Source organism: Ursus americanus, chromosome 2 (assembly GCF_024610735.1).
Source record: "Ursus americanus isolate L20-20 chromosome 2, mUrsAme1.1.p, whole genome shotgun sequence".
NCBI lineage: Eukaryota > Metazoa > Chordata > Mammalia > Carnivora > Ursidae > Ursus > Ursus americanus.
The window spans coordinates 91,174,490-92,273,984 of NC_142128.1; the positions used below are offsets into that span (position 1 = coordinate 91,174,490).

The following is a 1,099,495-nucleotide window of genomic DNA, read 5'->3' on the forward strand; positions in this document are numbered from 1 at the left end:
TCCAATCAGCCAAAGTCATTACTTTGTTGTATGCAACAGAGAAGCCTATAGGATAGAGGTGCCCAGTGTGACCCAGGCTCTAGGACCAGCCCTGAGTTTTCCAGGGTTTGCCACAAAAAAACAAGCAAATACTGTAGTCACAGTGGCTCCAGGTGAGTCAAAGAGGCAGCCAACACAGCCCTGCCCTCCGCTATTAGTATCTCTGAGGAGGAAGTGTCACCCCAGGACACTGTCTGGAGATCAGGTGACAAGCTCCACGTGTGTGGTATAAACCAAGTGATGTAGGTGGTCCTGCAAGCAGAGATCCCTTCTAGCTAAGAAGAGAACTATTAATAATGGTTCTACATTATAAAAAGGGAGATAAGACACACAGCAGGACCGAGGTTGCTCCAAAGCCACCAGCAAGCTAAGGGAATGTGAAACAGTCCCCTTCTTCGAGTTCCCGAACCCTCACCCAGGAGTCTCTGTTCTCGCCTACATCACCTCTCACGTATTTCAACAGGAGTTCGTTTTGTTCAGATCTCAAAAGAAATATGATCCAAACACACCCCCTCATGTACTGTTTTCTTATCCCCCTTCCACTCCTCCTTTTGGGAGGGGCCACTCAAAAGCCCTTTGAGGCCATGGGAATAGCTACCTTTGGGACACAGGCGAGAAGCCTGGGTTTGTTTAGCAAGAGCAGAAAACAATTCATTTGCAGATATCTTGAAATTTTCAAAGTTGTTTCATATCCATTATTGCACTTCAGTTGTAGGCAAACACTGTTATGCCCATTTTATAGATAAGAAAACTGAGGGTCAGAGAAGTTGAGACTTGCCCAAGGTCACCCAGACTTCTTGCCTCTTAGCCCAGTGTCCTTTCCTCTGCCCACATCTCTCCTGTGAGCAGATCATAACTAAAGGGGAGGCTGTCTTTGAAAGGGAAGTACATTCATGCAGATCATCTAAAAACCAAGATACCCACACCCCAAATTCTGTAGAGCAGGTGTCAGCTAAGAGAGGAGAGGCTCAAAAAAGAAAACAGATTGCCAGATCCTCTGGTCCCCGAATAGGTTTCGAGATCTGAGCCCCCAGCACAGGACAGAATTCATTTGGCTGGTGACCAGCACACAGAGTCCTTCCCATTCCTGCCTGGGAGTTATGCTCATAACAACAGCAACAGCAGGAAAAGGGCTTCACGAACATAAAAATAAACAAACTTTCTATTTTTAGCAGGGCTGCAGCTGTGAGAGCTTCATTATTTGCATTTTAGCTGCCGCATTCTGAGGGAGGAGAGGCAAGGGGAGAGGGGTGGGGAACGAGGACAACTGGGGGCAGTCACTCTGGGAGCCAGATTTTCCGTTGCTGAGCCCAATGACACACAGGCCACAGAAACCAATGTCCAGCCTGGAAGTCTCTGGAGTCTGCAGGTCTGGAAAAACTGGAGAGGGTCAACCAGGAAGCCGGTCCATCATTGGGCTCTTTTCCGGCCATATATAGAAATAAACAATCTTTTACCCACATGGTTTTTAGAGCCACAGAAAACTGTTGCCTAGTGACTCCTTCGGAGAAGTAGAAACTCACTTGCAAGTAGAGACCTTTTTCGTCTTAACTCAGGCTCTCGGAACGTGTGGGAATCTCACAGGAACTCAGCTCCAGCATGTTCCGGGTTTAAACACTGTGTCCAGAATTCTCAATGAGCCCGCAGCGTTTTCTCCTGCCCAGCCCTCACTGACAACTGGCAGCGTCAGGAACTTGACAAAGGACAAGCCCGCCGCTGGAGGTGGGGAAGAATAGAAGCTATCGTTCTCTTTTCTGTTTCCCTGGAACAGGACCAGGTGTTGTGAGAAGGAAGTGTTCCAAGGCCGCCACAGAGGAGGGGTAGAAAGGTCCTTTCCTTACGATAAATGTCACAGCAGCTTTAGGAAAAGTGTCTACCTGATCTGATTTCAGAAGAAAGTCTCTCTGCCCATGCTAATCCCTTTAGCCATGCCATACCTTGACCCCATGTCATCTTTAATTATGTTCTTTTCCTTTCCTGTGTCCCTTTTCGTGCATAGTCCCAGCTATATTTTCAGCCCTTTGTGAGGAGATAGCATTGCAGGCCCCAAAACCGTCCTGAGGAAGGAAAGAACCCAGTGCTTCCTCAGGTGCTTACAAGGAGGTGAATTCATAAGGAAGGGCGCCATGCTCTTCCATGCTTGGGGAATGCCTGCACAACCTCCCAGATGTGGCCTTCCAGCCAAGGGACTTCCTTCACTGGCAAATGTATTTCCTGAGAACTGTACCACCCCTGCTCATTCAGAGCTTGCAGCCCAGCATGCGGGACAAATAAACAGGTGATTTCCTTACTGTGGGCAGCTCTGCGGCGGGTCAGCACAGAGTCCCTTGGGAATACAAAGGCCTGGCTTTTTCCTCAGCCTTGGAAGGTCAAGATGTTTTCAGAGAGGATGGTGGCTTCAGGCAAGGTAAGATTGGGTAGGGGTAAGAATATCTCTTCAAAGGCTCCTCATCTAAGAGTAGCTCTCAAATAATATGGCGAGAGATATGACAAGGCTAAAATAGACAAGAATAAATCCAGCACTGCAAAGACAGTTGGTTTCTACTTCCCAGTAACATTTATCTTGTTCCCCATAACATTACTGAGCAAACCAATTGTGGTCCAGTCATAAGAAAGAGTATCATTCTCTATTTGAACATGGATTTCCACAGCTAACAATGTAAGCCCTAGAACTTGAGGCTGAAAGTGATCATATGGACTAAATCTCCAAGGATAGCAATCCCTTCCACAGCGTCTTTGACAGGTGGTCACCCAGCCTCTGCTTGAATTGTTCCAGGGATAGAGCGCTCTGCACTGATCAAGGCAACTAGTTAGTTAGTTAGTTAGTTAGTTAGTTAGTTAGTTTTAAAGGCAGGAGCTAGAGTAGATAGTGGTCTCCTACCAGGCTGGAGTTTCTGACTCCAGTCTCTCAGTCTCTCTACACTGCATTAAATCCTACAAAAGGCCACCAGCTTGACTTTTTTTGAGAGTGGTCTGTCCATTGTTCAAAATCTGCAGTGACCCCCAGCTACCACCATACAAATTCTAACCTCCTGCTAAAAGAGTAGAACAGCCCATATCAAAATGTAACAATGGTTATCATTGGTCACCAGGTTCATAGACGATATTTTTTCTCCTTCATACTTTTGAGTCTTTCCCTCGTTTTCTGCATTAGAGAGAAAAAGAGAGATTGAGAAGGGATCGTTGAATAATTAATGTTATTTACAGAAAAGTCCTACCATTTATCCCTTCTCTACACCTTTGTGTATGGTGAGTTCAACCTAGAAACCTTTCACTCTCTTTCCTTGTCTTCAGATTCTTCCTCAGCTCCTAAATTCTGGCCAACCCAGCTCTATCAGGATGGTTTTCATGAACGTTCCAGCCCTTACTTCCCTTAAATTTAACTTTTAAAACTTAGCACTTTGTTATAAGCAGTTTTCTGATATCTGCTAATCATTTCATGGGTCAGTTTCACAGTAGATTGTAAATTCCTTAAAGACCATATCATAGTGCCTACCTGGCACAGTGCAGAGATTACTGCAGATTCTCTAGAGACAGTTGCTCATGGCTGGCTGGATGGCTGAAATCCCGCTCTGCTGCATTTATTAGTTCAGTTGGTTAGAGCACAGCTAATAAGTGTCATATGTTATCCCTTCCTATGCTTCTCAAACTGGGAGGGCGGTAACATCCCTGGAGGTATAGGAAAAGTGTGTGAAGTGCATATGAAGCCACAAGATATTAAATAATGTCTTCCTAAGGCAACAATTTCCTACCCCTTAGGGCGACTTTGGTGGAAAAATTTGAGAAGCAATTTGTAGCCCATGCTTTTCCAAGGACAGGAATTTTCCAAGGCAGATATCCAGATTCTGCTTGAGTTTATCAGTTTAGCCCTTGCGTCTAGATACTTTCAGATGACCAGTAGGTCTACACTCCACCAAGAAATGTTCCAGGAATGCATCATTCATCCTGCATACAACAGCATAGACACCACTGGCCTGGGAGACAGAACACCTTGGTTCTTGTCCAATTATGCAACTATGGTGGGCAACCAGCCTCTTCAAGCCCCAGCTTCTCATCCACCCTGCCCTCCTAATAAAGATTGGGTTAAATTAAACAATACATGTGACATGTCTTTGTAAACTGAAACTTACATATAAGCTCCAAGTATTATTATTATTATTATTATTATTATTATTATTATTACCATCCCGGGATCAGTTCATTGTTTGTGTTCCACAGACATAGAGGCTGCTTCCCCAACCTGTCCAGTTGATTAAAGTGGGTAGCAGTAGAGTTCTGAATCCAGAAAGTTCTGGGTTGAAGTCTGACTCTAGGGTAAGCTGGTCCATCTTTGTATATCTTATGTTTCTCATAGTACCGGGAACATACATGTGCTGAATAAATGTATTTCTATTTCTCAGAATCTCTACTTACCATTTATCTGATCTTTGGGAAAAAATTTTCTTTAATTTTCCAAATCCTCGTCTCCTCATTTATTAGACCGGTATTATAGTACCTCATAGTGTTACGAGAGATTTAAAGGCAATGTGCATACACTGCTTAGCACATAAAACCAGTAAGTGAGTGGTAGTAAAAATAGAGAGGTTGAGTGTATCTCTGCAGCTTAGCAAATGAAAGCTATCCCATTATTTCGTGTGTTTGTCCGTCCTTCCACTTACCTATTATGAAAGAGCCAGCCCAGGGAGAGGAAGTTTGTTGATGGCAACGTTGAGGTTCTGAGTCACTGAACTAGTTAAGGAAACAAACTTCAAAGGCACAGTTACTTTATGGGCCCTAGAGGCAAGAGGAATAAACAATTTCAGCCTTGACAAAAACTTCTGCCAGAATGAATGTGCTGGGCAGGGCAGGCTGGGGTTTCCCAGACGTCTCGCTGACAAAGTGACAAGAAATGTTTTATCTCGTCCGCGTAGATGCACAGTGGGCTCACTCAATAAATCGATACGTAAATCCGTCCCCAAGAGAAGATCAGAAGACAAGGGGGAACCACAAAGAGAGGCAAAATGAGAACTCCGTGGGGCTCTCCTCCAGCCCGAGACCCCTGCCAGAAAACTGGAATCCAGAGGCCTGATGCTTACATTTGAACAAAGCCGATGCCGAACCGCTGCAGAGCACCGAACAGTAGTGCCGGCCAGTTCCCAGCAGCCAGCCATGGTGCCCTGAGCATAGCTTCCAAGACACAGCCCTGGGGGGCTATGCGCCAGAAGCAGAAAAGGAACACTGAGCCTCTTCACGCCCCAGAGGTAGAAACAAAGCCAGCACCTCCCCCCCACCCCATCAGAAGGGCTGGGGCAAGGCACTCTGGCTCTGGGACCTACAGGAGCGCCCCAGCAAGCGCACAGCGCAGGCAGCCGTAGGACATGCATGCATGGGCAGACACGTGCGTTATCAAAGGAGACATCCAAGAATTTCCGAAACTTTCCCCACTGCCAAGATTCAGAGCTACAGGCATGGAAGTAATATTTGTCCTGGCAGCCCAGAAGCAGCATCGAAAGCATTCTGGATGCTGCATTGAAAAGAATTCCCAAGAAAAGTATATTGTCGCTGCTCTTTTCAGAGGAGCTTTCATAATTAGAGTAATTTCTGTCAGAATTCGACAGTTTAGATGGAACGTTCTGAACAGAAATCTAATCACAAGAAGTAAATAGAATAACTGGTATGAAAACGGGCTCTCCAAATCTGTTTAGAAGTCCAAAGCCAAAATGAAAAAGCAATGCCTTTTAAAAAGGGCTGTAAGGGAAGCTGGTGGAGAGCAGAGGAAATGCTTTCTTAGAATGGCTATAATTAAGCTGAAAAACTTGCTGGGTTTTGGATAACCTGCTAAAACTGAAACACGCACGAGACTAAAAATAAAAGATGGTATCTGCAGAAAATACTTGGCCAAGGTAAAAAGCACAAGGTTTTGCCGCCTTCGTGAGGCAAAGGCCACTGAGACTGGAGACTGGACAGGTAGCACGGGCACTGCCAACTGGCTCAAAGCCCAGTTCTAGCGAGGCCAAGACTGTTGTCCACGAAGAGCCCATATACGTACAGTGAAAGGGCCTGCTGGGCCACCCAGAACTCCCCACCGCATGGAGTAGATCTTAGCTTCCTGAAGCTCTCCTTTATGGTTCTGCCATTCACACGTCTGTCCAAACCCTTCTGGAATCCATTTACGTTGCCGGCTTGTACCACCTCTGGGAGATAATCCATTCCTTAAATTCATTACCTGCTACGCGGTGTAGTATTTCCGCTGACTTGTCTTGAACTTGCCTCTCTGGTGCTTCCAAGCTGCTGCTGTATTTCAGGATCTGGTGAACAAGTCTGTGCTCATCTTATCCACACCATTTATAGGAAGATCATTCCTTCCTAACAGCCCGCTCCTAGTCGGAAGCCCTTCTGACTTCAAAGGGTCCAGGCTGCTGTTCGCTGACTTTCTGGAGCCCCGTTTATGCTTCTAGACCTTCACCCAAGTGTCACAGGTAAGAATACGCCACAGTTTTAGAGGAGAGTAAGATAAGATTCTCAATGTAATATTTTCCATACCTGAGGAACATGCCCATTTGGGGGCAGCACTGTCCTGGGCGCAAACACATTATCTTTGATGTGGCTTCTAGACTCAGGGCATGTGCAAACTGATGGGAGAGTGTCTGCAGGGAGCGCAGGGTGGATCGATGCTGCCCAGTGAAAGTCAACCTGCCTAAAACAGGCATTGTCAAGAAAGAAAAGCCAGTGTAGTCAGTCCTCACCTTCATAGCGGGCTATGGTTGTATACTAAATACCTCACTTATTTTCACAACCCTGAGAGGGAAGACGTTCATCCCCAACATAACTTTGTGAAACCAGGTGCTAAAATTAGTAGGGGGTGGTCACTCAAATTTCCAGTCTCAGTTCGCATATCTGCTTATTTTGGCTTCTTTTTTTTTTTTTTTAATTCGATACTAGTGCTCTGTTTCACTCCATTTGGAGCCCGCTAACCCCTTGACCACCTTCAAATACCTTTACTGAAAACTTGAGAAATAATGAGGATTAAGCAAAATGTAACAGCATTGTGGTTGCCCAGGGCCATTTATGAGTTCATCAAAGTTAGGATTTAACTGCCAAGAGAGTAAAATAGTAGGTGGGTGCTCTAACCTGCTTTTTAGTAAAGGATGCATCATCCACCCAGAATGAGAACATCTGGCCAGATGCCCACTCCTTTTCTTCTACCATAATTGCATCTGCCTAGTAGTGTCAGCCCCTCAGCAGACCCTGCAGCCTTAGCAACCGAGTATGAGTCAATCCGCCATCTTGCTCACCCATGAGTCACTGATTTCTCTCCCCAGAAGCTGTCGGCTTTCCTTGCTTAACCGGGACATCATAGAGATGCCACCTTATGGATAGGACTCTGATTTTCTTTCTAGCATTTAAAACAATGTCCATGAAGCCCTCAGCTCAAGCCAATTGTCTCCATTTCTCTGGTTTGGTTTCTTCCTGTTTCCTCTCAAAAGCAACGCTAAATAATCGCCACTTAGGCCATAGCCAATCTGTAATGTTGCTCTAGATTTCCAGAAAAGTATTTTCTGCAGCCTTCCCTCAGTAGGATTCATTGCAGACCCAACCATTACCCTTGTTCAAGTGTGGAATTCCTTCCCAGAAGGCGATTTCCTCCTCCACTTGATGGTATAGTAGTAAAAGGACGGATTGGGGGTTCAGAAACACTGGAACTCAAATCTGGACTCCACAATCTATTAGTTCTATAACTCTGAGGAAGTTGCTTCACTTCTCTGAACCTGTTTCCTCATAAAACGAGGAGAATACTACATCTCATAAATGTGTTGTGAAAGATTCAATGATATGTGTAAAGCACCTGGCACAGTATCTCGTGTCCTTTCTTAAGATGGAAGGAAATATCCATTCCCCAATCCTTTGGCCAGCACCCCGCCACCCCCGCCTGGCTTCCTCAGTGCCCTCAGACTCTGTACCCTGCCTTTAAATTCCAGGAGTGTTAGAGGAACCAACTCTAACAATTGCAGGCTCAAAGCTTGGTAAACCCATCAACTGCGGAAAGCCCCTCAATCTGGACACTTCCAAGCAACCTCGCAAGCCCAATCTTCCCACTTCTGCCAGGAGTACTCGTTAGCCCACTTGCTTTTGGAACCTGCTTTCCCCCTTCTTGTTCAGATCTAGACTGAGTTCACTCCATCAGGATTTCTGGGAAAAGAGTCTCATCTAATCTCCTTCTGTTGGAAGAACACATTTTTTTTTCTTTCCTTAATCATTCTTGGCATTTCTGACTGAAGGGCTGGTTTTCTCTTTGGCCTTTCAACTCAGAGCCGTTTGGTTTCTCCAGAACTAACAGAAAGGGGTCTCTTGTTCCTCAGTCAAAACGGTTGACTGCAAGAGTCATTTTAATGCCCACATGCAGAGGAGGGCAAGACCCAGCTCAGCACCTGGCAGCTGGCACCTGGTCCGTGGGCACCTGGCAAATACGGTCAAGAGGGCAGCACCCCAGGTCTGTGTCATGGAAGGACTTGCCCAGATGACTCTGAGGAGGCCCCTCCAGGGCCAGGTCCTGGTATCACCCCCCACACCGGCCTGCCCCCAGTAACCTTGGAGACAATGAACTCTCCCTGCCATGGGTGAACAGAAAAGCTTCCTGTCCCGGGTCCTACACCCCACACTGACACAGGCCCTTTCATTTTCTACAGTTCCAGGTGCTCCAAACTGGACCCCGGAAATCAGAGTAAAAAGTGAATGGAGGGTAACTGAGGATGACAGGGAAGAACCTCTGAGAAGTTTCTGCAGCCAGTTTCCCCCTCATTTCTGCTCTGACAGCTCAAGATGGGGCAGGGTTTTCCTTAAGCCCTCAGGGAGTGGCACCAAGACTCCGTGTACACACCCCCCCACACCCCCCCACCCCCAGTCATCCTGAGGTTGACTAAGGCAGCTGGTTGTTTTGTTCGTCCAGATAAGGCTCGGGAGCCTTCACCCAGTCTGTCCCATGGCCTCCCTTCCCAGATGCCTTCCACTTCCCCTGCCAGGAAGGCTGCTCCCTTAGGCAACCCCGGGCTGCTTTCACCTAAGTTTCCCCGGAATCATCTCAGGTCCCCGGGAACTTGGTGCGTCTGTGAAATTGACCGGGCCGGGCGGGGCGGGCGGGGAGAGCGCAGGTCCCGCGGGAGAGGAGGCGTGTTCCGGCGCTGCTGGGGCACCGGCCCGCCACGGCGGGGCGGGGGCGGGGGCGGAGGGCGGCGGGAGACCCGGAGCAGGGCGCGTCGGGGCGGGGGCGCCGAGTCCAAGGGCACCGGCGGTCTGTGGGCCCAGGAGGGGAGCTGGGGCCGAGCCCAGGCGGCGGGAGAGAGGGCGAGTCTGATTCAGGAAGTCGTGTCTCTGACATCAGGGGCAGGACGGAGTTGGAGTGAAACCTCAAAAATGCGAGGCGTCGGCCCGCGGGAAGGCAGAGAGCGCAGACGGTGCCTTCCTCCGGGCGAGCGGCAGGTACGCGCGGCGCCCGGCCCCCGCTGACCCCTCCTCTCGGCACCCGGCTCCGCGCGGGGGGCGGGCTTCCGCACCGGGACCTGGACCTCTCCCCGGACCCGCCGCTGTCAGACGGGCCTCGAGCGCGCGGGGTCCCCTGCGCCACCGCGCCTGCAGGAAGCCCTCCGGTGCACCCAAAGGTGAGTCTCAAGACCGTGTGTGTGTGTGTGTGTGTGTGTGTGTGTGTGTGTGTGTGTGTGCGCGAATACTTTTTAAGCTGCGTGTGTATGTTTTACTACACTTGAAGCCGTGTGTGTTAATATATCTTAAGCTGTGTGTGTGTGTTTTAATACATTTTAAGGTGGGGGGGGGGGTTAAGTTGCCCTCTGTTTGGAAGGGAACTTCGAGCTCACTTTCATTCTTTGTAAGGATTGACCAGTCCCAGAGATAAGTGAGATTTAAGAATGGTTTCTAAATAGCGTCTTGGCCCTTCAGGATTCTGTTTCTAGTTTGTTTCCCTTCTTTGCGAGGATTCTCAGCAGGCTGACATCTGCTTCTGGGCTGAGTCCACATGGGTTGGGGGTGGGAGGGTGGGGGTGGAGTTCTCTTAGTCCAGTTGACAGTGCTGCCCGGTAGGAGCTTTGGGACAGCGGGACATTCTGTTTGCTACTGAAAAAGTCAAGGCCCGAGACCCACTAAAAAGCATCTCAGTCGTAGATGTTTCTACATTTTTCTAAGTGAAGCTTAATTTTCAACAGGGGTAAGAAACCAGCCGAAACGAAAATATGGCCCGGAGCCAGGGGTGGAATGGGAACCTGTCTGCTAGCCTCTGAGCCTCCAGGGGATTTACTGTGACACAGATTGCTTCCTAATTTTTTGGGGTCTCTAAATGGGCTCACTCCCAGCCCCACCCCCAGCTCACCCATGAAGGTAGAGGACACAAAAAGACCTGTTTCTCTAGTATTTCTAAGAGCTTCCCAGAATACATTGTGTAATAATTGAGTTAAACTATACCCGTTAGCTAGTTTGAACACATGTCCTGCCTAACCGAAAGGGAAACCAACCCAGAGGCGCACTGCCCTAATTTTACCGAGGCTGCTGGCAGCCAGCGTGCTAGCTACCTTGCAGGACTGTTTCAGGGATTCTGTTCAATGAGGAAGGGGAGGGATAGTGTGCTTGAGAAGATCACTCCTTCCTCAGAAGCACCTTCCTTCAAAGCGGGTGCATTTCATTCACTCAACTAAAGTTTGTAAGAATCTGAAGCTAATTTTAAGGAACCCTCGTTTTGAAGTCCGGATGAATAATGGGAGAGCCTTGAGTTATAAGGAACAGGTCTGAAAAGTACCATCGATGTGTCATTTGTCAAGTTCCAAAGAACTTAGCAAGGGTCTTACCATCAACTTCCTACTCTGATGTACCTTCCCTTTGCCCAGTGCCGGGTTAGCAAGGCAGCTGTGCAGGGAAATCTGATTGAGTCCTTCATTTCCTCTGAAATTCTGCCTCCCCATTCCCACCCAAGATACAATCTAGGAAAGAAATACAGGACAAAACAAATGTTTCTCCCGCCTCCATACTTTGTCAATATTTAGCCTGTAGAATAAAGAGAGAATGACTTCTGCCCTTTTCTCTGAATACTAAACTCGAGAGAATAATAAACACTCACCAAGCTAAGTTACTGACTTCATCCATTCATACAATAGTTACTATACCTACTGTGTGCTGGGCAGCATGCCAGGTCCTTGGAATCCAAAGATAATGAGATCGTTTCTGCTTTTGAGGCCCCACAATCTGATAAATGACACAAGATACAGAAACAAACTATAGTTCAGAATAATACACATTATACTTGAGGCGCCTGGGTGGTTCAGTTGGGTAAAATGGCCGGCTCCTGATTTTGGCTCAGGTCGTGATCTCAGGGTCCTGGGACTGAGTCCTGCAATGGGCTCCGTGCTCAGCAGGGAGTCTACTTCAGGATTCTCTCTCTCCCTCTGCCCGTCCCCCCATGTGCGCACTCTCTCTCTCTCAAATAAAGAAATAAATCTTTAAAAAAAAGAAGAAGAAGAATACACATTATAGTTGCAGTAGCAATGGGGCACTGAAATGACCCAAAGGAGGGAGTGATAAACTCCCCCGGAATTATCTGGAAGTCAACACTGCAGGAATGATGGATGAGAAAGGTGTTGGAAATGACTAGGAAATAATTAGGGAAAGGGCATTTCAGGCAGAGGAAAGAGTATATGCAAAGTCAAAGGCACGATGGGAGAACCGCAAGTAATGGGGTAACAGTACTCTACTAAGGAAGTCATTTTTGGTGGTTAAGCAGGAAAAGGGTGTGGTCAGATTTGTCTTTGGAGTGAGAACTAGTGGCCAGATGGAAACTGGCTTGGAGAGATGGGAAGCAGAGATAAGGAGGACCTCCACTAAGATCATGACAGTGGAAACGAAGGAAAGGGAATGGATGTTAGTGGTATTTAGGAAGTAGAGTCAAAGTCCGTCTCCTGGCCAAGTGAATGCTCTAAGGGAGGAGTGAACGGAACAGAGGATGATTATAAGGTGTGGCGCTGGGGATGGGGGATGATGCACTGCGATGTCCAGAATGGAAATCATATGAACTAAGGGAGCAGTGGGCTTGGGAAGTGGATTGCGGGCAGTGGCGTCGATTAACACGTTACACACATTTAGGTTAGATGTGCCCAGGAGATGCCCAGGCAGAGACACATGGTAGGTGGTGGGTATTCAGGTCTGGAGTTCAGGGACAGATGGAGGGGGCTCCAATTTAACTCTCCGAAACGATGTGCATAAAAGCAATGTTGACGGTGGATAAAGGAGCCTGTTAATAACACTATCAGTGAGACCATGTTAACACTGAAGAGTCTTGGATTTGGTCAATACTGACTTGCCTAGAGATATTATTTTCATGCCACATGGTGACTCCCCGGTGACTCTCTCTAGACTTCCAAGGCCTTCCCAGGGTGCCTTGCGGGTGAGACCTAAAATGTTGGAGGGTATCCTGCATTAATGGCACACAGGCAGTACAGATGCATTTAACCAAACGAGTGAATCCCCAGGAATCACTTCACCGTATGAGAAATGCATAATTTAGTTCAACTGTAAGATCTGCCAAGACCTCTCCAGAACTCATACCCCAAGTCTAGTAATTGTATCTGTATGGGTGAGTCCTACCAACATTAGAACAAGAAGGATGACTTTCTCAGACAAATTCAAAACCCTGATAGAACAGTACTTTAAGTCTGGCTACTATGGCCCAGATCAGGAAATTATGTGACCCAGTATGGAAGGAAAAAAAACCTTGAACTTGGAACTAGACATACATGGCTTCAATTTTTGCCTTGACCACTTATTAGCTGACTTTGGACAAGTCTTTGAATCTCTCAGCTTCATCTCCCTTACATGAAAATGGGGACATTTGGGGGCGCCTGCATGACTCAGTTGGCTAAGCATCTGCCTTCGGCTCAGGTCATGATCCCAGGAGTCCTAAGATCGAGCCCTGCGTTGGGCTCCCTGCTCAGCGGGGAGCCTGCTTCTCCCTCTGCCCCTCCCCCTGCTCGTGCTCTCTTTCAATCTCTTTTTCTCAAATAAATAAATAAAAATCTTTATAAAGGGGGTATAGTTGTTACTCTCTAGGGCAATAGTTAGAACCAAATTGAAAAAGAAAGATACTTTGAATGTGCCATGTAAACTGCAACTTTCTATAAAAATGTAAGTTGTTTTATTATTCTTACTAATCTTTCCTCTTGAAGCTACCAGCTCAGATGCACTGTGTACGTGTAGGATCTGGGGAGTATCTTAGGCCCGGTCTTGCAGCTTTTTAGCTGTATTATAAAAGTCTCCTTCCGTCATATCAATGGCATGCATCTATTCTGGCCACTTCTTTTACTCCTTACCTCCAGTAGTCAGAGCCCAAGAAGTGAATGCTCTGCTAATATTTTCGCAGCTCTTGTACAGCACGAGGACTCCTGGGAGCTCGTGGCTGAAAGCAGCCAGTATTCCACTTGTCAGGACGTGGACCCAACTCCAGTTGCACCGAGTCCACTCAGAGGGGATGCTTTTTTCCTAATGGTCACCAAGGTGCTGGTTAAGCCAGCACTGGCCCTGAATCTGAGCCTCAGTTGATGGCTTGAGTGGATCTGTGGTCTTCTTCTGTCCCAACCAAGGAAGCCTGACATAGTCCAACCCCCGTGAAGCTCAAATTTGAAGCCGACACCCAAGCTTTCGACTAAACAGACTTCTGATAAGGGCTGGCTACTGATGAGCAAAAGGAAATAACCACAGGCTCACAGACTTCAAGTGGAAAAACACCTAGAAATGAGCCAGCCCCGCCCGTCACTTCACAGATGAGCGAACTCGTGTTCAGAGAGGTGAAGTGTGTCCCGGCTCAGCGGCTGAGGAAGGGAGAGACCAGAACCCAAGCTCTGTCGCTCTCCGCTCAGAAATGGCAGACACTTCTAGGGTTTCTATCACCTGCACCGTCTGTACCTCAGACACGAGGACACACACAGGCACTCAGACACTGGCAGAGATGTGAAATGAAAAGACGGCACTTGAAGGCTGAGCCTTCCCCGAGTGGCCTCCAGGGAAAACCAGGAGCAGATCTTCCAGAGAAGGGGGCAGGTCTCCTCTTTAAGGCAATCTCCATACCACACCCATCCCTTCTGTTTCCTCAACTTCTGTCCTGAAACTTCTCAAAAATTCCCAAATACCAGGGCACCTGGGTGGCTTAGTCAGTTAAGCATCCGACTCTTGGTTTCAGCTCAGGTCAGGATCTCAGGGTCCTGAGATCAAGCCCAGCGTCAGGCTCTGTGCTCATCATGGAGTCTGCTTGAGATTCTCTCCCTTTCCCTGTCCCCCTCCCTCCTCTGCCCCTCTTCTCTCTCTCTCTCTCTAATAAATAAAAAAAAATCTTTAAAAAATTAAAATTCCCAAATACCCCTCAAAAAAGGAGATAGCACTGGGTGCCTTAATTAACCAAAACCCTTTCAGTGTCCATGAGAAAGGCTCCAGGTGAGTAACAGGAGCTCAGGAGACTCATCACAGGCACTGTAAGAGGGAGAAAACAGTGGCAGCTAGACTTTTTCCCTTTCCATGCAACAAGAGGAAAATCAACAGCCAATTCTTTGAAGGGCGATCCCCAGGGCCACAGACCAGCTTCAGTTTCTGACTTTTCCACCCGCACTGCCCGAGCCATCTGAGCAGAGCACCACCTGGGGACGTGAGCGGGCCTCCCCACAGCTGAGTTCCAAAACGAACCTCCCACAAACACGACATTTCTTTCTCAGGGCAACTCCCAAGGGGCCATGGCAGTATCCAAACCAAATCCCGGCCCCTGGCAAGAGACTTGCTCTCACGATTGCAAGCGAGCTGCTCCTTGGAGCTTGTTGCTAAGAAATGAAAGAAAACCTAATCATTGCTGTATTTCTTGGTCAAAATTGCAGATGGTTGTTTGTAAGCCATCACAGACTTGCCTTTGCTCTTAACTGTCTACAATTTCGTCCCCCCAGGATGTTTTTCAGTTGACTTTTGTTCTCCTCAGATACACTCCTGATTTCAAGCTGGATAGGCTTAAGGAAAGCCCATCAGCAACTTCTTTAGTTTTCCAAGCAAGTCGTAAAAGAAAACTGGCAGAACAGAGGGAAAAAAAATATAACAGCAATAAGGATAGTTGCAGGTTATAGTACTTTCAGTCTTCAAGTTGTCCTGAGAACCCAGGACACAGGTGTGGAGGTGGGTGCAGAGGCTGGGCGTTAAGGTCAGTGAAAGAAGCAGTGGAAACTGCAGAATTCCATTAGCTGTAGTGTTCTGCGCACAGAATGACACACAGGGGGCAGGCTGTGTCTTAGCCTGCATGACCTGTGACCGTGGCCGCCGTACACAGAGAAGAGAAAGCTTCAGTGCAAGTTGGAAGCTTGCTTTTCTCTCCCCGACCCGAGTGAGATCCTGAGTCTCTGTCCTTCTGGCCTTAGTTTCTAATTCTAGCACCTTCTGCAGTATGGGGGCACCAAGTATGGGCTTTCAGAAGCCCTTCTGCTGTAAAGCCCCCTGCCATAGCCTGGAGGCTCCATCGGGCCCCGCTGTGCACAGTGGCCTAAAATTCCCCAGGCACTAACAGAGGGCAGAATCACTTTCCCAATGATTTGGGACTGGGCGAGAACACACGTTCAGCCAACCTTTGTTGGCTCCCTCACATTTGTAGTGTGCATGCTAGGCTCTCGATAGCCATTTGTTGAACAGTGGTGCTAAGAATTTGAGGCATGCGATCTGACAGCCATGCTGCCCCCCCCCCCGCCAGGTTGCTTTATGAACACAATTATTTATTCAACGTTATGGGACAGAGAAGTGGCAACGCTGAAAGGCAACACACCACTTTTAAGGCCAGCCCTGCAGACTTACCCATCTGTCAAGCCCGTTTCTTGTAAACGACTGAGGTTTACAGCCTCCGCCCTCTCTCTACCTTCCACTCCCGACCTGAAACTTTCCCTCCCACCCCCCAGGGTCCAGCATCTGCGGAGTAGCGGTGGCCAGCACAGCACGGCAGTGGTCTAGAGTAAAACCCCCAGGCTCACTGCCTGGGTGACCCACTCTGTGCCATAATGAGACGGCCTCTGGGAGAGGGCAGCCCATTTGCACACCACACCATCCAGACATGCCCTGCTCAGAGCTCTCCTGCTTTCCAAATGAGAAACTCAGTTCCTGGCCTGCAGGAGATTTGGCCCAATGGCCTTCTCTGATTCAGAAGGAAGGCAATGATGTGCCGAGTGCCTTGGGATACTTGGTGATTTCCAACTACCATGCTGTTGGTAGCTCTGCGCGAGGATATTATTGACCCCTCTGAGGAAACGCTGCTTTTTACTGTGTTTGCAATGGATGAATGGCACGGATTTTTACAGCCTGCCATGGAAAGAATATTTCACTTCCAGACAGAGAAACTACATCTCCCCCGCCCTGTCTGGGGTAAGGGAACGGGACACACAGTCACAGAGCATGTGCCACATGGGGAAGGAGGTCTGACGTCCTGACTGACATTTTCCAAGAATAAGTTTTCAGTGGTTTAAAAAATATTAATCCTGGGGCACCTGGGTGGCACAGCGGTTAAGCGTCTGCCTTCGGCTCAGGGTGGGATCCCGGCGTTATGGGATCGAGCCCCACATCGGGCTCCTCCACTGGGAGCCTGCTTCTTCCTCTCCCACTCCCCCTGCTTGTGTTCTCTCTCTCACTGGCTGTCTCTCTCTCTGTCAAATAAATAAATAAAATCTTTAAAAAAAAATTAATCCTTCAATAACGAATACTTAAACCATTAAAATATGTGGTCATTCAACATTCGGTATTGCAGTGAATGAATAAATATGCACTAAGAGGAACAACCAATGCCATTTTACACTTCTTAATTACCAATAGAAACTATACCTTTTTTTTCCATTTACCATCTTTTAGCTTTCGAGAAATTTTACATTATCTCTTCCCACTTTTTTTTGGAAGGTGAAGTTCAGATCACATAAATTTAACTTTTTTTGAGAGAGAAAGAGAGAGTGCATGCAAATGGGGGGAGGGGCAGTGGGAGAGGGACAGGGAGAATCTTAAGCAGACTCCACACTGAGCACGGAGCCCAACGCCCGGCTCCATCTCAAGACCCCGAGATCATGACCTGAGGAGAAATCAAGAGTCAGACGCTTAAGCTGCTGAGCCACGCAGATGCCCCAATCCTAACCATTTTAAAGTGAACAATTCAGCAGCACTTAGGACATTCGTGATGTTGTGTGACCACCACCTCTGTCTAGTTCCAGAATATTTCCATTATTCTGAAATCAACCCCAGTTCCCACTAAGCAGTTACTCCCTAATGCTCCGTCTTCCCAGCCCCTGGCAACCACAAATCTGTATCCTATCTCTATAGATAGAGCGATTCTAGATATTGCATATAAATGAAATCCTACAGGATGCGGCCTTCTGTGTCTGGCTTCTTTCAATAACATGTTTTCCACATTCATCCACGTTGTAGCCTGTGTTGGTGCTCCGTGCTTTTTCGTGGCTGAGTACTATTCCATTGTGTGTCGACATCTGTTTGTTTATTCATTTGTGGAGAGACATTCGGGTTGTTTCTGTCTTTTGGCTGTTGTGAACAAGCAAGATCAAGGATGGGTTTGAGCACCTGTTTTCTGTTGTTTGGGGTCCATACCCAGGAGTGGAATTGCTGGGCATATGGTTATTTTATGTTCGACATTTTGAGGAACTGCCAAACTGTGTTTCCTTTTTCCCACATTTTTATCAACATCCTTTCTTGATGGGAATATGCATATTAAGTAAGCATACTTACCCATCCCTAGTCTCTTGACTTGTGGCCTTTGATCTTATGCTTCAATGAGGGATAGCAAATCCTGCTCCTTGTTGTCCTGGAGATGAGGGTATTTGGATGCTTGAGAAAGAAAATATTTGGATAAACTATGAACTCTTCTTGGCGTAACTGAGGAGGAAGGAACAGTTAACAACAGTACCGTCTCTGGAGAACAGTCTACATCACTCCGGGCACGGCATGGAGCACTTCACCTCCTTCCTCGCACTCAGTGGTCAGGACAGCTCAACTGTTAGGCCTGCTTTACAGATGAGAAAACTGAGCCCTCTCCCAAGAGCTAAGTGCTCTTCCCCTGGCTCCAGAGTGTTACCCATTAGCCTCTCCCACACAGAAACTCTGCAGTTTCCCTGCCAATAGTGAATCAGGAGCTCACAGTCAATTTTGGTAGGTGGATAAAGAGACAATTATAACACAGTGTAATTGATGCTAGGAGAGGGGTCACAACAGGGACCCCGGGACCAGAGGAAGACCACTTAGCCCAGCTCCGGGGGACAGGCTTCCCAGAGGAGATCAAATCAAAGTGTACGACTTTATGTATAAACTTCTCTGACCATTGGTAAGATATGGCTGTCCCCCGTCACCCGTTGGCAGCACGACTTCATGATTATATTCCCTGAGCGCAGAGCCTGGCACCTGGTAGCTGCTCATTAAAACAGGTGAATAGACATGTGTGCTTTGACAGGAAGAACTTCCAGCCCCTGCCACACTGTTACATGACTCCAATGCCTCGGGCTACGTTCCAACTCGTAGGCTTTCTCAATTCAAAGATGGCCCAGGGATCAGGGGAAGAAGATGAGGAAGGGCCTAGAATGGCCTTTGTGGTTCTCTCTGCATCTGCACAGGCTCCATGTCCATGAGAAGACAAGAGAAGAGGGGCAAGAAGGCGGGGGAGAGGAGCGGGAGGTCGTGCAAAGGACTTCAGGCGGAGATCTGGGCGTGCCCCGGTCAGGAGGCCCTAGGGTCACATGGGAGTGTAAGGAAGAAATGACGTGACCTGGTAAACCACTTTCTAAAGCCGTAACCTCTGCGTCCATCTCGAGATCGCCCTGCTGCTTCAGTGCCTCCTCGCTCAGGGCTGCGCTGTGTCTGAGGCCGTTCACGCAGCCGGCAGGCACGGACGGGACACAGTAGCTTCGTGGGAAGGTCTGTCTCCCCAGCTGGTAATTCCTGCTCCGTGGCACCAGGGACCATCCGTGCAATCTGGCTGCCGTGGCTTGCCTTCGGTCAGCCACCTCCGGCTCCTGTTTGCAAAAGGAGAATTGTAAAAATTCTTAGGAGGCCTGGAGGCCTCGCCCTAGAAGGCAGAAGCTGCCGCAACGTGACTCCAGGCTGCATTTTCATACGCATTTCTTAAAAACTTCTTGTGTGTTTGACGCGGTGCTTGAAGCTACGGGGAATTTAAAAAACCAAACCAAACAGCAGGCAGGCACAGATTTCACCTTCCACCTGGAGGCTGTAAGCACCTGGGAGCAAATCCCGACCCTCTCACGCATGGCTATGAGCCGCGTCTTCCCTGGGATGGGATTCTGTCCCGGGATCTCTGCTCGCATGGGCCACCGCCCAGGCTGCGGACTGTGCCACTCCCCACATCCCCGATACCCACTTCATCCCTGGTCAGCTGGCTCTCCAGGCTCTGACCGACTTGCCTAAGCCAGAAACTGCTGCTTCACTCCCCAAGTGTGAAAACACGACCCATTGCAAGACCTCCTTGTTCTGCACAGGCCCAGCCCTAGACCCTCCCCCTGCTGCGGCCCGACCCGTTATACCGCCCGTGACCTGGCCCAGCAGAGGCCTCTGCAAAGTGCATGTAAGAGGCGGGCTCGGGGTTGAGCATCTTCTGTGTGCCAGCACGAAGCAAGGGGGATTCCTGGAGGAGAAGCTCTCCAGTAGCTTGCAGTCAAGTGGAACTGTAGGCGCAGGTAACCTCTCTCTCATCAAGGAGGGGAGGCAGGAGAGTGCGGACGAAATTTCCAACCATGGTGATCTCTCTATAAACCACAATTCCAGAGAAAGCCCCCAGGCCACCAAATCCTCCTTCTCTCACCCCAGCCACTAGGGGCTGCACACAGGCCCGTCTTCGCTAGGGTTCCACAGGCCAGAGCATTCCTCACTGGCTCTGCCGGAAGTAACAAGAGGCGCCTTTCCATGTTAAGCATGTCGCCTCTGCATCCCTTCGCACCCTTGAGCTCCTCGCCGTCTAATTGTTGCAGGGCTCGCAAGCCCGGATGCCGGGGGCCGGTGGACAAAGCTAACATTTATTGAACATCTACTCTGTGCCAGGCACGGTTTTGCCACATTATACAGATTATTCAGCTCATCTGATTTCCACAGCAGCCCTGTGATGCCAAGTCTCTTCTTACCCTCATTTTACGGGCGGAACTCTCTGCTGTCAGGGAGCCAGTGAATGGAGGAGAGGGCAGGCTTCGACCCCCACCCCTAAAAGAGTAACACAGGTGGAAGGGGGGTATGGAGAGGATGTGCTGTGGAATTAGAAAGCCACAGATCAAACACAGTCTGGCCGCTGGTCACTGGTCACACCTACCTCACGGGCTTCCCGCTCGCAGCCTCTGACGTAGGTTTTGCCCCTCTTGGGCAAATATCTCATTTGGTTTCCACAGACCTTGTGCTAAACATTAGCGGTATTGCTGCATGGGTGGGCTAACTACTGAGTGAGTGTGTGTGTGTGTATGTGTGTGTGTGTGTGTGTGTGGAGAGAGAGAGAGATCCCTTTGAACTTGTGCCAACTGCAACTGGCTTTGTTTACCCTTGTGACCCCAGATTTGAAATTGGGATTAGTACCACATTTAAGAATATAGAGAGGAATAAAGTGTGGCTGGAGTGGGGAGAGAAGGAGGCCCGACTTTATTCGTCTTACACAATCATCTGCCTTCAAGGGCGAACATGGAGAACACCCTCTGAAGGGCCTTGGGCCCCCGCGCATCACCAGCCACTCCCAGCCCTGCCCACGGGCCTTCCAGTCGTAATAGGTCAGGAGGCCTGGGACAGGAGAGAAAGTTTCCCTGTCGCAGGCCTGCCCCTCAGGCCACAACACCGAGGAACCCTCGCCCTGGGGCCCTGGGCCAGGCAGCTCCCTGGAATGGCGGGGTTAGAGCCCTAGAGCCCGGAGTGGGGAGACACGCTAAGGGGGGGCAGGGCCGGAGTGTGGTGTTTGCGTGTTGCCATGGTAACAGTGGAAGGTTGCAAGGCTCCAGATCTGGGCCACCTTGATTGGAGTCTCTCTCTGAGCCCGCTGTGCTTTCTCGAGCAGCTGGAATGCCTTTATTCCCATCCCCACTGCATGTAATCACCCTGCTCTCCCTGCAGACGCCAACCCCAATCACACCTTCCTTGAAGCCTTGCCTGCCTCTCTCATGGAATTAACCGCTTCCTCCTCGCTGCTGCGTCCATAACCACTTGTTTGCCTTTCCCTTAGGACACGTAACTAGCCCTGCTTCGTGGTTCTTCTTCTACGCTCCCCCACTTCCCCAACAAAAAATAAATTCCTGGAGTTCAGGGTCCATATCTTTAGTTCAGCTTGGAATTCCTTATCCAGGTCGTTAGCGGGTTTCTGCTTCTTAGAGGCAGCATGATCTGGAAAAGCCTAGAAAGGAGAGAAGGTCCTCATGCACAGGGTGGCCACTGAACATACGCGCATTGAATTGAATTGTGTGGGGCCGTGCTGCAGAGAGTGGAGATGGAAGTTCAGCCCCGGCGGCCCCAATTGTGTCAACATCTCAGGCTTGGGGAAGGCGGAGAAGAGCGAGCGAGGGGAAGCACTCCCTCTAGGAAGAAACAGAGAGAGCCTTTGCAGTAGTAACCGTGATGTACACAGGGAGTGCTCCTCACACGCATACTCTCTACTCTGTCAGCCTGGCAACCAGAAATTACCAAATGAAATGATACCAATTCATGAACACCAAAATGTGTCAGAAAGACACCTAACCAGGGCTTTTGAAGACCACAGTGGTAGGTCATAACATTCAATATGGCACCCTGTGCAGTCAAGTGCAATCTCCACTTTGGCCCAACGATCTTTGGAAGCAAGCTCTCATGGCCGTCATCTCAGTTTCTTGGTGCTGATGGCCCACCTGGAGATTCAGAAATAGCCAGTCACCCAAAGAGGCCTGCAGCGTGTGCCGATACTCTGGAATGCCCAGGAGTGTCCAGCCTGTAAGCACACTCTGAGCTCAGGTTGAAAGCCTTCTCCAGACCCAGACTATTGAAAATCCAATTGGTGGATTTTCTTCAGGGTATCTTCTTCCATCTGACCACAGTGCTGTGTGTGAACCCAGAAACCAGTAAAGCAGAGAGGAACACACCGGATATTTGGGGGAAGAAGAATTACCACATCATCCTTCATCATCTATGAGACCTTGGGTGTTTAACTTCCATGAGTCTGTTTTCTCACCTATAAAAATGTCCATTCATTAATTCGGCAAATATTTTCCAAGAGCAAACATGTCCCAGATGCTGCGATAGAAATAGATTCTGTCTAGAAAGAGGAAAGATGATTAAATCAATAAGTAGCCGAAAGCAGGTATGGGCTATGGTTAGAAGCATGCGAATAGTGAGGGGTGATGGGTGGGAGCTCTCGCCTTCATGAGGTCATGGAATGCTTTCCAAGGGGAACCATATGTCTCTGAGACTTCAGTGAATAGAAACCAGGAGATTTGGTGGTCATGGTTGGAGTAGGACTGGGAGAGGGCTGGGGGTTCCAGAGAGAGAAGCTTGTTGAGGCCCCACAGCAAGAGAGGGACCACAAATCTCAGGGAGTGTGAGAAAGCAAACTGCAAAAGGTTGCCATCGTCTGCCCCTCTCTTGTGGCTTTGTAGGAATGAGCGCAGCAAAGACATCACACTGGGAAACCAGAAGACTGCACCCCTGTCTGCCCTTGGCTGCTAACCAGCTTTGCAATTTTCAACAAATTTTGAACACGTTTCTGCTCCTTAGTTCATTCATCTGTGAAATAGGGCAAGAAATTCCTCCTCTCCTCGCATTACTGTAGATTGAGTAAAGAAATGTTTGCAGAAGCCCTTAAGAAATTAAAATGAGTTCTAAGTGCAAGGTCTTTGATAGGACTTCCCCATCATAAATAAACGCGAGCCCATTTGGGCATCAGTTCTCGGACTGGAGAAGTGATCGCATTAGGGTTTTATCCCCCGCCCGCATTCCCAAGGGATCGCGAGATAAATAGTAGTTTCTTTCCGGTGGGTTTGGTGATATTTCATTTCAGTTCATAATCAGATTTTGTGCAAGAAGTAAAGTAGGCTATTAATAAACCTTTTTTTTAAATTGTAATGTTTGTGATTGCTGAGCCTGGCTGGTGAGGGCAGACTGTCCACAAGCCCAGGGTGGGGCTGACTCCAGCATCAAGCCTCGGCTCTGGGGCTCTGACCGCTGCACACTTCGAATGAAGAGAGGGAGCGGGTTAGGAGCCTGTGTCTTCTGAAACTCCGACGCCACTGTGTCTCCTCTGTTCCCCCACTTTCAGGGCCTCCCTGGCACCCATTACAGCGAACCTATGTTCAGCTTCAAAGCCCTCTGCAGTCCCCCCAACCCTGCCTGTACCACCTGGTTCCCTGCTTTTCCATGGGGGGGTTCTGTATGTGCTGGCCTCTCACCTGCACTCTTGCTCCCCCTTCTAGCCAGTTCACCCCAACTTCCCCTCCGCACCCAGCCATCAGACCCTCCCTGTGACGAGGCCATCTCACCCGAGCAAGAGCCTCCCACTCTGGGGTGTAGGGGGCCCCCCCTTCAGACCCAAGCCAGCATTGATCCCACTCTCTCCTAGTGGTGTGTGCACGTTGGCATTTCCTGATATTTACTTTAGCCTCTAACTGCCTTTATTATTTTTGAAAATTACACTTGGAAGAGCATTTTCAGTTTATAAAGAACTCCTATGCATATTGCTGTTTGACTTTCACAGCGAGGCTGCGGGGTGATGAAGTCAGTGTGATCATTACCTTCCCAGCTGCGAAGGGAGGGGCCTGCGGTTGTGGGCGGCAGGGCCTTGCATGGACTCTGTTCCCTGACCTCTCCAGGGTAGGAACCTCCGTACACCTCTGTGCTCCCCCAGCACCAAGTCGATCCCATAGTAGTTACTTAACTAACATTTCTGGAAATGAAATCCATATGTAACTTCAGGAAAAGTAATTCAAATAGCAAATTTTATTGATGGAAAGAGTTGCTGTAAATTCTGTCGGCTTCTCCAGGTACAAAGAACAATATGCCCACAGCATTGCTTTCAGTACGGTGACCCCATACACAACCCAAGGGAGACTCACGCAAATTCCATATCAACCTCCCCACCCCCAACCCAGGGTCACTTGAAGGGCAGTCACAGATGCAGGTACCACTCCCTCAGCTCCCACCAGGCCGCCTGGGCCCCAAGGCCTCCTGGAAAGGATGGAATGTGCTTGTCGGAACTTGCTTAGCAGGGCGGACATGCTCGGCTAGCCCTTGAACACCAGGGGTCATCTGGGCGAGAAGGGGACCTGGGTTGCCCACACTGCACAGCCCGGTGAAAGAGCTGCCTGGGTGGGGTGGAGGCAGGAAGACCTCCCAGCATGAGAGCCCATCCCCCAAGAATTCCAGGCCACTTTGACTACCAGGCAGAACTAAGGCGTGGCGTCTTTTGCTAAGTCCCCACATCTGCCTGGAATGATACCGATTATGACTCTAAATATCTGTACAGTTCCTAACAGCCTAGGAGCGTGCTCACATGCATTGTCTGTTTTGACCTAAGGGCCCTGTGAGGCAGGTAGTCACTACTAGTAGTTTCCTTCGGAAGGTCTGTTCATGTGATCCAGCCTTCAGAGCAGTACTGAAGGAATGAGAGAAAAGGCGCTCTCCTAGCCCTGTCCCCAGTGTCCTTCCCACGAGGCAACACGTATTATCACTTTTTGAGCATTTGTCCGGATTTTCCCCCGTTTTAGAGATGGAGAAACTGAGGCCCAAAGCGACTGAATGCTCTTGCCACGGGTGCACACTAAGTCACAAGTGAGAATTTGAGCTGACTTCTCCTCCCAGTCTATGAGCTTCCCCTCCACTCACAGCTCAGTCTGTCTTTCGGCCAGGAATTCAGCTCCCGTGAAAACCTGCAGGAGCGTGAACAAATAAAACCAGACAACAGGCAAAGCCAGAACTGGAGCCCCCAGGCTCTCCCTTGAAGAGCAGAACTGCCTCCCCCGTGAGGACCCTACAAGGCCATCTGCCTCCCTCTGGCTGCTCTAAGCCCCCTCCCATCCCTGGGCCCCCCTCTTCTTACCAGCAGAGGCAAGGCCACACCTTCAGACGCTTTGCTCTATCAAAGTGCTTCCACACAATGTCCTACTTCTTCAAGACCCTGATACTGAGTTGGTCTGAGTTGAAAAAAAAAATGTATTCTGGGCTGCTTATGGGAGATAAAGCCTAAAAGCTGGTGCAGAACCTGTAAGCAGCCCAGCCCTGGGGCCACCGGTGGAGAGCTCAGAGACAAGGTCTGAACTCCATGGCCTCGCCCAGCACCCCTCCACTCCCAGATGCCCCATGTGCTTTCTAGAGCCCCATAAAGCTCTGAGGTCTCCAGGCGAGGCTGGAGCAGAGGTGGTGGGTGGGGAGGAGTGAAGAGGGGAGTTGAGGGAAAGGTGTATATGTGGGCGTGTATGTATAGTAGTTTCTACGCAGCCCCCTGCCCCCCAGACAGCCCCCAGCCTAAGCCTAAGCAGTTTCTTGCACCCTTACTCCCAAATCACTGGCAGTACCTGGAGCCTCCTTTGGGAAGGGCATTCCAGGGGCCACGAGGAAGACATTTGGGGATGAGGGCGGGCAAACAGAAAGAATTAGGGGTGGGGTGAAGCCACTGTCGGTTCCAGAATTTCTCTATAACAGGAGTTTAGGAATAACAATCTATCTGCCCAAAGGCACCTAAGCCACGTTTGATGAGACTGAGACATGTCATCTGTATCAGGGTAAGAGGGTGCTGTTCGCAGACTCATATGTCCTCCACATTCACCGACTATTATTTATCAAAACCGGTCAAAACAAAACAAAACAAAAAAAACCCCACAAAACTCTCCATATGACATTAGGGATGCAGATGAAAACCCATGCAGACAGAAAGTGAGGGTCCATGGTCCAAGAGCATGAACTGCTCTGCACACCCCACCCTCTGGGCCAGAACCTGTGGCCCAAAGCCTGGAGAGTCTGAAATATTCCACACCATGCATTCCGCGGGGGTGAGTTATGATTGGAATGAGAGTATTTCTGCTTACTCCCTCTATGGTTCGGCCTTTATGTTTTCGGCCTTCATATTACGGTAAGGTAGCTTTTCGCTCGTAATTGCCCTGAACTTTTGTGAACATCAAATGAAAGGAGGAAATGGGAAAGAAAAGAAAATCGTATCTGTATTGCTTTTGAGTTGCGTAATTGTATATTTTTGCCACCCCATTAGTTTTCAACTATTGCAGCCTATAAACTTCTCTTCCACCACCACTGAGAAAAATAAATCAGTCAGTCATTCAGGTATGGCTGCGAAGAGTGAGAACTCGAAGTTCTCTAATATTAAGGAGAATTACACAACTTTTTTAATGACCACCTGTGTGGGAGACCCCGAGTCACACAAGTGCTTGACTGTCTTCTTGCTTTTCCAAAAAACACTCTTTCCCTCCGAGAGGAGATGACGTGTGAGGACTTAAGTGTCTGTCGCCGGGGTCAGCCACAGAGTGCTCCCTTTATTTGGGGAACAGAGAAGGCACCGCCCCTCCCCAGCGGCTCCTAATTTAAAGATGACCTCAGACCCAAAGCTCACACTTCCCAAAAGTAAAACAGTTCCTAGGCGCTTCACCACACCCACAAAAATTGGCTCCAGAATGTTTTACCAAATAGTTTTGAAAAGTGAAAATGAGAGCTGTTGTAAGCCAGGTAATTCACGGTAACCATGGCTACGAGTTTTATTAGCACTAATACCAGGATGTGGTCAGATCAGATATATACCGGCAGCAAACACGAATGTGAGTGGTGTCAGCGTGTGTGCCCAGAAATTCTCCAAACTGGAAACATAGCTCGTAATGACTGTGATTCATAGAGGACGGGGTGGGGGGCAGGGCTTCGGAGAGTGGAGGGCCGCATCCGTAGGAGAAGCTCGGGGTTCTGATTTAGCTTTAATTCAGCTTTCCAGCATAATCCTCTAACAGCTGTACCTTGCATTTCGATCGCAATTCTCCCTTCGCATCTTGCTGTTCTTCACAACAATCTTGAGAGCTATCTGGGACAGCGAATGGCCTCGTTTCTCAGACGAGGAGAGGGCTCAGAAAGCTTGCCTGGTTTGCCCAAGGTCAAAAGGTTGGAGGACAACCGAACCGGGACTGGAACTGGATCCTCTGACTCCGAGCTTTTTGTTCGCTCCGCTGCACCCCTCTGCCAGCCTTCTGTATTGTGCTCGGGACATTTTGATCCGCATTCGTTCCTCCTGCAGACATCACTCATCCTTATTTGTCTGAAGAGCCAAAGACCAAGATCGGTCCATCAAACTGGCGGTTACGGCTGGAGAGTACTGGCTTGCCTTTTGCTTTTTGTCCTCATTTCTCCTTTTCAAGCCCCTGCCTTGCTCTCCCCGACATACATTACAGCCCGAAGAATAGGCAATATAGTCCCTTACTCCCCATGGTGTTTGTAATCCAGGGGCTGCAGGCTTTCAGTGCCTCCAGGTACAAGGTAGGGGACAAGACTGGCAGGGTGGGATGAGACAGGGCTGGCAGGGTGGGAACAGGGTGTGGGGGGAGGGTTAAGGAGGGAACACAGGCCCTTCTAAAGCCCCAGCAGACCGTGGCTAGGTAGGAGGTTATGTTGGTGGCCAATTCGGGGGGCTAGCTAAAAATTGATAATTTTACATGAAGTTAGAGGAGGGAAAAAATAAAGTAGTAAAATAAAATAAAATAAAATAAAATAAAATAAAATAAAATAAAATAAAATAAAAGTACCTATGGGTTGGATACAGCTCTTGGACTGCCAGTGGGCACTCACAGGGATTTTATGCCTTTGGGTCCCCGATACCTGCTGTCATATGCGATATTGTATTTCTCTTCTTACATTTTTGGTCCTATTAAAATGTGAGCTCCTTGAGGTCACAGAACACACCTTCATCAGTCAAGAGTGTATCCCTAGGGTGTGGCACACGTGGCAGGCTTTCAGGTGTTTGATGCGTGACAGACGTGGCCAACACCCCGCGTTGTCTGAGAAGAGAAGGCCCAGAGATGGAGTCGTCCGCTTCCTGGGAATGGCGGCCATGCAGCGAGCAGAGTGGTCACCGCAGGATCCTCGAACTCAGATGGGACCAGAGTCAAACCTCTTCTGACTTCAGTAGCTCTGCAGCCTTGGGCAATTTACTTAATCTCCAGTAGACTCAGTTTCCTCCTCTGTGTCATGGGGATAAAAAGACCCACCTGCCGAGCTGTTGAATGAGGCCACGTCTGTGAAGCCTTGACTACACACGCAGAGTTGTGGGCACTTAGAATGCAACAAATGGTGACTTTCGGATTGGCAGATCATTCCCTGTGTCTGTGAAAGGTGATGAGACATTTTGCCAACCCTCTGTCTTGAGGCTTTGGCCTCCTGAAGTATCTATGTCAAAAGAGGCCAGTCAAAGAAAACAAGGGAGCATTCTAGCTGAACGGAGAGGAGAAAGTTGATCGTAGCGGACAAAACAAGGCACCCCCGAGAAACTAGATCCTGGAGGTCAGAAGGGCTGAAAGAGGGAGATGCAGCTGGAAAAGAACAGAAGTTAGCAAGAAAGCAGGAGGAAGGCAAACGTGTCTGCCCTGATTCCTTAGGAATTGGCTCGCTTCTTAAATCAGTTCAGGGAAAAATTGATCAAACTCTGATTAGAACAGGGGTGCCTGAGTGGCTCAGTCGATTAAGCATTGGCCTTCGGCTCAGGTCATGATCTCAAGGTCCTGGGATCGAGTCCTGCATCGGGCTCCCTGCTCATCGGAAAGTCTGCTTCTCCCTCTCCCTCTGCCTTTCCCCTGCCTCATGCTCTCTCTCTCTCTCTCTCACATAAAATCTTTAAGGTACCCGCTTGTGAAATGCACTTAGGCTACATGCTTGGGCTCATTATTACTCCCAGCAATGCATTCATTCATTCATTCACTCATTCATCCACCCCACAAGTACTTCTTGCCGACCCACTTTCGACCAGGCACCAGGCTACTGTTGAGGAGAAAATGATGAGGCACGGTGGATAAAAAGGCCTACCCCTGTGAGAAATGTGCTAATATCTTTGTTGATGGAAGAAAAATTCTAAACCCAAAATGCTTAAGTGAATGCTGCCCAGACTCTCCAGCAGTGTGAGCAGAAGGGGCAAATTCTTCAGTGGACGTTTTCCAGTTTAGGGGTAGGAAAATCAGAAAATGTCCTTATGATCTCAAGGATGTAAATACAAGGAATTTGTTCACCTGCCAACAGGCTGCAGATATGATATTCAATCACATTCAGCACTGTTGGAATTTTCAGAGAATCAGAAAGACAGGATGTCTAATCCTAAGGCGTGACTGAAAAAGACTAATTATGAGTGTACAGCTTGTACCCTTTGGAGACAGTGTAATTAAGGATGAGAAGAAAGAAGAAGAAGGAAAGAAGGAAGAGAAAGCAAAGGGGAATAAAGGGGCTACCAATTCCAGGTGTTCCATCACAGAAAGCCAGAGAAAGCCCAAGCGAAAACCTTTTTAAACTCTTTTCATTGTTCTTAAATTATTTTCTAATTATTTCCCTGGGATCATCTTTGAGTAGAGCAAGGATGTCTTCTACCTCCCCTGTATTTCCTGGCATAGCTTAATTAATACTTGATTGATTGAAAGATTGACTCACTTGAACCTGGAGTGAAATGGAGCTTTTTAATTTTCTTTTCTGCTGAACCTGAAATAGAGCATATAGTAATTAGGGAAAGATCCCTTGTTATCAGAGAGTCCCAGCTACAATGAGCTCTTTGTAACTGAGCAAAAGGAAGGTGGGTGATAACGTAGGAGCTGATAAAGCACACCCCCACTCCCTACTGCTTTCAATGATATAGAATTTTCTTGATCGTTATTTCCTCCTGAAATGAGTGAGTTGGCTGGAGGATGTGGCTGGACCGCGGGCTAAATGGTGGGTCATTGTCATCAAAGTGTGGCCACAGATGTGACTGTTGGTCATATTTCCGTGCTCTTCGTTGCCCCAGCTCTCTCTCCTTAATGACCTGGGCTGACTGATCAACATTTTTTCGAGATCTCTTTTCCTTCGGGACCCTTGGGTTAGCTGGCATGACTTCATTCATCCAGCTGCATGCCGGACTCCTGGCATCCAAACGGAATGAGACAGACCAGGGCTGTGTTCTCATTGAGCTCAGCTCCAGTGCAGGAAAGCAGTCAATACATGCATACATGAAAGTGACCAGAACATTATATTCAAATGGGAAATTCAAGGGTGCAAAACACAAACGTGGTAAGACAGGATGATGTGAGAGAAGTTGACTGGGGGTTGGGCTTCTTAGTTAAAAATGCCCCTTGGTGAGGTTCCATTTGAGTGGAAATGCATTTGAGCTGAGCCCTGACTGTTATGAAGTGGTCAGTGACACAAGATCTGAGAATAAATGTACCAAAGGGACAAACAAGGTCCCGAGGGGGTGGACAGTCCTAAAGTCAGGTGTGTCTAGGACACGGTGAGTTAGAAGGGGGTACAAGATGAGACTAGAAGAGGCAGGGCCAGACGAAGGAGGCACTTGTGGGACCTGTTAAGGGTTTAGACTTCACTCTACAGGCCTTGCGAAGCCATGGGGGGCGTGGTGGTGAGTGGAGGTGTGGGGGTAGGAGGCGACATGGCCTGGCTTGTGTGGGGAGAATGGCCTATACAGAGGGAAGCAGGGAAGCAGATACTGGATGGGAAGCTTTCTCGGTAATCCGGGTGAGAGATGATGGTGACCTAACTTGGGATGGAAAGGTGTGAATGGATTGGGGATCTATTTTGGAGACAGACCTGATAGGACCCACCAGTGAGGTGGAAGTAGGGGTGAAGCAAAAGGGACCTCTTAATTTCCTGGGGCTGCCATAGCCAAGCACAAGCTGGGTGGCCTAAAAAACAGAAATGTATTTGTCTCACATCATTCTGGAGGCTAGGAATCTGAAATCAAGAGGTTAGCAAGGTCAGTTGCTTCTGAAAGCCATGAAGGAAGGATCTGTTCCAGTCCTCTCTCCTTGGCTTATAAATGGTCATCTTCTCCCTCTGTCTCTTCCCATGGTCTTCCCTTTGCGCACATCTGGCTCAATGTCCAAACTTCCCCTTTTTATGAAGGACATCAGTCATATTAGATTATGGGCCCACTTTGCTCCAGCATGACCTTATCTTAACTAATCACATCTGCAACAATGCTGCATCCAAGTAAGGTCACATTACGAAGTACTGGGGGTTAGGACTTCAACATAAAAATGTGGGCAAGGTGACACCATCCCACCCTTAACTGGGGGAACCAAGGTTACAGTTAGTCTTCTGCTTTGTTGGAGCTTGAAAGAAATCATCCATTCACCAACTATGTATTAGCAGCTATTGTGTGAGAAGCATCAAACGAGGGTGTCAGGTTAAACACATGAGTGAGAATCACTGCCATGTAGGAGTCTGTGTCTGAGTGTGAGAGAAACAAGTCAGCAAGTCCTGTGGATATTAACATATGTGTATAAAATGGTAATACATATGACTTTTTGTACTTTTCTGTATTCTTATAATTTTTCAGAGAAAACAAATCATTATAAGATAAGGACTGTGGGAGGTTATTGGCTCTATGAGAGCTCAGAAGAGAAAGAAATCAATGTGGGGTAGCTAGGGCATGGGGGGCTGAGAGTCCCAGAAGACCTCCCGGAGGACGATGAGGGACAGAGTTCTCCCGTGAATGGGCCGAGGGATGAGAAGACAGTCCAGGCAGATGGAACAGCGTGTGCCACAGCATGACAAGGGGAGAGAGCAGGAACATTCCGGAGAATTCTGGAAGATGTGGTCATAAGGGCGGTGGTGAGAGATGAGGCTGGGATGATAGAAGGGACCAGCTCCTGAGTGATATGTCCTCCTTACTAAGGAGCGTGATTATCAGGTAAGTGAGGAAGAGCTGAAGAGAGGCTGAGCAGGGGGCGTGGCCACTTGCAGCCTGTAGAAGGATGAGTTGGAGGAAGGAGGAACTAGGAACCAGTTTGAGGGTTCAGACAAATGTGATCACAATGGGGACAAAGAGAAATGTCTCTATACTTCCCACGCCCCTTTCTGGCCTCTCCCTCCAGCCTCTGCCCTCCGTACTCACGGCCAGAGCTTCCCAGCTTAAACTACGCTTCACCTTGGGTGCTCACAGGCTCCCGGCCCTGGCCGCCTCCTCTCTTAGGGTCAGCCCAACTCTCCCCCCTTCAGAGTCCTCACCCTGTCATCCTTCCCCCCTCCGGAAGGCCCTTCCCTAAGCTCTGCACACAGCTGGGTTCTCACCATTCCTCAGACCTCTGTTCAAAGTCATCGCCACACAGGCCAGGCCAGGCAACTCCTTAGAGCACCAACAGCATACCTCGGTTTATTCGTTTGTACCCTTGTTTGTTACCTTCTCCCTAGAAGTAGTTTGACCACATCTGTGTTGTGCGTGACTGTGTTCGCAGTGCCTAGCACAGGAACAACGCGTGTTAGGAGCTCGTTAATACACTGGCAGAAGGAAAGAAAGAGGGAGGGAGGAGAGGAAGGACAGTGTGCTGTGGGGGTGAGGAAGGAGGGTCGTGTCCTGCTCTGCCCAGTGAGGTGGGATCCGTGGAGAGAGGGTGAATAGACTGTATCCAAATCCTCATAATGCTGCTTCCCACTGACCCCTGTCCATATTTTAATTCTGAAATGGTTGCTTTGAAAAAGAATGATAAGTGGAATAACTTAGGAAGAACCTCCTTACTACAGGAAAGCTAGAGAAAGGGGGGGATGCCTTTTAAAGAAGACCTATATAGTCAAAGTCGTGACTTCAGAACCATTCCGATTCTAAAAAGGCAAACAAAATGGTTATTAGCTCAGGAGCTGAGGGATGTTTCTTCAGGCCAGCCTGTTTGTTGGGGCTCAGATAATAAAGGCCCACATGTACGGCCAGGCTCGGGCCTGAGAGGCTGTACATCTACTGACTCACTTGGTTTTCACAACCGCCTACTATTATCACGTCCATTTAACAGATGAGAAAACTGAGCCCCAGGGAGAGAGGTGAAGTAACCTGCCCAGCGTGAGGCAGTCCGTGAGTAGCAGAGCCGGGATTCCAACAAAGGGTATTTGGTCCCAGAACCAGCACTCTGGAGCACTTGGCTAAACCCCTTTCAGGTCAGAGCTGCAAACCCTCTAGGAGAGTTGACCTCACTCCATATGAGTTATAATCATTACCAACGCTTGTATCAGTCAGGATGGGCTAACTGCTTTAGCAAATAATCCTTAAAATCAGTGGTTTTACCCACCGAGGCTTATTTCTCACTCACTCCTGTTCACTGTGGGCTGTAGGGGTACCCGGCTAGCAGTCATTCAGGAACACCTTCTTCTCTGCCAGCCCCGGGGGCCTTGGGGTCCTCCTCTGGGTCCTCACCGTCTGGCCAGCCAGTGAGCAAGTACAGTGAACATGGAGGATCTTGGGACAGATTTCAGGAGCCAAGGCCACGTTCCCGTGGCCAGAGCTCAGTCACAGGGCCCCACAAAGATTTAAGGGGACTGAGAAGGGTTGTCTAGCCTATGCCCAGGATGAGGATTACCGTGGGCATCTTGCCAAGACCTGGCTCAATGCTTTATTTTTAAGGACTTTTATAAGGGAGACCTTGGCAGGAGAGGGTGCTGGGCTTCAGAAGACATTGGTTCTGGCGCTGACCCCACCAATGGTCCAGCAAATCACAACCTCTTCTGGTCCCAGATTCCTTATCAATAAAGTGAGGGTACCCACCAAATGACCCATATCTGGATTCTTCCAATTCAGAATGTCTATATGATAAAACATCGTTTTCTTATTTTTAATAATCACGGTGCCTTAATCATTTTTATATTGATGACCTCTGTGTGCCTTTGTTCAAAATTGCAACCATAATTATAACATTGATTCAGAGGGAAAATACTATCTATTTTCTTCTAATACTCAATATCTAGTTACACACCATAAATGTATACGCTGGGGGAGGAAAAGAGCCTCCAACTTTGCATCAGAGCTAGTTACTTGAAGCAATTAATTACACTGGGGAAAATACAGATCTCTATTTCATCATGCCTGGAACCACATTTACGTTATAAACACAGTACTCCACACGCAGATTATTGCTGTGATCTGACCATTTTTGTACAAAGCAGTACTTACATCTATTAGAGGGCATCTGAGCATGCCAGGTTAGCAAGGTGAGAACTGTCAAGAAAATATATGTCCAGAACGGCAGAGTTAATGACTTCTGACTGAGATTCCTCTCTGTGCCCCCCCTGCCAGAGCACCTTGGTTTCTGATGTGTGTGACATTATTGTCACCATAGGGATTTTGCAAGGACTGCTGGGGCAGGGTTTGGGCAGGCAGGGTTGGAGAGGCCTGGGGCTGAATGAGATGTTCTGAACCTCCAGGAGAAATGGCACGGAGTCGGGTAGAGACTGATGAGATTCCTATACTAGAAAAAATAAAATACGCCAGACTTGGAGACCTGACGGGGAACCAGGGCTGGAAGAGGAAGAGCAGAGCACAGTCCCGGGACACGTCCTTATGTCCCTCTGCCCGAGAGCTCTCCCACCACATCCGTTGGAGAACACCCAAGTCCCAAGTCAAGCCACTTGTCTCACCCTCCGCCCCCACCTCCACCCTCATCCCTGCTGCCATTTTCCCTGAACCACTGTAATCATGCTTCCCACACTTGCCCCCACCAACCTGTCCTCTCTCACCTCCGTGATGCTGTTCTTTACAGAACACAGATGGATTATGTCCCCTTGTTGCTGAACCCCTATGGCTCCTGCAGCACACCAGCCATTAACACAGTTTACAAGCCCCGTGGGGGTGGGGCTGCTTGCCTCCAGGGCCTCACAACACCCCCTCCCCCACTCAGTGGCCCTGTGTTCAACCACACTGTCCTTCACATCCTTTTCGGAAGAAGCAGTGGGTACAACCATTCTTCTGAGGTAAGGCACAGAACACATATTTCCCTGTGTTTCTAGACTTTGGGGGGATACTTTATAACGTATTAACAACTGAACTCACTGCTTCCAATTTAGAGGCAATTCAGCTGGAAAGGTATCTGAGCATTGACAAAAAACCTATCAAGCATATTACTTGAAAATGCTTTAAATGAGTTCATTCTGTTTCGGGACTTTTCAGACACCCTGCCCATGTCTTTGTTTTTGTAATTGACCACGTTTTTGTCATTCAGATCTCAGTTAAGTCATCCCCACTCAGAGCCGGCCCCTATCTCCGCGGTGGGCATTACTCACTCAGTAGCAGCACGGGCTTCTCCTCTGTCACGCTTTCCGTATCTTCACACCTGTCTGTGGGATTCTCTGATGAGTCTGCTTCCCATGCTGGACTTGCAGCACCAAAGGGACTGGGACCTGGTCTGCTTGTTCCTGGATACCTGAGACCCGACACCGTTCCTAGCCTCTGAGACGTGCTCCATAAGGAGTCATTGAAGGAAGGACTGAACCGACACCTGTCCTGATTATAATTTCCTTTTCATTTCTTTCCTGTGACCCTCTCCAGGCCAAACTACTTACTCTTTCCCTGGGGCTCTTATGTCCCTTTACACAGAACTTGACCACAGGACTTATCACACTATACTTCTGCTTTTTTTTTTTTTCCTCTCCTCTTTGCTCAACTGGAAAGTGCTCAGGGCTGGTGACATTGTGGGTGTTCAATGTATGTTTACTGCATTGAATTGTGACCTCCAGGACAGTGGTCTTGGCCCAGATGCCCGGACTACACAAGAGCAAGAAGTAATGCCACCATGCTGCTTGCACGAGGACAGACCTCTTCCCCACCTCCCCTCACCCACGAGCCGTTCCCTCATTCACCACAAGGCTCCTATGCTTATTCAACAACTTGCTTATACCACAGTTTTTATACCTGACAATTGTCCGGAAACACTTGGGCTGTTTGTTACAAACTTAAATTCCAGGGCCCACCCTAGACCTACTGCGTCAGGGTCTCCAGGAGCGGAGCTCAGGAATCTGAATTTAACTAGCTCCCTGGGTGACTCTTAAGCAGCCAGCCTGGCCAGAAATCCATCCTTGGGTGAAGAGATAAAGCAGAAGAGTGATAACTACAGCATAGAAAACTCAATGAAATCATTTGAGGAAAGGCCAAGGGAGGTCTTTGCTGCCAACTCTCAGTTGTAAGCTGCCCCCCACCCCAACACACAGCCTGGAGTCTGCCGCTCTGACAGAGGAGTCCTTGAAGGTTCCAAGGGAGACCTGAACCTCCCACCTCAGCCCACCTCCTATAAGAAGGCAAAAGATTTGGACATGTGGAGGTCACTGTGGAGTTGCTCTTAGGGATTGTAATTGGGTACCTTCATGATCTTCATCATTAACCTTTCTAGAAAGCACTTACTATCCCACAGACACTACTCTACAGCTTTACATGTATTATTTCATCTAATAAACAGGAGCAAAGAGAGACAATGCAAAGCCGCATGCCCTGCCCCCTGCCTGGGAGCTCCAGAAGGAAAACCAGTCCAAGAGCCAGCATGGCCAACTCCTGCCAACTCTGGAGCAGCTCGTGGCTCTCAGGATGGATCAGATCTTTCTGGGGAAGGACTCATCCCTGTACACTTTCAGGGATTCCAAAGGCTGGGAGGGAGGCTGGGCCCACAGGGGGCTAGGTGTTCTCCCCAGGCCTTACTTTATGAGCTCAACAATCCTCCAGACACCAACAGATGTCCCCAGGCGACTCTTCATCCCTGTTGCTGGATGCCAGAGTCTAGAATTACAGCCACAGACCCTCAGACCAGCCATAAGCAGCAAGGTTACCTGTGAAGTTCTTTTCATTTGATGGGGTGGGGGCCCACGGTTCTTTGGTGGTGAGGATTGGGCTTGGAGGTAAGGGAGGGGGAAAGAAAGCTCAAGGCCAGAATTAGTCCATTGTTATCTGGAGATAACCCACTATTTCATACATTGTTTTATAGCATTTTACACTTTACAAAATGCATTAAATATATTGAGCTCTTTTAATCCTCACGACATCATTAAGAGGGAAGCTCATTAGCTTCATTTTGTAGCTGAGGTTCAGTAACCACCAAGGTTACACAGATTGGCGCAGGGCTCAAACCCAGGCCTCTGTCTCTGGGATCATTATTACCAATCAACACCTTACATACAGACAGAATGAAGCCTCTTGGAGGAAGGAAGGAAGGAAGGAAGGAAGGAAGGAAGGAAGGGGAAAGAAAGAAAGAAAGAAAGAAAGAAAGAAAGAAAGAAAGAAAGAAAGAAAGAAAGAAAGAAAGAAAGAAGAAAGAAGGAAAAAAGAAGGAAAAAAGAAAGAAAGAAAGAAAGAAAGAAAGAAAGAAAGAAAGAAAGAAAGAAAGAAAGAAAGAAAGAAAGAAAAAGAAAGACTCTCTCCCCAGCGAGATACCACAGAGGATATAGAGATGAGTCATTTCTGGTTTTAAGGAGACTGAAATAACGTTTCCCTTCCTCCCTCTCCTCACACCTACCCCCACAACAACAATCAAACAATTAAGTTTGGTTGGCACCTATTGTCGGTTTTAGAGGAATAGACTAATTATCTTTCAAACAGTGCCAGCAGTACTTGAGATCCAGCAAAATGATGGGGTCTCCCAGAGAGCATTCTTAAGGCCCAAAGTGTGGCTCCTTTTACAAAACATTCTATGGGAGCTCTAACTTTTAATTCATACCACCAAGGAGATATGTGATTGTTTCCTGGAAATGCTAACAATGCGAGGCTCATAAATACTAATGAAACAGTATAGATTAGCCGAGCTCAACAAGGAACCTGGGGGGCCTGGGAGAGAATTCTTAGATTAAAAAAGTATAAAGAATACCTTTTTAATTGAATTTTACCCGGACTGGGCTCCCAAATGTTAATGAATACTCTCCTTGACTATATGGAGAGTAGATTCAAATAAGTACCTTCAGGAATCCAAACGTGAATTATTGACTTAGCTTTAGCTTGAAAAGAAATCTATTTATTCAAAGGCTATTTTAGGTGTCATGGGATAGACGAGTTTGAGACAAAGGTAGGGAGGGGTAGGAGGGCCTGGGACACTGTGATAAACACGTCATTCCAATGCACGCTTCTGTTTCACCCAACTAAGCCACCTAAGTTGAAATTTGCTTATTATGTTTGTCTTTTACAACCTGATCCCTCAATAATCATAACTCTCCTGGAATATACAAGGCCCCATGTCTTTGTCCTTCATCCTGAATCCTAACACCTAACACAGTGTATGGCATGTATTAGGTGCTCAATAAATGTTTGTTAAATAGATAAAGAGCTCTCTTAAAACATTTTCCAGAGCTGTTCTCACCCTGTTATCTTTTCTTGAAGGGCACCCTCCTATTACAAAGCCCCCAAATAAACACACACCCTATGGAGGCCCTGTCTCCCCTGGCCACAACCTACAGTCCTCCTCTCTCCCACCCAGAGCCCCAGGCTCACCCTGTTCTCCTGCCACGTTCTAGAATTTTCTCTGCCTAGAATCTTTGCACATCCTTTTACCCATGTTTCTCTGTCAAGATCGTGCTCCTTTTTCCAGGTCCTCCTCAGATGGCTTTACCTTCATGAGAACTGCCTTGATATCCCCCAAGTGCGCAAAGCCCTCCCTCTCTCTCCCCGCCTGAACCCAAAAATGGGCCTCTGATGCATGTATGCTCCCTGCAGGGACCGGCGTGACATCTGGCAAGAAGAATTGGTCAACAAATGTGGTAGTGGTGTCTAATCTGAGTCATAGAAATGCAGTACAAGGGGCATTTGGCCCCAGGAAAGTATATGTGTGGATCAAATTAGTGAAAAGTACCCAAAGTCTTCTCTCAACAGAGCAGGACAATCCCTCCAGATGGGCCAAGAACTCTGGGGCCAAACAAGGACTAAATTAAAGCTAAGGTGATGGCAAAGCAAGAAGGAAAAGTCAGAGAGACAAGTGGGTGAGAAGGAGCAAAGGCAGCGGAGTGGCCTTGATGGGGGGCGGGGGGTTAGAGGATGCCCAAGGGTGTGTTTTCTCAACAAAGAGGCTGTGGGCTTGATGGCGTGTGGGCAGAACCATGGCCTGTGATGTTCCCAGGGCCTCAGAGGGGCTCAGGCAGAGCCTTTGGTGAGGGGATGTGACTTCTCAGAACGTTTTTCTTTGTTGCATGTTGAGTTTAAGTTCAGGCAGTCATATGGTTTCTATAAACCTCCTCCACGTGAGCAGGACTGGATTTTTATTGTATGTCTCTTCATGCATTTGTGAAGTATCTAATAATGGGAAATAAATCACTCTGCAGTCTTTTTCCACAACAGATTGGGATAAACATTGAAGTCAATCCAGGGAATGGCCCCATATTGTAAGAGTCTACAAATCCTGGGCTACTTGCCAAAACGGGTTAATTCCACACAAAGGAGTAGGAGGCCCAGGGCAACACCTGGGAGGGGCTCACCTCTTGGGGATCTGGAGCCAAACTTTCCAGAATCAGTAAGGCCAGCTCTGCCAGTCACTCGCTGTGTGACCTGTTTCTCTGTCTGTTCACCTATAAGAGGAGGGAAATAACTGTACCGACTTCATTAGGTTATGATGAAATGAAATAAGTCAGTTGGTGGGAAGTGCCTAGAATGGTAACTGTCATCTCAGTGCCACCGCATAGTGTTATTTCATTTTCATGGACCAGATGGCACAGAAGTAGGTACCAATTTATACAATTCAATAATCTGTATAGATAATGTCCTAAGCATGTGAGTCCTCATGCCAGCAGACTAGGACTGAGTTCAGGTGGACTTTGGATGAACACACGGGTGCACGGGGCACTTACAGAGTGCTATCTAAGGAATTGGACTTCTGAGGACAACCGCCGAGTATAACACACTACCCACACATTTGTGTCCCAGTGCAGGACAACAAAATGAAGCCTGGACTTCACGATGATTGTGAACCCAGGTCCCCCAGCAGTTTTCTCCATAGACAAAGCACCATCCTGTTGCTCTCTTTAAAAATATAATTCAATATGAAAGTGATTAGAAAAGTATCAAGTAAAATATAAATATATAGTAATGTCATTGTCCCGAACTCTGGGTGTTCGTTGCATCTCTGTGTGACCTTAGACATGTCACCTCTCCCACTCTGGGCCTCGGATTTTTAATCTTTAAGTGAGAGCATTGCTTGGGATGATCTCTAAGGTCTCCAGCCTGAAAATCGATGAGTCTTTGATCTTTGGGTCCCAGGCCATGTCTATACCAGAAGGTCTCTTGAATTTCCTCGAAACATGCTGCCTTCCAAGTCTTTAGACATAGGAACCTGTGGATTCCAGAACCAAAGGAGCCTGTAAGACCTCATACTTGAGAGCTGAGGCCTGAGATGTATGTGGAGAGGTGAAGGGGGTACCAGTGGAAGAAGGGCCATTCTGCACAAGTGACCAGAACAGCCCTGGCTATAAGCTGAGCTCAGGATGGCAGTAGGGACCCCATCCCAGTTTCCAAACACCATTGCTGAGAAGCCCGCAAGACTCCTTTTCCACTGCAAAGAACAGCAACAGGCAGGGAAGGAGACTTGGGAATATTTGGTTGAGGCACAGAAAGCAGAGATGAGGGTAATGAGAGAGAGGAAGGTAGAAACAATAGGAACCAGCAAATGGTCTCCCAACTGCAAAGCTCGGTGAGTCTTCTTTGGGCACAGGAGTGGGATGTAAGGAGGGGGGGGATGGAGCAGAGAAGAGCGCATGAAGACGGGGTGAGACAGGACGAGGACCACTGACCTCTTAGCCTTGGGGAGGTCCAAGCCCCCTATGACAGGCAGCAAGATTTAGACATTTCGCCTTGTGCTTAAGCTTTAGTAAGTACTGAAAATGGCAAGTTGTATTCATAGAAAGTCACGTACAGCTGTCCCCTGGGGAGTATGTGTTCAGCACCTATCAGGTGAACTACAGGGAGAAAAGATTGAGAAGTGCTCTTGCAGAGGCACCAACTCCTACCCGGAACACTGAATTTACACTTGATTCATTTATCCAGCAAATGCTGAGCACCCGCTACGTGCCAGGGCTGATACACTATTAATTCTTGTACCCTAAGCCCTGTATGGTGTGTATAAGAATTAGTACCTACTTAAATGCATGCATTTATTTTCTTTATTGGGTTTCAATACCATTCCAGTGAACTCTGGAAATCTCCAATTCCCTCCCTTCTCCTACGCCTAAAAAATATGATGGTGTTAAAAATCATTGACCATTCCCGCTGCATTTCTCTTGAATTGTCTGTTTTCTGTCTTCAGCTGCTAACATTGGCATGCCCAAACCCAAAGTTGGAAGAGGAATAAGTTCCAAGTGGACAAGGCTGCATCCCCTGGAGCCCAGGACTTGCTAGGGAGCGGAGAGTTTCCCTTGGCCCCAGGCTAGCCAAGCACCATGGAGAAAATCAGCTCCTTCTTCAGCATCATTTGGGACACCATCTTGACCAAACACCAAGAAGGCCTCTTCAACACCATCTGCCTGGGCATCCTCCTGGGGCTGCCACTGCTAGTGGTCATCACGTTCCTCTTCATCTGCTGTCATTGCTGCTGGAGCCGGCCAGGCAAGAATGGCCAACAGCAGGAGCGGAACAAGGGGAAGAAGAGGAAGAAGAAGAAGAAGAAGGCTGAAGAAGACCTCTGGATATCTGCTCAGCCCAAGCTTCTCCAGATGGAAAAGAGACCATCACTGCCTGTCTAGTTAAGCAAGAAGCAGAGGTGTCCACCCTTGGGGGCTAAGCCACTGCTAACCACACACGGGCTAGAGAGCAGGAATCCCTAAAGTGATGCGCTCATGTCCCCAGAGGAGCTAAGCAAGGGACAAGCCTCAGGCTGACTGCCCCCACAGAGGACAGCCCAGGAAGAACACAGACAATTCTTGGGGACTGTCTTGGCAGCTATGTGTCCAATAGTAATGCTCTTTGCCGGAGACTCAGGCATGCCTTCCACTTATCTCTAGCAAGCTCCATATGCAAAAGCACAAAGAATGTTTGTCCATATATCTTGACATGTCTCCCGAATGCACACACGTGCACACACATACACACACGCACGCACATCCAGGCAACAGGTACCTGGGTAAATATGTCCTGTTCATCAAATGGCCATTGAATATCTACTTTGTGCAAGTACAGTGTCCGCTCTCCCAGAAATGTCTCCTAGGAAGGCCCGGCCAGACGCTAGCACACATGCACAATTATACAACCAGGCAAGGTACCTCCACACTGTCCACCCATCCCCCACTCAGGTTAGAGATATGTGCTTTCCTCTTCCTACCCCTCCTTAACCTGTTACTGGAAATCCTCATACTTGGACATTCCAGCAACCTGGTACAGCTCCCATCCCTGTATATTGACACAGACACACCAAGTTCCCGTGTTTCTTATCTGGGAGGCAAAATTTAAAGTGAGAAGGATCAAAATTCATTGAAAGCTCTATCTTGCAGCTCATGACAAGGTCCCCATTTCCACTGATAGGTATCTAATGTTGTCTAAGACCTCTCTTTGAGACGCTACCCCAGAACCACTCAGCAAGGTGCCTTTCTCCAAGCACAAACCAACAGCTCTTGGTAGTGACTTCTAGAATGGTCTGGAAACCAGGCAGACTCCATCCACTTCAGTGAACTGCAGTTGTGGACCTGGGCAATGTCCGTTTTACAGATGGGAAAAGGGTGCCCCACCTGAGCTGGGGATCTCCTGTGTAACCAAAGGTTTTCAGCGGGGAAGGAATTAAGACAATTTCTGCTACAGCCTCACTGAAGACACACCGGAAACACTTCCCTAAGGTTGGAATGGATGCATGGTATGCTGCAGGTGGGATACGGAAGTTACAGAGTGTAAGTGAAAGTAGAAGGAACCTATGTAGAGGTTTATTCATATTTATCTCGAAGCTCAGGCAAGTGCCTTGCACACAGTAGGTACTTAGAACTGTCTTGGTTGCTGTCGGATATGCAATGATGTTAAGGGTAAGCGTGTAATACCTCGCCAATCCCCCCAAGTGACCTTCTTTTCTGAGCCCGCTAATTACTGCAAAGGCTGGAAGGTGGGTATTGAATGCTCCCCAGAGGCTTCATGCAGAACCGACAGTGAGGTTGACATGGGTGCCCTGAGACCCATGATGACAGGTAGACTAGGTCCGCAGGGAGTCGAGGAGAGTGTCTCCCCAGCAGGCTGAGGTTGGGAGGCCGAGTTAATCCACTTATATGACGAACCGGTTGGTATTTTGATTGTATTGTGACCATAATACAAAGATGGAGACTTCCCAAATTGGGAGCAGGTTGTGCTCTGAAAGGTCACTTGCAAATCTGCCGGGTGGCTCTCTTGAAATATTTCCCCACAAATGCTGTTCTAGATGGCAGGAAAATTTCAGCTTAATTAACAGCGCGGCTAAACTTTGATAACTGTTCTGCAAGACTGTGTTCATGGACGAATGCATGCTGTTCACTCCCTTGGGCAGCCCGGTGCTCACATGCTCTCCAGGGAGACTCCAGGCCTGAGGAGGGCAGGTGTCTGGTGGTGACCGCCGCACCAAGGTCTTCTAACGGGTGACCCTGGGAGTCATAATTCAGGCCTTCACATATTTTAGAACCAGTCCCACCCACCTTCTCACACCAAGTGGCCCCAAATGCTCTGGGCATTCAGACTCCTAAACCTCTCTGAGCAGAGAAAGAAGCACTCGCTGCTTCTCTGTCCCCTTGGACATGGACAGCCTGTCCGGGAGCATCTAGCTGTCCCCTTCCCATCACAGGATGACCGCTCGTCACCACACACCAAATGCACATACCCCCCCCCCCAACTGGCCACTGCCTACTGGGACCAGCTGCCCCTCCTGCCTCCAACTCCCAAGCCCCCAAGATGGATGACTTGAGGGAGACGCAGAGCTGGTGGCGGAGGCTGGGTGTCAGATGCGATCTAGGAGAAAGGATCACTCGGATCGGGGACCACACAAGTTAACATGGTTGCCATGGCAACTGGCTGCTAGTTTGAATTAAGACGGCAGTCGGTTGTCATTGCCATGACAAGGCCTCTGTCTCCAGGTGCAGTGCCCTGCTGTCTCCTAATGAAATGGATTTGAACTACCTCCGGGCGCGAAACACCCAGAAACTCACTTCTCTGTTGCTTCGTAGCCTAGGACTCAGGAGACTCAGATGCTGAACGAGGCTCATGTTTTCTCTCCCCAGCCTCCCCTGACAACCTCCACCAGGGTCCCTCCAACACTGCCCCGGGTGACCTAGGCCCCCAAACTCCTGTAGAATACGTGGGTCCATGCAAGGAGCCCAAGGCAGTCATCAGAGCCATTCTCTGGTCTTCCCACTCATCCTCGTCTTTCTCTCCCGTGTTTTCTTCTTCTCTTATTCCTGCTTCTCCCAGCACCCCCACCCCAGGTCCAGCCCTTTCTTTATTGCTCTTTACTTTTACTCCTTCTCCCCACCTTCTGCCCCAGAACTGCTGCTGGCAGCCAGGGGTGCCTCGGGACTGGAGCCTGCTTGGCCCATCTTGGAGCGTTTAAGTAATGGAGGCAAAAAGAATGATGAAGAAGAGGCCTCCTAAACCAGCCCAGGCTTGGAGAGGAGCCCCCAGGCCAAGACGGGAACAGCCCCAGCCAAACTCAGCCACGACCGTCAGAGAAGGTCTTCTCCCCACCTCTCAATGCATTTGCTTTTTTATTTCCTGGGGGAAGGGAAGGGAGGAGGGGAAAATGTAGAAAAAGGGCAGTCACCTTTTCAAGAAGAGTATAAATTGTCCAAGATGTATAGTATTTGTCAGTATTTTTTTTTCTGGAAAATTCAAACACGTGCAAGAGAAAAATTTATTTAAATAAAAGACTTTGAAAATAAAAAGCCATGCCTGGAGTCCTTACCTGCTGGCACCAGTTACTCTCTTGACATCAAATATTGCCCTGTCCCAGACATCACTCAGAAATGTATGACAAGAGGCAGCCACTCCCACTGGGACACAAAAGACCCAGCTGTCCCAGGCACTGCCTTCCCCCTGACCGAGTTATAGGCCGAAGGACCGGGACCGGGCTCTCGCCCCACTGCCCGCAGAGCAGACCCCCCAGAGTCCAGGCACCCTCGGTGGCAGCTGCTCCCTGACAACTCTTAGCATCCCTTCAATGAGCTCAATCAATGTCTTCTTAAAGGAGAAAAGGGAAAATAGCAAAAACTGAGTACCTGGGTACTTAGAAACACACATGCTTAGATACATAGATAGCCAGCCAGCCAGGAAGACATACACATATGCATGTGTAAATGCCCCCCTTTTTTTCAAGCGGACCACAGCTTTGCACTGGTTGTGAAATGGAATGATGTAGATGTTCCAGAGTCCTCCCTTGATGATGCTAAGCCGGTCGTCAAGCAGAAGCCCTGTAGAGCAACGCTGTCCAATAGAAGTAGAGAAGATGGGAATGTTCTCTATCTACGCTGTCCAATAGGGTACCATTCACCACATGTAGCTATTTAAATTAATTAAAATTAAATAAAATTGAAGGTCCAGTAGCTGAGTTACACAGCCATAGTTCAAGTGCTCAACAGCTATGTGCAGCCAGCAGCTACTAGGTGCTCGGTGGGGACAAGGGTGGCAGAGTGGTCAAATGGGCTGATAAAGCCCTGTTTACTACACTGCAGCTAGGGCTTCGGGAGACAGACCTATGGCACCGCCTCCCCTTTGCCTCCTTTCCCCCAAGGCAGGCTGACATTTCTGTAGTTTTAGTTAATTCCTGGGCTCCCTGCCCCATTGCCACACACTCCACGACAGCCCAAGGAGACAGTCTTCATTCAGCTCTCTGTTCTTTGCTCCAGGACTTCCAACACTTCCCAGTGTAGAGCAGGGACTATTGTCCAGAAACCATAGGCAGGGGGCAGCTGCTGAGTCCTGAGGGGACTCCAGGGCTAAATGCCTCCAGCCCCGCCTCCCCAGGCTCAGCCCTGCCCGCAGCGGTGCTCCTGTGGATCTGGACAATGCTTTGAGGGTTCTCAAATCACCAGAACACTATGTGCTGGCCCCTTGCCCTTTGATTTTAGTGTTTTTCCCAAATTCAAAGTCACAGGATTACAGGACTAGGGGGAAAAAAAGAGTTCCTTCAAACAGATGTCTGTCCTCATCATGGGTTTAAAGGGATGTTTTCAAATACCTGGGATCCTTCATTCAGGAATGACCATGCATGCATGTATCTAACTCCCTCTTTGAGATTACTTATCCCATTAACATTTTTGGCTCTTTACTAGATGCCAGCAACACAGAGTGGTCCTGGAGGGGCTCACAGCCTGGCTGGGGGGACAGACAAGCTAATAGATCATTACAGCCCAATGTGATCACTGCTTCCATAGAGGGAAACTGCAGAGCTGGGATTAGGACAGCCTTTGGGGATCACCCAGGAGCTGTCTAGTGTTGCAGGGGAAGAAATTGGGAAAGGAGGGCACCATTTGCATTGTCTGCACCCTGAAAGTGCAATAGTGATGCAGGGGACAGCCGGACAAGGGCCACCATGAGGGTAATGAGCTAGGACTCAGGACTAAGAGTGTCCCAATTCTGATGCTAACTCCAGGGCCCACTGGTTATGGAATTTAGGCGATGACTTAATCTCTGTAAAGACTCACGTGTATAGGAGAGTTAGTGGTAATCCTTCTCTCACAAGCACAGAGCAGTAAATAAGATAAAGCGTATAAAGCATTCAGCATAGAGCCTGGCTTATAGGACATGCTCTGCAAATGTTAGTTGTTTTAATTAAGGGTAGAAGGAAGATAATGAGAGAGTTGTATCCTTGAAGTCAAAGGAGAAGAAACTTTCAAGAAGAAAGGAGTCCATAGAGTCAAATGATGTAGACAGATCACATGAGATAGGGGTTGAAAATAATGTGCATTTTCTGTTCCTCTCGGCGTGGTATGTTCCATCATTTCACCACACACTGCACAGTCTACAATATTAAAGATACTCCCAATTCGCAATATGTGATGGTAGGGTGTCTACTCACCCTTGCCTCAGCCCCTTCTGCACACAACGAAGCCACCCCGTGTGACAGTGCCCCCTGGTGGCCAGATTAAGAAAGACTTTGCGCCAACATCTTTCCACTTTCTATGGTGCTTCCCTTAAAACATCAATCCAGCTAGACGGCTGGGCTTCAAACTAGACGCGCTAAAGAGTTGCTGGGTTTTATGTGATGTTCACGAATCCGTCAGGGTCGAGATTGCCACGCTTACCTGACAAATGAGGGATTTTCATAACCCGAAGTCTTAATTGTCATTATACATATTTGGTGAAGTATTTCATAGTTTACATCACTGTCTCCAAGAAAGCTTCCCTAACCACACAAGTCTTCCAGATTGCAGCAAGATCAGACTAGGCTGCCCTGTGTGTGTTCCTGTCTTCCCGCACTCCCCTCCCCTCCCATCCTCATTAGAAGTAGCCTATGTGAGGCCTGAAGAGTAACTATCTTACTCACCACCTTATTTCCAATAACTAGAATGGAGCTTAGTGCATACCATATGCTAAATAATATATTGATTAGGAGGAAAAAAAGAAAGGAAAAGGATCCCTGGGGTGTTTCTTACACATGCAGATTCCCCATCCCTCTGGCCTCGTGATAGATTTTCGAGGTCTAGGGTGGGTCCGGACCACCGGCTCTTCTAAGGAGCACTCTAGGTGATTGCCAGTGGTCCCTGAACCACATCTTAAGAAACATCATCTACTCAGAAAACAACAACAAAAATGCTATGGTCAAAGAAGTTTGCAAAATACTACATAACATGACTTCCTCTCTCTACCCCATGAGATCTGCAGTCGTGCTTCACATTAAAGGTTCTAACAGGTACTATAGTAAAGAAACTAGTGTAACTCCCCATAACTCAGAGTTTTCCCAAGCTTATTTGGTCATGAAACCTCTTTTTGTAGCAGATCTGGAGGGGCAAGGGTCCCGAGGAACACCATTTGGGAAACGCTGCCATGGAGGGTTCATGCACAGCTCAATTCATATCATCCCCAATGAACCCCTGTCTGATTCTTTCTCACTCTGCCTTTCCTCTTTCTTCATTTGTGAGCCTTAACCATCCCACTGGTGGCTATCCATAGCACATGCGCTTTAGAGCTGGCTACAGATACACCACTATCAAGGGAAAAAAAAGAAGAGGAAAGAGAAGAAAGAAAATCCAAACATTTTGATGGAAGTTATAAGGACTAAGGATCCAAGCCCTCTTACCATTCCGGAGTGCTACATATTACATACGAGTGTTTTCAGGATCTCATTTGATTCTTGAAGTGAGTACATCAGGGACTGAGGTCATTCCCATTTTATAAATGAAGAATCTGAGAGAAGGTGAGCAACTCACCCAGACCTGGAAAGGAAACCCAAGTCTTCAGGATCCTCTCCTAGTGCCCCTACCACACACCAGGCATCGTGATCCAGGCTACTCTGCGGACTTGGGCTCCTCAAAGACCGTTAGCTTGCAGTGTCTCCTCTGAGTCGGAAACCTTTTGAATACACTAACGGGCTCTACCCATAAGACTTCAGAGTACTCAGATGTCTCCTTCAGATGTCCTACAGCAAGCCTCACCAGCCTCCTTACCCTTGTCTAATTAAACCTAATTTTCTTCACTTACCCAAATAAAGAACCATTTCCACCCCATTTTGTTTCCTTCCCTTATTTAGATTACAGTATTGCAATACCATCATTTTCTATTTCTGTCATTATACATGCACTGCATTGTAGAATACACAGGCGTGTATGGGCTAACCTGGGAACCTAACTTCTTTGTATAACATTGGAAGTGGCATTCTATCCATTCCCCATTTCCCCCATAGAAACAACCAACTAACAGAAGGACTTTGGGATGTGAGTTCATTTACACATTAGGAGCTGCCTAAAATCTCTTCTGGGGGTGCCCCCCTCACCTTTCATCATGCCAGGGGACCCATCTCCTGTCTCAGCACCAGCCCAGGAGACCACATGGGGGGATTAGAGTCCAGGTTTCACTAGGCAATCTCTTCAAGGTATTTCCCAGTTTCCTGTTTTGTGCATTAGTCCAGCAGCAACACTACCTGCACCACTACCAAGCATGGGCCGGATGCTGAGCCATCCCCCCTAAGCAGATTCTCCAGGAAGGAAGAAAAGTGAGGACCCCCAGAACTCCCCTTTATAGAGGATTGGAAAGTGGCCTTGAAGAGAGGCTCCCGATGGGACAACACTGCCATCTCCTGGCCCGTCTGGGTACAACATGTCTACTGCCTGGGTCTGGGGCACTGACTGTATTGATCTGAGCTCTTTATTGACAGAAACTCCTTCCTGATCCTCTTCACCGTCCTGGTGGACGGCTTAAGGGAATGATTTGGAAATTGTGTTAGCAGAGGACTTCCTCCAGCAAACGACTATGTTTTGCCCCGAGTTTTTCATTACTTCCACTTGTTTTTCCTCCTGCCCTGCTGTTCGTCTGTTCGCGAATTCTCTTTTCCCATGCCACACCTGGTGCGTGTCCTTCCTGCCATCCCCTTGCTCTCAATCCCTGGAGTCGTTCTTAGTCTTTCTCCCTGGCTCATTCAGCAGGTTCTGGCTCTAATGATCCTTGAATCCCTGAGACTTCTATGTTGAAAAGCAGAGCTTGTGATGTCATGTGACACACATAAACTCTAGGACCCGATTTCCAGAGGAAGGGGCGTCAGGCACAACCCACTCGACACTGTGCCATGAAGGGACCCTTCCCTTTACCACCCAGGCCCTCGCCTCCTGCTGATCCTTCCTCCTAAAAATCTCTCTAATCTGTGCCCTCTCTGCTTTCCCGCCGTGCCTGCCCCAGACCCAGGAGCTGTGGTCTCCTGCAATAGCCCTTAACCTGTCTGCGAATCTCCATCGTCTCCCCTCTGCAGCTCCCCACCCTCCTCTAACCTGCCAGCAGACGGAGATTTCCAAGATGCACGCCTGACTACCAGAGCGACTGCAGGATTCAACACCTGGGAGCCTCCTCCTCGGCCCAGCTCGCTGTCCTGGCAGGGTCCTCAGGGCTGACTGCATGGCAGCTTGGAAAAGCTCCAAGGCACAGGCCACAGAGGAGACAGAGTCCCTGGAGGTGATGCAGGTTCCGTATACCCACAGCTGAGCTGATTCGGACGCACCGTGCGAGCCGAGAATGGTCCCTGCCCATGTCCCTGGCGCGGCTCCCCACCAAGCACTCCTCACCCCACCAAGAAACCGCGTTCCTCCCTCACCCATCCCTCACTCTGCCCTTTCCCACCTTTGCCGCCACGTTCCCTTTCCTCAAGGTGCCCTGCCTCCCTGACCCACTCAGACTCTTCTTCCGGGCCTAATGGTGACCGTCACGTCCATGACGCTTGCTCGAGTATCTGTCCACACCCCTGCCGACTCTCTGTCCCCGACGTGCTACCTGCTGTCACGGTGTGTCCCCACAGCCGTCCGCCCGCACCGTGTCCCAGGCTGCTGGAGGCAGGGCCTGTGCTCTGTGCATGACTGCTTGGCTGGCATCTTGCATGGGACAGAAAATGGCTCAGAAACTCCAGCAGTTGCTTGGGATACTTCTGTCCTTGCCTCTGACCTCCTGCCTGGCTTGCAGCCCGTCCCTTCGGTGACAGCCATTGTTCTCTTTGGTCTGTCCTCACGGGGAAGGATTGCCCCTGCGGCTTCAAAACCCTGATGGCTCATATCTGACTCTAAGGAAGCTGCCCTCTGAAAAGCAGGTTTGTGCAGACAGCCCCCCGCCCCGAGGCCTACACTCAGCTGCCTGTCCCCTCGGGCAGCACGGCTCCCACTGGTGAGAGAAAGCAAGCCGAGTTTCCCGCAAGTTCCTAGGTTGGCCGGTGGCGAAATGCCGCGGTGGGCGAACACAGGGGCCTGGGGCTGGCCTCGCAGGCAGCTCCAGAGCAGAGAGACCCGCTGCTCCAGGAGCGGCCCCCAACAGGGCAGCAGCCCCAGCCCAGACCTACTGAGTCCCGAGGCCTGAGGATGGGGCCCCTCGAACTGTGCTTGACCCAGCACGGTTACCAGGCATGTCAGAAGTTGGAAAGCGTTGCCCACCGCGCACCCTGGCCCTGCAACACTCCGGGCCTCGATCCACCTTGCAAAGCGGGCCCTTGTTTTCTACAAAGGCTGCGTTCGCTGGGTTGAGCGTCAGGCTCCTGAATCATCACGGCGAGGTCCCCCTGTGCCCACGGAAGACAAGAGGACTCGGAACTGGGAAGCTGGGCTGAGGGACCCTCAAGACGGCGAGGAAATCAGCTCCAGCTCCAGCCCCGACAAAGCAGGTCTCTGCGAACGTCTCCTCCTTGGAGAGACCCGGCCGTCCCGACCCCTCCCCGCCCCCCCTCCCCACCCCAACCTCCACCTCCACCTCCCAATCTGATTCTGCCAGGGCCTAACCCTTCTGGACTGGGACATTTATTTGCTGTTTATTGTCCGTCTCCACCAGCAGAATGAAGCGGGAGGGCAGGAATGGTGTGCTGTCTTCCTTCCTCAGCATCAGGACTCAGAGCCCGCCTGGCCCCAACAGCGCTTCATCAGCATTTCTTAGAAGGAATGAGGGAGAGAAGGAAGGAACACAGCTGTCCGGCTTGCTCACCTCTGCGATGGCACCTCTGTCCCCCCCAGGGCAGGGCACGCTGCCTGGGAGGAAGCAGGCAGACACGAACTCTCACTGAGCTCTTGTTTGGATCCCCTCACGAGATCCAGCAGGTACTATGGTAATGGGGGGGGGGGCGCGGAGGCTGAAAACTTACAGGGGTGAGGTGAGCCCTTTCAAGAGTACAGCTTGGCCTTCAGCTGAAGGTGAAAGCCTGGAGAAGCCCCGGCAGTGAAGGCCTCTGGTCCTGGAGCAGCGCTGCAGCCTTTAGGGCACGTGCCTCCCTTCCCACTCCCTCACCTCTCCTGGCTCCAAACCCCATTGTTCGCAGTCTCCCAAGCGTGAGACCCCAGGCTGACCAAATGCCACTACAATGCACAAATTGTACCTTTGCGTGCACTTAGGTTAAATTTAGAATTCAAGTGCACTCGTGTGAGTTCAAGAACACAAGGCACATTTTTTTTTAAATCAGGTGGTTTATTATTTTTTCTTTCTTGAATAGGAATTTAAGTTACTTTAATAATGATCACGGACTTCGCTACAGAAAAACCTTCCAGAGTCACAGGAAAATAAGCCCAAAGGATCCGACTGGCCAAGTGCCCATTCAAACAGTATGCCTCCATCGTGGAGTGCCTTCAGAAAACCTAAGGGTCTGACCATGTGGGGGGCCAGGGAAAGGAAAGGGTGCTGACGGCCGGAAGGCATGAGAGGGAGTCACAGAAGAGTCTTTGGGAGGAATCAATCATCAGAAGAGTCAAGTTATTTAAAGTTGAAATGAGTGAGAATTTATTCACAACATATGCAGATCTATGCAAGTGATTATGCAAATAGGTGGGAAGGGGGCCCTCGAGAAGAGCTGTAACACAGAAGCTGGGTTTCCAGCATGCTGGACACTGGTCACAACTTTGCTAGACGGGAGTCCATCTTGGTCCGTCCTAGTTCCCTTTGTTCTTCCTCTTAACACTAGCATTATTTTTTTTAAACAGGGAAAGTTTTACAGCTTTTTCCTCAAAACCCAGTGGTAATGCGAGGTAACAAACATCAGACCACTTTAGCCCCTTGGCCACCAAAGAGAACCCCTCCTTGGTGCTTCTTTCTAAGGGAAGATTTCTAGTAGCAGAGCTTTACATAAAATATATATATAGATATATCTATGTCTATATATCTATATATACCAATTTCCAGAGATTTCCAATTGGTGAAGTGCTAGATGATTCTTTTTTTCCTTTTTTCCCCCCAATCCCATGTATTTGTTACTGAAGATAGACTGAAAAACCTCGCAGCCTGGTGTCGTCTTTCTCGTATGCTACCATTGGTTGATTTTCAGGCCCCCAATACAGATGAGCAAAAATGCAGGTGACAGGGAAGTAACCTGTATGGTCTGAAGCTTGGTCATGTGCTTTGTCCTGCAGGTTATCCAGCCATCTCAGAAACCAGAGGCCAGGAGCCTCCCCCAAACTCCCAAGAACCAGTCACTACCACCCACCCTGCCCCAAGCCTACACAGCCCCAACCCTGGGCCGGTCTTGTCTCATGTGACGGCTTCTCCCATAGGCCATCAGAACGTTCTCGACTTTTCTCCCAGTGTCCGCTTCTTTCTGTCCAGGACATGCTCCCCGCTGTAGCCATGAGGGCGGATTTTCAACTCCACATAAGGAATGGAAAATTCATGTCCTTTCCACGGCTCCCAGTTCACCCCCTACATAAAAAAAGCCAGCATCAAGAAGAGGCAACTTGGGAGGAAGAAGGGGTACAAAGGAATGCTTCTTTGACAGGAAAACCACTCCCTCTCTGCTTAGGGGAGAGAAAAAGATCGATCAGCGGTGACTGGGGTCCTTATAGAAGTCGGGCTGGAGGTAGAAACAGGCGCCCTCTTCTGGGCATCTGAGGTTTGACAGGCTGATAACTTGGAAGACCTCCCCACCCCCACCCCAGGGGCTGGAAGGATGGGGTGTGGTCCCAGGGGTACGGAGGAGACCACAGCAGCAGCAAAGCTAACACAGGGTCGACCTGGCCAGCAACACGCACATTATCTTTGCCTCGCTCTTTTCCTTTCCAAAAAAATTAAAGGCAAAAATAAACATATTAATTGGTCAATCGTGTAAAATCATTTTCAATTTAGACTGTTTAGATACTAGCTCTGGGGTAACGAATAGCCTGCTGAAAACTAAATTTCATTTTATGTCTTTTGACTGGTGAGGGCAATAATATTTAATTCACTTAATAACCTTGCAACCTGGCCAATAAAGAGCCCAAGTGACCAATTTTATGTATTTTAATTTGTGAGGTAAATAATAAACAAGAAGCTAAATGCCTTGCAGACTGTGAAAAGCACATTAACCAGATGAATGTCTTTTATTAGCAAATATGGGGATGGTTTAGGGCATGCTGGCTGCTCATTTCAAATATCTGATCTCTGATCACAGGCTTCCGTGCGTCAGCCCACATGGCGCCACCATGATTCATGGACTCGCCCTCCTTGGCCTCCCCGGGGGGAAATTTCTTCTTCCCTTTGAAAAATCGCACAAGGATTGGGAGTTCCTGCGGCCTGGTCAGGGCCAAAATAATCAAACTGTACCTGGATTTGAGGTGTGCTAATATTTACAGTAATATCGGTAACAAGGTGAGTTCTGGGAGAGGCGGCTTCCTGAAGGCTGCAATAGACCCAGGATGGGAAACTGGAAACCCAAGATGGGGAGGAGTTCGTGGAGGGGATGGATTCATGATGAGCAGGACAAAGTTGCCATTTTCAAGGAGCTGTGAGGGAGCAGCCAGGAGACGCCCCACAGCTGGCACGGAGTCCAGATGATGCCCACAGGTCACAGAGCTTTGAGAAATCATCGGTAGCAAAGCTTCAGAGCAAAGAAGGGGAGAGGAGCCCTCGCGAACTCAGCCCTGTGCGTACCTCCTGAAATGGTGTTTAGCGTAACACTCTGGGTAGACCCTGAGTGGCTTTGGAGGAAGTGGATCCAAAGGTGGGTCTGATCAAAGGCCGAAAAGACTTTGTTTTCCTGGTGATCAAAGGATTTGAGAAAAATAGCTCTGGTTTCATTGGGAGAACAACTAGAAAGAATTATGAAGTGTCTGTTACAGAATGGAATGTTTGTGCCCTGCCCCCAATGCATATGTTGAAGCCCTAACCCCCCCCCCCCCCCCGCCGTGTGATAGTATATGCACGTGGGACCTTGGGAAGGTAATTAGGGTTAGATGAGATCATGAGGGTGGGTCCCCCAAGATGGGATTAGTGCCCTTTTTTTAAAAGATTTTATTTATTTATTTATTTATTGAAAGAGAGAGAGAGAGAGAATGAGTAGGAGGAGGAGCAGAGGGAGAGGGAGACAGAATCTCAAGCAGGCTCCGTGCTGAGTGCACAGAGCCCGACACGGGGTTCGATCTCACGACCCTGAGATTATGACCTGAGCTGAAATCAAGAGTCAGATGCCCAACCAACTGAGCCACCCAGGGGCCCCAGGATCAGTACTGTTATAAGAAATGGAAAAGAGACCAGCGCCCTCTCTCTCTCTCCACTGTATGAGGACACAGTGAAAAGGCCACCATCACAAGACAGAAGGAGAGCTTTTATCAGGAACTGAATCGGCTGATAACTTGATCTTAGACCTCTTAGCCTCCAGAACTATGAAAAATAAATGTGTGCTATTCAAGTCACCCAGTCTGCAGGATTTTGTTCCTAAGACAGTGTCCATGTGTGAACCAGTAAACTGAGATGGTGCATAATCCATGTTATGTATCTAGCAGTGGACAGCCTGAGCTCCCACCCACCTACACTAAGTAAGTGTGCAGCACTGGTAGGAATCCAGAGCAGGGGAGAGCTGCAGCAGATGGGCAGGGAAGGCCTTGACCTCAAGGCCATGGAGCGTGGAGAAGCCCTTCTGCTCTGACTGGAGGCATCAGAAGGAGAGGGGTAGCCAAACCAGCCTGGAGAGTGTCACTGGGAACTGAAAGCTTTGAGCAGAGCATGGGACAGAAAAGTTCACCTGTCACCTACCTCACTGTGTTTGGTCTCCCCGTATCTGCCATTGGGGTTGGCCAAGTGACAGTTCTTGTACCACCAGCCACCATGATGGGTCAGGGCACAGTTGCTGAGGGCAATATCATTGTCTCTGTCAAAAGTTGTAAACTTCCATCCATTGTGGTAAGTAAGAGCGTCCCCTGCGGGAGAGGAGAGATGAGAGGTGAACGTCTACGTTTTGCCACTGAGATGGTGATTGGGCTCTGGACTCAGCAGGACAATCTTTGGACATGAAAATAGCAAGGATCCGGCCAGTTACATCACAGGGAATCACTCGTCTCTCAAAACGGCCAAGATGAGAACATGATACAGACGAACAGATTCTCCTTCCTGGCCTGTCACCCAAACTTTGGGCCTGTCTCTCCAATAGCCTGAAAAGCCTTGACAGCATTCTCACTTTGAGGCCCTGCAGTCATGGCAAGTAACCAAATATCCAAAACCAAACCTGTGGGCTCTCCTCACAGTACCTGAGCACCCCTTCCACAAGGTAACCCCTCACCCATCTTCCCCGTCTTTGCTCAACCATCCTCCCTGCCACCCCACCTCGAACTCCGAGCCACATTTGACAAACCCATTGCACCCTTTTATGGAGCCCTTCCTCCTGCAGGTCACTCCCAGATGCCCTCCCTCCAGCCTGTGCTCCTCTTTTTGCACCGGTCTCAACACAACAGCCCTCCCAGCCTCCCTGACGCACACGCATCCTCTTTCACGCTCTCAGACTTAAGGGCCTCCTTCCCACCACCTTCCTGGCTTTGCAGGCCTGGAGCTTGGCGGTAGCCTTCGTACCGTCTCAGGGCCCACTGTCCCTGCAGGCATGTGCCGCTTGTGCGGTGGACGGCTCTGCCCCTGTGCTTCTGCTCCCGCGCCCTCCTCGGTCCAAATCCTAACCATTCCTCAAAGGCCAGCTGGGCGCACGCCTGAGGAAGCGCCAGTCTCCTTAATAATCCTCTCACACGCGCTCCTTGCACACACACCTGAGTTTCTCGAGCCTTCCTGGCACACAGGTACAGTTTAGGGCTTCATGACAACCTGTCCGGAAAGCCACTCGCATCATTTGACTGGTATCTCTACTATTTCCCCAACATCTTCATCATCTTTTTATCAGTTTATTTCTTAATTCAGCTCATAAGAGGCGATAAAGGCCCGTATCAATCCCAAGCTAAATCAAGTCGTGTTCCTGCAATAACAACACTTAGTTTTCATCGGATCTCTGAGTACCGACCCTCTTCACGTAGGTGCCCTCCTCTGGCCCCCACTCCAGCCTATGAGGTGGGGCGGGTGGCTCTCAGTCCCAGGAGGAAATGGACTCACAGAGGTTAGACTCTGGGGACTTGTCAAGGCCCCACTGTCGACAAAGAGCAGGGCCGGGGGACTCAAAGCTGGGTCCTCAGATTCCAAGCCCAGGGTTCTTCCCGCCTGTGGCTTCCTCCTTTCTGCAGGGGTCTCGAGTTATGCTAACAAGAGCAAGCTGGCTCTGGTTCTCCAAGTGCGGGCCCTGGAGCAGCGGCATCAGCAGCACCTGGGACCTTGCACATTCTCGGGCCCCCAAGGTACTGCCCACCTGCAGTCTGTGTTTTCACGAGCCCTTCGGGTGACAGGCCCCTGGGGTGCAAGCTGACGTCAGAGACCTGGAGTCTGCAACTTCATTTATTCAGGAAACTCAGACCCCCGGCCCGGCCAGCGCCACGCTCGGCCCTGGGAATACAGACTGAGGGGGCCCTGCTCCCAAGGACTTCGCTGCAGGTGGGAAGGGGCAGATCCAGGGAAAGAGTTAACACCAGGTAGTGAAGGGGGAAGGTCCCAGGTTGTCCCTGTGATTAGCAGCTCGAACAGTGAGTCCTGCCAGCTTTACCCAGCATGGGGCGGGGGGAGCGGGGGGGCTGCAGAGGCCACTCCTGCTAAGACAGCTGAAGGGCTCTGCCCCCATTCCTTTCCTCCAGTTGAGGAAAGACATACTGTGTCGCGCTCGCTCTCACACGCATCTCCTCTCCCTTCGGCTTTCTGGCAGATAGTCAACGACAGCTTAAAATAACACGCGATGGCTCCCTTGGTGACACCGTTAACGAGCACAGCTTACCTCACTTGCACCTAAAGTTCCCAGAGCTGTTTTCTAAGAGTCTGTGCAAAGGCTATTTCTTGACGATTTGCTTGTGGTTCTCTAACCTTGGGCATTGGGATCAGGAAAAGCGAAGCAGGGTTCGGGCTTAGCGGGGCTGCTTATTCCACAGACGGATTTCCTCGCTTCCGGAACCGGAGGCGTGCTGACGTTCAGAGCGCAGACAGTGAGTGTACCCATGAATCAAAAAAATCACTTTTCTCTGGTTGTCAGGCCCCCAGCCAACACAGTATTTTGATTTATTGAGCTTATCTCAGACCCTCTTTCTTCTCTCAGGGTTTTAGGAGAAAACACTGGGTGAGAAATAAGCACCCCTAACTTCTGGTATAATGTTTTCGGGGGGGGGGGCGCTGGCTCTCCTCAGGTCGTGGGTTGGAGGGGTTGGTGGCAGGCCCAGAAAAGCCCAGAGAGGGGCCCCTGAGCTGGTCATCTCCCATCTCATCTAACATTAGTCCACCATCACCTCCTGAGACGGGAAGGAAGGCCCGGACAGCTGAGCCAACTCAGACCCGAGGAAGCCATCCACATCCTATCGCCCATAAGTCACACAGGACCATGTGTCTGGACCTTGAACTCCAGACCAGGAATGGGCCCATGAAAGAGTGATGTGTGCCATTTTTGGCTTTCCCTCTTGTCCACGGACCCAACAATTTTTTCCCCCGTCCTCTGAAGCACCAGTATGTAAAAATCCATTTCAAAGCGAGGCAGGCAATTTGCGTAGAGCAGTTCTTCACTGTGGACATTGCCATCCCTGGCCCCGCCCACCGAATGCTGGCGGAGTTCTTCGGTTGTGCTTCCAAGTGCCCCAGGGTGTGGACCCATCGCTGGTTGGGCATCACTGAGTCTCCTGGAGGTGGGACTTGAACCCAGCTGTAAACAATGGGTCAGCCCATAGAAGTCACTCTGCACCATTCCAAACGTCTATTTATGTTTTCAGGATGACCTCTCAAGGGATGAATAGCATCTTGAAGGTAGAGCTCACTGGGTGGCCTTCCTGCCCCACTCCAAGATTCAGAATCAGAAACCAAATTTACCCAGCACCGCCTTGCTAGGGCTTCTTCGTGGCAGAATCAGGGGCTCTCTGATAGGACATCCGTGGAAGCCGAAGTCGAGGGCCCAGGTGGACAATGTGAGTAGTGGTGACGTTTCCTGGCATGTCTCCCCCAGGGCCACACAGCTCCGATTCTAATCAGAACTCTCGTGGCGGCAGCGGGCACATGCACAGAGACATCAAACCGTTCACCTTCTCTTTGAACGCCCCCTCCTCTACACAGTACCTCACCATTTAGGACATGGGGAGCCAGAAGCTTCCTAAATTTCAAGACCCTCATGGGGACCAATCAGCATATATAAGGAAAGCTAAAACACCACGAAGCCCACCATGCAATTTCAGAGTTTCCAAGTAGGAACGGTGGCACGTACGGGGAGACCAGATTGCTGGCTGAATGCGGTGTGATCTGAAAGTCTTCCCAGGCTCCCTATGAAGAAAACACACCCTCCACTGACCGGCATTGCGGGCCTGAGCAACCTCAGAATGGGAACTAGCCTGTAATCACGGTTAAAATGCAAACAGAGTCCCTGGGAAGAGAATCACATTAATTTGTGAATAAATTGACTCCTTTTCACTCATTTTCCCGTTAGCATCAGTTCATTTCCTGGTTATTCTAAGACAGGCCTTGGAACAGGTACACGTGCATAAGAGAAGAGAGGAGAATGGGCGACCCTAGCTGGTCCCCCGCCAGCAGTCCAGGAAGTCACTGGGCTTCAGGGAGAGACGTGAGACACCATCCCTTGTCCCATGTCACCAAGCTCATGCCTTCACTGACCCCGACCCAAGCTACCTGGGTCTCAGGGACTATCCTTTACGACATAAAACATCTGTAAGATTGCACGGAAAGCTCTTGCTAGCAACGTCATGCTTGAAACTCACCTACCCTGCCCCAGACCAGACTCCATGCTAAGCACTGGGAAACAAGAGCAAATGCAAAATTCATGTGATTTTTTAAAAACAATTAAATTATAAGACCTACGAGAAACTTTGCCTTAGCAGTTGGCCACTTCGGATCCTGCCACTAAAAGAGGCATCTGTCCACAGTCCTCTGCTGTTAGGGGGTTCTAGAGTGGCCTCAGGCTTCCCAAGCGCACCCCATTTTCCTTGAGGCAGCTCAGTCCTTGCTCACCGTGGACTCCCCCAGGCGTGGGGACCCCTTCTTTGTTTCCCATCTAAATCCTACCCTTGCAGACCCGGCTCCAGCCCACTGTCCTGTGGGGAGCTTCCTTCAGCAGCCTCAGGCCTCAATGTCCCCATCTTCTCACACCCTATAGCTCTTCATTCTCCTCGCCAAGATGTGGCTCTTTGTAAAAGTTCTTTTCTATTATGACTTCTCCGCTTACACGGCAGTCTAAGGGGAGAGACCATGGCCCGTACAGTCAGCGGATCCAGCTGGTAACACATTCCTACGTAGTTACCCCCAAGTCAAAAACACGTGGACTTACTTGTTAGGGTTTAAAAACTATAAATCCAGGCGTAAGGTATGATATCAAACCAGTAACCACCCTGTCCCTCTGAAACAGAATATTCAATGGTATAATCCCAGTGTTTCAGTCACGTGGCTTGATTTTGTTCCCTTCCTTTACACAACTGGACACACCATCAACGGGCTTGTGTCCACTGAGCTGCTAATCGAGGTTAGACGTTCCCGGCTTTCAGCTAAACTGCTCACCTCTGTGTCCCACAGTTGTACGGAGTTAATGAGACCCATACTGCTTGTTGTCTGAATCAGCACTTCCATTTTTCCCTTTACTTATGGCAAAGCACTGTGAAATATTTAAATAATCTCACACACACACACACACACACACACACTCCTGGGCAAGGACAGCAGCCAGCTTGCTGGAGCCCAGTGACAGGTGGGCAGGCATCGTGAATCACTCCGGAGGCGGCCTCCTTGGCGGCCGCACAACAGCCAGAACCAGGGGAGTGTAAGAGGAGGGTTTTCACCGGTGGAGGGGTGCGGGGATCAATGCATCACAAAGAAAAGTTCCAACTTTGAGGTCATCAAGGATTGCTTTCATACTTCTGTTTACCCCCCACCTCCTGCAGGGAGCAGGGCCTCAGCCATCCGTGAGGACAGTTCACCTCCACGGAGCAACATTCCATCCCCCCCGATCCGTAGACACACAGAGAGCCAGAGACCCGAGCCGGGAGCAAATGTGTTTTCCTACCTGCGGTGCCTCTGTATTTCCCAACCGAGAGCCTGTACCGCTCCTTGCTGGAGGCCACCTGGAAGGAATCATACACGGCGTAGGCGGATTCGTTGGCAGTCTGCAGGTCCACTCTCACCTCATAGCGGGTTGGGGTGCCAGTGGTGAGATTGTGTAGCTTGTCAAGTCCTGAAAATAAGGAAGGGAATTCCAACAACCGACCCACCGGGGTGTGCAGGCACGTGGCCGCTAGCATCTGCGGTCCTCAGCACCAAAAGTCACCGTGGCCTTTCCCTCCTTTGTTACTGGGGGCTCTCCTCACACTGTCTCTGCTGGGGGGGATGCCCATTCTCATCCTATTATTTCTTTGGCACAGCTGTGTTTATGAGTGTGCAAACTGTGTCCTCTGGGAAGGAGCCGTGGAGGGCAATGCGCGGCGGACCTGCCCCCAACTCCCTTTCTCTAAAGCTGAAGCACTTCCCCCTGTCGTCCCCATATCTCACCAAGTGCAAGAGGACATCAACCACCACTCTGAGGTCTCTGAAGGAATTCTGCGCCGAGCAGACCACAGCCATCATCTACTCCATCAGACACTGAGTCTCTATATTATGATTTTGTAATTCTTCGTTTCCCTGTGGATGTTTTTGGCTATTTCACTCCCCATGAATATCTGCTCCAGATTAGAGCAGAAGGAAATGGGAAAACACCATCCCCATAATGAGTGGCGTTACTAGAAGAGCTTCAGGGCCTACAGGCATGACCTCCTAGGAACAGCCCAGAATCCCAATGGGTCAGCTATTTTCTAAGATGTGTAGGCTCCAGGCAGATCCCATGGGGCTTACAGGCAGTGGGAAGACCCCCTGTGACAGGCCCATCCTGTCACAAGCCCGGCACATGAGAACCTTCCCCGCAACATGGCCCCACTGACACCCTGGTGGTCAGGATCCTTAGAGTGTCCTGTCCCTGTCACTGGGGACAGAGTATCCTGTCTTCCTGGATGTGAGGAGCCTTCTTGAGCTGCCGACCAGCCTTTGAGGGTGAAATAGCCCCTCCCCCACAGCCCTCCTGGAACCTCAGAGATCATACCAAGCCAGAACTCCTTCATGGGGTCCCCAAAGCCTTCCACGTAGGTCCGCCAGCGCTTGAAGAAATCCAGCTGCCCAGTGTTGCGCCTCTGGAAGACCTGCGAAGGGAGACGGACCTCTCAGTCTGACACACTTGAACAGACATGACAAGTGAAAGAGGACAGTAGCTTGGCCTGGGGGCTGCCCTGAGGTTAGACAGAAGCAGAGAGAAGGTCAGACTGACAGATATGGTGACAGACTGAAAGCAGGACTGAAAGAGAGGGCAAGGTCGGGAGCGATTCGCGTGCCTAGGGCTTGCAGCGCTGGATGGCCGTTGACTGGCTCTTCACTGAGACAGGGGCTCTGAGAGAAGACAGGTGCCGCCAGGGTGAGCTCACCTGGGACAAGGGAAGTGCGAGTCACTCCCGCGGTCCCCTGGTGAATAAAGATGCCATAGCAGCGCCTGAGCGTAAGCGCTGGGGTGCTGAAGAGAGATCGGGGCCAGACTTGCAAAGGTAAGCATGTGTCTGAGGTTGTGCTCAGTGTTCACCGGGTCCCGTTTCAATTTCCTGTCCCCAGGAACACAGGCAGGAACGCTTCTTTCTCAGGCTCCCTGGCGGTTAAGTTGGAGTCGCATGACTCATTCCAGCCAAAGAGCTGTGAGTGAAAGCGCAGAAGGGCTGGGGGGCTCTCTCTCCATGCTCTGTCTTCCACTGCCCTGTGCCTCGGGGCCTTGTGGCCCACGTGTCCACCGGGCAGAGCCGCGAGTTGGAATCAGCCCGAATCCCTGAGTCACCACTGAGAAGTGACTGCCAAACCCACAGAAGGCTTTGCACACGTGAGAAGAAACACCTCATGTCCTCGATCATTGGAATTTGATGTCAGCGTGTTACTACCGTGTGGCCCACTCTATCCTAACGAACACAGAAAGCCACTGGGACACAGAGAGTCAAGTGAAGCCTCTGGAGAAGATGAGACCACCTGGGAAGAAGGTAGGAACGGAAGAGAGAAAGTGGCCTAGAATCAAGACTCGGGGACCTGCACTACACAACAGGCAGGCACAGAAGAATGTGCTCGTGAAGGAGAAAGAGGAGGACCCGGGCGTGTGGAAGGACAACCAGGAAAACATGGAACCACAGAGACCACGAAGAGAAAGGTGTGACTGATAGTGTCAAAGGCAGGTAAGCTTCAAGGATTACGGACACGAGGACTGAGGAATGTGTCCATAGAATTTAGTGACACGGAAGTCACGAGTGACTCTAGCGAAGGCTGCCCTGGAGAGAGACGAGGGCAGAAGCCAATGGGACTGGCCTGAAGAGTGAGTGACAAGTGAGAAAGCAGACACAGACTTGGGTACCCCTATTTCATGAAAGTATGTGCTGCTTTCTTTTCAAAAGCTCCTCTCTTTGGGGAAGGATGGCAGTGCCAGTCAGAGTGAATTGGATTCTTTTATATGAAGTAAACCTGAGGAGTACCTCCGAGCTAAACGCACCTGTGTAGACTATTGGAATAGATAGTAATGGGTCATCCCTCGTGACCTCGAAAGCCACGCTCAACACCATCCTCGCTAATTACAGAAATGACTCTGGGATTCTGGAAGGCTGGAATGGCGCCTTTGTCTCCACCTGCTTTCCTCTGCATTCGTTCAGATGAGGAAGCCCCAACACAGAGCCCCATCTCCCTTCTTTCCGCCACGCTTCCCAGCAGGTGCCTCAAAGTGAAACGTGTTATCTCGAATTTGGTAAGGTAAACCTCCCAATATTTGTGCGTTCTTTCTATTTTTTCTGGGAAGAGACAGAGAGGGAGGAGAGAACAGGTAGCCTGCATCAGTGCTGAAAGCTCCACGTGGGAGCTCACATTTCACTCCTTGTGAAGCACCAACCCACCTTTGCTGGCCCAGGAAGCACTGGACTAGGGCATCTATCTACGGCGGGCGGGGAGAGCCCGGGGCTCTAAGGCAGACCATGGCCACTGCCTGGCCAGCGGCTGGTAAGCCAGGCATCTCTGCTACTGAGCCGCAGTCAGCCGTGTGACACACAGGGTTAGAAGCGGGAAGGAAGCGTCCATCGCAGAGGTGCTAGGAGAATGGTAAGTGTAATGGTAAGCAGAACCGAGGGAATGATCAAGCAAATCACTCCATACTGCATTAACACTGTGGTTTCTTTCCCCTTTGCCCTTATTTCAGACACTCCCACTCCTCTCTGGGCTTCCTTCATGTCTTCGTTCGCTTACCCACTCATGAAACTGCCGTTACTGAGTAGCGTGTTCAGGGCTGGCTGCAGGACAAGGACCTGTGATGCCATTGTACAGACATGAAAGTTCAGGAAAGTGATTAGCCAGATTAAACCATAATCAGCTGATTATTTGGTGGCGGATGCAAGGATAAAACACGATCTCCTCATCTTTTCATCAGAAAGTGTGAAAATGCCAGCTTCACTGAGTCCATTTTCCAAAACTCATTTCCTAAGATTCTGGGGCGCACTGTTCATTTCCCAGAAGGGTGCCCATTCCCGACCCTTCCCCAGGACTCTTCCTGTGCCTCGGACGGTGAGATCCCAGGGCAGATGCCGGACCAGTGTTCCTCATATGTCAAATCCAATTACATTCCCACTAACATAATTAGTTATGGTGCAAGGTCAGGCTCAAATCGGATCCTGCCCTCCTAGGCTGGGCGCATTACGAAGGCATTCTCCAGTCAATGAACAGAGTACCCAGCGTGATAGGGGTTTGTCCACCTGATTTTTTTTTAAAAAGATTTATTTATTTATTTTAGAGGGAGAGCACAAGCAGGGCGAGGAGCAGAGGGAGAGGGAGAGAGAGGCAGAGAAGTAGATTCCCCACTGAGCACAGAGCCTGACTCGGGGCTCAATCCCAGGGTCCCAAGATCATGACCTGAGCCGAGACCAAGAGTCAGAAGCTTAACTGACTGAGTCACCCAGGTGTCCCTCCCTGTTTGTTTTTTTTTAATAATGCTTCAGCTCAGCTAGGAAAACTCTGAACAATGATTCTGATGCTCTCTGCATCACTACTGAGACCCAGCTCCGCACTTACTAGCTATGTCCTTGGGCAAGTTACTTGACCTTGACAAGCCTCGCTTTTCTAAACTATGAGATCAAGATGTTAATAGCCCATTTGTCATGCTCTTAAATCAAGGCTTTAGCAAGATCACTAATTACGATAAATCATAAAATTATGAAGGCCAGAGACTGGCACATACACATATAATAAGTTATTATTATATCTCAATAAATGTTAATTTGCATTTTATTAAGTCAGATTCCAAATGAACTGACCCATCGTGATCTTCTGTACCTCTCGATCAGGCAGCCTGATTTGACTCCCTCAGAATCTAGCCCATTCCCATTCTATGGGGTGAAAACACCTTATCATGAACTGTTTGGGGTAACAGAAGCCCCTTAGTAGGTATGTCTCAAGGCGGGCAGAGTTCTAGACTCCAGAACTGCCCTTGCACTCTAGAACTTAGTGTCCTGACTGATTCCCTGGGGAGAAAAAATGAAAATGCCATTTAAATGCCCGTGGAAAGAACTTCTAATATAGTCCTTAAGACTTGCAAGACGGAAAACAAAGATGGAAATGCTTGAGGCACTTAAGTGTTCCCGTCTGGTCCTCAATCCAGCCTGCCTCCTGTGACACCAATTACCTCGGGGTAGGGTTTTTCTGGCCTCTTAATCACATTGGGTTCCTGCCACCCCATGAAGAAAATTTTCCTTAAAAGGATTTTGGAAGCTCCCTTTAAAAGAGCAATGTACTGGGGCGCCTGAGTGACTCAGTCAGTTAAGAGTCTGACTCTTGGTTTCAGCTCAGGGCATGATCTCAGGGTTGTGAGATTGAGCCCTGCGTGGGGGGGGGGGGGTCCGTGCTCAGCGGGGAGGCTGCTTAAGATTCTCTCCCTCTGCCCGTCCCCTTCTTGTGCTCACTCTCTCTTTCTCTCTCTTTAAATAAATAAATAAAATCTTTTTAGAAAATAAAAGAGCAATGTACGAAGGTCATCTCTAAGTGACAAAAGATTCTCGAGCCCAAAACCATGGAAACTGTCAGTAAAAGATCTGGTGTAGAAGTTTTCAGGACTCCCTGTGTTTTGGGGACTGTGGTGGCTTTGGGGAGAACCCTACAGAATCTCAGTCCATGTACTGCCTTCAGGAGTCTGAGTCAGAAAACAAGACTTGGGAGGGGGTGAGGGACTGGTGTTGGTTAGAACGCAGAGCGATGTGATGCTTTCTGGAACGGACCTCAGCGTCCTGGTAAGGGTTGCTTGCATGAGCAGGTTGCAGAAGGCAAGCTCCTTGAGGGCAGGGGTTTTGGTCTGTTTGGTTCCCGGCTGGTTCTTGAGTGTATAAAACAGTGCTTGACACATAGTAGGCACTCAATAAACACTTGTGGAAAAAATCCGGGGTATTCCCAGGCAGGCAGACCGGCAGGTATCATTCTAGAGGTTGCCCTGGACCAATGTCTCCTTCCCTAGGGAAGGCTGGCTTTCAAAAAGGCCACACGCGACAACACAAACATTCTGCCAATGGTCAATTCTGGGCACAAGGCAGGAAACTGGCCTCGAGCCTGAAGAGACTGAATGCTTACAATGGTGCTGATGAAAAGCAGCAGGTCCAGCCCTATGGGTCTGCTCAGGTGCAAGACCTTCCATGTTACTTTCTGTTCGGTTATTTTTATAAATCCATCAGGAATCTTCCCCCATCCAATCGGGTTACTGCCTTTCAGTCGCCAGATGCAGCTGTGTGGATAATAAGTTTTCTTCACTGCTGCTTCTCGGACGGGATCATTTTACCCGCGGCTGCTCGAGTGTCTTTGCTTTCCCAGCCCCCTAAGCGAACGAGTAGATGAATGTAGTTTGAGCACTGGGAGCTCACGCTTTCTCCTCGCGACAGCGAGCTGCGGATGCACAGCGGGTAAGGCCGCACGCTGGGGTGGGGGGGGAGAGCCTCTATCTGCTCAGGCGTGGGGAGAAGGGGGCGGGGGGGGGATCGGATGGCAACCCTCACAGGCAGCTCATCCTATAACTGGATCAGGCCGCCGCAATCAAAGTAGGTGTCATGGGGTGTGAGCAGACAATGGCCCAAGGGAATCCAACCTGCACACAGAAGAGGGACCGTGGGCACACTGCCAACTTTCCCTCTTTCTGGCTTCAGCCCTTCACACCAACGTTTTGCTTCTGAACCGCAGAGCAGGAGCAGAACCTGGACAAAGGGCTTTCGTTCAGAGGTCCGAGGCCCAAAGAGGTCATGCGTTTCCATCTTGGATGGCCTGAGAGGACCCACAGGGAAGACCAATGATCTGGGAGGCTGGGGCCCGGAACTCTGGTCTTAATTCTTGTGAAGTGCCAAGGCACTTCTCCCCGTGGGCCTCAATTTACCTATCTATAAAAGAGAAATAATAACCTCCGTCTCTTACTTGAAAGCTTCTGTGGGAGAGTCATGTTTGTGACGGGGCTTGGAAGAGAAGAAAATGGAGGTGATGCACACAGAGGGCATTATTAGATGCCAATAAACGCACAGCCTCCGCAAATCGTTAACCTTCGTTCAATGAAGCCTGCTCTATCCCAGGTGTGAAGTCCTTCCGGCGGGGGTGGGGTGAGGGTGGGGGTGGGGCTGGGATCTCTCTGGAAACAAGCGCGAGCCACCAACGCTCCTCTATCCCAAGGAGAGAGACTCACAATCCAGCCGCCTCCGTCGGTGTCCATGTCGCAGTACACCTGCAGGGGCCGGCTGGTGTCACCGTGCACGTAGATGGTGTACAGACCACTGGCGACATTGCTGTTCTGCTGAACTTGACTGCAGTCCGAAGGATGTGGAAAACGTGCACCAACTGGGAGTCAAGCAGGGAGATGGTGTCGTTAGGAGAAGGGCAAGGAAGAAGGAGGACGGCTGTGCCCCTATTTTAAGATAATTTATTTTGTTTAGAAACTTTCATAACCTCCTACTACGTTGCTTCTTCCAACTCTTCATGAAGATCTTATTTTTCTCATGCACCTCGCTCTCATCGATTCCTTCAAATGTACTAGAAATAAGGTCAGGTTCACATCATTTCCTGCCCTAAGTCCCACAAAATAACATTCTGTTCTGCTCCCCTCTTTGGTCTTTGTGCCACGAGATAGATTTCATCTGAACCCATAACCCTATTCTATTGCCCCATTTCCAGAGAAATCCATCACTCTGTCTACTCGCTCCTCTTTGGACACCTCTTCTGGGCTTTCCAACACTTGTCCTCTACTGTGTTCTCATCCAGAGGGCAGGAGTCCACATTACCTGTGGAAAGGGTGGTAGATACGCTCTTGCTCCGGCGATCGCCCTTAAAGGCGACCAAGGAGACAGGGTAGGTGATTCCCCGCTCAAGGCCTTGCAACTCAAGCCTCTCGTCCCCTCTTCCAAGCTGTAACTCCTGCCAAACAAAGGAGAGAGGAGACAGTAGACAGTCAGTGTGTCATCTCCAGTGCCCGAGGTATCAACGGCATTCCCCGGGGCTAATGACGGAGTTCTCCGAGAAGATGGTATGTGGTTTCTTTGAGGGCTTAGTGGTACCCAGAGTCCCGGTGGGTCCCAGCAGCTTCCCTAGAGGGTGGTGCCATGGAGACTCAGCCCTGCTGGGAGCACTGGCAGAGAGCCAGAAACAGGTCCTGCCCCTGGGGCAGCACCCTCCAGGTCTCCTAGGAACCTCGGCCTCCAGATGCATGCTGGGACACCAACTACAGCCACCAAGGCTGGCAACGCAGGGCTGACAATCTAAAAAGGGGCAAAAAAGTGATTGGTGATATCTGTGAGGCAGGGTCACAGTTGGCCTTCTGATACTTCCTTCTGAACCGATCTTATTTCCTCTATGAACATAGGACTAACTTTCCTTGAAAGACTGTCATAAGCAATCATTGAGATCATGAATAAATCAAAGTGCCCTTCCTTTTTCCCTTCCTCCCTTCTTTCTTGCCAAGAAGAAAGAAGAATTTTCCATCTGAACAAGTTACCAAAATTTGCTGGTCCTCAGATTCCAGGTGGGAGGTATAACTCTTGAAATCAGGGTTAAGCAATTCATTCAATAAATATTTATTGAGCACCTCTTGTGTGCCAGGTTCTGAGCACTTTAGATACAGTGATAGATAACACAGACAAAAAGTCCCTGTCCTCATGGAGCTAACGCGAATTGGGAAAGACAAACAACAAACATAATACCATGGGACAGATGTGTGGCCAGCGAATATGCAATGGTCAGCTAGGAGCAGGCACACAAGTGAGTCCTATGAAATGAGGCCACATGTACGATGTCGACAAATAACCGTGCGTAGCACCTTCCCTTACCACAGCAGATGATCACTAAGGATCAACTTATTTCTCAGCAGGTCACCATGACACCAGCAATCAAGCTGCTTGGCCCAAGTCAGGTGCTTCATACGGAGGCAGGGCATGGGCACCAAGAGGAAACAAGAGAAGTTTCCAGTACCTTAATGGTGCCATCTGGGAACTGGTAGGTGAGAATGTAGCCATCGATCGGAGCAGAGGGCGCTGTCCAGGTCAGCACCCCTCCAGACTGTGTGACGGCAGATGGATGAAGGTTTCTGGGAGGGTCGATGTCTGCATATAAAGTCAAGTAATTACAATTACTAAGTATTATTGCAACTGGGGCAAGATAAATTTTGATGTGTTAACACATTTATCCCTACTTCTCCTCCCATTTCTTTTCCTCCCTTCCAGCCAGTAGCAGTCTCTGCTCTTCCTTGCCAGCAGCCCCTTCTGGCCTTTGTTTCCAAAAGCACACATCCACTGAGGGCAAGGGGATTAAGGAAGTGGGGGTTGGGTGGGTGGCAGACAGAGTGAATCTGTGCTCCCACATGCCCCCCCCCCCACAGATTCTCCAAGAGTGGTGGGTATGAGCAATCTAGATTAGCAGACAGGTTCTAAGTGAAAGCCCTGCGTGCAGAAACCAGGGGTCTCAGCAAACACCTACCTGGAAAAATGACTGAACTGCTGGATGCCCGCCTCCCCTGCCTGGCACTGGGAAACTACCCAAGACTTTACACACAGCCCTGGGGAGGGAGCATGTTCCTAAATTTACTGAGATTCTGACCAACAAGCAGAATGTGATAAACATTAAGTTGGCACAGAAATATAAAGTTCTAACTCTTACATAACTAAATATGTGGTCTTAGATGCCTACCCTGCACAGAAAGCCCGGGGAAGCAGGGGGGTGCTTGTGTGACGGAGAGAAAGAAAGAAAGGGAAGAAGAGGTAGAGGGAAAGCAGAGCTTTTCCTCGGACTCTGAATATGGGGATGTGTGCGTGTGCACTGTAGACCAGGGAAACTCAAGCTCAGCAAAAATTCCAGTCGACACCATATTAATTGGTCAGATGGCTCGTTTTTTTAAACCAAATAAGATATTGAATGAAAATTTCCATTTTGAAAAATCATCACAGAAGATGATTTTAATTTAGAGGTTCCCAAAAAAGATGTCTCCAGGCTATTTTCTCCCCAGTAGCATTTCAGCTGAGAACGGAATTGCGATATTTTAATAGAAATCAGGCAGCTGTTGTTTTGAATTAGGATGTTTTGACAAATTTTGAGTTTCGGTAATATCAGCTTGGTCTGACTTTCTAAAGTGTAACATCTGGTATGGATTTTTTTTTCTTTCCATCCACTGCAAAACTGAATTTCCTGCTTTCAAAAATTAAAGCAAAAACCTTAACTATTTAAATATCTTAAGCTGGCCTCTGTTACTTCTCTGACTGCCTACCAATCCCCTGGTTACAGGCTTGAGAGGTCCGTCTTGGTTATTTCCACATTTCTGTGAAGCAGAAAGATGGTAATACTGTCATCTTTAAAGACGGCAAGAGCAAAGCAAAGAGAAGATAATGATGGAACAGAGGACGAGAGGAACAAGGGAGACAAACAGAGAGAGGGAGGGAGGGAGAGACTGCTTGTCTCTGGAGAACCGCCCTGAGGATTAGGGAGTCTGGGATACAGAAGGGTTTTTCTTTCTATATACCTTTGTTTGGTTTGAAAATTTTTACTAAAAGTATACTAGACGTTTTTTATTTTAAAACCCCCTGCTAATGGTAACTGATAAAGAAATTCAAGGCACCTCTAACTCCAGTGCGTACCCACACACGGTGTAGCCGGCCACAGAGGGGATGGCCAGGCCTTGCCCAGACTGTCCACAGAGGCCCGCGGACGTCAGGATGGGCACAGTGAGCTTCCCAGGTCCCAGGGAGGGAGATGGAGATGGAGATGCGAGAGCTTCCTGGCCTCCCTCTTCTCCGAACTGGAGCTGAGGCCAAGCAGGTTCGACTACCCAGGCGGACAGTCTGGGAGCTGGCGGGGTGGAGGGGACAGTGAGGGAGGCTACATTCGCACAAGCACCTGGAAGAGCCGCACAGGTTCACTTTCACACTGTCTCCTCTACACTGTTCTTAATCAGAGCGGCCATGCCTGCCTGCATAGTACCTCAGAAAGGGAAGAAGGAACCACGCTGAGGAATGGCCTTGGGTGAGACAGCTGCCCTCCCTGCTCCCCTCCGCACCCCCGGGTATGAAGGAAGACTGTGCTGATGGACGTGTGGGTCCTTGTCCCAGACCCTCACAGTACCTGTCAGGGCCTTGGTGTCGGCCTTCTTGCTCTCCCGGGCCCCCTTCTGGGCCCACACCTGGACCGTGTACTCCACACCTGGCCTCAGGCCCGTCAGGACGGTGCTGCTCTGCTCCTTCCCCACGGACACCTCCCTGGTGTCTCCGTCCGCAGACGTGTAGCGCACCATGTACTTGTCGATGACCGCCCGCACCGGGTCCCAGGAGACGGTGGCCGTGTCCTCTGTCACACGGTTGGTCACCAGGTTTTGGGGGCTGTCAATTTCTTTTTAAAAAGGAAAGGCTGAATTTTAGAGCTAAGGGAGGCCATGCCACCACCCCATTTGCCAGGAGCCCTCCGTTCAAGTTACCTTTAATAATGATACAATTCCATTGAACACAGGAGTGAAAAGCCCCCGGTTTCCATTTTCCAGGGAAACAAACCACTGGATATTACAACTGGGAGGAATTAGATCTTCTGCAAGTTCATCAATATGGAAATTTTCTGTCTCTCTAGTTTCCACAGAGGTAACAACAACAACAAAAAAAGTCTCCCGAGCAACAAGACGCCCGAACTGCTGTCGAAACCCCCTCTTCTTGTTATCTCTGTGGTATCTCATTATTCTGTTTCACAGAATCTCCGAGCTGAGAAGTCAGACCTTCCAACCTTCTTGTCTTTTATCAGAGGGGAGCATGGAGGCCCAGAGAAGTGAAAAGTCTCGCCCACGATTCTGCTGTTTTCTTGTGTTAAAACCCAGGCGAGCCCCTCTTTGTTCTGAGTTGTGAAGCCTCCCACCTTTTAAAAGACCTTGCTCCTTTTCGTCTGTGCTCTCTCCAGCACCCCTGGTCTCTCCTCCTCTACTGTCATTCCCAGACTGCAAGCTCTAGGACCTCCTTCTCCTCTGCACCCCTTAACTGACAGACTCCTCAAGAGAACGGTCTGCATACCTTCAGTTCACTCCTCCCTTCCCGTTCACTCCTCAATTCAATGAAGTTTGGCGCTTTTCCACAGCACGTCACTAAAACCGCTAGGACACGTCACCCCCAGCTTTGCTTTGCCAAATCCAATGGACCATCTCCATCATCACCTTACTGGACTTTTGGGCAGCATTTGGCAGAGCGGATCCATACCCTCTGTCTTAAAACACTCTCAGCTCTTGACTTCGATGACCACACGCTCCCCTGGTTTTCTCCTAATGGCCTGACTCCTCCTCAGTCTCCTTTGTCAGCAACCTGGCTGACAGCCTCTCTACACTTCTCCCTAAGTGACCTCAACCATGTCCATGGCTTCGAATACCAACCAGTGCTCTCTGCTCCCTGATCCATGAGCCCCCGGCTTGCACCTACAACCTCATCTCCACCACAGCGCCTCGCATGTACCGGGCACTAGACCAGTATTTGTGGAATCAATTAGTGAGTCACTCAATCAACCAAGGAATCTCACAAGCTTGTCCAGTTTAAATGTCTAAAAGTCTTCACATTCCTCCCCGAGCCTATTTATCTCTCAGTCTCCCCTCAGAAAATGCTGCCCCAACCTTCCATGTTGCTCAAGCCAGGAACACGGGTCACATCGGATTCACTTTCTTCCCACCCCACGTCTCATCCGTCAACAAATACTGGCATTTATACCTCCAAAATCTGTACCCAGATATCCCCCTCTCCTCTTTCCCAATGGCCATCGCCCCTTCTTACCCAGATTTTACACTAGACTCTCCACGAACCTTCCTAATGCTACTCCTGTCATGTCCTCCATGGATTCTCCTCACTGTGGCCTGAATAACCTTTTTTAAACAAACATATCATGTTGCTCTTCTAATAAATATAACATACTCCCTCTTGCAGGCACTGTGTGGTCCTGTGTGAGTGACCCCGCCTCCCTCCCACCTCACCCCATACCACTTCCCCTCTCACCCTCTGTGTTCTAGCCACACCAGCCCCTCACAGTATGGCAACCATCTTAGCTGTTCCAGCTTAGGGCCGTCACACACACTCTTCCTTCTGCCAGAAATGGCGAGTTTTCCTCACCATCCATTCTGCCTTTCTTCCATGAGCACACTGTCCAATGGATCTCTCTGCAATGACATAAATATTCTGCACTGCCCAATACAATAGCCAATAACTAATGTGGCTACAGACCACTTGAAATGCGACTAGTACAACTTTGCAAATCATTTAACTTCTTTTAATTAATTAACATTTAAGAAGCCCCATGCGGCCAGTGGCTACTGTCTTGGATGGGGCAGTAGAACAGAAGTGCAGGCTGGGCAGGTGTCCACGCAGCTGAAGACTTCATTCCCCAGCCTTTCTGGTAGTGAGGTCCGGCACTGAGTCCTGGATCTGGCCAGTGGAACGGGAGAAGAACTGAAGAACGTGGGCAATGTTCCAGGCCTGCCCTCCCCTTTCCACTGCTGGAATGAGGGTGGAGGATAACCACAGAAATAGAGGCAACTCCCTAGGGATGACTGAACAGCAATATGGAGGGAGCCTGGCTCTCCTGTGCCATGGAGCTACCATACCAGCCCGGCCCACTTACCCTCTGACCATTCCACGAGACAAGAATAAACTTCTTTCTTGGTTAAGCAAACGCTGTTTGGATGTTCCTGTCAATGTGGCTCTTAACTATTACTATCCCATCCCTTCTAAGAAACATCCCTACCCTGTTATCCTTTATACCTGCACCATGTTCATCTCCTCCATAGTACCGACCATAGTTCACAGTTATAATTTGTTTGCTTGTTGATTGCCTATCTTTCCCACTGGACTTTAAGAGGGTAGGAATCATATCGGTTTTGTTTGCCACTGTATCCCAGGCCTTGCCCTTAGAAGACGCTCATCAAAACTTACCTGTGTGTTGAAACGAGCACAGAGCTCCAACCTGCCAAGATAACACTTGCTGCTCTAAACTACACGCCGTTTATTAAGTCAAACCTACATAAAACAGCTTATCACAAAACAATTCTCTAATCCACAGATTTTTGGAATTTTATATTCGTTTTACCATATTCCCTGTAATTTGCTGTCACTGAGAGGCAGAGCGGTTAAAACACAGGTTTGGGGAGAGAGTTTTAAGACCTTCACAGGACTGCTCAGCACTAAATCCATGACTATACTTTGATTTTTCTTTAGGTGAATGAAGTTTTTTACAACAAACTTTCCTAAAACAGTCCCTGAGTCACAGACCCCAAAAGCAGCAGTGGCATGATTTAGCAGCAACAGATCAATCAGCCCACAGTGATGACCTGAGTTTCTTTTCTCCTCCCTCCTGTTACCTGTCGGGGCCTTGGTGTCGGCCTTCTTGCTCTCCCGGGCCCCCTTCTGGGCCCACACCTGGACCGTGTACTCCACACCTGGCCTCAGGCCCGTCAGGACGGTGCTGCTCTGCTCCTTTCCCACCGGAATGTCCCTGGTGTCTCCGTCCAAAGAGGTGTAGCGCACCATGTACCTGTCGATGACGGCCTGCACCGGGTCCCAGGAGATGGTGGCCGTGTTCTCTGTCACCTGGTTTGTCACCAGGTTTTTGGGGCTGTCAATGTCTAAAAGGAAAAGTACTGATCAACATGCACTATTAATAGGCCTCAGGGTACAGACCCTCACGGTCATTTTGCTTGGGGTGAGATCCTTTCACGTTTCGTGCTTTCTCCATCACCTATGCCCTAACTGCTTCATTGAGATACATCTCCTCTCCCCAGACAGACTTTGGATCCCCAAGAAGAAAGCACAGTAAACCAAAATCTACAAATCTACACTATTACCTCCACTAACAGTTAAATAAAATAAACCTCATTATTTATTTAGTAAGCGAATGTCCAACTCCCACTAGGTACAAGGCATGGTGTTAGGTAACCTGCAGGGCCTGGTTGAAGAAGACACAGCCCATGCTCACAAGCAGTAATAATTTTGTTTCTAGCATCATGTCAATGAAGACCTCTGATTACATACAAGATGATTCTAATAGCCAGATGCAAACGTCAGCTCCTAGAGGCATAGGGCCACCTCCTATTCCCCTCAGGGTTCCCACAGCCTCGTAGAGAACAGAGCACATGGTAAATGCTCAACATGCCTTGTTAAATGAATCCGCCAATCAAAAACCACTTTCAATACGCTTTACGTATTGTAGATGCACTTGTAATGCTGGTTAGCTGGTTAAATCACTAGAGAACTATGGCCATACAGCTTTTTCACAATCGAATTAGAATAGAACATAGAAGTTATCCTTATCCTTAAAACCAGAATTACCATGATTCATTCATGCTAAAGCACACCACATATATTTACTTGCTCTGGTAGATGTAAAGTCTATTTTTCAAAGTTGAATTTTCAGCATGTTATTATTAATATTAACAATGTTTTTCATTTTCTGTTCTCACTCAAAACACAATGTGAGGCCCTGAATACTGTCCACAATTAAATATTCCTGCACTCCCTCAGAGAAAGAGTCTCTGGGCTTGACCATCCAATCATGGCAAAACTGTAGCTTGAAACTGCCACTTGGACCTGACTTGTAAGGAAATGAGTTAAAGAGAGGTGAGGGATGGTGTGTGCAATCTCTTACGAAGGGACACTATCCTGTTCCTCCATAAATCATCTAGTCTGCCAGTGTCAAAGCAAGAAAACAAATTGGACCAGCCATAGACTTAGGTTTACGTTCTCAAAGAACAATGCTCCCTCACCTGTTGGGGCCTTGGTGTCGGCCTTCTTGCTCTCCCGGGCCCCCTTCTGGGCCCACACCTGGACCGTGTACTCCACACCTGGCCTCAGGCCCATCAGGACGGTGCTGCTCTGCTCCTTCCCCACGGACACCTCCCTGGTGTCTCCGTCCGCAGACGTGTAACGCACCATGTACTTGTCGATGACGGCCTGCACCGGGTCCCAGGAGATGGTGGCCGTGTCCTCTGTCACCCGGTCGGTCACCAGGTTTTTGGGGCTGTCAATTTCTTTTTTAAAAAATGGAGGGCACATATTGCATGGAGCACTGGATGTTATACGCAAACAATGAATCATGGAACACTACATCAAAAACTAAGAATGTACTGTATGGTGACTAACATAACATAATAACAAATTAAAAACAAAATTTGGAAAAGCCTAAGCTTTGAAGCCATGGAAGAGATACCCACCACCCCGTCACTGTCATTTTCATCTTCTAGGGCTCTCTCCGCACAAGGCAACGGTATTCCCATCCAGGGTCTCCTGGGAGTCAAGGGAGAAAGTAACCCCTGGCTCCCAATTTCAAAAGACTACTCATTGCAAACTTAACATATGTTCTTGGCTTTCAGCTCCCTAAAATGTGGGAGGATGACGTCTTCTTAGCAACATCATGGCACATCAAAACCATCGTTAATCTGCCACGACATTCAGGGTACCCGATTGATCGTTTTCTCAAGGGCTACTTCACGAGAATCATTCGAAAAGCATGATCGCAAGCATTGCAATGGTCAGAGCCTATAACATCTTTGCTGAGTGTGAAAACGTGGCCACTGCACAGCTTTACTTCTCCCTCCTAGCGGGTTGAGTGGTTTCGTGAGCAGCTCATCACTATCAGGCGGGGCGACGGCTACCAGCTCTCAGCCCACTGAGACCACTACTGGAACGCACTGTCTTTTTTGATCTTTAGAACTTTCTATGCACAGTCTCTCATGTCAGGCCACACCTTTGGTTCCATGCACACTCAAATCCACACACTCACAACTCAATTCTGATGGCCCATCTTTCTCTTGTTACCTGTTGGGGCCTTGGTGTCGGCCTTCTTGCTCTCCCGGGCCCCCTTCTGGGCCCACACCTGGACTGTGTACTCCACACCTGGCCTCAGGCCCGTCAGGACGGTGCTGCTCTGCTCCTTCCCCACGGACACCTCCCTGGTGTCTCCGTCCGCAGACGTGTAGCGCACCGTGTACTTGTCGATATCAGCCTGCACTGGGTTCCAGGAGACGGTGGCTGTGTCCTCTGTCACCCGGTCAGTGGCCAGGTTTGTTGGGCTGTCAATGTCTGAAAGGAAAATTAAAGTGCACTATTAACAAGCACCAAAGAATTAGACCATGTTGTTTGGAGGGAGGCAGTTTCCTGTTCTTATGTTTTTCCCATCTCCTATATCAGTTTTCAGCCTGTTCATGCACGTAGACCTTCTCTCCATGACTGGACTCTTGGATCCTCAAGAAGGCAACACAGGACAGTAAAATAAGCACTAGATCCAGAGTCAGAAGAGCGAGGTTCTTTTCCAGCCTAGAGATGCAGAGCAGAGTGGCAGGTAAGCCCAGAGCAAAGCCAACAGACCAGAGGTCTAGGGCTAACTCTGTCATCAGCCAGCTGTGGCCCTGGACAGCTAGCTCTGCTGCCTCCAGCTGAGCCTCAGTTCCTTCTTTGTAGACTGCGGGCCTTACTATCTAGATATTAAGGTACCATAATATTCTATAAATACTCCACAAATCTGACTCCTTGAATCATCAGCTAATTACATGACTTATAAAAATTATTCACGTCTTTGTATTTGAGGTTTCTGAACTGTAAAATGTGGATATTGATCCCTGTGCTACCCATCTCACCAAATGCCTCTGAGGACCAAGTAAATGAGGAACAACCCTCATTCATTCCTAGTGCCACCACTCTGGAAACAATTTAGCCATTCCTCAAAAAGTTAAACATAGAGTTACCATGTGACCCAGCAATTCCACTCTGATGTATAAACTCCAAAGAACTGAAAACATGTCTACACAAAAATCTGTACACAAATGCTCATAGTATCCCTATTCGCAATAGCCAAAAAGTGGAAACAACCCAAATGCTCTCAGGGACAAATGGATAAACACGATGTATTACATCCATACAATGGAATATTATTTGGCAAGAAAATAAAGTACTGACACATGCTACAACGTGCATTAACCTTGAAAATATTACACATAGTGAATAAAGCCAGTCATGAAACACCACAGGTTGTATGGATCCACTTATATGAAATGTCCAGAATAAGGAACTCTGTCTATAGAGACAGAAAGTAGTAGTTTCCTAGGGCTAGGGGAGTTGAGATGGGGAGGGACTGCTAATGGGCAAGGAGTTTCTTTTCAGGGTAATGAAAATCTTCTGATTTAGATACTAGTGATAGCTGCATAATTGTAAATATACAAAAACCACCGAATTACATGCTTTAAAAGACTACATTTTATGGAAAACAAATTATATCTCAATAAATCTGTTCTTCAAAAAAATGAGAAGGGATGCCGGGGTAGCTCAGTCGGTTAAGTGTCCAACTCTTGATTTAGGCTCAAGTCCTGATCTCAGGCTCATGAGATGGAGCCCCATGTCAGGCTCTGTGCTGAGAGTGAGGTCTACTTGAGATTCTCTCCCTGTCCCTCTGCTCCTACCCCTGCCTCTCTCTCTAAAATATGTAAGTAACATCATTTTAAAAATGAGGAAAGTGAGATGAAAGAGCTTTAAAAATTATAAACCAATACAGTATGTAAGTGCAACCTTAGGGTCCTCAGAACAGAGCACACAGTGCTCCAGAGAGGATTTATCCACTAAGAAGACAATAACCCTTCCTTGTCCCAAAGAGATCAGAGCAAAAACCATTTCCCTAAAGTACAGGGCTCACAGATCCTAACATATATAGTTTCTTCCTATCTTTTCCCTTTCAAGAAGAAACATTTCAATGATTGAACACAAATCAGAGGAATGGTGAGTAGATGGGACCAATCATCATTTCTCTTTCTAAGACCAAAGTATGAGGCCAAGGGTGAGCTCCTTAGTTTGAGATCATGTGTAAAAGGGAGGTGAAAGATGGTGTGTGCAGTCTCTTATGAAGGGACACCATCTTACCCTTCCATAAATCATCTAGTCTGCCAGTGTCAAAGCAAGAAAACAAACTGGACCAGCCATAAGCTTAGGCTTTACATTCTCAAAGAACAATGCTCTATTACCTGTCGGGGCCTTGGTGTCGGCCTTCTTGCTCTCCTGGGCCCCCTTCTGGGCCCACACCTGGACCGTGTACTCCACACCTGGCCTCAGGCCCGTCAGGACGGTGCTGCTCTGCTCCTTCCCCACGGACACCTCCCTGGTGTCTCCATCCACATACGTGTAGCGCACCATGTACCTGTCAATGACAGCCTGCACCGGGTCCCAGGAGATGGTGGCCGTGTTCTCTGTCACCCGGTCGGTCACCAGGTTTGTTGGGCTGTCAATGTCTGAAAGGAAAATTAAAGTGCACTATTAACAAGCACCAAAGAGTTAGACCATGTTGCTTGGAGGGAGGCAGTTTCCTGTTCTTATGTTTTTCCCATCTTCTATATCAGTTTTCAGCTGGTTCATGGATATAGATCTTCTCTCCATGGCTGGACTCTTGGATCCTCAAACAGCCAGCACAGGACAGTAGAATGAGCACTAGATCCAGAGTCAGAAAAGCTATGGCCCTGCACATCTCACCTGCCTCTGGCTGAGCCTCAGCCTCATCATCTGTAAATCTGGGGTTCAGGTTGGATAGACTTTAAAGTTCCTTTGAGCAGTAATGTTCCATACATACATCTAATTTCATAAATTACTAATTTGCTTGATGACCTTGGATAAGTCATCTCACATCTCTACATTTATAAAATAGGATTAATAGTTACTGTACATATCTCGCTGGGTGCCTCTGAAAACCCAGACAAAAAATATCATGTAAAAAGGGACCTTGAAAATATTGAATATTAGTGTCTATAGAAAAAAAAAGGCAGAGCAAGATAATATTAGTTATATACTGGAAACTTGCTGTATTAAATGAGTTAATAATAATACGCCCTTTATGACAATTCTTGGCACAGACTAGATGACCAATGACCATAAGCTATTATTAATTATATCACCTTGCTGATATTTTATGAATGAAGATTATGAGCCTCCATACTATGCACAAGGAAGGCATTAAAAAATGTAGTCACCAAGAAAATAATAGCATGTTTTTGTGTCAAATAATTCATTGCAAAAGTCATTTCCCTAAAGTCCTTGTTTCTAGGTCCTATCACAGATGTGCAATGGTATGATCAAGGAGGACTCTCTTATACTGGTTTGGGCTGTGACCCCAAGAAAACTGGTATCTACATTCCAACCTGAGAGCCCACAGCCAAGGCAGGACCAACAGTCTTGTGGCCCTTGGCTGACCAGCCATCTCCAGACTATGAAAGAGGTTGGAGGGACACCTGGGTGGCTCAGTCAGTTAAGCATCTGCCTTTAGCTCAGGTCATGATCCCAGGGTCCTGGGATCAAGTCCCACATCAGGCCCCTTGCTTAGTGGGGAGCCTTCTTCTCCCTCTGCCTACCACTTCCCCTGCTTGTACTCACTCTCTTTCTCTTTCTCCAGCAAATAAATAAAATCTTAAAAAAAAAAAAAAGAGGTTCGAGAGGCCAAAGAGATGGGACTTCAAGAGTGGATTACTTTGAGCCCATCACACTGTGAGCTTCATGGGTGAGACCCAAACCTCAAATAAGCACTTGCAATGGGATCCCTTACAGAGCGGGTTACGCATACCCTGGAGCAAGTGTTCTCAACCAGGAATGATTGGCAAGGTCGAGAGACCAACTTGGTTGTCACAATTCAGAGTGGGATAGGGAGGCTCCTGGTGTCTAATGGGTAGAGGCCAAGATGCCTTAAACTGCCTATGGCACACAAGATGGACCCCGGCAGCAAAGAATTAATCAGGCCAAAAATTTCAATAGTGCCAAGATTGAGAAACTCTGCCCACGGCTTGGGGAGCACCGCGGGCTGGTGTCTGACATGGGCCTAAAATATCTAAGAGGTGAGAAAACGGCTGTTTGCTCTGATGCAGAGCGATCGGAGGCTGCAGCATTGCAAAAGGGCCATACATTCAGTTGAATGGACAGAGGGTACATGCATGTTCCCCGTGGACCCGAGGAAAGGAAGAAAGGGCCCACCTGGGATGGTTTTAGAACATGTCCAAGAGGCTCACCAGAGGGATGAAGTGACCCCAACCAGAAAGGCACCAGAGTGCACCCACATGTGCAGGCAGAGGAAAGGGAACAGGTGACCAGCAGGAGAGATGCGTCTGCCAACAGGATTACTATGATGAAAGACCGGCGTGTAGGGGGGCTGCTGAAGAGCATGCAGAGTGCTCCATGAGGGAAAACATTAGCTTTAACACCCGTCAGGCTCCACAACAGGCCCGGGGCAGCTGTGACCGTTACGGCCAAGTAAGACCCCTTACCTCTCCTCTTTCTCCTCCCTGACCTCTCTCCAAGCTGTGCCAAACATACATGGGTCAGAAATCGCAGTTAGCATGCTGGAAGGAGGGGGCCTAAAGTACCAGAAGGGAAATACCAGAGAAGTCGAGCACGTTCCCTTCCCAGGGCAGGCAGTTAGCCTGCAGTTAGCCTGCCAACGGCCCAAGCTGATGGCAGGGAGAAGCTTTAACTTTAAATGAAGTATGGATAATTACTAAAATGATACATGTTGGGGACTAAAAGTGATCAGATATTTGCTTATTTTTCGCTAATAAAACATTGTTATTATTTCTGCCTAAAACATTCATCCAAAGGACAGAAACAAAAAGCAAGCTCCACAGAAAGGGTTTAAACGAGTAAGGATGGAAAACAAAGTAGGTCTGGGATCGCAGTCAGGCTCCCCCCACAGGGCGGGCACTTGGGCTTTCAATCACGTTTATTCCTTATCAGGGGGGGCATTCGGTATGTTAACCACAGCAAACGCACACGCAGAGAACAAAGGACAATGAGTAATAATATCCATCTTAAAAGACCAAAGTTTGAAGACAAGACGAGCTATGCACTCTAAGAGAAGCCATGAAATCGAAGTAAGGGATACACAGTGGGCTCTGCAAGGACACCAACCTGGAAAACCTCCCTTTCTGCCAAGGTCACAGAAGGAAAACCAACAGACCATGAGCTCAGCAGTGACACAGTGATGATGCATGCTTCCTCACCTGTCGGGGCCTTGGTGTCGGCCTTCTTGCTCTCCTGGTCCCCCTTCTGGGCCCACACCTGGACTGTGTACTCCACACCTGGCCTCAGGCCCGTCAGGACAGTGCTGCTCTCCTCCTTCCCCACGGACACCTCCCTGGTGTCTCCATCCACAGACGTGTAGCGCACCATGTATTTGTCGATGACGGCCTGCACCGGGTCCCAGGAGATGGTGGCCGTGTCCTCTGTTACCCGGTCGGTCACCAGGTTTTTGGGGCTGTCAATTTCTTTAAAAAAAAAAAAAATTGGAAAAGCCTAAGCTTTGAAGCCATGGAAGAGATACCCACCACCCCGTCACTGTCATTTTCATCTTCTAGGGCTCTCTCCGCACAAGGCAACGGTATTCCCATCCAGGGTCTCCTGGGAGTCAAGGGAGAAAGTAACCCCTGGCTCCCAATTTCAAAAGACTACTCATTGCAAACTTAACATATGTTCTTGGCTTTCAGCTCCCTAAAATGTGGGAGGATGACGTCTTCTTAGCAACATCATGGCACATCAAAACCATCGTTAAACATCTGCCACGACATTCAGGGTACCCGATTGATCGTTTTCTCAAGGGCTACTTCACGAGAATCATTCGAAAAGCATGATCGCAAGCATTGCAATGGTCAGAGCCTATAACATCTTTGCTGAGTGTGAAAACGTGGCCACTGCACAGCTTTACTTCTCCCTCCTAGCGGGTTGAGTGGTTTCGTGAGCAGCTCATCACTATCAGGCGGGGCGACGGCTACCAGCTCTCAGCCCACTGAGACCACTACTGGAACGCACTGTCTTTTTTGATCTTTAGAACTTTCTATGCACAGTCTCTCATGTCAGGCCACATCTTTGGTTCCATGCACACTCAAATCCACACACTCACAACTCAATTCTGATGGCCCATCTTTCTCTTGTTACCTGTTGGGGCCTTGGTGTCGGCCTTCTTGCTCTCCCGGGCCCCCTTCTGGGCCCACACCTGGACTGTGTACTCCACACCTGGCCTCAGGCCCGTCAGGACGGTGCTGCTCTGCTCCTTCCCCACGGACACCTCCCTGGTGTCTCCGTCCGCAGACGTGTAGCGCACCATGTACTTGTCGATATCAGCCTGCACTGGGTTCCAGGAGAGGGTGGCCGTGTCCTCTGTCACCCGGTCGGTGGCCAGGTTTGATGGGCTGTCGATTTCTTTAAGAGAGATGAAAGAATGTAGCATTTACCAACTCTCTATTTCCTGAAAGGCCAGCACATACACAGACAACATGATGATCTCAACAAATTTCAGAGTCTGTTCTATGCAAGTGATTGGGATAACTTAAGGGTTTAATTAAGCAAGTGGTCTGAAATTCCAAGAATGAGCTAATAGCATTTAATGAGATGTAGGGTTTTCAGACAAAGCCAAAATAGTCTCAGCTCTATAAACTTTACCCAAAAGTAGCCTTTGGATTAAAAAAAGAAAAAGAAAAGATGGTCTTCATATACAAATTTCTCCTTTACCCTGAATTTATATAATACACTCTTTCAGTTCCTGACTCCTTGTACCTGAAAGCAATTATACTTCAATAAATCTCTGCATTGGCTCTAATATTTTCTTTGGGAAGAAAAATATCCTGGAAGTAGGAGCTGTCAGTTCTTTCCACATAAAACATTATGTCTGTGGCCAGAGAACCAGAAGACTTATACTGATGGTATTTGAGGTCTGGGTGGATAAAAATAATCTTACTTGCAGAATCTGTCTGGGTTTCTATGCAGTTAAATTGGGTTGGAATCTGGGCTCCACTGTTTCCTAGTTGCTAACTTGGACAGACTGTAAACCTTACCTCTCGGTCCCCTCACCTCCACGAAGGAGGAAAGAGCAGTACCTACCTCACAGGTTATGGCAAATCACACGTGAGATAGTCACATGGTAAATGCTTAAATATAAGCTCTTTGTTATTACAAGTGCCATTTTTGAGGCATGAAATACCCCTTTCTCCTTAAAATGTGAACCCCTGGAGTCCGAAAGCCAAGTAGCCATGGTGCACGAGTAGCATGCCTTTATATTCCTGTTTCAAAAACCACCTCCTCAAATGGCAGAGCTTTCTGTGAAAGCAACTGCATGACCAACGTCTGCACCATCGCTGGACATGCAGAGCCAGGCCGGGTGGCCGGGACACAGCCATGGGAGACAGCTCACCTTGGGGAGCACCGAGTTCAGAAAGCGCTGGAACAGGGGACATGGAAGGAGGAGTTTCACTCTGGGATGCTCACCCTTCACTACGCCACTCTCTAGACCTGGCCACCATCCACACCACTTACGATGATTACAATATTTGCATATTAAGATACGACAGAAAAATAACTGTCCTGTTCTTATACCTTAAGCCTTTGCATATGCTGCTCCCACTGCTGATGCCCACCCCTCCGTCTAGACTCTGCCCAGGTGTCGCCTCCTCCTACAGCCTGCATGAGCCCCTCTCCCATCCCAGCCTGTGCTAAGTACACTTTCCTCTGGCTCCCACAGTTCCAGGGACATTTGTTGGCTCTAGAAATAACATAACTCACTGTGCTTTACCTTTTTTACTTGTCTTCTCTACCTAGATGGTTGTGAATGCCATGAGCGTGAACTATGTCTTTCATCTTCGTACCCCCAGAGCCTGGCTCTGGGCCTGACAGCGCCAACCACACCACATCCCAGTGGCTTCCCGTAATCTGGGGTGCTGACTCACACCACCCCCACCTAAGAGAGAGGAAGATTCTTCTCTATTCCAACTTCTACCATCTTTTTTTTTTTTTTTTTTTTTTTTTTTTTTTTTTTTTTTTTTTAAATTATTTATTTATTTATTCCACAGAGATAGAGACAGCCAGCGAGAGAGGGAACACAAGCAGGGGGAATGGGAGAGGAAGCAGCAGGCTCATAGCAGAGGAGCCTGATGTGGGGCTCGATCCCATAACGCTGGGATCATGCCCTGAGCCGAAGGCAGACGCTTAACCGCTGTGCCACCCAGGCGCCCCCAACTTCTACCATCTTAAAAAGACTGACCCACATGCTTCCTTTTCACAACACTCAAAATCCTACTAAATGGAGAGCCTTGTGTAATACAAACCAGGAGGTGGCGATCAACAGCCCATAGGCCAAATCTGACACACTGCCTTCTTTTATAAAGTTTTATTGAACACAGTCTTACTGGTTCATCTACACATACTCTGTGGCTGTTTTTGCATCTCAATGGCAGAGCTGAATTGTTGCAACGCAGACTCTATGGCCTAAAATCTGAACATACGCACTCTCTGGCCCCTCACAGAAAGTGCTGACCCTGCCTTTAAACCACTAGAGCTCACCATCCTTACTGGCAGCTTCTCCTCCTGGAGGAGATAAGGCCCACCCCTGACCCAGGGGGCTCCACACCGTGAAATCCATCAAGGGCTGAATGCTGATTAACATTTGCTATGGACTGAATGTCTGTGTCCCCCCTCAAACTCCTATGCTGAAGCCCTAACTCCCAATTTGATGGTATTTGGAGGCGAGACCTTGGGGAGATAATGAGGTTTGCTGAGGTCATGAGGGTAGGTCTCCCATGATGGCATCAGTGCCTGATAAGAGGAGACCTGAGCTTCCTCTGTCCACCACGTAAGGGTGTAGGAAGAAGGTGACCACCTAAAAGCTAAGAAGACGGCTCTCACCAGAAACCGAATCAGCCAGCGCCCAGTCATGGGACTTTCCAGCCTCCAGAATTGTGAGAACTAAATTTCTTTTGTTGAAGGCCCCAGTCTATGGTATCTATTAGAGCAGCCCAAGCTGACTGAGACACATTGTAAGAAATAATTACTACGGTCACTCACAGAGCGCTTGGCTATGTGTTGGGTATTTCCATGATTAAACTCATGTAACCCTCACAATTACCCCGTGAGGTAAAGACTCATAGGCCCTCTTTTACAGACAAGACTCTGAGGAACAGAGGTCAAGTGACTTGCCCAAAGCCACTCAGCTAGTAAACGGCAGAGTTAGGATTAAAACGTGGACAGTCAAGCTTCTGAAACCACATTCCTAACGAATTATCGGCTTCTCTGACTGTCTCTACACTAAGTGTCCAGAACAGAGCCCAATCGATAAGCGAATCCTTTTCTATGATTTCCTGTCAAGTGTCTGGAACCTCAAGTGGGCTCCAGGATGTGATTGCTCAGAATTCAGGGACAGGAGCAGGGGAGGCTTTACGCAGAAACAATGTCTGGGATGTGCCCCCCCCACACCCCCTGCCATCTCAGGGCATCTACAAGCCCAAGCTGAGCAGAACAGCTAGGTGAAGTCTGGGGACGGACCCTTCTGGTTTCTGGAAGCTTCGAGGCAGAATCGATACATTTGGTGACTGTTGACTCAGGAGACAAACCATTTCCACGGTCTGAAAGAGAGCTCCAGATGATAAGCAAAGTGCCTGTACAGCCTCTGCAAATGGAGATAAGCATTCAAATTCACTGTCAGCCAAATGTTTTGAGTTTTAACATCCAAAACCTGAAAATTAGGAAGTGTTACTCTGCTCTGAGAGAGTCGCACATGGAATTCTAAACCAAATAAGTGTGAACTTCTGTGTAAAAAAAATAAATAAATAAAATAAAAAGGCTGGTTTCTTTTGTTTGAGGTTAAAATGGGAAAAATCATAATTGTGAAATTTTACATTGCTTTTGCAACCCCTTTCCCCACCCCTGCAAGCAGAAGAGTTGATGTCTGGTGGGCATCGGCCTCCTGATTCATGCATCAGTCTTCTCCCGGCCATGAAGAAACCTGTTCAGGCTCCCATCCCTGCATTACCCGTGAGGGCGTTGGTGTCGGCCTTCTTGCTCTCCTGGTTGCCCTTCTCGGCCCACACGTAGACTCTGTACGCCTCTCCTGGCTTCAGGCCCGTCAGGACGGTGCTGCTCTGCTCCCTGGGGACCGCCATGTCCTTCGTGTCCCCATTGGTGGAGGTGAAACGCACCACATACTTATCTATGACAGCCTGGACGGGGACCCAGGAGACCACCGCTGTGTCCTCTGTCACTCGATCAGTGACCACATTGGTTGGGCTATCAATTTCTTCATGAAAATATGAGAAAGAAAAATTAGAGAAAGACCTTTGGTTGGTCAAGATCACAGCTGCTTCAAGCTCTAGTTCATCCAGGTGACCTCATTCCACGGTCCACACAATGCAAGAGGGTCTCACCGTCCTCCGTGACAGGTGGACAACTGGCCTCTGCTTGAACCCTCGGCTAACAAAGGGCTCCCTGAGGGACCAAACAATCCCTTCCATTTTGAGACCGCTGAGCACGTTAGACATTAGTTCCTGCAAATGTAGGCACTTGAAGCGGAACCCCCTTCCAGAGGCATATGGAATACACCTCATGCTCTTCTGGGAGACCCTCCAGCAGGTGTTCAGGAACAGTTACCAGTCTCCTTCCTAATTCTCCTCGCATCAGAACACCTTCACCTCTCCAGTGTATGCACTTGTAAGTTACTAGCTTTCACATTGTTATATCATATCATGCCGTACCGTACCATACCATATGATACTTCCTAAGTATAGTTTCTAGACCTGGCACATCTAGACTGGCCCCTTTCTTTCCCTGATTAGGGAAAAGTCCCCAAAACTCAGTCCATTCATTCAACAATTCACTGAGAATCCATTCCATGCCAGGGAATATAATGGCACTCAGGAGTCACCGATGAACAAAACCACCAGAAATCCCTGCCTGTGCAAGGCTGATGTTCTAGAAGGATCAACCCAGAACAACATGTCCTCTGTGTCCTGGACACCGTGCTCTGCAATAACATATCCTCAGCCCACGCTTGTTCACACGTGTCCCCGCAACCCAGGGGTTCTCAACCCCTATCAACACTGGGCACCTACTAAGTACCTCCCCCCGAGAGTTCGTTTCAGAAGGTCTCAGATACACGCTGGCATCTCAGCTAAAAAAAAAAAAAAACAAATATGCAAAACTCCACAGGTGATTCTGATGTACATCAAAGGTTGAAAAACCACCAGGTTAAGCCACATCGTCCCCACTTCTCCATATAAAATTCATTTCCTGAAACCAATGTTTATTCTTGTTATATTTTATCTTATGGATTATATTTTATCTTACGGACTTCACTCATAATTTAGTCTTTCACTTAACATGCTGATTTTCCTTTCTAGCTTATCATTTACAAACCTAATAAGTAAGCCATCTGAGCCCGGCAGCCATCAAGGTCACTGACAAAGGTGCCTCACAGAACACAGCGGAGGCATGCCCCGAGAACCCTCCCTCCATGCAGATCTATATCCTTTTGGGTAAAGACACGCAAAACAGCTTCTCGCTCTCAGAAATTCAAGCAGTTTTGCTTCCTCCCCATCCTGCTCCAGTTCTCCTGGCCCAGGATTCTCCAACAGAGAAGCTACAATTTTACGTAGCTGAGTTTTTCCACATCGACTAGAATCACCTTCCTCGAGCACAATGGCAGTGTCTTATTTGTGTGCAAGGAAATGAAATATGCTCCATCACCAGGCACAGTGCACATTTTATTTAATAAACTAAATGCCGTTGATTGAGCATATACTAAATGCAAGGTGCTGTGCACACATTACGTTATCAAACCTCATAATAATAACTCCAGGCATTTAGCAGATTCCCCATGTACTAGTCTGGAAAATTAATAATAGTGATCCTTTTTAGAGCACTAATTGTATACGGGGCTCCGAGAGGTTAGATGACTTAGCCAAGCTGGCTCGGCTAGTAAACGATAGTCGCTCACACACTCTACCCACATTCCCTGAGTGCCTAGTTGGAGCTGGGAATTCAGTTTAACTCGGTTCTAAATTAAAGTGTGCTTCCCCCCACCAAAAGAAAGATATGTCAAAATGCTAACCCTTGGTATCTCAGAATGTGACCTGATTTGGAAAATCAGAAATAGGGCCTTTCTAGAGATGAGCAGGTTGACCTGAGGTCACTAGAGTGGGCCTAATCCAATACGCCTGGTGTCCTGAAGGAAGGGGGACTTTGGACACAGAGCCAGACATGCACACAGGGAAGACGATATGAAGACACACGGGGAGAAGTCAGCCGTGTGCCTGGAATGTTGCAGCTACAGGGCAAAGAATGCCAAGGATTGCCAACAAACGGCAGAAGCTAGAAGAGGTGAGGAACGATTTCCCTAAAACTGTCAGAGAGAACACGGCCCTGCAGACACCTTGATTTCAGGCCTCCAGCCTCCACAATGGGGAGATAATACATTTCTTTTGTTTTAAACCACCCAGTTTTTGGTACTTCGATACAGCGGTCCTAGGACACTAATACACTTGACCCCTGAGCAGTGCAGGAATTAGCTCCTCAATTCTTCTGCTCAGTCAAAAAGCCACCGACCCCTGAGCAGTGCAGGAATTAGCTCCTCAATTCTTCTGCTCAGTCAAAAAGCCACCTGTAACTTTTGACTCGCTAAAAACTTGACTCATAACCTACCGTTGACCAGAAGCTTCATCGATAATAAACATTCAAGTGACACATATCTTGTATGTTATATGTGTCATAGACTGTATTCTTACAACAATACCTCCTTTTTCTTAGTTTTCTCAGGATTTCTAGTCTACATGGTTTGTCCATGAGTTTTTCCCTCATAGGAAAATTCCAATATATTTATTGAAAATAATCTGCATATAAGTGGACCCATGCAGTTCCAATCCATGTTGTTTAAGGGTCAACCATATAAGCAACGAACGGAATAAAAACTCTCTGCTACAGAATTTACATTTTCCTGAAGGAGAAACAAGTGGTGACGGTATTAGGAAGCCCAAAAAGGCAAGATACAAGATTAGAAAATGCCGAACAAAAGACATCTGCGAGCTTAGCCAGGGAGGTCAGGAAAGAGCTGGCTTGCTAGGAAGGGAACATCTGAACAGAGACTGAAATGAAATGAGGCAGCGGGCCACATACAGTCTGGGAACTTTATTCCAGGCAGAAGGAGCAGCACGTGCAAAGGCCATGCTCCACATATTCAGGGAACAGCAAGAGGCTGGAGCATCTAGACAGAGTCAGTGAGGGGGCTGAGTGTTTGGAGGCGAGGCCCAGGAGGTGAGGGGTGAGTGAACTGTGGGTGGCCTCCAACAACTGCGGCTTTTTGCACTGAAAGAGGTAAGCTTCAAGCTTCTGGGGGGTTGGCACAGAAGAATGGCATGATCTGACCTGCATTATCAAAGGATCCCTCTGGCTGCCAGAGAGAGTGGGCATGTAGTGGGTCGAGAGAAGAGGTCACCTGGGAGCCGCCCCAACAGTGGGAGAAGACAGGAATGTGGACCAGTGTGGCAGGGTTGAAAGTAATGAGAAAGGTCGGATTGGGGAGATTTCAAATGTACACTTGTCAGAATCTGCTGACGGAGTTGATGTGGGACACAAATCCATCCTTCCATCCATCCATGTTGGTTTGAGGCCTGAGCGACTTGCAGAACGTGGTGACCATTTACAGAGATGGAGAGAGCCGAGGGAGGGCAGTTTGCAGCAGAAGGTGGGGAAAATGGGACCAAGAATTTGCACCTGGACACTTCAAGTGCTCGAGCCAAGATGTGAACCATTCCTATCGGTCAAAGACTCTGCATCTCCACTTTCTACGTCCCCGAGCAGCACTATCACCAGCCTCTTCTTATGGAAATACCACAATAAATAAATAAGATCAAGTGTGGTCTGGAGGCCCCTGCAATCTGAATCCAGCAGTAGCAGGGGATTGAAGGTTGTAGAGGCGACAGGAACAGGGAAACAGTCTTACACTGTTGCTTCTGGGAGACCGGTGGGGCAGAGTGGGCAGTGCAATCAGGAGCCGACAGCGACAGGGCCACGTCCCAGGCCTCTGGAGGCTGGAGCAGGCTCTCAGAGGATGCTCAGGGGACAGTGTGCACAAGGGAAAGCACTCCCTCTCCACCCTATTCCCCTTTCTGAGCAGAGCGTGATTCTGCGGAGGACGGAGAGGGAATGAGGAGAGCCTCCAAAGGGGACATGTCCATCTGGGAAACCAGCGCTGACTTGGGAATGGGGACATTTAGACTGGGAAGCGAGGATGGGGAAAAAGAAGGCAAGAACACCCTCCAGTCCTGCCTCTTAAAGTCCCTGGTCACACAGTACGGTGACCCACATCTGTACAACCTATGGTCCCAGCAGTGCCCCCCCCACCCCTCCCTGGCCCAGATCAGTGCTTGGCACTGCAGCTGCAGGACCCGCAGCATAGGCCTCTGCTTTGCAGGGTCAGGGACCTCCGTGTGTGCAGCCCTCTCAGGACCCACCATGCCCACATGAGTGTGACCAGCCCTGACACATCTTGTTCCCTCAACAGTCCCAGAGCACTTGAGGCATGGAGAGCCAGGAAAGGCATCTTGGCAATAAAGAGTAAGAAGGTAGAAAGGAAAAATAGAATCCTCTCACGCCAGGGTTATAGAGACCTAGCCCAGAGAGGAGATGTGACTTCTCCAAGGTCAGAAAGCCTGTTAGAGGCCTGGCCAGCCTGGAACTCAGGACTCTGCCCTTCCTCTCAATTCCCTAAAACAACACCCTGAAGGAGAGTCTTCGTGGAGCTGCTCCTGTCCGTGATAAATCTAAGGATGGGAACCAGACGCCGAGACACAGAAGCAGGAGGACAGCCTCAGTGATGGGACCCTGACGATGGGCCACATAGCTGAAAGAAGCCAGCTGAGCAAGACCAAAGCCTCGCTGTCTGCCAAGAAGGAATGTGGGGATCAGAAACAGTTTTTCCATGGAACAGAGCCTTCCAGTAGCTGCAGACGGCTGGCTGAATCACAGATGAGTCACAGCGGGACCTCAATGAGGAGACAGGCTCTCCTTCCCAGGCCTCAACTTCCTTCCCACCTGCTAGACAGCAGCAGCCCTGATGGGACCTTTCTCAAGGCCATTCACTTGAGGTCAGAGAGATTTAAGACAAGACTTGGTAAGTAGACCTTTTGAGTTGCATGTGTTGGAATAAAGGGCATCCCCACTTCAGAAGATCGAACTTACAAAACAGAGTGTACAGAAGAGGCTAATTAAGGGCTCTAGGTACATCGGGAAAGTTTATCCCACTCTATAATGAGGTTCGCCACCGGGCTGGTAGGGCACGGCCGTCCTCGGTCTGAGCTGGCACACCAGCCTTACGCGTCTTTGTTCCAGCCCATGGCCACAGGCATTCGGAATAGCTTTCTCCATTCCCAGTGGCTGCTTCTGAATCACCCAGCTGGCATACTGGAAAATGGCATAGCCAGGATCTAAAATCTACAGGGATATGGGCTTGGGGGCAAAGATGGGGGATAGGGCCTTATGCCCCTAGTTGGAAAGTGAGTTTCTGGAAGGTGAGGCCTTCCTTCAGACTACAGTAGCCATGCGTCCCATCACCTTGCTTCCTCAGGCCTCCCCTACTGTTTTCACTGTAGCAATAAAATTATTCCAAAGGCCTTACTTGTAGAGAATGTGCTCAGAGGTCAACCTCTCTTCCTGCTCTCCTCGAGCTTTGCTTCTGGAAAGGTTGTGATCTGACCTCAAGCAAACGTATGTTCAAATGCCACTCACTTGTTCACCCTAACTCTCCTAAACTTTGTGGGCTTCCATTTTCTCACCTGTAAAATGGGAATAATAGTGCTTGTAATGCTATTATCAGGACCAAAGATAATGTAGATGGAGCCCTGGGTACCTGGAATACAGCTGGTACTCAAATGATGAAGATCATTACTTTTCAGCCACTGGGTGTGCGTGGGCGGCTGTGCGTGAGGCAGGAGCTCTGAATGTTGACAGGAGTTCATCTTGAAACATGAAGGAGTTTAAGAAGGAAAGTTTTAGGGGCTGAGCCATTTCAAATGCAGCAGTGTGTTTGGAAGGCAGTAAAAAGTGAAAAAGATCCAAAGAGAGGCAAAACTGCTATTTCATGGCACTGTCAGAGGGAAAAGTTCTAAGAAAATCATTAACACGTGAATATGGAGGCTGTATGTTCTGCCGCACGTGGGGGCTGGCGGGATTACAACAAAGCGAGCAGCCCTGCGTTCTGGACCCGCCACAGAAAAGCATGAATCGTGGAAGTTATGAAAACACTTATAATAATGTAAAAAAGAGAGGGACTTCGAGCTCTATTTAGTCCAACCTTTCCTTTTACAGATGGAGAAACTGAGGACAAAGGGGTAGCATCATCTCTTAGTTAGTGGTCTGCCCTTCCTGTCGTTGGATGTGGGGTGGCTGTGAGGGTCCGAAGGCGAAGTTCAGGGCCCTTCCCCCTGAAAACACCGGCCTGGCTGATGCTTGCTGCTCTGAAGTTGACCTGCTTCTGGAAGACGCTTCAATGCACTTCGAGGGTCTTAACAGGGTGAGGATTTTCAATTGACCCCTTCCCTTTCATGGATTAGTTCCACTGAATGACTTGTCAAATGGAAAATACCTGAACTGTGGCATTTTTTTCCCTGCAAGTGGTTATGCTGTTCTTAGATTCCAGTGTCTTTTTCCATCACAGGCAATGCAGAATATTTGGAAAAAAGAGAGATTCTTTTTTTTTTCCCCCTTAAATGAATGAACAGTCTGACCAGGTTTGAGAGTGTTTCCTGACCTCAGAAATGATTGTGTCTTTTTTTTTATGTTCGTTGGACACATGACACAAATTTATTTGTTATCCAATAAAATATCCCATCCCGCTTTTAGAATATAATTGACAATAAAAAAAACTTCTTGAGTGCTCACATTCTAGTTGGGATGACATACTTGAAACGTTAGCAAGCAATTCAAGGCCACGTGTGATTAAATGCTCCAAAAACTCAGAGGAAGAGTGGTTGCTATTTAATGTGGTCCCAGAAGGCCTCGGTGGAGAGGCTGAGGTTGGAGCTGAGCCTGGAAGGATGAGTGATCTTATTGCTATGAGCCCCTGAAGGGCAAGGACCAGGACTTTTCATCTTTGGAAGAATCTAAAGGGACCACATCTCTAGTGCTCAGCAGTACTCTGCAATTAATTTTTGTTGAATTAATTGATAGCTTGAATTAATTGAATCCCCGATTGAATTAATGGATAGCTAGAGATTACTGTGCAGGGTTTCCTAGGCTGGGGTAACATGAACAAACCTGTAATGTGGAGATAAGCCTTCTTTGTTCAGAAATCCAAAGAACAGGGGCACTTGGGTGGCTCAGTTGGTTAAGCACCCGACTCTTGATCTCAGCTCAGGTCTAGATCTCAGGGTCGTGAGTTCAAACCCTGTGCTGGGCTCCATGCTGGGTGTGGAGTCTACAGAAAGAAAGAAAGAAAGAAAGAAAGAAAGAAAGAAAGAAAGAAAGAAAGAAAAAGAAAACGAAAGAGAGAACCCCAAGAAGAGTCCAGCAATAGGAAGGCTTCCCATTGGGAAGTAGCAGTGAGGAGAACAACAGCCCAGGATGGTTGGGTCCACTGAGGCCACGATATAAGGGGTCCTGCATTGTCCTAAACCAATGAGGGGTCGCAGAAATTTTTCTAGTTAGGAGGTACACAGTAGGAGAATTAGCCAGAAACAATGGGTGAAAAGGTTAAGAGTGGGAGGCACTATAGTTGTGTGCCCACCGAAGCGAATATCCTAGGTTCAAAGCTCTGCTCCGTCATTTCTTGGCTGGGCGATCCTGAGTTTAACTTCCCAGTTTTGGGGGGTTTTTTATATGTGTCTTAGAAATCATAGTAGGACCTACCACACAGTTAAGGTGAGAACTAAATGAGATCACTTATGAGAAGTGCTTAGGTAGCAAATGCCTAAATTCACAGCTAAGGAGAAAGCCAAGGAAGGCCTTGCCATCTTCCACCCCACTAAAAGTTTTCACCGGTCCACCACTCAAGCAGGCTGCACAGTCTGTCCTGTCTCATTCTTTTTTTTTTTTTTTAAGATTTTATTTCTTCATTTGACAGAGAGACAGCCAGCGAGAGAGGGAACACAAGCAGGGGGAGTGGGAGAGGAAGAAGCAGGCTCCCAGCGGATCACGCCCTGAGCCGAAGGCAGACGCTTAATGACTGAGCCACCCAGGCGCCCCTGTACTGTCTCATTCTTAAACGAAGTTCTATCTTACCCTTCAGAACTGTCTGACTCTAGCTTTCAGACTACAGACACGCGATCTGTTAGGCAACCAAAATAGCGAATTCCATTCCTGCACCATCTCTCCACCCTGGCCACCTCCTGCTAGGACAGAATCGAAAAGAACTAAAACACGTTTCGAGGACGTCTCGAAATTCAAAGATCTCTTCTTGGCCAGCTTCAAGGATTAGCCTTTCCCCAGCGGCATTACAGTGTATCTCCCCGGTTCCCAACTTCGGCTGGCAGGAGCACAGCGATTGCAGAGACGCACCTTTCCACACGGACTCAAGCATTGGCTCAAAACTCAAAGCTACGTGGACTATCTTCCATGTATGACCACAGGGATTTCGAATTCTTTTCTGATTCATAAATTACCAATCTATCGTCCAATGTTACTGATTTATAACATCTGTCATTATATATCCTTTTGCAATCCACATTTATTAAATATACCACTACTCCCATGTAAGAGTCTTTAAAATCTTTTGACATTTTAAAACAGAGTGCTTGAAGTGATCATCAGGAAAAAACACAGGAATGATGAGAAAAAGATTACAGATCACCTGTGTTAGGTAGGTAATAAGAAGGAGTTGTGTGCCTAGGTCCAAAATAATGAAGAAAAATAATCCAGTGATAAAAGCTAATAAAATAAGCAGAAACATGTCAGAAATGGCCTTTCCCCTTGACTCCAAGATCCTGGGGGAGATTGTCAATGGTAAGACACATTTCCAACAGGAAAAGTTTCCTACCCTCCCCTGCCTCACAAAATAGATGTCAGTACACAAAGAGAATCTTTCTACATAAAAATCCCAGAGTTTTGATCCAGAGAGGAGTCAGCCAAGAAAAATATCAGAAAGCAAACTTGAGAAATGTTCATAGTGCCTCTAAATGGCTCCTACCTGTCCTGCCATTCAGGAGAATCGGCTTGCCCTCCAGTTCTCCTTTCATGGGAACAACGGTGATCTTATATTCCGTCCCGGGCTGTAGACCTGCCAACAAGCAGCCAGGGCTCGGTGAGGTTGCACTCCAGACTCTCGCCCCCAACCCTGCTCTCCCTCAGGATTTCCCTCATGCGGGGGGGGTGGGGGGGGGCTGTGCTTCTCACCCGAAGACCAATCTAAGGCAGAGAAAGCGTGGCAGGGCCAGAGGAATACGAGGCGTCATCAAGGGGCTTACGGGGGTGTAGGGGGCCAGAGTGGATGAGGTGAAGGTAACAGAGCTCCTTTGTTGGGCTGCCAGGCACTGATTTCCCAATTTTATTTATAGCTCAAGTGGTTTTCTGCCCCCCAACAATCTTTTTCCCTCAAAAGTTTCTTTTTGCCTCATTGTAATAATTAGCCTCATTGTATTCCATTATTTTCTTCTTTGCTTTGCCTTTTTTCGTTTGTTATTTCTCTGTAGCAGCAGTAAGAATGACTGTTCTTTGTGGCACAGATACCCAGACTGTGGCAAAGTACGGGCAGAAACAGCATATGGGAGGCACACTCGCTGCTCTCCGTTCTGCAAGATGTCCTTCCAAGATGGAGCTCACAGAGTGGACAGCAGAGGAATTAGTAAGCCTCAGTCCCCCTCCCCTGCGTGCGCCACCTCCAAGGGTATTCACTTGGGTATTCAGGATTGTGCATTATTTTCCTTAAAGAAAGCGCTAAAAATTCTCTAAGCTTCAGGAGTCACAAAATGTGATCCAGCCGTGCATGGCCCTGTCTCCTTAGCGGCCATCAGATTTCCAGCTCTCAGCAGATTAACTTGGTCAGTTGGGACAAGGACCTCCCCACCCAGGACTCCCAGCATCACTCCTTCCATGCAGCATTCCAAATAAACCAGTCTCTCTCCCTCTCTCTCTCTCTCTCTCTCTCTTTCACACACACACACACACACACACACACACACACACACACACATGCACACAGTTCTTCCAAAAGGAATGTCTGTTCCAAAATCCACCCTGAGACACAGACAGGGCTTTCAAGAAGACATTGAGCCTATAATCTGTGCAGGTGCACTGAGATTCCAGTTCTGGGATGCTAGAGCACTGTCTGCAGGCCTACAGACTGGGCTCTTGTCTGGGAGTTTCCAGGGTCAGAGTTCAAGCAACTCCTAGGGCTCCAGGACCCTCTATGCACACAGTCCCCACCTCAGCGTCCACAGCAAACTTCCCACATCCCCAGTGTTGGCTCTTACCGGTGATGTCATATCGGCTCTTGGGGTCATTGCTCTTGGGCACGGTGACCTCAGCCACCTCCTGCCCTGTCAGGGGGCCATACTGCAGCTTGTAGTAGTCCACCTCGGTCGGGGGGTTCTCCCACTCCACATCAAGCGAGTTCTCAGTCTCATCCGTCACCCACGCGGTGCCGAGCACAGCAAGATCTAGGGCAGGGGTCAGGGAAGCCAGGAGAAAGCAGTGAGGAGCAGAGCTCAGGTAGGTCGGGAGCAGGCCACTGGCTACCAGGTCAGTGCCCTTTCTTGACCCATTGAGATCATGCTTCGGCCCAGGACACAATCCTTAACAGGTGTCTTAAAACTACCAAAGTAGCAAATAAACTGTTGGCTCTCACATTATCCACGGAGGACAGACTATCTTCTGGGAAAGCCTCCTCTCTCCCATCCCATCCCATCAGATGCCATGCTGCTCTCCCAGTCCAAGCCACCATTGGGCCAAGCCCTGGACCACACCTCTTCAACTAGCCATCCAAACCGCCAGACCCAGGGGTCAGGCTGCCCTGAATGAAACACACCCTTTAGCTGCAGAACGCTGCCCTCAAAGACTCAATCCCAGAAGGAGAAGCTCAGCTTCTCCCATGTAAAGTGTGGGAAATGCATTTGAAATTTTCTGAAGTAAAATACTGATAATACAACCAGTCTCTTCCTCCATCCCCCAAATTACAGCTCCTTCCTTGCCGCTCAGATTCTCCTATGAAGACTAACCCTAGGCAAACTATAAAATAGGTGAATTTTAACTTGGTCCTTCTATGTATCTTTCCTGCAACTTCTACCACAGCTGAGACCCGGTGACCTCAGCTGCCCAACCCTCCAGCCTGCAAGGAGTGTTATTGTACCCATTTATTCATAGTCAAATATTAATGGCTAAATGTTTACCCTCCGCTTGGAAAAAAATGAAATTATAATGATTTATGCAAAAGAATGGATCGCTGATATGCCTCCAAGGGAAGAACTTTTGGGTGGTGGCTGGGGAGGAGACTGGATCTTTGAGAGCATGGTGCATTCCAATGGCCTTATCCAATGGCCATACCCAATGGATGTCATCTGACCTGAAGTTTGAAGACAAGCCCCTAGGCTCTCAGCCTTGCCCCTTCCTTGGTCATATGCCCACCTTCACCGCCTTGGTCGTGCTCCCTAGGGGTTCCCTAGGCTGACTGACCACTTGTCAAGGACATGGGAAAGAGAAATTGTGCATTAGGCAGGGGGTGAACTCGGTGCTCTTAAGGTCCCTCAGGTCTGAATGTTTCTGATTCACTCTGTTATGAACAAAAAAACTCAAAGAGCCTTTCTCTGAAGAATTTCCTCCCACCTACTGGCTTCCATCTGCCAGCCTTCAGGTTCTTCCTTCAAAGATGGGAATTCCTGGCGGGAACAGGTCAAGAGGTCAGTAATGAAAGTGACTCAAGGATCACAGAAGGGTCCTATATAGCTCACAAATGAAAAAGCAGAGACTTAATGAAAATATTCAAGATTATTATGAGGATAAGTATCTCTCGGACCAAGTCTCCCCTGAGGAACAAATAGAATGGGTTTAACATGAATCAGATTAGACAGAAAGACAAGCTTCACAGTTGCAAGATTTCACAAGTCCCTAGAGCAGAAACCAAAAGGGGTTACTAAGACTTTCAGAACAGATGTCTCTGCTCTTCGTTGGGAGGCTTTGGGCACTGGCCTGTCTAAAGGCAGAGGCAGCCACAGACAAAAAAGGGGAGAAAGAGAAAAGCAGCCCAACAGGGGGGAGCTGGTCTGGCTCTTACAGGTTAGCTTGGGTGCAGTCCCATTGAGCATAAACGATTTCACAGAACATCAACATCAGACAGGCCCCTGTGTGGCCATGATGGCTGAAGACAAAGCAAGGCCATTCTGTAATCATGTCTGAATACAGGCAAAAACAAGAACACTGTCCAAACCACAGAAACAGGGGCGCCTGGGTGGCGCAGTCGTTAGACGTCTGCCTCCGGCTCAGGGCGTGATCCCAGCGTTCTGGGATCGAGCCCTACATCAGGCTCCTCCACTAAGAGCCTGCTTCTTCCTCTCCCACTCCCCCTGCTTGTGTTAATAAATAAATAAAATCTTTAAAAACACACACACAAAAACAGTATGAGCGGCTACCCCTTCTTCACTGATGACGCCTTTAGCCTCCCTCTAGTCTGCTCTTTCTAGATGAGGTTCACTAAGTTACCCGTCATGGAGTTAACTCCCCTTGACGACAGCATGCAAGCCAAAGCAAACCCCTGCTGCCTTCGACTTCCCCCAAATCACCCAACACAAGCCCCAATGCCATCCCAGTCCTTTCTAATGCTCTTATTAGAGCACTGTGATGTGTTGTCCCGCACTCCAACAGCCAAAAAACCCAACCTGCTCGACTCCAGAGCCGTCCCGAGGGGTCTACAGCTGGAGGGGGTTGAGAAAGGCAATCACAGATTGGATTCCCAGGATGACAGGTCCCTCGTGGCCCTTTCCAACATGGAGCCATCCCTATCCCCACTACCGAACGGGACAGGCAGACTGATGTTTCTGCAGAGACAATGATGTGCCCAAAAGCCCATCCATCTGGGTCTCCCTGGATCTCTCCCCAGGAGTTTAGTGAAGGGTGGAGGCAGCTGATGTTTATCAGCATCTAGAACAGTGCCTGGTACACAGTAGATGGTCAGTAAAATAAGATGAGTGAATGAGTGGATCAGAATCGCTCAAATCACTAGGTTTCTCCAAGCTCTTGAAGATCTAAACTGCTTTAAGAACTTTCATGAGAAAACAAGAATTTCTAACCAGTAAGCAGTGAGGCTTGTCTTCCCAAACATTTTGGTAACATTTGGTGGTACACTGGAGACTTTGTCCCTCTGTCCCTCCACATCCATCCTCCATCCTGCTGTGTATTCCGGATTGTGACCTCTATGAATTGTGTGAGTCCAATCCCCTTGCCCTCTGGCTTCTTGTTACGTTCAGCCAGTGAGTTACCAGAAGACCAGAGAGGAGGATAGAGAGTTTAGGTAACCGATCTCCTTCCCTCCCTTCTGGTGAGGTCATGGTGGACCGCCTGCCTCTCTACACATCGCGCCTCCTCGGGCAGCCCTCTCCTACGGCTCTGTTTGGGTCCCACTACCAATTTCCATCCCTGCCCCTTCAGAACGGGCACATCCCTGCTGATGCTAGTCCTAGAGTGTTTCACCAGCCAAATCCTACCACCCATGCCTCTTCACTCAACTGTCTTCAGTTATGCTGTTCGCTCTCTCTATCTTTCCTGCTAAGATGAATCTGATACAGGGGGCTTCAGCAAATCTTCACCCATCCCAACTCCAACTTGCTGAGTGGCCTCAAAGGCTCAGGGAGGGCCTGCGTGTACAGGTGCACTCCTTGGCTGCTTGTGTGTGGCTGCCGGGCAATCAGACCTTCCCAATCTCAGGGGCGGACAAGACCCCTTGAGCCCCAATCCAGCAGACTCTATCACTGACTTTGGGGAGCTGAGAGAAGTCGAGGGATTTTTCTCCAGAAACCAGGCTTGCAGCCGCTATGTTCTTCAACCCCAAAGGAGAGCAATGTTCTGGGTACTGGAAGGGTATTTGTGGGGACAATGGAAGAGAACATTAAAATGGGGCCTCTCTTGGGAAACCTGAGGCATCCCACTGCTTCCTCACCTGTGGTGGCAAGTAGATGCTGTGGGCTGCTGGAAACCTCTTTCTTCACGTTGCGTAGCGTGACTATGTACTTGGTTGCAGGCTGCAAACCGACGATCTCGTAGGTGTGCTGCTCCTTGGGCACTTGGACCTGCTTCCCAGAGAGCTCCTGCCCCAGAGGGTAGTAGCTGAGGAGGTAGTGATCCACCTCGCTGGAGGGCTCCCAGCTCACCAGCAGGGACTCCTCGGTGCTCTTGAGCAGCTGCAGGCCCTGGGGAGCCACCACTGTGTGCAGAACAGGAAGAGGGGTGGAGAGGGTGAGGAAAAGGGTGAAAATGCATAACCAACCTGGGGTCACCGCGCACCTACCATATCCTGAGCACTGCTGCAGGTTAGAGCACGGGGCGCCTGCGTGGAGCACCACTCTGGACCAGCCACCACCCCGCTCCCGCCGGAAGTTACGTGGTGGGGAGTTAACACCGACTCGGACACCCCTAGACACACACACACACACACAGCGCCATCAGATCCCAGAAGACCGCCGGTTCTCAAACCAGCGGCACCAGGATCACCTGCAGCTGGTTATTAATGCCAGTCCTCGGGCCCCACCCCACACCCCCTGCCTCGGGCACTCAGGCTGACCCGGCCATCTGTGTTTCACAAGCCCCGCTGGGCTTCCGAGGTGCGCTAGAGGCCGAGTCCCTGCGCAGGCCGGGTGTCATGGTGGCTAAATGGTGCCGGCGCGGGCAGGGAAAGGAGGCCGTCGGCCCCTCGGCTCTCTCACCCTGGGCGCAGTCGAGGCCTCGGAAGCCCTCCTCGCAGTAGCACTCGCCCGTGTCGCAGAAGCCGTGGCCGCTGCAGTCGCCGGGGCAGCGGCGCTCGCTGCAGTCCTCGGACGTGAAGTCGTCGTGGCACTGGCACACGCCGCGCACGCACACGCCGTGCCCGCTGCAGTCGTCGGGGCAGGCGGGGTAGGCGCAGTCGGCGCCCACGTACGGCGGCTCGCACTCGCAGCGGCCGGCGGTGCAGCGCCCGTGGCCACTGCACGCTCCAGGACAGGCGGGCCGCTCGCACGCGGCGCCCTCCCAGCCCTGCTCGCAGCGACAGGTGCACGTCTCCGGCGAGAAGGTCCCGTGGCCGCTGCAGTGGTGGCTGCCGCCTGCGGGCAAGAGGAAAGCGGGCTGGGGGTGAGGGCAGGCGAGCGGGCCTCTCCTTCCCTGGAGACCAGCGCAAGCTGGCTGGCCGGTCCTGGGCCCGCATGGCACGTTCTTTGGAGGAGGGCAAGGCCCAGGACGAAGACAGGGGTCTGCCCTTTCCAACCTGGGTCAGACGCTGACCTGCGACAGCTATAGACGTGTGCGCCTTTTACGCTCCTAAAGCCACGTGAAGCCCCTTCCATTTCCCTTCTCATCCAAGAGCTCAGGTGAATTCTGGTTCCCTCCGCTCTAAATGGAGGAAACGCTGAAAGCGCGTGCACGGCTCCAGCCTGGGCGTCGGCATATGCTCAGGGGCAGGGCTCCAGCTGCCAGGCAGGTGAGATCCAGGCTGGCTGGGAGGTAGCTGGACCTTAGCAAGGCTGGGTTCTTGGGAAATGAGCCCAAAATGAATCCTGGAAAAGTGGGCCAGCAGAAACTACCAAATAGCCCAGGCACAGTCTGGGGTTAAAGGGTGGGAAAAGGGATTCCCCCAGGCTCCCCTCTGTAACCCCAGGCAGCAAGAGGCAGTTGGAGGCCCTGGCAGGTCAGCAGCCCAGCTCCTGCTTCCTGGAACACCCTCTTTCCTTCCTAGAAGTCTTTGCCCTGGAGGCTCCTCGGCGCAGTCCGGGCCATGCCATTCATGGCAGTGACCCTGGTGCCCAGCTGTCTGTCTGGTGCAGAGGAGATGCTCTCAACCATAGCACTTCCTCCAGCATGGAAAAGGATGCCAACACACCCTCGTTATGACTTGGATCAGCTTTGCTAAATATCTGCTAAGGGCCAGGAAACTTCTGTACAGCATTTATAGTCCTCATAGAATTATCCTAATTGGACGGTTTGGGAAAACCTTTTTAATTGAGAAAACTCCAGGAATTTACCCAGAGTCCTACCACTAAGTAGTGATGAAACTGGCATTTGTACCCAGTTCCATCTAGCTCCAAGGCCAACCCTCTTTCTTCTCTTCCCACTGCTTCCCCTTCCCGTGGAGATTCCCACAGGTCAAACCACCCAGAAGCGTAAACCCAGGAGTCCAGACTCCCTCTAAGAGTTGCCGGTCCCTCTCTACTGGGGCTTGCAGATACTGCCTGGAGCTAATGCCAAGGACGAGGCCCCCGCCCGCCCCGAGAGTGAGGCAGGAGCCCACCAGACTCACAGGAGCACCGGGCACGTAGCAGGTGCCCGTTCATGGTTTGTTGAATGACTACCAGGTGGCAAGCTCACCAGCAGCTCCTTGGCAGCAACGCTGGACATCACACTTCTCCTTCATCTCCGCCATCTCCTCCTCCAGCTTCTTCACCCGGGCCAGGAGGTCTTGGACGCTGCCAGCCAGCTCACAGTCCTTCTGCGGCGTCTGCAGGCGGATGTTGTGCCTGAAGATGATGTTCTGTTCCTCAGCCTCCCCCAGGGCCAGGAGCGAGGCCCCGTCATCACTCAGGGGCTGAGGGTCAGTCTCCACCTGGACCAGAGCGGACTTGGGCACGTCAATCTTGTAGGTATGGCTGACAGTGACCTGTTGCTCCTTGTCGCTGCAGCCGTGAGGTTCGAGAGTGGCTGGGGCTGACGCCACCAAGAGCACAGAGCCAAATAGGATCCCCAGGGGGAAGCAGAATGTCCCCTGGAGACCCATCCTTGCAGAGACAGGGGGCAGACTCTCTAGGAGACCTGTATCCAGAAAAGATACAAAAAACGAGCCATGGAGATTTGCTGATGGAAACTGGCCTTTTGAATGGATTCTAGAAGCCCACAGGAAGCCGAGAAACCAGCAGAAATATTTCATCCTGTAGGTCCTGAAGATCCAAACCAAAATTTTTGTCCCTTCTCACACATTGTCCATTCCTGCCTCCTGTCTTTGCTTACACTGTTCACTACCTAGGAGACCCCCTTCTTCACCTCTAATTCTATACTCACCTGACTTATAATAACAAGGATAACAACTGTCTCTTATGAAGGGCCTACTGTGACCGGGCTTCGATTCCCCCCGTCCCTCATCTATACCACACCCTTAATATTACCACCCCATCAGCACCACCTACAGAACAGCTGCCCATAGAGACCTCCCCGCTGTGAGAGGCAGTGACGGTGTGCTGGAAAGACAAGTCAGGTCCTAGCTGTCTAGCCTTGCGAGGGCTGCTTATCATGGCGTCAGCCTCCTCTCGTCAAGTGGGAATGGTCACACCTGCTTCGCCACGTTATACGTGGAGAGCACTTTGTACCACGCCAAGCACACAGTAAGTGCTCAATAAATGCTTGAGGTTTTTATTTTAATCAACTACTGAGCATGCCTTCCTTTTCTTTCTCATATTTTTTATTGTGAAGGGTGATATTTAAACTGAAAAGAGCATACGAGAAAAATGGTATCATTTTAACAAATTGTTATAAAGGCAACAGCCATGGAACCACCACCCAGCTTAAGAACTAGAACATTGCCAACATCCTGGAAGCCTCCATAGGCCCTCATCTGGTGCTGCCTCTCTTCCGACTCGGCAGTCAGTCAGCAGAACACCATCAAAGGAGTTGACCTGAGCAGATAACTCTGTTGGTCAGAAAAGGAAGAAAGCATCACTGAACCCAGTTCTAATACCTGCTAAAATCTTTAATTTCTAAGAGTCGTCGTTTATTTAGTATGAAGAAGTGGAGGATGAAGGTCCCTGGCAGAATTATTATTAAGGATAACGATAATAATGTAATAATACTACCTGTTATTTATCAAGTTGCTGCTTTGTGCGAGGCATTGGTCAGGTGCGTTAACGCTCGTAATCCATCTTCATCGCTGCTAAGTGAGATTAGTGCTGCTCTGCTTATCCTGGGTGAGCGACCAGAGGTGCAAGGCAAAGTCACTTACCAGGCATTGTCCAACTAGTTAAGTGGCATAGTCAGGTTTCAAAACTAGGTCCGTCTGATTGCAAGCCTGTGCTGGCTGTACACCGGTATGACCTTCTGCCACAAATAACACATGAGTTCAGTACATACCTTCCCTATGTCATTCCCTCCTTCGGGCAGACGCCCTGGGTGTTTTACCCAAGGGATGTGCTACCGCTCCGAACTAAACCGTGCAGCACCAAAGGAGAGTTCTTCCTAGGATTACCCCTTTGCCCCACTCACTTCTTCTTAGCTCTTCCTATAACCTGAAGCATGCATTATTGATGATAATAACTGGGGCGCCTGGAGGGCTCGGTCAGTTAAGTGTCTGACTCTTGATTTCAGCTCAGGTCATGATCTCAGGGTCATGAGAAGGAGTCCCGAGTCAGGCTCCACACTCAGTGCGGAGTCTGCTTGAGATTCTCTCCTTCTCCCTCCCCCTCTGCCCCTCCCCACCGCTCACGCACAATAGATAGATAGATATATAGATAGATCAATCTTTTTTTAAAAAATTATAATAGCTCAGGTTTTCTGAGCGCTTACTATGTCCCAGGAACTGAGCTCAACACCTTGCAGATGTAACGGAATGGTCAGTGAGCCATTTCTTGTCATGGGATTTGGACAGTGGGTAATAAGCACCCACACATTCTAAAGAGAGATGCTTTCCTGAAGCTTTTCTGGGAGTAGGTTGGTTTGAATAGAAGGTGGAGGGCAAAGAGACCAGTACCTGCCTCTTGCTCAGAGGAATTCAGAGGTGGGAGTTTGCCGGGCATAGCAGAGATTGGAGAGAGACTATGGTGGGAGACACCTGCGCCCCAGAGTTTGGGGAGACAAGAATATGGAAGTCCTGCCATAGGTCAAGTCTATGCCACATATATAAGGCAGCTGGGGGCCAGAGCTGAGGTGCGGCCCCATGGCTCAGCAGTAGTATGCTTCCCCAGTGGGCAACCCAGGGGGGTAGAATGCAGACTGTCTGAAAAACCCACAACAGATTCCCACAAGAGGGAGGGGCGGAGCCAACACTGGGATCAGCGACGGCAGCGAGGGCATCCGATAACTAGAAGGAACTATAATAGCTCTAACTAGATAAAAATACCTTTCCCCTTCCCTTCTGACTCCCCTCCCTGCCTCAGTCAGCAACCTGCGGAAGCCAGAAGCAGCCGGGCAAGGTGGGAGAGGCAGTGGGGGACGGAAGGCACCAGGCCCACCAGGGCCCCTGTCCCGCTGCTCCCCGGCAGATCCCGGTGTCAGGCCTGAGCTGGGTGGGAAGAAAACACGGGCCGGGATAGAAGACTGAGGCTGTCCTCTTGGGAGGGACCTGCCCTTCACAAAAGGGTTCTCTTCCAATACCAACAGTGACCAGGAAGCTCTGGAATCTGCTTGGGATTTTTGTCAGAGTAGTGGGGGAGGGGGGGCGGTAAAGCGAGGTGGAAGGCAGGTATAGGGTAAAAATAATGATATTTCACAATTGCTGTCCTCAAAAGTCCAACCCCATGATAACACAGTCACACGCATAGCTCTGTTCTTCCCCAAGGCGGGAACGGAGACTCAAGGGAAGAAAAGTGCCAGGCTGCAAACTCCAACCCATCTACACAGTGTCCACCAACTGAGCCCTTAACCACCCCCCAGCACTTCTGTCGCCCCAAATAGCCACACACACTGGTCTCAAAGGCGACCTCTTTGTATGGAGTTTCCACTGTCCCAAATCGCCTTCCCAGGCAACAGGCAACGGTGGAGCGAGGATAGCAGGCTCGGGCTTCTCTGCCCACTCCTGCCAACCAAACCCCGCCCCCACCCTATGGCTCCCTCTCTTCTGAGACGCAAATGGAGTACAGATGGCTTTTTGAAGAAGTTCTGCACGAATGCAAAACAGCCACAGACTGCTGCCATAAACCGCAGCAAGGCTGCGCGAAGCCCAGTCTCAGTGTTTGTTTTTGGAAGCCTGGAATATGAGAAACCCCAGAAGCCCTCATAGGAGCCCTCAGTGTCGCCCATCCTTCTGCTGCCTGTCGCTTGTAACAAGATGTCCTCGCTAATTGCAGCCTCTTGGATTCCCCGAGTTGAGCTCAGATTTCCCTGGGCAGGGTGATTGTTCGAAAGAAGACGGGGTGGGGGAGGCCTCCTCGACCTAGCGCTTCTGTCAAGTGTAATGAGCGAGCAGAGAAGCCTGCTGGCTTTCCTTCCAACACGTGGCAGGAGAGACTTGCCTGGAGTCAGAGCAAGGGAAGGGATGAGCTCACCAACGTGGTTCATTCGCGCAGCCGTCTGACCACACACAGAACTCCATCAGAGTGGGGAGGGGGCGGACAGGGCAGCAAATGTCACCCAGGAAAATGCAGGATAACTTTCCGAACGGGGATGATTTTTCTGTTGAGGAATCATTTAGTAAAGGCTGAGGAATGCGCGAGACAAAGGGCGGTTACAGGCACGGAATGTGCCTGCAGGAAACCACAGGAAACCAGGTGTCCCGGAGAATCAGTCTCATTGACTCTGACCTTGTCTTTAATTCTGACTGCAGGAGGGACAGTAGGGAACGTGGGGAGGTGGGGGGCAGAGGCATAGGAAGACTCAGGACAAAGGCTGCCTGGCATTGCTTTTTCGAGAAAGGCTTTTTGAAGTGTGTGCTGATGATCAGCTGGGCGGAGGGTGCCCCTGGTTCCGCCCCGAGAGACACATTGATGTCCCAGGGCTCTACATCCGTGCTCTATTCGTTCTCTCTTCATGACCATATCCACCCCTGTGGCTTCAATTTCCGGGCACACACTGATAGCTCCAAGATCTGTATGTGTGTTCCTCACCTAGACATCCCTGTCATCTCGGGCATGGCAGTGGCCGTGAATATGTCGATCCCCTCTGTGCCTCCGGTCTCAGAGCCCAATCCTGACCATGGTAATATTTTGGGTATTAAGTGATAAGAGCACCTAGGTTTCTCACGTATGTGTTTATTAGATGATGGGGACTGTGCCAGGCACTTTATAAATGTTATTCTCACTTAGTCTTCAAAATCCTGGGAGTCCATTGATATCATCCACTATTACAGGCGTTCAGAGAGGTTAAGTAGCTTGCCCGAGGGCATACAGCTAATAAGCAGCAGAGCTGAGACCAAACACCAGGTCTGTCCCCTGTCCTTTTCTGTGTTCTTCATCTCTCTGCTATACGTACTGTCCCAAATAAAAAAAGCCAGTGAGAAGACTACTAAGTGTGAAAAAGAAACCAACATCCTCCTGCCTATCATATTTAAGAGAGGGGTTCAGCTGAAAATAGGAAACTCAAGGCTTAGTGGGTGCACTATTCAGTATGAATTTCTCAATAACTAAATCCTATGCCTGCACTTCCTCTGAGCAGGGCTGAGGATGATCTCCTAGAAAGATAATTCGTTTTTCCCCCAACAAGGAGGTTAAATCCTGCTCGCTTCTCATGAGATGTGGAGAAGTGCCTTCCCAAGAAACACAAAGCAGACCAAGACTTCTGTCTGTAGGGCAGATGTCAACCAAGGCCGGGCCAGAGGAGAAGGATGGACCCTGAGTCCCAGATCGCCCTCTTCCATCTTGGGCAGATGGTCTCCACGTCACCGCATTTTCCCCAAAGAAGGACACGCACCCTGGTCAGAAATAAAAGATGCTACGTCCAACGAAGAGAGTGGCAGCCAACTTCTAGCCACCATTACAGATCTTTCTACTTAAATTCAGGGCTTTCTTTCGTTCCCCTATTACCTCATCCTGCCTTTACAATTAACCACAAGCAAGTGAGAGCACTGCTTTGGGTTTTAGAAAAATCGTATCATCCATTTCCAGTAGAGTTAAAAAGATATTTTTTAATATTCTGCCCCCAAATGACAGCGTGGACATCATCGAACTATGAAAGTGGGGCAGATGGTGGCTAGGGATGCACTGATGTCACAAATGTCACCAGGCAAATTTATCACTCCTTCCCCAAACTCTCTTGGGAATATTCAGCCAGTGATCAACAACCCGGGCCCTGGGTGACCCCAGGGTCTTCTGACCCAAGTACTTGGTCCAGGAGAGTAAGTTCTTGGGTGCCTGGCTGAACTCGTGCTGGGCGGGATCCCTCAGCCTACTGATTTCACCTCTGGATCTGTTTCTCTTGTACTAACGCAAGCGTGTGAGAGGCACAAGACAGTGCACAGCTAGGTCACACTCCAGACAAACTGAACACATACGGACACTCTCATATCTGGTCCCTGTGACACTGAACTCTCCACACAGGAGTACCATATAGGATATGAGACACCAAGTGTGGGTGAGAATGAAAAATTGGCTTCGTGTGATAAGGCTTAATATGGGGGCATTCCAGGCATCATTCGGTCTCCCCTCTTCTAGGTCTAGTGGACCACACCCAGTGAGAGCCCAAGAAGTCCTTGTAGATGACTCATACCGCCATGCAAGGCCCCTTTTCCTGAAGAGCTCTTTCCACCACATCTGCCCACACACCACAAGCTAGAAAAGCTGACACGTGGTGTTTCTGATCCAGCCTCAGCACTCAATCACCTTTCAGTGGCTGGTCAAGCTGGTGTGGTGGTTTTGTTCCATCAACCAAATATTAATCTACCTTATGGGGCCTCAAATGGGTGATAGTTCCCATTTTCTCAGCTCTTATGATGCGCCAGGCTCTGTGCTAAGCTCCTTTAAAGCTTTTCCTGAGCATCAGGCAAAGATGTCCATTTACACCATGGGAAGGAAGCCCCTTCTTACAAAAAGCCCTTCCTTTTGCTTTCATGGGAATACACGGGCTCATGCACAGTGAGAAGACAAGATGGGCACAAGGGTATACATTCAGGACCTGCCTCCCCCACATCCAACCACACACCCAAACTCTAGAATGACTTTAAAGCACCACTTTAGACACACAGGTGTGGGGGGCTTCTGATGACAAACTCTGTTTCAGCTGGATGACAATGAAGAGAGATGTATGATGTGGTTTAACGTGTGGTTTTCCACATATTGAAATAATTTTAAAATTCCAGCCTTCTTCCAGAGAGGCTGGGTCCCATCCTCACTCTCTGGGGCTCTCCTTGAGACCAACAGCACATACTCAGATGGTGGCTGGTTGACATTCGTGGTGTGTCTACTGTGGTGAAACCCTACAAAGCCCCTGCCCGTTCAGGGACCAGGCTTGAGATCTTAGCGTCATCAGTTCAGAGACTGGTGGCTCCAGATGCTGCTCCAGAACCTAAACCATGATCTCATGTCTGGATCCAGATCCTACAGGAGCCAAGGCTCTGGAATGAGCAGAGGATGGACAAGAGTTTCCACTGGCATGATTTCTACAGGCATCTTCTCGGTAGCAGACCCCAGTCTACCCTACATTTCAAACCACAGAATGGTGCTGGAATAGAAACCAGAAGCCACAGATGATCTGAAGTCATCCTGCCCAATTTTCCTTCCTTAAAAACTCAGCTATAGCCACAAACTTGGGGATATGGCAGAACTCAAAGTTGCATGAAAGAATGTCTGGTTTGGGGGAGTGGGGGTGTTCCCTCCTCCCCTGGGAAAAATGGTAACTGATGTTAATACTTTCTATTGCTCCAGAGTCTGTCTCCCAGCATCATCACCTTGACTCTGAGTCTCTAACAAACACCTAAATGCCAAAACCCACCAATTCTTCCCATGCAGATCCTGTGCTCAGCCAGCCACCAGTCTACAGTCCTGGTTAGGCAGGTGTCATCTGCTGCTTGGTGATACTCTGACTTCTTGAAGAACCCATGGACATTAGGCACTGTGGCTAATCTAGTTTGTTATTTTCACATTAGAATTTGTTCTTTTTTAAATGCTTATATCAGCAACTCCAGTTTCGTGCTTTTAGGTGACTATTCTCACTCATTCTTTCTCTCTCCATTTCCTCAACTGTCTCCCAACCACAAAAATAAATAGATAAGTGAATAAAGAGAACTAGTCCACCACATCATTTCTTGAAATGTTTCCAAATGGGTGTTCTTGAGGCATTACAAGGGTCATGGCATGGGAGTTTTGGGGAAAGAAGTTATTCTCTCACTAATAAAAAACAAAACCTATAAAATCAAATGTTTGAAAACATTTCAAAGCTTTTCAAGTGCATTTGTAAACATCATCTTACTTGGATATGCAAAATCCAGAAAAGGGGAAAGTTAGAACAATTTCCTGATCACATTTAAAATCAAAGTTTCATTTTAGGATTTTTTTAAAAAGTGAGATGTAAGAAAAATTAGCCAAAAAAAAGAGGACTTTGACATTGTAATAATAATTTTAAAAAGCCAACAAAGAAATAGTGCTGAGAAGGACATGCCAAACTTGAAGGAAACAGCGTATGTAAAAATCTGTTATTATGCCAGGCAGAAATTTCCTACAACACAGACTGAGTGTGGCCAGGTAAGATGATTGCACTCAGTCCCACCAGTGTATCGAGTATATTGCTGGCTAAGGACATGGTACTTGGGTCCTGGGGAATATTTCCTAATTAGGTTTTCCCTCCCGCTAGAGGTGATAGGACACTGGTTACACTGCCTGGATTTTCAGGCTCAGGAGCTCATTTCCACCTGGCTACCTTCCTCCCTGTCGCAGGTAAAGCCTTCAGAGACTGGGGCTCTTACCTCAGAGGCTGCTGGGCACCACTTCCAACACTGCTGCCACCCAGAAACTGGGCCCCTTGGGCTGCAGAACTCGGTGCTGCTCCCGTTCCGCCTTCTCTCCCCTCCTCAGCTTCCCTCCCTGGTTTAAATCCAGTCCAGGCCAGAGGAGGAGCCAATGGGGACTCTTGGGTGTTTCCTTCTTCCCGGCAGAGACTCAGTTAAGAGATAATGAGCAATTCCTTCTTAATTCTAACAAGGAAAGAAAAACCGTACACATTTCCCCTGTCTTTTTTACATCCATTACGCAGCAGCTAAAAATACTGGAGACTGTTTCCATTTAAGTGGATCCAGAATAAGGTTATTAAAAGAGTTTGCATGTCTCCTGGCCAGGAGCTGGTCTTTGGGTTTGAAAGAGATTTTATAAAGTCTCTTTCTCTTTTTTCCATCTCAGGCACCCTGGGGCTTAATTGCCTACCATTTTTTAAATAGGAGAAGACCTTTGGCACAGAAAGAAATGAGCAGAGACCCTCAGGGACGGAACCTCCTGCAACCTCCCATCTCCTCCTTCCATCAATTCACAGCTCTGAATGGCAGGGCTCTGAGGACTCCAGGAGCAAGAACAGTAGGTCCGGGGCATTCAACTTCGCTGCCTGCTCTGGCCCACCCCTTTCCAGAAGCCTCCCCCACACCAGCCCCAGAAGAGCTCCATCACCAGGAAGGCACAGTGGTGGTCCTTTCCTGCTGCCCTTTCCTCTTCTGCCATCAGATGGACAGACCTTAATTCTTTCTGTGAACCAGAGCTATTCCAATGGGTCATGGCTGACACTCACTGTCCTTTCTACCCTCTACCCCACTTCTGCCCTGCCTGAAGTAGGTTCTAGAATGCAGATCTACAACACAGCGGAAGGAGCTGATATGTTTCAGCTTACCTGTGTTGGCATTGAATGTTATTGGAAGGAAAGAAGGAGGACAGGAGAGATGGGATGGAGGAGTTGCCCCAGAAGTGTGAGGGTGTGTCCAGATGTCAGGTTGCCTGTATCTGAAGTTTGTGTCTGCTACTTGCAAGTGATCTTTGACTTAACCTTTTCCTGCCTCGGTTTACTCATCTCTAAAAGAAGAATAATATGGTTATGGTGAGGATTAAAGGAGCGAATATGTGTGAAGAATTTTGACTAAGTCCCAAGGACACAATGAGGACTCAATAAATGTTAGCTGTCATTACCGTTGTCATTATTATCATTTTAAAGATTCTCTTGCATACCTTACTAAGTAGTCTTTAATAATCCCCACCTCAGTCTAGATGGGTTCAGAGTTCCCTGCCCTTCTTTACGCAAAACCACAAGTAGCCCCACTCTCTGCCCTTGGAATCGAGACCAGCGATACACAGAGGTGGTACATTCATTGTGGTGTGAATTAGGGGTCACCAGAAAATCCCCTTGTCCCCAAACATTTCTCTTCTCCCCTGGATATTTTTTTTCTCTGCTTCTTAAATAGCAAACTGTCTCCTAGAGGCTCCTAGGACCCTGCTGTCTGCTCTCATTGCTCTCCTAGTCTTAATTTCCTTTTGTTAATTCTCCTCAAAGGAGTGATCTTCACCAACTCTCTCCATTACCCCATCTTCCATGCCTTAAACAGGAATAACTAAACCAATGCAACAGGCTCCTAAGAGACCACCTTCCTCCAGCCTTTCCATCCTCTAACCTGGATGAGTTAGATGCAGGGCACGTAGCTATAACAAAGAGCTCTCCCACCCAATGCAAGTAGCTCAACAAGTTGGAAGATAATTTCCCTCTCACATAACAGAGGCCGCCTGGGGCTGGTAGGGCAGCACCACCACCCACAGTGCAGGCCGCCTCTCTCCAGGGCTCTCTCCCAGCCAGAGGGAAGAGTGAAGAAATGAGGGCAGAGGAAGTGCATGCCCATTCCTTAAAAACAAAAACAAAACCTTTTGATTCTATAATTGTTTCAGACTTGCTGAAAAATTGCAAAAATATTACAAAGAATCTGGAATAAACCTTTATCCACATTTTCCAAATGTTAATATTTAACCATATTGGCTTTATCATTCATTCTTCCTATATATATATATATATATATATATATTCTAAAACATTTGAGAGTCAAAGACACGATTTACCTCTTTACCTTTTGTCTCCCCTAACTTCCATATTTCCCTGAAACTGGGATATATTCTTACATAACCTCAATACAATGATCAAAATAAGGAAATTAACATTGGTATAATACTACTGTCTAATTTATGAACTGTATTCAAAGTCCGTCCTTTGTCTCTCTTATGTCATTTATAGCAAAATAAAAATTGTTTTCTTGATCCAGGATCCAATCCAGTATAATCATTGTATCCAATTGTCCTGCCTTTTGAGTCTCTTTAAGCCTGGGACGCTTCTTCAGTCTTTGTCTTTCATGACCCTGACATTTTTGAAGAATGAAGGTCAGTTATTTTGTAGAACATCCTCAGTTTGGGTTTGTCGGATGCTTCTACACAACTAGATTTAGGTTATGCATTTTGGGCAGAAATACAGCAGAAGTGGTGTGTCCTCATCGTACCTTATCAGGAGGCACTTGATATCCAACTGTCCCAAAGTCAGTGATGTGTCCTTGGATCATTTGGTTAAGGTGGGGTCTGCCAGGTTCCTCCACTGAAATAGGTGTCCCCTTTGTAATTGATAGGTGTCTTATGGGAAGATGTTTTGAGACATGTAAATGTCCAGCTTGGTTTTCTACTTTCACCCGCTAGTTGAGCCCCCATTGTTGAGTCCTGCCTGGAACACTTACTACAGTGGTGGCTGTCACATGGTGATTTTTCTAATTCCATCACACCATGATGATAGATGGAATTCTACTATAAAGTAGAGATTTTCCTTCCCCTCCTCCCACTTTATTATTTTATTGTCTATATCCAAACTGATTCATGTATTCTTACTTTTTATTCTCTGCGTTATATTTTCTTTACTCTGATTACTTATTTCATTGCTCATATTATCCCAGATTTGGCCAGGGAGAGCCCTTTCAGCTGATTCCTGTGTCCTTTTAACATACCCCTGCCACTCTTAGAGCATTTCCTTACCTTCTGGTTAGCAAATGGTCAGGTTCATCTTGCACTTCTCCTACCCCAACCCTAAAATCAGTTATTTTTCAAAAAAACTCTGTTTCTTTCTACTGGAAAATGATGTACATTTTTCGATAAGGGCACAGACTGGAGGGGCACACATTTTTTCCATAGCATCCCTTTAGGCATACTTTGGTCACATGACCACACAGAGCTGCCAGAGAGCCTGGCATATCTTCAGGTAGGTGGTCACATGTCCGATGAAAGCTCAGAAACAGTGTTAATTTAAAAAGGGAGAATGGGCATTGATAGAAAGCTTGACTTCTGCCACAGAAGCAACCCAAGCACCATTGGTAAATGCTCTCTTCGAACCATAAGCTCTCATGTCATTCATCTGCCCAAATCTTCCAGAAGCTCTCATTACCTACAGACCCAAGCTTCTGAAGCTCTCTGTAATAGCCCCATCACATCTTCACATCCAAACTCATCTCCCACTGTCTGCAAATACAAATGGTCAGCTTCAACCGCTCTGGCTTCCCGGGTCCTGGTATTCATGATGCTCCTCCCACCTGTGCCCCCTCTTCTTGAGGCCAAGCTCATCTCAACTCCATGAGTCTTCTCTAATTTCCCTACTATAAATGCTTGAACCAAGGTGAAATCTTTACTTTTCTAACAGCTGGCCCCAGAGTTTCTCTTAGGGAGGTAACTCTCTTCACGTAGGAAAATACTCTGCATGGGATGAATAGGTACTGGTAAGGGGAAACAGAAAAGATTATGGAGGTGGTGAGGCATGAGGGCAGAGGCTGGGGCCTAGGGAGGACAGGGGCCAGTGAGATAATCCTTAGAAGATGAATTACTTTAAGAACATCTATTCAATATTAAAGTGTTTGTCTTGCCTTATATCAACCTCCCTTCATGGCCCCCCAAGACTCAATCTAAGGTTGAGTCTTCAACCTAAGGTTGAGTCTTCCACACACACAGATGTTTTGTTGTTGTTGTTGTTGTTGTTGTTTTGGCTAGTTTGAAAGGTGAGAATAAAAACCAAAGGAAAGGACTGGGTCACACATCTGGGTCAGTGCTGTACAAAAGGAAACAGCCAGAGGATTAAAACACCATGCAAGGGAGTTCAGAGGAAGCAAGAATCCAAGCCAGACATGTCCATAGGCCATAAGCCCCTGTACCCTGTCCAGGACAGAATTCACAGAAATTGGTGATGGTAACAGAGGTGCTTTGGATTTTCCACAAGTTGGAGGTTGGAGGTTGGACCTGATTGTGTTTAACTCCCTAAGAAAGGTGACTTCACTTGACACCTGAGTTACGGAATGTCTTCCCTGTACCCCTCATTCCAAGACCGATAGTGCTGGCTGGCTTTTCTATGTATCCACGCAGAGGTTCCATTTTTTTTTTTAAGATTTATTTATTTGAGAGAGAGAGCAAGCATAAGTGGGAGGGGCAGAGGGAGAGGAGAGAGAATCTCAAGCAGACTCCCCACTGAGTGCAGAGCCCAACACAGGGCTCGATCTCACAACCCTGAGATCACGACCCAAGCCGAAACCAAGAGTCAGTCACTCAGTCAACTGTGCCACCTGGGCATCACCACGCAGAGACTCCTTAAGTTCAGTATGAACTTCTGGAGAACGAGGACTTTGTTTTCTTTTTTCCCCTCACCACCTATGGTATAGCAAAGTACATAATACATTACCTGAAATTCCATCATGACAGATTTATTCCTGAAAATGCCCAAGAACAAAGCAAATTCCCCAAATATATCAAATCTACACTGTGCTGGCAGGTACTGTTCTACCTGCCTCCCAACAGCCTCATCCTTCCTCTTTCCCAAGAGAACCCCTAATTTTATTTAAATATGATCTTAGGCTTCAGGGAAGTTTGGGCCCAATCCCTGCTCCATGAGGTGGGTTCTGACTGACCTAAGCCAACCCAGGGTTTCCCACTGCCACTGACTGATCCAGACAAGACCATGCAATACATTCGGTGTCAGTAAGATGTAGGGAAAGCCTGCTGGCAGGGCTTCAAATAAGGTTTCCTTCACTCAAAAGATAAATAAATGACCAAAGAAGAGACAGACATTGTCACATCTTTATATGAGGGCTGAAACTGTGTTAGACACCTTGGAACCAAACATAAAGGATACTAGGCGAAGATGAAACCTATCAAGGATGGCAGAATGGAAACATGGAAGGAATCTGGAGTTTTTTATGATACTGCTAAGCTGCTGAATTTACTACTCCTTGAGTTTTACTACTTCAGAACTTTCTTGAGTCAGGGTTTTATTTCTTAGAGCTAAAAGAATCTAAGGAAGGCAACATTGCTCAGTTAATGTCTTAGTAGCCAAGTAATTTATTGATATTCTGTTGAGAACATAGGAAGAGATGTGTAGGCATCTCCTACCAGGAAATAGTCACAGCTAGCACAGGCCATGGCTTGGAGATTGGGAAATCAGTTCACAAAGCTTTCACACAGCTCCTCTGTGTTTGTGGCCTTTAGGGTGGGAGTTCATGGTAGAGTTAAAATAGCCACAGATTCTTTGCCGCTCTTCCCCACGAGAGGTTGAGTCTATTTCTCCACTACTTGAACCTGGCCTCCCTTTGTGATTTCCTTTGCCCAATAGAATGTGGCTAAGTGACATTATTATTCTGAGCTTGGGCCTCATGTGGCCTTACAGTTTCTGCTATAACCCTCTTGGAATACAAGTGGCTTCTAGAGGATAAAAGTGTACAAGGAGAAAGAGACCTGGCCATCCTAGCTGAGGCCCCAGACATAGGAATGAGTGCAGCCAGTATTATGTGAGACATCCCAGCACAGTCTAGTCCAAACTACCAACCCACAGAATTATGAGCAAATAACTAATTGTTTTAAGTCACCATATTTTGGAGAGGTTTGCTATGCAACAATGGAAAAATGATACAGAACCTATTCCCAAACTAGGGGAACAATTTAACTTGAAACTCATTTCAACTCATTATTTTGTCTGAAGACTGTAGCCCATTCCAGAACAACCTGGAAAAAAACACAGTTGCTGGTTCGAATGATGGTTCAACCAACATGTTATTATATCATCTTCTTTTATTTGAGAAAAATGCAGGCAAAAGCATTCCAACTCCCGTCATCTCCAATTTTATTTGTCCTAAGAAATCACCCAAAACTCAATGCACTGGCTCTGAGGGAGCCTGAATCAGTTGTGCCTGGTTTGGAGATCTGAAGCTGGCCTTAGCTGGTTTGGGTCTGCGTGAGCTGGTTGGAAGATATGTTTTAGTATTTTTAATTAGGATTCTGCTGAATGTAAAGGAGCTGACACCAAACCTGCGTAGACCTACACTGCCACCATCTTGTTTCAGCTCGCTCACTCACTCTGTTGTAAATTGTATCTATTTTGTACCCAGAGGGCCATCTTCCCCCTATGGTAGATTCTGTGGTAGATTCTCTATTACTGCTTACAAGGATGTGCCATATTTGACTTCAAATGTGCAAGTGCCTGCAAAAATAGACAACAGAACATGGCATTCAGCAAAAGGCTTTTAGCAAAGGAAAAAGTATTACTTCCTTTGAGACATCGAAAGACTTTGATTCTTCTTCCATCAATATTTTCTTTTTTGGGGTCAATATTTTTTTATATCCATCTCAGTAGAAGCCAATAACTTCTTATTACTCTCTTTGGATGGTAACAGTTGCTATGAGCCAGTGACCTGAAGTGTGTGTGGGATCAGAAGGCTGGATTTGCTGCGAGGGACCTAGAACCTGGTAGGAAGCGGCAGTTCAGTTTTTAGGCTCTTCATTCGTCATTTGCCCATAGGTCACTGTTTTGTAGATAATCATTAATATTTCCATTTTATTTTTTTAAAGATTTTATTTATTTATTCGACAGAGATAGAGACAGCCAGCGAGAGAGGGAACACAAGCAGGGGGAGTGGGAGAGGAAGAAGCAGGCTCATAGCAGAGGAGCCTGATGTGGGGCTCGATCCCATAATGCCAGGATCACGCCCTGAGCCGAAGGCAGACGCTTAACCGTTGTGCCACCCAGGCGCCCCAATATTTCCATTTTAAAAGCCATTTATTGTAGATGATATATATAACTGCAACATGCAGAAAAATATAAAGAAGAAAATTAACATTTCCTGGAACTCTCACAACCAGAGATAACCACTGTTTTTCTACAAATGTATACATATATGGAGAGATGTATGTATCTGTGCACATGTATTTTTAAAAAGATTAAACAATTAGGATCATATTAGTTGGAGATTTTTCTTCTGCTCTTTGCTCTTAACTTTACATAGAATTTTTTTCTCCATTTTCTTATAAATTCTTTCAAGGACATGCTTTTTAATGTTGTATAGTATTCTAATATGTGCATCTAATACATGGGGGAAGGGATTCGTTACAAACGGACCTGAAGGTTGTAATGGAAATGTTCTTTCTCTGGACTGTGATGGTTGTCATAGGACCTTATACGTTTGTTAAAATTCATCGAACTGTGTACTTTAATGGGGTAAATTTTAATGTATACAAATTATATCTCAATAAACCTGACTAGAGGGGGGAAATACTTAGCTAAAGAATCACCTCATAATATGACCCAGTGCTGCCCAGGTCTTGATCTACTATTTAATTTCTCAGGTTTGATAGCACATGGAAAATCACCTGGGCGTGTTTAATAAAATAAGATGCCAGGTTGAGGGGAGGGGACCCAGAGACTCTGATTTAATTGGCTATGGGATCAGGCCAAGGCATCATATTTCCTGAAAGCTCCCATGGTGATTCTAAAATGTTCAGCCAGGGTTGAGAACCACTGATTCGCACAGTAAGTCATTTGGACCAAGGAGATAAGAGGTGATAAAATGGGATGTGTACATTTCAGAATCATAAAAGAGTTTTATAAATTTTGCAAACTAAACATTTATTAGCCCACTGATTTTTTGTCCTATTTCCCCCCTTGAGATATTTATATGAGGTAGTCATATAAATATTTTTATTGCAACATAATTCATGTAACATAGAACTCATCCTTTTAAAGTCTACAGTTCAGTGGCTCTTAATGTGTTCACAAGCTTGTACAGCCGCCGCTATTGTTTACTTTGAGACCATGGTTTTTCAACCTAAGAACAAACCCCACACCTGTTTATAGTCACTTCTGATTTTCCCCTCCCCCAGCTTGTAAAAACCACTGATCTACTTGCTGTCTGTATGAATTTGCCTATTCTGGACATTTCATATAATTCATATTCACTGTATGGAATCATACAATATATGACCTTTTGTGACTGGCTTCTTTCACTTAACGTGGTGTTTTTAAGATTCCTCCATGTTGTAGCATGTGTCAGTACTTCATTCCTTTTCATGGCCAAATAATATTTTATCATATGGATATACCACATTTTGTTTATCCATGCATCCATTGTTGGAAACTTGGTTGCTTCCACCCTTTGTCTATTATAAATGTTGTTGCTATGAGCATTTGTGTACAAGTTTATCTGTGGATATATGTTTTTATTTCTCTTGGAATTCACCTGAGTGGAATTGATTGCTGTGCATTTGGCAACTTGATGTTTAACTATGTTCCCACCAGCAATGTATAAGTGATCCAATTTCTCCATGTCTTCTCCAACACTAGTTATTGTCTGACTTTTTTGTCATAGTCATCCTAGTGGGTGTGAGGTAGTAATCTAGAGATTTTGATTTGTATTCCATTAATGATCAGTGATGTTGAGGATCTTTTCATGTGCTTATTGGCCATCTGTATATCTTCTTTGGAGAAATGTATTCAAATCCTTTGATCTTTTTAATTGGATTATTTGTATTTTTATTGTTGAGTTAAAAGTGTCCTTTTATATTCTGGGTATTAAACTCTTTTTTTTTTTTTTAAGATTTTCTTTGTCAGAGAGAGAGAGCAAACAAGAAGGGAGAGCAGCAGGCAGAGGGAGAAGCACACTCCTACTGAGCTAGGAGCCCGACGCGGACCTTGATCCCAGGACCCTGGGGTCATGACCTGAGCCGAAGGCAGATGCTTAACCAAATGAGCCACCCAGACGTCCCTGGATATTAAACTCTTAATAAACATGTGATTTGCAAATATTTTTCCCATTCTTTAGATTTTCTTTTCACTTTCTTGAAAGCATCCTATGGAGCACAGAAATTTTTAATTTTGATGAAATCAAATTTATTTTTTTTTCTTTTGCTGCTTGTGCTTTAGGTATCATATATAAGAAACCATTGACTAATCCAAAGTCACAAGATTTATAAGTTTCTTTTTAAGTTTTTTTATAGTTTTAGCACTTACATTTAGGTCAATAATCCATTTTGAGTTTATCTTGGTAAATGGTGTGAGGTAAGGGTCCAACTCCATTCTTTTGCACATGGATATCCAGTTGTCCTAGCACCATTTATTAGAAAGACTCTTCTTTCCCTCATTGAACAGTCTTGACACCTTGTTGAAAATCATAGGTATTTTTAAAAAGTATTTATCTAGGCTCAGCTGAAGAAATTTTTACCCAGCCAATTAGGAGCTCTAACTCCAATTGACCATCTCTACACATCAGTAGGTCCAGTGCCTAATAGTTGTGACATTTAAGTGTGACTTCAATAGCTGTGACTTTTTTTTTTTAAACATTTTATTTATTTATTCGACAGAGATAGAGACAGCCAGCGAGAGAGGGAACACAAGCGGGGGGAGTGGGAGAGGAAGAAGCAGGCTCATAGCAGAAGAGCCTGATGTGGGGCTCGATCCCAGATCGCCGGGATCACGCCCTGAGCCGAAGGCAGACGCTCAACCGCTCTGCCACCCAGGTGCCCCAATAGCTGTGACTTTTAATAGTTGTGACTTTTAAGGACCTAGTACTAGGTCTTTAAAAGATACTTTTTGACAAGTTAATCTCGAGGTTAATCAATTTAGTAAACATAGCATAATTGGTTTCTGATCAAATTGATTGGTCTGATTCAAGTAGATCTCTCTAATCAGCCAAAAGGCCTAAACTAGTCTGTGCAAGTCAACAGTCAGAATAGTGGAAGAATCCTTGGGGTGACAGTTGCCTACTAATCAAGACCACAATTCTGTCTGGGTGTTTACCTCTCCCCTGTGTGACTCATAGTTAAATCCTGATTTATTCTAAACTAATCATGGTAATTCCAGTCTCTTCAATATGGTTTGATTTAGGAAAGGATATTTGACCTACTTTTGTCAAATGTGGCTTCTACAAAGTTTTCTTATACCAGAAGCGTTGGTCCTTCTCCTTCCAATGGCTATTGCCATGCCTGCCTGGAATCTGACAGCCGTATTTACAACCATGAGAGGAGCTAAACAGGACAAAAGATGACAGAGCAGAAATATGGGAGGATTCTGGGTCCTTAATAACATTCTTGAACCCCTGAATTAACTAACCTTGTTGCCTTCCTACCTTGGGACTTCTCGTTATCTGAGATAATATATTTCTTCATTATTTTATCCAATTAGGTTAGAGTGCTTTGTTACTTGTACTCATATTATCCTAAACAATAGGCCTCCTGATTTTTCTCAGAAAATGTCCTTCAGACTGAAAAACGTTAAGTGGACTGTAAGACTGAGAAAGAGTCTCTCCAGAGATTTGAAATTCTCCAAGGGGATTTTCCAAACTTAGCCCCAGATGAAGCTTCTCTGAGATCTAGAAAGAGACCTGCCCTCTAGGCTGATAATGATGGAGAAGGTATGGTACATAAGTTGACCTCCATCACCAACACTAAGTCCCTGGTTTCTTCAGAGAGGACAACTCATCTGTATTGCTTTTCTAAAAAAGGAATCAAGTGTTGGTATTGATGTGTTTCATATATTCTTATTCTCTAGAAATATTTGTCTTTAAAGTGCTTTTACATTCTAAGTGGAATGATGTAATCTCAACACCTTTGGATTGAGAGGGACCCAGAGAGGCCACAGATGTAGGAGTTTCCTCCCTGACTCTAGTCACACTCCCTATGGCTGAGACCTCCAGCCGGCACTGCTCACCACCCTGGTAGGAGGGAAATTTCACTTGTATGTTGAATCCAGCATGTATGGGTTTCAGAGAGCAAGTATGTGCATTTTTCCCTAACTTCCCAGCTCCACACTCCGTGACGTCACATGGATAGCTTACAAATCAGCCATTGTGAGAGTAGAAGTCGAGAAATCAGGAAAGAGCTTTTTCTTTCTGAAGAGCCAGCTATTAAATGTTACTGGAGATTCCTCTTTTGGTCATTCTTACACAACCAATGTATCATGCCATCTCCCAAACTTAATGGCTATAAATCAAAGAGAAGAAAGACCCCACTGTCCTTCTCTGAAGATGACTAACTGCTAAAAACTGATAGGAAAATACAATCCTTTTCTTTACAAACTGAGTCACAGCTTCCCATCTCAAATTTTCCTCTTAAAGCCAGGCTGTTCAGGCTTTTATTTTTTGTTTAAAAAAAAAAAACACAACTTTGATTCTCCCTAATAGCCTAACTGCCAACATTTTGGGTTTTAGTGGTTCTTGGTTTTTTTTTTTTTTTTTTTTTAATTGTTGTTTGCTCAGAGTGTAGGGTTACAGCAAGGCTGCTGTGTGGTAATGCTTCCATTGCATGCAAGGGCAAAGCCACGGTAATGACAAAGTCTTACTGTGGAACTGCTGAGGTCGCCCATTTGAGACCATCTGTGGTATCTGGGAGATGAGTCTATGGGTGGCTCTCTGAGTGACTGAGGGGCAGGGCTCCCAAGACGTACCTCTGCAGACTGCTGCTCCTCTGTCCTGCCATCTCCTTCCACCTCTATTATCCCATGTCCCATATCCCATAGCCAGCCAGGCTTTACTGGTTCTTTCTTTCACTCCCTCTTGCCAATTGCAGGTCTGGGAAAAATTATGGAATATTTCAGATATACCAAAAGGCATAGAGAAGAGTATTATAAACACCCTTGAATCTCTACCCAGCTTAGGAAATAAAACATTATTAACACTGTTAACATCCCTGCATATGCTTCTCTGATCCTATTCCCCTCTCTTCAAAGAAGAAACACTTCCCTGAAATTGGGACCATCATGCCAGTGCATGTCTTTACACTTTTACCACATAGGTTTTATATAAGCCTCTGCAGTATATAGAATTGGTTTATATAAATGGTATATATATATTGTATGTCTCTTGCTCCACCTTGCTTTATTTCTATCAATATTATGTTTTTATTAATGTTTGTACTCGTGTTCTGGCACCACTTAACCACCACCAATGCAGTGGTTCAAAACGACACACATTTGTTATCTCATAATTTCCTTGGATCAGGAGCCCAGGTGTGATTTAAATAGATCCTCTGGTCAGGGTCTCACGGGATGCAATGAAAGGGTTGGCCGGACTGCCTTCTCATCTGGAGGCCTGACTGGGGAAGAATCTGCTTTCAAGCTCATTCAGGCTGTTGGCGTAATTCATTTCCTTGAGTCTGTATGGCTGAGAGCCCTACGGGACACCCACTTCCCCGCCCTGTGGCCCTCTCCCTAAGCAGTGCACCTCATAGCAGCTTGCTTCTGTAAGGCCAGCAGAATCTCTCATTCTAATCTGCTAAAATGAGGTTATATGATACATAAGATTTATCTCATCAATTTTGAGTGTCTCTGCACCCAAAGGAGAGAATGTCACAAATGTACAGACACCAGTAAATGGGAATTATTTGGATCTGTTGGTCCGCCTTGGATCTATCTGCCACAATGTTGATACACATTACTCTAGTTGGTTTATTTCTGTTGTTATGTACTATTACGTTGCATAATATGTCACAAAGTCTACCCATTTTGCTGTTAATGATTATGTTAGTGTGATTCCAATTTCCCCTATTATAAACAATGTCACGCTTAAGAGTCTTTGCAGATCTTTTCTGCACATGCAAGGAAGTTTCCAGACCCTAAAGCACACCAAAAGTCTTCAGCTTTACTAGATACGGTTAGATTCCTCTCCAGAGCACTTATGGCCTACTTCCATTCCACCGGCAAGTGTGTGGCTTCCTCAAGATTCCACATAGTTTCCTGCTCTTGAAATTGACAGAATTACTTTAATATTTTTATATTATGGGCAATCGGAGAGCTGTGAAATGATACCTCCTGGTTCTAATTTTTATTTCTGGAATTACTAATGAGGTTGGTAAAATGTAATGAGTACCTTTTCATATGTTATTTTTGTTTCTCTTTCTGGGAACTGTCCTGGACTGTTTGTAGTTTTCTTTTTGTTTGTTCATTTGTCTGAATTTTTCTTATCTATTTATAGTTCTTTGTGTGTCCTGGTTCCTAATTCTTTGTATTGTTGCATGACAGATATTTTCCTCTTGTGTTTCTCTATTAACCTTCTTTCTGACATTTTTATATGTGGAACTTTTAAATTTTGATTTGGTCAAATTTATCAGGCTTTCCCTTTATGATTCATTTCTTTTATGACTTATTTAAGAAATATTTTTCTATCCTGGGGCCCGAAAGATAGCCACCTGTATTTTCCTATAGAGGTTTTAAAGTGTTGCTTTAATACACTTAGGTTTTTAATATACCTGGCACTTATTTTTGTCCACAGTATAAACAAAGCATCCAATTTCATTTTGTATTTCTATATGGATATCGAGGGTTTTAAGCACCATTTATTGAACAAGTCATGATTACCCCTCTAATATGCCATGTCATCTCTCATTTTTCAAGTTTTCATATATGTATGGTTTTGCTTCTAGAGTCTCTATTCTGTTCCCTTGATCTATTTGCTTATTTCTATACCAGTACACTTGGCCTTAATTATTACAACTTTACAATAAGTTTTAATATACAAACAGGCCTACCCTACCACCTCATTCTTTTCTCAAAAATGTTTAGTTTATGTTTGACCTTTGCTCTTTCACATAAACTTAGATTCAGTTTATTAAATTCCATGAACAGCCTTCCTGGGATTTGATGGGGTAGTCCTCAACTTATCGAGTAATTTACGGAACATTATAGGCTGAATAGTGTACACGCCAAACTTAGATGTTGAAATGCTTATACCCAGTACCTCAGAATCTCCAAGAGGATGTTTCTGTTTCAAAGACGTACATGTTTCTTAAGGGTTTTGCCACCTGGCTGTCTGTTTTAAGCCCTGTGTCTTGAAAATAAAGTGAATTGGGGCACCTTAGTGGCTCAGTTCATTAAGTGTCTGCCTTCGGCTCATGTTCCTGGGGTCCTGGGATTGAACCCTGCATCAGGCTCCCTGCTCAGAGGGGAGCCTACTTTTCCCTCTCCCTCTGCCCCTCCCCCTGCTTGTGTGCTCTCTCTCTCTCAAATAAATAAAATCTTAAAAAAGAGAGGAAGAAAAGAGGGAAGGAAGGAAGGAAGGAAAGAAGGAAGGAAGGGAGGGAGGGAGGGAGGGAGGAAGGAAGGAAGGAAGGAAGGAAGGAAGGAAGGAAGGAAGGAAGGAAGAAAAGAAAGAAAGAAAGAAAGAAAAAAAAAAGAAAGAAAGAAAACATAGTGAATTAATGTGGCAATTTACCCTAAGATGCTGAGGGCTGATCAGTGATCAGATGGCACATTCACGTTAGGACAAAAGTCTAGCCCAAAGGAATAAACGTGACTGTCGGGGCTCGAGCGTGACCATCTCTTCAGATCCCAACAGTAATGGAAAACATCCACAGGCCTCCTTTACAGCTCCTTCTTAAAAATAGCACTCCTGGCACTTGCTATCTGAGTGTTCAGATCAGACTAGCTCAGATGGAACCAGGAGAAATTCCAAAGGATGGAGACTTGTTATGTCCCCTTATTTGCATCAAACCACCTAGGTTCACACCCCAGTTGCACCACGTACTTATATGGCCCGGGGCGAGGTGCTTCTCCTTCCTCCTGCCTCAGTTGCCTGACCTGTCCAATAAAGACTATGGTAGCACCTACTCATGAGTGGGATTAAGTGAATAATTCTTCTAACTTATTAGAAACAGTGCCTGGCACACAATAAACACTCAATAAACATTAGTTAAGCCTATGGGATGGCCACCTTTGCACTGCCTGTCAGTTACTTAGTGGGTTTTTACATTTCTTTTATTTTTCCTTAAAGTCCCAGAATATGCTATTTAAATGTTACTCTATTCCCCATATGTTCCACCCAGTGGCCTGGCACAGAATGCCGCTCTAGTTCATTTGTACAAGTTTATCCAACCCTGCTTGTCGATAATCACATTACTACTCGCCTTGCTTTTTTCCTAGTATTTAAGGTTGGATGCCACGGGCTTCCAGGCCAGCTTTCCACATGAATGGAATGCTGAGCAAGAAGCGAGCAATCCTGAACCTGGCCATAGATATGCCAGCACGCCGGAGGAGTCCCTGTTTGCAGCCCCATCTCCCAAAAAGTCCAGTGCTCTCCTGGGGGCTCAGTAGGCCTGGTGAGTTTGAGGACATTCATGCCAGGGTTTTAGGGGGGAAGGTGGGAAGAGTGAATGACTGGCCTCATTTCTTCTCAGTAATGCCCATCAAGCAATGAGATTGCTAGGCTGTGATCTGTGGGAGGGCAGAGAGTTGCTCAGGGGAGGGAGGGCAGGAGCTCAACATGAAATCCCAGCACCCAGCATCATGACTGGCCCAGACTAGGCAGTCAACAAATAGACAAGAGTGTATCGGAATTTTCCCTGGTACCTGGCCCCAATAAGGCCTTATGAGAGCTCTGGACACACAATAGAGAGTTAATGAATATCCATTATGGTGATTGCAGTCATTGGGCTGCAACATTGGTATTGGCCTCGGTGAGCTGAGTCCCTGTCTTTACCTGTCTTGTAATACTCTTCCGTTATATTTGTGCATGTGCACACATCCGCAATCAACTGCTGCAGAGGAGAAATCACTAAACACACACAGCTCTGTCTGTTAAATAAGATGTTTTGCCTACGGGGACAAAGTATCGGGTGCTACTGTTGTTCTCGGCAGCAGCAAACATGTATTAAGGAAGTAAGCCAGGCAAGGTATTGTGCAGGTCAGAAGGTACAAAGAGCCACAGGCCACCAGCCTTGCCCATGAGGGAGTTCAGCGAGGCTTTGGTCAGCAAAACAGAACTGACACAGAAGGTGACAGGCCAGGACAGAAGAGCAAAGACTGGCTCTCGGGGTCGCCTCTACTTTGTAGAAAATCTGAAGCTTCCAGGGTTGCCATAAACCACTATTGATGATCCCCCCTGCCTCAAGGTAAGAAATTCTCAGAGGACGACCCAGCCACACATGTGCCTCCACAGCCAGAAAAGCAACAAAAACACTTTGCCTCCCTTTCTCATTCCATATTCAGGCAAATACCTTTCTTTGGTGGATTCTAGCTGGGAATGCTGCCAGCAAAGAATGCTGGGAAATGGTGTTCTCAGGTTCCCAGATCCTGCGTAAGGGTGGAGTATAGAAGGGATAGAATGATGTTCAGTTATCAACAGACAATTCAGCATGAAATGCTTTGAAGTATCAATTTAGAAAAACAACATTCAAAGGCACTTAACCTTTGCCAAGGATTGAGAAGCAACACAGTGCGTGCTTGAAAAGAAGCATCGCCATGAGAGTTGGAGCCTTTGAAGAAGGCTTTGGATAGAGTCATACCCTAAGACAAGACTCTGTCAAACGGATAAAGGAAAAGAGAAGAGCACATGGAGGTGAGTGCATACATTCATTCGCTCACTTATGCGTTTAGCCATCCATTCAACAAACATTTATGCTAAAAAGTAAGCTAGGCACTCGGGCTCCTAGACTGTGAGAACCCACCAGTTATTTTTCAGAAAGGAAATAATATGATGAGATTTTTAGTGAGGGGAGATCACTTCGGCAATGCACGTGTGCCTAGTCAATCTGAAAGGACCTCTGTGCGCCTTGGTGTAAACAGTGCTTGTCTCTGGCTGGTGAGGTTGTGAAGAAAGGTTATTTTCCTTTCTAAATCTTTCAGTATTTTCCAAATACCCTGCAATGAATGTGTATTAATTTTTATCAGAAAAAAAAGTTTTAAGTAAGAAGTAGAAAGATTAAACAGGTAACTGTGGAGGAAATTCATGACACATTTGTCATGTGATGTTTTTCTGAGTAGGAGACGCTTCCTTTCCCCTCACCTTCTTCCCCTTCACTTAGTTGCCTCCTGTTCATTCCTCAGTTTTCAGCTGAAACTTTCCTTCTCTGAAAAGACTTGCCTGAGCCCCAAGGTTAGGTTAGGTCTCCACGTTCTACACTCTGCTCCTGGGGTTCTCCCACAGCTGGTTATACCTACAAGTATGGGTTTGATGTCTGTCTTCCTCACCAGAATATAAGACTCATAGGGCAGGTATCATGTCTGCTTTGTTCACACCTGTCTCGCAAGCACATTGGCCATTCTGTAAATCCTGTTGGAATGAATCAACCATGGCTTTAAAGGATGTAAGACTGAAGACAGGCAGACTAATAAGGAAGGAATTATGATAGTCTGGACAAAGGAGAGAGAGTACCTAGGAAAAGGGCAGAGTGATGAAGGGAAGATGTTATGGTATCAAATCTACAGAACCTAGTGACTTCTTGGCTACATTCAACAAGAAGCAGAGATTGGGGTGAAATATTGGAGGTAGAACTAACAGGACTTGCTGATGGATGAAATATGGGAATGATGGAAAGGGAGCTGTCAAGGAGGTCTTGAGCATTTTTATCTTGAGCAGGATATATGATACAATTTCCTGAGATGGAGGCGGCATTTGTTGGGGATGGGATCAACAGTTCTAATTTGGGGTGAGAAGCAAGGATGAGGGAAAATGTAGGGTGACTCTCAAATTTTGTCTTGGGGATCATTCTCTTAGGCACGAAGTACAGAAGGTGAACCAAACTTGAGAAGAAATATGAATTCAGTTTTAGACATGTTAAGTTTGAAGTGTCCACTGACATAGCCAAGTTATCCAATGAGATTATATGGGTCTAGAATTCATGAGAAATTTCTGAACAGACACAGAGATGTGAACTTAGTGCGGATAGTTGAAGCCATCACGTGAATGAGAGCACGTATGAATGAGAAGGGCAGACAGACACCCACATCAAAACCCTTGGGAAAACTCTCCATATTTATGGAGGAAGAGGTGCCCTAAAAGGAGATCAAGAGGGAACTGTCAAAGAAGTAAGAATATCAGATTACATGAAATAAGAAATGTTGTGATCAAAGCAAGAGCTCAAAGAAGGGCATAGTACATTGAAGTGGTAAGAAGGAGCCAGATTTTGGAGGTCCTTGAATGCAAGGCAAAGAAATTGACATTTGATACTTGGCCTTCATCATTAGCAGTGATGACAAATATATATTTACCGAGTGTATCTGGCTGAGCTTCCCGGACCTGTAGGGGAATGGAAGAACACTGTGAGTCTAGAGTCCAAATCATGATACCCCGTGGTCAAGATTTGGAGATAGAAAGTAAAGAGTGGACTGTTAAGAATATATTTCTCATCAAAAACTATGTTTTCTAACCCAAGTCACTACTGACTTGAGGGAGCTGGAGAGTAAAACCCAGAATTTCAAAAGCCATCATTATTTGTGCTTGGTTCTTATAGCCAGCCCCTCGGCAATAACAAAGGACCAAAAAACATCCCCCAGGAATCCTCCTGGTTGAGCCAACTCCAAAACCAACTGCAGCTCATCCAATAGCCTCTCTGATGAGCCTGAGTGGAGAGCTTCGGCGCCACATGGACCATGTGTTAGTTTATGTTCCAGAAGGAGCCATCAGACAAATGCAGAAAAATGTCTGTCCTCCTTTCCATTACAGTGTTCAGAAGAAGAAGAAAATGGCCTGAGGCAAGGGGAAGACAGACTTGATGACTCTTTTAAACTCTGGCAGCCTTACCTTCCACCATACCACTGTGGTTTGAAGAGAGGTTTAAAGCTAAGCTTCAAAAACAATCACAAATGAAGAATCTGGCTAAACATGACCACAGAGGGAGATAGAGATGAGCGGGGTCTTTGCAGAAGGCATCAGAGTGCTCGGTGAGTATGTGAACCTGAATGTCCACTAAGGCGCCTCGGCAGATGCCTTGGTGGGTGGCATGTATTAGGGAGCGTGGGTGTCCCAGGAGGATGAGCTTCTCTGGGTGGACTGGAAAGATGAACAGCCATTCCGACTGTTGAAAAGAGTACTGGGAATGGGGCACTTGACTGGCTCCGTCAGTGGAGCATGCAACTCTTAATCCTGGGGTTCTAGGTTCAAGCCCCACGTTGGGTGTAGACATTACTTTAAAAAAATTAAAATCTTAAAAAAAAATAAAAGAATACCAGGGATGGTTGGTAACTGGCAGCGTGTTTATGGATGTCTGCATGAGACTGCACTTGGCATAAACACTTTGCAGATACACATTGTGCGGTTACTTTCAGAAAGCCCTGAGCTTCCAGCCACTGACACAAGCCAGAAGCTGCAGAGAGTCAACTGGGAGATGAGCTGGACGCGTCTACTGCCCTCAGGGGAATGGGCTCGCCCTGAGAGCTCTGTGCTCAGGAGTCTGGTTAGGGAGAATAGAGAAGGAAAGAGCAAGGTAAACCTAGTTGGATGTGAGGTTCTTTGATCTAAGCTTTGGCCAACCCCACACTCAGCCCCCAGTTTCACTCTATGCCAGGCTTCTCTTCTGGTGAAAGGTGAGTGAATAGGCAGAGGGGTACCGCCTCTGGGGAATTCAAAAGCCAGAGCTTAAGGAGCTGATGCCCTGAAGCACAAGAAACCTATGCTTGATCCCTCTAACTTTCCTCAAGATGCACCTTGTTGAAGACAGACCCTTCGTTCTCTTCGCTGAATAGTCAGATATTCCAATATGTCCGGTAGCATCAAAGAGGCAAAAAAGCCAGAGGTAAAGTCACAGGTGAAGAAGGACCAAGAATAGGTCAAGAATGACAACTGGGCATAAAATGAGTTCTAAGGCTAAGGTATGACATCAAAGCAAGGGGGTGGGGAGGAAGACACACACCAAAGAGGCAACCTCTGCTCATTCCATCCAGTCGTGTCCAGTCCAACAAGCACACTCAGCACCACGCACCGTGCTCAGTGCTACGAATGCCAGAAAAGACAAGGTTCCTGCACTCATGAAGCACAGAGTTTTCTAGACAAGCAGGCCATTAAAAGCCTGTTAACAAGATGAGTGCCAGAACTACGGGGTGCAGAGGAGCAGCCCTGGCCCTGCCCGGGGTCCCTTCAGGGAAACCCTCCTGATGAAGAGGGGTGTAGGTGCTCTGAGGGCAGAAACAATGGTGCGTGTGCATGTGCACACACGTGCATACATGCATTTACTATATGTCCCCCACAGTCCTATATGGTATTTGGAATACGGCAGATACATAATAAAGATTGTTGAGGGAATACAAGAACTAAACAGCTTTTCTATTTGTATCTCTCTAACTTCTGCTTTCTTCCTAAATATTATTCTTTTTCTTTTTCTTTGCTGGAAATGCCCAGAAGAGTTTCATTTTGGGGTAAGGTTAGTAAACTGGTTGCCAATCAGATATAGAAATTGCCATTTCGTGACATGAGCCAATATTGGAGGAAAGGGTATCTGTGGCCTATGGCTAGAAGGAAAATTGCCATCATCTTAATCATCAGAGAGCATTTATTAAACACACACTGTGTGTCAATTGCTGTTTTAAAGGTTTTAAATATGAAATGTGCTAAATCATTTTATCTTCACAATAACCCAACGAGGTGGGTATTATTACAAGTGAGAAGTTCAATTGATGCACAGAGATGTCATGTAACTTGCTGAAGTTCCCAGAGCTGGTACATGGTGGAGCCAATACCATCTGGTTCCAGAGCCTGCAACTCCTACTTCACCCCACCCTTGGGACTGAACCCTGAGGGCAAAAGCTTCCTGGGCTGACACCCCAGTGTACAGGCCAGAAACCACTAATTATTTAAAAATTTTTTAGTTACATAATATCCACCAGTTCATTTTCCCCTAATGCCGTTTCCCTGTAGGGATTGGCAGATCCTAAATTTAAAGGGCTTTATAGACGATCACTGTTGTCTCGGCTTTTATTCCAGTAGTAAGGAACATAAGCCATAAAAAACATGATAATGTTGGAAATCCTGGAGCACATGATTTTCTCCAACAGATAGTAGCAACGAGTCAAGGTCCTACTGTTTTCTGACAATCCAAGACCAGGGTAGAAGACAGCCATGGCAAGACCAGCATGCTTGGCCTCAGGCCAATGTCCATGCTTTGGTCTCACCATCTGAAAAATGGAGCAAATGATCTCTCGGCTTCGTGAGACCACTGCCGGATTAACAAACTCGTGTCAGTATCTGAGAAGTCCGGGTCTTCTCGGAGGAAACAATGATCACCAAGATTAATGATTCTAAATAATAGCATCACAAATGACCATTTTTTGCCAATCCTCTTGATACTTCCACAGTATTAATATCAACACTAGTTAGAACCCAATCTATTACCATAGAACGGTGAAGGATAACTACATGAAGCCAAAGGGAGAAAGAATCCTGTCAAAGACCTCTGTGGTCACTACGGACATCCCACACAGATGAATGTATTCTGCAGTGAAGTGCGTGCATGTGTGGGCCCGTTCTCTTGTCTTCATTACATCAGCTTTTCCAACCGGGTGGCCATTCCCCTTCCTTACCGCAAATACTCCTCGTCTTCCAGAAGCAGACCATCATGAGGCTAAGGGTTTTTACGGAATTCTGGATCCACTTAGAGTGGGAGACACTTGTCCCGACATTAAACCTCAAGGACAGGGGCGCCTGGATGGCTCAGTCGTTAAGCGTCTGCCTTCGGCTCAGGGCGTGATCCCAGTGTTCTGGGATCGAGCCCCGCATCAGGCTCCTCTGCTGAGAGCCTGCTTCTTCCTCTCCCACTCCCCCTGCTTGTGTTCCCTCTCTCGCTGGCTATCTCTCTCTCTGTCAAATAAATAAATAAAATCTTTAAAAATAAATAAATAAACCTCAAGGACAGACTTCAAATGTATGAAAGGACATGTCTAATCTCTACTTTGCAGATTACCATAATCTGTAAGGTTATACCAAATATAACCTGAACTCCATTCATTCAAAATATTTATTGAATGTCTGTGGGGTGCCCGACACTGCTCTGTAAGATGGGGATATAGAATTGAAAAAACAGACTAATGATCATTGGTATCATCATTGCTGCCCTCCTAGAGTTTACATTTCTAGAGGGAAAGACAGACTAGCATTCCCCGTAGTAGAAGAGAACGAATATTAATGAAGTATCACCCTGCAGTTCCATGAAAGAAGTAAATGAATGAATGGTAGTTTGTATTCTTCATGTATCTTTCAGGGGATACACATGCGATCTCCTCTTGCTGTACAGGATACTAATAACCTTATAGCTTGCGTTCCATGGCCAAGCAGTGACTTAGGTAGCACATTTTTCCTTTTTCTCTTTCTTGAGCAGAGAAGTCGAGAGTGCTTGTTTCCTGTGAGTTAGATCCAAGGAAGGAAAAAAACACAAAACCCCAAATGGATCCCTGAAAGCAGATGTCCAGCAAATCAAATTCAATCCAGTAACTTAATGACTTGATGAAAAGATTTTTACTGAGGACTGAATGCCCACTGTGTGCTGTACATTGTGAGCAATCCAAGAAAGTCTTGTGACCTGAGCCCTACCCTCAGATGCAGGACAGGAAACAATTAGTGAATAACACCAAAGAGTGTATTAGCTATTTATGACAGCAAAGAGCAGAGCATGAAAAAAAAATCTAGGAACACAATTTTAATTTCCTTTTCTACAATAAATCAGGACAAAATTCGAATTCACCTGGTTTGACTGACAACTAATATACTCAGCAGGAGAAAAGGCCCATCCAGAAACATTTTTCTTTGACATAAGTTAGGCTGGCAGCTGGCAGCTGGTGGTGGGGGGTTTGGTGGGGCGGGGTGGGTGGGGTGGGGGGCCCAATGGAGTAGAACTTAAGGATCCTTGTGTTTCTGGGAGAAAGCCATTGAGAAGAGTCTTGGACAGACATGGAATATAAAGTGAGTGTGCTTTCCTCTTGCTTCCTCCCCATCCCCAGCATGGACTATGGACAGAAGGACAGGGTACACATATCTGCTATTCCAGGACTGCTGGGCGGCCTGTGGGGTCACCTGACCATGGGCCTTCTCCAGAAAAGCCCACCTCTGCTTTGTGCTGGCACCGTGAGGACATGCCCTGTGGCTTTGCAGACGTTTTCTACCCTTGAATTCCATTAACTTCTGGCTCTTTGATATTTTCGTCCCCATAGCTACTAAAAGCCATGTACCTCCATGAATTGCTAACATTTTACCTTTTCGTCAGGGTTTGGAATTTAGAAACACTAGGAAGAGGAGAAAGAAGAAAGGAAAAGGAGAAATGATGTCCAAGAAAGAAGATGCTGCTTTCCTATCAACTGTTTATTCCCCCCAAGTGAAAATCTATTAAGGACATTGCAACAGAAAACGGGTATGATCTCATCCCTGAAACCACACATAACATTTTGTTTCAGCCTGGGCCACAGGCAGCTGGAGAAGAGCGCCTGGGACAGCACTGAGTTGGATTCAAACCCTCAGAGTAAGCGTTGACTTCCCTCTGGTAAGGGGAGAGGGAGGCACCCCCCACAGCTGCAGAGGCCGCAGCAAGCAGCAGAATCAGCTTGACCACCCAGGGGACCGTGGCCTTGGGCACAGAGGCCTCGTGCAGAGAGTGCTGTGCTCTCCTGGTACTCCGCTGAGGCCGGAGGTCTGGAACCCAGGAAGGCCGGGTAGCCCTGGGCACCCGTGTCTCCTCAGGGAGCAGGCAAGCCTCTCTTGCGCATTCGAGGGGAGAGCAGAGTGACCACGTCCGTTTGGATTTCAGCCAGATGAATAAGTATTGTCATCATCAACCAGGGTTTGTTGGGTCTGGCTCTGCGCAGGGCTGCATCCTCGATCCCAGGAATACAGAGGCCAAGCCTCATCTCTGTCCCCATGGATTTCACATTCTTTCCAGGAGTCCACAACACATGCTCTATGACTGTGTTTCAGAGACACCCATGCAGCCCTTCCCTCCCTCAGCTTCCTCGTGAGGCAGCTCTGGGACCCGCCCTCTGGAAAAGACAGAATTGCTTCGATTATTCCCACCAGCATTGTGAGTGTGCTGTCTGTCATGCCTGGGAAGCGAGAGACAGAAGTGCACTTTTCTTTCTAAAATACTAGGCCAGCAAGTTGTATCTACAGAGGCTGGACTTGAAGGAAAAGCTCATGAGCGATGAGGAAAGAATTTTGCGCCAGTCTAAGTCTTCTCCTGTTCGGATTGGCAGTGTCCGGTTAGGACACAGTCAAAGGTAAAAGTCTGAATTATTGCAATCCAATAAATATTTATGTTACTACATACACCAGACACTCTGCTAAGAACTTGGGTATGAAGTTGAAAACAACACATTGCCTTAAGGAACTTTCGAATGAATTGAGGAAATTAGTACAAATAATATATATGTGGTAGGGGCGCCTGGGTGGCTCAGTTAAGCATCTGCCTTCAGCTAGGGTTATGATCCCAGGGTCCTAGGATCGAGTCCCACATCGGGCTCCCTGCTCAGTGGGGAGCCTGCTTTTCCCTCTGCCTGCCGCTCCACCTGCTTGTGCTCTCTCTCTCTCTGCCAAAAGAAAGAAAGAAAGAAAGAAAGAAAGAAAGAAAGAAAGAAAGAAAGAAAGAAAGAAAGAAAGAAAGAAAGAAGAAAGAAAGAAAGAAAGAAAGAAAGAAAGAAAGAAAGAAAGAAAGAAAGAAAGAAAGAAAGGATGGATGAATCTTTGGGGGAAAAAAAGGTGTAGGTGAATATATCAGTCCCACTCCCTGACTTTGCCTTCCCCTATGAGAATTCTAACAAATATGTACTTGCCTTTGTACAGCTCTTTAGAAAGTGGATGGCTGAGGCCTGAGCCCACACATCATGAGTCACTCCTAATGGAGTCAAGTAGGAAAAGAGGAAGATGGAGGCAAGAAGAGGAAAAGGAGGTGAAGACGTAGAGGTGTTGGCGTTGCCGTCTGAATAAAGTGAAAGCAGATGAGCGCGGTGGGTTGACTAGAGTTTCCCCCACATTCATGGCCTCCCACAGCCTCAGAGTGTGACTGCATTTGAAAGTGGAGTGTTTGCAGATGCAGTTAAGGTAAGGATTGAGAGGAAATCATCCTGGCTTAGGATGGCCTAAATGCAAAGGAGAGTGTTCTTAGAGGAGTCCGAACACCAAGACAGGCAGGGAAGTAGTCCAGGGAAAGACAAGAGGCAGAGATTGGCGTGTGCTGCCTCGAGAAGCCAAGGAATGGCAGGCGCCAGCAGAAGCTGGAAGAGGCCAGGAAGGATCCTCCCCCAGAGCCTCTGGAGGGAGTGTGGCCGTGTAGACACCTTGACTTTGGACGGCTGGCCTCCAGCGCTGTAAGAGAACACATTTCTGTTGTAAGTCACCCAATTTGTGGCAGTTCATTGCAGCAGCCACAGGTAATGACTACAACACAGAAAAGCAAACAGCTTGGAGGAAGGGGGTGGGTAGCCCAGATGGAAAAGGAGGTGATCGCATGAGCTTCCGCGCAGGGATGCTATCACAAACCAACGTGGGTCTCTTCGCTTCATGAGTTACAGACAGACTACAACCAGATGGGGCTGCCTCACAAAACTCTCCAGAAGCAGCAAATAAGGAGAACACAGCGAATAACCTCCAAAGCTGCGACACCCCCGCCTCCCAACAGGGGTGGGCAGGCTCCTGCGAAAGATGCAGAGGAATATTCAGAAGAGGGGCTCTCGTCATCGCATGCGGCGTGCAGGCATGAAGTCGCACCTGCACTCGCAGAAGCACGCCGAAACTTTGTATGTTATGCAGATGAAGCTTACGCTCCCCTGCCCCACCTGGGCAGAGATTCTAACATTTTATTTTTTTTTTAAGATTTTATTTATTTATTTGACAGAGAGATACAGCGAGAGAGGGAACACAAGCAGGGGAAGTGGGAGAGGGAGAAGCAGGCTTCCCGCTGAGCGGGGAGCCTGATATGGGGCCTGATCTGGGATCAGGCCCTGAGCTGAAGGCAGACGCTTAATGACTGAACCACCCAGGCGCCCCAGATTCTAACATTTTAATGAGGCTTAGGGGGCTGTCAGGCACTTTACGATTCATCAGGCAGGCATCCTCCTAGGGGTCCTACTCAAAATGTTTCTTTTTCTGTCCCAGCAATTCATTAGTTTCTAAAAGATAAAATTGATAGTTAGGCAGAGGCTTCTAGGAGTTTCCTGAGCTCAGGGGGTCGGACCGATGACAACCCCAAGGCCATGTCTGAGATTATAAATCCTGGGAGCTGGATAGAAGGGTTGAGAATTATCTGCAGACCTGTGCCTCATTGATAAATAAGGATATCCTAAACCATTTGTATCTCAAACTCCAACGTACTTGACATTTCTGAATCATAGAACAGTAATGCAGCTGTGAGCCAGGGAGCCAGGCCTGGCAGAACGAGTGGGTCCACCCACCTCATCGCGCCTTCTCCTCGCCCCCTTGGATGGCGGAAATGACTGTGTGCCTGGTATTTGGTAACGCATTTGATGAACTAAACTGAACTGAATGGAGAGGTGGTCTGAAATCAAAGCTTCAGAATGAAGAACCACCCCGGGGAACCTTGAAAGGCAGGGAATCCAGCATGACCAGAGGTGTTTGGCAGGGATGGGAAATGGTGCTGCAGACGTCTGGTACAGTCATGGGCATCAAGATAAGGGGTTTGGACTTTATTCGGCAAGCGATGGGGAGCTACCAAGAATGAGGAGCTATAGTGTTTTAGAAAGTTCCCTCTGACAGGAAAGAGGGGATGTTTTTGTGAGGAAAGTGATAAGTAAAAAAAGGTGGAGTAGGAAAGGGTGCCTAGCTGGCTCAGCTGGAAGAGCGTGTGACTCTTGATCTCAGGGTTGTGAGTTCAAGACCCACGCTGGGTGTAGAGATTACTAAATAAATAAATAAATAAATAAATAAATACAAGAAGAGTAGGGGGAAAAGAGCAATTAGGAATCTAGCTGATACTAATTCAGGCAAGAGATAAAGAGGGTCTGACCTAGAGAAGCGGGAGTGGAAATGGAGAAGGTTAAAAAGAAGTAGAATCAACAAGATTTGGAAGACCTGTTTGGATGGGATATTATTGTCTTAGTCTGAATTTACCTGCCACTCTCCCATCACCCCCAAAAGCAGAATCCCTAAGACAGAGGTTTACGTGCAAGTAGTCGACGTGGGCAGCCAGCCTGGGGAGCAGGAGTGAGGGATCAGAGCAGCGGAATTAGCCGGGAGAGGAAGACAATGCCAGGATGTGTCCTTACATCCATGGCTGGGGCTTCACATCACAGAGCCTGTGGAGTCACAGGACAAGGAGTCGCAGGAGACGTTTCCTCCATAGGCTTCCAGCCCCCATTGGTTCAGGATGTCCCCACGGGTGTCCACGGCTCTGCACTTGGTAGCCATGTCTGCGTGAGTGCAAAGCAGGCCCCTGGTTCCTTAGGTGCTGCCTGCTGACCCCAAAGAAGCCACAGAGCAGTAAGCAAGAGCGGCCTGAGGTACGCTTGGGTACTGTCTCACTGAGCCTGGGCTCAGGCTTATATTTTACGACCTTTAACAGCACCTTTTGCCTGCTTTTTGAACAAAGATCCCTACGTTTTCATCTTGCACTGGGCCCTACCAATCATGTAGCCTGTCTTGCCTGTGATGCCTACAAAAGAGGCAAACTCAATCAAAAACACAGGTCCTGGGAGATGGCTGGGGGCATAGGGTAACTGAGTGATGGGCATTAAGGAGGGCACTTGATGTAATGAACACTGGGTATTATATGCACCTGATGAATCACTAAATCTACCCCTGAAATTAATAATACACTGTATGTTAATTGATTTTAAATAACATTTGAAAAAAGAAAACACAGGTCCTACCTGAACATATTATGTCATTTTATTTGGAGGACAGAGGTGTGTGTGTGTGAGTGTGTGCTCCTCGTTCCCAGTCTGCATCAGACTCCCTGTGTGGGGGGCGCCTGGGTGGCACAGCGGTTAAGCGTCTGCCTTCGGCTCAGGGCGTGATCCCGGCGTTACGGGATCGAGCCCCACATCAGGCTCCTCTGCTATGAGCCTGCTTCTTCCTCTCCCACTCCCTCTGCTTGTGTTCCCTCTCTCGCTGGCTGTCTCTATTCTGTCGAATAAATAAATAAAAAATCTTTAAAAAAAAAAAAAAAAAAAAGACTCCCTGTGTGGGAACAGGGTGAGGAGGGCCTGGCAGGCATGGGAGCTCAGGTGTGGTAATACTGCCACCTTGTGTTCAACCAATGCACAGCATGAAGCTCCCTCCCAGGCATGGGCCACTGCCGCTGCTTCCACAAGTCAGTGCTAGGGCCACCCACGCTCCACGGCGGAGCTGGTACGCCAGTGGGGTTACTAGTCAGCTGATGGTGCTTACTGAAAGCAGATTACCCACACACACCATTTCAGAGCCAGGGTTGAAAATGCTTGCATGTGAACATGCGTGTGCATCCCTGTGCCTTTCTCTTTCTACGTGATCTTCTCCTTCATGCCTATTTTCCTCTTCTTTTCCCGCTCTCATAGCTGTCCCCACACACTGACCACCAAAAGCCCAAGAAGTCTGGTTCTTTCGAGTTAAACCATAATCAACTTTCCATATGTGGGCTGCCTGGCCCTTGAGATCCCTCCTGGAGAACATCAGGGTCGTGAAGCACTACAGGGGTGAAGCAGGGAGGGTGGTCAGATCCTAGAAAGTTGTTGAGTCAGCTTCACGCGTCAGTCTGGACTCCTGGGCCAGACAGTGTCTCTAGGGATAGGCACACTCCAAGTAAATATTCTTCTTCTGTGATTCCCAGGGCTGCAGCCAAGGAGACCCGGTATTTACCAGTTACAAAACAACAAAAAGGAATAATTAATCTTCCCCCAAATCAGAAAGGTTAAGGAAATGATCAATCCTGTATTAGCTATAGACTAGACACTAAAGGAACTACTTCTTTGAGGGTAGCCATAGAGGAGCCAGAGAAAGGAAGCCCAAAGGGAGAGTGAATGACTTAGTACTAAACATGAATGAAGCAAGCATCCCTGATTTCTTCATTTCCTCCTTGCTGTGTCCAGGGTCCTGACTGCACGTGTCCCCAAGGATTAGCAGAGGAGATTGGGAACAGAGCATGACCCCTTCCTTCACGTCCTTGGAGAAACATACATTTCAGATATTTGGGGTGAAATAATAGAGGCATATAAAGAAAAGGACAGATTAATATTCTTAAATCAATGTCAATGTTTCTGTGAGTCTAAAAGTAAAACATAAATTATAGGGAAATTGAAAAAAATTCTAAAAACATAAATATCATCAGTAATCTAGCCATTCAGCTATTACTCAGTATTTGAGTTATTTCCTTCCTAATCTTTTTTTTAAAGATTTTGTTTATTTATTTGAGAGAGAGAGAGAGAACACAAGAAAGGAGTGGGGCAGAGGGAGAAGGATAAGCAGACTCTAACACTGAGGGGTAACATCCCAGGACCCCAGGATCATGACCTGAGCCAAAGGCAGACACTTAACCTACTGATCCATGCAGGCAACCCCTTCTTAATCCTTTCCTATCTATCTATCTATCTATCTATCTATCTATCTATCTATCTATCTATCTATCATCTATCTATGTATCTATCTATCTTTCCTATATCTATACCTGTATCTTTAAACATACATTTTTCAGAATTTGGAACCCATCAGATTTTGTAAACTAGAATTGCAACATGTTATTTTTCTTTTTTTTAAAAGATTTTATTTATTTATTTGACAGAGATAGAGACAGCCAGCGAGAGAGGGAACACAAGCAGGGCAAGTGGGAGAGGAAGAAGCAGGCTCATAATGGAGGAGCCTGATGTGGGGCTCGATCCCATAACGCCGGGATCATGCCCTGAGCCGAAGGCAGACGCTTAACCGCTGTGCCACCCAGGCGACCCCGCAACATGTTATTTTTCTTAATTCATTTAACTCTCCTTCTACTGTTAGACTGTTATTTGTTCTTATTCTAAGTAATCCCATGGCACATGTCCTTATAAATGAATTTTAGAGTTTCTCAGCATTCTCTTGAAATAGATTTCTATAAGTCGTATAACTGGGTCAATAGATAAAAATTTTGAAAACACTCTTGCCAAATTATTTTGTGGACAAGTTATGCCAATTTATATCGCTACTGCTAGGATAGGAAATTACCCGTTTCCCCACACCCACAACAACACTGAACTTTCTTTTAACCTTTGTTAATTTGCTGGATTAAATTGTCATTGTTTTAATTTGCATTCTCTTGGAAACTAGTGAGGCTGAATATTTGTCATGTTATTAGACATTCTGAGGATTGTCTACCAGGATTTAAGTTTATAAAGATATTCATCTATATTTTCTTCTGTTTCTTTTTTTAAGCTTTGTCAACATTTAACTCCTTAATCTACCTACGGTAAGAGGTAAAGATATAATTAAACACTGCTTTCCTGGGGTGCCTGGCTGGCTCAGTTGGTATAGTCTGTGACTCTTGATCTTGGGTTTGTGAGTTTAAGCCCCACATTGGGTGTAGAGATTACTTAAAAAAAATAAAATCTTTAAAGAAACAATTTTTTTTCCTGAATTTTTAACTAATTGTTCTACTACCATTTGTTCAATGACTGTTACACCTCCTTTAACATATAACCAGTTGTGATTACATTGGGATTTCTTTTTGGCCTACCTGCTTTAGTTCCTTTACCTGCTGATTTTGGCTCCAGCACCACACGAATTTCATCACTGCTGCTTTATAATACATGGCATTGTAGGGGCGCCTGGGTAGCACAGTCGTTAAGCATCTGCCTTAGGCTCAGGGCGTGATCCTGGCGTTCTAGGCTCGAGCCCCGCATCAGGCTCCTCTGCTGGGGGCCTGCTTCCTCCTCTCCCACTCCCCCTGCTTGTGTTCCCTCTCTCGCTGGTTGTCTCTCTCTCTGTCAAATGAATAAATAAAATCTTAAAAAAAAAAAAAAAAACATGGCATTGTAATATCTGGTAGAGCAAGGTTACTTGTTATTTTTCCTTTTCAAAAATTGCATTCCCATCCATGTTATTCTTTTACATATATTTTAGAATTATTTTGTTAAGAAAAATATTCATTGGAAGTTTTCCCCCCATCGGAAGTTTTGTTTGAAATGGCATGAAATCTGTACATTAGCCATTCGATATGTTTTATAAGTAAGGATTCTGTAACAGCAGTCAGGCCTTTGTCCTTGAGCCGCTGCTCCTCCAGAGGACAGCGTGGAATGAGGATTAAGAGCATGGGCCTTGGTCTGGGCCTAGCTCTGTGAGCTTGAAAAGTCACCTACCCTCTCTGTGCCTCAATTTCATCATTCATACAATGGTTTTTATTTCATTAGGCTCAAAATCAACATGGTGACTAGAATATCTTCTCACAATCAAATCTCAAAATATTTAACAATTAAATTTTTAATCTATCCGTCCCAAAAGTACCTTCTAGCCTCTAACGGAAAGACTATACAGAAAAAGCAAAGGCAATATACCTAACAATGGTGATTATCTCCACCTCTATCTAAATCTGTAATCTCCAATTGAATATAAGCATCAGGTCAGTGATTCTCTTGTTACCCCACCTCACACACACATACACATACATAATAGGGGTACATAATAGGCACTTCATATGTATTTATTGAATGAATAAATGAGTGAATGATGATGGTTCTTCTGATCCTAGAATTCCAGGACAGTAAGGCCAATAGCCTTCCCCACCTTCGGTCAAATGGCCACAGAGAATCACAGACTTCTTAGGAAAACTCAAGGTAAAGTGAGCTTTCTTTAGCCTTGCCAAGCTTCCACACACACACTAATGCAGGAGGGTGCATTGGAGAAAAAATCTTGGGTTGTTTTACAAAACCAACACTATTAATTAAAGAAGACCCTGGAGTCCGCTCTTATTATTTGAGAGTAGCCTAATTTACTAGCCATTAAATTGCTTTATCTCTTCTTAAAGTGAAAAACAGTCCAATAAGATACAAATGCTGTTTAAGGTATTTGTACATACATGCTCATAGTAGCATTATATACAATATCCAACATGTGGAAGCAAAGCAAATGTCCATCAACAGATGCATAGAGAAACCAAATGTGGTCTATCCATACAATGGAGTATTATTCAGCCATAAAAGGTAATTAAGTACAAACACATGCCACAACATGGATGAAACTTGAAGACATTATGTTAAGTGAAAGAAGCCAGGCACAAAAGGACAACTGTATGCTTCCACTTACATGAGGTACGTTGAGTAGTCAAATTCATAGAGACAGAAAGCAGAGAGCGGTTGGCAGGGGATGGGGGTGGGGGAAGATAGTTATTGTTTAATGGGTACAGAGTTTTGGTTTGGGAGGATTAAAAAGTTCTAGAGATGGATGGTGGTGGTGGGTCGTACAACAATGTGAATGTACTTAATACCACTGAGCTATACACTTTACAGTGATTAAGATGGGAAATTTTATATTGTGTATATTTTACCACAATTTTTTTTAAAAAGTCACTAATGTTGTTTAAAGATGCTTTCAGAACTATTTTTATAGAAAGGAAACAAAAGGCCACAGTACAGAAAGCTGGCTCACTCATTTTGTGAGCTGATTACAGATGACTCTCAATTATGGGGATAGAAGGGCATCACAAGGGCTAACACTGGCAATATTTGCTTACCTGACATGGTTGGGAATTTTCTGATTCTACGATGACGGGGGCTCGTGTTGTTCTTTGCTGCCAGCTGGCCTCAGTCAGTTCATCCTCTGTCCTTTGGGTAGGTTCCAGTAAACCTGGAACTTTAAAGAAAGGAGTCTGCATTCAGCTTCCTTCCCAGAAGATGTAAATAATACAGGGGCATTTCCTCACTTCATCAACACATCTAAGATACAAGTCTTTGCCAAGCTAATACATACTCCTTGATACTCTTCTACCAGAACCGTGGGTAGGTGGTACTAGCCTTACATCCAAAGGAAAGGGGCCTCTCAAAGTGTTCATTCCAGACCAAGGACATGTGCTATGAAGATGACCTGAAGGTTCTCTGTACTACAGACTGAAAACAGCAGTTTTTAAAAAATTCTATTTATGTAATCTCTACACCAAACGTGGGGCTCAAACTCACGACCAGGAGATCAAAAGTCGCACGCTCTTCCAACTGGGTCAGCCAGGTGCCCCTGAAAAAGCAGTTTTTAAATGGCAATGTTCCTCCCTCCCCACCCCCAAAACCCCGAGTATTTTAGTATACAGAAATCCTAGACATATAAACAGGAATCATCAATACGTTCGTTATCGCCATTATAGTGGACAGAAAAGATCTGCAAAATCTGTAGGGGGGATTACAGAGGAGGAGTTGGCAATAATTCTAGGCTTATGGCGAATAGCACCCTAAACTGGATGGAGGACATAGGACGACGAGCAGGTTGAGCAAGACCGGAAAGAGAAATTGGTGACGAAAAGCTGGCAGGTCTGGGGAGAGGAAGGAAAGGAGGTAGGTAGGGAAGAAGGTAGTTTAACAGTATTTAAAAGCTGAAGGAAGAGCAAGAAGCGAGGAGCGCCCAACTGCTCCACCAGTATCAAAGTCGCACTCCCGAGTTTGTAATTTGTCATGTTTCGTGAAATACCGCGAGAACACAGAGCCAATAAGGAAGCCCTCCTGCGGGAGGCTAAAGACCCACCCTCGTCCCTCCCCCTGCGCCCCGGGCCCCGCCCCTCGCGTCCCCGCCGTATTCGCAGTCAACGAAATTCCCGCGGCTCGGCGTTTGCGGCGGACAACATGGCGGCCTCCATGCTGGGCTCTCTGCTGCGGACCGTCCGGCAGGTCAGCCCTGCGCCCTTAGCCCCACGCGCCGTCCTCCCCACTGAATCCCCAAGCCCACGGGTCCTCTGCTACTGTGCCACCTGTGGCGCCCAGTGCGGACCCGTCCCAGGGGAGGTCCGAGCTGCAGCTGTAAATTTGGTGTTCGTAAGCCTATAACTGGTATTGAAAGCTGCATATCGCCGCCGATTTATAAGAAGTGAGTGCAGGTGGAGAAGAGAAGGGGTCCGTGGATTGAGGCCTTAGGGACTCCAGCGTTAAGCGACGAGAGCCGAGCAAAGGAGACTTGACGGGAGTTCAGCGAGGGACGGAAAGCCCAGAGAGTGTGGTGGCTCGGAAGCAGGCGACGACAGCAATTCAGGGAGCAGGGAGTTATGTGCTCAGAGTTGACAGGCCAGTTAAAAGCTCTGAGAATTGGGTGTTGGTCTTGCAGCGTGGAAGTTGTTGGAGTCTTCATCATAGCAGTTTCAGTGGCGTGACGGGGGCCAAAGTGTTCGAGAGAGAACGAGAGGAAAGAAATTGAGAGACTATGAGTATAGACAAACCTTTGCTTTGATGTTTTGCTGCAAGGGGAGCAGAAAAATGGGTCGGTAGCTGCTGGGTTAAGAGGGGGGTTTGGTGTCCTTGTTTTTGCACGTGACAGAAGTAACTATGTTTTTGTGTTAACGGGAAAGATCTTGTAGTGTGGAAAAAATTAAGAGAAGAATTGTGGAGCTGTACCTTTGTGTAGATAAGAGGTGATGGGTCTCATGTTCCATTGTTTAGTCTTAGAAACAGGGACAGTTCGTCATTTGTGGTAGTGTTGTCCAATAGAAATATAATGCCAACTACATACGTAATTTAAAATATTGTAGGGGCACCTGGATGGCTCAGTCATCTTCTGCCTTGGGCTGGGGTCATGATCCGAGGGTCCTGGGATCGACCTTCATGTTGGGCTCCCTGCTGAGAGGGCAGTCTGCTTGTCCCCCTCCCTCTGCCCCTGTTCATGCTCTCTTTCTCGCTCACTCTCAAATAAAATCTTTTTTAAAAAATAAAATATTCTAGTAGCTATGTTAAAAAAAAAGTAAAAAGAAACATGAAATTAATTTTAATTAAATATTTGAAGCCAACATATCCAAAATACTAACCTCAATATATAATCTATGAAGATGACTTATGAGAAATTTACATTCTTTTTTCGTACTAGATCTTCAAAATCCAGTTTGAATTTTACTTACAGCACATCTCAGTTTGGATGCCAAATTTTCCACCATTAAAATGGAAAATGTAGTCCTACCCAAACAGTAAAGTTGTTTAATATTTACAGCTGCTTCCGTTTAAATTTTTAATGAATTAAAATTAAATAACATTAGGAATTACATTCCCCAGTTGCACTAATTACATTTCAAGTGTTCAGTAGCAATATGGGGTTAGCGGCTACTGTATTAGAGTGGATATTCAATAACAGGAGAGAATGTACAGCATATGATTACAGATGCTAGTAAATGGGTAGATATAATAGTGGGTGTTATGGAAGTTCTCTCCTGATTGCTTCTAATTTTATAATTAAAGAGAAGTCATCAGTAGAGTGTGAGGGTATGGGAGCAGGTGTTAGGGATTTAAGGGAAGAGGAAATGGTGTGAAATAGGAGCAGACAGCAAAACTAGTGACAAGAATTGGAGCAAGTACAGTGATGTGAGAGAGGGGCCAGGGAGTTGAGATTGTATGAAATACAACATTGTATTTACGCACTGTGGAATTCAGGCTGGGTAAGGGAGAGACAGGAAATCAAAAGCTGAGAGTGAAAAGGTGGTAGGATCAATGAATTAAAAACCTCACAGAGGTTGTTGTTGGAGTGTTTGAAGGAGCAAGTGAGAAAGCAGTGATAGAGAATGAGACACGCAAAACTGAGATAACCGAAAGCTTGTGATTATTGGTAATAAACGACCTAGGGCATGGAAGGGAGTACAAAAATCACTGGAGGAGAGGGGTTCGAGGAACAGAAAGATAAAGACATAATTCCTTGTATATTGAGATCACCAGGAATTAGGACAAGAATATTGGAGAGTGACAGTGAGCCAGGATCTAGATTCTGTGAAAAATGAGAGGGAGGGGCTATGGTAGATGAGTGTGGGAGTGAGGGGCAGTGGGAGGTATAAGCCAAAAGCAGGAGAGTCAAAGTTCCTTTCAGGAAGGAAAGTTTGGGAGCTGTCCTTAAGGGCAAGGAATACACTTCCCCCACCTCCATGCCCAGTCATGGGAGAAAAAAAAAAACTACAGGAGAACCCATCAGGAGGGATTCAGGATTCAGCTAGAGCAAAAATAAGATGTTAAGAGAAGTTGAGATTTAGATTTTGATAACTGTAGAGCATGAGTTGAAGAGCATTTTGGAAGGTAAAGACAGGTGTGAGGGGGGATAGAAGGTGTATAGAACAGAATAGAATGCAATCTTAATGTATAAAGCACTGTTAGAAACCGATAAAATATTGATAGTATAAATGTAGGCCAAGGACAAAACATTCACAGAAGAAATAGTAGAGCACTAAATGTTTTAAGAGTGAATTTCTTTTCTAGCCGGAAAAAAAAGTTACACAAAAAAGGAATGAAAGATGTTAAGAATAAATAGAAGCCTGTGAGGAGATGGTAGAGAGAAAGTTGATTAGGAATAGCTTGGAAAAAGATTGGAGGAAAATGTTTAATTTTGTTTTCTAAGTCTCCTTAACGTTCAGTTTCATAGGTCAAAGTGCACCTTGGGTTGCCCTTCAACACAAATTGTTTCTTTCAGCCAGAGTGATCTCTCCTAGTCTTATGAATCTTACCTTGTTCATTTTCTTGTTTGTTTTGAACTAACTATCTTCTCTCCCCTCCCCTGCCCCCCAGCTGTATCAGAATCCTGACAGTTCCTTCAAAGCTTTGCTGAAGCCCCTTCTTCCATGACATTTGTTTCCAGCCCCAGGGAGCATGGTATTCATTTGACTCAGTCATGTGTCAAATCAATATTGAAATTCCATTTGTGCTTGTCTTATTTCCAAAGATGATTGTAGAATTGTTGTCTTTCCCCATGAGACTTTTAGCATTGAATACGTTCAGTTTATCTTTTATTAATAGATTTTTTTAAATGTTGGCATTCTAGTAATCTCATTTTCAGTTTTACATTCTGTATAATGCCATACATATATTCTATAAACAGCTTTTATTGGAAGTCACCATTACTTTCCATAGCTGAAAAATTTAAGGTTTATTTCTTTTAGAAAGTGAGTGAGTGTGGAGGGGGGCGGGAAGGAGGGGTAGAGGGAGAGAGAATCCCAAGCAGACTCCACACTGAGCAGATAGCCCGACTCTCAAGGTTTGATCTCAACAACCTGAGATCAAAACCTGAGCCCAAACCAAGGGTCGGACACCTAACCAACTGTGCCACCCAGGTGTCCCTCCATAGCTGAAATTTAATTAATTAACATGTAATGTTTGCTCTGGTTTGGGAGAGACTTGAGTTTTAGTGGTGTATACAGTCTATGCCTTCACTATATTAAGAAACAAAACTGAGCTGTGTGAATTTGAAGATCTAATTGGCTTTATTAAATGATTCTGGAATGAGGAATCATCCCATCTAGCAAGTAGAGGGCAGCTCACAGGACTCTACAAAATGAAGGTTTTTATAGGAAAGAGGGTAGGGAAAGAAAGTTATTAGCAAAAAGAAAAGGATTGTTCCAGGCATGGTCACTTTGCCTTACAGGGATGAGCAGTGGGTCTTATCATACAGATTACTTCCTCTTCCTTTGGGGGATGGAAGGCCCATGTGGCACTTATTGGTCCCGGCAGAGAATTCCTGACTAACCAGTGAAGACTACTTTTGTTGGGGAAGTTGAAACTGTGAGTAGATCAGGTATTAAGCTCTGGTTTGAGGACTTGGCCTGAGTAATGCCATCTTGGGCCTGTGGTTTTCTGTTTTACAACTAATTACTCCCTTATGGTCAGACTCTCAGCCTAACAGAAATGTGATCAGAATTGAAGGCCTTAGCGCCACTCAGTGACCAATCTCAAGTTCTGGCAATTTTTATTATTCATTTGTGTGGTATCTGTAAGTCATGACAGTTTGGCTTAACCTCTGGGATATTCACAGGTCATGGCTTCAGGTTCAGTTTTTTAAGTTGGTCATTTTCTTTGTTCCTTAGATGTTTCAAGTCTCTTTTCTTGATTTTTAAAATTTTTTAAGAAGTAATCTCTGTGCCTGATGTGGGGCTCAGACTCACAGTCAAGATTGAGTCGCACGCTCTCCCGACTGAGCCAGCCAGGCACCGTGAGATGTTTCAAGTCGTTGATCATTTGCTTGATGTTTAGCCGCTGTGAACAGGCATGTAAAACCTTTGAAAGGGGCACCTGGGGGGCTCAGTCGTTAAGCGTCTGCCTTCGGCTCAGGGCGTGATCCCAGGGTCCTGGGATCGAGCCCCACATCAGGCTCCTCCACTGGAAACCTGCTTCTTCCTCTCCCACTCCCCCTGCCTGAGTTCCCTCTTGCTGGCTGTCTCTCTCTCTGTCAAATAAATAAATAAAATCTTTAAAATAAATAAAAAATAAAACTTTTGAGAGAATACAGTGCACCAGGGAAGTTATTATGATTAATATAAGCAAGATAATTCCCAGTGTATGGAGTGTACTATAGAGCTGTAGTCCCCAAGACCCAAACTATTCAAAATTAAGTAAGTCAAAAAAAGGAGTCGTGGAAGGAGCTACCTTTTTAAGACAAGTGACTTGTTCTTTGATCTCACATAAGTGAGCATCAGCTTCCTCAGAAGTGTTAACCCCGGCACAGCAGGTGGTGGTGGCGGGAAGGACCGACACCTGGCTCAGATAAAAGATAATCAAGAGCTATTTCCTTATCAAGGACAACTTTGGCTAGAGAGTCTAAGGATCTTTAATGGGCTGCTTTTGCTTTAGCAACAGATTTTGCAATAATTTTAAGAATTAAGGAGCAGTTCTCGATCATAGTCTCATTTATGTTTATCCCCGAGAGAAATATGGACCTATCAAAAGGAATAAATCCTGAGTCATGAAAGCCTCCTGGTAGGTCCTTTTTAACTCAACAATGTGAACTCTGGGGAATCGACCAATAAGGTGTCTTATTTTGCTTGTGAAAAGTTAAGAGCACAGTTAGATTTTCTCCTAGCCTGAAGTAAAATAGGTTACCCCCTCTTAGCCAGGGCCTGAGGATGTTCATCTTTCCAGGGAGTGCCAGATTAAAGGACAGGAAAAGGAGAATGGGTTTTATGTTTGTATTGTGAAGACTTGATCTGTCATCTCGGGTGGAAGCAGTCTACCTCCGTGTCAGTTACTTCTCTTCCTTGTCGATTTGATTTAGAGGTCTGCAGCGTCTGTATGGACCAGGTGTCAGGTAGCGTGTTTTTTAGCTGAGTGTACCCAAGGCTTAATACCTTTTAGTTTTGTAGCCATGTCAGTGGTCAGGAACACTTGGTAAGGTCTTTTCCAGCGGGGCTCGAGAGCTGTTTTTCTCTGATGATGTTTCCAAAACGCCCAGTCCTCAGGTTCCAGGCTGTAACCAATAGGATCCTTTGAACTGGGATTCAAAGAAAGCTTTATTTACCTGTTGATGATAGGGTTTAGCTTAAGGTAGTAAAGATTTGCAGTAGCTAGTCATACTAGCATGAGACAACAAGAGGTCAGCAGAATTTCATATATTGATAGAATCCCAAAAGGTTTGCAGGGTTGTTGTTAATGTTTGTATGATTTACCCAATGAAGTGGGTGCTTTGGTCTTTGAAGATCATGGAAAGTATACCCCAGGTGGGAAATACAGTTCCTAACCATTTCTTTGCTCTTGTGGGGACATCAGCCTTGCAGCAGGGGGGAAAGCTTCAGCCCATTCAGAAAACACACATACAGTACATCATATTGATCACCCATACTAAGTGGCAGTTAAATGAAGTCCAGCTGCAGGTGTTCAAAGGGTCCACAAGGAGGTCTGAAGCCTCTGGGAGCACAAACAGTTTTTTTTAGGATTATGGCCTAAACAGATCAGACATTGCAGGTAGACTGTTTTTGAAGGCAGACGCTTAACCAACTGAGCCATAGGCACTCCTCTTTGGTCATTAGAGAGAGAGAGAGAGAGCATGCACATAAATGGGGGAGGAAAGAGGAGGAGAGAGACTCAAGCAGACTCCCCACTGAGCACAGAGCCCCACATGGGACTCAATCTCATGACCCTGAGATATAACTTGAGCTGTAATCGAGAGTCTGATGCTTAACCAGCTGAACCACCCAAGTGCCCTGGTACCAGCTTTTGATGTTAAAACTTTTTTTTTTTAAGTAGGCACCGCATGGTGTGGAGCCACTCAGGCACCTACTCCTCTTTTTCTTTCTTTCATTTTTTTTTTTTTTTAAGTAAGCTCTACACCCAAAAGCTTGAACTCATGAGCCTGAGATCAAGAGTCACATGCTCTATGAACTGAGCCATCCAGATACCCCTTTTGAGGTATCTTAAAACTCTTTTTTTTTTTTAAGATTTTATTTATTTAGGGGTGTCTGGGTGGCTCAGTCACTTGAGTGTCCTTTTTAAAAAAAGATTTTATGTATTTAGAGAAAGAGGATGTGGGAGCACAGAGGGGAGGGCCAGAGGGAGAGGGAGACAGTCTTAAGCTGACTCCATGCTGAGCCCAGCATTGGATTCGATCTCACGGCCCTGACGTCACGACCTGAGCCAAAATCAAGGGTTGGATGCTCAACTGACTGTTCCACCCAGGCACCCCAAAACTCATTTTTTAAAATAAACTTATTTTAATCTTAACCAGCTTGACCACATATTAAAATTCCTTTTCAAATATTCCTTTTCCACAAACATTCTATGACTCTTTTTTTCCCCTATATTCAGTTTTTGTTGTTTTTCTTTAAACAACCAGCCTCGTTTTAGTACAAAATTAATTTTTTTCCCCTGAACAAAAAATCCATCTCTGTTTCTCATACTTTTTTTTTTTTTTTTTTACTGAAAACATCCTCCTTTCTTGGCATACAGAGCTGTTTCCCTTGTTTTTAGTAGCTTTAATTACACATATTAATTCAAGTTTCTAACTTTAGAAACTTTAATTTGTAGTGAAAACTAAGAAATAAGCAATTGTGAATGGTCTGTTAACCAGCATTCCTTAAATTTGCAAATTTATGAATACATTTCGTATTATGTAGAAGCATATGTGTGCCTTTTTAAATTTTTTCCTGTACCATTAACATATCTAAATATCCTTTAGATTCTCTCTAATAAGAATCCAAAAGTAGATAAATCTGTGTTTAATAATTAATGTTTCAGTATTTTGTCTTATTTGGAAGTGATCTAGATATTTAATGAATTTAACTTACCTCATTATTTAACTTAGGAAAACTTTAAGGTTTCAAGTTACCCAAAAGATTTGGAGACACTATTTTAAAAATTTAGCTCAGACTTTTTATTTATTTAATCTATTTGTTAAATAATTAAGTTTAGATTATCTACCAAAACTTTATTAAACATTAGACAAAGTCATTATCCTAAGGTATTATTTTTTGGTGGGCAGATGTCTAAGAGATAACTTAGGTAGAATAAGGTTTTATATTTAATATTGATACCTTGAAAGACTTGTCTGTTTTAAACTAGTTTTCATTTCAAATATTTTTTCGTATCACATGAACTTGAAAAACATTTGGTTTAGTTTCTCTCTTTCTGAGAGTTTTAGAATGCCCGAATTTTACAAGCACTTGCCTTCAAACCAACTAAGTAGAGCTCTCTTACTAATTAATTTTAGCAGTACCTTGTGGAGGTAGAGAAAATATCTCATATTTACAACATATATGGACACAAATAGACAAGATGTAAGCAAAAATTTATAGCATTTGTTTTTACTAGTATTTGTGGAGAGGACATACAGGCCTTATTTCCAAATACCTCTCTGTATGGGGTGGGGGCGGGGGATGAGAAACTTCTCCCTAAAGTTTTGCATGTATATATTTTATAATATGCACATTTTGAGAGGAGGGTTTGGGAGGAGGTTTGGGCATTGGTAAAGATAGATGGCTTTTGACTTGTTTCTAGAGTTTCTTTCTGGTTTTGTAGAGATTCTTAAGACAAAGACAGTTTTTAATTCTCCAAAGAACTGAATTATAACCTGAATATCAAAGAACCGGCCCACCTTTTTAACTAGATTTATTTCTTCTTATTAGGCAGATTTTTAGCTAAAATGAGAACCAAAAGATTTCTGTCTTTGTAAAATCTGGGTAAAATAAAGCCATTCAAACGAGACTTACTTTCTGGTTATACAGTTCAACCTTGGTGTCTGTTAACCTTCTATTAGTATAAAGTATTAGCTTTATACCTTAAAAAGTGTGCTGCTTTTCAGGGGACATGAATTCTTTGTTGGGGGAGGAGGTATCAAGGATATATCTACAAAGATCATTGCGTGAAGGTGCATGCAGCTGGCAGGGATTGGTTATGGTAAAGCAAACCCTACAGTTTGTTCCCAGTGATTCTGCTAAATTCACTGTCTGGCTTTTGGCATTTACAGGAGTAGCCTGTATACTTTGAACCAAGAGATTAAGCTGAGTGCTCTCTGTAAATTTTGTAGGGAAGGGGAAGTTAAAACAGGCGGATGGGGCTGGATTTTAAGGAGGGGGATTTTCATTGGATGTGGACCTTATTTGTCTTAAGTCTAATTTTTGTTCTTTTAGCTTGTCAAAGGAGTCCCTGGGGCCAGCCATTATACTAATAAGGCATTTGAGAGCTCTTTCTAAAGAATTTTTTTTTCAAATATATCCAATTTAAAGGGTCCACTGTCTGTCCATTGACAAGTAGGGTCACATTCAATTTAATATCGACTCATACCAATAAGCCTTTTTATGGTTTACCCAAAGACAAGAGGCATCCAGAGGATGTAGATAATGCACCCCCTTGATCCAAAAGTTTACTCCAAAGAATAAGAAAGCAAAGACTTCATTGCATAGGTGATAAGAATGATGTGTGTACACGGTCTCCAGTCGCCCACAAACATGAATCACCTTTAGTCACAAACCCCCTAATCTGCGATCCCAGGCAGGTAGTCTGGAATTGGATTTTCTAGAGCTAACAAGCAACGTAGGTTGAGACGACAAAGGCCCATTATGGGCTGGGACCGCTTAGGACAAACTCTCCTGAGAGCCGGCACTGCCAGACAAAGAGAGCTCTGCTTGTAAGTGTGTGTCCCAGATCCCCAGTGTGTTCAACTGGCCATAGATGTGCACCCCAGTAAGTGCACCCTCCAGATGGTGGAGACCACAGAGAATATTCTTGCTGGTCACAAAGCCAAAACTCTTAGGACAGAGAACAAGAAGAAAGGAAAACCTTCACCCCGTGTTGGTCTGTTTTGGTGTTTGTGTGCACATTAACTGCTTCAGCTAAGCCTTGGGTCTCTCAGAACCAGTCTCCTGTGTAGGAGGGGTGTGCTTCCGGGTGGGGAACTGTGTTGTTTCACATTGTATCTCATTGCATGGGAGTTTCTTGAGGTTGGCTCGTGACCCGCTGTCTATCTAACCCTTTCCATGACCAACTTCCCCTAACACAGGAGTCTTCGAGTTAGATGGCAAGCACTCTAACCGCTCTCATTCGCTTGACCTGTGCCCACCAATTTTTTGCGGCTTTTTGGTCTTCAGGATCCCTGTTAGCTATAGCCTTTATGTACACAGAACAAGGTAAACATGCACCTCACCACACCAGCACGAATGAAAACATGTCACTGCAGACTGGCCAACAGAAGACCGGGTGCGCCATCGTGGACTAAGTCAGCAGTGGGAAAGGGACTAAACCAGCAAACCCCAGTAAGTGGGGAACGCAGGCTGGAACTGGGGAAGGGATTCCAAGGTGGAATTGCAGAATAAACCAAGTGAGAAGGACAGGCGCTCTATTAGGATCCCCGTCAGTCTAGATGGACCCATTAACCCCGGACTAGAAAGCCAATTAGATCAGTATATCCAGTGCAAGAGGAGCAAAGCTGAAACCTAGGGGGACTTAGCAGTGGCCCTCAGAAATGGCAAGAAGGACTGAACTCAAAAGGGTTCACAGGGTGCCATGCCTGTGTTTCTCATTGTCCCCGAATGCCATCAGAAGTTCAATTCATAGCCCCACGCTATGGCCAAATCTGTTAAAAAACAGGATTTAACCAAGTAAATTTGGCTTAATTAATTGATTCATGATCAGGCAGCAGCAAGTAGAAGGGAGCTCTAAGGATGTGTAAAAAAAATGGGAGTTTTTGTTTGTTTGTTTTTGTTTTTTTTTAATAGGAAGGAGGGTAGGGGAAGAAAATCATTAGCTAAAGAAAAGGGTTGTTTCCAGGCAAGATCACTTTCCCTGGGCGGGGAAGAGCAGGAGGTCTTATGCAGATGGCCTCACCTTTCTTTGGGGGGATGGGGCCCAGGTGGCATGAATTGGCACCCATCAGAAAATTCCTGACTAATCAGTTAAGACTTTTTCTGGGGGAGGTTGAAACTGCGAGTAGATTAGGTATCAAGCTCTTTTTTGAGGACCCAGCCCAAGTGATGCCATTTTGGGCCTGTGGTTTCTTTTTACCAAGTAAACATGTGACAGTGAGAAACGTACTATCTTATTACTAGACAACTTGTGCTAAGAAATATTAGGCCAGGGGCGCCTGGGTGGCACAGCGGTTAAGGTTAAGCGTCTGCCTTCGTCTCAGGGCGTGATCCCGGCGTTCTGGGATCGAGCCCCACATCAGGCTCCTCCGCTATGAGCCTGCTTCTTCCTCTCCCACTCCCCCTGCTTGTGTTCCCTCTCTCGCTGGCTGTCTCTATCTCTGTCAAATAAATAAATAAAATCTTAAAAAAAAAAAAAAAAAAAAAAGAAATATTAGGCCAGTGATAATTTCAAAGTACCCTTTGCTCCAGCAGTTCTGCTTGCAAGAACGTACCTTGCTGATCTGTAGGAATGCAGGTGAAGTAATTTATGTAGGTAGTTACTCAGTGCACCATTGTTTGTGACGATAAATAGTAGGTGTGATCTCACTGTTCACCAGGAGGTCTCAGATTAAACAAATGATGCATCCGTGAGCAGGAAAAAATCATTTCCTTCTGTTCTTCTAAGTTCTCAGCTGGGGCCCCTGTAACAAAAGACATGAACAGGAGAAACGCATACAAATGTGTAAGTTTTACATCATACATGAGCCTTTTTAAGGAAGTGATGACCAAAAGGTTAAACCTGAGTATTTATGCGAGGTCTGGTGAAGTGGGAAGTTGTGGGGAAGTGTGATAGGAGTATGAGCTAAGTGTGGTGAACTCCGCAAACAGCAAGGCCTGTTCTTTCGGATTCCTCTTGGTGTCCCTCCATCTTCAGTAATAAGGTTGCCCATTCCCCCCAACACCCCCCCCCCCCGCCAGGTATAGGGAGGACATCACTCACCTGAGGGTCTTACCACCTGCTTCAGGGAGAGGTCTGCAAGTCTTTCCTGCATCTGCTGTTTCTCAAATTCCTTGTGCTTGAAGTAGTCAGTAATGTCAAGGTGCCATATTTTGAGGTCGTGTGCCCTGAACCCTGTCAAGTCCACTGTATGGACAGTGGAATATGCAACCTAAAGAAAATGGAGAAACTTTTTAACATGGATATGAAAGCTCTCAAAGATATATTGTTAAATGAGAAAAAGGGGAGGGCATGAAATATAGGAGAGGGAGTATGTATATGTCTTTGTGTAGACAAAGATGTCTGGAAGGATACACAGGATCTAGTAATGGTGGACCTCTGGAGGTAGAGGGGTGGTCATTGGGTAGGTAAGGGATGAGGTGGGAGGGAATCTACACTGTGTTTCTTTTTATTCTTATTTGGTTTTTGAACCATGTAATTATTAGCCTAAGTGAAAGGCAAACAGAATTATATTAAAACTAAGAAAATTTTTCACTCTCCAACACACCTTATTGGCATTATTAATTATCACCATTTTGGATTAATGTACATTTGTAGAAGTTACTTATTTTAAGTTAAGTCTATTTAAGCTATTAAACTGATCCAAAATTATTAGAAAAAGAGCTATTAGGTCATAAATAGTCAATAGAAGGGATCACAGGTTGGGAGACACTGGCAGAGCCTAGGTCTGACAATCCTTCACCTTGTTCCTTGTCTTTTAGATGGTTCCTTCCTCAGCTTCAGGCCAAGTTCGAGGTTATTATGTAGACTGGAAAATGTTGCGTGATCTGAAGAGACGAAAAATGGCCTGTGAATATGCAGATGAGAGGCTGCGGATCAATTCACTCAGGAAGAATACCATTTTGCCAAAAGACCTTCAGGTGAGCTAATTCAGATGCCCCTGTCTACCACAAGATCATTCTCCAATCAGAGCACTATTGATACTGTTGTGACCTAGTAATAATTTAATTTCTGGAGAATATGATCAGAGTCTCCTAGTCAACATAAATTCATACCCTTGAAGTGATTTTAGTGAGTTTCAGAATAAAGAGAACTATTCATTCCTAACTAGCCTTTTAACTGCTTCATTGGATGGCCCTTAGAAAGTAATGGTGCCTGGTAACCACACAAATTTGGCAGTTATTTTGACCTAAGATCTCTGTCTCCCCCACTTCTTCCCCCTCTTTCAACTGTCAAGGCATTGGGAGGCTGTGCTGACCCTTGAGGCTGGCCACGTGTCTCCTAGGTGGCCTTCAGTATTCCTCCCCCAACAATTCCTAGCCTGCCTCTCTGACCTTTGCCCACCTCTGTCTGCTAAGGTGGCTTTCCATCTAGGTTTCCTTTCTTGTACTCCTTAACTTGAGTAAGAGGATGTCAGCCCTATCCGGCTTCCTGAATCATAAGGTCTTGCACCTATCTGGTGACATAGAATACTTGCATTCAGGAATTTTATCGGGGCGCCTGGGCGGCTCAGTCAGTTAAGCAGCGGACTCCTGATTTCAGCTCAGGTCATGATTTTGCCTGCACTCAGCGGGGAATCTGCTTCAGGATTCTCTCTCCCTCTTCCTGCTCCTCTCCTCTCTGTCTCTCAAATCAATAAACCTTTAAAGAAACAAAGCAAAAGAGCCTTATCAAGGAGTGTAACTCAAACTCAAGGGTAGTCAAACTATCAAAGGCTCAGAGTAAGATAAAAAACCACTTACAGAAGCTGGCTGAATAATATACAGGCCATTCAGTACTGTGAATTCTTTTGAATCTTGTCTAGATTAGCCAGATCAGCAGAAAACTGAGTGCTCTGAACTACTGGGTTAGGGCTTTTACCGTATGGCATTAAGCTACTTGCCTATATTTAGGGAGTAGTAAAGAGGTGGCCCCTGAGAAAACAGATGTTGTGGAGGAAGTATTGATGAAGACCCCCAGAAGAAATGGCTCTGGTATGAGAACCAGCAGGAGCCTTTCAGAGACTCTGTAAGTTGTAGGAACTGATCCTGACTCTGTCGCCTACCCAGTAGTGTACAAATCAAACTTATGTCACATTTCTAACAGGCTTTTCACAGCACGCGCTATGGTCTCCTGTTCCCTATGCCTCGGTTTCCTCATTTGTAAACTGACTTAAATCTTTTTGGGAACAAGGAGAGGTATATATGTATGTATACGTAAGTACGTACATACAGAAATAACTTAGAGCTGTTCTTCTGGGACAGCCTCCACGAAACTTTACTTGCCTGGTGATTTCTCCTGTCCAGTCCACTCTGTAGCACATACTATCCACCATTCATTGACTCAGTTGTGCTTATATAATTCTCTAAGTATTTCATAGTGGGAACACATGTATAAGCTTTTGGAAATTAGGAAATAATAATTCTTTTTTCAGATGTGCAACATATATATTTGATAATTCTATGTACTGTTCAGTGTGTACCATGATAAGTATAGTCATTGTCACCATATGACGTTATTACAATATTATTGACTATATTCCCTATCTCTGTGACTTACTTATTTTATAACTGGAAATGTATACCTCTTTCTTAAAAACTGAAATTAATTGACATACAGTGTTATTATTTTCAGGTGACTAACACATTGATTCAATAATTCCATACATTACTTTTTTTTTTTTTTAAGGTTTTATTTATTTATTTGAGAGAGAGACAGACAGAGATGGCGACAGAGAATGGGAGGAGAGCATGAGCTGGGAGTGGGAGAAACAGGCTCCCCAATGAGCAGAGAGCCCAATGTGGAGCTTGACCCCAGGACCCTGGAATCATGACCTGAGCCGAAGGCAGACACTTAACCGACTGAGCCACCCAGGCATCCCATCTTTTTTTGTTTTTTTGTTTTTGTTTTTGTTTTTTTGTCTTTTGGGTCTTTTAGATTTTTTTAATCTATTTATTAGAGAGCACAAGCAGGGGGAGTGGCAGGCAGAGGGAGAAGCAGGCTCCCGGCTAAGCAGGGAGCCTGATGTGGGGCTCGATCCCAGAACCGTGGGATCATGACTTGAGCTGAAGGCAGATGCTTAACCGACTGAGCCACCCAGGCACCCCCATCTTTTTTTTTTTTTTTTTTTTAAAGATTTTATTTATTTATTTGACAGAGAGAGAGAGAGAGCCAGTGAGAGAGGGAACACAAGCACGGAGAGGGAGAGGAAGAAGCAGGCTCCCAGCAGAGAAGCCCGATGTGGGGCTCGATCCCAGAACGCCAGGATCATGCCCTGGGCTGAAGGCAGACGCTTAACGACTGAGCCACCCAGGCGCCCCCACCCCCATCTTTTTTTGTTTTTTAATTGAAGTAGAGTTCACACACACCATTCTCTTAGTTTCAGGGATACAGCATAGTAATTCAACAACTCTCTACAAAATGCTGTGCTCACCACTAGCGTGGCTACCATCTGCCACCAAGTAACACGATCTACAATGCACTGATTTTATTCCTTATGCCGTGCCTTTCATCCCTGTGATTTATTCATTCCATGACTGGAAGCCCGTACTTTCCACTTCCCTTAACCCCTTTTGCCCATGTACCCACCTACCTGCCTTCTGGCAGTCACCAGTATTCTGTTCTATGGGTCAATTTCTACTATAGTTTATTTGTTGTATTGTTTTGTTTTTTAGATTTCACCTATACGTGAAGTCATATGGAATTTGTCTTTCTCTGTTTGACTTATTTCACTTAGTATAATGACCTCTGAGTCCATCCATGTTGTCACAAATGGCAGGATCTTGTTTTCTAAGGCTGAGTAATATTCCATTCTATATACACACCACGTCTTCTTTATCCATTCATCTATTGTTGGACACTTGGGTTGCTTATATCTTGACTATTGTAAATAAGGCTGTAATAAGCGTAGGAGTGCATGTATTCTTTCAAATTAGTGTTTTTGTTTTCTTCGTGCAAATACCCACTAGTGGAATTACTGGATTGTATAGTACTTCTATTATTCATTTTTTGAGGAAACTTCGTACTGTTTCCCACAGTGGCTGCACCAATATACATTCCCCCCAACAGTATAGGAGGAGTCCATTTTCTCTACATTCTTGGCAACATTGGATTTACCCATTCTGAAAGTCGTAAGGTGATACCTCATTGTGGTTTTGATGTTTATTTTCCTGATCGTTAGTGGTGTTGAGCATCTTTTCATGTGTCTGTTGGCCATCTATAGGTCTTCTTTGAAAAAAAAAATGTTTAAGTCCTCGCCCTATTTTTTATTTGGATTATTTGTTTTTTTGGAATTGAGTTGTAAAAGTTCTTTATAATACCTTAAATATTAACCCTTTATCGGATGTATTGTTTGTAGACGTTGTCTCCCATTCAGTAAGTTGCCTTTTTGTTTTGATGATGGTTTCCTTTACTGTGCAAAAGCTTTTTATTTTGGTGTAGTCCCAATAGTTTATCTGTGTTTTTGTTTCCCTGGCCTGAGGAGATATATCTAGAAAAATAATTGCTAAGGCTGATATCCAGGATACTTCTAGGAGTTACATGGCTGCAAGTCTCACATTTAGGTCTTTAATCCATATTAAGTTTATTCTTGTGTATGGTATAAGTAAGTGGTCCAGTTTCATTCTTTTGCAGGTAAGCTGTCCAGTTTTCCCAACACCATTTGTTGAAAAGACTGTCTTTTCCTCATTGTACATTCTTGCCTCTTTTGTCATAGATTAATTGACTATAAAAGCATAGATTTATTTCTGGGCTTCCTATTCCATTGACCTCCTGTGTCTGTTTTTGTGCCAGTACCATACTGTTTTGATTATTATAGCTTTGTGGTATATCTTGAAATCTGGGATTGGGCTACCTCTAGCTTTGTTGTTTCTCAGGATTGCTTTGGCTATTCAGGGCTAGAACAAATTTGTTCTAGTTCTATGAAAAATGCTGTTGGTATTTTGATAGGGATTGCACTTAATCTAGATTACTTTGGGTAATATGGACATTTTAATAATAATAATTCTTCCAATCCGTGACCATGCAGTATCTTTCCATTTTTTGTGTTGTCTTCAATTTCTTTCATCAATGTCTTACAGTTTTCAGAGTATAGATTTTTCACCTTGTTGGTTAAATTGGCAAACATACTGAAAGTAGTAGGTTATTCACTTATAAAGCCAATATGGAGGTTAAAACCTGAAAAGTTAAGTACTAAAATCAGTTTTGTCTATGAAAATTAGTCTAAGGATACACAAAATAAGATGTAAAATATGACATCATATACATAAAACATGGAAGGCGGGAATTTAGTGCGCTCAGTTCAGACTTAAACTACAGTCGAGATGTTATATAACCCAGTAGTAACCACAAATGAAGAAATTAAAGTAGATAGACAAAAAATAAATCCAAGCATAACACTAAAGAAAATATCAAACCCCAAGGGAAGAGAGCAAGAGAAGAAAAAAGCAGACAAACACAATAAGGACACAATTAACAAACCGGTAATGAGTGCATATCTATCAGTAATTACTTAAATGTGAAGGACTAACCACCCTAACCAAAAGACATAGAGTGACTGGAATGGATAAAAAAGTAAGACCCATCTACATGCTGCCTACAAGAGACTCACTTCAAGACCTGAAGATATATACAAACTGAAAGTGATGGGATGGAAAAACATATACCATGCAAATAGAAGTGAAAAACAAAAAAAGTCAGGCTAACAGTACCTTAGGCGTGTTTTCTGCACTCTGGGGATGGCAGAGGGAGAGGTAAACCAAAGTTTCTTTCTCAAGCTGGAAAGCCCATCCGACTCAGCTGTGATTTTACCTAGCACTCCGCAGGCCTGTGCCAATCCACCATCTCCCCGTACAAGCAGTTCAGGAAAACAAGCTATAAATGCAACACTTAGAGAATGATTAAGGAAAACTAGATCTTCATTTAATTCCTGTTGCAGTGTGGTAAAACCTCTTAAAGTAGTAATGAAGAAAACGATCAGATTTTTCCAGAGACACCAGCATCTTCAACAGAAGAAAACTGTTTGGTATTTCAGGAAAATTCAGACAGTGAATTTGAAGAAAGTACATATTTGAAAAATATCTTCAAGAATATCAGGGCAGGGGTGCCTGGCTAGCTCAGTTGATAGAGCATGCAGCTCTTGATCTCAGGGTTGTAAGTTCGAGCCCCAGGTCAGGTGTAGAGACTACTTAAAAATAAACCTTAAAAAAAAAAAAAGAATATCAGTGCATGTGAATCTGAATCACTTGGTACTGAGGCATGCAGCGATCTCCACAGTGGCTTTGTAAGTGAAGATCTTCCCAAACGAGGATTATGAAAAAGCAAAATTGGTGAAAAGATTGAGGAGAAAGAACACACTTTCTTCGGAGGCTAAAACTGGTCAAAATGTACAGATCGAAGACTGACCTGTCTCAGGCTGCTGTTGCTTTATGAGTTGCATTAGCCTTGTCTGAGGAGAAACCCAGCCTTACTCAGCTGACAGACCACTGTGTGTTAGATGATAAATTCCTAGACTATAACAGAAACGAAGAAGACTTTGTGGGTGTTTAATTCATAATATTTTTCTCCAGTATTTCTGGGAATGACAACTTAAAAGATAATACATTTTAAAAGGAAGGTAAAAACAATTAGGACTGAGAGAAAGGTATCTTGATGAACATCAGTTTAAGGCACTCTGTTGTATCACTAAGCTCTAAAATTTAAAATTTAGTATTTTGGATAAATTTGCCAAAGAAAACTTGACATTTAAAGAAATGTGAAAAGAAACTTAGATTATGTTTAAAAACATAATTTGGGGGGCACCTGGGTGGCTCAGTCATTAAGCGTCTGCCTTCGGCTCAAGGCTGATCCCAGGATCCTAGGATTGAGCCCTGCATCGGGCTCCCTGCTCTGCGGGAAGCCTGCTTCTCCCTCTCCCACTCCCCCTGCTGGTGTTCCCTCTCTCGCTGTGTGTCCAATAAATAAAATCTTTTAAAAATAATATAATAATAATAATAATAATAATAATAATAATAATAATAATTTGGGCATTTCTGGAAGTCAGCTTTTTATTTTAAAGTTTTTATTTAATAATCTTTACACCCAATGTGGGGCTCAAATTCACGACCCTGCAGTCAAAGTGTCACATACTCCACTGACTGAACCAGCCAGGTGCCCCTGGAAGTCAGTTTTAATACATTGTTTTGTTTATTGTGGTAAAAAAGTTTTATTTTAAGTATTAAAAAATAGTCTGGTAAATTTCTAAACCTAAAGTGATCTAAAAATGCCTGCCTGTTTCCTAAGTTCATGAACCTTGTTTCCATCTATTTCCCACATATTTCCATCAGGATGGTGTAGCAGGTAATTAAATGTGTTCGTATGTCCAAAACTTAAAAAAAAAAAAATAAGACTTTAGAACAGAGACTGTAGCAAGAGACAAGGGCATTACATAGTGATAAAGGAATCGATCCAACAAGAGGATATAGTAATTGTAAATATCTCTGCACCCAACATAGGAGCACCTAACTACATAAAGCAAATATTTAATAGATACAAAGGGAGAGATTGACAGTAAAACAAAATGGTAGGGAGCTTTAACACCTCATTTACCTCAGTGGTAGACCATCCAGAAAGAAAATCAATAAGGAAGCCGTGGCTTTGAAAGACACATTAGACCAGACAGACCTAACAGATACATATATAGAACATTCTATCCAAAAACAGCAGAATACACATTCTTTTCAAGTACACAGGGAACATTCTCTAGGATAGATCACATGTAAGGTCATAAAAAAAATGAACATAAGAGGATTGAAATCATATCAGACATCTTTTCTGACCATAACAGTATGAAACTAGAAATAAATTACAAGAAAAAACACAAACACTTGGAGGATAAGCAACATGATGCTAAGCAACAAATGAATGAGGAAAAAAACAGAGAAAATAAAATACGTGGAGACAAATGAAAAGGAAAACCGTGAAGTCCAAAATCTTTAGGACACAGCAAAGGCCTTTCTAAGAGGGAAGTTTAGAGTCCTACAGGCTCATTTAGAGTCACACAGGCTTGTTTCTACCCCAAGAAACAAGAAAAATCTCAAATAAACAACCTAACACTTAGAGGAGCCAGAAGAAGAACAAATCTCAAAGCTAGTAGATGGAAGGAAATAATGAAGATCAGAACAGAAATAAATGAAATAGACGTGAAAAAAAAAAACCAGTAGAAAAGATCAATGATAGAGCTGAGTTCTTTGGAAAGATAAACAAAATTGACAAACATTTAGCCCAACTTACCAAGAAAAAGTAAGGAATGAAATCAGAAATTAAAGAGAGGAAATAACAACTAACATTACAGAAATACAATTGATTACAATAGAATACTTGAAAAATTATATGCCGACAAATTGGACAACCTAGAAGAAATGGATGAATTCCTAGAAACCTGCAATTTCCAACAACCGAATCAGGAAGAGATAGAAAATTTGAACAGACCTATTACTAGTGTAATGAAGTTGAATTGGTAATCAAAAAACTCCCAACAAAATTCCAGGACCAGATGTCTTCACAGGTGAATTCTACCAAACATTTAAAGAAGAGTTAATATGTATTCTTCTCAAACTATTCCAGTAATTAAAAGAGGAAGGGAAACTTCCAGATTCATTCTACATAGCCCCCATTACCCAATACAAAAACTAGGCAGAGATACTACAAAAAAAGAAAACCACAGGCCTAAATCTGTGATGAACATAGGTTAAAAAAATAAAATTACGGGGCTGCTGGGTGGCTCAGTCATTAAGCATCTACCTTTGGCTCAGGTCATGATCCCAGGGTCCTGGGATCAAGCCCCGCATCAGGCTCCCTGCTCAGTGGGGAGCCTGCTTCTCCCTCTCCAGCTCCCCCTGCTTGTGTTCCCTCTCTTGCTGTCTGTCAAATAAATAAAATCTTTAAAAAAACAAATACTAAAAAAAAAAATTAGCAAAGCAATGTCAACAATAAAGGGTCATTCACCACGGTCAAAGGGATTTATTTCAGGGATGCGGGAGTGGTTCACTTTTGGCAAATCAGTCAACATGATACTCAAACTGACAAGAAAGATAAAAACCATATGATCATCTCAGTAGATGCATTTGACAAAATACAACAGCCATTCGTCATAAAAGTCAACAAAGTGTGGGGCGCCTGGGTGGCACAGCAGTTGGGCGTCTGCCTTCGGCTCAGGGCGTGATCCCGTCGTTCTGGGATCGAGCCCCACATCAGGCTCCTCTGCTGTGGGCCTGCTTCTTCCTCTCCCGCTCCCCCTGCTTGTGTTCCCTCTCTCGCTGGCTGTCTCTATCTTTGTCGAATAAATAAAATCTTAAAAAAAAAAAAAAAGTCAACAAAGTGGATTTAGAGGGAACATACCTCAACAGAATGAAAGTGATATATGAAAAATCTACAGGCAGCATCACACTCAGTGGTGAAAAATTGAAAGCTTTTCCACTAAGTTAGGAAACAAGACAAGGATGTCCACTTTCACTACTTCTTTTCGACATAGTACTGGAACTCTTAACTGCAGCAGTCACACAAGGAAAAGAAATAAAAGGCATCAAAATTGGTAAAGAAGTAAAACTGTCACTGTTTACAGATGACCTGATACTATATAGAGAAAATCCAGGAGTACCTGGGTGGCTCAGTTGGTTAAGCATCTGACTCTTGGTTTCAGCTCAGTTCATGATCTCAGGGTCATGAGATCTAGCCCTGTGTCAGGCTCCACGCTCAGCACAGTCCGCTTGAGAGATTCCCTCTCCCCCTCCCCCAACTTGTATGTGGCGTGCATGCGTGCTCTCTAAGATAAATAAAATCTTAAAAAAAGAAAAAGAAAACCCAAATGACTCCATCAGAGAACAATTAACAACTGATAAATGATTTTAATAAAGGTGCAAGATAAAAAATTAATATACAGAAACCTATTACATTTCTATACATTAATAATGAAGTAGCAACAAGAGTAATTAACGATCCCATTTACAATTACACCAAAAAGAATAAAGTGCCAAGAAAATATTCTTTAATGCTTATAGTTTAATTTAGTGGCTTTCATATATGCATTTTCTTATTTAACTTATGCACTTTTAATATGTTAATTACTGTGCTTTCTCACAGTCTAGCACAGGGTCAGTCATACTTGTCATATCGAAGTGAATATAATCACACACACTAATATGCACATATATGAGAATAAATCTCTACTGAGAGATCCTTAATGCAAGCTTCTGTAGCCAGATAAGAACACCATAAGAAATTACAGGGGTGCCTAGGTGGCTTATTTGGTTAAGCTTCTGACTTTTGATTTCAGCTTAGATCATGATCTCAGGTTTGTGAGATCGAACCCTGCATCGGGCTGTGTGCTGGGTGAGGAGTCTGCTTAAGATTCTCTTCTTCTTTCCTTCCTTCCCTCCCTCCCTCTCTCTCCCTCTCTCTCCCCCTTTCCCTCTCTCCCTCTCAAAAAAAAAAAAAGAAAGAAAGAAAAAGAAAAACTATAGGCCAATATCCCTGAAGAATATAGATGCAAAAATTTTCAACAAAATACTAGCAGATCATATTCAATAGCATATTAACAGTATCATCGTCCATGATCAAATGGGATGTATCCCTGGGATGCAGGGATGGTTCAACATATGCAAACCAACAAATACAGTATACCACATTAATAGAATGAAATATAAAAATCATATGGTCATCTTGGGGCGCCTGGGTACCATGTACAATAGCATCAAAATCAGTACAATACTTAGGAATAAAATTAAGAAGGGTAAAGATCTGTATGCTGAAAACTATAAGGCATTGATGAAAGAAATTGAAGAAGGCAGAAACAAAAAAATGTCCTGTGTTCATGGATCAGAAGAATTAATATTGTTAAAATGTCCATACTTGGGGCACCTGGGTGGCTTAGTCAGTTTAGTGTCTGACTCTTTCAACTCAGGTCATGATCTCAGAGTTGTGAGATCGAGCCCCGTGGCAGGCTCCTCGCTCTGCCCGTCCTCTCTCTCTCTAAAATAAATAAGTCTTGAAAAGAAAAGGAAATGCCCATACTACACAAAGCCATTTATAGACTTCTTGTAATCGCTATCAAAATTTCAATGGTATTTTTCACAGAAATAAAAAAAAATCCTAAAATTCATATGGATTCACAAAAGAGCCCTGAATAGCCAAAGCAATTCCGAGAAAGAACAAAACTGGGGGCAACACACTTCTTAATTTAAAACTTTATTATAGGGGCTCCTGGCTGACTCAGTCAGTGGAATGTGTGACTCTTGATCTCAGGGTTATGAGTTCACTCCCTACATTGGGTGTTGAGATTACTTAAAATCTTTAAAGAAAAAAACACTTTATTACAAAGTTGTAATATTCAAGATCATATGATACTGCATTAAAACAGACACTTAGAACAATGGAAGATTACCAAGAGTCCAGGAGTAAACCCACTCATATATGGTCAACAAATATTCAACAAGGGAACCCAGACTACTCAATGGGGAGAGAATAGTTGCTTTAATAAATGGTGTGGGGAAACTGGATGTTCATGTGCAAAAGAATGAAATCGGACCCCTATCTAACACCACTCACAATAATTAACTCGAAATGTGTGAAAAGTTAACTGTAAAACCTGAAACTGTAAATCTTCTACAAGAAAACATAAGGGAAAAGCTCCTTGACCTTAGTCTTGGCGGTGATTGTTTAGCTATGACACCAAAAGCACAAGCAACAAAAGCAAAAATAAGTGGGACTGAATAAAAGTAAATGCTTCTGCCCAGCAAAAGACCTGTGCTAATATCCAAAATATATAAGGAGCTGATATCCACAATATATAAGGAGCTGATATCCACAATATATAAGGAGCTGATATCCACAATATATAAGGAGCTGATATCCAAAATATATAAGGAGCTGATATCCACAATATATAAGGAGCTGATATCCACAATATATAAGGAGCTGATATCCACAATATATAAGGAGCTGATATCCACAATATATAAGGAGCTGATATCCACAATATATAAGGAGCTGATATCCACAATATATAAGGAGCTGATATCCACAATATATAAGGAGCTGATATCCACAATATATAAGGAGCTGATATCCACAATATATAAGGAGCTGATATCCAAAATATATAAGGAGCTGATATCCAAAATATATAAGGAGCTGATATCCACAATATATAAGGAGCTCCTATAATTCAATAGCCAAAAAAAAAAAAAAAAGCCAAAACCCCTTAAGTTGAAAAATGAACAGAGAACCTGAATAGACATTTTTCCAAAGAAGACCTACAGGTGTCCCAAACAGGTACATGAAAAGATGCTCAGTATCACTTATGATCAGGGAAATGCAAGTCAAAACCACAATGAGCTATCACCTCGTAACTGTTAGAATGAATGACTATTATCAAAAAGACAAAGGTTAAGTTTTGGTGAGGATGTGGAGAAAAGGGAACCCTTGTGCACTGTTGGTGGGAATGTAAATTGGTGCACTAATTACCGAAACCCGGGGGTTCCTCAAATAGTTAAAAGTAGAACTACCATATGGTCCAGTAGTTCTACTTCTGAGTATCTGAAGAAAATGAAAATAGTAATTCAAGCAGATATCTGCACCTCCATGTTCGCAGCAGCAGTATTCACAATAGCCAAGACCTGGAAGCAACCTAAGTGTTAGCAAATGAATGTGATACTTATTCAGAGAAAATGTGGGACACACACAGACACACACAATATGCAGTAGTATTTTGCCTTTTGCAATAACATGAATGTACCTTGGGAGCATTATGTTTAATAAGTCAGAGAAAGACAAATACTGTTTGATTTCACTTATATTTGGAAAGTGGAGTAAGTTGAGCTCATAGGAACAGATTAGATTGGTGGTTACCGATGGCTGGGAGGTAGGGGAAATGGGGCATCTAGGGCAAAGAGTACAAACTTCTCTCTATAAGATGAGTAAGTTCTGAGAATCTGACATATAAAATGGAAATTATAGTTAACAATACTGTATTACATGCTGGAACGTTGCTGAGAGAGTAAATGTTAAATGTTCTCATCACAAAAAGTAATTATTTGGGATGATGAAGGTGTTCAGTAGCCCTTACTGTGGTAATTATTTTGCAGTGTATACATGGATCAGATTACCACAGTGTGTTTATGATGTTACATGTCAGTTCTCTCTCAGTAAAGCTGGAGAAAAAAACATATGGGGAGACAACAGAAATATGTTTACATATTTTCCAAATGACTTAAACCAAAATGTATTAGTGGTGAAAAACCGAGGGCTTTTCCTGTAAGAACCGAAACAAGACAAGGATATCTACTCTTGCTGCTTTTATTCTACATAGTACGGGAAGTCCTGGCCACAGCATTCAGACAATGAATCAATGAATCAATGACATCCAAACTGGTAAGGAAGAAGTTAAACTGTCACTATTTGCAGATGACATGATACTACAGAAAACCCTAAAGTCTCCATCAAAAAACTATTAGAAATAATAAACAAATTCAGTAAAGTTGCAGGATACAAAATTAATAGACAGAAATTGGTTGCATTTCTATACACTAATGACAAAGTAGCAGAAAGAGAAATTAAGAGAACAGTGTCATTTACAATTGCACCAAAAACAACAAAATACTTAGGAATAAACTTAACCAGGTTGGTGAAAGACGTATACTCTGAAAACTATAAAACACTGATGAAAGAAATTGAAGACAATACAAATGGAGAGATATTCCATGCTCATGGGTTGGAAAGATTAATACTGTTAAAATGTCCATACTGTCCAAAGCATTCTACAGATTCAGTGTAATCCCTATCAAAATACCAACAGCAATTTTCACAGAACTAGAACAAATAATATTAAAATGTTTATGGAACCACTTAAGAGCCCAGATAGCCAAAGTAATCTTGAGAAAGAACAAAGCTGGAGGTATCCCAGTGCCAGATTTCAAGATATACAACAAAGCAATAATAAGCAAAACAGTGTAGTACTGGCACAGAAATAGACATACAGATAATTGGAATAGAATAGAGAGCACAGAAATAAATTCAGTTAATCTACGAGAAAAGAGGCAACAATGTACAACAGGGGCAAAGACAGTCTCTTCAATAAATGCAGTTGGGAAGCTGGACAGCTACATGCAAAAGAATACAACTAGACCACTTAGATCATACATAAAAATAAACTCAAAATGGATTAAAGACCTGAATTTGAGACCTGAAACCATAAAACTCCTAGAAGAAAATATAGGCAATAATTTCTTTGACATTGACTGTAGCAACATTTTTCTAGCTATGTCTCCTCAGGCAAGGGAAACAAAAGCACAAATAAACTATTGGGACTAACACCACAATAAAAGTGTTTGCACATCAAAGGAAACCATCAACAAAGTAAAAAGACATCTACTGAATAGAAGAAGATATTTGCAAATGATATATTGCAAATGGTAAGAAATTAGTAGCCAAGTTATATAAAGAACTTCTACAACTGAACACCCAAAAAGCAAATAATCCAATTTAAAAATAGGCAGAGGGGGAAAAAATTGGCAGAGGACCTGAATGGACATTTTTCCGAAGAAGACGTCCACATGGCCAACAGACACGTGAAAAGATGCTCCCCATCACTCATCATCAGGGCAGTGCCAGTCAAAACTACAAGATGTCACCCTCACACCTGTCAGAATGGTTAGAAGTAAAAAGACAAGAAATAACAAGTATGGGCAAGGATGTGGATTGAAGAGAAACTTAGTGTGTGTTGGGAATATAAGTTGGTATAGGCACTGTGGAAAACAGTATGGAGGCTGCTCAAGTAATTGAACATAGAACCACCATATGATTCAGTAATTACACTACTGGGTATTTACCTGTGGAAAACAAAAACACTCATTCAAAGACACATGCACCCCAGTGTTTCCTGCAGCTTTACAATAGCCAAGATACGGAAGCAATGCAAGTGTCCATCAATAGAAAAATGGATAAAGAAGATTTGGGGGGGGGGGTGCACACGCACAATGGAATATTATTCAGCCATAAAAATTGAGATCTTGCCATTTGCAGCAACATGGATTGACCTAGATGGCATTATGCTAAGTGAAATAAGAGAAAAACAAATGCCATAAGATTTCACTTACATGTGGAATCTAAAAAAAAAAAAAAAAATACAGAAACAGACCCATAAATACAGAGAAGAAACTGATGGTTGCCAGGATTGGAGTGGGAGGTACAGGCTTCCCGTTATAGAATGAATAAGTCATAGGGATGAAAGGCGCAGCACAGGGGATGTAGTCAGTGGTTCTGTGACAGTGTGGTGTGGAGACAGATGGTAGCTACCCTTGCGGTCAGCACAGCATAATGGATAGACGGGTCGAATCACTGTGCTGTACACCTGAAACCAATGTAGCCATGTTTCAGGTATATTTCAATAGAAATAAGATTCAAAAAAAATTATGTAGCTTCCCTATTCATAATAGCTCAAAACTGGAAACCACCCGGATGTCCATCAGCTGTAGAATGGATAAATGAAAAATGGTATATTCATACAGTGAAAATCACCACAATGAGAACGAACAGATTACAACACATGCAGCAGTATGGATGAATCTCTCCAGCATATTATTGAATGAAAGAAGCCAAAGAGAAATGAATAAAAAAGAATGCCTATTGTATGGTTAGATTTATATAAAATCTAAATAAGAGGCACTCATCTGTGGTGTTAGGAGGCACAGCTGGGGCCTGGGGTGCTGATCAGGTTTGTATTCCAGTTGCTTATTACAGAGCTGTTCTGTTGAAAGTGAATGAGCTTTACACGTAACAGTTTATGGATTCTTGCGTATCTGTGATACATTCCTATAAAATTTTTAAAAATTGTATTGGGAGGGGCGCCTGGGTGGCTCAGCCATTAAGTATCTTCCTTCTGCTCAGGTTGTGATCCCAGGGTCCTGGGATCGAGCCCCACCTTGGGCTCCCTGCTCTGCGGGAAGCCTGCTTCTCCCTCTCCCACTCCCCCTGCTTGTGTTCGCTTCTCTCGCTGTGTCTGTCAAATAAATAAATAAAATCTTTAAAAAAAAAATTGTACTGGGAGCATGCCAGACATTTCTGTCATTTTTCTGGTCTATTTGTTTCTACCCCGAGGTTAAGGTTCACTACTCTGTCTAAGGTTCTTTGGGCAAACTGGCTACATTAGTGAATCTAGCCCTTTGTTCCCTCACTCTATGCATGGACTTAAGCATATAGAAGAGCTGTTTGCCAAAAGATAAAATGAATTTATGGGACTTCATCAAGATTAAAAGTTTCTGCACTGCCAAGGAAACAGTCAGAAAAACTAAGAGGCAGCCCACGGAATGGGAGGATATATTTGCAAATGACACTACAGATGAAGGACTGGTATCCAAGATCTACAAAGAACTTCTCAAGCTCAATACACGAGAAACAAATAAATCAAAAAATGGGCAGAAGATATGAACAGACACTTTTCCAATGAAGACATACAAATGGCTAACAGACACATGAAAAAATGTTCAAAATCATTAGCCATCAAGGAAATTCAAATCAAAACCACACTGAGATACCACCTTACGCCAGTTAGAATGGCAAAAATAGACAAGGCAAGAAACAACAATTGTTGGAGAGGATGTGGAGAAAGGGGATCCCTCCTACATTGTTGGTGGGAATGCAAGTTGGTACAGCCACTCTGGAAAACAGTGTGGAGGTCCCTTAAAAAGTTAAAAATTGAGGGGCGCCTGGGTGGCACAGCGGTTAAGCGTCTGCCTTCGGCTCAGGGCGTGATCCCGGCGTTATGGGATCGAGCCCCGCATCGGGCTCCTCCGCTATGAGCCTGCTTCTTCCTCTCCCACTCCCCCTGCTTGTGTTCCCTCTCTCGCTGGCTGTCTCTGTCTCTGTCGAATAAATAAATAAAATCTTTAAAAAAAAAAAAAAAAAAAGTTAAAAATTGAGCTACCCTATGATCCAGCCATTGCACTACTGGGTGTTTACCCCAAAGATACAGACGTAGTGAAGAGAAGGGCCATATGCACCCCAATGTTCATAGCAGCAATGTCCACAATAGCTAAATCATGGAAGGAGCCGAGGTGCCCTTCAACAGATGACTGGATTAAGAAGTTGTGGTCCATATATACAATGGAATATTACTCAGCTATCAGAAAGAACGGGTTCTCAACATTTGCTACAACATGGACGGCACTGGAGGAGATAATGCTAAGTGAAATAAGTCAAGCAGAGAAAGACAACTATCATATGATTTCTCTCATCTATGGAACATAAGAACTAGGATGATCGGTAGGGGAAGAAAGGGATAAAGAAAGGGGAGGTAATCAGAAGGGGGAAGGAAACATGAGAGACTATGGACTATGAGAAACAAACTGAGGGCTTCAGAGGGGACGGGGGTGGGGGAATGGGATAGACCGGTGATGGGTAGTAAGGAGGGCACGTATTGCATGGTGCACTGGGTGTTATACACAACTAATGAATCATCAAGCCTTACATCGGAAACCGGGGATGTACTGTATGGTGACTAACATAATATAATAAAAAATCATTAAAAAAAAAAAAAAACTGTTTGCATGTGATCTGTGTAGTAATGTTGTGACTTCCCTTAGGAGGTGGCCGATGAAGAAATTGCTGCCCTTCCCCGGGATAGCTGCCCTGTTAGAATCCGAAATCGGTGTGTTATGACGTCCCGTCCCCGTGGTGTGAAGCGGCGCTGGAGGCTCAGTCGTATTGTCTTCCGTCACTTAGCGGACCATGGGCAGCTGTCGGGGGTCCAGCGAGCAATATGGTGACCCGCTCTGGAACCTGCTGAGCAGGGAGACCAGTTCTGGCAAGAAGTGCCCTCTCGAGTGTCTAGAAAACCTAGTGTTTTAGGGGTCCAGCGTGGGAGTCTAATCTGCCTGATGCTGCCTGTGGTTAAATTACTTTTTAATTTTAGATTAAGAAATTTGGGTGTTTCATTCTGTCAGTGAATGCTGGCTATCTGTGAATTCTCTCTTCTCTTGGACTTAAAAATTAACCATACTGTTTCCATACATAGTACGAGGAGTAGAGTAATAAAAAATATTCTGTGAAAATGTTCTCTATATGCCTGCCTTTTCCTTCACACTTAATCTTTTAGCAACATATGAGGGTTCCTGTATTTTTAAGGGAATTATGTCATAAAGCAATATTATCTAAAAGTTAATGCAACTCATGGACAAGTACCTCATCTGTGGCCATTTGTAATCGTGGGCTGGCTTCCCTGACCTGCACAGTGCACTGTACTGCTAGCTCTTGCTGGGGAAACGATGCGTTAGGAGGTACAACTGATGTTCTTGGTTATCTGACTCATGCTCCAATTCTCGGTGGAGCTGGACAAAAGGCAGAAGCACGAAATGTTTCTTGTTCCATCTTCAGCCTTTAGAACAAAACATCTCTTAAAGCCTCTGAAAATCTATCCAAACAGGAAAAGGTTTGTTGGAATATTATATATTTTCTTTATTCTGGTTGATCTGTAACAAAAATGAGTAAGGGTAGTAAAAGATTGTCTTGTTCAGTAACTCACCAGTGCTCAGCGCAGTGATAGAAATGTCCAGGGTGTAGTATGGAAGCACCCACTTAACGAGGAAAGTGTTCCCGTAGCTGACATCTGAACTTATATCAAGAGGCAAGGGATGAGATTTTTGCAGAGGGAACCAGGGAAGCGGAGGTGCAAAGACATCAAAGAGTGCAACTGCAGCCCCTCTGTGGTATGAGAAATACGAAACGCAACACAAAGGCCATATGATGGAAGACACCACATTCTGCAAAGGTAAGACTAAACTGAAATACCAGCTATTGGAGAGTTTTAAGCAGAGGAATGATCTTATCAGTTGCTCTCCAGATGACTGACAGCGGTGTGGTCGATCTAGGCCACAAGCGGAAAGGCTCCATGCAAGATAACCAGTTAGGAGGATGTTGTAATCATTCTGGAAAACCAGCTGAACCAAAGGAGTTAAGGCAGACAAGAGGATAGATTTTAAAAAGTCTTAGAAATTGGGCAAGACTTAGACACTGATTATATTTAAGAGGTGAAGGGACCTGTGGGTTTCTGGTAAGGGTGACTGGATGGATGGCAGAAGGCAACCCAAAGATAGAGAATATGGGCAGAAAACAATCAGTTGGGAGGAAACCAGGCATGAGTTCAGGTTTCAGTGGTGCTGTTTGAGATGCTTGTGTCTTCCCAGTGGAGAAGACTGGTGCGCAGCTGGATAGCAGAGTCTGGAATTTCAGTGGAGGTGAAGCTGTGAGGGAATTCTCACAAACATTGGATTCATGTTTCCCAAATTTATATTACGGCTTACCAACTGGAATGCTCTGGCTAATATCCCAGCTAGTAACTAGGGTTAATCAGATTATAACTAGAACATTTGTTGATTTCTGGCGTATCATTGATAGGACACCCTCTTTTCATTTGTTTTCATTTGACTTGGGCGTGCAAGCAGGATCCATCGATTTTGTTTGGTTGCTGTGCTTCTCGTTCCTGTTTTCATGTCACTGGTTTGTTGGAAGAGCCAGGTCATTTGTCGTATAGAATGGCCAGCATTTGGCTGTTTGCTTCTTCATGTGTCCTTTAATTTATTCCCGTCCCTAAAAACTCGTAGTTACATTCAGAGGCTTGACTAGATTTGGGTTTAGTATTTTAGGAATGAATTTTCACAAGTGTGTGTGTACTATTTCCCATCCCATCAGAAGGCACCTTTCTGGTTGTCCTCCCACTGTCGGGTCCTGTATCCTGTTGACTTGATGAAGGATTTTTGGTATTTCATCACTTTCTGGGATAAGATAATTCGGGCTTACCTTGTGTATTTTCTGCCTCAGACATTTTTTTAAGGGTCCCTGGTCCTTTTAGTACAAAATGTTTAGAGACCACATCTGAGCACTAAGGGTGTTGCTGTTTGCTACTGAATTCTGAATTGTCATTGCCTTTAAGCCCTTTTGGCGGATGTTGCTAAGAAATGTGCATTTAAAAAAAATGGTAAATTTGTATTGATTCTGTACTTGTTAAAGTATAAGTTCCTAATGACTTATTCATTACCTTTATCATATAATACATAAAAATTGCTTCAACGTATACTACTGATTTTACTCCTAACAATAAGTGATCATAGTGTTAAAACTTCTCTGGGTTTGTTCTTGGACTCCCATTGCACTAGCAATGGAGAGTCAAAATACCATGTTCTAAAGTCACTTGTAAGTATCGTGTTTGTCACAACTTGGTATGTTAGGTTTGTTTTCAAATGTTATGATTATTTTTTATTTAGCTTTTAAATTGTTAAAAAGTCAAAACTACAGGCAAAAGTACACCCAAGTATGGTTTCCATCCCACCTTGTTCTTTTCCCTACTGGTAATCATTTTTATTAGTTTTGGGTTACTCTTCTGGTTTCTTTATGAAATAAGTATGTGTTTGTCTGTGTATTCACATTTCTCACCCTTTTGGACACTAAGGTAAGTATACCATAAACAATTTTCTGCACTTTGCTTTTCGTATATCCTGGTCGATCATTCTGTATATGTAGAAATAATCTTCATTTTTGTGACTGTACAGACCCCCTGTGTAGACGTATCTTTTTATTCAGCTAGTCCTCGATTAATTGACATTTGGGTATTTCTATTTTTTTGCATTTATCATTCCAAATTTTTGCCAGTGTTAGCTGTGGGAAAGAGCCCAGAAGTAGAATTGTGAGTCAAAGCATAAACGTGTATATAATTCTGGTGGGTATTAACAACTGCCCTTCTGTAGGAGTTTTAACTTTACAACCTTTATTCCATTTCTATATTAGGTATTTCCCTGTACTCTCAACAGGTTAAACTTTGGAAGTTTTTCTCGTAAAAGATAAACAATGTTTTTGTCTTCTGAACAAGGGGAGCATCTTTTGCATATGTTAAAAGGTACTTACATTCTTTTTTCTGTGAACTTAATTTGGAAATCCTATCAGTATGTCATGTTTTGGGGGTTACTGTGGAGTTTTTTTTTGCCATGTGAACATTATGTAGTTAAAATTACTGATACTTATAGTTTTATTACTTCTAGATTTTAAGGCACACAGTATAGTTTTTCTCACTCTTAGGTTAAAGTGGAGTTCTATGTCCTCTAGTACTCTTAAGTCTTCATTTTTACATTTAGATCTTTGATCTGTTTGGCTATTACCTCAAATGCCCAGCTCTCCTACAGTTTTGAAATGCTGTTACTACATTCTAAAATTTTCCTATGCCTTGGATCTTTTTCTGTTCTGTTCCAGTGGTCTGTTTATTCATGTGCCAATATCAGAGCTTTTATTATAGAAGTTGTGTTAATTTTTTTTTTTTGAGGTTATGTTAAGCAGTTACCCTATATGTTAATTTTAAACCCTACCAACTTTTACCCTCCCACTTTTACCAAATTCTATTAATTGTAGTTTTGGTTAATCCTCTTGGATTTTTCCTCTGTGTGTTTAATCACTTTGTCTTATCTAATTGCATTGACAAAGACAATGTAGTAATGGAGATCACTGGCATCTTGCTCTTAACTCCGGATTTTTAGGGGGAGTAATTCTAAAAGAAATCCTCCCTTTAATAAAAAGCCCTTCCTGACATACTCCTGGATAGACAGAACTATTCCATTGAACAAAAATCTAATCAACTTCAATGAACAAAGAAATAGATGGATCTTTTATTTTTGCTTTATGGTTATTGCTTTTTAAAGTCATCTGATCCATGGCAACTAATTGGTACTATACAAAGATGTGTTCCTTTTCTTGTCAAGTTTAGATTTAGTGTTTATTATTTCTAAGCATTTAAATCTAGAGAAAAGTATTTGTGATTGGATTAGTAGGCCATGGTAACGTGTGGTATATCAGGCTGCTCACAGAAAAGAAAACTATGGCAACCTTGAAGCACACAGGTACGAATTTGCATTTTATGCAAAAAATTCAGGTTTTATTTTTACTTATTCTTACATTGGTGGGAGCTGATATCAGGAACTTATAGGCAAACAAGAACTTTTGTTTTCTACCTCTTAGCTGAACAAAAATACACACAATGTGGCATTATCATTAGGCAAGACTTGCTTTTTTACATTTCACACAAGAATACAATATTATCCCTTTTTAAACAGAATGCCCAGATTACTAAGGAAACCATCTTTGGAGGAAATGTTTAATAAGCATATTTTATTTAAATAATTCCTCCAGGAGGAAATGGGAGAATCACTGCCTTTACTTAGAAGATGACTGTGTAAGTAAGTTATATGTCGAATTTATCTGTGCAGCTCACCATTTCCTCATTGGAAACATCAATATTTCCACTTCACAGTTCCCAAAATGACTTTAAAGTCTTAAAATTCTGTGTCTCCTTTGGCTTGCTTCTCTCTTGATTCCACCCAAGCTTTATTAATGGTTCGCTTCATATCATCATCTCCATCTTCATAAATTTTCTTTAGAACATTCATCAGTCCCTCACTAGGATCTGTTTCAGTGTCATAGGAGGGCTTTCTGTGAAAAAGAAAACACAATCAGTAATGGAGATAGATCTATATCTAAATGATCCCATTTACTGATATGGTCCTCAATATAATTAATGCCTGTAGTTCAATCAACACCCAAGCAGGGCCAATTTATATTCTTCATTTATCTTATTCAGGGCCAGATTGTGTAACTGGGCACTGAGGATACAACAAGAGAAAAGACATGGTCCTGTACTCAGGTAATTTGTTCTAGATTTAAAATCAAATCAAATCAAATCACTCTAGCCAACCAAGTGCACCGGGCTACAGGGGAGGAGTGAGAAGGAGGAGGAAGGCTAAATGATTTGACGTAGGGCATCGCCACTGCAGGACATTTCAGGCAGAGGAACAGTCTGACCTAGAATGGAAGTATCTTTAAATAAACACTTTTTAGAAGAGCCATTAAGTAGGATAAAAATACTCTTTCACTCCACACCAGTGACAGTGAAACTAATTACATATGAGAAACTGCTGTGGAATTCAAAAAGTTGATCTAGGTATCTGGACCTCTCTTGGGATTAATGAAATGGAACCTCTGGGAATAGACACAGAATCTGTATAGAAACAGCATGGGTGGGGCACCCAGGAGGGGGTCGGTTAAGCGTCCAACTCTTGGTTTTGGTTTCAGCCCAGGTCACAATCTCAGTCAGGGTGGAGATGAAGCCCTATGTCAGGCTCGCGCTGGGCATGGAAACTGCCTGGGATTCTCTCTCTCCCTCTGCCACCTCCTGCCCCCTCCTCACACTTGCTCTCTTAAGAAGAAGGAAGAAAAAGTACCACTGGCCCAGGATTAAGAACTAATACAAAAAAGCCAACCAAAACTAAGCCCTCCATAAAAAGCAACCTGCTGTATCCATGCCCTCCTTAAATGTGGACAGTAGAAAGATACAAGATGATTGGGTTACTCAGTGGACATTAAGAGGTAAATGGTCAAATTACAGACTATACAACTCTTATCCGTAACAGCAAAGTGTTAAAAATCTACAATCCCAGCAAAGAATACATTTAAATTCTTAAAGAAATGACAGTAAACTCACTCTTTCTCTTTGCATTCTTTTTCAACCTGAGTCAGGTAGTCCCACCGTGTGTTTTCTGCTTTCTTTCTACATAAGATAAGAACTGTATCTGTCTTGACCTGGAAGAAAAACAGGAAAACAAGTACAACTTACAACACATGGAGATAAGCATGGTTATTTGGAAAATATTTACTCAAAGTTACTATTATGTGTAGGACCTGTTTTAGGTGGTAGTGATACTTTCAGGAATAGGACTCATGAAAAGAGAAGACCATAAACAAGTGAAACGAATACCTTCAAATATAAAGACAAAAATAAAGACAAAGAAGGTGTTAATGGGGTTTGGGGGAGGAACTTCATTAGGAATGGCCTCTGTGAGGTGAAATCTGAGCTGTGGCCCAAGATCCAGAAGAAAGGGCACAGCAAGGAGAAAGGCTATAAAAAGGAGTAGTGGGGTTCTGGTGATTGAAGGAGAGAGTAATACAGTAAGGGGGATCAAAGACAGGCGGAAATGGAAATAATATACAACTCTTTCAACAATGATCCATATAATTCCTAATTGAGTATTTGTTCAATGATGGGATTAATGGATAAAGAAGGAAGCAGTGAGACACAAGCTAATTAAGTTATATTCTAATACTGCCTTTAAACTGGTATAGAACTATAACTATGTAAGCACGGATGGCAGAATGGCACCTCTATTACTGAAGTAGAAAAGAGATTATCTGAGTTAGTGAGAAGTGTGAATAGCAGTTTAAAAGGCCATTTATTTTTTTTGGATTTTACTACTTCTAATTAGGCTGAGTGCTTAATTAAGTCCTTTTATTATCAAAAATTTAGATACATTGCTTCTGATAATAGCTACCATTAATTTAAGCACTTTATATATATTTCACATCAGTATATAATTTCAGCTTTGTAAAATAAACTATTCTCATTGTACAAACGAGGAAACTGAGGCACAGAATGACTAAGTGAGCTGCCAAAAAGTAACAACTAGTAAGTGGCAAAACTGGCATCAAAACTCAAGTCTCACTCTTAACCAATTTTAAAAGTTTATTCCCTTCTTGATTTTAGTGCAATATTCTTACAATCACCTATTCTTCTAGAGGCAGGAGTTGACAAAGGGCCAGGTAGTTATTATTTTAGGTTTCTGGCACAGCTACTTAATTCTGCCATTACAGTGCAATCACTGGCCCAGACAACACATAAACAAGTGAGCACGGGCACGTTCCAATAATACAGCCATCAGGCTGTAGTCTGCTGATCCCTGATACAGAGGATAAATTAATTCTAGTTCCTCTCAATTCTAAATCAACGAGGTTCAACTTAATGAGGTTTCATAATATAATGACAAAAAAGCACACTTACTTTTTTTGAACTGCCTTCCACAGAGATGGGTTTTAAGAGATTGTTCACAATCATGGAGTAACTCTTCCCATTTAAATTCTTTACCAAAAGATCAAATGACCTATAATACAATAGTAAATACATTATGTTTCTGGCTCTATGAGAGTTGCTTTATAGCTTTTATGGAAAAAAGCCACAAGTTTTATTTTAGGACGTGCATTTGGCCACCGCTGGTGATAAGATTAACCTCTTCAAAGCAGGTGTAAAGGAGAATTCTAAATTTAAGCAGTTTTAGAAACTGCAAAGAAAAGAACCAGTAATAAAGCAATCTCTGACTTAATGATCACTGTATTTCCCATCGTGAGAACTCACCTCTCTGTGAAATGCACCTGCACATTCTCAGTGGGGACTTGATGAACTCCAGTTAAGGTAATGTAGATTTTCACAAACTTATCTGACTGATCCCATCCTAGTAACAACAAAAAAGGGACATGAGTAAAATCTCATATTATCTCTAGAACAGCAAATGCATATGGCTCCTAAAACTGGAGAAAACTAAATTCTAATAATAGAAACATGGGAAAAATTAAAATGTAACAGACTTTCTAGATGGAGAAATTGAGCTTCATAACAGTTAAGTAATCTATCCAAAGTTAGGGATCTAGCTAGTGGTAGAACTCTGATTCAAATCCAGGTTTACACAAAGCCCGTGGGTTTTTTATTCCTTAGAATAAGGAATATGATCATTAAACACATTCCTTAAGAGTAGCTCATTTTTATAACATCACACACAAAAAGAAACTCAAAATGGATGAAAGGCCAAAATGTGAGACGTGAAACCATAAGCTCCTAGAACAGAACACAGACAGTAATGTCTGGCACTGGCCATAGCAACATTTTTCTAGATGTGGCTCCTGAAGCAAGGGAAACAAAAGCGAAAACAGTACGACTATAATAAAATAAAATGCTTCTGCACATAAAAGGATCATCAATCAAATGAAAAGGCAACCTACTGAATGGGAGAAGGTATTTGCAAACGGTCTATCTAGTAAGCGGTTAATATGCAAAATACAGAAAGAACTTGCATACAACTCAACACCAACCCCCCCCCCAAACAAAATGGGCAGAGCACCTGAACAGACATTTCCCCAAAGATGACATACAGGTAGCCAACAGACACATGAAAAGATGCTCAACATCCCTAATCAGGGAAATACCAATCAAAACTATAATGAGATGTTACCTTACATCTGTCAGAATGGCTAGAATTAAAAAAACAAAAAAACATGAAATAACAAATGTGGATATGGATGTGGAGAAAAAGGAACTCTTGCACACTGTTGGTGGGAATGTAAATTGGTACAGCCAGCGTGGAAAACAGAATGGAGGTTGCTCAGAAAATTCAAAATAGAAATACCATTATGATTCAGTAATTCCACTACTGGGTATTTACTCGTGGAAAACGAAAACACTAACTTTAAAAGATACATGTACCCTTATGTTTACTGCAGCATTATTTATAATAGCCAAGAGAGGGAAGCAACCTAAATGTCCATCAACAGATGAATGGATAAAAATGTAGTATATATGACAATGGAATTATTACTCAGCCATAAAAAAGGAGAACTTGCCATCCACAACAGCATGGATGGACAGAGAAAGTGTAAGTACATCAAATGGATAAAGTCAAATACCATATGATTTATCTGTTGAATCTATAAAACCAAACAAAAGCAGAAACAGACCCATATACTGAGAACAAACCAATGGTTGCCAGGATTAAGGGGTGTGGGAGGTACAGGCCTCTAGTTATGGAATGAATAAACTGGGGAGAATAAAAGGTACAGCGTAGGGAATATAGATGATATTGTAATAGAATTGTACAGTGACACTTCTGGTGAGCAAAGCCTAACACAGGTGCTGAATGTTGTACACCTGAAAAGAATGTCTCACTGTGGGTCAACTACACTCAAAAAAATTGAAAGAGCAGCTCATTTTCTTTTTGTGGAAATTTTGTCCTATACCTAAATAGCAATAATTCCTTTAAAAAAAAAAAAAAAGATTTTATTTATTTATTTGACAGAGAGAGACAGCCAGTGAGAGAGGGAACACAAGCAGGGGGAGTGGAGAGGAAGAAGCAGGCTCCCAGTGGAAAAGTCTGATGCGGGGCTCGATCCCAGAACGCTGGGATCACGCCCTGAGCCGAAGGCAGATGCTTAACGACTGAGCCACCCAGGCGCCCCTCAATAATTCCCTACTAAACCAGATGTCTAAACGTCAGTATTATCTAATTCCATAATCATTTCTACTTCTCTAAACAGTTCAAAGGCAATCATCACTTTCTCAGTTCCCTTCCCTGATGGTAAAATAGGGAGTCCAAATCATCCAAATCTAATCTGACTAACCTAAATGAATTCCGTCAACTAAACATACAAACTTCACATAAAAAGCAACTAAAAATGTTTATGTATTTATTATATAGGCGTGCTCTATATATCCCTGACTGTTCCTTGCTTAGTCCAATAGAAATGTAATGTTAATCAAAAAAGACCTCCTAGAGGGTTCTGCAGACCTTCATCTAGTTTCTTCCATTCATTCGATCCATCTTCCACATTCAGAACAGTTTCTCCCTTAACACAAATCAAGGTTACTGAGTATATGCCATAATCCTACAAGCTCAGACCAGCTTCCGATAGTCAAATAGTACACAGCATATCTCCTTTTTGTACTATACTACATCACTTTTTTTTTAAAAGATTTTATTTATTTGAGAGACAAAAAGAGAGAGCACAAGATGGGGGAGGGTCAGAGGGAGAAGCAGACTCCCGCTGATGGGTGAGCCCGATGTGGGACTGGACCCTGGGACTCTGGGATCATGATCTGAGCCAAAGGCAATCACTTAACCAACTGAGCCACCCAGGCACCCACTATACTACATCTCTTAAGCACAACACACACTGCTTTTCATTATAACAATACAGAAAATACATGCTGCCTTTCATGGCTCTATGCGTGTCATCTGCTCACGTGATCCCCCTCCTTTTCTTACACTTGCCAAACTCATCCTTCAAACTCAAAATATCTAAGTCTCCATTTCCACCCTTCAGTCTTCCATTACATCAGCTATATTCCCACAAAACTTCACAAATCCCTATTCACTTCATTCGAGCAAATATTAAGTAATTACTATGTGCTAGATACTGGGAGCACAAAGAAAAACGACTGTTCTCCCCTCAAGAGAGCTCAGCAGATTCAAGTTGCGCTGTTACAAATTATCTACTGAGAGAAAATGGTATCATTACATGTTATAGTGTTAGCTGTGTGTCTGTGTCCTAACCACACCATGAGCAAGGACTGGGTCTTGGTCACTACTGTGTATCCACAAGCGCAAGCACAACAGTGGCATAGATTAGGCACTCAGAAATGTTTCTCGAATTTGCCTAGATTCCTTTCCTTAGATAATACTGGTGGTCGTTTGGCAAAGTAAAATGCAAAACAGGATTAAAACAAAAAGCTGTGTTCCTTATATGCTGAACATATTTCAGGATGGGTTCATTCTTGTTTACTCATTATACAAAACCTTCTTGCTCTTGTTGATAGCTTTTAAATCTATTCTTTCCTTTTTCATCTCTTCTAAAGCATCTTAATAAATAACAACGGGTCTTCTCTTTCAAACTACCAAAAACAAACGGACTGTTTTAAAAACTGACTTTGTTAGTGGGTCAGTACTCAGGAGTAAGTTGCTGGGAGGCAGAAAGAGCTGGAGGTAGGGTACTGAGTCATACCGTAATTACTGATTTTCACTGTATATCCTGTTGTAATAGGAGCAACCACAGCAGCTGGCTTTTCACTGTCAAGAAGTTCTGCTTTTCTCTGTGATTTCTGTTGCATCTTGTTCTTGATTTCTGTCTCAATCTTGGCTTTTTCAGCTGTAAGGGCATCACGTACTCTTTTCCTAGTGGCCTTTTCCAGCAGCACCTTCACCTCTTCTAGATCTTTCTGTAGCTGTGTTAAAATAGAAGGTAGGTTAGCTATGATAAATAAAATGATAGCTGGATATTGTGCCTACTGGTCATTTTAGTTTACTGAAGAGCTAAGAATTAAGAGATTCATTTACATTTTCTAGGGTTGGGTTGCTACCTGAGATTCTTTTCTCCAGCCTACTGAACTGTGTAAATTAACTGAAGCTTCCTATTTTTTTTAAAAGAAAATTAATCTTAAAGTAACAGTAATTAATCAAGCCTAAATTTTCCAGTTTGCTAGCTGTTATCTGCCTCTGTTTTAGAACATTTTATTTACAAGGTACTGTTGTGATTCATAAAGTTCGATGAAGGAATCTCAAAAAAACTTATGGATTTCCTTATAACATCTGTTCCTAGTCATCAGGTATTAGGAATTTTAAAAATCTTAAAAAAGATGAGCGAATACACGATGAACATAGTGAAATGCTACAGCAACTTTACTGAGGTAGTCCTTTCTGTGACTGTTACTCACTGGTTCCTACCCCAAATACTTACTACACATGAAAAAGTTTGCATTTTTAAGAGATGAAAAAATAAAGACATATGTCAGCTTTTAGGAAAAAGTCTTGTTCTGAATCTTCAGGTTAATGTTGCAGTCAAAAGTCTGGGTCCTGGCTGCACCATAGAGGAGAAAAACCTAGGCAAACAATCCAAAATGCAACACAGTCCTGGGATCGCTGAAAAAACCACCTGTTCTTTTCTCCTTGTGCCAATACATCGCCTACCAGTGTCTATTTCTACTTTCTAGAGAGAGAGCCAACATTTTATGAAGTTCAAGAGTTAAAGACACTTTTAGATAATTTATCAGCTTAAAACCTTTCCCCATTATCCTCTAACATACTGCAAATGCATAAAATCCTTACAAAGGTTTCATTTTCCTTAAATAACTTTACATTCTGACTTGATAATAGCAACTTGACATTATACACTATAGCCTCAGAGCATATAAAAAACCTCAATATAGGGGGGCGCCTGGGTGGCACAGTTGTTAAGCGTCTGCCTTCAGCTCAGAGCGTGCTCCCGGAGTACTGGATTGAGCCCCACATCAAGCTCCTCTGCTGGGAGCCTGCTTCTTCCTCTCCCACTCCCCCTGCTTGTGTTCCCTCTCTCACTGGCTGTCTGTCTCTGTCAAATAAATAAATAAATCTTAAAAAAAAAAAAACCAATATAAAAATCTTTAAATGCTTGATAACTCAGTATAATGTCCAAGTAGTATTTATTTATTTATTTATTTACTTATTTATTTATTTATAGATTTTACTTATTTGTCAGAGAGAGAGAGCAAGCACAAGCAGGGGGAGCGGCAGGCAGAGGGAGAAGCAGGCTCCCTGCTGAACAAGGAGCCCCGATGTGGGACTTGATCCCAGCACCCTGGGATCATGACCTGAGCCGAAGGCAGACGCTCAACCCACTGAGCCACCCAGGTGTCCCGTCCAAGTAGAATTTTAAAGTCTTTGTTTTCTTAAGTCTTAAAAATGTAGTAAGAGAAAAACAAATGATTTTTACCCTGTCTTTCATTATCTCATTTAACTCTGATGCCCTCATTTCACCTATCAGTAACTACTAGGATGGTAAATAAAAAGTCCAACTGTGGCAGTCTCCTGTCTTATCTACTCCCCTCACCCCCCAAAACTCATATCACTAAGACAAAAAATCCTGCAATTTCATCTTTTGAGCACAGAACCAAGATGCTTTCGTACAAAGCATCATATCTTATTATAATCTAAAAAAATTCACATTGATTCTAATACCAATATGATAATAATCTTGAAATGTAAAATCAGTATATTTGTTCCTAAGGATTCACTTAACAACAACAAATATATCAAGTCTTAAACAACATGTTTTATTTGACTGGATAGGAATCCCTTTTCTAGCAGGCTTCTCTGACTCAGAGAATTAAGCAAGGGACTCTCAGGCCCTGTTGACAGCCCGTTTTGGCTCTCCCCTACTACGAAAGGAAGGGACCCACTGCTAAGTCTGCAGCAACCTTCCAACGGGCCTTTTTTTAATTCCACAGTGCTGTTATTTACAGACCTGAAACCAGTAAAATCGATCCCTTCGGTACTTTTCCTGCACACATACTTGAAGATGTCATAGATACAGCAGTTTCTCATCTAATTTACCTCAGCATTCATCTGTTTTCCTTATGCAGAATCACACATCCCTTTTATCCCCACGCATAAACACATTCAAGCTTTATCTTATTAATTTCTGAGTTCTTCACCAGGAAGCATTAAAACCAAAGTGCCTCAAAATGAGCAAAGGACTTGAACACAGCCATCAAGCAAATGAAAAGATGCTTAACATCCTTAGTCATTTAGGAAATGTGCATCGAAATCACAACAGGAGGCCACTTCACACCCACTAGGAGGGCTAACATCACCAACCCCCCCCCAATAACAAGTGTTAAGAGGGTGGGCGGATACTGGTACCTTCATACATAACCTGTGGGAATGTCAAGTGGTGCAGCCACTTTGAAAAGAGTTCACATGCTCCTACAATTCCACTCCTAGGTACATACCTCACAGAATTGAAAATACGTGTCTACATAAGAAGTTGTACACAGTATTCATAGCGGCACAGTTCGTAACAGCCAAAAATCAACCATCCAAATGTCCATCAACTGATAAAGCAGAAACAAAATGTGGTATATCCATAAAATGGAATATTACTCAGCCATAAAAAGGAACATGCCACGCCAGGGATGAACTAGAGATCATTTTAAGTGAAAAAAGCCAAAAGCAAAAGGCCACATTCTTTAAGATTCCATTTATATGAAATGTCCAGTACAGACAAATCCAGACAGACAATCAGTGGTTGCTGGAGGGAGGGGAAAGAGGAAGGGACTGCTCAAGAGACACTTAATAGGTTTCTTTTGGGGATAATGAAAATGTGGAATTACACAGTAGTGACAGCTGTGCAACACTGAATTTACTAAAAATAAACAGTACACTGTAAAATGGTTAAACAGTAAATTTTATATCAAACCAAAACAACCCCTGAAGTGTGTATTTTTAAGTACCTCAACTGAGAAAAGTCACTTATTTTGAAGAGGATTAATAACTGAGCTATCCATATGTGTGACTGTGAAGTCACTGTAGAGACCGTTTCCTCAGGGCACATGGAAACCCAAGGCCTATCGTTAACAGGTAACATAAACCTGGGGGAGGTATCCAGTGTAACACACACACACACACACTCCTCATTTAAAGATTTTTAGACTTCCAAGTCAAGTTTGAGATTTCTCAGACTTGTTCGTATTGAGGAAAAGACTTCCAGAAAACAAATCTAGTTAATACCCAACACTTTACTGTGAATAACAGTATCGTGTGTTTGCACCCTACTTAGGCCAGGAAAAGAGCAATGCAAATACTACTATTCCCATTTTCTAACTGTGCAAACTAAGTCTTCAAAAAGTTAAGCCACCCCTGTTCAGCGTCCATAGAGCTTAAAAGAGAAAAAGGCTATTTCCCACCGCTACTTACAAGTAACTTTCCAATTTATTTTTAAAACGCATACAGCAGATCGCTGTTTGCCAAGCACTGTTTTCGACACTGAGCACTATTAGCTGTTCTAACTCTGTGAAATGGACACGACTGTGGCACAGAGACGCGCAATAACATGCCCAAAGTAACCCAGCTACTCCTGAGTTGAGAAAACAGGTCTAGAAGTCAAACGCCGGGAGCAAAGCCTTCTCACCTTCCAACCGCCTTCCACGGTGGAACGACCCCGCGGTTTCTGCAACGAGCGTTAAAGCAGCCTCACGTTCTCCGGCTCGTCTAGCGGGAGCGGACGGAGTCTGAGGAAAACGTGAAGGTGCCCAGCTCGCCCAGCTCCACCGCGGGCACTACCTGCAAGCCAGGAACCGCCACACAGCCCCGAGCACCCAGCCGGCAGGGACCACCGGCAAGGCCGGGGCTGAGCGCCGGGTCTCCATCGGCAACTTTCCCGGGGCAACCGAGGCCCGAAGCCGGCAGAGGCCGCTGCAGGTGGGCGGCTGGGCGGCCGAGGCCAAGCTCGGGGACTGGACGACGCAGAAGGGAGCCAGGAAGGCGGCCGCCGGGCACCTCAGCTCGGGAAACAGGGCGGGGGGGGCGGGCGCGAGTGCCGGGCGACGGTGTTCAGAGCCCCGCACGGCCGAGTGAGGAAAATGAGGCCGGACCCTTACCTCTTCCAAAGCTGAAGCCATGGTCAGGCTGATCAGGCAAGGCCCGAGCTGCAGCCACACAGGGGAGAGAACAGGAAACACCGCACCGAACGCGCTAACCCGGACGCAGGCCCCACCCGCACGAGTCGCAGCGCCCCAAGCCTGCGCGCAAACCCGACCCGGCGCGAGACCAGGCCCGCCTCCCGCACGCGGCGCCTCTGGAACCTTCGCGAGTCCGACGCCGCCGCAAGCCCCCCCACCCCACCCCGCGCGCCTCTCTTAGCCCCGCCCCACCAAACCTGGTCCCGCCCCGCCCGCCGAGTCTCCTAGCAACGCTCAACTCTCGCGAGCAAACCAGCAACTCGAGAAGAGTAACGCCTCTTCCTCCCCGCCTGGGCAACTGCACGTGTTATACTTTGACCTCGCGTGTCCCGGCTGCGCAGTCGCAGCTGAGAACAGCTATCTTGACGTACCTTAACCCAACCCCGGAAATAACGTACTGGTCTTCGGGGTCCAAATCGGAAGTTGACTAGAGAGTCAGCTGTTTCCGTCCCCTTTAGGGCACCGGGTCGGCTAGGCAGCCATCTTATTTAAAGCGTATTTGTGGGCGTCTGTGAGAAAAGGACCAAAAACGGGGAGAAGGGACAGCCTTTTTATGTTAAAACGGGAAAGAATGAAGATGGTTAGCGTGGAGGATCCTGAAGGGAATAGTTCGGTGTTCAGTGGGTTCTGACGCTCTGGAGACTCACCACGATTTAGCGTCTGCGATATGGTGGCGTCATCACGGAGCGCCACGGGAGGTGCGGTTGCTCTGGCCACGTGATGGGACCCTGTAGAACAGCCAGGGTTTAAAGCGGCTAATGCCAGGTTCCCCCCTCCCCCCGTCTTTGGCCACTTGTGGCCCCGCAATTCTTCAATGACTGTTGAATTGCTCCTAGGGCACCTTCGCCCCCTTCACCGAACATTCTGCAACACTAATTCTAATCCAGGTTTGAATTGGATTTAACTGAGGCTGTTAACTGGAGAAAATGTAGGCTGAGTGTTCCTGGGATTACATTATGTTCCTCCTGTATTTCGTATCATTTTAGCCTTCGGCAGCAGGGTTGGGAACAAACAGTAACCTCTGGGAAGTCAAATAACCCTCACTCAGCTTTATACATCGCCCAAGGTAGCGATTAGAATCATCAAGTCTGAGAAGGAAAAAAGCTACTAGCAAAATGCAGGCTGGCCATTATCATAGTGAAGAAGATTCTGGAGTGCAGTACAAAAATAGACAAATTAGGGGCGCCTGGGTGGCTCAGTCATTAGGCGTCTGCCTTTGGCTCAGGGAGTGATCCCGGAGTCCTGGATTGAGCCCCACATCAAGCTCCTCTGCTGGGAGCCTGCTTCTTCCTCTCCCACTCCCCCTGCTGTGTTCCCTCTCTCGCTGGCTGTCTCTCTGTCAAATAAATAAAAATTAAAAAAAAAAATAGACAAATTACAGCTACTTACAATATGCATGAATCTCACAGACCTGACGTTAAGGGAAAGAAGCCAGATAGAAGAGTTTATGGATTTACTTAAATGAAGTCTAAAACCAGCAAAAGTCATTAGTTAGGGTGTTGAAAATCAGGATAGTCTTTCCTTGGATGGGGAGGACAATGACAGAGCCACGAGGAGGCTTTTGAGGTTCAGAAAATGTCCTGTGCCTTGATGTGGATGTTGGTGACAGGTATGTTCACTTTGTAGAAATTCATGGAGCTGTAAACTGGAGTGCAATTTTTTTGTATGTTATACTGAGCTAAAAGTTATATTTAAGTAGGCGGGAATTTTCCTGAGAAGATGCAATGTTACACTGATACATTACAGTTGTCAAAATTGATAGAATGTACTCCTAAGATCTGTGCATTTTGTTTTATGTTAATTATTCCTGTTTTTTAAAAAGTATCCAGCCAAAGCCTGTAATTATTTATACTTAATAGAACAAATAGCCCATTGCACTGCGTGAAAGCTTGATGTAATACAGTGTTTTTCTAATTTGCTTGATTATGCACCTGGGACAACTCCCCGCACCTCGCCAGATAGCCTAACTAGAAGATATATATATTTTTTATTACTGGTCTTTTTTTTTTTTTTAATTTAAATTCAAGTTGGTTAACATATAGTATTGGTTTCAGGAGGAAATTTTTGTATTCATCACTTCTATATAACACCAGGTGCTCATCCCAGCAAGTGCCCATCACCCATTTTATCCCATCCAGTAACCCTGTGTTCATTCTCTATAGTTAAGAGTCTTTTATGGTTTGCTTCCCTCTCTGTTTTTATCTCATTTTATTTTCTTTCCCTTCCCCTATGCTCATGTTTTGGTTCTTAAATTCCACATGAGTGAAATCATATGGTATTTGTCTTTCTCTGATTTATTTTGCTTAGCATAATTTACTCTAGTTCCATCCACATTGTTGCAAATGACAAGATTTCATTCTTTTTGATGGCTGCATAATATTCCATTGCATATATGAACCACATCTTTATCCAGTCATCAGCTGATGAACATCTGAGCTCTCATAGTTTGGCTATTGTGGACATTGCTGCTATAAACATTGGGGTGCATGTGCCCCTTCAAATCAGCATTTTTGTATCTTTTGGGTAAATAGTAGTGCAATTAGTTGCTGGGTGATAAGGCAGTTCTATTTTTAACTAAAGTTAGAAGATTATAAATACCTTCTATTATCCAGTGACTCCCATATCAGTGTCTTCAGCAATACCCCTCCTCTGAGCTCCAGACTGTCTCTGCTTGGATGTCTGAGAAGTATATCAAATTTAGCTTATCTGAAAAAAGAAAACAAACAAAAAAACCACACAACAAAGATCTCCTCCCAATCGTCTTCACACCCCAAATCAGTTTCTCCAATTACTCTTCAGCTCTGTGAATGGTTACCTCCTGCTCTAATTGCTCAGAAGAAAGAACTCTTTGGCCCAAAATGTCAGTTGTTTTCTCTGAGGTTGAGAAAAATTCTGTGCTAGTTTAAACTTCACAGAGGTAGGATCTTTTTGTTCACCCCATTTCTAGCGCTTAGAACAGAGACTAGCGCAGTAAGCCGTCAGTAAATTTGCTTGAATTAATTTAATAGACCTGGTAATCTGCGTCTCATTTTTATTTTTGTTATTTAAATACTATAATTTCTACTTGGTGAGCCCATACTAAAGCCTGAGCTTCCTTGCAAATCTTCCTTACAAGAAAACTTTTGAAATATGTTGTTCTGTCTCCCTTTGACAGTAATCAAAAGTTTCGTTACAGTAAAATCTCAAAAAGGTGAAATTAAGAATCCCATGCAAATACAAAAGGAACATGTGACAAACATTTTATTCAACTCAGTTAATGAGGGAACCAGTCAGGTATTAAAACTGTTATCCTAGTGTGTTTGCATAATGGATACTTAGAGGCAACTTATTTCTGTTTTTTAGATTTTATTTATTTGGGCAGTGGGGAGAGCAGAGGGAGAGAATCTCAAGCAAACTCCCCGCCAAGCCTGGAGCCTGGTGTGGAGCTCTGTCTCACAACCCTGAGGTCATGACCCGAGCCGAAACCGAGAGCTGGAGGCTTAACCCACAGAGCCACCCAGGCGCCCCAGGACAATTTAATAATGGAATGTTAGTGTAAGGTTGCACAGTTAGATACAAACTGGCTAATGTCCTACAGGGAAATAAGCCATATATAATCTCTGGAGTATCCATTCCACTGAAAAGAAAGTAGGGATTTGCATCCCTATGGGTCATAAATGTACAATTTAACATGTAACCTAAGTATAGAAACTTTAATCAGTAGTGAACCCTGAATTTCATTTACTGTTCATGTTAAGAACACTCATGACTTCTAACTACCAAATTCATTAGATATTTTCTGAATAATTTTGGTTTTACTTTTTACGTACAATTTCTCATTTTTTAAAATACCACATGGACCAAGGCCACCGGGCTGGCTCAGTTGGAAGAGCAGGCAACTCTTGAGCTCGGGGTAGTGAGTTTGAGCCCAATGTTGGGTGCAGAGATGACTAAAAAACAAACAAAAAGATCTTTAAAATAATAATAATAAAAAAATAGCCACGTGGGGCAAACAAAAGAGGTCTGCAGTCTGGGTTTGAACCTCAAACTGTAATTCTACAATCTCTGTTGAATATTCTTACTGCATGCTGAAGTCTAAGAGGAGCTGACTAATCTCTTGGATTTCACTTAGGTTCCATGGGCTTCCAGGACAAACTGCAAATTGGGGTTCTCTGCACCATGCCTCCACTTCCGAGAACCCCTCTGGAGTCCGGCTTGAATTGCGCCATCACCCACTGTGCTGTACTTTGAAGACTTGGCCGCAACTGCCTCATCCAGGATTAGCCAATGTGGTTTTTGCGAGACTTTGGAATTGGGACTCGGAAATGCTAGTCCATCTCTGCTGGTCACTTGAAGAGAAAACATGTGAACTTGGTAGCTGTGCACGAAGAAGCGGGGAAACTTGTTTTCAGAGGGAGACGCAGCAGCAGGTAAGCATTACCTGGCAAGATGAGCAGAAATGTGATTATGCTTAAGTTCCTGATGGCATTCCAGTCCTTGTCCCAGCGCCTCTTCAGGCCTGTTTGGCCTTTAGGAGATGAATTCACCCATTCCTTTTAATTAATTGCCTTATGATTATTTAGCCGTGAGAGTGTCTGGTACGTGCAACCAAGGAGTCTCTACAGAGAGAAGGGGGCCCTTGGCAGTGCTGCTGTGCACAGCATCCTTCCGCAGGGTTTGCCCGCAGCAAACTCCTGGCATACTGTCTCTTTCTAAATGGACTGGAGTCTAGGGTCCGTGAAGAAGCGTTACATAAACATTGGGTTCAGATGATTCAGAACAGTCAACTAGAAACAAATCAAAAAGACGTATATGGACTTCAGAACAAATGTTTATTACTGCTTAATGGGGCCAAAGGGGCAACACAAAGTATTGAAAACATCACGGACTCACAAAAACAGTCACCTTGTTACCTTCTTGGTTGAATTTGTTTATTTCACAAGGCTTCATTCACACATGAAAACAAGATACTAATCCAAGTTCGTAACTGTTATAAAAGTAAACATTTGTTGGGACAATGTACAATAAATTGCACTTTTCTTAACAAGCATTACATTTACACTGATAGCATGTACTATACATAATACATGGAATTATGGAAACATCTAATTGGTCAGTGTTTACAGAGGCTGCTCACTCATGTTTCTTTTATAGTCAGCACTGTTTGGGCCAATCAACTCCTTTATTCTAGAACCTGTTTTCTTTAGAGAAGTCATGGACGAAAATCATAGAATTCACAAAAATAAATGGTACAGAATTTCTACTACCTCCTCAGCAAGGGAAAGGTAGGAGTTGAAAGAAGGGAAGTGATGCTGATTGAGAAACTTCTTCCTTCACTTGAACTGAAGATCCATACATTATGCAAAATACCAAAAATGGAGAAATTGGTGCAAAAGGCTATTGGGTCATCTTGGATTCTGGGACCATCTCCAGCTTTATTCTTGTGCTTTCATGACACCAGAGTCTTGATGCATTTATATACTTATAATTAAGTTGTCTATATTTTATTCCATATATAATATATAGTTATTAAAATTACATTTTAACGGAAAAGATTTTACATAGTAACTTATTGCCAATGAAAAAGGAAAGTAACTTAAAATGTTTATTTTCTACTCAATGATTCTCTTTTCTTAAAGTTTTCAGAATACTACTAATGATAAACTAAGGATGGAGGTGGGGAGAATGGGACATGTTGATGAAGATGTTTTTATAACAGGTAACAAATTCATTCAGAGATACGCTTGACATGTAGTCTTTCAGACGGAAGCCGGGAAGGGGACACCTGACTGGAGTCACTCGGCCACTTGTAAACATCCGCTCTTCTCGTTACAACTCATGAGCCTCGTCTGTTGAGGTGCGGCCCACGTGGAAGCATTCATTTTGGTAACTTTTGCAGAGAGAAGGAAATTCCTAAAATGAAGGGCTTTGCCTGTGTTACATGGAAGTTGCTAGAAGAGAGGAAGGCTGTTCAAGTTCCATGTGGCATCAGCAGGGCAACCAGAGGGGAAGATAGTTTTGTATCTGGGAGTAGGAAACACAGGCCACTGAACTCTCGTTTGGCCGTGTGTGTATTCAGTGGCGTGGCGCCTGGCCGTACAGGAGGCAGGGATCCTCTATGAAGAATTCTACCAGTCACGCACATACACAAGTCGAACAGTGTTCAAATCAAACAACAGCGTTTGTCCGTTCTCTCATTTACTTGTAACTGAAGCAAGAAAATCAGCTATCTTAAGAGTTGGAATTTTTTTTAAAGAGTAAATTCTATAATAGAATCCTCTTGCTAAGTAAGTAAAAAGCATTCTTTCCCAGAGAGAGAAAACAAACAAGGTATCTAATTTTTTTAAAGCTCCCTTCTCCCTTCAAGGGATCCTGAAATCAGACAACTACGTCAGAATCGTCAGTGGGTTGATCTCAGCTGAAGAAAACTCAGTCCCGGACGTTAGTTCCTCGTGCGGGCCTCATCCTCAGGAACTGAACAGCTCCTTTCAGGATCTCTCATCTCATGCCCTGAACTGTGCCTGCACTTGTCTTTCTCACTTTCACTGGGAAATAAAGCCACTAGTCAGTAACTGAAAAATAGTTTAAGAAAATGGAGTAGGGGTTTGAGAAGAATAAATATTAACAAAAGGTACAGAAGAATGAAATTTTTGGGAAAAAAAGAAGCAAGATAAATATTATTATTAACTATTCTCAACATCAGTACAAAGACTGCTTTTGTACTTTACTTTGGAATTTAAGAAAGCCAACGAAGAAATTACGAACTGAATAGCTGGGAGAGGGAAAGAGAGGCCAGAGGCCTATATGATATTCCTATCAGCGTTTTGATAGGCACTCATACACAGAACATTAGGTAACTGAGAATTTCTTTGCATTAAATTATATGTAACTAAATATAACCAAATTGTGCCATGGCTCAGGGTGGGAAGCTAGCAAACATATGCACTGCAAAATTCAGCTGGGTTTTTTTCAGCTTCAAAGAATGTGTTTAACAAGAGTCTCAAGATATAAAAGCTAATGAACTGAACTATCAGATTGAAGTTCGTTCCTTTCATTTATCCTGTAGAATTTAATGAAAAGAGAAATCATCACTCTTCAGAATGCTGCAAGTGTTGGATTTCTGGAGGAATGTATTATACAACATATCCTAGGAAAAGATGAAAAACAATCTAGAATATTTGGAAATTTCCTAGATGTCTGGGCTGATTGATGTCTTTCTAAAAGAAATTCAAGAGCAGAGTAGCAATTTTCAAATATATTTCAAAATAAGTGAAATTAAAACTAATAGTTACTTAATACGGGGAGTGCTCTAGTTTTCAGACAATACACGGGGAAAGACATATGGCTTGGGGTGGTGCTATTATATTGAAGGAAAAATCCTATTATACATCAAATTTTGAATTTTCTTTCTATCTAGTATTGCTACTGACCCAAAGGCATTGCAGTGAGGAACAGTTTAGACTTATGGTACCAGTACACATAGGATATGGAACTGGAGAAGAAAAAAAAAAAAATCTACAGATTGCCATTAAAATATTTTGAAAGAGTTAAGAGAAAATGCGAAAGACAGATTACACATTTGGAATGTATGTACCTGGTGATTTTGTTTAAAGAAAAAAAAAAACGTAAGGGGCTCTGGAACTGAGGCAGGTGTACACGTGAGGACTGGACTTACAGCCATTCTATTTCTCCCTCAACTACCACGTAAGGAAAATGATGCAACTTAGGCATTCTGTGGAATGTGCTGACTTTTGGAAGTTAAAAAGAGCTCTGTACAGTAAAACTATGAGATTCACAAAACATAAAAGAACATCTTTAATTTAGCTGGCCATTTGATAAGGCAACTTGTACAAGGCTTCTTGGAATCAAAGCATAAAGTACCAGCAAAGCTAAAAAATTATCCTACAAGATTTACAGAAACAAGTACCAAGATGCAATTTTCTAGCCATTATATTTTACGACAACGAAAAAAGAGATTACCTTTTCTAAATCACCAAGTAGGGAATATCAGAGTCAACACAGACACTCAGAATGCTGGATTATTTTCCTTTTTGGTACCAGGAAATGAATATTATAATGAAAGACGACAGAACAAAACACAATTCTGTAAGAAAAGTATTATTTGATGAGTGTAACAAAGGATAACATCCATTCAGTTTTATGGGTTGTAGATGATATAATAAACACTTACCAATGAAGGCGACTTAACTTTTTAGAGTTTAATGATCATTTTGGAGGAAAGGATCTACTATGAGCAACTTATACTGCATGCTCCTGGAGTTGAGATGCCTCTTATTTAATTTTTACTTCCAAGAATGTGTAACTTTTAATTGCAACATATGGCACGGATGAGAATCACTCTGGCTACAGAGTTTAAGATCCTTTGCAAAGAATTATGTTCAACAATGAAGCGAAGGATGAGTATCAATAAATGTAGTATCAATGTACATAGCTGATGGTAGTTTGGTTGGCGTAAGGACCAGAGCCTCCAAACTAGCTTAGAAAATGGGAAAATTAGTTTTGCTGTTACCAAAGGATTTCCTGCAAGGACTATATATATATATATATATATATGTTAAATATAATTGAAAAAAACTATTTCCACCAACTTTTACACAATAGCTTTACCTTTCCATGAGATATGTATTTCTATAAAGATTTTATATTCAATCAAAAATGTTACCAATTCATTTGCATCTCTTCATCTGGGGTACCAAGGGCACATTTTTAGGGAGATGCAGAAATCAGTAAAAGTTGTCTAACAGTAAACTAAGATAATGTGAAGCTGACCTTTATTTCCCATTTCATAACTTTAAAAAGGTAGAGTATATTAGTGTTTACTTAGCAAATATATGTCAACATTAAATGAAATACTCTGTCCCTGGTTCTCTATTTCATTTGAAGCACAATGGCTGAACCTGGGCCTTTCTAGGCTTCTCCAGTAACGGTTCCCTAAAGCTACAACTCGCAATAGCCACTCTGACTTCACGTTTGCTGGAAGTCACAACTGTGTTCACACGTAGGAATCGGCAATTCCCGTGTAGAGTTTCCCAGAAGGACCTGTTAGAATACTAGGGCCGAATGATTCATCTTATCCTGCATTTATCAAAATCTCTGTTCCTTTCCTCTAGGGTGTTTTCTCAATAGTCTATCTTATTCCATGGTTCTTGGCACTTCATTTCCAGATATACCCAACAGAAAATGAAAATAAACTCATTCTTTTTGGGGGGACTGTTCAATCCCAGGTTTAGTCTTTGGACAGGATTATCGTTTTCCAGGGAGTCATTTTCAGGAAGAAACCTGACAGTCGTCATGAATGGTCCCACAGTGTGCTTTATCTGAATAAATCCTGAAAAGATAAGAGGTTTAGATTTCAATCTTTTTTTTTTTTTCTTTTTCTTTTCTTTTTTTTTTCTTTTTTTTTGCTGTGACGAATATCATCCTATCACTTCAACCTTGGAATAAAAGACATCTCCATTTTTATGTAAGTTAAAAGTAATTATGAATAATTAGTTCTAAATAAAAAGCATTTAGTTCTGAATTACTTATTTCCAACTAAACATCAGGCATATAAAATAATGGGTAATACTATGATGGAACTGAACACGGCCTTCCATGAAGAAGCTCAAAAGCAGGTATTCAACATAACTCAGGTCAGTTTAAATAACATCCCTTTGCAAAGTGTCAAACGAGAAAGAGTGAGAGCTACTGAGAATCCTGGCTTGCTTTCTGGCCTCTACTTTCCTGCAAAGGGACACCGGGAGACTCCTCCTGGGTTTCTGTCCCTTTGATCGTTGTGCTCTTCTGCTTGGGTGAGGCTGGAACTATGTGCTCTCCTTGGGTGGCTGGGTGGCCAGCGGTGGCTGCAGTGGCTGGGTGCCCGTGGCCGTTTTGATAGAGTTCAGGGTTTTGCTAAACCAAGAGTTTTTTGCAGCTTGGATTTCATTCATAAGGGCTCCTCTCTGATGTTCAAGTTCCTAATTAAGAAAAGAAAATCATCTGAGTTATAAAAGTGTTTTCTCTCTGCCCAAAAACCCAAAGTATAGCTTTTTGGAATCCCCAGGTCTGTATAGCCACAGCTGTCCTCCCACAAAACCCACGAGAGATTTAACTGGCTTCTTAATGCAAGAAAACTATTTAGACTAAAAGAGTTACCACTGAAAGTCAGAATCTGGCTTCCTCTGAACAGTGAAATGAAACCTCATTTTATCTTTTCTTCCCCCTGTGTTTTTGGTCCAAATTTAGGCTTAGGTTACAACACGTTTGAAACAACAGACATATGGATGGACTGAACTTCTACTGATGACGTAAGCATGAATGAGTTCTATTCCAAACACACGGCCTTCGCCCCTGAGAACACCCCAGGTCTAGCACAGAAGCCGTTAAGGGTCACTGACGTGGCCCAGGTTAGAAACATGGCAGGTTATGGCGGTGGGTAAGGACCCTGGGAAAAAGGAAATGTGGAACAGTCCACCAGAAGCCAGGACTGTTTTTCTAATTATGTTATCTTCTGATATGGACAGAGATTTTTGGGGAAAGGGATTTGGTAAAGTCAGGTAAAGAGGAAGGAGAAAAAACTCCAAAAGTGAAGAATGGGTGTCAGCCACTGTTCACCTGTCAGGGCAGGGACAACAGAGAAGGTCTGGCCTCTCATTCTCAGGATCAGCTACCACAGTGGCCGAAGCTCAGTGAGAAGGTACCTCGGCAAGAGAACTCTCAGGGTAACTACAAAAGCATATGCTTACGTTCTCACAGGGTGTCATTTTCATTATTACATTTGCATTTAAAACTATGTGTTTATGTCACTGTTTAGAAATCATGCTGTAAAATGTGACTGTGGACGACGTATCAGTGGGCAAAGAATGTATTCATCGTATGTGGGAACATCTTCGGCGCTGAGCTGTTTGGGCGGATTCCGAGGGACGAGAATGTGTCGAGAGCACGGGCTGTTTCTCTTCTCCTGTGAGCTCGTCGCCGGTCACCGACCTGGATTTTGCACTTGGCCTCCACCAGCTGCAGTTTGGTCTGCGCCAACTCCAGCTCCATCTCCCTCAGCTGCTTCTTCAGGGAGTCCTTCTCATCATCCAGGTCCACCCCCGGCTCCTCCCTGCTGACAGCCACGGGCTTCAGAGCACCCTCTTTGCTGAAAATGTCGCTGCAGTGTTTACAGGCCATCATTTTACCCTGAAAGAGCCAAAGAGAGAACCCCCATCAAACGACTTCACGGCAGAAATAACTTCCTGAAACAAGAGGACATGATTCACATGGAGACACTGCTTGTGGTCCTCAAAGGCAGGCCCACTTCTGAAGGTAATTACTTTTCTTGTGCTGCAACCAAAATGGTTTTAGCACAAAACCCGACTGTGCAAGTTAGCTGCTCCTTGTCTCTTAAGGTGTCTCTAGAGAGACCTGCAAATGGAAAATATTAGAGCATCTCTGTGAAACCTGTTCTAGAAATTCTGTGCTGCCATTCGTCTTTCTAGAGCCCCATGCCATAGGCTCTCCATGCAGTGTCTTCTGAATCCCAGAGTTACTGTAAGACATGTACTCTTCTCATCCCCACTCTAAGTGGAGAAACTCAGAGTTTAAGTAGCTCGCCCACAGTAGACTGAGAAAGGTCATCGTGACTAACCCAAATCTATGCTTGCAACAGAGTTTATGTCGTTCGGTTCAGCTTTAAGCAAAGAGGATCATTACTGTTCAAGGTGATGAACGTAAACTCTGCCTTATGCCTGGCCTGCCAATCAGGCGCACAGCACTGACAGCAGCAGCTCCTCAAGATGGCGGTGCTACTGTTTTCCTAAAATATCTCCAAAACTAGTTTAGAGCTAAAAGATATTACAGAGTATTTGTATTTTAATGTACTACTACATATTATAATATGTCCATAACCGAAACTATACTCCTTTCTTCTCTCCCTCTCTCTCACACACACACACACCCCAACTCTGGGGTCATCTTTTCTTTACCTTCTCCCTCATTCCGTATTCAGCTGGTCATTAACTTATTATTTCTCTGACATGTCCAAGCTCTCCTCATCCCAGGCCTGAATCCCTAGAAGTCACCTTCTCAGCCCCCCGATGGCTTTTTTTAAATGTTTTTTTAATTAACATATAATGTCTTATTGGTTTCAGGGGTACAGGTCTGTGATTCGTCAGTCTTAGAGAATACCCAGTGCTCATTACAACACAAACCCTGATTGCTTTCTTATCCCATCCTTCATGCACTCTTCAGATTCCTCCCTGATTAATATTCATTAGACACTTAAAAGATATCCTGTGACTCTCTCCAGAACCTATACGAACAATTAGCCCACCACTGGCACTAAATAGGCACACAGCATGTATCTGTTGTATATATTTATTGTTGACTAAATAAAATGTTAAAGTGGTGGCTTTTGATCTGGGTCTTAAGTGATTACAAGCTTACCAGGCTGGGTAAGCAGTTGTTAGGCTGAACCATCTGCAGGAACAGACTCCCTGAGGAAGGAGGACCTTTCAGCAGGGGGAACACTGTGTGCGAAGACACTGGCCCTTCAGAGAACTGCGGGGCATCTGAGGGGCTCCAGCAGAGCGGAAATGGCACAGCAGTGAGAGGCAGGAAGGGACAAGGGTTCTCCATGGCCTGTTATAAAGGTTCCCAAATGCAAGGCTATCGAATCCCGATTTCGTCCTATAGAAATGCATTCGCTACACCGTGTGCTCCCCGTTGGAGCGCGAGCAGTGAGCCTCACGAGGCTGCAGCCCGGCCGGCGTGCTGAAGAGCAGAGGTGTGTGGGGGCTGCGGCTTCCCAGCCCGCATCCCTCTCCCCGTCTTCCTTACCAACAGAACTCTGATTTTATTTGGGCTGGCGGTTTGCCCAGTTAGAAGGCGCCATTTCCCACATTCCCCTGAAGCTAAGCGAGGCCATGAAATTCAGTCCTGACAGGCCAGCAAGGTGTGGAATGGAGCTTTAAGGAAGGCCACTGAGAGCTCACCCAGTCGGAGGTGGGCCCTTGTACCCTCTATCGCCTTCTGGCCTAAAATTCTACCCTGGAAGGTGAGCGTGATGGAGGCCACTCCAGCGGACAGGTTTGACTTTCAGGTGACCTTGAGGATGGAAGCCTGTGCCAAGGGTTGGGGTCACCAATAACTGACGAGCATGGATTGCTGATAAAACCAAGGATCTTTCTAGCCCTAGACTTTTTTTTTTTACATGAGATAATCAACATCTTTTGTGTTTAAACCAGTGTTATTTTGGGTTTCCTCGTGGCCAATCTAATTCTAAACTGATACACAGAGTGAGAGGGAGCGCTCATTCTAATTCTAGCACGGAGGGTTACCTGCAGGGGGAATGGTGCTGGGGGGGTGGAAACATCAAGAGCTACAGCACCGTGCCGAACAAGAAAAGGCAGCAGCACTGGGGCAAGAGGCTGCAGGACAGTACAGTGACTGAGGGTATAGAGGGTGGAGTCTCACTCCCTGAGTTCAACTCCCGGCCTTACTGCTTACTGTGACCTTGAGATCATGAATGACCTGTTTTGGTGATCACCATCAGGAAAAACAAGATCTAATAAATCATTAAAAAGAAGAAATATAATAGGGGCGCCTGGGTGGCTCAGTCGGTTAAGCATCTGCCTTCAGCTCAGGTCATGATCCCAGGGTCCTGGGATTGAGACCCGCATCGGGCTCCCTGCTCAGCGGGGTGTCTGCTTCTCCCTCTGCCTCTGCTGCCCCCTCTGCTTGCACTCGCTCTCTCTCTCGTCAAATAAATAAATAAAATATTTTAAAAAAGAAGAAGAAGATACAATAGCGTCTACCTTCTCAGGAAGTTGGGAGGGTTAAATGGATAATCCTTGAAAAAGTACACAGTAATAAGTGTTTAGTCGGTGTTAGCTGTTCCTTATTCAGCTGAAACAAGTTCACGTTCCTCTGCCTGAATATCACGGCCTTTCAGAGACAACCCTACCTCCTCATCCAGTATTTCTCTCTACTCCTTAATACACACTCGAAGCACATCAGTCTCCTTAATGAGGTTCACTCTGATTTCTGGGTCTTCACTCCCAGCGTCTTCCAGAATGTCCTTTTTAAATCCTTCTAGCAGAATTCCACCCCTCCTGCTTCAGTCCAGCCTCCTCCACAAAGTCATCTTCGGTCTGTAGTTCTTACGATTTTGCTTTCTCTATGACCCTGCTTGTCAGTACCGTCCAACTCAGTGCTGACTTACGTGCTTCTGAACTATCCCCTAAACGTTTCACATGCACAACTTGCTCCTGCAGGAAAATTCTAAACTCTTTGTTAGTATAACTTCTGTAAAACAACAGAAGTCTAACAGCTGCGCACAGTTAGATGGTCTATAAAACCCTGAGTGATCCATATCCATTTCATTTTATTTCCGTGAAGATTTTAGTTCAGGATAGTTAACCCTTTTATGCCAAGGCGCCCCTTCAACTGAGTTTCAGTCAGTATAAAAAAAATTTTCAAAAGGATGATAAAGGCTAAGGGGGGAAAAGCTAAAGGCAGACCAGAGAGGGAAGACATAAACCCAACATTTCAGCAGGTTTGGGCAGGGAGATGGCCAACATCACAGTCACTAATAACCTCAGACTGTTTCAGAACGTGAAATAAGAAAAAGCCACTTGGAATACAAAGTCAGAACACAGTTCATATTTTCAGTTCCCATGTCTCAGATTCTCAGGTTATAAACTTATAAAAATGTGTTGATTGCATGCCAACTACAAAGCTAAGCACTTTATATATGTTGTCTTATTTAATCTTCAAAATAACCCGCCGAGGCAGGTAATGTTGTCTCTATCGCACAGGATACAAAAAACAGCTTGGAGAGGTAAGTAACTTGGGCAGGTCGTTCAGTTACATGCTAACGTGCCTAGAATGCATTTACCCACTAGCATCACACACCCAAGGGGCACTCCGGCGGGTTCCCCTCATGCGGGCCCCCCAGCCGGCCGGCCAACACGGCGGCTTCAAACACCAATGCCTTTGCTTTCCCGTTGCTGTTTTATGGAAGAACCGACCGCTTTTCTCGCAGAAGCAACAAACGGAGTTTTACCACCAGGGGGCAGCATATAAATAAAGGCTACAGTTTTCTTTAAAAACAACCCTCTAGAAAACTGGTGGAGAGCAATGGAATGATCCTCCTCGGTCGCACCCCGAAGCCACATCCACTCAGGCACAGTCGGGATGCTGAGGGCTCCCAGGCGTCCACCCGGGGGCCTCTTGTGACAAGGCTCAACTCCTACCACCTGCCTCTGACGACCCCCTGAGATTGACGGGAACACCACCTTTCCTCGGGCAGGGAAGAGGCTCACACCGGGGTCAGAGACAGATTCTGTTCACCACTGTTCCTAGGAGGGGCAGGATGGGTGTGACGTCATAACCTGTCCTGCCTTGGGGGCATCCTCACGCACTGGGATCTTCCTATCAGGTACTGACGGGAGACTGGGTGCATTCGGAAGAAACCATCCCACAGAGCTATTTCACGCCTCCTCACCTTTACCACTTCCAGCTCCTCCTTGCTGGCTGCTTGCTGTGTCTCCAGTCTGGTACTTAACTGGGAACAGATCTGAAGAAAAGAAAGGAGTGTCTTTACTAGAAAACAGAACAGTTCTTATGTGCACATCAGTGTATCAACTCATGCATTGCTCTGGCTTCTCTGACGCTAGAAGAGATTTTGCAAAAGAACAGCCCTGCAAATGCTATCAGTGCACAGCAACAGAGCCCGACAGTGTTCCCTGCAATAAAGCATATTTTGATCTTAATTAGTAGAAAAACACACGGGTAATCTGATTTCTTTCTGTCACTAGACTTTGTGACTATTTCCAGTGAATTCCTGTCCTATTTTGGAATCTATAGAATCTTTGCTGAGTATCCACTTTGTGCAAAGTACCATTCTGGAAACCCGATGAAAAGAATTCTGGACCAGAAACTTCTCCTGTGGACAGCCACTGAGAGAGTCTCTGTTTTCAATGACCTAAAGTTTCATTAAGAAGTGGCAGAGGGGGGGCGCCTGGGTGGCATAGGGGCGCCTGGGTGGCACAGCGGTTAAGCGTCTGCCTTCGGCTCAGGGCGTGATCCCGGCGTTCTGGGATCGAGCTCCACATCAGGCTCCTCCGCTGGGAGCCTGCTTCTTCCTCTCCCACTCCCCCTGCTTGTGTTCCCTCTCTCGCTGGCTGTCTCTCTGTCAAATGAATAAATAAAATCTTAAAAAAAAAAAAAAAGAAGTGGCAGAGGGGATAAAACAGAGTTAAAATGACCAGAAAATAATGAAGGCTAAAATTCTGATCAACTGGTTTGGAAACATAGCGTGAAATGATAAGCCTGGGGTCCAGCTCTAGTACTTTCCAGCAGTGTGTCCTTGGGCGAATTCACTAACATTTCTGAGCTTCAGTTCCCTCATAAATACATAGTGCTGTGCTGTGACAATCGATGGGGGAAAAATGTATGCAAAGGATTCAATATGGCACCTGGCCTATAATAAGTGCTTATTAAAGAAAATCTCATTATTGATTCTGAAATAAGGTGCTAACAAGTACTAACTAGGAGCAGGTAGAAATAAGTGCTTTCAAAGCCAAAACCAACCAACCAACCAAACAAACAAAACCATTTACTTAAAATACTAGATGTTCAAATTCTTTGAGTGACATACGGATCTTTTATTTTTGAAAAGTGGAATAAAAAAAGTTAGGGGATGTCAAATTTTAAAATGCAATTTGAACAAAAAACATAAAAGATCTACCTCTATTATCAAAACATACTTTATTTTATTTTTTTTAAAGATTTTATTTATTTATTTGACAGAGATAGAGACAGCCAGCGAGAGAGGGAACACAAGCAGGGGGAGTGGGAGAGGAAGAAGCAGGCTCATAGCGGAGGAGCCTGATGTGGGGCTCGATCCCGGAACGCCGGGATCACGCCCTGAGCCGAAGGCAGACGCTTTAACCGCTGTGCCACCCAGGCGCCCCTCAAAACATACTTTAAAAAAAGATTTTTATTTATTTGAGAGAGAGAGAGAAAGAGAGAGAGCATAAGTGAGGGCAAGGGCAGAGGGAGAGGAAGAAGCATTGACTCCCCACTGAGCTGGGGGGTGGGGGGGATGGATGGGACTACAACTCTGTATCCCAGGGCTCTGGGATCATGACCTGAGCTGAAGGCAGATGTCCGTCAAAACAGACATTTGAAAAAAACAAAAACAAAAACCCAGGAACACCTGGGTGGCTTGGTTGGCTCGGACTCTGCCTTCGGCTCAGGTCATGCTCTCTAGGTCCTGGAATGGAGCCCCACATCAGGCTCCCTGCTCACTGGGGAGTCTGCTTCTGCTTCTCCCTCTCCCTCTGCCCCTCCCCCTGCTTGTGCTCCCTCTCTATCAAATAAATAAATAAATAAATAAATAAATAAATAAATAAATAAATAAAATCTTTAAAAAGAAAAAATCCCAATCTATTAAAAAATGGCTCTAGAGACCAGGGCCTGCTTGTAGAGTTGTTTCCAATTTCTCCAGATTCAAGCCTGGAAATAATGAATAGGACTGTGTTGGCTGATGTGAAAAAGAAGCAATCTCCCTAGTAATTTTGGCAAACCATATACCCTTTCAAATAACCCCAAAGATTCCAAAATAAAGCCAATCACAGCCAATTCCAACTACAGAATGCATTTGGATTATGTTTTATATCCTAATTATCTTCAGACAGATGGGTCTGTTGCCTTTTACATTACTGGTAGTGCCTGCCAGATAATATTCAAGAACAGTCCCAAGGATTACTATTTTGAAGAGTGCTGCATATGGTGGCCACCCATGGCCTAATGTGGTGATTGAAAAAAACCCATTTGCAGAGATGGCAAGTTCCACAGCACAAGGTCTTTAATATTCCTTAGATGGGTTAATGTTAAGCCATCCCTTCTAGTTACCCAAATGGAAAATCTCGGGATCACCTTCAGTTTTTCCCCTTGTCCAGCAAAAAATGACTATATTGTGTGTCTTCCTCATCTCCATTTTCATTACTACTTATTTTAGTGCAGGGCCCTCCATTTTCTCACCTGGACTCTGCTGTTAGCCTCTTACTGGTCTGTATCTTTGCCTGTGGGTCTCTCTACTTGGTGCCACATTTCTCACTGGGATAGATCAGTGCCAACAATATGTCCCTGATTGTGCCACTTTCCTGCTCAAACATTCCTGCTGTAAACAGAATAAAATCCAAACTCCTCTGTCTAACCCGAAGGCCCTCCCTGAACTGGGACCCAACTCACTTTTGTTCTTTTCTGTACTCGAAACTCTTGACAAACAAAACTATTTCTGTTCACTAAGCTACCTCCATGCCTTTGCATGTGCTGTTCCTCTTTTCCCCATTTCTATCCTCCTTCTCTGCCTCCACATACCCAAATCACGCCTGGCCTTTGAAGCACAGTTCGAATCACCCCTCCTCCAGGAAGGGTTTCATTTCCCAGGGCCAGTAAGCTCCCTTTTCTCTTATTTGTGCACAGGTATATCTCCCCTTTACAAGATCAGCTTCTAAAGGAGAAAAACTGACTTAATCTTTTACTCCCCCAAAGAACCAAGCCTCTCGGATAGCAGGTATTAAATAAATACATACTGATTATCATCAAAGAGAGTAAGACAGCTCTGTAGCCTTATTTCTAAGCAATCTTCCATGAAGGAGGAAAATCCTTCTGAGAAGATGTTCACAATATATGAAGTGAACCAGTTGCAAAAATTAGCATAAACAATATAAATGACATTTTTATTTATACAGCAACAGCGCACATTCAGTATATTACAGTGACTATTTCTAGTTGGCAAGGTTAAGCGGGGGTGGGGGTGGTGTTTTCTTTGTGCTTTTCTACATTTTCTTAATTTTCCATGAGGAACATAAATTTTATTTATAAGCAGCACATTTTAAAAAAGAATAGGAATCAGACTTCAAACTCCTACATGAAGCAGACACCCCAGGGATGTTCTTAGGATAAGCAGGTGACACATGGTGCCTTGATTAATTCTGGAAAGCTGGAACTGCAGCAGTCTGTTCAAGGGTTTCTCAGCAATGCGAGTCCTTGCCACGTCCAGCATGAGCAGTAGAGACAAGACGATACTACTCAAGCTGGAATGAGGCCTTTCTGGGAGCATTCTGGTGATGGGGCCAGGAACATCCTCAAGGAGAGCAAACCTTCCACTAAGAGATCAAAGGTTCCCAACAGAAGGTTTCCTGGTGGCCTTGGCCATCGTTGGGTAAGGCCACATAGCCACCTGGGAAAAAGAGCTCCCACATTCTATACTGTGACAGCAAAAGACACACTGATTCCCCAGATACTGTGGTTTGATACCAGCACTAAACTTTAGTCTTTGGCAAAGAGGCAAATATTACTAGTGAGGTCTCCTGGAAATGTGCTTCTGAGGAGGGCAGACAGGATCCCAATGGTAACGATCAACTTTCCTGTTCCTCTGAATCTACCAAACATCGTAAACAGCCAACAGATCGTTTTGCTCCCGTTACACCTCCCACGTTATCAGCAAGCATGTCCAATGACTGTTTATTTCAGAGGAGAGAGGAAGCCACCAAATTTAATGAAGGTGTACAATCACTCTTTTGGAAACTCTAAAGACAAAAATGTTTCTTTTCCCCACCCCAAAGAAAAACAATACACATAATCACTTTTATAGCAACGCAAACCACAGTGGCACGATACCTGCTTATACTCAGCAATGATAGCTGTGGTCTTCTTTATCTCGTACTCTGCCTTCTCCAGCTGTTTCCGGAAGACTTCTTTTAGCTAGAGAGAGAATGAGAAACACTGAGCCTTAATCGAAAGCCCAATTTCCACAAACACCTATATTAAGATCGGCCTGATTTGGTTAAGACCAATGTAAACAACTACAACTACATAAAGAAAAACCCGATCATCTCCAGAGATGCAGACATCTTTCTTTCTCTCCTGTAACGTATAAGAGATATGAGCTTATACATTATACATTATACAACTGCTTATCCTTACCACTAACTTTATAAATATATTGTTAAATAAATAAATTCAGAAGCTATTTTATTTCTTCTTCTTTTTCTTTTTGTTTTAGATTTTTAAGGAATCTCTACATACAATGTAGGGCTCGAACTCACAACCCTGAGATCAACAGTCACATGCTCCCCCGTCTGAGCCAGCCAGGTGCCCGGAAGCTATCTTTATTCTTATGAGAGTCTAAAAAAACCCAAAACACCCAGGCCCTGTTGTGTGTACTCTGACTGCCATATAATCAGTGAGTGAAGAAGCATTCTCGGCCTTTCTGTTCACAGCCCCGTCCTGTCCCTGCTGGTGCCTTTCTGAAGGTGGGAGCAGGAAGCTCTCGAGACTGGAGTCAGAAAAAGTTGGAGGAAGATAAGAGCTTTGGAGGTCAGGAGATTCAGGGACTGAACAGTGACTTTAGAAGGAGCCAGCATGACACATAATGCAAGTACTTGTTACAGTCACAGAAATGCTAAACCAAGAACGCCGAGCTGAAAAACACACTTATTTTTGTAGCCCAGCAACTCTGGGATTCTAGGTATCAAGGAAGGTAGGGCAGTATCACTCAGGTGCCACCAGACGAGGAAAAAGAATTCAGTTCTTCCAAGTCGTTGACCGAACAAACACACACAAAACTACTCTGGTTAATCTTAAAGTACATAATCAGAATAAATTAAAGTCTGCTTGCAGCATCCCAAATTATACATGGGGTATTTGCTATATTTGCTAATTCACAAATGACCGTGGTTTATCATTGGACTCCTTATCCTTAGAAGCTTTCCGAATTTCTTCATATTTGCTATGTTCTTAAATTCTAAAAGCAACTTACAGGTTATATTGATTCAAAGTTAGTTGTTTATATTAGTCTCTATTCTCTATCTTACGTAATTTATGGATGCAGATCACACCTTTCTCCTCTCCTATGATAAGACACCACAGACTTCAGGACAAACTTAGAAAGCTGAGAGGCTTTGAGCAAGTGTCACTTAATTTCTCTAAACCATGGTTTCCTTATCTGGCAAATGAAGAGAATAATCCCTGTCTCACGAAGGTACCATAATGATTAAAGCAGGATATAGGCACATATGCAAATACATGCGCACACACACATACACATAAAGGGAGGGAAGAAGCATGGGTTAAATTAATTAATTTGCTAACAGCTTCATTCTTTACCTAAAGTACTGAATTGGGTCCCAAAACGGCAGGAGGTAAAGAAAAACACAAAACCCATCAAAAGGCCTAGCTCGAACTGGATTGTCAGTTACTAAAACAATTTAACTATGTTAAAAAAAAAACAAAACCCACAAAACTTGGCCTATGCTAAATGCCAAGAGTCATTTCATAATTTTCCAATTAAAAAAAAATCATGGAACGCTTTTTATTAACCCTGGAAGGTGCTAAATGATACATCCCTTCATTAGTAACTTCAGCGGACTTTTTTCTGCTTGGATACAAGTCTTTGCAATGCTTTGTGTTCTGTTTTATATTTAGTACTTTTGATGTCTTGGAAAGAAACTCATTAAAATAAATGAGTGAATCATGCCTGGCTGGGACTGGCAGGGACGGAGAGCATTGGTGAGGCGGCCCGCTCTTCCTCAGAAAGGCCGAAGTCCCAGCTCCTCGAGCAGAGAGGCCCCTCCTGTCCGTATGCGGGAGGCCTGGGCAGGCGGCGCGTCTCCCAGCGGATGAGCCTCAACTCATGGGGAGACTGGAGGATGCTAATGTCCAGGCCGGTTCCCAAAGGGCTGCTTTCTTCCCTCCTCCGGGGAAGAGGGGTTGAGAGCTCTGCCAGGAACGCTGGCGCCCCGTCTAAGGCATGAATCAGGAAAACCGAGCGGGACTGACTGAGCACCTTGCGGCAGAGATCCCCGCAGGCTTCCCGCTCCCCAGCCTCTCAAACGCCGCTGAAGTCAATTAGCGTGGAGACAGGACGCAAAGTGCGGATTCGTCAAAGCTCTTGGATCGGAATTCCAAGTTGCTAAACTTAGAGGAAACTTCACACTCCCGCTAGACATCTGAGTAAAGGCAGATTCCTGAAACCTGTTCCAGGGGAGAAATCAGTTTCTGCCTCTACTTCTACCGCCCTTCAAACGAAATGCCGAGACCCGGCGCTACTCACGTGTCCTGCCTCAACATCACCGCCAATTGAGAATAAGTTTAATTTTACTTCTTGCTATTAATCAACTCCTCATGCCGACACACCTGTGGAAAGGAAAGCCCACCGATGCCTCTTACCTGGGCTGTCTCTTCCTCTTGTTTCCTCTTCTCTTCTTCAGTCTCCACCAGCCTCTGTTTGGTCAAGAGGAGCTCCTTATTCAACACGTCTGCCTTGTCTTCGGCCTGCACGTGGGAGCACATCACAATTGTAAAGAAGGTGAAGAAAGAACGTGTGTGGATACTCTCTCCAAACCTAATCTCTAGTTATGATTGTTGCATCACTACCAAAAGCCACGTCCCCCCTCCCAGCTCACCTGGGGGGCCGCTGCTCTAATTGAACGCCAACTGCGTAGCAGGCACTCGGCATCTCTGATCCTCACAATTAGTATTTTACAGATAATGGCAGTAAAGTTTGGAGAGATCAAATAACCTGACTGGGGCACACATCTAAGATCAGAGCCATGATCTGAATTCAGACATGAATGGCATCATTGTGCATGCTCTTTCTAAATGCTTCTTACGCATTTTCAGGTGTCACAATAGCACTCGCTTGGAGACTGTGTAGACGGATAAGATGAAGCTGTGGAGCCTTACACGGAAGCTTCTAGCTGTTAGCGCATGGGGCGGGTGATGCAGATTCAGAGAGAGACAGGCTGATCCATGGACAACAGTTAGGTGAGAAAAGTCAAAGACCAGCAGAGGTAAAATGGCTCACGAGGGGACTCACACAGGACAATGTGTACAGCAAGGAGAAATTAAGACCAAAACCCATGACAGATATAGCCTTGGGGAAAACTAAGTATGGACCAGGCATCCAAACAGAAGAGACCATGTTTCTAGGATGGCTGAGAAAAACTCAGAGAGAATGCTCCGGTCTTAACTTGGATACAGAGTCCAATTAACCAGGAAAGCACTGTGCATATATTTAACCAGTCAACGCATGCCTACCGCACACCCAGGACCCTTACCTCGCCCTGTAGGTCTCAGCTTCCAGTTCACATCTGCAGTGCAGTGCGCCCTGAGCCCCGTCCTACTCACCCTTACCTAAATCAGTTCCTCACCCCCATTTAAATTAGTTCCTCTGCTTATATCTCTCCTGTTTCCCTTAATAGCACTTAGCACAATCTCTAATGACAAATTACACGTGTGATTTGTCTTGCCCATTAGACTTGCTCATCCCCATCTCTCCAGCACCAAGGCCAGCACCCAGTGGAGCGGGTACTCCCCAGATACTTGGTGGATGAATGGAGGTGACTCTCCCATCGCTGCCCAAGTGCACCGTGTGGAGTGGAGGTGGCAGAGGGCCACAGGATGAGCTCAGCAGACAAACCCACAGACACAGAGGAGAGGCAGCTATTTGAAGAAGCTCTCCTTGGCTGACAACAGTGAAACATTATCCAAGGAATCGTGAAAACTGGCCAGGTGGCCCTGTGTGTGTGTTTCGCCCTATCCCTCACATGTCCAGATGGCCAGGCCAGCACAGTCTGCTGGGGGCTAGCAGAGAAACCGCACTCCAGCTTCTCTGTTCTTATAGCTCCCGATGTCCCACAGTCCAATGGTTACAGCTCTGTTTTCAGAGAATTTGGAACTATGGTGTAGTTAAGGTGAAAAGTCCCTCTCAAAAGACTCTAAAATTTGTTCCGATATATTAGATTTTAAGGGGGAAATCTACACAGCAAAAGAACATCCTGAAATTAGAGGTGGGCAAAATATCTCTCGCAAGTTACGTTTTCATAAATTGTAAGATACCTGAGGCAGACTATAGACACTCAGAACAGCAAATTCTAGAGCCAGTCAGATGACTGCAGTCAAAGCAGGGAGCGCCTCCCCAAAGTCTCTGAGGGAGGGTCACAGAGCAGCGAATCAAGAATAGCTATACAGATCACTTCAGTGTTCTTAAAAATCTAACCAAATCTAGCACCCTATCACTTCAGCCCACTGGTTCAAGTTCTACCTCAGAATACTTGAGCAACGGCCTAATAAAGAAGAGTGCAATTCAACGTCCTCTTCAGGAACTACCGCATTTTCCATTTTGTGAAGAGAATAGACTTTCTCTTCATGACACTGTGAAGTGAATGTTTTCTAAGTTTGGTTTCTCAGAGATTCACCCCCAATTTTTAACCTTTTGTAAATTTCTGCTATCTGGACATTTAAGTTCTTGAGTTGTGCACTTAAGATAAAAGTAATAAAATCTAGACATTTTATTTTATAGTTTTGGAACACTAAAGGAATGCTTCCAACATCTACAGAAATTGCTGTGGGTCCCATGTGGGAGGAGCATCAGAATTTTCCAGAAGCTTCAACCAGAGTCTCTCCTCTATGTTAAAACAGTGAAGTCAGAATGATTCTACTGCTCATCAAGATAGGACCAGATCTGAAAAAACTTGGTTCTCCTAAAAACAGTCTTTTGGGTCTTTGGAGAGCCAATTTCTACACCTCAGTTAAGTAGAAATCATCTTTCACATTAATGAATCTCTAGGAACATAATACTAAACAGATAGATACTCATATTCTTTGAACTCAAACTATAGAATTTTCACCATAATTTGTTAAGATTACTGTCATTATTAATTCTAATCACTTACCAACATCTTTTTTTTAAGACTTATTTATTTACTTGAGACAGGGCAGGGGGGGCAGAGGGAGAGAATCTCAAGCAGACTCCCCACTGAGCATGAAGCCTGATGTGGGGCTCAATCTCAGGGCCCAGAGATCGTGACCTGAGCCAAAATCAAGAGTCAGCCGCCCAACTGACTGAGCCGCCCAGGTGCCCCATCACTTACCAACATCTTATAACGCCTTATTATTTTTTTAAAGATTTTATTTATTTGACACACAGAGAGAGAGAGAGTACACAAGCAGGCAGGGCAGCATGCAGAGGGAGAAGCACGCTCCCCGACGAGCAGACAGCCCAACGTGAGGCTTGATCCCAGGACCCCGGGATCACAACCCAAGCCCCCAAGCCGAAGGTAGACGCTTAACTAACTGAGCCACCCAGGCGTCCCCTTGTAACGCCTTATCGATGTGGAGACTCCTAATTGCTACCGCAGGTTCATATGACATACACAGGAGAGGAAAAAGCACTGCCATTTGTGATTTAATCAGGAATCAACCAATAACCTGATCAAAAGGTTCAGCTCTCACATCAGGGATGAGGATCTTTCGGAAATGATTTCTCAAAGAACTAGTCAAGCCAGTTGTTCAATTTAAAACGAAACAAAAGACTGCCACTCATGACACGGAGCCTCCGCTCTAACACAGAACTTCTACGGTTAGAAGGATGCGACGCCGTCTTCAGTGGGAAAGTACTGGTTGTGTCTCCTCTGTATGTTCCTTGCGAATAGGAAAGGACAGGAAGGGCTTGGAGGCAGCTCCCTACAGAAACTGAAATGGAGATGTCGTATCTTTTTACATTGTTAATCGTGAAGAAGTCCTTATTTTAAGAGTCTGAGGGAGGAGGGTTAGTTGTCAAAACAGAAGGCTCTGACACAGAAAAAAATTAAGAGCCTTTGGCGCCCAGGAAGCCCGAAGCCAGCACTAAAATGACAAGGGTGAGGAATAATTTATTTTTAAAGAGTACCTAATTACCTAATTAGTGCTTGTTTGCTTTACATATTGTCTTGAATACAATCTGTTTTCACGTTTGTTTAATGTTTGCCAAAGTTTGGCTATTTTAATGAAGAGATGTGATTTTGATCAAAGTGGAAATGGAAAAGCAGGGGGTGAACGGGATGAGGGCGGGCAGAGCGGTGCTCGCCCCGTGCGGCTGGTACCCTTCCAGGCTGTCTGGGGGGCAGGACACCTGAAGTGCACCGACAGCTTTTTGACAGGCAAACAAGCCCCGCTCAGGCAGAAACTGCAACATCAGATGTTCGGAGAGAAAGGCATGAAAGAGCCATCTTTATTCTTTCATCTAGATAATAAGCGTCAAAAGGCAGGGGCCAGGTCTTTTAATAGAAGAGGTATAAAGGGAGGAAATAAGAGAAAGAGGAAAACACAGAAGAATGAAGGAATCTTCTCCTCAGGGACTCGCATCTGGAGTCGACGTGAGCTATCTACCCAGATGCTCAATAATCAATTCCTTCGGGAGTACGCACGCTGCAGTCTTTCCAGGCTGATCCACAAGACAGACTTTCTTGGCGGTGCAACACTTTTTTTAATAATGTCTTTTTTCTAATTATTAAAAAGGTATAATGCATATTATTACTAAACCAAAGGTGGTTAAGAATTTAAGGTCTTCCTATAAAAGATAAAATCATTGACAAAAATAAATGCATAAAGATGAATCTAAAAGTTAGATGGACTCTCATCACCCAAAGTGTCTAGAACTAATATTTGGATGGATTTCCTCGCAAGCTTTTTTCCTTTTGAAGTGTAGTTCAGTTTCCTTTCCTAAGATGATGGCCCTGTGCCAGCCATATCCCTTGCAATTTAGATGCAAGCATTATATACGGATAAATTTGTAGGTCTTACAAAAATATTATTATAACGTCATCTTCCCACTGTTTTAAAAACGAGTCCAAAAAGACATTTTACAGATACAGTTTCTTCCTCCCCTTCTATTGGACATACACATTATTGCTACTTTTTATTCCTCTGAGTAACACAGCAGTAAACCCTCTTGTACACATAGTTCTGACCAGATCTCTATTTTCGTTAGAATAGCTTTCTGAGTCAGAGCATATGTGTCATTTTCCTCATTTATTAAATGTAAGATTAAAATAATACCTGCTTGATGGAGTCATTAGCGAGATTAAATGAGAGAACGCTTATAAAATTGCTTGAAAATAGTCCTCGGTGCGTAGTAGGTACTCAGTAGACATTTCATCTCATCACTTTTTAATCCTTTTGAAGGCCTAATCGATAACACCAAATACATTTCCTGCACAACGTTCAATGTACGATTCTCTCTAGCGAATTCTACCGCATCTCTGCAGAGTCCCACTGCTTAAAACTCTTTTTCGTTTGGTTATCCACCTTCAGAAAACTATTAATGGGTAAAAGAGTTAAAAAAACAGAATCCAGTGTGAGGCCGTTGGGAGAGCCAATATGAAAACCGGAATTTCCTTACAGTACTGACTCGCCAGCACAGTCTCATTAACACAAAAACGTACCAGCTGAGGTCAGACTGGTCTTGGTCCTGATGGACTAGACACCCCCGTCTGCTTTGGCTCCAACTCTCCGAGTCACACATTTCTCACACCACCTCTAATAACTTCCAAACAGGTGGGCTGAATGGTTTCGTGGGGAAAAGGGCCACACCCCCCTGTCCCTGGCCCCCCAACCAGCCTGCTTTTCGACCTTCTACATCCTGTGTCCCACGAAGCACAGTTCCTGTTTTATTTTCGAACTCTATTTACTGTGGATTCCTTCAGCTGCCCCTTCTCCCCCTTTAGCACTATTTTCCTTAATAATCGTCTAATCCCCATCTTACTGTGCTTGAAACTTTTGAGCTGCAAAATTAGCCATTTATATGGGAAAAAGGAGTTGTGCCAGGGACCATTTTTCAACATTTTAAAAATTCCTCCCGAGGTTTAATCATATTTATAGCACTGGATGTGTATTTTAAATATTGTCAGTGGGCAGGCAGTGCATAGGTAACGCCTCTTTTTTACAGATCCAGCAACGTAAGTCTCATTTTTTCTGACCCTGGCACGGTATGTGGGGAATATTCACTTTTTAAGTCAGAAAAGAGAGAGAATTTTAAATCTGCCCAAGACTCCTTCCACATTGCCAACTATCTTTTAAAACACCAGCGACAGAAAACAGGAAGTCCTAAAGCTGTCAGTACTGCTGGAAAGAACCAGGGAAGTCCAACACTTGAAGGTCTTCCTGGCAACAGTTACCATGCCTGAACCCATACTGTTGAAGTGCTTCACCTTATTTTACCTTCGGGCAGGTTAAGAACTGCGCAGGGTCACGTGGTGAGCAGACTGTGACCCAGGATTTACACCTAGGCAGTCCTGGCCCTTAGCCACCAGAATGCCTGTCTCTCCACCAGTGCATCTGTCTTACTGTACATACTTCATATGAAATCCTCCCATTCACTGTAGATGAGATTTCTTCTTGGAACACAAAGTAAAGTGCCTCCCAGCGTTAGCGTCGCTTGGTATAGTCCTGGTGACTGATATTCCCAGGTTATTATGCTGGCAGCCCTTGGCTTAGGAAAAGTACAGATGAAGAGAAGACACACCAGAGAAGTTGAGAGTTCTAAAAAAAACACGACGCACATTGCTGTTTGGAAATGACCCAAACCGTTCTCAAAGGCTTGCATCTTCCACCCTCTCCAGTCAGCACAAGCTGTCCCCTCCCACCTATTGGCCGCCCCTTCCTCCAACAAGCAGCCAACTCAGCCTCAAGAACAGAGTAAGCCCCAGCGGGACTGCGCTGAGAGCAACTCGGTCCTTGCCCTTGAGGAGGTCGTCACAGTCTGACTTCAGCCTAGTGAATGACACGTTTACCTGATCCAAGTCATTTCGCAGAGCGATCTTGCTGGTTACTAGTTCATGTGCAAGGTCATCGTTCTCCTGTTCCAGCCTCATGCTGGCCTCCTGTAGCCTCCGGTTCTCCCTCTGCAGGAAAAGAGCAACAGCCAGAGGTGGGCGTTAGTGCCGAGATGTAAGCAGAAACAAGCGGGGCTGGGGAGGAAAAACAAGCAATGACAACAAAGTGGACTTTTGAAGGTGTAGAAAGGAGAAGGCGCGAGCGGCACAGGAAGGCAGGACTGCTGTGGGGGAAACAACAGTGAGTTAAGCCAGCGGTGCAGGTGCGACTTTCTACCCGGTGAACCTTACTACGGTCCTTTACAGGCTGCATTGTGAAAGGCTGCATTATTAAAAAAGTGCCACAAAAGGCAAAATGTCCCACATCTCCCCGATCCTGTGACGCTTCATATAGACCTGTTTGAAACATGCACAGTAATCCCACCCTTAACCTCAAGGGGAACTGCGTGACACAGAAGGCGTGAAATGGGGGGAACCACTAGACATGTCTTCACATTGTTTTTTCAGTATCAGAGTTCAAATTAATTGAATATATTTAATTACGAGCACTAAATCAAGAACCAGGATACAAGGGTTCTGGACTTTTGCTATCAACTGACATGTTCATCCTTGGGGTAGAAATACTTTTCTGAACACCAATGTTTGTATTAGTAAGAATGACAGTCCTTATGACAATGGCTCTAAATGTTTGTTGGAGTGCTTTTAAAACCTCTCAACTTAAAAACTTCAAAAGATTCTGGGTAAAAGAAATTACTGAGCTGCTTTTTTCCTCTTGAACTCCCAGGAAAAATCCGAAACAAAGTCTTACGATGAAGAACCAAGTCACGTTCTTATGAGGAAAGGTCTCCCCCGAACTCGACCTTATGAACTGTGGACACGCACATCTATTTTCAGAACAGCAATCTACTGTCTTCCATTCCAAAGTGCACTTTTTTTTTTTTTTTTGCACGCTACTATTAACAGTTACAGGAGAGCCAAAGAGAACTGACAGGAAAGACTTCAATGTGATGAGACCTTCCTGTTTTTCAGATTTATACTCCTAACAGTGTTTTCTGCAAGGACGGCAGAAACTCAGACAAAGCAGTGCTGCACAGCCGGAAGACAAATCTATACCCGGGAAGCTAGTGTATCAGCATAATGTGTGCGGGGAAAGGACATTTATCTTCTATAGAACCACCTAGGGTTGGTTATATGGAAAGAAGAAAGCCTAAGTTCTTTTTGTTTCTTAAAGAAGCGCTAAGAAACCCATGGTAAGGGCAGAACCTAAGACTTCCATGGAGCGGGAGACCCCCCAACGGGGCCGGCAGAGAAGCTGAAGGGCGAACCTGTGCTTTCACCAGAACCGGCCACCAGGGTCTATTTCTGTCTTCTCTTTTGGAAAAGGAAGACTGGGACAGTTGGGGAACGCCAAAACATTTTTGAAAAAGAAACCTACTGAAGAGGATAAAAACAGTCCCAAATCTCTTAAATGCTTTTAAATAAATTCATGATAGAATTCCATGCGGTGTTAAAATATAAGTGAAATATATGTAATGATCAAAGAAATGCTTGAGCCACCTCAGAGGGAAAAAAGGTAACTAACTGGAAAGTTGCATTTTCATAACAACATAAACAACAGTAATTGCAGGTACTGGATTATTTTTATTGTTGTCTTTGTACTTTAAAAATATTTCTAAGTTTTCGACAGTGAATACAGAATACATGTGTTTGAAATGTTATTAAAAAAATAAAAGCTGTTCAGAATTTTAATTCCATTGAAAAGGATAAAATGCCAAAATGAGAATGTTTTTTCAAGTTCACTCCTATTAGAAGCTCATATTCTACCCAAAGCCAGACTGGATCTTCGGTTTCGACCAAGACGCTATGTAAGCCCTCCCAAGTGGGGCCTTGCCAGGAATCCTTTCCCAAGATATTCCTGAAAAGACTGTGTACGTATTTGTAGGGGCACACGGCACCCATCAAATTCTCTGTCCCCTCAATCTATGGAAATCCTAACCTCCTACACAAGTACCATAAAACTAGGCACGGATATATATGCAGGTTAACAGCCAGGGCCTCCACAGAGAACTCTTCCAGTCTTTGCTGAAGCAATCCAAAGTCTAGCAAGGGCACGAGGTAGTCTTTTACCCTGATGCAGCTCAATGGTACCCCTTTTCGTGGAACCAACTTGCCTACTTGTTGAAAACTTGGAATTATATTAAAAAAAAATTCCAGGACCTTTTCCATTTCCTCCTCGCCAGGAATGAGCAGCAACGCCCAGCACCATTTCATCACGACAGGGGCACAGAGCGGGCTGCTTAGTAGGGAAGGGGTTTTTCTCTCTCTCCATGAGTCCCTTCCCGAGAGCCTGGGGCGACAGGACTCCAGCCCCTACTCCTGAGTCAGTGTCCAATTCCTCCTGCAACTGTACTTGAGGACTGCAAGGTGCAGAGCCCCCTCGACTCTTAAGACGTTACAGTCATTTCGCCCAAGTGACAACGTTGCAGCTCCCGGGTTTTCAGGTGACAGTGACATATGCTTACAAGGGAGTTAGACTAGCCCGCAGGCAAAGTCACACATGGAAAAGCACTTCGTTGCAAGTATTGTAAGGATGCACCAGGTGAGCTGGAGGTCAGTGCGGGTGGGTGAGGTTATCACCACACCTGTTGCGACTGGAACCCTCCCTTACCGACACGCGGCCGAGGCCGGGAAGTCCCTCAAAAGCAAAATGGCCTAAGGGGCGCCCCTACCAGCCTGGCTTTAGCAAGAAGCTTCGGTTGGGTGTGTGCACAGCAAGCAGCACAGTGCGAGTGTGACCCCTGCTCTGCGCTCACAGACACGTGGGCAAGCAAGCTGTGGGGCCGAAAATGCAGTATCGTCCTCCAAAGTCTGAACCTGGGGCGGGAGGCGTCCTCAGCTGTCCTCCCGGCCCCTGAGCGGGGCAGCCCTGAGCGGGGCAGCGAGACACCGCTACCCACCGAGACGGGGCTTCCTGCCATCGAACCCGGCCAAGGGTTCGAGTGAGGTGTCTTTTCCAGCCTCTCCAGAGGAGCCCAAACTCTTCCCCTCTGCCCCCCCCCCCCGGAACTGACTGATGCAAGAAAAAGTTTGCCGTTACACTAGAACGGAGAAGAAAGTTCCATCTGGATGGGCTTCGTTCATTCTGAAAGGTCAGCAAGGGCTGCCCGCCCGAGCGTGCCCGGGAGTCAGCCCGTCAGCCTGTCAGCGCAGAGGCAGCCGCGTGCCCCGGTTTGCACAAGCAGATGTGCCCAGCGGCCCCGCGCCTGTCAACACAGCAGGCAGCCGCCTCCCGCCCTGCTCGGAAAAGACAGCAGGAGACACGGCTTCCATAACCCTGGAAACTCACACTGCCCCGGTGGGCACGTCCTCCATCCACGCCACGGACACCACTCCAACAAAAAGCAGACAACTTTTGTCGTTAGCTCCCCCCCCCCCCCCAATAGGAGCCGCACGGCCGGGCGAGTCTGGTTAGTAACTTTTGGGAGGAGGATACTGCATTTTTCAGACAGACAGACGCCGGTATCACAGACATACACAGATAAATAACTTACCTCCTCAAAAGTCATAGACCAACTACCGTTTTCAACCATAGGTACAAAGACAATTGAAAAAAAAACAAAACAAAACAGAATATCCAATGAAATTGCACACCCACTAATACAGATATGGAATGGCAGGAACAAGAGCAGACACTTGTTAACGATTGTGCTGCTATTTTGTTTTTCCTTAGAGCGTCATTGACTCTAAGTTCTCTGTCTGCAAACATTCGCTGGAAGAAAGTATACTTGAGGCAGCCAGTGGGCAAGTCTCAACTCAGGAAGACTAATGCACTCAAACTCCTCCCCCTCCACGCTGTCCTCCGCAGCTTGCGTGACTGATGGAAATGCTGTATGTGGAACTATTAGCAACCGCGGTGTGAGTTGTTTACAATGTGTGATTTCGGCCGGGTGGAAGGAACTTCCTCGTATGACAAGGTCGGAAACGTTGCAAAATAGTTCATTTTCGGGCCACAGAATGAAAGTGCTGGGCAGGGGATTGCTTCCAGCTCTCCTGTGAGTCTGAGGGCTGGCGCGTGGGTGAAGCAGCACATGGGACGGTGAACGTCATTTAGTCCGTGATGAGAAACCAGAGAAATGTGAACTGGCATTCAGAAGAAAATCAACTAAGCCTTACAGGAAAAAATGATGGGGAAGGAGGCAGCTTCGTAAACTCTGGCTCAGTATTTTGGGTGTGTTGTCTGTCTGCTGCTATAATGAATTCTTGGCACATGTTTTTAAAGACATTTAAGGGTCAGGAGGAAATGTTTTCCTGAAAGACCCAGTACAATTTTATTAGCAACAACACACTCAACTCTCGCATATTTTCGTTTGGGTAATTCTTTCAAGAGTTGATAATTATCATCATCAAATTTCAGCAAACAGTTTTTTGACATTCAAAGACAAATGCCTACAGATGAAATGTTTAAATGTCTACTTTGCCTGCAAATGAAGATTTGAGAGAGAAAATCTGGATATTTGAAATCATGCTCTTCCTTTACCCAACATATCCAATTTTATCTTTCTGGTAGAAATTTAAAAAAAAAATAAAATGTCAAACTAAAAACAAAATCTCGTCAATAATAACTAACTGGCAGTTGGCAAACCAGACTGCGGTTCTTCTAGCATTTAAAAAAGTCTTAGATTTTTCTCCAGCACAGAGGTCAACAAGCTTTAAATGTAAATGGCCAGAGAGAAGTATTTTAGGCTTTGCAGACCATACGATCTTTGCTGAGATTACTCAAACTCTACCACTGTTGTGCAAAAGCAGTCCTAGACACTGGTAAGTAAACAATGGGTGTGGCTGTGTTCCAATAAAACTTTAATTTACAAAAACAGGCGGTGGGCCAATTTGTCCCGCATGCCATAGTCTGCAGATCCCTGCTCTAGCACACAAATCAAATTTTAAAAAAGCAGATGGGTTACAGATGACGTCAAAACATGTTAGTGTGACATAATTTTCTCAGTAATGCTACTTGAATAGGAAGCGAAAGTTACTAAAAATTGCATAAAAGTTTTGGAGAATTTGAAGATCATCAATAAACATACTTAGAAATTCTTAATATGCATAACATTCAGACCTCTCTCAAGTGTTAAGTAAAACTCAATCAGCGAACAGGCATCATCAGTAACCACGTGCTCCTTCTCAGCTAATTTGCTCAAGAATCCTCAATAGCGGTTAGGCTTGCAATTTCCACCGTCTTACAGCAGTGAGCTCACTGGATTATCCAGGCTCAAAAAGAGTGGCAGCCTTCTGAGGTCCATCACAAAGTTATCACAGGCAGATAGAAAGCATGCTCTTGACTATTAATATTCATTAGAAGCACATTATTTCATAAACATAAATATTCCCAAAAACCAATGTCAGTCTCTGTGATGAGGAAAATGAATAAAACGTAAGTTTATTTTCATTGGTAGAAAAAGACTTTTCAAAGATGGATTCACTTCTCTTGACTTCCTGAGGAAGGAAAGGCACCACACAGTAAGAAAAAAGGGAAGCCTTTTTTTTTTTTTTCCAGGTAAGATTAGCAAAATTTAAACTTCTTTCACTTGACCAGTTAAAAACAAAATGTGATAACTGGTCTAAGTTATTTCATTAGCTATGGAAGGATGGCAAATAATGCAAGTCCAATTAAGCTTTACTTCAAATATTTTGTATTGTTTTTGCCAAGTATAATTAAATAGCTTAATTTTAAATTACATGCAGGGATAACTGCTCTACAAAAATTAGTACGTGTAAGACAAACTTTTTGTAAACTTAGAGGAATTATTTTCTTCCTGTTTGAATTACACTTTGATAAGAGAATTACTACTTCTAACCTCACGAAGGAAATTAAACATTCTAAATCTAATTACACTAAATGTAGATAGGGCACTTCACTTAGAAATGATGTATAATTCTATCTGTGTCCCAAACTCGAGAGAGTTGAAGCATTCCTGATTCTTTCTAGGATTTGCCCATCCAGAACAGGTAATAACATCATCTTCATTATGCTTTGGAAGACTCACTGAATTAATTAATTCGCTGTGCTTTCGAAGGCTTACCCCACATCTGTGCAAGTAGTTAATTAAATAAGAAAAGCATACCATCTTCCAGAGGCAGATGAAGGCTGCAGTTCTCTAAAAGGTGCTGTCAATAGATTACATTATTAGAAAACTACCTTTCCCTAAATGGAAACAACTCGACTCCTTAAAATAGAAAACAGTATTACAATTTCTGAGGTTGGTAACTACTCATTAGGGGCTTGGCTACTGATTTTTAAAATACACTAAAACAGCTGCACATATTCGTGCTTGTTTGTTTCCTGGGGGCATGTATGAAAATGGAAATATACATGATGGATTTCTAGAGACAAGTCTTTATTCTGCATTTCACTTCATCTGGAATAAATTAATAAATTAATTTGCAAACCAAAGTCTCAAGTAGATAAAAACTACTACGCCAATCCAGCCAGGTCAAGCTTAAGAAGGACAACAGAAGAGACTTAGAATACACGTTCTATATTCTTCTTCCGATCAAGTTTCCTTTCTGTGTCTTGGAACCTAGGCATGAAGATCAGCAGAGAGAGCATACCAAATACCATACGAAGTCTTCGCAGAGCTGACTTTCAAGCAAACTGAAGCCAAGACCAGGTAGCCCAGTGTGCACACACATTTATGCACGTTTTTGTGTGTGCATCTATATTTATATATGAAAATGGCCGTACCGCCCACTTAGGTTGGCCTGTCCCCTAGAAATATGTGTACGCATAGGATTTACAATCATTAATTGGCTCCGAATCTGACGGAAGGTCTCCCTCCAACAAGTACGGCTGCTGCACAGGCACATCTGGTGTGACTTGGGATTTATGAAAAGAAGATGGTGGGCTGGATGCCAATCCTCTTGAAACATTTTGCTTGGATTTTTTTTTTTTTGAGAGATAATTCACATACCATAAAATTCAGCTTTTTAAAATGTACAATTCAGTGGTTTTAGGACATTCACAAAGTTGTACGACCATCACCACTGTCTAGTTCCAGAACGTTTTTGTGTTTAGGGTTCTAAAATTTAAACTTATACCAATGTAATTCACCTCTTTCTTTGTGGTTGAGATTTAAGTGTTAGATATAGGTGAGTATAGTGCCATCACTTGAAAATGTAGATATTGGCATCTGTCATAAAAATAAAACACATATTTGGATCGATAACAGCAAGAATGCGACGGCTGAGAGCTGCCTCTGCATTGCTGGGTCTGTGATCCCACCTCTGGGTTCCTTGCGAGAGTCCTTTTTGTATGCCAAGGGAAACAGCATCAAACTGAAAAATCTCTTAGGATATTTTACTGTATGACATTTCTGGGCCTTTAAAAAAAATTGACACAACTTCCCTAAGTCCCTCGCCATCTAGTGACCTAGGGGGGAGACAGCATTTTAAGCAGTATGGACCTTCATGGTTGAGGAGGGCTTACTAGTGAACTGGTGTAAGTTCTGATTGGACGCCCACAAAGATCTTCCCTAGTTATTTTTAAGAATTTGCACAACTAGGTTCGCAGTCCAAGATCTACGAATTATAAAGTGCTCATTCCAGGGACACAGATCTTATTCTTTACAGGATTAAATTTAGAAGAGGCAAAGAGGTACTTCCTAGAATACTTTCCTACTTTAAGGTCATTAAAATTAGCTTCTTAGACGGGATACTGAATATCTGAAAGAACAAGTCGGGATGGTTGGAAACGATGTTGTCAACTGTCACTTTGAAAATATAATTTGAGGACTATAACTTTACCAAGTATATCACCAATATAAATATCTAGACATTATTAAAAGGGTATGGAAATATTAGTTAGATGTATTGACAAGCTATTATAATAATACAAAAGAAATAACTATAGAGCATATCCGATATGCATAAGTTAAAAGGAATATCTGTTTTCAAAACAAACCAAAACAAAGTTTAATTCTACGTCGGTCCCTCAGTAAAACGTACACACATTATAAGTCTAACATGTGGTAAGTACTCTTGAAAAAATAATATGCACTGTACTGTTTATCCATAACTATTTTGATACGAAAAGGATTTAAGAAATAGTACCAAGTTCAGTCCCAGACTGATTTTAAATATACAATTTTAGTCTCTTGTTGCCTTCTCTTCTATTTTAAAGCACTCTTCCCAGGTTTTATTTGTTATTATGGCAACTAAGAAAATTAGAACGATCGTATAAGCAGTACCAGGGCTTCATTTGGGATCCTTAAGAATATTTGAAAATTACTGCTTCAAGCCTTTCTAAAGCAGCATGCGACATGAGCTACATTAAAATTGGTTTTATTGGGGGGGAGGGTGGTAATTAGCTTCAAACCTTATTCTGTGAGCACCTTGTGGGTTAATAGGTATCTACCAGAGCAGTACGTGGGCTCTTCTGATCAGTTCTTTAGCCAGTTCTGTAAGCAAGGGGAGAAACACTGCTGCTGTCAGACCCCTGGGGAGCCATCCTTGGGAGAAATGCAAAGAAGCTAAGCGAGGGACTGGCGGAGCAGACCCGTGAGAGGGGTGCTATTCTAGTAGTAATACGTAGGTAGTGGCAGGCAGTCGGCCTAATGAGGCTAATAACAACCATTTACTGCACACCAGCTCCGGGCTAGGTACTGAACCCACAACATCCCTCACCTTCACAGAAGCCCTGCAAGGACACTGTAAGCTCCTGCATGTTTTACGGACGAGGAAGACGCTCGATAACTACGCCCAGGATGCCGAACAAAGGACAGCTATGAAAGCCCCCCAGTGTGGATAACAAATCCTGTGCTATTTTTCCTTTTTTTTTCCTGGAAAGCCAGCATTTGAACTCAGGTCTGACTACAAAATCCACACACTCCTGCCACGGCCCGCTCAGCTCAACAGCAGAGACGAGAGGCAGTGTGACTACAGCTGCCCCTGGTGACTTCTCTGACCCCGTGAGGGCAACTCCAGTTACAAAAGTGGCCGTCATCCGCTGGGGTGACTTCATTAACAATACCACCCCGGGACTTTTCCTGGAAGGATACTTTGGCATTGGTGGTGCTCAGTGTGAAAATACAATTACTCTCTAATCCCAGTGTTGCTGATGTGAAGAGGGAGGGAACCACTATGCCTCTGTAGGAATCGGAGGAATTAAAACGAACTTCAAGAGAGACGACAGTAGGTCAGCTGGAAAAAGTAAGTTGGAAAACAGTGTTTCCCCAGCATTGCATCACGGGAACAGTGTTGCTATCTACGAGGAAAGAGATCTATTGATGTGAACGGCCCAATTTTTAAAAAATACTACAATTAACTAAGATATTAAACTGAAATCAGCTTTGATTCTGAAACTGCACACTGTAGCGAAATGTCACTGTTACTCAGATTTGTGGAAATAAATGTTGCGACAAACACCGTTACTGTGCTCCATTAACCTTCGTGGGTTTTATTTTTCCTTCCAAATGAGTTTGTGTTTTTAACAGTTGCTACAGACAGAGAAAAGTCTGAAACATTCTTGTGCCAGGCTTGGAACAGTTCACCTTCTAAAAGTCTTTGTGGACGTGACCGTGCACAGCTAACACAGTCCTTTGCCACTTTCCTTGTTTTCTCATTTTTGAAAGTAGTCGATAGCCACTTTCTCTCTTTCTTTTTCCCTCTCTTTCTCTCAGCTTCTTATGAAGACTCCAAGTATAAATGCAACAGGTGGAGTTACCTACAAATATACAAACTGAAAGAAAAGAAATATTATGGTTGGCTATGGGAGTTTCCTGAAATGAAAACATACCTGGACATTTATCATGGTCAGAGAGCGTCTAAGCCAATCAAGAAGGAACAGAGGGAGCTGAACTTGCCACGACTGCTCCTTTAGGGCACAGAAGGCACTTTGCTCTCATGGGTGACCCACGCCTCCCCTACCTTGTATCTATCCATTGGGTCCTCCTGCTGCAGCTGACTCTCTCGCATTGTCTGATATTCTTTCTCATATTTCTTCAGTTTCTTGGTTGGTACCTACAGGGATTAGAAGAAAAGCATGTTAGACAAGGACATGATTTAGGAAAACACTTTCTGACATGGTTCTCAACTAAGTCTCTGGCATTCTAATGGGGCACACCCAACTCAAAGTAGGGGGGAAAGTCTAGATCCAAGAGCAGGGGTCTGCAAACTTTCTGTCAAGGCTTTGCTAGAATATCTGAGGCTTTGTGGGCCCCACAGTCTAGGTCACAGCCACTCCCCTCTGTTGTCACTGCAGAGAAACAGCTGTCATTAGTGATACACAAACGAGAGTGGCTGTGTTCCAACGAAACTTTGTTTACAAATGCCCATTTCTGTGCTGCAACATGGTTATGTCGTAACTGTTTTCTGTAAATGTATTGAACTGTGCTATTAATTCTAACTACTTTTCAGTAAAATTCATTCACAGCCTTCTACCATGTTGAAAAGGAAAATTATGTTATAAAGGTAAAAACTGAGCAACAAACAATATTTTGAGAGTCAATATACTGTACCCGAGAGAAAGAAGACTCTCAAGTCTGTCACTGACAACTCCCAACAAATAACAGAACCGTTGTGCGGTGTGAGGTAAGAGGACATCATCTAAACATCTATTTATTAAAATTGTGTCATCTTTAAAAGACAGTACTCTACTGTTTTCTGAAGAAAAGGACTAGGACTTACAGAATCTTGGAATTCTAAAAATAAACAAATAAGCGTAACACAGAACAAAAGTCACAGAATTTGGCCCTAGACAGACCAGGGTCCAAACGCCTACTATTTTTTTTTTCTTTTATTAACTATGAAACCTCTTGGCAAACTGGTATTTAACCTTTCTTGGTCTGAGTTTCTTCATCTGTAAAAGGGCAGGCAAACAAATTTCTGCTTCATAATGGCTGTCAGGAGAATTAAATGCTGTAACATAGCGAAGTCTCTAAACTATTGCCTGTTTCCTGGAAATTTTTTTAAAAGTATTCAATAAAATTAATGTATTATCATCGGTGTTTCATATAACAGATTAAGTCTACTTTTAGACTTTCCTTGGACAATCCCAATTATATAATTCCTTTCAACATCAAAATATTTAATGTTTAGGTGCTAAAGTAAGTGACTTGAAATGAGGGAAAAGTTTATCTAATTTTTTTAAAAGACAACAGATGTATTATTTTGCTGGATTCTCGGGGACTTGAAGGCAAGGATGATGTGTTGAGGCTCCTTAGTAACGGTCGTCAGGAGACCTGCCCAAGTTGCTGGCCCACAGGAGGCTCTCAGCAGACTGTTTCTTGTCAAGCTCAAATGACGGGATTTAGAAAACATGTAATATGTGTGTGAGAATCTGGCCAGAGAATTTGTTAAATGAAACGCAGAGATGCCATGTGTCATGCCCCATCGTATTCTAATGAGTCTGTTCTTCTGTCCAGAAGCATTCTCAAGGACTGGAATGACCTGCTTCTCACCACAACTTGGGTATTTCACAAACTCCATCCAAACTGGAGACAGTGGAAATCATTCCACAACCACATGATGACAATATTCATCTGGCTGATGCGGGAGTCTCCCCAGTGAAATAAGGAGGACAGTTTTTAGGGTGTAACTAAATTGCAAAACCACTGCTGAACAGGGTCATGAGAAGCTCATTTTTCACCACTCCGTCCCCAGAGGCCTTCAACAACACCCTGTGACGACCCAGAGTGCAAAAGACGGGGAGGTACCTGCCCGCCCTTGGCCTCAAGGTCATCAGACAGACCAGGAAAATACACGTGGTCAAGTGCCAACAAACAGCAGCAACAACATTATTTCTTCTTGACTTTAATAGGGGGCCTCGGGGCGCCTGGGTGGCTCAGTTGTTAAGCGTCTGCCTTCGGCTCAGGGCGTGATCCCCGCGTTCTGGGATCGAGCCCCGCATCAGGCTTCTCTGCTGGGAGCCTGCTTCTCCCTCTCCCTCTCCCCCTGCTGTGTTCCCTCTCTCGCTGGCTGTCTCTCTCTCTGTCAAATAAATAAATAAAATCTTAAAAAAAAAATAATAGGGGGCCTTGATTTCCTCTAGCTGTCTTTTCTCCATAGGTATTAATCATACACTCCAAAAACACTCTCAAGCTGAAGTGGCAGTGAGTCCCTGGCACTGAATGAAGTAGCCTGGAGCCGAGGACAAAGGGAACAAATGTCAGAGTTCTAAGCAGGGACAGGTGTTTCCAAGGCATCCCTAGGAGCAGGATCACGGGGAGGAGTGAGTCCTGTGCGGAAGGTGCCATCTCCTGCAGCCATTTACCCACAAGATCGAAAGTACGTCAGCGTCTCTGCAACTGAACACGGGTACCGAGGGGTACCCTGGGCTGAACGTCAATCCTGTGGGGAAGTATTGTCTACTGGTCCTAAAATGGACCCATTCACCAATGACTGAATTAAACACTGCAAGCTTAGCTCTAGAGAATTTCTTCTAAAGCCCTATTTTTAAAACTCAAGGTGTTACAGAATGTTTTTTTCATGTAAAAAAGTGTCCTTTTAAAAGTCAATCCTGCTACTTAAGTTAAGAGGTTCATTTCAATGTGAAATTTTTAAAAAATGCATTAAACACCCTCAATAAGCTAATCCTTTCCCATCTGGCTGAGATTCTAGGATGTTTGGCTTCATCTTGTTCAGGGAAACAGAGCAGGTTCCCAGAACAATATGTTGCTAGGAAACCTTCCAAGCTTATTTATCTTGTGCTGCGGGCTGGTACTGAGCAGCCACCTGTGATTGGCACAATGTGGGGGGGGGGGGCGGGGAGGAGGAAGGTGAGCTGATATGAAACTGTTATTTATGAGATAATCAAAGAACAGAGGCTGTCAGTTTCCAAAGCTGTATTTCAGGACAAAACTGATCTTATTTTAGGGAATGTAATATTGAGCTTGAAATTTTTCTTAGCAGAGAAAGGAATAAAATACCTCTTTAGTACATAGTTTTAATTAAAAGAACAGAAAGTCATTAAGAATTACTAGAATTGACCCAATTATCATCTCAAGAGTAGTACAAGTATCTCTCCCCTTAAGTTAAATAATTTTAACGTAAGTATGCAGTTGAAGAATCACTGATCCTTCCAATGTCCACTTAAATGGGGGGCTTCTCCCATCCACTGTCCATCCTCTACCTGCCCGGTACCCCCTACTGGACTAAATTCAGGAAATGTACTCAAAGAACCCACAACTGTTTGATAAGTACAACTGATAATGAGCATTCACCAGCTCAAAATGGTATTTATTTAAAAAACCCCAAAAGAGAAAAACTGGCATGACAATCCCCAGTAAGTACGAGAGCAATCATTTAAATAATCAGCCAAGACTTGACGTTTTGGACTTGACAACTACATTCAGGGAAGTAAGCATTTAAAATAGAAGCAGTGTTTTAATGTTTTGAATATTTCACGGTATTTAGATTATTTCACAATATGCTTAACCCTGACATTTAAATACATAACATAACCATTTATGTAGAATTAGTAAGTTGGAGCTGGAAGGACCTTTGGAGACCGTCTGTCTGGTTGATCCCCGTCTTCGGGATGAGGAAAGTGAACCCATGTGGCTGAGAACACTGGGCCGAGCCAGCCGGCTGTGGCATGGTCATGTGGAGTATCTGGAATACTGGTGGGCCACTGTCTCCCTGGCCTGTCCCCCCTTCTGGTACTGGGCTGTCAGGAGAAGTGTATTTCCCAGTATTTCTTTAGTCATATGAATGCCATTTTCATTACTTTTGCCACATCCAAGCACATTTTTCTATGATTTTTCCTTAAATCAACTGATTTTCTTACACAAATTTATTTTACAAGAAAAATATTTTGGAAGCAAGAGTCAATACAGACAACTATGGCAGACAAAAAAATAGCCCCCCCCCCAAAGCTGTCTGCATCCTAATGCCCAGAAGCTACGAATACGCTTCCTTCGGTGGCAAAATGGATTCTGTAGATGTGCTTGAGAGTAAGGACCTTGAGACGGGGAAATGATCTTGGACTTTCTGGGTGGGCCCAATGAAATCCTACATGTCATTAAAAGAGGAGAACTTTGGGGGCACCTGGGTGGCTCAGTCGGTTAAGTGTCTGCCTTCGGCTCAGGTCCTGATCTCAGGGTCCTGGGATTGAGCCCCACACACGTAGAGGCTCTGATCATCGAGGAGTCTGCTTCTCCCTTGTCCTCTGCCCTTCCCCCCAGCTTGTTCTCTCTCTCTCTCTCTAACAAATAAATAAAAAATCTTAAAAAAAAAAAAAAAAGAACTTTTCCAGACTTAATCAGAGATGTGACTATTGCAGAAAAGCCAGAGAAATTCGATGTCGCTGACTTTGAAGATGGAGAAAGACAATGTGGGCAGCCTCTAGAAGCTGGAAAGGGCAAGGAGAGCCTTCGGAAAGGAATGCAGCCCCGCTGACAACTTGATTTTAGCCCTAATGAAACTGGTCAGACTTCTAACCTACAGAACTGTAAAATAATAAATGTATAAAGCTCTTTAAAGCCTTTAAATTTGCAGTTATTTGTTGTTGTAACCACAGGAAACGAATCCAGTAACATATTATAAATCATAACTATCAATTAAACTACCAAATGTTTACAAACAAAACTCAGTTGAAAGTCTTAACAGTTTTGCTGAAAGCAAGATAAAAACTTCCTGCCCCGTTCGTTTTACAACCAATCGCAAATTACGTCGATCTAAAATAACCTGCCTCCTGTCAGCTCCTGTGTTACCAACAGCAGAACAGCAGTAAGCAGAAGGTCAAGACAACTCCATCCCAGCCCATGTGTGGATTCATTCAGGCCTTTCCTGCCTTCGCCCTCTTACCACTAATGACAACTAGTTGTGGCATTTCTTAAACTGTACTCGGTATTTGCTAAGGATCTGTACAATGTCCCCTAATATTTTCTACTACATTTCCTCATACTCCATTTCTGAAATGCCTGTTCAGACCTTCTAAGATGACTCCATGAGCAGTCTGAAGGACATGCACTAAATCAAGGGGGCTTTTCCACCCATTCCCCTGACGATCATCTCCCTGGGCTATAATACGAAACCACCAGGGAGGCTCTGTGAACTCCTGTCCTGGTCACCAATGCAGTCACCTGCCCCGTACTGATGAAAGTGGGGCCTGTCCAGCTGTTACCAGGAAATACACAGACCAGAGCTTTATGAACTACAGGGAAAGGGGGCAGGGAGGGGGTGTTCAGGGAGTGGTGGGAGTGCTCCACGGTGACCCCGGGTAACAGGGGAGGAGAAAGCACGGTAGTTGCTAATTTGCTCCATTCTTTCTCTCAAAGATCATCATGCCATCACGCTGGCCTCAGCTGGAGATGTGGGAGAGGAAGACCAAAGGAGAGTATGCTCAACTTTCTTTTCCCACGCTCTCCCTCTTTTCATCTAAAGCATATATTTATTTTTATATATGACTCTGATAAGATGAAAATATGTGTGTGTGTATATATACATAGTTTTCTGGTTGTATATCAATTACTTTTTGGTGAACATGCCTTAAGAATCTTTATCTCACTAATGATAGTTGGGTTATGGGCTCTTTTTTACTTTTATTACACTGAGTTCTCCTTATTCATCCTTGAATTTCATGTGTATTAGTTATTTTTAATAAAACATACTTCTTCTCTTACGTACATGATTTGGTTAGGTTTCCTGATTATCAAATGTGATCTTTATACATTAGGGAGTTTAGATGCCTTTTAAAACAGCACAGATCTTATACTCTGGATTGTAACTAATGGAATAATAAACTCTGAAGTAACCCATTATATGAGCCTAAGGGAAACTTACACACAGAAAAGAGGGAAATGACACAGCATAGCTGAATATACGTGTGGAGAATTTTCACCCCGGCCTATGCTCTGTGATGTATGATTTGGGGCATATGCTGGTCCTATGGAACAGTGCGTCAATTTTGTAAAAGGGGAATTCCGAATTTAACTAGAGAAAAGAATCTAGGAGCTACTAGCGTTTGTCAAGGTAGGAGTACTACTGGCATTTGGGGTGGAATGATTTGGGCTGCATTAGACTCCACTTCCCATTTCTGAGCCCCTAACATCCTTGGCCTATTAAATGCTGATAGTTGCTCTCCAGTCATTGGCACAATAAGGAGCCCACGCAACTTTCCCAAGAGGGAGGGGAGGGCCCCAGGGGATGGGAGACAGGAAGGGTGGACACTCGAGAAAAGCGGGGTGTGCAGAAAACCTCTGCCTTGTGCTGTCCATAAAGGCGAAGGGAGGCCCCGCCTGGCATTGCACTCACAGACCCTGACATCTGCATCCTTCTGTTCTGTTTTTGATCAGCAATAATTGGCACAAAGACAAACGCAAAGTGCCTGCATGTCAAAGAATTCCCTAACGGCGTTAGGGCTATAATTTAGAAAATTACATACTTAAGCCTCTCAACAACTTGGTGAGATATTATTTGGATTTTACAAATAAGAGAACCAAGAGAGGGAACTTTCTTGAGATCACGCAGCAGGTAAACAGAGAGGCAGAAATGGGATCTAGGCCGCCATCCACCTCCAGCCTCCATCCTCTTGGACCACTTTGCTCTACTGCCCGGGACCAATGAAGGGAAAGCTCCTCAAGACACCTAGATGTGGGGCCAAGTATGTGTCCGATGACTACAGTTTCGTAAGTGCAGGAAGAGGCATCTCGGTACCCACGTTTGTAAGAGGTACAAGAAGAAATTTGTTGGGGGGCTGGGAAGGGCACCTCACCGAGGAGGATTCTCATTATGACTGGTTTATGTAAGCTTTCTTGCCCAATCACAAAATTGCATTTCCCCTGTGCTAAATTCTAACAATGGGCTAGTCACGTGTCAGAGCTATTATTCAAAACTTGATGAATCTGCTTCGCGATTTCAAAAATAAAAGATACAAAAATATTTATCAATGGATGCAAATGCTGGCAAAGTAGCTCACTATTAAAAAAAAAAAAAGGCTGCCAAGATCTGTTTAATATTTTCCTGATGGTCAGGAGTCTGAGTGCCTAAAAAATTAATAAGCCAAAGGTACTAGAAATTATGTTTTGCTCTTGCTCACTTCAGATAATTTCTTAGGAAGAACAGAAATCATCCCATTTTAATATATTAATCATTAGAGGAAAACATAGATAACTATGGCACCACATTTCTTGGTGATTTGGAATCGCAGGGGGCTGAGTTTCCAAGTTAGAGTCAGTTCCACGAGGACTTGTCAAGATCTGGACAGAAATTAGGCCAGTGGTGACCAAAACTCTAACAGTCGGTTTGCAGTGGCCTCAACTGTTGGGAAGAAAGATGGGAAGGAGTCAAGAGAAGAGGGGCCATGTCCTCTTAGGCTTCACAATAATCCTCTTCACAGTGCTCAGCAAAAGAAGCTACTTTGACTCTTTTTGAGTTTTTAGCACTAGGAGGAGGGGGTACATAGTCAATGATACTTTCCCCCGTGAGATTGGGGGGGGAACCTTCAGAGACCACAAGAACCTATAAATGATTATTAATTGTATTCTTTTTTATTGAGGTATAGCTGACATAAAACATTAGTTTCACGTGTATGATATAATGATTCAGTATTTGTATATATTAAATAATATGATGATCTCCTCAATTAAGTCTGGTTAACATCTGTCTCCTATATGGTTACAAAAACTATTTTTATGTGATGAGAACTTGTGGGACCTGCTCTCTTAGCAAGTTTTAAATGTGCAATGCAGCATGAATAACTACAGTTACCAAACTGTACATTCTTTCCCTGAGGACTTATTTATTTTATAACTGGGAGTTTGTACCTTGTGACCTCCTTTACCCATTTCGCCCATTCCCCCCCCCCCAAGTTGTATTCTAGGAAGGAATATAATGGCTTAAGGGGGCAGGGACAAGGAAAGTACTCATCTCTTGTCACACTAACAGAACTCCTGAGGCTCACAGACATCAAATTACTAGGCACTCTCTCCCTGAATTCACGCGATAGCCCGCAGTGCTGCACTCGCTTCATCTCACCCGGCACGTTCAGCCTTCCAGTTACTCAAGCCTGATGGTGCACACACCTGTGACAGATTCCTGGGCTCATTAATGAATAATTGTGTGATGCGAGTCACTTTCCAACATTCGTGACTCACTCCTGAATGTATGCTCATCAAAGTATCTATGAAAGCTTCTGAAATAGCAGTTTCTACTTCCTTTACCACATTCTAATAGGAGCTGTGTCTGGTCCCGACGCTGTAGCAAATTTAAGAAACTGTGGCATTTTATAGAAACTGCTTAACTGCTCATTTCTAATTTCTCATCTTCATCCTATGAATCTAATCTCGTATACTTTTTTTTTTAATGGAACTCCTTGGTATTCTGTTTGAGCCTTCCTAGCAGTAAATGATATTTGGAGGTGGAGTAATTTCTTTACTACCCAAATGTTGCCAACTCCTTTTTATTGTTTCCAGCCCAGGAGGGCTACTGAGCTCAACTTACCTATCCACCTGCTAACATCTTTTAGGTATTTCACATAGGAGACATTTTAAACCTGGACACATCACCCACTTCTCACGCCAACCAGTCCTCCCACTGTTCATCTTCCACCCAGGTGCTCAAGCCAGAAACCCAGAAGTCACCTGTGACCCCCACCCCCACTGAGGATCATGAAATCAGTCACTAGATTCTACAGAACGTGCCTCCAAATGTCTCCTAACTTGTCTTCTTTTGGTCCTCGTCAACACCGCCCAAGTTGAAGCCACAATCCCCTCTCATCACTGCAGTGAGCTCCAAACTGGTCTCTCTGTATCTGTCCTTGACCTACTCCAAAACTTTCTTCCATAGGGGCAGGCTTTTTTTCAAAATGCAAATCTGTTATCTTTCCTCTTCCTAAATTTTTCAATTGCTTCCTGTTGCATTTAGGATAAAGACAGGAATACCTGACATAACTCTGCTGGTCCTATAGGATCTGGTCTCTATCTACTTTTCCCCCTTCACTCTCTATGTCCCTATTTTGCAAAAGTGCGGTTCACCCATCCCAGGAAGTACATGAAAGGATCCAAAGAGATGCAAAAGGCAATTATTAGAATTTTTAGTTCTATTTTTTTAAAAAAGATTTGAGAGAAAAAGAGTGCACTGTGCATGCAAGCATGGGGTGGGGGTGGGGGGGTAGAGGGAGAGACGCAGACACCCTGCTGAGCAAGGAGCCCAATGCAGTGCTCTATCCCAGGATGCCAAAATCATGACCTGAGCCAAAATCAACAGCCAGCAGCTTAACTGACTGAGCCACCCAGGAGCCCCTCTAGTTCTATTTTTTAACCTCATCTTTTTATTTATTTACTTACTTATATTTTTAACCTCGTCTTTTTTTTTTTTAAAGATTTTATTTATTTATTTGACAGAGATAGACAGCCAGCGAGAGAGGGAACACAAGCAGGGGGAGTGGGAGAGGAAGAAGCAGGCTCCCAGTGGAGGAGCCTGATGTGGGGCTCGATCCCATAACGCCGGGATCACGCCCTGAGCCAAAGGCAGACGCTTAACGACTGCGCCACCCAGGTGCCCCTAACCTCGTCTTTTAAAATGTTATTTTTGTGCCTATTTTCTTAAAGTATACACTAATTTATTTAAAAATGAATATACATATATTGGAAGTATGTACTTCAATTAATTTTACTGACAGGGATGCATAATCCAAAGAGTTGAGGGGTCACCGGTCTCTACTGTAGCCATGCTGGCTGCTTTCACTTGCTTTCACGTACCAGAGTCTGTCCTGTCTCAGGGTTTTGAGTACGCTACTGCTTCTGCTGGCGTGGACTCAGCATATTCATGTCAAGATTCTAACTGGAAGGTCTAAGGTCTGATCAGGCACCTCCAATTTTATAAAGCACAGGCAATTCTGCGATACTGTATTGTCCATTTGAAAACCAGGGAATTAAAAACACCAAGTGCTAAAGGAGTGGGGGACAAACCAGAGAGGCTTTTAATGAACTGGCCTGAGAACAGAATCACTTATTTCTCAGAGAATATCCATTCTGTGTTTCAAGCAACCAATTTATAAATAAACTTTAGGAGAGAATAAATTTGTAAGATCGGGAGGGACTATTTTTAATGTTCTAAGATATTTCAAGAATCTATTATATAAACAGTTTGGCTGTAAGGACACAATCAAATTTAAAAGAGAAAAACTGGGGTGCCTGGGTAGCTCAGCTGGTTAAGTCCGACCCTTGATCTCAGTTCCGGGTTTGATCTCAGGGTTGTGAGGCTGGGCATGGAACCCACTTTAAACAGACAGAAAGATAGAGAGATAGCACTTTAGATCGATAGATAGATAGATAAGGAAAAATCATATGCTTCAAGAATAATTATCTAAGCAATAGAGTTTCTCTTCAATATTATATGGAGGGTAGTTTAGGGTTAAATAGGCTTGCATTTGAAATCCTTCCCTGTCAAATACTAGCTATGTAATTTTAGGAAGAAATCACTTAAACCTGTTATTCAGAGCTTCACGTATTTTTTTAAAATGGGGGTAACACAAATCACAACTCCTGTGACCACCTCCTCTTACTGAGCACATAATGCGTGCCGTGGCACCGGGCTAAGCACTGAAGTACTCTGTACTACGTAAGCCTCACAGAATTGAGCTGGGTCTACCGTACTCACGCTACAGAATAAATACACTGAGGAAGACTAAGTAACATGAACAGGGACCATAATAACGACTGACCCGACAAGCCTTCTGACGCCAAGGTCAAGCCTTACTTGCAGTATGTTCCATGCCTACCCTCTACGCTGCAGCACACGCAGCTCTCAAACCCAGGGCTCTGCTCCTCAGTAGCTGGTCGCAGGGAACCGAGCTAATGGAGCGGACGGGCTGCGGGATGGGGGAGGGGCTGTTTTAACGCGCGACCAGGAGATAATGACCCTAAGGATCCGCCGCTTTACCCCGCGTCAAGGAGGAGCTCAGGAAAGTACCAACGCCTTCGCCCTGAATTTTCTGGGAAAGTCAGAAAAAAGAGAAGGTCCAACAGACCCTGGGGTGGTTGAAGCAGGAATTGAACTCTGGGAGAAGCCTGTATAGAATTTCATAAAGTTTCAAGCGGGGGCAGATTGAAATCCCGTATTTTCCTCTTCTCCCAGCCGTCTGAAGGAAAGTACTGAGGCATAAACCACTCCGGAGATCTACAACGCAAAGCAAATTACCTTAAGGTACTGGAATCAGGCAGCACTTGGAGGGAACATTTTTTGACGCCTATAGTTTCACTGACAAAGCCTTTCTTCTTTGTGTATGATTTCCTGGATTTCTTTCTTTCTTTCTGTCCCCACTGCTTTTTTTTTTTTTTTTAGATTTTATTTATCTATTTGACAGAGAGACAGACAGCCAGGGAGAGAGGGAACACAAGCAGGGGGAGTGGGAGAGGAAGAAGCAGGCTCCCCGCGGAGCAGGGAGACCAATGCGGGGCTCGATCCCAGGACCCTGGGATCATGACCCGAGCTGAAGGCAGATGCTTAACTAACTGAGCCACCCCGGCGCCCATTATACCCTCAACTTCAGATTGCATTTTGAAAATTCTGCTATTTTTCTTTGTAAAAATTAAGAAGCAATAATATCTTAAGTTGGTAAATCATAATGGACGGTTCTTATTTCTTTGATTTTGGGGGGAGAGGCTCAACCTCCACTGAAATATCTCAAGTAAAATTCCACTTCTGAGTAAGTTTTTGGTTAGAAATTTATCACTTAAAATTTTTATTAGAGTGCTTAGAAAATAGCAGGATGACTACCAAGTGCTAAAAACTGAGACTGTGAGATGGTATGTAATACCCTAAATCTGGTTACATGTTGAATGGTGTTGGTCTGATTCCAGGGAGTAGATTAACCAGATGTCGTCCCCAAACTGGGCCGCAGAGAGCTGACAGAGCTCTGCATTCAGAGCGAGCTGATGAAGCTTACTGAAAACTCAACAATGTTACGGGAGAGAAGGAATGGCAGGGGAGCCAAGTAGGACACTGTTCTTCATTATCGTGAAATGCTATGTCCGTTACAATAATGCTGACCTTTGCAGCGCGGGATGTGAAGAAATCTGAAACAGTACTTTTGTGTCACTTGTCGTTGGCAATTAGAACAGAAGGAAATACGTATCTCTTGCTAAGAGTTGCCATAGTAGACGGAAGGCTGTAGACATGTAGCTGTAAGACATTTAATTCGAGACGAATACTCTGAGACGATCTGAATAATTCTGTCTTTAGAAAGACTCAACTTGCACCAGAGCAGACTGAGGAGGACAAAACAGTGGGAAAGAGAGAGGAACGGGAGCTTTTCCTGTATTCATCTGCCCTTAAAGGCAGGAAGGACAACGGGTTCGTCTGCATAAGCAGATCATCCTGCATGATGGCTGCTTTGCCGTCTGTATACATCACTTTTTAACACGGGAAGGAAACTCATCCCTACTTTGCATTTTTAAGAATCATCCATTCACTCATTCAACACACACTTATTGCCTACCTCCTAGGTAGCAGGCATAGCCGTCCAGGAACACATGCACAGTCCGGCGGGGAGAGAGGCTTAGGAAGTGATCCCACGATTACTGCCCCTACACAGTAAGGTCAGCGCTGGAGGGAAACGGAGAGGCGGAGGGGTGACAGCCCACGGGGCTCTGATTCTGCCTGCACCTCGCAGGGGTGACAATTAACCTGCGGACTAAGTTAGTCAGTGAAGAGTGGGGAGAAGGAGTGCTCCCAACAGAGGGGGAACAAGGAGCACAGGATGGGAAAGAGCCAGACTGGCTCCGTGATTTGCCAGGACAGGCACAAAATGGAAATTGAGACCCCTTTAAAAAGTGGTACTTTCGAGACGGTTGAGTGTTCAAGCAAGTGTAAGGCTCTGTGCGACTGGAGCGCCGCAGGCAGACGAAGCTGGCGCTGGGAGAGAGGGCCAGCCTGAGGGACCCAGGCCAGCTGACGCACCGCCGGGAGAGGAAAGGCTAGCTGGGGCTGAGGACACACGGGAGGCGCACAGGCACAAACCCAAGGAACAGGGCCTCCAGGGCCCAACCTCAGGGCCCAACCCGCTCTCCTTTACAGTTCCCCAAACAGCTCCGAAAGAGCTCCTGTACAAGCCAGGCTGGTACGGAAGTACTCCCCTGGGTGCTAAGGGGAACACAAAGACGACAGTCTCTGCTTTTAAGGAGCTTACAAATAATTCTGTAATTCAGGGCAGAATGCGATAAGCTTCACATGAGAGTATAAGCACCAATTTGTGGGAGATTCAAGGCGTGAAGATTATTCACTTGAGGTAAACAGATTGCAATTAGCCTTCTTCTGCCTTTAGAGCCATGATTTGGCCCTATTGCTGTAGAAGCAGCAAACAGACCCTGCACTCCCTGTACGCCAGGCACCAAATGTCTGTGCTTTAGATGTACGACTTTATTTTAGCCTCACATAATGAGGTCGCTGCTATTATTATTTTTTAAAGATTTATTTATTTGAGAGAGAGCGGGCACGTGCACACAAAGGGGGGGCGGGAGGGAGGGGAAGCAGACTCCCCGCTGAGCGCTGGGCCTGAGGTGGGGCTGATCCTGTGACCCCGAGATCTTGACCTGAGCCAGTCAAAAGAGCCCGATGTTCAACCACCTGGGCCACCCAGGAGCCCCATGGTAGGTGCTATTATGATCCTCACTTTAAGGAGAAGAAAACAGAGACCCCGAGAGGTTAAATAACACTTGCCCAAGGTCACACAGCTAGCAAGGTGGGGATTCATTCCAATCCAGGCAGCCAAGGTCCAAAGCCCTTGCTGTGGACTACTATACTGTATTACCATTTGACTAGCTTTGTTTTTAAACATCTATATGCTATACTTACGCCCTTTTTTTTTCTCCCTGGTCGTCTGCTGTCACTTTAACCTTTTAATCTGCTCAGCCATCTATCATATCTGCCTCAAATTGGCTAAGAGCTACATAAGAAAAGTAATTTTCCTAAAGATTTTTCCATCTTTATATCTAGAGTCAGAATTGTCAGGTACGGAAATGAGAAGTGCATTTGGGTAGGACTTTCTGGAAGGAGCTCACACAGACAGCGCTACTTTCCCTTGCTGTTGATGACTGTCCCGTGCACCTTTGTACTGATGACCAGCTAGAGCTGGTGTGGTTACCGACAGCTCCTACCGACTCCCCGAGAACTGTGAACGCCTAAGGAATGGAACTCTGGAACCCACATATTGGCTCTCCGTGTTTCCATGACCCAATGCTGGATCTGTTCCTTAACAGAAGTGAGAAGTGCATGCATGTGCTCATCAATTCCACAAACGTCTACTTCGTGCAAGACACTGTGCCAAATGCTCTCCGGGATACAAACAGCTAGGAGACAAGCCTTTCATCAAGAAATTCACAATAAACTTTAAAATGTGATTAATGCCATCATGGAAACAGAGGCCTCATGCTATTATGGTTTAGAGGAGAATGTTTTCACAAACTCATCAGGAAATTTAGGACAGACTCTACGGAGGCGCTAGCCTGTAAGCATTGTCCCCGGGGGAGATTTTGCTATTGACCATTCAGGATCTTTCTTCCTTTTCCTTCCTCCCCTCCCTCCTACCTTTTTTTTTTTTTTTTTTTTTGGGTATCAGTGGCCTCCAAGAATTGGACATAAGGCAAGACCACAGGTTTCCTCCTCACTCTTCCCACCAGGCAGGAAGCAGCGTTTGTAGGTGGTGAGCAAGCCCAGAGTGCTCTGCGCGGGGTGCCATTCTGCAGGTGTTAGACGGCCTGGCTTGCCAGAATCTTCCATGCGATCCATGCAAGGCTAGAGGGGCCTATATAGTATTTCTAGCCAATCCAATTTAAAATGATTTGACATCCTTTATGCTAATTAGAAAACCCTCTGGTGTAGATTTAAATATAAGTAGGATAAATTTACAGTAGTTATCTCCTGATTAGGGGTTTTTCCAATGCCGACCAACTAACCCTAGACTGTATTCCCATATCAGGGTGCTTCAAATATTAATCAAGTCCAAAGTGCAGACTAAAACTAACACACATTTTATCACACCGTTGGAGTACTTTAATTTTTTTTTTTAAAGATTTTACTTATTCATGAGAGAGAAAGAGAGGCAGAGGCAGAGGGAGAAGCAGGCTCCCTGAGGAGCAGGCAGCCAGATGCAGGACTTGATCACAGGACCCCAGGATCACACCCTGAGCAGAAGTCAGACGCTTAACCCACTGAGCCACCCAGGCGCATCCTCCCCCCCCCCCTTTTGAGATTTTTTATTTGTTGTAGTATTTTTTTAACACATGTTTTATCACTCTGTGTAGACTGGAGTATTTTAATGTAAATTACAGAGAGTATATAACAAACAGTAGATAGGACTGTAATAGGTACAGAGAGGAGCAAGATACAGAGAAAAACAGCTCATTATTGTTTATTTCCTTCCTCATTCCACAAAGGAAAGCAGAAGGAAAGTGCTGTGGGCAAAGGCATGGAGCTACAGAGCGTGGGCCTGCTACTGTGCTAAGCAGCTGTGTCCGCCCAGGGGAGGAGCAGGAGACCCTGGTGTTCGGGTCTGCAGAACAGGCTGGAAGGAAGGTACGAGAGCCCGTTCATCAGATCTAGGTCACCACCAGCTGATGAAAGCAGGAACCTATTCTGGTAGTTGCTAGTTCAGTGACCATATTTTCTGAAATAAAAATGGTCCTCACAGATGTTCGGGTCCATTCTGGATGTGAGAAGCAATCTGGAAGACGAAAGAACCTAAAATGCTAAAAATGTTTTTGATTGTGTTGGTGGCTTATAGGGCTTAGGAAACAGAATATCTGACGTTAGAGCTATCTTGGAAAAGTCTTGTTCCAGTAATGGTAAGAAGTCACTGAGGTGGGGAAGGGGACAGAAGGATCGGAAACTGCTGGTAAGAACGTTCATCTGGAAATGGTGCATCTATGCTAAAGTGGAGGGAGGGTGAAGAAGAGGAGCAAGGTGACAACTGAAAGAATATTTAGGAAGTTTTAAAAAACAGTTCCGGAGAAAAGGCCTTTGTGAAGAAGGTGACAGGAGAAATGGACAGGGAGGCCCGTGAGAAGCAGCAGAGAAGTCTCTCCAACAAGTCTGCCCTGTCATTTCAGTTAGGCCCAATGATCCCTCCCCTCCTTAAACTTCTTTAGAATTTGTCCACCCCACTCATTTAATCATCACGTAGAGCTGTAAGGAGTTCTTCCTGCACTACGAATCTTCCTGATTAGGACACCTGAAGGCAAAAAAACCAGAACCAAAAGCAAAAGCCTTATTTAAACTTGGTACCTACCTGCTTCCACCTAACACAAAGCTGAAGACGTCGTCGATGCCTAAGGCCTAAAGCCATTCACTTAAGCACAGTCTTCACGGCTGGTGGTTTGAGTGGTTTATTAAATAGTTAAAATATTAGAATAAGAAAGGCAGATGAAGACTTAGGCCCATATATTTCTTTGAGTATGGGTATTACAGGAGGTATGTGGTGACATAGAGCTGATAAGTGGAAAGACATAGAAAGCCACTTAACATGGGATATTTTTGTTACCTAAATGAGAAGATTGTGATAACCAATTAAAAATGGCAGTTTTCCTTGATATGTTTGACAGAGCCAATAATTACCTCTGCTCTGTGGGGCAATTTCTGAACTGGTGCATAAGAATGAGGCTATCTGGGAGATATCTTATGCTCTGCTGTTGGAGGCGCTTCCCTAAATTGAAATTCATTTCTTTAATTCTGGGCAGGGGGGGGGGGGCGGGGGGGGGGGGAGACATAAGAAAAAAGTTAAAAACATCACTCACAGTGAATGTTTAACACGTGGAGAATAGATATGTATCCGGCAATCCTAAGAGAAGTCTCATTTTGGAAAAACGGTAATATCAAACCAACTTTCTAAAAAATAACTCAATCATTTTGAATGCTCAGAGCAGATCCAATGAGAACAATTTGAAATTAGGCTTGGCCACACACAGGTAAAGAAAAGACCCTAATATTAGCTTTTTTTGTATGCCTGTTTTGGGTCCCTCTACTGCTGTTTACACATGAATGACTGCTCTCCAAAGCCCGAAGCCAGGGGTGGAGGGACATTTATGTTCCCATTTCCATGGCAACTGTGAGGAGGCCAGAAAAATAAGGTATGGGGAAATGTGCATTTCAACCCTCACTTCCCTTCTGCGGGTCCAGCCCTCCTCATTTCCATGGGAACAGGAACTCAAAGACCTCCAGCAGCTGAAAGTGAAAGCTCGCAGGGACTGCAGCTGTATGAACGTCAGCTGAGAGCCGCAAATGACCGTATACTGCGGCTGTTGAAATTTTTAAATGATGTTTTCACTGATAAATTCCCCCACTGTAATAATTTACAAGCGGGAGGGGTGGCTGGGTGTCTGATGGACTCTTGATTTTTGGCTCAGATCATGATCTCAGGGTCCTGAGATCAAGCCCGGAGGAGGCTCTGTTCTAGGTGCCAGTCTGCTTGGGATTCTTTCCCTCTTCTTCTCCCTCCCCCTTGCGCTCCCCCTTCACATGCACTCTCTAAAATATAAATGAATAAATAAATAAATAAAATCTTTAAAAAAATAATTTACAGGGGGCAAACTGTATAACTAATGAGGAAGTACACTCCTTTGGATTTAGTATTTTGCTATCTTTCACAATTCCAATATCATATATCATTTTTTAAAAGTAATCTCTACACCCAACAGGGGGCTCAAACCCACGACGCCAACATCAAGAGTCACATGCTCTACAGACTGAGCCAGCCAGGTGCCCCGATACTACATCTCATTTTATTTTCAGAGAGAGAGAGAGAGAGAAAGAGAGAGAGTGTGTGTACGTGTAGGGTGGTGGGGAGGGAGAGGGAAAGAGAAACCTAAGCAGACTCCATGCCCACCGCGGAAGCCTCACGTGGGGCTCCATCTCACCACCCTGAGATCATGATTGGGCCGAAATCCAGAGTCAGACGTTTAATCAACAGATGCCCCTCGTATATCACTTTAAAACAAATGGCTATGATGCACTGTATGGTGACTACCGTAACATAATAAAAAATTTTTAAAAAATTAAAAAAAAATTAAAGTAAAACAAATGGCTATGGTAGGGAAATACAGTGAAATGAAGAGTGGGCCTCATCAAGTCACTGTGATGTCATGAACCTTCTCCAAACATTGGATGTGGAGGGAATAATTAAACTGAGGGAGGAAAGAGAAAAGAGAGGGTAAGGAGAGATCTAATTTAACTTTAAAAAATACTTAATTAGGGGCGCCTGGGTGGCTGAGTCGGTTAAGCATCCAACTCTTGATTTCGGCTCAGGTCATGATCTCAGAGTCTCGAGATCGAGCCCCAGGTAGGGCTCTGCACTGGGCATGGAGCCTGCTCAAAATTCTCTCTCTCCTTCCCTCTGCCCCTCCCTTCCCCCCACCCCGTGTTCACGCACGCTCTCTAAAAAAACAAAAACAAACCACTACTTAAATTATACTTTATTACAAGAAACTATATGAAGATTGTCAGCTATACCTAGAGAGTGAACACTGAGCCCAATGAACTTGCCAGAGACCTAGACTTTTGTAAAAAAAAAAAAAAAAAAAAAAAAAAAAAAAAAAAATTCTACCAATTTTACATTATAGCATTTGTTTAAAAAAAAAATGACAGCATTCGTAAAAAATTCCATAAACATAGAGTATTGCTATTCAAATCTCCTTGGTTCCTGAGTTCAAGTGGAGAGGTATATCCATGTTTCTTTAGCTACTGTCATTAAAAGGACAGGCCAGAACTTGCCTAAACTTGCTCATTTCCCCTCTCCACACAAGGGCTTTAGAACACATATGCAGATGTTTTATAGGTGGAAATCTCTGTTATAAGCTTTAAGCTCACAGGGAAATATCCTCACTAATAACTGAAATGAATGCCATCCTTTTAAATATATGGGAAGGCTAAAAAAGAAGAGAAATTCGTTTTGTTTTACATGTCCATAACGTGATTCTATTTCTGAGGTACTTTTTCACTCTTTTTGGAGAGGTGGTTATTCCAGATTGTTCACTATAACTTCGCTTCTACTTACACACGCCTCAGGCAAATACAAAACCCGAACATAATCTAATACAATCCAACAGAATGGTGTCAAGAGCATTAGCCAACGAGATAAGGAGGACTATCAGAACAGACCTGGGGGGCCTGTATGGGTTTCTTATTCTTACTACAGTCTCCAAGGTGATATTTCCAAAACTACAGAGGAGCTCCAAGTTAGGATATCCAGTTTTCAATGTGGAGTCAGGTAAACTCTGTTTGTATCAAGAAGCACGTACTCAGGACCTACTTACCGTCTTGTACCAGTACTGGTAATACCAACGTTCATGAAAAAGACAGTTTCTAACTGCCAGATAACTTTTTTTTAAATGAACTATTGCTATTTTATTATTAATCTTATAAAAAATATATGGTGACTCCCCTTCCCCACCCTTCACCACTACAGACCTTGATGTACGTGAGGGCTGTCCCGAGACTTCGTGTCACTTGTAATGTAACATGTAAATTAAGCTGTAAGATGCAGGTTAATAGTTGAAAAAAAGGAAAGTGACTTCTTGAGACCCAGGGTGAGTCTACAGATATGAAACCAAGAAATTGATAAGTTCTGGCACTTTCCAATACTCTGTAAATGTTTTTTCTTTCTCTTTTCATAAGCAAATTTTTCCCGGCTACCATAATAATTAAAATAGTTTTATGAAGCACTTTGTTGTCTCTATAAAGTATACAGTGATTTAGGCGCATAACATAGAAAGTATTATGAAATCTGACAAGTTAAAGCATGCTTTAACTTAATCCAAATTGCTCTTTTTTTGCTAAAAAAACATAATTTCTTTGGCCTTTGTGTCCTCGTCAATTCTATCATCAGCACTAGTGGTTGGCTTTCTTTTTGGACACATTTTCCACCCAGAAGCAAAGTGAAGTTGAAATCTAGATGCTGAAAAAAACCACTGATCTCATAAAACTTGCTCCTTACCCAGACTCCTGGGCATATACTGACAATTAGTACTTTTGCAAGACTACAAAATGTTAGTGTTATGGCCCTTAGGAGAATCTCATAAAAGTGCTGAAATCACAAATGATAACTTCATAAATTTAAAAACCTATTATCATAAATTTTGGAGTACTAAATTTCTCAAATTTCCTTTTTCAATGCTAACAATTTCCTGAGATATATTTTCAAGGGATTATTTACATACACAAATATATAAACCAGACAAAATTAAGCCAAAGTGCATATTAAGCGATTCTTTCATCTCCTAGACTTTGTAAATTTGAGCAGGTATGTATTTATATATCCAAAAAAAGTCAAAGGTATTACACCTAGATATTTTCAAAACTGTTATTCACATGCACTCAGAACAGAGAACCAGAAACATCTACAAAGATTTTGTGAAAAACAGTAACAAAGGCCTCCTTTGACAATAGAGAGTGAAAAACCAGAAATATCAATCACCTTTTAGGAAGGGAAATCAACTTTACTTCACGGGAACTTTTAATTTGAATTGAATATATTTTTAATTCAGGTACTGTGAAAATTATCCTTTTCTGCTGATAGAAAAGTTAAAGGATAAAGAATATATCTGGCCCAGGAATCTGAACAAAGAACAGACTTCTAGGCTAATCCAGTCGAGGTGAAGGCCACAATACTGAACTATGCTTTGTTCTCTAGTATAAATAACATTTATTTTTGTTTATATTTTCATGCCATTCAAGAAAAAAGAAGGTAAGATTTTCTTGTCTAATTGTTTTACTTCAGAACCTGTCTCACTCACTTAAATGTAAACCTCTATGTCTACAGAAGTCAAACTTGTGAGGTACCTATTTTTAACATTCTAGAAAATGTTAAGGACTTTATTTCTCTCCCACGTTTATTGAGATATAATTCATATATAACACTGTTTAAGTTTAAGCCATACAACATGTTGATTTGGTATATGTATATACTGTAATATGATTAACCACCACTGCATTAGCTAACAACTCCTTCATGTCCTATAATTACCACTTCTTTTTTGTAATGAGAACATTTAAGATCTACTCTTAGTAACTTCAACGTATATAATACAATCCTGTTAACCGTAGTCCCATGTTGTATATTAGATCTCCAGAACTTATTCATATTACAACTAGAAGTCTGAACCCTTTGACCAACATCTCTCCATTCCCCCCCCACCCCCCCCATATAGATTGGTAACCACCAATCTACTCTGTTTCTATGAATTTGGGTTTCTTAGATTTCAGATGTGAGATCATACAGTATTTGTTTTTCTCTGACTTATTTCACTTAGTATAATGTCCCCAAGGCCATCCATGTTTTTTTTGCAAATGGCAGGATTTCTTTCCTTCTCGTGGCTAAATAATATTCCATTATATGTAGCACATCTTTTTTATTCATCCATTGATGGACACTTAAATTGTTTTCATATCTTGGCTATTGTGAATAATGTTACAATAAACATGGGAGTGCAGATATTTCCTTGAGATCCTGTTTTCATTTCCTTTGAATGTATACCCACAGTGCGATTGCTAGATTACATGGTAGTTCCATTTTTAAGTTTTTGAGGAACCTCCATACTTTCTTCATAGGGGCTGTACCAATTTACAATCTCACCAATAGTGCACAAGGGTTGTGTAGCGTATTTTTGATAACTGCAAAAAACACACCCAATACAAGAGACTAATAGCTCATTCACTAATTTACAGTCTTATATCATATGTAAGTGAGCTTGAAATAAACAAAAACGGAACCACCTCTGTTGCTTTGATATTGCTGTTACCATTTCTGATCCCTACTCTATTTCTGTTAGGCCTTAATAAAAAGGTCTCTAAGCCAAAAAGACAAAACTGAATTCTTCTACAAGTTCACAAAAATTCCCTGGAGGATTGGGCTTTCCAAAGTTGTTAAATTGAACGAAATATTCCAATCTGACCCAGATGAAAGGTTGAAAATGCTGAGATGACTCCAAAACCCTAAAAATGGTCCCCAGGCACACCTGGCAATCAGGGAATCTTCGTTACGAGATAGCCTGGACGTAGAGTGGAATGCTAGGATGAGCCTCTCTCCCTAGGACGATGGGTCTCAAGGACTAGTGTGCATCAGAATCTGCTGGAGGGCTTTTAAAAGCACACGTTGTTGGGCCCTATTCCCAGAGCTTTTATGCTTTAGTAAGTCTGAGATGAGGCCTAAAATTTTACACTTCTAAGAAGTTCCCAAGTGATGCTGATACTCCTGCTCTAGGGAACATATTCGGAAAACCTTTGCTCTATTTTCCATTTATTAAGGCAAATTCTTGAGGACTTGTCCATCATCCAACTTCCTTTTGTGTAAACCCATGAAGACAGAGTGCAGGGTGGCCTAGAAAAGGTCCACCCAAGTAAAGTGGGCCCAAGTAAAGTAAGGAGGGTAACCAAGCAAGGGGGTGGCCCTGGTGGAACCTTAGAGCCCAAGAAAGGCAAGGAGAGCATTTACATGGAGAGGAAGCCTGGCACGGGTGTGCTGGAGCCCGTGGAGGATGCTCCTGAGTGCGGTCTAACAGAGGAGTCAGGGCCTGAGCAGGGTGAGGAGGGCATCCACGTGAGGGACAGCAGAAATGGCAGACTTTGTACATATAAGGGGGATAAGTGAGTTAAGGATCCAGAGTTCTCAATGTCAGAGAAGGGAGAGAATGGCGCAGAGTCAGAGTTTTCAGGTACATAGTTAGACACATAGTTGCAAATGTGTGTCTGTATGTACACGTGGCATATTCCCTAGCTCCGTCTGCCGAGGGGGCCTACAAGGAATCATACCTCCGCGGTGAGCACAGCTACTACACAGATCTTGGTTTCTCAACAGCATTTTCTACTAAAAGGTACCAGGGCGGCTTGGAGAAATAGCTGATTCCAAGGCTAGAAACAGTAAAGTACAGAAAGACCCTGGAATATCTTACTGTTTCAAAAGCAAGTTATGCCCAAGAATAATGGGAACATGTCCAAAGGACGTAGAAACCAACTTGAAGGAGCTCCCAAAGACCAAAAAGGGGATAACCTGAGCATTAAAATAAATAATGATTATAACAAAATAAAGTATTGAATGAAATAGGAAAGCATGAGTCAATATAGGTAAAAATGAAATAAACGGACACTGACTAGGAATGGGATGTTTACATAATTTCAAAGTATCTCCCCACAAAATTCTTACTAGTTGCAAAGAGGAATAGAGCAACTTTGCATGGAGAACCTGTCAGGAACCACCCTATTCCAAATATCAAAGTGGGTATCACCAGTAATGAAACAAATCAAAATCATGCTCCATTGACAGAATGGATACTATGGGAAAAATACAGCATCATCTCTATGATATATTCTGTCAAAAATGTATACCCTAAATCTACTTATGAGGAACCACCAAAACCATCAGACAAATTCAAATTGAGAGACATTCTAGTGACTGACTAACTTGCACTCTTCTAAAGTATCAAGAAAGACTGGGAAGTGGCTCCAGACTGGACGTGGTGGCTCAAGAGAGAGCTGAACACAGCACGGGGCTCAGGGCTCTTCTTTAAGAAAAAAAATTCTTTTATTTTTTTATTATTTTTTTTTATTAAAGATTTTATTTATTTATTCGACAGAGATAGAGACAGCCAGCGAGAGAGGGAACACAAGCAGGGGGAGTGGGAGAGGAAGAAGCAGGCTCGCAGCGGAGGAGCCTGATGTGGGGATCGATCCCATAACGTCAGGATCACGCCCTGAGCCGAAGGCAGACGCTTAACCGCTGGGCCACCCAGGCGCCCCAAAAAATTCTTTTAAATAAATGAACAAATAGTCCTCTTTGAAATTTTGCAGAAAAGGATTGACTTTTTGGAGTGGTTCTGATATAATCCTACATGGAAAAGAAATCATCCTACCAGATGATTTCTCTGGGTCCTTTCTAGTTCACCGATTCTACCCTGTTTACTGTCTACCTGCGTATCTATCATTCAGATGCACTTAATAGAATTTGAGCATGTACAGCTCAGAACTTCACTGGACAGGCAAAGAACCATATGCTTAAAAAAAAAAAGCCCAGGAAAGCTATTTTACTATTTTATTTATTTTGTATTATGTTCAGTTAGCCACTGTACAGGACATCATTAGTTTCTGATGTAGTGTTCAATGATTCATTAGTTATGTATCCCAGTGCTCATCACCACACGTGCCCTCCTTAATACCCATCACCCTGTTACCCCCTCCCCCACCCCCCCAGAAAGCTATTTTATACTATAAATCTTATTTTAATAGTAAAAAGGCAAGTCTTTAAAATCTATACCTGGACACAAAACGGGAGGCAGACAATGTTTTCCACAAAAGGAGCTCGCATGTATGGTCTACATGGTTTTTCTGCCACATGATTTCGCCTCAACCAGCAAGTAATAAGAAACAACAGATTTAAATGGGTTTTTAAAGCTAAATATTAACAAAGCCTTCTGGTGTAAAATAGGAGTTATCTTTTTTGTTTCTTATAATGCCTAGCACAGTGATGACAAGTAGTAAATGCACACCTAAGTACTGCAAAGACAGCAGAACAGAGATACACACGCTCTATAGACACCAACACTCCCTGCCCCCCTTCCCCCCCCATAAATACTCCAACTGGCTGAGACAACTAATGGTCCGGTATAGCTGCGTAAAACACAGGACAGTAGCGTCTTCCCCAATCTCTTTTTTAAAAAAACACTTAAGTCTTGCCAGGGCTGAAGCGAGCTTTGATTTGGCTCAAAGCACTGACTCCTACTAAGTTCGAAAAGCCTCACAAAGAAAATCCCTGAAAAAGGATCAGTGAAAACAGTATTATCTGTTAGAAGCCGTAAGAAATGACTTCCCTTATTCTAAGAAATCAAAGCTAAGCTTAGAATTAGAGTATTAGAGTATCAATCTTACCATTAGCACTAGGGATTCCGAATTTTATTCATGAAACATAATGCAAAAGATATCCTACCAGCTTTCCCTTTTAAAAGAAATGGGAAATGTTCATCCTATGTAAGAAAATACCGAGTTTCACTGGACATATATATTCATTCCAACCACTCAGAGCCTGGCCCAGAGGGGACACAAGTACATTGTGAAGTATCCCAAGAACACACAAAAGTGTGCATTAAAAGCAGCCTAAGATTACTTACTTTGCCATTGTTTTAAAAGAGAGTACAATGACTTTTAAATGTTTCTCATTAATAAAAACAACAAAAACCCCACTAAACTTGGGGGCTGAAAGAAAACCAAACTACTCCCCGCTTGGTAAACTGGAACCTGATAAACTCCTTTAGTTGGACTTAGGTTGTTACATACTCATTTGAATTTCAAAAGTGCACCATTAGATTATTGTTAATTTTAGTACGTATGATATCAATATTACAGTTATATTTTTAAAGTCCTTATCTGTTAAGACATATACTTAAGTATTTATCAGTGAAATGATAGGTCTTAAATTTTTACTTACTACTTTAGCCAAAAAAAAAAAAATTGGAGGAGAAATGAAATAAGAAAAGCAACAGACTGATTGGTTATTGAAGCTGGGTGATAAGTACATGGAAATTCACGGTACTGTTCTCTCTACTTTTCTGTGTGTTTGATGATTTCCATAATAATAAAGGGTTTTTAATGTGTCTTTTAGTAAAGCCTCTGGGTATAATTATGGCAGTTCCACAGTAAATTCCGGTTTGGATTTAAGTCCTTTCTATTCAATCCACTGGTCTAGAACCCTAACTCTATCCTTGATGCTCTAATCACCTAGTACTATAATCAAATATTTAACAGCCACCGTCAACCTCACATATAACACTCAATTTTCACCCACATTCAGATACACCATGGGGCAAATATTTCGTAAAAGTTAGACATAACACATATACTATAAACAATCCATTATAAATGCATTACAATTCAATTTCTAGATTATAGTTCTGAGACACATTTTTCCTTATCTCCTCCTCAACATGGAAAATGAAGAAAACAAGTACCAAGTAAATCATCACTCAACAATAACAAAATCAATCTCCTTGAATTTTGCTTTTAAATCAACAGGAATTAGCATATCCTAAATTTTTTTTTTTTTTAAAGATTTTATTTATTTATGTGACAGAGACAGCCAGCGAAAGAGGGAACACAAGCAGGGGGAGTGAGAGAGGAAGAAGCAGGCTCTCAGCGGAGGAGCCTGATGTGGGACTCGATCCCGGTACGCCGGGATCATGCCCTGAGCCGAAGGCAGGCTCTTAACGACTGCGCTACCCAAGCGCCCCAGTATATCCTAAATTTCTAATTTCTAATCCAACCAAAGCCCAAAAACCTAGTCATATTTTTTTTGCCAGTCCGAGGAAAGGAATCCTTCTTAACACGAACAGCTGGGAACCAGGAAGAGAAGGTAATAAATAAAATAGGAGACAATCTCTTCCCAGCGCCCCATCCTCAAACGCTCCCACTTACTCTCCTAGTCACCAAACACAACTGTCAAAAACCCCAATAAACAACAAACTCTCTTCACCAGGTGGGGGTTACAGCTTAAAAAAATGAGAAGAGCTGGGATGGCCATACAAACCACTGCTGTAGTTGTCTGTGAACAAGTCTGTGTTCCCCAACCAGCCAGAGACACTCTCCAGGATGGGGACAGGCTCTTATTACACTTGACCCTTGAATAACGCAGGGTTTGGGGGCACCAACCCCATGCAGTCAAAAATCCACATATAACTCTGGACTCCCCAAAATACTTCACTACTAATAGCCTACTGTTTACTGGAAGTCTTACCAATGACATAAACAGTCGATTGACATACTTTGTACGGTACATGTATTATATGTTGTATTCTTAAAGTAAACTAGAGAAAAGGTTATTACAAAAACCACGAGGAGGAGAAAACACACTTACGATACTGTCCTATAAAAAATGCACATATAAGTGGAACCACACAGTTCAAACCTGTGTTGTTCAAGGGTTCACTGCACTTCCAGCACCTGCCCCGAGCCTGTAGAAGCAGGCACTCAGCGTTTACTGACCAGATGCACGAATGATTTTAAAAGAAAATAACATCTCCAAAAAATGAGAAGTAAATGGAAAAAAGCTCTGTATAAAGACAGAAAGACAGAAAATGGCAACAAGTCATAAAACACCGCAGATAAAAAGAAGTCTGTTTAAATCAGTCAATCATTAAAAACATTTCTGGACTTCCTGGAGGCTACACTGAGGCGCAAGGGAGATAATGAAATTAACAGCTGTCACAGTTACATCTTTATAGGCTTTTCGCTTATATTGTTTTTTTTTTTTTTTTTCTGGAATAATCTTTACCCTTTATCTCAATTACTGTCTGTTTGCTTGTTCCTTTGTTCATCCATTCACCCTTTTCTATATATACTGAATACCTTTACTGTGCTGGGGATACAATGATGAATAAAGTAACTAGTCACCACCTTTAAGATACTAAGTCTAGTAGGAGAGATGAATATATAAGTGAATAAAGACCATAAAATGTCAAGATCAAAATCTGTATGGGACAGAACGGGGTACAAAGATTAAACTGGTCTGCTTTACCTGGGAGTCAGGACATGTAACGCAGAGGCAGGTTAGACTTGGGCCTAGAAAAATGAGAAGAGCTGGACAAAGGGAGGCACTAGAAAGCTCCCATGGAATGACTCATTCGCAGGGGAATCAGCGGGAAGTGGGGTGTAAGGAGCCTCGCTGCTGGAGAAGAGCCAGCTCCCGAAGGGCCTTCTTAGGGCATAGTAAGGGGCTCAGACTTCCAGATACCATGAATTAGGGAGCCATGAAGGATTTTAAACAAAGCAATCTCATCTCCAGCAGGAACGTGGAGAATGACTGAGCAACCAGGAAAGAATAGAGAGGTGAGAACAAATGTTAAGAAGCAGAAAATGGACAGGACTGGTCACTGAGTAGATGTGAGCAATGCCTAGACCAGCTCCTAAGTTTTTTGGCCGGATGATACCATTCTTTAAAAATCGGAAGTGAGGGGGCGCCTGGGTGGCACAGCGGTTAAGCATCTGCCTTCGGCTCAGGGCGTGATCCCGGCGTTATGGGATCGAGCCCCACATCAGGCTCCTCCGCGATGAGCCTGCTTCTTCCTCTCCCACTCCCCCTGCTGTGTTCCCTCTCTCGCTGGCTGTCTCTCTGTCACAGAAATAAATAAAATCTTAAAAAAAAAAAAAATCGGAAGTGAGGAAGAAGAGTAGATTTGGAGGATAAGGTCAGCTTTACAGTTTAGATTTTGAAACATGTCATTCTATTAAAAATATTATTAAATAAGAAAAAATATTCCTGAAATTCACATGTTAAAGGAGAAAAATCATAAAATGCACAATAGCAATTGATAAAAATTAAACACTCATTAATAATTTATTTTAAGAACTTAGCAAATTAGTAATAGAAAAGACTGTTTTAAACCCAACAAAAGCTATCAATCTAGAACCTAGAAAAAGCATGACATTTAATGGTGAAACCTTAACAACATTCCCTTTAAAACCAGGAACAAGATAAGGATGCTTGTTTTTATGGTTCTTTTAACAATTACTTTGAAGTTCTCACTGATGAAATAGATGAGAGAAAATAATAAATAGGTTAGAAATTAGAGAGGAAGGCAAAAAAAAAACAACAACCCTGTTATTTACAGATGATTAATAGTTTAATTAGAGATACCTAAAATAATCTATAGATAAAGGAATAAAACCATTTAGAGACTTTTACAGGTTTGTTAAATACAAGGTCAATTTATAAAATCAGTAGATGTCTAAACACTAGCGACAACCCATTAAAAAATGTAATAAAAACGAAGCCCATTCCTTCTTGCCACAAAAACTATAAGATCGTTGGAAATAAATCTAACAAAAAGCCTCTGTGAGAAAAAGATTTTAGTTTTGTTAAAGAACATAAAAGAAGACCTAAATAAAACAAGACTCCCAATAGCACTGATAACATCAATTCTTCCAAGACTCAATTATAAATTCAACACAATTCCATTCACTATCCCAAAGGGTTTGTTCATATAAGCCTCAATAAGTTGATTCAAAAAATTCATACTGAAGAGTAAAGGACCAAGAACAGTCAAGGGGCGCCTGGGTGGCACAGCGGTTAAGCGTCTGCCTTCAGCTCAGGGCGTGATCCCGACGCTGCGGGATCGAGCCCCACATCAGGCTTCTCTGCTATGAGCCTGCTTCTTCCTCTCCCACTCCCCCTGCTTGTGTTCCCTCTCGCTGGCTGTCTCTATCTCTGTCGAATAAATAAATAAAATCTTTAAAAAAAAAAAAAAAAGAACAAACAAATTTTAAACAAATATAAAAGAAGAGGCATTTGTCCTCCTAGATATCAAAGATTTGTAGTTAAGTTTTGCTAACTGAAACTGTCATATCAGCTCAGGGACAGACACAAGAGACCAACAGAACACAATTAATGAGCCCAGAGACAGGCGCATGCATATATGGGACTTGGTATAAAACTTAGGCGGTGTTATTACAAATTGATAAGGAAAGGATGGCTACTAGTGGAGAAGAGGCAACTGGCTATTAAAAAGAGGAAAAGAATTAGGTCCCCTCATACTATCAAAGAAATAATTTCCATAGATGAACTGAATACCTAAATGAGAAAAACAAGTATTTTGAAAATTTTACACATAAAACACTGTCATCTCTGTGAAATCTACAAAAATCAGTTTTTAAGAAGTGCCTGGCACTCAGTAAATTGTTAATTAATATTAACCACAATCTTCATCTTCATCGTTATCATCTATGCTCTCTGGGTAAAGAAGCAATCTAAAATAAGAGACCAGAAGCACGAATCATAAAATACAACTAGAAACCAAGTGCCATGGCCTACAAGGCCCTGCCTGCCTCATCTGGCTCTCTCTTCCCCAGGGGCTTCTTCTCAGGTCTCCCCTAGCTCACCAAACTTCAGTCTAGGCAAATCTCCAGTACACCAGTCATGCACCTGCCTCAGCCCTTCCAGAGGCTGTCTCCTCCGCCGGCAACTCTCCCTTACATACAGCCACTTGGATCACTCCCTTGTCCCAGTCAAGTCTTTGCTCAAATGGACCTTTTCAGAAATTGACCCTGACCACCCCACTTAACACGGTGCCCTTCCCAGTACGGTGATCCTGCTGACCTGCATTGTCCATATTACCCACCATCTTCTAATAAACTATGTAGTTTTACCTGGTGCATTTACTGCCTGTCTTCACGTAAATGGGAGTTCTTTGAGGGCAGGGACTTTTGCCTCTTTTATTTACTATCATATCCCCAGAGTATAAAAGTGCCCAGTGGAGTACTCAATAAATATTTATTGAATGAGTGAGTGAAGATTGATAAATCTAACTCATCAAAATTAGAAATTCTGGCAAACAGGAACACACCATGAACAAAATTCACAGATAAGAAAAAACTGAAAGTTATGTGTAACGAATAAAACCAGGAAAGGATTAATATATAAATACCGATATAAACCACTAGAAAAAAAGACAATCCATTATGAAAACGAGCTAGTCGGCTGAGGGCCTTAAGGGTAAAGACTTAGGTTTCCCCAAAGAGAAAGGTTTCTCAAGACAGCAAGGTAAGAAATCCTGCCCAAGTTTTTAGCTGGCTGCCCTTCAAGATTTGGAGTCAAGACTGCATTAACTCTGGCCTCGATTTTCAGCCTGCCAGCCTGCCCTACAGATTTCAGACTTGCCAGCCTCAACAATCACGTGAGTCAATTCCTTAAAATAAATAAATCTCCTGGGGGCGCCTGGCTGGCTCAGTGGGTAGAGTATGAGACTCTTGATCTTGGGGTTGTGAGTTTGAGCCCTACACTGGGCGCAGAGATTACTTAAAACTAAAACCTTAAAAAACAAAACAAAACAAAAAACCAAAATAAATCTCTCTCTCTTGCTTTCTCTATAAATCCAACTGGCTTTATTCCTCTAGAGAACCCTAATACAATATATGCCAAGTACTTAGAACAGTACCTGGTATATAGTAAGTGCCACAGACTGATAGCTCTTATTATAATGTATCAAAAGTATTAAAAAGTTAATGGTATGAATATGTACCAACTGGGGAGGGTAGAAAACTCTGGAGAACGGAGTATAAAGTGAGTGAGGGTAAATGAATTTTTAACTATATTTGTATTGTTTGATTTCTTAAAAAATGATTCAAATAAATATGGCAAAATATTAATATTTATTAATTTGGGCACAAACCCATGGGTATTTATCCCATAATTGCTTTTGAAATAGTTCATAAAGAAAAATAAGGATTTTTAAAAATTTGTAGAAGTTGAGACAAGCATAAACTCTTCATTTGTTGAGTTTGTCTTTAAGGGAAGAGGAGAAAGGGAGACGGTACCAGTATGAGGGGCCCAAGGACTTCCTGACCAGTTTTTCTTAATTTGAGAAAGACAATGTGAGTCACCAGAAGAGCAGTCGAAACTGTTGTGCCAACTGAGATTACCCGTTGGTGCACAGCCCTGGGGGAGGCGGGCAGGGCTTAGACTGGCAGCAAGGTTGAAAGGACTAATGTTGAACAACAGGGGAACAAGCCTTTTTCTGAGCCTGGAGAAAATAAGGTAGGTTCGGAGTAGAAAAATGTAGCCGATGGGGCGCCTGGGTGGCATGGGGTGCCTGGGTGCCACAGCGGTTAAGCGTCTGCATTCGGCTCAGGGCGTGATCCCAGTGTTGTGGGATCGAGCCCCACATTGGGCTCCTCCGCTGTGAGCCTGCTTCTTCCTCTCCCACTCCCCCTGCTTGTGTTCCCTCTCTCGCTGGCTGTCTCTATCTCTGTCAAATAAATAAATAAAATCTTTAAAAAAAAAAAAAAAAAGAAAAAGAAAAGAAAAATGTAGCCAAGCAGCATGTGATTACCCTAAATTTTCTGGGAAGCAGGAAGCAAAGTCATCCTTTAGAGTTCCCCTTAAATGCCATTCCCCCCCCACAAAAGCCCCACCTCCTGATTCTGCAATGAGAAATGCACTTTCCTCTTTTCCAGAATCCCAGAGTCTTTTGTACCTTTCTTATGAAACTAACTGGACTGTCCTGTAATTTCAAAGTGAACCTCTTACAAGCCTTAGGTACCTCTGACCCAGGTGAGAGAGCACAGTCACATCTGCAACTTCAGTGAAACCACTTGGCAATATAAGTTTGGCCAAATACTTTTTTCCTTTCTTCTTTTTAAAAAAGATTTTAGTAATTTTTTAAAGTAATCTCTACACCCAATGTGGGGCTCGAACCTACAACCCCAAGATCGAGAGTCACATGCTCCACCAACTGAGCCAGCCAGGAGCCCCTTGACTAAATACTTTTCTGATTAAACCTTAAAGGTGACAAAGTGCACAGCTACGCAGCAGACTTCTAAATCTTTGCTTATGTAGAATATATTCAAATGATTAACATATTATGTAATTTGACTACATATCATTTATCCAGACATGGCACTAAGGGTAAGGCTCTTGCTTACTGGGAAGGTTCTGGAACCTTGGAATCATGTAGAATTTAGCACTGTGAAAATTGTGGACTCTTTAAAACCTGCCACTGTCTTTGAGAAAATAGTCACTTTTTCAATAAAGGCTCCATATGTACTTCAGGTATTTTAACTATTACCTGATAAACATTGAGGGACGACCCACCGTGCTTTACTCAACCCCGTCAGGCTTAAAGGTAATTTCAGTTGTTCTAATATCCAAATCCCCAGGAGGCAAGCGTCTGCTGCCTCTTTCCTGGGTACCATGGGCTGCAGAAGCAAATAAAATGCTTTACCTTATTTTGTTCCCACAACTCTACGTTGTCTATTATTGCCCACATTTTACAGAACAGGAAACTGAAGTACCGCGAGGTTAAGCTGATTTGCCACACAGCTGGTAAGTGGCACAGAAAGGATCTGAATCCAGACAGACCTCATATTTCTATCCACTACAGTGGTTTCTTTACCAGAAAACGGAAAAAGTTTTGGTATACTGGAGACATGAATAAGATGCATATGTCCCAGTTTTAGGAATAACGCTGTCATTTGCTTTTTTAGCTGGAGGAGACCAAGAATATCTCACAATATGATCAACCTCCTGGTCCTTATTTAGAAATATTTCTCTCCCAACACATGAGTAGGTTATGTTCTAAGACTCCCTGGTGAAAAAGCAGTGCTGGGAGAGAATGCTGCTAGTGGAAGGGCAGGTCAGAAGAAATAGTTTTAAAAATCAAAGGGCAGAGTAAATACAACAAAACAACATGCAAGTATTGAAAATACAATTCTTTCCCGTATTGATTTCAATGGTGTTTCCACTGCGGGGCTTAGAGGGAAAATGGACTTGCGATATCTAAATCTGAAATGCAGTTTAATTTAGCTCATTTAGTGCGCACCTGCACCAAGTACTGCTTTACGTTTTACTAACTAGAGGATTTTCAAAAGGAAGCATCTTTGGGAAGCTCACTGTGGAGGCAAGATTTATATACATATAAAACAGGACAAAAAATGTAGACATGATGGGTTACGGATCACGGAATAAATGCTCTCTTGATGAAGTCTAATTTCTAACATACTTGAACAGTTCTTAGGAGCTGATAACTAGCTGTTAAGACCAGAGAGTCTCACGTCGATTCCTGGATTACTTTGAAATAATCTTAATTAAACCTTGACCTTTACAGAAAACAATGCCCTCAGGAGCTATTGATGCTTACATCTCAAAAAAGGGAAGGACTCTTTAATTTTATCTTCTAGGTAAGAGCATGCCTGAGAGACAGTATTTTTACCTTGAAGAATTCTACATCTTTATTATATTCCTCCGCAAGTGATAATGGTGAGAAAGAGCGTATAGATTCATATAAAAACAGATGAAACTAATATAACTAGGGAAGAAAAACATTACTATGGATTTTGTTGACAATACCTCTGTAAGGGACAGGACAATCTGAAAGGCAGCCTGAAAGCAGGCTGATAAAAACACATCACCACAAGAAAAAAACCTGTAACTACGGTGGTGATAGATGTTAACTGAACATTTCGTGGCGAGCATTCCACAGTACATACATAGATCAGATCGTTCCGTGGCACCACACATAAATGAACAGTGTTGTATACCCAAAATATCTCAGTTAAGAAAAGGACAGAGGGACGAATTAAAAACCACAAAGGACACATTAATATAGTCATCATTAGAGGTAATATTAGTCTGCAAAGGGCTGCCGTAACAAAACACCATGGACTGGGTGGCTTAAACACAGAAATTTCTTTCTCACAGTTCTGGAGGCTAGAAGTCTGAGATCAAGGTGTCAGTAGGGTTGTTTCTTTTGCGGCCTCACTCCTTGGCCTATAGATGGCCATCTCCTCCCTGTGTCTTCACATGCTCTGCACTCTGGGCCTGTCTGTCCTAATCTCCTCCTCTTCTAAGAACATCTATCATATCAGGGCGCCTGGGTCACACAGTCGGTTAAGCGCCCAACTTAGTTTTGGCTCAGGTTATGATCTCAGGGTCTTGAGATCGAGCCTCGAGTTGGCCCCATGCTCAGTGTGGAGTCTGCTTAAGCTTCTCTTTCCCTCTGCCCCTCCCCACACCCGCCATGCTAGCGGGAGTACACACGCACACTTTCCCTCTCTCTCTCTCAAATAAATTAGTAAATAAATCTTAAAAACAAAAACCACCACCACAAACATCTATCATATCAGATTAGGGCCTATTCCAATGACTGCATATAACCTTAATTACCTTTTTTAAAGACCCTGTCTCCAAATACAGCCATATTCTGAGGCACTAGAGTTTAGGACTTCGACATGTGAACTGGGGAGGGAGAACACAATTCAGCCTGTAACAGTGGTTAGAGCCACACATTTTGGAGTTAGATCTGTTTTGAGTCTCGGGCTCAGCCACTTGTCAGCATTATGACCTGGACAAGTTGCTTAACCTCACTAAGCCTTGGTTTCTGCTTAAAAACTGTTGTAAAGAGTGAACGAGATAATCCACAAAGGCACTGTGGACAACACCTACCATCCAGTAGACACTGAAGGAATTACAGCTTTAGTGTCCTGGGAGCCTCCAGTAAATTTCTATAACTCTCCTTACTTGATGCTTAACATTTTCCATGTACTTGGTTTTAAAACCAATTCTTAAACTTGTTATTCTACTACGATCTTCCAGTCATCTTATAAACTAAAACCCTGCTCCGGGACTACACTAGCTCCTGGTGCCCTGAGCTGCCACGCTAGACGCCCAGGTCACCCCACTGTGAGGAAGCCCAAATGATGTTGAGAGTCCCAAGCAAGTATTTATCCAACAGTCCCAGCTGAGCCCTAGCTTTGAGACATTCGGTTCCAGGCACCTGACACAGAGTGAGGAACCTTCATATTAATTCTGGCCCTCAGTCTTTCCAAGTCACCTGCGGCTGTTTGAGTCTTTCCAGATAAGGCCCCAGAATGTTATGGAGCAGAGACAAGCCATGCCCAGTCGGCCCCGTCTGCATTCTTCACACACAGCATCTGGTCCTTGTTTAAGATACTGTGTTTTAGACTGGCTGGCAATAAATACACTAGAACTACAGACTGCAGAAAATCAAAACTACAGAATCATAGAGACATAAAGACTACGGAGAATATACGACACACGGTATACTGCATACGTAATACATACATCATAGATAATAAGAGCAGGAGAACCACAGACTCAAAGAAGACTGTAGAGAACATATAATCTACCTCGTCGCTTTAAAAGTGAAGAAACTGCGGCCAGTCCAGTTACCTGATGAGTGACAAATCTGGGACACATGTTTAAGTCTCTTCACTTTCAGTCCTGGGCTCTTCCAAAAACACAATTACTTCATAATACAGTTCTGTGTTATAAAAGCCTCTTACCACCTCTTGCTATTATTCAGACTTCAACATTTCAGGATATTCTGCATGTTCTCTAAGGCCAAACATAATTATATTTCTGGATAGAGACAAATTACCCTACTATCCCTGCCACATGACACGTACTCAATAATTGCTTCATTTTTTAAGTAAAGAGTTACCAAAATAAGACAGCTAAAAAAATTGTAAAATGATGCAGCTTCGATCTTCAGTGGTTGTGTTTGAAAAACAGAAACGGCATCTTTAGTTTTGGAGCAAAAATGTCTAAGACCTAGAACATGAGTGCTTCCCCCAGCACCAGTAATTAACTTCTGGTGACCTCACTGAGGACAACCTTCACAATCCCCGAGCAGTGCCTCAGAGGTAGCTGCTCAGTGTTCATCTTCCGGGATGTACATAAATATATGTAATATAAACATAATTGGAGGCACCACGTGCTAATCGCCTCCAACTATGCATTTCCCCCTTGTTTTTCAGTAACACATTTTTAAGCCAGGTGCGTGGCCTTCAGCTGAAATTATGCTTCCCAGCCTTCTTTGCATCTAGGTATGGCCAGTGACAAGTTTTGGCAATTGGTATGTGAAACTCCCTTCAAAGAAAGAGGTATGCTTTCCCTTTCCAGTTTGCAACCTCCCCTCCAAGAAGAATATAGACCTAGAAAACGTGATGGTGAGTATATCTGACCATGAACATGAGGGCAACATCCCCAAAGATGGCAGAGCAACAGGGCAGGAATCCGGAATCTGTTTCCCTGACCTCGACAGAGCCATCACAGCCTTTCGGACCACACATATGCAAACCGACACTAAGAGGAAAATGAAGATCTTCCTTTGTTAACCTGTACTTTAATACAACAAATACTACATTTTTGTGACATAATTTTTTCCCCCAATTTTGGCCTTTTTGCCTTCTGGACTTACATCTGGTCTGTGGATATAAAAGTTTAGTTCCTGTATCACAATTTTCAGTGATGTTTAAGTGTTACAAGGTCATTTCAGGTCCCATCATTGACTGGATGGGATGACAAAGCAAGAGGGTAAGTTCAGATATATTACTGTGGAAGTCTTAAAAATCTAGCCAGGTGAGGATAGTTCTACAGATCAATGGTATAGAATTTAGAGTCCAGAAATAAACACAGACATTTATGGTCAATTATTTTTTGATAAGATACCAAGTATATTCAGTAGCATTTTCAACAAATGGTTGAAATTTGTTCAGATATTGCTATGCAAAATATGTATGTAGACTTCTATCTCACCATAGCAAAAAGAAAAAAAAAGAATGGATCACAGACTTAAATATAAGAGGTAAAACTTAAAAATGTTTAGAAGAAAACCTAGAAGAAAATCACTGTGACTTGGATTAAGCACAGATTTCTTAGCTAGGACATCAAAAGCATAATCTATGAAAGAAAAAAAATTGGTAAATTAAAAACTTTAGCTCTTCAGAAGACATCGTTAATTCTATGAATGGGTCTGCATTCAATTAAGGAAACAACCAGAAAAAAAAAAAAAAAAAAAAGGAAAGAAAAGACGGGGAGCCTGGGTGGCACAGCGGTTAAGCGTCTGCCTTCGGCTCAGGGCGTGATCCCAGCGTTGTGGGATCGAGCCCCACATCAGGCTCCTCCGCTATGAGCCTGCTTCTTCCTCTCCCACTCCCCCTGCTTGTGTTCCCTCTCTCGCTGGCTGCCTCTATCTCTGTCGAATAAATAAATAAATAAAATTTAAAAAAAAAAAGGCATCATTAAGAAAGTAAAAAAAAAAAAAAAGCCACAGATTGTGAGGAAGCATTTATGAATCATTTATCTGATAAAGGACTTCTACCCAGAACATAATAAAGAACTATCATGACTCAACAAGAAGACAAATAACCTAATGAAAAAATGGGCAAAAGCTCTGAACAGACATTTTACCAAAGAAGATATACAAACGGCTAATAAGTACCTGAAAAACTGTTCAACATCAATGAGGAGATTGTAAATAAAAACTTTAAATGAGATATTACTATATACCGACTAAAATGGTTACAATGAAAAAGACTAGTATCATCCAGGGTTGTTGAAGAGATGGACAAACTGGAATCCTCGTATACTGCTGGTGGGAAGGTAAAATGTTGGAGCCACTTTGGAAAAATTTGGCAGTTTCTTGAAAAATTAAACATAAGCTTACTATACAAGTCGGCAATTCTACTCCTAGGCATCCACCCAAGAAAAATGAAAACGTATGTTCACACAAAAACTTGCATGGAAATGTTCACAGAAATATTATTCATAGTAGCTGAACACTGGAAACAAGTAAAAAAGATCCACCAACTAGTGAACGGATACACAGAATGTGGGGTATCCACACAGCGGAATAGTACTATGCAACAAAAAGGGACAAAGAGCTGATATGTGTAACAGCAGAGATGGACCTCAAAATCCTCACGCGGAGTGAAAGACGCCAGCTACAAAAGACTATTCATTATATGACTTCATGTATATGAAACTTCCAGAGAATGCAAATGTATAAAAACAAAAAGTGGATTACAGGTGACCAGGTCTGGGGACAGGATGGGCACTGACTGTAAAGGGGGGTCAGGGAATTTCTTGGGGTAACAGAAATGCTCTGTAACGGATGCACATTCAACTCTATCAATACTTACTCTTCCTGAACTTCAGCTGGGTTCCTGGATACCCTCCTAAGGATCTCTCCCTCTCCCAGCCTTCCCTGCAGCTTGGTGGGGACATATGACAAAGTCTGGATACAAGCAGAGATGATGTATGCCACTTTCTACTAGTGCCCTTAAAAGGGAAGGGGTGCGTCCTCCCCTTTCTTTCTCCTGTTGCCCGGGAGATGGCAGGAGCTCAAACAACTGCCTGGACCCACAGGAAGAAGCAGCTTGTGAGCATGGCAGAGCTGTCCTCCTGGATCTTTCAACCATGGACTATATGTGAAAAAACCACTGGATAATACAATTACATTATAGAAAATGAAGAGTGGAGTTCACCGCTCAGCATTTGTTAACTGTGAAGTATCTTAAGCAGCAGCTATCTTTATGAACTGTTTGCAGACCAGCAGTAAGAATGTTCTTATCTAATTACAGAAAAAATTATGCAACAACTTCTGTTAGTTTTCAATATTTAAGATCTGTTGTAGACAATATACTGAGAAATCTATCCTGGACACTAGTATATATCTGAAGTGTTTATATTGAAAGAATGTTCCAGAAGTTACTGAAGCTTTGTAACTTGCTTCTTTAAGTGTTAAGACTTATTTTCTGAAACAATGAATTGTCAGTATTTCTCATTTCATGTAACCGCTGGCATTAAAATAGTGCTAAGTTAGATCTGTTCTTTTTCTTTTTCCTATAGTTCTCCAATGAAACTTTAAGATAGTTAAACAGTACAAAAAGCCTTTTGTGGACAGCTCATTTATATAAAAAAGGTAGGTATTTACTTATCTGCCACCTGACTTAAAATAGAACCCTGACAGTACAGAAAATCAGAAGGTAGTGCCCTTTCCTCCACTATGAAAGTTCCAGGGTTAAGCTTTGTAAAATTTCCACCAAGTAAGGGTCTGGCAAACATATCTACCTTATCAGGAAGATTGTATCACAAAAACAGGTATGCTGTTCTACAGGCAAGACAAGAGAAACTGCCTGTCCTGACAGTCCACGGGACAAACCTTCTACCTCTAGAAACACAAGGTTTAGTACTGTTAACTTACTCACATGGCAATGATGTGCAACTCAAAACCTCTGGGGGAAACAATCAAAATCCTTACAGTTATATGGTTTTATATTGTAAATAAGCTTGTAGAGTGGTCTATGAATGGGCACCAGTACTTAGAGACAACAGTGCAGTCTATGTCTTATAGAACAGAGATGTAAGCTGTCACACAATGCTAGGCAATAATTAAACTGAGTGATTGTTCTGTTTACTGGGTGTACCAGATGACAATGGAGATGACAGCAACAGAACGTTGAGGCCATTAAAAATGGCACATATTTCAATTATTTTCACTATTTTTAGATTAAAAAATCTGAAAGCATACAGACTATAAACACCTGAAATAAATGTGCTAAACAACTCTTTTTCTGAAAATCTAGTAGAGGCCAGAATTCACAGATAATTTCAACTAACTAGCAGGCCTCATCTCTCAGACTGACATGCATTTTCATAAGAAATAAACTTAGCTGATTCGACACAGTTGACGCTGTCCCAGACAGATTCAGTTTGCATCCTCTCATCTGTACTTGTTTTTAACTCGCTTTCAAGTCATAAGGCATTTCTAGGTGTGGGTATGTTCTTTTCTGAGACTACTGAAGCTTCTTGTGATCAAAGACCATGCATTGGCTCTTCCGATATCTCTTGTAGCAAGGCACGGTAGCCCTTGCCACTTATAAACACATAGTCTCAGCTTAAATAAGGATGAAACAAGTATCTTATCCTTTGGGCATATCTTTGAGTTACTTTTCCAGGAAAACGGATGGGAGCTGATCTGTCCATATTCTCTTGCCTGGTCCCTTTTGTGAGATAAATTTGAGAGGCCATTGGCAGAGAAAGGACTAAAATCTACTGAACAGAATACAATCATCTGTCTCATGTGGCTACAGGACATATGGCCAGTATTTCATTAACACCTGGACAGCCATGGACAATGCCACTGACCAATTTTTTATGCTTTTTATTTTATCAAACAATGAGTCTGTAAAGCATAAATGCTTACCCATCTCAATTTATACTTCAAATTTTCAAGGCTAAAAATCAAATCTTATTTACTCATTTGACCTACCAAGCAAAAACAAGGCTGCCAAGGGTAGGAGCTACTGTGAAGAGCGATGCCACACACAGCAGTAGGGGGAAGTTTTCAAACTAAGCAGGGCTTTTTGTATTACTCCAGGGCTAGTCAGCAAATCACAGAAGCTCTAAGGAGAAAACTGGGATATCTGGAATAAAACAGGCCTCGCTCCAGGAGTAGTTCAAAAACCACTGTCTCCAGGGCCATCTATATCTCCATTCTACACCAGCAAGGCCAGCACAGCCTGACATCTGGAAGCAGGAGGATCTCTTACTGCTCAGTCATGTGTCTCCATATATGATTACAAGAACCAGAGAGACAGCAAGGGAGCTTTGATTTTTATAACAATAAATAATGATTCAATTATATAACAGGAGTATGTGAATGGGCTATCGGCAACATCTTGGAATCTAATAAGACAGATGATGTCATTACTAAGCAGATAGTATGCTCACAGAATTTACTGCCAGTCTTATAAGCCTATTCTCAGATTTTTATACGCATTAATTTAAAAATCTCAAGAAATCCTTCATAGGTAAATAGGACCCTTCTTCACAGAAAGATAAAGCTTAGAGAGAAGATAACAAAACTATTTAACTCAAACTCGCCTTCAATTTGGCTATTGCGTTATTCTGCATGTATTCAGCTGAACAATTTGTGTTCACTATTAAATTACAGAAAGTTTTTTTGTTTGTTTGTTTGTTTGGGTTTTTTTCCTAAGTAGGCTCTACACCCAGCGTGGAGCCCAACACAGGGCCTGAGCTCAGGACCCCAAGATTGAGACGTGAGCTCAGATCAAGAGTTGGACGCTTAACCGAATGAACCACCCCGGTGCCCCAGGTTTGTTTTCTTAAATAGATGTTTTCATGAATCTTATGGTGCTTATCAAGTAAAAGTATCTTTGAGACAGGCAACAAAAAAATAAGCTGGGCTTCATCAAAATTAAAAACTTGTGTGCAAAAGACTTATCAAGAAAGTCAAAAGAGAATCTACAGAATGAGAGAAAATACTTGCATATCATGTATCGGAAAGGTGCTTGATATCCAGAATATGTAAAGAACTCTTACAACTCAATAACGAGACAAACAATCCAGTTTAAAAAAATGGGCAAAGGGCTTGAGTAGACGTTTCTCTCAAAAAGATAAACAAATGGCTAAGAAGCACATGAAAACTGTTCAACATCATGAGCCATTAAGGAAATGCAAATCAGAACCAGAATGATACACCACTTCGCACCTACTAGGATGGTCAGAATAAAAGACAAAAGAGAACACAGGAAATAAGTGTTAGTTAGGTGGTAGAGAAATCAGAACTTTTTATACGCTGCTGGTGGGAAATGTAATGTCAATGTAAAATGGTTCGGCTAGTGTGGAAAACAGCACAGCAGTCCTCAGTAAGTGAAATATCGAAGTAGTGAGTATGAGCAAGCAATTCCACTTCCAGGTAAACACCAAACGTTAACTGAAAACAAGGCTGCAGATACCCGCACACCCCTGTTCGCTGCAGCATTATCCACAATAGTCAAAAGGTGGCAACAAACCATGTGTCCGGCAACAGATGAATGGATACACAACTTGTGGTATATATACAAAATGCAATGTGTTCAGTCATACAAATGAAGGTCTGACACATGCTCCAACATGGATGAACCTTGAAAACTATACTAAGTGAAGTAAGCCAGACACAAAAGGAAAAATATTGTATGATTCTCCTTACATGAAATAACTGGAATAGGCAAATTCACAGAGACAAAAAATAGACTAGAGGTTATCTGGGGTTAGGAGAAATGAGGGAAATAGGAAAGATCTGCTTAATAAGTACAGAGTTTCTGTGGGGGCAGGAGGAAATGGGGGTAAAAAAGTTCTGGAAATAAAGTGGTGAATATAATTAATGCCATGGAATTGTACAGTTAAAAATGGTTAAAAAGGCAAATTTTATGTTCTATATGTTTTATCACAATAAAAAATACCTTAAAAAAACACCATGAGGTACCAATTCACACCCACGAGGATGGGTAGAATTTAAAAAACAAAAACAAAACGCTGAAAATAACAAGTGTTGGTAAGGATATGGAGAAAGTGGAACCCTCAGACGTTGCTGGTGGTGACGTAAAATGTTCAGCTGTTGTGGAAAACAGTTTGGCTGTTCCTCAAAAAGTTAAACATAGAATGATCCATGTTTATGATCACATGACCCTACGATCCCGTAATTCAACTCCTATGTATATACCAAAACAAAGGAAAACGGGCACTCGTAGGAGAACACGCACACGCAAGTTCACAGCAGCGCTGTTCACAGTGGCCGAAAGGTGGAAACAGCCAAAATGTCTAACAAGAGATGAAGAGAGACACACACTGTGGCATTTGCATACAGTGGAGTATTATTCAGCCGTAAAAGGGAATGAAGTACTGACGTGTGCTACGATGTGGACGAACCTTCGAAATGTTATAGTAAGTGAAAGAAGCAAAATACAAAAGGTCACACAATAATATGTGATTCTATTTATATAAATGATTCTATTTATATGAAATATCCAGAATAGATAAGTCCACAGAGACAGAAGGCAGATTTGGTGGTTGCCAGGGGTCAGGAAGAAAAAGGAGAATGGGGAGAAACTGCCTGATGGATAAGGGGTTTTACTTTGGAGGGATGAAAATGTTTTGGAACTAGACAGAGGTGATGGCTGCATGATGTTGTGAAGTTACTAAATATCACTGAATTGTTCACTTTAAAATGTTCAATTTTACAGACAGTGGGATGATTATCAGGGCCTGCAGGAAACGAAAAGATGGAAGTGGGCAAAGGGTACAAAATATCAGTTATATAATGACGAAGTTTAGAGACCTAATTAATACTCAGCACGGTGACTATAGTTATAATAACGTATACTTGAAATTTGCTAGGAGAGTAGATCTCAAAGTGTTCTTCCACCCCCACAAAATGACAGGTAACTAGGAGAGGTGATGGATACGTCAAGACACCAAACTGCTTAAATTGCTTTTCTCTTTTCAGACAGGTATTAACTTATCTTCCAGATCAATTATGTGTTCATCAAAACAAGCAGTGAATTAAGATTCCAAAACAAAACTCTTAATTATATGGAGTCAGAGTTCATATAATTTAACGTTCTGATGCTCAGACTTCTCCAGTAATATCCCTAAGTGACTACATATGGCTTAAACATATGTAGTAATTTACTGGAACACCTACAGGCATTCAGAAGAATTCACTAATTTTCTGGTGAACAGCTCTAATTGTTTAGTTTTCCCTAATACTGAGATGAAATGCCTATCTCTAGCTGCCTCTACTCATTCACCACGATTCTGCCCTTCTGTTCCAACTTCCACAAACAGTCCTTTTCAGGAGTCTGAAGACTATTCCTGTACCTCCGATATTCCCCTCCCCCAACAAGCACTATTTCCCTTGTGGTTTTATCAGCCTGAACCCTCCACTCAGCTGTAGTCCAAGGGTTCTAGTGTCATGGCGCTATGATTACGATCTCCTTGTTCATATTCTATGCTTGAAGTTTTGTCCACAGTATATGTACAGTGCCTTTATGATGACAAAATGACTTAAACTATATCGTAGGAGTCATTAGAGTACCTTCTCTAAAACACTGACTAAAATAGGCTTCATGACAAAAATCTATATTCTAATCTGAAAAGAAAAATAATAGAATCAGAGCAGAATAGATGAGAAATACTTCTTTCTAGGATTCTTAAACTCATATTAGTGATTTCTGATCTGAAAGGGCTGATTCAAGTCTCCTACTTTAAAGATCAAAAGATTTACAACTAGAAAGGTCAAAGGAATTGCCAACTTTAAGTCACGGCCTAGTGTTGCCCTTTGCGTCAAATCCAATTTCCTTGATGTGACTATTAAGACTCTTCATGGTCTGGTTCCTACTATCTTCCCCAGGCTAATGTCAGGCTCCTCCCTGCTCCCCTCACCGACATTCTATCCACCACTTATTTAAGCTCTTCTTTTGCTCACCTCCAAGACTTCAATATTCTTCCTCCTCTTAACACAACACTTTTCCCCCTTATCCTGATTCTCTTCAGCACCCCAATCCTATCTGTCTCTCCCTATATGTCCCTATAGGACTCAAGACTCCCTCTCTTCACAAAACTCATAACCTTTTTTTGGTGATTATTTAATATTTATCCTGCCTGCTAAACCCTGTGAAGGTAGGGACCACATTTATCTTGGTCTCTTCGGTAGCCTTAACACAAACACATTACTGGGTACAGACTATACAATAAATATTCAATTTTGCAAAGGCTTAAATTAGCTTGTAATTGCTAAAAATTTCTATTAAAATGCCATTAATTTGCTACACTATGTAGAATTCTTTTGGACTTGAATCTCATATATTACCCTCGGCCCTACTGTGTTTCATGGACACACTGTTCTAGCCAGATCTTTCTGGAACTTCATTCTGCCAACCAATATACTAGCTATTCATGTTAGTTACCATAAATTTGATTTAAAAAAAGGCTACAAAAATATATATTGCCTTTATATAATTAGGTTTCCTCCTTTAGGAAACTGTCCAAAGATAATTTTTAATATAAGATGCCTTTGTATCTGTGTCCAATCCTCTTCTAAAAACTACCACTTTCTGAACTATACAAAGTGTTTTTCCCCCCATTAAACCAGTAAGTACTTTAAGCTTTTCTCCCAGACTTATTTGAATTAAAGACTCCAAAGTGAGATTCAAGTCAGATGGTAACAATTGTACATTTGAACAATAACTCCCATCACCGTATGTCTTCTCCACAGTCAGGGAATTCAAAATAGATGGAACTGTTAACAGGGTTCCTTACTCAGTGTCCGTATGCTCGCCAGAGAAAAAGGCGCTCTTGCCACGTATAGAGCACAAAGTCAAACGTGGAACTTTTGGAATTTAGACAAGCATGCTTACCTTACTATTCAAATCCCTAAAAGAAAGTGAGTAGAATCAGATAACAGTGCTGGTCGTTGCTGGAGCAATCATTCACCTTCAGGACCCACACTTCAAAATTAAGAAAGCTCTAATTATAGTGTTAATGTCTAACTTATCACCTTCCTCAGAAACTGCTGAAGTGTAGAAAATTTCAGGATTCTGATAATCAAAGGGATATATAATCAAAGGAATATTGGGATAATAACTAATGAGTGAGTACGAAGCACAGTGCCTTGAGTTTTGAATGGTGGTAAGAGCACTGGCCTAGAGCCAGAGCCAGTGTTCGCATCCTGACCTTCCTACTTTGCCAGGGTGTCCTTGAGCTGGTTATTCAGTCTGTGCTTCCACTTGACCGTCCGTGGAATCAGCCTCAAATCTGCACTTACTTCCTAGAGCCGTCGTGAAGAGTAAATGAGTTCCAAAAAGAATAACGTGCTAAAGGAATTAAATTAAATTTACAAATGATGATGAGTCATTCTTTTTTCTTCTGTGTCTATTTTCACAGCACTGAGAGGAAACCTGGGCTCTAATCCCACAGGATTTGTGGACCCTGCCCTTTATGTTCCTTATTAGGTCAATTCTCTGTTGCCTCAATTTGTGAGTAGATTGATTTCCTATTCCTACTCCAAGTCTCCTAATTTGAAGTCTGTCCAGAATTAAGAAAGGAAATTCTTTCCCTTTGTAGGGGTACCAGACACACCAAAGGCAAGTACATTTTACTGTTATATGGGAAATTCTCTAGAAGCAGAGAAGACCGATGATCCACATGAGCAGATGGGCCACGCAGACACTGAGCAACGTGGGTCAGCACGACGCTAGCCATGCTGTCCCCACACGGTACGGTCATTGTCACGTGGTCCTGACACGGTGGGGCCCTGAAACCAGCTGAGTCCTGTGGGTTTGGTCTAAAGAGGTCACAGGGGGTGAAACGTTCAAGTTTGAATTCATTATGATTTTACATAATGTTCAAATATGTTCAATATTCAGACAACTGCTAACTACATAGGTTAAAAGATTGAGTAGGCCGGGGCGCCTGGGTGGCGCAGTCGTTAAGCGTCTGCCTTCGGCTCGGGGAGTGATCCCAGAGTCCTGGAGTCGAGCCCCACATTGGGCTCCTCTGCTGGGAGCCTGCTTCTTCCTCTCCCACTCCCCCTGCTTGTGTTCCCTCTCTCGCTGGCTGTCTCTCTCTGTCAAATAAATAAAATCTTTAAAAAAAAAAAAAAAAAGATTGAGTAGGCCGAATGGCTTCATTTCACCGGGGATGCAATGACTAATTTTGTTTCATGGCAATTTTATTTTTGTTTTTCCCTTAAAGATTATTTAAGGGAGGAGACAAGCAGCTCTTTATTGTGGAATACTAGTATCACTTCAAATTTATTTTTACAACCTTTAAGTATTTTCAATACTTTATTCTCAAATCTGCTGAGGTTACACAGAATAGCTTCTATTATTTCCAATTAACAGAAAGAACTTTCATTCAATTACTCTATTTATTTATCTAACCCATTTTGGTAAAATATCTATCATGTTTTGACCTGAGAAGGGTTGAGAAAAAGCCCTCATCTCTTGGCTAGTGTCTGTTCACAAATGACCTCTTTTCTCCCCTGAATCCAGTCTCACCACCCTCTTGCCCCAAATGCAGTGCGCTGAGCTCCACTTTCCCCCATGATTATAAAGAGTGCTCACTTTCCGACATAATAGGTCCAAGTCCTTCTTAGGAGTAAAAATGAACTTGTTAGTCCAGCCAACTCAGTCATACCCCTCTTAGTTACATGAGGTATATTCCCATCTATTCCAGCCCTCTCTCTTATCCTCCTCTCTGTAGCCTTCCGTCATTGGGAAGGCTGGTCACCGAAAACATCTAATTCTGGTGTGACGATCCTAAGTGTTAAGTTACACCTCGTTTTTCAAATTTTCCTCGAAGAGTTCAAGTCAATGAGAAATTAGACTACACATTTACAGACGACATTAATACTTTAAATGGAAGATATATTTCCTGTCTTTTTAATAAGAAGAAAGCTGAGCAGCCTACACCCAAGAGGGAAAGCAATTTGCACCTTTCAGGCAGGAGCAATAAAAATGATCGTTTTACATGAAGGAATCAAATTAATATAAGTGTGATTGTTAGGTTGGAGGGTACTGCAGAGCTTTTGGGCTTCTAACCAAGGGTCAGATTTTAACTATTGAGGGAAATAATGCTGATTCTGGGATTAAATACTGTATGGTTTTAACACTACCTTGGATATACTGAATCCCGAATCTTCAAAATTGTTACAATCTATCCGCTTGGACTACTCTAATGGATAAATCAGTAAATGCACCTGGGACCTTCCTCCCCTCCCCCTTCAAACTCTTAGGATGTAATTAGGGAAGAAAAAATATTTATTTGAAGATTCAAAAATTCAATTTCAAGATTGAAATTTATTTCAATGCACTTGTAAAGCAGGAGGATGAATGTGTTCAAACACAGCATTAGTGACTTGGAGATTATTTTTCAAATCCTACACCCAAGGAAGAATAGCCTGAAAAGGATCTGCCACAGACTGTTCCAACAGGCCCTACAAGGGGAACACTGGGCGACTGGGATTATTCCACAACAAGACTTCTGAGTATACACAATGGAGTCTAGCTTTCTGAAATGTACCATCCTTCTACACACTCCATGTGGCCGATAATTGAGATCCTGATCAGACAGCTACCTGCCAATGACATGTCACAAAGAGGAAAAGCAGCACATGTAATGGGTATCTATCCAAAAGGTTTGTCGTAAGGTCCTTAAAGAAAAAAATAAATAAAATGGTTATGTCTCTAAAAGACACCCATATGTTTAAGAGGAGGCCGCATTGTATAAGCCTACATTGACAATTATGCTGTGATTTATGCAGGAATATGTAGCTGTTTTTATTTTTTTCTTCCTGGAAGAAATTACAAGAATCTTTTAACAAGCGGCTGTCTTTGAAAACCATTGTCTGTATTTTCTAACCTAATATATATATTGATTTTCTTTGATTGTTTTAAGAACAACAGGAGTTATTTGGACAGGGAAAATCTCAGAGTGGTAAAATTATGAGTAATTATTGTTTTATTTGTGTTTTAGTTTTTATTTATATGCATTTTCCATATTTGGTATATCAGCATACTATTTTAGTCATTAATGAGGAATAAAACCTTTAAGTTGCAAAAAGATCTTTAGGGAATAGACCTATTTGGCAACCTTCATTTTATTTTTAAAAATTTTTTTCTTTAATATGTTTATTCACTCTCTTTCTATATAGACTCATATCGTAGATTTTTGGACATAGATATAATTATTAACATATAAGGATATATTACCTGGGCAACCTTCACTTTAAATAAATAGATATAAACATATATTCTTTCCATAACATGTATTAATCAACTTCATTACATCACGTCCCTACTCAAAACCTTCATCTACAGAACTAAAAATATCAGTTCCTTAGCGTTACACTCAGAACCAATCATGACCTACTCCCACTATCTTACTACCTTCTGGCCTTGCTCCCATATTCCAGCCAAATGGAGCAAGCTGAAATTCCCAGCTCTCTCGCTCCTGTGTGCCTCTGAAAATACTATTCCTCTGTATGGAGTATCTTTTTCTTCCCCCTGACCACCTGAAAAATTTCTATGTTTTTCCTTAGAATTATGCTCCGAAGTTTGCGCTTCTGAATGGCATATGTTATACATTGTTGGTGGAGAAAATGATATATCCTCTAAAGAGAGCAATTTGGCCCTATCTTTCAAAATTATAAACGCACTTACTCGTCAACCCAGCAATTCACTCCTAGGAATTTAACCTACAGATATCCTCAAACATTCACGAAATGATATACAAGATTATTTACTGCACCATGGTTGGTAGCAGCAAAATATTGGAAGCAACCTTATATATATGCATTTCCTGGGAGTTAGCTTAACACATGGAAATCCATATAGTGAGACACTTATCTATGCAGCTGTCAAATGAACGAGGAGTCCTTGATGTACTGACAAAGAAAATCTCCAACACATGCTGTTAAATGAGAAAAGCATGGAATGGGACACCAAATTTCTGTATAAAAAGAAGGGAAGAATACATACAAATCTGCTTGTATTTGCATTAAATATTTCTGGAAGGATATCTCTAAAAAACTAGTAACATCACAGGACAACAGGAATGTGCAGGAAACTTCATTAGATGCCATTTTATATTTGTTGAAATTTTGAAACCACGTGAATGTACTACTTAAAAGATAAAATTGTAAAAGCTTAAAAACCAAAATGCTAAAAAAAAAAAAGTGTCCACATGTTTATGAAAGCATCTCTATTTCCCACACTCTCCTGATCATCCCTTCATTGTCTCATTAGAACCTTTACTGACTACAGATAACTATGCGCCAGGTGCTGCGGTAGGTAGACACGGAAAATAAAAACGACATGCAGGGAAAATGAACCTCAGTGTACAACTCAAAAAGCAGGCAGAATATCTCATTTCAGTGAGTGCCCAGGGTACAGGGTGTGACAGGTACGCAAAGAAGAGGCAGGCATCTCACACATCTCTAATAGCGCTCTTACCCCTGGTTCATAGTACCTGTTCACAGGGCTGTCTCTAAAACCGGATTACCATCTCTTTAAAGCTATCTCAGAGGTTAACTTAGTGCTGTGCACATAGGAGATATGCATGTTAAATGAACCACTGAATAAGATATACCAGAAACAAGCATTGCACTTTTTAACAATTAAGAACTAATTTAAGTACTTAACTAGACTCTAACCTGATTCCACTATCCATTTTATAAGAATTTAGTATAAAGGATTAAAAAATGGGGGGGGGAAGGGCAGAGAGACAGGAAGAGAGAGAGTCTCAAGCAGGCCCCATGCCCAGCATGCAAGCCCAATGCAGCGCTTGATCTCAGAACCCTGAGATCATGACCCATGTCGAAATTAAGAGTTGGATGCTTAACCCACTGAACCACTCAGGCAACCCAGGATAAAAAAAAATTTAAATAACTACCCCTATATTATGTGTACAGATATTTATGAATATATTCAACTGTCACAAACATCACCTACTGTAGACCAATGATTTTACCTATACGGTGCTTCATTTTCTCCCAATACCATCAATTAAATACATACAGAGATAACAATGCACCAGCACAATGCTGGGCTGGTGATACAACGGTAAACAAAAACAGACACAGTCCTGCTCTCATGGATGTTATGAGTTAGTGAGACTAATCAAATAATTACACAAGTTTCACAAGTATTTTTCTGTATCTTAAGAAGGGGAAGTGGAAGAATACAAGGCATAGCCAAGATTTCTCCTAGCCAGCCATAAGGAAAGGAAAGTTACCTAAAACCCTTGGGTCTCAGATAATATAAGTTCAATATTATGTGATGGGATTGTGAAGAGAATTCAGTGTCCTTGAGCAGTGATGGAAAAAATACTTTTCCTGAACTTCTGAAATTATCAGTTGTGGATATTATAGATATTCTCATTCACATTACAGTTATTAGATATCTCAAAATATTATTTATATTTATCACTATTTTGGAATTACGGTAGTTATTCTACTTGCTACCATATCTTGTTATTTAATGTACTAATAAAGAAGCACATAGTATTCTATCATAAATCTGATTTGGGGGAGTTGGCGGTGGGAAAAATGGGTGATGGTGGTCAAAAGGTACAAATGTCCAGCTATAAAGTTAAGTCCAGGGGATGAAATGTATGGTATTGTGACTATAATTAATAATACTGCATTGCAGTGGTGGGGGTGTGTGGGTGAAATAGGCAAAGGGGACTAAAAGATACAACTTCTAGTTATAAAGTAAATAGGACACAGGGATGCAATCTACAGCAGAGGGAGTATAGTTAATAATACTGAAACAACTTTGTATGATGACAGATCGTAGCTAGATTTATCGTGGTAATCACTTTGTAATGTATATAACCTTAAATCACTATGTTGTACACTTGAAATTAATATAACATTGTATATCAACTACACATCAATAAAAAACAATATTCTATTGTATATTTGAAAGTTGCTGAGAGTAGATCTTAACAGTTCTTGTCACAGGACCAGGGATGCCTGAAGCACTGCAGTGGAGATGAAGCTGGAGGTGGACAAGGTATTTCCCAAGGGTGCTGGGCCCTACATGGACCTGAACAAGACAGAAGGCAGCACCTGGCTCCCGATGAACTTAACTTGGCAGTCAATGAAAAGGCAGTCCATGCAGACTTTTTAAAGGATTTTGTACATCTCTTTGATGATGATGATATCCAGTGAGATACTGTCCAGCGGTGCATGGGGGCAAGCCTTTGTTATGTAGTCGTCCGGTGGGTGTCCTCAAAGGACAATTTCAAACGGATCTAAGGAACTCGTGGAAGGATGCCTGGGTGGCTCAGCTGGTTAAGCATCTGCCTTTGGCTCAGGTCATGATCCCAGGGTCCTGGGATCGAGTCCCGCATCGGGCTTCCTGCTCAAGAGCCCTCTTCTCCCTCTCTCTGCCTGCTGCTCTGCCTACTTGTGCTCTGACAAATAAATAAAATAAAATCTTAAAAAAACAAAAACAAACAAAACTTGTGGACATTACTTGAAATTAGGAGATGGTTAACCAAGAAAGAGAAGGATGGTTTTAACCATCTGTATGAGGTCTGTTAATCTCCGAATGTGACCAACTTTCATCCTTCAATTAAAAAAAAGCAATGTCATCAAAAAAAATTATCACAAGGGAAAAAATTGTAATACATGTGGTACTGAATGTTAACTAGACTTATTGTGATCATTTTGCAATGTATACAAATGTCAAATCATGTTGCACATCTGAAACGAATGTATATATGTCATTTATATCCCACCATGTTGGAAGTGACTTTCTGATTTGCTTTGGCCAATGGAACACGAACAGAAATCAAAGCGTGCGAGCTCTGAGACCAGGCCTTTAAGGGGCATCTAATGTTTCCACTGCCCCTTCTGGGAATTTCTAAACTCTTGTCATGAGAAGGACATGTTCCCGATAGCTTACTGATTACAAAAGAATGGGAGGTGTCGAACAGATACAAGAATCTGGGTCCTGAAGCAAAGTAAACTCCGCGCTATCCAGCTGTGCCAGCCAAGATCAGCCAAAGCCGAGCCACCCAAAGACTCGGAAGAGGAAGACAGATGCTGACTGTGTTGAGCCACAAGATTTATGGCTGTTTGTTGTGCAGCAACAAAATACGCTAAGAGTACTCTTCAAAAACTTTGCCTGATTAACTAATGCCATTCTCTAGTCCCTCTATAATCGGATACCCAGAAATGCCTCACTATTGTGACTAGCCCACAACTGAGTTTACGCTTAAAAAAGTTAATTATATTTGTTCTCAAACATGTTTATGTTAATAAGATGAATGTGGAAAAAAAAAAACACTTGCTATTTCTATAAAAACTAATTTGAGCAATCTGGAAAGGCTTTGCAAAAGTCAAGTGGTGAAACAGTAAAGTTATGTCACATTAAATGATTGCAATGCTACTATCAAAGATGACAAAAGTTGTTAAAAACAACAATTCTGTAATGTAAACAAAGTTTACATTAGATGGCTTCGTAAGTTTATTAATTTGTAGTCCTCTGAAGGAAGCAACCTAGAAAGTATTACGTATTTCAGAATTCCTATTCTAAGAAAGGGCATTAAGATTCCTATAAGAAGGGGCGCCTGGGTGGCACAGCGGTTAAGCGTCTGCCTTCGGCTCAGGGCGTGATCCCGGCGTTATGGGATCGAGCCCCACATCAGGCTCCTCTGCTGTGAGCCTGCTTCTTCCTCTCCCGCTCCCACTCCCTCTGCTTGTGTTCCTTCTCTCGCTGGCTGTCTCTCTCTCTGTCAAATAAATAAATAAAATCTTTAAAAAAAAAAAAAAAGATTCCTATAAGAAAACTGATAAAGAATATATACTGATGTTTTAAGTTAAAATAAATGTTTAGGTTAATATGTAATTTTTCTTTCAATGCTTCATCCCCTGAGCCAACTTCTTCTATTAACCAACCACAGTCCTATGTCAGGTAAGAGGGCTTCTTCAATATTTCAGCCTCCCAGAAATCCTATTGTGGGCATTACAATGATCAGGGCGCCAGTGTTATTTTTGCTTTGTTTTGCTGCAAATCCTGTTTATAAGCCAGCTTGTAGTCCTGGCATTGAGTTTGAATGTTACAATTTCATTTCATATTGAATTTGAGCACTGTGGTGAGTTTCTGATATAATACTGGCTTCTCCAATAATTTCATCATCAGTTTAAATTTCTTTTAACCAAGCCTAAAATCTGATCCATCAGATTTTTAAAACACAAGGACATCAAATCAGGAATAAAACCTGAACTTCTGACTTATAAAGCCCTCCATCATAACCTGGTTCCCAACTTCTTCCCTGACCACGTTTCTTACCACTGTCTGCCCCTGGGGCTCACCCCACATTGTGATCCCACACAGACCCTCCTGTTTTGCTAATATATCAAACTTGTTACCACTTTGGGGCCTTTCTCTCAGAGCTGTTCTCTACCTGATTTTCCCATGGATGTCATTAAGATCTCAAATGACACCACTGAGGCCCCTACTGAGTACCCAAAATAAAGCCTCCAATTAATCTCTTTTGATGATATCACTCCATTTTAAGTCTCTGTATAATACTTCTCGCTAGGTGATAAGTAATATCATTAGCTAATATTTCTGTCTGACTTCTCCCCAAAATAGTATAAGATTCACAATTGATATGCCTTTCATGTTTACACCTCATTCCCAGGGCTTAAAAATACAGCATAGCACATAGTGGCAGATCAATGAATATTTTTGATTATTAAATTGAATATAAATATGGATGCTAAAACAAACAAAAAACCTAGAATAAGATTTTTTTCAACCACTGTGGATAAGTTAGGATTTAAAATGTTTCTATAACATCTCCCCCCCCCCAAATATTTTGAATTGACTTACAAATCAACACCAGCCCCGGTATTAATAATAAAAAGATTACTTCTCAAATCTAAAACAGGATTAAATGCAGAAAAGTTCTAATTATTATTATAGAAGCTGGTTCGATGATTTCATATTTATTAGCAAAACCACCTAAATAATTTTTGGGTAATGAATTTCTTTATAAAGTCTGCTAAAAGTTCATCTCCTTTTATTTCAAGATTTTTATAAAGAGAAATCAGTTCGGAATAATACCAAATAATGACATGTGCCTCTTATTGTATGTGAGGTAAGCTCAAGACTTTACTTGCATTAACTGATTTAATTCTCACAAAATCCTATAAGGTGCTTCTAATATGGTTCCAACTTCACAGATGAGAACAATGAAGCTCAGAGAGGTCAAGTCATCTGCCAGAAGTCAGCGAGCTAGTTGGAGATGAGGTGAGATCTGACCCAGACAGTTTGGCTCCCGAGCCTGTGCCCAAAGGCTCTACTCTATGTCACCTCACCTGACTGACTCCGTCAGATTCTCCCTGAGGATTCTGGAGTTGTGATTTAGGGGTAGCAGCTTACCTCTCTGCATATGACTGAACTGTAAATCTGGATGCGGTATGGCAGCCATATTCCTTGGGAATGAAGAAGCAGAAAACTTGGGTAAAGAGAGATAAATAAAGGGGAGGCCAAGAGAGAAGTTAATTAGATGGCAAGAGACAGGGAGAACGCTTGCCAGCATCAGTCCGGTACCAGCCCTGCTGCCTGGCTGAACTTCTGCCCTTGTGTTTAAAGGGACACACCCTGGTGTCTGTATGGTAAGTTCCCTTTCTTGTTTAAGATAGCCCAAGATTTTATTACTTGGAACTGTAAGAACCTTAACTCATTATTGAAACTGATCAACCAAATGAGGGAAGATTTGGCTCCTGATACTAAACTGAAATTGATGGAATATCGCCAGAATGTGTACATGCTACATAACAATTAAGAATAAAGAACGTTCAGCTAATAACAATTTTTAAAAATATGGATGAATCAATTGGTCTTATGTTTTATTCTAATCAATATTTGAAATGTATATTCAATGAAGATTTAGAAATAACTATTGATTTCATTGTTTTACCCATCTCTGGCATATGGAATTGCCCGGAATTTTTTTCCCCTAATTTGGCATGCTAGATTAAATCAGTGTGCCAACCCAATAAGGAGGAAGTAATTTCAGAATGCTTACCCTCATGTCCCATTGATAGAACAGATAAACTGTAGCTCCCTGAAAGAGCTTCCTTCCTTTGCCGGACACAGTGCTGCTATTTTGGTATCTGTGAAGAACAAATATCTAGTGGCAAAAGAGCCTAGACATGTGTTAGCCTGGGTAAATAGCTTTTGTTAATGGGCAGTGTTCTAGCCACCGAACACCAAGTTCCTTATAGTGATAGGCGACACAGAATTTCTAGATGTGGCAACTAGTAAAGCCAGGCCATCTTTTCTCCAACACATTCTTCTTCTTTTTTTTAAAGATGTATTTATTTTAATTTTGAGAAAGAGAGAGAGAAAACGCACATGCAGCAGGGAGGAGGGGAAGAGGGAGAGACTTTCATGCAGACTCCCCGCTGAGTGTGAACCCAACGCAGGGCTTGATCCCATGGCCCCGGGATCATGACCTAAGCTGAAATGGAGAGTCCAACACCCAACCGACTGAGCCACTCAAGCGCCCCTCCATTACATTTTTGATATCCAACTTTCCAATTCAAGTTGACACAACAATCATATGAATTATATAAAGTAGGAAGCTTATAGTAATTTCCAACTTATCTCAATAATTTTCTCATATAAATCAGCTGCTGCTTCTTCCTGAGTAGTATTATTGTATATATGCATTGCAAGAACTAACCAACATGCGGGGACTAATTTCTTTATCACACTGCCATCATCAAGTGTCTATGAGCAGACACTTGCCAATTTTTCACCTACATTGTTGTAATGCCCTTTAAAAATTTTTCCATGGCCAATGTGGCCCCTGTCAGTCCATTACTTCCAGATTATTGCTGCAATAATCAATACATCTACTTGGCAGACAGTTTGGCTCATATAAATCCCTTCCATTGATTCTGTATTACCTTCCCACCTTCCTGGGGCTCAAACCTAAGACCCTCTGTACCATCTTCAGGGCAGATGGCTTCAAGTTTCCTGCAGGACTGATAGCCTGAGAGTGATTCCCTAATCAAAGTTAATTCACCAGGGTAACCCAATGAGCCCATGTTCTTTCTCCCTCTGACAACCCCCCTCCTTCTTCCCCATCACTATGGTGCCTTATCTACTCAACGCACTCCTTCCTTTAAGCCTTCTCCAGTTTGAACAGCCCTTTCCCTGTTAGAAGGGAGATAATTAGTAAGGGCATTCACTGTGCTAAATACTGTACAAACTATCTCATTTAATCCTTACAGCAATCCAATGAGATAGTACTACTATGTTCCTCATTTTTCAGATGAGGAAACTGAAATGTAGAGAATTTAGGTAATTTACAAGAAAGCAGATCTAGAACTTAAACTGGACTCTGTACCTTAAAAGCCCCCAAAGCAGTTAACCTCTCGGCCTTGGCACAAGGTGTTCCCCCCAGCTCAGAAAGGTCCTACCCTCTTCTTCTAGTTGGCAAACACCTGGTCAGCATTCAAAGTCTGACAAGTACCCCCCCCCCCTTGGAAGGCTCCTTCCACACTGCTCAATCAGTGGTAATTATTCTTCACTTTGTTCTACCCTCTCGAAGCCAAGTATCACTGCCATAAATATTTATTCTACTTCTCTTTTACTTGTCTGTGAGGTCTTTGGAGGAAGGGATATTCTATTTATACCAGCAATTGCAGTAACCCGAAAATGTCTGTAATGTTACATACTGCCCTAAAAGACATCAGAACGCAAAGTTCCCTTCGTAACCACTCTATAGATTAAAAACCTGAAATAATTCAGAATATAAATTAACATTTAACCTGAAATATTCAAGCTTGACGGTAAGTATGCATTGCTTATTAGGCTTGTTAGCTGTTTAAATCATACATTTTAAATTTAAATACATATTCAAAGCTTCCTTTGGAATGCATAACAAATATAACAGGTGTGATCTTTTCCCCGTATTTACACTAGTCAGCCATAGAAATAACTGGGAATGGTGGAGGAGGTAGAGAGGAATGCTGGCTAGAAGGCCGTGACTGCGAACAACTTCAGAGAGGGCCTCCCTCAGTTGTTTATTACTCCTTGTGTGAGCACCTCAGGTCAGATTTAAAGATACATGTTTTGGAGTGAGAATGGGGGGAGGGTACAACTTTGTCTCAAAATGCAAGCCAGTTAATTTCAGCCAGTGAACAACCAAAGAAAAAGTAATCTGTTAAAGGAAAGCTGGAAAACTGCGTTCAATGAGGCACTTTTCTAAATGTTTCTGGAGCCATTTTGACTATACTAGATTTACACCTTACACACCAATCTATTTATGCTGTAATTAAAAAGTTCTTAAGTTTTACAAGTGGTGACTCTCAACTTTAGTTTATCTTAGTAAGTACAACACTGGCCTAGGTAATTTCTTTTAAGTAATCTCTTTACCAACATGGGATTTGAACTCATGACCTTGAGATCAAGAGTCAAATGCTCTACCGCTCTACTTAGTGAGCCATCCAGGAGCCCAGGCAATGTCTTGAGTGGGGGGGGGGGGGGGAGAGAGGAGTAGAGAGAGAGAGAGAATGACTGAGAGAGAAAGAGAGTTATGCTTGACTTTCTTATCTTTTTTTTTTTTTTTGCCATGATTGTCTAAAGGCACCGGTATAAAGGGATTTGTGATTTTCTTGCATTACTATTCAAAGGATCAACAGGATATAGCCATATTTTTTAAAGTGTAGCTTGAGACATTTCTGAATCAACTTAGTGGAACATAACTAGCCTGCAAACAAAACAAAAAACCTGAATACACCACAAGTAGCAAGAAAAGTATTGTTTAGTTAAATTTTCTTTTTTTTTTTTTTAAGATTTTATTTATGCATTTGAGACAGAGAGACAGAGAGCACGAGCAGGGGAGAGGCTGAGGGAGACGGAGAAGCAGACTCCCCGCTGAGCTGGGAGCCCAACATGGGCTCGATCCCAAGACCAGGAGACCACAACCTGAGCCAAAGGCAGACGCTTAACCATCTAAGCCACCCATGCACCCCTAGTTAAATTTTCTTTTAGTCTTGTGTGCATAATGGCTTGTAATTTTTTTACCATGAGTTTCCACCAAAAATGTCAGAAAGCCACAGGGCTACTTACAAACAAGAAAACATTCAGTGTCCACACCAAAACCACTGTTCTTAATGGGACTTTTACCATTTGAGGAATCAAGATACCTTCCATTATGAAACAAAGTCCAATTACAGAAAGGTATTTAATTAATCCGGTACTAAGAAACCTTCTAAATACCCTTTGTAATAATCGACCTAAATCCAAAGGATTTTATGTTAGCAAGAATGTAATTTGTTTCCCAGTGCAGTAATGAATCAGATTGAGAAGTAATTTATTTTATACTGTAGGAAATCTGAGTACTTCTTTCACACACTTTAAAAGGTTCATCGCAGACAAAGCAAAAAAATCTAATATGGAATTAAAAGTAAATGATAAATATTTCACCTTAGCACAATTTTAGTATAACTCTTCCACATGAACCAAAACCAAGAATCACCTTCAAAAGACTGTCCCAGTCAATTCTTTGAAAATTTCACATTTGATAAAGAAAACCGTCTACAGAAAGTTGTATAATCAAATTCAACACCCCAACATCTATATTATTTAAACATTTAGTATACAGACCAATATTTTGTGTCTTTATCATACCTCTGAGACTTTCCATATTAGTGACCAAGTTTCATAGCAAACATGCTCCAGGGTTAGGAGCAGAAGTGTGCTTTGGGGGAGCGGAAGTTGTATCAAGGCACAACACACATCAACATACTGAATATTCATATAATCTACAAATGGAAGTGTTTCCTGATAAGCACATTAATATTAATTCGTTGATCCATTTCCTCTCTGTGCTTCCTGTATATGTGCACACCACACAACGTCCCACACCTGCTGAGCGTGAGATGCTCCCTAGGACCTGGCCAGGTCACCGCCTCCCTCCTCAGTCTCCCATGTCCTCTATATTGTGCCACTTTATAAGTTTTTGTTTCTTCTCTCCTTTGGCATGGAAAATTCCTACAAGCGTTTGAAGACTCAGCTCAGGTCCCTTAAGAGGATTCTGACGGGACCATCAAAAAGAAATGAAATAAAGTTCTGAATTCTTTGGGTAAGTTTTCATGGTGGAATATTGTGAAACTCATGGCTAAAATGAAGTTTAAAAGATTATCCACAACTACTGATGAACTCTCTCTCCTGACTTGGTAAAATATTGTGGTTAACTAAGGACTGGCAATAATATCCACATAACATATATAATTATAAAAATACAAAAAAATGTAAGTTATATATATTAAATAGGACAAGAATGCAAAAGGCTAGATGTCTCTGTATTAACGAACACTTACAGAAGTATATTATGTTGTATTTATTTGGCTTTTGCTTTTTTTTGGTTCAGCTGACTCTTTTAAACTGCATCTATAAAACATCTACAGGGGCACCTGGCTGGCTTAGTCAATAGAGCATTCAACTCTTGATCTCAGGGTCATGAGTTCGAGACACATGTTGGGAATGGAGCCTACGTGTAAAAAAAAAAAAAAAAAGTAGAAGTAGAGTATAATGAATCTCTATATACTCATCTCCCAGTTTCAACAATTACCAACACACAGTCATCTAGCTTCATCCACATCACCAACCCTGCTACTGAATCGTAAATGTTTTTGAATCTTTGCAGACATTTCATCCATAATTATCTTAATATGTATCTCTAAATCATCATTTTAAAACATGATTATAATATCATTATTGCATAAAAATGAATAACCCTCTTAGTATCATTAAATATCTAATTAGTGGTCAATTATAGATTTTTTTTTATAGTTTGTTCAAATCAGCATCTAAACAATGGCAACAGACTGCATCTACTTAATATAACCCTAAGTCTTTTAAAATCAATTTATGGATCCCCTTTATATTGTTCATTGCAATTTACTGTTTGAAGAACTTGCCATAGTATGTTTTTAAGGTTCCTATGCATTAATGTAGAGAATAGGGTTTCATATTAGCAAGGTAACGGTTCCGATATAGTCTTTCATTCTATTGCTTGTGATGAGTAGTATCAAATATAACGAGTAAGAGATTACTATGGCACTGGTTGGGAAAGTTAGTTTAAAAAGTATGGCCCACTGCTATCTTAAACTCAATAGCCATTATAAGGATGACATCTACAGAGAAGAAACAAACATTTGCAAGAACTTCATTTTTCTATTATGCGAGGACATGCACACCAAGACCCTTGGAGAATGGTTTAAAAAATTACAAATATTAAATCCAAATGATAATTGTACTAGAAGTTAATTTCATAATAGTTCTTAGTAATAACATAAGCATTTTGAAAGTTATCTGACTTTTAGACAGTTCAGTACTCCGTGTTGATGTGATAGCCCACTGTTAAAAATGTTACACTTCATACGAATCATGTGCTTAAATGTAGGTAACCTTCACCTAATAATCATATACAGACACACAAGGCAAACACATGGGACAAAGTGATATTTGCCACTATAAAACTCCTCTGACCCTCACCACACATGAAAGTATTAACCTAAGTTTTACTCCTAAAGCACTTTAAAATGCACTACTAAACATATAATAGTGTTTCGTGAGGTAAACACGTCATTAAAAACCTGTAGGGCTTTTTGTCGCCTGAACACAAAGCCAAAAGCAAGATCTCCATTTTAATTCCCAGGAAGTTTTTCTCAGTTGCTATAGGAATACAGCTATCGTGTGAGGAAAAAAGAAAACAGCCCCGGAGTAGTGTGCGAGGCAGCACCTACCATAGACCTGGGCTTGCTGATGGCCACCAGACTAGAGAGGAAGTCTTCATCGTGCAGCTGGCTGAAAACATGGGCGTCATAGGCCACCATAATGGAGATTTCTTCCATCATCTTGCCAGCTGGCCTTTCCACAGCACCAGCTGCTACCCCAGCGCCAGACCAGACTATCCAAGGAAAAATCCTACTGCAGCTCAGTGCCAATGCCCACACCCACCTGAGTTTGAGGGGGCGGAGTATCAAAAATCCAGAAGGAAAAAGAGAAAAAGAAAAAAGAAAAAAAAGCAGCTGCTATCACAGGCTTGTCTGGCAATTCACCCCCAGCAGAAAACTAGGGGAGGTCTCTTATCTGTGGAGGAAGTATACACTATAAACACCTTCTGCATTCTTAACCCAGCAGCTGGAAAGTTCGGTTTGGGGAAATCTTCTTTCAGCTTCAAACAGAAATAAAGGAAAGTTTTCTAACTGGAAATATCCTATAGCAAAAACAAACAAAACAAAACAAAGGCCCCCAAACTGATGTATGTTATGTTCTTGGTAATTAGAAACTTTTAAAGTTTATCTTCTTACTTCAGTATTATTTATATCAAGATTCTTCTTCTTGGAGGAGAAGTGGCTTTTCTTATGGCTTATTTTTGCACATTCACAGAAAATAAATAGATGGCAACCTTTAGTTTTTCAGAATTTCTAGAATTCTCGGTGCAGTTAAAAATTATCTCCTGAAGTATGAAAAAAGGAGATTCTTTTTCACCTCTGATTATTTCTGTTAAAAAAAAGAAAGGACCAAAATATAAAAATGAAACAGGGACTGTAATATCAATTATCACTTCCCCTTCTCCCACCAAAAAACACACAAATATTTTAAATAAAATTCTTGATTTTGGGAACTTTGTTTTCTGTTGTTATTCAGAAAGCAACACAAAGGTCTCATTTCTAAACTTACGGTTTTTTCTCCCAAAGATAAAAGTTCTTTTTATTAAGCTTAGAGGTTTCTTTTAATTATCCATATTAGCAGATAGTCACGAACTGCTGGTGTCTTAGCCATCAGCAGTGTCTTACAGTTGGAGACCGCGAATGAATCTCAATATGCCCTAATGAAAAATTTGAAAGCTGCCCATAATTATCATCACAAGGTTGCCTAAATTACCAGGAAATATAACATATGCTAATTCCATGGGAAAAGTATTAAGCAAATAAAAAGGGAGGAAAAGAAATGAAACTCCTCCAAAAGTTGTTTTTCCAAAATTTCTAATTAAGCTATTATCTTCTCTGCTTTTTATAGATTATGACATTACAGCACCATGAGAAATACTATTTGTTAGAATTAGAAATCAATTTGGCAATGTTTGTGTATAATCAAATACAGATACTGGTTGGAATTTTTAGCCCTAATTACCACTAGCATTGTTATGTTGTTTACTTGTTTGCTTTTCAAAGGACAAAACTTAGAATGAGATTCATGGTGTCTATTTTTCCTTATTTTCCTTAAGTATCTTCACCCAGATTAACATGATTACTTAAATAGCACCTTGTTCCATTTAAATATGATTAGGAGCGTTTTGCAATTGCTATAGCATTCTAGATTACACACACACACACACACACACACACACGGAAGGAGAAAAACACCTTATTGCTAGGAAACAGAAGCAAGTCTAATAGGCTTATTTTAACAGAAAATGCAATACTTTCAACAAACCTTCAAGATTAAAACAGCTTCAAACTGTGCTTGACCCTTGTAGAGGCCAGTAAAGCATTTTTACTTCATTTTTTGCTCCAATACAGCTTTGTCTCTTAAGCTTTATTTTTGTTAAAAAGTTTCCCAGCATATTTATCCTCATGCTGACGAACCAGGTAAAAAAATTAAACGGTAATCAAGAGACAAGGTTTCATAAAGCGTCCAGGCAGTTCATACCTTTTAAATTCCTTTTTATCTTTTCAGAAGTACTGTAAAAGATACTGAGAACCTCTTCACGCATTCACTAGTACCAGAAGGTTTCAGGTTTCCCTTGCAGCACCATTTTCTAGATGGGAAAGCAATTCCTCTTGCTTTCATGTTTTTCTTTGCTGCAGTGACTCAGTACTTCTACCCTGATACCTGAATAAGGTGCACGGACAAAGACACCTGTTGTGGAAGGTAAAGAAACTACTTCCCATAATGCCTTACTCCCTGCTGGCAACCGCCCAGGGGCAAACAAGAATTGTAAACCGCATTCGAGCAGTTGCCTATGCACCCCCGGGAGAGCAATTCAGTGTAACAATGGGTAATCTTCTGGGTTAAGAAGAACACTCATAACCCGAGGAAAAAAAAAAAAGGACCAGAAAAACAATATCAAATAGTTTAGGTGCTGTGTATTAAACTCATAAAACATTTAGGGATCAGGGCTGTGAAGAGTACAAAACAATTTTAGAAACATAATCAAAGGCTGTGAAGATAACTTTTAAAATTACATAAACAGAAGCTAACGACTTTAAATAATGCAGTCCTTTTCGAATTCCACATAGGTTCTCAGGTAAACAATTAGGTATTTTTTAAAGCTTCTGATTTATTACCTACAAAAGATTGTTCTAAGTAGTCACAGCCACTAGAATTATTAATAACATTTCATTTCTAAATCTAAGAGGTCCTCTATCAAAGCCACAACGCATGCATTTTCTAAAGCAAGGGTTCCCTAAGTTAGACTTGCACCTTTTATTTTTGTCACCCTTATAAGGGTCCTCCATACATGACTTTCAGAGTCTGGGCAGGAAAAATTCCAATGTTTCTTTTCTCTTACAATTAAATGTATACTTGTGCTCCCAACAGAAAGCATACTTTTTGAAAACCAATGATCTATTTAAAAACCTGTCTTTGAACGGGCCTTTTCTTTTCTTAAGACCTTTTCTCCAGTCTCAGAAATAGCAGCTACAATACCCTCCACAAACTTCAGGAGCCCAGTTACAGTCATGTTTACGAACAGTCCTCTACTCCCTTGCAAGACATCTTCCTCTTTTGCCTTTTCCCCTGTGCGTTGATCCCACGGATCTCCTAAGATTGTTTCCACCTGAGTTTCTGCAGTCCTCTACTTCCCACCACGCAGCAACACTGAAGAAAGGCGGGGGGTGGGGGGCGGGGACTACCTGAGATCAAGGGGGTGTAGCGGCATTTGCTGCTAAAATTTACCAGGAGAGGATTGTATATCCAACCGGCAGCAGAAACCAGGCGTCAGTGGTAACCAATAGATGGTCGCCAGTTCAAGCAGGAACTAGCTAGCTGTCTGTCCCAGGGCAAGTCATTCAACCTCCCAGGGTTTCAATTTCCTCATGGTCATGTAAATTGAGAGGGATGGACTAGATCTGAGGTTTTCCCGTGCGCTCTGCAAAGAGTCCAAAGCTTAAGTATCCAATTTCCCTCCACTAAACAGGCTTACTGGGGGGTTTGAAGGTGGAAATACCTTTTTAATCTCTATCAGAATAAAAAATAAAGGGTAACATTAATCCCAGATGTTAAGAAAGTCGGGGTTGCTATAATGTGTCCCAACAAAGGCAGTTTACTTTGTACCCTACTTTGGATGTTCTAATGTCAACTCTTTCGCCTAGGAAGAGGATTCGATGACAGCGGTGATACCTTTTATTAGTTACTCTTTAGAGCCTTTTCAGTTGAGAGGCCAACCTGGCTACAAAAGAATGTGTAAAAGCCTGTCCAGATCTCATTAAAATAAGAAAATTTTAATGAATAAAAGATCTTTAATGATTTTTAAGTGCCATTTTAACGTTTTACGGAGAAAGATTTTACTCTGGTAGCTGATTTTGTTCCAACAATTACTCTTCTAGGATTATTACTTTTTAACAACAACATACCTGGGTCACACTGACTTTGAGTCTAATAAACCATTCCTGGCCTTCAGAGAACATCTGTTCTCACGTGCCAAACGTAGGTACGGCCAAAACAAAAAATCAAGAAAAACCCGAATAAGATGTGAACATTTTTTAATTTTGGTGTTCTCCCCAAATGCAGCAAAGCAAAGTAGCTTTATGATGGGAGCGGTATTCAAATCAGAGGAGCAAATATGTTAAAAACAGATGGCCAGTCTTTAAAAAGAGCCACCAGAGTGGCTGCAAAGACCCTTTCCCCCTGCCTCAGGTTCTGCTTGTTGAACTTATCACAACAGCCACGAAGTCAGGGTAAGATGGAAAGGAGGAGAAAGCACCAGAGCAGCAATGTGGTCTCAAGGGTAGAGGGTCTTCTGCGCCCCCCACATGCACAGGTGGAGCCCTCTAGATACTTTCCCTGCCTCCCGGTGATGCTTGTCTAGTCATTCCTGAATCAGCATCAACATTCACGAAGTGGACGTGACTCAGTTTCAGGAGATCTTCACAAAATATTCATGGTATTGACATAAACAACATAAGAAAGACAAAATTCTACAAGTTCTTTCTTAATCACAGAAAACCAATTGGCCAAGTAGGTTTCACACTTAGGAGCGCGCATTGTAAAACCCAGGTGCCCTGAGCGGGGGAACAAAAGATAAAAGGAGAATGAGAAATCACAGAAGTATCAATAGAAGAAAGCTTTTCAGAGTATTTTGGACTTCAGAACAGTCCAGTGACACATACTGAGTTTTTACAAAGGGAAAAGAACAAAAAGTAAAAGATAAATAAGCAAAATCTTAGTTTTCTTTAAACAATCATGCAAAGGTAAATAAAGAAAACCATTATTCTTGTGTCAAATTCCAGGCATTCAGCTCATTATCTTTCCTGTCTTTCCTAGCAATTGCGAGGCAAATTCAAAACTCCAGAAAGCATAGATTCTTAAGGGAAAAAAAAAATCCCCATAGTTAAAGAAAGGAAAAACCAGTGGGGCCTAAAATACTTGCCTAACAGCTACACTGGGTATCTTACTTCCTCATTCGGATCTCACTGCAAAGAATGTGGGTGAGGGAGAGTCCAGACTGTGAGTCTGCAACTCTCTAACAATCAGCTTTTTACCTCATTTGTAACTCTAAAATCCAAAGGCCACTGTTAAACACAAGACAACAGGCCCAAAATGGAGTCACTTTTGTGAAGCCCCATGTTACCGACCAGAGACTTCATGCCAGTTTGGGCCCTCCTAGAAACGGAATCTTACACCAGTCATTCAGAAATCGCGGGATCAGCACTAGCTGGGTAATGTGCCTGACAGACCCCTCTGAAATAATCAACCTGCTTTTTTGCCTACTGTAACTCCTTTGCTCCTGCTCCCTTCTGCCTACGAAAGTCTTTGGTACAACTCCTCAGAGCTCCTTTCTGTCTGCCAGATTGGACGCTGCTCGGGTCATAAATCACTGGAGAAAGCCAGGAAGATCTTTCAAATTTACTCAAATTTTGTTTTTTAACACGACACGTTCACTTAAACTTTACCTAACCAAAAATAAGTGCTTCCAGTGTTGTAAGCATTCACTGGTATTTGCTCAGGACGGTTTCAGACACATCTAAAAATATGTGCAATGCATCATCTTGTCTCATTTTGAGCAGAATACACAACTCATTTGTAATTACAAATAACTTTACCTTAATTTTTAAAATTCAAATTTTTTTAAATTTAAAAAAACGTTCTAAATTTTAATAAAGTTTTACTAACCACCAAATCAAACCATTCCACAAGGATAATATTTCAGATTTTTTTTTCTTTTTTTGTTTTTACCAAGATCAGAAGGTAGTTTTAGTTTTAGGGAACAGCAAAAAAATATGAACTAGTTTTATTTACGTGTTCATTTGTTTCAAGTTCTTCCTGCAGGGCTGGTGACTCCTGCCTGGATAAGTCCCTTTCCAATGGGCCCTCAGGTCCCTGCAGTAGGTCACATACAGACAGCTGGCATGGGGGACTTGATGGTCACCAGGGGGAGGCGGGTGGGGGCGGTGGGTTGAATAGGTGATGGGGATTAAGGAGGCACTTGTGATGAGCACCAGGTGATGGATGGAAGTGCTGAATCACTGTATCGTACACCTGAAACTAATATTACACTGTTAACAAGAATTTAAAAAGGAAAAACAACAACAAAAAACCAACTTGATGAATCTGCTGCTATGTGAATTATATCTCAATTTAAAAAACTCAACAGCATTTGCTAAATGCTTGTATTGTGCATGGGAGTGGGGGGGCTTACAAAATTTTTAATATAGTAACATATAATCTAGGTATAATAATGACTAATAGGGGCGCCTGGGTGGCTCAGTTGGTTAAGTGTCCAACTCTTGATCTCATGTCAGGTCTTGATCTCAGGGTTCTGAGTTCAAGCTCCACCCAGTGTAAAGCCCTGCTTAAAACACACACACACAAATAATAACTAATATATCCTTAAAAAGTCTTTTTAATAATAATAGGAACTAATATGTAGTAAGCATTTACTATGTCCTAGACATAGAATCTCATTTAATCTTCACAATAAGTCAATGAACTAGGAACTATAATTATCCCTTCTTCTCCACTAAAGTGTGAAGAAGTTTAGTGATTTGACTCAATTATCACAATTAGGAATGGTGCTGATAAGATTCAAAAACCAGGGTGTCTGGCTCCAAAAAGCATGCCCTTCATCACTAAAGGACAATAAGGAAAGCAAGCTAACATAAACTGAGAATCAGCCATGTGCCGACAATACTGCTTTCCAAACACTGATATCTGCCCCCCCTCCCCGAATACAATACTCTATGTTTGTCAAGTAATGCAATCGTAAGTGACTTTAGGATTATAATAGTATGAAGTCTGCACACAGGAAAACCTTCATGGAAAAGACGGATTGGATTTGGTTAGGAAAGTGAAATAATTTTTTACAGGGAAAATAAGCCTGGTCACAGTGCTGATCTGATACTGGTGGGGTACAGGAGGAGATAAGGTTTCAAAGACAGATTTGAATTGGCCTGTGGTAGGTTTCAAATACCAGGTCAACAAATTTGGAAAATACGGTGTATAGGCCAAGGGCAGTCATTGAAAACTATGAAGTTTTTGCCTTTCTGGCCTCCATTTTTGTCATTAGAGGAAGGACCTATAGTATAATGCTTAACACATGGGCTTCAGAGTTCAGAATAACCTGGGGTCACATCTGACTCTGCCACATACTAGCTGTGTGACAACAAGCAAATTATATAAGCTGTCTTACCCTTGGTTTTTGGCATCCATACAATGAGAAAATAATAACAATGCTGCTACTATGAGGGATAATAAGATAATGCACATAAAATCCCTTAGTAAGCTGCCTGGCTCTAGAAAGCATTTGGTAAATGTTGCTGTTATTATCAATATTAATAAAAATGATGTCTGCAGGGACACGATCATTTGCTAAACACCAAAGAGAAGATGGAACTGTAACTTTCAGAACTGAGGTGGGGGGTAGGGTGGTAAGCTCACTATCCGAGAACACAATGTCTCCATTTTCTATTTCCTTATCCAATTAATAAAAATCCAGGAGAAAGAAACAGATGATGTCACACAACTCTAATCCTCCACCAGTTTTCCCTAAGCAATTAAATGTTTTTAGATGTTGCTTTATTTGGGAGCAATTTGGTAATTTACATGTGTCCTTCTGTCAGAAATCACTGAGACAGGTTAAAGGACGTGAAAGATTGATAATGTATGCGTGTGTGTGTGTGTGTGTGTGTGTGTGTGTGTGTAGTCTCCTGTACTTCACCACCCTCTCCAGTTCCTGACAATGCAGACAGAGTTTAATCAATTACCTCTTATTAAATTAAGCAATTGTGACAAGAACAGGGAACAAAGAGAGCATTTGTTGTATACCGATATTCATCTGTTGTAACCTGATCAACAAAACACTGTTACTATGGGCTAACATGTGGAAATACATAATCCCTCTTTATAATTATATTATAATAAGATTTTCCATTGTTCGTTGGTATCTTAGAGTCAAAAGAAATATCCTATACAATGGTTTAGAGTACAGCTTATCTGGAAGCTTAGAACTGACCAATGAAACTGTTAAATCCATTTCATTTCAAAGAGATCAGCTGCGTTTGATGAGGAGTGAAGGGGGAGGGAAGAGAGAAGTAACACATTATTTAACATCTACCATGCTGGGATGGAGCGACACTCCCCTAATTTTTACAACCATACTATGAAGCTGGTTTTACTATCCCCATTTTACAGAAACTCTTCTGCCCTATGGGTTTAAGTAATTTAAGGTCACATTGCTAGTAAACGAGAGCCATGATTAAAACTGAAAGCGATTACAAAAGCTTTGTGTCTCCCCAACCCCCAACAGGTTTATCGTAAGAGGAATTCAAGAGAGAAGAAAGTAAACTCTAATTGAAGATTCTGAAATAGAAGCTTTACAATTTTCAAAGCTGGACTTTGTATCTCTCTTCTCTTAGTATTTTGCTTTTAAGTTTTTTTTAAGCAAGCTCTATGCCCAACATGGGGCTCAATCTCAGGACCCTGAGATCAAGGGTCACATGTTCCACTGACTGAGGCAGCCAGGAGTCCCCCTCTTAGTATTTTGCTTTTAATATTATATCACTGTATATTGAAAACATGAAGTAAAAATTCATTTTGCATCTAACAGTATTATATATAAGGCATTTGCAAATAGAAAACTGAGGACAACTACTGACAAGTGTAACGCACATATCAACAGTCTGCTGCAATACAAAATATTGTGTGGATGAAGCAGCATTCCTTGAATGACCTGTCAACAGCAGCTTCTCCGTTGTTAAAACTTCGCTTTTTGTTTGCTTTAAGAGCAAGAGTAAATTGCTTAATGGGTTAACAGAAAAGTAATAAAAAGGTCTTAATGTTTTTTTAACAGTGGTCTTAGTAGGAGTGGTAGCAATTTCATTCACTTCAACAAGAATTTATTTATTTTTATTTTTTTTAAGATTTTATTTTTAAGTAATCTCTACACCTAATGTGGGGCTTGAATTTACAATCCTGAGATGAAGAGTCAGTCATATGCTCTACCTACCGAGCCAGCCAGGTGACCCGAGAATTTATTTTTTTTACGTTCAATCTAAGATATTTTCCGGGGCGCCTGGGTGGCGCAGTCGTTAAAGCGTCTGCCTTCGGCTCAGGGCGTGATCCCGGCGTACCGGGATCGAGCCCCACATCGGGCTTCTCCGCTGGGAGCCTGCTTCTTCCTCTCCCACTCCCCCTGCTTGTGTTCCCTCTCTCGCTGGCTGTCTCTCTGTCACATAAATAAATAAATAAAATCTTAAAAATAAAATAAAATAAAATATTTTCCCAAAAGGTGGTCATTTCAGGGTTAAGAACTATCATAAAGTACCATCATAAAGAATATTTCTCCAATATCATGATTTTTATTTTTTATCTAAAAACAGCTAACATCCTTAGTGTTACTCATTCAAGAGAGTAGGAAGTTAGAGAGAATATTAGTGCCTACATAGCTGCCCAAGGGTTTACTTTCAGTTACGAATTCTAAGGACCACTTTAGGCCTAAGGACATACGTAGTTTCCCATGCACCCTTATTTAAAACTGGCCCATTGCCGGCTCAGTTCGTTGAGCATCCCACTCTGGGTTTCTGCTCGGGTCATGATCTCAGGGTCGTCAGACTGAGTCTCGCGTTAGGCTCCATGCTCAGTGTGGAGTCTGCTGGAGATTCTCTCCCCTCCTCTCCCTCTCTGTTACTCCCCCCATGCTGGCTTGCCTGCGAACTTGTATGCACGCACGTTCTCTCTCTCTCTCTGTCAAACACACAAGCAAACAAACTTAAAAAAAAGAAAGTCCCTTTGAGGGGCACCTGGCTGGCTCAGCAGGTGGAATGCGTGACTCCTGGTGTTGGGGTTGTAGGCTCCAGCCCTCCATTGGGTGTCAAGATTACTTGAAAATAAAATCTTTAAAAAATAAAAATGTCCATTTGGGACAACTTAGCATGCATTTGTGGAGAATTTGAAGTATGCAACATTATATGAGATTATGATTTATAATACTAAATGACCAAGCTGACACTAGAGCAGTGTAAATATGCTGGCAAATCTGCATAAATGATCAGACTGTAAAACTGAATACAAATGTATGTTAAATATTGGTTTGTGGGTAATTTTAATTTATGTAAATAATAACGCCTTTTGCTTTTGCTAATGGCCACCTAGTTGTCTGACACTTTACTACTTACTAGTATCTGTACTCCAAAGAGCACAAAAACAGGGAATGAAGGAAAAACTCAAGGGATTAATTGGTGGGTATTATTTCTAATCATCTCTGTCAAAGGACTCCGCTAGAAAAAAAGTTAAAATTAAGAGCTAAAATAAGTTTCATTATTTGAAAATTTCCATATTTGAAAATTAGATGTTTTATCCACACTTTCTATTTCCTATTCCCATGTATAAAGGAGAGCTGTCTAAAGGAATTGTTATAGGAAAATGCCCCATGAGGCTGACTAAATAAAAAAATTAACGTTAAGCAAGCAGTTCTGGTATTAAACTTTATAAAGAATAAAATGAATTTTTCCATTATCTGCACTTGGAACACAGAATGGAAGCATTAGTAACTGGCTGCCTTTATTAACTATTTTATTCACTATTAACAAAACTTGTGAATTGCCTCTTACTCTTAAGCCAGTCTTTAAATTTCAACAGTAACATTTTTTTTCCTTTCCCTTCTTTCCATTCTATCTCCCTCATACATATCTCTTTTAAAATATTATTTTTGTCCTAAACTATTTGATTCTTTAGCGCATAATAATGTATTTACATCAGATAACTTACTAAGTATACACCTTTATATACATTTTTAAACTTAACTCCAGTCATTCTACATTGTTCTCTCTATACAAGGGTTGACAATATAAATGAGATATGAACACAGTACATGATCTTACAGATCTTACAGATGAGCCCTATATCAGCCGATTGCAGATAATTGTATTATAGTTATGCATCTACTACTATAGTTGTTCTCTCTATACAAGGGTTGACAATATAAATGAGATATGAACACAGTACAAGATCTTACAGATCTTACAGATGAGCCCTATATCAGCCGATTGCAGATAATTGTTTTATTATAGTTATGCATCTACCGGTAATTCAGTATTGCTAGGGGAAAAAAAAGCACCTTTATTTTATGTTAGGGTAATATCTTAATGAAAATATTCCATTTAAAAAAATCCCACTGATATGTATAGGGTAATTAGCCATTGTGCAAGATGATATCCCAGGAGTTCTTTCCTGCGAAAGAAAATAGCTATAAATTTGTCCAAAGCCTCCATAAGAAAAAATTGTAAAGCAGGCATTTTGTAAAGGAGCTTCGTTCCAAGACAAAAGTCTCTTTGAAATCACACAGTTTCTCCTTAATGCAGACTGCCTTAGCACTATTAATATAAATTCCCCGTGTTCTTTTTATTATTAATGTATTTGTACAAGTGGTCTCTAGCTTCACAACACCGCAGAATACCAAGGAAGCAGTAAACGAATTTACTGGTGTTTTGTTTGTACCCCAGGGCAGTTGAACAGAAGCAAAGGGAAGGACATGGTCTGAGATTTGGATAATAATAAAACTCTGTATATGTCATATGGGGAAGACTTAAACCGCTGGCAAGTGAACACACGGAGGCTGAGTGACAGGAGTCCGATGGGACCTTGCAATGTGACAGCAACCACTTCCCACCCCAAAGCCCTTAGCTTACATGACTCTTCCAACATACTCTGGGTCAGATAAGCAAAAAATAAAACCATTATAGGTAATATCATTATCCTTACTTCCCTCTCCTAAAACCTTAAAGTATTTCCTCTAAAAAGAAAATAGCTTCCTCCACATTAAAAAACAGTATTGTAGAATTCTATATCCAATGACTAGAAACCGTTTCTTGGGGCGCCTGGGTGGCACAGCGGTTAAGCGTCTGCCTTCGGCTCAGGGCGTGATCCCGGCGTTATGGGATCGAGCCCCACATCAGGCTCCTCCGCTATGAGCCTGCTTCTTCCTCTCCCACTCCCCCTGCTTGTGTTCCCTCTCTCGCTGGCTGTCTCTATCTCTGTCGAATGAATAAATAAAATAAAATAAATCTTTAAAAAAAAAAAAAAAGAAACCGTTTCTTTTCCCAGCATATATCACTGACAAGGTACTACGTTGAAAAAAAGTAACTAAAGCAAACGATGAACATAAAACAATGTTACTAAGAGGCTGAAGGGAGGAAAGAGACGTTTTCGTTAATTTTATCGTATTTTTTGTTTTGTTTTTACTACAAAAAGCCCGTATATAAATTACAAAAAAGATGCAGAAATTAGAAGAAACTCAAAGTGAAACAACTTCCTCTTGGTTTTAATGGTCAATAAAGAAATACATAGATTTAAAATAAATAAGTCTTTTAATAAGCCTTTACTAGATATAGGTTAGTAGTTATTTTGGCAGTTGCTAAGCAACATTCTCTTCTGTAGGGCTAAAGCACATGCAATTAACAGGTTTTCAGAAAAAGATAAATTAAATGCAAAATTAGGGAATAGTATTTGAAAAGCAAAAAGGAAAAAGTATTAACTTTTTCAACAGACAGTAACAGAGATTTAGTGACTTCTGCAATAGTGGTTACACATTTTGTTTTCCACTGGCACCAAATGAGATGTTACTTCAGTACATTAGCATTTTAACTTTATTTAAATGGTGATCATTATACTCACCTCTACACTCAACAGCCTGTTTATTTTGAATATCTCAAATTCAATCAGACCAGTATGCTCCAATTACTGCTACTAACAGTGATCTCTATAGATCTCCTTCTCCGCCAGTATTTCCCTCAAATCCCCAGTTTCAGGGTAATCACAGCCCTGGTTTGTATTTTTAAAAATATTTATCTTACTGTGACATGAAATTAGTAAAGCTACAGCTTCATGATGCTGCTTAAGCTATTAGATCCCTGAAAAACTTGTTCTCTGATGTGAACATTTTGTTTTTAATTTTAAGTAGGCTCCAGGCCCAATGTGGGACTCAAACGCACAACCTTGAGATTAAGATCCCATGCTCGAGGTGCCTGCGTGCTGCATCTGACCCATGGTTTCAGCTCAGGTCATGATCTGGGGTTGTGACACAGAACCCTCTGTTGGGCCCTGTGTCAGCTTAGAGTCTGTTTCAGATTCTCTCTCCCTCTGCCCCTCCCGCTTGTGTGCGCATGCTCTCTCGCTAAAAAATAAATATTAAAAAAAAAAAAAAAGAGTCGCATACTCTACGCACTGAGCCAGCCAGGCACCCCTGATGCGCACATTTTGTAATAACTCTTTTTACAGATCTTACTATATCAACTCAGTGACTAAAGAGGAATACCTTTTAATCCATTGGGAATAATAACGGAAACTTTTTTAAAAAGGAAAAAGGCAAATAACTGAATGGAAAATTACTGTAGAATTTCAACTGTTGTGGGGCGAAGAAAAGATAGGAAATGGAATGCAATTCTATCGTTTCGAGGATTCAAGGGAAAATTTCCCTCCCTATTGCTGTACTTTTCCCCTTCCTCCTTTTTAATATTATGTCGCAAGTTATAAATGGTGGAGGGCCGTGACTGCCAATCCCCTTGTTCACAAAATCAATTCCTCCCTGGATTTTCTTAGTCTACCCTGAGCAAGCCTGACGCAGGGGCTAGGAGAGTCTGCTTTCATCAATGAGCTAAGGAAAAGAACCTACAAAGGTGAAGTGCCTTATGTCTGGGTGGCAGTCATGCCTTACTCACATTGGCTCTACAACCAAACACCTGTGATCTTAGACAGGCAGCTTCTTATTTTATTTTAAAAGGACAGCTTTGGACTAAACGGTTGGTAGAGTCTACCTCAGTTGAACATCCATAACTCCACCTTGAAGCGTACGATTATAAGGAATTATAATCTATTAAATAATTACTCCATCTTTAAACCTGCCTGGACGGGACACTTAATACCAGCTAGTAGGATCTTTTGAGTACTTTCTCCTTCTGTTTTTGATAGTTTGCCTCAAGACCAAACTCAAGAATCTACCGCGAAAATCTAATTGTCCAGATAAAAGTAAAAGGCCAAGAAAAATGCCAAAAGTCAGCAAGCAGTTTGTAATGATATGCACGTTACTAAGACATGAATTTTAGTGACCTCTATTTTGTTTTCAACAGCTACCAGAATTAAACATGAGCAGACACTCCAAATTGTAAAACTCTCTATTGAGTCATACATAGAAAAATTTCTTAAATACGGCACTGTTAACATTTGGGGACAAATAATTTTTTCTTGTAGAACGTTGTCCTATGAATTTTAAGATGTTTTGCACCCTCACTGGCCTCTACACAGGAGATATTAGTAGTACCCATCCCCCAAGGTTGCAGCAACTCCAAAGTTTTTAGACCTTGCCAAATGTCCCCGGGGGGTGGGGGTGGGACTACCCTAAATTGAGAACCATGAATACAGATCTATATCTATAAATTAAAATTATGGAAAGGGGTTATTTTTAAATCCCAAACTGACCTCCAACCATTAGACTTTTAAAAATAATTTCTATGATTTCAGGCCCTACTGATATTGTCTCAAACCCTATTGAAAATTGCCAATAAATGAGTCATTCATTAATATCTGTGAAGAGCTTTCTTTCACTTTGACTCTGTAAGGTTTTTGCCTCATGAGTTACAACCAGAACATTATTCTTTTTTTTTTTTAAAGATTTTATTTATTTGACCGAGATAGAGACAGCCAGCAAGAGAGGGAACACAAGCAGGGGGAGTGGGAGAGGAAGAAGCAGGCTCCCAGCCGCGGAGCCTGATGTGGGGCTCGATCCCAGAACGCCGAGATCACGCCCTGAGCCGAAGGCAGACGCTTAACCGCTGTGCCACCCAGGCGCCCCAGAACATTATTCTTCTTTTGTTAGTTTTATTGAAGTATAATCGACCAAAAAATTATATATATTTATGGTATACAACTCGATGTTTTGATTAAATATTCTTAGAATTGGAAAAATCACAGTCAGTTACTGACAAATTACTTGTGGTGTCTCATTGTTACAGGTGTTGTTTATCTATCAGTATTAATTACTTATATGTTGGAATATATATTATTCAACTTCATCAATCAGTTTTATAAAGTAGTATTCATGAATTTCAGACATAGCAGGGTTCTAAAAAGATGTCAGATTCTTAGGTTTCTGAAGGAGACCAGAATATGTTACCCCAAAATATGCCACAGTATATGCCTAAGGATTATTTTGAGCTGAAGGAAATTGAGAAGCCGCAGACAGAGGGAACTCCTGCCCTCCCCCATCAGCCTAAAAGCAGAGTATAAATTTCCCTACTGTAAAAGAAAATTTCCCTCTGTAAAAGGGCTCCCTTCCCAACCCTTTTCTACTATTAGTTTCCCTCCTACATTTCCTGGTTACCTTCTCACAATTTATCCCCCTCTAAGCCCAAACCCCCTTCTCCTTTGTTTAATCACTTCTCTACAATTTATCACCCTTTGTTAAAATGGTATATAAGTCCCCAGGTCTAGCTGCCTCTTTGGGTTTTCATTTCTTCTCTGTGAAGTCGCTATTCATATAAAAAATATTAATATCAATAAACATATGCCATTTTTCCTGTTAATCTGCCTTTTGTCAGTTTAATTCATAGGCCCCTGGACACAGAACTTGAGAGGGTAGAAGCAAAATTTCCCCCCATAATTTGTCGATGAAATTATCATTAAAAAGATGACAATTATATTTATTCATAAACATATACCACCCCATGGGTCCGTGGAGTACTGGCATTGGCTTTAGAGAGCACTGTCTAGTTCCTGATTTACAGAGGAGGAAACCAGAGTCTAGGGTTTAGGCCACTGAAAAAGTAAAAATAAATTTCATTTTTTAAAAAAATGAGGGGAAGATGAAAGGGAAAAAGCTTAAGAAGGAAGAAGAAACAAAACCCAGAGGGAGGGAAGTAATGCCTTTAGAGGGGTGTGGCTTAGTGTGACCGAAGCCTCACACACTGCAGATTTCAGCCCCTGGGATCCACACAGAACAAGAACTGGAGAAGTAATGAATGCAGTTGCACAATTTTGAGCACACTCAGTGCTTCCGGTCAAGGGCCAAGTGTTGCTGGAGGAGACATGCAACAGATTGCGGGTAGACACAACTTCCCGGGCAGTGGTGGGCAGAACCACCTGGCTTCTAGACAGACGTTTTATTTTACAGGACTCAATGAACTTGACTTCCTGTTAAATGGTGGGGACCAAGGGTGTGTTGAGTATGTTTTAAACTTTTATATTCGGAAATTTTTTCTTCTCTGTTTACCCTGGGACTTTTTAATCTAAAAGTCTAACTTTAAAAATGCAATCAACAAAACAGAAATAAAAAGGTAGAGCCAGTAAAACAGAGTGGTTGACCTTTGGCTGCTTCTATACAAGTTTTAAATTATATTTTAAATTTGTCCAGATGTTCCAATGTGTAATTGGTCAGTTTTATTTGAAAGCATCTGAACAGGAATAGGACTTCGTAATATTTTAAAATAAAGAGCACAAAGTATCTTCTCATTTAAACCAGCCATTGAATGAAAACGAGGCTCTGTCAGTATAAACAAATGAAAAGAGGCTGGTGCATGAGTATCCATCCATCATTAAAAATAGGCTTAGAAGTAGTTCAAATACAAAAAGGTGGTTGATACAACTTCGCTCTTTCAAGTGGTACTTCAGTGAAGTTGAAGACAACACACAGTTACGAAGTGTCTCCTATTCACAGAGCGGAGCGCTCAACACCTGGACTATCGACTGAAAAACTCAAGAAACCCAGATTTTTATCAGTAGGCTGGGTAAGAAAATGAAATAAATTTCTATACACAATGAAAGTAAATATAGTAATCCCTCATTCCCCATAAAACACAAATAATTTAAAATGTCTTTGATTTGAGCCTTTCTTTTCACTGCTTTTAACAGTCCCTCTTTCTCAAGAGCCTTTGCTTAACAGATGCAGAACACAAGGCCCATAGAAGGGGAATGAAATGCTTACTTCAGGATTCTATGAAACCACAGATGATGTAAGAGCTGTTCAGGCCATCAGGGGTTCTCAGACTCAACTGCTTGTACGAAAAGCCCCCAATAGAGCTGTTCAGTGGCAAAGTTAAGATGGGAATCAGCCCTCTTAAGTAAGGACCCTAATGGAAGCCAAAGCCTACCTTACCTTTGGTCTATGTATGGGACACAGCCATTGCCAGTCTTCCACAAAGCACGGCCAAGCCATGAGGGTTAAATAAGGTGGGAGCATGCTTCCCCCAGCACCATTTACAATGGATAAACTCTAGGCCTCAATGGGGCCCTCAGAGTGGTACATGGTGGCCACCCTGATTTCGACTTGCTACAGACTCCCAAAACAAGACCAGTCTCTACCACTAAAACATATGACCTGGACTCAATGGTAATTTTATACCCCATACTTAATATAAAATCAGGCTTTCCTCAAAATATGTTTTTGGATCATTTATTCCCTTTATTGAGAATATCAGACCCTCAAAAGGTTTGGGATGGGAGAGGAGGGAACACTTTAAAAAGCATTGAAAAAATGCATTTACATGGAGTATTACAGTCAGAATTTTTAATAGGCAAGAAGTTTTATTTCAAATTCACTGGTGGAATCTATAAATAATATCGCTCATTTCCTGGTTGCTTAGGCCATTAAGGGTCTAATCTATTTCCTGAGCTGAAACTAGCTAATGGAAAAATATTTAGAATAGTAATCATCTAGTGAGATGGGCAGTTGGCATCTATTCACCCAAAACATATCCTTGGTCATAATTCCCTTCAGTAATTTATATGGTTTCTAAAGAAATCATCTCACTTTTTACAATGAAAGATCTTTGCTCTACCCCTAATGTTTTATGAATAAGGGCTCCCACCCATGACATTCTTCAGCCTCAACACATATGTACCATTAGGTCAGGAAGTGTATTACTCGCTTTCCTATCAAGTAATTCATTCATGAAGTCAGTGAAAAAAAAAAGTAGGAAAAAGAAAACCTCATGAAGTCAATATTATTATCATAATAAAACTCAGATTTTGTATCTGTGGACGGACATCTGTTGTTAAACAAGCTTGTGACACCACCTATTTGCAATACTACCCCAACGCTGCAGAGATCCGAATTACTGAGAGCAAACTATGGTGGGCTGCTGCTGGATTTGCCACGGGCAGCCCACAACATGACATTCGCAACATTCTCGAAGTTTCTTTCTCTTTTGTGGCCCCCACATCAGTGTTGATTATCAGCACACCTCTGACACATCTGTTATGAGGTGGAGGTCCAGATGGCAAACTAACTTTTTATATGTAGCCTATGAGAAGCATTATTCCCAAGGTAAACACACCAGAGGGAAAGCCCAAATGTAGGACAAAGCCAAACCTGACTTTACCTCCCGCCCTTCAGCAAAGTTCATAGAGAGCTGTCTTTGAAAATAATCTACCACAGCCAGGTTTGGGCTCTGGAGCAAAGCCAGCCTTCGAGTTGAGAGCAGGGAGTGGGGCACTCATGAGGAACACACAATTCTGAAATCTGAGCCCACCAGAGATCTCTTCTAAATCAGTATCTATAAAGATACAGAAGTATCTGTACTTCTGTATGCAGAAGATAAAGCTCAGCGGATGTATTTGATTAGATAAAAATATTACTGGACTTTAAGAAAAATGCCTTTTTTCTTTCAAACAGCATTCTTACACACCTTATTACCTTCCCATAATTCAGATACCAGTAATAAAGCCATTTTACATATTTTGGCACAGAGTATTAACATAATTATTGCTGCTGTAAATGTCTCAATCCACAACAGAATTAGCAGTAATACAGTTCTAGTCCTTTTGGAAACCTCTCCTAAAAAAAATTTTAACTTCATTTCATAAAGAAAAAGAACACATTTCTGCTAAAGAGGACCAATATATTCTTTAAAGAAATTTGATTATCAAAGCAAAGTAGAAACTCTTTGTTCTGTTAGTCACACCCTGTACAATCATCAACATCAGTTGTTAAAATTTTTCCCTGTGGGTTTCACATCTATCTTAGATCAATCTTTTTATAACACCTTGTCCAGTGCTGTTTTGTATATGAGGCAAAAGCATTTCCTGACCTTAACAGGCTTACAAGCCCCTGGAATTGTCCTGGAAAAGAAAATTGGACAATGTAACTTACTGAAAAGAAAATGCATCAAAACTGAGTATGAGATTCATACGTGATACTGCACCATGCTATATAGTTGGGCTTCCAACACTGACTTGCTTGCAACTGTTCTTTGCTGTTCTATTTGGAATTTGAAGTGATAGCAACCACAGAAGCAATTCTCCACATTCTGGAATCTTCCTATGCCCTCTTAAGATCTAACAGATACACTTCTTTTCAGCAGTTCTCAGAGTTAACATTTCCAGCTAAAAGTTTACAAACGTACCATCGATTAAATAAAAATTAGATATTTGATCCTCATACCACTAAACTCAAATACTTAACTGAAAAAAAAGTTCTAGTCTCTGACAACTTTAAAGATCAACTATCCTTATTTGGTCTTGGGTAAAACTGGCACTGAAACAAAACTGGAACAACCCAAGTAAGTAAGACTCTAGAAAAACTAAAGTAGTTAAAGAATCACAGCATCATCTAGGTGTGCTATCACGACCAAAAATTTTTCAGATGACACACTTAACATAGGTCACAGAAACCCACAGAGTTAAGTTGCTAAGGCATCCAAAGGAAAAAAATAATTCAACTTTTTCATTCAAACCAGAAAAGACTGTTTAAAACAGAAATGCAAAAAAAAAAAAAAAAATCATTTCCAATACTATAATTTGAACAGGAAATAAAAAAGACAGGTATAAAAAAATTTATTCTCTTCATTAAGATAATAAAATTAGGCTTCTACACAACTGGTGAAAATAATGAAAATTGAGCAGAGAATATTTTACTTAATGAGAAGCATGCAGCTCCTGACCACTGCCACTGGCTCGGAGGCTGATTTGCACCATCCCAGCGCGCCCAGACTACAGAGGAGATGGCTCCCATCTCTGAGCCCCATACAGCCCCACATGTATGGAGGTTTTATTTATTCATCATTATTATTTTTTAACTAGGCTCCATGCCCAATGTGGGGCTTGAACTCACGACCTCGTGCTCAAGAGTTGCATGCTCTGCCAACTGAGCCAACCAGCGGCCCCTGTACAGAGGGTGTAAAACGTCATTTTCCTCTGTTAGCTTTTTTCTTTCTTTTTTTTTTTTAAAGATTTTATTTATTTGACAGAGACACAGCGAGACACGGAACACAAGCAGGGTTAGTGGGAGAGGGAGAAGCAGGCTTCCCGCTGAGCAGGGAGCCGGACGTGGGGCTCGATCCCAGGACCCTGGGATCATGACCTGAGCCAAAGGCAGACGCTTAACGACTGAGCCACCCAGGCGCCCCCTCTGTTATATCTCTGTTGCTGTGTAACAAACTACCATTAACTTCATGGCTGAAAGCAACACCCATGTGTTATCCCACAACTCTGCAGTCAGGAGTCCAGGTAGGCCCTGCTGGTCTTTGCTCAGGGTCTCACAAGCTGAAATCAAGATGCCTGGCAGGCTGGGTGGGCTCTCATCCCAAGGCTCGGAGGAAGAATCCCCTTCCAAGCTCTTTCTGGTGGTTGGCAGCAGGCAGTTCCCTGCAGTTGTAGGAATGAAGTCCTGGTTCCTTCCCAGCTCTCAGCTGGGGGCTGCCCTCAGCTCCTCAGAAGCAACTGCGTCCCTTCCCCTGTGACCCCCTCCATCTCCAAAGCCACAACTGCACGCGAATGCCTTCTCCTACTTCTATTTCCTCGACTACCCTTCTGCCAGCAGCGAAAAGAAGCTCTCTACTTTTAAGGCTCGTATGATTAGGTCAGGTTCACTTAGATAATCTAGGATAATTTCCCCACGTTAAGGTCAACTGTGATACAGAACGTAACGTATTCACAGAAGTCAGACCTCACCATATTCACAGGTTCCAAGGAAAGGGTGGGACATCGGTAAGGGGGCCATTTAAACAGTTTTGCCTACTCCCCCAAAAAAGAAAGTAAACAAAACAACAAAAGCCAAATGGTTTTTGAATTTGTCCAAAGATATTCTAAATTCCTTACACTTAGATAAGCAATATATGTGTACAGTATAAAATACAACGACCTGAAAGGTAGATAGTAAAAAGGAAGACTTGCTTCTAATACTGTCCCTTAGCCCCAGCTCCATTCCCTAGGAACAACAACTGTTTACTAGTGTGTGTCTCTTTTCAGAGACATACATATTTATTAAAGCACATATATTTGGGAAGAATTGATATTACCTGTTCCTGAAAAAGTGACGGAAGTCCCTTGTTCAATCACCTGGGCCTCACTCAGGCTTTTCTGGAGGGGTTGGGCGGGGAAGGGGGGTGATTCTGTGATGGTTTAGATTTTCTAATTATCTGAAGTTCGTATTGATCAGTTCTATTTTCCTTGAAAAATCATCCTTTCTTCCAAATTAATTTGCACAGGATTGAGAAAATATTTTATGATTTTTTTATTCTCTTCTGTTTCTATAATTTCCCCATGATTATTTCTCATCTATGCTCTCTTCTCTACCCATTTTTTATTAGGTTAGTTAAAAATTTATCTATTTTTTTTAAGAACTAGTTCTTTTATTTATTAGTCTGATCAGTTTTCCTTTTTCTAGTTCATTAATTTCTATCTTTATTCCTACCTTCTGCTGTTTAAGATTTGTTTTGTTGATCATTTTTCTAACTTTTTGAGTTAGATATTTAATTCAGTTATTTTCTTTCTTTCTTCAGTAAGAGAGGTACTTCTGCCTTCTGCTTTAGCTCTGTCCCATAGGTTCCACCACGAAGTGTTTTCATTGTGCTTTTCCCCCTAGATTTTCTATAACCTCTTTGGTTTCCTCTGTGATCCAAGAGTTGTTTAAGTAAAAAATTTTAAATGTTCAAATGATAAATCAAAAAATTCTTTTCTTAATTGTTAGTTTTATTGCAACAAAATTAGAGAATGCTATATGTATTCCTTTCATCTTCTGAAATTTAATGAATTTCCTTTAGGATCTACTTTTGTGAATGTTTTATTTGGCATTTAAAAAGGTCTCTGAGCTTTCAGAATGCAAAGTGACAAGTAGCAGATAGTTGCTTTCTTATTATTTTTTTTGAAGATTTTATTTTTGAGAGCGAGAACACGAGCACAAGCAGGGGAGAGGCAGAGGGAGAAGCAGCCTCCCCACTGAGCAGGGAGCCCGGCGTGGGACTCGGTCCCAGGACCCCAGGATCATGACGTGAGCTGAAGGCAGATGCTTAACCAACTGAGCCACCCAGGTGTCCCTTTATGTATGCTTTTTATTTGGGTTTTCTTACTTCTTGCCTACCTGATCTCTTGAACTAAGAGAAGTGAATTAATGTTTTCCTACCACTATCATGTAACTATTTCTCTTCATATTTCCTGCAGTTTTTGCTTTATAGATGGTAGTGGTATATTGCTATTATGAATCATCCTTCTCTGCCTTATTTAAAGCTTTTTCCTCCAAATTCAATCATGTCTGATATTAAAGATGCAATCCTACTTTATTGTGTTTTCCCGATAAGCGTTTGCCCATGTTTTCAATCTTGTCTGTGTGGTTCTCCATTCAGCCCATTACACTGCTTCCTCTTTCTGCCTAATCAGGGCCAAGGAAGCTCTTGCTGCCAGCCCACACACCTACTCCCATTAGTCTACACTGGGCGTTACTGGTTTGTCTGGGCATTACTGGTTGGACATCTTTCTCCAACTGCAGTTGTCTGTTCCTCATCGCATACTGTGGTTTGGGGTTGCATGTCTCCTAGTTTCTGTAAAGATGGGGCTCATGTTTCTTCTTTTTGTTCTCCTAGTGCAGTTGGATGATTTGTGAGAGAGAAGGGAGATAAGGCCATCAGATATGCTCTGCCATTTTAAAACTAGAATCTAGAATTTTCTTTTTGCCAGTTCTCCTTCACTACCCATTCCCTGCTCTCTGGCCAAAGGCTATGCTGTACTATGTGCTGTAGATGTTCCTGAAAACGGTATGTTCTAGTCCTTAGTACCCTGAGTGAGGAAGGCAGTTTCTTATCTAGCTTTCTGAAATTTGCTCATGTAGCTTCTTTTTTTTTTTTTTTTAAGATTTTATTTATTTATGTGACAGAGAGACAGCCAGCGAGAGAGGGAACACAGCAGGCGAGTGGGAGAGGAAGAAGCAGGCTCCCAGTGGAGGAGCCCGATGTGGGACTCGATCCCAGAACGCCGGGATCACGCCCTGAGCCGAAGGCAGACGCTTTAACGACTGCGCTACCCAGGCGCCCCTGCTCATGTAGCTTCTAAGCTATTTCTGCACTATATCTACCTCCCCCAGAAGCTTCTGGAAATCCTACTCTTGTCTCTGACTCATGTCTCTCTCTTCAGTTTACATTTCGTCTGCCTAAAAGTATATTTTTACCAACCAATTCAAAGCTGCTACTAAACAAGACAAACCAATGGCTGGGCCACATTGCATTATCCATTTAGCCTTCTACCTACCGTGTACAAAGCCCCCTCCTGGGCACTGGGGAGCATACCCGGATGAATGCCCCAGGAACTCATCATTTAGCAGAAAGAAAAGAAAAATTGTGTTCCTACACTTTTTTTTTTCTTTTTGCTAAATAAACATTTCCATGTAGTCTCAAATGCCATGTTATGTCATCTTTCTCTGGGTCCTCCCTGTATCACGTCAGCTTTCTCAAACAATTAGAGGTAAACTGCCTTTCCTGTTCAAAGTCTGTACCCTCTTGACATGGGCGTGAAACTGCTACTGTTTGTCAGTCCTTCCCTCGGCAGCACAGCCAACATAGTAAGAGTCGAACTCATAGGGTAGTTGTATAAATGACGGTCCTTTGGCTACAAAGAACAGAGACTCACTCAAGTTATCTCCCCGTAACTGTGTGTGGTTGTGTGGGTGTGAGAGGAGTATCCGAGGGGCATTACCATAGGCCTCACAGGGAAATAAGGAGCAAGGTATGCCCTGTGGCTAGGCCTCCCGGTAACGCACGGAAAGCAGCTTAACCAGGCCTCACGTGAAGTATAGGAACACAGGTTGAGAATTTCAAGTTGCGATTTTAAGTTGTCCAGGATTAGACAGATGTGTAAAAATCTGGCTACAGCTCCTCGTGCCTTTGGCAGCAGTAATTTGTTGGTCATCCTCTTCCCCTGCAGATATGAAGTAAAATCTCCGCAGCCCCCCACACACACCTTTTGAAAATCTCATGACTTGGCTCTTACTTATTTATCACTCTTGCTTACTCACGGCTTCTAGTGACTCATGCCGTCTTTGTCTGCCTTAGTATTGGATTTCGTGCCTATCAAACAATTCTCTCTACCTCAAATTTAAAATTTCCTAAAAGAGAGGATCTGAGCAGTCTACTACGTCACCATCACCGGTGGGATACGTAAAGTACTTGTGCCAGGCCATTTAAGGGGTCAGACTCCCAAAAGCCTGACTCCTTGGGCAAATGCAGATGGTAAGGTCAAGCAATAGAGAACCTGGCCACCCAGAGCTGTGCCTTGAGCTGATATCCTCAGGAAGGTGTTAGAGGTAGGATCCCTTAGGGGGAAAAAAGGCCTCTGGGTATGCAGATATTCCTAGATTTGGCCTGACTGGTACAGTGGTTAAGTTTTCCTCAGTTCTGATTACCAAACATCATGCATTCTGCCCCAGGTTCTCTGTGACTTCCAAGACAGATATGCTTGTTTTACTGTGTTACAAGTTTTTCCTGTATATGTAAATGTAATTACTACCAAGATAAAAGTCCATAAGCTATACCACCAAAGGCAAATTTAGTCCAGCCAGCTAGGGAAGAGTTATAGCAAATAGCACCCACTGCTAGTCTTCCAAGGGGTCAAAGTGATTGATAGACCCACTTCTATAAAGGAACTATCCATTCCCTACAGCTAGGCAACCGTGTGCCTAGAAGAAATTGGGGCTTACTTATAATTTTATTTCTGCCACCTGAGACCACATAGACAAAAACTTTTTTAATTTCACTGGTGACAATTTAGAACTGAATTTCACTTTGCTTATCACAATCCCTGTGAAAGTAAGTTTTACTATCATCTTATAGACTGGAAAAGAAAATAATTCCGGAAGCCAACAATGCCACAGTTTAGAGTAGAAGTACACTGGAGTCAGAGAATAAGCTGCTATGGCTTTAAAAGTTCAACCACAGCACAGCTGTGAACATCAGCCTGGCCTAGCACCTGAACTGAGACAATAAATGCCTGATTAGGTACAGACATCTGTTTGCTCAAGCCTAGCCATATGCCACTGGATTGAAGAGGAGACAATCACCCACGGGGCCAGACTGTATTCCTTTAAAGCTCCTGTGGTGGTGGTGGGTGGGGGTTGGGGGGTAGTCTGTCCAATCTGTCCCTGTGTGTGTCTACAATTTGCCTAATTCTTGCAGAATTATAAACTCTACCAATCATGAGAATAATCGAATTGTTTTGTTTCGGGTACACAACTGAAGATATATTCATCAAACAAAGGGGATATAAATTTAGATAAATTCCTTATACGACAAACATTATCATAATAAGTTTTTCATGAAAGTATTTTCAATTGCCAGATAATGATCTATATCTTAAAGGCACATTACTGATGTGAGTAAAAAGACATAATGCAGAAGATGCACACTAGAAGGAACATTCTTCGTATCAGTCAGACACATACCATACTACTTTCAGCAATCATTTGGTTTTCAACCAAGAAGTTCTAAGCACTTACAATACCAATGTACCAGGAATTATAATGGATATTCAGCATAGGCAAGTGCATTTACCTCTACTTGCCCTCAAGGGAAGGAATCATGAAGGTCCAGCAAGGCAAACAGACTGAGAAGTAATAAGAAAACAATGTAAGAGTATCGCTACTTGGCTAATCTATTGGCCAAAGATTCCAAGGAGCATGTTCTGATTTCAACATGTCCTATCAAGAGACAAGCACTTCCTCTGACACATTTTGCATCTCCCCCAAAAGTGTGTACCATAAGATATCCTCTGACATCTATTATCAGATCCATAAAAAAGAAGAGATATCCAGTTGTGTTCTATTCAGTTTTAATGTTACGGCTGGTTTGCATCCCAGGGTGTAAGTCTGATTATATGTGAACGTTAAACTAGGCAAGGAAGGGAATGGCGATCAAGGTCTTCACCGATTATGCTTTGCAATGGGGATGCCATTAGCAGGTGGAAAGAAGCAGCTTGCAGGAGTGTGACTCTTTGAAAGGAATGACTGGGCCAGACAGAGGGGGGGTGATGGTTATCTTATATGGAGAATGGGAAGCAATTATATCCTTCAAGTCCTCTCTCTTACCTCAAGCATCTTCAATCCCCTCACTCCTTTATAAACTTCCAAACATCCTAATCTATTAAAATTGCCTTGTCACTTATGGCAGCAAACATACACGGAAGGAAAATGAAAAAGGAAATGAATGGGAATGCAATTAGGTTCCTGGTATCACCTTGAAAGAAAATTAACATCTTCTTTTAATGTGATGTGACCTGCTGAAATAGTTAAATCATAGAATCCTGACGACTTAAAATAACATAAGTTTATTTTTTGATCATGCAAAGTTCAGGTAGCAGAAGGGAGGGGTTGGGGCTTTCTGAACTATGTAATCATTTGGGAACTCTGACTGATGGAGATTTTATTGTCTTCAACTGTTTTCGTGGTCCCTTTGGATGCCAATGTTCAGCTGGCGCAAGAGAGAGAGCAGAGAGGCTAAATGGGAGATTTTTCTTTAAATAGCTAGAGTAAAGGAAGAAACCTGCATCACTTTTACTCTGCTTCCTTTGCCCAGATGCAGTCACATAGCTACATCTAACTGCAGAGGAGGCTGGGAAATGTAGTCCAAGCTGTTTCAGCAGAAGAAAGGAAAACAGGTTTGGTGAACAATTTAGATAATCACTGCCACAATGCCTTTCCCAGATTATTATACTTCATCTGCAAATACACCCAGCTCTTGCATCCTAGGGATGTGAATTTAAATGGTGTATTTGTTACAATGAAATTCTACTACTTAACAAGTTTGCCTCCTGATGAAACTTACTGTAAAATGAATTGCCCGTAAAAGGAAAATTTTCATTATAATTCCATACTGGCTTATTCAAATATGAGTTCAACTACATAAAAATATTTTAAAGTCTCTTCATTTATATTAAATCAAATAGTGGTACCAAACATCATGCATTCTGCCCCTCTACTTGGGTTTCTTACTTGTCAAACTTAGTATTTCCAAAACTCTACATTTCTAAAACCAAATATGTGATCGTCCCCTCCATATCTCCTCCTGTCTTTGTCATCTTAGAAAAAGACCTCTGGACAGCCCATTATTCAAGCCAGATCATGGGAAATAACCCTTTATAGCTTTCTCCCCAAATCAGCAGGTTTTATTTTCAAAGTATATCTTGGATTCCTTAATTTCTTCCAATTTCCCCTAATCCAAATCGATCCACCTTTCACCTGGATTACTGCTGTATTTAATCTCTACCTCTACACCTTTGAGCAGCTCCCTACTTTTACATGTTCTTAATCTGTTCTTTCTCACATAAGGAAGATAGTCTTCTGAAAATCCTTCAAAAGATTTGCATTGTACTAAGAATAAAATCCAAAATCCCAGAGAAAGGCTCTGAGGTCCTGCAAGAATCTGGTCCCCGGCTTCCTCTCCACCCTCACTTGCCAGCACTTACTTTGCTCAATCTGTACCAGCCTTTCAGTTCCTTGAAAAGGGCAAATGCCTTTCTTCCTAAAGTCCTTACCACACAGTATTTCCCTTGTCCAGGAAAAAAAAATTTTTTTTAAACCATAATATATATTTTGTTTTTACCATGAAATATATTTTCATATAAAAGAATGTATTGATATATGACTCCCCATTTACTCAAACAGCAAGGCCAAGATAGGAAATGAACCCAACTGTTTCACTCTGGGAAGAAAAGGTATAGGGAAGGGATGGGTTTTCCCCCTAATCACCTATTGACAGAGAAACCTTTGTCTTTGTCTTCCGCGTGAGGCCAGTTAAAGCCCAAGATCCAGTCCACCAGGGACTGGCAAATGCCTAAAGAACAAAATACAGGTGTAGAATTTGCTAATATCTCAGGATTCAGGTTTTCACATTAATTTCTGGCTCCTAAAAATTTTTCTTATTTCCCCACTCACTCAGCCACACATTTAAAAATATATTTTAATTATTTTATCCAGAAGTTTTAGATGTTCTGTACCAGGAGGGTTTACACGGACATCTGGTCCACTACTTTGCCAGAAACAAAAGATCGATGGCATACTCTGCTCCTCTTCAGCTGGCTAGCTCCTGTTTAGCTTTTAGAATTTCAGCGTAAAATGTTACCTTCCTCTGAAAAGTTTTCCTCGATCCTCATTCCCCTGTCTAAATTAGCTTCTTACTATTTTCTCTTTTATAACAAACTTCTCTTTCCCTTTGTAACCTTTGTTACAATTTTTGATTATACATTATTTTTGTGTTATCTGTCCCTCCCATTATCCTGTAAGCTCCAAGAGGACTAGAATCTTGTCTGATGTGATTATTCCTGAACAGAATGCCTAGTGGGGTGCTAGGGCACAGTAGGTGTGCAAGAAACCCTAGATGCTTCTTAAGCAAAATAATGAACAGACACCATTTAATGTAATCATATCGAGTCAGAGTAGTCTTAAATCCTGTAAGGGACTGGAACTGGAACTACTTAACAACTTATAAATATTGGTTGCCTTCAAAAACTATCTGGTATAGTATAAGATTAATACAAAAAAACAGTGAGTATAAGAGAGGTAGTAAAGCACAGACTCTAGAACCAGGCTGCCTGGATTCAGATTTTGGCTCAGTCACTTATTAGCCAAGTGGCCCCTGTTACGGACTTACACATTTTGTGCCTGTTTTCTACTCTGTACAATCAGGTCAATAAGGGCATTTCATGATGTTAAAATAATGATTAAGTGATAAGCATGCCAGGCATTTATGGAAGCAAGATATAATTGTGGCTGTTATCATGACAAATTTAATATTAACCAGTGGTGCCTTCAAACAAAAGATAGCAAGTTGTACAGAATCAGGAGGCAGAAATGGGCAGGAACAGCAAGCTACGGAAAGGCCCTTGGGTTGCAGATGCACCGGCAAGAGGCAGGAGTGCACAGAGACACCCATGAGGGAAGCAGGGAGGAATGGGCTGCACGGGTGCCCACGGCCATTACTGACACAGTGGTTAGGAGGGCAGAGCCTGGGATGGGACTGCCGTCTCTTTTCTGCAACATGCTCAGAGCACTTAGTTCAATTGATCGATCACCAACTCTCTGTGGGGAGGATGTCTTTGGATCTGATTTTGGGCTCAATTCATCAAAAATACCTGTGAACATCCCCCAAATAGGACAAGATTAAGTTCTGCTCCTTTTGACAGCAGCAAGTATCTCTGGGCATTAAAGGCAAATTCTGTCTAATGCAGCAGTTTTCCTGACAAATGCAATACTCTACTCATGGATCCTACTTTTCAAAAAAACAAAATACTAGATCTTTCCCATTTTTTTGGGTCCTCCTTTTTTCCAATTGCATTCTTCTCTAAATACTGAGAACATATTATACGATATCTTCTTTTGCATCCATTCCCCACCCCTCCAGATCCTGGGTCCATCTAAAAATAAAGTCATTAGAGTTTGTATCTTGTGATATTCCACTGACTATAGGTCTGATTATTTTATAAGAAAGTTTTATTACTCTTTTCTCTAGATATAAAACTATTTCTTTTTAGTCATCCTGAGACCATCTATCCATGGCCCTCCATGAAAAATTTACATTAAGAGGAGTTTAACTACGTCACCCATATTTAAGAGTCTGAAGTTCTGTTGGGATAAAATGACTACAGCTGAACACCGAGATGAATTAAAACAAAAACAGAATTAACTAGGTCCAAGGAGCTTATTGTCTCTGTTTCCTTCTAGGCGTTTTAAGGTTTCAGGCCTTATGTTCAAGTCTTTAATCCATTCTGAGTTAATTTTTGTGTATGGTATAAGACAGTGGTGGAGTTTCATTCTTTTGCATATGGCTGTCCAGTCTTCTCATCACCATTTATTGAAGAGATTGTCTTTTCTTGTAGTTTTCAATTTACAGGTCTTTCACCTCCTTGGTTAAATTTATTCCATGGTATTTTATTCTTTTTGATACAATTATAGTGGGACTGTTTTCTTAATTTCTCTTTCTGATAGTTCATTATTAATATATAGAAACACAACAGATTTGTGTATTGATTTAGTATCCTGCAACCTCACTAAATTTATTAGTTTTATTTTGATGCAGTATTTAAGTTTTTCTATATATAATATCATGTCATCTAGAAATAGTGACAGTTTTACTTTGTCCTTTCCAATCTGAATGTGTTTTATCTCTTTTTCTTGCCTAACTGCTCCAGCTAAGACTTCTAATACTATGTTGAATAAAAGTGGCAAGAATGGGCATCCTTGTCTTGTTCCTGATTTTAGAGGAAATGCTTTTAGCCTTTCACCATGGAGTAGGCTACAATGTAGAACACTTACAAATCTTTAAGCTTCCTCTGAATTCTGGAATCCCAATGGTCTGCTGAATGATGAAATCCCAATGGTCTGCTGAAATGTATGACAGGCTGGATTTTCTTTGTAATCAGAGTATCTCTACTCAAGTTTTATTAACAATTCATAAGCAATATTGCTTCTGCTATCAGGGAACCTAAACTGATGCTGGCTTTACTCACTCACTTTTATTGTGGAAAAAAATTTAATTGAAAATGCAATATCAGCTCATAATAACAAAATGTATAAAAGGATATTATTAAATAAAATTATTTTTTTAATAAAAAGATTTATTTATTTATTTGAGAGAGAGATCACAAGTGGGGGTGGGGGTTGGCAGGCAGAGGGAGAGAGAGAAGCAGGCTCCCCGCTGAGGAGAGAGCCCAATGCAGGGCATGATCTCCAGACCCTGGAATCACGACCTGAGCTGAAGGCAGACCCCAACCAGGCGCCCCTTAAATAAAAATTATTAATAAGTTAGTAAATATTATTAAAATGGCAAGGAAATGTCCTTTCTACACCAAATTCTCAGAAATGAAGTTAATTTTATATATTTTATATATAATATTTCATATATTTTATATATATATTATATATATATATATATATATATTTAAGCATAAAGTTACCATGCATATGTGTGGTAGATTGTTAGAGGAATGCTCCCCACCAATCATGTCTCCTGGTATCCATTTCCCATGTGTAGTCTCCTCTAACACTGACTCTCCATGTGATTTGTTTTGGTCAACATGACCTGACAAGTATGGCAAAAGCAGAGGCTTGATTTGTGCTTGTGCACCTGGTCGGGACTTCTTGGGAACCTGGCAACATAATACTGTGAAGACACCTTGCTTAAAAGCAAAATTCTAGACCAATACACTCAGCTATTTCATTTTTCTGTGGGAAGAAACCTGGAATACTATCCAGTGTAATACGTGACAATTTTCCTGTTTATTTTCAGTATTTTCAAAGAGGATTTAAAGCCCAATATTCTTCATCTTAAATGAACAGGATTTGCTAACTAAATAAATATTTAATGGGTGACTTCTTTGATCCAGCTAGGCCTCCTTTGATCCTAGCATAGGCTAGGCATTGGATCAGACACAAGGCATCTAGAGAACAGCAAGGTAGAGTCCAAGCCTTGAGGAACTCACAGTCAGAGAAAATGACTCAAAATGAATACAGTGATAATGGCTGACATACTAACTATGCACCGCACTGTGCTAAATGTCTTACACAGCTGACCCTTGAGCAATGCAGGTGGTTAGAGGCACCGACCCCCAACAGAGTCAAAAATCCAAATGCAGCTTTGACTTCCCCCAAATTTAACTACTGATAGCCAACTGTTGACTTGGAAATCTTCCCAATAACATAGAGTTTATCAACACATATTTTGTTTACACGTATCATATACTGTATTCTTACAATAAAGTAAGCTAGAGCAAAAAAGAGTTATTAAGAAAATCATAAGGAAGAGAAAATACATTTACAGTACTGTATTTGTCAAAAAACATCCACGTACAAGTAAATCCACACAGTTCAAATCTGTGTTGTTCAAGGGTCAAGTGTATATATGATCCCACTTAATCTTCACAGTAATCCTATTACGTAGATAATATTATCCTTATTTTAGACAACAGAGAGCTGAGTTATAGGGAGTACAAGTAACTTGCCTGAGATCACAGAGGTAATGCACAGAGAAGCCAAGATTGGAACCCCAACAGCATGGCTTCAGAAATCCACGTTCTTAAGTACAACTGCGTGGCTCTAGTGCAGGAATTAGCACAGAGTAAACAACAGCCTAGGCTCCTAGAGGAGGTGATGTCTGATCTGGGTCTTAAAGGGTAAACGGGGGTTTGCTTGACCCTATAACTGCAAAAGGAATTGATAAATAATTTAGCAGTGAGTCACACATATGCTTAGCTTTAATAATTCTTACAAGATCCTTGTGCAATAGGTATTAGCCTCATTTCATGATGAGAAAACTACTCAAGGAGATTAAGTAAATTTCTCAGGATCACTCAGTCAGTAAGAACTGGAGTCAGAACTCAAAACTAGACTTGAGTGCCTCCAAAGCTCCTGTGTTTTCCAGGCACTCCACAGAGGGAAAGTATTCCAGGAGGAAGGGACGACATGTGACAAGGCCAGGAAGGGGCAGGGCACATTGGTATGAAAGAAGGGGCTCTCTGCTAAGCTGAGGGGTGGGGGGTTTATCCTGCAGGTAACAGGGACCCAGCAGTGTTCTCCGAAGTGAGGAGTGTCAAGAAGAGGTTTATTTTCCGGGCAGACACCTCTGGTGGTAGTGAGTACAGGAAACTGGAGAAGTCAGAAACTAAAGCCAGACAGACCAGTTAGTCTGAGGTGAAGGGTCTAAGAAGCTCTTGCTACGCCAGACAATTTTCTTCAGAATATTTCCCCTGCAAGGCAATGTCTACAATCTGTCTTCTTAAACAAAGGCCATCTTAAAATTTGGTGAAATGTTTTAGAATAAAAAATTTTATGTGAATGATTTCAGAAAATACATTAAGTTCCTACGTCTTATATACTGCTTAATGTGTCCATTTTATTAGACTAGAACATAGACTTTCTTCTATCACTGGACATCGTGCTAAGATGTAACTTATTTACTTGCCCAACTCACCGGCTCTCTTTTAGGAAAGGAAGAGAAATAGGGAGTGAGGTTGTGGTTTATATAAAATATGATACAATATAAAGGCAGGACTATAAGGAAGTTAATGCGGTGAGACCGCACCAGAACAAGGGTATGTAAGGTAAATGAGAACTTTTCACAAGCTAACATGCATGCCAGTGGACGTGCCTTGCCGACCACGTGGGCTGATGGAAGTGGAGGGTGGAGCTGTAAAATCTTTTTAATAATCTGAGATTTTAGGATAGAATGGGAGAACCTGGGTAAGCTGACAAACATGGGAAATGTCCTGTTATGTATTATCAGATGTTGGAGACCACTTCGGGGTTGCCAAGGAAGATCCATGTTGAGAAGAGAGTATTTTCAGAGAAACTGGGGAGAAACTGGCATTCTGTTGATTATGAGAAAAGACATTATTATAGACTGAACTGTGTGCCCCCAAATTCCCATGTTGAAGCGCTAACTCCCAGTACCGGTATCCTTACAAGAAGAGAAGATTAGGACGCAGACAACCCAGACAGAGGGACAACCATGCGAGGAACAGTGAGAGCATGGGTACCTGCAAGACAAGGAGAGGGGCCTCAGAAGAAACCAAACCTGCCGACCCCCGATCTTGGACTTCTAGCTTCTGAACTGTGAGGAAATAAACTGCTGTTTAAGCCCCACAGTCTGGTATTTTCTGATGGCACCCTAGCTGACGACTACAGACATGACGACCCAGGGCCAGACACGAGACCCAGAAAATAAGGACTGCCTCTTTGGCACCAACCTAGTAAGAAACTCCAACACGGGGCAAGAGCTGGTGGGAAGCCGGGCGACCCGGAGGGTGAGGGAGCACGGGGGACAGCGCGGTGCGTGGCGAAGAGAAGGAATGGAACGTGGCAGAGCACCTGTGCGGAGTGCGGACTGTGCCTCTCGCCTAGCCACTTAACTGCGCTTTACCACCTCTCCATGAGCTCTGCTCTCCAAGATTCCCTCACAGAATGATACCAACAACAGCAGCAGCAACAGAAGCAGTGAAACAAGAAGCAACGGGTGTCTGAAAGAGACCACGGGGACCGCACACTGTAGTCCTTTGGGTGCGAAACGGTGCAGGCGGGGAACAGGTTCGACGCTCTCTTTCCCAGGCCGGAGGAACTGACAATGGGAAAGCATTTCCCATTTAATCACAGCTATCAGCTCTAGCAAGGAATAGAATTTTCCCCTCAGCAGTTTGTTTGCCTTTAAGTGGAGCTTCGGAAAGCGTGACAACAGTTGGAGACATGTGAATAACACTTAAAAATTTTCACTCTCTTTTTTGGGATGCTATTCTCATTTACGTGTTACTTCCACCACCGTAAAAGAATTTTTTTTTTTTTTTTGCCCCGGGGAGAAGGAGAGAAAAAGGCATAATAGTAAAAGAAGTAAGAAAGACTCAGTTACTTGCCAGCTAAATGCTAAATGGGTCCATGGGTTGGTGGAACGAGCATATAATAACTAAGTAAATATAATGTAATTTTACCTTACACCCCTAGAGTGGAGGCAGTGGAATTTTTTTTTAAATTTAAATTTAATTAATTAACATATAATGTATTATTAGTTTCAGAGGGAGAGGTCAGTGACTCATCAGTCTTACAGATGCACTGGCTCGGGAAACAGCTGTGGCTGAGGGTTTGGAATACTAATAAGCCCCCAGGATCCAGTGACTCGGCGATCTTAACCCAACCTATTTTCAACACCTTCAACATTTAAATTTATTTTTATTGCTACCTACAAAAACAAAATTAAATTATTTCTAGTGAGCAGCAACAAGGGCACGGAAGAACACCATATATATTTTGTCTACATCAGATCCCCAAACACAAACTATGAAGCACACTTTATATATAATCTTACTATGAATTCAAATAGTTAAAAAAAGGGTGGGGGGGGGCGCCTGGCTGGCTCAGTCGATGAAGCGTCCAACTCTTGATTTCAGCTCAGGTCATGATCTCAGGGTCATGAGATCGAGCCCCGTGTGTCAGGCTCTGCCCAGGGAGTGGAGCCTGCTTATAATTTTCTCTCTCTCTCTCTCTCTCTCTCTCTCTCTCTGCTCCTTCCCCCCGGGGAACTTGTGTGCGTGTGAGCACTCTCGCTCTCTCAAAAAAACAAACACAAATAGTTTAAAAAAAAACAAAGAAAGGTGGATCTCAGTGTAAGTAGTTGCAGCAAAATTATTTATTACCAATGTTGCCAAAAAGTGAAGACGGGTTCTAACTTCATTCTCCAACACAGATAAACATAAATTTTAACAGAAAGTAATGTGCAAAACACTCCAGAAAGGTATATGAAGTATGAAAACTCCCATTTAAGAGCATAACCATTAGTCTTACTAAGTCTTTGGAAGACTGCTGAGAGTGAATTCATCGCAGGGGAGAAAAAGATACTTAAAGTCTGAAGGAAGAGAAACTGCTAGTTGGAATAGCAGTTTTGAAGTATTCTTTTTCGTGGTTAATTCTTTGTGGAAAGCTCTGCATGAGGACATTGCACCAAATGTGGAATGCATGTAAGGGTATAATTCTTTACTCCTATGATTTATTGTTTCCCTTACTAAAAAGAGAGACGCCCATATAAAAATCAATTTTTATATCCATTTATCTTATTTCTCTTTGGTGTAGGACAACCTAGTGATTTATATAGATTAGCTCATGATACAATACCCAGGTTCACCCAGCAAGTTATTTTTAAAATATCTATATAGCTTTCTCCTTAATAAACTGAAAGAAAATGATGGGCAAGAGTAGGGGTAATGGTAGAACACAACGGCAGAAGTAAAGAAAGGGGACAAATGCATTCTAGCTGAGTAGGAACAGCCAGAAAAGCTCAGTTTTCTAAATGCGGAGGGCGCCTGATGCCTGGGCGTCTGGCGCTATGGCCCATTTTCTCCACCTGTCATCAACTGTTCCAGAGCGCGTCCAACATTTACGTGTTCCCTGTTCATTCCCACGGTACACGACTGTGAGAAGCAAGATCAAATTGCATTAATTTTGGGGAAAAACAAAACAATGCCCCAAATCTGTGGCACACTGAGGATTGTGAATGTTAACAGAAGCCTCAAGGGAGGGGCGCCTGGGTGGCTCAATCAGTTAAGCATCTGACTCTTGATTTCAGCTTAGGTCATGATCTCAGGTGCCCCGAGTGAGCCCCGAGTTGGGCTCCATCTTCAGTGCTTGAGATTCTCTCTTCCTCTTCCTCTGCTCCTCCCCCGCACGTGCCCACAAGTACTCGCACACACATGTGCTTTCTCTAAATAAAATCTTTAAAAAAAAAAGAACCCTCAGAGGAAAAAAGAGGTAAATGTTTTGATATAGAAACTACCTCGTTATCAGTTTGTTATTTATCACAACTCCGTATCCTGTAACATAACACTTGTGCAGCAGAAGAGTAGGACCCTTTAAACCAAATATTCCCAACTGTGATTGTCAACATAGAGGTCCTCATAGGAAAGGAACACTGGATGTAGTCCCATTAAAAATGAACCCTTCTACAGTGCACATAAGTGGCCTCATTGCTAATTCAAAGAAAGCCTTCATTTGGGAGATTATATTCTTGTTTACATATTGCAACAACAGTCAGAATAAATAGCAAACAGCATGAAGAAATTAGAGGCAAATTGCTTTTAATACAAATGTTCTTTACAGTTTTCTTCTAGTATGAAAGTTATTTTTCAAACAGTTAAATTCAAATCCACGGTTACAAATATGGAGGTCTTAAAAGGGAAAAAACGTTAAATTTCTAGATAAACAAATTTACCATATCCCATTACAAACGTGATCTGTGGGAGGCAAGATCAAATTATATCAATCCCCTCTGAGAGCGCGGATAATTGTCCATCTCAGTAAAGAGATAACTGAGCTGAAGCAGAGCTTCTGAGGCAAGTAGTTACCACGGTAACCCCTTAGTCATCGGTGCCTACTTCTCCCGCATGAGGCAGGAAGACAATTTTGGTGTGTGAGGAAGATGCCAGGGCAGACCTTTGTTTTTAGCCATCATGGGCCCTCTCGTCTCCCTTGCTCCTGCTGCTTCTGCCATCTCTACAATCACAGGAAGATGGGAGAGATGGTAGCGCTGTTGCTAGGACCGAGAGAGGAACGTCAGAGGAGCCGGCCATAGATGTCAAAATAGCAACTGGCACGGTTCTGCTGCCACTGACTAAGCTACTGAGCTACAAGCAAAAATTTTAAGTACAAGTCAGTATTGTCTTCCAGTGTCACTAAACTGTCTTTCAAATGTAAGAGCTTTTGGAGGAAAGATGATTTTTCTTGGGTAACCACCACCAACTCATTTAATGCTCTCCTCCACCATTCTCCCTAGTTACGGAGTTCAACAATTCTTTGTAGCTCTCCCCCACCCTCTTTTCCTGCAGACTCTCAGTCCCCATTGGTCTTCACTTTCTCTTCTACTTGTTAGACTCCATTTTCCATCATGTCAAGCACAGTGGCTTCTAGCCTTATCGCTCTCAACCTGTGTGTGCTGGGGTCATCAACTACCAGTTCCTGAGAAGTGACTATTAACATTCAAAAATTGTGAGAACCAGTGTTTTCTTAAAGATTTTATTTATTTATTGGGGGGGAGGGGCAGAGGGCAAGGGAGAGAGAGAATCTCAGGCAGACTCCATGCTGAGCTCAGAGCCAGACATGGGGCTCTGTCTCATGACCCTGAGATCCTGACCTGAGTGGAAATCAGGAGTTGGATGCTTAACCGACTGAGCCACTCAGGCGTCCATGTCTGACCTTGTTCTTAAGTCACTGGCATCTTGAAATTGGCCATTATAGGAGCATTGACACCATGAAAATTGGCACAAGTGATGGATCAGGGATTCCCCTTCTCTTCATCCCTCTCATTCCCCCAAGATCTGGTTTATTAGAGCACCATCACCCTGGCCCCACTGTCCTTCCTTTGCCTCATGCTGGCAAACCTCAATTTGGGGTCAGAATAACTGTCTACTTTCTTCATGTATACATTTGGGCTGCTGAGTGTTTCTAGAGGGACTCACAAAATGCTACAGATTTTTGCCACTACGAATTCATGATCTCCAACAATGGTCCAACAACTCTTTTGTGTTTTCTCATTTAGTTCTTCCAGTCTCTACAACATCTGTTCTAAAAGCTTTTCCATGTTCTTTAAACCTCTTACTTTACTATATATTCCCTTCATTCTAAAATCTGCTTAACTGAAATAACAGAAACCTTCAACTTCTCCTCACCAAACTGCACATCCCTTCATCACCATTGATTCCTTGCTCATTCCCTTCTACTGTAATGGAAGAAAGGTCTATTCTTTGAAATCTAATCCCTTACCCTCCTTGGAAGCCTGTCTCTTGATATATTCCCCTTTCTTTACCAAATCTTCAACATTTCTCTTTCTATGGGCCTTTTCTTATTTGAAGACGGAGTGGTCTGGTCCCTACACATCAACCCTCATGATTCTCTGAGCTATAGTCCCCTTGGCCTTCTGCCAGTTTCTTAAACATATCTTACTCCTTCTTACTTCACAGTGTTTGTACATGCTGTTCCTTCAGTCTGGAATGCCTTATAATCTAAGTTCAAGAAAGCTTTCCCTAAATTGTTGATTGAGTCAGAGTCAGGTTCCCTTGCTCCTTCCCCTCATATATCCTTATTATTCCCTTTTGAGCTTTTGTCTCACTTTGTAATTACATATTTATTTAGGTGATTATCTAACTAACATTTTCCACACAATAGTATGGAAATCCCATGATTCCAGGGAGCATATCTACCTTGTATTCCCTGGGTCTAGCACAGTGCCAGGCATATAGTAGGTGCTCAGTGAAGACACCGATTCACTGAAGTTTTTTAGCATTTAAAGACTCATCTTTCCCATCCTCCAAAAATCCATCTCAATCTCATGTCTTCTTATCTCTCTTGTACTTATTCTCTGGCTTGTTGGCCATCTCTTCCATCCCCCAACTTCTTCCCATTCTAACCTTCTCAGAAGAGTTGTTTTATCTTCCTTTCTCCATTTCCTCCCCGCCCATTTATTCCTTGAATCGTTGGGGTTTATACTTCATCACTCCACTGAAACTGCTCTCACTAAGGCCATTAAGGACATCTTTATCATTAACGATTGCACAATGTCTGCTTTTCACTCCTCATTACCTCATATGACCTCTCAGCATTACTGACATTTATTCAGCTTCTTCCTTCTTGAAAACAAATACCTTTTCCCTTAGTGGTCACATTTCACTTCTCTTCTGGGTTTTTTCCTGCCTTCTCAGTCTCACCAGCTTCTACTTCTCAGTCCATTTTTTACATGTTAATGTACCTATCCTCAACATTCCTTTCTGCTTCCCTATGAGAATTCACCCACTCTCATGGTTTCAATAGTGGTAATATCCAAATACCTACTTCCAGCTCAGAACTCACTTCCATATCCACCCACTTACTTGGTATTTCTATATATTTGGATATGAGACTGTGGATAATAACTGCAAACTTAACATGTCCAACACTCCACTCATTATCTTCCACCCTTGTAATCTATTCTCCTTTGTTCCCTTTGCGGTGTGATTACTATCAAGTTGCCTAAGAATTACGAATGTCATCACTGGCTCTCTTTCCCTGCCCTAATGCTCACATTTAATCACTAAGATTTGTTCATTCTATCTCTTGAATATCTCTAGAATCTGTCGCCTATAATAGATATTCTGGTCCCTTCTCACCTGGATTATGGCAACCATCCCTGAATTGGTCTGGCACCAATATCTAATCTTACCCCTTTCAACCCATTCTCCACACAGCAGCCAGAAAGACCTTTCTAAAGCAAACAGCTGATTATTTCTGCCTCTTACTTAAGACCCCTCAGTGCTTCCCATTGCTCCCAGGATAAAATCCAAATTGCTTACCATGGCAGACATGGCTCTGCACCAGCAGTCTGGCTCCTGCTTGCTTTGTCTTCTCTGTATTTACTCCCCTCATTCCCTATTCTCTAGTCATCAAGTATGATTAGGGCTTGGACATCGCCACATTTTCTTACCCCTGGGCATATTCCTCTCAGAAGTTCTCTTGCATAGTTCCTGCACACAATACGCACTCAAGAAATGAACTTCCTTTCCTAACTACCTTGTTTTAGTTTAATGTCAAATTCTGAAGTTATAATTTTGGTCAAATTATTTCATTAATAAAATCAAATGAAATAGGCTGGTTTCTATTTTTAAATATTCTTTTATGAAGATCTACCAACAGAATATTTTGAGTGATGTGATGAACTTTGCTACTAATGAAATGCATCACAAATGTGGCATTTGGAACATTATTCCAAATAAAAATGAACCAGAAAGAAAGAATAAAGAGAGAGACAGAGAGAGGTGGGGGAGAAGGAAGGAAGGAAAGGAGGAAGGAAGGAAGGAAGGACGGACAAGGCTTGCTTCCCAGTCTTTGGACAGTAATTCTCAGAAGTTTGCATGTCCATAGAACTAAGGTATTCACAGTACTCTAACTTCTACTACAGGTGTTTTACTCTTCTAATTTATCCTTTTGTTCTTATCAGAGCAATGCCAGCTAAACAAATTCCATTATAATTAAAAGACTCAAATTTTTACTATTTCATCATCTATATACAGAGCATCGAATCATGAGGAGGGGCATGAAATACTAAATTAAATCATATACGATGTCTAATATCTTACATTTTTGATCTACAAGAATGGTAATTTCATCAATTCAACCTAGTAGAATATAAATGATGTTGAATAAAATTACATTAAAAAACAGGCAGATCAAGAATAATTATAAAGGTTCTATGTATAAGCACTTGAATATCCTTAGGTATCCCATTCATAAATTCTTATACTTTATAAAAATATCAATGTACTAGCAAGTTTAAGACTGTCCCACAGTATAGAGGCTAATTTTTTTTTGAGTTACTGAATTCCTTTTAAGAATCTATTGAAAGCTATAGATCATCTTACCAGGAAAAACAAAATTCTCATATGCCTGTATTAAGAAATTCAAATTTCAACTGATTTAGAGTTCATGAAGCTAAGAATCAAGTTTAAGAAGGTCTACACTAGCAGAATTTTTAACTCAAGTAACAACTGAATAATGATATTCAGCGAAACCTGAGGAAGAACAGGATATTCATATATTAAATAAGCAAATCACTTTTCAGATCAAGTCTGATAGGTCAACATATTTTCTGATTTTAACCTAGTTGAAACCATAGGCACAGGAAGATATCTGAAAAATCTAAAATCATGTTAGTTAAGTCAGAAAAAATAAACACAAAAACATTTTTGATATTTAATATTATACAGATTTTAGAAGAATAAAGTTATTTATCTCATCCAGTGTGGTTTGTTAATACATCTTGTTGGTACACACACAGAAATAAACCACATATGGAACTAATAAGTTACTTTTCACCTACAACTAACTGTTGCATCTATTTTAAAACCAGTCAGTTCACTGAAATCACTCATCACGTAGTTCCTTAAAGTTAGAGGAAAGTGATTCAGCTTGTTGGGTAATTAAATGAGAACACGTCCATTCAAAAAAGATATAATCATATACAAATACTAACTTTGAAAATAATTAAAATAATTTTTTTTTTTTACTTTTGACATTCTGACTTTAATCTCAAGGCTGTAGATAAGAAATTGTGAGGGCAACTTTTTTGCCTATTCCACGCAGCCACTTCTGTCTGTGAATGCTTTGCCTAACACATAGCCTTGGTCTGTAAATCCATCATTCCCTAAAATTTGCAGTTGCCAGCATATTCTGCTGTAAGGACGGCATGACGATTCACATCCTTACCACACCCCTACTTCCATTATTCATTGCCACACCTTAAGCTCCACAACTTCTCACAAGTTGCAGCATATCAGAATCGGGAAGAGGAGGTGGTGTGAACGGTATGATAGACCTCAGTATTTTTTCCAAACAGCAAGCTGTTGTGAAATCGATTTACTGGGTTATGACTGCCTTTTTGGTTTGAAGATTTTTCTTCAAGAAGTTGAAATGACACAGAATACAATATAGTAGTAGAAGACGAAACATCAGAGTATATCACACATTGTAAGGGTATTTCTTCAGGTGTGTGTGTGGTCAGGGTTTTGATGTAAAAGCTATTTTAAAATGTAGGTCTCAGTTAAAAAACAATTTTAAACCTTTAGGTTGGAAACCTATGTTCCGGTTCCAGCACAATCCTTGGATATTGTACTACTTCCATCTTCTTTCTCTGAGTTTCACCTCACATCTGCCTCACAATCACTTTATAAATTAAAATGATATCCTGTGATACAAAGTCAATATACAAAATTCTGTTTTATTTCAATACATGAATAAGAAACCACCAGGAAGAGAAATTAATAATCCATTTTATAATTGCATCAAAAAATACCTTGGAATGAATTTAACCAAGGAAAGATCTAGACACTGAAAACTATAAGACATTAATGAAAGAAACTAAAGAAGACACAAATAAATACAAAGATATTCCGTGTTCACAAGTTAAATTATTGTTAAAAGGTCCATACGCCCAACGCAATCTACAGATTCAATACAGTCCCTATCAAAATTCCAATGGCATCTTTCACAGAAATGGAACAATTTTAAAATTTGTATAGAACCACAAAAGATCCCAAATACCCAAAGCAATCTTAAAAAAGAAGAACAAAGCTGGAGGCATCATGCTGTCTGACTTCAACTATATTACAAAGCCAAAGTATTCAAAACAGTATGGTAGCAGTATATAAAAAAAAAAGACACATAGATCAATGGGACAGAATAGAGAAGCCAGAAATAAACCCATGCATATGGTCAATTAATTTACAACAAAGGAGCCAAGACATACTATGGGGAAAGGACAATTTCTTCAATAAATGGTGATGGAAAAACTGGACAGCCATATACAAAAGAATGAAACTGGACCACTATCTTACACCAAACACGAAAATTAACTTAAAAGGGATAAAAGACTTGAACATAAGACCTTAAATCATAAAACTCCTAGAAGAAAACATAGGTGGTGAGCTCCTTGACATGTCTCGGTGATGATCTATTTTGGATTTGACATCTAAAATAAACACAACAAGAGCAAAAATAAACCAAGTGGGACTACCATCATACTAAAAAACTTGCACAGGGGTGCCTGGGTGGCTCAGTCGGTTAAGTGTCTGACTCTTGATTTCAGCTCAGGTTTTGATCTCAGGATTATGAGTTCAAGCCCCAGAGTTTAAAAAACCAACCAACCAAACAACAACTTTTGCACAGCAAAAGAAAACCATCAACAAAATGAAAAGGCAACCTATTGAATGGTAGAAAATATTTGCAAATCATATGTCTGATTAAGAGTTAATATCCAAAATATATAAAGAACTCATATAACTCAACAGCAAAAAAACCCCAATCTGATTAAAAAATGGGCAGAGGACCTGAACATTTTCCAAAGAAGACATACAGATGACCAACGGGTACGTGAAAAGGTGCCCAACACTACTTATCATCAGGGAAATGCAAATCAAAACCACAATGAGATATCACTTCGTATCTGTTAGAACAGTTATTATCAAAAAGATAAGAAATAAGGGTTGGCCAAGATGTGGAGAAAAGGAAACCCTTGTGCAATTGTTGGTGGAAATGTAAACTGGTGCAGCCACTATGGAAAATGAAGGTTCTTCAAAAAATTAAAAACAGAACTCCCATACAATCTAGTAATTTCACTTGCAGGTATTTATCTGAAGAAAACAAAAACGCTCATTTGAAAAGATAATATGCACCCCTATGTTCATTACAGCATTATTTACAATAGCCAGCAATGGGAACCTAAATGGCCACTGATGGACGAATGGCTGAAGAAAATGTGGTATACATGCACAATGGAATATTATTCAGGCACAAACAAGAATGAAATCTTGCCATTAGGCACAATATGGATGGAACTTGATGGCATTATGCTAAGTGAAATAAGCTGGACAGAAAACTCACTTATATGTAGAATCTAAAAAAACAAAACAAAACAAAAATACTAAGTTCAGAAAGACAGAGAACAGACTGATTGCCCAAGGCAGGGGGGAAAGGGGTGGGTAAAATGAGTAAAGGGGGTCAAAAGGTACAAATTTCATTTTAAAATGATGACATTATTCATTATAAAATAAATAAGTCATGGGGATATACTACACAGCATGGTGACTATAGTTAATAATACCGTACTGCCTGTTTCAAAGTAGCTGGGAGAGTGGATCTAGAAAGTTCTTACCACAAGAAAAAAATATTTTGTAATCATGGATGGTGACAGGAGTTAACTGGACGTATTGTGGTGATCATTTTGCAATTTTGCAACTGAAACTAATATAATGTTATGTCAACTATACCTTAATAAACATGGCGTCCTGTGAGTACTGTTTTATAGATCTAAGAAAAAGTTACTCTCCTTAGATAATGCAAACAAAGAACAAAACCCAAAACAAGACGTAAAAACAAAAAACAAAATCAAATAATTACTTAAAATAAAAATTCACGTCTATCTGCTCGTGTTCACATAAATCATTCTGGTTGCACATGTTCATTCCAGAAACGGTCCACTCAGATCATATTTTGAACTTACTTTCTAACATTTTAAGTTTCTGCATCTTTCAGGTTTCTGGTCTGACCACTGTTAATTGCCTCCATCCTCTGAGGAGCTTCATAAATTATACTGGAAAAAATCTTTCCCTGTACATCTTACAATTTCGGATTGCTTTCCTGGGTTTTTCATTCTCAGTGATTGTCCGATGCTACCAAATTTCCCCTGAAGACATTTAACTTTCTACCTTACCTGTACCTTCTAACTCTCTCATCTCATTCTTAGAAATGAATGTTTTATTTTAACAGATTCCTATAGCACTGTTGTAGTTATAGTACTTTTCTCTGACGGCTCTGGAACAATCGGAGGCTGGAGCCTACCTTTCAAACTTACACCAGCAAAATTCAATCAAAACCACCATGACCACTGAAATGCATTTTCAAAGTCTACAGACAAATATGGCTCATGCTTAGTCATTTGGCCCAGCCAAATTAAAATAATCTGGAAAGCTTTACAAGTTTGCATTTCAGGATGAAGATTCAGAGGTCTGTTTTGCTTAATATCTTTGGAAAATGATTTTTTTGAATATAGAATTCATTTGAAAGACAACACATTTTTTCTGTTCAGTTATTTACTTTCAGCACTGAATTGTACTTTTTGACAATCAGAATTTACTTAAAAATAAGTTAAAGTAAAAAACAACAGTGTTACACCAAGAAAGTGTTAGAATGGGTATGGTGCTTAAATGAAGTCTGTGTCAAAGTACATTTTAAGTAATGAACTTAGTAACTCGATGGCAACTCTATCTTCTAATTGCCTAATCCAAAATCTATGGAGTCATCTTGACTCCTCGTTTTCTCTCATACTCATGTGTAATATTTCACGAAATCCTTTTGGTTCTCTTTCAAAATGTACTCAGGTTCCAACCACCTCCGTCTCCACTCCACCTCTATCTCATTGTTATCACCCTGGTAAACTCAATCATTATTTCTCAACAGGATTACTGCAAAAACCCCTGTCTGATCTCCCTACTTCCGCCCTTACTTTCCTGCAGTCTGTTCTCAATACAGTAAGCACTGTGATCTTCTAAAACCTCAGACAGATCATATCACTCTTCACCAAAACCTTGAAAGAGCTACCCGCTTCACTCAAAGTAAAGCCTGAATCCTTACAAAGACTTACATTTTCTGGCTCCTTGTGATCTCTCCAACTTCCTTGTCTATTGCTTCCATTTTCATTCACTTCACTCCAGCTACACTGGCCTTCTTGCTATTCTTCAAACCCACTAGGCATGAGCCAGCCTCAGGGCCTTTGAACTAGCTGTTGCCTCTGTTGGAATGCTCTTCCCCTAGACATCTCCATGACTAACCCATCTCCTTCACCTCCCTAATGAGGTCTACCCACTCTGACTACCTAGTAACAACTGCAACTTTCCCTCTTCTCACCAATCCGGTCTTGCTTATTATTTCACGCCACTTTTCCTTTTTTCCTAGCTATTTATCACCCTCTAGCACATTAAACATATTATTTATAATGTTAGTCATTTATTTTCTGTTCCCTTCTGCAAGAACGTAAGGTCCATAAGACAAGGGATCTTTGTCTCTTTGTTCAGAAGGGAAATTTATACTTATGTCATAGGTAGGTAAGAAGATTCCCAAGTATATTCCAGAGATACAAGAATTAACATCAAGAAATTGGTTCTAAATCTTTAAAAAATGCGCTCTCTCATCTTGATACCATAATTTTCTGAATAGAAATTTCCATATCAAATTATTTTATAAAACTTATTTAGTTTTATGTGGCATAGGATAAGGAACAATATATCCATGACCATTTTGCAGACTTGGGGTGGGAATGGGCACACCAAGGCTCAAACCTTTCCAAGTCCCTTAGAGAAGAGAAAGCACTGCCTAGCAGGCTTGTCTTGCTTTGTCGTAAATAACCCTAAAACAGATGGCCAAAAGCTAAATACTAAGTCTGCTGCCATGGAAACCACTATCACAGCAGTCCATTCTAGAGCCCTACCTATAAGATAAATGTTTGTCTTCCTATTGTTCCAATCTGAACCTACTAACTTTCACTCCACGTCTTACTAGAAGGTATTATACACACACCAGCCTCACAAAAATGTCTGGGAGAGACTAGTTCATACACAGCATCACCTTAAACATAGTCAAAATCCAGCAAGTATAGAGAAAAGGTTTTATATAATTGGCCACATTCTTTCTGCATTCAAATCCTGTCTTTATTATATATAAATCCATGTACCTTACCTTAATATTGCAAGCCTGCTCCATCAATCTTCTGGCATTTTCCTCTGCCCTGTATCTCTTTGGAAGCTGAACTCTGAAAAACTTTAAAGCACCTTCAAAATCAGCCTGCAGAAGATCTTCCTTTGAGGTCTGCAAAATAATTCCAAGAATCATCATTATATTTTAGCCTGACTTCAGGACAAATACATTGAAAAAAGAATTTCTATTTTCCCGAATGCATGGTTGTAGCTAAGATCTAGCTTAGTTCTACAAGTTTTTACGAATAGATTTCTAACGTCTTTACTATAAGCTGAAATAAGTCACCATAAATCCTAGGCACAGTATAGGAATTAATTAATAGGCTAACATATTCAATTTACATAACCTGAAGATTATAATGGTGGATCCCAGCAAAGCTAACTGAATTACAGCTCTGAGGAAAAAAAAAATGCCAGAAAAACAAAAAATTTTAACTCTGGGTCTAATCTATGACTTTAGCTTGCTGGTGGGTATTTTAAGGATAGTATTAGAAACTTGGCTGAAGATAGAGACAACGTAATCAAAGCTTATTAAAATTATATAATGAACATCTAATGGGAGAAGGTTTTTTCAACTAATGACAACAGTTCAAGAAAATATGAAATTGAGCTCCCACCTTAAAGAATGCTATGAAAAAGTCAATGAAGCAAATCACTTAACTAGCGAACTTCTTATGAAAACTACTGTTGGCAAAATTTACTTCTTCAAGAAATAACCACTTAAAAATAAATATAGGCATGCATAGAAAAAAGATGGAAAGGAAATAAAAGATTTCTTGGGATAGTGGGATCATGGAGGTTTTTTCCCTTATATTTTGCTGTATTTTCTGCCGTAAAGATTTTGTAATAAGAAAGACAATAAGGGGTGCCTGGCTGGCTAGTGGGTAGAGCCTGCAACTCTTGATCTTCTTGGGGTTGTGAGTTTAACTCCCACATTGGGTGTGGAGCCTACTTTAAAAAAAAGAAAAAGGAAGAAAGGCCCTAAGTATTTTAATAAACAACTATGAGCAACCTTTGGCAAACACCCTGATACAAATTATAGATTAAGCAGACTGGGTACACAGAAGTAAGCCAAAGAGAAATGAGATGTTTTAAGAGTCAGAAATTAATTGTCAAAAACTTCAGTAATAAAATGAAAAAACAAAACAAAACAAACCAGGATGGCTAGAAATCATAGAATTTTGCGCTAGTTCAAAATATTACTTTCTTTACATTCAAATGTCGAGCTGATTAACCTTAAAGGCTATACTGAAAGAGGATGAGAAAGTCAGAGAGTTTCCTGCTCTTCACGGGGCAGGGCTTGTCTTCAGCACTCTGGTCCCCAAACCATTACACGTCATCTCCTAGGGGAGCCACGGCAGTAACCCGCCAACTGGTCTCCCATTTCCGTTCTGTTCCCCACAGTCCACTCTCCTTATCACAGCCAGATGATACCCTTTTACGTCACAAGGGTCTTCTGTGTAAAGCCCTCCAGGGCTTCCTACTGTGCTCAGAATAACATCCCAATTGTTACCATGGTCCACAAGACCCTTCACAATCTGGAACCCCTGCCTTCCCCTCCAACCTCGTCTTGAACCACATCGCCCTCCTGTTCTCAAGCTCCAGGCACACTGGCCTTGTTTCTGGTTTTTGTACGTACCAAGTTCATTCCTAACTGAAGGCAACTGCCCTTGCTGTTCCTTCTGCTTGGACAGTCTTCTCCCAGATCTTCATAAGGATAGCAACTTTTTGTGATTTAGATTTTTAGCTCAAATGTAAAATCTGAGTGAGGCCTTTCCTGAGCACTTAAATTCTCCCCCACCCCCAACCCATCAAGTAATTTTCCACCAACGCATTTTCCCATTTTACATCTGTTTCCTCCTAAGGAAAGGGGCCTTGCCTGTCTTGCTCGTTGCTGTATCCACAGTGACAAGAATAATAACCGGAATATACAAGGTACTCAGTTAAAATGTACCGAATGAATGAATTCTACTTTCATCTCCCCTCCCTTTTAAACAGAAACATGTAAAATAAAATCATATATTAATTCATACAGCAGGCATTTCCACAGGAGTACCAGGTTGCCTCAGCTTTAGGTCCACAAACTAGTCATCAGAAAGCAGAGCTAGGCTAAGAGTAGCAGTGGAAAAACAAACCTTGGTCCATCTCAGATTGACTTCCTCCCTTGTGGATACTTAGACACAACGGTGGTAAGTGGCAGAGAGAATGTTTAGCACGATAGAGTGCTATCAACTCACCTTAACTTAGTCGGAAAAAAATGTTATCGCTAACCTCAGCCTAAAAGAGGGCTTCTCTGACCAAAATATCAACTGCTGAATTCCTGGGAAAGCATCCAGCGGCCAGACGGACCAGACACATACATCCCCGGTCTCCTCTTCTCACCTGGGATACTGGCTTTGATGATTGGCTCTCTGGTGACTGTCGGGGAAAACTCAAGACACCCTGCTTATGGAGTTTGTGGGGAAGCAGGATGAACAGCTATCCTCCCCACCCCAAAGCCTTTGAGGGCACCGCTTCTATTTTCTGTGCAGCCAAGCGCTCGTTACCTGGTAACAGACATCCCCACAATGGTGGTGCAGTTTCTTGCCTAAAGGCAGTAGTGTGATTACCTAATTTTCTAATACAGTCCAAGGCCTAATTTCAAGTCCAGCCTCTGAGTTCGTGCAAAAGCAGAAAGGTAAGGATTAAAGACAAGGACTCATACAGCCTGTGACATGGGACCTCTGGTCAGGCGGGGGTGGCCAGGTCAAAGAGATGCTCTTCAAAGGAGGCTATCCGCTCAGGGGAGGTGCAGCTAGAACCTTCCCACCTGGGTGGGGGTGAAGCCCAAGCTGGGCTAAGTCTCTGGAAACCAGAATTCAGAGTGCCAAGTGATTGTCCTTTCCAAGACACTGCTTGCGGTAATGACGCTCCTGTTCCCACGGTCAACTCGGCTAAGCTGGTCAGAGAGGAGTTCTAACGATCACAGAGCAGGACAACTCAGATAGACAGACATGTGGAAACCGCATGGTATTCGGTCCCCTGATCTCAGCTTCTAGAAAGCAGCTGGCAATTAAAGATACCCGAACAAGGCTGCAAAGGATGAAATAAATTCATTCTGATCCCAACTCTGGCTAAGTTGTGGTGCTGCCTACATCTCCACTGTTCTACTTCGAAAGAAAGCATCTTCAACCTTAAGTATTTGAGAAGGAAATAAGTTAAGTCCTATGAGTGCATTTAACAAATATAAGGGATGACAGTTTGAAAAGTCGTCTCTTTATTGTTCAAATATACTCAGGTACCGATATTTTAGTAGCTAAAAACAGTATCCTGCTCCCACTGACATTTTTAATTCCATAAAGCAGGCAAAGAACTTATATTCCTTCTTTTTTTTTTAATGATTTTTTATTATATTATGTTAGTTACCATATAGTACATCCCCGGTTTCCGATGTAAAGTTCGATGATTCATTAGTTGCATATAACACCCAGTGCACCATGCAATACGTGCCCTCCTTACTACCCATCACCAGTCTATCCCATTCCTCCACCCCCCTCCCCAGAACTTATATTCCTGTCATGGACTAAAATAAAGCTAATTTAATTGTGATTTTAAAAAAAATATGCCAGAACACCACCCCCGTTGGGAAAAAAACACGCCAATAAGCAAAAAGTATATTAACAAAAACCTTGCTTGTCATTGCTCCAGAAGATAATCTGCAGTCCTACTTTGATTCTGATGGGCTTTTTCCTCCAATTTTCTATTTTTAAGAGACTTCCATAATCATTAAATATCACCTCCAAATACCTTTTTATGCCATAAGCAGATTATAAATTTATAGGGGTAACTCTCCATTTTCAGATAGCTGCATCTGAGAGATTTTTCCCTTTATAATTGAGAAATAGATACCTCTTGGTCTGCAAAAATTTGGATGCCTCCCTAAGAATTTATCAGAAAGTTGTTTGGTTTTTTAAATACTTCGTAAAAATCATAACTTGTACACATATACGTGTATGTCTACATAGTGGGATCATACATTTTTTTATTGATTACATATTCACTTTCCCCAAAACGGAAACTATTTTTTAAAAGCCCAAGAGGTCTCACTACCCAGAGATAAACATAATTAACATTTTGTTACATGGCTTATAATCATTTCCTATCCCTACACAGACATATTTAAGAAATTTAAATCATATTGTACATATCCTCTTGTTAAATATATATGCTTCACAACTGTCAAGCATTAATGTAACAGTATTAGTACAAAATATAAGTAGCAGTGCTTTCTATGAAACTAAAACATGACTTCACACAGCTTATTAATAAATAAAAAATAAATAAAAAATAGAAAAAAATAAAAAAAACATCTCTGGCTACGGAGATGTAAACTTAATTAACGGTTATAATTAGGTTTGCAATTGTACGTACGAATGCTGTCTATCCTGACAATGAAGAGAAGTTTAACATACGATCTTGTGATAAGACCCAAGCTTTAAAAATGCACCCCTAAAAGGCAGACTAACATTTTGAGGACCAAACCAAGTACCCAAAAGAGGAAAGGCCAGCTTCTGGATATCTTTAGCCATCTGTGCTCACTATAACAGAACTTCGTCAGGCCAGAAGAACTGATTTAAGCTGGAAAGCCTGTTCTTCAACTGGGAAATTCTTAGTTTCTCTATATTGCCTGCAGAATGATCACGAGGGAAGAGCACCATAATGAAAATGCAATTACTTTCCTGACATTATTTGTTAAGTAGTATTAGCCAGAATGTAACACAGACAAGAGTTAAGGAAATTAGAATAAGCAAAGACACGTTTTCTTCCCTTGCAAAATAGAGCACTCCATCAGCTTTTAAATAAGAATAAATGATAACTTTTGAAAATTAGTGGTTCTATTAACACTCATCTTTTGCTCCCCAAACTTGCTGTCAAATCCTGTTAAGTGATGATATGGAACATGTTTATCAATTACACCTCCAAAGGGGATATTATTACTTCTTTCTTCATTTGAATAGAATTATATATAAAGATTACCTGAACAACTAAACACATTTCAACCAGTCCTACTTCTATTTCCTTTCAAGTAGGTAAAGAGAAATATCCAGAGGGAAAGGGTAAGTAGGTTTTTTTTTTTTTAAAGCAGGATGTTAATTTAGGTATCCTTCCCACTTCCTCCAGTAAAATGAATTAAGCAAATTGCCAGGCGCGTAATAGACACCAACATAAATTTGTTCTCTGAATTCATAAAAGCTCCATTTCAAACCCACCCAGTATTAAAAAGTCACAATTAATAAAATGAAAATTAGAAAGTAGATGTAGGACTTATTTTAATATAAAAATTGACTTTTATATTTTGAAGGGCATCAGAAGTATGCATGGCAATTTTTTTTTTAAGATTTTATTTACTTACTTGACACAGAGAGACAGCGAGAGAGGGAACACAAGCAAGGGGAGTGTGAGAGGGAGAAGCAGGCTTCCAACCGAGCAGGGAGCCTGATGCGGGGCTCGATCCCAGGATCCTGGGATCATGACCTGAGCAGAAGGCAGATGCTTAACGGCTGAGCCATCCAGGGCTCCATGTATGGCAATTTTTATATCTGGGTCTTTAAGTTTTAAGAGTCGTAATCTCTCTTCAATGAGCAATCCTTGCAGCATTTAAAACAGAAGTAAGAATGGGAGACATATTTGCTTCTCTGGTTTTTCATTTCAGTAATCAATCCTCCTTTGGATTCACTGCGCACAGTTGCCCACAGTATCAGTACTGAAACTATAGCCAGCATATCAGAATGATCTGGTAACAATTCCCTTGCCATATAACAGCTAATAAAATCTAAAGGGAGAAAAGGGAGATTTTGAACAGGAGTAGAATAAAAGTTTTTCCTTGTTCTTCAAATTACGGACTCTGGCTATGTGTCACCGCTGATACCATTTTGAGTGTGTTTTTCCCACTGAAAAATTCAGTGCAAGAGTATCATATTTTAAAGTGTGTTTTTTTTTTTTTTTTTTTTAAAGAGGCAGGGTGGGTGGAAAGGAACAGTTCTAACATTTGGGTGTTAGCTCTAGATGCTTCTATTCTGAACCTCTCACGACTCTTGATCAATCTTTCTTCAAGGGCCTCCGATAAGCAGCAAATTCTAGGTTTGCTTATTTTAGGGGATTATTATTATTTTTTTAAATCTAGGTATGGTTCTCTTTCTCACCTTCACTGTTTTTACCACAAATGGCTTTTTCTTCCTGTATAGTGTCTAAAAGAATTTCTAGTCAGTAGAGACATATTTTTGGAAGTCTGACAATCATTTGGAAGCACAGGCTTTAGAAGAGGGAAACACTACTTAGCTGGTATCTAGGATACCTGTATCTCTTGCTTTGGTATTTTAATTTTACCAAAGAAACATGTTTGGTGAGTCTGCACATAGAATTTATGCCTTAGGGTAATATCTAAAACTCAGTACTTGTACCTGATCCGTTAAAGGGAAATTATTATTTACTACGTGTACCTCTGAAGGACAAAAAGCAAAAATTTCAAATGTAATTTAAATAAAAACTTAAAAAAATTTTTTTCAACGGTGCTTGGTGTTCTAGTAGTTTGACGGTCCCTCTGTGAATCAGGGAACAATGAATAAGGCTCAACGTCCAAATCTACAACACTGTCTTGGTAAATCTTCATTTATTTGATGAGTCCATCAAGAACATTAACTTACATGAAGAAAAAAACCCTACTGGGATCTTTAAGGTAAAATAACATTTTTTTTTTTTTTTAAAGATTTTCTTTATTTATTCGACAGAGATAGAGACAGCCAGCGAGAGAGGGAACACAAGCAGGGGGAGTGGGAGAGGAAGAAGCAGGCTCATAGCGGAAGAGCCTGATGTGGGGCTCGATCCCACAACGCCGGGATCACGCCCTGAGCCGAAGGCAGACACTCAACCGCTGTGCCACCCAGGTGCCCCTAAAATAACATATTTTATATGTGTTTAACCTACATGCATTCATGTTTAAAATCTATCGAAAAACCGAAACTTCAGTGCCCGCCCTTTTGAGTGGTAATGGAAAGACCGCAATATTGCATGTGGCAGGATTCCTCTCAGGACCACCCTGTGCAGATCAGCCATCGATCCCACATCATTAGCCAGTCCGATAACACAAGGCTGAACAACTGTACTTCGTCCTGGTACACATGCTAAATAAACTTTAAGCAGTAACTCATTGGATAGCTGATCTCAATTCACAGCCATATTGCTAATTAAAGGGCATGTGATTTCCCAAACTGCAGAGTACCCTAGTTCTATCAGTAATCTGTTAAGTACAACACTGTATGGCAAAGTCAGAGACTGCCAAACGACCCTATCGACAACTCAGTATATTCTTTTCACGTGTAATGCGAATAGCACCGTTACCTCGACTCTCTGAATGTGGGAGCCCAAAACAACTGGAGGGAGGTACTACCTTTTAACACCTCATTGGGCAACCAAGCCACCTTCATATGGTTGCAACATACAGACCCCCATGACCGCCAGAAGACGGGAAGCTTATGAACCCACTTCCTTGTGGGTTTTATTGCTGATAATTTGCTTTAAACTAGAGGCAGTTTAAATTCAACCCTAATGCGGATTAAAGTAAGAGAGACCGTCTTAGCTATCAATTTATGTTGTCTTTCAAAGCACTGAAAGTATAAAGTGCCAAAGGAAGACAGCGCCAGATTACTGGAAAGTTAGCAGCGGGAGCCCTGGAGCTACAGAGTTAAGTAGTCTTTAAGATTATGAAAATATATGAGACCCAAAACGGACTCCTCAAAGAGATGAAGAGAATTTGTTGAAATATATCTTAGCACTTAATAGTGTCAGAGCTCCTGAATAAAATGCTTTTTTATTTCACTTAAAAAAAAAAAACCAGAACTCCTTTCTAATGGAACATAAACCTTCAGTTTCCTCTTTTAGTAAGAAAAATGAGATTCAGGGAAACAGAATTCAAGTGAGCACTGATGACCTCACCTGGGCATTAAAACATATGTATTGAACTCTTTTTATTTCTTTCTTAAATGACAAAGAAATGGCATTTCTCAAAAATATCCCCTCCCCCATAATTGAATGGTGGTCATTGCTTCTAACTTCATCTTGCAGTGATAAACAGACTTTCTTCAGGGTGAAAAACCCCTCATATATACAGCTACCTGAAATGTTGTTATGATTAAACAACGGGGATGATACCTGCATGCAAATACATACATGAAGACTGAACTGATAATTGCGAAGATAATATAAACAGAGATGAACTAGACTGAAGAGAGAGAAAAGTGTTAAATTCAGTCAACATCGTACTTTGAAGAGACTGTAACATGACAGAACCATAACGGAAGAACAGTCTGGAATGGTATTAAACTCCATTGTATAAAATAGACAAAGCTTGATTATTCTTGTTCAATTACCAAATAACGGTATAGGACTACTGTAGACCAATTACATTATAGAACAGTTGCTAGGTATAGTTCTCAAACCACTGAAAAGAAACCCTGCACCAGCGATTGTGGGTATTTAATTTTAACCCTTGGTAGGAAGGGAGGAAGGGTGATTTTCCTCTTGTTCAGGAAATCAAAAAACAAGCAAGCCAGACTTCCCAGATTCACGGCATAGACCCAACAGCTTTAAGCTGCTTCATGGATACACAGTTCAAGCATTCCAGGAGAGAAATTTTCAATTTCCTACCCAAGGATTTTTAGGGGGTAAAATTCCCTATCCAGGAAAAAAAAAAATCAAGTTGGCAATCAAACGGTGAGGTTAGAACGCAAACCACAGCAAACCACAGTAGTCGAGATAAGTCGCAATAAGGTCTGTTGTGAAATTTACCCCTTCGGAGATGTAAATAACAGAACGCCCACAGCAAGCACTTGGGTGTTCTGCTTTATTGCTGAGTCTCGGCAGCCAGAAAACATTTTTTTCCCCCTGCCACAGAGATAATGCCACTAATGCGGCCCTGGGCTCTTAGAAAAGAGCCCTATCTCCTCTAGCCAATTAAGGAGTGGCACGGACCAGGCTCCGCCGGAGCCCCAGGGCAGCGGCCACTCAGCACTTCCTGCTTGGTAGTGTGGAGAAGAGGAGAAGAAAACAGGAGACTGCAAGCCTCTTTCAGGGATACAGGAATTCTCACAGAGGGTGGCAGATTCCCTACAAATGAAGTTCAATGAAAAACAGTCTCACCGCCAGAAGCCGAGGCACAAACAGACGATGCCCCATTCCCAGAAGTTCCAGCACTCGACATGCATACTCATTCACCAGCTTGCTCCTCTCGTCGTGCATGTCCTGGGACTTTCTGACAGGAGGTGTGAGCTTAGCAGCTGGGGCTGGGCAGGGCACCCCTTCTTCCATGAGCAGTAAGTAGGTATCCAGAATGAGAAAGCTGGATCTCTTATCCACAATTTTGAGAACTGCAGTGGGAGGGCAGCCAGGCTTAGGTCTCCCCAGGAGCACGCACAAGCCAGTCTGTGATGGGAATTGTCAGCTAACGTCTCCACAGGAAGAACATTTTGGCTAAATTATCCACTGTGCAAGAGCCCCAAAGTAGACTGGAAAATGAAATGAAATCAAATTCTGATCTAAATAAAAAAACGGCAAAAGCAATCGAATGCAAGAAAATGGCCAAGAGTGATGCAGGAGAGTTCAGATACATGTGTTAAAATGTACCAGCAGCTCAGAAGGGTCTAGCATGTAAGAGTGCGTATGTCTGTGTTCCTGTGTGTGTGCGTGTGCGCGTGTGTGTGCGTGCGTGAGTGTGTGTGGGTGAGCAGACAGCAGCAGCAGTAGCCAGGAAGCCGGGGCAGTTGTGAAGCTGCAAGGAGAAAAGGATGAGCTCATTGCAATCCTTGATTCGTGACAAGCAGCGCCGCTACCGCCGCCGCTGCCGCCTCTCGCTGTGAATCAGTAATGAAGGGGTAGGGAAGGGAGGGGAGGGCAGGGGAGGAGGTAGGTGAATGAGCATGCAGAGTGTGTCTCAGGGGAGAATGCTGTAATAAGAAGCCAATGGCGAGCCGTTGGACAGATGTGCTTCCCCCTCCTGGTCCACCTTCAATCAGTGTTAGTCTGACAGCTTATGCTGTTGAATCCTAAAGCCAGAAGACAGATGAACTAGCTTCTCTTCACATGTAATGCTCGCAGAAAACCCAGACAGCCTGCCGGCTAAAAGGCTGACCTCTCTTCACTCTTGCTTTCTAATAAGGATAACAGATCAAAGTTGGATTTTATGCTGCGTATTTAAAGTGGGATGCTCCAATCCTGGTTAGATGACTGAAATCTCTACCGAGGAGAGAGGTTTAGGGAAAAGGATACAGGATGAACAGAGAGCAAAGACGGAGCTTCCAAGAAACGACACACCCTCAAGTTGCGGTGTTTATGCAATAATAATGACTTTTGCAATGCTAGAATGTGAAGTATTTCAGCATTCTGGGAAGCCATAATTAAAAGTAAGATTTTTATAAACATGCAGTATGATAAACCATAAAAACCTACCACATAATAATGAGTATACATCTAAAGAACCACTGAAGTTGAGATTCTCAAAGCAGTAGTAACTTTTGTAAGCCAGAGACCCTGAAAAACGCTCAGTTAATAGCTCAAAACATGACTTTGATACTCTCTGGTCAAATTAATCCTTCTCTACTAATAATATAACTGAGGATTATCCATGCTGTAAAATTTTACAGTCTTGGTATGTGTTATATTAACTTCCTTGTTGCGAATAGTCAGTGGCAGCCAAATGAAGGCAAAAAGACAAGATCCCTTTTGGGAGCAGGTTCTAAACTTTAGCTAACAATTAACTAATCATAGTCCGAATCTTGGTGCTTTGGTTCTATAGTGAATACCAGACCAGTTTCTCCATGCAAGTTGTCGTGTGATACAGAGTAAGAGGATGAGGAGAACTAGAGCTAGTTCTTTCTGGGTCTTAGTTTTCTGCTCTGACAAATGAGAATTACAGATCTCTGCAAGTAACAAAATAGAAACATCGGCTTATCTCTGTGATCTTGGTTAAAGAAAGAGGTTAATTACAGAATTAGGGTTAAATGGAAATATTGCCTGCTTTTACAGAATACTGTTTAGTTCCTTTTTCCAAAACTCAAAACATTTTTTGTTAAACATTTCAAGTACTAACAAAATCTTAACTAAGGAGGTATTTATATATTGTTGTCAAGCCTTTTATTTCTTCCAAAAATGACTTTTCTTTCTTTTTTTTTTTGTATTTATTTGAGAGAGAGAGAGAGAGAGAGAAAGCTGGGGGAGTAGCAGACAGAGAGAAAAGCAGACTCCCCGCTGAGCAAGGAGCCGGATGTGGGACTTGATCCCAGGACCCTGAGATCTTGACCTGAGCCGAAGGCAGACGCTTCACTGACTGAGCCACCCAGGCACCCCAAAAATGATTTATTTCTTTTTTTTTCTAAAAATGACTTTTCTTTCTTGCTTGCTTTCCTTTTTTCTTTTTTTCTTTTTTTTTTAAGAGAGAAAGAGTGTGCGTTTGCTGCGGGGGAGAGGGAGAGGGAGAGAATCTTAAGCAGGCTCCATGTCCAGCACTGGCCCGTTGCAGGGCTCTGTCTCACAACCCTGAAATTATGACTTGGGTCAAAATCAAGATTTGGACACTTAACCAACTGAGCCACCCAGGGGCCCCTCCAAGAATGATTTCTTTAAAAACTAGAGATTTTAATGTAAATGTAAAATCATCAAAACTATTAGAATATGGAATATACATATATATATTTCAGATCCCTAAGGTTCTGGAGGAAATGTCTGCTGGGCAGGTTCAGCTGGAAGGGGGAGACCGTAAGGTTGAGGGCACAGGTTCTGGGCCTTTCATAGCCTACCCCTATACACACACACACACACACCCCAGAGGGAAGAGCTCCATTTTTATCTTGTTTACATACTGGAGTTCTGCACGAGATTCTGTTTGAAAAGACAGCTACTGCTGTGTAAGTGTGAAAAGCACTGCCATGGAAGCTTCCTGTTTAAGAGCAAGGGGACATTTTTACTTGCAAAGGAAGGGAGAATTCAGTGACTCCTTTGCTTACACGACTTTTTTTGGATTGATTTTTTTTTTAAAGATAGGGGAAATGTTTCCATGCAACTGACTTAATTTCAAAGAACACTGGCAGAGGCATTTATTTTTTCTTATATAATCCAGAAACAAAGAATCTCTTGCCCAAATGGATTCTGGTAAGAAGTCAAAATTAATCAAAGGACTTCGCAACTATGGTTTGGCTCTGATGCTCACAAAAGAAGTTCTATTAAATGAAATAACCAAAGTATGCTAATGAGCAAACAAAGTTACACTTAAAACAAGTGGTCCTATATTTCAGTTTTCCTAATCTCTCCATCATCCTCCCCCTCAAAAATGCATTATCCTTGAGGAAGGGAAGGTGCAGGTTCAGGCCCGCTCTGAGTGGCCCCTGCTGGGAGCGCAGCAGTGTTTTTATGGGGAGGTGACCTGGGTCCGGAGCCTACCTTCCCCAACCAGTCTGAGGAACTGGGGCCACACCAGAGCCCCGCAGAAGGCATGGGGGTTAGAGCAGTGAGCAGCCTGAGGAAGAACAGGAGGAAGGAGGACGTGGGAGGAGGCCCAGCTGGCTACTCCTACCAGCCCCTGAATCAAGATGCTGAACCAGGGGCGGCAGAGCTGGCACCGTGGGGGATGGAGACGATGTCGCTGCTGAAGCCCTGGGTCCTGGGGCTTCGCAGGCCAGACGTGCAGTTAAGAGTGAGGAGGAAGATGGAAAGGGAGCAGCAGCTCAGAGCAACCCCAGCTCTCTCCCACGGACCCAGAACACGCCGAGCTGTGGGAAGAGCAAAGGCTGAAGGTACAGAACTTCCAGCCAGAAGACAGGGCGCGGAAGACCCTCCAGGCCCAGAAGGCGTCCCCTGCCTGGAAATGAGACCACTGAGAGCGGGCTCATCTCCCCGCACCCCAGGCCAGAACCCACACAGGAACGAACACATCCCAGGCTGTCATGTCCATCCCCATCTTCTCATCCTCCTCTCCACATCAAGGGGAACCAGGCTTCTCAGACACCTGCTTATTCAGTTATGTATATATGGGGACACCAGCCCAAGCCCAACCCATCTCGGGATGTATCATTCTGGTGAATAAAGCACCCTATATAAACAGCCCCCCGCCCCTAGCATCATCCTTGCTTTCAAAAGTTCCCTTATTTTTTGGGTTGTCCTTTGAGAATAAGCCATTGATCAATATCAGGTAAAATAACTCTTCTAGAATATCACTTGGTGAAATGGAAGAATGGATTTCAGGCATTTCTGAAGCCCTAGAAGAGTGACTCATCTCAGCGAGCACTTTCTCTTCTCCCTCCCCAACTCCCCCAGTAATTTATTTATTGCTGATGAGATGCAGTACAGTACACTTCTGAGAAATAAATTTTTGAGTTATAAAGTAGTCCAAAGATGAAACTAATGGTAGAAAAAAAAAAACTCTTCTAAATTAACCAGTTAAAAATACATGATTTCTCAAATTTCCTTACACTTGCATGAAGATTAAAAAAAAAATCTGGAAAGGAAGTTCAACAGCAAGTTGAAGATGATATGGGAAATTTGGATGAATCATGCAATGAGGCAGAGTGAGAGAAAGGTAAAGAGGACCAGGCAATGGTCCCTAAGCCATTCTCTAAAGAATAGAAGGCTCTCTGGAGCGCTGGATTCAGGTGGACGGTGATTCAGTCCTAACTCGAGCCTCATGCTTGAGTGGTCTCCCTGAGCCACTCCACTGTGTCATGACTGCTGGACATGTGCAGGACATAAATGACTCCCATTGTAAAATGAAAAGCATACTCGACTCAATTTATGGATTGTAATGAAGAACACTGAGTGCAAAGAAACATGCTAAGTAGTTACTTCAGGGGTTACAAAGGTGAAAAAGGAAACGTTTTCCAATCTGCAAGAACTTGAAATCAGAGAGGCGTTCAGACAAAGATAAAGCAGAATGTGGACACCGTAAAAGGAGGAACAGCCCTGTGCCATGATCTGGCCCCACCTTTCGTATTCACAATGGATGCAGACTAAAGTGGGCTCCTACTAGTGTGACTGGCTGGGACCCAAATCCAAGGGTAAGGAGAATTAAACATACCTTTAGGAGCAAAACAGAGCATTGCTTATTATACTCTCTTTTAGTCACATTTACTTGTATGACATGGGTAAATTACTTAATATTCTTTGAGTCTCTGTAAAATGTCAGTGTCACGTACCTAGCCAAGTTGCTCTGAACACTTAGTAAGTTAATGCATATCAAGGAATCTCTCACAGAGCCTAGAACAGGGTGGGTGCTAGTGTTTCCAGGAAGTCCTACAGAAGAGGAGAGCAAGTGTAAATGCATTGTATTCACCTGGCTTTGGGTTAGAAAGACAAAAAGGACCCTGAATGTATTAACATTAGAAAGAGAATTAGCCAAATAAAATGACAAAAGACATTCCTGTGAGATCAACTGCCTTTTCAGTTCTAACCTTGAAGATTTAAACACTTTGTAATAAGTAGGAAAGGACCTATACTCTTCTCAACTTGGAAAGGTAAAAGGGCAAAAACTGAATTCTCTAGTTACTTCTCTTTTGTAGGATAGACAACTTTTTATTTTTTTATTTTAATTTTTAAAAGATTTTATTCATTTATTTGAGAGAGCGAGAGAGAGTGAGCACGTGGGACAGGACATGAGCAGGGGAGGGGCAGAGGGAGAGGGAGAAGCAGGGTTCCCCGCTGAGCAGGGAGCCTGACTCTGGGCTCCATCCCAGGACCCCGGGATCATGACCTGAGCCCAAGGCAGATACTTAACCGACTGAGCCACCCAGGGTCCCCTTTTTAAAAGATGAACCCTCAATAATTCGGCAAGTTCCTAAGATCCAACAGATAGGTCAAATCAAGATGACACAGTAAGTAGTACTGGTATCTTGCACCCATGTAAAATCTTGCGCAACGCACACTCTGCCATTCAAGCTCGAGCTCTGCTACGGGCTTCTGGAGGCAGAACGATACCACCAGATGCTGCTTTTCACTTTATGTATTATTCACGCTACTTGAAGAAAAGGCCAAAATGAAACGTAATGAGACTAGGCATTTAAGTTATATCACAGGGAAATAAGTCTCATTATTTTGTAGCTGGAATTCATATCCTGAAGAATTGGGGTACAAAATAAAATACGTAAGTAACTGACATCGTGGTGGGTAGTTCAGGTAACAAGTTTATAGGAATTCAAAGGGGAAAAAAAAGATTCCTGTAAAATAGACTTACCTACTGTTTAAGAATGCTCTGACCTCTTGTAAGACTTAAGGCATAAGCATCTTAAGGAGTTTTTTTTTTTTTTTTTTTTTTTTTTTACTAGAAGAGAGAACTTTCTCCCACCAGCAATAATTTAATAACATGCTGAATAGTCATGGTAGCGATTCTTGTGGTCAGATTCTAGCTTAATGCCTTTATTAACACAAGAACTTCTACAGTCTCTTTAAGAGTTGGTCATTTTGCCTCTACTTCCTTATCTTTATTGACGGTTATCTCAAAAGGCTGCCTATTTTATTACTGGACATTTATTTGTTTAGAAAGTACTACTTGCTATAAGCCAGAAACGGGAAACTTCTAGTCACTGGGTTGGGAATATATTTTATAACAACATAGAATTAAGTCTACTTCTTTTATGTGGCATTAATTAAAATATTTGGAGGCAGCCTTAATTTCCTTTTCTCCAAGTTAACTATCCCTGCTGCTAACTGGGCCTCTTATAACCTGGTTTCTGGACCATTCTAAAGTGTTCACAATCCTACCTCCTGGGTAGAACATACTTTTTTGGACAATGTCCCTCAGTAAAGCACTACCCACACTAAGAAGGATACTCTAGATATGACGGCAGAATCATAAGACAATGTGGTGTTGTTAGACCCTAGAGAGCATCAGAGTCTATCGTGTTTATCCTACTGATGATAAGACGGAGGCAGCAGGTAAGTGACAGGTTTAGGATCACAAAACGTAACTTGAGGCAGAGCCAGGAAGCCAAGATCCCAGAGCCCAGCTGAATGGCAGGGAGCCTTGCATTTCCCACACTGTTGTTGTCTTTCAACTAATGTAGCCCATTAAACAAGCAAACAAACAAAGAAACAACTATCTTATTAGGAAAACTGTGCTTCACCCTTTTATTTCATATGGATTTGATCCAGAGCCTGTGCCTGCGCTCTGCTGTGAAAGAACCTAGGATTCAGAGATTTGAGTTGAGTGGGGCGTCCATAAGCCTCCCTGAAGAATCACTTCTGAACACACTTATGATAAGCAAGGACAACTGCCTTCTCAATTTTGAAGCGAGGAGCACTCTTCTTCAATCGCACAGTCAGAGAGGCCACCTCCCTGGCAGGTCAGCCACAGTGTCTGTGGAAGAGCAGCCTTCTTGAGCCTTGAAAATGGAGGCTGTCTCAGGTCACTCATCCCCTTCCCCGGCGGTTTATGTAAGGCTCACGTTTATTTTCAAGGTAAGCAGAAGCATAAATAAATGTTAGCAGGGGCCTGTTTTTTAGGTTAAATTGATCAGATTAAAATAATGATCTATAAAATCCAGACTGTTCCTTGATTTTCTCATGCTGGATCAGCATTTTACTTTTCGTTGTTGTATGTGTGTATGAGTGTACGTGTGTATTGTTTGTCATGGCTGTTAAAAATAACGAGGTGCTCTAGTCATCTTGATAAGTTGTGAACCGCCTCTACTTCTTCCCATGGTCCACCTCCAGTTCTCTACTCCATTTGCTCTCTCTGGCATCTGCATGTTACGTAGAATGTTAAGTGTGGTTTAATAGCTGTCACTGTGAAAAATAATATTTTCATTGGAGTAGTTATATGGGCCAGCCCATGTATTAGCAAGTGAATTTGTTTCTATAAAATGAATATGTCGAGATGGGGACAGTCAGGGATTTTTTGCATAGACAAGTCCATGTTCTGGAATAACGATGGTAAGAGGTAGTCCAGCTGTACTACTTCCCTGCCCCTGCCCCTTGCCTCAGAACTTCAGATGAATTCAGTAGAATTTCAGAGGTAGCGAAATGCTGAGAATGGAGGTGATTTTTCCTCTCCTTTTACTGGAGGTGCTCTGCTCCGTCTTCACCTCCCGTGGGAGGTCAGTTCCTGCATATACTCAGTATTGCCCCAGGCTGACTTACGTGATGGTAGCAGAACACGTACACAGGGGTCTTCCTGCATAGCGGGTTCCTTTACCTATCTCATACTCATATTTGTTCCAAGCAGGGCCTAACGACGTCACTTCTACATCACAAACTCTGATAGATATGTGAGTAACCAACAGTATGAATAATAACAGTTATTTATTCAGTATCTATAAAGGCTATGAACTTTGCAAGCCCTGAGTGTAAGCATTACTGCATTTAATCCTAACAACCAATTATGACCTTTTCATGTTGGAGGCACCTGAGCTTAGAACAGTGAAGTGACTTGTCCAAGATCAAGTTGTTAGTAAGTGGTAACTACAACTATAGTGTCTGGATAACTACCGAATGTTGAAAATCTATTTTTTAAAAGATTTTATTTATTTATTCACGAGAGACCCAGAGAGAGAGAGATTGGCAGAGGGAAAAGCAGGCTCCCCGTGGAGCAGGGAGCTCCCAAATGTTTAAAATCTAACTTGAGTTATTAAGCACTGAAGGAAGTAGACTTAAACAGGCTGGATCCAACAGGCTAATCAAATTAGTCCAGTGCAAACAACAGGATTTACACAGTCATGTCACTATGAATATACTGATGGACTAGGGTGTCTTGGGTTCTAAAAGAAATGGGAAACAAAAACGGAGCAAAAACTTGTGCTCAAAGAGCAGCACCTGTACCCTGCTGATCCTACCCGTACCCTTCTTGTTAATCACTACTGAACAACACATCACACGATCTGCCCTCTCTCCAGAGCTCCCAACCTGTCTATCTGTCTCCTTACAGGATATATGCAGCCTCACATGTAACTTGATCTCAGCATCCAAAGTCACCATTTCTTCCCCAGTGCAGATCCTCCTCTGACATTTCCTATCCTGGCTAATGGGTTCCCCATCTGCCCAATTATATAGTAGGCACCAAGGTGTCATCCCAGAGTACCTCTATCCCATCATTCAAGTCTAGTGGATTCAACCTCCTCACCATCTCTCAAAACTATTCCCTCTTCTCCACTCCCAGCTCTTCTGATTTCAGATCAACCCTTAGTATGAGATGCTGGGATCTCCACTGTCTACAATACCCAAGCTACTTGGAGTTCCCTGCATATGCCTGGTAACTCCATGTCTCCAGGTCTTTGTTCTTCCTTTCTCCTTTTCTTGAACAGTGCTTCCCCTCTAATTCACTTACCTTTTCTTAATCTGTCAAAATTCAACTCTGATATTACCTTCTGCAGGAACCACCCTTCAATCCCACGTTGGGACAGCTGGCCCACTGTTTGCTCCATGTTTCTACCTCACCCCGTGAGAGCGCCTGTGTGCTCTCTCTCACACAGCACTTGCAGACTTATACTTTAATGAGTTACATGGAAATCAATGGTTAGCGGCCCTCTCCCCTGCTAAGGCAATTAGAGATAGGTATCATGTCCCATCCTCCTTGTCCTAAAAACTGAGCAGGGGCAGTTACTTGACACGTAACGGCTACCCCATAATTGTCAAAATGGTTCAGTATTCAAAATGGATAAAATATGAGTAGGAGAACGGCAGATAAGCATTTCTCTGATTAAAGACATTGGTACTTTAATATTTCTGAGCCTTTTAAGATGCTCTTCCCTCTTTCTGGAATGTTTTTTTCTCCATCATTTTTTCTTTTAAAAATTTTAACTATCTTCAAAATGTTTTTGAAAGAACAAAAACTGAGATGTCAGACAGACCTGGATTTAAAACCAACATTTAATGTCCAGTAACTGTGTGACTTGAGGAAAGCTAACCTCTTTGAGTCTCATTTTTTATTAAGGAAATAAGGTTTAAAGCAGTAATCTCATGAAGTTGCTAACATTACGAATGACTGTGACATTTCTAGGTTGGTAAACTGGGATGATAGTATAAGTAATAACTGATAGGGAAAGCACGGGGGCCAGGAAAGGGTGCAGGGTGAATGGAGTTAGCAAGAAATATGTGGTAATCTGTTGGAGATGTTCCACAGACCATGGGAAAGATGAATCTGGAGCCAAGAGATGGGTTTAGAAAGCACTGGAGAAATATGGGAATGAATGCAGTAAAGGAGGGAGAATATGAACGCCATGAAGAGATGTTCTCCTATTATGTCATGATATTCTTCCCAATTATGCCAGGTGTGATTTAATAACTAGTTATATTTTATTAGGGAAATAACTGACCCTACCAGACAGAATGCTCCTTAAGGGAACATTTTGCATTTGCTTCACTCACCAACATGTTCCTAGCACCCAGCAGACTGACTACATACACAAAGAGCTCAGGAAATAATTACTGAGTTGATGAATGATTGAATCTCATATAATATTCACTGATGGAATTTCTAGTCATTTGCTTGAAATTTGGTGACCTAAATAATTAGTAATGTGAGAATACAAATTCCTAATAAAAACATGCTGAGGTAGAGGTAGGAATAAAAATCTCCCAAGTGCCTGTTGTGGGCCAGACACTGCACCATCCACGTCCACACACAGTCTTACTCCACTCCTATAATACGTGGTAATGAGATCACCGCTAAAAGACATGATTTGTTCATGTTTTGCAAGTCAGTATTTTTTAAGTTTTTATTGTAAGTAATTGCTACACCCAACGTGGGGCTCAAACTCACAACCCTGAGATCAAGAGTTGTGTGCTCTTTTGACTGAGCCAGCCACGTCTGCCCGATTTCTACAACATCCTTGATTTCCCACTTCCCCTCAGCCTTCCAAGCCCAATTTATCTACAAGTCCTGTCAGCTCTATATAATACAACATTATCTGAATCTGTCTTTTTCCATCCTCACTGTCACCACCTTAGTCCAAGCAACAATCACGTCCTGACTCGGCCTTCGGAAATAACATCTGACTCGTCTCCATTCTCGCTTCTTTTTCAATTCACATTCCACACGCCAGAATCCCTCAATTCAAATGTCTTAAAACCATAAATCAGATACAATTTCTCCCTGCTTAAAACTTATACTGCCTTCCCCTTAAACTCAAATGCCAACATTTTGCTACCGTTTATATGTCTCTACTGATCTGGCCCCTGTCTAGCTCCCTGACCACATCTCTTCTTCCTCTCTACATCTCACTTACTCACTGCCCTCCACTCGCGCTGGCCCCCTCTCTGTTTTGAACACACAAAACTTCTCCTGCCTTACGGCCTTTGTACTTGCTTTTACCTCTGGTTGTCATGTGGCTGGGTCCACCACACCATTCAACTCAAATGTTATTTTGCTCACAGAGGCCTTCTCTTACCATCTTATCTAATGGAGAGCAGTAACACGCTGGATTCTCTAGTATTCTTTCTTTCACAACATTCATCACTACTTGAAACTGTTTACTTCTTTCTCGTGTATGATCTTTTTCTCCAACTAGGAAATGTCAGGGCGAGGCTCACAGGGGAGAGGAGGGAAAGTTTTAAATAATCTTTACTGACAAGTTATTAGAGAAAAACATGAATATAAAATAAGATTCTGGTTTCAACTTCTTTTTTTCACTCATTCATCATTCATCTTTACTTTAAAGGATTATTATTTTACAGGTCCTTCTGAATCTCTCTTTCCTTTAGCCACTAAGAGTCAACTAAAGTGACCCCCTGACATTTATAGATTCAGTATTTATGGTTTCAGCTCTCCCGGAGAGACCCCACAACGCCACAACACAGCAACTTGTGGGTTTGCTGAAGAATGAATTTAGTTACTTCCGTGTAGCAGATGGTAAGTAAGCGTACCTTATAGTCTTTGTTCTTCACAGTTATTCTACGTTCTTATGACAAGGCAGTTATTTTATCTCAATTTTATAAAAAAAAAAGACACTGAATAAAAATATCATAGTGGTATTAAAAAATTTAAAAGCATTGTAGAATATATCTTTCATGAGTGTCAAGTTGTTTTTTTCCCCCTGAACCTATGTCTATACACGTCTTTGTACAAAAGGTCTGCCTGGTTAACTGCAATAATGCCATGATTGATACTAAATGTTATGCTTCCAAAATAGGCTACTATGAATCTATAACCATCATAAAGACTAGCCACGTAAAACTGCAGAAACCATTTTACACTTGCAAGCAGCTGAGTCATTGTGGTTTCTGGTAGAGAGAGGTTTCTATATTTAAAAACAAAGATATCATAATACTGGTTTTTAAAATACCCTGCAAACTTTGGATAATATATGCTATAAAACTGTCAACTACTTTAGGAAGGAGAAGGAAATTAACAACACAAAATAACCAGAAACACGCCTTAGACCAAGTGGGAATAGAGAGGACTAAATGAGGCCAGGGGCAAAAGGTGAAAGAGGAAATATTCAATTCTCTATGTACACACCGTGAGCCCAGAGCTGTGCTTGGTGCTAGTGGAGTATACAACTAGTGCCTAATATGGGCTCTATCCTCAAGGGCATTATAGACTTATAGCAGAAACAAGACCCATGACTAGGACATTAGGGGATCCTTATGACTGTGCAATAATGTGCCTAGTAGGCATCTCTGAGGCCAGATTATAATGAAAAGGGAATGCAGATGATGGGCTTATATCAGACAACAGACAGGTGAACCATATAATGGAGAAAAATCTTTGGAAAGATGAATCTGGTAGCAGAGGGCAAGGGAGTCTAAGAGAGGAAGAGACTGAAGGTAGACAAGTCATAAAGCTCTTGCAGTGAGCCAAATGTAAGAAGAAGAAAGCCTGGACCGGTGTGGTTGCCATGGACACAGAGCAATGCTTAAATCTGAGAAGCATCATAAAGGAAAAATAGCTCTTCATTATATTCGTGTAACTTTCCAAGTACATGTGGCTTATTATGTCCTCTTTTATATAACTTATTGATACAAAATTGCCAGAGACAATATTCTTTACCAAATCAGGGAAGGGCACACCACAGAGGAAGTGAAATGCCCCCTGACATATGAATCCTCCCTCAAAGTTGCTGATTTTGAGGCACTAAATTTGGCTAAAATGCCAATTGGTTTGGTCACTTTCTCTGAGAGTCTAATTGTTAACGGAGTTCAAACCCTAACACCTTCGACGGAACCTAGCAGAAGCTGATCGGACAGCACGACTCAGCGGTAAGGGACAGACTGGTTATCACTAAAGGAGCAGTCAGTGAGAATATTAAGGTCTAATAAGCGGCCTTCTCTACAAAAAACGTTTTATATGCAGCTCCTTCCCTTAAAATTAAAGAGAGGACGGGACTGGGAAGTTGTGAAGGGGACAAGAGAGAGAGAAAGGAGAGAATAGCAATGAGAAGAGCAATGACTTAGCATTTATCATCAAGCACATCAAATCACTCCCATGTCTCCCTGAAGGCACCTGGAAAATGATATGCTCAGTGTTCCCCATACCCAGCCCTTTCCGTCCCTGCTGTCACAGCCTTGGTTCAAAAAGCTCTCATTATTGGGGGCACCTGGGTGGCTCAGTCGTTATGCGTCTGCCTTTGGCCCAGGGTGTGATCCCAGGGTCCTGGGATCAAGTCCCACACTGGGCTCCCTGCTCCACTGGGAGCCTGCTTCTTCCTCTCCCGCTCCCCCTGCTTGGGTTCCCTCTCTCGCTGGCTGTCTCTCTCTCTCTGTCAAATAAAATCTTTAAAAAAAAAAAAAAAGCTCTATTATTTCTCCCCTGGACTACCCTAATAGTTTAACTACTCTCCATATTTATTGCCAGTCTCTCCACATTTCCCTTTATTTCTCGCTGTCTCCAAAATTTTCTTCCTAAAACACCACACTTAATTACATAACTATTTGAAGGTAGTCTCTGGCCCACAGGTTCAAAGGTTAGCACACAACCCTAACTGTAAGACACCCTTCAGACAATCTAGACCTCTCCTGCCTTTCCAATTACATCTGTCACCTTGACACCTAAGCCCAATGTTCTCATGAAGCTTCTTCCCCAACATGCTGTTATTTTATGATACTCCTGGTTCTCACATATGCTGTTCTCATTGCCCAAAATATCATTCCTTGTCTTCCCTTGTTAATCTTTTTAAGTTTTACTTATTTAAGTAATCTCTACACTCAATGTGGAGCTTGAACTCATGACCCCAAGATCAAGAGTCGGATGCTCTTCTGACTGAGCCAGTGAGGCGCCCCTCCTTGCTATCAAGACTCAAATGTCACTTTCTCTTTCAAGTCATCCCTATCATTACCTCCCTCCTCTGCCTTTGCATCCTGTCCTGTTTCTTCATGACACACAGTAACGAGCATTCTATGGCAATCATTTTTGTATTTGTCTATCTTCCCTACTTATCTGTGAAGCCCTTGACTTAACTACAACATGTGCATCTTGGCATGTCCACTACCCAACAGCTCCTGGTCACTGTGGTCACAGATTAATTAAATAAATACTGAGTAAATAAATGAATAACTGATGCCCAAATGAAGAAGTGAGTTAAAAACAATTAAAACAGGAGCTTAATTTTTAAAAAGACAAGAATTACACTAGGGGACGGTAAGTGTCTGTTTTATTTAATGTCTAAATTAGTAAGAAGAAAGGTGAAAATGAAAGCAAGTGCAATATTTATGGATTTCTAAAAGAAAAGAGGGAAAATGCTAACACATAGCAAAACAGTGTAAAAGCCGTAAGAAAATAAATAAAACTCAAGTTATTTAGCAATATGCTCAGTATCACTTGGTAGTTCCCTTCAGAAACAAATGCATTTGACTTGAGGAGTGTGGGGGCTCTCATCATGAGACAGGCTAGCTCTCTGGAGGTGGATCAATGGACAAATGGACAGACACTTTGCAGGATGGACACAAACGCAAGTCCAGAAGTCATCGTTTTAGCTCGGACTTCAGTGTGTCAAAAAATGGGGGAGGGGAGTGTTAAATTAAAAAATATTTTTCATTTCACACGGAAACAAAGTATAGTGTTGATGGAAATAGCAACTTACTTGGCTATAAGTAATCGGTACTGCAAAATCCAATCATTAAAGTTCTCAAACAAAGGTTTCTAAACAATGCCATCATGTGCCCAAACTCATATTAACATAAAACGCACCTTTCAGAAAAGATCTGATTGGTGAGTTTATTTGCCCAAGAGGGCAGATACAGAATTTACTAATAACAGGATTAAAAGTACATTCAAGAAAATGACATGGAAATCGCCTGTGGCAGATGGCAGACACTTCCACATGTCCCCCTATAAGCTATTACATTTAGATAAGAGAAAAACTACAAGTAAATGGATAAGATGTTTGAAAAGAAATTAGCTAGGCTACATAAATTAACCAAAGAATTACATTCCAGTTTTCATTTGTTTTACATTTACATATGGTTTTTATTTCTTTCTTTCCTCTGAATGAACGTTGATAAATCTAGCCAAACTTCAAGAACTAAAAGTCTAATACATAAGTATTTCACTTTATGCAAGACAGTGGGGCCCGAGAGCAGGTGTCGCCACTACAGCTTGTGGTCTGCACATAATAGTGGAGAAGTAATATAGTCTGTATGGTCAGCCCTTGAATAAACACGCTCAAAAGCTCCTGCAGGACCCAAATGGTCATGTGCTTAAAAGAGGCATTATTCCTTTAGCTCATTAAATACCAATGTCAGCTTTGTTGTCTTTGCTCTGAAATGAAAACACATTATTTTCCAATAGGAATGCACCAACTACAACCGTGCTCCACAGGAATTTCTTTGATTTCTTTTATTTACCCTATAATTGCCCAAACCTAGCATAAAACGCCAAGTCATGATAACTACAATTTATATATACATAACTATATTTATTACTTAGATTTATTCATATATATATATATATATTTTAAACTGAAATTGCTGATTTTATTAAAGTGGTAGCTGAATGAAGAACTAACCTTAATCTAAAGACTTAATTCTCTGTTTTAAAATCACTTCTCTATTAACAGTATATTTGGAAATACTGCAGTATGTTCTATACAAAAAGGAAGGAGGAGGAGGAGAGGAAGAGGAAAAACTTTCCAAGAGTCTATTTAAATATCACCAAGAACAAAATGGGTCCTATTTGAAACACACCACCTCCCATTATTTTATAATTAAGGAGGAGGCATTTATAATTTAATAATTAAGAACAGATTAAAAAAAAAAAAGAATAGATTGACTGGTGGCTTCCTTTCCAAGGCTGATCATTTAAAATGGTCTGGCCCAACCTCACAAGAGTTTGCGGAACAAGTAAAAGCGAGCTGCAGATAAGCACCTACTCTACTCCCCACTCCCTCACTGCCCGCAACTGCCCTTCCCCCCTTCCATCTCCAGGCTGCCCCTCTTTACACTTTTTTTCATTTGCTTCCTGACAGTTCTGTCTACTCTTGGCTTTGTACTCAGGTTCTTAAAAACTCATCTCAGGCCAGCCTTACTTGATGGCCCGTGACCTCCTTCAGTTCGTCTGCTCAACTCTCAACCTTGACGGTGTGTTACCGTCTTGTGCAGATGATCCACGACCAGTCCCACACCTGCTGGGGTCCGCCTCTCCCATTTCCTGTCACAACAGGGAGAGATCTCAGACTGGTGATGTCAAAGAAAGAAAAGAAACCTGGGATTAGGTACCTACAGTAAATTGCTGAAGAGAGCTAAAGAGAAAGGATAAGAGAGTAAAAGCAGTCAGTCTATAATTATTCAAATAAAAGAGAAAAGAATACCAAAGATGCAAAGATGTTCACTCACCTCTCAATTTATCGACAGAGAATGGTGGCACTAATTTCAAACTGAGGGCTAACAGATTTGAACGTGTATTGTAATTCTATGTGAATATCTCATGTATCAGGAATAAACTTAAATAAATTTAATGACTTCACTGAAGTCATTCAGTGAAGAACTGACTCAGAAGAGGGGGCAATGTGTTTAGACTCCTTAGCTGGTTTTCCCTCACACCCCACTCCAATATACTATACCCCCCAAAAGTCTAATCTCTCCTATGATGCGAAGTGCCGCCCATGCAGAGTTGTAAGCTGACCCAGGGGACAGTAACAAATGAACAAATTAGTTTCAAAGAGCTTCCCTTAAATTCTTTAATGGCATTTAAGTAAAATAAAGCAGATATTTAAAAGCACTTACTTTAGCATGTAAGCTATAATGCAACAGTATTTCCTGAGAATTCTCTCTATTTAGGACTGTAACACAGGAAGGTATAAGTGATGACCAGAGATTAGATGTGACTGGATTTGAAAAAATATGTCGATTTAGAAAGACTGAAAGGCTATTCCCAGACAGAAAGCAGACAAACCCCAGATGTGCATGGCTGATACTGAGTCCACTGCCAGTTTAGCTGGAGTAGAGATCCGTTATGCAGTCAGAGCCATCCATGTGAATATAGTATGGACAGTTTTCAGGAAAAGACTAGGGTATGGATTCCATTCCAGTCATTAGGGGTTAGTAAAGCTCTATTAAGTACAGGAGAAAAGGGACGGAAACAGTGTCTGAAGCTGTACTCAACATTGTTAGTTTTGAGGGAAATTTCTTTCTGTGTGTGACTATTTAAATTGAAAAAATTTTAAATTTGGGACATAGGACTTTTGTACTCAGAAGAAAGGAGTTTTTGGCATATATAATCGATGTGAAAAGATCTATGTTTACTATGTAAACAATTAACAAATCCAATCTAAAGAAGCAAGGATTAGTGTGGCTTCTTTCTCTCCGATATAAAACATGAAAACAAAGCATAGATCATCAGGGAAAAATCAAAACTACTGCAAATATTGCTTTAGATGAAGTGCAATCTACTTAAATACAACAACTAGAAAAAGGATGAGGTTAGTCCTTTGGCCTTTTGTGACTCTGCTTCAATCCTGGAATTAGGGACGCTTGCTGAACACGCAGAAATGCACCTGCCACCCTGGCAGCTAAAAAGAAAGCTTCAGACTTGTCTTTGAGAAATAGTCTAATGGGAGAATGCCGGACATCCATATATGAAACATCTAAATAAAATGAAACAGTATGTTAGTGACAGAGTGCATGATACATTTTGTAATTGCAGCAGATGTTCATTTCAGGTGGAAGGAGTCAGGAACCACCCTTTAAAGAGGGCAGGGTTTGAGCCAGAACATAGGGGCTGGGAAGACTGTATAAATAAAGAAAAGCAGGCATGATATACAAAATTTAAGATGCTTTCAGGATATGGTGCTATAGTTTAGCTCAAAGACTTTGATGGAAGAACGAAAAAAATGAACACAGTGTAATCATCAAGAACGTGATGTACAGATCCGTAAGTGGCACCCCGGTAACTTGTGCTGTATGTAAGCTGCCTCATGCACATAGCGATAATGACAGTAAAAAAGAAATATCAAAGGCTGCGGAGGATTTTGTATAAGGTGGCTAAAAAAATAAAACGGGAGCTTGAGCTATAGGACAAAATTTTGGAATTATTTTCTTTGGAAAGTGAATGTACACAATGCAATAATGTAGAAGGCCCAAAGACTTATCTCCTACTAAAACCTGAGGAGGAAGAGGAAACCACCAAAGGGATGGGTGGAGAAGCAAGGGACCTCAAGAGTCCCTAATGGTGGAAGAACAGAATGACACCACATCACAGAATACCTTTTTTTTTCCTGATCAGTCTAAACTACAGAATTATGACTAGGTGGAGGGTAAATTGTAAAAACATCTGTTCTTATATCAATCTTTTTTTTTTTTAAGATTTTATTTATTTATTTGACAGAGAGAGAGACAGCCAGTGAGAGAGGGAACACAAGCAGGGGGAGTGGGAGAGGAAGAAGCAGGCTCCCAGCAGAGGAGCGTGATGTGGGGCTCGATCCCGGGATCACCCCCTGAGCCGAAGGCAGACGTTTAATGACTGAGCCACCCAGCGCCCCCTTATATCAATCTTTTTTTTTTTTTAAAGATTTTATTTATTTATTCGACAGAGATAGAGACAGCCAGTGAGAGAGGGAACACAAGCAGGGGGAGTGGGAGAGGAAGAAGCAGGCTCATAGCAGAGGAGCCTGATGTGGGGCTCGATCCCATAACGTCAGGATCATGCCCTGAGCCGAAGGCAGACGCTTAACCGCTGTGCCACCCAGGCGCCCCCCCTTATATCAATCTTATGCTGTTTTTCCCAGCAGCTTCCATGTCTTAAGACACAAGACATACCACTTTGTCCAAATGTTGGAATTTAGTACCCATGTGACCATGTTTCAATTTCCTCTAGTTAATAAAAATTTCAAGTTGCAAATAAAATGTATTGTGAAAAGAGCACTCTTTAACAGATAAAGTGTTAACTGGATGATCTCCTTCTTCTTGAGTGAGATTTGGCAGTTTGTGGTTTTCAAGAGATTTGTCCATTTCATCAAAATTGCCAAATTTATTGCCATAATGTTGTTCAGAATGCTCTCTTATTATTCTTTGTAGTGTCTGTAGAACCTGTTGCTAGTAATTTGTGTCTTTTCTTTTGCTTTCCTGGTCAGTCTGTTTAGAAGTCTTATTAGGTACATAAATGTTTATCATCTTGAAGTGTTTTTTATTTGTTTGATCTACCTTTTCTCCTCTTTCTTTTTTTCTGCTTCTTTCAGGTTGAATATTTTTTATGGTTCTATTTTATCTCCTTTGTTGACTCATTAGCTGTAACTCTGTTTTGCTAATTCAGCGGTTGCATTACTGTTGCTTTAACTTATCACGGTCTGCCTTGAAATGGTATTACACACTTCACGCCTAGTTTAAGTGCTTTACAATGGTATACCACCATGTCTTCCCTCCTGGGTTATATTTTATTATTGTCACGCATTTCTATTTTACATATGTTATACGCTCCATAACACATTGTTATTATTTTTGTTTAAACAGTGAATTATATTTTAGAGAAATTTAAACAACAAGAAAAAAGTCTTATTCATTTACCCATACAGTTACCATTTGCAGAGTTCTATAGTCCTTTGTGTGGAACAGATTGCTGTTTCTATCAAGGATCATTTTCCTTCAGCCAGAAGCTTTCCTTTAACATTTTTAGTAATTCATATCTGCCAGTGATGAACTCTCTCAGGTTTTGTATGTCTGTAAGTATTTGGCCTTACTTTCGTGAAGACATTTTTGTGATTTTTTTTTCTGTTCTACTATCTTATTGCTTGCACTGTTTTTAAGGAGAAATCTGTAATACCTTGTTCTGCTATAAATATTGCGTCTTTTTTTCTTTGACTACTTTTAAGATTTTCTTTTTATCACTGTTTTTGAATAGCTTGATTATGACATGTCTGGGTATAGTTTTCTTCATATGTTTTTTGCTTGGAATTCACTGAATTTCTGGGGTCTGTGGCTTTACAGTTTTCATCAAATTTGGGAAAACATCAGCTACTATTTCTTCAAATGTTTTTTCTGCCCTCTTCCTCTTGCCTCTTCTTCAGGGACCCCAATTACATATGCAGGAGGCCATTTGAAGTATTATAAAACTTGTTACTCCTTTCTTTTTTAAAATTCTTTTTTCTCTTTGCATTTAATTTTGAATGGTTTCAATTGCTGTGTCTGCAAGTTCACTAATTTTTTCTTCTGCAATTCTCATCTGACATTAATCCCATTCAATATATTTTGTCTGTCATCACAATAAGCGTACTCTTTAATCTCCACCCCCTATTTCACCCATTCCCCCCACTCACCTCTCCTCTGGTAACCATCAGGTTGTTCTCTACAGTTAAGAGTCTGTTTCTTGGTTAGTCTTTCTTTCTTTTTTTCCCCCTTGCTCCTTTCTTTGTTTCTTAAATTCCACATATGAGTGAAATCACATCATATATATATCACATCTTCTTTATCCTTTATCAATTGATGGACACTTGGCCTGCTTCCATATCGTGGCTACTGTAGATAATGCCACGATAAATGCAGGGGTGCATGTGTTCTCTGAATTAGTGTTTCTGTATTCTTTGGATAAATACCCAGCAGTGTGATTACTGGTTCATAGGATAGTTATATTTTCTACTTTTCAGGGACCTCCATACTGTTTTCCACAGTGGCTATACCACTTTGCATTACCACCACAGTGCAAGAGAGTTCCTTTTTCTCCACATCCTTGCTGACATTTGTTTTTTGTTTTTTGATTTGAGCCATTTTGATAGGTGTGAGGTGATATCTCATTGTAGTTTTGACTTGCATTTCCCTGATGATAAGTGATGATGAGAATCTTCTCATATGTCTGTTGGCCATCTGTATGTCATCTTTTTTTTTTTAATAAAGATTTTATTTATTTTAGACACAGAGAGAGAGGGAGAGACGCGTGCTTAAGGAGGGAGGAGGGGCAGAGGGAGAGAATCTCAAGCAAGGTCTGTTGCTGAGCATGGAGCCTGATGCAAATGCGGGGCTTGATCTCACAACCCTAAGATCACAATCTAAGCCGAAATTAAAAGTCAGACACTCAACTGACTGAGCCACCCAGGTGCCCCCATCTATATGTGTTCTTTGGAGAAATGTCTGTTCATGTCTTCTGCCCATTCTTTAATTAGACTATTCATTTTTTGGGTGTTGAGTTTTATACGTTCTTTATTTATTTTGGATACTAACCCTTTATTGGACATGTCATTTGCAAATATCTTCTCCAATTCAGTAGGTTGCTTTTTTTCTTTTTTAAGATTTTATTTATTTATTTGGCAGAGAGAGAGAGTATAAGCATGGGGAGCAGTGGGCAGAGGGAGAGGGAGAAGCAGGCCCCCTGCAGGGAGCCTGATGTGGGGCTCAATCCCAGGACTCTGGGATCATGACCTGAGCTAAAGGCAGGTGCTTAACAACTGAGCCACCCAGGCACCCCTGAGATTGCTTTTTAGTTTTGTTGATTATTTCCTTTGCTGTGCAGAAACTTTTAATTTTGATGTAATCCCAATAGTTTAGGCGTTTTTTAAAATTTTCTTTTAATGATCCTATTCATTTATTTGAGAGAGAGAGAGAGAATGAGAGACAGCATGAGCAGGGGGAGGGACAGATGGAGAGAGAGAAGCAGACTCCCTACTGAGCAGAGAGCCTAACACAGGGCTTAATCCCAAGACCCTGAGATCATGACCTGAGCCGAAGGCAGATGCTTAACTGACTGAGTCACCCAGGTGTTCCCCAATAGTTAAGTTTTACTTTCATTTCCCTTGCCTCAGGAGACATATCTAGAAAAATGTGGCTACAGCCAATGTCAGAGAGAGAGAACCCAGGTTCTCTTTGAGGATTTCTGTGTTTCAGGTCTTACATTTAGGTCTTTAATCCATTTTATTTTTGTGTATGGTGGAAGAAAGTGGTCCAATTTCATTCTTTTGCATGTGGCTGTCCAGTTTTCCCAACACCATTTGTTGAAGAGAATATTCTTTTTTCCACTGGCTATTCTTTCCTACCTTGTCAAATATTAATTCACCATTTCATTGTTGGCCTATTTAGGGGTTTTCTATTCTGTTCCATTGATCTATGTGTCTATTTTTATTCCAATACCATACAGTTTTTTTTTTTTTTTTTTTTAAAGATTTTTTTTATTTATTTATTTGACAGAGAGAGAGACAGCCAGCGAGAGAGGGAACAGAAGCAGGGGGAGTGGGAGAGGAAGAAGCAGGCTCACAGTGGAGGAGCCTGATGTGGGGCTCGATCCCATAACGCCGGGATCACGCCCTGAGCCGAAGGCAGACGCTTAACCGCTGTGCCACCCAGGCGCCCCCCAATACCATACAGTTTTAATTACTACTGCTTTCTAATATAACTTGAAATCTGGAATTACAATACCACCAGTTTTGTTTTTCATTTTCAAGATTGCTTTGGCTATTGAGATTTTTGTGGTTCCATATAAACTTTAGGATTGTTTGTTCTAGTTCTGTGAAAAATGCTGCTGGCATTTTGATAGGGATTGAATTAAATCTGTAGATTGTTTTTTAGTAATACAGACATTTTAACAATATTTGTTCTTCCAACCCATGAGTATGGAATGTCTTTCCATTTCTTTGTGTCGTCTTTAATTTCTTTCCTCTGTGTTTTATAATTTTCAGAGTACAAGTCTTTCACCTCTTTGGTTATGTTTATTCCTAGATACTTTATTGTTTTTGGTGCAATTGTAAATGGGATTGTTCCTTTAATTTCACTCTCTGCTGCTTCATTATTAGTGTATAAGAATGCAACAGGTTTCTATATATTGATTTTGTATCCTGTGACTTTACTGTATTCATTTCTCAGTTCTAGTAGGTTTTTTTTGGTGGAGTCTTTAGAGTTCTATATAGAGTATCATGTTATCTGCAAATAGTGAGAGTTTTTCTTCTTCCTTACCAATGTGGATGCCTTTTATTTCTTTATGATGTCTAATTGCTGTGGTGAGGACTCCAGTACCATGTTGATAAAAGTGGTGAGAGTGGACATCCTAGTCTTGTTCCTGACCTTAGGGGAAAAGCTTTCAGTTTCATCACTGAGTATGTTGTTGGCTGTGGGTTTTTCATATAAGGCCTTCATTATGTTGAAGTATGTTCCCTCTAGACCTATTTTGCACAGGATTTTTATCATGAATGGATGTTGTACTTTGTCAAATGCTTTTTATGCATGTATTGAAATGATCATATGGTCTTTATCCTTTCTTTTATTGATGTGACGTATCATGTTGATTGTTTTTGTGAATATTGAACCACCCTTGCATCCCAGGAATAAATCCCACTTCATCATGGTGTATGTTTTTAATGTACTGCTAGATTGGGTTTGCTAATATTTTGCATAATATTCACGAGAGATAGTGGCCTATAGTTCTCTTTTTTTGTGGTGTCCTTTTTTTAAGGTTTTTTGTTTCTTTGTTTTTTAGTAATCTCCATACCCAGCGAGGAGCATGAACTCAGGAGCATGAACTCATGACCCTGACATCAAGAGTCGCATGCTCTTCTGACTGAGCCAGCCAGGTACTCCTGTGGTGTCTTTATCTGGTTTTGTTATCAGGGTGATACTGGCCTCACAGAATGAATTTGGGAGTTTTCCTTCCTCCTGTATTTTTTGGAATGGTTTAAGAAGAATAGGTATTAACTCTTTAAAATGTTTGGTAGAATTCACCTGTGAAACCATCTGGTCCTGGACTTTTGTTTTTTGGGAGTTTTTTCATTATTGATTCAATGTCATTGCTGGTGATTGGTCTGTTCAAATTTTCTATTTCTTCCTGCTCTAGTTTTGGTAGGTCACATGTTTCTAGGAATTGATCCATTTCTTCTAAATTTTCCAATTTGTTGGTATATAGGGTTTCATAGTATTCTGTTACAATTGTTGGTATTTCTGTGGCATTGGTTGTTATTTCTCCTCTTTCATTAGTGATTTTATTTGTGTCCTCTTTCTCTTTTTTTTTCCATGAGTCTGGCTAGAGGTTTATTAATTTTGTTGGCCTTTTCAAAGAACTAGCTCCTGGTTTCACTGATCTGTTCAACTGTTTTTTAGTTTCTATATCATTTATTTCTGCTCTCATCTGTATTGTTTCCTTCATCTTGCTAGGCTCAGGTTTTATTTGTTCTTCTTCTATTTTTAAAGATTTTATTTATTTTGAGAGAGAGAGAGAGAGAGCACACATGACCAGGGGAGGGGCAAAGGGAGAGAAAGAATCTCAAGCACCTTTCATGCTGAGGGAGGAGCCCCACGAAGGCTTGATCTCTTGACCCTGAGATCATGACCTGAGCCAAAATCAAGAGTTGGACACTTAACTGACTAAGCCACCCAGCACCCCTATTTGTTCTTCTTCTAGCTCCTTTAGGTATAAAATTAGGTTGGTTATTTGAGAATTTTTCTCGCTTCCTCAGTTAAGCCTGTCTTGCTATGAATTTCCCTTTTAGAACCGTTTCTGCTGCATCCCAAAGGTTTTGGACCACTGTGTTTTCATTTTCATTTGTTTCCATGTGCTTTTTGATTTCTTCTTTGATTTCTTGGTTGACCCATTCATTCTTTAGTAGCATGTTATTTAACCTCCATGTATTTGTGTTCTTTCCAGATTTTCCTTGTGGTTGATTCCTAGCATCAGAGCATTGTGGTCAGAGAAGATGCATGATATGACTTCCATTTTTTTTGAATTTGTTAAGACTTGTTTTGTGGCCTGATAGTGATTTCTTTGGAAAATGTTCCATGTGAACTTGAAAAGAATGTGTGTTTTGCTCTTTTAGTATGGAATGTTCTGAATATGTCTATTAACTCCATTGTCATTCAAAGCCACTGTTTCCTTGTTGATTTTCTCTCTGAATGATCTATCCATCAGTGTAAAGTGAGGTGTTAAAGTCCCCTACTATTATTGTATTACTATTGATCATTCCCTTTATGTTTGTTATTAATTGTTTTCTGTATTTGGGTGCTCCCATGTTGGGTGCATAAATACTTACAATTGTTGTATCTTCTTATTGGATTGTCACCTGTATTATTATACAACGTCCTTCTTTGTCTCTTTTTATAGTCTTTGTTTTAAAATCTAGTTTGTCTGACATAAGTATTGCTACCTCAGCTTTCTTTTGACATCTATTTGCATGATAAATGTTTCTCTATCCCTTGACTTTCAATCTGCAGGTATCTTTTGGTCTAAAATGAGTCTCTTGTATGTAGCATACAGATGGGTCTTACTTTTTTATTCGCTCTGTCATCCTATGTCTTTTGACTGGAGCGTTCAGTCCATTTACATTCAAAGTAATTACTGAAAGATATTCTACTTGCTTTGTGGTTGTTCCTATAGATGTTCTCTCTCTTCTCTTGCTCTCTTTCATGGTTTGTTGGCTTTCTTTAGTGATATACTCGGATTCCTTTCTCTTTTTTCTTTGCATATCTCTTATTGGTTTCTTTTGTTTTTGTTTTTTTTTTTTTTTAAGATTTTATTTATTTATTTGACAGAGAGATAGCCAGCGAGTGAGGGAACAAAAGCAGGGGGAGTGGGAGAGGAAGAAGCAGGCTCCCAGTGGAGCAGGGAGCCCAATGCGGGGCTCAATACCAGGACCCCGGGATCACGCCCCGAGCCAAAGGCAGACACTTAAATGACTGAGCCACCCAGGTGCCCCATATTATTGGTTTTTGATTTGTGGTTACCATTAGGTTTGTCAATAACATCTGCATATAGCAGTCTATATTAAGTTAATGGTTGCTTAAGTTTGAACCCAGTTTTTACTCCTTTTCCCCCTATGTTTTAGGTGTATGGTGTCATATTTTATATCCTTTTATTTTATGAATCCCTTGACTGATTTTTTATAGAAATATTAATTTTTACTGCTTTTGTGTTTTTACTTTCCATATTTTCACTTATGGTCTTTCCTTTCTACTCAAAGGATCTCCTTTAATATTTCTTGTAGGGCTGGTTTAGCGGTCATGAACTTCTTTAGTTTTTGTTTGTCCAGGAAACTCTTTATCTCTCTTTCTATTCTGAATGTTATAGCCTTGCTGGATAGAGTTCTCTTGGATGCAGGTTCTCCCCATTCAGCGCTTTGAACAAACCATGCCCTCCCTTCTGTCCTGCAAAGTTTCTCCTGAAAATCAGCTGAAAGTCTTATGGTGTTTCCCTTATATGTAACTGTCTTCTTTTCTCTTGCTGCCTTAAAAAAATTTTTATCACTAATTTTTGCCATTTAAATGATCATGTGTCTTGGAGTAGAACCTCCATGGGTTGAATTTTTGGGGAAATCTGTGCCTCCTGGATCTAGATATCTATTTCCTTATCCAGATTAGGGAAGTTTTCAGCTATTATTCCTCAAATAAATTTTCTGTCCCCTCTTCTCTCTCTTCTTCTTCTGAGATTCCTGTAATTCCAGTGTTATTTTGCTTGATGGAGTCACTGACTTCTGTGAGACTATTCTCAATATGCATAATTTTCTTCTCTTTACTTTGCTCAGGTTGGTTACTTTCCACTACTTTGTCTTCCAGATCATTAATTTGTTCCCCTACTGCATCTTGCTTGCTATTTATTCAATCAAGTGTATTTTAAATTTTATTTATTGTGTTCTTGATCTCTGATTGGTTCTTTTTTATCTGTGTGCTAAGAATCTCACTGACGTCTTCTACTCTTTCCTCAGATCCAGTGAGTATATTTATGATCATTATTTATTTATTTTTATTTTTTTAGTAATCTCTGCACCCCATGTGGGGCTCGAACTCAAAACCCCAAGATCAAAAGTCACATGTTCTTCTGACTGAGCCAACCAAGTACTCCTAGGATAGTTACTTCAAATTTTCTATCAGACATATTACTTACATCCTTTTCACCTAGGTCTCTTGCTGGGGTTTGGTCCTTCATTTGGGATATATTTCTCTGTCTCCTCATTTTGTCTAACTCTCTGTGTCTGTTTCCATGTGTTAGGAAAGTCAGCTACTTCTCTTGCTCTTAATGACAAAGCCTAATGAAGACAAGGTCCTGCAGTGCCCCACAGTGTAGTGTCCCCTGTTCCCCAGGGCCTGGCCCTTCAGGGAATGTCTCCTATGTGTGTTGCATGTGCTCTGCTGTTGAGTCTTGGCCTCTTGTTCTTTCAGTCCAGTTGTCTGCAGAGGCCCTCTTTGCCTATTATGGGCAGTGTTTGGTCCCCAGTAGGGATGGGGGTACATTTTAACAAGGTGCACGGTGGTTTGCTTGTGAAATGAGACCTGCCCCCTTCCATAGCTGGAACTGAGGTTCTGCAAAATGCACAGGTCAGGAGATATGGTGTTGGCAGGATTTGTGCCAGTCTGCAGGAGGAGGCCTGTAGTGCCAGAAGCATGACTTGGAAGGGCAGATTGCTGAAGCATGGGGGCTTGAATGGGGGCAACAAGTTCGGTAACAAGTGCTACTGGTTCCCACAGGTGGCCACTGTTTATGCTGGGGACAGCGGAGGGAGATGGTGCCTGCCAACCTTGTTCCTAGAGGGGTCTCTCCATGATCCCTGTCTCTCCAAGCCATGCTCTGAGATGAGCCAATCACTCTCCCTCCCGTCTGTTCTTTGTGTTTTTCAAACTGCTGGTGCTATGCTGCATCTGTATGGGCTATTTGTCTAGTTGTCTTTTTAAGGGCAGGAACTCCCTTCCTGATGCCCTTAGGGCTCTCCCAGAGCTGAGCCTGCGAGTTTTTAAAATTCCAGGCTTTAAGTCTCACTGGTTGTAAGAACTTATAAAATTCTGCCCCTCTTGCTTTCAAAGACAAATGTTATGGGGATTCATCCTCCTTATTCATGGGCTCCCTCTTGTGAAATTCTGTTTTTTTGCACCACCAGCTCCCTCCCTACCATGAATGTTTCACTCCCAAACTGTGTCTTCGCCCTTCCTACCTTCTTCATACGGCCTCTTCGCTATCTTTAGTTGTGGAGTTCGTTCTGCCAGTCTTTGGGTCATCTTCCACATTATTAATGCTGATGTGAGTGTAACCTAGTTGTATCTGTGGAATGAGGCAATCTTAGGGTCCTCCCATTCTGCTATCTTCCCAGCCAACCTCCCCATTTAATATATTTCTTAGTTCTACCAAACATTGTAATTTTATGTCTTGAACTGCAGTTTGGGTCTTTTTTATATCTTCCATATCTTAGCTTTTGAACATATGGAATAAAGTTATAATTACTATATTAATGTCATTGCTAACTATACCATCTGAGACTGTTTTGATTGGTTGGTTTTCCTCTTCAGTATGGATCAAAATCTGCTTTGACCACATAGATGACGATGATTCCAAGAGATTATAAGGCAATGTTTCACAACCAGGAATGATATTGCCTCCCAGGGGACATCTGGTAATGTCTGGAGACATTTTTGTTTGTCCTAACTAGTGAAGTGCCATTGGCATCCAGCAAGTAGAGGTCAGACACACTGCTAACCATCCTATATGTACTGCAACAGGGCAACCATCCACAACAAACCATTAGCTGCCCCGATATGTCAATAGTACTGAGTTTGAGGGGCACCTGGGTGGCTCAGTTGGTTGAGCGTCTGCCTTTGGCTCGGGTCATGGTCCCAGGGTCCTGGGACTGAGCCCTGTGTCAGGCTCCCTGCTCTGCAGGGAGTCTGCTTGTCCCTCTGCCCCTCCCCACTTGTGCTCACTCTCTTGCTCTTTTTCTCAAATAAAATCTTTTTCTAAAAAAAAAATATTACTGAGTTAGAGAAACCCTGATGTAGAACAACAGAATGAAAGGAACTTGGGTTCCTGGATGATCTCATGGTGCCGAGCTGCATACTGACCTGGACCACAGGCCTATCTTCACAGACTGTCACATTAAAAAGGAAAAAAACTCCTTTCTTATTTAAGGCACTATATTTTGGATTGGTATGGCAGTTTAGCCTATACTCTAATACAAAAATTGGTACCCAGAAGTAAGGTGCTAGCAAAATTGAAACTTAAAATAAGTTTCTTGGCTCTGTGGTTGAGTGAAAGATAAGGCAAGAAAACAGATATTGCAGAATGGAAAATTGGTGAACCTTTCTATGTCACAATAATGGTAAAAGTGTAAAAACTAAAAGGTAGACCGTGTGGGTCTATGATACCTGTCACTCTAGAGAAAGTGGTTGTTAAGTGGTCTATAGCTTAAACTGATCAAGTACCTTGGTTTGAGGCCTCAGGGTTAGAAAATCTAAATTGTCCCCCAAGTGGAAGGATAAATAAGCTCTTTATTTTTTCATAAGTATCTCTCATTAAGACTCCTCAGCCAAAATATAGATCCAGCCAAGAGTCAAAGACCAAATTAAGGGTGTTGCCTTCCTACCCAAGCTTGTGGTTTTAGCTGGCCTCAGAGTAACCCCTACTAAAATGGAGGAAGAAGAGAATGGCCCACTAAAAGCAAACAGACAAATAGAATAAGAAGACTTAAGAACTATGTCTAGAAAAAAAAATTGGCTCTGTTTATTATTTATCACAAACTACCTAGAAGCAAAAAGACCAAAAGCCCACAAAAATATTAATTAATTAATCAATTCCCTTAAGAGTGCAAAAGCTGGCTTAAAAAAAAGCTTATATTTGTTTGATCACTAAAACAACTCTCAGGCTTCCAAATCTCCACAAATAGAAAGCATGCTTTGAAAAATATACAGTTTCCAAGGAGGTCATATTCATACTTACTCTTCCTTTTTTTTTTTTTTTTCAAGATTTTATTGATATATTTGAGAGAGAAAGAGAGAGTGCAAGAGCAGGGTAAGGGGCAGAGAGTGACAGACTCCCCCCTAGCAGGGAGCCTGAAGCCTGCCCTGTGGTGCGGGCCTGGGGGTAGGTGGGGACAGTCGGTCCTGTGCAACTGAATGAGAATTACTAGAGGAAGCATGTTCCCCTTCACCCCTTTCTAAATATAACCTGGAGGTAGTTTTTCCTAATTGTTCCCTCATGACCAAAGATGTGCTGGGAGAGAGCAGGACAGGGAAGGCTCAGCCCGCGGAGCCCGGCTTTTCTGGGTGGCGCGGTGGGAGGCCTGCACACTGTGTCGTAGTGGATGTTAAACTATACGGGACAAGCCACAGGACGAGGTACAGAAGCCAGTCACTCACGTGGCCGGGATGAAACGGAGACGCTGGGCAGACGTGGGCGAGGTGGGCAGCAGAGGCTCCTGGATCATGACCTGAGCTGAAGGCAGATGCTTAACTGACTGAGCCACGGAGGCACCCCTCCTAAATAATTACTCTCTTAACACTAACTTTAGGTGTCACCACAGAGGACAATAGATAATGAAATAGCTCCTAGAGATAAGAACAAGGAGGCAGCCAAATGGGCTACCCAAGAGCATTCCTCTACTCCTAGAGCAGTAAAGTCCAACAGACCAGTGATGACGCTATGCTTCCCATTCTCCCCTTTCCACAGGAGAACTTCTGTTGCAGTTACACTTTTCCCTACGACTTCTGTGGCTGGATGTGAGACGAGCGGATACCTTGTCACGGGACTTCGAGGAACCATTCTGGACCGGGGACACAGAACTGTGCTTCATACCGGATCCCTTGACTTTGAGCAGACGAATTCACTGAATGAGCTTTCTGAATGTCTCCCTTGGGAAGGAGATAGTATTTATGTGTAAGAATAAAGGTGATCACAGATATGGTGAATGGCCAGAGGAGCAAACTGTGACATACTTCTAATTATTCTCTAAAAAATTTCCCCTTTCCTCCATAGACGTTAAGAATTTAACAGGTCACATGGCTGCTGAGCTAGACTGTATTTCCTAGTTCCGTGTGCTAAGTGTGGACATGGACGAAACATATGTCAATGGAATGTCAGCAAAAGTAACATATTCAACTTCTTTACAATCTGCTTAAAAGACAATTGCTTGCCTTCCACTTTTGCTTAAAATTTCCCTCTTTCTCTGAATTGGAATTTGGATGAGGCATTGATTTAATTTTAACCAGATACATGAAGACAACATCCTAGGAACTGGAGGTGCAAAAACATAGGGAGCCTGAGGCCCCGAGTGACCTCATGGAGCTAGCTGACCTGCCTACCTTTTTGGACCAGGACTCCTCTTTCTGGAATGGTATGTGTGAACGAAATAAACTATTTCAGTTAAGCCACTGTATTTCTTATGGTTCTTTCTCTTTTTTAACAGCAGCTTAGCTTATACTCTAGTTAATTAAGGTTACATATGCCACAAATAAAAGATTTTGCTCTACATTCGCTTGGCTTTGCCAAAACCAAATTTCCTTAGTCAAAAGAAAACAACAAAGGAGAAAAAAAAAAAAAAAGACCAAGCCTACGAGGGTTTTGGTTATTGTATTTTCAGTAAAAGCATATCTCAACCTTTTCTCAACCTGCATAAACCAACTATCACATTTTTATAGGCTTCAGTTGAATTTCCTCCAACTGGTTATATTATTGTGATAGTATCAATCGATTCCTACAGTGAGTCATCAACCCTGTCAGCACTTTAATGAACAAAATTAGTCTATTTCATGCTGAAAAGCAGTACTAGCAACTCTTGCAGATAAAAAGGGTCATAAAAACTTATTGGGCAGGGACATCCTCTGACAAAAGTCTCCTGATAATATCTCCCTATGATCAGCTCATACATAGTGATTGGTCAGAGTGAAAGAGAGTTTCAATAGGGCCTTAAGCAGGATTCAGGGATGACTTCATACATCTTACAGGCTAGGAAAGAAGAAGCTATGAAAGAAGAAATGGATAGGCAGAACTCAGAAATCAAATATTATTCTAGCCAGTCAGGAGGAGAGAATATTTTAATTCCACGATCACACTTGATAGTGAGTTTGTTCTCATTAGCCTAAATTCAGTTATTTGTTGATGTAACAATGGCTCCTAATTGCTCTGGCCCTGCTTCTGTCCTGTTAAACCAGTGACATTTTAAAACTGGGACAATTATCTTTGAGCATACAGTTGATGGGGTTTGGAACACACTCTCCCCAAATATGGCACCTCGGCATATTTTAAGCTGAGAGAGAAAATAGCAGAAGCAGGAAGGTTTCTCTGACCTTCCCCTGCCTTTCTCCCCTGAAGCAGGTCATAATACCCTCATGTGAGAACTGCCCTCCCTAAACCTGGAGAAAAGGAGCATCCAAGATAGAGGGATACTAAGAATCCAAGCAAGCAGGCCTTGTGAAATTTCCCCCGGTTTGTTACACTTAGCTCCTACTCCCTTCATCCTACACATTTCTCCACAACCGTTCACTCTTCTCAAACCCTGCATAAAAACACTCAAGTTTAATCAGTTCTTAAGGTCTTCGTTTCCTTATAAAGGCTCCCATGTCAAGTAAAACATATTAAATGAAATTGTATGCTTTTCTCCTGTTAATTTGTCTTTGTCAGTTTAATTTTCAGGTCTAGCCAGAGACCCTAAGAACGCTGATGAAATTTTTTCCTTCCCTATACAACCTTCAAACAACTTAGATAAAAAAAAACTTTTCTTTTCATTCATAGTATGATGTTAACATGGATTTTTTAAATGCAAGCTGATTTCGCTACAATTTGAGTGTCTCCAACTAGGTACAATATACAAAAGCATGATATTTCGACTAAGCGCTCTAGAATTGAGTATCGAGTAGGAATAATAATCTCTTCTTCACAGGGTAATTGGAGGCTTTAAAACATACACACCTGCCACAGTTTAGTGGTTAAGAACACGGATTCTATGGTAAGACAGGCCCAGTTGGGGGTCTGGTGTGTCATTCTCCTAACTGAATGACTTTAGTCAAAGCTTTTGTTTCCTTATCTGTAAATTGGAGATATTAACTAACACCCCCAGTTCATAAATTAGGGAGCTGTCTATAAACTGTCAGGTTATGGATGCTTGAGGATACAAATCACTGGGTCTTGGTTAATGCCTTGAGCAGAGTAGGTACAAAGTATTATGTTTACTGACTGATGTTTAAAGATTCAAGAGACCTTTCCCCTCTTGAAGAGACAATTGTTTTTTCAGATGTTTGGATAAAGTCACTAGTGACTCAACTGTATTAACTTGTGAAGCATGTAAACACACATTGTCCTTTTTTGTTAAGGCATTGGAATAAAAGGCTACTCCAAGTTAGGAGGATTTGATTTAAGAGCTTTTGAGGAAATTCAAGACTTTGTGTTATAGGGGCACCTGAGTGGCTCAGTGGGTTAAGCATCGGACTCTTGATTTTAGCTCAGGTCATGATCTCCGGGTTGGGATGTCAAGCTCCCTGTTGGGCTCCATGCGGAGCCTGCTTAGGATTCTCTCTCTGCCCCTCCCCTGCCCCACTAGCACACACTCTCTCTCTCTCTCTAAAAAAAAAAAGGACTTTGTGTTATAATCACCAAATCTTGCCTGTGTTATATAAAGATTTTGTTTGTCATGACATCTTTGTTTTGTTCAGTTTACTCCCCCCCACCACCAAGTATCCTAGTTTCTCTATATAATCTTTAAAGTTAAAGGTCATACATCATGCTAAGCGGAATAAGCCAGTTACAAAAGGGCAAATACTGTATGATTGTAGTTACATGAAGTATCTAAAGCAGTCAAATTCATAGAGACAGAAAGTGTAATGGTGGCTGCTAAGGGCTGGGGGTGAGGGGAGAAAGGGGATATAATTGTTTAGTGGGCTCAGAGTTACAAGGTGGGAAGCTGAAAAAGCCCTGGAGGTGGATGACAGTGAAGACTGCACAACAATATGGATGTACTTGGTGTCACTGAACTATATGCTTAGAAACAGCTAAAATGGTAACTTTTTTGTTATGTATATTTTACCGTAATTTTTAAAAAAAGAAGAACATTAAAGATCATGAAGATTAGTTTAAAAGTGCTTAGCACAGGGGCGCCTCGGTGGCTTAGTGGTTAAGCATCTGCCTTCGGCTCAGGGCATGATCCCGGCGTTCTGGGATCGAGCCCCATATCAGGCTCCTCCGTTAGGAGCCTGCTTCTTCCTCTCCCACTCCCCCTGCTTGTGTTCCCTCTCTCCCTGGCTGTCTCTATCTCTGTCAAATAAATAAATAAAATCTTAAAAAAAAAAAAAAAAGATAAATAAATAAATTTTAAAAAGTGCTTAGCACAGCACGAGGCATATTTTAAGTGCTCAACAAATGATAGGTGTATTGCTATTAATTTTATTAATTATTTTTGAAATGCATTTGAGAGTTTATCACAAATGATAAATGCTACACAATTATACAGTTATTGGTGATAGTTGTCAGATGATACACACATCCTCACACACACACGCACACGCTAATATTTCATTAATTTGGAACAAATGAGTTGTTGCGATTCAAGGATCTTGATAAAGGGGTTTTTAAGTGGGACTGAAGACAACTTGCTGGTATTCATTTAGAACTATAATAGACTGAATATTCTTTTCCTTCAAATTTTACTATATTGTTCTGCAAACTTTTTTGTAAGAGACACAAAAATAAACTTGACTCAAGCATTCAAATAATAATTGTGCTAATTATAAGATGATTACTATCTACTCATAAAGGACCGAGGTGGCTGTATGTAGCATATACAGTGTGTATACATACATACGTACATATACACACATAAATACACACATACACGGCATAGACTGACCGTCAACAAGACAAATTTAGAGCCTTAGAAACCATATTTTCCTGTCCCCTTATTTCATAAGTGAAGACATTAAGGGTTAAAAGGTTAGATGATTTGATGAAAATCCCATAGTAAATTGGTGGCAAAAATGTAATTAAAGCCCCTTAACAGAACCTCTCTCCATACACCAGCCTCAAATGGAGCATAGCAAAGGACTTGCCTCGGCCATTCCTCCTCATGCCTCTTCTGCACGCTATTCACTCGGCCTGTAATGCCCTCTTCTAGGGTAAGTTGCCACCTCGGGAATGATCTTTCCTGGTTCTCCCAGAATGGATTTGGCATCCAGCCTTTTAGCATCTGAAGACTCCTTTAAAAATTCGGGAGCAATCACACTGAATTGTAACTGTCTACTTGCTTGCTTCCTCCCTCAGACTCAAACAGCTGGAGGACCCAGACTATCACCTCTGCAAGCTGTCACACCTGACCCATGACCTGCTGATAACAGGCATTCAGCGAGTACCTGAATGTCTGTAGGCCAAGTGAACGAACCAACCATCACAGGCTTCTCCAAAGGGAGGCAAGAAAGCTGGGATCAAGGACCAAGGTGGGAAATAACCTTGAAATGAAGGCAGAGCCTACCTTCATTAAAGACAGGAGCCCAGCAGAGGAGGACACAAATGAAGAGAAACTTTTAAGTGAAAGAGAGAAAAGCTTGAATGTGCTTGTGCTAAAATTACTTAGTTTTCTCACAGAAATAGGACAAGGGGGACACTGGAGTCTTTTGTTTTTATCTCTGTGAAGTGACCTCATATTTCGTTCGTTAAGTCCAAATGAATTACCAACAATGCAGACATGGCATGATTAGTCAACTATCCTTCTTCCCTGGCATTTTGGATTGTCTCATGAGAAATAAATAATGAGAATTACTTTCACAAATTTAAGGTGTTATATAATACATGCACTGTACTGTGATGATATACTTTTTTTTTTTTTCTGATTTGGATCCCTAACCATAAAATGCATTATTTCTGGAACTTTAAAATTCCTTGAGTATCTTGGGGTGCCTGGGTGGCTCAGTCAGTTGGGCAGCTGCATTCGACTCAGGTCATGATCCCAGGGTCCTGCAATGGAGACCCACATCGGGCTCCTTGCTCAGTGGGGAACTTGCTTCTCCCTCTCCCTGTGCCTGCCGTTCCCCCTGCTTGTGTTCTCTCTCTCTGTCAAATAAATAAAATCTTTAAAAAAAATAGAATTTAAAAAAATAAAATTCCTCGATTATCTCGCACCCCCAATTGTGTTGGTTGTTTTAGCATTTATTAGATAGCACCCTAAAACCCCTATCATCAAGCTGAGGATACACTAGAGAAAAGTGAAAAAGAGACTAAACATTCTAACAACAAATTACGTTGGAAGGGGAAGAAACCAGGATAAAGGAATGCCAATGGGAAGGGAAGACTTGGAAGCCCTAGACGCTTAGCGTCTATTTCCCCAGCAGTAGTGTTTTACTGCCACCAACAGGACAACAGTCATTCCTTCATGGAAATTAAAAAACTGAATGTGCAAAAATCACTGCAAATCCAAAAGAAGGTTTACAGTTGCTCCATTTTTTTCCAGGTCCTTAGACTTCTGATTTTGTAACCTGAATAGCAGCCACAGAAACAATAGTCCCAAAGTCAGCCCATCCTTACGTCACCATCTTCAAGCACGGAAACAAGAACCTTTAATCCAAGTTGGTGAATCAAAGACTAGGGAGAACAGAAACCCATCTTCCATTTTCAAGGTGTTTTGCTCTTCACTCCTTGTTCTTTAACCCTGTAAGGTCCTTCAGGGAGAGCTGCTGGACCAAGAATTGACCCTTCTTCCCAATGCCAGCAGAAAGGGAAGGGAAATTGTTCTTGCAGTTAGGCAAGAAAAAGAAATAAAAGGCATCCAGATTGGAAAAGAAGTAAAACCAGCCCTACTTAACAGATGATATGATCTTATATACAGCAATACCTAAGAAATACGCACAGACATACACATGAGAGATGAAAATGACTTCAGCAAGGTCTGAGGATACAAGATCAGTATAGAAAAACCACCAGAATTTTAGATAATAGTAATGAAGAATCTAAAATAGAATTCAGAAAATAATTCCATTTACAATAGCATCAAACAGAATGCTTAGAAATATATTTAAAGAAGTGCAAGACTTCGTACGCTGACAACTACAAAACATTGTTTCAAGAAATGAAAGAAAACCTAAACAAATGGAAAAACACCCTGTGTTCATAGATTGGAAGACTTAATACTGCTAAGATCGCATTACTCGTCAACTGATCTAAAGACTCAAAGCAATTCCTATCAAACTCCCACGTTTGTTTTTGGTTTTTTTTTTCCAGAAATTGACAAACTGATTATAAAATTCATGTGGAAATGCAAGGACCCACAACAGCCAAACAATCTTGAAGAAGGAGAACAAAGCTGGAGGACTCACACTTCCTATCTCAAAACTTACTATAAAACTATGGTAATCAAGACAGCGTGGTATCGGCATAAGGATAGATAAAAACCAATAGAACAGAGAGTCTACAAATAAAACCATGTGTGAGAGTCAACTAATTTTTGACAATGATACCAAGATAATTCAATGGGGACAGAACAGTCTTCTCAACAAATGTTACAGCACAACTAGATGTCCACATGCTAAACAATGAAGCCGTACTTCTACCGTATTAGCTTGTTAGGGGCGCCATGACAAAGAACCATAGACACAGTGCCTTAAATAGCAGAAATCAATTTTTTCTCACAATTCTGGAGGCTCGAAGTCCAATGTCTCAGCACTGTTGGTTTCCTCGGAGGCCTCTTTCCTTGACCTGTAGGACACCAGTCCTACTGGATGAGGGCCCATACTAAAGATCTTGTTCTAACCTCATTACTTCTTTAAAAACCCTATTTCCAAATACAGGCAGTCTGAGGCACTAGGGGTTAAGATTTCGACACAAGAATTTTGGACGGGCAGGGGGAGGATGACCATCCCGTCCATAACACACCGTCTTACTTCAGATACAAAATAAATTCAAAGTGGACCACAGACCTGAATGTAATAGCTAAAACTATAATACCTTAGATGAAGAAATCTCAGGAAGTTGGGAAGAGGGAGGAGTAGGACGACCCTGAGCTCACCCCATCCCACATTTTCAACTAGATCTCACTCACATCCAAGTCAATAAACCGGAGTTGGCAGAACAAACTCCACAACTAAATATGGAGAAAAAACTGCATCTGAAAGGTTAGAAAGGTCAGAAAGGTGGAAGGAGGCTGCTTGCAAGAGGGAGGGAGCTGTGCCTGCCGAGAGAGCAGAGAAACAAACAGGCCCTCACACCAGGGAGCTCACCCCAGGAAGACCAATCCCCATAACGTTTGGCTTTAGAAACCAGGGGGGCTGAATTCTGTGAGTTTTTAAAACCAGTGGGACTTGGAGCTTTAAAAGTCAGCTGATTCGGCACTGGGTGAGCTGAGAGGGTGAGTGACAGCAGGGCTGCCACCCTTAAAGAAACAGCAGCCTGTACAGAAAGGCAACATAAAAGTGGCAGTTTATACGATGCTGGGGGCAAACAGGAGACAGATCTGTTCACACTGACCTCAGGGCATGTTGGAGGACTTCTCTGAAAACGAGGGAGCTGGCAGATGCCATTTTTCCCCTGCTCCCCAGCATAAACACAGAGCCACCTGTGGGAAGTAGAGCTGCACAGACGCTTGCTACCAACCCCCCCCCAGCAGTGTGCCATGCCCACAAGTTCTCCTGAGGACTCACCACTCCAAGCCTGCTAGCCTCAGCCCTAGGCTCAGAGCAAATTTTGTTAAAGCCACACATGTGTCCTGCCCAGTTGCTGGGTGCACATCCACTGTGGTGCCAGCCTTGTGTCCCCAGTCACTGTTGTGTGATGCACCTAGCTGAGTCCCCCCAGCTGCTGTCCTGCATCACACCCAGCAGTGCAACCCCAGCCACCTTCGTGCACTGAACCAGCTGTGCCCAGCCATCATTGCACACCACGCACAGCCTTGTGCCCCTGGCCACCCCTGCATGCAGCCCCCAGTGGCCACAACACTTCTGGGGATCCAGCATAGAACTAGTAGCCCAGTGTAAATTTTGCTAACACTGCTGGCCTGCTCCTAAGTTCCCCAGAGGGCACATCTCCTCAGAACTGGCCTGCCTGGGTCCCAGTAACACTACAGAGAAAGGCACAGCTTAGAACGGGAAGTTGTCTGCACTGAAAGCAAAAGTGACTCAGACACAACAGCAGGGTGTAAGCAACACACATAGGATACTCCAGATTCTGAAGTGCCAGGTTCTGGTGACAGAGGACACTGCACTGCAGGGCACTCCAGGACCTCATCTTCATAAAGTTACTACTTTCAAGAGCAGAAGACATAGCTGACTTCTTAACACAGAAACAGACACAGAGGCATGCAAAAGGAAGGAAGAGAAATTTATCTCGTAGGCCAAGGCCACAACCAGAGATCTAAGAGAAACAGATATAAGTAACATGCCTGATAGAGAATTCAAAACAACGATCATAAGGATATAGTCCCTGGGACTGAGAAAAGAGTGGAAGACATGAGAGACCCTTAACACAGAGATAAGGAATAACATAGCAGAGATAAAAGACACAATAAGCTAAATGAGAAACACGCTTGACGGAATGAACAACAGGCTGAAAGAAGCAGACAAATGAATCAATAACCTAAAAGAGTAATGGAAAGTAATCAAGCTGAACAAAAAAGAGAGACAAGAATTAGGCAAAACGAGAATAAACTTAGAGAACTCCGTGACAACATCAAACGTAATAAAATTCATATTATAGAAGTCCCAGAACAAGAAGAGAGAAAAGGGGGCAGAAAATTTATTTGAAGAAATAATAGCTGAAAACTTCCTTAATCTGGGAAGGAAACAGACATCCAGATCCAGGAGGCACAGAGAACCCCCAACAAAATCTACAAAAGCCGACCCACACCAAACATTCTGAAATTAAATTTGCAATATATAGTGATAAAGAAAAACTTTTAAAAGCAGCAAGACAAAAGAAGTCATTAACTTACAAGGGAAAACCCATAAGGCTAGCTGTAGGTTTTTCAACAGGAACTCTGCAAGCCAGAAGGGAATGGCATGACATATGCAAAGTGCTGAATGGGAAAAATGTGCAGCCAAGAATAGGCTATCCAGTAAGGCTAGGACTCAAAACAGAAGGAGAAATAAAGAGTTCCTAGGCAAACAAAAACTGAAGGAATCCATGACCACTAAATCAGCTCTACAAGCAATATTAAAAGGGACACTTTGAGTGGAAAGGAGAAATCTAAAGTGACAGTACAAAAGCAGGAAACACAAAAGCAGTAAAAATGAGTATTTCTGTAAAAAAGTCAGTCAACAAATTCACAAAAAAAGGATGTCAAAAGAAGGCCAGAGTAGCAACACTTACATCACCCAAACTAGATTTTATTTATTTTTTTTAAAAAGATTTTACTTATTTATTTGACACAGAGAGAGAGGGAACACAAGCAGGGGGAGTGGGAGAGGAAGAAGCAGGCTTCCAGTGGAGGAGCCTGATGTGAGGCTCGATCCCAGGACTCTGGGATCACGCCCTGAGCCGAAGGCAGACGCTTAACAACTGAGCCACCCAGGCGCCCCAACCAAACTAGATTTTAAAACAAAGACTGTAACAAGAGACAAAGAAGGTTACTATATAATGATAAAGGTAACAATTCAACAAAAAGATGTAACAATTGTAAATATTTATGTACCCAAAACGGCAGCACCCAAATATATAAAACAGTTAATAACAAATAAAAGGAACTAGTGGATAATAATACAATAATAGTAGGGGCCTTTAACATCCCAGTTACATCAATGGACAAATCATCTCAACAGAAAATAAACAAGGAAACAATGACTTGGAATGACACACTGGACCAGATGGATTTAACATATATTCAGAACATTCCATACTGAAAGAGCAGAATAGACATTCTTTTCAGGTGCACATGGCACATTCTCTAGAAGAGATCACATATTAGGTTACAAAACAGGCCTCAACAAATACAAAAAGACTGAAGTCATACCATGCACCTTTTCTGAACACAATGTTATGAATCTAAAAGCCAACCAGAAGAAAAAACCTGGAAAGACCACAAACATATGAAGGTTAAATAACATGCTACTACTAAACAATGAATGGGTCAACCAGGAAATCAAAGAATAAATTTAAAAATACATGGAAACAAAATGAAAACAGTCCAAAACCTCTGGGATGCAGCAAAATTGGTCATAAGAGGGTAGTATATAGCCATATAGGCCTATCTCAAGAAGCAGGAAAAATCTCAAATAAACAATCTAACCTTACACCTTAAAGGAGCTAGAGAAAGAACAAACGAAGCCTAAAACCAGAAGGTAGGAAATAATAACATCGCAGAAATAAATGATATAGATACTAAAAAAACCAACAGAAAATACCAAATGAAATCAGGAGCTGGTTCTCTGAAAAAAATTAATAAAATTGATAAACCTCTAGCCAGACTTATCAAACAGAAAAGAGGAAGGATCCAAATAAATAAAATCACAAATGAGAGAGGAGAAATAACAACCAATACCACAGAAATATAAACAACTATAAGAGAATATTCTGAAAAACGATATGCCAAAAATTGGAAAACCTAGAAGAAATGGATCAATTCCTAGAAACACATACCTACAAACACTGAAACAGGAAGAAACAAAATTTGAACACCCCGATAACCAGCAAAGAAATTGAGTCAGTAATCAGAAAACTTCCAACAAGCAAAAGTCTAGGACCAGGTGGCTTTACAGGCAAATTTTATCAAACATTTAATGAAGAATTAATACCTATTCTTCTTAAACTATTCCAAAAAATAGAAAAGGAAGGAAAACTTCCAAATTCATTCTACGAGGCTAGCACTAACCTGATATCAAAACCAGATAAACACACCAGAAAAGAGAACCACAGGCCAATATCCCTGATGAATATATACAAAAATTTTCAACAAAATACTAGCAAACTGAAATCAACAATACATTAAAAAAAATCATTCACCACGATCAAGTGGATTTATTCCTGGGTTGCCAGGGGGGTTCAATATTCACAAACCAATCAACATGATACATCACACCAATAAGAGAAAAGATAAGATCTATATGATTATTTCAATAGATGCAGAGAAAACATTTGACAAAGTACAACATCCATTCATGATAAAAACCCCCAAGAAAGTAGTCATGAGCAGCTGAAGGAAGAGTAGACATCCATTTCTCTCAGCTCCACTGCTAACACCCAAATCTAAGCCGCCATTTTCTCTTACTTACCACACTTCAGACACAGACTTTCTTTCACTTTCTTAAGCATATAAAAATCTTCTTTAATGCCTTCATACTTGCTTCTTCTGCCTAGAAGCCTCATTCCCCAGATTTTGGCATGCTAGCTACTTCCTTTCATTCCAATTTCAGTTCAAATACCATCCCTTACAGCACTTTCATTGACAACTGAAAGAAGGGAGCTCCCTTCACTCTGCATCAACATAATTCTCCTTCATAAATCTCAGCATGTGCTAACATAACTACGTTTGTTTAAGTACTATCTTTCCTTCATCGGAACACAAGCTCCAAGAATGCAGGGTCTTTCCTTAGCAATGCTTTTTCTCCAGTGCCTAGAAGAGTGCCTAGCACTTGGTAGGTGTTCAATACTTATTACTGAAAGAGGTCACTGCAACAGTCCAGGTTAAAGGGTATGGTAGCCTAACTACCAAAGTGGGAGGATTCTAAAAATTCTTAAGAAGTAGAATCAACAGGAGTTGATGACTCAGTAGATGTTGGGGATGAAGAAAAGAAAAGCATTAAGGATAACTTCCAGGTTTCTTCTGTGAGTAGCTGGGTAGTGCCTTCACTGAGGTGAAGGTTACTGGAGGAGGCAAAGGTCTGGGCAGGTGTATCAGTTCAGCTTTGGCTTTTGGATTTGATGTGCCTCTGAAATGTCCAAGCAGACATGTAAGTCCATAGCCAAATATTTGGATCTGGGCTAAATATAAAGATGAGAGTGAACAGTTATAGAGGAAAGCAGGGGAATGAACAAGATCAGCAAAGAAGAAGCATCGAGTGAGTTCCCAGAGGCTGGAGCTCTGTGGAACTCCAAGTTAATGACTAGGAGAAAAAAGAAGTAAGCAAAAAAAAATGAGAAGATGAGAAGGAGATAAAAAATAAGACAGAAACCAAGACAGAACGTTTCAGAACAAGGGAAGTGTTATGTCTTTATGCTGTTTGGATAACTGTTGAGAAATCAAGTAAGATAAAAATGGAACCCACGTCCACTGATGTTGTTAGCGACTTCATTAAAAAAGCTTCAGTATGGGGCTCCTGGGTGGCTCAGTCAGTTAGGTGTCTGCCTCTTGATTTTGGCCCAGGTCATGATCTCAGGGTCATGAGACTGAGCCTCATGTTGGCTCTGCGCTGGGCGTGGAGCCTACTTAACATTTTCTCTCTCTCCCTCTGCTCTTCCCTGCCCACCTCAAAAAAAAAAAAAAAGCTTCAACAGAACAGTAAGGAACAAGACTATAGTGGAGAGGTTGAAAAGCCAAGATCATCAAAGATATGCTTCAGAACCTTTACATAATATAAAAGCCCATCCAAGCTAGGGATCATTCTTCTAAAATTTAGCCATGATTAAATGGCTTCCCCCCAAAAAACAAGTAGATGTTCCCAAATGAAAGAACACGGGACTTTTCAAAACTGAAGAGTTTTGTTTACAATGACACAAACTAGTATAATAATTTATTTTTTAAGCTGCTTTCTTTTACAACTTGTTTCCACTGTCCATAAAAGCACATATTTAGAAATTCTGCTTTTTCAAGAGTATGGAGAAAATGTACTCTCATATTACTAAGAGAAAGCAATTTTGCAATATGCATAAAAAATTCAAACGTGATTATAGTCTGACCCAGCAATTACATTCCTCAAAGTTTATCCAAATGACATCATTAAATAAATATGCAAAGATGGAAATTTAAGGATGTTTGTTTAACTGGAAAAGTCTGGAAACAAATGTCCATAAAAATTAAATACAAAATTGGTTAAGTAAAATTATGGTACACACAGTAAGATACTAATCAGTGATTTAAAAAGCTGATTGTATTTATACATACAATTATATGTAATAATTGTACCTGGGTGCATTTTCATACTTACAAATTTCCAGGCACCAATCATATATTAACTCATTAAACCCTAATAATCCCATGAGATAGGTGTTACTAATATCCCCATTTTAAAGATAGGGACATCGTAATTTATCTAAGATTACAGGATAAACTCTGGGAGTTGGGATTTGAACTCAAGTAGTCTGGCTCCAGCATCCATGCTTTTAACCAGTACATTAACCACTTGTAATGTCTGTAGTGATACGGAAGATAGTCATAACATATTATTAAATGAAAAAGAGTCTTGTTCATGAACATTTTTTGAAAGAAAATAAATATATGTTCATCCTCGTAAACTGTTCCTCTGGATTTATCTCTTCTCTCCCATCTTAATTATAATCCTCAAACTCATATTAAAAATATATATGTACATATACAGACACTTAACCGACTAAGCCACCCAGGTGCCCCCACCCCTATCATTTACTTTTAACCATTGTTTGAATGTAAAGAACCTATTCTGATCAAAAATTCTCTGGAAACATGAAGTGGCTAAGATTAAATCTGACTGGTCATCTCTAATCTATTATAATGTACTATATGCAGTGACTATTGAATATTTCACGTAACAAATGAACTAGATTGGGGGGAAACGAATGGTACTGCAAACATCCTGGATGATTTGATGATGCCACCTACTATAATGAACCATTCCTTTAGCTCAATGGTTTTCTAGCTCCTTGGCAGACTATTTCTAACCCCAAAGAAAGTAGCTCCCACTCAGAAATAGGTGTCTATAAATTATACTGAGCAACAGAGACCTTCACCTATATTTGTGCTGCCTAAAAATACAGTAAATCCAGCTTTGCCATTACTAAGCCAGAAGGCTTTGGGCAACCTGGGGCCTTGGCTCCCTCAATTATCAACTGCGGGAGAGAATCAAATAGTTTTCTCTGGTTAACAAAATTCACAATTGTCTTACAAGTGACACCTGGACATTTAATGTATGCTAATGGATAACTTATGCTGGCTTCAGAAGCACTCTGAACTATCCCCAAGTTTGTTATTTTTATGTAAACAAATATACATTCCTTTATATGGCTTATTAGATGAGAAGCTAAATGCTAGTTACTGTCACGTTTGGGATATTCTTTTTCCGGGTGGGGGCAATCAGATCAATTTGGTACACTTCAATTCAGCCTATATAAACTACCTCTAGTGGGGTCAGCTCCAGGATTCATACAAGGAAGAGACAGAAATATCCCACTAGTAGTGAGAAAGCCTCCTTTCAACGTCTCTAACTAGGCAAATTCTGCAAGATACCACGTGAGGATCTATGTATTTCTAGAGAAGATTCAAAAGTCTTTCTGCCCAGTGGCCAGAGAATGTCCTCTGCACAGACCATATCTGGGTTAACATGAATGAAAATAAATAAAAATAATGCAATCAAACCAAAAAAATCTGTCATTCAGGAAGATAATTTACCAGACGGATACAGTATCAGGCTGACACAGCGTACAGTTCCAATATCCAGACAGGAAATCCTGGGTTACCCCAAAGACAGACTCAGTGTGCGAGAGCACCAGTAAAGAAAAGTCACCAAAACAATGAGGAAGGGCATTGTGGGAAGGATCATATCTGAGGCTAAAAAACCAATTAGACAGGATAGGAAAAAGCATAACTTCATCAGAACTTTGTTGGAATTCCTCCTTACACTTACTTTATGACTATTGTTTTTAGTCTGAATTATGTAATGCTGTCACTACTTAGGCATTCTAAAAGTCTTATCCCAGCCCTATACCAAAAAGCATCTTAGAAAGTTTTTGGTTTTGATTTGTCCTAACGAAAAAAAAAATTGGAGGTAGAGGCCCATGACTCCACTAAAAGATACATGCATATATGTTTTTATTATTTTAATGAAACTATTTTAAATATCTTCCTAACTTCCAAAATAACTTTGGTATAAGAATTGTTCATATCTAAACTCCAAATGACTTAATGAACAATTTAAAGTACAATTTATGAACGTCACAAAACACAAATGTTTAACAGAATTAGAAGTGCTGCGTACCCCCTACTTCCTGATGTACATAGGACCCAAGTATGTCATGTCTTGGTTTTGGATCAGGGTATGTACATACAGAAACCCTCCCAAAATACCAAGCGGCACTCCGAAGACATCAAGTCATTATCTTTTGGGAATTTTGGAAGAATGATGGGGAATCCAGAAAGTGAGTTACCTTGTGAATACAACAGTAGTCACAATGATGATAGCCAACATCTATTAGGCAGTAAAAGTTTCTACACAGTATGTTAAGTATTATGTATGTATCATACTGAATTCTTACAACAATCCCATAAATTAGTTTCTATTATTATTTCAAAACTCAGGGTCTGGGCCTTTAGAGTAATTTGTCCAAAGTCATACACCAGAGCTGAAATTAGTACCAAATCTGTCTAAGTCGAGTGTCTGCAATTTTAACAACTATGTTTTACTGGAAAAGGGAGGGCCTGCTTTTTTTTTTTTTTTTTAAATAAATAAGGCTATTATCGCCTTCAGTAACAGAATGTCATCTCTGACTGAAGGACAAAAGCTGACTGACTGGGTTACTTCCACCAACTTCGCAGGAAACATCTTGCTATCACCACGCTGTTAAAGCTCCATTGATACGTTGATATAAAACTCAACAAGGTAATTATAATTGAATTCTAAAGTGTCTTGTAAATTTCTAGCTCTCAAAGAAGTGCAAATGGAAATGCAGCAGTTTCTTTTTTAGTCAGTATATTACAAAAGCTTTCTAATAATTCAATTCTATGTTTAGGTACCTCCGGGGATGTTACTGTGGTAAGAAGTATTTTAAGAAAAAGGCTGGTATCATTTTGACAGAAAACAGGTTTTAACTTTTTCTCTTACATCATCCAACTCGTATGAATGAAAACAACTTTGTATTACTGGAAGGAGTGCTATGATAGCAAAATTGACTGTAAGAAAAGTAAAGAAACAAACTCTAAAGACACAACAACAACAAAGGATGGGAGAAGAATCAGAGTTGCTCACAGAAGTCTTTTTCTGTGTTCAAGAATCTAGAATGAGTCAAAAGCTAATTTGAATATTTCCCAATTTAAAGATAAAAACAGACTTACCTTTAGGAGAGCCAAGGCTACATGAAAGATTATATTCAGACCCTGAAATAGAAAAAGAGTCCAAATCAATACTGCCACATCTATCATTATTTTATTAAGTACTTTCCCATACATTTTTAATAAAATCCTTAGTTGCTTTCACCTTCACATACAGTAATAATTAAACCGTGAGACTTTTTTTTGAAAGGTATTTTCCTTCTCTGAGTGACTTACTACAAATTTTTGGTGCTACTTAATTAATGTTCACATAAAATTGTTTTTACAATAAACTATTTTCCCTCAATCGTTCAATAAATTATTCAATCAACTAGTATTCCTTCAATTTCTGGAATATCTTCATGGGTCTAAGGCTTGTGAAAGTCAAGTACTTTTTATCAAGATGGGAGTGATGCAGAAGTCTAAAATTATTAATTGAAATTTCCAAGTCCAAGTATGTACATCGTGGTTAAATGGCCGGCAATAGACAAAACAAAACAAAACAGTGGTGCTGATAACTGGGACTATTGTATGAGGGGAGTTATAAACATCACACTGGATTTCCACTACTGTTCTTAGTATTTTAGTGTTTGCTTTCAAGTAGTATCTGTACAACTAGAGGTGTAATTAGGGGCTATCTGCTAGGCTTTCTTTTCCTTTTTTTCCCTCTGAAAACCAAAGCAGTATCTCCTTGGGAATAAACAAATTAAACAGCTTTTCGAGAAGATACACTGGAACTGAATTTTGAGCTCTGAGTTCAGCCCCGTGACTCTGAAGAGCTGTTGAGATGTTAAATTCAAAATATAGCAAATCTTAAGTGCTCAAGACGACAGAATCAGAAACAAAGTTGCCATGAAATATGCTGTTTCGTTGCCATGCAAGTCATCATACATGAGAAGAAAGATCTTTCAAGTATAAGTTGACATCTCCCATATGTCCAAGGTCTATACATGTGCCCTCTTCATCTCAGGCACAAATACAATCTATCTGCCTTTTGGATACGGAGCTGTACCAGGTGTATCATACAAAGAACTTCTAATAAACCATCTTTTTCCTGTCTCCAAAATCAGAAGTGAGGAATAAGACTAGGTACTCAGAGTGAATTCCTGTTATAATTTGCGATCTTTCATAATCAACTACCTAAAATATGATTTAATGGTAGAAGGGATGAATGATAAACACAAAATATTTCGTTGGAGGCTCAGAGTTTATTCAGTTAATTTTTTAAGAAACCAAAAGCAGCAGGAAGTATAACAAGGCCAGAAGACAAAACCAAATCAACACAGTTCATTACCACACCACACAATGAGTCTATACTGGTTTTGACCACAATTTACCAATTAGAAAAAAGAAGACTATTGTAGATCAAAACACTTGGGTTATAGTTAAGCAAAATTTTCTTTCCTTTTTTTTTTTTAAGATTTTATTTTTAAGTAATCTCTATACCCAATGTGGGTCTCGAATTTACAACCCTGAGACCAACAGTGGCAAGTTCCACTGACTGAGTCAGCCAGGTGCCCCCAAAATTTGCTTTCCTAATCTAAATTTGGGTCCTCAGCCAACAATGGAGTGAATTACTAGGGAACAACTCCTCACTCTTTCAAGCTACCATGAACTAAATCCTCTATTTGTTACTTTATTGTCCATCCACTCTTACATGATCCAAACTTTGACTAACTAAATTGAAATATATTTGTTGAAACACATTTTTTAAAGATTATTTATTTGTAAGAGAGAGAGAGCGGGGGTAGGGGCAGAGTGGGAGAGAGTCCTAAGCAGACTCCGCCCTCTGTGGAGCCCAAGGCAGGGCTTAATCCCATGACCCTGAGATCATGACCTAAGCTGAAACCAAGAATCAGGCGCTTAACCAACTGTGCCACCCAGGTACCCCTGCTGAAATACATTTTAAAAAGAAAAAGCTGTCATACATTCTCAAGATGCCTCCCCTTTCCAGGAATATGTAATCTGTAGCAATTTGTTGGGTACTGGGGGATAAACAAGCATTCCTAATAATACTCAAAGAGTAAAACATTTGGAGAACTATTAAGAATAAAAATAACAAGTGAATGTATTGTTACGGCTACTTATTATTTATGGTACAAGGTCTAATTCCAAGAGCGAGATAATAAATAAGAGCCAACATCCACTGAATATCTTCTAAGAGCAGAATTAACCACAATGAAAACATGCCCTTATTTAATCCCACAACCCTAAATTCCATTTCAATTCATTCAAATTAAGACTTAGTCAAAGTAGGGGCACCTGGGTGGTGCAGTCGTTAAGTGCCTGCCTTCGGCTCAGGGCGTTATCCGGGCATTCTGGGATCAAGCCCCACATCAGGCTGCTCTGCTGGGAGCCTGCTTCTTCCTCTCCCACTCCCCCTGCTTGTGTTCCCTCTCTCGCTGGCTGTCTCTCTCTGTGTCAAATAAATAAATAAAATCTTAAAAAAAAAAAAAAGACTTAGTCAAAGTAAATTTCCCAAAGTCACACAGCTACTAAGTGGATTTTAAACTAAGCAGTGCAATTCCAGAAGTCATTCTCTTAACCTCCAAGTTAGAGAAGATAGCCCAATGAAGAAGTGAACGAATGAATAAATCCCTTAGTTGGGGTTTAATGAGCCCTCTAATTCCTAAAGGATTAAAGTGATTCCTTCCATTTAAAGTAAATTTTGAATGCAGAGCGTAGAAAGATAACAAATAGGTGACGTCTACCGGAACCAAATCTTACTCTTTGCCCCGTATCAAAAGCACTCACAAAATGCAGTGACTGCTTGCAGGGTGTGAGGCCATACAAACTCAGCATGCTGTGGCAGGAAAGGGTCACCACCTTCCTCCAGCGACAGCAGACTGAGATCAGTCTTGTGTGCATGAAGAAGTGGCTCCTTCACTGATCGGGAAGCTGTCATTTCAAAATTCAATCACAGCCTGGCAAAATCTTCACTTTGAAGAACACCTACAAGTAATTGCCCCAAATTAAGTAATTGCTCCAAAGTGCAGATCGTTGTGTTCCCGGGTAGGCCAACAATCGAGCACCCACAATCCCGCCTGAAGGAAGGCTGACAGCAGAGCACTGACTGAAACAAAGACACTGAACATTCGGCTCTGATGAGCAGGCAATTGTGGGATCAGAGGGGGCTGACAGATTGCGTGAGAAGCCGTCAGCAACCACGCTGACAGCACCGAGAGCGAACGCTGAAAAGGTAGCACCACACGGTGCCACGTGCACGTCAGCGCCTGGGTCCTTCGGGATCCAAACAAAAGGGAAGTAAAGAGTAGGTGGAAATGGAAATCCTAACAACAAGGCAGTGAGAAATGATCAAACCAGAAGTGGCCAAGGTAAATGCAGCAGGCCCACAGGCACAGCTAAAGCTAGAGGGGATGTGCGCTGCCCTTTCTGACCCGACCAACATGGCACCTACCATCCTAGGAAGGGGTAATGACTACATGAAATAGCATATAAAAAGCATATCAAAGGTATTGAGCACTTGCTAAGTATTTAATAAATGCTAGCATATATTATTAGGTTTGCATATTTATTGCTTATCATATCTGCTTATCATATTCTTTTTTTTGAGAGAGAGAGAGAGAGAGAGGAGGGGCAGAGTTTGGAAAGCAAGAGAGAGAATCTCAAGCAGGCTCAACGCCCAATGCAGAGCCTGAGGCAGGGTTCGATCTCACAACCCTGAGATCACAACCTGAGCCAAAATCAAAAGTCTGACCTTTGGGGCATCTGGGTGGCTCAGTCGGTTGAGTGGCTGGCTCTTGATTTCAGCTCGGGTCATGATCTCAGGGTCCTGGCATTGAGCCCCTTGTCGGGCTCTGCACTCAGCGTGGAATATGCTTGAGGATTCTCTCTCTTCCTCTCCCTCTGCCCATCCTCCCACTCATGCTCTCTTTTATCTCAAATAATTAAAAAAAAAAAAATAAAGTTAAAAAAATGGAAGAGAGTTGGATGCTTAACCAACTGAGTCACCAAGGCGCCCCTTTATATATATTTTTCACTTAATTCTCTCAATAATTTTAGAGATGAGGAAACTGAAGCCCAGAGACATCACTCTGTTAGTAAATGGTAAAGCTAAGTCTAGAACTTATGTCTATCAGACAAAAAACAACAACAACTCCATAGCTTTTTCGCTAATTCCATCTCTACTGCAGTGAACTTTTGGTTAGCTATCTGTGATGAATTAAGGATGGTCATAATTCTTTGATGTTTCTCCCATTAACAGGAAGGGTCTTTGTCCTCTCCTCTTGAATCTGGGCAGACTATGCTACTGCTTTGACCAATAGAATATGGTAGAAGTGAAGTTATGGCCACATTCTGGGACCAACCCTTAAGAGTACAAGCATCCATGGCCATCTCTTGGAGTGCTCCCTCTGGAAGGCCAGCCACCATCTAAGTACAGTTACACTTAGACCCCACGCTCTAAGAAGCCAAACAGAAAGGAATGACCTGCAGGACAAGATGCCATCCATAAGAAACTCAGGCCAGGATCACCCAGGTGCCAGATACGAGAATGAATAAGTCACCTTGAAAGTGAATCCTCCACTCTCAGGTGCCCCAGTTGTTACCATGTGGATCAGAGATAGACCACACAGCTGAATCCTTCTGAAATTCCCGACTTAGGAAATTGTGAATAAAATAAATGGCTGTTTTAATTTTTTAAAACCTTCCATTTTGAAATAATTTCAGATCTAGAAAAAATTTGCAAAAGCAGTGCCAAGAATTTCTGCATACCTTTTACTCGGCTTCATCAAACGTTATCTTACATAACCACAGCACAACTATCGAGACCAAAAAATAGTACTCGAATTTGGTCAAATGTCCCACTAATGTGCTTTTCTGGTCCAGGATCCAATCCTGGATCATATATTACATTACGCTGTCATGTCTCCTTAGTCTTCTTTCATTGACAACAGATGGCAGATGAAAGTCTTTGTCTTTGATGAATTTGATACTTTTGAAGAATATAAGACAGTTATTTGGTAGACTGTCCCTCAATGTGATTTGTCTCATGTTTCCTTAGGATTAACTTTAGATTATGTATTCTTGGCACAAATAACACAGAATCAATGGTGTGTCAGGGCATCCTATCAGGACGCTACATAATATGTCTCCAAAATCATTGTTTTAAAGCCACTCAGGTTTGGTACAGCTTCTGACGCTCATCAGGTAATCAGAACAGAATCCCTTTGGGCTCCTCTTTGGGCAAAGAAAGTTTCTTACTTCTGTGATCTGAAAAATAATGCGTTTTTCCATGGAAAGAAGATAGTGACAGATAATTACTATGCAAATATGAAGAAATACCGGTTTCTCTTAAACACTGAAGCCTAATTGCAAGAATACTGTAACACATTAGCCAAAAGGCATTTTACTTTATTCTATTCTCATATTGTAAGCTCTTTAAAAAGTCCATCTTTTAGGTTAACTGATTAACGGGGTTTGAGAGAGTATCCAGCAAAATGATGTGGTATTTTAGGTTTGGGTTTTTGTTTCTGGATGCCCACTAGAGGTCAGGATTGCAGCACTGAAAACCAAGCAGAAGCTTAGAAGATTTCAGGGACTTTTACAACAGCCCTGCATATAAATTCATTTAAGGCCTAATTTTTAAAACCCTTACAGCTAAGTCGTCCCTTATGTCTACTACCCTTTTACTAATATATATAAAATATAACAAAACTTGCATGATTCCAACCTTCCCTTTGCCCCAGCTTTATTAATGTTTCCCATTTTTATTATAGATACATTTGTTAGTTTTCTCGTGAGTAGGAGTTCAAGACGTGAAGGGATAGATGTAAACATGAATGCATCTGTCTAGTTGTACGTTTTTTTTTTTTTAAAGTCTTTGCTTGACTGACATTTGTTTTTATTAGTGAAGTACTAAATAAAGGTATATCTACAAAGTCTGGTTCCTTAATTATGAGTGACCCTGGGAAAAACACTTGATGGTTCGTGAAATCTGAATTAAATAAACCTTTTAGAAACAAAGGAGATAAAATAAGAGAACGAAGTCAAATTCCAGGTTTTGACAAATATTTATCAAATCTGTGTGCCAGGCATTCTGAAGGCTACCTAGTACATACGAACACTTGTATGTTCACGAAGATGGGTAGTCATTTCTCCACCAAGGGAATGCCACACTAGGATTGGAGATAAACATATAAATAGTAACACATTACCTCTGGCTAACAAAGGAGAGGTGTGACCTGGAAAGCACTTTATAGTTCCTATGAAGGTGCCTTATTGGTGATGAACACTGGCAATCACCCTTCTGTTCTCAATGCCTTATGTCATGATGAGCCTTGGATTATACTGTCTTCCAGCTACAGTCATCAGTCAACCACTGCGGGGATGTTTCTGATGCCCTTTCTTAAAGACAGAGACTTCCACCAATTCCCAACTACCAGCTGATCTTGATTCTCCCTTTCCTCCAATCTCCTGCTAGAGCTTCCATTTACCCAATTCACTCAGAAGCCAGAAGGTACGGAAGCCTTTTTATTAAAATTTTATACCCATACTCTTCTTTAATTTTTCTTTTATTTTAAAAAAAATATTTATTTGAGAGAGAGAAAGAAAGAGAGAGAATGAGCAGGGGGGAGAGGGACAGGCAGAAGCAAGCTCCCCACCAAGCTGGGAACCCAACATAGGGCTCAATCCCAGGACCCTGGAATCATGACCTGAGCAGACATTCAGTCGCCACCCAAGTGCCTCCTTATACTCTTCTAAAAAAAAAAAAAATGATCTTTAAAAATCCCTAAACCTTAATCTAAATTCAACAAATATTTACAGAACACCAACTATGTATTCAACATGGCACAGAGGTGTTCTGAAAATTTTAAAGAAATACATTTTAAAAAAATCAATACAATTGGGGAGGCAAGTCACATGCAAAGGTTAGAGAATAGACCAGTATTCGGTACAAGGTGTCCAGTTATTTTGCGGGGACTCCCCATGATTACACAACTGCAGAAAAATGCAACAGGCAATCAAAATGTTCAGGAATAACTTGAGTAAGAGCAGTGCGAAGTCTTCTTTGGAACTTGACCTAACTACAATTGATGAACTCAAAGAAGATGACAACAAGAAATAAGGTTTTCCCTTTGCAATGCTAAATCCAGGGATTTTGATGGCGGTACCCAATCCCCACAAACCCCACCCTTCTTAGTGATTTCAGAGCCGTGGGGAAATGAAAACTAGGTTCTTCTCAAGGAACTCCCCCATATTAGACCATGCCCTGAGTCTCTGGACCTTACTATGTAATATTTTCTCTACTTGAAACATTCTTCTCTCTTTACTTAGATATTCCTCTCTTTCGCTAGGTCTGAGTTTAGATGCTAATTCCTCTGAGGAGGTTTTCTTGGTGTTCCACGACTGTGTTAGGTACCCCTTATCTGGGCTCTTTAAAAGCACCCAGACTCTCCATATCACAGCACTCATGCACTGCTGTGTAACTACTCATTTACTGGTCTCTATTTCCCTGTAAGTTACAAGGCGGCAGAATCATGCCTGTGTCTTTACTGGTGTATTTCCATCACTCAGGACACTACCTGCAACACAGTAGGAGCTCAGTATCAGTTGAATGAACAGGTGAAATGAATAGGATTGTTGGAATCAAGGAAACAGAGTTTTAATGAGAATGAAAAATCATGAAATGATGGGGCGCCTGGGTGGCTCAGTTAGTTAAGTGTCTGACTCTTGATTTCGGCTCAGGTCATGATCTCAGGGTCCTGGGATTGAGCCCTGCATCAGGCTCTGTGCTCAGTAGGGAGTCAGTCTCTCTCTCTCCTCCCTCTTTCCATTCTCCCCATTCTGTCTCTCTCTCTCTTGAATAAATACATCTTAAAAAAAAAATCATGAAATGTTCCTCAAACTAGTTTTTTCTGTAATTTCTTGATATTAACTGCATACCTTTCTTGATATTAACTGCATACCTCATTTTCAGGTTATCTGGAGAGATAAACAAATTACGTCCAGTTCTTTCTTAAATATGAAAAATGAGCTCCTGAACAGTGACATTAAAATTCAGACATGATATCTTTCATCTTCTTCTATCCCAGAAGCTTCACCACCTCTTTCCAAACCTGAAAATGGGGGTATAATGCATCAGGTGATGTGCTCAGGAAGAGAAGACCAATCACACATTTATCACTGTCTTCAGAGATAAGCAGAAGCTGATATTTTAAGTACTCCCAAAGTTGAATCATGGGGGAGAAAATCCAAAAACAGCTCAAGAACTTGCAGTCAAATACACAGTGGAGAGGATTTAAAAGCCTCAACATATTGTATGTAATTTGCTTGGTGATGAGTCCAGTGAAAGGCAGCAGCCAGACTAACACACCAGGGAATGCTCTGGATGGTCAACTCTTACCCCATCTAAGGATTAAGTCCTGAGGTGACACAACGTGGGGGAACCATTAATGAGCGTATTTATCTCTGGTGGCCCTCTGTCTTTCTTCTGTCCTCATTCAGTACAGGGGTAAATGTTAGTGAAGCTTAAACACTAGGGACAACAGGGGCAGAAGTAATATAGGAGGAAAGCACTGTAAGACAGTTGGTTTTTTGTTTTGTTTGTTTTTTAGAGAGGGAGGGGGGTGTGGGGCAAAGGGAGAGGGAGAGAATCTCAAGCAGGTTCCATACTCAGCGCAGAGCCTGACGTGGGGCTTATCTCGCAGAGCCTGACGTGGGGCTTCATCTCACAACCCTGAGATCATGACCTGAACCGAAATCAAGAGTCAGACACTTAACCGACTGAGCCACCCAGGTGCCCCTGAAAGAGAATTTAAAGAGTTAAAACAGGTGACCAGCTCTAGAGTTGCCTGCCATGTCTCTTTGAAGGCATGACAAGGATGTTATAATTTTAGAAACTCACAATTTTTTGGTTAATCACCAGGTGGGATTTTTTCTTTTTCTCCACCTCTTGCTGCCTGCACTTAGAGTCACTAGCAGTGACTAAATAATAATTGCAGTGGAAACTTTGAGAATTAGGAGGATATATGCTGAAGATAGCCAAGGTGCCCAAGTTTCTTTCTGTCTCAGAGGCAGGTGTAGCCACTTTCTGCCAAGGGCTACATGGGACTTCGCACCAAACAAAATACACCATTTCGCAGTGGCCATACACAGTAAATCTTAACTGCAACCATCTTTATAGCACCTATGGCAAAGACCTTCTGAGTACGCTGTGTAATTCAACTGTAACAATATCTGTCAGCTATAGAAGTTGATATTAATACCTCCATTTTACAAAAAAAACCTCAAGTATGCTAGGTGATTTATCTGAATTCACAGCATTAGAACTGGAATGACAAGTTTCCTGATTCTAATCCAGTGCTTTTACCATTAGCTGAGTAGTTCGCAACTGTGGCTGTTTATTAGAATCACCTGGGGTGCTTTTCTGACACACTGATGCAGGAGTTCCACCTCAGATCAAATAAATAAAAATTTTTTCGGAGGTACAGCCTGGCCGCTTGTATTTTTAAGAACTTTCTGGGAGTCTCTAATACGGATCCAGACCGAGCACTGAGCATTACCTGAAGTTCGCAAGCCGAATGCGTTAGAATCACCTAGGAAGTTTGGATAACACCTCTAAGTCTAATTTTATTGGTCTGGGTGGAGCCAGGTGGTTATAATATGCAGCCAAGTGTGGGAATCACTGTACGTGCCTCTAACAAGCACATCTGAAAATTCTTCAAAGTCCTCTTATAGACATTTCGTAATATTGAAAATGTTTCTAAAGGTCACCTGTGCAAAGTTTTTAAAGTCAAACATCAAAACTAAATGTCACTAAAAATAATGTGAATTGTGTTGCAATTGTGTGTTCTATTAATTAAAAGTTATGGAATCTAGCTGAAAATGCTGATGATAATAGTAAAAGTGACTAATATATTTTTAAGAAATAAGACTGATGTTGTGGCTCAGTTTCATCTTTTTAGAACTTGTGGTCAGACAAATGAAGATGTTAAATAATCTCTCTGGAATCTATTAATGCTGATCATACGTTATTTTTAAAAAAAGGTAGACCCCATTTATTCTCTAATGAATACCCCTTTCAAGTGTATTCATATAGGTAATAATCCACCGAGAAAAGATAGTTGATGTTTCCCTACAGTAGTAAATCAATGTATCATATTTTATGTGAATTATGCATAAATTTTAGCAAGTATTTGAAATATCATATTATATTTATGAATTTAAAAATGAATACATAATGACGCAATCAGATAAAATGATGACTAAAATCATGAAAGTTGGGATACATTGCAGGTTAGTCTGTATACCCCCATCAGATCATTTGTCAGCAGAAAAAAAATAGAGCGGTCACTTGGAAAGTTGTTGAAAATATGTTACTTGTACCAAATTTCATGAATGTCTTCAGGGATTTATGTCTGTATGTATATGTGTATATATTTGTATATGGTTGGTATTATATTTTAAAAGTAAACTATAAAATTGGCTGTTTAAAAATACACAGGAAATACAAGGAAATGAGTTAAGCTGTATAAAAATGGAAAGAATTGAAAGTGATAAAATTTGGCAGATTAACGATGAGAAAAGAGCAGTATATAATGAAAGCTAAGCAACAGAATTTCAAGTTAGCAGATTAGTTTTATGAAACTGGTCATAAAAGAGATTTCAGAGAAAACAAGCTATCAATATTATTTCCTCAAATTATTCCACTGAAAACCAGTATTTGCTCATCAATTACAAATGCATCCTCAAATTTTAACATAAACACGTATTACTTGCTTGACCAGAAATCACATTCCTTACTAGAAGCAACAACAATATACATGCTTTCAAAAACAGTAATAATTCTTAACTGCAATCTGAAAATTTAATCCTTAAACAAAAAACGTTTATAAAACAGAAATGACAAATTTTTTAAGTGTAACAAAATATTCTGATGAGCAATTAATTTTTTTGTAAGTTGTAAAAAGTCCTACTTTCTATAGCTTTATGATGTGTCTACACAGGTATTTTTTGCACAGAAATCACAGTAATTTAGAATATGCTTTCCCTACTTTCACTTCCCTGTTCACATATCAGGGATATGTAAAAATCTACAACTCTGACCAGGCAGAAAGTAAATGAGTTTCCAGTCTATTTTTTTTTTCTTTTTTTAAGATTTTATTTATTTAGTTATTTTAGCGAGAGAAACTCAGAGAGACAGAAGCATGCACATGTGCACGTGCAAGTGGGGGGAGGGGCCGGGGGGAGAGAGAGGGAGAGGGAGAGGGAGAGAGAGAGAAAGACAGAGAATCCCAAGCAGATTCCCCTCTGAGTGAGGGCCCCATCTCATAACCCTGAGATCATGACCTGAGGGGAAATCAAGAGTCCGAGGCTCAACTGACTGAGCCACCCAGGTGCCCCTCCAGTCTATTTTCAATAAAGTACTATTATTTATGTAGTAAACCATCTTGTGTTAGCAATGAGCTATCATGGAACAAAATGCCCAGGACTTCAGGTACATGAAGTATATTTAGTCATCTGACTGCTTTAGAATATAATTCAGCTCACTCAAAATTATGTTAAGCTGTAAAACGGATGGAAGAGCTTGTTCCTTAATTAGGAGCTGACCAAGACAAAGGTATCCACCTAAGCAGGCAGATAATTAAATCACTCATTAATGAAAGCTCTTTTCCAAGAAATCCTGGCCTCACATCAAGAAATTATACTGGAAATTACAATTCTACCTCCCGTAGTGAGGAGGAGATGTCCTCACTTAAGAAAAGATGGAAGAATTCGTTTGGCTAATTTGGTCTGAGATCTACTAACTGACAAAACAAAAAACCCGAGTTAAAAGTGAGAGCTGTAACAAAGCAGAGACCTAATCAGCACAGGACGCTGGAGCAACAGGAATATAGTAGTTGCTGCAAACACTCTATAACTGTATGGAATAACTCTAGAAGCCCTGTGAAATTCATTCCTATTTAAACTTAGTAAATTAAGCCTACTATTAAACAACCTGGAAATTCACTGTAGAAATTCATAAATAATATAAACCAAAAAGTTTCAGAACAGGGTTAAAATATCCGTACCACAGTTCTCTTTCTGCTACTGACTGGCTTAGGTAAATGTCTCAACCTCCGGGAGTAAGATTTCTAAGTAATAAAACAGAGAGCACCGATTAAGAATAATGAAGAGGGGTTTGTTTAAAGCTCACTTCCTGGGTCCTACTCTGGAAGATTCTGATTCAGCAAGTCCAGGATGGGCATGAATATCTATTATATATTTTAGCAACCTCCACCCTACTCTACAAATTCTAATAATAAACTGGCTTTAGGAACCACCAGCTTTCATGTTTTGTTTTTAAGAGTTAAGAGAAGCCAAAAAAGAAAAAGTATAGATCAAGCTAAGAAGAGCCTTTTACAACAAATGTTTATATTCATTTCCTTATTCCAGAGTCACCAACCTACCTGTTGTCATTCTGCTTCTGCCCCTGCAACTCATCCCACTGCAGTAAAATGTCTTTGTGATTATTTCCTGAAGGTTTCCTGTCTCTCTAATTGGGACTTAATTTCCCATGCTCCTTGCATCAGGGACCCCATTTCCTTCCTTCAGATGGCCAAATGACCGGGAAAGAAGTTCAGCTTGAGGTAATCACCTCCTGAAATTCTCTGTGATTAAGGGTCTCCTGACTCCCATGCCCCTCAAAGGAGATTTACTAATGTCCATTTAATGTTCCGACCATTCTCTGTCTACATGTCTTCTATTAAGATTATTGCTACATTCACTTCATGGTACTTAGTCGTTTAGGCATATTCATTTTCCCCATGAGCTAGGAAACCCTCCAAGGCCAGGGACCATGACTTACTGCTCTTGGTAACTTCACAGACAACCTAGAGCTGGGCATATTATAAGCACTTACTATTTTTTTTATTAATTTAGTTGAGTTGATCTTATTGGAAATTGGGAAGGTTTCTATCCAAAGGAGGAAAATCTGTGGTTTATGTTTATAAATGAAATGAGAAGGTTAGAAAAGAACAAGGTACTACTTTTCCAAATTAAATGAACTTTTTCCCACTTTTTAGTCTTTTTAAAGACTAAAGAAACATATATGATCCAAAGCCATCTGAAGAATTAGTAGGAAAGGTTCAAGAATTTAGAAGTATACAAATTAAGCAAAGGTGCTCTGTACTACAAATAATTGTACCTAATTGAACAGCATAAACAGATGTCAACCATGATTGGCTTCTAGGCTCACCTATGGTGTACCTATGGTAGTTGGCACGTGTCCTCAGTTGCAAAGAAGGAGTTCTACAATCCAGTAGTCAGGAGGCTAAGCATAAAGATAGCTTTGATATTAGTTCATCTCATCTCATGCCTCATTTATAATAAATGACATTTGACTTTCTCCCAAGAACAAGTTTTTATCTTCTAATTGAGTTCTGGTTCTGAATTCTTACCTTTGTCTAAGTTGCTGTCCCGAGAGCCTGCTCGATTCTCTAGACTTTTTTAAGACAGGGACCTTATTTTACTGTTGCCAGTCCCCTGTTTAAGAAATGAGATCCTGCTTCCAAATTCTATCCCTTTGGCTGGGGCTTGAAAGCTTTACTGGACCTACCTTGCATTCTGAATCCTACCATCTCCTGAGATCCCGAGAGTCATGCTTGGTGTTCCAGCTAGGAGCTACTGCTTCTTTCAATATACAAACATTTAGGGGCACCTGGGTGGCTCAGTTGTTAAGTGTCTGCCTTCAGCTCAGGGCGTGATCCTGGGGTCCTGGGATCGAGCCCTGCATCGGGCTCCCGGATCTGCTGGGAGCCTGCATCTTCCTCTCCCACTCCCCCTCCTTGCGTTCCCTCTCTCACTGGCTGTCTCTCTCTCTGTCAAATTAATAAATAAAATCTTTAAAAACATATATACCAACATTTACTACTGAAGGCCAACACCTGTACTAGGAGATACAAAGAGAAATCACAGTCCTGCCCTTGAACATTACATGCTTTAAACACATGAAAAGATTCTCCTACTTGACTGGCCACTACTTTGAAGTCTTCCTTTGCAGGATTCTCCACATTTTGTCTGATGTTGGGTGCCAAAGCATTCAGTCTTTGATCCTCCTCTGTTGACTCTCGCTTTCTAGGTGACCCTGTCAAATCCTGTGGCTTTAAATACACCATGTTGATCACTTCCAAATCAACATCTTTAGCCTCACTATCTCGTTTGAACTTCAGACTCATATATCCCACTACTTCAAGATCAGTTGTCCATACAAGAATCTCAGCTATGCCTAAATCTGAACTCTTTATTTTCCCCACAAACCTGCTCTTCCTCTGATCTTTGCCACCTCAGTTAACATGGCAATTTCATTCTTCTAGTTGCTCAAGCAAAAATCCTTAGAGGCATCCTCTCTCTCTCACAATTCACAACCAATCTACCAGCAGGAATCTTGTAGGATATACTTGCAAACTATATCTGAAACCCAATAATTTCTCATCATCTCCCACTCTAGCCCAAGCCACCATCACCTGTTGACCTGGCTTAATACAAGAGTCTCCTGGTCTTCCTACTCCTACCTCTTGGACCGGTCTATTCTCCACACAGCATCCAGTGTGACCCCTTTAAAATAGACATTAGATCAAATCATTTCTTTGCTTATTCTTGTGGGTTTTTTTCCTTTTATTTATTTTCTTTAAAGATTTTATTAATTTATTTGAGACACAGTGAAAGCAAGAGAGATCACAGAGCTCCAGAGAGGGAGAAGCAGACTCGCCACTGGGCAGAGAGCTGAACGTGGGGCTCGATCCCAGGATCCTGGGATCATGACCCGAGCTGAAGGTAGTCGCCTAACTGACTGAGTCACCCAGGTGCCCCCTTTTTTTTCCTTTTAACTAAACAGCTTCATGAGGTCATAAACCTGGACTAATTTCCCCGTTGTCTAGAACAGTGTTTGGCACATAGTAGTGCTAAGTAGTTGTCGGATGAATGAAAACGCAACAAAAGATGTATGTACATGGCAGAGAGGGGACCCAAAAGTAGAAAGGTTAGTCCCTCCTGGGTAAACTGGGAAAGGCTTCACAAAACAGTGGATGCTTGAACAAGATTTTGAAGAATCAACACAAAATGGTCACACTGAAGTGTTGAGAGGAAAGCAGTGCAAACCAACAGCCTGGCATCTGTCAGGGCAGAAAGTAGCGAAGAACCGTGGTGCTCTCAGGAGCAGCGTGTGATCTGGGAGGGCTGAGAGCAAGGACGAGGACAGAAGCTCAAGGAGGCTGCCTTTGACCCCTGCACCTATCCGCATCTTGGTCCACACTCTTATCAGTTCTAGAGACACTTCAGCAGCAAAAATACACAGAAGGCAGTAGAGGGTGTGTGTGGTGGGGGGTGCGGGGTTGGGGGGGTTATGAGACAGATTTGAGACAGCTTTCCTAGGTCTGAATTGATCTTTCACCTCCTATTAACTTTATGACTCAGAGCAATTACTTAACTCTGCCTCAGTGTCTTTATAAACAGCACCTGCCTCACAAGGCTGTTGTGAGGACTGAGTTAGGATATGCAAAGCACTTACAAACCATGCCAGACGTATAGATAAGCACTGGATGTCTGAGCACATTATTATGGTAAAGTCCCGAACTTTCTAGAAGTTTTATAAGGAACTTCAGTTATTCAAGATCTCAACAAATTTGCTACATATTTTGATAGAAGTTGACCTATATATTTCTTCTATAACTTCTCGAAAAAATTCTCTTTCTCCTCATCAACCTGATCATATCAAAGACAAGGAAAAACTTAAGTCACTAAAAAATGGAAGTAGTTAGTACTTGAGGAGAAAAAGACCAAAGGATTAATAACCTTTAAAAGCTGATAGAGAAGAGGTGTTTATAGTTTCTGCTTCTAGGAAATGATGGAAGCTGACTAATTTAGTCTTTGGTATTTGTTCCTTCACCGTTAGTTGGAGTTTTAAAAAGTTACTTCAATAAAACAGAGCTTAGTTGTGCTGACCATGTAGGAAGTTTGCTATCGCCTGGCCACCTTGCCTCTCTACCAGTCACATCAGACAGATCTGTGCAGATCACTGAGCTGGACAGGATCTCTGGAGGTGCGTCCACTCAGGCCTGGAGATGTCAAATCCCAACCACGAGAAACAGACACTGATGATAACCAGAGAATCTGAAGAAGATAACCAGGAAGCCAAACATCCCTCCTGTTCCAATGTTTACTGGCTTCACCGTGTGGATCTGCCTTACATCTAACTGCTGTTCCCTTTGCTATAGTATAAATTTACTTCCTTTTGTTCTGTCCTCAAAGGAAATGGGGAACACCTGGTCACAATTTTTCCATGTCATCGAAGATACTTTTGAAGGTACCCTTTCCAAAGTTAAACAGTCTTAATTCCTTTAATCTATCCTCATTTTTACTAATTTTAAATTCTTTTGTTGTTCACCTATGAATTCTTTTCGAGGCCTTCATAAATCTCCTAATACAAAATAAAACTAGATAGTATGCTGAAAAATTACATTATCCTCAGAGTTCTAATTTAAGCCCTCATCCTAAACTGCCTACTTCTGCTTTGGGCTTTAGATAAGCCATGGGTCTAACAACCTTTCCTGCCTTACTTATACAAGTCCTCTTCCTTTATTTTTTTTTTTAACTTTTTATTTATTTAAGTAATCTCAACACCCAATGTGAGGCTCCAACTCACACCCCCAACATCAAGAGTGGCGTGCTCTTCGGACTGAGCCAGCCAGGTGCCCCAGTCCTCTTCTTTAAGTAAGGGCTATTGGTTTGAACTCCCTGTAGGGCACTTTCCAAGTGTAAAAATTCATGATCATTTACGATTTAATTATAATAGAAATACTTGATTTTCTGTTTTCAAATTAAGAACGGACTGGACAGATTCACAGAGATATGGCTACCTTTAAGTTCTAGTTCACCAGAAGGTTTAACAAGGAAGACAATGACATTACCATGGCAGAGTCTGGAAACCAAGGCTCATTTATAGAATATGCAAATAGAACCTAGCCTTTTTAAGACTGGAGGAGTTTCCAGGCATCTTACAAACTTAAATGAGGGTGAGCTTATGACTAAAAGTAAAGATGGATGGCCAGGGACAGTATGGAAAAGAACATTTTCAAGTTCAAGATCTAGGGTATAGAGGTCTTTGCTTGGTTTTGCTTTGTTTTCTGGATTGGAAAAAATATTTGTCAAAAAGCATTCTCATCTATTTTTCACAAATGTTGAGAAATTTGTAGAATTAAAAATCCTGAAAAGGTTACCAAAGTAGAAATTCCTTCTCTAGACATCTTAAACAACAGGATAACCATTCATGTTAGAGCGATATCTAAATGTCTGCAAACAGAATGACAGAGAACCTGCCTATATAATTCCTAGTGGCCCCCGTGACCTTGTATTTGTCTCACAGCAATACTTTTTTTTTTTTAAGATTTTATTTTATTTATTTGACAGAGAGAGAGGCAGCCAGTCAGAGAGGGAATGCAAGCAGGGGGAGTGGGAGAGGAAGAAGCAGGCTCCCAGCAGAGGAGCCTGATGTGGGGCTCGATCCCAGAATGCCAGGATCACGCCCTGAGCCGAAAGCAGACGCTTAACGACTGCGCCAGCTTAACGACTGCGCCACCGAGGCGCCCCTCACAGCAATACTTCTGAGGACAGTGAGCTACACTAGGTAACAGAAGGATGTTCTTAGGGCTACTTCAGGGAAGGAATGAAGGAAGGAAGGAAGGAAGGAAGGAAGGAAGGAAGGAAGGAAGGAAGGAAGGAAGGAAGGAAGGAAGGACAGTGTTGTTCTTTCACTTAAGATTGAATTTGAAAAAGGGGTTCTGTCCATTAAATTTTTCTCTAGGCCATAATTTTGACTTTTGTAATCAAATTCATAAGTCCCCAAGCCAAATTTATTTTATGCCTGTTTTAATTTCCTTTAGGACTCTGAAATTGTGTGACTGGACCAGGTGACCCCTCGGGTAAAATCAAAGGTATTCCTTCTCAGAGAATATGTGGACAGACGCTACATCCTGGTGAACTCACACCGCTACACTGGAAATACAATCAACCAGCACAGGGAAAAATCCCAGAGAAAAGCACTGTATAGGGAACGCACCAAAAAGGTCTTATTTGAGTCAAGTAATTGCTCTAAAATTTACATTGAGTTATTGGAACTAATTTGTTTAGCTTTTCCTTTTTTAATGTTGTAAAAATTTAAAGACAATATAAAGGGAAATCGATGGGTAACAAATTACAGATAGAAATGAAAGTTGTAGTTGAATTTGGAATTGGTTCTAGTTAAGTCTTTGAAGGTTACAGAGCTCGGGCAATAAATGACCGACTCTTGGATATAATTCTCTAAACAATGTTACTGCTGACAGTAAAGAATAAGCAATTAGTCTGCAATGTCTTCTGATGAGAGACTCTGGATTCCTTTTCTCCTATAGAACAGAATGCAGTTCTGATGCTTGGCATGAGAGATTAACTGTGTGAAAAGGAAAACCAGAGTCTTCACTAGCTGTGTGTTGTTGTTGTTGCTGTTTAATTGTTGTTCTCTAAGGCATCGCTATAGAACGAGTGCTCTGTGGAGGCCACATCAGCATCACGTAAGCGTGGGTGAGACGTGCAGACTCTCGGGTTCCCCATCCCAGAACCATGAACTGGAATCTGAAATGGCATTTAAGTAGCATCACCAAGTGATTCAAATGCATATTAAAATTTGAGACCCACTTGCTAAGGTTCCTTCCAGTTCAAAGAGTTTATGATTATATAATAACCAAAGGTGACTCCTGACAAAGGTGTCTTTGAAATAAGGTAGAAAGGAAACTCACCTGAACCTGTACATGGTATCATTTTAATGAAAGGAAAGGGCTGTACTAGGCATATGACAAATATGATCTCATTTCATTCTCACAACAACCCTAAGAGATGGATATTACTATCTTCTTTTACAGAGGAGGAAACAGAGGTGATAAGAGGAGAAATGATTTGCCGAGGCTGTGCGGCCCGTAAGCCACAGGGCCTGGCTGGAAAGTCAAGTCTTTCTCACTCCAAATCCCATGCTGCGTCTATACCAATGACCGGGAGAGGGATTTCAGAAAAGATGCCCAGTGTAGTCACAAAAAACCAAGTGAGACTCAAACGACCAGCAAACTTTTACTGATTACTTACTCTGGGCTGAGAACTGAGCTCCTCTAAGAAAAAAGGTTAAATATATGAAAAAAAAAAAGCCAAAATTAAGACAGAATAAAATGAGTAAAAATCTTGTGATTCATGAAAATACTAAAGACAACCCAGATTTTAAAAATGATTTTACATAAAAAAATAAGCAAATACACACAGACCACAAAGTCTCGAACAGGCCACACTTCTGCATTTTTCCATTTCATCTGTTTTTGCATGTTTCATGTTACAGATCTATTCCGCTTCGTGGATCAAAATATAATCTACTTCTCACAAACAGCAGATGGCGCCAAGCATCAGTGAAAGAACGACCCCCCCCCAAAAAAAATCAAAGTTCAAGCTGTCAAAACTGGTATCTTTTTGACAATTACTCAAATTTTCTAATTAGCTTTCTAATAGTGACAGATAATTTAAAAGACTTCATTTTGAAAATTCACTTTAGATGCAGAAACTACTTTTGATCCAGCTGTGCGGAAATAAAAGAAAGCTATCTTAATTTATAAGTCGGCTGCAAATAAATTTATAAACAAAGCTATTAATTGAGGCAGTAACCTCTATTAATCTTAACGTAAGTCCTAACATGAGAACTCCAACCCAGGAAAGATTTCTGGAAGAAGAAAATTCAAAGGGGAAATTCAAAGTGCCAAACTGTTAGATAAACAAGTAAGGGCATAAAATAACTACATCTTCAAAACTGATTTCAATCAATAACAATAATGTGTGGTACTCTCAACTGCAGCTCAAGCAGAAGTAAATGTTTTGCCACCAAACAACTGTTTTTTTGACTCCAAACGCTCCCAGGCACTGTCCCAGGATACAGCCAGATGGTGCAGGCAAGCTACTTGGAAACACCGTTAGCATAAGTGAGCCTTCCCCTTCTCCGACGAAGCAAGCCAGCAAGCAAGCAGACAGGACTTCGGAGGCTACTGCATTCCTGGAAACATTAAGCACCTGGACTAGCTTTCTTACAGAGAGAAGAGAGATTCCATAGGCACGATTTTCATAAAAGTTACAGAAGGAAAATGGAAGGTTGAAAGACAGATATAAAACGTGAAGTGATATAAAAGGTTATGGGCTATTGATGCTTCTGACGTAGAAGTCTAAATGCCACTAAATCTCTTTTTCCAAACAGAAAGCTCGTGGGGGAGAAAAGACGAGATCATGTTAGGAGAAGGAGAAGGAGAGGGGAGGGGAGAGAAGGAGGAGGAGATGGAAGAGGAGGAGGGAATGGAAGAGGAGGAGGAGGGGGGAGGAGGGGGAGAAAGAGGAAGAAGAAGAAAAAAGTCTTCAAAAAATTTCCTGCAATTTATTTCTCTTTCTCAACCTTTAAACTATGTATGTGGTACCTTCAGAAGATGGCAATGTTTCCACTGTCCCAAGTCAGGTATTTTTTCTGAGTAAAATACAGCAATAATACTTCTTAAGAGTTTAACTTAGAGTTAGCTTTGACCTTCAATTACGCAAGTTCATTTTAGGTCCAAACAAATAAAAGAATAAAGAAAATCCACTTAACAAAATGCTTTTTCGCCCTAGGTAGGCACTCTTTTCCAATTCAATCCTGTTCTACCCTCATCTTTCCTCACTGAGCTGTCAAAATCCTTCGAAGAGCTCCCGCCAGTGCTTAACAACCATGGCCCGTATTCGGAAGTATGAATTCATCTACCACTCTTCATCCTCTGCTGAAACTTTCAACTAGCCACCATCAGCTCTTCTGTGGGCAGGAGTTCCTAACTGGTCTCCCTGATTTCCGTACCCCCCTTTAATGCATTTACAACAGCCACAATCATCTCTCACACATTTAAATCAGACCACGCAATTCCATGCTTAAAGATCATCAGTAGCTTCTTGCATCACTTGGAATGAAATCCTATGTCCTCCTCAATATGGCTGCCAAGCCCTGGTATTATTTGGGTCCTCCTACCTCTTGGCCAACTGTTCTCTGTGTTCTAGAAGTTTTGGCTTTCTTTTAGTTCCTCCCACCCAAAAGTCTTACACATGCACTACTCCCCCCCCCCTTAAATGGGAATTCTCCCACTCAGATCTCAGCTCTCAGCTCTAAATGTCACTTACTCAGAGAGACCATTCTTGAAACCTTAATCTAAAATAGGATTACTTATTACAAAATCTTGAGGCAGCTTGAACTTTCCTTTCACAGCATTATACTGTAAAATCATGTTTTTGTATTTATTTATTATCTCTCTGCCCATCAGCCTATTAGCTCCATGGACACAAAGACAATGCCTATTCAATTAATCATGAGATCTATCAGGTCTGGCTCAGTGTCAGGTGTTTGATATTTACTAAATAAATGAGTGATTGGATGAATGAGTAAGACATTCCCTTCAGTGAGTATCAATGGTTTCCTAGACGTTGAAATGATGAACTATTAGTTATTATTTTTCTAGAGACAAAAGACAAAGCCTCACTTTGGAACAACTCGGAAGCATACTCTGCTCCATTTTTGGCTTTCCTGGAATCCTAACAGCTATATGTACTAGTCTGTCTCACATTCATATCTGGAATTAGGCAGTCATCCGTCATCCACTTTTCATTCCTTTTCAGTGACTTTGAAAATAAATGACTTAGGAGTCCTTTCAGATTGCCATATAAACATTTAATAACCTGACCTTTAAAAATCTAGTTATCCTGCCTAGAACACAACACATATAATGTGTTCTATAAATTCTTTTTTCCCCAAGTATAAGAAACCACTTCAGGGGCGCCTGGGTGGCGCAGTCGTTAAGTGTCTGCCTTGGGCTCAGGGCGTGATCCCAGTGTTCTGGGATCGAGCCCCACATCGGGCTCCTCTGCTGGGAGCCTGCTTCCTCCCCTCTCACTCCCCCTGCTTGTGTTCCCTCTCTCGCTGGCTGTCTCTGTCAAATAAATAAAATAAAATCTTAAAAAAAAAAAAACTACTTCAAAGAAAAGGCTATAAAAGAAAATCTAATCTAAAAATTTTATATACACTGTATAATGTGTTCCCTCCCCCATAATTCCACAAAAATGTAGAACTGTTAGACAATTTGGCATTATACCACATACTTTTCAACGTATACTTACTGCAAAAGATAAAAGCACACGTGCTAGAGGACAGAGGCGGAAGCCACAATTCAGAACATTAGCAGCTATTCTTAATGTTTCTCATTAAATATATATCAATTGATATTACACAACTAGTTTGGCTCTTCCAGAATTACCTTTCTAAAACATCTATTTTATCATGCCGTTACCCTGATTTAAACTTTCAGCAGCTTCCCATTTATGTAACTGTGCTTTCCAAACTATGGTATGCCAAAGCCAAGGTACAGAGAGCTATGTGTCAGAAGAGGAACAGCCAAAGCAAATATGCTACATTTCCTAGGACAAATTTTTTTTTAGATAAACAATTTTTACTTGAACATTTGAAAAAAAAATATTTATATTAAAACAGTTCTGGCTCTACCATGGAACAAGATGCAAAATTCAAAAATGAAATTTTATTTATTTTTTAAAAAGATTTGTTTATTTGACAGAGACAGAGACAGAGAGTGTGGGGGGGGAATGGGCAGGAGAGGGAGAGAGAATCTTAAGGAAACTCCACGCTGAGCGCGGAACCCCACAAGGGGCTTGATCCCACAACTCTGAGATCACAACCTGAGCCGAAACCAAGAGTGTTTAACCAACTGTGCCACCCCAGTGCCCCTAAAAATGAAATTTTAATATATGATATGCCACTTTACAGAAGCTTCGAGTGTGGGAGACTGCTGAACACATAAGAGACACCCAACAAATGTGTCAAAAAGACATCACAGAGAGGCACGCCTGGGTGGCTCAGTCGGTTAAACAGCCGACTTTTGATTTTGGCTCAGGTCATGATCTCAGGGTCCTGAGACTGAGCACCACATGGGTCTCCCTACTCAGTGGGGAGTCTGCTTGAGGATTCTCTCTCGCTCCCTTACTCTCTGCTCGTGCACGTGCACTCTCTAAAATAAATAAATCTTTAAAAAAAAGATATCACATAGGACTTCATTCATTTACCATATAGTGACTCCTACAGCCCAGTAATGCTGGGATTGGACAGTGGGGCTTCCCCCAGTTTGGATCAGGTGTTCCTTATTCTTATGAACCGATCTCTCCCATATATCACTACTCAGAGTATAACACTAGGTTGAATCATAGGAAATTGCCAATATTCAACATTTTTGATTTACACAAATGGCAAATTCCTATAGATCAACATGTAAGAGGCTTTCTATCAATTCGTATCTGATCACCCCAACCTGCGTCCTTTGAAAAAATTTGTGCTTTGTCTCTATCAAGTACTGTAACTAGCCTAAAATAAAACACAATAAACATTGACTTAGGGCTCAGCCTGCCTGGGTCAGTTTGTAACACGGTAAGCATAAGCGAGCATCCGAAGCTCCATATTTTGGAAGAAACACTGGTGAGGGAACCCCCTTCTCCTTCAGGTTGAAGTACTAAAGACTCCTGCTGGCCATCTGTTAAATGGCATGACATAAAGAGAAGTGGGAAAACCAATCACATTCATGTTCCTACACCCCAAATAAAGTATTTGTCCTACTGCAATACGATGGAGCTTACATGGAACAAAACCATTATTGTCAACCATTCATGTAAGCGTAGAATTTTTAAGCTTGATCATCTATTTTTATTGCCAAAGAAAGAAACAGGCTTAGTAAGAGTGCCTGACATCAACCGTAAAGAATTTGTGCCAAAGAAGCCACAATTCTCTTATTTTAAAAAAAGGGTATTTGTGAATCTGAGCTTTAAAAAGCTTTGATGCTTCGAGAAAAGAAGTTTTAGATTTTTTTTAAAAGATTTTATTTTTATGGAATCTCTACAACCAACGTGGGGCTCAAACTTAAAACCCTGAGATCAAGAGTCGCACACTCCACCACCTCAGCCAACCAGGTGCCCTTAAGTTTTAGATTTTTAAAAGAGATTTTTAGACACTAATTTAAAAAGATATATGCACTCCTATGTTTACTACAACATTACTTACAATAGTAAAGACATAGAAGCCACCTAAGTGTCTACTGATAGACAAATGGACAGTGAAATAGACATACACACACACACACAGAGGGATAGTATACAGTCATAAAAAGGATAAGATCATGCCTCTGTGAGAACAGGGATGGACCCACAGGGCACTTTGCTAAGTGAAATAAGTCAGACGGAGAAAAACAAATGTCACAGGATTTCAATCATATGTGGAATCTAAAAAACCAAACAAATGAACAAACAAAAAAGCAGAATCAGACCTAAAAATACAGAGAATGAATTGATGGTTGCCAGAGGGGAGAGGGGTGGGGGATGGGCAAAATGCGTGAAGGGGAGTGGGAGATACAGCCTTCCGGTTATAAAATGAGTAAGTCCTGGGAATACAAGGCACAGCATTGGCAAAGCGGGCAATGACACTGTAATAGCACAGTACATACAGATGGTAGTTACACCGGTGGTGAGCACAGCATAACATATAACGATGTCGAATCATTCTGTTGTACGCCTGAAATTAATGTAACATTGTGTGTCAACTATACTCCAATTTTTTTTAATCGAACAGGTGACACCCATTAACACCCCAACATAGATTCCTTTAGAAAAGGTAGCTCCAAGATCCAGTCAGTATTGATATGACTGGAAGTGCAGAGAGAGAGCTAGAATTGGGGTCCGGGAGGAACTGCAGGCAGCAAGCAGTGGAGGCCCTTAGGTAAGGGAGGAAGTAAAGGGGAGCAGAGGTCACTGGGGGCTGTGCAGACTCTGCCTGAGGTGACTACCTGTTTCCCAAACTCCTGTCTGGGAGGTTTCAGCAGCACAATTTTTTAATATTCTAGTACCGTCTGCACTACCGTTGATTCTGTCTTCCTAAAAATAACTACATTTTAAAAGGAGAAAAAGAGATTTTAAGCTTAATATATACATGGAATACTATTAATCATATATGATTTTCTGCCCTAGAAAAGTAAAACTCTGATAAGACCCCAAGTAGTCTGTATCGGGACAACGTAGATTCATCTTCGTTTCCCACCTACTTGGTAACCACTAACTCTAAAAAGGGTCCACGCTGCTCTCTGCCTCAATCTTCATGAAATAAAATATCTGCCCATTTTTAATCATAATTGGTCTGCTGCAGCACTGCTGTGAAACAAATCTGGTCCAGATACCAGTGCCAAGGGAGTTTAGCTGTTAAAACACTCATCTGTTCTTTGTCAACTTGGCTTTGTTGATGGGCCAACAGTAACATCTGCTCAAAATAGCCTTGAAGAAATCAACAGACCAAGGTTTTTACCCCAGAATCAAACACTAAAAATGCAGCAACCACAGAAACACTGCTAGATATTTCCCTTAAGATTTGTGTTTCTCTGAATTCATTACCTTGGACTATTATTTTACTTCCTAGAATTTGCCAAAGTCATGAATTCTAAGAAATGAAAAAGTGTACTATCTCATGCCTGTCCAGCTCACGCCTCGCAATCCTCCAGAGAAAGGACGGGGTCTGTACCGTTCACTAGCTCCCATATGGAATGAAAGTGCTTCCCCCAATAACTTGTGGCGACTGCTGCTGTTGAGGATAAAAACTGCCAAAAAGCATATAGCCTTTAGCCCAAACACATTTCAGTAAGTACATGAAACTGTGACATCAGCATTTCTTAAAATTTAAAAAATTTTAAAACTTGGGAACATTTGTTAAACATGCAGATTTCTAGGGTCATATCTTCAAAGAATCTGGAGACTAAGACGGGTCTACAGAATTTGCATGTTTAACAAGCACTTCTCAATCCTCCCAAGTTTTTTTTTTTTTTCCCCAAGTAGAAGGGCCAGCATTTGTTGTTGTTTTTTAAAGATTATTTATTTATTTATTTGTTTGTTTGTTTATTTATTTATTTATTTGACAGAGATAGCCAGCAAGAGAGGGAACACAAGCAGGGGGAGTGGGAGAGGAAGAAGCAGGCTCCCAGAGGAGGAGCCTGATGTGGGACTCGATCCTGGAATGCCAAGATCACACCCTGAGCCAAAGGCAGACGCCTAACAACTGTGCTACCCAGGCGCCCGTTTTTTTATTTTTTTTTTAAGTTTTTATTTTAATTACCCAGTGCTCATTATGACAAATGTACTCCTTAATCCCCATCACCTATTTCACCCCACCCCACACCAGCCTCCCCTCTGGTAACCATCAGTTTGTTCTCTAAAGTTGAGTCTGTTTCTTGGTTTTTCTCTCTCTTTTTTTCCCCTGTGCTCATTTGTTCTGTTTCTTCAATTCCACATATGACTGAAATCATATGGTGTTTGTCTTTCTCTGACTGACTTCTCTTAGCATTATACTTTCTAACTCTAACTCCATCCATGTTGTTGCAAATGACAAGATTTCATTCTTTTTAATGGCTGAGTAATATTCTACTATATATATACATCACATCAACTGACCTTTAAAACTCCAGTCTTTAAGCCCTGCTGGTTGTGAGAACTCATGAGATTTGGGCCCTCTTGCTTTCCCAGCCAACTACTATGGGGAACTGTCTTCCCTGTGTATTTCCCTATGTGTTAGTCTGTTTCTTGCCCTTCTTGGTGACTGCAGCTCTTTCCCCATCACAGCAGCCAAGATCCATTTCTCTCCCAAGCTGTGTCTCTGCACTTCCTGCTTTCTTTGATGTGGCCTCTTCTCTCCATTTAGTTGTGCAGTTTATTCTGCCAGTCTTCTGATCGATTTCTGGGGTATTTAGGATGATGTAATAGTTACCAAGTTGTATTCATGGAATGAAGTGAGCCTAGGGTCTTCCTACTCTGTTGCCATCTTTTTCTCTCTCTTCCACCAAGTTATTCTTAAAATTAAGATAGAACTCAAATACCATAAAATTCACACTTTGTACAATTCAGTGGTTTTTAGTTATATTCCTAAGATTTTACAACCATCCCCACTATCTAATTCCAGAACATTTAATCACCCTCAAAAGAATCCTTGTACTCATTAGCATATTCCCCAATCCCTCCTCCCCCCAGCTCCTGGCAACCACTCATCTACTTTCTGATTCTATGGATTTGCCTGTAAATTTCATATAAATTGAATAATATAATATGTGGCCTTTTTGTCTGGGTTCTTTCACTTAGCAAAATGTTTTTACAGTTCATCCATCTTGTATCATGTATTAGAACACCATTCCTTTTTATGGCTAAATAATATTCCATTATATGGGCATACCACATTTTGCTTATTCATTCATCAATTGTTAGACATTCTAATTGTTTCCACTTTTTAGTTATTATGAAAAATGTTTGTATGATCATTCATATACAAGGATTTTTTTTGTTCTGGTTTTGGTAAACCTGTGATTTTAGTTCTCTTGGGTATATACACAGGAACTGAATTGTTGGGTCATACAGCAACTCTATTTTTAACTTCTTGAGGAACTTCCAAACTATTTTTCAAAGTGACTATACCACTTTACACCATCATCAGCAATTTGAGGGTTCCAATTCTTTCACATTCTCAACAACGCTAGTTTTTGTCCATATTTTGCATTATATTTATCCTAGTAAGTGTGAAGTGCTATCCATGGTTTGAATTCGCATTTTCCTAATGGCTCATGATGTTAAACATCTTTTCTTGTGCTTATTGGCCATTTGTACATCTTCTTTGGAGAAATGTCTATTCAAGATCCTTTACTCACTTTTAAATTGGGTTATCTGTCTTTTTATTGCTAGGTTGTGAGAATTCCTCATATATTCTAGATACAAAATCTTTAACAGATATTTGATTTGCAAACACTTTCTCTCATTCTGTAGGTTTTTCTCACTTTCTTGATAGTGTCCTTTGAAATACAAGTTTCTTATTTTTATGAAATCCAACTCATCTATTTATGCTTTTGCTGCTTGTGCTTTGTTATATGTAAGAAACCACTGCCTAACCTAAGGTCCTAAAAATTTAGTCAGGTTTTCTACTAAGGGTTTTATAGTTTTAGCTCTTACAGTTAGGCCTATAATCCATTTTGAGTTCTTATATATAGTACAAAGTAGAATATAGCTTCATTCTTTTATATGTTAAAATCCAGTTATCCCAGCCACTTTGTTGGACAGAATATTCTTTCCTTATTGAATTGTCTTGGTGCCCTTGTCAAAAGTCAATTAATTGCTCACAAATGTATATTCCTGAACTTTCAATTCCAATCCATTAATCTATATATCCATACCCATGCCAGTGCCATACAGTTTTGATCACCACAGCTTTATACAGGCATACCTCTGCATACCTTATACTGTGCTTTGTTTTATTGCATTTTGCAGACACTGTGTTTTTTATAATTCGAAGGTCTGTGGTAAACCTGTGTAGAGCAAGTATATTGGTACCATTTTTCCAACAGCATTTGCTCACTTTGTCTCTATGTCACATCTTAGTAATTCTCACGGTATTTCAAGCTTTTCATACAGTATATTATTATATTTGTATGGTGATCTGTAATCAGTGATTACGACTTACTGGAAGTTTAGATAATGGTTAGCATTTTTACCAATAAAGCATTTTTAATTAAGGTATGAATTTTTTAAATGACATAATGCTACTGCACACTTAATAGACTATAGTATTATGTAAACATAACTTTTCTATGCACTCAGAGACCAAAAAATTCATTTAATTCACTTTGCTGCAATATTTGTTTATTGCAGTAGTCTGGAACTGAACCTATAATATCTCTGACGTATGCCTATAATAAGTTTTGAAATTGTACCCCTTCCCCCAAATTATTCTGGTAAAAGCTGTGTATGAACTAAATTTTGAGAAACACTGGCTTATGCCTGCAAGCACAACTACACTTCTTCTATCAAATGTCTTATTTCTATAATTACTATAAATCCATCTTTCACAATATGGGCTTCTAAAATAAAAATACACTAAATAAAAAAAAAATCCCAGCTTTGCTACATTAAAAAAAATAAAATAAAAATATACTAATTTATTTATCATTATTTAGAAACTCACCCACCACCTCAACATTCACGTACTCTCCAATTCACATCAGTCCCCATTATTCTGGATTATGTTATACCCAGCCAACTTCACTCATTTTTGTGCATTTGAGTTGGCCATTTCTGATCTAAACAAATCCTTAAAATAGTTGCACTAGGGAAAGTAGGAAAAGTTCTGGTTTCTTTTATTGTGTTATAACCAATGTCCAACTTTTTCAAGGATTTTATCCAAATGCTAGGTTAAATTCAATGATCTTTTCTTGAATTTAGGAAGATTTAACAGATGTTTACTGACTAGTAGTTCTATGATTTGAAAAATCATGCTTGAGGTCTCCATCATCCTCATACTCAGCCTAATACAGCTAGAGACTATTTTGCTGTCACTGGAATAGTATATGATGACAAAGACCCTAAAAATGGATGGGATTATTAAACGTTAAGAGTTGGACAGAATCCAATTGGGCAATCAGATGAGCCAGGACATTTTTCCTCCTCTCTCATCCTCTTCCTGGGGCAGAGTATATCCTTCCTTTTCTTTTCGGGGCTCAGCACATACTAACCCAGGATAATAGAAGATGGTCTTTTATAATACCAGCTTAAAAAGAAAAATGAGGTAGAGATTTTTAAGAACACAGTTATGCCAACAGGTAGCCATCCTGGCAGAGGGAAATGTCTGATTATCTTATAGATGGCAGATACCAAGGGCCAATACCAGCTGTTTTCTTCACAGTCTTTTTCGGCCTGGTTGGACTGGAAACATTCTCCAGCGTAAAACCGGGTAAAGCTCAGTAACTGACACCCAGGCCGAAAACCTAAAAAGAAGAGAAAAGCCACAGGGCAAAGGAGTAAAAGCAAAGGTGAAAGATGGAGAGTCCTAGGGAGATAACTAAAGAAAGAGGAAGCTTCACAGAGAGGTTCCCTGAAGCACCAGGAAATGGGTGGCTGGGAAAGAGTCAGGTGTCATCCTTGAGGATCAGGTGGGATAGACAGAAGCACAGAGAGAAGCCCCACCTCACCTGAATCCCTACCCAAGATGAATTCTGTAACAGGTAGCTCGAGCCTGGAGAAAAGAATTAGTCTGTACATCCTTGAACACTCACGGGTATAACTGATCAGCTAACAGTGAGACTTCTCTGTTCTTTCGGTTTGCACTATATCATCATGCTCTTCTGAAATTAAAAAGGAGATTCCCCCACAATAAGCAATATTTGTAAAATTTCTATGTGCTGTATGATCAGACATAAATGGAAAGCAACTATATTGATTTTTGAAAACAATAAGATCTGGGACTAGAACTGGATATGTCTAGATAGGTGAATATGCAAAGTAATATCTGTCTTCCAAAGGTGACCTGTTTTTCAGACTCTGATAATTTTGTGTATTTCAAGGTTGACACATAGTATCTGAATATGTTCAGCACATTAGCTTCAACCCATAGTCTTTAATTTTAAGCTGTTTACTTCTCCAGCTAAAAGCTTATTAATTTAGATAAAACGTGCTTTGATTCTATTAAATAAAAAAGAGCATTTAAATTAGAGATTTTATCAGTACTCTTGGATATCTTTCATCCTTTTACAAGAGTCCTATATTAACATTACTAAGTGATTTTTAAAATGGATTTATAGGGAAACAGAGATTCTGAATACTAAGAATGCACTAATATTTCTCTGTATTAAGGATTCTTGTGGACAAAATGGACTCTTTCCTGACAATCACATAAACAAGAGAACTGGTGAGAAGTAGATGTATCTGCTTCATTTGGGATGCTGGAGAGCAACCAGACCATGATCACTAAATGCCCTATGTAAGAAACAACTACCAGACTGTGACACAGCCTACACTGCAATCCAGTAGGTCAATGAGCCAGTGGAACATGCAGGAAACTGTTCAAGTATGGAAAATTTTCTGGCATTATTCCTCAGCAAAAAGAGCAAAATGGGCTATATTACTAGGACACTGACAAGAAGCAAATGTCAAGTGGACCTCTAAAAAATAAGAGCTTTTGAAAACCCTGGTAAGACAGTCCAAAAAGCAAAAGACCAGAAAGTCCTATTATGCTTCTTTTAAACCAATGCAGTCAGCAATTCTAATACTGATGGCTGGATACTGTTTGTCTAGATATAATTAAGAGACCATGGGTAAATAAGGTAAAGGTCAAACCACTGTTTAGTTAAAAATGCCAAACAAGGGATACTGATGGTAAAGTACTTGAAAAAGGAAGACAGAAAAATACCAGGATCATCAGAAGAAGCATTTCATGTTGAAATTCTGCTGGACTATAGAAGGAACACCTGGGATATGAGGCCAACAGAGTCATGGACTCAGAGACCCCCAGGGATGTTGAGATTCAATAAGACTCCAATTTTTAAATGAGAGTAGATAATGGGGGTTTCTCAAAAGAGGCAAAGACCATTGGTCTATTTGCTAGAAAGACAGGCAAGAATAATAAGACCATCTGCCCAGAGCGCCTGGGTGGCTAAGTCAGTTAAGTATCAGACTCTTGATTTCAGCTCAGGTCATGATCTCAGGGTGCTGGGATCGAGTCCTATGTTGGGCTCAGCAATGGAGTCTGCTTGTCCCTGTCCCTCTGCTCCTCCTCCACACCCCCTACCTCAAATAAATAAATACAATCTTTAAAAGAAGAAAGTGAAGGAGGGGGGAAAGATGGCAGAGGAGTAGGCGGACCCTATTTCACCTGGTCCCCTGAATCAAGCTGGATATCTACCAGACCACTCTGAACACCCATGAAATCAGCCTGAGATGTAAGAAGATATATCTGGATCTCTACAAAAGAACTTCTCCGGGGGTTGCTCTCGAGGTAGGAAGCAGGAGCCGAGAGTCTGCAGGCAGATATCGGAAGATAAACGGAAGGGGAAGGAAGCCTCTGTGAACTTGTGCCGGGAAGGCAGAAGCCTCCCTCGCTGGGGAGCGGGCTGGACTCACAGACCGGCAGCAGTGGGGAAAGGTCTTTAGGACACCTCCCCCAGACTGAAACCTGGAGCTCAGGAGCATGTGTGCGAACTGGGGGGTGGGGAGGGGGCAGCGGCTGGCGGTGTTAAAAGCACAAAGGACAGAGATGTGCCAGCCCTGGAAGCGAGGGCTGGGAGAGTGGCTGTGGGGCACAGAACCCGGGACACTGCGGGTTTTTAGTAGCACCGACAGAAACGGAGTCAGTGTGGCCTGGAGAGCTCAGTGAAGAGCAGACTGCTATTTCTCTGTTCTGAGACAGAGGTTTGGATATGGTCATTGCTGCTCTGACTCTCCGAAGAGACACAGAAAGCCACCAGGGAAAGCCACCAGAGAACAAAAGCCCCAAAAAACCGGTTCTCACTGGGCCCGTCCCCCCACCACAGGGGACAGGGCAACTCTGCCCAAACAGGGTTGCATGAGTATCAGTGCGGCAGGCCCCTCCCCCAGAAGGCAGGTTGGTAGAACAAGAGGCCCACATCCCTAAGGTCCCTATGAAACAGGTGCATCTTGATTGAGTCCGGGTCAATAATTTGGACTCTGTACATTCCTGCAACCACACCTCATCAGAATGACAAAGAGGAGGAACCCCCAACAAAGGAAAGAAATGGAGACTGTGGCCTCTGCCCCAGAACTAATGGATATGGATATAACCAAGATGTCAGAAATGGATTTCAGAGTAACAATTCTTCTCAAGCCTATACGTTGAGAAAAATATTAATGAAAATATAGAATCTCTAAGGGCTGAAATGAGAACTAATCTGGTGGAACTTAAAAACACTATGAATGAAATGCAGTCCAAACTGGATGCTCTGACTGCCAGGGTAAAGGAGACAGAAGAACGAATTAGTGAGTTAGAGGATAAGATGATAGAAAAGAAGGGAGAAGAGGTGGCATGGGAAGAATGAATCCAATTTCAAGAAACTAAGCTGAGGGAGATTACTGACTCAATGAAAGTTCAAATATCAGAATTATCGGGTTCCCTGAGGCGGTGGAGAAAGAGAGAGGTCTAGAAGATATATTTGAGCAAATCGTAGCTGAGAACTTCCCTAATCTGGGGAAGGAAACAAGCATTCGTGTCCAAGAGGCAGAGAGGACCCCTCCCAAGATCAATGAGAACAGACCGACACCACGACATATAATAGTATAATTTGCATATCTTAGATCCAAGGAAACAATCTTGAAAGTGGCGAGGGGGAAGAGATTCCTTACCTACAGAGGGAGGAACATCAGAATTACGTCAGACCTGTCTACAGAGACCTGGCAAGCAAAAAGGGCTGGCAAGACATATTCAGAGCACTAAATGAGAAGAACATGCAGCCAAGGATACTGTATCCAGCAAAGCTGTCATTCAGAATGGATGGAGAGACAAGAAGCTTCCAAGACCAGCAGAAACTGAAAGAATATGTGACCACCAAGGTGGCCCTGCAAGAAATATTAAAGGGGGTTCTTTAAAAGAAGAAAGACCCTAAGAGTGATACAGAACAGAAATTTACAAAGACGATCTATAGAAACAAGGACTTCACAGACACCATGATGACATTAAAATCATCTCTCTCAATAATCACTCTCAATGTGAATAGCCTAAATGCTCCCATAAAATGCCACAGGGTTGCAGATTGGATAAAAAGACATGACCCATCCACATGCTGTCTACAACAGACTCACTTTGAACCTAAAGATACATCCAGACTGAAAGTGAAGGGATAAAGAAGCATTTTTGATGCCAACGGACCTCAAAAGAAAGCTAGGGTAGCAATTCTCATATCAGACAGATTAGATTTTAAGCTAAAGACTGTAGTTAGGGATACAGAAGGACACTATATTATTCTTAAAGGGTCTATCCAACAAGAAGATCTAACAATTATAAATAGCTATGCACTCAACAGGGGAGCAGCCAACTACATACACCAAGTGTTTACCAAAGTAAAGAAACATATAGAAAATAATAAGTTAATAGTCGGGGACCTCAACACTCCACTCTCAGCAACAGACAGATCATCTAAGCAGAAAATCCACAAAGAAACAAGAGTTTTTAATGACAGACTGGACCAGATGGACCTCATAGATATATACAGACTACTCTACCCTAAAACAACAGAATACTCATTCTTTTCAAACACACATGGAACTTTCTCCAGAACAGACCATATACTGGGTCACAAAACAGGTCTCAACTGATACCAAAAGACTGAGATTATTCCCTGCATAGTCTTAGACCACTGTGCTTTGAAACTGGAACTCAATCACAGGAAAAAATTTGGAAGAAACTCTAACACTTGGAAGCTAAGGACCATCCTGCTTAAGAATGTTTGGGTAAACCAGGACATTAATGAAGAACTTGAGCAATTTATGGAAACCAATGAAAACACATCGGTCCAAAACCTATGGGATACTGCAAAGGTGGTCCTAAGGGGGAAATACATAGCCATCCAAACCTCACTCAAAAGAATAGAAAAATCTAAAATACAGACCCTATACTCACACCTTAAACAACTGGAGATGGAAGAGCAGGCCTAAGCCATGCACAAAAAGACAAGTGATTAAGATTAGAGCAGAGATCAATGAATGAGAAACCAGAAATACAGCAGAGCAAATCAACAAAACCAGAAGCTGGTTCTTTGAAGGAATTAATAAGATCGATAACCACTGGCCAGAGTTATCCAAAAGAAAAGAGAAATGACCCAAATTAACAAAATTATGAATGAAAGGGGAGAGATCACGACTAACACCAAGGAAATAGAAACAATCATTAGAAATTATTATCAACAACTATATGCCAATAAATTAAGCAATCTGGAAGAAATGGATGCCTTCCTGGAAACCTATAAACTACCAAGACTGAAACAGAAAGAGACTGACAACTTAAATAGGCCAATATCCAATAACAAGATTGAAGCAGTGATCAAAAGCCTCCCAAAAAACAAGAGTCCAGGGCCTGATGGATTCACTGGGGAATTCTATGAAACATTCAAAGAAGAAATAATAGCTATTCTCCTGAAGCTGTTTCAAAAAATAGAAACAGAAGGAAAACTTCCAAACTCATTCTATGAGGCCAGCATTACCTCGATCCCCAAACCAGGCAAACGCTCCATCAAAAAGGAGAATTACAGACCGATATCCCTGATGAATATGGATGCCAAAATTCTCAGCAGGATCCTAGCTAATAGGATCCAATAGTACATTAAAAGGATTATCCATCACGACCAGGTAGGGTTTCATCCCTGGGATGCAAGGGTGGTTCAACATTCACAAATCAATCAGTGTGATATAACACATTAATAAGAGAAGAGACAAGAATCATATGGTCCTCTCAATTGATGCAGAAAAAGCATTTGACAAAATACAGCATCCTTTCCTTATTAAAACCCTTTAGAATGTAGGAATAGAGGGTACATTTCTCAATTTCATAAAAACCATCTATGAAAAGCCCACAGCGAATATCATTCTCAATGGGAAAAAGCTGAGAGTCTTTCCCTTAAGATCAGGAACACAAAAAGGATGCCCACTCTCGCCATTATTGTTCAACATAGTAGTAGAAGTCCTAGCAACAGCAATCAGACAACAAAAAGAAATAAAAAGTATTCTAATTGGCAAAGAAGAAGTCAAACTCTCTCTCTTTGCAGATGACCTGATACTTTATATGGAAAACCCAAAAGACTCCACTCCCAAATTACTAGAACTCATACAGCAATTCAGTAATGTGGCAGGATATGAAATCAATGCACAGAAATCAGTTGCATTTCTACACACTAACAATGAGACTGACGAAAAAGAAATTAGGGAATCGATTCCATTTACAATAGCACCAAAAACCATAAGATATCTCGGAATAAACCTAACCAAAGAGGTAAAGGATCTGTACTCCAGAAACTACAGAACACTCATGAAAGACACTGAAGAAGACACAAAAAGATGGAAAAACATTCCATGCTCATGGATCGGAAGAATACACATAGTTAAATGTCTACGCTACCCAGAGCAATCTATACTTTCAACGTCATCCCTATCAAAATACCAATGGCATTTTTCAAAGTGCTGGGACAAACAATCCTAAATTCATGTGGAACCAGAAAAGATCCCAAATCGTCAAGGAAATGCTGAAAAAGAAAAACAAACCTGGGGGCATCACATTGCTTCATTTCAAGTTATACTACAAAGCTGTAATCACTAAGACAGCATGGTACTGGCACAAAAACAGATACAAACAGTTTCCAATGGAACAGAATAGAGAACCAGAAATGGACCCTCAACTTTATGGTCAACTAATCTTCGAAAAAGCAGGAAAAAAAATTCAATGGAAAAAGATCTCTTCAATAAACAGTGCTGGGAAAAATGACAGCTATATACAGAAGAATGAAACTTGACCATTCTCTCACACCATACACAAAGGTAAACTCTAAATGGATGAAAGACCTCAATGTGAGACAGGAATCCATCAAAATCATAAAGGATAACATAGGCAGTAACCTCTTTGACATCAGCCACAGCAACCTCTTTCATGACACGGCTCCAAAGGCAAGGGGAACAAAAGCAAAAATGAACTTTTGGGACTTCATCAAGATAAAAAGCTTCTGCACAGCAAAGGAAACAGTCAACAAAACAAAGAGGCAACCCATGGAATGGGAGAAGATATCTGCAAATGACACTTCAGATAAAGGGCTGGTATCCAAGACCTATAAAGAACTTCTCAAACTCAACACCTAAGAAACAAATAATCAAATCAAAAAATGGGCAGAAGATATGAACAGACACTTTTCCAGTGAAGACATATGAATGACTAAGAGACATGTGAAAAAATGTTCAACATCATTAGCCATCAGGGAAATTCAAATCAAAATCACATTGAGATATCACCTTACACCAGTTAGATTGGCAAAAATTGACAAGGCAAGAAACAACAAATGTTGGAGAGGATGTGGAGAAAGGGGAACCCTCTTACACTGTCGGAAGGAATGCAAGTTGGTATAGTCACTTTGGAAAACAGTGTGGAGGTTCCTGAAAAAGTTAAAAATAGAGCTACCCTATGACCCAGCAATCACACTACTGGGTATTTATCCTAAAGATACAGATGTAGTGAAAAGAAGAGCCATATGAATCCCAATGTTCATAGCATCAATGTCCACAATACCCAAACTGTGGAAGGGGCCGAGATGCCCTTCAACAGATGAATGGATAAAGAAGCTGTGGTTCATATATACAATGGAATATTACTCAGCCATCAGAAAGGATGATTACCCAACATTTGCATCAACATGGATGGAACTGGAGGAATTATGCTAAGTGGAATAAGTCAACCAGAGAAAGACAATTATCATATGGTTTCACTTATTTGTGGAACATAAGGAATAGCAGGGAGATCATTAGGAGAAGGGAGGGAAAAATGAAGGGGGGAGAACAGAGGGGAAGATGAACCATGAGAGACTATGAACTCCAGGAAACAAACTGAGGGTTTTAGAGGGGAGGGGCATGGGGGGATGGGCTAGCCCAGTTAAGGGTATTAAGGAGGGCACACTGCCTTTACTCAAAACCCTACCTGAAAAAACTATACCACAAAATGATTTGGAACACTGCTACCCTTCAATCCTGAAGACCATAATTTTTAACATTATACCCTATATTAAAACTGTGTGACTCCCCATCTAATTAAATAAATATCTGTAGCTGGATATTTTTGAGATTTTTTTGAGAATTTTATTTAATAAAATAAAAAATAAAAAATTTATATTTATCAAATGCCACATTTCAAAGCAGTCAATACTAATAATTTTAGTCCATGGGGTATATGCACACTAGAAATGTTTTGCTGTGCCAGATCCACCAATGACCGTTCTCAGAAAATCTGCCTCCATACAGCTCTTGCTGAGTGGGTTGTAGGTCATATGAGTCACTCAAGGCTACCCCTTTCCACAGCATATTAAATAAGACATGGACTAGCCTAAGGTGGCACATACCTAAGATCTAGGACTATGCAAGCCTTAATTTAAAATGTGAGCAGGACCAGTTGGGTTATCCCTCAAGAATTTTACCTAAAAAAATAAGGAGATTTGCTTAGAACTGTTGATACTAGAGTTGAACAATCATGGCAAAATTTTCTGAGATACCATAGACCCCACAAAGAAGTAGGTAGGGAAAGAAGGGAGAACATTCAATTCATAGAGAGCAATAAAGAGTAAGGGAGATAAGTGCTTGGAGTTTCTGTGGTACCTGTCCTTCCTGCGGTCTACTTGTTCATCTTCTCCTGGATTCGCTTTATATTTATAATAATCCCCCAGTGTTCTTGAGCTACTATGTCTGGGTTTCTGTTTCTTAAAATATCTTAACTAAAACAGAAGAATTGCCAAATATGTTATTTTTATTTTTTCTCCTTAAACTCAAGAGCAAAGCTATTTTTCAGCCTATAGGATTTCACATAACCATTCAAATAAAGATGATAAAAAAATAAAAAAATAAATTTGTCCGTTAATTCTGCATTCCTATTTTCCTTCAACAGATGTTCCTTGTATGTCTACAAGTTGATTATAAGGTATATATAGTAGGGCACAAGAGACATGGCTTCTCTTTTCAGAAATTTATAATCTAGTGGAGAATTAGGCATTTGAAAAGTAATACACAGTAAATATATAAATTACCACTAACTACAGGGTGCTATCACAGAAGACCAAAAGTTTAGACTACTTAAGAATGAATAATCAGGAAAAGCTTCTTAGAGGAAGTAACATTTAACCCTAGGCCTGAAGGAGTTAGCCAGGTAAGGGGTGAAGAGTACATTCAAGGCAGAAGGGAAAGAATATGTACAAATTTTTGACCTGAAAAGATCATAAATGTTCCAGAAACTAAAAGAAGGCCAGTGCTGAAGGATAGTAAGAGGAAGACTGACCCAAGGGTACCACTGGAGAGGAAGGAAGAGCAAGATTATAGGCCAAGTGAAACGACATCAGTTTTATTTAGTGGGAAACCACTCAAGGATTTTCAGCAGAGGAATGACTTGACCTGATATATGTTTTATGATAATCTCTCAGGATGCTATGGAGAATAATGGAATAAAAGGGGGTCAAGTGGAAAGAACAGTTAGGAGGTAAACTGAATAGTATGTGACACTGGTTTGGAGATAGAAGACAGCTTTTAAGAAGTGGACTTCATAAACCAGTGAGTACAATATTTTCCAAGTATGTTCAACTATAAATTGCTCAGAGATACATACATACGCAGTAAAAAATACAGACGTGCATGGGAATGATAAACATTGAATTCCATATAATGGCTCCTCTGAGGAAGGCAAAGGAGGGGGGTATTTCCTGGGAGAGGGAGGTAATACTACACAAACTAATCTTGTTCATATTATTTTGTTTCTTAACCAGGGAGATAGATATATGAGTTCATTGTATGTCTTAATGCTTTTAAAAATTGTTTTAAATATTAAATCATAAAAACAACAGAATATGTTTATTTTATTTAATCCATGCCATGCAGTTTAACCACAATGAGCTTTTTGCAACAAAAAATACTATAAAGTAACTTTAGTTATTCCAATTCATGATAAACTGAAAGATTTTTATTGGAAAAAAAACCTGTTACCCTATAACTTTAAGTCAGCAATATATGTTCTGATTATGAGAACTGTTCACACATAATTAGATGCTGTGGGTTATTAAACACGTTTGAGATATATAAAGTCTTTGTGAGTCCTCAAAGTAATGTGGGTTTGGTTCTACTAAAACAGACTACCACTCCTATTTTTAACAGTGAACATGTACCTTTATTTTAAAGGACTAGGTATGACATGCTTATTCCTCCACTGGTCATTTTTCGTAATTATTCCACCCTCTATATTTCTTAAAGATTGAAATTAAAAGTTCCCAAGGGTACCAGAACCTGTTTCTAGCAAGCACTGAAGAGAAATTGTAATCCCAGCATTTCCAGAATAAAGCGTGCAGCAATAACATGCCTCAGTCACTCCTCAACACCATCGGTCCCCAAGTTGCTCCCTGAAGTGCAGCCGCTGCACAGGCACCCTCCTCTCTCACCACTACATTAAAGGAAAGTATATGATCAATAAACCCCCAGATGATCCATGAGCACATCCTGTCCTCTCTACTTTTAAAATCTGTCTAAAATTCAACCACTTCTCACCGTGTCCACTACCACTAACTTGGTCAAAGCAACCCAAATTGTTGCCATTGCCTCACAACTGGTCCCACACTTTTCCCTTTGTACTCTCTCACAATCTTTAGGCAATAGTGCAACCTGAATGGTGATATAAAATATATATCAGAGTATGCCACTCCTGTACTTCAAACTGTCCAGCTGTTTCCTGTCTCAGTCCATAAAACCTACGTTCTCTACAATGGTCAAAAGTCCCTATTAAGACCTGTTACATTTCTCTTCCTTCATCTTTTCCCATAGTACTTAACACTTCTGATAGATTATATATTCTACTTAGTCATTTGTTTATTGTCTATATCTTCCACAAGGATAAAAAACTTAATGAAGAAAGAGTTTTGTCTGCTTTTCTTTACTGTTGTATCCCCAAACCTGAATGGTGCCCAGCATTTAGAAGGAGTTCAATAAATGTTTGTTGAACAAATGAATGAATGAGTGAATATTCCTTTAAAGACAAAGGAAGCACAGACCATGGTTCTGCCATTTAAACTTGAGGTTTCGACTTCTTTCTGTAATGTCAAAATTAATGCAAACACAAGAAAGAGCTGCAAGACAACTGATGTGAAAACCATAAAAACCCCTGTAGGAGAGAAAGAAGTTAAAATCCAGAAACAAGATTTTAGAGAGTTTTTTTTTTCCTAGTCCTGAAGATTTCTACTGATAAGTAAAACTTTAAAATAACCTTTACAGTATTTATTGGTTGGTCAAAGCTTTTTTTCCCTACTCTAGTAGCCAATTATTACTCCTAAAAGTTTTGACAAAATTTATGTTTATGGCCCCTGTGCTCATTCTAATGTATATTAAATTCAACATATTACTTGATAAAGATGTCAGCTAATGCTAGTATGGTAATCATATTGCAATATAGAAATGTATCGAATCAACACATTGCACATCTCAAACTTACACAATGCTATGTGTCAGTTATATTTCAATTAAAAAATCCAAGTATTACTGTTTGAGGGAGAAAATGGGGGCAAAGAATAAGAATATTATATAATGAATCTACTCTTCAGATAACAGCTTCAGAAAACCGTTTTGAAAGGGGATATATACTTGGTGGTATTTAATTAAACACTGTAGTACTGTACTGTTATTTTTTCACCACCCTAGGAAGAAAGGAGAGATAGGAAATATACTCTAATTTGAAGGGTCAACGATTTCCTTATATTCCACAAAATATCAAGTTACTATATAAAGCTGAAGATAATTTGATACTCTAAAAATTGAACTATCTGGGAAGAGCCAACTTTACACATCATCTGTCAGTTATTCTGTCAAAACTAAAAGAAATACTGTTTCTCTTATGTCTTTTGAAAGAAGGTAGAAGAAAAAAACACTTCAGGAGAACTACTTGAATCACTAGTCAAAATGAAATAGAATTAAACTTCCATTAAGGTTAATGGCTAAAATTTTGGATTTAGCAAAAAAGCATCTCAACTAGAGGAAAACGAAAGTGATTAGAAAGGTAAGAAAGAACCAACAGCTAGTTAACCTCCTCTCTTAAGAATCTGTGGTGTCATCTAGTTAACTGAAAAAACTGAGAAGCAATAAAAGAGCTATACAGGTGGACAGAGCAGAATGGAGGGTTGTATTATTAACTGGGTATTTACTATGTAGGAGGCACAAGGCTAAGCACTTCACATTCGTATTCTCATTCGACCCTTAAAATAAACCTGGGAAATAGGTTTTGTTAGTATCATTTTACAGAGAAACAGACATATACAGGTAAGGTAACATACACAAAGTGATGCAGGGAGGGTTAAATAAAAAACCAAACATCTTAACTTCAGTCTTGAAGTGTCTCTATGCTGCTCCTTCTGTAACTGAATACACTGCTGGATTCTCCCCACCAGGTTAACTTCTCTTGTATAAGCACAAAAGTGATTCAGCTCTTAGATCCAGCTCTTAGTTCTCATCTGTATGCAACTTCAGAAGTCAAGTGAATGAGTCTTCAACTAAATGAGTTTTATTTTGTTCCATATTCATAACCTCTAATTTGATCTAGGATCTGCCCTCTAAAAAACAAAACAAAACAAAATAAAAACCTGCCTTTGATCACAAGGAAGACTTCCACTGAATAAAAACAACTCAAAAGGTAATGCTCAAAATACTCTGAAAAGCTGCTTGGTGGTGTCTACTAAACTCTAGCACATACACGCCCTGACCCAGCAACTCCACTCCTAGATGTGTATCCGCAGAAGTACGTTCATTGTACTTGCCAAAAGACAAGTTCGAGAATGTTCACAGCAACACTATTTACAATAACCCTAATCTGGAAACAACTCAAATGCCCATCAACAATACAGTGGAAGAATGGATATATTGTAATATATTCATACAACGGAACAAACAAACCATGCCTAGATGCAACTATTATATGGATGAATCCCACAAACATAATGATAAATGAAAAACCTTGATGAGAAGAGTCCATATTGTATTATTCCATTTAAATAAAGTCCAAAAACAATCAAAACTCATAATCTATGGTGCCAGAAGTCAGGGCAGTGATTACTCTTCACAGAGGTCGTGACTGCAGGGGCAGGGGCAGTGAAGGGGAGGAGGGCTTCTGAAATGCAGGCGGTGTCTGGCTTTTTTTTGATCTGGGTGCTTGTTACATTAGTTATAGTCACTTTATGAAAAAACCATCATGTTTTACACTGATTTTTGCACACTTTCTTTTAATCTGTTACACTTCAACAAAAAGTTCTTTTAAAAAGACAATGTTTTATTCTTGGTGGGTTAACAGCACAATAGTTATACTATAATTGTTAATACTTCTAGCCTTTTTCTTATCTTTCCACATAGAGGCAGACAATAAAACATAGAAGGTTTTGTTCTTTTTAAAAAAATAATTTTAATTTCAATTATTGCCTACATGATAATTTATGGAAAGTTCCATTCATCTCAGTAGAATAAGATGTTTTTTCAAACTCTAGTTTAAAATCCTGTTGTCAGGCATTTCTCCAAAGAGGGAATCCAAATGGCCAACAGACACATGAAAAAATGCTCAACATCACTCAGCACCAGGGAAATACAAATCAAAACTACAGTGAGATACCACCTCACACGGGTCAGAATGGCTAAAATTAACAAGTCAGGAAATGACAGATGTTGGCGAGGATGTGGAGAAAGGGGAACCCTCTTACACTGTGGGAATGCAAGCTGGTACAGCCACTCTGGAAAACAGTATGGAAGTTCCTCAAGTAGTTGAAAATAGAGCTACCCTATGACCCAGCAATTGCACTACTGGGTATTTACCCCAAAGATACAAATGCAGTGATCCAAAGGGGCACCTGTACCCCAAAGTTTATAGCAGCAACATCCACAATAGCCAAACTATGGAAAGAGCCCAGATGTCCATTGACAGATGAGTGGATAAAGAAGATGTGGTGTATATACACACTGGAATACTACTCAGCCATCAAAAAAATGAAATCTTGCCATTTGCAATAACATGGATGGAACTAGAGGGTATTATGCTAAGCAAAATAAGTCAATCAGAGAAAGACAATTATCATATGATCTCATTCATATGTGGAATTTAAGAAACAAAACAGAATCATAGGGAAAGAGAGGAAAAAATAAAACAAGACAAAATCAGAGAGGGAGACAAACCATAAGACACTCTTAAGTATAGGAAACAAACTGAGGGTTGCTGGCGGGAAGGGAGTGGGGGAATAGTGTACTGTGTGCCAGACATTAAGGAGAGCACATGATGTAAGGAGCACTGGGTATTATATAAGAGTGATCAATCACTGACCTCAACCTCTGAAACTAATAATACATTATACGTTAATTAACTGAATTTAAATAAAAGTAAAATACTGTTGTCGGGGCATGTGGGTGGCTCAGTCAGTTAAGCATCTGACTCTTGATTTTGGCCCAGGTCACGATCTTGGGGTCGTGAGATGGAGCCCGTATCAAGCTGCCAGAGCCTGCTTAAGAGTCTCTCTCTCCCTCTTCCTCTGCCCCCTTCCCTCCAAACATGCACTCAGATGTGTGCACGCACTCTCTCTCTCTCCCTCAAAAAAAAAAAAAAAATCCATCATCCTCACTAAATAAGGGTATTAACCTGAGTCAGCATATATTCAGCTTCATACAAACATTTTAAATAAAACTATCAACAACCAGGAGTTTTTCATTCAGACTACATTGCCAAAGTGTACTAAAGTTTTTCCCAAATTTTCTGCTACTAAATTAACTTCATATTTTTGACCTCAGGATGAATGAAAAAAATCCTTAAAAGCATATAGCTTAGAGAAGCATGAGAGGCTGATATGCTTTCTCAAAGTCTCAAGCTCAACGTCTTTCTCACTTTGCAATAGGATCTTTGAGCAAAATAACTGCAGACTGACACTGTTTCTTTGTCAGAATGATCACCATTGAAAAATCAACTTTTCCATCTGAGAATTTCTTAGCATTCCACTTGTAGCTAAACATTAATTCATAACCGCGAAGATTTGAATCATTTTCCTAAAAAAGAGAGAATATGACAAAAACAAATACGTATAGATGATTCTATTTAAGACTATGTTATCATTTCTTCTTTTAGAATATTTTACCACATATGAAAGACGAGCTTTGATATAAATATTTTATTAACTACAAGAAGGAAAGGGGCAAAGAGAAAACACAGACAGGCAGGAAATTAAAGTTTATCTAAAAATTTCCTTTGCAAAATAATCCTCTGACAAAGATGAGTTAGTGGAAAGAATGAATATCCTGATACTGTTCCCAATAAAGTTTATTTTGAACTGTTAAGGGATGTTATTATTTATTTCCCTGGTTACCATGATCCTGTGATTACAACTTATTCCATGTCTTGGAAAGCTATGCAACTTCCTTAAACAGCTACAGAGTACAGATTTAAGCGAAGGGAAAGTAGTATCTACGATGCTCTTATTAATTTTAATAAGCATTAAGATCTTTCAAACATTGTAATTATAAGTCACAGTTGGCAAGTGATAATGCTTATAAATTTTCTTTTCCCTACCATAAATGTTGCTAATTTTCTTAGCAACTGACATTAGAAATTCAAATATCTTCAAAATAAAACTTCCTGAGAAATTGTGAGTGTGGATTCTAGAAGACCCATGGACGATGCTCCAATGTCAGCTACGGAATCATTCAGATAGAGACAATTTTAGAAAATCATCACTCCAGTGAACTAGAGGATAGTGTTACTATTCTGCCAAAGTGACCAAGAAATCCAATTTTACTGGTGTGATTAAGCATATTAATTTCATTCTCCTTTCTATAACGAACATTATAGAACTAATCTAGTATGAAATTAGATAATCTCTTTCAGCAAAAAATATGAAGCAATGATATTAACTTTTGCAAACTCCTACTGTTAAAATGTCATACCCTCACCTATTTTTTTTAATAAATACCATGATATACTAAACTCAGCTCAGTACAAAATGAATAGGACCTATAAATATTTATTTATCAAAAATAAAGTTCAGTATTACTTTAAGATCACAAAAGTCAAAGATATAAATTTGTTTTTTACTTTCAAAGAGTACTGCGCTAAATTTGAGGAGTCAGCACCGTTCACCATACTGATTTGGAAAATCCAGCAAAGGAGAATTTTTAGTACAAATGCTTAAATTTGTGTATACTGTAACCATACCATTCTGACTTTGAATAAAGTTTTAGCTCTTAATTCTGCATTCTTTCTTTAGGTTCAATTTAGATAGGCATTTTAGAAATTAATTTGTAAGTACAATAAATAGGAGAGTCAACGTGTTATCCAACAGGTTTGCCAGCTGTTATATATTCAGAATTGGGGAACTTATTCTGTGACCTTCAGCAAGTCACTCAACCTTTCTTTATCAAAATATGTCACAAATGGGGGCACCTGGGTGGCTCAGTCAGTGAAGCATCGGACTTGATTTCAGGTCATGATCTCAGGGTGGCTGAGATCGAGTCCTGCCTCAGGCTCTGTGCTCAGTGGGGAGACTGCTTGAGATTCTCTCCCTCCACCTCTGCCCCCACTCTCTCTCTCAAATAAAATAAACAAATCCTTAAAAAAAAATGTTACAAATGTTTAAAAACCTTACACCTCTACAAAATGCTCTGTAACTTTCAAGTATTGTGCGACTTCCAACGAGAACCTCTGAAGAGCAGAGCCCTGCAATGCTTGCATATGAAATACTCCCTGCTGTGGCAGGCTGAGAAATAACAGTATGCTTTGCACAGCTTACACATTTTATCTTTTTAAATCATTTTTTATAATTAATTTCATTAAATTTGATTAATACGATTGAAAGGGTTAGACTTTTAAGAAAGGAAACTTTGCGTATAACAAGTAATGTAGGAGCACAAAGCTGTTTAGATTATGTTAGGCATATACTTTTGATTACTCTAGTTTTCTAATTTAAGATGACAGCCATAATTTATATATATTTATAACCCAAATAAAAAAAATTCTTCTCTTCTAGCAATCACTGCTAAGACTGCCAAACATTTTGATTGGCGGTATATGATGTATGCATGTGTAATGCTGCTTATTTCTTTAAAAGAGTAAAGTGAATAAATGCAGCCCTCTAGGGAACTAAAAACAATATATGAAATAAATCAGATAACTAAGGAATTGGCAAACTAATTTTTTAAATATTCTGTGAAAATATATGGTATAGAAGCATTAATGTATCACTTCACTGTTATCTGGTAGGAGTCTCAAACATCATAGACAATAGAAATATCTTATGAATTGAGGATTAAATTACTATATAATTAGAAAACAAACGTGGTTACCAGAGGGGAGGTGGGTAAAGGTATGGGTAAAATGGGTGACGGGGATTAAGGAGTGCACTTGTTATGATGAGTACTAGGTGATGTACGGAGTTGCTGAATCGCTATATTGTACACCTGAAACTAACGTAACACTGTATGTTAACTAGACTGACATTTAAAATAAAATAAAATATAAATTACTATGCAATTTTCATTTATATTCACTCTTGCGAATATAATTGCATTGCTATTAAAAACACCTGATTCTGAATTCATTTATATAACTTTAAAGGTCCTTTATATTAGTAATAAATTATTACACAGATAAAAACTTATTATGAATTTTAATTACACAAATTTAATTACCTCATCTTACTTTGCAGGAATTTTATATGCCTTAACATTTTTATTTCTCACAAATAATGAAATTAATTAAAACAGTCTTTACTAAAAATAAAACAGAACTTTCTGGTCAATATTTATGGCTTAGTGTATAGGAAAAAAAAACGAAGAAAATTATAACCACTTTAAATAGAAATTATTTTCTATTTTGGCTTCGGTATGAGAGATGCAGTCACTGTACCTCACAAAGAAGTAAGTCGATGATGTGGAAGACCATGCAGAGTGGGAACTTGGCTGTAAATAGAGTGAGGAACCACTGGGAGGCATACATATGAACTTCCAGTTTCAGAACACAAAAATGGTGGTGCAGGTCCGGTAACTGCTCCTAAAACGTCCAAGTGGAAAATGAAACTTTATCTCCCACCACAACTGCAATTTATGACAAGCTTTCTATGAACACTCTATAGATTTTTTGCAGCATTGAATTTTATGTAACTACATGGAAGTGATAATAGGAGATGAGCACCGGGACTAGGATAATCGAGGAAAATAAAGGCAGACTTGTTATTGACAAATAACAAAGATCACTTCTTGCTCACTTGACTGTTGTTTCTTAGGAAATGCTCACTCTGACAGAATACCTATAGTCTAATGAATGTCATCCCTCCAGAGTCAAGTCCAGCACCCAATCAAATGGGTTGCCTAACTACTTAGGAAAGAAATGTATCTTCTCTTTGGAGACCACTTAATATCAACATCACCTGGGATCTATGATATCACTTCAGTACATTTTTGGGGTATTGAGAAAAGCCCAAAACACAACCAGACTTTAAAACAATCTATCTTTGACATTAAAAATTGACAAACTACAGAAATTGTGCAAGGGTATAATGCATGAAATTGGATGTCTCCTAAAAATGCCCTTATGCTACCCTTATCCTTTTTTTTTTTTTCCAATTTATACAAGTAAATGCTTTTCAAAAGCATGGAAGGTAAAGTGCAGAGTATTAGCATAACTATTCCTATAACTGAAAAGCAAAGACATGTAAAAGTCCACTCTACTTGCGTTTTCATAAATGGACCATAGAAACAAAAAAACCCTACTTCTTGCACAAAATGCTTTTAGAAAAGCACCCAAAGGTACCCATCAGATACTTTAAATGGGGTGTCCAAACATCATCCAGGCAAAGAATGCTAACAGAAAAATGTGTTTGGGTTTGTTCATAGTACCATGAACTTGCCATTCATTTTATCAGGTACATTTATTTGACTCTCAAAGCTCTTAAGAATACTGACCTTCTAAAAAATGTAAACTTCTGAAAATAAAAGATAAAAAAGTGAATAATCCCAAATATTTACTTAGAAGAATTAAATCTCTGAAAAAGAGCCTATTGTTTTCCATGTCCATAGTTGCCCAGAATCTTCTACACAGTCTTTTTTCTCCTTGATGCACATATGTCATTGTGCTTATAGTTCACTTAACATCTTTCCCCTATTTCATTTCTTCTTTAAGGTTTTCTACCCTCCAACATTCTCTTCTCCCAGTAAAGTTGTCCTTAACCTCATTGCTCATCCTTTGTCTTCCTTTTCTAGTCTGTTAGTCTCCTATTGACTTCATGTCCTCCTTAGACACTATGGGTCTCCTGATAGGTCAGGCCAATGAGCTCCTACCCGTATCTCTACTGCTGCATTCCCACTAACCTTCCTCCTTAATCACTTTACTTTGTCCAATATGGAATCAATCCATTCACATATTTACTTCACATTTCTCTTGGGTTCCCAATACCTCAGAGAAAGCCATATAAGCATGCTACATAGATTGATTTTAAATTTAAAATTTTCGACTTCAGGTGGAATTTCAAAGCTACTCAGTAATTCCTTTTATGAGCACTAGTTAATAATTCTGCCCTTGCTCCCAATCTTTTTTATTATGCAATATTTGACATATATAAAATAATATGCTCTTCATACAAATTTACACACATATTTGCAAAATAGTAACATCACTGAGATCAAAAAATTATGAGAAAAAATTTTAAGTATGTCCCTATATTAAAATATCTAAGTGTTTTTTTATTCTTTTTCAATTCTTTTTCTGTCCCTTTCAAGAATTCCCTACATGTGGGCCTAAATATGGTACTGGTGCTAATTAAGGTAGGGAAAGTTCTTAAGTGTTTCAATTTTTATTCTGTAAATATCTTCATTTCTTTACAAATATACTGAGGAATCTCTTGACTTCACTCACTATATTCACACTTCAAAATATATTAAAGTAGAATATTTACAATGGAAGACTTTTTAAAATGATCAAATGATTAAATAAATATTAACACCAATGTAGATATTAGTCAGAAGCCAAATATAGCTACATTTTTCTGTAGAATTCCATTAAACTTTCATGAATTATTATTGTTCATCAACTTTATTACTTTTTCTGTAACTCAATCCCTGAGTGATAAAAGCCTAATTTTTATTTACCTGTATTAGTCTCTCCAACTGATAGAACTTGCAATGAAGATCTTCAAAATTGTTTTTGTAGAGATCTCGTAAACCATAGTCATACATGATTTTCACCAAAACACAGAACGCTTGTTCCTCTGGCATCTACAAGAAAACAGATACATATAGAACATGACTGAGTGGCATTCGGCCAGAAAGTCAGAAAAGTTCCTTCATGTTATTAGTCCTCTGCATCAATGGCTAAAAGCCTCTAGTGAATGAACTTCTTCAGAGCCAGGCTTCTGCACAATATAGATAAAATTTGTGTTCAAACCTTCCAGTTTCCTCACTTGACATGAACTTCCCTCTTTTGTGAATTTTTTTTTAAGGATTTTATTTATTTATTCAACAGAGATAGAGACAGCCAGCGAGAGAGGGAACACAAGCAGGGGGAGTGGGAGAGGAAGAAGCAGGCTCATAGTGGAGGAGCCTGACGTGGGGCTCGATCCCATAACGCCGGGATCACGCCCTGAGCCGAAGGCAGGCGCTTAACCGCTGTGCCACCCAGGCGCCCCTTTTTTGTGAATTTTAATCATCCTGCTATTCACTCATTAAGCCATCTTAAAAACAGATAATACAGTCACATGATTCAAAAATCAATACAATGCAAAAGTATGCAAAGGTAAAAGTCTTACTCCTCTCTGTCTCTATATAATAATTCCTGTACCTGGCCCCCAACTCTTTGGCATAACCTCGTAACTACACTCAATAATTTCTCATGTATCCTGCTAGTGTTTCTTTATGCAAATAAAAGAATCACACATCTTATTTTATTTTTTCCCTTTCCTACATAAAAGGTAACATTCTATGTACATTACAATGCATCTTGCTTCTTTTTCCCTCAATAATATGCCCAAAAGAGGGATTTCTGGATCAAAGGATAAATGCATTTTTCATTTTGATAGTGAGATGCTGTCTTCCCACAGTCTTCTTGATGTTGTTATTTTCTTTTTACATGAAAAGTTTTTAGGAAAGAATTTTATGAACTTTTTTTTTTTTAAGATTTATTTATTTATTTATTTATTTATTTATTTATTTATTTATTTATTTGACAGAGATAGAGACAGCCAGCGAGAGAGGGAACACAAGCAGGGGGAGTGGGAGAGGAAGAAGCAGGCTCCCAGCAGAGGAGCCTGATGTGGGGCTCGATCCCATAATGCCGGGATCACGCCCTGAGCCGAAGGCAGACACTTAACTACTGCGCCACCCAGGCGCCCCACATGAACTTTTAACATTATGAGTTAAATGACAAAATCTAATATACCCCTTCCAGATGCATTTTCATCTGAACAGAGAATGAAATCTGAAATCCAAGGAACAAATCTCTAAATTGTGATATCAATAAACTGAAGGGATTTAGAAAGAGACCTATCTAATATTCTAGAAATTACACCAAGCAAACAGAAAAAGATTTTATCCTTAACTCAGTGTCCTAAGACATAACTATTATGTAAAAATTTATTTTTTTTAAATAAAACTTTATTTATTTGAGAGAGAGTGCACAAGCAGCAGGGAGGAGCAGAGGGAGAGGGAGAAGCAGGCTCCTCCCTCTCCCCCCAGTAGGAAGTCCAACGTGGGCTCCAGCAGGATCCCAGGACCTTGAGATCAGGACCTTGAGATCAGGACTTGCACCAAAGGCAGACGCTTAACCAACTGAGCCATCCAGGTGCCCCTGTAAACATTCACTTTCAATGTCACTTCTTTGAAAGTCTGACCTTGGCGGATTATGGTATTTGACACCTTTGTGAGACTAAATTCCTGTCTGAATACTTGAGTCAAATAGAGTTCTATTTACCCACTTAGAAATGTAACTGTTTATTTAAATTCCTACACAAATTGGCCACTTCTATTTTCTACTTACAAACCAGGAAATGCATGAATTAGTTAAATAAAACCTCCTAAAGTTAAGTACATACACTTAGCTGTTGTCATTTTGATTCTATAAACATTTGCTTATTCTTTTTTTATCTGTGAGGTGTTTGGGGCTTTGACCTCAGCTGTTCAAGTCAGCAAACATTTTTCAGCTTATACTCATTTATTTAGAATACAAGTACACTGTATTCTTTCCCCTTTAACAATTCCGTCATTGAAGCTTCAAGCAACACTAACTTGCACATGGCATGGTCTACTCCTCCTACCACCAAGGTCTAAGCCTCTCCTTCTTCCTCTCAGATCTCTACTAAAATGGCCATACAAAAGTGCTCATGCACGGTGACTGTAGCCAGCCCTACAGAAATTAATTCACTTACAGTCTCCCTCTTTCTAAGTTCTAGTTGGATATTTTATCATTTGGCATTCTACAAAGGGGATAAACCTTTATTGCCTTGCATGGGTAAAACCGTTAAAGCAAATAAAAGGTTTAAATGCCTTTTGGTATTCATACATGCAGTCATTGAATATGAGAGATGCATGCCCTGTGCTAGGCCCTGGGGATACAGAGTTAACGGTATAGCATCTTCCCAAAGGACAAGAAAATAGGCAACTCCCCTTGACTTTGAGATGGACATAGAAATTCTGGGATAGGGGAGGTAGGATGTGTAGATGAGGAGTTAGACATCACCCCAGCTAAAGAGGAATGGCTGGGTACGAGCATGACTGGGTAAATTAGTCAGGAAAATGACGAACATAAACTTCTGCTTTGCTTTTAGGTATGGAGCTTAAATTCTCCCTTCCTCCCTCCACCTCTCTATCTCCACCCTTCTCCGCTCCCTCCTCCCCACTCCCTATCCATCTGTCTGTCTCTTTCTCACACATAAACAATATATTTAATATGCGTTCTTCAAAAACAAAAGCACTTTTAAGTTTGAATTTGATCCCCCCAAATAAAATGGACAATCCCAGTCTATAACCTTTATTATTATTATTTTTTAAATCTGCATTTGGGGCAGTGAGGAGTCTTAGAGCTATTATCGTTCATGTCTAGCTTTAGGCAACATAACCTCTAATAATGACCACAACAGCTAAAAAACCCATCACCTCACATAGTTACAATTTTTGTGTGTAGTAAGAACTGTTAAGATCTCTCTCAGCAATTTCAAATATACAATACAGTATAGTCAACTATAGTCACCAAGCTGTTACATATCCAGATCTTATTAATTTTATACCTTAAAGCTTGTACCATTTCATCTCACTCACTCATTTCCCCCACCCCCTGTGACAACTACCAATCTACTCTCTTTTATGACTTCTGCTTGTTCGTATTTCACATACAACTGATACCAGATGGTATTTGTCTTTCTCTGACTTATTTCACTTAGCATAAGGCCCCTGAAGTTCATCCCTGTTGTCACAAATGACAGGATTTCCTTTTTTATGATGGAATAATATTCCATTAAATGTATATACCACATTATCTGTACCCATTCACTTGTTGATGGACATTTAGGTTGTTTCCATGTCTTATCTGTTGTAAATAATGCTGCTATGAACATGGCGGTGCTAATATTGTTTCAAGAGGGTAATTTCATTCTCTTTGGCTATATACTCAGAAGCAGAATTGAGGGATCACATGGTAGTTCTATTTTTAATTTTTTGAAGAACCTCCATACTGTTTTCCATAGTAACTGCACCAATTTACATTCCCACCAATAGTGCACAAAGGTTCCCTTTTCTCCACATCCTTGACAATACTTGTTACCTCTTGTCTTTTTCATAATAGTTACTCTAACAGGTGTGAGGCAATATCTCATTGTGTTTTTGATTTGCATGATGATTGGTGATGTTGAGCAACTTTTCATGTACCTGTTAGATTTTGAGTACCTTCTTTGGAAAAATATCTACTCAGGTCATTTGCCCATTTTCTTGTTGGATGATTTGTGTGGTTTTTTTTTTCTCTTGAGTTATAGGAATTCTTTATATGTTTTGGATATTAACCCTTACCAAATATGTGGTTTGCAAATATTTTTTTCTCATTGTGTAGGCTGCCCTTTAATTTTGTTTATGTTTCTTCTGCTGTGCAGAAGGATTTTAGTTGATGTAGTCCCACTTGTTTATCTTTGTTTTTGATGTCATAATGAAAAAAATCACTGCCAAGAATGTCAAAAAGCATTTTATCTATGTTTACTTCTAGAAGGTTTATGGTTTCAGGTCTTAGGTTTAAATATTTAATCCATTTTAATTTTTATAAGAGATATAAGATAGGGGTGCAGTTTTATTCTTTTGCATATGGCTGTCCAGTTTTCCTAAAACCATTTATTAAAGAAACTGTCATTTCTGCATTAAATATTCTTAGCTTCCTTGTCTAGTATTAGTTGACGATAGATGCATAAGTTTATTTCTGGGCTCTCAGTTCTATTGGTCTACATATCAATTTTTATTGCAGTACCATACTGTTTTGATTACTATAGTTTTGTAATAGAGTTTGCAATCAGCAAGTGTGATGCCTCCAGCTTTGCTCTTCTTTCTCAGAATTGGTTTGGCTATTCAGGGTCTTCTCCATTTTCACACAAATTTTAGATTGTTTTTTCTAATTCTGAAAAGCTGTCATTGGGATTGCACTGAATCTGTAGATGACTTTGGTTAGTATGAATAATGTCATTTTGACATTACCAATTCTTTTGATCCATGAGCATGAGATATCTTTCCATTTGTGTCTTCTTCAATTTCTTTCATCAATGTTTTATAGCTCTTAGTGTACAGTTACTTTACCTCCTTAATTAAATTTATTCCTAAATATTTAATTTTTTATACTATTGTAAATAGGATTGTTTTATTTCTTTTCCAGATAGTTCATTGTTAAGTATATAGAAACAAAAGTGAAGTTTGTATGTTGATTCCATATCCTGTGACCTTACTGAATTTGACGATTAGTTCTAACAATTTTTTGGTGGAGTCTTTAGGGTTTTCTATATATAAGACCATGTCATCTGTAAAAAGAGACACTTTCATTTTTTTCCTTTCTGATTTAGATATCTATGATTTCTTTTTCTGGCTGATTGCTCTGGCTAGGATTTCTAGTACTATGTTTAATGGGAGTGGTGAGAGTGGGTAACTTTGTATCATTTCTGGTCTTAGAGAAAAAGCTTTCTTTTTCTTTTTTTCAGTGGAGATGTAACTGACCCATAACATTATATTGGTTTCAGGTATACAACATAATAGTTCAATAGCTGTACATAATGTGAAATGATCACAAGTCTAGCTAACATCTATCACCATACATAGCTCAATTTTTTTTTGCAATGAGAACTTTTAAGATTTAGTCTATTAGCACTTTTCAAATATGCAATACAGTATTATTATTTATTTTTTTTTAAAGATTTTATTTATTTATTTAACAGAGACAGCCAGCGAGAGAGGGAACACAAGCAGGGGGAGTGGGAGAGGAAGAAGCAGGCCCCTAGCGGAGGAGCCTGATGTGGGGCTTGATCCCAGAATGCTCGGATCACGCCCTGAGCTGAAGGCAGACGCTTAACGACTGCGCCACCCAGGCATCCCGCAATACAGTATTATTAACTATGCTGTATGTTACATCCGTATGACTTATTTTATTATAGTTTGTAGTTTTTTACCCCCCCTTCACCCATTTCATCCATATCCCTAACCCCCAACCTTTGGCAACCATCAATTGGTCTTTGTCCATGAACTTTTTTTTTTTAATTCCACATATAAGTGAGATCATATAATATTTGTTTTTCTCTGTTTAACTTATTTTACTTAGCATAATGCCCTCAAGGCCCATTCATGTTGTTGCAAATGGCAAGATTTCATTCTTATATATACATGACACATTTTCCTTATCCATTCATCCATTAATGGCCACTTAGATTGCTTCCATATCCTGGCTACTGTAAATAATGCTACATTGACCATAGGGGTGCATATATTTTTTTGCTTTAGTGTTCTTATTTCCTTTCGATAAATACCCAGAAGTTGAATTGTTTGATCATACATAGTTCTACTTTTAATATTTTGAAGATCCGCCATACTGTCTTCCACAGTGACTGCACCTATTTACATTACCACCAATAGTGCACGAAGGTTCCCTTTTCTCTACATCTTTGCCAACACTTGTTATTTCTTGCCTTTTTGATAATAGTCATTGTACTATATATGAGGTGATATTTCATTGTGATTTTGATTTGCATTTCTCTGATAATTAGTGATGTTGAGCATCTTTTATTATACCTCTTGGTCATCTGTATGACTAGAGGGAAAACTTTCAACCTCTCACCACTGAGTGTGATATTAGCTGCTGGCTTGAAATATATGGCCTTAATTATGCTGAGGTACATTCTGTACCGAATTTGTTGAATTTTTATCACGAATGGATGTTGAATTTTGTCAAATGCTTTTTCTGTATCTACTGAGATGATTTTTATCTTTCATCCTACTAATGTGATGTATCACATTTATGATTTGTGTATGAACCATCTTTCATTCCAGGGATGAATTCCCACTTGCTTGTGGTGTATAATCCTTTTAATGTGATGTTCAATTCTGTTTGCTATTCTGTTCCAGTCTTTATTACCTTCTTCCTTCTACTAACTTTGGGCTTAGTTTGTTCTTCTTATTCCAGTTCCTTGAGGTATAATGTTAGGTTATTTGAGATAATGACTATTTTCTTGATGCGTGCATTTATCACAGTAAATGTCCTTCTAGAACTGCTTTTGCTGCATTTGGTGTGTTTCCATTTTCATTTTTCTCAAAATATTTTTTAACTTCCCTTATGATTTCTTCTTTAAACCACTGTATGTTCAGAAGTGTGTTATTTAATTTCTACATATTCATGAATTTTCCAACTCTTCCCCTATTACTGACTTCTAGTTTCGTGGTTACAAAGGCTATTTCATATAATTTCTATATTTGTGAATTTCTTGAGATTTTTCTATGGCCCAACATAGGATCTATCCTAGAAAATGTCCCATGTGAACTTAAGAAGATGAGTATTCTGCTGGGTTTGGATGGAATGTTTTGTACATGTCTGTTCAGTACGTTTGGTTTATAGTGCTGTTCAAATCTGCTTTCCTTATTGGTTTTCTGCCTAGATGATCCATTGTTGACAGTGAGATATTAAAGTCTCCAAATATTATTGTTGCTGTTCATTTCTCCTTTTAGTTTTGTTTGTATCTGCTTTATATATTTAGGTGCTCCAATGAGGGCAAATACATATTTATGAGTTATATCTTCTTGATGACATTTTTATCATTATATGATGACTTTGTCTCTTTTGACCCTTTTTAGCTTTAAATCTGTTTTGTCTAATATAAATATAGCCACTTCTACTTACTTGGGTTCCCATTTGTTTGAAATATCTTTTTTTATCCTTTCACTCTCAGTCTGTGTGTGTCCTTATGATTAAAGTGAGTCTCTTTATAGGCAGCATATAGTCGGGTCTTGTTTTTTTTCCCTTCCAATCAGCTATTCTATATCTTTTGATGGGAGAATTTATCCATTTATGTTTAATTATTAACAGGTAACAATTCATTATTGACATTTTGCTGTGTTCTGACTTTTTTGTGGGTACTTTGTTTCTTGCTTTCTCTCTTGCTGTCTTCCTTTGTGATTTAATGATTTTCTATGGCAGAATGCTCTCTCTTCTTTTCTCTTCATCTTTGGTGAATCTACTGTCAGTTTTTGCTTTGTGGTTACCATGAAATTTGCTTAAAATATCTTATAGTTACAACATCCTATTTTAGGTTTATGAAAACTTCACTTTGATAGTATACAGAAACTTGATACTTTTACTTCTCCCCTGCCTCACACTTTAGGTGTCTGATGTTACAGTACACATCTTTTTTATATTGTGTAGAAAAAATTATTGTAGTTATGGTTATTTTTATTCTATTTGTTTTTTAACTTTACACAAGAATTATAAGTGAATTATGTCCTACCATAACATATTACAGAATCGGATTTTGACTCCATAATTACCATTACCAGCGAATTTTACACATTCATATGTTTTTACAATGTTAATGAGCATCCTTTTAATTCAGCTTGATGAACGCCCTTTAGCATTTATTGTAAGGGAGGTCTAGTGATGATGAACACCCTCAGCTTTTGTTTGTTTGGGAAAGTCTTTCTCTCTCCTTCATTTCTCAAGGTTAGCTTTGCTAGGTACAGTCTTTCAACACATTCTTTGAATATATCATCCCACTCTTTTCTAGCCTACAATGTTTTTGTTGAGAAACAGAGTAGTCATATGGGGAGCTCCCTTGTATGTGATGAGTAGCCTTCTTCTTGCTGCTCTCAAAATTCTCTTTGATTTTTGACGATTTAATTATAATGTGTCTTGGTGTAACCCTGTTCAGATTCTAACCACCTAGAGTCTTCTGGGTCTCATAAATCTGGAAGTCCTTTTGTATCCCCAAGTTTGGGAGGCTTACTGCCATTATTGCTTTAAATAGACTTTCTGTCCCTTTTTCATTTCCTTCTGGGATTCCCATAATGTATATACTGTTTCATGTGATGGTGTCTCATAAGTCCCATAGGCTTTCTTCACTTTTTTTCATTTTCTTTTTGGGCTTCTGACTTGATAGCTTCCAGTGACCTATCTTCTGGTTCACTGATTCCTTTTTATGTTTGGTTGAGTCTATTGTAGTTTTCTGTTAAAGTCTTCAGTTCAGTCATTGTATTCTTCAGCTCTAGAATCTGCTTTTTGATGGTTTCTACTTCTTTGTTGACTTCATTTCATTTTCCTAATTTTATTTAGTGATCTGTGTGTTCTTGTAGTTCACTGAACTTCTTTAGAGGGATTATTCTGAATTCTGAATTCTTTGTCAGATAGTTCACAGATCTCTGTTTCTTTACAGTTAGCTATTTGAGCTTTATTAGTTTCCTTTGGTGGTATCATGTTTACCTGATTCTTCATGATCCTTGATTCCTTGCATTGTTATCTGCATACTTGAGTAAGTGGTCTCCTCTTCTACACATTACAGGTTTGCTTTGGCATGAAACGACCTTCACCAGTTAGTTCAGCTTAGGGTACTAGATGGACCAGTTGATAGCATTCATAGGCAAGCAGGGCTTGCTATCAGAGTCCAGTTGAGTGAGGCCACTGCTCATGCTCTAAGGCCAGGGGCATTGTATTAGCTGGGCTACACAGTTGGGTGAGCCTGCTGGCTGTGCTCAACATTCAAGCAGGACAAGTGGGTGGGCTCTCTGTCTAGGTGGGGCTGCTGGCCAACCTCCACTGTCAGGTGGGGCCACTAGCTGGGCTCTGCAATCACTTTCAGATGAACACGGTTAGAGGCTATCTTCCTTGGCAAAGTGGTGCCACCACTTAGACTCCACAATTAGGCAGGGTTATGGGTTGAGCTCTGAAATAGCTCCAGGTCAAGTGGGGTCTCAGGTTGTGCCAGACCAGATGGTGCTGTGGGCTGGACTTTGTGTTCAGGTGGGGCCCCAGGATGCATCCCAAAGTTAGGCAGGGCCACAGGCTTAGCTTCATAATCAGGTAAGCTACTGGCTGTGCTCTGCTGTTGGCGAAGGTCACTGGTTGGGCTCTCTGGTCGTGAGGGGTCTCTAGCTGTATCCCACAGTTGAGTGAGGCTAGACACTGTTCTGTGGTCAGGTGGAATTACTGTCCAGGCTTCCTGATTAGGTGAGGCTACAGGCTACGTTCAGGAATTGGGTAGCAGTGGAGCCTGGGCTCTGCAGCTGGGCAAGACAGCAGGCACTCTGGCTTGGTGGTACTGTAGGCTAGGCTTTGAGGCTGCCCAGGGTCACTGTTATTAAAGGCCAGAGGCTATGTTCAACAGTTGGGCAGGGCTACTGGCTTGGGTCTCTGCTTGAGTGGGCCTATAGGATGGTGTCTATAGCAGCTCAGATTCTCTGGCCAGGCTTCTTATAGGGTCAGGACTGAAGGCTAATAAGCTCAGCAACTAGGTGGGGCTATGAATTTGCTTCCCTGCCTGCGCAGGGTAGTAGAACAGGTTCCACAGCCAGTCTGGCCCATTGACTAGGGATCCAAATCAGGCAGAATTGCCAACCAATCTATTGTTTAAAAAAAATATTAAGATGTTGGGACACAGTGGATCTCTAATATTGAATATCCATCTTTGTTGTGTATAGGAGTTTTGTCATAGAATCAGTGTTGTTTTATTGGGGAAAGGAGGAGATAAATATTAAAATCTTATAATTAAGATATCAAAATATCATCCATGGTTCTATGAAATACAAAACTAAATACCTGCCTCACATGCATATTCTGAGAATCAATCATGATGTAATCATTGTTTGGTAACAAATGTTGATAAGGATCTGCCATCTGTACTAACACTGAATGGAGACAGTCTCCAAGCTTCACTGCTTCTTTCTGCAATGAACCATAAAACAAAGCAGGTCTAACTACTTCAAAAGTCTTTAAGGCTCACCTGACGTAACACATCAAGATGTATTTCAAAGTAAAATTACATGTTGATAACATAAAACAATCACCTTACTTGGATAAAACTAAACTTTCTGTTCCACATGACTGTGTTTCACATGTTTTTGTAATAAATCTATGTTTTTCCATGAAGGCAATGAAAATTCCACTAATTTTTCATTTTCTTCAACAAAGGTAAATGCTAGTGAGAACTTTGAAAATCATGAACTCTTTGAGTGTTCATTTTGTGAAGACAAAAGCAAATAAAATGAAAACTAGCTTGTTTTTTTCATTTTAAATCAAATATATACTAAAATACATTTAAATTGAATTTCTATTTATAAGCCATAAAACATACTGTATAACATTAGTTTGCTGTGTGTAATCAATTTAAGCTAGTGGGACAAGGGTCTAGAAGAAAAGCCTGGACAAATAATTAAGCCAATTCTAGAACAAATAGCAGAAAACGCCATTATTAGAAGCATTCATTCATAACCCCATTTGATCCTCGTAACAATTCTGTAAAGTAGGTATTATTTTTACATTTTAAATATTAACCAGTGAAGTTCGGAGACGTTCAGTGATTTTCCAATAACTACACATCTATTAAGTAAGGCCTGTATTTAATCCCATGATTGCATTCTTTTTTGTGCCAGATATAAAATAAGACCCTTTACATTCATAATATAAGTATTCAATATTCACAAAAATCCTAGAAGAATGATAATATTATCTCCATTTAATAAATGAAGAAACAAAGCTCAGAGAGCTTAGGAAACTTGTTGAAGTTCATAGAACTTGAAAGGTATTAAACCACAATTCATATTCATAGTTGTGCTTTTTATTAACTGTGAAGGAGTTCAGCTTTGAAAGGGCAGAGAAACCTAAGATAGTAGTTAATGGGAAGATCAAGAGAGTTTTTTTGTTTTTTGCTTTTTGTTTTTTTGTTTTTGTTTTTTTTTAAGATTTTGTTTATTTGAGAGAGAGAGAGACAGCCAGCGAGAGAGGGAACACAAGCAGGGGGAGTGGGAGAGGAAGAAGCAGGCTCCCAGCAGAGGAGCCTGATGTGGGGCTCGATCCCATAACGCGGGGATCACGCCCTGAGCCGAAGGCAGACACTTAACGACGGAGCCACCCAGGCGCCCCTGTTTTTTTGTTTTTTTTTTTAAGAGAGAGAGAGAGAGAGCTTGCATGCACACGGGAGGGAGGGAAGAGCAGAGGGAGAGAGAGAATCTTAAGCAGGCTCCATACCCAGTGTGGAGCCTGACGAGGGGCTCAACCTCACAACCCTAAGATCATGAAGTGCGCTGAAATCAAGAGTGGGACACTTAACCGACTGAGCCGTCCAGGCGTTCCACCCCCTCCAAGAGAATATTTTTTAAAGGTAAAATGTCTTGAGTGTATTCACCCACAGGGAGATGTCGAGAAATGGCTCAAAAGCACTGATACAAGAATTAACTTAGAACAGGAAAATTTCTTGCATTTTAAGGAAAATTGATTTGGGAGTATAGAAGGACTTATTTAAAATACACCAAAACTCTGGTAGTAAAGATAACCCTAATAGAAGATGTGATATATCTGTCTAGCATCCTATCTTCCTCTCATCTGGAATCAAATACCTTTTCCCTGTAGGGAGAAGCTTATCCAATTCACTATCAGCAACAAGATGGACTCAAGACCTGGGCCAGGCCAATCAGAATATCACACTGTCCTGGCCTGAGTAATTGATTCAGGGATGGCAGCAGGTTCCCAAGACAGGCCAATCAGAGTCCTCCATGGATTTTTTTTTTTTTTTAATGCAGGAGTTATAGCAAAAGATGGTCCCTTTTATATGAAGTTGTAAAACTAAAAACATGGAAGCTAGGCCAATCACAGCCATGTTGCCTATTTTGTGATCTGCCCATAGAATTAAAAAAAAAATTAAGCGGAACAGAGATACAGAGACATAGATTCCCGATGACAATATATGAACTCTGGAATCCAACCACGTCAAAATCATCTTTGCCCTGGACTTCCCCATTATATGAGCCTATAAATCTCCTTTTTAATTTCAGCTACTTTGAGTTAAAGTTATGTCAAATGTAGCAGAGTCTTGAATAATACAGTGGCACAAATATTTTTATGTATATAAACATATAAACACACTAGGAAGTCAAGATCTTGTACCTTGGATTCTGTGGAAATCTTTTAGGAAAACTAAGAAGTAGCTCTGCTTCTCACTTCTTAAGTCCATTGGTGAAATCTTACCTTAAACCTATCTTTTTGGGGGGATTGCAGTAAAAGATTTGTCATTTTTAAATTTTATTTCATTTTTAAATACAACCCACAAAAATGCATAAAAGTTAAATGTATACTTTAATAAATAACTTGATCATAAAGTAAAACCAAATAATTATAAAGACAAGTGTAACTACCACCCAAGTTAAGAAACAGAATACTTTCAATACTCCTGAAGATCCCACCCACTCTTGTATATTCCACCCCAATCACGACTCCCAATTTGTCAAGAAATCACTCTCTTGACTTTATCAATAATCATTTCATTGGTGTTATTCATATTTTCCATCTAGGTAGCATCCCAAAAATAGAATTTAGCTTCATCTGCTATTGAACTTTATACAAAATGGAATCATACCAAAATGATACCAAGTATACTTTGCTTTCTTACTAAACCTTATGTTTGTATGATTCATTCGCATTAACTTATGTAGTGTAAAACATTCATTTCATTGTTATATAGTGTTCTACTATTAAATATATCACAATTTTTCCATTTTAATGTCTAATTACAATTCTTGTATTAGACATTCTAATAGTGGACATTTGAGTTTTTGGTTATAAACACTGATCCTGGGACAATTCTAATACACAATTTTGGTATAAATGTGCGTAAATTTGACTAAGATGCGTATCTAGGAGTGGAATTGCTGGGTGTGCATATCTTTGTCAAATAAAGCCTTTGGTTTCCACAGGAATTGTGCCTGGTCATAGTGTTTTTGAAAAATTCAAAAATTTTAAACATTCTGGATTATTCAAAAATAATCCTTTCTGCAGTTGGAAAGCTTCCATATATGCCCATAGTAGTAAACATACAGTAATTTAACCTTAAAAAGGAACATGATTTTCTGAAGATCAAGAAAAATATATGGTAAATGAAAAAATTTAAAACTACTTGACAGTAAGCATGTTAGCAAAATATATTGGGTTAAAAATTCTTTAAAATATTTTCTATGATTTTTAGAATAAATGAAATATATAAAAGGACATTATTTATTATATTTCCAAATAAGCAATTATTAATACTACAATGATGATATTACTTATCTGTGCTATAACATTCTTGACCAACTGTAAAGGATAAATTTCTTATAATTCTATCAATAGCTATAACAGCATCTACTGCGATAAACAATTCTTCTACTGCTTAAAATACAAGTTACAAAGCTATTATTACAGCATTGGGAAATTTCCAAGCACAAAGAGAAGCTAATTATTTCTTAAAATTACTTAGACAATGGAAAACCTTATAAATTCTAAACTTTTGTTCTTGAATACTTTCCTTTTTGATCTTCCTTTCCTCTTAGGCAGTGAATGTGAAATATAAATGACTATGGGGAAGGAAAAGACAGCATCCCCAAAAGAATCAGGTTCTGACAATGATTAATATGGAGCTGCCAAAGGATGTCTCTCAGCAGAAAGAAGCAACTGCTTATATAACTGATAAAAAAATTAGTCAGTAACACCGCAATAATGTATCTCCCTAGCACTTGAGATGGTGTATTTGATGAATTATTTAAGCTAGACTGTATTCTTCTACCTGTTTAAACCATAGAGGCAAAAACATGAAAAAGAAAAAAAAATTACAGTTACTTTCTTTCATTCAAATTCGTTAATGGATGGGTTGGTCAGTTAATGGAATATACTAATTAAAAGAATTATCGCATATACTCTCGATTAAAAATTACAACAATATGTTTCTCATTACCACTATGCTGAATATCAGTGAAACTTTCCTCAAGGGTTCTGAAGGTATTTCTACATTTCCAGTTATTTTTATAAGCCATGATGACAACTGCATAATTCTATTATTGTAGAAAGTGTGAGAAACTGGACTAAATTTCTATCCATCTTGTAACACAGTTTGAAAACATGTTTAGAGTGCTGACTTGGCATGTGACCCTTATAATAAGAGGGTAGATAATGTAGAAAAAAAATTCTAGGTATCTGAGTTTTCTAGTTATTTGAATCACGAACTAATTTTTTGTGGGGAGGTATTTCCAAATAAATATGAACTCATATTTAACTAACCCCCTGTTAAGTCTGAGAACATATATCTCAAAGAGATGTTATTCTCACTGAAGTTTAATCAATATATTGTAATGTGTTCAACAGGGCTACAAGTCTAAAATGCTAAACTGATAATATGCAAAGATTACTTTGTAGAAGACAAAATTTCACCACCCATGGCTTCAACTTCAGTTTCTCATCAGAGTGATTAGAGGAAAGGTGATTATGAACCTTTTTAGAAGAAAGGTGACTCTGAAACTTGGTGAACACATTCATGTCACTGCGTGCAGTCTCCAGCCCCCTGTGTAAGAGAGCTGACTATGTTAGATACTAGGTGGGCTTAGTAGCAGAACTAGGGCCCTGGGAATTTGTGGCCATAAAGTGCTTGATTATCACAGGGAATACCAAGAAGATGGGCCATGGAGATGTCAAAGAAAGATCGAGAAGACCATAAACAGATGATAATGCAACAGAGGAAGAAATCAAAGTTAAATAAAATGATTTATCACAACAGAACCATTGTATATCATTGTTATCATCAGAATCAAGTTATCAGAATTAGGACATTGAATCTACTATAATCACTATTCATTTCCAGAATGCAAACTTAGAAGACATGCTTTTGCTTTAAACTTGCCAGACCTCTTTGCTGTGTTTGACAGCAGACACCACCTTCTCTTTACTGAAAATCAGAAATTTGCCAGGAATTCCTGTTCCTCATCAGCCCTTTAAATATCTGAAATTCCTGGCCTCTGGAATTCTATTTATTTTTCTTAGATGATCTGATGCAGTCTCGTGACTTCAGCTGTGATTTCTCCCTCAGCATCAGTCTCCAGCATCTACCTTGTTGGTGGACAGTTTCACTTAGATGTCCCCAAAATATCCTAAACTCAAAGAATTCAAAACAAAATTCATCATCAATCCTAATCACTTTTCTCCATTCGATCTTAATGGATGTATTTTCTATCTCAGCTAAAAATACCTTAAGTCAAAGAAAAAAAAAAAAAAACAACCACAAGTCATCCAGTCACCAAAGCTAGAAAATTCGACATGTTACTTTTGACTCTTCCTTTGTCAATCCTTCCATAAAACTTACCAATTTTGCCTCCTGCATGTTTCTTAATTAAGCTTCTTTTTCTCTGTGTCTCCATATCTCTCATTTAGATTGATATTTCCTAACTGGTCTCTCTGCTGCTGCTTGTCCCCTTTAATGTCACCCTCTACAAAGGTATAAAAAGGATTTATATGAAAGGAACATCTAACTGTCCTTCTCGTGCTTCAAACTGATCAATGGCTCCTCACTAGCTTTAGAATAAAGCCCACCTTTCTTGACACGATTACAGAGTCTTTATGATTTGGTCTTTGCCCATCTGACCATTTTTATCTCATACCTGTCTTTGTGTACAGTTCCTATAGTAACTGTTGAACAGAAACTGTAATTTCATATCATTCCCTTTATATGCTGTGACCTTTTGTGTCTCCATATATTTGCTCATGTTGTTCCTCTTCTCTAGCTGTCTCTACTCCCTCCCTTTCCCAACCTCGATTATTTCTGTCTGGGCAAGGATACCATCTCCTTCAGAAAGTCTTTCCTGAAAGTTCTGGCAAAGCTGGGTTGGGTAATTCTCCTCTCTGTACTCTTACTCTGTGCATTGCTTTTACTTAGCACACTGTAAGTTCTTCTTTCGTGAACATCAGAGAAAACAATAAAGACACGTAAAAAGAATAAAAATAATAAGTATGTGCCTATAGTATTTGTGTCCCATCCTGAACCAGGAGGCCTTTGAGAACACAAATGATAAATTATTCATATTTGTAATCCCACTTCCTAGTCTAGCACTGACAGACTGATGATCAATAAATGTTCCGTTAGGGGCGCCTGGGTGGCACAGCGGTTAAGCGTCTGCCTTCAGGTCAGGGTGTGATCCCGGCGTTCTGGGATCGAGCCCCACATCAGGCTCCTCCGCTATGAGCCTGCTTCTTCCTCTCCCACTCCCCCTGCTTGTGTTCCCTCTCTCGCTGGCTGTCTCTATCTCTGTCGAATAAATAAATAAAATCTTTAAAAAAAATAAAAATAAAAAAATAAAAAAATAAATGTTCTGTTAAATGAAGGTGACTGAGAGGAAAAAGAATATACAAAAATAAATCGCAGTGGGGCGCCTGGGTGGCACAGTGGTTAAGCGTCTGCCTTCGGCTCAGGGCGTGATCCTGGCATTATGGGATCGAGCCCCACATCAGGCTCCTCCGCTATGAGCCTGCTTCTTCCTCTCCCACTTGCCCTGCTTGTGTTCCCTCTCTCGCTGGCTGTCTCTATCTCTGTCAAATAAATAAATAAATAAATAAATAAATAAATAAATAAATAAATAAATAAATAAATAAATCGCAGAAAAGATAAGACTTCCTTGCTATATTCCTTTGTAATGGTTCTAGTCCTGCTTGTATCTGAGCAGTTACATTGACCTCTTCAATCTAGAGGGTTCTCATTAAAAATAACTCCAAATAAGCAATTTATCCCCTTGTCAGCATTATTAATTCAATTGAGAAACTGTCCAGTACCTGACACCAGATCTCTTACTTTATCACTAAAGGTACATTTAAAAAAGATGTGCCCTGTGTAATCTCCATCAGATAAATGGAAAATAGGAAGGATGAACAAAACCAAGTAGAAAATAAAATAAACTTGGCAGCACCATGCCATTTATCACATGGAAAATTACTCACATGCAGCAGCAATACAGCAGCCAGAAAAGACTGTCCTTGACAGTACCCGATGTCTTCGTCGTAGACAGAGTAGGCCTAGAGAAAAGGTGAAGAGAAAGAAGTACTATAAACAGTCACAGATTTTAACATAATTTGACATCAGGCTGCTGCTTGATCTTGACCCTGGGCTGTCCACCACAATTTCACTGATACTTCAACTTAAATGTGTGAGTTATTAGCACAGTGGGAACCCCAAAGATGTCGTACAGTTCCTAAAGCAATTCTAAATGTCCCATTATCCCCAGGTTCACCTTTGGAATCTGGAATAAAGAAATGCTCAGGGCACCTAATTTTAAAAGCTCCATTATGGGTTGTAGTCAGGCAAATGACACCATGGGAGGCTGAAGCAAAAGGTAGAAGAGGGCAGGAAGGTTCTAGAGTTGATGTGGGAGTTCTAATGCAAAGACAAACATCCCAATTGTGCTGTTTGAATCCTGGACGTGTATCCCATCCCACGGATCCCATCTATGTGTTTGTGCTTCATTTCAGCAAGGGGCTTTCCATTTAATGTGCTGAATAAAATGCATTATGATTTTGTGAGTCTAAAAACTGTCTCTGTCCAGGGCGGTGGTTATCAAAGATTACTAGGAAGATTTACCATAGGGAGGAGGGTTAGTGTGGTGGTAGTTTCCATATGCCAAGGTAGCCAGAGTATAGAGTAGCCATAGAGTTTCCATATGCCAAGGTAGCCAGAGTATAGTCTGGAACTATTTAAAAAAAAAAAAAAACCCTTTCTTGACACAGAGTTTGTATCCAGCGAAATGCACACATGAGTCCTTGAGTTGGGATGTGTAAGTACATAATTCCATTTACGTAACCCCATCCTTACAGAGTATCCCCATCATTCCACAGCATCCGTCATGCCTCTTTGCAGTCAACCACCTCCACTCCAGGCAACCACCAGTTTGATTTTTATCACAGTATATTATTAGCTTTGCATTTTTAAAAGAATCTTATACACATGCAATCATATAACATAAACTCTTTTGTGTCTGGCTTCTTTTACTCGGTATAACGTTTCGGAGACTCTCCCACGCTTATGCATGCCTCAGTAGGCCATTCCTTTTCACTGATGAGTAATATTCCACTGTGTAAACATACCGCATTTGTTTATCCTTTCTCCTGCTGAACATTTGGGTTTTTTCATGTTTGGTTAGTATGAATAAAGCTGCTATGTATACACAAGCGTTTTTTATGGATATAGGTTTTCATTCTCTTTAAGTAAACACCCAGGGGTTGAAGTTCAAGGTTTAAATGATAAGTGCATGTTTAACTTTATAACAAATTGCCAAAGTGTCTTCCAAAGTGGTTGTAACTCAAGCATTACACACACACCAGCAAACGACAAGTACTCATTGCTTCACATCCTTGTCAGTACCTGATACTGCTGGTCGTTTCCCTTTTATTAATCCCTGTGGTTTTGATCAGCATTTCCCTGAATGCTAATAATGTAGAGTGTATTATCATGTGCTTTTAGGCAATTGATACATATTCTTTGGTGACGGTCTCTTCAAGCTTTTGCTCATTTGTTTAATTAGATTGTTTGTCTTATTACTGTTGATTCATGGGAGTTCTTGATATATTCTGTTCACAAGTCCCCTGTCAGAATATGTGTTGTCAATATTTTCTCCCTGTCTGTGCCCTGCCTTTTCACCTTCTTAATGGTGTCTTTTGAAGTACTATTGTTCCCTTTTAACCCTCTTCTGCTAATGATGATATTATCACACTCTTTCCTAATGACAGAAAAATTAGATCATGGAAACATTACTTAATGAATCTGAAAGGAGCTTTTTCTTCATTATCACCAATTTCCAGAGCTCTGCCTAATTTTAAAAATTGAAAGATGCAATCCTTTTACTTATTTAATTTTCTTTGATTTATACAGTTATAGTTCTGATTGCTTAATTTCTACTTTTATCCAGACCTCATCATGGGTGTGTGCTTTAGGGGCTGGAAGAAGGGTTACAGAGAGAACAGAAAAGGAACAAAAAAGGAAGAAAGAGGCAAAAGGTTCTAATACTATCCCAATCTGAAGCATTCCTGATAGTGCTCTGTCACTACCTTTTTCATGAACAAGGAACTCTGGGATTTGTTGATGAGAGAGCATGCTACATGAATGATGAATATATTTTCAAGGCTTCCCCTCCCCCACGAAAGATGTCAGTTAAGGATTCCTTAAACTGTGGATCTCCAAAAGGCAGTCATGCTTCATCAATCCTGACATCATTTTAACAAATGTTTGATCTATATACAGAAGTGTATTTAACGTTTATTGAGAACTGTGCTGTTTATATGTTCAGCATATAAGTCCAAAAGAAAATGAAGGTCCATGACACATCAGACAGAGAAGGTATGAATTCAGTGACTCCAGAAACTGTTCTCTAATTAGAGAGCTAAGGATAAAGATACAAACCAGTAATGAAATGATCTTACTTTCTACTGGTTTTACGGTTTTAAGTTAGGTTACAAGCAAAAATGACTTTTCAGAGGCTACCTACTAAATTGATTTTATAACTCACAGTTTAAAAAACAGTGTTCTAGGGGTGCCTGGGTGGCTCAGTCAGTTAAGCATCCGATTCTGCTCAGGTCATGATCTCCAGGTCCTGGAATCCAGTCCTACACCAGGTTCCCTGCTGAGCGGGGAATCTGCATTTCCCTCTCCCTTTCCCTCTGCCCCTCTCCCTACTCGTGCTTGCTCTCTCTCTCTCTCAAATAAATAAAATCTTTAATGAAAAATAAGATAAATTAAAAACGGTGTTCTAGCAAGTTCTTTCCCTTAGAGTTCTTCCAAGCACCATTTGGCCTTCTCTAACTAAGGTGAACTGAATCCTTTCCCTCTATTCAAAATCTACCCCTCTTTGCACCAAACCTCTCCCCATTCCTTACTTTAATTGCATCTCTGGCCAGATGCTTGCTCAGTCTGACTTTTAAAAACCATCTGGGTACCACTTCTATAATGGAGGAGTAACTCCTACTGTACCAACGTTCTTTCTGGCAACAAATTTAAACTATATCCGCACAAATACATACGACAGTTACCTGAAGACACTGATGAGCTAAACAAAAGCAGTCAGAAACTGGAGGGGAGAATAACACTGGGTAAAATTCCCATTCTTTATGGTTTTTGCTGAAGATCAGGCACCAATGATACCACACTGGACGGCTAAAACCTGGACATAAAACTGTTGTCTTATTGGCTCGAAGAACCAGAGAACAGATTAGGGTAACAGCTAGAAAATAAGTGTAGAAATTCTGGAAAAAAAGAGACTAACAGAAGAGAAGCCTTTATTATACTTGCTGTAAAATTACAATATTCAAGACCGTATAAAACGGATATAAAGACAGACCAAAAAAAATCAATAAATAATTAAAAGTCTAGAACTATAAGCACACTTATAAAGTCATTTGATTTCAACAAAGTTACCAAGATAATACAATGAGGAAAATAAAATTGTTTATATATATAAACATGTAAGTATATGAAAATTGTTTCAATGAATGTACTCAAAAAGTTGGATATCCATATGGGGAAAATAAATGAACCTTGATCCCTATCTCACGTAATATACAAAAATTAATTTCAGACATATCACAGTTCTAAACATAAAACTAAAACTATGAGGCTACTCAATGAAGACAGAATATCTTTTTAACTTGGTGAAGGCAGTAAAGGTTTCTTAGTCAGGACACAGAAGCACTAACTATAAAAGAATAAACTGATACAGTATACATTATCAAATTTTAAAAACCTCCAATGATGGAAGGACACTGTTAAGAAAATAAATATGTAAACCACAGCCTGGCAAACATATCTAGAAAAAGTCTTGCATCATATACATAAAGGGCTCCTACAACTTAATGTCAAACAACTCAATTTTAAAAACAAAAGATTTGAAGAGACACTTCACAAAGGATTATCTATGAATGGGCAGTAAGAACATGGTCAAGTGTTCAACATCATCAGTCAATAAATTCAAATGAAATTAGGGCCACAATGAGATATTACTACATGGCCACCAGAAATTAAAATTAAAAAGACTGATACACCAAATGCTAGTATCCTTGGATTCTCAAACATTGTTGGTAGGAGTGCAAAACAGTAAAACTACTTTGTAAAATTATTTGACGGTTTTCTAGAAAACTAAACATACACCTACCCTATGACTCAGCAATTCCATATCTATGTATTCACCCAAGAGAAATGAATGCAAATATATACAAGAAAGACTGATATAGGGCTAAGATATATTTCTAGCAGCTTTATTTATAATAGCTCCAAACTGTAAGCAGCCTCAGATATCCCTTATTAGGAAAGTGTATAAACAAACAGTGGCATATTCATACAACGAAGCACTCCATACACCTGTAACACAGAAGAATCTCAGAACTATTATGCTGTGTGAACTACATCTTACATGGAAATGATTCTCCTCTATGGGTCCACTAACATAAAGTTCTACAAGTCAAAGTGATACAAGGTTAAAAAAAAAAAATCAAAACAAAGATTGCTTCTGGGGTGTTTTCTACAATAGCCAAATCATGGAAAGAGCCCAAGTGTCCATCGACTGATGAATGGATAAAGGAGAAGTGTCGCACGTGAGCGCGCGCACACACACACACACACACACACACACCCACTGGAATAGTATTCAACCATAAAAAAGAATGAAATCTTGGGATACCTGGGTGGCTCAGTCAGTTAAGTGGAACCCCTGATTTCAGCTCAGGTCATGATCTCAGGGTTCTAAGAATTGAGTCCCACACCCAGCTTAAGATTCTCTCTCCCTCTCCATCTGTCCCTCCCTCCCCTTAAAAAAAAAAATGAAATCTTGCCATTTACAATGACATGGATATAGCTACAGAGTGAGTGTATCATGCTAAGTAAAGTAAGTCAGCCAGAGAAAGACAAATACCATATGATTTCAGTCATATGTGGAATTTAAGAAACAAAACAAGCAAAGGAAAAAAGAGAGACTGAGAGACAAACCAAGAAACAGACTTTTAATTAGAGAGAACAAACTGATGGTTACCAGAGGGGAGGTGGGTGGGCATCTGTTAAATAGGTGATGGGGATTAAGGAGTGCAGTTGTTGTGACGAGCATCAGGTATTGTGTGAAGTGTTGAGTCACTAAATCGTACACCTGAAACTAATACTACGCTTTCTGTTTAACTGGAACTTAAATAAAAAATTTTTTTAAATAATAATTAAAAAAACTAGAAAAACCCACAAAAAACATTGCTTCTGGGGGAAGGGTCGGGATTAACCATGAAGACATGAGGGAACTTCTATGTCTTGGATTACACAAGTACTGCATTTGTCAAAATTAATGAAATGGCACTACTAATATTTGTGTACTTCATTGAAAGTAAATTCTACCTACAAAAGAAAACTGTTAGCAAATACTGGGCTCTAGCTAATAATATACATGTTGCACCATTAGGCATAAGGTATAAAGACATACAAAGGCAATTCTGAAATGCCTTAAAATATTAAAATGGATTGATTAATTGAATAAAAGGGTAGATGGATCAACAGATAAATGACAAAGAAAATGTAACAAAATATTAATTGTAAAACCTAGGTGGGGGGCTGATGGATGTTTCCTGTACAGTTCTTTGCACTTTCTAAATATTTGAAAATTTTCGTAACTGTTTGGGGGGAAAAAAAATCTGTGGCTGCACTCTGGCTCCGAACTATAGACTACTTTTCTGGCTGGGTTCCCAAGAGTACTTCATATTTTCATTCAGCAAGTCAATATTTACTGAGCATCTATTATGTACAAAGCTTATGAGATAAGAAAAGTGAGGTTTAGGGAAGGTAATTAACTTGGGCAAGGACACAAAGCTAGAGCTAGGATTTGAACTCAAATCTGTTTAAATACAAGTTTACCCTTTAAATAGAGAGGTACCCTTAATACCTGTATTATATTATTGCTATAGACTGTGTTCCTCCTAAAATCCATATGTTGAAACCTAATCCAAAATGTGATGGTATTGGGACATGTGGCCATCAGGGAGTGATTAGGTCAGGAGGATAGAGCTCTCATGAATGGGATTAGCGTCCTTATAAAAGAGATCCCAGATGAAAGACCTTAATGTGAGACAGGAAACCATCAAAATCCTAGAGGAGAACACAGGCAGAAACCTCTTTGACCTTGGCCACAGCAACTTCTTGCTAGACATGTCACCACAGGTAAGGGAAACAAAAGCAACAATGAACTATTTAGACTTCATCAAGATAAAAAGCTTCTGTACAGCAAAGGAAACAATCAACAAAACTAAAAGGCAGCCTATGGAATGAGAGAAGATATTTGCAAATGACACATCCGATAAAGGGTTAGTATCCAAAAATCTACAAACAACTTCTCAAACACAACACCCAAAAAACAAATAACTGAATACAGACTTTTCTGAAGAAGACTTCCAGACGGCTAACAGACACATGGAAAGATACTCAACATCACTAATCAGGGAAATGCAAATCAAAACTGTGATGAGATACCACCTCACACCTGTCAGAATGGCTAACATTAACAACACAAGAAACAACAGGTGTTGGCAAAGATGCAGAGAAAAGGGAACCCTCTTGCACCGTTGGTGGGAATGAAAATTGGTGCAGCCGATCTGGAGAACAGTATGGAGGTTCCTCAAAAGGTTAAAAATAGAACTACTCTACAATCAAGCAATTGCACTACTAGGTATTTACCTAAAGGATACAAACATACAGATTTGAAGGGATACATGCACCCCAATTTTTAAAGCAGCATTATCAACAATAGCCAAACTATGGAGAGAACCCTAATGGCCATTGACTGATGAATGGATAAAGAAGATGTGCTATATATACACACAATGGAATATTACTCAGCAATCAAAAAAAATGAAATCTTGTCATTTGCAATGACATGGATGGAGCTAGAGTATATTGTGCTAAGTGAAATTAAGTCAGTCAGAGAAAGACAAATACCACAAGGTTTCATTCATATGTGGAATTTATGAGAGAAAAGAGATAAACATATGGGAAGGGGGAAAAAATAAGGGGGAGAGAGAAGCAAGCCATAAAAGACTCTTAATGACAGAGAACAAATTGAGGGTTGATGCAGGGAGGAGGATGGGGAATGGGCTAGGTGGGTGAAGTATTAAGGAGGGCACTTGTTATGATGAGCACTGGTGTTGTATGTAAGTGATGAATCACTGAATTCTACTCCAGAAACCAATACTGCACTGTATGCTAACTACTTAAAATTTAAATTTAAAAAAAAAAGAGAGAGAGAGAGAGATCTCAGAGTGTTCCCTTGCCTCTTCTGCCACATGAGGACACAGCAAGAAGACGGCCATCTATGAACCAGGAAGCAAGCCCACACCACACACTGAATCTGCCAGCACCTTGACCCTGAACTTCTCAGCCTCAAGAACTATGAGAAAAAAATTGTTTAAGCTACCCAGTAAATGCTGTTTTTGTTATAGCAGCCTGAAGAGACCAAGACAATCACTTAGACTCACTCTGCGCAGAACTGGACACTCATGTATTTGTGTCCACAGAAGATGGGAGGGCCTATCTTCTGATTTGCCATGGGGCTCTATTGAGATAGGGAATAAGACTCCATAGCCACAAGACAATTGACAATTCTTAATAATAATGCTTAATCTTTTTCAATCCATGACTTCTGGGTTTAGGGAAGGGGAACTTTTAATTTCTTTATTTGATATATTTATTAACATGCTAACTACAGGCTAAAACTTAGACATAAAAAAAGACATCTGTAAGGCTTAATCTAGTTGCTGCTAACAGTTATATATAAATGTAAGTTCTTCTTTATCAAATAAATATGGGAAACACCTGATTTTCTTAAGCGAGTAACTATTATCCATTGATGAGATGTTAACTTTGAAAATAATTTTCCACGGGGTTGTAAGACTTTCTTTACCAACTCAAAACAGACACAATAGCCACTACTGCTCTTGAATTCCTTAAAGTCATTAGGAAACATTTTTAGTCTTACAGATATATTATGTCTAACGATTGATCTACAATCCTTTCTCCCAAAACACACAAACCTTTACTAGGTTGATGCAGGAAACACAGAATAATATTTCTATTTTGTCCCAGGAATGGACAATATACAGTACTATTTAATCAGACAAGCACACTTATAGGTAAAGAGGAAGGAAGCTCAGATTCACAGGAAAAACGAAAGGGAAATTAGAAGCTGTTCTCTAAGAAGACAGAGGCTGCTAGGTGGGCATGCAAGAAAGGATCAAACTTCTAAAACAGATCCCCATTAGGTCTTGCCACTGCTAAAGCAGCTGATATATTTGCTGACTTACTGGCTACTGACAGACAAGCTGTTTCATCTATTACCTACAATGAGCTTCTGCCAACATGAGATCAAAACAAACAAATCAGCCCTTGGATTGTTCTTGGCACCAACGCCCCTTAAATGAGTGTGTCCGGGAAATAATCAAGTATAAAATATGTGGAAATAAATTTATTTACAAACTAAAAAGAGATCTGTTCTCATGCAATCTAAGAGACAAAAAGAGATACCAAGGAAAGACTACTTTTAAGTAACGCCACAATAAGCTAAATAAAAAAAGAGCAGAGAGTGACAAGAAATCTAAGACACCTGGCTGTCGAAAAGAAATTAGGGTAACATTAAAAGCAAAGACTATTCAATATAGTACTTAAGAATACAAGTGACTTTTCAAAGAATCATTTAGCATTAATTTCTCTGTTAAAAAGCCACTGACATTTATTTATTAATAATTGATACCCACTGTTCCAGGTATTTATAAATATTAATTTATATATAAAATATATATATTACAACAACTTTCTGAGGTAAATATTATTAATATATCCATTTTATAGAAGAAAAAAACAAGGCACGAAGAAGTTAAATAATTTGTTCAAGGTCACCCAATTATTAAGCTGCAGGCCAGAATTCAAACTCAGGCAGTCTAGCTCTAGAGCTCAAGGTCTTAGCTACTATTACTATACAGACTCTGGATATTAATGACTGTTGACATATGTGGCAGAGTCCGGGTGAGCAATCATAAACTTAATGATAAAACATAATTTTTTCTTTTTGTGATGTATTGAATTCATACTCCTAAACTAATCGGAAAGATGGCTTTATGTAAAGAACGCAGAAGAATGATAAATGCAAAATTTAGGAGAGTGGCTGACTCTGGTGGAGGAAGACTGAATCTGAGAACGGCACCTGTAAATATTCAAAGATATTGGTAATATTATATTTCCTAAGTTGTTGGAACAAGGATGTTACTTCTATTATTGATTTTTAAAAATCATAAATACAAATTATGTTTTCTCATTTCAATGTATTTTTCATAATTTAAAAAATTTAACTGAAAATTTTAAAAAATTACTTATTAGTAATTTCCCACTCAATGGTTTGTGATAAGGTTTCAATTTGGGTCACTAGAATATAGATATTTGAAAGACACAGATCAAGGCTTCACTGGAGTTTAACACAGGTGATTAAAATAGGGAAGTAGATAACCAATGAAAACTGCTCTTTGAGAAAACTGTACATATGTACCGTGGATTCTCATTCCTTACAGTGGTTATGCTCTATAAGGTTGCTGTGAACACTGAATTAGCAGATACTGAATCGCTGCCCCAAGAGGATAGGGAGAAGTAGGCTTCTGGGAGCCCCTGGTCACAACATTTCGGGCAATCGTTCAACTATAACCTTGTTTTATGTGTGCTTCTATTTAAAGGCACCTTATTTAATATTTATTGTTCATTAATTAATATTGAAGTCATGGACAACATCACTACAACAAAATAAAGTTTATCTAACACATTTTTTCTGTAAGGCACATCACATGAGGCACATCACAGCCATCTTGTGCTTAGCAACACTAGATATTCAGCATTATGCTTGGTGGCCATTTTAAACAGCAAAATCACCAATACCAAAATCACAAAAAGTATAAAAATGTGGCACTAACTAACTGCAAAAAAGAACATTTGTTTATAGAATGAGAGTTGAGACAAGAAGGCAGAGCATTACCTGGTTTCATCTGAACTTGGAATGTATATATCAGGCGACTCAAATTTTTCCACACAGTGGACAGGCACATCAGCCAATGATCACAAAAACACCAAGAGTATTGATTTTGGGGCAAAAAAATCTTATCAAGTAGGCATATTTGCAAATACGGAATCATGAATAATGGAGATCTACTGTGTGTGTGTGTGTGTGTGTGTGTGTGTGTGTGTGTGTGTTTGTGTGTGTGTATGTGTACGCGCATATGTGTTCATACCCTCTTGGATAAACATCTATTATCTAACTATATGTACCTATTTTTTTTTATTTGAGTGAGAGGTAGGGGGAGGGGCAGAGGGAGAAGGAAAGAGAATCTCAAGTAGACTCCCCAGTGAGCACAGTGCCCAACATGGGCCTCAAACTTACAACCCTGAGATCATGACCTGAGCCAAAATCAAGATTCAGACACTTCACAGACTGAGCCACCCAGGCATCCCTATCTATATATTTTCTTAGAGATATATAAATATGTCTTTGAGATATATATATATGTCTATACATATCCAGAATTAAGTTGAAATCATTTATTTCTGAATTAGCCTACAGAAAGCAAATAAATACAAAGTGTTTTTAATTAATAAAATCAAAATTGTTTGATTAGAATAATGAATTATTAGTTTTAAGAAGGGCCACAAACATTAGATATATCGAGTAAATGAAAAAGTAATGTAGATGTAGTCCCCACCCCAATTCTAAACTGATACTCTAAAAAAGTTTCAGCACCAAATATTCTCTTCCTCCAAGCCTTTAGAATTATTATGAATGACACCTCTTCCTATTCCTTTAGAATTCAATAGTGATAGGCCACACTGATCAACAGTTCATTTACCAGTATTTTCTTTGACACTTGGCATATGTTGTCCCATAAAAGCAATATGGTTATGAAGCGCTCAGATCAGCCTCCGAACTATAAAATTGGCCCCTAGCCATAGGGCCGAGGACAGCAACTTGTTAATAGTAAAGTACTCTAAAATCATTGTTAAAAAATTTACTGAAAAGTTTTCTAATAGTGGATCTCAACGCCAAATATTTCAAATTCCACCTCCGCCTCTCTTACCACAATTAGTTAACATCCCTAAGTTTCAAACACTTTGAGGCAACAGATATTTATTGAGTCTTTGTGAAAGACTGGTCTAAGCCAGTGAACAAAATGGATAAAAAATCTACTCTCATAAAGCTTATCTTTTAGTGGAAAAAGACAGTAAGTAAGCAAGCAAGTTTGAAGACAATAAATGCAATGGCAAAAAGTAACACAGGGGAAAGGTCTAAGAAGTGCTGGACCCAGAGGAGATTGCAAATTTAAGAGGGTAGTTAGGGCAGGCAGTACTGAGAGAGTAACACTGGAGCAAAGACTCAAGAGAGGCAGAAGAGCAAGCCATGGAGATCTCTGCGAGAAGTGTCCCAAGCAGAGGGAATAGTGCAAGTGCTCTGATGAGGGAGGGGGCAAGATGGGCATGTGTATGACTGGGACAGAATTCACGATGGAGAGAATAGTAATACATGAAGTTTACTGCCTTATAACCTATTATAAGGACTTAGGCTTTTTCAGTGAATGAAACAGAAAGACTAGGTAGATAATTGTAGCTTAGACAAGGGTGGCTGCAGTGAAAGTAATGAGCAATGGTCAGATTCTGGATGTATTTTGAGAGTACAGTCAATAAGATTTCCTAACGGATTAGAAGTGTGGAACTGTGAAAGGTGGTCCTGCATAGCTTGTTGACCTTTGCATGGTTGCCAAAGAGTATGCTGCAGTCCTGGAACATTTTCTCACACGGAGGTGAGGAGCCCTTACAGTCTGTGCTGAGCTTACCACGTTGTTTGGGAATATCTTCCCTGGTTCCAGGCTCAATGTGTACTTCTTTGTAAGCACATATGTCATATGGCACCTGGCCAGCCCCACTGGTATCCATATTCCCTGAGACAAGAGAACAGAATCCTTCCTCTACAGTATAAGAGAGGTGCATGCAGACCATCTCCCTGCGACAGTCATCTTAGGGGACTGATGCTCACTGCTGAAGCTGATCTTGCTCTGTCTTTTTTTCTATCAGAGTAAAACACTGTTCCATCCAGTGCCAGTCTGAGCTGCGTCCTTCTTAGGAATCCCAACATTTGCACACTATGCAGTGGGCTGACATCCCAGGACCACTGCTCCTAGTGATAGCTAACACTTTCTCAACTTCTAGTGCAAGAGAAAGAAAGGAGAGTCAAAAATGACTCAAGGTTTCTAGCCTGCGCAACTGGAAGAACGGAGTTACTATTAACTGAGATGACGGTATTTGATGATTTGGAATATGTTTGTTTTTTGACAAGATCATTTTTAATGCAGTAATACAGGTGAGATCCTGACTGAAATGAGTTTAGGAAATAGTTGGAGGAGAGGAATTAGTTACAGCAAGTATAGACAAATCTTTTGAGGACCTCTGTGATCAAGGAGAGCAGGATTCTATCTGGAACACAAAGGTAGTAACAGAAACCACCACATAAACTTACTTGAGGATTAAACACAGTGCCTGTGCACACAGTGAGGTGCTAAACGATAGTATCAATCACAGGCCGATGTCAAGGAGACTACAATGTCCTTCTTCCAAATATCCCATTTGAGCCATCATCAGGATGAGTATGGAGCTGTCTGAATGAGGTCTCACTCACCGCTAAAATGCTTATGGATTCTTGAGTTCTTTGACTTCTTAAGAATGACTGGGTTTCCATACATGCCCCCCAAAAAACTCCCCCGCTAATTTGTTTAGAGATATAACTTAGACCTTTTTTTTCACTCTTTGAAGGCCAGATATTCCAATGTAAGTCTAACACATCTTTACAAACCCTGACAAGTATAACTCAAAAAGGACAGAAAGGATAATAAAATTCATCATTAAAAAGTAATTAAACTTCCCACTCCCTTCCTGAAGCCATCAGGCAGAGTAAGATAAACGTGACACAGAGGGGTGGTCTGGCATGGGGTATCATACCCTAACCAGGATGATGAGGCCATGCCTGTGGGGAAGCGGATGACCAAGAATGAGGTAGGTATCAGTGGAGTGACACACATGAGATGTTAGAGCCTGACCACTGTAAGTAGGCCATTTGTGCAAGAGAGTAGAGGCAACAGCAATAGGAAACTGGTTACTTACAGGGATATTGATCAAATGATTAAATACATCAAAAATAATGGGAGCTAAGTTTTTCATTGTCAGAGAAGTGAGTTAACAAATGCAGGGAAAAGAACAATAAAACTTGCTGATGTTTAATTAAAATTGAGAGGATTCCTATAAATCCATGCTTTTCAACATATATAAAAAGATATAAAAACAAATATGGGCAGTGACATCAGCAAGAAAAGCAGAGTACGGATCTCCAAAAATGTGCTCCTCCATAACAGCAGAAAAAATAAAAAAAATTGTTACAATCAGCTTTTTCAGTACTCTGGGAATTGACCTAAGGTTTGCAGCAGTCCGAGGAACATTTATTACAGGAAAACAACTGAATATCTGTAAAAACAGGGAACTTCGTGGCATTTTTAACTTCCCATAGTTCTATTCCTTTCTCTGCATCTCCATGATGACCCTGAAAACTAATACTGTGCATCTGCAGCGAAAACAAGCAGGCTAGCAACCATCAGAAGGAGCAAAACGGGCTACATCTCCTACAAAGAATCATCTGCAGAGAAGTACCATTATCTGACCTGTATGGTGGATCCCCAAAGACCACGTGCAAGGCTCACTCAGTATGAAAAGCTTTTTCCCCAGGGCATTTGTCAAAAACAATTCAAGCGATTAAACAATTAAACAATTTTATGACTGCCTTGAGATGGTAGATAAAAGTTGAAGCTGACAGCAGACTCACCAAAAGGTTTAAAAGGAAAAACTAAAGAATGAGATACCCATAAGGGCTTTGAAAAACTGAGACGTATTTCTGAGAATCTAGAGGGCCATGCCCCTGTGTAAGGTTGTACAGATGCCCAAAGCTTTGGGTAAGCTCAGAAAAGGCGTAAGTAGGCTCTAAGCTCTCATCTCTGGCTAACACTGAGGCTCTGCATAAGCAGGGAATGAAGGAACCATAGAGTTGTCAGCTGGTTGGGTGAGTAATGAAAGTGTGCCCAAACACATATACACAGCCCTTGACAAACTGTGGGAAAGTTACTAGTTCTAGGGAATTTAAGCAAATCTCTGTCCAGTCATCAGCTAACCACCAAGTGGAGACTTCAGTGACCACATATGACAATACAGACTTTATATAATTAGTTCACAAAAGTTACCAACCGAACTACTACAATAAAAACAACAAAACCTGGCAAATCCACAGAAACAGAAAGTGGATTAATGATTGCCACGGGATGAGAATAGGGATGCTGCAAAGTGACTTCTAATGGATATAGGGTTTCTTTTTTAGAGTGGTAGAATGTTCTAGAATTAAATAGTGATGATGGTTGCATAGCTTCATGAATATATTAAAAACCACTAAAAGTATACTTATTTAAAGGGATGCATTTTATGGTATGTGAATTATATCTCATTAAAAAATATGAAAGGGGCACCTGAGTGGCTCAGTTGGTTAAGCATCCAACTCTTTTTTTTTTTTTAAGATTTTATTTATTTATTTGACAGAGATAGAGACAGCCAGCAAGAGAGGGAACACAAGCAGGAGGAGTGGGAGAGGAAGAAGCAGGCTTATAGCAGAGGAGCCTGATGTGGGGCTCGATCCCATAATACCGGGATCACACCCAGAGCCGAAGGCAGACGCTTAATGACTGCGCCACCCAGGCACCCCAGCATCTAACTCTTGATTTTGGCTCAGGTTCTGATCTCAGGATTGTTAGTTAGAGGCCGACGTTGGGCTCCGCGGGGAGTCTACTGGAGATTCTCTCTCTCCCTCTGCCCCTCCCCTGCTCACATGCTCACTTTCTAAAATAAATAAATAAATATTTTAAAAACTTTAAAAATATGGAAGAAAATGTATGTTTGTATGCATACATGCATATATGTATCTGTACATTTGTTCATATGTTATATATATTCCTTAGCTCTCTCCACTGAGATTATTTGGAGTAATGACATCCTTTTAGCAATGAATACACCTAGCAAACAGATATTGATTTTCTATCATTTTTAACTAAAGAAAGCAAGGCTCCTTAGAGAAATAGCTAATTCTAGTTTGGGGGCAAAGAAATAAGCCTGGAACCTCTTTTTGAGCCAGAAAGAAAGGCAGTGCTCAGAAAATGACAGGGTATGCTGAATGAATGATCGAATATGACCCAATGAAGGGTCAGCTTGAAGGTCTCCCACTGTCCCAACTGAGAACAATCTGAGCACCAAAAGAAATAATTATAGTAAGAGAGAAATTACACTGAATAAAATGAGAATTCATGAGTCCCTTTGAATATGATAATACATACATATATATACATAAATGCAAAGTCTGATGACAAAGGCATATACATTTTTTAAAGATTTTATTTATTTATCTGAGAGAGAGAGAGAGAGCGCACGCATGAACAGGGGGAGAGACAGACAGAGAGGGAGAAGCAGAATCCCCACTGAGCAGTGAGCCTGACCCGGGGCTTGATCCCAGGGTCCTGGTATTATGACCTGAGATGAAGGCAGATGCTTAACCGACTGAGCCACCCAGGTGCCCCAAAGAAGGTATAGTTTTTAGTTACAAATTATCTCACACAAAATACTTCTTAATTACAAAGGGGAAGAGAGGGGCACCTGGGTGGCACAGCAGTTAAGCGTCTGCCTTCGGCTCAGGGCGTGATCCCGGCGTTATGGGATCGAGCCCCACATCAGGCTCCTCCGTTATGAGCCTGTTTCTTCCTCTCCCACTCCCCCTGCTTGTGTTCCCTCTCTCGCTGGCTGTCTCTATCTCTGTCAAATAAATAAATAAAATCTTTAAAAAAAAAAAGAAAGAAAAAACAAAGGGGAAGAGAAACTTCACAGTGGAGAAATCTGGTAAACAACACCTTATTTATGTGATCAAAGTGATCATTGTCAACAATGGGAAAAATTAAAGCTGTGCGCTACATGAGAGGAAGAGATAAGAAGATATCATTCCTTTTGTGCTACTCCGGCAAAAAATGTATAACCTGAATCCAAACATAAGGAAACATCAGACAAACCCCAATTGAGGGACATTCCAAAAAATGACTGGGCTGTCATCTTCGAAAGTACCAAGGTCAAGAAAGTGAAGGGAGGAGTGAGAAACTATTTCAGATAAAAGGAAATCAAGGAAACATGTCAACTAAATGAAATGTGTGATTTTTGAGCTAGGTCCTTTTTCTATAAAGGACATTATGTGGACAACCAGTGAAACCTGAATGAAAGCTAAGGCTTGGGCAGTAGCAATACATCAATGTTACTTTTTGATTTGGGTGTTTTATTACAGTTATGCAAGGGAATATTCTTTCTTGTTAGAAAACACCCTAAAGAATCTGGGGGTGATGCAGCATCATGTTGGCAAATCACTCTCAAACAGTATAGGAGAACAAAATTATGTACTTGCAACTTTCCTGTAAGTTTGATGTTCTCCTTTAAAAAATACATGGAAATATGGAAATATACATACATATATAAATAAACTTGACAGAATAATCTTGTCTGTTGATTCTTTTTTTTTTTTAAGATTTTATTTATTTATTTAACAGAGAGAGAGACAGCCAGAGAGAGAGGGAACACAGGCAGGGGGAGTGGGAGAGGAAAAAGCAGACTCCCAGCAGAGGAACCTGATGTGGGGCTCGATCAGAGGACTCTGGGATCACGCCCTGAGCCGAAGGCAGACGCTTAATGACTGAGCTACCCAGGCGCCCCTGTCTGTTGATTCTAATAATAAAAAATTGGGACTTAAAAAAAGGTTATTAAGTTTGTCCTATATGCTGGCAAAAAGTATTAACATAAGCTCTAAAAATAGATTCCCTGATATGAAATAATCTAAACTCTGTTGACTATAAACGTAGAAAGCTAGATGTACTCACAAATATTCACTCACAAAGCAATTTTCTTATCTAACATAGCTGGCAAAATTCCCGGATGTAAGTTTCCTTTTATATAACACTTGGGAAAAAAGGCCCTTGGCAACAATTTAAAAGTGAACTGATATACTCATTGTTTTAAAAAAAGGAAATATAAAATAACTAGACTATCATATCCTTAAAAAAATTAATGTCCCTATCATAAGTAAACTACTGTGTGATTATAGGAAATTACCCAGAGTGTTTAGCTTACATCCTTGGAGTTGTGATTTTTTTTTTTTAATGGTACATAAAGGACATCAAGAAGGAACTCTACAAAATGAAGAAAAGCAACATCCTTGTTCTTTAAACAGCTTAGGTCGAATAATTTTTATAAATACAATTATTTTCTAGAAGAAAAATTATAGAAATAGCTCCTTTAGAGTTTATATATATTACATTTTCACCTAAAATATCTGTAAACAATGCACCTCTCAGATCTCCAACCACAGAAAACATAATTGACCAAAGGTCCCAACTGCTAAGTTCTGAAATCCATCTCTACATTTTTTTTAAAGATTTTATTTATTTATTTGACAGAGAGAGAGACAGCCAGTGAGAAAGGGAACACAAGCAGGGGGAGTGGGAGAGGAAGAAGCAGGCTCCCAGCAGAGGAGCCCGATGCGGGGCTTGATCCCAGCGCCTTGGGATCACGCCCTGAGCTGAAGGCAGATGCTTAATGACTGAGCCACCCAGGCGCCCCATGAAATCCATCTCTACATTTGCACCAAGGTCACACTTCCAATGGGGATACTCTAAGCCAAGGACTGAGCACAACAAAATATTAAGGCAGGCCAGCTTCTGAGAGAAGTGGAACCTCACAGACAACTTTGGCCAATGACTCCCATCAGCCTTGCCAAACTTTCCTTAGAAGTGCACTACAGTCTAAGACACTTCTACCTAATCTTCCTTCCTCTCATTCTCTTGAGGTCAGACTAACATTGTAGTCCAATGGCTCCCCCAGCTTCTTCTCCATTTTCTCTTATAGGCATCTCCCCTAATAGATTGTTTACACATTTAAAGCTGTTTTGGTGATAGGCTTCTTAGAGGACCTGGAATAACACAGTTTCATCAAGTCAACACAGTACAGTTAATTATATTACATCATGTAGCCAGTACTGCACTCTGCTCTCTAAAACAAAGAGAAAGAAAACGTCAAAGAGCGCCTTTCCCTTCAAAGACTGAACAAACTAGAAGAAAAGACTTCAGTGAAATTAATCAGATAATGTTCAAACATAATCCATAATATAATCATCTAAACTTTATAGAGTATTTTTAATCTATAAATCACTGTGGGTAGAAGTGGGCAGAACAAGCTTCACAAGGGAAGTGGGCTAGTAAGATTTGGACAGATGGGAAGGAGGAGGAAAGCAATTCAGATTCACACCCTTCCTTGGTCTTTAAAAGATGCAGGAAAAGGTCTGGTTAAGGAGGAGGTTTCAAAGTTGTAAAGATACTGCCAACTGGATAACAATTAGTAAACAGGAAATAAGTACCCATAATCCTATAACTAATCCATTCAGGAATAGCTGCGTGTTTATTGTATGGGATATTTAAGGCATTTGAATCTACTACAGAAATAGATCTCTATTTTGAGAAAAATCATAAATTCAGGACACCATGAGTAGCATTTTATTTGAAGGCTCCTTGTGTTATGTCTTCACAGGTTAGTTTTGTTTTTCCTTTTCTATTTTAAAAAGTAATCTTACTTTTCTTCTTTTCTCAAAGGGTAGTGTTGTTTTTGAAAAAGAGTGGCTATAATCAAACCCTTAGGACACACATCAATCCATGTATTCTAATTTTATACATTTTTATCATCCTCATAATCCCACCCTTTCTCTTCTTTATTCTAGTAATGGTGTGATGGCTTCAATTAGCCTTTCAGTTGAAAGACTACAGGCTCCACAGAAACTACAAAGCTATTTCAAAAAGCTCTATGAGACAAGCACATAAAGATATTTTAAAAATCTCTTCAGACACTTTCAAGAGCATTACAAATCACTCGTTCTCCTTCCAGGACTCCAGCTTCACAAACCTGACCTTTTCATTGTTACAGTTTCAGAAGAAAATTCGTATTTAAAATAACATCATACCTTCTCAGTTGAGCTCTGACTCAAAGAAAGTCTATCCTATTAATATGTATATTAAAAAGGACAAAAAAATAAAAAAGAAAATCTCAAAATAGTCCCTCATGTATGATTTAGTGATACTAACAAATATAAAAAATATTTTTGAAATGTTATAAGCAAAAGCTTAGCATGAAGTTAATCTCTGAATACACACACACTCCGAAGTTTTTCAACTTTAAGTTGCTAAGATTTCTTTTATATGTGTATGTATATGTATGAGCATGCATTTGCTGTTCTGAATGGCTATAAACATAACTGTCCTTGGCAATGAAGCAGAATTAGACAATTTGCCTAAAGCAAAAAATGGAAAATGAGTGATTTAAGGGCAGGGAAACTAAATGAAACTCTTGCTCTGAGAGATTAAGATTTATCAGTATGCTAATCTAGTATTCTCTTTACCCCACTGCAAATAATAGGATCAGGGAAAATCTCCCCTCTCCTCCAGAAAATCTGAAACTATTAATCAACAACTTGTCTAACAAAAAGTTTGAAGGAAACATGAAAATTTGATCTCTCATATTTCCTCACAAGAGCAAAATAATATTTCATTGAAAGGGAATTTTAGAAAAAGTGAATATTATGCAAGAATAATTATTATGCAAGAATATTATGCAAGAATATTAAAAATAACTAAGCAGAGATTTTAGTGGTATACAGAAAGTAAGGTGTAGAGCCTACCAAAGAGGGAGATCTCTAATAAATAACTCAGGCTTTTAGCTGACATGTGGGAAGGGCCTCACCCATGAAGCAAAAAACAGTCAACACTGGGCCAAAGGGATTCACTATATATATATATATGTGTATATATATATATATATATATATATATATATATATATATGTGTATATATATATATATATATATGTGTGTATATATATATATATATATATATATGTGTATATATATATATATATATATATATTTTTTTTTTTTTCCTACTAGAAAAACACTAAATCTCCTCTGGAATAAAATCATTCCAAGTCCTTATAAAATTTTTCATACACAAGATCCAGATTTCCATTAAAAATGATCAATCATGAAAGAAAATATGAGAAAATAAAAGTCAAGAGACAACAGGAATATATGAACAGGTGAAGAGATATTAGACTTTATCAGACTTGGACTTTAAAATAAAATATCTATGATTAATCTATTCAAGAAAATAGGAAAAAATTTCACAAAGGAATTGGAATTTATTTTTAAGAAGGATCAAATAAAAATTCTGGAACTGAAAAATAAAACAACCAAAATTAAGATGGTAATAGATTGGTGAGAGGATTAGTAAAAAATATCCAGATGAAGACACAAAAGAAGGATGGGAACATATAGAATAGAATAATAGACAGAAGTGGGGCGCTTGGGTGGCACAGCAGTTAAGCATCTGCCTTCGGCTCAGGGCATGATCCCGGCGTTATGGGATCAAGTCCCACATCAGGCTCCTCCGCTATGAGCCTGCTTCTTCCTCTCCCACTCCCCCTGCTTGTGTTCCCTCTCTCGCTGGCTGTCTCTATCTCTGTCAAATAAATAAATAAAATCTTAAAAAAAAAAGAATAATAGACAGAAGTGACACAGTAAAATATGAATACTTGGAAGTCCAGAATAAAGGAGCAAGGCAAAATAGTATTTGGAGAGACATTGGCTGAGCATTTTCTAAAAGTGACAAACTATGTCAAGCTACAGATTCGATAACAAACTCCAAGCAGTACATATATAAAGAACTAGGGCACCTTATAGAAGAACTATTGAAACACTAAAAATAAATTTAAAAACTTTAAAAGCAGAGAAAAAAAGGCATTACATTTAAAGAAACCATAAGACTGACAGTCATCTTTCAACAGAAATGATGGAAGCCTGAAGACAATAGAATAAAATCTTTAAAATGCTAGCAAAACCCCCGCCAATCTAGAACTTCATAACAAATGAAAATCTTTCCAAAATAAAGACAAAATGACAAGACCCTCAGACAAATAAAAAAATGAAATAATTTTCACTAGCAGATTTTTACTAAAGAATATTAAAAATGTCTTCAAGAAGAAGGAAAACAAACCCAGATGGAAACAGGCAATGCAGGAGAAACCAGGTAAGTCTAAAAGAATATGGATGGTTAAAAGCACAAAAAATAATACCCTATGTGTGGAGGGGGTGCTATTGATATATGTACAGAATTAATAACTGACAATAGGACAATGAACAAAAAAGTAATATATGGAATTAAAGAAATATAAGGTTCTTGAATTATATAGAAATGGTCAAAGTACTCACCTAAGGTGGATTCTAATAAGCTAAGAACGTCTGTTGTGACTGCTAAAAGTATACAAACTATACAGTAGTTACAGAGTATAAAGTGGAAAACGAGGGAAAAACAAACAGATGAGACACACAGAAAAAAATAGTGAGACATTAAGTTTAAAATTAAATATGTTAAGAAGTTTATTAAAAATATACTCAATACCCCAATTAAAAAATTGTAGAGCTAGTTAAAATAACAAAGCTCAATTGTAAAATGGTTAAAGGAGAGACCCCTTAAATATAAGAGCTCAACTGAAAGTAAAAGGATATTAAAAATTATACAACACAAAATAAAGTTAATTTGGTCATACTTATATCAAAATACAAAGTACATATCAGCAATAAGAAAGACATTGTAGTAAGGTTACATTGTAATAAGGTTATTCAATCTGAAGCCATAACAACACTAAATTTGTAAGCACTTAATAACATAGCCTCAAAATACATAAAGCAAATACATAAAGCAAAATACATAAAGCAAAACTTGAGAGAACTAAAGGGAATAACAGACAAGGCCAAATTCATTGTTGGGAATGCTAGCACAATTTCATCAGTAACTGACAGAACAGGAGGAAAAAAGCTATAAAGAAGATTAGAAAAGTATGATTACTGAGTTATCTAACAATATCAAATTAAAACATACTTAGATCAGAAAGCAAGTCAAAAAATCTCAGAAGTGTTGAAATCATAGAGAGCATGTTCTTTGACCATACTAAAATTAAGACAGAAATCAATACCAAAAAATAACTAAAAATCATCAAATGTAATGGATTAAAGATACCACCATAGATATTAAAAAAAATTTTAAACTAACTAGTAATAAAATATGGCATCAAAATTGGTGGGGTTACAATGGAATAGTACCTAGGAATAAAAAAGAATGTACTACCAAAACACTCAACTACACGGATGTATCTCAGAAGCATTACGCTGCATGAGAGAAGCGGAAGCATACATTATATGATCTATTTATATTAAATTATAGAAAAATGGAAACTGTAATGGCAGAAAGAAGATAAATGGTTGCCTGAGGTCAGGCATAGATGGGATTTACTGTGAAGGGGCATTAGGGAACTTTTTGCGGTGATATAAGTATTTGATATCCTTTTTTTAACACACGGAACTTAACTGGAAAGAAAATCTATTTGATTTATGAAATGATAAAACAATAAAGAATAGCAGGGTTCCTTTGGTTCCCTTGTGCCCAATCAAAAGTACATGAAAAGCATTTTCTAATCTTTTTTACCTGTCACTAATTCAATTTTTTTGAAGTGCAAATATTTTGTTTGCTTATTTTTATTGAAGTATAATTGATATGTAACATATTACTATCAGGTACACGATATGATTATTTGATATTTGTATATATTACAAAATGATCACCATATTAAGCCTAGTTTACATTTGTCACCATACAGCTACAATTTTTCTTTCTTGTGAGGAGAGTTTTTGGATCTACTTTCTTAAGAACTTTCAAATATGCAATACAGTATTATTGATTATAGTCACCATACTGTATACTACACCCTCACGATTTACTTACAACTGGAAGTTTGCACCTTTTGACTTCCTTCACACACTTTGCCCACCTCCCACCTCTGACAACCATTAATTTGTTCTCTGTATCTATGAGCTTGTTTTACTTTTATTTGTTTTTAGAATCCACATATAAGTGGGATCATATGGTATTTGTCTTTCTCTAACTTATTTCACTTAGCATAATGCTCTCAAGGCCCATCCACATTGTTGCAAATGGCAAGATATCATTCTTTATGATGTTGATCATCATATGAATTTTAGGAAGGTTCTCCAAGCCTTCCTGTATGACCTAAAAGAATTAATTTTTCCTTAAGGAAACTAATTTGTATGAGAATACTCTGCCAGCCTCAAGCTCTTCTGAAACCACTTAATTCACTGTTCATTACAATGCACTGGCAAAGCACAGTGACCCTAGGGATTTGAAGGGTTCCTTAGCAGCACCCTATTTGGGTCTACTTTAGAAGGCTGCTGTGATTCAAAGAAGAATGCCAGAAACCCAAGGGAGAAAGGAGGTACACAGAGAATAGAAAAGGCCTGCTTGATTCTCCAAGGGCTGTCTGATTGCCCCAAAGTACAGACTTATAGGAAATCCTTTTGGGTGCATTTTGATCCAGGAACACCAATCATTCCATACCAATGAGCCCTTATTTTGGGGCCAATCAGATTTCAAGGATGTGAGCAGGAGGAGTCCTACTACTTGCTAATGCTCTTGAGCAAATTGGGCTTTGTAAAGAATAGTGGCCTATAATGTATTTGGTAAATGCTGTCATTCAAACAGGGAATCATTCAGGCATCCCAAGGAAGAGAGTTGTATTACAGGTAGTCAAATAGAAACTTACATTGAAAATATAATCAACTCAGTGAAAAATAATTCATCCCTATAACCACCAAGACCTCCTAACTCTAGAAAACAATATAAATAATATATAACTATATCTAACTTTATAAAAGTCAGTGATTATTTGCATTCTTCAAAATCATGCAGTGGGCCATTCATTATGAGTAACAAAATAATACCTGAAATATTTTAGTTCTTATATTAAAACCAGTCTTGTTTTGAGAATATTTGATAAAACAAGGATTAAGTTTATTTTTGTCTTTTCACAAACCATTATATGATCAAATTATTAACCCAGATGAACAAAGGTATTGATCTCTCAGTAATATATTCAATCCCTCCCATTCAATTCACAGCAGTAGACTCTTTTTCAGAAAACAGTTGCTCTAATCAGAAAATTAGAAAAGGCAATATGCCTCAAATTAAATTGCACACCAAGAATCTCTTCAATCTATACTGTTGTGAATAGTATTTTAACTGATCACTATGACTGACTGGTCTTAGGTCTTTAAAGAGATGTGTATCTCAAAGTAAATCACTAAATATATTCCATTTCATGTGTGCATGAAACACACACCAAAACGCAATAGAAAGCCAGGTGAAGTCTTCAGTGTTAAATCACACTCACTTATAGCTCTGGTGTTGAGAGACAAAGCTACACTTTATTTTATATATATTTCTTCCTGACATAGGAATTGTTAAATTCTGCACTCATCTGTTATATTTTAAGAAAAAAATTAAATACTTAGAATCACTGTGAATTGAAATTGGAAATCAGAATAATCATATCAGACCCCATAGCCTTAATGAGGAGGAAATCCAAAAAGTGATTTTCCCATAGTCTTAGGTCTGCTTAAGAAAAGAATCAAGAACCAGATTTCCTGATGTTCAGTCCTTTAAACTGTGCCAACCTGTCTCCCAACTCAAAATACATTTTATATCATATTTAAACTAGAAAAGTGCTAAAGATACTTGGGGAGCTAGTATTTTTTCCCCTCTTTTCAAGGACACTATTTTAAAATGTTATTGACTTGATTAATAGGAAAGACAAGAAGGAAGGATGGAGGAATGGAAGGATGGTGAGAGGTATGAGAACCCCAAACTTTTCATTTTCAGAATCCCATGGATTCTATTATACTTTCAGTTTAACTTCCACACATAAATTTATGACAACACAAGGATCTTTGAACCATTTCAATTTCCTCCTACTCTGAAAAAGATATTAAGAGGCAAAAACGGAAATTGACAGGGCCATTAAAACATGACAGCAAGTTTTTAACAGTCTTCCCTCTAATCTGACAGTTCAGATCATTTCTCATTTCACCAGAGCCACAGAAAACTTTTCAACTACAAAGTCAGACTTCTGTATCCTTGAAACCAAAATTGATTTCCACACTTACTATAACTGAAATTCTCTTAATAATTTCTGTCTCAATTTAAGAGCCCAGCATATTATATTTCTAGTATAGGCTCAACTGATAAGAAGTTGTCAGAAATAAATGAGGTAATATATGTGAAAGTACTTTGTAAATTTGAAATTATTATAACACATGGAAGGCACTGCATAAAAAAAGGTCTGTAAGTGTGCTGCTGATGTGAATAAGATATATCATTCTTAGTGGTAAATCATTAGATGCATTTCTTTTATAATCAGGAGCAAGACAAGGATGTCCACTATGATTGCTTTATTTTAACACTTACAATGGAGGTTCTGGCCACTGCAGTAAGACAAGAAAAAGATTAAGGAAAAAAAAAAAAAGAACTGATAAAGAAGAAGCCTTTTTAAATCAATGTATTATTAATGTTTCAGGACATTGCAAGGTATCCAGGCTACAAACTCAAAGGTATACTGCTGAGAGTGTGAGGTATGATGTTGGATATGATTCTAGAGATAAAAATGATAGAACAGGTAGACCACATTCAATGGCTTTTTTACATAGAGCAACTTTTGGGGATATGGGATGAAAGGCCTAAAAAGAAAGACTACAGCTCAAATTGGACAGAAAAAGCAAAGGAAAGTGCATACACAAACTTGAGAAGATCGTCGATTCTAAAGTACTCATCGGTTGAGTATTACTTGTGAGTTACCACCACCACCTGAGGTTTCCCTGCATGAGCAGTAAACCCCTAAATAACAGATCAAGAAGAGAAGGAATTAGGTCACTTAGGAACACAGCAAATTTTGGTTTCTCCAACATATTCTGATATATTCATTTCTGCTCTCCCCCATTATCAAAGGGTGTTGTAAAATCATGTTTAGGCAATATATATTTTAGAACAACATTACAAGCTTTAGCAACTTTTTTTTTTCTATCTTGAATTCTGAAACGCTTTTAATAGAATTCTTTTGTTTTCCACATTTTTACAAAATTTAGCGTAATTTAAAATATTCAGCAGTCATAAGGTATTTTAGAGCTACATTACTGCAATATTCTTTACTCAAAAAGAGCTTTAAAACCGTCTAATCATGTTGCAAATATACACTGATAATCTAACACGGCTACATGAGCTGTGTGAATGTACTAATGGATACTGTCTAATGAATTCAAGGTTGGATTATTCTCTACAATATCAAAGATACAACTACGTAAATGTACCAACTATTTAAATTTTATCTTTGTGTTTGGTAATGGTTCAGATATTTCTCCTGTAAATATTGTATAATGAGGGAAATACTGTTTTTACTATGAGAGCAAAATTGTAAGTCAGAGGCTGCAAGCACATAAAACCATCTGTTTTAGTTATGTGAAAAAACTATCTAGTATCAACCAGAGAAAAACTGAAGGAAAAGTTACTAATTGGCTGAAAATATGCTGAGTGCTAAGGGGAAATGTTCCCCCATGTATCGTTAAGTCAGACCTTTCCCCATAAACTTAGAAACTACATATATTTTGACATCGTTCCTACACAACACAGAAGCTAATTAGCTTACAGAACTTCAAAATTGGTAGAAAAAATTTTTAATAATTACTTTTGCCTTTTATACTCATATAATGAATATGTTATACATTTGTAGTGGTATTCAATGGTTTCTGGCATTTTTAAAAACTAGATGATGTATTACTTTCCAGCAGTCAGTACACTCTTACATTTTAAGTTATTTGCGCATTTCTAGCTCTGAATGATACACCCATATAAAAAGATTTCTGATCAGTGTTTAAAATCCTGCAAACAGCTACATCAAGATAGAAGGAAAAAAAGGAAAGGAAAGGAAAGGAAAGGAAAGGAAAGGAAAGGAAAGGAAAGGAAAGGAAAGGAAAGAAAAGAAAAGAAAAGAAAAGAAAAGAAAAGAAAAAAGAAAAGAAAAGAAAAGAAAGACAAGATAAAATAGGAGTGGGCAGAGGGCTAAACCACAAACATGCAAGAAGGATTTTAATGAAAGCTATGCCATTTGTAGAATGAAGCATCAGTCCTACTTGGTTAGCACAAGCAGGGAAGTACTTTTATAATATTAAAAAATCAGTGAATATAAAATGATACTGATATGTACTTCTGAATACCTACTGGCAAATTTTGCAACTCAATAAAAGGATAAATTTGGTGATTCAAGAACTGATTACATAACTTACAAATTAGCCATGGTATTTGCTTTTTTCCATATTATTACAAGATTTTTGTGTAGTTCATCTTCAGTAATAATCTCTACTGTAATGTGGGGTGAGGACGATGCTGAGTTACCTACCACATTTCATAAGGCATCTTAAATTTAAAGATAAACAGCAAAACTCTGTTTAAAGGACGTTGTAATTTTTAGCTTTTGGCCTCAATTAGCATTGACAATATGAGTTAACTATAGGTAATGACTTAAAAAGTCATTTTGCATTTCTGATATAGCCTTGAAAAATTAATAATCTGATGACTAGTCTCCATTAAGAAAAACAGAATCTTTTATATCCACATAGCACATATTTACTAAAAATCAGGAAAAAGTTTTCTTCCAGGCTTATTAATAATGAGGGAAAAGATTTTAAAATGGGACATAAAAACTGCATGAAGATGTCTCATGTGACTTAAGTTAGAGTATACCAATAATATCAGAGAACTTGCTAGTATTTAAAAACCACATTGTTTTCTTTAAAAAAAATTTTTTTTTAATTTTATTTCTGTGTCAGAGAGAGAGAGAAAGTGAGCACACAAGCAGGGGGAGCGGCAGGCAGAGGCAGAGGGAGAAGCAGGCTCCCCGCTGAGCAATGAGCCAGAAGTGGGGCTCGATCCCAGCACCCTGGGATCATGACCTGAGCTGAAGGCAGACACTTAACTTACTGAGCCACCCAGGCACCCCCACATTGTTTTCTTACCCTTATGTACTATCCAAAAATTGAGCCAACTGCCACATTATCTTCTCAGGACAGTCATCAGGACTCCTCTGAGCCTTTACTACAGTAACCTGAGAGAACTTTTTGTTCCTTTCTCCTTAGCAGTAGAGCCAAGGTGAGACCATACTGCGCCCCCTCCCTAAAACGAGGACCCCTGGAACATGCAGCCGAGAAGTTACCTTCAGGACTCAATACTGAGCAGAGATCACTAAGGCAGGAGGGAAGGGAGACTCAGGAGATAAGCTGACCTAAGTGTAGGTAGTTTCACAACCCTAATGGAAAAACTAAGCATCCAATGTAAATGATAGACCCAAAGTTAAAGAGTAAGCCCCTCCTTATACCATTAACTCATTTTAAAAACTTAAAACCGTTCATTAGAGGCAAAGAGGGTCCTCTTCCTCATCCAGGATGAGAGATCTCTACTTTGTGAAATACCTTTCTTACTTCTAGACTTAATAAATCTTTGTCCCTTTCTCTAAACACGTTGTTCTTGAATTCTTTCTCATGCAAAGCCAAGAACTCTCTTGGCAAGGAATTTTGGCTGTCCAGCATCAACAGGGCACAGTATAGATAAGAAATGAAGACAGAAAAAAATCTAAAAGTCTTTTACGATGGGTTCCTAAAATATGGCCCTGTAAAATAAATTAGAAAAAATGAGGTGGAGAGCCCTACCTTGCAGATCTTGTAGAGTGATTCCTGGCCATCTCCTCCAGTATCTTTAAAGTAATCATGTGCAGGAAATGTACGATGAATATCTCGAGTGATAACACTCTCCTGGGCTGAGTCCTAAAAAAGAAAAAAAAATACACCTGGTCATTAATTTAAAATTTCTTTTTAATTGAAAAATAATACATACACATGCTAAAAAAAAAAAATTCTCAAACAGCACAAAAAAGTATACTCCCCCCACCAAAAATACCTGCCTTTCATTCCAGACCCATAGTCCCATTCACCAGATATAAATGCTATCAACAGTTTCTTTTGTATCCTTAAAATCCATCTCTCTATAGATGTGTGAATGCATGCTTATGTGAGGGGGAGGTGAGGGAGAGAAGTTGTATAAACACATCGCTATCCTCTGCTTTTTGAAGCACAAATAGAAGAAAACTATCTGCTCCTTTCATGTAATAGGATAACTTATAGAACATTCCTAATCAATACATGCAAGTGTATTTCATTCTCTTTAACAGTAGCTATTAAAAAGAACGAGGTATCTGGATGTGGACATACCATGATTTGTTTAATATTCTCCTATTAATAACTTTTCTGTATTTCTCTATTTATATTACGAATAATATCACTAGGAACATTTTTATACATACGTGTTTAAGAACAGGTTCCTAGAGGTGGAATTGCTAGGTCAAAGAGTATATACATTTCCATTTTTGAAGAAGGTACTTTCCCTCCAGAGGTGTTGTTACAATACATACTCCAAACACTGGTAGAGTAGATGTTTTTCCATACCTGCCCAACACCACATATTATCTAACTTCTTAAATTTTTGATTATCTGATAAGCGAAAACTCAGACCACAGTAATTTAAAAAGTAAAGATATCAATCGTTTCCCCTGGTAGGTTAATTACCTAACTCATTCACTTCAGAAAATAAAAAGCCCCAAAACTACTATATTACGATGACACAGGCTTTAAAAATAAATCTAGAGGTTCTTTTTAAGACAAATTCAGGATCCAAAAGCTCAAAATTGAGTAGAATTCTAAGCTTTATAAACAGTGATTAAGCATTCATTTGATTTTATTTGATTCCCATAAATGTTGTTTGTTTTATCTGTTTAAATGTCAAGAAAATAGGATGGGACTACTTTTAGAAACCCTGATGATGAAAATATTTTGCACAGTTTAAGGAAGCATCGGTGACTACTAGTGCAAATTAAAAGTGTCGTTTAATGTCTTGCTTCCAAAAAGATTTAAACAAATCCCCCATTTCAGTTAAAATCAAGGAAGGCAAAAGATGTTTAATACATGAGTTACTTTAATGAGTGCTAGCTCCCTTTTTCTCTGCAGCTGAGAAGTATGTAAGAAGGAAGTCGTTGATTAGCTCTAAGTTAAGCCAGGGCCTTCTCTTGCTGCCTTTTTCATTTCAGCTGCTATTTCATGCTGAGTGGTAATTAGATCTTATACCATGTGGAGAAAGGACACAAACTGAAATGTTCCAAATTTGCTAGCAAACATCAAACACATTGCAAATCAGTCCAGAGGAAATTCTGATGGCTTAGAGGAATGCAATGCTATAGCTGAATAAAAAATGAAACTTACAAAAATTATTATACCTTAAGTACATAGAAATACATGTATACGTAGAAAGCTTATATTTATAAAGGCAAATGCAAGTTCTAAGGATAAAGACAATTTTGAGGGGAGGTGGGAGCACAGAACAAGGTGAATATAAAGGTAATGTATAAAGAGCTATGGTCTGGTATGGAGTCTAAGTAGGAGATCCTTAAATAGGGGAGCTGGTACCAGGTTGAAGAAAGTTTTCACTGTCCAGGTTTTCCCTAATAGAAAGATTCTCTTTCCACACAGTAATAGCTCCCACTTATAAGCTATTTGAAAAGATGACCAATGAAAATGTTACTACTGCCACTGCTGAACTATTTCAGGGGTAAACATGTGCTGAGTGGTTCACAGGATAACTCTTTTAACACTTTTCAAGATGCTAAGGGAGAGAATCATTGGACTATATTCCCTAGAAACTGCCTACTCATTTGGCATCACACTGTGTTTAAATGGTACCAACAGTCTGATTCAGAGAAAGGGAAATTGATCAAAAATTTCTAGAAAGTAACTTAGCATAACACTGAGTAATTTTTTTCTAAGCATACTTGAATCTTCTTTATTTGTTCCTAAGAATAAATGGTCAAAAGATCAAATGAAAATAAAAATCATCAACTTTTCCTGACATTAATGAACCTTCCCTTCCTAAGATTACTTTTAAATGCTTTCTACACATGTGTGTTTCTAGAGTTTTCTCCCAACACATTGCTCCCAGTTGACTAAGGAAACAATTTCTGGAACTTCACTTTATAAACTAAATAAAATGTTTTGTTATAGTGTGCACTGATCCCTTTCACATAACTGAAGGTCAGGAGGTATGCTAGAATCTCACAAATAGGCTAATATGAACAAAACTGTGTACTAGACTAGAGAAAATAATCATGTTTTCAAAGCTAAAGCTAACATCTCCCAGTTACCCACACTGCTGAGAGTAAGAACAGTATGTATTTCAGGAATCCAGACCTGAGATTTGGGAGATTAGTCCCAAATTCACTCACTCTTTCAACAAATACTTGAATCAAAGCTAATGCTCTATAAAAGGAAGATAAAATGATGATTTTTCTCTTCAATATTAATTTTCTGTTTAGACTTATTCCAATTATAGTTGTGAATTTTTATAAGAAATAAAATGAACAAAGAAGGACAAAAAAGAGGCCAAATATTTCACCATCTAAATATCTGTAGTTAAAAGGTTTCATGTGAAAACCCTTGGGGAAAAATAAAAAAAAACGAACATGGCTAGGAACATTTTATAGCATAACCAAAACAGGTGTGAGGTCATTTTCCTGGAAGGTTCCCATAAGCAGAGTCTCTTTAAATCCTAACAGTTATCATCAGAATGGGGAGAGGAAAGAAGTCACTCCTTCATGGGCAGCTACTTGACCAACATCCAGAGAGGTTCACAACTTGACCTGCAATTTACTCCCCAGTAGATGCATCTCCCATTCCGATCTTCACTCCAGTATGGCGGATTAGTGGAATTGGAGCCAAAGTCATTGGGTCTATCTCTGGCTACTCTTACTTAATATGTATAGGATCCCAAACCAATTATTTAATCTCACTAAACTTCAGTTTCCTCATCTGTAAAACGGGATGATAATATAAAACTTATATAATTTAGAATAAAATAATGCAGGCCAAGTGCTTACTTACTAGCACACTGCCTAGTATAAACTGAGTATTCATTAAGGAAACAAATAAAAATAGTAATTGTCAATTCTTATTCCTTTTCCTTAAGAATCACATTTAACTGTTTAAATGTTTTGGTGAAAATGTATTTTAGACATTTTTCTGTATGTGTAGACTTCATTTTTTTTTTAAAGATTTTATTTATTTATTTGACAGAGAGGGAGAGCGAGCCAGTGAGAGAGGGAACACAAGCGGGAGGGGGGGGTGGGAGAGGAAGAAGCAGGCTTCCAGCGGAGGAGCCTGATGCGGGGCTCAATCCCAGAACGCCGGGATCACGCCCTGAGCCGAAGGCAGACGCTTAACGACTGAGCTACCCAGGCACCCCCTGTATGTGTACACTTTAAATAATGAAACAAACCACCGTTTTTCTTTGGATATCATGAACATTATGAATAAAGCTTTCAGCATGATGACATTTTAACACATACATACCCCATTCTGAATTTCCTGTCATGTATCTTATGTGTCCTGTATTATCCTTATTTCTACTAATCTATGAATAAAAGCAAAAGTGAATAATTATTTGCATAAAGCAATGTTTTTATCAACTGATACATTCTGGCCCAGCTTTGCATATACCCATGAAATAAAGACAGACGAAACCCAGGAGGAGGATGGAAAGGACAGGGTATGGTAGAAGCTAAATTTGCCAGAGTAGCTACCATGTCCATCTCTACTTCAGAATTCAGCTTCTGAGAATCAGAGAAGGGTTGAAGTCATGGTTATGGAGAGGACAAACGCCACTGTCTCACATGCCTTCCTTCTGGACCATCAACACCAAGTATGTAACTGGTAGGCAACGTCCTTCATAACATTTATCCTGTCTAAGGAGCAGTAGGGTTGGGCCACAAGCAAAAGCTGACTCTGACCAGAAACAGAGAGTAACTGTGGGAGGTCTGGAAGAAAATCTTAAAAGTTGAGTTTTATCTGCCTCCTCCCCACCCCACACCCATGACACTACCACCACATAAAAACTAAATTTCTATTTAGTTTACCTTTGAAGGATTTTCTTTAATTTCCAAACTGCTAAGTTACAAGACTTTATTTTAAAAAAAGACATCATCTCTAGTGTGATAAAATCCATGCTCCAACAGAGGATATAATTTGGCTTGTTGAAAATCAATTTAAAACCAACTCTAAGAGGTATGATAAGTAGCTCGATTAACTTTTTATCATTTTAAGTGGATTCAATTTACAGCCTGCTATCAAGAGTATTATATGAGCTGTTCTTCTAAAATTAAATATATGCCCTGAAATGTCTGCAATCCTCTTAATTCCTATTCCAAGAGAATCATCACTTACTTGTTTGTTGTGAGAAAAAAATGAATACAGCATTCAAGTGTCAACAAGTATTAGGGAGACAGGTTTGGATGACCATAGCCTATTATTTTTTTTATAAAACAATTCCTGGGCTGTCAACAACTGGAAAGGCATTCTACTGCAGATGATTGTTTTCACATGTGACCTTAGCACCAGATGAAATGTAAAAGTGATGTCAATAAATGAACACCTTGACTATACCTTAATTTGCTACATTTTTACAACTATGACAGCATCTTTCCTTACTAATCCCTATCGTCAAATCCAAAGTATAACTGCATTTTCACTTTTCATCTACCACAGAATTATTTCAACTTTATAAATACCATGACAATTTCTTAGTGTTATTAAAAATGCCAACGCAGACCACACCTACTCACAGTCAGCAGATAAATGATTCAGAGCTTAAAAAACACTTGACCTTAGAACGTGCCTTCTATTCTTACTTCACAGGGATCCTCCTTTAGTTCTATGTTGGAGCTAGATCTACGGTAAAACATCACAAACTGATCGGCTTACATGTTCCTGAAAGCAGATGGGTTTGCAGTGGTGGGTCTGATTTATTTGCCTTGATGCTTGCCAAAAATCCAAAGAGGCAGAGATAAAAGGAGAAAATATGAAAGTGCATTCTAGTTTCAAACATGCTATTGAAATCGTGAGCTAGAAACAGTAACACAAAAAGAATGGAGCATTGCCAGTCTTCATTCCTTGAATATGCAGGTGGCGCGGGGGGGTGGGGAGCCTTAGCATAAGTGGGATAATACGGAAGCAAAGAAATAAACGTTAACTAAATCATATTGTAAGCAACCTGTTCCCCAGGCATTGAACACACATGCTGCCAAATGTCTCAGAATCAAAGCCTGACAAAGATCAAAAATATAAGCCACATTCTGGCTTCAACTAGAAAGAAATCTCTTCAGGGAGAGAAGCAACAATAAGAACTAAAGGGAGAGGAAGGAAGAGGATGGGAAGAAGTGTTATCTCTAAGACCAGTCAATATTTATGATAGATACCTTGATCTTGAAGGAAGTGCCAGGACTGGAATGGGAACTACGAACAGAATAAAGCATTCTTTTGGGACTGGAAGGCTAAGAAGCATTGCAGCCTATGGGCACAGCCTGGATTTCCCAGAGATCCTATGAAATTTAGGCCGGAGCAGAGATGACTCTCTATGACAAATACCTGGGGTTACTTTTAGATTCCAAATACACCCACCAAATGCATCTATGGCCATATATGGATATGTCCTCATTCCAGGGTTGCTAGGCATTCATTGTCCCAAAATAAAGGCTCAACTGAGGCACTTGACAGTCTTGGAAGCTCATTCAATGAGCAATGATAAACTCTGCAACTTCTGTTGGAATGAAGCACAAGAACTGAACTCCATGGTGATCCTTTCCAAAGTTAGATGCATTTCTAACTTTGTATTATTTTTAAAAATTATGATTTTTATCAAAATAATCCTTTAAACCCTTTGAAATAAAAAATTTAAGAGCTCCATATTTACTCCCATTGTATAAAAATAACATTCTTTTACTTTTCCACAAAACTAAAGAACACCTCTAATAACTAGCATTTGATAAAAATGCCTATTTTCACCTAATCTTTACATTTTATAACTATATTAAGTTTCACCATGTACATACCTAGCTATTGTTTTTACTGGCTGAGTAACTTTTAACAATTTTAGAAAACATCCTACCACTCCTTTAATTACTTTTTTTTATTTTAATGTTTTTTTACTATATTATGTTAGTCACCATACAGTACATCCCTGGTTTCTGATGTAAAGTTCGATGATTCATCAGTTGCGTATAACACCCAGTGCACCATGCAATACGTGCCCTCCTCCTTCTACCCATCACCAGCCTATCCCATTCGACCACTCCCCTCCCCTCTGAAGCCCTCAGTTTGTTTCTCAGAGGCCATAGTCTCTCATGCTTCATTCCCCCTTCTGATTACCCCCCCTTTCTTTATCCCTTTCTTCCCCTACCGATCTTCCTAGTTCTTATGTTCCATAGATGAGAGAAATCACATGATAATTGTCTTTCTCTGCTTGACTTATTTCACTTAGCATTATCTCCTCCAGTGCCATCCATGTTGCAGCAAATGTTGAGAACTCGTTCTTTCTGATAGCTGAGTAATATTCCATTGTATATATGGACCACAACTTCTTAATCCAGTCATCTGTTGAAGGGCATCTCGGTTCCTTCCACGATTTAGCTATTGTGGACAATGCTGCTATGAACATTGGGGTGCATATGGCCCTTCTCTTCACTACGTCTGTATCTTTGGGGTAAATACCCAGTAGTGCAATGGCTGGGTCATAGGGTAGCTCAATTTTTAACTTTTTAAGGGACCTCCACACTGTTTTCCAGAGTGGCTGTACCAACTTGCATTCCCACCAACAATGTAGGAGGGATCCCCTTTCTCCGCATCCTCTCAAGCAATTGTTGTTTCTTGCCTTGTCAATTTTTGCCATTCTAACTGGCGTAAGGTGGTATCTCAGTGTGGTTTTGATTTGAATTTCCCTGATGGCTTATGATGTTGAACATTTTTTCATGTGTCTGTTAGCCATTTGTATGTCATCATTGGGAAAGTGTCTGTTCATATCTTCTGCCCATTTTATGATTTATTTGTTTCTCGCGTATTGAGTTTGAGAAGTTCTTTGTAGATCTTGGATACCAGTCTTTTATCTGTAGCATCATTTGCAAATATATTCTCTCATTCCGTGGGCTGCCTATTAGTTTTTTTGACTGTTTCCTTGGCTGTGCAGAAGCTTTTTATCTTGATGAAGTTCCCTCCTTTAATTACTTTAAATGCTTCTCTTTGAAACTCTTTGAGCTCAATTACATCCTCTTTTTTTCCCTAAGATTTTATTTATTTATTTATTTATTTGAGAGAGACAGTGAGAGAACACTAGCGGGGGAGGGGAAAAAAGGGTCAAGCAGATTCCCCGCTGACCAGGGAGCCTGATGAGTGGCTGACCCCAGGACCCTGGGATCATGACCTGAGCCAAAGGCAGACGCTTAACCGACTGAGTGACCCAGGTGCCCCTCATTTACATCTTCTTCAATCAAATGACATAAAAATTGAACATACATAAAATATTAAGCTTTCTACCTGTTGCATAGTATAAATTCATTTATGAATACAACAAGTATTTAGTTCTCAGTACCTACTAAGAATCAGGCACTATTTTAGGTGCAGAAGATATAACTGTTATCAGCAACGAAAAAAAAATAAGGTTCATAGGCAGTGAGTGAGGAGAAGGCTGATATTTCACGTAGGGTGGTTTTGCCTTTCTGAGTGCTCAACTATTTAGAGAAAGGGCATTAGAGGCAAAGGGGAAAACATGTGCAAAAGCCCTGGGGTGGGAGTAGAATGGCAATACTTCTCCAGACACTTTCCAGTGTTTTACTGACCTTTGTTTGCAGATGTCTTCAATGAATTGCCAAAAATTATTCCAATATTTTTCTGGATTAACATGCTTACCTCAGAAATTTATAAGTATAATTTAGATTTATAAATTTTATATTTATAAATGTGTAAGTATAATTTAGATCATTTTATAAGATGTTTTAATCCATATATTTGAATAATACCCTCCTGGTTGCACATGTCTATATGAAAGTTTACCACTCAAATATCTATCTAACACTTGTCATGTGCAAGATATTGTACTAGGATTTACAGGATCAAAAAAAAAAAAAAGGATACAGGCCAAAATATCCCTAAATTGCAAGAGGTTCAGATCTTGTTAAGACAAGGTACAGGTACAAATATTACTGGAAGGAAACATAAGCTAATAGCCAAATAAATGATGTGGGCAAAGTTAGCTACAGGAATTCGGCAAAGAAAGTGACTGTAGAAGGGTTGATTGGTGAAAGGGGCTTTCTCAGAAGATGAGGACTGGGTTGGGTACCATAGACAGGATGGGTTCAACAAAATGGAAAGATCTCAAGAGAATATAGTTGATCCTTGAACATTCTCGGGATTAGGGGCACAAACTCCCCATGCAGAAATCCACATATAACTTTTGATTCCCCCCAAACTTAACTACTAATGGCCTACTATTGACTGGAAGTCTTACCAAAACATAAATAGTTGACCAACACATATTTTATATGTTATACATATGAGGAAAGAAAATGTTAAAAAATCATAAGGAAGAAAAAATATACTTACAGTACTGTACTGTATCAGATAAAATTGGTGCATAAATGGACCCACACAGTTCAAACCCATTTTGTTCAAAAGTCAAATGTATACTACAACAAGGTGGCATGAGCAGAGGTTCCAAAGCAGGAAACTACTCCTGGCATGCCCAGGAGATATGACTCTAATTGTCTATAGAAGGGAATTTATACAGGGGTAAGTTGAGTGGCATCTAGAATATGGAAAGGTAATCTTGAATGAAGATGTTTTAACAGTCGTATGGATCACAAAGAATCATTTCGTCTGGCCATTTCATTTCATGGTCTTTGTAGTCAGTTTTGTGATCTCATGTCATTTTGATCTCATCTGATTTTACTATCTGAAAGAATTAGTGTATAGTGAAGAATTAACCTTACACAAAAAGAGTGCTGGCCTTTATCATTAGTTACTAAGAGGTGATCTCTGTGTCTTTGGAATGCCATGCCTGATAGGAGGTTTTTGTTTGCATGTGGGCTTTGGTCACCCAACAATCTAACAATGTGATTTATCATGGGGCTTAAGGTCATGCAGCATTAGTGCTATTTATAAAGAGACTAAAAATTAGAGGTCAGTCATGTGGGCAGTACATGAATAAGCCCCTATAAAAATTCTACACAACAAAACCCAAGTGAGCTTCCCTAAATGAAGCTGACAATATTCCACGTATATCGTTACACACTGATGCCAGGAAAGCTATGTTGTCAATGTCTCTATGGGGAAAAGACAAAAAAAGTTCCATGTTTGTCATTTTTCCTGGACTCTGCCCTATGTGCAACTTCCCTTGGCTGGCTTTAATCCGTATCCTTTAGCTATAATACACTGGCATCATCAGTTTAACAGCCTCCATTCAATTCCTTGAGTGTCTCTAGTGAATTATTGAACCTCAGAGTGATTCTGGTAACACCCTGAACTTACAACTAGTGTCAGAAGTCATGGCAGTCTTTTGTGGACTATGATCCCTCTTTAACTTTTTAACTGGTTATATTTTAACAAGTTGAGCATCAATAATTTTGAAAATCTCACAGTGGTATTCTCATCAATAAATTTTATTTATTCAAAGATATTTATCATTGCCTATCATTTCCTCTATGACAAAATATTATTCATAATAAAATAGTCCCCCAATACTGTGTTAATTCAGATGACTTTTTAAAAAATCACCTTTAATGTAGGAGCACCTGGGTGGGTGGCTCAGTTTGTTAAGCATCCAACTCTTGATTTTGGTTTAGGCCATGATCTGAGGTTCATGAGACTGAGACCTGCATGGGGCTCCATACTGGGTGTGGAGCCTGCTTGAGATTCTCTCTCTGTCTCCCTCTCCCTCTGCCCTTGGCCATTTGACCACTTGTTCACTGAGCTTCGCAAAAATCCAAATGTGATTAGTGAAGACCACTAAATTAAAAGGGGAACAGACAACTACTGAAGTGATCCTATAATTCACTTACATAAAGGGTCACCTAACATAAAGGAATTCCTTACATAAAGGAAACCTAACAGGAGAGTGTAAGAGAACGATAACTACATCCCTAAGTAAATGTCAATAATGTATCTATTTAAAAAATCCTTTTAAGATCAATAAAGTTCCTCAGGCTGGGATACGGATTTTGAAAAAGGCAATTAATTTTTACATCAAGTCAGGTTATATAATTACCATTTTGTTCCTTTTTATAACAGCGCATTTCCATTAACCCAGGTTTTTACTCACCTAAGAGTAGAAGATGCACTGATCCCCAAAACAATAACAAAAGAAACAGGGCTAAGAACAGGAAGATTTGTTCCTGAGAGACTATAATAGTTCTAGTTCTCAATTATAAAGGTTATTTCAATGAATTAAATATTCTAATTCCATCTAGTAAGTGTACTATAAGGCATTTTTTTTTGTTTGACAAATTCTAATTAATATTGTAACTTTCTTTTCTGATAATCTACTTTGTTCAATATTCCCCATTCAAGAGGGTCAATTTCTGTTTCTCCAGATTTTTCTGAAAATAGGAAAAAATGTGTTTTTGTTTTTTTTTTGCAATAAGGCACATTTGAAGCTTGAATAATCCTTTCTGGAATAAGTCATAAGTAGAAACCTAGAGATTTTTACTCTACACTTTTTCCCCCTCTATATTGATTCAGAAATGAGCATTACTATTCTAAGATTTAGGGGATCTAGGTAACTATATATTCCAACTCAACACAGTATATTCCTTTTTAGTTTCTTTGTTGATTGCTTGTCTGTGCACTCCTTATCTGATGGTGTTACATCCTTAGCCTGTACTCGCTCACCCTCCATGCTCTTCCTAGGAAATCATATCCATTCCTGTGACTTCAACTACCATCCGTCTTCTCTCTCCCTGCACTTTACTAAAGTAGATGCCAAACCTTACCAATTATCAGAATCATCTGAGAAGCAATTTTGGAACCCACATCTCCAGATCTCACCTAGATTTAAGTTACCAAAATCCCTATAGTACTACTTCCAGGCAGGTTGTATTTTTAACAAATCCCTACACAGCCACAAGCAAAAGTCTACAAATTGTTATCTTGGAACTACTGGTCTAACAGTAGATAGTAGACCTATCATTTTACATCTAAAACTTGACAAGTCAAAAACTCAAATCAGAATTTCCCATATAATCAGGTGTCCTTTTACATTCTCAGTCTCAACGGAGAGAAAGTCTACGTCTAAGCTGATATCCAAAGAGTTTATTCTGAAAATTGTCTTTTCCCTTTTCCTCCCTTAAACAATTGGTCCTTTGGTTTTCCATTCAGTTGTATTAATTAACTGGTACCCATGCCTGAATATCCCCACTTGGCACCTCTAGGTAGACCACGATCAGTTGTTATTTATCTTTGTTTCCCTGGTACTGGAGACTTTAGTAGGTGCTTAGTAAATGGGTCCTAAATAAATCAGAATAAGGGAAGCAGGCATGGTAAGTGTATACTCTCCATGGTGGAGAGACTCAAGTTTTATAATTTCTATTTTGAGTTCTAAATTCTCTTGTAACCTCATCTAGTAAGATGCAGTAGCAAAAGGAAATAATCTGCCCCAAATCAAAGATGATAACAAGTACTCATGGACTTACAAGCCAAACCTTCAAAGCAAAATGTATACCAAAATGTCCATACTCCCAACGCCAAAGATGACAGGTGGAAATAATTACAGATCTTACTACAGAAAAAAACAAATGGACCTCCATCTTAAAAAAGAAATTAGTAATTCTACCACTATTGGAATTTCAAAAATCATCATAAAAAATCTGTTTGGGGTTTTCTCACTGAGCTTCACCTCATTTTATATGAAAAGCGATAAAAGATACAGATACATTCAAATGTTGCATTATTTCAAAATCAGTCCTTTTACTTAAAAAATGACAAGAGATGAATCACATAATTAATGTGTTCAAAACCTTACCAGAGGCAAAGTACATTAAATATGATGTTTTAGAAATCTACAGTAACCTTCAGAGTTTACACATTAACTCTAAGTAAAATAGCTTGGAGTAGTAGACTGAGATCATGGTTAGGCAAGAATCAGGAAATTCTTTCCTATTTGTTGCACCCCGGGATTATCGTATTTAACAGGTTCAGGTTCCTTACTAGGTTCTTAATACCATATTAAATCAAAGGAAGACACAGATCCTCCTCTTTTATTTGAGGACCTTTTATAAGTTATAAATTAAGAGAGTAATGTCTTCTACTTCATAAGATTATAAGATACACATGAAATGAGGACTTTTTTCTATCTTCTAGACTGCTAGCTATTTAGATTCTATAACAATGACATGAGAAGCATACAGACATACAAACCATTCATGGTTGTGGTCTTTCTCAAGGCTGAAGCACTACCCCCGCCCCTTTAATCAATATCCATATTTGCTTCTGATTTAAATGCTAACAGGGCTATGGATTTTTACATACTCTTCTTGCTAATAGACCCAAGTTACTAAAAGGATTTTTAAGGTCTAAATTTCTAAGAAAGAAAAAGAAAATGTAACTGCTTAAGCATTAAGAAATTATGGAAGTAACTCCACTTATCTCTCATTTATTAAGTTGCCATTTGTGCTTTGACTTGGTTCAATAGTCATGGGGCCTGAAAGGAGGGTTCTTCCCAGGTGTTTGTCTGGCACGGCTTCTTTATTTAGACCTGGTTCTTCAAAGAAAAGCTCTCTCATTTTTCCAAAGCTTTAAGTGGTTGATACCAAGTTATATACATGTACCAGTTCCTATGTTGCAAAGTAATGAGGCATGATTGACAACTAGTCACAATATGAAAATAAGTAATAGTATTCCTTAGACAAACCAAGCGTTGTTTAGGTCAGTTAGGTCATGTGTCCTTTTCTGGCACCACCACCACGACTCAGGATATTATCACCTTATGCTTAGACTATGACAGTGGTCTCTAAGTCATCACGGGAAGATTTTCTCTACTTTACCCTATACAGTACTTTTAGGTTAACCTACCTAAAGCACTGATTTGCTCCTGTGTAGCATTCAAATCCGTCTACAATGTGGTTCCACCCACTATCCTCAAAATAAAACAAAACAAAACAAAACAAAAAACCACCTTATTCCATTCCATCTGAATCACATCCCATTCCACAAAATTGCACTGTTCTTTCAAGCTTCAATGCCTTTGTGCAATTTCCTCTGCCTTGGATGGCCCTATTTCCCACATGTTCTCCTGCTGAAATCCTGTCCATTTACAAAGGCTCATATAGACTTCTTCCATGGTGCTTTCCTAATGATCCCAAGTGAAAATAATGCCGTCTTCCCTTATGGCCTAATAACACCAAGGTGTATAAACTTATACAAAACCTATTACGTACTGCTTTGGGGGTAAGATATACTGTACCTATTTTAAGCTCCAGGCCACTAGACATGGTGCCATATAGTAACACATTTAGGACCCCATACATAGTAGGGGCTGAACAGATAATCGTTGCATAAATGATTTTATGAAAGGAGAAAATGGTAAACCAAGGCAGAAAGACAAGAGAATAAAGAATGAGCTCATGTTGTTGCTATGTAAGTGGAAGGTGGGTCAAGTCCCACACTGAGCCACAAATGGAAACTAGGTTTCCTTTCTTGGGCACTCACATCTGCCCTGTGAAATGCTCTGAGCTGGCTCCTTGGGGAGAGAGGTTATAAAAACCATCCTAAGACAGAACGTTATCGACTGCCATAGCCAATGCACCGTTAACGTTTTAACCCACAAGAAACAGATGGTCTCATTGTTCAAAACCCTGCTCTTCCAGGAGTTACTTAAAGGTAACTTTGGAGCAAGTTAGCACATTTTAGTTCATAATGCTAACTTCCCAATTTTTTTTTTTGGTTTTATTTTTATTTTTTTATTTGAGAGAGAGAGAGCGGGGGAGGGGCAGATGGAGAGGGAGAGGCAGAGAATCCCAAGTGGACTCTGCATCAAACAGGGAGCCTGACGCAGAGCTCGATCCTACAACCCTAAGATCATGACCTGAGCCGAAACCAAGAGTTGGACACTTAATTGACTGAGCCACACCCTGGCGCCCCTAACTTCCCAATTTATAGGAAAGAAGAATCAAAGAAGCCTTCACACAGATTTATCATGATGAACAGAAGCACACATTTTGCTTAAATCTACCTTCCACCTAGCAAAGGCTAAAATGCTTTATGGAGTGCAGTGCTGCAATGATCTAAATAGCCACTGAAAATAGCACTCCTCCAAATTAGTATTACTTGCTGACTATGGTTGTGATTATGTTCCAGACTGCAGTGGTAAAATACACAGACCTGAAACATGAAGAGGACAGCATGACCCAGAGAACCTGCCACAAATGTAGCCAATTTGGAGTCACAGGGAGAGGAAGGGAGTAGTGGCTGATTTTGACTCTTTAAACAACAAAGATGCACCATTCTGAGAGAGAATTTCGGGAGAATCAACGAAATGTCTGCAAAGTTGGGGGGGGGGTAAAAAGAAGGAAGGGGGCGGGCTCAACAATATTTCATGAGTAAAAGAATTCTTAATTTCTTAGCTTTTTGTTTGCATCTTACCGAATGATTTAAGTAGGGCAGGTACTACAAGAATCAGCGTCCTATAAAGAAGATGTACTCAATTCAATGCTCTCAGCTATAGTGTGAGCTTTATTGTCTCATAATTTTATAATTCCACAAGAGTTAAAAGCTACCGTGTTTGCCCCAACTTTAGGGTTCCCAGATAAAATAAATGTAGGATGCCGAGGTAAACTGCATGGGATTTAATACTGTATGGGAAACACTTACTTATATTAAAGAATTAGTTTTTGTTTCTCTGAAATTCAGATTGAAGTGAGCATCCTGTATTACTGTCTGCTAAATCTGGTAGCCTTACCCAGTTTACTAATATCACAGTGCTGGGAAAACCAATTCCTGACTACTCTTTAGATACCATTTCTTTCTTCAGTTGCTTTTAAATACTTGGTCTGAAAGGTACCATATTTGATATAAACCAGTCACGTCTGACTTCTCAAGCAAGCTGTTAAATTTACTTAATAAAAATGAGCAAGTATTAGTTAAATGCCATAGATACCGCTATGAATAGATTCAGAAAGATCTATTCTAAACTATACAAGACTAAGAGGAAAATGAGGACATGTAGATAACAATGGACAGACACCATTATTAGAGAATACCAAGCCTGTGAGGCTCAGAAAAACTGAATCGATGACCTGGAAAATAAGATCAAATTAAGATACAGAAGACTGGTCTGAGTTCCCTGAAGACACGAAGGCAGAGAACAGATTAAAGATCCCTCTCAGCGAACAGACCACAAAGATGCTGAGAATATTTACTTAGTCAACAACTCTCCTCTGCTCAAATGTCAAATAAAGATCAATCAATTAACACTGGAAAAACTTCTCTGGTCAAAGAAAAAAATGGCTTCAAAATTAGCATAATGGCCTATACCTGGACTTTAGATTTTGGTGTTGTGCTAAGCTTTATCAAAGGAGGATTTATTGTTCTAGTATTGACACTGCAAATATTGATAGGAAACAGTATCTGGACACAACTTGAAAGACTTGGGTGTGGTGGCCTGGGGACAAGCAACCCTCACATATAACACAAATTCAGGAATAACAAAAATTTAATGGGTTGTGTATTTTAAACAAATTTTTCATTTAATATTTTAAGTAAACAAACATGAGATCCATTTAAATATTAATTATTTTTCTGAAGTTTTAAAAATTTTTATTGAAATTTTATAAACTAGCAGACACTACAGTATTTAATTATAATGGTGCACTTTTGAACAAATTGTTAGTCTTTCTTTGAATGTAAATTAATTGAAAAATGCAATTTTTCTTCTTTTCATATTGTGTTTTTTAAAATAGAGAATTTTCCATTGAGAACTATTTGAACTTTTTTTTTTAAACAGAAACTGTTTTACTACAGACACAGAAACACAAATGCACATGATAGTTCACTTCCTTTGAAACAATTTTCATCACTTTGGTCTTTTTGGCGCAACCAACCACCTGTAGCAGGACCTCAGCTCCCATGCTTCAGGGATTGACAACCTACCATCCCCACTCCTTAGGGAGGAACTCAGTAAGGCTTTGGGGGCCTCTAAGAGTAAACCAAACAGACTGTGACTAGGCAACATGAGCACGTAAAAATAAGCAGCACATTATCTTGGAAGAATTTGATATTTCAATCAAAAACGAAATCACTTCGGCTCAGGTCATGATCTCAGGGTCCTGAGATGGAGCCTTTGTTGGGATCTGCACTGAGCATGAACCCTGCTTGGGATTTTCTCTCTCCCTCTCCCCACTCCTTCCTCCACTTACATGTTCTCTCTCTCTCGCTCTCTCTCTCAAAAAAAAAATAAATCACTGAGGTAGTCAAAATGGGAAAAATCTGAACTTTGCTGTAATTTCTCAAACTTGCTTCACAGAATATTGACAGCAAATCCGTTGCCTTTGGGCTTGGTGTTCCTATCCCATCAAACAATATTATTTGGCCTCACCTCCAAATGGGCAAATTTGATTTTCTTTTATGTGCCCCACCTGTTCAGTAAGTCACCAAATACTTCCTGAACCAGGTGTAGGGAGAAAGGATCAGAAGAAAAAACTGAGCAAAATTTAGCTTTCTTTGAATGGGAGGGAAGGGATGGTGTTCTAAAGTTAGTTAATGGGCCATATTTCAAAGCTAGGTTGTGTGAGGTGGCTGAAGCATTGGTCTAGAATCAATGCTTTCCAAAAGAAAAGAAATATAATGCAAGCCACATATGTAATTTAAAATTTTCATGAAGGCACATTAAGAAAGTAAAAAAAAAAATAGAGGAAATTAATTTTAATAACCTTTTATGAAAACAAATGAATCTGAAACTTATCTCAACATGTAATCAGTGTTAAAAATTAACAACAAATGAACCACAAGAGACTATGGACTCTGGGAAACAAACTGAGGATTTTAGAGGGGAGGGGGGTGGGGGATGGGCTAGGCCGGTGATGGGTAGTAAGGAGGGCACGTAGTGCATGGAGCACTGGGTGTCATATGCAAACAATGAATCATGGAACACTACATCAAAAACTAAGGATGTACTGTAGCATTTCAATAAAGTCTCAAAGGACTTAAAGGAAAAAAAGCAGGAAAGAAGTGCCAATGAAGTACATTTGAAGGCTTTTCCTTTAAAAAAAATTTAACAACAAAATTACATACTCTAAGTCTTTGAAATCTGGTATGAAATTTTTTCAATTCTGATTTGCCACATTTCAAGTGTTTGATAATGTTGCTAGTATCTACCATACTAGACAATGCAGGTCTAGATTTTAACTCAGAAGCCAAACTCTATACTTTTGATCCCTTTGTCACAAACTTTTCTCCTGTAGGGGGATAGGAAAAATGTCTCTTGGGTGGAGGAGTAAAAACAGAGAAGACTAAACATTACAGAGAAGAACTGCTTATGCTTTTGCTTCTTCCATCAGTCTGCTGGGATGTCAAGGTTTCTTATGAAGCTGCTAAGCCCATTACCAATAATGATATTTGTTAGCCATGCTTCCATATGGGAAGTAACTAATCTTACCACCCTGGGCAAACAGAGAAACACCAGTAAAAACCAGAAACAGGGGCATGGTCTTAAACATTTCCTATAAACTTTGGCTTCAAAGAACTCCACGGCGAACTGTGCACATCACAGAGGTAACTTTTGCTCCTGGGACTGCCAAAAATTATGGAAGCAATCTTAATTCATTCTGTATCGACAGAGCACTGACCTGATTATATTGACATTGCCTGAGTTCTCTATTTAAGCAGCAAGAATGTGTACAGTCTAGACTATCGCAGTCCAATTTCGGGCTTTAGTTTTTTCCAGGTCTCTCAATTTTCCTTAGGTACAATGAAGAGGAGCATTAAAGAAGACCCTTCACAATGGAATGTCCTTTTCAGACAGTGTATGGTAGTGAAAAAGTCTGAGCTGTAGAGCCACCTACAGACTATATAATCTTGGACAAGTTACTCAACGTCTCTAAGCCTCGTCCTCCCTACTCTGCCACCAAAATGGTGATGTTGGTCTTAATTTTCAAACTTGTTTCAAGATTAGATATTATGTATGTCAATCATAGGGCCTGACACTCAATTCATGATGGATAGTACTAACCTGGAATTGTTTTGCTTTTTCTCTACAGCATAAGGGCAATAATTCTAGCACCCAGAAGTAGGGGAACTCCTGCAGGCTTCTAATGTTACCAGGCAGCCAGATCATATGTAACACTTCTTTTTTTTTTTTTTTTAAAGATTTTATTTATTTATGTGACAGAGAGACAGCCAGCGAGAGAGGGAACACAGCAGGGGAGTGGGAGAGGAAGAAGCAGGCTCCCAGCGGAGGAGCCTGATGTGGGACTCGATCCCGGAACGCCAGGATCACGCCCTGAGCCGAAGGCAGATGCTTAACGACTGCACTACCCAAGCGCCCCCATATGTAACACTTCTAAGACAAAGTCATGGTGAACAGATTAGGGTTTAGCAAGTCTACGGCCAGCCTTGAAGCTTATCCACAAGCCATGGAAACTTTAAATCTCTATAACTGAATCACAATCGTGATCTAATACTCAGTGTAGTGAGTCATAATCAGAATTAAAAGGAAAAAAGGGATAGTAAATACTACAGTGCATGTCACTGACTCTTTTCTGACCATTACTGCTTCTGACAGACAAACACACACGTTTGTATGGGGAGGGTCAAAAAGTTTGAACACCACTACATTAGAACACACTAGAATTTTAAGAAACTCTAAAACTTCTCACTTCCTAGGAGATGCAGATGAGTAGGAAAGAAGAGAGCATCTGACTTATTTGGAAAGGAATTTTTAGGGCCACAGTGAGATAGAGTTGTCAAAGATAGGCTCTAAAATATGCAGATGGGATGAGGGTATAATGATCCTCACTTCGATCAACATGGCTGTGTGAAGCCCAACTACCCTCAGATGACTATAGAAAAAAGTATAACCAACTCACCAGCTGATATGAAATCTTCATACAGTAAGTTGCAGGCTTTTCTTTTTTTTAATGGCTCTTTTTTTTTTTTTCTTAAAAGCACTTGAAAAATATAAGAATTAAGGCTCTGGTGAAAGGAATTTTCCGACTTTATAAATAGAATCTGATATAAATCCTTTTTGTGTGTGGAATTAGAGATTTACATAATTTGAATCCTAATGTGTATAACACAGATGCTATAGTTTGCATTGCTATTTTTGGTTATGAAAAGAAAAACCAGGAGGAGGTCCAAGATGGCGGTGTAGGAAGATCCTGAACTCACCTCCTCCCACAGACACACCAAATCCATAGCTACATATGGATCATTTCCCTCTGAAAAGGATCTGAAAACTAGACGAACTGATCTCCTCAACAAAGGATAAAAGGACCACATCGAGATGGGTAGGAGAGGCAGAGGCAGAGTCTCACAAAACACCCCACCCCCCTGGTATGGTGACCACAGGAGAGAGAGATCTCTTGGCACAGACACTTCTCCCAGAGGAGTAAGGGGTTGCTGCCCCACATCGATCCGCATGCCTGCCTCTGGGATCTGCACCAGAGATAAGCCTCCAGAATGTCTATCTGCAAAAGCCAACAGGGCGGATGTCTTAAGGAGGAGAGGGCTCCAAAGTGCTATAAAAAACTGAGATTCCTCTCTTGGAGGACTGGTGGTCTTACCTGCCCCAAGACCCAGCCAAAAAAAAAGAAAGGTTTTTTTTTGCCTAGACTATTTGTGAAGGAGACTCATTTCCTGATCTGGAGGCATTGGAACGAGGGTGGGGGACAGTTGAGATGCTCCCCAGTGACAGAGATTCTGGTAGCTACCATTATTGCAATCTACACACAGTGCTGGCACAGGTGGGTGAGCCTGGACACAACACCCCAACCCCCACAAAGGCTGAGGTATGTGGTCTCCATACCTCCTGAGGCCAGAGAGCATGGGCAGTTCCAGGGTAGGGTAGGAGAGTGTGATCAGTCACAGACTTCTCTCCCCTCCCTAGCTAAAGTCTGCTAAAATGGCAGTTCTATATTCCCCCATCCCCAGGCTGGGGCTGGCCAGTGCAAATGACCATGGCATTCTCCCAGCCAAAAGCCAGCACATGCACACAGACAAGGCACACTCTCGACCGCATTACTGAAGTCTATAGGTGTGAACAATCAAGACATTTTCCTGCTGCCTTTCTGAAGCAGGCGGGCATGCTCTGCCCACTACACTGTCCGGCTGCCTTCTAAAGCTAGCAGGTACACGAGGGACACCCCTTGATCACCAGGCCCTGGTAACCAAGAGGACCGGCATTCCAGAACTCATTGGGATTGTAACAATCAGAAAGACAATTATTGGCAGGCCACCACCCCTGGGGGCACTGCACAAAACAGCAGACAGAAACACAACTCCAGGCTTCCTGCAAAAAAAAAAGGCCTACTTACTTAGCCTGGAGCTGTAGCCTAAGGGACAGGCTTCAGGTTTCTCACACATCTAGATGCTAAAGACGTACTACAAAGAAACATAAGCAATGAGACAGACACCATCCTTGTGCACCCTCTGACCTCATTACAGCTTGATGAGTCTTCTCTAAAAGGAGCTTCTGTAATCATACAGAGCCCCTATTTTTGCAATTGTTACCCAGGGGACACTTGCAGACCTCAGTCTGGAAGCCAGCAGAATTATGACTGTGGCCCAAGAGAACTGTATATACTTGCATTTTTAAGAAAGATTTTATTTTTAAGTAATCTCTACACCCAACGGGGGCTGGAGAGACGCTCTAACTCACAACCCTGAGATCAAGAGTCACATGCTCTACCATTTGAGCCAGCCAGGCACCCTTATACTTGCATATTTTAAAAGCTGCAGCCTGAGGGACTGGCCTGAAAACATGTGCTAAATGAGACGCCCCCCTCCCAACCTTGGATCACTGACAGGTGTTGGCACACCCTAGCAATGGGGGCATATCAAGAATAAACCAGATGGTTCAGACAATCACAAAATTCGAGAGACAGCTAAGAGCTAGGGCACAGCTAAATGAAAAGGATCATCACCTACATGAGGCCACTCCTTCAAGACTGAGAGAGGTACCTGTTTTGTCTAATACACAGAAACCACAAATATGCAAGCAAAATGAAGAAACAGAGAAATATGTTTCAAGTGGAAGAACAAGACAAGACCACAGAAAAAGAGATAAGTAATATACATGACAAAGAATTCAAAGTAATGGTCATAAAGATACCCACCAAACTCAGAAGGAGAATAGATGAACACAGTGAGAACGTCAAGAAAGAAAAAACATAAGAAAGTACCAAACAGTCACAGAACTTAAAAATACAGTAACTGTACTGAAAAATATTCTATAGGGGCTCAGTAGGAGACTAGATGAAGCAGAAGAACAAATCTGCAAACTGAGAGAGAAAGCAATAGAACTCACCCAGACAGAGCAATAAACACAAAAAAGAATTTTAAAGAGTAAAGACAGCTTAAGGGACCACTGGGACAATATCAAATAACATTCACATTAAAGGGGTAGCAGAAAAAGAAGAGACAGAAAATTTATTTGAGAAAATAACAGCTAAAAATTCCCTAACGCAGGGAAGGAAACAGGCATCCAAGTCTAGGAAGCCCAGAGAGCTCCAGGAAGACGAACCCAAGAAGACCCACACGAAGACACATTATAATTAAAATGACAAACGTTAAAGATAAAGAGGGAAAGCATAAAAGCAGCAAAAGAAAAACTAATTGTTATATACAAGGGAACCCGCCATAACACTCTCAGCAGATTTTTCAGCAGAAACTTTGCAGGTCACAAGAAAGTATCACTGACATATTCAAAGTACTGAAAGGAAAAGACTTCTAACTAAGAATACTCTACCCAGCAAGATTATCATTCAGATGCAAAGGGCAGATAAAGAGTATACCAGACAAGCAAAAGAAAAAGGTGTTAATCATTACTGAACCAGCCTTACAAGAAATATTAGTGAAACTTCTTTAAGCTGACACTAATTGCACTAGTTAATACCAAGAAAACACAGAAGTGAAAATCTTACTGAAAAAGGTAAATATATAGTAAAGGTCGTGATTAATCACTTATGAAGCTACTAAGAATGTGAGAAGATAAAAGTAGTAAAATTAACTAAAACTACAACAGTTAAGGAATACACAAAAGATGCAAAGTGACATCAAAAATATTGAATGTGGAGGGGGAGTAAAAGTGTAGTTTTGGAATGTATTCAAATTTAAGTCACTATTAACTTAAAATAGACTGTTATATATGTAGGATGATATACATAAACCACACAGTAACCACAAAGCAAAAATTTATAGCAAATACATAAAATGAGAAAAGAATCTAAACATAACACTAAAGGAAGTCATCAAACCATGGGGAAGAGAGCAAGAGAAGAAAGGAACAGAGAGAAACTATAAAAACAGCCAGAAAACAATTTACAAGATGGCAATAAGTACTTATCTAACAATAATTACTTTAAATCAAAATGGGCTAAGTCCTCCAATCAAAAGGCACTAAATGGATAAGAAATAGGACACATCTATATGTTGCCTACAAGAGACTCACTTCAGAACTAAGGACACACAGAGACTGAAAGTCAAAGGATATAAAAAGATATTGCATGAAAATAGAAGTGAAAAGAAAGCTGGGGTAGCTATACTCATATCAAACAAAAGAGATTTCAAAACAAAGAATGTAATTAAAGACAAAGAGGGACATTACATAATGATAAAGGAGTCAATACAGCAAAAAGATATAACATTTATAAATACATAGGTACCCAAAACAGAAGCACCAAAACATATAAAGCAAGTATTAACAGACCTAAATGGAGAAACTGGCAGGAAGACAATAATAGTACGAGACTTTAACACCCTACTTATATCAGTGGATAGATCATCCAGACAGAAATCAATAAGGAAACACTGGCCTTAAACACCATAATGCTCCAGATAGGCTTAATAGATATATACCCAACATTCCATCTAAAAGCAGCAGAATACACATTCTTCTACTACACATTCTTCTCAGGCGCACATGAAATATCTCCAGAAGAGATCACACATTAGAACACAAGTGTCAAGAAATTCAAGATTTTGAAACTATATCAAGTATCTTTTCCATCCACAAGAGTATGAAATTAGAAATCAATTACAAGAGGAAAATAAATAAGTCAAAGGAGAAATGAAAAAAATACATAGAGACAAATATAAACAGGAAAACAACATACCAAAATCTGTAAGATGTAGCAAAAGCAGTTCTAGGAGGAAAGTTCCTATCAATATGGGCCTACCACTAGAAAGAAGAGAAATCTCCAATAAACAATTCAATTTTTCACTGCTAAATTCTACGAAACAAGCAAAGAAGATTTAATACTTATCCTTCTCATTCTTCCGAAAAACTAAAGAGGAGGGAAAGTTTCCAAATTCATTTTATCAGGCCATCATTACCCTGATACCAAAACCAGACAAAAAATTACAGGCCAATAATTCTGATAGATATAGATGCAAAAATCCTTAACAGAATAATAGCAAAACAACACATCGATAGGATCATATACCATGATCAAGTGAAATTTATTCCATGGATGCAAGGATGGTTCAACATCTGAAAATTAATCAAAGTGATATACCATATTAACAAAATAAAGATAAAAATCATATGATCATCTCAATAAATGCAGAAAAAGCACTTGAAAAAATTCAACATCGATTTAACAAAATATGTACAGAGAGAATGTACCTCAACATAATTAGGGCTGTATATGACACATCCACAGCTAATTTCATATTCAATAGTAAAAAGCTAAAAGCTTTACCTCTAAGTTCAGGAACAAGACAAGGATACCCTATTCCCATATTTATTCAACATAGTATTGGAAATCATAGCCACAGCAATTAGGTAAGAAAAGGAAATAAAACGCATCCAAATAGGGGCGGCCCGGGTGGCGCAGTCATTAAGCGTCTGCCTTCGGCTCCGGGCGTGATCCCGGTGTTCTGGGATCGAGCCCCACATCAGGCTCATCTGCTAGGAGCCTGTTTCTTCCTCTCCCACCCCCCTGCTTGTGTTCCCTCTCTCGCTGGCTGTCTCTCTGTCAAATAAATGAATGAAATCTTAAAAAAAAACAAACTAACCATTTCTTCTTTTTTCTTTCTTGTTATGAGAACTTTTATGACCTACTCTCTTAGCAACTTTCAAATACACAATACAGTATTGTTAACTACAGTAACCATGCTGTATGTTACATCCTGAGGACTATTTATTTTATAACCCATTCTTGTTTTCTCTAACCCCACGGGCTCCATTAATACCTCTTGCCTGATTCTCCTCTCACCTCTTTGCAGCTTCTCAGTCTCCTTTGCCAGCAACTCTTTTTCTGTAAAATTCTTACGTGTTCTCAGCCCTTTTTCCTTCTTAAACAACACTCTCCTTGTGTGGTTTTGTACATACAAGGCTTCAACTTTAAGGCTTGCACTAATAATTCTCCAATTATGTGTCCAATCTCCAGACTTACATTTTTAATTGCCTACTGAGCAACTCTACCCAGTTGTCCTATAGGCACTTCAAACTCTGTGTTCTAAAAAACAAACTCATCATCTTTTTCCTAAAGTGTTCTTTTCTTCTCATGTTCCTGTCCCATTGTGGCAAGTGGTACCACTCTCTCCTTAGACCTCCAAGCCAGAAATCTGGGAGTTCCCACATATGCAACCTCCTGCCTGTTGCTGTCGAAATCATTTACGAAGCCCTATCTGGGTTTTTTTTTTCATTATTGACCTTCAAATCCACCATCATTTCCCCATTTCTATTGCCCCTACCTCATTTCAGTACCTGAGCTTCCTCGCCCTAGAATATTATAAACTTTTATTTTACTTTATTTTTACTTTTTTTAGATTTTATTTTTAAGTAATCTCTACACCCAATGTGGGGCTCGAACTCACAATCCCAAGATCAAGAGTCCCACGCTCTACCTACTGAGCTGGCCATGTGCCCATAAACTTTTATTTTAAAAAACAGATTGAGACATAATTCACTTACCAAAAAAAATCACCATTTAAAATATGCAATTCAATGGTTTTTAGCATATTTGCAGAGTTGTGCAAGCATCACCACAGTTTAAGTTTAAAACATTTTCATAACCCCAAAATAAACCTCATATCTGATAGTCATGTCCTCCCATCCCCCCACCCCTTCCAGCCCAAGCAACCTTTACTTTATATCTCCATAAATTTGCCTATTCTTGCCTTTCATATGAACTTATATAATACGAGGTTTTTTGTGACTGGTTTCTTTCACTTGGCACAATGTTTTCAGGGTTTGTCCCTGTGGAAGCACGTATCGGTACTTCATTTCTTTTTATTCCTGAATAATATTCTATTATATGGATATGCCACATTTTATTTATCCATTCATCACTTTACAGACATCTAGGTTGTTTCTGCTTTTTGCCTATTATGCATATTGCCGCTATGAACATTTGTGTACAAGTTTTTGTATGAACGTATTTCCAGTTCTCTTGGGTATACACTTAGGAGTAGAATTTCTCAGTCATAAGGTAACTCTCTAACCTTTTGAGGAACTGCTGGACAGTTTTTCAAAGCAGTTACACCATATTTACATTCTGACCAGCAGTGTATGAGGGCTCCAATTTCTCCACATACTTACAAACACTTAACTTTTTATTTTAATTTTTGTGAGAGAGAGAGAAAGAGGGCAAGCATGCACGAGCAGGGAGGAGGGGCAGAGGGAGAAGCAGACTCCCCACTGAGCAGGGAGCCCGACACAAGATTTGATCCTAGGACCCTGGGATTATGACCCACGAGCTGAAAGCAGATGCCTAACCGACTGAGCCACCCAGGCGCCAGAATACTTGACTTTCTGATTACAGGCCTCCTGATGGGTATGAAATGGTTTTGATTTGCATTTCTCTGATAGCTAATGATGCTGGGTATCTTTCATGTGCTAGTTGGCCACTGGTATATCTTCTTTGGAGAAATAGCTATTCAAATCCTTTGCTCTTTTTTTAAATTGATTTTTTTTTCTTTCTATGATTGAGTTGTAAGAGTTCTTTTTTATATTCTGGATAAGAGACTCTTATTAGATAGATGATTCGCAAATATTTTCTCCCATTCTAGGTTGTGTTTTCACTTTCCCAGTGGGGTCTTTTGATGCATAGAAGTTTTGAATTTTGATGAAGTCAAATGTATGGGGTTTTTTGTTGTTGCTGCTTGTGCTTTTTTTTTTTTTTGAACACAGAACTGGCCCTACCAGGGTCTACAACGGTTCAAGCAACAGCAACAGGCCCATGACTTTTTTTTTTTTTAAGATTTTATTTACTTATTTGAGAAAGAGAGTGCAAGCACGAGTGGGGGGAGGGGCAACCAGAGAGGGAGATGGGGCAAGCAGACTCCCTGCTGAGCAAGGACCCCCCCAATGCAGAGCTCAATCCCAGGATCCTGAAATCATGACCTGAGCTGAAGTCAGACACTTAACCGTCTGAGCCACCCAGGTACCTCTGTTACTTGTGCCTTTAGTTTCATATCTAAGAAAACATTGTCAAATCCAGGATCATTAAGATTTACCCTTATGTTTTCTTCTAAGAGTTTTATAGTTTTAGCACTTACATTTAATTCATTGATGCATTTTGAGTTAATTTTTGCATATGGTGTGAGGTAGGGTCCTATTATAACCTTTTAACCCTCCTACCATCCCTTGGTCTTGCTGCCAAAATGATTTTTCTTAAAAGCAAATAAGCAATAATTCCTATCCCATTATCGTGTTTATGAGTCTCCAAATGGCTTTGTCATATCTACTGCAGGGATTCTTAACTTCATGAGATTACAGAATTTGATGAAAACTATAGACCTTTTCTCCAGCAAGAATGCATATGAATGTACATATGCATATATATGCTAACACACACACACACACACACACACTTTTGCATGTAATTTCAAAGATTCACAAATGCACTAAAACCCATCCAAAGACAACTAGCCCAAAGAATAAAGTCCAAAGGCTTTTGTACTTCCTTTGCCATTCAGTGCCCCCCAGGGAGAGCACTGCCCTGCCCTGCCCCATCATTTTAGCCTCTTGCCATCCACTCTCCCAACTCTTCCCACAGGTTAGTATTAAAAGCTCTCTGACCCTATCTAATGTGTCACGCTATATTAGAATCACAATTCTTTGCACATACATGCTATGCCTTCTAGCCAAAACACATTCCTCCAGCTCATCTTGGTGTGATACCTCTGCAGATGTGCTTGGTACACAGAAGGCATAATGCTTCTTAAATCTGAAAGAGGACTTAGCAAATGTTAGAAAACGAGGACTTGATACTTTATTTCTAGAAATTAGACTTAAATAAATGATTATGTTGTATTTGTATTTTTTTCATTCAGTAGCAAATTTTGGAAAACCCAGTAAGTGTATGTATGAAAATTATGTAGCAGAAGTAAGACAATTTCCAAGTAATCATAAGTCTGAGAGAATGTAAACTGTTTGATCACAGAACCATCTTAGTTTTGTAAGTTCCTCTTATAAGATTTTAAGAAGATCACATTGGTTGAAGTACCCCTTTTAAGAAAGTAATAACATAATGTAGAAGAATGTATCTCAGAAAATATAATGTTGTCTCTGGAAAAAGAGATTCAACTAAAAGGGTTACTAAATTTTCACCTATACATGTTCATTGCACCACATCAATTATCTTTTCTAGGTACCACTTTAAAGTGCATCAATTTATCTGTATTTTGTTAAAATTAACATTACCATTTCTGGGTATGAAACTGAAGGGAAAAAAATCACTATCTGAAGATATATCTGCAGCCCTATGTTTACTGCAGCATTATTTAGAATAGCCAAGACACAGAAACGGGGATGCCTGGGTGGTTCAGCTGGTTAGGTGTCCAACTCTTAATATCAGCTCAGGTCATGATCTCAGCATCCTGGGACTGAGCCCCACATCGGGCTCTGTGCTCAGCAGGGAGTCTGTTTGAGGATTTTCTCTCACTCCCTCCACCCCTCTCCTCACTCGTGTGTGCGCTCTCTTTCAAATGGATAAATAAATCTTAAAAAAAAAAAAAAAAAAAAAGAAGAAGAAGAAGAATAGCCAAGACACAGAAACAACCTGAGTATCCATCAGTAGATGACTGGATAAAGAAAATGTGGCATATATACACAACGGAACATTATTCAGCCATAAAAAAGAAGGAAATCCTGACATTTGAGACAACATGGATGAACCTTGAGGGCATTATGGTAGGTGAAATAAGTGAAACAGAGAAACACAAATATTGTATGCTGTCACTTCATGTGGAATCTAAAAAAAACAAAACAAAACAAAACAAAAAACAAAACACCTCATAGAAACAGAACAGATCAGTGGTTGCCAAAGGTGGAGGGTGGGAGTGGAGGTGGGGGAAATGGGTAAAGGTGATCAAAGATACGAACTTCTAGTTATAAGATTAGTAAGTTCTGGAGAGCTAATGTACAGCCTGGTGACTATAGTTAACAAAACCGTAGTGTATATTTGAGGGGTCTCTGGGTGGCTCAGTCGGTTAAGCATCCGACTCTTGATCCAGCTCAGGTTGTGATCTCAGGATGGTGGGATTAAGCCCCACACTGGGCTCTGTGTTCAGCGCAAAGTCTGCTTGTTCTCTCTCCCTCTACTTCCCACTCTCTCTCTCCCTCAAATAAATAAAATCTTTAAAAAAATACTGTATTGTGTATCTGAAAGTTGCTAAGAGAGTAGTTCTTAAAAGTTCTCATCATAAGAAAAAAACTTTGTGAGCATGTGAGGAGATGGATATTAACTTACTGTGGTGATCATTTCACACTATGTACATAAATCATTACGTTGTACACCTTAAACTAACACAATGTTAAATGTCAATTACATCTCAACAAAACTGGAAAAAAATGCAAAATTAACAGCAAAGGGGTAAGAAGTATTCTCTTAAAACTGCAAATGAAGTGTCCACAGTTATATGACCTGGGAATCAACCCTTAAGAATCAAGAAAGAATAAACAGTTCCAAAAGTTGGAAGTATTTGACAGGAAAAATTCATAAAGATTGATGTAAAATAATCAGAGTAACTGGATGAATCTCAAGGAGGAATAAATAGCTATCTAAGGGTAGTATGCAAGTACTGCCTTTATCCTGAGGAAATTTCACATGAAATTTGTGAAACTAAGGTAAGGGAAGCCCTATGGGAAACAAACTGAGGGTCTTAGAAGGGAGGGAGGTGGGGGGATGGGCTAGCCCAGTGAAGGAGATTAAGGAGGGCACGTAGTGCATGGAGCACTGGGTGTTATACGCAAACAATGAATCATGGAACACTGCATCAAAAACTAAGGATGTGCTGTATGGTGAATAACATATCACAATTTGAAAAAAAAAGGGGGTAAGGAAAGCCATAAGAATAAAGAAATATATTACCAGGAAGCCAAGAAGGCTTTTTTTTTTTTTCCTGAAAAATCTATAACTTCCTGTGCTCATGGTCTTTTGCTGACTCGAAATCCCTAATGAAAAATGTTATAAAACACAAATATTGGCATTTTTAACCCCTTATAAGGAAACATGAGAAACAAATTGACAGATTGTGATATTAAATTTCACTGAGTTTCCTATTTAGATATATTTTATCTTTTTGCTTGAAAGGTATTTTGATTGAGTGAATGAATTAAATACATAATCCTTGATGACTTTCAGAGTTTCATCACTTGGGGTGTGAGAATATGTATTAATTAGGGAGTGGTATAGAAAAAAAATGAAATGTTGGTAATTACATTGCCAGGGCATACATAAAGTCCAACTCTTCATCAAGGTTCAGACAAAATCACAAATAAAAAGACTTTGGTAAGTAAAATGCAAATTATTTCATAAACTTCATATTATTAAAGCACTCTGACAATAATGAGTATAATAAACTCATTGCTTATTCACTGCAAAGAGAAAATTAACTTCTTTACACAAATTAAGACCTTCTGCGTAGAAAAAATAAAGTACTTCAAAAATCGTAACTGCAAGTAAGGATACAGAGAGGAAAATCCTATGTTTTTTATACTTCTTTATGATTTTTTTCAAATCCCAGTTTTAAGTGCAATTTTTTAAAAAGTACAATGGACAAAAGAAAATATCCAAAAAGGAAAGTATAAGCTATTTTTATTTCTTTTATTTTTCATCTTACAATTAGATCTATTCCAACATATAAAAGAATGGTGTTCCCCTTATTTAAGCTGTTTCCAACTAGATAATGTTTTCTTCAACATTTAACCAAGTGTTGGCAATTGAAAGAAGAGAAGTTCAATGTGATTGGTTAATTAAGATTTCAAAGAACCTGCTTCTCCCTAGAGGGTCGGCTAATTTCTCATTTATAAGCCCATTTATAACTCCAGCTCTGAGAAATGGTCCTAATAAAATTCACAGTTAAGTAGGCCTTCAAATGCATACCAGCCATTAACATTTGGGCTGCCTGCTGCTAGCAAAATATTAATATTTGATGCTACAGCATTTTCATTTTATAAGACTATTTAGCATAAATCTGTCTCAGGGTCTTATGAAACAGCGTTCTTTATGTGTTAAACAGATTAAACTCAGGTTGTAATGGTTGGTTTTAAAATGACTTCAAAATACTTCAGTTTATAGCCACTAGGAAACTATGTATTTTCTGATTAGATTATTGGCTATATTCCCTCCAGTAACTGCAGGAGGATATACTATTTTTAGGACAAAAACAACTTATTGCAGGGTCCTCTGAAAAGAAAAGAGAAGAGGAAAAAAAGCCAAGAAGAGAGCTAGGGAGAAGGGAGCAAACCGAAGGAAACAAAACCACTTTACCTTGGTACAGAATTCCCCAGTTTATCCAGCACCTGATATGTATTACTACCGCATCTAATGCTCACGGCAATCTGATGCGCTACACAGACCATGACTCTACCACACTAAAGATGAGGAAACAAAAGCTCCAGAAGAGTGAAATTACAACTTGGCACGTGGCAAGAAAATGGGAAAACAAGATCAGAATCCCAGGCCTTGTGATAAAAGGAAGAATTTGTGCATTAATTCACCTAATATCTGAGATATGTCTTAAATATTCAAGAGCATAAGGTGTAAAAGGGCTTGTGTGTGTGTGTGTGTGTGTGTGTGTGTGTGTGTCTGTGTGTGGGGGGGAGAGAGGGTGTGAGGGAGAGGGAGGGGGGAGAGAGAGACAGAAAGAGAGAGAAGGAATAGTGTAGGTAGGAGGACTTGCATGAATAAATCATGACAGCATGAACACTGTTTACTGGCCTGTTTCCTTCCTTAGATTAGAATCTCTTTGAGGGCAGGGTATGAGTCTGTGTTCACCACTTAAATCCCCAGGACCCAGCAAAGAGCACCATAAATATTGGCTGTACGAACGACCGAGAGAAAGAAAGCAGAAGCTAAAAGAGAATGATGACAGGGACATCAAAGGAGGAGAAAGTGTCAAGAAAGAGTAGCTAGTATTCAATGCCACAGACACATCTAAATAAGAACCAAAATACCTCCCTTGGATAAAACAAGGAGACTGAGGATGACGTGGAAAGGTTGGGGTGGGTGGGGAATTTCTAGCGGAGTGATGGAGGGAAGACAAACAATGCTCTGCAATTTAAGTCTTTGTCTCTTCTCTAGTGTGTTAACTAGAGATGGTTAAATAGTTGGAAATTATTTTCTGGGCACAACAAGGATCAAAGTGGTATTTCTCTGATTTCTAGAGAAACACAGGGAGAGAAGAAAAAAAATAAGCCAAGAACCAAATATAACATCCAGGCAAAAAGTTATCCCGCCTGGATTATAACTAAAAAGAAAAAGGTAGAAGAGACAGAAGGGAGGGACCACCTCACCCTTCCTTCCATCTAATGAAAAAAAAAAGTTTAGTTTCTTATGTACAAACAGTCAAGTCCAGACCTTAGGCTATTTTCATTTCTCTTTGTGCTATTTTAATACTAGGAAAAATAAAACATGGCCAAAAATTAAACGGCACAACAACCAATCAGATGTTTGGTAATGATACCCAAGAAGATTCTTCTCAAGAGCTAACAAAAGATGCCACATCGATATCTAGAGTGATGATCACTACGTAATGTCTTCTTCCGGGTAACAGAAATAACACACCATTTTAATAAGTGATTGTTCTACACGTACAAAAGCAAAACGGACACAATTTAAAAGAGGAGCTATATTCTCTGAAAAATGAAACTGCAGATACCGCCTTTCTGTTTAAGGCTTCAATCTTCCCATCAATAGGAAAAATAAATTTTTTTATTCTTTGCTCCATCAAAGAATAAAAAGATTAGTCCTGAGATCTAAGAAGGTTGTTACTTCCATTAAGTTAAGAACAAGATCAATATGAACCTTCAGACATGGATCAATAAGAAAAAATGGAAAAGAGATTTTAAACTTTATTGTCAAAACAGTAATGTGGAAAACTAAAGAGAATGAGGTTTTCTTACAAACTGAGTCACCACCTTTATTTTTTACACATCAGTATCTATTTTGTACTGTATGTCAGGGAACATATAGTTATTGGCTTAACGTCCACTAATCAGGGCAATGCCATGAGAAAATGATTTAAATTTGTGCAATTCTTAATTGTAGAATAATTACAAAGAAAGCAAATTTATTACTTTCAAGTTCCACCAAGTAACAGAAAGGTCCTGGGGGACTTGCTGTAATGACCAGATAAGGCTGTCTGCAATTAGCATGCCTCTTATATGTATGCTAATCAGTATTCCAACCACTGAAGCCTGCTCAGAAACATTTTGCTCTTTTAACCATTTAAAGCATTCCCTTTCTAATCTTGCTCACATTATTAGTTTGCATAGGCAATGAAGAAAGAATTCCGGTAGCGAAAGTAAATTTCATTTCAGGTATTGTTCACATTCCTTATAGGAGTTTAAATTAATGAGGTCTTTACTAAGTTTGGTTTTACCTTTTTCTAAACTCTCAGCTTTTTATTTATTTAATTATTATTATTTTTTGCATTCAATAGCTTATTATGGTAAAAGAAGATAGGATAAGTTTGAGACCCACAGTGGCCATTTCTTATAACTTCTAACTACATTTCAGAAGAAAAGAAAATCATTGTGAGGCCAGAAGTCCATCATGACATAGCGAGATAACAGATCAAATCTCTTAAGGATACATGTTTTAAAAGAAAAGATCCTAATGCCTTAAAAAGTACTTAGCATAAATACTGATATTCAGTAAACACTTTGTTTTTTTTAATCTTAAGAGCAAGACCTCCTCTTATATAACCACATTACAAAGATTAAAAACAAAAAGCTATTAACCTCTTTTAATGGTAACATCTTTTGAAGCCAGATTTAATTTCAAATGTCCCTTGACACTGGAAAATGACCTTAAAAGTTTCGCAAATAGTAGAATCAATGATTTTTTAAAAAATAATGGCAAAATGAAATGAAATGGACACTGGCTTGGGATTCAAGAGGTTCTACTTTTTTTGTCATTACTTGTTATGCAGCTTTAAGAAAGTCACTTCATCTCTGGATCTCAGTCCACTTAACCACAAAATGAAGGAATTTGCTTAACCAACCACCAAAATCTCTGCCAGCTCCAACCTGCTTTCATTCTGTATAAAGATTACTAAAGGTGAAAAATGACTGCTATTCCACTCAAAAGTATGAAATCTTCAACTTGCTTTTCTGCCTTAAACTTCAAAGTGGTACAGCAAGTTTCAACCAACGGCATCCATTCTCTTGAGTTTCTAACGCTGGCTGAGAAATAAGGCCTTTTAAAATTATATGTTTTGACTTCAGTGCATTTAAAACATAGTAGTAGAGGCTTTAAAGAAAAAATTTGAAGATGTTACATAAAAACAGGCCAAGTGTAATAACATCTAACATTTGTACAGTTCCTTAAGATTTATAAGGAGCTCTCACATGTTATCTCATTTAATCTTCCCAACAAGATGTAGAGCTGTTATGTTTCCCATTCTGCAAAAGTCAAGTTCGGACATGGTATTAGGATTGGGAGATTTCTTCCTCTATAGTCCATGTTCTGTCCATTACACACCACAGGACCTCAAATGTACATATAAATACCCTAGGTCTCACTTTGATTTAACAGCAATGTTTCTTAAAATGCTTAATTGTAAGCTGTCACAGTCCCATTATAGATTACGAAAGCAGAGCAAAAACCCTGCCCGCAGTACATCAAAATTTCTTAATTTTTATTTGTTTAAGCTGTTCCTGAAGATTCAAGATAACTTTAAAAAATTAAATAATTAAGACTAATCATGAAAAGAAGACAAGTATTTTCGTTTGCAGCTAAAATTGAGCCATGTTGAAGCAATGTAAACATAGTTTATAATTCATTTCGTTCTCAACAATGAAATGGTATAATTATTAACTGGGATATTTCACATCTTTTCAAAATTTTATTGTCCTTTTGAGACTCCGAATAGTTCATTTTAGACTGTATGAGGAGCTCTTGTCTGACGAGCTCTGGTACAGCATATGACTTAGAAAGATGATAAGATCTTCAGAGCGTCTAGGAGCCAGCATCATATTGCCACTAATTATTTACAACATCTTTATCCACTAGTCTCTGAGATACAGATTATTCAATCTGCTCAGCGTGCAGGCAAAATAAAACCCAGTTTATCTGAAAACCAGACCACATCTACCCAACCTTCACCACTATGATGTCTCTATAAATAATGATGATGACTGAATTGTTTCCTGCAGAAAGTATTTCAGGTTGAGGATTTCTATGAACATGTAACAATGGTAACCTCTTGTAAATTCAGGCCAATACTTCAGGTCGTCAGCAACTGATCAACTGTTATAATTCCAACACCTTTTAGTTATTGCTCAAAACAGAATCATAGAATTATAGTTCTGCAGCATGTAAGAGCATATTTACCTTTTATCAATGGTTTCCCGGATTTTTTTTTTTTAAAGATTTTATTTATTTGAGAGAGAGAGAGAGAATGAGCGGGGGAAGGAGCAGAGACAGAGGGAGAAGCAGACTCCTCACTGAGCAAGGAACCCAATGAGGCACTCGATCCCAGAACTCCAGGATCATAACCTGAGCCAAAGGCAGATGCTTAACCGACTGAGCCACCCAGGTGTCCCAGAATTTGCTTTTCTCTTAGTAACAGCTACATAGGTCCTTAGCTTAAAGATGGGTGTCATTTTTCCAAAAGTCATTAATTAATCATTGCCCTTGATAATTAAAACAAACAAACCACACCTCAACTTCTTTCCTTTTGCTGCAGGATGAATTTCTCAGAATTAGGAACATTTATGCAAAAGACAAAGAAATACAAGAAATTGTGTCTAGGTGGAGGTAAAAGTAGCAAAGCTTTCTTCAAGTTTCTCTACTTGGCTGAGAGAAAACACCACTGGATTCCTGAATCCATTTCTGGACACAGGCCTACCCTCAATAAATTTGGCTTTCTGAGCTGTAACACCAGAGTTAGTTTTTAACAGTTCTTTACAGAAACCAGTGAACATCTGAGGGCTGCCAAGGGAAAGAGTACAGTGAGGCAGCACACACAGTGGTGACAGCAGGTTCCAGAGCCAGAGCGCCTGGGGCCAACTCCCAGTTCTTCCCTCGGTGATCTTTGTGACTGAGGATGCAGATTGGCTGAGAAAATAACAGGAAACCCCAGACAGATATTTATTTTCCTCTCTTATATAAATGTTCACGGGCTGGCAGTGCAGGGCTGGTGCACAGGCTCCGCTCCCCAGAGTTCACAGGGACCCAGCTCCTTCCAGCTTTCTGCTCCACCATTCCTACGGTGCAGCCCTGGTCTAAGATGAGCTTCACCCACGACAGGAGGAAGGAGGAAGAGAGAAGGAAAGAAGGGGCAGCGAGGATAAGCCAACTCTCTCTGGTTGTTCCCCGAAATTACCCCAAACACTATTTTTTTGTCACTGATCACCCTTAACTGCAAAGGAGGTTACGCAGTGTGGGCCACATGCCCAGATGGAACTGTCCTTACTCCGAGAAAGAGGTGAAAACAGATATTGGTGCACTCACAGTCTCTACACACCCCGTGTGATCTTAGCCACTGTATGCTGCTGACTTCTCATCTGGGAAATGGAAACAATGATAGTGTCTCCCATCATAAAGTTACTGGGAACATGAAATGATAGTAATCGAAACAGAGGGGCTGGCATAGTGTCTGACATGTAATGAATACCCAAAAAGGGAAATAATTATTTGTCTTCAAATATTTTCTTTTGCTTACTGATTTCTGTTCATTTGTTAAAAATTATATTAATGGTTTTGTTCCCTCTGGTTTATCTAATTTTCTCTCCAACCCCCAAGTTATGGCACAGTATAAACAGACTGATCTTCTCAAGTTACTGCTTTCAGCCAGACCCTCCCCCTTCGAATGCTCTTGCCAAAACACACACCACACACACACACACACACACACACACACACACACACACACTCATTCTCTCTTTCTCTCGGAGAAAACTTCAGTGACTTCCCAGTATCTAAATTCAAGTGCAAACTCCTCCGAAAGCTATTTCCTAACCTCTAGAACTCCTCTTTCTTTACCTGCTCAATACCTTTCCAACAGTATCTTCCACTATGATCCAGTTAGATCATACTAAGAACAATGACAAAAAATGATGGATATCAAAAGTACTAAATTAATAGAGGCTACCCCTCTTTAAAGTTTTTTTTCTTTGCCACGGAACATGCTCAGTGCTTTACATAAACTCTTTTAATCCTCATAATCCTGTGAGGTTATCCCCAGTATTACCCTATCATACATTATGACTAAAGCTTAGAAAGGTTATACCCAAAGTCACAGTAATGGTACCGCAGGGCTGTAATTTGAACAGAGGTCTGCTGGGCTCCAAAGCTGTTCATTTAACCACTGTGCGGCACCTGCCTTCTGCACAGACATGCCATCTGTGTTCTCTGCACACACCTGAGTCACCTCAGAATTCTTTTTCTAATCACATCCTGCAGAATTTCATTATGGTCTAGCACATTTCTAATCTCTTCTACGGGATGTACATCAACTATGATGGAATAATAATTACATTACAGCAATTACATTATATTAATAATAATAGAGATAAATAGCAAAATAGCACCTGTATTATACTGTTACAATACTACACGTTTCTAACAACCACACATATACTAACTCACTTAATCCTCACAACAACCCTGTGAGTTAGACAATAATTATTACCATTTTATAATGAGGTAAATGAGGCCTGAGAGACTAAGCAACTTGCCTGAGCTCACGTAGGTAGTAAATGTTGGAGCCAGGGTTCCAACCCAGGCACTCTTACTCTGCTTTCTGACAAAATATACTCTTCTTGTATCCCTTACTTAGATATTAAATTACATATACCTTATGTTATAATTTAACATATATTAAAGTACATTATATATTAAAGTATAAGGTATATCATATATTAAAGTATAAGGCACAAGACAAATGGATAAACAAAATATGATGTATTCATACAATGGGATAATATTTGGCCATAAAAAGTAACGACTTTTTGATAATATGCTACATGATGGACCTTGAAAACATTATGTTTAGTGAAATGAGCCAGACACAGAATGAAAAATATTGTACAGTTCCACTTATATGAGGCACCTAGAATAAACAAATTCATAGAGACAGAAAATAGAATAGAGGTTACTAGGGGTTAAGGAGTAGGGGAAAGGGAAAACTATGGTTTCACAAATACAGAGTTTCTATTGGGGATGAAGTAAAAGTTTTGGGTATAGATAGTGGTGAGGGATACCCAACACTGTGAATGCATTTAATGCCACCGCATTGTATACTTATGAACGGTTAAAATTATAAATATTATATTTTACCACAATAAAAAAAACGCACATTATATTAGCTATGCTTCATAGACTCTATTGAAGGTTGAGGAATTCTTTCTAGGATCAGGAGATAGTAGGAAATTTTCTACATGGTTGGCAGACAGCAAATGAAAACTACCCTTCCTATGAAACACCGAAGCAATCAATCTGTAACCATGTCTTGCTTTCCCAACATGATCAACAGTCCCTTTAAGAAAAAAGTTTCGCACACATGCACACACATAAGATGCTCAATAAAATTTATATTCAAAGCTTCGCAAGGACACAAATACATAAGTAATCTTTGCAATTATTTCAGCAGGGTTCAAGGACAATGCTATAATTTTCATTTGGTAAATGGAGAATATAAGGTACAAAGAGAAGTGATGTTGCTTGCATGACTCTGTATATCAGGCAGTAGGTGCTCTCCTTATTACATGATAATTTACTGGATCATGCAATCTTGAAAAACCCCACAAAACATCAACCTGATCCTCATTCGACAAGGAATTAAAGCAGAGTAAGGTGACTACTGATCACCACTTGCAGCTCTCCTCCTCCACATACCCTCCTCCCTCCCTACAGCATTCAACAGGTCCTCCAAATTGAACAGGGAATTTTTAAAGACCCCAACTCAGAAGAGGTAACCAATTATTACCCACCAGCAGTGACCATGATTGAGAAATGAACCAAAGTGGCGCCTGTCCTTTAAAAAAATGAGCCGAACCACTTCTGATGAAGAGGTTCCAGAATCTTTTTTAGCGGGAGTCAATCTGCTCACCAGCCAGACTCTTCCCATCTCTTACCACTCATGCTCAATCCCTCTCTCTAGTTACTGACAAGCAGCAAAATAGAATTTCTCTTCTTGCTCTCCGCTTGGCTTCTATTAGCGGTACAAACCATAAACAACAACGGAATTACTAAAAGCTTGACACCAGAGAGAAAAGATGCAATAAAAGCTAACGTGTTCACTAACTGAATATTTAATAACTGAAATATCACTAAGATATCTTTGTATTTTTTGGAATGAATTCTTAAGTGGCTTTAAGAGTCCTAATCAGGAATGAGGAATTGTTAACGCAATGCTATATGATAAGATAAATACTTACCTGTCCGAATAACAACTCATGATTTTACATCTGTATTTAACAACCAAAAATTCCATCTTGGATATATAAGGAAGAGAATCCCACTCAAAAGCAGCCAAGCCTTTACCTCATTTTTCATGAAGTGAATGGATCTGATCAGTTTCCTGAAACATCACCCCTTCTTTCCCCCAACTGTAGCACCTTTTTTGCCTCACCAGGCAATCTGTGCCCATGTTTCCAATATAAGGTGACTGGGACATGAGGAAATGAGGCTTAGGTAGAACTTCTTTGGCTTGTGACTGGTGCTTAGGCTGTACAGCTTTCTTTGTTTGGTATTAGAAATTAAACTTCAGAAGTCCTAGGAAAATTCCAAACGGCGTCAAGTCCAGACAATGAATACCTTATAAATCTTGTGACAATCAGCTTGATACTAACATACGCAAAGGAATTCAAAGGTAACAGAAGGAAAGTGGAAACCAAGAGACGCTACAGGGGTCAAAAGAGGAAGGAAAGAAAGTAACCAGTTAAAAAAATAAAGTGAAGGCAAATTAGCTGGAAACCAAGTAGACAGAGAATCCTGCAACCTGGTTAGTGATAATTAAAAACTAAGGAAGCAAAACCCCTTTCTTGGGCGTAGGTGATGCAGTATTCCACACAGCTGGATACAATCAGTAAGGAGAGTGAAAGTAGGAAGAGACTGGGGAAAGCCGTATTTCATTACCTGTGTCTCAAGAGTGGAAGATACCTGCTAGGTCAGAAAAAACTGATTCCAGCCACAGCTCTCTCATGTTCTGTTTGCCTGAATATGGCCACAGACACATCATGCTACCCACCAAATCCTTTTCCTTCTAATAAATCCCCCACTAATCTGTGAAATCACTGACCCACCCTCTCTCTTCAAAGCACACGCCCTATGCACCCTATAACACATGCTTTCTGTTCTTTCAAAGAGAATCATTGAACTAAAGTCATGGCAAATGTTTGCTATTCCATGGGAGGATGACCGCAGTGCTCAGGAGGATGAATAATGTGCCTCATAAAATAATTCTGGAAAAAGATGCATTGTTTTGTGGGAAGTAGAAGGCAGTAAATCCTGCATGTGTTCAGGCGGCTCTACCTATTTCAGGTTTGCCACTTTTAAAACAATTTTACCTCCTGTAAGAGCTAGAAAGTTCTAAAACATATTTAAAAAGAGGTATCCCCCACCCCCCATAATTTATATATTTTACTTCTTTGAAGTACCTCTAACCCAGCGAAAAGTTTCCAAGGTATCTGAGGTACCTAAAGTCCAACCAGAGTCTTTGGCTGGCAGAAGTTCCTGCTGGGAGAGAGGCCCACCCGCGCAAGCACAGGAAAACAGAACCATGAAAACAAAGAGTGTGAAGAAGAGGTAGGAGAAGGCTCCCTGGACCAGCATTTGTAAACGGCTTTTGGAACACTTCGTAGCAGAGGTAAGATTTGAAGCAACTATGACGAATCCCAGAATTGCGGTCTTGGTAGGGACCCATGAGCTCACTCTGGTCTGTCCACCCTCCTCCCCAGTGGGTGAAACCCAGAAAGATGGCCATGTTAATTCCTAAAGAATTCCAGAGACAGAGACCAACATTGCTACTACTGAAAAACTGTTATTATGTCAAAGCTCTTCGGCAGGACCAAGAAAGTACCAGACATTGTGGCAATCCTACAACCACTTTTCAGAAGTAAGGACCATTCCTCTGTAAGTCTTTCTTGGAAGTGCTACAGGAGTTCCACACAAAAATCCACTCACTGTTCAGATACCATCTCTCCAAAAAGCCTTCCTTGACTCCCTGAGATGGGAGTCGTACCCTCCTCTGTGCTCTCATAACACCCTCTACAGTGTTTTACCTGAGCACGGAACACACTAGAAAGCCACCAATGCTTCATCTGTCTCCCCTGTCAGACTGCGAAGGCCTCAAGAAAGCAATTCCCTGTGCACTGTCATCAGTAAGTACTCAAAAAAAATTTTTTTTTGTTGGATGAAAGACAGTCTTTCCCCTTTGAGGGTATTTTGAATTACGTCTGTCTTCCCTGCTCCAAGAAACTGAGGTGGTTCAGTCAAGCAGGAAGAGTTTAAGAGGGCAGACTCGGAGAGTGGCTAAGAAAGTTAAATTCTAACACAGCTGGCTTTCTATCTATATGCTACTTCCCCAAATGTGTGACTCTGAGCAGCTTACTTGTCTAGGCTTCAGCACGCTCACCTTCAAACTGATGACAATCACCGTGGTTATCTCACAGATTTTTGTGAGGATTAAACAAAACCATATATGCAAAGTACCCGGTAGAGTAGCTGACTCACGCTAAATAATGAATAAATGTTTACTGCTGCCGCTGCCAAGAAAAAAGCACACGACAGCAGCAGGAGCGACAGGGTTTAGGAGAGCTGGATCCTACATATCCTGGGACCCTCCTGCTGGACATGGGATCTCAGGTAATGAAGCACAACCTCTATAAGCCGCAGTGTCCTGCTTAACTTTGCCAACTGTGTGGATCAAACAAGATGACAGATGTGAAACCACTATAAAATACTACCAGTAAGTAGATTTTTAAACATGGAGCTCGGCATTTTTTTTACTTTATATATGTCTTTGTAGTGAAAAGCAAATCATTCTCATCTCTGTCTTCTTTATGGAGGTAATGTAAATATTGGTGCTTATTTGCACATTATATTAAGAATGAAAATCTGTTTTCAAAAAGGGGAACTGTGTGTGTGTGTGTGTGTGTGTGTGTGTGTGTGTGTGTGTGTGTGAGAGAGAGAGAGAGAGAGAGAGAGAGAGAGAGAGAGACAGGGAGGGAGACAGTGTGTTTTCAAAAAGGGAGTATTGGTAAGTGTTTTGCCTGGCAAATTATTTAGGTGGAAAAGAAAAAGAATTATTTTAGATTAAGACTTTTTAAAAAAACCACATGAATATATTCCCAGGCAGAAAAAAAAAAAAAAAAAACCTCTTGCACCAAATTATAAGGCCCAGAGGGAACATACTACCTAACGTTTAGGTCCCCAACTTTTAGTACAGTGCCTGATACTTAGAAGGCCATAATGCTTGTGGAACTCAGGACAAATACACCACAGTGAATGATGAACAGTTTCTTCGCTGAATATAAAATACTCATTGTCTATACAACTCAGTTGATAACTATTATGAAATAGTAGCTATCATCTCATGTGGCATCTCTTGGAATACTTCTAGAATACTGTGAGATTTTATGTTGCTATGTAAGCATCTATAAAAGAACTGTGGTAACCCTTTGAAGGCAAGATCCATGCCTTATATTTCCTCTCAAATTTTATATGTCTCAGCATCATGTTTCACATTTAGAGAAATCAATAATTTGTTGATAGCTGATTGATTATATGTGGCAGCCTAACATAATCAGTGAATCCAAGAAAAAAAATTGAGAATAAAAATTTCATCTTGGTACTTACTTTCTGGTTTTAGCTTTATATCTAAAAACTAATGAAACTGTAAATGTTCAATATTATACAAGAGGATTAAAAAGATAATCTGTAATCATCATTTTTGCTACAGGGAAAAAAGATACCCCATAAATAGAAAATTGTATTAAAATATGCATTTCTAAGAAGCTAGGGAGGTTTGTACCTGGGTTCCTAAAGTCTGATGGATACAAGACAGAGCTTTACCTGAGCTGGACTAACCATCTCAGGGAAGGCACTAAAAGTGATAAACATTTTGAAATCCATAATGTTTTTTTAAGAGACAATTTATTTTCTACTAGTGGCAAGATTTGCGGTGACTTTTTTTTTTTTTAACTTAAAACTAATCTCTGGCCATAATTGAACAGTTGTCTGGCTAGACACCAATTTTTTATACCTATCTATCCATTTCTGCACATTTGCACAGATCAGACCAAAACAGCTATATTCTGTGCCACCAAGGATGCCGGCAGTAGAGGAAGAAATAAATTAAGTGCAATTATATGCCCACATTTTGTTGTGAAAACAACTATTCCACATTCATATATTTTTTGGAATAAATATTTTATTAGTGTGGCCATCAATAAAGCAAAAGTAAAAGGATATATGTTATATTAATTCATTTGTTATAATATTGAGATTAAGGCTGGCAATTTCTGTTTGATGGCCTAGAGAATGAGCTATTATATCTAGTGTGGCATGTCTTTATCTTACATATCTTTAAACTGTACTGCTAGTAAAGAACTGTAAGGGCCAAATATAAATTGAGTTGATTTCTGGAACCCTCTGGTTATCACTAAGTATTATGCTTATTATTAGATGCGAAACACTGTACTACGTGCATGTTACTTCAGTCCTCATGGGTTTTAATATTATCCTCATTTCATGATGAGGAAACCAAGGCACAGAGAAGTTAAGTGACTTGTCCTAGATCCCACAAGAGCAGAGCCAGGATTTGAACCAGAATGGCATGGTTTAAAGTTTTGATCTTATACCACCTTACACCAGTTAGAATGGCAAAAACTGACAAGACAAGAAACAACAAATGTTGGAGAGGATGTGAAGAAAGGGGATCCCTCTTACACTGTTGGTGGGAATGCAAGTTGGTACAGCCACTTTGGAAAACAGTGTGAAGGTCCCTTAAAAAGTTAAAAATACAGCTACCCTACTATCCAGCAATTGCACTACTGGGTATTTACCCCAAGGATACAAACGTAGTGAAGAGAAGGGCCATATGCACCCCAATGTTCATAGCAGCATTACCCACAATAGCGAAACTGTGGATGGAGTCGAGATGCCCTTCAACAAATGACTGGATTAAGAAGATGTGGTCCATTTATACAATGGAATATTACTCAGCCATCAGAAAGAACAATTACCCAACATTTGCAGCAACATGGACAGGACTGGAGGAGATTATGCTAAGTGAAATAAGTCAAGCAGAGAAAGATAATTATCATATGGTTTTACTCATTTGTGGAACATAAGAAATAGCAGGAAGATAGATAGGAGAAGGAAGGGAAGAATGAAGGGGGAGTAAACAGAAGGGGGAATGAACCACGAGAGACTATGGACTCTCAGAAACAAACTGAGGGCTTCAGAGGGGAGGGGGGTGGGGGATTGGGATAGGCCAGTGATGGGTATTAAGGAGGGCACATATTGCATGGAGCACTGGGTGCAAATAATGAATCATGGAACACTACATCAAAAACTAAGGATGTACTGTATGCTAACACAACATAATAAAAAATTATTAAAAAATAAAAAATAAAATATTGTTACTGAAAAAAATATAAGGTTTTGATCTTTTTTTTTTTAAGATTTTATTTATTTATTTGACAGAGATAGAGACAGCCAGCGAGAGAGGGAACACAAGCAGGGGGAGTGGGAGAGGAAGAAGCAGGCTCATAGCGAAAGAGTCTGATGTGGGTCTCGATCCCACAACGCCGGGATCACGCCCTGAGCCGAAGGTAGGCGTTTAACCGCTGTGCCACCCAGGTGCCCCTAAGGTTTTGATCTTAATGTGCTATATTATATGTCCATAAAAAAGCAAGCACAAATATATCAATAATTATTAAATTTAATTTTATACTTATGCTATATACTTAAACAAACTGAAATATTTTTTTGCCAAAACCTTCACATAAAACCAAACAATTTTAACTCTCAGCATTCATGGTTCAATACATGACAAAATATTCTAAAATCATGGGTGGACAAACTTTTTTGGTGAAAAGCCAGAGAGTAAACATCTTAGGCTTGTGGTCCCGATATCTCTGTAAGAACTACTCATTCCTGCCTTTGTAGCAAAGACAATAAATAAATGATAAATTTCAAACTTTATTGCAAAACAAGTAACGGGCCAAATTTTGGCCTGAGGGCTTTAGTTTGCTCCCCCTGCTCTAAACAAAAACAATACACACATGAACAAGCGCTCTAATCTGGTGAAATTAGACTAACTGCATTGCTAGAAGTAAGTTGCTTTAAATAATTTATTTGGTTTAAAGCAGTTCTCAACCAGGGGCAATTCTGCCCTCTCGAGGGCAATGTCTGGAGACATTTTGGGTTGTTACAACTAGGGAAGTGGCTTTGAGCAGGTGGAGGTCTGGGACGCGGCTAAACAAATGTCCTGCAATGCATGGGATGACCCCTACAACAAAGACTGAGCCGGCCCATGTCAGGAGTGCTGAGGTTGAAGACCCTTGATTTTAAGGATGCCAATTTATGTAGAAATCTTTTTTACCTATCCTTAAAACAGCTTTCCTATTTGGTCCTGGAATATCCCTATAAAGAATGAAAGGTAGGGATATTTATCTCATTTTCTACAGAAGAAAACTAATATTCAGAGAAGTTAAATAATGCACATCTGTTCATCTATATCAGAGCTAAAACTCATACCCAGATCGTAATGTTTTAAAACCTGTGGTCACCCCCACCCCCATATTTGAAAGGCCTTCGAGATAAGTTTATAATAGTTAAATTTGAAAAGATACTTTTAGAATTGTATTGTCAGAATATGACACTAAAAAAACCACCAAATTCCATATTTTAGGTCTTATTAAGTTGCTTTAAGATTCAATCCTGGGAGGTAGAAAGGAAATTCAGAAATATTAAATTCGTTTTCAGAAATATCCTCGGAGAGGGGCGCCTGGGTGGCTCAGTGCGTTGAGCCTTCGCCTTTGGCTCAGGTCATAATCTCAGGGTCCTGGGATCGAGTCCTGCCTTGGGCTCCCTGCTCAGTGGAGAGTCTGCTTCTCCTGTTCCTCTGACCCTATCCCCACTGCTCATGCTCTCGCTCGCTCTCTCGCTCTCGCTCTCTCTGGAATGAATAAAAGAAATAAAGTACCCTAGGAGAGAATAATAATGAACACATAACTTAGAAAGTAGATTTTCCTGCCATGTTCTCTGCTTACTCATTTACAGTCACCTATCAGTCGCTATATCCTTTTCTTTTCTTTTTTTTTTTAATTTTATTTATTTATTTGACAGAGAGAGAGAGAGACAGCCAGAGACAGAGGGAACACAAGCAGAGGGAGTGGGAGAGGAAGAATCAGGCTACCAGCCGAGGAGCCTGATGCGGGGCTCGAGCCCAGAACACCGGGATCACGCCCTGAGCCAAAGGCAGACGCTTAACGACTGCGCCACCCAGGCGCCCCGCTATATCCTTTTCTACTCAGTTCTTCAATTCCTTTCTTAACTCGTTGGGCAGGGCAGCCCTCAGGTACCCTGCTCTGAAACGACTGAAACTGGAGGTGAACGCAAGGAACTACCGTGAACACTCCCAGGGCACATTTCTGATGGAGGTGGTCTGTACTTTAGTCTGCAGAATCGGGGAACACGGAAGACAGAAGTCCCCCAAAGCCCGGAGTGCTCCTTCTACTGAAATCCAAGCGGGGACGACGACTGCCGAGGCTCAAGTACAGCTTCCGTAAAAGGGAAAGCTTTCGGAGACCCGGGCGGCTCCGTTCTCACCGCGCAGGGCCACGTGCCACAATCAAGAGCCCACGTGAGTTCCCAGGTTGTGCCTTCGGCTCTAGCAACTCTAATTCTCATCAAACGATTTCCCCAGAACCAGAACCAGAACTGGCCAGTTAGGAAAGATACAACACAGAGTGACTCAAATGAAATCAAGACTTCTATCCAATTCTCTAATTTTACCTTCAATTTCACTCGAGTACAAAAAAACTGACTTCTAGCCATCTTTAAATCAGAGACATCTAAACTAATAATATTTCAATTCAGAAAATGTTTTAAGTATATTCTTGATGTGTTATGAGTCCAGGACAGTTTGGTCTCCAGCACAGAAGTTTATTTATAGATACTCCATCCTGAATCATCAAAGGTGTGGATAAGCCCCTTGACAATGCAGTGATTTCAAGTCTCCATCTCTTACACCCAGTATTAAATTATGTGAATTTGTAACTTCTGGCAACCTTTTCTTTCTTTCTTTCTTTCTTTCTTTCTTTCTTTCTTTCTTTCTTTCTTTCTTTCTTTCTTTCTTTCGATGAAGTATATGCTGTGTGTGTGTGTGTGTGTGTGTGTGTGTGTGTGTTTCTGGTTAGTATCTGTTTTTTTAAGGTCTAGTTGAAACATTTAAGTTGAATTTTATATTTCTTTGAAATAGATTAAACCTCTAAGACTCATGTGTTCACGATAATAATGCACAATAGAAAGTACAGTACTTCTTTCAAAAACACACTTAAATAATTTAAGAAACAAAAATAATAAATAATAACAATAAAACTTTTAGAGTATAAAACATAACACATGATTTTTAAATTTCAGTAAATACTTAAGAAATTAAGGAACAGAAGCATAGCTTGAAAGGGATGATGTGATCCATTTATGGATGAGTTTAGTCCTTTCTCTGTCAACGGAGAGCTAGGTTGCTGTCTTCAGACTCATGCTATCATATTCTCTGAGGGGAAAAAACACCTACATTTGTCTAGAGTTTGAGACTCATAAAGACTGAGAAATAAAACTGAAAGAAAACACTTGCCTGAGTTATAAGTCCATAGATTCACCTTCGCTTTATTGTTTTCTCACCCTGCTTCATTACAGCCTCATACAATATCTACAGGAGTTCACCTCTCAACATCATCGTGTCAGTACCTTTTCCATACCAGGAATGACAAATACAAGGTGACACTTAGGAAATTAAGGGCAAGCAGCCTCACACTGGTTTAAAAGACAGGATGGTTAAAAAAGAAAACAAAACTTAAGAGTAGCATCTCCAAATATAACCTGAGAACTTATTTGCAGTAGAGTCCAGATACTTCTAACTTTTACTAATAATTACTCTTCCTTTGTTTAGAAAGATCAGCCAAATCAATTGTGGAGGTCAATAGAATGAAAAATGTCATAGGCAGAATCTTTGTAACTCTAGGGAAACTTAGCAAACCTTGAAAGTGAGACAAAGTTAAATGAGGTAAAGAGGCAAATTTATTAAGCTATATATATATTTGATTCAATGGAAATGTTAACTTATCCTGGCAGTTAAGCTATATACCACCATAAAGAGTTCCTTTAGGCTGAGACAACTCTCTAAATCCCTACAGAAATATGGATCCATTCTTAAGGCCTAGGGTATCATATCCTTCAAGATACATATTGGAAAAGGAGGATTGCTCTGCCATGGGGACTGGCTGCTTTCTGACTGATTTAAGATCATGAGAGCATGGAAGGGCACCTGGGTGGCTCAGTCAGTTAAGTGTGCAACTCTTGGTTTCAGCTCAGGTCATGATCTCAGGGTTGTGATATCGAGCCCTGAGACCAGCTCTGGGCTCAGCATGGAGTCTGCTTGAGATTCTCTCCCTCTCTTTTTACCTCCCCCACCCCCCTCATTTGTGTATAAGCACTCTCACGCATACGCTCTCTCTAAAATAAATAAAAATTTTTAAAAAAGATGATGAGACCATGAATGCCAACAGACCACCACAACAACTTAGGATCAGAGATCAGGCAGTCCTAGGGCTACTACTTCAGCCCTCTTCTGTAGAACAAGAAAGCATTCTAGCTTGGTCCCTGCATTTTAACTCTTCCCAACTTAAAGAGTTCTATTGCAGTCTTTCACAGCTACTTCCTCATCATCTCCTAAAGGGAAAAGGGATAAGGAAAAATTCTCCTCTCCCCTCAGTTTTCACCAAAAATGAACAAAGAAATTTTAAGTAATACAAAGGCAAGGAGAGTTCATTTCTGCCACTCTCTGAGGCCCTGACATGTCTAAACATCTATTTAATCTTGCACAGTTAGTTGTGTCGTGACCTCCTTTTTCATATAAAAGGTCTACCATGGAGCCCCATATCAGCTACCTTGGTGCTTTCTGGAAAGGGTATGCTGTTTTGTCTCAGCCTAAGGAAACACACTCCTTCAGTATCTATCATATTCTTACCAATTCCTGTAATTTTGCTCTTGCTCCTCTACTATGACGCAGACTCTAAGCCCTTCCCTTACCAAAATCATCTTTACCCACATAAAGTCCATCACCTTTGATGCTATTTATCTACTGAAGACCAAAAGTAAAAATTTCCCCCTCCTTAAAACTTCCCCCCAACTGAGAGTCAACTGATAATTTATTGGCATGGATTAGATATTATTTTCCTATATAAATACTACTTCTATGTAATCACACCACTGATCACACCAAACGTTAAGGAAAAGGAACCTTATATTTTTCTTTTTGGCACATAATAGATGCTCAACAAATGTTTGTTATATGAATCCCGTAACATGATTACAATGTTTTACTTTACATATATTATAGGAGTTCAATAATTACTTGGTATTTAAATGAGTAAGGGAAATTACTGCAAGGGCTTTTGCTATAAAGCTATTGAAGGATATCCTGTCTATAGTATAAACACAGAGTGTTTTAAGGATTAAAGAATGTTGACATTACTCTAGGGTAGGTTAAGCAATGATGGGAAACAGTTAAAATTGAGTATGAAAGATAATTTGTTCATTGGCATACTTGTAATCCTTTTTAAAAGGCTCTAAATATGTATTTCATTTATTTAATATGTGTATTATTACTTTATAATGCTTAACTATAAACAAAACTCTCATTTATGGAAAAAGTATAATTATGAAAGAATGCTTGCTATTTTCTCTATTTTCTTTAGCCATGACCAAGGGAAGCCTATCAGGACATACTGCAGTGCCATAAGCCAAGCACCCTCTTGCTTATTCTAACTGCTGGAAACCTAATTAAGAAGCAATAAACAATTCCCTGCATGCTGGCCTTAGAAACTCCAAGTGTAAGCAAAAATACAACAACGTGAAAAAGGTTATATAACTATCACTATTTATTATTATCTCAAGCATTATTAAGCACCAAAAGGCAAAGAGTTGTCACCAACTAAATTTAAAGAGGACTTTTTTCTTCCTTTAAACAAGATAAGATGTGGTAAGATATGTGATTATGTGACACCCCCCCAACCATGAACATATTTTCAGAGAATCCTCACTTTAGAGGAAAATGATCATTTTTAACTTCTAGGAATGTACTTTGCCTAAAATTGAAAGAAATTATTTCAAACAAGATGTCTTTTTACAGAAAGTAATTACAGTGTATAAATCAAACCAAACACTTCATCCTATGATACATATTATACCATATTTTACTTTGGAAGTAAAAGTACTGCTTTTTGAAAATCTGCCATCACAAAATTTCAAGACGCTCACATGCAAATGCCAAGGGGACACAGTTGATTACCATTACTTTAATTGATTTCAGTTTTACAGTCACCAGGTCAGAAACAGGATAGTTTAACCTAATCATGAATATAGTGCAAGAAACACTTATAGGTACTTCCTTTAAAAGGGGGAGGAGAACTTGGGGAGCCTGGATGGCTCAGTCACTTAGGCATCTGATTCTTGGTTTCAGCTCAGCTCATGATCTTGGGGTCCTATTGGGATAAGCCTGCATCTGGCTCCACACTCAGTGAGAAGTCTCCTTGGGATTCTCTCTCCCCCTCCCTTCTGCCCTCCCCCCCCACGCTCTTTTTCTTTCTCAAATAAATAAATAAATAACCCTTAAAAACAGCAACAACAACAAAGGGAGGAGAACTTTAGATTAAGCAGGTTCATTATCCTGAAAAAAGAAAAACCCATAAAATTAAGGAAAAGGTACATAGGCTTTTTCAGAAAAGGAAAATGAGTGATGGCTCAATTTTTAAAAATAATAATACCAAAGATTTGGTCTAACTTGCAAAAGTAATTAGCTTATATTTGAAAAACAGTGGTGATCCAAATGAAGAGAACAAAATGAAATTACAAAAACCTGCTGAATTTGACTACCAATCAATTCATTTTTGAGGCTATACTAGAAGTAACTAAAAGAACACTAAATTAACATTATCAATTAAGTGACAAACTTTGATTATTAATCTCTAAGAGAAGGAATACTAATTGTAATTGTGGTTCTGTGATTCCTATTGAGGAATTCCACATCTAAGTGAGAAATAATGGTCTACAGTCTTCTTTTTCTGTACTGTCCTTGTTTTTCTTATCAGGGTAATACTAGGTTCATTAAATGTGTCAGGAAGCATTCCATCCAATCTTCTGGAAGAGACTGTATACAAAAAAATGGTGTTAATTCTTCTTTACATGTTTGGTAGAATTCTCCAGTGATATACTGGAACTAGAGATTTCTTTTAAAGAGTTTTTAAATTACAACTTCAATTTCTTCAGTGGTTAATGGGCTATTCAGATTATTTCATCTTGGTTGAGTTTTGGCAGTTTGTATTTTTTAAGAAATTGATTCATTTCTTCTAAATTATCCATAAATGGGTAGAAAGTTGCTTATAGTATTCCTTTGTTATCTTTTTAATGTCTGCAGGCTCTGTACTGATAACCCCTATTTCATTCCTAATATTGCTGATTTGTATCTTTTCAACTTTTTTTCAGTCTTATCAGAAGTTTACTAATATTATTGTTTTTTAAGAAATTCGCTTTTTGTTTCACTACTTCTATTTTTTTATTGCTGAAGTATATTTGGACAATTAAGAATTATATATATTTAAGGTATATAATTTGATTATTTGATCCACATATATATTGTGAGATAATCACCACAGTCAAGCAAGTTAACATACCCACCTCTTCAAAGATGACATTTTCTTTTTTGTGGTGAGAACACTTAAGATCTACCCTCTACCCTAGCAAGTTTCAAGTATACAATATTGTTAATTACAGTCACATTACAGCACATTAAACTGATAGTATTTATTCATCTTGCAAAACTGAAACTTTGTCCCTCAACCAACATTATCTCATCCATTTCTCCCTTCCCCCCAGATCCTGGTAACCACCTTCTACTCTCTGCTTCTATGATGTAGACTATTTTTGATTCCAAATCTAAAGGAGAAGCCATGTTTGTCTTCCTGCATCTGGCTTATTTCACTTAGCATGATATCCTCCAGGTTCATCCACGTTGTTACAAATGGCAGGATTTTGTTTTTTTTAAAAGGGTCTCTCTATATAAAATCACATTTTCCTTATCCATTCATCTGTTGATGGACACTCGGGTTGTTTCCATTATCTTCACTATTGTAAATAATCACGAAATAAACAGTAGTGCAGCAATCTCTCAAGATGCTAATTTTCATTTCCTTTGGTTATATACCCCAAAAAGAAATTGCCGGATCATATGGCAGTTTTATTTTTCCTTTACTAAGGAACCACCATACTGTTTTCTTTTCTTTTTTTCTTTTTTAAGATTTTATTTATTTGAGAGAGAGAGTGAGCACGAGCAGGGCCAGGGGTGCAGAGACAGACGGAGAAGCAGACTCCCCACTCAGCAGGGAGCCTGATGCAGGGCTCCATCCCAGGATCTTGGGATCATGACCTGAGCCGAAGGCAGACACTTAACCAACTGAGCCACCCCGGTGCCCCCATAGTGTTTTTCATATAACTGTAACAATTTACATTACCACCAAGACCATACAAGGTTCCCTTTGCCACAACAATAGCCATTCTAACAGGTATGAGTGATATGTCACTGTGATTTTTTAAAATTTTTTATTATGCTATGTTATTCACCATACAGTACATCATTAGTTTTTGATGTAGTGTTCCATGATTCATTGTTTGCATATAACACCCAGTGCTCCATGAAATACATGTCCTCCTTAATACTCATCACCGGCCTAGCCCAATCCCTCAACCTCCCCCCCCCCAACGCCCGAAACCCTCAGTTTGTTTCCCAGAGTCCATAGTCTCTCATGGTTCCTTCCCCCTTTTGTTTACCCCCCCCTTCATTCTTCCCTTCCTTCTCCTATCAATATCCCTGCTATTCCTTATGTTCCACAAATGAGTGAAACCATATGATAATTGTCTTTCTCTGCTTGACTCATTTCATTTAGCATAATCTCCTCCAGACCCGTCCATGTTGCTGCAAATGTTGGGTAATCGTTCTTTCTGATGGCTGAGTAATATTCCCTTGTATATATGGACCTGTGATTTTGATTTGCATTTCCCTGACAATAAGTGAAGGTGTACATATGTCACAAACCTGTTGGCCATTTGATGTCTTCTTTGGAAAAATGTCTACTGAGGTCCTTTGCTCATTTTTGATCAGCTCATTTGTTTTTTGTTTGATTGTTTGCGGTTCAGTTGTAGGAGTTCCTTATATATTTTGGATATTAACCCTTTATAAAATATATGGTTTGCAAATATTTTCTACCATTCCACTGATTGCCTTTTTGTTTCCTTTGCTAGATAGAAGCTTCTTAGTTTGATGCAATCTCGTTTGTCTATTTTGCTTTTGTGCCTGTGCTTTTGATGTCCTATTCAAAAAATCATTGCCCAGACCAATGGTAAAGAGCTTTCTCCCCACCGTGTTTTCTTCTAGGAGATATATGGTTTCAGGTCTTACATTTAAAAGTCTTTAATGCATTGTGAGTTGGTTTTTGTATATGGTGTTACATACGTATCCAATTTCATTCTTCTCCATGTGAATATCCAGTTTTCCCAACATCATTTACTGAAAAGACTATCCTTTTCCCATTCTGTGTTGTTGGCACCATTGTCAAAAACTGGTTGACCATGGAAGTGTAGATTTATTTCTGGATGTTCCATTGGCTTATCTGTCTGATTTTATGCTAGTACTATACTGTTTTGATTACTGTATATTTGTAATATATTTTGAAATGAGTAAGTGTTATGCCTCCAGCTTTGTTCTTTTTCGAGATGTTTTAACTATTCAGGGTCTTTTAAGAATCGTATGATTTTTAGGGTTTTTTCCCTATTACTACAAGGAATGCCATTTGAATTATGACAAGAATTGCAATGAATCTGTAGACAGCTTTAGGTAATACAGACATTTTAACAATATTAATTCCTCCAATCTATGAATTGGGATATCTTCCCATGTATCTGTTTCTGCTTTAATTTCCTTCATCAACATTTAATAATTTTCAATGTACAAGTCTTTTACCCTTTGGTTAAGTTCATTCCTACATATTTTTCCTTCTTTTTTGTTACTACTGTGAATGGGATTACTTAATTTCCTTTTCAGATAGTTTGTTGTTTGTGTATAGAAACATGACTGATTTTTATATATTGATTTTGTATTCTGCATAACAGTTTTTTGGTTGAGTCTTAATGTTTTCTCCATATAAGATCATGTCATTTGTAAACATAAGTAATTCTAATTCTTCCTTTCCAGCTTGGATGGCTTTTATTTCTTTTTCTTGTCTAATGGCTCAGTCTGGAACTTCCAGTACTGTGTTGAAAAGAAGTGGCAAGAGTGGGCATCCTTACCTTATACTAGATCTTAAATGTCAGCTTCTCATATATGGACTTTATTGTGTTGTGGTAAGATTCTCCTACACCTATTTCATTGAGAGTTAAGTACCAGGCATCTCTTGTAGAGCAGCTCTAGTGGTGACAAACCCTGTCAGTTTTTGTTTGTCAAGGAAAGACTTTTATATCCCCTCCCCTTCATTTTTAAAGAATAATTTTGCCAGGTATAATATTCTTCGTTGGCAGGTTTTCTTCTTTCAATACTTTGAATATATCATTCCACTCTCTCCTGGCCTGCAAGCTTCATGCTGAGAAATCCACTGATAGTTTTATAGAAATTTCCTTACATGTAATGAGTTGCTTTTCTCTTGCAGCCTTCAAAACTCTCCCTTTCTCCTTGACTTTTGACAATGTGATTATAATATATCTCAGTGAAATATCTGGGATGATACTACTTGGAGACTTTTGAGTTTCATGAGTCTGGACTTCCATTTCTCTCTGCAGATTTTGTTTTTAGGCATTATATCTTTCAGGACTTTTTTCTGCTGCTTTTATAATCTCTTCCCCTTCTGGGACTCCCATAATACATAGATTAGTTCTTTTTGATGGTCTCTCATAAATCCCATAGGCTTTTTTCACTCTTTTTCATTCTTTTTTCTTTTTCTCTTCTGCTTAGGTAATTTCAAATGATCTGATTACAACTTTGGGAGTCTACTGTTGAAGCTCTTTATTGCATTTTACTATTTGATTCACTGAATTCTTCAGTTCCAAAATTATTGTTTGGTTCTTTTTATGATTTTTCTTTGTTGCATCTCCTACTTTGGCCATGTATTGTTTTCCTGATTTCATTGAGTTGTTCTCTTGTAGCTCACTAGGCTTCCTTAAAACAATTATTTTGAATTAATAGGCAATTCACAGATCTCCATTTCATTGGCATTAGTTACTAGAAAATTACTGTGTTCCTTTGGTGGTATCATTTTCTTGGATTTTTCATGTTTCTTGTAGCCCTGCACTGACATCTGCACGTTTGAAGGCCAGTCATCTCCAGACTTTACAGATTGGCTTCAGTGGGGAAAGACCTTCATCCACAGATGAGTATGAGGACACTGGCTGGGTGGGGGTATGGTGGTGCTGGCTCCATGAGGATATAGCAGATCTGGGTTCTGGGAGACAGCAGCAGTGTATTCTCTATGAAGCTCTGCCAAATGAGGTCACCAACAGAAAAGACTGTAGGAGTCCTCAGCAATCAATGTTGTGGGTGTCCTCAGTGGTAAATGCTTGTGGAGTCTTCTTGTTCTCCTTTTCCCCCATAGGGGGAAATAATGGCCTAATGGCCTTGAGTCTGACATGGAGGTACACATATGGAAGCAGTAGGATCTGGGGCACTTGTGCCAGTGGGGACACACATGTACGGTGGAGGTGCACAGAGAGCAGCCATGAAGCTCAGGGGCAAGTAGAACCACTGCAGATCCTAGGACAAAGGTGTGGATGCATTTCCTGTGGCAGTGGCACCAGCATTCAAGGTATGGGCATGTATGGAGCCAAGGTCCAGGGCTGGGGGAACAGAATGACCACAGAGCCTGGACCAGAGTGCAGGTGCACTTACTGTAGTGGTGGCACTGATGTCCAAGGCATGGGCATGTGCTGAGTAGTTGTGGAGCCAGGGTCCAGGACATGGATATGGCTGTACAAAGTGAGTGCTGACTCTGGCTCCAGAGGGCATTCAGCATTCCTGGGAAGAGGGGGAGATGCAAAGGAGTTCAGCAGTATGAATTCTGGGTAGCTCTGCCAGCTGGGTTCAGGGTCAATGAAGACTGCAGGGGTCCTCTGTGGAGAAAGCTGCCAGTATCTACAGGGGTAATGAGAATTGCTGGGTTTCTCCTGTTCTCCTTTTTCCCCTAGGATAAGGTCACACCAAGGGGATGAGGTAACACAGGCAAAATGTTTCTTAAGTTTTTCTATGTAGGATTCCCAGTTTCTATGTTCAACAGGGGGCTTCTGCAGCTCCCCTACTGTACTCCAGAGCTCTCCCAGGGCTATTTTCATTGGCATATAGTTGGGACTTTTTAACTGAAGTATAGTTGATATACAATGTTATATTAGTTCCAAGTACACAACATAGTGATTTGACAATTCTATACGTTATACAATGTTCACAATGAGTGTAGTTATTATCTTTCATCATACAAAGTTATTACAATATTATTGACTATATTGCCTTTGCTACACTTTTCATCCCTGTGACTTACTTATTTTACGACTGGAAGTTTGTATGTCTTAATCCCCTTCACCTATTTTGTCCATCATTCCTCCTTCCTTCTGGAAACCACCATTTGTTCTCTGTATTTATGAGTCTGTTTCTGTTTTGTTCGTTCATTTGATTTGGCTTTTTGGATTCTACATGTAAGTGAAATCATATGGTATTTGTCTTTGTCTGACGTTTCACTTAGCATAGTACCCTCTAGGTCCATCAATATTGTTGTGAATAGCAAGAGTTCATTCTTTTTTTATGGCTGAGAAATACTCCACTGTATTTATATACACCACATCTTTATCTGGTCATCTACTGATGGGCACTTAGGTTGCTTCCATGTCTTGGCTATCGTAAATAATACTACAATAAACACAAGGGTGTATGTATCTTTTTGAATTAGTGCTTCATTTTCTTTGGGTAAATACCCAGCAGTGGAACTACTGGATTGTACGATATTTTTAGTTTTAGTTTTTTGAGGAAACTCCATATTATTTTCCATAGCAGCTGCACCAATTTACATTCCCACCAACAGTGCACAAGGGTTCCCTTTTCTCCACATCTTCACCAACACTTGTTATTTCCTGTTTTGTTTTTTAATAACAGCCATTCTGACAGGTATAAGGTTATATTTCATTATGGTTTTGATTTGCATTTCTCTGATGATTAATAATGGTGAACATCTTTCACATGTCTGTTGGCCATCTGTTATGTCTTCTTTAAAAAAATGTCTATTGCGATTCTCTGCCCATTTTTTTAGTTGGCTTATTATCTGTGTGTGTGTGTGTCTTGAGTTGTATAAGTTCTTTATATATTTTGGATATTTGCCCCTTATCAGATACGTCATTTGCAAATATCTTCTCTCAGTCAGTAGATTGCTTTTTTGTTTTGTTGATGGTTTCCTTCACTGTGCAAAATGTTTTTTAGTTTGATACAGTCCCAATTTTTTATTTTGTTTTTGTTTCTCTTGCCTGAGGAGACATATCCAGAGAAATGTTGCTAAGGCCAATGTCCAAGACATTAGCGCCTATGTTTTCTTTTAGCAGTTCTATGGTTTCAGGTCTCACACTAAAGTCTTTCATTCATTTTGAGTTTATTTTTGATATGGTGTAAGAAAGCATTCCAGTTTCGTTCTTTTGCATGTAGCTATCCAATTTTCCCAACACTGTTTATTGGGGAGACTACCTTCTCCCCACTGTATAATTCTGCCTCCTTTCTTATAGATTAGCTGATCATATAAGCATGGGTTTGCTTTTGAACTCTCTGCTCTATTCTATCAATCTATAGGTCTACTTTTGTGTGAGTACCATACAGTTTTAATTACCACAGCTTTGTAGTATATCTTGAAACCTGGGATTGTGATACCTACAGCTTTGTTCTTCTTTCTCAAGACTGTTTTGGCTATTCAAGGTCTTTTGTGGTTCCTTACAAATTTTAGGATGTTTGTTCTAGTTTTGTGAAAAACGTTATTGGAATTTTGAGAGGGACTGCACTGAATCTGTAGACTGTAGATTACTTTGGGTAGTATGAACATTTTAACAATATTAATTATATTAACAATATTAATTAATATTAACAATATTAATTAACATTAATGATATTAATTCTTCCAATGCATATCTTTCTATTTGTTGGTGCTACCTTCCATTTCTTTCATCAATGTCTTACAATTTTCAAAGTATAGATCTTTCACCTTGTTGGTTAAATTTATTCTTAGCTATTTTTATTCTTTTTGATGCCATTATAAATGGGATTGTTCTCCAAATTTCTCTTTCTACTCCTTCATTATAAGTGTACAGAAATAATAGATTTGGTATACTTCAACTTTACTGAACTCATTTATTAGTTCTTTTTTTGTAGGTGGAGTCTCTAAGATTAATAGTATCATGTCATCTGCAAATGGTGAAAGTTTTACTTCTTCCTTAACAATTTAGATGCTTTTTTCCTTTTTTAAAAAATTTTTTTTATTATATAATGTTAGTCACCATACAGTACATCCCTGGTTTCTGATGTAAAGTTCGATGATTCATCAGTTGCGTATAACACCCAGTGCACCATGCAATACGTGCCCTCCTTACTACCCATCACCAGTCTATCCCATTCCACCACCCCCTCCCCTCTGAAGCCCTCAGTTTGTTTCTCAGAGGCCATAGTCTCTCATGCTTCATTCCCCCTTCTGATTACCCCCCCTTTCTTTATCCCTTTCTTCTCCTACCGATCTTCCTAGTTCTTATGTTCCATAGATGAGAGAAATCATATGATAATTGTCTTTCTCTGCTTGACTTATTTCACTTAGCATTATCTCCTCCAGTGCCATCCATGTTGCAGCAAATGTTGAGAACTTGTTCTTTCTGATAGCTGAGTAATATTCCATTGTATATATGGACCACAACTTCTTAATCCAGTCATCTGTTGAAGGGCATCTCGGTTCCTTCCACGATTTAGCTATTGTGGGCAATGCTGCTATGAACATTGGGGTGCATATGGCCCTTCTCTTCACTACGTCTGTATCTTTGGGGTAAATACCCAGTAGTGCAATGGCTGGGTCATAGGGTAGCTCAATTTTTAACTTTTTAAGGGACCTCCACACTGTTTTCCAGAGTGGCTGTACCAACTTGCATTCCCACCAACAATGTAGGAGGGATCCCCTTTCTCCACATCCTCTCAAGCAATTGTTGTTTCTTGCCTTGTCAATTTTTGCCATTCCAACTGGTGTAAGGTGGTATCTTAGTGTGGTTTTGATTTGAATTTCCCTGATGGCTAATGATGTTGAACATTTTTTCATGTGTCTGTTAGCCATTTGTAGATGCTTTTTTCTTTTTGTTGTCTGATTGCCATGACTAGGCCTCCCAGTATTCTGTTGAAAAAAAGTGGTGACATCCTTGTCTTGTTTCTTGTTCCTGATCTTACAGAAAAACTTGGCAGCTTTTCACCATTAAGTATGCTGTTAGCTGTTGATTTCTCATATATAGCCTTTGGTATGTAGTTGTTTATTCATTGTTTTCGTTGTTTCTGTCAGGGGAGCGAGCATTGGGATCTGCCATTTGCTGGCCTCACTCTCCTCTATTGTTTTCTTATTTTTAATGCCCTGATTCTGTTTTTATCATTATTGTTTCCATCCTTCTACTTGCTTTGACTTTATCTCCTTTTAATTTCTTGGGTAGGAACTTAGGTTCCTTTTTTTTTCTTTTAAGATTTATTTATTTATTTGAGGGAGGAGGGGCAAAGGGAGAGGAGAAAGAAAATCCCAAGCAGAATTCACACTGAGAATGAAGCCCAACATGGGGCTCGATCCCACAACCCATGAGATCATGATCTGAGCGGAAATCAAGAGTCAGATGCTTAACCGACTGAGCTACCCAGGTGCCTCAGGAACTTAGGTTTTTTGAGGGAGTAAACTACATTACCAATTTGAGACCTTTAATAATTTCTAATTATAAAGCATTTAATGCTATACAGATTTTCCTGTCAGGAATGGTTTAGCTACCTCTGACATATTTTGATATTTTGATATGTTTTATTTTCATTATCATTCAACTACATGTTTTTTTTTTAAATTTCCTTTGCTACTTCCTCTTTGACCCATAAATCATTTTTCTTCCTGTTGCTTGTACTTTTGTTATTGAATCCATTATTGTCAGATAATATGCTCTGTATGATTTCAGTTCTTTTAAATTTGTTGATGCTTGTCTTATGGCCTAGAATATGGTCTATCTTGGTGAATGTTCCACTTGTATGCTGGCATTGTTGGGTTACATGTTTTATATGTATGTGCCAGTTAGATTCCATTGGCTGATTATATTGTTCAGATCTTTTATATTTCTACCAACTTTCTGTCCAGTAGTTCCATCAGTTGCTGATAAGGGAGTCCTGGGTCCATTTACATTTAACATAATTTCTACAGTAGCTACACCCACCTTACTTTATTCTTTTGTCCAGTGAATATACATTAATGAATATTGAGCAGGTATACTAAACACACAGCAGCAGTCACTGATTGGCTGAATTTCAGAAGCCTAAGGCTGTCATTGACTTGCTAACTTTCAGAAGTGTAGTCACTGGAGTGAGGCTGTATATTGACTGGCTGGTATTCAAAGGCATGGCCACTGGAGTGAGGCTGCCATTGATTGGCTGATTTTCACAGCATGTGTACTGATCCAGAGCTATTTCTAATTAATGATGGTTACTTCTTCATAACTTGGGACTTCAGGCAAAGAACAGCCGTTTTCTTTCTTGAACATAAAAATTAAGTACTTTTAATTCTCAGTTCCCTTCAGAATAATCTGTAGGAGAGACCATAAAGGACTACACAGATCTTTATTTCTGGAGGTCTGATTTTCAGCCAGTGTTCATTCAAATGCATTAAGGGCCAATTACTGTGGTGGAAAAAATAGCTCTAACTGCCACATCTGTATATTTGTTGAAAAATGTTTAATACATGATATTTAGTGCATCTGAATACAGGCAATATAGGACACACAACAACATCATTAAATACAGGAGGCCTGGCTACCCTAACTGTGAGGGAATGTGTGTGTCTTGATAAAGACTTTGGACTTCCGACAGTAAGAACCATGGACAGTTGAGAAACAGGAGAAAGATGTGAGTTGACTAATGTTAGACAGGTGGGTTTGGGGGAATGGCTCAGTAATGACCGTAGAAGTGAGATTAGTTTAAATATAACAGGAACCTATTAAAAAATTTAAAAATGAGATCCCTCAACTATTATAAGGGCACCTCCTTAAACTAAGAGTAGGGAGGATAGAGGAAGGTGTTATAAACTAAATCAGAGTTTGTCCTCTGGCTAATTTTAGTCTTCAAGGGTTTCAGACTGGTGTAGTGCTGAACTCCTATTTAATGGCTAAGCTAACTCCTCTACACTATTTATAGGAAAAAGCCTAAGCTTCTGGAATTAGTTTAAGGGATTCAGGAACAAGTTGCTTGGCTTTTCAAAAGTTTTATCTTTCCAGCTTTTTCCATTTCTTGAGCTCTCAAGAGCTATTACTAAAAGCCTAAGGCTTTCCATTCATCTCTACACAATTCTAAACTCTAGCCTAGAGTGGTGAACAAGTTTGTATAAATTCAAAGTGGCTTTTCTCTTCACCAGCATTCTAGGTATGAATACCTATGTAGGACTGCATTGCAATATTTAAAGTCTAGTCTCCTCTTTTAGTGCATTCTTACTCTTTCAAGTATCTAATGCAACCACCTTCCCTGTCCTCCAAAGCCAAGAAAATTCCGAATTTTATTTTCCATAATTTTCATTACAAAGAAAATAGTCAAAATAATGTACCACCCTGTGGAAAGAAGGCTGCCTCTTCTATCTTCTTTTGAGAACCGCTGGTATATGGGGGGAAACTATATGTTTAAGAAGAGTAAGGTGCAGAATAATAAGAGTTGTTAGCAAAAACTGCCAACAGAGTAGCCTTTCGCTTCACCAGCACTGTAGAGTAGGTGATAACCTAGCAGATGGATTTGAGGGCAATCTAGTTTTCCTCGCTTTGCTTCACTGTTCACAGGGGAGTCAAGGACAGGGGTTCAGGTATATTGACAAAATGACTTAACATATGCTATATAACATCTGCCCGTACTATTTGAGGAATCAGTCGTTGAATTTTTAAATATTCATGGTGTAAATTTTTATACTTGTGAGATTTTCTTTTTTCAATCTAGGTCAATGTTGTAGTTTTAAAATTATTTTTTAAACCTTTTTGGCACTTCTAACTAAGCTTGTAAAATACCAACTGGAGGTTCAGGTATACTTTTAGTGTTTCTTCAACATATGCAGCTAAAATAACAGCAAGTGGTTACTGAGTGTCAAACTTAAAAATCAAAAAAGTGATAAAGAGTCAGAATGTGAGGCTTCAGTAGTAGTTAAATTTTCTTACCAAGATGAATTAGTTAAGCGAAATGACGGGAATCCAGGTAAGTACTGAGATACTAGAAGATGGGTACCATACAGAAGCCCTCTGCAAATTTATGTGGGGATGAACACAGCACATCTCAGAAACAGTGAAGAGGAGAGGTTTTACTTTTCTGAAAAACTCAGAGAATAGTTCTATTTGTAAAATGGCATGGCAAATTCAGGTGATTATTATTATTATATTTCCCTCTAACAACACTAAGCACATAGTATGATACATCATAAATAAAGAAGTTCAGAGTTTCTTCAAGATTTCTACTCATCGTCTTAAAAATCCTGGTAAACAGGACTTTTAAGGATTATACGGCACTCTAACAAGAGAAACTATCATTTCACAAGCAAGTTAAGAAGACAAACATTTTTTTTTTTAAGATTTTATTTATTCATTTGACAGAGAGAGAGACAGCCAGCGAGAAAGGGAACACAAGCAAGGGGAGTGGGAGAGGAAGAGGCAGGCTCATAGCGGAGGAGTCTGATGTGGGGCTCGATCCCAGAATGCCGGGATCACGCCCTGAGCTAAAGGCAGACGCTTAACGACTGCGCTACCCAGGTGCCCCAGAAGACAAACAATTTAATTAACATTATACATATAGCAGAGTTTAGAAATCTTAGATTATTTGGCTTCACTCTGTAGATCATGCTTTCCATTAATTACCTTTGCCCTGAGAAATTATCCATACAGGCTCCAATGGGAGATGTGACATCAATCTGGGAAATGACCCATGAAGTTATTTCTTTTTTTTATTATTATGTTATGTTAGTCACCATACAGTACATCATTAATTTTTGATGTAGTGTTCCATGATTCATTGTTTGCGCATAACACCCAGTGTTGCATGCAAGGCGTGCCCTCCTTAATACCCACCACTGGGCTAGCCCATCCCCCCGCCCCTCTAAAACCCTCAGTTTGTTTCCCAGAGTCCATAGCCTCTCGTGGTTCATTTCCCCTTCTGTTTACCGCTCCCCCCCCCCATGAAGTTACTTCTACACTAACCTCCTATGCACATGGGGTGGCACTCATGTCAAGGGACCAGGCAGCACTGACGAATTTAACAGGCGTTTTACGACATACTTGTACAATTTAGGTTCATGAAAGGAACTAGAAAAAAAATGTGAGAAATTAAAACATCTCATCTAATGTCAAATTATGGCCGGTGACAGAAGGCCACAGAGAACTTCACAGAACCTAAACTGCATTTTAAGATCACCTTCCACGGGGTAAATATTGTCTGTCTCAATGTGAAACTAAATTTAATCTTGCAGAAAGACAAAATAAACATGACCTTTTTCAAATATAATATAGTAGGTAATAAACCAATGCATGCGAGTTCAGTTTAAGTACCACGACTATGACTGTACATCCAAACTTTGGAAGAGACATTCCCCAGCCCTGATAGAGCCTAGGTTGACTCTCGATTTGCATTATTTTAAAGTACATCAAGCTCTGAAGTATGAGAAATGCCTTCTCTTTTTATCACCTCTACCACCATAACAATAATAAATGCCAACATTCACCGACAGTTTGCTTGCTGTGTGCCGGACCCTGCACCAAGACTTACCACGACAAATCTAGGAAGAAGCAGCTGTCACTTTTTACAAAGCAACAGCACTGCTAGCATGATCTAGGAGAAGGATTTGAATCCAAATCTGTCTAATTTTAAATCACTAAATTAAAACTCAATTTTTAAAAAGTGAATTTAATGAAAGTCTACTGGCTATGTTTTACATGATTTATCTTAATTCAAATGATGCAATTTAAGAAAAACATCCAAACAACTTAACTCTATAACCCTCTTCCTCAATTTCTGTAAAACACTTCTAATGGTTCTATCTCCCCTACCTCACTACGACCAAAAGGCTTTAAAAGAGCCTCCCATGGAAAAAGACTCAGAGCAAAGTTTCTTCTTATTATATGTGGCACATTGCAGGAAAGATCTGATAAACTTAGAGATCTGAGAAATATCCAAATTACATCACAGCAAATATCTAAATTTTGTTTATACTACAATTTCTGCTTTACACAGCCCTTCTCTAGAGCAGTGGTATACACTATATACACACATATAGCTGGATTTGAGTCCCTATGTCAATATCTTTATGCTTAGTAGGTTATCTATATACACCACTGTCAACGCATATATTCAATATTTTCAGATGAAATAAATGTAAATAGATGGTCTAATACGTCCCTATCCTAGTGGGTTACAGTATACTCCTCACTTTGGAGACCATGGAACAGAAGATGCAGAATTTTTCCAGCTTCTTGTTTCTCTAAGATTGCCTCCAGACCCAACTGCAGAGCAGCTCAAGGACCTTTTCTAACGGGAAAGCTAGTGGCATACCCAATCTGATAGCTCAAAAGAGTTTTCAAGACAGGTCTGGAAAAGCCTTATTTTCCTTAAATTTATACTTTGATCTATTCTTGTGATATTTTTTTACCTTTAGAACAGAACTCCTTTCTACTTAAAAATTTCTACCTTTATGCTAAATACCACACAGAACTGAAGCAGCCTGTGTGAAGAAGACAAATGCCTATCATCATATGTATAGCCAGCTGCTAATATTAATTAACTATTACCATGCACCAAGCTAAACAGTTTACCTGTATTACATCATTCAATTTTCAAAAAACCTAACGGACCCCTGGAAACTATAGGTAACTCCTACAAAATTATATATGCAGCATAGATAGAGCAAGAATTAAAACCCAGGTTTATCTGACACTACGCTCTTAATCACTATGCTTCATCTTCAACAAATTCCTATTACATATGATTTCTCCATGAAAACATTGTAATAACTAACATGCGTTTACCGTGTCAGTACTAACGTTTCTTGAAAAGAATACTCTACGTAGGAATACTATTATTATTATTTATAAACGAGGAAATTCACACATTTAAGGTTAAATAACTTGTCCTAGATCATAGAAGTCTAAAAAATGATTTATACCCTGGCATTCTATTTCCGGAGCTCAGACTCTCAACCATTATACTAAAGCAATGTTTTGTTGCAAAAATTTCAGCCTCCTAAAAATTGAGCAGACAAATTTACCATGGTCTGGTATTGGTATCACATTACAAAGTGAACTTGTAAACACGAGAAGATTACACACACATACACATACACACATATGTGCTGTCATTAGTCCTGTAGTTCTAGATTATTTGATGTTTAAACAAAATTATCTCTAAATTGTGTTCAAACTTTTACATTGCAGAGGCAAACTCCTATTATTTTTTCTATAAATTTGACCATTTTCCTCCCAGGCAGTTCAAAGTAGTTCTTCGATAAATAACATAATTTTATAACGCAAAGTGAAATATCATTACACCCACTTCGTGGGTAAAAAAAAACCAAAGTCATAGAAAAATTAAATGTCAGGCTGCAATTCAAAGAGTAAATGGCAGCACTGGGAATAGAATGCACAAGTCCTTAGATTAGTGGTATGTCAAACTTTCGTTCAATTCAGTAGACATTTATGGAGTATATCCATATAGGATGCATGGTAGACAATGCTGAGCTCAGGAAAATGTTTTTAAAAAATCGCTCTTTAGTATCTTATAATCTGGCAGAAAAGGAAAAGGTGTATGAGGAATCATAAGGAGAGGATGAAGTAAATACTAACAAAAACTGAAAGAGATTTACAAAGTAACGGAAAGAGGAAAAATTACACTCAGGATGAAAAACAGGGGAAAACTTCAAAAGGAGGTGGCATTTAACCTGGAGCTTTGGAACAGTAAGAATGTGGAGAAATGTGCATTCCAGGTAGTGGTACCATCATCAGCAAAGAGATGGTTTTCCCAAAGAATAGTTCAAAGGCTGCCGCACCACAGCCTACACGAAGAGGCCTCAAAGAGCTAAGAGTGGAAAGGCAGGCTAGAGGCAGGTGGTAGAGGGTATGTTCAAGCAGGTAGTTTGGGGTTTTCTTCTCAACTAAGGACAACAAGGAAATTATAACAGAATTTGAACATCAAGGAGACTGCTGCGGCCACACCTTCAGATATTGAGTAGAAAAGAAGGTAACTGACTGGGCGCATACCTGTTGAACAATAGTGTGCTTCGGGTATGGGAAACCACTGACCTTACAAGCTCTTTACACATGCATCAGAATCACACTTCCCACACTGACCACAAATAGTATTAAATAATATGTAAAACTCACATGCCGGCAGATCACTAGGGTTGTGCTCTAAGGTGGCACTACCCTCCTCCTCTCCACCCAATAACTAACTTTCTTCCACTGGCTGTTGGGAGTCCTAAGATGAAAATGTCTGAGAAACACTGTATAAGATTTTATGGGGCGCCTGGGTGGCACAGCGGTTAGGCGTCTGCCTTCGGCTCAGGGCGTGATCCCAGCGTTGTGGGATCGAGCCCCACATCAGGCTCCTCCGCTATGAGCCTTCTTCTTCCTCTCCCACTCCCCCTGTTCCCTCTCTCGCTGGCTGTCTTTATCTGTGTTAAATAAATAAATAGAATCTTTAAAAAAAAAAAGAGTTTAATACTGTAAGTAGGAAAGTCTAAACTGTGGCAGTTAGAGGTACAACGGAAAAGGGGGTTGGGTGGGATAGGTGTTAGGGTAAGGTACTGGTGGTCATCCCTTCCTTCTCCTTCTGCCCACACTCAGTTATGCGCCCACCCCAATAAACTTCCCCAGAACACTGCACACTCCTGGCTCAGCACTTATCATACTGTATCCTAATTGCCTGTTTTCCTATTTGTGTCCTCCTCACTTCAACTCACACCATCTCAGGGACTGTCTTGGGTCATAGCTGTAATCCTAGTACTTGGTACAACTTCTGGCATCGAGTAAGCATTCAGCGAACATCAATGAAATGGCATCATAGTTATTCATATTTCCTTTTCACAGAGGGAAGGAACTAGTTTATCTATTCGACTTAAGGATCCTGCTCCTTTATCAAGGGTTTAATCAGGCCAAAAGTGAGAAGGTACACTCCGTCCAGTGGAAGCGTGCTGTGGTCAAACTAGGACACCTTCACCTCTCCCCCAACTGTCCCCACACATCTCAAAAGAGCGCTCAGCCACTGGGTTGTCCTTCTGGTATCTCTAACCACCTTTCTGACCCCTGCTGAGTTAGGTAACATGTGTGCACCAATGTGTGCACCAGTAGCACATTCGTGGAGGCTGGACAGTTATCCTGCGTAATGTACTAGACAGACACCAAAGGCACCCTCTGCTGTGTTAATGAGGCTTGCTCTAAACTTAGTGAACTAAGGATTTAGTGTCATTCTCTTTGAACGTGAATATATTTATAACCTCGTGTTTAAAATATTTAAAATATTTAGTAGAGGTACTGTTTTTAAAGTAACATTTCTTAGTGGAGTAATGGTATACTACCTCTAAACTAGTATGTCAGTATCCCCAGAAAAGATCATAGTATTAAAAAAAATTCCTCCCTAGGGTCATAATAGTTACATAAAACAGTTTTATTTTCAATCAAATCTTTAACAGGAAAACAAGAATATAGTTTCAAAATATGTCTCAATAAGTCATAAATATTTAAAACATAGGAATGCTTTAGCGAGCTTTAATTAAAATATACATAAGGTTTGGGAAAAATGGAACTCTCCTAACTAAATTTATTACAGGTCTTGAGACTGAGAAGACTACAAGAAATAATCTCTCTCCTTCTGTTCCTTCCCTACTTATTTCCTTTCTTGAGTCATTAAAAAAAAAAAAAGTACTTTGCTGCATGTGAGGCATAGAAGAGAGCCCAGACCCTTCCTCACAGAGGAAAAAGGGAGTAAGCAAAGAAAGAAACATGCCCTCGGTGATATAATTAATTCTGATGGCAGAGCAAAATAACCAAAGTTACAACTAACCTAGTAAAAATTAATAAAGACCAAATTTGAGTGCCACATTCAGTTCTACTGGCTTATCAAGAAAGCTGTTTTTATAAGTTTGTTAACTGGGCTACTTAATGTGGGCTTTTAAAACTATATCTTCACCAGCATGTAGTACTTAAAATGAGAGAAAAAAACCAAAAATATTTTCTCTGCACATCATTATGAAAAGTCAGCATATAATACTTTAAAAAGTAAAATTGATTCTTTGTACTTCATGGTAAAAATTCTATCAGGAAATACTCAACAACAGAAAAATGTTTAAATATATATAATAAAAGCCTTACAATAAAATATTACGCAGTCATTAAATACTGTATTATGAAAAAATATTTAGTGGCATGGGAAAAATGCTCACAATGTTTTGTTAAGTTGAAAATTTAAAACAGGTTACACAAAGAGCATAGCATACACAAAATACACATGACTAGTTCGAATGGGAGCCCTAGTTTCCCACGAAGAATCAGGAGCTTTTCTTGGAATTTAGGAAAAATAAACAGACATTTTGTTTCCTATGTGAAATGTGTGGCTCTCCAATTCTGGTTTTGCATATTTTCATTCTGAACAACCAACACTTTATCAACAGAAGAATGAAATCTTTCTATTTCAACTACCCACAGCTCCATCTAGAAATGAGAAAACATATGTTTTCTCCAATATCAGAATTCTCATTATCTAAATTAATTTTATTAGCCATCTTACCATAAAAATAGAGCTGCCATCTCTCTTCTCTTTATTCTTTCTCTCATTTTTAGGGGCTAGTGTTCTGTAAACGGAAATCTTTTCTTAAAATAGACGTTGGTGAAAATGCCACTTGCTTTCCTGCCCAATGTCTAAGCTTAATGTCCAATGGCACATTCATATTAGCATATTTAAATTTCCTGGTATACACACAGATACATTTTGCAATACTCCAAAATTTTACTGAGAAATACAAAGTGCAGAAAATGGCAGAATCTGATTTAGAAAATTCCATTAAAAGATCTAAACTATTTTCAGAATCAAAAGTGCCAGAATTGATAATGGTATGTAGCATTTATTAAGCACCTTTGCTGAGGATTAGCTGTAGAGAACTGGGGAAATGGCCATACAGACATGAGTTTGTTTCCCCAAAATCTTTTACCCACATTCACAAATGGGAAAGAGGGGTGTTCCTCAGGAAGGTGGGTTCTTAGTGGCAGTTGAGTTCAGGGCTCCAGGCTCCACTGATTCCCCCAGTTAGCCTTTTGTCCTCTGAGAGGAAGACACGTCCCTCTACACCCACCCCAGGTTTAAAAAGGGTAATAATTAGGACTGATATAGTTCTATGTTTCTCAAGTCTTATTAAACTACTTTGTACTTGGCTCAACCTCATAATATGAACTGTCATAGCAACTCATTCAACTGCCTCCCACATATAAGTTTATAGTCTATTTTTAATTGAAACCTCATCTAAGTCATAGAAAAACTGGCAAAATACAAAAGCTCAGCTGAAAAGAGATTTCTCAAATTATCTTCATGGTTTGGTGAGGGAGACAGGAAAGGCAACTCACTATTCAAAGAAATCAATAAATGAGATGGTTGGCCTTTTAAGTCAAAGAACCAACTTCAGAAGCAGCAAGATAAAATTTCAATATCTACTTATGTTCTATAACTTAAAATCTCCTTTTAGGTCTATTTTACACTGTATTATCAAAAAAATTAAAGTATAAAACAAACATGCAATATCTAAATCTGCCCTTTTCCCTAGAAAAAGAATAAATGACATAAAGGGTCTAGAGTAAAACCATAACAGGCAATAATCCTAATACTCTACTTTCTGCTTAAAAGAAATAACAATATTTCTTGCTAAATGTTATAAAATTTCCTTAAAGTGACTATAAAATGTTTTTATTTAACATAATACATACCCATTTCTAAAAGCCAATTGCTCAAGTCATTGACTAGAGGGGGGAAACTATCAGTTTGATCTAAAAGTTACCATTTGTTAACCTTATTACTGCTTGTTTTGATGAAAATCAATTTTTTTGAGGATGTTCATAGGAGCTTTATTCATAATAGGCCAAAGAAAGTCAATTTTTAAAAGGAACAACTATAAAACTATAAAAACTAAAAATTATAATGCTTATTTTTCTTTTTACTTAATGTACTATTCTCAGTTATCTGGAAATGTGACAATTTTATAGAAGGCACACATTCATTCTCTCCCACTTTCCCTCCATCTCTCTCTCTCCTCCTCAATCTTACACACACATACACACACACACACACTCACACACACAGCTGCAGAAAGGTTTTTTTGCTTTGGAGCTTTTCATTCTCACACTGCCCCTTCAAGGAAAGTGATATAAATACTGAGTAAGGGCCATACCTTAAATTTCCAGAGTGCTTTTTCCCCGACACTGGAATAGTTTATTTGAATAAATTCCCCAAGTGCAGACCTCATCAATAATTAAAACACTGATGAAAGGATATTTGCAAAGAAGAAAGAAATGTTATGATAAAAACCTGAGGTGAAATAAGGACAGGATTTCCTACAAAAAACACCCATCCACATTATGTTAGCATTTATGAACGCTGTGAACATAAGGCTATCATATTTATTTAACAAATATTCACTAAGTGTCTACTATTTGCAGACACCATTCTGTAACAAAATTAAGTTGAAGAAAACATGAATTTTTCAAGGACAAAACCTTTTTGATTCTTATAAAATTATACACAATCTAATTTTTAAGAATGCTCAATGCCTCTCTAAAACACATGGAAAAATGGAAGTTTTCTAATTCAATGAAAACCAGATAAATAATTCTGAAAGATGAAAGCCTACTGTCAGAGCATTTTTTATAATCACAATGAACCTTTTTAAATTTGGAATTAATCCTTAATCATTTAGGAACTGCATATTTCATAAAACGAATTATCTCCCCTTAATTATGAAGCTATGACTACCAGGTACCAACTGCATCCTCTAGGATCCTCTCATGATAGTAACTATTCAGGCCAAGACAAACTTCCTCTGGCAAATCAGTCACAGTTGGCTATTACGTTTATGCCAGGAGTAATCATTGCTTATTGAGTGCCTATCATGTGCAGAGCGTGTAGTTCTCTGAGATTCTAATAGTCTAGATGTGCAAAATTCTGGGTTTCTGGACTATACTAAAATCCTGAGATATGGAGAAGAGATTTCCTTTAAAAAGAAGGTATCATCCTGAAGAACCTAGCAGTCTATATGTAAGGGCTGTCACAGAAACTTTGCTTGATTTTATTTTAGTTTTGACGTATGTGCAATGGGGAAAAGAGGTGGTAAACATCACATCTCATGAGAAGAAACACGAATACTAATTTAGAAAGTTCAAGGATTAGTAAATTAGAATAGTGCTAACTACAACAGTAGGGGTTTTTAGAGTGAACACCATTCATTCACACCAGCAAAGGGGCACTTTAAATTTCCAAAGTCCCAAAGGAGAAAAGCAACATCTCAGCATGATTTCACGTAACTTCAACACCTAGAATCATGACCACATTTTAACACAAAAACTCAACCTACTGGAACCCATAAAAGTTATAATATCCTAGAAACAAGGGACATAACTAAGACATTTTGAAACGTCTAAATTTCATTTTCTTTCACACACACACATATCCAGGAAGACTACCAAAACTGAATACAATTGAATTCTACAAGGAGAATGAATATCTATTTCTTTGTGTGCATTTATGTCTATTTATTTTTAACTTTTAAATAATTTAATCATTAACAAAATTGAATTCTGCATCCCAGAATTAAATTCAAGTCAAATAATAGCTCTATAGAGAAAAAATTAATTTACACACTAAATTTAAACTTCATTACAAATAAAAACCTCTACTTTGACACAAGTGCAAAACAAGGGGCACCTAGGTGGCACAGTTGGTTGAGTGTCAGACTCTTGGTTTCAGCTGGGGTCATGGCCTTGGGGCCATTTGATCAAGCCCTGGGTTGGGCTAATCTGCATGCAGTCTGCTTAGAACTCTCTCTCTCTCTCTCTCTCTCTCTCTCTCCTTCTTCCCTGCCTCCCACACTCACCCTCATGTGCTCTCTCTCTCTCTCTCAAATAAATAAATCTTAAAAAATAAAGTGCAAAAAAGAAAAAAAAAAAAGAAAAGGAAAGGAAAAGTTAGTAAACTCTCCTTAGAATTGTGTGGGCCTAACTTTGGGACCAAATATCTCATTAGAACGCCAGCATCCATGACCAATGCTGTGTTTCCACATCAATCACAAAGGTCAACATTGACTTTTGCTCTCCATACTATCTTTATGGATATACCTTTTTCCTGACGATGCTGCACGTCCTCCACACACTAAGATTAGGGAAACAAGTGGTTTCTAATAAAGGATATGCCTGGCGGGCAGTGGAGTGAGGAATGTTGGTTTATAAAAATGGTCTGCAAGTATGAAGCCAGAAAGGAACAGAATCATAATTTGGGGAGACTGGTTTAAAAAAGAAAAAGAAAAAACAATAGAGAAAGAGAGTCTCCAATTTTTTTATTCATATATACATAGATCTTATATATATATATTTATGTATACAGATCTGAGATTATATAGAGAGAATAATAAAAATATTCGTAAAACACTAAACAAGAGAAGTCACATCAATGAAATTACCACAATTACAAATTTAGAATCATGCTAAAGGCAGTTACCAAAATCATTCTTTTCTGGGAAAAACTTCTTTTAGTTTACTGATTTAATAATTCCATTACTAAAAATTAACTTAGGCTACCTTTTCTTTCTAAATCATCAAAGCTTAAGTAGTATAATTGTTGCACTAGGATTTATTTCTAGTTTTTTCGATTAGTTAAAATTTACTGAATTGTTTATTATAGCAATCTATTGCAATTACAAATAGGTCAGGCAAATGTTGCTTTTAAGCAATTATAATCATGGCACTATTTAGGTATTTTGTTGACATGTTAGTCCCTCAACTAATGGTTAATATCACAACATCATAACCAATCCTTCAATACCCCCAGTGCACTCACTTAAAACTGCAAAAAGCCCAAAATGCATATAAAATCCACTTTACTATTAGATCTGCTCTGGGTAACAACTAAAATTAGAACTATTCTGCTTAACTTGCTGTTTTGTATGAATCTGAAAGCAACTAGTTCTCTTTTTTCAGGGGAAAAAAGTTGCAGGGAAAGGTATGGTAAAAAGTGAAAATTGGGTAGTTCTGTTTTTTGGAAGTAAATTTCCTAAAGAAAAGAAAATTTATATTGACAAGGAAATACCAAAAATAAATTCCAGAACTAAAAATAAATTGTTTATGGAGTATTTACAACTTGATCAGCTAATAAATTAATGACATTGACACTGACTAGACTTTTACAAGATGTCAGTAATCACCAAAAAACCAAAAAGGCAACCTACTGAATGGGAGAAGATATTTGCAAATGATAGATCCAATTAGAGGTTAATAGCCAAAATATATAAAGAACTCATAGAATTCAATAGCAAAAAACCCCCAAAATCCAATTTAAAAATAGGCAGAGGACCTGAAGACACATTTTTGAAAGAAATGGCCAATGGACAGGTGAAAAGATGCTCAAAATCACTAATTTTCAGGGAAATGCAAATCAAAACCACAACGAGATACCACCTTGCACCAATCAGAATGGCTAGTATCAAAAAGACTAGAAATAACAAATATTGGTGAGGATGTGGAGAAAAGGGAACCCTTGTGCACTCTTGGTCAGAATGTAAACTGATGCAACAACTGTGGAAAACAGTACAGAGGCTCCTCAAAAAATTAAAGATAGAAATACCATATGATCCAGTAATTCCACCACTGGGCATTTCCCCAGAGAAAGCAAAACACCAATCAGAAAAGATGTATGCGCCCCTGTGTTTATTTGCAGCATTATTTACAATAGCCAAGATACGGAAGGAACCTAGGTGTTCATCTAATATTCCATTATATAAAAGAGTGAGATCTTGCCATTTCCAGCAACATGAATGGACCTAGAGAGTATTATGCTAAGTGAAACAGGTCAGATAGAGAAAGACAAATATCATATGATTTCACTTATATATATAATCTAAAAAACAAACAAACCAGAAACATAAATACAGAGAACTGAGGGTTGCCAGTGTGGAAGGGGGTGGGAAGATGCACAAAAACAGGTGAAGCAGAGTCAGAGGTGCAAACTTCCAGTTTTAAATAAATAAGTTATGGGGATGAAAATGAAAAATACAGCATAAGCAGCATAGGGAACATAGTCAATAATATTGTAATAATGTTGTACGATGACAGATGGGGATTACACTGATCAGGGTGAGTGCCGAGTAATATATAGAGTCCTCAAATCACTATACTGAATACCTGAAACTTATATAATATTGTACACCACACTGTCTATAATATTGTACATCAACTACACTTCAAAAAACAAAAAAAGAATTGTTAATGACTGGTAGGCTAAATCAGATGTATTTTATTAATTTGTTATAAAATATTTAAGTGCCCATTAGGTACAATAAGATGAAGGAAAACACATGTAAAGATCCTACTAACCTACCTGAAAGTAAGCATTTGGTAAATGTTAGTTCCATTACCACCTTTCCTCTGACTCCACTAGTGTCTTATAGGGAATTAAAGTGCAAATATGTTACAGGCTCACAAATATCCACAATGGACAGTTGAATATTTAAAGTATTCAAAGCAAACTACAAACCAAGTTCTTTGGGACTCAAAAAGTGAAAGAAATTATATTCACGTGGAAGTGAGACATCTGAATTGGGTCTTAAAACACAGGCAGTATTTTAACGTATGGACATAGTCAAGAGAACAATGAACAGCGGCATGAACAAGGGCACGAGAGCAGAAAGTGCAGGGGGCATTCAGCAGCAGAAAAGAATGCAGATGGGTGAGACCAGGGGTCTGCAAAGCTTCTCTCAAATGGGCCAAATAATAAATATTTTAATCTTTGTGGGCCATATTGTGTCTGTCGCAACTTCGTACTCTGTCCTTGCAGGACAAAGCAGCCATAAATAATCGTAAATGAATGAGCATCGCTGTGCAACATGAAAAATTCATTTGTGGCCACTGAAATCTGAAGTTCATGTATTTTTCCCATGTCATGAAATATTATTCTTCCTTTGACTTTTCCCCACCATTTAAAATGTGAAAGAACATTTCTAGCTCTCACTCCACACAAAAGCAGGCAGCAAACCAGATTTGGCCTGCAGATTGTAAACTGTCAGCCTGTTTGAAACCCGCAATAATCTATACCTAATAATAAAAGTGTCAATTTTCTCAGGAATTTTTAAAAACTATATCTAACAATATTTTATTTAAATTGTTCCTTCTCTACAGCTAAGTTTTTGGGGTTTTTTTTTTTTAAAGTCAGAAAAAGAACCTCAGGGCTTTACTTTTAAACCATCCTTAATCTCACTTCTAGTGTATCAATAGGCTTATTTTCCCTTGATGTTTAATTTTATTTAATGTTAAGGCATTAAATTGCTTTTCTTAATTCCTCTACGAGATATTAAGTGTTTTATTACTTCTTCCTGCTTTCCTTTGAATAGCTTAATTATAGTTATCACTCTTTACTTCTTGATACACATATTTATATCTTCTTATTGTCTCTTGAAGTTTTCTTGACAAAAACAATGGCATTCCATTTCACTGTACTTTTGGCTTCAAGATGCTCTAGTCTCTGCCTTCACCTTTTGGGTCTAAATACTTACAGAATCTTATAAAGAGTCCCCAAAGCTTTATCTATTGCAACAGAAATTCCTTACCCTAAATTTGTCTATTCTCATCTCCCCCAGAATATTAAGATCTCTGGTCATGGTAGAAAGGTTCATTGATTTGGGCCCCATAACGAAAAAGCAAAGAACTTAGCCATATTCAAAAGAGATACACAAAAAGTTACTTGGGGGAAGACATCCCAAAACAGAACTTCTGCAATCAAAGCAATCGAAGATAACCATATTTCTATTAAAAATAAAAATAACTGCTTAGTAGGACACAAATCCCTTACATACGTGTACTTACAATGCAATATACCAAAATTAGAAGGGGAAAAGCATTATGAAAATCATTTCAAAAATTATTTTGTCCTAATGGACAGAGAAAAGAGAATAAAAGATATGACATATATATACCCTGAAACATACTGCAATTGAAAAACCACCATTCACCTTCAAATCTAAAGAGCTAATGTACTTATATTTTAGTCTTTACCTTGTAATTATAAAATCCAATTTTGTGCCACAGTATCGATAATACTGCAAAGGCTAGATATTATCCACAGTTCACAGTACACCACAGTACAAACAGCTAGTAGCTGTTTGAAAAAAAAAAAGAGAAGAAGTATCTGTTTATGGCAAATGACCCATTTTTTTAGGAAATAATGTGACATAAAAGTCCTCCTAGGGAGAATAATATCACAGCAATTTTAATAAGAGCTGTTAATGTTGATTGTATGTTCACCATGATCCAGCCACTGTTCTTTACACTTTACATGTAATAATCTTCACAAAATTTAATTCTCATGACAACCCTATGAGATAGGTGCTATCATTATTCCCATTTTATAAATGAAGAAACTGAAACTTGGTGAGATTAAGTAACATTCTAACTCAAAGAGCTACAAAGAGGCAAAACTGTGCCAGAAACTGGGGAAGTCTGGCTTAAAAGCCTGACCTCTTAACCACTATTCTATTTGTTATAATACAAGCAACTGTGTTTCAGGCAGAGGACTATGGCTTTACAAATTGGAATCCAAACCACATTAGTTTTCAACTGTGAGAGTTTATATAAAATTTCAAATACAGTAAGGTTTAGCCTCTAATCATACTATAAACATTTTACATTATTACTGACAAGGCTAATACTTACTAGTTAACAGACGGTTGAAAGCTGTCTTAAATGATACATGAGAATTATTGTGAAAACGTGACAATTCAGTGCGGTAAATATCTTGAACAGGCATGAGCTGATGAGTGGCAGATGAAAGAACATTGCTATCTTTAGAATTTAGATCAGTGGTTCTCAAAGTGTGGTTCTCGAGCCAACATCAGCATTGAGGTGTCCAGCTCCTGGTTTAAAAACCTACGTGTGATTTTTCAGGCCTGATCGAAGGCAATTTTAAAGGTTTTACCAGGCAAACCCTATGGGGAAAGCTGTACTCCCAACACCAGACTTGGTGCACAGCCAATACAACCCAACTGCTAAAAGAAGCTGCAGTCAAGGACTCAGCTAGGCCCCTCGCTAATCATGCTCTTCCCCCGAGTTACACTGCCAGCCCAGGCGCCTTCATTCCTAGAGCGCGGGCAGTGGTGGGAGTTGGGGGTGGGGGGGGGGGAAACAGGACACTCTGAATACAATTTTCCCCACTACTCGGTACTTTCCATTCCTGCTCCTGCTACCTCACCCTCTCCAGACCCCATCTGGAGCTTTTTGTTCAGAGTTCCCTCAACATTGAAACAACCCGTACATCTGTGCTTATCCACTTGACCCTCAACCAGCGTGCCCTTCAATGGGGGAAATGGAAAAGGAGAAGTCAGCATTCCCACCAGTTTCCGACTCTTGTGTACACAACACCGATAAGTGATTAAAGGCTTAACTGCTACTCCGCCACTTGGCAGCTCTGGGCGCTCTCTTACCAGCTCGGCTGAGCTCCCGAGAAGCATCACCTGCGAACTTAGTACAAAATACGAAATCTCAAGCCCTAACCCCAGCTAGATTGAGTAAGAAATTCTGGAGGTGTGGCCCAGCAATCTGTGCTTTAGCGAGCTCTCCACGTGATTCTAATCAACACCAAACTTAGAGAACACTGCTTTAGAGAAACCCTCTCTCAGTTTCCCCATAAATAAATGATTCCAGGTGATTTCTTGGGGGCACTTCCTAAGAGCAATCATGAGAGAAATGACCAACCAAATTCACAGCTCAGATATTTCTGAAAGAAATCTAAGGTTTATTTATGTTCCCTTTAGCCATCATTCTTTCAAAAGGTTTGCTTTAATCTTTAAAATCCTTATTTTTATTCCTTTTAAAAAATAAGATAAATTCTTTAACTTAAATATATTTAAGTTAAATATTTAATTAAATATTTAAAAATTTAACTTAAATATATTTAAGTTAAATATTTAATTAAATATTTAAAAATATTTAACTTAAATATAACTTGCTTGTGTTTTGACTGATAAGATTTCAAAAGAGAAAACTGTTTAGACCTATACCTAAAAGGGGTATGTAAGTTGTCTTAAATGCAACAGACAGAAAACACCAAACAATGCTTAACCTTATTGTATTAGCTTCAGCTACTATAACAAATAACCATAGACTGGGTGGCTTAACATTTATTTCCTACAGTTCTGGAAGATGGAGTCTAAGATTAGGATACCAGCATCAGGTTCTGGTGAAAACTTTCTTCCTTGTTTACAGACGGCTGTCTTCTTATTGTATCCACACATGGAGTAGAGAGAGGGAGGCTAGCTCTCTTCCCCCCTTATGAAGGACACTAATCTAATCATGGGGACTGCATCCTCATGACCTAAATACACTACCTCCCAAAGATCTTACCTACTACTACCATCCTATTGGGAATTAGGGTTTCAACATATGATTTGGGGGTGGGGAAGGACACAAACATGCAATCCATAACACTTACGGTATCAAATTAAACTGTGGCATTCAAAACATTTCTTTTCCTTAAAAAAAAAAAAAAAAAAGAGGGATATAAACCATACTGCCTGTCAGCTTTTTAGCATGATGTGAACATGGCCCCAGTGAATCAAATTATACTAGTTTGTTGGAAACTCCCTGGTAATAAGCCACTGAGTATAAAACATGGTATCTTTGAAAATTACCAGGGCATTTGTGAACAATTATGACTAGGAGTTAACTAAGTTCATTATGTTTAATTCACAACAAAAAATAAAGTTTTAGAAATTAAACATTTATCTGAAATGTAATATAGCAAGTTAGAATAAGGAAAACTCTCCTTTAAAAAGGAGGCTCCTCATACTTTCTTTGACATTTGTCTATTTACTCATTCTAGTTTATTATAACTGCTGTAGCCATTTTATAAAAATAACACAATAGTTTATTAGTGTTGAGCCAACAAAATATGCAAACTGCAGAAGAATACAGTCAGTATACCATCCTTTACACAAAGTTTAAAATCATTCAATTTGCTAAATAATTGTTTGGGGGATATACATATACAAAATACGGAGATATATATAGTATAAAGACATACATAGGAATGATAAAAGTGAACTTCTAACTTCTAAATAATGGCTAATTTCAGGCAAAAACGGATAACAGAGAGAAGTACACAGGAAGCTTCCATGATATTTCTGACATTTACTTCTTAAGCTCTGTTGTGGAAATATAAGTATTTATCACATTATTCTCTATAGTGTTTTATGAGTTTTTAGAAACACCTCATAGCAACACTTGATATAAATGCTATCAAGTGGCATGTATTCTTTAATTTGCTTTTACCATTATGTTTTTGGTAACCATGTTGAGAAAAAGATTTGTGATTCACTCCTTTTTGTGGCTTCATAGTATTCCACTGTATTCAGTACACTATCTGGATGGGATATTTTTAGTATTAGAGTTAGGTAGTTACATAGGCTATTTGTATCTGAACCATGTAATATACTATTATCATTTTCCTTTTTCCTTTTCCATACTGTTTCTCCCAACCCCAGAGTTCACAGTTCTCGTTTGTTCACTTAGTTTTCCACATACCCATAACTTTCCCCTAATTTTGTAAATCTCCTCTCAATAAATGCAAATACTCTCAATATTTTATTAACTCCATCTTCTTGCAAAAAAAGTCTCCCCAGACCCTTCTGGATTCAGATCTGAACTGGTCACTCAACAGGTCTCCTGTTGGCTGTCAGGTTCAAATTTTCTTTTCCCTCATCATGAGGGTTCTCTGCATCTCTCTCTCTTATGGTAGATCTTCTATTTGCTACATGTCTTTCTTTTTTTGTTTTTTCTTTTTTTCATAGTGAACATTTCACAGTAGCTTTTTGAAAAAAGACAGATTAAGACCTAGCACATCTAAAAATGTCTTTAATCTATTCATATTTTGGTAATTTTCCTGGGTATAGAATTCTAGGTTGGAATTAATTATCCCTCACATATTTGAAGGTGTTGTTCCATTGTCTTCTAGCTTCCGGTTCTGCTATTAAGAACAAAACCTACTTTTCTCTGCGGAAGCTTTTAGGAACTTTTGTTCTTAGGACTGCATAAATACTCAATAATATGTGTTGGCACTTGTCTATTTTTATCCAATATGCTGGATACTTGGCATGTCCTTTCATTTTAGAAACTCATGTCCTCAATACCAGACAACATACTTGAATTATTTCTTTTATTTCCTGCCCTCTATTTTTGTCTCATAGAACTACTACTGTTTAAGTGTTGGGTCTCCGGGATTAATTCTCTAATAATTTCTCTATTTTTATGGAGTTAACATACACAGTAAAGTACATAAAAGTTAAGTATATAGATCAAAGAATGTTTACATGTATATACACCTAGGGAACCACACTTATATCAATATGACATCATGTATTATACCTACCCCGATAGGTAGTCACTATCCCTAACCATAGTTTTGGTTGTTTTTGAAATCCTATAAATGGGAGCATGTACTATATACTTCTTTGTGACTGCTTTCTTTCACTAAACAATTGTATCATCAGATTCACGCATGTTGTGTGTGCCAAGTTTATTCTTTTTAATGATCTGATCTAACTTTATTGAATTATCTACCCTACTTTCTACCTCTGTATTTGTGTCTATTTGCTAGAAGACTTCTTCAACTTCATTTTCTAACCAAAAAAAATTGTTTTTTGGGGCACCTGGATGGCTCAGCTGGTTAAGCGTCTGCCTTCGGCTCAGGTCAAGATCTCCATGTCCTAGGATCTAGCCCCACGTTGGGCTTCCTGCTCAGTAGGGAGTCTGCTTCTCTTTTTTTCTCTCCCTCTGCCCCTCCCTACTGTTCGTTCTCTCTGTCAAATAAATAAAATCTTTTTTAAAAATTATTTTTTAAAAAATTCCCACTAGCTAATTTTAATTCCCTGACTGTTCCTACTTATAGGAACACATATGTGTGTGTGTATATTTTTTGTTTTATCGTCTCTTTTCTCTTAAGATATTAATTTTATTTTATTTTTTATGCTTTTTTCTTCTTCCTGAACATTCTCTGTGCTCTCTAAGTGGCTTTATCTATTTGGTTGGTTGGTTGATTTATGTCAAATATTTCCTTCCAGTGCCTAATGATATTTGGCTATCTGCTCATATTTAAGAATAGGGCACTGAAGTCCCCAGGTGTGCAGGATACTGCCAAAGAGACCTAATTATTTTTTGCCCCATCTAGAATACTAAGGTGTGTTGCCTGAGAGAGGAGTGAGGAAACAGCTGGGAAAACATCAGGTTAGGTCCTTGGAGGGCATTAAAGGGATGTGAATCTTACTAACCGCATCACACACTATCAGGAAGCCTGCCCATGAGCTGCTGGGAATGCCTCACCTGAAAATCCTCTCAGGCCTCAAAATGGGCACCTCCAATGTTCTGTGCACCTCACACATACACACCCCCACCTCATGGCCAGCTCTCTGTGCACACTCCCAATATAGCAAAAGCAAGCCACTGCAGGCTACTAGTAAGCATGCAAAGAAAACTGGTCCAACTCTGTGGGACTGGGAGAAACCACACAATGTTGAGCATTCTGCACCACTCTACAGGAAGTAAGCAAATGGGAGGCTGTCACCACCTGGCCTGGCTTTACAGGATGAAGAGAAGTCAGACAGGCCTATAAATTCCCCTACAAGAGGAAACAAGAAGTGTGGAACAGGCATATCCATAGAAAAAATCTAAAAAAGCCTCAGAATCCCTATCATGGCTGATGGAAGATATTTCTCGCTTGAAGTCAGTCAGTAAAGATTGAAGGAGGTGATTACATCTTCAAATGTGAAGATAGCAATGCAAGGCTTCAAAGAACCTGAAAAATCATCAACAACAACAACACACAAGGAAACATGATACCACCAAAAGAATACAATAATTTTCCAGTAACCAACCCCAGAGAAATGTGATCTGCAATTTGCCCAATGAAGAACTGAAAATAATCATTTTAAGGAAGCTCCATGAGCTACAAGAAAACACAAAAAGATAATTCAATAAAATCAGGAAAACTACATGAACAATAATGACAAAAAAGTTATAATAGAGAGATAAAAATCATTTAAAAAACACAAATTCTGGAGCTGAAAAATATAATGAAATGAAAAATGCAACAGAGAGCAGAAGCATCAGATTGGAGCAAGTAGAAAAAAAGAAAATGTGAACTAGAAGACAGGCCACTTGAAACTATTCAGTCAAAGGAAAACAAATTAAAAAGAATGAAAGCAAGTGAAGAAAGCCTACATGAACTGCAGGATACCATTAAGAGAAACAATCTACGTATTATTGAAGACCCAAAGGTAGAAGAGAGAGAAATGGACAGAAAGGTTATTTAAAGAAATAATGGCTAAGAACTTCTCAAATATGGGGAGAGATATAGACATTCAAGTTTCTTAAGCTCATAATCCCTGCAAAATTTCAACCCCAAACACTCTTTTCCAAGACACATTAAAATAACACTGCCTAAAATCAGCAACAAAGAATTTTTAAATCAGCAAGAAAAACAATTTGTCACATACAAATGAACCTATAAGGCTACTGGCAGATTTCTCTGTAGATACTGCAGGCCAGGGGAGACTGACATGATATATTCAAAGTGCCAAGAGAAAAAAATTGCCAAGAGAATACACTATCCAGTAAAGTTGTCCTCCAAAAATGAAGGCAAGATAAAGACTTTCCTAAATAAACAAAAGCTGAGAAGTTCATCATCACTGATCCTGCCTTATAAAGAATGCTAAAAGAAGTTTTCCAAGATGACATGAAAGGTCGCTAATTAGTAACATAAAAATACATGAAAATATAAAATACACTAGGGTAAAGGTGGTATATAATCAAATTAAGGACACTCTAGCACTGTAATATGGTGGTATATTAACTTTAGTAAAAAGGTTAATGTACAAAAATAATAAAAAGAAGTATTTATAATATTTTGTTAATAGATACATGGTATAAAAAGATGTAAATTGTGACATCAAAAACAGAAAATGTGTGTCGTGGAGTGGAGTTGTTAAGGGTTAAGAGCTTTTGTATGGGACTGACGATAAGTTGTAATCAGCTTAAAACTGACATATCTATAACGTGTTTTATATAAGCCTCATGGTAACACACAGAAGCAAAAATCTATATAGGAGATACACAAAAGATAAAGAGAAGGGAATCAAAGCATACCAGTAAAGAAAATCATCAGTTCACAAAGGAAGACAGCAAGAGAAGAAGGAAAGAACAACTGAACTACAAAACAGCCACAAAACAATTAATACAATGGTAATGGTAAATCCTTAAATGGATTAAATTCTCCAATCAAAAAGCATGGAGTGGCTGAAAGGTTAAAAAAAAAAAAGCAAGACTCAACTATATTCTGCCTACAAAAGACTCACTTCAGCTTTAAGGCACAAAAGCTCAAGGATGGAAAAAGACATTCCTTGCAAACAGACACTCAAAGACAGCAGAAGTAGCTGTATGTATCAGAAAAACAAAAAACAAAAAACAGGAAAACAGACTTTAAATAAAAAACTATGAAAAGAGACAAAGAAATTAATTATATAATGATAGAGGGGTTAATTTATCAAGAGGATATAACAATTCCAAATACGTATGCACCCAACATTAGAGTGCCTAAATATATTAAGCAAACACTAACAGATCTGAAAGGAGAAATAGATAGCAATACATAGTAGGGAACTTTAATACCCCAGTTGCAACAACAGACAGACCATTCAAGACAAAATTAGTAAGGAAACATTGGACTTGAACTATAAGTTGGGCCAAATGGACCTAACAGACATTTATAGAACCTCAATGGTAGCAGAATACACATTCTTTCCTTTTCTTTCTAAGATTTATTCATTTATTTATTTGAGAGAGAGAGAGAGCATGGTAGGGAGGGGCAGAGGGAGAGGGAGAGGGAGTCTTAAGCAGACTCTGTGCTGAGTGCAGAGCCCCACATGGGGCTCAGTCTCACTACCCTGAGATCACAACCTCAGCCGAAACCAAGAGTCAGACACTTAACCAACTGCGCCACCCAGGTGCCCCATATATGCATTCTTTTCAAATGCACATGAAACACTCTCCAGGATAGATCACGTGAGGTCACAAAACAAATCTTAACAAATTTAAGAAAACTGAAATCATACCAAGTTATCTTTCCCAACCACTATGATATGAAAACAGAAATCAATAACAGAAGAAAAGCTGGAAAATTTACAAATATGTGGCAATTAACACACTCCTGAACAACAATGGGTCAAAGAAAAATCAAAAGGGAAATAAAAAACTATCTTAAAATAAATGAAAATGGAACACAATATAGCAAAACTTAGGCAACAAAAGATCTAAGAGGGAAATTTATAGTGCTAAATGACTAAATTAAGAAAAAGATCTCAAACAACATAACATTACTCAAAGAGCTAGAAAAAGAAGAGCAAAATAAACCAAATAGAAAGAAGGATATAACAAAGATCGGAGTAGAAATAAATGAAACAGAGACTAGAAAAAAACAATAGAAAAAATTAAGAAAACTGAAAGTTGGTTCTTTGAAAAGATGAAATTGACAAAATTTTAGCTAGACTTACAAAACAAGAATTCTCAAAATTAAAAATGAAGGAGGAGACATTATAACTGATACGACAGAAATACAAAGGATCACAAGAGATTACTAGAACAATTAAACACCAACAAAATGGATAACCTAAAAGAAATGGATAAATTCCCAGAAACTACAACCTACCAAGACTGAATCATGAAGAAACAGACTATCTGAACAGACCAATAAGGAGTAAGAAGGAGACTGAATCAGTAATCAAAAACTTCCCAGCAAAGAAAAGTCAACAACTAGATGGCTTGACTCATGAATTCTACAAAAACATTTAAAGAAGAATTAATACCAATCTTCCTCAAATACTTCCCAAAAAATTGAAGACAGTCCTAAACTCATATTAAGGATCCAGCATTATTCTGATATCAAAGCCACCACAAGACACCACAAGAAAACTACAGGCCAATATATTGGCTGAATATAGATGCAAAAATTGTCAACAAGATACTTAAAAACAGATTCAACAACACATTAAAAGGCTCGACCATGAAAAATTTATTCCTAAAATGCAAAGACTGTTCAACACTCACAAATCAATCAATGTGATAAACCATGTTAATGAAATGAAAGATAAAAATCATACACTCTCTCAATAAACGCAGAAAAAGCATTTGACAAAATCCAACATCTTTTCATGATTAAAAGCTTTCAACAAATGTAGGCAGTAGGAACTAACCTCAACATAATAAAAGCCATATACGACAAGCCCACAGCTAAAATCATATCAAAAATGAAAGACTGAAATCTTTTCCTCTAAGATCAGGAAATACACAATGCTGTCCAGTCTCACCACTCCAATTCAATCCAGTACTGCAAGTCTTCATCAGAGCAATTAGGCAAGAAAAAGACATAAAAAGCCTCCAAATTAGAAGGAAATAAGTAAAATTGTCCATCTTCCCAGATAACATGATCTATGTATAGAAAATCCTAAAGAATTCACCAAAACCTGTTAGAATTAATAAGTTGAGCAAAGTTGTAGGATGACAAAAACAACATACAAAAATCAGTTGCACTAATTATACTCTAAGAACAAACTATCTAAAAAAGAAATAAAACAAACCCATTTACAACTATATTAAGAACAATAAAATAAGTAGAAATAAATTTAAGCAAGGAGATGAAAGTACACTGAAAACTACAAGACACTGATGAAAAAAATTAAAGACGACACAAATAAATGGAAAAATATCTCATGTTCATGGATTGGAAGAAATACTGTTGTTGTTAAAATGTCTACACCATCCAGGGAGGGGTATCTGGGTGGCAGAGTCAGGTAAGTGTCTGACTTTTGGTTTCGGCTCAGGTTGTGATCTCAGGGTCGTGGGATCAAGCCCCAAATCGGGCTCTGCATGGAGTCTGCTTGAGGATCCTTTCTCTTCCCCTCTCTCTGCTCCTCCCCCTGCTAGTGTTCTCTCGCACGTGTGCACGCAAATAAATAAATCTTTAAAAAAAAATGTCCACACCACCCAAAGCCATCTATAGATTCAATGCAATCCCTATCAAAATTCCAAAGGCATTTTCCATAGAAATAGAAAAACTATCTTAAAATTTGCATGGAACCCAGTGTACAACATGGTGACTATACTTAACAATATTGTATTATCTACTTGAAAGCTGCTAAGAGATTAAATCTTAAATGTTCTCACACCCCTCCCCACTACACACACACACACACACACACACACACACAGACACACACACACAAGTAACATGATGGAGGTATTAACTAACCTTACTGTGGTAATCATATCACAATTTATAAGTGTAGCAAGCCATCACATTGTATACCTTAAACTTATTCAATGTTATATGTCAATTATATATCAATAAAGCTAAAAGAAAACCAGAGCAGGGCACTAAAAGCTGAGTGGCAGGTCAGAAGAACAGATTGGGTTTGTTCATAGTGTGTTCATGGAAGGATGATCCAACTAAGCCATTTCCTTTGGGAACCCCAAGGAATCTGTCCTTCTTGGACTTCTTACATTCCCAAAAGAAAATTCTTCTAATCTTTTGCCTCAACAAAAATGCCTGATTACTAACATCCTGCGTGCCGATGGAGAAGACTGGAAGTCTCAACATTCAATGTGCAAAAATTTCATTTACTACACCTGATTTCAACACAGTGCCACCTGCCTTATGCCTCTTACTGTTTTGTGGTGTTCTTAATTCTGATACCCTCATTTTACCCTCTACAAAAAATATGCCTTCAAGTTGTCTGCCACATAAAAGAGGCACAATAACCTATCTATATGGTGCAGATGATGGGAACTTGGAAACCAACTGTTTCTTAACTAGAATTTAAACTAGTTCTCCTGGTTTTAACCCCACTTTAACTCCAACTCCCAGAGGTACCCAGTGTTTCCAATTCCTGAGTATTATGAGATCCTGGTATGTAAATCAGAGTTTTCTCAGTTTTCCCCACTGCCAACTTGTAATTGAGTTTTCTCAGGTCTGCTAAGTTAGTCTAACTCATACATCTGCTTTCCATCGTCCAATTTTTATAACTTATCTCCTCTCCCATTTTCTTTGCCCTTGTGAGTTTATTTATTTTTAAACAGATTTATTTTCATTTTAGAGGGGATTTGGGAAGGACAAGGGCTATCAACATGTGTTTAACCTACCATGGCTAACTAAAAGTCCTTTTTACTTTTTTGTTGTATTTCAAAAATGAACAAAAAATTCACAAAGCAAAAAATTAAATTTAGACAGTAGCTGTCCCTTTCCAAATCTAGCTTTCTGTAAGCTTTTTCAATCTTTCAGAGTACAAACCATAAAAAAGTGAAAATTTTCAATCAAATGGTAAGTTCATCTAAATAAAATCAATAAACTCATGACAGATATGTAACCATGATTTAAAATGTACATGCTGGCAGCCACTGTTGTCCTAACACCAATGTTCCCCCTAGCTCACAGAGCTCTAGCCCAAGGAGAACGAGGGTAAGTGAGGAGGTCTCTATCCCTCCCCTGATACAAAGCTGACTGCCTGCAAACTGACTGGTGATAAAGCACAGAGGAAGTAACGGGCTACAAAAGCCACTCACAAGAGTCCGCCTCCACTGGAGGGGCAAAGAAACTCATCGTTATAGGCCTGGGACTGTGACACTCAGTAAAATTAAATGTTATCAGAAGTCCACTGAACATCTGATTCACAAACTTCCTTTCTACCATCTGGTGCAAGAAATTGCTCAGGACTTCAAAATAGACTTTCAGAGCGCAGCTATGGGAGCTCTGCAGGAGGCAAGTGAGGCCTATGTGGTGGGCCTTTTTGAAGACACCATGTGTTATCCATGCCAAACGTGTAACAATTATGCCGGGAGACATCCAGCTGGCATGCTGTACACATGGGGAATGTGCTTAAGAATCCACTATGTCTGGAGACATTTTATTTAAAAGAAAAACAAAACATATTTTTCCCTCTCCTTTCTGTTACTGGTAGTTCTGAACATTAGATATGTTCTTCCTATGGGGTCAAAAGGTGCCTAAGCATGTCACCACAAGTGGAAAAATGGGGAACAAAAATCAGATATTGGCAGTTTTTCCATTTTCATTTGTGTGTAAATACTCAATAGGGACATAAAGCATTAATTTAAGTCAAATGTTTCAGCAGTTCAACTTTATAACAATTATAAATAAACCTATTAAATTTTTCTGGACAATGCCAGCATTTGGATTTTTTAAAAAATAAGTAAACTTCTTACAGACAACAAAATAAAATAAAATGGACAGATGTTTTGGCCTAATTTAGAATATAACTAAATAATCTGCTGAACTGTAATACATCTAATCAAAATACTTTTCTTTTATGACCATGATTGAATTGAATGAATTTTTTCAATCTATAATACAAATGCTTTAATTTCTGTGGAAAATGAATTTTATTTGCCATTCTCATTATTTCACTGTTGTATTTCAGATTATCTGGATCACTTAAGTTCTAAGTGTTTCAATAGGCCGTTTTGGTTATCAAATCATTATGTTCTTGACAATAAAACACTTTTTAAATCAGATGCCTAAAGAATAAGAAAGCCTAGATAATTCACATGCTAATTTAATTTTGAATACAAAATTTCTTTCAACATGCTAACTGATAATATAAAATATTTATCAAAGTTTTGAACAGTCTTTTAAAAAACAATGTAACGAATCAAATGTGAAAGTTATTTTGTGTTTCTTTTCCTATGGCAGTCAAGAAATGATTAGTGCAAAGTAAAAACTATTTCAGAGCTTAAATAATATATTTCTTGGTGTTAAATAATTAGTTCTTATCATAGACCTATTTTATTCCTATTAATTAAAATTCACTCTGCATCAAGTTGCTATGGCAGCAAAACTTCACTGAACAATAAATTCCTCAAGTTCTGCTACAAAGAATGCTGCTGACCTTAAGTCTCTATTTTGAGAATAGGGAGAAAAATGTATAATTCTCCAGTTCATAAATGTATAATCAATACTTGGAATTGCTTTACAATCTATAGCAAGAGTTTTGCTCTCAGAGTCCAGGGAACTGAGGTATTTTATTTGGCTTTCATTTCCTTATCCCTTTAATAAATGAAAACATTCTTGATAAGAACCATTTCAGCAGGGCTCACCTCAGGCAAATTGGCTCCAACTATAAATAGTAAAATCTGCCATCTGCCTTTCTATTCTTGTGCTGAATGCAGTGCTGGCATTGTGTTCACACTTCACTGGTGCCAGGCGTGATGCTGTATAGCCAGCAGCAACAGAAAATAATAGTGCAAGACAGAGATAATGAGGTGAAGAACAGAAATGGTACCACTATAATTAAGTGCTGTTTTGATATTCACCACAATAAAGCATACACAATGGTGTTGCGAGAACCTAAAGCCACATTTCATCTTCGCCTCATAAACAGGTTTGAAATCAAACTGTTAGAGCCCAGTGATTTTACATCAATGACGATTAATTAAAACGTAAAGAATCTAAGCACAGTTAGCAATATGTGTTTGGCATGTTAGCAAGAGGCTCCACAGTTGTACCATGTATTTTTTATTCTAATGATATTTAATGAGGCATTTCTTTCTATAATCAGAGGTATTCTCCTGTTCTGTTTTAAAGAGATAAGCTCTTTAATGATGAAAAAGCCCTTTTGCTACACAGGACCCTTCCCCAGTCTCGCAGTTCTGAAACCCCATGCAAATTTTCATTTCATTCACAGTTGCCACTGTTTCTGTCAACATATTTGAATCTTCAGCTACTCTAAGATAAAGACTTTTTCTCATCCCTGCTATTACACAAATCTGACCTATTTTAAACAAGACTAACTGTCAAGGCAGTCGACTTTACATCACAATTGAAGAGAAATGTATACGGGACAACTGTCCTATTGTATACTCCTTGCAGTAGTACCCCTGTCATTCCTGCATCGGTAATTACTAAAGCCATTAGTTTGTTGACATAACCAATAGCTAACTTCAGAGGCACCACTCACTCTTGGAGTAAGTGCCTTTCATAGAGAACACGGTATCACTGGGTCCCCTGGAGTTGTGCAACATGGCAGTACCAAATGTACACCTAACGCCTAGCAGGAGATGAGGGCAGAGTGTATGGACGGTACAATGCTGTGGCTCTCAACCCTAGTCACACATCAGAAACACCTGGAGACTTATTTAAAAATACTCTGGCCTGGGCCTCATCCCAGACCAGTTAAATAAGAATCTTAGGCAACAGGGTCTTGGCATTGTTTCTTGGTTTTGTTTCCGTTTTATTTGTTTTGTTTTTTCATATGTTTTGTTTCTTTGTTTTTAACTTCTCCAAGTGGTTGTAATGCACAATTAGAAATGAAAACCACTGCCTAATGATATCAGTATCTGATCCAAAGTCTTTCAAGACAAAAACAAATGACCGAACCCCGATACCCTAAAAACGTTTACCTGGAGGGGTAGTCCAAGACAGCAGCATAGGAAGATTGTAAACTTATCTCCTCCCACTGACACGACAAATGTGCAGCTACATATGGAACAATTCCCTCTGACAAAGACCTGAAAACTCACGGAGTAGCAGGGCTACATGAAGATGAGTAAGAGAGGCAGAGATGCAGTCTCACCAAAACCCCCAGCCCTAGTGCGGTGAACCACAATTGCTAGAGATCTCATAAATCCGGAGCTTCTCCCTGAGGAGAAATTCACACCCCATTTCAGGCACCCCAACACCTGGGAAGGAGGAGTTCACACCCCATTTCAGGCACCCCAACACCTGGGAACTCCACTGGAACGATGAGACCCAAAGCATTTGGCTTTGAAAACCAAAGGGGTTCATGTCCAGGACATACAAAGGGCTGCAGGGAACTGAGATATCACCTTTAAAGGGCTCACACATTTGCAAAAGCCCAGCCCAAGAGTGGCAGTTTGAAAAGCACCTAGACTATACGTGAAGGAGATTCATTTGCTAATCTTAAAGGTTCTGCTAGGGGAGCAGGGGCCTGTTGGAACTCCAGAGATGAAGGCGCTGCTTCTGTGCTCTCCCTCTACCTCTGCTGGCGGGCAGATGCAGTCCCTGCACTCTCCTGGTATCCCGCAAAAAAGCCAGCAAGCACACCCCACTGCTATGCCCTCTACTGTCTTAAGAAAGCTGGCAGGTGTGCCTTGGTTCCTGCTCTCCTGGTGCCTCCCTAAAGCCAGCAGGCATGCCCCAGGTCTGTGTTCTCCCTCTGTCTCTTTACAGTGGCACACAGAGTCCACACAGGGGATATTCCTTCATCACCTGGCTCTGGTGGCCAGGGGCCTTCCTTCGTCCTCTAACGGGACTATAGCAATCAGACAGTTCTTGACAGGCTACCACACCCAGGGCACTACACAGGCAGCAGACTAAAACATATCCCCAGTCTTTCTTTGAAAAAGGCCTATTTCCTTGTCTTACAGCATCAGCCCGAGGGGCAGGCTGCAGGTCTGCCACACATCTAGAGGCTATGGAGGTGCTCTCAGGGAACACAGGGTGGGGGCGCCATCTTTGCACTCTCTCTCAAACTTGATTCAACTCGCGGATACCCTCCAGAAAGGAGCTTATACACTTGTCTGAAACCCCAGTTTTTGCAACTCTCATCATAAGACACCTCCAGATTGCCAGTCTGAAAGCTGGCAAGATCTACATTTGCAGTCCCACTGGACTGTATATATTTTCATACTTTAAAAGCTGCTGCTTGAGGGTCTGGTCTCCAGTCAGCCTGAATCTAAATACTAACTAAGATCTGCTCCTTTAAAACACTGACAGGTCTTGGAAAACCCTCAACAACAGAGACCTGTCAGTAACAAATTAGGCTGCTTAAATAATCAAAAAGGTTTGAGAGACAAGAGGTAAGGCAAGGTTGAATGATAAGGCTCATTTCCCATAAAGTCCTATCCTTTATGACTATGAGAGACAGCTGTTGAACCTAATACATTGAAAGAAAGAAAGCATCAAGCAAAATGAGAAACAAAGGAATAGATTCCAAATGAAAGAATAAGATAAAACCTTAGAAAAAAGACCTTAATGATAGAGAGATAAGCAACCTACCTGATACAGAATTCAAAGTAATGATCGTAAAGATGCTCACTGAACTCAGAAGGATGGATGAACACAGTGAGAACTTCAGCAAACACAAAGAAAATATAAGGCAGTACCAAACAGAAGTCATGGAGCTGTAGAATACAATAACTGAACTAAAAAATACACTAGACGGATTTAACAGCCGACAAGATAAAGCAGAAGAAAGGATTAGTGATTTACAAGACAGGGTAATGAAACTCATCCAAACAGAGAACCAACAACAAAAAGAATTTTTAAAAAGTGAAGCTAGCTTAAGGGACCTATGGAATAACACCAAGAGGAATCCCATTCACATTACAGGGGTCCCAGAAGGAGAAGAGGCAAATGGGGAAAAACCTGCTAGAAGAAATACTGATTGAAAACTTCCTAACCTGGGGTATCCAGATCCAGGATGCCCACAGAATCCAAAAGAGAGGAACTCAAACAGATCTACACCAAAACAAATTATAATTAAAATGTCAAAAGTTAGAGGTAAAGAAATAATCTTAAAAGCAGCAGGAGAAAAACAACTTGTTATGTAAAGGGAATCCCCATATGACTATCAGCAGCTTTTTCAGTAGATACTTTGCAGGCCAGAATGGAGTGGCATGATATATTCAAAGTGTTAAAAAAAAACTTCCAACCAAATATGCTTTATTTGGCAAGGTTATCATTCAGATGAAAGGAGAGATAAAGTACTTTCCAGACAAGCAAAAGCTAAAAGAGTTCATCACTACCAAACCAGCCTTACAAGAAATATTAATGGGACCTTTTAATCTGAAAAGAAAGGGCACTAAGTAATAACAAGAAAATATATGAATTGAATCAGTAATCAAAAAACTCCCAACAAATAAGTCCAGCACCACATGGCTTTACAGTGAATTCTACCAAACATTTAAAGGAGAGTTAATACGTATTTGTCTCAAACAATTCCAAAAAACAGAAAAGGAAGAAAAACTTCCACATTCACTTTATGAGGCCAACATTACCCTGATACCAAAACTAGATAAAGACACCACAGGGGCACCTGGGTAGCTCAGTAGGTTAAGCATCTGCCTTTGGCTCGGGTCATGCTCCCAGAGTCCTAGGATTAAGCCCCATGTGAGGCTCCCTGCTCAGCTGGGAGCCTGCTTCTCCCTCTCTATCCTCACCCCCCTGCTTGTGCTCTGTCTCTCAAATAAATAAATAAAATCTTAAAAAAAAAAAAAAAGACACCATGAAAGAGGAGAACTACAGGCCAATATCCTTAATGAGCATAGATGCAAAAATCCTCAACAAAATACTAATAAACTGAACAATACATTTAAAAAAATCATTTACCACAATCAAGTGGGATTCATTCATGAGTTGCAAGGGTGTTCAATATTCTCAAATCAATCAACTGATACATCACATCAATAAGAGAAAGGATAAGAAACATGTGATCATTTCAACAGACACAGAAAAAGCACTTGACAAAGTAAAACATCCGTTCATGATAAAAACCCTCAACAAAGTAGATTTAGAGGGAACATACCTCAGTGTAATAAAGACCACATATGAAGAACCCACAGGTAACATCATACTTAAATGGGGAAAAAGTGAGAGCTTGTCTCCTAAAGTGAGGAATAAGACAAGCATATTCACTCTCACCACTTTAATTCAATATAGTATTAGAAGTCCTAGCCACAGCAATCAGATGACGACAACAACAACAAAAGACATCCAAATCAGGAAGGAAGAAGCAAAATTTTCACTAATTGCAGATGATACTATATACAGAAAACCCAAAGACTTACCAAAAAACTGCTAGAACTGATAAACAAATTCAGTAAAGTGGCAGGATACAAAATCAATGTACAGAAATCTGTTGTATTTCTATACACCAATGATAAAGCTTCAGAAAAAGAAATTAAGAAAACAATCCTAATTACAACTGCACCAAAAATAATAAGATACCTAGAAATAAACCTAACCAAAGAGGGGAAAGACCTCTGAAAACTATAAAACACTGATGAAAAAAATTAAAGATGAGACAAAGAAATGGAAAGACATTCCATGCTCAGGGATTAGAAGAACAAAGATTGTTAAAATGTCTGTACTATCCAAAACAGTCTACATATTTAACGCAATCCCTATCAAAATACCACCAGCATTTTTCACAGAACTAGAACAAACCATTCTAAAATTTGTATGGAGTCACAGAAGACTCCAAATAAACAAAGCAATGTTGAAAAAAGAAAAGCAAAGCTGGAGGCATCACAAGTCCAGACTTCAAGTTATATTACAAACCTGCAGTAATCAAAATAGTATGGTACTGTCACAAAAATAGGCCCACAGATCAATAGAACAGAATAGAAAACCCAGAAATGAACCCACAATTATATGATCAATTTTCAACAGAGTAGGAAAAAATATCCAATGGGAAAAAGACCATCTTAAACAAATAATATTGGGAAAACTGGACAGCTACATGCAAAAGAATGAAACTGGACCACTTTCTAACACCATACACAAAAATAAATTCAACATGGATTAAAGACCTAAATGTGAGACCTGAAACCATAAAATTCCTAGAAGAGAACACAGGCAGTAACTTCTCTGACACTGGCCATAGCAACTTTTTCCTAGATAGGACTACTGAGGCAAGAGAAGCAAAAGCAAAAACAAACTACTGGAACTACATCAAAATAAAGCTTTTAAACAGTGAAGAAAACAACAAAACTAAAAGGCAACTCACAGAATAGGAGAAGACATTTGCAAATGACATAGTGAATAAAGGGTTAGTATCCAAAATATATAAAGAGTTTATACAACTCAACACCCAAAAAACAAATAATCCAATTAAAAAATGGGCAGAAGATATGAACAGACATTTTTCCAGAGAAGACATCCAGATGGCAACAAACACATGAGAAGATGCTCACCATCACTTATCATCAAGAAAAGGCAAATCTCACATCTGTCAGAATGGCTAAAATCAACAACATAAGAAAAAATAAGCACTGGTGAAGATGTGGAGAAAAAAGACTCTCGTGTACTGCTGGTAGGAATGCAAATTGGTGCAGCCCCTGGAAGACTGTATGAAGAAGATTCCTCAAAAAAGTAAAAATAGGGGCGCCTGGGTGGCAGAGCGGTTAAGCGTCTGCCTTCAGCTCAGGGCGTGATCCCGGCATTATGGGATCGAGCCCCACATCAGGTTCTTCTGCTATGAGCCTGCTTCTTCTTCTCCCACTCCCCCTGCTTGTGTGCCCTCTCTCACTGGCTATCTCTATCTCTGTTGAATAAATAAATAAAATCTTAAAAAAAAACAAAAACAAAAAACTAAAAATAGAACTATCCTACCCAAGTAATAACACAGTGAGCATTTACTAAAAAAAAAAAAAAAAAAAAAAAAAAAAACCAACCCTAATTCAAAGGGATACATGCACCCCTATGTTTATAACAGTATTTACAATAACCAAGATTTGGAAGCAGTTCAAGTGTCCATCAACTGATGAATGGATAAAGAAGATGTGGTATATTTCTACAATGGAATATTATTCAGCCATAAAAATGAATGAAGTCTTGCCATTTGCCATGACATGGATGGGGCTAGAGAGTATAATGCTAAGTGAAATAAGCCAGTCAAAGAAAGACAGATACCATACGATTTCAGTCATATGTGGAATTGAAGAAACAAAACAAATGAGCAAGGGGGAAAAAAAGGTAGAGAGATTTAGACAAATCAAGAAACAGGCTCTTAACTACAGAGAGCAAACTGATGGTTACCAGAGGGGAGGTGGGTGGGGGATGGGTAAAATAGGTAATGGGGATTAAGGAGTGCACTTGTGGTGATGCACACGGGCTTATATATGGAAGTGTACACTATATTCTACACCTGAAACTACTATAGCACACTGTATGTTAACTAACCAGATTCAAAATAAAAACTTAAAAAAATATATGAAAGTATAAATCTTACTGGCAAAGGTAAATATACAGTAAAGGCAGCTGATTAATCACTTAAAAAGCTATTATGAAGGTTACAAGACAAAAGTAGTAAAAGTAACTGTAGCTACAATAATTAGTTAAGGGTATACAAAACAAAAACATGTAAAATGTGACACCAAAAACATAAAACTTAGGCAACCTACAGAACAGGAGAAAATATTTCCACATCATATACCCAATAGGGGGTTAACATCCAAAATATATAAAGAACTCATACAACTCAATAGCAAATAATAATAATAAATTAAATAAAACCCAAATAATCCAATTAAAAATGGGCAGAGGATCTGAATAGATATTTTTCCAAAGAATACATACAAAGGCCAACAGACATATGAAAAAATGCTCAACATCACTAATCGTTAGGGAAATGCAAATCAAAACCACAGTGAGATATCACCTTATACCTGCCTAAATGGTTATTATAAAAAACAAACAAACAAGAAATAACGAGTTATAGAGAGGATGTAGAGAAAAGGGAATCCTTAGGCACTGTTGATGGGAATGTCAACTGATGCAGTAACTATGGAAAATATTATGGAGGTTCCTCAAAAACTTAAAAATAGAACTACAATATGAACCAGCAATTCCACTTCTGGGTATTTACTACCCCCAAAAAATAAAAACACTAATTCAAAAAAATATATACACTTCTTTGTTCATTTGTAGTATTTACAATGTGATATGGAAGTAACCTAAGTGTCCATCAATAGATGAATGGGTAAAGAAGATGAGGTATATATACAATGGAGCACTACTCAGCCACAAAAAAGAATGAAATATTACCATTTGTGACATGGATGGACTTTGACTAACTTAGCATAATACCCTCAAACAGAAATTTCACTTATATGAAGAATTAAAAGAAAAACCCAATGAACAAACAAACCTCACAGATACAGAGAACAGAATGGTGGCTGCCAGAAAAGAGGGGTGTTGGGGGTTAGGCAACATGGGTTAAAATGGGTCAGAAGGTATAAACTTCCAGTAATAAAATAAATTAGTTACGGGGATATAATATACAGCACGGTGACTAGAGTTAATAATTTTGTACAGCATATATGAAAGTTGCCAAGAGAGTAAATCTTTTTTTTTAAGATTTTATTTATTTATTTGTGAGAGAGAGAGAGCATAAGCAAGGGGAGCAGCAGAGGGAGAGGGAGAATTAAGCTCCCTACTGAGGAGGGAGCCCAACATGGGGCTCGATTCCATGACCTGAGCTGAAGGCAGATGCTTAACCAACTGAGCCACCCAGGAGCCCCTAAGTGAGTAAATTTTGAAAAGTTCTCATCACAAGAAACAGAAATTCTTGTAACTTCAGTGACAAATAATAAATACACTTATTATGGTGACTATTTTGCAGAGTATACAAATACCAAATCATTATGTTGTATATGTGAAATTGATATATGACAATTATACCTCCATAAAAAATTTACCTGAAACTTTTACCTGGCCAGGTGCCTGGGTGGCTTAGTCGGTTAAGCGCCCAACTCTTGATTTCAGCAGGGGAGCAGACGGGGATTCTCTACCTGTCCCTCTGCCCCTCTCCCTGCTCACACACGTTCACTCTCTCTCTCTCAAATAAATACATCTTAAAAAAACAAAAAACAAAAAAACCTTTACCTAGCTTTAACATTAAAAAAAAAAATCAGAAATATTCTGCGGCGCCTGGGTGGCTCAGTCAGTTAAATGTCTGCCTTCAGCTCAGATCATGGTCTCAGGGTCCTGGGATTGAACCCAGCACTGGGCTCCCTGCTCAGCGGGGAGTCTGATTCTCCCTCTCCCTCTCCCCCTCCCCCTCCCCTTGCTCATGCTCTCTCTCTCTCAAATTAATAAAATCTTTTTAAAAATCAGAAATATCCTTAACTGAGAAATGCTAACAATATCAAATATAAAGCATTATATCAATGCAAAATAACATCCAAAAATGTCACCTTTGTAAAGGTATAAAGCAAATTAGGGAATTACAATGAAATACATCAAAGACTATGAAATAGTCTTTGGGAGTGGAACACTCTGCTTCATGAGAGAAATAAATTTACTGAGATGAGTGGGGTACCATCTGGAAGACTTCACTATAACCAAGTAGCATTTATAGTGGCTTAGCTGATTTTTTACCTCCTAATAAAGAAGGAGGGAGCTTTGTTTATTTATCTTTCAAGTTTTTATTTAAATTCCAGTTCATGAACATACACTGTAATATTAGTGTCAGGTGTAGAATTTAGTGATTCATCATTTAACATACAACAGCCAGTGCTCATCACAAGTGCCCTCCTTAATCCCCATCACCCGTTTAGCCCATCTCCTGCCCACCTCCCCTCTGGTAACCATCAGTTTGTTCTCTATAGTTAAGGGTCTGTTTCTTGGTTTGCCTCTCTTTCCCCTCCACCATGTTAATCTTTTTTTTTTTTCTTAAATTCCACATATGAATGAAATCATATGGTATCTGTCTCTCTACTTATGTCGCTTAGCATAATACTCTCTAGCTTCATCCACCCGTTGCAAATGACAAGATTTCAGTCTTTTTTATGGCTGAACAATATTCCATTGCATATATACACCACATCTTCTTTATCCATTCATCAGTTGATGGACATTTGGGCTCTTTCCATAATTTGGCTATCATTGATAATGCTGCTGTAAACATTAGGGTGCATGTTCTGGAAGGGGGGAGTTTTAACAGCTACAGTTATGTTACCATGTATTTCTACAGAGTTTATTTCTGTGGATATAGACTTTTAAAAAGCTTGCCTTCCTACCAGCTGTATCAACAGCACCCTAGAATTGGAGGGATATTACTTGTCACCTGCCTAGTCACTTGCCAGGAGAGAATTTCTGGCTCTCAGAAATGAAGATGAAGGATCTCACAGTCAAGGACACAAAAATATTGCAAAAGATGTTAGTATTTTTCTTAAATTAATTTTCATATATCCTTAAAACTAAGTCCTGCTTTTACATTTCCCCCTACAAAACATATTTGAGATAAGTATTTCCCATGTTTAATTTGATAATGTAATAAAACTTATTTTAATATCATATGTTAATGTTAGATTGCATCCTCATAATATTCTACTAATGCTGTTATATCTTAGTGACATATGATTCATTTCTGTATCTGAATCCCTCCTCTTAGTGAAATTTCAGGGACTTTTTAACAGGTTTCTTTTTGGAATACCTCATTAGCTCCACATTTTAGAACTGTAAGCTAACACTTAAATACAGAACTGTATTTATTAATATGTATTTTACAGCATCTATAATAAAAAAAATCAGCGTTCAAATCCCTGAGTTCAAATCCCAGCTCCACTGCCTACTAATAGTTATTTAACCCTGTGAAGCCTGTTTGCTCATCTACAAAATGAGGGTAATTGTAATTCTACTCTATAGGGTTGTTTTGAAGATTAAAAGAGAGAAGGCATTGGGGCACCTGGGTGGCACAGCGGTTAAGCGTCTGCCTTCGGCTCAGGGCGTGATCCCGGAGTTCTGGGATCGAGCCCCACATCAGACTCCTCCGCTATAAGCCTGCTTCTTCCTCTCCCACTCCCCCTGCTTGTGTTCCCTCTCTCACTGGCTGTCTCTATCTCTGTCAAATAAATAAATAAAATCTTAAAAAAAAAGAGAGAGAGAGAAGGCATAAAGCACTTCACACAAGGCATGGCACATAGCATTCACTCAATATATATTACCATTATAATTATCTATTATAATTTAATCATGATAAACCAATTGGAACTTGGTTTTTACATTAAAATAATAATCACTGTTTTTAGAATGTTTTTCCTATTAATACGGAGAACTTTAATGCTTCAGTCTTAGTCTCTTGACTTTCATAGTTATCTATACTGTTTGTTGATAAGAGCTGAATTTTTTTTTTTTGCATGTGAATACTTGGAAGCCATCTTCCAGGAAGCATTACTCCTACTTCGAAAAACAAAGACTTAGTAGGTACCCAAGAAATGACTCCAACTGATCTAAATGACAAAAGTCATATTAGAACCCAAACTCAAGATGGAATACTAGCTACATTTTTTTAAATAAGAATAACTTCCAGAGTTATTCTTCTCAGACTACTATAAGTAATAAGAAAGATTACCTCTATTTATAGTAAAATTTACCCGAGTATGTGTCAGCCAATATGCATTAAATGTTCATTATGTGAGCACCTGAAAACAATACCTCTAGTCATGGCGGGTTACTGCAGTTAAAAAATATCATCACTATCCTTCAGGAACTTGCAATCCAATGAAAAATATATAAGAATGGTTGCAACAATACCAAAAACATGAAAAGTAACTAAAGACAGGTGTATTTATTAAACACCATATTTAGGAACAAATTTAGAAACTGGCCAATGTGCAAATGAAACAAATCAATCTTCCAACTAGAGTATAACACTTAAGATCTCTCGGAACTTTAGACATACTACCTCCAACTTTAGATTAGCAGGAAAAAGAGCCCCTCTGCCACCTCGGAGCAAGTTCTGTGTGAGAGATTTCTGCTGAATAAATCACACACACACACACACACACACACACACACACATTAGAGCTGGAATAACTCAAGTGCTTTCTAACTGATTTCAAGAGTTTGTCTAATCTTATCAAAGGAGCAGATAATTTTACATTGCAAAGGTAGTAGATATTTCAGATGCGGCTTACCTGGTCTCAGTATTTTTCCATTCCTCTAAATTATCTGTAATTATGGGACCTACTTCACAGGATTATTTTGAGATATAAATGAAATAATCTTTAACACAACACTCAACTAACTAGCAAGTACTCATTATTGATTAGTGATTTTTCTTCTCATTACTGTTCAGTAAATAATATGTAAGAGTGCTGGCGGTTTTTACTGGTATGACCAATCATGATAGTTCATAAAGCTTCTTTGCACACATGACAAAAACGCACTCTTCCCCCAGGCCGCCAGGTGGACAACCCAAGCATAGGGACACACCTAGGGAGCTGAGTAGCACGCTGACTCCCAGCCAAGCTCCCTTCTGCAGGGTATCAGCCTTGAACAGAATACCTGCGGGTGGGTAGGCAGAAAACAATTTTTGCATAGTTTTAAGCAATGGTTGAAATGAGAAAAGGAGCATTCAAAAACAAATAAGAATATTAGGAAACACATTGAAGAAATTTATTCATAGCCAGGAGATGGCACGTGTGAACGTTAAAGAATGACGTATTTCATAAGCAAGATTAATTTATTAGAGTAGATATGAACTCAGGAACCTAACAGAAAAAGAAGGAAGTCATCTGGATGGGGAAGAGAGGGTCAATGGGTAAAATCCCAAAGGAACACGGTGTACCCAGAACCATATACATAAAGGTGTAATGAGAAATTCAGGTGCTCTGGGTAGAACATAAATTAGTGTGAAGGGATGAACCAGATCCAGCTCCTGGGTCTAAGTCTTCATACAACTAGTCCTTTCTATCATACCACAAAATTTAATGTATACTCATGGGCTAATTCTCAGAAAGGCAGTATCTGCAAACTCTCTGGAGTACTACATCAGCTAATCTCCATGGGGGGAACCTCAGAATTCGTGAAGGCAGACTTGCAGAGGCTTTCTCCAGCAAACTCATGCTGCATCCAGAAACCTGGGACTAGTTGGTTTCCTAAGTGTCTCTAACAAAACTCTCCTTAGTCAAATACACCAAGGATCGCTAGCAAATTTTTTGTTCATTTCCTTCCTCTTTATTATCTATATTTATTATCCTTGGCACATTCCAGCCAAATGCATACCATCACCCATGCCTACTCGACTCCTCCCCAGTCCACTAAGACCATTCTGCTCATTCCTTTCATTGGACTCTCAGCAATAATGAGTTACTCTCCTACATCCTTCAAGTTTTCACCGATTGTTCCTTTATCTCCCCACCTTAATTAAAAATCAGGCTTTCTTTCTCAATTTTCCAACATGAATGATTTCTTGTGCCACCTTCACTCCTCAGTTCCTCTTGGCTAACTGCAGAACAATGTTCTACTAACTTCTCATTCTTCAAGTCCTAGCCATATACTCCTACCAAGCTGTTCCCAGCCGCATAACCCTCCTCTATGAACTTTAACAGTTTAAAGCTGAGTTTCTGCCTAGTCCCTTTCCTCGAAGGTAACGTTAATAGTTACATTGGCCACTAGCACTTCCTGAACTTCAGTGATCTTCATTTCCACCCACTCCTACCATCCACCACTACAATCATCCTAATAACTATGAACTAGATTGTGCTTCATATCCCAGACTCTTGAACACCATAACTCTCAACTCTCCCCTTTACGTGATTCCTCACTCCAGTAAACACTCACCTTAATCTCTCATTAATTCAAAACCCTCTCTGTTTCACTTCTCTACCCAGCCCCATTTGCAACCATCTCAAATATATCATCACTCGCACCCTCTCTATGTCTTCTCCTCCTGAATTTCCGCTATACAGAACTTACTCATTTCTAACTTTGGATATTTTTTAGTCTATTTTTCTTTTTTTTTCTTGTTTTAGTTTTTCTACTCCCATTTCCAAGATGCTAAGCACTGCTAAAGAAGTCACCAAACCATGCTTTTTGGGCCCAAAACAATGTGTATCTAAATTCAGTACAGCCTTTACTATGGTTGAGCAATTCATGCAGTCTTATCTTATGTTTTTAGGTATTTAAAAATCTCTTCTTCTAACTCCATCTCACCTACCCTCAGTCTTAGCAGACGACATCACCTTTACTGCAAACCTGAAATTCTCTTAATTTCCATCTTCTTCATTTCATACTTTATCATTATTTGCTCTATTTACTGGGTATTTAGAAAGTGCTCCTTGGGCACCTGAGTGGCTCAGTTGGTTAAGCATCTGCCTTCAGCTCAAGTCGTGATGCCGGGGTCCTGGGACTAAGTCCATCATCAGGCTCTCTGCTCAGCGGGGAGCCTGCTTCTCCCTTTCCCTCTGCCCTACCCTTGTCCACCAACCCCCACTTGCTTGCTCTCTCTAGTGCTCTCTCTCTCTCAAATAAATAAATAATATCTTTAAAAAAAAGAAACTATTTCTTCTGTGTTTCAGTGTAAACCTTGGACATGGACTCGTCATTCATCTCCTTCTACCTCCTACTCTGATATGTGAACAATCTTTTACATCTTTGAATCCCAATATAGATTCTTTTCCAGTCAGGCAAACAAACAAACAAAATAACCTCCCTTAATCTTAAGAGTCCTTCTCAAGGTTACCACCTCCTCACTCTTTTCTTTTGTGGTTTAAGCCACAACTGACTGGGTCTGCAATGTGACAGAAAGGCAACTAGGAGGTATGTGCCATAATCTACTTGGATGTAGAAGGAGAATAGTCAAACTTCTCAAATTTATTTGATTTTAATCTATTCTATTTATATTTTGTACATGTTACAACACATGGGTTCAAGAGCATACGTATGTAACTCAAAAACACATAAATATATGAGTGCAACAGGATATGTATGCAACTCCTAAATGAGTAAATGTACAAAAATTGGAGCTATGTGCTCAAATATATTTTACTGACAGTGTATGCATTTGAAAAACCTTGGAAAACAGCCAATGGTAGCTCTGCGCTGGAGGGGAATGCCTGAGGCCTCTCTTGTCACCTCGCCAGTGATTGAACGCCTCCAATTTCTTGTCTGGGCATGGGTTTAAGAATAGAGAGAGAATGTTGCTGAATTTGAACCTCCCTTTACAAGAAGGAAGAAGAAAGGACACATTTGAAAAAAATCTCACTGGTGTAAATAACTAAAAAACAGACCATAGCAATCAGGGTGTCTTAGCACTACCGTACTGCAGGTTGGTGAACACACACGTGCTAACTGGATGGTGCTTGAAGAGAGCAAAAGACAAAATAGCATCAAAATTTAGTCTGGTGGGGGAAGGCCCTCCAGAACCTTTTAGAGGATCCTGAAGGTAAAACTATTTTCTTGCTAACATGAAGATGTTATTTACCTTTTTTGAACTCTCTTTCAAATATACCGTGGAATTTTCCAGACGCCACATTACAACAAAGTGAATGCAAAGCAGATTTGAGGTTCTGTCTTACACTGATGTTACAGAGATTTCCAAAAATGTAAAACACCATCACTCTTCTCACTAAATTATTTTCATACTGGAAAATAGTTATTTTTCATTAAAAAATGCTATGCGGGATGCCTGGGTGGCTCACTCTGTTTAGCGTCTGACTCTTGCTTTTAGCTCAGGTCAAGATCTCAGGGTTGTCGGATCGAGCCCCAAGTCCGGCTCTGCGCTCAGTGCCAAGTCAGCTTCAGTTCTTTCCCCTTCTGCTCCTCCCCCTGCTCACACTCTGGCTCTCTTTCTAAATAAAATCTTTTTTAAAAAAATGCTATGGTAACATATAATGGGGTTATTGATGTTACTGTAAAGTAACTGATAAAATATTTTTTAAATTTCACAGTTTTTGATTTCTAATATGGTAAATATGAATAGATAAAACCCACATAAATAAAACTTTTTGGGGTCCTCACTAATCTTTAGCAGCCCTGGGGCACCGGGTGGCTCAGTCAGTTGAACGTCTGATCTGATCTCAGCTCAAGCTTTGATCTCAGTGTCGTGAATTCAAGCCCAGCGCTGGAGAGCCTACTTAAAAAAACAAAACAAACCAAAATGTATAAAGCAGCTTGGAGACTAAAATGTTTGAGAATGCTGCAATAAACAGATAATTAGATCCTCAGGACCTGGGCTATAAATTTGGAACCGATCAAAAATCTGTCAGAAAAAAACTGTGATTAAAAAGAATGGAGTGCCTTGTGAAAACAAAAAGGAAAAATCGCTCTCTTGATCAAGAAACCAGGGTTATCTAATAAAAAAAGACCAAGAAAAGCCAAAGTTCTCTGAGGAAAAAAAACTCCACAAGGAACCCGTGAAGCTCCTACGACCATTGGTTCTGCCCTCACCTTCTTTTACAGAGTTTGGCCCCTTATGTATCTACTCAAACAATAACTGGGAATGTAATGCTTTAAGAAGAGAGTATATTCAATGAATGACAAAAATCAGCAAACTGTGTAAGTTATAACTTACAGCAAATAGTCTTCATCTATCTCATGGTCTTTAACTTCTACATAACTCTTTGAGATCTAGCTGCTTGAAAGAGTAAGCTGTGGTTGCTGTTCTACTTCCTTCCCATTTCTTGTCCCTTAGTCTGGTTTCTACCGCAACCTAAAACCTTCATGTTTTCTTTTTCTTTTCTTTTTTTTTTTTTTTTTAAGATTTATTTATTAGACAGAGAGAGACAGCCAGCGAGAGAGGGAACACAAGCAGGGGGAGTGGGAGAGGAAGAAGCAGGCTCATAGCAGAGGAGCCTGATGTGGGGCTCGATCCCATAACGCCAGGATCACGCCCTGAGCCGAAGGCAGACGCTTAACCGCTGTGCCACCCAGGCGCCCCAAAACCTTCATGTTTTAAAAGTTGGCAAATGAACTCCTCCAACAAAAGATAATCTCTTTTATTTTTCTGGCTTAAAATTTAGCACATGCTTCATGATTTAAAAATGAGATAGCACAAAAGGGGCACCTGGGTAGCTCAGTCGGTGAAGCAGCCAACTCTCGGTTTCAGCTCAGGTCATGATTTCATGGGTCATGAGATCAAGCCCCCCATCAAGCCCGACACTGGGCTCTGCGTACAGCGGGGAGTCTGCTTGAAGATTCTTTCCCTCTGCCCTTCCCCCCACTCATATGCTCTCTCTCTCTCTCAAAATAAATAAATCTTTAAAAACAAATCAAATAGCACAAAACAGCTTATGATTCCTCCTTCCACACATGATTCCTCTTCTCAGAAGCAACTTCCCCCCCTTCTAATAATAATCAGCACTATACTCAAATACACATACACTGACCTACCTATTTCTTGATTTACTCATTTTGGATTTTGTCTGTAGGTTCCTGCTCTGATAGCTGAGCCTTCCTCTTTAAACGAATAGCAGCATAAACCACAAACTCATACAAATGTGTGCAATTCATTTTGTTAGTTTTACAATTTTTCATATGAAGAGTTTAAAATATAGTGTTTATTATATGTTATTTGTGCTATACATTCATTTTAGATAATTTTATCTAAACAAATAAAATTAATAATTTTAGATAATTTCAGGACACTATTAGGAGAAATTCCACATCAAAACAGACAAGCTATGAATAAGTTAAAATTTAAAAATTTTTTACATTAGTCGAAACATGATGCCAATAATATGTTTCAGTCTATACCATAATGATTTCCTAGAAAACTGGCAACTAGCAACAGCTACTGGGCTCACAGTTAATTCTTTAGTTAGCAAATAATCCACTGAATGTCAGACATAACATCTCAAACTAGGTAAAAGTAAATAATACTTAATGTTCTTAAAAATATTACTGAGGGTTGCTATAGAATCATTGCTTTCAAAGTACTTAATGGGTGATATCTATTTAAGTCTTGTATGAATGATTAAAACTGGAATAAAGACATAGTTTGGAAACAATATTAACACTGTCATGAAGTCTTCCTCTAACGCATTTACATGACCCTTTAGTATGATAATGCTATGACAGAGCTCATTCTCAACAACTGTAGCCATCAGACAGGCTTCATTCTACTGGATGATGGTACTATAGATGAAGAATGTCAGCAAGGGCTAGAAAACTCATACATACATCTCTGCATTTACAATGTAACTATACTGAATAACATGTATTTTTATGTATGTACATGTTTAAATATGCATTTGTCTCTGAGCAGAACAATCCAGCCTAACGCAATATCTTCATCACTTTGGGCTCCAGAAGAGTACATTTAACACCACCATCCCAGAGGCCCCCACAACTCAACAGGTGAGCTATAGAGATCCATATAACCAAAATTCCAATTTATCTTACTACCTCATCTTGAATTCTCGGCCTGCTACCCACATGCAGATTTAAAGAGGAACAGAGAAAGACTGAAGGCTTACTATGGGATCATTGTGCTCTGAAAACATGGCTTTAATGTGTAGCTGTAAAACATGGCTTTATACAAGATGATGAATTCTAGTTGTTCCCCATGCTTCCAAGAAGGAGATGTGTTAGGTCATAACATGTAAATTCTAATACAGCCTTAAACATGGACTTTTAATGTGTATGCTTATTCTCCTTAGGTCCTTATTTTAGAATAAAATGGGCTAAAATACCTATTACCATACCTTTCAGAAATCATGCAAAGTGTTAGAAAATACACAAGTTTGCTGGAAGCCAGTAACCAGAGTAGAAGCAGTAAAAGTGATAATATCACCATTACCACTGTTCCTAAGAATAATGCTAACCGTCAGCTATTACCATGGACAGAATACTAAGCCAGACATGTTGTACTCTAAATGGTAAGTCTTACCTTCTCATGAATGTACTTAGGCTGTGAATAATACATGCAGGGATCCTTTGTTCTTACTAATTAGAATTAATTGGCTAACTGTTCATTAAAAATTACCTAAAATATTTTACAAAATGATTGTTGTGTAAAGAAGCCACATGCTACTTTTTGAAAAGTCAACTAGGAGATAAACTGACCAGAGGACTTGATGGAGAGTGAGAAACTTTAATCAAATGGTAGAAGCATACTTAGTATACCTAAAATTACTTCAGGAGCCATGGGGGGGAAAAAAGCATGAAATTTTAATTACTCTTTGGTGGAAATTATGGCTTAATTTATTTTAGTTCCAGTGTTCTAAATTTGTGCTTTTAAGGGCAGGCTTATTTAATTGTAAACATTTAGCATCACATGTGAACCTCCTAGATTCTTTTTATAACCAATGAAAATTACCTACTTGTTAGCACCTATCCTTCACTAAAAACATACATCTCTGCCTAAGTGTTTTGTTAGTAAAGAAAGAGATCTCATCCTCCTTAATCTGTAGACTTCTGTTCATTAGAAATACATATACCTCATGACTGTATCTTTAAAATCGAAGCTGTCCTTTGTTTATCACTTTATTCCATATTACTGAGGCCATTTTGTTGGCTTTTAGTGGTGTTCTAAGCATTTATTTCAACAAGAGATACTTTAGCATGCTGGGAATGTGAAATCCCCTAACTCATATCTACTAGTTAAAATTTCAATTTTTTAAAAAAATTTCAGAGCAGTTAACATACATGCTATATTAGTTTCAGGTGTTTAATACAGTGATCCAACAATTCCATATATTACTCAGTGCTTATCAAGATAAGTGTACTCTTAATCCCCTTTACCTATTTGACCCATTCTCCCACAAACCTCCCCTCTAATAACCATCTGTTTGTTCTCTATAGTTAAGAGCCTGGTTTTTTGGTTTGTTGTTTTCCTTTGTTCATTTGTTTTGTTTTTTAAATTCCACATATGAGTAAAATTATTTGTCTTTGTCTCTCTCTGACTTATTTTGCTTAGCATTATACTCTCCAGATCCATTCATGCTGTTGCAAATGGTAAGATTTCATTCTTTTTTATGGCTGAATAATACTCCATTGTACACACACACACACACACACACACACACACACACACAAGCACACACACACACACCACATCTTCTTTATGCATATATCTATCGATGGACACTTGGGCAAAACTGCGAAGTTTTGACATCACATTTTCATTAACATTCTGCTCTTCCTTCTTGCCTAAAGTTGCATTCATATAAAATTTGTGGATACTAATACATGGGAATACTTTTATTGTGGCTTGACTTTGAAGATATATAGATGTCACTACATTTTTTTATTGTGGCTTGACAATCAATGAATTTAGTGTACCTTGAAAATCAACTACTTAGTGTACTGAATTACTATCTTAACAGTTTAGTCTGCTTAGCTATAGTACACTTTATCATTAATTCATGACTTAATAAATTTCTTTTTTCATGTATAGCCAAAACGTGGCATTGTAGAGTCATGGATAGGCCCTGTGTCAATTTAATGTGCAGTTCCACTGAAATCAGGATGTTTCCCCATTCACCACATATTTGGGTTACGGTATACCTGACCTCAGAGGTGAGATCTTGTTTGTTCATACTCTGTGAAGGCAAAGGTGAGAGAAGGCTTCAGTTCTCTAAAACCAAGTTCCTTTATCCAAATTCTTAGTGTCTTCTCAACTTTTCTGTGCTGCCTTCGTCAAGGATCATTTCATTAGAAGGAACAGAATCACTTAAATTAGCACAGGCAAAGGGAATTTACTGAGAGGATACAGGTCTCAGAACCCAAGTGAGGAAAGAATAGCATGAAAGGTATCTTCCAACTTCTCCTTTTATTTGTTTACTTGTCCATTCACTCAACAAATATTTATTGAATACCTGCTATGTGCCAGACATTGTCTTAGGAGCTAAGGATAGAACTACAGACAAAACAGATGTACAGCAAATCACTGCCTTCATGAGGCCGAGACAGTAATATGAAGACACGAAAAGACACATGGAGGGAAAAGAATGTACAAGACTAGAGGGAAAAGATTATTTCATGTGATTAAAAGTATGGCACATGTGTAAAAGGAGGTTGAAGAGCTTGACTGAGACAGGTCTTGCAAGTGATGCTGAAAACTGTAGTCTTAGGTTAAGATGCAGTAAAGACCCAGTGAAAGGTTTTAAAGAGGGTAGTGGCATTATCAGACCAGGGCTTAAGGAGGCAGATTAATGGACAGGGGCAGGAGATGAAGATCAATAGCAACAACTGCTACATTCCTGCTGAGATGTGTGGGCCTGAACCTTGGCAACGGGCATACAGAAGAGAATGGAGGAGATAAATCTGATGATGGCTGTTACATAAGTTGAATGGACATGGCTTTTGATGGATAAGCAAAATTTTTTAAATTGTCAAAAGTGACTGATACTTCCATGAGCTTAGATAGTGAAGGCTATGCCGAGTGGAGGTTCGAGAGTTAGAGACAATAGAGAATGACCCTTGACTTTGAAGATATATAGATGTCACTACATTTCAAGTACAGACACCCAGGTAACAGTTGAAAATGTGGTTCTGGAGTCAGGAAATTTGAAGACCAGAAACATACATTTGAGAATCACTGTACAGGGTATAACAGCAGAAATATAAAACACTTCTCAGGAATGGATTAGAAGAGAAAGGACTGAAGACAGCTCATTGAAGGATGCCTATATTTAAGATTTGAGGAAAAGGGATGATAAATGATTTGTGAGAGAGTTTAGAAGGGCATAAAAATCTGGCAACCTAACCTTAGGGTACATAACACATACTTGTATATTATGTAGGGAAGAAGGAGGAGATAAGGTTAGAGGATTATATATATATAAATATACATGCAGTTGAAATATGACAAAAGAAAGGTAAGATAAATGTTTTTAACTTATAAGCTGTTATATTACTAGGCCACATGCTTTCCCTTATTCATCAGGGATATAGAATAGGGTATTATAATTTCTCTTACTCACTAGTACTCACTGGGCTAGTTTTGATTGCACAGAGATTTCTAGGCTAGGGTTCATTATTTTTAATGTAAGGCATTAAACCTAAAATAAAGGAAAGGTATCTAAGCAAAAGGTTTTCATCATTATTCTTTAAGCTTTAATTACCTTTCTCCAACACTGAGACTAGCTATTTTTACTCAGAGATCTTCTAGCCAAATATGCTCTAATTACCTTGCCCTGAATAGACTCTGCTCATCCCTATTTACATAGTGCTTTGAACATTTAAAATTTGCCAGTAGTTTTTAAAAGATGGCATAATACTATATCACTCCAATTTAATTAAACACAAATGTACTTTTTTTCATTCCTAACAAAATGAACACAACTGAACATGACTTTCAAGTTACAGAGAAGTAATAAAACAGGCATTGCTTATATATCAGAATCACGGTTCTTCAGAGTCATAGACTGTATTTAATATCATTATTCCCACGATGGGAAGAAAATAAGTTTTCCAATAAAGATATGTGACATTTGTTCAAAAAGGACAATCATTTCCTTGAGCTAGCCTCAGCCTAGATGTGTCTCTCAGCTACATTACTATGAATAACTTTTCTGAGGAATGATGCTGTAACAATTCCTCTAGCACTCCCAGGAGGAAACATCTCCCTCAAATAGAGAACTAGGTAGATACACAATTGCAAATGACATGCCAATTCATCATATGTCATCAGATCTTAACTTTTTCTCTGGCTATGGTACCATTTAGCTACAAAGCAATCAAGTTTCTTCCAAAGAGAACACTGCAGAAATGATGAAAAACTATATTAGGGGCAAGAAAATAGCCCCAAGATTCAATAACAAAGTAAACTGCATAATTGTATTGGCTCAGAGCAAAAGCAAAGAACTGTAACACAAAAGTACATAACAGATTTGCTAAATACATGCATATTGAAAGCCCACTGTAGACAATCACATTAAAAAAAAGATCTCTGCCATGATCATGGAATTTAGGGGGAAAAATAACAGATAAGGGATCTTGAGCCTTGTTTTACTGCAACATGCTGCTGGAATTATGTAGGGAAGATATGGTTTCCCCTCTTTATTACCACTAGCACAAATCATACATATGTGAAATCAGGAAAAATAAATGCTTTTATTTATTCAAGATATCATAACACTCACACAAATGTGTGTGCACAAATCCAAGATGCTTTTGAAACACAGCTATAGCATACTAATTCACAGGTAGTGAAAATCCATTCACAACAAAGCATGCCTTTATTGACGTGACTATGCTGCAGAGGGTACAAAGACTGAATCACGTGTGGTTCCTGCCTTAAGAACCGTGTAACTGTGTGAGAGAGATGGCTCTATCTGGTGAATATTGAATAGAATATATTAAAGATAAGTAACAGTAAATTAAAATTCAGTGACACTTTATTATCTACCACCAAGTTATAGGGTTTATTAACCCCCAGGGCACTCACCTGATTCACCTGTTCACTAGCCTATGGATTATCAAGGCCATTGGAACCCTCATTTATTTCCCTCCTCTGGTCTTTTCACTATTATCAGCTTTTTACTCTTATCATCTTCAGTGATACATGGAAGCGCCAGAGTAACATGGCAACACATCAAAAAACATAATTCTGACAGCCCCCCCCTTTTTTATTAGTTCCAGGTGCACAATTTAGTGATCCAAGACTTCCATACAACACCTGGTGCTCATGACAACAAGTGCAGTCCTTAATCCCCATCACCTACTTTACTCTTCCCCCAACCCCCCTCCCCTCTGGTAGCCATCAATTTGTTCTGTAGTTAAGAGTCTATTTTTTGGTGTCTCTCTCTCTCTCTCTCTTTTTCCCCCCTATGCTTGTTTGTTTAAAGACTTTTTTAAAATTAAAAGAAATAAATGTACAAGGAATTAAAATAGTACTATTAAGCTTAAATGAAAAGTTGCAGGATTCTGTCACATCCCTCCCCACCTGTGATTCTTATTGTCCTGAGGAAATTATTTTCAGCTATTTCTTCCTGTATGTACATACATATTTCTAAATAACATGCATACCCTTCAATAAACCCTACTGTGTATTACAGGTATTGGCAGAGTATGCAATACACGCATGTTTACATGGAGCAGTGACCTGGCCAGTTTTTTGGGATTCTTTCTTTTGGAATGGGCAGTTTTCCCAGAGAGGAATCCTTCCAATTTCTTGACTATATGGTATAAGTCTGGCTGCTAATTTTCTGCCTGGTGTTCTAGCTGCTTATACTAATTACATTAACTTTTTTGTGCACCTGTTGCTTATAAAAAGTTCACTATGTCAGGAAATTTATTTTCCTATACATTTTGATAATTATGAAGAGCAGCAAGTTGTGATGCACATTTTTATTAACATAATTTTGTATTTGTAATTTTCAATAGCTTCTGCACAATATTTTGTATCTTTACTGCAGTTAATAGTTTACAAAGATAATCAATAGTTCCAATAAAATAACAGATTTTAGGATGTAAAAGAAACCTTGAAAAAAAGAAATCTGCACCAGCTCCATTATGTCCAAAATTGAAACTTAAGAATAAATTCATAGATATCCTTAGAATCCCAGAATGGTATTTTCCCTCAAAAAGAGGGCACACATACTATACTAAATATTTTTTAAATGGGCATATTTTTTTCCCACTAAAAACCTTTTTGGAACCCAGAGCAACCAAGTGTTTTGAAACACCTACAAAAGGAAATTCTTCTGCAATAGAAACATTTTCTTTTTTTTAAGATTTTATTTATTTATTTGACAGAGAGAGACAGCCAGTGAGAGAGGGAACACAAGCAGGAGGAGTGGGAGAGGAAGAAGCAGGCTCCTAGCGGAGAAGCCTGATGCGGGGCTTGATCCCACAACGCCGGGATCACGCCCTGAGCCGAAGGCAGACGCTTAACGACTGCGCCACCCAGGCGCCCCTGCAATAGAAACATCTTTAAAAGTATCCTAATTGTTAGTACATAGCTACTTTCCCAAAATGTATACAATAATGTAAACAATAATAATGACAACTCACAGTTGGCACTGAACAACTAACTCTTCTCACAGTGCACTAGGTACCCGTCTGAGAACCAACTAAAAATGGGAGGGAAAACTGAGTGATAAAAGTAAATAAGGTAATAAGAAGATCAGGTAGGTTAGAAAAGGCGGAGTCTCAAAGGACATTGAAGCTTTTTTGCCTTTCCCAGGCTTTGGCCCTTGCCCTAGATTTTGACTGAGAAACATTAAGAAAACTAAAAGAAGTACATTTACAACAGGAAATGCTTGTTCCTCACTTCAGATCACTAAGGTTGCTCTTCTAAGAAATCAGACAATTTTTAGTACCTTCCATTCAAAGCAATAGATGATTTATAGAAAACAAACTACAAAAAAAGCAACTTGATCTTTAATTTCAGCTGCAGGTAAAAAAAAAAAGTGAAGTGTCAATGATTCATTATTCCCATTCATCAGCCAATATCTACCAAATCTTTTCTGGAAGCTCCAAGTCCTGACAAGCACTGAGCTTTTCTCACGGGAACTCAGGCTATTCTGTCTCCGCTCCTCAACCAGGCACCGATCTTTGCCAAGAAACAAAACTATGGGAAGTAACACCTACATTAGAGGGTTACGTCAACCATTGAATGACAGTGCATGTGAGTTACCAGTCACATAGGCACTTCATAAACCTTAGTCTCTATCTTTCCTTTTTAACTGGACTTATGACACCCCAATTTTATAATACCACTCTCCTGTGATTGTCACTCGGTTCCTTTCACGATGAATGCTTGTGTTGTAGGAACTCTATATTCCTCATCTTCGAGTATACTAAATGGTACAGAATAAGGACTCAAGTGAGTCAACCATATTGAGAGAGTCCATTCATACCTGAACTGAATGGTATGGAAGCAGCAGAATAATGTAACAGTAAAATGAACATTGTTCCGCTCACCAGGAAACCTGCCGTAAGCAGTTTACTTTGGGTAAATCACTTAACCTCTGTGGACATCATTTTCTCCCTTGTGAACTTCGAGGTTTGGGTAAAATGATCCCAAAACTCCCTTCCAACTCCAAAATTTTATAATTATATGATTGTGACTCTGAACAGTCCAAAAGTTATGAAGGTCTAGAATTCATAATTTTACAAATGAACTTAAACAAGAGTCCTAGCAAGAGAGATTAAAGGCAGAAGGAGAAAGCCAAGGAAGTAGTAAATGATAACATTTCAGGCTTGATTTTAGTTCCTCACGTTGAACAATACTGCAGCTGCGGCCACCTCCACTGTCAGCAGCAGCTACCATTTACTTATTCTCAACCTGTGTTTGCACTGTGTTAAAATCTTTATGGAAATTTTATCATTTCATCTTCAGGAGAGTTCTACGGGATAATTACTAGCGTTATGCCCAAGGAAACGGAGGCTCAGCAGTAGAGCACAAAGGCCCACGGGCTGGAGCTGGATGCCAACGCCCACCATTAAGAATCCATGTTTCTAGGTATCCATAAGCCTCCGAATTCCACAGAAATAAAATAACTTCACCACTACAAACATCTCAGTATTGACCTCAAACCAATAATAAGAAGCAATGACACACAAATATCAAAGAGCCAATTCTTATCTTTTATGAGGAGAAAGAAACGCTAAATAGTCACAATTAAAAATTTTGTTTTCGGTTAAAATGTGTTTGTTCTCCATATCCATAAGACTCAGTAAATCTTACCTACTGATTAGATTTATTGGAGTCTACACAGTAATAATGGGATATCATTAAAAGGAAGATTATAAAACATATTTGATTTCAATAAGCTCTTTATCAATTAACACACCTAAACAACATACGCATATTACATACATAATCACATACAATATTTATGGAAGCATACACATATTTCTACAAATAGAGTTACACGTAAATTCATATGTAACTTCACTCTTCCTTAGCTGAATTACCATATGTCAATACTAAAGAAAAAATAGAAATCAAAGCTAAAAAAAAAAAACGAAAGGGTTAAATTAATAACATTTTTTCTAAGCATGATGCAGAAGTTAAAAAATATGGAATTAAAATATAAAATTGGTTTTCCAAATATGATGAAAACAATACCTATGAAACTAACAGGATCTTAAAATAAATGAAGCCTGCAAAGTAAGGTGCTTTTGGGGATTTCCTTTTCCCTTCTGGGAGATACTGCAATAATCGCCGTACAGTTAAGACCTCTGAGATAGAAATCAGTAAGTAAAATTAGTGGAAAGGTGGTCACTGCCAGATCTAATACTATAGCATGTAGCTCCCTGATATTAATAGAGGTGCCCAACCACAGACGAAGTGGCTAATCGGTTTTTCAGTTAAGCAAATCAATAGCCAACCTACACGGGGTTCTTGGAATCTTTTGTTCAAATGACAAGGCTGCTGCTCTTTCTAAGCAGTCTTTGTTGGACCGAGAAAGAGAGAAAAAGAGCAAGGGAATCTGCAAGAAGCTGCCAATGACAAAAGGGCAAAGAGTGGGAGGGGGAGAGGAGCATGAGGAACAGACTCAGAGTCAGAAATCCGTGTACCAGAAAGACTCCAGCTGATAAAATGAGGGAGACAGAACTCATACAACACAGAAAGACCAGAAAACCAAAGGAACAAGGGGATGGGGGAAAGGGAGAATGGGAAAACAAAGAATTTACACAAAACAGTGGAGTTATGAAGGAGGCGATGAAAGCAAAAATGCAAGGTGGTGGCATGCAATATAGCTTCCTTGTTAAGTGTATGAACTTCAAATTTAAATTCCACATGAAGGGGCGCCTGGGTGGCTCAGTCAGTTAAGTGTCTGCCTTCAGCTCAGGTCATGATCCCAGGGTCCTGGGACTGAGAGCCCCATGTCTGGTTCCCTGCTCAGCGGAGAGCCTACTTCTCCCTCTCCCTCTGCCCATCCCCTGGCTGTGCTCACTCTCTCTGTCTCTGTCTCTCTCTCAAATAAATAAAATCTTTAAAAATAAATAAATTCCACGTGGAAGTTCCTTAACTTCTTTGTGCCACTCCCCTCATATAAATGAAGTGATCCTCACAAAACATTAGGCAGGGGCACAGTGCTGAGAGCACAAATAGCATTCATTAATACTCATTATTATTGTTTCCGATAAAAGGAGAAGAGACCATATGTAGGTAATCGTGATATGGTGAAAAGATGATGGAACAGGTCAGTAAAGATACCGACAAGTAACCAGAAGTTGCTATATTTATACTCAAACAGAATTCCATTAAAAATATTAGAGGCCATATAGAAATTTACATACGTCGCCTCCATGGTTCACCTTTGGATATGCCTTATGTTATGGCATGGTAGAAGTAACCAGAGAGATACTCCTCTGTAACATGTATGAGTGTACATGTCTGTACACACTGGAGAGAGGTGATAAAATGTATATACCATGACTCAGATGTACAAAAATATGAAATAACTGTTCTTTTCTACAACGTAAGTAATTTTGCTCTTATGCATCCATTTCTTCTAATAGTGATAGGTGGAATAGGGTTGAGAATTGTTAAAAATTTACCAACTAAAAATAACTCAAGTTCTTCTATTTAAAGTGATATCTTTCAGATAAATAATCATTCAATTAAAAATTCAATCTTTTTAAGATATCTCTCCACCCCATCTTCTTTCTGAGGATGGCAACTGGTTATAAGGAGGAGGCTGAAGTTGTCCCTTGGTCATGGTTTGTGTATACAGAAGTGAACGAAAGGGAAAAAGGGTGGTGATGTGTTGGGGGGAAAGGATGGAACAGAAGATTTATATCAAATTATATCCCCTTGCACCTTTTAAGTTTTATTACTGTACATGTATTCCACATCAAGAAAACAATTTATTTAAAAAAAACCACATACACAGAGGTGGAAAAACCCTTTATTTGAGACTCTGTCTACTCTCCTCCTGAAATAATGCATGCCAACGACTCCACAGGTATATGGGGAAGCCCTGGAAGAACAGAAACAAGGGAACGCCTGAAACACAATATATATCGTTTTACTATTCCCAGAAGATTCCTCACATCACCACAGAAACTAGGCAAAGTCTCACTCTGATATACTTCCACTCCACAAATGTATGAGACTGGAAGAAGGTAAACTGGAACAATGCGATTTCATGCTGTATGTCTCAGAAGGAGATCAGTTTCCATCAAACACTCACAGGAAAGAAAGAGTCCACGGACTGAAGGAAATACTCACTACCAGCCTGACAGTCCATGGTGGAGGGTCCCATATACTTCAAGGAAGTTAGCAGTTTCCTGGGGCAATTCAGCTCTTCTAATAAGAAGATGAGGGGTGGAAGCGGGTGATAAATGCTAAAAGCTAAGCTGCTTCCTCACCAAAGGTGTCTTCCTCGCAGAAATGGAGCCTCCCTCAGTAGGCAGAACTTGGCAAAGATGGATCTTGCATGATTCACCCACGTCTCCCCACCTGGATTTGTTTGTGTATACACCAAAACCCTCTCCCCTTTTCTGGGCTATGAAAAGTTATCTCCTGCAGCCCTTAGCTTCCTGAGTCTCAGGGTCAATGAAAGCCACAGTGAAGGCGGAGTGAGAGCAAACGTGTTATAGGAGGAGAGAGCGAGAAACGTAGCTTAAAACGATGTTCTAAAAGACCCAAGATTCCGGCTGCTAGGAATTCTTTCTAGTAGCCAACTTAAAATTTCACAATAGTAACGTAAACCGAAGAAATAACTTAGGTTTATTAACTTTAATCATCCAAACTAGAGGCAAAACAATCTAGTGGTTAAGACTCTGAAACCAAATTAAAGAGGTCCAAATCTCCAGAGAATCATTTCATTTCACATGGAAAACCATTATAACTACTGCGTAGAAATTACCTCAGAGGAACTTTTTCCCTAATAAAAGAATAACAACAATAATAATTCAGCTGCAGATGAAATGAACAGAGTGTCAAGTTCTACCAACCAGTTCCACAGTGCTTTAAATAGCAGCAAAACAGAACAAATCTCCTCCCCAACCATGTCCTTATCTTACAAGAAACAGCATCTACTGGCCCAAGGGAAAAACAGGACATCAACACGAAAGCAGTCTGACTGAAGGTGGCCGTGGCTTTATCTGCAGGAGCCCATCAACCGACATAAGCCCACTTAATTCTACATAAACCCTTCCAAGCCTCCAACAGAGTATTATTTTCAAAGAGCAAGAAACAGATCAATGCCATTTTCTCTCTTAAAAAAAAAAATTATACACAATCAATGTTCTAAATATATGCTCTCAAAAATACTAGACTCCAGTGTAGAAAAGTCACAGAAGAGTAAAATTATTTCTTGAAAAATAATGTCTAAGTATAAAATGGCAACTTCCAAGAAGTATTTAAATTCAAATATAAAAAGTGAAACAGATTAAATCTTGAGACTAAATGTCAAGCTTGAAGTGTGGATAAGCTTAAATAGTTTACTTAAAAATAAAAGATTTTACTATTAGACACTGCATTCTGCCTATAAAACTATTATTAAGTTTGGGGTGCCTGGGTGGCTCAATTGGTTAAGCGTCTGATTTCGGCTCGGGTCATGATCCCGGGGTTCTGGGATCGAGCCCTGCGTTGGGCTCCCTGTTTCTCCCTCTCCCCCCACCTCATGCTCTTTCTCACTATCTCTCTCTCTCTCAAATAAATAAATTCTTTAAAAAAAAACTATCATTAAGTTTAATGGGTAGGCTGATGAACATCAACAGATAAGCAAATAAAGAATTTGAAAACAATACTTTATACCTACTTAGATGGAACATGCTATTTTTGACACATTTGAGATTGCTCTTATATTTCATGGATGTCATTCAATAAATATTTAACAAGTGCATATTACACCAGGCTCTGGGAATGCAATAATGAGCAAAAAATACAGAATCCCTGACCTTACGGAGTGTTCAGTCTAGAGAGAAAGACGATTAAATGGGTAATAATGCTATAGCGTGTTAAGGCTAGGATGGAAATGCAAAGTGCTGTGGGAACACAAAGTACGTGCACCTGACCAGAGTGGAAAAAGGGCAGAAAGGGCAGAAAGGGCAGAAAGGAATTTAAGAAATCCTTCCTTAAAGATTTAACACTTAAGCCAAGACTTTAAGGATCACTAGGACTTGTTCAAAGGACAAGAGGAAAAAGGCTCCAAGTGAAGGAAGTACTATTTCTGAGAGGAGGGGAGAATATAGTACAATCATGAAACTAAACTAATTCATTTTTTAGGAGAGTAACATACTCCCTTCACTCACCAACTCTATTTATTCATTCACTCAATTAATATTTACTGAACTCTGATAACGTTAATTTATATATAGCTATTCACAAAATAGAGGACACTGCAGTGGCCCAGTCCATGTCATAAATAAAAATGTAAATCTGCCTGCACTTACGGGAAACACCTCACTGTCAAGAAAACCTAATGAACACCATTACAGTTCTCCAACTCAGCTTCACCGAGCTTACCAAGCCCTAGAAAATAGGGCCTGCTTGTCTCATAGGGAAATTCCCAACCTCCTAGCCAATCATTTCTGAGTTGCCTCTTCTAACGGGACTATTTTCCTCTGAATAAAGGACATCAAACTTGTAACTGAATTGTTCTGGTTTTGTCATCTGACATCTCCCCTTATTTAGCAGCCCTGTTCAACAAGGGAGGTATCTTTATCTTTTTTGAATTATAAAGCCCAAATAAAAGGAAAGTGATACATCCGATGTGGGCTCTCTCTCACTGGGCTCTTTCTCTCTTCCATTATATAGAATTCTTTTGAAGAACAACCAGAAAAAAAATACTGTAAAACTGAATAAATTCCCTGTGAAGGAATCAAGTCTTGAAATAACTGGTTTATCTATGTTCCTATTTTTCTTATCCCATTGCCTCTGAATTTTCAGAATATGTGCACCTTACAGTTCAGTAGATCAGAAATCTGACATGGGTCTCACTGGGCTAAAATCAAGGTGTCAGCAGGGCTGCATTCCTTCTGGAGGCTCCAAGGGGAGAGTGTTTTCTTGACTTCTTCCAGCTTTCAATCTCTGGGCACATTCCTCGTCTTTGGCTCTCTTCTTCCACCTTTAAGCAAGGGCTGGTTGAACTCTTCTCACACTGCATCACCCTGACTCTCTCTTCTGCCTCCCCTCTTCCATTTTTAAGGATTTTGTGATTACATTAAGCCCACAAGCATAATTCAGGCTAATTTCTGTATTTGAATGTTAACTCATTAGCTACTTAATTCCCCTCTGTCATGTAACTTCACACAGATGGAGGTTCTGAGGATTAGGACACGGATATCTTTGGCGAGTCACTATTCTGCACCACGGTACATAACACAAATATTTAATGTTACAGACAATACACAACATTGAGGAAGCTGCAATGGTAGCCTCTCTCCTCCTGTGATTAATATCTATTCGGGTAGATGAGAAATTTGTACAAAACCATACCGTCAAGGAAAAATCCCATCCTAAAAGTACTTCAAGTAGAAACTGGATGAGAAATGAGAAAATGAGATAGAAATGAGAAAGGATATTTTTAGCTCAAAGGGAAGATGGCATATGAAGGTCTTAAAGCCCTGGTAGGATCTGTAACAGGAAGAGATAAGTATGGGGTGATATTTCAGGTGGGAGCTTTGTGTATCTAAATGGAAGGAAGATTAAAAAAAGAAGAAGAAGAAAGACGACACATTTAACAAGTCTCAGTGGGGGGAGTAAAGAACACTCAATGGGAAACCGTAGGAACTGAGAATTTCACGGATAAAGTGGTCAAAAATTCAACTGTGGCAGAAATGAAGAAACACAAAGAGTAAAGGGCCACTGGGGTTTTAATTAATGTATCTCTGGAGATCTTCAAATAAGCACCTAGTCAAGTGCTGGTGGCAGGAGCCAGACTGCAGCTCTTACAGAGTGGGCTGGCAGCAAATGCAAAACTTTTTTTTTTTTTGGATAAATCTATAGTTTTAAAAAGCAAACTATTTTTTAAAAAGAAATTTGAGAAGACAGTAAGATAAAATGTTTGGTAGAACCCTGTGTGCCAAAGGGAAGAAGTCAATGAAACTAGACAGATAAAGAAGAATAAGAATAAAAAATTAGATAGAAGACACAGGTTGCAACTCTCAGGGCAATCCTGAGGGTAAAGAGCTTTAAAATAAAGTTGCTGACAATATCAATTAATAACCTATTCTAAAATTTTAATTTTGGGGGAAATGGTGTGGCAAGATTCAGCTAACCTCATTTTATGAACAGACTACTGGGTTATGTCCACTGAAAATACTGTGTCTTTATTCTTAACCAGATTCAACCATGAAGTTTCCTAGGAAATCCCACAAGCAAAATCACACAGGCTCTCGGGAAAAATCAGAACTCCAACAGAAATCCTACGGTAGTAATCGTCACCACCCAAAACATAAGAAAATAAAAACTAAGTTTTTTCTCAAGGTTTTACTGATAGTTCCCTTTAGAAGAAGAAATATATATTAACTGCTTGAATTCTTAGAATATGGGCTTCCAGAGTCTGTCCTAAATCTATGACAATAAAAACATGTGTTTGCAGAGCACTGGAACAACCTGTGATTTAAGCACTGGAACAAACAATGATTTAAAGACACAAACTGTTAAACAGGAATCACAGACCCTGGAAGCTTATATCATTGCAACTGTCTCTCTTCCAAGACAGGCCAAATTAAGATTTAAGAATTTCCAACAGAATAAAGGATAGAAAAATTGGAAAAAAATAATAACAATTTTTCATTTTCTAGTAATTTTAGTGAAATGAACTATATTTTTTAAAATTTTTATTTAAATTCAATTAATGAACATATAATGTATTATTAGTTTCAGAGGTAGAGGTCAGTGATTCATCAGTCTTATATAATACCCAGTGCACATTATATCACATGCCCTCCTTAATGCCCAACACTCCATTACCCCAAACCCCCCCTCCTCCCCTCCAACAACCCTCACAGTTTGTTTCCTATGATTAAGAATCTCTTATGGTTTGTCTCCCTCTCTGATTTTGTCTTGTTTTATTTTTTCTTCTCTTCCCCTATGATTGTCTGTTTTGTTTCTTAAATTCCACATATGAGTGAACCCTCTAGTTCATCTATGTCATTGCAAATGGCAAGATTTCATTCCTTTTGATGGCTGAGTAAGTATTCCAGCGTGTGTGTGTGTGTGTATACCAACATGTTCTTTATCCATTCATCTGTCAGTGGACATCTGGGCTCTTCCCATAGTTTGGCTATTGTGGACATTGCTGCTATAAACATTGGGGTGCAGGTGCCCCTTTGGATCACTACATTTGTATCCTTGGGGTAAATACCCAGTAGTGCAACTGCTAGATCGTAGGGTAGCTCTATTTTCAACTTTTTGAGGAACCTCCATACTGTTTTCCAGAGTAGCTGCACCAGCCTGCATTCCCACCAACAGTGTAGGAGGGCTCCCCTTTCTCTGCATCCTTGCCAACATCTGTCATTTCCTGACTTGTTAATTTTAGCCATTCTGACTGGTGTGGTTTTGATTTGTACTTCCCTGATGCCGAGTGATGCTGAAATGAAATCTTACTATTTGCAATGACATGGATGGAACTAGAGGGTATTGTGCTAAGGGAAATAAGTCAATCAGAGAAAGACAATTCTCATATAATCTCACTGTTATGTGGAATTTGAGAAACAAGGCAGAGGATCAGAGCGGAAGAGAGGAAAAAATTAAACAAGAAGAAACCAGAGAGGGAGACAAACCATAAAAGACTCTTAATCTCAGGAAACAAAATGAGGGTTGCTGGAGTGGAGGGGGGTGGGAGGGATGGGGTGGCTGGGTGATGGACACTGGAGAGGGTATGTGTTGTGGTCAGCACTGTGTATTGTATAAGACTGATGAATCACAGACCTGTACCTCTGAAACAAATAATACATGTTAATAATAATAAAAAGAAAGGCAAACCAGGAAAAAATAAAATAAAATAAAATAAAATAAAATAAAAATGCTTTTTGTGTGGCCAAGCATCATACAAAATACTGAAAACAAAACAAAACAAAAACACAGAATTTCATATTTTGTTTAATTTCACTTTCATTTCAATTAATTTAAACTTAAAGAGTCATATGTGACTAGTAACTATTGTATTACCATAGCTCTAGCCATCAAGGAGCATCAAAATAATAATTAATTTAAGATGATATAAAGTTCCTAATATATATATAACAATATAATAAACTTCTAAACATTTTCATTTCATAAGGTATATGCCTTTAATTATATTTTGCTACAGTAATTTTATTACATCTATCTTGAGCCATACATGTAGAAACCTAGAAAATGTTAGGTGTGAAAATAAAAACAACTTGACAATAAGTCTGTAACACAGACTGTCCACTTTCGTACAAATCGCTATCCTGATTTTCCTCTTAATTAGAAATCAACTGGTCTTAAAAATGTGTCAGAATTTAAATATTTTTTACATTTCTTTTTCATTCAAATGTTTGTTCTTTTAACTCAAAGTAAAATTTTTGCCCAATTTCAACAAAATTACTTCCCAGCATGCAATGAAAATTTTTAGTTTGTTTTAAAAACCAGTAGACACTTTTCCTCCCCGATGCTAACCACCTTTGTGTTAAGAGGTATGAATATTATATTGTAAATCGCAGTTCTTAGCCTATTAATAAACTAGAAAATTCACAACAGAAAGGCATCTCAAAAAGGTCATTTAGTTTATATCCTCATCCCAGACAGGATTATGTTGTATGTTAATTGCCCCTAGAAGTATCTGTCTTTTCTTCTTCTTCCCGTTTCCTTCAGGCAGAATGAATCTGTGTGATCTTAAAGTATTTTACACGATAAATATCCTTCTCACACAGCACTGACTATACTAGGTCATGGCGGTTTCAAAACTGTCTCTGCTCTAGACCTTGAAATTTCAAGGGCAAGGGAGACCTCAGAGGGGTACTGTGGCACTGAAACAGAACCATCCAGAAGCAGCACAAAGGAATTTGCTCTTGAGAGCAGAGAAGCAGAAAAGGAGTAATGTAATCACAGCTCACTAATCCCACATTTCTGTCCAGGCCTGGCCTTGGTTACAATCTGCTTTAATTCAATTCATCCTGTAATTCATTTTTGGGTACACTTCTATTTGAAATTTTTTGAATTATAAGATCATATGCAAATTAGTGAATAAATGAGATAATAAATTTAGCCATATGATAGATTAATCCTAAATAAAGCTTTTAAATCCCTTTGGTTAACATTATACAGTTTGCTGAACACAGTATTCTACTGTTTCTGGTAAGATTATCTAATAACTGCAACCTCTGTACAACCCTGTTTTTTAAAATAATTTGTATAAAGTCAATTAGGTATTATATAAATACCACCCACATCCTTAAAAGAGAAAGAGACATGAGCAGGTGAAGAACCACTTTTAAAGTTGTGAAAAGATGTCATTTTTAAAAATTCACTTTGAATGACATACTTTTAGAATTTAACTGCTGTCAAAATGACAACTCATTAGTTATCTGAATTCCTAATTTTTGTTTCAACGTGCAGACCAACTCTGTATTTTATGTAAGGCACCAGCTAATCTTGGGGACACTAGGTAACTATAATAGCAGGTGATACCAGAGGTGTAGGTAGAACCCAGGGAGAGTCAGTATCCTGGTAAGAATACCCAAGAGAAGAATCAATACCAGCATCCATTCACCACCATTTAATACACCTACTCACCTATTAATTCTACCCAATTATCCAGTTAAGACCCCTTCAGGGTTAATTAGGGACTAAATGAAACTGTGGCCTTCTCCATTCATATTCTGTAAAATATTATGTGCCTGTTGCCTGAGGCAATGGGACACAAAAGAGAAACACACAAAGTTATATGACTGCTTTCTCATGAACCAAATACTACATTGGTATTCAAAGCAATCACCTTTTACATGGGTTTTTCAATGTAACTTTGGCTTTAAAAAGCTGCTGTTCCAGAAAGGACTGTGAATTTCCACAGCAATTCCAAACTTTAAAGTACTATTTCTCAAAGTGTGGTCTTAGTCCACCTGCATCAAAATCTGAGGAGTTCTGAAAAGTGCAGATTCCTAGGTTCCCAAACCACCCCCCGCCCCCTGCCCAACACAGACTCTGAGGAGGGGAGCCCAGGCATGTGTATTTTTAGCAAACATTCTCCCACATGATTTGGGGGCATGCTGAAGTTTGCGAGTCACTACCTAAGAACAAGCTATTCCTAGAACATGTGGTATATGCATTAAGAAGCATCAGACATGGATATAACCCATACTTCCAAGATACAGTCCCTAGATCAGAGCAGTGGCATCAACTGGGAGCTTGTTTGAAATGCAGAATCTCAGGCCCAACTCGGCCCTGCTGAATCAGAATGTGCATTTTAACAAGCTCCCCAGGTGATTGATATTTACATTAAAGCTTGAGCTGTACTGGTCTAAAGCAGTTATTCTTGGATGCAGGTGTCCTGGGGTACCTGATATCAGTAAAAGGCAAAGTATGTTAAGAATACCGTGGTAAACACCTGAAATATACTTTATAGTAAAATAGGCAAAGCCAAGGCCCTGCTGAAATGCAGAGGAAAAATTCTGAATATCTTTTGCTGAATTTTATTTTTTTTAAAGATTTTATTTATTTATTTATTTATTTGACAGAGAGAGACAGCCAGCGAGAGAGGGAACACAGCAGGGGGAGTGGGAGAGGGAGAAGCAGGCTCTTAGCAGAGGAACCTGATGTGGGGCTCGATCCCAGGGATCCAGGATCACACCCTGAGCCGAAGGCAGACGCTTAACGACTGCGCCACTCAGGGGCCCCTCTTTTGCTGAATTTTAAAACTTGTGTGATAATACCATAATAATCCACCAAGCACTGTACTAATCATAGAAGACAGAAGTCAGAAACCAGGGATGTACTGTATGATGGTAACATAATATAATAAAAAAACATTAAAAAAAAAAGAAGACAGAAGTCATTCAAAATACAACTGAGAACAGACAAAAGCTGAAAAATGAAAAAGAGAGGTTTTATCAACAGCAATGGTTTCTGAGTTGCTTTGGCCCCCAATTGAAGACTCACTGAGGATATAAAGAATAACCAAGACCTTATTCATTTAATTTAGCACATTCTAAAACTTGTCTTCCCATATATGAGTGTACGTGAGGTTGGGACATAGTTTCTTATATAATAAGAAGACTTGCTGGAAAAAATACAAAAGAGATAGTTAAGAGATAGTCCTCCTTGAATCTTTCTGCTTTTTATTTATTTATTTTTTTTTAACAAAGGGGAACAAATCAGAGAGAGGACTACAGTTCACAAGGATACACCTGAAAACTAGATAGGCAAAACGGGAGGTCGTGAGCAGATATATATATAAATACTATGCTTCTTGGAAAAATATCATGCTGTCTTATAAATAATACTTTACATAGAAATGACAACTTATTTTCTTAATTACAGAAGCATATTAAATTAGTTATAAAATTTATTGCTAGTTAATGACAGTATTACCACTCAATTATGGCAGTACTAGCTACATATTCAGCTTATTTATAAAATATACTATGCAGGTTTGATATAAATACTTTTTAAAAATCTCTTTGGAGACCTGACCTCTAAGCACTCACTTGAGCACTAACTGATCTCCAAGCACTTTCTGGAAATCCTATTAATGTGGATACAGTAAGTTTCATGTACAATTAAGGAAATCTCACTATCCTCTCGAAAAAATATAATTTTGTTATTATCATGCATTATGTCAGGGTTCCTGTTGCATACAATATTAACAGATCATACATCAGCTTTAAATATGAAATTTGCATCACGGCTTATGACAATATTGTCAGAGGAAAAAAATGTTCCCACATGTCCAGGACCTCTCCCCAGTGCAGTACTTAAGAACTGAGTTTGAAAACAACACTACAGAAAGCAAAGACTAGAAAATTATGTGAAATAGCTATCACTTATTTGTTGACTTTGAATCAACACCAAACTCAAAATTTACTCTACTTGCTTTTCTACTTTCTACGTAGAAATGAGTTAAGATATACAATGCTTACTACCACTGCTGAGCAGTCCTAAGTGTTAGATTACGTATCATCATTTGAGTGTTACGTTAACATCAAAACAATGGCTACAACCAAGAAAATAACTCCAGGGTGCTCAGAAGAACAGTGGAGGTTATTTGCTTATAAAGAGCATAATTTTAGCTTGCAATGCTATATATGTTCATATATTTCAATAGTCTGGCTGCCATTCAAACATACAGATCAGCTGCAGAGGTTTGCGGGAAAAGCCTACCCAGTAATAACTTTTGTACCTCAATCGTACCCCAAACGATACTTTATTTATAATCATAAGGCAGAGGTCATATGCATAGTACTGATATCTCAGCACACCCAGTTCTGCTCCGAGGACTGTGGTACTCAAAGCAGTACTACCCTCAGATCCAGGAAGAAGGGGACACTGCCGCAGACTCTGTGTTTCAGAGAACCCTAGCTATCACAAACATTCCAACTTAAATCTATTGAAGAGCAAGTGGATGTTTTTGGCCACTTTTTTTTTTTTTTTTTACAACTAATAACTTTAATGAGGCCACTAAATACAAAGTGAATCTACCAAAAACACATGGAGTTTAACAAACAACTGGAAAATAAATAACTAAAAATTTTTAACTTATAATAGGAACAATAAACACATATATTTTTTTTAACCTTTGGATGGTCTTTATTTTTTTTTTAATTATGTTATGTTAGTCACCATACAGTACATCATTAGTTTTTGATGCAATGTTCCATGATTCACTGTTTGCATATAACACCCAGTGCTCCATGCAACACGCGCTGTCCTCAATACCCATCACTGGCCTAGGCCAATCCCCCACCCCCCTCCCCTCTGAAACCCTCGTGGCTCAGTCGGTTAAGCCTTTTGCCACTGGATTTGGTGCTAAGACTGATGTAGTGTGACCTATGACCCTGAAAATCTCACAAGCAACACTCCTCAAGCCCAGGGAAACGCTTCTCCACATCTCTTGCCCTTTCCCCTCAAAATAAATGTCAGGATGCCCTGAAGGGTTGTGGGCTGCTGCTGAGGGCAGAGAGATACTGCTTTGGAGCTTCAGCAGGATTTGAACAATGAAAGCACTTAGGTAAGAGAAAAGACAAATTAATTAACTTGTCAAATCCTTCCTCTCAGATAGCACAAATGCAATAAATCCCCACTTAACTAAGTATCATTTCCCAAGAGTGCCAAGGTCCATTTTCTTGCTTCATGTTTTAATCTGTGCTTCTGCAGGTACTCACAAATTAACATGCTATTTGCAGGAGTTGCACGTAGGAGCTGAAGAGTATTTTACAACAGTCAGGAATTCATAAATCTCTTGTGTTTTGTCTTTTATATCAGTGGATAATTCTGTACACATTAGAAGAAAAATAACTTAAAAATAATTATAGTTCAAAGAATTTCTTACATTTGCCTTAATTTGTATTTTTATTAAAATATATTCAAATTTTTTCTAAGATTTATTTGAGAGAGAGAGAGAGAGAACAAGCAGAGGGAGTGGCAGGCAGAGAGACAGAGGGAGAAGCCGACTCCCCACTCAACGGAGAGCCCGACAAGGGGCTCGATCCCAGGACCCTGAGATCATGACCCAAGCTGAAGGCAGAAGTTTAACCGACTGAGCCACCCAGGTGCCCCAAAATATTCAAATTTTGATGAAATATCTGAAATATTCAATCAGTAAATTGCTCTAAAATGTATTATTAAAATCTTATTAACAAAAATGAATATAATTAAAATAAAACTAAGCATAATCAACTAATTGTTAGAGTACTTAATAGTTTTAAATTTAAACTCAGAATACTGAAGATTAGAAAACTGTTATAGGTGAGATCCATTCTTACAGAGGAAACTGAGAACTTTGTTTAAAAGTTTGTTTTACAAAGTATCACAAATGCATGAAAAAGTTAGAATTAACACTGAGCTTTCCAAGGTCACCCTGCTAATCTTTGCTGGACCCAAAACCAGAATTCTCATCTCCTGACCCCCAGTCTAGTGTTCTTTTTATTTCAATTTAGGAAGATTTATAAAGTTCATCTTACATGGGATATTCAGATCTGTACTTGTAATTTTTTGACCTGTAGATAATTCAAACACAGCAGGAAGAAAATGGCTAAAGACTTGATCTGCCTAAAGTCCTTGCTTGGTATCCTTTCAGACTCAAAACCTCCAAAAGTAGACAGGATCATCATTTAATGTTTGTTTGCCCTTAACTGTTTGATACCCAGCACTGCAAGCTTTCAAAAAAATGTATCATGCCTTTGGCATTTTAACAAAAAGAGGTGTTCAAAGCAAGCGTAAGTCCAAGATATTTTTGTTACCTACCTTAAAAACACAGTCACAACGTCTGACAAGACATACAGTAATTGTGAAAGACAATCCAATCATTCAACAGATGGGGGAAAAAATGCATGGTGGGAATCCTGAATAATGCAGCACGTTGCTATGTCACGGGTCTCTAGAGCACCTAAAAGTTTATCAGAAATGAAGAATCTCTGGTATCACCTCAGACCCAATAAATCTGAACCTACAATTTAACAAGATCTCCACATGATCTGTAGCCACATTAAACTTTAAACACCAATGGACTAGCAGGTTCACCACACCTGCTTATACACGACAAGAACTGTATCATTTAAAGAGTTATCAATTATTACACATGTTGTACTCCTAGACACTCAGTGTAATTTCCTTTACTTATCACAAGATGACAGATATTATTCTCCCTGTCTTATAGATGATAGAATTAGAGGTTAAGTAACATGGTCATGGTCAAAAGCTAATAAGCAGTAGATCCCAAACACAACTCCTGTTATTTCCTATTATACGTCGCCTCTCTATCCAACAGCCTCGAGAAACAAGAAGGACTTGTAACTGTTATTTGTCAATGTCAGAAAGATTTTAAGAGACACTAAGAAGGGAGTAAAGCAGCAGTATCTTGACATTTTCTGTGGGATTCTCTTTGGTTAATCAATGTGTTTCTATTATACTGGGTTTTATGGGAAGGGGTAGATACGGAAGGTTTTAAAAGAGTGACAATCTAGTTGAGGAAACAGAACTTGCTCACATAAAGTAACAGGACAGTCAATTAAAAATTAAAATATAAAAATTAAAATATCGGGGTGCCTCAGTAGCTCAGTCAGGTAAGCGTCTGCCTTCGGCTCAGGTCATGATCCCAGGGTCCTGGGATCGAGCCCCAAGTCGGGCTCCCTGCTCAGCGGGGAGCCTGCTTCTCCCTCTCCCTCTGCCCCTCCCCCTGCTTGTGCTTTCTCTCTCTCTAAATTTTAAAAATCTTAAAAAAATTAAAATATCAACAAATACAAAATGATACTTCATAAACCAAATTCATAATTTCCAAGAAAGGTATTAAATAAATTTATTCACTTTAATGTAACATGTATTAGTTACCTAACGTATGATAAGATGACCTTAGGCAGTGAGGATCTAAAATTAATTTTAAAAAATAAACTCTGAGGTTAGAGACTACGAGAGAGAGCACTAATGTTTAAGTATAAAACAAAAAGAAAGCATTACATGATCTGTATACACGAAATGCCACATGAACAGTTAATTCCATCATGTCTCATAAAGAAGAAACGAGCTCAAAGAAGGTCTAGAAATAGTACTGCCTTTGAGAAATGACAGATTTGGATTCCATGGACATTCTTTTTCTCATCTATAAAACAAGGAAGTTAAGAGATCAGTAATCTCCAAAAACCTATCATATTCTATGCATGAGCCTCAGGGGGATGAATGCCTGCAGGACTGCAACCTGCTTCAATGAGAGGACCTGAGCTGGTGTGTGAGCGCGCGTGTGCGTGCGCGTAAAAGAGATTTTGTTGGCTTTGTGAGAAAGTTTGAAAACTTTAAATATTCTATCATCATGCAATTATGTATAACAAATTATGCTTACCTCAAGACATGTCTAGCCTGCCAGAAAACTCTCTCTATTAACTAAGGCATCTCTGAGGTAAGAGCTCATCCCAAAGAAATAAAAGGCCATCCGTGCTATAGAAAGGGCAAACGCTGTCAGGGCATCTTGTCCTCTGGATGCCCTTGAGCCTACACCGTTTCTACCTCCCAGTTCTAACTGGGACTTGCCCCAGAGCTCTGGACAGCGGATGCTATACCAAAACAAGAGAACAAGATGCTGCTTGGAAAATCTCTGAGACACTTGGATTGTAAGACAGGAAAGATTTAGGATCTATGTAGTACATTCTAACAAATCTACTTTTTGAGGGGTGGGAAGAGCTGGATTTTTGCTAAGATCCTACAGAATGCAGTGTGCTTCTGCAGAACTCCAGAGAAAGCAACACAGACCTTCCATAGGAGGGTTCACAGAGAGCAAGAGACAGTGCTCTCAGCACAAACATCAAATGGCAGTGACCTCCCAGGAGGCGGAGGTGAACATCACCCAACCGCTTTGGCTGCAAAAGCATGAGAGCCAAGGCAGGAGAGAAAGAAAGGTAGATGCGACTAACTAGTTCTTGAGTATACAAGCAATGGGGAGAACAGCGACAGGGAAGAACCAGAAAAATACCAAAACCATTTGAATACCCCTGCACCATGATTTTGCCCCTGTTATGGTTAGGAAACACAATTTGGGGACTGGCAGGTAATAGAGGGAAGAGCATTGTTGGAAAATGTAACAAGGAGCCATGACTGGCCAACTTTGTTCATTTTACTTCATTTTTTGGAGGCAGTAAATATTCTAGTATTATTTCCATTGCAGGGAGTTCAGTTCTCAGCACGTCTTTGAAAATCATGAAAAATCCCTTGTCTGCAATTATTTGAAAAGATTCCATAGAGTGAAACAAAAAACATGAATGGGCTCTCCTGACTTCATGACAAAAATCCGAGATCAGGCCAAATCCTCTTTAATGTAGCTATTATATTTTTTCTTTCCCCATCATAATTCCTAATTAGACTTACAATATTTTCATCACCCATCTGAAATGGATCTTTGAGGGTTTTATATTTAATATCAATAAACTAAATGCAAGACCTTGGACAAACATTTAAGACAAATTAATGTCACAGAAGTCAAGAAATATCAATCTCCATTTTCAATTCAACTAAATATTATTCTGGAAATGGTCCTGGACAACACTGTTCTTGATGCTGAGTTTTTCAACATCACCTAATGGGCTAGCTCATGGCTCATTTCATACGAAGAAAGTTAAAAGTCCATTTAAATAGAGTGTAGATTTTCACAAACGCTGAACTGCTCAAATAGCTCTCTTGGAAATTAAATTAACACAGCCCATTTGATTTTCAACATGTTCACATTTTAGTCATGCCTATTTCTTAGCAACCAAGCAAAAACTCAATCTCAAGGTAAGTTATAGATTCCTTCTAGAGACCGAATAAAAATTTTAAATGCTTTGTCTTAATAACATTCTGCCCAGGGGTGAGGAAAGAAGGTAAGAATATACCACATATGAAAAAGGGCTAATATTCCTACTATATAATGAACTCTTGGCAAATTGATAAGAAACAATCTGATGGAAATAGAAAGTACAACGACGTTTAGTAATATAATGTGCAACAGTTCTTTAACTCAAAGTGGCCATACCTCTTTGACTTGTTTCTAGGTATTTATTACTTAAGGTATCATAAAATTATTTTTACTATATAAGAGAATGTAACCTAAAATGCTGCTCCATGGTTTGACCCCAAAGGTGTGGCAACATTTCACTGCATTCAGAATTGTTTTCACTTCCTAACGCTTGTCAAAAGTATCCTTATGTGTTGGGGCGCCTGGGTGACTCAGCCGTTAAGCGTCTGCCTTTGGCTCGGGTCACGATCCCAGGGTCCTGGGATTGAGCCCCACATTGGGCTGCCTGCTCAGCGGGAAGCCTGCTTCTCCCTCTCACACTCCCCTTGCTTGTGTTCCCTCTCTTGCTGTCTCTGTCAAATAAATAAATAAAATCTTTAAAAAATACAAAAATAAAACCTCCCTTAAAAAAAAAAGTATCCTTACGTGTTGCCAACCGAAGATAATGACTAGAATTTAAATTTGTGACGCATAAACTTCATTAATAAAAGGAGAGTGACGTGTAATTTTCTCCTTCTCGTTTAAAATACTCCATGCAGAAAAGAGTTAATGTAGCAAGCAAGAGACTGCTATCCTCAGAAAGGCCTGCTTGCAAGGTTGGCCATTTGTTGTCATTGAGAACTTGAATTCTGGGAGGATTCCCATCACTCTCTAACTGGTGAGTGTGACCTACTGTACCTCAACTCTGCGCACAAACAATGCAGTTTATTTCTCACAGTTCTGGAGGCTGGAAACTCCAAGATCAAGCTGCTGGCCAATTCAATTTCTGGTGCGAGCTCTCTCCCTGGCTTGCAGATGGCTGACGTCTTGCTGTGTCCTCACATGAGAAAGAGAGAAAACACTCTGGTATCTCTTCCTCTTCTTATAAGAGTATCAGCCCTATCATATTAGGGTACCACCCTTATGACCTCATTTAACCTCCAGCACTGCCTCACAGCCTATCTCCAGATACAGTCACATTGAGTGTTAGAAATTCAACATATGAATGAGGGCGGAGGGCTTTCGGAGGTGGACCACAAACACTAGTCCATAATAGTCTCCTATCTGGTCTCTACCTCCCGAAATAAATTCTGCAATCTGCAGCCAGATTAAGTTTCCTAGGAGACTGTAATCATTATGAGTCTCCATGGCTCAAAGTCTACCAAGGAGAAGTCTCCAAAATCTACAGCATACAGAGCAAGTACTTTAACCTGGTTACCACAGAGCCTGTACCTACCACCTGAATGGGATTTGCTTTAGAGAGCAAGAAATCAGAGCAATTTATGTCAGCACTTCGTTCCGATGTGGGTATGTTCAAGTCCTCTAAAAAATATAATTGCCCAGTATCAAATTCTAATACCCACTTTTCTAAGATTTTGTCTAATTTAGCAAAATTTCTCATATATAAAGAAATTATCACTTTCCTAAATAAATTACTCCCTAACAGGTATACTGAGTATTTGATAGGAAGCTGAATATTTTTACCTTCCTTCCCTACCAGAGAAGATGAGTGTTGTCTTGATATCACCTTTCATCTCCAGTTTGAGTCACATCATAGGCTTACAATAAATTTTTTAATTGAACTAGGAAGAATATTAACTCTCCAAGACAACTAATATATCATTAATGTAATAATCACATTCAATTAAAAAGGAGTTTCAGTAAGAAGACAGGTAAGTGATAATATGACTGAATTTAAACACACACACACACACACACACACACACACACACACACACACACACACACAAAATACAACAAGAACAGAAATTTAAAATCCTAGAAGATCCTTCCCAAAGAAACCCAGGCAAAGTGGCTGAAACGCTCTTGTATTAAATCAGTATCAATACATCCGGATATTTTTTTCTAAATATCTGCTATGTATAAGCCACTGTACTAATTATAATTAGTTCAGGGGATACAAAAAAGCTTAATACACAGTGTCAGCCCTCTAAACTCTTGCCTAGGAAAATGAGACAAATGTCCAGGCAAAATCCAACTTTTGAGACTAATTAACTTGGCAAGGGCACAATGCCAATGAAGTCATGGATTTAATCTACTTATGTTAATTGGTGTGCTCTGTCCTCTAAATGCTGCATTTTAGAATGCCCCTGAATTCAAGGAGGGCTAACCATTACAACATGGATGTAAAACTAAAAATCCATCATTACTTCTAGAAAATTAGTTCGATATCACCATCTTTGTTTATAAAAGGTAGCACTACCATGTACTTTGCTGATACAAATAAGTTTAAACAGATTGTACACATGCGTAAATTTATTTATTTATTTATTTATTTATTTATTTATTTATTTATTTACTGAGCTTTTGACACATCAGAAAGAAAGACTGCCTTTCTTAAGTCCCGAAATTCAGAATCATTTTCTGGTTCATACTAGAGAGGCGAGAAGAAGGTGGATCAATACAGGAAATGGGACCTACTCTGTGAGATGGGGTGATGCTGAGCCAGGACATTTAGGTAGGTACCTGCCAAATGTGGCAGTGGTCCCGTGCAACTGGTAAGAGAATGAAGGTGGGCCATGTCTGCAGAGAAGAATGATCACACGAGAGAGCTGCACTCTAACAGTGTGGTAGGAAAACAGTTAGGTTCTGACTCACACTGACACAATCAGGGTCTTAAAACTGATTCATTTGGAACTTAAAAGTGGGGCCAGAGAACTTCCAGTGAGGGATTCCTTCTGCAGAGCCTCCAAGATCCAGCCTCTCCCCAGGGCAGAGACACTTTCAGCAAAATTTAATACAATGATTCTCAATCTTCTGAGCACAGAGAGAAATTACCTGCAGACCCTGTCAAAAACTCAGGTTCCAGGGGCACCTTGGTATCTCAGGCGGTTGAGCGTCCAACTCTTGATTTTGACTCAGGTCATGATCTCAGGGTCCTGAGATGGAGCCTACTTGGGATTCTCTCTCTCCCTCTTCCTCTGCCCCTCCCCCCATCCATGTGTGCACTTGCTCTCTCTCAAAACAAAACAAAACAAAACAAAACAAAACAAAACAACTTGGGCTCCAGAGACCCACATTCCAGGTACTCCGATTTAATTGGGACTCCTCAATTCTAATAAGCACTGCCAGTGAATATGATGTAAACTGTCCAGACTTACTTCTTAGAAATGCTGAGTCAGTGACTTGGAAAAATTAATTCGCATCAGAGAAAAGACCTGTTTTACTAGAAAGCAGTAAAAATAGCTCTGCTAAAAAGATACAGGCAGGGGTGCCTGGGTGGCTCAGTCAGTTAAGCATCTGCCTTCGGCTCAGATCATGATCCCAGGGTCCTGGGATCGAGTCCTACATCAGCTCCCTACTCTGTGGGGAGCCGGCTTCTCCCTCCTCTCTGCTCCTGCTCTCTCTCGCTATCTCTGTCTCTGTCTCTCTCTCTCAAATAAATAAATAAAATCTTAAAAGAAAAAAGAAAGAAAGAAAGATACAGCCAGCAACATGAAACTTTATCTTATTTGGTAATATCCCACATCACCAATGTTTTCCTATACAATTATATATACACACAAAGATTTGAGCCTATTATCTACCTGACATTCAGCAATTTATGAGAAGCTGTTCAATAGTCACAGCTGTATTTTTCTCATTTCAGATAAAAAGACATGAGCATAAACACACGCGAGCATGTGTTTGGTACAGTTACCCCAAGTAAGGATGCTCTGTTCTTAGCTTTTGTGTAAAACACTTTGCTGATAGCATCTAGAAATTTAGGAGAAAGAAAACATAAATTCTTAGAAGTATTCAAGCAAAGCCCCCAAATAATTAGCAGTGTAATCTACTCAAAAGCAGAAATATTCCCCTCTTTTTTAGTATAATACGCATCCATAGCCAAGACAGTCAGTGTTGCTACAAATACTTATTATACACTTATCCTATGTGGTGTATTATTTTGGATGATAGGAATACAGTGGTGAATGTAACAAAGTCCCTGCCCCCCCCCCCACAGAACTTAAGGTTCTAGAAGAAGATTTTTGGAATGATTTTATACATATATATGTCTGTGTCTATTCTTTCTTCTCTTTTTACATTTTTTCTTTAGCTTCTTTAGAGTAATAATGTCCAATATCAGCCTAAAGAGCTAACCACTACTTGAAAGCCACTGATAAATTCACTGATATTTACATAAAAATATCTGTCCACTCCATCATATGGAACTTTAAAGATTCCACATTTGTTTAAAATACAATTAGATAGTGACTGTGTTTTATGCTGTAACACTGCAAGACTAAAAAAATCAGTGTAGAATGTGATTCCATCATTAAGATCAAACAGGATGAATCCTTATTTAGAAAAAGAAAACACTTTAAATATAGACAATTTTGTCAATTATACCTTAATAAAGCTGGAAAAATTGTAAAATTAGATTATCAGATAATAAAGATGATTTCTATTTGCACTTTGATATTCTAAGGTAATTTTTCTGCCAATATGGCTGAGAGAAACATGAAATAAACCATTATTAGAAGCTTTGCTAAACCACATACACAGGCAGAATTATTTAACACAAAATCAGCCTACCTGCACTTATTTTTTTGTGTGTGTAAACTCTCTTCCAGAATTTTAGCATAAGTCATTAGGAGCCCTCCATGATAACTAAAGAGATGTCCTTCATAGTACCTCTCATGTACAGAAAAAGAATTCTAAAATTTCTATTCACTTATCATTACTCGCATATATCAAGTCTGTGTAACCATCAGATTATAGAAACACAAAGAAACTTTTAAAATACAACGTATTATAGAGAAGTACAAAAAAGGCAAAAATTGATCTTAAATCACAAAGTATTTCAGATACAAAAATACTAAAATAACCTCCTTACAATACATCCCATATATGACTGCTACATGCCTAGAAAACAGAACTCATGACCAAAAAGGTCTCTTCCAACCCTAAGGTGCCATGATTTTATAATACTCCTAAAATGTTCAAGTTTTCCTATGTAGGGGAAATGTGCCAATTTTAGTCACGATCCTCATCAATTCTCTAACTTTACAAATCTCTATAGCAATCCTTTATTCGTTTCCCAATGTCCAGTGAAAGAAGAGTGGTTACTTTGATATACATGTCAGTATAATGTTAAATGCCAAATAGTAGGGGAAAGGGGGAAGCAGCATACATTGGAGCGGAAAGGACATGGTTTTGGTATCAGACAAAACTGGATTCAACTTCTAGAGATGCCACCACTCCGTGGATGTGACATGAAGTAGGGATTTGAATTCTGATGCTCAGTTTCCTCAGCTGTGAAATGAAGTTACTAAAAGGGATAAAATAATACACATGAAGACATTTTCACAGTGCTTATCATACAGCACTTGGTTATCTCTCTTCCCGCTCTAGACAATTTTATTCTCTGTGCTACCAAAGACCTAAGAACCATGACTAAGTGAACCAGCCCCACATACTTTCAGCATCCCCTGCCCAGGTCTCTTTTTGACTAGGCTCAAAGATAAACGAAAGGTAGCTATTAAAAGTTCAGTATTAATATCTACTCCTTGAGAAACTGTGGACCACCAAAAAGAAAATAAATGACTAGAGAGAAGACAAAGTTTAAGCTTTCTAAGAACGTATGAATTTCAGAGATGGTAAGTTTGATGCTTCATGTAGTAAAATTCTAGACAAATGGCTTATAATACTTAAAAAACAAAGATGTTCCACACTGCCCATCCCTTAGAAGAAATGGTAAAAATCTGGCTATGTGTATATTTGTGTAGGTACACATGCACTTACAGGGTTTTAGATCAAGAAAGCCCAAGATAAAATATATTTAATTTATTCAGCACTGACAAGAATGACTCCAGCCGATGTTGCTAATATTTATCAGGATCTTCTTATGACAGGTGATTTATATTCATTATCTCATAGAGCCCCATGAAGCAGGTACAATTATAGAAAACCAAGGGTCAAAGAGGTTAGGTAACATGCCCAGTATTACAAAGATAACAAGAGACAGGAGAAACAATTAAAATCCAAATCAGTTTGACTCTGGAATGCAGGCTGAAGAACTACACTTCATTTTCTTTAGGAAACATCTCATGAAATGATTTGACGTGATTGAAAATAAGAGGTGGGGGGGACAAAACTAGATATTAACACTAGATAAAATGGGAACCAGATATTAGGTAGAGCTAGAGACAGATATACAGCCATATTCAAAATGTGCTAATTAACTAAAGCAAAATCCACTGGAAGGAGCCTTTTGCTAAGTTCTGTTCTTGGTTACGGCTGACTTGAAAGACAACAGAGAGGGTAAGCTTTTCAAATCTATAACAGGATTCAAAAAGATCACATAAAACTAGAAGGAAGGGCTACTAAGTGAGATTAAATTTTATAGGGATGACTGTAAAACCCTGCAATAAGGTTCAAGAAATTGATTTTCCAAGTTCAGAATAGAAAAGGTCTGGTTGAAAAATAGTTCAAAAACAACAGGCTTGAAAAAGTTCATTACAAAGTGAGGGTAACACTGCTGTTCAAACAGGTAAGCCTATCTGAGATGGCACTAATGGAAGCACACTGTCTAGACACAGCAACTGCGAGTCTCATTGTACTATGCAAGCTCAGACTAAGCCAGAGAATACTATGTTTACGTCAATTACCCAATTTTGTGTCTTCCTTTTTAATAGTGGCCTGACATCATAGTCCAAAGAGCTCCATCTCACCTATAATTAAGAAGCCTCTACCTTCCTATCTACAGAGAGAACATTAAGAGGTCAGAAGTCCATCGTGATAGGGATTTGAAAAGTGCCAAAGCCCAAGCATGTTGCTGTAGTGGACCAACCAAGATGATGGGACATTTGAAAACCAAAGTAAATGGAGAAGTAGCCTTCCATCTCCATGCCCTCTCTATCCCATAACCATTTAATTTTCTTCGTGGCATTTATTAAAATTCAGAATTATCTTATTTTTTACTTGTCACTGTCTAAATTTGAAATACTTTTTGTTTACATCTATTTTGACATAAGCCTTATGAGAAAATAGAGCTAACCATTCATATTTACCACCATATTCTAAGTATTTCAAATAGTGATTTGTACCTAAGAGGTGCTCAATAAATATTTACTGAATGAACCAAATGAGCAAAATGTGGGGAAATAAAGATGCTTAATCTGGGAAAAGAAGGAAGATATTAAAGCAATTTTCAAATATCAGAAGAGTCGTGTCAAAAAGGAAGACAATTTATTTCTGTTTTTCTCCTGAGAGATGACATAGGATCAAAATGGCGGACATTTCAACAAAGAAGAATTGGATTCACAGTTAGGAAGAATCTTCTAAGTCACAGAGCTGTGTAACCACTGAAGAGGCCACCTTACTAGTTATGAAAGGATTCTTAAGGGTAAAGGCTGTGTCCATAAATTATCAGCTAACCTAAAACCCTATGACTCAAAGTACATTAGGAATATAATAAAACTACAGGTGCCTAGCTGGCTCAGCTGGAAGAGCAAGCAACTCTTGATCTCAGGGTCATGAGTTCGAGCCCCATGCTGGGTGTAGAGATTATTTAAATAAATAAATATTTTTTTAAAAGAATATGATAAAACTATACATGAAGACTGAAACAAGTGATCAAAGTGTTACTCAGAAAAGGTATCTTAAAAGGCAACAGAGAGAATCAGTACCAAAAAAAAAAGAATCAGTACAAACTGGATTTTGAATGAAATGAGAAGAGAAGGAGAAGAAAAAAGGTCCTGGTAGTCTTTTTCAATGAGCATTTATTAAATTAAAATTTAAAAATATAACTTAAAAAAAATTTCTAAAAATGAACATTAGTTAAATACACGGAGTGGCCAGCTGGAAATCCAGGAACATACTGGTACGAGTGAAATTAATAAGAAAACAAAACAAAAATGGTCAGTTGAAGTTGGCAATAATGAATTCCCCGTGTAACTCTTTGGGTTTCAGTTTTTTTGAGAAATCCAGAATAGGAAGGCTAGATACGTTTGACTGAAGAAGGTACAAGGCCAGATTTAAAGAGCTCCATTTCAGATCATTAGTAAAAGGATGGTAGTTCAATCCCTGAGAATGGATGAGCTTTCTGTGGAAATATTCAAAGAGAACAATAAATTAGGGATGGGGAGAGCATCAAAAAATTGTATGTCTCTAAGGATCATTTTTAAATGTCATCCAATCATTCATTTGTCCTTGGGCAGAACTGCACTTAAATAAAAACTGCAAAGGTCATTATCTTTCATCTTCTTAAAAATCTCCACTGAAAGGCATTCTTAAAAATCCCCTGAAAAATATATTCCAAATGTTAAAGATATATGTATTAAAATCTTTCTATATTTTATATGTAGTTTCGGAATGCAAATGATCAAATTTCTTATAGCACATGGTATCAAATAATCAAATATTAAATTATATTTGATTTGCTAAATGGATAAGCAGAAGGACTTACACAGTTCTTTCTTGGCCTTTTAAGAATGTATAATTCAATATATAGTATAAGCTTAGAAAAAAAATATTTTTTAGACAAGTCCAAAATTATCTATTTGTATCACATCAAATCAAGTACTTCTCACACAGTGAAAAAAGGTTTCTGCCCTGATGTTCTAAAATAAACAGTTATCTTTTTGCATCAACTTAAATAGGATATCATAAGTCATGAAATTTAAATTATGAAGATTTAGTTGTTTCTTTTCCAAATTGTGATTTGTTGTTGTTATTACTAATTCTCTTCTCAACCTTACACAATCATAAACAACGTTAAAATGAATATAAAAATTAGAGTAAAATTGGGTTCTATAAGTTGTATAGCACCTTTATAATTTAGCCATTTGGAAGTCTGGAATCTACAAAATTCGTAAATATTTCACAATTAGTAATCAAGAGGAAAAAGAAGAGACAAATGTTAAATATTCTTATATAACTGAAACTGTTGTTTAGAAGAAATCATCATAAGTGGTAAAGTATTTCAGATGAAAGGTCTACTGCTGTAAAAATAACAAGTCTAACCTCATCAGAAAGTTCTATGTTCAAAGTTAGTTCTATGAGTATGAAAAGCACTGAATAACTCCTTCTGGTATATACTCTAAGAAACTGTATTCCACCAAGATCCTAAAAAACTTACACTATACATATATTCTAGCAAATGTCAACATAACACAATGTATAGAAAAGAGTTAATATAGCAGGCCTGATACTGCTTATCCACGGAACTGCCCTGGCCCTTGGTTGGCTTCTGGGAATGTGGCTGATAAATAGTTTCCCACCATGATATAAAATTTTCCCTAAATGACCACGCCTGGACTGTTTGTGCAAAGAATATGTTTTATGCTAAATATCTGCCTTCTTTCTGGAAGTCTGAAATTTTGGTTGGCACAAGGCCGAGGGTGCCTACATGACCAGTCTCCAATAAAATCCTAGAGCACTGAATCTCTAATGAGCTTCACTGATGTGCAATAATTTGTACATGTTGTCACAACTCACTGGAGGAATGAAGTATGTGCCGTGACTCCACTGGGAGAAAACTCGCAAATGCTTCTGTCTGTTCCCCTCTGTTAGTTTTACTTTGTATCCTTTTGCTGTAATAAAACTTATGAGTCCTTCTGACAAATCACCAAACCTGGGAGTAGTTTTGGGGACCCATGACCAATATAGTTTGAGAGTGTTTGATTTTTAAACATTAATTATCTGGAGTTACACATTAAAAATGTTCATCACATTTGCAGATGGCAAAAGTTTAATGAATATATTGGAAGATACAATGAAGCTTTTAAAGAGTCTGGAACAACTGAGCCAACTCTTAACAAGATAAAATTTAAAGGAGATAAAGATAAAATTGTGCTTAAAAAACCCCACAAACTAGTGTACATGTAGGAAGAAGGAACATATAATTAAGCAGGTGCGAAAAAGACTTAAGGTTTTATTAAAAATAAACTCAATATGTTAAGTGATGAAATATAACTACCAAAGGTACCTAATTTGTTTCTGTGCTGAATAAATAGCAGTATGTTATATAAATGAAAGAAGAATGATAACCCCATTCTCTTTTGCTAACGGTCATATCATATACAGAACATTATATTCAGCTCTGAGCACCATTTAGAGAAGGATATATGAGAACACATTCAGGGAAAAGCTGGTGATGAGCTTCAAAACAGTATTTTACGAGTAGCAAATGGTTCAAGAGTAAGAGAAGACTTTTCTAAGAAACAACGGTTCTACTAATAGATACAGAAGGTTCTCGAGGAAACTAGAAAATTTAAATCTTTCTTTTTTTAAAAAAGATTTTTATTTATTTATTTGAAAGAGAGTGTGTGTGCATGTGCACGAGTACAAGTGGGGGGGGAGGGGCAAAGGGAGAGGTAGAAGCAGACTCCCCACTGAGCAGGGAGCCCAACCCGGGCTTGATCCCAGGTCTCCAGGACTATGACCCAAGCCGAAGGCAGACACTTAACTGACTGAGCCACCAAGGTGCCTCTAATTCTTTCTATATAATCATGATGGGAAGAAATCAGAGAGACATTCATTTCAGCTGAATATAAATAAAAGTTACCCCAAATCCAAAGCTACCTCAAAATGCATTCGCCCTCTTTAAAAACACATATTCAAGGCCTGTAAGTCTACTGAATGCAGACTGTGGAAGGAAAAATTAAATTAGAGTGGATACCTATATTAAATGATACCTGTATTAAATAATCTTTCAACTCTTATACTCTTTTCCATAGCTTCCCCATTTACACTCTCATAGAAAGGCAGAGAGGAAAAAGATTTTGAAGTAATCTTCAGTCCAACCACACAACTGAGTTGGGCGGGAAAAGAGGAGACATCCAAAAATACAGTTAATCTGGACAATTTCATTCAATTCCACTAAAAAAATACATGACTTACTATATAGAGAGTACTTTACACTCAGCTCAACAAATAAATAATCACTATATATAAAACACTCTGAGGAAACAGATGTAAAAGACACAATGAGGAGGAAAGACTTACAAGCATCCCCTGCTCTCAGACATCCACACCAAGTATGACTTCTCTGAAGTGGTAAAGCCACTCAATTGCTTACCACAGCTGAGATCATTACTGTGGGAACTACACCCATGGTTTTGTAGGGATATCCTCAGTATCAAAACTAGGCCTGGGGTTCTCAGCCCTTAATAGCTGAAGTCTTGATGTCCACATACATTCATTCCAACGGTGCAGGGTTCGAAAGTCTCCACTTATAAAAAGATCCTCCCCTACAGTGAAAGGCCAGTAGGGTTATTACTGATAGAGGATGAAGAGTACAATGGAAAAAATGTTCTGAATCTTTCTCAAATTCCACTATATATGTGGTCACGTAGCACCCACAATATACAAAGAAACAGGCAATGCTGAAAATAGCACCAACAATGGGAGAACAGCATTCACAGAATTCAGGGTTTTGTCTTAACAAAGCAGAAGCACAAAGTAAATGGTAAGCTAAGAAAAGTGAGAAGAGGATCTGCGCTCAAAGAATTTGAAATGAAGAATTTGGGCACTTTGGTTTAAATGTGGCTGAGCAGACCCAACCTAGTTACTTTTTTTTTTTAGGCGGAGAAGAAAAATACCATAAAAAAACCACATTAACAAAGCAACGTCTAATAGGGGCTAGGAGGCAATAAGGTGAAAAATTAATGACCTTAATTTACTTGTTAATGTAGAACTGCTGCTGGCAAGTTTGTAGTGAAACAACCTAGTTTGAGAGTTATTGGTGTGAAGAAAAACTGGCTCACTCCCTTTGAAAAGCAACTGGCAATATATGCAAATAATCTTAAAATATCTTCACACAGTTTGACTCAGTATTTCTCTTTCTTAAAAACTGTAGGAAAATAATACTAAATACAAAGTTTCATTTATAAAGATGCTTGTAAAGAGTATGCAATAACTTGGAATAATGCTTAAGATATAAATAAATAAATAAATAAATACATTAAAAATCCTTTACAGAGGGCTGTGCCTGGACGGCTCAGTCATTTCAGTGGCCGACTCTTGATTTCGGCTCAGGTCATGATTTCAGGGTCATGGGATCCAGCCCTGTCGGGCTCCTAGCTCAGTGGGGAGTCTGTCTGTCCCTCTCCCTCTGCTCCTCCCCTTACTCTCTCTTTTTCTCTCTAAAATAAATAAATAAGTAAAAATTTTAAAAAAACACATTGATCTTAAAAAAATCCTTTTCATAGAAAAAGTTCTAATCCATAGTGTCCTTTTATATATTCCCTATATTTCCTTAAGAAGATGAGTTTAAAATTAAAAACAACTAGGGGCGCCTGGGTGGCACAGTCGTTAAGCATCTGCCTTCGGCTCAGGGCATGATCCCGGCGTTCCGGGATCGAGTCCCACGTCGGGCTCCTCCGCTGGGAGCCTGCTTCTTCCTCTCCCACTCCTCTGCTGTGTTCCCTCTCTCGCTGGCTGTGTCTCTGTCACATAAATAAATAAAATCTTTAAAAAAAAAAATTAAAAACAACTAAAATAAACCTTGATTGAAGATGAAAAAGGGAAATCAGTTACATAAAAGGGATGAGAATTAAGAGGCAGAATTTAGAGATAAGTTTATAGTGATTTGTTACAACTCAAGCTTTTATCGAGTTGTCTGATATTAAAAGGTGCTTATTATGGAAAGGCAAGTCGCTGAATATAGGAAGAAGTACAGACAATACCCTAAGACTCAAATTAGCTCTATAAGAATAGGACCCTGAAAAAGGCAGAAAGACCCAATGATCCTCTGGAAAGCTTTCACTTAAAACAAAACTAATGGAAACCTGACAATTTGCTGTTGTTTATTATTCAGTTTTATGTGAAATTATCCTATTCATTTAAAAAAAATTATTTATTTTTAATTCCACTATAATTAACATACAGTGTTGTTAGTTTCAGGTGTACTGTATAGTAATTCAAAAATTTTAAACATTACTCAGTGCTCATCACATGCTAAGTGTGCTCTTTCTCCCCTTTGGCTGTCACCATCCCCCCCACCCACCTCCTTTCTGGCCAAACCACCAGTTTGTTCTCTATTTTTAAGAGTCTGTTTTTTTGTCTGTCTCCTTTTTTCTTTATTCATTTGTTTGGGTTTTGGGGTTTTTTTGGTATTTTTTATTAAGTTTTTAATTTTAATTTCAGTATAGCTAACACAGAGGTTTTTTTTTTTTTTAAGATTTATTTATTTATTAAGATTAAGAGAAAGCACATGCAAGCAGGAGAGGAAGGGCAGAGGGAGAGAGAGAAACCCAAGGCTCCGTACTGAACACGGCGCTCAATCCCACGACCCTGAGATCACAACTTGTGCCAAAAGCAAGAGTTAGAGGCTCAACCAACTGTGCTACCCAGGTGCCCCAACATACAGTCTTGTATTAGTTTTAGGTTTGCAATACAGTGATTCAACAATTCTGTTCATTACTCAGTGATCATGATTAAGTGTACTCTTTAATCCCCCTCACCAATTTCCCTTGTAACCACCAGTTTATTCTCTGTAGTTAAGAGTCTGTTTCTTGGTTTGTCTCTGTTTCCTCTTTGCTCATTTGTTTTTTTCTTAAATTCCACATGACTGAAATCATATGGTATCTGTCTTTCTCTGATTTATGTCACTTAGCATTACACCCTCTAGATCCTTCCATGTTATTGCCAATGGCAAGATTTCATTCTCTTTTATGGCTGAATAATATTCATTTTTTTACAGAAAAAATATGACAAATAAGTTATTGAGGGTTCAGCTAGACCATATAGGTTCAAATAATGGCTCTCCTACACCCCAGTGACTTGGAACAGTACCTAATGCATAAAAAGCATATATTAAGTGTTTGCTTTTATTCTAATGAACCAAAGTGTACCTTCAATATAAATGTCAAGATCATTCATTCATTTTCTAGCCCATCTGACTAAACTTGAGAAAAACCAAAACTCTGATAGATTAGTTTAAAATACCATTAGTTGGATCTAGCATTTTATCCACATGTTAGAAATTTTCCTGATGTCTGGATGAATCAGGTTGAAACTAGCAATCATCCTTATGAGATCCTTAGCAATTATAAAAGTACAACATGCTATTACTACGCGCATACCATATAAAAAGTATTTATAACATCTTAAACCAGAGGTCAGGAAATTTTTTTCTGAAAGGGTCAAATAGTAAATATTTTAGGTTTTGTAAGACATAAAATCTCTGTCACAAAAACTTAACCTTGCCATTGTGGTACAAAAGCAGTCACAGGCAACATATAAATGAATGGGCACAGCTACGTTTCAATAAAACTTTATTAACAATAGTAGGCAGTGGGCTTTAATTTGTCAACTTCTATCTTATACTATAGTTATCTAAATGTAGTCCATATATCTCCTAATAGTCTATATGCTCTTGGAGAACTGAAAATCTGTTTTACTTATAAATCTCATTATCTTGCATAGAATTTAGTATAGTCCCTCACAGATAGTAACAACCTAATAAATAAAGAGCAAATAAGTATCAGGTCCACATCATATGATTAGCTTGATTGATAGACAAGTTAAAACCCATCTGTCATAAAGACAGCCATTTTAAAGAGAGATCCACCTATAATTAGGTGACAAATATTAGAAAAAACAAATCTAAGAAGTAGTGGTCTAGGGTGATGCTTGAGTTGATAGAATGTGTCCCGTGTGCAATCCCTCAAGCTGTATCTACCCATGTTAATGTTTTTGTCCTAGTCTCAAAGCTTATAGTTTCCACCTAAACTAATTACTCTAATCAGATTTAACCCATATAAAAGAACATTTTCTTTGTAATATACTGCATCTCCAAGTTTCCCCACAATGTTTTTGTATTGTGTTGAATATTGAACACTGCCCTTCCTTTTACTTTAAAATCCTCTCAGATACCCCAAGGTATCCTCTGAGACTTCAGAATCTAAACATATTTAGGTCAGTTCATCTTTTTAAATGCACCAGTCCCTCTAATTCCTCAAACTATTGTACTGTTCCTAAGACTTTTCTGCAAACTGTCCCTCAAATCCAGGAAATTAGATGATCTGCCCTCTTGCCTGTTTCCCACAATTCAGTAAGTTATTCTTTCGACCTAAAAGCATCCAGTAGTATTACAAACCACAATTTATACTCTGCACATAAAACACGATTGGACAATAAATATTTACTGTCCTAATTTGTCAATATAGAATGCAAATTAAGATTTCAGTAATTTGTATTATGCAATGGCTCACCTTGTAAGCCATTTTAATTAGTACTATAAATCAAGTAGTCACAATCACAGAAATTTTTAATTTGTAAGAAAATAAACTTTCCAAATAACTCAGTTGAATTTAATTACTTCAATTGCTGCATATACTAGAAACTAAGGAAATGTTTCATCTAAGGACATTTATAAGACAATCCTGTGTTAGCCTAAATTGAGTTCCTTTAATTTTTCTGTAACCATATTATTTCACTGAAATAAAACTGAATCATATAGAAGGGTTTTATTTAAAATGTCACTGATTCATGGGATGCCTGGGTGGGTCAGTTAAGCATCCAACTCTTGTTTTTGGCTCACGCTGTGATCTCAGGGTCATGGGAAGGAGCCACGCATTGGGCTCCACGCTCAGTGAAAAGTCTGGTTGAGATTCTCTCTCCCTCTCCCTCCACCCCTCCCACTTGCTCTCTCTCTCAAATAAATAAATCTTTAAAAATAAAATAAAACATCACTGATTCAGACTGATCTCTGATTTCCTGAGTATTATTTTATATACTAAACACAAAACATATATAAAGCACTACAGCCAGAAATATCAAAACCTTTTCCATCATAATGCTTCAGAAAATCCCATCCTACGATGACTTCAACCATACCGCAAATACGTTACAAAGAACATTCAGAATATAAAGTGCATAGCTATGACATGCTTACTTTTCAAAGGTAGCTTTACACAAAGACATGTGATTTTGACAGTTCTTCATCATTGCAGTGTTTTAAATACACAGCTAATACTATTCAATTCAGCCTATATATCTCTTAATATATTTAGCAGATGACTGTTGTGTTTTTAAAAGATGTAAATTTTCATTACCCTCTATGGACTAGAGATTGTTTTAAGAAATATCAAAACAATGAGAAGTGCTAATACATCTTATTAACATTTTCCATGATCTCAAAATCTCATCCATAACATACAGTTGAGGTAATCGTTCCTACTTCATAAGTTAAAATTTCACATAGAATTTTTCCTGTATCAACTAAATAAGTCTTCATTTTCTACTCTAGGAAGAAGGGTCAGGTCATTCGACCACCAGCCATCCATAAATACGTTATTCAAGAGCCTTATCACAGACAAAACTATTGCTACACAAGACATTTGCTCAATAGTATCTCTGTCTAGCTATATGATCTTGTTAGGGTCACTTACAAATCTTATCTCAGATTTCTATATGTGAAATGGGACAGTGCTTACTCATAGAAGCTTTCAGAATACATCTAATTCGTAATGTCAAGGGCATTACGCATGTTTAAAAAGCATTTTAAGTTTTTTTCAAATTTTAACTTGAAGTCTTTTCTAATAATTTCTTAATCCTCAGACTTGATAGGAGAGGCACATACTTGTCTCCATTTTCCTCGTGATACACTGAATCATTTGACTATATCCCATAGTAATATTCCAAACTGAGACATCACAGTAATCTTGCTCAAGAACGTCACTTCAAATCCTAATATGTTTTCTATAGAAGATATGTACCTTTAATTATTGCAAAAGTAACTAAACACACTACAATGACTGCACATCGAAAATGCCAGGATTTTTTCCCCTAAGTTTGTAATGTGGTAAAAGCATTAAAACAACCCCCTGCCCGTTCCCCCCCACCCCCAACACACACACACACACACACACACACACACACACACACACACACACCCCTTTATTTATCCCTATGCTACCAACGGATGTCCTGGACTTCAAAATTTATAAAAGTAAATCCCAATATAGTCCTCTAATAAATTCCAAGTCTGTTCAATTTTAAGAGTTAAATCACATTTAGAAAAAGGGCTGATACATGAAATTGATGACTGAAATAACAGAAGCTATCACAAGACCCTTTTAGTAACATGACATCGTAAATACAAATCTTCAAAATGCACTTTTCCAGATTTCTTTCCAAATAAAAATACCTAGAAATCCAGTCAAGTTTTAAGATCTTGGAGATGTCATACATTTTTTTAAAAATTGCCTTGGGGCAAGAGAAGGGAGTAAGAGAAAACTAATCCTTGGGATGGCATCAAAATCTATTTGAAAAGAGAAAAAAATCAAATGTCTATCTCACTGTAATTTCTAATTTCAATACAAATTACATTTAAACCTAGGTATACATTATACAGAAATTATTTTCTTACAAACAAGAAACTATGATCTATTTTAAAATTGGTAACTTCAAACAATTCCAAAAACCAAAATTTGAATCATCCTTTCCTTGCCAAAATAATAAATATAAGATAAATATAAGAAAAATCCAAATATAATTTAACTTAAATTAGATTTAAATATATTAAAACTTTAAACAAGGATTTTCAGGATTTTTTACCTCTTTTTCAGAAATTCTTTTAATCTTCCCCAAATCTATCATTCACAATATCAATTTTACCAATTCAGTATTTTTAAATATAAAATTCCTGAAAGAGTAAACAAAATAACTATGAAGAGGCTATTAGTATAAAATGTACAATCTAACACTATCTATTTTAAACTTGAAACTAGATATCTCTAAGGAACATAAGTAAAGTAAATATTTTACAGTTGTATTTTACAGAGTTTATATATGAACAACTATTTACGTCTGGTATAACCTCAGACAAGTGCACTGGTCATTTCTTGCTGCAATGCATTCGTTGCATTAGTCTGCATTGCATTCAAAGATACATTTGTATTCACTGTGTGGAAGCAAAAATAACTTAAGAATATCTAATATTGCATCAAATTTCTCAGAAAATTTTCTCTCTGAAGTAAATATTACAGAAATCAGAAAACTATATGAACTATCTTAAAGAAATGGAAAGACATTCCACGCTCATGGATTAGAAAAACAAATGTTATTAAAATGTCTACACTACCCAAAGCAATCTTTGCATTTAATGCAATCCCTATCAAAATACCAAGAGCATTTTTCACAGAACTAGAACAAACAATTCTAAAATTTGTATGGAAACACAAAAGACCCTGAATAGCCAAAGCAATCTTGAGAAAGAAAAGCAAAGCTGGAGGTATCACAATTCTGGACTTCTAGTTACATTACAAAACTGTGGTAATCAAAACAGTACAGTATGGGCACAAAAATAGACACAGATCAACATCACAGAATAGGAAACCCAGAAATGAACCCACAACTATATGGTCAATTAATCTTCAATAAAGCAGGAAAGAATATCCAATGGGAAAAAGACAGTCTCTTCAAAAAATGGTGCTGGGAAAACTGGACGGCAACTAGAAAAAGAATGAAACTGGACCACTTTCTTACACCACACACAAATGTTTATTCAAAATGGATTAAAAACCTAAATATGACACCTGAAACCATAAAAATCCTAGAAGAAAACACAGGTAGTAACGTAGTAACGTCTCTGACACTGGACGTAGCAACTTTTTTCTAGCTAGGTCCCCAAGGAAAGAGAAATAAAAGCAAAAACAAATTATTGGAACTACATCAAAATGGAAACAATCAACAAAACTAAAAGACACAGCAAAGGAAACAATGAACAAAACTAAAAGACAACCTGGAAAGGAAGAAGGTATTTGCAAATGACATCTGATAAAGGGTTGGTATCCAAAATATATAAAGAATTAATACAACACCCAAAAAACAATCCAGTTGAAAACGGGCAGATAACATGAACAGATATTTCTCCGAAGAAGACATCCAGATGGCCAACAGACACTTGAGAAGATGTTCATCATCGCTTACCATCAGGGGAATACTACAATGAGCTATCACCTCACACCTGTCAGAAAGGCTAAAATCAAGAACACAAAAAACAACAGACATTGGTGAGGATGCGGAGAAAAAGAAACCTTGCACTGTTGGTGAGAATGCAAAATGGTACAGTCACTGTGGAAAACAGTATGGAGGTTCCTCAAAAAGTTAAAAATAGAACTACCTTATGATCCAGCAATTGCACTACTGGGTATTTACCCAAAGAATGCAAAAACACTAATTCAAGAGGATACATGCACCCCTATGTTTATAGCAGCATTATTTACAATAGCCAAGATATGGAAGCAGCACCATTGTCTACTGATCAATCAATGGATAAAGAAGATAAATATTATTCAGCCATAAAAAAAGAATGAAATCTTGTCATTTGCAACATGACTGAAGCTAGAGTGTAACACTAAGCAAAATAAGTAAGAGAAAGACAAATACCATGTAATCTCACTCATACATAGACTTTAAGAAACAAAACAAATGAGCAAAGGGGGAAAATGAGAGAGACAAATCAAGAAATAGACTCTTAATTATAGAGAACTGATGGTTACAGAGAAGAGGGGGGAGGGGACTGGGTTAAGTACATGATGGGGATTAAGGAGTATACCTGCGATGAGCACTGGATGATGTATGGAACTGTTGAATCACTATACTGTACACCTGAAACTAATATAATACTATACGTGAACAAGCTGGAATTAAAAACTTAAAAAAAAAAGGAAACTATATAGACTATCTTCAAAAGAAAATAATATTGAGACATAATTGGAGAATGTTACTTGTAGAATCAACAAAAACTGTTTCATGAAATGTCAAAATATTTTTTTAATTAATTTATTTATTTGAGAGAGAGAGAGAGTACACACAGAGTAGGAGAAGGGACAGAGGAAGAGGAAGACTCTCAAGCAGACTCCATGCTGAGTGTGGAGCCTGACATGGGGCTCAATCTCATAACCTGAGCTAAAATCAAGAGTCTGATGTTTAACCCTAGTGCACCTCAAAATATTTTTAAAATAGCATTCTTTTTTTCCAACATTCTTCTTAAAGAATTTTATTTATTCATTTGAGAGAGAGAGCACGAGAGAGAGAGAGAGAGCGCACAAGCAGTGGGAGGGGCAGAGGGAGAGGGAGAAGCAGACTCCCTGCTAAGCAGGGAGTCCAACATGGGGCTCAATCCCAGGACCCCTGGATCATGACCTGAGCCAGAGGCAGACACTTAACCAACTGAGCCACCCAGGTGCCCCTCAGTGTTCTTTTTAATAAAACAATTTTTTTCTGATTATAAAAGTACGTGTTCATTCTAAAAAAAAATTAAACAGAACATGAATAAAGAAGACTCAATCACATCACTTTTAATATTGTAAAATACAACCATTTATACTATTAAGCAAGGTTATGAATATTTTAAATTATAGAGCAAAACTAACACTGGATAAAATTCATTTACAAGAAACACTGGAAAGGGAATCTGTTTTTTTTTTTTTTCTTTTCTAGTCATTTCGTTTTCCTCAAAGTCTATATATTTTGTTGTAGAGTATGCCACTTTCTACCTATTCTTCTTAATCCAAAAAGTTTTGTTCAGGGAGAAGAGCAACTGTTGGAGTCTACACATCTGAATATCACATCACCTCAGTAACACAAACTCCTATGCGTTGTGATGGACCAACCTGAACACGTTATACTAGCAAATTCCCCACATCTTAACCTCCTTTATTTACCACACACTTATATCTTTTTCATATCTAATGATTAGCTTCCGGGGTGGAGAGAGACAGAGAAAAGTCCTTTAAAGCAACAACTTCATTTATTTCTAAACTCATAAATCAGTGCTATATGTACAAGGAACCTGTTGGTTAATCTTTGTTTCTTCCAGGTAACATGTATGTAACAAAATACTTTAAATTCCATTTCAGAAAGTGAAGAAAACTAAAATGTAAAGACAAATGGCAAAACATTCCTGAACAATCCGTCTCTACTACTGCCAACCTGACAAAAGAAAAATGTTTAAGCATAGGCATCAGGTAAGGAGGTAAGTCAGTCTCAGAATCATCCCAACAACTGCTTGCTAGTTTATCCTTAATCTCAAATGTCTTCATGAATAATATTCCTGGAAAATGAGCTTTCAGAAATTACGGAAGTTTTCTATATTTAAAAACATCTGAATTTAAGCCAAAATCTAAGTTTAAACAGATATGAAAAAAAAATGCCATTTTAGGAAACTCTTAAATTCAATGGATTAATTCTGTTATAAAATGTAACTTTCTTAAACTGGAATTAGTGATCTTTAAACTGTGATGGCAACAAATATGGCAGCCACAATGAAACCAGAGCTACCACATTCTGAATGTTTTCTATGTGCCAGCAGCCATGCTGAGCACACAGACGACATTATCTTGTTTAGTCCTCAAATCCAGCCTATTAAGAGGGTACAAGTCTCTGGGTTTTACTGATGAGCAAACTGAGGACTTGAGACCTTACCTAGGGCCAAACAGCTTTTGCAGGCCAGGATTTCAGTCCAGGTTTCACACACTGGTGGGTTATAAAGACTTCCAACACTACGTAACTTTAGAAACGGCTCTCAGAAAATAGAACCTCCAGTAATAGACTACAGCATTACTGTTTGGCTGTCACTTATAACCAAATTGGATAATTACCACCGAATACGATATAATGATGAGAATAATGGTTATGCTTTCTATTCTTAAAACACATTAATCTAAAAAAGACAGAGTAGTTTCAAAATAAGTATTATCTGATTATAAAAACACACATTAAAATATGTCAAAAGGAAGTTAAGTGACTTGCCTTCAAGTTGCATGTGAAACATTATAAAAAATGAAAAACCTAAACCTAGAACTTGCCTTATAGAGGCTCACCTTACAGCCTACAGGGAAGCTTTCCTTCTCTACTCTCCTTCATCAAAAACATTTTTTTCTATAGGAATTTTACAGAGATCTGAAGAAACTATTCAACAAAAACTTAACAATAGTGAATAAAGGCAATGTCAAGGAAATGCTATGTCCTAGGGTTTCAGTTTGATTATAGACGAAACTGGCAAGTTTGTGCTTACCAGATAGGTGTTTTAATAAAAAAAAAAATTTGTAAGATCAAGGAAAAAGATATCACAAGACATGGAAAGGACTAAAGCAAAAGATTTAGGCGAGGAAAAAGAAATAAAACTCAGAGAAATTTTGTAAGGACAAGGTACAGACAGAGGTACAAAGGTGTGAAGGCTTTTGAGGAAAAAAAAAGAAACAAAGAAAGAAAGAAAAGGAGTAGAGCAGAATGGGTCAATGCATAGGCTTTGGCTCCAACCCAGCTGAGTGTGAGTGAACCTTTGTTACTGACCAACCCACTGACCTGGCATTAATCACCCTTCTTTAGTTTGCTCATCTCTAGGATAGAATAATAACAGTACCTATCTGAAAGGGGTGTAGTTGAAGATTAAATGTTATAATATCTGTAAAACTTAACACAGTGTTAAAACTTGACATATAATCGTTATTAATGATCATGAGGAAAAGCCAGAAGAGGAAAATACAATAAACATAGCCTCAGGTTTCCTCTACAGAGATCTACTGAGTCCTTTGTAACTATATTTACACACCAAACTAAAATCTGATTCCCAAATAATGCATATCATGTCGAAGATTCTATTTGTAACAGCTGAAAAGTTAGCAGTATTATGCTTTCTTGAATTTTGTTTTCCTTGAACTGGTCTGAACTTAAAAGGCTCATTTCAACTTATCCAAAATGTCACTGGCAAACAGAGACAAGAATATACATAACCCAAACAACAGGAATGTGAAACAATTAAATGCTGATTCCCAAACAAGCAAACTCTTGTTTCTGGGTATTTATTAAACTGAAACAAAGTCTGATTTTGATATATAGAATACTATTTTATTCTTTATTTTAAACCTTTCTTACATGTTTAAAAATATACATGGGTTCAGAACAACCTCAATAAAATGATGACATTTTCTATTAAAGGACCTCTGAAGTCAAACCACTAGTGTGCAAACACAGTTGGCTTTCAATTTGAAGTCATAGGCACATTTCATTAAATGCATTTCATAAAACAAAGAAATCAAAATGCTGAGAAGAAAAATACTCAGTAGTCTGATATAAACTTTAAAATATCTGTCAGGCAGGAAACTTATAGTAAAAAAGTAAGATTTAGATGTTTTACCACTCACACCTGCTTCGTTAATTCCCCAAATGCCATTTTGCTACATCTAAACCCCTGACAATTTATTATACAATTCCATGTAGCACACTAAAAAATAAGTTAATTTATCTTTGCGTATGAAAACAGATCATTACAAAAGAAAATACTGACAGCTCTTACCTGTATTTGATTATTAAGTATATCGTATTCTCAGCAGTACTAAGAATGCAGCTTGGTCTAATATAAATATCTAAATAACAACTACACAAAAGTATTTTTCTCTTCAAAGAAGTTTTTGTATATTTTTTCCAATGTTGATGACTTAAGCAACATTGATCTATATATTGTGCTAAGAAAACATTAGGCACAGATCACATAATATAATTTACATTTTCTTTGTTGTAAAAAATATAGTATATGCAAATGCATATCACACAAATGATTGGTGGACGCAACATTAAGCTTTGTAGACCTAATACAAAAAGGTTAATATTTACTCTTAAGGAGGAAAAGAATAGGGGGGCACACGGAGTGTGGTCTGAAGGGCAATCAATACCTCACTTCTGGGTGAATACTCTGCATCTGCATTAGAATTATTTGTGGCTCTTCTTAAAGAAAAACAAAGCTTTATTAAATAGCAAAAAAAGATACCACTTTGGGCACATGAACTAAATGAAAAGGAACCAGATAAACATGTTTACAAAAGCTATTAAAAATATTTAACACAATATCTCAAACAAGCTATAGATTACTTTGTTGGAAAGAATAGATTATTTAACATTATGATTGCTTTATATAGTAGATTCTTGCATTAACTAAGACACTTTTGGATTAAGGTACCGGAGGACGCAGATCAAGAAAAATGGAGAGAAACAAAAACAGCAGGCTGTTAGCAAGGGGTTGGGGGGGCTAAGCATAATTTCACCCAGAAGAAACAAAAATACTGTGTTTTTTTGTTGTTTTTTTTTGTCTGTAGCAGAAATTTTATGCTGTGGATATTATAAAAACACAAGCAAAAGGGTTATGTGATAGGTAATAAAAGACAGTGCTTACTAGGCATCCTTCATGGAGAAACCACTTATGGATTGCAGATCAGCATGTTTAAAAGTATACTTTGAGGCAAAAAACTGTACTTTGCCACATATATAATATGTAGCATTTTCCTATAAAGGGCAATTTATGTAAGTAATTTCCACAAACACAAAGAGAGTGAGAGAGACAGAGACAGACAGAATGAGAGGCAAAGACAGAGGAGAGAGCTCAGAAAAGACAGAGATGCCGAGGGACTTTATTCATGTCCTGTGGAAGATCTGAGATACTTTTTTCAATACTTTTTTCATCCTCAGTGCTTAATTTTGTTATTACTGTACAGTTATATTCACACACTATAATTATCTCATGAGATTACCCTCTATACATTCTTTTCTCTAGTAACCCCCCACGACCATGGGAAAAGAGGAAAAAAAAAAAAAAAGAAACCTCTAGTCCCTTCATCTCATAGTCGACTATTCAAGTAAATATTTCTTTAGTGGCAAATTTCCAGAAGAATCAAGAATACAATCCAAAACCCCTATCAGATTACATTTGATTCCTATATAGTTCTCTTCAAATGGAGCAGGAATTAGCCCGTTTCCTAGGTTTGGGGTCTCGTGCTTCCTGATCCTTCACACACATACAAGATGTGCACATTGTCTCGGACAGTCTTCGGAGGCCTAGCCGGAAAACACTGTTGGAAAGGCTATAAATTACACAGTTACAAAAACTATTACTTATAGCAAGCCAGGTTGTTAGGAAGGACAGTGCTGGATTGTCCAAGACCCGGGAGCTTTCTAGAAGAAAGTAAATTATGTAAGGGAGCCACAGCATGTAAAACACACTGGTTATCCGAAACAAAACCATGGCGTAGCGACGGTCGGGGCTGTGTCCAGTCTCTCCAGAGGCATCCACCTCGTGGCTAGGAAATCGGGCCCTCCGGTCATTTATCTCTTTGGTGTGCTGCCGGCAAATTTTGAAAATGTGGAAGTAAGTGAAGCAGACAACAAAGGCGGCAGGAGCATAAAGTAAACAAACAATAAAGCCAGTAAAATAGGCACTGGTGAGCCAAGAGGTGGCACACCATTCAAAAATGTCACCGTGGTACCCTGGTTTCCCCCAGCCGAAAAAGGAAGGCAAGAAAATCAGGCAAGAGTAGATCCAGATTAAAATAATGCAAATTCTCAGGCGACAAGGGGTGACCAGTTGATTGTAGGAAAGAGGCTTGGTTATCGCAAGATAGCGATCCACACTGATGCAAGCAAGACATGCCATAGAAACACTCTTTAGAACGGAGATGATATATCCAAAAACCTGGCAAGTCAATGACTCATGGATACCTGTGGAGTAGTGAAGAAGTGAGAGAGTAGGAACCAAGCAGCTAACTCCAACGAAAAGATCAGCATATGCCATCGTCTGAATAAAGTAGCTGGTAGTATAATGGTGCAGGAGTGGAGCACAGTGAAAGACAAAGATGACCGTTAAATTCCCGGCAATGATTAGAAATGTCAGCAAGACAATAACAACGGTCTCAAAGATGCACACATCCACTGCACTGTAGTAGCCAAATCCAAGTGGGCAGGAGTGACGTTCAGACACATTCACGATGCCACTGCTCATGTTCAAGATGCTCCATTCAGTCCACCTGGACTCATTCATGGCTTGGAATTAAGGGAATGTGCAGTCTTGGCTCCAGCAAGCAGGTGCCCTGTCCAGCATGTGTTAAGCTCTGCACATTAGTGTCTGGGGATCAGCTTCGGGAGACAGTGGCAGTGCTTCTGTCACAGCTGAGCCTCCCAGAGAGTACTCAAGCCTCTTCACCAGCTCAGTGCAGCAGTGACACATCTCAATTTGGGGGGAGGGGGGGGAGAAAGGGAGGTAAGCTAGAAAGGAGGTGAAAAAAGGTCACTGATTAGCTTCCTCCGGTGCTCTCAAACAACTTTCTGAAGACACAGGCACTTCTAGAGAAAATGGATTTCTTATTACCTTGCACTATGAAAAATTAAATCTGTGAAAAGAAAAAAAAAATCAATTGCCAAGGGAAGAAAAGCCTTTGTGGGCTGTTTGGTCTCCTCAGAGAAGTAGTTTGTTAGGGATCAACTAGAACAAATGAGAAAAAGAAAAAGTATTAAATTGTCTCAGGCTTCCTGCTTCATCTATCATGAGAAGTGGATTCATATTTTACAATTTAAATAATTAAGATCTAAGATCTAGTTGCAAATCTAAGAAAAACTTCATTGCAGCAAAGAGTGTCTTTGGGCTAGTTCAGGGTTTGAATGCTAGTGGATCGACTTTATAATCTATTTCTCTCTCCTTTCTCAAAAAAGCTAACTTCCCCCCACAAACACACACACAAGGTTAATTCTAAAAGACTCAGCTCTACTTGGGCACAAAGGAGCAGAACAGAGGTAAAAAACTCCAGATTGCCCTATAACTCTCATGGGAAACAAAACCTACTTCCAGTAGAGAAGATAATATACAATGGGTTAACACCTAGCAAAAGATGATAAACTTCAAAGTTTTAAGTCTGCATGCAATTTTTTAAGCATTCAGACGAAAACAGCTTTAGTCCATTACAATTACTAGTGCTACCACCAACAATTTATACTTTTTCCTTTTCAAAGGGAAAATAAATAACTGTTATTAATTCCAGCATCAATAACTGAAAGTAACTTTCAGTATCTGATATGCCACCTTCCTTATAGTGGAGCATGATCATAAAATACATAGCTCAAAGTTATTTCTCTCCTTCGCAACCACGCCTATATCTCACATATATATGTAAATATATATGAAATTTAGACAACAGAAACTTTCCTATATAGTCTGAGCTTATTTGACCAGAAATGCTGCCATTATTTATTACTTAGGTATTTCTAGTAGGCTTCGTAGTCTATATTTCTCTCTCTCTTCTATTTTCATCAGAGGATTAACACATTAGATCATTATTTCAACTACATCTTCTGAAAGTGGAAAATTACCTTGTTTGTTATATTTGCAGTTATATAGCAGCCATATGTTTAAAAAATGCCTCTTCTATTTCTGTATTCTATTTTGAGCAAGTGTTCAATTAACACAGGGGCCATTAGGTAGGTTATAAGATGGTCTTATTTTAAAATACCTCTAAAGCATCAAGATGAGTTTAAATCCTAGAGTTTGAAATACTGAAAGGCTTGCAGGACAGAATCCATCCAAAAGGCTTCCAAGGTCACTCCGATATCAGGTGAACATTTGTCAAAAATCTTTTTTAAAGTACAGGTATTTCAGAGAGTTTCTTAGTCTTTGTTGTCATACCTCTTGAAGAAATAACATGCATTAGAAATAAAAACATTTCCTTCGGGAACAAAGCAGCAGCTTAATAGAAAGCATTCTTCTGAAAGTTATTTTCTCGTGCACCACCAAGTCGTTCAGGGAAGTCTTTCTTCTCTTATAATAGCCACAGGATATTCCTCCTTGTACATTCCTAGTCTCACTTATCACAAAATAGTTCTCTCTTCTTACAGGAATAAGGCAATGCTTCTCACCTACATTCACTCTTATCAGCTGCTAGGCTGGGCTGCTTGATTCAGAAGTCCGATTTACTGTGATGCAGTTACCAGGATGCTGTCGGTGTATTCTTCACAATCTCTCAGTATCACTGCCTCCACCTGAGCCGGAGCCCTGCTCCTCCTCCTCATCCTGAGCTGATGCAGAAGAACTCACCATCAGAAAGGTGACTCGGTCCTCCTGCCCTAATCAACAGCACAGCCAATGGCTACTGCAGCTGAAACTGTCACTAGGTAACAGTTGCCAGGCACATGCAGGCTTATAGACTTACTCGGCAAGCTCCGATCAAGATTGACAAGAGAAGACAATGCAACTGACCGATCCTTATAACATATTAATGGCATGTGTGAATCTCCAGAGGTAGTCTCCTGATAGCATTTGTAAAGATTATTTCCTATGGACGGGACAGAAAAAAACAAAAAACCAAAAAGCACTGGGATACACCTTTAAACCCTGTAGAGAAACTACCACGAGGTACTATGACACTAAAAAGTCAGCAGAAATCTAACGCTCACTGGCAGAAAAAACGTATTAATTATTAAAAATCAGCTAAGTCTTTGTGAACTCAAGTGATATAGCTACTATTTTTACTCTCTAAAATATAGTTATATTTTGATTAATAGAAGTTAAGTCATTTAATAATCCCTCCAATCCCCGCCACACCACAATAAATTGCTGAATTTGATGTTTTAACTGTATAAACAAAGCACTGGAACTAACACCTCTATGATAAATTCTATTTGGGGAAATATTTAAGGTCAAATGTGAATTCTGAAAAGTAGGTGTTAGAAATAAGTAGAATGACCACTTACTCCACTTTTTATTCTAATATGAAAAACACTCAGAGTCAAAGAATTCTGTCATATGGTGATTGAGCTACTCATACCCAGGTTAGAAGAAAACAAATTAAGCTCCTTTACCTGAGGGAGGTGAAAAACATTTCCATTTATTTTGACTTAATATAGACAAACATTCTCTATTTTAGGCATATTTCTTATGGGGTCAGCACTTTTCTTTAAAGTGACTTAGAACTAATTTACAAATTATTTCAGAATTAAATAAGGAAAATTAAGATGAAAACGGAAGATAACTAACATCTGTTGAGCACATTCTGTGTGCCAAGCATTATGCTATGTGCTTTATATATTTTCTCTCTATAAAAACCTTAAATCTTTATGGAGTAGATACCCATCATCATTTTCCAAAGGAAGAAGGTGGGTACTAGAAAAGGTAAGTATAACTTGCCTACTAGAGTCATGAAACTAGTACTGAAATAGGTCAAAACTGTCATTCCTAACACCGTATTGATGAACCCCTCTCTCCCTCCCTTTCTTTCCACTGATGGCTGCCACTAAGGAAATGTCTGAGAAGAATTATTTTAGCTTTCTTTTTTTTTTTCTTTTTTAGATTTCATTTAAATTCAAGTTAGTTAACATATAGTGTATTATTATTTTCAGGGGTAGAATTTAGTGATTCATCAGTTGCATGTAACACACAGTGCTCATTACATCAAGTGCCCTATTTAATGCCCGTCACCCAGTTACCCCCTCCCCTCACCCACCTCCCCTCCAGCAACCCTCAGTTTGTTTCCTATAGTTAAGAGTCTCTTATGGTTTGTCTCCCTCTCTGATTTCATTTTATTTTATCTTTTCTTCCCTTCCCCTATGTTCACCGATTTTGTTTCTTAAAATGATTTTTAAAGAATAGAAAACACTATTTTTTACTCCATGTTGAACTGCCTTACAGGAAGGCCATATTATCGTTAAAAATCTTCAGGGGCTTAGGTGAAATATAGAATGCAAGCACATTTCTCATTACCAGAATAATTTATAAAACAAGTTAGAATAACAATCGTAGAATGAGTACCATGTTGAGGTTTGAAAGTAAATATTTAAATGTAATACAAAAGGCTAGAAAGGTCCTATTTTACGGGGAAGTATTTTGACTTTTAGGGATACCTAAAAGCATTAAAATCAAACAGGACTGGATTTAAGTAACATTCTTTTACAATAATAATAAATATTCAAAATAAAAATTACATTTGATAAATATTCATGAATGCAGACAGATCCCATACCCCATATTAAAAAGACTTAAATACTAAGCTTTACTATAAAACCATCGAAAAATAAAACACTATCAATTATTAAGTTACCTACGTCACCAAAATCTAAATAAACCATTTACAAGGATGGACTTTACATATATTTTTTAAAAGATCTATTCTTTTTCTTTTCTAAAGATTTTTATTTTTTGAGAGAAAGAGCATGAGTGGGGGGAGGGAGAGGGACAGAGGGAGAGGTAGAAACAGGGGCTCAATCTCAGGACCCCGGTATCATCATCTGAGCCAAAGGCAGATGCTTAACCAACTAAGTCACCAAGGCACCCCTAGACTTTATGTATTTTTAAAATAGCTTTGAATGTCATATTTCCAAAATCAGGGAAATGACAAAAAGTCTCACAGGGAAACTCAAATACTAAATTGCTTTAGTTTGACACATTTAATTCCAAAACTATCACTGACAGGGATGTGAGTCTACGAATACTCTAAATAATCCGCAATTGTACATGTTTCCAAAAGTACATGACAATATGAGGGAGTTCAAGTACAGCCTTTGATGCACTAGGCTTCCTACTTTCCTTCTACCAGCTTCCAAAAAAACTTCAATGGTTCTAACAATATAATTTTCTCTTTTTTAGAGATTGACTTGTTCCCTCACTTTTTTCCCTTTCCATCCTTTTTTCTGACATGATTATAATAGGAACTAATTTATAATGTGAAGCTCTAATAACAAAAAGGCATTAATATCATATATTGACATAGCTCATTACATAAAGCATTCTTCGTTTTTAAATTAGGCATAATTCTCTTCATGTTAGGGTCATTAGGTGTTTTATTATTGCCATTCTTATTGCAATCATTATCAACGACCTCCCTCTCCTTTCAACTGATGAATGCTAGTTGGGAAATATCTAAGAGGAATCATTATTTAGGATACTTCAGAATTACTTCTAACAGCTAAAACTATAGCTTTGTGAGATGACACACCCCAGGTGTTAGATTTCTTATTTATACCTTAAGCATGTTTTATATAGTCTTTTATATATATCAATATTTCATCATTAAACATCTAAGCATTTCAGGTAACTACTTAATAGGACCTAAACAGCAAAGTAACAGAGGGACATCAGCATCAATGGCAAATAAGATAAATAGTAGGTAATGATTACAAGGAGAACTACACAACCAATATAATACTGTAAAAAGTAAACAAATATACAATAAAAGGGTTTTTTTTTAACATTTTTAAAGGTACCAAAAAGTACATACATTCAGAATGTATCTATTTCTTCAACTACTCCTCCCATCTGTTAACTTTTCTCTATCTCCACTGCCACTGCCCTAAGCCAGCTGCATTATCTTGTGTGTGGGCTCATGCAGTGGCTTCCAGTGTGGCCTCCCTGAGTGCCTCTGGCCTCTCTTCAATCCATTATGCATAGACAGAATATTCTTTCCAAAATGCAAGCCAGATGATATCACTCCCTCTTAAAATACTTCAGTGTTCACACTGCCCTTAGGATAAAGTCCTAACAGGTACTATACAATCTGTTCTCCACATATCCAACCAATCTTATTTCTTTTCTATATTGTTTAAGATTAACTAACCCCCCCATTCTACCCATTCCCTGTCCCACATATATTTGCTATGTTCTCTACTGCCTTAGGACATTTGTACCTGCTGCTTACTATGCCATCACACTTTTTTTAGTTAATTCAGATGCAACCTTCAGATTTTGTTCAGATATCACTTTCTCACAGATACCTTCCTTGAATTCCCGGATTAGACCAGATTCCATACTTACCATAGTTTATAATGATCTGGTTCATTCAATTCTGTCTTCCTAACTAGATTGCAAGCCCCATGAGGCGAGCAATACCTGTCTTATTCCTCATTATATCTTAAGTGCCTACTCTACACTGTTGGGCATAAAATTGGAGCTAAACAAGTGTTTAATATAACTTTAATATAAAGCACATAAAAATAGCTTGAAGAGTCTATAAGAAGACAAAAAACCCACTAATAACCAGTTTCTGCGAAGCTCAGAATACACAAAGTTCTTTGCAATCCCCCTTGAATGACTACAAGCTTCACAAGCAATTTATAAAGTACATAACGTAATTGCAGAGGGAGAGCAATTAGCCTCCTAATATATTCAAATTAAGGGCAATATCATTCATTTATACCTCTACCTAAACCAAATTCAATATGAATATTTGACTAGTGCTTTGAAAAATCCTATCTAGCAAGAGATAATGATTATTGACTTATTTTAAGAATGACAAATGCTACAAAATGCAGTTATCAATACATTTTAATTGTAGTATCAAAGCAACTTGGTCTAAATGCTAAAAAAATAAACCATCTGAAGTAGCACATATTACAATCCACTAATTTAGTAAACTCTCAAGGACAGAAAACAAGTTTATATTATTAACTTTATTTCGTTATGACAAGTTATTAACAATTATAAATATTTAACAAATACTAAGTGAGTGGCACAACAGAAGAAAACTTCCTCAACCTGATAAAGACACTCCATGGAAAGACCTATAGCTAGCACGATATTTAACAGTGAAAGAGTAAACGCTTTCTTTTTAAGATGAAAACAAGACAATGATGTCTGCTCTTACCACTTCCATGCACTTTGTCCTGGAGGTCCCAGCCAGTGTAACAGGCAAGAAAAGAAATAGCTAAGCCATACAAGAATAGGAAGACATGGCTGCATACATAAGAAATAGTTTAAAAATCTACCCCAAAGACCATTAGAACTAACGAGTAAATTTTGTCCAAATACAAAGTGAAAACACAAAAATCACTGAATTTCTATATACTTGCAACAAACTATAGTAAATGAAATTTTAAAGCAATAAACCATTTACAGTAGCTTCAAGAAGCAGAAAATACCAATAAATTTAACAAAAGATGTGTAAAAGACCTCTACCCTGAAACCTACAAAATTAAAAGGTCATAAGTAAATGGAGAGATATACTACCTTTACGGGTTAGAAGACTCAATACTGTTAAGAATGTTAGTTTTTCTCAAATTAATCTATGGATTTATTGCTATTTGTAGAACTAAATAGTTGATTCTAAAATTTACATAAAACAAAAAAGGGGCTGGGGTAGCTGAAACAATCTGGGGAAAGGATTTTTTAAAAGCTGGAGGACTGGCACAATCTGATTTCAGGACTTACTATAAAGCCACAGTAATCAAGACTGGCATAAGGATAAGCAAATCACTATAAAGAATAGAGTCCAAAAATAAACCCACACTTACCAACTGAATTTTAAAAGACTAAAACAAGTCAAGAGGAAAAGAAAATCTTTTCAGTAAATGTTACTAGAAAACTTTGGATATCTGGGGAAAAATTAACTTAGACCCCATCCTCATACTATACACAAAAATATACTTGAGATAATCACAGATCTAAACATAAAAATTTAAATTATAAATACACAGCTTCTAGAAGAAAGCATACTAGAAGGAGAATATCTTCATGACATGTAAGTAGACAAAGAGTTCTTAAGATATAGAAAGCAATAACTATAAAAGTAAAATGTAATAAATTATACTTAAAAATTCTGCTTTTCAAAAAATATTAAAATCAGTAAGTCTAGGAGAAAATTTAGCAAAACATATTATCTAGCAAAAAATTTCTTTTTTTTTTTTAAAGATTTTATTTATTTATTTGACAGAGATAGAGACAGCCAGCGAGAGAGGGAACACAAGCAGGGGGAGTGGGAGAGGAAGAAGCAGGCTCATAGCGGAGGAGCCTGATGTGGGGCTCGATCCCAGAACGCCGGGATCACGCCCTGAGCCGAAGGCAGGCGCTTAACCGCTGTGCCACCCAGGCGCCCCCTAGCAAAAAATTTCTATCTAAAGTTAATAACTGACTCATATAATTTCTTAGTAAAAATACAAAGACCCCAATTAAAAACGGGGAAACGCTGTCATAGGTACTTCACAAAAGAAGATATATAAATGGCCATCAAGAAAATGAAAAAGTGCTCAGCATCAGTGGTCATCAAGAAAAGGCAAAGTAAAATAACAATGGGATATAACTATATGCCCACGAGAATGGCTAAAATTAAAACACTGCTAATACTAAATATTGGTAAGAATGCACAACAACTCACAACATTTGCAGCAACATGGACGGGACTGGAGGAGATTATGCTAAGTGAAATAAGTCAAGCAGAGAAAGACAATTATCATATGGTTTCACTCACTTATGGAATTTAAGAAATAGCAGGAAGATCGGTAGGAGAAGGAAGGTAAGAATGAAGGGGGGGTAAACAGAAGGGGGAATGAACCAGGAGAGACTATGGACTCTGGGAAACAAACTGAGGGCTTCAGAGGGGAGGGAGGTGGGGGATTGGGTTAGGCCGGTGATGGGTATTAAGGAGGGCACATATTGCATGGTGCACTGGGTGTTATATGCAAATAATGAATCATGGAACATTGCATCAAAAACTGGGGATGTACTGTATGGTGACTAATATAACAAAATAAAAATTATTAAAAAAAAAGAATGCACAACAATTCAAACTCTTACAAACGGCTAGTGGTAATGTAAAATGGCCCAACTTTTTTTTTATATTATTTTTTTCACTGTTCTATTAGTTTCAGGTGTACAATATAGTGATTCAACAATTCCATACATCACCTGGTGCTCATGACAAGTGCACTCCTTAATCCCCATCACCTATTTCACCCATCCCCCCACCTCCTTCCCTTCTGGTAACCATCAGTTTGTTCTCTATAATTAAGAGTCTGTTTCTTAGTTTGTCTCTTTTTGCCTTTGCTTGTTTCCTAAATTCCACACATAAGTGAAATCACATGGTATTTGTCTTTCTCTGACTGACTTGTTTCGCTTTGCATTATACTCTCTAGCTTCATTCATGTTGCTGCAAATGGCGAGATTTCATTCTTTTTTATCGCTGAATATATATGTATATATATATATATGTGTAAAAAATATACATCATCTCTTCTTTATCCATTGATTGATCAATAGACAATGGGGCTGCTTCCATAGTTTGGTTATTATAAACAATGCTGCTATAAACCTAGGAGTGCATGTATTCCTTTGAATTAGTGTGTTTGCATTCTTTGGGTAAATACCCAGTAATGCTATTGCTGGAAGATAAGGTAGTTCTACTTTTAACTTCTGGAGGAAACTCCATACTGTTTTCCACAGTGACTGCGCCAGTTTGCTTTCCCACCAACAGTGCAAGAGGGTTCCTTTTTCTCCATGTCCTTGAAAATGGCCCAACTTTTAAAACTTTGAAATGGGAGTTTCTTATAACATTAAACAAATCTACTCACCAGTTCCAACCAATCAAAATGAAAACATGTATCCATAAAAAACTTCTATAAAAATGTACATAGCAGCTTTACTTTTAACAGCCAAAAACTGAAAACAACCCATGTATCCATCACCAGGGAAACAGATAAACAAATTGCGGTATGTCCATATGATTCTGGAATAGGTGAAACGAATTTTTGATAAAAGAAATCAGAACATAGTTCCCTTATGTGGGGTGTGGATGTGCATGTGTGTGTGCGTGTCTTAACCAGAAAGAGGTACTAGGAAACTTTTAGGGATGATGGAAACATTGTGTATTTCGATATCCGTGGGTAACATGAATGCATGTATACCAAAACTCATCAAAATGTGACATTTAAGATCTGTGCATTTCAATTATATGTAAAATCTGGCCACAAAAAATGATAAAGCTATGACTGCACTTGCGTGTTTTAAGGTGCTCCAAATTATGTAAAACCACCAAATTAGAGCCCTGAACTACTTGAGCAAATTTTAAGGTGTTGCCAGGAAATCATATATATTGATGTTAAAAAAGAAAAATACCAGAATCCTCCAGAGCAATGTCCCATCAACAATGAGAGTTACTGTAATCTCTAAAAGAACAGAACCCAAGGAACAGAAGAAGTATATCTATCCTGTGTCTACTTTCACACTCTCTCCATCAGTATACCTGACTCATGGTTCAGTGTTTGTACTCACAGATACAACAGCCCAGATGAAAGTGAGACACTGGATGAGAAAAGACTTCTTATTAAATGCCAGTTATACAACACTCTGAGACTGCCCTAGCTAGCTGGGATCTAAGACAACTGGCCAAGAAAGCAAACCTTTTGAGAAATTTCATTATCTTTAATCAGTCACAACGGAAAACAGAGAAAGAAAATACTAATTTACATGTATGTTTAATTCTTAGTGGGGGAAACCCTCAAATAATATATATAATTAAAATCAAATTAATAGGTCAAATAGTATGCAGAGCAATAAATAAAACCATGCACAGTATGCTCTTTCTTTACATTTTCCCCAAGTTAGGCTATTACTTTTAACAAATATTTATTACATTTGAAGACAGGATAAGACTATGACTTGAAGAAAAGAGCACAGGCTCTAGCATAAGCCAGATTTGGGGGGGGAGGCACACTGTCTGCAGCTCTTATTAACTGTAATGCTGTGGGTTTGTCATTCTTCCCACGTGTCTCAGCTTCCATCTGTAAAATGGACGTAACTCCTACCTTTGAAAGTTGGTTATGAAAACCAGAAATTAAAGATGAACCATAAAAAGCACATAGCTGTTCATTCAAAGCTCATATAGTAAAGGTAAGCATACTCTTCATTATCAATAGACTTTTTGTTTAATCATTTCTCCTTCAGAAACTACACCCACAAGTAACCTGTTGAGATTAGGAAGTTAATAACAACTCTTCCACTTTTCTACTGCATTGCCATCTCCCCCCAAACTCCTTTTAAAAAGTATATTCTTAAACACGATATATGCGCCTGACCATGCATCTTAGGAAATTTATATGATCAGCAACACAGTAATGTAAAAATTACTAAGGTTTAGTCTGTAAAAACCTCAATTTCACGGATGCTGTAATTCTCAGATAATGAGGATTTCTCTTAAATTTTTAAAATTCTGCTTCATTCTATGAAATTTTACATTTAAATCTTTATAGGATGTATCATCCACTCCTCTGCCTTCTTAAACTGAGAATTCTGAACATAATTAAATTTTGCCTGGTAGGCTGGGATCATCACTATTAGCATCAATGAGAACACAGTCTTATGATACAATCATACCTTTGTAGCTACTAGATTACATTTACATGTATATACAGGTATAGATACACAGGTTTTATATAGAGAGAGAACTAGACAGACTTGTTTAATTTCCACAAGTAACCAGGCACCTAGAAAAGAACAGAGCTCCCATATTTTCTGACTCTATTTGCATAGCAAATATAGCAGTACTCCTCCTTCCTCTTCTAATTTGCTTTCCTTAATTTTCTAAAGCTTAAATATCAGAAATTAAGCTTACAAGAATTTTTCTCAAAGAGTAAACACACAAGTACTATTCTATGAATAAAATGCCATAGCTCAGGCCTTCATTGTCAGTTATTTCTGGATAAGTGAAGTGGTAATGGAGTATGGCAACAGACATGATAAATACACTTAAAAATAACACAAGAGAAAAGGAAGTTCCAAGCTTTCTTACATCTTCCATGTAAGAGCTATCCATTAAGGAGATAATGCTAAGTGAAATAAGTCAAGCAGAGAAAGACAACTATCATATGATTTCTCTCATCTATGGAACATAAGAACTAGGATGATCAGTAGGGGAAGAAAGGGATAAAGAAAGGGGGGGTAATCAGAAGGGGGAATGAAACATGAGAGACTATGGACTATGAGAAACAAACTGAGGACTTCAGAGGGGAGGGGGGCGGGGGAATGGGATAGACCGGTGATGGGTAGTAAAGAGGGCACGTATTGCATGGTGCACTGGGTGTTATACAGAACTAATGAATCACTGAGCCTTACATCGGAAACCGGGGATGTACTGTACGGTGACTAACATAATATAATAAAAAATCATTAAAAAAAAAATGAAAATGAATAAAAATCCTGAGTATGAAAAAAAAAAAAGAGCTATCCATTAATCATGTTCTTCTTTTACTTCATGAAACAAATCTGGAAATTAAATTAATAATATTTTTATATCAATGAAAACCCATCAAATATTAATAGTATGTCACAGAGAGGGTTCAATATAGCCACCTTCCTTTAAGTTGAACCTTAAAACATCTCCTGCAAAGCTCTGTCAAAATTATACAAAAACAGAATAGCACAATTACATTTTAAATAATGGGTTCACATTATAGGAAAGAAATGTTGATTCAAATTCTTTTTAATTGAAAGAGATTTTTCCCTTATAAAAGAAAATTGCTATTTTTTAAGATATCTTATTGTTATGGCAACTGAAGTGCTAAAAATAATAAAGAAATATCAAAGTTGTTATAGCAACTAGAATTTTAAAAAGCCATGAAGTGTAAAATAATCAAACCTTTACTTGGCTTGAAATGCAACATCTATGACTCAGTTCTCAAAAGAAAACTTGAAATACTCATGCTCTTGTCTTTACCAATTATCTCTAAAGTCCAAATTAAAAAACAAAAAAACAAAACTTCAGCCTAACAGTTGAAATATTTTTTATATTCCTCAAATCCCTCATTGTTCTATACATAATCAACAATGTCTCTTTGATAACCATACAAGTTACCAAACTTCTTAAGTAGCAGGAAATGCTGGTTACTCAATAAATGCACATTGAATCAAACTCAACTATTCAGAGTTCGTGCAAAATCTGGATTTTCTGGTCTTCTAACGTTTCTTATCTCTAATCTTCACTGTTCTGCTCCAGAATACACTAAAGGTCGAAAAGATCTCTCACTGACTAAGTGCTTTGCCCAGATTCATCCAATTAGAGTTCAATTAGATTATTATTTTACTGAAGGTCTATTGCATGCTACGTATGGTATGAAGTTCTGGGAACTTTTCTCGTAGAAGTCACAGTCTGGAAGAGAACGAACTAAAATAGGTCAACATCACTGGAATGTGAAGTGCAATGAAGGGATATAATAAGATTATGAGGAGAAAATTCATGAAGGTTCTATAAGCAGTGGTAAGGTCTTTAAGGATTTAAACCAGGAATAACATAAATTGATTCTTTTCCCAGAGACAGCCAGATGAAGAAATTAAAATTTTAGATTTACATGCTTTGCACTAGAAAATCTAGGTTAAGTCTTCACTTCCGTAGTTTCATTTGTTCCTTTCTAACAACTAATGACCAAGATTCGGGTGACAAACATAGTAACAAATGGTGCTAACATAGCACGTTTCTCCTGTATTTATGCACTGAACAGAACTGACTGGGAACAGACCCCTATGTATGTTTCTCTGCTTTATTTGTACTCTTTTTTAGTATACTTCCCCCCTAAAAATAATTGGCTTATTTTTAAAGTAGCTGTGGTCTATCTTGTGAGCTAGTAAAGACACCTTGAGAAGCTCAGACTGGGCTCAGTGGGAAAGTGGGCCTTATTTCCCTTAGATACAGACAGGGAGAGCTGCAGTGCCTGTTGGTGTGGAAAGCCTCCCGTGGTATATATGGTAGAGTCTGATACCTCTGCAGAGAGAGGATGCTTACAAAACCACAAACTCTTCCCTTACCTGCCTTACCCAATAAAGAAGATGACTAGTGATAATCATTACTATTTTGATCCTGAACCCGTTATAATTCTGTTGCCTTTTAATAAAATGAATAACTGGTATTGTCCTTTAGATAAATAATCTAAATGCCTTATTTTATTCTTAATCTGTGCTTATCAGTATCATCCAACAAAATCTTATTTTTCCTAATTTTTACCAAAAAAGGAATATAAGCACTCAAAAACAGAAAAAAAGAATTTAATTTTACATAGTTGTACTGAGTGCTTAGACTGTACCTCCAAAATAAAAGTAAATTATTCAATAGTTGATTTGGTCATTATATTTAACACTGTAGTAATCTGTATCCATGTAATACCTGCATGATTAATTTGTTTATGCCACATATATATAGTGTCTATGTGTCTGCATATATCATACATTTTGTAATATTTCTCAAACTGGGGTCCAAGGAATCTTCAAGAGTATATCTTTAGTGGTCCATGAATACTCTGTAATATTTTTTAATTTTCAATTTTATTTCCACCATAATCTAAAAGTTTTACCAGAAGTAGACTCTGATAAACTGAACGCTATCTCATAACAAAGTATTGTTATGCAATATTGGTGCCAAGATTTATTGAAACATTTACCACTGTGTTGGAGCCAGCTAGTTCTTAATTTGTCGCAGGCTAAGAAAATAGTACATAAGGAGGTTTAATATGTAAATAACGCACCAAATGAAGGTCACATGACCTAACGCCACACCATACAAGTTCTCCAAGTGGGTTGCAAAAGCCTGCTGGGAAAACTGAGTCATCTGAAAGCAAATGGCCCCATAAGCATGCCGAGCTCAGAAAAAAAACCATATCGTAGCTATCAAGATCACATTCACACTGCGAGCAGCAATTTAGTTTCAGGAAAATAACCTAAACCATAGCATTAAATTAATACCATACAGTATTGGCATTAATAGCATAAATGTATATTTTTATTGCTTCTATTACATTATGATCACGAGAACTAAAAATATAGAGAGCTTATATTCAATTTTACATCACCACACATTTAGGTAACAAAATAATATTTACAGTCCCTACTGGTGGAAGAGGATTGTTAAGGACGTTTCTTCACCATGAAATTGTGTGGTCTATTATTCAATGTTGAAAACCCTGACACATATAGCTGATATTCAAAAGATGTCCTTTAATAATGATGATTAAGTACTCTGGCAATACAAGTGAAAAAGGGGCAAAGCTAAAGAAAACTATTTAACTAGGTTGATAAGAAACTAACAATTTTTGACTCTAGAGTGCCCACGAAGCTTACTGAAAATGTCCAATTACAAATCATATGAACAGATGGAAAAAGAGTTACAAGAGAGAATATAATTACCATAAGATGCTCATTTAAACATACATTTGCTTTTACATGAAAGCACTAAAGAAATGTCTTGATTATTACCCTTTCCTTCACAAACTTCCCCCCACACCCTATCACCACTCTGTACATTGCACTGTCAGCTCCTAGACCGAGACAATTGTCTCATTTATCTGTGTATCACTCGTGCAGCCTAACACACAATGCTTCAATCATAGATATTCAGTACATGTTTGTTGAAAGGATAACATTTCTGTTGAGCCAGCACTTTCTCCCCAAAGATCTCATAATGCTTCATAAGCAGATATTACTGACATTATAAATATACTGCATGACTTACTCCAGATCACATTAAAAATACGATGGAAGAAGAAAAATCAACAGAAATGAATGAAATGAAAACCTTCTAACCCTGAGACCAGAAACATATCAACGACAAGATCATTAAGTGTCTGTTGCAGGGGCCTAAAATAATTTACTTTACTTAGCAATTTAATTCACCAACCAACAAAGGTTTGAGTGAATTTAACCATCTTCCTTACTATGTTACGAGCTCTCTGAAAATATCTGTCATTACCGTTATCCTCAGTGGTGTGCGCAATGCCTGACACACGACAGAAGGTAACGATATATGCTAAATAAATCAAATTGACTGATTTGTGTTCCTCTCCTGCTAAATATCAACACAAAAGGTTATTTCATAAAGCTAGAACCTAATCTAAAATAAAGAGCAGGATTCTCTTAAAATAAAGAAATTAGGGTGGCTTAAATTCACCCAGAATATAAAGCTTTTCAGAGAAAAGCTAAAAATATTATACTTTCTCATCATCCTTGGGTCATGTTATGAGGGAATAAGGAAAATGAGAACTCAAACGAATTGACCTACATCTGCCAGTACAACTTTATTTTTCGCCAGGCAGTTTCAAAGCTAAGTGGCTAAAGTGATTAGGTAGCATAGGGAACAACTCAGAACACTAAGCCTTTGACAGAAATCACTTTTAAGAGACAGAAATTGAGAAAGGAAAGAACAAACCTATTATGCTGTTTTCAAGACATGCCTAAAAGAGGAATAAATGTTGCTAAACTGGCAGAAGCCTGGTAAGAAAATGTCTCTATTGAAAAGGATTTGAGATCAAAGAAGAAAATGTGATTAAAAACTTGAATTAGAAGACTGAAGTGGGAATCAGCAATCAGTTCGGTCAATTTGGGGGCCCACGAGGCAGCACCATACAACAGTGTTTACAAACTCCTGAGCTGGGGGATAGGACTTGAAAAATGAACACTCACACACATATATACATACAGACATACACACATTCACAGAGATTCAGTGTGCCTGTTAATCTAACATTGACATCTCCATAATGCCAGCTTCAACCCAGCAATAGTCTAAATGCTTCTGGCGTGACCACAACACAGGCTAAACCTTGGTAAGTGAGCTCTGCAACATGGACTCATATTACCAATGTTACCATCCTCTGCTTTCCCCATTCACTCTCTCACCTACCCCTGCTTTCAGGAGCTGAAATAAACTGGTACACAGCAGTATAAAAAAGAAAGATGAGTTAGAGAGTTAGTTATTTAAAAGTTAAGCTTTTCTGAGAAACTGTAATTTTGTTCAAAGAAAAAATACACCTTGGGTTAAAAGTAGATTCTCATAGGATTTAAATATGCCAGTAAGAAGCTAGAATTAATTGGGTATTTAAAACTCAGAACACTAACACCAAATACTTTAAAATCAACATTTACTCTAGGAAAAAAGTGTTCACAGAATTCTGTTCAATATCCAATATTCTGAAGTTGCTTATAAGGTAACGATGAGATAAATTAACCTCTGATTCTTTTCTTTTCTCTTATCATATAGGAAATATTTCTAGTGCTATGCCTTTTGAATAATATTAAGACCTTGGAGTCTTAATACTCTAGTCCCTCCACAGTCTTCTCAGGGAGAAGGTACATATGAAGATGTACTTGTGATAGAGTAGTTTAAGAACATTTTAGAAAACAATTTATCCAATATCCCTAGTCTGTCTTTATACTTGCAATACTCGATAGCCCTGTTTAAATGCTTGCATATACAAATATTATCTGGGCATCGAAAGATGACTGCAGAAATGTGAAGGATTCCAGTTATAGTAATGGGTTGGAATGACATTTTCCTTAATAACTCCTTTTATAAATGTACCGCCCAAGCTGAATGTCATTATGGGACTATTTATAATTTAAAGCTTTCTGTCAAGATGATTTTATGCCCTGACATGGCTCTGAGTAGGCTGAAAACAGCTGTATGCCCCAAGGGAAAAGAAATTATTGGTGTTGTTCAAGAGCAAAGGTATTAAATAGGAAGTATTTTGAACAGAACTTCATGAGAATAATGATGGCTAATTGATTGTAACATACAGTAAAATTCTGCCAGTCAATCAATAAATTTCAGTAATAAATGTTACTTTACCAATAAAGTTTTTTCCCTCTAAGTAGATGAAACTTAATTATAAATATAACTCTAATCCTTTGAGCTTCCTAATAAACTAGATGCCTGGCACTATTACAATTAGGGTTTTTGTCTGTGCACAAAATGGGTATTAAAAAAGTTTTAGAAATTTTCAAAAAAAACCATTTATCCAATATTGCTGGAATATCACTATATCTGTAAATTTTAACTTTGCATAAATGAGTTTAACCAATATGAAAAGAATCAAGAGAAAATGTCAATTACAGAGTAAAATGAGGATGTACTATATTTGTGGAAAACACTGGTATAAACTCCACCATTAATAAAAGACAAACAGAATAATCAGACCGAGGTGTTTGTTTTTGTTTTGTTTTTATTATTCAGTTTTTAATCTACTAGAATAAAAAATATTATGTTTAGTTTGCTCCTTATATTTTGGGGGATTTTCATAAGAATCTAAGCTGGTGGGGAATTCTGAACACAATTATTGGAAATATTCTTCACGGCTCAGCCAAATGCTACTAGAAATGAGAGAAGAAAGTTCTAGTCCACTATTTATTGGATGACAGAAAGTCCCAAAGGCCTAATCTGTCTCACTTATAAATGTGATGCTTACCAATGAGGCATGCAACAGCAACACTTGATGCTTTTTCAAAGTTGTTGAGAGTCCTGAGATTTTTACATTCACAAGGGTGCCTATTAACAACATTATTAATGTGTGTTGGGACACAAAGACCGTAGACATAACAAAAAACTGATAAAAAAAAAATAACATACTACAGTATCTGTTGGTTATACTGGTCAGATCCTATTTACAGCAAACACTTAACAAATTCTAATGAAAAAACTCAGCATGACAAAAAGATTCTCAGTGCTGTGGCTGATGACCTACACATCTCAAATAATATTCAGTGTGTTAACAATGCTTCTTACCAACTAAAATAGCAGCAACAACAAGAAAAGTAGAAAGTTCTCTATTATTTGCTTGCACTGACCAACAAGGACAATTTAACCATTTTTCCCCTAAATGTTGGCTTATTCTAATTCCACAAAAACTTGCATTCCAATGGTATACAATTTTGTAACACTATAATGCCAATAAAGTGTTAATCGTGAGCACAACTGGAACATAAAGGTCGTCTATATACAAGTCAATAAGATGCCTTAAAGGCTGAAATTTATTCATGTTTTTATTCCATAGCAGCAATAAGACACTTCAGAAAGTGTGATCTCAAGGAGATGACTGCACTGAATGCAGTTTAAGTTACTCAGCACCTTTTTGTTTCCTTTATAGGAAGCAAAGCACCATTGCCCAATTTTGACTTAAAATATGGGTATTGCACCCCTCAGTCGTTAAGCAGCTGCCTTTGGCTCAGGTCATGATCCCAGGGTCCTGGAATCCAGCCCTGAGCCCCGCAGCGTCTGGCTCTCTGCTCAGCGGAAAGCCTGCTTCTCCCTCTTCCACTCCCCCTACTTGTGTTTCCTCTCTCTCTCTGTCTCTCTTTCTGTCAATAAATAAATAAATATCTTTATAAAAATACGGTTATTGTTTATTTAAAATATGGCTGAGATGCCATAAAGTCTGAGAAGTACATGATAAAACATTTCTAAAAATTAATATAATGTATATTTTTATCATTATCAAAAAGCATTTAGTAACTAAAGAAATACAGAAATTCATGGGCTCCAGGCAAGAAATGAAGGTTAAATCTGCATTTTACTAATTTTAAATGCCAGGCTGAGAATGGAAAAGCAGCAGAAGCTACACTATGAGCCATTATCTCTAGTAATCCTAAGGGCATGAGGGTAAGGCACATAAAGGTTATTCTTTTCATGCCATAAGTACCTCTTGTTCTAGGCCAACACTACTGAACACAGCAATTTTACATCCCCTCTTTAATAGTGGGTCAGAAAAAAAGGTATATCCTATATTCTAGGTAGGCCATAAAAACATAGACACACGTTTTCTTCATTCATCATTCAGTAAATTTTTTCTTGATATCCTACTGTATACTATGCTTTCTTTTTGAAGTCCTTTGGTTTTGGTCAAATACATCTTTTCTTAAAAACTGAAGTGACTTTTCCTTTAGGAACAAGGGTGCTTACATCTCAGATCATTTGCCTTTGGCCTACATATCCCAAAATAAATATATATTTTTTCTGGTTCTGAAAAGAGAGAAAGTTTAGTTTCAAACAGATGTCATATATAAATCAAAAGTAAAGTGAACACTCAGTCTACCTTCTGTATTTAAATTACCTAGAGAAGTTGTTTCAAAATTGGATTCAAAGGCTTGGCACAAGATAGGATACGACTTTTACAGAACAGTACTCTATACTAGAGGAAGGCAGGAAAGAAGAGGAAGCGAGGGCAGAAGGGAAGAAAGGAAGAAAGGAGTGTGGAGGGAAAGAAGGAAGCAAACAAACAAAAGAAACCTTCAAAACACCTCTAAGAGGATTACGTAGAAAAATTATCAAATATAAATATTTTTAATGCATTTTCATCCAAAAGCATATTATTTAGCATTTTAAGTAGTCCCTTTGGCCCAGGAGTCTTTTAAGTTTTTGTATTAGCTGATTCATAAATCAAAATACAGATACAAGACACTTTGGAAATATTATTCAGTTCATTTGGAGACAGAAAAAGGCAGTTTTACTCACAGTACATTTTCCAGAAGAGAATAAAAAAGTCCAAAAGACATGTGGCGATATTACCAAAAGGATTATTTTTGTTCATTATCTGTTGATTCAATAAAGTGTTAAGTGCTTCCTACAATGTCAGAGATGCAGTTTAAAGATACTACAGAGAAATGTTGGGGAGATATGTTTATATTCTATATTGTCATAGTTACCTATAAGCAAAATAAGGTATTCTGGTACAGAAGAATGGACACAGAACTTCGTTTTAGAGATCTAGGTACAGCTTCGTATGTTATAATTACCATTTATGTATCCCATACAAATAAATTCTTATACCTCTGGATTTCTCATCTAGAAAAAGAGTCACACACCATTGTCTTGCTTATCCCAGATGGTAAGTTAGAACATCAAATAAGAAAATATTTATGAAACATTTGGGAAAAAAATTATACAGTATGCTAAAAATGTCACTATTTTTACCAATAAAATTTCAAAAAAGAATGGATACCTGGACTATATAAGATGATTTCCTGGAACTTCTCTTGGGCTTCTATTTCCACATCAATAAAGGGATGGGGGATTATCACTGGCCTTGGTATTATAAAAGGCTTTCATGAGGATAAAATTAGAAAGTATATAAGAAAATTTGGGGCACCTGGGTGGCTCAGTAGGTTCAGCATCTGCCTTAGGCTCAGGTCATGATCCCAGGGTACAGGGATCGAGCCCCACATCGGGCTCCTTGCTCAGCCTCCCCCCTGGCTTGTGCTCTCTCTCTCACTTTCTCTCTCTCTCTCAAATAAATAAATAAAATATTTTTTAAAAAAAGAAAGTATATAAGAAAACTTTATAACTAAGAAGGGCTATTTCTATAAACTGAATGTTTGTGTCTTACCAAAATTCCTATGTGGAAATTCTAGCCCCCAAGGTGATAGCATTAGGAAGTGGAGCCTCTGGGAAGTGATCAGTGCCCTTACAGATGTGGTCCAGAAAGACTGTCTTGCCTCTTCCACAATGTGAGGACAAACCAAGAAGGCATCCTTTACAAACCAGGAAGTAGGCCTTCACCAGACACTGAATCTGCTTATGCCATGACCCTGGACTTCCCAGCCTCCAGAACTGTAAGAAATAAATTTTTATTGTTTGTAAGCCACCCCCTTTATGGTATTTTGTTATAATAGCCCAAATGGACTAAGTCAGCTATGACATATAAATGACTGTTCTTATTATTACGAATTCTATTTTCTATTTTTAAAATTTTGGGAAGTTGTTCAAATGTTTAAAAAGTTACTTAAATCTTGATGATCCTTAATAAGCAGGTACAGGAAACCTAGACACAAGATAATTTTCACCCAATGGGCAGAGAAGATATTCTAGTTTATTACACTTACAATAAGCCTCCAAACTGGAAGAAACCACAGAGAGCTCTCTTTTTCTTATGAAAGTAATCCAAAGTATGTGCTCTTAAACCAGATAACTCTCTTGTTTACTATAACTTTGGGCAAGTTATTTAAAATCTTTATGCTTCAATAATAGCACTTAAATAACTATAAACAGCAATACTTAAAAATGAGTTCACACAATCAATAATAAATATTCAAAAGGATTAGCTATTTTATTATACACCACTGACAGCATTATCAAATTTCTACCTTCTCAGAGCAGTATGATACAAAGCCTTTATACAAATCACTCTTGCTTCCCTTCAAAAGTACTAAAAGCTGACACACATAAAAAGCTGTGCTTCTAGTAGGACAGCATAAGCCCTAACAGACCAACTATAAGCTCTAGACTAAATACAAAGAAACAATTCACTGAGAGCTCTGAAGAGAGGAAAAAAGGATATTTTGAAGAGGTAATCCAAACTTGGAGCACGGGAGTATCTGAGGTAGTATGCATTTTTTGCAGCTTTGACCTGAGGGCAGGCCACCGTCACAATGTAATGCAAGGTGGCTGACGTTCCAATAGAAAGTGTACTGTCTTTCCTGACTGAGAAGGCGGGGTCAGGGCCCAGCATAATCACAGTTGCCACAGAGTAAAGAAGGAAATAATGGAAAAGAAAGAGCCAGAGATTGAGAACCCTAAATTCCGTGTATAATATCTCACAAGTGTCTGGGTAACCTCCGACCCAAGCATACATGTGACAGACTACAAGCTGGTACGTTCAAACTGAATGGACTCAACCAAGAATGGGGTTCCTAGTCACCAAGGCAAGACAGGGCTTAAAATCTGAATAAAATCAAGTTAGGCGCTTGCTAAACAAAAAGCCAATACTCTCCTAATGTTCACAATTTCCAGGACAGAACTCCAAAATTATATGACAAACAAGTACCAGGAAACTGTAACACATTTACAAAGGAAAAGACAATCAACAGAAGCCAACCTTTAGATGATCCATATTTGAAACTGTCAGACTCTGAAGCAGCTATAAAGCCTATGCTCAGTGAAGTAAAGAAAACTATAATTGCACTGAGTAAAAGCAGAATAAATTTCAGGAGAGAAAATGAAAATATAAAAAAGATCCAAAGGAACATTTTAGAATACAAACATAACATTAAAATTCACTGGACAGACTTAGAATCTGAGATGAAAAAAAGAAAGACTAATTGAACTTGAAGAAAGATCATCAAAAATTATCCTACTTACAGAGGAAAGAAAAACAGCTGAACAAAAAAAGAGAGAGCCCCAGAGATCTGAGGGCAATATCAACACACAAAATCCTAGTAGTAGAAGAGAACTGGGGAGTAAGACATATTTGAAGAAATAATGCCCCAAATCTTTCCAAAGTTGGTGAAAGACATAAATTCACAGATTTTAGAAAGTCTGTGGTCCCAAAGAGGACTAACATGGAGAAAACCGTGCTTAGGCATATCATAATCAAACTATAAAAATCAAAGTGAAAAAGAAAATCTTGAAAGCAGCCAGAGAAAAACAATATATTACATACTGGAGAGCAATGATTCAAATGATACAGGACCAGCTATATAATTTTTTAGTATCAGGGCAAAATGAAAACACAGGGCCCATTGTTCAAAACTGTTAAGAATTTCAAGACAAATACAGGAGAAAATTTAACCAAGCACCCAGCCTCCGTAAGTGTGGAGCCCTATGCAACTGCACAGGTCACATGCCAATGAAACAGACTCTGAAGTGACTATGTGCTTTCATCAAGAATGAGAGAAATCAAAGGAACATTTTCAAAATACTGAAAGAAAAAATCATCAACCCAATAGTGTATATCCAGGGAAAATACCCTTCAAGAATACAGGCAAAATAAAGACATTTTCAGATAAAGGAAAGCTATGTTATCAACACACCTGTACCATATGGAATGCTAGAGAAATTACTTCAGGCTCAAGAGAAATGATACCAAAGAAAAACCTGAATCTTCAGGAATAAATGAAGAGCATGAAAAAATAGTGATAAATATCTGGATTTTCCTAAATATTCACTGAAAAGTTTTTTAAAAGAGTCCTCTGGCTGCAATGTGGAGAACAGGCTGGAGTAAAGGGGGTGAGGAGGTGAAAATATTGAAGTGGGAAGACTATTTAGAAAGCTATTGTTGTCACATTGGAAAAACATGTGATTGGACCCAAGTAATGGCAAAGAAGATGGAGAATGCCCATGTTTGAATCCCAGCTGTAACATAAAACTGATGCTCTTTCCAACTATACTAGACTGGAACAGGAAAAAAGTACAAAGTATTTTCTCAGTTTGTGATACTAGGAGAAAATAAAGCCAAGCTTAAACTTCATTCTGTCCTGGAAAAGTCCCTAGAAATATGTCCACATCATTATATGCTTTTGCAAAATTTGCAAAAAAAAAAAAAAAAAAAAAAAGGGTTCTTTCCTTAAGGAACTCTCCCACCCCAAAATTATGCTTCAGGCCCAACAAAACCTGAATCTACATTGGATATTCAAATACAACTAAGTAGCATAAAAGGGAGAGATGAAAGGCATATTAGAAATAAAAATTAAGCCGGTTTGTAAAACCTCTTGAGCATTTAGAATAATACTAAACATGACCTGAAGGACGAGTGCCATTTAAAAAGCACTCTCACAAAAAATAAATAAAATAAAATAAAATAAAATACTCTTATAAATTAGTAACATTTGACCTAATGTTCTCTAAGTCAACAATCTAGATTAATAATAATATATAGTATGGTCAAGATTCATATAATTATGTCTATGTCAGTGATCAAATATGTCATGAATAATATCTAAACTCATTTTCTTCCTGGGAGTGATTTCTAAAAAGGAATACAAATAAAGTGGCTCTTTCAGTTAAGGCATTTAGTATATGCCATTTCCTTTCCACAGCAAAGGCACTGGGCAGGGTTCCTAGAGGACTATTTGTCACAATATATTTCTGGCTACATCTTTACCCATTTCCAAAAAGAAAAAAAAAATAGCCCTCCAGTAACCTTAAATTCTGTGTTAAGCTACTATATCCATGATAGAATATTTTAAATTAATGTGGTCGGCTTTCACTAAAGAACTCTTCTCTCAATATAACCCGACAGAAGGAATGGGGAATAGGACTTGTCTTCCTGGGAAATAAAATGTATTAAGGTTTTAAATGTGATGGGTCAAGTAGTATGGGAATGAAGATTAATGGAAATAAAATTTAATTCTTATTCTTCGGGCTCAAATGGAAAACCTAAAAGGCTCCATACATTTTGAGAATGAAAGAAAAAGCCTGAATCAAAAATGAAAGTAGACAGCCAAAACTCAGGAGGGAAAAATTGTTCAGAAAAATATCTACTTCTTTGATTCTCTGACTTTCCTTCCTTCTTTTCCATCAAGTACAAGCCAAGTATCAGATGATTTGTATGTTATATAAAGCATAAATTAAGAAGAACTTAAAACTTATAAGGCAACTATGTGTAATCCACTGTCATGATTCTCATTTTATATTTACACAGTATTCTTTTCATAAGAAACTATAACTATTTTGGTTTTATTTTAAATGTATACTTTATTCATTTTTTTTAGAGAGAGAAAGCACACACATGCACACATGCATGCATGCACATGGGATGGGACAGAGGCAGGCAGCGGGGCAGAGGAAAATGGAAGAGAGAATCTTAAGCAGGCACCAAGGCCAACACAGAGATCAAGGCAGGGGCTCCATCTCACACCCTTAAGATCATGACCTGAGCCAAAATCAAGAGTTGGGCACTTAAATGACTGAGCCACCCAGGTGCCCCATAACTATTTTAGTTTTTAAACCATGTTGTCACAATCCCTATCAAAGTACCATCAGAATTTTTCACAGAGCTGAAACAATCCTAAAATTTGTATGGAACCAGAAAAGACTTCAAATAGACAAATGAATGTTGAAAAAGAAAACCAAAGCTGGTGGCATCGCAATTTCAGACTTTAAGCTATATTACAAAGCTGTAAGCATCAAGACAGTATGGGACTGGCACAAAAACAGACACACAGATCAATGGAACAGAATAGAGAACCCAGAAATGGACTCTCAACTCTATGGTCAACTAATCTCAGCAAAGCAGGAAAGAATATCCAATGGAAAAAAAGACAGTCTCCTCAACAAATGGTATTGGGAAAACTGGGCAGCTACATGCAGAAGAATGAAACTGTACCACTTTCTCACACCATACACAAAAATTAAACTATATTGTCTTGGGGCACAGGGGTGGTCCCATCAGTTAAGCACCCGACTCTTGATTTCAGCTCAGGTCATGATCTCAGGGTTGTGAGATCGAGCCCTGTGTTGCGAGTGGTGCCAAGATTCTCTCTCTCTCTCTCCCCCTCTGCCTCCCACCCCTGCACTCTCTCTCTCTCTCTCCCTCCCTTCCTTTAAAACAAACAAATCCACTACATTGTCTTATAAGTCCATAACAGTAATAGTGTTCCGTTACGATCTCTTTATCATAGTAAAGGTTTACCCATGATTGTAGAAAAAATTTAAAACTATTTTATACTAAGTATTAAAATACATTGTGACTTTTTAGCTATTTCTTTCTTAAATAAGCCAGAAATAATTACATGCATTTATTGAGCTGATAATCATTTAAAAAAAAACTTATTTCAGAAACATTTTAGAGTTTAAGGCCTAAGACCTAGACCCTTGCTACTCAAATTGTTTCATAGATTACTAGAGGTATTGGCATTCACAGACAGGTTGTTAGAAATGAGAAATTGCAAGCCCCATCCCAGACCTACTGAATCAGAATCTACGTTTTAACAAGATTCACAGGTGTTCTGAATACACATTAAGTTCTGAGGTCTGTCCTAGATAACGTTTCTGACCCAAAAAAAAGTCTATAGTGAAATTAAACCTGAAGGTAAACAAACCAAGAACAAATGATCGAGTATTGACTCTGCTTTGATGATTAAATCAAGACTTGCAGAGAGGTATGGAATTGGCACTTGAGATTATATTCTAAGTTTATACTCCAACAGAACCAAAGTGACATAATGTTGGCATTTAGATCTGCTGCCCTATTTTTACTGGACTAAGCCCTCCTTAAAGACTCTTTGGAATGCCCCTGAAGCAACATCGGAATCCTTGGAGAGCCCTTAAAATTATTACGATAAACATGGGTTTCTCTTATTTTTCAAAGAGGTTTCACTGCTATAGGCTTTCTTAGAGAACATCTGTATCTCCAGAATAAAAAAACAAAGTCATTATTTAATTTGTAACCATTCTCTCAAAGTATTATTATGCTACCAGAGGACCCCTATATTAAATAACTGTCAATGACTTAAGACCCTACTGAATTTGGTACAAACTGAATAGAATTTAGCACCAAGAGAATCTTTCCTCTTATATGGTAATAAAATCATTCTACATAGAGTTCCATTAACAATATCAGTGCAAAGAGTGAATGCCTATAAACATAATAAATGAAAAAAGCTTGTATTTTTATAACATAAAACAGTATCATTTATAGCTCAACAATCAAGTATTGTTGTCCAGAAAAACTTAAAAGCCTGATGGGAAATTAAGTGATCTTCATACTTGCAAATGCTGGAGACTATTTTTGTTAAGACTGTCGGAATTTACTAACCACAATTATGACATACAGTCTAAAGTGTGTAATAACCTCCTTATCATGTTAATTAATTGTTCTTCTCTTTTAAAGATCTATTGTGCTGTCTAACTGAGCAATAATTCAAGTAAAGTGCCCCAGAAAAAAACCACTTGGGTTCCCATTTTCGAGCCTAGTTGGCAGCTCTGAGCCTTGCCAATAGCCCCGACTCACCCTTTGTGTCCTCTTCTAGAGGCTCGTACTCTACACACAGCTTCATTAACAGTGGGCTGAAAACAACCTTGGGTTGAGTGTTTTGTTTGGGACTTACTTGGCCAGGACCTTTTGAACAGGAGTTTCCCCAATGAAGTACTAGATATTATTTATGTAAGAATGAGCTTTAAAAAACAACAACAATAACAATAGCAATGGTCTTTCAGAAATTTCTAACTACTTTGTAGCTGCATGACTTAACCTGATGATAAAAAGTTATTAAAAGTTGACCTCAAAAAAAAAAAAAAAAAAAAAGAAGCTTACCGCCCCCTTCCAAAACCAAAACAAAACAGTATCAGTGGAAAATACCTCTCACATTACTTAATCTAAACATCATGCTACCTATGAAAAGAAAATGATTCAAGTTTCTAATGTGGATCAGTTCAACGTCAGTTTGGAGTGAGGCACCGCTTTTATCCACTGTCACATGTGCACCGAGGAGGGCAGGTACCAACACCGGCGAGTAGCCCGGATAACAAGCACAAGTTCTGTGCGTGTGTTCTCAGCCTTGGAAAGGCCACCTCTGGAAAGCTAGCAAGTTGCCTTTTAGTCTTCAGTCTCTGGAGGTACTGCTTATTCATGAAAACTTTGATAAGCTTGCAGTTTTATCACAATAGAAAGAAGAAATATTCTCTATGATTTTATGCTCCAAGCAAGTTCAATGGAAAACATTAAGAAGAGAGTTAAAAATCATAAATGAATTACAGGTAACTCTAGTTTCTATTTCCAGTTCTGATATACCTCTTCCATTTTTTTTTTTTAAGACTTTATTTATTTGACTGAGAGAGACACAGCGAGAGAGGAAACACAAGCAGGGAGAGTGGGAGAGGGAGAAGCAGGCTTCTGGCTGAGCAGGGAGCCCAACGTGGGGCTCGATCCCAGAACCCCGGGATCATGACCTGAGCCGAAGGCAGACACTTAATGACTGAGTCACCCAGGCGCCCTACCTCTTCATTTGACCTTGGGCTGAGTATTTAAACTTTTAGATTTCTACATTAACTGTAATACTATTATTTGTAATCAATCTAATCCACAGATAAGTCAAAAAGATAAATTAATGTTTCTAAATCAATGCTCAAAATTAATGTATTAAATAAACATATGACAATACTTAATGGTGAACGTCCCAGTAACTGAGTTATGCAAATTAATGCAAATCCACATACCCCAAGTCCATGGAAACTAATCAAAAAGAATCCCAGAAATCTAAAACCTGAATAAAAACTATGGCACCTGCTTTAATACTGTTCTTGTTCAAGATACTGTCTTGCTCCCATCAGATGCATCACATAATATAGGTTAGCGGCAAATCTGGGTTAACAAACGTTTTCTTAATTCAACAGAAATATAATTCAATAGAAGTACATCAGCATTTAAAAAGTAATTACTACATCGTTCACAAGACTTATGTTTGCCATGGCTAAGCATGCCATGAAGTTCGTAAACATTAGACTGTGCTGTGTCTGCAGTCATTTGTACAAGATTTAGCATCCTGAACTATAACTGATTTGAAAAACAGCACAGAATAAACTGATCCCCAAAAAGCCACAATTCAAATAATCTTCATAAAAATAAAGAATCAGAATATAAAAATCAGAATCTACTATGTGCCAACAGGTGAGGGTGGAAGGGTGGGAAGGATACAAGGAAGAATAAGTTAAATTCCAGTTCTACTGAGCGGAACTTTTCAGTTATCTTCCTAATTTGTCCAACTACTTGCCCATTTTAGAAACTAATAAGCCTCTGTATATGTATTAGAACAAATATCAAAAGATAGGAAGTAAATTAACAAAAGCAACATTAAGAACAATGATAAAGTTCTTACTAGTTCATAATCAATTACTATTTAGTAAATTAAAAAGTATCTGAAGTGCTGGATATAATAATCATACAAAAACACCTGGGAAACAAGACATAGAATATATATATAATGCACATACCCTTATGAAATTAAAATAGTCTCTTTTATATAGTAATTCTCTAAGAAGACTTCAGTTAAACCAAATAAACTGTTAAGCTTCTGCAAATGCCAATATGAGTTAAATAGATAAATTCACAAATAGTTGTTAGATATTTATGTTGATTTTGATCTCACATGATATATATATGTTTATATTTATATATATCTACATACATACCCAATTGTTGTCTACTAAGATTATTTCTAAGTAGCATGGTTTGTTCCAGGATTTAAAAACATGGTAAGATTACAAGCTAAAAAATTTTGCAGATCAACCAAAACATTTTAACTTCAAAATTATTGCTATTATGTAAATTTACATCTAAAAAGAAGTCCATTAAATATCAAAGTTTATCACTACAAAATAAAGTTGGCGAGAAATCTTTCAAATCACTCCTTTCAACTAGGACATAAGCAGTTACAGAATGTTGCTAGAACCTGGATAACAAGTAGTGAAGTCTACAGTTTCTTTCTGTAAAAGAGCCTGAGCAGGCAGCTGATGAGCAGTTTCCTTTTTAATTAGAGTCGTTTCCTGATTAATTAGTCCCAGAGCACTTAATGCAAGACTACACTGTGCTACTGGGACGAACACTAGTTCTCCTCATGGTACTACTAAGTATCATCTTTTCCCAAGGATCGAGCTCAATCTACTTTCTGTTCAAATGGGAAAGGGTTCTTTTCAAAGTAAAAATAAATTGGAAAAACTATAGGTCAATACCAAAAGATATATCACCAACCCCAGCAGGAAAAATGAGTATATAGATTATCTAGGGGAATCCCTTCAATCCTTCATTTGAGTTCTCCTACAGTTTTTTGGTTTTGGTTTTTGTTTTGTTTTTTTTTACTCAGAAAATCTTGATTTTAAATAGTATGAAATAAAGATCAATTTCCCTTTTGGCGCATGGTCAGCTCAACAGGACTAAATGAGAAAGAAATTTTGTAAACATACCTAAATCATCCCTGCAAAGAGATGACCTTTGAAATTCTTCAAAGTAAATTTCTGAAGTCCCTAGAAAATAAAGTAGGAAAGCTACAGACTTCAATTACATAATCTGTATGAAGAGATGGAACCTTATCCAGAGTACCTAAGTACCAAATAGACAGATGGGTAGAAAAATTAAGATAAGCTTTCTTCTTTTTAAATTTTCAATTAAAAATTGCCATTATACTTTTTCAAACAAGAACTAAAGTTTTAAAGAGTTAAATGGAAGAGCTACTTTTCACATCATTTTTGCAGGTATCAGGTAAAAGCTTCATAATGCTGTCTTCAGAAAATTAGTCATCTATTAAAAGATTAAGTAGCTTTCATAAACATGTCAGAGATCAGCTCTTAAAGCGTAGAAGTGATTGAATTATTCTGACAGTCGTAACAAGTAAAGCTCTCAAGTAGGCATACCCATAATATTCCAACCCAGCAATAAAAAAGTTTTGAGCAACTTTTACCTACTCTATTCATCATTCATTAGGAATAAAAATTTTGTCTGTAAAAAAGTAGAACCTACTGTATTCTTAAGAGAAGCATTACTGATAAAATTGTGAATCTAGAAAAAGTAAAGATTTAATAGAGAGAAAAAAACAACCAAATGAAAATCATAACAAATTGTTATGGAGCAATTATTCTTTTTAAATAGCAACATAATGAATTAATTATAATACTTATTTTGAAACAGTCTATGGAATGAATGTATTAATTAAATCAAAAGCCAGTTTATGGAATAAAGTTTTAAAGTCTAAAAAAATTTTGCAATATCAATCATATCTCCAACATGGTATTTATCTAGTGTCTTCTGGAAAAAGCTCAAGAAATTTCTCAAAAAAACTGAATTTTTCCAACGCCTACAATAATCTTCAATTTACTCAACGGTCCTTTGGCTTTTCCATTTGTTTATTTTTTTTCTATTGACGGGAGAAGGAAGTAGAAACTAGGATATGAGTTTGCAAGAGGAGATGTACTCTGCATCATATTTTGGGGTCTTTGTGTATGCATATAAGCAATTACATATCTACTCCATAAGCTTAAAAGAAGTAATTATTTATCTTATAACAAAAATATTGAATAAATTAAGAGGACAACTTTTCAATGACTAGTTTTGCATCTGGTCCCTAAGAGCTACTCATTAAATGTGATGAAAAAAGTGAGACTTTACAGAACTAATGAATCATTGAGCCTTACATCGGAAACCGGGGATGTACTGTATGGTGACTAACATAATATAATAAAAAATCATTTGAAAAAAAAAAAAGAAAAAGAAAAAAGTGAGACTTCAGTTAATCACCTCTGGTCTATAACTTGAAGCGTTCTATTAAAAAAACAAAACAAAAACTCCAAAAAACAAAACCAACATTCTTAACTTCTACTTTAATTCTTCAATTATAATACCATAACCAATTAGCCCCTCCCATTTTTTTAATCATGGAGCACTGATCTATAGTTTAATTCATGTAGTCATTCAACAAATATTTATACTCAAGGCTAGTGCCAGGCTCTGGAATACAAAGTACATTTTGTTTGGAGAAACAAAATGACAGTTTCTCTATGATGACACAGTCTGCTGTCTTGTCAGTTTAAAAATCAACTAAAAGCCATGCAACTAACAAGCAGCTTAAACTGAGAAATTCATAGGGAAAATGAAACCCAGCAAATATAAAATACCAAATAATGAAAACCACCTTTTAGAGTACCTTATGGACGGTTCAGAAAAGGAGGCAGGTAACAGAGAATGGAAGAAATGATGGAGAGCCAAATCTAAACTATAATGAGACACAAAAGGATAAAGATACTGAGAAAGATTCATGAAGTAATCAAACAAGAACCTACAAAAAGAAACTCTTAACTGTTACAAAAATATGACAACAATACAACTGGGGGGGGTGGACTTTTGCTACCTGTCTCATATCTGTTGTCTCACACTTTTTTTTTAACCCTGATACTTATTAATGGTAAACAGATGTAAACATAAATTTGAATAAAAAAGTAAGTCAATGTAAAAACCCTGGGAAAAACTCATATCATATTACCCAATAAAATACAAATAAACTCTAGAAACATGTTCAGATAAGATTAACAAAGTTATTATGAAAAAAAAAGTTATTATGAAATGGGATCTAGGAGTCATACTATAATCCCAGACTCTTGAAAACTTGCATGCTTGAGGAAAAACATCAGTTTTCCTCTTATCCTTAATTCTAAAGCTATAATAATACAACTTTTATGCCACTGAATGATCTATGCTTAATAACCCAAAAGACTTCCCTCAAAACAGTGTATTCCTTCGCTAACTCCATGACATGACAATAAAGGTAACATTAGAAAATCACCTGTTCCGTAATTTACCTGGAAACTATTTACTATGTTTAAATGATAACAAAAACATTATCTGTTACTAGAAACAGAACATTGTCACTTAAGTACATGAAAGTACAAATATATTTAAAATTTTTTACAGAAAAATGTCAATGCTGGGGGAAAGATTTTTAGTGCATCTCAGATTCACATATAATTGTAGTTTTGATACATGCAAGTGTCAATATAGACATCATAGAAAATGAAAGACCTCAGAGGATGAAAGAAAATTTGATAAAAATGATCCTGTGAAAAAGTAATAATAAGCAAGTTATAATTATGTAGTAAGAAGCCACTGCCTTTATTATGCAAGAAGAGAGAAAATAATGTATATTTTCTTAAGGAATTTTTCTCAATAATTCTTGATTTCCTTCAATAAAGACCTTCTGGTATCTACCTGTTCGAGGCATTTACATTACGATACAGTGAATACTCTTTATTTTGTTTGCCTACCTTATTTGGGGGGTTAGTACGTTTTAAAAATTTATAAATTTTCTGGAGAAATTTTTGTCAACTTTGTGGCTCTATCAGTAATGTACCATTCAGTACAAGAGCCTGTGGTTTTATACATACCGATGATACAGACCCAGCTGGAATAACCCCATTCTATCAAAAAGCTCATTTCCCACAACTAGACAAGGTGATGACAGAGACAGAGCAGCCGTGCAATTAAACGGTGCCCTGCCTCTCGATGAAATCTAGTGTTGAGCATTATCTAACTAACATACAGCATTGAATTTTTAAAAACTAAACCACGTAAAGAAAAAGCAAACAACTCCCTGGCTAAATGATGTACAGAGTTTCATTTAGTTATGAAACCTTATCAAATAAAAGAAATCTCTAATTGATACCATTACTTGACTTTTTGATGAAATATTCTCTAAATGTTATTCAATCATAAGAAAAATACCAATTTAAACATCTCCTCTTAAGAATGTCCAGTAATTATAATTATAGTATGTTCCACCAAAATAAAGTAAAAAATTTTCTTTACCTACATGTTTTATTAAAAGCCATCTGCTACAATAATACACTAGAGAATAGAGAGAAGACAGGCTTTACTCTGAGCAGTACCAGTAACCTGACAAGAATAAACACAGTGAAGCCTTACCTGTCCATATAGTAGAGAACTTGCAGAATCTTAAAACAGGCCAGTCTCACGGTTGTTTTTTATTTATATTCCTAAAGAAATTTTTAGCAGCAACTACCAAAGTAATATTTGCAACTACTGCCCTTTTGTCTGACAGAAGTTTGAGCACACACTCTCTGTAGTTTATAAAACTAGACTTCTACTTTGCAAGCTTATACTGTTTTATATTTAGCCAAGATAGTATTTTTCAGTTCACTGATTCTAAAAATTAACATGCATTACCATCCTAGCATAGTACCTGGCATACAATAAGTACTCAAATATCCATAATATTACTTGTTAAAACAATATTACATCAACCCTAGGTAACCGAATATTCTTGTGGTATCATTTTGATATAACATATTTTCTGAAGTCTTCACATATTTCTTCTAACAAGAATAAACTTTATTACATTCTTCCCATTTAACAAGGGACAAGTATTGACCCACGAACAGCAGATGGTCAACAGGGGTGGGGAGTGAAGGAGCACACTGATTTGACTTGTGAAGGCTCCTTGCACAATCCAAGCTAAGTCACCACATGGCAGCTGAATCATTACATAAGCTAACTCTGTACTCCACTCCCTTCTCCTATCCTGCTCAGACATTTAATTCCCACCTCAGGCATCCTCTTCCTTGTGAACTCTTCCCTGGCTCACCCAAGCAGAGCTGAGACTACCTCTTTTGTATTCCACACATTTGATTAAGATTTTATTAAGATACCTATATAATCTGTATTATAATATACTCAATCTATCTGTGCACAGACTTGGCTTCCCCTAGGCTACACTCATCAAGGGTATGAGAACTCTTTTCATCTACATAGCCCTAGAAACCATAGAAAGCCTGACCCATAAAAGCTGCTCAATAAAGAGTTACTGAATGAATAAATGAATTAATAAGTGAATGAGACATCTTGATTATATCAGATAGTCATTAGAGTGGTTTTTAGAGAACATCATTTGACTTTATGATATACTTGAATGTGCATAATCACTAAAATAATAAATCATACAATCACTGCAAAGTCAAGTTTTAGGATTCAAATATTCCATGATATTCACCAACCAGAAAAAAAGAATAAAACAAAAAAAGACAAGTCGGACACATCATACTTCTAAAAAGATTCCTTCTCAATTCCATCACAGCTATTATTCACATCATGTGCTCTTCTGAACATTATGTAACTGGAAGCAGTCTAACATACGTTTTAAGTAGAAATACAGACCAACACCAATACCCACTACACTGTTATCACGTTCATAATGTAACATCATATTGGTAAGAACAGTAGAAGCTAATCTTAAATATTATGTGTCAAGTACTTCATCATCTTATTTAATTCCCACAACAATCCCAGCAGGGATTACTATTATCCTAGCTTTATAAATGATGAAACCGAAGCTTAGAAAGTTAGGCTAACTTTTCAAGATCATAAATTAATACGTGGGAGGGGTGAGACTCAAATCTAGATCAACCTAGCACTGGAACTTAAATCCTTTAAAAAGAAATTGTGTTGTGTGCACGTGTACACATACACACACACATTTTTTGAAGAAGATTCATTCAGGAAAAAAAATGAATTCAAGTGGTAGGGTAAATGGCTTGTAATGATGTTATTTCTGAAAGCTCATCAATTAAAACCTTGTTTTGATTTTAACAAAATGTAAAGTATGAATGTTACAAATTACATCACTTCTAAAAAGGGCACAGACCATGATCCAATATTTGCCATGTTATGCAAATAATAATCAGCAGACTTCACGGATAAACTATACCATACATGTCATGTAAGTACTGAAATTACACATACAGGGCACATGGGTGGCTCAGTGGGTTAAGCATCTGACTCTTGGTTTTGGCTCAAGTCATGATTTCAGGGTCGTGAGATCGAGCCCTGCGTTGGGCTCCATGCTCAGCATGGAGTATGCTTAAGATTCTCTCTCCCTCATGGTTCATTCCCCCTTCTGTTTACCCCCCCTTCATTCTTCCCTTCCTTCTCCTACCGATCTTCCATGAGAGACTGTGGACTCTGGGAAACAAACTGAGGGCTTTAGAGGGGAGGGAGGTGGGGGATTGGGTTAGGCCGGTGATGGGTATTAAGGAGGGCACATATTGCATGGTGCACTGGGTGTTATATGCAAATAATGAATCATGGAACATTGCATCAAAAACTGGGGATGTACTGTATGGTGACTAATATAACAAAATAAAAATTATTAAAAAAATTAAAAATTAAAAAATTAAAAAATAAAAGATTCTCTCTCCCTCTCTATCTGCTCCTCCCCCCAATCATACTTGTTCTCTCTCTCTCTAAAATAAATAAATAAAATCTTTTTTTTTAATTACACATATATTTCTGTAAAACAACATAAAATTCAAGTTGCCCTAAATGCACACAACCTCCCCCATGTCATATGTTTGCTAAATATGTGAAAATGTAATCATTACTCAGTGGCTCCTTAAGCCAGATATTAAGATTTAGTCCTCAGTTCAGAAGCTCTAAATTCTGTCTGCTTGATCCTACAGGGAAAATAGGGTCACAATCCTCTATTGAATATCTTTTCAGGTCACCTCAAAATTATGAAGAATGCTAATTTCATAGGAATAACAAGAAATATCAGTCATAAACAATGACTTCAGGAATATGTGGTACCAGTCTACCACTGATCCAAAAACAGTGCTGATGCCCTCAGCCTTTGGTAGAAATCATGCAGCAGCAGACAATGGCTGAAGCCTCAGGCCACTTTAGGACAGACTGTGTAGGGGCACCTGGGTGGCTCAGTAGGTTGAGTGTCTGACTTTGGCTCAGGTCATGATCTCAGGGTTCTGGGACTGAGCTCTGAGCTGGGCTCCATGCTCAGCAGGGAGTCTGCTTCTCCCATTCCTTCTCTCTCTGACCCTACCCTCATTCCTGCTAGCTCTCTCAAATAAATAAATAAATATATATTTTTTAAAGGATAGACTGTGTAAAGACCCATCTTAAAAGGGATGGCTTGAAGTTCAGTGTTTTAGAACTTTTCTATTACTGATTCTATAAAGTACTATTTAGATCTTTTCTACCACTTGTAAGGTTTTACATGTTTCCCGATATAAACGGAATAATACCTAGTTTATAAACTTCATTTCCATACGACGAATAGTATAAAGCAGAGAAAAAGGATAGTACTGCTTTTATTTCTGTAGCCTTTTATTATCCTTAATGGTTAACAATGAGAAAAATATATAGAGTTTTTCCTTCCAAAGGATCTTTAAAAGACAAAATGTAGGAATGTCCTATCCCTTTCGTTTCTCTTTTAGAGTTTTCTGTTTTATGGGTTCAAAAATTGATTCTGCCATTTATTAATTGTTGTGTCTTTTAATTTCTCTGCACCTCCTTTTTCCTCAATGGTAAAAATGGGAACTGCATCACCAAAGTGGTCAGACTTACATGGAAAGAACATAAGAAAGCACTAAACATAATGCCCATTACTCCATAATATCCACCTCCCCCCACCCCATTAATTTCCTCAGCAAGTGTTTTCTAGCATTAGCGAGAGGGTGGTCCTAGTGTTGAATACTAAGATTACAGCAGTAAACAAAATCCAGACACATTCCTTGCTGAGGGTTTATAGTCTAGAGCGCCCCCATGAATCATACTGCACTTCCCACAACCTGACCATGGCGGGACCTTTCACAACTCTGTCTTTATGCTTGCGGCTGCCTCAGCCTAAATACGTCCTCCTATTCGTTGCTCCTAGGCAAAGCTGGCTGCTCCACTCTGCTCCCTTAACACTTTGCTCATAATTCTGTCCCAGCACTTATACGATAGTATCACCATTTCTCTGCTTTTTTAACTGCCTCCCCCACTAGACAGTTAACTCCTACAAGGGTAGGTATAAGAGTTACTCTTTTTATACCTCTCGTACCTAGCATAGTGTCAAACACAAAAGACATCTTAATGTTTGATCAGTTAAAGAATGAATTAGTTGTACAAGCAGATAACAGGGTGTTACACATCTTGTTTTGCTTCTTTCTCTTTCTCTTCATTTCTCAGATGGATGTACTGAAACCTACACAGGTCTCAAGAACCCATAGTAATCTCTATTTTTCCCATATTAGTTTTCTGTGTCACTCATTTAAGCATATACTGACCTATTTTCCTCATCCCCAGCATTAGTGAGTGCTTACCATGTACTGGGCATGATCTGAGTGCTTTATGAGGATTATCTAATTGAATCCTCCCAACAATTCCATAAGACACAGATAAAGACCATTAGACAAAGGAAGGAATTGAGAGTAAGGATAATTAAGGAATTTGCCCAAGGTCACAAACTAGTAGGCAGCAGAGCTTGAAATCTGAACCCAAGGTCTCCCTCTAGGGTGAGCGCCAACATTTCCTAAGGTGGAGCTACCACTTTTACCAAGACAAGTTGGGTCTGAAAGCTCCTTTTGATGCTAGCAGTAGAGTGAACATAATTCTCCATGATTTAGATGTAACAGCTCTTCTGACTGGTCCTGCTTGGTCTCTGGCATCAGATTGCAGTTATCAGTTAGTCTGCGGCTTTTGTCCTGGTTCATCTTCTGTGGAATCTAGACTAGAGCTTTTCATCCTTTTTAAATTTTTGGTCCCATTACATTTCCTACCAGTCAAAAAGATTTGTAAAGCTTTATTTTCCGTAGATTACATTATAAAAACAAGAGCAGAGAGTGTGACTATTCTACACTGTACTCCCACACTTCTCTATTCAGTATTATTCTCTAGCCTTGAGCTACAAGATGCAGGGTAATTCAATCTACACACCCCACTGGCCATTCCAAAACTATGCCAGTAATTCCCAGTGATTCCTACCTACTCTCTGGAAAAAACAATGGAAGCTAGTATATCAAGACCTAATGCTCAAATTAACCCATTGGTGATAGGTGTCCCCAACTAGGTAAGATTCCTGGGGGAAAAGATACTGCTTCATACTTTACTAGGTTTACACACAACCTAACCCAACATAAAGTTTATAGTTTGGGGAAGAAAAAAAGAATGAATATGTCTATGGCAGGTGAAAGACCTATACTCTGAAAACTATAAAATGCTGACGAAAGAAATTCAAGACGACACAAAGAAATGGAAAGACATTCCATTCTTACGGGTTGGAAGAACAAACATTGTTAAAATGTCTACTCTACCCAAAGCCATCCACACATTTACTGCAATCCCTATCAAAATACCAACAGCATTTTTCACAGAACTAGAACAAACAATCCTAAAATTTGTATGGAACCACAATAGACTTTGAATAGCCACAGCAATCTTGAAAAAGAAAAACAAAACTGGAAGCATCACAATTCCAGATTTCAAGTTATATTACAAAGCAGTAGTAATTAAAACAGTATGGTAGTGTCATAAAAACAGACACACAGATCAAAGGGATAGAACAGAAAACCCAGAAGTATATCCACAAGTATATGGTCAATTAATCTTCAACAAAGGAAGAATAAATACACAATGGGAAAAAGATGGGCTTAACCGCTGTGCCGCCCAGGCGCCCCTGCACAATTTTTCTATTGAGTTTTTCTATTGAGTTAAACTTTACATAACATAAAATTCGCCATTTTAAGGTATACAATTCAGTGGTTTTTAGTATATTCACAATATTGTACAACCATCACCACTATAAAATTCCAGAACATTTCCATCACCCCAAAAAGCAACCCTGTATCTGTTAGCAGTTACTCCCAATTCTTCCATCCTCCAGCCACTGGCAACCATTAGCCTACCTTCTGCCTCTATGCATTAGCCTATTCTGAACATTTCATGTAAATAGAATCATACAATATGAGTTACTTTTTAATATGTTGGTTTAGCAGTTTACAAAACAATTTGAAACTTGTTTCAAAATCAGTTTTCTTGATTCATGGTTTTAATCATTATCATATCTGAAAAAGACTGACAGAGATCCAGAGACCCAAATAGAGGAGCACCATTTTTTTTCAGTCGCACCCATCAATTATTTTGTTGAAATTTGGTTAGGAAATTACTCATTTTCTCACACGAATTTTTTCAAAGGACTCCCTACACCCAACATGGGGCTTGAACTCACAACCCCAAGATCAAGAGTCACACACTCTACGGGCTGAGCCAGCCAGGCACCCCTCAAATGAATTCTTATCAGTAAACCAGTTTGATTTTTAACAGTCAGTTCCAAATTTTCTACAACTATTTGTAAAAGTTTTTAAAACTTCCAGGTTTTTAAGAAGATGTTAAGAGTTTTATAATAACACATGTAGCTTTCAGTGTGACAAAATCACATAGTGATGTTTAAATTGCCAAATGTTTCAAATGTCCTTCTCTATAACATGAGTTTATTTCTAGAAGTAGTTGCTTTGTCATCCTTTAACATTAATTCTTACTCGAAGGGACAGATTAGTATTTTTCTTTTCTGTTTTTTGTTATTTTTAGTATCTTGATATATAATATCCTGCGATAGCAATCTCTTTAAACCACTCATATACCCTGTGTGGGTTAAGTTAAAACTAGACAACCTTTAAATCCATGTAATTGAGCACATGCAAATTGCAAGAAAACTCTAACATCAAGAAAGCGCATACATGAGTGTGAGCACCACTGTTATTCCTTCCCAAGGTGTGCAAGCAAGCCCCTTCTTCCCTTGGGTCACTCCTAAATCACATGGGACAAGTAGCCATTGGGCCCAACGACTTACTGAGGTCTCAGTACCACGGCACAGCAAATATTAGGATAGCTCAATATGCTTTGTGTTGCAATTTAAAAAACACAAATGAAACTTTAGACACCCCCCCACACACACACATCAATAGATCATCTTGCATATTCCACTGTAGAAAACACTAATCATAAAAAATGGTAAAGTTTTTTTTTTTAAATCTGAATTTAGCAGGGGGTGAATTTAGGCACTCAGAAAGTATTTGTGGGAGGGAGGGAGGCTCAGGTGGAAAGAAAGGAAGAAAGAATTAGAGGGGCTAAACAATATGAAAAGTTGATAAATCCTGAGGAACAAAGTCTTGGTTATCAAAAAATCTCATTTATGAACAGAGATGTTTAAATCCATGATTTAGAGTAGATTAAGAAATTAGGAGGTGAGACCTAAGAGGAGACTCTAGGACTGAGGATTACCTTTACATATGCTCTGCAATCAGCTCTTTGAACATAAGCACAGGAATTTACGTTGGAAGCAGGGGCTCCTGACAGAATAAGGATCTGGGCAACTATCTACATCATGTAAGTGTAAGGTTACGTAAGAACAGAAGGCCTTTTAATTTCATTTTAAGTTAATTTGACTTTAAAATCACACTAGAGTATAATTATACTATGTGCAAATATAATTGTATATACATCTCATACAGTAAGAAAGCTTCATTGAAAACACTTGAAATATAAATATCTTCCACTTCAACGAAAAAATGAAAGCCAAGGCATTGTTTACCACTATCCACAACAAGTGCTCAGAACGAAAGGCAGAACCATTCACTGCACAACACCAAAATCGTTTTTAAAGAAGTTCAAAACATTTATGACTTATTGCAGCTATGAAAACAGTATTTATTTAATATGCCGTCCAACGAGAAGAATATGAAAAAAGCTTCCTACCTTTGTGATAAGAAGTCGGTATCTATCCAGCATTGCCTGGTTGTCATGGCAGCCTGCTAATAACTGCCACACCTCTGCCCTCAGTGCTTCGGGGATGCCACTCTTCACCAGAGTGGACAGCCCCTTCGGTCGTGCACCAAGGTTATTGTGCCTAAGAAAACAAGAAAACAAACTATTCATACTCCCTTCACCACTGCTGAACTGCTGTTGTTATGAAAAGTATGTTAATGAATTTACATAAAAATGTAAGCCTGGGTTGAGAGAAAAACTGGGAAGGAAAGCATGAAACACCATCAGTAGCTCAGTAATGTCATGGACGTTGTTCCCCAGTCCCATCTTCTTCACTGGTGAACCGTGTTATTCTACCGTCAAGAAAAGTTTTTACTTCCTCTCATTCACTTTTTAAAATCATCCTATGAACTTATTCATAAAAATGAATGTGTTAATTATATATTTCTGGGAAGCATTTCAAGGCATAAAAAGAACCATCTGAATCCCTCGACATGAACAGAGGGCAAGCTGGCTAAATGGCGTGGGTATGGCAGGGGATGGAGGAACAGGATGCTGAAAGTGGATCACAGGCCTCTCATGTCTTGACTATACCCCTACATCCTGACCCAAACTACTCCCTAAATGAAGGAGTAGTTTCTTACAAAAGAAACTACACCTTTCTTACAAAGCCTATACAACCCACACAGTTTCACCTTGCTAGGGGAATAGCATATACTTATCAGCCACGGGTGCTTAGAAACGAAACAAAGGCAAATATTTTTTGTCATGAAGTCAATGAAGACATAGTAAGTGTGCTACTATAATAATCTGCCCAACTGGACAAGAAAATGACTTGCAGTTCCCTGTCTTGTGAATATAAATTCCATTCTTCAACGTTTTCCTGGTGCATAGCTTGAAACTGGAGCTATGTTTTATGCCCCTTTACTCACATTTTATCTCTACTTGTACTTGTTGCTCAGTTTTGATCTCTTAGAGCTGACCCTGCTGTGACCATCTGGACTCCAAAACTTGATGATGTGCTCTGGTTTGATCTAACATTCAGGCTCTGGTTTCAAGTTTTAGCCTTACAAGTCATAGAATCAATATGTCTGTTTCCTAAAACTGGCCTCCCATCTACTCACCAACTTCTCTAGCTTATAGAGCTATCTCCAGCCCAGACCTCAGTTTCAGCAGGCCCTTCCTCTGAAAATATGTTCCATTCTTTTCCCATTCAGTCATAATCTGGCCATTTTGGAAAAACTGTTGTAACTTCCATAACTCAAAAGCTCAAGTAAACTCATCCCATTAATATTTTTAATAAACCGTCAAGTGTGTATCTATTCTGCTTTCTTCCAGCCTCTTCAAATAAAATTTTTATATTGCTGAGTCAGAGAACCTAAGCTGCCGATACTGATTGGCTTGGAGCAAAATGAAATAAAAGGAGGTAGAGCTTATATGATTTAAAACACTATTGCACATTAGGGACCAGTTATGTTGTTTAGTGAAAAAGCAAGTTTCAAAACATTTTATAGGATACAATTTTAAATATATATTCTCTCTCCCTCTCTCAAATTTTATATATATTATTTTAAATACATATTTGTTCTCTCTCTCCCTCCCTCTCTTGCTCCCTCTCTAACACATAATATTTTGAAACCTGATTTCAACTTGCATAGGAAAAAAAATAGAAGAATACACTCCAAAACATATGTGCAATAGAATTGAGAGGAAAATTACTTCTTTGATTTTCCTCTGCTGTTTGAAATATTCACAATGATCTTAAATTATTTTATAATCGTACACAAAAGAGTCATTTCAATTATTTAAATTTCTCTCATGGACTGAAACTATAACCTTAATTCGTAAAAACAACAAAGCTAAATATGCTCCAGAGAATTTCTTGAGAATATTATTCTCAAGAAGACTCACACCTGAGTAAACTATCTAATACCTGTAACCCCTTCCAGCTGCCTCTTCTTTGCTATTCAATTGAGTATAATATTAGCAAAAGAATATTATGCCACAAGAGAGCCGGGATCAGTCATAAAATGATCTTTCTCACAATTTATTTGGTTCTGATTATACTTTCGAATAGGAAAAACATATGTTGTTTGAGGGTAGCTGAGTTTCTGTACTCTTAGGGTAAAAAACTGAATTAACTAAAAACAAGAGTGTACAAAGGTCTAAGCTCATTTTCCTCTGAAATTAAATGCAAAATATTCTGAATTTTAAGTCCCACAATATAAGGGGAATAGCAAACTAATTAAATATATCATATGCTACATGTTATATAGATCGGTAAGTCATCAGTGTATCCACAGCTATTAAAACTCCAATACACACCTCCCATGTAAAAGAAACCTTTCCTCAACCCCACATAATCCTCTGGCTATCAAACTGTCTCCAACCTTGCAACGACAAATTTCTCAAAAGAGTTGTTAAATAGTCATTACCTCTATTTCCTCCTCTCCCACTCATTCCTCGACTCAGCTCAACATGGCTTCTGCAGCTCTCCTTAGTTTTCACTGAAGTAATACATGACGTCTCTCCATGCCACGATGTTCAAGGGACATTTTTCAATCCTTTCACTGTTTACCACTTTGCTTCCTTTGGCTTCAATGACAAAGCCCTCTCTCTTCCCCTCACAGACCCCACTGTTGTTGCTTCTCCTCTATGAACTTCCCAAGTGTTTTGGGTGCTCTCTCCACACTTTCCTCAGTGGTCTACTTCTCATGGCTCTCTCGTCTCTGAGTGTTTTCACTCATTCCCATGTGTTTGGAGTTCCACAGGCTCAAAGGCACCTCAAAATCAGCATGTCCAAACCTCAATCCATATTTTCTTCCTAAACCTTGTTCTCCAGGGTATCCCATCTCAGGGACTGTCACCACAATCTATCCAAATTAGAAACCTAGGAGTTATTGTTGACATTACTCTCTGCCCTACAGTAATCCATCAACAAGTCTAATGCATTTTTCCTGACCTTTCCAAATTCCATGCACTTCTCCCTATCTCGACACTGCCACCTGTTCTATTCACCCTAGACCTCACAGCACAGCTTCCTAACATTCACTCGTCATACCACAATATATTTCCAATATTGCTGGCAAATATAATTTTGTATAATGATTTAAAATAAGACTTTACATTTGGAATATTTTTCCCTATACATGCATACATACACATGCATACACACACCCCTACTGAACATTTCACCACAATATGATCCCACTCAATCGACATTCAGCTTCTCGCTGACCCTCAGCCACCTGTCTGGCCAGGCATTATGGAAAAAAATCTTTTCTCCTCTCTTAAAAACCTAGGCTCTATTTATCTTTATAGACTGACATTTAAAAAGAACTAGGTCATTCATAACACTACATGATTAACAGATTTAATTTACTGATTATCCTGGTAATCATATAGTAATTATACTGCACACAGCACCCTAATACTGAAGGGGCACTAAGGGATATTAAGCCAAATACTACTAGTATATATCTGTGATAAGGGAGGACTCAAATGAAATAGCAATTTATGGAAATAATCATTGCTTTCATTATTTCTGATAAAACTACCTATCAGTAACTACATACGGCCATTGCTTTAATAAAACACTAACTGCAGCTATCAAGAGACCTAGAAATAGGCAACTAGTTGTTACATGAGCTGCACCATGCACTGGAAACAAGAGGCATCTAATTATTCAAAAAGTCACACATTAAGCAGATATATACTAAATGTACAGTAATCAGGTAGATTTTAATACATAAATAAAAAACTCCAGAAGGGCAAGAATCTGTCTTCTTTGCTTTTGCACCCCAAGTACTTAGAACAGTGCTTGGCACAGAGAAGGCATTCAATGTATTTTAGATACATGAGTGAACAGATTTATAAAATTAAATTAATATGATCAACTACTAAGGCTAAGCAAAAAAAAAAAAAGAATGCTTTTTTAAAAGCAAACATTCACAGTGATTTTAATAAGTTCATAAAGCTGCCATGTATTCATCTAGTTACCTTCAAAAGAGACATCTTTTCTTGAAACTATCTAGGCATATAAGAACTTTTTCTATTCCAAAACTTTCCAAAGAGAATTTCAAAGGGAAGGTATCATTTCTAACAAAAACAGCAGAGAAATCAAGAGATGAGAAGAAAAGCCACTGAATGACATTGAGTGGTCACTGATGGAATTAGGGCAATTTTGACAGAAGGGAGGTGGACGTAGGTGGCTGGGAAATAGGAGACTGTGAGGACCGTGGCTTGACCCATTTTAAAAGGTTCCCTCAGGAAAAAGAATAGCTAGAACTGAAACTAAAAGACAGGGATTTCTCCTTCCCCCAACAGTGAGAAGATCTAAATATGTAAACCTAGATCTTACTTAAATTAAACAAGCTACATTAAGAAAAATTTCAAGAGGGGCACCTGGGTGGCTCAGTTGGTTAAGCGTCTGCCTTTGGCTCAGGTCATGATCTCAGGGTCCTGGGATTTGGCCCCACATAGGGCTTCCTGCTCAGCGGGGAGCCTGCTTCTCCCTCTCCCTCTGCATCTCCCATCCCCCTTGTGCTCTCTCTCTTGCTCTCTCTCTCTCTCAAATAAATACTTGAAGTCTTAAAAAAAAAAAAACCCTTCAGGAAAAAAGACAGATTAAAAGATCAGTCTGAAGATGAAGAGCACATACTTTGATTTGGGGGTGAAGACGAGCAGGATTTTTTTCTCAGCTGAAAAAAATGGAACATTATATGTTAATGTGAAAAGGAAGAAAGCTCTAAATGTTCATGCTTAGTGATTCTAGCCTTTCGGGTTCCCTCTGAGCTTATATTTTATTTTGTCCTCCCAGCAGTTTGTTGATGCTTGGTTCGGCTGAGACCACAGATTAAGACAACACTTTCCCACTTTGGTTAGTATAGCCGTGAAGAACACAATCGAAGTGCCTACCAAATATATATCAATTTTCTGATATTCTAATAAAAGAGGATGAATAGCTTGAAGATGGTTTTATTCAATAAACCAACACCTAATTTTCACCTCAGACATTCACTTAGTATTTTTGGTTAGGAAATCTTCCTGCTATAAAATGTGACCTTTTTACCTAAGTTTTCAGAGTCAGTACTCACTCCATTCTTCTAGTTTTCAAAAATCTCAACAGCTACCAGACAATTGCAAAACCAGAAGCAGTTATCCAGAAGTAATTCTGCCCAATTCCTTAAATTCTCTCAATAATTTAATACTCAGGCCATGAGCACTACTATTTTGAATACATTCAACATGTCACAGAAATCTTGCTACCACTTTCCAGTTTGGATTTTCCAAGTCCTCACATCACACATCTCCTCTCTTCCTCTCTCCCTGCCGCTGGCCCTCTTCCTCAATTCTAGCGCACTCACGTTTTCCCTGCAGTTATTTCTTCAAGACACCTTACCTCCAAGCTCATATAACAGACCTCCACTACTGAACTTTTAACACGCTCTGTTTTTAGCTTTCTTTTCCATACTATCTTTATTTCTTTCTGATAATTTCAAATTCATATTATTTCCCTTTACATCTTTCTAGTGGTATATTTAATTAACTGAATTCTGCTTTTATCCATAAACGTTTCACTTTATTTCAATACAGTGATCTAGTGGTTCTATATAAGTTCAAATACTTTCAACTACATTTTAGTTAAAAGTTCATTAAGAACACAGGCTGAAGGGACACCTGGGTGGCTCGGTCTGTCGTCTGCCTTTGGTTCGGTCATGATCCCAGAGTCCTGGGATTGAGTCCCTCATCAGGCTCCTTGCTCAGTGGGGAGCCTGCTTCTCCCTCTGACGGCCGCTCCCCCTGCTTGTGCACATGCGCTCTCTCTCTCTGACAAATAAATAACACAAATCTTTAAAAAAAGAACAACAACAACAACACAGGCTGTCTCCTCACTTTAAAGAAAAATATCCCCAAAGCAAAACTGCAGTATTTTATACAACAGGTGCTTTACTTAAATAAATCACAAAAATAACTTCATGTAAGTACCTAACCAGTATTGCTAAGACTCACCAAAAGCTTCTAAATGTAAAGAACACTAATGTTTAAAAAAGACATTTCAAGAGCCATTAAAAATTTTTATCAATCCTTGTATAATAGATATAAATTTCTCTCAATTAGGCAAATTTTACCCTTTTTATGCATATGAATTATCATGACACGACTGCAATAATGAGCCAAATAAAATAAAAATATTTGAATTGTAGAAGATGCAGCACATTTTGTAAAGGTCAAAAAATCAGTTCTTTTAGTTGTTTAAAATAGCTTCCTCACATAGTGATCCAAAGGGGCACCTGCACCCCAGTGTTTACAGCAGCAGTATCCACAATAGCCAAACTATGGAAAGAGCCCAGATGTCCATCAGTAGATGAATGGATAAAGAAGATGTGGTATATACATACAATGGAATATTACTCAGCCATCAGAAAAATGAAATCTTACCATTTGCAACAATGTGGATGGAAATAGACAGTATTATGCTAAGCAAAATAAGTCAATCAGAGAAAAACAATTATATGATTTCACTCATATGTGGAATTTAAGAAACAAAACAGGATCATAGGGGAAGGGAGGGGAAAATAAAATAAGATGAAATCAGAGAAGGAGATAAACCATAAGAGACACTTAACTATAGGAAAAAAACTGAGGGTTGCTGGAGGGGAGATGGACATTAAGGAGGGCATGTTATGTAACAAGCCCTATCACTTCTACCTCCAAAATCTTTCCCCATTTGGAAACTCCTCTCCCTGTGAGTTTGGTAAGATCTCATCAACCCATGCAATTACCTCCCAACCAGTTTCTCTATTAAAAGTTTCTTCCTAGGGGTGCCTGGGTGGTGCAGTCGTTAAGTGTCTGCCTTCGGCTCAGGGCGTGATCCCGGCATTCTGGGATCGAGCCCCACATTAGGCTCCTCCGCTAGGAGCCTGCTTCTTCCTCTCCCACTCCCCCTGCTTGTGTTCCCTCTCTCACTGGCTGTCTCTGTCAAATAAATAAATAAAATCTTTAAAAAAAAAAAGTTTCTTCCTAAATAACAAAAAGCACCATAGCAATTTTAGCTTTAAAATATTTGTTGAGGATTGTCTTTACTATGTTGATAACCACTGAAGTTGGATGGTGGGCACATGAGGCTTTACTCTATATTATTTTCTCACTTTTCCATATCCATGACATCACAATTATCTGTTTAAATGTTTATATGCCTCTGTAAGAGGGCAAACTCCTTGGAGGTAGGAATTATCTCCTATTCATCTTTAAATCAGCATGTCTAACACAGTTCCTAAGAGACAGAAGATAATTTTTTTTCAGTTGGATGAAATCACCCTATAGGAAAAAATAACAAAATGGTCAAGAAATCTGAAACAACTCAGTGTTTGTTAGTTTATTAAAATGGTCTGTTATGAGTATACATTCCTATCTTTCTTCATTATGAAGCTCAAAGGCAGGAACTGTCTTTATCTATGTATCTCCTAGAGCCTAGGAAGATCTTCATAAAATGTATGTTCCAACCAAGTTATAAATCTTGTATTTTATAAAAACAGCAAAGCTCTCAATTTGCTATTTATTTAGTCACCAAAGTAATTTGTGTTCCTGCCATTCTTATGGTCTCTCTGTAAACTCCTACTGGAAGGCTGGCAAAGAAATCAATTTCCCAATTTATTCTCTCTCTCTCATTGTAATTTCTACATTCTTCTATAAAAACTAATCCAGTAACCTACCCACACTACAGAAATGGCACCTGTCCACTTGGCTTTAAAAGTTCTGGCTCTGGAGCCAGACTGTCTAGATTCAAATCCTGACGTGGTCATTTACTCACCACATGATTGTGGGCAAATTACTTACTGGCTCTTGAGCGAGTTACCTAATTCATTGCCATTATCTTCTGTGCATTTTTATATTAGCCTCTTAATGTAGTTGCACCTCAGTTTCACATCTCTTTTTTTTTTTTTTTTTTTTAAGATTTTATTTAGTTGACAGAGTGAGAGAGCGCAAGCAGGGGGAGCCGCAGAGGGAGAGGAAGAAGCAATCTCCCCACTGAGCAGGGAGCCCGATGTAGGGCTCGATCCCAGGACCCGGGATCATGACCTGAGCCAAAGGCTTAACCAACTGAGCTCCCAGGGGCCCCCAGTTTCTTATCTCTAAAATAAAGATAATAATAGTCCGTACCTCAGAGGGGTGCTGTGATGACTTGAGTAAGGCATCTAAAGTGCTCAGGGTAACACCTGGCACACAGCAGGTAAACTTCAGTCAGCTATTACTTTGTAGCCATGCCCCACCGTTCCTTCTGTCACGATGAACTCCCTGTGCTCCTAAATACAACTCCTCCATTAGACAAAAAATCCATCTCTTCTTGCCCATTCAACGACTTCTCTGGCAACTGTGTCCTCTCCTTCTGGCATTACCAAATTTTCTCCCCTAGATTATTTCCAACAACATACGACATGTTAAATTGACCATCTTAATTTTTAGAATAACTTCTCAATCCACACGCACTTCCTAACATGTCCCTATTTCTTGTAATCCTTTTACAGCAGAACTACTCTGAAGAGGTCCCTATACCTGCTGATTATCTTTCCTCTTAGACACGGTCTAATCAAGCTTTCATTCTCACCGCTCCATTGAGAGGTTCTTGTCAGGGTCATCAGTGACAACCGCATTGCTGGATCAAGTAAAATTCTCAGGCTCACTCTGACTTGACCTATCAGCAACTGATCCTTCCCTTCTTCTTGACAGACTTAGTTCCTTTGATTTCTATCTTGTTTCTTCTCCTACCTTTACAGCTGTGCTTTCTTGGACTCCTCTGTGTGATCCTCCCTCTCTCTCCAACCTCCAGACGCTGGAGTGGACAAGGGCCTGGTCCCTGGATGACTTCTCTATACACTCCCTAAGTAATCTTGTCCATTCTAACAGCTTTCAAGATCATCTATACATCGATGGCTCCCAAACTCCTATTTCCATCCTTACTTTTCCTTTGAATTCAATCTAACATGTAACTGACCAAAGGACACAATTCTTTGGATGTCTGCAAGATATCTCAACATCTCCCAAATCTTGATTTTATCTTCCAAAGGTGTTCTTCCTCCTTTTGTCTTTCATATTTAAGTAAATGCGAGACCTAGTTGTTCAAGCCAAAACTCTGGCATCGTTGGTCGGTTGTTTCTTTTTCGCAAGTCACACAGGAAACATAAGCAAATTCTATCAGCTCTGCCTCAAAATAAATCCAGAATCTGATCACGTTACTTTTTGCTATCAGCATGGCCTAAGACATCATCATCTCTCTCCTGGTTTGTTTACAATAGTCTTCTAACTATTCTGCCTGCTTTTGTCTTTGCTTTCTTATAATTTATTTTTCACTTCAAAGCCAGAATGATGCTTTCAAAATGTTTAAGTAAAAACATCTCACCATAACATGACATGATCAAGACACAAAGCAGTCAATAACTGTCCTATGAAAAATGAATCTACTTACAATCTAACAGGAAATATACCAATTTACATGTATTTAAAAATTACACAAGAAAAAAAATAATCAAGTACCAAATGTAGCTATGTAAAACTTTCATAGACTTGAAGGGACAGAAATCTGTAAGTCAAGAATTTTCATTCATAAATTCATTTAATAAATTTTTGTTGAGCACCTAGGCACTGTGATAGGGACCTGTAGGACAAAAGTGAATTTCAGGAGGTCATGTGCATTTGACATACTTTGAAGGGCTAGAATAGAAAAATTAGTTTGAGACAGTGATTCCTACAATAAATACTACAAATCAAAGTAAAGAGAGAGGAATGTGAATACAAGGGATAATAAAGGCACTGACCTAAGAAAAGCACACACTTCAAAGAGCTACTCTACATATAAGCCGTGAATTTCATTCCTTTTTCCTTTTTTTCCTATTTCCTTCTTTCATTCATATTTATTACTTGTTCTGATGTATTCTGTGTAGTACACCATATAAAATAAGCATTTGGGTCTTTTTTCTTCTTTTCTTTTTCTGATATAGTAGTAGCATTTTGTGCCTCAACAATTAAAATGATCAGGATTAACGCTCTGGGTTTTTGGGGTTTGGGTTTTTTTGTTTTGTTTTGGTTTTGCCATTTAAGGTACAATTTATGCAGTGTAAAATTCACCCCAGTTCTGTGAGTTTTGACAAATTCATACAGTTATGTGGTCATCACTATAACCAAAATATAGGACAGTTCAAAAATTCTATGCTCTCTTGTAGAAAACACCACCCAACATGATCAATTCTTGGAAGCTACTAATAAATTTTCTATCATGATAGTTTGGCTTTTCTAGAATCTTATATAAGTGAAATCATGTAGTATTTAGCCATTCAAATCTGACATATTTCACTTAACGTAATGCATTTGAGATCCACCATGTTGTTGCGTGTATCAGTAGTTCACTCTTTTAATTGCTCAGGAATATTCCAGTGGCTGGATGTACCAGTTAGTTGATCCACGTTGGAGAGCATTTGGATTGTTTCCAGTTTGGGGCAATTATGAACAAAGATGTTGCAGACTTTTGTACACAGGTTTTCATTGCACTTGGGTAAATACATAGGAGTAGAACTGGAATTGCTGGGTGGTGATAACAAGTATGTGTTTAACTTTATAAGAAAATGCCACTTTGCAAAACACCACTTTGAATTTCCACCAGCAAAATATGAGAGCTGCAGTTGCTACGTATCCTTGCTAGCTCTTGGTATTATAGTGCTTTTTTGTTGTTGTTTTGCTTTTTTATTTTAGTCATTTGAATATGTGTGTAGTAGTATAGTAGTACCTCATTGTGGATTTAATTGGTATTTCCCTAATGACTTATGTTGCTTAGCATTTTTTCATGGGCTTATTTATAATCCAAAATATCTTCTTTGGTGAAGTATCTGTTCAGATCTTCTGCTTATTTTTAAATGGGGTTTTGGGGGGGGGGTTAGTATTGAGTTTTGAGAATTTTTTTATATCCTGGATACAAGCATTTTATCAGATTTCAGTTTTGCACATATTCTCTCCCAGTGTGTAGCTTTTCATTCTTGTGAAGGTCTTTTGAAGAACAAAGGTTCTTCGTTTTGATGAAGTCAAATTTATAATTTTTTTCCTTCAGACATCATCCCTTTGGTGTCATATCTAAGAAATCTCTGCCTAACCAAAGGTCACAAAGATTTCCTATGTTTTCTTCTACAGTCTTTATAATTTTAGCTCTTACATTTAGGTCTATGACCCAATATGAGTTAATTTTCAATATGGGGCAAGGTGTGCCCCAAGTTTGTTTTTATTGTTTTTATTCTTTGCATATAGATACCTAATTGCTAGGCACAATTTGCTAAAAAGATTATCCTTTCTCCATTGACTTTCAATTAAACCTTTGTTTACAATCAATAGACCACATATGTGTATTTTTTTGTATACAACTGTATCAAGATATAACGCACATACCATACAATTCATCCATTTAAAGTACTTAATTCAATGATTTTAATATATTCAGTTGTATAGCCATTACCACAATCTCTTTTAGAACATTTTCATTACCCCAAAAAGAAACCCTGTATCTCTTAGCATTCACTCCCCATTTCCCTAAATCCTCACTCTAGCTCTGGACAACCACTCACCTACTTTCTATCTCTATAGATTTCCCTATTCTTGATACTTCATATAAATGAAATCATATAATTGCTCTTTTCTGATTTGCTTTCTTCATGCAGCATAATGTTTTGAAGGGTCATGCATGTTGTAGATGTACCAGTACTTTATTTTTATTGCTGAATAATATCCCATCATATGTATATACCACATTTATTTATCCATTCATCACTTGATGGAATTTGGATCGGTTCCACTTTTTGGTTATTATGAATAACGATACCATGAACATTTGTGTACAAATGTTTGTGTAGACATATGCTTTCATTTCTCTTGGGTATATTAGTAGGAGTGGGATTGTTAGGCCATATCTTACCTCTATATTTAACCTTTGGAGTAACTGAAAGAATGTCTTCCAAAATGGCTGCTGCACCATTTTACATTATCAGCAGTGTAAGAGGGTTTCAGTTTCTCCACATCCTTGCCAATAGTTGTTATTATTTGTCTTTTTTATTATAGGTAACCCAGTAGATGCAAAGTGGTATCTCATTGTGGTTTTGATTTGCATTCCCCTAATGGCTAATGATGTTAAGCACCTTTTCAGGTGCTGGCTGGCCATTAGCTTGTCTTCTCTGGAGAAATGCCTATTTACATTGTGTGGCTCTATTTCTGAACTCTCTATTCTGCACCTTTCATCTATGTGTTTATCCTTTTGTCAATAATGTCATTATTACTGTAGCTTGATGGTAAGCCCTGAAATCAGGTAGTATGAGTCTCCCAAATTTGTTCTTCATTTTTAAAAGTGCTTTAATATTCCAGTTACTTTGCTTTTCTATATAAATTTTAGAATCAGCTGTTCAGTTGCTACCAAAAAAAATTCCACTAGGATTTTGACTGAAGTTACATTGATCCCAAAGACTGGTATGGGCAGAATGGAAATCTTAACAATATTGAGACTTTCATTCTATAAACATGGTATATTTTTCCATTTATTGAGGTAGGTCTTCTTTGATTTCTTTCATTACTGTCTTCTACTTCAATGTAATAGGTCTAGTAACAGTTTGTTCAATTTCTACCTAAATGTTTCATTGTTTTTCTAGTGCTTTTATGTTGTTTTAAATTTCTATTTTCAATTTTTCATTGTTAGTATATAGAAATAAGATTGATTTTTGCATGTTAACCTTGTATCCTCCAACCTTGTAAAACTTAGTTCCCAAGTTAGGTTCTGCCAATAAGTTAACAGTGGTATGCGATCGAAAGGTAGAAGAAAAGAAAGGATTGTGTTGCCAGTAGTAGCTATACCATGACTCTTGAGAATTACTGATACCTTCCAGGTGCTCTAGGAAATAGAAGCACCAATCATATAGTGTCTCCCCACCAGCTCAGAGGTCTGGGTAACTCTTTAGAAGCCAAGAACTAACCAAATGACCCCTCCCCTCACAGGTCCTTCTAAACCCTAGGTGCTCTGAGCATCCTCAGAAGCATAAACATCCAGCTGGGCAGCCTTCTTGAGAGGTCTCTGCACCGGCTCCTCAGGAGACCTCCACTGAGTTCCTAGATTCTGTTCACAATACTTCTTCCATTTTATTTCTCCACCTCTAGAGGATACTGCTGCTTCCTACTTCAATGTCGGCATTCTAACACACTAGAAACCAATTACTTGCATTAATACCCTTCTATCTGAAAAGGCTGGCACGGCTTCTGTTTTCCCAACTGGACTCTGACTAACAATGTTCTAGCTCTGATCAGCACCCCTTCCCCACTCCCAACACCTAACTGTCCTACAAATTCTATTAACTAATGACAAAGATTCTCTTTTTGACCGAACTCTACTCACACTCACCTGAACTCTCTTCTCAAATAGGCCCTGACTTTTTAGCTTGGATGTTCATCTCTGCATTGTCCAATTTTAGCAACAATCCTACTAAGTCAGTTTAGCCAGGATCCCCTAACCTCAGTATCTTATCACCCTTGATTTCTAATTGAGTTCCTCATCTTCCACCATCCTCAGGTGACGTCCAATCATCCTGATCCACCTTTAGAAAGAATCCTGTTAAGTCAGTTTAGCCAAGAACCACTTTACCCCTGATGCTTCCTCTCAGTAACTTTCCATCTGCTGACATCCGTCCTCTCCTTGGCTATAAATTTGATTTGCACATTTCCTATATCTGGAGTTGAGCCCAGTCCCTCTCCCCTACTGCAAGACCTCATTTCAGTGATCCCTATACCTATCGTGATAGCTCCCCCTCCTTGAATAAAGTGTCATCTTTAACAAGTGTCATGAATAATTTTAACAATAACTCAGGGCCATAGAAACTGAAAATTTATCTTAAAGGTGGAAATAATACTAAATGAAATCAATAAAAAACATACAAGATAAATTCAGAAAGGTGGACATGAATCAACTAGCCTCTGGATATAGTACAGGGAAATACTGTGAAAGGTTTTTGAAACGGGCTAAAGAGACTACTGAACACCTTTTCTATGGAATGCGGCCCCTTCTGGGAATTATCTGATATGACAGACGTGTATGACTTTATTTGTCTTTATCTAGGCAAACTTACAACTCTCAACAAAGGATGTGTAGAAAATTGATAACAATGCCTAAGTTTTTGTCCGTAGCCATAAAAATAGTTCCTGTTCATGACAATGCAAGTGAATTATCAGGAAGAGAATATAAATCTCTAAATTGAATTCTCATTTTGATTGGTTCTAATATCTTACTGGTTCCCATTAACTAATGAGTTAAATAAACTCTCTAAGATGTGTTCATTTTACATTTGTATGTGTGAGACAAATAAGATAAAATTTTCTTTGTTTAATTAGGGAAGGCAGCAAGCCCTCCCTTACTCTTAAAGCATCTCCTTAAAACCATAATAGATTCAACATTTTGGTCAGGAAGTTGAAAAAACTATTCTCCAGATTTTACAGTGAGAAGTCATGAGCTTTCCAACCCTCAAAACCATAAATAATATATCTCCTAAATTAAATCAGGAGTCTCTCAGGATGTGTATAGGAGATTATCATAAGAAGCATTCATCTGTCTCTTAAAAAGACAAAATTTTAATTCTTCTTTCTTCTACTTTACTGTGTAAAATGTGTGAAATTCTGCCCAGACTTAGTAGCTTCTCCTGGGCCACCAGCATGCATGTAATTTGATATGTATACTCAATAATAAATCATGGTTTCTATATACCGGTATGGCACAATCTTCTTGTTGTCAAGATTTAAATTTTACTAAGAAATTATCGTCATAATTACCTCTTTAAAAAACTTAGCTATAATAAATATAAAGAGTATGCATACTAAATATAAACAAAGTACCCTTTTTTGTAGCTCTAGATAAAATACTTCAAAATATAAAGTAACAGTTTTAGTCAGAAAGAATAAAACAGACTGAGTTACAGTTTATAAATCAGTGGTAAAATGAGTAATTCTAAGCAGTACAGCCCCTTTCAATGGTAACAGACTTAGTAGAGAAAGGAAATATAACCCTTTAACAATAAATATTTACATATTTTAGCAATAAAGCATACAGCTGACTACTCTGAGCAATGTTATATCTAAATGAACTAATAAGGCAAATGTATCTTCCAAAAGTAAGTTAAATAAGACCATACTGGAAGGAAGACCCAGCCAAACATAAAGAGTACCCATGAATTATGTTTTAACTTTTATCTTTTTAAAGTACATTAAAATACCAAGATAAACATATAGATTTTAATTAATAAGACAAATTAATATCAACTATGTAAATGTAAAATTTTCAATACAAAAAATAAATTTTACCATCTTCCTAGCAATTCTCCCCAAGAATACAGGATCTTCTCAGGACAATCCTTAGACACATCGCCTGTTCCACTTGAGAGTTCATTATCACTCTCTGCAGAAGAAACACATAAACAAAAATGACAAACACCGTATTACATATTACATTTGATATTTATATATTACAAAGCTGGAAACATGACTGTGTGTCTAATAAAACAAACAATACTTCTGCTTATATTATGCCCATTGGGAAAAAAACAGTAAAAACTTCATTAACATAATTTATCTTTAGTGCCTAGATATATTCTCAAAGCATTGACATTTTATAAAAATTCCTATCCACAGTTTATATAGTATGAAATTGAAAATACTTATATATAAATAACTTTATCCCAAGAGGATAAAATTTTAAAGCTAATGGTAACAGAATTAGAAATTCCTATGTGATATTCTAATCACCAGATTAACATTCTCAAATATTAATATTTTATTAGTGATGCCAACAAACACTGAAATCAAGAGTCAGATATATATATATATATCAATATATAACACCAAAAAATATATATATTATAATACAAACACCAAACAACTAGAAATATAGGAAAAATTTTAAGGTTTTAAAGATACATTCAAAAGTACAAATATTTTTGACTAAAGGAAAGACTAAACTATTTGGCCTTTTAAAACTGCAACTATAAAGTAATAGTTTTAGAAAGAATACAACTGGCTGAGTTACAGCTTAAGATCAGCGATGAAAATGAGTAATTGTAAGCTGTGTAAATCTTTTCAGTGGTAACATAGCTGGTGGAGAAAGGAAATGTAATGGGCACAATTTATCTACATTATAACAAGGACTCTGACACAGTACTATAGAAGACATGTCTGGAGAAGTATTACCTGAATGATAAAATAAGCTAGATAAAAATCTGTCTGGCTCATCACGAGGAGCAATGTTTTCTCAATGTTGTTGCAGTACAATAGGGACTGGCATTAAGTGAATCCCACAGGGACTGGTGTTAAGAACAGTTATTACTTAGCATACGATCCAAGTATAAACTAATTCATATCGGTGGATAGCATCAACACCAAAAAACAATACAATAAAGGAAGGTTTATTTGGCCAGGTTAAAAGATTTGGTCATATTCACACAAAAAGATTTCATCACATATTTAGTAAAGTATAACCAAAACATACGCACACACACAGACAAATGCTTCAACATGTTTAGAACACTTTGTTCAAAAAGTAAACATTATTCTGGATACTGGACTGAATTTCAAGAAGGTAGACACTAACATCACTGCTCTAGAAATACCTCGCATAAGCAGTTCGGTGAACTTTGCAACAAGTTCATCATGAAAATAATAGAAATGAGAGATTTTTTAAAAGTTGAAGCAAATGAAGTATTGCTAAGTATGAGAGGAATAAGGTAAACAGAAACAACAGAAGCCTTACATTTTAAAATATTCTAAAAAACTATCAATGTAAAAAACTATGCCTTATAATACTTAAAATTTTTTTATTTTAAGGTACTTTTTGAGAGTGAAAAAGGACACTATTAAAACTTACACTGGAAAAAGGTTAAACTTAGACTATCTCAGGCAAACAGGGACTACTGATCACTCTTCTTATAAATTGGTACCAAGTATGAGTACTTATAATATAAACTGGATTTCAATTAAGCAGGGTCCAAGATGGTCCCACCTTATACTCTATTTTGCTCCATAGTAAATAAAAACACATCAAGGTTCCAAAGTATTTGATGAAGTTGTATATGCTAAATTGGAGACCAAAATCGAAGAACACAATAAAAAGGAAAAAGAAAAAAAGGAAACAAATCATTAATCTTGATTATAATAAAAATCAGAAAGCACTACTGATACACAGAATCTCTGATTCTTCTTATTCTTTTTGGGAAAGAAATAAAACAAAACCAAGATGCCATAAGAAAGATTAAGAAATCTGACTACCTATAAATTAAAAGCTTATATGAAGGGACGCCTGGGTGGCTCAGTTGGTTAAGAGGCTGCCTTTGGCTCGGGTCATGATCCCAGGGTCCTGGGATCGAGTCCCACATCAGGCTCCTTGCTCAGCGGGGAGCCTGCTGCTCCCCCTGCTTGTACTTTCTCTCTCTCAAATAAATAAATAAAATCTTTAAAAGAAAACTTACATGAAGTAAGGTATAGCGTATACTAAAAAAACAAAAAACCAAAAAAATTTCCCAACATTTGACAAATGGTCTTAATATTCAAATAAACTAAAAAATTCCAAAAGAAAATTGGGCCAAGGACCTAACATAGTACAGTTGCATAAAAAATAACTGGCCGATTAAAGATGTTAAAGAAAGCCTTACATCGCCAAAGGCAAGGGAAGCAAGGGCAAAAATGGAACTACTGGGACTTCATCAAGATAAAAATCTTTTGCACAGCAAAGGAAACAGTCAATAAAACTAAAAGACAACCGACAGACTGGGAGAAGATATTTGCAAATGACATATCAGATAAAGGGCTAGTATCCAAAATCTATAAAGAACTTCTCAAACTCAACACCAAAAAAACAAATATTCCAATCAAGAAATGGGCAGAAGACATGAACAGACATTTCTGCAAAGAACACATCCAAATGACCAACAGACACAAGAAAAAGTGCTCAACATCATTCGGCATCAGGGAAATACAAATCGAAACCACAATGACACACCAGTAAGAATGGCTAAAATTAACGAGTCAGGAAACGACAGATGTTGGTGAGGATGCAGAGAAAGGGGAACCCCCCTGCACTGTTGGTGGGAATCCAAGCTGGTGCAGCCACTCTGGAAAACAGTACGGAGGTTCCTGAAAAAGTTGAAAATAGAGCTACCCTACGACCCAGCAATTGCACTACTGGGCATTTACCACAAAGATACAGATGTAGTGATCCAAAGGGGCACCTGCACACCAACGTTTATAGCAGCAATGTCCACAATAGCCAAACTATGGAAAGAGCCTAGATGTCCACCAACAGATGAATGGATAAAGAAGATGTGGTATACATAGACAATGGAATATTATGCAGCCATCAAAAAATGAAATCTTGCCATTTGCAATGACATGGATGGAACTAGAGGGCATTATGCTAAGCGAAATAAGTCAATCAGAGAAAGACAATTATCATAGGATCTTGCTGAGATCATATGTGGAATCTGAGAAAAAAGGCAGAGGATCATAGGGGAAGAGAGGAAAAAATTAAACAAGACAAAACCAGAGAGGGAGACAAACCATAAGAGACTCTTAATCTCAGGAAACAAACTGAGGGGAGTGGGAGGGATGGAGTGGCTGGGTGATGGACACAGGAGGGTATGTGCTATGGTGAGCACTATGAATTGTGTAAGACTGATGAATCACAGACCTATACCCCTGAAACAAATAATACATTATATGTTAATAAAAATAAGCAAATTATTTTTAAAAATACAACAGAAAATTGGGCCAAGGACCTAAACATAGTACAGCTGTATAAAAAATAACTGGCCAATTAAAGATGTTAAAGAAAGCCTTATCTCAATAATTTTGTTATTCAAATTAAAACAATGAAACAGAAAAAAACAGAGAACATCAAGAATAATTATATCTAGTGCTGATAAAAACATGGGGAAACAGGCAAAAAGGTGATCTTTATAGAAGAGTAATCTTTTTAAATAAATTAAGAGTCCAAATTAATACATCATTTGATTCAGCAACTCCACTTCTAAAAATTTATTCTCCAGGATTACATATTACAAATAGATATATGTAAAAGGATTTCACTGTATCATTGCTTGTACTAATAATTGAAAATTATCAGGAATTCTTCAATTGAAGTTGCATTAACTAGGGGCCCCTGGGTGGCTCAGTTAGTTAAGCGTCTACCTTCAGCTCAGGTCGTGATCTAGAGTCCTGGTATTAAGCCCTGAGCTGGGCTCCCTGCTCAGCAGTAGGTCTGCTTCTCCCTCTGCCCCTACCCCTGCTTGTGCTCTCTCTCTCACTCTCATTCTCTCTCTCAAATAAATAAAATCTTTATTTTAAAAAAGAAGTTGCATTAACTAAATTATGGTACATCCATTCCAAAGAATACCACCCTATAGTTTAAGAATTGACTAGATCTTTATATGCTATATGAGAACCATCTAAAACACATTATTTTGTGATGAAAAGCAAGAAACAAAGGAGTAATTTTTAAGTATAGTTTTATTTCAGTAAGTAGTATTACTTATATGATTACGAAGACCTTTAAAAACAGCTATAAGATTATATACCAAACTATTAAGAATAATTATGTTTCAGCACTTAACAGTATCTTCTCACACAGTAGGCATTCAACAAATATTGAGGGAACACATCTTTCACTTTTAAGTTTCTTTTCTATAAAAATTCTTATCTTTTCAAATAAGTACATATAACTATAATAAGCATGGGGAAAGGACTTTTATCTTTTAAATAACCCCTGTTGCTACAGAAAAACAAAAGCCTATTTCATTATTATAAATCCCTACTAATATGCCATAAAATCATCACTGACAACAACAAGGGACTGTCTCCCTGAACAATCTCCCAAGTTATTTTCCACCACAAAAAGGAATTAGAACTATAAACACCTAGATTGTAGGAGAACCACAAAGAGAAAGGGGGAAAATGAGCACACGCACTGAAGTTAAAACTAGGCCCCTGATGAACAATTAAGGCAGAAACCACAGCAAGTCAGGGGCCAAATACTTGGACAAAAAAATAGGACTTAGCCAAAGAAGACAGGAATCCTAGGCTTTTATTGAATCCTTTTTTTAAATCTCTATTCCAAACACTACTCTTAAATTTTATAGACACTAACTCATTGTATTCCCTAAACAACCTAATAAGGTAGTCATTACTCACTCGCCCACTTTCAAAATAAGAAAACTGAGGCACAGAGAGGTTAAGTAACTTGCTCGAGGTTACCCTGCTAATAGGTGATGGACACCTCAGTTTGAATCCAGAGTCAAATGCTACCTCTCCTTTCAGTTTTGAGTTTTGTGTTGTTTTTTTTTCTTTTTTTTCTTCTTCTTTTTTTTTTTTTACCATGTTTTCATGGGAGACTGTGTTTGGCATTTAGCAGATTCCAGTCTGTGCCAAGTGCCAACATCTAGTAAACGCTGGAAGCCACAGCCAAGAATGGAAAAGGCAGGCACATTTAAAGCAACATGCCCGAGAAACACTGAATTGAGAGCAAGAAATTTAATACACAAGTTTCAGGGGTATAATCTCCTTGACACTCAGGAAGAATAAAAATAAACTGATATCCTAGTGACCTCAAAAGTGAGCCACATCTATCTTCCTTGCTGCAGAAACAACTCACCATGGGTGTTTTAAATACGTACTGGCCATCCTGGCTAGACAAGAAGAAAGGAGGCTAAAGAAACATAAATTAAAGTTACTGTATTAGATACGATGGAGTTTCTAGGTAGAATGAAAGAAATAAACTTAAGGGGGAAAAAAGGAATAAAAAAGATACTGGAGGACTCCTGGGTGGCCCAGTAAGTTAAGCATCTGCCTTCAGCTCAGGTCATGATTCCAGGGTCCTGGGATCAAGCCCCGCATCGGGCTCCCTGCTCAGTGGGAACCTGCTTCTCTCTCTCCCTCTGCCCCTCCCCCCTGCTCATGGTCTCTCTCTCTCTCCCTCTCTCTCTCTCTCTCTCTCTTTCTCAGGCTCATGCGTGCTCTCTCTCTTTCTCAAATAAATAAATAAATAAATATTTTTTTTTTTAAAGAAAGAAAGAAAAAGACACTGGAAACCAAAGTACAGTAAGAAACACAGTGAGGAGGTTAGCAAGTAGAATGTGGCAAAGAGAAGCAACTACAGAAAAATGTGGTTATGTAAAAGGATAACACTGAAGGTTTTAAAAAGGCAACTGTATCCCATTCTACCTAGGAAAAAAAAAAGGAAAATTGGCTGGGATTCCTATCCTCCTGGATAAATCTTATTTTTTCCATCAAAAATCAGGTTAGGATTACCCTTTTCTGGATGGGCTAAGAGCTACCCTTCTGGGCATGTTCTATGATAGCAATTATCACACCATATTACAATCACCTATTTTCCTGTACATCCTCTTCTATCGGATTTTAAGTTTCTTGGCAGTGGGGAAAAACTTTATTTCTGTATTCCCAGTGCCCAGATTAGTACTTGGCCATAGGACATTAAAAGTTTCCTGAACTGATAACTGGGGGGGAGGGGGGTGGAGAGAGAGGATGGAAGAAAGAAAAATCCATTACAACTACCAAAAAAAATGTATGCCTTGAAAATTAGTGACCTTTAGTACGTGGGCATTGCAGAAATGCGTAAAGGAAACCAGGTCCATTCAGTCATTCAGTCATTCATAATGAATTCTGGAGCAAAAATGCCTGGTTCTGAAACTCAGTTCCACCATTTACTAGCTGTGATCCTGGTTAAGTTACTTAACCTCTCTGTGATTCAGCTGCCTATTTATAAAATGGGAATAATAACAGTATCTATGCTATACTATAGTTGTACCAATTAAGCAAGTTATTATACTCAAAACACACACATTACCGTGCCTGGCAAAAGGCAGACATGTTAACTATTAAAAGCTGTTTTCATTCAACAAATATGAATTTCCTATGATGTACAGTACAGGGGAGAAGCTGGAGCGCAAGTTTTGAGCAGGAAGTGGTGACAGTAAATGTAGACTTTTCTTCATCCAAGCTCATGAGATATGGGAAGGTAAGAGAGTGATATAGCTAAAAAGAACTGCATGGTCAATTCAAGCATTACACTTCCTTTACCAAGCCCCACTCCCCAGAAAATTGGCCAGTTCTTCCTTTCTGCCTCCTGTATCGACTCCTACAATATTAAGACTTCCATGAACACATGCCTGTTTTCATGATTTACGCAGGCATTTAATATCTATAACTTTCATGTTTTACAAATCTTTTTCTGTTTCTTGGAATCCAAGCTCTGTGAGAGCTGGGAGTATATCTTTTCTTTATGTAATAGCCTTTAGCACATAGTAACACTCAACTGTGGAGTAAATGGAAGTATTTCTTGTTACTGCTTTATTTTTAGAATATGTTCATACACTTAAGGTAATTGGGAAAGAAAACACTGAAAGGAGAAAGATGACGAATCAGGCCAATTCCCTAAAAAGACATGAAACTGCCCAGGTTTGGAGGGAGGGAGTGACCAGAAGGACCTCTCATATTTTGACTGAATATGGGGCTTTGGATAAGTTCAAAGATGTTAAGAGAGAGAGTTGAAGGAATCCACGGCTACTAGCTTCAACTTTCTCTATCAAGTTTACTTTAGAAGAGGTCTCTGAGAGACTCTGCTTAACCCAGGGAGTATGGTTAGAGACTCCTCCAAAATGCCTAGCTTCATTCCTTTCCATGCACAATCTCCTTGTCAATTTCAATTTCCCCGCAGCTATTGTTCTCCTTGAGAAAGCAGGACCATACAGAGGATTCTAGTTCTGCCAGACTCCCACTGTAGGACTACTACTTTCTTTAAACATGGGTGAAATGAAGATAACAATATCAATCACATATTAAAAATTGAATGAAAAAGCATGTGCGATACTACACATGGTGCCAGTCACCCAGCAGTACTCAAGTATTAGGTATCATTTTTTATTATTTCTATTGTTAGTGAATCCTCAGTTTCCTGCCCAGCATTTCAAAGTAACTAAAAAAGCATTCTAGGCTTATTGTTTATTATTCACTGAATTCTAACATGCAGAGAGCAGAAACCAACTGTACAACACCAAAATAAGATGCAATAAATGTAAATTTTTAGATCAAACAAAATAAATATGTATGACACTTCAATCAAAATAATTTAAGGGCTCTCTCTCTTAACTTTGGCCACTCCTTGCTTTGAAACAAATACTGTGTTTCTATTAGCAATGTTTTTCATCCTAGTCATAAAAGGAAAATTTCAGAACTAGTATCAATAGACATCATAAAAGGAAAAAAATATACATATTTCTATATACATACACATGCACACACAATGCTTTTTTTTTTTTTCCAAATGAAGTTAAAAATAAATGACAATATTAGGGGCAAATTAGCACAAAATCCCATTTTCCTTTTCAACTAAAGGATTACTCATAAAATAAAAAGCTGATAAGTAACCACAGGTAAAATGAGATGATTGTGGGTTTTCAAAGATTTTCCCCTTAATTTTCTTTTTTAATAAGTACTGTGTGCTGAAAATAATACAGGTAACCAAAGGTGACTATAAACTCTCTTGTAAACAATTGGGGGAGAAAAAAACAAAAGTTTACTCATCTGGCAAAACCTGTGGGAATACAGGTCTGTATAATGACATGTGTCAACTTGAAATAGTGTAAACGTGATTTACTTTGATTACTTAGTAGTAAATAATGTCATTTTGGACAGCCAAAAACTATAGCCACATTTGTATGACCTTGAATATAATATAATCTCTCATTTCTCACTGACAGAATATACTTGTTCTATATATAAGCTGATACACAAATGTAAACCATCAAGGTAAAACAAAGTTCATCCCTAATTTCTGAAATATGATAACATTTCCCACTGTCAAAAGCAAGGTGATTTATTATAGAGAAAAGATTCGAGGTGGAAGAGACCACAAATTGCATGATTTCTTTCCAACTAAATCATCATCACTGTCACTCTCAATCTAATTACGGGTTTCTAATTAATAATCTCTGTAGTTACTAAGCATAAGTGATTAATAAAAATGTATCAGTGATCGTTGAAATCTGTCAACCACACTCAAGAGAAGCAGGGCAGCCAAATACCTTACTTTTCTCCCCCCCGCCCCCACTTTGTAACATTGTTTTTAAGCCTCACAAACTTCTACAGATAATCAGAATGGAAATAAATTAGATTACACTTGAGGAAAAAAAGAGGCTAACATTGTTTAACATTAAACAAACTTCTTTCTTTTTTTCTTTCTTTTTTTTTTTTTCTTTAGGAGCCCAATGCAGGGCCTGAACTCATGACCTGAGATCAAGACCTGAGTGGAGATCAAAAGTTGGATGCTTAACTCAATGAGCCACCCAGGCACCCCTAAGTAAACTGCTTTCTTAATCCTGAGGCTAGTATATCCTTTTGTGTATTTATGTGCGTTTCATTTTAAATTTTTCTGGGATATTAATGACTAGAATTTATTTAGATACTTATTTACAACATTTTGTATTTTCAGGGTTTTAGAAATGCATTTTAATTCTCTGCTCATTTCTTTTGTTTTTAATTGAAATATGATTAACATACAAAAAGTTGTAGATATTTAATGTATACAATTTGATGTGGTTGCAGAGGCTAGCATAGTTTTATAACAAAAAATTCGGGCAGTGTCTATTTGAATGTATTATCAATGACTTTTTTCAAAATAAACTGACAGGTGGTAAAGGAAGGAAATTAGTGTCTGGCAGATTATAAGAAAGAACATATGCAGTTATACTAAAGGATAATAACTTATCATTCAAAGAATTACTTTTTTAAAGGCAGCCAATCAATTAGAGGAAAAAAACTAAGCAGGCATTGGAGATAATAAGAAACAAAGAGAAGCAAGAGAAGAAAGAACCCATCAGGATACTCGATTTTAACTAATGGGTGGAAAGGGAGCCCACGAACCCCCACCTGGTGGAGCATAATACACTCACAAGTCCTCTAACTGGGCAGATGACCCTCTTCAACCAAAAGTGTAACTCCGCAAGGGAAAATACTCAAAAGTAAATGAGAAAGGAAGGGGAAATGCCCACAAGACTAGTGAAAGCAGCTACATGAAATCAGGCAGTCAAGGAAGTAATAGTGAAATCAGGTTCATCTCTGCATTTGGATTATTTTATATTCCCTTCCTAAGGGAAAGCATTTTAACTGATGAAGAGATTGCCAAGTATAAAACACAATGGGAGAAAAAGGCAGAAACTGCCAAAGGAGACTTAGGTTAATTTTTGATATAGGCTGGCTCTTACACATAAGGACTTTAAAATTCAACAATGACAGTAAACATATAACTGTGAAAGTAACAGAAAATAATGGATTATTTTAGAAAAACTCAAGATTTTAGAGCAAAAGTGCCATTTTAGTGGACCTGCTAAGCATTCTCTGCATGGTCCTATGATAACATGTCCCTCTGTAATGTCCTGAACACTTGCCTGCCTTCCTTTCTAAACTAACTTACTTGCTTAAATAAGAGACTGTATTCTAGTCATCACGGTATTCCACACCCTATCAAAATACTTGGCAACTGGTAAGCACTCAATAGATGTTTGATGAATAAAATAAGAAACGCACTTTTTCAGAACCTATGTATCAACTGCCTATGCGACATTTCCATTCGGATCTCTTTCAAAAAAAAAAAAAAAAAGAACTCTTAGTTTTCTTCACATACCTGTATTTGCCCAGTTCCCCTGCCCCATTTTCATAAATGACAGTTACCTATGCAGTTGTTCAAACTGAAATCGACAAGTTATTATTTACCCTCACTGCCCACATTTGATTACCCAACCCTGTTGACTCCACATCCAAAATGTATCTTAAATCTACCTACTTTTCTCCTTCTCCCTCACCCAAGCCCCCAATATTTTCGCCAAGATCACCCTAAGAGTCTCCCAATGCTCTCTCTGCTTCTATGCCTACTCTACTGACCTTCATTTTCCTCATATACAGCTGCAGAGGGGTTTTGAAACCATGAATCAAATCTTTGTCTCTTCTTCCCAGCCTAAAACCTTTCAAAGCCTTCAAAAAAGAATTCCTCACTGTGGCTTACAAGAACTTACACGATGTCCCCTGGCAACCTGTCCCTGTCTGTATTGCATCACTTTTTTTTTATTTGACAGAGCGGGAAAGCACAAGCAGGGGGAACAGAGGGAAGAATAGAGGGAGAGGGAGAAGCAGGATCCCCACCGAGCAGGGAACCCGATGCGGGGCTCGATCCCAGGACACTGAGAACATGACCTGAGCCAAAGGCAGAAGCTTAACCATGTGAGCCACCCAGGCGCCCCCACATCCCTTTTTTGCTTGCCCCCTACCCTTCAATCATCTGTCCTCCTTTCTACTCTTCAAACACACCAAGCACACTTTCATCTTCAAGCCTCTGCACTATTTCCTCTCCTGAAATGCTCTTTCCCCATCTTCCAACAGCTGGCTTCTTCTTGTCACTCAGATCTCAGTTTAAATGCCACCTCCTCAGAGAAATTTTTAGCTGAACACCCAATCTAAAGTAGCTACCCAGACAAATCAACCAATTTTAAATATCTAAATGGCATTATTACTTCCCGATATTTTTCTTGTTTATTATCTGTCATCTCTCCCATAATTAGAAGTACAAAAGATTTATCTATCTTATTATGTCAGAGGTCTTCAAGATCACCCACAGTTCAATGATTCTCTAGGAGGATATAGTTGTACTTACGCTTATGATTTATTACAGCGGAAACAAAGCAAAATTGGCAAAGGGAAAAGGCATACTAAGTCTAGAGGAGACCAGGTGCAAACTTCTCAGAGTCCTCTCCCAATGGAGTCCAGAGGACACACTTAAATCTTCCAGCAACAAGTTGTGACAAAATGTGTGAAATGTTGTCTACCAAGAGAGCTCATTAGAGAGGTTTTTATTGGGGCTGATCATGTAAGTACCCCCTGCCTAGCACGTACCAAAATTCCAGAATCCAGAAGGAAAGTAGGTGTTCAGCATAAACCATATTGTTAGTACAAATAGTGTAGGCACAGTGAGCCACTCTTCTCAGTCAGGGAATGGTGGGAACCCTCTCAAAATCTATTTCCCAGTACCAGCCAAGGGCTGACCTTGCAAATAGCCTTTTCTGAGGATAGCGGTCTGAAGCCTGCTATGTTAAGTCTGTTCTGCACACTTATTCACCCCTGTATCACCTATTCGTCCATTAACAGATTTTCAAAAAAAAAAATATGTTGTTCTTCACTGAGTCTAACATTTCAAAGAGATTTCCATTTATTACACAAATATTTACTTAACACTTGCCACATACTAGGCAATGGGAACTCAAAAAAGAATAAAATACCATCTGCCCCTTAGGAACTCACACTCTGGAAGGTGAGAGAAATGCATTTAAAAGACCATATTTATAATATGATATTTTAAGAATTATTAGAATGGTATGTTCAAAGTACCATTAGAACAAGATGATAGAAAGACTAATGCTGCCTTAGTCTGTCAGGGAAGACTTCCAGAAAAAATTGAGAGAGAAGAAAGGGCCTACTTTAGCTGGAAGTGGTCAAGGAAGACTATCTGAAGAAGTAACACCGAGACCTTGAGCTGAGATCTAAATGATGAGGAAAGGGCACCTGGGTGGCTCTGTCGGTTAAGCCTTCACCTTCGGCTCAGGACATAATCTCGGGATCCTGGGATCAAGCCTCGGTGGGGAGTCTGCTTGTCCCTCTCCCTCTGCCACTCCCCCTGCTTGTGCTCTCTCACTCTTGCTCTCTCTCAAATAAACAAAATTTTTATTTAAAAATAAATAAATAGGGGCGCCTGGGTGGCACAGCAGTTAAGCGTCTGTCTTCGGCTCAGGGCATGATCCCGGCGTTATGGGATCGAGCCCCACATCAGGCTCCTCCGCTGTGAGCCTGCTTCTTCCTCTCCCACTCCCCCTGCTTGTGTTCCCTCTCTCGCTGGCTGTCTCTATCTCTGTCAAATAAATGAATAAAATCTTTTAAAAATAAATAAATAAATAAATAAATAAATAAATAAATAAATAAAAATAAATAAATAAATAAAGATAAATGATGCAGAAAAGGCAGCAAGCAGAAGTTCTGATGAAAGTATCTTCCAAACAAGGACCAACATATGCAATGGCACAGAGAAAGGTCAATTTGAAGGGTAGCTCTATAGAGTATAGTATTCACTCAATAAACAGTAGCTATTGTTAAATCATGTCCTCTTCATGTATTGAGAAACAGACGATTTAAGAGATTAGATTTATGAAGTCCACACCTCTAGGAGTTATAACTTATTTATAACTACCCTACCCATTTACCAAAAAAAATACTTGAGACAGAAGTTAAAAACAGACACAAGTAAAATGAAGCAAATATGAATCAATCAAGTATTGTTCATTCAAATATTTACTAAGCACTCATGGCCAACCTTAAAAATATGAAATAGACATGCTCCCTGACTTTGAGGAATTTATGTTCTAGCAAAAAAAAGGAAATGGATTCAGATACATGACAACAGAGCAGAACACATGCTACAACAGTAGTAGGAACAGAAAAGGCAAAGATTGGAGTGGGGTAGAAAAGAGGTCTTATATCAGAACACCAAAGCAGGGGGCGCCTGGGTGGCACAGCGGTTAAGCGTCTGCCTTCGGCTCAGGGCGTGATCCCGGCGTTCTGGGATCGAGCCCCACATCAGGCTCCTCCGCTAGGAGCCTGCTTCTTCCTCTCCCACTCCCCCTGCTTGTGTCCCCTCTCTAGCTGGCTGTCTCTATCTCTGTCGAATAAATAAATAAAATCTTAAAAAAAAAAAAAAGAACACCAAAGCAAAAACAACATACAACAGGTAAAAACTAAGCTTTAATCTTCTCCAAAGACAAGAACGAAAAAAAAAAATGAAGGGCTTGGTGCCTGGGTGACTCAGCCGGTTAAGTGTCTAACTCTTGCTTTCTGTTCAGGTCATGATCACAGAACCCTGTAATCAAGCCCTGCTATGGGCTCTGAGCTCAGCGCAAAGCCCGCTTTAGGATCTCTCTCCCTCTCCCGCAGCCCCTCCCCCTGCTTGCACGCGCTCGTTCTCTCTCTCTCTCTCCTTCTCTCCCAAGTAAATAAATAAATCTTAAAAAAAGAAAAAATGAATGGTGACATGCACAGCTCTTACCGATAAAAGCTTGAAAAATAATTTCACTTAGGTATCTTTTCCCAACTTGTGTGAGCAATCACCTAAATCTTTATACAAAATACCCTGAATAACATAATGAATCATGTCTAAGAAAACACTTTCACCATACCTGTAGAAATATCTTTTATACCAACCCTTGATTAAAGCAGAAAATACAAAATTAAAATGACCTAAAAGGCCCTCCATCACCCAGCCTGTATATTCTTTCTACTCTCATATTGTATCATTTCCCACCCTTACAAATGAATATATTTTACTGCACACATAATGCTGTTTTTCCATCACCCAATGTCTCCCTCTGTCTGAAGGTCTCCCTTACCAGGCATCCAAGTATTTCTAGCTAAATAATGTGCTTTAATCCCTGAATTTGCAGGCCAAACTAAGTTTCTTTTAGGCAGCTCACATTATATTCTGTTCATATCTTATTAGTGCATTTACTACATGTTACTATTAGTCTTTTTCTTCAGCAAGACTAAAAGCTTCTCAAGAATAAGGGTCATGTCTTACTTATTTTTGTGTCCACAGCACTTAGCAAAGTAGTGGGTGCCCACTAAAGGTTTGTTAAATCTTTACAATTTTAATAAAACCTACCAAATAACAAACTTAATTTATACATGGCCTTCTAATGATCTGAACTGATTAAGTAATCACACTTAAAAAATCTAAAAGAATAAATCACTAATATTTTCTTTAGAGGGGATATCCTGAATACCAACCATCTGCATTTTTCAGTCTATAGTGCAGACTCTTCAAATCTGAGATCATTAGTAAGTGCCAAATGTACCCATAGTCTGCACTGTGAATAAGATCTATCTGCTCTGCGTACTTCTTAGGTGAATGTGTGGCAAAATAAAATTGCATTGCAAAAGTCAAAGAGCCTTCATGCATGCCCACTTGGACTGAGGGCCCCTGAATCCCAGCATAGGTGTCTTCTATAATCATTGGTTCTCAACTCTCTACCATTTATATATCATTTGCATATGTAGCCCATTCTCATAAATGACATTTGTCAATGCACACAGTAAATTCTCAACTGAGGACACACACCTCTGGAGTAACAAGGTACTGCCATATATTAAGAACTACTGTTCTGCTTATATTATTTCAGTTGAAAACATCACATACGATCTTATATATTAATCTTTTATGCATATATTTATAATAAATGTCTTTCCTTTTAAAAAAAATGTGATAAAGGGGTGCCTGGGTGGCTCAGGCAGTTAAGCAGCTGCCTTCGGCTCAGGTCATGATCCCGGGGTCCTGGGATCCAGTCCCGCATCAGGCTCCCTGCTCAGCAGGAAGTCTGCTTCTTCCTCTACACCTCCCCCTTACTCGAGGTCTCTCTCATGTTCTCTCTCTCTCAAACAAATAAATAAAATCTTGGAAAATAAATAAAAATAAATAAATAAATGTGATAAAGGCCAGCATACAAAATGTGACATGTGAAGGTCAGATTTAAGATGTATTATTCTACTTAGGCAAAATATCATCCACTTTTCAAGAAAACTAGTGAGAATAAAATTCAAGATTTCTTAAATTAGAGAGTTTTAATCCCTTAACTGGGTAACACGACCATTATAAATACTCCACAAAAATCTCCCTTTGGGAATGATCATAGGTGCACAGCCTTCAAGAGTGTAACATTAGTTTCGGGAGAATTTATTGATTTATCACGTACATACAACATCCAGTGCTCAGCAGCACAAGTGCCCTCAATACTCATCCCCCGTTTAATCCATTCGCCCCCCACCAGCAACCCTGAGTTTGTTCTCTATAGTTAAGAGTCTGTTTTATGGTTTGCCTCTCTTTTTCCCCCCCCGTATGTTCATCTGTTTTGTTTCTTAAGCTCCTCATACGAGTGAACTCATATGGTATTTGTCTTTCTCTGACTGGCTTATTTCCAGCTTGTTTTCCACCATGGCTGCACCAGTTTGCATTCCCACCAACAGTGCAAGAGAGTTCATTTTCTCTACATCCTCTCTGACACCTGTTTTTTGTTGTTGATTTTAGCCGTTCTGTCAGGTGTGAGGTGATATCTCATTGAAGTTTTGATTTGTATTTCCCTGAAGATGAGTGATATGGAGCATCTTTTCAAGTGTCTGTTAGCCTTCTGTATGTCTTCTTTGGAAAACTGTCTTCTGCCCGTTTCTTAACTGGATTGTTTTTTGGATATTGAGTTTAATAAGTTCTTTACAGATTTTGGATAGTAACCCTTTATCAGATATGTCATTTGCAAATATATTCCCCATTCCATTGGTTGCCTTTTAGTTTTGTTGGTTGTTTCCTTCAGTGTGCAGAAGTTTTACCTTGATGTAGTCCCAGCAGTTCATTTTTGCTTTTGTTTCCCTTGCCTCGAGAGACACGTCTAGTAAGAAGCTGCTATGGTCAAGGTCAAATAGGTTACTGCCTATTTTCTCCTCTAGGATTTTGATGGTTTCCAGTCTCACATGTAGTTCCTTCATCCATTTTGAATATATTTTGTGTATGGTTTAAGAAAGTGGTCCCGTTTCATTCTTGTGCATGTTGCTGTCCAGTTGTCCCTACACCATTTGTTGAAGAGACTTGTTCCCATTGGATGCTCTTTCCTGCTTTGTTGAAGATTAATTGACCATATAGTTGTGGGTCCAATTCTGGGTTCTCTATTCTATTCCATTGATCTATGTGTCTGTTTTTGTGCCAGTACCATACTGTACTGATGACTACAGCTTTATAATATAGCTTGAAATCTGGAATTGTGGTGCCTCCAGTTTTGTTTTTCTTTTTCAAGACTGCTTTGGCTATTGGGGGTCTTTCATGGTTCCATACAAATTTTAGATTGTTTGTTTTAGATCTGTGAAACATGCTGGTGTTATTTCATTAGGGATTGCATTAAATGTGTAGATTGCTTTGGGTAGTATAGACATTTTAACAATGTTTGTTCTTCCAATCCATAAGCATGGAATGCTTTTTCATTTCTTTGTGTCCTCTTCAATTACTTTCATAAGTGTTCTATAGTTTTCAGAGTACAGATCTTTTATCTCTTCAGTTAAGTTTATTCCTAGGTATCTTACTGTTTTGGTGCAATTGTAAATGGGATCAGTTCCTTGATTTCTTTTTCTGCTACTTCATTATTGGTCTATAGAACTGCAACAGAATTCTGTATGTTGGTTTTGTATCCTAGGACTTTACTGAATTCGTATATCAGTTCTAGCGATTTTTTGCTGGAGGCTTTTGGGTTTTCTACTTAAAGTATAATGTTATCCTCAAAAAGTGAAAGTTTGATTTCATCTTTGCCAATTTGGATGGCTTTTATTTCTTTTTGTTGTCTGATTGCTGAGGCTAGGACTTTCAGTACTACGTTTAACAATGGTGAGAGTATGGAAAGCTCTCGGTATTTCCCCATTTAGGATGATGTTAGCTGTGGGTCTTTAGGATATGGCCTTCATGATATTGAGGTATGTTCCCTCTATCCCTGCTTTGTTGAGGGTTTTTAATAAGAATGAATGCTGCATTTTGTCAAATGCTTTTTCTGCAACTATTGAGAGGATCACATGGTTCTTATCCTTCCTTTTATTAATGTGATATATCACACCAATTGATATGTGGATATTGAACATGCCTGTAGCCCAGGAATAAATCCAACTTGATCATGGTTTTAATGTATTGTTGAATTCGATTTGCTAGTATTTTAGTATTAAGAATTTTTGCATCCATGTTCATCAGGGATATTGGCCTTGTAATTCTCTTTTTTAGTAGGGTCTGTCTGGTTTGGGAATTAGGGTAATGCTAGTCTCGTAGGATGAGTTTGGAAGTTTTTCTTCCTTTACTATTCTTTTTTTTTTTTAAGATTTTATTTATTTGAGAGAGAGAGAGAGAGAGAGGATGAGCCTGAGAGGGGGTGGGGAGGCAGCAGAGGGAGAAGCAGACTCCCCCACTGAGCAGGGAGCCTGCTGTGGGGCTTGATCCCAGGACCCGGGCTCATGACCTGAGCCAAAGGCAGACAACCAACTGAGCCATGCAGGCAACCTTCCCTCTCTATTCTTTGGAACAGTTTGAGGAGAACAGGTATTAACTCTTCCTTAAATGTTTGCTAGAATTCCCCGGGGAAGCCATCTTGCCCTGGACTTTTGTTTGTTGGGAGATTTTTGATTACTGATTCAATTTCTTTGCTGGTTATCAGTCTGTTCAAATTTTCTTTTGGCCCCCTTTTCAGTTTTCGTAGTTTATATGTTTCTAGGAATTTATCCATTTCTTCCAGATTGCCCAATTTGTTGGCATATGATATTTCATAATATTCTAATTGATTGTATTTCTGTGGTGTTAGTTGTGATCTCTCTTCTTTCATTCATGATCTTATTTATTTGGGTCCTTTCTCTTTTCATCTTGATAAGTTTGGCTAGAGATTTATCAATTGCATTAATTCTTTCAAAGAACTAGCTCCTGGTTTTCATTGATCTGTTGTATTGGTTTTTTTAGCTTCTATATCATTTATTTCTACTCTAATCTTTTTTATTTCCTTCCTTCGGCTGCCTTTAGGCTTTGTTTATTGTTCTCTTTCTAGCTCTTTTAGGTGTAAGTCAGGTTGCATATTTGAGATTTTTCTTGCTTCTTGAAATAGCCCGGCCCTGTATTGCTATATACTTCCCTCTTATGACTGTTGCTGCATCCCAAAGGTTTTAGACCATCGTGTTTTCATTATCATTTGTTTCCATGTAATTTTTTTTTAATTTCTTCTTTCATTTCCCAGGTTGACCTATTCATTCTTTAGTAGGATGTTCTTTAATCTCCATGTATTCGTGGCCCAAATTTTTTCTTGTGGTTACTTCAAGTTTCATAGCATTGTGGTCAGAAAATATGCATGGTATGATCTTAATCTTTTTGTACTTGTTGAGGCCTGATTTGTGACCCAGTATGTGATCTATTCTGGAGAATGCCCATGTGCACCCAAAAAGAATGTGTATTCTGGTAGTATAGGATGAAATGTTCTGAAGACATCTGTTAGGTCCATCTGGTCCAGTGTGTCATTCAAAGCCATTGTTTCCTTGTTGATTTTCTGCCTGGATGATCTGTCCATTGATGTAAGTGGGGTGTTAAAGTCCCCTACTATTATTATATTATTATCAATGAGTTCCTTTATGTTTGTTATTGTTTTATATATTTGGGTGCTTCCAAATTAGGGGCATAAATATTTATAAATGTTAGATCTATTTATTGGATAGACCACTTTATTATGATATCGTACTCTTTATCTCATTACAGTCTTTGGTTTAAAATCTAGTCTGTCTGGTGTAAGTACTGCTACTCCAGCTTTCTTTCGACATCCATTAACATGATAAATGGTTCTCCATCCCCTCACTTTCAATCTGCAGGTGTCTTTAGGTCTAAAAAGAGTCTCTTTTAGGCAGCATATAGATGGGTCTTATTTCTTTTAACCATTCTAACACCCTATGTCTTTTGATTGGAGCATTTAGTCCACTTACATTCAGAGTAATTATTGATAGATATGAATTTAGTGCCATTTTATTCCTTGTTTTGTCATTGTTTCTGGGGATTTTCTTTCTAGTCTTTGTTGCTTTTCGTCTTTCTTTCCCCCTCAGAGTCCCCTTTAATGTTTCTTGCACAGCTGAATTAGTGGTCATGAACTCCTTTAGTTTTTGTCTGAGAAACTCCTTATCTCTCCGTCTATTCTGAATGACAGCTCTGCTGCATAGAGTATTCTTGGCTGCATATTCTTCCCATTTAGCACGTGAAATATATCATGCCACTCTCTTCTGGTCTGCCAAGTGTCTGTGGAAAGATCTGCTGATAACCTTATTTATCTTCCCTTGAAGTTAGGAACTTCTTTTGTCTTGCTGCTTTTAGGAATTTTTCTTTTTCTCTATATTTTGTTAATTTAACTACAATATATCTTGGTGTCAGCCTGCTTTTGTTGATTTTAATAGAAGTTCTCTGTGCCTCCTGGATTTGGATGTCTATTTCATTCCCCAGATTAGGGAAATTTTGAGCTATAATTTCCTCAAATAAGCCTGCCCCTTTACCCTCTCTTCTTCTTCTGAAACTATGATACAAATGTTATTATGCTTCATAGAGTTACTGAGTTCCCTAAGTCTATATTCATGATCCAATATTTCTCTTTCCCTTTTCAAGCTTCATTCTTTTCCATAATTTTATTTTCTATTTCACTTATTCATTCCTCTGCTTCTTCCATCCTTGTGGTCATTACATCCAATCAGTTTCAAATCTTAGTTATCACATTTCTCATTTTGGCCTGACTGGTTTTTAGGCCTTTTATCTCTGTGGTAAGGAACTCCCTGGTGTCTTCTATGCTCTTCTCAAGCCCAGCTAGTATCCTTATGATTATTGCTTTAAATTCTGGATCACGCATATAACTTCTATCAATTTGGATTAGATCCCTGGGCATAACCTTTTCTTGTTCTTTCTTTAGGGATGAATTCCTCCATCTTGGCATTTTGTTTAGAGCTCTGCCTTCTGCTGTGTGTTAGGAAAGCCAGTTATGTTTCCTGCTCCTGAGAGATGGCTTCATAAATAAGAGTGGAGTTCAGGGGCCTGATGCTTCAGGAAGTGTGTCTGGTGTATGCTATGTGCACTCTGCTGCTGTGTTTTGGCATCTCTTTCCCCCAGGTCAGTCCTCTGCAGTTTCTCCTTGCCTGAAGTGGGAAGTATTTGGACCTTGGTCAGAATGTGGCAAGTTTTAACTACCTGTGCTCTGGTCTGCTTGTTAAGAGAGACCCTATGCTATTTCCACTAGAACTAAAGCTTTGCAGAACTCTGTGGTCAGTAGATGTGGTGGGAGCAGGGGGTTTGTGCTGATCTTCTGGGGGAGGGGTCCACTGCCCTGCTTCTCAGGCACACTTGCCCAGGAAAAGCAGCACCTGTGGGGGGAGTGGAGGGCTTGGTGTAAGTGGTCAAGGCTGCCAGTGTTGACACTGTGCTGCTTACTGAAGTTATTTTATGCTGACAGGCGGGGGAGAGAAATGGCGCCAGCCCCCTCCCTCATCTCCAGAGAGGGGAGTTCGTACCCACCGCTGTCCAGGAAGCCTTCCCAGAAGAGTGAACAATCTCCACTTGTGTGTCCCAGGTATCCCTCAGATCCCTGCCTTCACCTTGTGTCTGGGGCCATGTGCCCCGCCACCCCCCACCCGCCATCAGCAATGCAATACACCTGTGTTCTATCCCAGGGAAACTCCAAGCTTTAGGAACCCAGCATGAGGCAGACCCATCCTGGTCCTCTGGGGGAGGGTCTTGCCATGCTGGGACTAATGCAGTTTGTCCCAGAAGGGCGGTTGCACCAAAGCATGGGTTGTGGAGTTTGGAGTAAAGTGCAGCCAAGAGATGGTGTCCAGGTTAGCTGCCCTCAGCAGCTGTCTCTGTAACTATGCTGAGGGACAGGGAAGGTAATGGCACCCACCCTCTCTTTTGTGTCTGGACAAGCAATGCCACCTCTCCCAGATGCACTCCAAGGAGGAATCATCCCTCCCACTGAGTCCCAGGATCGCACAGTCTGCTCCCGGGCTCTCTGCCTTCTCCAAAGGAGCATTTCAGCTCCCTGAGGGCTCCATACCAGCCATGCCACGGATTTCTAAAACTCCAGTCTTTGAGCCCCACTGGTTGTAAAAACTCAGAAAAATCAGCCCCTCTCATTTTCCCAATCAATGGCTTTGGGGAAGTGTTTTCCTTGTGGGATCCCCTGTGTGCTCCTCTCTCTCTCTCTCTCTCTCTCTCGCCTCTCTCCACGACCAGGGCTCCCTCTTCTCCACAGCACCCATAATCCGTTTCTCCCCCAAATCTCATTTCCACACCTCCTACCTTCCACCACGTGGCCTCTTCTCTCCCTCTACTTGTGCACTTCTTTCAGTTCTCAGATCAATTTCTTGGGTGTTCAGAATGATGTGATATTTATCTAGCTGTGTACAACGGACAAGGCAAGCCTAGGTTCCTCCTACTACGCCACATCTTAGCTCCTCTATCTCGCATTTATTATATACATACCTCTTTCTACCTCTAGGCTGCAAACTCCTTGAAGATAGGTACTGGTCCTAAGCATTTAGTACAGTGCCTTGTACATAACAGGCTTTAAGGATAACTGAATGTAGGACAGATAGAAGAAAGGAATCTGGAAAGGGAGGGTAAGTGGGGCAAGCAAAGCTGGGGAATGGTAGAGGCAAGTAAGAGAAAATCAGCACTAGAGAGTCATAAAGGTTATGGGGAGAGAGGTGATTGAAAAAGCCAGGTAATTCTGAAGAGACTGGTAAAATCTAAAACTTTATTTCTCTGATGTAATATTTATTTGTGGTTTTGGTACAAAGAGAAAGGACAAATTAAAGCTCTAATTATCTAAAGCCAAATTTCCGGGTTTTTTAAAACAAACTTTCTATGTTTTTTAAATACCCCTCAAGGGGCAGCTGGGTGGCTTAGTCGGTTAAGCATCCAACTCGATTTTGGCTCAGGTCATGATCTCAGGGTTGTGAGACCGAGCCCCGAGCTGGGCTCCCTGCTGGGCCTGGAACCTGCTTAAGATTCTCTCTCTCACCCTCTCTCCTTTTGCCCCTACTCCCACATGTGCTCTTTCAAAAAATAAAAAAATAAAAATAAAATACCCCTCAAAATATTTTAATATGTTCAAATGTGTACCATTTAGAATTTTTACAAATTTGCCTGTCTCTATAGTATCATGAAAATAGTAACAGTACAATATTGTGTAGCCTTTCTGCTGACATACATTTTACAAATATTTACTCTAGCCCCAAAATTAAAGCCAGTGTGATATTTTCAGCACTAACTTTTCAGAAAGCTCAGCCTTTTTCCTGTAGTTATAAGAGATCTGAGTCATTCAGCTCCCAATGCCATATTCAAATCATTAGAACACCACATCCCCCTGGTGTGACAAGAGCCATAATTTCTCCAACTGAAAAATTAAGCCCTCTCCTTACTGATACTAACTGCTGCTACAGTAATGGCATATGAATTATTTCCATAATCTTTCTGCAAATAGTTAATAAGCTCTCAGTCTTGCTTCAGCTAAAGGAGTTAGTTGTTGACACAACGCAATTATAAAGTAATAAGGACCCTAGATTCTGGTCTTGACACTGTCAGTTTGTCTCAGGGTCTCAGTTTCCAGAACTATAAACGAGATAATTCAGTATAATTAAATTCAAATAACATTTACTGAGTACATTCTCTGAGCAAATATATAATACCTAACTTGTTGCCAGTCTCCCAAATTTAAATATTTTAATGATTTGAGGTTATTAAAATTTTCCTGATTATAACAGATTGAATAAAGAGAACCCAATAGTTAGCACCTTTCTCCTCAGGTTTTTTCCTCAGACACCTACCTCTCCAAGCCCTGCCCACAAACATGCACTGGGGGTCATAATTGCTATCAGCTCTCTGGCTTCAACCCAAACCCCAGCACAAGACTGATAAACAACAGGAGTCTGTCAAACTCAGCCCCCACCTGTAATGGGGGCAGTACCGGGGAAGGAAAAGGGAGATTCAAGCAAGGCCTTAGCCTGAAAAAGGAAGAAAAGATTTTACCAAGAAAAACATTCACAAACTGTGTGACCTTGGGCAAAGTGCTTAATCTCTCTACCTTCAACTTCTCTATACTAAAAAATGGATAAAATACTACCTTATAGGGCTGGTGTGAGAATTAAATGTATAATTCACTTAGTTTTTCATTAGAAAGTGGAATTTAACTGCCTTGTGCATCAGTGACTCAATCTGTTTCCACAAAAACCAGTTTATTTGCCAAGCATTAAGGGAATTCTACCTCAGGAGAGGGCAGGAAGCAGATGACCCCAGGATCTCCTCTACATCAAAGATTCACTGAAATCATGCCGCTGTATCAGCATCACCAGGGTGTGTGAATGATCAGACCCAGGTGGTCACTACAGCATTTTAGTCTGAATCTTCATCATTAAATTGGCAGGAAAAGCAGATTCAGTGGCCACACAGGCCATGCAAACCCTCCTAGACACAAGGACTCTGATGTAGGTTTTGCACAACTACAGACCATCTACTACTTACTTATGGGAATAAAAGTCCCGAGACTACAGAGGGCTCACTTCACAACATGGAGAACATCTAAAGAATGCTGATAATAGTCTCAGGTATGTATAAATGTTCAATAAAAGTTAACTCCTATTAATCCTATTACCACGTCATGGAAGCAATAAACATTAAGACTGATAATATCTCTTTTGGGTGAGGTATGAAGGAAAGGGTGCTCAGATACACTACTGTAAGGAATATAAAGCTTCAGTCTTTCTAGAGAGTAATTTAGTACTATCTATCAAAAACCAGATTGTGACCACCACAGTAATATCTAGAAATCTGCATTTGTGCTTCAGAATAGATAGATCCATATATATGACTATTCTTTACAAAATCCATAATAGCAAAAAAAAAAAAAAAAAGAAAAGAAAAGAAAAACAGGTATTACTTTTAAAACCTTCAAAAGAGAACTGGAGGGGCACCTGGGTGGCTCAGCCATTAAGTGTCTGCCTTCAGCTCAGGTCATGATCCCAGGGTCCTGGGATCAAGCCCCACATTGGGCTCCCTGCTCAACGGGAAGCCTGCCTCTCCCTCTCCCACTCCCCCTGCTTGTGTTCTCTCTCTCGTTGCCCCCTCTCTGTTAAATAAATAAATAAAATCTTAAAAGAGAGAGAGAGAGAACTGGAAAAGCAAATTATGGTATATCCTTGCCACAGAATACTATGCAATTAAAAAGAGCGAGTTTAACGTAGTGTTCATAATAGATTGTTTAATGAGGAAAGTTGCCCAACAGGATATACAAAATATTCCTTTTGGAAAAAATACCTAAACCATTAAATGATTTCTCCTGGAGAATCAATCAGATGGTGGGCAGTCAGGGTCCATTTTATATTTATTTAAATTTTTTAACAATAAAAAAGAACAGAAATTCCATGTATTTTTGTGTTTGTTTTCTAAATGCTTTTTTTTTTTAAATTGTATTTATTCGACAGAGATAGAAACAGCCAGCGAGAGAGGGAACACAAGCAGGGGGAGTGGGAGAGGAAGCAGCAGGCTCATAGCGGAAGAGCCTGATGTGGGGCTCGATCCCATAACGCCGGGATCACGCCCTGAGCCGAAGGCAGACGCTTAACCGCTGTGCCACCCAGGCGCCCCTATGTTTGTTTTCTAATACAAAGTTGCTTATCTTCCCAAATCATAAATTGGTGCCTGGCTTTACACAGACAATTTTTCAGTAGTTTTGTTAATTTATTTAAATGTCTTAAAAATTTGATTAAGTAAATGATTTTTAAAAACCAGTCAAAAACCACTCATTCATGGAGGCAGTAAAATTAAAATGACAAACAACATTTGCTAAAAAGAAGTTTATCTCAGAGAAATTCCACTTGGGTTTTTTTTTTTTTTACATTAAATCATCATTTGTCAATAAATTATTTTTAAGAACTCCAGACTGTTTGTAACCACTCCCCTCCCTTTATTCAGCTGCCATTTAAAATGTTATTATTATCATATTAAGCTGCAGACATTGTGAATAAATATTCTTATCTTCCCCTCAGCATACTGGATTTAGACAAACTTTTCAAACACAGGCTTTACTGAGCCACTTAGAAAATATAATTACACATAAAAATGTTGTAGAAAGATAAATAAAGTCAAGTTAAATTTCTATAAAAACTGTGTGGCATTTAGCTAGCTGCAGTGACCCTTCAAGTACAAAGTTCACTTATCTATCATTTAAAGGTCAGCCCTACTATCAAAAAAGACATTTATAGGACTAAATTAAGCCTTCCAATCTCCAGAAAAGTACCAGTGTATAACTTTATTTAGAATATAATTGCTTTGCACGTAAATATGTGAAATCCTTGGACATTTGAAACATATTTCATTAAAACAAAAAAAAAACCCTAAAATCCTCAGGTCATGAGGTAATTACTTTGCTTAAAAAAGATATATCAAGAATGAAATACTGTATTAACTTAAAACTTTAGATACCAAAGATTTTCCCTGAATTCCCAATTAGTCTATGAATTACACTAAGTATGAGAAAGGGTTTCAAGGGCAAAGGGCGAAATCCCTTCTCAGTTAAACTTTAGGGATTTCAAATGAAAACATCTTTGTATGTAATAGGAACTCGGAGTAATAAGAAAGGTAAGAGCTCAAGTTGTCATGCAACGTTGGCGTAGCACTAGCCTTGGTGCCACATCCATCAATCACGCACAACCAAGTTTTCTTGAATTCAACTTCCCTCTTATCTTCTAATATTCCTTCCCATCCAATCTTCATCCTAGTCTATAATATCTACAGAAAGTGTTCATAGGAAAATTACAAAGGCAGCCTTTTGACAATGTCCCTAAGATATCTTAATCTTCATCATTCAAGAAGACTGAGACATGAAGTGAGGCAAAGAAGCATCACATTAACTGGCATTCAGGAGCATCTGGGGGTTGGGAAATGTGAAGCTTTTATCACACCAAAGTTAGAAAAATGATAAAAGACAGCCGCATGCATTTTGGAATAACATGAAAATAGCACTAAATTAAGGAAGAACTACGATAACTTTCTACAGGGGTGCTCGTTAGTTCAAACTATTTTCTACCTTCTGAAAGGACTGTTTTTTAAAAATTAGAAAAAATACAGAAAGGGAGACATGACCACTTAATTCTTGATACCATTTCATTATATTAATGTTTCAGTTAAGGTAACTGGTATACCTACAAAGTACTAAATGAACCAAAATTGACCCCAGCATGAAAACAAAACAAAACAAAACCCTCCAAATAAAACCCCAAGAAAAACCAAACCTATAAAAGTTTAATAACCAAATAGGAGCATTTAAAAATACATACTTAGACTCTTTTCTAAAAGCATGCAATACAGAAATTCACAACTCACATTTACTATATTCACAATCTTATCCTTAATATAAAGTTAAAACTTTAAGTTCATGTAATAAATTTACATTAAAAAACTCTTTTGAGTAAAATTGTCTTTAAGACTGATTTTCTAACCAAAGATGCTGTACTATATTAATATCAAATATCAATCTTCCCTGAAAAGAGCTTACATAATACAGAAAATATTTTTATGATATTAAGATGCACTTTTTCTATTAGATTATCCATTTATGATAGTCGAAGTAAATACACACTTGGGACTTGCCAAAACAAGCAAGAGTTGTATTAAGCTCTACCTTAAATACTAACACATTGTTTATTTTATTTTTTTTAAAGATTTTATTTATTTATTTGACACAGACAGCCAGCGAGAGAGGGAACACAGCAGGGGGAGTGGGAGAGGAAGAAGCAGGCTCCCAGCAGAGGAGCCTGATGGGGGGCTCGATCCCGGAACGCCGGGATCACGCCCTGAGCTGAAGGCAGACGCTTAAGGACTGCGCCACCCAGGCGCCCCCTAACACATTGTTTAGGCACACTTAAATAACCAAATGAGAAAGATGGGTATTTTCCATTACACCTATATGATGAAACAGTAATTCTCCAAGTGTTTTTTTTCTTGCTACTTCTCATATTTCCTTTCAAGTATATTTTCTATTAATAACAAACTCAATTCATGAATTTTGAGTTGTTCCACTTAAGGTCATTTCAAAATGCAAAAAAAAAATCTTTAATTTAATTTTACATACTTCTCATTAGAAATACACTAAAACTTTATTATAACATGCAACTCATGGGAAAAATTTTATAAGAACAGTTTACTTTGGAGCACTAATAGGAAGGGCATTTATTATGTAACAAATGCAACTAACAAAACACTTTAACTAAAATGTAGCCCCAGTTATGTATACAAAAGAAAGCATAGTAATAACAGTATATTTTACAGAATCTTAGGAATTACATAAAACATACATATTCACAAATATGCTGTGACTCTCACAGTTGGCCAACTTTTTTCTAAGGTCCAAACAGTAAGTATTTTCAGCTCTATCACATGTTCTTCTCTTTCCTCTTCTTTCTTTATTTGGGGGGGTGGTGGTTTGGGGAGAGGTGTTGTTATTACAACACTTTAAAAATATAAAAACCGATCTTAGCTCAGAAGCCATTACAACAAAACCAGACTGTGGGTAGTTTGGCCACAGTATGCCAAGCCCAGGACCCTTGCAGAGCAACCATTCATTTCTATTTGCTTCAAAACACTAAGATGATTTTTTTTTTCAAATGCCCAGAACATTTTTCAAAAAAACAATCAATTTTATGAAAAGTGAGGATATACTTACTATAAATATAAAAGACTAGACTATATATTGTACAATTTAAATATAATAGAAATCAGTTCCATACCCATTAAGTATGTTAGAATCAGATTTCAATCTGCCAAATTCAAGAATCTTGTCACTTAAAAAAAATACTAGATTCCAGTTAAGGACAAGACAATAAACTTTCCAGACACAAAAAACACTGCTGCGGGAAATGATTACGATGTATTGTCTTTTTTTTTTTTTTTTTTTTTTTCTGGTAGAAGACATGCAACCTAGAAATGTGAGAATGTAGTTTACTTTCTGTTGAATGCTAGATTTTCATTCTTTAGAGGCACTGTATCTTAAAACATAAAAATTACTGTATGATTGGGGTGGAATAAGATTAGACTCAAGATTAAGATTAGACTGTAATCATGAATTACACCACAATTTTATATTTTAGGTTTTTAAATGAAATACAAATCACAGGGGAGAAAATCAATACTACATGCTTAAGTTCAGTTGATATGGGACCAAATCATACTCAAGCATCCAATGGTTAGATTGCAGTTGTTTTTTTGAAACACCACTGGTTATCTGTAGGGGAAAACATCAAGAGCCCAAATGACAATCTTAATTAATCTCACAACACTTAGAATCTAAACCATACATTTGGCACTTGATTACATTTGGGCCAAATGCAATACACACTGTGATGTTTCATAGTATTACTTAATTCCTGCAATGATTTAAAATGCTTATTCCCACATTAAACATAAAGTTTAGCCTTAAAGGAAGTCCTTCCAAGGAACCACAGGGCTAAAAATATGTATGTACACAAATACTTCTGAAATGAATGAAATTAATATATAAATATGCTTTCTTCCAGGGCAAGCTAACCCAGCACTAAGCCTCTGAATATGGCAATTAAAAACAGGTATGACTCATCACCTTTTCCTGTCAATTATTTCCCTGAAATCAGTCATTTTCTATTTCCAGGATCGGCACCCTTGTTCAGGCTTTATCTCCTCAAATTAGAGATTTAATCACAGGTTCTTCACTGTTCCTAACTGCATTCTACATAGCTTACTGCCCACTTAATCTTTCTAACTCAAATCTTTGCTCGTGCCACGCCCAGCTCAAAACCCCTCAATGACTCTCCACAACTTTATACAGTTAAAGTCCACACTGTTCAGTGTTTTCAATGAGGCCCCCCAAGGCCTGTTCCCCACCTGTCTCTCCAACCTCACACTCACTGTCTCATAGGCACACTGCAGATTCTGCGTGCATCTATACTTCCTGTTTTCACAGATGTCAAAATGCTATGCTTCCTACTTTCTACTCTTCCAAATCCCACTAACTCACTCAAATTTTCCCTGACTTAATCACTTGAAAGTGAAGTAAAGCTACCATTTACTGGTGACCCACTATGTTGAAATCTCTGATAGGCCCAGCAGAAGACAGATATAAGTATGAATAAAGACCTGAGCTTGTCAGAAGGAATTTATAGTCAAGTAAGGAAGAGAAGACACATGTAACTGTAATTTAACACAGAATATCATAAATGTTATTAAAGATAAGCAAAATCATAGTGGACTTCTATATTCAAGGAATAACAGATCACTTCTGACTGGGGATAAGTGACAAAGAGAATGGCATTTAAACTGATAGATGAACCCTGGCTTCAACAGGCAGAGATGATAAGGGTTTCACAAGTAATGAAAATGGCTTGAGAAAAAAACACTGGAAACCTATACCAATCAATGCTCTTATTACTCATTTGGCAATTCATCATGTACTCTTTTTGTTGAGATCATTTTTTTGTTTAGCTATCCTGCATATATTTATATCCTAGGGCCTAGTCCAATTGGACAAATGAGATATAAACTTACAAAATTACGGAAGCAATAGTACCTCTCTTGCATCGTCACAGTGACAAGTGAGATAGCATGTATGCAAAAGTGGCTATTACTTAACAGACGCTTAAAAAATGACAGGTTTGCTTTATTTTTGGTACATAGCTCTCTGTGATAGGCAGTTTGAAGACACCCCCAAGATTCCTGCCTCCTGGGTACACACCCTGCAAAATCCCTACCCTTGAGTGTAGGCAGAATGTATAAATGTGACAGCTGTGACTAGGTTGTGTCATAAGGCAAAGGGGAAGGGAATCTGCAGATATAAGGTTCCCAACCAGTTTGACTTTAAATTAATCAAAGTGAGACTATCAAGGTGGGCCTAACCTAATCAGGTAAATGCTGAAAAGAGGGCCTCGGCCTTCCCTTAGAGTAGATGCTCCTGTCAGCCTTGAAGAAGCAAGCCACCAGGAGTTCTACAGCTGCAAGAAAATTAATTCAGTCAACAATCACTTGAGCTTTGAAGAGAATCCCAAGCCTCAGATGAGACTTAAGTTCTAAGTGAAACTCTGGACTGCAGCCTTAGGAGGCCCTGAGCAGAGAACGCAGCTAAGCCATGCCCAGACTCTTGATCCATGGAAAATGTGAGATAATAAACTTGTGTTCTTTTAAGATGTTAAATGTTTTGGTAACTTGTTATGGAGCAACAGAAAACTAATACACTCTTTCCCTCCACTTTCTCTTAAATACCTTCCCTTATCAAATATATTTTTAATCATTTTGTTGAAACAGATCATTTAAAACGCAAGAATAAAACAGTATTATAAAGTCCTTTTCTCCCTCCCTTCCTCCTTTCCTCTCCCCTCCCCACACACACGTGCACACACAAATTTTACAAATAAAGTATCTGACTGCTAAAGAAACAGTATCTAATGTGCCAAGTCTGTTTGAGTGGAACATATTTTGCTCATCTACAAGATGGATACAGTAATAGTGTGAACCTTTTAAGGATGATATGAGGATTAAATGAATTAATATAAGCAGGCAATTTAAATCCTTGCTACTGAAAGTGTGCTGTGGTATCCAGTAGGAGATTTAAGAAATGCAGATCAGGCCCCATTCCAGACCTAAGAAACAAGACCTTACTTTAACAAAATTTCCAGGCAATGTTTGTACACATAACGTTTGAGTAGCACTTCTTTAGCTCGTGCTTGCCACACGTAAGTGCTGTATGATCATCACGTTTTCTGAAAAAACTAATTTCTTTTCTATATCCCCTATCTTCTTTTCATTTGAATATAAAAAACGTTCATCTGCAAACTGGTTTCTATAGTAAAATTTCTTTGTGACTGCCTTTTCTCTAATCAGACTATGAATTAAGAAATTAGGAGATAATAAGCCTCTGATTTTGAGACTATTTTGCTCTTTAGTTATAATGAGCTAGGAGTAGTGATAGACAGCTAACAGTCCCTTAAATCATGGGGAAATTTTTTTTTTTTTTTAGATAGCATTTTAACCAATCCCAATACAAAAACTGCAGATTATACTGAACATAAAAAGTACGACCAGGAGTGAAGCTTACCTAATATGACTGTGACTCTGGCCTTCTACAATTACTTGGTCATGTGTCGTAAGGAAATCGTATTGTAACTGCCATCTTTTGCCTTCATGTAACTTACTATCCATGTTACAACTAAGTAAATATAAGTATCAGGTCAACAAACAGAAAGCCAGTTTGAAATACAGATGAAGCAAAACAACGGCACCTCAAGTTTCAAAGGCAGGAGCAATTCAGAATATGTAGGAGCGTCTAAAGGTGATAAGGTAATTTTCAAATAATCCCTATACTGTCTCACTGATGGACTTAACTTTCTGCTAAGATGCTTTTGCATCCAAATTAATACCCTTTAACACATTTCATTTTTTGAACAGCATTTGAAAAATATGCAAAGATATCTTAATTCATTTTACTTAGATCTTCCGCGGGAAATTAAGAGCAATTTTAGTCCTTTTATATCTGTATCCCTTTTTAGTTAAATTACAGGTTAAGGTAAGACAATTTAGAGTGACTTGAACTTCCACTTTTGCTTTGACAGGCAAATTGTTGAAAATAATTAAATAAAAGAATTCTCCAATTGCCCCCAGCAGGAAAACATTTCGATGCCACCCCCAGCTCTAACTTTTGATGTTTGCGTTGACAGAAATGTCAATTACGGAACTAATAATAAAGTATATTGAAAATGTATGAAATGCCTGATCTATTAAAAAAAAGTATTACTTCCTACTCTGTGATTTTTGTAGCTTTTTAAATAAAGGTGATGGCTAATAGAATTTCAAAAGACGAGGTGACATCTCAGTGAAAAATGAAGAACAGAAGTGAAAAAAATTTTTAGAAAAACAGAAATCTGATGACTTGTTCTTCTTCAGACCATACACATAAGGATGAGAAACTGAAAACTTTATGTATGTTTTTCATATTTTCAAATACAATCCCAAAATGTTGCATCTGTTTTTCTAATCTTTCTCAGTATTAAATCATTTTGAGGCATCATAAAAGGAGAAACATTCATTTAGTATATCTATTATAACAAATATATTCACTTTTTAAATTATTTGTTCATTCATTTACTATTATCCTTCTACTTACTGAGCAGGCAAGATCTCAATGAGATGGTGGCAGCTCAAGAAAAATTAGAATGAGAGGAGGGAGGGACCCTGCGGCAGCCTAAGAACTAGGGTCCCAGCCAGAGGCCACAGCGAGCACTCCAGCCCAAGGCAAGCATACGCCTGTGCGTCTGAAGAACAGCAAAAGGACAAGTGCGGCATTTGTGAGGGAGGGAGTGGCAGGGAATGAGGTCAGAAAGGTAAAAATCGGAGAGCAAGATTACATTCAGGCTTGTAAACCTTAGTAAAAAGAATGTTTGGCTGAGTGAAATGAGAAGCCAATAGAGGATTTTAAGGGGAGAAGTAAAGTAATCTGACAAATTTCAAAAGGATGTGTATGGCCAGTGTGTGGAACACGGACTAGGGTGGTAGGGCCGAGGGTGGAAGGCAGGAAACCAGTCAGGAGCGGTGGCAATAATCCGGTACAAGAAATGATCAAGTCAGAGAGAGGACAGATTCTAGATTCTGAGATTTGGAGCCTGGAGTTGCCACTTGCTGACAGAAGACAAAAGGCTTGATCCTGCGAGAACCAGTCTTCAGCTGTTTACTCCACTTGGAGCACAGCTGCTCTCCATTAAATAGAAAAGAAAAGCAAAATCATTTCAGAGACAGAACTCTGGAAACACGGGGCGCCTGGGTGGCTCGGTCGTTAAGCGTCTGCCTTCCGCTCAGGGCGTGACCCCAGGGTCCTGGGATCGAGCCCCGCTTTGGGCTGGCTCCCTGCTCCTCTGGGAGCCTGCTTCTCCCTCTCCCACTCCCCCTGCTTGTGTTCCCTCTCTCGCTGGCTGTCTCTCTGTCGAATCAATAAATAAAATCTTTAAAAAACAAAAAAAAAAGAACTCTGGAAACACGACTCAGTCATACAAATGCAAGGCCTCAGGTCCAGCATGGATATGTGACTAGTTAGGGCTCTCTCTGGTCTCTCGTGTGTACACAGCCTTGCACACATGCACAGTCTTCACACTACCAGTGGTATGTATAATCTTATGAAGGCCCACCTATTCCTTAAATCTTGTTCAAATTCTGGCCAGTCTGTGGCTTTGCCCAACCAAAATTATGACCTCACGCTATTTACAACATTGGCCTTCCCATCTTTTTGCCACAAAAAAAAACCACTACTGTTCTAGCAGCATTCCAGAAATACGGGGTTTCTATGTTTGCTCCAAATCAAATAAACCCCTTCCAGCAGCTAAAGCAAAGCTACTGGTTTTCTTTTTTTCTTTTATTGAACTACAGTTGACACACAATATGACATTAGTTTCAGGTGTACAAGACAGTGATTTAACAACTTTATATGCTATGCAGAGCTAACCCCAAGTGCGGCTATTGTCCGTCACCATACAAGGCTGTTTCTATACCACCGAATAAATTCCCTATGCTGTAACTTTCATCCCCGTGACTTATTTATTCCACAACTAGAAGCCTGTATCTCCCACCTTCTTTCACCCATTCTGCCCATCTCCCCCACTACCTCCCCTCTGGCAACCACCAATCCGTTCACTGTATTTATGGATCTGTTTTTGCAAAGCTCCTAGTTTTCACAGCTTGCCCCACCCTTGGAAAACTACCAAGTCAAAAGGCCAGTGGTAGGAATGAGCAGAATGGAAGCAGCCTCAGGGACTAAAATATAGACTGTTCTTATCTGAGTTCAGTAGTTTTTCTTGAATAGACGCTTCTCAATTTTTTGTATAATTTATCACTTTCCCAAGTCCTGAGCTGGCTGGTTTTTGACAATTTTATCCAGTTTTATCATCACTTTTTGATAAGTGGATTCGCCAAGCTCATCACTCAGCCATTCTGCATTGAATACTTTTTAAATGTAATTTGCCTAAGCAACCTACTAAAAAAATGTCATAGAAAATATTTTGAAACATCTCTAAGTATAGAAACTGCCAGTACGCTAAAATTACTATTTTCTTTTGACTGTGAACATGTCTTTGTTGAAGAGCTTACTCAGGTGGACTTAAATGGAAAAAGCCTCTAAGCAGAGTAAACAGCATTTGCAAGGACACAGAAGCACGTCAGGAAAATGTACTGTTACATATTCAGTGGCTAACTCCTCTCTATTTTAGCTCTCCCTTTCCAACTACAGATGAGCTCAAATTTCTTACCCCTTTCTTGGCCTAATATAACCCAATGTTTTTAATCCAATCTCTTTCCTCTTCTCATCGACTTTCTTGAAAGGTTAAGAACACTGTTCTCCCCTCCTCGATTCACTATAATGAGGCTTTCTTTCCCAACTTCAGTAAAATCACCATCACAGAGGTTCAGGACTTCTAAAATTTACCAAATCCAATTAACAGTTTTTGGTCCTTTCATGCTGAACCTCCCTGTTCCCTGTGGCAAAACTGCACATCACCCCCACCTTGCAAATCTCCACTCCTTAGTCTGTTACTACACTGTCTTAGTTCTCCTCACAACGTTCTGATCATTTTTCTGCAAATCCTTTAGCTGGGCTTTCTCTTCCTGCATCTACCCCTCAAATGTCAGTGATCACTTAAATTCTACTTCTAACCTGCATCTCCCACATGTTCCCCCAAGGAAATTTTAGCCATGCTTATTACATCATGCTAATGTCTCTCAAACCTTTATCTCCAGCTATTAAACTTCTCGCACAATTAAAGACTATTTCTAATAAGTGAAAAATAGTCCCACTTTAATATTCAGTAAGTTCAAACTCATCAATGTCTGAAAGAGAATAAATCTTACCCTCACCCTGAAATCCACTCTTCCTTCTCCTGTCTCATTTGTTCGACCAAAATCATCCAGCCACCACCTATGCTAGGAACCTAGATGTGATCTTTTGATTCTTTTTCTTCCCTTCGCTTCTGCTGCTCAGGACACAATTAATTTATAAACCTCTTGATTTTATCTCCAGAATATTCTCAAATGTATCTCTTCTGCCTCTGTTCCTTACACTTTGAAGTAGCCACTTGGACACAACTGTGTCAAAAGAACTCTGTCAAAATGACATCAAAAATGAAGTCTGATCTTATTCTTTTTTACAGCTAATAGTCCAATGTATATACATACTATCTTCGCCATCCATTCATCTATTGATGGACACCTGGGCTGCTTCCATAACTTAGGTTTTTTAAACAATGCTGCAATAAACATAGGGGTGCATTTATCTATTCAAATCATTGCTTTTCTTTAGACAAATACCCAATAATGGAATTACTGCATCGTATGGTAATTCTATTTTTAATTTTTTGAGGAAACTCCACTGTTTCCCACAGTGACTACACCAGTTTGCATTCCCACCAACAGGGCACAAGGGTTCCCTTTTCTTCACATTCTTGCCAACACTTGTTATTTCTTGTGTTTTTGATTCTAGCCATTCTGACGGGTGTAAGGTGGTACCTCACTGTGGTTTTGATTTGCATTTCCCTGAGGACTTTCAGCAACATGATGGACCTAGAGGCTATAAATGTTAAGTGAAATAAGTCAAACAGAGAAAGATAAATACTATATGATTTCTTTTATATGTGGAATCTAAAAAACAAAACAAATGAACAAACAAAAAAGAGACAAAGGGAAAAAAAAGACTCTTAAATAGAACAGGGGCTCCTGGGTGGCTCAGTCAGTTAAGCTTTTGACTTTAGCTCGGCTCATGATCTCAGGGTCCTGGGATTGAGGCCCCCTCCCCACCCCTGTCAGGCTATGCCTTCAGTGGGGAGTCGGCTTCGCCCTCTCCCTCTGCCCCTGCCCCACTCCTTCCCTCTCTCTCAAATAAATAAATAAAATCTTTTAAAAAGAGAGAGAGAGAGAGAACAAACTGGTGGTTGCCAGATGGGAGGAGGGTGGGAAGACGGGTAAAAGACAGAAAGGGGATTAAGAGGTACAAACTGCCAGTTACAAAATAAGTCAGTCATGAAGATGAAAAGCACGGCATAGGGAATATAGTTAATAAGATGGTAATATAATAAAGTTTGGTGACAGTGATGACACTTATCATGGTGCACAATGGAAATGTACAGAATTGTTGAATCATTACATTGTACACCTGACACTAATATAACATTGTATGTTAATTATACTTCAATAAAAGTAAAAATGAAGGTTGGGCCTAATTCAGTAAGATTAAAAAAAAATGATGGTCTTTCCAATGCTCACCTACATGATCTTAAGATCCTGGCAGGGAATGTTTCTGAATATTTTGCTCATTAATAACAAGCTAAACCTGGGATCATTTGGTTTGCCATTTACTTGTCAATGTATCCATTTTCTAGTAATGTTCTTTTCCATAAGTAAGCAGCTCTTCCCTTCAAGTGCATCTGCACAACTTTCAAATCTCCTCACCCTTGAAGTAATTACCACTAAACCAAAAGATACCTTTCTAAGCCTTGAATAACATCAAGTAATATGTGAGACAAAATGCATGGAAAATAAATTAAAGGTGTGCTTGTGCGTCTGAAAGACTTCTGTTGAAGAGAATATTTTGGCTTCCGATAGGTTTTCCTACAACCTGCCCTTTAAAGAAGGATGTTTGCTTCTGGCTGACATAATTGAAATATTCCATATCTAAAAGTCTTTTTTCATGCACTACTTGATCTGTATGCTGAAATCACTCTCCAAAAGTGCTTTCACATAAAACAGTGCTGTTTAGAAGACAGAGTCTCATGTTGTTTTCATATTATGTTACACTACAGTCTTCCACCCAAGATGTATGACATTAGATCTAGAATATGATCTGAAGTATGTAAGATCTAAAATATCTTGTCTGTAATATTAAAAATACTACCTTTTAAGAAACTGAGTGGAGTTACATCAATTCAGTTTTTAAAGGAGAATACCTTGATTTTGTAGGTCATGAAAATTCACTGGCTTTAGAGTGAGACTAACATAGGTTTGGATTCTGTGTGTGTGTGTGTGTGTGTGTGTGTGTGTATTTTTTATTTTTTTTAAGATTTTATTTATTTGTCAGAGAGAGAGAGAGCACAAGCAGGGGGAGCAAGAGGAGGAGGGAGAAGCAGTCTCCCGGCTGAGCAAGGAGCTCCATGCAAGACTCGATCCCAGGACCCTGGCATCATGACCTGAGCCAAAGGCAGACGCTTAACTGACTGAGCCACCCAGGCATCCCAGGATTCTGTATATTATTATTAGCCCTTTGACCTCAAATGAGTTGCCTAAAATTTTTTGTCTTTTCTTCATATGTTATATAAAGATGCTAATACTTATTCCTCGGGGCTAATGTGAGTAAAATGTTAAATCTATTAGATCTATTAAATATCTAATATAATATATACCACAAAACAGATACTTAATCCATGTGAGTTAACCTTCTTTTAAGTTAGTGGATAGAAGAAAGGAATTTTTACTTAGTAAATTATGTAATGTATTCCTATTGAGTAGCACCTGTCATTTTATTATTTTTGTTCTCTCCTAATTCTAGTTCCATGTATTTTTCATTTCTAAAGAGAATGGCATTTTTGTAAGACATTACCTGAAATCTTGTGTTCAAATTACTTTCTGGTAGATACCTGTCACTCCTGTTTTTTCTTCCTGTGCACGTAGCTCAATTACATTCTCAGACCAGGACTGTGGTTCCTGTTTACCAGAAAAAAATGTGCTTCTAGGTCTGGCCCAAATTTTCCTGCGTGTGATCTCTGGTCTTTTCCTCTTTGTGTTGGCTGGGGAGGGATGACCACTACTGTGTTCCTGGGAGTCTTGTATAGAATATAGTGGAGTCACACAATGGAAGGAAGGGCTGAACGCTGTGATCAAGAGAATACTATGGAAGTGATGTTGCGTGACCCCAAAGCTCCGACATAAAAGGCACTGCAGTTTCTACCTTAGTCTCCTGGATTGCTGTCTGGAGGAAGTTAGCCATTATCCCGTAAGGACACCCGAGCAGCCCCTGTGGGGAGGCCCAGGTGAGAGGAAGCAAAGTTGCTGGACAACCACCAGCATCATTTTAGTAATTTTGTGAATGGGCCCCTATCAGCCCCACCCAGTGAAGTCTTCAGATTATTACACCCCCGGACAACACCTGACTGTTCATAAGAAACTCTTCACCAGAACTGCCCACACAAACCATTCCTAATTCCTGACCTTCAGAAGCCATAAGAGGTAATAACGGCTTTTTAAGCCAAAAAAACAAAACAAAACAAAAAAACCCTCTAGGGGCACCTGGGTGGCACAGCAGTTGGGCGTCTGCCTTCGGCTCAGGGCGTGATCCCGGCGTTATGGGATCGAGCCCCACATCAGGCTCTTCCGCTGTGGGCCTGCTTCTTCCTCTCCCACTCCCCCTGCTTGTGTTCCCTCTCTCGCTGGCTGTCTCTATCTCTCTCGAATAAATAAATAAAATCTTTAAAAAAAAAAAAAAAAACCCTCTAAACGCTACCTCCAAACAAACAAAAATTTAAATGGACCACAGACAAATCATTAAGGAAAAAAACTGACAAATTAGACTGCATAAAACTTAAACTTTTGCTCTCCAAAAGACATTGTTCAAAAAATGAAGAGGCAAAATATTTGCAAAACATATCTAATAAAGGACTTTTATATAACTATATATACAGAGAGAGAGACGAAATCTGAAAAATCAATCAGAAAACAACCCAATTTAAAAATGGGCAACAGATCTGAACGGACTGTTGGCCAAGAAGATATACAAATGACAAATATCATATGAAAAGCTGAACAACATGATGAATCATTAGGGAAATTCAAATTAATATCACAAGATACCACTACACACCCACTAGAATAGCTAAAATTTTTAAAATTTACAATGCCAAATGTGATTAAGGATATGGAGCGACTAACTCATATGTTGCTGATTAAGATGGAAAATGATACAATTACTTTGAAAACTAGCTCAGTGGTTTTTTTATAACGTTAAACTACCCTTACCATAAGACCTAGCCAGTCCACTCCTAGGTGATCTACCCAAGAAAAATGAAAGCAGATATTCGCCAAAGACTTGCACTCAAATATCCATAGCAGCTAATAGCCAATAGCTACAAACAGCTCAAAGGTCAATTAACTGGTGAGGAGATAAACAAATTGTGGCATATCTTTACAATAAATTACTACTCGGTAACAAGAAGAAACCAACTATTGACACAAATAGATAAATCCCAAAAGATGTGCGCTGTGTAAAAGATGCTATATACAAAAGGTTATGTACTACAGGATTCCTTTTACATGAATTGTAGAAAAGGCAAAACATGGTGACAAAAACAGATCAGTGGTTGCCAGGAACTGTAGGTGAGAAGAAAGGATGACTCCTGTGAAGGGGCATGAGGGAAATTTGGGGGGGCGGGTAATGGAAACATTTTATATTATGATGCTCGTGGTGGTTATACAGATGTATCCATTTGCCAACATTCAGTGAACTATACAATTAAAATGGGTATATTCGGGGCACCTGGATGGTTCAGTCAGTAGGGCATGGGACTCAATCTTGAGGCTGCTAGTTTGAGCCCCACGTTGAGTATAGAGATTACTTAAAAATAAAATCTAAATAAATAAATAAATAAATAAATAAATAAATAAATAAAATAGGGTACATTCTATTGTATGTAAATTACACCTTCACGAAGATTTTTTTTAATTACACACAGAATAATGTTTAGCATGTAATAAGCACTCAATAAACATTAGCCAAAAATAATCAGTATCTGTATGGCAACCAAATAAAGGAATAGTTTCACAGAAAGACTGAGAATTCTAAGATGCTTTTTTCAAAGATGATATAAATTTAGAAATTTGTTTTTAATAAACCCTACCCTATAAGCAGATAATTTAAGGACTTACAATAAAGGTCTGCCATTTAGTTCTAGTTTCTAAAAAAAGAGTGCTTCGCACAGAGCCGAACGAAGCGTGACTCTTAGGAGGTTGGTTAGCATCTCTCAGCAGCATCCATGCCGTAAACAGAGCACATACCATGCTATTTCAAAAAAGTGAGTGGTAAAATGATAAAGCAACAGCAAATAATGTCAAATGAGTAGTGGGACATGACCTATCACCAAAATTCTAAAAACACTTGAGAGAAGTTGAAACTTCTCATTAAACACTTCAAAAATATTTGAAATAAAACAGAAAGCAAAACAGCAAATTTAAACAGATGCATAAGTGGCACTGGGGACTATGCAACCAAGGAACCAATGGACCAAAATTTCTTCTGCATCCAGCAGAATCTAGCCTAAGAGTAGCAGAGACTAGGAATAATCCTCATTCTCCTCCCGCACCCCTCACTCTTACACACACACACACACACACACATACACACACACACACACACACACACACACTCCGTTGAGGGTTATAAGTAAAGCAGCTATATAAAGAGAGAGAACTGAGTAGGTGTCACTTCTTACCCTCTTCTGCTTCATCCTCCTGTGGTGACACTGGACCCCCTCCACTAGTGGGAGTGACTGGTTCTTCCTTCTCAGACTGTCGCTGTAGACTTACTACCTCATATATTGCATCTCCAGCATTGGTGTGCCCTTTTCCCTCAGACTGAGAAAGACATAAACATGTGATTCAATATTAGAAGTGTGAAGGACACGCTAAAAGACAGTATTTCAAGGTTCATTAAAAAGAGCTGAAATTAGGAGTAGCATGTCATGTTTGATCTCCTGCATGTCTTAAGAAAATTTTTAAAGTATGGTGATCTCCACACGATATTCTAGAAGTATTATTCTTCTAGTATTATTTTAACCAATGAAACCTACTAACCATTGTGGGAGGAATTTTCTTTTTATCAAAAAAACCTGAAACACCACAGATTCTAGGGCAGATATATAAGTAATGCTAGATTTCTAGGACTGACTACACCTTGCACTGAGATAAAGAGATATCAGCTACATCCGTCAAGTAATTCATGGAAGTAGATAGTTCTTACTTTATAAATGGTTTACAATCTACTGCCCATTTCTGAGGAGGAAAAATTAAGGCAATTGCCAATTAAACTAGCATAGCCTACATAGCCCTAGATAACCTGGCCTCTGCCTCTCTTTTCAGCCTCAGTTCACATCCACAGTTTGTTACTACATTCCAACCACTCTGGCCTTGTTTCAGCTCCAAGCACCTTTAAATTCTTTTCCAATTCAAGACCCTGGGACATCCTTTCCTCTCTGCCAATACAGCCTTTCTAACTCCCATCAATCTTAGATCTTTACCTCTAATGTCACTCCTACAAACTATCTAAACTAAGGTCCTCATGTTTTTGATACTTTTCATTCCCTGTCCTTCCCCTTCATAGCATTACCACAATGTAATTACACATTTATTATTATATTTATTTAATGGCAGTCTTGCCACAAGACAGAAGCATCATAACAGCAAGGCCTTGTTCATTTTTCTATGAGAAATAATATAGTACTTGACACATAGTACGTATTCAATAAATATCAGTAAAATGAATGGCTAGGCTAATACTACAACATATGAACTTTGGAATCAAATTGACCTGGATCTGAATTCAAATTTTATTACAAATAAGATGTGCAGTCTTGAACAAATTACTTAATTTTGCTGAGTCACAGTATCTATATCAACTAATTCATGGTTGATTCATTCAAAGTATATTAAATACTCTGGACATTTATCAAAGTACCTGAAACAAATTTTTAATAATAATAACACTTATTGTTGTTATTATCATTTCAATGTTTATAGCATACTAAGCTCTAAAAAATATGAAACAAGAATAATATAGACATATATGGTGATAAAATTATCTCTAATATCTACCTGTACTATAATCCATTTAAATTATAAAAACACAACTACTAATTATTCACTGTTTTCAAGGATTAATTCTGAACCCCAAACTGAATTTCAGGAAATAATAAAAGTTTAAAATTGTCCACTGCATTAAAAAAGAGAAGACAGCCATGAAAAGTTATTAGGTTTAAACCAACCAAATTTTTATTGCATTTCTACTCTACTCAAAACAGAGACCTCAATCCCTACAGCAACCACTAAAATTATCATACAAGCCAGTATGGTAAAAATGAAATACTAATTAAATGTTCAAATAATTCAAAAGTTGGCAGTAAAGGAGAAACAAAGAAACAAAAACAGAAAACAAATAATAAAAATGATAGACCTAAATTCAAACATATCAATTATATTAAACATACCAATTAAAAGACAAAATTTGTCACATTATATTAAAAACAAGACACAATTGCATTCTGTCTAAAAAAGAAAAACTTTAAATTTAATAATATAGGTAAGTTAAAGTAAAATGGGGGAAGAAGTTATACCATGAAAACACTAACCAAAAGAAAACTGAAGAGACTATATCAATATAAGACAAAGTAGACTACCACGCAAGAAAAAAAATGACTAGGAATAAAGAACGTCATTGAACAATGTTAAAAGAATCAATTCAACGAGAACACAAAAGAATCTTATACGTAAATTCACCTAACAACTAAACAATATAAAGACTTGATGGAAATGAAAGGAGATGGACAAACCCACATTTATAATTGGAGACTTCACATTCCTCTCACAATAATCACAAAAAAAGTATACAAAAATACCTCAAGGTTATAGAAGAACTGAACATTGACAACAGGATCTAGTATTTATAGACCACTGCACAATGCAAAGGCAGATTACGTATCCTTTTCAAATGCACATGGAACTTTCTCCAAGACAAACCATTCCCTGGGTTATAACACAATCTCTGAGGAAGTTTTAAAAATTAATCGTAGGGGCACCTGGGTGGCACAGCGGTTAAGCGTCTGCCTTCGGCTCAGGGCGTGATCCCGGTGTTGTGGGATCGAGCCCCACATCAGGCTCCTCCGCTAGGACCCTGCTTCTTCCTCTCCCACTCCCCCTGCTTGTGTTCCCTCTCTTGCTGGCTGTCTCTATCTCTGTCAAATAAATAAATAAAATCTTTGAAAAAAATAAAAATAAAAATAAAAATTAATCGTAAAAAATATGTTTAGTAAGCATAATACAATTAAACTAGAATCAACAAGAGAAATATATCTGAAAATCTCCAAATACTTAAAAATAGAGCAAAACACTTCTAAATAATCCATGGATCAAAGTGAAAGAGAAAGGTTCAAATTACAAAATATTATGAACTCAGCAAAAATGAAAATAAATCAAAATTAGTGGACATCTAAACAGTATAGATTTAGAGCTATAAGTGCTTATATTACAAAAGAAACACCCCAAAATCAGTAATCTAACTTTCTACCTTAAAAAAAAAAGGAAAAGAAATGCAGAATAACCCAAAGCAAGCAGAAAGGAAATAAACAGTACAAATCAGTAAAAACCAAGAGGTAGTTGTTTTTCTTTTTTTTAAGATTTTATTTGAGAGAGAGCGAGAGTGAGAGCGAGAGAGAGCACAAGTGTGGGGCAAGGGCAGAGGAAGAGGGAGAAGCAGACTCCCCACTGAGTAGAGAGCCTGAGGTGGGGCTCGATCCCAGGACCCTGGGATCATGACCTGAGCCGAAGGCAGATGCTCAACTGAGCCACCCAGGCGCCCCCAAAAGGTAGTTCTTAGCAAAGATCAACAAAATAACAAACCTCTAGCTAAACTGACCAAGCAAAAAAGAAAGAAGGTACAAATTACTAATAAAGAGGAAAAAAGTGTACATCATTTGTACAGACCCCATGATATGAAAAGGAATAATGCCAACAGCCCGATGCATATTAAGTGGACAGCTTAGATAAAATGGACCAACACTCTGAAAGCTAAAGAATACCCACACTTACCCAAGAAGAAATACATGACCTGTATTAAAGAAACTGAATCTCTTAAGTTAAAACCTTTCTGAAATGAAAACTTCAGGCTCATATAGTTTTAATGACAAATTCTACTAAATATTTAAAGAAATAATAACACCACTGCTATTAAAAAAAAATAGGGGCTCCTGGGTGGCACAGTGGATTAAGTGTCCAACTCCTGATTTTGGCTCAGGTCATGACCTCAAGGTCGTGAGATCCAGCCCTGTATCGGGCTCCACACTCAGCAGCAGTCTGCTTGAGATTCTCTCTCTCCTTTTCCTCTGCCCCTTCCCCTCTCAAATAAATAAATCTTTAAAAAAAACTTCATGAAAATATAAAAAAGGGATTCCCAATTCATTATACAAGGCCATTTCTCTAATACCAAAACTAAAGAAGGTATTACGAGAAAAAAAAAAATCACAGACCAAAATCCCTCATAAAAAATAGACAAAAATCCTCAATCAAATATTAGCAAATAAAATCCAGCAACATAGCTTATAGATATAGATATATATCAAAATAGTGAGGTTTATCTGGGAAATGCAACAACAGTTCAACTTTGAAAGAAATCAATATAATTCAGCATATTCACAGACTAAAGAAGAAAGACCACATGATCAATGGATACAGAAAGGCATCTGAGAAAATTTAGCATTCATTCATTCATGTTAAAGACTTTCAGTAAACTAGGAATACAAGGGAGTTTTCTTAACCTGATAAACAGTACCTATGATAAACCTACAACTAACATCACACTTAATGGTAAAAGACTGAATGCTTTCCTCCTAAGATCGAGAATACAACAAAGACACAGACTCCCACCACTCCCACGCAATATCATACAGAAGTCCTAGCTAGTGCAATTAAGCAAGAAAAAGAAAGAAAAGGCACACAGATTGGAAGGGAAGTAGTAAAATAGTTCTTATTTACAAACAATGTAAATCCTTGTCAGGAGTCAATAAACTTTTTCTATAAAAAGCTAGATAGGAAATATTTTAAGCTTTGCAAGCCATATGGTCTCAATCACAACTACTCAACTTTGTTATTGTGGATAAGTGCTACAACAGTGATAAAATATCTCCTCTGCACTTAGTTTACTATGGAAGCATAATTTTCTCTACTACTATAATCTCATGTGGACCTAAACATTATATCCACCAATTAAGTTTCAAAATGAGATTTTTTTATAAAAAATACTTTTTGTTTCCAATATTCACTTATTTTTAGGTAACTAAAAATCAATCCGTGTGTATTTGTAAAATAAATTGTCTGGTTCATGTTAGAATTAATTAGAGCACTCTGAAACATGTAAATATATGGTAGGTGCTCAACAAATGTGGCTGACTAAGCCACGTTACAAAGATTCTTCACACTTATGCAAATAAACTCTAATTATTTAAAATGGTATACTATCATCAAATACAAAGAACAATAATGCTCATATCTCTATTCAACACCTTTAGGATGGGGTCTGGGAATCTGGGTTTTTTAAAGAGCCAAAGTGATTCTGATGAAAAGCTAAATTGTGAACCACTGCCTGTAAGAACTCTTGTTCTTAATAAACATGTCTATGTTTAAAAAATCACAAATCATGTAATAATCAGATAGTCTCACTAAGCTGCAAATATACATAATAACATGGAAAAAATATATTCGCAAGCAGCTTCTATTTGACTTTACACACGTGAAGGTAAAGAAAGCCAATCCTAAACAACACTGTTGAGTTAGGAAAACATTTTCCTTCCACGGCTTTTTATTTTCCCACAACCATGTAAGTCCCCCCCAACCTTGTTAATTTTCATCTTTCTGCAATTAAAACAGTTATTCCTATTCAGTTACTTATTCTTACTTTTTTCCAGTTTTACTGAGCTATAAAATTGAAATACAACGTTGTATAAGCTTAAGGTGTACAACATGATTTGATACATTATATATATTGTGAAATAATTTCTACAATAAGTTTAGTTACTATCCATCACCTCACATAGTTACTCTTGGTTATACTGATTATGCTTTGATTTAAATAGGCTTAAATCAACATGCATCTTCAAAAGGTAATTTTCCTTTTGTGCTTTCAAACTGTGTTTAAAAAAAAAAATCACAGGTCCAAAATGGTGTCACTTAGACCAAGTTTCCAAACGAATACTTAATACAAAATCTAACTGTGGTTTCAACAATCCCCAGAAAGGTAGACTTAACTGGTTAGTCAGAAATTTTTCAATCCATACCAGTTAGTCCGCCACCTGGGTCCTCTCTACCCCACAAAGAAAGAGTAATCACATGATACAACAGCTGCTTTCCCCCTAAACAGTGACCTTGCCTGGAACAACCCTTTTCTCTTACTAATAACTTTCTTGCCCCCACCATCCTATAAAAATCTTCCATTTTATATAACTCTTTGGAGCGTTCCACTTGTTAGATGGGGTGCTGCAATTTTGTACGATTCATGAATTGTTTAACAAAGCAAGTTAAATCTTCAAATTTGCTTGCTTGAATTTGGTTACTGAACAGATTTGGTGGCAGTGGTAGGATCTGAAGCAAACTTCTGACAGCATTCAGGGAAAATGAGAAACAGTGCAAACCCTTTGAGTTCATTGTCTTTATCGTCATTTCAGAGGGCTGTGGGTAAGCAACTGTCAGTGTGAGAGTTGCCTTTTTTTTTTTTTTTTTGGCACTCGAGCTCCTGATCTGATTGGCTTTCCTCTTTTTTTTTTTTTTAATTATGCTTTGTTAGTCATCATTAGCTTCTGATGTAGTGTTCCATGATTCATTGTCTGCATATAACACCCAGTGCTCCATGCAATACGTACCCTCCTTAATTCCCTTCAACGGGCTTTCCTTTACAGGCAGGTCAGCTTGATATGGCAGACGGTTATGCACAAAGCCCAACTGAGCTGGCATATTTGCCCAGAGCCCAACCCTCACTGAGATGGCAGTTCTGCCTATAGCCCAGGCGAGATGGCAATTTTGCCCAGAGCCCAACTGAGCTGGCAGAAGGGTCTGCCCAGAACCATGCCCCCAATCCTTTGGACCACAATTCCCTGGGTAGAAAACCTCAGCAAGGTTCTAGGAGAATTATCAGTGGTGTGCACAGGGCCTTCTTGTGGCCAAGACATGATACTGCTAATACATTAAGGCACATGTTTGTTCTTGTTCTGTATAAATAAAGGTTAGTGCTAGTGGGGATCATAGAGGCAAAAAGCCACAAAAACTGGTGGATACAGCTCAAGCATTTAACGACCAGCACTTCAAGAAGACTCCCGTGGTCACCTGACAACCTCAAGAAAACTTCTGTGGAGCAAGGTATACAGAAAAACATGCACAATCCCCAACCCTGCAGCATACAACTTTTAGATATTAGTTTGGCTGTGAGAAACCCAAAGACTTAGCTGATGGGATCCTTACATTCTAAAGAGTCAAGCACACCTGCTTATTTTAGGTCTAAGAACTATAGTCCTAGAAGTTGCAGATATCTAGCAAGATGAAAAAATTTTTATTAAAAATAACCTAGGATTTATAGTGGCCATTATGGGGAATGTTCCAGTTAGACAAGATTGCTCAATTAAAAAGTACAGTTGAAAGTAAAGGGTTCCCAAATTAAACAGAATGGGAGGCCTATTTTAATTGATATGAAGAAGCTTCCAAAAGGCTTCAAGATTCCAAATTAAGTCTCACTGAAAGATTCATTACAAAAGGCTAATAAAAAATTTAAAACACAAGCGGTATCTAAGACAAGACTGTAAGACTGACATAATTCCTACTGCTCCCCTCTAGCCTTTTCTACCTGAGTACTCACAATCTACCAATTTCTGTCTGAACTACCTTTATACTCTAAAGAGACAGTTACCTTTTAACATAAAACCACCTGAGGTTACAGATGATCCTCCTCAGAGATCTTACACTTCTTGATCAAAGATGGAGTTTCACAATAAAAGCAATTTCTTAAAACAAAGTAAGATCCCCAAAAGTTTTTTGTTTTGTTTTGTTTTATTTTAATAGATTACCCCCTGGGCCTCATCAAGAGGGGAAAATAAAAATTCACATTATCCCATCCTTTTCAAAGCCAGAACCATTGGTTATTAACAATTTCACTCTTAGGAATAAGTCTTTCTTTCTTGCCCACCTCACTTTATATCCCAATAACACAGCTTGGGCGTTCTGCCTGCCTGGGACCTGCAGATGGCTGTTTCTCTGGCTCTCTTGGGGAGTGACTCTACCTCTTATAAAAATAGTATTTTTTACACCCTATTTGAGGATTTCTCTTGAGTGTGTGAGGTTGTTTAAGACTTCCAGAAATCTTTTCTGTTTGTCCCAGGCAAAACCTGACAAGATATTTTTAAAAGATTTAATAACTATAATCAGAAATTTGGACAAACTGGAAAGCTGATATCCAGGGCCTCAAAGAAATTTCTTTAGGCTTTCTCCCCTACGCTCAATGTATCCAAAGGAAAAAAGGCATTTTCATGAATGGATGGATTTATTAGTCCTGTGGTATCATTTAAGCAGCAATGAAATTCGGTGAGAAATTAGAAACAGCCGTGCTTTCTTTACAAAACTAGTCTTTACAGGACCAGAGGTGTGGTTCCAAAACCAATTCAAAGACCACCAATCCTTTTTATCAATCCCAAAACTTCCCTTATTTATCTTGAAAGGCTTATATGTATTGTAAAAATTCTGACCTTAAGAAAATGAATGTCCTTCTAGAAAATGGTTACATTTTTTCCCTATGCATTTAAAATGAAAATGTTCAATGTTCTACCAGGTCTTCACTGAGAACTCTTTATCTAGCCAATTTCTTTAAAATGCAAATTGCAGGGGCGCCTGGGTGGCACAGGGTTAAGCATCTGCCTTTGGCTCAGGGCATGATCCTGGCGTTATGGGATCAAGCCCCACATCAGGCTCCTCTGCTATGAGCCTGCTTCTTCCTCTCCCACTCCCCCTGCTTGTGCTCCCTCTCTCGCTAGCTGTCTCTATCTCTGTCAAATAAATAAATAAAATCTTTTTAAAAAATGCAAATTGCAGGAAGGTAATTCTTATCAAGTAAAGACAAGAAGGAAAGGCCATTTGAAAACTTGACTTGCCAAGGACAAATACAAATCTTAAGTAGCTTCTCCACAAATATTAAAAGAAAACTTTAGCCGTCTATACCAATAATCTTAACCATCTACCAGAGAACCTCAGATCCAAATTCTGTAACTAGAAGTTTATACTTAATGCCAGCGAGCCCTCCTGCTCAACCATAGAGCCAAACACCTAAAACCAGAAACGTCTGACAAGACTACTCAACAATTCATGGTCCAACCAAAACCCAGTGTATTTATTTCTTATTACACTTTCAGGTGGCACTGACAAAAACATTTTTAATGACTGGAATATTCCAACCACAAGAACAGAAAAGCCCTGATAGCAACCAAATGCCTAGAAGACCACATCCCACATGCCCCCCTTCCCTGCCCAGGATCTTGAGCTGAACACATACAGACCCCCACCCATGATCATACACTCTCTGCCTGCTCTTTTGCCAGGTACCCCCCTGAACCTCTTCCTATGAAACTCTTGGTGTCCATCTTGCCAATGGAGACGTTGGTTGTTAAGGCTTGAGCCTGCCACCTCCCCAGCTGCCGGAACCCGAAATAAGTTTCTCACGCTTTTCCAAACCCTTGTCTCTTGAGTCACTGGCTTCTCTTGTGACAACTTTATTCAGGTTTGTTTGGCAACAGTGTTAGCAAACCCAGCCAGGTGCTATCCTACTGATTTGTCCAGCCTCCATGGGGTTCCCTGGGACAGCTGGCTGAGGCAGCATGCCACAGCTCATCAGTTTATGGGATGGACAATGTATTGGCTAAGGGCTGACCCATTCCTTTCCTGAGTCAATGGGTGTGACAGACGCTTTGGTAACACTTATTTCATGGTAGTAATTCTAAACAGAAGCTAATAAGGTCTGCATCTATTCGCACATTCATGTATATCTATGTATGTGTTCTATATGTGCTTCTACCTCTGGAAGGAATTAACTTGTAAAACAACTCTATTTAGTTGGTTTGAGGGCAAGCACTTATAAGAATTGGTCATTCTAAAACTCAAAAAGATAGAAACTAACCCAAATGCTTTCCAAGTTCACATAATCTGGAAAAATACTTGATATAAAGGCTAGTTTGAAAAAGGGGACAGATAATTTGAAGAAACAGTAGCTAAAAATTTCCCAAATCTGGGGAAGGAAACAGAAATCCAGATCCAGGAGGCACCAAAAGCCCCTAACAAAAGAAACCCGAGGAGATCACACCAACATACCTAGTAATTAAAATGGCAAAAAGTAAAGATAAAGAGAATTTTAGGGGCACCTGGGTGGTGCAGTCAGTTGAGCCTGTGACTCTTGGTTTCAGCTCAGATCATGATCTCGGGGTTGTGGGATCGGACCCTGTATCAGGCTCTGTGCTCAACATGAAGTCTGATTGAGACCCTCTCTCCATCTCCCTCTGCCCCTCCCCACCACTCACGCTCATGCTCTCTCTCTCTCTTTCTAAATAAATAAATCTTTAAAAAAGAGGGGGGGGGATGCCTGGGTGGCTCAGTCGGTTAAGCGTCTGCCTTCAGCTCAGGTCATGATCCCAGGGTCCTGGGATCAAGTCCCGCATCGGGCTCCCTGCTCAGCAGATAACCTGCTTCTCCCTCTCCCTGCTGCTCTCCCTGCTTGTGTTTTCTCTTTTTCTGACAAGCAAATAAAGTATTTTTTTAAAACAGGGAATTTTAAAAGCAGCAACTGAAGACAATTACATAAAGGCTTTCAGCAAATTTTTCAACAGAAACTCCAGGCCAGAAGGGACTGGGATGATAGATCTAAAATGCTGAAAGAAAAAAACCTGCAACCAAGAATACTCTATCCAGCTAGGCTATCATTCAGAATAGGAGGACAGAGTTTCCCAAACAAAAAGTTAAAGCAATTCATCACCACTAAACAATCACTACAAGAAGTGTTAAAGGGTACTCTTTGAGTGGCCCTAAGTAGAAGAAAAATAGGACACACAAAAGTAGCAGAATTAAATATATCTATATAAATTAGTCAAAGGATTCACAAAATAAAAGGATGTAAAGTATGATACCATATACATAAAACATGGGAGGGGAGGGTTCAAACTTAAGTGACCATAAACTTAATATAGACTGCTACAGGCAGAAGATGTTATAAATAAACCTAACAGTAACCACAAATCAAATACTGATAATAAATATGCAAAAAATAAAGAGAAAGGAATCCAAGTGTATCACTAAAAGAAGGCAGCAAACCATGAGAGGAGAGAACAAGAGAAGAAAAAAGAGAAGAACTACAAAAACAACCACAAAACAAGCAAAATTATGGCAATAAGTACATACTTATAATAATTACTTTGAAAGTAAATGGACTAAACACTCCAATCAAAAGACACAAACTGACAGAATGGATAAAAAAGCATGACCTATCTATATGCTGCCTGCAAAGACTCATTTCAGACCTAAAGACACATGCAGATTGAAACTAAAGGGATGGGGGCGCCTGGGTGGCTCAGTCGGTTAAGTGTCTGCCTTCGGCTCAGGTCATGATCTCAGGGTCCTGGGATCAGGCTCCACATCAGGCTCCCTGCTTGGAGGAGTGGTCTGCTTCTCCCTCTCCCCCTCCACCTGCCTGTGCTCTCTCTCTCTCAAATAAACAAATAAAATCTTTCAAAGAAAGAGAGAGAGAAAAAAAAAAGAAAGAAAGAAAGAAAGAAACGAAACTAAAGGGATGGAAAAGCAGTTATCATGCAAATAGCTGTCAAAAGAAAGCCAGGTTACCAACACTTACATCAGACAAACTAGATTTTAAAACAAAGACTATAATAAGAGACAAAGAAGGGCAATATATAGTAATAAAGAGGACAATCCAACAAGAAGATAGAACAATTTATAACAATTTAGCAAAATATTTATGCACCCAACATAGGACCACCCAAATACATAAAGCAGCTAATAACAAACTTAAAGGAAATAACCACCAGTAACACAATAATAGTAGGGGACTTTAACACCCCACTTATATCAGTGCATAGATCATGCAAACAGAAAATCAACAAGGAAATAGTGGCTGACATACTGGACCAGATAGATCTAACAGATATATTTAGAACATTCCAGAACATTCCATCTTAAAACAACAGAATACACATTCTTTTCAACTGCACATGGAACTTTCTCCAGAACAGATCACGTATTAGGCCACAAAATAAGCCTCAACAAATTCAAAAAGGTGGAAGTCAGGGGCACTTGCCTGGCTCAGTCGGTTAAGCTGTCCACTCTTGATTTCAGCTCAGGTCATAATCTCAGGGTCATGGGCTCGAACCCCAAAGCAGACTCTGTGCTCAGCGCAGTATTTACTTGAGGTTCTCTCTCTCCCTCTCCCTCTGCCCCTCCGCCCACTCACACACTCTCTCAAATAAATAAAAATCTTAAAAAAAAAAAAAAAGATCAAAGTTCCTTACCATGCATCTTTTCCAATCACAATACTATAAAACTAAAAATCAACCATATGAAAAAGTATGGAAAGAACACAAATACATGAAGGTTAAGTAACATGCTACTAAACAATAAATGGGTAAACTAAGAAAATGAAAAAATGAAAAGGAAATGAAAAAATACATGGAGACAAATGAAAATGAAAACACACAGTCCAAAATCTTTGGGATGCAGCAAAAGCTGTTCTAAGAGGCCTAACTCAAGAAGCAAGAAAATTTTCAAATAAACAACCTAACATCACACCTAAAGGATACAGAAAAAGAACAAACAAAACCAAAAGCCAGTAGAATAATAATGATTAGAGAAGAAATAAACAATATAGAAACTAATTTAAAAAAAAATAGAACATACCAATGAAAACAGGAGGTGGTTCTTTGAAAAGATGAACAAAATTGACAAGCCTGTAGCCAGACACTTATCAGAAGAGAGAGAAAGAGAGAGAAGACTCAAAATCAGAAATGAAGGGAGAAATAACAACCAACACCACAGCAATACAAAGGATTATAAGGAAATATTATAAAAAATTATATGCCAACAAATGGGACCACCTAAAAGAAATGGATAAATTTCTAGAAAAATATAACCTCCCAAAATTGAATCAGAAGAAACAGAAAATTTGAACACACCAATTACCAGCAATGAATTTGAATCAGTAATCAAAAAACTCCCAACAAACAAAAGCCCAGGACCAGAGAGCTTCACAGGTGAATTCCACCAATATTTGAAGAGTTACAACGCATTCTTCTCAAACTATTCCAAAAAACAGAAACAAAAGAAAAGCTTTCAAATTCATTCTATTGAGGCCAAGCATTACCCTGTTGCCAAAACCAGATAAAGACACTAAAAAACAAAAAACAAAACAAAACAAAAAACTATAGGCCAACATCTCCGATGAATACACATGGAAAAAAATCCTAAACAAAATATTAGTGAACGGAATCCAACAATATACATAAAAAAAAAAATCATCCACCACAATCAAGTGGAGTTTATTCCCAGGATGCAAGGGCAGTTCAATATTTGCAAATCAATCAATGTTACACATCACATCAACAACAGAAAGGAGAAAACCAAATTATCATTTCAACAGATGCAGATAAAGCCCCTGAAAAAGTACAACGTCCATTCATAATAAAAACCCTCAACAAAGTAGGTTAAGAGGGAACATACCTCAGTGCAGTAAGGCCATATGTGAAAAGCCCACAGCAAACATGAAACTCAATGGGGAAAAACTGAGAGTCTTTACCCTAAGGTCAGGAACAAGACAGGGATGCACACTCTCACCACTATTATTCAACATAGTACTGGAAGTCCCAGCCACAGCAACCAGACAATAAAAAGAAATAAAGGGCATCCAAATTGGTAAGGAAGAAGTAGTATTTTCACTATGTGCAGATGACATGATACTCTGCACAGAAAATCCTCAAGACTAGACCAAAAAACTACTAGAACTCATAAATGAATGCAGTAAGCTCACAGGATACAAAATCAATATACAGAAACCTACTGCATTTCTTTATACTAATAATGAAGTAGCAGAAAGAGAAACTAATAAAACAATCCCATTTACAATGACACCAAACATAATAAAATACCTAAGAATAAACTTAACCAAAGAGGTGAAAAACATGTACTCTGAAATGCTAAAACACTGATGAAAGAAACTGAAGGCAATATAAACAAACAGAAAGACATTCCATGCTCAGGGACTGGAAGAACGAATATTGTTAAAATGTCCATATTACACAAAGCAATCTACACATTTAATGCAATCGCTATCAAAAGACTGACAGCACTTCTTACAAATAACCTTATTTGTAAGGAACCATAGAAGACCCTTGAAGAGCCAAAGCAATCTTGAAAAAGAACAAAACTGGAGATATCACAATCCCAGATATCAAGATATACTACAAAGCTGTAGAAATCAAAACAGTATGGCACTGGCACAAAAAAAAATAGATCAATGGAACAGGACAGCCCAGAAATAAACCCACAATTATATGGTTAATTAATCTTCAACAAAGGAGGTAAGAATATGCAATGGGAAAAGGTCTCTTCAATAAATAGTGCTGGGAAAACTGGTCAGCTACATGCAAAAGAAGGAAACTGGACCACTTTCTTACACCATACACAAAAATAAATTCAACATGGATTAAGGACATAAACCTGAGAACTGAAACCATAAAAATCCTAGAAGAGAACGTAGGCAGTAATTTTCCTGACATTGGCCATAGCAACTTTTTTCTCGATAGGTCCCCAAGGCAAGGGAAACAAAAGCAAAAATAAATGACTGGGACTCCATCAAAATAAAAAGCTTCTGCACAGTGAAGGAAATCCTTGATCAACAAAACTAAAAGGCAACCTGAGGAATGGAAAAAGACATTTGCAAATGACATATTTGATAAAGGGTTAGTATCCAAAATATATAAAGAACTGATACAACTTAACACCCAAAAAACAAATAATCCAATTAAAAATGGGCAGAAGACATGAACAGACATTTCTCCAAAGAAGACATCCAGATGGCCAACAGACACGTGAGATGCTCATCATCACTTAAAACCAGGGAAATGCAAATCAAAGCCACGACAACATATCACTTCACACTTGTCAGAATGGCTAAAATCAAATGCACAAGAAATAACAAGTGTTGGTGAGGATGAGGAGAAACAGAACCCTTGTACATTCTGGCAAGAATGCAAAATGGTACAGCCACTGTGGAAAACAGTACGGAAGTTCCTCAAAAAATTAAAAATAGGATTACCATGATCCAGTAATTCCACTACCAGCTATTTCCCACTGAATACCAAAACACTAATTTGGAAAGATATAAGCACATGTTTATTACAGCATTATTTGCAATAGCCAACATATGGAAGAAGCCCAAATATCCATGGATAGATGAATGGATAACGAAGACGTGGTATGCATATACAATGAAATACTGCTTAGCCATAAAAATGATTGAAATCTTGCCATTGGCAACAACATGGATGGATCTGGAAGTTATAATATAATGCTAAGTGAAGTAAGTCAGTCAGAGAAATACCATATGATTTCACACATATATGGAATTAAAGAAACAAAACCACATGATTTCACTCATGCAGAATCTAAAAAATACCATATGATTTCACTCATATGTGGAAGTGAAGAAACAAAACAAATGGACAAAGAACAAAAACAAGCCAAAAAACAGATTCTTAACTACAGAGAAAGATAGTTACCAGAGGGGAAGTGGGTAGAGAACGGGTGAAACAGGTGAAAGGGATTAAGAGTATAGTTATAATAAGCACTGAGTAATGTACAGAATTGTTGAATCACTGTATTGTACACCTGAAACTAATATAATACCATATGTTAACTATACCAAAACTTAAAAAAAAAAAAAATAGAAGGAAGGGAGGAAAGTAAGAAGGGAGGGAGGGAGGGAGAGAGGAAGAGAGAATTTTATTTTCTCCTGTCAACCTGATTCTTAGTCCAACTAAAAGGACCTTGAAGGACACAGGAAATTCTTCCACCTCAATAATAGTTTCCCCAAATCTTTTTGGCCACTTAAAACCTAAAAAAGTTTTGCTAAGTTAAATAATGAGTTAAGTTAAATTTATTAAATATCTAGATCATTTCCAAGTAAGACAAAATACTGAAACATTAACTACTAAACATAAGTTTATCTACTTTCGGCTGCTTCTTACAGAGAAACTAAAGACATTTGGATATGTTAATGCTACATTTTTAAAAAGGCACATGCCTCTAGAAATTTTAAAATGTATTCATAAATTTGCAAGTTTTAAAAATGCTGATATGACAGAACATTCACAACTGCTTACTTAATAGTTTTCACTAGAAATTAAGGTTTGCAAGAGTTAAAAATTCTAATTACTATATGTAATTTAAAACTACTAAAAATAATAAGAAAAACATCACCATATACAAGGAAAGTGAGATGTTTTCAGTTAAAAACGGGGAAGGGGGGAGGCATAAGAAATACAGATACATTTTTGTTAAGGAGAAAAACAGTTATTTTGTCCTAAAATGAGGTTGATTTTTTAAAAACAGAACAAAATAAGAATTTAGAAAAAAACTGTAGGTTTATGGGGGAAAAAAAGGTTAAAAAAAATTTAGGGGCATCTGGGTGGCTCAATCAGTTGAGCATCTGCCTCTTGATTTTGGCTCAGGTTATGAGCTCAGGGTCCTGAGATCCAACGCCACATTGGGCTCCACGCTCAAGATGGAGTCCGCTTCTCTCCTTCTCTGTCTCCCTCTGCCCCTCCCCCCACTCACATGTGCTTTCTCTCACTCTAAAATAAATACATAAAATCTAAAAAAATAATAAGTCTACTCTCCTTCTCCCTCTCCTTCTGCCCCTTGCCCCACTCGCATGCAGGCATGGGCGCACTCTCTCAACTAAATAAATATTTTTTAAAAAGACAAAATTTTCTTGGACTTTGGTCTGCTTTTGATATATGTTTCTTTACCTTTTAAATATCAAGTTTTATAATGACCTGTGATCCTATTTAGATAAGTGTTTAAAACCTTTTTTGATATTTTTGACAAAATTTCCAAAATGAAACTCTTTAAAAAAAAAAAGAAGAAGAAGAAAAAGAAATCTTTTTGACCTGGAATATTCCAAAAGATTTATTAAACTAATTAGGCATATTTAACATACAAATTACATGGGAAATACTGTTAAATAATGCTAAGCCTTCTCTAGGTTACATCTGTAAGATTGTGGCACATATGGGGTGCCTGGGTGGCTCAGCTGGTTAAGTGTCTGCCTTTGGCTCAGCTCATGATCTCGGGTCCTGGGATCGAGTCCCGCCTCAGGCTCTCTGCTCAGCAGGCAGTCTGCTTCTCTCTCTCCCTCTGTGATCTCTCTCACTCTTGGTCTCTCTCAAATAAATAAATAAAATCTTATAAAAAAAAAAAAGAAGATAGATTGTGGCACTCTCTCCAGTGATCAAGGCACCCATTTCACTGGACAAATCATAGAAGACTTAACAAAAACCTGGCAAACTTTTCAAAATTCTATCACTATACAATCTTTCTCATCCCTTGTTGTCTCATGCTAGTATGATAACGACTGTTAAGTCTCTAATGTTTTATGCTCAAGCCTATCACCTACAGGTTAAAGAAGCCTTCCCGGATGCTAACTCAAAGGACTAAGAGATGTAGAAACTTCTGAAACAAAGTGACAAGGAAGAGAAGCAGCTGACATCAAGGTAGACTGCTTCCACCCAAAATGGCAGACCAAGAATTCATACTTTAACATAAAAAGGAGAAACTCCTTCTTTCTCTTTCCTTTACTCTGGCACTGACCTAGAAGGATGGCACCCTCATCTGTATCTCCCAGGCCACTGCTAAGGGTGGGGGGCCCGGGGCAGGGTGGGGGGAATCTCTTCTATTTCAGACTAGGAGGAAATCTAACTGTGCTTCTAACTTTCCACAAGCAAAAGAAGACATCTCATTGGTCGACTTCCCTAAATTCACATTACTGAGTTTAAAAAAACCTACTAGGAGGCTATCTCCATTCAGGATTCACTCCTTTTGGCAGGTCCCTATTTCCCTGTTTAGGGATAAATGTAAATGAGGCTATGATCAAAAATTTCTCCTTAATTCTTAAAATTACTGCAAAATCTGTTGCTAAAGCAATAGCAGCCCAACAAAGATCTTCAGACTCCCTAGCCAAAGTTGTCCTCAATAGAATAGCTCTTGATTGTCTTTCAGCTGAACAAGGAGGTGTCTGTGCAGCATCCAACGACCCCCGCTATGCTTGGATTAACACTTTGGGGGAAGCGGAAATGCAATCATACAAGAACAAGCCACTTGGCTTAAAAAGGTGACTCCTTCCACGGGGTCCTTGACTTATTTGACTTTGATTGGTTTGGGTCTTGGGGATCATGGCTCTATAGTGCACTCCATATACTGGGAATTATTCTACTTACAGTAATCATAATAATCTCCCTGGTGCATTGTATTCTCTCAAAAGCTTTAAATGCAAGCTCGCAGCCGCTAACCACCAAGCAAATGATCTCCCTAAGACTAGAACATCTAAGGAACAAAGAAAATAAACATAAACCTGAATCCATGACCTGTGAATATCCCAGAGGTGAAACAAAAATGTCATGACCTACAGATACCACACAAAGGAATAACAAAAACTGCTAGAACTTGAGGTCGGTCACAGAGTGGCGCTAAGGACTTCAATTCTGATCACGTTTCTGTTAAACTGAGAGTCTGATCAAAAGGAGGTAATTGTTAAAAAGAAACCACAGGTCCTATATGGCATCACTTAGGCCAATCTCCAAACCAAGATTTAACTAGTTTCAAATCCCTAGGAATGTAACCTTCAACCAATCAACATGGAATTTCCTGGTTAATACTAGGAAATTTACTGATAGGCCTCTTCTCCTTCCCTTACTTGGGCAACCTTGCCTAAATAATGCATTCATTGCTAATAAATGCCTTTCTCCTTTTTTTTTTTTTTTAATGTCCTCTCCCTGCTTTTAGAAAGTTTTCTAGAAAAAAAAAAAAACCTTTAATACATTTTTTTAAGAATTAAAATGTTTCTCGAGGCGCCTGGGTGGCTCAGTCGGTTGAGCATCCAACTCATTTCAGCTCAGGTCATGATCTCATGGGTCAATCAGGCTCCGTGCTCAATGTGGAGTCTGCTTGAGATTCTCTCGCTCCCTCTCCTTCTGCCCCCACATGCTCTCTCTAAACTAAATAAATCTTAAAAAAATTAAAATCTTTCTCTTATTTAACAGTGAAGCTCCCCTCTACTTGCTAGATGGAATGCTGCCCAACTAATGAATCATTTAATAAAGTTAATTAGATCTTTAAATCTACTGCCCTGAATTTTATTTAACAACAAGCATTATCTTATAGGCTAAAATATATTCTGCTCTCAATTTCTGCTATGCTCATAAAAAATGACTCAAGTTATTTCCTCAAAGGGACTTCTTTTAAGCACCACTTTGTGTCATTATACTGCTGTGGTCCCTCCCTTTGCTAAATCCCAAAGCATTCTATATATTATTTTCATTCAGTATTTATTATATCCTTCTTTGTAAAATGGTGATTTTTATACATTTCCTTATTAATAGAAGGTGACACAGAGAGGTCCTTTGGGAATAAGGATTATATTTTAAATATCTTATCCTCACTGTGACCACTACCACAGATATCACAAATTAACTCTGAATTAACTATAACAGTCATGGAATTATTTGTGGTAAAATCCTTTTCTGTAGCTCACTAATTCAAATGTCACAGAACTTTAGAGTAGGAAAAACCTTCAGTAATAGTATTAACCTACATTCTTATTTTATAATTAGGAAACCAAGGCTTATAGAGATAAAAGGACATCTAACAGGATTTTTTAAATTATCTATTGAGAACAAGCCTCATCTGACATACTTACTTCATATACAAATTCAAACATGTATTAAGTTCAAAATACATGATACACACTACATATCTATATAGTACTAAGTGACTCCTTTTCAATCAAATGTAAAATTCAGTATGTCCTTTTAGGCCAGATGCTCCAATAACTAAATACTTCTTAATTTTTTATTATTATTAGACTCTTTATATCTCCATATAAGCACCAACATGTTTTCAGAAAATCTGTTCATCATGGTAATCAGATATGTTAATATAACTCATTTAAATTATTTAAACCTTACTAATCCTACAACATATGCTTCCTATCTCAAGAAATGTCAATCTGCGTTAAAATATGCTGTGCTGGCCTCAAAATGTTCTGGATTTCCTAAACTAATCTAATGTAAATAACATTTCTTAAGATTACCTTTAAAATGAGTATTATATAAGCATTTCTTTCTTCCTAACATTGTTTTTTATCTATACTTGCCTCAAACTGTTCTTTCTAGTTTATCACACACATCCCCAAAATAAGCAAGAATTCAAGAACCACCCCTACATGTTTTCACTGTGTTGACTCAATTGACCCCTGGCGAACTGAATTCTGTTTTACAATAACTTCATCTAATCATCAAATCTGCTCCTGTTCTTCCCCCTGAAACTCTCTCTCCTCATAGATGCCTAATTATGAAATAAAAGATCATTGAGTTCACTGAAGTAAATGTTGCACTTTCCAAGCTCTTATCTCCATATGTGTTCCCTTTTTTATACCTAGAATAACTGTTACCAATTTTTACTACGTTTTGGCACCAGCACAAAGTAGAAAACATTTTTATGAAAAGCAACACAGCTAAGAAGACTGTTACATGGCATTATCGGAAACAAAAGCAGTTACCTCTGTTCATAGGAAATAATTTCATTTCAAAATGATGAACAAGTAATTTTAAGAGTCATACCACAGTCTTAAATACAGGTATATTATCCGGACCTAAAGACAGTGCATCTATGAAATGAGCAAAATTTTATTGTTAAATTATCAATTACATTGCTACTTCCCATCACATCTAAGTAGCCTATCACATTACCCTCCAGATAGTAATAAGCCTTTTGTTTTTATCTGTTAAATTTTCAATGTACTAAAAGAACACAAATCTTTAGATAAGAGTTATTCTTCACTCACAGGCCACTTTGTTGAAGATTAATTGACCACACAGTTGTGCGTCCGATTCTGAGTTCTCTATTATGTTCCACTGATCTATGTGTGTCTGTTTTTGTGCCAGTACCACACTGTCTTAACGACTACAGCTTTGCAATATAACTTGAAATTTGGAATTGTGATGCCTCCAGCTTTGCCTTTCTTTTTTAAGACTGCTTCAGCTATTTCGGGTCCTTGGTGGTTCCATACAAATTTTAGGATTGTTGGTTCTAGTTCTGTGAAAAATGCTGGTGGCATTTAGATATAGGGATTACATTAAATGCATAGATTACAATAAAGCCAATTAGATCTTCAAATTTTACTCTGCTGAATTTTTTTAACAAGTTATGAGTATCTCCAATATAAGTTTTATTTTGGGGTATTTTAAAACTGTCATTTAAAAAATCATTTTGAATTAACATGATAAGCACATAGACTCTGAAGCAACAGAATGTTCCAAAATTCTAATTTTGCTTTCTGCTGTTTTGGAAGTCCTTCCATATGTTGAAGAAGAAGAAGAAGAAAGAAGAAAGAAGAAAGAAGAAAGAAGAAAGAAGAAAGAAGAAAGAAGAAAGAAGAAAGAAGAAAGAAGAAGAAGAAGAAGAAGAAGAAGAAGAAGAAAGAAGAAAGAAGAAGAAAGAAGAAAGAAGAAGAAAGAAGAAGAAGAAAGAAGAAAGAAGAAGAAAGAAGAAGAAGAAAGAAGAAGAAGAAGAAGAAAGAAGAAGAAGAAGAAGAAGAAGAAGAAGGAGGAGGAGGAGGAGGAGGAGGAGGAGGAGGAGGAGGAGGAGAGGAAGATGATCAGGTGATGCATAATTTCCCTTTTAACTGAAATATAACTGACACATAATGTTGTGTAAGGTATATAATGTGTTGATTTGATAAATTTATATACTGCAACATGATTATCATTGCAACATTAGCTAACAACTCTATCTTGTCACATAGTTATCATTTCTTTTTTGTGGCAAGAACAAAAGATCCAGTCTCTTAGCAACTTTGAAGTCTGTAATAGAGTATTGGTGATTATAATCAGTATGCTGTGCATTAGATCTCCAGGACTTTTTTATCTACTAGTCGCAAGCTTGTACATAATGCTTAACTATACCATTTCTGACAAAAGAAACTAGTTTGCTTTGAAATTTATCTATGATGTCTTTCTTCTAAATGTTGGCAGTAATAAGTGTTCAGCACCCTGTATTTTGATGTGGTGCTCATTCAGCAATATCACTAGGGGTAGCTTCCAAACCCAGGAAAAACAGACTGAATTTTCTCAAAACTCTAATTTTAGGGGCACCTGGGTGGCTCAGTGGGTTAACTGTCTGACTTCAGCTCAGGTCAAGAGCTTGGTGTACTGGGATAAAGAAGATGCGAGATATATCTATAATGGAATATTACTCAGCCATCGAAAAGAATGAAATCTTGCCATCAGTAAGGCTTCCCGTCGACAGTAGGCTGCTAATAATTAAGTTTTGAGGGAGCCAAAAGTTAAACATGGAATTTCATTGCATGAGAGGTAAGCACCCTTAACTCCCACACTGTTCAAGGGTCAACTGTATAAAGTAAAGTAAAATGGATCCTAATACTTTGGATGTATACCCAGCATCTCTTTTGTCCCCAGTTGCACAAGGGCTGTGATGACATTTTTGCCTCCCATTCAACCCTCAGTCAACTGCAGTCAGACTTCCGCCCCACTATTTCTCTGAAAGGGTCTAAAATCACTGTCTCTTTTTTTTAAAAGATTTTATATATTTGACAGAGAGAGAGAACACGCAGCAGGCAGAGAGAGAGGGAGAAGCAGGCTTCCCACTGAGCAGAAGCCTGACATGGGGCTTGATCCCAAGACCCTGGGATCATGACCTGAGCCAAAGGAAAATACTTATAACCGACTGAGCCACCCGGGTCCCCCTTAGATCACTGTCTCTCATTTGCCCATCAGCTTCCTGGTTAACCTCCTTGCAGAACTGATGCTGCAGGCATTCTCTCCTCCTGGAAACGATTTCCTTCCTTGCCTTTCTTGGCCTCATGCTCTTGTGATTTCATCCCTCTATCTGTGCTTATCCTTCTAGATTTACTTGGGTCAATCCTCTTCTACCAGTCTTTCAAATATCTATTTCCCAAGCGCTCCACTCCTCATTCAACACTTGGGATCTGGGTGATTTCATCTACTCCTATTCACAATTCCCAAGTATTAACCACTTTTAGAATCTTTACTTCCCAAGGTTAGAATACAAATATCCAACTGACTCCTAACCTGGGAGCCCCACAGGAACATTAAATTCAGCCAGCATATCTGAAACTACACCGGCTTTCCTCAAGAGTCTTATAACTTTTTTCCTTGGAACTCTATCTTCATCAAGAGGATCAACAACCACCCAGTCACTTAGAAGTAATCCTAGCCTGGGGCACCCAGGTGGCTCAGTCCGTTAAGCATCCAACTCTTCTTGATTTTGGCTCAGGTCAGGATTGAGCCCTGCATGGGGCTCCAAGCTCAGCATGGAGTCTCCTTGAGATCCTCTCTCCCTTCCCCAACTCACATACACGCTCACCTGCTCTCTTTCTCTCAATAAATAAATAAATAAAATCTTTAAAAAAAAAAATAAAGTAATCCTAGCCTCCTTATTTTCCCTCAACTTCACATCAAACCAAACACCGAATCTTAGTGTCTTTATTAATGCCTCTCTAGTTCCTCTATTCTACAATCCCCACTGCCACTGCCTACATTTAGGCCATCCTAGTCTACTCACTTCATATCTACTGCCTCCGGTATCAACATCCTTTTCACTGTTGTCAGAGTGACCTTCCTCAATTACAAATCTAGTGTCATTCACAGCTTTTAAAATCCTCCCAACCTGAGGAAAGTCTCCAAATACCTAAGCATGATAATGACTACCTATTTAGAGTAATTATCCGCCATGTCCATTGATGCTTCCACATTATCTAATTTTTCTAAATATCTTGAGCATACCACCTTGCATCAGTTTTATGAATTTACTCAACTATTTTCTCTGAATGAAATGCCCTTCTCTGCTTTGTTATAGTCAAAAGCCTGATCTTTCTTACCACAGTTACTCATTTATGGATTGACTTATTCACTTACTTTTGGCTGAAAGGACTCTGCCCAAAGAGAATACAGACTAGATAGAAGCAAGTAATCAATTAGCATTAATAATAACAATAGCTAATATTTATTATTTGTCAGATGACAAGCACTGTTCCAAAGGGCTATACATGAATTCTTATTTATTCATCACAACAATTATGATATTGTGATATAATAAGACATATATTTTTGGTCTTCATACTGGCTCCTAAGAATGATTCATGGCTATAAAGGTGAAAGAAACATCTTTTGTCATAATATTTGGGTTTTGTCATATGGAAAGAGCCCAGATGTCCATCAAAGGATGGATAAAGAAAATGGGGGGGGGGTTATATGTAAAATGGAAAATTACTCAGCCATGAAAAAGAATGAAATCTTGCCATTTGCAATGACATGGATGGAAATAGAGGGTATTATACTAAGTGAAATAAGTCAGTCAGAGAAAGACAAATAGCATATGATTTCACTCATATGTGGAATTCAAGAAACAAAACAGATGTACATAGGGGAAGGAAAGGAAAAATAAGATGAAAACTGAGAGGGAGGCGAACCATAAGAGATGCTGAACCCTAGAAAACAAACTGAGAGTTGCTGGAGGGGAGGTGTGTGGGGCAAGGGATAACTGGGTGATGGGCATTAAGGAGGGCACTTGATATAATGAGCACTAGGTGTTATATGCAACTGATGAATCATTAAATTCTACCTGTGAAACTAATAAAAAAAATTTCTTTAAATATTTGGTTTTTGTCCCCATTTTCTGTAATAGCTCCAGCGCAATAAAGGTAAAAGGAGTATCTTTTCCTAACACACCCCTTTCAACCACACTGGACTTTATATTAATGAGGTGACTTTTGGAAAGCCCCTACAGACCAGGGGGAGAAAAGGGCTGGATGTGATCAACAGTGTAATTAGAGGGTCCCAACTTTCAAACCCACTCCCCAACCTCCAAGGGGGAGAAAAGGGCTGATCAGTGAATTAATCACTAATGGTCAATGATTTAATCAATCATGCCTATATAACAGAGCCTCCATAAAAATCCACAAATAAAGGGATTCAAAAAGCTTCTGGACTGGTGAACACATGGAGGTGCTGGAATGGTGGAGTGCCTGGAGAGGGCATGGAAGCTCCACAGTCCACAGCCCTTTCCCCATCCCTTGCCCTAGGCCTCTCTTCCATTCGGCTGTTCCTGAGTTGTATTCTTTTATAATAAAATAATAATGTAAGTAACCTGTTTTTCTTGAGTTCTGTAAGCCATTCTAGCAAATTATCAAACCTGAGGAGGGGGGTTATGGGAACCTCCAATTTACAGCCACTTAGTCAAAAGCCAATATGTCAAACTGGACTTAAAACTGGTGTCTGAAGTTGGGGGTAGGGAGACTGAGCCCTTAACCTGTGGGGTCTGTGCTAACTCCAGGTAGTGTCATAACTGAATTTTAGGACAGTCAGTTGGTATCCACAGAGTTGGACGACTGACTGATATGGGAAAACACCCACCCATCTGTTGTTAGAAGTGATGTGTTGTGAATCATAATAAAGGAAAACAGAGTTTTCTTTTAACAACTCTATGAGGTGGTATAAAAAAAACCTCCACATTTCAGAGATAAGGAGTAACTTGCCTAAGGTTAAACATCTAGGAAATGGTAAGCTGAGATACAACCCCAGGAAGACTAAGTTCAGTCCAACGTGTGATTGGTGAACATGACTCCTACACTTTGCATATACTTCTAGAGTTGCGTGTATTACCTAGTGGTATAATATTCTTACCACCACATTCTTACTCCTTAAAGACAGAGAACATATGTTATCCATTCATGTATCCCCAACATCTAGCATAATGCCTATTACATTGCAGCACTAAATAAATGTTTAATAAACTAAACTAAGCACTGAAAATCATTTTTTTAAGATTTTATTTATTTATTGGACAGAAAGAGACACAGAGAGAGAGGGAACACCAGCAGGGGGAGTGGGAGAGGGAGAAGCAGGCTTCCAGCTGAGCAGGGAGCCTGATATGGGGCTCGATCCCAGGACCCTTTAGGTGCCCTAAAAATCATTTCTAAAATGAGTCCTGGCATCTCAGAAAAACTATAAAATAAGCTATACAGGCCTTTGGCCCTCTCTCCTCAATTTACTAACACTTCACACATCGCGGAGAAATGTCCTCTTGATTTCCTAATCTCGTCTTCTAATAAAATCTAGCCTAAGGGAAGAGTCTTATTAAACTCATTAATAATGAGGAAAATATGACTGGTAAAAGTTATTGAGGTCTATTTCCTGGGAATACTGGCATTTTAACAGGTAGCAAAGCTTTAAAGCAGAGGAATAGCATCAAATATAAAACACCAGATGTTCATTAGTATTAGAAAGGCTTTTGGAGCAGGCATCTTTTAGGCAGGCAGTTTCCAAATGAGTCCATATAAGCAGTGTGCTCTTCCCAGATCAGCAACAAACATCACTTCATTTCAGCAGCTAAGAGCCTATTTTCTTAGAGGGGTAAATTGCACTGCCCATGTTTCAAATGTTACAAGTCCTTAGCTCTTATTTATAAGCTCTTCACATATAATACTAATGCAATTAGTGATGTCAACAGTCAAAGAGGATGCAAGTAAAGAAGACAAGTTGAAATGAAATATAACAAAAATGACTGGAACTCACAGAAAAGTTTTCACAGAAAAAAAAAAAAACCAATTTTAGTGTTATGAGTAGCGTATTTTCCCTTTCTCAGAAACATTTCACGAGGATCAGTTTTAGGGCCAAACTTCTTAGGTATAATTCCTTATCTACCAACTAATAACCTTCCTGTGCCTAAATGCTTATCTGAAAAATGACAATAATAATGGCACCTACACCTCAATGGTTGTACTGAGGTTACATATGTTAATCCTTTTAAAATGCTTAGAACAGCATACTGCACCTAGTAATATAGTTGCTATCACCACTACTGCTTATAGTAATAGTCACGGAAGTTGTTGTTACTTCCAACAAGAATGGAGAAATCTCATTGAATGTATGGAGAACTGAGTAGACTTGACAGAAAACCCCTTTCATAGTACTTAACATAAGTGACATTTATAGAATACTCAACAACTGCAGAATACACATTCCTTATAAGTACTCTTGGAACATTTACCAAGATGGACCATATACTAATTCATAAAGTAAGTTTAAACAACTTAAAAGGATTCCAATGACACAGACTATGTTCTCTGATTAAAATGAAACAAAATTAGAAATCAGTGGCAGAAAGATACCTGGAAAAGTCACAAATATTTGGAAATTAAGCAATACACTTCTAAACCCCCTATACATAACAAAAGCAATACAAGATGTGGAAAATATTTCAAATCAAATGAACACACAAAATATCAAGTCTTATGAGTGCAGCTAACGCAGTAGTTACAGGTAAAGTTATAACCTGAAAAATGAAAAGGCATCAGAAAAATTTTTTAATCAGTGATCTAATCTTCACATGAAGAAACTAGAAAAAGAAAAACAAGTTAAATCCAAAGCAGGAGGGGGAAAAAAAAAGAAACGACAAAGAAAACAAAAGGAATCAACAGAAAACAGAGAAGCAACAGAGAAACAACAAATCAAAATCTGATTTTTTAAGGAAGAATGTCAATAAAATTAATAAACCTCCAGCTAGGCTAATTTAAAAAAGAAGAGAGAATATATAAATTACCACTACCAGAAATAAAAGCAGATCCTACAAATCCTAATGACATTAAAAAGAAAATAAGACAATATTTTAAGCAATAAATATCCTTGATTAAACTGAAAATTTCTTGAAAGATATAAATCACCAACTCAAGAAGAAACAAAAACCATAATAAACAGAATAACACAGTATCTACCAAAGAAATTAAACTGATAACTAAAAGCCTTCCCACAAAGTAAATTATAGGCCCATATGGTTTCACTGGTGAATTCTAACATTTAAGAAAAAAACAGTATAATCTTAAATTCTTCAAGCAAATAGAAAATACAAATTCCAACTCATTTTCTGAGAACATTACATTAATACCAAAACCTGATCGAGACATTACAAAAAAAACTACAGACCAATATTCCTCATGAAAATAGACATAAAAATCACTAACAAAATATTACTAATTCAAATCTAGCTTATATATAAAAAGAAAATTATCAAGAAGAATATATTAAAAGAGTACCACATGGTATTAGGATAAGTGGGGCTTATCCCAAAGAATGCAAAGTTAGCTTAACATTCAAAAAATTCGTGTCATTCAGCACAATAATGGTGGAAAAAAAGGAACCACTTCAATATATGCACACAAAAAATATTTCATAAAACCCACTGTTCATGGGGGAAAAAACACTCAGCAAGGCAAGAAAACAAATTAAAGCGCTCAGATTGGGAAGGAAGATATAAACTGTCTTTATACATTGATGACATTATTGTGCATACAAAAAACACTCTGGAATTTATAAAAACTAATAAATGAACTTAGCAAGGTTGCAGGAAATAAGGTCAATATACAAAAAGCAATGTTCATATTCTAGCAATGAACAATCAAAAATTTAAATTTTACAAAATATGCCTTTTAGTCACATAAAAATATTAAAATACTTGGAGATAAATGTAACAAAATATGAATAAAACCCATATACTAAAAGTGACATAACACTGCTGAGAGGAATTAAAGAAAAGCTATATAGCTTGTGATATGCCATGTCCACTGACTGGAAGGCTTGATACTGGTTTTTTTTTTTAAGTTTTTATTTTTAATCACCTGGTTCTCAACATGACAACCGCATTCCTTAATCCCCAACACATATTTCATCCATCCCCTCACCCACCTTCCCTATGGAAACCATCAGTTTGCTCTCTAGAGTTAAGAGTCTGTTTCTCATTTGTCTCTCTCTTTTCTCTTTGTTCATTTGTTAGGCTTCTTAAATTCCACATATAAGTGAAATCACATGGTATTTGTCCTGGACTTATTTCACTTAGCATTACACTCTCTAGCTTCATCCATGTTGTTGCAAATGGCAAGATTTCATTCTATTTTATGGCTGAATAATATTCCATTGTATACATACCACCTCTTCTTTATCCACTCCTTAACTGATGGATACTTGGGCTGCTTCCATACCTTGGCTATTGCAAATAATTCTGCTAAAAACATACGGGTGCACGTATCCCCTTGAATTAGTGTTTTTGTATTCTTTGGGTAAATACCCAGTAGTGCGATTGCTGGATCATAGGGTAGTTCTAACTTTTTGAAGAACCTCAACACTGTTTTCCACAGTGGCTGCAAAGTCTGGATTCCCACCAACAGTGTAACAGGGTTCCTTCTTCTTCACGTCTTTGTCAACACTCGTTTCTTGTGTTGTTGATTTTAGCCATTCTGACAGGTGTGAGGTGGTATTCATTGTAGTATGGATTTGCATTTCATTGATGATAAATGATGATGAGCATCTTTTATGTGTATGTTGACCATCTGTATGTCTTCTTTGGAAAAACGTTCATGTCTTCTGCACATTTTTTAATTGGATTATTTGTTTTCTGGGGGTGAGTTATATCAGTTCTTCATATATTTTGGATACTAATCCTTTAGGAGACATGTCTTTGCAAATATCTTCTTTCATTCCACAGGTTGCCTTTTAGTTTCATTGATTGTTTCCTTCACTGTGAAGAAGCTTTTTATTTTGATGCAGTCCCAATAGTTCATTTTTGCTTTTGCTTCCCTTGCCTCAGGGACCTAGCTAGAAAAAAGCGGCTATAGCCGATGTCAGAGACATTACTGCCTGTGTTCTCTCTAGGATTTTGTATGGTTTCAGGTCTCACATTAAGGTATTTAATCCATTTTTTATTTATTTTTCTGTATGGTGTGAGGAAGTGCTCCAGTTTCATTCTTTCACATGTTGCTGTCCATTTTCCCAGCATCATTTGCTGAAAAGATTGTCTTTTTCCCATTGGATATTCTTTCTGCTTTGTCAAAGATTAACTGACCTGCAAATGTGGGTCCATTTCTGGGTTCTCTATTCTGTTCCAGTGATCTATGTTTCTGTTTTTGTGCCAGTACTATACTATCTTGATCACCACAGTTTTGTAATGTAACTTGAAGTCTAGAACTTGATGCCTACAGCTATGCTTTTCTTTTTCAAGACTGATTTGCCTACTTAGGGTCTTCTGTGATTCCATACAAATTTTAGGATTGTTTGTTCTAGTTCTGTGAAAAATGCTGGTGGTACTTTGATAGGGATTGTGTTAAATATATAGACTGCTTTGGATAGTACAAACATTTTAACAATCTTTGTTCTTCCAATCCCTGAGTATGGAATGTCTTCCCTTTTCTTTGTGTCATCTTCAATTTCTTTCATCAGTGGTTTACAGTTTGCAGAGTATAGGTCTTTCACCTCTTTCGTTAGGTTTATTCCTAGGTAACATTATTTTTGGTGCAATTTGTAAATGGGATAGTTTTCTTAATTTCTCTTTCTGCTGTTTCATTATTGGTGTACGGAAATGCTAGAGATTTCTGTACGTTGATTTTGTATCCTGTGACTTTACCAAATTCATTTATCAGTTTTAGCAGTTTTTTGGTGGAGTCTTGAAGGTTTTCTATGTAGAGTATCATGTCATCAGCAAATAGTGAAAATTTTACTTCTTCCTTACTGATTTGGATGCCTTTTCTTTCTTTTTATTGTATGATTGCTGTGGCTATGACTTCCAATACTATGTTGAATAAAACTGGTGAGAGTGGACATTTTTGTCTTGTTCCTGACCTTAAAGACTCTCACTTTTTCCCCATTAAGGATGATAATAGCTGTGGGCTTTTCATATATGGAAAAGGCTGGATATTGTTAAGATACCAAGTCTTTCCAAAGTGATATACAGATATAAGGCAATTCTAATCAAAATCAGGGCAGACACTTTTCTACAAACTGACAAACTAATGCTAAAATTCAGATGAAAATGCACAAAATGTGAAAGAGACAAAACAACTTGGAAAAACATCAGAAATCTTACAACACCAGACTTTAAAATTTACTAAAAAGTTACAGTGGTCAAGACTGTGTGGTATTCGTACAAAAACAGACCTGAAGATCAATGGAACAGGATACAGAGTCCAGGAAACAGACCTACAAATCAATGGTCAATTAATTTGGGGCAAAGGTTAACAGCTAATTCAGTAGATAAAAGACAGTCTTCTCAACAAATGATAATAGAACTGGATATCCACGTGAGAAAGATGTGGGAAGAGGACCTCAAGCTTTACTTCGTGCCATACATAAAAATTAACTCAAAATGGATCATAGGCTTAAAACTATAAAACTCTAGAAGAAAACGTAAGAGAGAGCATCTTCACAACCTTAAGGCAGAGATTTCCTAGATGTGACACAAAACGCACAAACAATAAAATATTGATAAATACAGACATCAAAATTAAAAACTTCAGCTCTTCAAAACTCATTGTTAAGTAAAAAGGCAAGCCACTGTTGGGGGAGGGAATATTTGGAATAAGTGTATCTGACAAAAGACATATTCAGAATATATAAAGAACTCTTACAACTCAATAACACAAACAAAATATGGGCAAAAAATCTGAATATTTTATAACGAAAATACATAAATGAACAATAAGCACAAGAAGCTCAAAATCATTATGTGAAATGCAAATTAACACGGAAATGAGTCACATCTACACATTCATAAGAACAGCAAAAATTTAAAAGACTAATAATACTAAGTGTTGGCAAGGATGAGGAGAAATTGGAATACACATACATTGCCAGAGTGAAATAAAGTGAGCAAGCACTTCAGAAAAGTTTGGCTGTTTCTTATGAAGTATACACTTACCATATGACACAGCAATTCCACTTCTAGTTATCTATCCATGATAAATGAAAACCTATGTCCACACAAAGACATGTACATAGCAGCTTTAACCATACTAGCCAAAAACTGGAAACAACTCAAATTCCCAAGAGAGCAACAGCTAACCAACTTGTGGTATATCCTTAGGAAGGTCTATCGTGTCACAATAAAAAGGAATGAGTTACACAACATGGATGAATCTCAAAAACACTGTTCTATGAAAGAAGCCTTACACAAAAGAGTACAAACCATACTATTTCAGTTACATGACACTGTAGAAAAGACAATTCTAATGTCTAATGACAGAAAGAAGATTACTGCTTGTCTGAGGCTGAGCCTGGGGAGGAACGGCTGGGATGGCACAATGGAACTTTTCAGAGTGATAGAAATGTTGTCTATCTTAATTTTAATGGTGGTTATTCAAGTGTATAAATCTGTCCAACTCATCAAAATACACAACTAAAATGGGTATACTGTACTGTGTGCTAATTATACCTCAACAAAGCTGATTTAGAAAAAACTCTTACCATGGACTACGAAGCCTCATGTGATCAGGGACCTAGCTTCTTCTCATCATCACCTACTGCTGTCCCCCTCTTCTGTGTTCCCTAGTCTTTCCAGCTCTCTGGGCATTTGCAGACACTCTTCCCTACTTTAATTGAATTCTACTCCTGTCAGGCCTCAGGTCGAAGGGCTGTGTCTGGGAAATTTTCCCACAGCCCCTAGATTCAGTCCCCTTCCTCCATGCTCTCTTCACACCTGTGAGTGGAAAATGAAGTGAAAATGCCATTTGACCCTGAATGAACACTAGTCTAAGTCATACTTTCCATACATCCCTTAGCCTACAGATAAACTCCTGCTGTATTTGAGAGCAGAAAAATGACGTTTAATTTGGGTATAGGGAATCCCATCTGGTTTATCATCCCCCAGGAATCTGATCTAATCCTGTTTGAGTAGAGGACTAGTTCTGGGGTTATTCAGCAAATCCAGTCCTCCCAGAATCCTTTATTGGCCTGGAAGCAGAGTTTCTAAGGTAACCTGGACCTGCGTTAAATGCTCACCTAATTCCTTCTTTCTGCCAATGTTGTCTAGTCTAGATTAACATCTCCAAATTATTATCAATAGCCACAAACCAACCCGTCTCTGAAATACTGAAAGAAACTAGTTTAGCCTTACAGCAGCATAGTGTGACTCCCAGTAAGGAGTTATAGTCTCAGCTCTTGCAATAATTATCCATATAAATTTTAATAATTCATTTAACTTCTCTAGATTTCCATTTTCTCCTTCTCATTATTTCTGCTCAGGGCAGGTACGTCTTCAGTCTCCATAGCTTTCCACACTTTTTCTTTAACAAGATTATACCACTGAAGTTAGAAACCATCTCCTTCACATTTGATATTCATTCTAATCAGCCTCACAGTGCACCTGTAATGAGTTCCTGATGTACGCCAAGTGTTGAATCACTACACTGTACACCTGAAACTAATATTGCACTGTATGTTAACTAGCAGGAATTTAAATAAAAACTTTTAAAAAACCATACCTGCATGGTCATGATATATAATTATCCATTTTATAAATTGCTGAATCTTGTTTGCAAATATTTTGTTTAGGAATCTACATCTGAGTTCATGTGAAAGAGATTACTGTGGTTTTTTCCATTTTGTAGTTTCTTTGTCAGGTTTTCATGTCAATTTGTTTTCTGGCCTGATAAAATGTGTTTAGGGAGTATTCCTTCCTTCTCTATTCTCAGGGGAAGCCTGTGTAGCTTGGTATATGCATGTATGTGTGCGTGTATGTTCACACGTCTCTGTGTCTGTGTGTTTGTGTTTGTGTATTTCATAAGTGTGTAGGTGTTTGGAGGCATTCAGACAGAGTTCACTTTGTGGGAAATATTTTAATTGCATATTCAACATATTTTATACATATGGCAATTCAGATTTTCTATTTATTCCCATGTCCATCATTTTGATAAATTGTATTTTTGAGGATTTTGTCCATTTCATCTACATTTTCTAATATTGTGGCATAAAATTGTTCACAATAAAAATAAACATAAAAATTAAATCAGTCTCACATTTAGTAGAGCTGAATACAAGTAAATCTGATTTAATCTTAATTCAACATGAAATGACCTTGTGCAGTATTTTTAATGTTTTATTACTTGCTACTCACTCAACATCAGTAGTTTTTAAAATATGAAAATACATTTAATTATAAAAATCTAATACATATACTCTTGAAATGTATATAAGTATATAAATCTTAGTACTCTTGTTTGTGTAGATTTAATTTACATAACCTAGATGTGCGCACGCACGTAGATACAGATATAGATCTATAGATATGGGAAGATATATAGATAGATATGGGAAGATATACAGAGAGACAGATATGGGAAGAAGCCAACTTTTATCAGGTCTCAAGGAGGAAGAATACACATCATAATTTATTAATGGTCACTGGGAAGAATGATAACCACTTTCTATATAGAGCCTTTATTTGCTCTTACACAACTCTGAATAATCCTTCAGCTCAAAATGACAAGTGAATTCTTTGATAGTTAAAACAATTAAGCTAAAAGCAAAGAAAAGAAGGCAGGGAGGGAGGAAAATATTCCATACTAAAATATGAAAAGATACTCAGGAGGCTAAAAATTTCGAATACTGTTCATATAATCTTGATTTGAATATGCTACAAAAAAAGGAAATAATCCAAATAGTAATAAAAGTTGTGTCAAATCACCACTCTAATAAAATTTCATGAAAGACAAAAAAGTAATTTCAGAGTATGTATTATATGAGGCCTAACTGAGCAATGACAAGTTTTTTTTTTATATGAAAATGAGTAAGCAGCTTCTTTATTTGTTCACTGTGCTGATACTTGCTTTTATCACATTACATTTCACATACTACAATCTATGAAGCAGCAAGCATTATTAAATTTGGGAAATGGCAGTACTAAGTAGTATATAACGGATTTCCATTATTCAAATAGAGCATTTTACCCTCATTTCACAAAATAGACACTACTAGAATTCGAATTATTTTTCACTGTTACCTTCTTCCTTCACTACAAAACAAAAATCATGTATTTTACCTACTAACATTGCCTAATTTAGGGATGTCATAGAAACTCCACTTTCATTAATTTTGTATCAAAATAATTTTATGATCTTACTGAGAGGTCACACCATGTATTCATATAATAATTTGGTAGAAATAACTATGACAATTAATCCCAGGTATTACTTGGAAATTTTTTTCATTGTAACTTTATAAAGATATGCTATTTCTGGGCCCTGTCTTTCTGGTTCTAAATAGTTATATATAAAAGAATGTTTTATATATATAAATCAGTATTTCTATTAAGCATGTGGATACGTCACAGATACACAGTATAAGTTTCTAGTGAAAAAGTACGAAACTATTACACGAGCTGGGTTTTTTTTTTAATTTACATAACCTAGATGTAGATTTTTCAAATATTCTACTGGTTGAGTATATCACTTCATTACTTGAAAAACTTTTATCACTTTTTATCACTACTTAAGAAATTATCTTGGTGTTAAAAAAGAATAGGAAAAATACATATAGGTTATTATAGGCAAAGAACAAAAGGTCCTACCTGTTTCAACCTCATGAAGAAAGTCTCTGTGAAAGTCTTCCTGCTGAAATACCAGAATCGCTCGTTCGCAGGGTACACGCGGACAACCGTCTCCAGAAGAAAGCGCACAGGCTCCACCACCTCTGTGACGACCATATCCACTGCCACAGTCATGTACACTCGTTTATCTGCGGTAGGAACTTCCTGTATGTTATGCTGGCTTTATTGTTAACTTGATTATTCAAGAAAACTAAGTCTTCCCACTTAATGAAGAAAATAAGGTTCATGGTACCATCTATGTTTAATTTTAAATGTTGTATTGTCATTTTGATTAAATAGGTAAACCACGTTTTCCAAATATGTTTCTCAATACTCATGATCCTATCTAAATCAATTGTCAAAATCTCCTCTGACACCTTACTTTTTCCTTCCCCAAATCAGGTCCTTAATATAAAAAATAAGGTAAAATTTTCAAAATGTCTTTTACACTAAAACTATCTTTCAAATTTCTCAGGAAACCCCTAGAAATTCACAAAGATTTGCCCTTTCATATTATAAAAGGAGACAAGAAATTATTCACTTTGGTGAGTTGCATGCTAAGGACTGTCAAATCAGAAGAGATGCTCACCCTTTACTGTTAAATTTGTACAGGAAAATGTTATTTTAAATGAATATTTCAATGCTGTATGATTTAAGGGAAGTCCCTGGAGATCTGTCAGTATCCTCACTGTCCCCTCATTATATGTTCAGGAAAATCACTAAGGCTCTGATGAAATAGTTCTGTACAATTACAGATCTATATCAGAGCCCTGGCAAGTAGTTTTAGGCAACAGTATAGTGTTATCAGTCAAAATTTCAGTTATTTAAAATGTTTACTTGGCCACAGCCTTCCTTTAATATGAATCTAGAATCTTCTAGGCTAGTGTCTATTGGTTTTCTTTAGTTTCACTATGATAGGCTGAAATATGGGTTTTATTTTATTTATCTTGCTTGAGATTCGGCAGGTTTTTTTTTCTTTTTCTTTTTTTTTTTTTTTCTTAAGTAGGATCCATGTCCAACATGGGGCTTGAACTCTAGACCCTGAGAATAAGAGTCTCATGCACTACTGACTGAGTCAGCCAGGCACCCCTCATTGGGTTTTCCAATCTATGGTTTGGCTAATCCATAGTGTCATTTCTTTGTTACTTCTGAAATATTTTTAAAATTCACTTTGTCCAGCATTTTTAGTTCTCAGTTAAAGTTCAAATAACCAAGCCCATCATTAGAAGAAACCTTGAACAATGTTTTTTAAAAGTATTATACAACGTTTATACAAATCAACTATACTTCTATTAATATCAAATTCAACAAAAAAATTATTACATTCTTACTAAATAAATTCTACCTGCCAATTCAAGAAAAACAAGGATTCTCTAGGCACTGTACTTGCCCTGGCAGTCCAAGGGGAGTACTGTCAAAGTGTAAGAGACAGTAACACAAAACGTAAAATAGAATACACAACTTGGTGGTATAGTGAAAAAATTCAAGACATTTCATCTCCAGAGCTTCAACTTATTCTGTAAAAAATATCAAACTCTCATTCATGAATCCTCTGAGTAATATATAATCTCAAGGATATTATTTAGAAGTTTTAGAAATCGGGTCAGTATTTTTTGTCCCATATGAAATAATTTAAAATTTAAAATACATTAGCTTTTGGATAAGAATATTTTTTTAAGACTTACTTAAATTTGAGAGAGAGAGCACATGCACACATGTGCACACACGAGGGGGAGGAGAGGCAAAGGGAGAAAATCCCAAGCACACTCCCCCTGAGTTTGGAGCCACACACAGGCTTGATCTCATGACCCATGAGACGATCATGATCTCAGCAGAAACCAAGAGCTAGTCGCCCAACCAACTGAGCCACCCAGGCGCCCCAAGAATATTATTTTAAGGGGCACCTGGGTGGCTCAGTCAGTTAAGCATCTGCCTTCAGCTCAGGTCATTGATCCCAGGGTCCTGGGACTGAGTCCCACATCAGGCTCCCTGCTCAACGGGGAGTCTGCTTCTCCTTCTCCCTCTGCCTGCCTCTCTGCCTACTTGTGCTCTCTTTCTGTCAAATAAATAAAATCTTCTTAAAAATATATTATTTTAATATAGTATTACATTAAGTTCATTTTAATAGAAAAAATGAACTTTAAAATACATTATCCTTTAATACAAGACCAAATAGGAGTGCCTGGGTGGCTCAGCTGGTTAAGTGTCTGCCTTCAGCCCAGGTCATAATCTCAGGGTCCTCGAATCAATCCCCTCATTGGGCTTTCCACGCAGCGGAGAGACTGCTTCTCCCTCTCCCTCTGCCCTCCCCATCCCCCATCATGTGCTCACTCATTCTCTTTTCCCAAATAAATAAAGAAAGAAAAAGAAAAAATAGAAGACCAAATATGTATTAAAAAACAAAATTAAACCGAACTATGTGTTACATTAAAAATAGATAAAAATTGCTTTTTAGCTTACTATTTGAAGTTCCTATATTTTATTCTTCAAAATTATCAACTGGCTTATTTTTCCCATTTTCATGTTTACTTTCTGAATGATTATAAGACAGAAGGTCTTTACAAGCCTGTCTCCAGAATTTACAACTGTGGGTGTAAAAATTATTTATCCCTAATACATGAAAGGCTATATAATCATCATTATTTTTCTCTCTTTTTAGCCCTCATTGTGAAATAGATAGATGCATGATCAAATGCATGCAATTTATGGAACTGGTATACACTCTTGTTAAGGAAATTTATTAATTACTATTTAATGCTCATTAATATATTTCCATATCAGTATTCACTAATGCTCTCGTCTTTAACCAAAAATCTACTGTGGGTATAAAGTAACTAATATTAGATGAAAGATCAAACCTACTGATCCATTATTTTCTCAATAATTATTGGTTGAATCACAGTAAAGCATTTAGTATAACGTAACTTTAGTTGTAACTCATGAGGTAAAAATTTAAATTTTAGTTTAAGGACAGATGACAGAGGGATAAAAATCATAGACAATTAGCAGATATCTGGCTAAAGTAGGAATAAAAATAAACACAATAGGAAGAATGACAAATGTACTATTTGCCACTCATAAATTTATCTGTTTAACACTAGACATGTCACACAAAATGAAAAAGTAAACAACTAGGAAAAAGTGTTTACCACAAATAAAATTCTGAATATACATTACTAAGATCCCAAAGGTCAAAAGATTGGAACAATTAAAAAATGAAAAAATATAAGTAACCTACAATGAGGAAAAAAGAGTTAGAATAGTTATCAAAGATATGCAAAATTCCAGAATTTGCTTTCACCATTTCTTTCATACTCTTCCATCACTACCCCCAAGTAAAATAACTCTGTGATAGCATATGAAACACAAATCCCAAATACCTTCTACATAATCTAATAAAACTAATTCACATGTCTTTGGGGAAGATTCTTTTGAGTAGTAGAGGTTTTCCCCATAAATGCATAAAGTATTAAAAAAAAACTTTAAAATCTAAATAACTTCATTTTAAATAAGCACAAGAATTCTAAAAACCACAGCAAAATAACATTGACCATAATGTAAAATTTAAAGTAAATAATAATGAATACTGTGAGAAAATTTACCTTTTGGGGTTTCTTCATTAAGTGCCAGAAATATTGGTACATTGGGGTTCCACATGCCAGTAATAACATAAGCCCTCCCATCATAGCTCTTTCCCATGGATTCCTGTAGAAGTTCAGACAAAAATCACTGGGAATATAAACTTCAAGAAAATCACCATTTTAAATTATATCTTACTTTAAGCTTGGACTTACAATCAAATGGGATTTTTTTTTTTTTTTTGGTAAAATTTTTGTCACCCTACAAAAGCATGTCTTTCAATATTAAATTCTCCTACAGGTTTCTTCAGAGTTTCTATTTAGAGGCAATACCTCTTGGATTAAAAGGAGGTATACCTTTATATGCTGACTCACAAAAACATAATATTGGTATGAAGTTACATTTGACGTTATCTTAGGTTGCTTGTCAAAATTTCACATACCTAAGCATACAAGTGTGTCCAGTTTCTATTAAAACTATAGCATAGATATCAATGAAGATATTTTAACTGAATGAATAGCTAAACAAAGGAAAAGTGGTTAGTATTTTTCTTTCAATGCTCTAATTTATAATATATTCTTAAAATATTAATTTACTTTATCACAACACCTCTCAAAGTTGAAACTTTTCTATTATCTATTATCACATATTTGTATACTTTCTTACGATCAGTAATCACCGCTAGGAGACAAAGGTTTGTAATCAACACCCAAGTTGATTAACTGTCTCCCTTTTACCTTTTTACTTGCTCCCTCCTTCCCTTCTGTCCTTCTCCCCTTCTTTATCTCCTCCACCCCTTAAGATGTCCACCGAGAGCTCTCCTGACTCTCACTGAAGTAGCAAGCAGCTCCTATAGTGAAAGGAGGATCCCATAAAGCTGTGTGTATGTATGTGCACGGGACGGGATGGGAAGGGGGTAGTATTCAGAGGTGTTCCCACGGGAGAACAGCACACCATACAAGTATGTGCGTGTGCAAAAGAGTATTATCCACAGTACTTTACATTTTCTGTAGCCATTTCCTCATATTATGAAGAGAGAGTGCTGAAAGGGTCAGACAAAAACAAAGAGAAAAACTTTTTTTTCAGTTTTATCCCCACTCAGATGCTTCTCTGAAACCCTACAAAATTATTTCAGTCATTTGGTAATTACAGTGTATATTTTCCTAGTGTATTGGTGGTATTTCACCACTCGAACTGTCAGCCTGAGTATAGGAACCCTGAGTTCTGGAGATAAAATACATTCAAGGCCACGTAAAGGAAACTCACACAACACTTTCACCACATTCATATATTCATCTTCATTCTCTGTCTCCATCTCTCTCTCCATCCCTTCCTCTCTCCCTCCCTATGCCTATCCTTTCTACCTTCTCATTAGAATCCCATTCAGAACAAGAATGGGCATCTGACCTCCCAAAAAACCCAATCCATTCCTGGAAAAAGCTGTGTTGTGCTTGAGTCCAAAAAGATGAGCTAATCCAATCAAAATATTTCTTTCAATTGACAAATACCAAGGAAAGTGGGCAGTTAGCAGTGGAGCTGAAAGATTTTAATAAGAAATCGGGCCCTGACAGGCCACACATCAAACGAAGTGATAAGGTAATGGAAATTATAAAGTAGGAAAGAATATATAAAAACAGCAGAGTATTAGGAAACTGCTAAGTGGTAAGACAGAAATGGAGAAAACAAAAATTTCGTTAAAAATAATCATGCAGTCCAAACACACAGGCAGATACTGGGAGGCAGGAAGGAGGGAGCAAGAGTGAGGAACAGGGAGAGAAGGGCAGAGAAAAAGCAGGGAGGAAGAGAGGAGGATAAAGCGGAAAAGATGAGAGAAGGAGAAAGAGGAGACAGAAGGAAGGAAAGAGGCAGAGACGGGGAAGGAGGTACAGAAAGAGACGGGGGCAAGCACCAGAGGCCTGGGGGCAGGGGCAGCCATGGAAAAAGAACAGGAGCCCAAGCTAAAAAGAGGCTCAAAGAACGAGTGAGCCCATGGGGGGAGGTGAGGCAGACAGAAGAGTCTAGATAGCAGAGACCTTGGGTATGATTTCATGAAGATCAATAACCTCTTCTGTCTCTAAGGTTCTCTAAATGGATCTTTGTTCCTTATAACCAAAATAGCCTAATTCAACAACCATAGCTTTAGGTCTTTGCAGTCCTCACAATACACCACCACAGTAATACTGTCTTATACATCAAAAGCCCTCAATAAAAGTTTCTCCTCATCAAGTATGGCATTTCTGTTATTGAACTAGACATTTCCACCATACAGCCTGGCTTGCTCCCAGCCTCTATAAAGATACTTCTTGGGGCGCCTGGATGGCTCAGTCGGTTGAGTGTCCAACTCTCTTGGGGTTGTGAGATCAAGCCCCAAGTCAGGCTCATGCTCAGAGAGGAGGCTGCTTGAGGATTTCTCTCCCTCTCCCTCTCCCTCTGCCCCACCCCTGCTCTACTCTACCTCTAAGATAAATAAATCTTAAAAAAAAAAAAAAATCCTTCTTTAACTATCTTTGCTGAAGAGTTCTTCCTGACTCCTTTGCCCCCACCACAAGCAGGGCTAACAAAATCAGGCACAGCCCGTAAGGGACATCTGGACAACAAAGGTCTCTGCCCAAACTAGGCCAGGTGGAACCACTAGATGCCCTCCTCTTAGGAAAACAGATTAGGAAATACAGACAGAATGTGGCAGTTTGTAGTAGGAACACAGGCAGAAAAGCCATAAGACAAAGGCCAGAGAATCATATAGTAAGCCACTAAATAGAAACTTTGGTTCATATAGTGAACCACTCTCAAGTAATGAGCAAGCTTTAGCTAAGGTCAAGTAGCCAGATAGTGTCATAAAGCAGACGCATGATACTGAAAAGACAAAATACACAGAAAAAATGAAAAATGTGGGGCGCCTGGGTGGCACAGCGGTTGGGCGTCTGCCTTCGGCTCAGGGCGTGATCCCGGCATTATGGGATCGAGCCCCACATCAGGCTCCTCCGCTATGAGCCTGCTTCTTCCTCTCCCACTCCCCCTGCTTGTGTTCCCTCTCTCGCTGGCTGTCTCTATCTCTCTCGAATAAATAAATAAAATCTTAAAAAAAAAAAAAAAAGAAAAATGTAAGTTCATGCTAATCCATCCATTCATTAAGCAAATATGAGCCTACTCTAAGCCATGGTCTATGCCTGTAAGTATCCAGCAAAGAAAACAAAACGAAATGATCCTGACTCTGGAAAACATTAGCCTGTCAGTTCTCTAAGCAGCAGTTTGTGACCCATTTGTGGATCATAAAGTCAATTTAGTGGATTATGACTAGACTTTTTAATCAAGTAGAAGAAAAAATAGCAGAGTTCCTTACATGCATAAGGAGTAAGAACTGTTTCATGAAAATCTTATTTCTGCTTTTTTCACACATACAGATTTACAAGCATACTGGATTACAGTGTAAACGTATTTGTAACTGTGAGTTCACTGACTGGTCTAGTGTCAATAAATGATTAATTGTAAAGATACACAAGCTTTCTGAGGCATTTATAGGACTTTTAAATTGCATTCCAATTCCAAGACACCAGGCTCTACTGAGTTTTCAGCTCTTCTTGGTACCTTGCTGTTAGGCTTTCCCTAGGTACTATAGGAAAGCAAACTTTGCCACCCAAAATGTATCTCTTTGACATGTGGTTATTTTTAGGCTGCTTATTTAAAAAAAAAACAAAAGGCTGAGGAAGAACCTTTGGCCTCCCCCCTTATGGTCAACATAGATAACTACAGTATAAAATAAAGCAGGTCAGGTAGTCAGAGAGGAAACTGGCAACGGCTATTTGTTAAAATTCATATGTCCCATTGTTTCTGAGTGGTCTCCCAAACATTTGTCTGCCAAACATTTACTTTTTTTCATCTTCTTTGAATTGTCTTCCTTCCCTTTGAAGTCCCTAACTTCTACCCCTTCTCCTTAGCTTAGAATGGCGTATAAGCCTCATTGTCTGACTGCCTGTAGGCATCATATTCTTACGGAGTACCCATACATATGTAATTAAATTGAATTTTCTCCTGCTAAACTGTCTCTTGTCAATTTAATTCTTAGACCAGCCAGAAGAACGTTGAAGGGTAGAAGAAAATTTTTCTCACCAACAGTATCAATGGCTGTGGATCAAAAATTTTCATTTCCTTATTCTTACAAGTATCTTCACCAAAAATATTCTCACTACTGGAAGAAAACTGAATCTGTTATTTGTATCCACCCAAAACCCAATTTTACTTATAGATGATTTTGTTTATATACTATATATATATATAAGTGATCTACTTGCTGAAAAATATTTTTTCATTTATAAATATGACTTTCTCTTTCATGTAGATCTTATATTAAACTAAATTTATAAATTTATAAAAAGTCTGAATTCATCTTATTAGAAAATATTCAAAGGGAAGAAAAGTCAGCATTGCTTAAAAATTATTCAAGATAAATAGAAAAGTCTCACAAATTCTGAAATTAAATATAACTGCAGGATTTTTCAAAGTTTGTCAGAATCAAGTGTAAGACAGTGAAATTTGTTTTCGAAGTGTTCACATATTTGAACAAGTCAGAAGAACATAACATCTTGCTCTAGAGGACAGAACTAAGACTAATTAGGCAAAGTTATAAGGAATATGATTTCTGGTGGTTACAAAGAAATAACTTTATAATAACCAGAACTGTCCCATAGTCTTCATTAAAAGGTAGTAAGTTCCTTTTTATGAAATGTAGTCTAGCCAAAGCTCAATAACCATGTATTAAGATAGCACAAAGATCAGTAACAAATCACAACTCTTGATAACTGCAAATATAAACCCTCCCACTTTTACCAACTATTTGTTGAACAGAAGCTTCAATGCTGATGAGCCCTTTGATTTCAATATGGACTCTTCAAAGTAGAGGACTACTCTTCAAGTAAGACACTCAAGACTGGGGGCCTCAGAAGTTCATGCCAATCTGTAATTCTATAATCTGCATTTAGGTTTTATGAAAAAAAAAAAATCTCTGCCAGTGATACACCTTAATCTTTTAAACTCTGAAAGACCATGACTAAGACCTAGGAACCTGTAAGTGTTAAATGTCCCTGAACTGCCTCCTCATGGAATTTTCAGGACTCCAAAATGCTATGGCTTGCCGTAGGTAAAACCACTTTATTACTGATATGTTGTAAAGAGGATGGAAGAGAGGTGGATCAATAGCTAATCTGTTTTCACATTCACTGTATCTGGTTGTCTTTAACCTTACCTTTTTGTGAAATGCTTTCTCTGTATCTCTGTGGCTCACTGTATCAACTCCCGGAGAGCACTTACCTCACTGCCATAGCTACATACTTAAGAGATCTGTTTTCATCACAAATCTATAAACCCACAGATGCTAAGAGCTATGTTTTACTGTATCTATAACCCCAGCACTCCACACAATGCTTGGCACACAATTATGTGCTCAAAAAGGCTGAAAAAACCATTTCCAGTAGGACCATTAGAAAATCAATGTGACATTACCATGAAAAAAAAGATATAATTGGTGATATTTAATTGACATTTTCAGAACTCAAGCTGAAAAGATTAAAAACATGTTGTGCTTGCTATCACTAAGTATTAAAATCCCAGTTAAGTCACTTTATATTTTACTATTTTATACTTACTTGATACTCTAAGATGACTTTCCTACAACATATCTAAATCACAAGGTAAATATATTCATTAAGTGCAATATAGAAGGTATTTCCTGTTTAAAAGTTAAGATAATTGCTATTTTTATATCAAATACCAACTCTCAAATATATATTAACCTTCAAGAAAATTCCTTAAATAAATACCAATCCTACAATAAATATACTTTGCTAAGGACAGGTAATAAAGGAAGATAAATTCAGGAAGGGAAATGCTTTAAAGAAAACAAAAGCATTCATCACAGTACTCAAATTAATAACAGTGCATTAAAATAAATGAAAGGCACTATATTCACTCTGGATATGCCTGTTAAAATCATGTACTAGTTATTTTTGGCTCAAAGAAAAGATATCTTCCTAAGAACCCAACCAGATGAATAAATGGACATTGTCGTAACACTATCCTTTCATTTGCTTTCAATTTGCATATGACTTTTTGATGGAAATTTTTCTAAATCTCTCCCTCATAAGTAATTTTAAGTTTGGGTTTCCAAAATTATTACTACCATACAGATGAAAAGTTAGAAACAATTTTGACAATATGACAAAATTTTAAAATAGAAAATACTTCTAAAATATAAATTAACTATCAGCTATACTTGGTTAATGTGCTTAAGATTATCATTACCATATCCAGTAAATGCATGTCACTGTTCTTCACGTTTCGACCTGGGCTTAATAACATTCCAAAACATCTGAAAATATTGGGGGGGAAAAAAAAGGACAAATAAGGTATCAAGAATATAATAAAAGCCCAGTGAGCAAAAAGCCTTTTTATAATAACTACACAATCTGAGCTCTGTTATTACAAATAGCTTTAGCTTTTTAAAAGAAACACTATAGAAAAGAATTAAGATACATAATAAAATTGCATAGAAATAAATTATCTAAATTCCCAGATCTTTATTTCTGCATGTAAAAGGTTACCAATCATCAGAAACTGTGATAAAAATGGCCACAAATTATTGACTGAAACAAAATACAGTAGTGAGATAGGAACTGGTTTCTACATAGAAGTGAGACTTCATTTGCCTTGGAGTTATTTCAAACATATAAGTCAAAATCAACTACCCCAATTAAATAAAAAAGGAGATTAAAAAAAAATAAGACTGTGCTCACTCTTTGTATCAAGCCAGATTAACAGAAACAATTACCCTGGCCTTCAACAGTCATTTTCACTGAGTAGCCTGTTAATATTTATTATACCTTAAGTTTGAAAAAAAGTTATATGAAACTCATTACTAAATGTGCCACTGTATTAGTGAAGATATTATCCAACATACTATATATACAATTAACTATTTGTTCTGTGCTTCCTGATGCTATAGAAGCTTTAGGAATCCCATCTACTACATCCCCTAGTACTGTATTTGTGAAGGATTTTCATAAGCTCTAAAATTCAGCTAAATCCAACATTTTCATATTTGTTAGGTTATTATTAATTCTGCTTTTTAGTAAGAAAAGTACAGTCCAGAGAAATCCAACAATTTACTCAAATTCTTTTGCCTCTTAAATAGATCTTGTAAAGCTACAGGCAGTGTGACCTGTCTTCAGGATCCCTCTGCCAACAACGCATATCCATACTTACTAGAGTGTTTTTATTATAGTTTTCCAGCATTTAAAAATACGCTATGGAACATTTCACACAGGAGTACAGAATGCAAATAAATTAAGTATGTTAAGATTATTTAAATTTCAAAATATTGACAACTGACATGTCACTACATAATCTGATCCTTGTTATTTTCCAAAAGTTTACTTTTCTACTAGCATATCTTGTTCTTCCATGAACAAGATAAGTCCTATCCCAATATGACTCTACTAAGTGGTAAAATAATATAAACTTCCTGTTAGTACTTGAGGATACCTTGCTCACGGCTCTCTTTGGCATGCAAAACTAATCAAGTACATGACACAGATAAAGTCACTGAGCTCTGAAGATAACTTTCCAAACATATTACTGTGCCACTGAACAAAATGTAATCTACTACAAAAGAAAGAATACCCTAATAGCCATAATTTTAATACAATTACTATATACTGCTATAATCTCCCTATGAACTCCTAGAATAAACACTACAAATTAAATGTTAATTATGCAATTCATTGTACTATTTCTTCTACCATTCCCTTAAATACTTGCTAAACAAGAATAAAAAAGTGAATTCTTTTTCAGATATGAAATTTGGCCCCCCCAACTAAAAAAGTCAGTGAGGACAGAAGACTTCTCTCACATTCCCTACATGCTTTGCTTTGACTTGTATCTCTCACAGTTTTTTAAAGAACAATTTTCTATATTACAGAATTTTTAAGTTACAAAACTATTATGTACTCACTGTAAAAAGTTAATGGACACCAAAATGTAAAAAGAAAACATAATTTATCCTTTTTCTCGCTAATAACAGCCCCCCTAAGAACCAATGTTAACAATTTAGTATGCATCCTCCCTACATTTCTTTTTGCTCTTTTTGAAAACTTATTATCATTTTGTTTGCCAAGCAACTGCAGGCGAATGATGAAATTGGTACAATTTTATATTTTTTTAATATTCCCATGTTAAACTCTACTGCAAAAAGAGCCTTGGAGGTTTAGGTTTTCCTTAAATGGCAACAGCTATCACTTTATTCTGATGATCTTTGATGTACTGCTCTTTTCCTGGGTTATAAATTAAAAATCCTGCCACCAGGGCACCTGGGTGACTTAGTCAGTTAAGAGTCCGACTCTTGATTTTGGCTCAGGTGATGATCTCAGGGTTGTGAGACAACCCCAGAGTTGGGCTCCACATTCAGCGCAAAGCCTGCTTGTCCTTCTCCCTTCCCCCTTCTCTTTTCCCCCACCCCCCAGGCTCTCTCCCCTCTCTCTCTCAAATAAATAAATAAAAATAAACTCTTGAAAAAAAAAAATCCTGCCACCAACCAGAAGTGTGACCTTAGAGAAAGCACCTAACACCCCCTTTTTAAAAAATCTATATTCGCCATTTGACAGAGAGAGAGAGGCAGAAAGAAGGGCAGCACAAGTGGGAGGCAGAGGGAGACGGAGAGCAGGGCTCGGGGTCAATTCCAGGACTCTGGGATCAACACCTGAGCTAACAGCTGACACTTAACTGACTGAGCCACCAAGATGCCCTAGCACCTAACCCTCTTGAGCTTCCGCTTCCTCTTCTAGAAAATGGGAGAGATATAACAGATGAATTCTAAGGAGTTCTTCCAACACGAAAATTGCACCATCTTTCTCTATCAAGCTGTATTAGTCATTTCCAAATTTGTATTTCATTAAAGCACATGAGGTTTCCCGTGGAGACAAGCGAGGTCTATTAGGAATAATGTGTCAGTAATTAAATAGATATTATTAGTACCACAAACACCTAATGCAAATATTAAGTATTTCATTGGGGCGGTCAAAGCATTCAACCTATTCTTGTTAACTCTATAAGTAATGTAGACAACTGCCATCACACCTATTTTCTCAAGCAGCCCACAGTCTACTAGAGGAGGAAAATACAAGTAAACAGGGAACTACAACCTGATATGGTAAGTTCTGGGATCGTTGTAAGTACAGAATGTTAAGAAAGCCAAAAAGATACACACCCAACACTATTTATAATATCGTACATAGCTGAACTGCCCAAAATCTGAAATCAAACCTCCTGAGAATGAGATAATGATAGTATATTAATATTATTACATTAATTCTAGCATATACTATTTAATGCCTTAAGTCAGACATTACTATATTGCTACATTTACATTTCAAAACAACCTGCATATGAGAAATGACAAACTAGTTTTCATGAAGGTAGAAGTGATTTGTCCAAACAACACGGGTATTAAGGTAAACAACTGAGATTTGAGCCCATGTCCATGATCCAAAACTGCAGATCTTTTACATATTATACTCTATCACCTCCCAAGCCTATCAGGAAAGATTATAAACTCCCCATGTGACCCAGGGCAAGTTATACACTGCAACATTTCACTTTCGACAGATCTGAAATACAAATGTTATCTGCTTACACGTTCACTATGTTCACGTAAAGGTGAAACGAAAACCCTCAGGGTCAAAGTACACTGTGAACTATAAAGCAGTGCCCAATTATACATTAGTATTACAACTGCCACTATTATTTTTTTTAAAGACTTTATTTATTTGAGAGAGTGAGAGAGACAGTGTACAAGCGGGGGAAGGAGCAGAGGCAGAGGGAGAAGAAAACTCCCCGCTGAGCAGAAAGCCCGACACAGGGTGGGGTGGGAGGGCTCGATCCCAGGACCCTGATATCATGACCTGAGCTGAAAGGCAGACACTTAACCAACTGAACCACCCAGATGCCCCTACAATTGCCACTATTACTAAGAAAAGAAAACTTAACCTTCCATAATACTTCTGAGTTTCTACTCATAACAAAGCTTTAAACAGTTTTTAATACCAAGTTAGCATCCATACAAACACCGAAACAGCATATCTAGCTAGCACTGCTTTAGACTTAAGTGATAGAAAAAAGTAATAAAAACCAAAGATGATATGTTCATGTTCTGTACCAGGAAATTAAATTGCTTTACTTTTGCTTTCAGTCCATCAAATGATTAGGATTCTATCTACCTCCATAAAGACTATGGATAAAAACGAAGAAGAGAAGAAAGGAAAAGGAAAGGAGGCAAGCATCTACCAGTGTCTGTTAAGGAACACTGTCTCTTAACTGAACTTTTGTTGTTAAAAATGAAACAGTGACAGTATGTCAGAAGGAGGTAAACAGAAATACAAAGAAAAGCTGTAAGTCAATCATACTTTTTCAGAATATCCAAGAACACGAAAAGTTAAATTTGGTAAAAATTAGAATCCAGTCAGTCTCACACTAAAAAAGTTAGAGCAAAAGACAGTTGGAAAAGCCTCCCAGGTGAGAAATGCCGGGATTGTTTTTCCCTCACTAACAGGATCAAGCAGAGATAGATACACAGACATTCCTCACCACGCACAGTATGGGGAACCATGACAATAACCACACAAGCTGAACTGGGCAAAATGATGTTATGATCAGTGGGGACAATTATGATTGTTCTGCAATCTTTATTTTTGTCAAAACTTCAAAAACTCTTTGCTGTCAGTTATAAGTATACAACTAATGAAGAAAAAAAAAGTAAAACTATTATTTATTTAGTACTTTGTAATTTAAAGCACTTAGAAACATTGACAATTAAAGTGTTTTATTTCTTTGGAAACAATTACTGAGTTTGAATAGAGCTTGCTTTCTTCTCGTATAATTTACAATACAGAATAACCATTTTTTTCTATGCCCTGATAAACACTCATATTCCTTTCTAAATTTGAATCAGCCTCCAATATTTTATCCTTTGCACTTTCAATGTTATGAAATATCTGAGGGTTCCTTTAATGTGAAGTTTTTGCTGTCATTTCCTCCAGGACATTCATCCTTTTCATCACACTTTCCTTACTTATGCTGCTAAATTAATCCTCACTGTGTTCTTCTGGCTGCCTATGTAGATTCCACTGAACAGTGGCAATGTCAACATTCCCAGGGTCCTATTTCTTTATAATTCCATTTATGTCCTATTCAAATCCTGCAAAGTTATTTGTATAGTGCAGTAAAAGTTCTGCCATGCTACATGCATACTATTCATTGTTGCTTCCCATCACGATACATGAATTTTTTTTAAGATTATTTATTTGAGAGAGTGAGAGAGAGCAGTGCACGTGTGTGTGTCTGTGTGTGTGAGAGAGAGTGAGTGAGGGGGCGGGGGCAGAGAAAGAGGGAGAGAATCCTCAAGCAGACTCCCTGCTGAGCATGGAGCCCAATGTGGGGCTCAATCCCAGGACGCTGAAATCATGACCTGGGCCGAAATCAAGAGTTGGACGCTCAACAAACCAACCACCCAGGCTCCCCGCATGATTGTTTTCAATTGCATGCTTATATCACATTTCTTCCAAAACTCAGCTGAAGAAACCGCATGATCTCCAGTCTTGTCATTATCACTCCCTTTCAACATGGCAACTAACTTTAAAATTTTGGCCTGAATGCTAGCAAAACTAAGTAGAATTTTCTTTTTTATTGCAGTCTTTAATCCAAAGTAGAAATAAATATTCCATTTCAACCCTGAGCAGCCTTCTATTCCTACTGAAACTTAAAGATGATAGAGTGACTTTATTGTGCTCTTTATATTCACCAGACTTTTTCAGAATGGTTGACACCATAGCTTCATACAGGACGTAGGTCTCTTCCTATCTTCATTCTGCTGTCATCATTTCTAAGTCTTCTAAGATCATATGCAATTTCACTTTCAGCATTATCACTTTTCATTTCTTTGCTGCACTCTTATCTTTGTTGGCCAACTCTTTCAATTTACCCATTTTTATGAAATGTTACGCAGGTTTATCACTGAGTGATACGGAGGTAACACAACAACACACTTTGCTGTCTGGGAGTGAGCTAAGTAACAGATGCACTGTTATCATTTTCAAGAGAACTTCAAGGAAGTGATGTGACTAGTCGCTGATCTTGTATTTATGTGGTGACCATGAACTGAAGAGTTAACGGCAGAGTTATTACTTTCTGTAATTACTCATAATTAATATATCATGATAACAAAAATTTGAACCATGTGGCTGCAGGACTGGTGTTATTTAAACCAAAGTAACATAAATTTGTGCATTATCATAACTGCAAAGCAAGGACTACTTGTACATACACAAAAGTGCTAAAAATCTAGCCAAGGTTTTGCCTTCTCATGGTGGCAGTCCACTCCGACTCTACAGGCAACTCTGATTTCCACTTACCACTCAAAACAGTCTCCGTAAAAATCATGACTGTGGTACTAGTGATAATACCACCACAGTAATAACAGCAAGCATTTATTAAACATGTATTCTGAGTCAGGGACTATTCCAAATACTTTACAGATGTTATCTAATTTTTTCCTCCCAAAATTCTTAAGAGGTATTATTCACAATTTACAAATTAGAAACCGAAGCACAGAGAAATTAAGTAACTTGGCCTAGGTCATTGTAGAGCCAGGATTTAAACCCAGATGAAGGACTCCAGAGTTGGTGATCTTAAAAACTTTACTAGCTTCAGGGCCATCAGTCACAGGGAGAAGTCTCTCCATTAGGTTTTATACTTATCAGCTAAAGAGGTTTAAAAAACTAGTTGTTCTTTTCTTTCCATTCTTCAGGTGGGAAATTTTTATTTTTTCCCCCTAAGATTACCTGGAATACTAGACTGATTACTAGAAAAAAAATAAAATAGATATTTAGGGGGCGTCTGGGTGGCTCCATCAGTTAAACATCCGACTCTTGATTTCAGCTTAGGTCATGATCTCAGGGTTGTGGGATAAAGCCCTTCAACACGGGTTCATGCTCAGCGTAGAGTCTGCTTGAGATTCTCTCTCTTCCTCTCCCTTTGCCTCGCCCCCGACTCATGCTCTCGCATGCGCACTCTCTCTCTTTCTCTCTCACTCTCAAATAAATAAATAAAATCTTTTTTAAAAAAATATTTAAAATAGATGCTTAGGACATTTCAGATCGGCTACCAATGCAGAGAATTTAATCTATGAAAAGGTTATAAAAGAAGAGGAAATATTTTTAGGTCCTTTTTTTTTCTTTTTAAATTATCAACCAATAACTTCAAAAACATACAACAACCTCCAAGCACACCACCTTGGGGCAATAATGTTCCCATTAACTCCCACGTTATAACGGATTAAAATTTGAAATGCGGAACCATATTCAAATATGAATACTTTTACTAAATCTTTTCAAGTACAAAAGGAGAATCTAGTTATACTCAAATGAAAATAGATTAAAAATGATTAGAACAATCAAACTAATAAACTTCAAAATCTAACACTTGGCTTAATTGTTGCTAAAAACATTTAGTAAATCAACTATTTTACTTTGCTATTCGACAGGAATAATACAGAAATTTAGATAATGATACATTATTTGGGCTTTTGCATATACCAGATATATGCATCAAAATCATTAAAAGAATTGCTGCAAGAGCCAGTCAATCCAAGTCTGTGAATTCATGTTCCATTCCTGCTTCTGTTGAGAACTTTCTGCTGCAAGTCTCTGGTGTCAGGTAGTATGTGGTCCGTGACAGACCTCCCCTGGCAGACACAAAAGGTTGGGTTCACCTACAGTTCCATGCAAGTCAGGCCTAGGTGCCTGACACTCTCAAAAGGACGATCTCTCTCTTCCTGTTACCCACCTGCACTTTCCCATCCCCAGGCCTAGAAGATAATATTTTATGCCCCAAATGCACTAAGAGAAATAAGATGATGATGAAAAGATTAATTGCGATGGGGAAGGATTGAACATACCAACACCATTCCCTTTCGATGGGCCCTATCTTAATAAAAAATAAAAGACGGCACGCCCACAGCTACACTGGTGTGCATCCCAGGGATTGCTGTGCTCTGTGCTACCCATCCTCAGTGTTCCCGAAGCCTGGAGTACAGATGTGAATGTCTGGATTTTGTACTTGGGTTTTGCCAAGAAGTGACTGCTACTGCTGCTTTAAATATTTAGTTACAGAGAATATAATTTGTTTTAATTAATAGATTTTTTTAAGTAGTTTTAGGCTTTCAAAAAAACTAAGCAGAAAGTACAGGGTCCTAAAATACTGCCCCAACCCCTTCCTCTACTACCAACATCCTGCACCACAGTGATACACTCGTTGAACCTACATTGACTTATCATTATCACCCAAAGCCCATACTTGACAACGGCGTTCTCTTTTCCTGTTGTACAGTCTATAGGTTTTGACAAGTATATAATGGCCACCTACATCCACCATCACAGTGTCATCAAAATAGCTTTTACTGCTCTAAAACTTTCATGTTACATCTATTCAACACTCTTTTCCCTCCAACCCCTGACCACTGATCTTTTCACAGTCTCCATAGCTTTGCCTTTTCTAGAATGTCATAAGTCTGGAATCAGAGTAGCCTTTTCAGATTGACTTCTTTCACAGCAATATGCATTTAAGGTTCCTCCTTTCCATGGCCTGATAGCCCACTTCTTTTTAGTGATCATTCCATTCCCTGCATGTACCTTGATTTTTTTATTCATTCACATATTAAAAGTCATCTTCACTGCTTCCAACTTTGGGCAATTATGAATAAAGTTGCTATAAACAAATAAACAAGGAAACAAATGCCAAATGAAGATCTGAAGTTGTGGATATATATAAAAATTTGGAATTCAGAAGAGACCTCAGGGCTGAGATTAAAAATTTGGAAATCATTCATTTATAGACATATTTAAAGTCCTGTATCTAAAGAAACTGGATGAGGTAACTAAGGAGTAAGTGTGGTAGAGGAAAGACTGCTAAACTAATGTCATCAAGAATGAAAAATCAAATAAAGTCTACTATACAAGTAGAAAGTAGGCCAAGAGCATGGACATTTCATCCAGAGTAATAAGAGAAAAGGCAGAATATGTGATACAGATAAGATAAACTGGTAGACAAGGTGATGTAATATCTAAAGTTCTATTATTGTTTCTATTATCTTAAATAAGAGATCACTGGTTGAGAGTAAATGTGATAGAAGACATGGTGAACATTTAAAGAGAAGGTGTGAAATAGCCTAGGAAAGGGATGAAATAGCTTGTCTAGTAAAATGAAATAGAGATGCTAGCAACACAAAGGTACACCTGAGGTTATGGTCATGGACCTCAAGTGAAGCCAATCAGCATGGCTGTATGTCTGTTATTTCCCCAGCCGCATTCAGTTATTAATAGGTGTTGGTGCAAAGAAGTAGAAAGCTGGAATTAACTAGAGATGGGAATATGCCAGGCAAGTGGAAAAATGGAAAAGAAAATAAGGGAGTTGTGGGAGTATAATTTATAAAGACAGATGATGGAATCTAAATTGGGACAAAGGTAAGTAAAAAAGTAAAAACATGAAGTGAGTGGGTGAGGGACAGTAAATCATGACCGGACCATGGATTATTAGTCTCAGTGAGATAAAAGAATGAATGGAATTGAGAAAATGAGAATGAATTAGAGAGATAAGTGATCACTATCCCACTGATAGTGATCAGACAGTGGGATACCTGATATTGAGACTGTGAAGGGAGTACAGTCATTGGTAATGACAAACTGCAGAGTATGAGGGTGGAAGTAAGTGGTTGAGGGAGGGAGACAAGAAGAGGTCAAGAAACTAAGAAGCTAGGTTTTTAGAAAAATCATCTACAGAGATACTGAAACTGCCATAAATTAGGATAAGCCTAATAATTAGAGAATGACAATGAACCAGGAGCTGAAATCTTCAAAGAATGATGGGAATCCCAAGGATGTGTAGATAACTGCAACAAGAGAGGCTGGCAGATGGGGAAGTCTGAGAGCATCAACTTCAAAGCTGTGAGTTTTCAATGGGGGAAGAGGAAAACAGTCTGGAAGGAAGCAAGGACACGCAAGAAGGATACTCAAACATCTCCAGAGCAAAGACACAAGGGGTGGGAGGAGAGAAAACAGCCATCACTTGAAAAGAGTGTAAAGGAAGCAGTAGACTCAGGGTGAAAGCCCAGTTTATGTAAAGTGAAGGTAACATTCAGAAATCAGGTTGAGGATGAAAGGAACTGTGCTGTGATGCACTATGAGTTCCAGAGTGTAGCATGGAATGTTCCAGAAGCTGGGTAAAGGTGGAAGATGAGAGTCAGAAGACAGGATATCCAAGGGATCAGGATTTGAGTATTGTGGAAAACCCAGGAGTCCTGGACTTCTTACAAGGCCTGAAAGAAACAGGCAAAAAATAATTAAAATAAAATAAAATATAAAATAATAAAATAAAATAAAAAATAATAAAATAAAATAAACAAAATAAAATAAAATAAAAAATAAAAGATTTCAGCAAGGCTGAAGACTGAGGTGGGAAGAAGGAGGATCTTGGCAAGAGCATGCAGAGCTCTGGAAAACCCTGTTTTACTCCAGTTTGGGACAACCAAAGTGCATAAGTCAAGGAAGGGGCAGTACTACCAGAGATATATGGGCATCCTTTTCCTATTATTGATGGTGGGATAGGAACGGGAACAGAATATATGAGTGTGGAAGAGTTTTTACTTGAAGTGCATCAGGGTAAGAGAACTACTTCTGGGTATCCAAAGACACTCTAGATTAATGAGTTTGCAGAACTGTAAACCCAAAAATATATTTACTACGCATTAGCTCATAATGCTCCCTGAAAGACAAGGTCCAAAATAGCTGTCCTATATCCACATAGAGAGACCTTCAATTAGGTAAATGCTCATTTTCTACAATCAATAGAAGTTACGTTACATACACCCCCAAGGAACAACAAAATGCAACAACCAAAAAGTCCCCAAGACCACTCCAGGCTCAAAGATTTGCTAGGAGGACTCACAGGACTCAGCATAGAGTTGTACTTACGGCTATGATTCATTACAGTGAACAGATACAAAGCAAAATCAGCAAAAGGAAAACGTGCACAGGGTGAAGTTCAGAGTCCTCTCCCTCTGGAGTCACTGAGGACACATTTAATTTCTCCAGCAATGAGTTGTAACATGTGTGAAAAGTTGTTTACCAGGGAAAGTCAGAGACTCGGTGTCCAAGGTTTTACTGGGGGCTGGTCACACAGGCATCCTTTGCCTAGGATATAACAAAATTCCAGATTCCAGAAGAAAAGCAAGTGTTCAGCATAAATCATGCTGTTTCTACAAACAGTTTAGGCACAGTGAGCCACTCTTCAGTTCTAGGAATGGTGGGAACCTTCCTGAAATCCAACTTTTCAGACGCCATTCAAGAACCAACCCTACAAGCAGACCTTTAGGAATAGCAGTTTCAGCTCTACTATGTTAACTCTCTTCTGCAGAGTCCTAGCTTGATATTTACATTCTAAGTAAAGAGAACTTCAATATAAAACAATGTCATCTGTGTGTAAAATAATATAGATTCTTCAGGAGTTCAATTCCATTTAAAAGACTTAAACTATTTAAAGCTTTGATCAGTTATCAAAGTATAACAATCTTCTATAGTACAGTGGAATAATGAAGTAAACTCACCAAAATATATGAACCTTAAAGAAAACATGTGAATACCAATTAGAAAAATGACATGAGAGGGACACCTGGGTGGTTCAGTCAGTTAAGCATCTGACTCTTGATTTCAGCGCAGGTCAGATCTCAGGGTTATGAGATTGAGGCCCATGTCGGCTCCACACTGGGCATGGAGCCTGCTTAAGATTTTCTCTCCTCCTCCCTCTGCCCCTCCCCTCTCCTCTCCTCTCTTTCTCTCTCTCACTTCCTCCCTCTTTAAAAAAAAAGAAAAGAAAAAAGAAAAATCACAAGAATAAGAAGGATGAGTAAACTTATTAAAACATAGTTAAAATAGAAAAAATATTTAAAGCATAAATACAAAATTTCACATATAACTTATTTAATTTTTGTTAATTGCCTAATGTCCTACTAGATAAAAATATTTTATGTAGTTCTTCCTCCCTCTTCAAATGAACCAAAGTTCTTTTAAAAAAAAACTGCCATTATAAAAAAAGATAAAACATTAGTATTTAAGCAATGCTTACTAGTGACATAAAATAATTATATCTATAGATACTTAATACCTTTCCTTGCACCTTCCCACCAAAATAAGTCATACAAAAGAGTCAAATGAAAAAGGCTTTAGGAATAGCAAGACATCCTGATTCAAATTCTCACATTGTCTCTTAACTAGTTATATTTCTTAGCAAGGTAAAATGGCATGCTTTAGCTTCCTCCCCGACACCACCACCAAAAAATTTAACTAAAAAGATAATTCACTTTACAGGACTTCTTCAGTATGAAAAAAACTGTGCATTAAACACTCAGGATGGAAAAGGACATATGGCTGGGTGCCTGGTTGGCTCAGTTGTTAAGTGTCTGCCTTCGGCTCAGGTCATGATCCCAGCGTTCTGGGATCAAGCCCTACATCGGGCTCCCCGCTCAGCGGGGAGTCTGCTTCTCTCTCTCCCTCTCCCCCAGCTCGTGCTTGTCTCGCTCGCTCTCTCTCTCAAATAAATAAATAATCTTAATTTTAAAAAAAAGGAAATGGACATATGGCAAAAATCACTAAATAGTTCTTATCCTTACCATTATCGCTATTACGACAGCTAAAAAGAAAAAAAAAAACCTAAAATAACCAGGGGTTGGGGCACCTGGGTGGCTCAGTCAGTTAAGCGTCTCCCTTTGGCTAAGGTCATGATCCCAGAGTTCTGGGATTGAGCCCCTTGCTCAACAGGGAGCCTGCTTCTCCCTCAGCCTGCCACTCTCCCTGCTTGTGCTTTCTCTCTCTTTCTGACAAGTAAATTAATAAAATCTTAATAAAATAAAGTAAAATAAAATAATATAAAATAACCAAGGGCACCTGGGTGGCTCAGTCAGTTAAGTGTCTGATTCTTGATTTCAGGTCATGATCTCAGGGTTGTGAGGTCGAGCCCTGCATCAGGCTCCACACTGAGTGTGGAGCCTGCCTGAGATTCTCTCCCTCTGCCTCTCCCCACTAAATAAATAAATAAATAAATAAATAAATAAATAAATCTATCTATCTATCTATCTATCTATCTATAATCATTTTCTTCCCACCCCCACCCCCCAGAAATGTATTTCAAACTTCAGCTATGGGACTGGTTGATTTTATCAGGTATTAATTCAATTAGTCAGTCGAGGTCCAATTAGAAGAGAAAACACAATAATTTGAATAGGGAAAGTTTACTATAAAGAATTACTAACTATAATAGGAGAGTAACAATAAAGAGAATTCTAAAGAACATTCCAAAGCTAAGGGAGAATACACCAAGAAAGAGCAAACTTTCTGGTATTCTACTCTTACTAGAGAAAGTATGGTTGTAGCAAAGTTCGCTGGACTGCCCAGGCAAAGCTGGACCACAAACAAGCAGGAAATAACCCACTTAGGTGCAGGCAGCCAAGTCTGGCAGGCAAGTGAACAAAGGAAATCAGAGCCCCTGGAGCCAGCTCACTGGCAGAAATGGTGTGAGGCCTGAGGCCCCCAGTATCCGTGTCTGGAGGTCCACAGGAACATCTTGCTGAGCCAGGACCAGGATTCTGAGCTTGAGGAGGGAGTGCATGCACTGGTTCCACAGCTGGAGCACAGCACCACTAGATGTCCCAGAATCTTACAGCAAGAGCAAGAACCACCACAGCACACTAGAACCCCAGAGAAGAGCCTTCCTCCTGCGGTGTCTCTCCAGCACCCTCTACTGGCTCAATGTAATATTGCGCTTGCTGCAAAGAAGAAATACATAAAGTTCCGCTAATGTCAAAGAGGGTAGATTTGGAACCAAGAGGCAATAAATCGATAATTGGCATAAGATATAGTTAAAATACCCTACTTCTCCTAATTAGAACCTAAATTTCGAGGTGCCTGAGTGGCTCAGTCCGTTGGGCGTCTGCCTTAGGCTCAATTCATGATCGCAGGGTCCTGGGATTGGAGCCCTACATCTGGCTCCCTGCTCAGCGGGGAGTCTGCCTCTCCCTCTGCCCCCCGCCACCCATGCTCATGTGCTCTCTCTTCTTTTAAGGCAGTAGAAAGATAACTTTCTTCTTCCTTAGGAAAACAGGATATTTCATTGTTCTCTGATAATTTCAAGTGACAATTGGTGAAGAACTATTGGCATCATCAGGTGAATAATTGGAAGCTTATATGATAAACGAATAAAATCTTGGGGGGAAAAAAGAACCCTAAATTTCTTAAACCAATAAATTATTTTCTAATTTAAATTGAGAATGTAAATTGGTTTATGCACTATGGAAAAATACGGATGCTCCTCAAAAAATTAAAAAAAGATGAATAAATGAATAAAATCTTGGGGGGAAAAAAAAGAACCCTAAATTTCTTAAACCAATAAATTATTTTCTAATTTAAATTGAGAATGTAAATTGGTTTATGCACTATGGAAAAATACGGATGCTCCTCAAAAAATTAAAAAAAGATGAATAAATGAATAAAATCTTGGGGGGAAAAAAAAGAACCCTAAATTTCTTAAACCAATAAATTATTTTCTAATTTAAATTGAGAATGTAAATTGGTTTATGCACTATGGAAAAATACGGATGCTCCTCAAAAAATTAAAAATAGATCTACCATCTGAAAACCCCATTTCTGGGTATACACCCATGGAAATGAAAACAGGATATCAGAGATATATGCACTCTCGTGTTTACTGCAATATTATTCACAACAGCCAAGATAAGAACAATCTAAATGCTCATCAATGGATGACTGGATAAAGAAGATGTGGTGTATGGATACAATGGAATATTATTCAGCCATGAGAAAACAAGAATTCCTGCCCTTTGTGACCACAGGGATGGACTTGAGGACACTGTGTTAAGTTATAAATGAGGATGAGAAAGACAAATACTGTATGATCTCACTTATATGTGGAATCTAAAAGAGCCAAACTCAGGAAAGCAGGGAGGAAAATGATGGTTACCAGGGAAGGGGGGGTGGATAGGAAAGATGCTGTATAGGACACAAACTTGCAACTAGTAGTAAATAAGTCCTAGAGATCGAAAGTACAACACAGTGAGCATAGACAACACTATTGTATTATCATCAAACTTGCTAAGAGATGAGATCTTATGAAAAAGAAATAATTATATGACAGGTGCTAACTATTGCTACAAGGGCAATCATATCACAATATATGAATACATCAAATTGACATACTGTACACCCTACATTTACACAACGTTATATGTCAAATATATTTCAATTAAAAAAAAAACTACTTTCGGGAGTTAAGATGGCGGAGGAGTAGGAGACACCGTTTTCAGCTGGTCCTCCGAGTCGAGCTGGATAGGTACCAGACCAGCCTGAACAACCACGGAACCAGCCTGAGACGCAGGAAGACGCATCTGGATCTCTACAAATGAACATCTCCAGCGCTGAGTATTGAGGTACGAAGCGGGGAGCCATGAAACTGTGCACAGATATCGGAAGATAAACGGAAGGGGGAGGGAGCCGCCATGTTTGGGCGCCGGGAAGCGGTAGCCGCTTGCACGGGGGAGCGGGCAGGGCTCGCGAACGGCACCCGCAAAACAGCAGACTGAGACCGTGAGCTGGGTGCGTGCGCGCCGCCAGGCATCTTGCGGAACACCAGAATCCCGGTGCGCTCACTGGATCCAGACTGAGACCGGGAGATCCGGGAGCGTGCGCGCGGGGCGGCTGGCGGCTGGCGGCATTAGAAACACAAAGGACAGAGACGCGCCGGCCCTGGAAGTGAGGGCTGGGACGCCGGGTGTGGGGCGCACATCCCGGGACGCTGCAGGGTTGAGCAGCACCAACAGAAACAGAGTTAAAGTGGCCTGAACATTAGTAGAGAACGGGCCGCAATCCCTCTGTTCTGTGACAGAGGCTGAAATTTGGCCGCTGCTGCTCTGACCCTCAGAAGAGGCACAGCAAACCACCAGGGAAAGCCGCCAGAGAACAAAAGCCTGGAAATACCGGCTCAGGGAGTGCCCATCCCCATCCCCCCTCGCAGGGGACACGGAGACTCTAACCAAACAGGACTGCCTGAGTATCGGCGCGGCAGGCCCCTCCCCCAGAAGGCAGGCTGAAAAATCAAGAAGCCCACAACCCAGGCGCCTGGGTGGCGCAGTCATTGAGCGCCTGCCTTCGGCTTAGGGCGTGATCCCGGCGTTCCGGAAAGGAGTCCCTCATCGGGCTCCTCCGCTGGGAGCCTGCTTCTTCCTCTCCCACTCCCCTGCTTCTGTTCCCTCTCTCGCTGGTTGGCTGCCACATAAATAAATAAATAAAATCTTTAAAGAAGAAGCCCACATCCCTAAGATCCCTATAAAACAAGGGGCACAGCCTGGGACCCAGTCAATAATTTGGGCTCTGGAAACCCCGTAACCTCTCTTCATCAGAATGACAAGAAGGAGAAGCCCCCCCCAGCAAAGAAAAGACAGTGAGTCTGTGGCCTCTGCCACAGAAATAATGGATATGGATGTAACCAAATTATCAGAAATGGAATTCAGAGTAACGATGGTCAAAATGATGAGTAGAATTGAAAAAACTATTAACGAAAAGGTTACTGAGAATATAGAATCCCTAAGGACAGAAATGAGAGCGAATCTGACAAAATTAAAAATTCTATGAGCCAAATGCAGGCAAAACTAGAGGCTCTGACGGCCAGGGTCGCAGAAGCAGAGGAACGGGTTAGTGAATTGGAGGATGGGTTAATAGAGGAAAAAATGAAAATAGAAGATGGTCTTAAAAAAATCCACGCCCACGAATGTAGGTTACGGGAGATTACTGACTCAATGAAACGATCCAATGTTAGAATCATCGGCATCCCCGAGGGGGTGGAGAAAAACAGAGGTCTAGAAGAGATATTTGAACAAATTGTAGCTGAAAACTTCCCTAATCTAGCAAGGGAAACAAACATTCGTGTCCAAGAGGCAGAGAGGACCCCTCCCAAGCTCAACCATGACAAACCTACGCCACGTCACGTCATAGTGCAATTCGCAAATATTAGATGCAAGGATACAGTATTGAAAGCGGCCAGGGCAAAGAAATTTCTCACGTACCAAGGCAAAAGCATCAGAATTACGTCAGACCTGTCTACACAGACCTGGAATGAGAGAAAGGGTTGGGGGAGCATATTTAAAGCTCTTTCAGAGAAAAACATGCAGCCAAGGATCCTTTATCCAGCAAGGCTGTCATTCAGAATTGATGGAGAAATAAAGACATTTCAGAATCGCCAGTCACTAACCAATTTTGTAACCACAAAACCAGCCCTACAGGAGATATTACGGGGGGTTCTATAAAAGTAAAAAGGCCCCAAGAGTGATACAGAACAGAAAGTCACAGCCAATACAAACAAAGACTTTACTGGCAACATGGCAACATTAAAATCATATCTCTCAGTAATCAGCCTTAATGTAAATGGTTTGAACCATCCCATAAAACGCCACAGGGTTGCAGATTGGATAAAAAGAAATGACCCATCCATTTGCTGTCTACAAGAGACTCATTTCAAACCCAAAGATGCATTCAGACTGAGAGTAAGGGGATGGAGTACCATTTTTCACGCAAATGGACCTCAAAAGAAAGCTGGGGTAGCAATTCTCATATCAGATAAATTGGATTTTAAACTACAGACTATAGTTAGAGACGCAGAAGGGCACTATATTATTCTTAAGGGAAGTATTCAACAAGTAGATATGACAATTATAAATATATATGCCCCCAACAGGGAAGCAGCAAGATACACAAGCCAACTCTTAACCAGAATAAAGAGACATATAAATAAAAATACATTAATAGTAGGGGACCTCAACACTCCCTATCAGAAATAGACAGAACACCCTGGCAAAAACTAAGCAAAGAATCAAAGGCTTTGAATGCCATACTCGACGAGTTGGACCTCTTAGATATATATAGAACAATACACCCCAGAACCAAAGAATACTCATTCTATTCTAATGCCCATGGAACATTCTCAAGAATAGACCATGTTCTGGGACACAAAACAGGTCTCAACCGATACCAAAAGATTGAAATTATCCCCTGCATATTCTCAGACCACAACGCTCTGAAATTGGAACTCAAGCACAAGGAAAATTTTGGAAGAAACTCAAACACTTGGAGACTAAGAACCATCCTGCTCAGGAATGACTCAATAAACCAGGAAATCAAAAATCAAATTAAACAATTTATGGAGACCAATGAGAATGAAAATACAACAGTCCAAAACCTATGGGATACTGCAAAGGCAGTCCTAAGGGGGAAATACATAGCCATCCAAGCCTCACTCAAAAGAATAGAAAAATCTAAAATGCAGTTTTTATATTCTCACCTCAAGAAGCTGGAACAGCAACAGAGGGACAGGCCTAATCCACGCACGAGGAAGCAGTTGACCAAAATTAGAGCTGAAATCAATCAAGCAGAAACCAGAAGTACAGTAGAGCAGATCAACAGGACTAGAAGCTGGTTCTTGGAGAGAATCAATAAAATTGACAGACCACTGGCAAGACTTATCCAAAAGAAAAGAGAAAGGACCCAGATTATTAAAATTATGAATGAAAAAGGAGAGGTCACGACGAGCACCATTGAAATTGGAAGGATTATTAGAAATTTTTATCAACAGCTATATGCCAATAAACTAAGCAATCTGGAAGAGATGGAATCCTTCCTGGAAACCTATAAACTACCAAGATTGAAACCGGAAGAAATTGATTCCTTAAACAGGCCAATTAATTATGAAGAAATTGAGTCAGTGATAAACAACCTTCCAAATAACAAAACTCCAGGCCCGGACGGTTTTCCTGGGGAATTCTACCAAACATTCAAAGAAGAAATAATACCTATTCTCCTAAAGCTATTTCAAAAAATAGAAACAGAAGGAAAGCTACCAAATTCATTCTATGAGGCCAATATTACCTTGATCCCCAAACCAGGCAAAGACCCCCTCAAAAAGGAGAATTACAGACCGATTTCCCTAATGAATATGGACGCCAAAATCCTCAACAAGATACTTGCTAATAGAATCCAACAGTACATTAAAAGGATTATCCATCACGATCAGGTGGGATTCATACCTGGGATGCAAGCGTGGTTCAATATTCGCAAATCAATCAGCGTGATTCATCATATCAACAAGAAAAGACTCAGGAACCATATGATCCTCTCAATCGATGCCGAAAAAGCATTTGACAAAATACAGCATCCTTTCCTGATTAAAACCCTTCAGAGTGTAGGAATAGAAGGTACATTTCTCAATCTCGTAAAAGCCATCTATGAAAAGCCTACTGCAAATATCATTCTCAATGGGGAAAAGCTGGAAGCCTTTCCCTTAAGATCAGGAACTCGACAAGGATGCCCACTCTCGCCACTATTATTCAACATAGTACTAGAAGTCCTTGCAACAGCAATCAGACGACAAAAAGGGATCAAAGGTATTCAAACTGGCAAAGAAGTCAAAATGTCTCTCTTTGCAGATGACATGATACTCTATATGGAAAACCCAAAAGAAGCCACTCCCAAACTATTAGAAGTTATAGAGCAATTCAGTAACGTGGCAGGATACAAAATAAATGCTCAGAAATCAGTTGCATTTCTATACACGAATAACGAGACCGAAGAAAGAGAAATTAGGGAATCCATCCCATTTACAATAGCACCAAAAACCATACGTTACCTTGGAATTAACTTAACCAGAGACGTAAAGGACCTATATTCTAGAAACTATAAATCACTCTTGAAAGACATTGAGGAAGACGTAAAAAGATGGAAAGATATTCCATGCTCATGGATCGGAAGAATTAACATAGTTAAAATGTCCCTGCTACCCAGAGCAATCTACACTTTCAATGCTATCCCGATCAAAATACCAAGGACATTTTTCAAAGAAATGGAACAAACAGTCCTTAAATTTGTATGGAAACAGAAAAGGCCCCAAATCTCCAAGGAACTGTTGAAAAGGAAAAACAAAGCTGGGGGCATCACAATGCCGGATTTCGAGCTGTACTACAAAGCTGTGATCACAAAGACAGCATGGTACTGGCACAAAAACAGACACATAGACCAATGGAACAGAATAGAGAGCCCAGAAATGGACCCTCGGCTCTTTGGGCAACTAATATTTGATAAAGCAGGAAAAAACATCCGGTGGGAAAAAGACAGTCTCTTCAATAAATGGTGCTGGGAAAATTGGACAGCTACATGCAAGAGAATGAAACTTGACCACTATCTCACACCATACACAAAAATAAACTCCAAATGGATGAAAGACCTCGATGTGAGACAGGAATCCATCAAAATTCTAGAGGAGAACATAGGCAACAACCTCTACGACATCGGCCAAAGCAACCTTTTTCATGACACATCCCCAAAGGCAAGAGAAACAAAAGATAAAATGAATTTATGGGACTTCATCAAGATTAAAAGTTTCTGCACATCCAAGGAAACAGTCAGAAAAACTAAGAGGCAGCCCACGGAATGGGAGAATATATTTGCAAATGACACTACAGATAAAGGACTGGTATCCAAGATCTACAAAGAACTTCTCAAACTCAATACACGAGAAACAAATAAACAAATCAAAAAATGGGCAGAAGATATGAACAGACACTTTTCCAATGAAGACATACAAATGGCTAACAGACACATGAAAAAATGTTCAAAATCATTAGCCATCAAGGAAATTCAAATCAAAACCACACTGAGATACCACCTTACGCCAGTTAGAATGGCAAAAATAGACAAGGCAAGAAACAACAATTGTTGGAGAGGATATGGAGAAAGGGGATCCCTCCTACATTGTTGGTGGGAATGCAAGTTGGTACAGCCACTCTGGAAAACAGTGTGGAGGTCACTTAAAAAGTTAAAAATTGAGCTACCCTATGATCCAGCCATTGCACTACTGGGCATTTACCCCAAAGATACAGACGTAGTGAAGAGAAGGGCCATATGCACCCCAATGTTCATAGCAGCAATGTCCGTAATAGCTAAATTGTGGAAGGAGCCGAGATGCCCTTCAACAGATGACTGGATTAAGAAGTTGTGGTCCATATATACGATGGAATATTACTCAGCTATCAGAAAGAACGAGTTCTCAACATTTGCTACAACATGGACAGCACTGGAGGAGATAATGCTAAGTGAAATAAGTCAAGCAGAGAAAGACAACTATCATATGATTTCTCTCATCTATGGAACATAAGAACTAGGATGATCGGTAGGGGAAGAAAGGGATAAAGAAAGGGGGGGGTAATCAGAAGGGGGAATGAAACATGAGAGACTATGGACTATGAGAAACAAACTGAGGACTTCAGAGGGGAGGGGGGTGGGGGAATGGGATAGACCGGTGATGGGTAGTAAGGAGGGCACGTATTGCATGGTGCACTGGGTGTTATACACAACTAATGAATCATCAAGCCTTACATCGGAAACCGGGGATGTACTGTATGGTGACTAACATAATATAATAAAAAATCATTAAAAAAAAAAACAAAAAACAAAAAAAAAACTACTTTCACATTTGAACAACCTGGAACCCTCCTCAACTAGGACCTGGTAGTCTCTCTGTTCATAACTGTCTTGATTAATCAAAGCTAAGTAAAAATCTCTCACCACTGGAAAAATCATTTAGAAATTATTATATTATAGAAGTATAGTATGACTTAACAGGATTCAAAAGGAGCTCCCTCAAATAGAGGTCTACAGATTGTTCCAATGTAAATTTTCTAGTTTGTATACTGTACTATAATTATGTATGATGTTACCATTGGGGGAAGCTGGGGAAAGTGTATATGGAGCCTCTCTGTACTATAACTGTAACTTCCTGTGAGTCCATAATTGTCTCAAATTTAAAAGTTCACTTAAAGATGAGCTCTAAGACATCTAGAATAGATCAACTTATAAAACATGTTACAGAAAACAATGTTTTCATTACCAATATTTTTTAAAAAGTACTTCTTAAAATATCATGCTGAAAAAGTAATAGCATTATCTACATACTTCTACAGTGCATCGAGTGCCAACAATGAAGATACTGAAAATTCTGTTCAGCCCACAGTCTGAGAGATAGAAGCTTCCAATTATTCACCTGATGATGCCAATAGTTCTTCACCAATTGTCACTTGAAATTATCAGAGAACAATGAAATATCCTGCTTTCCTAAGGAAGAAGAAAGTTATCTTTCTACTGCCTTAAAAGAAAACTCAAAGATCTCGGGAAGGAAAGGGAAAGGAAGAAAGAAAGAACTCAAAGAGGACCAATAAGTAAGTTCATAAAACAGCTTTTTAAAATACTATGGAGGGGCACCTGGGTGGCTTAGTCAGTTGGGCATCTGGCTCTTGATTTCAGCTCAGGTCATGATCTCAGGGTCGTGAGATCCAGCCCCGCACCAGGCTCCAAGCTGGACATGGGGGCCTGCTTGGGATTCTCTCTCTCCTTCTCTCCCTTCCCCACCCCATTCAAGCTCGCTCGTGTTCTCTCTCAAATAAATAAACAAAACAAAATATTATAGAGACTTTGGATGACATCCCTAATTTTTTCTCATTTCAGGATGGAGAATGATGTCCTTTAAGAAAAATTATTAGAACATCTAAAGCTCTTGATTTCCTAGCTACTATAATTTCCATAAAAGAATAAAAGATGCAAATCAAACTAACATCTAGGCAACCTGAAGTCAGTTACTTGAGCTTCTTTCTAAATAAAACAGTAACTTGCTAGAGTGAGGGTAAAAATAAATGCGAGGTAAATCCAGCAAAAGACCTTCAGAATAGTCAAACATCAAATTAGATCAGCCCAAAAATAATAAACAGTTGAAGTTCTACCATTCCCTTACTCTAGCGATATCAAATCATATTAGAAAACTGTTCTGAGAGAAAAGAGCCCCAGGTGATTTTTATTTTCAGTATTCCTTAGCTTGGAAATCTTTTCCTCAAGAAAATAACATAAGGAAAGGTACCTGTCAATCACTCATGCTATGAAGTATGGTACTTAACACTTTAATTTCTCATTATATGGTTTTTGCTGCAAGCCACAAAGCACAAATTAAAAAGTGAAGCAGCATATACTATCAAAACAAGCACAACTCTGAATCACTCCAGAAATGATCAAACTACCTTCTGTTAATGATGTGTTATGTATTTTTTAAAGTATATGTAATGGTTGTATTCCCCAAAATTAGGATCAAAGTGACTCATGGAAATCCCTTCTTTCTCACAGTGTGGCCCATGTTACTCATATAAACAGTTATATGCTTATGACAAATCTAATAATTGTACTCTGCTTGCTGTATCAATATTTCATTTTGGTTCACACAGCGAGCATCAGGGCAGATCCCCGGGAACAGAGTGATTTGAAAGACATAAACCCTGAAGCCAAAAATCTCTTCCCAACTAACCTTCTACAAGGCCTGAAATTACCATCATTAAAACACCACTTCTCGTTAGGAAATCTTAGAGAGGCCCATTTGCTAAGTATATATTGTATTATTGTCCTGAATCATTTTATTACAAAATATTAGTCAGAAAATTAATATAGCGAAAACTGAGAAACTTCTCCCTCACCTCTCAAGTATAAAGCATAACCAACAATCTATCTAAAGCACTGAAGTGGGTGTGATGTAATTGTGCTAGTAATACTGTATTTTAAACATTACATAAAGCTTTAAAAATCTGTGTCAATTCAGTGGTTTGCAAGAAATTTTTCTGCAATATTTCTAGATGTGATGATACCAAAAACCACAGAAATGTCAGCTGGTCAGGTACAGAGATGACTGCCATTTCTGCTCTGGAAACACCAGAAGAGCTTGACCTGATCGAATCTACATAATTTAACATTTTAACTGGGGGTTCACAATAATTAGGTTTAGGTCTTGCTCTTCTCACACATCTCAGATGACAATCATCTTGCTTCCTCTCTTCAGTGGTTATTGTTGGTTTTCTCCTCTACAAATCAGTCAGCTTTTTCTCCCAGCACATGGTACCCCTGAGTTTGAAGTCGCTAAGCAATCATCTGGATACCCCAACATCTATATTCTCACTTTCAAATTCTGCGCTAAATATAACAAAGAATACCAATTCATTTGTTTCACTGGCTTGATTAATTTTAAACTCAGTGGACAATCAGCATTTAGTTGGGTACAGTCTTAAAGAGTACACACTCAGGAACCAGAAGGCTTTGGTTTAAAGCCTGGCTCTACCAGTTTTTGGCCAAGTGACCCAGGTTACTTAAGCTCCTTACTTAGCCTGTTTCATGATCTGCAAAATGGGGTAATAATTACAAAGCCTTCCTCACATGTTATTATGACAACTGTAGCATGGCCATTACAGTAAGTGCTCAATAAATGTTGGCTGTTACTATTTTCTCTCCACTGTCCAGTTCCTAAATAAAGCGCAATGTAAAATCTAACATGGATCACTGACAAAAGCAAAAGACTATTAGAAATTTTCAAGGGGCGCCTGGGTGGCACAGCGGTTAGGCGTCTGCCTTCAGCTCAGGGTGTGATCCCAGCGTCATGGGATCGAGCCCCACATCAGGCTCCTCCGCTGGGAGCCTGCTTCTTCCTCTCCCACTCCCCCTGCTTGTGTTCCCTCTCTCGCTGGCTGTCTCTATCTCTGTCGAATAAATAAATAAAATCTTTGAAAAAAAAAAAAAAGAAATTTTCAAGATAAGAAAGAAATCTTCACATATTCTCTAAGGATTCTAAGGATAGGATTCTATCAGGTGCTGTGTCCTATTACTATTGTAATGAGTTTGGTCAATACTCTATAAAATTTTCATATACTTTTTCTTCATTTTTCAACAAGTTTTTAAAGAGGCAGCAGAGAATAAGAACATGTATTCTGAAACCAGATGGACTCAGTTCATATATGAACTGAACGACCTGGGCAAGTTACTGAACCTCTCCGTGCCTCAGTTTCTTCAAGTGTTTCTTCAAGTGTACAATGAAGAGAGTAGTACCTACACCTCTAGAACCGTGTCCAGCACAGAAGTGCTAAGTAAGAATTAAGCAGCTAACTACCAAGTTCTGTGTTGCTAGCGTTGTGCTAGATATTGGAGATTCTGAAATAGATGACATGATATTTGCCTTCAAAGAAATCAAGACAGAAAATCTCAGTATAATTTGCTATATATCTACATAGGAAGGAAGCGTGATCCCCTGAATACACAGAGAAATGGATTCTTTTAGAATAAAATTTTTTTTTTGAAAAAAGTTCAAACATTGAAAATTAGCATTTGGGGTGGGTGATGGGTGCTCTGATGTTCAATATATTATTGTCTACTTTTGTATATGTTGGAAATCTTACATAATGAAAAGTTGTTTTTGAAAATGATAAATCAGTTCCTCTTTCCGAAGATAAGCCAAAATTATGTAATTTGGGTTTTTTCCACACCAATGTCTTTCTATTACAAACTTTGTCAGCAGCAATGTTTAAGCTAGAGTTAAGAATTCTCTTGACAAGACTGCCACCTAGTGGATTACCTTAAATTCCACCATTTACATTTTGTAATTTAAACCTTAAATACAACATACAATCTAATAAAAGGTTTCTTTTTTCCAAAAAAGACAAATCCAAGTATTTACAAAGTCTCCCATATCACAGGAAATTCTGTCTGTTATGCTGCATGAAGTATTGTATGTGGCAGAACCCTTAGCCTGAAGCAATCTCAGTCAATTTTAGTTTGGATATTTATCGAGGTTATCAGACAAAATGTGTTTAAAAAAGGGGTGGGGAGGCAAAGAAACTTAGCATGGGTTTAGTAATTACTGCTAGATATATGAACCCAGAGCTGTTAGATAGTATCATCAAGATTAATTATATTAAAATAAAAGCAATACAGTAAGTGGTTATATATGGAATGAAATTTTTTAAAAATAATCCTAATGCTACACAAATAGGCACCTGTAGCTTAGGTAAAATTTCTAGTGATAGCAATATACACTGGTCAAAAAAGTGCTTTATCTCAGATAACTTAAGCAGAGATTGAGATAATGAGCTCTGGAAAAATGCCTTAAAATTGCTCAACGTAATGATGATGAATTGCTCAAAATGATGGAGACACTGCCGCTAAAGATGATTGAGTCTGAATGAGGTTGTCTTCTGAATATGAGTGGGCAAAAAGCCCCATTTCTAAGCTATTATTTTGTGTAATATATTTGTGTAATATATTTGGAATGTGTAAATGTGTTTAAGCTAATGAAGAAAACAATATTAAGTATGCATTCAACTATCCTGCCTGTATGCATCAAGGTTTCAAGTTGACCAAACTTGGAGCTTCTCATTAGGAAAAGGAAGGACTGCCTCATATACAAGCACAGTACAAGCCTCTATAATAGAGACATACTATACCATTAATCACAGAACTCCAAAATTTTTCAATAATGATTACTAAGAGTTAAATTACTCAACTCAACACCTAATACTTCTTTGCCAATGTTACTACAGACTTATTAAATGGAAAGCTGATTTTTTTATGCCAGAAAGGAAGTTCTGGGGGAATGTCTTAAGGATGCAGGATGTGAAGGGACTCCCAGTGGCAAATTCTGGACAACAATAAGTTCTATAGTGAATTATAAAGTATTGTAGTGGGGAGGAGAGAGATTCAGGAGTCTATACCAATAATAAATCGATAAGTGGAAAAGAAGGGAGATCCTTGGCTTACATTAGAATGGCAAGGGCTGAATGCCAAATCTAGAGAAAGTACAGGAGATGGAAAGTTGTAATTCTGCATTCTTAACAGTAAAGACTGGATCAGACAAGAATAAGAACCATGAATGAATACTAACTCAAGAAGAAAATTTGGTGAGAAGCAGGATATTTTCGTGTATCTCCCCACAGACTGCTTAATAGATGCAAGGGAGGGGGAGGAATTACAGTGGAGAAATCAGACATTTTGACAATCGAATTTTGGCAATCGAAATGACCACCACCAATGAGGGACAGATGGTTATCAGACGGTTATCAGGCACCTCCAAATGTGCTGCACTGTGAAGGAAACATCACCTATGCAGCAATAAATAACCTGGATCTGATCACACGGTAGTATCAGATAAACCCCAAATTAGCAATGCTATATTTAAATGAGGAAAAATGTGTGTATTCTTCAAAAACATCTATGTTATAAGAGAAAGGCTGTGGAAATGTTTCCAGATTAAAGAAAGCCAAAGACATCAGGCAGCTAAATGCAATTTCTGACCCTAGTTCGAACCCTGAACTGGAGAGGGAAAGGATGCTACTGGGTTGACTGACAAAAACGGAGACAAATCGCAGGTTAGAAAAAAAGTATTGTATGAATGCTAAATTTATGGAAGTTGCTACATATAACGTGCTTATGTAAGTGCTATCTCTATCCTTATTTTTTGGAAATATACATTTCCTAAGAAAGTATATAGGAATAAAAAGCCATGATGTACGTAACCTATTCAAATTGTTCAGAAAAACGATTATGTGGGTGTGTGTATGCAGGTAGGTAAGCAGGTAGGGAGGGAAAGACTGAGAGAAAAAAGAGGGATTGAGAAAGTGGGTGCAAAGCAAGTGGGGTAAAATGTTCCCAAAAGGTGATTGAGTATACAGGTGCTCTCTGTACCAATTTTATTTTTTTTACCTTGTCTATAAGTGTGAAATTGCCTATTTTCAAATAAAAAGATTCAAACACTGCATAACTACTGCTAACAACAAAAATTCTCATCATCATTCTTTTAGGACTAAAACATTCAAAATCAACAATACCTTTAATCTTCAGCTATTTTTCATTAATTTTATGACTCACCACTATTTTTTATACCACCAAGAAAGGAGAAAAGATGACAACTGTAATTATAAGACAGAATTAGATAGCAGCATTTTTCCTATAATCTGGATACAAACAAGAAAACCCAAGGGTGGGAACAAAGCAAAGCTAAATTCCTGACATTCTAAAGAACATTCTAAAGAGATAACCGGAAGCCAGACACCTTCTCCAAGACTTAAAAGGGACAAAGGTGGCCAAGATGCCATCAGCCAGCACCTCAAGTGTCCCCCACCTTCATCCTAGTCAACAGAATTGGGGGGGGGGGGGGAAGAGATCATCCGTCTACAGCAGTCTTAATGAAGAGGCTTTTCTTTCTCTTGTGACCATCACCAATTGCTCCCACTTCTTAAAGCTAAGTGAAAAGGCATTTGTTTTTATTTCTGGCTTTTTGCCACTATAAAAAGGGCTATAATAAATATCCTTAAAATTATGTCCTTACATAGGAGTACTTTTCTTTCAATAGGACAGAGTCCCTAGAATGGGACTGATGCATCCAATTATAAGTGGGGTTTTTTGTTTTAATTTTATAGATGTTGCCAGATTGTTTTTCAGAAAGGATGTACACACGCTTCACCATTTTCCCATATCCCCACCAGCTCTATGTGTCATTTCTGTCAACCTGTTATCTTACTGCTACCTTAGTTACACTTCCCCGTCTATTCATGAATAGGGACATGTGTTTGTTAGCCAGGTGAATAGCTTTCCTATAATTTACTGATTCATACTCTTGTTTTCCCTTTTTTTTCTGCAAATTGTTAAGAAATTACTGTATGTTATAGATACTAACCTTTCATCCATCATTTACAGTACAAATACTTTTTCCAGAACTATCATTTGTTATTCTTTGCTTATCGTATCTTTTCTCCTACAAGATTTTCTTTTTATATGATCAAGTATTAACAAAAACACATAAATGTACACACATGTGTATATATGTGCGTGTGGTTATACATTTAAAAGATACGTATCCATCTTTTTTTAAGCCCCTGAGATCCCAGTAACTAAATGTACTTTTTCATTATCAAAGATGATTGAGAATTTAAGGTATTTGTCTTATACATAAATAAGGAACAGCAGGAAAAAGGGATGTAACCAAATAGGGTTGAAGCAGTTATTACTGGGGGAAAAAAATTTCATGTTTATTTCCCCATCGATTGAGATTTTTCAGTGAACCAGTTACATCTAACTTATTTAAGTAGATAGAGCATTGTGATTTTTATTCTCATTTTTAAATGGAGAAACTAAAATATGGTGAAATGTCACAGTGCGTAATACAGCAGAGATTCAATAGTATGTCTCTTGAAACACAACGGCAATGTCAATACAAGTTTTTGATAGCATTTAGGAGCAAGCTGCTTACCTTTCAATAGCTAATTCTTTGTTAGAAAGTTGCTGCACTGTAATTACAACCTTCTTCTCTATTCCTTGTTTTAATTTGAAATAAAATTTGTCTCTATCCTTAGGCACAGGGCTGAAATATGCAAAAAGAACAGAAATTATCAGTACAATAACACAATAAAATAATCTACTCCAAGGTTTAGAATCTATTCTGAGGATTCTTAAGATGCTCTATACTCTCATCTTGCCAGAGCAGCTAACTACAAATTTTATAGCCAGCAAAACAAAGTCACTAATTTTTAAATTGGATTTATAAGGGCCTTACACTTTATCTCTAACAAAGGTTAAAACCGAGATTCCTTAAATGACATAATTTCAATTTTAGATTTTAAATTTAACAAATTTAGGAACATAGATTAATTATTTTTTTAGACCCACTATTCTGGTTTGGCTGGCCGTGTGGTCGTTAGAGCCTTTAACACACTGAAACCCAAGGCAAAGCAAAGTGGGAAGGGTTTGCTTTTAAACATTAAAATTTGAGATAACTGTAACATACTCAAGTAAATATAACTAAAGATGGACAAAGAGATATGGATTAGGGACAACGTCAATTCTAGCCTAGGCCAGACTGACTATTCTTAAGAATTAATTAAGACAATAAATGTCTTATCTGAAACAAACAAAAAAAATACCTTGAACAACTTATCCTAGACTCAATGTCTGTACCTATAAAAAACAGACAACATATCTACCTAATAATCATTGTTAGAATGAAAGGCACATAAATGATCATTAAAGAGCATAACTGTGCTCTATAATCTATTTGTGAACTCAAGAAAAACATTCTAAATATACAAAAGAAGAAAATAATTAAATGATGATCAAACCACCCAACACACTATTGATACCACTGAAAAGGATTTTGATTAAGAACATTTTAATGGAAAAATTCTTACATAACAAAGTTAAAAGAAAAAATTATGTATATACAAGTGTATAAAAATATCCCTTAGAAATAAACAAAGGGAATAAATCAAATATTAAGTGATTGTGGCTGACAAAACCATACCTTTTTATTCTGCTTTTATTATTTTACTACATTTTTCTATAATAAATATCACTATTCTTAAATACTGAGAAAATCATTTACATAAAATATCTGAAAGCATGAGAATAATGAAACATATTCATACACCTGCCAAATATTTTTTTATCATGTTAAAGCTTTACACCAACATTGTGTAGCTTCTGGAAGCTTTATATTAACCAATACTATATTTCAGGAACAATTCCATTTTAATTCTTCCCAAATAACCTCACCTAAAGTTTCCTTTTCCATCATCTTCTTTTACCTCCAAGGAGACACTGAAGGTAAACACATCACTGTCAGGGGTAGGAATAACTGAGTCTTTCACATCAGACACTTGTCTGGAAGAACGTTTGAATGCTGTACAGAAACTATATAAAATTCTGCTTACCTGAAAGAAAAAAAAATGGAATACCATTAGGCAAAGGTTTTAACTGCATTTTGATACCCCTCTCTCCTAATTCTTGAATCTGTAACTTCCCATGGTCACATACTTCAGCATAGTCTAAGCATACATTTACATATTTATGTTTCTACATATTATATATATGGCATTTTATATACATTGCTTGCTTATATTTATATAAGCTTATATTTATGTATTTATGTTTATATGTTATATACAGTTTGCTTCTTTCAACTCTTATCATTTAAACATGGTAATAAGGAGGTTTAACTAACTGAAGTTCACTAAAGGAGCTGTATTTATTTAAGGATGTTTATAGGCCTCAGAATATACCATATTGCAATGAATGAATCCCAAAATAAAATCATCAGAATGGTGCTGGCCTCTAAATCTTTCCAATGAACACACAAAACGAGGTGTTAGCCTTAGTTCTCAATTTCTCTTTTCACTTCCCTCAGCTTCAGAGGGCTGGATACTCAGGCACAGAATAAAGTAAACACTGGTTTGAGCAAGAAGTTGACACGATAACGTGATTTATGAGAAACAAACTGAGGGCTACAGAGGGGAGGGGGGTGGGGGAATGGGATAGACCGGTGATGGGTAGTAAGGAGGGCACATATTGCATGGTGCACTGGGTGTTATACACAACTAATGAATCATCGAGCCTTACATCGAAAACCGGGGATGTACTGTATGGTGACTAACATAATATAATAAAAATCATTTAAAAAAATAATAATAAAAAATAAAAAAAATAATATAAAAAAATAAAATAATAAAATAAAATAAAATTTCTATGTAAAAAATAAAAATAAAAATAAAAAAATAAAGAGATTCAAATGCTGTTACTCAGTGTTGCTGTGATATAAACGCACTGCAGGATTCCCGGCTGAAATGATCTACTTATTAGTGTGAAGCCACCCTGGTGACTACTATAAAAATATCTATATCAGTGGCTTAGACTCTTGCCCTAAAGTGGAGAAGGACTCTAGATCCCACACTTTTCTGAAGTCATTCTCTTCCTTGGCTCCAAAAGAAGCGACACACCATCTCAAAATTGTAAGCTTGAAGCACAAAAGAACTTCCAAATTTCTCAGGTCACCCATGGGTTGAACAATGAAACCAAGATGAAATAAGAAGAGTTTAACAAAGGTCTTACATATTCTCACACTGGGAGATAGAAGAGACTTCTCTAAATACGAAGAAATTCTTCCCTTTAAATAAAGTGAATTCAAATTATTCACTGAATTATGTGAGTTTAAGATTATAATATTTTGTCATTTGCTTGAAATGACCACTTACACCAACAGAATTTCTTAAAGCATGGGGTCTTTCATTTTTCTGTTTTTGTGATGTTCATATATTCTACCTTTTTCTCATATACAGTCTATAACAAAAATAAGTGGTCCTCAAACTTCCCATAGCCACACTTACATCTACTAATCAATGATTACCCTAAACTGCCTTTCCATTGCCAAATTAAGTTTAACTAACTGACTTACACACTTTCAACTGTGTAAGAACGATGCCTGACAACCTGAAGTTCACATCCGGCAGGAGCACATTTGTACCACAGTGCTTGTGAAATTTTTTAAATATTTTAATGTTACCCATTATAATTTTATGTAAATGAGTAAAAACAACAAAAGCAACAAAGGATTGATATAAATAAGAACTGCAGGCTTCAAATCTTACACAATTCACAATTAAGACAATGAATTCACACATTCATTTAATAAGTATTTTTTTGAGTGCCTTCTGTATACTTAGTATTATTCTAGGTGGTAGGGAAACAGCAGTGACCATGGTGCTTACATTCCAGCACACCTAAGTTGAATGGGCTTCAGGTAGGTAAGAAGGAATCATTAGGTAAGCCAAAAGCAGAAACATTTAGCCTCAAATGGACACTTATTTGATTTAGCTCAAAATTTAAGTGTTCAGAAGCAAAGAACACACTAGAAATAAAGTCACTGAAGAGTATGACTCAAGGTAAAGTATAAATAGGAGCTTTAAACTACTTTTACTTGAGTACTCACCCTTCCTAACACCAAACAAAATGTGAAGTCTATTGTTTACTTTTTACACATTGAACTTCAGCGTATTTCTAAGAATATATTATATGTAAATATAGGAGAATACCTATAGGTAAGTGCTGATATATTGGTTGAGTCAAACCCCAACCACATTCATTCTTTCTTTGCCTCTCCCATATCTTCTTCTATTTCATTTTCTTTACGTCAGAGCTATCAGCAAGCCTGACACATCAGGACATGCCAAAAAAGTCAAGGAGCTTGGCACATTCTAAAGTAGACAGCAAGGCTCAGCAATTTCTCTTTAAAAAGGTTTTTAAGTATATGGGGCTGAGCCAGCATAGTTAAGAATGATGGGGACTGGGGAAATCAGACTACACTTCTCTCTTTTTGGAGGTAGAACACAACAGTACATTAACAGCAATCAAACTGCATTTAATCCTCACCATGTCTTACAGCTGCTACTCTCACCCAACAACTAGGTCAAAATCATTTGTGAATTCTAGAGTCTATGAATAGCTGGAACAGTGACCCAAGGATTGGTAAGGTACAGTATCTTCAGAAAAAATGATTATCAATGTCCATAGTTATTAAAACAAATTGGGTGACCAATTACACCATGAAAAGACTATTAAAAACATACACCATGGTAAACATTTCTATACATGTCACACTATTAAACATACACACACACACACGCACACACAAAAATCTAGAATAGGCATATTCTTTGCAGAAGGGGAGGCTTTATTGCAAATAATACAGTACAATTTTTCCCCAGAAGACTATACCTATAGAAAGTACTAATTAAACACAAAAGTATCTGTTGGGGTTGTTGCTGATGAAGAGGTAGGAGGAGAGCACATGTAGATATGTGGAAAGGAGATACACCAAAATCTTAAGTCTGGTGGAATTTTTAGTAACTTCTCATTTTTTTCTTTATTTCTGTATTTTCCAAATTCTCAAATATGTATTACATCTAAATACTCCAAAAAAAATGCTATTAAACAAAAAGGTATTTACTAACAATAAACAATACAGCCAATTTTTCCAAGATAAAGCCTTTTCGTTAATATTGGTGAAAGATAACTCTTTTAAAAATACCATATATCAAGAAAATGTTCACCCAAGAAATACAGAAAAATTACTCTACAAAGGGCACCCTGAAAGATAATGCGTTAAATTTTTAGAAACAAATTGTTCAAATATATAACTCACTGAAAGGAACTAAAATAAGAGGCATATCATACAAGAAAAATTTTTTAAAGATTTATTTATTTGAGAGACGATGCGAGCAGGGGTAGGGGAAAGAAACTCAAGCAGACTCCCCACTAAGCACAGAGCCCAACAAGAGGTTCCATCTCAGGAACCTGAGATCATAACCTGAGCCAAAATCAAGAGTCAGACACTTAACCAACTGAGCCACCCAGGCGACCCTCATACAAAAAACTTTTTAAAAATTATAAAAATAAATATATTTATGGAAAACACTAATATAACTTCAGAATTAGCATCCAAAATAAGGCATTTTGCTAAAATGCTATCTCAATAAGTATGTTTAGAAATAATGTTTTCCCATACAAGGAATAAGGTTTCTCTTATACAGTGACATTTCAGCAATCTCCCTCCCCCGCCAAAAAACAGTGCATTAAGAATGAAGATCTTCCCAATGATACCCTTGATATTTACCATGAAATACCTCTGAATGCCTTTAACACCAGATAATAGCATGCTTCTAAAATGTAACACTGAGAACTGCTAGTAATGGATAAGTATGTTAAAATACATAAACAACAAACATCAAATGTTTTGAGGAAACTGGTTACACTGACTTAATAAATTCTGAAAGAGAGTCAACTAAGCCTTTTAAAAATATCTTTACAAAGAGTTTTGTACAACGTATCCATAAAGATGCAACAAGAGTATGTGTCTCCCCGGCTTTTTTCACTGTTTTTGGATATTTTGTTTTCTCTGCAATTCTTCGGCAGAAACACAGTACATCACTTTCCCTGAACAAAATCATCAACATCAAGATACCTCAGGTAAGTTTCCCTAACTCTTGCTATAGGTAATCAAGATCTACTCCAGCAGAGTCCTACAGATGAATCTCCAGGGTCTATCAAGTCAAATGTATCCTAACCCTTCCGTGGGAACACCTAATCCTTATGCCAGGTCCCTCAGAGCTATGACCTTCACCGGCTTTCCCCCTAACACTACTGGTGCCTGCTGCTTGTGGGATTTTAGGGTGAAATAAGAGCATCACAGTGATAGTTGGTCCGGGCAGCTATGCTGCTACTCCTGCTTGAGAAGTTAAGATGTCTTCTTGCTTTTAACAGATCAACTTCTTCAGATCCCATCCAGAGACTCTGCAAACAACAGAAACCAAGTGAGTGACATTGCTGCATGGAACATATTTAGGCAGTAAGTGTCTGTTACCTGCTCCTGAACTATCTTTGCCAATTGTCTGTGCCCATCAAGAGGGACCCAAAAACTAAGGACTAAAGTTGTGTCTTCACCACAGAACAAGAAACCTAGGAACCAGATAACGAGACAACCAGTAAATGCAACTAAAGACTTCAGATTAATTAAAATGGGTAATAATTTTTTGAGGGGAAAGAGGAAGATGTTAGACATCTTCTGTATAAGGCATGGGTAAAACCCAAAGGTGGGTGGAATGTAAACTATATGAATGATAAATACCTTTATAAAAAATAATGAAAACAAAAATCCTATTTGCTTTTTATAATATTTAAGCAACAGGAAAGTTGTTACTGAAAATTGTACGGGAATTCAGAGTCAGAGACTTCTATTTGAAACCCAGCTCTATTGTCTATTCTCTTAGCCTTGGGATAAACAAAGGGTAACCATACAATTTATCAGCCATACCAGAACTCATTTGAGAATAAGATGGAGTGCTACTAATAATATACCTGGACAACAGCTAGAAACTAGAACTGCTCCAGGCAGAGGAGCAGATAACTAATCAAAATAAATACTATCTATATCATAGAGATTTTATGAATGTCAAGGAAATGCTTATTAGCACAGCGCCTGGCATAAGCTCTACATTTATACTGGTTATTTTTTCATTTAGAAATATCTCTCATAATAAAGTTTAATGACAAATGTCATGTATTTCTCTTTCAAATAATGAATTTTGCCACCAATGCTCCATAACAGAACACTTCCAAAAACGTACTCTAAAAAAAAAAAATTAAATAATACATGGACATCACTTTCTGATAACCTGCAATGTACCAAATATCCACTCTAGAAATACAATTAATATTATTTAATACCATATCCAAAATGGTCAGGCTGAGAATTCCCCACAGCTCTGTCTACTGCTTACCCACTGTTATAGCTCTCAAAAATGACATACGGTTCCCCCACCCATAAACAAGAGGATGTTATAATCCAAAAAGAGAGTTTCATACCGTGACAATTATGAAAAATGCTTGCAAGCCAGGTCCCTTTCCATTTCCTTCTGCAGCAGTGTTTTCTACCTCTCCAAGCAGCAGGTTCTCCAGGTCTTCAAAGTTCATCTCCTTGCTGTTAAGCACCAATTACCCAGAAACCACACGGGTCTGTTAAACGCTGCCAACATGAAATGCCAGGATCTCTACCCTCTGCTTCCTCACTTCTGTAGTGGAGGTGTAAGGATCAGAAATAGACCCCTTCATTCACAAACACACATTCTTTCAACGAGACACTGCTTCCTAAGTGCCAGGCACACTTCTACTCATTCACTCTCCTATCACACCTTTGACCAAGATGACAGTATATACATAAATATAGAAATGTTGGCATGAAATAGATTCAGACGTATTTTTAAAAAACAAAAAACTAACTTGTACTTCTTACACAGACATGGGTTCTGGCTCCTATGGCTACAATCTAAATTATGTGTGTCTATGCATGTTCATTTTAGTATAAATAAAATTAGTCACCAGGGCATAAGAATTGACATATCCCTCATGCTTAGTATCAAACACACAGGAACACACATTACTGTGAGTTTCCATGTTGTCGCCAGAAATAAACTCTAAGAAGTCCTGTTAATACAATGGTTTATGTTCATGGTAAACAGAAAATAGAACAGCTGCTTTTAGCATTTCCTGCTGACAATGTATATTTCCAAAAGCAAACACACCTTAGAGTTGTCCATCCAAACACATGTATTAATGCCTTTAAAATGGCTATAAGCACTAAAGTTCTAAAAGTACAACCTAATTACACCTGAAACTAATATAACACTGCATACTAATTACAACGGAACTTTATTTTTAAGTTTTTATATTTATTTAGGTAATCTCTACACCATATGTGGGGCTCGAACTCACAACCCTGAGATCAAGAGCTGTACACTCTACAGACTGGGCTATCCAGGCACCCCAACTATACTGGAATTTTTTTTTTAAGTGCAACCTATTTTTCATTTGGGAAGAATCCAACAAATACAGAAAAGAAGGCAATTTCTCCATGTATTTAACAACCACTTCTCCAGTCTCAGAATAAACCACCAGTTAGTAATTACTAAGAGGAACATAACTAGCATCTTCAAAAAACTACAAGCTGATACCCCTGCTATAGGTGAGACTTGTATTTTTAATTAGGGCAGTTCCATAGAGCAAAAGTCATCCTCTGAGTGAATGCACGTAACAAATAACCACCAGGGAAAACCACAGGTATCTATGACACAATCTTAGTCCAATGTCGAAGTGAGAGCAATATGCAGACGTCAGTCCAGCAGAAAAATATGTTTTGTTATAGATGCTTTTTAAAAAGTCACATGGACCAGTCAACTTGGAATAAATAACAGAAGAGGCCCTTCTAAGCCTCAGCAATTACTACCATGGTAAGGTAGGAGGAGAGCTCATCAAGTAGGATTTTTCTGTTACATCTGTTAAACTGAGAGTGCCCTATCTACGATACCACTTTAATGCATAGTTATCAGATGTAGCTTTTCATATTTAGTTCTATGCCATTACAAATATTAACTCTCTCTTTAGAAATCTACTCCAAATTCATGTAACAGAGTAAATGGTGATACGTACTAATTCATATGACAGTGAGACCAGGGTTCAAAAATATTACCCTAATTCATCTTAATAGCAAATTGCTACAACATATTATACTTACAGCCTCTTTAATTTCACAGGAGAAAACATGTATCTGAAATTCTTCTGAACCATGGGAACTCTCTGTAAATGCAAAGCAATTGCTCTCTGTTGTCCCATCATGTCCACGTGCACAGAATAACACCTTATAGATCGGAAAAGAAGCTAACTCCACATTGTTGGATTGGTCTATAATTCTATAGAACAGTGAAGAAAAATAAGATAAAATATTAACTACCAAAGAACAAAAGCAAATAGTTCTATTATACTAATGACATATAATTATCTTAAACTCACAAAAATAAACTGGCTATAAAAATGTATTAAAATAATATTTTGCTATGTTTGTGTATAATATGTGTCTGTGTGTATATACATATACAGATACACATATTTATACACATACACACACACATACACAAATTCTTCAACTTCTTTTGACAATTAATTAATTTTTGTATCTCCTACGATGCAATTCGTTTACTCCCAAAGCCAAGTACACACTGCCTGGTAAAATCTATGTCACCCATCCCCAATTGCTAGCCTTGTTCTGCTATGGCAAAAGGAATACTAGTACAGAATAGCACAGACCATCCCTGGAGCGCTCATTTCTCTCTACAACAGTACCTGTAAGTTTATCTAAGACCTAGTTCACTGTTTGACCAAGACGTCTCTTACCCAAAACAAAAAAGGTCAGAGTGGTTCCAAAATTGAACTTAACAGAATTTAAGAAGTAAAAGGAGTTTGTGGGATTTAGGAGTAAATAAGTCTCTGACCTTCCCTATGTAAATCCTAAGCCCTAGATTGATCTAAAATCTCAAGACCATGTCAGGATCTCTCTATGAAACTAAGGGGTACCCAGTAGGAATAAAGAGGCAAGTCAAAACGCTAAGCCTTTGTCAAGGTATATTTGGCACTTTGAAACTAAAAAGATACCTTTAAAAGGCATTTTCACATTTTTTGAGAAATATCATATAAATACTGTATCTACAAAACCCTTTCCTGAAAAATTCAAAGCATTACCAAACCTTATAAATTTATATTGCTATTATTTTAGTACTTAGAACTAAGCTAACATTTTCTCACATTCTAAACCTTAGAGAATAAGGCATTTCAGAAAGAGTCTGAAAAAAGACTAAATTGGCCTTCAGGGAATATTACAGGTTCAGGATACATTCAACCTAATTTCTAAGACTTGGTTCATTTTATTTGTTCGTTCAGCAAACATTTACTGAAAACCTGCTATGGACCAGATACTACTCTCAACACTGAAGCTACAGCACAGAGAAATACAAATAATCTGCTCTCATGGAGCTTATATTCTAGTGAGGAAGTTAGACAATAAACCAAAAAGCAAAAAAATATAAATGCCAAGTCAAAGAAAGTGCCATGAAGGAGGAAAAAAAAAAAAAAGGCCCAATAACGGGAAAAAGAGGAACAGTTACGTGTGATTCGATCAAAGAAGGCTTCTTTTGATAAAATGTCTGAAATGAAACTGTAAAGAAGCCAAAAAGCCACTGGGAAACTAAGGAAAGATTGCTTAGGCAAAGGAAAGAGAATACACAAAGGTCCTGTAGTAGGAATCATGATGTTTGAGAAAGTACAAAGCTATTATGACTGGAATGTAGTGAGTGAATATAGAGCAAGATAGAAGAGAGGTAAGGAGAGAAGAGAAGTGTAAAAGATCAGGTCAAGGCAGTAGTTTATCAGTGGCCAAACATGGTAAGGATTTTTTAATATATAATCACAAGTGTGACTAGAGGCCACTGAGTGTTGGAGAACATGATCTGATTTAAAAAAACTCAAGAGTCAGATGACAGTATTATTCCTAATTAAGCATAAGAGAAAAAGCCATTTTGCTTCTTCCCAGTCTGTTGTAAAAAGTATAAAATCTATGGCTCACTCTAATTCTTAAACCGCAGTTATATGACAACGGGAAGGCAGGTTTTTATGTTCCTTCTGAATACAGAAACACAAATTATAGGTATGTTTAAAGTTCTATTTCCATTTATAATATTCTAAGCATAATTTTAGAAAAGCCTCTCATAAATAAGCAACACAGTATAAGACTAAACATGTTTACTTCTCATCTCTGCAGAGTAAAAGTGAATTCACAGTAAGTCCTAAGCCTGATTAATGATATAACATCATCCATGTAAGAAATTTCATACATGTCTAGGGGAAATAAAAAAAGATTAGAGCTTACCTCACAGAACCTTCTGGAACATTTGGCACATACAGAGTAACAGGAAAGGGGTGCTGACTGGAAGATTTCATAGTTGCCATCGCCCGTAAAGCCTCTACTTCATTACGTGGGGAAGAAACCTTCATACATCCTAAGTAGGTCAGTTTGTTAAATAAAACACTATCTTCTTCAGGTAATCCACTTGGAGAAGATGGTCTGGGTGTAGAAATTTCTGAAGAAAAACACACACATACCCACTCAAAAGTTAATGGAAAACTTCACCATATAATTTCACTTACCACCCAAAAACAAATGAAAAACTGCAAACAAAATTTTGGTCTGTGTTTTCACTTCTTTTGATGTTTATGCTACATCTTAATTCGGAGTTCTGAAATTTTGTACTTTCAAAGCCTCTCAAAGCGTTACCTTCCTTAAGCTATAACTTCTTTAGAGGAAAAGAAAAAAAAATTAAGTTTTTATTTAAAAAAAATCAAAAATACAGAGTTCAAATGATGTAGAAAAAAACTACCCTAAAGGCAGGGTGGGAGCACCTGGATGGTTCAGTCAGTTAAGCATCTGCCTTCAGCCCGGGTTATGAACTCAGGGTCCTGGGATCCCGCCCCAGGTCAGGCTCTCTGCTCAGTGGAGAACCTGCTTCTCCTTCTCCCTCTGCCCCTCCTCCCTACTCGTGCTCTCCTGTCCCTCTCTCTTTCTCAAATAAATAAATAAAACCTTTAAAAATAAAATTAATAAAGGCAGGGTGAAGTAGCCTAAAAATAATGAGGATTAAATAAAACTAAAGTAAGTTGAAAGTCTGTCTTGGCTATAAAGATCCTGCATAGCACCAAATTTATTAAGGAGCCCAACATCCCAAGAAAAAGTAAACAACATTAAGATGTAACATCTCAAACCAAGAACAACAAAAGCAATCCCTTTTTTGGCTCCTTCCTGGCTTGTTGACCTCTATGAACTATATAAGTATTCCAATGGATCCTATGATTGCTTCCTATGATCCTATGATTGCTTCCCCTAATTCTCCTCTCCCTATTAATGAGTTTCCTTGGAAAAAAAAAAAGAAAGAAAAGAAAAGAAAAGAAAAGAAAAGAAAAGAAAAGAAAAGAAAAGAAAAGAAAAGAAACAAAAAAAACCCTGTTCACTTTAGAAAATTCTAAGCACAGCATGCAGCAAAGGCCTACTGTGGTTAGAGAGTATCTATCTGCATGTATCAGGTACTATTAAATTCTGCCTTTGCCACTCTCTCCATCCCCACCTGAAACCCACACTGAGCTAGTCTCCACCTCTTCCCATTACCCATATTCAAGCATGCCTGTCTCACCCGAACTAGATCCTTGCACCAGGCTCAAATCCTCATTACCAGGATTCCACTTAATAGGATATTAATAAATAATTCACAAGAGCCATTTCCAGCTCCTGAATATTATACTATAACAACCTCACCACCTACTTTTCTTCTATTAAGAAACTAAACCCATTCAAAATGAATTACTTCATCTACCATGTTCTTCAATCACTGAAACATGTTTTTTCCCCTTTTGAATCAGTTCAATGTGCTGTATTTCAAAAGGGATAAATTTAAAAAAACAAAAATACATGTTAAGGCTGAATGCTAACATGTCTAGACTTACTATATGTGTTTTTTGTTAACTTAGCAAGCACACAACAGTTATTTGCAAGATCCTATGATTAAACCATGTTTCAGGAACTGATGAGCATGGGAGATAAAGTAGTTCAGAGGTCTAACTTATATGTAGTTGGAGTCTTACTAAAAAAAATAACAGAAAAAAGAGGCAAAAAAGCTTTTTGAAAAAAAATATTCTACTAATCTGTGTAACTGACAGATTCATATAACTCTGTAAACCCCAAATAGAGAAACAGTACAGAAATTGATCCCAAAAAAGACAATGACAAAATAAACAGACAAAGCCTTCAAAATAACTATCATAAATACGATTGAGGATTTAAATAAAAACATCTAACAAAACAAGGAGAAAAAATTAAGGACAAAGGACCAAAAGAAATTCTAGTGCTAAAAAATGTAAGATGTGAAATCAAATACTCCCTGAGCAGCTATAACAGCAGATTCTAAATTGCAGAAGAAAAGAAGAATGTTACAGAAGTTCCTTGGGATAAAGGAAAATGATACTAGAGGAAAACTGAAGAGCACCAGAAGTCATAAATATGAGGGCAAGATTTTCTCTTTGCTTTTTCATTTCTTTAAAATATAACAGATTTTTAAAAGTGAAAAAATTGTACTTTGTAGAATTTGTAACATATGTAAGCAAAATGAATGATAACAAAAGCATAAAGTCTGCAAGAAAAGAAACGGAAGATCCTCACAGTATACATGAAGTGGTATATTATTAAAACATACACCTATTAAAGACTTGAGTTGTAAACCTCACAGCAAGCACTAAAATAATAAAACAAATTATACAATTTGTATACGATTGTATACAATTATACAGTTAATATACCAGTAATGGGGATAAAATAAAATATTAAATAATATTCAATCCACAGGAAATCAGGAAAAGGGGGAAAAGACACAAAAAACAAAAGGGACAAAGAGAAAACAACAAGAAAGTAGGTACACTTATATCCAAACATGTAAAAAATTACATTAAATATAAATGGTCAAAGACAAGGGTCACAAGCTTTTTCTATAAAGGGCCATATTAATAAATATTTTAGGCTTTGTGGACCAAGAAAAAATTGGGGTATTATGCAGGTAGTTATATAAAAAGAAAGAAATGGCCTTCCACAGTTTTTTTTTTTTTAACAAAATTCAAAACTTAATTTATGGATACTTTCAATTTGAATTTCATATAACTTTCATGTGTCACAAAATATTATTCTCCTTTGACTTGTTTTCAACCCTTTAAAGATGTAAAAACAACACTTACCTTGGAAGCCATACTGAAAACAAGTAGTGGGTAGGGTTTGGCCCATGAGAAGTAATTTGCTGACCCCTGGTCAATTAAAAGTTCATCAGACTGGATAAATAAAGAAAAGCTCAACTAAATGCTATCTACAAGAAACATACTTTAAGACACAAAGAGACTAGAAATAAATTTCTTTTAAAAAATAGACATACCAATAAGCACTAGTTATAAGAAAACTATTAATATCAGAAATATTAGACTTCAAAACAAGGAATGTTAACAGGGGGAAAAGAGACATTTCACAATGAGAAAGGGTCAATTCATCATGAAAACATAGTAATTTTAAGTGGTTATGCCCCCTAACACCAGAGCTTCAAAATACCTAAAGCAAAAACTGGCAGAACCAGTCAAGCTGAAGTACTAAGACTGCTATAGATTATCTCTTTACTAAAAACACTGAACAGGACATAAAAAGTACATAAAAATTCTTTTTAAAAAAGTAAACAATAATTAAGATTAAAGAGAAGAGTCAAAACTTGAAGAACTACCAGTATAGTGTTGAGTTTCTTTTTTCCCCCCCATCTTTTATCTCCCAGATTTAACCTAAGGGCAGTCCCAGTTGCAGAACTGTACCAAGAACAACAAAACTGTAAAAGAAATGTGCCTGCAAACCAGACAGTGTCTGGGGAATTATGACATGTTTTTGGTTTTGTTTCCTCTCTCTCTCTTTTCTCTCTCCCAGTTCTACCATAAGGCCAGCCCCAGTTATAAAGCTGCACTGAAATGGGGGAAAGGGAACGGGGGGGGGGGGGGCAAAGACATCTCAAACTTAGAGGAAAAAACCCATCTGAAAGTCTAGAACACTGGAGCAAATGGGTACACTCCTGTGACTCAAAAATAGAAAAGGAAACCTCCACTATTTTTTTCTCTTTTCTCTTACCACTTTGTCCTAGAGTAGACTCCAGGCATGCAAGACTGCTAGACAGCACAACAAAACAAAAACTCTAAGTGAGAAATCTGTCTTTCTGCTCAAATGGGCTCCAGGAACCCAGAGTGTAGGAGAAATCCCAAGAAAGAGAGTTGAGGAGAAGGTAATCCCTAATTTTGTATATGAATTAAGACAAGTTTCAGGCTCACCACCATGCTGTATATGTGTATAACAAACCAAAGAAGCACAGCAAAAGTTCTGCGAAGTGAAGTGACACTGGAACCAGAAAGGAAAATAAAACTTGCAGTCTGGACATCACCAGGTAGACTGCCTGCTAAAATAAAATAAAACCAATGTTCTTCAGAGGATTTTATGGAAAAAGAATCTCAAAACATAAGATTCAGAAAGTCTGGAAAATAATCCAATTAAAAAGCAAACAAACAAACAAACAAAAGAACAGAAAAAGGTAACCAACTCTCAAGGGAAAGAAGAATCAACAGATACCAATCCCAAGAGTATGCAGTTGTGGAAATTATCAAGGACTTTAAAATTGGTGTTATAACCATGCTCCATGATATAAAGGTGAATACACCTGAAATGAATGAAAATATTGAAACCCTTGGCAGGGAAACAGAAAACGAAAAAAGAACCAAAGTAAATTTAAGAATAGAAAAATAGAATATCTAAAATTAAAAATTCAGTAGAGGGGCTCAAAAGCATGGAGAGTGAAGAGTCAGTGAACTTGAACATAGGTCAAAAGAAATTTCCTAAACTGAAGAACAGAGAGAAAAAATTGGAAAAAAACAATGAAGAGAGCCTCAGAAAATGTGGAATAATATGAAAATACCTAACATTTTTGTTGTCTGACTCCTAGGAAGAGAAGAGAAAGTGACTGATGCAGAAAAAAAATATTTCTAAGACATAATGGCTGGAAACTTCCCATATATGGTGAAAGATATAAATTTACAGATTCAAGAATCTCAGTGAACTCCAATAAAAATAAAAAACAAAAAAAACAAACCCATATAATCAAACTGCTGAGAAGATAATAAAAAGTATACAGAAAAAAACAGCATGTTACAAACAGAGAAACAATGAATATTCAAAGGAGTGCATATTTCTCAACAGAAACTATGAAAACAAGAATAGAATAACATATTTAAAGAGCTCAAAGAAAAGAACTACCTAAATGCTTTTCAAAAGGACATTGCCCCATAGACATCTCCAGGATCTACTACTAAAGCGCTTCAATGGAGGTGAAAAGCCTACACCCTGCCCCACACCCATTTTATGCAGATGTGTACTGTAATTATTGGGCTTGGACCTAGAAGTTTATGTGATTTTATTTTCAGGTACAATATTTCCAATACCACTGAGGAGGAGGAGGAGGAGGAGGATAATGAGGGGAGGAGAAGGATGGTATTTTATTTGGTACTTACTTTGTGCCAGGCATTTTACAAAATACTTAAAAGTGAATGATGTTATTTAATCCTCCTTTATCCCTATACGGTAGATTCTATTTTATCTCTATTTTACAGATGAGGAAACTAAGCATTAGAGAAGTTAAATAACCTGACCAAGGTCATAGAGCCATAGACAGAGCTTGCGTTCAAACCCAGGTCTGAACTTCAGATATGATGTCTTAACCTCTATGAAAGGTCTACAATAGGATGAATTAAAAGAACAATGTAGTTCTCATTCTGCATTTAATTATACAAAATATCAGCTCTTCAAGGGAAGAAACTGTTCTACCCTCTTTTTATTCACAGCACTTATTAACAGTGTCTAAAAGACTAGACAATATATATCAAATGAATTAATCACTAAATAAATGAAAAAATTTTAAGGCTAGTAATCCTTTCAGCAACCTATCATGGAAACACACACCATCCTGGGTACCACCTAGTCCCTCTCCCATCCACAACTAAATGTATTATAACTGCAGCCTTCATGTAGACAAAACTCATTGGTAACTGTCCAATTATGACTAGTGGAGATCCTGAGTTAAGCAGGCAAATAGCAAAATATTTTTACCAATGCAACAGTTCTAGACCTAGTAAAATCACACACCAGTGTAAGGAATTCATTCCCACTTAAATATAAATTCAGCCCTATTCAACTCATACTTCTTTAACACCATCATCCTTGCCTCAGCAGAAAGAGTGGCAAAGAGTGTAAGAAGACTCATCTTTGCATCCAAGCAGTATTTTAGTACATTGCAATAAACTAGCAAAGATTCTCTGTTCAAGCTGCATCCAAGCAGCCAGGATATAAGATCATCAAATGACAAAATTGAATAAGTTATCATGATGTTTAAACAAAAGCTTTTATCTGTCTAGTTTTATAACAAAAACCAACATACCTTCTAGTATGTTCACTCTAGGCTAACATTTAAATCCAGATGATTTCCAGACAGTTCCTTGCCATTGAAGTTATGTGTCATTTTAAACCAACCACAATAATTCTGTTAAGCAAAACTGTGTTGACTGCAACTAGGAAAAGTCACCTGAAATGTCTTGTCTTAGTCTGTTAAGGCTGCTATTAAAAAATACCACAGGCTGGGTAGTTTATAAACAGCAGACATACGTCTCACAGTTCTGGATGCTAGAAAGGCCAAGATCGAGGCACTGGCAGATTCAGTGTCTGGTGGGAGCCCACCTTCTGGGCCATAGACAGCATCTTTTCACTGTGTCCTTAGAGGAGGAAGGGACAAGCTAGTTTTCTGGGATCTCTTTTATAATGGCACTAATCCCAAACATGAGGGTTCCTTCCACCTTCATGACCTAATCACTCCCCAAAGGTCCTACCACCTAATATCATCACCTTGAGGGTTAGGATTTCAACGTGAGTTCTGAGATGGACAAGAACATTCCAATGTTATACTATTAAAAATAAAAACTAAAAATATATAACTAGAAAAGAATGCTAAAAACTTACTTATAAAGCAAAGGAAATTTCTTCTTATCCGAGACTGTCAGTGAAAAATACATTTTTAAAAATACAGTTAGTGTAATAAGTGTTGAGAAACAAAAAAGTACACAGTACATGGGTCCCTACCATATATACTTAGAATCATAAGCCATTGCAAAAATTAATTCCAACAACCCATCAGAGCTACATTAGAAGATTAAGAGGTATTTCCTCCTTTCAATTAATGTATTAACCAAAATATAACTATATAAATGTGATACTGGTATGCTCTGGTATGCTTTTTGGAAGGGGTGGAGATTTAAGAAATTCAAAAGATAAAGCAAAGCACAATGAGTAATAACTGTTTCTAATCCTGTATTTTTAATTAAAATATATATACATAAATGTTTAGCTTAAGTTCCCTTGAACTTAATCCTAGCTATGAGTTTGACTATATATTGAGACCTATGAGTATTTATAGTGAGTCACTAACACTAATGGTCCAGTTGGAGGAAACCCCATGAGTATGATATCTGGTTTTTTAATGTTAAAATGTGTTGTCTAATAATTTAATTAAAATGCAGATCAAAGCAAAAAAAACCATTTATTATGGTACCATTCTCATTCAGAAGATTTAAGTATTTATGTATTAAAATATAACTTTCAGGGCACCTGGGTGGCTCAGTCAGGTGAGCATCTAACTCTTGATTTCAACTCAGGTCATGATTTCAGAGTTGTGGGACAGAACCCCATGTCAGGGTCTGCACTCAGCAGAGAGTCTGCTTGAGCTTCTCTCTCTCCCCCCCCCACCACATGCACACACACATGCTCTCTCTAAAATAATAAAATCTTTAAAAAAAAAAAAAAGAGTTATATATATAAACTTGATTCACTAGGAGTACATTTTGTGTATAGTGTTAGAGCCATCATAGCCACATTGTGTAGCACTTTGACCTGTATCTATACTTACCCTATAGCAACATTCAGAAATGGATCATTAGCCCTAAGTCAATCAGGATAATCTCATCTTGTTTGTCATTGTGACTTATTTCAGGGTTTAAATGTAACCATCAGTTACTATCAGTTCTGGTGATTCCCCGGATTACTAGAAAATGGTTCCACCTAGTAAAACTCACAACTTTTGTTCAGTAGGTAAAAGAAGAAAGCCTTTCTCTCTGCCACCAGCCATGAATAAATCACCTGGCCCTACTTACCAGTTTCTGGGTCTAACTACTCTTGGACCATAAAGGAAGCCAGTTAGAGAGAAAGGTGACATGGAGAAGACCAAAGTGGAGTAGCTTACAAAAAAAAACACTATCAGAGCCCAGATCAAACAACACCTCTACTGTTCAAACCAGCTGAAGTAGGAGTTGGCTTTGGTTTGGTTAGGCTTTTTTTGCACCAAAAACCATTTTGCATAATAAGCTGGTATTTCTATTATAAATCCTGCTCAATCATGGATGTATTTAGTATTTAACAGACTGACTGAATTATTTTACTTCAAATTTTCATAAATGATAATTTGAAATAACCACAGTCAAACTGAGTAAAAAGGCACATCATATGAAAAACAGTGTCCATTATACTATTTCCTGATACCCAAGAATTTATTCAATTGTTCAGTATTTACTGAGTGCCTACTATGTGCCAAGTACTAGAAGTAAAATAAAGACCCAGACATAGTCCCTGTTCTCAAATAACACTGACATTGACTTTACATGTAGAAAAACAAACAAAAACATAAGAACCAAAGTGGGAACTCCTGACCAGAACCAAAAACTGGTGGCTGGTGGCCGTGATCTTAGAAAACAAAGCTAACAGGATTTTTAAATTTTTGTCTTAAAATTTTCATGATCACTTTATCCTATTTCTCTTATGGTATTTAAGAGTTCGATACAGTACCTGTATTTGATGGATCCAAAATTAACTGAAGAGATGGCTTATTTGTTTGGCTGGCTGAAACATCTCCAAATGAATGGTCTGAAATCTCAGTGGGACTTTGACAATCAACAAGAAGACTACTTTGCCCTTTCTCAGAATCTCTCAAGATCTCTTCCATGGCTTTTTCCAATTGTTCATCACCATTAGAAACTATCTATAGGCAGAGCAAGATAATTCTGTTTCAATCATGATTTCTGGGGCTTAATGAAAATATTTTATTTCTAGAAGAAATTAAAACAAGCTAAATTTTAAAGTTAAATGTAAGTTAGTGAATACCAAGAATTTATACAGTTGCACCTAACTATATCTAAGATATAATTTACAGAGATTTTTCTTTCTTTTTCTTTTCTTTTTTTCCATAGGAACACATTCTCGAAACCAGGTAACATTAAATTTAAGTGTTTTAAAGGGAAAAACAGGTAAGTTTAAATGAAGTATCTACTCTCTTATTTAAAAGGTCATATTTCTTGTTATCATAGCATAAACATATCTGTGATTGCTTTGCAAAGTTTGCTTGCTGCCAAGAGAAATAATGGTAATTTCCTCACATTTAAGTTGACTCATCCTTCTCTTAAAAGCAGGTGAGACACAAAGCCTAATAAATGTCTTAAACACATTAATACTAAAATGTAGATATTTAGGGGTGCCTGGGTGGCTCAGTCATTAAGTGTCTGCCTTCAGCTTAGGGCATGATCCCAGGGTCCTGGAATCGAGCCTGGCATCAGGCTCCCTGCTCTGCTGGGAGCCTGCTTCTTCCTCTCCCACTCCCCCTGCTTGTGTTCCCTCTCTCTCTGGCTGTCTCTCTCTCTGTCAAATAAATAAAATTTAAAAATCTTTTTAAATAAATAAATAAATAAATAAAATGTAGATATTTGAATAAATTTAAAATAGCCATTTCAATACAGATATACTTAAATTTAAATAAAACCACTGATTGTTTTAATATACTTAAATAAAGTTATATATCCTCAACATAGTATAAATGGGTATTTAATAATTTTCATAAAATTTTATTAGATTAATACATACTTTTGATGCCATACTTAATACTAAATAAAAGTCATAAACAATATGTAGCACTTTCGACTAGTTCCTCTTTTCCTATTTCTAGAAGATGGGTTATACAATTCTCATGCATGTATACCTGGGTTTGATTCTTTTTCTTTGAGTTAGGAAAGATAACGAAAATGAAAAACGATCATTTTTGTTTTAATAAAAATTCAACTACTAAAAATATAAGACATATGCTTTAAAAATATTCAGACAAGCCAACTGTTAAATCACATACTAGAATGTTACAAGTTGATTTAAAACACAAACCACAAAGTTGTTTCTGAAGTAAAAATAAAACATAACTTTTATATAATTAACTTTAAAAACTCAGCGATTGGGGTGCCTGGGTGGCTCAGTCGTTAAGCATCTGCCTTCAGCTCAGGGCGTGATCCCAGGGTCCTGGGATCAAGCCCCACACCAGGCTCCTCTGCTGGGAGCCTGCTTCTTCCTCTCCCACTCCCCCTGCCTGTGTTCCCTCTCTCGCTGGCTGTCTCTCTCTCTGTCAAATAAATAAAATAAAATAAAATAAAATAAAATAAAATAAAATAAAATAAAATAAAATAAAATAAAATAAAATAACATAAAATAAAATAACATAAAATAAAATAACATAAAATAAAATAACATAAAATAACATAACATAAAATAACATAAAATAACATAAAATAACATAAAATAACATAAAATAACATAAAATAAAATAAAATAAATAAAATAAATAAAATAAAATAAAATAAAATAAAATAAATAAAATAAAATAAAATAAAATAAAATAAAATAAAATAAAATAAAATAAAATAAAAAACTCGGCGATAAGAAACACAAAACTACCCAGATAATGGTTAAATCATATGTAAATCTAAGTCTAATACCCCAATTGTCCTTTTCTATTTTCCCTTCTATTCCTTCTTTCTAAAATTCTGAATTAAAAGATAAATAACCAAAAGCAAAAAATTTAAAAAATACACAAACCAAATAATTAGCCTCTGTATAAATCAAACACTGATGCTATTCAAGGTCAACATTTAAGAAAAACCTCTGTATTTTACACATCTCTTGAGATCAGTCTCACCTCATGAAGAAAAAAACTGTAATTTAAAATAGTATCATTTGGAGAGAAAGAAATGAGGAAAGAAAAGAGAAATACCTTCAGTTCAGGTTTTTCATCATCTTTTGTAGAAGTATCATCTGCATGCTGAGGAACCAAAACAAATTCTTCACTGTTCAGCGTAGCCACAGAATCCGATGACCCACTAACCTTCTGTAATGAAGCTCTGACCTCCATTTCAATTCTACAAACTTCTCTTTTCACATCCACCTGGTCAAAACTACAGGGATTAAAAACAAACAAACAAAAACCTATGAATAAAAACATGGACTAATAAGTACCTGATCAATATTCAGCCTTTAAAAATGGTTCATGTGAAGAATTCTGCTGGCTAGAGAATTATCTCAGAACTAGGGAGGCTACCTTCTTGGACTGGGCCACATAATGGAAATGTACTCTCTTCACCCTGAGTTTCCTGACTAAAAGAACCATATTGTTCCCTGAAAAACAATACAAACCCTCCCACATCACAACTAAGTAGATTTACTACTGTTTGACTTTGTATTCCTCCTAGAAATATTACTTTTGTTCTTTTTTAATAAATAGAAGTATGATAATAGAAACTAAATTCACACACACACAAATATTCACTGAGATTACTTTATAATTAAATCCAAATGTTTCCAAAAACTTATCTCCTCAAGACCAAGTATTGTACCTTAAAATATCTCATCTGTGTCACTGAAGTTGACTGATTAATAAGGAATTCAACACCCTGAGCCATGTATCTTCTTTTCCAGACACATTACCACTTATCAGCACAAGGAGGGGGAAAAGGCCAAGACTTGCACGTCTCATTCATGTGGCAAACAATGTTTTAGTAACCAGATACAGTGTAATTCTGTTTTCTGGATCGATTTGTACACCACAGAAACTCAACGTTGTCTATATCACTTCCAGAAGTTCAAATACTCACACAACTAATTTTAACTGAACCTGGGTACAACATAACAGACACAGTACTCAGGACCGGGGTTCTATGAGTAAATAAGGCAGACAAGGTGCCTACTCTGCTGGAATGTACATCTAGTAAGAAAAGAAGCAAGTAAGCAAATAAGGCAATTCTAAATCACTCTAAAGGCTATGAAGAAGATAAGACAAGTTACTGTGACAAAGAATAGCTATAAAAACCATAGGGACAACTTTTAGTAAGGCTGTAGGAAAGGACTCAGGGAAATATTTGAGCTGAAATGTAAAAGACAAAAAGAACCATATATTGAACAATCTGCTCAGTGACCAAAAGGGTAACGTGATAGAGGGGTAAGACAAGTAAACTGGGGCTAAATAAGACAGGACTTTAAGTCTGCTGATCTGTGCCTTAAAATTACCCACAGAATTGTTCTTTTTCTCATTCCAATTAGGTTACTCTTCTTTGCCTCATATAAATATGGCTGCAATATCTCATTTTGCCTTTAGGTGACACTAACACCATTACTCTTCGCCAAAAGAAAGCTTCACTCTCAGCTTCAATTACACTTTTAAAAATTAATTACTTCCCTCTTTATCAAAACTCAGAATTTCCAATATCAAAACAAAGAATAATTATTTGTTCTAGGATAGCATAATTAGCTAGTCATCATTTAATTCTGTTAGACGTGTGATATCCTTCCTTTTAAATTTTAAATCCTTCAAGTCCTCTAAATGTTTTTTATCTTGCAGGTAATGTTTCTGAAAAATGCAATATGTATCAAAGGCCATGTCTCTACCCTTCCAGGCTGTCCCATGAACCCTTGATTACCAAGACGCTACACAGTCCAGGTGTTCCTTCTGTGGCCAATCCTTCAAGCCCAAGCAGACACTCCTAGACTCAACATCTAAATGTTGGAAATTCCCCAAATTCAACTCCTGAGCCTTTTTCTAAGTAATATCTCTCATTGCCATGTATTTAAATACTATCTATTTTCTAGCAATCTCCCAAATTTCTATCCCAACCCAAATGTCCTCTCAATTCTTATCAGTATCTTAAATGTGACCCAAATGGAATTCTTAATTCCTCCTCTAAACATGTCCCTCATTCAGATTTGCCTTTTCAGTAAATAACACCACTTTCTACCAAGTTGCTCAAACAAGAAATCTGCTTATCATTCTTAATTCATCTCTACTTCATTCCTCGCATCAGCAAAGTCATGTTAGCCCCACATCCAAAATAAATCCCGTATCTATCCCATTTCTTCATGGCCATTTTTGCCAACCTAATCTAGGCAATGTTCTCATCCATCTACTAAAAGAGTCTCCAAACCCATCTCCTACCTCCAGTCCTCTCCTCCCCTAAACCTACTCTTCACAGACCTGCCAAAGAAATCTTTTGGGAAACAAATTATATTACATTAAAACTCCACTCTAAAATCTTTTCAGTAAAATTCAAATAAAATCCGAACTGCAAAGCCCAACACACCTTTGCCTCTGTCACTTTACCCCTGCAGCTCTTTAACTACAGAAAGTTCTTCCCCACTTGAGGGTCTTATAGCTTCATATAGCTGACTCCTACAGGTATCAGCTTTCATTCATCCAGCCAACAAATATTTAATGAGTCTCTACTATGTGCTAGAAACTACAATGGGAACTGGAGACTAATGATAAGTGAAACCAATGCAGTCCCAGTCTTCCTAGAGCTAACATTCTTAGGGAAGAGAGAAATAACAGAAAGGAAAAGAAAAAAAAAATCAGGATCCCATAATGGAACATATGCTATAAAACGTAATGAGAAGATGAGAGGCAATATGGACCCCATTGACATTTGGGCTTAATAAGAACGAGTGAGCCCTAGAAAGAACTAGGGGAGAAAAAAAAACTTCAAGTAGAAGAAACAGCAAATACAAAAAGCCCAGATATTAGAAAAGGCTTATAAGAAAGGAGGCCTTGATAGCTAGGTCATAGTAAGCATGGGTGAGAACAGCAGGCTTCCCTGAGGCCACCCCTGATGCTCAAGGCTATCTAAATAAACCCCACCCTAATTCCAACTCTTTTGTTTATCTGGGTATATCAAGTGCCTAGTGTAGTATACCCAGTACCGAGTAGATATTCAATAAATGTGTTGAACAAACTGCTGTTAAAAGCACCAATCAGGCTAAATAAAGTTCTCACAAATAACAATTGTAGAACCAGGATTCAAACCAGGTATTCTGACTTCAAAGTCCATGCTCTGAGCTACTATATTATACCATCTCTTGAAGTTTCCTCACCTATTCCTAGACAACAAGGGTTGGTATCTGTTACTATGCACACAAAACCTTCTCTACACCTCTCCTCCCTCCATCAAATGTTTGTCTTCCCCCAAGACATTTTTCTTAGATCAGTGATAAACAGTTAACCTGGCCCTTAACTCTAAATCAGCATGTTAATGAATGCTAATATCTGCTCAATTCAAACAAGATGTCCATTTTTAAGAGATTTTCTTTAGCCCAAGAGAATGTTAGATATTTCGCCAGGCTAACAAAAAAAACTATCAGTTTACCAAATGTAATTTTGTGACCTCTTCAAAACAGCCCAGAATTTCTCATTCTATTCAGAATTAAGACAGCTCTCATTACTAGCATCCAACCCTGCCTCTAAGGGCCTTACGGATACTTTTAGAAGTTTGCCTAAAGCTATCTTATTGGGTTGAACATTTTTTTGAACTTCAATGCAAATGCTTATTAAATTTGCACACAAACACAAAAATCTGGGAATACAAAGCCAACACTTTAAAATATTTCAACAGGCAGGTAATAGTATGTCTTTTTTTTAAAGATTTTTATTTATTTGTCAGACAGAGAGCGAGCACACGCACAAGCAGGAGAAGCAGCAGGCAGTGGGAGAAGCAGGTTCCCCACTGAGCAAGGAGCCTGATGCAGGACTCGATCCCAGGATGCTGGGATCATGACCTGAGCCTACGGGAGACACTTAATCTACTGAGCCAACCAGGCATCCCCAGGTAGTATTTAAATGGAGAAAGCAACAAATGGTGATAGGACAATTAGATATTTACATGCAAAAGAATGGAGTTGAATCCTTACCTCACATCATACACAGAACTTAATTCAAAATGGACCACAGACCTAAACATAAGAGCTGAAACTATAAAACTCTTAGAAGAAAACAGGATTAAATTTTCATGTCCTTGGGTTAAGTAATGATTCCTGAAATGACACCAAAATCAGTGGCAAAAGAAAAAAATAGGTAAACTGGACTACACTGAAATTGAAAATGTTTATGCTAAAAATGATACCATGAAGAAAGTAAAAATATAACCACAGGATGAGAAAATACTTACAAATCATATATCTGAAAAGATCTTGTATCCAGATTGTATGAGGAACTCTTACAACTCAGTAATAAAAAGACAAATAATCCCAACTTCTGGTTTCAGCTAAAAAGCTTGCAAGTCATCACTCTCTTCCTTACAACAAGAAAAGCCTGGACAAACTAAGTATCAGCAGCTTTTCTTGGATCCATCAGAGAACTGAGTTCATATAACAAACTGCGATCCCAAAATCCGGAGAGACAGGTAATCCGGAGAGAGAGAGAGAGCAAGTCATATCTCTTTACCTGAAGCAGAAACTTCTGGAGCCATAAACTGGTAGGAACATTTAAATGGTAATTTTGACAAACTGCTGGATGCTAAGTGTGGAATTTGGGTGTGGGATGGGAGAGTGGGTTAAAGAAGGGTAACTTGAAATGTTGTATATATTAAATTGACTTAATAATAATGATAAATTTCTAACATTCAAAAAAAAAAAAAAGAAAGTTGAAATAGCTATACTGACTTTAAAGAAAAAGCAGACTTCGGAACTAGGAAGATGATTGGAGATAAAGAGGAGTATTATATAATGATAAAGGGGTCAATTCCCAAACAAGCAAGCACCTAACAGAGTCAATATACATAAGGCAAAAACTGATAAAACTAACAAGAGAGGGGTGCCTGGTTGGCTCAGTTGGTAGAGCATGTTACTCCTGATCTTGGGGTTTTGAGTTTGAGCCCCATGTTGGCCGTAGAGATTACTTAAAATTAAATTAAATTAAATTTAAAAAAAACTAAAAGGAGAAATAGACAATGCCATATTATGGTTGGAGATTCCAACACTCCTCTGTGAGACTGACAGATCAAGCAGGCAGAATATTAGTAAGGATATAAATGATCTGCATAGCACCAGCAGTCAACTTGATCTAACTGACATTTATAAAACATTCCACCTAACAACAAAAGAATACATTGTATTCTTGAGAAGAAATGTATTCTTCTCAAGCTCACAGGGAACATTTACCAAGGAAGACCACATTCTGGGCCATAAAACACACCTTGACAAGTGTGAAAAAATAAAAGTCATGTAAATATGTTCTCAACCATAATGGAATTAAACTAAAAATCAGTAACAAAGAGAGCTGGAGAATTTCCAAGTTTTGGAAATTAAACAATGCACTTCTAAGTAACCACTAATCAAAGAAGATGACTCAAGAGAAATTTTAAAATATTTACACTAAATAAAAATGAAAATACAACTTGTTAAAAATTGCGGGATGCAGTGAAAGCAGTACTTAGAGAAAAACTTGTTGCACTGAATGCATATACTAGAAAAGAAAAAAATATCTAAAATACCTGTAAGCTTCTTTAGGAACCTTGGGAAACTGGAAAAAGAAGAGCAAATGATAAGACATATTAAAAAATATAACAGAAATCAATGAAATTGAACCAGGAAAATACAGAAAAATCAAAAAATCAAAACCAAAAGATGGTTCATAGGAAAGATCAACAAAACTGATAAACTGCCAGCCAGGCAAACCAAGAAAAAGAGAAGAAACAAAGTACCAATATAAAAAATGAAAGATGGGGGCGCCTGGGTAGTGCAGTCGTTAAGCGTCTGCCTTCGGCTCAGGGCGTGATCCCGGCGTTCCGAGATCGAGTCCCACATCGGGCTCCTCCGCTGGGAGCCGGCCTCTTCCTCTCCCACTCCCCTGCTGTGTTCCCTCTCTTGCTGGCTGTCTCTCTGTCAAATAAATAAATAAAATCTTAAAAATAAAAAAATGAAAGATGGGTCAACACTACCAATCCTGTGGACACAGCCAACAAATTAGGCAATCTGGAAGAAATGGATGCACTCCTAGAAATGTATAAACTACCAAAACTGAAACAGGAAGAAACAGAAAACCTAAACAGACCCATAACCAGCAAGAAAATTGAAGCAATAATCAAAAATCTCCCAACAAACAAGAGTACAGGTCCAGATGGCTTTCCAAGGGAATTCTACCAAACATTTAAAGAAGAACTAATACCTACTCTTCTGAAACTGTTTCAAAAAATTGAAATGGGGGTGCCTGGGTGGCTCAGTCAGTTAGGTGTCTGCCTTTGGCTCAGGCCATGATCCTGGAGTTCCTGGATCGAGCCCTGCATCAGGCTCCCTGCTCAACAGAGAGTCTACTTCTCCCTCTGCCCATCACCCCACTCATGCTCTCTCGTTCTCTTTCTCAAATAAATAAAATCTTAAAATAAAAATAAAAAAATGAAATGGAAGGAAAACTTCCAAACTCATTCTATGAGGCCAGCATTACCTTAATCCCAAAACCAAAGACCCCACCAAAAAGGAAAATTACAGACCAATATTCCTGATGAACATGGATGAAAGAAGTCTCACCAAAATACTAGCCAATAGGATTCAATAGTACATTATTCACCACAACCAAGTGGTATTTATTCCTGGGCTGCAACATTCACAAATCAATCAATGTGATACATCACATTAAAAAAAAAAAAAAAAAGGACAAGAACTATATGATCGTCTCAATTGATGAACAGGAAGCATATGACAAAATACGGCATCCTTTCCTGAGAAAAACTCTCCACAGTGCAGGGATAGAAGGAACATATCTCAACATCATAAAAGCCATCTACGAAAAGCCCACAGCAAATATCATCCTCAGTGGGGAAAAACTGAGAGATTTCCCCTAAGATCAAGAACATGGCAGGGATGCCCACTCTCACCACTGTTGTTCAACATGGTACTAGAAGTCCTAGCCTCAGCACTCAAGACAACAAAAAGAAATAAAAGGCATTCAAATTGGCAAAGAAGAAGTCAAACTCTCACCCTTCACAGATGACATGATACTTTATGTGAAAACCCCAAAATTGCTAGAACTCATACAGGAATTCAGCAACATTGCAGGCTATAAAATCAATGCACAGAAATCAGTTGCATTTCTATACACTAACAATAAGAAAGAAGTAAGAGAAATTAAGGAATTGATCCCATTTACAATTGCACCCAAAACCATAAGATACAGAGGAATAAACCTAACCAAAGATGTAAAGGATCTGTACTCCTAAAACTACACAGCACTTATGAAAGAAATTGAGGAAGACACAAAGAAATGGAAAAATATTCCATGTTCATGGATTGGTAAAATAAGTATTGTTAAAATGTCTATGCTACCCAGAGCAATGTACACATCAATGCAATCCCTGTCAAAATAATATCAACATTCTTCACAGAGTGGGAACAAACAATCATAAAATTTGTATGGAACCAGAAAAGGCCCCGAATAGCAAGAAGAATGTTGAAAAAGAAAACCAAAGCTGATGACATCACAATGTCGGATTTCAAGCTCTATTACAAAGCTGTAATCATCAAAACAGTATGGTACTCGTACAAAAACAGACAAATAGATCAATGGAACAGGATCGAGAACCCAGACATGGATCCTCAATCCTATGGTCAACTAATCCTTGACAAAGCAGGAAAAAATATCCAATGGAAAAGGGACAGTCTCTTCAACAAATGGTGTCAGGAAAATCGGACAGCCACATGCAGAAGAACGAAACTGTACCACTCCCTTACACCATACACAAAGATAAACTCAAAATGGATGAAAGATCTAAATGTAAGACAGGAATCCATCAAAATTCTAGAGAACACAGGCAGCAACCTCTCTGACCTCGGCCACAGCAACTTCTTGCTAGACACATCTCCAAAGACAAGGGAAACAAAAGCAAAAATGAACCACTGGGACTTCATCAAGATAAAAAGCTTCTGCACAGAAAAGGAAACAGTCAAGAAAACTAAAAGGCAACCTACAGAATGGGAGAAGATATTTGCAAATGACATCAGATAAAGGGCTAGTGTCCAAGATCTATAAAGAACTCACCAAACTCAACACCCAAAAAACAAATAATCCAGTCAAGAAATGAGCAAAAAACATTAACAGACATTTCTCCAAAGAAGACATACAAATGGCCAACAGACACATGAAAAATGGTCAACATCACTCGCCATGAGGGAAATACAGATCAAAACCACAATGAGATACCACCTCATATCAGTCAGAAGGACTAAAATTAATAAGACAGGAAACAACAAATGTTAACAAGGATGCAGAGAAAGGGGAACCCTCTTACACTGTTGGTGGGAATGCAAGCTGGTACAGCCGCTCTGGAAAACAGTATGGAGATTCCTCAAAAAGTTAAAAATAGAGATACCTTACAACCCATAACGCCGGGATCACGCCCTGAGCCGAAGGCAGACGCTTAACCGCTGTGCCACCCAGGCGCCCCCAAAGATATAAATGTATTGATCCAAAGGGCCACCTGCGCCCCAGTGTTTATAGCAGCAATGTCCACAACAGCCAAACTGCAGAAAGAGCCTAGATGTCCATCAATAGATGAATGGATAAAGAAGATGTGGCATGTATACATATATACACACACACACACAATGGAATATTACTCAGCCATCAGAAAGAATGAATGCTTACCATTTACATCAACAGGAATGGAACTGGAGGGCAGAGAGAGCACGTGAGCAGGAGGAGGGGTGAGGGAGAGGAAGAAGACTCCCCACTGAGCAGGGAGGCAGACTCAGGCTCGATCCTAAAATCCTGGGCTCGTGACCTGAGCCAAAGGCAGATGCTTAATTGATCAGCTAAGCCACCCAGGCAGCCCTGCAGGGGTCTTTTAAATAATACGGAGCTCACTGTTCTGTGTCTTCAAGACTAACAACATCCATTTCAACTCAGCATGTGAAGAGAAATGAACAAAACAAAACAACTTTTAAAAGCATTTAGTTAGGGTGCCTGGGTGGCTCAGTCGGTTAAGCATCTATCTTTGGTTCAGGTCATCCCAGAGTCCTGGGATCAAGTCTCTCATCGGGCTTCCTGCTCAGCAAGGAGTCTGCTTCTCCCTCTACCTCTCCCCACTGCTCGTTATCTCTTCTCTCTCATACTCTCTCTCTCAAATAAATAAATAAAATCTTTTTTAAAAAAGCATTTAGTTAAAAGGCTATCCTTATTATAATCCAAAAGTAAGAATATAAAGTCTGACAAAAAATTTTTATGTCTCCTCAGGCACAAAAAAAGAAAAAAAAAAAACACTGGGAACTATAGTGTAGGCATACACATTTTCATTCATTAGGCATTTTAAAGGTATAGAGAATAAGGGGCAGGAAACTTACTGGTCCTACAGAAAATGTGATGTATATTTTTTCTATTCATCCCCTTTTCCCCTTCTCTGAGCCCAAAGGAGCTCTGTATTTTTTATTAAATTGAACCACTTAAACACACATATCCCCCACACCTATAGCAATTCTGCCAATTCTACCAAGTGAAATGGCTTTTAATTCTTTAATGCCACATCATTTTTGTCAAATGAGCAATATATCTTAAATTAACACCTCACTTGGATGCCTAAAACTACAATTTTCACATATACTAGAAACAGTATAACAACATTGAGCAAAGTCTAACTGGAAGCTATCTTCTTCCCAAAATAACTGAACACATTCAAAAGTATAAAATCATGGTTGCACATGGTCCAATTTCTTTTTGTGCCAAATGTGGTTAGCCAGCTTCTTGCTTTTAGATTATGTGTTTGCACCTATTCATTTTCAAGTGGCTCTTGAACTAAAATAGAACACTGAAAATATGAGTGTGACTCAAAATTGGACAAGACAGGCTGCAAGGCATGAGAATTCAGATGACTATAGTAGACCATTACAACAGTGGAAACAGGAAATATTCTTAATTTACAAGAAGAAAATGGACGTGAATAATTTGGAACATTTACCAACTACAATTCTTCTGTGCCTTGAGAAAACAAGACAGTCTTGGGGGGAAAAAAAAAGAAATCACCAGAGCCTCTATTTACTAAACAGTCCATCCACTATTCCAGTTCTCAGGCAAGAGCCACACCAACATGAATAGATGTATGCAAGTATGTCCCTGCCCCTGAAAAGGGCACAAAAGGGCCTTAGTAATGCACAGTACTTTAATGAGTATCTATTTTTATTTGTCTAACAATAATCTCGAAACTTTTTTTTCTGAGAATGCCTTCCCCCTGTTCAAAACTCATGGCTTTTAGAAACCTCAACACCATGGCCAAACGGACCCTAATACAAACTAATTAGACCAATTAACCCAATTCCTAAGATTTTTGACTGATGACCAGAGACTTCATCATGACAGCTGTCTCCTACAGCAGAAACTTTCAAGAATTAAACTAGGAATTGTTGGTGGCCATGTTTTTCCCCATATGAAGAAGGCCAATATGCAGTGAAAGAGAAAAGTAACTCAAAATGGATTAAAGACCTAAATGTGAGACCTGAAACCATAAAACTCCTAAAAGAAAACATACGCAGTAGTTTCTTGTACATCAACCTTAGCAATATTTTTCTGGATATGTCTCCTCAAGGGGAACAAGTACAAAAATAAATAATTGGGATTAAATCAAACTAAAAAGCTTTTACACAGCAAAGGAAACCATCAACAAAATGAAAAGGCAAAAAAGGAGGAGGAGGAGGAGAAAGATAGAAAAAGAAAAGGCAACTACTGGATGAAAGAGGATATTTGCAAGTGATGTATCTGATATGGGGTTAATAAGCAAAATATAAAAGAACTCATATAATTCAAACAAACTAAAACAAACAAACAAAAACAAATCCAGTAAAATATAGGCAAGTACCTGAAAGCACATTTTTCCAAATAAGACATACAGATGGCCAACAGACACATGAAAAGATGATCAACATCACTGACCATCAAGGAAATGTAAATCAAAACCTACAAAGAGATACCACCTCACACCAGTCAGAAGGCCTAGTATCAAAAAGACAAGAAATAATAAGTGTTAGCAAGGATGTAGAGAAAACTCTGATGCACTACTGGTGGAAATGGAAGTTGGTGCAGCCACTGTGGAAAACAGTATGGAGATTCCTCAAAAAACTAAAACTAGAAGTACCATAAGGTCTAGTAATTCCACTTCTGGGTATTTACCCATTGGAAATGAAAATACTAATTCAAAAAGGTATATGTACCCCTATATTTACTGCAGCATTATTTACAATAGCCAAGATATGGAAGCAACCTAAGTGTCCATCAGTAGACGAATGGATAAAGAAGATGTAGTTATATACACAATGGAATATTATTCAGCCAGAAAAAAAGAATGAGACCTTGCCATTTGAGACACCATGGGTGGACTCAGAGGATATTATGCTAAATGAAGTCAGTCAAATACCATGTGATTTCACTTACATATGGAATCTAAAAGCCAATGAACGAACAAACAACAAGAGAAAGAGACTCATAGAGAACTAGTGTTTGCCAGATGAGAGGCAGGTAGAGAAGATAGAGGGAGCTTATGAGGTACAAATTTCCAGTTACAAATAAGTCATGGGGCACCTGGGTGGCTCAGTCAGTTAAGCATCTGACCCTTGGTTTCAGCTCAGGTCATGACCTCAAGGTCTTGGGATCGAGCCCTACGAAAGGCTCTGTGCTCAATATGGAGTCTGCTCAAGATTCTCTCTCCCTGTCCCACACCCTCCCTCTCTGCCTCTCTCCCCTGCATGTGCAGGCACTGTCTCTCTAATAAATAAATCTTAAAAAATAAATAAAAAATAAAACAAAATTAAATAAAATTAAAAAGTCATGGGGATGAAAAGTACAGCATAGGGAATATGATCAATAATACCAAAATAAGTCTATACAGTGACACATGGTAACTACACTTCTGTGGTGAGCATTTCATAATGTATATAATTACTGAATCACTATGTTGTACACCTATAACTATTACATGTCAACTATACCTCAATTAAAAATAAAAATAAAAAACTCATAAGCTGTAATGACAGAGTAGAAAAGGAACAAATATGCAAATATTGCTTGCCTCACAATTACTGAATACTTTTATGTTGAATAACACTTGCTATAAATAAACAAACAAAAAACTGTATTAGGATGGTAAGATTTGTAGCTGACTGCTGTAGATCAGATTCTTGTTACCAATTTTCTACTCCCTCCCTATTACAGAATTGTACATTTAGGCCCCTTATCATGTGATTATTGTTCTACCTCTCACTAGAGTAAGTGGAGCAAAATACCCCCCTGTCCAAATAATCTGGGGCTTAGCCATGTAATTTGCTTTGGTCAATGAAATAATAATAAACAAAACTTGGGCAAAGACTTTTAAATGTCTTGAGTTTTTTGGCTTGGTCTCTTGAGCTTCTGCCATCTGTCATAAGATGAGGGTCCAGGAAGCCAAGACCCAAAATGCAACTCATGACAAAGACCTGAAACCAATCCACAGAAAGGAGTCTCCCTCACAGACCGACAGAACCATGAGTTAAAAAACTAAAAGTTTGTTGTTGTAAGCCATCAAACATTTCGGCATTGTTAGATAGCATTACCACAGCGATGGCTGACTATTTCACTGCCTTTTTTTTTTTTTAAGATTTTATTTATTTATTTGAAGAGATAGAGACAGCCAGCGAGAGAGGGAACACAAGCAGGGGGAGTGGGAGAGGAAGAAGCAGGCTCATAGCGGAGGAGCCTGATGTGGGGCTCGATCCCGTAAGGCCGGGATCACGCCCTGAGCCGAAGGCAGGCGCTTAACCGCTGTGCCACCCAGGCGCCCCTCATTGCCTATTTTTAAATGTCTTCAGCAGGGTCACCTGGCTGGCTTAGTCAGAAGAGCACAGGACTCAATCTCGGGGTTGTGAGTTCAAGCCCACACTGGGTGTAGAGATTACTTAATAAATAAACAAACTTTAAATGTCTTCAGTATTATTATGCTATCTTTAGACTAAATAAAAATCAGAAATAGCTAACACTGCAACTAACAAATCTATCTCTCAAGGAGATATTGATATGGTTCTTCAACTATTACCTAAAAAGTCTAGTGATTTCTACAATTTTTATATTCTACTGAATTAAAATGTACTTCAATAGGCTAACCTTCTAATGCTAATACTCAATTCTAGATATACTCAATTTATAAAACCTTGACCCACGCATTATATTGTAGTTTAGAAAACCCTACTCAGCAATATCTCCTAGGCAATAATATAAATGAAAAATACTTTGAAAATATTCTCAATTTTTTTAATGAGGATTCATTAACTCGAGATTTTTCTCTTGGTTTTTCTGTCATAATTATATATGCAATCTATTCAAGAGTAAGGTTGATAAAATTATACACATTTTATCATAGTCACTTACTGCCTGGAAAACTAAGTTCTGACAGCTATACAATTCAGACTTCCATAAACTTGGCTTAAGAATAAAAATAGGCTTTGTGCCCAGCAGGTACAGGCATATGTTCAAGGGGGAAAAAAATCCATCACATGACAGAAGAGATCATCACTAAAGTGTCCACTTTATAGTTCTAGCTCCCCATGGTATAATAAAACCGAAGTTTTGTGATCTCTGGGTCACCATCTAACGGTTGGTATGTTGCACGATGTTGCATAAAGCACATACCACATTTCTTTCTGGCCAGTGTGTCCATGAGAAAGGTGTCTCAGTTCTATGAACACACAGGTTTCTTTATCTGAAAAATAAGGGGTTGGACTAGTTATCTCCAAGATCTCTAATCGCTTCTACATATCATTTATCACCAAAGCTATGGCACAGAGAAATTAAACAATTTCTCTAACAAGTTACAGAGCCAGAGGGAGAATCTAGAAATCCTCAGTTGAGAAATCTGTTTACTAGCATATTACCTTTCCAAGGACTGGTAATTATTACACTATTACAAACATTTTGATTCCAATCAATTTCTCTTCTGCTCTCACATAATACTCTCTATGAAAGTATACCAAAATACAACACCAAGCGGAATTAAGAGGGGAGAGTAGTGAATTCACGTTTACTATGTATCTTCACATAACTGGCACTTAGTTACCAGAGGAAATGAATTACCAATTTGCTGGGTCTAGCATAAAGACTCAAGGTGGCATCCAAAACTTCATAAACTTGGCAACCAGACAAGGTTCCTAAAAAGACTAAGATTTCATAATTACCTTCTGCAACTATTCAATCTGCACAAGATCAGCAGTGAGGGGCACCCCAGTCACTGCACCAACACAGCTAAAGAAAAGAAGTCGAATGATTTTTTTAATTGTTTTTCTTTTCCTATTAAGTCTACAGGCAAAGATCTGACTTCCGTCTTTGAAGCACAGAGCTCTCTGTGTTTAGTATAATACTGAATGTTTGTGAGATATGCCTGACTTAACACCATTTAACCCATCAGAAGAAATTTAAATACATAAACCCCAAAAGCTTCTTGGCATATAGTGTACATGTTTGTATGTGTTATGCTTTATCTCTGCCTAGTTCTGCAGAATTAGTGAGCCACATAAAAGAATCAGAGTTCTTGAAAATCCCTCAAATTAAGTAGGTTTCAGAAAAGGCATTTTTCCTTGATTTGGTAGAATTTTTTAAAATTTGTTTGAGAGAGAGAGAGAGAGAGAATGCACGAGCCAGGGGAGGGGCAGAGGGAAAGGGACAAGCAGACTCCCTGCTAAGGGAAGCCTTATGCAGGGTAGGGGGCTCTATCCCAGGACCCTGAGATCATGACCTGAGCCGAAGTCAAACACTTAACTGACTGAGCCACCCAGGTACCCCTGATTTGGAGAATTTGTAATAAAGAAGAGATACTATACTTCAGACTACTCTCTAATCTTTTCAGTAAAATGATTCAGCAGGATGCTTATGAGAAAAGTTAAGCAATATGAAAAAAAGTTTTGAAATACTAAAACCAGTACTTCCAAATTGTGTTGCACAAATTAAACAAAAACAAACACAAAGGCACAGAATAATCTGAAGAAGTTAATATTTAGGAAATATTATAATGTACCTAAAATTTCATAGGTAGTTTCTATGAAATTATATGCTGTGTATCTACAAAAAGCAAAGGGAAAGAGGGTCTTGCTAAGCTGAAACTATAAACTGAGTCACTGTTAATTGGGAAAACAATCTGAAGTAAAAACTGTTCTAGTACTAGATTTTTCTACTTTAACAAGGCAGCAAAACCCAAAGGTACTTTATATAATCAGAAGAACAAATTATTCAATGACCCCATAACCATTTCTAGTGAATATCCCACCTACTGAGCGATGTTTTTAAATGCTTTCTGATGTTTCAAATGGGGAAAGTGTGATAAAATCAAGCCATCAGAAATCCAATATTTGACAGTTTCTTGTGTTGCTGAATTTGCACGTCTTGATATTTGTCATGCCTTTGAATCCTGGGTCATAAGCCACAAAAGACTTGCTGCATACTGAAGGCAGAGAGAGGAATATTAGAGCCCCATGCTCTAATACCACTCATACAGAATCCAGTTAATTTTTTAACAAGCATTCACTGTTGTTGCTGATGCTGAACACTTATTATTTGACAAGCATAGTTACAGTCTTCTCCAACTGGATATCTAAGAGACATTTCAAACTCAACATATTCAAAAATCATACTTCCAACCTTTCCCCTACCAACCTACCCCTCACTCCACACTACCTTCCTGTAGGTTTTCTCATCTCAGTTGACAACTCAATCCTTCTAACTCTGACCAAATATATCAGTCATCCTACTCCTCTTGTTCTCTTTTTCTCCTTCCTCAAACTAACTCTCTCCACTCTCTCACCTTACACCTACACTGTCAGTAAATTACTTTGGCTCTACCTTCAAATTACATTCAGAAATCATCCATTTCTGACCACCTCCACTGCCACTACCAAGTCCCAATCCTACCCATCATCATCCCTTACCTAGATTATTCTAAAAGCCTCTGAAACTACTCTCCACTTCTGTACTTGCTCCCCTATGGTTGATTTTCAAAAGCGGCCAGAATGATCCTCTTAATTTAGCTCTTGCCAGTCCTCTGATCAAAACTCTCCAACGGCTCTCCCACCTTACTCATAATAAAAGCCAAGTGACCTTCCGACCAACACCAATGAAATTAGAAGGATTATTAGAAACTATTATCAACAGCTATATGCCAAAAAACTAAGCAATCTGGAAGAGATGGAGGCCTTCCTGGAAACCTATAAACTACCAAGACTGAAAAAGGAAGAAATTGATTTCTTAAACAGGCCAATTAATTATGAAGAGATTGAGTCAGTGATAAACAACCTTCCAAATAACAAAACTCCAGGCCCGGACGGTTTTCCTGGGGAATTCTACCAAACATTCAAAGAAGAAATAATACCTATTCTCCTAAAGCTATTTCAAAAAATAGAAACAGAAGGAAAGCTACCAAACTCATTCTATGAGGCTAATATTACCTTGATCCCCAAACCAGGCAAAGACCCCATCAAAAAGGAGAATTACAGACCGATTTCCCTAATGAATATGGACGCCAAAATCCTCAACAAGATCCTTGCTAATAGAATCCAACAGTACATTAAAAGGATTATCCATCATGACCAAGTGGGATTCATACCTGGGATGCAAGCGTGGTTCAACATTCGCAAATCGATCAGCGTGATACATCATTATCAACAAGAAAAGACTCAGGAACCATATGATCCTCTCAACTGATGCAGAAAAAGCATTTGACAAAATAAAGCATCCTTTCCTGATTAAAACCCTTCAGAGTGTAGGAATAGAGGGTACATTTCTCAATCTCATAAAAGCCATCTATGAAAAGCCTACAGCAAATATTATTCTCAATGGGGAAAAGCTGGAAGCCTTTCCCTTAAGATCAGGAACTCGACAAGGATGCCCACTCTCGCCACTATCATTCAACATAGTACTAGAAGTCCTTGCAACAGCAATCAGACAACAAAAAGGGATCAAAGGTATCCAAATCGGCAGAGAAGTCAAAATGTCTCTCTTCGCAGACGACATGATACTCTATATGGAAAACCCAAAAGAAGCCACTCCCAAACTATTAGAAGTTATAGAGCAATTCAGTAATGTGGCAGGATACAAAATCAATGCTCAGAAATCAGTTGCATTTCTATACACGAATAACGAGACCGAAGAAAGAGAAATTAGGGAATCCATCCCATTAACAATAGCACCAAAAACCATACATTACCTTGGAATTAACTTAACCAGAGACGTAAAGGACCTATATTCTAGAAACTATAAATCACTCTTGAAAGACATTGAGGAAGACATAAAAAGATGGAAAAATATTCCATGCTCATGGATCGGAAGAATTAACATAGTTAAAATGTCCATGCTACCCAGAGCAATCTACACTTTCAATGCTATCCCGATCAAAATACCGAGGACATTTTTCAAAGAACTGGAACAAATAGTCCTTAAATTTGTATGGAACCAGAAAAGGCCCCGAATCTCCAAGGAACTGTTGAAAAGGAAAAACAAAGCTGGGGGCATCACAATGCCGGATTTCGAGCTGTACTACAAAGCTGTGATCACAAAGACAGCATGGTACTGGCACAAAAACAGACACATAGACCAATGGAACAGAATAGAGAGCCCAGAAATGGACCCTCGGCTCTTTGGGCAACTAATATTTGATAAAGCAGGAAAAAACATCCAGTGGGGAAAAAGACAGTCTCTTCAATAAGTGGTACTGGGAAAACTGGACAGCTACATGCAAAAGAATGAAACTTGATCACTATCTCACACCATACACAAAGATAAACTCCAAATGGATGAAAGACCTCGATGTGAGACAGGAATCCATCAAAATTCTAGAGGAGAACATAGGCGGCAACCTCTACGACATCGGCCAAAGCAACCTTTTTCATGACACATCCCCAAGGGCAAGAGAAACAAAAGATAAAATGAACTTATGGGACTTCATCAAGATAAAAAGCTTCTGCACAGCCAAGGAAACAGTCAAAAAAACTAAGAGGCAGCCCACAGAATGGGAGAATATATTTGCAAATGACACTACAGATAAAGGACTGGTATCCAAGATGTACAAAGAACTTCTCAAACTCAATACACGAGAAACAAATAAACAAATCAAAAAATGGGCAGAAGATATGAACAGACACTTTTCCAATGAAGACATACAAATGGCTAACAGACACATGAAAAAATGTTCAAAACCATTAGCCATCAGGGAAATTCAAATCAAAACCACACTGAGATACCACCTTACGCCAGTTAGAATGGCAAAAATAGACAAGGCAAGAAACAACAATTGTTGGAGAGGATGTGGAGAAAGGGGATCCCTCCTACATTGTTGGTGGGAATGCAAGTTGGTACAGCCACTCTGGAAAACAGTGTGGAGGTCCCTTAAAAAGTTAAAAATTGAGCTACCCTATGACCCAGCCATTTCACTACTGGGTGTTCACCCCAAAGATACAGACGTAGTGAAGAGAAGGGCCATATGCACCCCAATGTTCATAGCAGCAATGTCCACAATAGCTAAATTGTGGAAGGAGCCGAGATGCCCTTCAACAGATGACTGGATTAAGAAGTTGTGGTCCAGGGGTGCCTGGGTGGCACAGCAGTTAAGCGTCGGCCTTCGGCTCAGGGCGTGATCCCGGCGTTATGGGATCGAGCCCCACATCAGGCTCCTCCGCTATGAGCCTGCTTCTTCCTCTCCCACTCCCCCTGCTTGTGTTCCCTCTCTCGCTGGCTGTCTCTATCTGTCGAATAAATAAATAAAATCTTAAAAAAAAAAAAAAAAGAAGTTGTGGTCCATATATACAATGGAATATTACTCAACTATCAGAAAGAACGAATTCTCAACATTTGCTGCAACATGGACTGCACTGGAGGAGATAATGCTAAGTGAAATAAGTCAAGCAGAGAAAGACATCATGTGATTTCTCTCATCTATGGAACATAAGAACTAGGATGATCGGTAGGGGAAGAAAGGGATAAAAAAAGTGGGGGTAATCAGAAGGGGGAATGAAACATGAGAGACTATGGACTATGAGAAACAAACTGAGGGCCTCAGAGGGGAGGGGGGTGGGGGAATGGGATAGACCGGTGATGGGTAGTAAGGAGGGCACGTATTTCATGGTGCACTGGGTGTTATACGCAACTAATGAATCATCGAGCTTTACATCAGAAACCAGGGATGTACTGTATGGTGACTAACATAATATAATAAAAAATCATTAAAAAAAAAAAAAAAAGCCAAGTGACCTTCAAAGCCATTATATGCTTGTACTACAAACGCCCCGCCTCACTACTTCCCCCACCCCATCTTACCTTACCTTTGTGACTTATCTCCTATAATTCTCCCCCTTGTAGACTCAATTCCATCTAAAACAATTTCCTTGCTATCTGCTTTCTCTCAAACAACCCTGGCACATGTGCTCTGGCTATTGCAAAACAGAACACTCTTCTCCCAGATGTCTGCTAACATGTTTACTTCCCTGTTCATATCTTCGTTCAAATCTCGTCCTCCTCAGAAAGCTACTCCTGATTGCCTTATCTAATACAACTTCCCCACCACCAATTTCCAATCCCCATTTATCCTGATCTACTTACTTTCTTTCCCAGAAAACTTATTTTCTAACATACAATCTAATTTACTTTTGTGTCATATTTACTGTTTGTCTGTTTCTCCCAGTAGAGTGTAACTTCTTCAAAAGTAAGGATAATTGCTTTATTCACTGATATAACCCAAGCACCTAGAAGAATGCCTGGCATATGGCAGACAGATAAATATTTGCTGAATAAATGAACAAGTGACTATCCAAGACTGAGTAAATTCAAAGTTACTAAAACTCAAGGAGCCATCTAGTACCCCACAGCCTGATCAGAACTTTGACTCTAAAGGATCATAACAGGGGCGCCGGGAAGCGGCAGCCACCTGCACAGGGGAGCGGGCGGACACACAGAGGGCACCCGCGAGAGAGCGGACTGAGACCGGTGAGCCGTGAACGCGCGCGCCACCAGGCATCTCCCGGAACACTGGAATCCCGGAGTGCTCACAGGATCCAGACTGAGACCGGGAGCTCCCGGAGCGCGCGCGGGGCGGCTGGCGGCTGGCGGGCCACCTGCACGGGGGAGCGGGCGGACTCGCGGTCGGCACCCGCGAAACAGCAGACTGAGACCCTGAACCGGGTGCGCGCGCCACCAGGCTTCTCCCGAAACTCCGGAATCGAGGTGTGCTCACCAGACATAGACTGAGACCGGGAGACCCGGGAGCGCGCGCGGCGGCTGGCGCCTGGCGGCTGGCAGCATTGGAAACACAAAGGTCAGAGACGCGCGGGCCCTGGAAGTGAGGGCAGGGTCGCGGAGTTGGTGCGCACATCCCGGGACGCTGCAGGGTTGAGCAGCACCAACAGTAACAGAGTTAAAGTGGCCAGAACATCAGTGGAGAACGGGCCGCAATCCCTCTGTTCTGCGACAATGCAGCCTCTGCTGCTCTGACCCTCAGAAGAGGCATAGCCGGCCGCCAGGGAAAGCCGCCAGAGAACAAAAGCCTGGAAATACCGGCTCAGAGAGTGCCCATCCCCATCCTCCCTCGCAGGGGACACGGAGACTCTAACCAAACAGGGTTGCCTGAGTATCGGCGCAGCAGGCCCCTACCCCAGAACACAGAAGGCAGGCTGAAAAATCAAGAAGCCCAAAATCGGAGGCGCCTGGGTGGCGCCGTCATTGAGCTCCTGTCTCCGGCTTAGGGCGTGATCCCAGCGTTCCGGAAAGGAGTCCCTCATCGGGCTCCTCCGCTGGGAGCCTGCTTCTTCCTCTCTCGCTTCCCTGCTTCTGTTTCGTTCTTGCTGACTGTCTGTCTCCCTCTCTCAGATAAGTAAATAAATAAAATCTTTAAAGAAGAAGCCCACATCTCTAAGATCCCTATAAAACAAGGGGCACGGCCTGAGACCCAGTCAATAATTTTGGGCTCTGGAAACCCCGCAACCTCTCTTCATCAGAATGACAAGAAGGAGAAGCCCCCCCCAGCAAAGAAAAGACAGTGAGTCAGTGGCCTCTGCCACAAAAGTAACGGATATGGATGTAACCAAATTATCAGAAATGGAATTCAGAGTAACAATGGTCAAGATAATGAGTAGACTTGAAAAAAGTATTCAGGAAAATATTACTGAGAATATACAATCCCTAAGGGCGGAAATGAGAGCAAATTTGACAGAAATTAAAAATTCTATGAGCCAAATGCAGGCAAAACTAGAGGCTCTGACGGCCAGGGTCACGGAAGCGGAGGAAAGGGTTAGTGAATTGGAGGATGGGTTAATAGAGGAAAAAATAAAAATAGAAGATGGTCTTAAAAAAATCCACGCCCACGAATGTTGGCTACGGGAGATTACTGACTCAACGAAACGATCCAATGTTAGAATCATCGGCATCCCTGAGGGGGTGGAGAAAAACAGAGGTCTAGAAGAGATATTTGAACAAATTGTAGCTGAAAACTTCCCTAATCTAGCAAGGGAAACAAAAATTCGTGTCCAAGAGGCAGAGAGGACCCCTCCCAAGCTCAACCATGACAGACCTACACCACGTCACGTCATAGTGCATTTCGCAAATATGAGATCCAAGGAAACAGTATTGAAAGCGGCCAGGGCAAAGAAATTTCTCACGTACCAAGGCAAAGGCATCAGAATTACATCAGACCTGTCTACACAGACCTGGAATGAGAGAAAGGGTTGGGGGAGCATTTTTAAAGCTCTTTCAGAGAAAAACATGCAGCCAAGGATCCTTTATCCAGCAAGGCTGTCATTCAGAATTGATGGAGAAATAAAGACATTTCAGAATCGACAGTCACTAGCCAATTTCGTAACCACGAAACCAGCCCTACAGGAGGTATTACGGGGGGTTCTATAAAAGTAAAAAGGCCCCAAGAGTGATACAAAACAGAAAGTCACAGCCAATACAAACAAAGACTTTACTGACAACATGGCAGAATTAAAAGCATATCTCTCAGTACTCAGCCTGAACATTAATGGTTTAAATTCTGGTTTCAAACGCCACAGGGTTGCAGATTGGATAAAAAGAAATGACCCATCCATTTGCTGTCTACAAGAGACTCATTTCAAACCCAAAGATGCATTCAGACTGAGAGTAAGGGGATGGAGTACCATCTTTCACGCAAATGGACCTCAAAAGAAAGCTGGGGTAGCAATTCTCATATCAGATAAATTGGATTTTAAACTACAGACTATAGTTAGAGATGCAGAAGGGCACTATATTATTCTTAAAGGAAGTATTCAACAAGTGGATATGACAATTATAAATATATATGCCCCCAACAGGGGAGCAGCAAGATACACAAGCCAACTCTTAACCAGAATAAAGAGACATATAAATAAAAATACATTAATAGTAGGGGACCTCAACACTCCACTCTCAGAAATAGACAGAACACCCTGGCAAAAACTAAGCAAAGAATCAAAGGCTTTGAATGCCATACTCGACGAGTTGGACCTCTTAGATATATATAGAACACTACACCCCAGAACCAAAGAATACTCATTCTATTCTAATGCCCATGGAACATTTTCAAGAATAGACCATGTTCTGGGACACAAAACAGGTCTCAGCCGATACCAAAAGATTGAAATTATCCCCTGCATATTCTCAGACCACAACGCTCTGAAATTGGAACTCAACCACAAGGAAAAATTTGGAAGAAACTCAAACACTTGGAGACTAAGAACCATCCTGCTCAGGAATGACTCGATAAACCAGGAAATCAAAAATCAAATTAAACAATTTATGGAGACCAATGAGAATGAAAATACAACAGTCCAAAACCTATGGGATACTGCAAAGGCAGTCCTAAGGGGGAAATACATAACCATCCAAGCCTCACTCAAAAGAATAGAAAAATCTAAAATGCAGTTTTTATATTCTCACCTCAAGAAGCTGGAACAGCAACAGAGGGACAGGCCTAATCCACGCACAAGGAAGCAGTTGACCAAAATTAAAGCTGAAATCAATCAAGCAGAAACCAGAAGTACAGTAGAGCAGATCAACAGGACTAGAAGCTGGTTCTTGGAGAGAATCAATAAAATTGACAGACCACTGGCAAGACTTATCCAAAAGAAAAGAGAAAGGACCCAGATTATTAAAATTATGAATGAAAAAGGTGAGGTCACGACGAACACCATTGAAATTGGAAGGATTATTAGAAATTTTTATCAACAGCTATATGCCAATAAACTAAGCAATCTGGAAGAGATGGAATCCTTCCTGGAAACCTATAAACTACCAAGATTGAAAAAGGAAGAAATTGATTTCTTAAACAGGCCAATTAATTATGAAGAAATTGAGTCAGTGATAAACAACCTTCCAAATAACAAAACTCCAGGCCCGGACGGTTTTCCTGGGGAATTCTACCAAACATTCAAAGAAGAAATAATACCTATTCTCCTAAAGCTATTTCAAAAAATAGAAACAGAAGGAAAGCTACCAAACTCATTCTATGAGGCCAATATTACCTTGATCCCCAAACCAGGCAAAGACCCCCTCAAAAAGGAGAATTACAGACCGATTTCCCTAATGAATATGGACGCCAAAATCCTCAACAAGATACTTGCTAATAGAATCCAACAGTTCATTAAAAGGATTATCCACCACGATCAGGTGGGATTCATACCTGGGATGCAAGCGTGGTTCAATATTCGCAAATCAATCAGCGTGATACATCATATCAACAAGAAAAGACTCAAGAACCATATGATCCTCTCAATCGATGCCGAAAAAGCATTTGACAAAATACAGCATCCTTTCCTGATTAAAACCCTTCAGAGTGTAGGAATAGAAGGTACATTTCTCAATCTCATAAAAGCCATCTATGAAAAGCCTACAGCAAATATTATTCTCAATGGGGAAAAGCTGGAAGCCTTTCCCTTAAGATCAGGAACACGACAAGGATGCCCACTCTCGCCACTATTATTCAACATAGTCCTAGAAGTCCTTGCAACAGAAATCAGACAACAAAAAGGGATCAAAGGTATTCAAATCGGCAAAGAAGAAGTCAAAATGTCTCTCTTCGCAGACGACATGATACTCTATATGGAAAACCCAAAAGAAGCCACTCCCAAACTATTAGAAGTTATAGAGCAATTCAGTAACGTGGCGGGATACAAAATAAATGCTCAGAAATCAGTTGCATTTCTGTACACGAATAACGAGAACGAAGAAAGAGAAATCAGGGAATCCATCCCATTTACAATAGCACCAAAAACCATACGTTACCTTGGAATTAACTTAACCAGAGACGTAAAGGACCTTTATTCTAGAAACTATAAATCACTCTTAAAAGACATTGAGGAAGACGTAAAAAGATGGAAAGATATTCCATGCTCATGGATCGGAAGAATTAACATAGTTAAAATGTCCATGCTACCCAGAGCAATCTACACTTTCAATGCTATCCCGATCAAAATACCGAGAACGTTTTTCAAAGAACTGGAACAAATAGTCCTTAAATTTGTATGGAACCAGAAAAGGCCCCGAATCTCCAAGGAACTGTTGAACAGGAAAAACAAAGCTGGGGGCATCACAATGCCGGATTTCGAGCTGTACTACAAAGCTGTGATCACAAAGACAGCATGGTACTGGCACAAAAACAGACACATAGACCAATGGAACAGAATAGAGAGCCCAGAAATGGACCCTCAGCTCTTTGGGCAACTAATATTTGATAAAGCAGGAAAAAACATCCGGTGGGAAAAAGACAGTCTCTTCAATAAATGGTGCTGGGAAAATTGGACAGCTACATGCAAAAGAATGAAACTTGACCACTATCTCACACCATACACAAAAATAAACTCCAAATGGATGAAAGACCTCGATGTGAGACAGGAATCCATCAAAATTCTAGAGGAGAACATAGGCAGCAACCTCTACAACATCAGCCAAAGCAACCTTTTTCATGACACATCCCCAAAGGCAAGAGAAACAAAAGATAAAATGAATTTATGGGACTTCATCAAGATTAAAAGTTTCTGCACATCCAAGGAAACAGTCAGAAAAACTAAGAGGCAGCCCACGGAATGGGAGAATATATTTGCAAATGACACTACAGACAAAGGACTGGTATCCAAGATCTACAAAGAACTTCTCAAACTCAATACACGAGAAACAAATAAACAAATCAAAAAATGGGCAGAAGATATGAACAGACACTTTTCCAATGAAGACCTACAAATGGCTAACAGACACATGAAAAAATGTTCAAAATCATTAGCCATCAAGGAAATTCAAATCAAAACCACACTGAGATACCACCTTACACCAGTTAGAATGGCAAAAATAGACAAGGCAAGAAACAACAATTGTTGGAGAGGATGTGGAGAAAGGGGATCCCTCCTACATTGTTGGTGGGAATGCAAGTTGGTACAGCCACTCTGGAAAACCGTGTGGAGGTCCCTTAAAAAGTTAAAAATTGAGCTACCCTATGATCCAGCCATTGCACTACTGGGTGTTTACCCCAAAGATACAGACGTAGTGAAGAGAAGGGCCATATGCACCCCAATGTTCATAGCAGCAATGTCCACAATAGCTAAATCGTGGAAGGAGCCGAGATGCCCTGCAACAGGTGACTGGATTAAGAAGTTGTGGTCCATATATACAATGGAATATTACTCAGCAATCAGAAAGAATGAGTTCTCAACATTTGCTACAACATGGACGGCACTGGAGGAGATAATGCTTAGTGAAATAAGTCAAGCAGAGAAAGACAACTATCATATGATTTCTCTCATCTATGGAACATAAGAACTAGAATGATCAGTAGGGGAAGAAAGGGATAAAGAAAGGGGGGGTAATCAGAAGGGGGAATGAAACATGAGAGACTATGGACTATGAGAAACAAACTGAGGGCTACAGAGGGGAGGGGGGTGGGGGAATGGGATAGACCGGTGATGGGTAGTAAGGAGGGCACATATTGCATGGTGCACTGGGTGTTATACACAACTAATGAATCATCGAGCCTTACATCGAAAACTGGGGATGTACTGTATGGTGACTAACATAATATAATAAAAAATCATTATTAATAAAAAAAATAAAATAAATTAAAAAAATAAAAATAAATAAATAAAATAAAAAAAAAAATAAAGGATCATAACAGCAGTAACAGTGTCTTTCACTAGGTAAATAACCAGCATACACTTGACATTACATAGAACTTCCACAGGTTTATGATATACTGAGGAAACTTTAAAAAGAAGATAGTAAACTAAAATGTTAGAGACCTCCTCACCAAATTCTCCATTTATGCAAGGAAAACAAAAACAATGACAAGTCAATCATATTAAGAAATCATGTTGATATTTTTGAGAGCATGAAATGGTGGTATTGTTATGAGAGAGTGCTTGTCTTTTGGCAATACATAGTGAAATATTTACAAATTAAACAATATGATGTCTGAGATTTGATTCATAAAATCTGGGTGGGCACAGAGGAAATTAGACTGGTCATCACTGGTAACTGCTGAAGCTGGTAAAAGACCATAGGAATATTTATATCATTCAGTCTGATTCTGTACGCTTGAAATTTGTATTTATATGCTCAAAATTTGACAAAACAGAAGAAAAAAATAAAGTAATAGTACAGAAAGTTAAAAAAAAAAAACATAAAAACAAAGCCTATATTTCCTTTAGCATCTTGCACATTATGTGACACCCAAATAAATATCTGATGAAAAAATAAAGTACATGCCACAACTAAAGAACAGTTCCTATAAACTTCCACAATGACAAGAGCAGATTAAAACAAAAATGAATGACCAAAGTGAGGCCGTCCTTCAGAGTCAAGTAAAAATGGCATGCAAGTGATGGCTGCACTGACCTCATATTTGGAGGACTGGAACAGAATGGGGACAACCCAAAAAAACTTTCCATCTTTTTGAAAGATAAAAGGCGCCATACTTTATTCTATAAAGGTCATTCATATAAATGCAAAATATAATCAACAGGAACAAGAAAATGTGACCAAAATTTTACATACAAAATAACACTGCAGCATAGTTAGAAGGAACAGTAACAGAAATATTAAGAATCAATTTGACCAGAAAACAAATACAGCAGGAAACAAACATCATCTCAATCTCAGAAAGGTCAAGTATACAAAAAAATTTTAAAGGCATAGAAAATTTAAATCTTCTAAGTGCTAAGGTAGTATAAACTAGACATACAGGGGCACCTGGGTGCCTCAGATGGTTAAGCATCTGCCTTCAGCTCAGGTCATGATCTCAGGGTCCTGGGATGGAGCCCCATGTGGGACTTCCTGCTCAGCAGGGAATCTGCTTCTCCCTCTCTCTGTTCCTCCCCTCACCCCCCCCCATCATCATGTGCATGCACGCTCTCTCTCTCAAATACATTTTTTTTAAAAACTAGATATACAAAATTTGAATCCTTCAAAACATAATTTGTATCACCTCTGGAAGCAGTTTCAACAATTTCCCCAGCTGATTAAATCTGCTCTAGTAAAATGATATTAGCCTATGGGGCTTATGGTCAAAAACAGTTTTTTGAGAGCCACCCATCTAGCTCATGTACAGATAAATGTTTGTTTGGTTTTTTTTTTTTTTTTATTCACATTCAAGTAACTAAAAATAAAAATTTAGTGGACTAAGTGCAAAAAGGTATAAATTTTTCCCATCAGGAAAAGAAACTGTTATTTATGCAGCTTATTCTGCTAATGTGCCGAAGAGTAAGAAGTGATACGTGTGTTTCACATTCTAGGAATATCAGATTTTTAGCTACCACCTACATAAGAGCTTATAAAAAAACAGCTCAAGTACCTATTTTAGTTTGATTTTCTCTTGCTTCTTACTCTTACTTGCCACAAAATCTCGAATTCTTAATTAAAACAAACTAAAGTAGGTACCTGAGAAGTTTTTATGCCATTAATTCCCAATACAGTACAATGCACCCTGCCGATCAAAAAGGAAATGAGACTTTTTTTCTGATTACTACAAATATTTTCATTTTGTAAAGATTTATTTTCATGTAACAAAACGAATCACCTTAATAAAATTTATACCAGATTTCAAGAGGTGAAAATTCACCTATTTTAAATTTGCTCTCTTTAAGTCAAGTCTTTGAATCTAGGGGTCATTTATTTTATGTCTCTCCCACTTTAAAAGACCAAAGTAATATCACATTCTACAAAGTCACTGCAGGACTGGCTCAGTACAGTAAATAACTCCATAATGAACTAGACAATAATGTGTTTATTACTTCATGGAACTCTTAAATGGTCTTACAAACAAAGATGTTATAAACAAGATCTAAACCATTTATACTATAGATTTAGACACTTTAATTATTGCAGCACAAACATCTAAATATTAAAGAAAAGTAGCATTTATTTATCAAGAACTATTCAATCATTTTATGGTCTCCAACTATACTCAACACCTTAGAACAGTGGTTCTGAAGGCTAGGCAAAGGAATCCCAAATATCATGGATAGAAAAGGGGAAAAGGACTACTCGTAGTAAGAATCTGTGTTGTGAAAAAAGTTCCTAGCTGATTGTGATATGCATTTTCAACCAGTTTAAATATGCCCATCCTGAAGGACTTACACTATAAAATCTCTTTTTCTAATTTAATTTACACAGTATTCATTCAACTAACAATTATTAAGTGACGGGGATTAGGGCAAACAATGAAAACACATTCATATAAAATGGGATTCTCTGCTCTCCAGAAAAGATGCCAACCACATGCCCAGAACTCCAAGAATATCTACATAGACCACAACAGATTTTTTTTAAAAGTTAAGACATCAGCAGTACTGTGTCATGCTTAAGAAACATGTAATAAAGCAGTATGGCAATGAGAATTATCTATGTGCATCAGAGGGGTTATCTGAGAATAACCCAAATTAAGAAGTGAACAAATTCTGTGGTTTTTCAAAGTACATTAAGTGGAGGAGCACCTGCATGGTTCAGGTAGTCGAGCATCCGACTCTTGATTTTGGCTCAGGTCATGATCTCAGGGTTGTGAAATGGAGCCCTGCATCAAGGCACCACACTGGGCATGGAGCCTGCTTAGGATTCTCTCCCTCCGCACCCCCCCCTTTCTCAAAAGAAGGAAAGGAAAGGAAAGGAAAGGAAAGGAAAGGAAAGGAAAGGAAAGGAAAGGAAAGGAAGAAGGGAAGGAAGGAAGGAAGGAAGGAAGGAAGGAAGGAAGGAAGGAAGGGAGGGAGGGAGGGAGGGAGGGAGGGAGGGAAGGAGGGAGGGAGGAAGGGAGGGAGGAAAATAAGTACATTAAGTGGAACACTGAAGGATTCTTTCACTAAGAGGGATCTAAACACATCTCCCACTATCTGCCATGGGTGAGATGGGGTAGTGTCTGAGTTAGAGACTAAACCTACTTACAACAGTTCAAGCTCTAATAAATATTGACAATGGGGGCCATTAAAGCCTGACTGTTAAACTCTCAACCACTAGAGTCAGGCACACACACAACTGGGTTTAATCCTACCTCCGCCATCTATAAACTGTATGACCTTAGGAAGTAAATCTCTCTAAACTTCAAGTTTAAAACAGGAGAAATAATAATCTACCTAAGAGTTTTTGGGAAAAATTAAATGTTGTTATGTATGTAAAAGCACTGAGCATACTGCCTGGCACTTTAAAAAAAGCTGAATACATAATCAGTGATTATCATTTATTGTTCTTTTCTATGATACTATGAATCCTGGCTCAGTTATTACAGGGGCATTAGCAGTGTCACCTACTTTCAACTTATTTAAAGATTTAGTGTGAGCCACATCCATCTCTTATAATACATTGCAAATTTGGGGCACCTGGGTGGCTCAGCAGTTAAGCACCCAACTCTTGATTTTGGCTCAGGTCGTGATCTCTGGATCATGGGACTGAGCCCTACATCGGGCTCTGTACTAAGTGTGGAGTCTGTCCCTCTCCGTCTGCTCCTCCCCCACTCATTTTTTCTCTCTCTCCCTCTCTCTCTCTCTCTCAAGTAAATGAATGAGATCTTTAAATAATAATAATGCATCTGAAATTCTATCTTATGCTATGACCAATTCTGGACTAGCAGAAACCTTCCACTATAAAAATGAACTAGAAAAAAACTTCACATCCATAAAGATTCAATTCAAATTATGGATACCTGAACAAACAAACAAACAAAAAACAAATTTCTTCTGAAACAGATTTACTATAAGATAGAAGAAAATGTGTTTATAAAATTTCTAGTTGATGTTCTCAGGATAATTCAAGAGAGAATTATATACATGAAACTAGAGCAGGAAGTTATGAAGAAGGAAGATTAAGAAAAACTGCCCAGAGACAAAATAACATAAAGCTCCAGCAGATCTGGATTAGATACTTCAGCAGAACAAATAAAGAAATAAGATAAAAACTGAAAAATTTATCCCAGAATGGATAAAAGAATTTTTAGCACTTCACATAAACTCTTTTAATTCTACCTTCAAATAAGTCTATTATTATCTCCATTTTACAGATGAGTAAACTAAGGAACAAAATGCCCAAAGACACTAGTATCATGGCACGAATTAGAAACCAAGAAATCTGGCTCCTCAGTTTCTAGTCTTAACCACTATACAACATCCCTCAAAGAAATATTATAAGGAGACACTCAGTGGCTCCTACGAATCCCTGTGGGCTCCTTCACAGCTCCTCTCAACCTCAACTTTGCTGTGGCTTCCACTGGTCTACAAATCCTGGGGAATCATCCTAACGCTGCCTAGCTGGGTGAATGCTCTGCTGTCCTATGCCCTGCCCCTGTGCAAGGTGACTACCTTCATCAGTAACATCATTGTGGTGGCCCAGGTGATGTGGGAGGAGCTGCAGATGTCCTGCACGGTGCAGAGCACAGGTCAGATGCAGTGCATGGTATACAATCCACTGCTGGTGCTGCCCCAGGACTTGCAGACTGCTTGTGATCATCCTCCTGTTGGCTCTGCTTGGTTTGCTGGTCTTTCTCACTGGAGCCAACTGTACCACCTACATGGAGGACAAAGACTCTAAGGCCCATCTGGTGCTCTTCTCTGAGATCACCTTTGTCATCTCAGGGGTCCTGCACCTGATTCCCATCTGCTGCCAGCCCACATCACCATCCAGAACTTCTACAACCCCCAGGTGTCTGAGGCCCAAAAGTGGGAGCTGCGGCCTTTCTCTGCCTGGACTAAGCAGCCTCTGGCCTTGTGTTGCTGAGCTGAGGGGCAGCTGCTATGCTGTACCTGCCCCTCAGGGGTTCCCAGGGCTCAAACAATGGTATGGCCTGATACTTGGCCATATCCGTCACCCCTCAGAGTCCCTCCACGTACCCCACTAAGAATTATATCTAATTCTGGTAGCGTAGTGGGAACTCCTTTGACAGTAAAGCCTAATTCCCCTGAGCTGGAGACATTACAATAGTGATTTAGACAGCTTTGGGGTTGTTTTCACCTTTATTTTTTTTTCCTTTTTCGGGGAGGGGGTATTTTTTAAATTCATTTGATAACCTAACCAAGAAATTCAGACTCTATTCTGGGCTCTGCTGCTGGTGGAGTCAAGGAGGTGATGCTTCAGTTTCTGGATCTTTTTCCACCCTGGACATCCCCATCTTGGAGGCTGATCTGGAGCTATGGGCCAAAGTGAAGGCTGACTGCTGTTCAGTCTGGCCGCAAGAGTCCCTCCTTACTGGTCAGGCCTCTGGAACGTCCAAGGGCCCTTGAGCCTCATGTAGCCTTTAGAAAACCAGGTGGAAAGTTACCAAAGAACACCCACTTCCAAGTCTACTGACATCTGGCTCCTCTATCCTGAGTCACATCAGAGCTCTGCCATATACCCCTGACCCTCTCACCTTCAGCCCCTGCACAGTACTGCCATGCCTCCCCACACACACTCACCATTTTTTGCTAAATAAAGTGTGTTTCGTCTTGCTAAAAATATGTATCATCTTCTTTATCACTTGGATGAAGAATTAAGAACTATAATCTATTGATACTTGAAACAGGAGACAAGAAATAAGGCAACAGCGAAAAAGCATAAAATCTCAAGGACAAAAAGCAAAGGATGATGAAAGGAAAACCAAAAGGCTTGTCACATAAAAGTGAAAGGACTCAGCACTAATTATAATTAAAAAATACATCAACAAACATAGACAAAAAAACACAAATCTCTTTAAATGTAAGAACACACAAAAAAAGCTGGACTTCTTGTTCCAGTGCCCCATATTAGGAAGCTTAGAAATCACCACTTCATCCTATTAAGTAAAAAGCTACACAGACTGAAAAATCAACAACCCTTCTTAGCTCCAAAAGAGAGGTGAGGTAACAGGGCAAACTACTGCCCCCAAAATTGAACAGACTGATAGGTAAATCCAGAGAATCATAACCCCCTGGAGAAGAAACCTCCATGGGAACCAATGCTGGAGTAGGAAAACTTGAACCGTAATTGAGGCTCAGTGTAGGCAAGTCAGAGACTTGCATGGAGTATCTTTTGTCCATCCCTTCACTTTCAGTTGTTTGTGTCCTTACATCTGAAGTGTGTCTCTTGCAGGCAGCATATAAATGGGTCTTCTTTTTTTATCCATTCAGCCACTCTGTGCTTTTTTACTGGAAAATGTAGTCCCTTTACATTTAAAGTAATTATTGATAGGTATGTACTTACTGTCTTTTTGTTATTTTCTGGCTGCTTTGTAGGTCCTCTCTGTTCCTTTCTCCTCTTGTGGTTTGATGAGGTTTTTCTTAGTGGTATGCTTAGACTCCTTTCTCATTATCTTTTGTGTATGCGCCATACATTTTTGCTTTGTGGTTACCATGAGGCTTATATATAACAATCAGTAACAGTCTATTTTAAGTTGAAAACAACTTAAGTTTGAATGCATTCTAAAGCTCTATATTTTACTCTCCCCTACTCTACCTTTTGCTTTTGGTGTCGCCTTTTACATCTTATATTGTATATCTCTTAACTAAAATTGTAGTAATAGTTATTTTTACTATTTTTGTCTTTTAACTTTCATACTAGCTTTGTAAGTGATTAATCTACTACCTTTACTATATATTTACATTTACCAGTGAGATTTATACTTTCATATGCTTTCTTGTTACAACCTAGGGTCCTATCTCTTCAGCTTAACTAAGTTCCTTTATAAAGCTCTTATAAAGCCGGTTTAGTATGATGAACTCCTTTACTTTTGCTTGTCTGGAAAACTTTTTTTTTTTTTTAAGATTTTTTATTTATTTATGTGACAGAGAGACAGCCGGCGAGAGGGAACACAAGCAGGGGGACTGGGAGAGGAAGAAGCAGGCTCCCAGCAGAGGAGCCTGATGTGGGACTGGAGCCCGATGTGGGACTCGATCCCAGAACGCCAGGATCACGCCCTGAGCCGAAGGCAGACGCCTAACAACTGCGCTACCCAGGCGCCCCTGGAAAACTCTTGATCTCTCCTTCAATTCTGAATAACTTTGCAGGGTGAAGTTGCTTTCTTTCAGCACTTTGAATATATTACACTACTCTAATCTAGCTTGCAAAGTTTCTGCTAAAAAATCTGATAATCTTATGGGGGTTCCTTTATATGTAACACATTGTTTTCCTCTTGCTGCTTTTAAGAGTCTCTTTGTCTTTAACTTTTGACATTTTAAATCATAATGTGTCTTAGTTAGGGTCTCTTCAGGTTCATCTTTTCCTAACTCTCTTGGCCTCCTGGATCAAAATATCCATTCCCTTCTCCCAGTTAGGAAAGTTTTCAGCCACCAATTTCTTCAAATACGTCTTCTGCCCCTTTCTCTCTCTCTTCTCCTGGAGCCCCTACAATATGAATGTTAGTCCACTTGATGTTGCCTTATAGGTCCCTTAAAGCTAGCTTCACTTTTTCATTTGTTTTGCGGCTCTGATTAAATGAGTTCCACTGCCCTAAATTTGAGTTCACCGATCCTTTCTCCGGCTTCATCTAATCTGCTGTTTGAACCCCTCTATTATATTTTTCAGAGCAATTATTGTGTTCTTCATCTCTGTGGCTTCTATTTGGTACTTCTTTATACTTTGTCTTTGTTGAAGTTCTTACTGTGTTCATATGCTTCTCCCAAGTTCAGTGAGCATCTTTATGATCATTACTTTGAACACTTTATCATGTAAATTACTTATCTCCACTTCATTAACTTTTTCTCTGAGGTTTTATCTTATTCTTTCATTTGGAACATACTCCTCTTTTTCCTCATTTTGTTTAACTCCCTGTGTTTGTTCCAATGTATGAGATAAATCTGCCAACTCTTCCATTCTTGAAGGAGTGGCCTCATGTAGGAAATGAATCTTACCATTCAACCAAACTGTAGTTTTTGGTTGTCTCTTGAACCTCTGTGATTGTCCAAGCAGCCTATTTTATTTTTAATAGGTCCCAATTGTTGAGGATGTGCCAATACCTGTGCCCAAAACTGGACGGGGGGGGGGGGGTCTTAGCACTGAGAATCAGGCTGATTGGAAGCCAGATCCTCAGGCAGCAGCCTTCCAAGTATACAAATATACAGTCTTGTGAAACCACAAGCATAAATAAGCCCTGTGGCCACCTGACCAGGCAGTCTGGAGGTGTCCTCTGGGCAACGGTTGCAAAATCTGGTATGTAAAACTGTTTCAACATTCAAAAATCAATTAATGGAATCCATCACATCAACAGGCTACAAAAGAAAAATCACATGATTTTATCAATAGATGGAGAAAAACATTTTACAAAATCTAACACCAATTCATGATAAAAACTCTCAGTACACTGGAATAAAGGAAATGTCCTCAACCTTGATAAAGAATATATTCACAGATGACATGATTGTCCATACAGAAAATCTGAAAGAAATGACCAACTACTAAAAGTAATAAACAATTACAGCAAAGTGGCAGGCTACAGGGTTAACATACAAAAATCTATTTCCTATATACCAGTAATGAACAAATAAAATCTGAAATTAAAAATATAATACCATTTACAATAACACCCAAAAAAATTATATACTTAAGTATAAATCTAAAAAATTACTTTACAAGATGTATATGAGGAAAAACTAAGAAACTCTGATGTAAGATATCAAAGAAGAACTAAAGAAACGGGAGATATTCCATGTTCTTCTATAGGAAAACTCAATATTGCTAAGATGCCAGTTCTTCCCAACTCGATATAGAGATCCAATGCAATCCCAATTCAAATTCCAGGTAGCTGCTCCGTGGATATCAACAAACTAATTCTAAAGTTTATAAAGAGAAGCAAAAGACCCAGAATAACCACTACAATACTGAAGAACAAAATTTGAGAACTGACACTACATGACTTACTGTAAAAATGCAGTATTCAAAATAGTATGCTACTGGCAAAAGAACAGAAAATAAAATGAATCTATACACAGACCTTACCCCCTTCACAAAAACTAACTCCAAATGGATCAAAGGCCTAAATGTAAAATCAAAACTGTAAAACTCATAGAAGATAACATAGGAGCAAATCTAGATGACCTACAGATTGGTGATGACTTTTTAGATGCAACACCAAAGGCATGATCCATAAAAGAAACTGATAAACTTGACCTCACTAAAATTAAAATTTTCCACTCAGCAAAAGATACTGCTAAGAGAATGAAAAGACAGGGCGCCTGGGTGGCACAGCGGTTAAGCGTCTGCCTTCGGCTCAGGGCGTGATCCTGGCTTTGTGGGATCGAGCCCCACATCGGGCTCCTCCGCTGGGAGCCTGCTTCTTCCTCTCCCACTCCCCCTGCTTGTGTTCCCTCTCTCGTTGGCTCTATCTCTGTCAAATAAATAAATAAAATCTTGAAAAAAAAAAAAAAAGAGAATGAAAAGACAAGCCACAGACTGGGAGAAAATATTGAAAAAGCCATATCTGACAACAAACAGTTAACCTAAATATACAAACAATTCTCAAAACTCAACAATAAGAAAATAACCTGACCTTTAAAATGGACAAAGACCTTAACAGACACCTTATCAAAGAAGATATACACATCACAAATAAGCATATGAAAATGAAGCATATGAAATAAGATGAAGTTCCACATAGGTCATCAGAGAAATGCAAATTAAAACAATGAAATACCACTACACACCTATCAGAGGGGCTAAAACCCAGAACACTGACAAGACCAGATGCTGGCATGAATGTGGAGCAACAGGAATTCTCACTCATTACTGGGAGGAATAAAACATGGGACAGTCACTATGCAAAACATTTTGGCCGTTTCTTACAAAATGAAACATACTCTCACCATACAATGCAGCAACTGAGCTCGTTGGTGTTTACCAAAACGAGATGAAAAATAATGTCCACACAAAAACCTGCGCATGGATGTTTAGAGAAGCTTTACTGATAATTACCAAACTTTGGAAGCAACGAAGATGTCCTCCAGTAGGTTAATGGATAAACTGTGGTCATTCAGACAATGAAATACTATTAACAGCTAAAAAGAAATAAGCTACCATGTCATGAAAAGACATGAAGGAAACTTAAATGCATATTACTAAGTGAAGGAAACCAGTCTAAAAAAGCTACACACTGTATGATTCCAACAATATAACATGCTAGAAAAGGAAAAATTATACAGGCAGTTAAAAGATCAATGCCAAGGGCTGCGGAGGGGGAATGAAAAAGCAGACCACCAAGGATTTTTAGGGCAGTGAAACTACTCTATGATACTAAAATGGCTGATACATGTCATTATATATTTGTCCAAACTCAAAGAATATATAACGCCATAGTGAACCCTAATGTAAACTATGGACTTTGAATAGTAATCATGTGGCAATGTAGATTTATTAGTTTTAACAAACGTACCACCCTTTCAGGAATGTTGACAAGGGGGAGGTTATGCATATGTGGGGGCAGAAGGTATATGCAAAAATCTGTGCCTTCTGCTCAATTTTGCTGTGAACCTAAAAATGCTCTGAAACATAAAGCCTATTTTAAAAAATAAAATAAAATCAAGTTGTAAGTCAGATACATTCTCCGCATAAGAGGGGCAAGCTCCCCTGACCTTCAATCCCCACCAAAGTATCGCAGCAATTGCCAGAAAGCTCGCAATGCTCTTTTCTCTTCTTTTTTAAAACAATTCAGTGGGTTTTACTATATTCACAAGGTTGTACAACCATCACCATCACCCAAAAAAGAAACTCTCTACTCACTTGCAGTCACTCCCCATTTCTCTTTCCCCCCAGCAAACTCTAATCTGTTCTGTCTCTTCACATTGCTTACTGTTTTTATAACTTCCCAGCCATTCCTGACTATTGAAGAAACTGTGTCTAGGGGTGCCTGAGTGGCTTAGTCAGTTAAGGGTCTGACTCTTCATCTTTGCTCAGGTCTTTATCTCACAGTTGTGAGTTCGAGTCCCTTACTGGCCTCCACACTGGGCATGGAGCCTACTTCTAACAAAAAAAAAAAAAAAAAAAAAAAGACTCTCTAGGGCATGCCAGGTAAGTGATGATAATCTCAGCACTTTTCCCGGGGAGCAGTACAGAACCAACAGGTCAATTTCCTAGAATCAGTCCCTGAGATGTATAATCCTACTGAAAGGCTCAGGCTTTAGAATTAACTGAAGCCTATTCCTGCAGATTTATTCACCACCATCACTATTACTACCAATCGAATCCTCATTCAGAGTTCAATTTAATAGGTGCCAAAGCCAAGCTGGTCAGTGTTGATTCCAAGCCAGACACTGAGAATGACTGATTTTGAATCATAACTTCTACCCTGACCGGTTTTATGACCTGGGGCAAATAACTTCATCTCCCTAACTCTTAATTTTTTTTCAGATATAAAATAGGGAGGATAACTGTACCCATTTCACAGAACTACTATAAATACAAAATGAGTTATCACAAGTAATGTGCTTATTAGAACAACAAATATAAGTATCTGTATCATCCACCTATTAAAAGATTCTTATATGGGATCAAAATATAATGAGTACCAAAAAAAAAAAAAAAAAAGACCAACCATGGTTGGACCACATGAAATCACCAATACATGCCTTTTTTTGATCTATAAAAATTATAATTTCATGTGGTTCAATCTAATATATACTTCTAAAAGACATACCAAAACAAAAGTACATGGAAAGGTAAAAAAAAAAAAAAAAGCACACATCCTATCAGCAAATTAAAACAAAAAGGATACTGAGATTGGTAGATTCAAAATCAGAGTGTAATTGAGACCAAAAGCATTAAATAAGATAAACAAGGTCTTTTATATTGATAAGTAGTACAACCCACACTGAAAATCTTAGTCGAAAGCCTCTTTACACCAAATAGTGTAATATCAAATCATAAAGCAAAAACTGTTCAAAACACAATGGAACATTGATAGATACACAATTCAAGCAGAAGACAACTTAGCTGTGAACAGATCAAATGCCTAAGAAATGAGGATATGGATATGGAGTTTAATTGGTATGATTCATTAACAGATGTGTACAGAAATACTGAACTATCATTCTGGCCAAACATAAAGGTTCATTTTCAAAAGAGTATATTCTAGACCCCACCAAAAAAAAAAAAAAAAAGACAATTTTTAGAGTAGATATTGCTTAGGATACTTCTCGGACAAAAATACACCTAAATACCAATTAGAGTTTATATCCTGTAGAGGGGATCCTATTTGCTCATTTATTGACAAACATTCCTCAATCTTGACTAGAACATATAATCTATCTGGGGCACGGCTGCTTCCCCAGCACCTAAAAGAATGTCTGGCACATGGTAAGCACTATGTAAATATGTATTGAATGAATGAAATTAAAAAGCACTAAATACTCAGGATAATAAAGACATCAAATCTACAATCACAGACTATTTAAAATGTAAAAATGAGAATGGTACATATCAAAATATTTCTGGTTTTGTTCCCAAATACCTTTATAGTAATATTATTGTATAAACTGTCATAATCTGAAAGCATCAACTGAAAAACTATTAAAACTAGTAAGAGTTCAGAAAAAAATCAGAGTTCTTAGGATATATTAAGTACACAAAACAGTGCTAGTCATTATTATTACAAATGTTTCTCTACTCTCACACATTTGATAGTTTTGTATTTTATATAATGACACTCTCTGCCTGACTTTCTTTTGCCAAATGCAATAATTCAGATCCATAGGGCAAAGATTATTTCCTGCTCTTCTATGGTAACACCATCAACCCCAGAGGGAAAAGGCCAGATCTTCTCTGCAGCACTGCCCATTAGGTAAAATGCCTATCTTCACCACTACCACGGACAGGTGTGGGATCCCATCCAAAAGCTTCCTGGCCAACAATACAGTAAGAAAGTGACTGGGCCTCCCTCCCCAGGGACCCTCAATCCCTGGAAAGAATCTCAACCAGCTACAGGATTTAATTTCATCCTAAAAGGAGTATCTGTTATCTGGAGTTTTCACATTTTCTTAGTTACATTAACAGAATACACCTGCCGCCCCAACACACATAAATCAATTATTAGAGATTTATTTTTTTAACATTTTCTGAAATACAGTCTCTATGAAAATAGGAAATATTCAGTATTGTTTTTAGTTTTAGGCAAGCCTGCCAGATACAAAATATACAAATTCAATAGCTTTTTTTTAGGCCAGAGCATCTCATTATACTCAAAAGAAGGTGAGAGGAACCCATTCAGATAGCTAATAAAATAAGAATAAACTTCTTACATAGAGAAAACTTATAAAAAATACTAGTAAATTCTACTGAAGTACTTAAAAACTCCAATAAACAGAGATACACATAATTTTCCAGAATAAGAGAATTCAGAAAACAGACCATTATGTAACTAAATATTGTAAAGATGCCAACTGATTTACAGGTACAATCTGATTCCATCAAAATTTAAAAACAGAAATTCTTGAATGGGTGCCTGGCTGGCTCAGTCAGTGCAGCATGCAACTCTTGATCTCAGGGTCATGAGTTCAAGCCCCATGTTGGGTGTAGAGATTACTTAAAAGAAAAAAAGGTCTTGTAAAACTTGACACAATAATCTAACCTTTAGGATAGTGTTTAAAGGCATGAGCTCTACAGTCAGACTGCCTGGGTTTGAATTCTAGTTCCTGAGCCTAATGTGATCTTAAACTAAACATCAAACGTATCTGTATCTCAATATTTTCATCTGTAAAACTGTGATATAACACCAATATCACTGGCTTGTTATGAGGACTGAATATGCGTAAAAAACACGTAAAAAACTCAACTTTTACATACTCCGTAAATACATATATAGTATCAACATCTGGAAGAAAACATTAGTGGAAGGAGGGAATATTCAATAAAAGTTGATGGGACAGGGCACCTGGGTGGCCCAGTCGGTTAGACATCTGCCATGGGCTCAGGTCATGATGCTGGGGTCCTGAGACTGAGACCCGGGTCAGGTTCCCCACTCAGCGGGGAGTCTGCTTCTCCCTCTCCCTCTGTCCCTCCCCCCTGCTCATGCACTCTCTCGCGCGCGCGCGCGCACTCTCTCTCAAAGAAATAAATAAAATCTTTAAAAAAAAAAAAAAAAGGTGATAGGACAACTGGCTATTAGGGAAAAAATTAAATGTGATACCTACCAGAAACCGAACTCCAAACAAATGTCAAAGGATTTTGGTTCTTTGTTAAGTGACAAGGAAAAAAAATGAGTATTTCTGACATCAGGGTAGGGAAGAAATAAGCATAATGCAAAAGAAGAAATCATAAAGAAAAAGACTGATAAACTTAACTTCATAAAAATTTAAGACTTCTGCATATCAAATAATATAAGCAACATGTAAAGGCAAAAGTCTGAAACATGACAAAATGGTACTATCCTAAATATGTAACAAGCTGTTGGTTGGGGGGGGATGAATACTCCAATCAAAAACGAAATAAAGGACATTAAAAAAAAAAATGACCAACAACCATATTATGTTTTCTAGCATGCATTCTATCTCTCCCTCAGTTATACACCAACCCCAGACCCTAGCCTCTGGAGGCGGGGATAAGGATGCAGGAGGAGGAGAGAGGGCATGTCTCTAACTGAACTCCAAGCCAATTAACTTAATATCTTTTACTGTAACACTTTGTTCCAAGAGGAGCACTAAGTCTTAAGCCAATTAACATGGCAATTTCCTAAGAACAGTACACGAAAGAATATAAGAACCAAACTGTCTCATCAGATTAAACCCACAAGAGAATATAGTGGAGAGGAAAGAGAGGCTGTCCTCCCTCTGGACAGTATGACATATAGATATAAGACCTATAAGCGACTGCAGGTGTCAGATGAAGGGAAAGGAAAGGAAAGGAAAGGAAAGGAAAGGAAAGGAAAGGAAAGGAAAGGAAAGGGAAGGGAAGGGAAGGGAAGGGAAGGGAAGGGAAGGGAAGGGAAGGGAAGGGAAGGGAAGGGAAGGGAAACGGGAAGGGTAGGAAAAGGGGAAGGAAAAGGGGAAGGGAAGGGAAGGAAAAGGAAGGGAAGTAAAGAAAGAGAGTGAGACAGAGGGAGAAAGAAACAAACGAAACTAGTTTTGACTTCACTAGAAGCTAAAGAACCCAAAGAGACATGCTTTGCGGCTAATGAGAACTACATTTAAGTTTGAGTCAAAAACACCAATAAAATGGAATATAACACTTAAATTGTTTTTCAGAGAATCTACTATTAAGACATATAAGTTAGACAAAGTAGACAAAGCTAAATTCTGTAAGTACTGTTGATCTCTATCTACTTATATATAAAAACAAATACCTATTTTCAATGACAAGGAAAGTAAAGGAGTTGGAAAATTATAATGCCCTGTACAAATCTTTCAGATGGAAAGGTAAAGCTTCCCTAAAAATGAAGGTAATTATTTAAGAGAACTACAGAGGTTTATAAAATGCTTGCAATGACAGTATCATGAGTCGCTTAGGAAAATCATCTTTAGTTGGTCTATAAAAAATAACTTTTATATTAAAACTTAATTAGTCATGCAAGAGGAAGGAGTGAATAATTAAGTCATCAAACAAATGCTCCACTGTCAAAGAACCACCATCACTCAGCCTTATGGCAAAGTCACCCAAAATGATATTATTTTCCATCTTCTCTTATTCTGAAATAGAATAAAAATGAAATTAATGCAGAAATAGATGTTTGAGGACTTCCTGAAACTGGTAACACAGTTTTCCCTCAAGAGAAGATCCAGCTGGGGCGCCTGGCTGGCTCAGTCAGAAAAGCATGCCACTCTTGATCTCGGGGTTGTGAATTCAAGACCCACGCTGGGTGTAGAGACTACTTAAAATAATTTTTTTAAAAAAATTAATAAAAAAGAGAGAGAAGATCCAGCTGTTAAGATTTCCTGGGCACCAATGACTAATATGAAAAACTCAGATGCTCAACCCGCCACTCTGAACAAACTACAGAACTCCAAATGACTTACAAAAAGTCCCAAAGACAAAATAAGGTTTCCATAAAGAAGAAAAGAAAATCAGAGGTAAGTTCATCTAAATATGGTAAAAGATATGTATGCTCTACCTGGAATTAGTAGTATACAACTTATGAACATCTAAAACCACCCAACTCTACACTTTAAAATGATGAATTTTATGGTATGTGAATTATATCTCAAAAAAATCCATATTAACAGACATTTATGTGTAAAACCTTCCAAAAAGATAAGGAAAATATATGTAAAATGACTGTTACTCATCAGAAGTTTGGTATTTACCAAGAATCTATTATTAAGCTACAGTTTCTGTATGTTCCAAGACTTCTTTTCTCAAAAAAAAAAAAAAAAAGGAGGAAGGGGACATAGGTACAAACTCTGTCATCCTAACAAGCCATGAGATTTGAATATCTGAATGAATATGCAGACCCTTCGGTAATATTCTCCATAAACAGTCTGTACGTCTGCAAACTTGTGACAGCCTGCTGTAGCTTCATTTCAGAGTGGGTGATCATCTGTTTTTTTCAGATTAGTCACTGGTGCTCAGTAAATTCTAATGGCTGGATCGTCTCATGGGAAAACTGCTCGTGCCTTTGCAGACCTAGCCTGGAAGGTGAGCTGCCTGATCCCACCGACAGCTTTGTTCATACCATAAAGAATGTGACAATAGTCACCTGACACTTTTGATTAGGAATTCTCTGTTTTTTAGGCAATACAAATTCTGTGTTGTCTCCCCCAAATAACAGATGACTGTCACTTCTCTATAAAGCCTCAACATCCTAGAAACAACCTCAGATGAGCAGGATTTCTCTTTTCCAGGATACATAGTATAGAAAGCATCCAGGGGAAGTGAGAATAGCATCTCTTTGTCTCAAGCCCAAACAGATGTTGCTTTTGCCTCTGTTCTACAAATATAAATAAGAAAACACAGAAAAGTATACTCTAATATAAATTTGCATTTCATATAAAAATACTATAAATAAGTAAATTTTAAGCTGTTATAGGAAGTCTTATTTTTATAGAAAAAGCATAATTGACTTGATTGTAGACTAAGTCCTCAATTAAGATAGCCATCAGTATCAAGGAAAAAAATCTAGCCAGCTGGCTCACATTGCCAAGAAAACACTATTGACCTGAATTACAGGCATGATGCCAATAATAATTACCATTTACTGAGTATCTATGTATTTATTATACTTCTGAAAACTCTACAAGGTAGCTATTATCCTCATTTTATAGATATGAAAACAGGAAAAGAATAGTTAAGTAATTTGCCCAAGGTCAGTGTTAGTATACAGCTGAGGCAAAACTTAAATCAACTCAACCAGACTCCAAAGATCCTGCTTTTCCCACTCTGGAATAATGCCTTTCAAAGGAAAATGCATACAATAATAATATCTAACATTAAGTGAGTGCTTATTTTTTACTATGCACTTTACATTCCATCTCATTTAGCCCTCCCAATATAAGGCAGAGCTAAGATGAATTCATCTTTATAAATGAAGAAACAACAGAACACTAAATGACTTATCCAAAGATGCAAAACTAGTACAGCAGTCCGCCCAGAGTAGTATTCACCACTACCACACACACACACACACACACACACACACACACACACACACAAATTACTAACACTTACTAAGCTTATCATGCTGCAGGCACTATGCTATATACTTTTCTTTCTCAATAATCCCTCAAAGAACAACAAAGATAAAAATCAAGATTTATTAAGAGTTCAGCAACTACTATTCCTCAGATTTTTAGTTCTCATTTCAAGGACCTTTTTAAAATGTTGAGTTTAAGAGAAAAAAAGTAGCCTATACCCAGAACACAAATTTAGAGAGTCCACAATACCTCAAAAATAGAAATTCACTATGCTGCCACAATTTTACCAATTGTACAATCTTCTTTAATCCTCAATTGCAAACACATCCTAAACTTGCACAACTAACTCTGCTTTCCCTTTAGTAAATGTACTAGTAAACATAGCTGGTAGTTAGTACTAGCATTTACCATTTTGCTATTTGTCAGTTGCTCTGCCAGGAGCTTGGTATTTGTTAATTAATTTGTTAATTGAGATTAAAAAGGAATTACACAACCAACCCAAGAACCACACAACCAGTAAGGAATGGAAATGAGATGCAAACCCACATCCACTCCAAAGTACCAGTCTTGAAATATTCCATACTTTAAAACCTAGGGAATTTACTATGTGATATATCCAGGTTGAAGAAGGGCAGGGGAGGAAGAGATGGAAACAGAGTTCCTATATTTAAGAGTTGGAATAACCTTGGAAATCAGAAACTAGTCACTCCATCTTTGAATTGAGAAATGCTTAAATGATTAATTGGTTAACAAAAGTACAAGAACATGGAACATTGGATAAAAACTAAAAATTTCTATAAAAGGCCAGTCATGACTTTCCAACTTTGAGAAAATGGAACTATAATGTGTCATAATTCCTGAAGATGACCCCCAAAAATGGAATAAAAATTATTAAATATTTGCCCAAAAGATGCCAAAGAATTGTGTTTAATGTGCATGCCATGGATTCATTAATTCCAACATTTACTGGACATCTACTATACACTTCATACTACAGAATGGAAACTTAGAGATGAGTCAAATCTGTGGGCTCTCCATGCCCTAATACTTACAGTAAAGCAGGGGTTCTCTGCAGCTTTTCAATTTGCCATATACACCTTGTGCATTATCTGATCTCTTTAAAAATAAAGGAAAACAGGGGTGCCTGGGAGGCTCAGTTGGTTAAGAGTCCAACACTTGATTTCAGCTCAGGTCATGACCTCAGGATCATGAGGCGGGGCTCTGCACTGGGCGTGGAGCCTGCTTAAGATTCTCTCTCTCCCTCCCTCTGACCCTCCCGCCCCCACCCATGCATGCACACTCATCTTCTTTAAAAAAAGAAATAAAAATAAAGGAAAACAAAAAGTTTATCCCTTCCAAACAATTCTCCCCCACTCCCCAAAAACACTGCTTAGACTCTTGAGCAAACCATTAATCCTAGCTGTTACTGACCTTGAATACAAAATAAAAATGAGAATATTTCAAAACACAGGAATTAAAAGGACAGCACAAGTTGCACATACCAGGTTCACAAATGGAAGCATTCATCTATAAGAGGTTGAACAGCTCTTACCACCGGTTCCTTAAATCACACCACAAGTCACAAAGCATGCAGGTGTTTTTGTAAACTTTACATAAATAAAACAAAAAGAAAATGACGTTAAAAGAGAACCATTCGTTACTGGATTTCAGAAGTTTCATTTTTTCACTACACATTCAGTCAATAATTACTTCCAAAATCTTAGGAAACAGCCTTCATAATCTGATGCTTTCAAGGAGAAAAAAAGAAAAAGTGACCCTCATCTCTAGTCAAAATATCTGCCACTACAATTAATCTTACCCAAATTCAAACACTCCAGGCTTTCTACAACTTCAATCATTAGGATAACAATTTTTAACTCTGTACTGATTTTTATAAACAAGATGGAAGAAAGATATAAAAGAAAGATCTAACTAGTTATACTGATTGGTAATTTTATCCTGAAACTAAATCCCACTAAGTTATAAAATGCTTTAGGTTACAAAAGTTGAGTGAAGTGACCTCCCTGGCTCACAAGTATAACTATTATTACATTTTAAAGATTATTTATTTGAGAGAGAAAGAGAGGAAGCCCACGTGCACGCATGAGCATGTGAGTGGGGGCGGGGAGGGTGGGGAACAGAGGGACAGGGACAAGTAGACTCTGGGCCAGAACCAAAACCAAGAGTCAGATGCTCAACCAACTGAGCCACCCAGACACCCCTACTGTTACATTTTAAGGCCACAGTTAAAACTAAACTTCAAATATATAAAAGTATGCCAATAGTCTAAAACATTCAAGCAAGTACAAATATACAAAATGTTCAGTCTAATCCCATCGATTAATAAGCTAAAAGTTGGTAGAGAGATGGTCCAAGATGAGAGTCTCCATTAAGTTGGGAAGACAGATTCTGGTTTTCCCAAGACATTTTTATATTACTATATTGCAGGGAGATTTGAAGTTCAGTTTAACCAAAGGTATTTTCTTTTCATCTAGTTAAGTTACAGCTGAGATAAGAGTAAAATAAGCAAGTATTTCTACCATAAAAAACATAGCATAGGTTATAAATACAAAATAAAAAACTGTTCCTAATGGGTATGAATAGGCCCAGAAAATAAATACATAGCCATAAACATAGTAAACACTACAAGCAATCCCTTCTTGATTCCCAAAGTTTACACTTGGGAATTTAACCAATGGTAAACCAACACCCAAGCACAAACTGAGAAGTCTAGGGTTTTCTTTTTCCCACTTAAATTCTCCAGCTTATCTTTTTAACACACAGCTAAATGTTATTTGTTGTATTTTCTTCCTAAAGGCAAAAAATGAGGCAGAAATTCTCTCCTGCTTCTGAGCAAAGAAAATCACATAAAAACTCAAATATTTTATGTCAAAATTACCACCTTTAAACCAAGTGCTACAAATGGAAAATTATCTCCAAGAAAATCAGCACAGAAACCAGAGTAAACTCCACATCTGAACTGCACTTTTTTTCCAATATTAACAAATAATTTATTTCCCACTAGTCAGAGCCCATCTCAGCATCTTAAAATTCTATCTCTGACTTTATTTTTTATTTGTGTGTGCCATTTAAGTAATTTGTACCTAATATGAGAAATATTAATAGCCTTTCATAATAGTCCCAGCACACTTCAATAACACCTGATAGCCCAGTTGGTTAAGCATCTGCCTCAGGCTTGGGTCATGATCCCAGGGTCCTGGGATTGAGCCTGGCATCGGGCTCCCTGCTCAGTGGGGAGTCTGCTTCTCTCTCTCCCTCTGTGTGTATGCCCTCTCTCTCTCTAGCTCTCGTGCTCTCTCAAATAAGTAAATAAAATCTTAAAAAAAAATAACAACCGATGTTATGACAAAGCAGAAGATAAAAGTTTGAAAATGGAAAAAAGAAGCCTTTACAATTTGTCATAGTTTTATCAAAATATGTCAAACTTCTGGGGCACCTGGGTGGCTCACTCGTTAAGCGTCTGCCTTTGGCTCAGGGCGTGATCCCAGTGTTCTGGGATCGAGCCCTGCATCAGGCTCCTCTGCTGGGAGCCTGTTTCTTCCTCTCCCACTCTCCCTGCTTGTGTTCCCTCTCTCACTGGCTGTCTCTCTCTCTGTCAAATAAATAAATTAAATCTTAAAATATATACATATATATAAAAAATAAAAATAAAGTATGTCAAACTTCTATAAGCCAAGAACATACTTCAATGTGTCCTATTGAGAGAACAATGAAAATAAATAGCTGGAGAAACACAGACATGAAACTCATATTTGACATATCCTGAAATAAAACTCAAGTACTACAATCTGAAATAAATTCTAATCTGTTTTAGATACCGTTATCCAGTAACTATGCATGTACTTTGGGGGAAAAAAGTTCTCCATATCCTTCAGCTTCACAAAAGTACAACAGTATCCCAAATCCCAGGTGACAAAAAGATGTACTTATACATGTTGTAGAACATTCCTATGTACCCTAAAAATAAGAAAAGGAGTGGTCAGAGGGTGAGGCTGTCTGGACAGTGGGGATATCCAAGAGCATCACAATGGACCAAGGCTGGGTTCTATGAAAATATCTTCATTTTAACTATAGTAACAAGGCATTTTCCAGCAGTCTAAATAGTAACTTCTAGTTCCTGTCTCCTCTCACTTTCTGGTTTCCAACCAGTAATGCATCAAAACGCCCTAGAGGAACCACTGTCCTTTCAGCTCAGTTCCACTATGAGGTATTTTCTACCTTTCAAAGTGAATATTTTGTATTAGCATACTTCATAAGCAGAGTAACTTCTGCAAAATATTTTTTTAATAAAATGTCAGAGAAAGAGAGGGAAAAGAGGGAAAGGAGGGAGAGAAAGAAGTTGGGAGGGAAAGGCCTAATGCAAACAACTTAGAAAACTTGACAAAACCATACTTAAAGGCTTTCTTCAAGTACATTTTTAAAACCAAATCAATAAATAGTAACTGGTTCAAGAAGAGCTTCAGAATTCTTTCCCCAAAGAATAATGCAATTTAGTACCAGGAATCCCAGACTTTGTTACAATTTCTAGCGTCAAACAGACTGTATACAATTAAATCTATGTTTTGACCTGCATTCTATAGATAAAGGGACTATTTATCCTGTTATACATATTCAAATCTTAGCAAGGTACCTTAGGATCTCCCTTAATGTACCTGAGCAAATGAATGTATAGCAAGAGACCAGTCAACAAATATGTACTAAACAATAATTATGTACAAAGTATTCATATATAAAGTTTAAGGTCAATGCTTTCTGCTACACACTAATATAAATAACACATCTCTTTCAAAATATTAACATGTTGGCTCAAATAAATTAAAGCTACTTCAAATGGCACTTAAGGCACTTGAGAAATAAGTATTCAATAATGACAGCTGACCATATGCTCCCTTCCCCCAAAATATAGAGAACATTATTGAGATTTCACTCTGACAAGAAAATGAAAATCTACACCTCGTGGTCTGAGTAACATTCATATGGTCAAGTCTGTAATATAAGACCACATCAGCATAAAAACAATGATAGCCTTCTGCTCTCAGGAAATGAGTAGATCAAAGCAGCAACACTAATTTGAAAGGATTCATGTTTTCTTAAAAGTATAATTTAGGAATGTAACAAATATACTGTGTTTAATGGGGCAGTTGTAATTTTTAAAGATTTAAACAAAATCTAGTTGGTTGAGAGCTCACTATAACTCACAAATAAGTTATTTTATTACTATTATATACTAAACACTTACTGTGAACCAAACAGCGTCGGCGGGCATTCTAGTTATCTTTTTGTTTATATTCACAACAATCACTGAACTAATTACATTCCCACCTTACAAATGAAGGACTACATTCAAAAGATTAATTTGTTCTAGCTAATACAGCTGGTTAAATATGGAGTCCAGATTTGAAGCAACCAAATCAATACCACTTTGCAATGGTCTATCTCCTACAATGACTGCCCACAGGTCAGTTCAGATGCCCTTCTCAAGCCCAATGGAGGGTGGGAGGGTTAAATGGTTTAAAACACGCCTGCCTAGTTCCTTGCCCAAAGTTTCCATCTGAAGGGACTGTGGCTATGGCAGGTGTCATGACTCACTGCATTGAAAAGAAAACTGATTCTTCTGTTCTACTTCTATGTGGGAGCTTTCACTTCTTGCTAGGAAGAGTGCAATACTGGAATCCTCACCACATTTCCAATCTACCTTTACCAGTTATAAAGTTCAATACTTCACTTTGTCCCACGTTTGGTACCTTGTTTCTGTTCTCAATTAAGAACCTGGAAAGGCGGGGTGCCTGGGTGGGGCAGTCGTTGGACGTCTGCCTTCTGCTCAGAGCATGATCCTGGCATTCTGGGATGGAGCCCCACATCGGGCTCCTCTGCTGGGAGCCTGCTTCTTCCTCTCCCACTCCCCCTGCTTGTGTTCCCTCTCTCACTGGCTGTCTCTCTCTCTCTGTCAAATAAATAAATAAAATCTTAAAAAAAAAAAAAAAAAGAACCTGGAGAGGTGCAGAAATTACTCCATTAGACCGTCCTGAACCTTCAACTGGCATGCACAGTACAGCAAGAGAAACATGTGCAGTACAGGTTTGATATCAAGCAGCTGTCATTAATACTAACAACATCAGGTCAACCACAGGGATGACTATTATCATTTACAAGGTCAGTAACAAAACTTTTTTTATGTTTAACCATAAGGTTTCAGAGATAATCTATTTTTGAACATGAACTTACTTCAATACATGAAATTTTCAGATCATTTGGTCTGACCACTTTGAAAAAAACCTAAGGTAACATCACTAGCTTTTTTGTTGCTACTCAGAAATTGGACTCTACCAGTGCACTTAGTCCCCCATTCTAACCCCAAGTCTTATTAGTCTTGCCCATCTTCCCTTTAACAATATAGGAGCCTTCCTAAACCTTTACTTACTTTGATGAGCCAAATCTGATCATTTCCTTGTGTAATGAATGCTTCCAACTCAGGTTTTCTCTATATTCCAAAAACTGCCCTGGTTATGCCCTAAGCATCTTCTAGTATTGTTCTCTGTTCACTGGCTAATAAAAACTAGCAGGGCAGTAAACAAGCTGATCATGGCATACCGAGCAGTCATTAAACCAGAGGTAAAAACAAAGGAGAAAGAACACAACAGGAATGTGGGAGGCAAAGGAAGAAGAATGCGATGTTCCATGATCTGACTGACTAATCTGTTTTTTCTCAAACCAGTATACACGCATCCCCAGGCATAAACTGAGACATGGTGGGGATACACTAGGAAAATGAAGGGGAATGCTAAACCTGGTATGTAGTATCAGCTTTCTTCACTCACTCCAATATTCCAAAGTTAACAGACCAGCAGTGAATGTATCTTTTCTAGTAGTAATTTAAATATTTCTATATTTAGGGGCACCTGGGTGCCTCACTCAACGGCTGCCTTCGGCTCAGGACATGATTTCAGGGTCCTGGGACTGAGCATCACATCGGGCTCCCTGCTCAGTGGGGAATCTGCTTCTCCCTCACCCTCCCCTCCCCGCTCTGCCGGTCATGCTCTCTCACACAGGCTCTCTCTCTCTCTCAAATTTTTTTTTTAATTTCTATATTTATATAATCAGTATGCAAAGAAATGCAACATTCATATGAATTCTTAAGACAAAACAGAGAATTTAAGAAATTTTCAAGCTACCCTGAGGTACATCCTGAACTTCCAAGGAGTACTCTTAATCTCCTCTGCTTTCGGGGTTCTATGCAGGTAGTTTAAAAAGCCCTATTTACACAAATTTGGGACGGTAAAATCCCAACAGTTGGATCTGTCTCGATTAACAACCTAGAAACTTTCTCCAACCCTTCCAAAAAGAGTCAATCACTGCCTCCACAGTGCTTCCACAAAATTTTACATTAACTTATATTCCTACCCTAGCATTTATCATACCACATAATTGTTTATGAGTCTGTTTCATCAATTACAATGAGTTCCGCTAAGACAGCAAGTACCCTTTATTCATCATTGTATTTCCAGCTCCCAGGAAAGTGTCAGCAACACAGTACCCCATCTGACAATATCACACTTATTAAATGAATGAATGAATGGGTTAAACTTACACCTTTCAAAGAACAGTAATTTCTCTCTAGCAAGATCATTTCAACAAAAAGAATTATTTTAATGTTTTCATTACATTAGACAATCCATACAAATACCAAATCCAGATCCATTTTACAACTATAATGGGATTTGAAAAGCTAATTCATTCACCCATAGTCAGGAAACCACATTCCATAGATTTAATATAAAGGCAAAAGCAAAAACACTAACTGCACACGGTTCTTTATATAAAGTACACCCTTTCAAATCAGAGAATTTCTGGTCATACAAAAACAAAACTGTGATTAAAATGGAAAAACTTTACAAATGATGCCTGCCATTCTGTTTATCTTAGCACATCTTATTAAGGGCTAGAGATCTTAAGACATAACAAATCAGAATCACAGTATATTAGCTTAGCTTTAATTACCTATGCTCTACTTCTAGTTCTACACTTCAAACCTATTTGGTTCTCCAGAGGGCAAGAATCTCTACTTTATGCAGACTCACGAGGAAAACCTTAATTACTTTAGGAAAAAAAAAAAAAAAACTACAATTATTAATAATAGTGCCTATGATCTTCCTAGCTTTTCAAAGCTTTCCATAAGATGATCAGAATTCTCAAGGTAGTGTCAATGAAAAATGGATGAACAACTATTTTTAAAAGGATAAGCAACATTTTCTCCTACATTCTAAAAAGGGCTCTATTTATTTTAGTATAAAATTTACATGTTCTAATATTATCATCTCAAAAATTTAAATGTCCTGTATTTTACTGAATAGATGCATACTTAGATGTACACATTTCCACTTAAAAATATACAACAGGCTACCAAAAATGTAACTAAGTGGAATTTTATTAGTTAATGCCCCTGCAATGTCTGACACATTATATGCAATTAATAAACATTTGATTAATTAGGTCTACAAATACTTAAGCTTATTATATGCCAGACACTGCTCTAAGCACATAAACCTAACAGATATGGACCTCGTCTTCATGCAGCCTTCAGTTTTGTGAAAAAGACAGAAAATCAACAAATACACAAATACATACTTCTCAAATATGGCAAGTAGAATGAAACAAAACAACAAGGTCATATTAGTAGGGGATAGGGTATCCTACTTTATACTCGAATATTAGGGAATATCAAGGATGCTTCTCTGAATCCGGGCATTTGAGATAAGATTCTCTATCCAAAGATTTGTGGAAAAGATCCCATTCCAGGTTATGGGAACAGCATGTGGAAAGGCCCTGTGTAAAGTTTCAGAAATCGAGACGCCAGGAGCACCTGGCAGCTCAGTTGGTGGAGCATGTGACACTTGATCACGGGGTTGTGAGTTCAAGGCCTACACTGGATGTAGAGATTACTTAAAAATAAAATCTTAAAAAAAAAAAAAGGAAATTGAAGTGCCAGCATAACTTGATCACAGAAAACCAAAGGAAGAAAAGATTTCTTAGAAACTGGCAATGGGACAGATACTGCAGATTTGTAGCACACGTCAAAGATTTAAGGTTTTATTCTAAGTATACTAAAAAAAACTAAAAACCTAAAATAAAGCATTATAGATGAGGCATGTGCAAGAAAAACCAAGATACAGAATGCCAGAAAGCCTTGGTCCTACATCAAAAGCTTGGTAAGGTACACATAGATTTCAAGTTAACATACAGATTTCAACTTAAGGTGCATATGTGTTAGGTTTTTCATGATTCCCTGCTTTAATCAACTTTTTAAATTAACCCATCATCTTTCAGACATCAGCACTCTCTCCTCCCCTTCCCTTTATATGTCCATACTAGAAGAACAGTAAAATGGTCAAATAAAATGGAGAATAAAAGTACATCATAAAGACAAATTGGGAAATCAGCCTCTGAATAACTGAGCTAACTAGTTCATTATAGGTTGGGATGAAAGGGGAACAGGGGTCTATGCAGAAGATACAGACATTCTGAACTATTTAAATGTTTATCATGTGGATTATTTTTAAATCAAAACAGACTACATTTAACAAAAAAAGACTATAATTCTATTTCTCACTAGAAAGCAATTTAAAATCATATAACTGCTTATCAAAATATCACCAAAATCTTTCAAAAATTATTTCCACTTCATTTTTCATCAAAATGAAAACATGAGGATTAGCTATTATTTGTGAGATTAACAATCCTTGTGGGGTGCATGGGTGGCTCAGTCAGTTGAGCAGCCAACTCTTGATTTCAGCTCAGGTCATGACCTCAGGATAGTGGAATGAAGCCCCCAAGTTGGGGGTCTGTGCTGAGCACAGAGTCTGCATGAGAGGCTCTCCCTCTCCCTCTGCCCCTCCCCCACCCTCACTTGCTCACTCTAAATAAATAAATAAAATATTAAAAAAAAAAACACAATCCCTGCAACTTCTACCTGAAACTCAAGTATGCTGAGAATTTCCTTGTAAGTTTCTACCTACAATATTCTATTTGATAAACATTTTCCATTGTTCATTGAAACATCTTTCATCTCTACCAAGTGAGTTTGAACATTAGTGTCCAAAAAGAGCTAGAAGTCAACATTTAACTCTAATTTTTTAGAATTTTAAACTAATTTTAAAGTAAATGTACATATGATCCATCCACAAAAATCCGTCCCAGCTAAATACCCAAAAACACGTGAAAATACAATTACAAAGGCACACGTATTAGCATTGTTTTGGGGGGGGGGGGGAGTGGGAGAAGGCAATCTAAACACCTAACAATAAGGAAACAGTTCAGTAAGTTCCATGGTATTATGCTGCCACAAAACTGTCACAGAAAGATACTCAAAATATACTGTCTATTATAAGCTCATTTCTTTTTTTTTAATGTGTGTATTCATCAAACAATATACGGGGAAAAGTAGAATTTCACTTTTTATTTTATCCTTCTTTTAAATGTATCACAATATACTACCCAGAATTTTAAAATAAAGCAGAAAACTTCAAGAAATAATTATTTGAAGATATAATTTTACATTTCTTGAAACAGAAAAAATGATTTTAAGTAAAACCAAAAAGAAATAAAATTTAAAATTACCCTCCAAAGTACTTTACTTCTGTCAATCTCAAAGCAAGATGCATATAATTTTCTCCATTTCAAGTGGAATATTTACTTACTGAATAGTCCCTAACCAGTAGACTCTGAAGTTAGACTTAAAAGGATTATAAGGCATCTCCAAATCTCTCCACATTTTACAGACCCTAGCATCAAACACAGAAGGATGGCAGAGAGCAATAACAGATCCCTCCTCTCTCTAAAATCACATTTCTATGAGCCCTAAGAGGCCCTCTAATTTTGGACATAAGTGTATTTGACTGATGGAATCTAGGTATGTATCCATGCCCTAGATGAAAAGGGGGCTGGGAATAAAGCATCTAACACTTTTAGCTTTTAGTGAAAAGGTGGCTCTGACTCATAAATTGGGGGAACATGTCAAATACAAGAGAGGGGTTCAAATGTTAAAAAGAAAAAAAAAATGACAAATGTTCACTATTCATAACAATGGTGGCATTCAGGCAACCACATTACCCTAAATGAGAGTTATCAAGACTATATGGTAGGGGAGCCTAGCTGGCTCAGTCGGCAGACAGTGAGACTCTTGATCTCGGAGTCAGGAGTGAAAGCCCCACGCTGGGCGTGGAGCCTACTTAAAAAAAGAAAAAACCCATATGCTATCTAGAGTCAAAATATTATACCACAAATAACTTGTTGGTTATAAGGTAATAAACAACTTTATAAAAGAACAATTAGATTCTGTCACCACTTTATCCAGTGATTAATCTCAACATCACTAAAACCAAGACAATCAGACACACACCTCTAGATATAATGCATTATGATCTACACAGCAGCAACTATAAATACTGGTGCCCAAATGTTTTAATTTAAACAAACCTTTAAATCTAGCTTTTAGATTACAGGAAATACAAAAAACAGAAAACAATGAAATAAGCAAGACAAATTCAAAATGTGGTACATTTTACAGGACAACTAGCTAGATATCTGGACAGTCATGAGAAGAAAAAGGAAAAAGTGGGGAAATGTGTTACTAAATGCAACTGCATAGTCCTTGATTATGTCTTGATCTGAACAAACCAGCAACAAAAGACATTGTTATGGGCTATCTATGCCCCCCCCTCCAAATTCATATCTTCAAGCCCTAACTCCCAGTACCTCAGAATGTGACTGTATTTAGAGGTAGGGCCTTCAAAGAGGTGATTACGTTAAAATGAGGCCATTGGGATGGACCCTAATCTAATCTGATGAGTCTTTACAGGAAGATACAGAGAGCGCAGGGATGTACACACACATCCATGTGTGAAAGACCATGTAAGGACAAAGAGAGAAGGTGGCCACTGGTAAGCCAACGAAAGAGTCCTCAGGAGAAATAAAATCTGCCAACACCTTGACCTTGGACTTCCAGTTTCCAGAACTGTGAGAAAATAAATTTCTGTTGTTTAAGCCACCCAGTCTGTTGGTATTTTGTCATAGCAGCCCTAGTAAACTAATACAGACACTTCAGGTACAAGCAGCAAAATTTTGAAACGGGATAGGTTTTTTACAATACTAAGAAATTGTTAGGTATGAGAATGTGAGAATGTGTTATGGTTATGTACGAAAATGTTCTTATGTTTTAAAAATGCATTTAAATATTTACGGATGGGATCCCTGGGTGGCTCAGTTGGTGAAGTGTCAGACTCTTGATTTCGGCTCAGGTCATGATCTCAGGGTTGTAGGATCAAGCCCCATGTCAGGCTCCACACAAGGCATGGAGCCTGCTTAAGATCCTCTCTCTCCCTCTGCCCCTCCCGCCCTAAAATAAATACATAAATAAACAAATAAATAAATATTTAGGGATAAAATAAATCAATTTTTGTAATTTGCCATGCTTTAGCAGAAAAAGACATGAAGATAACAAACACAAAAACTGTTAAATGTAGTTATGTGGATATTAAGGAAACTATTTACTCTTTCTTATAAATTTGAAATTTTCCATAATGAAAAGTTAAAAACATACCTATATGAAACTGATTTAAAGAGAAATGAGGGGTGCCTGGATGTCTCAGTCAGTTAAGTGTCTCCCTTTGGCTCCGGTCATGATCCTGGAGTCCAGGGATGGAGCCCCGCATCAGGCTCCCAACTCAGTGGGGAGTCTGCTTCTTTCTCTGACCCTCCCCTTTCGTACATGCTCTCTCTCTCACTCTCTCTCAAATAAACAAAATCTTTAAAAAAAAAAATTAAAAGAGAATAATTAATTGTACAACGAAGATTCCCAAAATGAATGCCCACAATTAAAAGACATTAAAATGAGGAACAAAAGGAACACAGAAATACACAAAACTATTATACCTTCAACAAATATTTGTTGAGTTCATACTATGTACTAAGCACTGTACACACAGAGGTGAATAAAAAAGACATGGTCCTGCCTAATGGGCCTTATAATCTAATAGAGGAAAGATGTAATAAAACAAAATAAACAGAAATAAATACAAATAAACAGAAGAAAAAATATAAATGTGTAAATTTTTAGAAAAAACCTTTTTTTTTTTTTTAAACAAATTCCTCTTCCAGGAGTTCCTCAGAATTCTATTCTGCGCATCTTCTAGTCTACTTAGACTCAATTAGCACTTTTCAAACCCAAACATCTCTCAAATTTTATAACCATATGTCAAATTGCCTACAGACATCTACAATATTTACTTCATAGACATCAAACCTTGAGCTCATATTTTCTTTCCCCAAAACTCTGTTCCTCCTTTAATCCCTCTTGATAAAGAGGCCCAGAATTTCTTCTCTCACTCCTAAGTCACAAAGTCCTATTGATTTTACCTCACAAGAACTTCTTAAATCTGTTTATTCTTCTCCAACTTCACTACTTCCACCTTAGTTCCCTTACCTGGATTACTGTAATAGTCTATTCTAAACTGCCCTCCTGATTCCAGCCTTACTTGTCTCCAAATTCATTCTAACTAAGGTAAACAGGCAACATCCAATATTATCATATTTTTGTTAAATAAGATTTTTAAATTACTCTTGCCAAATATTGAAGCATATTTCCTTCAAGCATCACCTAAAAGCTAGTCCTGTAATAAAACTAGCCCATAAGAGTAATTCTCCCAGCTAAATAACTCTGGCTTTAAAAAAAAAAGTTACCTGAATTAAAAACAATACTTAGAAATATTTGGGAAGCACAGTGTCTTAACATTTCTCCATAACATTCAACCATCACCAAAATATGTTACACTTAGGGCTGTCAGATAAAACACAGGACACCCAATTTAAATTTAAGATAAACAATAGTTTTTAGTATAAATATGTCCCAAACATTATGTGTATTTTTACTTGCTAGATCTGGCAACCTTAGTTATACTAACAAAATTATCACAGCAAGCAAAACTTGACTTTATTCGTGCTTTTTTCATTATTGAGTTTACTTAAATTTAGAAAAAGAAATTCCGTAATCCTATCCCACTAACACCATCAGCATTTTAGCACATTCCTCTTTTTCTTTAAATGTTATATTTACCCTTCCTTAAATATATAGGCATTTCCTTATGCTAACACATACACCTGTTTTTCTATCTTTTCCCTTTTTTTCTGTAGTTATTTCTTTAGAATACTCTCAGAAATAAAATTACTAAATTGAAGGTTTATTAAAAGGTTTGAGTAGTCTAACAATTCTAGATACATATTGCCAAATTACAAACTACTAGCAGTATTTGATATGCCCACTTTACTAAAATAATAGCCTATATTATTAGTAATTTAAAAAAACTGAAGTAGGTACAAAATAGTATTTCACTTTGCTTTAATAAGCCTTTCTTTGGTTACGGTTTAAGATCTAACATTCTTCTACCAGTTGCTTATGTTTCTTCTGCTATCAACTATCTGCTCATTTCCTTTACCTATTTTACAATAAAGCTTTCCGAAGTGAAGAATGAAAGTACCAACTGCCTAAAGTTCTAGTCACATGGACCAAACAAAAAACTAGTTTATTTCTTCAATCCTCATCATCTTCCAGAAATTACATTTTTATGTATTCTCACTTTATATAAATTATCTCAAGTTTCATTTAAATAACTCTCATGATTAAAAATAATTAAGAAGTTGCATTGACTCAAATTTCCTGATATTTAAATACCATTTCAGTTCAACCTAGTACTTGGATATGCCAAGGAAACTTAATTAATTTGACCATGGAAACAGAAATCATGTTACAGATCTACTTTCTTTTATAATCCAGATACACCAAGAAACCTGATTTTGCAATGAGAGTTTACTCTCCAGTGCTGTCAGTAATCTTACAAATATAAATATGCACTACTGGTTTCAACAGAAGACAGTAAGAAAGTAATTAAGTCAGCACAAATTCATCAATGCCATTAGAACAGACCTCAAAGCTCGCAACAAGCTAACAGCAGGCCTTTAAATGGCAGGGATTTTTCATATAACCTAATTTAATCTCTTTCCTCTCCATCCCCCACCCATTTTGCAAAGGAAGAAATCAAGGCAAAATGAAGTGAAATAACTTTCAAGAAAGTCTTAAAGCTAGTTAAGAGCAAGAATATCTGCTTCATTCTGCAATCAACCAAATTTTATTGAGTGCTTTATTCAAAGCTCTAGAGATACCAAAAGTGAAAAAACAGGGGCACCGGGGTGGCTCAGATGGTTGAGCAGCCAGCCAACTCTTGATTTCAGCTCAGGTCCTGATCTCAGGGTTATGAGACCAAGCCCTGCACTGAGCTCTGGGCTCAGTGGGGAGTCTGCTTCAGGATTCTCTCTCCCTCTGCTCCTCCCCCACTATTTAAAATAAATAAATAAATCTTTTTTTTTTTTTTAAGTGAAAAAAACAGTGAAGTCCTTGCTCTCAAAGAGCTTACATGCTACTCGGGGATGGGAAAGAAAGGAGTAAATTAGGAAGGAAAGAGAGAGGGAAGGAAGGAAATTTCTATAACAGAGATAAGTATTTTGAATTCAACTACAGAAGGTAACGTGGGAGAACAAGACTGGAGCAGGGGACCATTTCAGATTGGGTGTTTTGGAAAGGCTTAGAGAAAAGGAAAAAAGAGCTGAGATCTGAATGACAAGAAGACAGGAACAGGAAAACAGAAGGAGAGAACATTGCAATTAGAGATTCTCTTACATCCAAGTATTCATCAAGATACAGCAAGGGGTAAAGGGTAAGGGAGAGGGGGTTGACAATGCTCTTTTTTTTTTTTTTTTTTTTAATCAAAACGTGTACCATTTAAGGGGCGCCTGGGTGGCACAGCGGTAAAACGTCTGCCTTCGGCTCAGGGCGTGATCCCAGCGTTATGGGATCGAGCCCCATATCAGGCTCCTCCGCTAGGAGCCTGCTTCTTCCTCTCCCACTCCCCCTGCTTGAGTTTCCTCTCTCGCTGGCTGTCTCTATCTCTGTCAAATAAATAAATAAAATCTTTAAAAAAAAAAAGTGTACCATTTAAGTATAAAAGACATTACAAAAAGATTTAATAATAAATATGGCACATACTTGATTTTTCCCAAGTGATAGAATTAAAAGATAAAACACTATCATAGGATAAGACACTAGCATAGGAAAATATCTAAATCATGAAGATTAAAATTCACTACTTAGAAAGATACATAGAATAATTAACCAACATTTGAATGTTATCTTCGAAGATAAAGTAAACACACTTTAAGATTTATTGGTAATTTTTTAAATTCTTAGAAGATATTAGTGAAGGAATTAGGACAAGATAATTTTAACAAAGATTTTCAAATAAGATGAAAAAATTAACATTAATCAGAAACTTCCATTTCCAACTTTTCTATTAATTTTTGACACCACCATATACAACAGCCTAGGACTTTTTTCCAGCAAAACTATGTATCTTAAATGATGCTAGAGATACTGGGCTCAGAGAATAAGATGTTTGTTTCAGCCAATAATTCTGCTCTTTTTAAAAATATATATATGTATTTTTAATACATGTATATATTACTTTCCCACTAGTCAAGTTCCTGAAAGACATGGCTTATGCCTCCTACCTCTATACATTCCCCCATAGCACAGGGCCTTGCAAACAGCAGAGATATAGAGAGGGAAAAAATACATTATTCCTAGAATGTCTTAACACATTATCACAAAGGAACAATTCAACAGTCCATAAGCCTTGAATAAACTGACCCAGCTCAATGAAAAATAATTCTCTAATCAAGTAAGTAGTTTACTATCCTAAGCATTTTAGTAACTAAGAACAAAAATAAAACAAAAAAATACTCATCTGGTTTATGAGGTTTTAAGACAGAATATAAATGTTATGCCATATCTGATCAATCTGGTTCCACCCATAAACCTTCATATAAAGCCACAGGCCCTCCATGTCTCCTGTTTGAAGTCAAGAGTAGTAGCATAAAATGTCTGCCATCATTCCCCAGGTCGTCCAATTCTCCCTCCCCTACTTTTTTAAATCTTTATTTAATTTTTAAATGATCTCTATGCCCAACATGGGGCTCAAACTCACAACCATGAGATCAAGAGTTGTATGCTCTACCAACTGGGCCAACCAGGCACCCCTCCTTCCCTCGCCCTATTTTTTGGTTTGCTGCTGTCAATTGAAGTTACTAAAGGTGTGCCTGGATGGCTCAGTCAGTGCATGTCCGCTTTTGGCTCAGGTCATGATCCCAGGGTCCTGGGATCAAGCACAGTCAGTTGAGCTCCCTGCTCAGCAGGGAGTCTGCTTCTCCCTAGGCATTCACCCCTCCCCCTCCTCAGTCTCAATCTCTCTCAAATAAATGAATAAAATTAAAAAATAATAAAATAAAATAAAGGGGCACCAGGATGGCTCAGTCGTTAAGTGTCTGCCTTCGGCTCAGGGCGTGATCCCAGAGTCCTGGGATCCAGCCCCACATCAGGCTCCTCCGCTGGGAGCCTGCTTCTTCCTCTCCCACTCCCCCTGCCTGTGTTCCCTCTCTCACTGGCTGTCTCTCTCCAAAAAAAAAAAAAAAAAAAAAAAAAAAGCCCATCTAGTCCACACTCTCTAAAAATACCTGGTACCCAAATGGTCAAGGACCCTAACTCTGATATATTTTATGAGCAAATAATTTCTAACCAATGTTACATAACAAATACCCTGCCGAACTATGTCTAGTATTTTGTAAAATCTGCAGGTCTATGTGTGTCATATATAAGAAGAAAACTAAGTCTATGGTTATTCAAAGCCCTTTGGAAAACAATCATTCTGGATAAGCAATTTGATAACTGAAATAAGAGTTTACCCTCTAGTTTTCATACTACAGTTGGCCTCTGAACAATGCAGGGGTTAGGGGCACCCGACCCCCTTGCAGTCAAAAATTCACATACAACTTTTGACTCCCCAAAAACCTACCTATTAATAGCTGATTGTTAATAATAATAGTAATAATAATAATAAGGAAGAAATAACTGACTATTTTAAATAAAAGCTGTTCAAATGAAAAAAAAATGGCCTGCTGTTGACGGGAAAACTTACTGGTAACATAAACAATCAAATAACACATATCTGATATGTTATATGCATTATATACTGTATTCTTACAATAAAGTAAGCTAAAGAAAAGAAAATGTTATTAAGAAAATTATAAGAAAGAGAAAATACATTTACAGTACCATACTGTATTTATCCAAAAAAAAATCCACAGACAAGTGGACCAGTGTGCAGCTCAAAACCACACTGTTCATCACTCTACTGTATTCCATATAAAAAAACATTCTAAGGTAATTATTTTAGTGCCTTCATAAATGTACTACACAGACCATATACTTAACCTTTTCTTGGCAAGAGAGAATCTGAAAAATTTTCATTATTATTCTATACTATTAGAAATATAATTGATACCTTAAAGCTAATTAGATTATGTAAGACTGTTTTCCTTATGCTATCTATAGTTTTCAGATTTGGGGTTTTTTATATATAGTTTTTCTTATTCTTCACTGCTATCATCTCAGCAATCTCACTATCCTGTTATCAGTATGTATGTATATGACATCTCCCCTCTTCTACATTATCCGCTTAGAAACCACAAGCATCATATTCAAAATAAGTTATCAGTAAGAGCTAAAAAGCTTTATTTATAAAGAATTACTTATAAAAATGACGTCTACTTTGGGTCTTTTACAATGATTCAGAGAGATGAGGAGCTGCCTACACTGGGTCTACAAAGGTAAAGAGTTACAATTTCAGATTTTCATACCTCTAGTTAAAATGTCTCTCTTGCCTTCTTTCAACTCAACTCATATATTTCAGGCAGCCTTACCTGAAACCCCAGACCAGGTTACGTAACCCTCCGAAGCTTTCCTATACGACACATTCTATCCCGCCCCATCCTTGCTAAACTCCACTGTATTTATGTTTCTCCAAAATTACTGTCAGCTCCATAACAGTCTCTTACCTGTGCTTCTCGAGCACAGAACCTATATTCTGCCATATAAATGCTTGTTGAATAAAACAATGTCAGAGAATGAAATTTAATTTATGGCCGTAAAGCCGTAACACTCCATACAATTAAAAACGACCTTTCATACCCATAATGATATTAACTTTCTTCTGCAAATATACACTTAGGATATCTAAATTTAAGGGAAAGTCATACAAAAATTATTAAGTACAAGCATGTGACAATATATTGTTTAACCTTTTTTACCCACCGCACCCTGAAAAACATCTTTTTATCTTAGGGGGGAAAAAGGAAAAATACATAACTGTATTTTTCGCAGGCAACTACATACTTCTGTTCAACCTAAGTGCAAAGAATTGACATTTAAAGAATAGTGATTATTGATGATCCAAGCTAAAATAAAAATTACCTTGGCTGTATCCAGCTACTTCAGGTGTTAGAAGAAACGTCACCATTACAGGACTCATAGATTCCTGATGTTGCAAGGGTCTTAGAAGTTAGCTCATGTTATAATATATACTCCTAATTGCAGAAGAATTCACTTTGCTAGAGATCATCCAATCCATTTGTTATTCAATGCACCTCTACATTTTTTCTTTCCTCTTTCACTTAACTGACCCTCTGGACCCACACAAAATAGGTCTTCTACTATGCAAATTGTAGTCTTTCAAATATCTGTTCAACTTATTTTAATATTACAAAGTAATATAGGTGCTTATCTATTTCCAAGACTTTTTGGCTCCTCAAAAATTATCCAGTAAAACGAAAACACGAGGCACATTTACAGGTGTTCTTTTGTAAACCTTAGGTTTCTCAATTCTCGTAACCACCCTATGAAATAGGCAACATAAGCATTATCATCCCATTTAAATACTCATCAATAGAGAGTGGTAGTTTAGAGTCTCTATGAAGCAGATTTAGGAGCAAAGGAGACCTGCCTCTTATGAGTTCAATGATTCTAAGTAAGTTACTGACCTCTACGCCGTTTCCTCCTCCACAAACTGGGAAAGATAGTATTATAGCTCCTACCCCATATAGTTATTGTCAAGATTAACTAGACAATGCACAGTATCTCATATAACTAATCCACTAAACAATTAATGTTATTATTACTATGCAAAAAAGAAACCACTTTTTTGGTAAATCACTTTTTCTCTCTGAATTTCACAGCAGCGCTAGATCAAGAATTAAGGTCCTGTGTTCTACCTACTTTGTCTTCCACAAAACCAAAAAATGTTTGTAGTTATTCTCAGCTTAATGATTACTTTTGTCCATCCCCATCCCAACCACGATTTTTAAATCTACTATTATCCTCTTCCAAATGAAATTCTCCAAAGTACAAAAATTGCTAAGCCCTCTATTTTAAAAAGTAAATTCTCCTCAGTGGAATATAATAAATTTCCACTATGATTAGCATGCAAACAATCAAATTTATATGTAAAATGGGAAGTACCACATTAACTGCTAAACAAACTGGTTTCTCTAACCTATTATTAAATTAACTTTTAAAAACTTTATCTGATATCTCCAAATGGTAGAGACTGTTATTTTACTGTTTGTGAAAACAACCGTAACAGGAGAAACCTGTTTCACCTATCAAAACTATTGACAATGTTGACAAGAAATATAAAATGCATTTCAGAATTAAAAAAAAAAGGGGGGGCCTAGACTGATTTGTGAAAAATTAAGCTACATAACTCATGCATAAAAATTTTATAGGTTCGCTCATATAGGTAAACCAGTGGTCCCAGGATTTGAATAATAATAATATTCTAGAATATTGAGGGAAAAATGGATGGAGGAAAGAAGACATTAACTGAATTACAATTCAGTACCAACTTGATAAGCAGTAATTCACCTTTCCACAAAGACTAGGACAAAGGCAAATCAAAACATTAGTCTAAACCTGATCCTTAACAGTAGGGCAAATAAAGACAAAGATTTAAAATGAAAGAATACAGTTCATGAGGGAAAAGCTTTGTGGAAATAGTAAATGAATGAGGTCTGATAGCCTCAGATGCTGAAGTAACAAAATTACTATAAAACAACTTAAGAAACCATATTGTCTGCCAGTATATGTAGAGGCTCCCTTCAATGGTTGACTTTTCACTAAACGAAAATACAATCTATTCAAAATGTCAGACCAGGATAAATTACTCCAGAGAGACAACTCAAGGAAACTCCTGATAACTACTCTAAGGACCATTTGCATTTGTACCATGCTCTTAAAGGGCCTCAAAATGAAGAATACATCTTGAAACATGGAATATTCTATATGGTTTATCAAAAACTAGTGTTCTCTTAAGCCTGCACAAGTGAAAACCACAGGTTTCTATTTTTTCTAAAAATAGTATTTGTTATTTGCATCCCCTGTGGTAAAAGTCTGATTCTGAAGTCCTGCAATTTTGCTTACTGCTGATAATGAGGGCAGAATATGGGTGTATATGTGGGGTAGGGGAGAAGTTGAGAAATCCTTCACTGGTACATGAATGTATCCTACACTTGCCCTTTTAAATGGGCTCCTTTCCTGGAAATTTGGCACACACGCGCGCACACACACACACACAAAAAAAATCCCTTTGGGGATCTGCATTACTTTCATATTTGTCACTACTTCACATGATAGCCTTCAAAGAATCCGACCACTTGTTCTTAATCGTTTGCCAGGCAGACTGTATTTTCACCACAAATGTCAACAACTAGTGGGTGGTGTGCATGTGTATATGTACATAACACACATTTACGTGTATGTGTGTATCTGTAGAAAATACATAAATTAAAGACATTAATATCACAGTTTGTATCACAAAAAAATGACAGTAGAAAATTTGGAAGGATTTTAATAAACTCTATTGGGAAGCCTAACACGTCTCAAAAAAGAAAAAAGAGAAAACAAAACAAACAAAAACCAACAACAACTACAACAAAAAACCAACACCCGGTGCTGACATGATTAGTTAGCTCCTCCACTCAAGCGGTGTGAGGCATCTGAGGCGTGCTGCATCTGAACTCTTATCACACTGCTCGGGGCGTGCTATCCTGTGGAGCAGTTCATATGCAACTGCTGAAACCTTCTAAAATGATAGGATGACATACTTTATATATCAGAAGCTCAAATAAATGAGGAAAACAGTATGGCAACAAGACAATTCGGTATTTATTTTGGAACAAAAGCTCATCCCAAAAATTCTTTGTCAACCATCCAGAAGTAGCCCAGCTTTTACCAACCAAGCAGTTATTTACTGTAGCGACTTCATCACCAAGATTACCAAAATTTTCCACACGCTTCTAACAGTCTCTGTATGTGTTGTTACCTGGGCAACACTCTAAAAGGGCTTTTACCTTTACAGACGGGGAGGTTAAAAAGAAGTAAAGCTTCTTCAAATTAACTGTGCACCATTTTAATTAGAAGCAGTAAGTGTGAAATCATCAGAAAACAGAAAACCTTCAGAACTACCACCAGTCAATTCGATTAACAGACACACCTTACCGTCACGTACCTTCATTTCTAGCCATCCAATTCACCTGTGGAACAAGGGAAGCTCCATCCAGGACTTCAAAACATCCTTAGTCATACAGGCTGTCAGATACATAAACGCTGAAATTCAAGGAACTTCTTTGAGTAGAAAAATAATCTATCAATCTCTCACATCTGGCTGTGGTATGAAATACCCTGCCTTGCTGCCCTAAATTCTGAAAGATAGTCAGCTCAGCCATGGATCTGTAAAGACTGCCTTTCTGCCAAACCAGAGCTGCCTCCAAAAATTAAGATTCAGTCATTTAGAAATCACATTTTAGAAGGCACTTTGAAAATACTTTCAAAACTGCTTCCTCCTCAACTACAGTCAATTTGATGCTATTTGGCAAATGAAAAATAATGGTATCTCCTTACAAAGAAAATATTTTCCGTTACTTTCCAACAGTTTTAGGACTGGTAAACTTGAGGTTACTTCCCTAACACTAATAATTTTTCCCTTCCGCTTTTACTCTAAGGATATTCAAGTGCTCTCTGGGTCATATTCTAATCAAGAACACAGCATACAAAGCTTCTTTAATGTTAAGAAGTACCAGATGACGCCAGAGTCAAAAATGAAAGATAAACTGAAAATCAGAAAGGAAAACTGGCATTCAAGGCTCTTCACCATCCAGTGCTGCCTCTTTCTTGCTTAGCCCTCTCCCTCTACGCCTTTGATCAACCCGGCCCTAGGCTCAGAAAGGCCTTTCTTTACATACTATTTGTCTATTTCCACATGAGCAAATCCTATCTATTCTTCAAAGCATGGTTTAAACATCACCTCTTCCCTCATTCTTACAACTAAAAGAAACTGCTCCCTCCTCTCTCTAAACTCGCGGAGTGCCTTATCTTTATTTCTTTACCACACTAACTTTCTGCCATACAGTATCTTTGTTTCCATATTTAATCCCCACATAAAGGCCTTAGGGTCAAAGTCCATGCCTTATTCAACTCTATTCAAACTGCTTAACACTATGGCACATATTAAACACCTCAACTGAACTGTATGAATGGCTTGAGCTAGGAGAGAAGTCCACTAGAAACAACTCCAGATTACTAGGATTCTGGAGACCTGGCTTTGTTCATAACTAGCTACATCACCTTGAACTTTAACCCTTCAGAATGTTCATTTGCAAAGTGAAGAGGTGGACCAAATCAGTTTTTAACTATAGGCTGTTATCTATCATTAGCTAGCTATAAAATCAATTTGAGGGTCAAAACCCAGCATTTTTTTAATGAAATGAAATAGAACAGAAATATCAATGTGTATTGTAGGCAGTAGTGTGCTGCAAATGTTCAACAACTGGCTATACAAAGGGGAGAAAAAAGCCCTGAACTATACCGTTTGCTGACTTCCCTGGTGTAAATACTGTCACACCACGAACAACTTCAAGCTACCAGCATGAAGTTCAGTAGTCACTGAACATGGAGCGAGGTGGGAAGAGAAAGGCACACTGCTTCTGCAAGGCAGTATGATGAGCCAGTTCCAGCAAGGTTCTGAAAAGATAAGTATTGTTTTGCCAAACTTTTCTTTCAACTTTGCGTGCATGCACATGAGTGTGGGGGGAGGGGGATTGAATCAAGGTATAAAATGTGTTTCTTACTGTAAGTCACAGTCAAAACAGTTTAATAAACGTTCAGCTTAACAATCTCCTAGTCTCTTCCATGTGTCCTACACAATGAAATAAATCTTATTCTTGGGTACGTATGTAATTTCTTTACCACCACAATTTATTTCTCTTCAAAAATTAGAGTTACAGAGACGCCTAGTGATATCACCAGAAGCAACTTACAGGGAGTGGAAATTTGACTTAGGAAGAAGTATCAGAAAAGGGGCAATATTCTCAGCCTTTGTTCAGTCCCACACAGTAAGGCAGTCCTACTAGTAGCTGTGGCTCATTTAGCAAAGGGTTGAGGGGAGTAGGGGAGAGTAAGATCTCCATTACTGAGAATTTCCTACTAGAATTAAGTTTCTGCCAGGGACTAGAGACATGTACTTGCTGAATTTAGAATAAGCAAGGAAAAAAAAAAAAAAACCCACAGCACAGCCAACAGTTGTTAGACTTGATATTCTGGGAAAATCAGGCTTTTATTGAAAAAAAAAAAAAACCTTTCTTACTTCTTATTTAAGCTTACTAAACTGGGTAAGGAGAGGGGAAGTTTCTTGAATATATTTTTGGCTGTTCTATGTCTATCACAACAACACAGTCTGTAACCAGATTTTTGAGTGTTTATAAAAAATTGTGTTTTCTATTTTTAAAGCTATTTAGAAAACAAGGCTCAGAATTTCAAATAGACTAATAATCATAGCCCAAATCTAACTCCAAATCAACGAAGTATATGACTAGAAGTTTCCAAGGAATATCCCCAAAAATTACACCAAAAAGCGACAAAAGATGACAAAAAGGAGTCAGCATGAGCACAAACTTGCTATACTCAAACAATTTTGGCATCCTAGCTGTTGAATGAGTGCAATATGGAAAATAAATGAAATACGAAAAGGTAAATGTTGAGATACAAGTTCTGCTAAATGCCATTAACTCTTCCTTATTAGGGGTCCGCTGAGGTTCACGTACATACATATACCCAATTTCAAATACTAACCATAAAGTGAAAATTATTTACCACTCTGAAAAGCCATGAGTCAAGTCAAGCAATGTCTTCTTCCACGTTCACAATATTAAACCTCTCCTCTAAATGTGAGTAGGTTTTACCATAACTTAGGCTCAAGGCTGTACTCTCTCTGCATCTACTGTTAGTGGCGACAAGCGTCATAAGACTATCTCCGTAAGTAGTTCCTGAGCTATCTTTGCAGTACTAGTGGCTCCTACAGCCTTGTGCTACTGGTCGTCCTCAGACCCAGTGGCTGAACCATTTACACAAGGCAAGAGCTACCTACAGGTAGCAACTCATTAAAGCTTGTGAGGCAGAGCAAAGAAAGAAAAAAAAAAGCTTTGTGCCTGAGAATCCTACAGACTACAGTATCTACTTTATTCTCTAAACACCCTCTTACCAGCCATAATCATCTCTACACCTTTTCAAGACAATGATAGCATGAATGCAGACCCAGTTCTACACCCTCAATGCAAGAAATTTTTGCTACTTAGCTACTACTCTCTTCAAAGTTCATCTCTTGAAGCTTGGCTATCTCCCACTCATAATATTTTTTCTTGGCACAACAGAATTCCTTCTTTTAACTACTCCATTAAGAAGAGATAAAAGGGCTTTCAGCTTTAACTCTGTATCATCTGAGTTCAAATAAATATTCACTAATTGAACAAGTTGAAAAATGTGTTAAAGCAAAGAAAAAAATTTAAATTTCAACTTTTTAGAAGTCAAAATTGTACACTGGTGAGTAAACATGAAAATTTTTGTTTCATATGCCTTATAAAATTCTGTCAAAGAAAAACAGTATAATAACTACTAGAGTGAAAAGAAAATTATCTTAAGAAACATTAGCAAAGGAACAAAAATTCTCAGAATATCAAAACTACAATATATAAAAGTTCCTATCAAAAAACTCAGGCCAAAAACAAAAACAAAACAAAACTTCATATATGTATTGTCACACCTTTTTATGCCGGGTGGTGTATTCACCATATGTCCCAACAGTACTGGGATCTACTACCTTCTTCCCAGCTTTCTAAAATACAATGTAGGCTATATAATATGTTCACATACAAGCACTGCCCAACTACATCCACTTCTCCCTAGATGACTTATTAATACATCATATCAGAGCACATTTTGAACTGATTTAATATAGACACCAGTCTCTCAGGCGTCTCAACTAACTCACCAAGCAGGTGAGCATTTAAATAAATACAAATGGATGAAACTCATCTGCTCTTTCTCCCTTGACAAATTTCATTGTCAGTTTCCTATGGGACTCTATTGAGATAATGAATCATAGGCCAGTTTTCCAGCTCTAGCAGCTTGTGGACCAATATTTTCCATGGACAAAATCCACCTCCAATATGACCACAAGCAAACTTCATTTTCGTATTTTCTGACATCATAGTATTGGATATTCTACAGAAGTACAGCAGAAGCTAAATATAAACACCACTATAAGAAAAGTCAGAGCGTTCTCATGAAATTGTGTTTTCAGAACTGCAACAAGCAACTACCTACCTCCCACCAAGTACAAGAAAATTTAAATGTATTAAAAATCCCTAAACCTTCCTGTACCAAAAATGCAGGCCTTGAAATCAGTTTCCACTCAGCGCTGAAATCTCTCAAGCAAGCAAAAGTTCTCCTTACCATTAATTAGTGTAATGAGGCTGGCGTTTCTGTTCACTTGCAGGAAACCTTCAACTCTGCAAGTGACCACCTACATTTCGGTACATTTTCTAAGATAATCTTGAGAGGTACAAGAATACATAAGTACCTGGACACACTGCCCTGGGATCAGAAACAAACCCTGTCAGTCCAGTCCCCTAGCATCCAGCCACCTTCCGCTGGCCGGTGGCCCCTTTCCACATGCTGACGCACTGCCCAGCCCTGCACCGCTGGCGACCAGTGCAAAGTACTAGGCCAGTCTCAGAAACTTTGACTCAGTTATGAGGACACTGAGCACCCACACCTGGACAGAGGATTTTCGTGGCCAGGCGGTCAACTCCAAAGCGGGGCATTCCCTGCAGGTAGAGATCCGCCCAGGACGCAGCCCATCCCAAACTGCAAAACCACAAGCATCAACAGCAGGAGTGGAGCAAAGTGCCGGGCGGAGGCAGGGGGAGCGCGAGGGCGAGACGCGGTCACGAACAGAAGCCTGAGCATGGGTTAAAAAAAATACCCTAACCACACGCCCCCCGGACGCAGGGCTGCTGAGACCGCGAGCCCAGCAGCAAGCAAGGCGCCGCGGCGGAGGCGGCGGCAGTGTCAAGAAGGCACAGCTGGGGGCGAGCGCCCAAGTCCCCACCCCGCCCCCAGGTGAGGGGCGCCCCGACTCCGCCCGCCCGGGCCAGGAAGAGCGACCAGCAGGCAGAGCCGTGGGGTCCAGGAAGCGACCGACAGTCCCGAAACACCCGTGCCCTCTTCCCCATGGTGCTCTCGCATCCCGTCCTCGGCCCGGCCCCCACATCGACCCTCCCCGGCTCAGCCCCGGCGCCAACACCCCGGCCCGGCCCGCGGCTCCTGGCCGCCCGGCCGCCCGCCGGCCCCTACGAGGCCGCCCTCGCCTCACCTCCTCACGTCTCCGCGGGCAGGGCCGGAACAACTCTGCCGGGCGCCCGCGTCCCACCCGCCGCCCCGCGCTCCGCGGCCGGGCCCGTCCCGTTCACTCCGCGGCCGCCAGAGCCCAGGGAGGGCGGAGGGAGCAAAGCGGAGGGAGTGGAGAAGTGGGAAAGAAGAGGACCGCCCGGCAGGAAGAGGCGAGGGAGGGGGCGGGCCGAGGAGGAGGCGGGTCGGGAGCGCGCGCGTCCGGGCCCCTGAGCGCAGCGTGCGCGCTCCTGAGGGCGGAGGCGCCTTCTCTGCCTTCGGGGGCGGCGCACACGCGCGTACACGTCCCCGCCTGGCCGTGGTTGGGCTGCGGGGTCGGGGGGTCGCAGGGGGCCGGGGGCGGGGGCGTGAAGACCTTACAGAACCCGGGGTGTCAGCGTGGGGACCTGGGAAAGAGCGAGAAGCGGTCGCCGTCCCTCAGAACCTTCCGGAGGGGTAACCGCGCCCGGTCGGGGTGGGCTGACGGGCCTGCCCAGCGGTTAGCGAGTTCTTAGAGAATTATAAGTTTGGGGCGACTGTGTTCCTGCTCATAAACTGGTTTACATATTTTCACTCTTAATGCCCAGTAATCCTCAAGGAAGTCACCTTAAAGAATACTAACTTTTCTCACCAGTTACTCTTCTTTCAAGGTGTCTTGTGTGCTTGTCAGGCGCTCCCTTGCTGGTTCGTTCTGTGGGACTCGGGAGACTGAAGAGGGAAAACACCTGCAGTGTATTTATATGAAGAAAACTCAAATCATTCTGTCCTTTGGGGTAGTAAATTTGGGAGTACAAATTAATAAAGATAAAATAAGCCAACCCTTTTTCCTTTACAAATATTGTATACTGATCCTTGAATTCTCAGTATCCTCCTTCGGAGATCCTGCAGCCAAAAGTGAACTGTAAATTTTCCTAATTTCCATAGTACTTTGTTTCTATAGGTTTGAGGCACCGAATATATTCAACCTTATCTAGGTAAATCTGTGCGATATTTTATCCCTCTAGAAAATCTTTGAGGAACTGCTTCATTCATTTTTACATCTTCCACAATGCCTAGCATAGTGCCTGACTCTAGAAAGTACTCCATAAATGTAATTACATGAATAAATGAATATAGTGCAGCAAGAGTTAAGTGTATGTGCAATGATTTAAGCTCTAGAATGAATTCTTTAGTTTAAAATTCTCCCTTCTGCCCCACTTCCCCTGCACTCATTTCCCCAACTAGATCCAAAAACTACCCTGAGAAATACATTTGTCCAAAGGGCCCTCGCTCTCTTTTTTTTTTCTTTTTCCTGACTTAAATGTCCAGAGATGCTGGGACATATCAAGAATGTTGCAACTATTTTGTGTTTCCCCTATCTTCTGGGCTCCTTCCCTGAAGGTCCTCTAACCTCTGTATTCCAAGAGTCTACGTAGCTCTGGGCCTGACTCAATAAATGCCAGAATTTTGATATTTAATAAAATTACAGTTGGAATAACTAAAATCATCTGTATCTATTAATAAATACACCAAGAAGTACCTATTCATAAATAAGCTGACAAGTACTGAGCCTCTACTAAATAAAGTACTAGTAAAGTTACATTGGGCACCATGAAGAAATCAAGAGAGGAAAAAGACTTAAGTTTCTACCTTCTGGTACCTTCTAACTGAAGAGAAGCTTTTTGACAAAAAGGGCAAACTCTATCCCATGGCCACACGTTACACCTCTAATCACCAGGGGTCACTGTGTAAAACTGAACTGTTCCTCACAATAGAACTTAGATAAGAGATGTCACAAGAGAACCTAGATAAAAGATGAGTCACAAGAGAACCTAGATTAGGGGCAGTGAAGGTGATTCCCTACCAATTTACCCTCATCCTCAGGAAAACTATTCTAAGTACATGCCAAAGAGTTAATAAAAAGCATTGTTCCTATAATGCGTGCTCACTTCTCTCCCCACGATGACTTCCTTTGCAATAAGCATATGCTAGCAGCCCTAATCCTTGAAAGGACTAAAAGCTCTCACTACACAGGAGGGTATAAAATATTCTAGCATGGCTCAGAACAGGACAGAAAGTGGTGGCCTAGGTCCAGATCTAACCTACAAACATGTTTTGTTTGGCCCGCATGGTGCTTATACAAATTAGCCAAAGTTAAAAATTAAAACCAGAAGATTACACATGCATTCAGGCTTCTCTTTAAAAAGTGAAAGGGGGTAATGGGTTGCCTACCTTCAGCTCAGACCACGATCAGGGGGTCTTAAGATGAATATCAGGATCTCTGCTCTTCTGAAAAGCAAAAGATTTGATAATAGGGGACCTCCCTTTTCACATGATGACAATGGGCCACCCACAGAATACTCATTACCTCTTTTACTTTTAACTGTATTACCTATTTTACCTTACCCCGTTACCCTCATGTGGGTCTGCAGCTCCCAATTTAAAATTTCATAATAACAAAAACAGGAAACAAGTTACACATTGAATAAAATGAAAGAGTTTAAATCACAGTATTTAAGGGGATGAAATATTATATTTCTTTTATAATGGGCATTATTGGTTGACTTCCCAGCATGCATTTCTACCCCTCTGCAATTGTGACGCAGCTAATGATTTGAATAGGAAAAGGCCCAGCTCCAGTCCCAGGTGTGCGCCCTAATCGTTATCTGTAACAGCCTAATCTGGTCTCCACCTAACTCTGTCAGTATTCAAGGATCTAATGCAAATGTAAGTTGGTCCAATCATAAGGGAGGCCACATCTCAGGTTTATTTGCAGAAGGAATGTGCTCTGTCTCTTCCTCTGGCTAGTGTGATAGGTGGATGTAAGTCCAATAGTTACTGTGGCCACTTTGCTACCATGAGGGAAGCCAGCCTGAGGATAAAGCTGACACAACTGAAGAGCTCAAACCCGTGTTGCAGCCTACCCCTTCCTCCAGATTTAGTAAGTTCCCTGAGCCAATACATTTTCTTGACTATTTTAAAAAGTTCAAATTTGGCTTTTTATTGCTTGCAGCCAAAGTTAAGATTTCCATATACATTACAAAAGAAAAGGCATTACCTGATTCTTCTAAGGATACATTTTCAATGAGATGAATAGGTAACAACCTACCTGGTAAAATTGTGAAGGGTCTTGAAAGGAGCCATCCCCCAAACTCTCCCTCACTAGGTTACTTGATGCCCTGAGAATCCCTCACTACACTTTCTTTTTGTTAACTTTAACCTAAATCCTATGCCCTCTTTAAATCTACTTTCCCTGAGAAGAGGACGTCATGACTCTAATCAGTAAACTTGTATAAATGAGTTTATCATACAGTTTTTCAGTGGTTTTTTACTAGTGGGAAGATTAGGAAAGACACCAGGAATCTGAGAGAGCAAAGGGGTCATAGAGGAGACTAGAGACACAGAAGACAAACTTTGATGTTTCAGTTTTATGTAGGGCTGAATTTCAGAGTAATTCAGGCAAATCATACTAAGCCTATATGATAAAGCAAACATATATTAAAATCACACTTTTAAGACTGAATAATATATGTAGGGATCAAAAAATTTCCTCAGCAGTGGAGGAGGTAGGCAAAGCCGCAAATGTCTCTCTGAAAAAGAATAGCTAATGTGCAACTTTTGTAATTTGATAAGAAACAGACAGAACACAGGCCAAAAACTGTTTTTCCCATACCTTGTGGCATGTATCCAACATCCATCTCACCATTAGAGCCTTTTCTAGAGCAGTGGTTCTAGAGCAGTGGTTCTCTTTAATATATAACAGAATCACCCTGGGACTTCATTAGAAAACATGGAGATCTTGTTCAAACACTAAGAGATTCAGGGGACCCAGGACTTCTTTTACTTTAACTTTTTATTACAAAAATGTTTAAGATCATAAAAAACTAGAGAGAATGGTATAAGTCTTCAGATGCCAATCACTCAGCTTGAAAAATTATCAACACATGGCCAATCTCCTCTTCCCCACCCTTCGTGTGGATTTCACCCATTAATACTTCATTACATAGTTCTCAAAAATAAGAATTATTATTTTTTTTTGCAATCAATAAAATCCAGAATGTGGTAAACAGGACAGAACACCAAATTCCTTCAACAAATAAATTGCATAAACAAAAGTAGGAAGAAGATGTCTTGAACTTGCTTGGATATTTTGTTTTTAAGTTTCCTGAGGTATAAATGCCATACAATAGACTGCACTTTATTTATTTATTTACTTACTTACTTATTTATTTCCAGTATAGTTAATATGGTGTTATATTAGTTTCAGGTGTACAATATAGTGATTTAAAAATTCCATACATCATCCAGTGCTAATCATCACTAGTGCACTCCTTAATACCCATCACCTATTTCACTCATCCCCTACCCACCTCCCCTCTGGTAGCCATCAGTTTGTTCTCTGTAGTTAAGAATGTTTCTTAGTTTGCCTTTCTCTCTTTTTTCCTTTGCTCATTTGTTTTGTTTCTTAAATTCCACATATGAGTGAAATCATATGGCATTTGTCTTTCTCTGACATTTCACTTAACATAATACTCTCTAGCTCCATCCATGTCATTGCATAATGACAATATTTTATTCTTTTTATGGCTCAGTAATATTCCAGTTTGTGTGTGTGTGTGTGTGTGTGTGTGTGTGTGTGTGTGTATGTGTGTGTATCTCACATGTTTTTTTATCCATTCATCAGTCGATGGACATTTGGGCTAGCTCCATAATTTGGCTATTGTTGATAATGCTGCTGTAAACATTGGGGTACATGTACCCCTTCGAATCTGTATTTTTGTATTCTTTGGGTAAATACCTAGTAGTGCAATTGCTGAGTTGCAGGGTAGTTCTATTTTAACTTTTTGAGGAAACTCCATACTGTTTTCCAGAGTGGCTGGACCAATTTGCATTCCCACCAACAGCACAAGAGGGTTCCCCTTTCTCTGCACCCTCACCAGAGAATACAGGTAGTTAAGTTGTTCCCTGTGTTGTTGCTTTTAGCCATTCTGACAGGTGTGAGGTGATATCTCATCGTGGTTTTGATTTGAAGTTCCCTGATGATGAGTGATGTTGAGCAACTTTTCATGTGTCTGTTGGCCGTCTGGATGTCTTCTTTGGAGAAATGTCTGTTTATGTCTTCTGCCCATTTTTAAATTGGATTATTTGTTTTTTGGGTCTTGAGTTGTATAAGTTCTTTCTATATTTTGGATACCAGCCTCTATCAAATATGTCATTTGCAAATATCTTCTCCCATTCAATAGGTTGCCTTTTAGTTTTGTTGATCATTTCCTTCAAGTAACAGAAGCTTTTTATTTTGATATAGTCCCAAAGTTTATTTTTGCTTTTGTTTCCCTTGCCTCCAGAGACATCTCTAGAAAAATGTTGTTATGGCCGACATCAGAGACATTACTACCTGTGTTCTCCTCTATGATTTTTATAGCTTCAGGTCTCACATTTAGGTCTTTAATCCACGTTGAATTTATTTTTGTGTATGGTGTGAAAAAGTGAAAAAGATACATTCTTTTGAATGTATCTGACCAATTTCTGCACATATTTAATGTATTCAATTTGACACATTTTGAGATATGTATATACCTATGAAATCATTGCAACAGTCAGAATAATGAACCTATCCATTACCCAAAAAAGTTTCCTTGTGCTTCTCTGTAATTTCTGTCTCCTACACTCTCTCCCATCCTCATGTAACCACTGATCTGCTATCACTATAGATTAGTTGGCATTTTCTAGAGTTTTCTATAAATGGAATCATACACTATGTATTCTGTTTTGTGTTGCTTCTTTCACCTGGCACACTTACTTCAAGATTCATCTGTGTTGTTGCATGCATCAGTAGTCAATGTGGTTTTAGTCTTCCAGGGTTTCCCACTCCTATTGGGCTGCAGCATATACTTGGCGTCATCTCCCCCTCACGCTCTGTTTTTCTGTTTTCCTTTTTCTAGAACTTGGGAATTTCCCCTATCTTGCTTTCAAAATATTGAAACTGGTAATATATATTTTCTTCAATTTTTTAGATTATTATCTAGCATTCTAGATTTGATGACTTTTACTTAACAATGTAAAAAATGGTTAAAAAGTTACTCATTTTTAACAATGTAAAGAAACTATTGAAAAGGAACTCTATGTTTTAACAATGGAAAGAAAGTATATAGTCAAAGAGGGAGCCTGCCTCTGTATGGATGTTGTGTCAGCCATTTTCACAGAGTTCTTGTTCCCTGATGCATTCCTTACACCAGGCACACAAACAGAGCTTTGACAGTGACCCCAAGTTCCCTTGAAGTGCTTGCCACAGACCTAGAATTTAGATTTTGGACACATCAGAAATATTCCTTAAATATATATGTTTTGCAGAGAAGCAACTTCAAAAATTACAAATAACTTTCATGGTAAAGGGAGGAAAATTACCACTTTCCTCTTCTGAGGAAATGCACACCCTCTCCGCCACCTCCCACCCCTCCCCCCAAGACATTTTGTAGTCCCTTTTCCCTTTGCCACATACAAAATTAGCTGCAAATTTGGGGGGGGAGGTTTATTTCTAAGTTCTATTGGAGTCTACCTAATCCAAAAATAAAGGAGAATTATTAAATGAAAAACACTGTTGCTTTAGAATGTATTGGAAGATCCCTAACACTTGTCCAGTTTCAGAAAGATTCTTACTACTCATTAATTCTTTGATTTAATGACAACAGCAGTTTCTTGTGGAAGATCATTAGTTTATAATGTTTATACCTACATACATCTATGCTAATAATTTCAAACTCTATATGAAAATCCAGGTTTTTGGATTATTTTTAATAAAAAGTGTGTCCTGTGATTATATTCCTAATATCTTAGCTCATAAAGTAGATGGTTTATAAATGGATGTTCACTGTGTTATTTTCTATGCTTTTTGGTATATTTTAAATTGCATAAGAATTTTTAATTTAATTCCACCATCTCTTTCTGCCTTACTCTGGATACATAACTTTCTATCTCTTTTATGGAATTAACATCTTTCTCTTCTGTGCCCCCACAACACCTGGTACATACTTTCTTACAGCTAACCTGTAACACTTTCATACATTTAAAATTTTTCATGACTACCTCCACTAGATTTTAAATCTTTGAAGACAAAAATCATGTCTTTTTCTTCCCCTAGTACCTAGACATTCAGTTCATGTTTATTGTATGAGTAATAGCATGAATGAACACATTCACAAATTTGTTTTAGAAATTACTGAGATGCTTCTCTTCTCAATGAAGCAGAGAACTTAAATAACATAATAAGTTACTGAGTTTCCTACTAATTGATCATAGTCTTTCCTTGGTTACAAGTGACAAAAATGTTCTGTTCACAGAGAAAGCAAGCATTTAAAGAAAACCATACCTATAGTACAAGTAAGGATCTTTATCAGTAATTCTAATTTGATACTAATCAAGGTTTGACCTAACCATTTTATTAGAAGAGTCCTGATCTCCCTTGCAGCCGTGTATTCTGACAAAGAGAAGGAACCGAGACATTTTCTTCAAAGAGAAGGAATGGGCTCTTCTCCTTTCTTCCCTCCTGCTACCTGGACCATAGATATGATCACTGAATCTAGCAGTCATCCTGAACCAGAGGACAAGAGCTCACCATGGGAATGGTGAAGTGATGAACTGGAAGGATTTAGGTCCCTTATGACTTTGTAGAAGTTCCAACCCACCTGAAATGCCAACTTCCAAAACTTATTTTGTAGAGAATGAAACCTTTTATATGTAATGTGTTTTTATTATTTTTGGTTTTACTCACTATAACTGGACCTAATTCTAACTAGTGCTCTTACCCCTAAACCTTATTTCAAATTCATACTCCTTAATTGATACCCATGATTTTAGAATAGAGAATTAAAATAGATTCATAATAGGGTGCCTAGGTGGCTTAGTTGCTTAAGTGTCCAACTCCCGATTTCAGCTTAGGTCATGATCCCAGGGTTGTGAGATCCAGATCCAGCCCCACATCGAGCTCTGCACTGAGCATGGAGCCTGCTTGGGATTCTCTCCTTCTCCCTCTGCCCGCCCCCGCAACATGTGTCCTCGTGCACTCTCTCTCTTTCTCTCAAATAAATAAAAAAATAATAACATAGTTTCATAATAATGTAATTCCTTTAAAATTGATATTTTTATTTGGATCTATCATATCTAGAAGGATAGCTGTTACAGAAAGTTTGGATGAGATTGTTGGTAATTATTCATCTTGATAACCTTGACTAAAAGGTATATTTTAATTTTTTTTTTTTAAGTAATCTCTACACCCAATGTGAGGCTTAAACTTACGACCCTGAGATTGACAGTCTCGTGCTCTACCACGTAAGCCAGCCAGGCACCCCTAAAAGGTATATTTTAAATACGTTTTGCTTTGCTAATCTTCTCGCTGAAAGTACACTGCATTTTCTTCCTACTTTAGGAGGACTGAATTTTTTTTCATTCAAATTTTACATTTATTTCTTCCATAGAGCTTTTTTCTACATTCATTTGTTTCAAGATTCTACTGTAGTGACTGGTGAATGAAACCAATACTGAAATTATAACATTTTCATTTTATGAATTTGGGAGTGCAATGTGTATTTCCTCTTAAGATTTGTACCTGCAAGTTCTGAAAGGTTTCCACTAATCGTACAGTGGAAAATCTGTGTATTTGTTACATTGAGGTAGTGTGACTTGTGAGATATAGTCAAAACATAACTGTTCTCTTGACATGAACTCAGAGGGTGAGTTTTTCCCCCTATGACCAATTTGAAAATTCCAGCAAGCCTTATGACCTTTCTGCTCCTTTATCTTAGAATCACTTTAAATCACAAAATTCAGCCTCAATTTAACATTTAGAAAGGAAAGTCTTAGAGAAAAGGAATGTGGTCAACTGTTTTTTCTCTTTCCTATTTACTTTCTTCCCTACCCAGTAGCTGCTGTGATGGAATCTCTGGGTTGCAATTCAGAGAGGGACTAGGGATCAGGGAGCAGAAAGGTTTTACTTGGCTGGTAGTACAGTGAGATGACCTTGTACTTGCTGGGACTGGCAGATGTTTAAAACTGATTCTTTGTCTTGTGGGAACTTCTGTGAGTTCCTCAGACACTCATGCTTGGTCAATCAAGCTCTAACTCCTCCAACAACATCTGACACAGGACATATAGTTTATTCCTCTTGGGACTACTCCTCCCTTAGATGCAGATTTTTTTCGATATCCACACCATATGGTTCTTTCTGTTAGAGACCAATTGACATATCAGGCAGTTCTCTTGGGTAGAAATCAAAAAGATCTCTGGACTGGCTCTTTCCCCCCTGTGTGGCCCACATCTGGTCTGCGGGAAGCTTTTGCATCATTTGTCCTGACAAATTCTGAGACAGCTTACTGGTCCCAGTGCAACTGGGCATATCTTCTGCAATAACAGAGAGTCTGCCAAGCCATCACTTTCTGGTCCTCTGGATTTCCCGGAGAGTCAGGTGTCAGTCCTTTACACCCCATCTTTTTTACTGTAGTTTTCTGAACGATCCTATAATAATCCCTACTATTAGGCCAGAGGTAAAAGGGCTAGCGCCTTCCCCTGCTCTGCCTTAGTGAGGGGGTGTAGGATGCACGACATTGTTTTATCTAAGGAATACCACTCACAAAAGCAGTCTCGCTTTCCACTGCTGACTCTTGTGGTTTTTAAGAACCATCTAACCCGTGGAAATTTGTTTTGAAATTTCTGCTGGGTGGTCTGGTACCTCACTCTGAAAAATCACACCTGTTGCATTGGAGGGGCTTCTTTGAAAATTTTCTATGCAACTTCCTTGTTACATCTGTTACAGCTTCAGGATGCAAATAGTCAGACTTTCAGAGACATGTTTAAGAGAGACTTAGCAGTTTTCCAATAAATTATGCTTTAAAATGAAATCCTTTAGTAGAATAACAGGAATACAAAATGATAAAAAAAAATAATCACAAAGTAGTCACTGATATGCAAAGTAAAAGTTGGTATTTTTCTCTCTAAGCAGTAAATTTATCAATAGTTTATTTGAATTACCACATCCTCTTCCCCACTCCACCATGAATACTTTCAGACCTAGGAAACTTTCTTTTAACAAACCCTGAATTCTTCATCTCAGAGTAAAAAGAAATCTTTTGGAATACGTATTTGGCTCTCCTCTTTAAATCAAACGCATCTTTGAAAATCAAAAGCCCTTCTAGGTATATGTGTAGTTGCTTCAGTTTGTGGAATAATTCCAATGACTGACTACATTACACAGCTTGCTACTGAATTACATTTCTACATATTTAAATTTTTTCTTATCCAAAAACTTTCCTTCTAAGTGGATAAGCAGAAAGAAGAAAAGTATAAGCACATAACAGATTTGTGTCCCCGATGTGATTCCCTTATTATTTTTTATCTCTAATTGGAATAATATATGACTTTACTTACCCCCAAACTCTGTCTTTTGAGGGATATTACTTCAAAGCCTTCCCCTTCCTTCTTGACAAAGCTTCCTATATCATCTTTATTTGGTCATTTTAATAGTAAACATTCCCGTTCATTCTGAACAAATATTCATTGAATACCTCTTAGGTCCTCGGTGCTAAAATACAGCAAAAACCATGAGAGAAAAAGTCCAGGATAACTTGTAGATACCTGTAGAAAACACTAGCAGTTAAAAATAACTGGGGGACGCCAGGGTGGCTCAGCCGGTTAAGGGTCTGCCTTTCACTCAAGTCATGATCTCGAGATCCTGGGATTGAGCGGGGAATCTGCTTCTCCCTCTCGCTCTGCTTCCTCCCCACTGCTCGTGCTCTGTCTCTGTCAAATAAATAAATAAATAAATAAAATCTTTAAAAAATATATAGACATTATTATGTCAGGTGTTAATAAATGCAATGAGGAAAAATAAAACCATGTTGAATCACTATATTGTACACTTGAAACTAATATAACGCTGTATGTTAACTAACTGCAATCAAAATAAAAGCTTTTAAAATTTTTTTTAATTTATTAAATAAAACATTGTAAAGGAATAGGAAGTGCCATTTTAGATAAGGTGGTCAGGAAAGGCCTCTGTGGGGAAGTGTTAGAAAATCTATGATGTGAGGGTCAGTTAATACAAATGGCCTGAAGTGTCAGATTCTTTGGTGTGCTCTAAGAACAGCAGAGAAGCCAGTATGATTGGGGCCAGTGATTGAAAGAAAAGTGGTAGGAGATAAGATTGGGGGAGTGGGAAGAGCTAGCTAGTGGCCAAGATGATAGAGGGCATTTGTAGACCATGGCCCACCTTTAGAGTGTACAACTTCGATTTCATCCCATGTTGATGGAAAGCCATTTTAAGTAGAGGAGTGACAAGATTGGTTCTATGCTTTAAAAAGATCTGTCTTGCTGTAGAGTTGAGAACTGACTATGGAGGAACAAGAGTAGAAACATGGAGATCATTTATAAAACTAGTTTAGAAGACTAGATAAAAGGTGATGGTAGCTTGAAATAGAGGTGTATTGGGAGAGATGGGAAGAGGTGATTGGATTCTGGTTGTATTTTGGGGATAGAACCAATAGGATTTGCTGATGACCTGAGAGTTAAAAAGGAGTCGGAGCTGATTTTAGGAGTCTGACTCCAGCAATCAGGTAAATGTTCTCACCATTGGGGAAGGGACAAATGGAGTTGGAGGACTGTACATAATCTAAAGTTCAATTTTACATTTTAAGTTTGAAAACTATTAGCCATCCAAGTGAAGATTTTGACCTCAAAATTGGACAAATGATCTTGGGTATAAGCTAGAGAGAGAGATGAATCTCAAAGACGCATCAACATATGGGTCTTTTCCTTTAAAAAAAATTTTTTTTTCCTTAAAAAAAAATTCAAACTTATAGGAAAGTTGCAAGTACAGCATAAACAACTTCGTTCCTTAATTATTTGAGTCAATGTTGACTCAATAATGACCCAGTGAGAATGCTATTCCATACCTCATCACTTCCTAATACTTTAATGTGTTTTTCCTGCTTAACCACAATAATACCATTGAAATCCAGAAATTAAGGCTGTCATATCACCAACATCTAATCCTAATGACCTTTATATCAAAAGGATTCAGGGGTGCTTCTGTGGTGTAGTTGGTTAAGGGCTGACTCTTGGTTTTGTCTCAAGTCACGATCTCAGGGTCATGAGATCAATTCCCCGCATCGGGCTCTGTGCTCAGTGCTGAATCTGCTTGAGATTCTCTCTCTCTCTTTCCTTCTCCCCCTCTCGCTCATGCTCTCTCTCTCTCTCTCAAATAAATAAATCTTTTTTTTAAAAAAGGATTCAGGGGCACCTGGGTAGCGCAGTCGTTAAAGCGTCTGCCTTCGGCTCAGGGTGTGATCCTGGCGATCCGGGATCAAGTCCCACATCAGGCTCTTCCGCTGTGAGCCTGCTTCTTCCTCTCCCACTCCCCCTGCTGTGTTCCCTCTCTCGCTGGCTGTCTCTCTGTCACATAAATAAATAAAATCTTTAAAAAAAATAAAAAAAAATAAAAAAATAAAAAATAAAAAAATAAAAAAGGATTCAGTTCAGAATTATTTTCTTCAGTCTTTTTCTTTTTCTTTTTTTTTTTTTTAAGATTTTATTTATTTGTTTGACAGAGATAGAGACAGCCAGCGAGAGAGGGAACACAAGCAGGGGGAGAGGAAGAAGCAGGCTCATAGCGGAGGAGCCTGACGTGGGGCTCGATCCCATAACGCCGGGATCACGCCCTGAGCCAAAGGCAGACACTTAACCACTGTGCCACCAGGCACCCCTCTTCAGTCTTTTTCCTTCTGGAACAGTTTCTTACTCTTACCTTGATTTTCATGACCTTGCTACTTTTCAAAATTACAGGGAAGGGAAAGGAGCTGAAAGAAAGAAAAGGGAAAGAGTATATGTATATGGTTTGAAAAGCCATGAAACTGGCTGAGATCTCCCAGGGAATAAGGACAAATAAAGGAGAACTGAGCCTTAAGGAACCCCACCTTTGACATTCACGTGTCAAAAAAATGAGGGGGAGCCAACAAAGTAGACTGTGAAGAAGGAGCCAAAGAGATAGGGTGAAAACCAGGAGATGGAGGTTTCTTGGAGGACAACTTAGTATGTATTCAGAAAAAATCAACTATGTTGAATACTACTAAGAGGTGAAGCATGATGAAGACTGAGAACTCAGCATTGAATTTAGTGATATGGAGGGCAATGGTAGACTTGATGAGAGTATTCGCAGTGGAATGATGAGGGCATAAAGCCTTATTGCAGTGAATTCAAGACTGCAAGATGATTACATGGGAACAGTACACTTATAAAATTTTCTTTCCAGTTTAATCCTATAAAGAGGATTAAAGAAATGGGGCAGTGCCTAAAGAGGGATGAGAGATCAGGAGAGGGTTTCTTTTATTAAATTAGCGATATTAAACATATTTCTCTTCTTTTCCTTTTCTTTCTTTTTTTCTTTTTTTCTTTTTTCTTTTTTTTAGTAGGCTCCACACCTGCATGGAGCCCAACACAAGGCTTGAACTCACAACCCTGAGATTAAGACCTCAGATGAAATCAAGAGTTGGATGCTTAACCAGCTGAGCCACCCAGGCATGCTATTAAATATATTTCTATGTTACTGTTAACGATCCAACAGAATGAGGAAATCCAATACAGGAAAAAGATTGGATAATTTTAGAAGTGAAGTTCTTGAATGGGCAAAAGGGAATAGGATCCAGAGCACAGAAGGAGGGGTTGGATTCAGATAGCAACAGGAACAGTTCAGCCTTCATGGTAGGAGGGAAGGTAAGATTCAGGGAATGGGTAGAATTAGTGGTGAGAAGTTGTGAAAGTTCTCTGCTGACTACTTCTTTTTCCTCAGTGAAATAAAAAGCAAAGTCATCACCGAGGATGGAGAAGAGAGGAAGAGACTGGAGAGGAATGGCATCATCTGGAAAAGTGGGTGAGTCAAATAACTACGGAAATGTAAAGAATGGCTGGACAACATTGAGAACCTGCTTGAAACTAGAGGTCACAATTTTAAAGTGAGTCCAGTCAGCATGATAATATTTTTCCTCCAGTTGGTTAGACTGAGTAGGTGAGAAGTTGTATTATACCAGGAGTTTTGCCAAGCAAGTACCAACGGAGGAAAGGGTGAGGGTGTTGAGGGCATAAGCTCTGAGTGCTCACAGTACAAATTGTCTCATGAAAGAATTTATAAAATATTATCCACACAGTGTTAAAATGCATTTTAGTAAAAATTAAAATATTTATAGTTTCACCATAGTAATGTGTGTGGTTATATACAACACGTAAATATATAAATAAAATGTTATCTTCTCAATTGCCAAACGCATTTGGAGACAATATTGTTCATGTGCACAGGAATTACAAATACTAAATAAATTCAGAAATTGATATTATTGTCATCACCGATATTTTCACTATACAACTACGGGCTCTATAATAAATGGCTATTGTTCCTTATCTCCAAACTGAATACAGTTTAGGAAATCCTGAGCAAAATTTTTACCTTTGCATCCAGGAGGCAATTAACTTAAATGTTTTGGTCCATCTTACCTCTGTTCTGTCCTGAGGCACAAACAGTTCAAGTAGCAATTAGTTCAATAGTTTTATTATCTCATTCCAAAGATAGTGTAACTAAGCCAATAGGGAAATCCATTGGTACTGACTATGTGAGAATAGTTACAGGTCTATCACACAGGGCTCCACTTCTGATATCCAGGTGTGCCTCAGGCCTCAGTCCCTTTCAGAACTGGACGGGTCAAGATCTTTGTATGTATATTCATTCATTCCCTCACAGTTAATTGAACAGTATCTTGTATTGGCTCAGTGGAGGCAAGTAAAAATGAATATGCTATGCTTTTTACCGTCAAGAGGTTTTCCCAAAAATCGGCCAGATGAGACAGGCACATGAAGAATTCTATAAAGCCGTTTGTGATGTTAGGTTGTTGATACCAAGTGAATGCTACAGTTACACAGAGGGATTGTTCATTCCAAATGGAGTGAACAAAGAAGGCATTAGAGAAGACATGGTGTTTGAACTGGGACTTGAAGGATGGCAGAATTCTGAAAGGGAGAGAATAGAATTAGAAAGCATTCCAGGCAGAAGGCGTGACATGAGCAAAAGCATGGGAGGTAAGGAGGAAAAAATGGGTGGAAAGAATAACATGCTTTAGATATCATTGATATCTAGACCAAAAATCCACTCGATAAACTTTAGATAAAGTAGGATCTGTTTAAAAAGAAAATCTCACAGATTCAAGAACAGGCAGAAAGTTTGTCTGGGTCCCACAAATGTGTGGAACAAGGAACTGGAAAGTTAAGAGCCAAGATTAATCTTTCCTTCATTTCTATTTTTCAATCCCTACTTCTTTTCTCTCTCTCTCTCTCTCTCCCTGGTGTGTCAGTTTGGGGCCTCCAAGATATCAACACCAAGATATGCGCACAGGAGGAAAAAAAACACCCTATCTCCTAGCCCTAGTTCCCAACAACTTATCAGAGTCTCTGTGATCCATTTCCAATTTCCTGGAATGGAGAATTAGAATGACACCGTTTGGGCCAAATATCTACACAGCTATTCCTGGGGGTTATGAGGTTATGTGGTACGAACACGGGAGCTAGGCCTATTGTACAGAAGGGGCTGAGGACAACCTGCAGTTTGCAAGAAGGAGGCTAGGCAGAGGGATACAGGCACCTCTGTTTTCAAAAATACTTGAGTTGGAATACGAAGATCTGGGTTGGAATCACAAATCCGACAACTATTACCTCTATGATTTTTTTAGCTAATAGATCCTCCCTGTATATGGTGCTTCCTCATCTAGTAAAGGAGGATTAATAATTCTTTACAAGGCGATTATAAGAATTAAGCAATATAATAAGTATGAAAATGCCTTGAAAATTGTAAAGCCCTATACAAGGACAAAGGACAGAAGGATTAAAGAAAGAATAAGTAGTCCTGATTTGATAAATCGGTTTTTTTTTTAAATAGTGGAATGCATGCTGAATTCGAGCAAAAAATGCGGAACCAGAGAATCTGTTAGGAAGCTATACAAATAATCAATTTGTAAGGATGTGGTACCAGTTCATTTCAGGATGAAAGGCAGCAGTGGTAAAAGTACAATAGTAATAGTAGTAATAAAATTAGGATAGAGTAGTATTAGAATTGAGACAGCAATGGAATTAAGTAAGAAAGTGGATGTGAAAATAATTTTGGAACTTTATGCATTGTGAGCCATCCCATGCAAATTTACTCCTCCAGACTCTGGATAAACTTATGAAAAAGGAAAGAGACTACATTTCATTCAGTAATACTCTTCTGGGGGTGCCTGGGTGGCTCAGTCAGTTGAGCGACCCACTCTTCCACTCAGGTCATGATCTCAGGGCCCTGAGATCAAGTCCCATGTTGGGCTGTGCACTCAGCATGGAGTCTGCTTGAGAGATTTTCTCTCTCCCTCTCCCTCTCCCTCCCCTTTTCCCCTTCCCCTGCTTATGCGCTCTCTCTCTCTCTCTCTCTCTCTCTCTCTCAAATAAATAAGTAAAATCCTTAAAAAGGGGGGGGGGGCACCTGGGTGTCTCTGTCAGGTAAGCATCTGCCTTCGGCTCAGGTCATGATCCCAGGGTCCTGGGATCAAGCCCCACATGGGGCTCCCTGCTCAGCTGGCAGTCTGCTTCTCCCTCTCCCTCTGCCCCTGCCCCTCCACCTGGTTGTGCTCTTTCTCTCTCTCTCACTTTCTCTCTCTCAAATAAATAAATAAAATCTTTATTAAAAAAAAAAGAAAGGAATACTCTCCTGGAAAGAGAATTGAGCTCCTTGCACAGGAAACTCATCTGAAGAAAAGAAGATTTTAAAAATGTTAAAATGATACCTTTGAGTTAGAATTAGCCTCCAGGGATAGAGGAAATTTGTTCATGAGAAAAAGCATAAGTGTGATATATTTTTGACTGGTACCAAAAGACTGTCTTGCCCAACAATATATTCCATTGGTCATGTTATGATGGATAATGTTTACTGTTTTGAATTAAAGACATTGAAGCTTTCTTTTTCTTTTTTTTTTTTTTTAATTTGACAGAAAGAGAGAAAGAGCAGCAGAAGGAGAAGCAGACTCCCTACTGGCCCAATGCAGGGCTCAATCCCAGGACCCCGGGATCATGACCTGAGCCAAAGGCAGATGCTTAACCAACTGAGCCATCCAGGCACCCCAAGGCATCTATTAAATATATACATTAGCTTGGAATAATTCAGCAAGGAAAAGTAGCTTGTTATAAGATACAAGCAGAAGAACCCACTAATTAGAGGGGGAGCTTTTTATGGACACAAAGCTCGTTGAAAAATATCACCTTAAAACTAATCAATTTATCAGAGTATCTGTCCTATCACCTAGAAGGAAGAGAAGGAAAAGCAATGAAAGACAGAAGAATTTTGCCGCAGAGGCAGGAGATCACAGATGGCCTCAAGCTGGGATTGACAACTTCTGAGAATTGTTGTACTGTCATGACTCATCTCCCACCCTTCACCCCTGGCTGCTACGTGTCATCTGAAGCAGAACATTGGGAAATACCCTAGGAGAATTGTACCCTGGATTTTAGGCTCTTCTAACAGTAGAAGGAACTAGAAAGATGGTGCTGTTATATCCTGAGATAGGGAAAATTTCAGGACTACACTTGAGGTGGAAGGGGACAGAATCAGAAATTAAATTTTGGATGCATCAAGTTTCAGATGCCCATTAAATAGCGAAATGCAGGGTCAGACAGGCAGTCATATGTGTGTGTATATAGATATTTATATATAGATATTTATTTATATATTTATATTTATGAGATTAGAGTTCAATCAGGTGAGGATCCTGAGCCACAGATAGAAACTTGGGATTGCCCGTATATAGAGATAATATTTAAAACCGTAAGAATGAGGGGTGCCTGGCTGGCTCAGTTAGAAGAGCATACAACTCTTGATCTTGGGTTCATGAGTTTGAGCCCCACATTGAGTGTAGAGATGACTAAAAGAAAGAAATAAACTTAAAAAAACAAAAACAAAAACATAAAAAGCCAAAGCCATGAGAATGAGGTCATCGAAGGAGGGAATGGAGACAGGGAAAAGAAAAGGACCAAGCCTAGAGCCCCAGAGCAATTCAGTGATTGGAGACTAAGAGGATGAACTCGCCAAGGAAACTCAGACAAGTGGCTTATGAAATAGAAGGGAAATCAGGTTAAGTGTGGTGTCCAGGGAGCCAAAGGAAGACAGCGTTTCAAGGAGAAAGGAATTCTTAGCTGGTATTGAATGCAGCTGATAGGGTCAAGAAGATAAGAGAATTTCAATACTAGTTTTGAGTTTCAAGGAAATGAAGGTAACAAAGGCTTGGCTTTTTAACTCACAACAATAGAGATGATGATTTCTTGCTGCCTTTAGATAAATATATGGCTCTATCTTCAAGAAAATTCTAACCAGAATATTCACTGAACTTGCTGCAGTTTCCAAATAGTCACATTTACTGAGTGTCTTTTATGAAGAAGACCCTGTGCTAGTTGTTGGGGAAACAAAGATGAGTAAGCTATGGGACCTGACTTGAAAAATAATCATTGCTACTATATTCTGAATACATAAATAGGTGTTCCACATTGTGTAAAGCACTTTATAAATACTGTCTCATTTAATATTAAATGTGCTGGGTATTTTTACACTCTTATTTATTGGTTGATTTTTTTAAAATTTTTTTTTTTAAGTAGTCTACACCCAATGTGGGGCTCAAACGCACAACCCCAAGATCAAGAGCTGCATGCTTCTCCAACTGGTCCAGCCAGCCGGCCTCCCATACTCATTTTTAAAATGAGAAAACTGAGGCACAGACCAGTTAAATAATTTGACCAAGTCACTTAGGCACTAGTAATAAGAGGCGGAACCAGGTGTGTGTATGAGTATGTGTGTGTGACTTCAACAGCCATTTAATTAACTCATGGTTTTATGGGTCAGCAGTTGGGGCTGGGCTTACATGGGGAGCTCCTCTGGTCCCATTGGACTTATTCATGCGTTTACATCAATAGTCTGCTGGGGAAGTGGGGGTGACAAAGCCATATGTCTGTCTCTTGTCTTCCAGACAAAGCCATGTGTCTCTCAACTGGCACACAGTGTCACTTCCACCACATTTTGTTGGCCAAAGTAAGTCACGAGGCCCATATCCAAGGTGTGAGGAGACTGCTCAGTAAATACGTCCACAACATCTTGCATTTAGCTGGTGCTCAGCTTATGAAACAGATGAAAAGAAAGCTTTCAGTTTTAAACTATACAGACTCCATTCAGTGCAATCAACAGGTCAATTTTATTCCTCATCTGCTAAGGGTCAGGAAACCTCAAACCATCCATTCTCATCTTTGGTTTCAGAATAGCAAATGAGGGAGCAGGAAGGTGGGGCAAAAGAAACTCAGCTAACCCCAAAAAGCTCCTTTAAAGAGATCCAGAACATCATCTGAGGCCTGGGCCAGATACCCAGTCACCTGAATTGAAAGCCACGTGCTCTTCACTAAGGGGTAAAGAAAGACTGATAGGCCTTTCAGAGGGCATGGAGACAGCCTCCTTTGACTCTTCCCCTCCCAAACTTAACAGCTTTTTTAAGATTTAAATGATGTGGAATGAATTGCACATATCTAAAAGTGTACAATTTGATACCTCTTGATGTATGTATATACCTATGAAACTATTGCCGCAGTCAAAATAATGAACTTGTCCATCACCCAAGCTTTCTCATGCCCCTTTGTTATCCCTCCCAGCTGTTCTTCCTCTCCACCCCTGCCCCAGGCAACCACTGATTTGCTTTCTGTCACTATAGGCTAGTTTGCATTTTCTAGATTTTTATTTAAATACAAACACACATTCTTTTTTTAGTCTGGCTTCTTTCATTCAGCATAATTATTTTGAGATTCATCCATGTTGTGTGTCTCAATACTTTATTTCTTTTCATTGCTCAGTAATAATCCATTGTATGGGGGTGCCTAGGGGGCTCAGTAGGTTAAGAGTCTGCCTTCTGCTCAGGTCATGATTCCAGGGTCCTCTGCTCAGTGGGGAGTCTGCTTCTCCCTCTGTCTCCCCCCACTTGTGCTCATGCTCACTCTCTTTCTCTCAAATAAATAAATAAAATCTTTAGAAAAATAATCCATTGTATGGGTATATCACTATTTATTTATCTGTGTACCTAGTGATAGACTTCCTGGGTTGTGGAAGTCAGATTTTTTAAACTCAGTTTTGTTTTACTTGAAAGTCTGTGATTTTATCTACTATGTAATAAGTATACTTTGTTATGGACAGAATTGTGTACCCCCCCAAAATTCTCATGTTGAAACTCTAACCCTCAATGTGACTATATTTGGAGATAGGGCATATAAGGAGGTAACTAGAATTAAATGAGATCCTAAGTTTGAGGCCTTAATCCAAAAGAACTGGTGTCCTAATAAGAAGAGGAAGAGGGGAGCCTGGGTGGCTCCATCGGTTAAGCATCCAAATTTTGGTTTGGGCTCAGGTCATGATCTCAGGGTCCTGGGATGGAGCTCCAGGCGGACTCTGTGCTCAGCGCAGAGTCTGTTTGAGATTCTCTCTCCCTCTCCCACTGTCCCTTCTGCTCATGCTCTCTCTCTAAAATAAATAAATACATCTTTAAAAAAGAAGGAGGAGGAGGAGAAGAGGAAGAGACACCAGCACAAGCACACGCTCTCTCTCTCTCTCTGCACAGAAAAAAAAGGCCAGGTGAATGCCCAGTGAGAAGATGACAATCTGCAAGCCAAAAAAAGAGGTCTCGCCAGAAACTCGCCCTGCTAGCACTTTGATGTTGGACTCCCAGCCTCCAGAACTATGAGAAAATATCTGTTGTTTAGGGCACCCTGTCTGCGGTATTTTGCTATGGCAGTCTGAGCAGACGAATACGTACTTCAAGTGAAAAGATAAATGATTTCTCAATTTCAACAGCTGCAAAATGAACCCAATATCTTACCCCACCAAAATCTGGTCCCCTATTAGCATGTGTGATCTCTCTGAATGGCACCACCATTTACTCTATCGGGGAAGTCCAAACCCCAGATGCTCTCGTTAACATTTCTCTCTCTCTCACCTGTTCCCCCATCTCTCCATTCTATTAATTTCACTTCTGGCTAGTTCTTGAACCCAGCCACTTCTCTTTTCCTCCATAGCCATCTCTCTACTTCAAGGTACCATCCTCTCTTACTTGGACTAGAGTCACAGTGCCTGAACTGATCTCTCTCTTTCCACTCAGATTCATTCTCCACGTGATAGCCAGAGTTTTGATTCAGAACCAAAACCAGCTATTACCTTTCTGCCACAAACAGTTCCCAAAGCTCCTAGAATAAAGACCAAGTTCCCTAACTGGTCTGTGAAGCCCTTCATAACTGGCCTCTCTCTCCAGCCTTCCTTTCACTAGTTCTCTCCCTCCTTCTCTTCAGCCACACTGGCCTTCCCATTCCCTAAATGTGCATGTGCCTCCCAGCCTTAGGGCTTCTGTCCACACTATTTCCTCTATCTAGACTCTCTCTACCCTTCTGCTTGACTTTACCTCGATCATCACTTCCAGAGAAGCCTTCTGGAACTTCTCTGCCTATGACAACTAACCTGTTATGCACCTAAAATGATACTGGTAATTTACATCTGTCTGTGTGATTCTTTGATTAATGTCTGCTTCTCCAGCACCTAGCACACATATAAATATGATAGGATTTCTTATCCTGATATGCACAAATCTTTTAGACAGGTCCATGGATGCCCTGAAACTATGTAAAATTTTTCATGCATTAGCTAGCTGTCTATTTTTCTGCAGGGAAGGGCCACAGTTTATATCATATTCTCATCCATTAGGAGGAAATTAGATTAAGCAGTTGGTCCATTTTCTTATTTCTTGTTGACCTGGAGCTCCCTATTTAAAAGCAGAAGAGAAAGGAGAGATGAATACAAGAACTAATGCTGTTCTGCATTATAATGTAAATTTCTTTTTTTTTTAAGGATTTTATTTATTTATTTGTCAGAGAGAGAGTGTGTGAGAGCACACAAGCAGGCAGAGTGGTAGGCAGAGGGAGAAGCAGACTCTGCACTGAGCAAGGAGCCTGATGTGGGACTTGATCCCAGGACCCTGGGAACATGACCTGAGCCAAAGGCAGATGCTTAACCCACTGAGCCACCCAGGCATCCCTATAATGTAAATTTTCATCTCCATTTTTATGAGGGCTGTGTTACATGGGTAAATTTGGACAATGGTTCTTTTCCTCTTTATTGGTACTGCTCTGAAAATTGAGGTTTGTCCTTGAGACATCAATGTGTGTATATGTGCATGATCTGAGGATTATCTCCTAGGTCCTTAGAATACTGAATCTCTTTCTAGACTCTAGACTGTGCAACTAAACTTAAAATGGAAATCCCACATGGAACTCCCATCCCTTTCCCATGGTATTATTCTAGACTGAAACAACCAAGATGAGGAAATGTGCTGCTGGGGAATATTCAGATCCATAGGCTATTAGGAGGGAGAAAGAGACTATGGATTAGAGTCTATGATCCAAACAATTAGCAGCAGTAAAAGGAGGGGTATTCTCTAACTGGACAGAGAATTCCTTCCTGAGCAGCAGAGTGCAGGTAGGTGAGTCCATAATAGATGTGGAGCAACCCTTCTCACCCTTCACTTTTCCCAAATATGCCAAGGATGGTGATTCTAATGAGTGGGCGAGAGCAATCTGTGGTTTGGGTTGTGCCCTGCGGAGGGAAGCATAGAGAGCTCTGGTGGGAGCACTTCTAAGCCACATCAAAGGAAAGAAGGCTATGAAGGAATGCTTCCCATAAGAGAAGATATCTGAGCTGTCTTTTGGATTAATAACATTTTTCATAGACTGTTTCGCAAAACCAATAGAAATCTCGATGAGCAGAATTAGGGAACTGAAGCATAGGTAAGTGAAGATATTTCCCCCAAAGAAAATATGAAGCATATGGTCTGACATCTGATTTGGCAATATGACAGAATATTTGAAATTGGGACTCTAGAAAAAGAGAGCATATGGTCACTCTAAGCATAGGGTGTAGCTTGGGAGAAGGCTCTAAGGTGTGAGAGGAATGAGCCAAAGACAGGGTGACTGAATGCACTGAGATTAAGCAAATGTCTAATGTCATCAACATTGATTGCAGAGAGTTAAAAATAAAGCTAAGATATAGAAGGCAACCAAGATCCCCTGAAGAGTTTCCTGCCCACTCTCCTCTCTCTGGTGTGACTGATATTAACAGCCTCACCAACAACCAGCAGGTAGGCTTTAGAAGTGGGTGATGATGGATTTTGAGGTAATAAAATATATGAAGGCCAGCAAAAAGCAGCAAAGTAATAGGGAAATAGGCAGCAAATACTGCTCCAGAGATACTGATTATACTTCCTCTAAACGCTCACCTTGAGACAAATACCCGCATTGCAACTATTTTATTTAATAGTTTAATATGTTCCTAAAACTTATTTAATATATTCCTCAAATAGAAGAGGACACAAGATGTACTTTCTTATTTTCAAAAGGGAGACAATATTTTTAACCTAAAGAGAAAACAATTGGGATTAAGTGCATTTTGGTACTACCTGCTTGACTTCTTTCTACACAAGATATAAATTCTTCAGCGTCTATTCTTATAATAAATATAAATATTGTATATTAATATGGGGAGAAAATAAATTTCAAAAATCTAAGGACTTTTTGAGAAGGGAATAAGAGTGAAAATCAACTAGAAACCTACTTCGGGGAGGTAGTAATTTATAAAAACGAAACAGCTAAAACCAAACCAAACTAAACTAAACAAAATAGCTAGGCGGTGATGACAAAGCAAAGAATGACAATTTTTGGAAGGGTTGATAATTTTTTTCAAAATTTGAGCTTACTTTTTTGTTTTTTTTTTGTTTGTTTGTTTGTTTTGTTTTTTTTTTAAAGATTTTATTTATTTATTCGACAGAGATAGAGACAGCCAGCGAGAGAGGGAACACAAGCAGGGAGAGTGGGAGAGGAAGAAGCAGGCTTCCCGCGGAGGAGCCTGATGTGGGGCTCGATCCCATAACGCTGGGATCACGCCCTGAGCCAAAGGCAGACGCTTAACCGCTATGCCACCCAGGCGCCCCTGAGCTTACTTTTTTGTACTTCAGAACTAAGTGGTTAATCTCAAACATCCACATTGAAGAAAATGGGCACTTTTTTATAGGAGCAAATAATTCAAAAAAGACAGAATGCAAGACCAAAAAATATATTATAATGTGTAGCCTCCCTACTAACCAGTAAAACAATGAGACATCTCTTTGTTTACCATATAAAGATTAAATTGAAGGGTAATACTCAGTGCTATTGAGGGTGCAAGTCTCATAGACGACTAATGGGAGCATAAATGACATGACTTTTCTGTGAAGCACTTGGGCAAAATATGAGAAAAGTCTCAAAAACGAGCACAGCTTCTGATGTAAAATATTTATTTTGGGGAAATAATCAGAAAAACCTGCAAGGATAGACTATATAATTTTTTTAAAAGATTTTATTTATTTATTAGACAGAGATAGAGACAGCCAGCGAGAGAGGGAACACAAGCAGGGGGAGTGGGAGAGGAAGAAGCAGGCTCATAGCGGAAGAGCCTGACGTGGGGCTCGATCCCATAACGCCAGGATCACGCCCTGAGCCGAAGGCAGACGCTTAACCGCTGTGCTACCCAGGCGCCCCAGACTATGTAATTTTTAATAGTATTATTGATAAAAGCTAAAAATGTCCAAGAGTTCACTGATAATACATTCTGATACTTCTATACATTATAAAGTGTGCAATCATTTAAAATACCTATATGCATATATGTGGAAGGAAATTCACAATACTAATAATAAAACAGGTTTTGAAATAGTGTATATAGTTTGATCCCAATTTTTTTTTTTAAAAAGAGTTTATCCATTTATTTGGCAGAGAGAGAGAGACAGCAAGAGAAGGAACACAAGCAGGGGGAGTAGGAGAGGGAGAAGCAGGTTTCCCACTGAGCAAGAAGCCACACATGGGGCTCGATCCCAGGACCCCGGGGTCATGACCTGAGCCAAAGGGAGATGCTTAATGACTGAGCCACCCAGGCGCCCCTATATGACCCCAAATTTAAAAAATTGTATAGCTATAGGGACCCTTGGGTGGCTCAGTCAGTTAAGTTTCTGACTCTTGGTTTCAGCTCAGGTCATAATTTCCGCATCATGGGATCGAGCCCTGTGTTGGGCTCCGTGCTCCTTGGGAGATGGCTTGAGATTCTCTCCTTTTCCCTTTGTCCCTCCCCCTGCTCACACTAAATAAATAAACAAACAAACAAACAAATAAATAAGCTCTTTAAACTAACATTCTATAGCTATAGACATGAATGCTTCCATAAAAAGAATACCAAAATGTGAGCAGTGGCAGAATTATGGATGCTTGTTTCTGTTTGTCTTCTTCTATTTTCTATTTTTCTTTAACAAAGAGGTACAATTTATAGAACAACATTTTAATAACCATTTGATGAACAGAAGTATCCTCACTGAAGTTTGTCTCTCCAAAGGACAAAATAAATCCAAGCACAGGGATGTGAGGATGTCGTGAAGGTAAAGCTGAAGGAGAGGTGTGTATGTTCAGGAGGGATGGCCTAGCTATCAGGAGAGACAACAGAGAACTTCACATATGTTCCAAAGATGAATAGTTGAGTGGCTTTTTTTAAGTCACCACTTCCTTCTGGTCTTTTTACTTTAAAATCTTTTCACCTTGAGAAATAAGCATTCATAAATTTCAGGGATATAGGATGGGATGGGAAAATGCAAAGATTTTCTGTCAGCAACCATACTTTTAAGTGATTTTACATTGTCAGTGTTTATCTCATCACCAGGAGGAGATGGCTCACAGCAGCCTCAACCATGAGAAAGATCTCAGGACTTCAAAAATACGGTAAAAGGGATGCTTGGGTGGCTCAGTCAGTTGAGCATCTGCCGTTGGCTCGGGTCATGAGCCCAGGGTCCTTGGATTGAGTCCCACATCAGGCTCCTTGCTCAATGGGGAGCCTGCTTCTTCCTCTGCCTGCCACTCCCCCTGCTTGTATTCTCTCTCTCTCTCTGTCTCTCTGTCTGTCAAATAAATAAATAAAATCTAAAAAGAAAATACGATAAGAATACTTAATATTGATGCTTTTGCTACACCTTTCAAAATTAAAAGGCTTCACTAACATCAGATAGGGTCTGTAGTAACCTTAGGAGTTGAACAACATAGGATCCCTGTGAAACACAGGTTTCAAAACTACTTCCACACAAAGGTGTCTGTTTCAGTTGAAGTTCTTTGTAACAGGAACAGAGACCAACTCTCGCTGATTTAAGCAGAACAATAGTTAATTAAAAGGCTATTGGGCTAGACTTCCACAGATTTTTTTTTTTAAGAAAGTGTGTTGAATGGCTCACAGAACTGCTGGAAGCACTAAACAAGTGGGCTTCAAGCTAAACAGCAAAGATAAACTTCCCATAGAACTGACCTAATGAGGAAGCTGGGTAGAGTAACCAACCCTCCTGGTTTTCCTGGGACTGAGAGGTCCTCAGGGATTCAGAATTTTCCAAGCTATGACTGAAAAAGTGTGAGGCAAACTGTGACAAAGTGGTCAGCCTAGAGCTGGTGCGACAGACATCACGCACTTGATGCCCTTGGGCCATTTCTGCAGTAGAAACTGTTGCTTAACAGTAACTGTACTGACACTAGGAGAGAGACAGTGACAGAGGGAACAATAGAGAGAAACAGCTTTTATCTTCAGCTCTGAACCAAAGGTCTGGCAGAGATGTCTGATTAAAAATCCTGTATCACATGCCTGCCCCTTAGCAACAAGGGACGCAGAGAAAAAGACTCTCTGACATCTTCCACTTCCTTTTGGGAGACATCATTGCATGTCACCAAGATGTTCAAGGTGAGGAATTTTCTAAATATAAAGAAGCTGGTCAGGTGGCCCAAATAATGACCAATTTCTGCTACAGTATCCATTTTTTCCCCTAATCTAAGAATACAAAGGCAATCCTTCGTCTGGTGTATAGCGCGGTTTCTTTGACTTAAAATTAAGTGTTGAAAGTCCGATTAACAGAATGTTACTGTAATATTATCTTAATTATTTGGCCACACAACAGTTTATGCTTGTTATAAACATTAATCTGTCTGATGAACATAATCCTATATTTGAGTTGTAAAAAATTTAATCTTTCTGACTTTTGCTCATCATAGAGGATTGTTTCATTTCCATTATTTACCGAAATTTTTTTTCTCTATTGTTTCTAATATTTCTAGAGGAGACAAATAGTTACCCAAAGGCTACAGTGTTTGCCAAGAAGAGATGGGCTTTAATGGAAACCTTTTATCTAGGGCAAACCTTAAGAACAGTAATGGACAATGTGTTCTGCATACTCTTTAGCTTTCACTCTTACATTTATTGTGGTCAAGTGATTTGAGCAAAGGATTTCAAGTCAGTGCTCATGTATTTTCCTTAGCTGTTCATTTCTCTTACAGAATGACCTTGAACCATCCCATTAAGATTTTTTGTTTTGTCTTCATATGCTGAAGTATAAAGTAGGAATGCCCGTAATTAATCAAAGATACAGTGTTTACTGATAGACAGTAAAGAATGAAACAGTGGAATAAGAATTCTGGTCCTGCCTTTCATGATGTAGTTGTGAGGTCTTAGCTATGACACTTAAGTTCTCAGGTCTTGGTTTCCTCAATCTATAAATGTTAATAATGCCTGTGTTATTTACTTCATAATATAGACAGAACAGCATTTTTAAAAGTATAGAACAGTGAATGCAAAATGTTAGTATTGAATTACATCTTCCAACATTTAATGCTAAAAATGCAGACTGCTTCCTTTGATTTTACCTAGAAAATATGTCTCTGAAAATCAATTTAAAATTAAGGAAGCTAATAGACAAGTCCTTTTAAGTTTGTGGTTATCTCCCATATGGCAGATTTTTAAATAGTAATTATTAATGCAGTTTTCTTACACTTGCTATTTCCTAGAATCCATTCTTTCCACAGTTTTCTGAAAATATTTATAGTCCCTGAGGTCCTGGGATGCTCTTCTGAAGTTTTCCTGTACTTTGTTTTTGTTTTGTTTTGTTTTGTTTAAGTCTAAGATGTCCAAGATAAGATTCCATACAGGAAGCAGCTATTAAAGCAGCAGAATTGTTCTACTTAAAATAACTGCCCCCTATTGGATGTATAAAACATAAATTTCATTTATGAGAGGGAACAAATGAAGAGGAGAAGAATCCCTTGGAAGAGATTGCTTGACAAATACACCATATCTACTTTGTTAGAAATTACCAAGTGCCATAGGATTAGGAAAGTGCTTACATACCCCCTATGAAGAGCCTCCTTTGTTTCCTTGATCTCTGGTCCTTTAAATAGTGTCTGGATAATCTCATATGAACTCTCTAGAGCTGTGAATTTATAGATTAAAAACTGCTGATTTAGAATGACCATGTGATTAATCAGGACACCAGAAATACAAGCAAGCAGACACCATGCTTATTCTGGCAGCTTCATAATTTGGGCTCTTTAGTAGGAAAGAAGAGCTCAAGCCCACTCCTTTATAAAAGTTCTTATTATATCTCAACCTTCACTGTCTAAACCTAAATAGAATTCCTTTCTATTTTTAATCCCCTTTCAACAAAGTGAAAGCTGAACTTACACACCAGTTTTTGTCTTTTATCCATCAACACTTCAGTCAAAAACCAATTACGCTGCCTGCTAATCTCAAGTGGGATAAACCCTTCTGACTTTTTCCTCACACCTTCTCTGAGTGTATTTATCACAAAAATTTGGCAAATGATCTGATTTAGAAGAGGTGGTGCTGCCTGTTTCTCTGGGTGACCTTGGACAAATCCCTCAGCTTCTTTTTCTAGGGAATGTAATTTAGTTAATAAAGAACTATGTGATCTGTCTTGCCCATAATAAGCGCTCAAAAAAATTTTGTTGGCTGATTTCTTGGCTGAGAGGCAGAGTCTACTTGTAAAGTTAAATATTCAACTCGATATCATTTAGAGTTCACTAATATATAAAGGAATTTGACTTACTTCTTTGTGAGACTTATACATGCAAAATCCTACACATTAATACAAGTAAAATGCAGATGATGCCACACCATGCTCTGAAGGAACTATAAAGATGTATAGGAATCCTTGATCTCAAGGGTCTTACAGGCCAGTAATGACTTGTTACAACTGCTGACACATTTTAAAAGATTCAATTCTGGGCGCCTGGTTGGCTCATTCGGTTAAGCATCTGCCTTCTGCTCAGGTCATGATCCCAGGGTCCTGGGATGGAGCCCCATTGAGCTCCCTGCTCAGCAGGGAGTCTGCTTCTCCCTCTGCCCCTCCCCCTGCTCCTTCTCTCTCTCATTCACTCTCTCTCTCTGAAATAAATATATAAAATTTTATAAAGATTCAATTAAAAAAACAATTGAGAGTTCCCACCATGTACAAGACATGGTAAAAAAAATAATAATAACGATTGCATTGTCCTAAATAATGTCTCTGAAATATTGTAATAATAAATTAACTTTTGTCTTCATTTTTAAAAAAGTGAACAAGTTAAGAAACGTGAACAACTTTAACAAGGTATGTTAAAGCAAAAAACAGTCCTCAGTCCTTCTACCCATCACTCCCCTGGTATGAAAGACAATTACTTTCAACTCTTGGTGACTTTCTTCCCACATACCTCTATACTCTAAATCACATGTCTATATTGCTACTCACTCTTTAGTGGTAGATATTCCCTATCGGCTTTCCTCACCCCACCACAATTAAACACATACATATACAATCAGTTCCCATTTCTCACCATCACAATATAGTGATTAGATAAATATATGGTGTTTGTATTATTATAAGTATATAAGTTGTTGAAAACTAACCTCTGTGATTCAAAACCAAAATATAATGCAAAGACAGAGTTTGGGATAAAATAGAAATGGAAGGAAAACTTCCAAACTCATTCTAGCAGGCCAGCATTACCTTGATTCCAAAACCAGACAAAGACCCCACTAAAAAGAGACTTACATGTCAATATCCCTGATGAACATGGTTGCAAAAATTCTCAACAAAATACCAGCAAATCGAATCCAACAGTACCTTAAAAGAAGTATTCAGCACAATCAAATAGTATTTCTTCCTAGGCTACAAGGCTACTTCAATAGTCACAAATCAATCAACGTGATACACCACATTAATAAAAGAAAGGATAAGAACCATATGATCCTCTCAATAGATGCAGAAAAAGCATTTCACAAAATACAGCATCCATTCTTGATAAAAGCCCTCAACAAAGTAGGTTGGAACATACCTCAACATCATAAAGGCCATATATGAAAGACCCAGAGCTAATATCATCGTCAATGGCAGAAAACTAAGAGCTTTTCCTCTACGGTCAGGAACAAGACAAGGATATCCACTTTCACTATTTTTTAACATAGTACTAGAAGCCTTAGCCTCAGCAATCAGACTACAAAAAGAAATAAAAGGCATCCAAATTGGCAAGGAAGAAGTCAAACTTTCATTATTTGCGGATGACATGATACTCTATGTAGAAAACCTGAAAGACTCCACCAAAAAATTGGTAGGACTAATACATGAATTCAGCAAAGTTGCAGCGTATAAAATCAATGTACAGAAATCTGTTACATTTCTATACACCAATAACGAAGCAGCAGAAAAAGAAATGAAGGGATCGATCCCATTTGTAATTGCACCAAAAACAGAAAGATACCTAGGAATAAACAAAGAGGTATAAGATCTGTACTCTGAAAACTATAGAACACTTATGAAAGAAATTTAAGAAGACACAAAGAAATGGAAAAACATTCCATACTCATGGATTGAAAGAACAAACATTGTTAAAATGTCTATACTATCCAAAGTAATCTACACATTCATGTAATCCCTAGCAAAATACCAACAGCATTTTTCACAGAGCTAGAACAAACAATTCTAAAATTTGTATGCAACAAAAAGACCTCAAATAACCAAAGCAATCCAGAAAAAGAAAAATGAAACTGGAGGCATCATGATGCTGGATTTCATGCTATATTATAAAGCTGTAATCATCAAAACAATATGGTACTGGCACAAGAACAGACACATAGATCAATGAACAGAATAGAAAAGCTAGAAATGGACTCACAACTATATGGTCAACTAATCTTCAATAAAGCAGGAAAGAATATCCAATGGAAAAAAAAAAGTCTCTTTAACAAATGGTGTTGGGAAAACTGGACAGCAACATGTAGAAGAATGAAACTGGACCACTCTTTCACACCATACACAAAAATAAATTCAACATGGATTAAATACTTAAAAGTGAGACCTGAAACCATAAAAATCCCAGAAGAGAACACAGGCAGTAATGTCTCTGACATTGGCCATAGCAACATTTTTCTTGATACATCTCCCGAGACAAGGGAAACAAGAGCAAAAATGAACTATTGGGACTTCATCAAGATAAAAAGCTTCTACGCAGCAAAGGAAATAATGAACAAAACTAAAAGGCAGCCTACAGAATGGGAGAAGATATTTGCAAATGACATATCTAATAAAGGGTTAGTATTCAAAACCTATAAAGAACTTATCAAACTCAACACCCAAAAAACAAATAATCCAGTTAAGAAATGGGCAGAAGACATGACTAGTTACTTTTCCATAGGAGATATACGGATGGCTAACAGACACATGAAAAGATGTTCAATATCACTCATCATCAGGGAAATGAAAATCAAAACCAGATGAGATGCCACCTCACACCTGTCAGGATGGCTAAAATTAAGAACACAAGAAACAACAGGTGTTGATGAGGATGCAGAGAAAGGGGAACCCTCTCGCACTGTTGATGGGAATGCAAATTGGTGCAGCCACTCTGGAAAACAGTATGGAGGTTCCTCAAAAAAGTTATAAAATAGAACTACCCTACAATCCAGCAATTGCACAACTAGGTATTTACCCAAAGGATACAAAAATACCGATTTGAAGGAGGGGTACGTGCACCCTGATGTTTACAACAGCATTATCAACAACAGTCAAACTATGGAGAGAGCCCAAATGCCCATCGACTGATGAATGGATAAAGAAGATGTGGTGCACACACACACACACACACACACACACTGTAATATTACTCAACCAACAAAAGAATGAATCTTGCAATTTGCAATGATGTGGATGGGGCTGGAGAGTATTATGCTAAGTGAAATAAGTCAGAGAGAGACATAGTATGATTTCACTCTTATGTGAAATGTAAGAAACAAAACAGATGAACATATGGGAAAGGGGGAAAAAGAAAAAAAAAGAGGGGAAACAAATGAAAGAGACTCTTAATGATAGAGAACAAACTGAAGGGTTGTGGAGGGAGGTTGGGGGGGAATGGGCTAAATGGGTGATGGCTATTAAGGAGGCACTTGTGATGAGCATGGGTGTCGTATGTAAGCGGTGAATCACTGAATTCTACTCCTGAAACCAATATTGCACCATATGTTGACTAACTAAAATTTAAATAAAAAAAAATTTTTTTAAAGAGTTTGGGATAAAGAAGAATAATTGTTTTATTGCTTTGCCAGGCAAAGGAGGCTGCAGCAGGCTAATGTCTTCAAAATTTTCAAGCTTGCTAGGAGGAAGGGGCTGAGGGTTTCCTAGGGAAATACAGGGTCTAGCCAATTTTTTTAAAAGATTTTATTTATTCATTTGTCAGAAAGAGAGAGAGAGCACAAGTAGGCAGAGTGACAGTCAGAGGGAGAAGCAGACTCCCTGCTGAACAGGGAGCCCAATGCGGGACTCAATCCCAGGACCCTGGGATCATGACCTGAGCCAAAGGCAGATGCTTAACTGACTGAGCCACCCAGGCAACTCAGATCTAGCCAATTTTCACGGGAACTGTGTATGTGCTGCCAGCCTCATTAGTCACGTATTTAGGGTAGGACCAGGTTCCTAAAACAAAAGGCTAAGAAGGGAGGAGCGGAGGTTTGTGGGAGAGAGAGAAAAGGTTACTTAGTTTAAAATAGAGCTTTGCTAAAGCATTAGCACAGCCACTTTGATTTTTGTTCAACTTTATGCTGCTAAACCCTTTCAATGACGCTTTCAGAACAGTGATACAGTCAACTATGGTCATTTTTTCCACCTGCAAATGTTTTGCTTTCCCTGGAGTTAATAATTTTCATGTATGTGTTTGCTTAATTGTCTATCCCTAATTCAATCAAACTCTGCCAAATGTTTAAATTTATTAATATATTCTATCAATTTTATCTTCAAAATATTTCTGTCCCAGGGACTCTGACCTACTCCAGTTTTGACTTGTGATGATAGCATCCTACGATCTCCCTTGGCAAACATCTCGAGGGTTCCTTTCTATTTTCTCCTAGGATAGATCTGTTTTGTTGCAACATAACCTTCAGTAACTTCATGAGAAAGGATACCTGGGAAGTAAATTTTTTGAGATCTTGAATGTCTGAAAATATCTTCTTTCCCTCTACATGCATACTGGATATAGAACTCTAGGTTGCAATTAATTTTCCTTCAGAATTTTGAGATCATTTCACCTTGCTCTCTGCTTTCTAGTATTTCTACCAAGGAGTCAAAAGACACTCTGATTCTTGATCCTTTGTATGAAGCCTCTTTTTTTTCTTTTTGGAAGTTTGTAGGATCTTCTCTTCATCTCTAGTGTTCTGAAATTTCATAATAATATGGCTGGGTGTGGGTCTTTTTTCATCCCTGGTATATACACGCAGTGAGATCTTTCCATCTGAAAACTCATGAGCTTCAGTTCTGGGAAATTTTTGTGAATTATCTTTTAATACCTTCCCAATCGTTTTCTTACTTCTCTGTCTGGAACTCCTATTATTCAGATGTTGGACCTCTTGAACTTGTTCTCTGTATTTCTTTTCTTTTTTCTCTCTTATTGCCTAGCTCTTGGTTTTTTTGCTCTACTCTCTGGAAGATCCTCAACTGGAAATTCCAACGTTTCTGTTGAGTTTTTCATTTATGCTACCATAACTTACATTCCAAAGAATATTTTTATAATCTGAATATTGTTTTGATGTAACATCTTGTTTCATGAATGTAGTGTCTTGTATTTAAGTTTTTTTTTTTTTCTCCTTGTCTCATTGCTATTTCCTCAAATGTTCTTTCTTGCACTTATTTCTTTGGGGTTTTATCCTCCTTTATAGGCTTTCTTCAACTTTCCATTACTCAATTTTTTGTTTGCTCATATTTAAGAATAGGACACTAAGAGCTAATTGAAAGCTCTAAGTATACACATGGAGCTGGAGGGTATTATGCTAAGTGAAGTAAGTCAGTCAGAGAAAGACAAATACCATACAATTTCATTCATATGTGGAATTTAAGAAAGAAACAAATGAGCAAAGGGACAAAAAGAGAGAGAGAGAGAAAGAGGCAAATCAATAAACAGACTCTTTAAAAAAAAAAGATTTTATTTTTAAGTAATCTCTACACCCAATGTGGGGCTCAAACTCACAACCCTGAGATCAAGAGTTGTGTGTTCTACCAACAGAGCCAGAGAGGCACCCCCAAGAAACAGACTCTCAACTATAGAGAACAAACTGATGGTTGCCAAAAGGGAGGGTGGGGAGATGGGTTAAATAGGTGATGGGGATTAAAGAGTGCACTTGTGATGAGCACAGGGTAAGGTATGGAATTGTTGAATCATGATATTGTACACCTGAAACTAATATAACACAGTATGTTAACTAACTGGAATTAAATAAAAACTTTAAAAAAATAGAAAGCTTTAAGTATATGTCAGCTCTGAGTTTTATGACTGGGTTGTTTGTTGAGGAATCCCTGAATTGGTATCTTTAGCTTTCTTCCCGGGATGGTCTGTTCCCCAGAGATCTTCCACAGGGTCTAGGCCTAATTGCCAATATCTTAAAGTCAGATGGGATTAGAGGACTCAGGACTCAGCATTCAGATGCACTCACATTCCCACATGTCTGGTATGTACTCCGTGTTTCACTGTGACTGATGACCTTGAGACCAGACACTCTGGGTTTTACCCTCCCCAAATAAGTCTCTAGCCTATGGTGGGGGCAGGGAGTAAGAAACAAGATTTAGCTATCTGATCTTTCATTAGCTTTCAACGAATCTTTCATTTTTAACATTCCCCCAACTTTTATTTCCATTTTCAGAGGTGCCTGGTCCTGATAACCCTTGGCATTTTAAACATTTCTGCAATGCAAATAATCAGTTTAGTTCTTGGGTTTTCCCCTCCTAGGTTAAGAGCTTGCTTTCTCTGGACTCCCCTTGGTAACCACCAACCTATCTGCTTCATAGCCTATGAAATGTCATTGATGTTGTGTATTCTCCTGTTTTCTGGCTTGTCAGTTTCTGGTCTTAATTTTTTTTTTTTTTTTTACTAAGTTTTGGTGGAATTTCTGAAGGGAGCAAAAATTAGATGCATGTGTTTCCTTTTACTGAGAACCTCTAATTTATTTTTTTACTGGGAGGCTAGTGAATCAAAGGGATTTAATCAAAAGCAGAACCATCATAGAGAAGCCCTCAAAAGCTAATGTAGCTCTCTTCTTGTTCCAGTAGGCCCCGATGAAGAAGAAAAAATAGCATGTTACTCCACACAAACATGGAGGCCTATTAAAATACAGGTAGGATGAAGCATACTCCCAATCAATGAAATATTTTCTTCTGCAATATTGATTTAGACTGCACTCTTAGTAAAAATTAGTACCTGCTTTTTAATTAATATACTTATTTTTACAGCAGTTTTAAGTTTACAGAAAAATTGTACAGAAAGTACAGAGAGTTCCAAATACCACCTTCTCCCCCTACATAGTTTCTCCTATTATTAACATCTTGCATTAGGGGGATACATTGTTACAATTTATGAACCAATATTGATATACTATTAAAGTCCATGGTTTCCTTTAGGGTTTATTCTTTGTGTTATATAATTTTTTGGGTTTTGAAAAATGCATGATGTCATGTATCCAACATTACAGCATCATACAGAATAGTTTCACCACCATAAAAACCCCCTTTTCTCCACCTGCTTAATCCTCTGTCTTCCCTTCTCTCCAAATCACTGACAGCCGCTGATCTTTTTACTGTCTTGATAGTTTTGCCTTTTTGACACTGTCGTGTTATTCCTATTCTACAGTATGAAGCCTTTCACACTGACTTTTAACACTTTTAACACTGCCAGGGACCTTAAACAATCAGCTAGAGAAACTTCTTTCTCTGGGTCCCTCTCAAAGCATCTTTTGTGTTCATCTGAAAATGGGTTAGAACAGCAGACCCATGTGATATATATGTTACCTCCAAAATCCAAAGGGGCTCACAAAGAAAAGTTGATTCTTGAATAGCAGGGGAGTTAGGGGCACCAACCCTCACACACAGGCAGAAGTCTGAAGTCTATATAACTTTTGACTTCCCTAAAACTTAACTAATGCCTATTCTTGACTGGAAGCCTAACCAACAGCATAAACAGTCGACTGAGACATATTTTGTATGTTATTTGTATTTTATGTGGTATTCTTACAATAAAATAAGCTAGAGAAAATATTAAGAAAATTATAAGAGAGGGGCGCCTGGGTGGCACAGCGGTTAAGCGTCTGCCTTCGGCTCAGGGCGTGATCCCGGAGTTCTGGGATCGAGCCCCACGTCAGGCTCTTCCACTGTGAGCCTGCTTCTTCCTCTCCCACTCCCCCTGCTTGTGTTCCCTCTCTCGCTGGCTGTCTTTCTCTGTCGAATAAATAAATAAAATCTTTTAAAAAAAATTATAAGAGAGAGAAAATACTTTTACAGTACTGTACTGTATTTACTGAAATAAATCTATGTATAAGTGGACCAGTGTAGTTCAAACCTGTGTTGTTCAAGGATCAACTGTACTGTGTCTCTTTCTTATGGTAGAGAGAGTACCGAACTGATCTTCATTTTAGAGAGAATATCCCAACTTATCCAGGCCAAAGTGCAAGTAGTTCTGAGCCAGTGATGTCCAACGTGTGGCTGATTATAATGTTATATAGAAAACATGTCAAGGTTTGTTAGAAAAATCATAGCAGGACTTTGACACAAAACAAAGCTATAATCTCTTATTAAAAATTAGGGGCACCTGGGTGGGTTAAGCATCTGCCTTCAGATCAGGTCATGATCCCAGAGTCCTGGGATCAAGCCCCACATGGGGCTCCCTGCTCAGCGGTGAGCCTGCTTCTCCCTCTGCCCCTCCCCACCACTCATGCTCAGAGATCCTTCTAGTGGGAAAAACTTCAAGAACTATGACTCAGTGGGTATTCTGTTTCTTGCAACTGAAAATATCCTACATGATATGAATTTTCCATACAACATTATTTCAGACAAATGAACTCTGAGTCAATAGTTTGACATCCATTCAATTTACAGGTCTTGTCTTACACCCAATCACCCGGAAGCAGTTGGTGCAAATCTTATAGAACAGTGACATGACTATTGAAAACTCAGTTACATTGCCAGCTAGGGGACCATGCTATATCGAGGTGCAAAGCTGGGGTGTGGCCGTACAGGATGAAGTAAATGCTCTAAACCTTTGATGAATATATGATACACTTTCTCCTCTCCAACAAGCAAAAGAGTGAAATTGGGATTATGTCTCCCACAGTTTAACCAAATGAGCCTTGCACAAAGTGTTTATTTCCTGTCCCAATGACTTTGGGCTCTACTAGTTTAACAATTTTAATAATTAAGGTAGAAGTACATCCAACAAGGACACAAGAATTTTGTAGGGTAGACAAGTAAAAATGCCTTTTAATCAGAAAATAAAGGATCACAATTTAGATGAGAAAACAGGACTACAGACAGCAGTTTGAGACTCATCAGGTACCAGATATAAAGGTGTAAGAGCAGATTAATCCCCTGAAAGAGACTGCAGACTGAGCAGCCAACCAAAAATTGGGCCCTGGGAAATCCTGCAGTCAAAGGCTGGAGGAATGAGAACAGGCTGATGCAATCACAATAAAACTCAATGAGGCATTTCCAGTTTTAAATGGTATTTGGCTAGCGGCCCCTGACTCAGCCTCTCCCAACTGCTGCCTGAAACACATAAAAAGACGAAGAAAAATGATAAAATTCATACCAATGCAGATCATAAAGGATGACAAGCCTCTTATTGCCAGGAGGAATTACCCCAAAGTATGAGGCTGATGAAGATGGATTCAGGAAAACAGTTGGTGGCCCATTCGTGCGCTGCCTCATTATACAGAGCAGATCCATCCATCTGAAAGAAGACAGAGAGGTTGAGCCTCCTTTCCCCACTGTCAGCTTGCTGACTCAGGATGCCAGGCTCCATGCAGAGCTGCAGACTGAGCAGCTGGCTCCTTTGTGGTGCCATACCTTGCTTTTTGGTATGGTCATGTTGCAGGCTATCATCTTTCTATGTGTATCTGGAGACTGCAACTTCCAAAATTTGGTGGGGAAGAATGAGGTAGGGGTGGAGAGCAGGTGATCGTTTACTGTGTCCTGGCAGATTTGTCCCTAGGAACAAAGTGTATAGGCAGAGTGCTGGTCACAATGCTTGCAGAGCTGATGATAGATCACGGATTCCATTGATCTGGTTTGTCAGAGAACCAGCTAGCTCCTATACCTCAGGCAGTGACATTTGGACCACAATATCCTATCACAGTATAGCAGAGCCATGTCAAACAAAACCACTGGGAATTACTATGGACATGGGCATATTAATCTGTCCTCTTGTTAGGGATCTGAGAGTGAAACCAAAGGAAATCTGTATTTCCTGCCTGGGTGTATGATGGCTATACTGGATATAGATGGGAAATAAAGAAGGAGGGAAATTATCCAAACTGACCTAAGGTCTTAATTCCCCCCAAATCTAGCACTATGAAAAGCTATGTGTTTTATTTCCTCAAGTTAACATCCCTGGCTCTGCCTCTAGAACCTACTAGCTAAGGTCAGTCTTGCCTGAAAATCTTGAAAAAAATCCAATTCTTGAGTTCATCTTCCCCCAAAGATTTCATGTTTCAGATTATTATTTGCTTCTCAAGGCTCCTTGGCAAGGTTCTTAGACGCCAGCTCCCCTTTGCTCCCTACCCACAACTGTTGGCCAGCTCTTTCTCCTGGCACACAATCTGTCCCAAATCCTCGGAATTCTTGTCCATATCAGGCGCTCAAGCCCTCTTTTTGCCAGAGAAAGACATACAAAATGATATCAAAAAGGGAAAAGGAAAATAATCCAGAAGAATCAGAAGATTTACTTATCTCTGAAAGTGACTTTCATCTAGAAATCTGTTTGACACCATCAATAAGAAAGCAAGAAGTTATGGCCTGTACAAAAGAGACTCAGAAGGAACAGAAGTAGAGAAGATGAGCTAAAACCCAAACAGAATTACGAGTATGTCTGAGGAGTAACCCAGAAGAATCTGGACGAAGTAATATAAATCAAAGATAAATTGATAAAGATGTTTGGACCTAAAAGAAGATTTTAAAATAGAGGAAAATGTGACACAAAATAAATGGAAAAAACCTCTCACTTCTAGACATATCCTGGGGGGGAAAATGGATGATAAGAATTTTGTAAGCATTCAGGCAGACATGAAAACAGATTACTTATAAATGACCAAAAATCAGGTAGTCCTCATTTAGAACTTCCATTATAAGAGAGTTTGTAACAAAGTTTGGGGGATAAAATTTGAAATCCAAGGGGTGCCTGGGTGGCTTAGTTGGTTAAGTGTCCAACTTTGGCTCAGTTCCTGGGATCAAGCCTTGTATCAGACTCCAAGCTCAATGGGGAGTCTGCTTGAGGATTCTCTCTCCCACTCCCTCTGCCCCTCCCCTGCTCATGCTCTCTTTCTCTCTCTGTCTCTCTTTCAAAAAATAAATAAGTCTTTAAAAAAAAATCCAAGCTCCTGTTTAAGTGAGAACTGAGTGTGAATCAATGTGTTTAGGTGTGATGGCAAGAGACAAACATGAGAGGCTTCAGAATAAAATAACACTCTTATTCTCTTCCTTAAAGAAATCTGGGGCATATATTCAGCTAACTAATAATGAAATAAAAATAAATGTTCCAAATAAGGAAGTTGTGCTATAAAATATGGGCAGTGGACATTAAAGCCCATTAAATATTATTCATTCATTCATTCATTCATTCATTCAATAAACAGGTATTTATTGACTTGCTATTTATTCATTAAGCATTGAAAATGCATCAGTGAACAAGAAGACTATTGTCTTGGAGCTATGGGGAAATAAAGAAATTTAACACATAATTATAATTGAGTATGTGCTATAAAGCATATAAGTAAAGGGAACTGACCTTAATTTAAGGGGTTGAAGAGGACAGACCAAGGGAAGTGAAATTTTAGCTGACACCTAAAAGCTTGCTGGGAATTAGCCAGGCATACAAGAGGAGGGGAGGGAATGTTTTAAGCAAAGTGAAGGGCTCTTACAACAGGACATTTGAAGAATAGAAACATGTTCACTGTGGCTGGAGCTTAGAGATCAGGCTACAGAGGTAGTCAGGGGCTGGATCATGAGTATATGCCATGCTAAGGGGTTTGGTTTTTGTCCTAAAGGTAAGTCAAGGGATATTGTGGCATAGTTTAACAGGAAGAGTAATCAGATTTGAGTATCAGAAAGTATATTTTTTCCTATGTAGATAAAGGATTGGACTATAGCGTAGATTAATGGGTGGATTTGAGAAATTTTTATAAAAGATATTTAGGAGTAAGAATCAACAAAACGATTGAACATTGCAGGTGAGGGAGAGAGTTAAACATGATTACTAGTTTCTAGCAGGGGTTACTGGGTGATACTATCAACGAGAGTGGAGATACTGGAGAAGCAGGTTTACGGGAGAGTTCAGTTTGGGACATTTTGAGTTTGAGGAACCTAGGAACCATTCAAGTGGTGATTCAAGTAGGCAACAGGGCGTATGAATCTGAAGCTAAAAGAAAGATCTGTCCCAATGCACAGATTTTGGAGTTGAGACACAATGGTCAAAAAGATTAAAAAAAAAAAGATTAGCACAAGAATGTTTACCGCAGCTTTATCCATAATAGCCCCAAACTTGAGACCACCAAATGTTCATCTATAGGAGAATGAATACACTCACTATGGTGTGTTCCTGCAGTGGTATACTAATCAGCAATAACAAATGATGAACTGCGGATACACATTATAAAACAGATGATTTCGGTGTTTTTGAAGATTTTACTTATTTATTTGTCAGAGTGAGGGAGAGCACATCAGGGGGAGTGGCCGGCAGAGGGAGAAGCAGACTCCCCGCTGAGCAGGGAGCCCAATGCAGGACTCGATCCCAGGACCCTGGGATCAAGACCGGAGCCAAAGGCAGATGCTTAACCCACTAAGCCACCCAGGTGTCCCAAAATGGATGATTTCAAAAACATTGTGCTGAGTAAATGAAGTCAGACACAAAACACTAAATACTTTACTAATCCATCTATATGAAGGTAAAGAATATGTAAAACTAATCAATACTGACAAAAATCAGAACAATTGTTGCCTGGCATTTCTGGGCAGCAAGGGGTGGAGGGGAGAGGGATGAGGGGCTTAAATAGAAATGGACTGGAACACACTTGCTGTGTTGATAGGATTATCTTGTGTTTGTCTTGACTGGGGTGTTTGTTACATGGGGGGGGTACATTTGTCTTAACTGATCTACACATAAGCTCTGTACATTTACTGAATGTAAATTATGCCTCAATAAAATTAATGAAAAATAATATTTGCAAAAATTTTAGAAAATTTTAGTGAAATTTTCAAAAATAATTATTTTCAAATTGACATTATTTACTAATTTGCTGAGAAAATAAAAACACTCACAAGAGTATTTCTAGGGGCGCCTAGGTGGCTCAGTTGTTAAGCGTCTGCCTTCGGCTCAGGGAGTGATCTCGGGGTCCTGGGATCGAGCCCTGCATCAGGCTCCCTGCTCCGCTGGGAGCCTGCTTCTTCCTCTCCCACTCCCACTGCTTGTGTTCCCTCTCTCGCTGGCTGTCTCTCTCTGCCAAATAAATAAATAAAATCCTAAAAAAAAAAAAAGAAGAGTATTTCTACAAGTTTCTATCATATCTACCCATCCTACATCTGTGCCCAGTTACTATCTTTCCTCCTGTTCCTAAAAATGAACTGTCTGGGCTCCTAAAGCCAACCCCTCCATTTGAGCACTGGATTCCATTCTATCTCATCTTACTTCATCAGGGACATTAGGACATTTCTCCCCTCACCCTCTTGCACATCAGTTCTTCTGTATCTACTGTATCATTCACATGATCGTAGAAACATGCTGTAAAACATCCCATCCTGAGAGAAAGAGAGAGATCCTCCTCTGACCTGAAATCCTCTTCAGCTCCCACTTTATTTCTCTACTCTTGTTATAACAAAACTCATCAGAAACATTGCCTACATTCTGTTTATGAGTTCTTTCCATGTATTCTCTTAAACCTACTCCAATCACAGTATTGCCCCCATCATTCAATTCAAACTGCCTGTCAAGAGCAGCAATAAACCTTATGTGGCCAAATCCAATGGTTAATTCTCAGTTAATTGATCTCTTTTCTCCTTGAAACACACTCCTCACTTATGTCTAGGAATCACAGTCTTCCTCTTACCTCATTGGCCGTGACTCTTTTGCAGATTCATCTTCCCCAACCTGACCTCTAGATGTTGGGTTTGCACCTCTTTTCTTCCCTATCCACACTCACTTTCTTGGTGAGTAACTGACCACAGCCAATCTTATGGCTTAAATATAATTTATGTGTGGATGATACCCCAAATTTAAAAACATCTACCTCCTCAAAATCCACATCAAGATTCTCACCAAACCTCCAAGCCCACAACAATAACTAATTCCCAGTATAGCTCAGAAGAAAAATGGCAAGGTCTACTTAAGGGGAGGAAATACCATGTGCACAGTAAACCTAACAGTTAAAAGACAACTTGTATTGTCAAAAATCTGGGAAGCATATTTAGAATATATTATAGAGGTCTTCATCCAAAGGGAAGACAATAAGGTTGGGTCTGGCCAAATTCATTAATATAGGTGCTGTTACCTAGAGTGGAGATTTAATATGTTTGTCCAGTCCCTGGGTGTGACTCTAACAATTTGTGTGGTTGGTAGTGGGCCTGGCTTCAATGGTGGCCCAGAGATGAAACTGAAATGCCAAAACCTCACTGGTATATTGTAAAAATTAAACCTCAGTCTTAGGGAAATGGACATATTAAGGCAGAGATTCTCAGTTACACACTAACCTCCTGGGTGCCTAAATGCCATTTCCTTCACCAAAGCATTAATAAATTAATAAGTAGGAAAGATTTACTTAGTAAGTGCCTTAGTGCTGGGAGCTTCAGTATCCTTGAAAAGCCCTGTATTGGCTATCCTCTGCAGGTGATGATGATGGTGGGAAATGTTGCCATGAACTTGGGGGTCTGATTTCCATAGAATAGTGGGATAGCAGGGGAGGTGCCTGGAGGAGGTCAGAGGGCAGCATTTAACCATTAGAGACAAGATAGATACAATCACCATATTAAACTGCGAGAGGAAGTGTTAATTGTTTTAACACAAAAGATTTGTGGCCATAATTAATGATTATGAGATCCCTGGGAATGAAATAGATGTGCAGTTTCTCAAAGCTTAGCTTTGGAAAAATTCTAGGTCTTCAGAGTGACATTTTGCTAAAACTTGATGTATTAATTATATGCAGTATTAAGAGTTTTTAAAGATCTTACATTTTGAATTTGTTCTTCTAAAAATATTTTTAAATATTCAAAGATGATCAGTATATACAATTATTGAAAAAAGCAGGACGTAAAACAGTATGTGCAATATTATTCAGATCCTATTAAATACGCATGTGTGTATATACATATGTATGTATGTTATTTTTTTAAAAAAGACTGGAAAGGACTTCTGGTTTCAGACAAGATAAGCAAAAGAGATCTGATTTACACTCCCACCTAAAATAACTGAAACAAAACATAAAAACAACAGTTTCCAGATATTGGCCATCAAGTAATCAAGAAGAGTGATTCCTAAAATAGGGAAACAAACAAGGTGAACCTCACCTTACCGTCTCAAGAGAATTCCAGGCCAGAGCACAGGAAAAGAGAACTTGGGTGGAGCCAGCAATCTTCCCTTTAGTTGAGGAGACAGTAACAGAAAAAAAATCCCATTAAAAAAAATGTGATCGGACATTTCCTAAGTATATAGGAAATTACTACAGAAATAATGCAATAAAATTTCCCATAGCTAAAGGCCAAGTTTTAGGACTGAATTAAACTCATTTTGTACCCAGCATAACAAATTTAAAAAACCCACATGAAGGCACATCATTGTTGAATTTCAGATGTGGGATTAAGAAAAGATTGTGAGAGCTCTTAGAAAGATAATAATAAGTCACATATAAAGGGTTAATAACCAGAATATTTTCAGACTTTTCAACAGCAATAATCGAAACTAGAAAACAATGAAGCAAGAACAACAATATGAGAGAATATTATTTATAACTTAGAATTTGATCCCCACCAAACTATCAGTCACGTGTAAGTATAGAATTAAGATATTTTTAGATGAGGTGTTTTAAAAAATTACTTCCTGTGCACCCTTTCTCAAGAAGAATCTAGAAAATCTGTCACCAAAAAGAAGGATGAACCAGATGGTACACTGAAACTGGAGAGTTTAACAATGGGACTATTTTAGAAGGTGCGGACAGGGTTTGGGGAAAGCAAGGAGTAGTGCAGCACTCTGAGTCTATTAACACACTTAGGACCGAAGGGGCAAGGCAAGAGAGTGGTTACTGAAACCCAGAGACAATGGCATATAAAGAGGGCTACCTGACAGAAGCTGTGGCTATAGAGAGAGGGAAGGAGTCAGGGGAATAAATACCCCATCTTCACTTTCCCCCCTCCCTCAGATTTAATGCTGTGCCTCCATTGACCAAACCCAATCAAAGGCCAAAGAGAATCATGCCAGCCTCTTAGGGAAAGCACATCACAGAGTGGGGAAAAGAGGGGAGTTGAGGCGGAAAGGGGGGCAACTGGACTACATCCAGTGCAGAGGGAGATATAAGACCCAGGAAATGGGGTCCAATAAAGCCCCAAGACAAAGAGATTTCTCAACTAGATGAAACAAAGTCCTGCATGACTAGTACAAGGCAGAATCCAGATTGGAATGAGACAGTGGAGAATTACAGGATGATTATCTTTTTTTTTTTAAAGATTTTATTTATTTATTTGACAGAGAGAGACACAGCCAGCGAGAGAGGGAACACAAGCAGGGGGAGTAGGAGAGGAAGAAGCAGGCTCCCGGCAGAGCCGGGAGCCCAACGCGGGGCTCGATCCCAGGACCCTGGGATCATGACCTGAGCCGAAGGCAGACGCTTAACGACTGAGCCACCCAGGCGCCCCACAGGATGATTATCTTAAGATTTAAAGAAAGATGGGGTGCCACAGGATGATTATCTTAAGATTTAAAGAAAGATGGGGTGCCACAGGATGATTATCTTAAGATTTAAAGAAAGATGGGGTGCCACAGGATGATTATCTTAAGATTTAAAGAAAGATGGGGTGCCTGGGTGGCTCAGTCGTTAAGCGTCTACCTTCGGCTCAGGTCATGATCCCAGGGTCCTGGGATCGAGCCCCACATCGGGCTCCCTGCTCTGCCGGGAGCCTGCTTCTTCCTCTCCCACTCCCCCTGCTTGTGCTCCCTCTCTCGCTGGCTGTGTCTCTCTCTGTCAAATAAATAAATAAAATTTTAAAAAAAAGATTTAAAGAAAGAAAGAGAAAAAGAAACCCGTGGATCTCCCCATACATTTAATGTTCTGAAATGATGTTTAAATTCTTCCTAAGAGTTGGGAAAGAAATTTGTCATAATCATGTAGCAAAATAAGTGACGGAAACTGGAAAATAAAACTAGTACCAAAAAGGAAAAACAAGAGTCTTCATACTTTGTTGAACTGTGAGTAGTGTATATATAAAAGTCATGATAAAAAATACTGAGTAGTTTTCTAACAATGACTAGATGAGGGGATTGGAGAGAGGGGAATGATGAGTTAATATGTGCCTAATATGAACATGGGGGTGGTAAACATTAGCAGATAGGCAACTCTCAATACTGAAATATTAAGAAATTGCACTATAGCATGTTACTTACAAATATGAACTTCATACAGCTGAAAGGCTCAATGGCAGTGATGCTAGCAAGTGGACAGAGATGACAGCTTTGGGGGAGAGATGGGACCAGGGGTTGCATTTTTCATTACAAACCTTATATTACTATTGGGTCTTTTAAACTATGTACATGCATGAATGTGATAAAAACTTAAATAAAAAACCCCAACAAGCAGCCATCCAAAAAAATGAAATCTTACCGTTTGCGTGACGTGGATGGAACCAGAGGGTATTATGCTAAGCGAAACAATAAGTCAGTCAGAGAAAGACAATTATCATATGATCTCACTGATATATGGAATTTAAGAAACAAGGTAGAGAATCATAGGGGAAGAGAGGAAAAAATGAAACAAGATGAAACCAGAGAGGCAGACAAACCATAAGAGACTCTCAATCATAGGAAACAAACTGAGGGCTGCTGGAGGGGAGAGGGGTGGAGGGGTGGGGTAACTGGGTGATGGACATTGGGAAGGGTATGTGTTGTAATGAGCACTGTGTATTATATAAGACTGATGAGTCACTGACCTGTACCCATGAAGCCAATAATACATTATTTGTTAATTTTAAAAAACAGAAACTTAAGATTTTTCTTTTGTTAAATAAAATGAAATTAAAATGTGGCCAACTCCTTTACACTAGTATGGTAAAAACAACAACAACAACAACAAAAACCTAGTTTGTTTTCTATCTTCTTCTAGTTCCATGATTTCCAAGTTTTTTTTTCCTCTGTGCTCCAGATCCTTCACACGTTATTAAATGAGGATTATTCACAAATGAGGAAGAGCTAATAAAAATGATTGATAAGTATAAACAAGCCCCAAAGGATTGGAATCTAGGCCAAGCCCTTTTGGCTGAGAATTGTTAGAATGTGAGCTATGAAAAAGCTTTATAGAACATGGGGATCTTCTTTCAAAATTTTTCTTCTATAGATAGATTTTTATTAAACAAATACATTCTGCAAATGCTGTCAAGTAGAGCAACAATCAGAGTGGTCCTCCCCATGCGTTCACTGCCAAGGAATTCAGTAGTCAAGACCAAATTTGCTTCAGCTAAAAATGAAAATAATAAAATAATAGAAGTGAATGATAACCGAGCAGTTACTAAGTGACAAGCATTGTGCCAAGCTCTTTATTTGCATTATATCATTTGAATCCTCACAATTATCCTAGAAGTTGGGTTTGACAATTTCCCCATTCTACATACAGGAAGACCCTTTAAAAGATGAGTAACTCATTTGAGGAAGTGGCAGTCTCGATTTAAACTCAGATCTTACTCAAAAACCCAAACTCCTGTAAACTTCTACTGTATTTTGAGCAAAACCAAAAACGGCAATCTCTGGGGTGGGAGTGGGAAAAGATTAGCTGTCACTCTGGCCGCTAAGTCTCAAGGCAAGGCTATAGGAGTGGAGGAGAAAATTATGAGGACCAATTGAAACTGCAAAAGAATGGTATTACTTTATAGAAAAATGCCACAGTAGATGCTCACATGAACACTGCTAGAACAAACCAAAGTACATATAACTTAATTCACCAAACACTTATTGAGTAACCTCTGAGTTTCACTGAATTGGGTACTGGAAATATAATTTCTTTGTATATAACATAACATAATGTACTTAGAAATGAGGAATAGACACACTACAAAATTATAGAGGCCCCTTGCCATCCTTAGAGCACTCAATAACTTGTTTCTTAGAAATTAGTTGTTATTCTAAGGCTATTTCAATAGAGGGCACTAGGTGATCAGGATAGTTTTGAATTAGGTGGCAAAATAGTTAATAGAAGAATCTTTCCGAACTGTGTAGTCATGATTTTTAAAAGCATATCAAGTGTTCCCAAAATGGGATAAGCCATAAACCAAAGAAAAGAGGTTTGATACATGAATATTGGCAAGATCACTAAGATCAATATTCTAGATGCTTGCACAATTATAGATCTTTTTGAGTGGTTCCATTTATAAAATCACTTCCATTACTTATTTGCAAATCTCTATTAGGGCCACCAGGAAATGTCAGTTTAGCATACCTAGCACTTCTGAGAGATGGCAAGGCGGTAAGAAGTCGAAAGGCTAGAGTTTGAGAGCACCTCCCCCCCCACACTGTACCTCCACCTCCCACCCAATGCCTTCTACTAATGATGTGGCCTGGGGGCAACTTACTTAATCTTAGTTTCCATACCTTTAAAATAGTGATAATTTCTCCCATGCTTATGAAAGTGCAAAGTTGCAAAGTGTTGTAAATATGTAAGATAGTAATGAAGTACAAAAATATTTTAAAAAGTATAAAGTATTAAAAGTCAAGCTAGTAGAAAAAGAAATTCCAGAAACTATATGCAATCCTACATATATACTCTTTGGATTCCAGGCCTATGAAGATTGCCTTTGGAAACTTCTGGCAGTAACGTACTTGCTAGTCCAGACAGAGGTAAAAAGCAGAAATCTACAGTCACAATTTCAAAACACTTCCTCTAACCCCTTCTTAAGACTTCTCAAGTCCCTTTTCCATAACCCCCCCACAAGAAGAAATACAAATTAATTCATGGAGATCTGCTAAAAGATCTTTTATAATGTAATCATCTCTATCGCCAAACTTTGATTAGTTTGCATGGACAAACTTCCTGTTTTTCAGGGAGAAAACACATTCAGCTGATAACACTTTTCATTTCCTTAAACACACTCATACACACTCAATTTGCATGCCTAGTTAGTAGTATTTGCCATCAAATTCCAAATTGCCTTGATGTTTCCGTAAGCATGTAGGGTATGATTATATTTTATTTGTGTATGCGAAAACTAAAGAACAGAAAGATCAAATGATTTGCTTAAAATGACATAATATCGACCATGGAAGTCTGCCTTCAAATCCATTATAGAACCACTAGAAACTACTGGAACCACATGGAACTGCTGGAAAATTAGCTTCGTAAGTTCTATTTTATCTATCTTATTACTCATTTGTTTATAAAATCAACAAATATATTTTGAACAGCTACTATATGCCAGGCCCTGTGGAAGGTGCTGGAGATACAACAGAGAGGGGGTAGAAACCCAACACAGCTCCTACACACCCATGGAGTTTATAATTTAGCGAATAAGACAGACCCAAAAACCTGTGAGGAGAAAAATAAAACAGTTATGAATTGTAAACATTCTGTAAAGGAAATAAACATGAGGCTCACAAGGAAAAGAACAGAGAAAAATGATCTTAGAGAGGGTATTCAGGAAGAGCCAGGACAGAAAAAGATGTTGACATTCAAGCTGAGACCTGTAAGGAGAGGCAATACTGTGGGGGTGCAGCTCTCCTGAGAGAGGCAATGAATTGCATGTGCAAAGACCCTGAGGAAAGATCTTGATCTACCTGACGAACTAGAAGAAAACCAGACAGAGCACAGCCAGCAAGGGGAGAACGACTTGAAAAATTAGGTCGAAGTGATAAGTTGAGATCAGATCATGAGTTCTGCAGCCCACGGTAAGAGTTTGGATTTTATTCTAAGTAAAATATGAAGTCACTGAAGGAGTTCAAGCAGGAGAATGACATGATCAGATTTGTATTTTAAGAAGATTCTTTTTCCTGCTAAGAGAAGGTTGGAAAGGAGCAAGACAGGCAACAGGGAGATAGGATAGAAGTCTAATGCAATAAGTCTCTCAGACGGATGACCACGAACTCAACAAAGGTGGTGATGGAGACGAAAAGCTGCTCATGAACTTGGGGTGTGTTTAGAGACACTCATCATTCTGGCTATTAGTAGTTGTTTTTTTTTTTTTTTTTAAGATTTTATTTATTTATTTGACAGAGATAGGGACAGCCAGCGAGAGAGGGAACACAAGTAGGGGGAGTGGGAGAGGAAGAAGCAGGCTCATAGCAGAGGAGCCTGATGTGGGGCTCGATCCCATCACGCCAGGATCACGCCCTGAGCCGAAAGGCAGACGCCCAACCACTGTGCCACCCAGGCGCCCCTATTAGTAGTTTTTTTATGCACAGTACACATCAGGCAAAAATACTCAAGATAAAAATCTTTTCAATTGACAGGATGAATTCTTTTATTTCTTTCAGAGAATTCAAAGCTCTTTTTTTTAAAAAGATTTATTTATTTGGGAGAGAGAGAGGAAGAAAGTGGGGGGGAGGGCAGAGGGAGAGAAAAACTTTAACCAGACTGCACACTGAGCATGGAAACCAACTTGGTGCACTCCACGTGGGGCTTGATCTCACAACCCTGAGATCACGACCTGAGCTGAAACCAAAAGTCAGGTGCTCAACTGACTGCATCACCCAGGTTCCCTGAGAATTCAAAGCCCTTATCAAGCACTTTAGTCAATTTACCAAATATCAATTGAATGCCTTCTAAGTATACAGAAATGAAATTTGGGAGGCGCTACTCCTCTTTAGATTGCTTACCCAGTTTGGAAATCAAAAGCACCCTGAATAAAACAATTAGAAAATAACCTATTGCTTAATACAATACTAAACACTAAGGGTAGAAAATAAGTTCTCAGGAAGGACAAAGGTAAAATAATTTGGACTATCAAGGTATCTTTATGGTTCTAAAATTGGAGGTTCTTTCTGGAATAATAGAGATGCACAAAGTTTAGGTAAATGAACACATTCAGACAAGGAAAGGATTTGAGTAAGATTATTGTGGCAGGTGCTTTTGAGAGTTTCTGCTCAGCTCAAAATAATTCTCCCCCTTTCTCTCAGAACTGATCCTCCCTCCACAGAAACAGGCACCTGGGAGCCTTGTTTTACTACATGATTCCTACTCTTCGTGGCAAGATTGATTAGATTGCATTGGATGCTTGACCCAAACCACATCAGAGCCAATCAAATTCTCTATCTCAGAAATTCTGAATTGGGATTCAAAATAGGTAGGAGGTTAGTCTCTGTGCATGACTACAACTGTAGCATATAAAATCCTGGAGGCAGGGAAAGTGGGGAAAGCTGATCTGCAGAGAGAATAAGGGAGAGAAAAATCTTGATTTCTTGGTTCTAGAGTCTATGACACCCTTCCAGAGTCTCTCATTTCATTCTTGTCCTTGAGTTTTGTGAGACAACTCCATATTCTCAAAATAATTATCCTATTTACTTAAATCACATTGTTAGTTGCTATTACTTAGAATCAATATGCCTTGTCCAAGCCCAGTACAGTCATGAAAATAGAATGATCATGATGAAAAGACAGGACTAATTATAGCAAAAGATGGTTCTAGACATAAAAAATACAAGGCTAGTTACCTTCTTTAACAAGCTACGATTGGTGATGTATGATAAACAGCATGCCAGAAGAGTAATGACTCCTCATGGATGCTGATATCAAAGATTCTTTAGGCAAAGAATGTAAATGACATCTCCAAACAGCAAAGGGGGTCATAAATCTGCACTCACATACTCCAGAGGAAGTGTTAATTTCTGGAAATTAATTTGACAAGTTTCTTAAAATGGATATACTCTTTTCAACAAACAGGATTTATGAAGTTCTTACTATGTGTCAGGGACTCTTCTAGATACTGGAAATGAAGTACTAAACAAGAAAGATAAATTTTCTGTCCTCATAGAACTTACTCTTAGGGGAGAAAAAGGGAGAAATAATAAATAGTAAATTAGTTACTGTATGGCCCATAATTTCTAGAAATTTAACAAAGTAAATAATCAAATAAATGTACATAGATTTAAGTACAAGGATATTGATATGTTACAATATTAAAGAATTGGAAACAACCTAAATGTTCAATAATAAGAGATCGATTATATAAATTATAATATATCCAATATATCCAAATAGTAGAGTACTATGTTACAATTTAAAAGCATTTATTTACTACATGCAAGGTATTGTTCTAGTGTTTTACATGTAGTAATTTATTTAATAAACAGGGACATCCTAAAATAAGTATTTCATTATCATCTCCATTTAATGGATAAGGAGGCTATGGCATAGAGAGACTATGGTATGCAAAGTTATATAGCTAAAAAGTGGGAAAGATAAGATTTGAACCCAGAAAAAAGTTTGATGCTAGGGGCTATCCTCTTAACTACACTGTCTCCTGAAAAACATTACAGTATGGGGAAAGACTCATACTGTAATTTTTAAGTTAAAATATTCAAAATAATGATCTAACTTCACATACAATTTTAAATTAAGTTATGTATATATTTGTGCCCTAAAAAAAGAATTAAGAGATATTCCAAAATACTAACAAATTGTTTTCTCCAAATGATAAGATTATAAGTTTTTACTTTTTTCTTCATCTTTTTTACACTTCCAAAACTGTTTTGCACTTAACCTAGATTACTTACTAAATGGAGTAGATTTTGTGCTGGGGCTTGAAGGATAAGGAGAAACTAAGTAAGAACTGGCAGAAAAGTAAATGGGAGGAGGTTTTAGGTTTGCTACCATGATTCCTTCAGTAAATCAGAAAGCAGGGGAAAATCTAGTTTCCAGAAGTTGCTTCTCCCCAGATGTTTTTAAAAAAGAGTTTTGATGATTAACATTTAGGGAATTTTCTTTGTCATTTTTAAAAAACGAAACTGAGACGAAGAGAAGGAAGTTTACATCTCCACAAAAATTAACGATGGAGGGGTGCCTAGGTGGCTCAGTCAGTTAAGCATCTGCCTTTGGTTCCTGTCATGTCCCAGGGTCCTGGGATTGAGCCCCACATTGGGCTCCCTGCTCAGCAGGGAGCCTGCTTCTCCTTCTCCCTCTGCTATCCCCCTCCCCCGACCCCCATTTGTGTTTTCTGGCTCCCTCTATCTCTGTCAAATAAGCAAATACAATCTTAAAAAAAAATTAATCATGGAACTAGAAAAAGAAAAAAGTTATTCTCACACACCAGGCACTTGTCTATATGGCTAATATTGAGAAAGGGGTTTTCCAGGATGAAAAAGGAGGTTTCGGGGGGAGTCTCTGCTAGAGAAAAGCATTAGGATGCTCAGATTGAACTGCGTTTGAACAAATGCAGCACGAATAAGAATGACTAGACATCTTACATGCATTGTCAACCATCCATAAAATGGCTAATGTTGGTAGTTGATTTCAAATTATTTTAGAATTGATAGTGCCTGCTGTTATGGAAGTTTCTGAATAATTTGGCAGTGGTTCAGAAAAGGAAATAGAAAAAAACCTTTATCTTAATATCTATATATTTGACACTTTTACTGTTCTGTGTGGGAGTTACCTGACACAAGAAGTTGGTAGGCTGTTATATTTCTCTATTCCTGTTACATTTCCAATCATACAATGCACTTTTCTGAATGTCTCTAAAACAAAATGAATAAGATCGAAAATGTTTCTCCAGAAAGCCCTAAAGTAAAGAATCAGTAGAGACACAACTTGGAAAAAATTGATGTAATTTTGTAATCATTCTCTGGTCTGACAGTCATTCAACAGGTATTTATTAAAAGCCTATAAAAGCAAGACACCCTGACGGGAAACTCCATTGTATAGACATAGTCATGGCCCTCAAAGATTTTGTCCTTAGTAAAGAGATAAGTAAACAACCCTATACAGTTCAAGGCAGCTGTGCTTAGAGTACTATGAGTGGTATGGACCATATTTTAAACCATTACACAAGTGGAAGGAACTACTTCTAGACAGGACAATTGAGTTTAGATCTGAAAAATGGTAGAAATTCAATAAACAAAGATGAGGGGTAAAGAGTACATTCTAAGCACTCTACTGGGTGTGAACACAGAAAACCATGGCATATATTAATGTTGGTGCCAAAACATAGAAGATTTTGAATTCCTGACACACTACCAAGAACATACAACCTCAGTTCTTTCCCCCTGTTCAGCTCCAAGAAATTGAAAACTAGGCCAACAACCTCTAGAGAGGAGATTTGAAAGACTTTGAGATGTCTTTCCAGGACTATCTGAGTTGTCCAAAAGGAAAGACCTAAAGATACCAGCATTGGGGGTTCCTTAACATGGTGACCAAAAGTAGCTCACTGAATAGTAAATTTCTTCCAGTTGACAAGACTTTATTATGGGCTCAGAGTTTACACTCAGCTTTTTGTGGTTTAAGACAGGCGAGCAATGATCACAGTTATCAGGCTTTCTGAGGAATGCTTCTAACAAATATGTAAAGATAACCTGGAGGGAAAAGAGGCTATGGGAACAGAAGGATACTCAAAAAAGAAAATCCTCATTAATATCCTCAAAGAAATAAGAGAAAACATTGCATCCATAAAACAAGAACATCATGCCACACAGAAAGAGCATTCATGATACAAACAAGACAAAACGAAACAAAATGAATCAGCTCTTGTAAATTAACCTTTGAGAACCTAAATGAAAATTTTAATATCTGGAAGATGATGCTGTGAAAAAATAAGTAAAGCAAAAAGCAGAGCTAGAAAAAAGAGAGAGGGGAGAAGAATTAAAGGCCTAATCCAGGTGGACCAACATTTGAGTAATTAGAGCTCTAGAAAACAAGAACAGAGAAAATGAAAGGGAGGAAATACTCAGTGGACATATTCAAATTGAATTGAGAGATGGCAATTTTGGGGGCGTGTGGGTGGCAAAGTCAGTTGGGCATCCAGCTCTTGGTTTCAGCTGGGGTTATGATCTTGAGGTTGTGGGATCAAGCCCTGCGTCGGGCTCTGCACTTAGTGAGGAGTCTGCTTGGGATTCTCTCTCCCTCTGCCCCTCCCGCTTGTGCTCTCTCTCTAAAATAGATAAATTGTGAAAGAAAGAAGAAAGAAAGAAAGAAAGAAAGAAAGAAAGAAAGAAAGAAAGAAAGAAGTGAATTTCTAGACTCAAAAGACTTACATAGTGTGCAGCACAATCATTAAAAAGACCCATAGAAAGGCACATCAAGAAATTTCAGAATCCTGAAGACAATGAAAAATTCTACAAGCTTCCAGAGGTAAAAATAGGACATAAACTATAGATCATGAATTAGAATAATTTTGGACTTCTGTGGTAGAATTCTAATTCAAGATTTCCTATCTTCTGTATACATGTGTACTGTGAATATGATGCATTTCACTCCCATAATTAGGTTATGTTATATGGCACAGTTGACTTTAAGAAAGGCTTGACCTGATCAGCGTTTGAAGAGCCTTTAAAGCCCAGAAGTCCATTGACAGATGAATGGATAAAGAAGATGTGGTATATATATACAATGGAATACTACTCAGCCATCAAAAAACCCAAAATCTTGCCATTCACAACAATGTGGATGGAACTAAAGGGTTTTATGCTAAGTGAAATAAGTCAGTCAGAGAAAGACAATTATCATATGATCTCCCTTGTATGTGGAATTTAAGAAACAAAACAGAGGATCATAGGGGAAGAGAGGAAAAAATAAGACGAAATGAGGGAGGGAGACAAACTGTAAGAGACTCTTGATCATAGGAAACGAACTGAGGGTTGCTGGAGGGGAGGGAGGTGGAGTGTTGGGGTAACTGGTTGAGGGACATTAAGGAGGGCAAGTGATGTAATGAGCACTGGGAATTATATAAGACAGATGAATCACTGACCTCTACCTCTGAAACTAATAATACATTATATGTTAATTGAATCAAAATTAAAAAATTAAAAAACTTGAAAAGAAAGAAAAAGTTCATATTGTAGAAAGATGCACAAAGTATACCATTTATGAAATGATACAATTATACAAAACAATGCTATACATTGTTTATGGATACAGACATAGGAACTAAAAGTATAAAACATGCATAGAAATGATAAGGATCAAATTCAGGATATAAGCCACCTGGGGAATTGTATCAGGGAAGGCAGAGTGGAACTTCAACTCTATCTGTAATGTTTTTATTTTTCAAAGCTTTATTCAGGTATAACTAACCCAATAAAGTGCACATATTAAGAGTAAAAAAATAAAAATAAAAAATAAAAGAGACTTTAAAAGTGTTGGGCTCTTCCTGGCAAAGTAGAGTCTCCATAACTGGCTTTGAAAAAGAGGAGGCAGCATGACAAGAAATGCAGACACCTCTAGGAGCTGAGAGAGGTCTCTACCTGGCAGCCAGCAAGGAAATGGGGATCTCAGTCTTATGAATACAAAGAACTGGATTATGCCATCCCCCTGCATAAGCTTGGAAGTGAACTTTGCCCAGACTCTCCAGACAAAAATTCTGTCCAGCTAATATCTTGATTTCAGCCTTGTGTATCTTGAGCAGAGAACCCAGTCATGCTGTGCTCAGATTTCTGACCTACAGAATTGTGATCCAATAAATGGATATTCTTTTTTAAATTTTTGGGTTTTTTTAAACAAATCTCTCCATCCAACCCCAAGATCAAGAGTTGCATGCTCTACTGGTTGAGACAGCCAGGCACCCCAACAAATGGATTTTCTTTTAAGCTGATAGGTTTGTGATTTGTTAACAAAAATGGAAAACTAATACAGCTTCTCGGCAACAACGAGAGCTATTCAACTATGGAGACCCCCCAAAATTCTGAAGAAAAGCTATTTCAAGCCTAGGATTAGGTATCTAACCAAACAACCAATTAGCTGTGAGAGTAAATTAGGATATTTTCAGACATACAAGGTCTCAAAAATTTACCTCCCAGGTACTCTTTCTTAGGAAGCTACTGATGTGTGTGCTTCACCAAAATTAGAGGAAAAAAATAAAATAAGAAAGAGGAATATGTGGTGTACAAGAAGAGGTGTGAGGAGAATTCCCAGAATGTTGGTGAAAGGAGACAGTAAGATGACATGCAGCAAATAACTGGTCCACATTGGAGCAGGTTAAAATGCTCTGGGGACATTTTGCTATGAAATCAAATTGAAAGAATATCTGATATTAGGGGCACATGGCTGGCTCAGTGGAGCATGCTATGCTTGATCTTGGGCTTGTGAGTTTGAGCCCCATGTTGGGTGTGGAGACGACTTAAAAATAAAATCTTTTTTTTTTATTTAAAGATTTTATTTATTTATTTGACATAGAGAGACAGCCAGCCAGAGAGGGAACACAAGCAGGGGGAGTGGGAGAGGAAGAAGCAGGCTCTCAGCAGAGGAGTCTGATGTGGGGCTCGATCCCAGAACGTTGGGATCACGCCCTAGCCGAAGGCAGACGCTTAACGACTGCGCCACCCAGGTGCCCCTTAAAAATAAAATCTTAAAAAAATACCTAATATTATATTTGGAAGGATGGAGAAGAGATCTGGATAACTGGCAAAGAGTTGAAGGTTGAGTTATTGATTAGTACATAAAAAACTAACTGCATAACAACAGTTTCAAAAAAGACAGTTATTGATATTAAGGAGAAAAAAGTTGTACATAGTTGTCATAGTTTACTACTTGACTAAGCTGTTAATAGGGTTTATACAATCGTAACAGAACATTTGATTACAGGGGCACCTGGCAGGCTTGGTCAGTGGAGCATGTGACTCTTGGTCTCGGGGTTGTGAGTTCGAACCCCACATTGAGTGTAGAGATGACTTCAAAATAAATAAAATCTTCAAAAAAAAAAAAAAAGAACATTTTATCACAGTGAGATGTCAATAGGACCTAAAGCCTGAAATTCAGAAGTAGAAAGACAGCATGTATATAGACCTAGAATACCGAATGAATTAATGAGAAAGCTGGGAAGTGTTGCCTCTGCAGAGAAATGTCCTGAGATGGGACAGGAACTGCTCATTTTAGTTTTAAACCTTATGAAACTACTTTTCTCCTTAGAAGCATGCGTATCTTCAATAAAAATAAACATTAAAAAAAGAAGAAGGATACAGTGAAAGGGATCTCTACAAATTAATCAGATGTAAATGGCTTTCTTTTTTTTTTTTTTTTAAAGATTTTATTTATTTATTCGACAGAGAGAGAGACAGCCAGCGAGAGAGGGAACAAAAGCAGGGGTAGCGGGAGAGGAAGAAGCAGGCTCATAGCAGAGGAGCCTGATGTGAGGCTCGATCCCAGAACGCCGGGATCACGCCCTGAGCCGAAGGCAGGCGCTTAACCGCTGTGCCACCCAGGCTCCCCATAAATGCCTTTTTTGAGAGGAAAACTGACAACTCTCTCATCATAATAAGGTGTTTTCATGTTAGTGTCCATTTTAAAAAGCCAAGAGGTTTTTATTTTGTTTGTCAAACAATAGAGCATGATGGTAAATTTTTTATCAGAAGGGAACCCATTTGTTCTGGCAAGTGGGGATGAAAAGAAACAGATTGAAAATGGCTTAGGAAATAGACACAACGGAACTTGGTGATAGATTGCTAGATGAATGGGGGCAGTGATAACACAGAAGGTGTGAGAACGGGAAGGGTCAGGGATGGTTCCCAGGTTTCTGCCTGGGAGGACCTGGATGGCTGGTGGTACCACTTCCTGAAATAACAGACATAGAGAAGAGATAGAATTGGAAAGACAGGAAAGAATGTAAGTTTGATTTGAGACATGGTCAAATAAAGTACCTATGGGACATCCAAGCAGAGAAGACAAACGGCAGCTAGATCTAGAGAACAAGAGTTTATAAAAAAGATTTGGCCTTGGAAAAGATCATCGGGAATATAATATATAAATAAGATGAGGGGAGCAGAAGAATCCCTTCCTAGGGACACACCTGCTTTGCTAAATCCATGCAGAGAGGCCACACTTCAAAAGTCTATGGGAAGGCTGATAATTACAACTTAGAGAAGCACTTAGAAAAGTGTTAAATTAACTCTAACCGGAGGGTATATGAAGAGTTAGGAGAAAGTGAGAGACGGTGTAGCTGGTAGCATTTGAGGAAGGGGGAAAATGTTCAACTGGGAATTTATTTATAGAATTTTTTTTTAAGATTGTAGTTATTCATTTATTTGAGAAAGAGAGGTAGGCAGAGAAAGAGCAGGGGAGGAGCAGAGGGAGAGGGACAAGCAGACTCTGCTGAGCATGGAGCTGGACAGGGGGCTCGGTCCCAGGACCCTGAGACCATTACCTAAGCCAAAATCAGGAGTCAGGCACTCAATTGACTGAGCCACTCAGGTGCCCCTCCACTGGGAATTTAAAGTTATTTGTTGTATAGGATGTCTTATCACAATTCACCTTCTTCTTTTCATGAAATCTTTAGTAAAAACTGGCTTTCCTTCTCAGCATGTTGTGGAGATTTGCTTTTGTGGATGTGTCAAAAAATAATTTGTGTCTCCAGATTTGTATAGGGAGAAGCCAGACACGGTCCATGGAAGGATGGCTACATGTCTATAGGGATCATCAGCAAAGTATTAGGGGAAGCACTTGCAAATGTCTGTGGTGATGACTAATACCAGGCAGAACCCAAAGAAGTCACTGTGGTTATGCAGGAAGTGCTCTGAATATCTTGATTTTTTAAAAAAATGTTTTTTGTTGTTGTTGCTGGTGGTGGTGGTGGTGGTGTTCCTCTGTTCCTCCATTACTGCTGTTTTTGTATTTTTTTCATCAAGAAATAATTGACATATAACACTATATTAGTTTCCGGTGTACAACATACTGTAATCTCAATTCCTAACAAAAAATACAAAAGATAGAAAGTAGGGTCCATAGTCAAGAGCAAATGTAAAAGAGTGTTATCAGGAAGGGCGGAACCAACTAGACTAAGCCTTGGGAGAAAATGCTAAGAAGGGTGTGAAGAAAAAGGAACCAACCTACTTCTTGAGTCAAGGGGCAATGTTATTTCATCGGTCCTGCCTTTGTGTCAACAGAAGTGTCCATCAACTGTGGTTTGTCAATATCCTGCCCATGTTCTACCACCACCACCTTCACACCCGAGGCTCTTGCTCTGCTCTCCTTAATCCCAGCACCTGTCAGTAGCTGAAATTGCATCGTATACCAACTGAATTTTTGGTTGCTGTCCATGTCCCTCACTCTAAGGCAAACTCCCTGAGAACGGGAACTTTGTCTTCAATACTCTGTCTTGAATTGTACCTGTCATGTAAAAAGTACTCAGTAAGTACTTATCATTCAATGAATCAATTAATATCTTGTTTCTGCCTTTTGTCAGAAATGACCTCTGGATTAAAAAAAGCAGCAACAAGTTGACGAAGAAGGAATTCAAGTGCAAAGCAGCGTAAGTTTCTATCAAGGTCTTTGAAGTAATGATAATAGAGATTATTTTTGAACACCAAGTAGGTGTGGCTTAGAGCACTGTGCTGAGTACTTAACCTACCTTATCTAATATAATCTTCAAAGCAACTATTATTATTCCCATTTTGTAGATAAATTAGAAGCTAAGCTCCCAAAGGGTTAGGGAACTTCCGCGGTCTGGCTGACCTGCATGCCAAAGCACAAACCCAGGTCTGTCTGGCTTCACAGCCTGTGTCTTCAAGCTGCAATTCTGCCTTATGAAATTGAAATAACATTTCCATACTCTATTTAAATTCCTTGAGGCCCAACCAAATTATTTATCAGGATCCTAAAATTATTAAACTGCTTTTTGTAATTATTGAGGAATTAGGAAAAATGGGCTAGGTGTTAGAAGGCTGGTGATGGGTAAGCGTATTTATGATTTTTTTTTTTTGTATTTATGATTTTTAAGAAGACTGAAGTGTATAATGAGGGACCACAAAACTATATAGTTTAGTTGTACTATGTACATAACATTCTTGGTACTTGAAATACCTTTAGACTAGGCATTTCAGTTTCTACACTACCTACAGCTTCCTGCTGGCTTCTCCCATACATATTTTGATTTTCTGCCTGGCCTCCAAAGAAATTTCAACATATAACCCCTGAAAACTACAGAAATCTGTCCCAGGAGAAATCAAGAGCAAGCACATTATTTAGGATCATTTTAAAAAGAAGTAGTAATTGATCATTAAGAGCCATTAAGGTTTACTATAAACTCATAAGACCAAATTCATTTTCAAGGTTATTATAGTGATTCTAAGCGATAAGGAGTGGTGGCAGCAGAAATAGAAAGCAAAGTGTAGATTTTTTAAAACCTCACTCTGGAATATCTTAGAAGGAAATACATCAGAAACTGAAAACAATGTTTGCCTCTGGGAAGGGAATGAGAACTCTGAAGAGAGTGGGGAAGAAGACTTACTTTTCATTGTTGATCCAGGGGAGCACTTTGAATTTTATAGGTCTAAGATTTCGTGGGTGATGGAGCCCTTGCTGAGAAAAAGACAGGAACCATTGAGCATACAAAACAGAATCTAACCAAATGGACCCGACCTTCTAGTTTTTTGAAGATTCTCTGAGATGATGCTGAAACCTTCTCCCCAGCCTTTATTGTGACAGAGAGAAACCAACTGCCTTTGTTCCCAATTACCACATGACACTAAATTCAGCTGACTGTTGGAATCCAAGCTCAGCCATTCCCTACACATGACTCAGCCATCGTCTGTCTTCATAGTGCATCTTGTCACGTTGAACCCATTAATTCACCACTTAACAAAAATTTGCTCCCTTCCTCTTTTCAAGTTAGTTGGCTGATTTTCTTCAGTTTCCCAACAGCAATGAAAAATAGATTTTTAGTCTGTGAAGGTCCCCTTTCTTACTTTACCTTCGGTTTTCCATAGACTTGAAGCTTGAGAGAACAGAATTAAAATTTCAAACCATTGTTCTGTTTAGCTATTTGTCTTGAATGGTTTTGATATATGCTTGTTTAGGGAATACTGAATTTCTGACTTTTTAACAACAACAAAATGCATCAAAAGATGTTATTAAATTGTTCCACCTTTACCGAGAAGTAAAATATAATTATTAGAGATAAAATAGCATATATACATGCTAGCTGGGGAGAGGGCAAGAGTGCGAGAGATGGGGGAGAGTAAGAGGAAAGCTGGAGATGGGGGTTCTTTATCTGATAGCCTATTTTCTTCAGATCTTTTAAAAAGCATTAAAAATATTTCTACTGACAACCAACCACAATTTTAAAGCATAAAATATAGACAGTACAATATATCACTGCTGTATATATTAAAATAATGTACTAATAAAAAAGTTTTTCTCTGTATATGCTTCAAGACTTACGTATTTTCTTATTTTTAAGATTTTATTTATTTATTTGAGAGAGAGACAGAGAAATAGAAAGAGCATGGGGGGCGGGGAAGGACAGAGGGAGAGGGACAAGCAGACTCCCCGCTGAGCTGGGAGCCCAACCAACACCCCGAGATCATGACCTGAGCCAAAGTCAGGTGCTTAACTGACTGAGCCACCCAGATGCCCTAAGACTTACCTATTTTAGTATAATTACTTCCTAGTTTTCTCTTCCTCCAGGGAGAATTTTTGACTATCACTTTTTTAAAAAAGACTTATTTATTTATTTGAGAAAGAGAGTGAAAAAGAGAGGGAGCAGGTGCATGGGGGGCAGGGCAAAGGGAGAGAAGCCAACTCCCTGCTGAGTGGGGAGCCCAATGCAGGGCTCAATCCCACAACCCCAAGATCGTGCCCTGAGCTGAAACCAAGAGTTGGACACCTAACTGACTTAGCCACCCAGGCACCCCTGACTATCATTTTTTCGTGTCCTGTTAACTGAAGTTAAAATACAGTCAGTGTTTTTCTTTTTCCTGGAAGTATTGTCATTGAACTTTCCCCAAATTTAACACCATAAACCTGAACTAAGCAAATCTGGCATCATGTTTAAAACCTAAGAATGGGGGCTCCTGGGTAGCTGAGTCGTTAATCTCTTAAACTCTTAGCTCAGGTCTTGGTCTCAGGGTTGTGAGTTCAAGCCCTGGGTTGGGCTCCATCCTGGGCATGCAGCCTACTTTAAATAAATAAATAAACAAACCAATAAGTAAATAAATATATAAAACCTAAGAATGATTGTTAACCAAGGTAAATATACTCAAAAAGCACAAAATGCAAAAGTAATGTGAATTAAAATACTCAAAGCCCTGGAGAGTCGATTCCATTAATTTCATTTCTTAGAAGTGAATTCTCTGGGTTATGGACTGATTGAACAGATCCTTTGTTCCTTCTCACTTCAAATATAGTTGCACTTCTGCCACAGCACTGCTCGTTTTCTTCTTCCCATAAGTATCTGGGAGAAATGAAAAAAAAAAAGAACCAATATTTTAGCTCTTGAACTTTCAAGAGGACGGTACTTTATACAGTATATAGTGAACACGGCGGCCTGCCAGGAATATCGACTGCTGACTCACAACTTCCAAACCAGAACTCTCTGGAAATTGCTGTCGGCTGATAAGAGCCACTCTTCCAGAAGGTCATGCTCCCTTCCTGGGATAGTTCTCAACCAATAATAGGTCAATGCAAAGTTATAAAAGCTGGCCTCTTGTCTCAAGGTGGGACAACTCTGAAGGGACTTCCAGCTCCAGAACTTCTTGTGGGATCAGCTGAGGCCTCTGTTGTGGCTGCACCGAAGATCAACTTCCCCCACTGCCCTCGCTCCCCGACTGCGTGCTCCCTGAGGGTAGTCCTCAGTAAGCCTTTGTCCACAAATTGCCATCTAAACTTTGCTTCCAGGGAAACACTGGAAACCGTATGGGATTATTCCCCCTCCCCCCCAATGCAGACATGAACAGATTTATACTGATCTGTCTGTGTTCTTTTTCTCATCATTTCCCTTTAATTTGCTAGTGTTTGTTGTTGTTCCTTTTAACTTCCTGTAGCAGCATGTTGCGGAACTACCCTAGGACACAGGATCTTAGCAGTAGCAGTAAAATGAAAGCTAGATTGTTCCTTGCCGATTTTATAGCTATCCAAAACAATATTCTTGACTTTGTGAGTTACGGGAGAAGATGGAGTCCGTGAAATTAAGTAAGGCTGATGCATCATCATGAGGATCAAACTCATGACCTTGGCATTATTTTGCCATGTTCTACCCAACTGAGCTAATGAGCTCACACAGAAAATTTAGAAGTGCGATTTTAAGACTGCTTCTGTGGATGCCTGGGTGGCTCAGTCAGTTAGGTGTCCGCCTTCGGCTCAGGTCATGATCTTGGGGTCCTGGGTTCCTGCTCGCCTGCTTCTGCCTCTGCCACTCACCCTGTTTATGCTCTCTCTGTCAAATAAGTAAATAAAATCTTAAAAAAAAAAGAAAGACTGCTTCTGGCAATCTTGCTACCCCTGTTGGTGACAATCATCAAGATTAATGCAAAAACTGTATTTTCGAGAGCTTTTCTCCAATAGATGCTGGTTGAAGAAGGCAGGTTGATCAGATGGATTTGTTGCCTCTCCTGCCTAAGACTCCACCTAAAATTAAAAGAACTGGGGAAACAACAGCAGATAAAAAAAACTTTAACAAGTTTTTGAAAAACTGAAATCAGATAAAGTAGTGGTAATTGATTCTGCAGAACAGAAACTGAATAGCCCAGGGGTAAAAAAATTCTGTGGCCCTCCTGTGAAATAACTGGTTCCTACCTAATCATCCTAAACTCAGTAAACAGAACAAAGGGACCCAGATTCACTTGGGTGGCTAAGCATCAGCCTTCGGCTTAGGTCATGATCTCAGGGTCCTGGAATCGAGTCTCACATCGGGCTCCTTGCTCAGTGGGGAGTCTGCCTCTCCTTCCCCCACTCATGCTCTCTCTCTCTGTCTCTCTCTCAAAAATAAATAAATGAAATCTTTAAAAAAAAAAAGAGAGAGACAATGGAGGGAAAAGAAAACTCTTCTTAAAACTCCAAAACTCAGAGAAAAAATTATACGACATTCATTTAAAATACAAAAAACAGAAACAGAGAACACAAATGATATCCTAGAAATTAAAAATATAATAGCCACAATGGTAATGTAATTAGAAGGGTTGGAAAAGAAAGTTAATGAAATCTCCCAGCAAGCAGAGAAAGATAGAAAAGAGAAAATAAAAGAGATGAAAGGATCCTTGCAGAAAGACCAAAATGCAAATTGTAGAAATCCTGCAAAAGGAGAGAGTAGGGGCACCTGGGTGACTCAGTCAGTTAAGCGTCTGATCCTTGATTTCGGGTCAGGTCATGATCTCTAGATTGTGAGATGAAGCCCCAGGCTTGGCTCTGTGCTCAGTGCAGAGTCTCCTCATCCCTCTCCCTCCCCCTCCTTTCCCCCTTCCACCCCCCTCCCCACTCCTCTCTCTCTCTGTCTCAAATAAATAATTTTTTTTTTTTTATAAAAGAACAGAGTAAATACAGATGAGCAAACTCTCACAGGAATAATCCTAGAAAATTCTCCAGACCCAAATGACAGGAGTCCACAAGTGGAAAAAGCCCAGGTACTCTGAGCAATGAAAAAAATTTTATACAAAGTTTTGTCACTGTGCAAGAGATAAAGAGATGATTCTAAAAGCTTCCAGGGAGGAAAAGATGGGTCCTAGACAAACAAACAAGAGAGAGAATGACACCATAGTTCTGTTATCAGTACTGAATGGTAGAAGACAATGAAGCAATGCTTTCAGAATTCTGAGGGAAATGCCTGTCCAACCAGAAGATGATTAAAGAAAAAGGTAATTGTTTCTGAAGCGATCACTGGGAGGTAGTCTGAGGGGGTGGGACAAGGACCGCAGTTTGTTTCTAACTTATTTGGTGCTATTTGATTGATTGATTGATTGATTTTCATGTATTCAAGTTTCCAGAAAATTTATTTCTTGTCCATCCGTCACTAGATTTTACTAAGCATGGACTCCAACAGAAAAGGGTTGGGGATGAGATGGAGGAAGGCCTGGAATCCAGGAAACCAAGCACTGCAACCCTGAAGGAGCAGACCTATGGAACAATCAATATGGCCTGACACAAGACAGACACTTCCCTATAGGAGTTTCTAGGAAAATGAGAGACCTAGCTGATTCCCTGTTATATACGACCATTTGGGGAAAATGATGATAGATGCATTGGGCATCTATTTGAGTCGTTGTAACAATTTTAAAGTCCTATTCTTTTTCTTTTTCTTTTACTTTAAAAGTACTCAAGAAGTGGGGCACCAGGGTGGCGCAGTCTGTTAAGCATCGGACTTTTGGTTTCAGCTGGGGTCTAGTCCTGCAGTCTTGGGATCAAGCCCCCCTTGGGCTCTGTGCTCAGAGTGCAGAGTGGGCTTAGGTTTCTTTCTCCCTCTCCCTCCGTCCCTGCCTGCTGTGCATGCTCTCTCTCTCTCTCACTGAAATAAACAAATTTTAAAAAAAAGGTTCTCAAGAAATGCAAAAAGAAGAAATAAAATCATAGTAGTTTGGAGTACTGAAGTGAACAATATTTACATGGGCATAATATAAACACAGATTAATTGAAATAAAAATTATGGTATAATTACATTGGAAGAGCAGGGAATAGGTGGAGGGGTTGTAAAAGGATTTAATCCACTTTCTAGTAAATGTCACGAAGTCAGGGATTTGTCTGTTTTGTCAGCTCTGGCATCGCCCAAACACAGAGCAGTGCCTGGCATGTAATAGGTACTCAACTAATAGGTATCTACTGTGCCAGGAAGTCACCGCTGCTGTCTTAAAAGTGGTAAATCAAGAGGAAGCACTATAAGGCTATCATCTAGGAATATGGGAATATATATATACACAAAGAAACAGCTAAAACGATTGAAAAGAAAAAAAGTATTTTATTTTCTGAGGCAATCACTGGGAAGTAGTCTGAAGGGGTGAGACAAGAAGCTGTTTGTCTTTATAACTTATTTGGTGCTACTTGATTTTTTAAAAATTATGCATATGTAATAAATACTTTGGCTAAATTTTTTAATGAAGCAAAATAGATATGAGTTTAAAACAATTCTCTCAAATAAAATATTTTTTTTAAAGAAAGTACGGAGCTATAGAGCTGGACACAAAATGGACCCAGGTCCTTTATCCAAAAAAAAAAAAAAAAGCCAAACAAAATCCCACTTGCTTTTTCGCCACCTTGACAGAAGTTTTGTTGGAAAAGGTAAGGGTGACTGAGCCAATAAAACTCAAGTTTTAATGCACTGCACTTGAATGGCATGAGCTTGTAATGAATTTAGAGAATGTATTAGCGGTGATTTATTTAGCATGGCTTCTGATTTAACTTGGCATTATAACAGTGGGCAAGGTTAAATTATGCCTTACTATGTAATTATGGCTATTTTAAGTTATTGTACTGCTAAGCAAATGACATATTTATTCATTTGGTCGTGTTAAGAATTCTAGGCTACTTTTAATTGGAGCAAATGCAAGGTAGAATGAGTCGATTCTTTTGCCTTAGCTTTGGTGCTAAAACTTCAACAATTCATTTTCTTTTTCTTTTTTTTAAGTAGGTTCAACTCAGGGCTGGAACTCAAGACCTAAGGCTGGGGGACACTTGGGTGGCTCAGTCAGTTGGGCATCTGCCTTCAGTTCAGGTCATGATCCCAGGGTCCTGGGACTGAGTTCCACAACGGGACCCTCACTCAGCAGGGAGCCTACTCCTCCCTCTGCCTGCTGCTCCCCTTGCTCCTGCTCTCTCTTGCTCTCTCTCTAGCAAATAAATAAATAAAACCTTAAAAAAAAAAAAACCTGAGCTGAGACCAAGAGTCAGACATTCAATCTACTCAACCCAGGTGCCCCAAAACTTCAACAATTCTTATTGGTTTTTCCATGCTCCCACCAAATTGGATGTTTGCCATTTTCCTTCCCCTCTAACATCAGTAACATGTGTCTTTTGAGTTGACCTCCAATAGGTCTTTTGGCTACAGTTTATAAAACAAAGCAGAGGCTTTTAAATCAGGTAATGACAATTGTTAATCCTGTTGCTTACTAGCTATAAGTCAGTTACTTAATTTCTCCAGGCCTCAGTTTCCACTACTTTTTTTAAAAGATTTATTTATTTATTTATTTACTTATTTATTTGAGAGAGAGAGAGAGGGAGCACATGAACAGGAGAAGCAGAGTGGGAGAGGGGCAGTGGGAGACGAAAGAATCTCAAGCAGACTCCCTGCTGAGCACAGAGCCTGAGGCAGGTCTCGATCCCACAACCCTGAGATCATGACCTGAGCGGAAACCAAGAGTCAGATGCCTAACTGACTGAGCCACTCAGGCACCCCCTTTTCCACAGTTAAAAGCAGGGATACTAATCTTACCATATGGTACTGTTGATAAATAAGAGGTCAGTGTGCGGGATAAATGCTTAGTGAAGTGTCTGGCACTTGACTTAATAAAGGGCAGGTAGTATTGTTACTTAGAGTTTAGAGATTCTGTTGTTTGATTTTGTGAGACAGTTTTCTCATCTTCCCATAACTTTGCCTTATGGCATGTATGTGTACAATTATTTTATAAACGTAATTAAAATGAATTAAAATTTGGCTTTCAGGATTCCATGAAGCTGTTTCTCTCTCTCTCTCTCTATTCCGTGAGGATCTTTGAGAGGATAGTGTTATTGCTGTTGCACTGGGACTTCCTGCAAAGTGTGCACTTCATGGCCGTAATATTTAAGAAGAGCCAAGGTGATTATTGTTAGAATTGAGTGATGGGTACATGTGGTCCTTATTATATCATTCTATCTCCTTTTGAATGTATTTGAAAATTTCTGTACTAAAAATCTAAAGTAAAGGTGAGCTTTCAATGAAGGAAAAGGTATAAAATCAGTCTCCCTGAGCAAAGCATTTGTTGGTATATATCCTCGATTGTTTGGTGAGTCAGCTTATTAAAGAAAGAATCCATTTTCTCGTGAACACTTTCCACTATAGATTCTATTTTTGTTTTCGTTCTTATTCTAAAGAGTAGCCTACGTGACAATAACGAACATTGAATCTCTCTTTAGGTCTTGGGAAGCTACACCTGAAGGAGACCCACTCCAGGGAAATCTAGGTAGGAAGCAAAGTGTTGATGCGTCAGCCCGTGGCACACTTTCTCTGCGTTGATACTAAATCAAAGTTCCAGTTAATGACAAGAACTGCTTTGTTGCTGAAGCACTTGTCTTGGGAGTGACAACAAGATTGAGGGTGTAGCTATTAATAGACTATACTTCCTTCTTTTTTCTGGTAGTGTTTGTTGCAAAAGTCCAAGTGTTGCTTATAGAAACCTAGATAAGTCATTATTTGGATAATTATTCTCTTAGTGAAACTCCATTGGTGGTTTTAGTTAAATAAAAAATAGTGCTGCCTTTCCCGCTGTAAGCTATTTGACTGGGCTGTTTGTACATTAAGTTGCCCCAAGCCTACAAAGACTTCCCTACAAAGGCTGTGTTTTGCTGGTTCTTCAGGTGATTCATCTACTATATACACATAAAAATTATAGTTCAGAAGGTTGTTGTAAGAATTAATTAATGTTTGTTGTGCCCCTTATGATCCTCAGATGAAAGGCACGAAGGAAATGTAGTGTGCCTACATAAGGTAATAACATCAGTACACATTGTAAAGAATGTTGGGATCTTTCTGAATGAAAGGTGGAGTATGAACTTCAAGTTATTTTTATTAGTGTTTGCAGAAGATTCAAACACTATTTGGAGGAATATAATGAAATTCAAGAGATTTTTGGGTGAACACATAACTGACAAAAGAAGGTAGTAGCCAATAATTCTGTTGTAGACTAAGGAAATGAAGTGTTTTGCTTCTGGATATGTACATATCAGGAAAGAAAGAAAGAAAGAAAGAAAGAAAGAAAGAAAGAAAGAAAGAAAGAAAGAAAGAAAGAAAGAGAGAAAGAGAAAGAAAGAAAGAAAGAAAGAAAGAAAGAAAGAAAGAAAGAAAGAAAGAAAGAAAGAAAGAAAGAAAGAAAGAAAGAAAAAGAAGGAGGAGGAGGAGGAGGAGGAGGAGGAGGAGGAGGAGGAGGAGGGGGAGGAGAAAGATAAAAAGCACATGCTTAATGTTCAAAGAAGGCAGCCTGAAAACAGTAATGAAGATCCTTGATTCTTGAAATTCTTTTCCCACTGAGATAAACATTTATAAACTGGGCAAAAAGTTTATCGGAAATATTTGATCTTATGTTATTCCTCATAGCTTCCCATGTGGTTGGGGGAAGAGAGTTCAAAGAAAGTGAAGGGAACGTGGGAAGAAAAACTGGTTAAACATAAATATCAGTGCACACAAGAGAAACCTGAGAGTTATTTTGAACCCATCCTTCTATTGCAGTCCTTCTGAAAATGAAGGCCTAATAATACCTCCTTCTGAGCATCAGGTCCTCTTGTCCATTCCCACCTACCTCACAATGGATCCCTCAGCATCTCAGATGTGGATTACCACAGTAGCCTCCTGGCTGGCCTCCCTGAACACTCACCCTGTAGACCAAATTCATCACACCCAAGCCCTGTCACTGCCTTTGAAGGCCTGAGCTCTTCAGGCCTCCCCTCTACCTAGCCTGCAGTAACTCTCTATTCAGTGACATTGTTCTCCTTGGAAGTTACCCCTCCTTCGTAATCTTCATACCATGGAGATGTTTATCCCTTCCCTCTACCAATATGCATATAACCCATTCTTAAAATTTTGACCAATTTCCCTGACTATGGTAGTTGTTAGTCATCTGTTTCTTTTTTGGGCTTTTCGGCATCTGGGCACCTAGAGTTTGTGTGACAGACTTTCCTGTTTGTTGCTCTTACCTACACAAGTGAGGGCAAGGACTGTCCTTGATACACATTTAGCATGATAGTGTGAAGCACTTGTAAGAAGCACAGTCAATGTTTGGCTGTCAGTCAATGGCTGATCTTGACTGCGGTTTACTGTCATCTCCCTTTTAGACCAGATGATGGGGTCCTCTGAAGAACTATCGCTTTGGAGTCAGACTGAATGAGAATTCCACCTCTGCCACTTAAATACCTTTCTGGTTTTTCAGTTTCCCTTATACCAGGAAAAGTGAGTCCTGGACAGAGGGTAAGAGTTTCCAGGCACTGGTAAGGAATATATCACTTGACCTTATGGCTGATACATTATTGTCCTATGAGTTTGGTCAGTGTGAACCGTCTTTAAGACACTCATCATCTCTGGGTAATTGAGAAAATCCAATTTATAAAAAGAGCCGAGGCACAGTCACAGGGCAATGCCGATCCTGCCAAGTACTCTGACAAAGAGGGCCTGCCAAAGCAGCCAGGTCCTAAGCCATATTTCCACGTCACCTACTGTTACACGCTTCTGCTTGTGAAAGCATCAGTCCTGATTTTCGCTACACCAGAAGGTCAAGAAAGTAGACTTTAGAGCCAGGCAGCTGCAGTTTGAATCATGACTCTCTTTTTTTTTTTTTAAGATTTTATTTATTTATTTGAGAGACAGACAGCACGAGCGGCGGGGGGAAGAGCAGAGGGAAAGGGAGAAGCAGACTCCCTGCTAAGCATGGAGCCCGATGTGGGGCTCAATCCCAGGACCCCAGGATCATGACCTGAGCCGAAGGCAGTCACTTAACTGACTGAGTCACCCAGATGCGCCCTGTGAGGACTAACTTAAAGAACTTGTTGACATTTTGTGAATATTTGCTACTTTTCCATTTTTTGGTCAGTATCTTTTGGCCACAAATTTGTTTCCCCATAGCAATTAACAGCAATTCCTTAAAAATAAAAAGGACCTCGGTGCTTTCTTTCCTGAGGTCATTGAGGATGGTTAGAGAAAGCTGAAGAAGTAGTTTCAAATAAAGCATAGTGAGGAAGAACAGACATGGGTGGTAGCAACTGTGAAGAAAGGAATACAGGAAGAATCCCACGAACCTGAGGGAAGAAAGGTGCCCAGAGGTATTGCTGGATCTCCAGAAATGCTCCATGATCCCCTTGTGAACCAGAGCTTCTAACTTCACGAAAGGTCTACTCAATGCTTTCTCTCAGCTCTGCAAAGAGATAGTCTTCAATCCTTCAGTAGATAGAATTACTTGTAAGACAAGTGAGCTCCTAGTTAATACCCAAGAATGAATAAAACATGCTTTTTTGTGGACATTCTCCGGGAGATTGAGATACATTGTATCCGGTATATTCTTTGAATGATTTAAAACACTGATGGAATTTTTAGAAAATCTACTCCAACCTTCAACATTTCTGAGTCTTCAACATCTTAGAAACAAGCTCAAAACCAAAGTGATCTTTTGGTTTGATTCCAAAATCTCCACTAAGTGTATTTGAAAATATGTTTTCTTGTATCCAGATATAGTGGGCTGTTTTTTCCCCGCCTCTTCTTTGGCAGCACAACCTGAGAGTCCAGATTCTGGAGCCAACTATCAGGACTCATTTCCCAGATCTACGACTTTTTGATGAATGATCTCAGGGCAAGCAACTCAGTCTTTCTCTTTCTTCCACTTCTCCATTTGTAAAGTACTGGTGATGATAATAAAATAACAACAACAACAACAACACGAATACCTGTTTATAGGTCTTTTGTAAGAATTCAATGTCAGTACTTTTAGGACAATGCCCAACGCATAGTAAGTACTCAGTTAGTATTAGTTGCAAGTGTTACTTTTATTGTTGTCACTTATGGAAGTATCTAAAAATGAGTTTTAATACGGCTTACCTAAAAGGCAAACTGTGGTGAGCATATTATTTTAAAAGGTACTTTAGCATGGATTTATCTGCTTAGACTGCTTCCTCTGGTTCCACGTGGTCTTGGTGGCATTATTAAGCAAGGCCCCCATATTCCCAATCACAAGCGTGGGCACATGCCATGGGTTGGGCCAATCCCTTCCTCTCCTGGACTTTACTGAATGTTGTGCTGAGGATGGGGTTGAGAGGGAGTCTCTCTTCTTTTGCATCATGTACCATAAGAATGAAGCCCTGGGACTACCGGCCACATCTTCCCTCCCCTTTCTGCTATGGAAGAGAATGATTCCATCAGACAACGAGTGGCAGATAGTTCCAAGAGATGCAGAGAACAAACTTCTCCCTGCCTAAACAATCTACCACAGTGACATGAATCAATACATTCACCCTTTTAGTAAAACTATTTTGAATGGGGCTTCTATCATTCATACACACACACACACACACACACACACACACACACACACACATGCACACACACACACACGTCCTGGATTTTCCAGCATAATTCCAATTTCAAACATTCTGTTTTATTATTTCCACAATTAATACTGCTAATAATAACATCTATCCTTTATATCGCTTTGTAAGTGCCAGGCACTGTTCTAAGCATTTTACATGTTGTAACTCAGTTAAAGCTCCCAACTATGCTGCAAAGTAGGTATTATCATTATTCTCACTTTACAGATGAAGAAAGAGAGAAACAAAGGGATTAATTAATTTGCAGAAGACCATGTAGATACAAGATTCAGAGCAAGGTGGTCTGAATCCAGGGTCCACATTTCTGTGCCTAACCATGTGCAAAATGATCACTGGTCATATACGTTGGTAGGAATTAAACTCTCCATAGTGTGCACTACGAAGGACATAGGAAGTGGCCCACATAATACATGTGTACTAATTTAAAAATGGGGAAGAGGGAAGAACAAATAGGCCAATTATATTCCTGTATCTACTAAACAGAAGGCATACCAGAAAATTATAGTCATCAAAGATTCTCCAGTTTAGGTTAGTTCCTTAGATATCCTTCTCCCAAATTCCATTCATTCCCCCATAGACATTGTGTGTTCTCTAACCCTCTTCCAACTTTAGAGAAGTCTGACAAAATTTTTGTTCATCTCTGGGATTCCTGAAACATTTGATACCTCTACTGGTTTACCTCCCTTTTACTCTGGATCCCATTGAATTCTGGATTAATTGCTACCCCCTCCTCCCTTGGAAACAGCCCTGGATCAGTTTGCCAAGAACTTCCTACTTGCCAGGCCCATTGAGCCTGTATTAGTATATTACTGTATCTGTATATTACTTAACAGATACTTTTGAGTTTTTTTACAGTGTTCCTCTATCCTTCCTTGAAGCCGTCTCCCATGGTGTTTGGGCCACCACCCCTCCTCATCCTCTTTTTGCATTCTGACTATCCTTTTTCATCTCTTTGTAGCATCTTTCCCCTTTACCATTAAGTATGGATATTCCAGGGGGAACCTGGCTGGCTCAGTTGGTAAAGCATGAGATTCTTGATCTCAGGGTCATGAGTTTGAACCCCACTTTGGGTGTGGAGTTAACTTAAAGAGAATTAAAAAAAATTTTTTTAATTGATATTCCAGTTCCACTTTCTAAACTCCAGTCAACTGTTACTTTTTCCAGGAACTCTTCCCTGTCAACTACCCCCAGAGAGTTGATCAAACCTTCATCTGGTCTGGATCTGTGCTTTGTCTGTGCTTGTTGCCCTTGTGCTGTGTTATTTATCCCTACTTGTATCTCTTTCCCTTTGGGCTGAAAATTCCCACAAGGGATTTTTTTTTTCCATCTCTGTGTCCCCAGCACTTAGCAAGTTTTCACCACACAGTAGGTTCCCAGTAAATGTTTCTGAAAAAATAAATGGGTTTGTGTGGTTTTCAGTTGCAGAATATTTGCCTATTATGACTCACCTTGACCCTTTTGTAGAATAGGAGAGGCATTATCATAAAGATGCCTAGAGATGTAAATTATCCACAGAAGTCGGAGGACACTTGGATACCCAGTAGTGAACATCTGATATCCAGTATGTCTGAACATCTATTTTCCTGCTAAATAAATCATTGATGGGTGCGTGTGTATACTTGTGTGTTCACAGGGAACTAGCACAAAGTAGGCCAGTAGTACCTGACACAAAAATCAAAATGCCTGGTTCCTAGTCCTGGTTCTATCAATTATTACTTAGCCCAGTGATTGTGGGTAGTTATTTAGCTAATCCGAAGTTTGAATTTGGGGGTGGGGGGGCAGTGGGAAGAGGAGAGAGAGAATCTTAAGCAGGCTGCATGCCCAGCAGGGGAGCCTGACATGGGGCTTGATCCCCAACTCTGAGATCATGACCTGAGCCAAAATCAAGAGTTGGACGCTTAACCAACTGAGCCAACCAGGAGCCCCAGCTTGAAATTTTTTTTAACGGTAATAAAAACCTCTACCCTGCCTAGCACATAGAGTTGCAATGTAGGTAAGATGGAAGAGATATAGACACGCTTTAAAAACTGTCGTAGGTGGTTAAATTGGTTGTAAAAAAAAAAAAATGAACACACTCAGATTATGTCAGGAAGTGAATGATTTATTGGAAGGATATCTAAGGAAAAATTTTAAAAAGAGAATAGAAGCATGGGGTGCCTGGGTGGCTCAGTCGTTAAGCGTCTGCCTTCAGCTCAGGGCGTGATCCCAGCGTTCTGGGATCGAGCCCCATGTCAGGCTCCTCCGCTGGGAGCCTGCTTCTTTCTCTCCCACTCCCCCTGCTTGTGTTCCCTCTCTCGCTGGCTGTCTCTATCTCTGTCAAATGAATAAATAAAATCTTAAAAAAAAGAGAGAGAGAGAGAGAGAGAATAGAAGCAGAAAACTCAGCCACAAGTTTCAGCCAGCCAGGAAAGCAGGAAGTGACATAGTCAGTGGGTCACACAAGAGTAATGGGAACCTGAGGATAGCTGAACTGGACAGAAACTGTAATGTGGCTTCCAAACTGGAAGTTTCTTCAGAGGCCAGCACAGATAAATCATCCTCCCCTCAATCCCGACCACACGAGCTTGCTAACTTTTCCTGAGTGCCCTGCAATTGACATAATGTCATTTCTCTCTGCCTTTGTTTCTCTCAGAGCACCTTTCTGCCTTTACTCCTGCTACCAACTAACTGACCCCCTAAATCCACAGATCAAACACCAGACAGATTTTTGCTAAGGACGTGATGGCAAAGCTCTTGCTCCTGTTTGCCTCACAGGAAGCCTGACAGCCAATTGTGGGCTATTCTCGAGTTAGAGCCACTCCACTGGTCCAGTTAGTGGTGGCCATGGTGATAGAGCCAAGAGGAAGAAACACACTCACTTATTTCTATACCCAAGACTCTTGCTTTAGATTAACCACGGTAGGATGCCACTAGGCTAAAGGGACAAAGGGAGGGAAGACTGTTAAGGAAACCCAGGGACTAGAGCTACCTGGTGAAAGCCTGCATAGCTGCTGCTGGAGTAAGGAAGGAAATGGCTGATGCCCAGGATTCCACCCCCAGCACGCGGGAGCGGATTTGATGACAAACAACCTGGCTTCTTTTTCCTGCCGCTCTCCAAACTCTTCCTATTAGCCACACACACTAGGAAGTCAGCTGACACAAGAAGGTCAGTCCTCCCTGTGAGAGAGAGGTGAGGGAGGGCAAGAAATGCATCTGAGGGCACACAGGCTCAGGACCAGCTCTGTACGTAATTAACGGAGTCCAATCTTCAGTTTACTTGGGGATGGCCAAGAGGGTCAGCATGGTTGTAATGTTGACTGAATACGTAGGGATGACCAGAACTGGTTTTGAATCTTAGCTCTGCTATTTATTCTGTTTTATTTGGGGTGAGTTACTTAACCTTTACAAACCTCAGTGCCTTGTTTTGTAAGATGGTGATAATAATACCAATTTTCTAGAATTGTAAAGATTCAACATAATGAACAGAAAACTTTCAACACAACGTCTAGACATGGGGAATGCTTTATTGTTGACAGTGATGATGGTGGTGGTGATGGTGGTTGTCTGCCCCTGTCAGTCTATGTTTCATTTTTGCATCTCCAACAGCCTGTCTTAGCAGTTTTTTCCAAGCTACTTAAAAATATAGACATTACTGGGCCCCTGAGTAATCTTAACCAATATCAGGGTTACCTGAGGTTAAAAAGTTTGAATTGATAAAATGCCATGAAATTTTCTGTGTCTCATCAAAAAAATCATGAGGTGCTTTGTGCATATGATATACCTCATTTTATTCTGTTTCGTGTGTTTCTGTTTTTTTTTTCCCTTAGAGAGAGAGCACACATGAGCGGGGGTGGGGAGGGCAGAGGGAGAGGGAGAGAGAGAATCTCAAGCAGATGCCCCAACTAAGCATAGAGCCCAATGTAGGGCTTGATCTCACGACCCTGGGATCATGACGTGAGCTGAAATCAACAGTCAGATGCTTAACTGACCGAGCCACCCAGGTGCCCCTATTTTTTTTATTGCACTTCACAGATACTGTGTTTTTGACAAATTAAAGGTTTGTGGCAACACCTACATTGAGCAAGTCTATTGGTGACATTTTCCCATTAGCATTTGTTCACTTCATGTCTCTGTGTCATGTGTTGGTAATTCTTGCAATATTTCAAACGTTTTCATCATTATTATATTTGTTATGGTGATCTGTGATTGGTGATCTTTGATGTTACTATAATAGTTGTTGGGGTGCCATGAGCTGCACCCATATGAGACAGCCAACTTAATCGATAAATATTGTGTGTGTTCTGAGTGCTCCACTAGCCAGCCATTCCCCTGTCTCTCTCCACATCCTCAGGCCTCCCTAGTCCCTGAAACATAACAATATTGAAATTAATCCAGTCAATAACCCTACGATGGCAAGTGTTCAAGTGAAAAAGGAGTCCCATGTCTCTCACTTCAAGTCAAAAGCTAGAAATGATTAAGTTTAGTGAGAAAGGCATGTTGAAAGCCCAGACAGGCTAAAAGCAAGGCCTCATGAGCCAAAAAGTTAGCCAAGTTGGGAACACAAAGGAAATGAAAAGTGTTACTCTAGTGAACACAAAAAAATGACAAGAAAGCAAAACAGCCTATTTTTTTTATTATTAACAAAAATCCATATTTTACGTAAGGTTCACTCTTTTTTAAAAAATTTATTTTTACTAACATATAATGTATTATTTGTTTCAGGATTACAGGTCTGTGATTCATCAGTCTTACACAATTCACAGCACTCACCATAGCACACACCCTCCCCAATGTCCATCACCCAGCCACCCCATTCCTCCCACACCCCTCCACTCCAACAACCTTCAGTTTGTTTCCTGAGATTAAGAGCCTTTTATGGTCTGTCTCCCTCTCTGGTTTTGTGTTGTTTCATTTTTTCCTCTCTTCCCCTATGCTCCTCTGCCTTGTTTCTCAAATTCCACATATCAGTGAGATCATATGATAATTGTCTTTCTCTGACTGACTTATTTTGCTTAGCATAATGCCCTCTAGTTCTATCCACAACATTGTAGGTGGCAAGGTTTCATTTTTTGATGGCTGCATAATATTCCATTGTATGTATATACCATATCTTCTTCATCCATTCATCTGTTGATGGACAACTCGGCTCTTTCCACAGTTTGGCTATTATGGACGTTGCTACTATAAACATTGGGGTGCACATGCCCCTTTGGATCACTATATCTTTGGGGTAAATACCCAGTAGTGCAATTTCTGGGTTGTAGGGTAGCGCTATTTTTAACTTTTTGAGGAACCTCCATACTGTTTTCCAGAATGGCTGCACCAGCTTGCATTCCCACCAGCAGTATAAGAGGGATCCCTTTTCTCCACATCCTTGGCAACACTTGTTGTTTCCTGTCCTGTTACTTTTTGCCTTTCTAACTGGTGTAAGGTGGTATCTCATTGTGGTTTCGATTTGTATTTCCCTGATGCTGAGTGATGTGGAGCACTTTTTCATGTGTCTGTTGGCCATTTGGATATCTTCTTTGCAGAAATGTCTGTTCATGTCTTCTGCCCATTTCTTGACTGGATTATTTGTTCTTTGGGTGTTGAGTTTGAGAAGTTCTTTATAGATTTTGGATACTAGCCCTTTATCTGATATGTCATTTGCAAATATCTTCTCCCATTCTGTAGGTTGTCTTTTGGCTTTGTTGAATATTCCCTTTGCTGTGCAAAAGCTTTTTATCTTGTTGAAGTCCCAACAGTTCATTTTTGTCCTTGCTTCCCTTGCCTTTGGCAATGTGTCTAGGAAGAAGTTGCTGCGGCTGAGGTCGAAGAGGTTGCTGCCTGTGTTCTCCTCTAGGATTTTGATGGATTCTTGTCTCACATTTAGGTCTTTCATCCATTTTGAGTCTATTTTTGTGTGTTGTGTAAGGAAATGGTCCAGTTTCATTCTTCTACATTTGGCTGTCCAATTTTTCCAACACGATTTGTTGAAGAGACTGTCCTTTTTCCATTGGATATTTTTCCCTGCTTTGTCGAAGATTAGTTGACCATAGAGTTGAGGATCCATTTCTGGGCTATTTTGTTGCATTGATCAATGTGTCTGTTTTTGTGCCAGTACCATACTGTCTTGATGGTAACAGCTTTGTAATAGAGCTTGAAGTCTGGCATTGTGATGCCATCAGCTTTGGGTTTTTTTTTTTTTTTTCAACATTCCTCTGGCTATTTAGGGCCTTTTCTGGTTCCATACAAATTTTAGGATTATTTGTTCCATTTCTCTGAAAAAAGTGGATGGTATTTTGATAGAGATTGCATTAAATGTGTAGATTGCTCTAGGTACCATAGACATTTTCATGATATTTGTTCTTCCAATCCATGAGCATGGAACATTTTTCTATTTCTTTGTGTTTTCCTCAATTTCTTTCATGAGTATTTTATAGTTTTCTGAGTACAGATTCTCTGCCTCTTTGGTTAGATTTATTCCTAGGTATCTTACGGTTTTGGGTGTAATTGTAAATGGATTGACTCCTTAATTTCTCTTTCTTCTGTATTATCGTTGGTGTATAGAATGCCACTGCTTTCTGTGCACTGATTTTATATCCTGCCACTTTACTGAATTCGTGTATGAGTTCTAGCAGTTTTGGGGCGAAGTCTTTTGGGTTTTCCACGTAAAGTATCATATCACCTGCAAAGAGTGAGAGTTTGATGTCTTCTTTGCCGATTCAGGTGCCCTTTATTTCTTTTTGTTGTCTGATTGCTGAGGCTAGGACTTCTAGTACTATGCTGAACAGCAGTGGTGATAGTGGACATCCCTGATGCGTTTCTTTTTTTTCTTTTTTTTTTTTTTAAAGATTTTATTTATTCATTTGACAGAGAGACAGCCAGCGAGAATGGGAACACAGCAGGGGAGTGGGAGAGGAAGAAGCAGGCTCCCAGCGTAGGAGCCCGATGTGGGGCTCGATCCCGGAACGCCAGGATCATGCCCTGAGCCGAAGGCAGACACTTAACGACTGCGCCACCCAGGCGCCCCCCTGATGCGTTTCTGACCTTAGAGGAAAAGCTCTCAGTTTTTCCCCATTGAGAATGATATTCACTGTGGGTTTTTCATATATGGCTTTTATGATATTGAGGTATGTCCCTATGCTGTGAAGAGTTTTAATCAAGAAAGGATGCTATACTTTGTCAAATGCTTTTTCTGCATTTATTGAGAGTATCATATGGTTCCTGTCCTTTCTTTTCTTAATGTAGTGTATCACATTGATTGATTTGCAGATGTTGAACCAACCTTGCAGCCCAGGAATAAATCCCACTTGGTCGTGGTGAATAATCCCTTTAATATACTGTTGGATCCTATTGGCTAGTATTTTGGTGAGAATTTTTGCATCTATGTTCATCAGGGATATTGGTTTGTAATCCTCCTTTTGATGGGGTCTTTGTCTGGTTTTGGGATCGAGGTAATGTTGGCCTCATAATGAATTTGGAAGTTTTCCTTCCATTTCTATTTTTGGAACAGCTTCAGAAGAATAGGTATTAATTCTTCTTTAAATGTTTGGTAGAATTCCCCTAGGAAGCCATCTGAACCGGGCTCTTGTTTGATGGGAGATTTTTGATTACTGCTTCAATTTCCTTGCTGGTTATGGGTCTGTTTAGGTTTTCTATTAAGCAGACGCTTAACGACTGAGCGACCCAGGCGCCCCTGATCCCAATCTTTTGATACCGGTTGATACCTGATTTGTGACCCAGGATGTGATCTATTCTGGAGAATGTTCCAAGTGCACTAGAGAAGAATGTGTATTCTGTTGCTCTGGGATGGAATGTTCTGAATATATCTGTGAAGTCCATCTGGTCCACTATGTCATTTAAAGCCCTTATTTCCTTGTTGATCTTTTGCTTAGATGATCCATCCATTTCAGTGAGGGAGGTGTTAAAGTCCCCTGCTATTATTGTATTATTGTTGGTGTGTTTCTCTGATTTTGTTATTAATTGGCTTATATAATTGGCTGCTCCCATGTTAGGGGCATAAATATTTACAACTGTTAGATCTTCTTGTTGGATAGACCCTTTAAGTATGATATTGTGTCCTTCCTTATCTCTTGTTGTAGTCTTTGGTTTAAAATCTAATTTGTCTGATAGAAGGATTGCCACCTCAGCTTTCTTTTGATGTCTATTAGCATGGTAAATGGTTTTCCACCCTCTCACTTTAAGTCTGGAGGTGTCTTTGGGTCTAAAATAAGTCTCTTGCACACAGCATATTGAAGGGTCTTGTTTTTTTATCCAATCTGATACCCTGTGTCTTTTGATTGGAGCATTTAACCCATTTACATTCAGGGTAACTATTGAAAGATATGAATTTAGTGCCATTGTATTGCCTGTAAGGTGACTGTTACTGTATATTGTCTCTGCTCCTTTCTGGTCTATGTTACTTTTAGGCTCTCTCTTTGCTTAGAGGACCCTTTTCAATATTTCTTGTAGGGCTGGTTTGGTGCTCGCAAATTGTTTTAGTTTTTGTTCGTCCTGGAAGCTTATCTCTCCCTCTATTTTCAATGACAGCCTAGCTGGATATAGTATTCTTGGCTGCATATTTTTCTCGTTTAGTGCCCTGAATATATCATGCCAGTCCTTTCTGGCCTTCCAGGTCTCTGTGGATAGGTCTGCCATTGTAGGTTACAGACCTCTTGTTGCCATCTGCTTTCAGGATTTTCTCTTTGTCTCTAAGATTTGTAAGTTTTACTATTAGATGTCGGGGTGTTGACCTATTTTTACTGATTTTAAAAGGGGGCTCTCTGCAGCTCCTGGATTTTGATGCCTGTTTCCTTTCCCAAATTAGGTAAGTTCTCTGCTATAATTTGCTCCAATATACCTTCTGCCCCTCTCTCTTCTTCTTCTGGAATCCCAATTATTCTAATATTATTTTGCCTTATGGTATCACTTATCTCTCAAATTCTCCCCTCGTGATCCAGTAGTTGTTTATCTCTCTTTTTCTCAGCTTCTTTATTCTCCATCATTTGGTCTTCTATAGGAAGGAAGTAGTGACTTCTCTCTTCTGCCTCATTTATCCTAGCAGTTAGGGCCTCCATTTTTTATTGCACCTCATTGATAGCCTTTTTGATTTCGACTTGGTTAGATTTTATTTCTCCAGAAAGGGCTTTTCTAGTACCTTCTATGCTTTTTTCACACCCAGCTAGTATCTTTATAATTGTCATTCTGAACTCTATTTCTGACATCTTACTAATGTCCATGTTGATTAGGTCCCTGACTGTCGGTACTGCCTCTTGTTTTTTTGGTTTTTTTTAAGGTGAGTTTTTCCATTTTGTCATTTTGTCCAGAGAAGAACAGATGAATGAGAGAACAAAATGCTAAAAGGGTAACAACAACCCCAGAAAAATATACACTAAACAAATCAGAAGAGACCCGAAACTGGGGGGAAAAGAAAAAAAAAAAAAAAAGAATGTGATCAGGCGATCAGGCTGGTGAATAGACCAGAGCCACACACTAGATTTTGGGTGTATTTTGGTCTATTAGAAGAAACTGCCTCCCAAAATTTTTTAAAGAAAGAAAAACTTGTGTGTATATGTGTATATATATATATGTGTGTGTGTGTGTGTGTGTGTGTATATATTATATATATGTATATGCATATATATGTATATATATACATACACACACACACACACACAAATAAGGGTAAATACAATGAAGGGATGGAATATGACTATAAAAATGAAAATTAAAAAAGATTTTAAGGGGCGCCTGCGTGGCACAGCGGTTGAGCGTCTGCCTTCGGCTCAGGGCGTGATCCCGGCGATCTGGGATCGAGCCCCACATCAGGCTCCTCTGCTGTGAGCCTGCTTCTTCCTCTCCCACTCCCCCTGCTTGTGTTCCCTCTCTCGCTGGCTGTCTCTATGTCTGTCGAATAAATAAATTAAATCTTTAAAAAAAAAAAAAAGATTTTAAAAAAGGAATTGATGAGATAAGAAGTTGGTTGAAAAAGGAAAGAAGAAAAATTCAAAAAAAAGAAATAGAAACAGAAAAAATGAAGAAAATTAAAAAAATTAACTTTGAAAGACTACAGAATCATGGGGGAAAGCCTCTTTTTTCCTGGAGTTTTGCAGTTCTCATTGACCAGTAAACTTCGTCTTGGCTGGATCTTCTTGCTGATCTTCTGGGGGAGGGACCTGTTGCACTGATTCGCTAAGTGTCTTTGCCCCAGGCGCAATTGCGCCGCCCTTGCCAGGGGCCAGGCTAAGTAATCTGCTCAGATTTGCTCTCCGTAGCTTTTGTTCTCTGAAGGCTTTCTGCGCCGCTTTAGAGGGAGAGAATGAAAACGGTAGCCTCCCAATCTCCAGCCCCAGAAGAGACAAGAGTTTGGGGCCCATTCCTTTGTGCACCCTCAGAGAAAAGCAGTCAGTCACTCCTGTCTCCCTGGTCTCCGGCCACACTCCATGCTCACCTGGCCTGTGACTGAGCATTTCTATCTCTGGCACACGACCCTATTTGGAGTCTCCAAACCCAGTAGATTCCTGCAGTGTGCTCCCGAGCCACTTCTCCCGGGGAAGGAAGAGGAGTGTTCCCGGATCTGCCCCCACTTGTTGGGCCCCTGCTCGAAGAGCAGTGGCTCGACTATGCCACAGATAATGGTTTATGGCCACCCGGAGCTGAGAGCCCACTCTTCAGCTCACTGTTTCACAGTCGGCTTCCCTGGGCCGATACCTGGGAGCTCTGACGCACTCAGGCACCCTCAGTCTTTCTGTGACCCCGAGAGTCCTGAGACCGCACCGTCCCAGGGAGGGTTCCACCTCCCCCCCCCCCACCCCTCTCACCGGAGCAGACTTCTAAAAGTTCTGATTTTGTGCTCTGGGGCTCTATGGCTTGCCGGTAGCCGGATGATGGAGGCTCCCTCCCCCCACAATCTACATTCCCATACATCGCCTTAGATTCACTTCTCCGCAAGTCCTACCTTCCAAAAAGTGGTCGCTTTTCTGTTCATAGAGTTGCTGCTATTCTCTTCTTCGATCTCCTGCAGAGTTCGTAGGTGTTCAGAATGGTTGGATAACTATCTAGCTGAATTCCTGGGACCAGAAGAAATTTAGGTCTCCTGCTCCTCCGCCATCTTGCTAACCTCTAGCAAAACAGCCTATTGCTAGTATGGAGAGTTTTAGTGGCCTGGATAGACAATATCAAGCTAGCCACAACATTCCTGTAAGTCAAAGCCTAACCTAGAGAAAAGCCCTAATTCTCTTCAGTTCCATGAAGGCTGAAGGAGGTGAGAACCCTGAAAGAGAAGAGCTTGAAGCTAGCAGACGTTCATGAGGATTAAGGAAGGAAGCCACCTTCATTACTGCAGCAAATGAAAGAGCAAGCATTGATGCAGAAGCTGAGCAAGTTCTAAGCTCATTCCTGAAGGCGGCTACACCCAACATGAGAGTGAGCCTAAGAAAATATATTCTTATATTCTAAGAAATTCTTATATTATATTCTAAGAAAATGCCATGTGGGAGAAGTCAATGCCTGTCTTCAAACTTCAAAAAGCAGGCTAACTCTTGTCAGGGGCTCATGCAGCTGGTGACTTTAACTTGAAGCTGATGCTCATTTACCATTCTGAAAATCCTAGATTTCTCAAGAATTATGTGAAATCTACTTGGCCTGTACTCTAGAAATGGAACAACCAAGACTGGATGCCAGCACATCTGTTTACAACATGGTTTACTGAACATTTTAAGCCCACTGTTGAGACCTACTGCTCAGGAAAACAGATTTCTTTCAAAATATTACTGCTCATTTGAAGAGTTCATTGACCTTTGATGGAGATTAATGTTGTTTTCATGCCTGCTAACATAACATCCATCCTGTAGCCCATGGATCAAGGAGTAATTCCAACTTTCAAGTCTTCTTACTTAGGAAATACATTTCCTAAGGCTATAGCTGCCACGGACATGATTCCTCTGATGGATCTGGGCAAAGTCAATTGAAAACTTTCTGGAAAGGATTCACCATTTGAGATGCCATTACGAACATTTGTGATTCATAGAAAGAGTTCAAAATATCAACATTAACAGGAGTTTAGAAGAAGTTAATTCCAACCCTATTGGTGACTTTGAGGGGTCCAAGACTTCAGTGGAACTGAAGATGTGGTGGAAATAGCAAGAGAACTAAAATGACAAGTGGAGCCTGAAGATGGGACTGAATTGCTGGAATCTCATGATAAAACTTGAATGGATGAGGAGTTGCTTCTTACAGATGAGCAAAGAAAGTGGTTTCTTGAGATGGAAACTACTCCTGCCAGAGATGCTGTGAAGATTGTTGAAATGACATCAAAGAATTTAGAATATTACATAAACTTAGTTGAAAAAGCAGTGGCAAGGTTTGAAAGGATTGACCCCAATTTTTTTTATTTTAAAGATTTTATTTATTTATTTGAGAGAGAGAGAGAGAGAGATCACAAGCAGGGGGTAAGGGTAGAGGGAGAAGCAGACTCCTTGCTGAGCAAGGAAGCCCCATGTGGGACTCCATCCCAGGACCCTGGGATCACGACCTGAGCCTAAGGCAGATGCTTAACCAAATGAGCCACCCAGGCACCTGGATGGACCCCAATTTTAAAAGTAGTTCTACTATGGATAAAATGCTATCAAATTGCATCACACGCTACAGAGAAATTTTTCATGAAAGGAAGAGTCAATCAATGCAGCAAACTTCACCTGTTGTCTTATTTTAAGAAACTGGCACAGCCACCCCAACGTTCAGCAACCACCACCACCCTGATCAGTCAGTAGCCATCAACATCAAGGTGAGAGCCTACACCAGCAAAAAGATTACGGCTCTCTGAAAGCTCAGATGATGTTTAACATTTTTAAGCAGTAAAGTATTTTTGGGGACTAAGATTGATTTATTTATTTACTTAATATTAACATTTTAAAAGATTTCATTTACCTCAGCAACATGGAAGATAACTGAGGGCACGGTTAAAATACTTAAAATCCAGGGATGTTTGGGGCAGGAAATATCCCAACCCCGTTCTTGAGGTGGTGTGAAGGATAGGTGCCAGGCTTTCAACCTTGGCCAGGTTCTAGCATGAAGCTGAGACAACAAAGAGATAAGACAGCCTTGGCCTCATCCCCACCAGGAGACAGACCTACCTGTTCACAAAAAATAAGAAAGCGCTAAATCGTATTGAGGATTGGTTCCTTTATTTTTTAGGTAAGGTATTTACATTGTGTTTTTAAAAGATAAAATGCTATTGCACACTTAATGGGTTACGGTATAGTGTAAATGTACTTTTATATGCACTGGGGAACCAAAAAATTCATTTGACTCTCTTTAGTATGCTATTCACTGTATTGCAGTGGTCTGGAACCGAACCTGCAATATCTCTAAGGTATGACTGTATAAAATGCTTGCCTGTGTACACAGCAACAATCATACCACAATATTAACCATTTAAGAAAAAGTACAAAAACTGGGGCACCTGGCTGGCTCAGTCAGAGGAGCATGAGACTCTTGATCTTGGGGTTGTGAGTTCAAGCCCCATGTTGGGTATAGAGATTACTTAAAAATAAAACCTTAAAAAAAAGGGAGGAAAGAGTACAAAAACTTCTTGGAGAAAACACCAAATGATGGATGATGCAGGTGGTGTGGGAGGGCCCTGGAATGGGAAGCCAGGCAGCTTCCTCAGAGACCAGGAGCTCAGGGAGGCAAGGTCAAGGACGAGGAGTGGATCCCGGTCACCAAGCCAGGCCACCTGGTCAAAGACATGAAGATCAAGTCCCTACAAGAGATCTGTCTTGTCTCTCTGCCTGTCAGGGAATCTGAGATCACTGACTCTTTCCTGGGCGCATCCCTCAAGGATGAGGTTTTGAAGATTATACTTGCGCAAAAGCAGATGCGTGCTGGCTAGCAGACCAGGTTCTAGGCATTTGTTGCCATCAGAGAATACAGTGGACATGTGAGTCTGGGTGTTAAGTGCTCCAAGGAGGTAGCCACTGCCATCCATGGAGCCATCATCCTGGCCGAGCTCTCCATTGTCCCCATGCTGTGAAACTACTAGGGGAATAAGATCAGCAAGCCCCACATTGTCCCTCACAAGGTGACCGGCTGCTGGGGCTCTGCACAGGTATATCTCATCACTGCCCCTGAGGCATCATCCCAGCCCCTGCACCGAAGAAGCTACTGATGACTTGATGATGGCTACACCTCAGCCAGGGGCTGCACTGTCACCCTGGGCCCCATGGCCAAGGTCGCTTTTGAAACCATTTCCAAGACCCACAGCTATCTCACCCCTAACCTCTGGAAAGAGACTGTGTACACCAACTCTCCCTATCGGGCATTCACTGACCATCTGGTAAAGACCCACACCAGTGTCTCGACGCAGAGGACCCAGGCTCCTTCTGTGGCCACCACATAGTTTTATATGAGAAAAATAAAGTGAGTCAAGGCCTGTACGAAAGAAGGAAAGAAAGAAAGAAAGAAAGAAAGAAAGAAAGAAAGAAAGAAAGAAAGAAAGAAAGAAGGGAGGAAGGGGAAGGGAAGAGAAGGAAAGGGAAGGGAAGAAGGAAGGAAGGAAGGAAGGAAGGAAGGAAGGAAGGAAGGAAGGAAGGAAGGAAGGAAGAAAGGAAGGGAGGGAGGAAGGGAGGAAGGAAAGAAGGAAGGAAGGAAGGAAGGAAGGAAGGAAGGAAGGAAGGAAGGAAGGAAGGATAGAAAGAATAAATCAAGGACTGGTAGCTTCGGAATTACAAATACATATGAGAAGACCAAGCAAGCATTCTTCAGGGAATTATATGAATGTGATTTTGAACAAGTGATTTATCCATTGCAATAGGAAGGAAGTTAGGGGATAGTCTAATAGGAAAAGTTTTGGTGGTTTAATCAAATTTTGGAAAAACACTCACACTAACTTCTTTGTCATTATCTGGAGTTTCAAATTCAAAATACTGTAGGGTTTTGCCTTTTTTTTTTTTTAAAGGTAAACTCTATGCTCAATGTGGAGCTTGAACTCATGAGTCAAGAGTCACATACTCCACTGACTGAGCTAGTCACATACCCGTTTTATTATTTTTTTTAAGTTAAATCTCCTTTTCACTAGTAAATTCCCTAAGAAGAGAAGACAGTGTTTTTGGCTCTCTATTCTGATGCTGCTATGACTTTTAAAAAGATTTCAGTTCATCAAAAATTTTTAAAGGTGTGCTATAAATAATGTACATAAAAGAATAAATTAAAATGTGCAATTAAAGAATAATGAAAACGTGATACGTGCGTACTCCCTACCTAGGCCAAAAACCAGAATATTTCTATCAAAAAACCCCTCATTGCTCCCAAAATGAACACTATCCTGAATTTTGGTTTAGTTATATCTGTTTTCTTTATGTTCTTGATTACTTTTGTATATATCCTTAAACAGCGTATTATACGGTTTGGAAAGTTTTTGAACTTTAAGTGGAATCATAGTGGTTACATTTTTCTATGACTTGCCCCTTCCGCTCAATATTCTGTTTGTGAAATTCAATCATACTGTGTATAGCTGTAGTTCATTGTTAAAATTTATATTCATAAGCAAAATTGACTTATAATGTTCTTTTATTATATTGTCCTTGTGTTTTGAAATTAAGATATAGCTTTCTTCTAAAAAGAGGTGGGAATCTTTTGTTCTTTCTCTAGTTTATGAATAAACTGTAAAAGCAGAATGAATTGCTCCTCAAACGGTGGGTAAACTACTCCATAAAATCATTTTGACGTTTTTTTGTTTTTGTTTTTTTTGTAAGAGGAGGTCTTAACTACCATTTTAATTTCTTTAAATTTATAATTTATTCCAGTTCTCCATTTCTTCTCCTGTCAATTTAAAAATTTCATATATTTTAAAAATTTTTGCATTTAGTCTAGATTTTCAAATTTATTGCATATAGCTGTTTTAATTCTTTAATTCTTTATTACACAATGCTGTTTTAATTCTTCTCTGCCTTATAAGTTCTCCCATGTGTTCAAGATTCTAAAAATATTTTGACCATGGATGTGAGGGCAATCTGGCTGTGATATGTGTCACCGCATTGATCACCAAGGCTGATTTGGCTGATTTGGCTTCCTAGGCAGGTGTCTCCTTCCTCCCTCCTCACGCTTCAAGTGCACGCCTCCCAAAGCTGCATGTTCAGTGGAAGAAGACCACCTACCTAACAGATCGGGACTGTTCTTGAGTCAAGGGATATGAGTAGCTGCACTCCTCTGCTAGAACCTCCAAATAAGCTCCCTGGGTCCATTGATAGGAGAACTTAGGGTATTCAACCTTCCAGGACTCCAATTAAAAACAATTTTTTTGACCAGCTTTCCTGGTTGTTCTCAAAAGAGGATTGATTTTTCCATTCCTTATCCATTGGTATCAGAAATAGATGTTTCATTCTTTTTAACTGCCCACTTTTGAGTCATGCTTTAAAGATTCATTTATTCTTAGAAACATTAAACTTACTTATTGATTTTCAGTGTTGAATAATTTCAACATCTGAAAATTCTGTGGGTCTGATTCTGCCATGAGGGCTCATGATGCTCATTATTTTGGATGATTATTGCTGATTGACACTGTGGTTGTTGTTGGTGGTGATGTTGTTTTACTACGAATTATGCTATCCCTTTGAACTTTCAGCAGAAATTTTTTTTTTAAAGAATTATTTATTTATTTATTTATTTATTTATTTATTTGAGAGAGAGAGCATGAGTGGCAGTGGGGGGAGGGACAGAAGAGAGGAAAAGAATCTCAAGCAGGGCTCCATCTCGGGACCCTGAGATCATGACCTGAGCCAAAATCAAGAGTCTGATGCTTAATCGGCCGAGCCACCCAGGAGCGCCTTCTCAGAAACTCTTGAGGCCTGGGAGGCAAGAGGGCTCGAGCCTTCAAAAAGGATTTGCCTTTGCTTCTCTCAGGTGATTGGGGCATACTAGCAAAGAGCCTCTCTAAATGAAATTATTGACTTGAGATATTTTTGGCCTAGCCAAGAAACGTGAATTCAAACTATAAACCTGCAAAAGGGTTTTGCTTGTGGTAATGAATTCTCAGGGAAAAATTTTCTTCTCTCCATTCAGCACCAAAGTTTAAAATAGGTAGCTTTTTGCTGTTCCAAGGAGGGTAGAGTTACTCATTTATCATTCGCCCTAATACTGAGAGTGCTACCCTTTGGATCTTGGCTTTGTGAAAGGAAAGTCTCATGGTAGACTTTAAATCTTGACTCTTGCTTTGTCTTTTGTGTCCTTATCCCTTCTGGGCTATGAAAACTGAGTTTACCAGAAAAGGCAAGTTCAGCCCACTTTGGTTTCCAATGCCTACCTGCTTATCTCTGTACCCATCTTCTTAGCTAGGCTCCTTCTGAATCTCTTCGCCTTCTCCAGCCAAACTGGATTTCTGCTAGTTCCTGAAACGAACCACCATTCTTCCTGCCTGGGTACATTTGCATATGTTGTTTTTTCTGCTGAAACATTTTGCTCTCTCTTTGCCTAGCTCATTTCTACTCATCCTGTAGCTTTCAGCTTAAATGTCATTTTCTTGAGGAAGTCTCTGTTCGTCTTAGACTCCATCAATTCTCACTGTTAAATATGCCATGTACTTTGGCCTCCACACTTGTGGTTGTTTAATTATTTATAAGTATTCCATCTTCCCTGCTAAACCATAGGCTCTGGAGGAATAGACTGTCCTGTGCACTGCTGTATTATCATAGCACCATGACTGACACATAACCAGTTATCAGATATTTATTGTGATTGTTTGTGATAAAGTGGGTGCAAATTAATTTCATTCTGTGACTTTCATATCCTTAGTTGAGAACATTGGGGGCTCAATTAGATGTTGCAGAAACAAGGTTATAAGTCTCTGCAGAAAAGGACCACAAATGAACACTTCAACTGTAGTAGTTGAAATATTTTTGCAAAAATGGAAAAAAGAATCCTTCTTCCATGTAATTTTAGCAAAGAGGGCTTTGATTGCCCCAAAAGAAATGCTTGATTAGGAAGATTCTTGCTAGCAGAAGGAATTCAAGAAAAAAAAGCACTTTGCATTCGTAAAACTTTTTAGTTAACAGAGATTTATATAGAGTTTTTCCCCCTTGAGAAATGTGTGCAATAGTAGTTTTTAATGTAAGCACTAAACGTTCTTGGCAGAGTGAGTCAAAATCTTGAGAGGAGTGCTTATTATTTGGGTATAATCAATGAACTGAGTAAAGAAGGGAACGTGTTATTTAGGACACCTTCACTTAAGTTCAACTGAAATGGATACAGATGTACTCTTTTGAAAACTCTAATGACTAGAGTCATAAAAATCAGGGCCAAAAAACCTCCCAAAACAAAAAAACCCCAAACATGGATAACGTCCATTAAACTGAGTAAAGGGAAACTATATGAGAAATGGGAAAATGGATTATTTCTACTATCTTCTGATTTCTGTACCCTTCCTTTATGTGTTAAACCATCTCAGCGGCTAACATAAGCAGAAAAGGAATTTTCTGGAGGAACACTGAGTGGATCACAGTTTTGATGGTAAGGAAGGGAGCTGGGTGAAACCAGATAGCCAGAACCACAGCTAAAGTCAGTCTTGAAATGGTCTGGTTAGGGTACCACTGCCATTGCCAATAAATGCTGGAAACCACCCCGAGATTGCTGCCATTGCACCACCAGACTCTGGGTATCACTGGCGCGAGGGAGATGATTCTGTTTAGTCTGTGTAACTCAGTCCTGATTCAAAGTTCCAAGTAAGAGCATCCAGTCTACCAAGCTTGGGTCACTTTCCCTCACCCTAGGATGACTGTGGGGGTGGGCAGGGGTGGCATGTGGAAGGGCAGAAGGCAAGTAACTGGACTTTCTGGCCCCTGTAGTGGGAGAAGAGATCCTGTCACCCACAAAAATCTCCAAATGGAAAATTCCCAAGCAGTGTAAGGAGGGGAGGTTAAGATGCTGGGCAGCCATAAAATTGTAAGTAACTCATTATGTATGTCCATCTTTCAGAAATACAAGGACATATAGGAGATTCTTGCCCTATCCGACAACTATTATTCTATCGTTTCTACAAATGTAGGCAGCGGGTCACTAAGTTACCAATCACTTGTCTTAAACATACCCGTATACACACACACACACACACACACACACACACACGCACACACCAACACACAAATTGATCCACTGATTTTTCTTCTAATTTACCATTACTATTGAGAAAGGGAAATATTTTTCTTTGTTCCAGGTTAAATGAAGGAAATAGTCACATGTTTCATTAAGCTGCAACCACAACATAGCCCTTTACCTCAGAGGATAAAGCTGAGGATAATGTGGGTTTTGTTTTTTTTTTTTAAGATTGTACTTATTTATTTATTTGAGAGAGGGAAGGAGAGAACTAGAGAGAGGGCACAAGGGGGAAGTGAGCGGCAGAGGGAGAACCAGGCTCCCCTTTCTCGCCACCAAGCAGGGAGCCTGATGTGGGGCTCAATCCCATCATGAAATGAGCTGAAGGCAGATGCTTAACAGACTGAGCCAGCCAGGAGCCCCTGATAATGTGTTTGATGAAGGAGTTACAATTGAGAGGGCAGATTTGGCCATGCAGAGAGCCATGAAGTCTTATTTAAAAGACCCTTCTTTTCTCTTTTTCTCCCAAGTAATCTCTCTGCCCAACATGGGGCTCAAACTCACGACCTAACCTCCCTCAGAACAAGAGTCACATGCTCTACTGACCGAGCCAGCCAGGTGCCCTAAAGGACTCCTCTTAAAAGATGCTCTCTGATTGCGTCCTGCTCAAAGAGGGGAGCTAATCTGGGGTATTGCTCTCCTCTTTACACTGGTTACTGAATGCTCCTTTTATTTTATCTGATATTTGTCAATCGAGAGCATTAGGAAAATCAGCCCACCTCTGAACTCAGTTTCACGTTTAGTCTCGTATAGTCATCTGTTTATATGAGAATTAGTCATATGGGTTTACTTACAAACATGATGTCTGTGCTTTTATTGTTTTAGAAACTAATTCCTTGGAAGGCAGGAGTTCTGTTTAGTTAATCATGTGTAACACCAAACAGTGGTCATTATTACATATAAAGCTTTTAATGCTATGGCTGAACATAATAAAATACTTTCCCTGACTTTGGCAAATAAAACCTCTCTTCATATAAGACAAGGTTGGAAAACAACAGCTTGGGGGCCAAGTCCAGCCCACCAACTCTTTTTGTCTGTTTTTACACATAAAGTTTTATTGGAAGATAGGCATGCTCATTTATTTACATTTTGTCTGGGGCTGCTTTCCTGCTACAATGACAGAGCTGAGTAATTGTGACAGAGACTGTGTGGCCTGCAAAGCCTAAAATATTTATTATCTGGCTATTTACCAAAAAAGCTTGTTGACCTGACCATTGATATACATCAGTGGTTCTTACCTCAGACCGTAGGATAGGATCAACCCATAAAATTCAAAAAAATTAAAGATCCCTAGCCCCACAATAATACCTCAAGCCAGAATCTCCAGGGTCCGAGCTGGAGATACAAAGTTTTTAAACGTACACTGCAAAACTGAGAATCATCAGCCTAATGCAACACATACTACCTAGTATAATTTTAATAACTCCCCCTCACTGAGGGCCTAGTTGATGTCAGGCATTGCATTAGATGCTCTACATGTATTTTCTCATTTTAATATCCATAAAAACCATCTTAGATGCATTTTACAATCCTTAATATATAGTGAAGGAAATTGAAGTTTTCTAAGCTTAATTTATACAAGCTCACACAGCCACTAAGTGGTACAGCAAGGGTTTGTACCAGGTTTTCTTACCCGTCCAAGATCGACAACAGGAGACATATATCCAGGTGGAGAAAAACTGACACTTACCCCTGAGATTTGCTTTTCCCCTGGGGGAACTGTGGGTATTTCCCATGGCTGATGCTACACTGGTCTGCATGAGAACTACTGGCCTAAGTTTGATGGCAGAACTCTCCTATTGATTGACAGTAGCATAGCTGAGAAAACAATGGAACATTCAAACAAGATTTCATTCCAACCCAGAGGATAACGAAAGGGAAACAGACTCAAGGAGTAGCACGTAGCGGAATATTCATCTTCAATGAAGTAACCACCATAGGGACATCTTCCTATCTGGTTCATGATCTGCCCCAAGTGGCAGAGCTCATATTTATGTGCATATGTATGTATGTATGTCAGTATGTATTTATTTTTAAAGATTTTATTTTATTTTTTTATTTTTATTTTTTAAATTAATTTATTTTAGAAAGAGAGAGAGAGCAAGCACAGGGGAGGGGCGGAGGGAGAGAATCCACCAACTAAGCCAGCTCATCTTTAATCCCTAACCTCTTGGATCATCATAAAGAACTCTGAAGACTCCCCCCAAATCCAGATCCTAGAAAGTAAGGCATGGAGCAAAAGAAAGTTCCTCTTCATTTTGCTTAAAGCATACCTTTTGAGTTCTGGTTTCCAGAATGATTTACACATGAAACTTTTTTTTTTTTTTTAACTGGCTAGTCATGACATGCCAAACCTAATATTACCCAAGAGATATTGAACATACATTTGTGCTAGAGGATGTCATTTGGTTACAAAATGTATTTGATGTCAATATATCTATAATTGCTTATTTAGAGAGAACTCTTAAATGAAGGTCATATATAAATCCTTTCATATTAATCTTGAGTCTATTCAAGTTCTATCTGAATAGACTAGAATTCAAGTTCTGTTTTTTGATAACTCTTATTGTGGTATAACTCAGATAATTCTTGTAAATCAGTTTTTTTTTATTTTAGTATCCTATTTGTTGTTGCTAATTCATACCCAGAAAGCACTGATATTTCATGATACAAAGAGCAATGAGGAAAGCTGGGTGGGTCAGTTGGTTTAAACTCTGCCATTGGCTCAGGTCGTGATCCCGGAATCCTGGAATCAAGCCCTGCATTGGGCTTCCTGCTCAGCAGAGAGTTTGCTTCTCTCTCTCTCTCTCTTGCTCACTCTCTCTCTCTCAAATAAATAAATAAAATCTGAAAAAAAAAAGAAAGAAAGAAAAACTTCAGGTTTAACTGAATAAATCTGAAATTGAACCTTCATAGGGGGTGCCTTTTATTAATAATTATGATATTCTTAAAGTGAGTATTTATTATTGTTATGGGCTGAATTGTGTCCCTTACTCCCAAATTCCTGTGTTACAGTCCTAACCCCTAGTACCTTAGAATGTGACTTTATTTGGAGATAGGGCCCATAAAGAGGTAATTAAAGTAAAATGAGATCAGATGTGTAAACCTTAATCCAATATGCCTAGTGTCCTTATAAGAAGAGACTGGGATACAAATAGACACAGAATGAACACAATGTGACAGAGGGAGAAGATGGCCAGCTGCAAGCCAAGGAGAGAGTCCTTGGAAGAGACCAAACCTGGCAATATCTTGATCTTAGACTTCCAGCATCTGGCATTCTGAGAAAATTTCTGCTGTTTAAGCCATCAGTCTGTGGTATTTATTACAGCAACCCTAGAAAACTAGTACGATAATGAAATCCAACAAAACTTCAGTGAGTTTTACTAGGTGAAAAGTGGAGCTGCTTTCTCTTGACCCTGTTTAAACTGTGCCTAGAAGAGGCCTCTTGCCTGAAAGTTGTCTGATGTCTCTTTCATAGAGGTGCTCTGTTTACTATCACCCCAGAATAAGTCTCAAAAGGTCAGCTGAAGTTCAGAGATGCTCAATGTTGGGCTGAAGGACTTCCTGAAAGGTAGACCAGTTTGTTATCTAAAGATCTATCATAGCCGCTAACTCAGGAAACAAACTGGTGAGCCCCAGCACACTTCCGGGCCCAACTGCTCCATCCTGGAAAATCCCAAGGGGGGATAAATTGAAATCACAGCTCCTGGCTGGGTTTGCCAACAATGTTGCTGAACAAACTCAGATAAACTTGTCACAAGAGAAGCCAGTAACTCAAGAGATGAGAGTCTGGAAGAGAGGAAGAGAGAAATTTATTTGGGTGTGGGCAGCCTGGGGATGTGGCTTAAGTTTTGATGACTGACCTCTCTGCCAGCAAGATGGACATCTGGAGTTTGATAGAGAGAGGTTCAGGGGTGTGAGTGTAAGAAAGTAGGCAGAGAGCATGTGGTCACAGGTGGGGGGGTCCGTGTGTGTTCAGCCCATGATCATGGGCAGGAAAGGGGTATGAGGGGATATGTGGGGCATGGTCTTCTAGGCATTCCATTGCTATCAGGGCTTTTCTGGTTGGGTGGGTGGTATGTTCTGGGTCATAGTAAAACGCCTTCATCAATGCCTCAAGAAAGTGTGATAAGAAATAAGCACAATGGTGTTTTAGTTAGATCATGAGTTAAGTTGTTTGGTGGGCTTCTGGTTTTAACTGTTTGGGTCTATCTACAGTTGAGCAAGGGGGCTTGCTGACAGGTTCAGAAGCAGTTTCAGGAGGGACTCAGAAACATCACTTTTTTTTAACTCTTCTGGAATCAAGCCTACAGCGACCTACCTCCAGAAACTCCAGAACTGGCTTGGGCTGCATCTGCCATGATTACTTTGGATTGTTACCCTAAATCTAAGGCAACCCCTCGGGTCTAGTCTTGCAGGTGCTGACTGGGGCCTCTTTTGGGACTGATCTCTAAAGTGAAGGGTAGGTCAGAAGCTATTGCTTTCCTCATATTTCCTTAGTGTAATTGCCTGGAATATCTTCTTTTCCATTTATTTTCTAGAGATTTATCTTAATGAACAGTGGTAATAGGATTGTCCACCGGGGAAGGGAGTAAGTAATGGAGAATCTATGTATGAGAGAGGGTTGGGGTGGGGAGGATGAAGAGGACTTATTTGGACTCCCACCCTTACTTTAACTAAAGCAGTCTAGAAAATACAGGTGACTCAGCTCTAGTGTTATTTTGTGCATGTGTTTGTGTTTGAGGATGTCATTCCCTCTCCCCACATAAATCATTTACATTGGAGAGGTCTCAGGTTCTAGTCATACTTTAACCAAGTTTTTTAGTTAATCTAAACTCTATTCACATACCTTCTGTTTCCCAAAACTTATCCTTCATCCGAATCCTGCCCTGAACTGAGAGCTATTGTATTTCTGTGGCTCTGGGTACACATCTAATATCAGACATAGTGACGTTTACCTGTCAAAGGTAGTTTCTGTGACATTAGAATGATGATTCCTACCAATTCTTCCCTTTAACTTTCATAGAACTTTATACTTTCTATGTAATAATGACCCAGTTTATTTTATACTGTAGTTGTTTATACGTATATTTTATTGTATTGCTCTTACTAGATTGTTGAATTTCTTTAGGGGAGGGACAAATGACTTATTCATCCTTGTAGGATGGAATAGTCCTTCTCGCTCTCTAACCCCCTCCTCAATAATATGATACTTATCTACAAAGGAGTTGGGTAGATACATGATCTATCCAACCTTTCTTAGTCTCTGTTTCATATAAGTTGGTTGGTACCTAAAAATCTTTTCTAGTTTTAAAATAAACAAACAATGCCTTAGGTTGACAATTACACATTCCAGAGTATTATTTAAGCATGTGCTAGGTTAATCACACTGCATAACTTGAAAAACAAAGTTTAGTCTCAAAAAAGGACAAAATTAAAGGAAGAACAATAGAGTACAGTATATTAGAAAATACATTGAAAAAACTCGTAAGGCTTTATTTTAACTGATTTGTGATCTAAAAACTAGCATTAATTTTTTTTACAGTTCATGCTAAGAGCAAAAACGTATTTGATGACTTGTCATCCTCATTTGACTAATGAAAAAACTAAAGACTATAATGATGTAAACATAAAAAGGATTTTTAAAAATCATTTAAGTACTTACTATAATGCCATGAACTATTTTAAGTCCTTTACATGAAATGACTCATTTAATTTTCATAGAATACCAATGATGGAAGCCAGGGCAGAGTCTAAATTTCTAGGCATTCTATATCAGAATTAAATAATAAAATACAAAATAAAACTAAATTGTTTAAGTTGTGTTAAAACTACAGAGGAGTGATTTCTAAGCACAAATGACTATAAAATATATAAGCTGTTTGTCTTCAGTAATATGCTCTTAAAGTGTTATCTTAGCTCAAGAAAGTTCTCAAACACTATTTCACTGGATTAATAAAAATAGCTGGATTGAAACAAATTATACAATTTTAAGTGTTTGAAACTTTAAATATATATATATATATATCAGTTTCAATATATCTTTTCAAATCTTATTTATATTACCTCTCAACACCCTGAAAAACTTTACTACGTAACAATAGCAAAAATCTTAAACAGCAAAATCGGGAAAAAAAAGAGCTTAGTTCAGTAGCTAAAATTCTTACTGTGTTATTAATTTTGGAATAAAATCCAGAATCACTATTTTTTTTTCTTGCCAAATAACCATACTATCTTTCTTCTAAATAGGCCCAGTCTCAAGGAACAAATTATTCTCTGTAATTTATACATCTACCCTAAGTGGGGAGTTCAAAGCATATAAATGTTTCTCATAGATTAGCTTTTATTGTAAACACGGAAGTAATTTTCAAAGCTGCTTTTCTCCTTTTTCTGCCAAATGTTTCTGTTTAATTATATTATTAAAGTGAATTCTGGGAAGCCCCTTGGCTTTAAACCTGTATTTAACTGAAATATTGATGAAATAAAAATAAATTAAACTTTAGCATCATATTTTATAAGTTAACCTTGAAAGGGATTTACCAACTGAGGTGCAACTATTAATAGTTTAAAGAAATTATATTATCTAGGTTGCTTGTAATGGAAGTTGGGTTATTTGCTTCACCTAAACAGGGAAGTTGGCATGTTTGCCTAGCAACGGCCGCTAAAACCTTCTGTTGTGGAAGGTTCCCTAGGAGGGAGAAGAGAGGAGGAAAAACAGGAGGAACAGATTAATGTCTTTCCTAGCAGGGGAATGAGGAGGGAAAGGCTGTCCAAGAGATAGATATCCTTTAGATTAGCATACACTAACCTAATCCCTCTGATAGCTAGAAGTTAGTTCTTTGTAGGACTGGGGTTACTGTTGAGTAAATTGAAAGGAAGGTTACAGATTTAGCCACTTCAAAGGGAGTAAATTCCAGTCAATAGAAAGACATCAATAAGTCTTCTAAAAAGAAGCTGAAATCTGAGTAGCAGGAAGGTGTCAGCAACCAAAAAGACCGCCGCTCAGAGTTTAGGAAGGTGTGTGATCTGTGTTTTACAAATATTATAAAACACTTATAATGATTGAATTTATTGAGTTAAAGGCAGTAGCTTCTCTAAATATAATACTGTTTTTGGTATTGGTGATGTCTGCAGTGAAGAAAGGATAGGAAAGCGAATCTCTGCTCTCTTGGCCAAGACCTGAAGCAAAAAAGGGAATAATGCAGAGGAGTATTAACTGGGTGTTTATATGAGGACCATCTCTATTCTAGACGATTTATCTTGAAATTAGGACTGTATGATACGAAAAAGAATTCCTGTCTCTCCCTTTTTTAAAAGCACGGGTTTGGTGAAGAGCGATTGTCTGGAAGGGGTCTCCCACCACCCCAAATCAAAATGGCTTCTTTTCTGTAAGGGAGAAGAAACTTTCATCACCGCAAGGTTAGCTTTTTAGATCCAGGAACTCTTCCATGGGCCGAATCTTCCCGTCCCCCCCTAGACAGCTATCATCTTTCACTTAGGTCCGGAGAGACGTTTTGGACCAGTGAGTGTCCAGGCCCTTGGGCGCTTTCGCCACGTTGGGAAGCCGAACTCTTTTCGGGGGTCGGTGAGATTGGTGTCTAGGGCAAAGCTGGTGTGATCCAGAACGTGGATAACACAAGAACAAATTCTTTTGGCTGGGGGTTGGGGAAGGGGGGGATGTGAGAAGGAACGGGATAGAGGGACGAGAGCTGAGAAATCCTAGGGGCAGAGGGAGTGCGGGGTTCGATGGAAACGTCAGGAATTTCTCAATCCCCCTCGCCGGCGAGCCACTTGCCGCCAGGCGCAAAGGCGCTGGTGGGGGAGGGCCCGCAGTCGGCCGGACCAGTTCGGCGGCTCCGGGCGGGGGTACGCCCTGGGGTTGGCGCAGAGCATCGCCCGCCTCGCTCCCGGGCGTTGGCTGCGGGTGACTCAGAGCTTTCCTCCCGCGCCCGCCCCGCCCCTCCCCGCCCGCTGCGCGCCCCGCCCCCCGAAGGAGGGGCCTCGCCCTCGTCCCCGCCCTTGTCCCCGCCCCAGTCTCCGGGGCGGGCCGGAGCCCGAGGAAGAGGAAGGGGACGAGGACAACGAGCGACGGGGCGGAGGAGGAGGAGGAGGAAGAGGAGGCCGACTAACAAGATGGCCCCTGCTGCAGGAGCAGCCTCAGCAGCAGCAGGTGGGAGGCCGGAGGCGGCGCTGGTGGTGGCGGCGGCGGCCGTGGCCCAGCGGCCTGGGACAGAGTCAGAGTCGACGGTGGCGGCGGCGGCGGCGACGGCTGCCGCGGCGGTGGCGACGGCCGCGGGGACTCGGAGCTGAGAGGAGCTGCTGCTCGGACCAGCGCGGTGAGCGAGCGGCAGGCGGCGGCGGCATGGGGAGGGCGGCGGCCGCCGCCCGGCCTCGGTCGGGAACAATAGGCAACCGCGGCGGGGAGGGGGCCGGCCTCGCCCGCCCTCCGCCCCTCGGCGGTAGCGGCCCCCCGCCCCCCCCGGCCTCAGCCCCGCCGGTGGCGGAGGGGCTTGTCAGCGCCCGGCGTCCCTAGGCCTTAGGCCTTGGAGCGCGGCCGAGAGGGCCTGCTGGGGTGCGTAGGCCGTGGGGACGTGCGGACGCCGCCCCGGACGAGGGGAGGGCTCGGGAGACTTCGACCGGAGGGAGGGGGCCAGAAGGTCGCCCGGCTCGGCGGTTACTCCGAGGGCCTCGGCTGCTGGAGGGTGAGCGCAGGAAATGCTTTTTGGACCCCGGGTCTGTGGGGGTGGGGAGGTGAAGGCGTCCGTAAACTGGCACCGCCTCCGCGTCCCTGCGCTCGGGCTGCTCCTGCACCTCAGGGCTGCTCCCTTCCCGGACCCTTAAGCCCTCCCCTTCCTCGGCCCGGTGGGTTTTACTGTGTCTGTTTTCCTGGAGCTCCTGGAGATCGAGCCAGATGGTCTTCTTTCTTCCTGATGGCGATAGGGAAATTGTGTAAGCGAGTGTCTTTTTTTAAAAAAAAAATAAGTGCAGCAGCAAAAAACATACAAGGTAAAACGCGATTATCGATAAGGGATGGGGAGGGATGGAGGGCTAAGGGATGTTCTTCTTAAAACATATCTTGGCACCAGTTCTCTCTGAACATCAGTTATGCCCACGTCCCCGGTGAGGTTGTGAAACAAGGGCTCTTTTGGAGCAGTAATAATATAACTCTTGACATCCCAGAATAGTCCATGAAACTGGAAACAAAGCCACTAACTGGCAACGCGAAGACAAATTGTAGTGTTTGAATAGAACTTTTCTTTAAACGAACCGTTTTGAATTATTAATGTGCCGCATAAGAAACAACATTAGCCCTGAATGGAACTAACGAAGCATTTCTTCAGGAGGGAAGTGGTTCGTTCATCTGCAGGGTAGAACTTCTTGTGTCCTGTCTTATGTTCTAGTTTTTGCCTTTCAGTAATTTGTTTTAAGACTAACCTTTCCTTTGAGTTTGGTATTTGATTTCTAAAGCAGATTTTAATAAGATTTCTAAACTTTTTTGTAACTTTCAAAACTAGAAACGACCGTTCTCTTTTGAATGTTTAGGCTTTTGGAGAGGCAGCTCTTTTCCCGCATTTGCCCTCTGGTAGTAGTGCCTGTAACTTCAGTTCACTGCGACTACTCCTAAATTTAATTTTTTGAGACGTCTACCTCGTCCATTTCCAAGTGGGGGCGGGGGGAATGATTCAAGTTATTTCTATTCCAGTTTCTACCTAGGTGTGCAGAAATTTATATTAAAGTTGTTTGGATACATCCGCGAAGATTGCTTTCTAATATTTAACATTCATTTGCGTGGTCCGTCTAGTTTGTGTTCTTAAAAGGAAGATTGACCTGTGCAGAGAAGATGCCAGTTAATATGTTTCATCCATTTTTAGGGTAAATTTCTGCTTAGAATTGTCTGTGTTTTAATTCGAATCATTTTTAGGTTATGTGAAATTTAATGGGTGGAGCTAGTCTAATTCTTTCAAGAGAATTGACAGTAAGTACACTAACAATCGAACAAACAAACGTGGAGGTTGAACTATCTTATTGTTGTTTAGGATTGAAGTATAGTGGGAAAATATGAATAACTTTCATTTTATTCCTAGCATAAATAATGTGGGTGTTTTGACTTTAAAGTATGGGGAGAGAACAACTTTCACATGGCTTCACCTAATGTGAATTTTCAGGGAATAGTTTCAGAAAGGACCCCCCCCTTTTTTTTTTAAGTGCTCAAATCCATAATTTTTTTTTATGCTGAATTTTGTTGGGTGAGCATAAAATGCAAGTAAAGTCTATCTTGTCTATCATGATGCTTATATTTATTTGTGACCCTAAACCTATTACAATGTACAAGTTTGAAAATTGTAAGTGGTTAGTTTGCTTTGTTATGAAAAAAAAAATCTCATCTTGTTGTGTGAAGGACTAATTTGCCTCATACTTAATATCATTTTCCTGAAAAACAAATTTTTTTTATTTTTAAAAAGTATTTTATTTATTTATTTGTCAGAGTGAGCACAAGTGGGGGAACAGCAGGCAGAGAGAGAAGCAGACAACTGGCAGGACCCTGAGATCATGACCTGAGCCAAAGGCAGACACTTAACCTACTGAGCCACCCAGGCGTCCCCAAAACAAAAGATTTTTAAATGTTAAGGTTTTGTATTTGAAATTGGATGTTGACCCAACAGTTCATGGGTTGGGTCTGGATCCCTATTTCTGTTGAATACTGAAAAATCTTTTAGAGAGCTCTGGTTTTAATAGGTGTCAGAACTGTTTTAAGATATGATCCCTGCATTGTTATATTTTATAAGTATTTATTCTGATAATTTCAGTTTCTTAAGTAATATTTAAGAATTTCCTTGTAAGGTTTTGGAACCATAGCTTAAGAATTAGATGTGCATTTTCTTGGTAATATTAAAAGTTAATATCTATTTGATTTACTTGAAGATATTTGAAAACATTTTTTGTACATAAAAAATTTAGTTTTTCAAAGCATCTGAAACATTCTCATTTAATCCTCATATTTGGGCCGTAATATTGGTGGTATTGTTCTCACTTTATATATGAAGAATTTGAGGCTAGGAGAAGCTATGTAAGTAGCAAAAAAGCCACATAATTAATAGGTGAAAGAGCTTACTCAAACCCAGGTCTTGTGACACAAATTAGATGCTTTACTACTGCCACCATGTGTCTCAAGATTTAACTTTGAAGCCTTTCCTGTGTTGACAGATTCCTTGTTTTGATCTGGAGCTATGCTTTATAATACTGTACTTGCCTTTAGCTCTAATACCTTTCTATTAACATTATTTATACACTGCCAGATATTCACTTATAAGTTTGAGAAAGTATTCATGTGAATTACAAATGAAACACTTACTTTTGCTTTCAGCAAATATAAATGCTGTTGATCTAGAAACTCATACCATTTACATAGGACAGATTTATGGTTTTGCTGTAATGGTTTCATGGCTTTAATTTGCTATGTAAACAGTTACTAAATTGTGCCTTTGAAATACTTCATGGAAATTTAAAATTTAGTAACATTCGGGGATGTTCAAGCTGGGTCAGCTAACATTTGAAATTCTTCATTTATAATTTTTTAAAGCCATAAACCATTTAGAATTCTGCACCTTTTTTTATCTCTAGATCTTGGGATTTGAAATGGAATTTTATGGGGGTCTAATCAGTCTACCCTTGGATATATCTTGAGAGTGGTTGGCACTCCACAAGGTGAAGAATACACTGATAAATGATCCTTGTTTGGTGGATACCTTGGAGCAAGATGTTCTTTGGCAGAGTATATTGACCTGGTTTAGTTTTGGCCCTGTCAACGCTCAGGAGTTCAGGTATTCTTCGGGGTTAGATTCAGATGGATTTAAATTCTCACATTGGCCTGCATCAAAACGGTCACAGTAGATTTCCAGATCAGCCCGTTCTTGTAGGACGCTCTTGAAGACCTCATTCTCTTGTTTAATCCTGGAGTCTAGGCTGGATTTGGGCTAGCTTTGGAGGTTGTTATGCCCTAAGATTGATTTTGTCTGGCATAATACAAAGGAATTTTTCTTATTCCATAGTTTCTTAAATAGATGATATATATTTTAAGTGGGCAGCTTACTAATTCTAAGTAATGATGCCCTCCATCCGCAAGACAGTTAACTTTAGCATATTTATTTATAGCCATTATTGGTCAGACTTGTGCCTGTTCATTTCTTATATAATATTCTTGTTTACCCTTTATATAATATTAGACACTTCTTATTAGTTCACAATGTTTCCTTAATCGGTTGAGGTTTAGGAAAAGAATTCTAGTAAAAAATTTGAGTTGACCTTTCATGCACAGTTGAGCTGACTGAAATGGTGACCTGCCATAGAGGAAAAAATATTTTAAGGTTCATTTACGTTTTTCTTTGAGATTATTAACAAATATATGTCATATGTCAGCAGTATTTTGATGTTAAGCATTTTAGCACTGACGTCAGTACTCATCTCACTGATTATTACTGTGCATATATGGTAATAATTTAACTTGTAATGCATCTAAAAATCTCCAATATCTAAGTAGTGTTTGAAAATGGTAGCAGTGTTTTTGAAGAAGACTTCTAAAGGGGTCATTAGAGAGAGAGAGAGTTTAATATATATCTTAACATAAACAATTTTTTTTTAAAGATTTTATTTATTTATTTAACAGAGATAGAGACAGCCAGCGAGAGAGGGAACACAAGCAGGGGGAGTGGGAGAGGAAGAAGCAGGCTCATAGCAGAGGAGCCTGATGTGGGGCTCAAGCCCAGAACGCTGGGATCTCGCCCCGAGCCGAAGGCAGACACTTAACCGCTGTGCCACCCAGGCGCCCCTAACATAAACAATTTTTTAATTACGGTTCAGGTCATTTAACATAAAACTAGTAATTTAAAAGTAAGTAGTTCAGTAGTAGTAGTATATTCACAATGTTGTGCAAACACCACTTTCTAATTCCAAAACCCTTTTATCACCCCCAAAGGAAACTGTACCCATTAGGAAGTTACTCCCCATTTCTCCTCCCCCTGGTCCCTAGCATCCACTATTCTACTTTCTGTCTCTGTGGAATTAACTTAAAATTATACTGAGTCAAGATTAAGGAGCAGTACTGTGTATAATTAAAATTGCAGAAAAAATTTTGGGATATGATTGTTAGGAATCAAAAATCACCTCATTCTTTGCATGCTTTTCTTGAGTACAGTAGGCAGACTGCCAGGGACTCTTAATGGAAGAAAAGTTGAAAGTCACAGCAGTTTGCAGTTCTAGTTTTGATCATTCCAAAGGAGTTCTACTCAAACTATCAGACTCATTTATATTTCCTTATTGGGTTATGGGAATTAACTAAATTATAATGTTATATACAAATATGAGCAACTAATACTTATTTTGCTCTCTACAACTTGTTTGCCTTTTTGGTTTCTCTCCGCCCCTCCCCCTTTTTTCTTAATGTGTAGAAGAAACTTGGAATGTTAACAGACAGGACTTATTTGAGATTGTATTGGAAAATGATTGTTAGGTTGAAATTCTTTGATCTTTATGAATCTGACTTTATAATTATTTTACTCAGCTAATGTTTGAGAATATTTAGAGTTGTAATTTGCCTAATACTCTGCTTTTAATCACATGTTGAATAAGATTTAACCTAGGTTTTGGCTCTCTACCTGACTCCCTCCAAAAAGCACGGATGGTGTTACGGAAGCAATTTATCTGTAGCTTTTTTTGCTTGGTTAGTTCATGGATTGAGAGAGAAAACTGTTAGGCTTCTTTTCTTTCTGGAATAATGTGTAATAAAGTTGGATTTCTGAAAATTTATTCATTTTATTTATCTATTTTTAAGTAATCTCTACACCCAACATGGGGCTTGAACTCAAAACCCCAGGATCAGGTTACACACTCTACCCACTGAGCCAGCCAGGCACCCTTTAAAAATTTTTTTTTCTTTTTAATAATCTCTACACGCAGGATCAAGAGTTGCATGCTCTTCTGACTGACCCAACCAGGTGTCCCAGATTTCTGTAAGTTTAGAATTGCTTAATTTGAAGTTTCGATTTAGGGCTTTGGAAATACTATTTTACCCTTATCTTAAATTCATATTGGTACCCCCCCCCAATTAAATTGAAATCTTAAAGTTTATGGTGATAAGTGCAAAACAGATTTCATGTTACTAGTAAAGATTGTAATGAGTTCCAGGAGATGTAAGTGGGGAAGAAAGTTTTAGATTTTGATATTACTCTCCCTCTCCCCTTTCTTTAAACGTGATTTTAAATATTCATATTTTCTTAGTTGTTTCCAAATGTCAGAGTTCTCCATCAGACTTGAAAACAGTTTAAAACAAGCTCTTAGCAACCTCCAGAGTATTCTTGGTGACTGTGATACTCCTCTGGCCATAATCTTGGGACCAGAAGGGCATATAAAAAGTCACCTTACTAATATTACCCTTTTTAAGGGAAAACTTAGTTATAAGAACAACTTAAAAAGTGATGAGAAAGAATTACTTAAGAATATTTACAACTCAGTGCTTTTTTTTTTTTTTTAAGATTTTATTTATTTATTTGACAGAGATAGAGACAGCCAGCGAGAGAGGGAACACAAGCAGGGGGAGTGGGAGAGGAAGAAGCAGGCTCATAGCGGAGGAGCCTCATGTGGGGCTTGATCCCGGAACGCCCGGATCACGCCCTGAGCTGAAGGCAGGCGCTTAACCGCTGTGCCACCCAGGCGCCCCAGTGCTTTTTTTCTTTAATAGGGGGACTTTTTTCAGAAAAGTATTAACTCTTTGTAAATATTTCTGTTTTTTTATATATACCTCATTAAATTTTTATAGTAACATTGGAAAACTAGTATACTAAATAAATACACTTAATCATTGGGGTTCCTTGGTGACTCAGTCAGTTAAGCGTCAGACTCTTGGTTTTGGCTCAGGTAAGGCTCTTGCAGTCCTGGGGTTGAGCCCGTGTGGTTCCACGCTCAGTGTGGAGTTTGCTTCAGATTCTTTCTCCCTCTCTCTCCCACTCCGTCCCTCCCCACCTATATGTGCCACGTGCAAATGTGCACACATGCGCTCCTCTCTGAAATAAAATCTTTAAAAAAAAAACACCCCAATACATTTAATCATTAACATCTTTAAATGAGGTGATGTTTAGAGATCTATGCTTAAAAATACGGCTTAGTGGAAGATTTGTGAATGAAATAGGCTTATTGCATTCTTAGCTTTATTACAGAACAGTATTTTACCTATCCAGGTCCCAGTTTAGAATAAGAAGTATACAAAAAGACTTTTAATTGTTATGAGATTAGTGAACCAGATCATCTGCACTAAGGTACTGATTTAGGAGCTCTCTTTGTTTGTACATAATTCTAATAAATTTGATTATCTGTTCTCTAATCCCACATCAGATTAAAAGGTGTAAATTAGGTGTGGGAGTAGAGAGGCTTTATAGGTAAAAGGGTCAGCAAGGGGGGGGTGACAGAAATAAAAAACATCTTAGCTTGGGACCATGTAATATAGGGACAACACCTCATTAGACTCTGAGTGTCATTATTTAATTACTGTGCTATATAACCTGGTCCTGTTTTTAAAAAACATATTCCTGATGATAAATTCCTTGTGGGAAAATGCAATTATGTTCATAATTTTGGGAGTCATAAAAATATGTACAGAATATATTAGAACACAGGCTTCGAAGTCAGAAATATCTAGGTTCCCATCTTTTATCACTTAAGCTTTATGATTCTTTATCTCTAAAAATAGAAATGGTGATACCTTCCTTTAAAGATTTGTTTTGGGGGCGCCTGGGTGGCTCAGTTGTTGAGCGTCTGCCTTCGGCTCAGGGCGTGATCCCGCGTTCCGGGATCGAGTCCCACATCAGGCTCCTCCGCTATGAGCCTGCTTCTTCCTCTCCCACTCCCCCTGCTTGTGTTCCCTCTCTTGCTGGCTGTCTCTCTCTCTGTCAAATAAATAAATAAAATCTTTAAAAATAAATAAATAAATAAATAAATAAATAAATAAATAAATAAAGACTTGTTTTGGGGGCGCCTGGGTGGCTCAGTCAGTTCAGCAACTGACTCTTGATTTTGGCTCAGATCATGATCTCAGGGTCCTGAGACCGAGTCCTCCCCCCACCTCAGGCTCGGAGCTGAGTGTGGAGCCTGCTTGAGATTTTCTCTCTCCCTCTCCCTCTCCCTCTGCACCTCCCTGCTGCTGGCATACACACCTGCGTGTGTGCTTGCTCTCTCTCTTTCTCTCAAATAAGTAAATAAATAAATAAATAAATAAAATCTTTAAAAAAATAAAGATTCGTTTTGAAGTTTAAATGAGATAAACATACATCTTCAGTATAGTACCTGATACCGAGTACTCATTCAGTAAATGTTATTTTCCTCCTTAAATTCTGTTTAACAAAAATCATCAGTTTAGAAAGCTACTCCTCTAGACTATTTGAAATCGTTTTGTTACTGAAGCTGCATATAAATTTTGTGTAATTCAGGAATAAATGTATTTGTACTTTTTTTTTTTTTAAGATGTTATTTTGAAGTAACCTCCACACCCAGTGTGGGGCTTGAACTCACAACCCTGAGATCAAGAGTCATATGCTGTACTGATTGTACCAGCCAGGTCCTCCTGTATGTGTACTTTTGAAGGTAGTGGTCAGGAATGAGATACATCCTCATTTTCTTCCCACATCAGTCTTTTCATTGATATGGATCTGTGCTATTCAGTACCAGCCACTAGTTACAAATGGCTACTTAAATTTAAAATTTTTAATAGACTTAATTTTTTAGAGCAGTTTTAGGTTTATAGAAAATTGTCCTGAAGATACAGAATTTTCATATACACCTTCCTCTCACGGTTACTTCTGTTAACGTCTTGTATCAGTGTGGTGCATTTGTTATAATGACCCAGTGTTGATAAATTGTTATTAACTAAGTTCCATAGTTTATATTAGGATTCACATTTTGTACTGTATAGTTTTATGAGTGAGATTGTCTTCTTTCATTTAGCAGTATAACATTTAAGATTCTTCTATGTCTTTTTGTGGCTTGATAGCTCATTTCTTTTTTTTTTTTAATGATTTTATTTATTTAATTATTTGTCAGAGAGAGTGCGTACAAGCAGGGTGAGCAGCAGGCAGAGGGAGAAGCAGGCTCCCCACTCAGCAAGTAGCCCATGTGGGACTCGATCCCAGGGCCCTGGGATCATGACCTGAGCTGAAGGCAGACACTTAACTGACTGAGCCACCCAGGTGTCCCTAGCATGTTTCTTTTTACTACTAAATAATATTCCATTTTATGGTTAAATTTAAGTTTTAATTAATTAAAATCAAATAAAATTTAAAATTTAGATCCTCAGTTGCACCAACCACATTTCAGTGGTTCAATAACCACATGTGGCTCCTGGCTACCATACTGGAAACCGAAGACGACATTTTCAACATCTCAGGTAGTTTTAGTGAAGAGTGCTGATGTAAACTATCCTCCCAAGGTCCGATTCTCTGTGTTCACTCTCACGGAAAACTTACCTCTTTACATGATCTCAGTTTGTCCTCAAGCCTACATTTTCATTGCTTTGTTGCTTGTGTTGCTGGCAGGCCTGAACTTTACGTAATAAACTTACTCCCTGAACAAAACAGCCTTACCAAATAAATATTATCCATTAATGGTTTCCTTGATTTCTTATTAGAGTATCATCTTTTACTCCACTTTTCAGTGTTCCTAAAATCTTTTCTTGTTTTTCTCTAAACCTTTCAACCATATTTATCAAGGGTATATCAGAGCTAATAAATGGCAGTATTGAGATTAGAATCTAGATCTCCTTATCCTAGTTCTCTCTTGGGCTCCCCACTAATTAGGTTGCCTTTACAGTCATGTTTGAAGTTAAAATCACTTTCGAAGAGGTCATTAGGGACCATTTGATTATATACTATCTAATTTTAAATAGTGTATTTATAGATGAAAACTGTAGATTTAATAGTTATATTATTTTTACTCTTTAAATAATTAGAATCTTATTTGAAGAAAATTATCCCATTTAGCTGATTTCTTTCTATATTTCAGTTATGATGGAAAAATATTTTTGAGTATGAGTCATTTTAGATAAAAAAAATTAATTTCCAGGACTGATATGAGTTGGCTGGTGAGGGTGAATGGAATTTAACTAAACATATTGGCATCCAGCATTCTCTCTTGGCACTTGGGTTTACACTTAGATTGTATTCAAGCTACATTTTAATCTGTAAAATCCAAATTGGTCACCACATGAATTTGTATCTTCCTTAACTCACCATGTTGAAGTTTCCAGAGCTTGAAAAATGGAGAACCTTTTGTCAGTCTCTCTTGCCTTTTTTTTTTTTTTTTTTTCTTTTAATAGATAAGCTGTACCTCTGCTTTTGCTGAAAGTAGCCATATTGTGTTTGGTCTTGATTTGACCTTCCCTGTATACTGGTCATGCTTGCTTAACAGTCCATTTTTGTGGAGACATTCTGTTAAAGAGTAGTAGTCTTCCATATTTAAGTGCTGTACTTGAAAAAAAAAACCTTTGATTTTAACCTTCCTTTTGAAATGCTTTCCCTATAATTACTTTTTTAAAACCCCGATTTTATATGTCAAATTTTACATTAATGACCCCATTGAAAGAAGTTTTTGAACTGTTTTGATTAAACATTCTTTGCTTGAATTTAGCTTTTCTTTAAATTTATCAGCGACTTAAGAGATAAATAAAAGGTTCTCCATATATTTAGAAAAATTGAGTTGTAGGTTTTAATGGATTGACTCATTATCTGAGTCAATTTTTTCAGAAATGCGATTTTATTATGATAGGTCAGTACGTCTGCAGTTGATGAAAACCTGTTTGTAAGAGCACAGAAGGCCAATTTATTTTCTTCCTACTGCTATAAAAAAAAGATGGTTTTGCGAAATAAAAAAATCCTTAGAATAGATAGATCTCTAAATGCATTTAAGAGCAACTTAGAATATCCCAAAGGCCAGACTAGATAATATTTTTATGAAAGCATCATTGAATATTGTAGTAGTAACACCTAGTTTTCTAATGATTGACATGCGTTAGTTAATTCATTTTACTCAGTGTCAGGATAGAACTCAACAGCTTCTTAGGTGCGAAATGACAAAGTGGTAAGGGGGGTGGAGGGGAAGGAAGTAGGGAGTAAAATCCTGTCAATATATTCTCCATATTTAGGAAAGATTTCAGGTTCAATTGTTGATTTTCTAAAATTCTTTTTGTTTTTAAAAGACTGTTTTTAGATTTTCAGCAAAATTGAGAAGAAGGTACTGAGATTTCCCATACACTCCCTGCTCCCACATATGCACAGTCTCATCCATTATCAGCATCCACCACCAGAGTGGTACATTTATTACCAAAAAAAAGATTGATGAATCTACATTGCTATTTGAAGTCCATAGTTTACAGAGGGCTCATTCTTGGTGTGGTACATTCTGTGGGTTTGGACAAATATATAATGACAAGTATTCACAATTATAGTTTCATACAGAGTATTTTCATTATCCAAAAAATCCTCTGTTTTTTGCCTATTCATCTCTCCTCATGCCAACTCCTAGCAACAAGTGATCTTTTTATTGTCTATCTAGTTTTGCCTTTTCCATAGTGTCCTGGAGTTGGAATCGTATATACGGTAGGTAGCCTTTTCAGATGGCTTCTTTCTTTTAGCAATGCATTTAAGTTTTGTTCATGTTTTTTCATAGCTTGATAGCTCATTTCTTTTTAACACTTGTCGTATATAGCACAGTTTATGTATACGGAAGGACATCTTGGTTGCTTCCAAGTTTTGGCAGTTGTGAATGAAGCTGCTCTAAACATCCGTTTACAGGTTTTTTGTAGTCATAAGGGTTCAACTCCTCTGGGTAAATAGTGAGGAGAGTGACTGCTTGATTGTATTGTAAGAGTATGTTTAGTTTGTAAGAAACCACCAGACTGTTTTCCAAAGTGGCTGTCCCATTTTGCATTCCTACCAACACTGAATGAGAGATCCTGTTGTTCCACATCTTTGTCACCACTTGGTGTTGTCTGTGTTCCAGATTTTGGCCATTCCACTGAGTGTGTAGTGGTATGACATTTTTATGTGCATTTTCCTGATGATTTATGATGTGGAGTATCTTTTCATGTGTTTTTTTGGAATATAATTAAAAAAAAATTTTTTTAAGTAGGCTCCATGCCCAGCGTAGAGACCAGTTTAAGACTTGAATTCACAACCCCAAGATCAAGACCTGAGCTGAGATCAAGAATCGGACACTTAACCAACTCAGCCACCCAGGTGCTCTGGAATATAATATTGTATAATTGGAATCATACAATATATAGTTTTTTCAGATTCGCTTTTTTTTTTTTTTTTGAAGATTTTATTTATTTACTTGTCAGAGAGAGAGAGAACGCGCGCACCTGCACAAGCAGAGGGAATGGCAAGCAGAGGGAGAAGCAGGTTCCCTGCTGAGCAAGGGGCCTGATGTGGGCCTCAATCCTTGAACCTTGGGATCATGACCTGAGTGCGCTGAAGGCAGGTGCTCAACTGACTGAGCCACCCAGGTGTCCCTCAGATTCGCTTCTTTATTCTTACCTTTTTGGTCTGCCACTTCACTTTTAGTTTTCCTAGCTTATAGATAATTTTAAGGATATGCTTAATTTTGGAGGCATACTTCCTTCTAAACATTAAGTACCAGTATTAAAAAATTTAGCTCTGTGTGGTGGTACATCTGCTGTCCTAAGTCCCATTGCCATTCAGCTTTATCTTTTATGTGAATTGTCCCAACATTACCTTTAGGAATATGAAACTTGTTATAGTCAGGCAGAATAGTGATTTTTTTCAGTCATTCAACAATTATTGAGCAAATATTATACGCCGTGCAGCGTACAACAATATGGACTTTCTCATAGAATATATTGGAAACATCAGAGGAGTACCTAATACAGGCTGGGCTAAAAAAGATTTCTTGAAAGAGCTTCTTGAACTAAGTGGGACCTAGGGGATGAGTAGAGATTTAACATTAGATTTAGGGGAATTCTTGAACCAAACAAGACCTAGAGTGAAAAAGAATATATTGTGTGCAAGGAAACCCTAATACTTCCGTTGGTAGAGAATAAAATATGAGGCAGATGGTGATGAAAAGTAAGACTGGAGTGGTCAGTGGGGGCCACATCCTAAAGACCTTTATGGAGTATTCAGGTACTTGGAATTGATCCTCTTCGGGCACCATTGAAGAAATTGTTGTTGATGTTACTTGTTTTTTAAGTTGAGATACAAGATACATGCAGTAAAGAGTAAAAACGTCTTGGGGTGCCTATGTGGCTCAGTCGGTTAGCATCTGACTTCGGCTCAGGTCATGATCTCAGGGTCCTGGGATCAAGCCCGGCAGGGGCTCTCAGCACAGCAGGGAGTCTGTTTCTCCCTCTGTGCGCTCTCTCTCTCTCTCCCTCCCTCTCTCTCTCTCACACACACGCACAACTAAATAAATAAAATCTTTAAAAAAAAAGGAAAAATGTCTTAGGGGTCTGTCTTGATTTTTTTACATAATATGCTTGTGATATACCAGACACTACCTAGATCAAGATATCTGGCGTTTCTAGCACCTCAGAATTCTTTCTTCTTTTTCCCAGACAATACCCTCCCCACTGCCTCCCACCTTTTCCAACAGGTATTCTCTGACCTCCAGCACCATAGACTGTTTCTTTTTAAATGAAGTCATCCAGGATGTAGTCCTTTCCCTTCCTCTATAAATTAAATCCTTCAGTAGGTCCTGTTTTGTATCTGGCTTTGTTCATTATGATATCTGTGAAATTCATCCATATTATATGTAACAAATCAATCTTTCTTTTATTATTGCTATATTGTATTCCATTGTGTGAATTTATCACAGTTTATCCATTCTGTTGTAGCTGGATATTTGGGTTGTTTCCAGTTAGTTTTGAGCTTTTTGTGAATAAAGCTGCTATGAACATTCTTGGCTTTTGATGGACATGATTAGTCATTTCTCTCGTATATATACCCAGGAATGGAGTTTGTGGGGTCATTGGTAGAATTTTGTTTGGCCTAAGCAGGTACTGCCGGTTTTCCAAAGTAAAATGTGCCAACTTACACTGCCATCAGCATTGTATGAGAATTTCACCTGCTCCTATCCTCTTTTGTATTGTTGTTTTAAAATTTTTAGCCCGGGGCACCTGGGTGTCTCAGTTGTTTGGGGTCCGACCCTTGGTTTTAGCTCAGGTCATGATCTCAGAGTCGTGAGATCAAGTCCGACGTGGGCTCTGTGCGCAGCATGGAGTTGGTTGAGATTCTCTCTCCCTCTGCCCCTCCCATTCATGCTCACTTGCTCTCTGTAAAAAATAAATAAATCTTTTTTAAAAATTTAGCCCTTCTGGTATATATGGAGTGGTATCATTGTCATTTTAATTTAAATTCCCCTCATGTGTAATGCTGTTCTTTTTTTTTTTTTTAAGATTTTATTTGAGAGTGAGAGCGCATGCGCACACAAGTGTGGGACGGGGCAGAGGGAGAGGGAGAAGCGGGCTCCGTACTAAGCAGGGAGCCCGATAGGGCGCACCATCCCAGGACCGCAGGATCATGACATGAGCCAAAGGCAGACGTTAACGGACTGAGTCACCAGGCGCCCTCTGTAATGTTATTCTGTAACTTCAGCTGGCATATGGTATGCCTGTTGGCCATTTGGATATCCTCTTTTGTGAAATGTTTGTTCAAGTCTATTGTCTATTGTTGTTGTTTTTTAATTGATTGCCATGGAAGAAAAACATAGGTGAATGACCAGCAACTATGAGGAGGATAGAGGAAGGCAAAAACAAAGCTGGAGGCAGAGATCAGTTAAAAGGTTATTGTGTGATCCAGGTGAGAAGACTAGATGCTTTATGAGAGTAGGGTTGTTTCTTTCAGTGCTGTAACTTCAGATCCTAGGACACTGGCGCCCCAGGTTTTCAGTATTTTTTTTTTTAAAGATTTTTATTTATTTATTCGACAGAGATAGAGACAGCCAGCGAGAGAGGGAACACAAGCAGGGGGAGTGGGAGAGGAAGAAGCAGGCTCCTAGTGGAAGAGCCTGATGTGGGGCTCGATCCCACAACGCCGGGATCACGCCCTGAGCCGAAGGCAGATGCTTAACCGCTGCGCCACCCAGGTGCCCCTTCAGTATTTTTTGAGTGAATGAATATGGGTCCTTAGGGAAGTAGAGATGGAAAGGAATAGATAGATGCAATAGATACTAAAATTTTTTTAATGGGAGTGGAAAACGATGGAATCTAGGATGATTACCAGATTTGTACATTGAGTGTCAAATTGGATAGTAATGTCACCAAAGCAGCAAAGACTACAGAAGGAATTACCAGTTTAAAAATAGGGATATGTTTAGTTACCATGTGACCTTGAGCATATCACCTAACATCCGTTCTTCAGTTCCTCAACTCTAAAATTAAGCTTTATAATGATATGTAAGAGGTTCATTATGATGTCTAATAGACTAAGTGAGCTAATGCATGTAGAACACTTAGAATAGTGCCTGGCACATAGAATGTACTCAAAGTTAGAAACAAACAAAAACCCCTGTCCTTGTGGAGCTTACATTTTAGTAGTGGTGGGTATACACTATAACAAAACAATTAAAAGAGCATATTGAATGGTGAGAAGTTTTATGAGAAAAAAATTAATCAAGAATAAGATGGGAAGCAACAGTTTGTGTATGGTGGTAGGGGGGTTGGGGTTGAGAGATCAGTTTTAAATAAGGTTTGGATCAAGTAAGACCTTTCATAAGAGAATTCATAGGTTAATGCTTAAAGGGAAATGAGGAAAAGGTTCAGGATTGGGGGAATAGTGGGCAAACTGATCTTAGTTCTCTAAGATAAGAAAGCAGAGCTCCCTGTTTTTACCAAAAAGTGTAATGTTAGTAGTAATCTGTTTATTGTGCAACCCACAGCAGTTAGACTTTCTGAAACCTTTTATCCCTTGCTGTCTGCATCACACATAAACATACAACACAAACCTGAGCGTGAATTTAGTCCCCAGAAGGTCATTATTATGTATTTTGAAGGAAGTGTTTTGTGTTTAATTCTGATATAGTAGCAACAAATCGGTAGATTCTCTAAAAGTAGCTACTAACTTGGGAATCAGCAAAATACCTTCTTTCACAATTTACCTGTTCCGAATCGCTTTATATATATAAATAAAATGCATTGTATCTATAAGCTTACGTGTTTGGAGTCATGTAGCAGTTTGTCCATTTTTTTTAAACTTCTCAAAATGAATTTTTTTATAACAGTCTAGAAATAATTCTAAGTTGGAAAATGAATCCATATCTCTTATTTTGTTGCATTGTTTTTCAAGCAATGCAGGTGGCCCTGTGGTAGCCTCCAAGAAAGTCCAAAGCACAAGCTCCCTGGAAAAGAATAGAAGCAAGTAAAAGGAAAGAAGTGGGGGTTATTAGTGTGGCAGATATGCTGCTTTGTTTTCTGGAGTAAAGAGGGGACTCTCTGTTCTCAAGTTTTGTTACTGACACCTGTTTTTGTCCCTTTCAGTTCAATACCAGAAATCTGCTGATAGTCAAAATCCAAATGTCATTACTGCTTCAAAAATGACTTTATGAAGGGTAGTTTTCTGTGACCAGTTTAACCTGGAGTGTTTTCTAACAGCTTAAAAATACAAATGTAGAAAAAAAAAATCTAACAAATATAATGTTAAATGCAAGAAGCCAAAATACAAAAGAATATATACTGATGAATACGCTGTATAGAGTTTTTAAACAGGCAAAACTAATCTATGGTATTAGAAGTTAGGATAGTAGTGACCTTTGAGGAAGAATAAAGGAATAATGATTGGGAGGGATGGTGAGAGGACTTTCTGGGGTGCCAGTAATGTTGTATATCTTGGGTATACAGTTGCCCCTCAAACAATATGGGGGTTAAGGATGCCAACCCCTAGGTGGTCAAAAATCTGCTTATAACTTTTGACTCTTCAGAACTTAACTACTAATAGCCTACTGTTGACCAGAAGTCTTACCAATAACATAAAGTTGATTAACATATTTCGTATATTGTATGCATTATATACCGTAGTCTTAAAATAAATCTAGAGAAAAGAAAATGTTATTGAGAAAATCATACTATACATTTATAGTACAATACCTGTATTACTGAAAAAGTCCCACGTGTAGGCAGGCCAGGACAGGGGCAGTACCAGGGGCAGGCCTGGTCCTGGGATGGTAATGTTCTGCAGCTTGGTGGCCTTGGCTCAGCAGGGGCAGCTCTTGGGTGACTTGCTGGCTGTGGCAGAGGCCTGGAGGCGCAGTATAGCTGTCCCATCTGCCTTGCCATGTGGCGCTGACCTGTGCCATTGGCAGTTGTGGCCACATGTGAGTGTAGTGGGTCTACCAGGGACACTGGGGCCTGGGTGCTGTTGGGTTGGGGGAGTGGCTGGAGGATTGGAGGTTGAGGGCACTGGATGTGTTCCTCCTTCAGCTCAGCCTCCTGCCTGCCAGCCTCCTGGTGCTTGACCCAACCACCCCACCTACACAACCCTTTCACCCTGGGGGTGACCTGAAGCCCTGCCCCATTGCCAGGGCACCCAGGGGCTGCTGACTACCTCTACAGGTCTCCCTGGGTTCTCAGGACAATAGGCATAACCTCTGTGTTAGTTGCCTTTGATTTGTTCTGTGGAGACTGGGGTAGGCAAGTTGTAAGTAAATACCTTGTGGCTTCTGCTGTTAACTCTTTAAAAAAAATCGTCATGTAAGTGGACTCATGCAGTTCAAACTGGTGTTGTTCAAGGGTCAGCTGTACAGGTCGACTGTACAGGTATGCTTACTTTGTAATAATTTGTTGACTTGAACATTCTTGATCTGTATGCCTTTCTGTATGTTTGCCATACTTCAGTATGTTTTAAGTATCTTAAAATATATATGAAATTAAGATTCATATTCTGTTTTAGTCCTCTGATTATTTCTGTAAAATGTTGTAATAAAATGTTCCTTGTGATTCTCCTCAAAAGAAATAGAGTAGTTGCTATAACCTAATTTTTTTTGAATGACCTAGGCTTAAATAGTTCCAGGGTTCCTGTACTAAATCTACTTTATTTAAAACTAACCATGCTCAGGTTAAACCTAAAACAGGCACCATTTAATTTAGATTTTTATTTTTGGCTAACTAATAAAATAATTATTAATAAATGCAATACAGATTACTGGTGCCAAAAGTTGGAAGACATTGTATTATAGTGGAAAAAGTACAGCCTTTGGAGTTGGACGAATGTGGGTTCAAATTATTACTAGACCACTAAGTTAGCTGAATAACTTTCAGTTTTCTTTTTTTTTCTTTTTTTTCTTTTTTTATTTTAATGTTTTTTTATTACATTATGTTAGTCACCATACAGTACCTCCCCGGTTTCCGATGTAAAGTTCGATGATTCATTAGTTGCGTATGACACCCAGTGCACCATGCAATACGTGCCCTCCTTACTACCCATCACCAGTCTATCCCATTCCCCCACCCCCCTCCCCTAACTTTCAGTTTTCTTTCCTTCCTTCATCAGTGAAGTAGAGGTGATAGCTATCTCAGAAGGTCGTTGGAGGATTAAAGGAGATAATCTATAAGTGCTTGGCACTCAAATCCCACAGTTTGGGGACGGGGAGGGAATAGATTTGGAGAGTATATAAAGATAGTTTGAGTAGGTAAAAATAAGTATAACCTGCTGAAGATCATCACTAAGGTGATGTTGTTAAGGAAAGTTGTCTTTAGGTTATAACCGGTAAAGACTAACAACATCTAGCTTGAGAGCATATGAAGCTATCAATATTAAGAGTTAATGCTTCTCTGGCACATCAGCATGAAGGACTGTTAGCATGGATGACAACTCCGTTAAGTTGGAATATAGTAAAAAGTTTTAGATGGATTTAAAATCAGCCAAAGTGGTACATGTTTTGTCTAGAGGATTTGTTGTCCATGCTGTGCTTTTAAAATGTTCCATTGGTATACTTAAATGCTTTTCCCCTTGGTTACTGTTAATTTATGCTATAGGATTAAGAAACTAAATTTAGGCATATTGTGTGTATGAAGGTACTTCAATGTATTAGTAATTTTTAGGGCCTTAAAAAAAGAGGATAGATAGATTCATTCTTTTAAAGGGTTGTAATTCAGTTGAGAGAACCTTTCAAATTCCAGTGTCAATAATACATTCAGTATTACTATATTCTCAAAAGGCTATGATGAAATTTATAAATGTTATGTTGGTTGTTATGTCTTAATTATACAAACAATTATTAGATATTTATCATGGAGTAACAAACCACCCCAAAGTTTAGTGGCTCAAAACAATAACTATATTTGGTTATACTTTTGAGTCACATTTGGGGCAGGATTTAGCTCTGTGGTCCTGTTGCTAGTCTCCACTGAGGCCACTCATGTAGCTTCACTCATCTGGCAGCTCAGATTGGCGCCGATGGCTCTCGGGTCTGAGCTTGGACAGTTTTTCTTTGTTCTTTTGGTCTCACCCTTGGGGCCTGGTTCAACCTTCCTCACATAGTGGCACCATGTTCCAAGAGTGAGAGTAGAAGCTGCAAGGTCACTTGAGGGCTAAGCTCTGAAACTCCTCCAACATCACTTCTGCTGCATCCTACTATTCAAAGTAAGTCAAGGTTACCCAGATTCAAGAGGGGGGAAAATAGACCCTCTCTCCTAATTGAGCAGCAAAGTCAAATTACAAAGGGAGGAATTGTGGCCATCTTTGCAGACTAAAAAAACAAATGATTTAAAAACCTAAGGAGGGGGGGCGCCTGGGTGGCACAGCGGTTAAGCGTCTGCCTTCAGCTCAGGACGTGATCCTGGCGTTGTGGGATCGAGCCCCACGTCAGGCTCCTCTGCTATGAGCCTGCTTCTTCCTCTCCCACTCCCCCTGCTTGTGTTCCCTCTCTCGCTGGCTTTCTCTATCTCTGTCGAATAAATAAATAAAATCTTAAAAAAAAAATAAAAAAAAATAAAAACCGAAGGAGATAGTCTTAACAATAGTAAAGTTAGACATACCAGGGTTGAAGTCTGAACTCTACTAGCCCTTATTGGCTTTGAATCGGAGAATATGGTTTAACCCTGATTTTCTCAAGGGCCTAATAATATTTTGCAAGGTTATTATGATGATTAAAAATAATGACCTTTTTAAGTTTTTAGAATATTTTAACCCATAATAAACCTATTATTATTGTAAAACTTAGCATTCCTTTTAAGTTCATTTGCTTATCTTGAACCTACGAAAATCTCCTTCAAAGATAGGAATGGCAGCATAGCTTGCTAATAAGTGGTATTCCAGAAGCCATTTGAAAGGTAAAGTTGAAGGTTTTTCTGTTTGCCAGCTTTTATGTATTAAGACTCATTTGCTCATGTTAGAAGTTGTTTGCCTAAAATAAAGAAAAACCTGGATTTTATATTTGAGTTTATAAACCTTGAGGTATCTTATCTCCTTCTTCCCAAATGGAAATGTGTGTGGGTGTTCATTGGGAAAAGGAACTACTAAGATTTTTTAAGATTGCATGTATGCCTCTTAAACTAATTAATATTAAATAGTTCAGGGTATAAGAATACTTGAATGTTTAAGCTTTTTAAAAATTTATTTATTTTTATTTTTTTAATTTTTAATTTTAAGCTTTTGATGTCTGTTTATAAGTTTCTATTTTGTAATGTTTAGGGAAGTAATTGTCTAAAATTGGCATCACTTGCTACCAATGTAAATTCAGAATTTACATTTTGGCCACAGAGAGTTTGTCATTATGTTGCTGATGTTAGAATATCTTTTCTCCCCCCCAGTGCCTTACGGTGGAAAGTAAGATTATTGATTTGAGATTTTTCTTCTTTTTAATTTTCTAATTTTTATTATGTATTTATTTAATTTTTTGCTTTATCCATTTTTTCAAAATTTAATTCCAGTATAACTAACATGGAGTGTTATATTAGTTTCAGGCATACAACACAGTGATTCAACAATTCTGTATGTTACTTAGTGCTCACCATGGTAAGTGTACTCTTAATCCCTTTCACATATTTCACCCATCCCCCCCACTCACCTCCCTCTTTTTTTTTTTTTTTAAAGATTTTATTTATTTATGTGACAGAGAGACAGCCAGCGAGAGAGAGAACACAGAAGGGAGAGGGAGAGGAAGAAGCAGGCTCCCAGCGGAGGAGCGGGATGTGGGACTCAATCCCGGAACGCCGGGATCACGCCCTGAGCCGAAGGCAGACGCTTAACGACTGCGCTACCCAGGCGCCCCTCCCTCCTCTTTTTTATTTATTTACTTATTTATTAAAAAGATTATATTTATCTGAGAGAGAGAGCACGAGCAGGGGCGGGGGGAGCAGAGGGAGCAGGAGAGAGAAGCAGACTCCCCGCTGTGTGGGGAGCCAGAACTAGGGGCTTGATCTGAGGACCCCAGGATCATGACCTTAGCTGAAGGCAGATACTTAACAGACTGAGCCACCCAGGCACCCCTTCCTCTTCTTTTTTATTTTATTTTATTTTTTCTTCTTTTTTTAATATAGGCACTTAAAGAAGTTAACTCCTCTCCGAACCTTGTTTTAGTTGTGTCTTACAAGTTTTTGTATGGTGTGTCTTCATTTTCATTCATCTCAAAATATTTTCTAATTTCCCTTATGATTTCTTCTTTGACTTACTGGTTATTTAGGAGTATGTTATTTAGGGGCATCTGGGTGGTTCAGTCTGTTAAGTGTCTGCCTTCAGCTCAGATCATGATCCTAGGGTCCTGGGATCAAGCCCCAAGGCTGGCTCCCTGCTCAGTGGGGAGTCTGCTTCTCCCGCTCCCTCTGTCCCTCCCCCTGCTCATGCTGTCTCTCACTCTCTCACTCACACTCTCCCAAATAAGTAAATAAAATCTTTTAAAAAAGGAGTATGTTATTTAATTTCCCTGTTTGTGAGTTCCCCAAATTTCTTTCTGTTAGTGGTTTGTAATTTCATTCCATTGTGTTCAGAGAATATAGCTTTTGTGATTTCAGTCCTCTTAAATGTACTGATACTTGTTTTATGGTTTAGCATGTGGTGTGTCTTAGGGAATGTTCCATAGGTACTTGGAAAGAATTCTGCTGTTGTTAGGTATTCACTGGATGTCTTTAAGGTCTAGTTGGTTCATAGTGTTGTTATTCAAGTCTTACAAATTCTTGGTGATCTGTGCATACTACTCTGGATGGTAAGGCCCTAGGTTTCTTCCCTAGCAGCTAGCTTTTCATTAGCTCAGTTGACTTAATGTTGGGGAAAACAAATACTCCAGCTTGATAGGTTTGCTAATGTATATTGGCTGGCTTTTTCTGTATTAAAACCATAAAGAAAATAGCAAGAGAGGAAAAAAAAACAACAACAACCCAAGATGTTCTCTGATTTTAAGGAACTTAGAGTCTAGTTATAGCCTAGCTTTGCTCTATTGAGGATACTGTTAACAGCAATACCATAGTTAAGAAATCTTAGTAATCTAGGTAAGAGATGTTGGTAATCTAAATTTAGGTTTTGGGAATGAATGGGAAGGTTTTAAACATTGAAAAAATAAAATGATAGGACATGGTGACTGATTAGTTGAGGGGGGAGGGTTTGAGGAAAAAGGGAAGAGTCAGTGATGATTCCCCATGCTTCTGTCATTGGGTAAGTGACTTGATCATTGACATAGGAACAAAAGGTTTTTGGTAAAGTTGAGATGATTTGAGACACTAGTTGGACATGGATGGCTAGTAGCGAACTGGTTATATGGCCCTGGCTGGCATTCAGAAGAGAAGTCAGAACTGAGACATAGATTTGAAAATCATCAGCATGTAGTTGGTATTTGAAAGCTGAAAAATAGATGAAATCTCTCACTGTAAGTTGGTAGAGGAGAAAATTGAGGAAGGAATTCTGTAAAACCACATATATTCCAGAGATGGGCAGAGAAGGAGAAGCCCTCAACAGAGGCACACAAGGAGTGGCCTGCCATTAGTGGAACACCTGGACAGTATGCCATTATAGAAACCAAAAGGGGGCAGCGATTGCAGGAATAACTGGTCAAAATTATTAAATGCTATATAAGAAGAAGATAATGACTGAGATATAACTGTTCAACTTCAGAAGAAGGTTATTGATGTGTTTGTTAAGAGTTGTTTCAACATAGGGGTGCCTGGGTGGCTCAGTCGTTAAGCGTCTGCCTTTGGCTCAGGGCGTGATCCTGATGTTCTGGGATCGAGCCCCACATCAGGCTCCTCCGCTGGGAGCCTGCTTCTTCCGCTCCCACTCCCCCTGCCTGTGTTCCCTCTCTCGCTGGCTGTCTCTCTCTCTCAAATAAATAAACAAAATCTTAAAAAAAAAAAAAATTGTTTCAACATAGTGATTGGAATAGAGTGGTAGTTTTAAAACCGAAAGGTGAGGGAGTAAAGAATAGAACCTAGGAAGAAAATAAGGACAGGGATTGAATGACTTTTTTTTTTTTTTTTTTTTTAAATAAACTCTGTGCCCAGTGTGGGGCTTGAACTCTTAACGCTGAGATTAAGAGTTGCAGGCTCCACCCACTTAGCCAGTCAACTGCCCCAACTTTTTTTTTTTTTTTTAATTAAAGGTTAGAGACAGGTTGGAGATAGAAATGTGGGTTTTTTTAAGTTCTTCCGAACAAGGATTTAAGCATGTGGGTGGGAAAGAACTAGTAAAGAGGGGTACGTTGAAGAAACGGATTATTAGTGCTGCTTCTCATAATGTCTCAATTTCATTGTAATTAACAGTCTGAAATATGAGTTATGAGGTACAAGTTAGATTTTCTTTTCCTTGTGAGCATTTACCCCTACATCCAAGATTACTGAGTACTTGCCAATCAGATTTGTCATTGTGTCTCAAAATAACTTGTGCAGACCGGAGGAACAAACTTCCTGTTCTCCAAAGGAGCCATTATTGTAGTAGGAGGAGAGATTTCTAAACGTGATCTGAAAAACTATTTAAAGTCTGGTTAAAATATTTGGCCTAGTCACCAAAAATTATTCGTGGATCCTTTTGTGTTGGGACTGAGTTATTTTTGTGGTTTAGAAAAGAGGCCAAATTAAGGAGACATCCATATTCACAAAGAAAACAACCAGTATCAGAAATGTGCATTTAATTTGAAAGCACTTAACAAGATAACAGATCAACTAAAATGCCTAGTGTTCCAAAATATGCCCGATTTTGGTTATTAGGTCTTGTTGTGTTGTCAGTGTTTGGAATACCACTAAATGGTGATGACATACTTACTTGACAATATAGTATATGTAATATTCAGCAGAATATTGATGCAAAAGCTGAAAAAAAATAAAATAACCTTCGGCTGTTTTGCTATAATGGATAAGTTTTCCCTGCTTACTACTTCACAGGGACTTTCAAGATGATGCTTTTCTGCCACCTTTTAATAACTGGTGATGTCCTCTTCGGTGTAGCACATTTACACACAATGCATAACTTTATGTAGAATAGAAACCTGGAGCTTTAAACTGTGTACATAGAGGTAGAAGTTGTCATTCACTTTATAGAGCACTGTTTCAACTTCAGGTCACACAGCTTTCCCCATGAATTGTTTTATCCTCCCTTACTGTTTCTTCTCCTAAATTTGGCATTAAGTTGCAGATAGAAATTTGTTGTTGTTGTTCTGAACACTGGGAAAGTAAGCCAGCTAAGTACAACCCTTTGCTGCTTTCTCAACCGTTGTTTGTCATGTTCTGTCTTTCAGGCTTTACTCCCTCTAAATCAGAAGCCATTCTCTTTATTCCTGTCCCAAGTATTTGTCCATTTGTACTAACATTAGTATATTACATTAGTTATATCTAGAATGTTGTGTACAATATAGGGTTACAAATTCGTATATTTTGGGAAGAGAGATTTTTTGCAATCAAAATAGTGTCTTTCTTCACAGGATATTATTGCTGGAAAAACCTTGAGCCTCCTCAAAAATCTCAGATTAGTATTTCATCTGTAAATTAATTGATACTCTGCTGAGAATTAGAACACTGAGAAGTGTTATAAGTCTTCATTGATTTTTCTTCTTTCTGTTTTGATTTCTTGCTTTTAGCTTCGTTTTTCAAGTTGGTTAAAAATGTTGTTTGAAGTTGCCCTGCATATTAGTTGCTATGGAAATGTTCCAGAGAAATGGCAAATTAAATTAAGACCAAGAATAAAGAGTTAAACTCATCTCATAGGGCAGAGAGGAGATCCAAGATTTTCTTCTTACAGACAATAAAGTTTTGTTTAATATGTCTTTCTTAATGCAACTTATACTTCAGATTCACTTAAGAGCTGAGTTGTGGTCTCAGCTCACAATTTATTAGCTTTAGGCAAGTTATTTAATGCTGTTGAAGCTTAAGTGTTACGTATAAAATGGGCATAAAAATGCCTCAGCGGGGTGACTGGCCCAGACTAGATACTTGATGAATTTTATTTCTCTGTTTCTCCCTCTAAATCAGAAGCAGATAAAATGAACCTGTGTAGAGAAGATGGTAATACACTTTTAACAATTTTTTGAATGTCAGTTTTTAATATATTTCAATGACATCTTCAAAGCAATATAATTTAGCTTTTAATAGGGCTACTGCTGCATTTGTAGAACAGATCTGAAGATTCTTTATATTTTTAAAATATTACATTTAAAAATTTGAAAACTAAGACTTATTTAAAAGCCTTTAATGATGATTTTAATAGCTTTATTGAAGTATAATTTACACATTATAAAATTCACTTATTTTAAGTGTGTAACTTGATGAATTTTAGTAACTTTGCAGAATTGTGCTGTCATCACCACAGTCCAGTTTTAGAAATTTCCATCACCCTTAAAAGTTCCCTTGCCTTAATGACTACTAATTCTCATCTGTAAGATGGCACAAGTTATAGTATTTAAAAGTACAAGCTTGGGAGTTAGGCTGGCCAAGTTTGAATCATAGTCCTGCCACTGACTAGTTTTGTGTCTTTGGGTACTTCTCTGTACTTTGGTTTCTTTATCATTAAAATGAAGATAATAACTGCATTACAGCATTGCTGTGAATGTTTATTTAATTAGATACTATATACAGAGCACTGAAAGTGCTGGCACCTACTTGGTACTTAACAAATATTGGTGGCTGGTAGTGGTTTATTTTGTGGTTTAGATTTATGGTACACATTTAAAAAGAGAAGCATCTGAAAACACCTAACGTAATGCCTGACCCACGGTTTATTTTCAGAAAACCAGGCTCTTTCATACATCCTGTCCTTTCATGCATTTTGTCTGTAGTAGCTATGAGCACTATTCCTGGTATAAAAATGTGCATATTATTGGGGAAGTTAAATGATACTTTAAAATTTGGGCCTTCATCAGTGTGGACTGATTGCTGTTTAACTATCATGTGTATTCTGTATTTTCACTTAGGATCAGTAAAATTACTATTTGCCATTTATGTAGGGGAGTAGGCCTTACTTTAACTGATAGGAGAGTTAACCATTGCTCTCATCATTGAGCAGCAGCCCCTCATTGGGTTTTGTTAGATTTTAGTAAAGAGGACCATCATTCATGCTTTTCTGATTAGAAGGGTTCCAGTAGAATTACTCCTGTTGAGCTAGATTTGGGCACACCCCTTAACACATAATGATTTATCTGGAGGCCTTGAGCACATGTGCTTTGATTAGTAGAATTATTTAGGATTTTTTTTTTTTTTCTGACAGAACTTTGCTGTGAAGAAGCTTAGAGGATTTGGATGTTGGTATTTGGTATCTTAGTAATTTTATTTCATATGTTTACTCTTGCCTGAAAGAATGTTTATTACATTCACTAAGCCATATGTCCTGTGTGGTTTAGATACGTTTTGTGGTTGAAGATGATGTAAACATCTGTCTCTGAGAAAGCTTGGAGAATGTTTAAAAAGATGACTTTGGAGAAAGATGTTTATTTTTTAATTTTAAAAAGATTTTATTTATTTATTTGACAGAGAGCACAAGCAGGAGGAGTGGTAGACAGAGGGAGAGGGAGAAGCAGGGAGTCTGATGCCAGCTCAGTCCAAGGACCCTGGCTGGGATCATGATCAGAGCCAAAGGCAGGCACTTAACCAACTGAGCCACCCAGGGGCCCCTGGAGAAAGATATTTAAAGAATGAGGAAGTGCAAATTGTTTTAGATCTAATAACTACCAATGACATTTTGATGATCTTTAAAAAAAAAATCTTTGCTTCATGATTTTGTAGTTCCTGAAATAGAATCATCAAAGAGTGAGTTATTATTCATAATCATCAAATTTCCCAAGCAAAGTCAAGCTTTTAAAATACTGTTTTCCCTCCATCTCTTCATACCTATCTTTCTGATCAAAAGAATGCTTTTATTTTTAGTGAAGAACCTGGTGCTGATTCTGTATGTTTATTCTATCAAGTTTGTTTTAGTTGTCTCTAAGAACTATTTTACTAGGAAATGTAAGAGATTAGCAACTATATACCTTATTTTACTAGGTTAAGTGAGATGAAATGATATATAAAAGTAATAAACTGTGCTAGTTCTTTGAACCAGGTAAATTATAGAGAAGTTATAAAGGAACTTTTAATAAATTTTGAAAAGAATTCATAAGTTTTGATGATATGGATATCCAAATGTGTAAAATGGTCAGTTTAATAAGGAATAATGTTTTAGTCTTATAATAATTTATCTTAGAAATAGCCTGAACTGTGTTCCAAATGTACTCTAGTTTCTCTTGTTTTCATTCTTTCAAATTTATTTGCACTTACATAATTTGTGATTATATACATTTTATAAGTTGCCCCATTGTGTAACTGCTGTTAAGTTTGTTAGGTTAGCTTTCCAGACCTTTTTCTTACATCCATTTACACCCGTTAATACCAAGACTAATAAATAGGATTTTTTTCCTCAAACACAAATGATACCATACATAGGTCAGCAAGTTTTGTTTTTGCTTCAATATGTCTTGGATCCCTTTTTATTTCTGATGCATGAATTTCTTTTTGATAATTCCATCTGTTTCCATAGTACAGGTGTACCCCTGTTTAGCTGTTCCCCTATTTTGGACAGAATATTTTCAATTTTTCTCAATTACAAAGATTTCTAGCCTTTTAAAAGAATCCTGTTATGAATACCTTGGTAAAGTAGATTATCTTTCTGTAATACGAATAGTCACTGTAACCTATTTCTTCCCAGTATTAGAATTTTTACATACCAGATTTTCTTAAAGTAGGCATGATGCTGGTGTAACAGCATTTAGGTGGTTCAGGGCCCAATAGTGAAAGAGAGAAATCACAGTGTTAGGTTCTCCTTCCAGTTTGGGCCTTGAAGGAGATCTCAGTGAACAATGATTCGTGAGAATGGTATGCAGTTTGAGGAGTATGAAAAACAATGAAGTGGGATCCTTCCTGCCTCTTTCAGTGCCCTCGTGTTACTCTTCTTATTATGACCAAGTACAGTAATAGAAAATAAAAGATCCTGTGTTATTTGGCCCTTGCTGATTCTTTCATCTCATACCTATTACTCTTGCTCTCTTCTTTGCTTTTCATTTCCCTGTTGCTTCTTTCTAGCTTCCCAATTGTACTATATTGTCTCTAGTCTCAGAGCCTGTGGTTATGCTTTTCCTTACCTAGAATTTGTGCATGCATATTATGCATTGTTCTTCCCATAACTTTTATTTACTCTTCGTCTTTAAGGTATTACCATAAATATCACTTCCTCAGGAAAGCAGTGCCCCATACAACCTCACCCCAATTTGTTTAGATTATCTGTTATATGTACTTAATACATATAAGCCTTTTACCTTTACCTTAATACCATTTACTATGCCTCGGAATCACATACTTAGTTTGTGTCATTATTGTTTATATAGGTAATGAAGGAAACAATGTAAGGTCCATGCAGACTTGGAATGACTTGCTTGTTCACTGTTTTTTATCCCCCAGTACTGGGTACGTAGTAAAGACCAATAAAACATTTTTTTTGCAAGTAATGGACTGTTTAATTGTTACCGGGAATGGAGAAAGGTTCCTAGGTATAATTTCTTTTTTTTTTTTTAAGATTTTATTTATTTGAGAGAGAGGGGGAGAGAGAGAGCATGCACACAATCAGGGGGGAGGGGCAGAAGGAGAAGGAAAAGCAGACTCCCCACTGAGCAGAGAGCCCCATGCAGGACTCAATCATCCCAGGAGCCCAGGATCATGGCATGAGCTGAAGGCAGACTCTTAACTGAGCCACTCAGGCATCCTGCTCTTTGGGTTTTAAAGATTAAATGAAAAGAGGTATTTGAAAAAGCTTAATATTTGCTTTTGATAGGGACATAAGTAAATGTTAGGTATCTCATTTTGAAAAATTAGGCTAGAACCAGATGATCTTTAAGGTATCTTTTACCAATAAAATTTTATGATTCAATTTTAAGCAATTCTTTTTTAAGATTTTTATTTATTTATTTGCTAGAGGGAGAGCGAGCGAGAACACAAGCAGGGGAGCAACAGGCAGAGGGAGAAGCAGGCTCCCTACTGAGCAAGGAGCCCGATGTGGGGCTCCATCCCAGGACTCTGGGATCATGACCTGAGCTGAAGGCAGACACTTAACCCACTCAGCCACCCAGGTGTCCCTAAACAATTCTTGTTACAACAGAATAATTTGGAAAATTTGTTATGGCAGCACAGATCTGAGATCATGTAGGAGAGCCATAAGTTTTCAAGTCTGTAAAACTGATGTTGACTGTATTTTCTACCTGTTTTCCATATTGCAGTGTCTGACATGTGATAAATCTCAAATATTTACTTGTAATTTTAAGACTCATTGAGGAATAATATAGATTTGAAATTCTTAGAGTTAAGTACCTTAGAGATTTCTGAATAGATTTCCACAGGTCTGTGAACTCTCTGAAATTATACACAAAATTTTTAGTGTGCCTAAATTGTAGCGAGGAGCTATAGCTTTCACAGTGAACAAGACAGATGAGGTCTCAGCTCTTGTGTATCTATATAGAAGTTAGATATTAAGCAAACAGATAAAAATATAAGAAAGAAAATGCTACTTATAGATGATGGAAATGCTTTATAGAGAATTTAAATATAGTGATGGACCAGAGAGTGATTTAGAGTTTTAAGTGGTTAGCGAGGACTTACATTTTTGGTGGCATCTAGGTGATAAAGAGTGGCTTCCAACTCAAAGATTAGAGAGAATACCTCGTACTAACATACTAAGGTGGGAACAAGCTTCACTTGAGTAGCTGGGCAGTACCATGGTGGTGGGGATAAGTGTTAGATAATGAAGTCGAAGTAGAATTATAGGTCATATCATTTAGGGTTTTGTAAACCAGAATAAGAAATCCAGATTTTATTCTAAGTTTGATAGAAAGCTGTTTCAGGATTTTAGCTGAAGAATGATGAGAAAAGGAAACTCAAAAGAGAGCTCTGATGATTCTACCATTTAGGAGTTTAAGAGATCAAAAACATAGCAAGTTAGAAAGGATGAAGGGAATGTGTTTCATTGACACTTTCAAGAAGCAGGGAGTTAGTAGTCATCTGTTTCATATCTTATTGAGAAGACAAATGAGATTAGAACAATGACCTGACCATTAGATTTGGCAATAAGTTTAGCAGAATTGCTGTGAGGTCAATAGCTGTTAGGACAGCTTTGTGACATTGGTTTTTGAATGAAGTCACAAGTAGTTCTTCCCTCTTTATATTTAATTTGTGAGTGGTGATATGGTTAAGAGTTTGGGTTTTGTGCCAGAATATCTGGGCTTAATATCTTAGCTCTATTTCTTTTTATCTTATGCAGCCTCTCTAAACCTCCATTTCCCAAATCTGTAAAATGGGGGTAACAGTAATTATCTACCTTTTATAAGTACTCTGTGTAAGGCATTTAGCATAGTATGTGGCACACAGCTGTGTAAATAGTAAAAATTATGATGTGCAATAAAATATTTACATTTTGTGCCCTTTGGGGTTTGTATAATTTTTATAGTGTTTGAGAGAATAAAGTGCTGTGTTTTTTCTTTACTTTATGATTAACAATTTTTAAGCTGTCTCCAAGGCCATACTAATAAAAAGGAAGGGATCATTAAACTCTACTTCGCAGAGATTAACGCAAGATCAGATTCTTCGCAGGCATTAATATATATTGCTGTGTTAATCTATAGCCCAGTTATGTGGGTGATACTTTATTGATTTAACCAGGTTCAGCAAGCATAAGTTTATGACTAATTCCTACTTCCTTTTCTGAGTATTATGTCTTCTAAAAATTTACCTTTTCTCTTTATTTTGGAGCATTCTTTAACCCCATACACAAATGTAGCATTTGAGTCTGCAGTTGAATAGAGTAATTAGATACTGTATTCTCTTTTTTTACCATTCCAGATGAGAGTTTCAATTTATTAAGTAGTAATAATTTAATATAAACATACGTGTAGCTACTCATAATCTATTTGATTAAATCTATTTTATTAGAAGTTTTTTTTCTTTAAAACAGTATAGAAATCAAAATGTGAGCAATTTCTTTATTTACTCATTCTTGTTATTGCAGGGGCTGTTTTAACACACATGCAGATAACTTTAATTTTATGTCCTGAACTTGAAATTAACTTGGTAAAATCCATTTATCTTATAGCACACTTTGCAAAAACCCAAACAGAACTAAGATTACTCAGAAGGCAGATATTAGGACTGTGCTGTTTCACTTTCTCCAGCAATTCAGTCTGGCACATAGTAGTGCTTAGTAAATGTTTGTTGAATGAGTGGATACATTGTTAGCATACCTGATGGAAACTGCTCTCATCAATAATGGGCTTGCATTTAAGGTTGAGTTATTTCAATAAAACAAGAATTAAATGTAATGCTCAAAGAATAAGGTAATTAGATGATTTACTTTCCTAGTTAATTACAGCTTAAATAATTTTTTTCATCTTTGTAGGTTGTCTCGAGCATAATCAAATCTTAAAGAACCTTGTAATATTGTTACTTTATTGTTCTGTGCATCAGTTCTCATTTTTAGAAGCTACAGTTAAAGTAAGTGTAGTAGGTATTGTTTAAGACATGTGCTAGAAGTTTTAGGTTGCATTTTATATATAAAAAGAATTTCAGTTAGACACAGCTGATGAGTTTGCGATTTGGCTATTGTCCTCTGCCAAAAACAGAGGGTAGGCAATGAAATTTGATTACAATTTGAATTATTATAATTGTTCTGTCATTCATAAATTTGAGAATTTAAAAAAATCTTTTGAAGTAAATAATTTATGCATTTGTTCTAATATACAGCACACAATAGCAATAAATAATAGGCCATACCAGGGGCTTAAAGACAGCTAACTATCTGTAAATAAAATTCTTAATATCTAAGACCCTTAAAAACAAACTTTAAAAAAGCCCACAGACTCTTTGTTATCTCAGTACCCATACCCATTTTTTTAAAGATTTTATTTCTTTATTTGAGAGAGAGACAGAGATAGTTAGAGCAAGAGCAGGGAGGAGAGGGAGAAGCAGGCTCCTCACCAAGCAGAGAGCCCAACTCGGGGCTTGATCCCAGGACCCTAAGATCATGACCTGAGCCGAAGGCAGATGCCCAACCAACCTAGCCACCCAGGTGCCCCACCCATACCCAATTTGATGATAAAGTATTTTAAGGTAGTTTTTACTTTAGGCCAATTTTTAAAAACTCTTTAAAAAACATGCATAGAAGTGTACATATCATCAGCGTAGAGCTTGATAAATTTTCACAGCTGAGCAGATTGATGCAACTGGTGTTCAAATCAAGAAATAATACTATTAACCGCCTTAAAAAGGCTAATTCTCCAATATAATCATAGACTTCAGTAAACTTCAGAGACTTAGATACTGGATCTAACTTTATTACTGACTTCAGTTGTTACCTTGGGCAAGTAATTTTCTTTCTGGGATCCACTCCCCATCTCTATAGTGAGGGGATGAGACTAGATGTTTTGTTATGGCTCTAATTCTATAAAAGTGCAAAACAATATACTATAGTGATATAAATGTGGTATAAAAGGTTGTATGTAGGTGGAGAGTGTGAATGCACAGTTTAATTGAAAAGGAAAACACACTAATTTCTCTCTCTCTCTTTTCTTTTCCCCCAGGTTATATTTCACACTATGTGCTGACTGTATCTACAGAAGATATTTAAAAAAAAAAAAAAACTTTTTTCAAAGATTTTGATTCCAGTGGAATCTTTGCTTTAGATTATTTTGTGTGTGTGTGTTAGTGAATTGTAACTCCAGTAACAATGCCTGTACAAGCTCCACAATGGACGGATTTCCTCTCCTGCCCGATTTGCACTCAGACTTTCGATGAAACAATTCGAAAGCCCATCAGTTTGGGTTGTGGCCATACTGTCTGCAAGATGTGCCTGAATAAACTCCACCGCAAGGCTTGCCCATTTGACCAGACCACTATCAATACAGACATTGAGCTCCTCCCCGTGAACTCAGCATTGCTGCAGCTAGTGGGTGCTCAGGTAAGATGGGTGACTACTACTCTTTTTAATTTCTTGAGTGTATGTGTTTTCCTCCTAAGGGAAACTTGTTGAATTAAAATTGGGCAACATTGCCTTCTATCTAAATAGATAAAATTCTATTCAGTACTGTGCAAATCCTTTATTTCAGTGTGTTGGGAGATATATTGTGGTAGTGCAGTGTTCCTTGGTCATAGCACAGGAAGTCATTTAATCTGGTGGTCAGCCTTTCTCAACAATCTTAGCAGTTCAGATCACTAGAGAAACCTAAGAGGATAGAGGAAAATATTACTCATAAAACCATTGCATTTTACTTAATAGGAAAAGTGAAGCTACTTCAGACAGTTTTCCTTAGTAGACACGAACTGAAATGAAAGATGAAAACGGTGACAAGTACTATAGAGCATAGCCTTTGGAGACCATTTTTCTAGAGTAGGAGCAAATATCCCTAGGTGTCTAAATGTAAAAGTTAGTCTAGCAATTCTGATGGTAATGATCTAAAATTTAATGTCCATATTCTCAAATTTAGAGATTAGCAGTATCTTCAGAAGATTTCACAAAGCCAAGGGAGGTGGGTTTTTGAAAGCTAGATAGAATTTACTTAAGTAATTCTTTACTAAATTTGCATAGTGTGAGTCTGAAATGCCATATTCTCTACCGTAAATCATTTTTTTTAAAGATTTTATTTATTTATTTGACAGAGAGAGAGATAGCCAGCGAGAGAGGGAACACAAGCAGGGGGAGTGGGAGAGGAAGAAGCAGACTCCCCCCAGAGGAGCCTGATGTGGGGCTCAATCCCAGAACACTGGGATCACGCCCCGAGCTGAAGGCAGACGCTTAACGACTGCGCCACCCAGGCACCCCCATTTTCTTTTTTTTTTTTAATGGTTCTTTTCAGTTAATTGCATGAGAGAGTTACACTAGTCCAAATTAAAAGCAAACCCCAATAGTTACATTATATAAGTTGTGAGGTTTTTAAACTTGTGACAAGGGACAGAAGGGAAATTCTACTCATTGCAAGGAAATCCCCACTTAAGCTTCAGTGAGCCAAAAGCACTTAACACCCATGAACCTTCAGCTGGTAGTCCTTAGCCTGTCCAGTCTCTATGAGGAACTGGCATATGTTCTTGGTGCTGGTCACCCTGTAGCTGAATTACTTCTCCATATTCTGGATGCTCAGTTACAGTACCACTGCAGGCAAATTTCTTCTTAAACACCTTCACTAGTTTCTTTTTATTATAATCATCAGCGATCCCTTGGGCAGTAGTAAGGGTCTTCCTGCCGTTTCTCTGTTGAACTCTTACATGGATATAATCCTCAGTGCCAGCAGGAAGCAGATTATCACCTTCACTTGCATCAGCAAAGGGTTCGAAAGAGTGGAGGTTCTGGAAAGCAGACCTGTGGAAGGTGGCGGCTGGAGAAGGCTGGCGGGTGGGGCGGGGGCCAAGTGTTGGGAAGTGAGTGGGTTCAAGGGGGAGGCTGCTGAGTCCTTGATGGTGGCTCAGTGACTGGGGGCCATAAATCATTTTCTGAACAATATGCTAGAACTTTGGATCTGGCCACATTAATGTTCTCTAGATCAGTCTTGATATAAGCTGCTAAAATGTAGGAAAGGTTGATGTTACATATGTTGGAGATGAAGAGAGCAGTTCTAGAATAGCTTATTCAAAGGGAAAACTAATTTATAAACCTCTCTTGTGATGTCACCAACAGCACTACAAAATATTTGCCTAAAGGGAAAGTGCAGTAGATCCTTTTGCTTCTTGTACTTAATTTTTCATTTCATAATCATTTCTCTTTATTTTGAAAATCCCACTATTATGTTTTGGAAACATTTTAAAAGTAGACTTATTAAGGATAATAATTTTAGAAATATACTGTTTTAATAGCAAATAACCAAGGCTTGCTTTTTTTCGTAAAATTTTCTAAAGATGAACTAACTCTTTCTGCAAAATGAGTAAGATCTTGTTATATCTTAACTGAAACAACTAATGTTTATATTTGAGGAGGGGGCATTTTATTTTATTTTTTTAATTTAAATTTTAAGTAGTTAACATACAGTACAATATTGGTTTCTGGATTAGAATTCAGCGATTCATCAGTTGTTTACAGCACCCACTGCTCATAACAAGTGCCCTGCTTGGTATCCATCACCCATCTAGCCCACCCCCCACCCACATCCCTCCATCAGCCCTCAGTTTGTTCTTTATAGTTAAGTGTCTCTTATGGCTTGTTTCTTCTTTCTTTTTTTTCTTTTCCCCCTTCCCATGTTTTCTTTCTTAAATTCCATATATGAGTGAGATCATATGGTATTTGTGTTTCTCTGACTGACTTATGTCACTTAGTATAATATATTCTAGCTCCATCCATGTCATTGCAAATGGCAAGATCTCATTCTTTTTGATGGCTGAGTAATATTCCTGTGTGTGTGTGTGTGTGTGTGTGTGTGTGTGTGTGTGTGTGTGTTTACACACATACACTGCATCTCTTTATCCATTCATCAGTCCACGGACATTCGGGTTCTCTCCATAGTTTGGCTGTTGTTGATAATACTGCTGTAAAACATTGGGGTGCATATGTCCCTTCAAATCTGTATTTTTGTATCCTTTGGGAAAATACCTAGTAGTGCAATTGCCGGATTGTAGGGTAGTTCTGTTTTTAACATTTTGAGGAACAAGGATAGGGCATTTTAATATATAATAGCCACTATTTTAACTCTAAAATTTCCATTAAAAAGCTGTTAGAGTTCATAAGTGAATTAAGCAAAGTTGCAGGATACAAAGTCAACACATTAGTTCCGTTTTTGTACACTAGCAATGAACAATCCAAAAGCAAATTAAGAAAACAAATCCAGGGGCGCCTGGGTGGCACAGCGGTTAAGCGTCTGCCTTCGGCTCAGGGCGTGATCCCGGCGTTCTGGGATCGAGCCCCACATCAGGCTCCTCCACTAGGAGCCTGCTTCTTCCTCTCCCACTCCCCCTGCTTGTGTTCCCTCACTCACTGGCTGTCTCTACCTCTGTCGAATAAATAAATAAAATCTTAAAAAAAGAAAAAAAAAAAAAGAAAACAAATCCACTTACAGTAGCATCAAAAAAATACTTAGGAATAAATTTAGCGAAGGAGGCAAAAGACTTGTGCACTGAAAACTACAAAACACCGCTGAAAGAAATTTAAAGAAGACATAAGTAAATAGAAAGACATTGTGTGTTCATGGATTGGCAGACTTAATATTCTTTTTTTTTTTTTTTAAAGATTTTATTTATTTATTCGACAGAGATAGAGACAGCCAGCGAGAGAGGGAACACAAGCAGGGGAGAGGAAGAAGCAGGCTTATAGCGGAGGAGCCTGATGTGGGGCTCGATCCCATGACGCCGGGATCACGCCCTGAGCCAAAGGCAGACGCTTAACCGCTGTGCCACCCAGGCGCCCCCAGACTTAATATTCTTAAGATCATAGTACTACCCAAAGCAATCTACAAATTCAATGCAAACTCTATCAAAGTCCCAATGGTGGTTTTTCTTTTTGTAGAAACAACAACAAAAAAACCCATCCTAAAATTCATATGGTATCAGAAGGGACCACAAATAGCCGAAACAATCTTGAAAAAGGACAGAGTTGGGGGAATCACACTCCACATTTTGAAACTGCAAACCTATAGTGATGAAAACAGTGTGCTACTGGTATAAAGACAGACATTTAGATCAACGGGATAAAACAGAGCCCAGAAATATAAACCCACATATATGAAATTATTTTTGACAGTGTTGTCAAGACCATTCAGTGAGGAAAGGACAGTTTTTCCAACAAATGATGCTGGGAAAATTGGATACGCAAACGCAAAAGAATGAGTTTAGACCCCTACCTCACACCATAGACAAAAACTAACTCGAGATGAACCAAAGGCTAAGTGTAAAAGCTAAAACTACAGAACTCTTAAAAGAAAATACAGGTATAAATCTTTATAACCTTGGAGTAGGCAGTGGTTTTTGTTTTTGTTTTTTTTAGATATGACATGAAAAGCACAAGGATAAACAGATCAATTGAACTAAATCAAGATTTAAAACTTTGTGCTTCAAAGGACACCATCAGGGAGTGAAAGAACATCTCACAGAATGGGAGAAAATAATTGTAACTCGTATCTGAAAAATAATTGTAACTCGTATCTGTAACTCGTGTCTAGGATATGTAAAAGACTTTTAGAACTCAATAATAAAAAGGACATAATTTTTAAATGGGAAAAGATCTGAATAGACACCTCACCAAAGAAGATATACAGATGGCAAATGAGTAAATGAAAAATTGCTCAACATCATTTGTCATTAACAAATTGCAAATTAAAACAACAAAGATTCTGCTGCACACCAGTTAGAATAGCTAAAATCCAAAACACTGACAATACCAAATGCTGGTGAGGATGTGGAGCAATAGAACTCATTTATTGCTGATGAGGATAAAAGAAGTATAGCCACTTTGGAAATTACTGTATGATTCTATGATTCTGTTAATGTGAAATGTCCAAAACAGGCAACTCACTCCATAGAGACAGAGAGTAGGTAAGTGTTTTCCTGTGGTTGGTGGGGAGTTGGGAGGAAATATGGGAGGGGAGACTTAAAAGAGTATGGTCTTCTTTGGAGGGATGATGAAAATGTTCTAAAATTGTGGTTATGGTTGTACAACTATGAATGTACTAAAAACCATTGAATAGTATATCTTAAATTGGTCGCTTATATGGTATACAAATTATATTTTAGTAAAGCTATTTTAAAACCAAAATAATGCATTAAATTTTATGTATTTTATAGAAAAGGCCTTTGGAAGAATTCAGTAAATTTAGTGGGAGTTTTGATGTTACCACAGTTAGAGTAGCAGTGCATAAAGTATACTAGATAAAACATTTAATAATGAGTACTCATACATACTTTTTCTTTTGACCTCAAGGTCCCTGAGCAGCAGCCCATTACCTTGTGTAGTGGAGTTGAAGATACAAAGCATTATGAGGAAGCCAAGAAATGTGTCGAAGAATTAGCATTGTACCTGAAACCACTCAGCAGTGCTAGAGGTAAATTGGATGCAACTATCCATGCTAAACATGCTTATTAAAGATGTTTTTATTATCATAAAAATTGTGGGCCATAGGGGCATCTGGGTGGTGCAGTCAGTTAAGCGTCCAACTCTTGATTTCATTTCAGGTCATGATATCAGGGTCATGAGATTGAGCCCCATGTCAGGCTTCATGCTCAGAGTTTACTTGAGTTTCTCTCTCCCTCTGTCCCTCCCCCTCCTCTCTAAAATAAATCTGTTTTGTTTTTATTTATTTTATTTTTTAGAAGATTTTATTTATTTATTAGCGCGACAGAGATAGTGAGAGAAAGAGCACAAGTGGGGAGGAGAGGGAGAAGTAGGCTCCCCACTGAGCAAGGAGCCTGACGTGGCACTCAGTCCCAGGACTCCAGGATCATGATCTGAGCCAAAGGCAGACCCTTAACTGACTGAGCCACCCAGGCGCCCCATAAGTAAATATATTTTTTTTAAAAATTGTGGGCTATAAGTGAATGCTAATGAAATTCACTTATTTATTATAAATCAAACCCACAAACACTAATATCATTACAAACCACATCAAATAGGTGAATTTAGAGTTTATGTGATGTTGGAAACATTTGAATGAGTTGCAAAAGTAAGCGTGAATATACTAATGGTTTCAGAAGGGCTGTCCATCATGTGACAACTCTGGATTGTCTGCATTCTATTCAGTTTTATATGGTGTGCCATAGGGAATGAATTAAAACTGGAAGTTGATCTTACTGCCTTGCCATTATAGCTTATTATTTCATTAGGAAGGTAAAATTAACCATTATGAAATAGTATGCCAGAACTGTTATGACCTCAAGATTTGAGTCTTAAACTAATTATTGTTTTCTGGCTTTTTCTCCCTTTTCCTCCATGGTTATGATGAATAATGATATATTTAATGTTGTAATGAGTGTTATATTTAAATGAGATAACAGCTTTTGTATACTTTTAAAATGAAAACTAGGCTTTATATAATTTTATCTATTATTTAAACATTCTAGCAGAACTGGGAACTGTTCACATATGCATAAGTCAGTCAGGCCTTCAGAGGAAGTTTTTCTGGACTCTTAAAATTGCATCGTAAACGTAGAAATAACTTTTTACTTTCTTTTAAAGGAGTGGGTCTGAATAGCACTACTCAGAGTGTTCTGAGTCGCCCAATGCAGAGGAAGCTGGTGACTCTGGTCCACTGCCAGCTAGTGGAAGAAGAAGGCAGGATTCGTGCTATGAGAGCAGCTCGATCTTTAGGTGAACGAACAGTTACAGAACTCATTCTTCAGCACCAGAATCCTCAGCAACTCTCCTCTAATCTTTGGGCAGCAGTCAGGGCTAGGGGTTGCCAGTTCCTTGGACCAGGTATGTGATCAAAGTTTGATATTTACTATACTAGTAATTCTGAAAGTATGGTGTTAAGAACTATAAGTGTGATGTATAAAGCCTAGTTCTTTGTAATATTCTGTTGTTACCAAGAAATATCGCACTTGACAATCATGGCTTGGGTATTTCCATATCATTTTAGAGCGTGTAAAACTTTTCTAGATGTCAAAAGTTTTCAATTTGATAGAAGTTTTTCTTGAATGTATTAATTTTTCATCTGTTTTCTTAAATAAAATATGCAGAGTGGAATATAAAATTGCCCCAAAGTGGTTCAAAAGTATAACTGTGAATATGTGTTACTGTGTTGTGTTGGCCATCAAGTGGTACCTGCAGAAATTATTAAATATTGCCCTTCTAATAAATAAATTTACCATATCTTTGTAAATGATAAATTTCGGTTTTGCCTAACTTTTCCTAGCAATGCAGGAGGAAGCCCTAAAGCTGGTTCTCCTGGCCTTGGAAGATGGTTCTGCTTTGTCAAGGAAAGTATTGGTTCTCTTTGTGGTGCAAAGGTTGGAGCCGCGGTTTCCTCAGGCCTCTAAAACTAGCATTGGGCATGTTGTCCAGCTCCTTTATAGAGCTTCCTGCTTCAAGGTATGAACTAATTCTAGATTTCAGCTTGAAAGGAAACATTGTCTTTTCCCCAAACTTAAGTAGTAAAACTTTGAGTTTAATAAAGTTGCCCCTCAGAAAATTTCAATAATTATTTTTCTTTTCAAAAATGTAAAATAAATAAATAAATAAAAGAATGTAGGTGGTGTCCTATTAAAGTTAAATCTTGTTATATTAAATTTTGTGTATTAGATATTGAACAACATAGATCAAACTGAAGTTTATAGATTTTTATATTTGAAGAGGCTGATAAGCTGTGTCATCTTTCCACCAAGACTATATGCAGAATTGGTCTGAACAGAGAATAATTGAAGCAAGAAGTTTCATTTTTGCTCTTTGCTCCTGCTGTAATTCCACATATACAGTACTGGATTCCATTTGTCAAATGAAACTGGATTTCATTTTCAGTATATATAGTAATGCTGGACATACTGTTTTGTATCCCAAATTGAATCAGCACTACTTCAAATATCTGTGCTATGTATCATTTATCATTCATCCTGTTTTCCTGACTTCTTAATGTCAAGGCTTCTTGCTTCCGACACACACACATAACTAGTACTTCATGGACCAGGGAGGCATGCCTCTAAAAAATTTTTTAATTCATACAGAATGTAAGGATATCCATTCCTGGGTCACCATGTCCCCTCATCTGACATTCAAAACTAAAAAATCCTATAGTCTACTATAGTTTATTTTCTCATTTCCTGAGAAAGATAGAATAGTTTGCAGAATCAACAGGAAAGCATACCAATTTATTTATATATTTTTTAAGATTTTATTTATTTATTTGACAGAGAGAGTGCACAAGGGGAGTGGCAGGCAGAGAGAGAGGGAGAAGCAGGCTCCCCACTGAGCAGAGAGGCCCACCTGGGGTTCGATCACAGGACCTGAGCTGAAGGCAGATGCTTAACCAGGTGCCCCAAAAGCATACCAATTTAATTAAAAAAAAATTTTAAAGCTCTAAATAAGTGCCCACATTATTATGTTTCTTTCTAGAGTCAGATTATATATATACTGAAAATGAGGTGTGCACTCCAGGTCTGTACCCAATCCTGTCCTTGGCCTTAGGTGCCTCTGTAGCTGTCAGAAACTCTAGCCAGAATAACTCCCAGCTAGTTCAGATTGTCCCCCAAATAACTCACATTTGTTGTAATGATTATAATAACATGATTGTACAGTGTAATCTGGAATACACTTCAGAATGTCTGTCTGCTTCCAAAGTTCTTTGTTCTCTAATAACAGCACCGGACAGACACAATATTGCAAGCTTAAAAAATAAAAGGAAAGAAAAAGGAAGTCCATCCTTCCCCCATGAAGAATAAGGGGTCCCAAAACCCCAGAATACCCACAGTGAACCTCTTTTAATCCTAATTAAAAGCATTAATAGGGGTGCCTGGGTAGCGCAGTCGTTGAGCGTCTGCCTTCGGCTCAGGGCGTGATCCCGGCGTTCCGGGATCGAGTCCCACATCGGGCTCCTCCGCTGGGAGCCTGCTTCTTCCTCTCCCACTCCCCCTGCTTGTGTTCCCTCTCTCGCTGGCTGTCTCTGTCACATAAATAAATAAAATCTTTTAAAAATAAAATAAAATAAAATAAAATAAAAGCATTAATAGTAATTAAAAAGAGACTGGAAATGTGTAAAAATCCAATTATTTTTCATTTGGGTGATGATTATTTACCTTTATTTCATTGTCTACCTGCTTGCTTCTCTTGTTGGTAATATGTATAACAATCTCCATCATGAAAAGACTTGTCTTCTCTCATCACAATAGGTCCATACCCTAAATTTTTTTCACTATGGCAGAGTTTCTGTTAAGTATCTACCAATACCTATTTCATTTTCTTTGTGAAATTCACGTTGGTAGGCATTTTCCATTCTTCCTTGTAGCTGTATGTGTCCATATAGCTGTATTCTAGCTGCATCCTTTTAGCATCTCTTTTATTTATTTCCATTTGAAAAACCTTTTCAGGGGCGCTTGGGTGGCTCAGTCCTTAAGTGTCTGCCTTTGGCTCAGGTCATGGTAAATGAAATCTTCAAAGAAAAATCTTTTCAGACCGGGATAATTCTAATCCTTCTTAGTACAGTATAGTTCCAGGACTTACTTTAGACATTGCATCTCTTAGAAATCTTCGACTGTTTTTAGTTAAAAGACAGTTTTGAGAACCAAGGCAGGGACCCCTAGTATATCATATAGAAAACATTCTACATTTTAATAAGGTTTAGCCTATATTGAGAGGATGTTTTTGTACATCCACATACGCATTTGGTATTTTGACTTGCCTTTAAACAGTGGCAAAATATACTTTGTTTTTGTGGCTCTGGTTCTTGAGTTTTTAAATCTACTTGTTCTTTTATGGACTTACCTAACAAAATTTAAGTTAGACCTTCTTATAATAAGAATGAAATACATTTGGGGTGCCTGGTGGCTCAGTTGGTTAAGCTACTGCCTTTGGCTCAGTCCCGCATTGGGCTCCCTGCTTAGCAGGGAGTCTGCTTCTCCCTCTGACCCTTCCCCCTTCATGTTCTCTCTCTTAAATAAATAAATAAAATCTTAAAAAAAAGAGAAAAGAATGGAATACATTAAAAAATATAATCAAGATGACCTAGAAGTCTTAACTAACCTGTGCTGTAGTTTTCTTTGGTGAAAGAAAAAAATAGGAACTTTCTACTACAGGAATTTGAGTCATTATGGGAATAAAAGGTTATTAACAAGGTGTAAAATATATTCTGAAATGTGTTAGGATACAGGGGATCCTGGACTAGAATTAATTATTTACTTTGGGGGTACCTGGGTGGCTCAGTTGGTTAAGTTTCTGCCTTTGGCTCAAGTTGTGATCCCAGGGTCCTGGGATCGATCCCTGCATTGGGCTTTCTGCTTAGTGGAGAGCCTTCTTTTTTTTCCCTCTCCTTCTGCCCCCCCCCCCCCCCCGCTTATGCGCTCATACGCTGTATTTCAAATAAATAAAATCTTTTTAAAAAATTATTTGACTCTGATTTCTTGAGCCTTTGGCTTAAATCCAGCTTGATTCAAAATGTAGCAATATAGCAAAAATAACTGTAGTACCTACCTCAACAAGTTTAGAGAATTAAATAAGTTAATATGTCAGTATGATGGATAATAAGTTAACACACTGACTAGCACATACTTAGGGCTCAGTAAGGGTTAATCATTTTAATTACTGAAAGATATTATCCTTATTATTTTACACTTTGTGATGGTGGCTCAGCCTGCAAAACTCCATGGAAAGTTAAGCTAAGCTCAGATTAATCATCTTTAGAATCATACCAGCTTCTGTATGAAGCTCTTTCAGTTAGGTGTATCAGCCAGCTCAGTGCCAGACAAGCCCAAGTTTAATAATTCACAGTTATGAAGAAGAAAAATACATTTTCCCCCAGAATAATTACATATTTTCTTCACTTTTTAAAAGTCATTGCTTTATGTGTGTGTGTGTGTGTGTGTGTGTGTATGTATATATAAAGAAGTAGGCTCCATATCCAATGTGGGGCTTGAACTCATGTCTTGAGACCAAGAGTCACATGCCGTACTGGCTGAGCCAGACAGGTCCCTTGAGTATTTTCTTCTTTTCAAAAATGCATATATACAGGGGCGCCTGGGTGACTCAGTTGTTAAGCGTCTGTCTTCGGCTCAGGGTGTGATCCTAGAGTCCTGGAATCGAGCCCCACGTCAGGCTCCTCCGCTGGGAGCCAGCTTCTTCCTCTCCCACTCCCCCTGCTTATGTTCACTCTCTTGCTGGCTGTCTCTCTCTGTCAAATAAATAAATAAAATCTTTTTAAAAAAATGCATATATACACATACACAATTTAAGCTCTCTATATGTGTTAAGATCTATCCAATCTTGGGATTTTGCCCCAGCATATATTCATTCTTTCGTGAGACCTATTCACAAGATTCTGACATCTTTAAAGGGAGAAATGTTTTATAGGCAAAAGAGTGTGTTCCATTTTAATCTCGTTATTGTTGTTTAAAGAAATGTGTTATATTAAAAATTCTCTGTTCTCTATATGTGCTCATATAAAGTATAAACTCAATTTTGTTTCTTACCTGACTCATGAGATTATGTGTGTCTTACTAGGTCACCAAACGTGATGAGGATTCTTCTTTGATGCAGCTAAAAGAAGAATTTAGAACCTATGAAGCTCTGCGGCGAGAACATGACTCCCAGATAGTGCAAATTGCTATGGAAGCAGGCTTACGAATTGCACCAGACCAATGGTCCTCTTTGCTTTATGGAGACCAGTCTCACAAGTCTCATATGCAGTCAATTATTGACAAGGTAGACCCTTTTTTGTTCCTTAGTTCTTGGACTGATCTTGGAGTTTTGGTAATTCATAACTTAGTAATTTATTTAACAAATGTATGTTTAAGTCAATACTGTATGTCAGGCTCTTATAAATTGTATTATCTGTAGCTGAGTATCATAGCTCGTCAGGTAGTAATACCAGTTTGTTTATATAAGGGTTTTTTAAAATTAATGTATAATTGAAATCATTCATGAAAGATTTGATTAGTGTTACAGTCGTTTATCCAGGACATTCTGGCATTCTTTTGAGAGTCTTCCATCTCTATTATTGTTGCCTCTCTCCCTTGTTTTGTTCCCTGAGTTTTAATCATTGTATTAGTTAAACCTATTTTCTAAATGCCTTTATTGTCTTCCTATAACAGCCGTTCAGTGGTCTGGAGAATGTATACATTGAAGTTTCTTATGATTCTCAGCCATAGTAATTTCATGTAATAAGTTACCAATCATTCTAGGTTTGATCAAATTTTTTATAAACTTATATCTACTCTATCTCTTCTTTGTTAGGATAAAAAGTTCACTAGAGTACACATGGTCAGGCTCCATTGTTTGTTGTTGGCTCTAAGTGCTATATTTAATTCTATTAAAACTAGAGTAATCCTGTAATTGTCTTTGTTGTAATTCAACATGAAATAGATGAAAGTATAAAAAAAAGTCTTAAAGCACCATGTAAATATATATGTTATAATAGCATTAACTTTTACTATTTTACCTTAAATACTTATAACCAGAGAGATGATTATACTTTAGAGTCCACTCCCATTTAATTTAAAGAAATAAGATCAAGATGTAAGGGTAGATCAATATAATACTGTTTAGCACTTACTGAGAGTTTACTGGTGCCTGGTCATTGTAAATAATACATTTAATCTGTTCAATAACCCTGTATTGTCCCAGGGAGATAGATTAAGTACATTCCTCCACAATCACATTGGTAATCAGTGACAGGGCTGGATTTGAAGTTGGGTATACTGACTCTAGAATCCATGTTCTTAACCACCAAATCTTTCCAGACTATTCTCACTTTTTGTTATTCCCAAGATAGGATTATTTGAATGAGTAGTGTATTGATGTCAAAGGACAGTTGGGAAATGTAACTGCTTATTACATAATTTACAGTATAATGTATATTACTTGTTTTGTGCTATAAATCTTTTCTAGATACCTTTGCCCAAACTTTACCTGCAACTCCTAAGTCTGAAATTATGCAACTGAATGATTATAATGTATTGAAACTTTAGTAATGGTCTGTTAAAGGAGTAACTTTCTACCTCTGAAGAGAAACTTGGCTTGCTTTTGTAAAGATTCTGCAAGGAGGTTGACCTTTTTGTGTGGACTAGACTATATAATTTATCCTGTTAACAGTATCCTCACATCATGAGTTTAATATCCAGAGACCTCTTAAAACAGACTGGTAAACTTTGCAGTGTATGTGGCATTTTATTATCTAGAGCAGTATAACTTTCTGTGGTCATGAAAATGTTCTATATATGCACTGTCTAATATGGTGATCACTAGCCACCCACAGCTGTTAGCACCCAGAATGTGACTGTGCAACTGAAGAGCTACATTTTTATTTTATTTAGTTACTTTTAACCTAAAGAGCCACATATTGCTAATGGCTACTGTGTTGGACCTTACAGAGAATTTATTAAAAGTGATGTGAAAAAGCAATAATCATGCTAAATTAATGGACAAACATGAATTATCAGTTCACAAAGAAGAAATATATTTAATTGTTAGAATTCAGCTCCAATAATAATTAAATGCACATTTAAAACTGACATTACAAATATTGCCTATTAAATTAGCAAAGGAGACATATTGCCATACATTGCTTATGGTTTATAAAATACATTATGAATCTTTTCAGAAACAATTTGTCAGTGAATAGAAACAAAATAGTCATGTCCTTTGATCTGATTTACTATTCCCAGGAACTTATTTTAAGGAAATAATCCAAACTTTCAAAAAGGTTATGAGTTCAAAAGTGTTAATAGCCACATTATTTATAAAGTAGAAAATAAGCAGATGGTTAAAGAAGTTTATCTATCTCTCTGCTGAGAACATGGTTATATGGCCTTTAAAGTTAGTTATTTCAAGACAGATACTCTCTTCAGCTGATAAATAACAGTTTCTTTAAAAAAAATTCAGTGAAATATTTTTATTAAGTATCAGTGGGTATTGTCATTATATTAAACACTTTGAAATATTTCGTAATAAAAATGGTTAGCAATAGAAAAGTGCTTTTGTTATAATATTAATGATAACCCAGACCATAAGTTTGAAAATGATTATACATGTAAAAAAAGCATGCAAAGATGAAAAAATTGAATAAAGGCATGTTAGCATTCTAATGGTAATTTTTCATGTTTTTTTAAATGTATGCTTTTTTTAAAAAGAATTGCCTTGAGTGACCTTTTAGGGGAGAAAAATTCTCGTCTATATTAATAAACTGCATAGAGAGCTAAATGTTTCCAAGTAAGAACCTTTAGTTACCATAACCTAATCATTTCCCCCCTATTAAAGGTCCTCTATGTAGGGCCTCTTAGGGGAGTTAATGTAAGAAAGCATGTCATTAATTAAGCTTTAGGAAAATACACAACCCGATAGCTTCCGAGAATCCCAAACCATTTTAAGATTCTTTCTGAGCTGGAATGGACTTTATTGAAATTATTCAGTTCGTATAGCGGATGAACTTCAGATTGAGTCTGTAAAGGTTATACCTGGTGTCATGATTTTAGGTCTCTAACAGAACTCAAACTCACTTTGAGTTCAGTTTCATTATTCTTGGTATTATATAGCATTATCTCTAGACTCCAAATTTCAATTATTTGGAAGCACTCCAAGAGCCAAACTAATGTAGTGCTCTAAGAACATAAGATGGAAAGAGTATACTTCCAAACTGAGGAATTGAGAAAGGTCTCACATTTGAGGAATGTGCCATCAGAAGGAAGAGAGTTTACAATCTGCCAAGCTATGAATGCAGGGAAGTACAGGATTTGCTCAGGCACCAATAATCCAGTCTGGCCAAAGCCTGGAATGTGTGGGAGGATAAAATTAAATGTAATAAATTGCAAAAATGATTGCAATATTGTAAATAATCTTTACTTTAAAAGGATTAGGTGGTTTTTGAAAGTTAATATTTATCTTTTTTAAGTTGCAGACCCCAGCCTCTTTTGCACAAAGTGTTCAGGAACTAACAATTGCTCTCCAGCGAACTGGAGATCCAGCAAATTTGAACCGACTAAGACCCCATTTGGAGCTATTGGCAAACATTGACCCTAGTCCAGGTAAATAAACCCAAGGGAAATTAATGGACTGTCTTATGTGTGCCTCAATGCTACTCAGTGATTCTTTTAATTATCTTTTGTTACATTCCTTGAGAATTTCCCAGAGTAGTTACTCCAGACCTTTTACACAGTATTTAAGCTTCTGGCCCCAGCCTTGTCCATCTGTCTCTTTATTGCTTCAACCAATATTTATTTAAAACCTTTTTACTAGGGGCGCCTGGGTGGCACAGTCGTTAGGCGTCTGCGTTTGGCTCAGGGTGTGATCCTGGTGTTCTGGGATCGAGCCCCGCATTGGCCTCCTCCACTGGGAGCCTGCTTCTTTCTCTCCCACTCCCCCTGCCTATGTTCCCTCTCTTGCTGGCTGTCTCTCTCTCTGTCAAATAAATAAATAAAATCTTTAAAAAATAAAATAAAGTAAAATAAAACCTTTTTACTGTACTGCTCACTTTACCAGGGAAATAGATTCATCTGGGATCCTTTGTGTTCTCTTTCTCACATCACCGAATTGTGCTGTATTTACTGTTCTCATCTGTTTTGACGAAACACAAGTTCTTTAATTTTTTCTATAGCCTATGTCCTTAGTTGCATTTTCTTGGTCCCATTTTTTTTCCTTCTCTGTGATGATAATGTCTCATTCATCAAGTATCCACTCTTGCATATCTTTACGTTGCCAACCCTTTTTTGCTCCTTCCCCTTGACCAGAAAATCACCCAACCTTCATTTTTCACATCTAAGGTATTTTAGATTGTGTCCTGTTGCTGTCCCTGTGTTTTATTCCTGCTCCTGAGCTAAAATTCTCCTAACATTCACAAGTAATTTCCTTGTTTTGAATTCCAAAGGCAGCTTCTCAGTCCTCAGATTACTTGATTTCTCTTTAGCATTTGATAATGTTGTCGACTAATTCCTCATTATAGAAACTCTCCTCATACCTTATCTTTCTGTACTCTCATAGTTTCCTTCTGTCTTGTCTAAATGCTGCTTCTGTCTTATTTTGACCACTCTTCCCTCTCTGCCCACTAAGGAGTAGGCCAGTTGTGTTCTTGGAATTTTGTTTCTTTGCATTCTGTTGATTATGGTCATTCATTCCCAGCACTGGGTATTACTCTCTGCAGAAAATATACTCCCAAATATCTCTATCATTGTTATCTCTTCATCACTCCAGACTTCCTATCCCAAATGCTTTCTGAAATTCTTCATCATCTCCTCTGTGTTCTTCAAAGCAAATTCTTCTTCACTTGATAGCAGCTCTTCTTCCTGTGCTCTCTGTTAAAGGACCTCATTGTCTGAGGTATCTACCCTTAAAACCTGAGTCTTTTGTCTTAGCTCATATCTTTTCCTTTTACTTGCTCTACATACCATTTCAGACAACAGGATCTGTCTGTTCTTTCACAATATCCCTCTATCCCATGCTGGTTAATACTGCATTGGTGAGGGCCTTATTCTTTTTCCTGAGACTGGATGCCTTCCATTTTCCTCTACTCTTAATTTTTTCAGTCCAGTCCACTTCCTGCTGCAAATAAATCACATCTCTGATTTTATTTCTGTGCTCATAACCTTTCAGTGACACCGCATTACTTATTGAATAAGGTTTGGAACTCTTGGCATTTGGGGCCCTCTAATTTTTATTTTTTTTATCAATCTACCTTTATAGAATTTACTGTAAATGGGATGCCTGGGTGGCTCAGTCAGTTAAGCATCTGCGTTCAGCTCAAGTTGTGATCTTAGAGTCCTGGGATCAAGCCTGCTTTGGGCTCCCTGCTCAGCGGGGAGCCTGCTTCTCCTTCTCCCTCTGCTGCTCCCCCTGCTTGTGCTCTCTCTCTGCCTTTCTCTCTCTCTCAAATAAACACAATCTCTTTTTTTAATTACTTAATTAAATTACTTAATCAAACAAGGTCGGATATATTCCTAGAACATAGTCATTTTTCTTTTTTCACTGTTGTGCTTTGCTCATTCTGAGCAATTAAAAGAGCACTTCCACAAGTTCACCACCCCATCAGTCACCAACCTATTTATCTGTATCTGTGCCAATATATTCTGTCCTTGTGTAACAGTGGATAAACTGTACCTCTGAGCTAAGGCCTGTCTCCCTTCTCATGTTCCTAATATCATCTTGTCAAGTATCCTGTATTTCTTATATCATCAGGTTTCCTTCTCTACTGGAGTATTTCTGTCAACATACAAACATCCTATTACTCCTGTCAATATAACCTACTTGGACAGCATTTGCCATCTACCTATTACTCTGTTTTTCTCCTTTTAAAAAAAAAACAAAAACCAAAACATGCTCTTGAACTCACTCCAGTCAGGCATTTATCTCTGCTGTTCAACCAAAACTGTTTTGTCAGGGTCACAGGTTACTTCCATGTAGTTAATTCCAGACATCAGTTCTTGGTTCTCATTTTATTTGACCTGTTTGCAGCATTTAATGTTGTTCACTTTCTGATCCTCTTAACACTTTCTTCATTTGGCTTCCAGGCCACCACATTTTCTAGTTTCCTTCTCATTGTTTTGGAACCTCCTCTGAACCTCCTTTGCTAATTTCTCATCTCCATAGCCTCTCACTTTTTGATTGCTCTGAGAGTTTAATAAATGTATCCCTTTTCTAATACACATTCCCTAGATAATATCATCTAGTCTCATACCTTTAAATATTTATATCACTCACAAATTTACTATATTTCATCAGTTCTGACGCCCACATTTCTTTCAATCTTAACATTTCTGAAATTGGGATGCATCTATGTAAGTAATGACATGTAATTTAATCAACAATCTTATTTTGGTGGCACATGAAATAATGGTGTGTGTTGCAATTGATTTAGAAGTCTGTGAAACATGTAGTAAGTATATCTAGCCCAAACCTTCTTCCTGAATTCTTTTGTATATCCGCCTGCCTGCTCAACATCCAGCAGGCCTACTTGAATATGTAGTAAGAATTCCAAACTTAGGGGCACCTGGGTGGCTCAGATGGTTAAGTGTTTGGCTTCGGCTCAGGTCATGATCTCCAGGTCCTGGACTCGAGCCCCACGTTGGGCTCCCAGCTCAGCGGGGAGTCTGCTTCTCCTTCTCCCTCTGCCTCTACCCCTGCTTGTCCTCTCTCTGCCTCTCTCTCTCTCTCTCTCAAATGAATAAATTAAAAGAATCTTAAAAAAAAACAAAAAGGATTTCAAACTTAATCTGTCCAACAGTGAGTTCCAAGCACCACCCTCACTCCACCTCCCATTCCTTTTAGTGGCAACTTCATTACCTCAGTCTAAGCACCTTGGAGACTTCTTCAGCTCTTTTCACATTTTGTACATTTGATCCACCAGCATACCCTGTAGGCCCTTCCCTTTAAAATCCATCTATAGAATCCCTCTGCTTGTCACCTTCACTGCTACCATCTTCATCTCTCTTCAGGGATTACAGAATAGCCTCCAATTGTTCGTCTGGTTTTAGCATAGGAGCTAGAGTGATCCTGTTACCCGTCTGTTCAAAAATTCTCCAGAACTGGTTGAGCTTTGTGTTGGCTCCACACTCAGCACGGAGTCGGCTTCAGATTCTCCCCCTCTCCCTGCTTGCATACACATGTGCACTCTGACTTGCCTGCTCTCTAAAAATTAATAAATAAAATCTTAAAAAATCTCCAGGGGCGCCTGGGTGGCTCAGTTGGTTGAGCATCTGCCTTTGGGTCAGGTCATAATCCCCAGGTTCTGGGGTTGGGCCCCACGTCCGGCTCCCTGCTTGGTGGGGAGTCTGCTTCTCCCTCTCCCTCTGCCCGCTGCTCCTGCTGCTTGTATGTGTGCATGTGCTCGCTCGCTCTCTCTCTGTCAAATAAATAAATAAATATCTTTTAAAAATAATCTCCAGTGCTTTCCATTGTTCAGTAAAATCAAAAATCTTTCCCGTGACTTACCAAGCCTCACATTATCTGGGATTCTTTACCTCTTTCTAAGCTTATCTCCCATTCTTTTCCACCTAATTCATTTCTTTCCAGTTTCACCTCTGTGGAACGTGCCAGGCATACTTTCACATCAGGGCCTTTCCACTTATTCTTTTCCTAGAGCATTTTTGTCCTAATATATCCACAAGGCACACTCATCCCCTTTTTTCAGGTCTTTAATCAGATATAACCTCCTCAAGGAGACATTCTCAGGCCACCCAGTCTAAAATTTTATACATACCCTTTCTTTGCTCCATTGATTCAAGTCCTCATTATCTAAATTGTTTATATTTCGATTATCTTATTTATTGTCTGTCTCCTCTCCTTGGATATAGTGGTTTTTTGTCTTGATCACTGTTGCTTCCCTAGCAACTAGAGCAATACCTGGGACTCAGTAGGTGTTCCAGACAATACTTTTTTGTATGACTGTTCTTGTCACCTTCTCTGTATCTTCATTTTTTCCCAAGTGAAACTCCATGTGTCCTTCAAAGCCTCATTCACAGCCATCGCCTAGAAGTCTTTCAGAGTGTCTCCAGCAGGAAGTCATCTCTATATTTGTGTTCTCACTTCTTTTTATATTTTCTCTTAGAGAACATTTCATATTTGCGGTGAACTTTTCCTTTATAAAATCTCAGCACTGGCACTGGACAAATATTAAATGAAGAGGATATATAGCAGAGTTGCTTTATATAGTGACTCTTCTATTAAAACTTTTTTTTTAAGATTTTATTTATTTGACAGAGAGAGGCAGCGAGAGAGGGAACACAAGCAGGGGGAGTGGGAGAGGAAGAAGCAGGCTCCCAGCGGAGCAGGGAGCTTGATACGGGGCTCGATCCCAGGATCCTGGTATCACACCCTGGGCCGAAGGTAGATGTTTAACGACTGAGCCACCCAGGCGCCCCTGTTAAAACTTTTTAAACACACTGTTTACCAATACTTGATTTATGCAGAATTTCAAAATGGACATTACAAATTGGCTAGTTCACAGTGAAGTTTTGTTTGGCCCACACAGTGGTGGTCTGCACAATATTCTAAATTGTTTAGGTAAAACTTAAAACTGGATAATTTTACATGAAAATCTCAAATTTTAGTTTTCTCTGGGAAACAGCAGTGTATCTGGAGTTCCAGCCTTGCATCGTCACATAAGAGCAATCAGCTAAAGTTGAATAGTGACCATAACCTTAAATACTCTCCAGTTCAGCACAGTCTGTCTCTGTGTTGTCATTCCCAACACTGAGTGTCTACTGGTGGTTGCCATTTATTGTCTGGCCTGCTTAATTTCTTTATGTTACCTCCCCTGTCTCTGTAGTTATTTTAGTTTATAATCCATTCCTTAAAATGATGTTCAGGTGAATACGTTATTACCTAAAAAGTTGTGTGAAGCCTAACTTTTTATTTCACTGAAGGGCTGACACTAACTCTTTTATTAGTTTAGTTTTGGGCAAAATATTAATAATATCTTTTTAATTTGTTGTGTAGATGCTCCTCCTCCTACTTGGGAGCAGCTAGAAAACGGGCTGGTTGCTGTGCGGACCGTGGTACATGGGCTAGTAGACTATATCCAGAACCATAGCAAAAAGGGAGCAGATCAACAGCAGGTAAGGGGGAAGTTGGGAGTATAGAAGTAAGCCACTGCGGAGGCTATGACTGCTACAAACACAACCAACAAGGTGACGTGAATATTTTGAGACTCTGACTGTAGAAACTCTAAATTAGTTTAACATGGCTTACAGCCAGTTTAATGGATTCGTGTAGTAATTTTATCTGGCAACAGTGGAACTAAATAATCCTGTCGATCTGTTGTTGTACTGGAGTCATTTTTCACATTGGATATATAGCAGCATTTGATTCTGTGCTAAACGTTCTATGTTAAATAAAATGATTCTCTTTGGTTACTGTTACATTTAGTTTGACAATATATATCACTTTTCAATGCTGTATCTGTCCAGTACTGTTCACATATTTGTAAATGCTTTTTCTGTAGTAGTAGTTTAACATTTCTCATTCATATAATGTCTGTTGTGCAAGCGGGCCAAATTTTCTTCAGATACTTTTAAATGAAGTATATGGCAGGAAAATGTAATAGTTTGTGTTATGGCTATAATTTTTCATTTTATTCCCAATAATTTTATTTTGCCCTCAGGATTTATGTTAGATTCACTAGATCTTTCATTTTGCAATAGTAAGCTTGTGAAATTAAAACCTTACTCATTTATCTGGTTCAGGTAAATATTAATAGATTATTCAATTTTTTTTTTTCTTTGAGAGGCAAAAAACATTAAAAGTATCCTGCTGAGTAGGGGACACCTGGCTGACTTGGTAGAGCATGCAACTCTGGATCTCAGAGTTGTGAGTTTGAGCTCCCATGTTGGGTGTAGAGAGTACTTAAAAATAAAATCTTTATTTAAAAAAGTATCCTGAGTAGAATAATATGGATACAGTTTTCCTAAATAAACTAAGCATAGACCAAACTTTATCATAAGAAATAAAAGATTAAAAACTTATTTTTAACTCCATGTTCTATTAGACATCATGAAGAATGTAACAATAATAAGATTAATCTTCTAAGTTCTGGTGATAGGTGATAAAATGCATCAGATTTCATTTAGTTTAGTGGTAGTTTAAGTCCTCGATATGTTTTCTGCATATTGAGAATTGGTTACAGCATATTTTTCGTTATAGAGCCTATTGTAGATTCATGTTGTGTCATAGGAAAACCTAACTGTAAATACAGTTATACTAAACATTGTCCAAAACAAATATTAGAACACATATTAAACATTGGAAAGCCCTAAACTCCAGTGGCTTATTTGTCCATTATAAACCTGGAAAGAAAATAATAAAGCCGTCATCAGATTTAATCTAGGATTTATATGATGCTACATGTTTGAGAGTTAATGCCAACATATCAAAAAATCAGGATGCCATTCTTTATAAATAATTTATTTTTGGACTCCGAGACTTCAGACAGAATGGCTTTCTAACACTTCTGCTCTGGGCAGTCTAGATAATTGTGTGAGTTAGTTTGAATCAGTGTCTAATGTTTCAACTTTGGTCTCAGCCTCCACAGCATAGCAAATACAAAACATACATGTGTCGAGATATGAAGCAGAGAGGAGGATGCCCTCGTGGGGCCAGCTGTACGTTTGCACACTCACAGGAGGAACTGGAGAAGTAAGTGAAAGTTACTAAACTCAACCTTCTAATAACTTGTTATGAAATAAGGTAGTTACTAAGTAGAATACTTTGCCACTGTTAGGAACCAGAAAAGGAGTAGTTGCCTTCTCTTTAATGAATGGGAAATGTTTAGAAAGTAATACAGATTAAAAAAAAAAAAAAACTGAAGCAGTTTCTTCAGCTTTCATTATATCGTGCCCACAAATAGGAAACCAAATATAGAAGTGAATCATTTGCACTACCAAAAAAAATTAAAACTCTAAAAATTCTCATCAATTTTAACTAATTGAATAATGTATTTCCAATTGAAAAATTTGCCCTTTGCTCTATTCACGAAATTATTTTATTGCCAGGCGTAACTTCACAGATTCTTTTAAATTCTTTTAAATTTTGAGGATCAGATAATTCCAATGATGTTAAATTTTCCAGCACATAGTAGAAAGAAAACTACTTAATTTTTTTTATAAAGTCAGTGTAACATTGCCACTAAACTTGACAAAGATAGCACAATTAAAGAAAATACAAATCCATATCACATATTAATATTTTAAAAATCCCAAATATTAAAATTCAGTAATACATTAAAGTAGACACCATGAGGTGCAAAGGTAACACAAAATAATTACTTCACGGTTAGAGAAGAAATACCATGTGATTACATGCGAAGATGCCAAACGGCATTTGAGTAAAATCAAATGTCCATAATAGACCAAAATTCTTTAATAGAAGAAAGCTGTCATGGGGCGCCTGGGTGGCTCAGATGGTTAAGTGTCTGCCTTCGGCTCAGGTCATGATCCCAGGGTCCTGGCATCGGCCCGCATCAGGCTCCCAGCTTAGTGGGGGGAGCCTGCTTTTCCCTCTCCCTCTACTGTTTGCCCTGCTTATGCTCTCTCATTCTGTCAAATACATAAATAAAATTAAAAAAAAAAAGAAAGCTATCATAGACAGTTTCTCAACATAATTGTATGTCAAAAGCTAGTATGATAGCATGATGCTCGATTAGTAAAATATTAGATTCAGTCTCATTGAAGTTGACAGGCAAAATTTAGTAGTGGTGAGACTATTATTGAACATTCTGGGAGCGTTAGCCACTGTACATAACCAAAGAATAAAATTGTCATAAAACCATTACATGTAAAAACTCAAGAAGTACTGAAACAAAAGAAATGAAAATTTTAGCAAATGAATGAATTTAGAGCAATGAATTACTCTCATATAAACTAAAAAGGGAAATATAACCAGTTAAAAAGCAAAAGAAATTAAAGATCTCTTTGGCATTACCACCAACAACAAAAAAGATAAATACCAAATAATAAACTAATAAGAATTATTGAGGATTGAATTAGTAAGCTACCCTCGCACGTAAGATAAGAATTGAATAAATGAAGAAGCCGTACAGTGTTCTTGGAAAAGACTCACCATTATATAGGTTTTATCTTTTCTTTAACAGTAAATTCAGTGAAATCTTAAGTAGAATCTTAACATGATAATTGTTAAGACCTAACAAAATCATTCACTGGGAAAGTAAATATGTATAAATGGCCAGAAAATTTCCGAAAAGATAAGTTTTCCACGAACTAGACTAACAACTATTAAGATGTATTGCGAGCTGCAGTGCACACACAGACTGTGGTATTAGCATAAGAACAGATAATTCAGGGTGCCAGCGCCTGCCTTAAGCTCAGGTCATGATCCCAGCGTTCTGGGATGGAGCCCCGCATGGGGCTCCCTGCTCAGCGGGAAGCCTGCCTCTCCGTCTCCCACTCCCCTGCTTGTGTTCCCTCTCTCGCTGCCTCTCTCTCTGTCAAATAAATAAAATCTTAAAAAAAAAAAAAAACAAACAAACAGATCAATGAAGTACAACGGAAAATCTAGAAAGAATGCCGGACACAGTAGGAACTGAGTGTTTGTGCTGAAGGTGGCATTTCACATCAGTAACGAAGGTGACATTGAAACAACTGCTATCCATTTGAAAAATAATTAGAACTCAATTCTTACCTTTATATCAGAACGAATTATAAATGTATTAGAGGTTTAAATCTTTAAGAAGGAAACTGTACTTAGAGATCTTTCCCGTTGTTACTTAATCTTATAATAGGAAAGAATTTTTGAAAGACAACCCAGCATCCGTAAAGGAGATTGATAAATATGATTACATAAAAAATCTTAAGCTATGGCCCAAACACCACAATTAAAAAAAAAAAAAAAGATTGGTGGGGAAATGACATCCAGAGGACTGACATCCCTAATATAAAATGAGTCACTACAAATCTGTAAGAAGAACCAGTAAATATATGGATCATGAACATATAGGCAATTCACAGAAGAATACTAAAAAAAAAAAACATGTAAAACAATGTCAGCTTCATTGATTGTTAAGTACAAATTAAAACAAAATGATATTTTGGGGGGCACCTGTGTGGCTCAGTCGATGAAGCGTAGGATGCTTGGTTTCTGCTCGTGATTTCAGGGTCCTCAGGTGGAGGGGGGCGGGGTGTCAGGCTCCCCGCTCTGCCGGAGTCTGTTTATCCCTTCACCCCACCCCCGTGCATGCGTGTGCATGTGTGTTGTGCACTCCCTCCCTAAATAAAATCTTTTTGAAAAATGATACTTTAAACTAGCAAATTAAGAGAGACTGTGATACTACCCAGTGTTTGATGAGATAATGGAAAAAGACATTTCTTGTATTATCATTAGGAGTTATAATAGTTTTAGAGCATTATAACCGTTTCCAGTGTTCATACATTAGACTTACAGTTCTGCTTCTGGTTAGTCACTTAGTTACACAAAGGTGCAAGTACGTGTACATAAGCATCTGTTACTACATTGTTTTAATAGCAAAAAACTAGATACAACCTAAAATGTACTGTCATAAAGGAATATCAAGTTACAAAGTAGAAGGAAAGTTATTAAGCAGTCATATACAACCCTATTTCTGTTAATAATAGTTTTACATACATATTAATATTAAGGCAGGGTATGGAGGGAAGAATCCGTATGATTATGTACCAAACTGTTAACAGTGATTATACCTGAGGAGTAGTGTCTCCTCTCTGCCCCTCTGCAATTTGTCAAATATGGGAAACATTCGGAAAAATAGCATTATTCTTATGGGGGTTTGTCTTTGAGATTGTTTTTTTATTATTATTTTTTAAATAATTCTTTTTTTTTTTTTTTTAAGATTTTCTTTATTTATTTGACAGCGATAGAGACAGCCAGCGAGAGAGGGAACACAGGCAGGGGGAGTGGGAGAGGAAGAAGCAGGCTCATAGCGGAGGAGCCTGATGTGGGGCTCGATCCCATAACACCGGGATCACGCCCTGAGCCGAAGGCAGACAGACGCTTAACCGCTGTGCCACCCAGGCGCCCCTGAGATTATTTTTTAAAGTGTCCTAGCTGGTGTAAATAGATTCGCTTTCACTGTTGAGGAACAAGGGTCCTAGAGTCGGATGGCTTAATATTTTTCTTTTGGTTAAATTTAGAATCTACATGCCTTTTAGACCTCAATGTCTGTTTAAATTTAGGCATTATTCTATATTGTTTATATTAATCCACTTTTAAAATAATTCCAGTTTTGTGTAGGCACACATAGCATCAGCATCTCTGAATCATATCTGATACAAATTACTACTCTTAATTTAAAAATTTTAACAGAATAAATGGTAAATTTTCTCTGCACACTGGCTTTTTGTTTTATTGTTAATTTATAATATAGGCTGACTGTATGCCAAGGCATTTGAGGGAAAGCTAATGTAAGATATTTTGGAAACAATCTTCTAAAGATTTTTCTACCCCCTCCAATGTTTCAGAAACAGAAATTACAATAAAAGTAAGTTAAAATGCAAATATTAATTAGCATGATTTGCAATGTTGCAAATACTCATTATAAGGAATTTTATACTTAGTTTGTTGCCTGAGATTTTATCTCAGATTTTATCTACACACACAAGTTTTCAAGTTGGTAGCTATAGCCAGTGTTTCAAGAGAATTTCTAGAAAGTAATGTTCTTAGTATCTTTTCCTTTGTATCTGTTTCTCAAATACATTTTAGTTCTTGGTTTTCCTTTTATAATTTTGGCTTTTGGTGTGTGACTTTGCTTTCTATATAGGTTTCGTAAAATGAACAAACGCCTAGTTCCCAGAAGACCCCTGAGTGCCTCTTTGGGTCAGCTTAATGAGGTGGGCCTGCCTTCAGCATCTGTCCTTCCAGATGAAGGTGCAGTGGATCTGCCTAGCAGAAAAACCCCTGCTCTGCCAAATGGAATTGTGTCAGCAGGGAATACAGTAACACAGCTGATTCCACGAGGGACAGACGCCACCTACGATTCTAGTCTGAAACCGGGAAAGATAGATCATCTGAGCAGTAGTGCCCCTGGATCTCCTCCTGACCTGTACGTCATTTTTCCTAACTTTTATTTAAAGTTTCTCCTTTACAAACAAAGTAGAGGGAAGAAAGAATAATCAATGCTTTTTTTAAAAAAAAGAAAAACAAATACTTCATTTTTGGCTTTATTTTATTTTTTATTTCCTGTGCTAGTGATTTTTAAGAAGCAGCGTAAGTGAAATAAGATCAAAGCTTATGAAATTTGTAGAAGAAAGGACTATTGGGGGGAAAAGTTTCCCAAATTAAGGCTTTTTAAAAAAAAAAAAAAACATTTAGCAGTTGGTGTATATTAGAAGTATTTTCGAGACCTTAAACTTGACTTGTAGAATCTTACTCCTTTAGGCTAGAATCTGTCCCTAAGAGTATTTCTGCCTTACCTGTGAATCCACATCCTGTACCTCCAAGGGGGCCGACAGACTTGCCTCCTATGCCAGTCACCAAACCACTGCAGATGGTACCACGAGGCTCTCAGTTATATCCAGCACAACAGACAGATGTTTACTATCAGGATCCTCGAGGAGCTGCTCCACCATTTGAACCAGCACCTTATCAGCAGGGTAATGATCTTTTATTTATGTTGCTGTCTTTTCTTAGGAGTTAAGAGAACAGTTCCAAGAAAGAGTGATCATATTTGCAGCAGCCTCAAGGAAAATAAATGCATTTATGTAATACTTCGGAAAAAGAGATTTCATGATCAACTAAATAGTATAGCATAAGTAAATTAACAGAGGTATATAAAGCAAACTGCCCATCACTGAGCTAGTTGTGTATTAAATATGTGCATATATATTTATGGAAATAACAAGTCACCCAAGTAGACAGTAGAAATTTGCTTAACTAAGGCAATATATATATTCCTTACCAAAATTTTCTTTGAGCATGAAAAAGAATTTAATATTACAGTGGGTATAAATTACACACAGTATGCTTTTCTTGCTTTCATTTATCACCTTATATTTTTGGGGGACCCTGTAATATATATGAAAAAATGCAGCATACATACTGTAGAGAGTTAATAGTGTAGAATCAATATTAGTAAAGAAATGGGGCGCCTGGGTGGCACAGCGGTTAAGCGTCTGCCTTCGGCTCAGGGCGTGATCCTGGTGTGATGGGATCGAGCCCCACATCAGGCTCCTCCGCTATGAGCCTGCTTCTTCCTCTCCCACTCCCCCTGCTTGTGTTCCCTCTCTCGCTGGCTGTCTCTATCCTGTCGAATAAATAAATAAAATCTTTAAAAAAAAAAAACAAAAAAAATATTAGTAAAGAAATAGTATGAGTTTACATACGTTGTATATGTGTGTGCATATATGTCTGTTAAAAAGTAAGCATTCAGTTGTGGTTAGTATTAATGTGGTAGAGATTAACTGCAAGACTCAAGGGAGATCACTGAGAACTTGAGGAATCAAAAAGATGTTATGAAAGAATGCCCTAAATAGAAATATGGGAATAAAAAGATAGATTTATGAATGGATTGCAAAGATTACAGTCTAGTGTAGAGGAGTGAGGGGACTATTGTTGGATTAGTGTGGTGGGAAAGAAGAAGAAGGGATTTGAGAAAATAGTCAAATTTGAAAAAATTAGCCAGCTTTAATGATGATATTAGGTATGGAAAGTGAAGAAGTGGGGATGACTGAGGCTTCACATATACAATTCCTGTGAAAAATAGGAACACTGATTTTTTAAAGTGTTGGATCTCTGTCAGAGACCCTCTGGTGCTATTATTTTTTTAAACTGGAGTAGATTAAAGGTGTTCTCCATTTCCTTTTCCCGAAGCTGTCTTAATTTTGAATCAGAAATGTCTTCTCTGCTATCAAAGGAAGAGCTTTTAAATTGGTATGGCATTATTAATACATGTAAAAATACGATGGTTTTTTGTATCTTCCTTTGGGCCATCCACCACAGGAAAAATTGAGCTACTTTTGTTAAAGTGACCTTAAATACACTGTATCAGTCAAGGTCCAGTGGCAGAGATCAGCAATCGTCTTGCTGTATTAAGCAGAAAGAGGTTTAATGCAGGGAGTCTAGGTGCCTACAGAATCAGTGGAAGTACTGCAAAGGCAGGCTTAAGCTGGGCCTCCAGGAGTGAGTCCCAGAAGTAGCTGCTGTTACTAGTGAGGAAGGGGGGGGGCCTGGGTGGCTCAGTCAGTTAAGCATCTGCCTTCGGCTCAGGTCATGATTCCCAGGGTCTTAGAATTAAGTCCCACATCGGGCTCCCTGCTCAGGCGGGAGCCTGCTTCTCTTTCTCTCTCTCTCTCTGCCTCTCCCCCAGCTTGTGCACTCACTGGCTCGCTCTCTCTCTCTCAAATAAATAAAATAAAATCTTAAAAAAAAAAAAAAGGAAGCAGTAGAAATAGAAAGCGTGGGCCTGTCTATGCTCCGGGATCACATCACTTGAGGCCAAAGTCTGAAAATTGGGAAGCTACTTCTGCAACTGGTGTCTCCAGAACTCCAGAGCTGTGCAGCAGCTCCTAGCGCTGCAGCAGCAGACCCGTGTGTGCCGCATTCCTTTCTTGTTAACTCCATTTCCCATTCAGAATTCGCGCAAGGGATCTGTAGAAACTGAATTTCAGGGAAATGTAGTCTTCTGCTTTCCATGTTTGCATTGCATTAAGGCACACCAGAAAGATGGTCAGACAACTGAGAGAGCCAATCTACTGTCATAGATTATCAATAGATTCGTTTTATCAATGACTTTTAAGGATTAAGGTTAATTTTTGCCTATTTTTCATAAAGCTAACCTGACTACATAAGCAGAGGGGAAAACATGTAAAGAAATGAGTGGATTATTAATTGTTTAGTGTTGAAGTATATTAAAAGGAAAATATAGAAAAATAGATTGGCTTATTGTTGCTTTTGGTTCCTTTTTTGTATTGTACAGGTATGTACTATACTACACCACCACAGTGTGTATCTCGTTTTGTCAGACCTCCACCATCTGCTCCTGAACCTGGTCCTCCCTATTTGGATCATTATCCACCATATCTCCAAGATCGTGTAGTAAACTCTCAGTATGGCACACAGCCACAACAGTACCCACCTATGTACCCACCACACTATGATGGCCGCCGAGTATACCCTGCTCAGTCTTACGCAAGAGAGGAGATTTTCCGAGAAAGCCCTATACCCATTGAGATTCCACCTGCAGCAGTACCATCCTATGTACCAGACTCCAGAGAAAGATACCAGCAGATGGAGGGTTACTATCCTGTGGCTCCTCATCCAGCTCAGATCAGACCTTCGTACATGAGAGTATGCTGGGTTTTTTTTCTTATTATACCGTTTAATTTGATTATTGGTTGCAGTGATTTACCTTTTTGCCATGGTAGTAACCCTTTGATCAATTCTTTTTTATGAGAAAGCTTCCCCCCTCCTTTTTTCTCATCTTTTCATGATTTGGTTAGGGTTGATTTTTTTGTTTTGGGGTTTTTTAACTATTAAAGGGAAAAAAATCCCACCCCACTCCCACTAACCCTTCTTAGTTTCTGAACTTTAGATAGTTTTACTAACATTTCTAGATCTACATTTGACCCTTGAGCAGTGCAGGCATTAAGGGGCACAATGCCCCCCATACAATTGAAAACCCACGTATAACTTTTGACTCCCCAAAAACTTAACTACTAATAGCCTACTGTTGACCAGAGGCCAACATAAACAGTCAACACATATTTTGTATGTTACATGCATTATATACTGTATTCTTACAATATGTAAGCTGGAGAAAAGGTTATTAAAATTGTTAGAGAAAATATATTTCCAGAACTGTTTTTGTTGAAAAAGATCCATGTCTAAGTGCCCTGTACAGTTCAGCTCGTATTGTTCAGGGGTCAACTGTATTTGGAAATTATGGTCTCTGGCCAAGGAAAAGAAATTTAAATTTAGCTCTTTGGGAAAACCTCAGCGTTTTGGGGGGGTTTTATTTTGCTTTGTTTTATTAAGTCTTAGTATGTTCAGATACTGAAATGAGTACACAGGCAGCTACCTATTTAAAATATGTGCTAAATGAGTTAATGTGTTTTGAAATTCTTTTTCAGTTTTTACTAATCTTGCATTTCCAGGACCCTCCTTATAGCCGGCTTCCTCCTCCTGCTCAGCCCCATCCTAGTCTAGATGAGCTCCATCGCAGACGAAAGGAAATAATGGCCCAGCTAGAGGAAAGGAAGGTTATCTCTCCACCTCCTTTTGCACCTTCCCCAACATTGCCTCCTACCTTTCATCAAGAGGAAGTAAGTAAGCACATCATTTTTAGTTCCATTTATCAATTTTTCCTTCAGTTGTTTGTTGTGTGTCTTAAGTAATCTTGGCTATTTCTAATTCTACGAAGATATTTTCCTATGTTTTCTTCTTAGGTTTATTTTATTTTACATTTAGATCTACAATCCATCTAGAATTGATTCTTGTTACTGTGTTAGGAGTAAAGATCCATTTTTTTCCCCAAAGGATATCTCCTTGACCTAGCACCATTTAATGAAAAGACCATCTTTTCCCTAGTGCCCTGAAGTCACTGTAATCATAATCAGGTGACTGTAAATGTTTCTGGACTCTGTTCTGTTTCATTGATCTGTTTCTCTGTCTTTGCACCAACACCGCATTGTCTTAGTATAGTTTTATAATATATCTTAGTATGTGGTGATGTATGTTTTCCAGTTTTGTTTTTCAGTGTTAACCTTTCCTGTTCTTAGTCCTTGCCATTTCCAAACATTTTTAAATTAGCATGTTGATGTTCGCAAAAATATCTGCTGCAATTTTTATTGAGGTTATATTGAATTTCTGGACCTGTGCTGTCCAGTATGGTAATCACTAGCCACATATTGCTAATGAGTGCTTAAAATAATGTGGCTAGTCCAAATTCATTTATACTGTAAGCATAAAACATACACTGGATCTGAAGATTTAGTACACCCCAGCAGTAAAATATTTCATTAATATGTTTTTCCTTTTTTTCATTAATATATTTCTTAATTTCATATTAAAATGATAATACTTTAGGAGTGCCCTGGGTCGCTCAGTTGGTTAAGCATCGATTCTTGATTTCTCAGCTCAGGTCTTGATCTGAGGGTCATAAGTTCAAGTCCCTTGTTGGGATCCACGGTGGGCATGGAGCCTACTTTAAAAAAAAAAAAAAAAAGACAATACTTTGGATGTGTTAGATTAAATAGAATGTATTATTAAAGTTAATTTTACCTGTTTCTTTTTTTCATGTGGCTGCTAGAAATTTTAAAAATTATATATGTAGGTCTCATTATATTTCTATTGGGCATCGTTTTAGATCCATTTAGGGAGAAGTGACATCTTTACAATATTGAGTCTCCAAGAACATTGTATTCCCTTCATTTACTTGAATCTTACTTAATTTCTCTCAGTTTTTAGTGTCTTGCATATCTTTAAACATTTCTAGATAACTGATGTTTTTTTGAAACTAATGGAATCCTTTTTAAAATTTCATTTTGTTATTAATACAGAGAAATTAAGTAGATTTTTATGTATTGACCCTTGTATTCAGCAGTGTTGCTGAATTTCCTTTTTGGTTCTAGTATTTGTTAGTGGATTCTTTTGAATTACCTATACACACAATCAGATCCTCTGTGAATAATGAACATTTGACTTTCTCTTTTTCAATTCTATGTCTTTTCCTTTTTCTTACCTTGTGCTAGCTAAGATCCTCCAGTTTAATACTGAATAAAAGGGATGACAGCAGGTATTCTTGACTTATTTCTAGTCTTTGAGCAAGTAGAACTTTTGATAATTTACCATTATGATGTTTGCTGTAGGTTTTGTGGTGGATGATCTTTATCAACTTAATAATTCCCTTCTATTATTAGTTTAGACTTTTTGTAAGTGAGACTTGTCAAGGATTTATTTAACTCAATAATGAGGAAAATAGTAGGATTCAAAGAAGAGAGACAGGCTAATATGGCAGTGTGAAAGGCAGAGGAAAAACCACTAATACGAAGTTGCTAGAATAAATTAGTTAATGTACTGCAGGGTTTAAACCATAATCTTGGGGACTATCTTTGTGTTTCTACGGGACAGTGCTGATTGTTATCATGAATGAATGTTGTCTTGTGTGTACGTGGTGTATAGTGGTGTTCAGTTTCCCACTTATGATATTGGTAATAACTTTTTTCTTGGTCAGTCTTGCTAGGAATTTATGAATTTTGTTTTTTCAAAAAGCCAGCTTTTGCTTTGCTCATCTTATTTATTTATTTTGGTGTGTTGATTGTATGTACTGCCTCAACCATAGTGTGTATAAGTTTTTTTAAAAATCCATTCAGTTTTCTCAGCAAGGTTGCAATTGATATTATGTAGAGAAAATGTCTTACATCCTTAATGGATAGAGTTATGATTCTAAACAACATTGCTGTCTGACAAATTACGAATAATGAACAGTGAAAAGTGAAGTGCATCACATTGCATATAAAAAACAGTAATATTTTGGGTCTTTGAAAGTGGTCTACTAAATAAAAGTTGTTGACCGTTATCTAGCTTTTCTATATAAACTTTATATGAATTTTCCACGGTGTAGGTTTATTAGGAAAGTCAACATCTTCTATTAATGTAATTTTACTTTTAAGTATAAATATTACATTTTTTCAAACATTATATGTTAGAGTCCTCCTAGAACCTTGTGATACTATACTAATTTTTTTTTTTTAACTGATGTGACATTGCAAAAAGTAAGCTAATTTTGGAATCAAACATACTTATTTTTGAAGTTCAGCTGTGTCACTCTGTGTGATGTTTTCTAAGTTACTCAGCCTCCCTAAACTCTGAAGCTCAGGTTTCTCCATTTGTAAATCCAGCATAATAAAGCCCACTTCGTAGTGGTTTGGTAAAGACTTAATGAGACATTAGGCATCCGGCCCATGTCAGGCATTCAGTAAATAATAATTGTTTGTATTTGCTATTTTTTTTACTTTTAATAAATATTATAATAATGCCTTGCTATTAAGGAACTTTATCTAGAATTATTTTAGTTACTAACATACAAAGCTGTATATTCAAACTTGAGTTCTGATTATAAACAACCTACATATAATTGTATTAAATTCATACATTATGGGGCACCTGGGTGGCTCAGTTGGTTAAGCATCTGCCTTTGGCTCAGTTCATGATCCTGGAGTTCTAGGATGGAGCCTGCTTCTTCCTCTCCCTCTGTTCCTCCCCACTCCGCTTGTTCTCTCTCTTTCTTGCTGTCTCTCAAATAAAAATAACTTCATACATTATAAAAATACATAAAATAGAGAAATTTCTCCAAAATCTCATTTTCTGTATCGTTGTAAGTTTATTATAAATTTCAACTTTCTAAATATATTTCAACTTCTGTGTGCATGAACTAACCAGTAGGATGGTTTAGTAATATATCCTGAGGTTTTGTTTATATTTACTTTTTTTTGTTTATTGTTTTTACTTAACCGATTATCCTGGATGTCTTTCTTTGTCAGTATGTGAATTCATCTCATTCTTTTTAACAGCCACATAATATATTAGGGTGGGGCAGGGTAAGCACTCTTGTTAGTAGGTCATATCTTTAAAAAGCTAGCTGTTCTATATGAAGTTTACATGTGAGGGAGAAATAAAGGAGATAATAAAGGAGAGCATAAACGTAATTTTACATGTGAAGGAGAAATAAAGGAGATAAACATTTTTTAATGAGATAGGATAAAAACGGTTTATAAACAATAGAAATGGGAGTTATGGTTGAAAATGAATAATATTTATGGACAGCAAAACCCTTTGTCATTATAGAAAACCAGTAATGATGACTCAAAAAAGAGGTTTGTTTTTTTTTTAGTTGGGGGAGGCATAGAGCCACTTAGGTATATCAATAGAGCCTACGTTATCAGTATATCAATGTATATATATTGTGATAAAGTGAAAGCAATAATTTTAAAGTTCTAGTTCTGGTACTGCCCTATAATGGTATAGCCTTAGATCAGCTGTGTTCTCACATGGACCAAGGAACATATGAGGTAGTATACATAAAAGCACTTTGAAAACCGTAAAACTTTACACAAATGTGAATATTGTGATTTTAATGAAAATACTTTAGACCTAGAATAGCTATTCTGTTATTATATAATTTCAGAACTCATCTTGAGAAGATTCAGTATCTTACCCTTTTCACTTCACAGAATCAACCTAAGGACCAGAATTTATTTAAAATACGAATTAATGCTATTAAAGAGATTTCAGTAAAAAAGTTACTGTATCATGATGCATGATATAGTTACATTTTAAGTAGTTTTTAATGCTCTTGTTTACCTGGAATGTTACTGAAAGAAACAATGAGGAATGTCCAGCAAAGTAGGGCCTGATACATAATAGCTTGTGTTGACTTCCATCCGATGAAGAAGAGGATGAGCAAACCTCAGAAATCCTGGCTTGATTCCTTGAAAGATACTGAGATACTTGTTTGCTAACAAAGGGTAAAAGCTAAACATCTTTCTTCATTTGTTTTATATTTTTCATAGTCTACAAAAATCTTCTGTTGAAACAGATCAGATAACCATCATTATGTTGCTTTAGTATAATGTTCTAAGAAATTCCTGCTTTCTCTGTGTTGTTACTTATAAGACCCATTTTCTCTCTGTGTGTGTGTGTGTGTGTGTGTGTGTGTGTGTGTGTGTGTGTGTGTGTGTATTTTTCCCATCTGTAGTTTTTGGATGAAGACTTGAAGGTAGCTGGGAAATACAAAGGAAATGATTATAGCCAATATTCTCCCTGGTCATGTGACACCATCGGCTCCTACATTGGAACCAAAGATGCAAAACCCAAAGATGTGGTGGCAGCGGGGAGTGCGGAAATGATGGTATGTGTGATGTAACTAAGCCATAATTAATACAAATGAAGATAAGCCAAATAAGTCAGACCCCGTTAATAGTGTAGACACAAATATTTGAGCTTTCCTTAAGAATTTCAGGCCATATGCTATGATGTGAATCGAATTACATTTAAACTATATGGGTTTTCTGTTTGTTTCTTTCAGGTATAAACATAAATCTTCTAATACATATCTAGATAGACAAAGAAGAGCATTTGTTATATTTCTGAGCAGCCAGCAGTTAACCCAACAAATGTTTAGAACCAAAACTAAATTACTTTGCATAATTAATCAAGATCTTGGATTTCTTGTTCAAGTAAATTATAACTCTTACAACTCTGAAGTTTAAACAATGAAGTTGAATCTAATGAACTGTAGTAGTAGTATTTGAGTCGGAATTGTAGCTACTAAGCTTTAAGTGAACTGGTATATTGAAATGTATTACACTTCATTTTATTTTTATATGTCTAATACTCAAGCTTAATTTATATATTATATGTTTATTATTATATATATTTATATATCTTAATTGCTTCTTTATTTTTTAAAGAAATAAAACTTTATAAAAATTGTTAAATCTTCCTGTATATACCTCCCTAATTTCATTTTTCTTTCTCCCTTCTTCCCTGGAGGTAACCTTTATCCTGAATTGAAAGTTTATCATTTCATGGATACTTTTATACTATTCCCTAAACAATTTTGTTTTCTATGTTTATAGGCCTTAATATATATTATATACTTCAACTTGCATTTTCATTCAACTTTGTTTTTGAGATGTATCCAAGTTTATAGGTCAAGTTCTTTCATTTTAACTGCTTTTATCAAATACCATTGTATGATAACTGGTATTATACAGTAAATATATAAACAAATTATTATTTGTTTATTTTCCTGGCTCCCTACTCAGCAGGGAGTTTGCTCCTCCCTCTCCCTCTGCCCCCTTCCCTGCTCATGCTCTCTTTCTCTCTCTCGAATAAGTAAGTAAAATCTTTTTTAAAAGGGGAGGAGGGTTATGATATTAAAGTAACAAAAATTGGCAAAATAAGGCTCATTTCCTTAAATCACTAAAGAATAAAAATATTTGTCAATCTAACCTAGATGTAATTGAAAATCTCCCAAATGGGTGAAAGACCATTAGTGTTTTTCAGACATTAATATGCATATAAATTATGTTGGAGTCTAATTAGAACCTGTTAAAGTGCAGGTCCTGATTCAGTAAGACTAGGGTGGGACCTGAAATTTCTAATGAGTTCCCACATGCTGCTGCTGCTGCTGCTGCTGCTGCTGCTGCTGTTTGGTCCTCAAACTATATTTTGAGTAGCAAGGGTCTACCAATTAGATTTCCATTTCCATTTGTCTTGGTACTTATTTATTTCTAATTGGAATCCCTTTGAAAAATCTGTGTTGGTACTTAATATCTTTAGGCAGTGGTTTTCTAACTATTGAGTTTTGAAATTGAGTGGGTTATGATGGATTTTTTTTTAAAGGAATAATTTAGAATAATAATACAAGAGCACATATGGTAAGAGGTAAATATTTGTCATGAAATTATATTTGTATATTAGAATGTATATGTATGTACTGGATCATGATGCAAAATATATTATCGTGGGGAGTGATCAGAAGTTTAAAAAGCAGAGGCGCCTGGGTGGCTCAGTTGTTAAGCGTCTGCCTTCGGCTCAGGGCGTGATCCCGGGGTGTTCTGGGATCGAGTCCCACATCGGGCTCCTCCGCTGGGAGCCTGCTTCTTTCTCTCCCACTCCCCCTGCTTGTGTTCCCTCTCTCGCTGGCTGTCTCTCTGTCAAATGAATAAATAAAATCTTTTAAAAAAAAAAGTTTAAAAAGCAGTGTTTATGATGACAAGCAAATTATTTTAGTCCTGCCAATAAGAACGTTGTACTCTTTTTTTAAAAACTCTATCACAGAGCTGGAGGAAGTAATGTTAGAGATCTAAGTATTTTACTTTTTACCAGAATGTGGAGAGTAAAGGAATGAGAGATCAGCGACTGGATCTTCAGAGACGAGCAGCAGAAACCAGTGATGATGACCTTATCCCATTCGGAGACCGACCAACCGTATCTCGGTTTGGTGCCATCTCTCGAACCTCCAAAACAATATATCAGGGTGCTGGTCCCATGCAGGCTCTGGCACCTCAGGGAGCTCCCACAAAACCTATTAATATTTCAGGTAAGACTCGAAGGTAAGCTGATCTAGTGGGTTCATATTCATGACTTTCAGCCCCCATCCCTACTCCCCATTTACTATGAGTGGTTTCCATAATCTTCCAAAGCAGTAATCTTTTAAACTCTTCCATGGAATTACCCCTGTAGAAAGGTAATTATAACCCAGGGAATTCTGAGGGTAAAAACTAAAATGTCTCTATGTGAAGGTTGCCTATGTTGGTTTTGTGTTAATAGCTTCGTTGCTTTTATTAAAATAATATATTCTCATTTTAAAAAATTGAAACGGGTGCGTGGGTGGCTCAGTTGGTTAAGTGTCTGACTCTTGATCTCAGTTCAGGTCTTGATCTCAGGGTTGTGAGTTCAAGCTCTACCAAGGAAGGAAGAGAAAGAAACAGTTACAAAGACTGATATCTTTCAGTGGGGGAAACAACAATCAGTACCCTCTTATATTAGTGGACATCTTTCCAGATAGCTGTGTATAAAACATGCCTGTGCCTTTTAGATTATGGCTACCTTATTTTTTTTAAAGTTTATTTATTTATTTGAGAAAGAGAGACAGAGATAGTGAGAGAGAGCAGGGGAGGAGAGGGAGAAGCAGGTTCCCCGCTGAGCAGGGAGCCCGATATGGGTCTCGATCCCAGGACCCTGGGATCATGACCAGAGCCGAAGGCAGACGCTTAATGACTGAGCCACCCAGGCACCCCAGATTATGGCTACCTTAAAAGAAGAATGAAATCTCTGAATTGCATCATCCCACAGTAAATTATTCTCTTATAGATTACAGTCCATATGGAACCCACGGTGGCTGGGGAGGTTCTCCGTATTCACCTCATCAAAACATACCTTCTCAGGGACACTTCAGTGAGAGGTATGAGTCATTCTTGTAACTTTTATAAACCTTTAAAATTATTCAGCTTTTCTTATTTTTCTTGTCAGTAATTTTTATTTTTTCTCATAGTGAAGTAACACAGGTTTTTATGTCAGAACAGTAGTAGATCAAACCTAGGGGGATTTTTTTGTTTGTTTCCTTTCGATTTTTTTTTTTTTTCAATTGAAGTGTAGTTGGCACAAGTTGGCACAATGAGGTCAATAGTATTTTTTTTTTAATAAAACTTAAAATTTATTCCATCTTTTCTTTCCCACCAAAGGGAGAGAATGTCCATGTCAGAAGTGGCCAGTCATGGAAAACCCCTTCCATCTGCTGAGAGGGAACAGCTACGACTAGAATTGCAACAACTAAACCATCAAATCAGCCAACAGACTCAGCTACGTGGACTAGAGGTACCAGCCTACAGATACTTTTTCATTCCAGTTTTTGAAGGGTTCTCAGAGAGGTTTTAAAAGGAAGAACCTTTAAGGTATTATGAACATAAAAACTTAAGGTCTGTTTCTTGAGGAGTTAGTTGTATAGGTGTCCATTCTTCAAAGAATATAAATACTTAAGAGTTCAGTGTGGGACAGTAGGAAATTTACAATGTCTGTTCCATGAGAATAGAAAACAGGCTATCTGGAATTTCCCAGCAGAAACTTATATTCCCTGATGGCACATTTAAGGTATACAGTTTTTGTCAACAAATGCTTTAGCGTAACATTTGTTTTTCATTTTTCATACTGCCTTTCTTAATTAAAAATAAATTCTCTTATTTCGTTTAATCCTCAGCATTTATTTATAAATCTTTAAAAGGCAGAAGCTTAGAACTTGAACTTAAAAAAGTATAGCCTCTGTGTAGCGATTGTACCTTTCATTAATATAGTTCTTTCAGTTTATAAGTTACCATCCCAGGTCCTATTTGACCCTTACAATGACCCTGTCAGGTAGATTAGGCAAATGGTATAGTCCACCTCTTCCAGTTGAAGGATAGGAGTTTTATAGAGGTTGAAATATAAACCCAAGTCTTGCTATTCCAAATTCAGTGTTCTTTCCACGATGCTGCCTAACATTAAAGAGAAAAAATATCTGAAAACAAAGATTTTTTAAAATCCTTTGAAGTGCCACATGAAGACGACTAGGTTTTGTTTACATTACCCTTTACATGGGAGCATATTCTTTGAATTAAGAAAACTGAAGACATTCTGCTGATTAAATACATTGTTCACTCCTGGAGAAAAAGATTAACTATTAGAACATTAGTCGTTGGGGCGCTTGGGTGGCTCAGCCATTAAGCGTCTGCCTTCAGCTCAGGTCATGATCCCAGGGTCCTGGGATTGAGCCCCGCATCGGGTTCCCTGCTCGGCAGGAAGCCTGCTTCTCCCTCTCACACCCCCCTTGCTTGTGTTCCCTCTCTTGCTGTCTCTCTCTCTGTCAAATAAATAAATAAAATCTTAAAAAAAAAAAAGTCATTATCTTTCTACAAAGATCTTTGATAAGGAAGGCATCCCTTTGGAAATAAATTTTTAGCTAATTCTATCTTAGATTCGTATATTATGAAGAGCAATAGGAGATTGTTTTTTTTTGGAACACATGTCTGACTTGTGCTCTTATGTAAGCAATAAGGCTTAAGAATTTTTTTTAACTGTAATATTCATATTTTGTCTTCTTGTACCATTTTATTTACATTGGTCTAGAACTTCTTGCTGATTTCTATTGTAAAAAAAAAGAGCAGTGTTTGATTATGTCCTTCTTTAGTTGATTAACTTTATTTAAAGATTCAGACCATTAACTCCCAAGTATTCTTCCTTATCCTATTAATTCATGGCTTTTTGTCTTAGTTGAAATTTGTAGACCCATTTTCTGTTCCAAAAGAATAATCAGCGTCATTTGAAAGTTTATCACATATTTAACTCAGTATGGTTAAAAGTCCTTGCCATTACTGAGGTTTCATTGAAATAAATTGCAGGATTTACTTCAGAAAATTCAGTTTAAAAAAGAGGGGGAAAGATGTGCGTTTATACTTGACTTCTCTTTCAGATAAAGTAAGAGCAACTTATCCCTAAGATTAAATTACTGTTCGCTAAGTTTAAATCTCCTAGTTTTTCTTTTTTAATTCAAATGGCACTCAAAGAGATCGTGCCTTATAGTGTCATTTTTATTGCAAATATCTTCATGATAAACGACTTGAGGCAGTGATCTGAAATTGGGCCTGGTCATTCTGTGCATAGTGTGAAATGTGTTGAGTTGTATGTGTGCTTGGCTTTATGCACTAGGCTGTTAGTAACAGGCTGGTGTTACAGAGGGAGGTGAACACCCTGGCAGGCCAGTCACAGCCCCCACCACCACCTCCAAAATGGCCTGGAATGATTTCAAGTGAGCAGTTGAGCTTGGAACTGCACCAGGTGGAAAGGGAAATCGGGAAGAGAACCCGGGAACTGAGTATGGTGAGTGTTGTGGTGGGAAAGGATGGGAGCCGGGAGAGGTGAAAGGAAAGCTTCTGTGTAGTGATGTCCCAGAACTTAGGGCTCCAGAGCTCTAGAATCATCACCCCAAGGCACTCCAATGGCTAATACTTAGAATAAGTCTCATGAAGATGGGCTACTTCCCTATTCTATTCATTCCTCCTCTCATTCCCTTTTGGTTTGAGTGTGTTCTTTGTCTTAGGCTTCTACATTATGAAAAACTTTCGGGGAAAACAAGGCAGTTAATTGGACATTATTAAATTACTATTAACAATACTGATTAGGGAAGCTGAGGGGATGGTGTTTATGATTTTGCAAATATGTGTTCACAAATAGCATTCTGGTTTTTATAGGCCTTTAGTTACGGAAGACCTGTTTTTTGTTATAAGTGAAATGGAATCTACACATTCCTTCAAGAGGAATTGTATCCATGGATGTGCTTAGGGTTTGCTTCATAGTGTATGAATACTGATTTTAGTGAGTTTTGGATTTTGGGGGATTGAGCCATTCCACCAGGTTGCATGGTAATTGACTCTTGGTGCATAGTTTTCATGTTCTTTCTAAGCAAATAAATTGGGTATTTCATTTTTCCGCTTTCAGTCAGTATATTACAGGTAGTTATTATATTTTGGCTTACCTTTCTAAGTCATCAGTTTTTCTGACTTGGGACATTCTCCCCCTTGTTTTCTAGCTTGGATAGTGAGCAAGTGTACCCTCTAACTGTGTACATCTCTATTTTAGGCTGCCCATTTCTTTGGTCATTTTATAAAACTATATATGATTTATGAATTATCAATTTGTATTATCTGTATTTGGCCTCTCTTTCATTAGCACTATTAAATAGAAGATAATTGAATTTACTTCTTTCTCTTTCAAAGGAGAATCAGTGTTCTCTGGACATGAAAAGCAAATTGAATACAAGTAAGCAAGCTGAAAATGGACAACCAGAACCACAGAATAAGGTTTCCGCTGAGGACCTTACGTTGACATTCAGGTAAAGGAAGGGACGTTGTCATAGTCTTACATTATCCAATCCTGACAGAAGTGCCCTCATAAATATGATTTGTTTTTAAAAATATCATTTTATATACATTGAGAAAAGAATATTTTCACATAAATTTAGTTATAAAACTTATTTTAGAACAGATTCAAGGTGGAATTGTCTGTTAATACCTAACAAATGAATTTTTCTTGTTCCATTTCTTCTTTCCGCTGTTTTTTTAATTTATTTAAAACCAGTGTTAACATTTTGGTGTAGACCTTTCCAGTCCTTTTAAAGTATGTGGATGTTTAGCCTCTTTCAAATCCACCTTCCACTCCATCCCCTTGGTTTTTAATTTGGTCTATCCCATATCATCTAGAGGTGTGAAAGGATACATGTCAGCTATCATTGAACAGCCCTGCAATAAACAGATGTGTAGTAATTCTTTATTTGCACAGCAGTAATTATTTCCTTAGGATATTTTGAAGTCATTTGCTGCATAATCCTGAGTTACCCTCCTGATGATTGTGTAACAATAATTTCTAATGCCCTGTTGCTTTCAGGCTTAGGTTTTAGCTATTTAAAACCCATGCATTGTCCTGGGTTCAAAATAATTTCTTGTACTAGTAAGCCTTCTAAAGCAGGGGTCAGAACTTTTTCTTAAAGTCCAGGTAGTAACTATTTAAAATTATGGGTCTTATAGTCTCTGTGGAAACCCTCACTTCTGCCCTTGTAGTGTGAAAGCAGCCATAGACAATACATAAAACAAATGGGCAAGCTGTGTTTTAGTAAAACTAAACTTACAAAAATAGGCACTGGTTAGCCTTAGTTTGCCAACCCCTGTGCTAAAGCATGGACATCAAGCTGGAAATTAAAGTCGAAAAGCTACTTGCATATTTTTCCCTACTCGTAAAAGAAAGGCCCTATCGATTTTATTCTGTTAATCATTTTTATCTCTCTCCTTATTTAAAATTCCAGCAGTGATGTACCAAATGGCTCAGCTTTGACACAAGAGAATATCAGCCTTCTGTCAAACAAGACCGGCTCTCTGAACCTGTCAGAGGACCCTGAGGGAGGAGGTGACAACAATGACTCCCAGAGAGCGGGAGTCACACCCACTTCTGCTCCCTAAATTATGAAGAGTCCAACTTTTATCTTTCGCTCCTCATCAATTTGTGGGGCATAGGGGTAGGAGAACAGATAACTTCTAAACTTCTTCTCTGAGAGTGGTCAGAGAAATCCAGGAAAAGTACCGGAGGCAATGTGCACAAACACCACTACTAAAAACAAACCCTGCACATAGTTCACATTAATGCATTTTTTAATTTAAAAAAAAAGAAAAAGAAAAAGAAAATTAGCAGTATCTGCAAGCAATTCAGATTAAATTTGTTTTTGTTCTGTGAATGAACTTTATTTTAATAACTTTGGACGCCTTGGATCCAGGGCTTTAAAAAAAAAAGAAGATATTATATATACACTCTGTTTGATTAATTGTATGATCTTAATGAAGTAGGTTTTTCTTGTATTTTGGTATTATTACATACCCAGTGTATAATTCCTTACCCCCAATCCTTTCCAACTTTCACAACCCCATAAATTAAAACACACATAAAGCACCGGACTGAGAATTCTGTGGTGCTTGAAAAACAAAGAGACAGTAGTAGACTAGTTATTAGAAAATGTGCAGCAAACCAACTTTTCCAGGAGCTATTACTTGAAAGCCATAATTTTTTTCCCTTTCTGGTTACTGGCTTCATGTGTATGTTTTTCATATGGCACTAAAACTTTTGTTGTTCAGAAGGGTTTTGTTTCTTGTTTTTGTTTTTATTTCAGCTTTTTCAAAGAAATAATTACCAATTAATTTTTTGAAGTCCTCATTTCCATATGATGAATCCATTTCATTCTCTTAATGTAATCAGAAAGCCAGGCCAATATTGTAGGCTGTTTGATTAGATTTAAATGGAGATTATTTTAAGAATGAACTGTAATTTATTAGTACTGAAAATATACGGTTGGTATATTACCTGTACTGAACTGATGGTTGGAAATTTGGAGCTGTGCTTTTTCAAATTAAACTTTTGCTAAAATCATAAAATGTTAAAAAAAAAACAAAACAAAACAGGAAAATCAACCATGTTTTAAAACTGCAGCACTTGACTTGAACTGAAAATGAACAGTCACGTTATTTCAGTGGATGTTTTTGTTTTGTTTTACTGTCAAAACCCAAAAGTATAAAATGAAATGGAAGCCTCTGGCTTTCAGTAGATTTGGCAAATACAGACTGCCCAGATCTTAAGGATAGTTCATGAATCGACTAGTTGTTCAGAATCAGTGGCACCAGTAGGTAGAAAGTACCTAAATGTCCATTTTCATAGACTCAACTTTACAAGAGTAAAGAGATTCTTCATGAAAATGTTGAAAAGAATAAGGAAGAATTTTTTAAATTTAGTTCTGCTGCACATCTTCTGATGGCATGTGTCTATACTGAACTAAGACCTTATAAAACATGTTTGGTGGGGATTATTTGATATTGTCACCCTCCTCATCCCTCTGTTTGCCTGATTTTTAAAAAATTTCCCTTTCTGGATTATACTACTAAAACAGAAAGCACTGGTTATGTAATAAGTTACTGCATTGCTTTGGTTGGGTAAAAGCAAGAGTTTGTATTTTTCTTGTTTCTTATTTTCTTAACCCTTAACTCCTGCTGAGGTCATAACAACCTTAGTGTAAGCTCTGTGTCCATCACACTGTTAACGGAAACAAATGAGGGGGGAGGGAAATACAGTCCTGCCATTGCCTACCAGTAGGAGAGTCCAAACAGAACACTCTTTTGAGTAGCGATTATTTAATTTGCCCAGTCAAGGCACCGTGTTTATATACTATTTCACATTGAATTTGATTATGCCCTACAGACCTGGCTGGTCAAGGATTTGATATACACATATTGGCTTGGGATTCGAGCTTTCTTTTTTATTTAAATAAAAATTTATATATATTATATATATACATATATACATAGCTATATCTGTATATATATTGGGTATGTTTTAAGGATTTTTTCGCATGAGCGCAGCTGTTGCGATAAAATGACTGATTGGGAGGTAGAAGCACTGAATGAAGATGAGGCATTTTTTCAGTTAGTATCATATTTTCTTTTTTTAAAAATACACACTTGCTTTTTTTGCTTTTTTTGTGTTCTTTTTTTGCTTAAAACCCTCTTACATGTAAGTGCTTATTGTTTTTTGGGAGAAGGAGAGAAACTTTGTACATCTGACAGAGTCCCAAGATTTTTCATTTCTTTGTACAACTATAAAAGGCAACATTCTTGGCCTCCAACCTCTGTAGGCAGATTTGGGCAGATCTTATTTCTCCTTTGGACATCTTAGAAAATTCCTAAATTTTAGAAGCAGTTGGTTCAGTTTGGAACTCAGAATGATTCTGGTATTGGAAGGGAATTTATGGGTATTGATTTTGTTGAAGTTCAGAATAAAAAGTAAAATTCTATTTTGGATATCCATTGAAACATCTGATAAATCAGCTTCTGTTATTCTTGTTTTTATATCCTCCAAATAAACTCCTTGCTTTCACCATTTTGATTTTATAAGCTAGGCAGGAATAGATGTTAACTTATATAGTACTCCTATTCTGAATAAAACCAGAAAAGCCACTGTTTTGAATTGACTTAAAATAGTCCCTTTCACTTTTTAAGGTTATTTCATTGGGGACGGGGGGTGGGGGGCAGATCTCTTAAATTGTAGCCTTAATTCTGGCTGTACCTCAGTGAGGCCCCACACACTCTAGAGGACATCTGGTTGGATAGAAAGAAGAATGATATCCTATCCCGTTGTGCCTATAACTTACCTATTTTAAATTGGCATTCTACCTTATCTCATGGAAATTCTATGAACTTTCCTAGTACTCACAAGCAGTTTTAGGAATTAAATAAAACTTCCAAAGTTTGGATTTTTTTTTTTCCTTTTCTCTGTGTTATACTTTGTGAAATGATGAGCCTATAGGTAAGTGGGCTTTTGGGACAAAACGGCTTGACTCTTTTTTTTTTAACTGCTTGACTCTTGAACTGCTTTTTTTTTTTTTTTTTTTTTGTGAAAACCTGTGAAAGGCATTGATTTTTTTGTTTTTTTTGCTTTTAAAATGTATGCCTTTAGAGACAGTTAAGAGATTAAATCAGTCAGATAGGAAATACAGTTTTTATGCTTTCTACTTAGTAAATAAAATATTAATTTCTTCTGGAGATGAGTATTTGCTTTTCACTGAATTCAGAAGCAAGACTTGTCACAGATGAACATGAGCAATTCTTAGAGGGTTAAGTTAGGAGTATAATAAGCATTGTGTTCACTCTTGATTATAGAACAACACCAGAATCTCATTATCGCTAGGAATATAAAAGTATTTTGACTTATTTTTTTTCCAAGGTATCTCTGGAAAAGAGTAGAAGAACTGAGAATATCGACACACAGTTTCCTAACTTACATATAGTTCTTTTGCCTTATAGATATTGTCACAAGATAAGTCCAATAGCTGCCCTGTTTTGGGTAATTTACAGAAGCTAAAGTGACCAAAGATCCATTCCTTATTACTTTTATAGTCAAAAGAACAGTTAGTTATAGCATAGGTTTCTAGTAATAATACTCACATGATAAGACACTATTTCTAATGCCAGCTACAAATACAAATATTCAGAATGTGTAAAAAATTATTTGGTGTGGCATTAATGTGGCTGATTCTCTTCTCTCATCTTATTTCCCTTCCCTTCTCCTAGACTTTACTGTATATTTATTCTTTTGCCTAAAAGACATAAAATTCATACGATTCTCATTTGCTACCATGAATATGTAACTCCATCAGACTTTCCGTAGGTCTTCAGGGTTGGAGCTCAAAGTTGTTTTGTTTTTTTTTTCCCCTGGCCCTTTTCTCTCTTGCAAATTCCCCTTGACTTACCCACTGCCCTCCCCAATCTGCAACAGTGACAGTTTGCTGCCTCAAAACAGAGCATTCAAATGAATTCGCTTAGCCAATAACTTCTGTGAAGTTGCCTTTTCTAATGGTGTTATTACTCAGTGATGCACAAATGTGGTATTTGCCCTACTGGTAGGCAAACAAAGGTCTGGTTAAGAATGGTAACCTGCTGTTTTCTTTAAAGGAGAGCCAAAGACTTGTGCTTTACTCTGTTTTGGTTTTGGGGGAGATAGCCATTTTGATTGTGAAACCTTTTAGTATTTGTGAGTTGATTGTATTGTGTAAGTAGATTTATCTAAAGTTAACTGTTAAAGGTAGCTGGCCTTATAAAATGTAAAAGTAATGAAAATTCACCAGTTTCTCTAAACCAGTGAATGTTATCTTTTACAATATTGTATGTAAGCAGTCCCCCCGTTTTTTGAGATTATCTTGTCAGGATAGCATCTTGTGTGTTTTGGTTTTTTCCTCGTGTCTGAAGGACAATCTGTATCACTATGATCAAGCTATGAGACTGGTAAAAGAATTCATGAGCATGTGACTGGTGAGAAATAAACTATAGTCACTGCATGTGAGATTATATTTAGATTTGGAGAAAAACAGATTCTTTTCACTAAAGTGTTTGATTGCTTTTAAATACAAATGGTAATGGGTGGAGGTCTTACCATCTTTTTTCCACTTTGTTTTTGCTCATTTCAAAGAATTGAGTAAAGGTTTCATAATATAAAATCTACCTGTAAAAAGCACCTGTAATGATACATATTTTATTAAAAGGAAAGACCCAGTTACTTTTTAGGAGAAATTAATAATCTGCCTGGAATTTAACTGCAGTGTTTGCTTAAATTTGTCCCCTAAAAGAGCCTGATCGTGTTTATTTTTTAGTTGGTGATACCTGATAATAGTGTTGCAAGATGATCTCTTCCCTGAAAAATCAGCCTGTCCTTTTAGATAAAAAATTAGAGCAATTAAACTAAAGCAGATTTCACTTTCAACATTAGGGATTGAACAAGCAAGTAGTCTACTGCTGTCATCATTTTACCCATTTTGCTGGTCCTCATTCATACCCTTTCTACCTTGGACAGCTATGACTTGTATATTTATTTGTTGCTTCAGTTCAGCTTTATGAAATTTTCCTGCTGAAAGGACTTATTGGGAGTTGTAGGTGGATTGCAGTTAATATTTTATTAAATTCTTAATTCAACTTTTCTGAGCCATTTGAAAAAGAAAGCTGTATTTGTCAAAAGGTACTATTAATTGTAGTAAATACCAACTTAAGATTTGGTTTTTCAGGTTTTATTGCTTTGACTGTTAAAGATGTTTTCATATATAACCAATCCTAATTGATAAGTAATACTAGCTATGATGTTAATAAATAATAGGACACTGCCACCACCAGGAAGAAGTAACACCTTTTAATAATAAATGTGTTCCCAATAGGTGGGTTTTCAATACTGCACTGAACAAAGTGGGTAGAGCCCTTTGAAATCCTATTGTGATAAAGGGACTTAACCTCACCACTGGAATCCTTGTTTTCAGAGCCTCTGAATTTTCAGCCAAACACTGAATTTACTTTAAATTTTATTCCTGAACAAAACATCCCTAGAGTAATAACATTTATTTTCACAAGACTATAAGGCACAATAACTCAAGAGAGAGAAGTTAAACCTCAAGATAATATTGTGTTCAAAAATGTGTATTTAGGAAAGTTAAATCCTGTGGAGTTAGTATATTATATACTAGATAAGGTGACTTGTTTTCTTGTACTGAGGTCTCTCTGTTTCTGGTTTTTGTTTTGCTTTGTTGTTTTTCACTCTTACGTAGACAGAGCTCACAAGTCTTTGGCATCCATTTTAGGTTGTACACTCAGAGTCATCTTATAACTGGAAACTGTCAGGCAGCCCTTACCCCCACCCCAGCCAGTGCATAAAGGGGTCAAGAAAAGGATGGAAAGAAACTATTGGATAACTGGTTGCTGAGTTGTTGTTGGGTTTTCATTTGGGGGTATGTGGGTGGGGGGAGGGGGGAATTGCCTGTTTTTTTTTTTAAATCACCATTTATAGTGTTATCACTGATTGGCTGCCATTCTTACAGTAATATCTAAACAATCCTATAAAATATTCCTCTGATTTAAAGGTATTTTAAGCTTTTGTATGTCATTTTTACATCCTCTGTTCAACGAAGGCACTGTCCTGAGAGCTGCTTTTTCCAGGTGTATTGTTGCCCACATTTTCATTGCCATCCCCCATCCCCCACCCCGACCCCCTTCGTCCTTTCTCTTCTTACCTTCTGGAAATGAAAGGAACTTGGGGGGAGGTTTTTTTTGTTTTTGTTTTTTGTTTGTTTTTTTCTATTTTATTCACTGATCCAGTGGCCTTCTTGTCTTACTTTATGATGATAACTATGACTTTTTGGAACAAGAGCAGTGGAAAAAGCGAATTAAGATGATGAGCAAAATCTTTTACCCACTGAAGCATTTTCCAGTTGTGAGATTCCTCTTTGTGTGTTGTCTCTTCCCTTGTTACCCTTGCCACCCTTTTCCCCTGACTATGGTCAATTTGGTCTTTAGGCTCATACCAGTCTCCCCCGAGACATTCTGCAGTCATTATCACCTTTTTGGGTGGATTTTATTTTGGTTTACCTTGGTTTTTGGTTTTTGGTTTTTTTTTAAAAAAAACTTTTTAACATTGATGCATATTTGCTTGGGATAGAGCTTGTGTAATTTACCAATCGTATTGATTGTATGTGATTGTGCCCTGCAGAGGTATATTTAACAAGACAAAAATAATTTAGGTTAATAAAGGAGCCCATGAGATTTGAGTCAGGTTAAAAATGACTTCATGAAATCACTTAGTTTTGGATAGTGAGAATTTATATCTCCTATTCTTATAAATCAGTGCTAGACAAAATAACATTTTTAAAAAGTTCTCTTGCATTCCTGTTTTTTTCCTTGCCTCAGCTCCCTGTTTTTTCTTGCCTGTCTCCACCCACCTGTTCAGAAATAAAAATATTGAGTCTTAAAGTGACAGCTGATTTTTAAATTGCTAGTTTGTGAAATTTTACATTTGCCAAGTGTTTTCAACTTTTAAAAAGACAAATGGGTTGGAATTTCACAAGCTGTGAATAATTCTTTAGATTTTGGCAAACTGTGAAATCTGATTTGAAGACTATCTCTTGAAAGTTCTTTTGGGATAGGAAAAAGAACCGTGTTTGAAATGGACCATATTCTTCTCTTTTTAATGTGTTTATATTTCCAATTTTTAAGCAGCCTTCAAAACAAGTGAGGTGGAAATAAAGAGTAATAGGAAGATGTTTAGGGCAGCAGAATTCTGGGTATGAATAAGTACATGTTACATTTGTCAGGTTTTTAAGAGGATTAAGGCCATCTTTTTCAATTTTGTATTATTTGTGTGCATGTTGTTTATATCCAAGATGCCACATTTTGTTAAAATGCTATTTCCTTTCTTTATTACCTTGGAAACTGACTCAGCCTCATGTTGCTCCTAACTAGTGTTTAAAGCTCCCATGAGTTGCAGATAAAAGGGTTATTTTAATAAGTAGAAGGAGGTGATTCACCTTTTGGTTTGTAAATACATGAAAGTGTCTACAAGGTCTTTATCTGCTTTCTGTCAGCATTTATATTAAATGATAAATTAATGAGGAGAAATGTGTAGTCTTTTTTTATAAATGAGTCTGTGCCATTTTATTCTAACCTTGGGATTATTGTACCTTTTTTTAATGTGAAAAATAGAGAATTAGATACTATGTATAAGTAAACACATAGTTGTAGTAGCCAGTTTTGTAGAAATATCATAGGAATTACTCCAACCTTAAATACACTACAGTCCACATTCCTTCCTGAGTTGTACAGTGATTGCACAAACTAGGAAATGGTTCTGAGATCCCAGGGTCAGTGTTCAGTGAGACTCCATGGCTAACATCCAGAGTGCTGGTTCTTACCGCTTCTCTTAAATCAGGACCTTATTTATGTTGAAGCGACATGGACTTCCTGTGGGTACCTTCCTGATGCAAAATTTTTGTCTTTCCATTCTTACTGACTTCTAATTGTCCTGAAATCCCCACCCATTAGTCATTCCTTGCAATTAGAGGATGAAGTGTAGGTTGATTTTCTCTTAGAGAACTGATGTAAAATACACCTTCCTCAGCAATTCAATGGTATGAAGAAGAAAAAAGGGGACGGGAAGGGACTGCTCTAGATTCAAAAGAAAGTTAAGAGAAAAAATATGCAGCATGTGGAGTTTATTTGGATCCTGATTTCAACGAATCAAATGTGCAAAGACATTTTTTAAATAAGGAAATTGGGTACTAGGTAAGACCAAGGAATGAATGACCTTTTTGTTGGGTTCAATAATAGCAACATGCTTATATAAGTAAATGTCCACATCTTTAAAAGGTGTATAACTGACAACGGCTGGCCTTTCCTTTATTTTTAAAGAAAAGTAGTACACATAAACAATGAAGGTTATTTACGTCTCCTACCAACAGTTAGCAATTAGGTGTCCTTTGTTTGGTACCACACCTGACCTCAAGGGAAGGAACCATAGTAAAAGTCAGAGGGTATGGAGGATGGTAACTACTGCAACCATCCTTGGAATGTTAAAAAATCTAGAGTGGGAATTTCAAAACCACCTGTGCCATCTTTTCCACTATTCTAGGCCTACCCTGCCCACAAGCAGTAGGGTGTTTTCTGACCCTTTACACTGAGACTCACATACATTAATGTGAATTTGTTTTTTGTGTATATTAGCATTTCACTCCCAGTAACCAGCTAATCTGCAATGATCAATTAATCCCCTCTACTTTCCAACATGGTGCCACCCTTATTTGGAACACCTTGCAAATCAAAAGTGAACTTTCAGCTACTCACTGAACACCCCCTTTGGAATTTACTGAAGTGATTTATTGAGTATTTAGTCATATGTACCACACTGTAGAAGATAGAGAATACTGTCTATCCTCAAGGAGCTTAGACTCCAGTTATGGAAATTGACATGAATACAGTTTTAAAATAGGGAACAGGGGCACCTGGGTTGTTCAGTCGGTTGGGCGTCTGCCCTTGGCTCAGGTCGTGGTCTTGGGGTTCTGGGATCGAGACCCACATTGGGCTCCCTGCTCAGCGGGGAGCCTGCTTCTCCCTCTCCACTTGGCCCGTGCTCTCTCTCTCTCTCTCAAAATCTTTTTTTAAAAAAAGTTGTTTAAAACATAACAGGTACCAATGGTCAACAAAACACTAGAATTACCAAAAAAACTATTCAGCCACAATTGTCTTCAAAAGAGAAGAGCCAAGAGCTGTGAGAATGTACACAAGACTTAACCTTGATTGGCTGAGCAGCAAAGGCTTTCCTGAGGAAGGTGCACTGAAGTAAGACTTGAAGAATGGACAGAATGGCAGGTAATGCTGGAGACCGGAGACTGCTAGAGAAAACAGAATATGTGAGTTTGTATTTGGAAAGAAGAATCTGTGTTACAGAAACAGTGATTGAGGCAAGAGTAGAGGGAATGAGACCATGGCATGAGATGAGGTAGAGCTGGACCACAGGGACCTGCAGACAATGCTAAAGTATTTGGATTTTATTCCGAAAGTAAAGGGAATCTAAGGAAAGGCTGCAAGTCAGGCAACGAAGGGATCTGATTTGTGCCTCCTTATTCGCATTTACTGGAGAGCTTCTGTGTCCGTACGTCTCACCTGGTGCTCTTGTTACGGTGCAGTCACCGTTTCAGAGTGGAGCCTGGTGTATCTAACACGCTCGCAGCTGATGCCAGTCCTGT

The 1,099,495-nt window shown here is 39.3% G+C and overlaps 7 protein-coding genes, 4 long non-coding RNA genes and 5 pseudogenes across 29 annotated transcripts; 9 read left to right on the forward strand and 7 right to left on the reverse strand.

The window, feature by feature from the left end:
• Nucleotides 1–8,960: 8,960 nt before the first annotated feature.
• On the forward strand, nucleotides 8,961–48,622 carry KIAA0040 (KIAA0040 ortholog). Of its 2 annotated transcripts, XR_015722825.1 has the most exons (3): nucleotides 8,961–9,116; nucleotides 9,398–9,674; nucleotides 41,259–41,392. XR_015722825.1 is itself a non-coding variant. In XM_045811340.2 (2 exons), exon 2 carries the CDS (start codon nucleotides 41,392–41,394, stop codon nucleotides 41,692–41,694), a length of 303 nt encoding a protein of 100 aa, XP_045667296.1. In that variant the 5' UTR covers nucleotides 9,243–9,674; nucleotides 41,259–41,391; the 3' UTR covers nucleotides 41,695–48,622. The 2 variants fall into 2 exon arrangements, 1 of the variants encoding a protein (XP_045667296.1); XM_045811340.2 differs by lacking the exon at nucleotides 8,961–9,116 and having other exon boundaries at nucleotides 9,243–9,674; nucleotides 41,259–48,622.
• Nucleotides 48,623–52,089: 3,467 nt separating this feature from the next.
• TNN (tenascin N) lies at nucleotides 52,090–112,091 on the reverse strand. Of its 2 annotated transcripts, XM_087858697.1 has the most exons (22): nucleotides 111,971–112,072; nucleotides 105,222–105,328; nucleotides 103,747–104,187; nucleotides 102,114–102,488; nucleotides 101,351–101,614; nucleotides 97,677–97,862; nucleotides 96,395–96,484; nucleotides 87,257–87,520; nucleotides 83,395–83,658; nucleotides 82,464–82,727; nucleotides 79,455–79,718; nucleotides 77,263–77,526; nucleotides 76,212–76,475; nucleotides 74,811–75,074; nucleotides 71,564–71,827; nucleotides 69,425–69,555; nucleotides 68,242–68,374; nucleotides 67,650–67,801; nucleotides 61,986–62,082; nucleotides 60,921–61,088; nucleotides 55,556–55,719; nucleotides 52,090–53,248 (listed from the first exon to the last, which is right to left on the reverse strand). In XM_087858697.1, exons 3-22 carry the CDS (start codon nucleotides 104,150–104,152, stop codon nucleotides 53,108–53,110), a joined length of 4,419 nt encoding a protein of 1,472 aa, XP_087714823.1. In that variant the 5' UTR covers nucleotides 104,153–104,187; nucleotides 105,222–105,328; nucleotides 111,971–112,072; the 3' UTR covers nucleotides 52,090–53,107. The 2 variants fall into 2 exon arrangements, with proteins under 2 accessions (XP_087714823.1, XP_087714820.1); XM_087858694.1 differs by lacking the exon at nucleotides 105,222–105,328 and having other exon boundaries at nucleotides 111,971–112,091.
• Nucleotides 112,092–140,172: 28,081 nt separating this feature from the next.
• On the reverse strand, nucleotides 140,173–145,582 carry LOC148110679 (uncharacterized). Its single transcript, XR_015722828.1, has 3 exons — nucleotides 144,666–145,582; nucleotides 142,692–142,942; nucleotides 140,173–140,803 (listed from the first exon to the last, which is right to left on the reverse strand). It is a non-coding gene; the product is annotated as an uncharacterized LOC148110679 (long non-coding RNA).
• A 102-nt stretch (nucleotides 145,583–145,684) lies between these two features.
• MRPS14 (mitochondrial ribosomal protein S14) lies at nucleotides 145,685–175,215 on the forward strand. 2 transcript variants are annotated; one of them, XM_045811389.2, is made up of 3 exons: nucleotides 145,685–145,803; nucleotides 157,914–158,072; nucleotides 174,744–175,215. In XM_045811389.2, exons 1-3 carry the CDS (start codon nucleotides 145,759–145,761, stop codon nucleotides 174,924–174,926), a joined length of 387 nt encoding a protein of 128 aa, XP_045667345.2. In that variant the 5' UTR covers nucleotides 145,685–145,758; the 3' UTR covers nucleotides 174,927–175,215. The 2 variants fall into 2 exon arrangements, with proteins under 2 accessions (XP_045667345.2, XP_045667347.2); XM_045811391.2 differs by having other exon boundaries at nucleotides 145,752–145,999.
• LOC123801390 (swi5-dependent recombination DNA repair protein 1 homolog) lies at nucleotides 158,080–164,513 on the forward strand (annotated as a pseudogene).
• A 3,825-nt stretch (nucleotides 175,216–179,040) lies between the features above and the next one.
• Nucleotides 179,041–190,437, reverse strand: CACYBP (calcyclin binding protein). Of its 2 annotated transcripts, none has more exons than XM_045811387.2 (6): nucleotides 190,199–190,437; nucleotides 185,791–186,010; nucleotides 182,378–182,474; nucleotides 182,027–182,126; nucleotides 180,677–180,774; nucleotides 179,041–179,628 (listed from the first exon to the last, which is right to left on the reverse strand). In XM_045811387.2, exons 1-6 carry the CDS (start codon nucleotides 190,217–190,219, stop codon nucleotides 179,472–179,474), a joined length of 693 nt encoding a protein of 230 aa, XP_045667343.1. In that variant the 5' UTR covers nucleotides 190,220–190,437; the 3' UTR covers nucleotides 179,041–179,471. The 2 variants fall into 2 exon arrangements, with proteins under 2 accessions (XP_045667343.1, XP_087714850.1); XM_087858724.1 differs by lacking the exon at nucleotides 190,199–190,437 and adding an exon at nucleotides 189,730–189,908.
• Nucleotides 190,438–190,737: 300 nt separating this feature from the next.
• LOC123801387 (uncharacterized) lies at nucleotides 190,738–202,659 on the forward strand. 2 transcript variants are annotated; one of them, XR_006782210.2, is made up of 5 exons: nucleotides 190,738–191,888; nucleotides 194,391–194,688; nucleotides 199,727–199,742; nucleotides 200,504–200,565; nucleotides 201,072–202,659. It is a non-coding gene; the product is annotated as an uncharacterized LOC123801387 (long non-coding RNA). The 2 variants fall into 2 exon arrangements; XR_006782211.2 differs by lacking the exon at nucleotides 199,727–199,742.
• RABGAP1L (RAB GTPase activating protein 1 like) lies at nucleotides 197,760–914,074 on the reverse strand. 8 transcript variants are annotated; one of them, XM_045811377.2, is made up of 27 exons: nucleotides 913,877–914,010; nucleotides 908,678–908,775; nucleotides 842,122–842,302; nucleotides 839,883–840,075; nucleotides 831,261–831,471; nucleotides 829,077–829,251; nucleotides 821,732–821,889; nucleotides 820,434–820,544; nucleotides 791,427–791,493; nucleotides 785,156–785,258; nucleotides 781,536–781,702; nucleotides 746,480–746,621; nucleotides 705,590–705,683; nucleotides 690,215–690,365; nucleotides 489,495–489,608; nucleotides 460,594–460,668; nucleotides 443,256–443,381; nucleotides 441,019–441,162; nucleotides 393,498–393,539; nucleotides 337,244–337,372; nucleotides 228,832–228,924; nucleotides 218,869–218,979; nucleotides 212,486–212,590; nucleotides 209,936–210,019; nucleotides 205,749–205,820; nucleotides 201,245–201,442; nucleotides 197,760–200,235 (listed from the first exon to the last, which is right to left on the reverse strand). In XM_045811377.2, exons 3-27 carry the CDS (start codon nucleotides 842,257–842,259, stop codon nucleotides 200,083–200,085), a joined length of 3,156 nt encoding a protein of 1,051 aa, XP_045667333.1. In that variant the 5' UTR covers nucleotides 842,260–842,302; nucleotides 908,678–908,775; nucleotides 913,877–914,010; the 3' UTR covers nucleotides 197,760–200,082. The 8 variants fall into 8 exon arrangements, with proteins under 8 accessions (XP_045667333.1, XP_045667332.1, XP_045667335.1 ...); XM_045811376.2 differs by lacking the exon at nucleotides 908,678–908,775 and having other exon boundaries at nucleotides 913,877–914,074; XM_045811379.2 differs by lacking the exons at nucleotides 393,498–393,539; nucleotides 441,019–441,162; nucleotides 443,256–443,381; ... (14 more) ...; nucleotides 908,678–908,775; nucleotides 913,877–914,010 and adding an exon at nucleotides 346,435–347,020.
• Nucleotides 280,510–280,688, forward strand: LOC123801386 (COP9 signalosome complex subunit 9 pseudogene; annotated as a pseudogene).
• LOC148110680 (uncharacterized) lies at nucleotides 530,825–536,602 on the forward strand. The gene is made up of 2 exons (XR_015722833.1): nucleotides 530,825–531,281; nucleotides 535,670–536,602. It is a non-coding gene; the product is annotated as an uncharacterized LOC148110680 (long non-coding RNA).
• GPR52 (G protein-coupled receptor 52) lies at nucleotides 647,728–690,208 on the reverse strand. The gene has a single exon (XM_045811386.2). The coding sequence runs from the start codon at nucleotides 648,957–648,959 to the stop codon at nucleotides 647,874–647,876; it is 1,086 nt and encodes a 361-aa protein (XP_045667342.1). The 5' UTR covers nucleotides 648,960–690,208; the 3' UTR covers nucleotides 647,728–647,873.
• On the forward strand, nucleotides 871,508–873,509 carry LOC123801357 (claudin-6-like; annotated as a pseudogene).
• A 9,748-nt stretch (nucleotides 914,075–923,822) lies between the features above and the next one.
• Nucleotides 923,823–975,120, reverse strand: LOC148110681 (uncharacterized). Its single transcript, XR_015726507.1, has 3 exons — nucleotides 974,982–975,120; nucleotides 951,976–952,116; nucleotides 923,823–924,657 (listed from the first exon to the last, which is right to left on the reverse strand). It is a non-coding gene; the product is annotated as an uncharacterized LOC148110681 (long non-coding RNA).
• A 25,179-nt stretch (nucleotides 975,121–1,000,299) lies between these two features.
• On the forward strand, nucleotides 1,000,300–1,001,090 carry LOC123801403 (small ribosomal subunit protein uS5 pseudogene; annotated as a pseudogene).
• A 12,811-nt stretch (nucleotides 1,001,091–1,013,901) lies between these two features.
• On the forward strand, nucleotides 1,013,902–1,093,652 carry RC3H1 (ring finger and CCCH-type domains 1). Of its 7 annotated transcripts, none has more exons than XM_045811468.2 (20): nucleotides 1,013,902–1,014,171; nucleotides 1,046,885–1,047,261; nucleotides 1,052,197–1,052,317; nucleotides 1,053,448–1,053,687; nucleotides 1,054,127–1,054,302; nucleotides 1,058,416–1,058,616; nucleotides 1,061,801–1,061,933; nucleotides 1,067,335–1,067,453; nucleotides 1,068,917–1,069,029; nucleotides 1,073,141–1,073,422; nucleotides 1,073,758–1,073,972; nucleotides 1,076,294–1,076,664; nucleotides 1,077,471–1,077,638; nucleotides 1,082,072–1,082,224; nucleotides 1,084,210–1,084,423; nucleotides 1,085,197–1,085,287; nucleotides 1,085,568–1,085,700; nucleotides 1,087,564–1,087,734; nucleotides 1,088,631–1,088,746; nucleotides 1,089,716–1,093,652. In XM_045811468.2, the coding sequence occupies exons 2-20, from the start codon at nucleotides 1,047,031–1,047,033 to the stop codon at nucleotides 1,089,864–1,089,866; spliced, it is 3,399 nt and encodes a 1,132-aa protein (XP_045667424.2). In that variant the 5' UTR covers nucleotides 1,013,902–1,014,171; nucleotides 1,046,885–1,047,030; the 3' UTR covers nucleotides 1,089,867–1,093,652. The 7 variants fall into 7 exon arrangements, with proteins under 7 accessions (XP_045667424.2, XP_087714867.1, XP_087714868.1 ...); XM_045811467.2 differs by having other exon boundaries at nucleotides 1,013,903–1,014,171; nucleotides 1,089,713–1,093,652; XM_045811469.2 differs by having other exon boundaries at nucleotides 1,013,903–1,014,171; nucleotides 1,087,591–1,087,734; nucleotides 1,089,713–1,093,652.
• On the reverse strand, nucleotides 1,048,120–1,048,784 carry LOC123801349 (eukaryotic translation initiation factor 1 pseudogene; annotated as a pseudogene).
• Nucleotides 1,093,653–1,099,495: the final 5,843 nt, after the last annotated feature.

Excerpts from the sequence above, each read along its gene's own strand:
- TNN (XM_087858694.1), bottom strand. The coding sequence starts at position 104,152 with ATGGGTCTCCAGGGGACATTCTGCTTCCCCCTGGGGATCCTATTTGGC. Across the intron at positions 101,615-102,113 it reads AGGCCTCGACTGCGCCCAGG|TGGTGGCTCCCCAGGGCCTG; the intron begins GTGAGAGAGCCG and ends TTCTGCACACAG. Across the intron at positions 53,249-55,555 it reads GGGAGACCAAACACAGTGAG|GGGGTGAACTGGGAGCCGTG; the intron begins GTAGGTGACAGG and ends TTTTTTATGTAG.
- KIAA0040 (XM_045811340.2), top strand. The coding sequence starts at position 41,392 with ATGGAGAAAATCAGCTCCTTCTTCAGCATCATTTGGGACACCATCTTG.
- GPR52 (XM_045811386.2), bottom strand. The coding sequence starts at position 648,959 with ATGAATGAGTCCAGGTGGACTGAATGGAGCATCTTGAACATGAGCAGT.
- RC3H1 (XM_045811467.2), top strand. The coding sequence starts at position 1,047,031 with ATGCCTGTACAAGCTCCACAATGGACGGATTTCCTCTCCTGCCCGATT. Across the intron at positions 1,052,318-1,053,447 it reads ACCACTCAGCAGTGCTAGAG|GAGTGGGTCTGAATAGCACT; the intron begins GTAAATTGGATG and ends TTTCTTTTAAAG. Across the intron at positions 1,067,454-1,068,916 it reads AGGGAGCAGATCAACAGCAG|CCTCCACAGCATAGCAAATA; the intron begins GTAAGGGGGAAG and ends CTTTGGTCTCAG.
- CACYBP (XM_045811387.2), bottom strand. The coding sequence starts at position 190,219 with ATGGCTTCAGCTTTGGAAGAG. Across the intron at positions 182,475-185,790 it reads AGTGAAAATCAGTAATTACG|GATGGGATCAGTCAGATAAG; the intron begins GTATGACTCAGT and ends TGTTGTTACTAG. Across the intron at positions 182,127-182,377 it reads CAGGTGCATTTCACAGAGAG|GTCATTTGATCTTTTGGTAA; the intron begins GTGAGTTCTCAC and ends ATTGTATTATAG.
- MRPS14 (XM_045811389.2), top strand. The coding sequence starts at position 145,759 with ATGGCGGCCTCCATGCTGGGCTCTCTGCTGCGGACCGTCCGGCAG. Across the intron at positions 145,804-157,913 it reads TGCTGCGGACCGTCCGGCAG|ATGGTTCCTTCCTCAGCTTC; the intron begins GTCAGCCCTGCG and ends CTTGTCTTTTAG. Across the intron at positions 158,073-174,743 it reads TTTTGCCAAAAGACCTTCAG|GAGGTGGCCGATGAAGAAAT; the intron begins GTGAGCTAATTC and ends GACTTCCCTTAG.
- RABGAP1L (XM_045811376.2), bottom strand. The coding sequence starts at position 842,259 with ATGGAGGTCAGAGCTTCATTACAGAAGGTTAGTGGGTCATCGGATTCT. Across the intron at positions 441,163-443,255 it reads AGTTGGAGAGACTAATACAG|GAGCAGTTACCGGACCTGCA; the intron begins GTAAATAAAAAT and ends TGGACGTTTTAG. Across the intron at positions 200,236-201,244 it reads AGGCCAAGTGCAAAATCCAG|GAACTTGAACATCAGAGAGG; the intron begins GTCGGTGACCGG and ends TTTCTTAATTAG.